The sequence below is a fragment of the Aquarana catesbeiana genome, linkage group LG12, assembly GCF_042186555.1.
Source record: "Aquarana catesbeiana isolate 2022-GZ linkage group LG12, ASM4218655v1, whole genome shotgun sequence".
Lineage (NCBI taxonomy): Eukaryota > Metazoa > Chordata > Amphibia > Anura > Ranidae > Aquarana > Aquarana catesbeiana.
This window is the reverse complement of record NC_133335.1, coordinates 156731184-157884616: the sequence shown is the minus strand read 5'-3', so window position 1 is coordinate 157884616 and position 1153433 is coordinate 156731184. Positions and strand designations below refer to the sequence as shown.

The following is a 1153433-nucleotide window of genomic DNA, read 5'->3' as shown; positions in this document are numbered from 1 at the left end:
GATGGGCAAAAAGTTAAATTTTAGTCTCATCAGACCAGAGCACCTTCCTCCATACATTTTGGCAGTCTCCCACATGCCTTTTCACAAACTCAAAATGTGCCATTTTGTTTTTTGCTGAAAGTAATGGCTTTCTTCTGGCCACTCTGCCATAAAGTCCAACTCTATGGAACGTACGGCTTATTGTCGTCCTATGTACAAATAATCCAGTCTCTGCTGTGGAACTCTGCAGCTCCTCCAGGGTTACCTTAGGTCTATGTGCTGCCTCTCTGATTAATGCCCTCCTTGCCTGGTCCATGAGTTTTGGTGTGCGGCCATCTCTTGGCAGGTTTGCTGTTGTGCCATGTTCTTTCCATTTGGTTATGATAGATTTGATGGTGCTCTTAGGGATCATCAAAGATTTGGATTTTTTTTTAAACCTAACCCTGACTTTTACTTCTCAACAACATTGTCCCTTACTTGTTTGTAGAGTTCCTTGGTCTTCATGGCAGTGTTTGGTTAGTGGTGCCTCTTGCTTAGGCTTTGCAGCCTCTGGGGCCTTTCAAAAAGGTGTGTATATGTAATGACAGATCATGTGACACTTAGATTGCACACAGGTGGACATCATTTCACTAATTATGTGACTTCTGAAGGTAATTGGTTGCACTAGAGCTTTTTATGGGCTTCATAACAAAGGGGGTGAATACATACGCACATGCCAATTATCCGTTTTTTATTTCTGAAAAATAGTTTTATGTATATATTATTCTAATTTTAATTCACCAACCTAGACTATTGTGTTCTGATCCATCACATATAATTCAGATAAAAAAAAAACTTTGAGCTAAAGGCTGTAATGTAACAAAATAGGTAAAAAGCCTAGGGGGTGAATACTTTTGCAAGGCACTGTAATATCCCTGCATTAAATGTATTTAGACAAACTCACATATTGTGTAGTGGTGTCACCAATGAAAACATTCCATAGAACTATTAAAAACAAACATAGACAGAACTGTGTCTCCACAAACCTTCTGCTCAAAATGGCTGCTCTTGTTAATATGCTTTAATGATTTCATAGAAATGATGCAACTGAAACTGAAAAAAATGCCAAGCTCCCCTGGAGGCCAAAGAACAGCTAGGAACGCTGAAGCCAAAAGGAAGGCGTCACTCTGTAGGTAAAGATGATAAGATATATAGCACAGAATAAGCATAATTGGAACTTAATTGAATTAAAATAAGTCTTATAACTATTCATTTGTATAGCTAATGCATCCTACCTGTGCCAAATAGGGACAAGCTGATGGTACAAGGGGGGTTTGAAGATATGAGGATGGTATATACTAAAAGGGGGTAATGAATGCATAGCAGTGGATTAGTCATCTAGGTATATAAACTAATATCTTAAACATCTACGTTTACATCAATTTTGATGTGTTTTTTTAGTTTGTAATTTATTTATCGATCGTATAATTGTATTTGAATAATACTGCGAGATACGGAAAAATAAAAGTATAAATTAATCTCAGATATAGACCAGGTAACATATATTCCAGATATAGGATAATGAATGAATCAATGTGCATTTACATAAATGCCTGGCTTAGGTTATGAGTACCATTGCCAAAGATCTAGCTCTGGAAAACAAAAAGTGTAGCGCTAATGTGTGGAAAGTGAAATAGTGACAAATGCCAGAAAAATTGGAGGTAAAACTCAATACCTGATATGGAAATATATATATATATATATATAAATATGTGGAAGAAAATAATAAATTACACAAGAATTCATCTGAATACAATACTTTGTCTTCCAATCTTCAGAGCTTTCTGGAGAAGGAAGACAAAGATAAAAAAACTAAGAAACAAAAAAAGTACTCCAGAGATGTAGGTGATTACAAAAATGGAACCGTGTTTGGTTGGCAGAAACTTTTTGCTTCTAATTCAACTTCAAACATTGTCCCCCCCTACTACACCGATGTCAGGAGCCCCGTTGGTTCCCACACCAGGTGTGGCTAACATAGGTGTTCCACCTCTTGGTAATTTTACCAACAGAAGAGGTAAGGATGTACGAGGGAGTGAGTCTTTTTCACAACCTACACTACGTCATAGTCCATATACCCTCAATACCTCTAATAGAGGCAGGGGACACAATAAAGTGAAACGAGGGGGGAGGGGTCAGTGTGGTGGTGGCCCTCCCCACCCCAACGCCTATTATACTCGGGATCCAAGTAACAACTATTACAGAGACGCCTCCCCAGCCAGATATGGGGATTGTGTTGACTCATATCACTCTAATTCCTGGTTTTACAGCCAACCACCTGTGACTACCTATAATAGGTTTTCTCCTCTCAGAAATTTTCGCAATCAAGAATACAGATCTTACTCCAAAGATATCCATGAATGATCACCTTATGGGTACAATCAATCTAATCCTAACACACATAGTGGTCAGGTTTTTCATGAGGACCCCGCTCTACGAAAAAGGGGTCCAGACCCAAGAGAGGCACAAGAGGAGGGAGGAGAATACAGAGCAGGAAAAAGAAGAACTTGATAGGCCAAGGTGTCTTCAATTTGAGTACCAAATCTTTTACCAAAGAAGAACAGTCTGTCCTTGATAAGGGTCTTAAATCCCCCCCCCCAAAAAAAATTGGACAGACTTGGAACATTTATAGATGTCCACAAATACATTCGTAAACTTAATGTCCAGCGCTACCTCATTTCTAATCCCTATAGGAGTGGGGGTAGTGCTGCGACATCGCAAACTGTTCACTCTGGATTGTCTAATCCGTCATTGTTTAACCCACCTGTCTCGGTAGCACCAGCCATTAGTATCTTTAGAGACTTGGTTCTCAAGGATTTGGCTAAACTATCGGAAAAACGCACATGCCACCAACCCGTATCTAGTGTCGGCCTCAAGTCCTTATGTCAACAGAAGGACCTGGTTATACCTGACAAGGGTGGCGGCATTGTGATCTTGGACAAAAAGGATTAGGAATCCGAGATGTATAGGATTCTCAATGAGCCCAATACCTATAAAGAACTACCTAACAACCCTATCCCTTTATATAAAAGAAAACTTCAGGATATTATTAAGAGGGGTTATGACCACAATATTTTGAACAAAAAAGAGAGAGATTTTCTAATACCTTTAGCCCCTAGAATTCCCACCATTTACTATTTGCCAAAGGTTCATAAAGATCCACATCATCCCCCGGACGGCCTATCGTGAGTGGCATAGATTCTGTTACTTCACGTATAGGCAGTTACATTGATTTTTACCTGCAGCCCCTGGTCAGACAGACTCCATACTATCTGAAAGACACAGGAGCCACTATTCGATTATTGGAAGGTCTGGATATACAGGGAGACTATATCATAGCCACTGCAGACGTGGCCTCCCTATACACTGTATACCACAAAAAAAGGGTATCGAGGCTGTCCAATACTTTTTGGATAAAGAACCATCCATTGCTCCTTTTCAGTGTGCTTTCATTAGAGTTGTTAGAATTTGCAACTAAACACAGTTATTTCTGGTTCAACCAGCAGTATTACCTCCAACTTCGTGGCGTGGCTATGGGCGCTAAATTTGTCCCTAGCCTTGCCAATTTATTCATGGCCAAATGGGAGGATGATGTAGTCTATGCCCATGAGACCTCTCCTCTTATTCTGTGGGCACGATACATCGACAACATCTTCCTCCTATGGAATGGAAGCTCTGAATCATTGAAACTGCTCTTTGAACATCTGAACAATAATGATAGAGGCATATCATTGTCTTATGTTGCTAGTATTGATAAGATCAACTTCCTGGATTTAGAAATCAAAATTAAAAATAGACAGTTTGAATTTCAAACATATTTCAAACCAACAGATCGCAATGGGTTCATCCCAACGGATAGTTGCCACCACCATTCATGGTTAGATTCGGTTCCACGCAGCCAATTTTTAAGACTGCGTAGAAACTGTACCGACATTGAGGCCTTTAAAACACAGGCTAATGTATTAAGAACCAGATTTCTTGACAAAAATTATGATCCCCAAGACGTAGATCAAGAGTTTCAATGTGCTTTGGAAGCGAATAGGGAGTCTCTATTGGAAGTTAAACCCAAACCAGACCATGATGACAAGTTTAAGTGGGCAATGCTCACCTCATTTTCCACTCAGTACAGACAAGTTAAAGCAATTCTTGCCAAACATTGGGACATCCTTAAAAATGACCGTATTCTCAATACTTCTTTACCTGATCAGGCACAAGTCATCTTTAGAGGTGCTCCCACCTTACAAAGCAAAATAGCCCCTAACATTATCAACCCCCCCATTCGCCAGTCCTTTTTTCATGAATTGAAAGGTTTTTTCTTGTGTAAAAAATGTATTGTATGCCAACATAATTCTGGCGTTGGACGTAAAACTGTGGATTTTACATCTGTCACCCACAAAAATTACTCTATTAAACAGTTTTGCACGTACACTACCAGTTATATTGTTTACCTTTATAAAATAATGAAGAAATAACTAAGAAAAAGTCCTTAATATTCATAGATGGAATACACTCCCACTCTTGATTGAAATAGGACAGATAGGATGCCCAAAAAATAAAAGAAAAGAGTCCTCTAAGTGCAGACTGTATGCTACTTTATTATAGACCTCCAGGGCAAATAACATAAAAAGCGCTGAAGCGCGATGTAAAAAGGCAATAAAAGTTCATTAGAGACAATCCAGTGAGACACTCAGCTGTTCACGTCCGAACAGCTGAGAAGGCTGCGGGTGACGTCACAGGTAGACTCCGCCCCCCGTACGCGGCGTTACGTCTATACAGACTTCGTCAGCGAGGGCTTTCTGATTCTATTTTTGTTGTTCATGTATGATAATGTTTCTTTGTATATTATATATATATATTTATGTTCTTAGAATCAATATAGTGGGTCCAATCACAAATTGGTAGTTCCTCTTTACTGTGGTTCTATATACACCTATGGTTAACCATACTAATGAATGGTATTATTCTTATATTAGGGCTATTATCTTCTTTCTAGTTCCCCTGCTCGCTCCATCTACATTGGGCAAGTTATCCAACTGGCATGTTTTATATGTGTTGTTGTATGACATTGTTATGTCACGGTTACTTTTATAGATGGTTTATCTAGATCCCATTTTTTGTCACTCTAATATTTATAGAGATTCTGCTGTTTGTTATATCTTCAGGTTTAATTTTCAGACCGTCGCCTTTTGACTATATGTTTGAGTCACATGATTTGATGTGGCCAGGCCTATTGAGCTTACCCGTCGCTTGGAACGCACGTTTGACCCTTTGAGGTGCACGATGTCATCGCACATTGGTGCGCTTGGAACGTTGCTGTGGCTCATTGGGAGGAGTCTCCTTGTCACTTGGAACGCACGCGTGAGGCACCGCTGATGCACATGATGTCATCACGCATCGGTGCGCTTGGATTGTTGGCATCGCTGAAGTGCACGACATCATTGCGCAGCTGAGCGCTCCAGGAGTATTTGTTTAGTCTGTGTATTTTGCCTTTTACTTGGCACTTGCAGGCTTTTTATTAACCCCTTTGCCCAATGTTGTGTTAATTATGATATCTTATGCATACTGTTGATTGTTCTGTGGAAGGCATACTTCCCACCGGAAGCAGTTTCTTATTAGCACATTACATGCTGTTCACAAAGAGGGGTGGAACGCACGCCGGTCAGCCATTTTGCTTGAAAACCGGAAGTGATACTTTGTTCATGGGAAACACATTGGGGACTTGACTCTTAACTTTGGGGTCACATTACCTATATATACTCTGACGGCTGCAGTGGAGGGATCCCCCAGATGATGTCTAAGGAGACGAAATGAGTCGGGAAGGACTCCACTGCCGCCATTTTATATACCAAAAGCGCTGTTTTATCTCCTGAAATGTGAGTTTTTTCAACTTAACAAATTTTATTGTATTTTTTTTACGGATTTATGCTATGTGGCCCTTTTAGTTCTCCCCATTTTAAACCCACCCACCATATCCATGTATACCAGGTCACTATCCCCATGTGACACATCATTCTGAGGATGGCTGTATGTTCCCGTTGGAGCTTCCAGAGGATTTCATGTTTGGTTTCATTGGTTGTCCATACAACACAAGTCTGTTTGACCCACTAAACGTATGTTCTTTCGGGTTCAAACGTTCCGGTAAGCCTCCCTATTTTCGGTGGTGGTACCTCATCATTTCAAGTTCACAATTTGGTCACCGTCATGATCTTCGCATATATATATGGGACTATATATATGGGACTCATCATCACATTTTGATATGGACTCTATATTTATTTTCATTTTTATTTCTTTTGATTTTTTGGTTTTTAATGTACCATTATTATTTTCTCCCACATATTTTTTATATACTCTATATATATATTTATATATATATATATATATATTTATATATATGTGTATATATATATTTTTATTTATTTATTTATTTTTTTCTATATCAGGTATTGAGTTTTACCTCCCTTTTTCCTGGCATTTGTCACTATTTCACTTTCCACACATTAGCGCTACACTTTTTGTTTTCCATTTTTAGTGCATATAGTGCAGAATTATTTGTTACACATCTAGCTGTATATTAGCATGTTACTAGTTAGTAAATCAAATTGTTTAAACTTGTTGTAAATAAATCTTAAATAAGCCTGAAAACCCTCATTTATTTATTATCCTATAGGCAAATATTGGGCAAGTAGCGTTGTCAATAAATAGATAATTTGGCTCACATATATGCATAAGGTGCAGTGCATAACCCCCAGAAGAGCTACACTATGAGGATTTGTGTAATTTTTAGGTTTTTGTGTATATATTATATTTTTTCTATCTTGTGTTGATGCCCATTGGTATGCTCTTTTAAGGGAGGTATGCGAATAGCCTCTCAATAAAAGCCGGTCACAGAGTTTTTGAGCCTCAATTTTAAAACTTGCATCATCAGAGCAATTCCGCCTAGTTCGCAGGTACTGGCTGTAGGCTATAGAGTTGACCAATGTTTGGGGGTGAAAGCTGGATGCATGCAGGATGCATAGAATGGGGCACAGCAAGTCCCCATTGCCACCCCCTGGAACTTGCTGTGCCCCATCCTATGCCAATCTGTATCTGGGGGAATGGGAAATAAAATTTCATGGACGAGTCACTGTCGATGTATACAGACCATATGTTAGTATGGTACCGGAACATCGACAATGTTTTGATCATTTGGGATGGACCCATTGATACACTTGAGCAATGCTTGATTAGGATGAACAAAAACAAGGTAAATTTAAATTTTACCATGGCATATGACAAGGAGCGCATAGCATTTTTGGATCTTGAAGTATATCGAGGCATTGAGGGTACCATTGGTAGTAACCTCTATAGGAAACCCACAGCAGTAATTAGCATCCTGCATGCATCCAGCTTTCACCCCCAAACATTGGTCAACTCTATACCCTACAGCCAGTACCTGTGGACTAGGCACAATTGCTCTGATGATGCAAGTTTAAAAATTGAGGCTCAAAAACTCCATGACCGGCTCTTACTGAGAGGCTATTCGCATGCCTCCCTTAAAAGAGTATACCAACGGGCATCAACACAAGATGGAAAAAATATAATATATACACAAACCTAAAAATGACGCAAATCCTCTACGTATCATTACGAAATATACAAACCAACAAGCCAAAGTTAACAACATTGTCAACAAGTACTGGCACATGCTGTCCTTTGATTCTTTATTAGGACAATTTGTTCCTGATAGTCCCCTCTTTACATTTAAGAGGGCGCCGTCAATCTGAGACAAACTCATTACTAGTGAATATAAGGGGGAAGCTAGAAAAGACTCGTGCAAATACAAAGGCACATTTATGTGCAGAGCTTGCAATTATTGCAAATACATGCTTACTCAAAAGGAACCCTATCCTCCCTAATGGTCAATCATTCCATCCTAGGCACTTTGCCAATTGTAGAACCATCGGAGTCGTTTACATGCTATGTTGCGATTGCAGCTGTTTTTATATTGGCAAGACAAAACTTGAATTCTGGAGACGAGCATATACAGGCAGTCCCCGAGTTACGAACACAATAAGGACTGTAGGTTTGTTCGTAAGTGGAATTTGTTCGTAAATCAGAACACTGCATTTGTAAGTGTAGCTTCTGCCTGTGCATGGATGTGGGATGTTCCGGGTGCTTGTTATGTTATCTGGGGTTCTTCTGGCCATGCAGTACTGCAGTGAGGGATGTGTCCGGAGGTGCTTGGAGGTATCCAGGACCAGCGTGGAGCACAAGTGGCTGGCGTTTGAGGGCGTTCGTAAGTAGGAGTTGTTCGTAACTCAGGTGTTCGTAACTCGGGCATTTCCTGTAGACACATACTGTAAGAAGTATGCAAATTAACAACACTGATTTACCTTTGGGCAGACATACTAAAATTGTACATGGAGGTAAATTTCCAAAAATTAAGTTCCTTATATTAGATTGTATCCACCCCAGCTCCAGAGGAGGAGATTGGAACAAGATTCTCCTCTAAAATGGAGCCGCGCTGGATACACAATCTCAAAACTACATCAATGAGGCCACATGCTTCAAACCCTTTGAGGGATTTTCCTCAGGGGGAATGGAGAAATAAGATATAGTGGATGCAAATCTATTTGCATCCCCAGGTCCGTTATATGCATCCCCATTTAAGTAATTTGAGTTAATTTATATGTGATTAATTAACAATCTTTGAGCACCAATATTATATTGGAATTATATGTATATTCATAATGTCAATCCTGTTAATTACTTCAACAACTTTATTATCTATATATCTTTTTTGTAAATTTATTCTGTCCTGTTATTGTTGATTCATTTTGATCAGTGTTTTCCTTTGTCTTCTCTACCTTTTGCACTAAATCATATTTTCAGTTCTGCTACCTACCACTGGAGGGCTGGGGCTGTTTTGTTTCATGTCCCCCTATGGTTGGTTCTATTCATGGTGACTGAATATAACTAATGCATTAAATTTATTGATGCAAGCTGATCCTCTGGGGATGGAATGTAGGGCACCCAGCACACCTAGCCGCCTGGATTTTCAAACCGTGGCGGCTCGGTATGGGGACCATAGACGTTTCAGCATCTCATCTGGTCTCCATCTTACTACTCCAATGGACATGCGCAGTCCACTGGAGCAGCTTTATGTGTCGGTGGTTCGTGTGCGCCTGACATCATTTCGTCATGCTGGCGATGCGCATGCGCAGTCGGGATGGGGATTTGCGGACATGGCTCAGGAAGCCAGCATAGGCACGCTCTGGGGTTTCTCTTCCCCCCTCCCTCCCAGGCACAGCTGAAGCAATCTGGCCAGGCCTGGGATTGGAGGGGGAAGTATATTTTAGGCATCCTTGGAGTCATGGCCGACATCCACCTTTTGGTTTGGATGCCAGGACGTGTCTCCATGTGACTGCCGTCTATATGCAAGGTATGATGTATTATCAGTCTATCCCCCCCAACCCCCTTTTTCATCTCATTTGACATTGTGGGCTTAGCTCTTTTGGGGGGTATACACTGCACCTTATGCATATATGTGAGCCAAATAATCTATTTATTGACAACACTACCTGCCCAATATTTACCAATAGGATAATAAATAAATGAGTATTTTCAGGCTTATTTAAGATTGATTTACAACAAGTTTAAACAATTTGATTTAGTAACTAGTAACATGCTAATATAGAGAGAGATCTTTGGCAATGGTACACATAACCTAGCACCAGGCATCTATGTAAATGCACATCGATTAATTCATTATCATATATCTGGAATATATGTTACCTGGTCTATATCTGAGATTAATTTATATTTTTATATTTCCGTATCTCACAGTATTATTCAAATACAATTATATGATCGATAAATAAAATACAAACTAAAAAACACATCAAAATTGATGGAAATGTAGATGTTTAAGATATTAGTTTATATACCTAGATGACTAATCCACTACTATGCATTCATTACTCCTTTGGTATATACCAGGGGTCCTCAAACTACTGCCCGCGGGCCAAATCCGGCCCTCCAGCATTTTTTATCCGGCCCGCGGACTGCCCCTTTAACATCGCAGCACTCCCCCTGCCCTCTGCTACTTTTATCACATAGGACGGGAAACATGACAGGTCTGGACAAAGGACCTTTTGTGTTAAGAAGCAGGTGATTGGTTACTAGGCATCGGGGCGGTCCCAGGAATCAATCACCTACCTTTCACTTGCAAAGTCCCGCCCTTTGTCCGGACCTACCATGCTTCGTGTCTTGTGTGATACAGGTAACAGAGGGGAGTGGGAGGGCTGTGATATTATAGAAGGGGCGGCAGTGTAATATCGATGAGGGGAGTCTGTGATGAGGGGGCATCTGTGATAGGAGGCAGTCTGATATGGGGGGGGGACTGTGATATGGGGGGCTCTGTGATGGCGGAGTCTGTTATGGGGGATCTGTGATGGGGGGATCTGTGATATAGGGGTATCTGATATGGGGGGGATCTGTGATGGGGGAGTCTGATATGGGGGGGATCTGTGATATGGGGGGGATCTGTGATGGGGGATCTGTGATGGGAGAGTCTGATATGGGGGGGATCTGTGATATGGGGGGGATCTGTGATATGGGGGATCTGTGATGGGGGGGTCTGTGATGGGGATCTGTGATGGGGGAGTCTGATATGGGGGGGATCTGTGATATGGGGGGATCTGTGATATGGGGGGGAATCTGTGATATGGGGGGGATCTGATATGGGGGGATCTGTGATATGGGGGATCTTTGATGGGGGGGCTCTATGATGGGGGGATCTGTGATATGGGGGGATCTGTGATGGGGATCTGTGATGGGGTAGTCTGATATGGAGGGATCTATGATATGGGGGGATCTGTGATATGGGGAGATCTGTGATATGGGGGGGATCTGATATGGGGGGATCTGTGATATGGGGGGATCTATGATATGGGGGGATCTGTGATGGGGAACTCTGTTATATGGGGGGATCTGTGATATGGGGGAGTCTGTGATATAGGAGGAGTCTGTGATGGGGGATCTGTGATATGGGGGGGATCTGTGATATGGGGGGGATCTGTGATATGGGGGGGATCTGTGATATGGGGGGATCTGTGATATGGGGGGATCTGTGATGGGGGATCTGTGATATGGGGGGATCTGTGATGGGGGATCTGTGATATGGGGGGATCTGTGATGGCGGAGTCTGTTATGGGGAAAGTCTGTGATGGGGGAAGTATGTGATATGGGGGAGTCTGTTATGGGGGGAATCTGTTATGTGGGGCTTTGTGATGGAGAGGAGTTTGTGTTGGGGGGCTTTGTGATGGGGGATCTGTCATGGGGGGGCTTTGTTATGGGGTGAGTCTGTGATGGGGAGGGGGGGTCTGTGATTGGGAGTGGTTCTGTAATGAGGGGAGTCTGTGAAATACTGATAAGTTCATATTGATTACAATTGTTCTTTATTTTAAATATTGTACTGTTTTTTCCTGTTTTTTTTTTTGCACTACAAATAAGATGTGTGCATAGGAATTAGTTCCTATCCCCCAACAGTCTGAGGGACCGTGAACTGGCCCCCTGTCTAAAAAGTTTGAGGACCCCTGGTATATACCATCCTCATATCTTCAAACCACCCTTGTACCATCAGCCAGCCTGTCCCTATTTGACACAGGATGCATTAACTATACAAATTAATAGTTATAGGACGTATTTTAATTCAATTAAGTTCCAATTAAGCTTATTCTGTGCTATATATATCTTATCATCTTTACCTACAGAGTGACACCTTCCTTTTGGCTTCAGCGTTCCTAGCTGTTCTTTGGCCTCTGGGGGAGCTTGGCATTTTTTCAGTTGCATCATTTCTATGCAATCATTTAAGCACATCAACAAGAGCAAACAAGAGCAGCCATTTTGCGTAGAAGGTTTATGGAGATACATACATTTAATGCAGAGATATTATATGGTACTATTGATCGCTATATGATAACATTTATGATCTTTTGAAACAACTATATTGTAGGTACACGATTGATCTTCTCATAACACCCCTGAAGAAAGAGTTACTCGATATTAATTGTTGCTACTAAACTGAAAAGTATAAAGTAATGTACCATCGTCCTATCAGTTATGAAAAACAAGAGGCAGAGGATTTGAGGCAACTATGGACTCTCATGGTACGGCAAGGGCTCACATAAATAAATGTATACTTTTTTATATGATTGTGTAAGACATAAGCATAATTAAAAAGGTCCTATGAAGAGAGGGTATACAATACACACAAATTGAATCTCTGAAGAGGAACTGAGCAATTGGACGTATATCCATGCACGAAGGAGGACTCGGGGTCTCGTCCTAGGTCAGTTCAATCTCGACATGTTTCGCGGTGTGACCGCTTCTTCAGGAGTGTGCTTCAGAGAATAATGTGTGTAGATATTGCTACAGGCGACAAACAATATATAATTAAGCTTCAGAAATAAACAAGAAACATATAAATGATAATAATAGCATGGGTTAGAAGAACATACAGGGACCCAACTTCAAATCTGCCATAGAGGTGGGCCAGTTCAAAATTCAGCAATCAATAAAAATATACAGCATATAATTCACCATGCATATGTATTCCTGTGTAGAATGGATATAAGGAGCTTACCAATACTGAACCATACCAGAACAAAAGGACATCTAGACGTCGCTAAGGGCAATTTCCAGGCGAGTGTGCAAGCCAGGTCACAATATAAAGATTCAACAATGTTGCTTTACATAAAGATGGCCTAGACTATAAGATAATTGCCAAGACCCTGAAACTGGACTGCAGCAAGGTGGCCAAGACCATACAGCAGTTTAACAGGACAGGTTGCGCTCAGAACAGGCCTCACCATGGTAAACTAAAGAAGTTGATTGCACGTGCTCAGCGTCATATCCAGAGATTGTCTTTGGGAAATAGACGTATGAGTGCTGCCAGCATTGCTGTAGAGGTTGAAGGGGTGGGGGGGTCAGCCTGTCAGTGCTCAGACCATACGTCGCACACTGCATCAAATTGGTCTGCATGGCTGTCGTCCCAGAAAGAAGCCTCTTTTAAAGATGATGCACAAGAAAGCCCACAAGCAGTTTGCAGACTAGCAGCAGGACAAGCAGACTAAACACATGGATTAATGGAACCATGTCCTGTGGTGTGATGAGACCAAGATAAACTTATTTGGTTCAGATGGTGTCAAGCGTGTGTGGTGGCAACTAAATGAGGAGTACAAAGACAAGTGTGTCCTGCCTACATTCTACATGAGTGTTTCCGGCACTGGAGAGCTACAGTTCATTGAGGAAACCATGAATGCCAACATGTACTGTGACATACTGAAGCAGAGCATGATCCCCTCTCTTCGGAGACTGGGCCGCAGGGCAGTATTCCAACATGATAACGACCCCAAACACACCTCCAAGATGACCACTGCCTTGCTAAAGAAGCTGAGGGTAAACGTGATGGACTGGCCAAGCATGTCTCCAGACCTCCAGAAAGTGAGGCCCGGAACGTCAAAAAGAAAAAAAATAGTGCAGGGCCGGGCATGACAGTGTGTCTAGTGACACACAGGGTTAAGCTGGTTTGTGTTTTGGTGGGGGGCGGAGGCAGCAGGAAACTTGAGGGGAGCGGCCATACAAAAGGAGGGGCGGAGTTTTGGTCTGGGTCAGTGGATCGAGGAAAGACACGAGGAGGCAGATTTTCTCTGCTCCTCTACAGCCATGGCCGACATTGACCTGATCCTGGCTCGTTTGCGGCAGGCAGCGGCGTCCAGGGGACCGGAGTGGCTCCATAGCCAGGTGGCGGGGATCATCGATGCAGAGGCTGGCGGTTCGGCGGCGGCAGGTGAGGGGACTGCGCGTGCGCGGAGGTCGCGGCCTCCGGCGCGTTATTCGCCAAGACCCGGTGGCCGATCGGGTCGCCAGGCACGAAGCCCTAGGGGGGAACAGTCAGCACCACCGGCCAAGAAGAGTCACCCGACGGCCGCTGCTGGGACCGGGCGGAACACACGCCGGGGCCACAGCGCGGTGGGCGGCGGGGCTACGAGGCAACATGGCGCCGGTTCCACAATTACAGGGCCCAGGCGAGAGCGAGCGAACCCCCCAGCAGCTCAGCACGAGCCGAGGGGGGAGGACAGAAGGGAGAAGACAGCGGCAGCGGCGTCCAGGGCCGTAACTAGAAGTCGGACCGACACCGCAGGTGGGCATCGGTCACCTGGCGTTGGGAGAGAGCTGCAGAGGGAAGGCCAGAGGACTGATCAGGCCGGACGGGTGTCAGTCACTCCAGGGCAGCGCGGACTCCAATCGGGAGGCGGGGCTTCGGAGGTCGGACAGGTCGTGTCCCAGCGGGGACATACGGCTTCCAGGAGGGACGCGCCTGGGGGGCTCACTACGCCGGCAAGCCCATCTCAAGGGGACCCGTCGGACGATGAGGAGTCGGAAGAAGGTAAGGTGGAGACACGCTAGCAAGATACGGCGGGAAACCAGATCAGCGGCTGTCGGGAGGTCTCCGGGTCGGCCCGGTAAGTCCACTAATAATTTTTCTGTCACCAATGATTTACAAAATATATGGGCCATGGTTACCTCGGGTACGGCAGGGGTAGCCGCCTACCCGCCACGTTTGCAGGGACAGGGCCAGGACCACCAATTGGCGGGACCAGGATCCGCCGGTTCGGGGTCAGGGGGACAACTTCAGGAGCTGTTGGAGGGCCTGAGGGCACTAGTGGGGCGCTTTGGGGAACAACCTCCTCAGGCGACCACGAGTTCAGCATCGCAAGGAGCGCAAGGGACTGGCGGGGGTGTGTCTGCGGGGGGGGGAGGTAGAAATCTCTTCAGGGGCGTCTGCTGACAAGACCCTGGAATCGGGGGTCAGTAAGGAAAGGATGGGAGAAAGAGGGGCAGCGGAGGCTCTGGGTAGAACAGACATGGTCAGGATCGCGGACGCAGCGAAATGCGAGGTATACGTCTGTTTTGAGGGCCCGCTGGGTGCGCATTTGAAACAGGAGGTTCGGGAAAAAATTCAAAAAGGGGAATACGTGGAAATCTTTTCCTTGTTGCCGTTGGAAAAGTTTAATTTGGACAGGGTTAGGCCCGATGACTCCAAGAAGGAAGAGGAGGAGAAGAGGAGATACCGGTTGATTCCAAGGACGTTTGTTAACTGGTTACAAGCGTTCGCTATCATGGCCAGCGTCATTGGAGAAAAGAATCCTGAACATTGTTCGGGGTTGTTTTGTTATATGGATGCTATCGGGGAGGCTCACAGAGTTTATGGGGGAACGGCTTGGCTGCGCTATGACGAGCAGTTCCGGCAACGCAGAGCAGTTCGTCCGGCCCTGCGTTGGGACCATAAGGACATTAGTCTGTGGATGAGACTGATGTCCTCGGCCAAGGCCTCGCCTCAGTTTTTTCAAGGGGGGGGCCGGGGGTACACACTCCTCAGGACTACCGGCCGGTAAAAAATGGGGAGTGTGTTGGCAATACAACGAAGGCAACTGTAAGTTTGGGGGTTCGTGCAAATTCAAGCACGAATGCTCAGGGTGTGGGGGAGCCCACACATTTGCCAGATGCTTCAAAAAAGGGAAACGTACCGGGGAGCCTGCTAACAAGAGGGATGACGCCGGTGAAGGTGGAAAGGATGCTGCCTTTCCTAAGTAAGTATCCGGATAGGGAAGCGGCATCGCTAATCATTGCAGGTTTTAGGGAGGGGTTCAAAATACCATGCACATTGGAGGTGGTTCCCCCCATGGCAAGGAATTTAAAATCAGCATGGCGACACCCGGGGGTGGTGGGTGAAAAATTGGCAAAAGAAGTGGCGTTAGGCCGCATGGTAGGGCCATTCACGGAGAAGCAATTACCGGATTTAGTTGTGTCCCCACTGGGGGTGGTGCCCAAAAAAGAACCAAATAAGTTTCGGTTAATTCAGCATTTATCCTTTCCAAGAGGGGGCTCGGTCAATGACTTCATTGACCCTGATGCCTGCGCTGTATCCTATACTTCATTCGATGCAGCGGTGCGGTGGGTTAGGAGGTACGGAAAGGGGGCACTGATGGCAAAATCCGACATAGAGGCGGCGTTTCGGCTACTCCCAGTGCATCCGGACAGCTTTAGGCTCCTGGGTTGCCACTGGCAAGAACAGTTTTATGTCGATAAATGTTTGCCCATGGGTTGCTCCATTTCTTGCGCCATGTTCGAAGCATTTAGTTCCTTTTTGGAGTGGGTGATTAGGGACGTGTCAGGGCTGGACTCGGTTATCCATTACTTGGATGACTTCCTTTGTATAGGTCCTCCTTCCTCCAGTGTGTATGCGATTTTATTGTCAACGTTGCAGCACATTGCGGAAAGGTTCGGCGTGCCATTGGCAGCTGAGAAGACAGAAGGCCCGACAACTGAGATTAGTTTCCTGGGTATCGTTATCAACACGATACAAATGGAATGCAGGTTACCGCAAGAAAAATTAGTGGATTTGCAGAATGTGATCCGGGAGATGCATGGATTGCGGAAGGTGCAATTGCGGACCCTGCAGTCATTGCTAGGTAAGCTAAATTTCGCTTTTAGGATCATACCTATGGGTAGGGTGTTTTGTAGAAGGCTGTCCGCAGCCACGGCGGGAGTTAAAGCCCCTACACATTTTATCAGGTTGACTCGGGAGCATCGTGAGGACCTGAAGGTATGGTATCAATTCCTGTCAGTGTACAACGGAAGAGCAGTGTGGATGTCAGGTCCGGTAAGTAACTTTGACGTGGAGCTAGTTACGGACGCGGCGGGTTCCACGGGTTACGGAGCATATTTTCAGGGGCAATGGAGCGCCGAACCTTGGCCACAATCATGGGTGAAGGCAGGGCTTCTTCGTAACCTGGTACTGTTGGAACTGTTTCCAGTGGTGCTGGCTATGGAGTTATGGGGGCGGTCTTGCCAGAATTTAAAGTTGAGGCTTAATTGCGATAACATGGGGGTTGTGCAGGTTGTCAATCGCATGTCAGCGTCTTCCCAACCTGTCATTAGGCTGATGCGACAGTTGGTATTACGGTGCTTGCAATTGAATATCTTTATATATGCTGTACACATACCGGGGATTGACAACTCATTGGCTGATTCGCTGTCTCGCTTTCAGTGGGACAAGTTCAGGGAACTAGCTCCTGCGGCAGAGAAGGAAGGGATTCCTTGCCCGGAGTGGATTTGGGAGCTGGCATTGGAGTCGCCGCGGGATGGATCCAGCAATCAGTGAGTAATTCCACTTGGATGGCATATGTGAAGGTATGGAGAGAATGGGCGGGTCTAATACACGAAGCTGGGGTGGAGAAGGATGGGTCCGAGGTGAGACTACGGGTCTTGTATTTTGCGTCCAGAAATATGGAAAACGGGGTTGCGGTTTCGTCCATTGAAAAGAAGATGGCGGCTTTGTCATTTCTTTTCAAGTTACAAAGGAGGGAGGACTGGACGAAGGATTTTTGGGTTAGGCAAGCCCTCAAGGGGTACAAAAAAGGGAAAAAGAGAAAAGATACAAGAAGGCCCGTCACTTTTGCAAACCTGATGTCCATTTGTGGGCAGTTAGGGTCAATATGTTCTTCTAGTTATGAATGTTTGCTGTTTACAGCAGCTTTTTCGTTAGCGTTTTTTGGAGCGTTCAGGATTGGGGAATTGGTTAGCCCGGCACGGGGGACTGCGGGTGGCATTTTGGCACAGGACGTTGGGTCACACAGGGATAAAGTGTGTTTGCGATTGCGGAGGTCAAAGACTGATCAGACGGGGAAGGGGGTAGAAGTATGGTTGTTCGCTCTGCCTGGATCCACGGTATGCCCGGTAAGGGCGGTCGAGGAATTGGCACGGGTGAGGCCGACGGGTGGGGGACCATTTTTGCGTCATGAGGACGGGTCCTATTTATCTAGGTTTCAATTTGTAGCAGTATTTAGAAAATGTTTGACGAAGTTGGGATTGGATGGGAAGGCTTACGCTTCACACTCCTTCCGCATTGGGGCGGCTACCGAAGCTGCCAGATGTGGGTTGGATGAAGCAGCTGTGAGGAGGATCGGTAGGTTCCGCACCTACATACGACCTCAGCTGATTGTAGAATAAAAAAAAAAAAAAAAAAAGGGAAAGTCCGGGTAAGTGGGGGTTTCTGTTAAGTTTATTATAAATGACGTTGCCTTGGTTTGTGATCTTTTCATTTCAGAGGGAGGTGCTCCACGCCTCGTCTGGATTCTTGGGCACTCTTACGTGTTTTGGGGGGCCCGGAGAGGTGATGCGAGACCCGATGGGCGGCAGCTGGGAATTTCAAGGAGAGAGGCATATATCAGGTGGCTGGGGAGACCGGGTATGATGTGGGGTAGAGTTGTTCCAGAAGTAGAACGTTATGCGTGGTTAGACAGACCACCAGATGTGTTGGTCATTCACGCAGGAGGAAATGATCTAGGGGTACGTACGGTCAGAGCATTAATGGCAGATGTTAAGTCGGATTTGTTATATATCCGTACGGTTTTTCCTAATACACTTCTGTTGTGGTCCGACATGGTGGCACGAACCACCTGGCGGATGGCAAGATCCGTTGCACAGCTTAACAAAGCACGAATACGCGTTAACAAGGTAGTGGGGAGGTTTTTGGTGCAACAGGGGGGTATGGTGATAAGGCATAGAGAGCTGGAGATTAATGTTGGCCTTTATTTATGCAGGGATGGTGTTCACCTCACGGATGTGGGGATAGATCTGTGGACCATGGGGTTGCAGGATGGAATCCAAAGGGCATTGAGGGTGTGGAGGGGCCCTTAAGGATAAGGTTTCATCCTTTCGGGCTGTGGCTGTGTTGTTTCTGTTGGTCGGTGGCGGTAGCAGTAAACAAATGTGGTAAAAAGGGGTGGGGGGCCATCGATAGTATGGCCCCTCCGGTGTATTCCCGAAATGGGAATACCAGTATGTTTACACTGCGGGCAAGGGGTTGTCTCTGAGCGGCACAGCTGGAGGCCTATCAAGTTGGAAATGGTTCCCGCAGTGTACTGTTTTGATATGTGGTAAAAGGGGGTAGCTCTGCCATTGACCAACAGATTGCGGTTAATAATATGTCGTTTGCACTGAAGTTATATGGTATTTTTATACTTAAGGTTATTGGAGTTATTTATTCATTTTGTTAATAAAAAGGCTGTTGTGGCCAGTTTATACTCCAGCAAGTTGGTGTGGTCTCGTTAATTAAGATAAGAAGTAAAAGGGGTCAGAGTAAAATGGTATAGCGGTAAGAGGAAGTAGGTGGGTACATCTGGAATACACTGGTCAAGTGAGGCCCGGAACGTCAAAAAGAAAAAGAATAGTGCAGGGCCGGGCATGACAGTGTGTCTAGTGACACACAGGGTTAAGCTGGTTTGTGTTTTGGTGGGGGGCGGAGACAGCAGGAAACTTGAGGGGAGCGGCCATACAAAAGGAGGGGCGGAGTTTTGGTCTGGGTCAGTGGATCGAGGAAAGACACGAGGAGGCAGATTTTCCCACCCTCCCTCCCTTTTAGGTCTGTTTTAGTGTGGTTAACGTGTGTGTTTATTTTTCAGGTTCGGAAGAAGAGGTTGTCATGACAGCCGGGGGGTTGGCTGTGTTGTTTCTGTTGGTCGGTGGCGGTAGCAGTAAACAAATGTGGTAAAAAGGGGTGGGGGGCCATCGATAGTATGGCCCCTCCGGTGTATTCCTGAAATGGGAATACCGGTATGTTTACACTGCGGGCAAGGGGTTGTCTCCGAGCGGCACAGCTGGAGGCCTATCAAGTTGGAAATGGTTCCCGCAGTGTACTGTTTTGATATGTGGTAAAAGGGGGTAGCTCTGCCATTGACCAACAGATTGCGGTTAATAATATGTCGTTTGCACTGAAGTTATATGGTATTTTTATACTTAAGGTTATTGGAGTTATTTATTCATTTTGTTAATAAAAAGGCTGTTGTGGCCAGTTTATACTCCAGCAAGTTGGTGTGGTCTCGTTAATTAAGATAAGAAGTAAAAGGGGTCAGAGTAAAATGGTATAGCGGTAAGAGGAAGTAGGTGGGTACATCTGGAATACACTGGTCATGTCTCCAGAATGGGGAGCACGTGTGTTAAATTTGGTGTTATCGCTCTCACTCTCTCATACTGGTCACTGGAAGTTCAACATGGCACCTCATGGCAAAGAACTCTCTGAGGATTTGAAAAAAAGAATTGTTGCTCTACATAAAGATGGCCTAGGCTATAAGAAGATTGCCAAGACCCTGAAACTGAGCTGCAGCACGGTGGCCAAGATCATACAGTGGTTTAACAGAACAGGCTCCACTCAGAACAGGCCTCATCATGGTCGACCTAAGAAGTTGAGTGAACGCGCTCAGCGTCATATCCAGACAAACCTCCAAGATGACCATTGCCCTGCTATAGAAGCTAAGGGTAAAGGTGATGGACTTGCCAAGCATGTCTCTAGACCTAAACCCTATTGATCATCTGTGGGGCATCCTCAAACGGAAGGTGGAGGAGAGCAAGGCCTCTAACATCCACCAGCTCCGTGACGACATCATGGAGGAGTTGAAGAGGACTCCGGTGGCAACCTGTGAAGCTCTGGTGAACTTCATGCCCAAGAGGGTTAAGGCAGTGCTGGAAAATAATGGTGGCCACACAAAATATTGACACTTTGGGCCCAATTTTCACTTAGGGGTGTATTCACTTTTGTTGCCAGCGGTTTAGACATTAATGGCTGTGTGTTGAGTCATTTTGAAGGGACAGCAAATATAAATAGATATATATATATATATATATATCTATATATATATCTATATATCTCATTACATATCTGAGTGCGGATCCCCCCCTTACATCAGGGTCCCCAGAGAGCCCACTTACATCAGACTCCCCAGAGAGCCTCCCCACACATCAGGGTCCCAGAGAGCCTCCCCCATACATCAGGGTCCCCAGAGAGCCTCCCCCATACACCAAGGTCCCCAGAGAGCCTCCCCCTTACATCAGGGTCCCCAGAGAGCCTCCTCCTTACATCAGGGTCCCCAGAGAGCCTCTCACTTACATCAGAGAGAAAGGGGGGTGGATGAAAAGGGGTGAAAAAGAGAGAGAGGGGGTGGCTGAGAGGTGGGTGAGGGAGGGTGAGAGAGGGGGGTGGATGAGAGACCTCCTAACCCTGCCTGAAGTCCCTACTGTTCCAGCCCCTGCGTGTGTGTGATCCACCTACCTCCCGACCGTCCTCGGTCAGCCTGTTTTCTTCCTGTTCTAGTCATAGCGAGTTGGGAGAGGAGGTTGGAAGAATGCAGGCTCTGGGAGGCACTGGGGATGCTGCTCAGGGTGGCAGTGAGGCCTTGTCTTCTCTCTCTCACTCCCTCCTGGTATCGGGTACCAAAGTACTGGAGGCCAATGGAGAGAGGGCTTCCCGTGCAGCTCAGTTCCAGACTCCCCTGGAGGTAAGACAGGAGGAGTTAGGCCCACAGTCGCACAGGTCGCCTGCAGAGTTGCTTGCAGAAAAGGCTCAGGAACACTGCTGATGTGCTGCGGGGCTGCTGCAGGCAGGAGCTGCCTGTGAGAGGTAGCAGGTAACCAGGGTCACTAAGACAGAGGGTGGTCGGTACAAGCCAAGGTTCGGTGCCAGGTGGATAGCAGAGTAGACGAGGTTAGGTGGGATCCGAGGTCAAGACAGGTAGCAGACTGAGGATATCCGTTTAACAAGCCAAGGTCAAGGTCAGGAGGCAGGCAGGAGACAGGTCTGGAACAAGCGGGTTCAGTAATCAAGGATTACAGGAAACAGGAAACACAGGAATGTCAGGAGATCAAACAGCACTTCAGCCAGGGGCTGCCTTCCTTATAAAGGCCCATGTGATATTCTGGCTGAGGTGCTGGGTCCTAGAGCCCTTCTGGTTCTCTGACAGGTGCTGGGTCCTAGAGACCTCCTGCTATTGGTATCCTGACAGTGCCCCCCCAACGGGCAGCCTCCGGATGTCCAACTGGGCCATCTTTCTCGGATATCTGGTGTGGAATTCCCAAAGGAGTCTAGGGGCATGGATGTTTATCTTCGGTTCCCAGGAGCTGTCTTCGGGTGGATACCCCTTCCACTTAATCAGATGTTGGATTTGCCTTGATTTCTGCAATCCAATACTGACTCCACCTTGTATTCTGCTTCTTCTCCAACAGTTACTGGTGGCGGAGGTGGTTTCACCATCTCTGGGAATGGATCCGGAATGGCCGATTTAAGGAGAGAGGCATGAAAAACTGGGTGAATCCTATAAGAATCAGGCAAGGATAATTCAAACGAAACTGGGTTTACCTCACGTTTGACGGCCTGATGTATCTTGGCCCCAGCTTCTTCAATAGGCATGGCAATTTCAGATTGGCCATTGACAGCCATACCTCATCCATGACTTTAAGGGAGGGATTCCCCCTACAATTTTTGTCAAAAAAAATTTTGTAGTCGATTTGAGCCTTCTGTATGAATTCTTGGAGGGTTTGGTAGTTTTGCTGTAAGAGCAAGTCTGTCCTGAACAGCAGGCACTGCTGATTCTGATTTGGGCAAGGCAAGAGGGTGGAATCCGTAGTTGGCCCAGAATGGAAACTGGTTTGTGGCTGAGTGTAGCGAATTGTTATAGGCAAACTGCCAGTGGAAGCAGCGAAGCCCAGTCGTCCTGGGATAAGGCAAAAAACAGGTTTGATTTGTGAACTCAGTTTGTCCGTTGCTCTGAGGATGGTAGGCCGATGAGAGGCAAAGTTCTACTTTCAGGGCCTTACAGAGCGCTCTCCAAAACCTGGAGGGAAATTGTACCCCCCAGAAACAATGCTACTGGATAAGCCGTGGAGTCTCACAATTTCCTTTATAAACGTGTGGGTGGTCTCAGTCGCTGAAGGTGTGCCTACCAAGGGTAGAAAATGGGAAATCTTAACAGGCGGTCCACCACCACCAGGATGGCAGTAAACCCTTCCGACAGCGGGAGCTCCACAATAAAGTTCATGGAGATCATTTCCCATGGACAGTTGGGAATGGGTAAGGATCTCAACAGTCCCCATGGCTTTGTCTTGTCGCCCTTGCTACATAGGCACACTGAGCAGGATCTGACATAGGCTCTACAGTCCCGACTAAGGTTGGGCAACCAGAAGGACCGTTGCATAAGCTCACTTGTTTTACGAGCTCCAAAGTGGCCGGCTATCTGGTTGTCGTGGTACGTCTTGAAGACCTGAAGCCTTGCCTCCTGAGTTATGAAGACCTTATCCTAATGCAAGAGTAATACATCTTGTTTTCTTAACAAGGCCTGTTGAAATTTAGGGCATGAAGCAGAGGCTCGTTCAATGACAGATTTCAAACTGGGTTGAATCAATAAAAAGTTCTGGGCTGAAAGAATGGTGCTCGGGGGTGCAGATTCCGTAGATTCAGGGAACATCTGGGACAAGACGTCCACCTTCCCGTTCTTGGATCCTGGTCTATATGTTAAATGGAAGTTGAATCTTGAGAAGAATAGCGCACATCTAGCCAGCTGAGATCTTATGCCGCGTACACACGAGCAGACTTCTCGTCGGACTGAAATCCGAAGGACTTTTCAACTGAGTTTCCGACTAAACTGACTTGCCTACACACGATCCCTACAAAGTCCGATAGTTTCAAACGTGATGACGTACGACCGGACTAGAAAAGGAAGTTCAATAGCTAGTAGCCAATAACTGCCCTTGCGTCATTTTCAGTCCGTCGGACTAGCATACAGAGGAAGGGTTTTTCGATAGGCATCGAGTCTGTCGGATAGATTTAAAACATGTTCTATTTCTAAGGTCCGTCAGATTTTTCGACAGAAAAGGTCCGATGAATCCCACACACACGATCGGAACGAATCCGTCGGACCTTGTCTGCCGGAAAGTCCACGCGTGTGTACGCGGCATTTGACATTTGGCCTACCTCAGATACTCCAAGTTTTCATTGACGGTGAAGATTATGATTGGGTGAGTGACGTCCTCCAATAGATCTCTCCACTCTTCAAAGGCCACCTTAATAGTCAGAAGCTCTCAGTCACCTACATCATAGTTTCTTTTGGCCTGGTTTAATTTCTTAGGGCAGAAGGCTACTGGGTGCAGTAGAGCTTTTGGGCCCAGACACAGAGAGTACAGCTCCTTTTGCCACTTCAGAAGCATATACTTCGAGAACAAAAGGGAGTGCTGGGTCTGGGTGTTGCAACACAGGTAAACAAAGTTTTGAGTTCTTCAAAGGCTGCTTGGGCTTCCTCATTCCAGAGGAAATGAGTATGGAGTCGTGTGAGTTGAGTAATTGGAGCGATGATAGTCGAGAAACCTTTAATTAATCTCCAGTAGAAGTTGGCAAAGCCTACAAATCTTTGGATACCCTTTCTGTCTGAAGGAGCAGGCCAGTCTAGGATTGCTGAGAACTTCTGAGGATCCATGGAAATCCCTTCAAACAGAGATTATGAGTCCCAAGAATTGAATGCATTGTTTCTCAAAATCACACTTCTCTGCTCTGGCGTATAAACCGTCCCTGCGGAGGGTATTCAGTACTTTCTTGTCAGGGAAATAGGCACATCCCTGTGGACAATAGTGCAGGGATGGCGAACCAACACAGGCAAAGGTGCACATCAGTGTACAGGGACGCGCGGCGCCTTGATCAGGCGAACACGCGTGCACAACGGTGCACGGTTGCCATAATCTGGGCACCACTGCCTATTTAAACCCACTGCTCACAACCATCCATTGGTGGTTTATCTTCAACTTCTCCTGTGTTCCTGTGTCCTGTATTATCTGCTGAACTGATCTCCTGTGAACCGACACGGTTTGTCTTGACCTGTCCTTCCTGATCCTCTGGCTTTGACCCTTTGGTTTGCACCTGACTTCCTCCTGCCTGCTCCCTGCATCTGACCCCAACCTGGCTATTGAACTCTGCTTATTCTGCTCCCTGTACTAAGACTCAGCTGACCCTAGGTAATTCTATTCCTGGACTGTCTCTCCGTGATTGACCCCTGGCCTAGCTCTCGGCTCAGCTATTCAGTTATTCCACTGGTCTCTGTCTCCTGGACCTTCCTAGCACACCTGTCTCCAGCAACCAGGCACCCGTGCTTCTGTGGGCACAACATCTGCTGTTTCACCTTCAGTGGTGTGCTACGCTCGGCCGCAAGGGGAGCCCTCCCAGCATCTCGGCCTACTACCCAGTTCCTGACACTTCTTGACATGATCTCTGTGGAGTTCAAGAAAGGCAGAGTAGATCAGGATAATCACCCAGATAAACGATCAGGAATAAGTCAAGTTACTCTTGGAAGATATCATTGACCAGGTGTTGAAATGTTGCGGGGGCATTGCATAGCCCAAAGGGCATCACAAGGTATTCAAAGTGGCCAAAGCATGTTCTGAAGGCCGTTTTCCACTCGTCCTCCCTCTCTTATGCGCACCAGATTATATGCCCCCCTCAAGTCCAGTTTCGTAAATACCCGGGCTGGTCGGAACCTCTGGAACAACTCTGGGACGAGGGTACCTATTCTTGATGGTGACCTTGTTGAGCTCCTGGTAGTCGATACATGGCCTGAGGGAGTGGTCTTTCTTTTCAACAAAGAAGATGCCTGCTCCGGCAGGTAAGGAGGAGGGACGAATGAAGCCTTTGGCTAGGTTCTCATAGATGTACTGTCTGAGAGACTCCAATTCCACCTCAGACAAAGGGAAGATGCGCCCGAAGGGAATTTCTGCTCCGGGGAGTAGCTCAATAGGAAAGTCATATGACCGGTGTGGAGGCAAGGTATCTGCTTTTGTTTTGTCAAAGACATCAAGGTAGTCATGGTAGACAGAAGGGACTACTTGACTGGTGTCTGTTGCTGGTTGTATGGTTAGGCAAGTATGGGAGTTGGTTTGCATGGGGATGCCACAATGCTGGCGGCAGTGGTTGGATGAGAAGGTGTCCTCCCCTCTGGACCAGTCTACTGAAGGGTTGTGGGCTTGTAGCCACAGTATTCTGACAATAACTGGGGAAATGGGAGATCTGATCACATCAAAATGGAGAAGTTCCTGGCGCCCTGTGTCTGTGGTAGTGATAATAGGAACGGTTTCCTGTGTACTAGGTCCTGAATTGGGTGGAGTGCCATCAGCTAGGTGTATATCCAAATTTCGATCTTTGAGTCAGAGGAATGTGCAGGTCTTTAGCCAAGTTGATGTCCAGGAAGCAGCTGCAAGCTCCAGAGTCAATTCCAGCCACCTGCAGAAAGATGGGGAGAATAATGTGAGCAGATGGAGACCCGGATAGCTGAAGATATGAAGGGTACAAGTGCCTGGACTTACTTGGCCGAACCGGACAGCTGCGTAGGAAGTTGCCTGATGCTCCACAGTAAATACAGAGGTTGTTCTGTCGCCTGCGTTCTCTTTCTTCTGGGGTTATAGCGGGTCAGAGTAGACCAATCTGCATTGGTTCTATATATATCGGAGGAATTCAGAGGAGTAGCAGCAGGAACTGTCAGAGCCGGGACCTTGGGCAGTACCCAGGTTGGCAGAAAGGTCAGAGAGCATCGCTCCCGCAGGTGCCTATCCAGCTGGATGGAAGCTTGGATAAGAGCTTCTAGCGTGGCGGGAGCTGCAGACTTGGCAAGCTCATCCTTGATGGTGTCTGAGAAGCCTATACAGAATTGGTACTTCAAAGCTGCATCATTCAATCCGGTATCGGCCGCCCATCTACAGAACTCCCCAATGTAATCCTCTACTGGTCATCTTCCCTGCACCAGGGAGTGAAGAGCAGACTCTGCGGTGGCAGTTTTCTGCGGGTTATCATATAAAGTAGCCACGGCTTCAAAAAACATGGTAACTGAGTTCATCCTTTCATTCGAGGAGGTTATGGGCCCAGGATTGTGGTTCATCAGACAAGAGGAAAATGATGGACCCCACTCGGACAGTCTCTATAGCAAAGGTCCTTGGTTGCAGGGCAAAATAAGGTTTGCAGGCATTCCTGAACCTCCGCCCGTCCATTGAAAAGCACTCAGGAGTGGGAACTCTGGGCTCTGTAGAAGGCAGTACCACTGAGGGTGAAGCGGGATCAGCGGAATTGGAGGACGCTGGTGTAGAGGCGGGACTTGTGGCTTGGCTAGCTTCAGCGGAAGTCATAGAAGTCACGAGAGCCTGGAAATGTCTATCCAGCTGAAAATAACCCTCCTGCAGATTCCTGCTTGCGTCAGTGCCACCATCAGCTGACAGAGGCTTTCAAGCATAGAAGCACCACTCTCGGCCTCAGACATCCTGGCTGTTTCATACTATCAGGTACCAAAGTGCTGGAGACTAATGGAGAGAGGGCTTCCCTTGCAGCTCGGTTACAGACTCCCCTGGAGGTGAGACAGGAGGAGTCAGGCCCAAAGTCACACAGGTTGCCTGCAGAGTTGCTTGCAAAAAAGGCTCAGGAACACCGCTGATGTGCTGTGGGGCTGCTGCAGGCAGGTGGTGCCTGTGAGATGTAGCAGCTAACCAGGGTCACTAAGACAGAGGGTAGTTGGTACAAGCCAAGGTTCAGCGCCAGGTACATTGCAGAGGAGACGAGGTTAGGTGGAAGCCGAGGTCAAGACAGGTAGCAGGCTGAGGAGATCTGTTTAACAAGCCGAGGTTAAGGTCAGGATGCAGGCAGGAGACAGGTCTGGAACAAGCCAGGTTGGTAATCAAGGATCACAGGAAACACAGGAACATCGGTAACAGCTGAGATCAAACAGCACTTCAGCCAAGGGCTGACGTCCTTATAAAGGCCCATGTGATGTGCTGGTGGAGGTGCTGGGTCCTAGAGACCTCCTGACACCTGGGCTCTTCCCGGCTGCCCAGGCCTCCCTGTTTAATGCCGCTGCTCAGCACCCACCCCACCCCTGGACCAGCGGCGGGACGCTCCAGTCCAGGAGTCACAGGAGCATGACTCTTTAGGCCCCACGAGCACTATCGCAGAGGAGGAGAAGGAGGAGGAGGAAGTGGAATCCTCCTCCGCTTTGAATTCTGGGCAGGAAGGGAGTTGCGGCCGTGATGTCATTGGTTGCTAGATGCTAGGCGGCTCTAGCAACCAGTGACCAAGAGTAGAGTCAGGTGGTGGCGGGGGCGAAGCCAGAGCCAGCGCTACCACGGCTCAGTCCACTCATGTCCCCTGCATTCTGGACCAGGACATACTGCACCCACCCGGTAAGAGACTCGGGGCTATGGACCCCAGACTCAGGGCTATAATCCCAATAGCCACCCCCTAGCGACGCCACTGCATGGGAGACTTAGCTGGGTTCCCTGCAATTAGCTGCAGGTAGGAAGCCCCATTGAAAGCAGAAGGAGCCTGACAACTTCTGCAGCTATTCGCAGCACTTTACGTGCAATTTTTCATGCAACGATTACCTGTACGTGATCGGTCCAGGACACAGACACCAATGCAGAACGGTTTTCAATCACATTAATCAAACTGTTATGATAACAGTCACAATGATCTTTACACATTCAGGATAGGTTCAGTTTGTCCACAGAAATGTGCATTTGAATTTGGAGCATGGCTGTGTTAAATTTGGCACAGAAACTACGTAACCAGTTCTAAATGTTGTACATATAGCAACATTTCACTTTCTGATGTAGTGTCCGCAGCTGCACATCATAAGTCAAACAGAAGCATATTAAATATGTTAGAAAAAGAGAATGGTGCTGGCTGTAATGTTCTTAATAGATAAGGCACCTCATAGAATTACATAAGAGAGGAGCAACGGTGGAGGGATTATAGCGTTGCCAATGACAAAATGATACAATTAAATTTTGTAAAAAGTAGCAATTTTTATTACAAAAATTATTAAAAACACCCAAATTGCAATATAAAGAAACACATATGCATAAACAAAAAGTAATAGAGAGGAGCAGGTAGGCCTTCTGAGTCAGTATGATGGTGACCAGAGTGAAGGTAATAGGTCACTTAGTCCCTACTAGTTTCGCCAAAACATTGGCTTCCTCAGGGGAATAGAATACAAGGAAAGCATACATTGCTCTGCAAAAAAAAAAAAAACACTGATTCAGAAAATAAACAATAAGAAACAGATGCATGAAATTGAGCGGTTAGGCAACATAGTAGTATCTGTCCAAATCCCTCCCCCCGCAGGTCGCACCAACAGCCTCCCAACAGATGGTAAGAATTCCCAAAAAGCCCAATAAATTCAACCAAACATACCCCAGTGGCACCAAGGAACAAGGTCGGTGCGATCCAATGCCAAGGGGGGCAACAAGCCCACACGGCCGCACTATAGCTGCAGAGGGCCAAGGGAGACCTGATAAAAACTAAAAAGGAAAAAATTATTGAAATAAGAATATATACAGATGTGGCTCAAAAGAGCTCATATCAATGTTAAGGAAAGGGCAGAATTGCCTCAATACCTACCAGTATCTATATTAGTGAATAGAAGAAAGGGACACTGTGTTAATACAGAAAGTAAATCTGACCGGGACAAAGCGTGTGCTTAAATAAGCTTGAAAAAAGGAATTGCTAAATAAAGAAAAATAATAAAAAAAGTATAATGTATGGAAAGATAAGTAAGAATAAATAAGCAATAGCAACTGGAACCCTAATCGCTGCTAAGGATACTCACCACGGAAGCAGTGTAGTCCAGACCGGGTCTCTTAGTCAGCTGGGAATGCAGGAGATGGACAATAAATTGTGGGGTCCACACAGAGAATTCTCTTGTAACATATTTCTTATTCATTTTTTCTTTTCTATTTAACAATCAATTGATCATTGTTGTTACTGTACTTTATTCGTTTTTATTCTGTATTTGTTTATTCATTTCAATATACAGCTTAATTATCCCTTATACATGAATTATATTATGTTAGTAAATTTTCTCAGTTGTTTTTGTCATGCACTTTTGTCCGTTTGTACATAATATGATGCCTGAATATGTTGGATGGTTGGGCACTCGTATGATCTGTCATGTATATTGGAGCCTTACGTAGCGGCTCTGTCCATCTCCTCCCCCCTGTTCGCCCCACTGGCTTCCCACCTTCTCCCATTCCCCTTTCCCTACCTGCCCTGGTTCCCCCCTGCGCTCGGTCTGTTGCTTTCCTTCCCTTGAGGGTCACCTTGACCCTTGGCCTTTGGCTGTATAGACACCCTAGGGCTCGGTATTCTCCTATCCAAGCCCGCCTCTGCAGCCTTCTCCTGCCCCTTAGCTTTCCCCGTGTACATCTGCCGCTTTCCATCTCCTTTCACTGGATATGACAGAATCTCTGTCTATTTCACTGTCAAGGCTCACACTGTCATGCCCACTTTTGCCTACGCCGCACAGTTCCTCGTTGCGTCGTGGCTCCTGTTGGGCCTGGCATTCTGGGCATTGTAAGCGTTCAGCAGGCGCTATTGTGCAGGCGCGAAGGCTGCTTTTCGTCTGCTCCCGATTGGCTGGATCTCTAGCCAATTGGGTGGAGGGCTTTATAAGGCTCACCTGGCCGACTGTCAGCTGCTGACATACTGGGGCGCTGACACGTTGTTTAGTTGGATTGTAGGTAACTTTCGTTGCGGTCTTGGCTGATGCCTGTCTTTCTACAATGACAGGTATCTTTGGTGTTTATTTTTGTTATTTTAATTTCTTTTTTTTTTAATTGACCAGGCTTGGTTACATTTGGTGTTTGGACACTTATGGCCAGATATCTCTGGTCTGCCCTTCACCACAATTTATTGTCCATCTCCTGCATTCCCAGCTGACTAAGAGACCCGGTCTGGACCACACTGCTTCCAGGGTGAGTATCCTTAGAAGCGATTAGGGTTCCAGTTGCTGGTACTTACTTATGTATTCTTACTTATCTTTCCATACATTACCCTTTTTTTAATTATTTTTCTTTTTTTTAGCAATTCCTTTTTTTAAGTTTTTTTAAGCACACGCTTTGTGCTGGTCGGATTTACTTTCTGGACTAACACAGCGCCCCTTTTTTCTATTCACTAATATAGATACTGGTAGGTATTGAGGCAATTCTGCCCTTTCCTTAACATTGATATGAGATCTTTTGAGCCACATCTGTATACATTCTTATTTCAATAATTTTTTTCCTTTTTAGTTTTTATCAGGTCTCCCTTGGCCCTCTGCAGCCATAGTGCGGCCGTGTGAGCTTGTTGCCCCCCTCGGTATTGGATCGCACCAACCTTGTCCCTTGGTGCCACTTGGGTAGGTTTGGTTGAATTTATTGGGCTTTTGGGAATTCTTATCATCTGTTGGGACTGATGATAACTGATGATTGCCTAACTGCTCAATTTCATGCATCTATTTCTTATTATTTATTTTCTGTATTTTTGTTTCTTTTTTCAGAGCAATGTATGTTTTACTTTGTATTCTATTCCCCTGAGGAAGCCAATGTTTTGGCGAAACTAGTAGGGACTAAGTGACCTATTACCTTCACTCTGGTCACCACCATACTGGCTCAGAAGGCCTACCTGCCCTTCTATATTACTTTTTTGTTTATGCATATGCGTTTCTTTATATTGCATTTTGGGTGTTTTTAATAATTTTTGTAATAAAAATTGCTACTTTTTACAAAATTAATTGTATCATTACCGCACAAGAGATACTCAACATATAATCTCATTCAGAAGGTTTGGAACAAGACTAAATACCTCCAGAAGGTAACAGACTACACAGAATTTAGCCCATATGGTGTAATGACACTTATAGGGAGCTGGCGAAATTGCAGTGTGGAGCTAGGTGGTCAGCATATGGAGTAACACATCTTAAACAAATATTCCATAACGGGGGAATTTTGACATTTGCTGCATTACAGAGCAAGTTCAAAGTACCACAGTCTATGCACTTTTATTACATGCAGCTGCAGCAAGCAGTTAAAGCACAGAGTAATTCCTTGGAATGGCACTTGTCACACACTTTGATATTCAGTCTTATCAGGGATGCCGAGTCCTCCAAAGGATTTATTTCACAAAGTTATGCTATGCTCCTGCAGTCCTACCCGAGTTGGCATCCCTTGAGGGTGATGGAACGTTGAGAAAGGGATGTTGGTCCTTTGGATGGTGAACAGTGGGAGGAAGCCTTTTAGGCTGTGGTCACCTGCTTCTTAAATGTCTTGCAAAGGTTAACTCAACTGTACCTCCTTCTCAGGGTGTATTATACTCCTCACAGACTCCACTTGGTGGGCCTGAGATCGGATTCTACATGCACAAGGTGTAAAAGGGACGCACGGTGACCTAATACACCTTTTGTGGCGGTGACCGAAACTACACTCCTACTGGGCAGGGGTGATACACAGGATTAATTCTGTGTTTCAGGTGGTTCTTCTCTTAGACCCAAAAGCCTGCTTACTGGGCATAGTGGAAGAGTATGACTGGGAAGTGTGTACTAGGGAGACTGTCCTCAGAGTTTTGTTCCAAGCACGCAAACTGATTATGGTACACTGGAAGTTGGAGGCTCCCCCTACTGTAATGGAATGGGTCAAGAATATTGGTGAGCTGTTAAGACCAGACAAGCTTATATACCAACATAGAGGAAATGAGCATAAATGCGAGAGGTTATGGGCACCATGGTTGGATATTCCGGGGCTAGCTCCGGTTGATTTGACCATGGATAGGCTACTTCTGCTGAATGTTGGCTAATTGGGCATAGCTCTGCATGGTGTATTATCAGACTGCTCGAGAAGGGATATCTTGTCTCTTAAATATGATGTAAAACTTCCTGCAGTTTGATTCCTCTGGTTAGGCAAGTTGCACTGTTTATTTTATTATCAAGCTCAATGGTTTGTTGACATTGTCCTCAGGGTGGGTGTGTTTCTGCTGGACCTTACATTTCTATGTACTGTTGGCAATGTTTGATGATGTATCTTCAATAACAATCTTTGTTTTTTATATATATATATAACAATCAGTCTGCTCTGGTTTCCTGTGCCAGAATTACAATAAGTTCCTCCAAAAAGTCTAAATGATTCTGCTTGGAATTAAATCCAGTACCTCAGCACTCTAAGAATGCTAACCACATAGCCACATGGGTATGTCAGCTTGGACATATGAGGCAGTAAAAAGTGTCAGTGTGCCCCGTCTATACTCCCTGTTGCTCTATATTTCGCTGTTGTCATCTCTTGTGGTTATGTGTACAATCCATATGTATGTGTGGTTAGATATGTGCTTTTTTAGGTGTATATGTGTGCTTGTGCCTTGCGTGTCTCTCTCTGCTGTTCTGTGTATCTTTTTTGTGAATCTGTATCTGTCAGCCTGTGTCTGCTTCCTGCCCCCTCCCTTTCGCACTATTCTGGAAGTCATGTGATTTCTCCGATGTTTACTTGTAATCAGCCCCCCCTTAACCTGTGTTCATCATATGCAGCACGACTGTATGCAAGACACATGAATCGTAGTACTTTAGTACTGTATGTGCGTAGTATCAAAACGGAAAAGTAAACCAAAAGCAAATGTCTTTATTCGCACAAGAAAAAAATAATGATAAAAAAAAAACAGAATCATGGCAATGTGTTTTAGGGCTAATTCACATTATTAAACATTGACAACTGGGCACTTAAACCCCCCCTCGTGACCAGACCAATTTTCAGCTTTCAGTGCTTTTACACTTTGAATGACAATTACTCAGTCATGTAATACTGTACCCAAATGAGATTTTTGTCCTTTTTTTCATACAAATAGAGCTTTCTTTTGGTGGTATTTGATCACCTCTGGGTTTTTTATTTTTTGCACTATAAATGAAAAAAGACCGAAAATTTTAAAACAAATTTTTCTTAGTTTCTGTGATAAAATTTTGCAAATTATTCATTTTTCTTCATAAATTTTGGCCACAATTTATACAGCTACATATCTTTGAAAGTAGACATTCCAAGGTATTTAGTAAGATGCATGGTGAGGTTTTTGATGTTGTCATTTTTTCCTACAATTCTTTGCAAAATTAAGATTTTTTTTTCCCACAAAATTGTCATTGTAATAGGTTATTTCTCTCACATGGCATGTGTATACCACAAATGACGCCCCATAATACATTTTGCTACTCCTCCTAAGTATGGCGATACCACATGTGTAGGACTTTTCACAGCCTAGCCACATAGAGAGGCCCAACATGCAGGGAGCACCATCAGGTGTTCTAGGAGCATAAATGACACATCTAACTTGTCGACTACCTATTACACTTTTGAAGGCACTGGAGCACCAGGACAATGAAAACGCCCACAAAATGACCCCATTTTGGAAAGCTAACACCCCAACGTATAATCTATGAGCATAATGAGTCTTTTGAACGGTTCATTTTTTTACAGAAGTTTTTGGAAAATGTGCAGAAAAAATGAAAAACGCATTTTTTTTTTTTACACACAGTTGTCCATTTATAAGATATTTCCAACACATAGCATGTACATAGCAAAAATGACAGCCCAAAATACATTCTGCTACTCCTCCTGAGTATGGCGATACCACATGTGTGAGACTTTTACACAGCCTGGCGAATGCAATTGTCCAGGCAACAGACAGGAACACTGTCCATAGTCAGTACAAGTAGCAGGCAGTGATACTGTCCATATACAGTCCAGGGTCAGCGCAGGCAGAGATTGTCAGCAGTGCCAAAATATTGATCCTGGTAGTAGGCAGGAACATGGTCCATCCATGTGGTGTGGTCAGTTCATAGGACAGGCAGAGGCATGATGGCATAGGTCCTACAGGCAGCAGGCAGAAGTAGGACCTTGTTCAGGACAGAATGGTGACAGGGGTAGAGGCTTCTCCCACCCAAATCTCTTTGAAGCCTCTGAGTCTCCAGACCCTAATCTAGGAATGAGAAAAAATTTTTTTCTCTTCATCCAGAAAAACAATTCTGGAACCCCTCACATATGTGAGACCCCTGTGTTATGAATCCCACTAGTCCAGTGGCAGGGTACAAGATCAGTCCAAGAGGCAGGCAAAAAGGATGGTCAAACAGTCCAGGGTCAGTTCCAGATCAGGCATAGGTATGTACAGAATCGGTAGGCAGAAGTGTGGTCAAATGAGAAGCCAGGGTCAGTTACAGAGCAAGTAGAGGCATAAGGGGTGTGAAGGTAAATGGCAGGAAGTGAGGGTTATGTTTACCATACTTCACTAATAATTTATGAAGTATGGTAACAGCGGAAACAGTCAAATATGCAGAGGCCTGGTTGGGAAGGACATTGGAGACAATAAAAAGTGGTGTCTCTTCTCACTCCTCCTTTGGTGTACACCCGGCATTTTTTCTGGCATTTTTGCCCTGTTGGTCTGGGAGGGATTTTTTGGGAAAGTGGCGTTCGGAGAGTCTGCTAATCACATCAGATTGAATGTTTTCTGGTGGGCCAATCGGGAATACAAGGGCAGTGGTGATTTCCTCCTGGTAGCCAAGGAAGGATTTGGGGCTTTCAGTGGATTTGTGATAAATAACATAGCTGTTGCATATGGCCAAATTAAACAAATAAATTGAAACTTTTTTATACCACTGGTATGTTCGTCTTGTAGCAAGGTAGGGTTCGAGCATTTGGTCGTTGAAGTCGACACCCCCCATGAACATGTATTTGTGGATACATGTTGGCTTTTGGATTCGGCCATTCCTCCTGGTGATCTCCATGAAGGTATTTTTGTGGATCGATGAAAGCACGTATACATCCCTTCTGCCCCTCAACTTCACAGCCAGAATTTCCTCATTCCGTAAACTCGCCGTCTCCCCTCTTCTTAGCTTCTTGTTGATGAGGCTTTGAGGAAAGCCCTTCCGGTTCTTCCTTACGGTGCCATATGCTGGAGTGTTCTTTCTGTGAAGGTTGCGGAACAGGGGCAAACTGGTATAAAAATTGTCCACATACAAATGGTAGCCTTTCTCCAGGAGTGGGTTTATGAGTTCCCAAACGACTTTCCCACTCGATCCAATTTATTCTGGGCAATTAGGGGGATGCAGCTGGGTGTCCTTCCCTTCGTATACCATGAAGGCATATGTATACCCTGTAGCTCGGTCCCACAATTTATACATCTTCACCCCATAGCAGGCCCTTTTGGTGGGAATAAATAAAATAGTAAATTTGACAAGGGACTCATCCATGCATATGTGTTGGTCTGGGGTAAACAACTGGGGGAAGATATCAGAAAAATAATTTAGTAGTGGCCGAATTTTATAAAGCTTGTCAAAATTTGGGTAATTTCGGGGAGGGCACTGGGTATTATAATTGTAGTGTAGGAATCTCATAATCATGAGATATCTGGTCCTGGGCATTACTGAGGAAAAGATGGGCATGTGGTGGATGGGGAGGGTTGACCAATATGAACGTAAAACTTTTTTTTGGTTAGTCCCATACAGAATGTAAGGCCCAAAAAAATTTTAAACTCCTCCACTGTTAGGGCTCTCCACTCGTAGGGACGGGCATAATAGGAGGTTGGGTTACTTGCTATGAATTGTTGGGCATATAGGTTGTACTGGGCCACAATTGATGCAAGCATGTCCTCAGTAAAAATAAGGTTGAAAAAAATCTATTGGTGAAAAATTTTCTGTGTCCACCTGGACTCCTGGCTGGGCAGTGAAAAGGGGAATGATAGCTTCTCCTGAATAAGAAGGAAGCCAAAAGGGGTTCTAAAGGGAATAGGGAAGGCTGGCATGGGACCTAACCCTTTGGGACTGAGGTGACACCCCACTGGTACGTGGCCTTTGCCGAGGTACTGCGGTGCTGGTGGATGGCACTGCCTCCTCACCAGTACTCCTTCGTCTAGCGGGCGGACTCTCATCCTCCTCTGAGGCGGTCAGTGTTCCACTGCTTAGGACAGGCTCGTAGTCCATGTCAGACTCAGAATCTGAATATGAGGAATCCGAAGAGGAGAGCTCCCCATTGCTCTCGTCGGCCGCAGGAATATTGTATGCCTCCTCGGCTGAAAATAATCTTTGTGACATTCTTAGTGATGACAAATGGCACTGATATGTGCCACTGATGACACGTGACACTGGCAGATTGCACTGGTGACACTGATGTGGCAGGTGAAACTGACAGGTGGCACTGATGACAGATGGCACTGATGACACGTGACACTGGCAGATGGCACCGATACGTGGCACTGATGACACGTGGCACTGACAGGTGACACTGATAGATGGCACTGATGACAGATGGCACTGTGACACCAACAGTGATGAGCACTGTGGCACCCATGGCACTGACGTGGCACTGTATGGGCACGGTTGGGCTCTGATGTGTGTTTTCACTGGTAAATGTATTTTCACATAAAGGTTGGCACTCACGCTGCAGCACAGATCCTCTCTCTTCTCACACGTGGTCTCTGTGTGAGGAGAGAGAGCCAGCAATGAGAGATGATCTCATCTGTTTACACTCGAGATCATCTCTCATTGGAAGCTCCGATTGGCCATTTACAGCGATCCATGACTGGCTGTGTCCAAGGGACACGGCCAACACAGAATTTCCCTGATGCGCGCCCGCGGGCATGCGCATTGCGGAAGTAAACAGAAGGATGTCCAGGGACGCCCTCCCGGCAATTGGAGTCTGCGCTGTAGCCGTCTTTCGGCTATAGCACGGACACCTAGTGGTTAATTTATTTACATTAACATCTAAAACACAATGGGGGTTATTTACCAAAGGCAAATCCACTTTGCACTACAAGTGCAAACAACAAGTGCAAAGTGCACTTGAAGTTGCACTGAAAGTGCACTTGGAAGTGCAGTCGCTGTAAATCTGAAGGGAGGATCTGAAATGAGGGGGAAACTCTGCTGATTTTATTATTCAATCATGTGCAAGCTAAAATGCTGTCTTTTTATTTTCTTTGCATGTCCCCCTTGGATCTACAGCGAATGCACTTTGCACTGCAAGTGCACTTGAAATTGCAGTGAAAGTGGATTTGCCTTTCGTAAATAACCCCCAATGTTTTGATGTGTACAGCCAAAGCCAAAAGTTTTGAGAATGACACAAATATTGATTTTTACAGTCTGCTGCTTCAGTGTTTTTAGATCTTTTTGTCAGATGCTATTATAGTATACTGAACTATAATTACACGCATCCCATAAGTGTCAAAGGCTTTTATTGACAATTACATAAAGTTTATGCAGAGTCAATTTTTGCAGTGCTGACCCTTCTTTTTCCTTTTCAAATATTTTTATTGGTAACAATCAATGAACAATAACAAATAATCAGTTGCGGATATTGAAAGATAATTACAGTTTACAAGGGAGTATTGTTAGCGTGATATATAGAACAATGCGTTTGTTACAAAGTTGAATAGGATAATGCAAACAACTACATTTTAATTGATTCTGGGTAGAACAAGCCATTTAAAAGGTGAAGATCTACTGTAACATTAAGAAAGGGGTGAGAGTATAATTCCGTGGTATGAGATAGAGGCAACAGATAGATGCAATACACAAATTGATCGTGTCACCATCGGTATAGGTAGGATAAGAGAAGGGTGTAGAGTGAAGGGGGGGGAAAAACAGGTTAGTTGGAGAAGTAAGGGAGAAAAGACAAAGGCTGCCAGGTGAAGGGGATGAGAGCGTTGCATGGGCTTCTGTCAGGTTTGGTTAAGGACCATGGGGGATAGGGGAGGTTAAGGTTCTAAGAAGTGTTTATCAAAATCCGGGGGCAAAAAGTGTTCGATCTATGGCTGCCATATTTGAAGGTGTTGGGGGACTCTAAGATTGTGGCTTCGATTTTGTTGTGCATCTTAGCTTAGGCTCGTCTATTCCTGATTTCTATTAAATTCAGTGTTGGGGTTTTCCCAAGCCTTAGCTATCATTTGCTTGGCCGCTGTAGTAAGATATAGGAGGAGGCGGTTTTGGCTCTAGTACAGTCAATCGTGATGTGATTCAACAATGCAAGAGCTGGATCGGGTTCTAAGGGAACTTGGAGTAGTGTAGAGGCCATCTGGAAGATAGAGGTCCAGAAAAGCTGCAAGAACGGGCATGACCACCATATGTGGACGTGTGTGCATCTTTCTCCGCAACCATGGAAGCATACTGGGGGATATCCAGCCAAAAAATGTATTAATCTGTGCAGGGACCAAACACCTCCTCATAAAGGACTTTGTATTTTGCTTCAAATGCTATAACGTTTTGGGAGGAGGCTTTTGTAATATTCCACAGGTTTGTCCAGTCCTCTGCTTCTAGATCTATTGCTAGGTCCTGGGACCATTGAGTAGGATATGGTGGGAGGCTAGCTGGAGGGGATGTGAAGTGACTATACAGACAGGAAATGATGCCCGGGGTGTGCAGAATCGAGTTGCAAATGTCTTCATATAAGGATAGGCTGTCTAGTGACGTGTGTGTGCCTATGATTGTCTTTGTAAAATGGGCAGTCTGAAGGTAGCGGAAGCACTCATTGGAAGGATGCTTGCTTTTGTAGGGCTGGGAAAGTTTGTAGGGTGTCGCTGGTGACTAGGTTACATGTGCGTCAAAGTCCAGATTGGGCCCAGACTTGGAAGAAAGTTGGGTCCGTGGAGGCTGGTTAAAAACTTGGGTGGTTGAAAAAGGAGAGTAAAGGAGTGTGTGGGGATACAAGTTTGAATGGTTCTCGTAATTTATCCCAGAGTCTAAGAGATTGTTGCGTGACAGGATTTATTATGGGACCCCGTGTTGTGTTGGACATCCATAACAGGTTGTTTACTGCCAGGGGGTGAAGATCCATTGCTTCCAATCTGACCCACAATGGGGTCTCGGATTATGCATGGTATAATGCAATCTGAGCCAATTGGCTGCGTGAAAATATTGTGCATAATTAGGGATTCCCAGACCACCGCTGAGTCTGCTACAGAGCAGTATGGACCTTGATACCCTAGGTTTTATGGGGCCCCATATATACTTAAATACTCTTGATTGTATAACCCAGTGAAAGTAAGGGGGAATTGCAATAGGGAGGACTCTAAAAAGGTATAGGAGTTTCAATAGTAGTGACATCTTGACAGCCGCAATGCGCCCCAACCAGGAAACGCATAGCGGCTGCCAAGAGGCCAGTAAGGTGGCGAGATAAGACAGCATAGAGAGGTAGTTTGTCTGAAAGAGTTGTGTTGAATTGCTGGTTAATTTTATACCCAAGTCTGGAATCGAGGAATCGGACCAATTTAAGGGATAATTATCCCGTAAGTGTTTAAACTCGTCTTGCGGGAGGGATATGTTGAGGACTCTGGATTTGGATTGGTTGACCCCCAATCCGGTTATGGCAGCAAATTTATCTAATGTCTGAATGAGGTTTGGGAGGGTCATATGAGGAGAGGTTATGAATAGTAAAGCGTCGTCAGCGAAGAGACAAAAAGTTTGTGGGAGGTGGAGGCAACCTCTAGGCCTTTTATGTTGGGGTTAGCTCTTATCAGGGCCGCTAGTGGTTCAATTACTAGGGCAAAGAAGGGGGGAAAGGGGGCAACCCTGGCTTGTCCCCCGTTGAATAGGAAAGCAGTCTGAGCGGAACCCGGAGTATTTGACATACGCTTGGGGTTGGTCGTATAGGAAGGTTATCCATTGTAGAAATTTGGACCAAAGCCCCAGCGTTGCAATATGAAGTGTAGGTAGGACCAGGAGACTGTATCAAATGCTTTCCCAATGTCAAGGGACAAAAGATGCATGGGTATGTTGCAGGTTTTAGCAAAGTGTTGTAGAAGGATTAATCGACGGATGTTGTCATTAGCCTGACGTCGTGGTATGAAACCAACTTGGTCCTTATGTATAAGCCCTTCAATGATTGGGTTAAGTCTTGTTGCTAAGATTTTGGCTAGGATCTTGATATCAAGATTAAGTAGGGATATGGGCCTCTAGTTGGACCATAGGGTGGTGTTTGGGTATCATGGATGATGGCTGCCAGTGTGTCCCGCCCAAAGGAACGATGTTTAAGCAGGGCATTGAAGGAATTTGTCAGGAGTGGGGCTAGTATATGAGCAAATTTTTTAAAGTATGTGATTGAAAGGTCATCTGGTCCTGGTCTCTTGTGGCGTTTGAGTGATTTAATAGCTAGGAGGACTTCTTCAGTCGTAAAAGGACTTTCCATGGACTCAGGGTTGGCTTTTGACAATTTGGGCATAGGTAAATTTTGGAACAATATTTCTGCCTGGTGCTGAGGAAAAGATGCTTTCGCTTCATATAGCCCGGCAAGTCTAATATGGAACTCAGCAAGCACCTTAACAGGGTTGCTTGAGTGGACGTCTTTAGCCAACTTGAGTTGGATGGGGTTAGGAGTTCAGTCAGGTCGACGAAGTCGCAGGGCTAGGAAGGTGTCTTGTTGATTAGCTTTAGTGTATATGGTGCGATTAGATCTGCAGATAGCCTTGCCTGCTGTCTCTGCTAATAGTAGGTCTAGTTCCACTTTAGTTTTTTCTAACTTTATTCTGTGAGGTTCCGTTGGGGAAGATTGGAATTGGAGGAAGTGGTATTCTGTTTTGAGTTGCTGCAACTTGAGTTTTTTTGTCACGTTTAAAAAGGTGTGTAGAGACTGAGATACATGTGCCTCGTATGACAGGCTTGTGTGCCTCCCACAGTAGAACTGGGGAAATGTCTGGTGTTACATTATGTGTAAGGTACTCTTTAAGGGCGAGCTGTAGGAGGTGAGAGAAGAACAGGTTTGGGTTATGGTTAGGGGCATAGTATGGAACGAACGTGGTTTCGATGTCTTGTAGGAGGCCAACTAAAATAATGTAACGGCCTTCAGGGTATTTAATCTCATTAAGAGGGGTAAAAAGTAGTGTGTGATGGAAGGCCAATAGGACACCTCTATGATTCGTGGTGGCTGAAGCAGTGAATACTTGGGGATAGCGGGAGCTGAAGTATTTAGGGGTGTTGTGGGTCAAAAAGTCTGTTTCCTGTAGGGCTACTATGCTGGCTTTAAGGGACACAAATGAGTGGAAAGCTTTAACTCTTTTGTTAGGGGGGTTGAGTCCCTTAATATTTAGAGAGAATATGTTCAAGGGGGCCATCTAGGGGTCTGGTGTAAGCTATTATGAGGAGACGTCAGGCCCATGCGAACCGATCGACCATAGGGGAAAGATAGAAAGACGCTAGAAAAGAAAAGGGGACAGGAGAGGGTTGTCAGAGAACATAGTGGAAACTCTGTAGGGCAACCAGCAGAGCAAAAATAACCTTAAAGGTTGGACTCTATTGCCCGACTTGTTAGTACACGGACTCCACAGCTAGCCCGCTAGCTGAAGAGTGAGCGCACCGTAGAGGGGGGGGGGAAGCAGTGACTGCTCCCCGCTGCAAAGAGAAAAAAAATATAGATCATGAAGTTAACATTGAACTAGAACATAGTATATAAATCAGTTTCTTGCTTAAACTTTTGTTACTAACATAACAGGTTGTATCAATGTCGCCAGATGTTTAATGAAAGTATTCTAGCAGGGGGGTGGGATAGGGAGGAAGGGGTAGGAGGAAACGGGGGAGATGAGGGTAAGGGATGGGGGGGGGGCAGGGTAAATGAGAAGGGAGGGTAGATTAGGGGGAGTGCAGCAAGAATATTTGGCAACTAGTCATGCAAACATCAATAAACAAGTAAAATTTTACTTTGAAACAGAGGCACCTGGGCCTAAAAAAGAGCACGGTTATTTTGTTACTCACATCAAACCAGATGATCGTGCTATGAGGAAAAAAAGAAAAGTGAGGGGGGGGGGAGGGGAGAAAGCTATGTGCAAAAATAAGTCAATATATAAATAGGGTCTGAACCAGTGCAACCCTAGCAGGGTTTTAGGGGCACGTGTGGGCCGTCCGGCGTAAGGTAAAAAGTATCTACCGGGATGTGTGTCTCTGGATTTCGGTTGTGTGGAATTAGCATAGAGGTATGCGGGAGTCAATTATCTCAGAAATAGCGAGGATAAGCAATTTGTAAAGAAGGGGGTGGGTTTGAGTCTAGTCAGCCAGGCGCGGAGGTCTTCGGGTCATTGAAGCCGTGGTTATGGGCCCAGATGGGGTTCCCTTCCGGATAGATGATAGGCCTGGCTGGTTGCGTTTCGGCGTTGTGTTGTATGGGTAAACTGCTGAACGGGCCGGTGTTTGTGGGAGCAAAGTCTCAGATTGCTGAGCTGGGGTAGCTAGGTGTAGGGATTCAAGCATAGTGCAGGAATGTTGCTGGCCTTGATATGTAAACTGCTGGGCAAATGGACATCGCCAGGTGTATTTGAGCTGGTACTGCAGAAGGATTTGGAGCTGCAGCTTCATCGCTCGACGTTTAGCGATTGTTAGGGGGGTCAAATCTGAAAAGAGCTGGCAAGCATGGGTTTGAAACAGGAGAGCATCTTTATTGCGAGCAGCAGTGAGGAGTTGCTCTTTCGTACAAAAAAAAAAATAAAATAATAATAATAATAATAATAATAATGCAGTTTAACAGTTATATCTCGTGGTGGGCCATCTGTCTGGAGGCGGGTGAGTGCCCTGTGAATTCTGTCAAATTCAAGACGCTCGATGGGTATGGAAGGAGACAGTTTTCGAAACAGGGCAGTAGCAAAGGATTGTAAATCGTCAATCGTTTCAGGGATCCCACGGAGCCGCAAATTGGATCCGCAGGAGTGGTTCTCTGCGTCCTCTAAGCGGGAAAGAAGTTTGCCATTCTCCTCACAGAGTGCTGCTTGTTCTTGGGCATGTTCTTGCAGGGTCAGTTCAATGTCATCTACCCTTGTCTCTAGATCTGCTGTGCGCTGCCCTAGCTCCCTTATTTCCCTGGACAGTCTATTTGTTATCTGGTCTGATGTAGCTTTAAGGGCCCTCTGCAGCATGCATTCCACATACCTGATTGTGGGAGCACTGGGGAGGCGCTCAGGTTAAGGTCTGTGTCGTCGTCCTCCTCCTCACTGTCCATTGGTCCCGGGTTAGCAGGGGATGCAGCGTGCTGTTTCACAAGAGCCTTCGCCATCTTAGATGAGGCACGGGCCAGGGCTTCCTTAATCGGTTTAGGTTTACTGTTAAAACCATCCTGGATGAGGCTGGGGATGTTCCGCCGGTGGATCGCTGTGAAGGCTGGGTTGCAGGGCGGTTCAAAAGCCTGGTATATCTCCGGCTATGCAGCGGGGAATGCGGAGCTCTAACGGGACACATCCTCCATGTAGGGCCTCACGCATGCGCCCCCCCCACCCTTCTTTTTCCCTGCAATTCGCCCTGGCATGCTGTCAATCAACTTCTGGGCCACATCCTAACTGATAGCAGCCCATTTCTGTATAATCAATGCTTGGAGTTTGTCAGAAATTGTGGGTGGGGGGGGGGGGGGAGGGGTTTCACCCACTTCTTGAGGATTGATCACAAGTTCTCAATGGGATTAAGGTCTGTGGAGTATGCTGGCACAGGGGCCCAAAATTTAAATGTTTTGTTCCCCAAGCCACTTAGTTACCACTTTTTGCCTTATGACAAGGTGCTCCATCATGCTGGAAAAGGCATTGTTTGTCATCAAACTGTTCTTGGATGGTTGGGAGCAGTTGTTCTCGGAGGATGTTTTGTACCATTCTTGATTGATGCTGGTGTTCTTAGGCAAAATTGTGAATGAGCCCACTCCCTTGGCTGAGAAGCAACCCCACTCATGAATGGTCTAAGGATGCTTTACTGTTGGCATGACACGGGACTGATGGTAGTGCTTACCTTTTCTTCTCCGGACAAGGTTATTTCCGGATGCCCCAAACAAACGGAAAGGAGATTCATCAGAAAAATGACTTTGTCCCAGTCCTAAGCAGTCCAATCCCTGTACCTTTTGCAGAATATCAGTCTGTCCCTGATGTTTTTCCTGGAGAGAAGTGGCTTCTTTGCTGCCCTTCTTGACACCAGGCCATCCTTTAAAAGTCTTCGTCTCACTGTGTGTGCAGATGCACTCACACCTGCCTTCTGCCATTCCTGAGTAAGCTCTGCACTGGTGGTGCTCCAATCCCGCAGCTGAATCCACTGTAGGAGACGGTCCTGGTGCTTGCTTTCTTGGGCTCCCTGAAGCCTTTTTCACAACATTTGAACCTCTCTCCATGAAGTTCTTGATGATCTGATAAATGGTTGCTTTAGGTGCAATCTTAGTCGCAGCAATATCCTTGCTTGTGAATCCCTTTTTGTGCAAAGCAATGTTGACTGTACGTGTTTCATTGCAGGTAACCATGGTTATCAGAGGAAGAACAATGGATTTAAAAAAAACTACCCTCCTTTTAAAGCTTCCAGTCTGTTAGGCCTGATTCACATCTATGCTGGTTGCAGTTTGCATATTCCAGGTGCATTTTGTGTTTTTCAATACACATTTTTGATCCATTGAAGTGTATGGGACCAAAAACCAGAAAAAAAAATCCCTGGCCCTTTCCATCAAATGCACAGATGTGAACTACATCCATAGGAAACAATGTTAAAAGGGACTGTAGTGTGTTTCTGCAAAACTGAAAACGCACTAAAAATGCATAGGTGTGAACCAGGACTTATTCCAACTCAATCAGCATTACAGAGTGATTTCCAGCCTTGTCAATATCAACACTGAGGCTGGATTCACACCTATGCATTTTTAGTGCTTTTTGCATTTTGCAGATTTGCCCTACAGTCCATTCAACATGGTTTCCTATGGAACACATTCTGTAGTGCAAATCTGCAAACTGCAAAAAGCACTAAAAATGCATAGGTTTGAATCCAGCCTGACACCTCTGTTAACGAGAGAATCACTGACATGTCAGCTGGTCCTTTTGTGGCAGGGCTGAAATGCAGTGGAAATTATTTTTTTTTTTTTAAGATAAAGTTCATTTTCATGGCAAAGAGGGACTTTGCAATTAATTGAAATTCATCTGATCACTTTTCATAACATTGTGGAGTATATGCAAATTTCCATCATAAAAACTGAGGCAGCGGAGTGTGGCCTGACACAGCATGGAGTGGGACATGCATGCCCTGAGCTCCGTCCACTAATCCTGATATAATTAATGCTGGACTCTACAAAACTCACCATCCACCGGGCAAACGCTCCTGGGGACATCCACTATCCCCTGCGCTGACCTCACAGGCGACTGGACCAGTGGCGGCCCGAACGGAGCGGCAATACTCCACACGGCGGCCGAATTCATCTTGGTCCACCTGTACACCCGGCCTATATTGCATCTCCACCCTGCTGCCTCCTGGATTCACTCAGAAAACTTTCTTGGGGACCTTGAGCACAACCCACCCTTACAGGCCCCCAGACACACAGTATCCCAGAGGGAGCGGCGGCCGCATTTAGGCAAGTCCGCGGCTTCAGCCTACACACGGAGGACCGCGGCCATCTTTGTCCACCCAAACACCAGGCCGTTTTGCATCTCCACCCTGCTGCCTTCTGGATTCACTTAGGAAACCTTTTTGGAGACCTTTAACACACCCCACCCCACCTTCAGACAACCAGCACCCCAAACGGAGCAGCAGACTTGCACGCAACTGCCCCACCTGGGAAGATTCTACTCCCGGAGATCCGCAGACATCTTGGTGGTCCTGAGGCCAAGGCCAACACTGTCTCCTGTCCCGCAGGCTACTAGATTTACCAACACAAGATTGGAGACCCACTGAGTGACACCTCAGACTCCCGCAGCATGTCACCAACAAAATCGCAGAAAGCAGCGGTGGCAAAACTCGAGCAGTACCGCTGACAAGACAAGGAGGACATGGAGGAAGATGGCGTCCCTGAGAAGGCGGGGGGAGAACGAACGGCAGGCGATACTGACAGATTACTTGAAGCAATCACTTTCTGCAGAAATTCACTCACAGCACAAATTGAGGAGGTCAAGATGGATATTTCCCTCATTAGGCAAGACTTCCAAAAGCTCAGGGACCGGGTGAAGGGAGCTAAGACCAGGCTGAGTACAGTGGAGGATGCCATTCCACCCTTACAAACATCCTCAGATCGCATGCAACAGCAAACACACCAACTCCTCACCAAACAAGATGATATGGAGAATAGGCTGAGAAGATGTAATTTACGCCTGATAGGCCTGCCAGAGGGGACTGAAGGCAAGGACACTACCACGTTCTTGGAACAACTCCTAATCAACACCTATGGGAGATAAGCCTTTTCCCCCCATGTTTGCGGTGGAGCGGGCACACCGCATGCCAGCCAGACATCCCCCCGCAGGGAGCACCCCCTCGCACATTCACAGCCAAACTCCTCAATTACAAAGACCGAGATGCAGCCCTGAGGATGGCGAGGGAGAAAGGAAACATCCCAGTAGGGAATGTTAAAGTAGCTATTTTCCCAGATTTTTCAGCGGAGGTACAACGCCGACGCCAGAGCTTTATGGAGGCCAAGCGCAGGCTGAGGAACTTACATTACAAATACTCCATGCTTTTTCCTGCCCGCCTCAGAATAGAACATGAGACGGTCGTGCAGTCTTCTTTGAGGATCCCGAAGAAGTGATTTCCTGGCTGGAACGCTGTGCTATCCCTGAAAGAGCTGATTGACCAAGTCCCAGATATATAAAGATATAACTATTATGCCCAAACTCATCTACAGCGCAACTTTTCTTCAGAGTCGCATGGTCACATGGAACCTTGTTCGCCACCATCCACTTCTGGACGTGGAATGTCTTGTACCACACACAGCAAACTTTTGAGTGCGACATGGAACCGTTTATGAGCCAGCGCGAGTACAAAGCACAAACCCTAGACATTTACCGTATAGGAGTCCAATTACTCTCCAGAGCTCCGGAGGTGCAGAAGTCCTACCAGCCACATGCATCGTGCAGCGAGACTTTACCCAACACACCACCGGGAAGCAGTACCATGATTACTGGAGTCTTCTCTGGAACATGCTAGATGCCTTTAATAGGAAACAAGGGGATCGAAAAACGATGACATACCTTGAACAACTGATATGGGTGATATCCCTTGACTTACTCAGACCCCAGAGACTCAGCCAGATGTTCTACATCTTCCATACAACCTGGAATATGGAATGTTTCCCAGTTGGACACAAGTTAAGGGAATACGCCCGCACCAGTTTGGTAAAGTGCAGGGCAGGGAGGGGGGTGGGAGTTCATTTGTTTATAGTTTTGTTGAACTTGATTGTGCATACTAACCACAGGAAACAGGTAACATTCCGAAGGCTAGGCTCATGTGATTGTTCATATATGTTGTGTGATACAATATTGATGCATCCATGTCTGAATATTAGGAACCTATGTGCCTTACGCACAAAGAGCAAATTGCTTAACATAACTGTGTCATTAGATTTCAAAAAGCTCTACTCATGGCATCTCTAAAATTTCTTACGTAGAATGTGAGGGGCATGCGCGAGAAAATTAAGCGTGCAGCAGTCTTCACATTCCTCAAGAAACAGCATGCCGATGTGATAGCCTTGGTGGAAACATATGTTGAGGTGAGCATCCAGATAGCACTTCGCTAGCCATGGGTTGGATGGGCGTATCATTCTACCCACACATCCCATTCCAGGGGAGTCTCAGTCTTGATAGCTAAATCATTTTGAGTTATGTGAACTATCCACTGATCCACAGGGACGATACGTATTTCTCCTAGCTAAATTACATGGGGAACCCCTACTCATATTGGCCTTTTATGTGCCACCCCCATTTAACACCACCATAATTAAAGAGGTACTGTCATTCATGGCCCGCCATCCTGCTATATCTGCAGTTTGGCTAGGCAACTTTAATACCACACTAAATCCAACCCTGGACAGGCTACAACTGACTCCGTCTACCCTGAATGCTCCCAACGAAAGTAGGTTCTACAAGCTCATCTCCACCTTTCATTTAACAGACACATGGCGCCACAAGTTCCCACAAACGAAATCGTACTCATGTTTCTCATCTTCTCATAACTCCATGTCCCGCATAGACTTCATACTCATTTCCAACAGACTGACACCGCGACTACTAGAGGCTGCATTCTGCCCCAGAATACTCTCGGTTCATAGTCCCTACTGGATTACATTAAGCATCCCCATCGCCAAACCACCACGATCCTGGCGTTTGAACCCATTTTGGCTCTCTCTCCTACCGGAGGATGATGAGCTCACGGGTAAGTGGAGACTATACTTTGCGGAGAATGACAAGTCAGCATCGCCCTCCGCAGTATGGGACTCCTTTAAGCTATTCGCTCGCTCAATGCTAATTATTGATATCAATAAAATCAAGACAGATTCCGCCAGTGCCCTCGGTAAGGTGCTGGCTGACCTATCCTCCGCTGAAAGACTTTGCCACCACCCCGACCCCCGCAAATGCAAACCTGCTCAAAACTACAAACTAGAGTAGTCACCCAGCTACAATTTCAAAAAGAAAGACAAAAACTTCTTTTCTCTAAACAAAAAATGTTTGAATATGGGGAAAAAGTTATTGGCGTACTTGGTGCACAGTGAAGATAGACCCCCGGTGGTTATCACACTACATGGCCCTGGAGGACAACAAATAACAGACCTACCCATGGTAACCTCCATGTTTGGAGACTTCTTTGCCGACTTGTACAAAACGACAGCTCCCGCTGAGAAACAATGTCCCTCTTTCTTGAGAAGGTGACTTTCCCACAGCTGCCAAAAGAACAGGTAGACCTACTAGAGGCACCCCTCACCACAGACGAAATCACAATTGCCATCGCCAGGTCTAAATCCCCAGGATCAGACGGCCTCCCAATTGAGTTTTATTCCCAATTCAGCTAAATACTAACCCCTAAATTACTAGCTTTATACAACCATCTCTTTGAGACTGGGACTTTACCCCCATCCATGACAGAGACAACAATAGTCCTCATCCCCAAACCAGGAAAGGACCCAGGATACCCAGAATCCTATCGCCCCATATCCCTATTACAGGTTGACATCAAAATTTTGGCCAAAGTAGTATCCATTAGGCTTAATCAGATCATCTTATCCCTAATACATACAGACCAAGCAGGTTTCATACTTGGTTGCAATACCTCGTTTAATCTCCGGAAATTATACATAAATATACAGGCCACACATGAGGAGTTTGGTTCACGAGTTGTAGTGACTTTGGACACAGCAAAAGCTTTCGACTCGGTGGAGTGGAGGTATCTCTGGAGATGCTTGAAGGGCTATGGCTTCGGTCCGAAATATATTAAGTGGGTTCAACTGCTATACCAGGCACCCAAAGCCAAGGTGGTAGCCAATGGGTGGTCGTCTCAGATGTTTGACCTTAGTAGAGGCACGAGGCAGGGCTGCCCTTTATCTCCACTATTGTATGCCCTTGCGGCAGAACCCCTTGTGATATCCATCCGAGCAAACCCAGAGATTAAAGGACTGAGAATGGGCTCCTTAATTGAAAAAAATCAGTATGTATGCAGATGACACGCTGTTATATCTAGCAGACTCGGGCCCATCTTTACATACCGCACTCCACACGATCAAACAATTCGGAATATTTTCAGGACTGAAAATCAATTGGGATAAGTCCCAAATTCTACCAATCGATAGCTTCCCACCCCCAGAATCCCAAACCAGACTACCACTACAGAGAGTTGCTGTCATTAAATACCCCTACAGATTACATATCCCTTAATATAGACCCTCTCTTTTCCCTGGTTAAAACTAAAATACGGATCTGGTCCCGACTCCCACTTGGGACCTGGGACTGCATAAATTTAATTAAAATGATCCTACTCCCTAAAATACTGTATGTTCTATGGCATACTCCAGTTTACTTACCCTGAAACATTTCAAATCTCTGGAGTCCCTTCTCAAGCCCTTTGTGTGGGGAACCAACAGACACAAACTGGCATGGCAAACTCTCAAACATTCAACTGACCTTGGTGGCACAGCTCTCCCTGACTTTAACCTATATTACATCGCATCACAACTGTCACAGCTCTTTCATTTAGATAAAACAGACAGCGAGAGATTTCTCACGCTCCTATGTCCATAATGGGCACCACACACTAAGGACTCGATATACGCAATAGCATCGGGCTCGGGAGGGACAGAACTAGGGGAAAATAGACAAACCATGCTATATTACTACAGGAAAATATGGGACTTAGCCGCTTCCAAACTTGAATTCCCACAATTCAATGATTACACACCGATATGGCACAACAAGAACCTTCCTGAATTCAACAAAATTCATGACACAAACTTATGGTCCATGCAGGGAATATTTTATCTGCATCACCTACTAAAAGACGGACACCTTAAAATTTCGATTCACTTAAAGAATTCACAATTCAAAACCAAATGTTCTTTAGATTCCTACAAATCCGCCATGCGGCACAAACTCAATTTCCTGACTCTGTCCCAAACCCTACACCCAATGTCATTATGGCAGTAATTAAGAACACGGACCCCCACAAACTGATTTCAGCATTTTACAATATGCTCTCAACCCCCATCTCTACTAAAATAGCATACGAGCTCAAACCCAGATGGGAAAGAGAAGTGGGACCAATAGAGGATGAGGAGTGGGAGGAGGCACTGGAGTCTTGTAAGGCTGTGTCCCCCAAACTATCGGACCGACTGTCGCAACTTTACATTCTGCACAGGCCATACCTCACACCCCTTAGAGTGGCAAGATATAAACACACCCAATCTACCACATGCCTGATGTGTGAAAAGGAGACAGGCGCCTTCTTCCACTTGATCTGGACATGTCCCAAGATTCAAGGCTTGTGGAAACAAATCGTGACATTTTTACACGATACAATGGGCTCACCCCTAGCACTAGACCCAAAACAATGCCTTCTTGGTATAATTCCAGACACAATTGATAAATATACAAAAACATTTCTTCATGAGACGCTCTTCGCAGCAAGAAAAATCATAGCTAAAAAATGGATGAGACAAACGCCTCCCAAAATGGTAGAATGGAAAATAGAAGTGAATAATACCCTGCCGTATAAGAAATGCATATATATTAACAGAGGTTGCCCCGACAAGTACAACAAGATATGGGACCGTTGGCTCCAGGAGTCTGATACCTGTGTATAATGAAACCAAATTAGCATGGAATTAATACTTAGACACATGCCTCAATATGTAGTTTCTATGTGCTAAATGTATACTCCTGGGAGTATACTCACATGACAAAAACAATGTACCAATTATCCTAATTACAGACTGTATAACACTCAATGTATTAGTTACCAAGTCTATATGTAAAAGCAAACATAACATGTATGCACCAGTTGATTAATAAAAACCTTTGTTCAACGTAAAAAAAAAAAAAGAAAAAAAAAAAAAAAAAGAAGAAAAAGAAAAACTGAGGCAGCACACTTTTTGAAAATTAATGTGTCATGACTCATTCTCAAAACTTTTGGCCAGGGCTGTACAGCATAAAAAAACTTTGTACAGACAGCTGTTTGTATAGCCCCTTTGAGTCCCAAAGTGCTGTGTTTAGATGCACAAACAAAAATGTGTACCACATTTAGAAGCATCCAGGGCCCTCCATATCTGCAGATTTTACACATGTATGCATATAAAAATGTTTTTAACACATGTAAATGTGTATACAAGAAATACATAAAGTCATTAGAAGAATTGGATGAATCTAAATACTGTACACATCTAACCACATCTAAACGTGAGTACTTTAGGTATGTATTTTAAGCAGGATTTCCTGCTAGCTCTGCCAGCAAAATATGTATATGCCCATGCAAATAAGCCCCAAAGCTGAACTCCAGGTATGTATATTATAGTATAGGTTACATTTAGCTTGAATCAATGTAAGTATGTAATGTATGTGCCATACCTGAAAGATCCCTGTGGAAGCTGGAAATCAATGTAGTAGACACCACTACAAAGGTGATCAATCGCTAGCTTCCAGCTCCTGTGACAAGTGGCTACCTTGCTGCATAGTGAACACAGGGGGTCAATCGCTTGGGTCAGGCACCTTTTGCAGAACACCTTGATTTTTTCTCAAAAAGGGTGAGGCATTCTCTGAACGGACAAGGTGGAGAGGCGGGGTGATGTCATCCAGTCCAATCAGAAAATACGCTGCATTAATTGAGAATAATGAAAGGTGTTCTCCGGATGGTACCTGCGCTGAGCAAGTGCATGACCCAGTGTTCCTTATGCAGCAGCGCAGGACCTGCAAGACAGCATTGAGTAGTCACCATTACTACAGTGATTTCCAGCTTCCATGGGGATCCCTCAGATATGGCATATACATAATCCATGCATCCGTGCATCCGGCCCCCAATCTACATGCAGGGCACCGGATGCATGGATTTCAATGGGTTTTTTTTTTTTAAGCACATGATTAGAGCCTGAGACTCTAATTGGCTTCAAAAAAGGGTGGGCTCAGGGCACAGCTAAGTAAGGTAAGTGCTGGGCTGGTGGGGGGATGAGCAAGCAATTGGGTGGGTGAAGGGTTTGACTGAGCGACCGACCAACTGAGCTGGGGGGGTGGCGGCGGGTGTCTTGTTGCCGCCCCCCCCCCCCCCAAAATATGCAGCACCAGCCGCCACTGGGTCTGGGTAACTATAAGACCCCTTTCACACTGCAGCGCCGCTAAAGCGCCGGTCGTTTTTTCAGTGCTTTAGCGGTGTATTAGTGGCGCTTTTCGGGAGCTAGCGGGCTGGATTGTTTAAGGTCGCATGACCTTAAAAAAAAAAAAAAAAAATCAAATCAGTTTTGCGCTGCTCTCAAAGGGCTTTGGAAGCATTTTAATGGGTAGTGGTGTTTTGGGAGCGCTAGTTCCAAACCACCCCAAAGATGCTGCTTGCAGGACTTTGCACACACTGCAAAGAATAGGAGGCAGTTTTCAGGCATTTAGAGGCTTTCTAGCGCTTAATTGCCTGAAAACTGCCTCGGTTTGTAAGGGGTCTTAGTTCCAAGTCAGCTAGGATGAAGTTGTCTGTACAAAGCTGTTGCACATTGCGCATTGTCCAAGTGCATTGACTTTGGGTTGTACCTTTGTTGCATGCTGGGAACATTTTTGAAATAAGTTCTTTCTGCCATTAAATATACATGCATGTTCTGAGTTATTGACACTGAAGTACAGTGCTAGAGGAACAGCTTGACAGCCAGTCAACTAGTATTTTAAGAAGAAGGTCAGCAGTAACAGCCTCCATATACCTCCAATGGCATGTTTAATATAAGGTAGACATTGACATAGGTACACAGGCTTTGGCCACTTTGGGCAATTATCTTATATCTATGTGCACCTGCAGACATCCTGACCAAGGGATTTACAAGAGGTTGTGTAAGTGCGTGCCTCCCTCCATGTTGCTCCACTGATAAAAACATAATTGTTTGAAAGGCCCAATGGTTTGTTTTATACCTAAAGCTGGATCTAAAGACGTTTTGATATGCATATTGTACTGACACACCTGACCATCCTATGCATGTAGCCAATATGTAGCTTGCATAACCTGTTTCGTAAAAAAGCGCCATTTACAGGAACATAAATTTCTCTTTCCTCTACCCCCTTTACTGCCCTTTTATCTTCTGTTTGACCACCAAGCAAAAAAAAAAAATGGATCAGTCTAGAAATGTATTAAAGCGGTTGTATACCGCTGGACATGTTTATTTTTTTCTTTCCTGCAAATTAAAGTCAAAATGTGCTAGTGCGGCCGCTTCCATTTTAACCCATCTTGCTTCCCGGTTTGTGGGCTCCAGCTCTGTGACTAGCCGGAGCCGCGATGACGTCACGGCACAGAGGTCAGAAGGAACAGCACTGGTGGCCTTTTCTTCAGGGCGCAAGCGCCAGGGATGTCACTGGCTGCATGTAATGTAAATATCTCCTAAACGGTACACGTTTAGGACAGATGTACACTACCTATAGGTAAGCCTTATTAAAGGCTTATCTATAGGTAAATGTCAGCAGAGGAAGTTTACTTCCACTTTAACCACTTCAGCTGTCATGCCTATATAACTCTTGACCAGAGCAATTTTAACATATCTGTTAAAAAACAGTTTATTCAGCAATAACTTTGTCATTACCTAAAGCAGGGCTCAAAATTTCAAGTCCTGAGCTGCTAGCCAGGCCTCAAGGGTTACTCACCACCAGTTGCCACACCCAACCCTTACCCCTCTCCTAATTCCGGCCCTTGACCAGTGTAGTCTAAATGTCCCCTTCATTCTTATCGCTGTTACCCACTTATACTCCAACCCATACCTTACCCAACTCAAATAATGAGACCACACTTATATTTTATGGAGTAAAATGGCCATAACAGCCTATTTTATTAAAACAAAGCAACTAAATAACTCCAAACCACTATAAAATATATATATATATATATATATATATATATATATATATATAATATATTTATATTAAGCAATAACATGACCTGTTAACCCCAGTCTGATGGTCTCTGACGGTGACCCACCTTTTAACCACATACCACACCAATGCACTGTGGGACCTTTTCCAAACTGATAGGCCTCCAGCTGTGACCGCTCGGAGACAACCCCTTCCCACAGTGCAACCATTCCAGTATTCCATCCACCGTTCAGGAATACACCGGAGGGGCACATACAAACGATGAGCCCCCCACCCCTTTTTGATCCCTCCGTTTACTGCCACCGTCAAAGACCACCAGAAGAACACCGCCACAGCCCGAAAGGGTGACAACCTTACCCTTGAGGGCACCTCCACACCCTCAGGGCCCGTTCTATCCCTTCCTGTAAACCCATAGCCATAAGTCAATCCCCACTTCAGAGAGACGAACTCCATCACTCCTCAAGTAGAGCCCCACATTTTTTCCAAGCTCTCTGTGCCTAATCACAATACCCCCATTCTGTGCCACGAACCTACCCACTACTTTGTTGATACGAGTCTTACTGATGCTCACCACAGATCTAGCCCAACGCCATGTCATTCTAGCCACAATGTCAGACCATAGCAAAAAGGGGTACCCGGGAATTTAGTGCGCAAGTGCGTGAAATCGGATTTAATATCCGCGATCAGGTCCCAGGATCCCCAAATCATTCCCACCCGCATGTATCACTAACACGTCAGGTGGTCTATCCAGCCTTACGTACCTCTCCACCTCCACCATCACCCTACCCCACCTCATCCCGGGTATCCCCAACCATCTCCGATAAGCCTCCCTCCTGGAAAATACCCAATTGCCTGCCATCCGGTCTTACGTCTCCTCTCCTGGCCCCCCAACACACCTAGAAGTGCCCTATGATCCAGACAAGGCGTACTGAACCTCCATCTGAAACGACAAACAAATAACATAAAGGCAGCAGCACACCTGTCAACTTAACACAACCATATCACAACATGCGAATCCCACATGCACCCTCCTTTTCCTGTAAACATCCAAGATAGTTTTTTTTTTTTAATTTTTTTTTTTATATCTATTCCATGGCCAAATGAGGCCTAATATAAGACCGAAATCTCCTCGAATCCCATCTTCCAATTCTGCGCACAGCCGCCTCATCCAACCCACATCTGGCAGCTTCTGTAGCCGCCCCTATGCGGAAGGAGTGTGAAGCGTACCCTGCCCCGTCCAACCCAGCTGCTTTACGACATTTCCTAAAAATTGATATGAACTGGAACTTTGACAAGTAGTACCCATCCTCATGCCTCAGGAATGGCCCTGCCCCATCTGTTCTAATCTTCGGAAATTCACGCATTGCCTCAACAGGGCACACCCTAGACCCAGGTAATGCGAACAGCGACACATCCACACCCTTACCCTGGTGATCAGTTTTTGACCTGCGCAGCCGCAAACACACTCTATCCACCTCCACCTGCACATCTTGCTCCCAACAGGCCCACTGCCAAACACTTTGATGGGCTGACCAACTCCCCTATCCGAAAACCCCCAAAAATGCTAGCGAGAACACCGCTGTAAACAGCAACGCTTCATACCGTGATTTACATATTGAACCCAACATCGCACATACGGACCCCAGGTTCGCAAAAGTGACAGGCCGTCTCACATCCTTCCACATATACTGTTTTTGATAACCCTTTATGGCCTGCTTCACCCAAAATCTTTTTTCCAGTCCTCCCCTCCCATTAATTTGAAAAGAAACGATAAGCCCGCCATTTTATTATCGATGGAAGAGACCGAAAAAACATTTTTCAATGTTCCTAGCTACAAAATACAATACCAGTAACCGCCCGTCAGACCCCATTTTCCCAGCCCCTGCCTCCTGTACCAACCCTGACCATTCTTTCCATACCTTCGCGTAGGCTGACCGAGTGGACTCACTTAGACTGCCGAATCCATCCCGCGGTGACTCCAAGGGCAGCTCCCAAATCCAGTCCGGGCAAGGAACTCCTTCCTTTTGTGCACCCGGAGCCAGCTCCCTGAACTTGTCCCACTGAAATCGAGACAAGGAGTCAGCTAGCGAATTGTCGACGCCCGGGATGTGCACCGCATAAATAAAATATTTAATCTCAAACACCTCAACACCAGTTTCCGCAAAAGCCGTATAACTGGTTGTGGTGACGCAGACATGCGATTGACCACCTGCACTACTCCCATGTTGTCACAATTTATTCTCAACTTTAGATTCTGGCATGCCTCCCCCCACAGTTCCAAAGCCAGCACCACTGGAAAAGTTCCAGTCGCACTAAATCCTTAAGGAACCCCGCCCTCTCCCAAGACTGCGGCCAGGGTTCCACGCTCCACTGCCCTTGGAAAAATGCACCATAGCCCGTGGAGCCTGCAGCATCTGTAACCAGCTCTATATCGAAATTACTCACCGGGCCAGACATCCACACCGCCCTGCCATTGTATGAGGCTAAAAACTCATACCACACCTTTAAATCCTCCCTGTGTTCCCCGGTCAGGCGAATAAAGTGAGTCGGGGCCTTTACCCCCGCGGTGGCTGCCGACAGCCGTCGGCAAAACCTGCCCCATGGGGATGATCCTGCAGGCAAAATTCAACTTACCCAGCAACGACTGCAGAGTCCTCAACTGAACTTTCCGCAGTCCGTGGATTTCCCGAATTTCCTTCTGCAAGTCCTCCAACTTACCTCTGGACAAGCGGCACTCCATCGCCATTGAGTCTATTACTATCCCCAAAAGCTAAGTTCAGCCGTTGGGCCTTCCGTTCTTTCTGCGGCCAATGGTATACCAAACCTGCCTGCGATGTGCTGCAACGTGGAAAGTAGAATCGCACACACAGAGGAAGCAGGGGGGCCTATACACAAAAAGTCATCCAAATAATGTATGACTGAACCTAAGCCGGAAACCTCCCTAATCACCCACTCCAAAAACGAGCTGAAAGCCTCGAACATGGCACATGAAATCAAAAGAAGTGTAGGACACTGTGCACGCTTCCGGGTCAATAACATCATTGACCGAACCCCCTTTTGGAAAAGATAAGTGGTGTATCAAACGGAACTTGTTCGGTTCCTTCTTGGGCACCACCCCCAATGGTGACACCACCAAATCCTGCCAGGGTTTGTTGGCAAACGCCCCCCCCCCTATGCGCCCCATGGCCACTTCTCTTCCCAATTTGTCCCCCACCACCCCCGGATGCTGTAAAGAAGATGTCAGATTCCTTGCCTTTGGCGGAACCATCGCCAACGAACACGGGTTCTTAAAACCGTCCTGAAACCCCGAAGCCAATGACTTTGCCGCTTCCCTGTCAGGATACTTAGAAAAGGAAGCATCCTTTCCACCCTCACCGGCGTCGTCCCTCTTTTGAGCAGAGTCGCCGGCACGCTTCCCTATCTTAAAACACCTGGACAATGTATGGGCTCCCCCTGACCCAGAGCACTCGTGCTTGAACTTGTATGCTGCTCCAAATTTACAGGAGCCCTCATTGCACTGCCAGCATACTCCCCACTTCTTTCCGGACGGCAGTCCTGAGGAATGTGTACCCCCGGCCTCCCCCTGAAAAAACTGAGGCGGGGCCCTCGCTGAAGACATAAGCCTCATCCAGAGGCTAATATCTTTATGATCCCAATGCAGAGACGGGCGGACTGCTCTGCGCTGTCTGAACTGCTCGTCGTATCTAAGCCAAGCAGTACCACCGTACACCCTATGTGCCTCTCCTATAGCTTCCATGTAACAGAACAAAGCCGAGCAATGCTTGGGGTTCTTCTCACCAATAACGCTCACCATAATGGCAAACGCTTGCAGCCAGTTAACAAATGTACACGGTATAAGCCTGTACCTCCTTCTTTCCTCGTTCTCCTTCTTGGAATCATCAGGTTTCACCCTGTCCAAGTTAATTTTTTCCAATGGCAGTAGCGAAAAATCTCCACATACTCGCCCTTGTAAATCTTATCCCGGACTTCCTGTTTTAGATGAGCTCCCAGAGGGCCCTCGAAGTAGAGGTATACCTCGCACTTCGCCGCGTCCGCAGTCCTGACCATATTGGTCCTCTCCACCTTCTCCGTATCCCCTTTTTCCCCTGCCTTCTCGGTCACCACTCCTACCCCTGACTGCACGGGTATCGGAGCTGCCGGGGGCATCTCCACCCCAGATCCCCCAGTTCCTCCAACCACTGCCTCAAATCTACCTAACAACGCCCGCAGGCCCTCCAATAAATCCATCAGCTGCGTACCGGCCCCGCACTGGCAGGCCTGTGCCCTGCCCCCTGCTGGCCCAGCGTGTCCCCCCCTGACTGTATCAAAGAAACTGCTGGCCTAACCGTACCCACAGCTACCACCCCTAACACATCCTGCAATGCATCAGACAAAGACAAATTAACCATTGACTTACCGGGCTGACCAGGAGCTCCCCCAACAGCCGCCGCGTTGCTCTCCATCGCTGGTACTAGTGGTTCCTCCTCCCCTGATGCTTTCCCTTCTGACCTTCTGACCTCTCGTCCTGTTCCAGGATGGGTGGCATAGCAAGCCCCCCGGGAGATGAGATCCCTAAGGCCATGGTGCTTGGCAGTTGTGGGGCCCGCTTCACCCCCGAAATTCCTCCTTCTCCAGACCGGCGTCACTGACTTGGCCTGGCGATGCCCTGGCTGTCGTGTGTTCTTCCTCCGCCATCTTGTCCCACCGAGCGCTGTCCCGGTAGGCTCCGCCCCCTCGATTTCCCGATCTCCCGCTCCACCACCTCCGTGTCTCTGCTCGGCTCTCCGTCCCTCATCATCTCCCCCCTCTGATCGCTGTGTGCGGATGGGGATGCCGCCCTGCTTCCTGACCCACGATGTCCGTGTGGGGAACTGGCGCCATGTTGGCCCGTGGCCCCACCCACTGGATTAGGCAGGCGGCGTGTGGACCACCCAGGGCCTGCTGAAAGCTGTGGCTGATGCTGTTTTGCCGGGGGAAGCAATTGCTCCTCTGTCGGGCTTCTGGGGAGGCGAATGGGTCTAGATGCAGGCCCTGGTGAAAAGCACGCCGGAGGCCGCGACCTCCGCACGCGATGGGACACCTCACCTGACGGGGATCCGTCTGCCTCATCCTCCATGAGCTCCACGCCTGTCTCTGCAGCCACTCTGGTATTGCTTCAATCTCTGCCACCGTGGAGGAGCAGTGAGAAAAACTGCCTCCTCCTGTAAGTTCATCTTCACACTGACCCTTTGCGAAAGACGGCTACAGCGCGGACTCCAATTGCCGGGAGGGCGTCCCTGGACGTCCTCCTGTTCACTTCCGCAATGCGCGCTCCCGGGAGCGCGCATCGGGGACATTCTGCTCTGGCCGTGTCCCTTGGACACAACTAGTCACAGATCGCCATAAACGGCCAATCACAGCGGCCGTTTACAGCGCGATCCGAGTTTCCAATGAGAGATGATCTCAAATGTAAACATATCAGATCATCTCTCTTTGCCGGCTTTCTCTCCTCACACAGAGACCGTGTGTGAGGAGAGAGAGCGATCTGTGAAAACTGTGAGTGCCGAGCTTTTAGTGAAACACCCTACAGTGCCCATACAGTGCCACATCAGTGCCACAGTGCTCATTACTGCTTCCATCTGTCGTCAGTGCCATCTGTCAGTGTCACCTGCCACATCAGTGCCACCTTTCAGTGTCACCTGCCACATCAGTGCCACCTGTCAGTGTCACCTGCCACATCAGTGCCACCTGTCAGTGTCACCTGCCACCTGTCAGTGTCACCTGCCACATCAGTGTCACCTGTCAGTGTCACCTGCCACATCAGTGCCACCTGTCAGTGTCACCTGCCACCTGTCAGTGTCACCTGCCACATCAGTGTCACCTGTCAGTGTCACCTGCCACATCAGTGCCACCTGTCTGTGTCACCTGCCACGTATCAGTGCCACGTATCAGTGCCATCTGTCAGTGCCACCTGTCACATCAGTGTCATCAGTGTCACCAGTGTCACCTACCACATCAGTGTCACGTATCAGTGCCATCTATCACCAGTGCAATCTGCCAGTGTCACGTGTCATCAGTGCCACATATCTGCCATTTTTCATCACTACGTCACAAAGAGTATATTCAGCCGAGGAGGCATATAATATTCTTGCGGCCGACGAGAGCAACAGGGAGCTCTCCGCTTCAGATTCCTATTCAGATTCTGAGTCTGATGTGGACTACGAGCCTGTCCTCAGCAGTGGTACACTGACAGCCTCAGAGGAGGATGAGAGTCCGCCCGCCAGACGAAGACGTACTGGTGAAGATGCAGTGCCATCCACCAGCACCGCAATGCCATCCACTATCACCACAATGCCATCCACTATCACCGCAATGCCATCCACTATCACCGCAATGCCATCCACTATCACCGCAATGCCATCCACCAGCACCGCAGTGCCTCGACAAAGGCCACGTACCAGTGGGGTGTCACCTCAGGCCCAAAGGGTTAGGTCCCGTGCCAGCCTTCCCTACTCCCTTGAGAACCCCTTATGGCTGCCACCTAATTCAGGAGAAGCTATCATTCCCCCTTTTACTGCCCAGCCAGGAGTCCAGGTGGACACAGAAAATTTTTCACCAATAGATTTTTTCAACCTTATTTTTACTGAGGACATGCTTGCATCGATTGTGGCCCAGTGCAATCTATATGCCCAACAATACATAGCAAGTAACCCAACGTCCTATTATGCCCGTCCCTACGAATGGAGAGCCCTAACAGTGGAGGAGTTTAGAATTTTTTTGGGCCTCACATTCTGTATGGGACTAACCAAAAAAAATGTATTACGTTCCCATTGGTCTACCCTCCCCATCCACCACATGCCCATCTTTTCCTCTGTAATGCCCAGAACCAGGTATCTCATGATTATGAGATTCCTACACTACAATGACAATACCCAGTGCCCTCCCCGAAATGACCCAAATTTTGACAAGCTATATAAAATTCACCCACTACGAAAATATTTTTCTGATATCTTCCCCCAGTTATTTACCCCAGACCAGCACATATGCGTGGATGAGTCCCTGGTCAAATTTAGTGGCAGGTTGGGCATAAAACAATTTATTCCCACCAAAAGGGCCCGCTATGGGATGAAAATGTATAAATTATGCGACCGAGCTACAGGATATTCAGGATAGCCTTCATGGTATACGAAGGGAAGGACATCCCCCTAATTGCCATGAATATATCGGATCGAGTGGGAAAGTCGTTTGGGAACTCATAAACCCACTTCTGGAGAAAGGCTACCATCTGTATGTGGACAATTTTTACACTAGTCTGCCCCGTTCCGAAATCTTCACAGACAGAAGACTCCAGCATGCGGGACCGTAAGGAAGAAACGGAAGGGCTTTCCTCAAAGCCTCGTGAACAAAAAGCTAAGAAGAGGGGAGTTGGCAAGCTTACGGAATGAGGAAATTCTGGCTGTGAAGTGAAGGGACAGAAGGGACGTCTACGTGCTTTCATCAATCCACAATAACACCGTCGTAGAGATAACCAGGAGGAATGGGGTAATCCAAAAGCCAACATGCATCTACGAATACAACAAGTATATGGGGGGTGTCGACTTCAACTACCAGATGCTCGAACCCTACCTAGCCACGAGAATAACATACCAGTGGTATAAAAAAGTTTCGATTTATTTGTTCAATTTGGCCATATATAACAGCTATGTTATTTATCATAAATCCACTGCAAGCCCCAAATCCTTCCTTGGATACCAGGAGGAAATCACCACTGCCCTTGTATTCCCGAACGGCCCACCAGAAACCATTCGATCCAATGTGATTAGTAGACTCTCCGAACGCCACTTTCCCGAAAAAATCCCCCCCAGACCAACAGGCCAAAAAAGGCAGAAAAAATGCCAGGTGTGCACCAAAGGAGGAGTGAGAAGAGACACTACTTTTTACTGTCCCCAATGTCCTTCCCAACCAGGCCTCTGTATAGTTGACTGTTTCGCCGTTACCATACTTCACTAAATTATTAGTGAAGTATGGTAAACATAACCCTCACTTCCTGCCATTTACCTTCACACCCCTTATGCCTCTGCTTGCTCTGTAACTGACCCTGGCTTGTTTTTTGACCACGCTTCTGCCTACCGATTCTGTTCATACCTCTGCCTGATCTGGAACTGACCTTGGACTGTTTGACCATCCTTTTTGCCTGCCTCTTGGACTGATCTTATGTGAGGGGCTCCAGAATTGTTTTTCTGGATGAAGAAAACATTTTTTTTTGTTTTCTCATTCCTAGATTTGGGTTTGGAGACTCGGAGGCTTCAAAAGACATTTGGGTGGGAGAAGCCTCTACCCCTGTCCCCATTCTGTCCTGAACGAGGCCCTACTTCTGCCTGCTGCCTGTAGGACCTATGCCATCATGCCTCTGCCTGTCGCATGAACTGACCACACCACATGGATGGACCATGTTCCTGCCTACTACCAGGATCAATATTTTGGCACTGCTGACAATCTCTGCCTGCACTGACCCTGGACTGTATATGGACAGTATCCCTGCCTGCTGCCTGTACTGACTATGGAGTGTTCCTGTCTGTTGCCTGGACAATTGCATTCGCTTTTGCTGACCAAGTCCCTGCCTGCTGCCTGGACCAGTGCTATCCTCCTGTGGACAACTGTGCTACTAAAACCACAGGTAATCTTTTTTTTTTACCCTTTGCTCAGCAGAATGTATTTTGGGGTGTAATTCTTGGTATGTGCATGCTATGTGTCCCTAGAACACCTGACGGTGTTCCTTGTATGTGGCCAGGCTGTGTAAAAGTCTTCCACATGTGGTATCGCTATACTCAGGAGGAGTAGCAGAATGTATTTTGAGGTGTCATTTTTGCTATGTACATGCTATGTGTTGGAAATAGCTTATAAATGGACAACTGTGTAAAAAAAAATGTGTTTTCATTTTTTTCCACATTTTCCAAAAACTTCTGGAAAAAAATGAACCATTAAAAAGACTCATTATGCCTCATAGATTATACGTTGGGGTGTTAGCTTTCCAAAATGGGGTCATTTTGTGGGCGTTTCCATTGGCCTGGTGCTCCAGGGCCTTCAAAAGTGTAATAGGTGGGTGAGAAATGAGATGTGTAATTTATGCTCCTAAAACCCTTGAAGGTGCTATTTCAGTATTGTGCCCCTGTATGTGGCCAGGCTGTGTAAAAGTCTCACACATGTGGTATCGCCATACTCAGGAGGAGTAGCAGAATGTATTTTGGGGTGTCATTTTTGCCATGTACATGCTACGTGTTGGAAATATCTTATGGATTGACAACTTTGTGTAAAAAAAAAATGCGTTTTCATTTTTTTCCACATTTTCCAAAAACTTCTGTAAAAAAATGAACCGTTCAAAAGACTCATTATGCCTCATAGATTATACGTTGGGGTGTTAGCTTTCCAAAATGGGGTCATTTTGTGGGCGTTTCCATTATCCTGGTACTCCAGGGCCTTCAAAAGTGTAATAGGTAGTTAACAAGTTAGATGTGTCATTTATGCTCCTAGAACACTTGATGGTGCTCCCTGCATGTTGGGCCTCTCTATGTGGCTAGGCTGTGAAAAAGTCCCACACATGTGGTATCGCCATACTTAGGAGGAGTAGCAGAATGTATTTTGGGGTGTCATTTGTGGTATACACATGCCATGTGAGAGAAATAACCAAATTACAATGACAATTTTATGGGAGGAAAAAAAAAAAAAAAAAAAAAATCTTCATTTTGCAAAGAATTGTGGGAAAAAACGACAACATCAAAAACCTCACCATGCATCTTACTGAATACCTTGGAATGTCTACTTTCAAAAAAGGGGTAATTTGGGGGGCATTTGTACTATCCTGACTTGTTCGGGTCGCAAGAAATGAGATAGGCCACCAGTACATCAGGTGTGATCAATTTTTTATGATTTGCACCACAACTTGTAGACTCTATAACTTTCACACAGACCAAATAATATCCGGTTATTTTTACCAAAGATATGTAGCAGTATAAATTGTGGCCAAAATTTATGAAGAAAAATTAATAATTTGCAAAATTTTATCACAGAAACGAAGAAAAATTCGTTTTTTTTTCTAAATTATCGGTCTTTTTTCATTTATAGCGCAAAAAATAAAAAGCCCAGAGATGATCAAATACCACCAAAAGAAAGCTGTATTTGTATGAAAAAAAGGACACAAAATTAATTTGGGTACAGTATTACATGACTGAGTAATTGTCAAAGTGTGAGAGCGCTGAAAGCTGAAAATTGGTCTGGTCACGAAGGGGGTTTAAGTGCCCAGTTGTCAAGTGGTTAAACACCTCAGCAGCTCTGTGTCCTTGCTGTTTGATCTGCAGCTCTGTGTATGTGTTTCCTGAAGATCTGATATCTGCTCCTGTTTGACCCGGCTTGTTTTGAGACTGTTCCTGTTATCCGCCTGCACCTGACCCTTGGCTAGTTTGACGATTCCTTCTGCCTGCTCCTCTTAATGTTTATACTTGTAATCCAGTTAAAATAGTCCATAAATTTCACTCACATCTCGCAACTTTATACAAGACAAACAATGAATTTAATCCTACAGAGGCTGAATCCTTCTTCTCAAAAATAACCTTACCTGAGTTATCTCAGAATCAAAAAAGCAGTTTGGATGAGCCTATAACTATAGATGAAGTTGCTAACGCCATAAAAGACCTAAAATTGTTTAAAGCGGAACTCCGGGCATATATTAAAAAAAAAAAAAAAAAAAAAAAAAAAAGACACAAACTGATGTAGCTGCATTATTACATCAATAAAGAGAGCCTGTTGCCAGACCATTCATTGTAACATCAGTCTTCCCATTGAGATGACGTGTGCTCTTCATGCCTTTGATGTGTTATTTGCCTGTAAAAGTCTCCGGCTATATGGATGATTTCCTACAGATGAACCACTCATGGGGCATATCAGATCATTAAAGAAATTATTTAGAAAATTGTTAACAATTAGTGATCCAGGTTTGCCTGTAATGCCTCTCTTTGTAGGGCTGGACCCTGGAGTTGGAACCCCGATAACATTATAAATACCTTTTTTCCCTTTTTTAAACAAGTGATAACATTCCCTTTGTTCACTTGGCAGTATGCTGCAGCTGGGGAACATGACTGCTAGTTTCTTGTCCGTCATTGGAGTCTTCTGCACTTGCTCAGTGTTTAGCTTATGAACATGTGACAAAGTGTTGCCAGCCTGATTATCGACCCTGACGTTCCAAGACTCTCCTCCAGTCTGCTATACTTACCTACTGCAGCCATCCAGCTTCAGTCCCAGTCTGCTCACCTGTCTGCTGATCCATCCAGTCTGCTCACCTGTCTGCTGATCCATCCAGTCTGCTCACCTGTCTGCTGATCCATCCAGTCTGCTCACCTGCCGCCTGATCCATCCAGTCTGCTCACCTGCCGCCTGATCCATCCAGTCTGCTCACCTGCCGCCTGATCCATCCAGTCTGCTCACCTGCCGCCTGATCCATCCAGTCTGCTCACCTGCCGCCTGATCCATCCAGTCTGCTCACCTGCCTGCTGATCCATCCAGTCTGCTCACCTGCCTGCTGATCCAGTCTGCTCACCTGCCTGCTGATCCATCCAGTCTGCTCACCTGCCTGCTGATCCATCCAGTCTGCTCACCTGCCTGCTGATCCATCCAGTCTGCTCACCTGTCTGCTGATCCATCCAGCCTGCTGGTTCTGTCTGCTGTGCCGGCCATCTGACCCATCTGCTGTTGATCCTGCCAGGCACTCATTCTGCACTCCCGTGCCACCTGTCCGCTCTACCAGGGGCCGTCAGATACGTAAGGGAGGCCTTCCTCTGCACTATGGGGCTCATCGGTCAGGTACGTGAGAACTTGACAGTATCAAACAGCCATGTCTGAACCCGAGTGAGGAACCTCCCCCATGGAAGAACTGTGCCGACACTTGGCGGGTTTGACACAAGCTGTTAAAGATCTACAAGAGGAATATACTCGGCTGGAAGAACAAGTTCAAATTCTGTCATCTCCTGCCAACCCTCAAAGCGCTACCTCAGCTGGTATCTCATCCGCACCTTCAGTAGTGATGTTACCACCAGAACCAAGGGTACCCACGCCTGAAAGATTTGCGGGTGAACGTAGCAAATACAGAGCCTTTCGTAATGCTTGAGAACTCTATTTTGCCCTACAACCCCGCACCTTTTCTCTGGAAGCAACTAAAGTGGTTTTCGTTATCTCCCTGTTGACCGGTGAACCCCAAGTCTGGGCACATCGCCTTCTGGAACAAAAGGCCTTAATCTTTAAACAACCTCACCACATTCTTTCGCTATGTCACAACCCAACAGACTGCCACTGCTGAGGCCGCATTACATGCACTTCAGCAAGGCCGCAGAGCAGCAGAGGACTACGTGGCCGAGTTCAGGCGTTGAAGTTCTGATACCAATTGGAACGATGCGGCCCTTCGTTACCAATTTCGGATGGGACTATCTGATCCTCTAAAAGGATGAACTGGCACGAGTAGGGATACCCCAATCTCTAGACGAACTTATTATTTTGTCAATTCAGATTGACCGACGTCTAAGGGAACGTCGCTCCGAAAGATCTATAGGTCAATATCGGCCAACTTGGATGCTACCTAAAGTTCTCAGTTTCTCCAGCCAGACTCCTTCCGCTCCAATTACTCCGGCTCCGGATTCCTCCGAGCCCATGCAGTTGGGTTTGCGTCATCCCTCTCTCACCACGGAGGAACGACAGCGCAGACGTATCAATAACCTCTGTATGTACTGTGGGGGACCCAGGCATTATGTGAGGTCTTGTCCTGCAAAGATGCGTAAGTGCCTTTCAATCTCTTCAATGCATGTTCCTGTCTTACCTAACCAAGCCTCTCGCTTTGCTTTTCCCATCATGTTACAGCTCCCAGGAAAGAGTATCCAGATATCTGTGATAATTGATTCCGGATCCTGCAGCCGTTTTATAGACTTGACGTTTGCAGCCAAACACCTCATTCCACTTCAACCAAAGACCCGGAGACTAGCCGTACATCTTGCTGATGGCTCTGTCATTAAATCTGGTCCGGTCACACAGGAGACTGTCCCTTTGCTGGCTATCATTGCTTCCCATCACCAAGAGTTTTTATGCCTGGATGCCATTTCACCACCTCTGTTCCCCATCATCTTAGGTATGCCCTGGCTGCAGGCCCATAATCCCCACATCAACTGGGCCACTGGAGAAATCAAATTTCCTTCAAGTTATTGCCAGCAACATTGCCTGCAAGAGGCCTCAGTCAACCCATCACCCTTACTCTGCCTGGACACAGATCCTGAATTACGCCAATCAATCCCAGTGGCATACCACGATTTTCTGGACGTGTTCAGTAAGAAGGGTGCAGAGACCCTTCCTCCCCATAGATCCTACGACTGCCCTATTGAACTGTTACCAGGGGCTGAGGTCCCCTTCGGAAGGATTTTCCCTTTAACCGAGCTTGAGTTGGGCACGCTGAAGGACTATATTGATGACAACCTTAAGAAAGGATTTATTCGCCCATCTACTACTCTGGCTGGCGCAGGCATCTTCTTTGTTGAAAAGAAGGACCATTCACTACGCCCCTGCGTAGACTATCGAGAATTAAACAAAATTACTGTCAAAAACCGTTACCCACTGCCTCTTGTGCCCGAACTGTTTCAGAGACTGGGAACCGCAGTCATCTTCACTAAACTGGATCTCTGGGGAGCATACAACCTAATCCGTATTTGAGAAGGAGATGAGTGGAAGACGGCTTTTCGTATCCGATTCGGTCACTTTGAATATCTAGTCATGCCTTTTGGGTTATGCAATGCGCCAGCCACCTTTCAGCACTTTGTCAATGACATTTTTCGTGACTATCTGGACTTGTACGTCATTGTGTACCTGGATGACATCCTGATTTTCTCCTCCACAGTAGATGACCACCGTAGGCATGTCCGAAATGTGCTAACCCGACTCCGGCAGCATGGCCTCTATGCCAAACCAGAGAAGTGCGAATTTGAACTTCAGTGTATCCAGTTCTTAGGCCTGATAATCTCTGTTGAAGGCATCAAGATGGACCCCCAGAAAGTCACCGCCATCTTAGATTGGCCAGCTCCTGTGGACAAGAAGAGGGTTCAGCGCTTCACTGGGTTTGCCAACTTCTACCAGAAGTTTATTAGGGGGTTCTCTGCTATTATTGCCCCCATTACCGAACTAACTAAACAAGGAACCCGATTCCTCTGGTCTCCCAAAGCGCAATCGGCATTTGAAGCCCTCAAAAAACTGTTCACTTCAGCCTCCATCTTGAAGCACCCTGACCCTGCCTTACCGTTTGTTCTTGAAGTTGACACCTCGGAAGTTGCAGTAGGGGCTGTGCTGTCTCAACGGCAAGGAGCTCAAGCCCTACTATACCCAGTTGTTTTCTTTTCCCGCAAATTATCTACAGCGGAAAGAAATTATGATGTGGGAGACCGTGAGCTTTTGCCCATCAAGGCCGCATTAGAAGAGTGGTGTTACTTACTTGAAGGTGCAGCGCATCCCATTCAAACAGGCTGAGGTTGCTTCGTCTTCTGAAACCAGCTTACAGGCACAGGATAGCCTACTGTGGCATGAAGGTAAAATTGTTGTACCCAAGGACTTAAGGGTGGCAGTAATGGAGCTCTGTCATGACCACAAGCTGGCTGGGCACTTCGGTGCCCTGAAGACGGCCGAACTGGTACAACGCACTTTCTGGTGGCCTCAGGTGGTAGATGACTGTGTTGCCCCGTACACACGGTCGGATTTTCGGATGGAAAATGTCCGATCGGAGCGTGTTGTCGGAAATTCCGACCGTGTGTGGGCTCCAGCGGACATTTTCCATCGGATTTTCCGACACACAAAGTTTGAGAGCAGGATATAAAATTTTCCGACAACAAAATCCGTTGTCGGAAATTCCGATCGTGTGTACACAAATCCGACGGACAAAGTGCCATTCATGCTCAGAATAAACAGATGAAAGCTATTGGCCACTGCCCCGTTTATAGTCCCGATGTACGTGTTTTACGTCACCGCGTTCAGAATGATCGGATTTTACGACAACTTTGTGTGACCGTGTGTATGCAAGACAAGTTTGAGCCAACATCCATCGGAAAAAATCCTAGGATTTTTTTGTCGGAATGTCCGAACAAAGTCCGACCGTGTGTACGGGGCATAAGAGTTATGTGGAGTCTTGTACTACTTGCTCCCGAAGCAAGAACAGCAAGGTAAAACCCTGGGGTTTACTGAAGCCATTGTCCGTTCCAGAGAGACCTTGGAAAATGATCTCAATGGACTTCATTGTGGAACTCCCTCCGGCAGAGGGTTTTTCTACCATCTTCGTGGTGGTGGACAGGCTGTCCAAAATGGCCCATTTTTTGCCCATGAAAGGAACACCCTCGGCTGTGGAAACTGCAAAAATATTCATCAAAGAAATTGTAAGGCTCCATGGAGTCCCAGCCAACATTGTGTCTGACCGAGGTGTCCAGTTCACCTCCAAGTTTTGGAAAGCTCTGTGTGGGTCCCTTGAGATTGAATTGGCCTGCTCCTCCGCATACCATCCTCAGACAAACGGGCAAACAGAAAGAACCAATCAGACCCTGGAGCAGTACCTCCGTTGCTTTTCTTCGTTCTCACAAGATGACTGGGTCGCTTTCCTCCCCATTGCCGAGTTCGTTTATAATAACTCTTCCCATTCTGCCATCAAACAAACTCCATTTTTTGCTAATTACGGCTATCACCCATCCTTCCTGCCTAGTACCATACCAGAATGCTCAATCCCTGCAGTCTCTGAAACAATAGTTTGTTGTTTTTAGAGAAGAAATCTATTACAAGATACCATGACCAAAACACAAGAGAATGTGAAGTTGGCCCAATTGGGCATCCGGAGGCTGCCCTTTAGGAGGGGGAAATGTCATGAATCTGCCACCTAAGGGTTAACTTAGTCCAGGCTGATTTCAGTGATTGGCAACAAGCTGCCTTATATAAAAACACATCAGCAGCTCTGTGTCCTTGCTGTTTGATCTGCAGCTCTGTGTATGCGTTTCCTGAAGATCTGATATCTGCTCCTGTTTGACCCGGCTTGTTTTGAGACTGTTCCTGCTATCCGCCTGCACCTGACCCTTGGCTTGTTTGACAATTCCTTCTGCCTGCTCCTCTTGTACCTTTGTTGCCAGCCTGATTATCGACCCCGCCTGCCTGACGTTCCAAGACTCTCCTCCAGTCTGCTATACTTACCTACTGCAGCCATCCAGCTTCAGTTCCAGTCTGCTCACCTGCCTGCTGATCCATCCAGTCTGCTCACCTGCCTGCTGATCCATCCAGTCTGCTCACCTGCCTGCTGATCCATCCAGTCTGCTCACCTGCCTGCTGATCCATCCAGTCTGCTGGTCCTGTCTGCTGTGCTGGCCATCTGACCCATCTGCTGTTGATCCTGCCAGGCACTCATATTCTGCACTCCCGTGCCACCTGTCCGATCTACCAGGGGCCGCGAGTCAGATACGTAAGGGAGGCCTTCCTCTGCACTATCGTGCTCATCAGTCAGGTACGTGAGAACATGACAAGGGCTGATTGGGGTTAACTAGAACATAAAAAAAAAAAATAATGTCTGACATTCAGGAGCTCTCAGATGAGGAAGGTACATAGTTACATAGTTACATAGTAGGTGAGGTTGAAAAAAGACACAAGTCCATCAAGTCCAACCTATGTGTGTGATTATGTGTCAGTATTACATTACATATCCCTGTTTATTGCGGTCATTCAGGTGATTATCTAATAGTTTCTTGAAGCTATCAATGCTCCCTGCTGAGACCACCGCCTGTGGAAGGGAATTCCACATCCTTGCCGCTCTTACAGTAAAGAACCCTCTACGTAGTTTAAGGTTAAACCTCTTTTCTTCTAATTGTAATGAGTGGCCACGAGTCTTATTAAACTCTCTTCTGTGAAAAAGTTTTATCCCTATTGTGGGGTCATCAGTACAGTATTTGTAAATTGAAATCATATCCCCTCTCAAGCGTCTCTTCTCCAGAGAGAATAAGTTCAGTGCTCGCAACCTTTCCTCATAACTAAGATCCTCCAGACCCTTTATTAGCTTTGTTGCCCTTCTTTGTACTCGCTCCATTTCCAGTACGTCCCTCCTGAGGACTGGTGCCCAGAACTGGACAGCATACTCCAGGTGCGGGCGGACCAGAGTCTTGTAGAGCGGGAGAATTATCGTTTTATCTCTGCAGTTGATCCCCCTTTTAATGCATGCCAATATTCTGTTTGCTTTATTAGCAGCAGCTTGGCATTGCATGCCATTGCTGAGCCTATCATCCACTAGGACCCCCAGGTCCTTTTCCATCCTAGATTCCCCCAGAGGTTCTCCCCCCAGTGTATAGATTGCATTCATATTTTTGCCACCCAAATGCATTATTTTACATTTTTCTACATTGAACCTCATTTGCCATGTAGTCGCCCACCCCATTAATTTGTTCAGGTCTTTTTGCAAGATTTCCACATCCTGCGGAGAAGTTATTGCCCTGCTTAGCTTAGTATCGTCTGCAAATACAGAGATTGAACTGTTTATCCCATCCTCCAGGTCGTTTATGAACAAATTAAATAGGATTGGTCCCAGCACAGAACCCTGGGGAACCCCACTACCCACCCCTGACCATTCTGAGTACTCCCCATTTATCACCACCCTCTGAACACGCCCTTGTAGCCAGTTTTCAATCCATGTACTCACCCTATGGTCCATGCCAACGCACCTTATTTTGTACAGTAAACGTTTATGGGGAACTGTGTCAAATGCTTTTGCAAAATCCAGATACACCACGTCTACGGGCCTTCCTTTATCTAGATGGCAACTCACCTCCTCATAGAAGGTTAATAGATTGGTTTGGCAAGAACGATTCTTCATGAATCCATGCTGATTACTGCTAATGATATCATTCTTATTACTAAAATCTTGTATATAGTCCCTTATCATCCCCTCCAAGAGCTTACATACTATTGATGTTAGGCTAACTGGTCTGTAATTCCCAGGGATGTTTTTTGGGCCCTTTTTAAATATTGGTGCTACATTGGCTTTTCTCCAATCAGCTGGTACCATTCCAGTCAATAGACTGTCTGTAAAAATTAGGAACAACGGTCTGGCAATCACCTGACTGAGTTCCCCAAGTACCCTCGGATGCAAGCCATCTGGTCCCGGTGATTTATTAATGTTAAGTTTCTCAAGTCTAATTTTAATTCCGTCCTCTGTTAACCATGTAGGTGCTTCCTGTGTTGTGTCATGAGGATAAACACTGCAGTTTTGGTTACTGAAGCCCCCCGATTCACTCGTGAAGACTGAGGAGAAGAATAAATTCAATACCTTTGCCATCTCCCCATCCTTTGTAACCAGATGTCCTTCCTCATTCTTTATGGGGCCAATATGGTCTGTCCTCCTTTTTTATTGTTTACATACTTAAAGAATTTCTTGGGATTTTTTTTGCTCTCCTCCGCTATGTGTCTTTCATGTTCTATCTTAGCCAACCTAATTGCACCCTTACATTTCTTATTGCATTCTTTATAAATTCTGAATGCTGTGGATGATCCCTCAACCTTGTATTTTTTGAAGGCCTTCTCCTTTGCTTTTATATGCATTTTTACATTGGAGTTAAGCCATCCAGGATGTTTGTACACTTATCTTATTTTGAAATGTAAGCTCTTCAAAGATGCCGGCGCCGATGCTTCATTTTTACAAAAAGTGGGGGGGATTTTAACTTAATCCAGGACTCCCGCCTTAGGGCCCGTGCACACGATACAAAAATCAGATGGAAAAATTCATATACGAGCTGTCTGCGGATTTTTCGACAGCTGATTTCACTTTTTCAGACAAAAGCTGGATGTGCAGACTATAAAATTTTTGTCGGATGTGAACTCAACGTCTGATTTTCATTTCATTAGTATGGTTTTCGTACAAAAAAAAAAAAAAAAAAAAAAAAATCATAAGAGCAAGACTACGCATGCTCAGAAACGAAAGAACACATACAAAACTATTCAACACATTACGTCACTTCTGTTGTTGTATTCTGTCACATGAAAATTTTGGTATTGTTAGTAACCTCTTCACTTTCGACATGAGACTAGCATGCCACAAAAATCGGATGTTCTGTCGTCCGAAAATCAAAGCGTGTGTACGAGGCTTTAGATTCCATAGCCGATTTCCACCATATTTCTTTGACAAAGCTCAACAAATTGTAAAAGAAAAGTTTCCTCAAAAATCTGGACTTTAAAGGACCATGAACACTCAAGAAAGATTGTTTAGTAAAAAGTACAAATTTTATTAATTAAACGTCATATCAAAGAAAAAGCTAAAAACACATGATGACATTGGAGTACACATGAAATTGAAACAAAGAGGTGGAAGGGCCCAAACCAACTGTCAGACAGTTAAAATCCAACGCGTTTCGACATGTGAAGTAAGGGGCTTCTTCAGGGAAAGAGGGGAAAGGGCTGAAAGACTTCCATATAATTACAATCTATAGGATTGATACAAAATAACGATTATGCACATATTATACAATTATAAAGAATATACAACAGTTTATTCAGTACAGATACATATGTATGAATATCAAAAACTGATCTCATGTGTTTGACGCTGTAAGCACTGGAGATAAAAATGCTCAAGGCAAGAAAGAAAAAACAAGGATGTCCACATAAAGAAGGGGGGAAGGGAGGCAGGAAGGGGGAAAAACAAGTTGAAGTGAACTGGCTCCAACACAGTAAGGATAACTGAGACACACGCCTTAATGGCTAGTGTGTCATCTTTAGCCGCGATATAGACCTAATAGCAAAAACAAAACTGTAATAAGAAGAAGATTTGGTGATGAATCTAAATGATGAGCCAAAATAATGATAGTAATAATGATCTTTATTCCAAAAGAAAAATATATATTGGGCCATGGAGTGAGTACATACCCATCAGTGTTGATTTTAAGGTTCACTTCTAGTCAGGAAAGCAACAATGTTGCGGTGCAGTCTGACACCAGAGGAGGCTTTTTCCAAAGGAGTCTAAGAAAAAAGTCACAAGCCAGAAATGGCAAGATAAAGGGGGGTATAACACTTATATTAAATATATATAGGTGAAAGGGCAGAAAACCTGGGTAAAAAAACAAAAGTACAAAGCTTAAATGAGATTGATGTATGTGAAAATATAGAACATACAGTGGGGACAGAAAGTATTCAGACCACCTTACATTTTTCACGCTTTGTTATATTGCAGCCATTTGCTAAAATCATTTAAATTGTTGACATTTTTGCAGATTTATTAAAAAAGAAAAACTGAAATATCACATGGTCCTAAGTATTCAGACCCTTTGCTGTGACACTCATATATAACTCAGGTGCTGTCCATTTCTTCTGATCATCCTTGAGATGGTTTTACACCTTCATTTGAGTCCAACTGTGTTTGATTATACTGATTGGACTTGATTAGGAAAGCCACACACCTGTCTATAGAAGACCTTACTAAATTTCTGCTGCACTTAACCACTTCAATACAGGGCATTTTCACCCCCTTCCTTCCCAGACCAATTTTTAGTTTTCAGCGCTGTCGCACTTTAAACGACAACTGCGCGGTTGTGCGACTTGTACCCAAACAAAATTGATGTCTTCCCCCCCCCCCAAATAGAGCTTTCTTTTGGTGGTATTTGATCACCTCTGCGGTTTTTATTTTTTACGCTATAAACAAAAGAAGAGCTACAATTTTTAAAAAACACAATATTTTTTACTTTTTGCTATAACAAATATCCCAATTTTTAAAAAAAAAAAACAATTTTTTTCCTCAGTTTAGGCTGATACGTATTCTACATATTTTTGGTCAAAAAAAAAAAAAAAAAAAAAAAAAAAAAATCGCAATAAGCGTATATTGATTGGTTTGCACAAAAGTTATAGCGTCTACAAAATACGGGATAGATTTATGGCATTTTTTTTTTTTAATCAATTTTTTTTTTTTACTAGTAATAGCGGCGATCTGCGATTTTTTTTCGTGACTGCGACATTATGGCGGACACATCTGACACTTTTGACACATTTTTGGGACCATTCACATTTATACAGCGATCAATGCTATAAAATTGCATTGATTACTGTATAAATGTGACAGGCAGGGAAGGGGTTAACCACTAGGGGGAGACGAGGGGTTAAATGTGTTTCCTAGGGGAGTGATTCTAACTGTAGGGGGTGGGGACTCACAAGGGGAGGAGACCGATCGGTGTTCCTCTGTACTGGGAACACAGATCGGTCTCCTCTCACCTGACAGGACGTGGATCTGTGTGTTTACACACACAGATCCAGTGTCCTGTTCGGTTAACAGTCAATCGCGGGTGCCCGGCGGCAATCGCAGCCGCCAGGCACACGCACCTGGTCCCGAGCAATGCCGCGGGCGTGCGCACCCCCTAGACGGCCGGGAAGCCCAGGACGTCATATGATGGCCACCCAGGATGGGAGATCCCATCTCAGGCCGTCATTTGACTATGGGCGGGTAGTGAAGTGGTTAAGGTTCATAAGAGCACAGTGGCCTCCATAATCCTTAAATGGAAGACGTTTGCGACGACCAGAACCCTTCCTAGAGCTGGCCGTCCAGCAAAAAGCTGAGCTATATCGGGGGAGAAGAGCCTTGGTGAGAGAGGTAAAGAAGAACCCAAAGATCACTGTGGCTGAGCTCCAGAGATGCAGTCGGAAGATGGGAGAAAGTTGTAGAAAGTCAACCATCACTGCAGCCCTCCACCAGTCGGGGCTTTGTGGCAGAGTGGCCCGACGGAAGCCTCTCCTCAGTGCAAGACAAATGAAAGCCCGCATGGAGTTTGCTAAAAAAAACACCTGAAGGACTCCAAGATGATGAGAAATAAGATTCTCTGGTCTGACAAGACCAAGATAGAACTTTTTGGCCTTAATTCTAAGCAGGATGTGTGGAGAAAACCAGGCACTGCTCATCACCTGTCCAATACAGTGCCAACAGTGAAGCATGGTGGTGGCAACATTATGCTGTGGGGGTGTTTTTCAGCTGCAGGGACAGGACGACTGGTTGCAATCGAGGGAAAGATGAATGCGCCCAAGTACAGGGATATCCTGAATGAAAACCTTCTCCAGAGTGCTCAGGACCTCAGACTGGGACGAAGGTTTACCTTCCAACAAGACAATGACACTAAGCACACTGCTAAAATAACGAAGGAGTGGCTTCACAACAACTTCGTGACTGTTCTTGAATGGCCCAGCCAGAGCCCTGACTTAAACCCAATTGAGCATCTCTGGAGAGACCTAAAAATGGCTGTCCACCAACGTTTACCATCCAACCTGACAGAACTGGAGAGGATCTACAAGGAGGAATGGCAGAGGATCCCCAAATCCAAGTGTGAAAAACTTGTTGCATCTTTCCCAAAAAAACCTCATGGCTGTATTAGATCAAAAGGGTGCTTCTACTAAATACTAAGCAAAGAGTCTGAATACTTAGAACCATGTGATATTTCAGTTTTTCTTTTTTAATAAATCTGCAAAAATGTCAACAATTCTGTGTTTTGTCAATATGGGGTGCTGTGTGTACATTAATGAGGAAAAAAAATGAACTTAAGTGATTTTAGCAAATGGCTACAATATAACAAAGAGTGAAAATTTAAGGGGGTCTGAATACTTTCCGTCCCCACTGTACATCAAGGAGATATCAAAGAGTCTTACCCCAGGAAAAAAAAAATCACTCTTACACCAATGTGGACATGTTTCCTCCAGAGTGCACCAAATCAAATTGAAGTGGCTGCTTTGTGTTGCGTTTGTTAAAATATGATTTTTTTTATTAATCAGACATAACATTACACAATAGTGGTTGCTCATAGAGATACTGTCAGGTTTTTTGACTTGAGTAGATTTCTCAAACAATTGCTGTTTCATACAATGGGATTAGATACCATTGTTGTATTTAATTGACAGTTTGAATAGGCTATTTTTCACTATAGCTACAGTAAACAAGTAAGGGCTCTTTCACACGGACGATCCGTATGTCCATTTTTCATCCTTCCGTTTTCGGATGAAAAACGCATGCATGTATCCCTATGGAATAGCAGATGTCAGCAGATGAACGTCCGCTGACATCCGACCCGCTCCAATCCGAAAAAGTGTAACGGAGGAAAACCCTACTTTTCCATCCGTTATCGGATCGGGTGACGACGGACTCTATGGTCCGTCATCATCCAATCCCCCATAGGGGAGAGCGGCGCTCTGACAGGTCCGTCGCTGCAGTGTGCAGCGACGGACCTGTCATCTTCCTGCTCAGTGGGGATCAGCGAAGCGAACCCCGCTGAGCAAGCGGGTGTTCACGGGTCGGATCATTACTGATCCGCCCTGTGTGAAAGAGCCCTTAGAGGGTCTCTCAAACTGAAAGAATGACTGTTAGTCGGTTGTTATGGAAACAAGTTTGTAACCATTAACTTTTGTCAACAAACTTGTACAAATAAAAGGGTGAGTAGAGACTGGGACATACACACACACCATCATACTGTAAGATCAGAAGCCACTCAAGATAGAAGAAAGGTGCCTGATGCTCCAGGAGAATCGTTGCCAATGGAGATCACGAACATACAGTAACAGAAGATAAGGAACCTTTAAGTGTATTTGTACTGGTATAGACCATAGGCTGTTCATTTGCTAGGCATTTTGCTTGTTATCAATATCGGTCAGTCTTGTATTCCTAATACTGTAATAGTTTTGTATGTACAGCATCTTTGTATAGTAAAAGCACATTTACACTGCAGAAATCTCAGCTTCCTTGCTTATACCACAGATTAACCTTGCTAGATAGACGCAAGCAAAATATTTGGGGGCTCGTGCCGCGATCTGTGCTATAATTCAATTGAAGTAGACCCATTTTTCTGTAGTGTGTTGTGTAGCTTGTGCTCGGTAAAATGCTGCATAAGCCGTTTAGGAAAAGCAAGGCTGCAGAGGGTTCTGGTGGCCAGAAGGAAGTGTGCAGCTTACCTATCTGGGACAGAGACAATGAGTGGGAGCCTCTTGCTAAAGAATTTGTGAAGTATGCTTCTCCCTTGAACCTGACTTAGTGATAAAGTCTCAGATCAGTTTGTAGATTTAAGCCTTACGGGGTTTGATTTAAGTAAAAAAAAAAAAAAATATTTATACCGAATCACATAGAAGGGAGTAGGCAGGAGGCAGAAGTTGAGGTATTAAAAGACCGGCTAGCAGTTGCTTCAGAGTGTGTACGTTCAACCACTAGTCAGGCTGATGATTTGCAAGAGCGGTGTGCAGCCCTCATGACCAAAGCAATTAATGCCTTAAGGAAAAGGAAAGGCCGTAAACCTGTTAATAAAGCCAGGGTACGTGCCATTGTCACATCCCAAAATTGGGATTGTGAGGATGTGCTCTCTCCTCAAATGATAGCGAGATGAGGAGATAGAGTTTGATATTTCGCATGATGATCTGCTAGTGGTTAAGAAAAAGTATGCCAGACCTCTCATTACTAAGCATAGGAAACGGCAACATGATAGGAGAGGATATGGCAGATGGGGAGGTGCATTATCGCAACCCCAGAGATGTTAAATTTAAACTCCATTAGCTGGCAAAACAATACAAACAAAAGGTCTTGGGAGCCCCTATTGAGTTGGCTCCTACGCTTATAGGATGAAGGGGCAGACAGTGTTTTGTCAGGTAAGGAAGCAGGGACTATGGGAGTGTTAACCCATGATCCACAATTGCGTCAGGCAATGCGAAAAGCCCGAGAGTTTAGCATGAATTTTTCACTGTTAGACCTCGTGAGAGATGGTATGGTCCGAGTATACGCTAGTCCTACTGACCTGGAAAATACCTACGCCTGGAGATCAAGAGGAGAGGGTATTTCCAGGTTACGTGAGATGGGTTCTATAACTAGATTAAATACATTTCCAGAATGGATGGGTCCAGATATGGAACCATTTACGTCTGCTCTGCGCTCTAAGCTGATGAAGACTGCGCCATTTAATCTCAGGGCTCCATTTTTGTCCTTGTTGGGAGGCCTGGGATTAAACAGCAAGATTCATGAAGCCACAACCCTTTTAAGCCAGTTGGGGGAGCTAGAGGAGACTAAAACAAAGCCTGTCAGGGCAGTAGATAAGGTCAAGGCCAAACAGAATACAAGCAGAAAAGAATAAAAGAAAGTGAATGGAGTAGAGAAGACAGGAGGTGAAGAGAAAACCAGGCTAGTTATTTCTAGGAAAGAAATGTGGGTGGACCTATTAAAGGCAGGAGTACCTAAAGATGAGAAAAATGGCATTTCTACTGCAGAAATGCTGAAGAGGTGGAAACTTTTAGTAGGGAAAACTGGCAGGGTTAGAAACACTACTCCTAGTGAAGAGAACATCAGCCTAGACTTAGAGAAAACAGAACAGACCCCTCCTGTTAGCCCCAAACCTATTCCCAAAACTGAACATGAACCCAAATCCAAATCCCTTTATCCTGGGGAGGAGTTAGAGAGAGAGAGAGAGAGAATCAGAAAAGGGAATTAGGAGGTTCCTTATCCTTTATTAAGGGAAGGCGAGTCTGCTGTAATAGCAGTGAGGGCAGTGACAGCAGGAGACCAACGCCCATATGTACCTGTCACTGTATGGTGGGGGAAGTCATCTTCTCCTACACATGTAATGGCTTTAGTTGATAGCGGAGCTGAAGTTACACTTTCGCAAGTAAATCCTTCCCATCATAAAAGAATTGATTTTTTGTAGAAGTTTTGGGAGGGCAAACTACACCAGCAATTAGGATACGGGTAAAATTGGCTATTGGCAAGTGATCAGGATATATGACAAATGTTTTGGTATCAGAGTTACCCGAAAATATTCTTGGGATGGATGTACTTCAAGGTCAGTCAATTCAGACTGAAAGAGGTATTCACATTCGTTTATCCCGATAAAGCATATCTGGTAAGGGCGGTGAAGGCTGTGGTCAGAGGTCATGGGAAATGGACCCGTCTACATTCCTCCACCAGAGAAGTCAGTCTCAAGCAGTACAGACTTCCTGGAGGCCACAAAGAAATTGGGGAGACCATTCAAGAACTGTTGAGAGTAGGGATCCTTAGACCTGCTGCAAGTCCTTTCTCATCTCCGGTGTTCCCAGTAAAGAAACCTGATGGGACATATAGAATGACTGGATTACAGAGGTCTAAAAAAAGTGGCACCTCCATTGAAGTCAGCTGTACCAGATATGAACTCAATTGTTGAGAAAAATGCTAAAGAGGCAGGAGAATATCATGCTGTGATAGACCTGGCTAATGCTTTCTTTTCAATTTTGATAGACCCAGAGTGTCAAGACCAGTTTGCTATGGTGTGGGATGGCCGCCAGTACACTTTCGTTGTCCTTCCGCAAGGCTATCTTCATTCTCCAACGATTTGTCATGGACGGATTGCCCGAGATTTAAGTACCCTGAATTTGAAAGTCACTGTGTTTCACTACATTGATGACATCATGATCTCTGGGACAAAAGAAGATGTAAGTGAAGCACTGCACCTGCTGATAGAGCACTTGGAGAACAGAGGGTGGGCTATCAACAGAGACAAAGTCCAAGGACCTACCACAGAGGTGAAATTCCTAGGAATTATGTGGACTGGGCAACAGAGGAAAATTCCAGAGACAGTTGGGCAAACTATCCAGGCGCTGTCACCCCCTACTACCAAAAAGGAGGCACAGAAGTTCATTGAAGTTGTGGGGTTCTGGAGATCATTCATCCCACATCTTTGACGGATTCTGAATATATATATTTATTTATATATTATAGTCACCAGGAAAAAGACAGTTCTCATTGGGTTCAGAGCAGTGGACTGCATTCCTGGCTGCTAAAGAAGCTATTTTGCAGCATCAGGGATTAGGACCCGTGAGACAAGTAGTACCATTTCAGCTGGATGTAGTGGAGCAGAATGATACCATATCTTGGAGTCTATGGCAGCCAAATGAAAAGAAAGGACAGAGCAATACCCATTGGATTTTGGTCCAAGTAACTGACAGGGGCACAGAAGAGACACACGACCCTAGAGAAATACCTGTTTTGGGCCTACACAGCACTTCAACATGTAGAGACCATTACAGGAAAGGACATAGTCACAAACCATACTGCCAATAGCAGGATGGGTGAGAGATAATGGACTGACCACTAGGGCAGCTGTAGCCCAGAACCAGACACTCATGAAATGGAAGTGGTACCTTCAGGAAAGAGGGGGTATTGCAGCTGGGGATGTTAGAGACATTTCAAAACAGTTGGCAGGGCTTGTTACTTTTACCAGCACCCAGCCAGAAGAAGAAATTCCTTTGCTGCAGTCATCCCCCATTTAAGAGGCTCCACCCTTTGAGTCTCTGTCAGGAGACATGACATGAAGGAGTCAGCGTGATTCACTGATGGTTCAGCCATAGTCGCCTCGTCTGGGTGTAAATGGACAGCAGCAGCCTACAACCCAAGTACAGACACAGTCCTGCAGGAGACTGGAATTGGAGGGTCCAGTCAGTATGCAGAGTTGAAAGCTGTAGTGATGACTCTTCAGGAGGATCCTTCTTCCCATGTCACAATCTACACTGACAGCTAGGCGGTTTTAAAGGACTGACAACTTGGATGCCCATGTGGAAGTCTAATGAATGGATGATTCATGGAAAGATGGTGTAGGGAGGCAAGGAAGTCTAGGACTACATCTGGAAGGAAGCTCACTCCCGCACCATTAAAGTGGGGCATGTTGATGCACATGTGCCCCTAGTCCCAGACTTTGAGAACTATAACAGAGTTGCAGATGAAAATTGCCAAAGTGAAGGCAGTTGTGCCAATTGATCCTGTTTTGATGAACTTGGCCAACTGGGCCCACAAGCAATCTGGACATTTGGGGCAGAAAGCAACATATGAATGGGCACATAAGAGAGGATTGCCTATATCCATGGACATGATAAAGACTAAGAGGGAACTGTACAGTGTGTGGAGAAGTGCGACAATGGCCATTGCAAAAGTACTCCACCGGGTCGATTAAGAGGGGTGAGAGGCCTGCAGAGATCTGGCAAGTTGACTTCATTGGTCCCCTGCCCCGGGGAAACAATGGACTGAGATATTGTTGCACTGCAGTGGACACCTATTCAGGACTTATGTGTGTTCATCCTTGCAAACGTGCAGATCAAGCCACAACGCTTCAACTGCTCCAGAAACTTGTCATTGCTTATGGTTATCCCAAACAAGTCCAAAGGGATAACGGCTCACACTTCACCGGATCAACAGTACAGCAGTGGCCAAAGATTCTGGCGTGTACTAGTTGTGCCACATTGCAAACCATACACAGGCAGCTGGTTTGATTGAAAGAATGGGCTATTGAAGGAACAGATACGCAAACTTACACCCACACATACACTAAGGGGGTGGGATCGGGTCCTCACACAGACAGTCATGTTAAATTCTAGGCCAATAGCCAAAAGCACACCTTATGTGAGGATGGTAGGGACTGGGGCACAGATTGCACCGCTGGAGTGCAGACTTCAGTATTTATGTAAGGATCCTGAAAGAACAGGGCTTAACAGATACCATGTTACTGCTTCCCATGACAGAAACCAAGAGTGACGTATCTGAAGCTGAAGCCTATCTAGGAATGAGAGGGAATTTGGCAGGAAGGTTTGAAGTTATATTTGCATTGGCAGATGAGCTTGAAAACAGTTCCTGGGAAAGTGAGGCTACATAACATCAAACCTTCCAAAATAAACAGCAGTGATCTTCTGGGAAATATCAGTATATTTCCTCTCCTTCCTATTGATGTTCTTTGGGAGGGTCAGAAGTAGGTACAGGCAGGGGGCAAAGTGTTAGTCAGATATCCAGGCAAGAAGCCATTTAGAAGAGATTGTAGCTGAAGGGCTTGGATCTACTGTTTATGTATTAGAAGGAACAGATAATCCGCTTTGTTTTCCACTCCACGGGCTGTCTCCGATTTGATCCATAGGACATGATGGAAACAATGACGGAAGATCACAAGAGCTGTGGAGAGCAAGGCCTTTGATGTATTACAAGCCTGGACTTGTTTCTAAAGAACTTTAGAATGGACTTTCTAATTAACTTTTTAGTTAAAGACTGAAACACCTTCTCAATGACAGAAATATGGGAGGTGTTGCATTCAAGGAAAATGAATGTTTAGAATGCGTTTTCTTAGTAATGAAGCGATTTTCTGTAAGGAGCCTGAAAAAAAAAAAAAAAAAAATCTAGGGCAGAATGTGTTGCGTTTGTTAAAAATATGATTTTTTTTATATTAAATCAGACATAAGATACATGGGACATAACATTGCACAATATTGGATGGTCATAGATATAGTGTCAGGTTTTAGCTTGAGTAGACAATGGGTACGTAGTTACCACTGTTGTATTACAGTTTGAATAGGCTATTGTCTCTATAGCTACAGTAAAGTAAAATTTACTTGTTTGATATTCTTTCAGCTCTCAAACTGAAAGAATGACTGTTAGTCGGTTGTTATGGAAACAAGTTTGTAACAATTAACTTTTGGTAACAAACTTATACATAAAAAGGGATGAGTAGAGACTGGGCACACACACCATCATGCTGTAAAATCAGAAGCCACTCATGATAGAAGAAAGGTGCCTGATGCTCCAGGAGAACCGTTGCGAATGGAGATCACGAACATACAGTAACAGAAGATAAGTAACCTTTAAGTGTATTTGTACTGGTATAGACCATAGGCTGTTCATTTGCTAGGCATTTTGCTTGTTGTAGATATCTGTCAGTCTTGTATTGTATTCCTAATATTGTAATAGTTTTGCATGTACAGCATCTTTGTATAGTAAAAGCACATTTACACACTGCAGAAGTCTCAGCTTCCTTGCTTATACCACAGAGTAACCTTGCTAGATAGACGCAAGCAAAACATTTATAAAGAGCTCTGGATGGTGATTTGGACCAAGCTTAATAAGACACACCTGGAGCAGTGCAGGACGCACCAAGTTGTACCTGCCCCTTCCCACCCAACCACCTTTTAGAATCCCCACACCTCCCCTGGGCCGGTGGCGTGCCACTCCGGCCGATTGGAAAACACCAGACGCGTTGCTATGGGAATACAGCCGAGGCCGGTCACATGACATGGTGGCTATGCCACCCACCCCCTGACGCCACACAGGGCATAGGGATGCAGGAAACCAAACGTCCCAGCCCAATCAAAGACCGCCGTCACCGCCCTCTAGAGGAGGAGCAGACCGTACGGCCTGGTTGCGCCAGCTGGGAAACAGGTGATGGCACACCAGTGAGGCCGCACACTGCCCATGACAATAGAGAAAAAAAAAAAAAATGGTGGTAAAGATACTCTTCTCTTCCCATTACTCTGGTACAAGTTGATCTTGGTCTCATCTGTCCATAGGATGTTGTTCCAGACCTGTGAAGGCTTTTTTATTTTTTTGTTTTCAAACGTTTTTATTGTAGGAAAATATAACATTTGGGTATACAGGCACTGTGGTGACATGAATTACAACGCCTAGAAAGCCCATTACAAAGAAATGATATATCACACTCAGTGCGAACTATAGTTCGCATAATCGTACAGTATGAGCCCAAAAAACAAAAGTAATAAAAAATAAAAAAGGAAATAAAAGACAAACAAATAAAAAAAAAAGAATGAGAAAACTTAAAGTAGATAGTTGTGATAAATGTGTACTTCTAATAACTTAAGTTTACAGTCAGGGAATACAAAACGATATGTCTAATATTGTAATGATCAGATAAGTTGTGAGGGCCCTGGAATATCCCCTCTCGTTTTGTTAACAAATAGGATTAATATTTGCATTAAGGGGGGTCAGCTGTGGGTTCCGAGGGGTCCTCCAATCTGTCACTAAGCAGCAGAGCTGTCCAGATGTTCCATTTTCGGTCAAATATAGGCATGGAATCTAGGAGAGTATGATGTATTCTCTCCATGGATCTGATAGACTCCATACGAGAAATCACCTGTGACCAGGATACTTGGGGCCTCTTCCAGTTCAATGCTATTGCCCATTGAACCGCACTGAAGAGTGTATGGATTAATTTTTGTAGGGGGAGGGGAACACCTGGAAGCTCCGCAAACAGCAGACACATTTGACAAGTCAATGTAAGCGACAATCCGGAGAGAAGCCTTATGAGGGATGTAGTCTTGTGCCAAACGGTGTCTAAGGCCTTACAGCTCCAGAACGTATGCAGCAACGTACCCCTGTCCTGGCACCCTCTAAAACATGTGCCAGAGACCAGGGGATATACTCTGTGAAGACGATCCGGAGTGTAGTACCATCTAGTGTGAAGCTTAAGTACCGTTTCCTTAATTGACACAGAATGAGTGCACCTGTGCATATTGTCTATCATGTCCTGCCAATCTCCGCCAGAGATCTCCTTGGCCATCTCCACCTCCCATGCCACCATCGCTAAGGATTTTTGTGGGGAGTTATAATCATTGAGGTAACGATAAAGTACAGAGATGGTCCCTTTATCCCTCGCCTCTTCTCCACACAAATGTTCAAAAGGGGTTTTCGACAACTCCACCCCTCCCTTCATAAAAGTCGAGTAGAAGTGTCGAATTTGCAAGTATTGGTGAAACTCGGATCTGCCCATACCATAGGTCTGTTGCAGGTGAGTGTAGGAACAAAAAGAGGCGTTCTGCAGAAGAGACTCGAGGTTCACCAAGCCTAGTGCAATCCATTTAAGATATGGCAAACTGGAGGAAAAAGCTGGGGGGAATGAGGGTTCTCCCAGAAAAGAGGATAAGAGGGGGACGTCAGAATGCAGCTGGAACTTTTTGCGATAAAGGGACCATAGATAAAGTGATTGACCAACAATATTGTTCAGAGGGGTGATGTCTCTGGCGGAGACCGAGCGGGACCAGAGGAGACCGGGGAGGTAGTATGGAGTTACCGAGATCCGTTCGAATTGTAGCCATGGCACAGAGGTGGGGACGGTATGCCACTGCGCCATTTGGATTAGCCGAGATGCCAGGAAGTATTTCCATAGATCCGGGCATCCCAAACCTCCCCTTCTCTGGGCTCTATACACCAGTGCACGTCCCATTCGTGGCTTTTTATTTTGCCAAATAAACCTGAGCAGGTCCAATTGAACCTTCTGAAGGACTGATCGAGAGACATATAGGGGTAGGGATCTAAAGAGGAATAGGAGCTTGGGGAGAATGTTCATTTTCACTGCCTGAATTCTCCCTAGAAATGATATGTGGTAGGAGGACCATTGATTTAAAAGGTATTTAACATTGGAAAAAGCTGGAGGGTAGTTCAATGAGTATAGTTGTTTCAGGGAAGGGGCCAATTTAACTCCAAGATATTGTAGAGAGATATGGTTCCATGAGAATTTAAATTTATCTGTGAGGGTGGTCAATAGGTTTTGCGGGAGGTGAATTGGTAGAGCCGAACACTTGGAGGGGTTGATGCCCAGGCCCGATAATTTATAGAAAGAGTCCAGGGAGGACATGAGGTTAGGGAGGGAGAGGAGGGGTTCGGAGATGAAAAGCAATACATCATCTGCGTAAAGGCTAAGTTTGAATTCCTGATCTCCCTTCCTGTAGCCCTTAATGTTTGGGTCATTAGAAATGGATCTAGACAGGGGCTCCATAGCCAGCGCAAACAAAAGCGGAGATAAGGGACACCCCTGTCTAGTACCGCATCCCAGAGAAAAATAATCTGAGTAACATCCTGGAAGCTTAATTCGGGTTTTTGGGTTATGGTAAAGGGCTTTGAAGCCATGTATAAATGCCCCACTAAAACCAAATTTGGCCAATACCGTATCTAGATATGTCCAGAGGACACTATCAAATGCCTTGTTTATATCTAAACTCAAAAGCAGTACTGAGTTTGAGTTCATATGGGCATCCTGCAGGATATTAGTGGCTAATCGTATATTATCTGTGATCTGCCTCGATGGGATGAATCCGGTTTGATCGGGCGATATCAAGGAAGTAATGACTTTGGCCAGTCTGTCAGCTAGGATCCTGCCGAATATTTTAAGATCATTGTTTATAACCGAAATGGGGCGAAAATTTTGGGGGAGGGTATGATCTTTGCCGGGTTTGGGAATAAGGGACATGTTGGCAAGCAACATTTCTGTAGGGAAACTTTGACCTTTGAGTATTTGATTATACATATTAGTAAGTGTGGGGAGTAGGGATTCTGCAAATTTTTTATAGTAAACCGGGGAGAAGCCATCAGGGCCCGGGGCTTTGGAGGGTTTAAGAGAGGAGATAATAGAGGCAACTTCCTCGGATGAGCAGGGGGCATTAAGGGTATCTAATTGCTCCTCCGAGAGACGAGGAAGCGGGAGAGTATCTAGCCAGGACCGCATAGGGGGAGGGTGTGAAGGGTCCAGGCCAGAAAAAAGTTGTTGATAGAAGGTGGAGAAAATCTGCAGTACATGTTTAGGATGTGAGGTGAGGTTGCCGTGGCTGTCCTTTAATTTGTAAAGATGGGTCGGTTGGGTAGACTGTTTAAGTTTTCGAGCAAACATCGTGGAAGCCGAGTTACTATATAGGAGGAAGCGCGCTTTGGACCATCTAAGAGACTTCTCGATGTGACCCGACAGTATATCATCTAGGGCTCTGCGTTTTTCGGTGATCTGGAGGAGCAACTCCTGTGTAGGGGTTTGAGTGTTTCTATGATATAATTGTTCTAATTCTAGGGTGAGTTTGTGGGTGTCTTGTTTTTTTTGTCGTTTTTGGGTCGTGGAAATCTCTATCAGATGGCCCCTCATCACAGCCTTATGGGCTGCCCATAGGGAGATAGGAGAAATGTTCTCTACATTATTAAGCCTAAAGTATTCTTTAAGATGTCCCTCCAACTGAGCCATTATCACTGGATCCGTGAGTAATGCTTCATTAAGGCGCCAGGACCTGGCTACATGTGGGAGGCCTAAACATGAGATATGGGTGGATACAAGGTGATGGTCCGACCAGGGGCAAACATGTATGTTGGCTGTAGTAGAGTTCACTGTTAAAGAGGGGGTGCCAAAAATATAGTCTAGGCGTGAATAACTGTCATGGGGGTGGGAATAGAACGTATATTCCCTAGAGCCGACATTGTGGGCTCTCCAAATATCAATGAGTTGAGAGGATTTTAGGGAATGTTGTAGGGATTTGGGAAAAGCTTTAGATGTGGGGCATGTTCGGCTTCTATCAAGTCCTGAGTGGGCCACTAAGTTAAAGTCCCCACCAATTAACATATGAGGGGAGTGGAACCTATCTAGGGTTTGAAAAAATTCTTTAAAGAATGTTGCCTGTGAGGCGTTCGGGGCATATACTGAGGCCATAGTTATAAGTTTGTTTTGGATAGTACCCTGAACTATCACGAAACGACTGTTGGGGTCTTTATAAATTTTATGAGCCTGAAACATCACCGAGTTTTTGATAAAAATGGCCGCCCCTCTAGACCTGGACCCATGGGTAGTGAAATAGCTTTGATTGAAAGACTTGTCAAAGTATGATGGGTGATTATCTCTGGAGAAATGCGTCTCCTGGATGAAGACCACATCTGCTCCAAGAGATTTGTACGTTTTGAAAGCTTTTCTTCTTTTTTGAGGGGTATTAAACCCTTTAACATTATGGGAAGTTATGTTAATCCCCATGGTAATTTATAATGAATTTGCTGGGATCAGTAAGGGGTCCAGGCCGAGAGGGAGCAGCCAAACAGCAACTTGGCTTTTCCAGAGGCATAACATCGCTATGGCGCTCAGTCCAGTGGAACCTCACGCATCTATACTTTGAGTTAGTAGCACATAAATCACTAAGATATTGCCAATTGGTGTGCACAACACAAAAAAAAAGCAAAAGCATAAAATCATAAACATAGAGAAACAAAAAAACTAGAAACCTGAATACTAGGCCAAAAAGTGGCCAAACAAAGCACCGGGGGGTCATGGGGAAAAACATCCCATGGACCCAAAAAAAAGTGTCCATTCGGACCAAAAGGTCCGACACTCTGAGTGGTAGCGTTTGTGTCATCCTTACAGACATAAATTCTGCATAGGAATTTACCTGTGGGGAGTCAACCAGCTCCAACATCACTGATCAGACGTGGAGCCAGCCAGTTCTCATTAATAAAGAGTGTAGGGACAATCATACGGGCGCAACCGGGAGTCCGTAATGAGCCGGGAGAGTCCAATCTTCTTTCAGCATGTTGGGAGATGTTCAATTCTCGATATCCTGGAGGAAGAAAGGTAAAAGAAGGAAAAAAAAAAAAAAAAAAAAAAACCACACAAGGGTAGGGGGGAAAATGTAAAAAAAAAAAAAAAAAAAAAAAAAAAAAAAAAAAGGGAGTCCAAAGAAAAGTGTGTCTTGTCGTCAGTCACGGCGTTGATCTCGGCGGTCTCTTCTAGGTGGAGGGGTTGCCTAAATAGCTGAGTGACGTGGAGTGGAGGGTAGTCTGGGCAGGGAAGCCGCATCAAGGAGGCCCATCTTCACCAGTAATTCTTTTCCTTCTATTAGGGTGGTCACAGTATAAGTTGTGCCATTGTGAGGCACCTGCAGCTTGAAGGGGAAGCCCCATCGGTAGCGAATACTGGCCGTTTGAAGAACAGAGGTAACCTCCTTCATCCTCCTTCGCTTATCCAGAGTGGTAGGAGAGATATCCGGGTAGATTTGAATCGGGGTACCTTCCAGACGAATATTAGGGGTGTTCCGTGAAGCTCTAAGTATTTCCTCTTTGACCAAGAAGTCCTTAAGGCAGAGTACTATATCCCTTGGAGGTTTCTCTGGGGGAGGGGGAGGGCGAAGGGCCCTGTGAATCCTGTCACAGGAGAAGGCCGACAGTGGGGAGTCTGGCAAAAGGGATTGGAATATCTTCTGTATCGCAGGTAGTAGGTCGGTGACCGATTCAGGCACTCCGCACACCCTAAGATTGTTGCGGCGGTTCCTGTTATCGAGGTCCTCAATGTGAGCTTGGAGCTGTAGGACCGTGTCAGATAGGGACTCATGTTCCTTCCTTAGGTCAGAATATACTAAGGAGAGCTCGTCGTGCTTTGTCTCTAGTAAGTCAGTTCTGCTACCCAGGGCCGCAATCTCCAAGGACAGCGTGTTAGTAGACTTGTGGAGCTCTGATTGGAATTTCTGGGCGATCTTATCATACATTAAAGTCAAGCTCTCATCTAGATCAGCCTTAGTCAGTTGGAACGTGTACTCACTGTCTCCCTGGGAGTGCGATGGTGAGAAAGCTGCTGTAGGAGAATGTGCCTGTGACTGTGTCTTCCGGGCGCCATCTTGGGCCTGCATGCTTCTCTCCCTCTCTCTTAACAGATAGGACGTTAAGGATCTTTGGGCCGGTTTTCCACGGCGATTTCTAGTGCCCGTCATGCGCTGAGTGTTCCGCCGGGGGTGCGGGGATATTTTAGGTAGATAGCTAGTGTTGATCGCCCCAGGGAAGTGCCGTTAGTCTCCGCGGCTCACGGAGCTCTCAGTCCTTGCGTCCTCCTCGGTTCGCGCCGCGCATGCGCCCCCGTGAAGGCTTTTTTAGATGTTGTTTGGCAAACTCTAATCTGGCCTTCCTGGTTTTGAGGCTCACCAATGGTTTACATCTTGTGGTGAACCCTCTGTATTCACTCTGGTGAAGTCTTCTCTTGATTGTTGACTTTGACACACATACACCTACCTCCTGGAGAGTGTTCTTGATCTGGCCAACTGTTGTGAAGGGTGTTTTCTTCACCAGGGAAAGAATTGTTCGGTCATCCACAGTTGTTTTCCGTGGTCTTCCGGGTCTTTTGGTGTTGCTGAGCTCACCGGTGCGTTATTTCTTTTTAAGGATGTTCCAAACAGTTGATTTGGCCACACCTAATGTTTTTGCTATCTCTCTAATGGGTTTGTTTTGTTTTTTTCAGCCTAATGATGGCTTGCTTCACTGATAGTGACAGCTCTTTGGATCTCATATTGAGAGTTGACAGCAACAGATTCCAAATGCAAATAGCACACTTGAAATGAACTCTGGACCTTTTATTTGCTCCTTGTAAATGGGATAATGGGGGAATAACACACCTGGCCATGGAACAGCTGAGCAGGCAATTGTCCCATTACTTTTGGTCCCTTAAAAAGTGGGAGGCACATATACAAACTGTTGTAATTCTTACACCATTCACCTGATTTGGATGTAAATACCCTCAAAATTGTTGTGGTGTATAGAGCCAAAAAGATTAGAATTGTGTCAATGTCCCAATATTTATGGACCTGACTGTATTTTCAAGGGAATAACTCAAAAACCAAAAGTTGGATATCAAATATTTGAAATTAAAGTTCGTTCTCTGGACCACCTGAGACAAATCCATCCAAGAAGGACTTATAAGAAACTGACTCGTTTAGGCCAGGGAAGGTGGTAGCATTAAGTCTGAAAATCCATCATTGCTCCTGCTGCAGGAGAGTTTTATTCCAGTCCCGGCCTCTAAGGCCTGGGTGGACACTATCCAATATTTTGTAAACTTTATTCGTGGGAAGATACCGCCATGAAAAAGTGTGACATGGCGCCCCAATGGTAAATTAGAGTTGCAAGATTGCATACTGTGAATGTGTTTGTATGCCCTCTGCCAAAGTTGCATCTTGGTCTTGCCCACATAAAAAAAAAAAAAAAAAAAAAAAAAAAAGGGAGCAATCGCATTGGAGTAAATATACAACACCACATGTACAGCAATTTTCAAAGTGTCTGGGGACCAAATGAAAATTGTTTGGGAGATCTGGATGCCTCGCCACATTCATGTATTGACAGTATCCACATCTCCCACATGTGTAAGTACCAGGTATTTTGCAGGGATCACCTCCGCCTCGTCTATATTCACTAGAGACAAGCTTGTCCCTCAAAGATCTAGCTCTCCAGGACGTAAAGGCCAGGCGTTCTGATACGCATGATCCAGCTATGGGATCAAGCGTCAAAACGTGCCAGTATTTGTTAATGATCCGTTTAAAGGTCTCCTGTTGATTTGAAAAACAAGTTATAATTCTGAGTTGACCAGCATCAGATTTTTCAGTTTTGGTTTTAACAGTAGTGCTTGCCTGTTTTTTGTAATTGCTTTTTGTTAGAATATCCCCAAGCTTGTAATCTCAGCTTCAATTTGTCCGCTTCCTCTTTAAATGTAATATCGTTCGAGCAATTCCATCTAATGCGGAGATATCCAAAGGGTATGGAGTTAACCAAGCTTCTACGGTGGAAGCTAGTGGTGTGAAGTATGCCATCGCCCACAGATGGTTTACGATAAAGACTGCTGGATAGCATGCCCTCCTCATCGATATAGATATAGATATAGAAATAGAAAATATAATATATATATATATATATATATATATATATATATATATATATATATATATATATATATATATATATATATATATATATATATATATCTCTCTCTCTATCTCCAGAAACTCCATTTTTGTTGGGTCACATGACATGGTGAAGCTGAGATTAAAAAGGTGTTAACATTCAGAGTCTGCACAAAAGTATGTAGCAGCTCATCAGAGCTTCTCCAAACGAGAAAAATATCATCAATGAAACAAAACCAAAAGGGTCACATGGCTATACAGGAAGGCCACATCGTCCAGCTCAACAAATTGAAACCAATTCCATAATCTCCAACTAGTTGATTTTTGGCGCATTATAAATTCTATGGACAAAGATTATACTTGCTACTTGTCAAAACATTCCACATATAGTAGGACTGATTTCTTTCCAACTTCCCATGGTGTCCTCAGTTGAGGGCCTACAGCCAACTATTGGGATCTACAGTAGCTATGGTCAGACCACTTTCCAATCTATTTTCCAATCCAACTTTTAAGCACTTCTCTACGTTGAGGTTAAATGAAACCCTCTTGAGGGATGAACCAACTAGGCAGTTGTCACTAGAGATTTTGAAGCCATGGGGAACATTTTGTTTTCCCCTCCTTTCTGAAAAAAATGGAAATATCCAGAAAATTTTTAAAATTAAGTGAGGAGTAGTTTTATAAATTGAAAGTCATTTTGTTAAACTGGGAAGCTGAAATGCAGGGTATAGAAAAGTATTATGCTTGATATAATAGTACAGCCTATTCAGTAAATAAACTAAACTTGCTTTTTAAAATTTGTGATTTATCAGAAGCAGCAGAAAGAACGAGAACTCTGGAGGGGAAAGCTACTTGCACTTTCATTCTGGTCCCCATCATTTAATTCCTTAATGATGGGTTCACACTATTGTGAATTGGATGTGGCTTTCCCCACATCCAATTTGCATAGCAGGAGATGTGACCGGCTCTCTGTGGAGCCAGTTCACACATCTCCGGAATGGGCTCCGATGCGAATTGCACAGGATTACTGTGCATCTTTTGGTCCAAATTCGGGCTGAAATCAGACCTGAAATGGTGACTAGAGACACACCGGATCCCTGCTGTGAGCCGCTCCATGCTCTAGTCTGAACCCAGCCTAAAGTATTTTGAGTCTAGGTTCACATCTATGCGGCTGCGTTTGATGTGTTTTAAGGCACGTTTTACAGTGCATTTTGCATTTTTAAACGCTCGTGTTTGCATGTAGTTTTCATGCATTTTACGTTTTTTTTTTCTCTTTAAGCACATCAGCAATACTGCACTTTAATTGATAATTGCACCGTCGTGCAACGTTGTACCCAAAACTAAATTAATGTCCTTTCTTCCCACAAATAGAGCTTTCTTTTGGTGGTATTTGATCACCTCTGTGGTTTTTATTTTTTGTGCTATAAACAAAAAAACGCAACAATTTTGAAAATAAATATAAAAACTATTTTTTTACTTTCTGCTATAATACATATTCAAAAAAAAATGTAATATATATATATATATATATACACACACATACACACACACACACACACACACACACACACACACACATATACATATACATATACATACACACACACACATATATACACACATACATACATCGTCACCAGGAAAAAGACTAAGTTCTCACTGGGTTCAGAGCAGCGGACTGCATTCCTGGCTGCTAAAGAAGCTATTTTGCAGCATCAGGGATTAGGACCCGTGAGACAAGGAGTACCATTTCAGCTGGATGTAGTGGAGCAGAATGGTACCATATCTTGGAGTCTGTGGCAGCCAAAATGAAAAGAAAGGACAGAGCAATACCCATTGGATTTTGGTCCAAACAGCTGACAGGGGCACAGCAGAGATACACGACCCTAGAGAAATACCTGTTTGGGGCCTACAGAGCACTTCAACATGTAGAGACCAATACAGGAAAGGACATTACCAATACCAGGATGGGTGAGAGATAATGGACTGACCACTAGGGCAGCTGTAGCCCAGAACCAGACACTCATGAAATGGAAGTGGTACCTTCAAGAAAGAGGGGGTATTGCAGCTAGGGATGTTAGAGACATTTCAAAACAGTTGGCAGGGATTGTCACTTTTACCAGCACCCGGCCAGAAGAAGAAATTCCTTTGCTGCAGTCATCCCTCATTCAAGAGGCTCCACCCTTTGAGTCTCTGTCAGAAGACATGAAGGAGTCAGTGTGGTTTACTGATGGTTGAGCCATAGTCGCCTCGTCTGTCTGTAATTGGGTTGTAGGCTGCTGCTGTCCATTTACGTCCACAGTCCTGCAGGAGACCGGAATTGGAGGGTCCAGTAAGTATGCAGAGTTGAAAGCTGTAGTGATGACTCTTCAGGAGGATCCTTCTTCCCATGTCACGATCTACACTGACAGCTAGGCGGTTTTAAAGGACTAACAACTTGGATGCTCATGTGGAAGTCTAATGAATGGATGATTCTATCTATATCTAATGTATTCATCAGTTTAGGCCAATGAATTCTGCTACATATTTTTGTTAAAAAAAAAAAATAAAAAATATATTTGAAAAAGCGTTTTATTGTTTTTACTGGTAATTTTTAGTGGGACTGACATTGCAACTGACAAATCTGACCCCAAGTGACACTTTTTGGGGACCAGTGATACCTATACAGTTTTCAGTGCTATAAATGCACTGATCACTGTATAAATGGCACTAGGGGCAATCAAGGGGTTAACTGTGTTCCCTGGGGAGGTGTTTCTAACTGTATGGGGATGGGCTGCCTGGGGGAAGAAAGATTGCTGTTCCCGATTACTAGGAACAGCTGATCTCTCTCTCTCTCCTCCCCTGTCAGAACGGGGATGTTTTTTTTACATTGACAGATCCCCGTTCTGGCTCTTTTCCGCGATCGTGGGTGGCCGGCAGACAGAGTCGGCCAGACCTGCGGGTGAGCTCCCGCAGCCCACAGTATCACATGCACAGACCGACGTACAGGTACGTCAGTTTGCGCAGCCGAGCCGCCTTGCCGCAGTATATATGCGGAAGGCTGTCAGCAAGTAGTTAAAACACACTGTATATAGCTGGTTGCTAAGGAGGGGGCCAGGAAGCCAACCACTGCGTCCTTAACCATGATGAGTCATCAGCTGTCAGCGAGGTTTCCCACTAACAGCTGAATGAGGGAAAAAAAAAAAAACACAAATCCCCAAATCCTTACCAGACCATTATTTGAGAATGCCACCTGGCAGGTCAGGAAAGGGAGGGGGACGAGCTAGCGCCCCCCCTCCTGAACCATACCAGGCCGTATGCCCTCAACATGGGGGGGTGCAACATGGGGGCAGAGCCCCCCCAAGCAACTTGCCCCCATGTTGATGGGGACAAGGGCCTCTTCCGACAACCCTGGCCGGTGGTTGTTGGGGTCTGCAGGGGGCTTATTGGAATCTGGAAGCCCCCTTTAAGAAGGGGCCCCCAGATCCCGGCCCCCCTATGTGAATGGGTATCAGTACATCATACCCCTACCCATTCACCTCAAAAAGTTGAAATGTAAAAAAAAAAAAAAACACACCTTTTGACAAATAGCTCTGAGCTGTCTTCTCCCACCACCGTGTCTCCCGATGCCGTCGTCTTCTCCCCGCCGAGCCGTCTTCTCCCGCCACAGTCTCTCCCGGTGACATTCTTCCGCCGCCTTCCGCCATCCAACATCACCCAGAGAACCCGCCCCTTGTGACGTCACAAGGGGCGGGCAATCCGGGTGACATAGTCGGATGGCTGGGCCCCATGGCTATATAAGATGCCACACAGCGGGCAACACAATGAAGGAAGACAGCCACAGAAGAGCGCCTTTTTTTGTGGGTAACCGGCGGCGAGGAAGAAGACAACTCAGGGAGAATACAGCATCGGGAAGAGACAGCAGGGAGAAGGCGGCTTGGGGAAAAGACGGTGGCGGGAGAGACAGCGATGGGAGAAGAAAGTACCAGGGAGAAATCAGAGGCGGGAAAAGACAATGCCCCCGGGAGAGACGGCAGCGGGAGAAGACAGCTCAGAGCTATTTTATTAATAAAGGACTTGTCAAAAACTTTTTTTTGTTTAACATTTCACTGCTTTTTGGAGGTAAACGGGTAGGGGTATGATGTATTCACATAGGTGGGGCAGGATCTGGGGGCCCCATCCTTCTTAAAGGGGGACCTTCAAATTCCCATAAGCCCCCTGCCCGCAGACCCCGGCAATCACCGGCCAGAGTTGTCACGAAAAGCCCCCCAAAGCACCACCCCCCATGTTTAACGCAGGGAAAATGGGGTAGGTACCCGAAAATTGGGGCCCCGATGATGGCACTAAAGAGTTGACCGGGTACATGGGAGGCAGCGCTGTATTCCCGAGCCAGCAGAGAAGGGGCTGGGCTGGGAGCTCCACTGATGCTCTGACCCCGCCCCATGCACTCTGTATGCTCGGGAGGGAGTCAGCGCTGTATTCTCCAGCCAGCATAGAGGGGGCCGGGAATGCCGCTGATGCTCTGCCCCCCCCAATACAGCCTGTATGCTCAGGAGGGAACGGCTGTAGTAGATCTGGGTAAGAGTCCCGCCCATGGACTTCTGAAAGTACATGGTGTGCCCGGCTGGACAGGTATGTCCTTCCCCCCATAGACTGCCTGACTGCTATCTATCCTAACTTGAGCTGTTCAGCTGAAAAGCTGTGCATTGCTGAAGGATCTCTGACTATCTCCTGTAGTATGTGCGCAGTCTCTGATCATCTCCTGTAGTACATGTGCAGTCTCTGACCATCTCCCGAGTATCAAAAGAGAAAAATTACCCCGCCGACACAAAAAGTGGCTGCAGTTCTAAAATTGTGGAATATACACAATCAGTAAGATAATAAACATGAACTGCGCTACAAACAGGTGTAATATAATATGATATGATATAAATAGATCCCTAAAGGACCCACATAGATGTAAAAAATGAACACTAAACTAGCTTATGTGATACAGGAAGGAAATAAAACAATAAAGAGCAAGTCCCACAGTGAAAGAAGTTCAAATAAAGAATCTCATTGATGGCCAATAGGGTGCAATAAAGTTAATAAATCCTTCAGATGACACCTTGTGAAAAAAATCCACCACCAGGTAAAATAAACGCTTATCAAAAGCAAGCTGTAAAATACCTTGTAATAAACCAAGTGCACGGACAGTAACACCATCCCGATACGCTTCACAATGTGGAGAAAGACTGTCCAGGATGACCAGGGTGGCTCTGTCCAATGGATCAACAAGCAAGCAGCAGCATCTCCTGTAGTACATGCGCAGTCTCTGACCATCTCCTGAGTATGTCCACAGTCTCTAACCACCTCCTGTAGTGTATCTGCAGTCTCTCACTCTCTCTTGTAGTAAATGTATTACTATAATGTGCTGCTTTACTTGCTCAAATATTCAGAATTGCTCCACTGCTCAGTTAGCAGTAATGATGTGCAGTAACCTCTAGCAACCAATTAGTGAGCTTTAATGATGTGCTGTAACTTCTAGCAACCAGTGAATGGTAATGATGTGCTGTAATCTATAGCAACCAATCAGTGAGCAGTAATAATGTGCAGTAACCAATCAGCAAGCAGAAATTATGTGTTGTAACCTCTAGCAACCAGTCAGGGAGCAGTAATGATCGACTGTAACCTCTGGCAACCAATTGCAATCACTGAATCATCTGCTGCAGCAAACTGATTTTTAGGGAGGAGCCGTACACCCCCGGTTCGGTTTGCACCAGAACTTGCGAACACTGTTAAAGTCTATGGGACACAAACGTGAAAAATCAAAAGTGCGCATTTTGAAGGCAAAATTACATTTCTAAAAGGAAAAAAGATCATTTAAAATTGCTCACGGCTGTAATGTATTGGCAGATCCTGGCAATATACATAAAAAAAAAAAAAAAAAAACACAATTTAACCACTTGACCACTGGGCACTTAAACCCCCTTAATAACCAGACCAATTTTCAGCTTTCGGTGCTCTCACACTTTGAATGACAATTACTCAGTCATGCAACACTGTACCCAAATGAATTTTTTGTCCTTTTTTTCACACAAATAGAGCTTTCTTTTGGTGGTATTTAATCACCGCTGGGTTCTTTATTTTTTGCGCTATAAAAGAAAAAAGACCGAAAATTCTGTAAAAAAAATGCATTTTTCTTCGTTTCTGTTATAAAATTTTGCAAATTAGTAATTTTTTCTTCATATATTTTGGCCAAAATGTATACCGCTACATATCTTTGGTAAAAATAACCCAAATCGGTGTATATTATTTGGTCTTTGTGAAAGTTAGAGTCCACAAGCTATGGTGCCAATCTCTGAAAATTGATCACACCTGAATTACTGACGTCCTATCTCATTTCTTGATACCCTAACATGCCAGAAAAGTACAAATACCCCCAAATGACCCCTTTTTGGAAAGAAGACATTCCAAGGCATTTAGAAAGATGCATGATGAGTTTTTTGAAGTTGCCATTTTTTTCCCACAATTCTTTGCAAAATCAAGATTTTTTTTTTCTTTTTCTTTTTTTTTTTTTTCACAAAATTGTCATATTAGCAGGTTATTTCTCACACACAGCATATGCATACCACAAATTACACCCCAAAACACATTCTGCTATTACTCCCGAGTATGGCGATACCACATGTGTGAGACTTTTACACAGCGTGGCCACATACAGAGGCCCAAAAGAAAAATAAAGGAAAATAAGTGTAGCGCTGATGAATGAATGTCCAATATGAAAAAAAACATAGAAAAAAAAATAGTTCAAATGTGAACCATAAAAAGTCATCCGTATGTATACAGATATGGAGTCTCCAACGGACTGAACACTTCAGGGAGATATACACAGCATCTGAGGTTAAAACAAACACACCACCACCTAGAGATGAAGAGGCTTACCAGATGGGATGGACCCAAAGGGCATACGCCGAATTGGGTCGGATAGGCTTGGGTGGTGAGTGGTTTAGATTGACTGGGAGACGATGCTTGTGGATTGACCCGCTGGATGCTGTATCCCTCTGAACGGTGGGTGCCGGAACCAGGGGAAGCAATATGGATGGAACAAACCAAGCGTTGTCGTATCCCTCGGAATGTAGTTAAAAAGCCAAACGGTGGTGTGGACAAATGGAAAAAAGAAGGAATGGCCACATAGTGTGAATCCGTAAAAAATGGGTGATTTATTAAAATAAAAATAAAAAGATATACACTCACATGTAAATCCAAGTAAAACAGCGCTGAGAAAAGACGTGGCGACAGTGGGGTCCTAACTGACGCGTTTCGTCTTCCCCCAGACGTCTGAAGACGAAACGCGTCGGGTAGGACCCCACTGTCGCCACGTCTTTTCTCAGCGCTGTTTTACTTGGATTGCGCCCACATATGAAAATTGAACACCGTTTTCATATGAGGGCGCAACTTACGTATGCGTTCGCTTCTGACTGCGAGCACACGGGGAAATTTTTTTATTTATTTATTTTTTTTTTTTAATTGTTCATTTTACTTTATTTTAGTTTGAGGCTTTTTTCCAAAAAATAAATTTTTTGATCACTTTTATTTCTACTACAAGGAATGTAAACATCCCCTGTAATAGGAATATGGCATGACAGGTCCTCTTTACAATGAGATATGGGGTCAATAAGACCTCACATCTCACCTCTAGGCTGGGAAGACTGAAATTAAAAAAAAAAAAAAAAAAAAAAAGATCCTGGCTTCAATCGTAGTGGTGAGTCGGTAGAAGCACCTGAGGGCGGCGAGAGGGGGGGGGGGGCATCCCCTCTCGCCTCCCGTAAGAATGATCAAGCAGTGGAACAGCCACTATGATTGTTCTTATGGTGTAGGGAATCGCCGGCACCCATCATTCAGATATCCCCGCACAAACTCAAGGATGTCGTATAACGGCCGGCGGGCAGGAAGTGGTTAAAACATTTTTTTTAACACAAAGTTGTCCATTTATACAATATTTCTAACACATAGCATGTACATACCAAAAATGACACCCCAAAATAGATTCTCCTGCTCCTCCTGAGTATGGTGATACCACATGTGTGAGACTTCCACAGCCTGGCCACATACAGAGGCCGAGTACAGCCGAGCATGGCCGAGTATGGCTGAGCATGGCAAAGTATGGCTGGGTATCGCAGAGTATGGTGGAGTATGGCGGGGCATGGCGGAGTATGGCGGAGTATGGCGGAGTATGGCAGGGCATGGCGGAGTATGGCAGGGCATGGCGGAGTATGGCACAGGATCATTGCAGAGTATCGCACAGGGTTGCACAGGATCATTGCAGAGTATTGCACAGGGTTTCACAGGATCATTGCAGAGTATTGCACAGGGTTGCACAGGATCATTGCAGAGTATTGCACAGGGTCATTGCAGAGCATGGGGGGGATGGCTGAGCATGGATGGATGGATGTGACTATACATGTCACTGAGCTGCGCTGTGGGCACTACACATCCAGCCCACAGCGCGGCTCCCATCCGATCTCTCCCCCTCTGTACCGATTGGTACAGAGAGGGGAGGGAGGAACCGGCGTCATGACATGACGCCGGTTTGTTTACATGTGATCGCTCCGTCATTTGACGGAGCGATCACATGGTAAACGGCCGCGATCAGCGGCCGTTTACCGTGATCCGTGATGCGCCGGGTCCTCTGGACCTGGCGGTCACGGATGTTCCCGTGTGCGCACCCCAGGGGACGCGCGAGAGCAGTTTTCTGGAATCACGTCATATGACGTGATCCCAGAGTTATCCAGCCACCCTGCAGCCGTCATTTGGCTATGGGGCGGTTGGCAAGTGGTTAAAAAACAGTTTGGGTTCCCCCCCAGTCCATACCAGGCCCTTTGTCGCGGTATGGCTATTAAGGTGAACTCCACGCCAATTTTTTTTTTTTTTTTTTTTTTTTTTAAATGGCTGGCGTGGGGGTCCCCCCCAAAATCCATGCCTTTTTTTCTTAATTCTGTCATAAGGCTCCCCTTAACCACTTCAATACACTGCACTGTATATATACTGCACTATATACTCTGAGCTGCAAAATAATATAAAAAATTATATATATATATATATATATATATATATATATATATATATATATATATATATATATATATATATATATATATATATATATATATATATATATATACACATATATATACATATATATATACATATATATACATACATACATATACACATACATACATATATACATACATATATATATATACATACATACATACACACACACACTATACGGACTGCACTATATACTCTGCTAAAAAAAATTGGGCCTTAGGTGTTGGTGGTGGCAAAACACAGTATTATTTTAGAGGCTCCTTGCCCTCTTAGTGGCCTGTGAGTGTCTGCCTCTCCTTGGAGGCCTTCCGGACATGATGGGTATTTTGTTTTTGTTTTTTTAACACCGCACTACACTGTCTACACCACCTGAAGTGTATTAGCAACTGTACACACCGCCTGCACTGTATTAGCAACTGTACACCACTGAATGCACGCTATGCTGAATATAATTTATCTCTATCTCTATCTCAAGTACACTGCCACTAACCTGCCTGCCTAATCTAGCTCAATCTCTCTATCTCTATCAACTATAACACACTATACGGGCGCTGTGAGGTCAGCCTTATATAGTGTGGGGCATGGACTTAGTCCCCCTGAGCCATGATTGGCCAAAGGCACCCTGCCTATGGCCAATTATGGCTCTCACTGAGGAGTGTGCTGGGATTGGCCGAAGCATGCAGGTCAGGTGTAAACTTTGGGCAATCATACAGCAGTGCACTGCGGTCTTGCAGTGCATTATGGGGCGCTCTAATTTGCCGCGAACGCCCCATAAAGTTCGCTGTTCAGCGAACGGGCAAACACCCGATGTTCAAGTCAAACTTACGTTCAATTCGAACGTGAAGCTCATCCCTACTAATTTTGAGTCTACTGTTTTTTTTTTTAATGTCTCAGAATGGGGGGGGGGGGCAATAAAACGTCCCCTCCAAATCTATACTAGACTCAAAGGGCCTGGTAAAGACCTGGGTGGGACCCCACGCCGCTTCACCCCCCCCCCCCCCCCCCTTTTTTTTCTTCCCCGGCAATTTTTTTTTTTTTTTTTTTTACAACCGGCGGCCAGCAGGGAATCCTGCTGACAGCTGATGACTCATCGGTTGTTAAGGACAAGGCGGCTGGCTTCCCGACACCCTGCTTAGCAACCAGCTATATACAGTGTTAAAATAAAAACCGCAAAACAGGAACCACATAAAAAAAAAAAAAATGCATCACAACCACTTGTGTTTCTGGCGTGGTTCCACTTAAGTCTATCACCCGCAAACCACTGGAAAAAAGTCCCCAACCCTTTCCAAAAAACACACCGGCTGCAAAATGCATAGCTGTGAACTTGTATCAGAGGAAACCATGTCAAATGGACTGTAGTGCATTTCTGCAAACAGCAAAATGCACTAAAAAACACATAGCTGTGAACCTAGGGTGAATGTCTTTAGGACACCTCTGGAATGCAAGGATGTGTTGTGTTTGGAAAATATTATATTTCTTCTCACAATATTTGCAAATTGCAGCTTTGCTCTCAGCAGAAATGGCACTGTGGAAAGGTTTCCAAACTCTAGATGTTGGTCTCAGCATTTTACTGCGAGGAGCAAAAAGATAAAAACAATTTACTGAGCAGACTACACTCCCCGGCCACTTTATTAGGTGCGCCTGTTCAATTTCTTGGTAACACAAATTGCTAATCAGCCATTTACATGGCAGCAACTCAATGCATTTAGACATCTAGATGTGGTGAAGACGACTTGCTGAAGTTCAAACCGAGCATCAGAATGGGGAAGAAAGGGGATTTAATTGACTTTGAATGTGGTATGGTTGTTTGTGCCAGATAGCCAGTCTGAGCATTTCAAAAACTGCTGATCTACTGAGATTTTCATGTACAACCTAAGATTTACAGAGAATGGTCCGAAAAAGAGAAAATATCCAGTGAGTGGCAGTTGTGTGGATAAAAATGCCTTGTTAATGTCAGAGAAAATGGGAAAACTGGTTTAAGATGATAGAAAGGCAACAGTAAGGCCTCTTTCACATGAACGATCCGTTCAGGTCCGCCTGTCAGTTTTTTAGGCGGACCTGAACGGACCCTCCATAGACCTCTATGGAGCGTCGGATGTCAGCGGTGACATGTCCGCTGACATCCGACCCGCTCCGATCCGAAAAAGTGTAATGGAGGAAAAACCTACTTTTCCATCCGTTTTCGGATCGGATCGGGTGACGATGGACTCTACGGTCCGTCATCATCCGATCCCCCATAGGGGAGAGCTGCACTATGACAGGTCCGTCGCTCCACGGAGCGATCCCCGCTGAGCAAGTGGATGTTCACGGGGCAGATCATCACGGATCCATCCAGTGTGAAAGGACCCTAACTCAAATAACCACATGTTACAACCAAGGTATGCAGGATATCATTTCTGAACACACAACACATCAAACCTTGAAGCAGATGGGCTACAGCAGCAGCAGAAAACACAAGGTGCCACTCCTGTCAGCTAAGAACAGGAAACTGAGGCTACAATTTGCACAGGCTCACCAAAATTGGACTATAGAAGATTAGAAAAATGTTGCCTGATCTGAGGAGTCTCGATTTCAGCTGTGACATTCATGGTACATCAGAATTGGGTGTTATAACATAAAAGCATGCATTTATCCTGCCTTGTATCAACGGTTCAGTCTGGTGGTGGTTGTAGTGTCATGGTACTGGGGGATATTTTCTTGGCATACTCCGGGCCCCGTCCCCTTAGTACCAATTGAACATTGTTTAAATGCCCCGGCCTACCTGAGTATTGTTGCTGACCATGTCCCTTTATGACTACAGTGTACTCAACTTCTGATGGCTACTTCCAGCAGGATAATGCACCATGTCACAAAGCTCAAATCATCTCACCACTAGTTTCTTGAACATGACAATGAGGTCACTGTACTCTAGTGGCCTCCACAGTCACCAGATCTCAGTTCAATAGAGCACCTTTGGGATGTGGTGGAATGGGAGATTCGTATCATGGATGTGCAGCCGACAAATCTGCAGCAACTGTGTGATACTATCATGTCACTATGGACCAAAATCTCTGAGGAATGTTTCCAACACTTTGTTTAATCTTTGCCGTGAAGAATTAAGGCAGTTCTGAAGGCAAAAGAGGGTCCAACCAGATACTAGTAAGGTGTACCTAATTAAGTGGTCAGTGAGTATATAGGTAAACATTATGCTGTGATGGTGGAGAACATTAATAGGAATCATTTAAAGGTTATAAAAATAAACTAATTTGTCAGACATATTTACCCTCTTACCTGTCAATTAAGGCCCGAGAAGACAAACTATGCTCTACACTGTATCCCAACCATCACCCAGCTGTAGAAGGTACAAGATGGAGCCCACAAGCAAACTAAACCAAAGCCTTTCCCCTGCAGTGCCCCCTAGTGGCAGAAATGCATATTTCTCTTGTTTGAAAACTGCATTGAGAAATACATTTATATTTCCCATTTGATTGGTGTTCCAACTCATTCAAATACCTAGGTGTCACAATCTCCTCATCCCACAACCTTCTGTATAAATCTAATTATATCCCACTGTTCTCGCATATCACATCCCTCCTGAAATCATGGTTTTCCTTTCATATTTCCTTCCTTGGTAGAATATGCGCTATCAAAATGACGATTCTTCCTAAACTTCTTTATTATTTCCGTGCCCTACCTATCAATGTTCCCAAATCTAAACTGACTTCCCTTCAAAGAGAAATCAACAAATTCATATGGGCAGATAAAAAAACCGAGATGCAGTTATGCTCTAATGCATAGACCACAAACTATGGGCGGCTTAGGCCTTCCAAATTTATGGCTTTATTACCTAGCCACAAGACTTATGCAACTTACCCAATGGTTCACTCCCTCAATAAGCACCCCATGGAAGTTGTTTGAATCCATCTCAATCCTCCCATTCCATCTACAGGGAATTCTATGGTCCAATTCTACCTCATATAGCAGACTTCTGAAACAAAACATTATAATAGCTCAATTTTATCAGTTATGGATTAAATATAAAGATATTTACAAACTCTCCTCAGACACACCATCTTTGGCCTCCTTTTTAGGTGATCCTAGATTCATATGTGCCTATAATAACAGACAATCTTTCTCCACTTGGATTGACAAAAATTTAATTACACTGAGATCTCTTCAGCAAAAATGGGAGTTTGTCTCATTCCCCGCACAACAAGCCACACACAATTTACCTGCATATGAACTCCAACGATACCAGCAAATCAAATCCTTCTACGCTAAATATTTTGCACTAAAGACTCACCCTTCATACACAACCTTTGAACATATATGTATTTTATCCTCTAGAGACAGAGGCCTTATCTCCAGGTTGTATTGTTATATTAATAATGTTGGAGTTCCAGATAAATCTACCCAAATGCTTAAATGGGAAGAGGATATGGATGTCTCGATCAGTGTTGAAGATTGGCACTCCATGTCAGAAAATCTACGCAAATGCAATAGAGCTATCACCTTTAGAGAGACTCCAATTAAGATTTTTTCTAGATGGTACCTTACCCCTTCAAAACTTCACACTTTCTACCCATCCATCTCTCCCAATTGTTTTAGGGGATGCTCGGATTCCGGTACCCTCTTACACATTTTGGAGCTGCAACCATATTAACCATATATGGCACAAAGCAACTGATTTAATAGAACAATCCTCTAGACAAAAAATTACCCTTTCCCCTCAGATATGCTTGCTATATGCTAATATACTGGGCATACCTGCCCCCTGTTTGAGACTGTTCCACTCCCTATGCAGCTCCATTCACTGGATGACCGCCTATAACTGGAAATCCACTAATTTATCATGGCAACAAGTAATAAATAGAATGGAACTCCTTAGACTATCTGAGTGGATTTATCACACCCTTAATGATACTATCCATATTCACAAAAAGAAATGGGCCTATTGGAACCCAACCTAACTGTCGTTAACATACTATTACCATCTTCTTTCACTACCTTATGATACTATGTTATGCCTTACTTTATTTATATATAAACCTTCGTTCATTGTCTATAACCACATCTATTACACGATGTTAAATAACCTCCTTCTTTGTATACAACATATTGCTTCATTGTTAAATTTTGATGTCATATTATACCCAATGTCTGTTCATCTAAACTTCCAAATAAAACTTTTTTTTTTTTTTTTTTTGTTTACAAAAAACAAAAACAAAAAAGAGAAATACATTTGTCATATATTATTTATTATTAGAAAAAAAAAAAAAAAAAAAAAAAAAAGGGCTTTGGAAAAAGATTGTTTTTCTCCCAATGTTTCCGTTTTTTTCAGGCCTTCCGATCTCTAGCTGTCACTCATTCCATTTCCAGTTTTTCTTCTAGATCGCGCTCAGGACCCTGCTGCATCCAAAGTTAAAGTGGAAGTAAACCCTCCTATCGTTTTCAGCCAAGGAAGCTGCCATCTTGGCCTCTGTTTGATCTTCAACTAGTGCATGAACGACAACATCTTGGATGACCCCATGGCCTTAGCAGCAGTTACTGAAGCTATTACAACGCACTTTGAGATAAACGACACAGACAAAGTTTCCCAAAGGGTAATATGGGAATGGCATAAAGCAGTTATCAGAGGAGTTCTGATTTCACAAGGTTCGATGTCTAATGCAGCGTACATACGACCGGACTTTCTGGGAAACTAGGTGCGACGGTCTTCCGGGCGGACTTCCAACGGGCTTTCTGAACGGACGGACTTGCCTACACATGACCGGACTTTCCAGCAGACTAGGTCCGCCGGTCTTCCCGACGGACTTTTGACGGAGTTACAGTGGACTTTCCGAACGAACGGACTTGCCCACACACGGACAAGTCCGTTTCTTTTGAACGTGACTCGGGTACGACGGGACAAGAAAAGGAAGTCAATCTCGCCGCTTTTATCAGCGAGATTAACACCTTGCAGGCCCCGTCACGGGGCATACCAGGCCCTTAGGTCTGGTATGGATTTTAAGGGGAACCCCCCTATGCCGAAAAAACGGCGTGGGGTCCCCACCAAAATCCATACCAGACCCCTTTTCGAGCACGCAGCCTGGCCAGTCAGGAAAGGGGGTGGGGACGGGCGAGCGGCCCCCACTTCTGAACCGTACCAGGCCGTATGCCCTCAACATGGGGGGTGGGTGCTTTGGGGGAGGGGGGCACCCTGTGGCCCCCCACTCCCACCCCAAAGCACCTTGTCCCCATGTTGATGAGGACAAGGGCCTCTTCCCGACAACCCTGGCCGTTGGTTGTCGGGGTCTGCGGGCGGGGGGAGCTTATCGGAATCTGGGAGTCCCCTTTAATAAGGAGGCCCCCAGATCCCGGCCCCCCACCCTATGTGAATGAGTATGGGGTACATCGTACCCCTACCCATTCACCTAGGGGAAAAAAAAAAAAGTGTCAAAAAAAAAAAAACCCACACACACTACACAGGTTTTTAAAGTAATTAGACAGCTCTGGGGGTCTTTTGCCGACTTCGGGGGTCCCTCCGACCCCTTCTCCCAGTGTCCGGTTCTTCTGCTGGCTACTCCGCTATCTTCTTCCGCTCTTTTGCTAGCGGTGGTCCAGACTTCTGGATCGCCTTCTTCCCGCTTCTCTTCTTCTGATGTTGACACAACGCTCTCTCCGGCTGTAATGCTGTCTGAGCGCTCTGCTATGACTTATATAGGTGGTGACCCCGCCCCCTTATGACGTCACAATCCCTGGGCATGCTGGGACTGTGATGGCATAAGGGGGCGGGGTCACCAGGTGATCCATACCAGACCTAAGGGACATCGTCGCCTTGCGCTCGCCGCAATAGGAAAATTTGTTTTTCCTATTGCAGCAAGCGGAAGATGTAGTACCCTGCCCTTGCGTCGTATCTGGTCTGTCAGACGAACGGGCTTTCCGTCAGGAATGGAGTCCGGCGGACTTACGATGTAAAGATTTGAAGCAAGTTTCAAATCTAAAGTCCGTCGGATTTCCGACCGAAATGGTCCGTCGGAAGTCCGATGCAGCCCACACATGGTCGGATTGTCCGCCGGATTCGGTCCGTCGGACCAGTCCGGTCGGAAAGTCCGCCCATGTGTACGCGGCATAAGACGCAAAAATCTGCGGAAATACAGCGTTTGCTTTCAGATATACAATATCTGGAACGCTTCTAGTCTTATAAAATTGAAAGCCACCTCAATGAGGTACACAACAGATTGTTGGTGTTCCTGGACCAGCAGGTTATGAGCCCAGAAAAATTAAAGTTCTGGGCTCATAGGTTTTATGAACATGGCAACAAATCTGGGAAAATGCTGGCTAATGTCTTGAGAAAGAGAAAGGAGAAATGCCAGATTCATAGGCTTGTGTCGTGGGATGGACAATAGGTTTTTTCAATTATCCAAAATAGCTAGGCGGTTTCAGGAATTTTACTGGCACTCGAAGAGGAGGGATCACGAGCACCGCTGGAGGACCCCCAGAAAAGGAGGATAGGGGCCGCTCTGTGCAAAACCCTTTCACACAGAGCAGGTAAGTATGACATGTTTACTTGTTTTTTTTTTTAAACGAACCATTACAAATCACTTTAAAGTATCTAGGAATCAGTTTGACGGCAGATTTAATCAAAGCTATATGAAGAAAATTATATCCCACTTTTCCAAAAAAATTAAACCACATAAATACTGCGGCAGGGTGGCTCTATTGCACGAAACAAACGTACCTGTACATGGTTTCCTACAATATATACTGTGGGCGCACGCACGCTTCACAGAGGAGGAGCCGCTGCTCATGTCCGGTCGGACCCGATGTCCTCAGGCCAGCCACGATAGCAGTACATGTAAACAAGGCAGATGACTATTCTGACAGGGGACAACATGGAGATCTGCTGTTCCTAGTGATCAGGAACAGCAATCTGTGTTGTTCCTGTCAGCACTTCCCCACACACAGTTAGAAACACACTGAGGGAACACAGTTAACCCTTTGATCGCCCCTGTAGTTAACCCCTTTCCTGCCAGTGTCATTTATACAGTGATCCCTGCATTTTTTATTAGCACTGATCAATGTATTAGTGTCAGTGGTCCCCAAAAAGTGTCACTTAGGATCAGATTTGTCCACAGCAATGTCGCAGTTCCGCAAAAAAAAAAAAAGCCGCCATTACCAGTAAAAACAATAACAAATTAAAAGTCCATAAATCTTTCCCCTATTTTGTAAACACTATTACTTTTGGGCAAACCAATCAATATACGCTTATTGCAATTTTACCAAAAATATCTAAAAATTTTGGATATGTATTATAGCAGAAAGTAAAAAATATTGCTTTTGTTTTAAAATTGTCGGTCTTTGTTTATAGCGCAAAAAATAAAAACCGTAGTGGTGATCAAATACTACCAAAAGAAAGCTCTATTTGTGGGGGGAAAAAAAAAAAAAGGATATCAATTTTATTTGGGTACAGTGTCGCATGACTGTGCAATTGTTAAAGTAACGCAGTTGCGTATCGCAAAAAATGGCCTGGTCATTAGGGGGTAAATCCTTCCGGGGATGAAATGGTTAAGGGAGATCTGGTAGATCGGGACAGAGCTACTCTCTCCTGGTTAGGAAGAGTTAATGCTTTAAGGATAGGGTGCTCCCAAAAGCCCTATTCACAATGCAGATGATTCCTATTCGACTTACAAATTCATTTTTTGTTCATGTTAGGCTGATTTTTACAGCCTTTGTATGGTGAAAGACTAAATCAAGACTTGCATATCAGATTTTCATGAGGTCTAAATGAATGGGAGGGGGGGGGGGGGGGATTAGGTCTAACCAATTCAAGGAATTATGGACCAATTGCCTTAAACATAGCCAGAATTCTTAGCTGGAGACACCACTATTCAAAAGGACTGGGTGATACTGGAAAAGACATTGGCGGGCTGCAATTTAGCCCAAGCTCCATGGGTCCCATACCCATATAGAGGGCTCTCCAAAACTGCCTCTTTTCTTACTACCCATACCTTGAAGCTCTGGGACTCAGTCAGCAAACAAGAAGCCCTATTCCCAAACATCTCTCCATTATTACCATTGGGTGGTTTCTGATGGCTTTCCCCGAGTGAGCCACTGCTTTTTTTTTTTTTTTTTTTTTTTTTTTTTTTAAATCCTGGGTGACTGATGGAGACACTATTTGTCTCAAGCTTATGTGGAATGGGAGATTGCGCCCGTTGAAGACCTAAGAGAGGAATATGGCGAGTTTCCAATGGATACCTGGAGATATCAACAATTACAGCATTTTTGTACTGTTCACCTAGTGTATTAGAAAGGCGAAACCTCTCTCTGATTTTGAATCTCTATGGCATAAACAGCCAAAGGACAGTGGTTTGTTCTCTAACTCTCATGAATTGTTGAATAGACGTAGTGTCAACACAGGCCTTTGATTTTTTGAGGAGTGGGAAACAGAGCTAGACCGTCATTTCACAGAAACAAAATATGTTAAGACTGGTACACACATTATGATAAATACTAAAATACAGGAGACAAATACACTTTCCAAAGATGTTGGCCGTCGCATACCCCTCAGTCTCAGATAGATGTTGTTGGGGCTGCGGCAACAAGGCTCTCATATCCACATCTGGTGGGAATGCCCTAGGATTAGACCATTTTGGGCTGAGCTCAGGAATCCAATCTCTTAAAAAACAACAACGGTCTTGAACAGGGATGAGCCTGTGCAATGCCTCTTTCATGGTACTTAAATTTCCAGCAGGGCATATAAGAAGAATATAGTTCCACATCTGTTGGATGCAGCTAAAGGGTTAATTCCGGTCTATTGGAAAAAGTCACAAGCACCTACTATAGAACACTGGGTGAAACAGGTCAACAAAATTATGCAGGATGAGAAATGGGTCTGTACCCATAGTAATATTTTGCAAGAGTTTCATGCTAAATGGGAACCATGGATTAATGTTAGTACAGCGAATAGGAGTTTATAGTTTCCTATCCCATGAAAGGGAGGTGAAACTCCTTTTTTTCCCCCCTTTTCTGGATGTAGAACTCTGCCTATTGAGTATTCAGGAATCTCATTATGTTGCAGGACTAAAGATTCAGGGATGCCTGCCCCTCTTTTATTCATTCATTTATTATTCCTTTTTTTTTCTCTCCGAGGGTTTTTGTTTTTTATATGAATAGGTGATTGTATTGGGGGATTTGTATGAGGTAGTCTTTTATTGTTTGTTGGTTATATGTCTGTCTGACTAAAAAAGATTAAAATATACACATACATACATACATATATAAATTTTCATTCACTTGAAATACAACATAGGCAAACTAATAATGCTACTATAAATTTCAGACCCTACAACTGAAAGGTATAGATCTTCATAAGCTTATAGAGGTATTGTATCAATGCCGTAAGGACTGTGTGTTCCGCACTCTGAGTTTGGGAATAAATAGAGCAGACCCTTAGCCAGATTGATTCATGATAAACACTCATGCATTTATGTACATCACAAAAGGTATATTGCCCAAGCAAGGGAATGGTGCATGCCTCTAAACAGATTGCTGCCACAGTTAAAGCGGAGTTCCAGGCTTTTTTTTTTAATTAAAAGTCAGCAGCTACAAAAAGTTTAGCTGCTGACTTTTAATAAACAGACACTTACCTGTTCCACGGTCCAGCGATGCGGCCGCATGGAGCCCCGCTCCTCTCCTCAGCGCCTCCATTGATACTCTGGGCACGACAGCTTGCGGCTTCACGGCCGGGTGCACACTGCGCATGCGCGAGTCGCTCTGTGCTCTCCCAGTGGACAGGCAATCTTCTGGGACCTGTCACATGTCCCAGAAGACTGCTGAGAGGGTGGGGCCGCCTAAGGGGAGAGGAGTCGCCGTCTAGGCAGGCTGTAGCCAGAACCAGGAAGTGGGACAGGAAGTCCCCTTCAAAACCAAGCAAAAAAAAAAATGACATGCCAAATGTGGCATGCCAGGGGGCGAGGAGTGCTTAAAGCGAAAGTTCCACTTTTGGGATTTATAAAATATTTGCAGTTGGATGACAGACCCCAATAATAATAATTTGGTAGATTTGAATTGCTGGAGTTTATATTTCAGACTACCTTAGCCCAACTTGACCTCTCTGGCAGCCGCTTCACTTTTGGACCTTTTCACCACTGAAGAAAATCTTGCAAACTTTAAAATTCCTACCATCTGGCTAATGCCCTGTCCATGATAGCTATTTTGGAGCTTCGGGATAGTCTAGCCCCCATATTGAATAACAGTTATAACACAATATCAGATTCTTGTACCATTCCACAACAAGCACAGGAAGCTCATAATGCTCTAATCCCAAAAAATCAAAAACACCCTACCCAATGTTGGAGCCATCGCCCAATTTCCCTTATTAATGTTGATCTTAAGATTTACTCCAAATTGCTCTCTATTTGCTTACAACCTTTCATCCTCATGCTGAACAATCAAAAATCAGCAGAGTTTTGTTCCACATTTTGAAGCCCTGGAAAATACCCAATCACATCAATCAAAACTTTTCCAGATTCACTATTCCCACATAAGTTACTGTAATTCCACATGTGCTTGTAATAGCTAGATGCCAAAAAGGCGTTTGAACACCTGGATTGGAGAAGCCTCCCTTTCTCAAATTAGACTGCCTTCTGACTTTATAAACAAATCATACACTTCACCAAACAGCATTGATTAGGGTTAATGGCCTTCGGTCAAACCCTGTGCCTATCTGTAATGGACAGGGCTGCCCCCTTTCTTCATTTCTGTATATAATAGCCATGGAGCATCTGGCCAACCCCTTGGGTGCCAAGGATTCCTTTCAGGATATTACGATACACAATATGTCACATACATTGAGTTTAATTGCAAACAATTTACTTCTGTATCTGTCCAACCCCAGAATTGCATTTCCATCCCTAGTAAAATAATTGGACTAATTTGGTAATTTAAGCAATTTCAAGATTAACACTGTGAAGAAGTTCCGATGCCTGAATGTTAACATACCGTCCTATGATCAAGACTTCTTGGAGGGTAGTTTTCCGATGGACACCATCTCCCATTAAGAATCCTGGAGTACACATTTCTTCTCATATGGAAAAATTATATGAACTCAAATCATGTGCCCTTATTGCATTCCACTCAATGCAGGCTGTCATCTTAAACAAGAAACACTCATGGATGGGGCAAATGTCCCTCTAGAACAGTGGTTCTCAACCTTCTAGTGCCGTGACCCCTTGATAAAATTTCCAAAGTTGTCGGGATCCCTAACAGTAAAATTATTTTCATAGCGTGGGTTGTCAGCATCCAAAGCAAGGCAAGTAATTTGCGCCCCTAACCCGCAGATATTTAAAGCGCTCCTTGAGTCCTTTTATTGGCAACTATAATCACAGGTAGTGTTACTAACTGTGTTTCTGGCTTCACCATGTCTCCAACTTGGTGGTGTCTCGTAGCAGTGACACCTATGCTGAAATCAGGAGATAGGGTCTCCTCCAGCCCCTCCAACTTCACATTCCTCACCAGTCAGCTGACCTCTAGTCTCTGCCCCCCAGCCATACCATGAACTGAATGGGCACCTGCGAAGAGGCTGAGAGGGATAGCCCTGCTGCGGGTCGGCCGCAAAAAGGCTGGGAGAGCGGTGTGGGCTTCAGGAACAGCGCAGGATTCGGTGACCCCTGACAAATCATCATTCGACCCCCAGGTTGAGAACCACTGCTCTAGAAGATGGACATCTTACCTAGATTCCTCTCTCTTTCTTTCTTTTTTTTTAGGTTTTCCTTGCGTAATTATTAGAACTATATTATGTGGCGTCGCTATTAAGTTGTATTACTGAGAATTTATAAGCTACTATCAAGGTGGTATAGATGTCCTTGTAAATTACATCAGATATTCCCATCCGTTCCTGTCGTTGTTGATTGTGTGGAAAAGAAGTTGGTACCATGCTCCACGTCTGGTTATCTTGAGCCCAAATTAGGTTCTATTGGAAATCTATTTTCCAGATATGTCAAAAGTTGGCAATGAGTGGCCAGAGACCATGAAGATAGTGCTACTATCTATTGTTTCAGGATGAGCTGCTAGAATAATAAATAAAAAAAAAAAAAAAAAAAAAAGCCTCCTCCACTTTCTCTTGTCCACAGCTTGAACTTTGATTCTCAGACACTTGTGTGTAACAGCAATTCCTAATGTAAAGGAAAGTTTAGCAGAACTCTTGTACAAAAGGTTTTATTGAACATAAAAACCATTAATAGTACATAGGGAGAAGCATATAAATGAACATAATACGAGTACATATTTACAAAAAGAGGAATTGCATTACATGACCATGCATCGATAGACAAAACACTGAGGAGGCAAAATATGTTCATAAACATTTGTCAGCTAGTACCTTGTCTCCGTCAGGGGTTAACCTGCAGGTTGAAGAGTATAAAAAAGTAGCTAAAAATGTAGGTAGAGAAAGGGGGTAAAACAGAGCTGACCTAGTTATTTAGAAAACGAAAGAGGGGAGAAACAGTGAGGAAAGAGAGGGGGAAAAGGAAAAACGGAGGGGGGGGGGGGAGGAAAGAAGTCCGCGGGGTGGGGAGCCTGAGAATTCACTACAGGGAGAGTAGTGCCGAATAGAATCTCGAGGGGTGGGCATAGCTTACCCATGGTTGCCATGTCCGAAGAAATTTGTTATGTGTGTCTGATAATACTGCTGTCAGTTTTTCATTAACCATAATATCGTTAATGCGGTTTTTAACCGCTTCAAGGCTAAGGGCCGGGGTTTTCCATGCTTTTACAATAGTTAATTTAGTTGCAGTAAATATATGAGTTGTCAACTGACGCTCTGGACACAACAGTTCAATGATTGGTTTCCCCAAAAGAGCCTCAAAGGGATCCCTCTTTATAGTAGTGTTGAGGAGGTTTCGGAGAAGTGCATATACTCTGACCCACAGTCTACATACCTTAGGGCACTTCCACCAAAAATGTGCCATCGTACCTTCTTGTGAGCACCCTCGGAAACATAAAGGGGAATATGATGGGATAAAACTCGCTAATCTGGCTGGGGTATAGTACCATCTATAAAGAATTTTGTAAGCATTTTCCAAGAAGAGAACATTCTTGGAACACTTGGATAATGAAGTAGTCATGGCCTGCCAGTCCTCCGGGTCTAACCTTTTACCCAGTTCTGCTTCCCAATGGAGATGATATGCTTTTACGGGTGGTTTTGTGGAGCCAATAATGGCTGCATAAATTAAAGAAATCAAACCTGGGGACTGGGGTCGTGATCTGAAAAGATGTTCAAAAGGGAGTTAAAGGGGTTGTAAAAGGTAAAAATTTTCTCACCTTAATGCATTCTATGCATTAAGGTGAAAAAACTTCTGACAATACCGCCGCCCCCAGCCCCCCCGTTTTACTTACCTGACGCCTCGAAAGTCAGCTTCTCGTTCCCGACATCTATTCCTCCGCTCACCCTGGCCGCTGATTGGCTACAGTGGATGGATTGGAAGCAGCGCAGCCATTGGCTCGCGCTGCTGTCAATCACATCCAATGACGCGGTGCGCTGGGGGGCGGGGCCGAGTGATACAGTGAGCGGCTATAGCCGCCGGCTGTATCACGGGAGCGCGCCCGCAAGCACTAACCACCATGCGAGGGAGCTCGCATTAAGGTGGTTAATGCTTGCGGGGAGGAGCTGAAACAGCCGCCGAGGGACCCCAGAAGACCAGGTTCTGGGCCACTCTGTGCAGAACGAGCTGCACAGTGAAGGTAAGTATAACATGTTTGTTATTTAAAAAAAAAAAAAAAAATTTACCTTTACAACCCCTTTAATGTATAAGGAGTGTCCTGAGATTTTATAAGGGTTAATAGGAAATGTCGTATTTGCATATAGCTAAAATGTTCCCTGAGGGGGATGTCATGTGAGGAGCGTAAAGCTGCAAACGTTGTGATCTTGGTTGGGGAAAGCATAGAGTGGACATCCACAAAGCCTTGCTCGGTCCACCACCGGAATTGCTGCGGATTATCATGCCCCGGTGGGAACAATGGACAGTGAAGAAGGGAAAGTAGAGGAAGGTGTGGGGAGATTAGACCTGCAGAGTATTTGACTGAGTCCCATAACCTTAGTGAATGGGCCAAACATGGGCCCATAGCACTGGGACCATGTTCTTGAGGGAGCCATGGAAGAGAGGCTAAGGGTATCGGATGTGAGTCAACCATATCCATGGTGGCCCATAATGGCATCTGAGTTTTCTCATGGAGATGGGATAATGGAGCTATGGCTGCCGCTGTGTAATAAGCTTGTAGGTTGGGTACTGATAAACCTCCATTAATTTTACGAGCAAAAAAGTACCTGCTTCTTAATCCTAGGTTTCTTGGAACCCCAAATGAACTGCATGATCTTACGTTGGTGAATACGGAGGATATGGGAGGGGACCTGGACCGGCAGAACCCTGAAGTAGTAAAGCAGTTTTGGGAGGTAGGACATGCGAACGGTAGCAATTCTACCAAACCAGGACAACGGGAGAGCGGACCACGAGGAGAGCATATCTGAGTTTTCTAAATAATGGGGGAAAGTTAGCTTGAAATAAACCTGAGTACTTTGGGGTAAGTCAGATACCGAGGTAAGGTAAGGAGTTTAGCCATTGAAAAGAAAAGTGTGACTGTAGGGATTCTAATTCAGATGGTGAGAGATTTATCGACATTGCTTTGGATTTAGCGGAGTTGACAAAAAGGCCCGAAAAGGTAGCAAAGGTATCCAGAAGAGATAGCAGATTAGGGAGGGTGATTTTCGGTTTAGTAATAGTCAATAAGATGTCATCCGCGAACATGGACAATTTATGTGGGATACCTGCTATTTCTACGCCAGTTATATCTGGATGGGATCTAATGGCTTCCGCCAGGGGTTTTAATGCTAAAATGAATAGCAGTGGGGAGAGTGGGCATCCTTGGCGAGTGCCCCTTCTAATTGGAAAGGTGTATGATTCAAACCCATAGTACTTTACTTTGGCTTGAGGGGAATTATAGATGGCTGAAACCCAGCCCATAAAAGAGGTGCCAAAGCCAAAGTGTTTTAGCGTTTGTATCAGGTATGGCCAGGACAGTGTATCAAAGGCTTTGTTGATATCCAATGATAAATACATAGTTTCTAGGGATCTGTTATGAACAATGTGTTGTACTTGAAGAAGGCGTCTTATTGCGTCCCCTGCCTGTCTCCTTGGGACGAATCCCACTTGCTCTTTTTTTATTAGGCGTGGAAGAAAGGAGTTGAGGTGAGTGGCCAGGATCTTTGTTAAAATTTTCATATCAATATTAATGAGTGATATGGGCGGGAAGTTAGCCCAAGATGAATGGTCTTTATCTGGCTTAGGTATCATGACAATATTGGCGGTCAGTTGATTAGGTGTAAAGGGACAACCATCCTTGACTGAATTATACATCTTAGTCAAATACGGAGCAATGACGTCTGCCATTTTCCGGTAATAAAGTGCCATGAAGCCATCTGGGCCAGGCCTCTTGCCCACCTTCAGCTCCTTGATACATTGGAGGACTTCTGAGACCTGTATATTTCGGTCCATCAGGGATGTATGAGTTTCAGACAAGGAAGGTAATGATAGGTTTGTGAGAAAGGTATCAAGGCCTTGGGTTGAAAGATGATCCGGCTCCGAATAAAGTTTAGTGAGGCGATGCCTGAATTCCTCCAGAACTCGCTGGGGATTACCGGTTAAGGAGTTGTGGCGCGTGCGAAGAGTAATAGGGGTAAATTTTGGGGTGAAGGTACGTAATCTATTAGCTAGCATTGCATTAGGTTTGTTCGCTTTTATATACCACTTCTGTCGGGCCCAGCGTAGGGTCCATTCTGCTTCATCAGTTAGACACAAGTCTAAGTCTGTGCGGGCCTTGTCTAAGAATTTGCGATTAGTGGGAGTGGGTTTTTGTTTGAAGACCTTGGTCGCAGCCTTTAATTTTAATTCAAGATCGTGGCGAGCCTTTGCTCTCTCTTTTTTAAGTCTAGACGCTATACGGATAACGTGACCTCTGAGGAAAGCTTTATATGCTTCCCAAAGTGTAACTGGAGAGGATACTGTTCCTGTGTTAATTCTAAAATATTCAACTGAAGCTTCATGAATGTCAGCAAGAATCTCTCTATAGGATAGAAGAGAATCATTCATCACCCATGGGGAAAGTTGTGGTTTGCTCAATAAAGAGTGACAGACCGTTAGAATGGGGTCATGATCTGACCATGGGGCGGCAAGGATAGAAATTGATTCAATTAAGGGAAGGTGTTTGCGAAGGACAAACATATGGTCGATCCTAGAATGAGAATGATGAGGATGGGAATAGTGGGTAGAATCCCTACTCAGGGGATGAAGTTCCCGCCATATATCTATCAGATCACAATTCTGTAGGGACTGTGAAAAGGATTTGGCGGCCGCAGAAGGAGGTTTATGGTCCGGTGGGTATTTGTCAAGAGAGGGTTTCAAAGTTACATTAGAGTTTCCCGCCAGCAAGAGGGTTCCTTTTTGGTGGGATCGTAACAGGGAGCAGATATGGGTAAGAAAGGGCCCTGGGTTTGTATTTGGAGCATAGTAGGACATGATTGTTACTTCATTATCTTGAACAGTGCCTTGCAAAATTAAATATCTGCCATTTGGGTCTGCTATCTGTTTACTGCAAATAAATGGAATCGTTTTACTTATGGTGATCAGGACACCTCTGTGTTTAGTAGATGCATTAGCCAGAAATACCTGTGGGTAATGTGCCGCAAAGTATTTAGGGCAAGAGGTAGTAGAAAAATGGGTTTCTTGCAAACAAGCGATATCTATTTTTTGTGGTTTTAAATATTTAAAGATCTTGACCCTTTTCTGAGGGGAGTTCATACCCTGAACATTCAGGGAGAGCCAGTTAAGAGTCATGGGAACAGGGGGGTTCTCCTATATAAATTTCCAGTCAGACACCCCGCGGACCAGGGGGAAGGGGAAAGAAGAAAAGGGACAAGAAAAGGGTGAAAGAGAAAGAGTGAGGCATGTAAGGTAGATGTAATGAGGAAATCTGGAAGTTGAGTAAGCAACAATACCTTAATTGCATTGGTTTGTGGGCTGAAAGACCCACATTAGAGTAAGACGTTGGCCGAGACAGCCGTCTCAGTCAAGTGCTGACTCATCGGGGGTAGCATTGGTCCAACGGGACCACTGACCTATCACATAATAATAGTAATTTGTAAGTGTGTATTGAGCACAGAAACTAAGAACATTTGAAATCAGGATTAGTGAAACTAAGTTAAAACAACAGAACTAAACATTTGTTAATGTAACCTTAAAAGGCATAAAAGGTGCAACCAAAACTTATTCCCTGATGGCCCGGTCACGGAGGCCCGAAGGCCCCCAGTCCCCTGACCGCCAAGGAAACTGACCCAACCCCTTCGCACTCCCCACCCCCCCAAACGGAGGTGGCGGAGCGGGGCGCGGAAACAACTGCCCGTGCCGCATTGGAACACCATTAAAGGGCATTCCTGCAGCAGTGGTTTCTCCCGCCCCCCACCACTTCAAACCCTAGAGCAGTGGTTCTCAACTCCTGTCCTCAGGACCCACTAACAGGCCAGATTTTAAGTAGTACCTTGGGGATATGCAGACTAGAATACTGCAATCACTGAGCAGCAATTGATATCACCTGTGATGTATTTCAGTTATCTTGCAAACCTGGCCTGTTAGTGGGTCCCGAGGACAGGAGTTGAGAACCACTGCCCTAGAGGGAACAAAAGTGTTAAAGTCATATTCCTGTAATGATTAGAAAAAAATTATAGTGATAACTTAACATAAAAATAAAAGAAAAAAATCCTTCTTTAAACTTAGATTATCTTCTGCCTGGAAACGAGGTAAAGGGTATCCACTTGCCAAACTTCAGTATTGCTTCTTGCACCCCACACCGCCATCTCACTAATGGGGCGGACCGTAGTGGGGTGTCCATTTAAGTTACTAAAGCATAGGACCAAACTGAGTGTACTGGGGACTAACGACTCATCATCCAGCACACCCAAAAGTTCCAGGTGTAAGAGCAGAAAATGGATCAGAAGGGGTGACCGTGGCCCGGGGTCGGGCAACAGAAGGGGGTTAGGTGTCATCAAAAAACAAATAAAATAAAGTACCTTCAACCATTGTTGGATTTATGGAATCTCTGGGACTGTAGATCTCGCAAAGCTTGGGATCCGGGTTGTGAACGCGGGGAATTTTGTCGAGGGGGCCTGGAGGATCCTGGTCTGGAGGAGGAGGACACCGCATCCGTCTGGGAGGAAGGGAGGTCCAGCTGCAGGTCCTGAAAATGAGATCCGCTGGGGAAGTAGCCTGAAATTGACGGCCCGAATGAGAGAAGGATAGTTTGAAGGGAAATCCCCATCTGTATTTGATCCCCTGAGTTTGCAGGATTTGCAAATATGGTTTGAGACCCCGCCGTCTGGCAATTGTGACCAGCGAGAGATCTGCAAATAGCTGAAGAGGATTTCCCTGAAATGAGAGAGATTGTTGTTCTCTTGCCGCCTGCAAAAGCTTCTCTTTAGTACAATAATAGTGAAACTTTATGATAACGTCTCTCGGGGGGCCATCCGTGGGTTTAGGGGCCAGGGATCTATGTATGCGATCAAACTCAAGTCTGTCCACAGGGATCTCCGGGGCCAACTCCTGAAAGAAAGCAGTCGCTGTGCCCTGCAGGTTGATCACCGCTTCTGGAATACCGCGAATGCGTAAATTGTCCCTGCGGGCCCTATTTTCTGCGTCCTCTAATTTGTCTCTCAGGGACTCTAACTCCACTGTTAGCTTGTCCACCTCCTCTTCATGACCCTCTAACACTGTTGTGGCCAAATCCATACGCTGCTCTAATTGATTAGTGCGGTGGCCTATCTCTTTAAGGCCCCGCACTAAGTCTGAGGAAAGTTTGCGCGATGCCACAGTGATTTCATCCCCGACTATACTGCGGAATTTTGCCAGGAGATTGTCAGGGTCCAGGGGGAGAGGGCTTACCAGATCCGTAGGGAATTGCTGTAAACTATCTGTTGGAGACTCTGGATTCTCGTCTGATAGGTGTGGAGCATCCTCATGCTCCGGAGGTTTAAGCGCCATGTTGGATTTACCCTTGCCTGGAGCTGAGGAGGGTTTATTATGAGGCTGCCGAGCTTTGGGCTTCTGTTTTCCAGACCGAAGCATAACCGGCAAGGTACCGAGATGTTCCGGAGTCCGGGGCGGTATGTATGCTGCGTCCCCGGTCACTGTGCTCTTTATCTGGCCGGATTAATGGTCCCGTCGGCGCGGAGCGGAGGATTCAAGCGGCCATTTTCTTCGCTCGCGCGCATGCGCCCAAGTTTAGCAGAACTCAATCACATTGAGAATGGAGGAATTAACAGCAGCTCTAGGATAACACCATTCCAAATTCACCGAAACCTAGAGTGCTTGCATTGCCTTTTCCAACTCTGATCCTCTAAAGTCTTTCCAATGACTTTTACGCTTTGCTCTTGAAGTCGATTGTCAGGCTTATGGTTCGGCATCCATCTGGGAACCCTCCTCTTCAGATTTTTTTTTTTTTTTCTTCTTGCTCTCTCCTTTTCTCTTTTTGCTTTCAGGACATCTGGTGATTAAAAAATGACAAACATCTTGGGGTTGATTTACTAAATCAACCCCAAGTTGATTGCAACAGCTGTGTATGGTAGCCAGACAGTTTCTAACTTCAGCTTGTTCAATTAAGCTTTGCAAAAAAAAAAAAAACCAAACACACAAACACACACACACACACACACACACACACACACACACACACACGGTGATTGGTTTCTATGCAGATCTGCACGTTTAAGTTTTAGTAAATCAAACCCATTGTGTTGTACTAAGGATGAGCTCCGGCGTGTTAGCATGCTGCACGTGCCGAGCCCGCCAGGAAGTCGGCAATGTGCTGCGCTAATCACAGACAGTGAGACATTTCCCGATCTCTGCAGCCGCACATCTGGAAATGTCTCACGGCTTGTGATTAGCGCTGTGCAGTGCCGAGTTCCTGGCGGGCTCGGCACGGGCAGCATGCGAACACTCTGGAGCTCATCCTTATGTTGTACTATTAGGAAGACGTAAGGCACACTAATGATGGCTACTCATTATACAAAATCTCTTGTACAAATTTCCTTTAGATTTACCAAAACCATATAATATGAGGTCAAGCCTAAACACTTTCAAATTTTATGCAATTTGACAGGCCCTTGTACTACATAGTTGAAGGTAAATCTAAAAGGAAATTGAATAAAAAAAATTGCATAATGTGTAGCCAGCTTTACATTTGATGTTTGAATACTGCTGATTATGGCTAGAGGCTGTAATTCATGTTGGATTAAACACTATTTGAAACTGTGGCTTTGTTTTTGCTGATGTCATGGTCCTTTCCCAATTTGTATGTGCTTTTATGTTTAAAATGTTAATAAACTTACTCTTACAAAAAAAAGAGTAAGGGTTTAGGTAGAAACCAACTTTATTAAATTTTTTTGGTTTACTGGTCAGATTGCTTTGACATCATATGTAAACCAAAGCTTACCCTTTGATTTGCTTACTAATGAATCAACAATAAAGTAACAATGTAACTTTGTATCCCCTTTAGTGTATGTGCACACTGAACGCAGGTTTGAAATTGTGCGAGTTCAGCTGAACTCGCACGATTTAAAACCCGCAGTTTAGTGCAAGTTCAGGGGTGATTTTAAAGACATCTGTGTGGGTTCATGCATAGATGTCTATTAAAATCGCCACTGAAGTCGCCAAATGTAGTGCAGGAATTACTTTTGGAAATCAGTGCGGTGCCGCAAATTGGGACATTGCCGTTCCTGGGAATAGGATGCAATTTGGCATGCGCCGATGTGAACGAGGCTCAAAGCAACCTTTATGCCACTGTTTATAGAAACTCCTGGCAGACATGAACTATTTATCCTATAAACATCTCATTATTATCAGTGAACAAACATTCTGCTCTAACCTGACCTCAAAACACAGTTAGGCTTCATGTACACTGCTGCTGGTAAAAACAGACATTTAGGAGCAGTTGGGTATTTTTTTTCAGCTGCCCCTGAACTCTCCTCTATGTTATCTTATCAGTACATGTACACAGGGTCATTTTTAGGGTTTCTTTTTTTTTTGTTCCAAACTTAGTCAATTCTAGGCAGTTGAGTTTAGAAGCATTTTCTGAAAAGCAAAAAAAAAAAAAATTAATGTTCAGGACTGATGTTCAGAGGCATTTGAAACGCAAAATGCCTGTAACAGTTGTAAACGCGGCAACTCGAGTTTAATGTACAGGTGTATATTTGACAAAAAAAATGTTTTTTAAAACACAGCATGTAAAAGCAGCAAAATTGACGTTTTTAAAATGTCGGTTACCATCTGTCAAGTTAAATCGTTCAGGAGAGGTTGTAAAACATCCCGTGGACATTAAGCCTTATTTCACTGTTTGCAACCCTCTTCTCTACAGCTTAGAGAAGGTGGATTCAGGCCATCAATCACAGCCTACGCATCAAAAACACCTTTAACTTTCCTGCGACAAAAAGAAGTCACTACTCTTTGCATGTGTCTATAACCAGGGGGAGCAAGTGGAGATGCAGGTGAAAGTTTTGCTGCTGACTTTTGAGTCTACATCTGCATATCAGTTAGAGCATCTGCTTAGATTGCAAATTTTGGGAAAAGAATTTGAAACAGCTGACAGATTGTAAAAATACCACTGTGTTCACATATTCAGGGAATAGAAATGTTTCAGTTTAAAGCAAATGAAAATCCAAACAAAATTACATTTAATTTTCTTAAGCATTGGTTATCATAAACAATTGCCTTTTTGAAAAAAAAAACAAAAAAAATTGTACTCACCATAAAATTGTTTTAATTGAGTTCATTGAGAGGCACAGCCTTTGATCGAAAGATCAACCAGAACCAGTGGGCTATAGTGCTGTCTGCAGGAGTAGGATGCTAGATACATATGAAAAAGCAATAAAGAGACGGCTCTATCTGGTAGTCTAACCCAACAACCTACAGAGCGACTCCAGCCAAACAGCAGAAGAGGAGCTGTGCCTCTGAATGAACAGACAAACAAAAAAACAAAAACAAAACAAAACAAAACAAAAAAGAAGAATGTTATGGTGAGTATTAAAATTCTCCCCTTTATGGATCACTTCCTTGCCATGGTGAAGAGGCTTGTATAATTCATTGAAACCATGAGCTATGCCGTGTAGGCTCAGCCAAGACGGACAGGTAACAGCGGAGAATTCTGACAAAACATGATCCACTGGAGAATGGCAACCCACTCCAGTATCCTTGCAAAGAAAACATCATGAACAGAAACAAAAGGCTAACAGATAGGACACCAGAAGAGTCCCCCAGACTGGAAGGTGTTCGGTGTTCTACTGGGGAAGAGCGAAGGGCAATTACAAGTAGCTTCAGAACTAATGAAATGGCTGGGCCAAAGCCATAAGGACTCTCAGCTGTGGATGATAGGAGTGATAGGAAAGTCCAATGCTGTAAAGAAGAACACTGCATAGGAACCTGGAATGTAAGATCAATGAATCAAGGTAAGCTGGATGTGGTCAAACAGGAGATGGCAAGATTGAACATCAATATCTTGGGAATCAGTGAACTAAAATGGACTCGAATGGGCGAATTCAACTCAGATGACTACTATATCTACTACTGTGAACAAGAATCTCTCAGAAGAAATTGTGTAGTCCTCATAGTCAACAAAAGAGTGAGGAAAGCAGCACTGGGATACAATCCCAAAAATGACAGGATGATCTCAGTCAGTATCCAAGGAAAACCACTCAACATCACAGTAATCCAAATTTATGCACCAACCTGTGAAGCTGACGTTGACCACTTTTTTGAAGATCTAGAACACCTTTTAAAATTACCCCCCCCCACCCAAAAAAAAAAAAAAAGAAGATATCCTTCTCATATTGGGAGATTGGAATGCTAAAGTAGGAAGTCAAAGCATATCTGGAATAACAGGTAAATATGGCCTTGGAGTACAAAATGAAGCAGGACAAAGGCTAATAGGGTTTCCCGACGCCTTCATGGTAACACACACTGGGTTGTGACTCCGCCTCCACCTCCACAACCTGACAGGATTGGTCTAGCTATAAAAGTTGGAGAGATGACCCTCACCATTCTCTTTTATCCTCACCTGACAAGATGGATGGACATCGCAAAGCCTCTTACCGCATCGCCCCAGCAGGTTCAAGCCTCTCCTGTTTGGAAGTCCCTCCTGTACAGTCTCTAAAGGAGCTTCTATGGAGGGAACCCCGCTCTGGTGGTCTCAGGGGCATCAGCATGGAACATCTGGCACAAAGTAAGCTTTAAAGAAGCTTCAGAGATTGCAGTGGTCTCCACTTTCACTTCGTTATTATTCTCCCCCTTCTGCTATTTAATCTTATGTATTTTTCTTTTTTTCTTACCTACTGGGACCTGTAGTCCCACAGCGCTCAGTTAGGTCTATCATGGCCACCACGTGTCTCGTCCCGCATTGCGAATGCACAGGAGGCAGAGATGGGGCCGTTCTAAGCCTTTTTCCAGTTTCCAAGATGGCGCCGAGTCATCGCAACGCTTCTGCGCATGCGCAAAGCGTCATTTTGCCATTTGACTCTGGTGGAAAAAAGTGTCTGTATGCTTGTTAATGATTCCAAGTTGTGCTTCTGCACATCCTCGCTCAGAATCACTCAATTGGGCCAGGTAAGTGGTCTTAGGCTTCCCCTTTCCATTATTACAGGGATTTCCTTTATGTCTTATTTTTCAAAAAAATAAATTTTTATATAATATCTATCTATCTATCTATCTATCTATCTATCTATCTGCTTCTAAACTCCTTCCAGACTACTTGTTTCCTGCCTGCCCTCATCCTCACCGGTCATGGAGACCACTGCCCAAGCAGACCACCCACGGCCGATAAGGTAAGGGGCTGTCCGCATTCAGTGGTAAGTATTGAAGAGAGAAAAAAAAAGAGCACATCTTCTAACAAGACTCCTTCTGACAGCCCTTCCAGGTCTAAATCAAGATGCAGAGGTCAAGCCATACCTCAAGAAGAAGATCCCGCAGAAGCTGGTCACGCTCCTCATCTCGTCATAGGCACTCATGCCGTAGTCATTCTCGCCATGGTCACTCACGCCACAGTCACTCTCGACGTAGCCGATCACGTCATGGAAGATCACCATCACGTCACGGGCGAAACCAGCACACCCGTCCCGCAGCTAATACCTGCTGGGTATGTGGCGCCACATCTTTGCCAGATAAATTAGCATGTCGCACGTGCTTCAATGAAGCCACGAAAGAAAGAGAATCAGACGTCAAAGAAGTAACCAAACTAATTCGGGAATCTGAGCGAGAATCCATAATGGGATTAACAACACCCCTGCCAGCCAGGTCAGATCCAAGTACTTCCATGGCTCCTCCTCGCTCAGCAATCGAAAGGAGGCAATTTTGGAGGTTCTGCTGTGTCAAAGAGGCAGAGGATTCTACTCCCCCCTTTTTCTTGTAAAAAAGAAAACAAGTAATTTACGGCCAGTGCTGGACTTGGAGACTAAACAGAAATATCAAATTAGAATCCTTCAAAATGGAAAGCCTACAGTCCATACCATTAGCTGTGAATCTAGAAGACTGGATGCTGTCCGTAGATTTATCGGGCACCTATCTTCACATCCCAATACATCCTGCCTTTCAAAGATTTCTCCGCTTTTCAATCAACCAACATCACTTCCAGTTCCAGTGCCTACCCTTCGGCATCTCGTCGGCTCCCAGGACCTTCACCAAAATTCTTCTGCCCGTCATTGCATACCCCAGAGGAGAGAGGTCTAAGAGTAAACCATTAACTGGACGACATACTACTTCTAGTAGAAAGTTGCCAGGTCCTGATACAGCACAGAGAGATCTTACTATCAACCCTGCAAGTTTTCGGTTGGCAAGTGAACTGGCAGAAAAGCAAGCTCTAGCCCACACAGAAGATGGTATTTCTGAGGGCAGAACTAGACACCATCCAGAACAGAGTACAGCTCCCTCGGGAGAAAATCATGCCTCTGATCCAGAAAATTCAGAAGCTAATCTCAGCTACCAGCCAGAGTTTGTATAAGTGTCCTGGGTTCCATGTCTGTAACTCTGCCCATGATCCAGTGGTCCCAATGGCACACGATAATCTTACAGAATTCCTTTCTGGAGTATCAATGCTTCAGACAATCTACATACACAGGAATGTGAAACAATTGATGTGGTGTTGGACGCGGTCCAGCAACCTCAAGGAGGTACAAATCTATAGTTCCTCCACAGCCAGAGGTGGTCAGATCAGATGCCAGCCAGAAGGGATGGGGAGCTCATTACCAAAATCTAGCAGCCCAAGGGCAGTGGAAGTTTCAAGCTCACGGTATAGTATCAAATATACTAGAACTCAGAGCAGCCTTTCAGGTGCTTCTGGCCTTCCATACCTGACAGAGAAGAACGTTGTGATTCAAATGGACAACAGAGTCGCTGTAGCATATATTCAGAGGTACGAGGAGTCGCACATTAATGGAGGAAGTTCGCCCTATCATGGATTGGGCACAAGTGCATCTAATAGACCTGAGAGCGGTGTATGTCCCAGCAGCTCAGAAGATGCTGGCCGACTATTTGAGCAGGGAACTTCTCTCAAACAACGAGTGGTCATTGAGCCAACAGGCCTTTTCCCTCCTTGTAAGAACTTGGGGAATACCGGAGATCGACCTAGCAGCTACTCCTGCGAACACCAAATGTCGGAGATTTCTGTCAAGAGCGGCTTTCCCATCAGCCGAGGGAATGGATTGTCTGACCCATCCGTGGAATTTCAAGCTGGGATACATTTTTCCACCAGTACCCTTAATCACGAGGTTCCTATACAGGCTTCGGAGATCATCAGCCACAGTAATAGCAGTAATTCCTCTTTGGCCGAGGAGGCCTTGGTTCACAACCCTACTACAGCTCAGCCTGCAACAACCGCTGCCTCTCCCGGTAACATCAGACCTCCTATCCCAGGGTCAATTCCTACATCTAGCGCCAGAGAAATTACACTTGACAGCATGGAAATTGAAAGGACACGGCTGCTAGAGCAGGGATGCTCGCAGGAGGTAATTTCAACTCTTTTACAGGCAAGAAAAAGCACCAACAAAACATACTCACAAGTCTAGAATAGGTTTTGTTCACTGGCCCAACAAAAAAAATTGGAACCCAGTATCACCAGAGCCACCGCAAGTTCTGGAATTCCTTCAATTGGGTATTAATAAAGGATTGAGCTCAAGTACTCTTAAAGTCCAGGTTTCTGCCCTATCGGTTAAAACAGGCATTAGATGGGCCCTACACCCTATGGTGATCCAGTTCATGAAGGCTTGCCTAAAAATCAGACCTCAAAAAAAAAAAAAAAAAAACACATTTCCAGCATGGGATCTCCCTACAGTACTTGACACATTATCAAAACCTCCTTTTTTTCCGGTTGAGTCAATTTCACTTTGGAACCTGACTTTAAGTTCTGAAACTCTTCTCACAGATGTAATGGTGATAAGAAAGGTTAACTTCAAAGCACTACTGATAACAGAACCATACCTAGTCCTCTATCCCGATAGAGTGGTATTGAGACGCTCAGAGCATTTCATTCCCAAGGTATCATCCTCTTTTCATTATAATCAGGATATCACCCTTCCATCCTTTACTAACGACCAAGGCGAACCTCATGCATTGGATGTCAAAACTGTCATTACCAACTATCTGGAATCTACAGCTTCCTTCAGAAAGTCGGACACTCTTCTCATAATTCCACACAGCCTAGGAAGGGTCATCCAGCAACTTCTCGAACAATCGCATCCTGGCTGGTTAACACCATCAAAAAGGCATACTCTACTCAGTAACTAATTATCCGGGAAGGCATCAGGGCACACTCAACCAGGGCAGTGGCAACTTCATGGGCAGCATACTGCAGGGTTTCACCAGAAACAATCTGTAAAGCAGCGACCTGGTCATCTAGACATACATTTACTTCTTACTACAAAATTGACTCTACTCAACCAACAGCAGACTAAGATCCATTATTAAAGCCAATTCCACAGCTCTTTAGAATAATAAAACCTTAATTTTTGCACCCTCCTGACTGGCGAGTCATTTCCCAGTGTGTGCTGCCATGAAGGCGTCAGGAAAATGGAAAATTGTATACTCACCTTTCCGTAATTTTCATGGCAGCACACAGGTTCCCACCCTGTTCTTAGATGATATATACAGAGAATGGTGGGGGTCATCTCTCTTCACCTTTTATAGCTAGACCAATCCTGTCAGGTTGTGGAGGCGGAGTCACCAGTGGTGTATTTAGGTTTTGTGCTGCCCTAGGCCTGACTGAGCTTGCGCACCCCCTAATTTAAATATGACCCACCCCTTCCTGTCAAGGCCACACCCCTTTCTTTTAAAGATCCGCCCTGTCATCTTCATTGGAGGAGGACAGAGGGATGCCGCGGGAAGAGGACAGAGAGGCATGCAGCATCTTTTCATTTGGTGGTAAGGGGATATGTGCTGGTTGCTTTGGGAGGGGAGGATCAGACCCCTCCCAAAGCACCCAGCACATATCCCCTTACCCCCCCTCCCCTCATCCATGTGTGCATTTGTTATCTGCCCCCTTCCCGGTTACTGTGTCCCCCTCCACTGTAAACTATACACAGACCTCAGAGCAGAAGCGCGGCTCTTGCACTGAAGTCGTGTCCCTCCTCTGTGGCTCCTTCTCCTCCTAGCTGTGTACACTAGAACATTGGAGCCGAGAAGGAGGAGGAGCTGAGGAGTGTGTGTGGCTGACAGTGGGGAGAGAGGTGGTGACTGCTACGGAAAGCCGATCGCCGCTTGTGGGACCCTGGGTGGCAGATGTCCTGGGTGCCCACGCTAGCGCACTCTGGCTGCCAGTTACCAAAGCTCAGTGCCGGAACTTGTTGTGGGCTCTGGGACAGTGGCATCACTAGGTTTGGTGTCACCTGGAGCTGTAAAAATTGTGTCATCCCCCTTAATTTTTTGACTGGAGGCCCAGCGTTGGAGCTCATTGTGGCGGTCAACAAGGCCCAGAGGATATCAGGTTAGGCACTTCCTAATGGCTCAGTTCCTGGGAACAGTAATGAATAATGGCCAACAGGCTCTCTTACCAGACCCGGTGAAACCGCAACAGTGATCCCTCCGGCTGGACGTTCACTCACTCTGGGTTGCCCAGGCTGACTCTGGTCAGTAGTGTAGCATGTCTATACCCCGGCAGTGGCTTCATCTTTCTCCCTCTCTGGTGGTGCGGGTACAGCGTGGCTCTCTGGTGGTGCGGGTACAGCGTGGCTCTCTGGTGGTGCGGGTACAGCGTGGCTCTCTGGTGGTGCGGGTACAGCGTGGCTCTTTGGTGGTGCGGGTACAGCGTGGCTCCCTCTTTGGCTTCCCCCAGCACAGTACTCTCTTTTTCTCCTCTAACACCCCCCCTCAGCAGAGTGCATGCTGGAGGCTGTAGCATGTCTGTGGGGGCTACTTTTCCCATGATGCCCCCCAGAGTCTTCTGATTGGCCCTCTGCTGTGGCCAATCATGGGGAGGAAAACAGCGGTCAGGAAGCTGGGCGACGGCGCAGGGAAACCAATTAGAGCCGCTCTCTCTTCTCCCTTCGGCTGACAGAAAGGGGAGGGGGGCGAGCGGGGGAGTTCTCTGGCAAATGGAGCAGCAGATCTGTGACAGGGAGAGGAGAGATGCGGGTGGTCTGTGTATCTCCCCCGCTCGCCCCCCCTTCCCTTTCTGTCAGCCGAAGGGAGGAGAGAGAGAGAGCGGCTCTAATTGGTTTCGCCGTGCCGCCGCCCAGCTTCCTCCCCGCTGTTTTCCTCAGAACAGACAGACAGACAGAATCACAGCTTTACGGAGGGGTGGCTTGACGGCACCCGGGACGCCACTGTACTGCACTGCTAAGCTGTACCCCCTGCTGTGCGGGAGTCGGGAAGAGGGCGCCGCTGCCATTTTCGGGGGGGGGGGGGGCGGGCGGCTTTCTGCCGCCCCCCCGCAGAGTGCCGCCCTAGGCCTGGGCCTTGTTGGCCTAGGCCAAGACACAGCACTGGGAGTCACAACCCAATGTGTGCTGCCATGAAGATGCGTCAGGAAAGGAAAATTACGGAAAGGTGAGTATACAATTTTCCGTTTTTGTCAAGAGAATACACTGGTAATAACAAACACTCTTTTTACAACCAAAGAGGCAACTCTACACATGGACATCACCAGATGGTCAATACAAAAATCAGATGGATTATATTCTCTGCAGCCAAAGAAGGAGAAGCTCTATACAGTCAGTCAAAACAAGACCTGGAGCTGACTGTGGCTCAGACCATGAGCTTCTTATGGCAAAATTCAGGCTTAAAATTGAAGAAAGTGGGAAACACCACTAGACAATTCAGATATGATCCAAATAGGATCCCTTGTGAATACTCAGTGGAGGTGACAAACAGATTTAAGGGATTAGATCTGATAGACAGAGCGACTGAGGAACCATGGAAGGAAGTGTGTAACATCATATAAGACGCAGCAATGAAAACCATCTCAAAGTAGAAGAAATGCAAGAAAGCAAAGTGGCTATCTGATGAAGCTATACAAATAGCTGAACAAAGAAAGAAGGCAAAGGCAATGGAGAAAGGGGAAAATATACCCAAAACTGAATGCAGACCTCCGGAGAATAGCAAGAAGAGACAAAACAACATTTTTAAAAGAGAAATGTGTTTTTTTTGTTTTTAGATTCATACTTACCTAGGTGGACGCAGCATTGGTGCAATGCAGCATCTGTCCCCCGGCGACTCTAACACTGAGAACCGAGCGATCGCTTGCTTCTCAGGGCTCCCTGAGCAGAGAGATGCTGACTGTCAGTCACAGCTCTCTTCTCTGCATCCCTTGCATTAAAGTGGATGTAAACCCCATTCATGAAATCTGACCTGGGCTCATACTGTATATCTGTAGTGTTTACTTATTCTCCAAAGCCCTAAGTGCAGTGTCTTTCTACTGCTCATTTCTTCTGGTATCCGCACAATAACTTCTGACAAGCTCTCCTGCACACAAGATAAAAGCAGCTGGAAATTTGTGTCGGGGAGGGAACTTAGAGACAGATAAGCAGAGAGCTAATCTATTCACAGAGCTTATCTATTCACAGTACAGCTCTGCAAGTTTCTTCATTCCTCTGCTTATGTGGAGGGGGGGTGTGCCTTTCCTCCAATCAGCTCACACACAGTGTATGCCCAGACTCCCCTCCCACTGCTGAAACAGGAAGAAAAATTTCTAACTTGATGTGCACTTTCTAAAGAATGTAGAAAGCTGAAGACAGCAGATATACATGACAACTTATGTAGGAAGATTTGTTTCATCTCTGTGTATCATCTGAGGTTGTTCACTTAACTGGGTATATGTGAGGGCTTACATCCACTTTAAGGTAAAAAATGTTTAGGTGTCAGCATCGCCCCCTCAGCCCCCCTTTACTTACCTGAGACCTCATTCGATCCAGCGCTGTGCAAGTCTGCAGATCTTTTCTCCCCTCACTTCCGGGTCTCGCTGGCTGTGCTGTCAAAGCCAGTGACTAGGAAGCGGGGACAGGGCCGAGTCCCACTGTCTGTGACAATAGACACAGTAGAGGGGCTCGGGTGCGAGCAGGTATGAGTGCCCCCATGGGAAGCGGCTTTCCACTGGCCAGAGAGGAGGGGCCAGGAGCATCGGCGGGGACCCGAAAAGAGGAGGTTCCCTCCTGCACTGTGCGATTCCATTGCACAGGAGTAGGTAAGTATAGACATGTTTGTTTTTTTTTTTTTTGTTTTTTTTTTTTTTTTACCTTTACAACCCCTTTAACCGGTTCAATACAGGGCATTTTCACCCCCTTCCTTCCCAGACCAATTTTTAGTTTTCAGCGCTGTCGCACTTTAAACGACAATTGTGCGGCCGTGCGACGCTGTACCCAAACAAAATTGACATCCTTTTTTTCCCCCACAAATAGAACTTTCTTTTGATTGTATTTGGTTACCTCTGCGGTTTTTATTTTTTGTGCTATAAACAAAAGAAGAGTGACAATTTTGAAAAAGAAAAAAAAAAAAAAAAAAAAACCACACAACAACCACCACACACCATATTTTATACGTTTTGCTATAATAAATATCCCAATTTTATTTAAAAAAAAAAAATTTTTTTCCTCAGTTTAGGCTGATACGTATTCTTCTACATATGTTTGGTAAAAATCGCAATAAGCGTATATTGATTGGTTTGCACAAAAGTTATAGCGTCTACAAAATACGGGATAGATTTATGGCATTTTTAAAAAATATTTATTTATTTACTAGTAATGGCTGCTATCTGCGATTTTTTTCGTGACTGCGACATTATGGCGGACACATCGGACACTTGACACATTTTTGGGACCATTCACATTTATACAGCGATCAATGCTAAAAAAATTGCATCGATTACTGTATAAATGAGAGAGGCAGGGAAGGGGTTAACCACTAGGGGGACACGAGGGGTTAAATGTGTTTCCTAGGGGAGTGATTCTAACTGTAGGTGGTGGGGACTCACAAGGGGAGGAGACCGATCGGTGTTCCTCTGTACTGGGAACACAGATTGGTCTCCTCTCACCTGACAGGACGTGGATCTGTGTGTTTATACACACAGATCCATGGTCCTGCTCGGTTAACGGGCAAGCGCGGGTGCCCGGGACGTCGCGGACGGGAAGCCCAGGACGTCATAGGACGGCCGCCCAGGATGGGAGATCCCATCTGTGGCCGTCATTTGACTATACTCAGGTATTTAAGTGGTTAAGTAAGCTCCGGGAGGCAGTGGAGGACAGAAAAGCCTGGCGTGATATGGTCCATGAGGTCACCAAGAATCGGACATGACTAAACAACAACAAAATTCTATTTATTCTTTTGTTAATTAAGCAACACAGCCTTTGATTGAAAGATTAACCAGGTTGTTCACAAGTAGGGATGAGCCGAACACCCCCCGGTTCGGTTCGCACCAGAACCTGCAAACAGACCGAAAGTTTGTGCAGACTTTAGAATCCCATTAAAGTCTATGGGACTCGAACATTCAAAATCAAAAGTGACGATTTTAAAGGCTAATATGCATGATATTGTCCTAAAAAGGGTTTGGGGACCCGGGTCCTGCCCCAGGGGACATGCATCAATGCAAAAAAAGTTTTTAAAAAAAACGTCCTTTTTTCGGGAGGAGCGATTTTAATGATGCTTAAAGTGAAAAAAAAAAAAAAAAAGTGATATATATACACAAAAGTCATTTAAAACTGCTTCCGGCTTTAATGTAATGTCGGGTCCCAGCAATATGGATGAAAATCAGTTTGACAAACGGCATGGGTACCCCCACCCCCCACCCCATTACCAGGCCCTTTAGGTCTTGTATGGATATTAAGGGGAACCCCGCACCCAAATTAAAAAAAAGGAAAGGCGTGGGGCCCCCGTGCCCTATATACTCTGAACAGCAGTATACAGGCGGTGCAAACAAGACAGGGACTGTAGGTTTGTTAAGTAGAATCTGTTTGTAATTTTGAACTGGTACATTTTTAAAGCTTTTTGGAAAACATAGGGAACGGTTATCACCCTTGTAACATTTGTTTTGCCGTCGGTGCTCCTCTTCAAAAGATTTCACCTCACTTTCTGTCCCAATGACAAATGTTTTTTGAAAATTTGGGGTTTTTAGTGAGACAAGGATTGGTGATAAAGCATTAGTGGAGAGGAGTCACGTTTTTCCCATATTAACTACAGGAGAGAATTTCCCTTCCTAGGGGTAGATTTCATCTCACTTCCTATTGTCTCCTGTTTGCATGTAGGAGTCGTTTGTAAGTTGGAGGTTTGAAAGTAGGGGCCTGCCCTATATACAGTGGGGACGGAAAGTATTCAGACCCCCTTACATTTTTCACTCTTTGTTATATTGCAGCCATTTGCTAAAATCATTTCAGTTCATTTTTTCCTCATTAATGTACACACAGCACCCCATATTGACAGAAAAAACACAGAATTGTTGACATTTTTGCAGATTTATTAAAAAAGCAAAGCTGAAATATCACATGGTCCTAAGTATTCAGAGCCTTTGCTGTGACACTCATATTTAATTCAGGTGCTGTCCATTTCTTCTGATCATCCTTGAGATGGTTCTACACCTTCATTTGAGTCCAGCTGTGTGTGATCATACTGATTGGACTTGATTAGGAAAGCCACACACGTGTCTATATAAGACCTTACAGCTCACAGTGCTTGTCAGAGCAAAATGAGAATCATGAGGTCAAAAGGAACTGCCTGAAGAGCTCAGAGACAGAATTGTGGCAAGGCACAGATCTGGCCAAGGTTACAAAAAAATGTCTGCTGCACTTAAGGCACTTAAGGTTCCTAAGAGCACAGTGGCCTCCATAATCCTTAAATGGAAGGCGTTTGGGATGACCAGAACCCTTCCTAGAGCTAGCCGTCCGGCCAAACTGAGCTATCGGGGGAGAAGAGCCTTGGTGAGAGAGGTAAAGAACCCAAAGATCACTGTGGTTGAGCTCCAGAGATGCAGTCGGGAGATGGGAGAAAGTTGTAGAAAGTCAACCATCACTGCAGCCCTCCACCAGTCGGGGCTTTATGGCAGAGTGGCCCGACGGAAGCCTCTCCTCAGTGCAAGACACACGAAAGCCTGCATTGAGTTTGCTAAAAAACACCTGAAGGACTCCAAGAAATAAGATTCTTTGGTCTGATGAGACCAAGATAGAACTTTTTGGCCTTAATTCTAAGCGGTATGTGTGGAGAAAACCAGACACTGCTCATCACCTGTCCAATACAGTCCCAACAGTGAAGCATGGTGGTGGTAGCATCATGCCGTGGGGGTGTTTTTCAGCTTCAGGGACAGGACGACTGGTTGCAATCTAGGGAAAGATGAATGCGGCCAAGTACAGGGATATCCTGGACAAAAACCTTCTCCAGAGTGCTCAGGACCTCAGACTGGGCCGAAGGTTTACCTTCCAACAAGACAATGACTCTAAGCACACAGCTAAAATAATGAAGAAGGAGTGGCTTCACAACAACTCCGTGACTGTTCTTGAATGGCCCAGCCAGAGCCCTGACTTAAACCCAATTGAGCATCTCTGGAAAGACCTAAAAATGGCTGTCCACCAACATTTACCATGCAACCTGACAGAACTGGAGAGGATCTGCAAGGAGGAATGGCAGAGGATCCCCAAATCCAGGTGTGAAAAACTTGTTGCATCTTTCCCAAAAAGACTCATGGCTGTATTAGATAAAAAGGGTGCTTCTACTAAATACTGAGCAAAGGGTCTGAATACTTAGGACCATGTGATATTTCAGTTTTTCTTTAATAAATCTGCAAAAATGTCAACAATTCTGTTTTTTTTCTGTCAATATGGGGTGCTCTGTGTACATTAATGAGGAAAAAAAATAACTTAAAATGATTTTAGCAAATGGCTGCAATATAACAAAGAGTGAAAAATTTAAGGGGATCTGAATACTTTCCGTCCCCACTGTACTCTGTAGAAATTGGGGCCTTAGGTGTTGGTGTTGCCACAACACTAAGACCTCACAGTTACTCTTGGTGGGCACAGGAACGGGCCCTGCTGTGAAACATTAGATCAAGAATTGTAATTACATGCCATTGTTGAACAGGGGCAGAAAAATTGGGCCTTTGGTAGTGGTGGTGCTGGTGCCACAACACTTCAAGTCCTCACAGATTCTCTTGTTGAGTGCAGGAACAAGCCCTGCTGCAAAGTATTGCATCAAAAATTTTAAATTGCACGCCCCTGTTAAACAGGGGCTGAAGAATTGGGCCTTAGCCACTGGTGGCGGCACCCAGAACCAAAAATGTTCTTACAAGCTTTTAGCATGATCATTGAGAAGGAAGGAAGATAATCACTCAGCATAACAGGATAGTCACTCAGCATCAGCATAGGCAGTCTTGAAGGGATCAGACATTTCAAAAAAAAAATTATTCGGTTACATCAGCATCAGGTGCCTGGTAGCTGGTGGTGATCCAAGACTGATTCATTTTTATGAAGGTCAGTCGATCGACCGAGTGGACAGGTGCACCCTGTGGTCAGTTACAAAGCCTCCAGCAGCACTAAATGTGCATTCCGAAATAACGCTGGATGCAGGACAGGCCAGTAGCTCAATTGCATACTGTGCAAGCTCTGGCCAGAGAGCCATCCTCAAGACCCAGTAACCCAAAGGATTTTCGATGGGAAAGGTGTCCCAGTCAGATCTTGCCTCTAGGTATTCCTGCACCATGTAAAACAGACGCTGGCGATGGTTGCTGGAACTGATCATACCTTGGGGCTGCGGACTAAAAAAATTGTCTGAACGCATCGGTCAGACGGCCACCTTCTCCACCGCTCCTTCTTTGACTGACCGAAGCCTCAGCGACACGTTGTCCAGGAACAGGAGTTTGTAACCTCCCAGTCTCTGGGAACGCTTTGCACAGACCTTTCTGCAAGGCCTCCCGAAGAAGTTTCATCCTCTGCTCCCTCTGCGAAGGTAAGATAAGGTCCGCAACCTTACCCTTGTAACGTGGATCAAGGAGGGTTGCCAGCCAGTATTGATCCCTTTTCCTTGATACCACGAATACAAGGATCCTTCCGCAGGCTTTGCAGGATCAGGGAGGCCATGCAGGGTAGGTTTTCTGAAGCATTCGGTCCGGAGTCCTCTGGGTCACCAAGGACGACATGATCCACAGCCACCTCCTCCCAGCCATGTACAAGCCTATGGGTTTCTTGGAACTGTAAATGATCCCTTGAAGACTGCCGCTGATGCTGAGTGCCAGGCTCCACCTCCATGCTGACACAATCCTCCTCCTCCTCCTGTGTGATCGGTGGGCGTGCAGGAACACTGTCTGGATAAAAGGGGGCCTTCAGAGGTAAGGAAGTCCTCTTCCTCCCTCTGTTCTGCCTCAAGTGCCCTGTCTATTATTCCATGCAGCGTGTGCTCCAACAGGTGGACAAGAGGTACAGTGTCACTGATGCATGCACTGTCACTGCTCACCATCCTCGTGGCCTCCTCAAATGGTGACAGGACAGTGCATGCATCCCTGATCATAGCCCACTGGTGTGAAGAAAAAAGAAAAAAAAAAAAAAAAAAAAGTCCCCTGACCCTGTCCTGGTGCCATAGTCGCATAGGTACTCATTGATGGCCCTCTGCTGCGTGTGCAGCTGCTGCAGCATGGCCAACGTTGAGTTCCACCTGGTGGGCATGTCACAGATTAGGCACTTCTTAGGCAGGTTAAATTCTTTTTGGAGGTCAGCCAGCCGTGCACTGGCATTATATGACCTGCGGAAATGCACAAACTTTCCTGGCCTGCCTCAGGATCCATAAGCTTGGGTACCTGCCCAAGAACCGCTGCACCACCAAGTTAAGGACCTGAGCCAAACAGGGCACATGGGTCAGTTGTCCCTGTCGGAGGGCGGAGAGGAGGTTGGTGCTATTGTTGCAAACCACCATACCTGCCTTAAGACGGCGGGGTGTCAACCACCTCTGAACCTGCCCCTGCAGAGCTGACAGAATCTCTGTCCCAGTGTGGCTCCTCCCCCCCCCCAGCACACCAGCTCAAGCACCGCATGGCATCTTTTTGCCTGCGTGCTTGCGTAGCCCCTTGAATGCCTACGGAGCACCGCTGGTTCCGAGGACAAATCAGCACAGGAACAGGCCATGGAGGAAGAAGAGGAGGGGGTGGAGGAGAGAGGTGTGGCAGAATCACCACTAGTAGAATTTTTGGAGGTGTGGTGGTGGAACAACCTTCAACACTACTGCACCCTGTCCTGCATCCTTCCCAGCTGCCAGAAGAGTCACCCAGTGCGCGGTGATAGATAGGCAACGTCCCTGTCCATGTCTGCTGGACCAGGAGTCAGCGGTAATATGAACCCTACAGCTGACCGCCCTGTCCAGCGAGGCTAAGACATTGCGATTCCAGCTTTTTGCTGGCATGTGGAAGGCCTTCCGTGAGGAAAAGTGGCATTTGGGAACCTGCCACTGAGGAACCGCACATTCCACAAACTCACGGAATGGGCAGAGTCTCTCAGTGCAGGTCTCAGACAGGACTGAAGGTATAGTGGGGTTGGAGATCCCAGCTGATGAGGAGCAAGGAGAGGTTCTCTTTGTTCTTTGGTGTGAGTCTTTTAGGTACGCTTGCCAACGAACTGCATGGCAGGTCGACATGTCTGGTCAAGCATGTGGTGCCCAAGCGGGTGATGTTTTGGCCACGCGAGATACACTTGAGACTTATGTTGCAAGAAGCAGTGGTGGGATCTGATGCACTCATCTCAAAAAAGGCCCACACCAGAACTTTTGGAATAACGCGCAGAGACAGCAGCGCCCTGCACATGCGGAGATCTGCGGTGTGATGCAGTCGGTGTGCTGCCCTTAAGCTGGTCCCTGGAGGGCATCCTGTCTCGTTGGTCTTCCTCCTCCTCCTCCCTCCTATCAGGCACCCACGTGGAGTCAGTGACCTCATCATCCCCTCCCTCCTCATCACTGGAGCAAAGCTGGCTGTATGCTGCAGCTGGGGGAACATGACTGCCAGATTGCTGTCCTTCTTGGGCACCCCCTCTCTGGGCTCACGTTATTGCCTTCCTCTAGCTGGGTACCATCATCGGAGCCTTCAAAAACACTGGGCATCCTCCTGGAGCATGTACCCAACACTGTGGTCAAACAGTCCAGGGGACTCCTCAGGAGGACATAGTGGGGCTAGGGAAGTGACTGATGCCATCGAGCCAAGGGAAGAGGCCGCATTGGCAGCTGCTTTGCCAGACAAAGTACCCTGAGCCTGGGTGAGAGAGGATGAGGAGGATGAGGACGGCTTGGTCATCCACTCTACCAAGTCTTCGGCATGTTGTGGCGCAACACGGCCAGCTGCCGAAAAAAAAAAAAAAAAAACACACACACAAGCATGTCCCACGGCCACGTGCTAATGAGGATGCACCGTCTCCACGACCAGCACTGTTGCCTCTAGACACAGAGCCTGCTTGCCCACTTTTATTGGCTTGTGACTGTCTGCCTCTCTTTGTTGGCCTTTCAGAGATAGTAATGGCCTGCAGTGAGTTGTAGCTGCACAAAGCTGGGGTATGTATGTATGTATGTATGTATGTATGTATGTATGTATGTATGCATACACACACACACACACACACACACACACACACACACTCTGATACTGCAGCTAGCAGAATCAACTGCCTGCCTGTAGTATTATTAGTATGAGCACACCAGCAATTGTCTTCAGGTAGCTTTAGGTGCACACTGTGCAGAGGACACAGTACACCAGCTGTAAATACTGTAGCCGCCTGTCTGTGGTATTAATAGGATCAGAAGACCACCATTTTTCTTCAGGTGCACACTGTGCAGAGCCCACAGTACACCAACTGGTACACCAACTGTAAATACTGTAGCTGCCTGCCTGTGGTATTACTAGGAGCATAACACCAATTGTCTTCAGGTAGCTTTAGGTGCATACTGTGCAGAGGACACACTACACTAACTGTAAATACTGTAGCTAATAGAATCAGAAGAACACCAGCAATTTTCTTCAGGTAGCTGTAAATAGTGTAAAAACACCTTCCTGCCAGTAGGAAGAGAATAACAGGAACGGATCTAGCTAAACTGAATAATTGTGTGTATTATATATACAAACATACATACATACATACATACACACACACACACACACACACACACACACACACACACACACACTATACTGTAAGTGCAGCTAACTGACTCGCCTGCCTACTCTAACAAAGTCACTAAAAACATAAAACTACATGGGCCCTCTCACCAAAATAAAGTGATTCAGACCACTGCCTGAAATGAAAAAGGAGGATTGCATGACAAACCACTAACTTAGACAACCTCCTTGCTAATTTTATGAGCACCGGAAAAGTAATCTTCTGGGAAATTGTCAGCAAGGAAATGTGTCATTGTGACAGAAGATTTAACCAATCTGATATAATGCAGGGAACATCTGCAGTCAAACCATATCCACTTACCAAGCCCTTTATGGCTGATCCGGGACCTTGATAAATCGCTGACCTCCCCCCCCCCCGCGCCATTCGTTTGTGCCGCAAAAATAAACGTCTATGCCGCTTTGGTTGCGGAGATATTGTGCGTTATATGTTGTCAAACTACACTGACTTTACACCTTGTTATTAAATCTTACATACAGAACCTATGCTCAGCTTGGGTTTCCTTAATGTAAAGCTCCTCCCACTGTACCGGCACTGCACTTCATATTGTACCCTGAAAAAGGCCGCATTAGAGCTCAAACAACATTTTGCTTGATGGTTTCACTTCTAGCGTAGGGAATCCAGGGTAAATTCATTTTTAAACATCTTTAAATTTTACTTAATTATGCAATGTGTGCAATTGCAATGAAAATAATACATTTGGAATAGATGATTGTGTGTTTGCTGTGTGTATACAAACTATTTTTTTGCAATACTAGCACTAACTAGCAAGACAACCTAAAATAGTGGTCAGGTGGCAACCTTAGTTGTGTTAATAACTGATGTCCCCATGCACTGTATACATCCTGTGTTCAGGGTTAGCCAGAATGTAAAATCGTTGTAGTAACATACAGAAATACTTTAAACCTTTCCTGTCTACACACAGGGTAATCAAGGGCATTAGGGTACATTAAAAACCTTTTATTCTAGGTATGCACCCAGCAAAATGTGTTTAGAAAATAATGGTGATCTCCAGTGCTTGAGGCGGAGTCTTTTCAGAATGTGTCGCACATGGCAGTAAAATTTCTGCCTTCGCACATTAATGTGCTGAAGTGACTGTGTGACTATTTTTTTTTTTTATTTTCCTTGTCAAAAGAAGTTTGAGTATACAATATTATAAAGATACATAAAGTAAGTTTACAAGGATCTATAAAGTAAGCTCATTGTTTTACAGTAGGGATTATATAGGTAAATATCATGAAATTTCAAATATTAAACATTGGGTTCACGTAAACCTAAATTAAAGATATATATCATTTCCTTAGTTACTTTTGTAGGTATTTAAATTATTTATACCTACTCTATATATTGTTTACAGGTAGAGTGTATATAGGTCAAATAAATTCTGATAATGAGCTTTAATCATAAGGTGGAGTAAAGGAAAGAGAAAGAAGAAAAAGGGTAGAAAGGCAGAGGTATGGTCCACAAGGTTGTCCCGCTCGTCAGTTTATTATTCTTTTTAGTTCTCTTTGAAGGCTTAGAATGGGTGTCTCTGTAAGTCATTTAATCTGTTACCATGGCAACAGGACAGAGTCATTGAAATTTGACAGGAACTGTTGTTTTATCCAAGGATGCCAAAGTTTTTCAAATTTTGGAATTTGATTTTGATCGATGGCTACCATCTTAGCATGGGACATTGTATTATTCATTCTGTGAATTGTTTCTGCTAGTACCAACGTAGGAGATTTCCATGCTTTGGCCACTGTTTGTTTTGCAGCCGTTATTAGTTGGATCATAAGTTTGAATTGAGAGAGTGTTAACCATTCCGGTTTTAGATTAAGTAAAGTTATATATGGATCTGGTTGTATTATTTTTTTAAATATTTTAGATGCAATCACGAAGACTTCCTTCCAGAAGGTTTGGATTACTGGGCACGTCCACCATATGTGTAAATGTGTGCCTATTTCTGGACATCCTCGAAAACAAAGAGCTGAGGTATTAGGTGAATATTTTGCCACTCTAGCAGGTACAAGGTACCAGCGAGTTAGGACTTTATAATTTGTCTCCAGTGCTAGGATGTTGGGTGAGGATGACTTAGATGTGAGCCATATGTTAGACCAGTCCGTGTCTTCTAAAGTTCGTCCCAGGTCCTCCTCCCACCTCTGAACGTAAGAGGGTCTATTAAGATTTACTACTCCATATAATTGATTATAAAGTGATGAAATTGTACCTTTAGCAAATGGATCTTTTGTACAGATTGATTCAAAAATGGATAATTGGGATAATGGTGTATCCCCCTTTAGGAATGGTGTATAGAAATTTTTGATTTGGAGATATCTAAATATCTCAGAGTTTGGTAGATCATATTTTTCTCTAAGCGAAGGGAATGAAAGGAATGATTTAGATGCTATGAAGTCATTTAGTGTCTGAATGCCTGATGTTGTCCAAGCTTTAAAAGAATTTGGGTAGATCCATGCCGGATAAAAGGCTGGATTTCTGATAAAAGAAAGGAGAGGATTGTGTGGAGATTGTAACTGATATTTGGTTTTTAGTTTATCCCAGAGAGATAAGAAGTGTTTAGTTATGGGATTATGAATTTTAAAGCGGTCTTTAGGATCAAGCCATAACAAGTTTGATATTAATAGAGGGTCATTTTCTGAAGCCTCTATAAATACCCATAATGGGATTTCCTGTTTGTTGTAATATATTGGCCAATTTATGTATAATATTGTATTGGAGTGCCATGCTGACCAGAAATTCAGTTGCATTGTCCAACTGAATTTTAACAGCTGAAGACTCTTTGATGTGTTAATCTTATGCAAGTCTATTTGAACATCTCAAAGGGTATTCAGGTGGTATACACATATCTAAAGGGGACTTGTTGATGTTGATATGCGGGAGTGCAAATTGGGGTGGTTCACGGCTGTTCACGGCTGGGGGTTGTTGTCTGTTTGAAAGACTAAAGCTAATCAAAGTCCTAAATTGAAATGGCCAATCAAATTGCTCAGCCATTCAATGCCTGGTGAATATAACATGGCATTCAGTCTATAGGTTTGGTAAGTGAGGCTTGTCTGTGTATGAGGGAGGCTTGTCTGTGCATGGCTGGGAAGACTGAATTATATGGGAAGACTGAATAATATGGGTCTCTGAATTATATTCCCTCTGTCGGATTTCTTTGTCATCTGTGGACTTTGGACTTTGTTCTGTGTTGGAAGTCAATAAAGTGCATCTCTCTGGAAGAATTGGGTTGCTGCGGAAGAGTACTTACATCATCATCATCATTATAATACCTAAATATTAATTATCATACCCACTCTACATCTATACACCCAATACATACATAGACCCGATCACTACACTGGTGCCGTTCATGTAACCAGAAGAGCATTTTCGGACTTTGTAACAGAAGTCGGTGGTGACAACAATCCTGTGAGTTGGACAGAAGTCTGATGAAGAACCAAGAGCTGTGCTGTGACTCTAATGTCTGGTTGTGACATAAGAGAGTCTAATCTACAAAATTTAAAAAGTTGGGAACCCCAGAATTATCCTCTGGAGACTGGAAACAACAACAACAAAAAAAAGGACTGTCGTGTACCAGAAGACCTGAACTGGAAGCTGAAGGAGTAACTAATGCGGTGAGTAAAATATTTCCTTTTTTTAATTATTAGTAATATAGTCAAAATGCTTACTCAGTGTGAAGCCAGTGTCAGTTCTGATAAAGTTAACAGATGGGTATTAAAATGTATTAAGCGCCATGGCGGTCCTTATGAAATTCCAGAAAAATGTAAGCAGACGTGGACGATGATGAAGGAATTTTTAGAGAAAAATGTTTTTGATAGCAAAATTTCAGAAAGTAAAAGAAAAGGTTGTATTATACAGGGCTTGTTATCTTGCTGTTTAACAATGGAAAGTTCTTTGAATTATAAGGTTGAGGAAATTACCCAGTTACAGAAGGCAGTTGATAATAGCAACAATGTTTGTGAGAGGTTACAAAACCAATCAGACACTGAGACAGTAAATTTAAAGTTGCATGCAGTTACCATTGGTGAAGCCTTAATTGAGAAATCTAAACGTTGTGATGAATTATCAGAGGAAAATGAGAGATTAAAATTAAGAATTATGGAATTAGAGAAGAGATATCAGGAATGCAGATATGCATCAAATCTTGGATTCAGCAATCTGCAGCAAACAGAACCTCATATTAAATCTGATAATTCATTACCAGCTGCCCCCACTGTGACTACCACAGTTTATAACAATAATAATAATAATACAGGTGAAGTTCAGCTTGTAATGGAGCCATTGAAACCAAAATTATTAGACGCAATTCTTAAAGAAATAGGAATGGTTCCATACCATGATTTAAACAGATTTTTAAAATGGTTTTGTGACGTGCAGCAAGTCAGAGATATGTACAAACTCAACCCATCTGACTTAGAAAGAGTTTTGCAACATTCTGTAGGAAGTGGTCTTTGGATGAGAATTAAACAAATCTGTATTCAGCCTCTGAGGACAAGGGACATATTACTGGAATTATTATGTGTTTTGTATGGTGTACGTTCTGATGTTACTATTCATGGGAAGATCCAACAAATGCAAAATGAATCTCCCTATGAATTGTCACACAGGATAGCAACTATTATGGAATTATTGGTCGGTAATAATCTTGCATTTGAGCGTGGGGGCTTGATACATATGAGTATGTTTCTAGATGCTTTGCATGAAGATATCAAACAAAATATTTTATTAGTTACCCCAAATCCTCATGATTTAAAAGACATATTGTTGAGAGCAGACCATTTATGGAGAAAGTCAAATGAGCAGGCTGTCAAAATTGATTTAGCCACATTGTTTAGGACAAATACTGAACATAAAGATCAGAAGATAATATCCTATGACAACACCCAGAGAGGACACTCCGGGTCAAACATAGGTGATATTAATATGAAAAACAGAGCTGAACAAAATAATAAGAAAAGGTCCAAGACTTGGATACCGTTTTCTCAGTTAAAACAGAAATATGACCAGCTGAGAATTGAGTATGACAAGATGAGAGGGGAACGTGATACATTATTAGAGCAGTTGAAGGGGGTACAGGGTGTCATGAATGTACAAGATGTATATTCTCCAGATCTGTTTTTGAATGCAGATGACACTTGTCTAGCAGTGGGGGTGAATTAGCTCCAAACTGTAAACGTGTAAATAGTGTCTTGTTTTAGCTTAAAAACAATGTTTAAGGACCTTGCTAATTAGTTTTGTTGGAGAGTTTTGTCTTTCAGGGACGTCTGAAGAAGCTTGCATGTGAATAGCAGAAGCACAGTCTGAAATTGAATAGTGGGGGAGAATTATGGGAGAAATGCTGAATAGACAATATATCACTATACATGGAATTATAAAGCATTCATGGACTCTCTCGGAATTCATCAAGCAATGGACCTTTTTTTTTCTTTTTTCTTCAACGCCCTAATTTTTAATTTTTCTCCCTTTTCCTGATATATTTTGCTTTTCATTTTTTATTTTCTTTATGTTTTATTTCTTGAACTTCTATCTTAAAACCAAAGAGAAGCATTTTAACCTAAAATAATTTTCATAACATCTGTACATATTACATAATGCGTATTGATCAATATATTTGACATCTAAGGTGAGATGCTGCACAATGGCATAGCATAAATTTTAGTATGTTGGGTGGTTTTCATAAATTTATAAGAGGGGTGAGTGAAATTCATCACTCTAGTCATTCAGTCTATAGGTTTGGTAAGTGAGGCTTGTCTGTATGGGGAAGTGAGGCTTGTCTGTGTATGAGGTGAGGCTTGTCTGTGCATGGCTGGGAAGACTGAATAATATGGGTCTCTGAATTATCTTTCCTCTGTCGGATTTCTTTGTCATCTGTGGACTTTGGACTTTGTTCTGTGTTGGAAGTCAATAAAGTGCATCTCTCTGAAAGAATTGGGTTGCTGCGGAAGAGTACTTTCATCATCATTATAATAATACCTAAATATTAATTAATATATCCGATCACTACACTAGGCACCAGTGTAGTGATCGGATATATTAATTAATATTTAGGTATTATTATAATGATGATGAAAGTACTCTTCCGCAGCAACCCAATTCTTCCAGAGAGATGCACTTTATTGACTTCCAACACAGAACAAAGTCCAAAGTCCACAGATGACAAAGAAATCCGACAGAGGAAAGATAATTCAGAGACCCATATTATTCAGTCTTCCCATATAATTCAGTCTTCCCAGCCATGCACAGACAAGCCTCACCTCATACACAGACAAGCCTCACTTCCCCATACAGACAAGCCTCACTTACCAAACCTATAGACTGAATGCCATGTTATATTCACCAGGCATTGAATGGCTGAGCAATTTGATTGGCCATTTCAATTTAGGACTTTGATTAGCTTTAGTCTTTCAAACAGACAACAACCCCCAGCCGTGAACAGCCGTGAACCACCCCAATTTGCACTCCCGCATATCAACATCAACAAGTCCCCTTTAGATATGTGTATACCACCTGAATACCCTTTGAGATGTTCAAATAGACTTGCATAAGATTAACACATCAAAGAGTCTTCAGCTGTTAAAATTCAGTTGGACAATGCAACTGAATTTCTGGTGAGCATGGCACTCCAATACAATATTATACATAAATTGGCCAATATATTACAACACTGTTTTGCATGGTATTTGGACAGACTGGCCAAATGTGCTGCTCTGTAGTAGTTAGTAAAATTAGGGTATCCCAGGCCTCCTTTATTTTTGGGAAGATGTAGTGTGTGTATAGGTATACGTGGTTTAGAAGAGCCCCATATAAATGAAGTTGCTCTTTTTTGTACTATTCTCAAAAAAAAGGAAGGAATTGGAATAGGGAGGACTCCGAATAGATAAAGCAATTTGGGTAGAATAGTCATTTTGATTGCATTAATCTTCCCTATCCAGGATAAAGGAAGTTGCGACCATTGTTTTATTAGATTTGTGATCTGTCTTAATACAGGAGGATAATTGGTTGAGAATAAGTCAGAATGAGATGCTGTTAAATGAATTCCAAGATATGGGATTGATTTTTCTGCCCATGTGAATGGGAGTGCAGCCCTAGCCGGGATCAATTCCATGTTTGTGAGCGAAATATTAAGCACTAGGCATTTCTTAGGATTAATCATAAGGCCGGATAGGGCTGCAAATCCATCAAGAGCTGGTATTAAGTTAGGACCAGAGACCTGTGGTGATGATAGAAAAAGTAATATATCGTCTGCAAATATACATAATTTGTGTGTAATACCTCCTACTTCAATGCCAGTTATAGTTTGGTTTGTTCTGATGTATTGGGCCATGGGTTCGAGTATAAGGGCAAATAATAAGGGAGATAATGGGCAACCCTGTCGGGTACCTCTTTCGATATTAAAGGCATCAGATTTGTATCCAGCGTATTTTATATAGGCTTTGGGTTTATTATATAATGCTTTGATCCATGTTAAAAAGTGGGGTCCAAAACCCCATTTTTGTAATGAATATTGCATATATTGCCAGGATACTGTGTCAAATGCCCTCTTAATATCGAGAGATAGAAAACATAAAGGGATTTTCCGTTTTTTAGAAATATGTGCCAATAACACTGCCCTGCGTATATTATCGCCTGCCTGTCTATTTGGCATGAAGCCTACTTGATCTCTATGTATTAAATTTTCCTATAATGCTATTGAGGCGTTTTGCTATTATTTTTGCTAATAATTTAATATCAAGGTTTAACAGAGAGATAGGCCGATAATTCACACAGGAAGTATCATCAGAAAGGGGTTTTGGGATCATACAAACAATTGCCATTAGTGTTTCTTGCCGAAAAGAATGTCCTTCTAGAAGTTTGTTAAAAGTTTCAGTGAGAATGGGAGAGAGTATTTCTGAGAATGTTTTATAGTATAAAGCCGAGTAGCCGTCTGGGCCTGGTCTTTTGTTAAGTTTTAGGTCTTTTATGGCGTTAGCAACTTCATCTATAGTTATAGGCTCATCCAAACTGCTTTTTTGATTCTGAGACAACTCAGGTAAGGTTATTTTTGAGAAGAAGGATTCAGCCTCTGTAGGATTAAATTCATTGTTTGTCTTGTATAAAGTTGCGAGATGTGAGTGAAATTTATGGACTATTTTAACTGGATTACAAGTATAAACATTTTTTGATAATTTCAAACGTATTGGTTTGAAAGATTTGTTAGTTGAATTTAATGCCCGAGCCAAATATGTACCTGGTTTGTTTGTATTCATGTAGAAATTGTGTTTGGAGCGTTTGAGGGATTTATCAACTGACTCAGTGAGAAATAGATCGTATTCCAATCTAGATTTTTCCAGATGAGATTTTGTACTCTGAGATGGATTATCTTGGAATGATATGTAGGCTGCATTAAAATTGAGTTCTAGTTTTTTTGCTAGATTTTTGCGTTCCCGTTTAAATAGTACCATTTGTCTTTGTATTGTACCACGCAAGACAGGCTTATGAGCTTCCCACAGTGTTATTGGGGAGATGTCTGTTGTATTATTAATTGATATGTATTCCTTTAAAGCTTGTTCAATGGCCATCTGATGTAGTGGGTGTTTGAGCATTATGTCCAGTAAGTACCATGTTGGGTCATGCGCTTTTGGTATGGCTGAGACTATAGTAGTGTATACTGCATTATGGTCAGACCACGGAATCGGAATTATATCTGATGCAATAATTTCTGGTATCATTCCTATTGTTAGAAAAATATGATCTATTCTGGTGAAGGTTTGATGAGGGTGGGAGAAATAAGTGAATTTCTTTTTCATTGGGTTACTTTCTCTCCACGAATCTACCAGATTGTATTTGGAAAGAAGTTGAGAAAAAGGTAATCTAGAGGTTATTTTGGATGGTGTAAAAGGTGATTTATCTAGAAATGGGAGGAGGACCTGGTTCGAATCCCCGCACATTATCACTGTTCCTATTTTGTGTGTATTAATCACTTGTAATATATGTGAGAGGAATGGTGTAGGTTGTTTGTTAGGAGCGTAGTAGGAAATCACCGTGATTGCTGTATCCATTATATAACCCATGAGTATCAGGTATCTACCTTCTGGGTCTTTAATTTCTGATAAGGTGAATGGTGTGGATCGGTGAAATGCAATTAGAGTACCCCTTTGTTTGGTACAGGCAGAAGCCGTGTAAATTTGTTGATAAAAAGGAGAAATATATTTTGGAGTAGAATCTTTGGTGAAGTGTGTTTCTTGGAGGCATACTATGTGAGCCTTCTTGTTATGGAAAGTACGGAAGGCTTTGGTCCTTTTTTGAGGGACATTTATTCCCTGAACATTCAGGGAAAGTATATTCAGTGGTGCCATGGCAACAGATCAAATAGTTTTGACTTACTTTTTGTTATGCAGAGCTGACTGCGCAGATCAACCTGTGTGGACTGAAGAGATGAATAGATAGAAAAGAAACCAGTGAATTCTGGAGTAAAGAGTAAACAAAAAACATATGAGATTAGATGATACATTGTATAAATTATTTTTTGCAAGTAATCACAATTTACCCGTGAAAGAGAATAAATATCTCTCTCAGGGGAATAAGTGCCTTCGTCACACTCCCACATAATATGGTTGGGAGAATGAGGAAGGCTAATGGGGGTACACGGAACTTCCGCTTACAGGAGAGAAGTGCTATGTCAAAAGACATCAAAATGATGATTCATTAATTGGAGTGCAGAATATAGTTTTTGTTGAAATTATTTATTCCAGGGTGGTTGTATATGGTTAGTCTTGCCCTAGGCTAAATAATTCAGTTAGAAAGGTACTGTTAATAACTTTGGTATTGATGAAGATAGTTTGAATTATTTTGGGATTTTAACCCTTTTAGAGTAAACAATTACATATTTTATTCATATGTAACTGTTTAGACATGTTAACTCATAAAATTGAGGTTGTATTGCTTCAGATTAGAATAAACAAAAACATAATTCTAGGAACTAGTTAGGTACTAATATATTTGTTTTAAGAAAAGAAAGAAAAAGCTTCCATTACTTCTGGATTATTGAACATATTTGTCCTAAAAAGTAATAAATCTATTGTTATTACCTGAAAATATATAACTGAACAGGAATTTCCTTATTTCACTTATATATTCTAAGGCTATATGAATCAGAAGTAATAAGAAATATAACTGGAATGTAACTTGATCCCATACAGTGTGTGACTATCAGAATGCAGTTACATTCAGTTATAAATACAGTTTTTTTATAGAGAACCATCTCTTAGTATAATAAATGAAGAGATATCAGGAATTAGGATGTCAGTCCATTGAATCTTCTTGGTCCATGGATGATGTGGCATAACGGCCTCTTTTGTGAGAATGATGATTCCCATTTTGTTCTGAAATTTTCTGGGTGCTGCCTGAAGATAAAGATGATGCCATTCTTCTGCGTGTGGGGGTGTTGCTGGTTGTGGGTTCTGTCAGATTTAATTTTAAAAAGGTTTGTTGTAGTTCATCTGCTGATCTGCTTCTGTAAATTGTACCTTGGTAGTTAAATCTGACTGAAAAGGGGAAGCCCCATTGATACATAATGTTGTGGCGTTGCAGTTCCATTAGTTGGGGTTTCATGGATCGTCTTTTAGTAATAGTAAGTTGTGATAGGTCAGCAAAAATTTGATAATTGTGTCCTTGAAAATTAAGTTCCTTTTTTTCTCTTGCAGCAATTAGTATTTGTTCTTTCGTGCTGTAATAATGAAATTTTGTAATTATATCACGTGGGGGTCCGTCTTTCTTTTTGGCTGTGAGGGCTCTGTGTACTCTGTCCAGTTCTAAACGTTCAATAGGGATATCTGGCTTTAGTTCTTGTAATAGAGCAGTAATAGTAGATTGCAGGTCTGTCACAGTTTCAGGTATTCCCCTTATGCGCAAGTTTGAACGTCTGGCTCTATTTTCGTAATCTTCGAGCTTAGTTTGAAGTATTAAATTCTCTTCTTTTAATTGTTCCAATTCTGTTATATTTTCTTGGGTTGTAATTTTAATTTCATCAATTTTTATTTCTAGGGCTGCGGTGCGGTTTCCCAGCTCTCTTATTTCTTTGGTTAGGCTGTTTGTTATTTGGTCTGAGGTTTGTTTTAAAGCCTTATGAAGCATCTTTTCAAATTGTAATAATATTACTGGGGATGCTGAGGAGGCTTGTGGAGAAGTTTGTGAGAGGATTTGTTCTGTATCTGACTCAAATGGAGAGTCTTGCTGTGACATTTTCTGTCTGTGAGAGCGCCCTGATGCTGTATCTTGTGAGGTGACTGGAGCTGCTTCAGCTGCAGTGAGTGCCTGTGAGCTCTTTGTGAGGTGATTTTTATTTCTGCCACGGTTTCCTCCCAGTACCATATTTCCTGCCCAAACTTTCACAGTTTGTTCCCTGGGGCAAAAAGTTTCAAATGGATACCTTTTGAGTCTGCAGGCTCCGCTTTGTCCTTCTCTTCTCTCCTCAGCGGTGTGGAGCTCTAACAATGCATGTCTGCTCCGCTAGGCTCCGCCTCCTGTCCCCCTTTTTTTTTTTTTTTTTTTATTTTCAATGCACCAACAGCATGAGGCCTAAATTCAACACACAACGCATGAGTAGAATTAGCAAAATACGAGTGTACAAAAGGTGCACAAAATATGCTGTCTGTTCGTACATAATCAGTTTCATGCCTAAGCCGATTTGTGACATTTGTTGCTTACAAGTTAAAATCCTTGTTTTTTGCTAGAAAATTATGTAGAACCCCCAAACATTTTTATACATACATACATACATAAAAACATACATACATACATACACACACACACACACACACACACACACACACACACACACTTTTTTGAGCAGAGAATCTAGAGAATAAAATGGCGATCGTTGCAATATTTTATGTCACACTGTATTTGCGCAGGAAAAAAAATACACTTTCATGAATTAAAAACTATTCAGTAAAGTTAGCCCATTTTTTTGGATAACGTGAAAGATGATGTTACGCCGAGTAAATAGATACCCAACATGTCACACTTTAAAATTGCGCAAACTCGTGGAATGGCAACAAACTATGGTACCTAAAAATCTCCATCGGCGGCGCTTTAAAAATAAATAATGGTTACCAGGTTAAAGTTACAGAGGAGGTCTTTTGCTACAATTATTGCTCTCACTGACGACTGCGGCAATACCTCACATGTGTGATTTGAGCACCATTTACATATGCGGGCGCGACTTATGTGTGTTTTTGTTTCGCGAGCTCACAGGAACGGTGGGCGCTTTAAAAAAAAAAAAAAGTTTTTTCTTATTTTTTTTTTTTACATTGTCACTTTAACCACTTAAGGACCGCCTCACGCCGATGTACGTGATCTGCCTCCTGCGGGCGGGGGGTCCGATCGGACCCCCCCCGGTGCCCGAGGCGGTCCCCTTTTGTCCAGCGGCGATCAGAGATGAGGGGGAGACCTTCCGTTCGTGGGCCCCCCCCCCTCGCGATCGCCGCCGGCCAATCAGATCATTCCTATGCTGTATGCTAAACAGCAGCAAAGGAAAATGATGTCATCTCTCCTCGGCTCGGTATTTTCCGCTCCGGCGCCGAGGTGAGAAGACTGCAATGTGAGTGAAAACACACCACACACACACACACACACACACACACACACACACACACAGTAGAACATGCCAGGCACACAAAACACCCCCTCTACCCCCCGATTTCCCCCCCCCAATCATCCCTAATCACCCAGTCACACTGACACCAAGCAGTTTTTTTTTTTTTTCTGATTACTGCATGGTGTCAGTTTGTGACAGTTAGTGTGGTAGGACAGTTACTGTTAGCCCCCTTTAGGTCTAGGGTACCCCACTAACCCCCCCTAATAAAGTTTTAACCCCTTGATCACCCCCCCGTCGCCAAGCGATCATTTTTCTGATCGCTGTATTAGTGTCACTGGTGACGCTAGTTAGGGAGGTAAATATTTAGGTTCGCTGTCAGCGTTTTATAGCGACAGGGACCCCCATATACTACCTAATAAATGTTTTAACCCCTTGATTGCCCCCTAGTTAACCCTTTCACCACTGATCACCGCATAACCGTTACGGGTGACGCTGGTTAGTTCGTTTATTTTTATAGTGTCAGGGCACCCGCCGTTTATTACCAAATAAAGGTTTAGCCCCCTGATCGCCCGGCGGCGATATGCGTCGCCCCAGGCAGCGTCAGATTAGCACCAGTACCGCTAACACCCACGCACGCAGCATACGCCTCCCTTAGTGGTATAGTATCTGATCAATATCTGATCAGATCAGATCTATACTGGCGTCCCCAGCAGTTTAGGGTTCCCAAAAACGCAGTGTTAGCGGGATCAGCCCAGATACCTGCTAGCACCTGCGTTTTGCCCCTCCGCCCGGCCCAGCCCAGCCTACCCAAGTGCAGTATCGATCGATCACTGTCACTTACAAAACACTAAACGCATAACTGCAGCATTCGCAGAGTCAGGCCTGATCCCTGCGATCGCTAACAGTTTTTTTGGTAGCGTTTTGGTGAACTGGCAAGCACCAGCGGCCTAGTACACCCCAGTCGTAGTCAAACCAGCACTGCAGTAACGCTTGGTGACGTGGCGAGTCCCATAAGTGCAGTTCAAGCTGGTGAGGTGGCAAGCACAAGTAGTGTCCCGCTGCCACCAAGAAGAAGACAAACACAGGCCCATAGTGCCCTTCCTGCTGCATACGCCAATCCTAATTGGGAACCCACCACTTCTGCAGCACCCATACTTCCCCATTCACATCCCCAACCAAATGCAGTCACCTGCATGAGAGGCATTTTCTTTATGTCCTCCCAATTACCCCTACCCAGCGAACCCCCCCAAAAAAGATGTTGTGTTAGTAGAAAGTGCGGATATAGGCGTGACACCCGCTATTATTTGTCCCTCCTGTCCTGACAATCCTGGTCTTTGCATTGGTGAATGTTTTGAAAGCTACCATTCACTAGTTGAGTATTAGCGTAGGGTACAGCATTGCACAGACTAGGCACACTTTCACAGGGTCTTCCAAGATGCCATCGCATATTTATATATAATTAAAAAAAAAAAATAGTTGTCGTTTTATTGTTCTCTCTCTCTCTATTGTTCTGCTCTTTTTTACTGTACTCTATTCTGCAATGTTTTATTGTTATTATGTTTTATCATGTTTGTTTTTCAGTTATGCAATTTTTTATACTTTACTGTTTACTGTGTTTTATTGTTAACCATTTTTTTGTCTTCAGGTATGCCATTCACGACTTTGAGTGGTTATACCGAATGATGCCTGCAGGTTTTGGTATCATCTTGGTACAATTCTTTTCAGCCAGCGGTCGGCTTTCATGTAAAAGCAATCCTAGCAGCCAATTAGCCTCTAGACTGCTTTTTACAAGCAGTGGGAGGGAATGCCCCCCCCCCCCCCCACCGTCTTCCGTGTTTTTCTCTGGCTCTCCTGTCTCAACAGGGAACCTGAGAATGCAGCTGGCGATTCAGCCATCTGATCATAGAGCTGATCAGAGACCAGAATGGCTCCAAACATCTCTATAGCCTAAGAAACCGGAAGCTACGAGCATTTCATGACTTAGATTTCGCCGGATATAAACAGCGCCATTGGGAAATTGGGAAAACATTTTATCACACCGATCTTGGTGTGGTCAGATGCTTTGAGGGCAGAGGAGAGATCTAGGGTCTAATAGACCCCAATCTTTTCAAAAAAGAGTACCTGTCACTACCTATTGCTATCATAGGGGATATTTACATTCCCTGAGATAATAAAAATTATTAAAAAAAAAAAAAAAAAATTTTTAAAAAACCACCCCTGCCCCCCCCCTGCTCTTGCGCAAGGGCAAACACAAGCGTCGGTCTGGCGTCAAATGTAAACAGCAATTGCACCATGCATGTGAGGTGTCACCGCGAATGTCAGATCGAGGGCAGTAATTTTAGCAGTAGACCTCCTCTGTAAATCTAAAGTGGTAACCTGTAAAGGCTTTTAAAAATGTATTTAGTTTGTCGCCACTGCACGTTTGTGCGCAATTTTAAAGCATTCCATGTTTGGTATCCATGTACTCGGCCTAGGACCATCTTTTTTATTTCATCAAACATTTGGGCAATATAGTGTGTTTTAGTGCATTAAAATTTAAAAAAAGTGTGTTTTTTCCCCAAAAAATGCGTTTGAAAAAATCGCTGCGCAAAAAAAAAAAAAAAAAATGAAACACCCACCATTTTAATCTGTAGGGCATTTGCTTTAAAAAAAATATATAATGTTTGGGGGTTCAAAGTAATTTTCTTGCAAAAAAAAATAATTTTCTCATGTAAACAAAAAGTGTCAGAAAGTGCTTTGTCTTCAAGTGGTTAGAAGAGTGGGTGATGTGTGACTTAAGCTTCTAAATGTTGTGCATAAAATGCCAGGACAGTTCAAACCCCCCCCCCCCCCCCAAACGACCCCATTTTGAAAAGTAGACACCCCAAGCCTTTTTGCTGAGTGTCATGTCGAGTCCATGGAATATTTTATATTGTGACACGTGGGAAAGAGACAAATTTTTTTTTTTGCACAAAGTTGTCACTAAATGATATATTGCTCAAACATGCCATGGGAATATGTGAAATTACACCCCAAAATACATTCTGCTGCTTCTCCTGAGTACGGGGATACCACATGTGAGACTTTTTGGGAGCCTAGCCGCGTACGGGACCCCAAAAACCAAGCACCGCCTTCAGGCTTTCTAAGGGCGTACATTTTTTATTTCACTCTTCACTGCCTATCACGGTTTCGGAGGCCATGGAATGCCCAGGTGGCACAACCCCCCCCCCCCCCCCAAATGACCCCATTTTGGAAAGTAGACACCCCAAGCTATTTGCTGAGAGGTATAGTGAGTATTTTGCAGACCTCACTTTTTGTCACAAAGTTTTGAAAATTGAAAAAAGAAAAAAAAAAAAAGTATTACTTTCCCGCAACTTGTGTCAAAATATAAAATATTCCATGGACTCAACATGCCTCTCAGCAAATAGCTTGGGGTGTCTACTTTCCAAAATGGGGTCGTGCCATCTGGGCATTTTATGGCCTTCAAAACTGTGATAGGTAGTGAGGAGTGAAATCAAAAATTTACACCTTTAGAAATCCTGAAGGCGGCGATTGGTTTTCGGGGCCCCGTAAGTGGCTAGGCTCCCAAAAAGTCCCACACATGTGGTATCCCCGTACTCAGGAGAAGCAGCTGAATGTATTTTGTGGTGCAATTCCACATAGGCCCATGGCCTGTGTGAGCAATATATTATTTAGTGACAACTTTTTGTAAATTTTTTTTTTTCTCATTATTCAATCACTTGGGACAAAAAAAAATAAATATTCAATGGGTTCAACATGCCTCTCAGCAATTTCCTTGGGGTGTCTACTTTCCAAAATGGGGTCATTTGGGGGGGGGGGTTTGTACTGCCCTGCCATTTTAGCACCTCAAGAAATGACATAGGCTGTCAAACTAAAAGCTGTGTAAATTCCAGAAAATGTACCCTAGTTTGTAGACACTATAACTTTTGCGCAAACCAATAAATATACGCTTATTGACTTTTTTTTTTACCAAAGACATGTGGCCGAATACATTTTGGCCTAAATGTATGACTAAAATTGAGTTTTTTGGGTTTTTTTTATAACAGTAGAAAATATTTTTTTTCAAAATTTTCGGTCTTTTTCCGTTTATAGCGCAAAAAATAAAAATGGCAGAGGTGATCAAATACCATCAAAAGAAAGCTCTATTTGTGGGAAGAAAAGGACACAAATTTCGTTTGGGTACAGCATTGCATGACCGCGCAATTAGCAGTTAAAGCGACGCAGTGCCAAATTGGAAAAAGTCCTCTGGTCTTTAGGCAGCATAATGGTCCGGGGCTGAAGTGGTTAAAAAGTGACACTGCATACTTGCACTTCAAAGTATTCAGATTGTCAAAAACGGCAATTCTGAATACTGTTATTTTTTTTTTTAAAACGGCGCCATTGGCAGCCGAGTAAACCGGAAATGACGTTGTTTACACATAGGAGACTAGTATGAAGCCATTTATGGCTTCCTTCCAGTCTCACTCTAGTCGGCGGAAGTGCCGAATCATGGCTCGGGTCTCCCGGTGGGACGGGAGACCCGGGAAGAGCGGCGAAAGGCAGCGGGGGTAGTCTCCTCCAGATAACAGCCGAGCGGCTTTTAGCCGCATCGGTTGCCATCCCTGAAGAGCCGACCGCCCACTATAAAAAAATGGTACTGGGGTGATGCATGTAGCTGCAGGCATCATCCCGGTATAACCCCCTAAAGTCTTATGTGCGTAGGTCAGCGCTAAGGGGATAATCATTCTAGCACTATGCAGGCCCAGAATGTATAGCAAACTTTAAATGCTTATGTGTGTTTAGGCAAATACACATGCGTACATGTGGAAAACGTGCATGATTTGCAGACCCCGATGCACCTTTGTTGCTTTTTCTGTGCACATTTGTTAGCAATGCAAAAACACAGTCCTATATGCAGCTGTGTGCATGAAGCCATGTATTTGCATGTGCATTATACAGATGCACACAGAAATTAACACTACACAAATTAGTACAGGATTTTTTGCCCGTGTGAATGAGGCCTTAAACAGTGTCTACAATAAATAAATATAATTGGCTTTTCATAAAATATTGCAGTTTACACTACATTGACCAAATTGAAATTCAGTATTATTCCTATAGTAGGACGTGTAAAATTTGAGATTAAAACGTTTATTTTTTTATTTTTTTGCCACTTCAGCAGACTTTGGTAGGGATGCTTATATCACCATTTTGGCTCATTGCTATCCCGCTTCATGTCACATCATTGTAGCTTAATGAATGCAGTATTAAAAAAAAAATAAATAAAAATCTTCGTCTTTAATACCCCGACTAAGACCTCCCCTACCCACCACTCTCCCCTCCCCCCAACCACTCTGTATATTTGCCTTTCAAAAATAATTTTAATTCATCGACTTCCCTATTGAAACTCTTGTCTCAACTCCTCAGCACAACTCCACGATCTTTTAAACTCCCTCCAGCCCGCCCATTTCACTCTAAACCCTTTATTATTATCTTCAAAATTTATTCTTAGGCACTCCAATTTATAAAAGTTTCCTCGACCGTGTTGATCCAGTCCCAGAATGGGGGACTCTCCCCCTCCTGCCAGTTCTTGGATATTAGTTTTTTGGCCGCATTTAGAAGATGTGGTATCAAAGAGTCCTTGTATTGCCTCACAACGCCCTCAACTTCGTAAAACAACACCACCCACGGATCTTCCCTGATTTCTATTTTAGTGATTTCTTTAATATACTGAATGATCTTTCTCCAATATTTTTTAATTTTGGGACAGGACCACCAGATGTGTGCTATTGTCCCAGTTTCACTGCAACCTCACCAACACTCTGCTGATTTGTCCTTTTGAAACTTACTGATTTTATCAGGAGTAGCGTACCATCTCGTTAAACATTTATAATTCATTTCCGCGGTTTTGGAGTCAACCACTGAGCCATGTGTTAAGGTCAGTATTTTCCCGATACCAATATTATCCCTCTGTGTCCCCAACTCCTGCTCCCACTTCCTAATATATGGCGGTATCTCCACCTCATTAACCCTCGACACCAGATTTTAGAGCTTGGAGATCATATTTTTTACATTATCCATGCAACACAAGCTTTCCAAGGGAGTCAGCTCGTCTCTCGATCTAATAGGATGAGGAAGACTCTTAATAAAGTGATACAGCTGGAGGTACCGCCACTCATCTATCACCCAAAAATTGTTGGGTTTTAACTCTAAAAGTGAGAGAATTTTCCCTTTTTTTAAAATGTCTCTTAACTGTGTCGTGTCTTTTTTTTATCCAATTTCCTCCTATTACCTTTTCCCCTGGTGCAAAAAACTCGTGGTCTTTTAGCCCAATTAGTGGAGAGTTATAACTCCCATTTAATTCCATATTTTTTTAAAACGTTCCGTGTAAGTGAGGGTGTTTTTACATCAATCGTTCAATCGTTCGTGTGGTGGATTCCATATTTTTCCTAATTGTGCCCTACAAAGTGTTTTTTCTAACTTGACCCATCTTTTTTCGTTCTTCTCCTTGGCCCATTCCACCACTCTCGACAAAACAATGGCCTTGTAGTAGCTGTGGACATCTGGAACCGCTAAACCACCCCTTTCCTTTGCCCGTCTTAAGACTGCAAAGGAGATTCTTGGTTTTCTGTACTTCCATATTGCGTTCATAATAATTGTTTTTAGTTTTCTAAAGTAAGACAAAGGCAGAGCGATTGGCAACATCTGAAGCTTATAAGAGATCTTTGGTAGGAGAACCATCTTTATAATATTTATCCTGCCAATCCATGATATGGGCCTCTGGATTATTCTATTAAACTCGGTTCTAGTTTAGTCTAATAAAGTTATAAAATTTGTTTTATAGATCCTATTCATGGTGTTTGCTAGTTTGGTTCCCAAATAATTCAGTTCTCTCTTCCTGTGTTTTACGAATGTTTATAATGAGAATTTCTGACTTTGCCAAGTTTAGTCTGAAGTTGGATATCTCCCCGTACTGTTTCAAAGTGTTTAGTAGGTTGGGAAGAGTAATCCGCGGAAGTGCAACGTAAAACAGTACGTCATCCGCATATGCTGCGAGTTTATGCTCCTCTTCTCCAATCCTAAATCCACTTATATCAGGGTTCATTCGTACCGTGGCTAATAGAGGTTCCAGGGATAGCACGAACAGGAGCAGGGATAACGGACATCCCTGCCTTGTCCCGTTTTTCATCTCAAAGGGTGTAGACAATATGCCATTTATTCTTATAGTTGCTGTTGGGTGATGGTATAAGGTTTTGATCTGGTGCTAAATTGAAGAAACTGATCCTTCAGTCCGTTGTCATTCCCTTCAATAGCTATTTATCATATCTCCACTACCGGTTACTTCCTGAGGACGGAGAGACAAGCTGTCCACCCTTGTCGGTCAACACTTTGAAAATAAACTTGCCAGTCCTAATAATGAAGTTCTCAGTCTTCTTTCCCCTGCTAGGGTGCAATCAACTCCACTGGAGGCACTGATTTACAGTTAACATTTACAAGTTAGCCCCGTATGTAATATTGCTTATTCACATGCTGGTTTGTACTCTTCATTATGTAAAATGAAAATACCTTTTCAGCCTGCACCACACCGTAAGGGCTATACAAATCAAATATCTATAACCTTGGAGAAGCGTTCAGTCTTCTTGTCGCATTATCAGTTGGTGTTACCTGATCCTTGTTAACGTGCTGCTTCCGACTTGCGCTCCCTTTATTTTCAGACGCTGTGGGCAGGACTTGCTACACTGCATTCATGCATTCTCAGCTATTGAACAGTGGGGCCAGATGAAAACCCCCCAAGCTGGGATGCCGAAAGAGGTAAGGGGGGGAGACAGGAGAGGAGAGGGGGGGAAGGAGGGATCAGCTGCAGGCTACAGCTTTGGAGGATTTGCCGTACGCTCCGGCCGCTTACTGCCCGTCTCGTTCAGCAGCCTCCGGTCCCTTCCCCTCAGCGTGGAGCTCTGTACTATCGGAGACTGGGAGGCTGGTGTGAGCCCTCTCAACAGCCTTCATCTGCCGGTGCGCCACGGACTCTCAGCCCACTCGTCTCCCGGGTGGTCACCCGGCACTCCTCCATGGACTCGCACACACGCCACGTCAGGTCCCTCCCCTCAGGCGTGCGCGTCCCTCACGTCCACATCACCTGTTCACTCAAATTGCTTTATTTCTAAACATGCCTGTGACAGGCTGCAGCATTGTAGATTTTAATGCACTTGCCACATCTGAGCCTCTATTAGCATGCTTTATTTTGCAAGTTATAAGTGCATGCTTGTGAGTGTGGTAAGCCAAGTTTCAAGAAAAATCAATTACAAAAAAAAAAAATAAAAATATATATATTTATATTTTTTTATTAGAATTAAACTGCAGTGTTGTTTAATGTGGTTGTACACCCTGTACAACCATTTTTACCTACAGGTAAGCCTAGATTAAGGCTTACCTGTAGGTGCTGGAAATATCTCCTAAACCTCCACAGTTTAGGAGATATTTACAAAAGAGACGTGTGCATGCCGTTTCAAAAAGGAGGTCATGACTGGCAGCTCCCGCACGCGGGAATGACGATATCACGGCTCCGGCCAATCACAGCGCTGGAGCCACGATACCCGTAAGTAACTCCAGGACAACATGTGCTGTGTAGCGGCACTGCAGCGGGGGCTTTGATCCCAGGTGAGTATTACAGAATGAGCTTTCGGCTCGCTGAGTCTGGTTAAACACACAACACAACACAGGTTTTTGAAAAATCCTTAACCACCTCAATACAGTGCACTTTCACCCCCTTCCTGCCCAGGCCATTTTTCAGCTTTCAGTGCTGTCACATTTTGAATGACAATTGCGCGGTCATGCAACACTGTACCCAAATGAAATTGTTATAATTTTTCCCCCACAAATAGAGCTTTCTTTTGGTGGTATTTGATCACCTCTGCGATTTTAATTTTTTACGCTATAAAAACAAAAAATAGCGACAATTTTGAAAAAAAGCACCTTATTTTTTACTGTAATAAATATCCAATTTTTTTTTAAAAAACAATTTTTTTCCTCAGTTTAGGGCGATATGTATTCTTCTACATTTTTTTTTTTTTTTTACCAAAAAAGTCACAATAAGCGTATATTGATTGGTTTGCGCAAAAGTTATAGCGTCTACAAAATAGCTGAAGGATTTATGGCATTTTTATTTTTTAATTTTTTTTTTTTAACTAGTAATGGTGGCAATCTGCAATTTTTATTGTGACTGCGATATTGCAGCGGGCAGATCGGACAATTTTGACACATTTTTGGGACCATTCACATAGCGATCCGTACTATAAAATTGCACCGATTACTGTAGAAATGTTACTGGCAGGGAATGGGTTAACACTAGGGGGAGATCGAGGGGTTAATTATGTTCCTAGGGAGTGATTCTAACTGTTGGGGGAGGGGACTCACAAGGGGAGGAGACCGATCGGTGTTCCTCTGTACTGGGAACACACCATCGATCTCCTCTCCTCTGACAGGACATGGATCTGTGTTTACACACACAGATTCACGGTTCTGCTGTGTTACTGGGCAATCGCGGGTGCCCGGCGGACACGCGCATCGGGTCCCCAGTGACATAGCGGGCGTGCGATTGCCGTCGGAGACCCCCACACTTTGGAGAACCTCTAAAATTCCTACCAGATGTAAAGGGTGTGGTATGAATTGGGGAGGGGAGTGTATATATATATATATATATATATATATATATATATATATATATATATATATATATATATATATATATATAAAATTTAATTTATATCACACACACACACACACACACACACACACACACACACACAGGATTGGAGAATGTTTCCAAATCAGCTATTTTAGTGACTAGACCTGTAAGCAGGGATATACCGATACTAGTATCGGTGCCGATACATAGTATTTGGGCGAGCAGTCGTACGCTCTCAAATGCTCCGATACCGTAACTTCCGGTCAGAGGAGGATTTCCTCTGAACGGCAGTTCTGTAGGGGAACATGGAGCCAGCTTCCAGTGCGATCAGGAATCTGGGTGGCGAGTAGTGACCCGCCTCAGGGCTTCCTGATTGGCAGGGAAGCCGGCTCCATGCTGACTGGCTTGGAAGCCTGTTTCTAGGCCAATTACATTCAAGCAATCAGGAAGACGGGCGGCATGTCATTACCCAATGCCCAGTTTCCTTATTGCCCGGGAAGCCAGCTCCATGCCAGCAGAACCACCGATATTGGTACTCTGCATCAGCGAGCACTGAAAGCAAAATATCTGTAATCGTACTCGATACGGAAAAAAAAAAAATCGATATCAGTGCATCACTACGTGTAAGATTTTCATCTGTACATGTTGAGGGAAATTAAAACAATACAATGAAGTATACAATCTTAGTATATGTACTATTATAAGTTAAGAATTGATTCTTTTGGTATAAAGTCTATGCTAAAAAACAAAACATTCTTGTTTTGCTCAGATGCCTAGGAAGCCAGCTTGTGAAAGTGATGACATTATCAAAGTCATCTGTGCTGCAAGGGAAAAAATATTATTACAGGACAAACAATAGCAGTTCCCTCAGACAAAGTATGGGTAGACTTGTGTCAACAATTAAACAAAATGTCACCCAAAAGCCTTTATACATTTGTAAAGACAAACCGACACAATATATGGCAAGTCCTTGGTCTATGCAAAGATGTCAAAGATATTGATGGACAAATGGTGACAGCTCAGAAGGTGCAGATTGTCATAACACTGAATTGATAAATGGTTTTCAGTTTGAATTCAGTCTCTCTTTTCAAAGATGGCTAGGAATCTGGCCTGAGAAAATAATTTACAATGACAAATCCATATTCACTGGAAAAAGAGAATACACCATCTTAAAACCCGGTGCATGGACTCACATCTTGAATGAAGAGATCTGGAAAAATATAAAGTCATCATGCACACTTAAATTCAAGAGGGCAAAAATGTATCCAAATGTTGCATCTTGCTACATAGATATAATAGGGTGCTGCACTGAGTGTAATGCACAGCTATCCATAACAGTTGACAACGTACCAGAGATTAGCAAACCAGTATTGCTTAAGTGCATGATGTCCAAAAATCGATGACAGTCTCCACACAGGAAAATCTAAACGCAAATTATTAGGAGATTTGAAAAGAAGAGTGTCAAAAGAACTCTGGGAAGGACAGAAACAAGCACATGTATGGCAGGCAGCTGAGGCCCACAAAGTTATGGATATTGGTGACCCTGAGCCGAGTCAACTACCAAATCTGGCAACATTACGAAAAGCCAAACAAGAGATGGGGGACAAAGAGCTAGGCCATAAGGACCCAATCCTTTCATTACAACTCTTTAAATACAGTGTTCCCCATAATGGAAGCATACACAACATAGGCTTGGATGAGTTTTTTTGCCATTACTGGACCCCATCCCAAATGCAAGTGTACCAAATGAAGTCAAAGAACATAGGCTCCTATGAGTTTTGATGCAACAGGTTTAGTTGTGAGAAAACTAAAGAGACCTATTGACATTTCAGGACACATCTTTTTGTATCAAAGAGTTTTAAGTTCACTTGGAGATCATGTCCCAGTAGTGCAGATGCTTTCTGAGAGCCATTCTATCAATTCCATAGCCCAGTGGCTGACAGAATGTAAACAAGCAGGTGCTAACATTCCCAAGGAAGCAGTCTGCGATTTCTCCCTTGCTTTGCTTGGAGCTCTAGTTAGGGCCTTCAACTCTTACCCAGACTTGAATACATATATAAATGAGTGTTTTGGAGTGCTGACCAGAAATAACTCCTCAAACCTGCCTCCCTGCTTCATTAGAATTGATGTGGCACACTGTATCAAGTTCATTAGCCGATGGGAATGCTTAAGACACAAAGGAAACAGAGTGAGAGAATTCTACCTCAGAGCAATGGCACAACTTCTCCAATCAAGTTCACTGGATGATGCAAGGGAGCTCATTCATTCAATTTCAGTTGTTGCATTTAACGAATCAGAAGGGATTGATGACAGAGGCATACCTGTTATATCTGAGACATGCAAAATTCAACTGAAGAGACGTATCGCAGAGGGATGTCTCCTGGCTGGTGTCACTGAAGATGATGATTTAGTGGAGATGAGCAAACAGGAAAATGAGACAATTCAAACAGACCTGAAAATATGGGTAACAGAAATTTGTGAAAGGAGTAAGATGCTTGCTGCAAATCATGGTGACCGAGATAACTTACATTTCCTTCCAGAGCTTGTCCCTAATGTTATAAGAATGGCATGTTACCTTCCGCTTTGGACAGCTGTGATGGTCCCACACTTCAAAAGCGTGAACATAACAGCAAGCTCTGCAAGTGTTGAGGCTGAATTTAAAAACATGGTCTCTTCAAACATGAATGTCTGCCTATGAGAATTGACTGTATTGCGATTCGTCACCGTGAATTCATGGAAGGCAAAATGAGGCTCTCTTCTGTACCAATAAGGAAAACAGATTACAGTGAAGAAAAGAGTGAAAAGAACGATAAAAAGAAACAACAACTGTGAGGAGAATCCACAAATTAATGTAAAAGTAAAAGAAGAAAGTAGAATGCAAGAGGAGCACGTTGAGAACTGGAAAGGCCTTATTGTTACTCAAAAAAAAAAAAAAAAGAGACTATCCTACCTCACTCCTTGCTCTGAGTGGTTGCATATGGACACAAAACTGAAAAGAAAGGTAAAAGTTTTGAAAAATGGCAATCACTTAGCTAAAGTACCTATAAAAATAAACAAAATGCTTGTAAGTGTCATTAATACCTGTGCGTTTGATTCCCTTTGCCAATGTCTTTGCTGTGCATTCTGTGACAGTGGTTCATTCTGCAAATATGTTAACAAAGAGCACAAAAATATTGAAATTTTTGAATTTATGATGACCATTGTGACTAAGGGAGTGGGAAAGGGCACTTATGCAATGAGGGCCAAAATACTGTCAGCAAAATTTGAATGTGATCAGCTGAAGTTAGGTGTAAGGCAGGCGAGTGCTGAGTGCAATGTTGTGTACATAATCACATCAACAATGAAGCAGGTACCAAGTGCAACAATTACCTCCAAGTGTTCTTCTGAGTATTGTGAGAGAAATACAAGTTCTTCAAGGGTGATCCCTCTCTCAATGAAGATTTTAACCACTTCACTACCCGCCCATAGTCATATGACGTCCACAGATGGGATCTCCCATCCTGGGTGGACGTCATATGACGTCCTGGGATTCCCGGCCGTCTAGGGAGCGCGTGCACGCCCGCCGCGTTGCTCGAGACCCGGTGCGTGTGCCCGGCGGCCGCGATGTCTGCCGGGCACCCGCGATTGCCCGTTAACCAGGCCGGCATGTGGATCTGTGTGTGTAAACACACAGATCCACAGCCTGTCAGCTCTGAGGAGAGCGATCTGTGTTCCCAGAACGGAGGAACACTGATCGGTCTCCTCCCCTTGTACGTCCCCTCCCCCTTCAGTTAGAATCATTCCCTAGGAAACATACTTAACCCCTCCCCCTAGTGGTTAACCCCTTCACTGCCTGTCACATTTACACAGTAATCAATGCAATTTTATAGCATTGATCGCTGTATAAATGTGAATGGTCCCAAAAATGTGTCAAAAGTGTCCGATGTGTCCGCCATAATGTTGCAGTCACGAAAAAAAAAAAAAAAAAAAAAAATCGCGATCGCCGCTAAAAAAAAATAAATATATTTTTTTTAAAAATGCCATAAATCTATCCCGTATTTTGTAGACGCTATAACTTTTGCGCAAACCAATCAATATACGCTTATTGCGATTTTTTTTACCAAAAATATGTAGAAGAATACGTATCAGCCGAAACTGAGGAAAAAATTTTTTTTTTTTTTTTTTTAAATTGGGATATTTATTATAGTAAAAAAATATTGTGTTTTTTTCAAAATTGTCGCTCTTCTTTTGTTTATAGCGCAAAAAATAAAAACCGCAGAGGCGATCAAATACCACCAAAAGAAAGCTCTATTTGTGGTGAAAAAAGGACGTCAATTTTTTTTTGGGTACAACGTCGCACGACCGTGCAATTGACGTTTAAAATGCGACAGCGCTGAAAACTAAAAATTGGCCTGGGAAGGAAGGGGGTGAAATTGCCCTGTATTGAACCGACTGATGGACTGATGGAATGAGTAAACTTCAGATAGCACTGGAAGATGGGCTACATCTAAATCTGTCCAAATGTCTGAAGCCATTGCTGTGACCTCAAGAGTGGCCAGAGAATTGCAAAAACCAAGGATGTAACATCATTGAAATATCTTTGCAATGGCTCAGTCACACATAAATGCTGGACAGCTAATTTGTATTGAAATAAGTGCATAAACACATTAACCATTATCTGAAATACCTGTGACCATGCACCTTGACAGTCACTCATTCACATTACGAGGGGTTGTTGACTCTCCTCCAGGAATCAGCAGAAATTTACTTGGTCATTATGTGGCCTATTGTAGGAGAAGGTCAGCTGACTGGGAAAGATATGATGACCTGTATGAATCTGTTATGATAGCCTCTGCAAAAACCAAGATACAACCCCATGTTGTGTTATTCACAAAAGGAGGAGTAAAACATATAACAGAATATGAAAATGTTAAGGTGAACTTTTTCATTTATTGATTTTTTCATTATGTTTAACCACTTGACGACCGCCTCACGCCGATGTACGTCGGCAAGGTGGCACGGACAGGCAAAATCACGTACATGTACGCGATTTGCCTTCCGCGGGTGGGGGGTCCGATCGGACCCCCCCCTCCCCCGGTGCCCGAGGCGGTCATCTTTTGTCCCACGGCGATCGGAGGTGAGGGGGAGGCCATCCGTTCGTGGCCCCCCCCCTCGCGATCGCCGCCGGCCAATCGAATCATTCTTTTGCTGCTGTATGCTAAACAGCAGCAAAGGAAATGTCATCTCTCCTCGGCTCGGTAATTTCCGTTCCGACCCGAGGAGAGAAGACAGGTATGTGAGTGCACAACACTACACACACACACAGTAGAACATGCCAGGCACACAAAACACCCCGATCCCCCCCCCCCCCCGATCGCCCCCCGTCACAAACTGACACCAGCAGTTTTTTTTTTTTTTTTTTTTCTGATTACTGCATTGGTGTCAGTTTGTGACAGTTACAGTGTTGGGACAGTTAGTATTAGCCCCCTGTAGGTCTAGGATACCCCCCAAACCCCTCCTAATAAAGTTTTAACCCCTTGATCACCCCCTGTCACCAGTGTCGCTAAGCGATTATTTTTCTGATCGCTGTATTAGTGTCGCTGGTGACGCTAGTTAGGGACCTAAATATTTAGGTTCGCCGTCAGCGTTTTATAGCGACAGGGACCCCCATATACTACCTAATAAATGTTTTAACCCCTTGATGGCCCCCTAGTTAACCCTTTCACCACTGATCAACGTATAACTGTTACGGGTGACGCTGGTTAGTTTGTTTATTTTTTATAGTGTCAGGGCACCCGCCGTTTATTACCGAATAAAGGTTTAGCCCCCTGATCGCCCGGCGGTGATATGCGTTGCCCCAGGCAGCGTCAGATTAGCGCCAGTACCGCTAACACCCACGCACGCAGCATACGCCTCCCTTAGTGGTATAGTATCTGATCGAATCAATATCTGATCCGATCAGATCTATACTAGCGTCCCCAGCAGTTTAGGGTTCCCAAAAACGCAGTGTTAGCAGGATCAGCCCAGATACCTGCTAGCACCTGCGTTTTGCCCCTCCGCCCAGCCCACCCAAGTGCAGTATCGATCGATCACTGTCACTTACAAAACACTAAACGCATAACTGCAGCGTTCGCAGAGTCAGGCCTGATCCCTGCGATCGCTAACAGTTTTTTTGGCAGCATTTTGGTGAACTGGCAAGCACCAGCCCCAAGCAGCGTCAGATTAGCGCCAGTACCGCTAACACCCACGCACGCAGCATACGCCTCCCTTAGTGGTATAGTATCTGAACCGATCAGATCTATACTGGCGTCCCCAGCAGTTTAGGGTTCCCAAAAACGCAGTGTTAGCGGGATCAGCCCAGATACCTGCTAGCACCTGCATTTTGCCCCTCCGCCCGGCCCAGCCCAGCCCACCCAAGTGCAGTATCGATCGATCACTGTCACTTACAAAACACTAAATGCATAACTGCAGCGTTCGCAGAGTCAGGCCTGATCCCTGCGATCGCTAACAGTTTTTTTGGTAGCTTTCTATTGAACTGGCAAGCACCAGCGGCCTAGTACACCCCGGTCGTAGTCAAACCAGCACTGCAGTAACACTTGGTGACGTGGCGAGTCCCATAAGTGCAGTTCAAGCTGGTGAGGTGGAAAGCACAAGTAGTGTCGCGCTGCCACCAAGAAGAAGACAAACACAGGCCCGTTGTGCCCATAATGCCCTTCCTGCTGCATTTGCCAATCCTAATTGGGAACCCGCTGCTTCTGCAGCACCCGTACTTCCCCCATTCACATCCCCAACCAAATGCAGTCGGCTGCATGAGAGGCATTTTCTTTATGTCCTCCCGAGTACCCCTACCCAACGAACCCCCCCAAAAAAGATGGTGTCTGCAGCAAGCGCGGATATAGGCGTGACACCCGCTATTATTGTCCCTCCTGTCCTGACAATCCTGGTCTTTGCATTGGTGAATGTTTTGAACGCTACCATACACTAGTTGAGTATTAGCGTAGGGTACAGCATTGCACAGACTAGGCACACTTTCACAGGGTCTCCCAAGATGCCATCACATTTTGAGAGACCCGAACCTGGAACCGGTTACTGTTATAAAAGTTAGTTACAAAAAAAAGTGTAAAAAAAAAAAAATAGTTGTCGTTTCATTGTTCTCTCTCTCTCTATTGTTCTGCTCTTTTTTACTGTATTCTATTCTGCAATGTTTTATTGTTATTATGTTTTATCATGTTTGCTTTTCAGGTATGCAATTTTTTATACTTTACCGTTTACTGTGCTTTATTGTTTTTTTTTATTATTAATATTTTATTATGCTTTTATTACATTCCAATCTTTAAAATATTACAAAACCTTTCATAACATTTACATACTATATACAAATTGTATATACACACACTTCCTGTTGGATATCTCCCTCCCCCCCTCCCAAAAAAAAAAAAAAAAAAAAAAAAAAAAAAAAAAAAAAAAAAGGGGGAAAAACCCACAACCCCACACATCAAATTTCCCAGTGTCACACATAATTCCAAAATTACCTTCCCCATTACCATTACTTCTTGCCTTTGAGCAAACATTCCTCCTCTAATTACCCCTGTGATTCTATTTTCCTTCCTTTCTTTGTGTTCACATTATTTCACCTCCATGTGTTATTCTCCCCCCACCCTCACCCCCCCCCCCCCCCCTGTTCCGCGAACAATAATCTCTTACCTCCCTTGTGAGAAAAAAAAAAAAAAAAAAGGGGAACCCCAAGGGCACAACCCCACACATCAAATTTCCCAAAAAAAAAAAAAAAAAAAAAAAAAAAAAAAAAAAAAAAAGGGGAACCCCAAGGGCACAACCCCACACATCAAATTTCCCAAAAAAAAAAAAAAAAAAAAAAAAAAATAACAAAGGGATTTATTGTTAACCATTTTTTTGTCTTCAGGTACGCCATTCACGACTTTGAATGGTTATACCAGAACGATGCCTGCAGGTTTAGGTATCATCTTGGTATCATTCTTTTCAGCCAGCGGTCGGCTTTCATGTAAAAGCAATCCTAGCGGCTAATTAGCCTCTAGACTGCTTTTACAAGCCGTGGGAGGGAATGCCCCCCCCCACCGTCTTCCGTGTTTTTCTCTGGCTCTCCTGTCTCAACAGGGAACCTGAGAATGCAGCCGGTGATTCAGCCAGCTGACCATAGAGCTGATCAGAGACCAGAGTGGCTCCAAACATCTCTATGGCTTAAGAAACCGGAAGCTACGAGCATTTTATGACTTAGATTTCGCCGGATGTAAATAGCGCCATTGGGAAATTGGGGAAGCATTTTATCACACCGATCTTGGTGTCGTCAGATGCTTTGAGGGCAGAGGATAGATCTAGGGTCTAATAGACCCCAATTTTTTCAAAAAAGAGTATCTGTCACTACCTATTGCTATCATAGGGGATATTTACATTCCCCGAGATAACAATAAAAAAAAAAAAAAAAAAAAGCACCCCTGTCGCCCCCTGCTCTCGTGCTAAGGCGAACGCAAGCGGCGGTCTGTCGTCAAACGTAAACAGCAATTGCACCATGCATGTGAGGTATCGCCGCGAAGGTCAGATCGAGGGCAGTAATTTTTGCAGTAGACCTCCTCTGTAAATCTAAAGTGGTAACCTGTAAAGGCTTTTAAAAATGTATTTATTTTGTTGCCACTGCACGTTTGTGCGCAATTTTAAAGCATGTCATGTTAGGCCGAGTACATGGATACCAAAGATCATCTTTTTTATTTCATCAAACATTTGGGCAATATAGTGTGTTTTAGTGCATTCAAATTTTAAAAAGTGTGTTTTTTTTCCCCAAAAAATGCGTTTGAAAAATCGCTGCGCAAATACTGTGTGAAAAAAAAAAAAAATGAAACACCCACCATTTTAATCTGTAGGGCATTTGCTTTAAAAAAAATATATAATGTTTGGGAGTTCAAAGTAATTTTTTTGCAAAAAAAAAAAAAATAACTTTTTCATGTAAACAATGAGTGTCAGAAAGGGCTTTGTCTTCAAGTAGTTAGAAGAGTGAGTGATGTGTGACATAAGCTTCTAAATGTTGTGCATAAAATGCCAGGACAGTTCAAAACCCCCCCAAATGACCCCATTTTGGAAAGTAGACACCCAAAGCTATTTGCTGAGAGGTATAGTGAGTATTTTGCAGACCTCACTTTTTGTCACAAAGTTTTGAAAATTGAAAAAAAAAAAAAAAAAAAAAAAAAAAAAAAAAAAAGTTTTCTTGTCTTTCTTCATTTTCAAAAACAAATCAGCTGCAAAATACTCACCATGCCTCTCAGCAAATAGCTTAGGGTGTCTACTTTCCAAAATGGGGTCATTTGGGGGGGGGGTTGTGCCACCTGGGCATTCCATGGCCTCCGAAACTGTGATAGGCAGTGAAGAGTGAAATCAAAAAATTTTCACCCTTAGAAATCCTGAAGGCGGTGATTGGATTTCGGGGCCCCGTACGCGGCTAAGCTCCCAAAAAGTCCCACACATGTGGTATCCCCATACTCAGGAGAAGCAGCTGAATGTATTTTGGGGTGCAATTCCACATAGGTCCATGGCCTGTGTGAGCAATATATCATTTAGTGACAACTTTTTGTAAATTTTTTTTTTCTTTTTTTTTTGTCATTATTCAATCACTTGGGACAAAAAAAAAATAAATATTCAATGGGTTCAACATGCCTCTCAGCAATTTCCTTGGGGTGTCTACTTTCCAAAATGGGGTCATTTGGGGGGGGTTTTGTACTGCCCTGCCATTTTAGCACCTCAAGAAATGACATAGGCAGTCAAACTAAAAGCTGTGTAAATTACAGAAAATGTACCCTAGTTTGTAGACGCTATAACTTTTGCGCAAACCAATAAATATACGCTTATTGACATTTTTTTTTACCAAAGACATGTGGCCGAATACATTTTGGCCTAAATGTATGACTAAAATTTAGTTTATTGGATTTTTTTTTTTTTTTAATAACAAAAAGTAGAAAATATCATTTTTTTTTCAAAATTTTCGGTCTTTTTCCATTTATAGCGCAAAAAATAAAAACTGCAGAGGTGATCAAATACCATCAAAAGAAAGCTCTATTTGTGGGAAGAAAAGGACGCAAATTTCGTTTGGGTACAGCATTGCATGACCGCGCAATTAGCAGTTAAAGCGACGCAGTGCCAAATTGGAAAAAGACCTCTGGTCCTTAGGCAGCATAATGGTCCGGGGCTCAAGTGGTTAAACAGTTCAATGGTTCTATGAACAGTTCTGTTGTCTTTGAAAATTCATCTGTCTTTCTTCATTTATTTGTGTTTATTAACAAAGATTCCCAATTTGGAGTAATGCTGTTTAATCTGACCACCATGCTGAAGTGGTAATGTTTCTGGGAGAATTGGTTTGCGCTTATTTTGTTCTTTAAATGTTGGTACTTCTATACATACCCAAAACATTTCTGTATACATATAACCTTTTGATTCAAGAGATAATAAAGATTTTTGTATGTACCAATGGAATTAGAAAACTTTGTGGTACACAAAAGAAGAGATGTGACTTAGTGCAGACACACCAGAAAAAGAATGTTACTGACTTTAGATGTTTTTCAAAAAAAGCAATTAAAAAAAGTGGCTTATAAAAGAGGATTTGCTCGAGTGATGTTTTTTTTTTTCTCCGACCGGACTCCAAGCTCACTCATGTTCCCGCCCCCAGCCTCTCAAACTGCAGGTGTGCAGCAGCATCTTCCAATCCCTCTCTGCAGGGCGACACCGCACCAGTAGATGGCTCACTGCAGGTGGCTCAACCAGGGACGGGGGGGGGCGGGGGTAGAGACAGACGACCAACCAGCTGGGATCCAGAAACTGGGTAGGTCAGCTTTACCACGGGAATTCAGGCTCACTTAGCATATTCGCTCGGGGGGGGGGGGGGCTTGGCGCCATGTTGTAACTCCGCCCCTCCATCACTTCTTTCTGACGACTATATGCAGCTGGAAATATCCTTCTTTAATTTGTTCCTCCAAGTGAATCCTCTGTACCACCCTTCATATGTCTCATGTACAATATCCACCAAATCAGCACAAACCGCTAACAAATAAATCTAGTTGTATGTAAGATTTAATAACGAGGTGCAAAGTCAATGTGGTTTGACAACATATACCACTCCGAAACCAAAGCGGCAGAAACGAATGGCGCATTTGTTTTTAAAATTCAGGGACATGGGGTGCAAAGTGGGCGGGGTTGAAGCAACTATAAACGCACGATATCTCTGCAATCAAAGCGGCACAAACATTTATTTTTTGCGGCACAAACGAATGGCGTGTTTGTTTTTAAAATTCAGCAATATGGGGTGCAAAGTGGGCAGGGCTTGCATGAAATTGAATGTTTAATATTTTAGAAACCAGCACAAATGCTCATTTTTGCAGCACAAACGAATGGTATATTTTTATTTAGGTTTTACAAACATGGGGTGCCAACTTCACACAGCTGTGCTAGCACCAGGGCGAAGACTTTTGGTGCAGAGAAGAGGCTAGAGGAAAGAGCCGATAATTTGTAATGTGACTATTCCAGGAGTCGGTGAAAGCCAGAGGGCATACCTTCACTGTAAGACATAGATGAGAGCAAACTTGTATGCTGAAGTATGTTTAACATTTGAGGTAACATACTTTGAGGTCAATGACAGAAGAAGAGGGCTTTGTGGACTTGCATCTATGAGTGTCCTTGGGAACAAAAGGAATGTATGTCATCTCTATCAGATCTAAAGTAGCCTGTTTTTACCACTTGACCTCCGGAAGATTTAACCTCACCCCCTTCATGACCAGGCCATTTTTTGCGATATGGCACTGCGTTACTTTAACTGCCAATTGCGCAGCCGTGCGACATTCTACCCAAATAAAATTTATGCCCTCTCTCACAAATAGAGCTTTCTTTTGGTGGTATTTGATCACCTCTGGGTTTTTTAATTATTGTGCTATAAACAAAGAAAGACCAACAATTTTTAAGAGAAAAAAAAAAATTATAATTTTTAGTTTGTGCTCTAAAACACATCAAATAAAAACATTTTTAAAAATGTAATTTCTTTATTAATTTAGGCCAATATGTATTCTGCTACATATCTTTGGTAAAAAAAAAATCCCAGTAAGTGTAGATTGATTGGTTGGAGCAAGAGTTAGTGTCTACAAACTATGGGATTTATTTATTTATTTTGTATAGCGGGACTGTGATATTGCAGCGGACAAATCAGACACCTAACACTTTTGACACTTTTTGGGAACCAGTGACATTATTACAGTGATCAGTGCTAAAATATGCACTGTCACTGTACTAATGACACTGGCAGGGAAGGGGTTAACATCAAAGGGTTAACTACATGCCTGACCAGTGCTTTACTACTGTGGGGGAGGTGGCTTTACTAGTGGAAGACATGGATCGGTGTTTGTGCTTCACAGAAACACAGGATCCATGTCTTCTGTACTGACAGAATGACAGTCTGCCTTGTATACATAGGCAGACTGGCATTCTGTCAGTGTACAGAACGATCAGCGTGTCCCGGCGGACATTAGGTCCAAGAGACCCGCTGATCAGCTCCTGCTGTGTAAAAATTAATATATATATCACAGCAGGAGTCAGCCTTCGCCTCCGCGCCCAATGCCCGGAAGTGCAGAATCATAGATACTATCTGATTCTGTACATTGTGGTTGCTCTGTAGCAGTTTATCTGCTATGGGGTGGTCAGCAAGCCATTTAACCAAGTCCTGGCACAGAAGCCTAGTCTATTTACTAATCAATTAAGATAACAATATTGAGTCCAAGACAGTAAAAATGTTGATAGAGTATAAAAAAAAAAGATCAAGCTACTGACTCCATCTTCTATCAGCTGGGCCCTTAACTACTACACTACCTCATTAGGTTTATGAATAGCAAAGTGGTAGACTTATTTTCCCCAGCACTGTTTATAAAACACACACTCAAAATACAGACTAATGCCCCGTACACACGGTTGGATTTTCCGATGGAAAATGTGTGATAGGACCTTGTTGTCGGAAATTCCAACCGTGTGTAGGCTCCATCACACATTTTCCATCGGATTTTCCGACACACAAAGTTTGAGAGCAGGCTATAAAATTTTCTGACAACAAAATCCGTTGTCAGAATTTCCGATCGTGTGTACACAAATCCGACGCACAGAATAAATAAAGAGATGAAAGCTATTGGCTACTGCCCCGTTTATAGTCCCGACGTACGTGTTTTACGTCACCACATTCAGAATGCTCAGGATTTTCCGACAAGATTTGTGTGACCGTGTGTATGCAAGACAAGTTTGAGCCAACATCCGTCTGAAAATATCCTAGGATTTTGTTGTCGGAATGTCCGATCAATGTCCGACCGTGTGTACAGGGCATTAGAGTAGTCTCCAAAAGTAGTTTCTTTTCTAAGGACCAGGCAGTTTACCTTTAAATAATTTATTGAATAAAGTACAAAAACATTAGTAGAAAACCCAATTAAAAAATAACTAACGAAACGTCCCACACTCCGCTTGAGTGCTTTTGTCATATACCGCTTCCTCCAGTCTGAATATAGATAGATATCAGATATTCCAACCGCTGACAACCAAGAACTAGGCAGTACTCGTTTTGGCAGCTGAACATGAACGGTTTATTGAAACACAGGTACACAGAGGTAACAGTGGAGGTGGGGAAAAAGACTGCGCTAAATTAGAACACGAGCTGCTAACACTCAAACATACAAAGTTCAAAGTGAATAATAGTGTAGCGCTACTAAAAAGTGAAAATAAATCACAAAAAAAAAAAAAAAAAAAAATGGAAAAATAACACATCTAAAAAGAAACCAAAAAACAATATAAATTGGCTATGCTGAATATAACCCAACGAGGGTGTGAGAAAGAATGTCCACAGAAAATCTTAAATGGTATATTCCTCTAGTGAGAGTAATCCCAATCGTGAGATAAATCAGTGTAAGGCTTGTCTGTAGTCAACAACAGCGGAACTCAAGATATAAATGGGTACTCTTACTAGCTGTGATGGACCCCAAATGCCATATGACAGAGGGATCAGACAGGCTTGGGATCTTATATTATGTATATCAGATGTTGTTGTATTCATCAGATGTCGCTCAGATACTGGACAGAGATGGAAGAACCCGTTCAAGGTGGTATCCTCAGCTCCTGGACCGTGAAGGCTCCAAGTACTCCCCTGTTAAATAGCAGTCTTCACGATGTTCCGTGAGGGCTCCAGGGAATGATCATGTAAAGCAGAAGGAAGGAGAAGGACTCCAATGGTGCAGGTCAAAAACCAATGGGGTTCAAGAATAAAAGTTCAGATGGTAAACACCAATCAATAAAAGGTGATCACAGGAACAAGTAAAAATTAAATAAAAAGCAATGTGGGATACAAGAAATGCTAGCCCGACCGGTTTCGACACTAAGGGGTCTTCAACTGTGGCAAAACTGTATTTCCTCACATTGCCTATGAATATATGCACTGGTATGGCACTGATCCATCCTCTAAAGAGGCGGAACCAGACATCCAACTAATTGGTCAGTATCACAAAACATAGCAAACAAATTTAGTGACAATAAATCTTTATATATATATATATATATATATATATATATATATATATATATATATATATATATATTAGTGTGTAGCGAATACACACCAAAGTTTATAAGAAAAACCTTAAACGTTAATAGAAAAAGGAGAAAGGAGGCTGGACAAATGTTAGTAATCCATATAGAGGCTTGGAACACACTATCATGTGATGAACGAAAGCCAATGAAATGCACTGAACAGAGAACTTTCTCCAAGGAAGGATTCCATAAAGCCCAGTGTCAGAGGTAATACGTGCGCAGATCCGAAGCATCAGAACGCGCAGCGCCAGATATGACAGCTGGGCGATGGGGCGTGGCTTCTAAATAAGAAATGGCCTATGAAATGATGAGGCATCGTGATGCGGTCATGTGACAGACTAGTCACATGACACTAAACAGCATTCCACAGAGTCCACACACCGGCAAGCGTGGATATAGGGACTCGATTGAGGCTCAGGACCTGGCGTTTTAGCTACAATTCATGCGGTTGACCTAGCACCGCTAGGTAAGGGGCCAGTGCTTACATTAATGTTTTATGCACAAAGAGGACACTGAGTGAATTGCATCCCAGACACCCCACTGTTGTTTTATTGAATATACCAGAACTTGCTTTTGCACCTTCAATGACTTTTACACTGGCACTTTAAGTTTGCTGCACTTTCTGGCATGTCATTGGTCATTTGTTTCGCAGGCCAGCACAATATATTTTATATCACTATTATTGGGACATTTATTTATATTATTTATTATCCATATTGCGTTGGATTGATGTGTTTTATTTGCGATATCTAGATCGCCTTTAAGCACTGGCACTTTGTACATTTTGCACCATTTATAAGGATATGTTTTTGATGGTTATTTCTGATTTATTCTATGTATTTTTAATTTAGAATTATTCACATGAAGTAGTGTTTATGTCCCTTTGTGCACCAACACATGATTATCTAGATTTATATGTTTTTAGTGTCAACACTTATTTATGCGATTTAACATGCGATTTTTTTGTCATTTAGTATATACCAAATTGAAAAGGATTTTTTATGCACTTTTTTTCACATACACATGATGCTGATTATTAAGACTTGAATGTTTTTTTAGTGTCAACACTTATGTATGCGATTTATTATGCGATTTTATGTCATTTTATTAATTGACCACAGACAGAGATTTACAGCTTTCTTCTGGTTAGAGCAGCACCTCCCCCCCTATACCTAAGGAGTATAATCCGCCCCCCTCATGGGGCAGGGTGGGTGGTGACAACTATTGGTGTATATTCGACTTCCGGAAGAAAAATAAAATCAAAACATAAAAGCATAATAAAAACTTTGGTTAGAGTATATCTCCCAATAACCAGCAAAAAAAAAAAAAAAAATAATCATAAATCAATATGTCTCTTGCTTTGAAGCAATATAGTACCCAAAAAATAAATGAATAACTAACTAAATACCTGAAAAAATAGAATGAAAGAAAATCATGTGTGACAAAGGGCCTAACAATAATGGATAGCATGCATCGTGTGCAACACACTAAATTGTCACACACAATATATGCAGAGTACAGGATTATGTATCTATCCTTCAAACCCGAAATGTTCATTTAACAAAAGATACGACTATAATAAAGAAACTCAAATATAAAGACAAGGTATATACAATTGTTCAATGCAAGGAAAGTGACAAAAGGGGACATGAGCTGAATGGGGCATAAAGGAGGAGTGGGACAAACTGCGGTAGCCTCATGCTTGAATAATGAAACAATTTAGGTCCCACTCCACGTTCATACCATGTGGCGCATAGCATTTCAGCTCATATATCCAGAATGTCGCGAGTCGAGACACCCCCCTTAAACAGGAGTCGCCTCTCCAATTAGGGAGAAAACGATCTATAATCTGGAAATGGTTACCGGTGGGGTCTTTATCATGATGTTCCAGATACCTTTTCGTCTTCAGTAACTTCACGCACATATTCCATGAAACACTTTACAACCTGTGTAACCAGATACATAGTCTACCTCATCACGTGCCCTTGTAAATTACAGTACGTAGGGAGGACTATCAGGAATTTTAGCATTAGGGTAAATGAAAATCTGGCTAAAATCAATAGAGGATGCCCTAAGCATACTGTGTCCCGCCACTATCTGGAACATCATGATAAAGACCCCACCGGTAACCATTTCCAGATTATAGATCGCTTTGTCCCGAATTGGAGAGGCGACTCCTGTTTAAGGGGGGGGGGGGTGTGTGTCTCGACTCGAGACATTCTGGATATATGAGCTGAAATGCTATGAGCCACATGGTATGAACGTGGAGTGGGACCTAAATTGTTTCATTATTCAAGCATGAGGGTACCGCAGTTTTGACCCACTCCTCCTTCATGCCCCATTCAGCTCATGTCCCCTTTTGTCACTTTCCTTGCATTGAACAATTGTATATACCTTGTCTTTATATTGAGTTTCTTTATTATAGTCGTGTCTTTTGTTAAATGAACATTTCGGGTTTGAAGGATAGATACATAATCCTGTACTCTGCATATATTGTGTGTGACAATTTAGTGTGTTGCACACGATGCATGCTATCCATTATTGTTAGGCCCTTTGTCACACATGATTTTCATTCATTCTATTTTTTCAGGCATTTATTTAGTTATTCATTTATTTTTTGGGTACTATATTGCTTCAAAGCAAGAGACATATTGATTTATGATTTTTTTTTGCTGATTATTGGGAGATATACTCTATAACCAAAGTTTTTATTATGCTCTTATGTTTTGATTTTATTTTTATTCCGGAAGTCGAATATACACCAAATAGTTGTCACCACCCACCCTGCCCCATGAGGGAGGATTATACTCCGTATTTCGAGACTTTGTTGTCACATGACTGCACTACGATGCTTCTCTATAGGCTAATTTGTATGCCCTACCACACACCGCCCAGCTATCATGGTGATGGCGCTGCGCTTCCTGCAGTTCGGTTCTGCGCATGCGCCACACCTGGCGCTGGACTCTGTGGAATGCTGTTTAGTATCATGTGACTAGTATGTCACATGACTGCATTACGATGCCTTGTCATTTCATAGGCCATTACTTATTTATAAGCCACGCCCCATCGCCCAGCTGTCATATCTGTGGCACTGCGCGTTTCCGATACTTCGGATCTGCGCACGTATTACCTCTGACACTGGGCTTTGTGGAATCCTTCCTTGGAGAAAGTTCTCTGTTCAGTGCATTTCATTGGCTTTCGTTCATCACATGATAGTAATCCATATAGAGGCTTGGAACACACTAACATTTCTCCAACCTCCCTTCTCTTTTCTATTAAAGTTTAAGGTTTTTCTTATAATCTTTGGTGTGTATTCGCTACACACATATATATTAAGATTTATTGTCACTAAATAGTTTGTTTGCTACGTTTGTGATACTGACCACTTAGTTGGTTGTCTGGTTCCTCCCCTTTAGAGGACGGATCAGTGCATATATTCATAGGCAATGTGAGGAGATACAGTTTTGCCCCAGTTGAAGACCCCTTAGTGTCGAAACCGGTCGGGCTAGCATTTCTTGTATCCCACATTGCTTTTATTTAATTTTTACTTGTTCCTGTGATCACTTTTATTGATTGGTGTTTACCATGTGAACTTTTATTCTCAATAAACCTCATTGGTTTTTGACCTGCACCATTGGAGTCCTTCTCCTTCCTTCTGCTTTACATGATCATTCCCTGGAGCCCTCACGGAACATCGTTGAAGACGGCTATTTAACAGGGGAGTACTTGGAGCCTTCACGGTCCAGGAGCTGAGGATACCACCTTGAACGGGTTCTTTCATCTGTTTCCAGTATCTGAGCGACATCTGATGAATACAACAACATCTGATATACATAATATAAGATCCCAAGCCTGTCGGATCCCTCTGTCATATGGCATTTGGGGTCCATCACAGCTGGTAAGAATACCCATTTATATCTTGAGTTCCGCTGTTGACTACAGACAAGCCTTACACTGATTATCTCACGATTGGGATTACTCTCACCAGAGGAATATACCATTTAAGATTTTCTGTGGACATTCTCACACCTTCACTGGGTTATATTCAGCATAGCCAATTTATATTGTTTTTTGGTTTCTTTTTAGATGTGTTATTTTCCATTTTTTGTGATTTTTTTCACTTTTTAGTAGCGCTACACTATTATATTAGTCACCGAGGTAACACTCAGGACAATCCCCCCTCCCTTTGCATTCAGGGCGGGGTAGACTGTCCAAACAGCAGGGAGAGCTGTTGGAGGAATCCTCCCCCCCTCCCCACAGCAAATACACATACACATCCCGTAATACATTTCTCCCAAGACAGACACAATCGAACAACGGAATACAACCACACCCCAAACGACCCAGCAGAGAGCATAGTATGAGATATTATCTCTCTCTATATCTCTATCTCTATATCTCTATCTCTATATATATATATATATATATATCTCTATCACACACGCAAACATTCCAGTGTGGTTGTACAGCGAGTCAGATTAGTACAGATCAGACTGGGGTTCTCGGTCACTCTGTGCCCCAAATAGACATAGGAGGTACATGGGGAGCTAAAACAGGGGTTTCTGGGTTCTACGGGCCCCCCGCCCAAAGTGACTCCTGTCATAATAGCGTTTTCAATAAAAACAGCTAGTCCACACACCAGCCTCCAGGCTATGCCCTCACAAATAACTGAAGGTCACCAGAGGTTTTTCCTCTGTAGACGTGTGGAATCTTGTGGACTGCTTCAGTGTGCTAGAGCGGTTGGTGTCTAGCTTTTATTGACAACATTGTAATTTTTTTCATTGGGTGAACAGTGGAGGTGTGGTTTTTCTACTAATATTTTTGTACTGTATTCAGTAAATGAATTAAGGTAAACTACCTGATCCTCAGAAAGTAGTTTGAGAATTGTCTTGGTCTCTGTATTTGAGGGGGTAATGTTTATTGAGTATGTGAACCACATCCAAGGATTACTCAAATGGCGAGTTTATGCCCTTTTTTTAATCCAACTGAGGGGCTAGCACCCCTTTTTGTCTTTGGATAAAACCCAAGTGCTTTTATTTTTACTGTTAATGATTCTGTTTATAAACACTGTCAGAGAAACCACTCACATTAGATGGCTTGATTCACAGAAAAAGTGTATAGAGCTGATCCAAGCAGCTCTGTACCATGTGATTGTTGTAATGCCCAATTACATAAATCAAAAACGTAAACATACTACTATTTACATTGTTGATCCCCTCCCTTCCTTAACCAATTATAATAATCATTTCTTCCCACAAATAGAGCTTTCTTTTGGTGGTATTTGATCACCTTTGGGGTTTTTATTTTTGCTAAACTAAAAAAAAAAAAAAAAAAAAAAAAAAAAAGTTGTTTTTCTTCATTTCCTTCATAACATTGTTTTTTCCCTCACTGACGGGCACTAATATGTAGAATTGATGGGCACTGACAGGTGGCACTGATGAGGTGCTGACAGGTGTTACTACTGAGCACTGATTGACACTGATTGGCATTCATGATGGGGCACTGATTGGCAGCTGTGCTGATAATCAATGTGCTGATCAGACCCCCCCCCGTGGCAGGGAGAGCCGCTGATCGGCTCTCCCTGTCAGCGCGAACCGAGGAAAGCCGTTTACCGGCACTTCCTGGTTCACGCGATGATCAGATGTGATTGGTCATAGCTGATCACATGGTAAAAAGACTCCGTCAGTCAGAGGCTCCATACCACGATCGGAGATGCAAGACTGACACACAGCACGTCCGATCGCTGCGTGCCCCCGCGGGAGCACGGTGTCCTGTTATCCTGCGTCATATGACGCCCAGTCAGGATAACAGAACCAACGCCCGGCCATCAATCTGCTATAGGCCAGGCAGGAAGTAGTTAAAGGCAACAGCAAACCTCTTGAGAGAGGCAAAAAACATCTCCCCCCCCCCCCCAGTAAGGGATGTGGCAACAGACAGACAGTCAGGAAGGCTCTACCAGAAGAAAAACTAGGGGAAAAGGTTCTCCTAAGAGGGCAAACATTACCCAAACACTATCTGAAAAAACAATCAAGTTTATTAGCACTACAGAACACCACACAGTTTAAATTACAAAAATGCAAAGACGGGCGATGATAGGTGATTAATCATAGACCTAATTAAAATTGATAACGTTATTAAAAACAATGGAGCCGCGGCAAATCATACCTCATATACACACACACACACCAATCACCACTTGGAGACACTATAGGTAGAAGATAATTCAATATAATTCAATAATTGAAAATTATTAAAGTCCCATGATTCAGTAGTCAAATAAGTGGTATAACGGGATGGTAGGTATGTGTGGATGGAGCAGATATTAATAGTCCATAACTGGAGCTAGTTCAGCACAATAGGTAGAATATAAAGTCCGGGACCAGTGGGCCTGATTAGCAGTAAGGGCAACAACAGAGATGGCCAGCGGGGCTAGCTTAGATGATTGTATGATAATCATGGATAAATGCGGTAAGACAGCGGCATAGTGGCAGAGGTAACAGGGGGAGTGATACCAGCTGGAGTTACAGACTTATAAAGTAGCTTGGAGCAATACTTCTCTCACCAGATAGATGGCTTCAGTCATTCCCAGATCACTGTACTCAACCCCTGAGTATGGCTGTAGATGTCAGTCCGAGCCAGCTTCCTACCAGACAAGCAGTGTCCTCGCTGTGTGGAGTGCTGCTATGCGTAGCCGTGCAGTAGAGGAAAAGGCCAGTCATCAGCTATGTTTTTCGCGGCCAAACATTCATCCACAGTGAGCGCGGCTCCGAGGTGACGTGCTGTCGTCACGTGCTGACGCGTTTCACCAGCCAATGAACGCTGGTTTCTTCAGAGCTCTGCCAGAAGACAGAATGATAGCCACAGAAGAATCCCTGTTCCCCGAAGAAGAGGATCGTTAGCGCATGCTAACGTGCATGCACGGAAAAGCTAACGCATATGTGCATGCACAAATGTGCGTGGCGCATTCCATGACAGATAAGGGTGTCAAATGGGCTATTTAAGCTGGATCAGCACCCAGGATCAGTGCTGTCTCGTGGTTCGGTGGTTGTCCTGTTTCCTGCATTTGCAATTATTGACCTGGCTGGTTCTTGACTTTTCCTCTTTTCCACCTGCATCGACCCCGGCTTGTTCTTTGACCATTCTCCTGCCTCCGCATATGTATTTGATCTGATCGTTCTGTGTATGACCCGGCTTGTCTGACTCTGCTTACGTTCCAGCCCCTCCAGAGCTACCTCTGGGACCTGCTCTTCGGCTAAGTACCAGCCTGTTCCTGCCCACGGACATCCACTGCCATCTAGCGGACTGCTGGATCAGCAGCCCAACAGCAAGCACATCTACTGGCACTCATGCGACTCTGCACCACCTGTATACTTTACCAGGGGCCTTCCTGAGTCAGAGGTGCAAGAGAGGCCTTCCTCTGCATAAACCAGGCTCTACCCACCAGGTACGTGACACAATCCCACTTTTAAGTTCCCCAGTTAGCAGGGCCGTGTTTAAAAGGTGGGGCAAATGGGGCAGCTGCCCTGGGCCCCAGACATTGTTTTGGGGCCCAACATCTGGCCACATAGTGCAGATGGAACTGAAGGGAAAAGGAAGCAGTAAGCGGCATCATTAGTGCTGGCCGAGTGTGACAAGCAGCTTCAGGGGCTGGAGGAGTGTGGGATTATCACAGAGAGGAGACAACTACATTCCTCAGGCAGCATGGATGAGCGTAAAGCCGGTGGGTAGTGAGAAAGTCCTGATTCTGAATGAGTGCACGTGTTTAGTTGAGCTGATGATTTCCACTGTTTTAGCTGCTAAAGTTTAAACCATTAGCACCCTTCTCTGCTTACTAATAAACACTATCAGTGCTGCCTGTGCTTACTGGTTGGTAAGGATGAGCTCAGGAGTGTTTGCACACTCCACGTACAGAGCCCGCCAGGAAGTCGGCACGGTGCTGCGCTAATCACAGGCAGTGAGACATTTCCCGATCTCTGCAGCTGCACATCGGGAAAATGTCTGACTGCCTGTGATTAGCGCAACACCGTGCCGACTTCCTGGCGGGCTCTGCACATGGAGCGTGCGAACACGCCGGAGCTCACCCCTTTTTTGAATTATGCATCGTTCAAGGTTATCTCACCCTGAATGCAAAATGATCAAAAGCTGACCTTCACCTGCTCTTTTGGATGTCTAAGTGAGAGACGTTTGACATTTTCCGGTCACCAACTGGCAGGGCTGTCTTTAATATTGATTGGACCCTGGGCAAACATTTTCTTGGGGGCCCCCCCCCACAATGCAATTTTACTCTCCACCTCTAACATATACAATAAATGGCAGATGACTCAAAATAGGTTTTTTCTGCAGCAAATCAGGTAGCGACTGCGATTTGTTGCCAGAGGTTACAGCATATGATTACTCACAGACTGGTTGCTAGAGGTTACAGCACATCATTTCTGCTTGCCAATTAGTTGCTAGAAGTTACAGCACATCATTAACGATATATCTCAAAATAGCAAATAACTGTATATAAAATAGAACATAAAACATAGTACCATTTCAGAGCTCCACCTCCAAATATTTTAACTTGTGATACTGTGATTATTAGTTAGAATACACTTCCTATTGGGTGATTTTAAAGTCCTCTCCCTATTGTGTAATTATATCCAAAGTGATAGTGAACCCTCCAAAGTGGTAAAATTGTATTTGAGAATTGTGTCAGGGTGAACCCGTGGCTTTATGCCACCTATGAAGAGCAAATCACATTTGGGTCGCTCTTCCCAAGGGTCAAACAGGGGATGTGTCTACAATAAGTAATTACTGCTTGGTCAAACCTCCCTACATAAGCACTTATGAGGAGGATGATCCTTAGAGTAGGCAGAGTTGTGATAAATACCCTGAAAAGTGATCCTAACTACTGTCACCCTTCTATGGGCGAGTTTGCAAGTTTGTGATAAATAACCTAAAAAAGTCATCCAAACTAGTGTCACCTTAAAATGAGTGATTTATACAATATACATCCTAAAGTGCACTTGAGGCCAGGTGTAACCTGCAATGGGTGCACTTTTAATACTCTAAAGTGCATTAAATGGTATCCAATACTGCAACCCATTAGTTAAACATCAAAATAAACATCAACCTGAAAGACATATAGTGTAGTAGTATAAGTGCCCTACAGTCAGACATCTGTGAGCAAAAAATACAAAGTAAATAATTGTGTTCTGTGTGCGCAAAAAAAAAAAAAATTTATAGGAAAAGTCAACAAGTGGGATAAAATCACAAGGGAAATTGATACTGGGTAGATAGGAGTTCAGCAGCAGTATCCAATATTCATACGATAAATGGAAATGGGAAAATGTAGTTTTCACTAGGTCTTCCAAAAAAGTGACATATGTGATTATCCTTGATGTCTTATGTAGATTTTATCCTCAAGTGTACAGGTCAGGGTGACTTTTGTGCTCCCCTTATAATACCCCACTCACCAGATCCAGGTACCCTTGCAGGGGTAGTGGGCGAAAGTGAGTATGTTGGTTTCCTCTTGGTGTGGCTGTTGCTCCTCCGCTTAGACTGCTGGGCTCCCGGTCCACTGTCCAGATCTTGTAGCAGTACTTCATTGCTGCTTTTCCAGCTCCTGGTGTCCTCATAAGACCAGAAAAAGACAAACGAGCATGGTGTAATTCTGATTATTTAAAAAGCGATCCAAATCGCATCATTTAAATGCAGTAGAGTGCAGATAAAACAAAAAAATTAAAAAAGGAAATAAAAAAATTAAAAAAAAAAAAAAAAAAACCCCAACACATACTGTCTACAGCAGTGGTTCTCAACCTGCCTAGTGCCGTGACCCCTTGATAAAATTTCCCAAGTTGTGGGGACCCCTAACAGTAAAATTATTTTTGCTGGTCGCGTTTGCTGGCACAGTGGCGGCGTTTGCTGGCACAGTGGCAACAATTGATGGGCACAGTGGCTGCACAGTGGGACGTTTGCTGGCACAGTGGCTGCGTTTGGCACAGTGGTAACAATTAAAGGGCACAGTGGCTGCGTTTGATGGCACAGGTGGCAACGTTTGCTGGCACCATGGCGACAATTTATGGGCACAGTGGCTGCGTTTGGCACAGTGGCAACAATTAAAGGGGTCAGTGGCTGCGTTTGATGGCACAGTAGCTGCGTTTGATGGCACAGTGGCAACGTTTGCTGGCACAGTGGCGACAATTGATGGGCACAGTGGCTGCCCTTGGCACAGTGGCAACAATTAAAGGGCACAGTGGCGGCATTTGCTGGCACAGTGGCGACAATTGTTGGGCACAGTGGCTGTGTTTGATGGGCACAGTGGCGACAATTGATGGGCACAGTGGCGACGTTTGCTGGCACAGTGGCGACAATTAATGGGCACAGTGGCTGCGTTTGGCACAGTGGCAACAATTGTTGGGCACAGTGGCTGTGTTTGATGGCACAGTGGCGACAATTGATGGGCACAGTGGCGACGTTTGCTGGCACAGTGGCGACAATTAATGGGCACAGTGGCTGCGTTTGGCACAGTGGCAACAATTGAAGGGCACAGTTCCTGCGTTTGATGGCACAGTGGAAGCGTTTGCTGGCACAGTGGCGACAATTGATGGGCACAGTGGCTGCATTTGATGGCACAGTGGCGGCGTTTGCTGGCACAGTGGCGACAATTGATGGGCACAATGGCTGCATTTGATGGCACAGTGGCGGCGTTTGCTGGCACAGTGGCGACAATTGATGGGCACAGTGGCTGCATTTGATGGCACAGTTGCAGCGTTTTAATGGGGGTTTTTTTCTGATTGTTTCAGTTTGTTTGCGCCCCCACCACTGATTTATATATAAACGTTGCGGTTGATTCCTCAAAAGTGGTTATTCCGTGCCAGTGCTAGATACACAAAGTGTATAGCTTCCAAACATGTATCTAGCACTGGCACAGAATAACTACTTTTGAGGAACCAACTGGGACGTATATATATATATATCTCCATAATAAAAAAAATGTTGTCTTGTCAGCTTTTCCTGTGTGTCTGACTTACCAGAAGTCACAGGTGTTCTTCTTCTTCAGCAAGTTTCGTTGCCTCCCTCTTGGTACACTCGTCCGCAGCAAGCGGATTTCGGTGGGTGTACAAAGATGTCCGCTTGCCGACTTCTAAGTCTAAGCCTTACTGCGGACGAGAGTACCAAGATGGCGGCGACGGAACGTCACTTCCGTGTAGTCCCTCCTCTACAGGAAGTGACATCTCGCTGGCCGAGACGGACGGACTCAGGCAGTAACTTCGGGTCTGTCTCGGCCAGCATTCGCGACCCCCTGGAGAATGGGCAATCGACCCCCCAGGGGGTCGCGACCCCCAGGTTGAGAACCGCTGGTCTACAGGCTATGATTGCGTTCCACGGCTCCGCACTACACACCCGGAAGTGAAGCGTTAGCGTGTGAGATAACTACGCCTTACGTACGTTTCGTCATGTGACTTCCTCTTAGGCTATTCTCTTGTTAAGACCCTTGCATAACACAATATCATCTCAGCTACCCCTCATTCATAATATATATATATATATATATATATATATATATATATATATATATATATATATATATATATATATATATATTTTTGTGGGGAATTAGCTCGTGGGGGATCACCTTTTTCTGACAACAGTCAGCAAGCGGGCACTTTCTTCAAAATCTGGCAGATGCCAGGTTTATTTGCAGGAGGTTTGCAAAATAAAAACAAACAGTAAATTAAATCCTTGCTGTACAGTGCTAACTAAACAAATAGTCTCCGCTCTATACAGTGCAGGGCTGGTCCCCGTCACCCACAAAACTTGCGGAAAAGCAAACCTTTTTAGTCCAACACCCAGGGCTCCTCTCACTCAGGTTCCTTCCTGAGTCTCAAAACCAGAGAGCTCTGTTGTGCTCTCTTCCTGGTCATTTAAAGTGCAGCTGAGTGTGGGCTCAAGTGGACCAGAACATTCGGACCGGAACCTAGCCTTCCACAGAGGCTGGAAAAACCCGGGCCGGATTCCGATTCAATCCCTTACAACAGAACTAATGCAAGGTGAAATATGACGATTATCCACTATATCACCTCGCATACCGTCACATATCCTCCCCCTCTGCTTAAGCCCCTGCAGCTGAGCAATTGACCCAAGCATACAGCGCATGCGGGAGAGGGCATCTGCACTGTTTTGGAGTTTGCCCAGCCTATGCTCTACTGTAAACTTAAAGGGCTATAGAGCTAGGAACCATCTTGTCACTTTTGTCATTTTTCTCCCTGTTGTCACACATCCACTTTAGGGGAGCATGGTCGGTGACCAGCTTAAATGACCTACCCATCAAGTAATACATTAGGCACTCCAAGGCCCATTTAATAGCGAGACACTCCTTCTCGACAATAGCATAGTTTTTTTCATGCTTATTCAGTTTTCAGCCCAGGTATACCACCGGGTGCTTCTCACCATCCCTGTTCTGGGATAGAACAGCACCTAGGCCCACCTCAGAAGCGTCCGTCTGTACCACAAACCCTTTTGTGAAGTCCGGAGTCACCAGTACCGGTAGTACACAAAGGGCCTGTTTTAATTTCTGAAAAGCCTCCTCGGCTTCAGGATTCCATTTGACCATGACCGACCCTCTACCCTTCGTCAGGTCGGTCAGAGGGACGGCAATGGTGGCAAAGTCGGGTATAAACCATCGGTAATACCCGTAATGCCTAGGAAGGCCCGAACTTGTTTCTTGTTTACTGGTTGGGGTCACTTTTGAATTGCCTCAATCTTTATTGGTCTGAGGTCCCCAGCCAATAACGTACCCAAAGTACTTGGCTTCCTCCAGGCCTATGGCACTTTTTTTGGGTTGGCCGTAAGACCTGGTTCCCTAAGGGAATCTACCACTGCTTGTACACGGGGCAGGTGCGATTCCAAATCTGGGCTGTGGACAACCACATTGTCCAAATAGACAGCCGCATACGGGCGATGTGGTCTCAAAGTCTTGTCCATCATTCGCTGGAATGATGCAGGGGCCCCGTGCAGACCAAAAGGCATCCGCTTGCACTGAAACAAGCCCCCAGGAGTGGAAAAAGCAGTCTTCTCCTTGGCCGATTCAGTTAGTGGTATTTGCCAATAGCCTTTCGTTAGGTCTAGGGTTGTTATGTTTCGAGCCTGTCCCAACCTGTCCACGAGTTTGCCGACCCGGGCATCGGGTATGCATCGAACTTGACACTGTTGAGTTTCCTAAAGTCATTACAAAACCTAAGTATAGTGAGAGGACTACCGCGCTATATTACACCCAAAAGGGTACCTTTCATAAATATTGAATAACAAAATATGATAAAATTGATTTAGTGAAAAAATGTAGATAATAACAAAAGCAGCCACTCTAAGTGAGATACACACACTAATACAACAATATAACCAAAATAGCAGCGCTGCGAATAAAAATAAGTGATAATGCCAGTGTTGAATGGGGTTCTATTAATTTGCCCCATTCAACACTGGCATTATCACTTATTTTTATTCACAGCGCTGCTATTTTGGTTATATCATTACAAAACCTGATAGTGCCATCAAGTTTTGGAACCAGCACTATGGGGCTCGACCACTCACTGTGGGATTCTTCTATCACGTCCAGCTCTAACATATTTTTGATTTCTTCGTTGACTGCCTCTCGCCTGGCCTCTGGGATTCTATATGGCTTTACAGTTACCTGAACCCCTGGTTCCGTCACTATGTCATGTTGGATTACCTTGGTCAGTCTGGGTAAGGGGGAGAAAAAGTCTCTATTTTTTTGCACAAACGCCCTAACGTCACTTTGTTGTGCCATGGACAGGGAATCTGTTATGGGAACCTAGGTGTCACCGGTACCCGGTCTGTTGGAGGTGGGGAAGTGGCCAGTAAAGTTTCTGTCCTTCCAGGGCTTTAAGAGATTCACATGATAGATTTGGTGTGGTTTCCTTTTCCCTGGCTGGTGGACTTTGTAGTTTACCTCCCCCACTCCCCCACCCTTTCGACAACCTCAAAAGGACCCTGCCACTTGGCTAGGAACTTACTTTCCACCGTGGGAACCAGTACCAACACTCTGTCCCCAGGGCTGAAAATATGGACCTTGGCACCCCGATCATAGACCCTCCTCTGGGCCTCCTGGGCTCGCTCCATATGTTCTCGCACCAGGGGCAGGACAGCTGCAATTCGATCCTGCATTAAGGATACATGCTCTATGATGCTTCTATATGGGGTGGCCTCTCCTTCCCACGTTTCTTTGGTGACATCTAGCAGCCCCCTGGAATGTCTACCATACAAAAGCTTAAAGGGGGAATAGCCTGTGGATGCCTGCGGAACCTCACGTATGGCAAACATGAGCTATGGTAGCAAAAAATCCCAATTTCTCCCATCTTTGTTGACCACCTTTTTTCTTAGCATACTTTTCAAAGTTTTATTAAATCTTTCGACTACACCATCCATTTGGGGGTGGTGGACAGAGGTACGGAGATGGGAGATTTTGTATAATCTACACAGTTCCTTGGTAACCTTGGACATAAATGGGGTACCCTGATCAGTTAAGATCTCTTTAGGGATCCCCACTCTACTAAACACCTGGACCAACTCCTTGGCGATAGCCTTGGCGGAGGTGTTGCGCAAGGGTATTGCCTCGTGATAGCGCGTCTCATAGTCCAGGATCACCAGAATATGCTGGTGACCCTGGGCAGATTTCACAACCGGCCCCACCAGGTCCAAGCCAATCTCAAAGGGGACCTCGATTATTGGCAGAGGGACAATGGGGTGATGGCGCCGACATTTGGCACTCAGGGCACGATTAGCAGTACTCCTTGACATCTGCATATACCCCAGGCCAGAAAAATCTCTAGGCGATTCTCTCCCAGGTTTTTCCAATACCAAGATGTCCCCCCCATTACATGACCATGGGCCAGGTCTAGCACCACCTTGTGGAAGGGTTTGGGAACCAGTAGCTGTTCTATCTCATCCTCGCCACGTTTTACCACTTGATACAATAAATTGTTTTTAATGGCCATGTAGGGGAAAGACGCCTCCCAATTGGGATCTACGGGTTCCCCATCCAACATCTTAATGTTTTCCCTGGCTCTCATGAGGGTGGTATCTTGCAGTTGCTCAACACAAAAATCCTCTCTCCTGACCTCTAAGTTGGGTACACATTCTGGCTACTCTCATTGTCATGGTCAGCGGCGTTCTCCTGTTCATTACCCTCAGGCTAGGAGCTAGTTTCCAGGTCCTCTGGCTCCCCAGCCATGACATGGAAAAGAAGGGGATCTCCAGCTTCCTCAATCCCACCAACAGCACCCCCCTCCTTTTGGCAAAAAGGGTCCAGTGAGAGTTCCTGTTCTTCCCCAGCAGGGGGAGCTCCATCTACCAACCTCCCTTTGCTCTCCCATAACTTCCAAAAATGGGGAAAATCTCTCCCCACTAAAGCTTCATGAAGCAGTGAAGGTACCACCCCCACTGAATGGGTTACAGTGCCCCAGGGGGTATCAACCTCAACCACCGCTGTCTGGTAGTCCCAAGTGTCCCCATGGATGCAAATTACCCCAATAATACTGGGGTGTAGATTTGTGGAGTTCACACCATCATTCCTGACTAGGGTCACCACACTACCGGAGTCTAGCAAGGCTGTAAGAGGCTTTACATCCACTGAAATAACACACATCTGTTTTTCAATGCGACTCTGACATGATGCAGTACATGCGACCTGTGCAAACACAGACATGTGTCTTTTCATATAAGCATAATCACATTGCATAGGTTCATCATCTATAGGACAGTTTGCAGAAATATGCGCTAATACATGGCAACGAAAACACCGTATGTGCTCTACCCCCAGTCCTCTTAACGGTCCCAAAGACCTTCCTGGCTTCTTTGGCCAGTCTTCAGGTCTAGGACCCACAGTCTCATCAGCTGTAACAACAGTCTTATCAAACGTCCCCATTCTCTTGAACCCCCGGAACAGTCTTACCAGAACGGCCGGGCGATCTTGTACCCCTAGACACACCGAAGTGGGGCGTAGACGGGTTCACCAAGTCCTCAGTAGCGATGTACCTCTCTACTAGGTCCACCAACTGGGTTGCAGTTTTGGGATTCCCTTGTCCGACCCACTTCCCCAGAGCAGCAAGGAGCGCACGCAGGTACCAGTCCATTACCACACGCTCTACGATCTGAGGGCCTGTCAAGGTCTCCGGCTGCAACCACTTCCTGAATCCAGAATAAGGGTAGCAAGTCCAAGGCATGGGTCTTGTTGAAGCCACTTCCCGTCCCTGAGAGACCATGGAGGATGATCTGGATTTTATCGTGGAACTCCCTCCTTCTGAATGCTACACTACTATCTTCGCAGTAGTGGATAGAAAATGGCGCATTTCTTGTCCATGAAAGGTACACCCTCTGCTCCTGAGACCGCTAAAATCTTTATTAAGGAAATTGTGAGGCTCCATGGCATTCCTGCAAATATTGTATCCGACCGGGGGTACAGTTTACTTCCAAATTCTGGAGAGCACTATGTGAGTCCCCGAAGATCGATTTATCCTTTTCGTCTGCCTATCATCCACAGACGAATGGCCAAACCAGATGCTTGAGCAATACTTACGACGTTTTTCGTCCTCTTCTCAAGATAATTGGGTGTCGTTACTACCTTTTGCCGAATTCGCATACAACAACTCTGTCCACTCCACCACAAAGCAGTCTCTGTTTTTTGCAAATTACGGTTTTCACCCATTGTTGCTTTCCAACAGTATTCCAGAAAGTACAGTACCTGCTGCCCAGGAAACATTGAACTTTTTTGATACCAACAATAAGTTGTTACAAGAAACAGTGACAAGAATGCAGGAGTACAGTATGGAAGTGTTCGATAAGAAGAGAAGAGGTGAGCTTAATCTAGAACCTGGAGATCAGGTTTGACTTTCTACCTTAAATTTGAAGCTTGCTTGCCCGTCAAAGAAGCTTGGTCCAAAATTTGTGGGCCCCTTTCCGATTAAAAGAAGGATTAACAATGTGGCCTATGAATTAGAGTTACCGGAGTCATTTTGGATGCATACTTAAACCTACAATTCCTGATCCTTCACCTGCCAAAACACTGGTCCCCCTGAACCAATACTAGTCAACAGTGAAGTGGAGTTTGAAGTAGCATCTATGTACTGTACTGTAGAAAGAGGCGTAACCAGGTTCAATACTTGGTTAAGTGGAAGCGGTATGGCCCGGAAGAAAACTCGTGGGAACCTGAACGCAATATTCATGTCGAAAGATTGATCCAATCCTTTAAGGATTCCCATCCAGTTAAGATGGCCCAGTTGGGCATCCGGAGGCTGCCCATTGGGAGGGGGCAATGTCAAGAAGATCAAGCCAGCAACCAAGATGACAGAAGAACACCTGTGTGCAGGTCTCCCGTAAGAAGAGTTGTTTGGCACACGCGCAGACATGCATTAGGCGGCGCGCGAACGTGCGTGGGAGCGCGCGTGCATCATGACAATTCTTGGCGCCAGATGCGTTATTTAAAGGAGACTGATGCCCAGGCCTCTTGCTGTTCGGTCTACAATGTTTCCTGGAGATCCCTACTGCCTGTTTGTTCCTGTTTGACCCGGCAGTGCATTGCTGTATGATGATTGGCCAAAGCATGCACCTGACCTGCATGCTTTGGCCAATCCCAGCACCTTCTGCTAAGAGAGCCATAATTGGCCAAAGGCAGGGTGCCTCTGGCCAATCATGGCTCAGGGGGACTAAGTCCACGCCCCACACTATATAAGGCTGCCTGCACGGCGGCCCTGTGTAGTGTTGTTGGCGTGGACGGAGATATAGCTTGATTTAGATTAAGCAGGCAGGTTATTCAGTTAGTGGCAGTGTATTTGAGATATGTATGTATATATATATATATATATATATATATATACACACACACACACACACACACACACACACACACACACACACACACACTACTTTTCTGGTGGTGTACACATTACACAATACAGTGCAGCCATAGTGCAGTTGCTACTACACTTCTGGTGGTGTACACAAAACAGTGCAGCCGTAGTGCAGTTGCTACTACTTTTCTGATGGTGTACACAGTACACAATACAGTGCAGTGTGGTGTTGCAAAACAAAATCTACATCATGTCCGGAAGGACACCAAGAAGAGGCAGATGCTCACAGGCCACTAAAAGAGGGCAAGCAGGCTCTGTGTCTACAGACACAGAGCCTGCTTGCCCTCTTTTAGTGGCCTGTGAGCACTAAAAGAGGGCAAGCAGGCTCTGTGTCTACAGACAACAGTGCTGGTCGTGGACATGGTGCATTCTCTGCAGGTGGCCGTGGGGCACGCTTCTCCTTTTTTTCTGCCGCTGGCCGTGTTACTGAGCCAGAACATGCAGAAGAGTAGGTGGAGTGGATAACAAAGCTGTCCTCATCCTCCTCATCCTCTGTCACCCAGGCTCAGAGTAGTTTGCCTTCCAATGCAGCTGCCAAAGCGGCCTATTCCACCGGCTCCTTGTCCACAGTCACTCCTTCCGTAGCCCCACCATCATGCACAGAGGAGTCCCCCGAAATATTTGACCACAGTGTCGGGTACATGCTGATGGAGGATGTGCAGCAATTAGAAGGCCCCGATGTTGGTTCCCAGGTTGAGGAAGGAAGTAATGTGAGCCTAGAGAGAGTGGGTGCCCAAGAAGGACAAGAAACTGGCAGTCATGTTCCCCCAGCCACAGCATATTGCCAAGTTTGTTCCAGTGATGAGGAGGAAGGGGATGATGAGGTCACTGACTCTACTTGGCCTGATAGAAGAGAGGAGGAGGAGGCACAACTCCAACGAGGCAGGATGTCCTCTAAGGGTCAGCTTAAGGGCAGCCACCCTACTGCATCACACCGCAGAGCTCCACAGGTACAGGGCACATTGCTCAGTATTTAGTGGAAGCAACCTTTTGATCTAATACACCCATGAGTCTTTTTGGGAAAGATGCAACAAGTTTTTCACACCTGGATTTGGGGATCCCCTGCCATTCCTCCTTGCAGATCCTCTCCAGTTCTGTCAGGCTGGATGGTAAACGTTGATGGACAGCCATTTTTAGGTCTCTCCAGAGATGCTCAATTGGGTTTAAGTCAGGGCTCTGGCTGGGCCATTCAAGAACAGTCACGGAGTTGTTGTGAAGCCACTCCTTCGTTATTTTAGCTGCATGCTTAGGGTCATTGTCTTGTTGGCAGGTAAACCTTCGGCCCAGTCTGAGGTCCTGAGCACTCTGGAGAAGGTTTTCGTCCAGGATATCCCTGCACTTGGCCGCATTCATCTTTCCCTCGATTGCAACCAGTTGTCCTGTCCCTGCAGCTGAAAAACACCCCCACAGCATGATGCTGCCACCACCATGCTTCACTGTTGGGACTGTATTGGACAGGTGATGAGCAGTGCCTGCTTTTTTCCACACATACCGCTTAGAATTAAGGCCAAAAAGTTCTATCTTGGTCTCATCAGACCAGAGAATCTTATTTCTCACCAACTTGGAGTCCTAGCAAACTCCATGAGGGCTTTCATGTGTCTTGCACTGAGGAGAGGCTTCCGTCAGGCCACTCTGCCATAAAGCCCTGACTGGTGAGGGCTGCAGTGATGGTTGACTTTCTACAACTTTCTCCCATCTCCCGACTGCATCTCTGGAGCTCAGCCAGAAGTGATCTGTGGGTTCTTCTTTACCTCTCTCACCAAGGCTCTTCTCCCCCGGTAGCTCAGTTTGGCCAGACGGACAGCTTTTTTTTTTTTAACTTTATTCTTTATTCATTTAAAATTTTAATCATACAATTATTTAAAAAATCAGTTAAGCATTGTCTTAGCCGCAACATATGGCTTAATAATTATACGAAAGCAGGAGTCCAATATACTAAAAGGGAACAGAAAAAGATAGAAGAAAAAAGGAGAAACAAAAAAGAAAAAGAACAAAAACCATGGGGGTAGGGACTCCCCAAACCCCCCTTCTACCCCTATTTCCAATACTACAAAATTAGTGTTAACCCCTTAATTCCTCCAATCTTTACCCAGCCTCCCCCCTCCCATACCAATACGTTTGGTTTTAAATTCCTCCTCCCCTATGGCTCCCACTCATGGCCCTCTGGAATGGGAACAGAGGACACAGGAGTGAGGAGTGGTATGGGTGCCTGGCAGGATCAACAGTCCACCCAGAAGTCCAGGAGTGGTGAGGACCCAGGAACCTGGAACTGAAGAGAAGGCTGGAGACTGGAATGCTGACTGGAGCCAGTAACAACAGCGGGTAAGCAGGCAGAAGACTGGAGTGCTGGACTGGAACCAGGAACAACAGCAGGTAGCAGGCTGAATACTGGGATGCTAAACTGGAGCCAGGAACAACAGCAGGTAAGCAGGCTGGAAGCTGGAAAACTGGACTGGAACCAGGAACAACAGCAGGTAGCAGGCTGGATACTGGAACGCTGACTGGAGCCAGGAACAACAGCAGGTAAGCAGGCTGGAAGCTGGAACGCTGGACTGGAACCAGGAACAACAGTAGGCAGGTAGGCAGGTATCAGGGATCAGGCAGAAGGATCGTCAGAAAGGCCAGTGATCAATATCAGGCGGACAGCAAGGTACCAGGGATCAAACAGAAGAATGGTCTAAGCAAGCCGGGAGTCAGATGCAGGCAGATAGCTGGATGATCAAAACAGGTAGCCAGGTCAAGTAACAGATAGTATCAGATCAGGTTTTGGCACACAGAACGCTGTAGAACAGACAGCGGTTACTGAGTGTGACAGGCAGGTTTAAATAGCCAGCCTGGCGCCAACAGGGATGCGCGTGCCCGTGTGCGCGCAATGCCGCCCACGGTCGCGCACCAATGAGCCTGGGATGCCGATTACTGGCAGGATATTCCTGACATTGCCCCCCCCAAGGGGCAGCCTCTGGATGCCCTTTTGGGAAAATTTTTCGGGATGGGACCTTTTGAAGGATTGCAACAGACTCTCAGCATGGATATTACCCTCGGGCTCCCAAGAATTTTCTTTTGGTCCAAACCCCTTCCATTTAATCAGGAATTGATCCTGATTACCTCTCCTCCTGTAGTCCAAGATAGACTCTACCTCGAATTCCTCCTCGCCATCAACTATCTCCTACGTCATAATTTATCTCTGCCACAGACAACTTGCGAGAGAAGAAGGCCACCGGGTACAGCAAGGCCCTGGTTCCTTGTCTTTGGGACAGCACTGCTCCCACAACAATTTCAGATGCATCTACTTCAAGTACAAATGGCAGAGAGGAATCTGGATGTTTTAATACGTCAGCAGAAGTAAAGAGTCCTTTGAGGGTCTCAAACGCCTCTTGGGCTTCAGAAGACCAGTGAAAACGTGTTCCCTGTTTGGTTAACTGTGTAATTGGAGTGATGATAGCTGAGAACCCCTTAATAAATTTCTGATAGAAATTGGCAAATCCAACGAACCGTTGGATTCCCTTTTTGTCTATTGGGACCGGCCAATCCAGTATTGCAGCGATCTTTTGAGGATCCATTTTAATGCCCTTACTGGAGATAATTAGCCCCAAAAATGGTATACCTTCCTGCTAAAACTCACACTTTTCTGCCTTCGCATATAAGCCATGCTGTCGAAGCCGAGCCAACACACTTCTGACGTGCCTGCAGTGAGCTTCAAGGGAAAAAGAAAAGATTAGTATATTGTCCAGGTAGGTGATGTCAAAAAGATCTAGAAGGTCCCGGAGAATGTTATTGATGAAATACTGGAATGTAGCGGGAGCATTACACAACCCGAAGGGCATCACCAAGTACTCAAAATGCCCATAGCGGGTGCGAAAAGCGGTCTTCCATTCGTCTCCGTCCCTGATACGGACCAAATTGTAGGCTCCACGGAGGTCAAGCTTAGTGAACACAGTGGCAGTTCCAAGTCTTTGAAATAGTTCTGGTACCAGGGGAAGAGGATAGCGTTTTTTTACTGTGATTTTATTTAATTCGCGGTAGTCCACGCATGGTCGAAGGGTATGATCCTTCTTCTGTACAAAAAAGATGCCCACGCCCGCTGGGGACGTGGACGGGTGAATGAAGCCTTTCTTTAAGTTCTCATCAATATAATCCTTTAATGCCCCTTGTTCTACCTCTGTCAGGGGAAAATTCCTTCCGAACGGAATTTCCGCTCCGGGAAGTAGCTTGATAGGGCAGTCATAGGCCCGGTGGGGTGGTAAGGTCTCTGCCCCCTGTTTACTAAACACGTCTAGAAAGTCATGGTAAACTTCTGGGATTGGAATAAAGTGTGGTGCTGCGCTAATCCCAATGAGATAGGTGCATATTGGCTCTGTGCTCGTGAGCGTCTTATAGTGCACCAAAATAGGTATTGCAAATGTAACAATTAAAAGATAACCTCATATGACAAATGTGTCCTTATGTGCTGATAGTGTGTATGGTCAAGAAAATCGTAATAAATACACAATAAAGTGATTAGTGCTTAGGCAACACAGTAGCAAACATAAATGTATGGGTGAATATAGCTCAGATAAAAATAGCAGCTGGCTAAGACTATCACCAATCGCCAACTAGCTAAAAACAATATAAATCAACACATTCATAAGTGCATATATAGCCAAAGTGCATCCAGTGCAAGTTAAATGTGACTACGTGCTTAAAAGTTCATAAACATGCATGCAAAACTGCGTGCAAAATATTATCAGGTGCAGTGCTCCTTGCGGCGAAAAACAATCAATCAAATGTCCATAAAACGTGTATTGCCTTCCGTGCTAAACATGGGTGACAGTAGTGGTCAGTCTTCATGCAACAGTGTGCACATTAGTGGGCAGTGGCACCTTACCTGAAGGTAATGGGGTAATCGCGTTTAGCCAATCAGAGGCATGGCAGCCTTTGTAGAGACAATGGGTATACTCTGTAATGGAAGTCACGTGACCGTGACGTCACGCGTAGGGACGGGACAGGCACTCTCTGATTGTTATTTGCATTACGAGCTCGCCGCTCGTCGGATCTCCACCCGGTTTTTAACGTTCTATGTGAGTACTGTATTTTATGTTGTAATAAAAGTGATACGCTTCCATGCAATACTACACTATTGTGGGCTTCCTTTCTTAATCTATCTGGGTGACCCCGGGACACTACTTGGAAGGACCAGACGCCCCTACAATAGAAGCGATCAGGATAGGACAATATTTCCACCATCCTCCATTACAGAGTATACCCATTGTCTCTACAAAGGCTGCCATGCCTCTGATTGGCTAAACGCGATTACCCCATTACCTTCAGGTAAGGGGCCACTGCCCACTAATGTGCACACTGTTGCATGAAGACTGACCACTACTGTCACTCATGTTTAGCACGGAAGGCAATACACGTTTTATGGACTTTTGATTGATTGTTTTTCGCCGCAAGGAGCACTGCACCTGATAATATTTTGCACACAGTTTTGCATGCATGTTTATGAACTTTTAAGCACGTAGTCACATTTAACTTGCACTGGATGCACTTTGGCTATATATGCACTTATGAATGTGTTGATTTATATTGTTTTTAGCTAGTTGGCGATTGGTGATAGTCTTAGCCAGCTGCTATTTTTATCTGAGCTATATTCACCCATACATTTATGTTTGCTACTGTGTTGCCTAAGCACTAATCACTTTATTGTGTATTTATTACGATTTTCTTGACCATACACACTATCAGCACATAAGGACACATTTGTCATATGAGGTTATCTTTTTATTGTTACATTTGCAATACCTATTTTGGTGCACTATAAGACGCTCACGAGCACAGAGCCAATATGCGCCTATCTCATTGGGATTAGCGCAGCACCACACTTTATTCCATTTTGTTTTAACTGGGGACAGGCTGTACCCCATTCGGTGTATGCTGCTTTTCCTTGTTTTTATTGAGATTGGGTGTCCATCCTCCTCTCTCCACAACCCCGTTCACGATAGCGCAGGAATACCCCACAATTATCTTAAAACTTCTGGGATTGACTGATGTAGACTGGTGTCTGTGTCTAAGCATAGCAAGGTAGTGGCCTTATGGGCGTCTTTTGAACCGCAGAACTGCTGACAATAGGGAGAAGAAAAGGTAACTTCTCCTGTAGCCCAGTTAATGTCATGGTTGTGCGCTTGTAACCAAGGCATGCCAAGGATTTTAGAGAACAAAAGGTGAAGCAATGATGTCCATGCGCAGCAACTCTTGGTGAGAGTTAGATATGGTAACAGGTATTGGGACAGTCTCTTGAGGGACAGGTCCGGACTTGATGGCGGACCCATCAGCCAGGTGGATGGAGAGTCCATGGGCTTTTGGGAAAAGGGGAATCTGATGTTTAGCAGCAAAAGAGGAATCCATGAAACAGCTGCAAGCTCCGGAATCAATAATGACGGTTATTTAAAGAGTCTTTCCTGGGAGCTGTAATAAGACAGAGAGGGCAAGGTGAGATGTGCTTTTGGCCAGAGGAACAACATAGTCAGTAGACAGGGAGATACACTTACGGAGCTTAAGAGGGCAGTTCCTGACGTAGTGCCTGAGTTCCCCGCAGTACAGGCACAGATTATTCATCCGACGACGTTGGCGTTCTTCCTGGGTGAGGGAAGGCCGAAGGACCCCCAACTGCATGGGTTCAGGCGTATTGAACATGGAGGTAGATGGTGCTGGTGGAGTATGATTTTGAACTTTTGGAAGCATCCAGGTTGGGTGAGAAAGTCCTGTAGCCCTCTCCGCCCTACATTCCCTTAGGCATCGATCGATCTGAATGGCCAAAACGATCAAGGCGTTCAGAGTCTGTGGTATGCCAACTCTAGCTAACTCATCTTTGAGGGGATCAGAAAGTCCCATGTGGAACTGGTAGCGGAGAGCGGCATCATTCCAATTTGTATCTGCGCTCCACCGTCTGAACTCAGCCACATAATCCTCCGCTGCCCTGCGTCCCTGCTGGGTATGCAGTGCAGTTTCCGCAGTTACTGAGAGCTGGAGATCTTCATATAACTGGGCCAATGCATCAAAGAAGGTGGTGAGGTTGGTCAGAGACGCATCTTTTTTGTTCCAGGAGACGATGGGCCCAGGTTTGGGGATCGCCTGTAAGAAAGGAAATCACAAAGCCCACCTTGGTGGCCTCTAGAGAAAAGGTGCATGATTGGAGGGCAAAAAATAGTTCACAGGAATTGAGAAAGGCCCTGAATTTTGACTGCTTCAGTCAATCCTGCCAGGTGTACACACAGTTCTTCCATGGGAGAGGTTCTCTGCTCAGGCTCAGACATGGCTGTCTGCTACTGTCACGTATCTGGTAGGTTTTGAGCCCGAAGTGCAGAGAGAGACCTCCCCTACGGCTCCCACTCACGGCCCTCTGGAATGGGAACAGAGGACACAGGAGTGAGGAGTAGTATGGGTGCCTGGCAGGATCAACAGTCCACCCAGAAGTCCAGGAGTAGCGGGTAAGCGGGCAGAAGACTGGAGTGCTGGAATGGAACCAGGAACAGCAGCAGGTAGCAGGCTGGATACTGGGACGCTGAACTGGAGCCAGGAACAACAGCAGGTAAGCAGGCTGGAAGCTGGAACGCTGGACTGGAACCAGGAACAACAGCAGGTAGCAGGCTGGATACTGGAACGCTGACTGGAACCAGGAACAACAGTAGGCAGGTAGGCAGGGTTCAGGCAGAAAGATCGTCATACAGGCCAGTGATCGATATCAGGCGGACAGCAAGGTACCCGGGATCAAACAGGAGAATGGTCTAAGCAAGCGGGGGGTCAGATGCAGGCAGATAGCTGGATGATCAAAACAGGTAGCCGGGTCAAGTAACAGTCTCAGATCAGATCAGGTTTTGGCACACAGAACGCTGTAGAGCAGACAGCGGGGACTGAGTGTGACAGGCAGGTTTAAATAGCCCGCCTGGCGCCAACAGGGATGCCCGTGTGCGCAAGGGCGCCCGCGGTCGTGCACCAATGAGCCTGGGATGCCGATTACTGGCAGGATCTTTCTGACAGGTCTAGTAATTCCTTTCCCTAGCAGTTAACTATTCTACTTGTTTTTCCAGCTCTCTTATACTCTTTTCCACTTTATTCAGGAAGTCCCACTTTTTCCAACCACAGCCTCCATATCCCATCAAATTCCTTAAGGTTGCCTCTCTTTATATACACTGCTCTTTCTCTGCAGAGGGTTTCATTTATCGTACTAATACAGTCCCTTACTGTGGGGGTATCTTTGATTGCCATCTAGATGTAGTCATTTTCCTGGCTTGGAACAGACATCTCTGAATTGCCACTGTAGTGCTCTTCTTCTCCCCCCTATACCCCAGTACCCCAGTATACATACTATGGCCTCCCTCTCCAATGTGATTCCAAATATATCTCCCATGTTATTGATCACCCCCTCCCAGTACCGGAACAACTTGGGGCATCTCCACAACATATGTATGAGATCCCCAGTCCCCCGACATCTGGGGCATCTGTCATCAGATCTATAACCAAACCTAAAAAGCCGCTTGGGTGTATAGTAGGCTCTATTTAACATCATCAGATGTGATATCTTCTGAGGGGGAGAGATCGACACCGACGGTGCCAACTCTAAGATTCTCTTCCACTGCTCCTGTGTTATTGCCCTCTCTGGAGCTCAGCCACAGTGATCTTTGGGTTCTTCTTTACCTCTCTCACCAAGGTTCTTCTCCCCCGATAGCTCAGTTTGGCCGGACGGCCAGCTTTAGGAAGGGTTCTGGTCGTCCCAAACATCTTCCATTTAAGGATTATGGAGGCCACTGTGCTCTTAGGAAACTTAAGTGCAGCAGAAATGTTTTTGTAACCTTGGCCAGATCTGTGCCTTGCCACAGTTCTGTCTCTGAGCTCTTCAGGCAGTTCCTTTGACCTTATGATTCTCATTTGCTCTGACATGCACTGTGAGCTGTAAGGTCTTCTATAGACAGGTGTGTGGCTTTCCTAATCAAGTCCAATCAGTATAAGCAAACACAGCTGGACTCAAATGACGGTGTAGAACCATCTCAAGGATGATCAGAAGAAATGGACAGCACCTGAGTTAAATATATGAGTGTCACAGCAAAGGGTCTGAATACTTAGGACCATGTGATATTTCAGTTTTTCTTTTTTAATAAATCTGCAAAAATGTCAACAATTGTGTGTTTTTCTGTCAATATGGGGTGCTGTGTGTACATAAAATGAACTTAAATGATTTTAGCAAATGGCTGCAATATAACAAAGAGTGAAAAATTTAAGGGGGTCTGAATACTTTCCGTCCCCACCGTGTATATATATATATATATATATATATATATATATATATATATATATATATATATATATATTAGACTTGTGTACAATGGAAAATTTTGTTTAGTTTCGGTTCGTTGTCATTAGTAAAATACATAATTTGTTATGTTACGTTAATTCGTTTTATATTCGTGATAATGATTCGTAGTTTGGAAAGTTGTTTGTTTATTGAATCTATTAACACACACAATGACAATATTTCTTCTCCTCTGCTCAAATACAATACACCACCCTTCTCACTCAGTTCTCAGGAATGCACTTTGCCAGTAATCCAACCTCCAGCACAAAATTAATCAGCTGATTGGAGTGTAAGATTTACTTTGAGTTGACCTTTTGTTTCATTAGATCTTTACCGAATTACCGAATCATGCCGAATTAATTAGTTATATTCCCTATAATTTCTTTCATATTAGTTGAAATTCTTTATTTTTTTTATTCGGACATTCGGATGCATCCGAATGTCAGAAAGATGCAAAATTCGGCCGAATTTCGATTCGTTACAAAACGCATTGCACATGTCTAATTTATATATATATATATATACATATATATATATATATATATACATATATATATATATATATATATATATATATATATATATATATATATATATATATATATATATATATTCTGCATTCAGCATAGCCTATATATACAGTGTAAATTCTATATTCAGTCAGGACAGGCAGTGTATTCGATCGAGGTATATATATATTACACACACACACACGCACACACACATACACTCTGCATTCAGCGTAGCCTATATATACAGTGCATTTGGCGGTGTACAGTTTCTAATACAGTGCAAGCAGTGTGCACAGTATATAATGCAGTGTAGTGCGGTGCTATAAAAAAAAAAAAAAAATACCCATCATGTCCGTAAGGCCTCCAAGGAGAGACAGACGCTCACAGGCCACTAAAAGAGGGCAAGGAGAATCTGAAATAATATTTAACAGCAGGGACCGTTCCTGCACCCAACAAGAGTAACTGTGAGGGGTTACAGTGTTCTTGCACCACCAACACCTAAGGCCCAATGTTTCTGCCCCTGTTTAACAGGGGCATGTATTTACAATTTTTGAAATAATATTTAACAGCAGGGACTGTTCCTGCGCCCAACAAGAGTAACTGTGAGGGGTTACCGTGTTCTGCCACCACCAACACCTAAGGCCCAATTTCAGCAGAGTATATAGTGCAGTCCATATAGTATATATACTGTAGTTCAGAGTATATAGTGCAGTCTGTATAGTATATATACTGCAGTTCAGCGTATATAGTGCACTCAGTGTAGTATATATAATACAGTGCAGGGTATATAATGCAGTGTACCATATATAATATAGTGTATTGAAGTGGTTAAGGGAAGCCCTATGAAAGAATTAATAAAAAAAATGGCATGGGTTCCCCCCAGCCCATACCAGGCCCTTTGGGTCTGGTATGGATTGGGGGGGACCCCCACGCCATTTAAAAAAAAAAATTGGTGTGAAGTTCACCTTAAAGGGGTTGTAAGTGACGGCACCCCCCGTTTTACTTACCTGAGTCCTGGAACTTGACCCAGCGGGGATGCACTGTCTCTCTGCCCGGGGTTCTCTGCTCTTGATTAGATAGATTGATAGCAGTGCAGCCATTGGCTCCCGCTGCTGTCAATCAAATCCAATGACGCGAGGGGCGGGGCCGAGTCATAACTTCAGCGGCTATGGACGCCGAATGCTGGACTGGGGGAGCACGCCCGCAATGTAACCCCCTCAGGAGAGCGCTTCTCCTAGGGGGTTATCTGATGTGGGGAGGAGCCGTGAGAGCCGGCGGGGGACCCCAGAAAATGAAATTCGGGCCCACTCTGTGCAAAATGAGCTGCACAGTGGAGGTAAGTATGATATGTTTGTTATTTAAAAAAAGAAAAGTTGAACCCTTACAATCACTTTAATATCCATACCAGACCCGAAGGGCTTGGTATGGACTGGGTGGGGGGGAACCCACGCTGTTTTTTAAAATGATTTTTTATGTATATTGCCGGGTACTTTTCTAATTTTGCTGCGGTACTTTTCTAAACATGCTCTACTTTACAGGCAGACTAAGGAGACCCCCCCAGGCACGATATTTAAAGGAATATTTCATTTTTATTGTTTCACTTTAAGCATTCTTAAAATCACTGCTCCTGAAAAAACTGCTGTTTTAAAAACTTTGTTTGCATTGATACATGTCCTCTGGGGCAGGACCCAAATCCCCAAACACTTTTTATGGCAATAACTTGCATATTAACCTTTAAAATTAGCACTTTTGATTCTTCACGTTCGTGTCCTATAGACTTTAATGGTGTTCGCATGTTCGCGCAAATTTTTTGTCTGTTTACAAATTCTGGTGCAAACTGAACCAGGGGTGTTTGGCTCATCCCTACTCTCAATGAATGATAGAGTTAAAATATGTTTCACCTTTACTTGTTCATCTCTGCACTTCTGATCTCCTGTAGAAACTTGCTGTCTACATGCATGCACTCTAGAGTTGCAATGTGGACCAGAAGATCACTTTGTAGGCTAGATTTAACCATTTTCAGAGGTGATTAACAGGTGGTGAGTTTTAAACCCCAACCCTATTTGCCAAGAAACTCTGCATCTGCTTGTAATTGCGGCACTTCCCCGTTAGCGTGAATGGGTGGCATTCAGTGACTCGCGCCCCACCAATCGCGACATGCAACTGCCACATGTAAACATCCCCATTCACTGCCATTCAATCGTGCATTTTTACTGACCCTCCAATCACACATACCCTATAAAAGTGCCTGAAGAAATAAAGAAGCACCTTTATGGCAATTTTAATGAAGGATTTAAAACATTTAGATTCAAATTTTAAACATTTAGAAATTACATGAAATTATAGTAAAATCTAGGATGAGATTACATTACTGGCTTTAAATATACTTTAATTATATGTTTTGCTGCACAGAGCCAGATTGCATGTTCTCTGGTTTAGATGGCAGGTCTACAAGTATTTATACTACAGTATTTCTGTAGTAACAGTGTCAGTAATGAAGGCCCCTTGAACCGCCTTTAGGGAAAGGGAGCCTTGACTGCTGGAAGCATGGCATCACTGTGGGTGTGAACCTAAAAGGGAAGTTAAAGGGGTTGTAAAGGTAAAAATTTTTTCACCTTAATGCATTCTATGCATTAAGGTGAAAAAACTTTTGACAGTACCGCCGCCCCCAGCCCCCCCGTTTTACTTACCTGACGCCTCGAATCTTCGCTGCTCGTCCTCGTCATCTTCATTGCAGCTCAGCCTGGTCGCTGATTGGCTGCAGTGGATGGATTAAAAGCAGCGCAGCCATTGGCTCGCGCTGCTGTCAATCACATCCGATGACGCGGCGCGCCGGGGGGCGGGGCCGAGTGATACAGCGAGCGGCTATAGCCGCCGGCTGTATCACGGGAGCGCGCCCGCAAGCACTCACCACCATGCGAGGGAGCTCGCATTAAGGTGGTAAATGCTTGCGGGGAGGAGCTGAAACAGCCGCCGAGGGACCCCAGAAGACCAGGTTCGGGGCCACTCTGTGCAGAACGAGCTGCACAGTGAAGGTAAGTATAACATGTTTGTTATTTAAAAAAAAAAAAAAAATACCTTTACAACCCCTTTAAGTAGCTCCCTTAGGATTGACTACAAGACCTGAGCTGATGGGGTGGAGCCTGAACTCTAGGAAAAGGCTATGCTGAAGCACATCCAACTGCTCTGAGGAGATTCAGCTGTCACAAGAGTTGTTAGGTGAGTATCCCTCCTCTGTTTCCAGGCTCCTCACTACAAAAATCTCACAGGTGCTCTGATCCACCATACTGACTGATCCCCAGCCCCTGCAGGGTCCCCAGTACTAATTTGCTGGCTCCACTCCTACAATCCCCACTCTGCCCACAGCTCTACAGGATCATTTACATGGCCCTGACCTCTCCTAGAATTAATTCTGTGTTTTTCTGTCAATATGGGGTGCTGTGTGTACATTAATGAGGAAAAAAAAAAAAAAAAACTTAAAAATGATTTTAGCAAATGGCTGCAATATAACAAAGAGTGCAAAATTTAAGGGGGGTCTGAATACTTTCCATCCCCACTGTAAATTCATTTCTCCCGTGTTGACATTGAAATGTTGATATATCCAGTGTTGTCATATCCTTATTTGGTCATATCCTGTGAGGTCACATCCTGTGTAGGAGACAGGGCTTCCAGTTTGTGGCTTCCTGTTTGTGTGTGAATAAAAACAAGAGCCGCCGCCCAGGATGGGCAGTCGTGCTGAGATGAGGACGTAAGCTGTGGTAATGTCTGTTTACTGGGGAAGAGGGGAGACATGGGTTATTTAAAGATGTATTATACCATTAGACTGAATGGGCGCTTATTAGCGCAAAAGAGTATAGTGGTTTATCCACGACAGTTAAAATGTTAAGCCAGGTAGGAGTGAACAGAACCTCCTTCACAATCGGATCATTAGGCTGTGTAGGTAGGTTCTGCTTTGCAAAATAACACATTTTTCATCTTTTAGTATAATGTGGAATTTTTATTGTATGTTTGTTATGTGTAAGTAACTGTATGTTGTGCATAGCTGCCAACTGTCCCGGATTTCCCGGGACATTCCCGGGACTTGGACTTCATTCCCGGATTTGTGGTGTCCCGGGAAATGTTCCCGTTTTTGAATCCGCCGCCGCTAGAGGTCGGCGGCCGGTGGAGACATTGTCTCCGCCGGCCGCCATTTTGTGGAAGTTCAGGAAGACGGCTGGGGGGGGCTAGACGAAGCTTCTGCGTCGCCGCCCACCCCCTGCCCCGCTCCGCCTCGGCCCGCCCCGCTCCGCCCCGCTCCGCCCCGCTCCGCCCCGCTCCGCCTCGCCCCGCTCCGCCTCGCCCCGCTCCGCCTCGCCCCGCTCCGCCTCGGCCCGCCTACCCCCCGCCCCGCTGCCGGTCTGATATGGAAAGGGGCGGGGGTTCTAGGTGGGGGGGAGCGCGCGCACCGCTGTGGGACACCTGAGGTGAGTGGGGGGGGCACTGGGGACACCTGATGTGAGTGGGGGGGGGCACTGGGGACACCTGATGTGAGTGGGGGGGCACTGGGGACACCTGATGTGAGGGGGGGCACTGGGGACACCTGATGTGAGTGGGGGGGGCACTGGGGACACCTGATGTGAGGGGGAGCTCCGCCGGGGACTCCTGATGTGAGGGGGGGCTCCGCCGGGGACTCCTGATGTGAGGGGGGGCTCCGCCGGGGACTCCTGATGTGAGGGGGGCTCCGCCGGGGACTCCTGATGTGAGGGGGGGCTCCGCCGGGGACTCCTGATGTGAGGGGGGCTCCGCCGGGGACACCTGATGTGAGGGGGAGCTCCGCCGGGGACTCCTGATGTGAGGGGGGGCTCCGCCGGGGACACCTGATGTGAGGGGGAGCTCCGCCGGGGACTCCTGATGTGAGGGGGGGCTCCACCGGGGACACCTGATGTGAGGGGGGGCTCCGCCGGGGACTCCTGATGTGAGGGGGGGCTCCGCCAGGGACTCCTGATGTGAGGGGGGGCTCCGCCGGGGACTCCTGATGTGAGGGGGGCTCCGCCGGGGACTCCTGATGTGAGGGGGGGCTCCGCCGGGGACTCCTGGTATGAGGGGGAGCTCCGCCGGGGACTCCTGGTGTGAGGGGGGGCTCCGCCGGGGACTCCTGGTGTGAGGGGGGGCTCCGCCGGGGACTCCTGGTGTGAGGGGGGGCTCCGCTGGGGACATCTGATGCAAGGACGGACTCTGCTCGGACATCTGAAGCAAGGACGGACGGCTGGTGGCAGGCGACGTGGCTGGTGACACGCTCAGGGATCCCACTGATTCTGCATTATGGTGAGTTGAATGATTTCATTTTATATTACAATATAATAATAGAAATAATGCGCTTCAATCATCCTGACACCATAACAACCATGGTGCCGGGATGATTGAAGTGCTAACACCAGGTGTTTGGAGTATCTTTATCTGCTGATTGTTAAACTTTCTAGAATACACATATTTCTATTGTGTAGGATCTAGGGCTGCTGTCCCGTCATTTCCCTCTTTCTCCCCCTCTCTCCCCCTCTCTCCCCCTCTCCATCCCTCATTCATTTCAGACTCTAACCACACCCTCTAGAGCCACGCCCATTTAAGCCACACCCACAATTTCACGTAAACCACGCCCATTTTTCGCGCGCCGCACTTGTCTATTTTTGCTAGGCCACGCCTGCTGACGAATGCCCCGCCCCCTAATTATTGGACAGCTCCGCCTACAGCCACAAAAGTGTCCCACATTTTTTTTTTACAATGTTGGCAACTATGGTTGTGTATGATTTGTCAGTATGAATTGGGATTATTACCTATGTATGGGTCGTGTAGATCAGTGTTTCTCAACTTCAGTCCTCAAGGCGCACCAACAGGTCATGTTTTCAGGATTTCCCTCAGATGAAACGACTGTGGTCATTACTAAGGTGGTGAAACTGATCAAATCACCTGTGCAAAATAGTGGAAATCCTGAAAACATGACCTGTTGGTGCGCCTTGAGGACTGGAGTTGAGAAACACTGGTGTAGATTGTTTAACTGACTCAAGACACAGATGGTTTGTATTGAAGTAGTTTTGAAAGCTTGGTTTGAAAATGGCTGCTGCATATTCAAGTGGCCATGCGGCTGAACGGGGGAGGGGCAACCAGTATTGTTGATGCTCCTGGGTATCTGTTGACTTTCCAACTTTCAGAACAAAGTTATGTGTACTATGTTTGTGATGTATATGAGAAATAGAAATGGATTAATAGTTATTTTTACCTTTGTGTGGGACCAAGACACGTCCCCATAACTGTAAAAGTATTTTTAACCACTTCAGCCCCGGAAGAATTTACCCCCTTCCTGACCAGAGCACTTTTTGCGATTCGGCACTGCGTCACTTTAACTGACAATTGCGCGATCGTGCAATGTGGCTCCCAAACAAAATTGACGTCCTTTTTTTTCCCACAAATAGAGCTTTCTTTTGGTGGTATTTGATCACCCCTGCGCTTTTTATTTTTTGCGCTATAAACAAAAAAAGAGCGACAATTTTGAAAAAAACGCATTATTTTTTACTTTTTGCTATAATAAATATCCCCCAAAAATATATTAAAAAAAAAAATTTCCTCAGTTTAGGCCGATACGTATTCTTCTACATATTTTTGGTAAAAAAAAAAACGATTATTGAAGAAAGCGATTATTGATTGGTTTGCGCAAAAGTTATAGCGTTTACAAAATAGGGGAGAGTTTTATGGCAGTTTTATTAATTTTTTTTTTTTTTTAAATGGCGGCGATTAGACATGTGCACACTGAAATATTTCGTTTCGGAATTTCGTTTTCGTCCGAAATATACATTTATTTAATTACTCCCGAAATTCGTTTTTATTTATTTAGTTTTTCGTTAAAAATTGCATTCGTCCGAAAATCCAAATTAAGGTCGAATCTGTCATTGAAGGCTTATGGTGTCTGTCGAATGTTCAAAGAAGATTCGACAGAGCAGCTAAACTGTACGACGCCGTATAGTTTACCTGCTCCGTCGAATCTTCTTAGAACTTTCAACAGACACCATAAGCCAAACTACGTGTGTACTTAGTTCTAGCTATTTTACTGTTCCTCCTCTTTGGTTACAATCAGCCAATAACATTCATCATCATCATCATCATCATTATTTTTATTTATCTTTTCTCCCCTACATCGAATCTTTTCTCTCTATGTAGAATAATCTTGGACTAATAGAGTTAAGGTTAGGCACATTCGACCACAGGTTTGATGGACACAGATTGTTATTGTCATCATCATGTCGAATCTCCTATCTATATCGAACTGTTGTAGCAACGAAAACGAAAATAAAGCATTTATGTCGGATCTTTCGTTTTTCGGATTCTGCACTTTCGTTATCGTTTGTTAAAACGATAACGAAAATACCTGAAATTCGGACGAAAATGCATTCAGACGAAAACGAATGCACATGTCTAGCGGCGATCAACGATTTTTATTGTGACTGCGACATTATGGCACATCGGACATTTTTGACACATTTTTGGGACCATTTTCATTTATACAGCAATCAGTGCTATACAAATGCACCAATTCCTGTGTAAATGATACTGGCAGTGAAGGGGTTACCCACTAGGTGGCAGTGTAGGGGTTAAGTGTGTACTAGGGGCGTGTTTCTAACTGTGAGGGGCATGGCTGTGTGTGACATGTGACTGATTTCTGCACCGATGACAGGGAGCAGAGATCCAGTGACACTGTCACTAGGCAGAACGGGGAGATGCTTGTTTACATTAGCATCTCCCCGCTCTTCCTCCCCGTGAGGCGATCGCGGGTATCCCCGCGGCGATCGAGTCCACGGGACCCGTGACCCGACTCACGGAGCTTGCCGCACGTGCGCCCGCTGGCCGCCTCTTAAAGAAGAACGTATAGGTACGTGGTTTTGCCTGTACGAGCCCTTCTGCTGCAGTATATCTGCGTGAGGCGGTCGGCAAGCGGTTAAGTAAAGGGTTCGGTTGGGTTTTGAAAATGCCTGCCACATATTCAAGCGGCCATGCATTGCTGGAAGCTAGACAATAGCATGGGGGGGAGCACTTTTTGTTTTGAGATGAAAAGATCATGATGCAAGCATCACTGTGGGTTGGATGGTCTCAGGTTTCTAGGATCACGGTTTGTGTTCTCAATGTCTTGTGCAAGCTGATGCCAGAGTAAGTATATGAACTTTTTTGGGAACAAAAGAGTGTAAGTTTGAAGCCGTGTTATTGTGTGTTTTATGTAACGTTGTTGTGTGCCAAGGTCCCTAGTGGTATGTAGAATGAAATGTTTATAAGTGTTAATTTGGTGTCTCAAATGTGTAATTTTGTGGGGAGAAGTTTGTGTAGCTAGTGAAGAAATCTCGATTTTAGTGGGATCAACAACTACATTTCATGTGTTAATGGCGACACTTTGTTGTGGCCTGGCTTTCATCGGCCATTTACTAATCCTGTGTGTGTGTGTGTGTGTGTGTGTGTGTGTGTGTAGCCATGTGGTCTGGGCATCTTGTCTCTGGGGACCGTTTCCTCTTGAGTGAATTCATTTGGCTGTTTTTGTACTGTTTACATACTTTTCAGTGAAACTGTTGCGTTGTTTGTATTGAGTTTTGGGTTTAAGTGAAAATCTCTACTTTGCACTGAATTTACTAACTTTAACTGAGTTTTGTACTTTTTAAAATGGTGTGTGTTATTTTTATTTTTAATTGTTTGGAAGTTTTCAGAGGGCAATTCAAGCCCCCGCCGACCTATTGTTTTGGGTTTCTAGAGCTGAGATTTGTATTGTAAATCCTGTAGGTTTTAATGTCTTCATAGACATAATATGAAACTAGGCTTCCCCTCCCACCTCTTCCTATTAATTGATATTTAAATAAACCAGTTAGGTGGGTTTTTTGAGCTGAGAAGACAGGAAGTCCTTTATAAGATGTGATGTACAACAGGAAGTTGGTGGGAGGAGCTTGGGGTCTTTTGACTTGTGTTTGGAAGGACAAAATTTTGATTTTTAAATTTAAGTTTTATACTGTAATACAGTTTTGGGTAGAGAGTAAACAGGAGGCATCCATGTTATTGTTGTAATATCTAGGTACAGATAGAAGCCATTTACAGGGCTGCCGATAACCGGTTGTAGAGCATGTAAATGTGAGGATTAGTATGCTAGCGTACCGGGAGGCCGTGTACAATAATTAAAATACGCCGGGTTCAGTACTGCTCCAAAAATAAGTGCAAGGGTGCCCTGGACGCAGGGACCATCATAAGTGATTCGAAACATCATGGGTAATGTTGACCGTCCATGTGTTGGAGAAAAAAAATGAGGCTCCACACCAGTCAGACAGCTGCATAGTACATGAGATCTGGGTTTGGGGCACCGAGCATGAGACCCCTTAAAGTTTGGCATATATGGTCATAGGTTACAGTAGGGTGTATTCCTTTGGAAGGTATTTTTGATGTCTGGAGGTACGAGACCCCAGAATAAAAATACCTTGGAAATAGTTCAGCTGTGGCTTCAGAAATCTGTAATGAGTGGCTTGATGGATGTGTAGTACAAGTTTGTGTGATTAAAAATTCTCAGGCCTGTTTTTAAACTTTGTGTGGCTGGTCCATGCAAAAATTCAGAGATGCTCTTGTGTTTCTCCCATTGTATTTTTTTCTGTCGCTAAAAGAGTGAAGGCAGCATTCCATCTGGTTGTTTTGTTTTTTCATTTTTGTTTTGGGAACTATGAAATATCTTCCCCACGTTTGTATCTAAATGTTTGTCGCATGTTTTAGTCTTCTCATTGTTTGTATGTAGTGTGAGGGGGTTAGCTTGGCAGCGGTTGTGTGTGACCCCCTGGATGGGTTCACCACACAAAATCAGGCACAGCAGACAGCGTTGCAGGTGAAAAACAAAAAAAAAAAAAAAAAAAGGTGCGGTTTATTTATGCTATATGCAGTGAAAAATATAACAGCAAAACAAAAAGAAACATGAAAAGAAATCCTGGTCAGTTGGACCGCTTACTACACACGTAGATTCCCTATCTAACTACTGGGTGCAGCCTTGTGCTGCCCCAGCCCCTATCTCTCTTTTAGAAGTTTGCCACACAGGCGTTAACTCACTGCACAGGTCAGATACCTCACTCCCAAGTCTACACACAGAACAGGTTCCAGGATGGAGCATCTCCCTAAGCATTCTGGGGTTTTTTGTATAGGTCTTAATGAGCCCACTTACTTCAGCTGGGCTTATTAACTCTTCCCCTGCAGGACTCCCAGCACTCCCCCTAGTGGTATAAGTCAGCATAAAGCCTGAACCTAGGACATACATATTTTCCATCCTGGATGCAACCAGATGATTTTACCTGCCTGCTGTTACAGTATAACAAGAGTATATTTGAACCTACCGCGACAGCCCTATTACTTGTTGCGGGTGTTGCATTTTAGTAAGAACATGAAAGTAAGGGCCCTTTCACACTGGGGCGGGCGGAGGCGGTAAAGCGCCGCTATTGTAAGCGGCACTTTACCGTCGGTATGCGGCCGCTAGCGGGGCGGTTTTACCCCCCGCTAGCGGCCAAGAAATGGTTAAAAACCACCGCAAAGCGCCTCTGCAGAGGCGCTTTGCCGGCGGTATGGCTGCGCCGTCCCGTTGATTTCAATGGGCAGGAGCGGTGAAGGAGCGGTATACACTCCGCTCCTTCACCGCTCTGAAGATGCTGCTAGCAGGACTTTTTTTCCCGTCCTGCCAGCGCACCGCTCCAGTGTGAAAGCCCTCGGGGCTTTCACACTGGAATGAAAGCAGCGGCACTTTCGGGTCGGTTTGCAGGCGCTATTATTAGCACAATAGTGCCTGAAAACCGTCCCAGTGTGAAAGGACCCTAAGGGTTACAGAGGGTTTAGTTATTATCGGTTTTGAGGAATGTCAGTGACAATTTACCAATGTACATGAATGTTGTATTGTTTACCATTCTTTGCTGGTTAAATTTGAATGATAGAGTAATAACTTTTGTTTCTAAGTATCTTTCCAGGTCCAAGGAGTTTCTGAAAGTGTATGTAGAAAGCAGGTGTATGAGAAGCCAAGTTTGTGACCTAGTAGGAACGTCAGGTTCCACGACTTTATCCCTTTGATGGAATTTGAATCAGCAGTCTGGTAAAGGATGTCACAGATCAGCTGTGGAGTTGACCTGTGTCTCACCTTTACTGCTGTAGACTGGCTGGCACCTGTTTTTCCACTAGCTTGTGTTCAGCTCTGCTGCACTCTGCAGCTATGGGTGTCACCGGATTCATCTGTTGCTTAATATATGATTCCTTCCTGCTACTTCCTGTCCAGCCCCTCATGTGCTTCTCTATTTAAATCCCTCTCAGACCAGTTCTGGTTGCTTGAGCAACATTTGTTTCTGAGCTCCCTTCGTGTAACCTGCCTTAACCTGACCTCTGGTGAACTGATCTCTTGTGTACCGACTTGGCTTGTTCTGATTACGTTATCTGCAGCCCGCCCTGACCTTGGCTCGCTATCCGGCTCTCCTTTGCTTCATCCATCCATCCTTGTCTGACAATGTTTTCTGGTCATGACCTGGGGTCAGCACGCAGCTAAGCCCAAACCCTCCTGAGGGGGTCCCTGGCAGAATACCGGCTGGCCCTTAAACTCCACGCGCCCTGGGGGATCCCGTGTCACCCGTGGGCTCACTGTAAGTAGTACCGTGACAGTTTGCTCAAGCACAGAGCACCTCTGGGAATCGGCCACTGACCGAGGATCAAATGCAACATCTAGTTCAGAGACTTAACTCTCAGCAAGCAAATCAATAGCGAATAATGCAGGATCTTGCCTCCCGTCAGGATCATCTGCAACTCACTGCAACTTCAGCTCCTCCCACTCCTGCTTCTGTTTCAGCTGCTCCCATGTTACCTGTTACACCTGGCAATCCCTTCCTGCATCTGCCGCCGCCACCTCATTTTTCTGGCGACCCTAAGGCTTGTCGGGGCTTCATTAATCAGTGTTCCATCCACTCTGAACTTTCCAGCCACCATTTTCCAACTGATAGCACCAAAGTCGCATATATCATCTCTCTCCTCTCCGGTGATGCTCTAGCTTGGGCCTCCCCACTATGGGAATCACACGATTCTATCACCTCCGACCTCCAGCTCTTTTTGGATGCATTTCGGAAAACTTTTGATGAGCCCGGCAGAGTGTCTTTGGCTGCTGGGGCCCTCCTTCATCTTTGTCAGCAAGGAATGACAGTCGGCCAATACACAGTTCAGGCCGATGAACTCAAATGGAATAATGAGGCCCTTACTGCTACCTTCTGGCAAGGCCTATCTGAGCGTGTCAAGGATGAACTCGCTGGACGCACCATTCCTACCACATTGGACGATTTATTCGCATTGAGCATTCAAATAGACATTCGCTTCCAGGAGCGGGCCCTGGAGAATTCCAGATCCAGTCATCCCCCTGCTGGCCGTCCAGTGCAGGTAGTCCAAAGACCTGTGGCACCCTCTCCCTTCAACCTCTCACACGTTGGAAGAACCTACACAGCTTGGGCGAGCTCGCCTCATTCCTGAGGAATGTGCCCGACGCATGGGATTGGGCTTGTGCCTTTATTGTGGTGATAAAGGACATCTTTTGAACTCCTGTCCAGTCCATCCAGGAAACTCCAGGGTCTAGGTCACTCGGAGGGAGGTGATCTAGACCGATCCTTTAATTTTGTCCGCTTCCCTCGTTTCACCTTTCCCGTGGCTATCCACTGGGCTCAAAATGCCTATCAACTCTCTGCATACGTGGACTCTGGTGCTGCCGGGTATTTCATTGAACAATCTTTAGCTTCCGAGTTGGGCATAGCCTTTGTTGCCTTTGCTATACCCCTTTCCGTGACCGCAGTAGATGGTTCCTTCTTGCCTATGAGCCCCATCCAGTTTAAAACCCCTCCTATTGTCTTACGCATTGGGGTTTTTCATGCTGAGGAGATCTCTTTCCTAATTCTGCCTAAATCCTCCAGTCCCATCATTCTGGGCCTTCCATGGTTGCAGAAACACTCCCCACATTTTGACTGGAATTCTGGACAAGTATTGGCTTGGGGTCCTCCGTGTCAGCAACAATGTATTTCCAAGGTGCTACCTCCTCCTTCCATTCCTCTGGCTGAGACCTCCACAAGTCCCATTATGCCTACCCAATATCAGTCTTTCCGAGATGTGTTCTGCAAAAAGTCCGCTGATTGCCTTCCTACTCACAGAGACTATGACTGCTCCATTAATCTGTTACCTGGGACCTCTCCTCCCCGAGGCCGAGTCTACCCTCTATCTATCTGAATACATTCGGGAAAACCTGCAAAGGGGTTTCATCAGGAAATCAAACTCACCTGCCGGAGCCGGGTTCTTCTTTTTAGCGAAAACTACAGGGGCCTTAACGCCATCACCGTGAAGAACCGATACCCTCTTCCTTTAATTTTGGAACTCTTTGACAGACTGCGAGGTTCTCATGCTTTTACCAAACTGGATCTTGGAGGGGCCTACAATTTAACAAGAATCCGGGCAGGAGGTGAATGGATGACCACCTTTAACACCAGGGACGGACATTATGCATATCTTGTGATGCCCTTTGGCTTATGCAATGCCACAGCGGTCTTCCAAAATTTGGTTAATGAAATCTTCCGCGACCTTCTCTATGTCTGTGTTATTGTATATCTGGATGATATTCCTATTTTCTCACCAGACTTACTTACCCATCGTCTTCATGTGAAAGCTGTGCTACAGCGTCTACGGGACAATTGTCTATATGCAAAATTGGAGAAATGTCTTTGTGAACAAACACAAGTTCCATTTCTGGGCTACATAATCTCGTCACAGGGCCTCCTCATGGACCCAGCCAAACTTCGGGCCATCTTTCAGTGGCCCCAGCCTTCTGGTCTTAAAGCCACCCAACACTTTTTGGGCTTCACTAATTACCATCGCCAATTAATTCATATAATAAAAGTGTACACTGCGCTAAATTGAAAAAATATATAGTGTGGAGCAGCTACTTACAAGGTGACAACAACCAAAGAAACATGTGAAAATAAAAAGTAGCGCATAGATTGTGCCAAAAGTGTTCAATCAAGAAAACAACTGAAAAAAAAAAACAAATATCCACAAAAAATAAACATAACAGTGAAAAAACTTATAAGTCTTTCAATATAGGTGAATAAAGTCCTATCGGTGAATGGGGAACAAATAACATGGAATGCCCCACTGAAAACCATGCGTGGATACGGGGAGGCAGATGTTATAACACGGGTGAATCAACAAATCGTCCCCAAGTGGTATCTCACAATGACATGCGACTTGGTAAAGATGGTGTGTAAGAAACTCTTACCAGATGCGATGGACTCCCTTGTCAGCGACAGGGAGTCGCTCGAGCAGGTTGCCTCTCAGGGCCAGTGAACGGACATCACAGCTCTGCGAACCTTCTGGGTCAAACTCTGCGCGGATCTCCCGGGGCCGCCAGGTGGGTCCTCCCAAAGGATGGCCGAGGTGCGGATCAAAGGGAACAGTGCGTCACGTACAAAAACTGGATTGAAGGCTGGTTGAATCTCTCAGTAGGTATGTGGAGAAAAAATAAACAAGCTCCACATAGTGTAGATGAGCAAAAATAGGATTTTTATTGCTAAAAACGCCAGATAACAATAAAATGTGATCACAGAGTATAAAATCAAAAATGGGCAACAAGAAGGATGCTGAAAGCGCCCGACGCGTTTCGATCAATGGATCATCTACTGGGGCAGTAGACGATCCATTGATCGAAACGCGTCGGGCGCTTTCAGCATCCTTCTTGTTGTCCATTTTTGATTTTATACTCTGTGATCACATTTTATTGTTATCTGGTGTTTTTAGCAATAAAAATCATATTTTTGCTCATCTACACTATGTGGAGCTTGTTTATTTTTTCTCCACATACCTACTGAGAGATTCAACCAGCCTTCAATCCAGTTTTTGTACGTGACGCACTGTTCCCTTTGATCCGCACCTCGGCCATCCTTTGGGAGGACCCACCTGGCGGCCCCGGGAGATCCGCGCAGAGTTTGACCCAGAAGGTTCGCAGAGCTGTGATGTCCGTTCACTGGCCCTGAGAGGCAACCTGCCCGAGCGACTCCCTGTCGCTGACAAGGGAGTCCGTCGCATCTGGTAAGAGTTTCTTACACACCATCTTTACCAAGTCGCATTTCATTGTGAGATACCACTTGGGGACAATTTGTTGATTCACCCGTGTTATAACATCTGCCTCCCCGTATCCACGCATGGTTTTCAGTGGGACATTCCATGTTATTTGTTCCCCATTCACCGATAGGACTTTATTCACCTATATTGAAAGACTTATAAGTTTTTTCACTGTTATGTTTATTTTTTGTGGATATTTGTTTTTTTTCAGTTGTTTTCTTGATTGAACACTTTTGGCACAATCTATGCGCCAATTAATTCATAACTACTCCACCTTGGAAGCCCCTATTACATCTCTCACCCGCAAGGGTGTGAATGCCCGACTCTGGTCTCTTGAAGCCATTGATGCTTTCCTCAAACTAAAGGCAGCCTTCCTCTCCGCCCCAATTCTCCTACGTCCGGACATTACGAAACCCTTTTCTTTGGAGGTTGATGCCTCTTCAGTAGGAGTCGGTGTCGTTCTACTGCAAGCTCAGAAGGGCAAGTCTCAGCCTTGTGGATTCTTTTCCAAGAAGTTTTCTGATGAGGAGAAGAACTATACCACTGGGACCGTGAGCTACTCACTATTAAACTAGCTCTTCAAGAATTGCGACATCTTCTAGAGGGTTCTCCCCATTGTATTACCATCTATACTGATCATAAAAATGTGCAGTATTTACAATCCGCGAAACGCTTGAACCCAATCAAGCTCGCTGGGCCCTCTTTTTCGCCCGCTTCAACTTTAACATTACTTTTCGTCCAGGTGCCAAAAACCTTCGAGCCGATGCCTTGTCCACGTCATTTGATGTCAACGATTCTCAGAATCACCTGGATCCTGATCCCATCATCCCTCCGCATTGTATCCTAGCCACTACCCAGCTCCGATCTACGCAGCCTCCTCCAGGTAAAACTTTTGTAGTTCCCGCACTTCATCCCAAACTCCTTGCTTGGGCACATGACTCCAAGTTCTCTGGACATCCTGGCATACCTTATACTTGTGACCTTCTTCAGCGTCATTACTGGTGGCCTTTTCTTCGTAAGGATGTCAAGGAATACGTTCAAGCTTGTAAGGTTTGTGTACTATCCAAATCTTCCACGTCCGCCCCTGCTGGGTTGCTTTTGCCCTTACCAGTTCCCGATATACCTTGGCATTGTATTTCCATGGATTTTATCATCTGGGTAGTGGTGGATCGGTTCTGCAAAATGTGTCACTTGATTCCTCTCCCAGGCCTACCTTCTGCTCCCAGTCTTGCCACAACTTTCATTAAGGAGATCTTTCGTCTTCATGGGATGCCTTCACATACCGTCTCTGACAGAGGAGTTCAGTTTACTGCTAGGTTTTGGAGAGCCTTGGCCAGCTCCTTTGGGATTAAATTGGATTTTTCATCTGCCTTACATCCCCAGTCCAATGGGCAAACGGAACATGTCAATCACAATCTAGAACGTTTTCTCTGTGCCTTCATCTGAGCCCACCAAGATGACTGGGTGGACCTTTTGCCCTGGGCAGAGTTTGCCTTAAACCATCACTCCGATGCCAGTTCTGGAAAATATCCCTTCTTCACTGTTTACGGACAGCATCCATCTGTTTCCCTTTCCTGTTTCCATTTCTCCTCTTGTACCAGCAGCAGCTGAAACTCAAAGGTCCTTCAACTCAATCTGGAAAGAAGTCTCTGAGAATCTTCATCTAGCTGCTTCCAGGCATAAAATGGCAGCAGATCGTCATCGCCGTCCGGCTCCTAAGTTCCTGCCTGGCGATAGAGTTTGGCTCTCTACCAAGCATATCCGACTCCGGGTGCCCTCAATGAAATTTGCCCCTCGCTTCATTGCTCCATTTCCTATTCTCCGTCAGATCAATCCAGTTGCTTTCAAGCTCCGTCTGCCCTCTCATCTCAGGATACCCATGCCTTCCATGTATCCCTGCTCAAGCCACTGGTCCTCAATCGCTTCTCTCGACCACCTTCTCACCCTGTTCCTGTGGCTGATACCAAAGATGAGTATGAGATTAAAGAAATATTGGATTCCAACTACTCCAGAGGGAGGCTACTCTGATTGGAAGGGCTATGGTCCGGAGGAGAGGTCTTGGGTTCCTGCCACCGTTGTCTCAGCCCCACGTTTGGTGACCAAATTCCATCGGAAATTTCCCTCCAAGCCAGCCCCCAGACGTGTAGGGGAACCTCGTAAGAGGGGGGGTACTGTCACAGACCAGCTGCGGAGCTGATCTGTGTCTCACCTTTACTGCTGTAGGCCGGCTGGCACCTGTTGTTCCACTAGCATGTGTTCAGCTCTGCTGCACTCTGCAGCTATGGGTGTCATCGGCTTCACCTGTTGCTTAATATATGATTCCTTCCTGCTACTTCCTGTCCAGCCCCTCATGTTCTTCTCTATTTAAATCCCTCTCAGACAAATTCCGTTTGCTTGAGCAACATTTGTTTCTGAGCTCCCTTCGTGTAACCTGCCTTAACCTGATCTCTTGTGTTCCGACTTGGCTTGTTCTGATTACGTTGTCTGCAGCCTGCCCTGACCTTGGCTTGCTATCCGGCTCTCCTTTGCTTCATCCATCCATCCTTGTCTGACAGTGTCTTCTGGTACTTCCCTAGCGAGCAGGGTGAACCCTGGGGTCGTGACCTGGAGTCAGCACGCAGCTAAGCCCAAACCCTCGTGAGGGGGTCCCTGGCAGAATACCGGCTGGCCCTTAGACTCCATGCCCTGGGAGATCCCGTATCACCTGCTCGCCTGTGGGCTCACTGTAAGTAGTACCGTGACAAAGGATGCTACCATAAGAACCTTTTTGTCAATGGTTCCAGGTATTACACCCCAGAAGGTAAGCCACGCACCACCACAGGGTTCATGAGTCCCTCCTGGACCCTGACACAATAACTGGTTTACATTCTTTCCAACCAGGTGACTGGGTCATTGTAAAAAAGCTTGAGGGACGAGACAACTGGATCCACACCAGCCACTGCAAGAGGCTGCTCAACTGCACCAAAGGATGAGGAGTATCTTTGTTTATTTATATTTTTAAAGTGTATTTTCCAACTAGCTAAGAAAGCGAACAGGACACATTGTTGGGTCTACTCTGAATCTCCACCGAGCTCTAGTACCCCAGAGATGACAGTGGTACATGATATATAGGATGTTCATATTGGTATGAGAAGTTTTGACAAACTAGTAAAATCCAAGCAGACACTTGTCAATAGAATTTAACAATACATTTCTAGAAGGTAAAATTAATTATAATTTTAACAATAGCTCTGGTTCTTGCCAACTTTGGTATCAGGACAACTAGGTAGCCCACAAGTGTGCTTCAATTTTAGTTTGGTATTAATGCTGATCTACAGCTTATAAGGTAATTCCCCTAATGCAAGGGGTTCATGTGTGTTGGTGAAACTCGTCCGGGCATCTTATGTCGCGGCCTACCGTGAGGATCTGATGGCGCGAGAGAAGGTAAGAATGGCAGGGACAGCTGAAAGGGAATTGCTTGTACACGGTGGGGGCTTGAGCTTATGAAACGATTGAACAATTTCTCATCCATTGAGGATGGGATGTTTCATGTAACTGTCGAAGCTACAAGGAAGTTCCCACAGTTCAAGGGAGGTTTCTGTGAAATCAGAGGAAAAGATTGTTATACCTGGATCGGGGATACTAGTGACAAAGTTCAGGCCCATATGGATAAGGTTTAGATCCCTGCAAGGTAAAGCCAGAGCTATAGCTAGTGAATGTTGAAGTCCTTTTTAAGGGTCTGGGAATCTTTGGGGATTTAATGTTTTATTTTGCAGCGAAAGGAAGTAGGGGTATAAACCATATTTATCAGCGTATAACACGCACAGGCGTATAACACGCACATTAATTTTAAGAGGAAAGTTTCAGGAAAAAAACTTAAAATTTGAAATAAGGAACTTTGAAGCAAAATAAGGGTCAGTGCCCATCTGCAGCCTCACCATTGCCATCAATGCAGCCTGATCAATGCCCATCTGCAGCCTAGCCATTGCCATCAAAGCAGCAGCCTCACCATTGCCATCAATGCAGCAGCCTTACCATTGCCATCAATGCAGCCTGATCAATGCCCATCTGCAGCCTTGCCAATGCCATAAATGCAGCAACCTTACCATTACCATCAATGCAGCCTGATCAATGCCCATCTGCAGCCTCACCATTGCCATCAATGCAGCAGCCTTACCATTGCCATCAATGCAGCAGCCTTACCATTGCCATCAGTGCAGCAGCCTCACCAATTCCATCAGTGCAGCAGCCTCACCATTGCCATCAGTGCAGCACCCTCACCATTGCCAACAATGCAGCCTGATCGATGCCCATCTGCAGCCTAGAGGGGGGCGGGTTGAGCGCCGACATATTACATACAGCGAGAATCTCCTATGATAGACAGTGGTCCAAAGGCGGCCCAAGAGACGGGACTTCCTATTACAGAGGCCGCCAAGTAAACAGGAGATTCTCACTGTATGTAATCTGACGGCGCTCGCCCCGCCCCCCTCCCTGTCCCCTCCGAGGCAGCTAAAATTGAAGTATTGGCGTATAACGCGCACGCGATATTTGCACCTGATTTTCATGGTGAAAAAGTGAGTGTTATACGCCAATAAATACAGTATACCATATATACCTAGAGTATAAGCCCAGTTTTTCAGCACATTTTTTGTGCTGAAAGTGCACCCCTCTGCTTATACTCGAGTCACTGCTGTCTGCCTACCTGATCAGCGTGTCATGCAGTCAGGCGGCGGCCATTCCAGTGTACAAAAGCCTCGCCTCCTCCTCGTCCTTGTCTATGATAGGGGAACACTCAGTTTCCCAGCAGTGAGTCAGTGTTCAGTGTTCCGCCTATCACGGGTGTCGTCTCATCCTCATCCCACTGACAAGGATAAGAGGATGTCTGTGATAGGCTGAACACCGACTGCTGGGAAACTGAGTGTTCCACCTATCACAGACGAGGACGAGGAGGAGGCGCGGCTTTTGTACACTGGAATGGCCGCCGTCTGACTGCAAGACATGCTGATCAGGTATGCAGATCGGCACAGGAAGGCTGCAATGGATGGACACAGAGATGTTGCAGACAGGCACAGCAAGGCTGCAATGGACACAGAGAGGTTGCAGATCAGCACAGGAAGGCTGCAATGGATGGACGCAGATGTTGCCGATCGGCACAGGAAGGCTGCAATGGACACAGAGAGGTTGCCGATCGGCACAGGAAGGCTGCAATGGACACAGAGGTTGCAGATCGGCACAGGAAGGCTGCAATGGACACAGAGAGGTTGCAGATCTGCACAGGGAGGCTGCAATGGACACAGTGAGGTAGGCAGATCTGCACAGGGAGGCTGCAATGGAAACAGGGATGTGTTCACTCTGCAAAGACATTATAGGTTTAGCGGATGTGCGCTTGTGTCACCCCTGTATGCCTGATCAACATGTTTGTGGTGCCATGGGCATACACCTGAAGATAATCTCTCGTCCACAGAGACAGTAGTATAGTCCGGGTATGCTTTGTTCTCTGAACAACGCAGAATAAGGATTCACGAACAAAAGATAAGAACGGTATTCTTTGAATAGTTGTGGTCGGGAGAAGTGTTCATGATCCCAGGCTTCCTGTGATCATGCTGAGAATAGCTTACAGAGACAGGGGACTGGAGACTGTACAGGCTGCCCCCACCCAGACACGCCCATAAGACTCCCCTAGTCATTGTTGCATTGGCTTTGTATAAATTAATTTCTCCTGTGTTGACATTCACATCCTGTGTTGTTACATCCTGTTTTGTCATATCCTTATTTGGTCATATCCTGTGAGGTCACATCCTGTGTAGGAGGCGATTGGCTGATGGAGGCAGGGTTTCCAATTTGTGGCTTCCTGTTTGTGTGTGAATAAAAGCAAGAGCTGCTGCCCAGGATGGGCAGTCGTACTGAGATGAGGACGTAAGCTGTAGTAATGTCTGTTTACTAGGGGAGACATGGGTTATTTAAAGATGCATTATACCTTTAGTCTGAATGGGCGCTTATTAGCGCAAAAGAGTATAGTGGTTTATCCACGACACATTGTGGGGATGGTCTGTTGACTTCCTGGGGTTAGCTTCTTTCCTTGGTTAAATTCCCGTGGGACTCTAGGAAGCTATGGCTGTAGCAGCTTCAACCTTTGTGGGCCATCTTGTTTTCACATTCCACATACTTCTGATGGGCAGTGCCTTCTGTGGGCGTCTATGAAATGTATATCAGATACACGTCATTACGTAGCAATTATCAGCTCCTACGTGTGATGACTTGGAAGCGCGGTTGTCCTTCTTGCACTCCTCTAATGGTCCTTCTTTGATGAATGGAGGAATTGTCGATAGGGATGGCCCAAACAGACCCCTATTAGGTTTGCACCAGAACTTCCGAACACAGCGAAAGTTCGGACCCGAATAACGAACCTGTCAGGGCTGGGCTCAGCCCTTCCTTCTCTGAACTGGCCGCTCAGCTGTCGGCTAATTGGCAGCTCCTATCTCTCCACAGTTACTCAGCTGTTAATGATATCCTGCTCGTCAGCCCTGCCTACTTAAGTTGTCCAGTTCAGAGGAGCTCTGCCTTTGCCTTGGTCAACATCACAGAAACTATCTCCTGCGATCCTGTTCAAGACTTGCTTTGCTGACATCCCTTCTGGCTCCAGATCCTGCTTGCTGTTCCACTACATCGATCCCTGACTTCTGGCTTGGCTGACTATCCATTCCGGTTACTGAACTTTGGCTATGTTTTGACTAAGTTTGTTTTTTTTACTTTTATTATTAAACAAGTGTGATTTAACTGTACTTCTGTCTCGGTCTGACTTCATTGTTTCTGACACAACCCTCCTTGACCACCGTTATAAGGGGAAGGTCTCAGAACTCATCCAGTCCCCACAGAGAGTGCAGAAAATAAAATCTCTTGAGGACATGTTAAAGAGGATTTGCAAAAATGGAAACCAGTTCCTTAGAAGTGGGAAACTTCTTAAGTGGAATACAATGAGACATTTTTGAGAACGGTCAACCACCATAAGTGTAACTGTGTTGCAAATCCTGTGTTGAAATCCATAGACAGGTGGGTCCAGGGCCTCTCTCCATTGGGTATGGGTTGTAGGAGGCCCACTGGAAGCTGTCATGGAGTCTTACTCTGAGCACACACGGAACAGGCAGCTACGAAGGCAGTTACATCAGCACGTAGACTAGACCAGCAGAATTGTTGGGAAATAGCCCAAATGAGTTGATGCTTCCCATGGCCAGCAGCCTTGGAAGAATGGTAAGTCTGGAGTATGGCAGTACGGAGACTCTCCGGGACAAAGCAGCGGTCACAAGGTTTCTAAGAAGGAGCATGGACCTGAGCAAGAATTTTGTCACCCAAAGGAGAAGTGAGACTGGTGCGAACCGTAGCCAGAATACGATCAGGAGGAATCACAGTAACCGGAAACGACTTCATCTTGGAAGTGGAGGAAAACTGTTGTGACAAAGCGTCAGCCCTTACATTCTTAGTACCGGGTAAGAATGAGACAATGTAACTGAAAGGTGACAAGAATAGAGCCCATCGTGTCCTTCTGGGAGAGAGGCGTTAAGCCTCAGGCAAGAATGTGAAATTCTTATGGTCAGTAAGAATGAGAACCGGCACAGTGGTACCTTCGAGGAGATGTCTCCATTCTTTCAGGACTAAAATGATCGCCAACAGCTCTCTGTCACCAATCTCGTAATTGCACTCCCTAGTGACAATTTCTTAGAAAAGTAGCCGCACGGATTCATAGCGCTCTCAGAGGTAGGACGTTGAGACAGAAGGGTGCCAAAACCAGTCTCAGAAGCATCAACCTCAAGGATAAAAGGCAACGTAGGATCAGGATGTGCCAACACAGGAGCAGAAACAAAGCCAGCCTTAAGACTCTCCAAAGCCTTAACAGACTCTGGAGACCAACTCTGTGGGTTACCGTCCTTTCTGGTCATATCAGTCAGGGGCTTGACCAGAGACAAGAAATCACAAATAAACTTCCGATAATAGTTGGCAAACGTGATCAACTTCTCCAGCTCAATGGGTATATCTCGGGCTGCTATCTCATCCTTGATGGTATCCAAGAAACCATGAGAAAAAGCAGCCACGAGGGCCTTATTGTTCCACGCAACCTTTGTACGGAATTCAATGGCGTAGTCTGCAACAGTTCTCGTATTCTGTTCGATGAACATGAGGCACTTAGCAGCAGAAGCGGAGCATGCAGGAACATCAAATACCCTTTTAAACAAAGCCACAAACTCAGAGTAGCTCAAGACAACAGGTTTATGCGTCTCCCAAGGAGAGTTTGGCAAAGCCAATGCTCTCTCAGAAAGCAAAGATATCACAGAACCTACTTTGCTTCTGTCCGTGGAAAACGCCTGGGGCAGCATCTCAAAGTATATCTCAACCTGGTTGAGAAACCCTCTGCATTGGACTGGATCGTCCCCAAATCGCTGGGGCAGCGGAGCGGAACCAGACATACCTCTTATAGAGGTAATACTCGAGGCTGGTGCCTGCACAGAGACTGGAGCAGCAGCAGGGATGGCCTGCAACATAGGTTGTACTGGGGCGGCCACAGTGGGAGATTCCAGGTGAGCCGTGCGACTCAGGAGCATTTGTAACGCCATGGCAAACTGATCCATGCGGTGATCCAGTTCATCCAATCTGGAAAAAATATTACCAACAAGTGGATTAACTGCATCTTCTGAATTCATGGCCTTCGCCTACTGTTAGAAACCATTAAATCAGACCAAGACAGAAGCACAGTTAAATCACACTTGTTTAATAATAAAAGTAAAAAGAACAAACATAGTCAAAACATAGCCAAAGTTCAGTAACCAGAACGATTAGTCAGCCAAGCCAGAAGTCAGGGATCAATGTAGTGGAACAGCAAGCAGGATCTGGAGCCAGAAGGGATGTCAGCAAAGCAAGTCTTTAAACAGGAATGCAGGAGAATGTCTCTGTGATATTGACCAAGGCGAAGGCAGAGATCCACTGGGCTGAAGTAGGCAGGACTGATGAGCAGGATATCATCAGCTGAGTAACTGTGGAGAGATAGGAGCTGGCAATTAGCCGACAGCTGAGCGGTCAGCTCCGAGAAGGAAGGGCTGAGCATGAAGGTTGCCCGTGCGCCTCAAATTTGCCAAGGCTTGAGAAGCAGACTCCTCTGGGTCACTCATGATGACAGCATCTGGAACTTCCTCCTGCCACGTACTACTCTGAAGGGTCCTGGGGTTGGAAAGCCATCGCTTATAGATTGATGCATGTCTTCCTCTTCTTTGAAGCCTATGAAAGTGCCAGAATCCGTCTCCTCATCCTCCTCCCCTCTCTCCCCCTGTGTGTTCTGTGACATAGGAATGATGGTGTCTGGATAAAGTGGGCCTTGAGAGGAAAGGAAGTCCTCCTCTTCCTCCTGATGCTCTGCCTGCAGTGCCCTGTCCATAATGCCACGCAGAGTCTGCTCCAGCAGGAACACAACAGAGATTGCGTCACTGATGCATGCACTGTCACCGCTCACCATCCTTGTGGCCTCCTCAAATGGTGACAATACAGTGCATGCATCCTTAATGATCAGCCATTGGCGTGGGGAAAAGAAGCCGAGGCGGCCTGAGCCGTCGCTGTGCTGTACTGGCACAGGTACTCGTTTACGGCCCTCTGCTGCATGTATAGCCGCTGCAGCATTGCCAAAGTCAAGTTCCACCTGGTGGGCATGTCACAAATCAGGCGGTTTTAGGGGCAGGTGCATTTCCCACTGAATTTCAGCCAACTGAGCACTGGCTGTGTATGACCGCCTGAAATGGCTACAGACTCTTCTGGCCTGTTTTAGTACATCTTGCAACTCTGGGTACGTACTTAGGAAATGCTGCACCACCAAATTGAGGACATGTGTCAGGCATGGCACATGTGTCAACTTTCCCTGTCTAAGGGCTGACAGGAGGTTTGAGCCATTATCTGACACCACCATTCCTAGCTCCAGCTGGCGTGGTGTGAACCACCTCTGGGCCTGTCCCTGCAGAGCTGCAAGAATCTCTGCTGCGATGTGGTTCCTGTCCCCTAAAAACACCACCTGAAGCACTGCATGGCACTTTTTACTCATGGAATAGCCCTTTGAACGCTTAGGGGGTACCTGATGTTCATAGGACAATTCTGCAGAGGAGGGCATGGAGGTGGCGGAGGAGGAGGAGGGGGTAGAGCTTACAGGTCTGGCATCATCACCAGCTGTATGGAGATGTGGGGGCACAACAAGCTGCAGCACCGAGCCCTGTCCTACATCCTTTTGAGTTGCAAGCAGCGTTACCCAGTGTGCTGTGAACAAAATATATTGTCCCTGCCCATGCTTGCTGGACCACATGTCAGCTGTATGGTGGATCTTACGGCTGACTGCCTTGCCCAACGATGCCAGAACATTCCCTTCCACGTAATGGTAGAGAGATGGAATGGCCTTACGTGAAAAGTAGTAGCGACTAGGAACCTGCCATTGTGATACAGCACATTGTACGAATTCATGGAAGGGGGCAGAATCCACCAGGCTGAAAGGCAGAAGTTGGAGAGCCAACAGCTTTGACAAGCTTGCATTTAGACGCTGGGCATGTGGGTGGCAGGGACTGTATTTTTTTCCACTGCAGCAGATGGGGCAGAGAACTTTGCCAGCTACAGTCTACAGCTGGTGGTGTGCTGCTGGCAGATGTGCTGCTAGGACCTGGGACACCCTGTGCTATACCATCATCCCTGTCAGTGGAGGCTGCAGAGAGGTAATGACTCGGTATAGCAGGGGCAGACTGAAGTGGGTAAGGAGGAGGAGGAGGGACAGATTTGTGCCCCTTTTGTGTGGCTTTTAGGTGCTCTTGCCAACGGGCTGAGTGGTTGGATGTTAAATGCCTTGTTAGGCATGTGGTACTCAAATGGTTGGTGTTTTTGCCACATTTGATGTGCCTGAGACACAGTTTGCAGATAGCAACAGCGCAATCTGCTGCAGATGTGCTGAAAAAGGCCCAGACAGCTGAGCTTTGGGGAGTGGGATGGGAGATAACTGCTGCAGAATGTGATGGAATAGGGTGGCTGCTCTCTACTCTTTCTTGATGTCGGCCTCCTTGAGGTTGTGCCTCCTCACCTTTAGTTTCCTCCTCTGCTCTATCTGGCACCCAAGTCGCATCAGTGACCTCATCATCATCATCATCTCCATCTTCATCATTACCACTGGAGACAACTTGGCAATACACTTCGGCTTGGGGAACATGAATGCCAATTTGTCTACCAGTGTTCCTCCCTCTCTCTAGGCTCATGTTCCTGTCATCCTCAACCTCAGAACCAACATCTGAATCCAATAATGGCTGGGCATCATCAAGAAACAAGTGGCTGATGCTGTGGTCAAATAACTCAGGTAACTCCTCCTCAATGGCTGATGTTGGGGCTATGGCAGGAATAGATATGGACAAGGAGGCAGGTTTATCCACTCTGGTAATTGCAGGGGACTGCACACTTGTTTCTGCTCACGTGACAGAGAATGAGGAGGATGAGGAAGGTTGAGTAAGCCAGTCCACCACCTCCTCTGCATGCTGTGGCTGGCTAGCACGGGCAAACTCACTAAACAGAGGAAATGATGCTCTGCCTGAGGAGTGACCACCACGTCCACCTTTGCCTGTGGACACATTTGTTGCTGGCCCCCTTACACTGCCAAGAGAACGTCTGCCTCTCCTTGTTGTCCTCCCAGACATTATTGGGATGGAGGGAGTGGTGCTTATAAGCAAATGTAAAGAAGAAGTTGAAATCTGTACGTAGGTGCACTCTAACCAATGTAAAGTGGTGTTTGGTGCACTTTAATTTGAGCACTCAAGCTACACAGACACACTCCACGGATACACTATAATATACTGCAATATAATGCGCCAAACATACAGTGACGCACAGAACTATATGGTGTTAAACTGACAGTAACACACGCAAAACGATATGGCGTTAAACTGGCAGTAATGCGCGCAAAACTATATGGCGTTAAACTGGCAGTAACGCACACAGAAGCAAATGGCGTTAAACTGGCAGTAACGCACAAAACTATATGGCATTAAACTGGCAGTAACGCACACAGAACTATATGGAGTTAAACTGGAGGTAATGCACACAAAACTGTATGGCGTTAAACTGGCAGTAACACACACAGAACTATATGGCGTTAAACTGGCAGTAATGCACAAAACTATATGGCGTTAAACTGGCAGTAATGCACACAGAAGTAAATGGTGTTAAACTGGCAGTAACGCATGCAAAACGATATGGCGTTAAACTGGCAGTAATGCACACAAAACTATATGGCGTTAAACTGGCAGTAATGCACAAAACTATATGGTGTTAAACTGCCAGTAACGCACACAAAACGATATGGCGTTAAACTGGCAGTAACACACAGAAGTAAATGGCGTTAAACTGGCATTAACGCACACAGAAGTAAATGGCGATAAACTGGTAGTAACGCAATCAAATAGACGTGTTCAACTACACTGACGCTATCTGAACTGTCCCTACTCTAGCTATACACTAATGTCAAGATTACTGACACTGTCTCACTACACTACACTGAAACTATATGAGCTGCCCCTACTCTAGCTGCACACTATGCAAAGCTGAATGATGGTCCTCCTCACTACACTCAAACTATCCCTAGACTGCCACTAAACTAATATTCTACACTGACAATTGAAGCAAAATAGCACAGTATAGCACACTAACTAACTGATAGCACTAAAAAGAGCCCTGTTCTATCTCTCTCCACGCTGAAATCACAATGAAAATAGCTTCCATTTAAAGAATACTTTTATACTGTGGGGCGGGAATGAGCCATGATTGGATAAAGTCATGATGACAGTGTCCAATCATGATTCTAACAGTGCTCTGTGCCCTGACTGGCCGAAGCTTTCACTGCTTCAGCACCACAATGCATTGTGGTTGGTTCGGGGGGCCGAACAAACGTCCAAACAGCTAAAGTTGGGCCCGAACTTATGCTCAGACCGAACCGTTCGCCCATCCCTAATTGTCAAACACACAGCTGGAGTTTTTTACAGGTCTGCATTCAGCTCCTGTAGCTTTGGCATTTTATTCCAGGATGACTGGTCTGCTGAACCTTGGCCGGCCTCATTGGCTCAACTATTTGTTGTGTAACATTATGCTGTTAGAGCCCTTACCTAATATGGTCAAGGGGTTAACTGCCTCTCTGCACGCTCTCCACCTCTGTTCTCCCTGTTGTGTTTTTCTAGTGCTTGGATGTCTTCAGTTGACTGTGTGGTTTCAGAGGTAGCTAAGTGCTGCGGGTCTTCCTTGTCCTTCCTTTTTTGTGTAGTCTTGTTTCTGACTCCCCTTCCCCTCGGTGCCTCCCCTCCCAGAACCCCCAGGTAACCTGTCGGCAACTTTCGGACGAATGGGTGCCTCAATCTGTTGATGATATCTCCCTTTACCCCTGGTGGTCGGGCACCTGGATCTTTTCTCCTACCTCCTCTACCTGCAGGATATAGTTGTGGCTGGTTTGACACTGTATTGTTTGGTTCAGTCTTTTCAGCTGGGAGGACATCTCCAAAGTTTTCATATCCATAGGATTTTGAAGGAAAATGGCTGGAAACATCTGACTTGCTTCCCTTATTCTCGGCACCTGTTTTCTGTGCCCAAATTAACCGACATCCTCTCCATTTTGCCCTCTGTCTGTTTTTACATTTAGGGCTCTCTTGTTTCAAGTTGCCTTTTCTTGGGCATTCTTTGGCACCTTTAGGGTTAGTGAACTTCTTGCGAGGACAAACGCCCAGTTTATGGTAACTCAGAGGATGTGCTGATCACAGAATCCTTGGTTTTTATCTCTCGCTTATTCTTTAAATCTCAGCAAATTAGAATTTTTTTGGGTCGCACCTTTTCCTTTTCCCAACTGGTCTTGCCTCCTCATGATTTTTCCCATGCACTATTTTCCCATTGGCACAGCCATTGCTGCCCATGGGATACATTTTTTTGGATGACAGAGATGGCTTTTAGGTAGATGGGAATCATTAGAACTTTTGCTATATGTTCGTCCTCACCTTTTGTTATGATTTCATGTCTCTCCCCAGAATTACTTTGGATCATTGTTGACTCCTTCGTTTATTGGGCTTCTTGCCATGCCGAACTTTGATACTATGGGGAGAATTTTCCTTTGCAGTTGGCAGAATTCGTTGTCACAGTTTTCATGGCCTACACTGGCTGCTGGTATTACCTGAGACAATTTGTTTTAGGCCCCTTCATTCTTATCATTCATGTGTGGGGTAACAATGTAGGGCATTACTGGCCTGTAGATTCAACCTCCTCTATTAGGCATGGTATTGCTCCGTGTTGTGCCAGTTTTACCTATCTATTATTTGGTCCAACTTTGTTCCCCTTTTCTGGTTTCGGCCTGTCACATACTTTGTTCTCGTTTCTAGTTCTTGTTTGGAGCTCTTTTGCCGCAAGGTGAATGCCTATGGTTTTCAAATTTGTCCACAGGATTGGTGGCATTGTTGTCTGCCGCTGGGGTCTTGCGAGAGATAACCATATCTATTAAGACCTGATGGGGTTAATTTAGATGATTGGCCTAAATATGTTCAAAGGAAAAAGGGGCCGATTGGCCAAACACTGCGCTAAACTGTGCTTATTTAATTACTAAGTTATAAAAACAGAAAATCAACAGAACATAAGCAGCCCGCACCGAGAGTCTACAATAAAAAAACAAAAATCATTAATTATATAAATATTAGTGCAGCGCTAAATTCTTAAAATAGAAAAAATATACATTAAGTGAAAACCATACTAAACCAAAAAACTAAGGCAGACAATAATAAATTGTGCTAATATTAAGAAAAATAAATCACCCAAGTGATATTTGGGATCACATATACATAATTAGGTAAACACACAAACAAAATGTGGTTGGTGATCCTTAGATGTGGATCAATTTAATCCACAATGACAGTATTCAAAGTTCCAATTAATTTGCAAAAAAGAAAAAAAGAGGGTGGTCTTTGAAGGTGTGATTGACACTGTGATGAAAAAGGAGTCCCTTGTCCAATGAAGCAAAACACCCAGGTGAATAAGTTGTCTCCTTACCAGCTGTAAAGACCAATATGTTGGTCTCACTGAGCCCAGGGAATTATGGTCTCCCAAAAACCTTACAGGGACTCCAGAGCTGTGGCATCTGTTTTACCAGAAAAGGATGAGAGGGACCAGGGGCTGCTCCATCTGTAGTCAGCAGTATTACAGAAGGAAGCCTTTACTGCGCCAATGCCACAAAGAAGCCCGGTTGCAATATGCCTGACAACACCTTGACATGCCCTATAAGGCTTTTTTGTGGTTGTTTTTAGGCTGTCTCCATGTGTTCATCTCATCTTTTCTTTTTTGCAAATGAATTGGAACTTTGAATACTGTCATTGTGAATTAAATTGATCCACATCTAAGCATCACCAACCACATTTTGTTTGTGTGTTTACCTAATTGTGTATATGTGATTCCAAATGTCACTTGGGTGATTTATTTTTCTAAATATGTTCACCTCGGCCTACAATTTGGCGTTGAGCAGGTGCCAGCTGCGGTGGGGCGCACATCGGTGTACCACTGACTTGCATGTGGCGGTTTTAACCTTGCCAGCAATTGATGTTGCTTTATGGGCAATGCCTTCAAATTCTGGGGTCAGTCTAATGCCTGTCTGGCACTGATGGTAAGGACAGGCCTCTTAGACTATGTGAGTTTATGTTTATGGGTGCACATGGTATACTATGACTGGCATTGTTTGGTACATTTGGAAAGTTGTACTTTTGAAAAGTTCAATAAAGCTGTGGCCTTGCCCTATTTCCAACTTAATCAGCTTCCATGTCTTTTTGGGGGGGCAAGGTATTGGTTTATTAGTTGGTCATAAATGAGCCTATGCTTCTCAGCAGTCATGAAGGCCCCTTGAACCACCTTTAGGGAAAGGGAGCCTTGACTGCTGGAGTCATGGCATCACTGTGGGTGTGAACCTAAAAGAGAAATTAAGTCACCCCCCTAGGATTGGCTACAAGACCTGAGGTGATGGGGTGGAGCCTGAACTCTAGGAAAAGGCTATGCTGAGGCACATCCAACTGCTCTGAGGAGATTTAGCTGTCATAAGAGTTGACCACCCTCCCGCCCATTGTGATATTTTGTCACATCTTTATTGGAGGTTTTGACCTTGCCAGCAATTGATGTTACTTTATGGGTTATGCCTTCAAGTTAAACTATGGGGTCAGTCTAATGCCCCGTACACACGGTCGGACTTTGTTCGGACATTCCGACAACAAAATCCTAGGATTTTTTCCAACGGATGTTGGCTCAAACTTGTCTTGCATACACACAACAGCTGAGTAACTGTGAGATAGGAGCTGGAAGTTAGCTGACAGCTGAGCGGCCAGCTCAGAGAAGGAAGGACTGAGCCCAGCCCTGACAGTAGAAGGGCGGATGAATCTCAACACGTATTCCTTCAATGCCTCCTGCTCTCGTTCCGACAAGGGGAAAATACGTCCCAAGGGGATCTCTGCCCCAGGAAGTTCAATGGGAAAGTCATAAGGTCTATGAGAAGGCAGTGTTTCTGCTCCTTGTTTGCTGAAGACATCCTGATATTCCTCATAGTCCTGAGGTACTGGCTGACATACCTCTGGGTCGGAATCTATGCATAATAGCATGGTGGGGCCTTCTGGGGTCTGAGGGAAACAGTGTTCCTGGCAGCACTGTGACTGGAACTTGACCTCTCCTGTGATCCAATTGATCTGGGGGTTATGGGCTTGTACCCATGGTAGGCCCAGGATGACGGGGAATAGTGGAGAGGAGATAGCATCCAGACTTAGGAGCTCCTTATGTTGAGCCGGAGTAGTTACAGGCATAGGTGATGTCTCTTGGGTGACTAGATTTGAGACAGGAACCATCAGCTAAGTATACAGACAGACCCTGAGTCTTTGGTCATAGAAGGAAGTGTTGCTAGATGGCAAATGACAAATCGATAAAACAGCTGCAGGCTGCAGAGTCAATAATAGTGTTGACCCACACCGTTCCTTTCGGAAGCTGAAACGAGAGAAGAAGAGTGAGATGAGTTGCTTGCGATGACAGGGAGGATAGCTGGACTTGGGGTGCAGTTGGGAACTTATATAGTTTGGCCGGGCAGGAACATACGTAATGGCCGGCCTCTCCACCGTATAAACATAAGTTCTTTTGTCTGTGATGCAGACGCTCTTCAGGGGTTAGTGCAGGACGGGTTAGCCCAATTTGCATGGGTTTGGGGTCGTTGGGTGCTGGGTTAGGCGGCATGTGGTAGGCTGGAATTGGAGCTCTTTGCGTCATCCAGACGGGCCAGTTAGGTGGATAAATCTCTCTGTCCTGGGCTCACAGAGCCATCGGTCGATCTGGATAGCCAGCGTAATTAACGCTTCCAGGGTATTGGGTACTCCAACCAAGGCGAGTTCGTCCTAAAGTTTTTCGGAAAGGCCCAGGCAGAACTGGTGTCGCAGGGCTGCGTCGTTCCATTGGGTAGCCACGCTCCAACAACAGAAATCTGCGATGTAGTACTTGGCTGCTCAACGGCCCTGCTGAAGTGCATGAAGAGCTGCCTCCTCCATGACGGTACTCTGAGAGTCGTCGTAGAGATATGTTATTGCATCAAGGAAAGATGACATTCCTTGGACTTGTGCGTCATTTCTTTCTAGCAGTTGGTGGGCCCAGGACTGAGGTTCCCCTTGTAGGAGAGCAACAAAGAACCTGACCTTGGTAGCCTCCAGAGAGAATGTCTGTGGTTGAAGGACAAAGTACAACTAGCACGCATTGCGAAAAGTCCTGAACTTGCTGCGATCCCCAGAGAATCGCTCAGGCGTAGGGACCTGGGGTTCGGGTGGCAACATCATCATGGTATTTGGAGGCGCAGCCTGAGGTGTAACTGAAACTGCCGGAGGGCTGGTTGGGGTAGCTAATGACTGCATCCGTTCTTCTAGCTGCACATAGCCATCCTGTAGAGCCTTGATGGCCTGTGTAAGGGCGGAGAGATGTTGACAAATCTCATCCATGGAAGAGGGTCCTTTGGCAGGCTCAGTCATGGCTGTCTGATACTGTCACGTACCTTCAAATATTGCCTGGCGAGCAGATGAAGGCCTCTCGTACAGGCCCGGTTCAAGGACCACTGAGGTTACAACAGTGGCTGTGAGAGCACAGTGGGGTAGGAGTGCCTCCAGTGTTTTCCATTAGTTGGTAGATAGGAGAGGCAGGTAACAGCATTAAAGTATTTGTGTGAACCTCGCGCTACAGAAAAAAAAGGTACAAAATGAAAGCTGCCCCCCTTAAAGTGTAGTGTGCTAACTTTTAGTGTTGAAGTAATATGTGGTAGGGGGCGCTAATATATAGTGCTAAACGAAAGTAACAGTAAATTAATGTTATACATTTGTGATTAGACAAATATAATAAAGTGCATAATGCTAATTAACAAATCAAATGTATCCAGTACAACATCAACAATTGGTATTGAAAGTGGTAATCTCGGGGCGCATTCGCGGAGGCTAGCATGACGGACATGTCGGGCTAGTGCTCCGCTCCGTGAGGGGAAGAAAACCGCAATATAAAGACGGCCCACAGACACTGAAATGGTACAAACCGTGTTATTATCCACCCTAGTGGTGAGGGGGACATTATTGAAGCATAATGGTGCTGAGAAGTGCCCGGAATAAAACAAAAATTAGCTTTAATAGCGGCACCCAAGCAAGACATACTGCAAAAAAGGCGCCGGTCTCCTCAGGTAATTTTACCTCAGACAAGAGAATTAAACCAAAGATGCCAAAAGCTATCTCTTCAGGGAACTCTGACTCTGAACCTTATTTAAATATGTCAAATACCTCACAAGACTCTGCTATTCCTTCTAGCATTTTAAAGCAATTTGAAAAGCATTACAGCAAACCTCAGAGTAAATTACTAATAATCTTACTAAGGAAATTAGAGAACTGGGGCGACGCACTGAAACACTGGAGCTGAAAGTTGAGGACAAATTTAAAATTCTACACAGTATGTTTTATCTGAAATAGATGCCCTCAAAGAGGAAAATATTACATTGCAGAATAGACTGGAAGATTATGAAAATCGTGTCAGAAGATCGAATCTGCGCTTCAGAGGCATACCAGAATCAATCACAGATCTACAATCAACAATAACAGCGCTCTGTCAGGAGCTTCAACCTGGCATACCGTTGGAAAGGCTGGAAATGAACAGGATACATAGGGCACTTATGCCCAAAAAAGCTGATGGTTCTCCAAGGGACATTATAGCAAAATTTTCACTTTTACCGAACGAAAGAGCAACTTCTAGATGCAGCTAGAGAAAGGAACAATTTAATCTTTCAGGGTCACAACTATCAGCTATTCGCAGACCTATCCCAGCTCACAATATCCAAGAGATGTGCAATGAAACCCCAATTATTGGAACTCCAACGTCATGCCATCAAGTATCAATGGGGCTTCCCATTCTCCTTAAGATTCACCCACCATGGGACCAGATTCTCATGTAAAACCCCTGAAGAACTTCAACATGTACTTCATGACCTCAATTTGATTGATGGGACACCTACAGCCTCCACTTCACGAAGGAGATCAGCTTCTACCTCCTCCATCCGAAAAACATCTCATTCTGAGACAAGAAATGGTAATCACCATACACACAAAAGAGGGCGATTTGCATCCTCACAACAAGAACAAGAAGATGACATGGACTGATGAATTATTCTTAGAGAATACACCTATCTGATTCTGCTTAGACAACACCTAGTGGGAGAACAGTAATGAAACTAAATTACTGAATTTACTCCCTAAACTAAAACTTAATACTTCTAGCTCACTAGTGAGCGGTTGAACATGCAGGAAGATCTAGAATATCTAATCTACTAAGTCATACTTTATTGGTACAAGTTTATGGAACAAACTTATTATTTTGAATTTTATGTCTCCTTTTTATGTACCTCTTATGCCCCGTACACACGGTCGGACATTGATCGGACATTCCGACAACAAAATCCTAGGATTTTTTCCGACGGATGTTGGCTCAAACTTGTCTTGCATACACACGGTCACACAAAGTTGTTGGAAAATCCGATCATTCTGAACGCGGTGACGTAAAACACGTACGTCGGGACTATAAACGGGGCAGTAGCCAATAGCTTTCATCTCTTTATTTATTCTGAGCATGCGTGGCACTTTGTGCGTCGGATTTGTGTACACACGATCGGAAATTCCGACAACGGATTTTGTTGTCGGAAAATTTTATAGCCTGCTCTCAAACTTTGTGTGTCGGAAAATCCGATGGAAAATGTGTGATGGAGCCTACACACGGTCGGAATTTCCGACAACAAGGTCCTATCACACATTTTCCGTCGGAAAATCCGACCGTGTGTACTGGGCATTAGAAATATGGTTAAGTTAATGATAAGATACCATCTTCACTCTCTTAATACCTAAATGGTCCTTAATAGCTGGTGGGCTGATTATTTAATTTTTTTCAAGTTGAAAGTGTTAAACAGCCACCAATGTTGGGAAATTTTCCCACAACCAATGTTTACCTCAATCCTTTAAAATTAGAAATATATAGTTTTTGGGCAGTTTTAACCCCGCAGTTTAGTTTATTTTTCTGTTGTCTCCCCAAAAAGGGTTGACTGGACTTCCTATCTTTTTCCGATAGATGAACATCCAAGTATGTTCCCAATTATCCTGTACTCCTTTATCCCTTTTTTCACTTTATATTTCCTAAGGATATGTACCCTTCAAAATTATATACGTCCCTAACAAATTCACAGAATTCGGGGCTCATAATTTTATAATTTTATAACTTTATATCCTTGTGATGAATTTTTCTTTCTTTTTAAGGCAGATTCTCCACACACGGAATTTACATGTGCCACACCCTGCTTTCCTCGGATTCCCATAGTAATATATGGGGATCGGACGAAGGCCTCCTGTCCCCTGTTGGGGGGTTCCTAACACCGACACGGGTACTTTTCGAATCTCCTTACATTTGTACTGTATTCAAATGCTTTACAATTTCTATTGTTTTTTATTCCCTCTTTAAGTTAATCCACTCTGGATCTGGCTACCTATTACTTTGTTTCAAGCCTGCGCAGGTTAGGCCAAATAGTCGCTGCACCAAGACAACTGGTTAGTGTAGCTTGTTGTTTCAGTTGTATAAGTGAAATTAGGTGCGCAACCTGAAACATACAAACACATTTGTAAAAGGTCAGTGAAAAAACTGACATAGAAATCAACCTAAGCTGCAGGCTGAAAAAAACGTTCATTTAAATATATATGTAAAATCCATCAGAGGGCTTAATAATGTCCTTATTTAGATGACACCCAGAAGATATATATGAGACTTCACTGAGAATAAGTCCTTCTGTAACCTGGGGATATTATCTTCATCATATACTCTCCTAAGCCAGGCAATAATGGTGTAAAAGAAGGGGCCGCTTACCAGATATGTAGGACCCCTATTACAGAGATCTTATGGGCTCAGGTAAACCAGATCACTCAGACAGGGACAGCTTATTCAGACATCCAACAGGATTCCTTCCTCACCAGGCAATTAGGAACACTGTAGTGTTGGTTCAAAAGGCTGCAATGTTCTCCTTACGCTCCTTGTCCAAGTGTGATCACTCGTGGGATATGGTATAATATTTATGGGAGGAAAGAAAAGCGCCTCATAGTGCAGTAGATTAAAAAAAAAAAAATACCTTTTATTCCATGTGATGGACCACTGACATCATGCAGGCATTTAGCAGAAAAAGCATTCAAAGGAAAATCACAGCTGCAGCATAAGCCAGTCAGCTGGAACGTGGTGACGTCAGGTCCTAAAGCTCCACCCGACGCTGCGTTTCTCCGTATTAGGCATCGACTGGGAAAGGAGACTAGGGCTGGATGTCACATACCACGCTATATTTGTACCTTGGCAAGAGAGTGACACCGGAAACCAGATTGGAAACATTTACCAATCCGTTTGCAGTGTGAACGGAACATAAGGGCTAATATGTACTCAGTCGGCAGCAAGTTTTACTGTACCGAAACCAAGGCATATTCCCTGTTACTTATACCAACAGTAAAAGTATATATAAAATACATATGAAATAAATATACATCAAATACAATTCATAAACATTCATAGAACACAAGGGCTAGTCTGTAGTCAGACGGCAGCTAGTATTACCGTACCGGAGCCAAGGCATGTTCAATGATCCTTATACCAATGGTAAAAGTATATATAAAATACATATAAAATAAATATATATCAAAAACAATTCATAATCATAAAAATTCATAAATATATATCAAATATAATTCATAAACATAAAAAGCTCATGCCGGTATTTATATGAAAAAATGAATAATCGCATATGCGAAATATAAAACAAAATAAAAAATAATTCCAATTAAAAACGCCTATACAAATTTTCAAGGTATATCATAGCAATGACCAAAACCACTTGTAGTTGGGCTATGCTAACCCCGCAACCCAGCCTCCTTAGTGCATGTAGAGAAAAATGTGTTCTTAATATCCTTGTGTCTCGAAAGGAGAAAGACACAGAAGAAATGTGGGTAGAAGCAAATCTAGGTTGTGGCATACACTAGTATGATATCAGATATAACTGGTGCATATCTTAGATATTAGTTTTAAATTTAGGCAATATTAAAAACAATGACCCTACTATAAGAAAGGGGAAATGACCCCATTGGAGACAACTACGAAATACTTCACTCGTATTCTCCTAGTTGCAATTCTAATTTTAAGTGCACAGGTGGTCCTACCAATATATTGGAAGCCACATGGACAACTAAGGCCACTAAACCTCTTAGTTGTCCATGTGGCTTTCAATATACTGGTAGGACCACCCGTGCACTTAAAATTAGAAATGATGAATACCTTTCTAATATACGTAGGGGATTCATTGGACATAGTGTCTCGTTGCATTTTCGCCAATTCCACAACCAAGACCCATCAGTTCTAAAAGTCATAGCCATTGAGAAATTTACCCCCCCATTGGAGAGGAAATAATTTGAAACGTCATATCTCCCGCAGAGAAACTCGATGGATATTTGACATGCAGTGTTATAGGCCTCAGGGCCTCGACATTGAGTGGGACATTAACTGCTACATTAATAATAGTTGACGTGCCCCTCTTCTGTAGATAGTCTTTCCTTTGCCCCGTTTGTTTTATAGGCAACTAGGAGAATACGAGTGAAGTATTTCGTAGTTGTCAACAATGGGGTCATTCCCCCTTTCTTATAGTAGGGTCATTGTTTTTAATATTTCCTAAATTTAAAACTAATATCTAGGATATGCACCAGTTATATCTGATATCATACCAGTGTATGCCACAACCTAGCTTTGCTTCTACCCACATTTCTTCTGTGTCTTTCTCTTTTCGAGACACGAGGATATTAAGAACACATTTTTCTCTACATGCACTAAGGAGGCTGGGTTGCGGGGGTTAGCATAGCCCAACTACAAGTGATTTTGGTCATTGCTATGATATACCTTGGAAAAGTGTATAGGCATTTTTCATTGGAATTATTTTTTATTCTGTTTTATATTTTGTATATGCGATTATTCATTTTTTCATATAAATCCCGGCATGAGCTTTTTATGTTTATGAATTATATTTGATATATATTTATGAATTTTTATGTTTATGAATTGTTTTTGACATATATTTATTTTATATGTATTTCATATATACTTTTACCATTGGTATAAGGAACATTGAATATGCCTTGGTTTTCGGTACAGTAAAACTTGCTGCCGACTGAGTACATATTAGCCCTTATGTTCCGCTCACACTGCAAACGGATTGGTAAATGTTTCCAATCTGGTGTCACTCTCTTGCCAAGGTACATATATAGCGTGGTATGTGATGTCCAGCCCTAGTCTCCTTTCCCAGTCGATGCCTAATACGGAAAAATGCAGCGTTGGGTGGAGCTTTAGGACCTGACGTCACCACGTTCCAGCTGACTGGCTTAAGCCGCGGCTGTGATTTTCGTTTGAATGTTTTTTATGCTAAATGCCTGCATGATGTCAGTGGTCCATCACATGGAATAAAAGTTTTTTTTTAATCTACTGCATTATGAGGCGCTTTTCTTTCCTCCCTTAAATATTATACCATATCCCACGAGTGATCATACTTGGACAAGGAGCGTAAGGAGAACATTGCAGCCTTTTGAACCAACACTACAGTGTTCCTAGTTGCCTGGTGAGGAAGGAATCCTGTTGGATGTCTGATTTAACGGTCCCTGTCTGAGTGATCTGGTTTATCTGAGCCCATAAGATCTCTGTAATAGGGGTCCTACATATCTGGTAAACGGCCCCTTGTTTTACACCATTATTGCCTGGCTTAGGAGAGTATATGATGAAGATAATATCCCCAGGTTACAGAAGGACTTATTCTCAGTGAAGTCTCATATATATCTTCTGGGTGTCATCTAATAAGGACATTATAAAGTCCTCTGATGGATTTTACATATATATTTAGATGAACGTTTTTTTCAGCCTGCAGTTTAGGTTGATTTCTATGTCAGTTTTTTCACTGACCTTTTACAAATGTGTTTGTATGTTTCAGGTTGCGCACCTAATTTCACTTATACATCTTGTTAGAACCGTATATTCAGGTTTTTTTTCAGGTTGTAGCACCTACACTAAAATTATATCTTTATCAATTCATTATCTAGTTTACACTTAGTCTATTTGGGGGTATTGTGGATTGTTCACATTACACAATATGTTGTTTTAGTTGCCATGGCTCCTTTAAATATTTTATCTCTAAATGTCCAAGGTCTTATGCCCCGTACACACGGTCGGATTTTCCGATGGAAAATGTCAGATCGGAGCGTGTTGTCAGAAATTCCGACCGTGTGTGGGCTCCATCGGACATTTTCCATTGGATTTTCCGACACACAAAGTTTGAGAGCAGGCTATAAAATTTTCCGACAACAAAATCCGATCGCGTCAATTCCGACCATGTGTGGCCTGTTCCGACGCACAAAGTGCCACGCATGCTCAGAAGAAATTCCGAGACGGAACAGCTCGGTCTGGTAAACTTAGCATTCGCAATGGATACAACACTTTCGTCACGGTGCAATGTTAAAAATGGTTTAATACAGGGCACTCTCTTCTTCTTTATAATGTGAGAAGAATGAAGTAGTTTTGCTGCTCATATTCACACAAACTTCTTTCTTTATTATTTATCGGGATTCCCTTAATATATCTTGATTTGTCACATCTGACAAAAATATTTTTGTGGTTTTTTTTGTTTTGTTTTTTTTTTAAAGGCAGATTTTTTTTTTTTTTTTTTTTTAGGTTTGTATTTTTTACAAGGCTGATCTTTGTTTTATTTTATTTTTAGTTTTACTCCAGAATATTTTTGTGTGTGTTTTGTGTGTCAAGTTACCACAACACCATTGATATCTTATATTATTTAATCTCAAGGAGATTGTTTGGTGTTGGTGTCCCTTGTTAATTTCACATTGTACTTTAGAAATGTACCTGAATCCTCACAAACAAACTGTCCTTTTTGAAGGAAAACACACATAGGAGAGTATAATTGAAACCAAAAATCCTTTATTAAGGCCTCACAACCAAACAAAGAGGGAGGCAAGGCTGGAGAAACAGCAGAAATTAGCGAAGCCTTGGACCCCCAGGGCAGACATCAATTCTTTAACATCAAAATTGGTGGCCTGAGGAGTCCATATGTAAGGGAGTGCAGTCTGGTCCAGAAGTCCCAGAGATCCGGAAAGCAGCAGATGACATCTGTGTCCCCAGACTGTGGTACCACAAGAGGCTGCATCTTTTGCCAGACCAGACTGGACCCAGGGTCATCACTTTCTGGTCTTCTTTCCATGCTTCCTTCTCGGCTGTGGGTGTGAACCTAAAAGGGAAGTTAAGTAGCTCCTGAGGTGATGGGGTGGAGCCTGAACTCTAGGAAAAGGCTATGCTGAGGCAGATCCAACTGCTCTGAGGAGATTCAGCTGTCACAAGAGTTGACCACCCTCCCGCCCATTGTGATGTTTTGTCACATCTTTATTGGAGGTTTTGACCTTGCCAGCAATTGATGTTGCTTTATGGGTTATGCCTTCAAGTTAAATTATGGGGTCAGCCTAATGCCTGTCTGGCACTGATAGTAAGGACAGGCCTCTTAGACTATGTGAGTTTGTTTAAGGGTGCACACGGTGTGCTCATGGTATACTGTGACTGGCATTGTTTGGTACATTTGGAAAGTTGTACTTCAATAAAGCTGTGGCCTTGCCCTATTTCCAACTTAATCAGCTTTTGTGTTTTTTTGGGGGGGCAAGGTATTGGTTTATTAGTTGGTCATAAATGAGCCTATGCTTCTCACCAGTCATGATGTTACTATGTTAGCCATGAGACTATTGAAGATGACTCTTAATGTGCTTAATAACTTTCAATAGCTATGGTAGCTAACTATAGTTAATTTCAAGGCTGCAAGACTAGTTTAATCTGCCAGGCAAAAAGGTCTCAGTATACCGAAAGATGGCTGTCATCTGGTCTATAATTAGCTATAAATGTTTTTCTTTCTGTGCTGTTGAAAAGGATGGATTACAATGTTCTCCAAGTTATCAAGAGATAACTTGTCTGCATTTCCTTAAAGGGAACCTACAGTCTTATAAAGGCCCGTATACACGAATCATATTTTCTGACGGGAAATCATCGATGTCAGGCTGTTGGCAGAAAATCCGACCGTGTGTATGCTCCATCGGACAATTGTTGTCGGACTTTCCGCCAACAGATGTTGGCTAGCATCTCTTCAAATTTTCCGCCAACAAATGTCAGATTTTCTGATCGTGTGTACACAAGTCCGTCGGACAAAAGTCCAAAGTACAAACACGCATGCTCGGAAACAAGGACGAGCTGGAAGCGCTCGGTCTTGTAATGGAGATATCACATTTGTGACGCGGCAAATTATGAAATCTCTCAATGCAGCGCATTCTCTTCTTCTTTATAATGGAATAATAATGAAGCTGCTTTGCTGGTGATATTCACAGAGTTCTGACAAACGTTTTTCATTATTTTTTCTTCTAGTGATCTCCAGAATAATTTTTTTTTTTTGTGTCAAGCTACCACAACACCATTATTATCTCATATTTTTAAAGCTCAAGGATACAGCTATGTATGACAACATATGTGTCCCTTGTTAATTTGACATTTTATTTTTGAAATGTACCTGCCTACTCACAAACTGTCCTTTTTTTAAGTAAAACACATAGCCAAGTATTTTGCAAACCAAAAATTGTTTATTCAATAGGGAGCACAATGTCATATAAAAATCAAGAGGAAGGCAACTGTTGTGGAAATTTTATGAAGATGTATTTTAATATGTATTGTCATAGTGTCTCCCAGTGTTAGTTCTCCCACAACCCGCTCTAAAGAAGTGACTGGGGCAGACTGACGCTGGTTGAGATCCGTTTGGTAGTGGAAAACTTTCTGAGGTTGGAGAGAGGTGTTTGCAGAGTGGGGATATAATCGCCGGCGAAAGGGCCCCTGTACGATGGACAGACGTTCCTCTGGGGGGGATGTGTTCGCTCTGCAAAGACATTATCGGTTTAGCGGATGTGCACTCGTGTCACCCCTGTATGCCTGATCAACATATTTGAGGTGCCATGGCAAACACCTGCAGATAATCTCCCATCAGCAGGAACGGTAGTCATTATTCATTGGTTGTTGTATAAACTCATATCCTTGTTTGGTCATATCCTTGTCTGGTCATATCTTGTGAGGTCATATCCTGTGGAGGAAGTAATTGGCTGTTGGGGCCAGGGCTTCCTGTTTGTGACTTCCTGTTTGTTGTCTTTTGTTGTCTTTGAATAAAAGAACCAGTACGCTGCTCGGCAGGCAGTCGTGCTGAGATGAGGAGGTAAGCATGGTCACGTCTGTTTACTGGGGAAATACAAGAGACATGGGTAAAGTAACATGCATTATATCATTATACTGAAAGGGCGCAGGTGAGATTGATTATGTATAGAGTATAGCGAAATCTCCACCACAGCAACGATGGAGAAACATTTGGAATTGGTGAAGCATTTGTACCCCAAGGCAGACATCAATTATTTGAATGTAAAAATTGGTAACCTAGGGAGTCCATTTAATGGGGAGCACAATACAGTCATGGACTCCGAGAGATCGGGAGCAGCAGCAGATGACATATATGTCCCAAGGCTGTGGTCTTACAACAGCCTGCATTTTTTGCCAGACCACACCCAACCCAGGCCATCACTCTCAACACTTTCTTCAACACAAATTAAAAAAATTAAATCAAAAATGCATTCTCTCCACCAAAATAATAAAAAAAAAATTAAACCAAAATAAAATAATAAATGATAGTGTTGGTAATCCCCAGCCCAGTGGCCTTGTTGGGGGATGTTGTTGCTGCATTGGTCATGGTTCGCCATGCTGCTGTGGTGGGTGGGGTGGCTGTTGTGTTGGTAGTGGAGGATGGTCAAATTTGCAGAGCTGCGTTTTAGGGGTGATTAGGCCCCTCTTCCACTTGTTCAGGGCCTGAAGGATGATTTCCTTATGCATACAGCACTGTCTCCTCCATTTCTTTTAATTTATTGCCCATCATGCAGCTAAAAGCCTCCTGGGAATCAGGGGCCGTGATAATTGCTGTTGTTGCATGCTGGAGAAATGAAGCCATGGCATCATCCAGTTTTCTGGACTTCCTGGCCCTTTTGTTGGAGGGCGGAGGGGAGGAATCTAGCATTCAGTCAGGCTGCTTGGCACGGCCTCCTCTTGGCTTTGACTGAGACTTTCCTGTGTATGAAAATGGTACATATTTTTAGGTTTTTGTTCATCAATCACACACAATTTTGAGCTCATGACTGTTGCAAATTGAATGTTAACTTATAGAAAAGACTATCATTCTGACCCCAGCATATTTCATTCTTGTCCCAATTATTTTTGGCCACTACTGTCTATTTATATGTAAACCAATTTGTTAAAGCAGAAATTTGGGATCAATAACATCTAGTTAACATCATTCAATTTTTGCCCACAAATATGTTCAACAATGCTATACCTGGGTCAAGCTGGGCTCCTCCACATCTTCTTCCTGTGTCGAAGGCCCAGGGTGGACCTCAGGAGCTTCAGCTGATGTGGAAGGAAGTGTTGAGAGCAATAGCCTGGGTTCAGTCTGGTCTGACAAAAAACGCAGGTTCTTGTAGTACCACACCCTGGGGACATATATGTCATCTGCTGATGCTCCGGATCTCTGGGAATCCTGGACCTTCTTGCACTCCCTATTATATGTGCTCCGCAGGCTACCAATTTTGGCCTTCAAAAAATTGATGTCTGCCATGGGATACACAGGCTTCACCAATTCCAACAGTTTCTTCATTGTTGCCTTCCTCTTGATTTTGTTGGAATAATCCCTGCATTTAACTTGTTATAGACATGGCAGCTCCCGGTATTGTTGGATAAAGTCAGGGAGGAAGTCAGGGGCAGTAAATTTATCCACCATTTTATCTGCAAGACACAACACAAGACAAACCCTAATGTCAGGCTCAACTCTCATATTCTGGTCCCAATATAGGCCTCAATCTAGAAGCAGGATAGGCCACTAACCACTGATGCCCCAATTTACAATTGTACCTTCATTTAAATGTCCCTTTGTGCGATAACAATAATAATCTTACGTCCTCCGCTCACAGACCGTTACTATGGCCGTTACAGCGACCGCTCGTTATGGCTTTATATACACTGCGCATGCATCAAACTCCACCCTGTCCTTCTTTGTAGTGTATTCCCCACCTCTTCTCTTTCGGGCAGTGGGAGAGCAAATGGCGGAGAAACAGCAAGTGCATGCTGATAGCAGCAACGAGGAAAGCCCAGAGCAAGGCAGTTCCCAATCCAGGAGGAGATATAAGGCCCCAAATATGTCCTTTGAAGAGATGGTGGAGATGGTGGACATCTTAAAGAGGACAGACTATGATGGGAATACAGAAACAGTAAGGAACCCAAACGTCATAAAGGCCAAGATCATGGCTAAAGTTGTCAGAAGTCTGCACATGAATTTTGGGGTACGATGATCCAAGGATCAATTGAGGAAACGCTGGTCAGACCTGAAATTGAGGGAGCAAGATCAGTATAGAAAGATCAGGAAAGTGCTGCAAAAAAGTTTGTCGTGTGTTCCTATTATTATTTCTACTTTCATGCTGGTCCATGTTCTTTTCTTTACTGTTGTACAGTTTAAAATGCCAAGTTTTATGTTCGTGGACACAGGAATCGTTCGTGGAACATTAAACATCATTCATTCGACCAATTATACATCGTTTTTGGGAGATGCGGGTTAACTACATTTGTTCAGGCCTATTTTGCTTGTCCTAAAAAGGGTTTGGGGACCCGGGTCCTGCCCCAGGGGACATGTATCAATGCAAAAAAAAGTTTTAAAAACGTCCGTTTTTTCAGGAGCATTGAGTGATTTTAATTATGCTTAAAGTGGAAAAAAAAAGTGAAATATTCCTTTAAGTATCGTACCTGGGGGGGTGTCTATGGTATGCCTGTAAAGTGGCGCGTGTTTCCTGTGCTTAGAACAGTCCCTGCACAAAATGACATTTTTAAAGGAATAAAAGTCATTTAAAACTGCTCGCGGCTTTAATGTAATGTCGGGTCCTGGCAATATGGATGAAAATCAGTGAGACAAACGGCATGGGTACCCCCCAGTCCATTACCAGGCCCTTTGGGTCTTGTATGGATATTAACCACTTAAGGACCGCCTCACGCCGATGTACGTCGGCAAGGTGGCACGGACAGGCAGAATCACGTACATATACATGATCTGCCTTCCGCGGGTGGGGGGTCCGATCTGACCCCCCCGGTGCCCGAGGCGGTCCACTTCTGACCAGCGGTGATCAGAGATGAGGGGGAGACCATCCGTTTGGGCCCCCCCCTCGCGATCGCCGCCGGCCAATCAAATCATTCCTTTGCTGCTGTATGCTAAACAGCAGCAAAGGAAATTATGTCATCTCTCCTCGGCTTGGTATTTTCCTTTCCGGCGCCGAGGAGAGAAGACTGCAATGTGAGTGTAAAACACACACACACACAGTAGAACATGCCAGGCACACAAAACACCCCCCTTTACCCCCGATCACCCCCTAATCCCCCCCCCCGTCACACTGACACCAAGCAGTTTTTTTATTTTTTATTTTTCTGATTGCTGCATGGTGTCGGTTTGTGACAGTTACTGTGTTAGGGCAGTTAGTATTAGCCCCCTTTAGGTCTAGGGTACCCCCCTAACCCCCCCCTAATAAAGTTTTAACCCCTTGATCACCCCCCGTCACCAGTGTCACTAAGCGATCATTTTTCTGATCGCTGTATTAGTGTCACTGGTGAGGCTAGTTAGGGACGTAAATATTTAGGTTCGCCGTCAGCGTTTTATAGCGACAGGGACCCCCATATACTACCTAATAAATGTTTGAACCCCTTGATTGCCCCCTAGTTAACCCTTTCACCACTGATCACCGTATAACTGTTACGGGTGACACTGGTTAGTTCGTTTATTTTTTATAGTGTCAGGGCACCCGCCGTTCATTACCGAATAAAGGTTTAGCCCCCTGATCGCCCGGCAGTGATATGCGTCGCCCCAGGCAGCGTCAGATTAGCGCCAGTACCGCTAACACCCACGCACGCAGCATACACCTCCCTTAGTGGTATAGTATCTGAACAGAACAATATCTGATCCGATCAGATCTATACTAGCGTCCCCAGCAGTTTAGGGTTCCCAAAAACGCAGTGTTAGCGGGATCAGCCCAGATACCTGCTAGCACCTGCGTTTTGCCCCTCCGCCCAGCCCAGCCCACCCAAGTGCAGTATCGATCGATCACTGTCACTTACAAAACACTAAACGCATAACTGCAGCGTTCACAGAGTCAGGCCTGATCCCTGCGATTGCTAACACTTTTTTTGGTAGCATTTTGGTGAACTGGCAAGCACCAGCCCCAGGCAGCGTCAGGTTAGCGCCAGTACCGCTAACACCCACTCACGCGCACCGTACACCACTCTTAGTGGTATAGTATCTGATCGGATCAATATCTGATCCGATCAGATCTATACTAGCGTCCCCAGCAGTTTAGGGTTCCCAAAAACGTAGTGTTAGTGGGATCAGCCCAGATACCTGCTAGCACCTGCGTTTTGCCCCTCCGCCCAGCCCACCCAAGTGCAGTATCGATCGATCACTGTCACTTACAAAACACTAAACACATAACTGAAGCATTCGCAGAATCAAGCCTGATCCCTGCGATCGCTAACAGTTTTTTTGGTAGCATTTTGGTGAACTGGCAAGCACCAGCCCCAGGCAGCGTCAGGTTAGCGCCAGTACCGCTAACACCCACGAACGCAGCATACGCCTCCCTTAGTGGTATAGTATCTGAACGGATCAATATCTGATCCGATCAGATCTATACTAGCGTCCCCAGCAGTTTACGGTTCCCAAAAACGCAGTGTTAGCGGGATCAGCCCAGATACCTGCTAGCACCTGCATTTTGCCCCTCCGCCCAGCCCACCCAAGTGCAGTATCGATCGATCACTGTCACTTACAAAACACTAAACACATAACTGAAGCGTTCGCAGAATCAAGCCTGATCCCTGCGATCGCTAACAGTTTTTTTGGTAGCATTTTGGTGAACTGGCAAGCACTAGCCCCAGGCAGCGTCAGGTTAGCACCAATACCGCTAACACCCACGCACGCAGCATACGCCTCCCTTAGTGGTATAGTATCTGAATGGATCAATATCTGATCCGATCAGATCTATACTAGCGTCCCCAGCAGTTTACGGTTCCCAAAAACGCAGTGTTAGCGGGATCAGCCCAGATACCTGCTAGCACCTGCGTTTTGCCCCTCTGCCCAGCCTAGCCCACCCAAGTGCAGTATCGATTGATCACTGTCACTTACAAAACACTAAACGCATAAATGCAGCGTTCGCAGAGTCAGGCCTGATCCCTGCGATCGCTAACAGTTTTTTTGGTAGCGTTTTGGTGAACTGGCAAGCACCTGCGGCCTAGTACACACTGGTCGTAGTCAAACCAGCACTGCAGTAACACTTAGTGACATGGCGAGTCCCATAAGTGCAGTTCAAGCTGGTGAGGTGGCAAGCACAAGTAGTGTCCCGCTGCCACCAAGAAGAAGACAAACACAGGCCCGTCGTGCCCATAGTGCCCTTCCTGCTGCATTCGCCAATCCTAATTGGGAACCCACCACTTCTGCAGTGCCCGTACTTCCCCCATTCACATCCCCAACCAAATGCAGTCGGCTGCGTGAGAGGCATTTTTATGTCCTCCCGAGTACCCCTACCCAGCGAACCCCCCCAAAAAAGATATTGTGTCTGCAGCAAGCGCGGATATAGGCGTGACACCCGCTATTATTGTCCCTCCTGTCCTGACAATCCTGGTCTTTGCATTGGTGAATGTTTTGAACGCTACCATGCACTAGTTGAGTATTAGCGTAGGGTACAGCATTGCACAGACTAGGCGCACTTTCACAGGGTCTCCCAAGATGCCATCGCATTTTGAGAGACCCGAACCTGGAACCGGTTACAGTTATAAAAGTTAGTTACAAAAAAAAGTGTAAAAAAAAAAAATATATAAAATAAAATAGTTGTCGTTTTATTGTTCTCTCTCTCTCTCTATTCTCTCTCTATTGTTCAGCTCTTTTTTACTGTATTCTATTCTGCAATGTTTTATTGTTATGTTTTATCATGTTTGCTTTTCAGGTATGCAATTTTTTATACTTTACTGTGTTTTATTGTTAACCATTTTTTTGTCTTCAGGTACGCCATTCATGACTTTGAGTGGTTATACCAGAATGATGCCTGCAGGTTTAGGTATCATCTTGGTATCATTTTTTTCAGCCAGCGGCCAGCTTTCATGTAAAAGCAATCCTAGCGGCTAATTAGCCTCTAGACTGCTTTTACAAGCAGTGGGAGGGAATGCCCCCCCCCTACCGTCTTCCGTGTTTTTCTCTGGCTCTCCTGTCTCAACAGGGAACCTAAGAATGCAGTTGGTGATTCAGCCAGCTGACCATAGAGCTGATCAGAGACCAGAGTGGCTCCAAACATCTCTATGGCCTAAGAAACCGGAAGCTACGAGCATTTCATGACTTAGATTTCGCCGGATGTAAACAGTGCCATTGGGAAATTGGGAAAGCATTTGGTGTGGTCAGATGCTTTGAGGGCAGAGGAGAGATCTAGGGTCTAATAGACCCCAATTTTTTCAAAAAAGAGTACCTGTCACTACCTATTGATATCATAGGGGATATTTACATCCCCTGAGATAACAATAAAAATGATTAAAAGAATAAAAAATGAAAGGAACAGTTTAAAAACAAGATAAAAAGGAAAAAAATAATAAAGAAAAAAAAAAAAAAAAAAAAGCACCCCTGCTCTCGCGCAAAGGCGAACGCAAGCGTCGGTCTGGCGTCAAATGTAAACAGCAATTGCACCATGAATGTGAGATGTCGCCGCGAACGTCAGATCGAGGGCAGTAATTTTAGCAGTAGACCTCCTCTGTAAATCTAAAGTGGTAACCTGTAAAGGCTTTTAAAGGCTTTTAAAAATGTATTTAGTTTGTCGCCACTGCACGTTTGTGCGCAATTTTAAAGCATGTCATGTTTGGTATCCATGTACTCGGCCTAAGATCATCTTTTTTATTTCATCAAACATTTGAGCAATATAGTGTGTTTTAGTGCATTAAAATTTAAAAAAGAATGTTTTTCCCCCAAAAAATGCGTTTGAAAAATCGCTGCGCAAATACTGTGTGAAAAAAAAAATGAAACACCCACCATTTTAATCTGTAGGGCATTTGCTTTAAAAAAAATATATAATGTTTGGGGGTTCAAAGTAATATTCTTGCAAAAAAAAATAATTTTTTCATGTAAACAAAAAGTGTCAGAAAGGGCTTTGTCTTCAAGTGGTTAGAAGAGTGGGTGATGTGTGACATAAGCTTCTAAATGTTGTGCATAAAATGCCAGGACAGTTCAAAAACCCCCCAAATGACCCCATTTTGGAAAGTAGACACCCCAAACTATTTGCTGAGAGTCATGTCGAGTCCATGGAATATTTTATATTGTGACACAAGTTGCGGGAAAGAGACACATTTTTTTTTTTTTTGCACAAAGTTGTCACTAAATGATATATTGCTCAAACATGCTACGGGAATATGTGAAATTAGACCCCAAAATACATTCTGTTGCTTCTCCTGAATACGGGGATACCACATGTGTGAGACTTTTTGGGAGCCTAGCCGCGTACGGGGCTCCGAAAACCAATCACCGCCTTTAGGATTTCTAAGGGCGTAAATTTTTCATTTCACTCCTTACTACCTATCACAATTTTGAAGGCCATAAAATGCCCAGATGGCACAAACCCCCCCCCCCAAATGACCCCATTTTGAAAAGTAGACACCCCAAGCTATTTGCTGAGAGGCATGTTGAGTCCATGGAATATTTTATATTTTGACACAAGTTGCGGGAAAGTGACAATTTTTTTTTTTTTTTTGCACAAAGTTGTCACTAAATGATATATTGCTCAAACATGCCATGGGAATATGTGAAATTACACCCCAAAATACATTCTGTTGCTTCTCCTGAGTACGGGGATACCACATGTGTGAGACTTTTTGGGAGCCTAGCCGCGTACGGGACCCCGAAAACCAAGCACCGCCTTCAGGCTTTCTAAGGGTGTAAATTTTTGATTTCACTCTTCACTGCCTATCACAGTTTCGGAGGCCATGGAATGCCCAGGTGGCACAAAACCCCCCAAATGACACCATTTTGGAAAGTAGACACCCCAAGCTATTTGCTGAGGGGTATAGTGAGTATTTTGCAGACCTCACTTTTTGTCACAAAGTTTTGAAAATTGAAAAAAGAAAAAAAAAATGTTTTTTCTTGTCTTTCTTCATTTTCAAAAACAAATGAGAGCTGCAAAATACTCACCATGCCTCTCAGCAAATAGCTTGGGGTGTCTACTTTCCAAAATGGGGTCATTTGGGGGGGTTTTGTGCCACCTGGGCATTCCATGGCCTCCGAAACTGTGATAGGCAGTGAAGAGTGAAATCAAAAATGTACACCCTTAGAAATCCTGAAGGCGGTGATTGGTTTTCAGGGCCCCGTACGCGGCTAGGCTCCCAAAAAGTCCCACACATGTGGTATCCCCATACTCAGGAGAAGCAGCTAAATGTATTTTGGGGTGCAATTCCACAAATGCCCATGGCCTGTGTGAGCAATATATCATTTAAAAAAAAAAAAAGTCACTTTCCCGCAACTTGTGTCAAAATATAAAATATTCCATGGACTCAACATGCCTCTCAGCAAATAGCTTGGGGTGTCTACTTTCCAAAATGGGGTCATTTGGGGGGGGGGTTGTGCCATCTGGGCATTTTATAGCCTTCAAAATTGTGATAGGTAGTAAGGAGTGAAATGAAAAATTTACGCTCTTAGAAATCCTGAAGGCGGTGATTGGTTTTCGGAGCCCCGTACGCGGCTAGGCTCCCAAAAAGTCCCACACATGTGGTATCCCCATACTCAGGAGAAGCAGCTGAATGTATTTTGGGGTGCAATTCCACATAGGCCCATGGCCTGTGTGAGCAATATATCATTTAGTGACAACTTTTTGTAAATATTTTTTTTTTTGTCATTATTCAATCACTTGGGACAAAAAAAATAAATATTCAATGGGTTCAACATGCCTCTCAGCAATTTCCTTGGGGTGTCTACTTTCCAAAATGGGGTCATTTGGGGGGGGTTTGTACCGCCCTGCCATTTTAGCACCTCAAGAAATGACATGACAGTCATAAACTAAATGGCAGTCATAAACTAAAAGCTGTGTAAATTCCAGGAAATGTACCCTAGTTTGTAGACGCTATAACTTTTGCGCAAACCAATAAATATACGCTTATTGACATTTTTTTTACCAAAGACATTTTGGCCTAAATGTATGACTAAAATTGAGTATATTGGATTTTTTTTATAACAAAAAGTAGAAAATATCATTTTTTTTCAAAAGTTTCTGTCTTTTTCTGTTTATAGCGCAAAAAATAAAAACGGCAGAGGTGATCAAATACCTTTAAAAGAAAGCTCTATTTGTGGGAAGAAAAGGACGCAAATTTTGTTTGGGTACAGCATTGCATGACCGCGCAATTAGCAGTTAAAGCGACGCAGTGCCAAATTGGAAAAAGTCCTCTGGTCCTTAGGCAGCATAATAGTCCGGGGCTAAAGTGGTTAAGGGAACCCCACACCCACCAGGCCCTATATACTCTGAACAGCAGTATGCAGGCAGTGTAAACAATACAGGGACTGTAGGTTTGTTGTTAAGTAGAATCTGTTTGTAATTTTGAACTGGTACATTTTTAACGTGTTTAGCTCCAGCAAAAAAATCTATTTTAAGCTTTTTGGAAAACATAGGGAAGGGTTATCCCCCCTGTGACATTTGTTTTGCTGTCTGTGCACCTCTTCAGAAGATTTTACCTCACTTTCTGTCCCATTGACAAATGTTTTTTGACAATTTGGGGTTTTTAGTGAAACAAGGATTGGTGATAAAGCATCAGTGGAAAGGAGACAAGTTTTTCCCATATTAACTCTTACAGGAGAGAATTTCCCTTCCTAGGGGTAGATTTCATCTTACTTCCTGTTGTCTCCTTCCGTTTGCAAGTAGGAGTCGTTTGTAAGTTGGATGTTTGAAAGTAGGGGCCTGCCCTATATACTCTGCAAAAATTGGGGCCTTAGGTGTTGGTGTTGCCACAACACTGTAAGCCCTCACAGTTACTCTTGGTGGGCGCAGGAACGGGCTCTGCTGTGAAATATTAGATCAAGAATTGTAATTACATGCCCCTGTTGAACAGGGTCAGAAAAATTGGGCCTTTGGTGGTGGTGCTGGTGCCACAACACTGTAAGCCCTCACAGTTACTCTTGGTGGGCGCAGTAAAGGGCCCTGCTGTGAAATATTGGATCAAGAATTGTAATTACATGCACCTGTTAAGCAGGGGCAGAAAAATTGGGCCTTTGGTGGTGGTGGTGCTGGTGTTGCCACAACACTGTAAGTCCTCACAGTTACTCTTGGTGGGTGCAGAAATGGGCCCTGCTGTGAAATATTAGATCAAGAACTGTAATTACATGTCCCTGTTGAACAGGGGCAGAAAAATTGGGCCTTAGGCACTGGTGCCACAACACTGCAACCCCTCACAGATACTCTAGTTGGAGCACAGGATTGTACCCTCCTGTAAAATATTGCATCAAAAATTGTAATTACACGCCCCTGTTAAACAGGGGCTGAAAAATTGGGCCTTAGGCACTGGTGCTGGTGCCACAACACTGCAACCCCTCACAGATACTCTAGTTGGAGTGCAGGAACAAGCCCTGCTACAAAGTATTGCATCAAAAATTGTAATTACACGCCCCTGTTAAACAGGGGCTGAAAAATTGGGCTTTAGGCACTGGTGCTGGTGCCACAACATTGCAATTCCTCACAGATACTCTAGTTGGAGCACAGGAACAAGCCCTGCTACAAAGTATTGCATCAAAAATTGTAATTATACGCCCCTGTTAAACAGGGGCTGAAAAATTGGGCCTTAGCCACTGGTGCTGGTGCCACAACACTGCAACCCCTCACAAATACTCTAGTTGAGTGCAGCAACGAACCCTCCTTGCAAAATATTGCATCACAAATTGTAAATACACACCCCTGTTAAACAGGGGCTGAAAAATTGGGCCTTAGCCACTGGTGGCAGCACCCAGAACCAAAAATATTCTTACAAGCTATCAGCATGATCATTGAGGAGGAAGAGGATAGTCACTCAGCATAACAGGATAGTCACTCAGCATCAGAATAGGCAGTCTTGAAGGGATCTGACATTTCAAAAAAAAATATTCGGTTACATCAGCATCAGGTGCTTGGTAGCTGGTGGTGATCCAAGACTGATTCATTTTTATGAAGGTCAGTCGATCGACCGAGTCGGTGGACAGGCGCACCCTGTGATCGGTTACAAAACCTCCAGCAGCACTGAATGTGCATTCCAAAAGAACGCTGGATGCAGGACAGGCCAGTAGCTCAATTGCATACTTTGCAAGCTCTGGCCAGTGATCCATCCTCAAGACCCAGTAACCCAGAGGATTTTCGGTGGGAAAGGTGTCCAAGTCAGATCTTGCCCCTAGGTATTCCTGCACCACGTAAAACAGACGCTGGCGATGGTTGCTGGAACCAATCATACCTTGGGGCTGCGGACTAAAAAATTGTCTGAACACATCGGTCAGGCGGCCACCTTCTCCACCGCTCCTTCTTTGACTGACCGAAGCCTCAGCAACATGTCCAGGAACAGAAGTTTGTAACCTCCCAGTCTCTGGGAACGCGTTGCACAGACCTTTCTGCAAGGCCTCCCGAAGATGTTTCATCCTCTGCTCCCTCTGCGATGGCAAGATAAGGTCCGCAACCTTACCCTTGTAACGTGCATCAAGGAGGGTTGCCAGCCAGTATTGATCCCTCTCCTTGATACCACGAATACGAGGATCCTTCCACAGGCTTTGCAGGATCAGGGAGGTCATGCAGCATAGGTTTGCTGAGGCATTCGGGCCAGAGTCCTCTGGGTCACTAAGGACGACATGATCCGCAGCCACCTCCTCCCAGCCACGTACAAGTCCATGGGTTTCTTGGGACTGTAAATGATCCCTTAAAGACTGCTGCTGAGTGCCAGGCTCCACCTCCATGCTGACACAATCCTTCTTTTCCACCTCCTCCCCCTCGTCCTCTTCCTGTGTGATCGGCGGGCACGCAGGAACACTGTCTGGATAAAGGGGGCTGTTGCCATATGGGTTTATGTGAAATCTCCATTAATAACTGTAAAATGCTGTAATATATTTCATTTAGCTAGCATCTATGAAAGCCTGGCAAAAGGGTTTTATTGAAGCTTTTGTTAAGAGCAGAGAATTTGGGCCAAGGTTTGTATATACAAACAATGGAGAGCCAATTCCATTGTTTTATACCTACTCGCGTCAAAGGGTCCCATGCTGGGATATGCATTGGAGGGAGCCCAACCCATAATCAATACCTAACTTCCTGGGGAAATTCAATTAACTCTCCTGGCCAGCATAGTCACAAGGATCTGCATGAAATGGGGCCGACTGATGGAGTAAGCCCTCCAATCATGATCCAAGCTAGGCCAACCAATGAGACATCAGCCTGGTTTGATATACTCAGAGCCAAGGGGGAGGTAACTCTCTCTCTGGGGAACAGCAGCCATCAGAATGGAACTAAAGGGTAATTATGGAAAAGGTCTGTTTTACTAACTTAACTTAGATTACTGTTTTAAGGAATATACTCTGTATTCCTTCATGTAAATAGTTTATTTCAACCTAATATTTTCTTCCTTGGTGTAAGACGATAGATAGATGACTGTGTATTAGCTAGACTTTCAACTGCTTCCTAATAAATGTTATTATATTTGAAGCTTTCACTCTTGGTCGAAAAGAATTCTCATTTAACCCACATCATATCTATGAGATATGAAAAATCTTAAATATAGATTTTTCAGGGGAACAGGGCCTTGAGAGCTAAGGAAGTCCTCCTCTTCCTGCCTCTGTTCTGCCTCAAGTGCCCTGTCCATTATTCCACGCAGCGTGTGCTCCAACAGGTGGACAAGGGGGACAGTGTCACTGATGCATGCACTGTCACTTCTCACCATCCTCGTGGCCTTCTGAAATGGTGACAGGACAGTGCATGCATCCCTGATCATGGCCCACTGGTGTGGGGAAAAAAAACAAGCTCCCCTGACCCTGTCCTGGTGCCATAGTCGCACAGGTACTCATTTAAGGCCCTCTGCTGCGTGTGCAGCTGCTGCAGCATGGCCAACGTTGAATTCCACCTGGTGGGCATGTCACAGATTAGGCGGTTCTTGGGCAGGTTAAATTCCTTTTGGAGGTCAGCCAGCCAAACACTGGCATTATATGACCTGCGAAATGCACACAGACTTTCCTGGCCTGCCTCAGGACATCCTGTAAGCCGGGTACCTGCCCAAGAACCGCTGCACCACCAAGTTAAGGACGTGAGCTAAACAGGGCACATGGGTCAGTTGTCCCTGTCGGAGGGCGGAGAGGAGGTTGGTGCCATTGTCGCAAACCACCATGCCTGCCTTAAGCTGGAGTGGCGTCAACCACCTCTGAACCTGCCCCTGCAGAGCTGACAGAATCTCTGCCCCAGTGTGGCTCCTGTCCCCCAAGAACACCAGCTCAAGCACCGCATGGCATCTTTTGGCCTACGTGCTTGCGTAGCCCCTTGAACGCCTACGGAGCACCGCTGGTTCCGAAGTCAAATCAGCACAGGAAGAGGCCATGGAGGAAGAAGAAGAGGAGGGGGTGGAGGAGAGAGGTGTGGCAGAATCACCACTAGTAGTATTTTGGAGGCATGGTGGAAGAACAACCTCCAACACTACTGCACCTTGTCCTGCATCCTTCCCAGCTGCCAGAAGAGTCACCCAGTGCCGGTGAAAGATAGGTAACGTCCCTGTCCATGCCTGCTGGACCATGAGTCAGCGGTACTATGCACCTTACCGCTGACCGCCCTGTCCAGCGAGGCCAAGACATTGCCTTCCACATGCCAGTAGAGAGCCGGAATTGCCTTCCGTGAGAAAAAGTGGCATTTGGGAACCTGCCACTGAGGAACAGCACATTCCACAAACTCATGGAAGGGGGCAGAGTCTACCAACTGAAAAGGCAGCAGTTGAAGTGCTAGCAATTTAGCCAAGCTAGCATTCAACCGCTGGGCACGTGGATGGCTGGGAGTGAACTTCTTTCGGCGGTGCAGCAGCTGGGAAATTAGCCTAGTACAATCTGACGTCGGTTTACCAATAGCAGATTGCCCCCAAGTACTTGGCTGTGACACACCTAATTCTACACCTTCATTCCTCTCAGTGCAGGTCTCAGAGAGGACTGAAGGTATAGTGGGGTTGGAGATCCCAGCTGATGAGGAGCACGGAGAGGTACTCTTTGTTCTTTGGTGTGGGTCTTTTAGGTACGCTTGCCAACTAACTGCATGGCAGGTCAACATATGTCTGGTCAAGCATGTGGTGCCCAAGTGAGAGATGTTTTGGCCACGAGAGATACGCTTGAGACATATGTTGCAAATAGCAGCGGTGGGATCTGATGCACTCGTCTCAAAAAAGGCCCACACCAAAGAACGTTTGGAATAACCTACAGAGAGAGCAGCGCCCTGCACATGCGGAGCTCTGCGGTGTGATGCAGTTGGTGTGCTGCCCTTAAGCTGGCCCCTGGAGGGCATCCTGCCTTGTTGGTGATGTGCCTCCTCCTCCTCTCTCCTATCAGGCACCTACGTGGAGTCAGTGACCTCATCATCCCCTCCCTCCTCATAACTGGAGCAAAGCTGTCAGTATGCTGCAGCTAGGGGAACATGACTGCCAGATTGCTGTTCTTTTTGGGCACCCCCTCTCTCTGGGCTCACGTTACTGCCTTCCTCCAGCTGGGTACCATCATCTGAACCTTCAAAACGCTGGGCATCCTCCTGGAGCGTGTACCCAACACTGTGGTCAAACAGTTCGGGGGACTCCTCAGGAGGACATGGTGGGGCTAGGGAAGGAGTGACTGATGCCATTGAGCCGAGGGAAGAGGCAGCCTTGGCATCTGCTTTGCCAGACAAAGTACCCTGAGCCTGGGTGAGAGAGGATGAGGATGGCTTGGTCATCCACTCTACCAAGTCTTCCGCATGTTGTGGCTCAACACGGCCAGCTGCCGAAAAAAAGGACAAGCGTGTCCCACGGCCACGTGCTGATGAGGATGCACCGTCTCCACGACCAGCACTGTTGCCTCTATACACAGAGCCTGCTTGCCCTCTTTTATTGGCTTGTGACTGTCTGCCTCTTCTTATTGGCCTTCCAGATAGCTGCACAAAGCTGGGATGTATAAATATACTGATACTGCAGCTAGCAGAATCCACTGCCTGCCTGTAGTATTATTAGTATGAGAACACCAGCAATTGTCTTCAGGTAGCTTTAGGTGCACACTGTGCAGAGGACGCAGTACACTAACTGTAAATACTGTAGCTGCCTGCCTGTGGTATTAATAGGAGCAGAACAACAGCAATTTTCTTCAGGTAGCTTTAGGTGCACACTGTGCAGAGGATGCAGTACACTAACTGTAAATACTGCAGCTGCCTACCTGTGGTATTAAATGGGATCAGAAGAACACCACTAATTTTCTTCAGGTAGCTTTAGGTGCACACTGTGCAGAGGACACAGTACACTGTAAATACTGTAGCTGCCTGCCTATGGTATTAATAGGAGCAGAACAACAGCAATTTTCTCCAGGTAGCTTTAGGTGCACACTGTGCAGAGGACACAGTACACTAACTGTAAATACTGTAGCTGCCTGTCTGTGGTATTAATAGGATAAGAAGAACACCACCAATTTTATTCAGGTAGCTTTAGGTGCACACTGTGCAGAGGACACAGTACACTAACTGTAAAAACTGTAGCTGCCTGCCTGTGGTATTAATAGGATCAGAAGAACACTACTAATTTTCTTCAGGTAGCTTTAGGTGCACACTGTGCAGAGGACACAGTGCACTAACTGTAAATACTGTAGCTGCCTGCCTGTGGTATTAATAGGAGCAGAACAGCATTTGTCTCCAGGTAGCTTTAAGTGCACACTGTGCAGAGGACGCACACACTAACTGTAAATACTGTAGCTGCCTGCCTGTGGTATTAATAGGATCAGAAGAACACCACTTATTTTCTTCAGGTAGCTTTAGGTGCACACTGTGCAGGGGACGCACTACACTAAATTGTAAATACTGCAGCTTTAAATAAAAAGAAAAAAATTTGTGCGCTTGCATTAGATACTTAAATCTATATTCCTGTGTGATTGTCATAAATAGATGAATAAATGAATAAACACCATCAGCGTTAATTTTAAGTGTAAGTGAATAAAAAGTCGCTATGCGACACAGCAAATAGCGATATGTAAATCAAATACTAATATTAACCATTCCATACAGATAAAACTTGTGTGCAAAAAACAAGGTTATTCCACCCAAGTGCAAAGTCATAAGTGAAAGAGTTCAAAATTGCGTCATGAGTCACAAAAAAACGCATATCCAAAGTTCTTTGCGACTCATGACGCAATTTTGGCCAATTACGGCTCTTTGTACAGACGGCGCTGTGATTGGCCAAGCATGCGGGTCATAGTGAATGCTTGGCCAATCATCAGCCAGGAATGCACTGCGATGCCGCAGTGAATTATGGACCGTGACGCACCACTCAAAATTGGCGCGAATGGCCCATATCGTTCAGAATTTGGCGAACGACCGAACAGGCAATGTTCGAGTCGAACATGCTTTCGATTCGAACATGAAGCTCATCCCTACTCAACAATGTGTGGCTTCTTATTTCAATGCTCAATACCCGTGTATTTGTTAAGTTGGTGTAGTTACAGTGACAACATGCTGTAAAATGTGCTAAAATCAGGCCAGTTTTGGGACTCCAAGCAATGAACTGAAGGATTTGAAAATTATGAATATTTTTAGCATTACTGCATTACATACATTAACAACAATAACATTGTGTGTGTGTGTAGCAGACCCACAGCACAACATAATAGTTAGCTGAAGAAGAGATTGTCACCTCATGTATCAAATAAGTTACGTTTGCACTATTGAAGAAAATGGTCAAAATTAAAAGGCCATTTGAGAACCTAGGAGACAGATAAAAAACAGTAATTCAAATGAAATATGAGTTTAGTTTTCCAAAAAAGTTTTATTGGACATCTGCCACATTTTGCTGTAAAGCAATTGCCCCTCTACCCACAAAGTAATCCACATATTTTTGTCTGACTCCGCAGGCACTTTGGGCAGGTAAGCCAGCACGGCCAATTTCTAGAGCCGTCATCACTGCTGTTTCTGCTGCAAAGTTGGCCTCAGTCGAAACTGAGGCCAGACAGCTGGCTGCATTCTTCCTTAAATAGTTATGTAGAATGCAGCGGCACAACACCACATGGTTGAGTTTATATTCAGCCAGGTTCATGGCTGTTAGGAAGAGACAGAACCAGCTTGCCATTATGCCAAATGCATTCTCCACCACTCTTCTGGCACAAGACAGCCAGTAATTGAAAACTCTCTGCTCTGGGGTCATGTTCCTGATGGGGAATGGCCTCATGAAATGTTCCCCCCCTAGAGCAAAGGCCACATCCTCTACAAAAAACAAAGTTGAGGCTCTCCACATTCTCCTCAGGAGGTGGCAACCGTAAGGTGCCATTTTGTAGCCGACGGTAGAACTCTGTCTGGGCTATCACTCCTCCGTTACAGTTTCTGCCATTCTTCCCAATGTCCAGGTATAGAAACTCTTAATTGGCCAACACCACCGCCAACGTGACAATACTACAAAAGCCCTTGTAGTTGTAGTAATAAGAGCCAGAGTTGGGTGGTAGGACAATCCTAACATGCTTCCCATCAATCAAAAACTGGGAAGCCACAGTCTGCCATTCCTGTGGGTTTGAAGGAAGCTGTGGAGTCAAACAGGAAACAAAATAATTAGTACTTTTACGCATAACATTGCAAGCAGATTAGACACCAACATTCTTGATTAACATAAGTATAACATTTATTGAAATTAGTATTTAAAGACAAAATTATAAAGTCAACTTATCAAATTCCTCACCCCCTCTGGTGGCCCATTGTAAAAATTTTATGATGGGGGATGGGTAGATGTTTTGGACAGGTAACCCTCTCCACTTCATTGAGAGCTGAATGCATAAATAATGTGTGTTAATTTGGCCAGCCCCTCCTTACTTACACTATTGGCAGCTCACTGGACAGGTAAGAAATGTCATAATCCAAAAATATGGATACACACTGTCCAAATTGAAGCACATTTTTACATTATTTTATTACTTATCAAGATAATAGGAGACCAAAACTTTCAACAGTACCATTTGAAAGTATTCAGGCAGGCCCTTGCACTACATGCTTTGGTGAATTAATCCATGAATATGACCATAAAAGAGGTATAGTGTGTATGGGTTTGGCAAAATCAGTAGATAGAGTATTGGTATCGGTTGACTTAGCGGTTGGGGGGGGAGGGTTCCAAATGAGTTTGGGCCCCAAAAAAATAGCCTCTTGCACTCTGCCTGAATTTAAGGACAACAATAACATTTGTACACATTTTAGGGGGTGTTTAGGGTAAGCACAACAATAACAATACATTGTTAAGTTACTAGGCTAGGTGTGTATGGGCCCAGAATAGCATGCTGGGGAGGTTACTGAAGGCAAATATGCATGAAGGACAAAAAAGAAGCATTAAAAGCTTACAGCATGCATGAGGACAAAGAGGACATTCACAGCATATTACAATAATGATAATTATGGAATGAAGAAATTAATAAAATACATTAGCAAACATTAAATACATGGAATGTGATGTTAAAGGCTAAGACTTACCCGAATATAGTCCTTCTGCAGGCCAAAAAAGGAGCATTAAAAGATTCAAGCATGCATGAGGATAAATGGGACATTCGCAGCATATTACAATCAGGGTAATTATGGAATGATGAAAGAAATACAAAATGTTAGCATACATTAAATACATATAATGTGATGTTAACGGATAAAACTTACCCTAATATAGTCCTTCTGCAGGACCTGAATGATGGCAGAACAGGTCTCTGGAATAATGATTCCCAGAGCCTGGGGGGAGATCCCAATCGTGAACTTCAGATCTTGGAGACTTCTCCCCGTCGCCAAGTACCGCAAGGTGGCGACAAGACGGCTGACATTTTCCCTGGAGTTTTTTCCAGGTTCGCGGGCTCTGGGGCTGAGTGGCCAGAGCCGCGATGACGTCACGCATGTGCGTTGTTTACGGCAAATGGCTCAAAAGGAATGGCACCTGTGGCCTTTCCTTCAGAGCGCATGCGTCAGTGATGTAAATATCTCCTAAACGGAACACGTTCAGGAGATATTTACACCACCTATAGGTAAGCCTTATTATAGGCTTACCTATAGGTAAATATCTGCAGAGAATGTTTACTTCCTCTTTAAAACTGCATGTGCCTGCACAGTAGTGAAAAACTACAATAGCTGAAATGGCCCTTATGCCCCGTACACACTGTCGGATTTTCCGATGGAAAATGTCCGATCGGAGCGTGTTGTCGGACATTCCGACCGTGTGTGGGCTCCATCGGACATTTTCCATCGGATTTTCCGACACACAAAGTTTGAGAGCGGGCTATAAAATTTTCCGACAAGAAAATCTGATCGCGTCAATTCCGAACGTGTGTGGCCTGTTCCGACGCACAAAGTGCCACGCATGCTCAGAAGAAATTCCGAGACGGAACAGCTCGGTCTGGTAAACTTAGCGTTCGCAATGGATACAACACTTTCGTCACGGTGCAATGTTAAAAATGGTTTAATACAGCGTACTCTCTTCTTCTTTATAATGTGAGAAGAATGAAGTAGTTTTGCTGCTCATATTCACACAGACTTCTCACAAACTTCTTTCTTTATTATTTCTCGGGATTACCTTAATATATTTAGATTTGTCACATCTGACAACATTTTTTTTTGTGTTGGATTTTTTTTTTTTTGGTTTTAAGGCAGATTATTTTTTTTTTGGTTTGTCTTTTTTTCAAGGCTGATCTTTGTTTTATTGTATTTTTATTTTTACTCCAGAATATTTTTGTGTGTGTTTTGTGTGTCAAGTTACCACAACACCATTGATATGTTGTTCTATTTAATCTGTAGGAGATTGTTTGGTGTTGTTGTCTCCTGTTAATTTCACATTGTACTTTCGAAATGTACCTGAATCCTCACCAACAAACTGTCCTTTTTGGATGAAAACACACATAGGAGAGTATAATTTTCCCAAAAAATTCATTTATTAAGTGCTCACAACTAAACAAAGAGGGAGGCAACGCTGGAGAAACAGCAGAACTGGGTGAAGCCTTGGACCCCCAGGGCACACATCAACTATTTTCAAGCAAAATTGGTGGCCTGAGGAGTCCTTATCTAATGGAGTGCAGTCTGGTCCAGAAGTCCCAGAGATCCGGAAAGCAACAGATGACATCTGTGTCCCCAGGCTGTGGTCATAAAAGAGACTGCAGCTTTTGTCAGACCAGACTGAACCCAGGGCCATCACTCTCTGGTCTTCTTTCCACGCTTCCTTCCACGCTGTGGCTGTGGTGGTGGAGTTGTGGCAGCAGGAGGAGGAGGAGGAGGATGGTCCAACTCAATCATGTCGGTCTTGGGTGTGATTTCGCCACTCACCCCCTTAGTTAGGACTTTATAAATAAGTTGCTCACACATGAGGCGTTGACCCTCCTGCATGCCCTGCAGTTTTGTGGCAGCCATGCAGGCAAAGGCCTATTTAGGAGTGGGTAAGGCTCGAAGGGATGCAGAAGCCTCCTGAATAAGCCTGAGTGCAGAATCCTGAACGTGACTCCCCTTCCTGGGTCTTTTGTATGGAAGGCAGAGGGGAGGAATCTGCGATTCTGTCAGGCTGCGACTTGTCCCAGGCTTCTCCTGGCTGACACTTAGCCCCGCCTCCTCCTGGCTGCCACTAATCCTCGCCTCCTCCTGGCTGCCACATTCCACAGCCTCCTCCTGGCTGAGGTCTTCCTGTGTATGAAAAAGGGACATAGTTTTAGTTTTTTAGTCATCATTCACACACAATTGTCACCTCCTGACTGTTGCAAATTGAATGTTAACAAATATAACAGACTATCATTCTGAGCCCAGCATTTTTCATTCTTGTCCCAGTTTTGGGTGCCCACTACTGTCTATTGATATGTAAAACACTTTTTTCAATCAGCAATTAGTGATCAATAATAACATCTAGTAAAGATTATTTATTTCTTGACCCGAAATCTGTAGAAGAATGCTATACCTGACTCCAGCTGGGCTCCTCCACTTCTTCCTGGCTGGAAGGCCCAGGTTGGACATCGGAAGCCTCAGCTGGGGTGGAAGGAAGAGTGGAAGGAAGAGTGGAGAGGGATTCCCTGACTTCAGTGTGGTCTGACAGAAATCACAGTCTCTCATAGTACCACAGTCTGGGGACATAAACGCCATCTGCTGCAGTTCCGGATCTCTGGGAATCTGTGACTTTCTTGCGCTCCCTAAGATAACTGCTCCTCAGGCCACCAATTTTGGTTTTTAAATAGGGGATGGTTGCTGTGGGGACCACCGGCTTCACCAACTCCAGCAGTTTCTCCAGCGCTGCCTGCCACTTTTGTTTATGATTATAATGTGGGTGTTTGACCTGCCACAGACAGGGCAGCTCCCTGTATTTGTCTATGAACAGGGGGAGGAAGTTGTGGTCATTGAAGCCATCCATTTTCTCTGCAAGACACAACACAAGACAAACCCTAAGGTCAGGACAAACTCTCCTAATCTTGTTACAATATAGGCTTCAATTTCGAAGCTGTATAGGCCCAAGTTTAGATCTTACCTTCGTTATCACGATCGGCGCCTCCGATGCTCCTTCCTCCGCTCACAGATCGTACGTAATACGCACGCGTGTTACTCTTTATACACACTGCACATGCATGTAACTCCGCCCGCCCCTGACATTCTTTCTAATCTATTCCCCGCCCCTTTTCGTTCTGCACAGTGGGGGAAGAGCACATGGTGGATACACAGCAGGTGCGTGCTAATTACAGGAACGAGGAGGAGGAGGAGGAAAGCCCGGATCCGGACATGTCCCGATCCAAAAGGAGATTTAAGGCATCAAATATGTCCTTTGGGGAGATGTTGGAGATGGTCGACATCCTGAAGAAGGCCGACTATGACGGGAAGTATGGACCTTACCCCAACCCCAATGTCAGAAAGGCCAAGATCATGGCGAAAGTGGTCAGGAGTCTGCACCTGAATTTCGGGGTACGTCAATCGAAAGATCAGCTCAGGAAGCGGTGGTCGGACCTGAAATTACGAGCACATGAGCAGTACAGAAAGATCCGGAGAGTGCTGCAAAAAAGTAAGTAGTTGTGCTGTGTTCCTATTCTTTATGTTTATTACGTTCGTGCTGCTCCATGTGCTTTTCTTAAAAGTGTACATTTTAAAATGGCAACTTTCATGTTCATGGGCACATTATTCGTTCGTATCAAACATTTTTCTTTCGGCCTATAAAACACCATTGTTTTGGCCATATGCATTTGGCCACATTTTTTACGCCCTACTTGTATGAAACTAATTTGGTTGTGTAAATGGCTTTGTTACTAGAACGAAATGCAAACTAGATTCTGTGTAAGGAGAGGACACTGAGCAACTGTTTTCACATCTGGACACCGGAAGACTAGTGTGGGACCCCAGAACACCATTTTTATTAGGGGGGCCACACAGGTGCTCCAGTGTATACTATAGGGGTGACACCATCTGTGCAGCTTGTACCAAACAGGTAAAGTATTGCAGCTTGACAAAGGACAATGAAAATGCTACATTTTGGAACTCTGCCAAAATAGACAATTGTACCCCACTTCCAAGCAATGTTTCCTATTTATAGTTCTGCCATCAAATATCTGTGTGCTAAGTATACCATTTTTGTTTTACATAGGGGATAAAAGACTCGGAGGACACCCCTCATCCGAGGAGACCACAGACCCCCCACTTCTGGAAGAAGGGGAAATCCCCCCAACCCAAGAAGAGCAGGAGGAAGAAGATGTGGTGGAACTAGTCACCACAACCGGTGAGTGTCTGCGACCACAGGCTCAGGTAAGAGATGGATGCCGGCATATTTTTGATACCTGTTTTTGTTTGGTTTCTCTCTTTTAAGGTGATTGTGATGTTGTGGATCCAGATCCTTTCACATCAGAAAGTGCCCAGATCCTGATCGGGGAGATCATGGGGTGTAATTTAGAATTGGAAAACCTCAAGAAAAAAATCAATGATGTTATTCAAAAAAATAAAAACATCATTGATGTTTTGGGGCGAGTTTAAAACCCCTCCAAATCCCTTTGTTTTTTGTGTGCTACAATGTTAAAAATGTTTTAGCGATTTTTCGAAAAGCCAAATTTGGAGGATGCACACAGTGTGCCAACATGTGCTATCTGCCATCACGGGAGATCAATGGATGCGTTTTGGGGGTGCAACCCCTTCCTCAATAATAAAGTAGCTGAGAGGAAGGGGTTTCTCCCCCAAAACACGTCCCTTGATCCCCCCGTGATGGCAGCTAGCACATGTTGACATTGGCAAATTTGTGTGCATCTTCCAAATTTGGCTTTTCCTGGGGTGACTTCACCCCATCTGAACGCAATATCAAACACAGTTTCTAAATACTCATGTATGATATTGCCTTCAAGTTCTACCAAATGTGAACTTTGCAAGTTCAAGGTTTGTGTCTTTCTTGTTGGTTTGCCTGTTTTATCTTAAATGGACATTTCTATTTTTGATAATGCCACCCCAAAAATTTTTATACAACAAACATGTTGATTTGTTTTAAAAACCTTTTCTAAATGCACATGTGATTGTGCAGGTATTAAAAAGATTGTTAATCAAGAATGTGTGGATTATTATCTCAACGCTACAACACTTTTGTGGTGATGTAATTGCTGCTTTCTGTGAAAATGGGGGTTATTTCCTAAGGGCAAATCCTCTTTGCACTACAAGTGCAGTTTCAGTGCAGTTTCAAGTGCACTTGTAGTGCAAAGTGTCTTTGCCTTTAGTAAATAACACCCAACAGTGCTTTGTATAAGGTTACACAATCACGCCATTTTCAGGACTCCCCACATTTCTGTCAGGGTCAGCTAAAACAAACACAAGCAGTAAATGTCACCAAAGATTTGCTTTTTTTTGTTTTTATTTGATAAAGGCTTCATAAATTGTCTGGCATATTGATGGCCCCCCTACCCGCAATGAACTCAAGGTATCTTAACCGGACATCACGGGCACTCAGGGAGGGCAAGCCAGGACGGCCACTTTCAAGCGCCATCAGGGTTGTTTCATTTAGAATTCCGGCCTCAGGCCCAACTGAGCCAGCATAGTTGGCAGAATGTTGGCGTAAAAAGTTATGTAGAACACAGCACGCCAGGATTATATGATTAAGTTTATACTTTGCCATATACAGAAATAGGCAGAACCGTCTGGCCATGATTCCAAATGTGTTCTCCACCACTCTTCTGGCTCTGGCCAGCCGGTAATTAAAAACCCTCTGTTCCGGGGTGAGGGTCCTCATCGGGAATGGCCGCATAAGATGGACCCCAGCGCAAATGCTTCATCCGCAACGAAGACAAATGGGAGTCCTTCCACATTCTCTTCTGGAGGTGGCAAGTCCAAGCTGCCATTCTGGAGACGTCTGTAAAACTCCGTCTGGGCAATGACTCCACCATCGGACATCTGGCCATTCTTCCCCACGTCCACATACAGGAAGTCGTAATTAGCCGACACCACCACCAACATCACAATACTATTGAACCCCTTGTGATTATAATAGTACGACCCCGAGTTGGGTGGTGGGATGATGTGGATGTGTTTCCCATCAATTGCCCCTCCGCAGTTAGGAAAGTCCCACCGCTGGGCAAAGTGGGAGGCCACAGTCTGCCATTCCTGTGGCGTGGAAGGAAACTGTTGAGGAAAACAAAAAAATTAGTCTTTTTGCACATTAAAACATGGAAAGCAGATTAGACACAAACATTTTTGGCCAACATCCAGATAACATTTATTAAGGGGAATTTTACAACACCAAAGTATAAGGTACACCTATCATATCCCCCCCCCCCCCCCATGGGCCATTTCTAACATTATAGGGGGGGATCTTGGACAGGTAACCCTCTTCACTTCATTGAGAGATGAATGCCTAAATACAGGGTATTACTTGGAACAGCCCCTTCTTAGTTACACTATTGGCAGCCCACTGGACAGGTAAGAAGTGTCAGAATACAAAGATATAAATACACACTGTACACATTTGAGCACATTTGGACATTCTGCTATTACCTATCAAGATAATAATAGGATACAAATCTTTAAACAGTACCATTTGAAAGTATACAGGCAGGCCCTTGCACTACATGCTTTGGGGAATTCATCCATACATCTGACCACAAAAGAGGTGGGTATAGTGTGTATGGGTTTGGCAAAGTCAGAAGACAGATGATTGAGGATAGATAGAGAATTGGTATCAGCTGACTTAGCAGTTGGGGGGAGGGAGGGTTAATAAAAATGATTTGGGGACACTACAAAAAAAAGCCTCTGGTACTCTGCCTGAATTTAAAGCACAAATCAGATTTCTAAACATTTTAGGGGGTGTTTGGGGTAAAGCACTACTATGGAGCTGATAAAATACATTGTTAAGTGACTACATGAGGTGAATATAGGGCCAGGAGAACATGCTGGGGAGGTTAGTGAAGGCAAATATGTATGAAGGACTAAAAAAATAATTACATAAAAATCCAGCATGCATGAGAACAAAGGGGACATTCACAGCATATTACAATCATGGTAATTAGGGAATGAGGAAAGAAATACAATACATTATCAAACATTAAATACAATAAAATGTGATATTAAAGGATAAAAATCTTACCTTCATATACTCCTTCTGCAGGACCTGGATGATGGCAGAACAGGTCTCTGGGATAATGATCACCAGAGCCTGGGGGGAGATGCCTGTCGAGAACTTCAAGTCCTGCAGGCTTCTCCCTGTCGCCAAGTACCGCAGGGTAGCGACGGGCCTCTGCTCTGGAGTGATGGCTTGCCTCATGCAGGTATCCTGCCTGCCGATATAGGGGGTCAGCGAAGCCAACAAACGGTGCAATACGGGGTCCGTCATCCTGAGAAAGTTCCTGAAATCATCAGGATTATTCTCACGGATCTCACGGAGCAAAGGCATATGAGAGAACTGGTCACGCTGAAGCAACCAATTCTTGGTCCATGAACTCCTCCCCACCCTGTTCATGGACTGGACTTGTGTCAAGGTCAGGACCCCAACACCAAGCCCCCGCACAGCATGAACTCTATGAGGAGTACGTATACGCAACATGGCTAGAAAACGATCGGCTGCTCAGAACGAAGTAACAGAACGCACTGAAGAACAGCAAGGCCTGTGAAGAGCGACCTGAAAAACAGTAACGAACGCACAAGAACACAATGACAAAGTCACGCGGAGCTTGCTTGCACGCACTGAAGAGCAGATACAAACCCACAAGCACAAACTGAACCGCAGAAAACGATCTGAAAGCCACGAGTCTGAAAAAGCGCGAATCGTCTCTCACCAAACTTTTACTAACACGAGATTAGCAAAAGGAGCCCATAGGGTGCCGCGCTTGGTTCTGAACTGGCCTTTTCTAGTCTCGTCGTACGTGGTTGACGTCACCGCGTTGTTGGCGATCGGAAATTCCGACAACTTTGTGCGATCGTGTGTACGCAAAACAAGTTTGAGCCAACATCCGTCGGAAAAAATCCTAGGATTTTGTTGTTGGAATGTCCGATCAATGTCCGACCGTGTGTACGGGGCATTAGAGTTCATCAATTTAAAGGTAGTTGTGAATGCTGGCCTAGATTTATTGTTCTCACATTTCTATTTAATATGTGTGGTGCACTTGTGTTTGTATGCGTGCTTACCCAGTCTAGGTTTATGTTCATATATGCATAAACATGGGTGGGGGGCTTTACATATTTTTTTACATTAATTTTATGAACTATTTTGCATCCAGGGCAAGTTTGTTATTTTTTACTTTTTTTTTAATCTGCATTTTTTGCTAGGAAATCACTCTAAGGCCTGATTAAGACCTATGCATTTTTAGGGCTTTTTGCATTTTGCAGATTTGCACTACAGTCCATTTAACATGGATTTCTTATGGAACACGTTCTGTAGTGAAAATCTGCAAAATACAAAAAGCATTAAAATGCATAGCTGTGAACCAGGTCTTAATCAACATTGTATATTTTCTAAGGCTCAGTTCACACAGGGGCAACACGACTTGCAGGCCGACTCTGTGAGGCGACCTGCACACAACTTCAGTGGCGACTTGCAAAACGACTTCTGTATAGAAGTCAATGCAAGTCGCCTGAAGTCGCCCCAAAAGTAGTACAGGAACCTTTTTCTAAGTCGGAGCGATTTGAGTCACTTCTATTAGAACGGTTCCATAGTACAGAACGGGACGCGACTTGTCATGCGGCTAGGTCGCCTGACAAGTCACCCTGTGTGAACCGAGTGTGAAAGGAGAAGTCCTGTAGAATAAAAAATAGTAGTGGTAGGTGCAATTTTTTATGGTGCACAATATTTGCATGATTGTGTATCACACAAACACAATATAATATCCACAGGTGTGCGCAGCCTATTGCATTAGGGTGTGCAGCCCAAGCTCAAACACACATGCCTGTGAGTGTGTGTATATACAGGGCTCAAAATTTCAAGTCCTGAGCTACTAGCCAGGCCTTAAGGGTTACTCGCCACCAGTTGCCCCACCCAACCCCTACCATGCCGCGCCCCTAAACCTACTCCTATACACGCCCTCATAAATTCTCATGAAATGACACTTAAATGTTTTATGCAAAATTAAGTTACACAAATAAATATTAACAACAACTTTATCACCTGTGCCCATCAATGCAGCCTCACCTGTGCCCATTAATGCAGCCTCACCCATGCTCATCAACACAGCGTGACCAGTGCCCACTAACGCAGCCTCACCCATGTCCATCATTGCAGCCTCCCCCGTGCAGCCTCACCTGTGTCCATCATTGCAGCCTCACCCGTGCAGCCTCACCTGTGTCCATCATTGCAGCCTCACCAGTGCAGCCTCACCTGTGTCCATCATGCAGCCTCACCAGTGCAGCCTCGCCTGGGTCCATCATTGCATCCTTACCAGTGTCCATTATGCAGCCTCACCAGTACAGCCTCACCTGTGCAGAGGGGGCGGTCAGATCATTAAAGCGGAGGAGAGCGTGGAGGAAGAGGAGATCCGGCTTGATCACACAGCGGGGTTTGCCCACTGTAACAGCTTACAGCCTCTGTCATAACCTATAGTCTGTAAGGACGTAAGAGAGAAGCAATAGATACATTTGGATTAATGGATGGAGGACAGTAAGTTATTACCTGTTTACACGGAACTTCCACTTCTGCTGGCCATTTGCAACACATGCTCTATGCCTTACAGCTGTAAGGCCTGTGAGACGAGAGTTTGGGGTCCTCGCCATATCCTCCCAGCCATGCTGTATGCAGTCTAAGTACATTAGCTGGATTTCCCATACCAGAACGAAATATAGGCTGTTTTTCGCTTGCCTTGCGGTAAGCGCAATATTAGTGTGGTGGCGGATCACTGAGTGTGGTGTCTCTCTCATCTTCACCACTGAGTTTGGTTGTGTCTACTCAAGGGTTTCTCTCTTGGACTGATTTTAATTAATCATTTTATATAAGAATTCTCATCCACCACACATGGACAATATTTTTTGAATTTTAGATATATGTATGGACTTATGTATATTTTTGATTATCGCAATGTTTTACACACACACATGTATTCTTTAACAGAAGCTTTTCAGAGTATTTCACATGTCTCACTAATATTTAGCACAGTTATTTCTTTTTTCTGTTTGGTTTTTTGGTACACTACAATTGCAGTCTGCCTGCCGTCACACACAGCCCTGCCCTCCTGACCCCACACCTGTGACAGACAGAACGCGTCCTGGCATTGGACTGGCGTTCTGTCTGTCACAGGTGTGGGGACTGGAGGGCGGGGCTGTGTGTGACGGCCAGGATATCCCTGTACTTGGCCACGTTCATCTTTCCCTCTATTGTAACCAGTCGTCCTGTCCCTGCAGCTGAAAAACCCCCCCACAGCATGATGCCGCCACCACCATGCTTCACTGTTGGGACTGTATTGGACAGGTGATAAGCAGTGCCTGGTTTTCTCCACACATACCGCTTAGAATTAAGGCCAAAAAGTTCTATCTTGGTCTCATCAGACCAGAGAATCTTATTTCTCACCATCTCGGAGTCCTTCAGGTGTTTTTTAGCAAACTCCATGCGGGCTTCCGTCGGCCACTCTGCCATAAAGCCCCGACTGGTGGAGGGCTGCAAAGATGGTTGACTTTCTACCCATCTCCCGACTGCATCTCTGGAGCTCAGCCACAGTGATCTTTGGGTTCTTCTTTACCTCTCTCACCAAGGCTCTTCTCCCCCGATAGCTCAGTTTGGCCAGACGGCCAGCTATAGGAAGGGTTTTGGTTGTCCCAAACATCTTCCATTTAAGGATTATGGAGGCCACTGTGCTCTTAGGAACCTTAAGTGCAGTAGAAATTTTTTTGTAACCTTGGCCAGATCTGTGCCTTGCCACAATTCTGTCTCTGAGCTCTTCAGGCAGTTCCTTTGACCTCATGATTCTCATTTGCTCTGACATGCACTGTGAGCTGTAAGGTCTTATATAGACAGGTGTGTGGCTTTCCTAATCAAGTGCAATCAGTATAATCAAACACAGCTGGACTCAAATGCAGGTGTAGAACCATCTCAAGGATGATCAAAAGAAATGGACAGCACCTGAGTTAAATATGTGAGTGTCACAGCAAAGGGTCTGAATACTTAGGACCATGTTAAATTTCAGTTTTTCTTTTTTAATAAATCTACAAAAAATGTCAACAATGTTATGTTTTTCTGTCAATATGGGGTGCTGTGTGTACATTAAAGTGGATGTAAACCCGAATTTATTTATTTTTTTATCACACTGTAGAGTATAAGATTTCCTATCATTTGAGCCCAGTCTTGCCACACAGAGTTAATCCATCTCTGAGCAATCCTCTTTTATTGTTCAGTGAGATAAATATTGACAAACTGAGAAAAACTTTGTCAAATACTCCCCCTTGCTTTGAGTGACAGGTAGGGATGAGCTGAACACCCCCCCCCCCTCCCCCCGGTTCAGTTCGCACCAGAACTTGTGAACAGACCGAAAATTCGCACAAACGCTAGAACCCCATTGACGTCTATGGGACTCGAACGTTCAAAATCAAAAGTGCTCATTTTAAAGGCTGATTTGCATGGTATTGTCCTAAAAAGGGTTTTGGGACCTGGGTCCTGCCCCAGGGGCCATGTATCAATGCAAAAAAAACTTTTAAAAACGGACGTTTTTTTGGGAGCAGTGATTTTAATGATGCTTACAGTAAAAAAAAAAAAAAAAAAAGTGAAATACTCCTTTAATATCGTACCTTGGGGATGTCTATACTATGCCTGTAAAGTGGCGCGTGCTTCCCGTGCTTAGAACAGTCCCTGCACAAAATGTCATTTTTAAAAGAAAAAAAGTCATTTAAAACTGCTTGTGGCTTTAATGTAATGTCGGGTCCTGGCAATATGGATGAAAATCAGTGAGACAAACGGCATGGGTAAGCCCAAGTCCATTACCAGGCCCTTTGGGTCTTGTATGGATATTAAGGGGAACCCCGCACCCAAATTAAAAAATTTCCCTTCCTAGGGGTAGATTCCATCTCACTTCCTGTTGTCTCCTTCCGTTTGCAAGTAGGAGTCGTTTGTAAGTTGGATGTTTGAAAGTAGGGGCCTGCCCTATATACTTAGCAGAAATTTGGGCCTTAGGTGTTGTTGTGGCCACAACACTGTAAGCCCTCACAGGTCCCTGCTGTGAAATATTAGATCAAGAATTGTAATTACATGCCCCTGTTGAACAGGGGCAGAAAAATTGGGCCTTTGGTGGTGGTGGTGGTGCTGGTGCCACAACACTGTAAGTCCTCACTCGCTCTTGGTGGGCGCAGAAACTCGCCCTGCTGTGAAATATTAGATCAAGAATTGTAATTACATGCCCCTGTTGAACAGGGGCAGAAAAATTGGGGCTTAGGCACTGGTGCTGGTGCCACAACACTGCAACCCCTCACAGATACTCTAGTTGGAACGCAGAAACTAGCCCTGCTGCAAAGTATTGCATCAAAAATTGTAATTACATGCCTCTGTTAAACAGGGGCTGAAAAATTGGGCCTTAGGCACTGGTGCTGGTGCCACAACACTGCAACCCCTCACAGATACTCTAGTTGGAACGCAGGAACGAGCCCTGCTGCAAAGTATTGCATCAAAAATTGTAATTGCATGCCCCTGTTATACAGGGGCTGAAAAATTGGGCCTTAGGCACTGGTGGCGGCGCCCAGAACCAAAAATGTTCTTACAAGCTATCAGCGTGATTATTGAGGAGGAAGAGGATAATTACTCAGGATAGTCACTCAGCATCAGCATAGGCAGTCTTTAAAGGGATCTGAGATTTCAAAAAAAATTATTCGGTTACATCAGCATCAGGTGCTTGGTAGCTGGTGGTGATCCAAGACTGATTCATTTTTATGAAGGTCAGTCGATCGACCGAGTCGGTGGACAGACGCACCCTGTGATCGGTTACAAAGCCTCCAGCAGCACTGAATGTGCGTTCCGAAAGAACGCTGGATGCAGGACAGGCCAGTAGCTCAATTGCATACTGTGCAAGCTCTGGCCAGTGATCCATCCAGTAACCCAGAGGATTTTCGGTGGGAAAGGTGTTCAAGTCAGATCTTGCCCCTAGGTATTCCTGCACCATGTAAAACAGACGCTGGTGATGGTTGCTGGAACCGATCATACCTTGGGGCTGCGGACTAAAAAATTGTCTGAACGCATCGGTCAGACAGCCACCTTCTCCACCGCTCCTTCTTTGACTGACCGAAGCCTCAGCAACACTTTGTCGAGAAACAGGAGTTTGTAACCTCCCAGTCTCTGGGAACGCGTTGCACAGACCTTTCTGCAATGCCTCCCCGAAGATGTTTCATCCTCTGCTCCCTCTGCGACGGCAAGAGGTCCGCAACCTTACCCTTGTAACATGGATCAAGGAGGGTTGCCAGCCAGTATTGGTCCTTCTCCTTGATACCACGAACACGAGGATCCTTACGCAGGCTTTGCAGGATCAGGGAGGCCATGTAGCGTAGGTTGGCTGAGGCATTCGGTCCAGAGTCCTCTGGGTCACTAAGGACGACATGGTCCACAGCCACCTCCTCCCAGCCACGTACAAGTCCATGTGTTTCTTGGAACTGATCCCTTAAAGACTGCTGCTGATGCTGAGGGCCAGGCTCCACCTCCATACTGACACAATCCTCCTCCTCTTCCTCCTCCTCCTCCTCATCCTCTTCCTGTGTGATCGGCGGGCACGCAGGACCACTGTCTGGATAAAGGGGGCATTGAGAGCTAAGGAAGTCCTCCTCTTCCTGCCTCTGTTCTGCCTCAAGTGCCCTGTCCATTATTCCACGCAGCGTGTGCTCCAACAGGTGGACAAGGGGGACAGTGTCACTGATGCATGCACTGTCACTGCTCACCATCCTCATGGCCTCCTTAAATGGTGACAGGACAGTGCATGCATCCCTGATCATGGCCCACTGGCGTGGGGAAAAAAAAACAAGCTCCCCTGACCCTGTCCTGATGCCATAGTCGCACAGGTACTCATTGATGGCCCACTGCTGTGTGTGCAGCCGCTGCAGCATGGCCAATATTGAGTTCCACCTGGTGGGCATGTCACAGATTAGGCGGTTCTTGGGCAGGTTAAACTCCTTTTGGAGGTCTGCCAGCCGAGCACTGGCATTATATGACTGGCGGAAATGCACACAGACTTTCCTGGCCTGCCTCAGGACAACCTGTAAGCCTGGGCATCTGCCCAAGAACTGCTGCACCACCAAGTTAAGGATGTGAGCCAAACAGGGCACATGGGTCATTTGTCCCTGTTGGAGGGCAGAGAGGAGGTTGGTGCCATTGTCGCAAACCACCATTCCTGCCTTAAGTTGACGTGGCGTCAACCACCTCTGAACCTGCCCCTGCAGAGCTGACAGAACCTCTGCCCCAGTGTGGCTCCTGTCCCCCAAGCACACCAGCTCAAGCACCGCATGGCATCTTTTGGCCTGCATACTTGCGTAGCCCCTTGAACGGCTATGGAGCACCGCTGGTTCCGAGGACCAAGGCCATGGAGGAAGAAGAAGGGCAGGGGGTGGAGGAGAGAGGTGTCTCACAATTATTAGTAGTGGCATTTTGGAGGCGTGGTGGCGGAACAACCTCCAACACTACTGCACCTTGTCCTGCATCCTTCCCAGCTGCCAGCAGAGTCACCCAATGCGCGGTGAAACTTAGGTAACGTCCCTGTCCATGCCTGCTGGACCATGAGTCAGCGGTAATATGCACCTTACCACTGACCGCCCTGTCCAGCGAGGCTAAGACATTGCCTTCCACATGCCGGTAGAGAACCGGAATCGCCTTCCATGAGAAAAAGTGGCGTTTGGGTACCTGCCACTGAGGAACTGCACATTCCACAAACTCACGGAAGGGGGCAGAGTCTACCAACTGAAAAGGCAGCAGTTGAAGTGCTAGCAATTTTGCCAAGCTAGCATTCAACCGCTGGGCATGTGGATGGCTGGGAGCGAACTTCTTTCAGTGGTGCAGCAGCTGGGGCAGGGAATTTTGCCTGGTACAATCTGACGTCGGTGTACCGAAAGCATTTTGCCCACAAGTACTTGGCTGTGACACACCTAATTCTACACCTTCATTCCTCTCTGTGCAGGTCTCAGAGAGGACTGAAGGTATAGTGGGGTTGGAGATCTCAACTGATGAGGAGCAAGGAGAGGTCCTCTTTGTTCTTTGGTGTGGGTCTTTTAGATATGTTTGCCAACGAACTGCATGGCAGGTCAACATATGTCTGGTCAAGCATGTGGTGCCCAAGCGGGAGATGTTTTGGCCACACGAGATACGCTTGAGACATATGTTGCAAATAGCAGCGGTGCGATCTGATGCACTCGTCTCAAAAAAGGCCCACACCAAAGAACTTTTGAAATAACGCGCAGAGACAGCAGCTCCCTGCACATGCGGAGCTTTGGGGTGTGATGCAGTCAGTGTGCTGCACTTAGGCTGGCCCCTGGAGGGCATCCTGCCTTGTTGTGATGTGCCTCCTCCTCCTCCTCCTCTCTCCTATCAGGCACACATATTGAGTCAGTGACCTCATCATCCCCTCCCTCCTCATCACTGGAGCAAACCTGGCAGTATGCTGCAGCAGGGGGAGCATGACTGCCAGATTGCTGTTGTTCTTGGGCACCCCCTCTGTCCATGCTCACGTTACTGCCTTCATCTAGCTCAGTATCATCATCAGAGCCTTCTAAATGCTGGGCATCCTCCTGGATCATGTACCCAACACTGTGGTCAAACAGTTCGAGGGACTCCTCAGGAGGACATGGTGGGGCTAGGGAAGGAGTCACTGATGCCATTGAGCCGAGGGAAGAGGCCACGTTGGCAGCTGCTTTGCCATACAAAGTACCCTGAGCATGGGTGAGAGAGGATGAGGAGGATGAGGACGGCTTGGTCATCCACTCGACCAAGTCTTCCGCATGTTGCAGCTCAACACGGTGTCAGACTTGCACGTACCTGACTGACGAACCCGATATAGCAGGGGAAGGCCTCCCGTACGTATCTGGTTCCCGGCCCCTGGTAGTGTAAACAGAAGGCACAGGAGCACAGAGTGGTAAGAGAGCCTGGCGGGTGACTTGCAGAGGTAAGGCCCAGGATCCTGATGCGAATGGCCTGGAAGTCCTTAGAAGGCAGGGGCCTAGGCAGCCAGTGCAGAGCAGGAGCAGAGAGGGCAGGTCCGGTCACAGGCAGAGTTGGCAACAAACGGTCAGCAAGGTACAGAGGAACAGGCAGGCTCAAAGTCCGGGTCACAGGCAGGGTTGGCAACAGGCAGGCAACGTGGTACAAAGCAGCAGGCAGATTCGTGGTCAAGAAAAGCCGGGGTCAGGTGCAGGCAGATGACAGAGAGGAGTCCAAAGACAGGCCGGGGTCACAAGGAGATCAGACAAGCAAACAGGAAGCAAACAGGAAACAGGAACTCAGGAACTGGGAGCTGCAGATCGGACAGCACCGAGCAGAAGGTTCCAGCAAGCTAAATAGGGCGATTGGCGCCAGAGTGCCCAATAGCAGATCCCTTCCAAGACCTTCTCTGACAGTGCCCCCACCTAAAGGGCAGCCTCCGGATGCCCATCTGGGCCAGTCTATCAGCGTGGGTACTCCAGAAATCTCTTAAAAGTTCCTTAGTGTGCAGATTGCTTTCTGGTTCCCAGGAATTATCTTCTGGTCCATACCCCCTCCATTTGATCAAGTATTGGACTTGATTGTGTCTCTTCCTGCAGTCCAGGATTGCTTCCACCTCAAATTCTGTCTCGTTGTCCACGATTACAGGTTCAGGTGGGTCGGTATTATGACCCGAAAAGGAATTGGGAATAACGGGTTTCAGCAAGGATACGTGGAAGACTGGGTGAACCTTTAATGTATTGGGTAAGTCCAACTCATAGGTCACGTCATTAATCTTCCTCTTGATTGGAAAGGGACCCATGAATTTGGGACCCAAATTCTTTGAGGGACAGGTCATCTTTAAGTTAAGGGTAGACAGCCAAACCTGGTTACCAGGCACCAGAATGAGTTCTCCACGCTTCTTCCTATCAAACATTCTTTTATTATATTCTTGGGTTTTAGCCATGGTTTCACGTAGTAGTTTATTGTTGGTGAAATAGAAGTCCATTGTTTCAGAAGCTGCGGGAATAGAGCACTCAGGTAAGGATTCAGGCAGAAATGACGGGTGAAAGACATAATTGGCGAAGAATGGTGTCTGTTTGATTGCTGAGTGCACAGAGTTGTTATATGCAAACTCAGCAATAGGCAGAAGAGAGACCCAATCGTCCTGTGAGAAGGTGGAAAAGCATCGGAGGTATTGCTCCAGAGTTTGATTAGTTCTCTCTGTCTGCCCATTTGTCTGGGGATGGTAGGCAGATGAGAACGCCAATTCAATTTCAAGTGTGCCACAGAGAGCCTTCCAGAACCTGGAAGTGAACTGCACACCTCTGTCGGAGACTATACTTGATGGTACTCCATGTAGTCTCACGATTTCTTTGACGAAAATTTTTGCAGTTTCTACGGCAGAAGGCGTGCCTTTCATGGGTAGAAAATGAGCCATCTTAGACAACCTATCCACAATGATGAAGATGGTGGAAAAACCTTCTGCCAGAGGGAGTTCTACGATAAAGTCCATCGCAATCATCTTCCAGGGTCTTTCTGGGACGGATAAGGGTTTTAGTAGACCCCAGGCCTTTGTCCGACTATTCTTGTTCCGAGCACAGGTGGTGCAGGACTCCACATAGCTTTTGCAATCTTTTGCCAATTGAGGCCACCAAAATGTAGGTTGCACCAGCTCTGTCGTCTTCAGTACGCCAAAATGCCCAGCCAATTTATGGTCATGGCAGAGTTCCAGTACTGCCACTCTTAGACTCTCTGGGACCATGATCTTGTCTTTGTACCGGAACAAACCATTTTGCAAACTTATGTCAAATCCCGTAGGTGGGGACAGATTCCTGGAGGCTTGTTTAATTTGGAATATGATATCCCCCTGTAGCAGCAGAAAATTTCCAGCAGGAAGGATGGTGTCTGAAGGTAAAGGTTCCTCGGAATCCTGGAACATGCGAGACAATGCGCCTGATTTAATATCCTTGGAGCCAGGCCTGTACGTGATGTGAAATTGGAATCTAGAGAAGAACAGAGCCCATCTTGCCTGCTGAGGTCCCAGTGTCTTGGCTGTTCTCAAGTACTCGAGGTTTTTGTGGTCAGTATAGACCAAAATGGGATGTGCAGCACCCTCTAAAAGATAACGCCACTCTTCCAATGTGGCCTTAATGGCAAGAGGCTCTCTATCTCCATCGTCATAGTTCTTTTCAGCAGTGGAAAGTTTCCGAGAAAAAAAGGCCACTGGATAGAGTAGGGACTTGGCACCCTGCCGCTGAGAGAGTACTGCCCCTACTGCAACCTCTGAAGCATCCACTTCAAGGACGAAAGGCAAGGCAGGGTTTGGATGTTTCAGGATGGAAGCGGAGGTAAATAACTCTTTAAGTTTGTCAAAAGCAGATTGCGCCTCGGTAGACCAACAAAATCGGTTACCTTGCTTGGTTAGTTCAGTGATTGGCGTAATAATTCCAGAAAAGCCTTTAATGAACTTGCGGTAAAAGTTGGCGAAGCCAATGAAGCGTTGGACCCCTTTTTTATCGGAGGGAGCGGGCCAGTCAAGAATAGCTGCCAATTTTTGCGGATCCATTTTAATGCCATCGCTAGCAATGATTAGGCCGAGGAACTGGATGCATTGGCGTTCAAATTCACATTTTTCTAATTTGGCATAAAGTCCGTGCTGCCTGAGCCGGGTTAGTACATTTCGGACATGCCTGCGATGTTCAATGACTGAGGAGGAGAAGATCAAAATGTCGTCTAGATATACTATAACGTATAAGTCCAGGAGGTCACGGAAAATATCATTAACGAAGTGTTGAAACGTTGCAGGCGCATTGCACAGACCAAAGGGCATAACAAGATATTCAAAGTGCCCAAACTGGGTACGGAAGGCAGTTTTCCATTCATCTCCCTCTCTGATGCAGATTAGGTTATAGGCCCCACGGAGATCGAGTTTAGTGAAGATTGTTGCAGAACCTAGTCTTTGGAAGAGTTCGGGTACAAGAGGTAAGGGATAGTGATTCTTGATAGTTATTTTATTCAGTTCTCTATAGTCGATACAAGGCCAAAGTGAGTGGTCCTTCTTCTCCACAAAGAAAATTCCAGCCCCGACCGGTGAGGTGGATGGACGGATGAATCCTCTCTTTAGGTTCTCATCAATATAGGTTTTGAGAGTACCCAGCTCCTGCTCTGTTAACGGGAAGATTCGTCCAAAAGGAACTTCAGACCAAGGCAAAAGTTCAATTGGGCAATCATAGGTCTGTGAGGAGGAAGGGTTTCCGCCCCCTTTTTACTGAAGACATCAAGAAAATCCCAATATGATGAGGGAATCACTTGCTGCAATTCGGTGTCCATGTCCAGACGCATGAGTTGGGAGGAATCTGCAGAGGTACTGTGCAAACAGCACTGTTGACAATAGTTGGAGCAGAACTTAATTTCTCCGGAAACCCAATCAATACTAGGATTATGGGCTTTTAGCCACGGCATTCCCAAAATTATAGGAAAAAGTGGAGAAGAGATTGCATCCAAACGAAGGAATTCTCGGTGATGAGTGTTCATAATGGCCAACAGAGGAATAGTTTCCTGGGTGACGGGACCAGAGCTAAGGGTGGAACCATCAGCGAGGTGGACCGCAAGTCCCTGTGATTTTACTTGGAGAGGAATGCAGTGATTAGCGGCAAAGGTTAGGTCTATGAAGCAGCTACAAGCTCCGGAGTCAATTATGACCGAGACTGTAAGATCCTGTCCTGGAAGCTGTAGAACAATGGGGAGAGCAAGATGATTAGCAGGGTTATGCAAGGCAGGTGCACACTTAGTAGAGGTGGCAAGAGACTTACGTGTCTTGTTAGGGCAAGATCTCACGTAGTGACCTGACTCCCCGCAATACATACATAGATTGTTGACCCGTCGACGCTGCCATTCTTCAGGCGTGAGAGATGGTCGGAGAAGGCCAAGCTGCATTGGCTCAGGAGAATCAAGCACCGAGGTAGGCGGTACATGAGGGCTTGGGCTGACAGAGCTGGTGGCGCTAGGGACCTTTGGGAGAACCCAGGTGGGACGGAACTGATTGGTGGTTTTCTCGGAGCGGCGTTCTCTGAGGCGCCGGTCTATCTGGACAGACAGATTGATAAGGTCCTCCAATGTTTGTGGTACTCCAACCCACGCCAACTCATCTTTAAGCGGAAAGACCCATGTGAAATTGGTAACGCAGGGCCGCATCGTTCCAATCTGTGTCCGAACTCCAACGCCTGAATTCCAGGACATAATCTTCTGCGGGTCTACGCTCTTGTTGTAGGGCGTGCAAGGCGGACTCAGCAGTGGCTTTCAACTGGGGGTCCTCATATAGTTGGGACATGGCTGCAAAGAATGCATCCAGGTTGTCTAGAGATGCTGACTTTTGTTCCAGGAGACGGTGGGCCCAGGTCTGTGGTTCACCGGACAGAAGAGAAATCACGAAGCCCACCTTAGTCGCTTCCAAGGAGAAGGTTTGTGGTAGCAGAGCAAAGTAAAGTCCACAGGCATTGCGGAAGGATCGGTACTTGCTACACTCACTGGAAAATCTGTCGGGTGTAGGAACCCTTGGCTCAGGAGGAAGCATAACCACGGAGGGAGGAGTAGAGAGTCTGGCAGCAGAAGCAGCTTGAGGGTTAGCAGGTGAGGACAGCACCTGGACTCGTTCTTCCAGCCTAGTGTAGCCTTCCTGAAGGCTCTTTACACCTTGAGTGAGACCCGTCAGGTGTCTGCATAGTTCCTCCATGGGAGAGGATCCCTGCTCGGGCTCGGACATGGCTGTCCGATACTGTCAGACTTGCACGTACCTGACTGGCGAACCCGATATAGCAGGGGAAGGCCTCCCGTACATATCTGGTTCCCGGCCCCTGGTAGTGTAAACAGAAGGCACAGGAGCGCAGAGTGGTAAGAGAGCCTGGCGGGTGACTTGTGGAGGTAAGGCCCAGGATCCTGATGCGAATGATCTGGAAGTCCTTAGAAGGCAGGGGCCTAGGCAGCCAGTGCAGAGCAGGAGCAGAGAGGGCAGGTCCGGTCACAGGCAGAGTTGGCAACAAATGATCAGCAAGGTACAGAGGAACAGGCAGGCTCAAAGTCCGGGTCACAGGCAGGGTTGGCAACAGCCAGGCAACGTGGTACGAAGGAGCAGGCAGATTCGTGGTCCAGGGAAGCCGGGGTCAGGTGCAGGCAGATGACAGAGAGGAGTCCAAAGACAGGCCGGGGTCACAAGGAGATCAGACAAGCAAACAGGAAGCAAACAGGAAACAGGAACTCAGGAACTGGGAGCTGCAGATCGGATAGCACCGAGCAGAAGGTTCCAGCAAGCTAAATAGGGCGAATGGCGCCAGAGTCCCAATAGCAGATCCCTTCCGAGACCTTCTCTGACACACGGCCAGCTGCCGAAAAAAAGGCCAAGCGTGTCCCACGGCCACGTGCTGATGAGGATGCACCGTCTCCACGACCAGCACTGTTGCCTCTAGACACAGAGCCTGCTTGCCCTCTTTTATTGGCTTGTGACTGACTGCCTCTCCTTGTTGGCCTTCCAGACATACTAATGGCCTGTAGCTGCACTAAGCTGGGATATATATATATATATATATATATATATATATATATATATATATATATATATATATATATATATATATATATATATATATATATATACTAATACTGCAGGTAGCTAAATCAACTGCCTGCCTTCTACAGGTAGCTTTAGCTGAACACTGTCCAGAGCTCGCAAAAAACTAACTTGGAGCTTATTTAGCTGCCTGCGGTAGTGATAGGATCAGGAAAACACCACCAACGTTCTACAGGTAGCTTTAGCTGAACACTGTGCAGAGTTTGCACTACACTAACTTGTAGTTTTAGCTGAACACTGTGAGGAGGTCGCACTACACTAACTTGTAGTTTTAGCTGAACACTGTGAGGAGGACGCACTACACTTAACTTGTAGCTTTAGCTGAACACTGTGAGGAAGACGCACTACCCTAACTTGTAGCTTTAGCTGAACAATGTGCACTACACTAACTTGTAGTTTTAGCTGAACACTGTGAGGTGGACGCACTACACTAACTTGTAGCTTATTTAGCTGCCTGCAGTTGTGATAGGATCAGGAAAACACCACCAACCTTCTACAGGTAGCTTTAGGTGAACACTGTGCAGAGCTCGCAAAAAAATAACTTGTAGCTTATTTAGCTGCCTGCGGTAGTGATAGGATCAGGAAAACACCACCAACCTTCTACAGGTAGCTTTAGGTGAACACTGTGCAGAGCTCACAAAAAACTAACTTGTAGCTTATTTAGCTGCCTGCGGTAGTGATAGGATCAGGAAAACACCACCAACCTTCTACAGGTAGCTTTAGGTGAACACTGTGCAGAGCTCGCAAAAAACTAACTTGTAGCTTATTTAGCTGCCTGCGGTAGTGATAGGATCAGGAAAACACCACCAACCTTCTACAGGTAGCTTTAGCTGAACACTGTGCAGAGGTCGCACTACACTAACTTGTAGTTTTAGCTGAACACTGTGAGGAGGACGCACTACACTAACTTGTAGCTTTAGCTGAACACTGTGAGGAGGATGCACCACACTAACTTGTAGCTTTAGCTGAACACTGTGCAGAGGTAACACTAAACTAACTTGTAGTTTTAGCTGAACACTGTTCAGAGGACGCACTACACTAACTTGTAGCTTTAGCTGAACACTGTGAGGAGGATGCACTACACTAACTTGTAGCTTTAGCTGAACACTGTGAGGAGGACGCACTACACTAACTTGTAGCTTTAGCTGAACACTGCAGAGGTCGCACTACACTAACTTGTAGTTTTAGCTGAACACTGTTCAGAGGATGCACTACACTAACTTGTAGCTTTAGCTGAACACTGTGAGGAGGACGCACTACCCTAACTTGTAGCCTTAGCTGAACACTGTGCAGAGGTAACACTAAACCAACTTGTAGCTTTAGCTGAACACTGTGAGGAGGACGCACTACACTAACTTGTAGTTTTAGCTGAACACTGTGCAGAGGTCACACTAAACTAAATTGTAGCATTAACTGAACACTGTGAGGAGGACACACTACACTAACTGTAAATAGTCCAGCTGCCTGACTGTGGTACTAATAGGATCAAAAGTACACCAGCAATTTTCTTCAGGTAGCTGTAAATACTGTAACAAGACAAGCCTGCCTGTCAGTAGGAAGATAACAGGAACGGATCTAGCTAAACTGAATACAGTGTATATATATATATATATATATATATATATATATATATACAACACCTGGGATGCATATATATATACACAATACACTGTAAGTGCAGCTAACTCACTGACTGTCCTGCCTAATCTATCTAACTTAAATCATATGACAGTCTCTCTGTCTATCTATTTCTTTCAACGCCGGAACACACACTACACAGGGCCACCGTGCAGGCGGCCTTATATAGTGTGGGGCGTGTACTAAATCCCCTGAGCCATAATTGGCCAAAGCCTCCTTGGCTTTGGCCAATTACGGCTCTCTGTTCAGACGGCGCTGTGATTGGCTAAGCATACGGGTCATAGTGCATGCTTGGCCAATCATCAGCCAACAATGCACTGCGATGCCGCAGTGAATTATGGGCCGTGACGCGCCACACGAATTTGGCGCGAACGGCCCATATCGTTCGCAATTTGGCGAACGGGCGAACAGACAATGTTCGAGTCGAACATGGGTTTGACTCGAACACGAAGCTCATCCCTAGTGACAGGTGATTTACATATCTCGTGCATTAGCCTAAGAGACATGCAGTATTTTTTAATTCCCTCCCACTCCTTTCTTCAGCAGCTCTGCAAGGATTGGCTGTTCCACACCTCAGCATGATTTGGCATGCTAAAGTCATGTGGTTACTTTCCTGTCTTTTCACTAGATGTTAGAGATCATAGCAGAAGTTCAGTGTTAGAAATACACAGGAGAAAATGCATATTGACAAGGAGAGTGTAGAGGTGGGCGAGGAGTCTACTGACATCACGACTCCACCCACCGAGCTCCAGACAACAGACCCACCCACAGAATATGCAGTTTTCGGGAAAGGATGACATTGGGTTTACATCCACTTTAATGAGGAAAAAAATGAACTTAAATGATTTTAGGAAATGGCTGCAATGTAACAAAGAGTGAAAAATTTAAGGGGGTCTGAACACTTTCCGTCCCCACTGTAGGTTACTGCTTATCATTGCCACTCACTGATTGGCTTCTAGAGCTAACTGCAAATCGTTACCACTCACTGATTGGTTGATAGAGGTTACTGCACATCATTACTGCTAACCGATTGATTGCTATAGGTTACTGCTTCTTATTGCCACTCACTAATTGGTTTCTAGAGGTTACTGCATATCATTCATGCCTGTGGAGAAATAATAAGTAGCATACTTATGCACCAAAAACATGTCAGCAGACACAAAATAGGTTCCAAACTTACACACCATAACAAACACCAACCAATTAAACTATAGAGTCAGTACCATATTGTACTGACACACACAGGAACATGTCCGCAAGACAAAGAGTCAGTACCATACTGACACACCAGAAACATGTCATAGATTACGGACTTAGCAATAACATGCAATGCCAAGCCGCAGCTAACAAAGCCAGCAGACTACTCTCATGCAGTAAAAAGTGCATACATTCCAGAGGTTAATCAATTATTCTACCCTTTTACAAAACACTGATTCATGCTCATCTGGAATATGCAGCTTAGATTTGGTCACCAGGTCACCTGCGGCTGCATTTTGAGAAAGGTGAAGGCACCTTCTTTTTTTTGCAGAAAACGCAGGCACCAAAACCCATTCAAACCCGCTCAAGTGTGAACCTAGCCTTAGGATGTAGGGCAGTGTACAGAAGCCAGTGTACAGAGGTCAGTAGTATGTAGGACAGAGGTCAGTAGTATGTAGAACAGTGTACAGAGCTCAGTAGTATGTAGGGCAGTGTACAGAGGTCATTAGTATGTAAAACAGTGTACAGAGGTCAGTAGTATCTAGGGCAGTGTACAGAGGTCAGTAGTATGTAGGCAGTGTACAGAGGTCAGTAGGATGTATGGCAGTGTACAGAGGTCAGTAGGATGTAGGGCAGTGTACAGAGGTCAGTAGTATGTAGAGCAGTGTACAGAAGTCAGTAGTGGGTAGGGCAGTGTACAGAGGTCAGTAGTATGTAGGACAGTGTACAGAGGTCAGTAGTATGTAGAAGAGTGTACAGAGGTCAGTAGGATGTAGGGCAGAGGTCAGTAGGATTTAGGGCAGTGTACAGAGGTCAGTAATGGGGGAAGTTCACAGAGGTCAGTAGGATGTAGGGCAGTATACAGAGGTCAGTAGGATGTAGGGCAATGTACAGAGGTCAGTTGTATGTAGGGCAATGTACAGAAGTCAGTAGTGGGTAGGGCAGTGTACAGAGGTCAGTAGTATGTAGGACAGTGTACAGTGGTCAGTAGTATGTAGAACAGTGTACAGAGGTCAGTAGGATGTAGGGCAGTGTACAGAGGTCAGTAGGCTGTAGGGCAGTGTACAGAGGTCAGTAGTATGTAGGGCAGTGTACAGAGGTCAGTAGGCTGTAGATGTAGTGTACACGGAACAGTAGGGCAGATGACAGGGGGTCAGCAGGGCAGAGGGCAGGAACTGACAGGTCAGAGAATAAGAAGTCAGTAGGGCACAGTATGGGGGCATGGAGGGCACAGTACGGGGACAGTAGGACACATACCAGGGGGGTCAGGAGGGCACACACCATGGTGGGCACAGTATGGGCATCAGGAGGTCACACACTACGGGGTTGGGAGGGCACATATCAGGGGGTCAGGAGGGCACAGTACGGGGGACAGGAGGGCACACACTATGGGGTTGGTAGGGCACATTCCAGGGGGTCTGGAGGGCACATACTATGAGGTTGAGAGGGCACATACCAGGGGGTCAGGAGGGCACACACTATGGGGTTGGGAGGGCATATACCAGGGGGTCAGGAGGGCACAGAAGGGGGGTCAGGAGGGCATATACTACGGGTTTGAGAGGGCACATACCAGGGGTCAGGAGGGCACAGTACGGGGGGTCAGGAGGGCACACACTATGGGATTGGGAGGTCACACACCAGGGGGCAGTGAAAACCCGGGCGCAGTGACAATACTTTAATTATTTCTACATAAAAAAACATCTTCCCATTTGTCAGCTAGCAGGCAGCACTTTTATGCTATTGCAATACTGCAGTAGCTCAGCAGACTTAGCATAGTAGTGCCTGCAAGCCAATCCACAATGAACTGCTAGGTGATTTTACCTCCAGGCACACTCCCTTGGCTCGGCTCCCTCTGCCCAGCTACTCTGCCCAGCTACTGTCACACCACCCTTTTCCAGGTGCGATCTCGGAGATCAGGCACATCCCCATCCTGCCCACTCAAGCAGCTGAAGCCTGGAGGCTCCACCTCAGGGATGGTCCTTAGTCCTGCAGGAAAACAGTAAAACTACTGATGAGCAATGTAGGGGGAGGTGCAGGGGGTGGAGATGTGCGAGAAGGGCGGGCAGCAAAACTTAATACAGCAATAGCAAAATAAATAGCAATTAGTGAAATGGCTGTAAGCTGTCCCGATCACGGCTCTGCTTTCTGGAATGCAGCCGGGGACAAGAGCACGGCGGGACAGGTGGCTCACTAGAATATCTGACTGTTGGCAACTTGGCAAGTATGGAACGTGGGCTAAAGGGGCAGCTTTGGGCCCCCCAATAATGACAGGGCCTGGGGCACCTGCCCCGTTTGCCCTGCGTTAAAGACGGCCCTGTCCCCCAAGGTTCTGTCCTTGGACCTCTACTATTCTCAATCTACATGTCCTCCCCGGGTCAGCTGATTCACTACTATTTATATGCTGATGACACCCAAATCTATCCCTCTACCCCTCAACAGACATATCAGCCTGGATGTCACGCCACTTCCTCAAACTGAATTTATCTAAAACCGAGCTCTTAATATTTCCTCCCCCACGTGCCCCTTCCCCTGACTTCTCTGTCAAAATCAATGGCACAACTGTCAGTCCATCCCTACATGCCAGGGTGCTAGGGGTAACCCTAGACTCTGAATTGTCCTTTCAGGCCCACATCCAATCCCTGTTCAAATCATACCTCCGCAACATTTGTAAAATATGCCCCTTTTTAACCAATGACACCACCAAGCTTCTAATTCACTTGAACCCCAACTTATCTCGATGTCCTCTTTATTGTCAAAAAAGGGTCAGATAGATACAGGTAATGGTAGGCGTTTCACAAGCGATAGCTTGCTTGGTTACGCTCGCTTGTGAAACGTCTACCATTGCCTGTATCTGTCTGACCCTTTTTTGACAATAAAGATGACATCGAGATAATTTGGAGTTCCAGTGTGCGACCAATTCCTTGTCTTGTTCGTCTTCCATGGTGGTGAGCCGAGGTCTGCACCTGTGATCCATCCTGCACCTGAGTTTGCCTGGAGCGGTGTGCTTCTCTCTGTTCTTTGCTTCTAATTCACTTCCTGGTTATCTCTCGCCTCGACTACTGCAACTCCCTCCTCATTGGATTACCTTTACATAGACTATACCCCCTTCAGTCCATAAAGAATGCTGCTGCAAGACTCATCCATCTTACCAACTGTTCAGTGTCCTTCACCCTTCTCTGCCAATCCTTCCACTAGTTTCCACTTACCCAACAAATAAAATTCAAAGTACTAACAATAATAACAAAGACATCCATAACTCTGCCCCAGCTACATCACTAACCTAGTCTCAAAATACCAACCAAGCTGCTCTCTTTGGTCCTCCCAAGACCTCCTGCTCTCTAGCTCCCTTGTCACCTCCTCCCATGCTCGCCTCCAGGATTTCTCCAGAGCGTCTCCCATCCTTTGAAACTCCCTACCCCAATCTGTCTGCCTGTCCCCTAATCTATCCATCTTTAGATGATCCCTGAAAACCCTTATCTTTAAAGAGGCCTATCCTGCTTCTAACTAATACACTATTTAACTTTCTTCATCAGCTCATCCCTCACATCTATTACCTTTTGTATCAATTGACCTTTCCTCTTAGATTGTAAGCTTTAACGGGCAGGGCCCTCTGATTCCTCTTGTACCAAATTGTAATGTAACTGTAATGGCTGCCTTCATGTTGTTAAGCAATGCAGAAACTGTTGGCACTATATAAAAAAATTAATAGCAGAGCAGTGAACGGTGCCAGTAGAGCAGTGGACACTGTCAGTAGAGCAGTGGACGGTGTCAGTAGGGCAGAGGTTGGTGTCAGTAGGACAGTGGATGGTGTCAGTCAGTAGAGCAATAGACTTGTCAGTAGGGCAGAGGTTGATGTTAGTAGGACAGTGAATGGTGTCAGGAAAATAGTGGTGTTAGTAGGGCAGTGGACAGTGTCAGTAGCTTTTTATTTTTATTATTTTTTACAATGTTATTTTTGTATTATTATTTTTTACATTTTTTTTTAGGAGCCCCATTGGGGGGGCTTTGGTAAAATATCAGAAGTTTAAACAGACCCTTGATGTCTCACTTTTAAAGTGGTTGTAAACCTAGTTACACCACTTTTACCTACAGGTAAGCCTATAACATCGCTTACCTGTAGGTACTGGAAATATCTTCTGGAGACATTTACCATATACGCTTGTGCTGATGTCATCGGTGCATGCTCACTGAAGAAAGGACGCGATCGTTCCGTTCCTAAGGGACTCATGCCATGACCGGCGGCTTCCACGCGCATGCGCAGGAGTGATGTCACGTGACTTCGGCCAGTCACAGAGCCGGAGTCCACGGCCCCGGAAGAAAGAGGGGTGAAGATGGATGCAGCCACCAGTGGGGACATCGCGGACATCACAGGCTTCATTTGCAGGTAAGTGCAATATAATGGGCTAGCCCATTATGCTTTTACTTTGCAGGGGAAAAAAGAGAAAGTAAAACCCATCAGGGTTTACTTTCTCTTTAAGACAGAGAAAGGGACTGAGGACAGAGATTCCCCAGTCCCTTTCCCTGCAGCCTCAGCTGTACTGGACAGTGAATGAATAAGAAGTGCTGTAAGCTTCCTGTTCATTCAGAAGCTAAAGCATAGTAAACACAGCCTCAGTTATGAAAGAACACAGGGAGTTATTGGCACCGATAACTACCTGTGTTCATTCAGAAAAGAAAGGGGCTGGTAAATGACTTATTTACTGGCCTCTTCTCCCCTCTCCATGCTGAAAGGAAAAGGAGAGGAGGGAAGTCGGCAGTGCTGTGAGGGGAGACACTGTAGGCACAGGCAGCAGGGGAAATCTGTGCTGAAGGGGGTTGTCACGTGCCTGGTTGAGGCCGAGCTGACTGGTGGGCTTTCCCTTACACCTCCTGTCCTGTTTCTCCTAAAGTTGGTGACAGGATAAACAGGGCACAGAGTGGCACGGGTGTCTGGTAGGAGCTCCTGGAGAGGAGATACTTGCAGCAGGCAGATTGGTGGACTGGCCAATGCGGATACATGCCAACAGGTGCAGAACAGGTACACAGCAGCAGGTGCAGGACAGCACACAGCAGCCAAGCTGGAGAGCAGGCAAATGTAGGGTCTCGGGTGGTCAGGCAGGCAGAAGTCGGTAACGACCAAGCAGCAGAGGTACAGAATCGGATCCAAAGAGGAGTCGGGGCAGGCCAGGGTCGGTATCAAGTGAGCAGAGAAGGTACCGGACAGTAGATAGAAGACAGAGTCGGGTCAGCAATCGGGTATCAAGAACCAGGAACGAGCAGTCAAACAGGCCGGGTATATACAGGAACAAGCACAGGATCAGGTCACAGACGGTAGAAGCTGACGACCACTCAGCAATCTTCTGGTCTATGGAGCACGTTTAAATAAAAGTACTCACGCACGTCCACCAGTGCTGTGTTTTGGCCTAGGCCAACAAGGCCCAGGCCTAGGGCGGCACTTTGCGGGGGGGCGAAAAAAGGCCGCCCCCCCCCCACGAGAACGGCACCTGCGCCCTCTTCCCGCACAGCAGGGCCACCATCAGGGGAGTACAGCTTAGGAGTGGCGTCGGGTGCGGAGGAAAAGCCAGAAAGCAATTTAACTAGGAGCCGTCAAGCCGCCCCTGTAAAGCCCTGATTCTATCTCTGAATGGCCCTCTGCTGTGGCCAATAATGGGGAGGGACACAGCGGGCAGGAAGCTGGGCGGTGGCCCGCTGAAACCAATTAGAGCCACTCTTTCTCTCTTCGGCTGACAGAAAGGGGAGGGGGGGCGAGCGGGGGAGTTCTCTGGCAAATGGAGCAGCAGCGCTGTGACAGGGAGAGGAGAGATGCGGGCTGTCTGTGTATCTCCCCCGCTCGCCCCCCTCCTCTTTCTGTCAGCCGAACGGAGAAGAAAGAGCGGCTCTAATTGGTTTCACTGCGCCGCCACCCAGCTTCCTGACTGCTGTCTCCCTCCCCATGATTGGCCACAGCAGAGGGCCAATCAGAAGACTCTGGGGGCATCATGGGAAAAGCAGTCCCTACAGCCCCCAGCATGCATGCACTCTGCTGGGGGGGGGTTACAGGAGAAGAAAAAGAATACTGTGCTGGGGGGAGCCAGAGAGGGAGCCATGCTGTACCCGCATCACCAGAGCCACGCCGTACCCGCACCACCAGAGCCACGCTGTACCCGCACCACCAGAGCCACGCTGTACCCACACCACCAGAGAGAACCACACTGTACCCACACCACCAGAGAGAACCACACTGTACCCACACCACCAGAGAGAACCACACTGTACCCGCACCACCAGAGAGAACCACGCTGTACCCGCACCACCAGAGAGAGCCACGCTGTACCCGCACCACCAGAGAGAGCCACGCTGTACCCGCACCACCAGAGAGCCACGCTGTACCTGCACCAGAGAGCCACGCTGTACCCACACCACCAGAAAGAGAGCCACATTGTTCCCGCACCACCAGAGAGGGAGCCACACTGTACCTGCACCACCCGAGAGAGAGCCATGCTGTACTCACACCACCAGAGAGAGAGCCACGCTGTACCCGCACCACTATAGAGAGAGCCACGCTGTTCCTGCACCAACAGAGAGCCACACTGTACCTGCACCACCAGACAGGGAGCCACGCCACCAGAGAGAGCCACGCTGTTCCCGCACCACCAAAGAGAGAGCCACGCTGTACCTGCACCACCAGAGGGGGAGAAAGATGAAGCCACTGCCGGGGTACAGACATGCTACACTACTGACTAGAGTCAGCCTGGGCAACCCAGAGTGAGCGAACGTCCAGCCGGAGGGATCACTGTTGCAGTTTCAACGGGTCTGGTAAGAGAGCCTGTTGGCCATTATCCATTACTGTTCCCAGGGACTGAGCCATTAGGAAGTGCCTATCCTGATATACTCTAGGCCTTATTGACCGCCATAATGAGCTCCAACGCTGGGCCTCCAGTCCAAAAATTAAGGAAAGCACCCAGCACATATCCCCTTACCCCCAAATGAAAAAATGCGGCATCCCTCTCTGTCCTCCTCCTGTGGTGTCCCTCTGTCCTCTTCCCATGAAGATGAGAGGGCGGATCTTAAAAAGGAAGAGGTGTGGCCTTAACAGGAAGGGGTGGGTCATATTTAAATTAGAGGGTGCGCGAGCTTAGTCAGGCCTAGGGCAGCACAAAACCTAAATACACCACTGACGTCCACGCTAATGTGCATGCGCACGTGCACAGAATACATTAGCAAGTCAGGAATGTCTAGTTGTCACTCGCAAATTCCTATGCACATGCATGCGAGTTACGGAACCTCTAGCTGTCACTCGAGAATTCCTACTAGCAAGTACAGATCTACTTGCACGTCTTTGTGTACGATTATGCATGATTTCCCTAAAGTGTCCCCTCATTACAGGTAACCTCCAGATGCCAACTTGAAGCTTCTTTTCTGGATGAGCTGTGAAAAAAGCCTGCAAAAGTTCTGGAGCATGCACATTGGACTCTGGTTACCGGGAAATTTCTTCTAGGCCAAAACCTTTTAACTTAATTAAATACTGTACCAGTGGCGGAACTATAGGGGTCGCTGCAGTTGCACTTGCGACTGGGCCCTGTCATTCTGCCGCTGTGGGGGGCCTCAAGACCCAGCATCTCCCCCTTCACCCCTGGTTGTCCATTTAGCATGCGGGGGGAGGTGGGAGGCGGCGATCAGCAGCTCTACGGTGCCCGCGAGCCGCGGGATCTCCCTGGGGCTTGTATTTCTCTCTCCAAATGTATACAGTGGAGAGGGAAGGGGCCTCTGACCGGGTCAGAGGCCCCTCTTCTCTCCAGTGGATACAGTCGGAGAGAGAGCTACAAGCCCCAGGGAGATCCCTCCGCCCGTGGACACCATAGAGCTGCCGATCGCCGCCTCCCACCTCCCCTCTCCCCCCAGGTGGGTACAGAGATGTGCTGGGGGTCCAAGGTGCACAGCGGAGACCAGCCAGGTACAGGGGAACCTCTGGAAGGGGGGGTGACTGTCTGGGGACCCTGATGTAAGGGGACTCTCTGGGGACCCTAAAGTAAGGGGGGGCCTCTGGGGACCCTGAAGTAAGGGGGGCTCTCTGGAGACCCTGATGTAAGGAAGGCTCCCTGGGGACCCTGATGTAAGGAGGGGCCCTCTGGGGGCCCTGATGTAAGGGGGGCTCTCTGGGGACCCTGATGTAAGGAGGTGCCCTCTGGGGGCCCTGATATAAGGGGGAGCTCTCTGGGGACCCTGATGTAAGGAAGGGGCTCTCTGGGGACCCCGATTTAAGGGGGTCTCTCTGGGGACCCTGATGTAAGGGGGGCCCTCTGGGGACCCTGATGTAAGGAGGGACCCTCAGGGGACCCTGATGTAAGGGGAGGCTCTCTGGGGACCCTGAAGTAAGGGGGGCTCTCTGGGGACCCTGATGTAAGGAGGGGCTCTCTGGGGACCCTGTTGTAAGGAAGGCGTTCTCTGGGGACCCTGATGTAAAGGGGGGACTCTGGGGACCCTGATATAAGGGGGGACTCTCTGGGGATCCTAATGTAAGTGGGGAGGCTCTCTGAGGATCCTGATGTTAGGGGAGGCTCTCTGGAGACCCTAATGTAAGAGGGGATCCGCACTATGTAAAGATATATATATATGATGTATATATACAGACAGACACACATGTATATTATATACATGTGTATGCCCGCCCAAGCGTATGACTTTCTTTACTTCACTGCTATGGGCTCTAGCCCGAGATCTTTTGTAGACCTAGCAACGCCCCTGGTGGGGGCCCTTCATGATTTCCTGCACTGGTGCCCTGAAGATTCTAGTTACGCCTCTGTACTATACAGTCCCTTGTCTATTTCTACAGTCCAAGATAGTTTCTACTTCATATTCCTCAGACCCATCAATTACAATTGGTGCTGGAGGTCCTGGATCCCGATCTGGAAAAGGGTCAGGTACAATAGGTTTTAGCAATGACACATGAAACACAGGGTGAACCTTGTAAGAATCAGGTAATGAAAGTTCATATGCTGCTGGATTGATCCGTCTCCTGACTGAAAAGGGACCAATATATTTAGACCCTAGTTTCTTTGATGGGCATGGCAGTTTTAGGTTGACAGTTGACAACCAGACCTTATCTCCTGAGTTAAGGAGTAAATCCCCCTTTCTCCTTCTGTCGAAGATCTTCTTGTTGTCTTCCTGAACCTTGTAATTTCTTGGTGTTATCCAGAAAGAACTTATTTTTATCCTGAATTGCCGGTGCAGGTGAACCAGGAACTGTGTTAGGCAGAAAGGAAGGAAAGAATCCATAGTTAGCAAAAAAATGGAGCTTGATTTGTGGCACTATGCATGGAATTATTATAAGCAAACTCAGCCAGAGGTAGCAAATGTGCCCAATCATCCTGTGAAAAGGAAGAAAAGCATCTGAGGTATTGGTTTAATGTCTGGTTGGTACGCTCAGTTTGTCCATTAATCTGTGGATGATAGGCCGATGAAAAGCAAAGTTCAATTTGTAGAGACTTGCAAAGCTCTCTCCAAAATTTTGATGTAAACTGCACCCCCGATTGGATACAATACTGGCTGGAACGCCATGAAGTCTCACCACCTGCTTGATAAATGTATTGGCTGTTTGTTGCGCTGAAGGCGTCCCTTTCATAGGAACAAAATGTGCCATCTTGGATAATCTATCAACGAACACAAAGATGGAGGTGAAGTCATCAGATCCTAGTAGTTCAAGAATAAAGTCCATCAAGATCATTTCCCATGGTCTTTTTGGTACAGAAAGTGGCCTTAATAGTCCCCAATATTTATTCCTGTTACTCTTATTACGTATGCAGATAGTACAGGCTTTAACATAACTTTCACAGTCAGACCTCCATTTAGGCCATCAAAAAGATCGTTGTAACAGCTCTATAGTCTTTTGGGATCCAAAATGTCCAGCTAATGTATGGTCGTGACATAATCTGAGGACCTGCAGACGTTGACTTTCAGGCACAAAAACTTTGTCTTGAAACCAAGTCCATCTTTATTTTGAAAATTCACTCATGAGGTGGTAACTCCTGCCATGAGGCCTACTTGATCTGGGTCATGAGGTTTGACTGGAGAAGTAAAAAGTTTTGTGCAGACAAAATGGTGTCCTGTGGGGGAGCCACCTCCACTTCTGAAAACATCCATGACAGAGCATCCGGCTTGCCATTCTTAGACCTGGGGCTTAACCTGATGTGAAACAGGAACCTAGAGAAAAACAGTGTTCATCTGGCCTGTGTCGAGGCTGCAGTCTAAGGCTGTTCTAAGATATTCTACATTTTTATGATCTGTAAAGATCAAAATAGGATGCATTGCACCTTCCAGCAGATAGCACCATTCCTCCAGACCCGATTTAATAGCCAGAAGCTCACGATCTCCAACATCACAGTTTTTCTCAGCAGGGTTTAGCTTTCTTGAGAAAAAAGCTACAGGATGCATTAGTGATTTTGTTCCTGATCTCTGAGACAAAATTGCTCCCACAGCATTCTCAGAAGCATCAACTTCAAGGATATAAGGTAATGTTGGATCAGGGTGTCGCAGGATTGGGGCAGAGGTAAAAAGGAGCTTCAGCTTGTCAAAAGCCCTTTGTGCTTCAACAGTCCATTGGAACCGGGTGTGTGACTTTGTGAGTTCAGTGATGGGACAAAGGATAGAAGAAAATCCCTTAATGAATTTTCTATAGAAATTAGTAAAGCCCACAAATCTTTGCACACTCTTTTTATCTGTCGAGACAGACCAATCCAGGATGGAGTTAACCTTTTGCGAGTCCATCAAAATTCACTCTGTGTAAATGATGAAGCCAAGGAAGGAAATCTCCTGTACCTCGAACTCGCATTTTTCTGCCTTGGCATAGAGTCTATATTCTCTTAACCGGCCCAATACTTTGACAACATGAATGCGATGCAATTCCAGTGAAGAGGAGATCAAGATGTCATCCAGATAAGCAATCATGAAGAGCTCAAGGAAGTCTCAAAAAATTAAATTCACAAAGTGTTGGGATGTGGCCGGTGCATTGCACAGACCAAATGGCATGATGAGGTATTCAAAATGGCCAAACCATGTTTTAATGCTATTTTCCATTCGTCTCCTTCTCTTATACGCACAAGATCACAGGCTCCTCACAGATCAAGTTTGGTGAACACTTTGGCCTCTCTAAATCTCTGAAAAAGTTCAGGAACCAGAGGAAGAGGATATCTATTTTTGACTGTAAGGCCCCTTTCACACTGAGGCACTTTACAGGCACTAAAGTGCTAAAAATAGCGCCTGCAAAGCGCCCTGAAAGAGCCGCTCAATGCATTTCAATGTGAAAGCCCTGAGGGCTTTCACACTGGAGCGGTGCGCTTGCAGGGTGGTCAAAAAAGTCCTTCAAGCCGCATCTTTGGAGCGCTGTAGGAGAGGTGTATTTACTCCTAAAGCGCCCCTTCCCATTGAAAACAATGCAGTGGCGCTTTGCGGGCGGTTTTAACCCTTTTTTGGCCGCTAGCGGGGGTTAAAACTGCCCCGCTAGTGGCCGAATAGCCCTGCTGAAATGACGGTAAAGCGGCGCTAAATATAGCGCCGCTTTACCGCCAGCGCCCGCAACGCTTCAGTGTGAAAGTAGCCTAACTTCATTTAACTCCCTATAGTCCACACAAGGGTGAAGAGAACGGTCTTTTTTCTCTACGAAAAAGATGACCGCCCCAGCAGGTGATGTGGAAGGGCAGATAAAGCCTTTTTCCAAGTTTTCATAGTTGTAGTGACGAAGGGCCTCTAATTCGAGCTCGGATAGTGGGAAAATCTGCCTTAATGGGATCCCAGCTCCTGGAAACAGTTCTATTGGACAGTCATAAGGACAATGTGAAGGCAAGATATTAGCTCTCTGTCAGTGCTGGGCTCAGTGCTTCCTTCTCTGAGCTGGCTGCTCATCTGTCGGTTAATTGCCAGCTCCCAGCTCTCTCCACAGTTACCCAGCTGTTGTTGATTCTGCTCATCACTCCTGCCTACTTAAAGTCATCCAACTCACTTGATCTCTAAAAAAACCCCCAAAAATCACAGCGCTAACGTAAAAAAAACCCCTGAAAAGCAGCAGTTCAACTGTGGGATATACACAATAATACGAAAAAAACAAGGAAAAAACTGCGCTATACCCTCAAATATATAAGTGCATGAAAATGAATTAATGCATGCCAAAGTGAATGAAAACCAAAATATTGATAATATATGAATACATAAAATCATGAGTGCACAAAATGAATACTATATGACAAAGTTCATAAAATAGAAAATTCAAAAAATTCTTCTATAGAGATGAGAAAAGTCCCTTGATGCCTCTCAATAAGAGCCAATGTGAAAAGGTAGAAAATAGGACACGCTCACAGTGATCCTCCACCACCTAAAATTCATGCTTACCAGATTGCAAGCAAAACATGCTTGTATGTGGACCCAAACCCGGGTGTCCAGTTAGCAATGAAGTTTCTCAGTATGCAGCATGACTGCGGACGTAAGAATGGATGGTGCACCAACCCGAACTCAAGGACATGAGGACAAAGGAAAGGTAGCCATAGCGTAAATCCAATAAAACAATTTATTGTAAAAAGGTAGAACACTTACAGATATGAAGTTAAAAAGAGCAGTTCGCCGGCACGAGCACCTGTTCTCAGCAAGGATGCGATGACGTCAAAGCATCGACCTCCCGACGTACGTTTCGTCTCTGTCTTCGCCTTTTTCAACATCACAGAGACTTTCTCCTGCATTCCTGTTGAAGACTTGCTCGGCTGACGTTCCTTCTGGCTCCTGATCCTGCTTGCTGTGCTACTACATTTATCTCTGGTTCTCTGACATTTGCTTGGCTGACTACTCGATCCGGTTACTGAACTCTGGCTTGTTTTGACTATGCTTACTTTGTTTACCTTATTATTATTATTATTAAACAAGTGTGATTTAACTATACTTCTGTCTTGGTCTGATTCATGGTTCCTGATAGTAGGCGAAGGCCATGAATTCAGAAGATATAGTCAATCCACTTGTTGGTAATATTTTTTCCAGATTGGATGAGCAAGATCACCGCATGGATCAGTTTGCCATAGCGTTACAAATAGTCCTGAGATGCACGGCTCACCTGGAAACTCCTACTGTGGCTTCTCTGGTACAACCTGAGTTGCAGGCCGTCCCTGCTGCTGCACCAGTCTCTGTGCAGGCACCCACCTCAATAAGAGGTATGTCTAGTTCCGCTCCGCTTCACAAGCGATTTGGGGGCGATCCAGTTCAATGCAGAGGGTTTCTCAACCAGGTTGAGATTTACTTTGAGATGCTGCCCCAGGCGTTTCCCATGGACAGAAGCAAAGTAGGTTTCATGATATCTTTGCTTTCTGAGAGAGCCTTGCCCTGGGCAAACCCTCTATGGGAGACGCAAAAACCTGTTGTCTTGAGTTACCCTGACTTTGTAGCCTCCTTTAAAAGGGTATTTGACGTTCCCGCACGCTCCACTTCTGCTGCCAAGTGCCTCATGTCCATCAAACAGAGTACGAGAACTGTTGCCGACTATGTCATTGAATTCCATACTCTGGCAGCAGAGGTTGCTTGGAACAATGAGGCCCTCGTGGCTGCTTTTTCTCATGGTCTCTCGGATTCCATCAAGGATGAGATAGCAGCCGAGATATACCCACTAAGCTGGAGGGGTTGATGGTGAGGTTGCCATCCTCATTGACTCCAGACTCAGAGAAAGACTCTCTTTTCAGGAGCGCTTGCGGAAGCCTCCTGTATGTTTGCCTCCACGCTTTGCAGTCCCACCCATGCCTCCCTCACCTCCCATGCCTCCTGGTACCGAGTCAGTCAGTGAAGATGAACCCATGCACTTGGGCTTCATGCATCTCTCTGCGGATGAAAGAGCCTTTAGGAGGAGGGAGAAATTGTGCCTTTATTGTGGCCAGGCAGGTCACTTTTTGAAGTCTTGTCCTACCCGTCCAGGGAACGCCCGAACCTTGAAGTCCTGTCATGAACGGACCTTAGGTGGCGTTGTTTTGTCCCCAGTTATCCAGAAGGATAAGCCCCTGGTTTAGGTCACCCTTTCTTGGGCTGAGACGTCCATCGAGCTACAGGTTCTAATCGACTCTGGGGCTGCAGGCCTGTTCATTGATGCTGCCTTTGTATTGCAGCACTCGATTCCACTGCAGCTGTGTGACACTCCACTTGCCATTGAGGCTCTTGATGGGAGACCTCTACAGCCTGCCCATGTGACTCATGAGACGGTTCCATTGTCCATGGCCATAGGGGCTCTTCACCATGAGATAATCCAATTCCAAGTTATTTCCTCACCTAGGTTTCCGCTGGTTATTGGTTATCCTTGGTTACAGAGGCACAACCCCTCTTTTGATTGGCTCCGTGCTGAGGTTCTCTCCTGGTCACCACAATGCAGTGACACATGCTTCCAGAAGGTAGCCAAGGTCCTGTGCTCCTCTTCACTCTCCTCCCTGCTGGAGGAGTACAGCAATTTTAGTGTCTTTTACAAAGGTCAAGCCGGTAGTTTGCCTCCACACCGGCCTTATAATTGCGCAATTGGCCTTCAACCTTGTGCCATACCCCCTCGTGGCCGGGTTTACCCTTTGTCGGTCTTGGAGGATAAGGCCATGGAGCAGTATGTCGCAGACGCACTTTCTCGAGGTTTCATCCGCAAATCCTTGTCTCCTGCTGGTGTTGGTTTCTTCTTTGTAATGAAGAAGAGCAGTGAACTGAGACCTTGTATTGATTATAGGGGTTTTAATCGTTTCACGATTAAGAATGCATACCCTATTCCGTTGATTACAGAGTTATTTGACCGCCTCAAGGGTGCAACGGTTTTCACAAAGCTTGATTTGAGAGGGGCATACAATCTCGTGTGGATTAAGGTGGGCGACGAGTGGAAAACTGTGTTTAATACCAGAACAGGCCATTATGAGTACCTCGTAATGCCTTTTTGGCCTTTGTAATGCCCCAGCAGTTTTCTAGGAATTTATTAGCAATGTCCTCCGAGATTTGTTGCAGTTATGTGTGGTGGTTTGTCTCGATGATATCCTCATCCTCATATTTTCATAGTCCCTGGAGAGCCACCACACAGATGTCTGTCGTGTGCTTCAGAAACTAAGAGAAAACAATCTCTATTGTAAACTGGAGAAGTGCGAGTTCCATTGTGAACAAGTTAAATTCCTGGGCTATGTCATTTCCACTGTTGGTTTTTCGATGGACCCAGAGAAACTTTCGGCGGTCCTACAGTGGCCCCGACCTGTGGGTTTACGTCCTCTGCAGCGTTTCCTGGGCTTTATGTAAATGGGTGGTGCTGCCACCCATTATCCAAAAAGGTCAGGTGTTTACCTTTACCGGCGCATGCAGCTTTTCCACCTTTAGCCGCTTCCATACTTGATAGCGCGGGAATAACCACCCCAATATCTGTTTCCTGGGCTTTGCCAACTATTATCGGAAGTTTATTCGTAACTTCTCGTCTCTGGTCAAGCCCCTGACTGATATGACCAGAAAGGACGGTAACTCACAGAGTTGGTCTCCAGAGTCCATTAAGGCCTTTGTGAGTCAAGGCTGCCTTTGTTTCTGCTCCTGTGTTGGCACATCCTGATCCTACGTTGCCTTTTATCCTAGAAGTTGATGCTTCTGAGACTGGAGTTGGCGCCCTTCTGTCTCAACATAACTCTGAGAGCGCTATGCATCCGTGTGGCTACTTTTCCAAGAAATTGTCACCTGCAGAGTGCAATTGCAAGATTGGTGACAGAGAGCTGTTGGCGATCATTTTAGCCTTGAAAGAATGGAGACATCTCCTTGAAGGTACCACTGTGCCGGTTCTCATTCTTACTGACCATAAGAATCTCACATTCTTGTCTGAGGCTAAGCGCCTCTCTCCCCGAAGGGCGCAGTGGGCTCTTTTCTTGTCAAGTTTTAATTACATTGTCTCATTCTTACCCGGTACTAAGAATGTAAGGGCTGATGCCTTGTCACGACAATTTTCCTCCACTTCCAAGTCGGAGCCGGTTCCGGTTCCTGTGATTCCTCCTGATCGTATTCTGGCTACGGTTCGCACCAGTCTTACTTCTCCTTTGGGTGACAAAATTCTTGCTACTCAGGTCCATGCTTCTCCTGAGAAACCTTGTGACCGCTGCTTTGTCCCGGAGAGTCTCCAAGGCTGCTGGCCACCCTGGGAAGAATCAACTCGTTTGGGCTATTTCCCAACAATTCTGGTGGCCTAGTCTATGGGCTGATGTAACTGCCTTCGTAGCTGCCTGTTCCGTATATGCTCAGAGTAAGACTCCACGACACCTTCCAGTGGGCCTCCTACAACCCATACCTAATGGAGAGAGGCCCTGGACCCACCTGTTTATGTATTTCATTGTGGAGTTACCCAACTCCCAAGGAAACACTGTTATTCTTATGGTGGTTAACCAGTTCTCAAAGATGTGTCATTGTATTCCACTTAAGAAGCTGCCCACTTCTAAGGAACTGGCTTCCATTTTTGCTCGGGAGATCTTTCGCTTACATGGGCTACCCAAGGTGATTGTCTCGGACAGGGGTAATCAGTTTGTCTCCCGGTTCTGGCGAGCCTTTTGTGCACAGTTGGGCATTCAGCTTGCTTTCCTCTGCATATCACCCGCAGTGTAATGGGGCCGCAGAACGAGCCAATCAGTCCTTGGAACAATTCTTACGTTGCTATATTTCTGACCATCATAACAACTGGTTAGACCTATTACCATGGGCAGAGTTTGCTCACAACAGTGCCTTGAATTCTGCTTCCTGATTGTCCTCATTTATGGTGAATTATGGTTTCCAACCTTCCATGTTGCCTGACTCGTTTGTTCCGCAGAGTATTCCTGCGTTAGAGGAGCATCTCCGTGGTCTTCGTTTCACTTGGGCACAAGTTCAGGAGGCTTTGCAACATGCTAACGATAGGTACAGACTCCATGCTCACCTCAGACGCCTGCCCGCACCTTCCTACCAGGTTGGGGACAGAGTCTGGCTGTTGTCTCGCAACCTCTGACTTCGGGTTCCTTCTTTGAAGTTCGCACCTCGGTTTATTGGGCCTTTCCGTATTCTTCGCAGGATTAACCCAGTGGCTTACGCCTTGGACCTTCCTCCTTGTATGCGTGTCCCAAATGTGTTTCATGTCTCCTTATTGAAACCTTTGGTCTGCAATCGCTTTACTACCTCTGTGCCATGTCCTCACCCTATACAGGTTGAGGACCATGAGGAGTATGAAGTACATACAAAATGTGGGAATAGAGTTGGACTTTGGGGGCACACAGGTAATTAAACTTTAAAAAGTATAAAATGTAATTTTATTATATTTGGATAACATGGACAGACACAATTTTTTTTAAAAACAGTATAATGTATATGTGACAAATATGTTGTATATAGAGTAGATCCTACCATGCATACAATATTAAACCCTGCTATTAGTACATATAATCCAACATTCAAATGAAGAAATGGAAAATAACTTCCCAAATATAGATTGCAGTTGTGAATGTAGGAGGGAAAATTGCAGGTACGGTAGGTATTTCACTTTCTATGCTCTAGAGCTAGAGATAATTCTGCTGAATATATATGAAAAGTATATAACAATAAATATATGTAAATTATAAACAAAAAATTAGTTAGAATAGAATATACATTCAATGTAGAATAGAAAGTAAAGAAAATCTCAACCAATTGCAGTGATCCCATGGGGAAAGCCCCATAAAGGAAATGGTCAACCGGGGGTCAACGGTACAACCTGATAACTGGGGAGGCCATTCAGCTGGTATAAAAGATACTTACATATATAGATAACTGTGAATATCATTAAAATGATCTAATATCTAATAAGCATAAACTCCTAATGTCTCCCGATCTCCTTGAAAATGTTACAAGTAAACAATTACTTCAAAAGGGTAAAATCATTTGAACCAATGTAGGATAATTAAATATGGGCCAAGATGAGTTCATAAAAGAACTTTTTGAAGCAAAACTGGATGATAACTAAAGCTAATTAAATATCAAGATATGTATAGATATAATTGTATATAAACACAGCTTACCCCATCTGGTCAGACAAAGTCTATAGATTGCAGCTGTAGTAGTATTGTTAGTAAAGCAAGCAATCACTGGATTGCGTTACAAAGCTGGTAGTATGTACCGGACATGACGGAAGCACCAGAGTCACCCCAGTTTCTAAAAGTGGGCATCAATGGGAAGCCTTGTAGGTATCGATGGCTTGGTACGGCCAGTATTTCTGATGTAAAGAGACAGCACATAATTATAAAATAGTAATGAGCATGTATAACATGCCAGTATTAGTATAAATATGTTGCAAAAAGTGGATTCTGAGCTAGGCTAAATGCCGGCTTACCTAGGGTTCAATAAGAAACAGTGCAGAGTCTGGTGTGGCTTCCACAAGATAAAACAACGTCCGCTGACCAAGAGGGGCAGCTGTGTGGCTTAAATAGTGTCCCACACCGGAAGCGCCGGCAGCCCAAAGGGCTCGGCATCTTCCGGTCCAACTGCTGGCCACTGTGCATGCGCTGAGAGCGCCGCCATCGCAGCAGCGACCGTCCACCGTGAGCGCGGCGTAGCAGAGATAGGAAACACTCTGCCACCGCGCATGCGCCGGACAGATGCACCAGCACGGCGGCGTACAGCCAATGCCGCAGCAGCAAAGGTGGGGACTAGGCGGGGATCCCCGAAGGGTCCCCGTCAGTCGCCGCACATCCGGTCAGAAGAAGGAACCAGATGTGCGGCGCTGTGCAATTGAGCTTACCTAGGCAAAGTCCATAGTACCTGCCGGGCGACCAAAGCCAGGGGGATGCACCGCGGGATTGCAACAAGGGGCAGAAAATAGTGTACATGTAAGAACAATATACATAAATGGCATAATATACAATGGTTGAAATGCATACATATTTAAAATACATAATCCTTAACAGATAATCTTGTATCCAAATAGATGACTCTATTATAATAATAGTGGATTGTAGCCTATATTCTGATATCATGGATTAAAAAAAGGTTTCTTTTGATCATATCACTGCAGTGTGAACTTATTGTTTTAACATGTTAATTGTATGTGTATATTAGTAGGGGTACTGGAGAGCTTAGGTGTAAGCCAATCAAAGGAATGGTCTGTAAGATTGGGTCTCATTGAGTCCCGGTGCTCTAGTAGCATTGAGGCGCTCAATCCACATAGTCTCCCTTTGCAATATAAATTTATCCCATTTACCCCCTCTGGGGCTCTTAGGGATGATGACCAGAACAGTGAAAAAGACAGAGGAAGTATCAAAACGGTGATACAGATCGAGGTGTCGACTGATGGGAGTAAGCATTTTGCCGTTTCCTGAGTAGTATATGTGGTCATTAATTCTCTGTCTTAACTGTCTGGCCGTCTTCCCTACATAAAAGGCTCCACAGACGCAGGTCATGAGGTACACTACACCCTGTGTACTACATGTGGCCGAGAATCTGGGGTAGTAGACCTCACTGTTGGGGAGTGGGATATGATGACCAGGCAGTATCCAAGGACAAAAGGCACAATTGCCGCAAGGTGATGTTCCCAATGGTAATTTAGATGTAGATAGGTTATGGGTCCTGTAATGACTAGACACAAGTCTATCTCTAAGTGAGTTAGCACGTCTAAATACTATCTCCGGGTGTGTATTAATGTGTTTTCTCAAAATAGAGTCTTCCAATAGTAGATGCCAATGTGTATTCATGATTTTTCTGATATCATCATAATGGGATGAAAATTTAGTGATTACTTTAACAGTGGGCTTTTTAGGTTGGGCTCTGGCTGTGTATAGTAAATCATTTCGTGTTTTCCGCTTGGCTTTATTAAACGCTTGGCGCAGAAGGGATTGGCTATATCCTCATGCTAATAGACATGATTTTAGCAGGTTCGCTCGATGTTGGAAATCTGATGTATGTGTGCAATTACGGCGAAGTCGAATATATTGCGCATATGGTATGCTCCGAATAAGTGCCGGGGGATGTGCGCTGGTGGCGTGCAATAATGTATTCCCCCAGCTGTCGTTTTTTTTTTTAAATTTGTCACTAAAGTGTTGTTGACGTCTTAACAAGGTCTAGAAAGTTGGTAGTTCTGACATCACAATTATAAGTAAATTTTAAATTGAATTGGTTGGTATTCAAAATTTGGATGAATTGCTTTAGAGATTTATGAGTGTCCGTCCAAATGATAAAAATGTCATCAATGTATCGTTTCCAACACAATATGTGATCGGTAAATTTGGTCAGGGACTCATGGGAAAAGAGATAATGTTCCCACCCCCCAAGGTACAGATTGGCGTAGCCAGGGGCACTGCAGGTCCCCATGGCTACGCCCTGCACCTGGAGGTAGTGGGAGTCCATAAATTCGAACCAATTGTGGGTCAGAATAAATTTGAGTAATTTCATGATAAAATCGTTATAGCTCCAATGGTGGTGATCCTCTTCATAGAGGAAGGTGCGGGCCATCTCAACTCCCTGCTCGTGAGGGATGCTGGAGTATAGGGCCTCCACATCCAGAGTCATGAGCAGGGAGTCAGGAGGGACCGACAAACCTTCAATTTGTTTTAGTAAATCCAGAGCGCACAGTGGTGCAGTGGATAGCACTTTCGCCTAGCAGTAAGAAGGGTTGCTGGTTCGTATCCCACCCACGACACTACCTGCCTGGAGTTTGCATGTTCTCCCTGTGCCTGCGTGGGTTTCCTCCGGGTACTCCGGTTTCCTCCCACACTCCAAAGACATGCTGGTAGGTTAATTGGATCCTGTCTAAATTGTCCCTAGTATGTATGAATGTGAGTTAGGGACCATAGATTGTAAGCTCCTTGAGGGTAGGGACTGATGTGAATGTACAATGTATATGTAAAGAGCTGCGTAAATTGACGGCGCTATATAAGTACCTGAAATGAATAAAAATAAATAAATCTTTAGTGTATGAAGGTAGAGCCATAACATGAGGCATAAGTGTAGCATCTACTAATTTGCTGGCATTTTCAGTAAGACTTCCGATACCCGAAATTATCGGTCTCCCAGGGGGCGAAAGAGGGTCCTTATGCACTTTAGGAAGTGCATAGAACGTCGCCACCCTGGGTGACCGAACATTCAGGTAATCGTAGATGTCTTTGTTGATTAAACCTCTGGAATAGGCATCATTAATAATGTCAAGAAATTGGTCCCTAAAAGAGGAAGTACATGATATAGGGATTTGTCGATACCAATAGTGGTTAGAAAAAATGTTGAGACACATAGTTTCATAGAAATGCCTAGTCATGAGAACTATGTTGCCACCCTTATCGGCAGCTTTAACAATTTGAAAGTGAAAAGAAAACTCCTGCGCTGTTAGAGAAAAACCTATACTAAAGGACACTGCTGCAACACCTGGGTGACTGATCCAAAACAGACAAAATTAGCATAAATAAAAATAGGTGGTGGTTGCGTTGTGACAAAGAGAAAAGAGGGGGTGGGCGTGGGAGGGCCTAATAAAGTGCATAGAGAGGTGAAAAAAATGACTGAGGTAAATAAGCCAAGCACACATAAACCTCATAAATACTAGATGAATAAAAGTGCTAACATGAGTGAAAGAAACTGCAAAAAAGTAACAAAATAAAGAAATATAACAATATATAACAATGAAAATGCAATAAATAAGTTAAAGTGGGTGTGGGCTAGTATCACACTAGCACATAAGTGGCAATTCAAACGAGCTGTAAGTGACAAATCCACAGGATTGAATAGCTGTCAGTCCCACCACCAAATAATAAAAAACTCCCAGATAAAAACAGTTCCAATGATAGGGGGCGATCTTCAGTGGGGACACCTCCGTGTTCACAAGCCGCTTACCTTACTGCTATAAGGCATACAGCAGGCATAGAAATCCCATCCAGTTATACAGATAATGGCGGTAGTAGATATGCAGGGCGAAATATAAAAAGACAAAAATAGACAATATATAGTGTAACTCCGTGACGGCCAAAGTGGGAGAGGAGCAAGACACAGAAGGGGGTGCACTCACTTTTTAAAATGAGTGTAGGCATCAATCCACGAGCGCCGAGCTTGTATGCCTCAATGGGTATCTTCAACCTGTCCCCGCTCCCAGCTCATCAATGCTCGTCAGGTGGAGTGAGTATATAAGATGTATAAGGAGAAAGGGTGGTTTTGTATTTTCAGAATGGCTTGACGTGTCGTGGTCAAATTGCTTTTCTTAGCGGAAACATCCATTCGTTTAATATCGCTCATGACACTTTGTAAAAAAGCCCAGGCCTGGGGGTTTAGAGATAGATCAGGGAATTGTCTAGATTTGGGTTTAAATTTAGTGGCCGGAGGTGTGGAGATAGTATTGTCATTGATATTGGTATCATTGTTTTCATCTAGGAGTAACATCAGGTCACGGAGGGCCCAAAAGTCCTCCATCTTAAAATGTTTAATACTTTCCGAGAAATCTCGTTCCTCTTTTGCTCTTATGCGATCGTTATCGAACAAGAATTTATAGGTTAGGTTACGTATAAACATGTAAACGTCTTTGATAGTTTCGTATTTGTCAATTTTTTGTGTAGGACAGAAACTTAAGCCGAGTTTCAACACACTCAGTTCTTGTTTGTAAAGTGATAGGGGGTGAGATTTATAACATCTAGTCCTAGGTTTGGGGCGGCTGTGTCCCCAATATTGGAAAATTTAAAGTTAGTGTAATGATTTGGTTGATGTGAGAGTCAAGAGTGCTTTGCTTCTTGCAAGCTTGTGAGTGAGTGAGGGACAGTGAATTGGATATATTTAATGGGTTAGAAAAATTGGGCTGAAGAATAGTGTTTGTAGGTGTGTTGGTAGATAGTGTGTTGCTCGAGAAACCTCCCGTTGCTGCTAATGGCTGAGATGTGGTAAGTGTGTTATTGGTTCGGCTCTGTGAATTTAATATTTGCAATGCCTTTTGGGCATTAGATCCCATATATTTAGTCTGTGAACTATTCCCACCACCTCTTTCAGACAGAGCACCTTGACGGAGTATGAAGTACAATCCATTGTTGATTCCCATAGGTTCCATGGGCGCATACAGTACCTGGTGCATTGGAAGGGGTACAGTCCGGAGGAAGGCTCTTGGGTCTCATCCTCGGACGTACATGCCCCTGTCCTCCTCCGTGATTTCCATAGACGTTTTCCCCTCAAGCACGGTGGTCCTCCGAGGGGGAGGGGTCATTGAGGAGGGGGCACTTTCAGGGCTGGGCTCAGGCCTTCCTTCTCTGAGCTGGGCGCTCAGCTGTCGGCTAATTGCCAGCTTCCATCTCTCTCCACAGTTACCCAGCTGTTGTTGATTCTGCTCGTCACTCCTGCCTACCTAAAGTCGTCCAGCTCACTTGATCTCTGCCTTCGCCTTTGTCAACATCACAGAGACTTTCTCCTGCATTCCTGTTGAAGACTTGCTCGGCTGACGTTCCTTCTGGCTCCTGATCCTGCTTGCTGTACTACTACGTTTATCTCTGGCTCTCTGACATTTGCTTGGCTGACTACCTGATCCAGTTACTGAACTCTGGCTTGTTTTGACTATGCTTACCTTGTTTACCTTATTATTATTATTAATCAAGTGTGATTTAACTATACTTCTGTCTCGGTCTGATTCATGGTTCCTGATACTCTCTTTTTATCGCAGACGTCCAAGAAATTGTGGTATAGTCTGCTGTACATCTGGTTTGGGGTGGAGACATAGAAGCGGAGCCTCATGAACAACAGCTGGCGGCTAGCAGGGCTTCTGACAGTAGAAAGAAGAGAATGTCACTTTCCCAGTGTTCCAGCCTATGTGGGGGTTATGTGCCTGCAACCAGGGGATGTTGAGAATAACAGGAAATAATGGAGATGGAATGTCTAATCGAAGAAATTCTTGATGTCCTTGATCAGAAGATACAAAGAGTAAGTCAGTTTTGAGACTTACAGGCCCAGACTTGAGATTCGACCCATCTGCCAAATGTACCATGAGTCTCTTGAGTTGTAACGAAATGCCATGTTGTTTGGCAAAGTTAATGTCCATAAAGCAACTGCAAGCACCAGAATCGATAATAGCTTGAACTGGAATAGTTCACCCAGACACTTGAAATGGGCAGGGCAACATGAGCTGGATTATTTCCTGAAGAGCATCCAGCCAGAAATGAGAAAGAGGGTGCTTGGCTTGGTCCCACAGGGCAAGTCTGTATGAAATGACCAACATCTTCACAGTAGAAACATAAATTAGCCATTCTGCGGTAAAGCTTCTGCTTTGTGGATAGTGGAGAACGGAGGAGGCCGATCTGCTTTGGTTCTACTTCTGCAAGATCAAATGTGGCTGATAGTGGTGCAGGCGGAACAACAGGTATAGTGGTAGGGGTAGGAGCTCTCGATGATAACATCCTAGGTGGACAAAGACTGCCTGCCTTTTCAGATTGCCAATCGCGCAATCTCCGATCCAATTATATGGCTAATTGAATCAGACCTTCTAGGGAATCGGGCAAAGCCCCTCTAGTCAGTTCATCTTTAAGGGGTTCTGACAGGCCCAAACAGAATTCGTAACGCAGTGCTTCTTTGTTCCAGTCAGTGTCTGCACCCCATTTACAAAATTCCACAACATAGTCCTCCACAGGATGGGAAGGGTTGACTCTGCCGTGGCAGCCCTCTGAGGATCCTCGTAGAGCTGGGCCATAGCTACAAAGAAGGAGTGTAAAGTCTGTAATAATGGGCTTTCTTGCTCTAGTAAATGATGAGACCAGGATTGGGGTTCTCCCAGCAGCAGGGAGATGACGAATACCACTTTGGTCTTTTCCAGGGAGAAAGACCGTGGCTGAAGCGTGAAGTATAATTGATATGCATTCTAAAATGCCGGGAACGCACTCCGATCTCCCAAGAAACGTTCTGGGGTGGGAAACCAGTGTTCTGGAGGCAGCAAGATTACGGTGGGTCCTGAAGAGGCACATGTAGTGGTAGAGGGTTCAAATGTTAAGGCTGTTCCCATCACTGAGTCACCAGGTGAACTCGAAGTTACCAGTTGAATACAGCCCTTCAGCCGACAGTGATCATCAAGAAGATTTTTCACAACCTGAGTCAAAACTTACTCCAAAAGCATTTTATTAGAATAATTTGATAAAAATCCCAAAAAATCTATTTAAATCAAAAAATCTGATTTAAATTAAAAAAATCTGATTTAAATAAAAAAAATCTGATTTAAATAAAAAAAAAAATCTGTTTATTTAAAAAAAATCATTGATTTGTATCCACCCTGGTTCTAACCATGTAAGTGTAACGCATGTTTTAATTAATGCTTTATACGGATTTACACACTCCTCTCCTGTACATACTGTCCACTGTCATACCCTCCACACTCCTCTCCCGTACATACTGCCCCCATCATACCCTGCACACTCCTCTCCTGTACATACTGCCAACTGTCTTTCTCTCCACACTCCTCTCTTGTACATGCCCACTGGCATACCCTCCACACTCCTCTCCTGTACATTGGGCCACTGGGTCAGTAGGGGGCCCCATGAGAGGCTCCTGGGATTCTGTGCTATTAAAGTGGTAGTAAACTTTGCTAACATTACTACTTTTTAGAGGCCCTGAGGTAAGTTATACCATAATGTACAAGTATACACAGAATATAGCACATTAGGGTACACTTAACTGTAAGAATGAGCCCTCCAGCACTGCGCTGTGATCAATCTGGCGGGTCCCAGGCACTTCCATCTTCACCCGGTCTTCCTTCCGGGTTCTGTGCCTTCGGTCACTTGCCTTGGCCGGGCTGCGTTGATGTCACTCCCATGCATGCTCATGCGCATCCTCTCTCTCTCATCCCCCCTCTCTCTCATCCTCCCTCTCTTACCCCTCACCCCTCTCTCATCCCCGTTCTCTCTTTCTCATCCTCCCTCTCTCCATTTAACTTAATTTGTTATAACAAAAAATTGTTTGCATTTTTTTTTTTTAATAAAAAGCCCCACCAAAATCCTCAGCACCAGGCCCATGATGTTCTTAATCTTGCCCTGGGGGAGAGTGTGGCAAAGAGCACGAGTAGAGACACTGGCACATCGCATGAATTGGGACCCTATGCAGCACTATTTATGGACTTATAATTTTTTAGCACTTGTTACTTTTCTCTTGAATAAAAAACACTTTTGAATATAGCAGGTCACTTTATTATTGTTTCAGATCCAATTCCACTTGTCTAGTGATTGCACAGTAATATTTGTAGTTTTTTGTTAAATAGTTATATTTATTCACATATATGAATTTCTATACATTTCAGATATAGCACTTATCATTTTAATACTGGTCTAAAACACTTATTATGTGTTTAAATTGATATATGAAGTTTGCAGCACTGTATTAAGTACTCTTTTACACTTACAGTGCCTTGAAAAAGTATTCATACCCTTTGAAATTTTCCACATTTTGTCATGTTACAACCAAAAACGTAAATGTATTTTATAGGGATATTATGCGATAGACCAACACAAAGTGGCACATAATTGTGAAGTGGAAGGAAAATTATTTATTGTTTTTTAAAATGTTTTACAAATAAATATCTGAAAAGTGTGGCGTGCATTTGTATTCAGCCCCCTTTATTCTGATACCCCAAAAACGACGCATGATCTGAAGCAAGTACGAGATGGAAGCTATTGGCTACTGGCTATTGAACTTCCTTTTTTCTAGTCCCGTCGTACGTGCTGTACGTCACCGCGTTCTGGATGGTCGGACTTTGGTCGGACTTTAGTTTGACCGTGTGTAAGCAAGACCGCTTGAATGGAATTCCATCGGAGAAACCTTCGGAGTTTATTCCGATGGCAAAACCGGTGGTGTGTAGTGGCATAAGATTGCCATGTGTTTGGCTATATCCATCTTCCCATCAATTCTGACAAGCTTCCCTGTCCCTGCTGAAGAAAAGCATCCCTACAACATAATGCTGCCACCACCATGTTTCACGGTGGGGATGGTGTGTTTAGGGTGATGCGTGGTTTTCTGCCACACATAGCGTTTTGCTTTTAGGCTAAAAAATTTAGTTTTGGTCTCATCTGACCAGAGCACCTTCTTCCACATGTTTCAAGAGGTATGAAAACTTTTTCAGGGCACTGAATTAATTTTTTCATTTATTTATTTAGCAGTGTGCTCATGAATTATCTAACATATGTATATATCTTCTAACACGCATAGGTATCCCTTTATCATAAAATAGCCACAGCAGGAATTGGATCATATAAAAAGCAGCGCCACTTCCACTTTAAACAACCCCAATTAGTCCTGACTCTACCACGGTAGCAGTTTAAGTGGAGGCGGCAGCTTTCAGCCCCCGTTCGCGTGGGGTCAATTTGACATGTGATTTGACATGTCAAATCACATGCCAAATCGGAGCCTATTGCCGCCAAAGGCAAAGTCTGAATCGGTAAGATCGCATGATTTCAAACCCGCCTTCAGTGTAAACGAGGGCTTAAAGGTACATTGGTTGCTCATAGCGCAGAAGCCCCCTGTTTATATTTTAGATACCAAACATGTCAAGCCTCAACACTGAGCAAGCCCATGAAATGGGGAAAAACTGTAGCACCCAAAATTTTCCATAGGCAACATTTTAAGGCCTTTACAGCTCATCAGTTTAGTGCTAACTGTAAATTATTGTTCTCTCTCCGATGTTCACAATAATACCTCTTATGTAAATTTAAATCTCTGCTTACATACACGTGCAAGCTCTATGTGCACACTTGCATTCAAATCCCTTTGGGATAGCATGGGCAGGTGACAGGTTTTTCTATTAGACCCTAATGTCTCCCATGCTTTCCATTGCAGCTAATCAAGCACAGATCATATTTGATTATCTGCTTCCTTATCTGCTTGGGGTTCATAAGTAGCAGAGGTGATTGAGGCACGAATGTTCCTGAGCTCCTTTTGCTTGGCATCCTGAGATTTAACTTAAAGTGGTATTAAACTCAATAAACTCAATATAAAAGATTCATTATATTGCAGCTTAACAATTATTAGATGGCATGGCTGCATTAGTTTTAATTTTTAGGCTTTCATTCCTTAATGTTCACCTGGTAATTCAGCTAGTAAGTCTGTTTTTCATCTATAGAACAAGTTGTCCTGCAACTGTAGCAGTTAGAGGATTGAGAGAAAACATTTGATCCACATTTATATATTTGTGTAAAACTATTTTTACAAACCTGTTTATCCAACTCAATACAGGGCACTTACACCCCCTTCCTGCCCAGACCAATTTTCAGCTTTCAGCACTCTCACACTTTGAATGACAATTACTAAGTCATGCAACACTGTACCCATATAAAAATTGGCGTCCTTTTTTTCACACAAATAGAGCTTTCTTTTGGTGGTAATTAATCACTAGTGGGTTTTTTTATTTTTTGTGCTATAAATAAAAAAAGACCGTACATTTTGTGAAAAAAAGCCTTTTTCTTTGTTTCTGTCATAAAATTTTGCAAATTAGTAATTTTTCTACATACATTTTGGTCAAAATGTATACTGCTACATATCTTTGGTAAAAATAACCCAAATTAGTGTCTTTGTGAAAGTTATAGAGTCTACAAACTATTGTGCCAATCACTGAAAATTGATCACATCTGATCACACCTGATGTACTGAAAGCCTCATTTCATTTCTTGAGACACTAACAAGTCAGGAAAGTACAAATACCCCCCAAATGACCCCTTTTTAGAAAGTAGACATTAAAAAGTATTAAGTAAGTAGCATGGTGAGTTTTTTAAGTTGTAATTTTTTCCCACAATTCTTTGCAAAATGAAGATTTATTTATTTATTTTTTGACAAAATTATCATATTAACAGGTTATTTCTCTCTCACAGAGCATATCCATACAACAAATTACACCCCAAAATACATTCTGCTACTCTTCCCGAGTATGGCGATACCACATGTGTGAGACTTTTATACAGCCTGGCCACATACAAAGGCCCAACATTGAAGTAGCACCTTCAGGCGTTCTACGAGCATAAATGACACATCTCATTTCTCAACCACCTATAACACTTTTGAAGGCCCTGGAGCACCAGGACAATGGAATTGCCCACAAAATGACCCCATTTTGGAAAGCAAACACCCCAACGTATAATCTATTAGGCATAATGAGTCTTTTGAACAGTTCATTTTTTCCAGAAGTTTTTGCATAATGTAGAAAAAAAATGAAAACGCATTTTTTTTTTACACAAAGTTGTCAATTTATAAGATACTTCTAACATATAGCATGTATATAGCAAACATTATACCCCAAAACACATTCTGCTACTCATCCTGAGTATGGTGATGCCACATGTGTGAGACTTTTACACAGCCTGGCCACATAGAGAGGCCCAACATTGAAGTAGTACCTTTAGGCGTCCTAGGAGCATAAATTACACATCTCATTTCATTCCTACCTATCACACTTTTGAAGGTCCTTGAGCACCAGGACAGTGGAATTACCCACAAAATGCCCCCATTTTGGAAAGCAAACACCCCAACGTATATTCTATGAGGCATTGGCTGCAGATAGGTACTCAGTTACTCTGATGGGCTGGTGACAGGTACTCGGGTACTCTGATGCGCTGGAGACAGGTACTTGGGTAACTTGATGAGCTGCAGATAGGTACTCAGGTACTCTGATGGGCTGGTGACAGGTACTCGGTTACTCTGATGGGCTGGTGACAGGTACTCGGGTACTCTGATAGGCTGGTGACAGGTACTCGGTTACTCTGATGGGCTGGTGACAGGTACTCTGATGGGCTGGTGATAGGTACTATGAAGGGTTGGTGACAGGTACTCGGGTACTCTGATGGGCTGGTGTCAGGTACTCGGGTACTCTGATGGGCTGTGACAGGTACTCAGGTACTCAGATGGGCTGTGACAGGTACTCAGATGGGTTGTGACAGGTACTCAGGTACTCAGATGAATTGTGACAGACACTCAGATGGGCTGTGACAGGTGCTCAGGTACTCGTGTACTCAGATGAACTGTGACAGGTACTCAGGTGGGCTGTGACAGGTACTCAGATGGGCTGTGACAGGTACTCAGATGGACAGTGACAGGTACTTTGATGGGTGGTGACAGGTCCTCTTTATTGGGGGGGCAATCAGTGTGATTGGTGTACACTGTAAGCAGTAACGAGCTGTTACCGCAATCTTCTTCTCACACACGATCGGTGTGTGAAGAGGAGAACCCGGTAATATATCGTTACAGCTCTGTGTTTACATTTAGTGATCGGCTGTGAAAGGATCACAGCCGATCATGTGGTAAACAGCCGCTGGCCAATGGCTGTTTACCAGCATCTGTGTTAAGCAGTGTTCCCAGGAACACGCTGCCACTGATGTGCACACGCAGCACGCCCATGATTGCGCGCATGCGCCGTGAAAAGTGGGGTGGTATCATCTGTGATAAACCGTGACTTCATAGCGACCAATCACGTGGTAAACAGCCATGCCCAATGGCTGTTCACCCCCCTCGGTGGTGAGCGGTGTGTCCGTGACACGCCGCCACTGAAGGTACAGGGCTGCGCGCACACGATCGCACGCATGCCCTGTTTAAATGGACGGCCATATGACGCCCGCCCAGAACGAGAGCCGCACCGCCTGGCCGTCATATGATGGCCGGCGGACGGCAAGCGGTTATGTAACCGCTTATAAAGCCCAGCAGCAACCAGAACTCTCCCCAGGCCAGCTCAAATGCTCTTGATTCAAGCCATGGCAGTAGCCATTAAGCTGATCCTCCTGCCCATTTTTTCGCCATGAGCCATTCGTCACAAAGCCAAGATCCTCTTATGTCCAATAGGCCTAAAACATCACCGTGACCCAGATACTGCCTGTGGATTGCCGCACAATGGCATACACTGTGACTGCGTGTTACCCCCGCAGGGGTTAAAGAAGCTGGTGAGTGTCTGCATGATCACAAGACACAAGCACCCGGTCACCAATATTAACCACTTGCCGACCGGGCCATAGCCGAAAGACGGCTGCAGCGCGGTCGGCTAGTTCTGGGTGGACGTCCATGGACGTCCTCCCAGAATACTGCTCTCGCGCGCCCCCTGGGGCGCGCACCCGAGAACTTCCGTGACCGCCGGGTCCAGAGGACCCGGCGCATCACGGATCACGGTCGTTTACCATGTAATCGCTCCGTCAAATGACGGAGCGATCACATGTCAACAGACCGGCGTCATGTCATGACGCCGGTTCCTCCCTCCCCTCTCTGTACCGATCGGTACAGTGCGAGGGGAGAGGGGGAGGGATCGGATGGCAGCACCGCTGTGGGCTGCATGTGTAGTGCCCACAGCGGTGCTCAGTGACAATTGCTGTCACATCCATCCCTCCATGCTCAGCCATCCCTGCAATACTCTGAATAATACCCTGCAATACTCTGCATAATACTCTGCAATACTCTGCATAATACCCAGCAATACTCTGCATAATACCCTGCAATACTCTGCATAATACCCTGCAATACTCTGCATAATACTCTGCAATACTCTGCATAATACTCTGCAATACTCTGCATAATACCCTGCAATACTCTGCATAATACTCTGCAATACTCTGCATAATACCCTGCAATACTCTGCATAATACTCTGCAATACTCTGCATAATACCCTGCAATACTCTGCATAATACTCTGCAATACTCTGCATAATACTCTGCAATACTCTGCATAATACTCTGCATAATACCCTGCAATACTTTGCATAATATCCTGCAATACTCTGCATAATACTCTGCAATACTCTGCATAATGCCCTGCAATACTCTGCATAATGCCCTGCAATACTCTGCATAATACCCTGCAATACTCTGCATAATGCCCTGTAATACTCTGCATAATACCCTGCATAATACCCTGCAATACTCTGCATAATACCCTGCAATACTCTGCATAATACCCTGCAATACTCTGCATAATACCCTGCATAATATCCTGCAATACTCTGCATTATACCCCGCAATACTCTGCAATATACCCGGCACTACTCTGCAATATACCCCGCAATACTCTGCAATATGCCCAGCAATACCCTGCAATATACCCTGCACTACTCTGCAATACCCCGCAATACTCCGCAATTTTTAACCAGTTCCCGCCCACAGTCATATGACGTCCTTGACTTTGAGCGGGGATATCTGAATGATGCCTGCAGCTACAGACATCATTCAGATATCAGCTTTTTCAGCCGGCGATTTCCTACACCATAAGAATGATCATAGCGGCTGTTCCACTGCTTGATCGTTCTTATGGGAGGCGAGAGGGGACGCCCCCCCTTCCCGCCACCCTCCGGTGCTTCTACCGACTCACCGCTACGATCGAAGCCAAGATCGTTTTTTTTTTTATTTCAGGCTTCCCAGCCTAGAGGTGTGATGTGGGGTCTTATTGACCCCATATCTCACTGTAAAGAGGACCTGTCATGCCATATTCCTATTACAAGGATGTTTACATTCCTTGTAATAGAAATAAAAGTGATCAAAATTTTTTTTTTGGGGGGGGGGAAGTGTCAAACTAAAATAAATAAAGTAAAATAAACAATAAAAAAAAAAAAAAAATTTTAAAGCACCCATGTCCGTGTGCTCGCATGCAGAAGCGAACACTTACGTAAGTCCCGCCCACATATGAAAACAGTGTTCAAACCACACATATGAGGTATCACTGCGAACGTTGGAGCGAGAGCAATAATTTTGGCTCTAGACCTCCTCGGTAACTCAAAACATGTAACCAGTAAAAATTTTTAAAGCGTCACCTATGGAGATTTTTAAGTAGCGACGTTTGGCACCATTCCACGAGCGTGTGCAATTTTGAAGGGTGACATGTTAGGTATCTATTTACTCGGCGTAACTTCATCTTTCACATTATGCAAAAACATTGGGCTAACTTTACTGTTTTGTTTTTTTTTTAAAGCACAAAACTGTTTTTTTTCCCCAAAAAACGCGTTCGAAAAATTGCTGCGCAAATACCATGTGAGATAAAAAGTTGCAACAACCGCCATTGTATTCTCTAGGGTCTTTGCTAAAAAAAATATATATAATGTTTTGGGGTTCTATGTAATTTTCTAGCAAATAAATTATTATTTTTACATGTAGGAGAGAAATACAAGAATTGGCCTGGGTGCTCCAGAAAGCCTGGAGGTGCTCCCTGCATGTTGGGCCTCTGTATGTGGCCAAGCTGTGTAAAAGTCTCACACATGTGGTATCGCCATACTCGGGAGTAATATCAGAATGTGTTTTGGGGTGTAATTTGTGGTATGCATATGCTGTGTGTGAGAAATAACCTGCTAATATGACAATTTTGTGAAAAAAAAAAAAAAGAAAAAAAAAATCTTGATTTTGCAAAGAATTGTGGGAAAAGATGACAATTTCAAAAAAACTCACCATGCATCTTTCTAAATACCTTGGAATGTCTTCTTTCCAAATAGGGGTCATTTGGGGGGTATTTGTACTTTTCTGGCATGTTAGGGTCTCAAGAAATTAGATAGGCCGTCAGTACTTCAGGTGTGATCAATTTTCAGATATTGGCACCATAGCTTTTGGACTCTCTAACATTCACAAAGACCAAATAATATACACCAAGTTGTACTTATTTTTACCAAAGATATGTAGCAGTATAAATTTTGGCCAAAATTTCCAAAGAAAAATTACTAATTTGCTAAATTTTATAACAGAAACAAAGAAAAATTCATTTTTTTACCAAATTTTCAGTCTTTTTTCTTTTATAGCGCAAAAAATAAAAAACCCAACGGTGATTAAATACCACCAAAAAAAAGCTCTATTTGTGTGAAAAAAAGGACAAAAATTTCATATGGGTAAAGTGTTGTATGTTGTATTGTCATTCAAAGTGTGAGAGCACCGAAAGCTGAAAATTGGTCTGGTTAGGAAGGGGGTTTAAGTGCCCAGTGGTCAAGTGGTTAATATAGGCAGCGGATGCATGTATGGATACACCTGCCTAGGTCTACAGGAATATCAAGATTTTCACTATGAACGTTTAACATAACTTATGCTGCACTGAGCACCAGTCACCATTCAATTTATTTAATCTATTTAGCATTTCTCATGTTTGATAAATATTAATTATTATATGTGGTTGGAAAACCTTTACTAGCACAGTCACTTTGGATGGTACGAACCAGACACCCCCCATATTTCTGATTTGACCCATCCCCCATCCCTAATTCCCCCCAATCTCCCCTCCCCCCCCCTCAACTCACAGTGGACCATTTTATTTATATGCGATTTTGTCTATATGCGATTTTGTTTATGTGCGATTTTGTTTATATGCGATTCACATGGTAATTTGTTTATATACGATTCACAAGGTATTCTTTAGTCTTAATACCTAGGACAGCGCCACACCCACATATTAACCTTTCATTTACATTTAGTGATCGGCTGTGAAAGGATCACAGCCCATCATGTGGTAAACAGCCGCTGGCCAATGGCTGTTTACCAGCATCTGTGATAAGCAGTGTTCCCAGGAACACGCTGCCACTGATGTGCACACGCAGCACGCTCACGATCATGCGCATGCGCCGTGAAAAGTGGGGTGGTATCATCTGTGATAAACCGTGACTTCATAGCGACCGGTCACGTGGTAAACAGCCATGCCCAATGGCTGTTCACCCCCCTCGGTGGCGAGCGGTGTCTCCGTGACACGCAGCCACTGAAGGTACAGGGCTGCGTGCACACGATCGCATGCATGCCCTGTTTAAATGGACGGCCATATGACGCCCGCCCAGAACGAGAGCCGCACCGCCTGGCCGTCATATGACGGCTGGCGGACGGCAAGCGGTTATGTAACCGCTTATAAAGTGTTTTCTGGAGTTTGGCTTCAATTTGTTAGTGTATCTAAGGCCCTGTTCACATCTAACGATTTGGGATCGCGGGCACTGCAAATTGCACTGCAACGCTAACAAAATGCAGCACACAAGTTTGTATGCCACCCATTTTTAATGGCACCTAAAACGCGGAACGGTTTTGCCACGATTACCACATTACCACATTACCACATTACCTCAATTTATCAAGCAGCAATCGCAGCGAATCTCATTGAGCAAAGGTTGTCGTCCAAAGAGGGACAGGATTTTCTTTTGGGCAACAAGCTTTGTGTGGTAAATCGCACAATAATCGCACAATAAATCACCTCTTCACTCTGAAAATGATGCTAGCTGTAATGTCCTTAATGAATAAGGCACCTCATCCCGAAATAGAATTACGTAAGGAAGGAGCAACGGTGGAGGGATTATAGCAGTGCCAATGACAAAATAATACAGTTGATCATATAAAAAAATAACAATTTTTATTACAAAAGTTATTAAAAACATTCAAAATGCAACATATGAAAACACATATACAAAAACAAAGGAATGATATAGAGGAGCAGATGATCGTAATGCCAATGTAGTAGTGACCAGAGTGAAAATGTCACTTCTTCCCTATTAGCTTCGCCAAAGCATTGGCTTATTCAGGGAAATAGAGTACAAAGAAAAGCATACATTGCTCTGAAAAAAAGGAAAACAAAAACACTAATTCAGAAAATAAATAATATAAAACGAATGCATGAATTTGAACGGTTAGGCACCAAGATGGTGTCAGTCCAGATCCCTCCCCAAGTCACGCCAACAGCCTTCCATCAGATGGTAAGAGTTCCCAGAAACCCAGTATAGTCAACCAAACATACCCCAGCAACACCGACGAACAAGGTTGATACGATCCAGTGCCGAGGGGGGCAACAAGCCCACATGACCACACTATGGCTACAGAGGGCCAGGGAAGACCTGAAAAAAATTAAAAGAAAAAATTATTGAAATAAAAATATATATATATATATATATATATATATATATATATATATATATATATATATAGATGTGGCTCAGAAAGAGCTCATATCAATGTTTAAGGAAAGGGCTACATTGCCTCAATACCTACCAATATCTATAATAGTAAATGGAAGAAAAGGTCGCTGTGTTAGTCCAAAAAGTACATCCGACCAGCACAAAATGTATGTTTAATTGAGCTTGAAGACAAAAATTACTGAAAAGAAATTTTGCAAAAAATGGGTAATGAGTAGAGAGATACATAAGAATAAATCAGTACCAATGGAACCCTAATGGCTGCTAAGAATATTTACTCTGGAAACAGTGTGATCTAGCCCGGGTCTCTTACTCAGCTGGGAATATAGGAGATGGACAATAGGTCGTGGTGAAGGGCAGGCCAGAGATGTCTGGCAATAAGTGTCCAGACCAAATATAGGCAAGCCTAATCAATGGAAAAGGAGAATCAACAGGACAAAAATGAACACCAAAGATGCCTGTGATTGCAAAAGGATAGGCATCAGCCAAGATCCGCAGCTAAAGTTACCTGCAATCCAACTAGACAGTGTGTCAGCGCCCCCCCGTAAGTCAGCAACTGACAATCAGCCAGGTGACCCTTATAAAGCCCTCTGCCCGATTGGCCGGAGATTCGGCCAATCGGGAGCGGATGAAAAGCGGCCTTTGCGCCTGCGCAGAAGCACCGGCCGGATGCCTAATTGCCCAGAATGCCAGGCGCAACCTAAGCCACGCCGCAAGGTGAAACCGTGCGGCATAGGCAAAGGTGGGCGTGATAGTGCGAGCCCTAACAGTGGAATAGACAGAGAGGCTGTCATATCCAGTGAAAGGAGATGGAAAGCGGCAGATGTGCACGGGGAAAGCTAAAGAGCAGGGGAAGGCTGCAGGGACGGCTTGGATAGGAGAGCACCAAGCCCTTGGGTGTCCATACAGCCAAAGGCCATAGGTCAAGGTGACCCCCAAGGGGAGGAAAGCAACGGACCAAGCGCAAAGGGGAACCAGGGTAGGCAGGGAATGGGGAATGGAAGAAGGTGGGAAGCCGGTGGGGGGAACATGGGGATGGAGATGGACAGAACTACCATGTAAAGCTCCAATCTACATGACAGATCATGCAAGTGCCCAACCATTCAACATATTCAGGCATCCTATCAAGTACAAATGGACAGAGAAACATGACAAAAACAGCTGGAAAGATAGACTAACATAATAAAGTTAGTTTATAGGAAAATAATTGAGCCATACGTTGTAATTAATAAACATATACGGAGTGAGAAGTGAAAGCAATAACGTACAGTAGCAACAATGTCAATTAGTTATTAGATGGAGAAAAAAGAACAATGATAGAAAGGGATTCTCAGTGTGGACCCCTAGATGGATATAAGGATCAATAGAGAGCAGTAAGACATCAGTAACGGAGATAGGGGGAAAGAGGAAGATGGAGCACAGTAAGGAAAGGACCCAAAACAAGCATCCTAACCAACACAGGTAGAGGCACGATCATGGCACCAAAATGTGCAAAACCAAGTTTGGTAAATAAGAAGAATTATTGTAAAAATGTTATAGAAAGGATTTGAAACTAATATACTCATTTAAACCTGGATATTTAATGGTGCCCAAGCTGTGTATCCACCTGGTTTCTATCTGTAGCAGGGAGACATCAATATTGCCTCTACGAGCATGTAAAGGTACATGCTCTAAGGCGGCAAAACGTATGGTGTTAGGGTCAAAGTTATGTTGGCACCCCTTGTGTCTATTTAAAGCTATAGTTGTGAGTCGTTTGTAAAGTGGCCTAATATGGTCCCGAATACGCTTGAAAAATGGACGTTTCGTCTTACCGACATAAAAACAGCCACAGATACAGGTAGCCAAGTAGACTACTTCAACAGTTTTGCATGTAACCCTATGTCTAACGATGTGTGTTTGACCGTTTGGGAGTGAAATGTCTTTGGAATTAATGATGAAGGAACAGACATCTCAGCATCCACAGGGAAATGTGCCAGTATTAGTAGAATCAAATGACTTTCTGGGCGCATGATGACTGTGAACCGGACGGTCTCTCGTAGAGGGCGCCCGGCGATAGGTGATCTCAGGGTAGGGTTTTACGTATTTGTTAATGACCATGTCCGCTGCCAAATTGAGTATAACCACTCGGTTGAAGGCCCTTTTCAATAGTGATCGACTATATCCTCTCTGATGTAGTCTATCGTAGAGGTCTCTGGATGCATGATAAAAATCAGCATTCATCGTGCAATTTGTTTTTAATCGCAAAAACTGGCTATACGGAATGCTGTCCAACAGAGGCTGGGGATGTACACTGGAAGCATGAAGTATTGTATTGCCGGAGGACAGCTTACGGTATAATGAGGAATGTAGTGTTCCATCAGTATCAGCGTAAATTTGTAGGTCCAAAAAATTAATTTTGGACTGACTACATTCAAAAGTGAAGGTCAAATTGTAAACATTTGTTGATAGTGAGTCTATCAGCTGTGAGAGTTCAGCAAGTGCAGACCATAAAATAAAAATATCATCAATATATCTGTACCAAGAGATTACGTGCTTGAGTAAGTCAGATATAGAGTTGTCAGCAAAAAGTGCTTTCTCCCACCCCCCCAGGTACAGGTTCGCATAGGAGGGGGCACACTTGGTCCCCATAGCTACGCCCTGTACCTGGAGGAAGTGGGAGGAGCCAAACATAAACACGTTTCTGGTTAAAATGAACTCCAATAGCTGAAGGACAAACTGGCTATATGAGTTGAACATGGACCCGCGTGTTTCAAGTTGAGTACGAATAACCTCCAATCCTGTAATGTGGGGGGTGGAATTGTAGAGACTTTCCATGTCCAAGGCTACCAACCAAGTGTTGGGAGGAATTTTTTTGCCATCTAATTTTTTGAGTAAATCAATAGTGTCTTGAACATAGGAGAAACGGGATGTTACATGTTAAGGTGATCGAGCATAGGGGTTTTACAGCTTGCAGAAGAGATCAGAGAATGGACGTTTGCTGATTTCCTGCTGTTCTTCCTCCTAACAGCCACCATGGAGGTCCTGAGTATCCAGGAGAGACAGGTAGGGAAGCATTGGGTCCCTGCCTTCTTTTTACTGTCTCCCCTCTAAACATAATAGTAGCATTTCATTCCATTTTTGACACATGTAACCAAGAGCTACTACTGTTTACCTCAAAATATTTAACAAACAAGGACAACTACTGTGCACTGTTCTAAGTCATCAAGAAATCCTTTGTATAAACCTCAACAACATATTTTGTACACATTATCTAACAACAATGTAGTATAACAATAGAACAGAGCAAAACTGTGTACTAAGCTATAATAGTCAGCAGAGCATTTTATACCAACTCACCAAATGGGGCTCGAAAAGTGTAGGAGCAGGAATGTCTTTCTGTGCCCAATGCAAGGCTGGCTCAGCCAATCAAATGATTAGATGGAGGTGGAAAAGTAGCTGCTAGAGACACATATATTCTTTATGTTTTTTTTTAAATTGAAACATTGCAGAAATGTAACATTGCAGAATATCAGCATATAGAATGTAGATCCAAAAATAATCCATACACATTCACTACTGCTGAGTTCCACCCAAAAATGTAACTTCCGCTTTAAGGGAAGGTGACCCCCTGACATGCCACATTTAGCATGTCATTTTTTTGGAGGGGGGGAGCAGAAACCCTCTTTTTAGAGGGTTCCAGCTCCCACTTCCTCCCGGCGCACCGCAGCCCCGGAAGCAAGTTAACCTGTGCCCCCTCCCTCTCGGCAATCAACTGGGACACATGACAGGTCCCAGATGATTGCCCGGCCAGTCACGGTGCGCTGCGAGGCTCACGCATGTGCAGTGCGTGCCCGGCTGTGAAGCCACAGCCAGGTGCCCACAGTGACAATGCTGGCGCCACAGAGAGGAGGGGGAGATGAGGAGGGGGCTTTTTTTCCCCGCAAGCAGAACTTCGCTTTAAAGTGGTTGTAAATCCGTACATATACCCAGTGAGGTGACTGGCCTCAGGTGATACACAGGGATGAAATAAATCCTCCTACATATGTTGTACCTGTTTATCTGCGGCCATCACTTCTCTAAAGCTGTTCAGAATTTAAAAAGCTTGTCTGAGAGTTTAAAGAAGGGGGTGGAAAGCTGAAGTTACACTCTACAGATCTCAATGAGGAAAGCTCTGAGAGCTGATTGAAGGGAAGGAATATCCCCCCCTTCACACAGCACACAGGAACAGAGCTGATGCTGTCAATCAGCTGGAGATCCCTCCACTATCACCATTTTTCTTGGTGTCAGGAAAACTTGCCAAAAGTGATTCATGCTGATAGCAGAGGAATGAGGCAGCAGACAGAAATGACATCTAGTGCTCTGGATTGAGAAAAAACAAAACTAAAAGTTTTACATAATGTAGTAACACACATGCAGGACACCCAACATTAGAGGCAATTTGTTCTTCCAAAACAAATACACCTTTGCAAACTGGTCCTGACTAGTATTCCAATGTTTCTCTTATTTCCCTCACACAGTTAATGTGACCTAATGTGCTGTGCAGGTGCCTGATGTCCTCCTTATAAACTGATGATGCCATTGGTTGTTTGGACAACAGTGGCTGGAAGGTTTTTTCATTTAATCTTTATTTATCAAAATTTTTATATACAAAACAGGGTAAGAAGACGTCCTTTTTACTCCTGAAGTCACAACAGGGGTAACAATACAAAAATAAATACAATACAATAGTTCTTCTCCCTTCCCCTACCTTCCCCTAAGTTGAACCCTCCCTTTTTCTCTCTCACACCCCTACCCCCTTTCCCCCTACCCCTAGACCCTTAGACCTTTGCCTCACTATACGCTTCAGTTAGTTTGAACAGTTTCCATTTTTCCCATCTTTTAAGGAACCCCTCTCTCCCACCTTCTTCAGAGAATCTAAGTCCTTCCAACCTATAGACTTCATCTATTCTATCAAACCACTCACTTATTTTTGGGCAATCTACCATCTTCCATTTTTTTGGGATCAGGCTCTTGGCTGCATCCATCAAATGTATCAGGATCGAGTTCCTGTATTCTTTCACTGGAGTATCTACTCCATGGAATAGACAGACCCAAGGGTCTTCGGGTAACTCGACACTGGTAATCTCCCTGATGTACCTCAATATTTCCCTCCAGTATATTTTGATCTTAGGGCAACTCCACCAGCTATGGGCCATAGATCCCATCTGTTTTGCATCCCCTCCAGCATTCTGTTGTTTTGCTACTATATCTGGGGTCCTATACCACCTCACTAAGCATTTGTAGTTCATTTTTATTATTCTAATATTAACTGAGGATTGTACCAGTTTTAAAATTTTTCCTATCTCTTGATTCTCTCCTCTTTGACCAATTTTTCTCTCCCATTTTTTTATATACATCGGGACTTCCAACTCCCTTCCCTCAACTAATATTTTATATATCTGTGAAATGCCTCCCCGTGCTGTTTCCGCGTCACATAATCTCTCTAAGGCTGTCAGATCCTCCCCTCCTCTTAGTGGGTGTGGCAGTGCCATTACAAAATGTTTAAGCTGAAAATACCGCCATTCATATATTACAAACCACTCTTTTTTCATTTTTATATCGTGCAGTGAACAAATTTTCCCTTTTTGTGTTATATGTCGTAATTGCAAGTTATCTTTTTTGATCCAATTTCCCCCTATCAAACTCTTGCCTGGTGTGAAATAATTATTCTCTTTTAGTGCCATTAGTGGTGAATTATATTCCCATTTATTCTGTTTGTGCAACGCATCCCATATCCTCATGACATTTTTAGTTAACCTAAGTGTGTTTACTCCAAGTGCTCTGTGTTGTGGAGGTGTCCAAATATTTTTCTCTAAATTTGTATCCGCCATAGTATCTTCTATTTTAACCCATCTTTTCTCACTATCTTTTCTAACAAGTTAAAACCACTGCTTCATAGTACTTTTTGAAATCTGGTACACTTATTCCACCCTGGTCTTTCCCTCTCTGTAAAATTAAGAGGGAAATCCTGGGTTTTTTATTCTGCCAAATTAATTTCTATACTAAACTTTTAAGCACCCTAAATTACCCTGGAGGTATATAAATGGCAAGCCTCTGATATTTATATAGAATTTTGCGTAAAATTATCATTTTTAATGCATTAATATGGCCAATCCAGGACAAGGGTCGTGCTGCTATTCTCTTTACCTCTACTTTTATTTCATCTAATAGGGGTATATAGTTTGCCTGGTAGATCTTCCCCAATGATGCTGTAAGTTTTTTCCCCAAGTATTTTATTCCCGACTTCCTCCAAGGAAACTGGAATTCCTGTTGGATGCTAGATTCTTCTTTTGAGTCTATGTTTATATTTAAAATCTCTGATTTACTTGGGTTAATCTTGAAATTAGATAGCTCTCCATATTCCTTTAAAACCTTTAACAAATTTGGTAACGAAATACGGGGGTTGGAGATATAGAACAGCACATCGTCCGCAAATGCAGCCAGCTTATGTGTCTCCTCTCCTATCTCCACACCCCCATGTCAACATTTCCCCTCACCGTCGCCAAGAGTGGTTCCAGCGCCAGCACGAACAACAGCGGAGACGGGGGGCAACCCCGTCTCTTACCGTTGTACATCCTAAAGGGGGCTGACAATATTCCATTTACCCTTATGGATGCTGTAGGGCTCTTATACAGCACTTGTATCCACTCTGTCATCCTTGGGCCTATCCCCATACCCTCCAACACTCCTATCATGAACCCCCAGTCTACTCGGTCGAAAGCTTTTTCAGCATCAATCGATAAGAATATACTGGGGGTTCTCCCCTCTCTTATTTTCTGGAGTAGCAATAGGGTTCTTACCCCATTGTTCTTACCCTCCCTTCCCGGGACAAAGCCCACCTGGTCAGGATGGACCAGTTCCAATAATAGATCTCTCATCCTTATAGCCAACACTTTTGCAAAAACTTTAGTATTGGTATTCAATAACGATATTGGCCTATAGCTTGAGCATAATGTGTTCTCTTTACCTTCTTTCCAAATAGTAGTTATAGTGGCCCTTGAAGCTTCTTTACTAAGTCCGAACCTCTCTCCCAGTCCATTAAAATATGAGCAAAGCCTTGGAGATAAAATTTCCCTAAATTTTTTAAGGTACTCCATCGTAAAGCCATCCGGCCCTGGGCTTTTCCGTTTAGATGACTCTTTTAAAACCTTGTTTATCTCTTCTGTTGTAATTGGCCTCTCCAATGTTAGTGTGACTTCCTCTGATATTCTGGGGAGATTAGCATTTTGAACATAATTTTTAATTTTTTCTTTTTTCTGGGCCTCCTGTTGTCCTTGTCCCCCCACTTGCCTGACCGAATATAGGTGCTAATAAAAATCTCGGAACACACTCACAATATCTTTTGTATTGTGTACCATTTCCCCATTGTTATTTTGTATTTTCTCTATAAAATTTATTGATCTTTTTTCTTCAACATCCTTGCTAAGGTCTTACCATTTTTATTTCCCCACAATTATCTATCTCATTTCCAGTTCCAGAAGGTCCTTTAACTCATTTCTTTTCAGTACCAGTTCATGCTGCAATTCCCTGTCATGCCTTTTATTGTAGTTTTTTTTTTGGCCCTGTTCTAATTTAAATATTTCCTCAATTAGTTCCTCCCTATTCTTACTCATCTGCTTCTTTTTTCTTGCTCCCATTGATATCAAATTCCCCCAATACAGGCTTTGTGGGCCTCCCACAAGGAATTCTCTGCGATCTCATCTGGCTCATTAACAAGGAAAAATTGTTCTTATTCCCTCTTCAGAATCTCCTCCCCATGTTTATCTAGGAGATCTTTATTGTGTTTCCATGAATATGGTTGCCTCTGTAGTTCCGGGATTCTAATTGTCATGGTCACAGGGGCATGGTCTGATAATGAAATTATTTCTATGTTTGTAGACACCATTAGATCCAGCATCCTGTGTTCAATTAACCAATAGTCAATCCTCGTGTACGTCCCATGCACAGGGGAAAAAAACGTAAAGTCTAATGTTTTTGGATGTTGTATTCTCCACACGTCCACCAGCTGATATTGGTGTAAGTGGTGTTTTATTGCTTTTAATTGAGTGTTCCTTATTCCCTGTGCATGGGACGTACTATCCAGAACAGGATCCATGCAGAAGTTCAAATCACATGTAATTATTACCCTTCCACTTTGGAACTCCCATAGTTTTCTCAAAGTTTCCCTTAAAAATCTTGTAGGGCAGTATATATGTTTTGCTTTGGGCAATATATGTTTACCAGGGTACACTCCATTCCCCATAGCCTCCCTTTAGAAAAGAGAAACCTTCCCTCCTGGTCACATAATCTATCTTCCAAGGAAAACCGCACCCCTCTATCTATCCCAATAGCCACCCCCTTTAATTTATTTGACATCGAGTCACCATAGTACCACACTGGCTACTGTGGGGAATACAGTTTTACTTTTGTTTCATGCGACAGGTGGGTCTCCTGAAGAAAGACCACCCCTGCCCCATAGTGCTAAAACTCTTTCAGAATTCTGTGCCTCTTAGCAGGCGTGTTTAACCCTCTGACATAATACGTCAGAAAATGTACTGTTATCATATTGGATTAAAGAGAGCTCCTGTTTTCCTGAAGGTAGATCATGTCCCATGTCTCATGATTGGGGTCTTACGTTGCCTGGTCTAGGCTATAACCTCCCCTCCCATCCCAATTCCCCTCCAACCCCACCCCTCTCCCTTCCAACCACCCTCAACCCACCACTTCCTCTCCCTGCTCCCCCCACCCCCCGGCATCTATTTTGATTTTCTTGGTCTTCCAGCTTATATAGGATGTCCCTATGGTCAGTTTGCAGTTTTCTTACTTGCGTTTTTAATTCCGAAATTTCTTGAGCTCGTTTTTCTGATTTTTCCCTCTGCTTCTTATACTCTCCACAGCAGAAAGCCCATATCTGTCCTTACATTAGAAATCTCACTTTTAATCGAATCCTCCAGTTTAGCAAACATTTCCATCATTTCCATTTTAGTTGGCATTTATGATATATTCCTTTGTTCTTCCATACTACTTGAGTCTAGTTCCCTTTCCATTCCAATATCTTCCCTGGTTTTATCCCCTTGGTCCCCTTTTTGTTTCACCGACTCTTTCTTTTTCTCTTTTGCCCCTAGCTGTTTTTTTTCCAGTCCTGGGTTTTTGGGGTTCACCTCCTTTGTTGTTAAGTATTTCTGGATCATGCTTGAGTTTAAGCTCTCTTTTGGGGTCTTGGGTTCCGTCACTCTCTGAGTACATCCTCTCATATTTACTTTTATTACTTTCTTTCTCCCCAAATTAATCTCCTCTCAAGTGGGCATACCAGGGTATATATAACTTTACCCAACTCACACCTGGGAATATGTGACTTTTACCCGATGATTATTTAGGGGGACTACTCTTTAGGCTCAGTCCTTATTCCCCCCTCCTCCCCTCCTTTCTACCTTCAAAGGAATTCGTAACTATTATGCGGGCACCTATAATTAATCAACTAAGGTGACTTTAGAACCTGTTAGGGAGGGAGTTCTTTATAGATGAATTTATCCAGCAAGGGTTCCGAGAGAGTGGGTCCCTAAACTGCGGCACAGGCACAATAGAACATTAGGAAGCAAGAGCATAAGACCCACACTATGGCAATATGGCAAAACAGGGGATAAGTCCAGAGTTACAGAGCAAAACATCCAGTCATACTAATGACCTAGCAGCAATATGGTACAGCAAAAATTAGATCCGGGGTCTCGGATAGCAATCTGACACAGTCAATGGGCAAGCAGGAACCATAAGGCAGCAATTTAGCACAGCAGACTGCAGCAACCTGGGCACAAGGCAAATGATATTAAGCAGAAAGTCCAGAGTCACCGGGCAGCGATATGGCACAAGCAATTAAAAGTTCAAGATCCGTTTTACCTGGGGACCGATGGTTCGTTCATTTACCTTCCAGGAGCTGCCTTTAATCCTCCGGAGGGACTTTCACTCCTCTTCTGGCTGCTTCTGGCTACCTTATGTAGCTCCCAGAGCGTCCTTATCTGCTTGTTATTCCGTCCCCACATTACTCGGGCACATACTGCTGTCCTTTCGTCTCCAGCCAATCCTATGGCTTGCCAGGGGTTGTCCGGGAGAGTGGAAGAGGGGAGGGAGGCATCGGGCTTCAGCCGGTCCGGACGGACTCCCGGCGTATTCCTCCGCTCACCTCGCATACACCGTTCCCCCACCAGACCGTACCGGTCCTCCACTTACGGTCTGTGGATCTCAGGGGCTATCATTCACCGGACCTTGCGGTCTCTCACCCCGCTCGGCTCCCGCAGGTTCAACAGAGCCTATTCCATGCACCCTCACAGGCGCCGCCGTCAGGCCCCTCACCTAACGTGTGCGGGTCACGTCCATATCACGCCCCCCCAGTGGCTGGAAGGTTATAATGGTGCAAAATAAAAACCTGTGGCTTTGTGTAACTAAAAGGCAGGCTTGATCCACCTGCGGGCTTGTATACAATTTTTGGGCAATTTTAAGGATTTTGAGAAGGCACTCCTGAAGAAACCTGAAGACACCCCAGGATGCCTGGGCACCCTGGTTGAAAAAGGCTGCTATAGAGGGATGCGCTTTTGTATCGCTACCCCTGAAGGCGCTGCTTAAGTATCTTTGGTTCCGTACTCTGCCTCAACCCCAAGAACAGTCCCAGCCCCTCTGGCACACCTAATAGGCAGTATTAGAGCAAAACACAGCAGTAGAAAGAACACAAACTGTGGTAGATCATAAAGTATGTTTACTGATATAATAAAGGTACATAAACTTATATTTTAGAATAATATTTCAGGTTGAATGTTGCCAATAGTAAAATGGCAACCACCATAGAAGAATATCAAATGATCAAATATAATGAACACCTGAACATGAACAGCTCTTATACACACATATGCATATACACGGCCTATGTGAACAGGCAACAGAAGGCCAGAGGAATGGCTTTCAGCTATGTCAGACCGCTCTCTTCTGTTCCTCAACACACAGGCGCAAACATTAAATGCACAAAAAAAATTTAAACCGTCAATAATAGTCAACTGTAATGGAATTTAACCTGTTCTTTCAGAGAGTTCTAGGTAAATTCAAACTCAATGAGCACAGTAAAGCTAATCCCTGCAGTGGGTAGGGAGGTTTGAAGTAGCGCTGTAATGTAAAGAAGCAATCATTTGGTCTTCAGCTAGCTTTGTGGAAATTGCAAGTGAAGAATTCCTGAATAGCAAAGCAAAGCAACTTGACTGACTTGAATGTAATAATCAGAGAAATAGACTCTTCCTGTGTTAGCAAGTTTCAAATGAAATCACAGTAACTGCTGGTTCAAAAGTGCAGTATCCTGTAGAACTACAAGTAACAGTGAGGTTAATGAAGACAGTGATGTCTGTATACAGTGTCTATGTGGATGAATGGTCTTATCATTCAGCACCATAAGCAACAGGTAGTGAACAGAGACAATGGTGTCTGTATACAGTGTCTATTACAAAATGAGGAATGATGATGATGATAACTTGGCAAGCTCTCCCTCAGAAACCTGGCTCAAGGGATAGCATCCGGCCTCTGCCGCACCGCACTATGACTCACACGAATCTGGTGTAAATGCAGGACAGATGGAACAGGCGTGGCCTCCAGACAGGGAAGGGGATGCTGTCCGAAGGTGTCCCTCTGTATCTCTGCTGGGTGATTCCGCTTTTGCAGACCGCGACTGGGACGCAACTCCATACCTCCCAACTTTTGAGATGGGAATGAGGGACACCTATCAGCAAAAGCATGCAGGCACAGGACACACCCCTTGCCACACCTCCTTAAAGGAGAATTGTACAAAAAAACAAGATCAGTTAAACCCACAAGTGCTTTTTTTACCACTACTATTCCTTTATATTGGCTTTTAGAATTTACAAATGCAGCAATTTAAAAATCAGATGAAAGGTTTAGCGCTGGAAAACACTTTTTAATAGATAAAAAGTGCATTTTATATCCAACTATATAGATCAGACCAAAATGAGGGACAAGTGAGGAGGAATGAGGGACAGTTGGACATTGGTCCAAATCAGGGACAGTCCCTCAAAATCAGGAACAGTTGGGAGCTATGCCTCAGCATGGAATCTCTGCTCACAGATCCAGGCCGGGGTCCCAAGAGAGCGATCTAGGCCTAGACCAGCCTTTTTATATCCTCTCCCAGGAATCTGTTCTTCTCTCCTCAGCAGTCTGGAAGTTGTAGTCCTAAAACAGTCAAATCTCAATGTGGAACTTGAGTCCTGGAACTACAATTCCCTGTATGCTTTGCTTCCTGGCATTAATCACTCTGATGACAGGATGTGATGACACAGTCTTTGCTGCCACTAGAGGGAAACAGTGTCACTGCAGTAATGTTGTAGTGTGTCTTCAGATACTGCAGGTAAGATAGCCAGCTCCCTGCTACAGTTTGTTCATATTTCATGTCTGAAGTTTACAACCACCTTAAGGTTTTTTTACCATAATGCATTCTATGCATTAAGGTAAAAAGCCTTTTGTTGTAGAGGCTCCCCCCAGCCCTCCTCATACTTACCTGAGCCCGATTTCGATCCAGTGATGTACACAAGAGAAGTGACTCTCCCAGCTCTGTCCCTCCTCACTGGGCAGATTGATAACCATTGGCTCCCGCTGCTGTCAGTCAAATCCTATGACAAGGGAGTGGGAGGCGGGGCCAAGCCCCACTGTCTGTGGCAATAGATCACTAGAGCACCAAGCTAGGGGGGGAGCAACTGGCTCAGGATTTCAGCAGCACGATGAGAGACTGAGCTAGCTGCCAGTCAGGCATCTTGGTGGATCTTGATATTATTGTAAGGATCCACTCAGAGCCTGGATTGGCTCTGTAACATCAGCCAATAGCGGAACTTAGGGCCACAGGATTTTGGGTCACAGGAGAGCAAATGCCCTGCTCTGTTTTAATGGCCTTGAAACCTATTTTTCATGAAATAGTTTCTTACTGTGTTTTTCTGCCTCTGTGTAACGTCCTCTGTGAGCTCCCAAACCTCTTTGCTTCTCAAAAAAGATTGTTTTTGCTTATAGGTCAGCTCACAGGAAACAACATTCCTAGCAAGATCAACGGGTATGTTCTGTACTTGCTGAAAATGTTCTTAGCCTGGTAAAAGAGAACTCATTCAGCTATCCCATTTAAGGACTGGTAAGCTTAAATACATTTTTGTTTTTCTGTTTAGATAAGCTATAAAACTTTTACTTCCAGAGCCATTTTTGCATTTTTTGTACATATTTAAAAATCATTTTAGCCCTGAAGATTACATAAAACCCCCAATCAGTATATATTTTCTGAAAACTTAGAGAATAAAATACTGGTTGTTCCAAATTTTTATGTTAGGATAAGAAGAGGAGAAGGTGCCTCTAAATGCAGTATTAAAAATGTTTAAAGAGGAAGTAAACTTTCCTCTATAACTTTTACCTATAGGTAAACCTATAATAAGGCTTAGCTATAGGTAGTGTAAATATCTTCTAAACGGGCATTTACATTACATGCAGCCAGTGACATAACTGGCACATGTGCTCTGAAGGAAATGCCAGCCAGGGCATTCCTTCCGAGCCCTGTGCCGTAATCGGTGGCGTGACGTTATTGTGGCTCTGGCCAGTCACAGAGCCAAAGTCCACAAACTCGGAAGCAAGATGGGTGACTTGTGGACTGTTTGGGGCGCGGTGACATCAGGGGGTGGTAACGCATTTCAGAGCATGCGCAATAGAGCTCCTTCATCAGTGGTCTGACGAAAGAGGCTCTACTGCTCATGCTCTGAAACACGTTATCGCCCCCTGACATCACCTTGCCCCATGCCGTCCACGAGTGAGGCGGACGTTCCACCGCGGCCTTGATTTGCAGGACCTCCCTGGGTCAGCTCACCACATCCACCCCCTCTCTCGCTGTTGGTCGGCTAAAGGAGACAGAGCCACAGGGCCAGGAACGGAACCCTAGGTGACGATCAGCCCATTTTACACTATGATCCTGTAAGTGCAATTCACTTTGATTGGCATTAAACGTTTTCAATACTGCACTTAGAGGCCTTCTCCTCTTCTTATCCTGCCAGTTGGAGTTGGTTCTACTCTTAGAAGAGCTGTCCCTTTGTCAGTATAGCACCCCCTATATCTCTTTGGATGAAACTACTTCTCTACATTTAAGGATTGATCTCCTGAACAGAAGTACCCTATGTTCCATGTAAAAAAATTTATGGTAGGCAACTGTTTGTGAAACGCAAAATTTCAGTAAAGAATACGCTAAAGCTAATTTTAGGGCACACAAGTGCAATATACAGTATTTTCCAATTTTTGGTAAAATATAAAAGATGAGGTTATGTTGAGTAAATAGATACCCACCATGTCAATACACCGGCAGCATGAGGAATTGTGGCCGTTATGTGCAGCAGGGTCCAGAGGGGTGGCCAGGATATTTAGACTTAGTTCACCTTTTCATTTTTCATGAATAGGTGAACTTACCTTTTAATAAGAAGCGCTTCCTATTTGTGGAACACCTTACTGGAAGAAGAAGCTTTATGCTGTGTACACACGATCGGAAATTCGGCCAGAAAAAGACCGATGAGAGCTTTTGGTCGGCAAATGCGACCGTGTGTATGCTCCATTGAACTTTTGCTGGCCGAATTTCGAGCATGTTTGAGAGCATGTTCTCAATTTTTCCGATGAAAAAAGTTTCCATCAGAAATTACGTTTGTGTGTATGCAATTCCGATGCGCAAAAACCCACGCATGGTCAGAATCGAGTACGAGATGGAGCTGCTCAGTCTGGTAAAAGATGGCACATTCGCCACACTGCAAATTTTGAAATCTTTCAATGCAGCGCATTCTCTTCTTCTTTATAATGCTAGAAGAATGAAGTTGTTTTGCTGCTCATATTCACACAGAGTCGTGATCTCCTGAATAATCTTTTTTGTTTTTCAAGCCAGATCTCCCTAATAATGTTTAGAATTCATTTTTTTAGTCATTTTTTTTAATCAAGGTCTCCTGTTGTTTTTTTGTTTCTTTTTTAATTATTTTATAGTGATCTCCATTTTTTTTTGTATGTCACGTTTCCACAACACCATTATTATCTTGTATTTGTAAATCTCAAGGAGGTTGGTTGGTGTCCCTTGTTAATTTGACATTGTATTTTTTAAATGTACTTGCCTACTCACAAACAAACTGTCCTTTTTGAAGTAAAACACATAGGCAAGTATTTCTGAAAACAAAATATCCATTTATTCTTGGTCATAACAAAATAAAGAGGAAGGCATCGCTGGAGAAACTGGTGAAATTTGCCAAGCCTTTGTACCCCAGGGCAGACAAAATTGGTGGCCTGAGGAGTCCTTATAATAGTGAGCACAATCCGGTCCAGGACTACAAGAGATCAGGAACAGCAGCAGATGACATATCTGTCCCCAGGCTGTGGTCATACAACAGCCTGCATCTTTTGCCAGACCAGACTGAACCCAGGCCATCACTCTATGGTCTTCCCATAGACGCTTCCTTCCAGACTGTGGCTGTGGTGTTGGAGGTGTGGCAGGAGGTGGAGGAGGAGGACCTGGAGGAGGAGGAGGAGGACCATGGTTCAACTCACAAATGTGGCTTTGACTTTTAAATTGGCCCCTCAACCCCTTATTTAACCTTACTTCCTCACATAAGAGGTGTTGGCCCTCCTCCGTTTCCAGCATTTTGCAGGCTGTAATGTACGCAAAGCCCTCTTGAACACTGTGGGGGGTTCTGAGGGCCGCAGTAGCCTTCAGAAATAGGCCAATTGCTGCCTCCTTCACGTTACTCCTCTTCCTGGCACTTTTTGGTGGAAGGTGGAGAGTTGGGAGGGAGGGACCTGCGATGCTGGCAGGCTACTGGACCCAGCCACCTTCTGGCTGCCACTTTCCACGGCCTGGCTGAGGCTTTCTTGTATATGAAAAAGGGACATCGTTTTAACTTTTGGTTCATCAATCACACACAATTTTCATCTCATGACTGTTGCAAATTTAATGTTAATAAATAGAAAAGACTATCATTCTGACCCCAGCATTTTTCATTCTTGTCCCAATCATTTGTGGCCACTACTGTCTATTGATATGTAAAACACTTTGTGAAATCAGAAATTAGTTATCAAAACTAACATATATTTCACATCATTAATTTGACAACCAGAAATATTTTGAAGAATGCTATACCTGGCTCAAACTGGGTTCCTCCACATGTTGCTGCCTGGAAGGCCCGCTTTAGACGTCAGAAGCTTCAGCTGGGAGGGAAGGAAGTGTGGAAGGAAGACTGGAGAGTGCTGGCCTGGGTTCATTCTGGCCTGCCAGAAAATGCAATCTGTCATAGTACCACAGCCTGGGTACATAAATGTCATCTGCTGCAGCACCTGATCTCAGGGAATCCTGGACCTTCTTGAGCTCCCTATTATAAGTGCTCCTCATACCACCAATTAGGGGATGTCTGCCGTGGGGATCACCGGCTTCACAAATTCCACCAATTGATCCAGCACTGCCTTCCTCTTTGGTTTATTTTTATAAAAGGGGTGGTTTACCTGCCACAGACAGGGCATCTCCCTGTACATATCAATTAATATGGGCATTAAGTCCTCATCATTGAATAGATCCATTTTCTCTGAAAGACACAAAACAAGACAAGCCCTAATGTCAGGCTAAACTCTCCTAATCTTGACCCAATATAGGCCTCAATCTATAAGCAGTATAGGCCACTGATGCACCAACTTAAAATTGTACCTTCGTTATAACAATTGGCGCTTCCGCTACACTTTCCTCCGCTCACAGATCGTACGTACGACGCACGCGTGTTACGCTTCGCCCCTGACGTTCTTTCTAAAATATTCCCCGCCCCGTCTCTTTTGTCACAGTGGGAGAGGAACAAGGAGGAAAGCCCGAAGCAAGAAACGTCCTGATCCAGGAGGAGATTTAAGGCCTCAAATATGTCTTTTGAAGAGATGGGGGAGATGGTGGACATAGTGAAGAGGGCCGACTATGATGGGAAGTATGGACCTTACCTAAACCCAAATGTGAGAAAGGCCAAGATCATGACTGAACTTGTGAATAGTCTGCGCCGGAAATTTTGGGGTACGACGATCCAAGGAGCAATTGAGGAAACGCTGGTCGGACCTCAAATTAAGGGAGCAGGATCAGTATAAAAGGATCAAGAAAGTGCTTCTAAAAAGTAAGTACTTGTTGTGTGTTCCTATTCTTATTATTACTTGCATGCTGCTCCATGTGCTTTTCTTTACTGTTGTACAGCTTAAAATGGCTACTTTCATGTTCGTGGGCACAGTAATCGGTCGTAGTAAACATTGTTCGTTTGCCAACTAAATACAATGTTTTTGCCAGATACAGGGTTAACTACATTTGGTCATGATAATTTGTATAAAAAGAAGTTTATGACATTGTTGTCTAGATGTCTTTGAAACTAGAATGAATTGCAAACTTGATTCAGTGGAATGTAAGGAGAGGACACTCAGCAGCTGTTTACACATCTGAACTCTGGAGCACTGGTGTGGGACACCAGAGCACATTTTTTAGGGTGACCCACACAGGTGCTAAAGTGGATACTTGGGGTGTCTCCATGTGTGAAACTTGTCCAAAAAAGGTAAGTATTCCAGCTTGGTTAAGGGAATTAATCATGCCTTCAACTTGGAACTCTGCCCAAACAGACAATTATACACCACTTCCAAGTAATGTTTCACATTCATATTTCTGTCCACAAATATCTGTTTGCTAAATATACGTTTTGTTTCATTCTCATAGGGGAGAAAAGACTTGCTCCGTCGGAGGACACCAGAAACACCACACCTCATGAAAAAGGGGAGCAGAGTATTGTGGTACCTAAGGATGTGGAGGAAGGAGAGGTGGAAGAAGTGCTTGAATTTGGCACCACAACAGGTCAGTGTCGGACACCACAGATTCAGGTAATAGATGTTTGCCTGCATATTTTTAATACATGGTGTGTATTTTTATTTTAGGTGATGTTCAGGTTGTGGTACCAAAATAGAGTCATTTCACCAGTGACAGTGCACAACGGCTTATCCAGGAAATCATGTTTTGTAGTCGTGATTTGGACCTTATCAAAGAAAAAACCAAGGGGATTGAAGGGCAGGGCTCAAAATTTCAAGTCCTGAGCTACTAGCCAGGCCTCAAAGGTTACTCGCCACCAGTTGCCCCACCCAACCCTTACCCTGCCCCGCCCCTAAACACGCCATCATAAATTATCTCATGAAATGACACTTAAATGTTTTATGCAGAATTAAGTTACAAAAATACATTTTAACAACAACTTTATCAGTTTCCCTCAGCACAGCACCTCACCAGTGCCCATCAATGCAGGCTCACCTGTGCCCATCAATGCAGCGTGACCTGTGCCCACATTGTAGCCTCACCATGCCCCCATTGCAGCCTCACCTTGCCCCACATTGCAGCCTCACCATGCCCCACATTGCAGCCTCACTTTGCCCCACGTTGCAGCCTCACTTTGCCCCCATTGCAGCCTCACTTTGCCCCCATTGCAGCCTCACTGTGCCCCACATTGTAGCCTCACTGTGCCCCATATTTCAGCCTCACTGTGCCCCCATTGCAGCCTGACTGTGCCCCACATTACAGCTTGACTGTGCCCAACATTGCAGCCTCACGTGCCCCACAATGCAACCTCACCATGCCCCACATTGCAGCCTCACCGTGCCCCACATTGCAGCCTCTCCATGCCCCACATTGCAGCCTCACTGTGCCCCCATTGCAGCCTCACCATGCCCCACATTGCAGCCTCACTGTGCCCCCATTGCAGCCTCACCGTACCCCACATTGCAGCCTCACCATGCCCCACATTGCAGCCTCCCTGTGCCCCACATTGCAGCCTCACCGTGCCCCATATTGCAGCCTCACCGTGCCCCAAATTGCAGCCTCACTGTGCCCCCATTGCAGCCTTACATTGCCCCCATTGCAGCCTTACAGTGCCCCCATTGCAGCCTTAAAGTGCCCCCATTGCAGCCTTACAGTGCTCCATTGCAGCCTTACATTGCCCCCATTGCAACCTTGCCAGGGCGGAGGAAGTGAGAGGGGACCGGGGTGGCCTGATCATGACTGGAGTTAGAGGAGAGCTGAGTGGTAAAACACACTGTATCAGCTTACATTGAAACTGTCTCCGCTCTGCTCACTCTCACACAGCCCCGCCTCCTCCTAACCCCGCGCCTGTAATAGACAGAATGCATCCCCGCATTGGACCCACGTTCTGTCTATTACAGGCGCGGGGTTAAGAGGAGGCGGGGCTGTGTGAGAGTGAGCAGAGCGGAGTCAGTTTTCAATGCTCAATAACACTTTTTGTATTAAGTTGGTGTTTACAGTGACAATGGGTGTTAATTAAATAATGTGAAAACCACTTGGCACTACAAGTGCACTAGGAGAACCTAGGAGACAGATAAAACAAACACAAGCAGCAAATCCAAATCAAGATTTTATAATATCAATTTTTAGTTTAGTTAAAAAATATTTTCAAATTAGCTGGTATAGCAATGGCCCCCCTACCCGTAAAATATTCAACATATTTTTCACACACTTCACGGGCGCTTTGGGGGGGGGGCAAGCCAGGATGGACAGCTTCGAGGGCCGTCAGTGTTGGTCCCCGAAGTCCGGCCTCAGGCCCAACTGAGGCTATATAATTTGGAGCATTTCTTTTTAAAAAGTTGTGCAGGATGCAGCAGCATAAAACAATAAAAAACTCTAGTGGGGAATGTGGCACTGTTCAAAAGTGTATATTATTAAAATGATACCATAAGGAATGTGTGGTGGCAATATGTGAAAAGTACTGTGAACAAATGTATAATTGTTAAACGAAACGTGTCATGCGTATATCACAAATGTAAAACATCACATAGTATAAAAACCAAAAGTGCAAATGCATTGTAAATAATAATAAAAGGAATACATGCACTCAAAAACGTAAAACATAACCAATATATAAATGTGCGTAATATTGGTGTGAGTGAGCAAAATTGCAAAAGAAACGCACAAAAATGCCCAAAAAATGCACAAGTCTCATCAATGGTGTAGTAGATAACTAATGTGATAGTGCACCAAAAATTTTTTAAAAATCAAGTCCAAATGGTGTAGGTGTCCAAGCAAAATTAAAGTTCTGCATAAAAAAGAAGAAAAAATCTGTGAAGAGTGTCTTGGCCTTCCAAACAGGTCCCATGTAAATTATTGTGATTGTTGTGTAAACTTTTCTCCTGGAGCCCCCACTTGTGTCCCCACTCACCGGAAGACCCAACCCCTGCAGGGGTAATGGGCAAGTAAAAGTAAATCCACTGGTAGGAATCAATCGGTGTCCCCCTCTGTGGTTCCGCAATCTCCTTCCTGGTTGGGTTGTCACTGGTCCCGGCAAATCAGCAGCACCTCCTCTTTGCTAAAGAGGGACCTTGCCAGGTGGCAAGGTCCCTCTTTAGCAAAGAGGAGGTGCTGCTGATTTGCCGGGACCAGTGACAACCCAACCAGGAAGGAGATTGCGGAACCACAGAGGGGGCCACCGATTGATTCCTACCAGTGGATTTACTTTTACTTGCCCATTACCCCTGCAGGGGTTGGGTCTTCCGGTGAGTGGGGACACAAGTGGGGGCTCCAGGAGAAAAGTTTACACAACAATCACAATAATTTACATGGGACCTGTTTGGAAGGCCAAGACACTCTTCACAGATTTTTTCTTCTTTTTTATGCAGAACTTTAATTTTGCTTGGACACCTACACCATTTGGACTTGATTTTTAAAAAATTTTTGGTGCACTATCACATTAGTTATCTACTACACCATTGATGAGACTTGTGCATTTTTTGGGCAATTTTGTGCGTTTCTTTTGCAATTTTGCTCACTCACACCAATATTACGCACATTTATAAATTGGTTATGTTTTACGTTTTTGAGTGCATGTATTCCTTTTATTATTATTTACAACGCATTTGCACTTTTGGTTTTTATACTATGTGATGTTTTACATTTGTGATATACGCATGACACGTTTCGTTTAACAATTATACATTTGTTCACAGTACTTTTCACATATTGCCACCACACATTCCTTATGGTATCATTTTAATAATATACACTTTTGAACAGCGCCACATTCCCCACTAGAGTTTTTTATTAATTTTTGGATTTCACTTCAGTGTTTTTTCCATTTTCTGGGGGGGCTGCAGTTCTCTTTTAAATATTGTCCTAAGCACGGAATATTTTAGTTAGCATAAAACAATGCGGTTCAGTTTGTACTCCGCCAGGTTGACAAACATTCTTGGCCAACATCAGTATAACATTGATTTTAATGTGTATTTAAAGACAATAAAATAAGGTTCACTTATCAGATTCCTCACCCCCTCTGATGGCCCACTGTCCAAATTTTGGGGGGGGGGGGGGTTCTAAATGAGTTTGTGAGCCCAAAAAAAGGCTCTGACACTCTGCATGAATTTAAGGACAACAATAACATTTGTACACTTTATAGGGGATGTTTGGGGTAAAGCAGTACAATGGAGCTGACAAAATACATTGTTTAAGTGACTAGGCTAGGTGTGTATGGGCCCAGGATAGCATGCTGGGGAGGTTAGCGAAGGCAAATATGCATGTAGGCCAAAAAAGGAGCATTACAAGATTCAAGCATGCATGAGGACAAAGGGGACATTCACAGCATATTACAATCAGGGTAAATATGAAATGATGAAAGAAATACAAAATGTTAGCATACATTAAATACATATAATGTGATGTTAACGGATAAAACTTACCCTAATATAGTCCTTCTGCAGGACCTGAATGATGGCAGAACAGGTCTCTGGAATAATGATCCCCAGAGCCTGGGGGGAGATGCCTGTAGAGAATTTGAGGTCCTATAGACTTCTCCCCGTCGCCAAGTACCGCAAGGTGGCGACTAGCCTCTGCTCCGGAGTGATGGCTTGCCTCATGTAGGTATCCTGCCTGCTAAGATAAGGGGTGAGCAAAGCCAACAAACGGTGAAAAATGGGGTCCGTCATCCGGAGAAAATTCTTGAAATCATCAGGGTTATTCTCCTGGATCTCACGCAGCAGAGGCATATGAGAGAATTGGTCACGCTGGAGTAACCAATTATTGGTTCATGAACTCCTCCCCACCCTGTTCATTGACTGGGCTTGGGTCAAAGTAAGAACCCCAACACCAAGCCCCCGCACAGCACGAGCTCTATGGCGAGTACGTAACCGCAACATGGCTTCAAAACAGTCGGCTGGTCAGAACGAATTAACCGAACGCACTGAAGAACAGCAAGGCCTGTGAAGAGTGAGCTGAAAATCAGAAACGAGCAGACAAGAACGAACTGAAAAACAGATACTAACTGACTACATGCACTGAAAACTAGATACAAACCCACAAGCACAAACTGAACAGCAATAAAACGATCTGAAAAAGCAGGAGTCTGAAAAGCGCAAATCGTCTCTCACCAAACTTCTACTAACACGAGATAACACGAGATTAGCAGAAGGGTGGAGCAATGCCTATTGAACTTCCCTTTTCTAGTCCCGTCGTACGTTTTGTACGTCACCGCGTTCATGACGATCGGAATTTGGTGTGACCGTGTGTATGCAAGACAGCTTGAGCGAAATCCCGTCAGAATTCCGTCGAAAAAACCATCAGAGCTTTTTCCGACCAAAATTCCGATCGTGTGTACGTGGCATTGGAGGTGTTTCTCACTGGTCAGCACGGTCACTGGGCTGTGCTCACCAATGAGCACTTGCCATTGTGAGCATTATGATAGATATTCCAGGGACTGTGTAATATGGTGTATAGTGTACGGACTGTTACACCGACAGCAGGGGTCATCCTGGCCGCTATGTGCAGCGGAGTCCGGAGGGGACCTAGGATATTTTGAGTTTGTTCACCTTTTCATTTGTCATAAAAAGGTGGACTTACCCTTTATGGCTCACTTACACCAGATGCAGTCAGGTGTGTTTTTAAACAAAGCATAATTGCAGTACGAACGCATATGCAAGAAAAATAAATGTATTCCAGTGAGCCCTGTTTACACTACTGCAGTGCTTTCACGTGCATTTAAAAAAAAGTACAGCATGCGACATTCCTCTGCACCGAAGTGCATTGCAAATGTGCATAAATGTGTACGATAAACATGCATGAACGTGTGCAAACACAGGTAACACAACTAAGTTAAGGAAATACACTAAAATAAATTAAAAAGTTGTTCCAAGAAACGCACTGCAAAAGCACTCAAAATGCATGAAAAAGCACTGCAAATGCACTGAAACTCATCAAATGTGCAAGCAAAAACGCACAGTGAACGCAGAGATTGTGGTGTAAATGAGCTATTAAGGTTACAATCAGAAGACTTGTGATTTTAACAATGTTTACTGAATAAGGGCCCGTTCACATCAGTACTTGGTGTGGATAAGGTGCATTTCTGTGCATGTTTCACACATCACACGTGAACATGCTGCCCCTGCCCTTGTTATAGAGAAAATAGGAAACGCCCCCATGTAGTGGGACTTTAGAGGCTCAAAAATATCATAAAATGTAGTTTTATTTATGTATCATTATTAAAAAAGGAACAGAACTGTTCATACATAAAATAGAAAAGAAAGTTGAAATATGCATATAATCATACAGTACAGTACATGTGAATTATACATGCAGAGAAAATATCCAACGCATTTGAGAGTCAAAGTAGCTCCTTCTTTAGGGAAGACTCTGCAAGTAATATAGCATAATCTATGGTACAAAATCAAACATCTTAGAACATTGAACAATAACATATATCAAAAAAGTAAGGATTTAGTATGAAATGCATGGGCAGTAGTGATATACTCACAAAAATACTCTTCATCAGCAGAATAGTTGTCTGCTCTCCTCGAGTAAACTCCCCTCCCCGATTGCAGGGAGGGGGGAGATGAAGGGCAGGCAACCCCCCCCCCCCCCCAGAGAGTGCTCAGTCATTCAGCAGGATCCAAAGGATGTACATAAGGATCACCTAGCATACAGTAAATGTAGAAGCAAACCATCACAAAGTGGATCTTAGCATTCCCTATAATATCGATGGTATTAACATGTAACACAGGGGGATTCCAGAAAGACATTGCATACCTCTTTCATATCTATATTAGAGAAAGCTGCATCCACTTCAGGGAGCAGTGCAGGTGATTATCTCAGTATTTCATAAGGAGTCTATGGAAAATGTTTGAGGTATAAATGTATATAGAGATACAGTATCAAAAGTTTAATCTCTTAGCTCCTTTACATTAACCCTTGCCCTTGTTAGTGGCACCCCAAATACATCTAGCAAAGGCAGCGTGTTTGCGACCACCAAACTGCATGGTACCGCAGTACCATGCGGTTTGGTGCAGCACAATTTGTAAAAGTAGCACCTGCACTACTTTTTGTTTCCGTGCATTTGGCAGCCCATTGAAATAAATGGTCAAATCGGGAACATGCGGCAACACACAAAAATGTATGTGTTCTAGTGTTCTGATTGTACTTGTTGTCAAGACTTGCTTTGTTAATCATTCTTTGAATTTACCTTGGCATGATCAATATATACACAAAACAATTATAAATCATAGAATTACTTCTCTAATCTGAGTCTACGCTCAAATGTTAAGAACCCTCTGATATAGCCAAGCAAATAGTCTTATAATCATATGAAAGCCTTCAGAGAAATAAAAACTACACACATGCCAAGATAAGATATAACCCCTCTGTCTATATTTATATAACTGCAACAGATAAAATGAAGGACAAAGCCTTCAGGAATAATAGATTAAAATAGGGAAGGATGGGATCCAGCCATTTTAGAGAAAATGAATTAAAGCAGTTTGGGGCCTATTTAAAAAGTTAATATCATTTTTTATAACAAATGTTAGCTATTTATTCTTCCAGCATTATATTACTTCATAATTATTACAAAAATGTCACCTTTTTACATCACTTTGCAAGTTTGCCATCTGGTTTGTATTTTACAGGCCTGACCAGTAAAAACACAGCTTGTTGCAAATGTTATTAAAAGAAAGAAGATCATAAGGTATATGCAGGCCAGTGTAGTTTACGTAAAGACCTCTAAATTTTAGAAACAAAATATCCAACCAGCAAAAGCACGGCTTAGTATTGAGGTTGAGGACTCAGCAGTCTTACTATACCTTAAAGGGTATGTACTTTTAAAAAACACACATTTACCTGTCCCCAGTCTTCGGGTGCAGGCATCCTATCTGTGGACAGCCAACTGTGACTCCCTGCAGCTTCACAGCCTGGTGCCCACTGCGTATGTTTGAGCCGCGCCCCATGAATGATCCCGCAATCTCCTGGGAGCTGTGATGTGTCACAAGAGGCTGTGAGGGAAGGAAGGGGGGCCAAACATCCACTTCAATCCTGGAACTTCTGCTCATGTAACCACTCTGGTTGAAGTTCCACTTAAAATCCACAGTTTCGTCCAGTTTTCCAAAAAACAAGAGCATTAAACGGTGTTTAATAGCGCATTCTATCACAAAGCAAGTTACAAATGAAGTCATTCAATTTGGTCAGTAGATATGACAAACACTGGGTAAACTCCCAGGCATTTGAGTCAGAGTAAATAAAAAAATAATTTTAAAAAGTAGGGGGGGGGGGAGTGGGGAAAAAGAAAGAAAAAACGGTGAGGGCAGATTTATTGATTTAAAGTGTTACTAACCCCAGGACCCTGCATTCACTATATCTGGTCTTCCACAGTACACAGTACACAGAACATGGAAATGCAATCATTTTAGTAGATATAAATTTATAAATACCTTTTCTCATCCGTAGTATATAGCTTATGTCAGTGTCCAGCCGAGCACTAGTTAAAGCTTGTAGGAGGAGCTTTCATTCTCCTCTGACTGTACTATGAGGCTGCATGACTCCTGACCCTCTGTGTGGACAGTGCTGATTGGCCCTGTGCTGATCACATGAATTCCCTCCCCCCCAAAAAAAAAAAATTCTCTAACAATACACACCAAACTGAGCATGTGCAGAGTGCCCCGAGGCTCTGTATTATCAAGAGATTGGTTGAGGACAGTAAAAGAAGAGGAAGATCAGAGAAGACAGGATAATACAGCCTTTTTACACAATGCACAGGATTAACCCCTTAGGTTCCACAGTGAGTATAACAAGCACGCATATACTGTTTCGGAAATATTTATACCTCACTTAAACGATTAACGATACAAATATAATTGATTAAACCTTTGTCTATATAAAAATAAAAACGAGCAATAACAGGGAAAAAAAAGATAAACAATTACATTTATTTACACAGAAAAAGAAAGATAGAATGATTAGAATTTATCATATATCTCTACAGTGTTTGCTCTAGGCTGCAAAGTTAATTTAAGCATAAACTCATAAATGTTTGCAATGGACATATACAAGATAGGCAGACAGCATGTCCCCTAGATGGTCTCGGGCTGGACAGTTCCAAAACCATTTAGCCATCTCTCTTTTATATGCATTCTCCACCAATCAACAGATGCAACATATTGATTGGGTCAGAGATGTCTCAAAGTCTGGTTGGCTACATTTTGAAGCCTCTTTGCTAATTGGTTTACAGATGCCTTAAATTCTGATTGGTCAAATCTGAACCTGTCTGAAAGTTCATGCTCGGACATTACTGTTACATTGCGACCCCCTCGGTGCCTAACAGTCTATGAATTAATGAACAATCCCCTTTGATCTCCCAGCCCAAACAGTCCCGACAGTAGTATGTTAATGGCCCCCTGGTGAGTTGATTACCACTTAGGGGACCTTTCCTGGTTCCCACCAGTGTATTGGAAGCATGTTAATGGCCCCCTGAAGAATGGATGCCTTAAGGTCTGCCAATACCCTTTGATCCAATTAACGCCTGGGGGGCTTCTCGGGTTCACATCAATGTAACTACATTCCTTAAGGTGAGCTATATTCTATCATGATATTAAGAAACATATACCCATATATAAAATATATATACCCCCACATAGATGCACACATATACACGTAGATATAAATATATATATATATATATATATATATATATACATATATACACATACATACATCCTATGGGGCAAGGCAGTTTAAATTGGAGTCCTTGCAATGGTCCACTTGAATCTCATTGATATAAATATGATATCCAATATCTCCATCACATTTCCCCCTGAAGTTCATTCTTGAACGTATGTCCTCCTTCAATGATCTTGCACCCACCCACAACAGCCCAGAAGCCCCGACCCTTCCCCACCACCACTGCGGCCTCCTCTTCCTTTCTTGAACACGCCGGAACTCCTCAAGGTAGGCTTAAGATAGCAAAGAAATCCTGGTGCCTTCACATCCAAACCATGAGTGTCTGTACTGCAATGTTTCATCGCCCCTCTGCCTTGGAAGAGCGGAACTCCAACATTGATGGCGGGATCCTGGCATATCTAGTCCTGTATCTTTGTAAGACCATACTCCTAAAGGGTGTAATGTGGACGAGCAGAGTGGGTTCCCCACAGGGTACAGAGTCTGACCAACAGCCAGTATCATCCATGGCCCTTGATAGTAGGGATAGACAATACTGTCTGTTATTGCCAGGTCCCTGGGTTCACCACACCTGCTCACGGGGCTCAGGTTAAAGTAGTAGGTAGACTAGGGGAGGTGAAATTACATTAAGACATAAAACTGGATGTCCAGGGATACTTTAGTTAAAATATGGCAAAGTCTTTTTTAAACAAAAATGATATGACTGATGTCTTAGTTACATTATCTTGAGAAGATAGATTATAGAAACCAAAGCAAAAACTCAGAGAGCATAATATTAAAGAAGAAAAAGGAATGGAAGAGAGGTAAGTAATGAAAATGAACAGGAAAAATAGCGGGAATAATAATGAAAAAAACAAAAAAACTACAGATTGAACGCTGCTCCAACCAAGACTGTTAAAGAGCCTTGAATCTGTATATAAAAAAACGAATACATTGGTTAAAAAAACAAAAAAACAAAAAAAAAATGTTTTTCTTTAAAAAAAACTTCTCTCCCATTAACAGTATTTTTGCAGATCAGGTACACAGATATTAACAACAAAAGGGAGAAAAAAAATTAAAAAAATACTAAAAAATTATTAAAACTTTTGGAATTTAGGTAAACCTGACTGCACTTTATTACTAAAAATTGAAGAGGCTTATCCCTGGAACAAGAAAAATATAGTTCTAGTGTCCTCTTTTAAATGCGCAACTTCTGTGTACTGGTCTGGATTGGATCTGGCTTCCTAAGAGATTTGTTTCTGAGTTAGTGGCCTTTCTGTTCCTTGAGAGAAGATACCTTGTTGAGGTACACATTCTCATAGCTTTGGCATTCATTCTCCTGATAGTAACGCACATTATTACCTGCATCAGGAAAAGCAATAAGGCTGCACAGGTTAGGACAACAACAGGGTGGAGCAAAATGTTTAGGAAAGCTGTAGCGTTCGGACTATACCCAAATAAACTTCCCCACCAGGAAATCTTAGCGTCTGTGTCTAAAGCGTGGGATACTTGGATCAGTCTATTTTGATCATGGGTGAGTCGTATGGTGGCTTGTTTTTTAGCATCTCTTAGTACATTTAATATTTCATCCTGTTGTCCGAAATCCATCAGCCAAGCCTTTAACTCAGCCCCAAATCCCAGAAGAAGTTTCTGTAGGTGTAAGGGAATGTCAGGTTTGCTATAAAACCTTTCTTCAGGGGTGATCAGGGTACAACCAGGTGTTCCTGCTATATCCATGCCACGGGCCAGAGGAGGTGTACCATAGACTCCCCTAGGTAGTGTACCCTGCTGAGTACCATTTAACCTGATGCTGAAAACAGTGCATCATTAGACATGTGATACTAGCACCAGTACCCTGGTCTCCAGTCTCAAGTAGTTTTAACTTTGTTTAGGACCAGTTGGGACACTACCCCGGCATCCATTAGACATGACCCCCCCCCCCCCTGTGCCAGCATTGTTGCCTTTTCCCATAGCACAACCCCTACCTTCCTGTCCCTGCGAAGTGATGCTGGACAGAGCAAGTTTTCTTTCCTAACCCCTTCCCTGATTTGTAGCACAAGACCCCCCCAATGTGCCCAATGTGATCCTGAATATCTCCAGCTCCATAGTGTTTTAAGGTACCCAGTGCCCCACCTCCAGCTCCAAAGACCGTCTCCATTAAGCCTCTCTTTCCTAAGGATGGGAAATAGCCAGAATACCCGGATTGAAAACCACCTGCCACCAGGTACACTTGTTTCTTTATAGAGGCTGTACACCTTATGGGGCACTGGTCTTCCTGTCATGCAGGACACAGACCACTAGTTAAGGTACGCAAGGAGTCTAGGATAGAAAGGACACCTATGGGTATCCACTGAGGAGACTACAGCTTGCCCACACAACTCCATCCCTGTGCCTGGATTTAAGAGACCATACCCAGGGTATACAATGCACCTCTACCTATGGTTAGGTTCAAGGAACCCTCTAGTTCCATGACTAATGTTACATCGGTAAACAAACTCGTCTATGTCCCAAATAATACCCAGGTGCTTCCTTCCCAGCAATGACCTCTCCATCCAGAACACAGAGTGCAATATACACAATCTTCCTGCACAACTCTTCTCCAGGCTCTCCCAAAACTATACACTCTCAACTTGTATGCCATCAGGCAGGCCCTCATACTACACATCTGAAGGTAAATCTGAAGGAAATTGGAAAACAAAAATTGCATAATGTGTATCCAACTCGAGGAACTTCTGCTACCAAACACAACTTTCCAAAGGGCAAAGAAAAATCCCTTGCAGCACTGAGGCGCCGGGATCACTGAACAGTAGTGGGTACACGAGCCGACCGATGTGCCCTTTAAAGTCAGGAAACCCAATTATCGAATCTGAGGAATAAAACACCAATAAAATTTAGTAATAAATATTCCATTTCCTGACAGGCTCCATGGCAGCATACGTGTGGGTTGACCCCGCCTCCATAACTACCCAATAGGACCCCTCCCTTATAAATTTCAGCTGTGGGCTCTCAGTCGTGTTCCTTTTTTGTCCTCCTCCGTAGGACCTTATGTTTGGTTCTCCTACCTGAAGACGATGTCCTGCGATCGTATCGGCCGACCGATGTGATGTCTCATCCCTCCAATAAGCCTTGACTGTTAGCAGGGTATGGAGTGTATTGCAGAGTAAAGCGCTGAAGAGCTGGAGTCATTTTGAATGAAAAGCGCGCACAGGCCGATCGCCTAGCAGTATGCAGGTGGCCATTATCTGCCAAAAAGCCCGGTGTGTGTATGGATGTTCCGGCCGAGTCGATCGTAGGTGGTGGTGAGCATGTATCGCCTTCATGGCAGCAGTGTATATATTTGTTGCTGTTTGTCTTTCTATCTGTGTGCTCTTTGTTTATTTGCCTATGCAGCGGCTGGTTCCCTGTGCGTTCCAGCCGCCGCTCCCTCTACTTCCGGGTTCTGCCTGCTTTCTGCGCAGGCGCAGTCCCGGAACAAAAGCGAGGCCTGGTTTCGCGCATGCGCACGAGGACCGTAGGCCTGGTGCGGCCGTGACGTCACGCGGCGCCAGTTTTAAAAGCCTGGGGAGGCTTGCAGAGCTCGGGAATGACGTGGGCATAGCGGCGACTTCCCTGAGCATCTACAGAGCCTTCCCCAGGTAAGTGCAGTACAGATGGGTCTGTGCTTGCTGTTTTCTTTGCTTTCTGGTATATCTGATTGATCTGTGTTCACCTGCAGTGATTCCCAGCATCAGCCATGGACTCTTCACTGCCTCCTGGTGGCCAGTCCTCTCGCAGCAGGTAGGATTTGAAAGCATTTTCTTTACTTGCCTGCTGGGGGGAAGAGAGCGGAGTGTAGGGCATTATTCTGACTTTGTGCCTTTCTCTTTCTCTATTCCTGTCTTCCTTCTTTTCTTAGCCCTTCTAGGTCTGACCAAAGACAAAGTAGTTCCCGCAGAAGGAGCGGGTCATCTAAATCACACCACCGGCATTCCTCCTCTGGCTCTAGACACCATGGTTCATCCTCTAAGTCTAAAGACCACAGTAGAGGCTCTCCTCAACCCCCCTCATCTCATAGTAGGGGACCGGAGAAAATATGTTGGGGATGCAGGGCCCCAGTTCCTGCCAGCAAGTCTCTCTGTGACCGCTGTTTTTCTAAAGCAGCTAATGAGAGGGAAGGTGCAGACCAACACCTGGAAACGCTAATCAAGCGAGTCGTGAAAGAATCGCTGCAGGAAAGAGACGCTGCAAAGCCTCGTGATTCCCCTCCAGATCCACTAATTCCCCTGTCAGGAGAGGGACCAGTCCAGGAGACGTGGGAGTCTTCTCAACCTAGTCACCAGTCAGCTCCCCCTTCAGATAGTGGGTCAGAAGCAGATGATCCTGGGATGGGCTTTGAATATGCCCTGGTTCCTTCTCTGGTGAAAGCTGTTAAAGACGCTTTGAATTGGGAAGACCCAGTTACTTCTCCTGCTAAACAGAGAAAGTTTTTCAAACAACTCAGCAAGGAGCGTCATTATTTTCCTTTTCTCACGGAAGTAGGAGCTATAATATTTGAAGAATGGGGCAAGATGGATAGAAAAAGCTCTATGCAGTCTAAAGTCTCAAAGCTTTACCCTTTCAAGGAAGAAGAGGTTAAACACCTTGAGTCAGCTCCCTTGGTAGATGCTGCATTAATGAGGCTTGTGAGGTATGTGACTGCCTCTTGAAGAAACAGTCTCATTTAAAGATCCGCTGGAGAGACGGATCAATGCCGACCTAAAAAGGATTTATCTGACAGCAGGCACAGTGTGCAAACCAGCTCTGGCCTTAGTAGCAGTCTCTAAAGCTTTAGAGGCATGGTCAGACAATGTGAATGAGTCTCTTAGAGGTATCTCTGAAGAAGCGGCTAAGAGCTCCCCTATTCAGGAAATCAGGCTTGCTTCCGCCTTTCTGGGGGAGGTCTCTATTGACATTATTCGCCTAGTGGCTCGGGTGATGTTGTCATCGGTCACCGCCCGTCGGGCCTTGTGGCTGCGACCCTGGTTGGCGGATCCAGCCTCTAAGCAGGCTTGGTGCCGTATTCCATTTGAGGGTTCATCCCTCTTCGGCAACAAGCTTGATAGCGCCATTACCCGGGCTACGGGTGGTAAATCGGGGTTCCTCCCTCAAGACAGGCGTTTACAGAACCAAAAACGCATCTTTTCAAGATCGCAGAACACTGACCGTGCAAGGGAGGCACGTAGTTATAGGCCTGGTCGGGAATTTTCTAGATCCTGGAAATCCAGGCAGTCCTCTTTTAAAAAGCCCACAAAAGGGGCTTCTACTAGTAACCAGGACTCCACTAAGTCCTTTTGAAATTGGGCCCGCTCAAACATGTCAGGTGGGGGCTCGTCTGCTCCACTTCAGACATGTTTCGGGATTTCTGGACGGTCAAAACAGTGTCCTCAGGCCACACCTGGGTCTTCAACAGCACTCCCAGACTAAGATTCATACCAACAAATCTTCCAAGTTCAGGGGAGAAGAGACAAGTTCTTTTAGCTTACATAAGCTCTTTATTAACTCAAAACGCAGCCATTCCTGTTCCAGATGGCGAACGAGGAGAAGGCATGTATTCCCCTCTGTTTCTGGTGCAGAAGAAGAACGGCACATGGAGGCCGGTTATAGACCTGACTCATCTCAACCGGTTTATTCGAAAGGAAAAATTCAAGATGGAGTCACTATTAACGATTCAACAATCAGTTCATCTAGGAGACTGGTTGGTGTCAATAGACATAAGCTCTTTATTAACTCAAAACGCAGCCATTCCTGTTCCAGATGGCGAACGAGGAGAAGGCATGTATTCCCCTCTGTTTCTGGTGCAGAAGAAGAACGGCACATGGAGGCCGGTTATAGACCTGACTCATCTCAACCGGTTTATTCGAAAGGAAAAATTCAAGATGGAGTCACTATTAACGATTCAACAATCAGTTCATCTAGGAGACTGGTTGGTGTCAATAGACTTGAAAGACGCCTACTTTCATGTCCCAGTGGCAGCAGACTTCCAAAAGTTCCTTCGCTTTGCTGTAGACAATCAACACTTACAATTTACCTGCCTTCCGTTTGGTCTCACGACATCACCTCAGGTGTTTTCCAAGGTTCTGCTGGCTGTGGTTGCTCTGCTCCGAGTCAAAGGAGTTCATCTTCACCACTATCTAGACAACCTCCTCCTTCTAGCCCAAGACAGGGGTCAGCTTCTAGAGCACAGGAGTCTAGTAATTACCACTCTCCAAGAGTTTGGGTGGCTCCTGAATTTGGAGAAAAGTCACCTGATTCCATCTCAGTCTCTCATATTTCTAGGTGCCCATTTCAACACACTAGAAGGCACCATCTCGCTACCCGAGGAGAAGATTGTGGTGATCCGGGACAGGATCCGTTCAACACTTGCTTCATCTCACCTATCCGCTCTTCAATGTCTGAAGGTGATTGGCACAATGGCAGCCACCATTCCCATGGTGAAGTGGGCTCAATGGCACACTCGCCCATTCCAGAAAGGGTTTCTCCAGCAATGGGATTCTCCCAGCAAGAATCAGCGCATCCTCCTCACTCCATCCATGAGAGAGTCTCTCCTTTGGTGGCTCCAAGGGAAGAATCTCCGCAATTGCCATTCAATTCTCCCCATCACATGGGTCACAGTGACCTCAGATGCCAGCAATCGGGGCTGGGGTGCTCATTGCCTGTCAGAAGTGGCTCAGGGCAGATGGAACTCACCATCTCAGAAGACTGTATCCAACATTCTGGAACTTCGAGCGGCCTTTCAGGCGCTCAGATCCTTCTACCATCTGATAAAGAACTCCTCAGTGATGCTCCGGTTGGACAATACAACCGCTGTGGCCTATATAAGGAAACAAGGTGGGACTCGCAGCTGGTCCCTCCTACGGGAGGTGGAGCCAATCATGAACTGGGCTCAGAAGAATCTGTCCAACATTTCGGCAGTCTACATTCCGGGGGTCCAGAATGTTCAGGCGGACTATCTGTCCCGTGTTCAAATGGACAACAACGAGTGGTCCCTGCACAAAGAGGTGTTCGAATGGCTCCTGACACTGGGAGTGTCTCCAGAAGTGGATCTGTTTGCATCCCCATGCAATTACAAACTCACCAAGTAATACTCGAGGTTCCGGGATCCCCAAGCATATGGGATAGATGCCCTCACGGATCGGTGGAGGTTCAACAAGGCGTATGCCTTCCCTCCGGTGCCTGTGATACTCCAGTTTCTCCGCAGGCTCAGAACAGAGGAAGTGGAAGTCATGACAGTGATACCGTTTTGGCCCAACAGGCCATGGTTTCCCCTCTTAACTCTCCTCAGTTATCGGGAGTCAATCCCTTTGCCTCTCAGGGCGGATCTTCTGTCCCAAGGTTCTATCCTGCATCCATGCCCTGCTCATCTACATCTCAGGGTTTGGTTTTTGAGAGGGGAAGGCTTGAAGCCTTAGGTTGTCCAGAAGAAGCCATCCCGACGCTTCTGAATGCCAGACGGAAGAGCACTAATAGAGTGTATGAACGTATCTGGTCCAAGTTCACGGAGCACATGGCCTCTAGACCTAATCCTTGTGGTTCTCCAAAAATCCAGGATATCCTCAGCTTTCTGCAAACAGGGTTGGATTTGCCTCTAGCAGTACGTTCCCTTTGTGTGCAAATATCAGCCATCTAGGCATTCACAGGAATTTCATGGGCTAACCACGCCCTGGTTCGCCAATTCTTCAAGGGTGTTATCAGGCTAAGACCTCAAAGGAAACCAAGATTCCCTAAATGGGATCTTCCTCTTGTTCTAGATTTTCTTTCCATGCTTGGAACAGATCCTGAAAATCCTCTATCAGTTAAAGACCTCACACTCAGGACCGTCTTCCTGGTGGCAGTAACTTCAGCCAAAAGAGTGTCTGAAATCAGGAACTTAGGTTCCAAAGAGCCTTTCCTGACCTTTTTTCCGGATAGAGCAGTATTAATTCCCATGTTGGGCTCAAACCCTAAAGTGACATCTATTTTTCACGAAAATCAGGAAATTGTGTTGCCTACCTTTAGCACAACAGAAGGTCAAGATGTCCATCCCCTTGATGTGGGACATACTTTGAGTCAATACTTGGAAGCTACAAAATCGTTTAGACAGACAGATTTTCTTTTCATTCTCCTACAGGGTAAAAATAGAGGAAAGCGGGCCTCAATCAAATCCATCTCGGCTTGGATAGTACAGACCATTCAAAGGGCTTAAAAAGCGAAGGGCTCAGGGCAGGGAGACATGACGTAACGTGCTGTGATCTGGGGGCGGGGCTCGGTGTCAGGGGCGATGAGAGCGGTGAGAGCTGCACGCTGCTGGAGGTCAGTGTCCTAAAATCCCAGGGTGAGAGACCGTGGCCGTCAATCGCTTCTCCCCCTCCTCCTCCCCCCCAGCCATAGGCGGGCTCGTCGGCCAGCTGACCAGAGTGAGCGGGGGAAGCCGCCCGACGAACACAGGGGATCGGTGCCGTCCTTGGAGTGGCTGACTCAGCAGACGGAAGGGAGACATACCTCACCAACCTCCGGTGCCTCTGGTCTCCCCCCCCCCCCGCGAGGTGGTCGCCACAGGACTCCTCGGAATTCGCTCCTCCTCTGCATTACTCGCGCTGTGACAATCTGAGGGAGTACGGCAGCGCAGACAGGACTGCCTGGCAATCTGACAGTGCGGGGAGCCGTGCGGGGAGAGGATTCCCCCCCGCCTCCCCCCCCCCCCCGTTTTTCCTACTCCTCTACGCTGAACATGGCATTGGCGTTGGTAAAGGTCCCTCCCTGGCACGTGGATACCGTTCCTGCAAGAGGTCCTCTGGAGCCCACCTGGAGTCAGGTAGGATCAGCCTGGCTGATATCAATGCCACATGAACTGGTCTAATTGCTATATTAAAACTATGTGTGGAAAAAAAGCCAACTAAAGCATTGCAAAGGATACAAGAAGAGTTGTAAACATTATACCATTGCTGCGATTAGAGTGGACATTATGTAATTAAAGTGGGGATATGCTACTTACCTGATATCGCTAAGAAGGTGCTCGGGTAGCCCGAGTGACTCTAAATCATAAGCACCCCCCAAGGACATAATATTTTTTGCATTTCTCTCAAAGGTGGACCTAAGTTGGGTCTAAGGGAGACCGCGGTCGGAGACGTCTGGGCTCCCGCCCCAACGATAGAGCATTGTTAAAAGCCGGGTTAGACCAGTTAATTTAATCTGAACAACACGTCGGGTGCACTATCGTGCCCTCTCTAAAGTGAGGGCCTCCGGGTTGGGTATCCACCCCTGTGTTAAAGTCCCTGCACTGGTAGAAGCGGAGCCTTGAGCCAGACTGTAACAACAGGTGGTGGGACCTAATTAGGTCAATCAAGGCTCAGGCGGCCAGGGGGGAGCGGGGTTGAACATGAGAGGGCGCCCCCAAAGATCGACGGACCCCAATAAATCTAGAGACAGTCTGAACTCGAGTACTATTCAAAAGTTTCTGAAAAGCCCAAGCACGGATAATAAACAACAAGAGCCAAAGGAAGCTAAAGATAGAAAAAAGGCTGTTACCAAAAGCAAAGGAGCCCAGGGGGGGGCAGCTACCACTGGGACATTTGCGGAAGGATTTCCAGCTTTAAATATGGAGGCAGATCCGACAAGAGAGGCGCTCCTCACAAAAATGGAGATTCAAGATATGTTTGAAAATCTAGAAAAAGTAATTAAAGCAGAAATCTTGAATGTAAGAACTGACATGGGACACCTCCTAGCAAGAGTGGAGGAGATGGAGAGGGGGGTGGAACAGCAAGGTGGAGAAATAGCCATGTTAAAAAAACAAGTAAAAACACTACAGAGGGGACACAGAGAGCTGCTTTATAAGATGGAAGAACAAGAAAACCAAAACAGACGACAAAATTTAAGAATTAGATCACTGCCAGAGCACAGAGATGAGGACCTGTTTTTAGTCTGTAAAGAGCTTTTCAATCCCCTCTTGGGAAGAAACCTGGATAGTGAACTGAAAATCCACAGGATCAGGAAACCTCATAACCTAAGAGGAGATGCACCCAGGGATATCATTGTGAAATTTCATCAATTTGAGGACAAAGCCAATATCTGGAGTAAACTAAGAGGGGCCCGGCCGGTCAAATTCAACAATCAAGAGATACAGATTTTTTCTGATTTATCCGCCGGTACATTGGCAAGAAGGAGACAGCTGAAGCCACTGCTGGACTTACTAAGAGATGCAAACCTAAAGTATAGATGGGGGTTCCCGTTGTCCCTGAACGTAGTAAAAGAGGGCAGGACTTGTAATTTGAGACAAATGGAGGACTTACAGGACTTTTGTGAGAAACTAGAAATTGGGGTCCCTATCATCCCTGAAAGTGTCTTCCCGTAGTGTACTTGGGGGGGAGGGGGAGGTGGTGAGTGTGGGGGGTTTGGCTGGGGGCGCAGGGGGGCGGGGGAGGGAAAAAGAGGGAGGGAACAGACGCAAGTTATAAAGGTTTGAGTAGTCACCGCAGCCGCCTTTCACCGGGACCCACCCCAGGGCACATCGGTCGCAGAGTGGGCGCTCAGAGATGGCCGCCCAGAGATGGCCGCCCTGCGATCCATTTGCCTAGTAATGGCGGGGGGGGGGGGAAGGGGGGGTGGGGGGGAGGGAGGGAGATGTGGAGGGGGGATGGGGAGGTGGGGACAGGAGGGGGGGTTGGGGGGAGGAGGGGGGGCTAGGGGGGGTGTCGCCCTGTGCAGACAGAAAACTCATAGAGCTCGTTTTTTTTCCATAAAGTTGCAAATAAGGCACAAGGTTTTGGTCAAATGGACTTTTTATGTTTAACATACAATGTTAGGGGCCTAAACACCCCTAACAAGAGACATAAACTACTAAGAGAGCTGTACCACCACAGAGCAGAGGTAGTTTTTTTTACAGGAAACCCATTTTTCGTGGGATGCAAATATAAAACTCTATTCTAAATACCTCCCATCTTGGTTCTACAGTGATTCTCCAACAAAGCGAGCAAAGGGGGTGGCAATTGGTTTCGGGAAAAATGTTAATTTCCGCTTGATAGATAGGAAGAGTGACCCTGAGGGGCGATTCCTGTTTTTGAAAATTAGGATAGGAGTGAGAATCCTCACCCTTGCCAATATCTACTGCCCGAACAGAGACCCATCAAAATTTTTGATGAGGGTCCTAAATGAGTTACTGGAATTTAGAGAAGGGGGGGTGATCGCAGCAGGGGACTTCAATTTCTGTTTTGACCCACCACTAGATAGCTCATCAAATGCACGGGGGATGAGTAAAGACACCCTGCGAAGAGTTGGGAAAAAACTGCATGAATGTCAGTTGTTAGACATGTGGAGGATTCAGCATGCGGGGGTCAGGGATTATTCCTTTTTCTCCCCCGTGCATAACACACACTCCAGATTGGACTATCTCCTGGTGGATCATCGATTGGTGGATTCAGTAGTAGAGACCAAGATTGGGATCCGATCACTGTCAGACCACGCCCCCGTTACGATGAAATTAAAACTAAAAGAAGTGCATAAACCTCCGTTTACTTGGCGCCTAAATGAGAACCTAATTAAAGACCCCAAAAACGTAGAAAGAATCCAGCAGGATATAGATGATTTTTTCCTAACAAATGATACGGGCGAAACACAGGGGACGATGGTCTGGGAAACCTTTAAGGCGTACATAAGAGGGATACTGATCTCAACAGGCGCAGGGGAGAAAAAAGAAAGAATAAAAAGAAAAAAAGCTCTCATTGCAGAAATTTTTAGGATAGAGCAGTTACACAAAGCCTATAGAGGCCCAGATAAGACACTACTGATGCAACTAACCACCAAGAGAGACGAATTAAGGGACTTAATGGAACAGGAGACGCAACACATAACGAACAGATATACAAGAGAAAAATTCAAGTGGGGTAATAAAGTAGGAAAACACCTGGCCAAAATTTTGAGGAAAAAACGGGACATAAATTTTATAGATAAGATTCAAAATAAAAATGGAGTATTGAAATACGCCTCGGGGGAAATTGGAGAAGAATTTAGGCATTACTTCACATCTCTATACTCAGTGAGTAAAACAGGTTGCAGCAGAGGGAGTAATAAAAGAGCAGAGGCCTTCCTTACAGAGGCAGGGCTTAATAAATTGTCCGAAATGGACTCAAAAGACCTTGACAGACCCATAACAGAGGAAGAAATTCGTCTCGCCCTGAGATCTACTCCCTCTGGGAGAAGCCCAGGCCCAGACGGCTTTACAGCTGCCTTCTTCAAAACATTTGGAGAAACGCTGATCCCGAGGATGTGTAGGCTTTGGAATGAGCTTGGATCCCAGGGAGAGATGAGTGAAGGTGCCCTGCTGGCGGCAGTGACCCTGATCCCTAAGGAGGGCAAGGACCGCACCCTCTGCTCCAGTTATAGACCTATAGCGCTTATAAATGCAGACATTAAACTGTACGCAAAAGTGCTCGCATCCAGATTTAAGGGGAGAATGGCGCATCTGGTCCACCCGGACCAGGTGGGCTTTGTCCCCGGGAGAGAGAGCAGAGATAATGGGGTGCGGTCCTTGCTCCTGGTAGAGGCCTTTAAGAGCAACGGAACCCCAGGTCTATTCCTGTCACTTGACGCCGAAAAGGCCTTTGACAGGGTAGACTGGGGTTTCATGTTCAAAACGTTGGAAGCCATGGGGGTGGGAGAAAAAATGTTAAAATGGATTAAAGCTCTATACGACCACCCCTCCGCTTTTGTTAAAGTTAACAACACCCCCTCAGCTCAGTTTGAAATGAAAAACGGCACTAGACAGGGCTGTCCGTTGTCCCCCCTCTTATTTGTGTTGACATTGGAGCCTTTGCTAGCTACCTTCCGAAAAAATCCGGACATTAAGGGGTGTACAGTAGGGAAAGAGGAACACAAACTGGCTACATATGCCGATGATGTCCTCTTATACATCTCAAATCCGAGGATTTCGATCCCTAATGTATTATCGGTTGTTAAGAAATATAGTGAGTTATCAAATTATAAGATCAACCTGGGAAAATCTGAAGCTTTGAATGTCAACATGGAAAAGAAGGACGAGATCTGGATTAGGGACACTTTCCACTTTCCAGTAAGGGACAATATCCAATACTTGGGGGTTAAGTTGTCGAACTCTGTGCAGAGGACATACGCCCTGAACTTTGTGCCTCTGCTGGACGAAGTCCGAACAGAAGCTAAGAGGATGGGTCACTGCCCGATCTCATGGATAGGGCGAATCAATTCAGTGAAAATGGTGCTGGCCCCAAAAGTATTTTATAAGATGCAAATGTTGCCTATCCCATTGCCTCAAATTTACTTTAAAAAGTTAACACAAATAATAAAGGGATTTATCTGGAAGAATAAGAAATCTAGAGTTGCACACAAAGAATTATGTAGAGGGAAAGCACAAGGGGGGCTGGCCCTCCCCGACTTCAAAAAATATCATAACGCAATAGTAATTGCACGGGCAGTTGATTGGGTCAAGGGAGAGACCACCAAAAGGTGGGTCAACCTGGAGATAGGTTTAAGTGGAGCACGTTTGAACAATGTACTTTGGAATCCCCCTCGTTGTAGAACACTAGGTCCAAACACACACACTATTACACAACACACTTTTAAAATTTGGGATTGGATGCACACATTAAATGGGTGGGAGTACAATTCACCATTAATTTTTTAAAAAAATAACAAGCTGTTCCCCCCGGGGATGGAGGAAGTGGGGGGTAACTGGATCTTAAACAACAAAACACAAGTTAAAGATATTATGAAGAAAGGGAAAATAGGCACTTACGAGCACTTAGACACAGGTAGAGAGCTAATGAGACTCAATGGATGGCGATACGCCCAACTCTCGCACTTTGTTAAAAGTCTCCCGGCTCCGATAAGGGAAGAAAACAATTTATTACCAATAGAGAAGATATTTAACAGTAATAAGCTGAAAGGATATATGTCGGCCATATATAAAATATTATCGATCAGGGAGGAGTTGGAAACGCCGCCATTCATTAAGAAATGGGAGAAGGACTTAGGGGTACCATTAGAAGAAAATGCAAAGGGCAACATATTAACAGCTACACACAGCACGGCAACTGACATAAAAACGATAGAGTCAAACTATAAATGCCTATCCAGATGGTACGCCACGCCTGTAAAGATCAATAAATACCAACCAGATAGGTCGCCTAATTGTTGGAGGGGATGTGAGATGCCGGGATCCATGGCTCATATTTGGTGGAGCTGCCCAGTGGTCAAAAAGTTTTGTGAGAAAGTAATTCAAATAATTAAGCTGATAACGGGTAAATCAATACCATATGACCCATGGATATGTCTGTTCCACAGCTCGGAAGGAGGCAATCGGGAGTACAATACGTCTATAATCCCAGTACTATTAAATATAGCAAAAAGTGAAATTCCCAAGAATTGGCAGAATACTGAAGGCCCTAAGGTCAGAGACTGGTTGCTCAAAATACAGGAAATACATATTTTAGAGAAAGGGGAGAAAGACGGGTTATCTAAAGATGATGCGTCGAGGGGAGGAAGATGGGCAATTTGGACGACCTTTAGGAATTCGCTCTCTTATGCCGAACTGACGATGAAGTAATCCGACCCCAAGGGGTATTCCAGTAGTTTCACCCTAGTAAAGGAAACAGCAACAGATGTCTGCGGGGGGGAAGGGGGGTGGGGTACGGGGAGGCGAGGGTGGGTAGTGGGGAGGTTTCTGAGAGATGATGTTGGGATTACTGAATGTTTTTGTCTATTTTTTTTTTTTTTTTGGCTACTCTCTCACGTTTTGTATGGCCTTGTGAAAAATTTAAATAAAGATAAAAAAATAAAAAAAAGCGAAGGGCTTGGCTCCTCCAGAGGCAGTGACTGCTCACTCAACTCGGAGTATTTCAACCTCGTGGGCGGCTTCTCTTCATGTCGCACCCGAAGTCATATGTAGAGCGGCTTCTTGGTCATCTATCAATACGTTTGTTTCCCACTATTGCGTTGAACGAGCCGCTTTGTCATCCATTAATTTTGGTTTGAAAGTGCTGTCAGTGGACAGTGTTAAATAAATGTATTTTCTTGCTCAGCATTGTGCCCACCCGGGTGTGTTTGGCGAGTTATTTCCCACACATATGCTGCCATGGAGCCTGTCAGGAAAACGGAAAATTTATATCAAATACTTACCGTAATTTTCCTTTCCTGATAGGCTCCATGGCAGCAGGAGTCCCTCCCAATGCTTGGAGTAGGCTAGTTACGAAACACGGCTGAGAGCCCACAGCTGAAATTTATAAGGGAGGGGTCCTATTGGGTAGTTATGGAGGCGGGGTCAACCCACACGTATGCTGCCATGGAGCCTATCAGGAAAGGAAAATTACGGTAAGTATTTGATATAAATTTTCCGTTTTTCCTCCTAGAAACAAAATAATCCAATGGTTATATACCTGTAACAAGACATTAGCATATGAAACACAAATATATATTACATTACATTACATTACATTACATAAACAGTGCACTTTTTTTTAAGATACCAAAAAATTGTTGAGCTCAACTTATCATTAATATGTATTACTTAATACACATTAATACCACGTGGATTTTTTTGTTTTATGGTATACCAATAATTCCCAAAAAAAAAAATGTATTCACCATGGTTGAAAAAAATTAGTAAAAAACCTTTTAGCAGTACCATTTGTCAACAGATCATAATACCTCACCACAAAGAACCTCTCCAGTACTGTTTTCCTGAAAAACAAAGTCATTTTAGTACATGTATCTTTCAATTCAATAGTACAGATAATTATCTTGGCTCAGGTCATTTACATGTCAATACAGTTCACTGTACCTTTTCACAGACCTGGTGAGAAAGAAGGGGGGTCATTTGGGTGGGCTGTCAGCAGCTGAGAACAAACGTCACACAACACAACATATATTGCATACTCCACACACCCTCACACAATTGGCTAGGTTAAAGATGACCTCTAGATATCACACATATCAGCATGTTTTCTATAATACCCTGTACTTCTTCTTAAACCCATAACATCTGTTTGGTAAGGTTGAAATTCTTTCAGAGATCCATCCCATTTTGTTAGCCCCTTCTCAGCCTTTATGGACGCATTCTCAGGAGTTTGGAATGGGACCCCTGACCCAGGTGGTCCATACTTCTTACACCTAGGCCATGTGGCGAAGCGTGCAGAGTACACTTCAAAATCACGTCTTGTGGTCCTATATGGATTATGCTTACCAACTTTTTGACTGGAACTGGATAGACAGAATCTCGCGATGTGACCCAGTAATCCGCATAAGTGGCATTTTATCTTATTTAAAGTGGTACAACATCTCTTAACAAAGGGCTTTGTTTTAGATGACTGTGATGACTGTTAGATAGACAGAATCTCGCGATGTGACCCAGTAATCCGCATAAGTGGCATTTTATCTTATTTAAAGTGGTACAACATCTCTTAACAAAGGGCTTTGTTTTAGATGACTGTGGGATGGACTTTTCTGCACTCGTAGCTTTTACCTGCGGCTTACAAAATATAGGGGCAATTTTTAAAGAGCTCTTACCTTCCTGGGATTTATTCTTGTCGATACATACCTTAGGTGTGGAGGACGTCCCCCTGAATTCAGACCAACTCAAATCAGTTACCCTGTTATCTTCTCTATCTGAAAACTGATCCAACGGCTCCTGGCAGCTGACAGATAATGGTTTCACCCCACCTTTTGCATCCTTCAGTCTCTTTCCCAACTGATGAACGTCCTCCTGTAATCTTTTGTTTTCTAGTACTAATTGCTGGTGGATAGCCTCAGAATTTGACATAGAAGCTTCTAAAGTACTGATGTTACCTTTGGTGATTTCTAGCTCTTTTTTAGGGATGTGTTTTGCACTTTCAAATGTTCATACTGTTTCGCTAACCACCTGGCCGCAAAGATTAGCGGCGGTTTTCCCGTGCGCTTACTACAGCTTCTTTCAGTGAGATTTAATTTCACATCCTCTCCCGTCAGCAGGACAAAAAGTGTCCCTTCTGCCTGGAGACCTTCCTCCCTTAATGCCAGCATGGCCATTTCGTCTCCTTGTCCTGCTACTCTGCCTTCTTCTTCCTGTCCCTCCCCATCCCCCTGTAATCCACATTTTACTGAGGTATCAGACTTGTGTTGTGGCTCTACCTTTTTGTCCACCACTGAAAGGTGACAATTCATGTCAGCCCATGAGCATTCAGCTGACAAGTCCTGACAACTGCTCCTTGTCTCCCTGACAATCACTGTCACCCCTTGTTGGGGGTTGTGATGGTTTCCGCTTGTCCCTACGTTCAAGCATTGTTTGGAATGATTTCTCCTTCAATCCCATAGTAATAACATTCACTTCCTCTGTTTTATTTGCTGACTCCAGCATCCATATAAATAACGTATTTTTTTCATATGGTCATGTCATCTTTCTGTGGTGAGCACGGTACAGATTTTCCCAAGCTTTTGGCTTAAAAGTAACTCTTTTAGAATACTTTTTCTCAGTCCAACGATCCCAATCTTGCAAATATTTCACAACCCAAGGCCCATATTTATCTATCATCTCTTTCCTCGGGGTCAAGTGGTAGGGTTCCCCACGGTTAGACGCCCTCTTTGAAGCGATTTGATTACCCATCCTTTACGGACTCCGGACCTTGAACTGATTCCCCCAACCTTTTTACAGGTTGCCTTTACTTCAGAGGTAGCTACTCTCTGACCAAGAATTGGGTTGACAGGTACCGCCTCTGTCACCCTTGCCGATTTTTTTTTCACTACTTGCCAGACCAATTCCCTGTCCTGGCTATAGTCCTTCAAAAAATTAGCTTGGAGATTTCCCAAACTACATAATAGTTTAATCCCCCCGTGGACTTTTCTGAAGTACTCTAAAAGAAATGTTTAACGAAAGGCTTTTACTTCTGTTATATCAAGAATTATTAGCACGAACTTGGATAATTAGGACCCTATGCGTGCTTGTAGTACAGGAGGTAGTTAACTGATGCACACCTAATTACAATACGATTTGTAGGAGTTACAACATTACAGATCTAAACACAAAGCTTACGATCACCCGTTAGTAGTTTACACAGAAAGATAGATACATACATCGAAGATCATTCAGTGTGTACTAGGCCCACAGGTGCAATTCGATCTCAAAGACCGGGAAGCGTCTTGACCTAGACTCATGCAAGGGTCAACCAGAAGCGCTTGTTGGCAGAAAGGCCCAGATCCTACTTCTTTCCACTGCCTTCAAACGTCCAATCAGAACCCCTTATCATTCACGCAGACACCCTGCTGCAGTTTTGGCCCAACCGAGCAGGATGCCTTCTCATATACTCTCAGTACAATTTTATTTCACTTATACTGTTCATATCAGTCTCATCAAAGTATTAGTACAGACAAAAGGTTATATATATATAAACAATGTTCAAAGAAGCTTGCTAGTTTGGGTGTTCATACAGGGGAGACAGACATACAAACAAAGACATAAAAATGCTTACCGTTTTTGGAGTTAGACTTGTCCTTTACCCGCAAAATCACTCAAACGTGAAGCTTCCTCACACAACGGGCACCATATGTTTCGGAAATATTTATACCTCACTTAAACGATTAACGATACAAATATAAGTGATTAAACCTTTGTCTATATAAAAATAAAAACGAGCAATAACAGGGAAAAAAAAGATAAACAATTACATTTATTTACACAGAAAAAGAAAGTTAGAATGATTAGAATTTATCATATATCTCTACAGTGTTTGCTCTAGGCTGCAAAGTTAATTTAGGCATAAACTCATAAATGTTTGCAATGGACATATACAAGATATACAAAGTCATAAGATAAATCCTAGGATACAAAAAGGTTAGAAAGAAAGAAAAGAACAGAGATTCCAGTATACATTACGCAGACAGCATGTCCCCTAGATGGTCTCGGGCTGGACAGTTCCAAAACCATTTAGCCATCTCTCTTTTATATGCATTCTCCACCAATCAACAGATGCAACATATTGATTGGGTCAGAGATGTCTCAAAGTCTGGTTGGCTACATTTTGAAGCCTCTTTGCTAATTGGTTTACAGATGCCTTAAATTCTGTTTGGTCAAATCTGAACCTGTCTGAAAGTTCATGCTCGGACATTACTGTTACATTGCGACCCCCTCGGTGCCTAACAGTCTATGAATTAATGAACAATCCCCTTTGATCTCCCAGCCCAAACAGTCCCGACAGTAGTATGTTAATGGCCCCCTGGTGAATTGATTACCACTTAGGGGACCTTTCCTGGTTCCCACCAGTGTATTGGATGCATGTTAATGGCCCCCTGAAGAATGGATGCCTTAAGGTCTGCCAATAACCTTTGATCCAATTAACGCCTGGGGGCTTCTCGGGTTCACATCAATGTAACTACATTCCTTAAGGTGACCTATATTCTATCATGATATTAAGAAACATATACCCATATATAAAATATATATACCCACACATAGATACACACATATACACGTAGATATATATATATATATATATATATATATATATATATACACATATATACACATACATACATCCTATGGGGCAAGGCAGTTTAAATTGGAGTCCTTGCAATGGTCCACTTGAATCTCATTGATATAAATATGATATCCAATATCTCCATCACAATACAGACTGATTTTACTGTTGTGGGTTTAGTAACACTTTAAAGGAGCTGGAGTCAAACTGAATGGAAAAAACTAGAGTTGAGAGGAGGAGAGAAGAGGTGAAGGAGAAAAGAGAGAGAGAAAGCCCAAGCAGAGAAAAAAAAGAGGGGATAAGGGAAGGGAAGGAAGGGAGGGAGTTACAGAGACAAGAGAACAACCCCCATCTCCCTCCACTTCCCGGAGGCTTAACTGGTATACTTTAGGCCTGGTGCCAGCAAACAACTATCCGCTGTTATTTTTCAACTTTGTTTAACCGCATGCCGCCACAGTTGTACGTCGGTACCATAGACGGCCACTACGGGGCGTGCCAATGCGAGTGCCCATGTGCCGCCGTGCTCCCGCGATCACCCAGGGCACATGGAGAACCGGGATCTGTGTGTGTAAATACACAGTTTCCGGTTCTCTGAGGGGAGAACTGACAGATCGTGTGTACATACAGAGTATGAACAGCGATCTGTCATGTCCCCTGCACACTCCCATCCCCCCTTCAGTTAGAACACACAATAGGACACACTTAACCCCTTCACTGCCCCCTAGTGGTTAACCCCTTCACTGCCAGTGACATTTTTACAGTAATCAATGCAATTTTATAGCACTGATCGCTGTAAAAATGACAATGGTCCCAAAAATGTGTCAAAATTGTCTGACATGTCCGCCATAATGTCGCAGTTCCAATAAAAATCACAGATCGCCGCTATTACTAGTAAAAAATAAATGAATAATAAAAAAGCCATAAAACTATCCCCTATTTTGTAGATGCTATAACCTTTGTGCAAACCAATCAATATATGCTTATTTTACTATATACTTTTTTATACTATATGCTTTTTTCAAAATTGTCTCTTTTTTTGTTTATAGCGCAAAAAAATAAAAAACACAGAGGTGATCAAATACCACCAAAAGAAAGCTCTATTTGTGGGAAAAAAAGGACGTCAATTTTGTTTGGGAGCCACGTCGCAGGACCGCACAATTGTCAGTTAAAGCGATGCAGTGCCGAATCACAAAAAGTGCTCTGGTCTTTGGGCAGCCAAATGGTCCGGGGCTGAAGTGGTTAACAGACCAAACTGTTCAGCAAAAGTGTCAGAAGGTCAAGACAAATCATTTACCTCTGACTGGTTGCTTATAATGATCAGCATTTATTCATTTATGTCAAATCTTTATCCCAAAAGGAAAAAACTATTAGCTGTAACTGTTGGCTGGAGTTGGGTTTTAAATTGTTAGTCACTAATGTAAAGTACGTCTAAATCTAGGAGTCCTTCCAACACCATCCTCTCCACTGATTGACAATGCTGTTGTCCGAGGGTGGCTAAGTTGCTCCTCCATAGATACAGTGCAGAAGTATAGGTAGCCACCGTAAAGCAGGTAGGGGGTCATTTACTATAGCGCCAAAAAATTCTCCTGCAGTACCAAAAAATAACTCTCAAAAAAGGCCAGGAAGACTTCAATTCTCAGAAAGTCAGCGCTAATGCAAATGGAAAGCAGCGCTATTGCGGCAATAATGCCTGTCAGATCACATATGCTGAAGTAGTGGAAGTCAGTGGGGCTCGAACCTGCAAAATCCAAAGTTCTCACTGAAGGCTTATATGCAAGTTCTTTGCCATAAAAAGTGTTTGGGGACCCGGGTTCTGCCCCAGGGGACATGGATCAATGCCAATTTTTTTTTTTAAAACGGCCGTTTTTTCGGGAGCAGTGATTTTAATAATGCTTTGAGTGAAACAATAAAAGTGTAATATTCCTTTAAATTTCGTACCTGGGGGGTGTCTATAGTATGCCTGTAAAGGGGCGCATGTTTCCCGAGTTTAGAACAGTCTGACAGCAAAATGACATTTGAAAGGAAAAAAAGTTATTTAAAACTACTCGCGGCTATACTGAATTGCCGGCTCGACAATACACATAAAAGTTCATTGATAAAAACTGCATGGGAATTCCCCAAAGGGGAACCCCGAACCCAAATTTAAAAAAAAATGACGTGGGGGTCCCCCTAAATTCCATACCAGGCCCTTCAGGTCTGGTATGGATATTAAGGGGAACCCCGGCCAAAATTAAAAAAAAAAATTGGCGTGGGGTCCCCCTCAAAATCTATACCAGACCCTTCAGGTCTGGTATGGATTTTAAGGGGAACCCCACGCCAAAATTTTTAAAAAAAATGGCGTGGGGTACCCCCAAAAATCCATACCAGACCCTTATCCGAGCACGCAACCTGGCAGGCCGCAGGAAAAGAGGGGGGGACGAGAGAGCGCCCCCCCCTCCTGAACCGTACCAGGCCACATGCCCTCAACATTGGGAGGGTGCTTTGGGGGTAGCCCCCCAAAGCACCTTGTCCCCATGTTGATGAGGACAAGGGCCTCATCCCCACAACCCTGGCCCGGTGGTTGTGGGGGTCTGCGGGCAGGGGGCTTATCGGAATCTGGAAGCCCCCTTTAACAAGGGGACCCCAGATCCCGGCCCTCCCCCCTGTGTGAAATGGTAAGGGGATACAAAAGTACCCCTACCATTTCACCAAAAAAATGTCAAAAATGTTAAAAATGACAAGAGACAGTTTTTGACAATTCTTTTATTTAAATGCTTCTTCTTTTTTCTATCTTCTTTCATCTATCTTCCTTCGGTTTCTTCCTCCATCTTCTTCTTCTTCTGGTTCTTGTTCTTCTGGTTCTTCTTGTTCTTCTGGTTCTTCTGGTTCTTCTTGTTCTTCTTGTTCTTCTGGTTCTTCATCCGGTCTTCTCATACGGCATCTTCCTCCGCTGCGCTGTCTTCACTTAATCTTCTTTCCTCGGGCCGCTCCGCATCCACGATTGGATGGGAGGCTTCTGCTGTGTGACGCTTCTCCTCTTCTGACAGTTCTTAAATAACAGAGGGCGGGTGACCCCGCCCCCCTCTGACGCAGGGCGGGTGACCCCGCCCCCTCTGACGTCACGGGGAATGCCACAGGGAAGTCCCCGTGCGTCAGAGGGGGGCGGGGTCACCCACCCTGCGTCAGAGGGGGGCGGGGTCACCCGCCCTCTGTTATTTAAGAACTGTCAGAAGAGGAGAAGCGTCACACAGCGGGAGCCTCCCATCCAATCGTGGATGCGGAGCGGCCCAAAGAAAGAAGATGAAGTGAAGACGGCGCCGCTGAGGAAGATGCCGGACAAGAAGACTTAATGAAGAACCAGAAGAACAAGAAGAACCAGAAGAACAAGAAGAACAAGAAGATGGAGGAAGCAACCGAAGGAAGATAGAAGAAAGAAGATAGAAAATAGAAGAAACAAGAAGCATTTAAATAAAGGAATTGTCAAAAACTGTCTCTTGTCATTTTTAACATTTTTGCCATTTTTTGGGTGAAATGGTGGGGGTAATTTTGTATCCCCTTACCATTTCACACAGGGGGGAGGGCCGGGATCTGGGGGCCCCCTTGTTAAAGGGGACTTCCAGATTCCGATAAGCCCCCTGCCCGCAGACCCCCACAACCACCGGGCCAGGGTTGTGGGGATGAGGCCCTTGTCCTCATCAACATGGGGACAAGGTGCTTTGGGGGGCTACCCCCAAAGCACCCTCCCAATGTTGAGGGCATGTGGCCTGGTACGGTTCAGGAGGGGGGGGTGCTCTCTCGCCCCCCCTCTTTTCCTGCGGCCTGCCAGGTTGCGTGCTCGGATAAGGGTCTGGTATGGCTTTTTGGGGGTACCCCACGCCATTTTTTTTTTAAATTTTGGCGCGGGGTTCCCCTTAAAATCCATACCAGACCTGAAGGGTCTGGTATGGATTTTGAGGGGGACCCCACGCCAATTTTTTTTTTTAATTTTGGCCGGGGTTCCCCTTAATATCCATACCAGACCTGAAGGGCCTGGTATGGAATTTAGAGGGACCCCCACGTCATTTTTTTTTTAATTTTGGTTCGGGGTTCCCCTGTGGGGAATTCCCATGCCGTTTTTATCAATGAACTTTTATGTGTATTGTCGGGCTGGTGTTCTGCCGAGAAAGTTCCTCTCGGCGGATAAGGACCCCCCTCTACTGCGCAGGCGCAGCGCCTGCGCAGTAGGAGCCGGCGGAAATAGCCGAAGCGAAATAGAGAAGAAATCAGCTGTACACGGCGCCTGTAAGAGGGTCCCCCACGGGCTCGCTTTGCTCGCCACGCTTCGGGCACAGCCTCGCTTTGCTCGGCACTTTTTTATTCCCCCTCTAGGTCCACTTGGATGGTGGGGCTTCAGCCTGGACCCAGGGCGCAGGCGCTGTGTGCAGATGATTGAAGATTTTCATCTTTGGCTATTTTCGGCGGCTGCTAGTCGTTGGTACTGCACAAGCGCAGCACTTGCGCAGTACAGGGGGGACCTTATCCACCGAGGGAACTTTCTCGGCAAGACACCGGCGATTCAGTATAGCCGCGAGTAGTTTTAAATTACTTTTTTCCTTTGAAATGTCATTTTGCTGTCAGACTGTACTAAACACGGGAAACATGCGCCCCTTTTACAGGCATACTATAGACACCCCCCAGGTACGAAATTTAAAGGCACATTACATTACATTATTATTGTTTCACTTTAAGCATTATTAAAATCACTGCTCCCGAAAAAACAGCCATTTTTAAAACTTTTTTGCATTGATACATGTCTTCTGGGGCAGGACCCAGGTCCCTAAACACTTTTTATGACAATACCTTGCATATAAGCCTTTAAAATTAGCACTTTTGATTATTCATGTTCGTGTCCCATAGACTTTAACCACTTGCCTACCAGGCCAATTCTCTCTTACATGTAAAAATCATAATTTTTTGGCTAGAAAATTACATAGAACCCCCAAATTTAGCAGAGACCCTAGAGAATACAATGGCGGTCATTGCAACTTTTATCTAGCACGGTATTTGCGCAGCAATTTTTCAAATGCGTTTTTTTGGGGAAAAAAAACAGTTTTGGGCTTTAAAAAAAAAAACAACAAAAGTTAGCCCAATGTTTTTGCATAATGTGAAAGATGAAGTTACGCCAAGTAAATAGATACCCAACATGTCACGCTTCAAAATTGCACACGCTCGTGGAATGGCGCCAAACTTCGCTATTTGAAAATCCCCTTAGGCGACGCTTTAAAATTTTTTACTGGTTACATGTTTTGAGTTACAGAGGAGGTCCAGGACCAAAATTATTGCTCTCACTCTAACGTTCACGGCGACACCTCACATGTGTGGTTTGAACAACATTTTCATATGTGGGCGGGACTTATGTATGCGTTCGCTTCTGCATGCGAGCTCACAGGGACAGGGGCACTTTAAAAGTTTTTTTTTTTATTGTTAATTTTACTTTTTTTATTTTAGCTTGACACTTTTTTTCCAAAAAAAAATTTTTTAGATCACTTTTGTTTCTATTACAAGGAATGTAAACATCCCTTGTAATAGGAATAAGCATGACAGGTGCTCTTTACAGTGAGATGTGGGGTAAATAAGACCCCACATCTCACCTCTAGGCTTAGAAGCCTGAAAAAAAAAAAACGATCTCTGCTTCCCAGCCGTGCCGATTCCGGCGACCATCTGGTCCACCAGAAATCTCTATGCTAAACATCCGGGGCTGGCGGATCCTGTGACCGACTCACCGATCGTAGCGGTAAGTCGGTACAAGCACCGGAGCGTGGCGGGAGGGGGGGGACGTCCCCTCTCGCCTCCTGTTAGAATGATCAAGCAGTGGAACAGCCACTACAATCATTCTTATGGTGTGCAGATTCGCAGGCTCTAAAAGACGATATCTGGATGATGTCTGTAGCTACAGGCATCACTCAGATATCCCCGCTCAAAGCCGAGGACATCATTTGGCGTACGGCGGGCGGGAAGCGGTTTTAATGGTGTTCGCACAAATTTATTTGTCTGTTCGCATGTTCTGCTATGAACCGAACAGGGGGGATGTTCAGCCCATCCCTAGTTCTCATTAAGAATCATGGGGGTACAACTTGTCAAGCAACTCGGAAGTCCAAAGTCGCCCAACTGTGAAACAAGTCATATATATTTTAATAGAAAGGAGCTCTCATTTATACTTGCATTTACATCAGCAGAACAAATGCAGGAAGTGATGTGTGCACATGGGCCAGAAGCAAATGTGTGGGGATGCCAAACAAATCAATGAACCCCACCCACACCAAATCTAAATACCAAATCCACCCCCACATTGATTAAGCACAAGTACATATCATACCCTTATCCGGAAAATGAGCCGCACCTCCTCTTTGCTAAAGAGGGACCTCGCCATGTCCACCTAGATGGAGATCTTGACCAGCACAGGGACTTCTAGGTGATTACAATGACTTATTTCTGGGTCAGAAGGCAAAACTACACGCTTTTAATCGCTGCTGCAAATAGTTGATCGCAACCACTATTAGAATTTTATTATTTTTGTTTATTTTCAGATATGCAAATTTGTATTTCTACTTATGATATTTAAAGGCATTCGATACGAAATGGTGTCCCTGGGTTAGCAGCAGGAGGAAATCGTTCAGCTGAAATCACACTTTCATTCCCACATGTCAGTCCTGACTGCAGGGGCAATTTCAGAGACATCTGTGCAGGTTTCTGCACTGATATCAATACAAATTGCACCCCAAAGTCACACCAATTAAAACAGTGCAATTGTCACCGCTTTGACATGTCAAATCGCACCAATGTGAACTAAAGCTGACACAAACACTGCCTATCCACCAGCTAAATTCATTACCTGCAATTCTCCACAGCTGTTATATATAAAGATTCTACCTTTATCATTTACTTGCAGGTGTGCAGAAGCCTAGGTTTACATTGGAGCAATTTGTCATGCAATTTCAGAGATCAAATCGCATGACTATTGGCAGCAATGGCACTGTTCCAATCGATGCAACTTTTTTTGTGGCACCGCACCAATTTGCTAAAGTAGTTCCTGCACTACTTTTGCCGATTTCTGGTGCGACTTCAATAGATATTTGTGTATGAAGCCACACGGATGTCTATCAAGTAGCACCTAAAATCACGCTGACCTTGCTACTTTGAAATCGTGCTACTTCAAGTGAAGTAGTGCGATTTCAAAGTAGCATCAATGTGAACCAGGGCAAAGAGATTAGTTTTTTAGTGCACAAATACATATTGAAATAAAATATAAGAGATATTGCACTTTCCCAAAACCACCACCCACAAACTAAAAAGAAAATAGAAGAAAAAAAAAAAAAACCAAAACACAACAAGGCTCAATAATGTACTTTTATTTTACCAGCAGAAAAACAAAAAATTACATTTACTAGCTTCAAAAAATTTTGGACAGGATATATGGTGCTACATTTAGCAATGGGATTTTAAGGGCCCTGCTCATAGGAGCTTACAATCTAAAATTAGACAAAACCTTAGAGTTGACACAGCTTTAATTTCTGTGTATAATGGGCAACACATCACATTGTTATCTGCAAGATTATAGAAACATACTTAACAGTCATTCTTACAAAGCATTGCCACATAATATTACAAAAGACTTATTCAAAACACCCACCACCAGCCCACAATCCACACATACATACATTGGTGACCATGTTCTGCTGGAAGCTGCATTTCGGTGTGCATGATTAAACGAGAAAAAAAAAAAAAGGAGTAGGTCAATAGATGCTTCCAAACGATGTTTGCATGATCAGACAGGAACAATACACACACAACATTGACAGCATGGCCACATAAACCCACTTTTGATTGAAAAAATGCACAAGAATTTCATCAAATCTCCCAATAGCATTCCTTCTCCCCCACAAATCACAGCAAAAAAACCTGACCTTCTCAGGCCAAACGAACCCTCTACTGCAGGCCTTTATATAAGAGAGGTTGTATTGTTAGCATACTGACACACCCAATAGAAGTACACGCCCACCAGTATCTTTCAATCTGTCTCTTCATGTATGTCTAAAGTGATTGCACCTGATGGGCAGGAACACATAATAGTGTTCGCAACTGTGTTAGCCCTTGGCTATGTGCATCAAATCTCCAACTACAGGACAAAGATCAAAGTCCATTTGCATCCACATAAACAAAGCAACAGTTTTCTAAGCATATGTACCCGTGCAGTGTAAACCCTAAAATTTGAATTGTCCAAGTCCCTGGGCATGATTAGTGCTAATAAACATTAACATCAGTCCCTGGCTGCAATGAGCTTCCAATATAAAGTCCAAAATTAATGTTCTTACATTAGAACCTATTTCGACAGGAGACAAATAAGATGCCAGCATGTCTTTGGATTGTGGTGAGAAAACCCACACAGGGATAACATATAAACTTCAACACAAGGATTAGCATGTTGGGGAATTGAACCAACATCCCAGGTGCTGCTAGACAGAACTTCTACTCACTTAGCCACCAGGCAGCCCCACACATGTTCTCTGCATCTCTGTGGTGTGAACCAGCCCTAAGTCCATAGCCATGCTCAGTGTCACAAGCAATATACAATATATTGGCCTAAGTATTGGGATGCCAGCCTTTAAACGCACATGAACTGTAATGGCATCCCAGTATTAGTATTGGGTTCAAAACTCATTTGGACCACTCTTTGCAGCTATAACAGCTTCAACTCTTCTTGTCCACAAGGTTTAGGAGTGTGTCTATGGGAATGTTTGACCATTCTTCCAAGTGCATTTGTGAGGTCAGGCACTGATGTTGGACGAGAAGGCCTGACCTACAGTCTCCTCTCTAATTCATCCCCAAGGTGTTCTGTTGTGTTGAGGTCAGGACTCTGTGCAGGACAGTCAAGTTCCTCCACCCCAAAATCACTCATCCATGTCTTTATGGACCTTGCTTTGTGCACTGGTCCAAATGATTTAGTGGAGGGGTAATTATGATGTGGGGTTGTTTTTCAGGGGTTGGGCTTGGCCTCTTGGTTCCAGTTAAGTGAACTCTTAAGGCATCAGCATACCAAGACATTTTGGACAATTTCATGCTCCCAACTTTGTGTGAACAGTTTGGGGAAAGCCCCTTCCTGTTCCAACATGTTTGCACACCAGTGCACAAAGCAAGGTCCATAAAGACATGGATGAGCAAGTTTGGGGTGGGGAAACTTGACTGGCCTGCACAGAGTCCTGGCCTCAACCCGATAGAACACCCTTTGGCTGAATTAGAGTAGAGACTGCAAGCCAGGCCTTCTCATCCAACATCAGTGCCTGGCCTCACAAATGCACTTCTGGAAGAATGATCAAACATTCCCATAGGCACACTAAACCTTGTGGACAGCCTTCCCAGAAGCTGTTCTAGCTGCAAAGGGTGGACCAAATCAAATTTTAACCCTACAGACTAAGACTGGGCTGCCATTAAAGTTCATGTGTGTGTAAAGGCAGGTGTCAGAATACTTTTGGCTAAATAGTGTATCTGGAAAAGACTTACAATGGTGGTGGAACCCTCCTACACATAACTACTACATTTAGACAATTATAGGACCTGGGAGATGAGACAACTTCTTTACATGAAGTAACATGGTTGGGATTTGAACCCAGACCCTCAGGGATGCTAAGCAGAAGTTCTAACCTCTAAGCCATGGAGCTGCCACGTGTGAGACCCTCCTACACATAACTACACATAAATACAGATAAAACACATAAATACTGCATTTCTATGGACATACAGGTGATGGAATTACATTACTCAAGAGTTATTCTTCTTGATTTATTCTGTGATATTTGGTGTTTTTTTGTGGGTGAGAGTAGAATATTACCCTCAAATTTTTGGGAATTACATTTTGATTTCTGATGTTGGTACACATATCACATTTTTTGGGCTCAAATTATGAATATTTGGAAATAATAAAAAGCACAAAAAAATGTGATTCATTTTAAATTTGCATCAGCAATGGTATTGTTTGTGGATTATAAAGACACCTGTGTGAGTTTGGGGTAAAGATTGTTGTGAGATGGAGAGTAACAAGTGAAAGTGACAGAGAAAAATATATTTTATCAAAACATCAAAACATTCCACATTGTAGCATTATTAAAATCAAAATATTTTAAGTAGAAGCAACAATGTTGCAAAGGAAAAATTATTTCACAGAAAGATACATTTCATCTCAACATTAAAATGTTTTTTTGTGAAAGTTAGAATTGTTCCATTAGAATCAGTGACTGAAACTTCATTTGGACTAAATTAGAGCAGATTTTAACTTCCAAAAAATGTTCTCTAATTAGCTCTCATTTTGGTATTTACTATAGCTCCAGGTAAAAAAGACACTGGAGATAAAATGAGAGTTATTTTCAGGTCTGAGCATGCTCAGTTGTGTTGGCACCTAGTTGTCCAAAACGGGGAATTTTTCACTTTTCAGACTTTTAAAGATATTTCAGTGTAGAAATCACTTTTTCACACAGTTTAAAAGCAGATAATCTTTAAATAATATACCGCATATTTCAGTACCATTTAGACAATTATATCATGTTCTAAACATTATTTCCATGTGCAATTCTCTAGGTTTTAGCAGAGTAAGGGTTTGGGCACTATTTAGATTCAGGGAGCTATAGTAAATTCGATTTTGGGAGAATTTTCTCACCAGCGCTATAGTGAATACCGTTTTAGCGCGAATTAGCGCTATTAGCGCTAATTTGCGGCAATTTGCGCGAATTAGCACCATAGCGCTATAGTAAATGACCCCCGTAGTGTGTTACTGGCTAATCACTAGGTGAAAATAAGGGAATAAAAGCCCTAAAAAAAGAAAACTAAGGCAGTTACAACATTCAATGATTGGCAAGCTACAATATATTACAATTTTGTTTTTGGGTATAGTTACTATTTAAGCCAAACTACCCTCTCTGCTATTTGGAGCAAAGCTTCGCTTTGTCAGCTAAAGAAAAACATTCTTTGCTAGGGCCTCCCTGTGGGAGGATAACTGTACCTCTTTTTATCATCCTCCATTTCCACTTTTTGCCTCTGTAAATTAATCTACATAGTGGGGACATAGTAATAAAAACTTGACAAAGGGTCTAACCCTTTCCTAGTCTAGCCAAAACATTCCATTTCACCCGCTTCCCCCCTAAAAAAAATGATGGCCAAGTGGGAGCGCTGCCATCCATGGTGGATATCATATGACGTCCTACCAGGATCGCGCCTTGTGTGCCCCACGGGCCGCACTCTGGCACGATCTGTAACCCACTGTGTCCACCGAATCACATGGTACAGACAGGACCAATAACAATGATTCTGTACCATGTGATAGCTGTGACCAAACACAGCTTCATAATAGTACACACTGGATGAATGTATGCCATTCATAAAAAAATTGTTGCTTATAACAACTATTATCACTGTTATAAGCGATCATAGTGTGTAAAAAAATACAGATCACCTCCTCAGAGTAGTACAGTGTCACTATAGTAACATTGTACTGCTCTGGTCACAGTATGTAAAAATAAATAAATAAAAAAAAAATGTAATAAAAAAGAGAAAGAACGTTAAAAAAATAACAATTAATTATTTATTTTTTTGCATACTGTCACCAATCAGTATTCCCGATCACCACCACACCAGTTATATAATGACGTTATATTGTACTGGTGACGGTACCAAAAACTGTGAAAAAAAAATTGTAATTTCTCCATTTTCCATAAACATTGTGACAAAAAATGACAGCTTAAAAAAACGAACCATGCCTCTTACTAAATACTTTGTACTGTACTTACCAAAAAGGGGTCATTTGGGGGGTATTTGTACTATCCTGGCATTTTACCGCCTCAAAAAAAACGTCAGTACATTATATATATATATATATATATATATATATATATATACAGTCAGGTCCATAAATATTGGGACATCGACACAATTCTAATCTTTTTGGCTCTATACACCACCACAATGGATTTGAAATGAAACGATCAAGATGTGCTTTAACTGCAGACTTTCAGCTTTAATTTGAGGGTATTTACATGCAAATCAGGTGAACGGTGCAGGAATTACAACAGTTTGTATGTGTGCCTCCCACTTTTTAAGGGACCAAAAGTAATGGGACAGATTAACAATCATCCATCAAACTTTCACTTTTTTAATGCTTGGTTGCAAAAGTATTTTGGGGTAGTTCGGGCCGAAAAGTGAGTTTCCTGTAGGGCCACTATGCCTGCTTTCGGGGTTGCAAATGATTGAAAAGCCTTGACCCTTTTGTTAGGGGAGTTAAGGCCCTTAACGTTTAGGGAAAGTATGTTCAGGGGGGCCATATTGGGGCATATGAGCTATTATTACAGTGTGCCTCTGGGGCCATGCGATCCGACCGACCGAGATAGGGAGGAAAAGAAAAGTAGTAGAAGAAAAGCAAAAAAAGGGAAGTAGGAGGACGTAGGAGTAGGAAAAGGGTTTTGTAGGGCAAGCCCTTGGTCATGAGGGAACAAGGTGGTTGAACTTTATTGCCAACCAAATAGTGCACAAACTCTCCAGTAGGCCAACCAGCCGGAGGGTGGATGCACTTTAAGAGAGGGGAGCAGTGACCACTCCCCACTGCAAACGGAATATAACAAACCTAAGCTTGAACATAAACACATAGATCTTTTATATCTTGCTTTGCTTATCGACATAACCGATAACATATCTGAGTATTAGCACTGTCACAATTTTAATGACAAATACTCAGACATGCAACACTGTACCCATATAAATTTTTTATCACACAAATAAAGCTTTCTTTTTGTGGTATTTAATCACCACTGGATTTTTTTATTTTTTGCTAAATAAATTAAAAAAGACTGAAATTTTGAAAAAAAAAACATTTCTCTTTGTTTCTGTTATAACACTTTGCAAATAAATAATCTTTCTTCACAAATTTAGGCCAAAATGAATGTATTCTGCTACAATGGTATATATATATATATATATATATATATATATATATATATATATATATATACAGTCAGGTCCATAAATATTGGGACAACAACACAATTCTAATCCTTATGGCTCTATACACCACCACAATGGATTTGAAATGAAACGAACAAGATATGCTTTAACTGCAAACTTTCAGCTTTAATTTGAGGGTATTTACATCCAAATCAGGTGAACGGTGTAGGAATTACAACAGTTTGTATATGTGCTTCCCACTTTTTAAGGGATCAAAAGTAATGGGACAATTGGCTGCTCAGCTGTTCCATGGCCAGGTGTGTGTTATTCCCTCATCATCCCATTTACAAGGAGCAGATAAAAGGTCCAGAGTTCATTTCAAGTGTGCTATTTGCATTTGGAATCTGTTGCTGTCAACTCTCAATATGAGATCCAAAGAGCTGTCACTATCAGTGAAGCAAGCCATCATTAGGCTGAAAAAACAAAACAAACCCATCAGAGAGATAGCAAAAACATTAGGTGTGGCCAGATCAACTGTTTGAACATCCTTAAAAAGAAAGAACGCACCGGTGAGCTCAGCAACACCAAGAGACCCGGAATACCATGGAAAACAACTGTGGTGGATGACCGAAGAATTCTTTCCCTGGTGAAGAAAACACCCTTCACAACAGTTGGCCAGATCAACAACACTCTCCAGGAGGTAGGTGTATGTGTGTCAAAGTCAACAATCAAGAGAAGACTTCACCAGAGTGAATACAGAGGGTTCACCACAAGATGTAAACCATTGGTGAGCCTCAAAAACAGGAAGGCCAGATTAAAGTTTGCCAAACAACATCCGAAAAAGCCTTCACAGTTCTGGAACAACATCCTATGGACAGATGAGACCAAGATCAACTTGTTCCAGAGTGATGGGAAGAGAAGAGTATGGGGAAGGAAAGGAACTGCTCATGATCCAAAGCATACCACCTCATCAGTGAAGCATGGTGGTGCTAGTGTCATGGCGTGGGCATGTATGGCTGCCAATGGAACTGGTTCACTTGTATTTATTGATGATGTGACTGCTGACAAAAGCAGCAAGATGAATTCTGAAGTGTTTTTCGGGCAATATTATCTGCTCATATTCAGAAAAATGCTTCAGAACTCATTGGACGGTGCTTCACAGTGCAGATGGACAATGATCCGAAGCATACTGCAAAAGCAACCAAAGAGCTTTTTAAGGGAAAAAAGTGGAGTGTTATGCAATGGCCAAGTCAATCACCTGACCTGAATCCGATTGAGCTTGCATTTCACTTGCTGAAGACAAAACTGAAGGGAAAATGCCCCAAGAACAAGCAGGAACTGAAGACAGTTGCAGAAGAGGCAGTGACAGTGATGTCTATGTGTTCCAGACTTCAGGCTGTAATTGACTCCAAAGGATTTGCAACCAAGCATTAAAAAGTGAAAGTTTGATGGATGATTGTTAATCTGTCCCATTACTTTTGGTCCCTTAAAAAGTGGGAGGCACACATACAAACTGTTGTAATTCCTGCACCGTTCACCTGATTTGGATGTAAATACCCTCAAATTAAAGCTGAAAGTTTGCAGTTAAAGCATATCTTGTTCGTTTCATTTCAAATCCATTGTGGTGGTGTATAGAGCCAAAAGGATTAGAATTGTGTTGATGTCCCAATATTTATGGACCTGACTGTATATATATATATATATATATATATATATATATATATATATATATATATATATACCATTGTAGCAGAATACATTCATTTTGGCCTAAATTTATGAAGACAGATTATTTATTTGCAAAGTGTTATAACAGAAACAAAGAAAAATGTGGTTTTTTTTTTCAAAATTTCAGTCTTTTTTAATTTATTTAGCAAAAAATAAAAAAATCAGTGGTGATTAAATACCACAAAAAGAAAGCTTTATTTGTGTGATAAAAAATGTATATGGGTACAGTGTTGCATGTCTGAGTATTTGTCATTAAAATTGTGACAGTGCTAATACTCAGATATGTTATCGGTTATGTCAATAAGCAAAGCAAGATATAGAAGATCTATGTGTTTATGTTCAAGCTTAGGTTTGTTATATTCCGTTTGCAGTGGGGAGTGGTCACTGCTCCCCTCTCTTAAAGTGCATCCACCCTCCGGCTGGTTGGCCTGCTGGAGAGTTTGTGCACTATTTGGTTGGCAATAAAGTCCAACCACCTTGTTCCCTCATGACCAAGGGCTTGCCCTACAAAACCCTTTTCCTACTCCTACGTCCTCCTACTTCCCTTTTTTTGCTTTTCTTCTACTACTTTTCTTTTCCTCCCTATCTCGGTCGGTCGGATCGCATGGCCCTAGAGGCACACTGTAATAATAGCTCATATGCCCCAATATGGCCCCCCTGAACATACTTTCCCTAAATGTTAAGGACCTTAACTCCCCTAACAAAAGGGTCAAGGCTTTTCAATCATTTGCAACCCTGAAAGCAGGCATAGTGGCCCTACAGGAAACTCACTTTTCGGCCCGAACTACCCCAAAATACTTTAGCTCCCGTTATCCCCAAGTGTTTACTGCATCCACCACTACAAAGCAGTGAGGTGTCCTGATAGCCATCCATCACACCCTCCCCTTTACCTTGCTAACTGACATTAAGGACCCTGAAGGTTGTTACATTATACTTGTAGGTTTATTGCAAGACGTGGAAACAACTATTGTTTCTTATTATGCCCCTAATAGCAACCCAAGCCCTTTTCTCTGACATCTGTTCCAAGTAATACGTACTCATTGCAAAGGAACGCTACATTTGTGTGGCAACTCCAATCTAATCCTGCACCCACACCTTGATAAATCTCCTTACACCCCGGACAATATTGTCCCTCTATACGCTTTCGGAAACTTCTACAACAAGCCTCCCTACTGGATACTTGGCGCGAATGCAATCCTTCTAAGAAAAATTACACATTCTACTCTTACCCCCACAAATCATTCTCTAGGATTGACCATATTTTTGTCTCAGTTGCGTCCTCCCCGATCTTACTCAGCTCCATTATTCAACCTATCACTTGGTCAGACCACTGTGCAGTAATTACTACCATTTCCTCTCTGATCCCACAATCCAGAGACCGCACTTGGTGTATCAATGAGGCGCATCTCGCCAATCAATCATACTGTCTAGATATTCAAATCGCTTTGAAAGACTATTTATTGCATAATTCCACACCCGGTATCTCTCCGGTTCTATTGTGGGAAGCACATAAACCGGTAATCCGAGGCACGTGTATTTCAGTATCCACACACCTCAAACGCGATAAAAAATTAAAATTAGCCCCACTTGAAGGAGAATTCCACCAATGCTTTCTTCAATTCCAGTCCTCTCCTACTGAAACTCAAAGAATAGCCTTGGAAAAGGCCAAAGCCGAATTATTTATTTATTTATTTTGATTCAGGTACTTATTTATTTATTTCAGGTACTGATTCAGCCAACCTGCTGTTGGCTGAATCAGCTGATAAAGCTATACGCAGATCCAATCATACTATATATACTAAGGCCAACAAGCCAGATACCTTTCTGGCGATGCGCCTTTGTCGCCCCGAACGAGTTCACATACCCATTAGACTTTGTTTAGATAAAAACACCAACACCAGCAACCCTGTTAAAGTACTCTCAGAATTCCGTAAGAAGCTGGAAGAGCTATATACGGCTAAATCTACTCTCCCTCTTGCTCAGGCCCACATACTATTCCGTGACATCCCAATACCCACATTGTTGTACTCTAGTCTGGAGAGTCTGGTCACGACCGAAGAGGTCTTATTAGCTATTAAAACCCTTAAAACCCATAAATGACCCGGCCCTGACGGCCTCTCCAGTGCTTACTTCAAAAAATTTTCTACCACCCTAGCCCCACTTCTTTCTAATTCTTTTAACGCCTTACTCCAACAACATACTTTTGGCCGAGACACGTTGACAGCAATAATAGCCATGATACCCAAGCCCAACACGGATAATTCTCTTTGGTCTAATTACAGGCCTATTTCCCTGCTTAACCTGGACATCAAAATTCTAGCTAAAATTTTGGCGTTGCGCCTTAACCCGATTATTGGGGGGCTAATCCACAAAGATCAGGTGGGCTTTATACCAGGACGACAAGCCAGCGATAATTATGGAATGGTCATTCTACTCCAACATCTAGCCCGATCCCGTAAAATACCGATGCACCTTTTATCTTTAGATATAAGGAAAGCGTTTGATACGGTGTCTTGGCCTTACCTACACTATATTCTACGTCGATGGGGCTTTGGTCCGCATTTTCTCCAGTGGATTAGCTCCCTGTATAATCAACCGCAGACCTATGTTAAGTACTCGGGGTTTTGCTCAGATAACTTCCTAATACAAAGAGGGACTAGACAGGGGTGCCCCCTCTCTCCCCTAATATTTGCTTTAGTGATAGCCACTTTGATTAGAGCGAGTCCTGATATCAAAGGGCTGGAAGTTGCTTCAACATCCCACAAAATCTGCCTATTCGCGGATGATGCACTAGTTTTTGTAACTTCTCCACGCACGACTCTCCCTAACCTCATTCGGCTTCTAGACAAATTCGCGATTATATCAGGTTTAGAAGTTAATCAATCTAAATCTAAGGCCCTCAACGTGTCTCTCTCATCAAAAGAAATTTCCCACCTACAGGATCACTTCCCTTTTCCTTGGTCCACATCATCCATACCATATCTTGGAATAAAACTCACTGATAACCCTGCTTCTCTTTACCAAGCCAATTATCTCCCTATGTTGTCACACCTGTCCTCCCTACTAGATACCTGGCGTCCGATTTGTGTCTCGTGGCTTGGACGGGTTGTGGCCGTTAAAATGTCTTTACTCCCAAAGCTCCTATATCTTTACAGGGTACTCCCAATTGCAATCCCCTCCTATTTCCACCGAATCATTCAATCCCAGGTATATAAATATATATGGGGCTCTATAAAACCTAGGGTATCTAGAACCATCCTTCTCCGCAGCAAGCTTGGTGAAGGCCTAGGGCTTCCTAATTTTGCCCGCTACTATCACAGAGCCCAATTGGCCCAATTAACTTTGTTACATGCTAAAGCTGAAATTCCATTGTGGGTCAGTTTGGAAGCGATAGACTTAGCCCCCCTAGTAGTATCCAACCTATTATGGCTGCCCCCCTCTACCCGTGGCTTCATAACTAACCCAGTTACACGTCATTCTTTGAGATTTTGGGATAGCTTACGTGGCCCTTTCAAGTTAACCTCACTGCATTCCCCTTTACTTTCCTTCCTAGGCCATTGTCATGTACCTGGTGGTTGAGCCCACTTATGCAGAGAGTGGCTTCCCATGTACCTCTGGCTCCAGAACCCCTGATAGAGCAGACAGGGGCTCGGGAGTGCAGGGGGCACAAGTGCCTGATGGGTTGCAGATGCAGGGGCTGATCCGGACTTCTGGAAAACTGCAAGGAGACCAGTTGTGGACTGGAGCAGGGACCCTGTAGAAGGCAGGAGTAACAGGAAGCTGAAAGCTGCAGTTGATAAAGAGGTGTATTGTAGTCCAGGAGAAGTAAGCAAGACAACTGAGGACTGTGGACAGCAGGGAGGTATGGCAGTTCAGCAGGATCAGCAAGGAAGACCAGACTGGCAGCTGGAGACGGGAACCAATAGGAAGTGTACTATAGTTTGGAGCACATGCAGGTTTCAGGCAGGCCGGGTCATACACTGGCGGGCAGATACGGTACAGGAGCAGTAGGCAAAGCATAGTCGGGTAGCAGGCCGGGTCAGTAACAGGCGGGTAGCGAAGTACCAGTGAGCAGGCAGAAGGAATGTCAAGACAAGCCGGGAACAGAGGCTGGCAGCAAGCAGGAAAGGTCAACGACAAGACGGGTAACAGAAGTCAGGAAAGCAGGATAACAAGTAGCAGGGGGTCTCAGGAACACTGTAGACCGGACAGCAAGATGGCATGGTGACAGTCTCCTTTAAATAGTGCTTTTGGCGCCAAGTACCGTCACATGGCGCGCGTGCCCGTGCGCACCCGTGCGTGCCGGGCACATCTTTTGATAGGAACATTGCGCACAGATCTTCTACTGTCAGCCGGACTGCTAGGACATCTTCTTTGACAGCCATCCACTTTTCTATCCAGCTTTCACTGAACCAGGCTTGTTTTGACTATGGTCCCAAGCAGGGCTGAGTCGAATATGTGATTTAGTCACTGATACTACCCTAAAAACTTTTCCTGCTATTCAGTCTCAGGCCGACCTCCCTCCTAATGAATGCTTCTGCTACCTCCAAATTGCCCATTTCGTTCAAACAATAATAGGCTCTAGCTCCCCTTTAGATGCTTTATCAATTTACGAATGTATCTGTGACTTAGACCCACATGCGCCAGGCATCATATCTCGCCTCTATAATTACCTCACCTCCCCGTCTGCCAACCTCCCCTCATATACTGCACAGTGGTCCAAGGACCTACAAATTGAACTTGATGCTGAAGACTGGGTAAATGTATGGACCAATACGAAAACTTCATCACATAACATAGTAGCACTGGAGGCAAATTATAAGGTTCTCATACGCTGGTACCTAGTCCCAGCAAGAATTTCCAAATTCTTACCGAATTATTCTCCCATGTGTTTCCGAGGCTGTGGCGAGAAAAGTACACATCTTCACATTTGGTGGTCATCCCCCATTGTAAAGCAATTTTGGACAATAATATTCCGCATGGCCTCGACACTACTCCGTGTTACCCTAGATACTGACCCATCCCTGGCATTGCTAAACCATATGCAGGGACATTATACAAGAGCTCAACTCCGCCTTTTGCTCCAGCTTACTACGGCGGCTAAACAGACGATAGCCAGATCCTGGAAAACCCAGAAATTAAGTATAGCAGAGGTTGAAAAATAGAGTCACTCAAGCTATGATTCATAGTAAGATCGAAGCTACCATTCTAGACAGAATCCCTCCACATCACAAAACATGAGCACCATGGGTGGAACATTTCCTCCCCCCAGATTTTGATATCCATTTACTAGAACCATAGTCTTTTCATTGATTTTACATTTCTCTCTTGCATCCTTTTGGGGACCCATGCGATCCCGCCGACCTCTCCTCCTGTTTTTTATCCTTCTCTCTTCTCTTCTTTATTCTTTCCCCACACCCGACTCCTCCTTTCTCATTTATACTCAGGTATTTTACTTATAATCTCTAGTATTGCAATTTAATTTGATGATTGTAACTAGCTTAAGGTCGTTGTCTCCCCATTCGCTGAGGAAATTTTCTGCTTAACCCGGTAATAGTAATGAGACCCTTCCTCTTAAAGGTTATCATCCTCAGTAAAACGTACCTTATGTTGATAAGTCCCTACATACAACCCAAATTGTACGGATCCAATGTAAACATTCATGTCATACTTCTCTCTGTTATTATTGTGTATCTTGTTTAAAAAAAGATGCACCGTAAGTCTTGTTCTCTAATCTCCCGAAGAGATGAAGAGATTATGTGTTGATATATCTGTTGATTATGCTCAATAAAATCTTTGAACAAAAAAGTGTGACAGTGCTGAAAGCAGAAAATTGGCATGGGCAGGAAGGGGCTGAAAGTGTCCGGTATTGAAGTGGCTAAGGTGAGTGGATGTTCTTTTGAAAATGAGGTGCACATTTTGGACAGAGAGGGCAACTGGTTTGCAAGAGGCAATACAAGGTCATCTATGAATAGCCATCCCTAAACAGGGGTGGAAATCTCAACACCATGTGTCCTATACTGTATGTAAAGAAAAAAAAAATATTTGGACTTTTCAGGTGCTGCTAATAATACTAATAATAATGAAAATAATACCTGGTGTGGGTTTGGATTTCCCCATACCTCTACACATGGGTATCCGCAGAACTTTTTTGGGGGGCATCACTTTAAGGTCGCCCATGCTCCGCCCCTTTCGACAATATCATGAAGGGGAGGGACTTAGTCATCATATAATGTGCAGGCATGCGAGGGGTTGAGAAACCTTAGAGAAAAGCTTAAAAGTAGGATCAAGCTGCCATTGTCTGATTAGAAATCTGTAATCTGTTTTTAACCCCTACCCTGCCCCTCCCCTAAGTCCGCCCCTAAACATGCGTTCAAAAATTATCTCATGAAATTACACTGTTAAATGTTTTATGCAGAATAAAGTTCCAAAAATAAATATTAACAACAACTTTAACAATATAAACATAAAGCATATCAGTGTCCATCAGTGCAGCCTCATCAGTGCCCATCAGCACCCATCAGTGCAGCTTATCAGTGCAGACCCATCATTGCAGCTTATCAGTGCAGCCTCATCAGTTGCCATTGGTGCCGCCTCATCAGTGCAGCATATCAGTGGCCATGAGTGCAGCCTACCATTGCCCATCAGTGCGGCGTATAATTGCCCATCAGTGCAGCATATAATTGCCCATCAGTGCAGCCTATCAGTGCCCATCAGTGCAGCGTATCATTGCCCATCCGTTCAGCATATCATTGCCCATCAGTACAGCATATCATTGCCCATCAGTGCAGCATATCATTGCCAGTCAATGCAGCTCATCATTACCCATCAGTGCAGCATATCAGTGCCCATCAGTGTAGCATATCATTGCCCATCAGTGCAGCATACCATCGCCCATCAGTGCAACGTATCATTGCCCATCAGTGCAGCGTATCATTGCCCATCAGTGCAGCATATCATTGCCTATCAGTGCAGCATATCATTGCTCTTAAAGTGGTAGAAATCTCAAGGGTCATTGGAAGAATAAAGGGATTTGAGGAGCTCAATCTTGAAAAAGGTAATTTAGTGGTGCAAAGACAAAGGCAGAAGTGAGAATAACACAAATCCATGAATCCAGATCTTATCGCTCTGCATCTGCTAGGTGCTCCACAAGATCTTCCAAATCCTTATAATCAAGATCTTCTACACTCAGTCAACAACTTATTAAAGTGTGTGCTGATGCTGAAGCTTCTAAAATTCAGGCAGCTTTCACCAAAAAGAAAGCAGAAATGGAAGCTGAATCTGCACGCAAGAAAGCAGAAATGGAAGCTGAAACTGCACACAAGAAAGCAGAAATGAAAGCTGAAGCTGCATGCCAGGAAGCAGAAATGGAAGTTTTGGAAAACAATGTGAGCATGCCACAGGCATTGCAAGGTTAAGAGTCTTATAACAAACCGCTAGTGAAAGTGAAAGAGACAACAGTTGCAGGCACTCAGTTTTATCTTATGCCTCATAATCTTCCTCTCCAGAACGTCAATTCCCTGTCAGAGCAGCCAAAGCACTCAAAGTCTCTTCTCTGCACCTACTGTACCTCAAGAAAATGTGCCTTTATACCTTCCAGTACATCAGACTGCAGAATCTCAGCAAGCAGCAGACACTGGTATGCATATAATAGACTGTCCACCTTACTTTGGCACTAACCAAGTATTTCCTAGCAAGTGTACTACTCCACAGCTACAAACCAACATGCCAATGGACGTTAAGCCAGTTCCAGCATTGAATGCCTTTATCACCAACATATGTTCCCAAGTCACTAAATGTCAATGCACCAGCCATCACAACTAAACCTGCAGTCATGCACCCAAAGTCTGAAAACACGAACATGTCACAGTTTGCTAAATACATGCTCCACAGAGAGCTCACTAAAACAAGCCTCATCAAGTTTGATGACAAGCCTGGAAATTACAGAGGCTGAAAATCCACTTTTTTGACCTTGACATCAATGCCACAAAGAAATTAGATCTGCTTATCAGATGGCTAGGTCCTTAGTCTACTGAATGCATCAAGAGGCTCAAAGCAGCTCATATTGATAACCCCGCTGCAGGCCTTAATGCTGCTTGGGACAGGCTTGAACGTACCTTTGGCAGCCCAGAGGCCATTGAAGATGCCTTATTCAAAAGGTTGCAAAGCTGCCCAAAGATTTCTTCTACAGACAATCTAAAGTGTCAAGAACTCAGCAATTTTTTATTAGAGCTTCAACTTGCTAGGGCTGACATCAACTTACCTGGTGTCAGGGAAATGCTGGCACACGGGTGCCAATTGCATTAGGGCCTTTGCTATCTGATCTGCAGTCTTCCCCTGTATCCTGTGCCTATACTTGATTTTGTTGACCCGGCTTTTCTGACCATCCTGATTATCTCCAAACCTGACACTGGCTTGTCCTGACTCTGATTCTGCTACATCTGCTTAATCTCCTGCTCCCAAACCTCTGCCTGAACTTTAACTATTCTTTGCCTGATGTCTTTGATGTATCTTCCTTCCGTGTATGACCCGGCTTGTCTGACTCTTCACCAGTATTCTCAACCCCACCAGCCTGCATCATCTCTGTATCCAAAGTACACCTGCACACAGCACCTGCATCATTCCTGCATCCGCAGTACACCTGCATCTGCAGCATCCGGCACCTGCCTCATCCCTGCATCTGCAGTACACCTGCATCCGCATCATCCGGCACCTGCACCCACAGTACACTCACAACCACAACATGCCTGCATCCACAGTCAACCAGCATCTGCTGCTACTGCTGTTACCGTCAAGAGATGAGGGAGGTGGGAGATTAATATGCTCCGCCAATCACGTCACACTTTGGTGGTATATTATGAAATTTGCCTAGTGACTGGGACGTTTCCTGTGAAACGTACGTCAAGGCGCCTCCCGGTCACGTCACTTCTGGTTACTCTACTTCCGGTTTATCATCACCAAGGTGGTGGAGCGCACATCAAGTACCAAGCGGAGGCTGGGCAGCTGCAGAGCTTCTACCTGGTGATCTATGCTGATATCCCCAGTCCTGGGAAAAGGCACTTATAAATGTTAACAGCCAATTGGCTTTGTTTTATTCAACTAGTTTAAATAAACTGTATTACGCTATGGTCCCATTTATGTCTATTTTTAACAGTCTACCATGGTGGAGAGGAGGATTTCAATGAAAAGGTTTCTGGTTACATCTCCATTGGCATACCAGCAAACCCACTGATTTATACAAAAAGCCTCTTGTGACCTTCTTTTTAGCTAAAGAGGTCATGTTCATCTGGTGAGTTGGCAATTTACTCACACTCATCGGGTGATATTCATACAGATTTGCCTTGGTGACAGTGCATGGATAGAATCACATCACTAAGAAATGTATGGACTTTGGATTGATTGAATATCTGTTTATTGAGATTACCACTTTTAATACCAGTTGTTGATGTTGTACTGGATACATTTGATTTGTTAATTAGCATTATGCACTTTATTATATTTGTCTAATTACAAATGTATAACAATAATTAACTGTTATATTCGTTTAGCTCTATATATTAGCGCCCCCTACCACATATCACTTCAAAACTAAAAGTTAGCACACTGCACTTTAAGGGGAGCAGTTTAATTTTGCACTTTTTTTTCTGTAGCGCGAGGTTCACACAAATACTTTACCACTTTATGGTTTGGGAAATTTGATTTCAAACACATATACCTACGCAGCGATAGATGTATTTGATTTTATGAAAGGAAGAAACATAGATTTAGAGGAATGTTTCCAGGAAAATAACAATAAAAATGGTGATTTAGATAGAGGTTTCAAACAGCTCCAACATGATATGGAGAAGCAAATCAGACTGTGGTGGGATATTACATCAATGGAGATGTATATAGGTAAAAACCTTACACCAGGGAGACTTATGCCCCGTACACACGGTCGGATTTTCCGATAGAAAATGTCAGATCGAAGCGTGTTGTCGGAAATTCCGACCGTGTGTGGGCGCCATCGGACATTTTCCATCGGATTTTCCGACACACAAAGTTGGACAGCAGGAGATAAAATTTTCCGACAACAAAATCCGATCGCGTCAATTCCGACCGTGTGTGGCCTGTTCCGACGCACAAAGTGCCACGCACGCTCAGAAGAAATTCCGACACGGGACAGCTCGTTCTGGTAAACGTAGCGTTCGGAATGGATACAGCACTTTCGTCACGCTGCAATGTTCAAAATGGTTTAATACAGCGCACTCTCTTCTTCTTTATAATGTGACAAGAATTAAGTAGTTTTGCTGCTCATATTCACACACACTTCTCACAAACTTATTTTGTTACTATTTATCGGGATTCCCTCAATATATTTTGATTTCTCACATCTGACAACAAAATTTTTTGTTTTTTTTGGACTTTAATGTAGATTCTTTTTTTGTGTTTCTCTTTTTTTTTTTTTTTTGGTGATTTTGATTTGTATTCCCGAAAATGTTTGTGTGTGTTTTTGGTGACAAGTTCCCACAACACCACTAATATGTTGTTCTATTTAATCTGTAGGAGATTGTTTGGTGTTGTTGTCCCTTATTGTACTTTAGAAATGCACCTGAATCATCACCAACAAACTGTCCTTTTTGGATGAAAACACACACAGGAGAGTAGAATTTACCCAAAAAATTTATCAAGGGCTCACAACTATAAACAAAGAGGGAGGCAACGCTGGAGAAACTGCAGAAGTGGGTGAAGCCTTGGACCCCCAGGGCAGACATCAATTATTTAAAAGCAAAATTGGTGGCCTGAGGAGTCCTTATCTAAGGGAGGGCAGTCTGGTCCAGAAGTCCCAGAGATCATGAACAGCAGCAGATGACATCTGTGTCCCCAGGCTGTGGTCATACGAGAGACTGCAGCTTTTGTCAGACCAGACTGAACCCAGGGCCATCACTCTTTGGTCTTCCTTCCACGCTTCCTTACAGCCTTTGGCTGTGGTGGTGGAGTTGTGGCAGCAGGAGGATGAGGAGGAGGATCGTCCCTCTCCATGACATCCGTCTTGTGTGTTAGTTCCCCACTCTCCCCCTTACGTAGGACTTTATTAATCAGGTCCTCAGAGATCTTGCGTTGACCCTCCTGCATGCCCTGCAATTTTGTGGCAGCCATGCAGGCAAAGGCCTCTTCAGGACTGGGGAAGGCTCGGAGGGACGCCGAAGCCTCCTGGATCAGCCTGTATGCTGAATCCTGCACGGGACTCGGAGTGGCTTTCCTGGCTCGTTTATATGGCAGGCGGAGGGGAGGGACCTGAGACTCAGTCAGGCTGCGACTTGTCCCAGGCTTCTCTTGGCTGACACTTAGCCCCGCCTCCTCCTGGCTGCCACTAATCCCCGCCTCCTCCTGGCTGACACTAATAATCCCTGCCTCTTCCTGGCTGCCACATTCCACAGCCTCCTCCTGGCTGAGGTCTTCCTGTGTATGAAAAAGGGACATAGTTTGAGTTTTTTAGTCATCAATCACACACAATTTTCACCTCCTGACTGCTGCAAATTAAATGTTAACAAATATAACAGACTATCCTTCTGAGCCCAGCAGTTTTCATTCTTTTCCCAATTTTGGGTGCCCACTACTGTCTATTGATATGTAAAGCACTTTTTTTAATCAGCAATTAGTGATCAATAATAACATCTAATAAACATCATTTATTTATTGCCCAGAAATCAGTAGAAGAATGCTATACCTGACTCCAGCTGGGCTCCTCCACTTCTTCCTGGCTGGAAGGCCCAGGTTGAACATCGGAAGCCTCAGCTGGTATGGAAGGAAGAGTGGAAGGAAGAGTAGAGAGGGATTCCCTGACTTCAGTGTGGTCTGACAGAAATCGCAGTCTCTCATAGTACCACAGCCTGGGGACATAAATGTCATCTGCTGCAGCTCCGGACCTCTGGGAATCTGTGACCTTCTTGCGCTCCCTAAGATATGTGCTCCTCAGGCCACCAATTTTAGCTTTCAAATAAGGGATGGTTGCTGTGGGGACCACCGGCTTCACCAACTCCAGCAGTTTCTCCAGCGCTGCCTGCCTCTTCTGTTTGTGATTATAGTGGGGGTGTCTCACTTGCCACAGACAGGGCAGCTCCCTGTACTTGTCTATGAACAGGGGCAGGAAATTGTGGTCGTTGAACCCATCCATTTTCTCTGTAAGACACAACACAAGACAAAGCCTAATGTCAGGCCAAACTCCCCTAATCTTGTTACAATATAGGCTTCCATTTCGAAGCAGTATAGGCCCAAGTTTAGATCCTACCTTCGTTAGCACGATCGGCGTATCCGATGCTCCTTCCTCCGCTCACAGATCGTAGTAAGACGCACGCGTTACGATTTATACACACTGCGCATGCGTATAACTCCGCCCGCCCCTGACGTTCTTTCTAGTCTATTCCCCGCCCCTTTTCGTTCGGCGCAGTGGGGGAAGAGCACATGGCGGATAGACAGCAGGATCGTGCTAATTGTAGCAACGAGGAGGAGGAAAGGCTGGAGCCTGAAACGTCCCGATCCAGAAGGAGATTAAAGGACTCAAATATGTCCTTTGGGGAGATGTTGGAGATGGTGGACATCCTGAAGAAGGCCGACTATGATGGAAAGCATGGGCCTTACCCCAACCCCAATGTCCGCAAGGCCAAGATCATGGCGAAAGTGGTCAGGAGTCTGCACCGGAAATTCGGGGTACGACGATCGAAAGATCAGCTCAGGAAGCGGTGGTCGGACCTGAAATTACGAGAACATGAGCAGTACAGAAAGATCCGGAGAGTGCTGCAAAAAAGTAAGTAGTTGTGCTGTGTTCCTATTCTTTATGTTTATGACGTTCGTGCTGCTCCATGTGCTTTTAGGAACTGTTGTACAGTTTAAAATGGCAACTTTCATGTTCATGGGCACATTATTCGTTCGGATCAAACATTTTTATTTCGGACGATAAAATACCATTGTTTAGGCCATATGCATTTGGCCACCATTTTGACGCCCTATACTTGTCTTCAAAGAATTGGGTTGTGTAGATGGCTTTGTTACTAGAATGAAATGCAAACTAGATTGTGTGTAAGGAGAGGACACTGAGCAGCTGTTTTCACATCTGGACACTGGAGCACTAGTGTGGGACCCCAGAACACCATTTTTATTAAGGGGCCACACAGGTGCTCCAGTGTATACTATAGGGGGGGCTACATCTGTGAAGCTTTTACCAAACAGGTAAAGTATTGCAGCTTGACAAAGGACACTAAAAAAGCTACATGTTGGAACTCTGCTAAAATAGACAATTTTACCCCACTTCCAAGCAATGTTTCATCTTTATAGTTCTGACATTAAATATCTGTGTGCTAATTATACCATTTTTGTTTTACATAGGGGAGAAAAGACTCGGAGGACACCCCTCATCCGAGGAGACCAGAGCCCCCCCCCCTCTGGAAGAAGGGGAAATCCCCCCAACACAAGATGAGCAGGAGGAAGAAGACGTGGTGGAAGTAGTCACCACAACAGGTGAGTGTCTGCGACCACAGGCTCAGATAAGAGATGGATTGCGGCATTTTTTTGAAACCTAATTTATTTTGGGGTTCCTCTCTTTTTAGGTGATCGTGATGTTGTGGATGAAGATCCCTTCACATCCGAAAGTGCCCAGATCCTGATCGGGGAGATCATGGGGTGTAATTTACAATTGGAAAACATCAAGCAAAACATCAATGATGTTATTCCAAAATATAAAAACATCATTGATGTTTTGGGGCGAGTTTAAAACCCCTCCAAATCACTTTCTTCTTTTGTGTGCTACAATGTGCGAAATGTTTTTGTGATTTTTCCCAAAGCCAAATTTGGAGGATGCACACAGTGTGTCAACATGTGCTATCTGCCATCACGGGAGATCAATGGACGCGATTTGGGGGTGCAACCCCTTCCTCAATAATAAATTAGCGGTGAGGAAGGGCTTTCTCCCCAAAACACGTCCCTTGATCCCCCCTGATGGCAGATAGCACATGTTGACATTCTGAACTTGGTGTGCATCTTCCAAATTTGGCTTTTCCAGGGGTGATTTCCCCCCATCTGAACGCAATATCAAACACAGTTCCTAAATACTCATGTCTGATATAGCCTTCCAGTTCTACCAAATGTGAACTTTGTAAGATCAAGATTTGTGTCTTTCTTGTTGGTTTTACACAGGCCTGTTTTCTATAAAATGCACATTTTGATTTTGGATAATGACACCACAAAAATTGTTATACAACAAACATGTTGGTTTGTCAGAAAAACCTTTGGTAAATGCACATGTGATTGTGCAGGTATTAAAAAGATTGTTCATCAAGAATGTGTGGATTATTGTCTCAACGCTACAACACTTTTGGGGTGATGTAATTGTTGTTTTATGAGAAAATGGGGGTTATTTCCTAAGGGGAAATCCACTTTGCACTACAAGTGCAGTTTCAGTGCTGTTGCAAGTGCACTTGTAGTGAAAAGTGTCTTTGCATTTAGTAAATAACAGCCAACAGTGCTTTGTATAAGGTTACACAATCACGACATTTTCTGGACTCCACACATTTCTGTCAGGGTCAGCTAAAACAAACACAAGCAGTAAATGTCCACAAAGAAGAGCCTGGGGGGAGATGCCTGTCGAGAACTTGAGGTACTGCAGGCTTCTCCCTGTGGCCAAATACCGCAGGGTAGCGACCAACCTCTGCTCCGGAGTGATGGCTTGCCTCATGCAGGTATCCTGCCTGCTAATATAAGGGGTCAGCAAAGCCAACAAACGGTGAAACACGGGGTCCGTCATCCGGAGAAAGTTCCTGAAATCATCAGGATTATTCTCACGGATCTCACGGAGCAAAGGCATATGAGAGAACTGGTCACGCTGAAGCAACCAATTCTTGGTCCATGAACTCCTCCCCACCCTGTTCATGGACTGGACTTGTGTCAAGGTCAGGACCCCAACACCAAGCCCCCGCACAGCACGAACTGCACGAGGAGTATGCATACGAAACATGGCTAGAAAACGGTCAGCTGCTCAGAACGAAGTAACAGAACGCACTGAAGAACAGCAAGGCCTGTGAAGAGCGACCTGAAAAACACTGAAGAGCAGATACAAACCCACAAGCACAAACTGAACGGCAGAAAACGATCTGAAAGCCATGAGTCTGAAAAAGCGCGAATCGTCTCTCACCAAACTTTTACTAACACGAGATTAGCAAAAGGAGCCCAAAGGGTGCCGCGCTTGGTTCTGAACCGGCCTTTTCTAGTCTCATCGTACGTGGTGTACATGACCGCGTTGTTGTCGATCGGAAATTCCGACAACTTTGTGCGACCGTGTGTACGCAAAACAAGTTTGAGCCAACATCCGTCGGAAAAAATCCTAGGATTTTGTTGTCGGAATGTCCGAACAAAGTCCGACCGTGTGTACGGGGCATTAGATGGGATGTAAGTTCCAATGATGGTGTGGAAGACTTGAATTTATTTGATGAGTGGTACCAGTTCTTTAACCCATGTGAAAAAAAGTTAATGCAACTCAAAAAATACACTCGGAATAAAAAATCTCAGAGCTTAAGGAAACTATGGTGCCAGTCAAGGGATCCAATGAATATAAAAAAAAAGCCCAAAAATTACAAACATACCTATCGAAATATGATGGAGAAATAAAACAAAACTTAAAAGGTACGAAAAGGACCTAAAAGATTTTAATGACAAAAAAGTTTACAAGAAGACCTAATTCCCCCAGGGTCAAAGGAGTCTTCAGTTTTCATGGATGTACTGCGCATGGCTCTGCAACTGGCTGTAAGCGCACGGGTCCATTGGGATGTGTTCCAGTCCATAGGCATTCAGCAGTGAATAGACGTGCGCTAATGCGAATGCGCGTGCGCAGACCGCAGACGTGCTAACAGTAACACAGCTTTGGCGCCCAGTGATCCTTAAAAGGGGCCTCTTCAGAATGCATCCTTGCTGTCTGATCTGCAGCTCATCCTGTACCTGATCCTGAACCTGCATCTGTTCCAGTGTTACCCGGCTTCTCCTGACCTCGCTGCTGTCTCCAGTCCTGACCCCTTGGCTTGCCTTTCACCTGCTCTGTGTTCCTGTTTTTTTGATCTCCTGTTGCCGATTCTGCCTGGACTTTGACCATTCTCTGCCTGCTGCTTCTGTCTGATTGATCCGCTGCTGTGACCTGGCTTGTCTGACCCTGCCTGCTGTCCTGCATCCATGTGCATCTGCCTACAAGTCCTGCATTTGTGTTCATCTGCCTACAAGTCCTGCATCCGTGTGCATATGCCTAACAGTCCTGCATCCGTGTACATCTGCCTACAAGTCCTGCATCTGTGCGCACCTGCTTTCAGTCCTGCATCTGTGCGCACCTGCCTGCTACTTCTCAGCGTTCCTGCATCCGCAGCAATCAAGCCTGTTCCTGTCTCTGCCAAGCGGACATCATCTCCAGTCAAGTGGACCCTGCAGGCTCTCCTACCCTGCTGTGCTCCGAGGGTCACTGTTCCCACTCCAGTGGTCCCGGAACCAGAGCCGTACGAGAGGTCTCCCTCTGCACGTCAGGCTCACCTCCAAAGTAAGTGTCAGTATCAGACAGCCATGCCTGAGCCTGCAAGAGGGACCTCTCCCACAGATGAAGTGTGCCTGCACCTCTCCGCTCTTGCTCAAATGGTGGAATCTCTCCGGGACAGTTACAAGTATCTGGAAGAGCGAGTGCAACTCCTGGGCACCCCTGCTAACCCTGCTATTGACCGGTCATCTTCAGAGACCTTAATCATGCCTGCAAAAATGATGTGTTCTCCAGAACCAAGGGTCCCTACCCCAGAGAACTTCTCTGGGGACACCCAAGAGACTACCAAGGTGGGGTTCGTTATTTCTCTGCTACAAGGAGCCCCCCAGTCCTGGGCCCATCATTTGCTTGAGGGTCACCATGTTGTACTGGACTCTTTGCAAAATTTCTTCAATGCCATGTCCTTACTTTATGACGATCCGCAGCGGTCTTCCACTGCAGAGGCTGCCCTTCATGCGCTCCAGCAAAGCTGCCGAGCAGCCGAGGACTATATTACAGACTTCAGATGCTGGAGCGCAGACACCCAGTGGAATAGTGCAGCCCTGTGGCATCAGTTTCATCTCGGCCTGTCCAAAGAATTAAAAGACGAACTTGCCCAGGTCAGTATACCAAGCTTCCTGGAAGCCTTGTTTTCCCTGACTATACAGATGGATCAACGCTTTCGTGAGCGTAAGGCAGAGAGAGCAGCCCAGCAGACCCATTCCACCTGGACACTACCCCGAGTGCCTGCTTCCACCTGTCCTGCTTCCTCTCACTCTGCCCCAGTCCATGCTGCACCAAACAAATGGACTGCCTTCGGTCTTAAGCAGCTGGGGTTAATAAGGCCCGCTCTGTCCCCAGAGGAACGGTTATGCCGGCAGTGGAATAACCTTTGTCTATACTGTGGGGAAGCTGGCCACTATGTATACGCCTGTCCAGCAAAGCGCCGGAGATGTCTATCTATATCCTCGTCCAGTTACCCTGCACCTGTTGCCAGCATTACTCAACTGGCTCTCTCCATCATATTCCAACTTCCAGGAAGGACTGTTCTGGTCAAAGCAATTATTGACTCTGGGGCTTGCAGTTGTTTCATCGACCTAAACTTTGCTCGCCAACAGCTCATTCCCCTCCAACCCAGGGCTCGAGGACTTTCCATTTTCCTAGCGGACGGGTTCCGCATCAAGTCAGGTCTGGTCACCCAGCAGACCCCTCCATTACCTGTGATCTCTGCCACTAACCACAAGGAACTGTTAAGTTTGGATGCAATTGTGTCCCCACTATTCCCAGTCATTCTAGGACTACCTTGGCTACAGGCCCATAACCCGCAAATTGACTGGGGTTCTGGAAGTATCGAGTTCCAATTTCTCTACTGCCGGGAACATTGCCTGCCCACTCCTCCCAGAGCTTCTGGCCCCCTATTATGTATGGAACCCGATCCGGAGGTTTGTTCATTAGTGCCTGAACCATACCATGTGTTTCTGGACGTTTTCAGTAAACGGGGGGCTGAGACTCTCCCTCCACACTACTCCTATGACTGCCCTATTGAGTTACTTCCCGGGGCAGAGATTCCCTTCGGACGAACCTTTCCTCTGTCTGAGCGGGAGTTGGAGGTACTGAAGGAATATGTGGAAGAGAACCTGAAAAGAGGATTCATCAGACCATCTACTTCTCCGGCAGGAGCAGTAATCTTTTTCGTTGAAAAGAAAGATCATACCTTACGGCCCTGTGTGGACTACCGGGAGTTGAATAAAGTTACGGTAAAGAACCGGTATCCTTTGCCTCTGGTACCCAAGCTCCTCCAAAGACTACGTACCACAGCTGTCTTCACCAAACTAGATCTGTGAGGGGCCTACAACTTGGTGCAAATTCGTGCAGGGGATGAGTGGAAGACTGCTTTCCATACGAGATTCAGCCACTATGAGTACTTAGCCCTTCGGTCTGTGTAACGCTCCTGCAACCTTTCAGCACTTTGTGAATAATATTTTCAGAGGCTGCCTAGACATTTTTGTGATCATCTATCTGGATGATATCTTGATTTTCTCCTCATCCCTGGATCAGCACCGAAAGCACGTTAAGACTGTACTCTGCCGACTCCGCCAACACGGACTATATGCTAAACCTGAAAAGTGTGAATTCGAGTGGCAGAGTATTCAATTCCTGGGTCTGGTGATTTCAACTGAGGGGTTCAAAATGGATCCGCAGAAAGTCACAGCTGTCCTGGACTGGCCTGCACCATCAGACAGGAAGGGGGTACAGCGGTTTGTCGGGTTCGCAAACTTTTACCGCAGGTTCATCAAGGGGTTCTCCAACATCATTTCCCCAATCACACAGCTGACTAAGCAAAATGTCCAGTTCCATTGGAATTCTGAGGCCCAGAGGGCCTTTACTACCTTGAAAGGACTTTTTACCTCTGCCCCCATCTTGAGTCATCTGGATCCCTCCTTACCTTATCGACTTAAGGTGGACGCCTCAGAAGTGGCAGTAGGAGCAGTCATTTCCCAGTGCCAGGGTCTGAAGGATTTAATGTATCCCGTAGACCTTTTTCTCCCGTAAACTTTCTCCTGCTGAGAGAAATTATGACGTGGGTGATGGGGAACTCCTGGCTTTTAAGGCTGCGCTCAAAGAGTGGAGGTATCTGCTGGAAGGGGCAGCACATCTCATACTCATATACACCGATCACAAGAATCTGGAGTATCTAAGAACTGCCAAGCGCCTGAAACCGTGTCAAGTGTGATGGGCGCTACTTTTCTCCAGATTCTTGTTCCATATCACCTACCGGCCAGGGTCAAAGACATCAAACCAGATGCCCTCTACCAAATGTTCGATGATCCTAAAGAGACTTCAGTTCCTGATACCATCTTATCCCACAACAACTTCCTTCTCCTTCAGTCTGATTTGATGCCCAGCCTAAGACAAGCCTCAACGGGAATATCCAGTCCTCCAGGAGTTACCCTGTTGCCCAGGGATGGGTTACTTTGGAAAGGCAATAAAATTTTCATACCAGAGACTTTCCAGACAAAGGTACTCAGTCTTGCCATGATAATCCTCTGGCTGGCCATTTGGTCCACAAGACTCTGGAGCTGATTCAATGCATGTTCTAGTGGCCGAACCTTGAGAAACACTGCAAAGAATATGTCAAGTCTTGTACTTTCTGTAATCAGAATAAGTCCACTAGGACTAAGTCTTGGGGGCTTCTCAGACCGCTACCAATCCCTGACCGACTATGGAGCATGATTGCTATGGACTTCATAGTAGAACTACACCTGTCTGAAGGATGCACGGCTATCTTTGTAGTCGTTGATCATTTATCAAAGATGGCCCACTTTATACCATTGAAAAACACACCCTCCACCATGGAAACTGCCCGGGTTTTCATCAGGGAAATTGTCCGGTTACATGGAATTCCAACGAACATAGTATCGGACAGGGGAGTCCAGTTCACTTCTCGTTTCTGGAGAGCATTATGTAAAGTCTTGAAGATTGATCTATCTATGTCTTCTGCTTATCACCTGCAGACTAACGGCCAGACTGAGAGGACAAACCAGACCCTCGAACAATATATCTGGTGCTTCACTACATTAGTTCAAGACGATTGGGTAGGACTCTTACCCCTAGCGGAGTTCGCTTTTAACAACAGCAATCAAGCCTGTTCCTGTCTCTGCCAAGCGGACATCATCTCCAGTGAAACGGACTCTGCAGGCTCTCCTACCCCGCTGTGCTCCGAGGGTCACTGTTCCCACTCCAGTGATCCCGGAACCAGAGCTGTACGTGAGGTCTCCCTCTGCATGTCAGGCTCACTTCCAAGGTACGTGTCATCAGTAGAGAGGGAAGTTGAAGTTCAGGAAATTGTAGCTCAAATTACTACAAATCACAGCCCGAATACCCAAACCAAGAAAGATAGTAAACCACCAAACAAACCTAAAAATAACCAACCAAACAATTACCCACGCACCCCCAAATATTCAGTACCCACACAAAATAGATTTGCCCCACTGGGAAATAGAACACCAGAACATCATGACTATTATGATTATGGCAGAAATCACTACCCTCCCAGGCCGCCAAGGGGTGGGTTTAGGGGCAACTTTAGAGGTAGACCAGCACCATATCAAAATCAATACCAACAAGGGGGGGAATGGAGGGGTTGGAAAGAGCCCTACAGGATCCCACCCCCACCACCACAATATTACCAAAGAGACCATTCAGAAGGAGGGGAAACAGAGGAGAAATAAGGAAAAAAAGAAAGAGAGACAACTAAATGTAGGGTTATTTAATCTGGCAGGGGTCTAGTTCTCGGAGGAGGAAATGGAGGTCTTAGCGCAATGACTCAAATTTGCACCAGATAAACTGGACATCTGGCCAAATTTGAGACATTTAGAGACATTGAAAATTATGCTAGAAAATTAAATATTAAAAAACATTTTTGTGGACAGCCGTCCAGTTTTTCCTTAGCATTAGGTTTAGACAAATATGTACACAGTGGGCTAAAAAATAACTCAGTATTCAACCCAAAATAGGGGACCCACGACTTCATCGAAATGTTTAACCACTTGCTGCCCCGCCATATAGCAATATGACGGCGGCAAAGTGGTTTAGTTATCCTGATCAGATGTCATATGACGTGATCAGGATAACAAGCCGGTGCACGCCCACGGGGCACGCCCACGGGGCATGCAGCGTGGCGATCAGAAGTGCTGTGTGTTCAGTCTGACACACAGCAACTCCGAACATGGTATGGAGCCTCTGATAGAGGCTTCTTACCACGTGATCAGCTATGACCAATCACAGCTGATCATCGCCTGAACCAGGAAGTGCCAGTAAACGTGTTTCCTCGGTTTACGCTGACAGAGGGAACCGATCAGCGGCTTTCCCTGTCAGAAGGAGGGTCTGCGCTGATAATCAGCACATTGATTATCAGTACAGCCCCCATCAGATGTGCCCATCAACTGCCAGCCTGTGCCCCATAATAAACTCCTGCCAGTGGCCATAAAAGTGGCAATCAGTGCCCACAACAGTGCCAATCAGTGCCCATAAAAGTGCCAATCAGTGCCCCATCAGTAATGCCTGTCAGTGCCCTTTAGAAGCCACTCAGTCATGCCTGTCAGTAGCTCTTTATCAGTGCTGCCTTTCCAGTGCCACCTATCTGTGCCCATCAGTGCCACCTTTCAATGCCCATCAGTGCCGCCTATCAGTGCCATCAGTGCCACCTATCAGTGCCCAGTTTTTTTTTTCAACATTGTCGCTCTTTTTTTGTTTATAGCACAAACAATAAAAACGGCAGAGGTGATCAAATACCACCAAAAGAAAGCTCTATTTGTGGGAAAAAAATTATAAACATTTACTTTGGGTACAGTGTTGCATGACCGCGCAATTGTCATTCAAAGTGCAACAGCGCTGAAAGCTGAAAATTGTCCTGGGCAGGAAGGGGGAAAATGCCTGGTATTGAAGTGGTTCAAAACATAATTCAGTATGGGGTAAAAAAATTAAAAACAAAAAGGCATAAAAATAACACAAAAATATGGGAAGGAATTAAAAAACTAGAGAAAAATAAACAGGTGGTAATAAGATCAGCCGACAAAGGGGGGGGGGGGGGGTAGTTATACTTACAAAGGAAAATTACAACAAAGAGGGGCTTAAGTTACTCGCTGATAATACTACATATAAAAAATTGAAAAGTGACCCTGCAATTAAATTAAAGGCTGAATTAACCGATAAAAAAGGGGATCTAAAGACAACATTTTGGATAAAAAAAGAGGCTAAATAACATACTTCCGATTCTGTATATAGTTCCAAAGGTTCATAAATCCAAAGAAAACCCACCAGGGCGGCCCATCATCAGTGGGATTGGTTCCCCCTATTCAAGGTTGAGACAGTATTTAGTCATATTTCTCCAACCTTTGGTCATGCAGGGTAGGTCTTATTTAAAAGATAGTCGGGAACTGATCAAACTACTTTTCAAACCAGAAACTAGTGAAAACACCTATTTGGTTACAGTGGATGTGGAATCCCTGTATACCAATATAAAACAAAAAGATGGGCTTCTAGCAGTTAAATGGGCTCTAAAAAATCAATCTCAGTTAAAAATGCACAAATAAACCACCTATTGGAAGAACTTAAGATGGCCATGGGGAATAATTATTTTTGGTTCCAAGGGAAATATTATAATCAAATCAGGGGAGTCGCCATGGGGGCTCGTTATGCCCATAGTGTGGCTAATTTGGTGCTCAACAAATGGGAACAAGAAAACATATACAGACAAGAATGGCAAGGCCTTACATTTTTTAAAAGGTATATTGACAATATTATACTGCTATGGTTCATAGCAGTATAGGGACTATGAATGCAAATAGATATGGTCTAAAATTCTCAGCTATATGGAACAAGGAGACCATCAGTTACCTGGATTTAGTATTAACGAACACATCCAATAAAATTACTACCAATACATTCTTCAAGAACACTGACAGAAATGGTTATGTGCCCATACAAAGCTGTCATCATTCCAAATGGCTTACAGCCATCCCCAAAGGCCAATATATGCAAATTAGGAGGAAATGTAATAGTATAGATACTTATAACACTCAATCAGCTATACTTACTAATAGGTTCATAGAGAAAGGTTATTCACCCAGGGCACTAGATATATGTCCGAAAAAAGTCCTTATCATGAATAGAGACACTCTCCTGACCAACAACAAAAAAAGTCATTCAGAGGAGACATAGCATTCATCACAGTTCTTCATCAGCAATATAGAGACATGGAAAAAATATTCAAAAAGCATTGGCCCATCCTCATGAAAGATAGAGACTTAAGGAAAGTATTACCAAATAAACCCCTTCTATAAAAGAGCTGCATGGCTTAGAAACAGAATTGTACCCAATATACCGGACCCTCCTAGAAATACCACCTTTTTAGATAGAGAAGGTTTTCACTACTGCACTAGGTGTAAAGCGTGTAAAACCTCTGAAACATCCAAAAGACAAATTTAAAGTTTCCAGTCAGTTGTCACAAAAGAAAACGTAAAAAAAATGTGTGACTCTGATCATGTCACCTATTAGAATGCCCATGTCCAAAACAATATGTGGGTAGAACGACACGCAAACTGCGTACCAGAATTAAAAAGCATATAGTCAACATAAAAAAATGAGTTCATTAACCACTTGCCGCCCGCCATATAGCAAAATGACATCGGCAAAGGGGCAAAGGGATGCCACCAGGACAACCAGGGATGGCCACCACTGACGACCACCAGGGATGGCATCCCTGGTGGCCATGTGTGCCCACACATGATGCCAATGTGTGCCCACACATGATGCCAACAAGTGCCCACCAGAACCTGCCAGTGCCTCCTAATCAGTGATGCCAATCAGTGCCATTTATCAGTGTCAATCGGTGCCACTCATCAGTGTCCATCAGTGCCACCTATCAGTGCCCATCCATGCCCATCAGTGCCCACCTATCAGTGCCGCCTATCATTACCCATAAGTGCCACCCATAAGTACCCATCAGTGCAGCTTTTTAGTGCCCATCTGTGCCGCCTATGAGTGCCCATCTATGCCACCTATGAGTGCCCATCTGTGCCACCTATGAGTGCCCATCAGTGCTGCATATCAGTGCCCACCAATGCCGCCTATCAGTGCCCATCAGTGTCACATATCAGTGCCCATCAGTACCACCTCATCAGTGCCACCTCATCCGTGCTCATCAGTGCCACCTTATCAGTGCCTGGCAGTGCAGCCTCATCAGTGCCCATCAGTGAAGGAGAAAACTTACTTATTTACAAAATCTTATAACAGAAACAAAGAAAAACTTTTTTTTTTTTTTAATTGGCGGTCTCTTTTTATTTATTTAATACCACCAAAAGAAAGCTCTATTTGTGGGAACAAAATGATAAAAATTTTGTTTAGGTACAGTGTAGCATGACCGCGCAATTGTCATTTAAACAGCGACAGCACTGAAAGCTGAAAATTGGCTTGGGCAGGAAGGGGGGAAGTGCCCTGTATTGAAGTGGTTAAACATAGTGTGTCAAAACACTTTAGACATTTCCTTAATAGAGACCTAACATTGCTCACGTTCTATGGAATAGACAAAATCAAAAGACACTGAAGAGGGACCCATCTAAAAAGAGCTGTGTCACAGAATGAAACCAAATGGCTGTATAAATTAGATACTTTGCAGCCTAATGGTATGAATATAGATTAAGATCTAACTTGTTTTTTAACCAATGATAAAATAGTCTCTCTGAAAATTATATTTGACCCACATATTATATTTTTGAATATATCTTTTAAGCTATGGGGTGTCTTTAGGGAAATATAAACATCCACATGCCCCCCCCCCCCAGGAAAGTGGGGGATTTTATGTTAATTAATTGTTGCTAAAAGTACCATTAATACTTATATTTAACTACATAACCATTCATTTGATAAGTTTTAATCAACTTTGTTAGTATATGTGATATTTAGTACATTATCAATTTTCATTTTCCACTGAGAGACGAAAGAGGCGGAGATTAATATGCTCCACCAATCACGTCACACTTTGGGGTTATATTATGAAATCTGCCTAGTGAGTGGGACTCTTCCTGATGACGTAATATGAAACATACGTCGAGGCGCATCCCAGTCACATCACTTCTGGTTACTCTACTTCCGGTTTATCATCACCACGGCGTTTGAACGCACGCTGCAGACCTTCTACCTGGTGATCTATGCTGATATCCCCAGTGACGGGAAAAGGCAATTATAAATGTAAGCAGCCAATTGGCTTTGTTTTATTCAACTAGTTTAAATAAACTGTATTACGCTATGGTCCCTTTTATACCTATTTTTAATGGTCTACCGTGGTGGATAGGAGGATTTCAATTAAAAGGTTTCCAGTTACATCTCCATTGGCATACCAGCAAACCCACTAATTTATACAAACAGCCTCTTGTGACCTTCTTTTTAGCTAAGGAGGTCATGTCCATCTGGTGAGTAGGCAATTTACTCACACTCATCGGGTGATATTCATACAGATTTGCCTTGGTGACAGTGCATGGATAGAATCACATCACTAAGAAATGTATGGACTTTGGATTGATTGATTATTTGTTTATTGAGATTACCACTTTCTTGTCAAAAGTATTTTATTAAGTACAAAGATTATGCACAATTAACATAGAGTGAATATCATACATTCGATGCGAGGAAGCTCCTTTGCATTTATACGAAAGTAAAATCATTTATAGTAAAATAGAACAAGACAATTTATGATGAAAAAAAAAAAAAACTTTGGGTACTATTTCCATTTAGAATTAAGAAATTTAAAAAAATATTGTACATTCTACAAAAACAATTGCCTTGTTTTATTTCTAGACAACAAAAGAGATTATTATCTAGATAAAGATTGGAGCTTCAAAATCATAAAAGAGGGTAGTACACAGAAAAAGAATGGAAAAGAAGAATAGTAGGAAAAAGGGAAAGAAAGAAAAAGTCTGCGAGGCCAGGCCGAGAGCCACCTCTACTAGAGCTATAATAATTGAAAACTTATGTCAAGTAGCAGTAGCACATTATTGTCAAGGGTTGGCATGGTATATGTAATCCAAGGCTGCCATATCACTTCAAATCTAGGGATCGCGTCCATTTCAATAGCTATCATCTTGGCATGGGTCATAAAATAATTAATCTTAGCTTTTGCTTCGTTTATAACTAATGTTGGTGATCTCCAAGCCTTTGCTAAAGTCTGTTTAGCTGCTGTGAAGAGTTGCGCTAACAATTTAAATTGGGTATGCGTTATAAATTCAGGTTTCAAGTTGAGAAGGGCCGTTGCTGGATCAAAAGGAATTGTTTTCCCAAACAGTTTAGTTGCGATTTTAAATATTCCCTTCCAAAATGTTTGAGCTAATGGACATGACCACTAGATGTGAAAATATGTGCCCAAGCCTGAACATCCTCAAAAACAGTGTGCCGAATAGTTCTGTACATATTTTGCTACTCTAGTCGGTACCAGGTGCCATCTTGTCATTACTTTATGTAGTGGTCACTTATTTGCTTAACCACTTGAGCCCCGGACCATTATGCTGCCTAAGGACCAGAGGTCTTTTTCCAATTTGGCACTGCGTCGCTTTAACTGCTAATTGCGCGGTCATGCAATGCTGTACCCAAACGAAATTTGCGTCCTTTTCTTCCCACAAATAGAGCTTTCTTTTGATGGTATTTTATTACCTCTGCAGTTTTTATTTTTTGCGCTATAAACGGAAAAAGACTGAAAATTTTTTAAAAAAATGATATTTTCTACTTTTTGTTATAAAAAAAATCCAATAAACTAAATTTTAGTCATACATTTAGGCCAAAATGTATTCGGCCACATGTCTTTGGTAAAAAAAATGTCAATAAGTGTATATTTATTGGTTTGCGCAAAAGTTATAGCGTCTACAAACTAGGGTACATTTTCTGTAATTTACACAGCTTTTAGTTTATGACTGCCTATGTCATTTCTTGAGGTGCTAAAATGGCAGGGCAGTACAAACCGCCCCCAAATGACCCCATTTTGGAAAGTAGACACCCCAAGGAAATTGCTGAGAGGCATGTTGAACCCATTGAATATTTATTTTTTTGTCCCAAGTGATTGAATAATGACAAAAAAAAAAAAATATTTACAAAAAGTTGTCACTAAATGATATATTGCTCACACAGGCCATGGGCCTATGTGGAATTGCACCCCAAAATACATTCAGCTGCTTCTCCTGAGTATGGGGATACCACATGTGTGGGACTTTTTGGGAGCCTAGCCACGTACGGGGCCCCGAAAACCAAGCACCGCCTTCAGGATTTCTAAGGGTGTAAATTTTTGATTTCACTCTTCACTGCCTATCACAGTTTCGGAGGCCATGGAATGCCCAGGTGGCACAAAACCCCCCCAAATGACCCCATTTTGGAAAGTAGACACCCCAAGCTATTTGCTGAGAGGCATATTGAGTCCATGGAATATTTTATATTTTGACACAAGTTGCGGGAATGTGACACTTTTTTTTTTTTTTTTTTGCACAAAGTTGTCACTAAATGATATATTGCTCACACAGGCCATGGGCCTATGTGGAATTGCACCCCAAAATACATTCAGCTGCTTCTCCTGAGTATGGGGATACCACATGTGTGGGACTTTTTGGGAGCCTAGCCGCGTACGGGGCCCCGAAATCCAATCACCGCCTTCAGGATTTCTAAGGGTGAAAATTTTTGATTTCACTCTTCACTGCCTATCACAGTTTCGGAGGCCATGGAATGCCCAGGTGGCACAAAACCCCCCCAAATGACCCCATTTTGGGAAGTAGACACCCCAAGCTATTTGCTGAGAGGCATGGTGAGTATTTTGCAGCTCTCATTTGTTTTTGAAAATGAAGAAAGACAAGAAAAAACATTTTTTTTTTTTTTTTTTCAAATTTCAAAACTTTGTGACAAAAAGTGAGGTCTGCAAAATACTCACTATACCTCTCAGCAAATAGCTTTGGGTGTCTACTTTCCAAAATGGGGTAATTTGGGGGGGGTTTTGTGCCACCTGGGCTTTCCATGGCCTCCGAAACTGTGATAGGCAGTGAAGAGTGAAATCAAAAATTCATGCCCTTAGAAAGCCTGAAGGCGGTGCTTGGTTTTCGGGGTCCCGTACGCGGCTAGGCTCCCAAAAAGTCTCACACATGTGGTATCCCCTTACTCAGGAGAAGCAGCAGAATGTATTTTGGGGTGTAATTTCACATATTCCCATGGCATGTTTGAGCAATATATCATTTAGTGACAACTTTGTGCAAAAAAAAAAAAAAAAATTTGTCTCTTTCCCGCAACTTGTGTCGCAATATAAAATATTCCATGGACTCAACATGCCTCTCAGCAAATAGCTTGGGGTATCTACTTTCCAAAATGGGGTCATTTGGGGGGGTTTTGAACTGTCCTGGCATTTTATGCACAACATTTAGAAGCTTATGTCACACATCACTCACTCTTCTAACCACTTGAAGACAAAGCCCTTTCTGACACTCATTGTTTACATGAAAAAGTTATTTTTTTTTTGCAAAAAAATTACTTTGAACCCCCAAACATTATATATTTTTTTAAAGCAAATGCCCTACAGATTAAAATGGTGGGTGTTTCATTTTTTTTTCACACAGTATTTGCGCAGCGATTTTTCAAACGCATTTTTTGGGGAAAAAAACACACTTTTTTAAATTTTAATGCACTAAAACACACTATATTGCCCAAATGTTTGATGAAATAAAAAAGATGCGCGAGAGCAGGGGGGGACAAGGGTGCTTTTTCTTTTTTTTCTTTCTTTTTTTTTTGCTTTTTTATCTTATTTTTAAACTGTTCCTTTCATTTTTATTTTTTTTTAATCATTTTTATTGTTATCTCAGGGAATGTAAATATCCCCTATGATAGCAATAGGTAGTGACAGGTACTCTTTTTTGAAAAAATTGGGGTCTATTAGACCCTAGATCTCTCCTCTGCCCTCAAAGCATCTGACGACACCAAGATCGGTGTGATAAAATGCTTCCCCAATTTCCTAATGGCGCTATTTACATCCGGCGAAATCTAAGTCATAAAATGCTCGTAGCTTCCGGTTTCTTAGGCCATAGAGATGTTTGGAGCCACTCTGGTCTCTGATCAGCTCTATGGTCAGCTGGCTGAATCACCGGCTGCATTCTCAGGTTCCCTGTTGAGACAGGAGAGCCAGAGGAAAAACACGGAAGACGGTGGGGGGGGGGCATTCCCTCCCACGGCTTGTAAAAGCAGTCTAGAGGCTAATTAGCCGCTAGGATTGCTTTTACATGAAAGCCGACCGCTGGCTGAAAAGAATGATACCAAGATGATACCTAAACCTGCAGGCATCATTCTGGTATAACCATTCAAAGTCGTGAATGGCGTACCTGAAGACAAAAAAATGGTTAACAATAAAGCACAGTAAACGGTAAAGTATAAAAAATTGCATACCTGAAAAGCAAACATGATAAAACATAATAACAATAAAACATTGCAGAATAGAATACAGTAAAAAAGAGCAGAACAATAGAGAGAGAGAATAGAGAGAGAGAGAACAATGAAACGACAACTATTTTTTTTTATTTTATATATTTTTTTTTTTTTTACACTTTTTTTGTAACTAACTTTTATAACGGTAACCGGTTCCAGGTTCGGGTCTCTCAAAATGTGATGGCATCTTGGGAGACCCTGTGAAAGTGTGCCTAGTCTGTGCAATGCTGTACCCTACGCTAATACTCAACTAGTGAATGGTAGCGTTCAAAACATTCACCAATGCAAAGACCAGCATTGTCAGGACAGGAGGGACAATAATAGCGGGTGTCACGCCTATATCCGCGCTTGCTGCAGACACAACATCTTTTTTGGGGGGGTTCGTTGGGTAGGGGTACTCGGGAGGACATCAAGAAAATGCCTCTCATGCAGCCGACTGCATTTGGTTGGGGATGTGAATGGGGGAAGTACGGGCGCTGCAGAAGCGGTGGGTTCCCAATTAGGATTGGCGAATGCAGCAGGAAGGGCATTATGGGCACGACAGGCCTGTGTTTGTCTTCTTGGTGGCAGCGCGACACTACTTGTGCTTGCCACCTCACCAGCTTGAACTGCACTTATGGTACTCGCCACGTCACCAAGTGTTACTGCAGTGCTGGTTTGACTACGACCGGGGTGTACTAGGCCGTTGGCGCTTGCCAGTTCAATAAAAAGCTACCAAAAAAACTGTTAGCGATCGCAGGGATCAGGCCTGACTCTGCGAACGCTGCAGTTCTGCGTTAAGTGTTTTGTAAGTGACAGTGATCGATCGATACTGCACTTGGGTGGGCTGGGCCGGGCGGAGGGGCAAAATGCAGGTGCTAGCAGGTATCTGGGCTGATCCCGCTAACACTGCGTTTTTGGGAACCCTAAACTGCTGGGGATGCCAGTATAGATCTGATCGGATCAGATATTGATCCGTTCAGATACTATACCACTAAGGGAGGCGTATGCTGCGTGCGTGGGTGTTAGCGGTACTGGCGCTAATCTGACGCTGCTTGGGGCTGGTGCTTGCCAGTTCACCAAAATACTACCAAAAAAACTGTTAGCAATCGCAGGGATCAGGCCTGACTCTGCGAACGCTGCAGTTATGCATTTAGTGTTTTGTAAGTGTCAGTGATCGATCGATACTGCACTTGGGTGGGCTGGGCTGGGCCGGGCGGAGGGGCAAAACGCAGGTGCTAGCAGGTATCTGGGCTGATCCCGCTAACACTGCGTTTTTGGGAACCCTAAACTGCTGGGGACGCTAGTATAGATCTGATCGGACCAGATATTGATCCGTTCAGATACTATACCACTAAGGGAGGTGTACGGTGCGTGCGTGGGTGTTAGCGCTACTGGCGCTAACCTGACGCTGCCTGGGGCTGGTGCTTGCCAGTTCACCAAAATGCTACCAAAAAAACTGTTAGCGATCGCAGGGATCAGGCCTGACTCTGCGAACGCTGCAGTTATGCGTTTAGTGTTTTGTAAGTGACAGTGATCGATCGATACTGCACTTGGGTGGGCTGGGCCGGGCGGAGGGGCAAAACGCAGGTGCTAGCAGGTATCTGGGCTGATCCCGCTAACACTGCGTTTTTGGGAACCCTAAACTGCTGGGGACGCTAGTATAGATCTGATCGGATCAGATATTGATCCGATCAGATACTATACCACTAAGGGAGGCGTATGCTGCGTGCGTGGGTGTTAGCGGTACTGGCGCTAATCTGACGCTGCCTGGGGCGACGCATATCACCGCCGGGCGATCAGGGGGCTAAACCTTTATTCGGTAATAAACGGCGGGTGCCCTGACACTATAAAAAATAAACAAACTAACCAGCGTCAACCGTAACAGTTATACGGTGATCAGTGGTGAAAGGGTTAACTAGGGGGCCATCAAGGGGTTAAAACATTAGTTTCGGTAGTATATGGGGGTCCCTGTCGCTATAAAACGCTGACGGCGAACCTAAATATTTACGTCCCTAACTAGCGTCACCAGCGACACTAATACAGCGATCAGAAAAATGATCGCTTAGCGACACTGGTGACAGGGGGTGATCAAGGGGTTAAAACTTTATTGGGGGGGTTAGGGGGGTATCCTAGACCTAAAGGGGGCTAATACTAACTGTCCCAACATTGTAACTGTCACAAACTGACACCAATGCAGTAATCAGAAAAAAAAAAAAAACTGCTGGTGTCAGTTTGTGACGGGGGGGGGATCGGGGGCGATCGGGGGGGGGATCGGGGTGTTTTGTGTGCCTGGCATGTTCTACTGTGTGTGTGTAGTGTTGTGCACTCACATACCTGTCTTCTCTCCTCGGGCCGGAACGGAAATTACCAAGCCGAGGAGAGATGACATCATTTCCTTTGCTGCTGTTTAGCATACAGCAGCAAAGGAATGATTCGATTGGCCGGCGGCGATCGCGAGGGGGGGGCCACGAACGGATGGCCTCCCCCTCACCTCCGATCGCCGTGGGACAAAAGACGACCGCCTCGGGCACCGATCGGACCCCCCACCTGCGGAAGGCAAATCACGTACATGTACGTGATTTTGCCTGTCCATGCCGCCTTGCCAAAGTACATCGGCGTGAGGCGGTCGTCAAGTGGTTAATAATGCCTAATAATGTTATGTTATGTTATATCTTATCCTCTGGCGCCATCTAGCGGCCAAAATATACAAGGACTGAATCTTTGTTTTATTTCTATTATGATTATTCAAGTTGACATGGAAGTCTTTTGTTTGTTTATATCTGGACATTAACTTAACCCACCCACAATGCTCAGTGACTCCCATGAACCTCAGGGAACAGAACTGCATTGTGGGAAGATTATAAAAGGGCTGGGAGTGGCCATCTTAGCTCTCTTGGACACGCATGGCCAGCCTGGGAGGATCTGTGTGAGGTCTCCAGCACAGCGCGGCCTACCTCCACGGAACAGCTCTCCGAGCAGCGGTATTGTGACATCCCGCAGAGCTGGACTGACGACAGGGCAAGACTGGGAAGGAGCCAGAGGAGCCTGTCGTAGTCATCTGGGAGTTCCGGAGCGTCTTGTGGAGAGGAGCAGAGCATCGCAGCAGTGCCGGCCAGAGACAGAACCCTGCACATCAGAACAGAGTCTTCTGACAACACTGTCCTGGTTGGGTGAGAGGGCTGTTGCCCACAAGTTCCTTGATGCACTTTTAGACACACATGTACACAAGACAGAGTTGCTGAGACCCATAGTCCCACAAGCAGATTCAAGAGGAATTAGTACTGAGTCCTTGGCATCAAAGTTAGTTAAAGTGCCACGGCACCAGAGCCTGGCTTTCATCTTTTCAGCATACTTTGATAAGGAATCATTAACCCTTGGATTACAAAATTACCTTGTTTTCTAGCAGAAGAAAAGAAGATAAAGAAGGACTGTTCAGTAACACATAAGGCCTTGGGTTATTTTACTATATCAGGGCGGTGTGATATTATAGGAGGGAGCTCCCTAGTGTTGTATTATACTTAATCAAGTCAGCGTTTGATTTACTATAGCTTTAAGCGCGCAGGAAATAGGACAGTGCTTAGAGTGAGATACACTCACTCTGACGGTATCCTATTTACTTTGATTTACCTCTCATATATTACTCCAGACATTATACACCTGTATTGTATAGGGATGAGCCGAACACCCCCCTGTTCGGTTCACACCTGAACATGCGAACAGGCAAAAAATTCATGCGAACACCGTTAAAGTCTATGGGACATGAACATGAACATGAAGAGAAGAAGATGAAGAGAAGAGCGGGTGCCTCCCTCCATGCCATGGATGCGGAGCAGCCCGAGGAGAAGAAGGGAAGAAGACGCCACGGAGGAGATGCTGGACGAGAACACCGGAGGAAGAACCACAAGAACCAGAAGAAGAAGAAGATGAAGGAAGAAAAAAGAAGAAGCATTTAAATAAAGGAATTGTCAAAAACTGTCTCTTTTCATTTTTAACATTTTTGACAGTTTTTTAGTGAAATGGTAGGTACCCCCTTACCATTCCACACAGGGGAGAGGGCCGGGATCTGGGGGTCCCCTTGTTAAAGGGGGCTTCCAGATTCCGATAAGCCCCCCGCCCGCAGACCCCCACAACCATCGGCCAGGGTTGTGGGGATGAGACCCTTGTCCTCATCAACATGGGGACAAGGTGTTTTGGGGGGCTACCCCAAAGCACCCTCCCAATGTTGAGGGCATGTGGCCTGGTACGGTTCAGGAGGGGGGCGCTCTCTCGTCCCCCCCTCTTTTCCTGTGGCCTGCCAGGTTGCATGCTCAGATAAGGGTCTGGTATGGATTTTTGGGGGGACCCCACGCCGTTTTTTTTTTTAATTTTGGCCGGGGTTCCCCTTAATATCCATACCAGACCTGAAGGGCCTGGTATGGAATTTAGGGGGACCCCCCACTTCATTTTTTTTTTTTTTTTTGGTTCGGGGTTCCCCTATGGGGAATTCCCATGCCGTTTTTATCAATGAACTTCTATGTGTATTGTCGGACCGGCAATGCATTAATAGCCGCAAGTAGTTTTAAATTACTTTTTTTCCTTTGAAATGTAATTTTGCTGTCAGACTGTTCTAAAGACGGGAAACATGCGCCCCTTTACAGGCATACTATGGACACCCCCCAGGTACGAAATTTAAAGGGATATTACACTTTTATTGTTTCACTTTAAGCATTATTAAAATCACTGCTCCCGAAAAAAACGGCCGTTTTTAAAACTTTTTTTGCATTGATCCATGTCCCCTGGGGCAGGACCCAGGTCCCCAAACACTTTTTATGACAATACCATGCATATAAGCCTTTAAAATTAGCACTTTTGATTTCTCCCATAGACTTTTACAGGGTGTTCCACGGCATTCGAATTTGCCACGAACACCCCAAATTGTCCGCTGTTCGGCGAACTTGCGAACAGCCCATGTTCGAGTGGAACATGAGTTCGACTCGAACTCGAAGCTCATCCCTAGTATTGTAGCTGTGTAAACTTTAGTTGTCTGTCAGACTATGTTGGTCTGACAGTACAACCATTGTAGTTTAACCCTTCTAATACAACTACAGTAAATACGGTTATTAAGTACAACTGTGTGAGTATTGTTTTACTTTTCATCACCAGCCAAGAGGAGGGTAAGGTAACTACAACCAGGTATGCTATATTGAGTATTGTGAACTTGCCTTTGTGATTTTGTTCTAACTGCACACTATTACACCACAGCTGTGTCAGGGGGACTGAGATATTCAAAGGGGTATAAAGCAGAGTACAGGCCCAAATAACTCAGTGTCAGAGAGCTTACCTGATTGGGCGTCGTCGCGCGCCAGGGCACGTTGGTGCGCGCGTTCCTGCGGGTGCTGGGGCGCCTGCTTCTGTGGGCACTGGTGTTGGCATGCCGGCTGGCCGTGGCGGACGTGGTGGTGCCCGGGCGCGTACGCGCGCTCCCGTAACGCGCCAGCCACCTTCCAACACTTTGTCAACGACGTATTCCGTGACTACCTAGACCTCTATGTCATAGTCTATCTGGATGATATTCTGATTTTCTCCGCTTCTCTGACCGACCGCCGCAGGCATGTGCAAAATGTTCTCACTCGACTCAGGCAACATGGGCTCTATGCAAAACTTGAGAAATGTGAATTTGAGTCCCAATGCATTCAGTTTCTGGGCCTGATCATCTCCCCTGAGGGCATCAAGATGGATCCCCAAAAGGTATCTGCTATCCTGGACTGGCCTGCACCTATTGATAAGAAAGGGGTACAACGTTTTATTGGCTTTGCCAACTTCTATAGAAAATTCATAAAAGGGTTCTTCTTGATAATCGCTCCCCTTACTGAACTTACCAGACAAGGAAGTCGGTTTTGCTGGACTCCTAAGGCGCAGTCGGCCTTCGAGGAACTCAAGGCTTTACTTACCTCAGCCACCATTTTAAAACACCCCAACCCAGCTCTACCATTTGTGTTAGAAGTTGACGCTTCGCAAGCGAAAAAATTAATTCCGAAGTACTGGAGACAGGACCGGATTCCGTCAGTCATAGAGTGGAGAAATGAGGTTAATATAATAAAGGAAGCAGAGAGATGGGTTCATGTGGTTAAAAACCAAAGAAAGAAATTTGAAACGACATGGGCAAACTGGGAACAATGCGCCAAGGAGATATTAGAAGAGGGGAATATAGATGGGTAAGGGAGGAAGAAATGGTATAGTCATTTAGAATAGAGATATAAGAAGAATGGCCCTGAAGGGTAGACGTAAATAGTGAAATAACTTCTCTAATGCTAATCAAAGCGGGAAGGGGGTAAGATAATGTATGGTTATATGTATATGTGGTTTTTGGATTTTGGATTTTTTATTACTTCCCTCCTGCCCCAGTCTTGACAGATACTGAGATAGGGGTAAATTTTATTTTATTTTATTTTATTATTTATTTTTTTTTTTTTTACGAGGGGAGAGAGGGGAGAGGAAAGGGAAGGAAAAGGGAATTACACATATAAATAAATTTATGGACACTAGAAGATTAGAAGGGAGGGGGATTCCCCCCTCACTCATTATTTTACAAAGGGGGAAGGGAGGAGAGGGGGGAAAGGAAAGGAAACACAGATACACGATTTATAATAATTATGAACTATAGGGATATTATTCCCCTCCTTAAGCACGATTGTACTCGGAGGGGGGTTTTTTGTTTTTTTTTGTTTTTTTTTTTTTGTTTTTTTTTTCTTCTCACAAATCACATTATTATGAATTGAATGAATAGTCATTATTGTAACTATTGACAGGAATTAGAATAAAGGGGGATTTATCTCACAATGAATTGAAGTGATTAATGACACGAATTAGAATAAGGGGGGAATTTATTTATGATTTTACATTTAAAACACTTTTATAAGCACGATTGTACACGGGGGGGGATGGGTAAACTTTTTTTTTTTTTCCTCTTCTCTCAAATATAGGGATGAGCTTCGAGTTCGAGTCGAACTCATGTTCGACTCGAACATTGGCTGTTCGCAAGTTCGCCGAACAGCGAACAATTTGGGGTGTTCGCGGCAAATTCGAATGCCGCGGAACACCCTTTAAAAGTCTATGGGAGAAATCAAAAGGGCTAATTTTAAAGGCTAATATGCAAGTTATTGTCATAAAAAGTGTTTGGGGACCTGGGTCCTGCCCCAGGGGACATGGATCAATGCAAAAAAAAGTTTTAAAAACGGCCGTTTTTTCAGGAGCAGTGATTTTAATAATGCTTAAAGTCAAACAATAAAAGTGTAATATCCCTTTAAATTTCGTACCTGGGGGGTGTCTATAGTATGCCTGTAAAGGGGCGCATGTTTCCTGTGTTTAGAATAGTCTGACAGCAAAATGACATTTTGAAGGAAAAAACTCATTTAAAACTACCCGCGGCTATTGCATTGCCGACAATACACATAGAAGTTCATTGATAAAAATGGCATGGGAATTCCCCAAAGGGGAACCCCGAACCAAAATTTAAAAAAAAAAATGACGTGGGAGTCCCCCTAAATTCCATACCAGGCCCTTCAGGTCTGATATGGATATTAAGGGGAACCCCGGCCAAAATTTAAAAAAAAAAATGACGTGGGGTTCCCCCTAAATTCCATACCAGACCCTTCAGGTCTGGTATGGATTTTAAGGGGAACCCCGCGCCAAAAAAAAAAAAAAAACGGCGTGGGGTCCCCCCAAAAATCCATACCAGACACTTATCCGAGCACGCAACCTGGCAGGCCGCAGGAAAAGAGGGGGGGACGAGAGTGCGGCCCCCCTCCCTCCTGAACCGTACCAGGCCACATGCCCTCAACATTGGGAGGGTGCTTTGGGGTAGCCCCCCAAAACACCTTGTCCCCATGTTGATGAGGACAAGGGCCTCATCCCCACAACCCTGGCCGGTGGTTGTGGGGGTCTGCGGGCGGGGGGCTTATCGGAATCTGGAAGCCCCCTTTAACAAGGGGACCCCCAGATCCCGGCCCCCCCCCCCTGTGTGAAATGGTAAGGGGGTTCTTACCCCTACCATTTCACTAAAAAACTGTCAAAAATGTTAAAAATGACAAGAGACAGTTTTTGACAATTCCTTTATTTAAATGCTTCTTCTTTCTTCTATCTTCCTTCATCTTCTGGTTCTTCTGGCTCTTCTGGTTCTTCCTCCGGCGTTCTCGTCCAGCATCTCCTCCGCGGCGTCTTCTATCTTCTTCTCCTCGGGCCGCTCCGCACCCATGGCATTGGGGGGAGGCTCCCGCTCTTCTCTTCTTCTTTTCTTCTCTTCTTCTCTTCTTCTCTTCTTCTCTTCTTCTCTTCTTCATTTTCTTCTCCGGGCCGCTCCGCAATCCATGCTGGCATGGAGGGAGGCTCCCGCTGTGTGACGGCGCTCCTCATCTGACAGTTCTTAAATAACGGGGGCGGGGCCACCCGGTGACCCCGCCCCCCTCTGACGCACGGTGACTTGACGGGACTTCCATGTGACGTCACGGGGAATGCCACAGGGAAGTCCCGTCATGTCCCGTGCGTCAGAGGGGGGCGGGGTCACCGGGTGGCCCCGCCCCCCGTTATTTAAGAACTGTCAGACGAGGAGCGCCGTCACACAGCGGGAGCCTCCCTCCATGCCAGCATGGATTGCGGAGCGGCCCGGAGAAGAAAATGAAGAAGAGAAGAAAAGAAGAAGAGAAGAGCGGGAGCCTCCCCCCCATGCCATGGGTGCGGAGCGGCCCGAGGAGAAGAAGATAGAAGACGCCGCGGAGGAGATGCTGGACGAGAACGCCGGAGGAAGAACCAGAAGAGCCAGAAGAACCAGAAGATGAAGGAAGATAGAAGAAAGAAGAAGCATTTAAATAAAGGAATTGTCAAAAACTGTCTCGTCATTTTTAACATTTTTGACACTTTTTTCGTGAAATGGTAGGGGTACTTATGTACCCCCTTACCATTTCACACAGGGGGGGGCCGGGATCTGGGGGTCACCTTGTTAAAGGGGGCTTCCAGATTCCGATAAGCCCCCCGCCCGCAGACCCCCACAACCACCGGCTAGGGTTGTGGGAATGAGGCCCTTGTCCTCATCAACATGGGGACAAGGTGTTTTGGGGGGCTACCCCAAAGCACCCTCCCAATGTTGAGGGCATGTGGCCTGGTACAGTTCAGGAGGGAGGGGGGGCCGCACTCTCGTCCCCTCCTCTTTTCCTGCGGCCTGCCAGGTTGCGTGCTCGGATAAGTGTCTGGTATGGATTTTTGGGGGGACCCCACGCCGTTTTTTTTTTTTTTTTTGGTGCGGGGTTCCCCTTAAAATCCATACCAGACCTGAAGGGTCTGATATGGAATTTAGGGGGAACCCCACGTCATTTTTTTTTTTTTAATTTTGGCCGGGGTTCCCCTTAATATCCATACCAGACCTGAAGGGCCTGGTATGGAATTTAGGGGGACTCCCACGTCATTTTTTTTTTTAAATTTTGGTTCGGGGTTCCCCTTTGGGGAATTCCCATGCCGTTTTTTATCAATGAACTTCTATGTGTATTGTCGGCAATGCAATAGCCGCGGGTAGTTTTAAATGAGTTTTTTCCTTCAAAATGTCATTTTGCTGTCAGACTGTTCTAAACACAGGAAACATGCGCCCCTTTACAGGCATACTATAGACACCCCCCAGGTACGAAATTTAAAGGGATATTATACTTTTATTGTTTGACTTTAAGCATTATTAAAATCACTGCTCCTGAAAAAACGGCCGTTTTTAAAACTTTTTTTTGCATTGATCCATGTCCCCTGGGGCAGGACCCGGGTCCCCAAACACTTTTTATGACAAAAACTTGCATATTAGCCTTTAAAATTAGCACTTTTGATTATTCATGTTCGTGTCCCATAGACTTTAACGGTGTTCGCGTGTTCGAACGAACTTTTTTCCTGTTCGCATGTTCTGGTGCGAACCGAACAGGGGGGTGTTCGGCTCATCCCTACTCAAATACATAATTATGAATGGAAGGGATAATGACACGAATCAAATAAGGGGGAACTTATTTATAATTTTATTTTTAAACACTTTATAATTATAAGCACGATTGCACACGAAAGAGGGTGTTGGGGAAAATTTTTTTTTCTTTTTTTTTTTTTTTCTCCTCATCACATATGTTAATGTCGACTGCTGGGACAGGGGGGAAAATGCGGTAGGAGAGGAAGGATGTAATGTGTAGTATGTTTTTTCCTGTGGATTGAATATAGGGGTATAGAATGTTGTATAAATGATGTATATATAAATGAAATAATAACATTTTGATTATTAAAAAAAAAAGAAGTTGACGCTTCAAAATTGCGGTAGGGGCTGTACTCTCACAACGACAAGGCACCAAAGCTCTTCTGTACCCTGTAGGGTTCTTTTCATGAAAACTTGCCTTCCGAGAGGAACTACGATGTGGGTGACCGTGAACTCCTAGCTATTAAGGCGGCTTTAGAGGAATGGCGTTACCTTCTGGAGGGTGCTGCTTATCCCATACTGGTCTACACGGACCATAAAAACCTGGAATACCTGAGAATGGCTAAGAGGCTAAGACCCCGGCAGGCCAGATGGGCACTTTTTTTTTCTCGATTCCAGTTCCATGTCACCTTCAGACCCGGATCCAAAAATATTAAATCTGACGCACTCTCACGAATGTTCCATGATTCGAAAGAAACCGCACCTCCAGATACCATCCTTCCCCCTGGAAATTTCTTGCTTCTACAAGAAGATCTAATCTCCCAAATCAGCCGGCCTTCTATGGGGGCGACGCCACCTGCTGGGGCCTGTATCAAGGATGGCCTATTTTGGCACGAAAACAGGATTGTGGTCCCCGAAGAACTAAGGGTACAGGTATTGGAAATGTGTCACGATCACAAATTAGCTGGACATTTCGGCTCACGAAAAACGAGTGATCTGGTATTACGCACCTTCTGGTGGCCTCATCTCATCAGGGATTGTAGGAGGTTCATTGATTCCTGCAATACTTGCGCTAGAAGCAAAACCAGAGCTTGGGGACTGTTAAAACCTCTACCAGTCCCAGAGAGACCATGGAGCATGATCTCAATGGATTTTGTCGTTGAACTCCCCCCATCAGAAGGCTTTTTCTCCATCTTTGTCATGGTAGACAGATTGTCTAAAATTGCTCATTTTCTCCCAATGAAGGATACCCCATCGGCCACAGAGACAGCTGATATTTTTATTAAAGAAATTGTCAGGCTACATGGAGTTCCGAAGAATATAGTTTCTGACCGTGGTGTCCAATTCACCTCCAGATTCTGGAAGGCCCTCTGTGGCTCCTTGGAAATTGAGTTGGCATTCTCCTCGGCCTACCATCCCCAGTCCAATGGACAAACTGAGAGGACGAATCAGATGTTGGAGCAGTATCTCTGCTGCTTTTCCGCATTCTCCCAGGATGATTGGGCCCCCCTACTCCCTATTGCGGAGTTCTCCTACAATAATTCCTTGCATTCAGCCACCAACCAGACTCCATTCTATGCCAACTATGGCTTTCATCCGACCTTTCTACCTGGATCGATACCTGAGTGTTCTGTTCCTGCAGTGTCTGAGACCCTGAATTTCTTCTCGGTGAACAATAAGCTATTACAGGATACCATGGCCAAGGCCCAAGAAGGATATAAGAAGGTGTTTGACAAAAAGAGGCGTGGAGAACTTGTGTTGGAACCTGGCAACCCAGTATGGTTATCTACCGCCAATCTGAAACTGGCATGTCCATCCAAAAAACTAGGCCCTAAGTTCCTGGGTCCCTTCCTGGTAAGGAGGAAGATTAATGATGTCGCCTACGAGCTTGATCTGCCGAACTCCCTGAAGGTGCGCCCGGTCTTCCATGTATCTCTCTTAAAGTCGGTTATCCCCAATTCTTTTGTTGGCCATACTGTCGGTCCACCCAAACCCATCCTTGTAGACAACGAGGAGGAATTTGAAGTAGAGGCAATTTTAGACTGCAGAAAAAGACGAAATCAAACCCAATACCTCATAAAGTGGAAGGGATATGGCCCTGAGGACAATTCATGGGAACCTGAAGATAATTTGCATGCCAGGGAACTCCTGCAAGCTTTCAAGGACTCACATGCCTCCAAGTTGGCCCAGTTGGTCATCCGGTGTCTGCCCTTGAGGGGGGGCACTGTCAGAGAGCTTACCTGATTGGGCGTCGTAGCGCGCCGGGGCGCGTTGGTGCGTGCGTTCTTGCGGGTGCTCGGGCGCCTGCTTCTATGGGCACTGGTGTTGGGATGCCGGCTGGCCGTGGTGGATGCGGTAGTGCCCGGGCGCGTACGCGCGTTCGCGTTAGCACGTGTTCGCCTATGGGCGCTGCTATGCGTCTGCCTGGTGGCGCTGGTGTGTGCGCCGCTGTCCGGGGGCGCGCTCGGGCGCGTGCAGGTGCGCGGGCGCCTGTGCGTAACTGCGCATGCACAAACGCGGCGTTTGGCGCCAATCAGCCTATTTAGGCTTGCTTCTCCCTCTGATCAGTGCTGCCTGATCAACAGCTCCGTCCCTAGTTCCTGTTTCCTGTTTCCTGTTCCTAGTTACTGTGATTCCTGTGTTCCTGATCTGTTGACGACCCGGCTTGCCTTCTGGACTCTCCTGACCTCCGCCTGCATTTGACCCCGGCCTGTTTTTGACCTCGCTTCTGCCTGCACCTTCTGTACCTCTGCTGCCCGCCTGTTGCCAAACCCAGCCTGTGCATTAACCTGTCTCCAGCTTCTGCTCAGCATCTGTTGCCTGTACCGCTGACTATCATCTGCTGTTTGAAGACTGCTAGCCTCCGGATTACGGACTCCTGCACAGGCTCTCATACCACTCCATACTCGTTGGCCTCCTGTCTGCTCTACCAGGGGCCGCGAGTCGGATACGTAAGGGAGCCTACCCTCTGCCCAAGTGGACTCTCCGGTCTGGTAAGTGAGAGACCTTACACTCAGCAGCTCCTTCGGGGGTTCATGCTACATTTATAATTAGCCTCAACAGCCAATATGTTAGGGGAGGCTGTTTTTATTGTAGACCATATTTGGTTCCAATCTGAAACATCCAGTGTACGCTCCAAGTCCTCCTCCCATTTCCGAACATAGGGTGGTTTGTCCTTACTAGAATGGTCCAGTAAGTGAGAGTATATGGGGGCGTGGCCTGGCTCAGGATGTGATCGGACGTGTTCCTGTGTAGCTCCGGTCTGTACAATGTACAATCCTGCTCCATCCTGATCATCCATCGTCAGCACCTGATTTCTTTTTTGCCTAATCCCTTCTGGTGTGTCCTCTACATCATCGGAGGGCATTTTGGTTGATGGGAAAGCGGCGTATGAAGAAACAACCTCCGGTAAAGATGAGCATCGCCACACGCTCCTGCCAAGATGGCCGCCGCCATACTGTCCAAGGGCCTAGCTCATCTCCAGCCTCTACTCCGGATCTCTTCGGTGACGGCCTGGACGGATCCCCACCACCCTCCCCCGAGATTCCGGACCCTGCAGCCATCCCCTCGGTACCGACCCTGGGCCCGGCGGTCGCGGATGGCGCCAAGGAGCCTACCCTGGCAGATGTCCTGGCCATTATCAAGGTAAACCATGCAGACCTGGTGGGGAAGGTGGATGGGCTTAAGATAGACTTAACCATTATGCGGCAAGATGTGCACAAGCTACGTGGCCGGGTTACCGAGACTGAACAACGTATCAGTGATTTGGAGGACACTATTGCTCCCATTTTACCTAGACTCAATACATATGGGGGAAAGATTACAACTTTGGAGGACAAGGTCGATGATCTTGAAAACCGCCTACGCAGGAACAACCTGCGCCTGGTTGGACTTCCGGAGCAGGTGGAGGGGTCTGACCCAGTAGCCTTCCTAGAGAGCTGGCTTGAGCAAGAGTTTGGCCGAGAACAGTTATCCCCCTGTTTTGTGATCGAGAGGGCCCACCGAGTCCCCGGGCGCCCCTTACCAGAAGGTCACCCCCCCACGCACGATGGTGATTCGTCTCCTTAATTACAGAGACCGCGATTCCATCTTGGGGGCTGCCAGTCGGAAAGGAAGTCTCCGCATTAATAATGCCGTGGTGTGACTCTTTCCAGACTACTCAGCAACAGTCCGCAACCATAGAGCCAGCTATCAACGGATCAAGCAGATGCTCCGGGGGCACGATATTCAGTATTCCATGCTATTTCCTGTCACCCTTCAGGTCACATATCAAGGAAAATCTCATTTCTTTCAATCCCCACATGATGCCATGTCCTGGTGGGAAGCAATACCCCGCCCTCCCAAGCCTCCTGCCTGATGCGGATCCCTACATTTTGATGGCTCCACAGCTTTAACAGAAGTTTCCTATCTCCTCTGGGATCTCCTTGCCTGCATTATTATTTTTTTCTTCTCCCCCCTTTTTTGCTTTTCTGGTTATGGCGAAGTTTTTGTTTCGTTACTGACATATGCTGACCTTGGATGATCCTACTTGTCTCCGGAGGGAGAGTACCAATTCCCGGTTTATAACCGGGCCCAAGCTGCCTTAGGGCTTATTCCCCTTATTTTATTTTATTTTGAAACATTATAATTGACAAATGATTTTTTTTGTTGCTCTTGAGCTTATATTTTTTTCCTGCCTCCTGTTCCGGGCCATGTGCCCCAGGCATGGTGCAAGTTTAGGGTATAGGCCCACTCCCCTTTTTTGGAGCTGGGCAGGGGACTTAATACCCCTGTTGGGTATTGAATGTGATAATGTCTGTTGTTGTATGATTGTATGTGTGATGTATGCATGGTTGAATGGATGTCTGGCACTGCGACCCTTAATTCTATACGTGGCCGTGACCGGGGGGGGGGTTTTCTTTCAGACCCCCCCTGACCCGTATGCACCCATATTATTAACTCCATGTCTAACGTAACTGTTTGCTCGTGGAATGTCCGCGGGCTGAATTCTAAATTCAAAAGAGCATCCATCTTTGCAGCCCTGAAACATAGTAAACCACATATCCTGTGTCTTCAGGAGACTCATTTAATGGGGGCCAAGGTGATGGCGCTCAAAAAACACTGGGTGGCCAACCAATATCACTCCACCTACTCAAATTATGCCCGGGGCGTAGCTATATTAATCCGTAAGGGATTGCCCTTCGTGTGTCACCATGTTGTCCTAGATCCCAAGGGGCAGTATGTTATTTTACATGTATCGATACATGGCACACCCCTTATTATGGTGGCGGTGTATCTCCCTCCTCCGGTCACGACTGCAATGTTTTCTGATCTTAATATTCAGTTTGCAAACCTGCCTAGCTGTCCTATGCTTATCCTTGGGGATTTCAACTCGGTCCTGCAACCTGACCTAGATAGATTAAAACCTTTGAAGTCAGAGTCTGGGTTACTCCGTGCGTGGTGTAATATCTATGGATATGTGGATTTGTGGCGCTGGAAATTTCCAGAGGCCAAAGTGTACTCCTGCCAGTCCAGGTCCTATGCAACCCTTTCAAGAATTGATTTTGCCCTCACCACGAAGGATTTTTTACCGGTTGTTCAATCCATAGCATATCTCCCCCAGACGGAATCTGACCATTCTATGATACAGGTGGGTCTGACTATGGGCCATAGACCGTTGTTTCGAACTTGGAGACTTAGCCCTCTTTGGATCTCTACTCCAGAGATAGCTGAGGGCATCCCGACTGACATGACTATTTATTGGTCCCTTAACGCTGACTCTGCTCCTGTGGGTCCTGTTTGGGATGCCTTTAAGGCTGTGGTAAGGGGTTCCTATATTTCTAGAATTAAGAGCCACAGATCTGCCAGAAGGAGGACACAGGATGAGCTTCGGAGGGTTTTGGAGGAGGCCCGCGCCCGTCATGCGGGCGCCCCCTCCTCTGAAACCAGAGGCATGCTGACGGAGGCCCACCGGGCGCTGCAGTTGCACTTAATAGACTTGACCAGAAAGCAACAGTTGTACCTCTCGGCTCGTATACTCGAGCATGGTGGGAAAAATGGCAGACTCCTGGCATATCTTGCGCATGCGGACTGTCAGGGAGCCACGATTTCTGCAATTCACTTACCTGATGGATCGATTACATCCGACGCATTGACTATTAATAAAACCTTCGCGGACTTCTATGCCACATTATATAGGGGCACGGAAATCCCTCCAGAAACAGACTTTACGGGCTTCTTTAAATCCCTTGACCTCCCGGTACTCAACACCTCTCAGCAATCCCTCCTAGACAAACCCATCACGCTGGAGGAGGTCACCAAGGCCATAAGCCTCCTTCCCTCTAATAAAACTCCGGGCCTGGATGGGCTTCCTTCGGAGTGGTACCAAGCGCATGCAGAGGTACTGGCTCCAAGGCTCCTCAAACTGTTTCAGGACTCCCTTAAGTTAGGGAAGCTTCCTGAATCTTTAAACAAAGCACTTATTGTGGTTATACCCAAACCCTGTAAGGATAGTAAATATTGCGGATCCTACAGGCCTATTTCACTTCTGAATGGTGATGTAAAGATCTTAGCAAAAATTCTCGCCCTCAGACTCCAGTCTGTCATCCTGGCCCTTATACCGCCAGATCAATCCGGTTTCATGCCTGGCAGGAGTACATTTGATAATATCCGAAGGTTATACCTACATGTTCATGAGGCAGCACGGGCGAGGCGACCTGGGCTAGTTCTGTCCCTAGATATACTAAAAGCCTTTGATACTGTGAGTTGGCCTTTCTTATGGGAAGCTATGGCACGGATGGGTATTGGCCCAACTTTTATTCACTGGGTCCGCCTACTATATGCAGACCCGAGGGCTAGGGTTCGCACAAACATGGATATCTCTGCGTCATTTTCCTTAGGGCGGGGTACTCGGCAGGGGTGCCCTCTCTCTTCCCTGCTGTTCGCAATAGCCATTGAGCCATTGGCTCTGGCTGTGCGGCAGACGACTGAGATTGGGGGCATCCGCTCAGGCCCGTTAGAGGAAAATATCTCTTTATACGCAGACGATGCCCTGATATATCTAGTTGGAAGGGAAAGCTCTTTTACTAAATTAATTCAGGTGGTGGAGGAGTTTGGTGCAGTCTCGGGCCGCCGGGTGGGCTGGGAAAAATCGCAGGCCTTGGCTATCGGTCCCCCTTCTCCCTACAACTATCTGCAGAGGTCGTGTATTCAACTGACGCCCTCCCTTAAGTACCTTGGTATTCAGGTACATGCCGACCTTCCTAGGTATGAGGAACTTAATGTCACCCCTATAGTCCAACAGATGACGGAGAAATTCCGTACCTGGTCGTCATTGCCCCTTAATTTAATTGGTCGCATAAATATATTTAAAATGATCTTTCTACCAAAATTTCTCTATAGCTTTAGGGCCTCCCCGGTTTTCCTCACCAAAAAATTATTTGCAAAACTTGACTCTGCCCTGTTTACTTTTATTTGGAATGGTAGCCAACCTCGTATACCAAATCCTCATTGCAGGCGGCCAAGCCTGTAGGTGGATTGGCGTGCCCAAACTTAAGGAACTATTTTCTCGCTTCCCAGCTCACCTATATCCATGATTGGTTGCACTCTGATCCCCAAACTCCTTCCACGGCTTTTCTATTATCTTTGTTTGCATCCCCTACCTCCTTGAAGGACGAACTACATAGGTCAAAAAAAACGGGCGGTTCCAGATTTTCTCCCATTGAGGTTTGCTTTATGGCCTGGAGGGAAGGGGGAAAGATACTGACACAATCCCAAGTCAATATTTCGCCACAGACTCCCCTGTGGCGGAATCCGAATATTCCTGAGCTCTATGGGCATCCAGATTCGACGTGGTGGGCCCGTTTTGGGATCACACATCTCTCCCATATTTTTGAGGAGAATACACTATTGCCCTTTGAATCCATTAGACTTAAATATGGCATCGAAAACAAATTCTTCTTCAAATACCTTTTATTGCGACATGCCCTTAAGACACAATTTGGCTCATTGACCATAGAGCTCAAGGAATCCTCCATGGAGGACCTTCTGTCATTTCCAGAAATAAACAAACTTGTGACGACCTTTTATGGGCGCCTTCAGGTGATGGGCGCGGATCCTTTTCAGAACTCTCACTGTAAATGGCAAAGGATTATGCCTGAGCTTTCTGATGAGGACTGGGAGGAGGCAGTGGAAACATGCTTTCAGGATATCATCAGTACAGCTGATGTCCTGATACAATTTAAGTTTATACATCACTTACATTATACACCCGCTAGGTTGGTTAAAATGGGACTGGGTCGAGATATTGCATGTGCTAGATGTAAAAGGATTGCTGCCGATTTTCTTTCATATGTTTTGGACATGTCCTGGACTTACAATATTCTGGAAAGATGTATTTTATTTTTTCAACCGTAAGTTACATATACCGCTGCCGCAAACTCCGGAGGTCGGACTTCTGGGGGTACTAAATGATATTGTTTCTCGTACTTATGTCAGAATGTTGATACGTATCTTATTATTTTATGCACGTAAGACAATTTTATTGCATTGGAAAGATACTGACCCCCATTCAGCCCAAGCCTTCTTCCGTATTGTTCATGGGACCCTCCCAAAATTTAAGTTGATATATAAGAGTAGGGCATGCCCTAAGAAGTTCACCAAGATCTGGCAGCCATGGCTGAATGTTTCAAGGGACTTCTGGGGGGATGTCCTCTCTTCACAATTATCTCATTGAGGAGATGGAAGGATGTGTTTTAGCAAACATTACTTGATGTATATATCAATGGGATGGAAATTTGCATATGCTCTAATAAGAGTTTTCCCCATAAGGCTTGCGGGGATTGTGCTGTATTAATGGGGGTCGTGGGTGACAGCTGTGTGAATGGGTGCGTGTATGAATGGTGTGACTTTGTTATGTTTGGGGTATTACTGTTTTATACAGCTGTACTACGTCATGAGTTCTGTTATATCATCATTAATCTAAATGTCTATGACATACATGTATGTAGAGCAGTCTGTATTATTGGTTCTTGTATTATTTTATTGTTTTTGTATTCCTTTTATTATAAAAATCCAAAAATAAACACCTTTAAAAAAAAAAAAAGTGAGAGTATATGGTGGATATTATGCCTCCAGCATGAGGATCTTTCTTACAAATTTCTTCAAAACTAGTCAGATGTGTTAATGGGGATGTGGTGGTCACTAATGCCCTGTACACACGGTCGGACTTTCCGACAGAAAATGTGCGGTCGGAGCTTGTTGTCGGAAATTCTGACCGTGTGTGGGCTCCATCTGACATTTTCCATCAGATTTTCCGACACCCAAAGTTTGAGAGCAGGCTATAAAATTTTCCGACAACAAAATCCGATCGCGTCAATTCCGACCGTGTGTGGACAATTCCGACGCACAAAGTGCCATGCATGCTCAGAAGAAATTCCGAGACGAAACAGCTCGGTCTGGTAAAATTAGCGTTCGGAATGGATAGAGCACTTTCGTCAGGCTGCAATGTTTAAAATAGTTTAATACAGCGCACTCTCTTCTTCTTTATAATGCTAGAAGAATGAAGTCGTTTTGCTGCTCATATTCACACAGGGTCTCACAAACTTCTTTCTTTATTATTTATCGTGATTCCCTCAATATATTACAGGTACGTCCTTGCCTGCCCGCGGGTGGGGGGTCCGATCGGACCCCCCCGGTGCCTGCGGCGGTCGGATTCAGGTCAGGGGCGATCAAAGGTGAGGGGGAGGCCACTCATTCGTGGCTCCCCCCTCGCGATCGCTCCTGGCGAATGAGATGCTTCCTCGGCTTCTGTAATGTAAACAGAAGCAGAGGAAGTGATGTCACCTCTCCTCGAGCCGGTCTTTTCGTTCCGGCGCCGAGGAGAGAAGGCATCCAAGTAAGTTTGCACCAACACTACACTAACAGTAGAACACGCAGGCACACTTGTCACCCCCCAGTCACCCCCTGATCACCCCCCTTTACCCCCTGTCACACTGACACCAAAAGCAGTTTTTTTTTCTGATTATTGCATTGGTGTCAGTTTGTGACAGTTATAAGTGGTAGGGCAGTTAGGGTTAGCCCCCTTTAGGTCTGGGGTACCCCCCTTTAGGTCCAGGATACCCCCCTAACCCCCCCTAATAAAGTTTTAACCCTGTGATCACCCCCCGTCGCCAGTGTCACTAAGCGATCGTTTTTCTGATCGCTGTATTAGTGACACAGGTGACGCTAGTTAGGGAGGTAAGTATATAGGTTCGCCCTCAGTGTTTTATAGCGACAGGGACCCCTATATACTACCTACTAAAGGTTTTAACCCCCTGATTGCCCCCTAGTTAACCCTTTCACCATGATCACCATATAATTGTTACGGGTGACGCTGGTTAGTTAGTTTGTTTTTTATAGTTTATTATAGTTTATTATAGTTTTAGGGCACCCGCCGTTTATTACCTTATAAAGGTTTAACCCCCTGATCACCCGGCGGTGATATAAGTTAAGTTTTTAGGGTCAGATAAGGTCTGCGTCACCACAGGCAGCGTCAGGTTAGCGCCAGTACCGCTAAAACCCACGCACGCAGCATACACCTCCCTTAGTGGTATAGTATCTGAACGGATCAATATCTGATCTGATCAGATCTATACTAGCATCCCCAGCAGTTTAGGGTCCTCAAAAATGCAGTGGCAGCGGGATCAGCCCAGATACCTGCTAGCACCTGCGTTTTGCCCCTCGGCCCAGCCCAGCCCACCCAAGTGCAGTATCGATCGATTACTGACACTTACAAAACACTAAGCACACATAACTGCAGCGTTCGCAGAGTCAGGCCTGATCTCTGCTATAGCTAACAGTTTTTTGGTAGCGTTTTGATACAGTCGCTGACAGTCAGGAGCTTTTTTGCCTGTGAGTCTCACTAGTGTACCCCTAAATTTAGAGCCCAAAATGGCAAATCGAAGGTACACTAGTGAAGAGGCCTACACGTTTCTGAGCATGACAGATAGTGAAGAGGAAGTCACTCATCTGTCAGATTCAGGCTCAGAATCCATGACAGATCGCTCTGACGACGGAGTTGTGGTCCCTGCTAAGGTCAGGCGTACCAGACCCCAAACTTCTTCTGTCCTTGAAGTGCAAGAACCGCAGGTCCCTCGTATGGAGCAGAGAAGTACTTGCGCCGCTATTCCTTCTAGTGAACTGGCAAGCACCAGCGGCCTAGTACACCCTGATCGTACATCCAGCACTGCAGTATCACGTGGTGACGTGGCGAGTTCCATAAGTGCAGTTCAAGCTGGTGAGGTGGCAAGCACTAGTAGTGTCCCGCTGCCACCAAGAAGACGAACACAGACCCGTCGTGCCCATACTGCCCTTCGTGCTGCATTTGCCAATCCGAATTGGGAACCCACCACTTCTGCAGCACCCGTACTTCCCTCATTCACTGGCCAACCCAGAATTCAGGTGAAAACAGTTGATTTTACACCACTGGATTTTTATTCACTGTTTTTCACCGAAGATCTCTATAGATCTATTGTGGACCAAAGCAATTTATACGCTGGTCAACACATCGCCGCTAATCCCCAGTCCTCCCTTGCCAGAGATTGGAGACCAATTACGGTCTCCGAATTTAAGATCTTTCTGGGTCTTTCCCTCAACATGGGCATAAATAAAAAGAGTGAGTTGTGGTCATATTGGTCCACTGACCCAATTTACCATATGCCCGTGTTCTCTGCTTCCATGGCCAGGGCACGATACGAGCAGATTTTGCAGTTCATGCACTTCAATGACAATGAACTCTGTCGTCCTTGTGGAGACCCTGAATACGATCGGTTCTACAAAATTCGGCCCCTCGTAAACCACTTCAACCAACGTTTTGCAGACTTGATTACTCCCCATCAAGTTGTCTGCGTTGATGAGTCCCTGATTAAATTTTCTGGCTGCTTGTCATTCAAACAGTACCTTCCCAGCAAGCGTGCCAGATACGAGGTCAAGATGTATAAGCTCTGTGACAGGGCCACAGGCTATACATGTAGATTTATGGTTTACGAGGGCAAAGATAGTCACGTAGAGCCGACAAACTGCCCTGACTACATAGGAAGCGCTGGCAAGATAGTGTGGGACTTGGTGTCACCCTTATTCGGAAAGGGGTACCATTTATATGTGGACAATTATTACAAGCGCGTGCCACTTTTTATTCACCTTTTTGATCATCAAATTGGAGCATGTGGCGCCGTGTGACCTAATCGCCAGGGCTTTCCCCAGCGGCTTGTAGATTCCCGTCTTAGGCTGGGGGAGAGAGCCTGCTTGCAGTGTAATAATTTGCTCGCTATGAAGTGGAGGGACAATAAGAATGTTTTCGTTCTTACCTCCCTTCATGCAGACACGACGGTCCAAATTACTACGGCGACTGGTGTTGTGGAGAAACCCCTCTGTGTCCACAAATATAACCAAAATATGGGAGGGGTGGACCTCAACGACCAGTTGTTGGCGCCGTACCTAGTTGCCCGTAAGGCCAGACGCTGGTACAAAAAAGTGTCTGTATACTTATTTCAATTGGCTTTGCTGAATGCTCATGTGCTATACAGAGCTTCAGGACAGACTCGATCCTTCCTTAAATTCCAGGAAGAGATCGTCAGAGCCCTTCTGTATCCAGACGGTGCTCCACCTCACCTTCCCCAACCAGATGCAGTAAGTCGGCTGCATGGGAGGCATTTTCCTTATGTCCTCCCGAGTACCCCTACCCAACGAGGCCCCCAAAGAAAATGTTGTGTCTGCAGAAAGCGCGGATATTGGCGTGACACCCGGTATTATTGTCCCTCCTGTCCTGGCAATCCTGGTCTTTGCATCGGTGAATCTTTTGAGCGCTACCATACACTAGTTGAGTTTTAGCGTAGGGTACAGCATTGCACAGACTAGGACACACTTTCACAGGGTCTCCCAAGATGCCATCGCATTTTGAGAGACCCAAACCTGGAACCGTTACAGTTTTAAAAGTTACAGTTATAAAAAAAAATGTGAAAAAAAAAGTAAAAAAAAAAAAAAATACACAAAAAAAATATAAAACAAAAAAACCAAAAATAGTTGTTGTTTTATTGTTCTCTCTCTCTCTATTTTCTCTCTATTGTTCTGCTCTTTTTTACTCTATTCTATTCTGCAATGTTTTATTGTTGTTATGTTTTATCATGTTTGCTTTTCAGGTATGTAATTTTTTTATAGTTTACTGTTTTTTAACCATTTTTTTGTTTTCAGGTACGCCATTCAGCTGCAGCGCGGATTTATTTATCTTGACAGCAACAGCGTTTGCTCCCACGATACATAAAGCCGTGACTCCAGCGCTGTCGAAGGTGATTTCACCACCACAGTTACATACTTCAGCAAATATGCCAAAGCGTGGGGGCAGCAGTGGGTGGAGGAGCGATTTGCTCCTGCCTTTTGCGGGAGGATGCCCCCATGCTTCGGCATATATATATTTTAGGCACAGGTTGCGTTAAATGTTTTATTTTTTACTATGTTTTTTTTGTATTTGCTTTGCAGGTATGGTAAGTATTACTGTTATACTGTAATGTTACTTTGTTTTTTTGTTAACCATCATTTGCTTAGCAGGTACGCCATTCAGTTGCAGCGCGGATTTATTTATCTTGACAGCAACAGCGTTTGCTCCCACGATACATAAAGCCGTGACTCCAGCGCTGTCGGAGGTGATTTCACCACCACAGTTACATACTTCAGCATATATGCCGAAGCGTGGGGGCAGCAGTGGGTGGAGGAGCGATTTGCTCCTGCCTTTTGCGGGAGGATGCCCCCATGCTTCGGCATATATAAACGGTGCATGTATGCCCATCATTAGAAGTGGGTGGATGATGGGAGGTATTCTAATGGTGGGCATACCCACCGATTAATATCTTTTTTTCATTCAGCCCACAGGCTGCATGAAAAAAAAAGTTTACAATATATGCCCAACAAGGATCAGCAACGTACTGGTATGTTGCTGGACTTTGAGTGGTTATACCAGAATGATGCCTGCAGGTTTAGGTATCATCTTGGTATCATTCTTTTCAGCCAGCGGTCGGCTTTCATGTAAAAGCAATCCTAGCGGCTAATTAGCCTCTAGACTGCTTTTACAAGCAGTGGGAGGGAATGCCCCCCCCCCCACCGTCTTCCATGTTTTTCTCTGGCTCTCCTGTCCCAACAGGGAACCTGAAAATGCAGCCGGTGATTCAGCCAGCTGACCATAGAGCTGATCAGAGATCAGAATGGCTCCAAACATCTCTATGGCCTAAGAAACCGGAAGCTACGAGCATTTCATGACTTAGATTTCGCCAGACGTAAATAGCGCCATTGGGAAATTGGGAAAGCATTTTATCACACCGATCTTGGTGTGGTCAGATGCTTTGAGGGCAGAGGAGAGATCTAGGGTCTAATAGACCCTGATTTTTTCAAAAAAGAGTACCTGTCACTACCTATTGCTATTATAGGGGATATTTACATTCCCTGAGATAACAATAAAAATGATTAAAAAAAAATAAAAATGAAAGGAACAGTTTAAAAATAAGATAAAAAAGCAAAAAAAAAAGAAAGAAAAAAAAGAAAAAGCACCCTTGTCCCCCCCTGCTCTCGCGCAAAGGCGAACGCAAGCGTCGGTCTGGCGTCAAATGTAAACAGCAATTGCACCATGCATGTTAGGTATCACCGCGAAGGTCAGATCGAGGGCAGTAATTTTAGCAGTAGACCTCCTCTGTAAATCTAAAGTGGTAACCTGTAAAGGCTTTTAAAGGCTTTTAAAAATGTATTTAGTTTGTCGCCACTGCACGTTTGTGCGCAATTTTAAGGCATGTCATGTTTGGTATCCATGTACTCGGCCTAAGATCATGTTTTTTATTACATCAAACATTTGGGCAATATAGTGTGTTTTAGTGCATTAAAATTTTAAAAAGTGTGTTTTTTCCCAAAAAAATGCGTTTGAAAAATTGCTGCGCAAATACTGTATGAAAAAAAAAAATGAAACACCCACTATTTTAATCTGTAGGGCATTTGCTTTAAAAAAATATATAATGTTTGGGGGTTCAAAGTAATTTTCTTGCAAAAAAAATTTTTTTTCATGTAAACAAAAAGTGTCAGAAAGGGCTTTGTCTTCAAGTGGTTAGAAGAGTGGGTGATGTGTGATATAAGCTTCTAAATGTTGTGCATAAAATGCCAGGACAGTTCAACCCCCCCCCAAATGACCCCATTTTGGAAAGTAGACACCCCAAGCTATTTGCTGAGAGGCATGTCGAGTCCATGGAATATTTTATATTGTGACACAAGTTGCGGGAAAAAGACAAATTTTTTTTTTTTTTAGTTGTCACTAAATGATATATTGCTCAAACATGCCATGGGAATATGTGAAATTACACCCCAAAATACATTCTGTTGCTTCTCCTGAGTACGGGGGTACCACATGTGTGAGACTTTTTGGGAGCCTAGCCGCGTACGGGACCCCGAAAACCAAGCACCGCCTTCAGGCTTTCTAAGGGCGTAAATTTTTGATTTCACTCTTCACTGCCTATCACAGTTTCGATTTTGGGGTGTAATTCCACATATGCCCATGGCATGTTTGAGCAATATATCATCTAGTGACAACTTTGTGCAAAAAAAAAAAAAAATTGTCACTTTCCCACAACTTGTGTCAAAATGTAAAATATTCCATGGACTCAACATGCCTCTCAGCAAATAGCTTGGGGTGTCTACTTTCCAAAATGGGGTCATTTGGGGGGGGGGTTGTGCCATCTGGGCATTTTATGGCCTTCAAAACTGTCATAGGTAGTGAGGAGTGAAATCAAAACTTTACGCCCTTAGAAATCCTGAAGGCGGTGCTTGGTTTTCGGGGCCCCGTACGCGGCTAGGCTCCCAAAAAGTCCCACACATGTGGTATCCCCGTACTCAGGAGAATCAGCAGAATGTATTTTGGGGTGCAATTCCACATATGCCCATGGCCTGTGTGAGCAATATATCATTTAGTGACAACTTTGTGCAAAAAAAAAAAGTTTGTCATTTTCCTGCAACTTGTGGCAAAATATAAAATATTCCATGGACTCAACATGCCTCTCAGCAATTAGCTTGGGGTGTCTACTTTCCAAAATGGGGTCATTTGGGGGGGTTTTGTGCCATCTTGGCATTTTATGGCCTTCAAAACTATGATAGGTAGTGAGGAGTGAAATCAAAAATTTACGCCCTTAGAAATCCTGAAGGCGGTGCTTGGATTTCGGGCCCCCGTATGCGGCTAGGCTCCCAAAAAGTCCTAAACATGTGGTATCCCTGTACTCAGGAGAAGCAGCAGAATGTATTTTGGGGTGTAATTCCACATATGCCCATGGCATGTTTGAGCAATATATCATTTAGTGACAACTTTTTGTAAATTTTTTTTTTTTTGTCATTATTCAATCACTTGGGACAAAAAAAAATATTCAATGGGCTCAACATGCCTCTCAGCAATTTCCTTGGGGTGTCTACTTTCCAAAATGGGGTCATTTGGGGGGGTTTGTACTGCCCTGCCATTTTAGCACCTCAAGAAATGACATAGGCAGTCATAAACTAAAAGCTGTGTAAATTCCAGAAAATGTACCCTAGTTTGTAGACGCTATAACTTTTGCGCAAACCAATAAATATACGCTTATTGACATTTTTTTTACCAAAGACATGTGGCCGAATACATTTTGGCCTAAATGTATGACTAAAATTGAGTTTATTGGATTTTTTTTATAACAAAAAGTAGAAAATATCATTTTTTTTCAAAATTTTCGGTCTTTTTCTGTTTATAGCGCAAAAAATAAAAATCGCAGAGGTGATCAAATACCATCAAAAGAAAGCTCTATTTGTGGGAAGAAAAGGACGCAAATTTCGTTTGGGTACAGCATTGCATGACCGCGCAATTAGCAGTTATAACAACGCAGTGCCAAATTGTAAAAAGTGCTCTGGTCAGGAAGGGGGTAAATCCTTCTGGGGCTGAAGTGGTTAAGCAACAGGTGAGGGCGGCGATACCCATAGCTGCAGAGTGCAGCAGAGCTGAACACAAGCTAGTGGAACAACAGGTGCCAGCCGGCCTACAGCAGTAAAGGTGAGACACAGATCAGCTCAGCAGCTGATCTGTGACAGTTCCCCCCCTCTTATGAGGTCCCCTATACATCTGGGGGCTGGCTTGGAGGGAAATTTCCGATGGAATCTGGCCACCAAACGTGGGGCTGAGCCATCGGTGGCAGGAACCCAAGACCTCTCCTCCGGACCGTAGCCCTTCCAATCAGATAGAGTAGCCTCCCTCGGGAGTACTTGGAGTCCAATATTTCTTTAATCCCATACTGATCCGTGGTATCAGCCACAGGAGTGGGGTGAGAAGAAGGGCGAGAGAATCGATTGAGGACCAGTGGCCTGAGCAGGGAGACATAGAAGGCGTTATGTATCCTGAGATGAGAGGGCAGACGGAGCTTGAAAGCAACTGGATTGATCTGACGGAGAATAGGAAATGGACCAATGAAGGGAGGGGCAAATTTCATTGAGCGCACCCGGAGTCGGATGTGCTTTGTAGAGCTCTATCGCCAGGCAGCAACTTAGGAGCCGGACGGCGATGACGATCTGCTGCCGTTTTATGCTTGGAAGCAGCTAGATGAAGATTCTCAGAGACTTCTTTCCAGATTGAGTTGAAGGACCTTTGAGATTCAGCTGCTGCTGGTACAAGAGGAGAAATGGGAACAGGAAAGGGAACAGATGGATGCTGCCCGTAAACAGTGAAGAAGGGAGATTTTCCAGAACTGGCATTGGAATGATGGTTTAAGGCAAACTCTGCCCAGGGCAAAGGGTCCACCCAGTCATCTTGGTGGGCTGAGATGAAGGCACTGAGAAAACGTTCTAGATTTTGATTGACACGTTCAGTTTGCCCATTGGACTGGGGATGAAAGGCAGATGAAAAATCCAATTTAATCCCAAAGGAGCTGGCCATGGCTCTCCAATACCGAGCAGTAAATTGAACTCCTCTGTCAGAGACTATATGTTGAAAGCATCCCATTAAGACGAAAGATCTCCTTAATGAAAGTTGTGGCAAGACTGGGAGCAGAAGGTAGGCCTGGGAGAGGAATCAAGTGACACATTTTGGAGAACCGATCCACCACTACCCAGATGGCTGTAGAACCTGTTGAGGGGGGCAGATCTGAGATAAAGTCCATGGAAATACAACGCCAAGGTATATCGGGAACCTTGTAAGGGCAAAAGCAACCCAGCAGGGGCGGACGTGGAAGATTTGGATAGTACACAAACCGTACAAGCTTGAACATATTCCTTTACATCCTTACGAAGAAAAGGCCACCAGTAATGATGCTGAAGAAGGTCACAAGTACGAGGTTTGCCAGGATGTCCAGAGAATTTGGAGTCATGGACCCAAGAGTAGTGGCTAGAATACGGTGCGGAGGGATAATGGGACCAGGATCTAGGTGATTCTCAGAATCGTTGACATCAAACGGTATAGCCAAGGCAACAAAGGCAATGCCCAACTCGGAAGCTAAATATTGTTCAATGAAATTCCCGGCAGCACCAGATTGCACGTATGCAGAGAGTTGATTTTGAGCCCAGTGGATAGCCACGGTAAGGGTGAAATGAGGGAAGCGGACAAAATTAAAGGATTGGTCTATATCACCTCCCTCTGAGTGACCTAGACCCTGGAGTTTCCCGGACGGACTGGACAGGAGTTCAAAAGATGTCATTTATCGCCACAATAAAGGCACAAGCCCAATCCCATGCATCGGCACGTTCCTCGGGAGTGAGGCAAGTTCACCCAAGCTGCATAGGTTCTTCCAACGTGTGAGAGGTTGAAGACGGAGAGGTTCCACAGGTCTTTGGACTACCTGCGCTGGACGGCCAGCAGGGGGATGACTGGATCTGGACTTCTCCATGGCCCGCTCCTGAAAGCGAATGTCTATTTGAATGCTCAATGCGATTAAATCATCTAATGTGGTAGGAATGATGCGTCCAGCGAGTTCACCCTTGACACGCTCAGATAGGCCTTGCCAGAAGGTAGCAGTAAGGGCCTCATTATTCCATTTGAGTTCAGCTGCCAGGGTACGGAATTAAACTGCGTATTGGCTGACTGTCATTCCTTGCTGACGAAGACGAAGGAGGGCCCCAGCAGCCGAAGACACTCTGCCGGGCTCATCAAAAGTTTTCCGGAATGCATCCAAAAAGAGCTGGAGGTCGGAGGTGATAGAATCACGTGATTCCCAGAGTGGGGAGGCCCAAGCTAGAGCATCACTGGAGAGGAGAGAGATGATATATGCGACTTTGGTGTGATCAGTTGGAAAATGGTGGCTGGAAAGTTCAAAGTGGATGGAACACTGATTAATGAAGCCCCGACAAGCCTTAGGGTCACCAGAAAAACTAGGCGGTGGCGGCAGATGCAGGCAGGGATTGCCAGGTGTAGCAGGTAACACGAGAGCAGCTGAAGCAGAAGCAGGAACGGCAGGAGCTGAAGTTGCAGCGAGTTGCAGATGATCCAGACGGGAGGCAAGATCCTGAAGGACCAGCATTATTTGCTCTTGATTTGCTTGCTGGGAGCTAAGTCTCTGAACTAGATGTTGCATTTGATCCTCGGTCAGTGGCCGATTCTCAGAGGTGCTCATGGCTTGAGCAAACTGTCACAGTACTACTTACAGTGAGCCCACAGGCGAGCAGGTGACACGGGATCCCCCAGGGTGTGGAGTCTAAGGCCAGCCGGTATTCTGCCAGGTACCCCCTCATGAGGGTTTGGGCTTAGCTGTGTGCTGACCCCAGGTCAAGACCCCAGGGTTCACCCCGCTCGCTAGGGAAGTACCAGAAGACACTATCATACAAGGATGGATGGATGAAGCAAAGGAGAGCCGGATGGCGAGCCAAGGTCAGGGCGGGCTGCAGACAACGTAATCAGAACAAGCCGAGTCGGTACACAAGAGATCAGTTCACGAGAGGTCAGGTTAAGGCAGGTTACACAAAGGGGCTCAGAAACAAATGTTGCTCAAGCAACCAGAACTGGTCAGAGAGGGATTTAAATAGAGAAGCACATGAGGGGCTGGACAGGAAGTAGCAGGAAGGAATCATATATTAAGCAACAGGTGAGGGCGGCGACTAGGTTTGTTGTATAGAGCCATAATCCAATTTGTGAAGTTTGGGCCGAACCCCCATTTCTGCAAGGTGTAGTTCAAGTAGGGCCATGCGATGTAGTCAAAAGCTTTCCTTATATCAAGTGAGAGAAAGCAAACAGGAATACGGTGTTTTTTAGCAATGTGTGCCAGAAGGGTCGCTCTTCGTACATCATCACCTGCCTGTCGGGAGGACATGAAGCCTACCTGGTCACGATGTACAAGAGTACCAATGATCTTATTATGACCTTAATATCTATGTTTAACATGGATATGGGGCGATAATGTGTACTTAGGGTATCATCTGATTGTAGTTTAGGAAGCATGCAGATGATAGCCAATAGTGATTCTTGTCTAAAGGATTTATTATTTAATAAATCATTAAATGCTTCTGCAAGCAAGGGTGAGATACTATCTGTAAAAGTTCGATAATAGAGAGCTGTGAATCCGTCCGGACCAAGCATTTTATTTATTTTTAGTGTTTTAATAGCTGCTGCTACATCATCTCCAGTAATGTGCTTTTCTAGTGACATTTTTTGGGTTTCAGACATTTGGAGTAGGTTATTACGTGAGAAGAAGGAGTCAGCTGCATCAGCGTTAATTGTATTTGTCTCTATATATAGAGTCTTCAAATGAGAACTAAATTTCTGTACAATTTCAGGAGGATTACTGGTGTATACATTGTCTGCCATTTTGAGTCTAATGGGTTTAAAAGACTTTTTAATAGATTTTAGTGCCCTTGCCAAGAAAGTACTTGGTTTGTTAGAATTCTTGTAAAACGCATGTTTGGTTTTTCGCAGTGATTTGTCAGCAGATTCAGTTAGGAATAGGTCATATTCTAGGCGTGCTTTCTCTAAGTGAATTTTCCCTTTTTGGGTAGGGTTGTTTTGAAAGGCTAAAAATGATGTATTAAATTCTGTCTCTAATTGTCATGCAAGCATTATGCAATCTCGCTTGAGTATCCCTGATTGTTGCTGGAGTACTCCTCTCAGGAAAGGTTTGTGCGCCTCCCAAAGTGTAAGTGAGGAGATGTCAATACTGGTGTTAAGTTCTAGATAGTCTTTTAGGGCCTGTTGGATTATTAGACAGTGGGAGGGGTGTTTAAGTAGCACGTCTGGGAGATACCATGTAGGGTCATGCCCCCTAGGTATAACAGAAGCCACCGAGGTATAGACAGCATTATAATCAGACCAAGGTATGGGAATAATGTTGGATGCGATTACTTCAGGTACCATCCCTATAGTTATAAATATGTGGTCTATATGTCTAGAAGTTTTGGTGTGGGTTAGAAAAATATGTGTTTCTTTTTGTTGGGTTAGATTCTCTCCAAGAGTCAATCAAATTGTGTCTATAAAGAAGCTAAGATAGAAACCTTTTATCTTGAGCTTGTGGTGGGGTATAAGGAGTTTTGTCCAGGAATGGGAAAAGGACCTGGTTGGAATCTCCGCATACAAAAATTGATCCCATTTTATGAGTGTTAATAACTTGGAATAGATGTGATAAAAAGGGTAAGGGTTGATAATTTGGTGCATAGTAAGAGACCACACTTACAGCTGTGTCCATAATGTATCCTGTTAGAATTAGGTAACGACCTTCCGGGTCCTTGATTTCTGAGTGTAAAGTGAATGGAGTGGTACGATGAAATACAATGAGAGTACCACGTTTTTTGGTGAGCGCCGAAGCTGTGTAAACTTGTGGGTATGAAGTACTAAAAAATGTAGGAGTTGAAGTCGGGGTAAATTGAGTTTCTTGTAGACACACGTGTGCTTTTTTAGTCTGAAATGACCGGAAGGCTTTTTACGCATTTCTGTGGCACATTAATGCCCCGTACACACGGTCGGACATTGATCGGACATTCCGACAACAAAATCCTAGGATTTTTTCCGACGGATGTTGGCTCAAACTTGTTTTGCGTACACACGGTCGCACAAAGTTGTCGGAATTTCCGATCGCCAAGAACGCGGTGACATCAACCACGTACGACGAGACTAGAAAAGAACCAAGCGCGGCACCCTTTGGGCTCCTTTTGCTAATCTCCTGTTAGTAAAAGTTTGGTGAGAGACGATTCGCGCTTTTTCAGACTCGTGGCTTTCAGATCGTTTTCTGCGGTTCAGTTTGTGCTTGTGGGTTTGTATCTGCTCTTCAGTGCGTGCAAGCAAGCTCCGCGTGACTTAGTCATTGTGTTCTTGTTCGTTCGTTTACTGTTTTTCAGGTCGCTCTTCACAGGCCTTGCTGTTCTTTAGTGCGTTCTGTTACTTCGTTCTGAGCAGCTGACCGTTTTCTAGCCATGTTGCGTATACGTACTCCTCGTAGAGTTCGTGCTGTGTGGGGGCTTGGTGTTGGGGTCCTGACCTTGACACAAGTCCAGTCCATGAACAGGGTTGGGAGGAGTTCATGGACCAAGAATTGGTTGCTTCAGCGTGACCAGTTCTCTCATATGCCTTTGCTCCGTGAGATCCGTGATAATAATCCTGATGATTTCAGGAACTTTCTCTGGATGACAGACCCCGTTTTTCACCGTTTGTTGGCTTCACTGACCCCCTATATCAGCAGGCAGGATACCTGCATGAGGCAAGCCATCACTCCGGAGCAGAGGCTCGTCGCTACCCTGCGGTACTTGGCGACATGGAGAAGCCTGCAGGACTTGAAGTTCTCGACAGGCATCTCCCCCCAGGCTCTGGGGATCATTATCCCAGAGACCTGTTCTGCCATCATCCAGGTCCTGCAGAAGGAGTATATGAAGGTAAGATTTGTATCCTTTAATATCACATTTTATTGTATATAATGTTTGCTAATGTATTGTATTTCTTTCCTCATTTCCTAATTGCCATGATTGTAATATGCTGTGAATGCCCCCTTTGTCCTCATGCATGCTGGAATTTTATGTTTTTTTTTTTTGTCCTTCATACATATTTGCCTTCACTTACCTCCCCAGCATGGTCTCCTGCCCTATATTCACATTATGTAGTCACTTAACAATGTATTTTATCAGCTCCATAGTAGTGCTTTACCCCAAACACCCCCTAAAATGTTTAGAAATCTGATTTGTGCATTAAATTCAGGCAGAGTGCCAGAGGCTTTTTTTGTGGTGTCCCCAAATCATTTTAATCCTCTCTCCCCCCAACTGCTAAGTCAGTTGATCCCAATTCTCTATCTATCCTCAATCATCTATCTGCTGACTTTGCCAAACCCATACACACTATACTCGCCTCTTTTGTGGTCAGATTTATGGATGAATTCCCCAAAGCATGTAGTGCAAGGGCCTGCCTGTATACTTTCAAATGGTACTGTTTAAAGTTTTTGTATTCTATTATTATCTTGATAGGTAATAGCAGAATGTCCAAATGTGTACAGTGTGTATTTATATCTTTGTATTATGGCACTTCTTTTACCTGTCCAGTGGTCTGCCAATAGTGTAACTAAGGAGGGGCTGTTCCAAGTACCGTATTTATCGGCGTATAACACGCACCGGCGTATAACACGCGCCCCAAGTTTAGGAGGGAATTTTAAGGAAAAAAAACTTTTAGGAGGGAAGTTTAAGGAAAAAAAACTTACATTTAAATGCCCATCATTGCAGCCTTCTCAGTGCAGCCTTGCCCCAGTGCAGCCTTGTCAGTGCAGCCTTGTCAGTGGAGCCTTCCCCAGTGTCCATTGCAGCCTTATCCCAGTGCAGCCTTGCCCCAGTGCAGCCTTGCAGCTCGCAGTTTGAAAATGGCGCCGCTCCCCTGCGATCCTGTGATCCTCTGCGATCCTGAGCTTCAAAATCGCCGACCGCGATTTGAAAATGGCGCCGCCAGCGCCGAAATACACAGAGCCGGTCCTCGGCTCTTCTCGGCGGCTCTCATTCCCTTTCGGCTCCACTCGTAGTCCCGCCCGGGATGGGCGTGACTGTGAGCGGAGCTATCCGAACCTAGCCGAGTACACACGGCTAGGTTCGGGCGGCGCTCGAGTGAAGCTGAAAGTGGCTGAGAAGAGCCGAGGGCCGGCTCTGTGTATTTCGGCACCGACGGCGCCATTTTCAAATCGCGGTCGGCGATTTTGAAGCTCGGGATCGGCGTATAACACGCACCCGCGATTTTCCCCTGATTTTAAGGGGAAAAAAGTGCGTATTATACGCCGATAAATACGGTAATACCCATTATTTAGGCATTCATCTCTCAATGAGGTGGAGAGGGTTACCTGTCCAAGATTCCCCCACCCTATAATGTTAGAAATGGCCCATGAGGGGGGGGGGAATATGATAGATGTACCTTATACTTTGGTGTTGTAAAATTCCCCTTAATAAATGTTATCTGGATGTTGGCCAAGAATGTTTGTGTCTAATCTGCTTTCCATGTTTGTGCAAAAATACTAATTTATTTTTGTTTTCCTCAACAGTTTCCTTCCACGCAACAGGAATGGCAGACTGTGGCCTCCCACTTTGCCCAGCGGTGGGACTTTCCTAACTGCGGAGGGGCAATTGATGGGAAACACGTCCACATCGTCCCACCACCCAACTCAGGGTCGTACTATTATAATTACAAGGGGTTCAATAGTATTGTGATGTTGGCGGTGGTGTCGGCTAATTACGAGTTCCTGTATGTGGACGTGGGGAAGAATGGCGGGATGTCCGATGGTGGAGTCATCGCCCAGACGGAGTTTTACAGGCGTCTCCAGAATGGCAGCTTGGACTCTCCACCTCCAGAAGAGAATATGGAAGGACTCCCATTCGTCTTCGTTGCGGATGAAGCATTTACGCTGGGGGACCATCTTATGCAGCCATTCCCGATGAGGACCCTCACCCCGGAACAGAAGGTTTTTAATTACCGGCTGGCCAGAGCCAGAAGAGTGGTGGAGAACACATTTGGAATCATGGCCAGCCGGTTCCGCCTATTTCTTACACCCATCCATATGGCGGAGTATAAACTGAATCATATAATCCTGGCGTGCTGTGTTCTACATAACTTTTTATGGCAACATTCTGCCAACTATGCTGGCTCAGTTGGGCCTGAGGCCGGAATTATAAATGAAACAACCCTGACGGCGCTTGAAAGTGGCCGTCCTGGCTTGCCCTCCCTGAGTGCTCGTGATGTCCGGCTAAGATACCTTGAGTTCTTTGCGGGTAGGGGGGCCATCAATATGCCAGACAAATAAAAAAAAATTAAGCAAATCTTTGGTGACATTTACTGCTTGTGTTTGTTTTAGCTGACCCTGACCGAAATGTGGGGAGTCCTGAAAATGGCATGATTGTGTAACCTTATACAAAGCACTGTTGGGTGTTATTTACTAAAGGCAAATACACTTTGCACTACAAGTACACTTGAAAATGCACTGAAACTGCACTTGTAGTGCAAAGTGGATTTGCCCTTAGGAAATAACACTCATTGTCACAGAAAGCAGCAATTACATCACCACAAAAGTGTTGTAGCGTTGAGACAATAATCCACAATTTCTTGATTAACAATCTTTTTAATACCTGCACAATCACATGTGCATTTAGAAAAGGTTTTTAAAACAAACCAACATGTTTGTTGTATAACAATTTTTGGGGTGGCATTATCAAAAATAGAAATGTCCATTTAAGATAAAACAGGCATGTTTCAAAACAACAAGAAAGACACAAATCTTGAACTTACAAAATTCACATATGGTAAAACTTGAAGACAATATCAGACATGAGTATTTAGGAACTGGGTTTGATATTGCGTTCAGATGGGGTGAAGTCACCCCAGGAAAAGCCAAATTTTGAAGATGCACACCAATTTACGAATGTCAACATGTGCTAGCTGCCATCACGGGGGATCAAGGGACGTGTTTTGGGGGAGCAACCCCTTCCTCTCAGCTACTTTATTATTGAGGAAGGGGTTGAACCCCCAAAACGCGTCCATTGATCTCCCGTGATGGCAGATAGCACATATTGACACACTGTGTGCATCCTCAAAATTTGGCTTTTCTAAAAATCGCTAAAACATTTTTAACATCGTAGCACACAAAAAAACAAAGGGATTTGGAGGGGTTTTTAACTCTCCCCAAAACATCAATGATGTTATTATTTTTTTTTTTAATAACATCATTGATGTTTTTCTTGATGTTTTCCAAAGCTAAATTACACCCCATGATCTCCCCAATCAGGATCTGTGCACTTTCCGAGGTGAAATGCCCTGGATCCACAACATCACGATCACCTAAAAAGAGAGAAAACCAAAAAAAAAAACAGGTATTATAAATATGCTGGCATCCATCTCTTACCTGAGCCTGTGGTCGCAGACACTCACCTGTTGTAATGCCAATTTCCACCACGTCTTCTTCCTCCTCCTGCTCTTCTTGGGTTGGGGGTATTTCCCCTTCTTCCCGAGGTGGGGGGGTCTGTGGTCTCCTCGGATGAGGGGTGTCCTCCGAGTCTTTTATCCCCTATGTAAAACAAAAATGGTTTAATTAGCACATATATTTGATGGCTGAAATATAAAGATGAAACATTGCTTGGAAGTGGGGTACAATTGTCTATTTTTGCAGAGTTCCAAGATGTAGAATTTTTATTGTCCGTTGTCAAGCTTCAAGACTTTACCTGTTTTGTACAAGCTTCACAGATGGAGACCCCCTATAGTATACACTGGAGCACCTGTGTGGGCCCCCTAATAAAAATGGTGTTCTGGTGTCCCACACTAGTGCTCCAGCGTCCAGATGTGAAAACAGCTGCTGAGTGTCCTCTCCTTACACAGAATCTAGTTTGCATTTCATTCTAGTAACAAACCCATCTACACAACCAAATATTTTTCATACAAGTAGGCCCTAAAAAATGTGGGCAAATGCATATGTCCTAAACAATGGTGTTTTATAGGCCGAAAGAAAAATGTTTGATACGAACGAATAATGTGCCCATGAACATGAAAGTTGCCATTTTAAACTGTACAACACTTAAGAAAAGCAGATAGAGCAGCACGAACGTAATAAAGACAAAAAGAATAGGAATACAGCACAACTACTTACTTTTTTGCAGCACTCTCCGGATCTTTCTTTACTGCTCGGGCTCTCTTAATTTCAGGTCCGACCACCGCTTCCTGAGCTGATCTTTCGATCGTCGTACCCCGAAATTCCAGGGCAGACTTTTGACCACTTTCTCCATGATCTTGGCCTTTCTGATATTGGGGTTGGGGTAAGGTCCATACTTTCCATCATAGTCGGCCTTCTTCAGGATGTCGACCATCTCCAACATCTCACCAAAGGACATATTTGAGGCCTTAAATCGTCTCCTTCTGGATCGGGACGTTTCCAGATCCGGGCTTTCCTCCTCCTCCTCGTTGCTATAATTAGCACGCACCTGCTCTGACTCCACCATGTGCTCTTCACCCACTGCGCCGAACAAAAAGGGGCGGGGAATAGACTAGAAAGAACCTCAGGGGCGGCCGGAGTTACACGCATGCGCAGTGTGTATAAAGCATAACACGCGTTCGTAGTACGTACGATCTGTGAGCGGAGGAAGGAGTATCGGAGGCGCCGATCGTGATAGCGAAGGTAAGAGACAAACTTGGGCCTATACTGCTTTTAGATTGAGGCCTATATTGTAACTAGATTAGGAGAGTTTTGCCTGACATTAGGGTTTGTCTTGTGTTGTGTCTTGCAGTGAAAATGGATATCTTGAAAGATACCGACTTTATGGCAATCTTCATAGATATGTTCAGGGAGCTGCCTTGTCTTTGGGAGATAAACCACCCACATTATAAGAACCAAACAAAAAGGAAGGCAGCACTGGATCAATTGCTGGAATTTGTGAAGACGGTGATCCCCACGGTAGACATGACCTATTTGAAGATCCTAATTGGTGGCCTGAGGAGCACTTATCTAAGGGAGCACAAGAAGGTCCAGGATTCCCAGAGATCCGGAGCAGCAGGTGACATCTATGTCCCCAGGATGTGGTACTATAACAGGCTGCATTTTCTGGCAGGCCAGACTGAACCCAGGTCATCACTCTCCAGTCTTCCTTCCCCCCCAGCTGAGGCTTCTGATGCCCAAACTGGGCCATCCAGGCAGTAACATGTGGAGGAGCCCAGCTTGAGCCAGGTATAGCATTCCTCTAAATAGTTCAGGTTGTCCAATCAATGATGTTAACTAGATGTTAGTTTGGAGTACTAATTTATGTTTGGGATTGATGATGAAGAAACTAAAACCATGTCCCCTTTTCATACACAGGGAAGTCTCAGCCAGGAGGTGGCCGGGCCAAGCAGGCTGCCTGATATCCAGGTGCCTCCCCTACACCCGCAAAGAGAAAGTGGCAGGAAGAGGAGTACCCTGGAGGAGGCTGCCATAGGCCTCTTTTGGAAGGCTACAGAGGCCCTGACAGCCCCCCACACTGTGGAGGAGGACATTGCTGGCATAATGGCTTGTAAAATGCAGCGGATGGAGGAGGGCCAACAACTCATGTGTGAGTCATTAATTTTGGAAGCTCTCAATAAGGGGTTGAGGGGCCAATTAACATCTGCTACCCACATTTGTGACCTCACACATGGTCCTCCTCCTCCTCCAGGTCCTTCTACTTCTCCTCCTCCTCCCCCTCCAGGTCCTACTAGTCCTCCTCCTCCTCCAGGTCCTACTCCTCCTCCTGCCACATCTCCAACAGTAGAGCCACAGCCGAGAAGGAAGCGTAGAAAGAAGACCAGAAAGTGATGACCCTGGGTCCAGTCTGGTCTGGCAAAAGATGCAGCCTCTTGTGGTACCACAGCCTGGGGACACAGATGTCATCTGCTGCTTTCCGGATCTCTGGGACTTCTGGACCAGACTGCACTCCCTTACATATGGACTCCTCAGGCCACCAATTTTGATGTTAAAGAATTGATGTCTGCCCTGGGGGTCCAAGGCTTCGCTAATTTCTGCTGTTTCTCCAGCCTTGCCTCCCTCTGTGTTTGGTTCTGAGGCCTTAATAAAGGATTTTTGGTTTCAATTATACTCTCCTATGTGTGTTTTCCTTCAAAAAGGACAGTTTGTTTGTGAGGATTCAGGTACATTTCTAAAGTACAATGTGAAATTAACAAGGGACACCAACACCAAACAATCTCCTTGAGATTAAATAATATAAGATATCAATGGTGTTGTGGTAACTTGACACACAAAACACACACAAAAATATTCTGGAGTAAAACTAAAAGTAAAATAAAACAAAGATCAGCCTTGGAAAAAATACAAAAAAAAAAAAAAAAATCTGCCTTTAAAAAAAAAAAAAAAAAAAAAAAACACAAAAATATTTTTGTCAGATGTGACAAATCAAAATATATTAAGGGAATCCCGATAAATAATAAAGAAAGAAGTTTGTGTGAATATGAGCAGCAAAACTACTTCATTCTTCTCACATTATAAAGAAGAAGAGAGTGCGCTGTATTAAACCATTTTTAACATTGCACCGTGACGAAAGTGTTGTATCCATTGCGAACGCTAAGTTTACCAGACCGAGCTGTTCCGTCTCAGAATTTCTTCTGAGCATGCGTGGCACTTTGTGCGTCGGAACAGGCCACACACGGTCTGAATTGACGCGATCGGATTTTGTTGTCGGAAAATTTTATAGCCTGCTCTCAAACTTTGTATGTCGGAAAATCCGATGGAAAATGTCCGATGGAGCCCACACACGGTCAGAATTTCTGACAACACGCTCTGATCTGACATTTTCCATCGAAAAATCCGACCGTGTGTACGGGGCATAAGACCTTGGACATTTAGAGATAAAATATTTAAAGGAGCCATGGCAACTAAAACAACATATTGTGTAATGTGAACAATCCACGCTACCCCCAAATAGACTAAGTGCAAACTAGATAATGAATTGATAAAGATATAATTTTAGTGTAGGTGCTGCAACCTGAAAAAAACATGAATATACGGTTCTAACAAGATGTATAAGTGAAATTAGGTGCGCAACCTAAAACATACAAACACATTTGTAAAAGGTCAGTGAAAAAACTGACATAGAAATCAACCTAAACTGCAGGCTGAAAAAAACGTTCATCTAAATATATATGTAAAATCCATCAGAGGGCTTTATAATGTCCTTATTAGATGACACCCAGAAGATATATATGAGACTTCACTGAGAATAAGTCCTTCTGTAACCTGGGGATATTATCTTCATCATATACTCTCCTAAGCCAGGCAATAATGGTGTAAAACAAGGGGCCGCTTACCAGATATGTAGGACCCCTATTACAGAGATCTTATGGGCTCAGATAAACCAGATCACTCAGACAGGGACAGTTAAATCAGACATCCAACAGGATTCCTTCCTCACCAGGCAACTAGGAACACTGTAGTGTTGGTTCAAAAGGCTGCAATGTTCTCCTTACGCTCCTTGTCCAAGTATGATCACTCATGGGATATGGTATAATATTTAAGGGAGGAAAGAAAAGCGCCTCATAGTGCAGTAGATTAAAAAAAAACTTTTATTCCATGTGATGGACCACTGACATCATGCAGGCATTTAGCATAAAAAACATTCAAACGAAAATCACAGCCGCGGCTTAAGCCAGTCAGCTGGAACGTGGTGACGTCAGGTCCTAAAGCTCCACCCAACGCTGCATTTTTCCGTATTAGGCATCGACTGGGAAAGGAGACTAGGGCTGGACATCACATACCACGCTATATATGTACCTTGGCAAGAGAGTGGCACCGGAAACCAGATTGGAAACATTTACCAATCCGTTTGCAGTGTGAGCGGAACATAAGGGCTAATATGTACTCAGTCGGCAGCAAGTTTTACTGTACCGAAACCAAGGCATACTCAATGTTCCTTATACCAATGGTAAAAGTATATATGAAATACATATAAAATAAATATATGTCAAAAACAATTCATAAACATAAAAAATTCATAAATATATATCAAATATAATTCATAAACATAAAAAGCTCATGCCGGGATTTATATGAAAAAATGAATAATCGCATATACGAAATATAAAACAAAATAAAAAATAATTCCAATGAAAAACGCCTATACACTTTTCCAAGGTTTATCATAGCAATGACCAAAATCACTTGTAGTTGGGCTATGCTAACCCCGCAACCCAGCCTCCTTAGTGCATGTAGAGAAAATAGTGTTCTTAATATCCTTGTGTCTCGAAAAGAGAAAGACACAGAAGAAATGTGGGTAGAAGCAAAGCTAGGTGGTGGCATACACTGGTATGATATCAGATATAACTGGTGCATATCCTAGATATTAGTTTTAAATTGAGGAAATATTAAAAACAATGACCCTACTATAAGAAAGGGGGAATGACCCCATTGTTGACAACTACGAAATACTTCACTCGTATTCTCCTAGTTGCCTATAAAACAAATGGGGCAAAGGAAAGAATATCTACAGAAGAGGGGCACGTCAACTATTATTAATGTAGCAGTTAATGTCCCACTCAATGTTGAGGCCCTGAGGCCTATAACACTGCATGCCAAATATCCATCGAGTTTCTCTGCGGGAGTTATGACGTTTCAAATTATTTCCTCTCCAATGGGGGGGTAAATTTCTCAATTGCTATGACTTTCAGAACTGATGGGTCTTGGTTGTGGAATTGGCGAAAATGCCACGAGACACTATGTTCAATGAATCCCCTACGTATATTAGAAAGGTATTCATCATTTCTAATTTTAAGTGCACGGGTGGTCCTACCAGTATATTGAAAGCCACATGGACAACTAAGGAGGTTTAGTTGCCTTAGTTGTCCATGTGGCTTCCAATATATTGGTAGGACCACCCGTGCACTTAAAATTAGAATTGCAACTAGGAAAATACGAGTGAAGTATTTCGTAGTTGTCTCCAATGGGGTAATTTCCCCTTTCTTATAGTAGGGTCATTGTTTTTAATATTGCCTAAATTTAAAACTAATATCTAAGATATGCACCAGTTATATCTGATATCATACTAGTGTATGCCACAACCTATATTTGCTTCTACCCACATTTCTTCTGTGTCTTTCTCCTTTCGAGACACAAGAATATTAAGAACACATTTTTCTCTACATGCACTAAGGAGGCTGGGTTGCGGGGTTAGCATAGCCCAACTACAAGTGGTTTTGGTCATTGCTATGATATACCTTGAAAATTTGTATAGGCTATTTTAATTGGAATTATTTTTTATTTTGTTTTATATTTCGCATATGCGATTATTCATTTTTTCATATAAATACCGGCATGAGCTTTTTATGTTTATGAATTATATTTGATATATATTTATGAATTTTTATGATTATGAATTGTTTTTGATATATATTTATTTTATATGTATTTTATATATACTTTTACCATTGGTATAAGGATCATTGAACATGCCTTGGCTCCGGTACGGTAATACTAGCTGCCGTCTGACTACAGACTAGCCCTTGTGTTCTATGAATGTTTATGAATTGTATTTGATGTATATTTATTTCATATGTATTTTATATATACTTTTACCGTTGGTATAAGCAACAGGGAATATGCCTTGGTTTCGGTACAGTAAAACTTGCTGCCGACTGAGTACATATTAGCCCTTATGTTCCGTTCACACTGCAAACGGATTGGTAAATGTTTCCAATCTGGTTTCCAGTGTCACTCTCTTGCCAAGGTACAAATATAGCGTGGTATGTGACGTCCAGCCCTAGTCTCCTTTCCCAGTCGATGCCTAATACGGAGAAACGCAGCGTCGGGTGGAGCTTTAGGACCTGACCTGTTTTTTCTGCTAAATGCCTGCATGATGTCAGTGGTCCATCACATGGAATAAAAGGTTTTTTTTTTTTTTAATCTACTGCACAATGAGGCGCTTTTCTTTCCTCCCATAAATATTATACCACATCCCACGAGTGATCACACTTGGACAAGGAGCGTAAGGAGAACATTGCAGCCTTTTGAACCAACACTACAGTGTTCCTAATTGCCTGGTGAGGAAGGAATCCTGTTGGATGTCTGAATAAGCTGTCCCTGTCTGAGTGATCTGGTTTATCTGAGCCCATAAGATCTCTGTAATAGGGGTCCTACATATCTGGTAAGCGGCCCCTTGTTTTACACCATTATTGCCTGGCTTAGGAGAGTATATGATGAAGATAATATCCCCAGGTTACAGAAGGACTTATTCTCAGTGAAGTCTCATATATATCTTCTGGGTGTCATCTAAATAAGGACATTATTAAGCCCTCTGATGGATTTTACATATATATTTAAATGAACGTTTTTTTTCAGCCTGCAGCTTAGGTTGATTTCTATGTCAGTTTTTTCACTGACCTTTTACAAATGTGTTTGTATGTTTCAGGTTGCGCACCTAATTTCACTTATACAACTGAAACAACAAGCTACACTAACCAGTTTTCTTGGTGCAGCGACTATTTGGCCTAACCTGCGCAGGCTTGAAACAAAGTAATAGGTAGCCAGATCCAGAGTGGATTAACTTAAAGAGGGAATAAAAAACAATAGAAATTGTAAAGCATTTGAATACAGTATAAATGTAAGGAGATTCGAAAAGTACCCGTGTCGGTGTTAGGAACCCCCCAACAGGGGACAGGAGGCCTTCGTCCGATCCCCATATATTACTATGGGAATCCGAGGAAAGCAGGGTGGGGCACATGTAAATTCTGTGTGTGGAGAATCTGCCTTAAAAAGAAAGAAAAATTCATCACAAGGATATAAAGTTATAAAATTATAAAATTATGAGCCCCGAATTCTGTGAATTTGTTAGGGACGTATATAATTTTGAAGGGTACATATCCTTAGGAAATATAAAGTGAAAAAAGGGATAAAGGAGTACAGGATAATTGGGAACATACTTGGATGTTCATCTATCGGAAAAAGATAGGAAGTCCAGTCAACCCTTTTTGGGGAGACAACAGAAATATAAACTAAACTGCGGGGTTAAAACTGCCCAAAAACTATATATTTCTAATTTTAAAGGATTGAGGTAAACATTGGTTGTGGGAAAATTTCCCAACATTGGTGGCTGTTTAACACTTTCAGCTTGAAAAAATTTAAATAATCAGCCCACCAGCTATTAAGGACCATTTAGGTATTAAGAGAGTGAAGATGGTATCTTATCATTAACTTAACCATATTTCTAATGCCCAGTACACACGGTCGGATTTTCCGACGGAAAATGTGTGATAGGACCCTGTTGTCGGAAATTCCAACCGTGTGTAGGCTCCATCACACATTTTCCATCAGATTTTCCGACACACAAAGTTTGAGAGCAGGCTATAAAATTTTCCGACAACAAAATCCGTTGTCGGAATTTCCGATCGTGTGTACACAAATCCAACACACAAAGTGCCACGCATGCTCAGAATAAATAAAGAGATGAAAGCTATTGGCTACTGCCCCGTTTATAGTCCCGACGTACGTGTTTTACGTCACCGCGTTCAGAATGATCGGATTTTCCAACAACTTTGTGTGACCGTGTGTATGCAAGACAAGTTTGAGCCAACATCCGTCGGAAAAAATCCTAGGATTTTGTTGTCGGAATGTCCGATCAATGTCAGACCGTGTGTACGGGGCATAAGAGGTACATAAAAAGGAGACATAAAATTCAAAATAATATGTTTGTTCCATAAACTTGTACCAATAAAGTATGATTTAGTAGATTAGATATTCTAGATCTTCCTGCATGTTCAACCGCTCACTAGTAAGCTAGAAGTATTAAGTTTTAGTTTAGGGAGTAAATTCAGTTTCATTACTGTTCTCCTACTACTAGGTGTTGTCTAAGCAGAATCAGATAGGTGTATTCTCTAAGAATAATTCATCAGTCCATGTCGTCTTCTTGTTCTTGTTGTGAGGATGCAAATCGCCCTCTTTTGTGTGTATGGTGATTACCATTTCTTGTCTCAGAATGAGATGTTTTTCGGATGGAGGAGGTAGAAGCTGATCTCCTTCGTGAAGTGGAGGCTGTAGGTGTCCCATCAATCAAATTGAGGTCATGAAGTACATGTTGAAGTTCTTCAGTGGTTTTACATGAGAATCTGGTCCCATGGTGGGTGAATCTTAGGGAGAATGGGAAGCCCCATTGATACTTGATAGCATGACGTTGGAGTTCCAATAATTGGGGTTTCATTGCACGTCTCTTGGATATTGTGAGCTGGGATAGGTCTGCGAATAGCTGATAGTTGTGACCCTGAAAGATTAAATTGTTCCTTTTTCTAGCTGCATCTAGAAGTTGCTCTTTCGTTCGGTAAAAGTGAAAATTTTGCTATAATGTCCCTTGGAGAACCATCAGCTTTTTTGGGCATAAGTGCCCTATGTATCCTGTTCATTTCCAGCCTTTCCAACGGTATGCCAGGTTGAAGCTCCTGACAGAGCGCTGTTATTGTTGATTATAGATCTGTGATTGATTCTGGTATGCCTCTGAAGCGCAGATTCGATCTTCTGGCACGATTTTCATAATCTTCCAGTCTATTCTGCAATGTAATATTTTCCTCTTTGAGGACATCTATTTCAGATAAAACATACTGTGTAGAATTTTAAATTTGTCCTCAACTTTCAGCTCCAGTGTTTCAGTGCGTCGCCCCAGTTCTCTAATTTCCCTAGTAAGATTATTAGTAATTTACTCTGAGGTTTGCTGTAATGCTTTATGAAGCATTTTTTCAAATTGCTTTAAAATGCTAGAAGGAATAGCAGAGTCTTGTGAGGTATTTGACATATTTAAATAAGGTTCAGAGTCAGAGTTCCCTGAAAAGATAGCTTTTGGCAGCTTTGGTTTAATTCTCTTGTCTGAGGTAAAATTACCTGAGGAGACCGACTCCTTTTTTGCAGTATGTCTTGCTTGGGTGCCGCTATTAAAGCTAATTTTGGTTTTATTCCGGGCACCTCTCAGCACCATTATGCTTCAATAATGTCCCCCCTCACCACTAGGGTGGATAATAACACGGTTTGTACCATTTCAGTGTCTGTGGGCCGTCTTTATATTGCGGTTTTCTTCCCCTCACGGAGCGGAGCACTAGCCCGACAAGTCCGTCGTGCTAGCCTCCGCGAATGCGCCCCGAGATTACCACTTTCAATACCAATTGTTGATGTTGTACTGGATACATTTGATTTGTTAATTAGCATTATGCACTTTATTATATTTGTCTAATCACAAATGTATAACATTAATTTACTGTTACTTTCGTTTAGCACTATATATTAGCGCCCCCTACCACATATTACTTCAACACTAAAAGTTAGCACACTGCACTTTAAGGGGGGCAGCTTTCATTTTGTACCTTTTTTTTTCTGTAGCGCGAGGTTCACACAAATACTTTAATGCTGTTACCTGCCTCTCCTATCTACCAGCTAATGGAAAACACTGGAGGCACTCCTACCCCACTGTGCTCTCACAGCCACTGTTGTAACCTCAGTGGTCCTTGAACCGGGCCTGTACGAGAGGCCTTCATCTGCTCGCCAGGCAATATTTGAAGGTACGTGACAGTATCAGACAGGCATCACTGAGCCTGCCAAAGGACCCTCTTCCATGGATGAGATTTGTCAACATCTCTCCGCCCTTACACAGGCCATCAAGGCTCTACAGGATGGCTATGTGCAGCTAGAGGAACGGATGCAGTCACTAGCTACCATAAACCAGCCCTCCGGCAGTTTCAGTTACACCTCAGGCTGCGCCTCCAAATACCATGATGATGTTGCCACCCGAACCCCTGGTCCCTACGCCTGAGCGATTCTCTGGGGATCGCAGCAAGTTCAGGACTTTTCGCAATGCGTGCTAGTTGTACTTTGCCCTTCAACCACAGACATTCTCTCTGGAGGCTACCAAGGTCAGGTTCTTTGTTGCTCTCCTACAAGGGGAACCTCAGTCCTGGGCCCACCAACTGCTAGAAAGAAATGACGCACAAGTCCAAGGAATGTCATCTTTCCTTGATGCAATAACACATCTCTACGACGACCCTCAGAGGACCGTCACGGCCGAGGCAGCTCTTCATGCACTTCAGCAGGGCCGTCGAGCAGCCAAGTACTACATCGCAGATTTCAGTTGTTGGAGCGCGGCTACCCAATGGAACGACGCAGCCCTGCGACACCAGTTCTGCCTGGGCCTTTCCGAAAAACTTAAGGACGAACTCGCCTTGGTTGGAGTACCCAATACCCTGGAAGCGTTAATTACGCTGGCTATCCAGATCGACCGATGGCTCTGTGAGCCCAGGAAAGAGAGATTTATCCACCTAACTGGCCCGTCTGGATGACGCAAAGAGCTCCAATTCCAGCCTACCACATGCCGCCTAACCCAGCACCCAACGACCCCAAACCCATGCAAATTGGGCTAACCCGTCCTGCACTAACCCCTGAAGAGCATCTGCATCACAGACAAAAGAACTTATGTTTATACTGTGGAGAGGCCGGCCATTACGTATGTTCCTGCCCGGCCAAACTATATAAGTTCCCAACTGCACCCCAAGTCCAGCTATCCTCCCTGTCATCGCAAGCAACTCATCTCACTCTTCTTCTCTCGTTTCAGCTTCCGAAAAGAACGGTGTGGGTCAACACTATTATTGACTCTGCTGCCTGCAGCTGTTTTATCGATTTGTCATTTGCCATCTAGCAACTCTTCCTATTGTGACCAAAGACTCAGGGTCTGTCTGTATACTTAGCTGATGGTTCCTGTCTCAAATCCGGACTAGTCACCCAAGAGACATCACCTATGCCTGTAACTACTCCGGCTCAACATAAGGAGCTACTAAGTCTGGATGCTATCTCCTCTCCACTATTCCCCGTCATCCTGGGCCTACCATGGGTACAAGCCCATAACCCCCAGATCAATTGGATCACAGGAGAGGTCAAGTTCCAGTCACAGTGCTGCCAGGAACACTGTTTCCCTCAGACCCCAGAAGGCCCCACCATGCTATTATGCATAGATTCCGACCCAGAGGTTTGTCAGCCAGTACCTCAGGACTAAGAGGAATATCAGGATGTCTTCAGCAAACAAGGAGCAGAAACACTGCCTTCTCATAGACCTTATGACTTTCCCATTGAACTTCCTGGGGCTGAGATCCCCTTCGGACGTATTTTCCCCTTGTCGGAACGAGAGCAGGAGGCATTGAATGAATACGTGTTGAGATTCATCCGCCCTTCTACTGTCAGGGCTGGGTTCAGTCCTTCCTTCTCTGAGCTGGCCGCTCAGCTGTCAGCTAATTTCCAGCTCCTATCTCACAGTTACTCAGCTGTTGATGATATCCTGCTCATCAGTACTGCCTAATTAAGCCGTCCAGTCCAGAGGAGCTCTGCCTTTGCCTTGGTCAACATCACAGAAACTATCTCCTGTGATCCTGTTCAAGACTTGCTTTGCTGACATCCCTTCTGGCTCCAGATCCTGCTTGCTGTTCCACTACATTGATTCCTGACTTCTGGCTTGGCTGACTATGCGTTCTGGTTATTGAACTTTGGCTATGTTTTGACTACGTTTGTTCTTTTTACCTTTATTAATAAACAAGTGTGATTTAACTGTACTTCTGTCTCGGTCTGATTTCATGGTTTCTGACAGTAGGCGAAGGCCACGAATTCAGAAGATGCAGTCAATCCACTTGTTGGTAATGTTTTTTCCAGATTGGATGAACTGGATCACCGCATGGATCAGTTTGCAATGGCGTTACAAACGCTCCTGAGTCGCATGGCTTACCTGGAATCTCCCATTGTGGCCACCCCAGTACAACCTATGTTGCAGGCCGACCCTGCTGCTGCACCAGTCTCTGTGCAGGCACCCGCCTCGAGTATTACCTCTATAAGAGGTATGTCTGGTTCCGCTCTGCCTCTCCATCGATTTGAGGGTGATCCAGTCCAATACAGAGGGTTTCTCAACCAGGTTGAGATATACTTTGAGATGCTGCCTCAGGTGTTTCCCACGGACAAAAGCAAAGTAGGTTCTGTGACGAACGCGGGTGTCAGATCCCCGCCCTCCTCGCTAACTTGCAACGAAGGACCGGCCAACCTCACACCACGCTGTCACTTACGTAACAATGCCACTCTCAGCTGCGCCCAGCACAAAGATTTTCCAGCTTGCAGGACCACAATCTAGGTGCGAGCAGCCTGAGAGTGATTGTCTCTGGGCTAATTACACAATTAACCCTTTGACTGCCACCACCCCCATTTAAAAGACCGAGCCGGGGGAGACTCGTAATTTTGCAATACCAATTATAATTTTAGAATAAGCGTCTGCCACACACACTGCCACCACAGACAGGTCTGCTCAGAGTCTTACTCTACAACAGTAGTGCCCTTCAAGAGGCAGGTTTGTTTATAGCTTGCATTAAGAGCTTTAGAGACAAGGTTAACACTTTTCAACATAAGGGTTTATTATGAAAAGGTCAAAGTTGGTGCAAATAAAATATTTACAGAAAAAAGATGTTTCAAAAAGATAAAGACAATATACAGCCACAAAGCAATAAGGTAGAATTGGGAAGAAAGAATACTTGCAATTAATGTCCGAGGGTTGATCAGAGTTCGATCGATGAGCTGGGTACTCGGTTCTCGACTTGGCAGATGTTTCTTCTTGGATGGTAAAAGGAGAACTGCCCATTGTCTTGGCATCTCCTCTTTTCTGTCAAATCAAAGGGGGTGTTGACAGTGACCAGTAACCAATCGTCTGGTCATCTTGTTTTAGGGGTTGGTTGCTGGGAGGTGTCTACACTCATGACCATGTCCCAGGTAGATTTTGCAATACATATTCATATATCTGCATCTATAGTGTTTACAGACTCCAAATATCCATATTATTATTCAACTTGAGATTTCCTTCAAAACAAGTCTAAACATGCCATCTCTATAACGTATAGCCTGCTTTGGAGGAATAAGTGGTCCCAGGGGTTTCCCATATGACCTGACATAGGGGTGTCTGGACTTGAAACGTTCCATATTATCTGAGGAAACTAAATATGTCCAGATTATGGCTGTGCTATTACTAAGTCAGAAGTTATGAAACATGCTGAAATTTCATACTTATTCTACTGAGGTGTATTCAGACAATTTACAGCCGAGGCCTGTTAGGTCTCTGAATGGGGAGGGTGAAAGTTTTACGACAGGCCTGAACACTGCCCTTACAACAAATGTTTTCTACTGACCTAACCTGGTTCTGTTTTCTCTGTTGAGATAACCTTTTCTGTTGAACTTAAAAAGCTTTGAATTCCTAAGACGAGGAAGGAGGGAGTTCAGAGTTTTCTGTAAGGTTACATGGTTAGCCAAACTGTCATGGCTACTTCCACACAAGATGGCAGCTAGCTACAGCTTTTCATGTCCCCTACGTGATATCGTTACAGGTTCCGTGATATCTTTGCTTTCTGAGAGACCCTTGGCCTGGGCAAACCCTCTATGGGAGACACAAAAACCTGTTGTCTTGAGCTACCCTGAGTTTGTGATAATAATAAAAGTGATCCGCGCAGACTTCTAACACATTAATATTATAGAAAATTAATCCCAAATAGTGTAAAAAAGTAAACACAATAACTGAAATCCAAAATAAAATGTGTATACATCAAAAAAGTCCATCAAAGTGATAGATTAGTGATATATTAGTGACAATAGTAATGAGTGTCCATAATCATGGTGAATCTTCTAAATAAACAGTAGTGTTGTGAAATTGATGTTAATCTTTGTGACTAAATTGTCACATAATGCTCCCAGAGCCCTTACCTCCAAATGGAGAAAAATAAGCCTTGGAACGATATCCTATGTGTCGTCCATACTCCCAATCAATGTCCGTGTAGATGGTTATGAACGTGGTTCACGATCCGCTGAGCAAGCCCTCTCTCTGCTGACAGCTTGAATGGCCTCAAAATCTCGTGGTTCCGTTATGGATGTTCAGTGTTCGCCATTAAAGGAAATAAAAGAAAACAGGCCTCCCATGGTGTAATATGTAAAGATAATACAATTTATTGAAAATGCCAAGTTGCCTCTTACATCAAAAAAGGAAAAAAACAAGCTTATCTGTAAGTAGCCATGTGTTAAACACACTCCTTGCATCACTTCCAGTCTCTCAAACTTCCAGCGAATCCCAGGGATTGGTTTCATCAGACCATAACACTCATTCTTACTGACCATAAGAATCTCACATTCTTGTCTGAGGCTAAACGCCTCTCTCCCAGAAGGGCGCAATGGGCTCTATTCTTTTCAAGTTTCAATTACAATGTCTCATTCTTACCTGGTACTAAGAATGTAAGGGCTGACGCCTTGTCACAACCATTTTCCTCCAATTCCAAGATGGAGTTGGTTCCGGTTCCTGTGAGTCCTCCTGATGGTATTATGGCTACGGTTCGCACCAGTCTCACTTCTCCTTTGGGTGACAAAATTCTTGCTGCTCAGGTCCATGGTCCTCCTGAGAAACCTTGTGACCGCTGCTTTGTCCCAGAGAGTCTCCGTACTGCTGTGTTCCAGACTTACCATTCTCCCAAGGTTGCTGGCCACCCTGGGAAGAATCAACTCTTTTGGGCCATTTCCCAACAATTCTGGTAGCCTAGTCTACGTGCTGATGTAACTGCCTTTGTAGCTGCCTGCTCCATGTGTGCTCAGAGTAAGACTCCATGACACCTTCCAGTGGGCCTCCTACAACCCAATGAAGAGAGCCCCTGGACCCACCTGTCTATGGATTTCATTGTGGAGTTACCCAACTTCCAGGGTAACACAGTTATCCTTATCGTGGTTGACCGGTTCCCAAAGATGTGTCATTGTATTCCACTTAAGAAGTTGCCCACTTCTAAAGAACTGGCTTCCATTTTTGCTATGGAGATCTTTCGCTTACATGGGCTACCCAAGGTGATTGTCTCGGACAGGGGTAGTCAGTTTGTGTCCCAGTTCTGGCAAGCCTTTTGTGCACAGTTGGGAATTCAGCTTGTTTTCTCCTCTGCGTATCACCCGCAGTCTAATGGGGCCGCAGAACGAGCCAATCAGTCCTTGGAGCAATTCCTACCTTGCTATATTTCTGACCATCATAACAACTGGTCAGACCTATTACCGTGGGCAGAGTTTGCTCACAACAGTGCCTTGAATTTTTCTCCCTGATTGTCCCCGTTTATGGCGAATTATGGTTTCCAGCCTTCCATGTTGCCTGACTTGTTTGTTCCGCAGAATATTCCTGCGTTAGGGGAGCATCTCCGTGGTCTTCGTTCCACTTGGGCACAAGTCCAGGAGGCTTTGCGACATGCTAATGATAGGTACAGACTCCATGCTGACCGCAGACGCCTGGTTGCGCCTTCCTACCAGGTTGGGGACAGGGTCTGGCTGTCATCTCTTAACCTCAGACTTCGTGTTCCCTCACTGAAGTTCGCACCTTAGTTTATTGGCCTTTCCGTATTCTTCCCAGGATTAACCCAGTGGCTTACGCATTAGACCTTCCTTCTAATATGTGTATTTCAAATGTATTTCATGTGTCCTTTTTAAAATCTTTGGTCTGCAACTGCTTTACCACTTCGGTGCCACGTCCTCACCCTGTACAGGTTGAGAACCATGAGGAGTATGAAGTACAGTCCATTGTTGACTCCTGTAGGTTCCGTGGGCGCATACAGTATCTGGTGCATTGGAAGGGGTACGGTCCGGAGGAAGGCTCTTGGGTCTCATCCTTGGACGTACATGCCCTGTGATTTCCATAGAAGTTTTCCCCTAAAGCCTGGTGGTCCTCCGAGGTGGAGGGATCCTTGAGGAGGGAGTACTATCAGGGCTGAGCTCAGCCTTTACTTCTCTGAGCTGGCTGCTCCCCTGTCGGCTAATTGCCAGCTCCTATCTCTCCACAGTTACTCAGCTGTTGATGATATCCTGCTCATCAGTCCTGCCTACTTAAGCTGTCCAGTCCAGAGGAACTCTGCCTTTGCCTTGGTCAACATCACAGAAATCTCCTGCGATCCTGTTCAAGACTTGCTTTGCTGACATCCCTTCTGGCTCCAGATCCTGCTTGCTGTTCCACTACATTGATCCCTGACTTCTGGCTTGGCTGACTATCCATTCTGTTTACTGAAATTTGGCTATGTTTTGACTATGTTTGTTCTTTTTACTTTTATTATTAAACAAGTGTGATTTAACTGTACTTCTGTCCTGGCCTGATTTCATGGTTTCTGACAAGTGAATGGCAACAGCATTCGGTGAGCACTTTTCTTAAGGGGGTTGACCTCTATTCATCACTGGTGGGGGATATCGGTGTATATTCACATATGTTTCTGCAATTTTCTGCACTTTTCAAAAATACTTTTTTTATATGTGTGAAATTGGATTTTATGTTTCAAGGTTCACTTATTCATAGACATTCACATACATTTGGATATCATTTGTGTTTTAGTCAATTCAATTTTGAGCGCTACCGTGGAAATGTTATATATATGTTTTTGCATTTATTGATTTTTTTCACCTGATGGTTAACATAGTTACATATAGTTAGTCAAGCTGAAAAAAAAGAACCCATCAAGTCCATCAAGTTCAACCAATAGAAAAAAAGCAAACAAATAGACAAGCCTACATAAACACAAGCCTATACCCACAGTGGATCCAGATGCAAAAAACAATAATGCAAGACCCAATTTGCTCCAGCAGGGGAACAAAAATTCCTTCCTGATCCCCCAGGAGGCAAGCAAATATTCCCTGGATCAACTACCTCTAGTGTCATTGTCTATAAATGCATAGTTGCCAACATTATAAAAAAAATTATAGGGGCACTTTTTTGCCTGTAGGTGGAGTCTTATTATAATTGGGGGGTGGGGCATTCATTTATAGGCGTGCAGTAGTGGGGGAAGAAAAATGTGGTGTGCAAAGCAAGTCGTGGCAAAAAATGGGCGTGGTTTAACGTAATATTGGGGTCGCTCAAATGGGTGTGGTTTGAGTCTGAGATGAACAGCGGCTGGAGGGAGAAAGAAAGAAATAGGGAGGGATGGAGAGAGGAGGGAGGAAAGAAAGAGGGATGGAGGGACAGCAGGCCCAGATCCTACACCACAATAGCAATTTGTGTATTCCATAAAGTTTAACAATCAGCAGATAAAGATACTCCAAACACCTGGTGTTAGCACTTTCATCATCCCGGCACCATGGTTGGTATGGTGTCAGGATGATTGAAGCGGATTATTTCTATTATTACATTGTAATATAAAATGAAATAGTTCAACTCACCATAATACAGAATCAGTGGGAGCCCTAAGTGTGTAACTTGCCACCATCACCTGCCACCAGATGCCATCAGTTGTCTCCAGCAGAGTCCCACCTTACATCAGGTGTCCCCAGCGGAGTCCCTCCTTACATCAGATGTCCCCCCTTCTTCTCCCGGGTGCGGAACCGCACCCCGGTAATGACGCCACTGGATTTTGTCTCTGCATCATTTACAGAAGACCAGCTCGTAGAGGCCGAAGGGAAGAACCAAGAGGCAAAGCCTGGGTTCCGCCTCTTGTTTCTTCCTCACGACAGCTGGTCTTCTGTAAAATGGCGGCCGATGGAGACAATTCACCAGTGCTGGCCGCAGACCTCTAGTGGCGGCGGTGGCAACGGTGAAAAATCGCGAAAACGTGGAATTCCCGGGAAATGGTAAGACCAGGACAAAGGTCTAAATACCGGGAATGTCCCGGGAAATCCGGGACAGTTGGCAACTATGTCAATGTTAGTATCCAGTTATACTTTGTGCATTTAGCAATATATCCAGCAATTTTTTTTTAGACAATCTACTGAGCTGGGCAGAACTAGCTCTTGAGAGAGTCTAGGGTTTAATATTGAGTTGGCCCACCATTTTCAGCTATCACAGCTTCAACTCTTCTGGGTGGCTGTCCTAAAGTTTAGGAGTGTGTCTACGGGAATGTTTAACCAATCTTCCAGAAGCACATTTGTGAGGTCAGGCACTGATGTTGGACGAGAAGGCCTGGCTCACAGTCTATGCTCTAATTCATCCCAAAAGTGTTCTATTGGGTTAAGGTTAGGGCTCTGTGCAGGCTAGTCAAGTTCCTCCACCCCAAACTTATTCATTCATATCTTTATGGACCATGCTTCGCGCATTGGTCCAAATCATTTGGAGCGTTGAAGCTCTTATAGCTGCAAAGGGTGGGCCAGCTCAATACTGAATCTTACAGACTTATGCAGCATACACACAGTTGGATTTTCCGTTGGGAAATAGTCATTGAGAGCTTGTTTTCAGAAATTCCAACCATGTGTAGGCTCCATCGGACATTTTCCGTCGGAATTTACAACAAACAAAATTTGAGATCTAGATCTCAAATTTTCCAACAACAAAATCCGTTGTCGCAAATTCCGATAATGTGTACACAATTCCGACGCACAAAGTTTCACGCATGCTCGGAATCAAGCAGAAGAGCCACACACGTGTTACATCGTTGTACATCACCCCGTTCTAGGCGATCTGAATTTCCGACAAGATTTGTGTGACCGTGTGTATGCAAGACAAGTTTTAGCCAACATCTGTTGAAAAAAAAGCATGGATTTTGTTGTTGGAATGTGCGATCGTGTGTACGCGGCATAAGACTGGGATGCCAATAAAGTTGAGTGTAGAGGCAGGCATCTGAATACTTTTGACAATATAATGTATGTCTGCATGATATGTATGAAAAAATTTATACTAATCAAAAGTCTATAAGGGACTGCCCAAAATATGAGAGAAACGCTTAATGTAAGAGACAACTATCACAAAAAATAGCAGAATTTATTGTATTCTTAAACTGTAAGACAAGTTATATGAGACTGCAAGACATCTCTGTCATAACAGTCCTTTAACCAGTTATTGCCTAGTCCCGTAACTGTTGGTGCCCTGAGGTTGGGTGGCAGGATTGTATACAGTTAAAATAATTGTAATAACAATATTCCATATGTTCATTTCTATTTTATTAGTCACACTGTTATTTATAATTTTTTTCCACTAATACATGCAAATTAAGCAGCAGAAGAGATGATGACAGGGGTTGAGAAACTAAACCACTGTCATAATTACAGTAAATATAAAAAGTCTACACACTCCTGTTAAAATGTCAGGTTTCTGTGATGTAAAAAAATGAGACAAAGATAAATTATTTCAGAACAGTTTCCACCTTTGTGACCTATAAACGGCACAACTCAAATGAAAAACAAACTGAAATCTTTTAGGGGGGGACTAGAAAAAAAAAAAATAATGTGGTTGCATAAGTGTGCACACCCTCTTATAACTGGGATGTAGCTGTGTTCAGAATTAAGCAATCACATTCAAACTCATGTTAAATAGGAGTTGGTACACACCTGCCATCATTTAAAGTGCCTCTGATTAACCCCAAACAAAGTTCAGCTGTTCTAGTAGGCCTAAGCCATGGTCCACAGACAGCTTTCAAAGCATCAGAGAGATCTCATTGTTAAAATGTATCAGTCAGGAGAAGGGTACTGTCAGGAGAATTAGTAGACCAGACTGTGTGGACTGCACAGAGATAACCCAAAACGCATGCAAAGTGAATAATGATATTTATTAAGATAGATGATAAATAATAAAATACAAACAGTGCACAACCAACCCAACAAATTCACCAACAACAACAATATATACAGCAAGGGGCAGTAACAGAATCACAGATGTCAGCCAGGCCAGGGTCATACATGGCAGGTCAGCAGAAGGACAAGTGATGTTCCAGAAGCGTAAACGTTAGACAGGCCAAGGTCATACACAGGAAGATCAGTAAATGAGGGACAGGGAACCAACAGGACAGAGAGGGGATGGATCAGGCTGAAGGGTACAGGAACACAGAAGGGACCGGGTCAGGATAAGCTCAGGAACAAGGTTGGATGCAGACTCAGGATCGGTAAACAGGCGAATAAGGTCAGGGCTCAAGGAGAGAGATACCAAGGCAAGCATGTGAGGGCTTGCCGGGTATTTATAAGGCTGCCAATAATTGACCTCACATAACACCTGAGCGCAGAAGGTGCTGTCTGCTCCACACTGCTGAAATACACCCGCTGGTGGACACTGGTACTACAGCCCAAGGATCAAACAGTGCCACCAGCAGGTGAGTCCTCTTATTACAGGTCTTAGGTGTTGGAAGACACCCGCTGGTGGACAATGGTACTGCGATCCAAGAGACTGACCGCGCCACCAACGGGTGAACCTTTTCATGACAGTACCCCCCCTCAAAGGAGCGGCCTCCGGACGCTCCAACTAGAAGTAATTGTCCAAAGTTAATGGTCTCACACTGAACAACAGATGAGGGCAAGTCAGACTGGGCATCGGGTACTTCAAACCGGACAGCGGGCACATCACAGCAGACAGCGGGCACATCACAGCAGACAGTGGGCACATCACAGCAGGCTCTGGGTCATTGAGCTGGGCAGCAGGCTCCGGGTTGCCGAGCTGGGCAGCAGGCTCAGGGTCGTCGAGCTGGGCAGCAGGCTCAGGGTCGTCGAGCTGGGCAGCAGGCTCAGGGTCGTCGAGCTGGGCAGCAGGCCAAACAGCGAGCACCGTAAAGGCGGGCTGGATCACAGGCACCGGCTCAGCAAGTTGGATAACAGGCCCCAGCCCAGTGGGCTGGGTAACGGGCCCCGGTTCAGCGAGCTGTACACCGGGCACTGGTTTGGCAAGCCGAATAATGGGTACTGGCTTAACAGGCCCAGTGACGGACTTCGGTTTGGCAGACTGGGTAACGGGCACTGGTTCAACAGACTGGGTAACGGGCACCGGTTCAACAAACTGGGTAACGGGCACTGGTTCAGCAGGCTGAGACACGGCCAACGAAACTTCAGGCTGAGACACGGCCACCGAAACTTCAGGCTGAGACACCAATATCACGACATCAGGCTGGAAGGCAGGCAATGAGACACCAGGCTGGAAGGTAGGTACCAGCATATCAGGCTGGAAGGCGGGCACATCAGACCGGAAAGCGGGCTCATCAGGCTGGAAAGCGGACACATCAGGCTGAAAAGCGGGCACATCAGGTTGGAAAGCGGGCACCGAGACATCAGACCAGGCAGCAGGTACTGGAACTTCAGGCTGGGCAGCAGACACAGGCGCTGGCACATCAGGCAGAATAGCAGGTGCTGGCACAACAGGCTGAACAACAGATACATCGGACTGGACAGTAGTCACTGGAGCGTCAGACTGGAACACGGACACTGGGATGTCAGGCTGAACAGCAGGCACTGGGACCTCAAACTGGGCAGAGGACACAGGCATTGGCACAACAGGCTGAGTAGCAGACCCTGGCACATCAGGCTGGGCAGCAGCCAGGAACACATCAGGCTGGGCAGCAGACAGGAACACATCAGGCTGGGCAGCAGACAGTGGCACATCAGACCGGAAAGCGGGCACATCAGGCTGGAAAGTGGGCACATCGGACTGGAAAGCGGGCACCGAGACATCAGACCGGGCAGAAGGTACTGGAACTTCAGACTGGGCAGCAGACACAGGCACTGGCACATTGGGCAGAACAGCAGGTGCTGGCATAACAGGCTGAACAACAGGTACATCGGACTGGACAGTAGACACTGGAGCATCAGACTGGAACATGGACACTGGGATATCAGGCTGAGCAGCAGGCACTGGGACCTCAAACTGGGCAGCGGGCACAGGCATTGGCACAACAGGCTGAGTAGCAGACACTGGCACATCAGGCTGGGCAGCAGACAGGAACACATCAAGCTGGGCAGCGGACAAGAACACATCAGGCTGGGCAGCAGACAGGAACACACCAGGCTGGGCAGCGGACAGGAACACATCAGGCTGGGCAGTGGACAGGAACACATCAGGCTGGGCAGCAGACAGAGGATCATCAGACTGGGAAGGGGGCACATCAGACTGGAACACTGGCAGCAAAACTTTAGGCTGGAACATGGACACAAGGTCATCAGACCAGTCAGCAGGTACTGAAATGTCAGACTGGGTAGTATGTACTGGGACGTCAGACTGGGTAGCAGGCACTGGGACGTCAGACTGGGTAGCAGGCACTGGGACGTCAGACTGGGTAGCAGGCACTGGGACGTCAGACTGGGTAGCAGGCACTGGGACGTCAGACTGGGTAGCAGGCACTGGGACGTCAGAATTAGGTGGGTCATCAGGCTCAACTGGCGTGAAGGTAGACTGGGGCAGGTTGGTCAGTGTGGAGGTAGACTGGGTTACTGGCAGAATTGTGTGGGTTGGAAAGAACTTCCATTTATTTTTTGGTTTAGCCACTGTAGCTTTGTAGGTAACTGCAGGGCTGTAAGAAAAAGATGTAACTGGGCAAAAGGAAGACCAGGGAATAGTGGCTGGAGGAGGGTTTTGTGGAATTGTTACAGGTGGAAGAGAAGAGGCAGATGGATTGAAAGCAGGATAGGTGCAGTGAGTATAGATTGGGTAATAGTACTTGGTGGGAAGCTGTGTATACTGGGCTGTAGCTGAGGTTGCCATGGGTGACGGGGGAGACAGATTCTTGGGAAGGCAGGTGACTAATGGCAGGGCTGGATTGTTGTGGCTTGGCTAAATACAAGAGATCTGACCATGCCTGTAGCACAGGTTAAACAAAAGTTGGTTCACATACAGCCTGTTTAATCAGAGATTGTACTGAACAAATGCAATCAGATAACACCTGCTGGGAACAAGAGGAATAATGTTCATAAAAAAAAAAAAAACTGGATCATCCTCTAACAGCCATACCAGGGATTCAACTTGGCCACAATTGAAGGGGGAGAGAAGTCATCACTTCCTTCGGGCAAACATGACAGGGCTGGCTTTGCACATAACTGAATCAAAGGCTGCACAACCTCAAATAACATATGACCCTGATCTACTAGGAAATGAGCTGATCGGATCGTTTCCAGCAGCTGGTCACTGGACCAATCTTTTAACGTCTGGCGACAATATTCACTATCCTCTGCCGGCAGCAGAGAGTAATAGACAATTTAATTGAAATCCAAGCAAACCAGGAGGATTCCTCAATGCAGCCACCTCTGGTCAGGGATTGCCTTGGTATACTGTCAGGAGAATTAGTAGACCAGACTGTGTGGACTGCACAGAGATAACCCAAAACGCATGTAAAGTGAATAATGATATTTATCAAGATAGATGATAAATAAGAAAATACAAACAGTGCACAACCAACCCAACAAACCCACCAACAACAACAATATATACAGCAAGGGGCAGTACCAGAATCACAGATGTCAGCCAGGCCAGGGTCATACACGGCAGGTCAGCAGAAGGACAAGGATGTTCCAGAAGCGTAAAATCCTCTTATTACAGGTCTTAGGTGTTGGAAGACACCCGCTGGTGGACACTGGTACCAAGAGACTGACAGCACCACCAACGGGTGAACCTTCTCATGACAGGTACAAAAGAATTTCCAAGGCATTAGATATACCATGGAACACAGTGAAGACAGTCATCATCAAGTGGAGAAAATATGGCACAACAGTGGCATTACCAAGAACTGGACATCCCTCCGAAATTAATGAAAAGATGAGAACGAAACTGGTCAGGGAGGCTGCCAAAAGGCCTACAGCAGTATTAAAGGACCTGCAGGAATATCTGGCAAGTACTGGCTGTGTGGTACATGTGACAACAATCTCTCGTATTCTTCATATGTCTGGGCTATGGGGTAGAGTGGCAAGATGGAAGCCTTTTCTTACCAAGAAAAACATCCAAGCTAAATTTTGCAAAAACACATCTGAAGTCTCCCAAACTTCATCTTTTAGCATGACAATGACCCAAAGCATACATCCAAGTCAACAAATGAATGGCTTCACCAGAAGATTAAAGTTTTGGAATGGCCCACCCAGAGCCCAGACCTGAGACCCATTAAAAAACTGTGGGGTGATCTGAAGAGGGCTGTGCACAGGAGATGCCCTCGCAATCTGACAGATTTGGAGTATTTTTGCAAAGAAGAGTGGGCAAATATTGCCAAGTCATGATGTGCCATGCTGATAGACTCACACCCAAAAAGACTGAGTGCTGTAATAAAATCAAAAGGTGTTCAACAAAGTATTAGTTTAACCACTTGAGGTCTGGGCCATAGCCAAATGACGGCTACAGCGTGGATCTCAAACTCCGGGAGGCTGTCATGGGACGTCCTCCCCTGTGCACGCGCACCGCGCGCACCCTGCAGGGCGCGCGGTGTGCGCGCTGTGATCACCGAGTCACAGAGACTTGGATGATCACAGATCCGCGTAAGGGGCCTGTCCCGGCCCCTTACCATGTGATCAGCTGTCAGCCAATGACAGCTGATCACATGATGTAAACAAAAGCTCGGTGATCGGTTTCGTTTCCTCCTCACGCTGACAGCGTGAGGAGGAAAAAAAAGCTGATCACCGGCTTATGTCAAAGGGACATCGGTCCCGAAGAGGAAGGAGGCACAGATGCCTCATCTGTGCCTCCAAGTGCCATCAGTCATTGCCACCTGCCAGTGCCCACAGTGCCCAGCAGTGCCACCTATCAATGCCCACAAGTGCCACCTATCAATGCCCACAAGTGCCACCTATCAATGCCCACCAGTGGTGCCAATCAGTGCCACCTAGCAGTGCTGCCATCAATCAGTGCTCAACACTGCCACCCATCAGTGCCCATCACCGCCACCCATCAGTGCCCATCACTGCCACCTATCGGTGTCCCTTTAGTGCCCCCTTATCAGCGTACATCAACGAAGGAGAAAAATTACCTGTTTGCAAAATTTTATAACAAAATATAAAGAATATATAATTTTTTTTTTTTTTAAATTCTGTCTTTTTCAATTTTTTTAACAAAAACTAAAAACCGCAGAGGTGATCAAATACCATCAAAAGAAAGCTCTATTTGTGGGAAAAAAATGGTAAAAATTTCATTTGGGTACCGTGTTGTATGACCGCGCAATTGTCATTCAAAGTGCGACAGCGCTAAAAGCTGAAAATTGGTCTGGACAGGAGGGGGGTTTAAGTGCCCAGTAAGCAAGTGGTTAAGGGTGTGCACACTTATGCAACCATATTATTTTAGTTTAGTTTTACTGCCCCCCCCTAAAAGATTTCAGTTTGTTTTTCAATTGAGTTGTACAGTTTATAGGTAAAATTAGGGCCCCTTTTACGCGATCGGCTCACTCGGATCCACCTGTCTGTTTTTCAGGCGGATCTGAGTGGGTCACCAATTGACTTCTATGGGCAGGTGAATGCCAGCGGAGATGTGTCCGCTGACACCCGCCTGCCATCCGATCTGACAAGATCCGCTCAACAGATGTTACGTTCGCCATCCGTCCAGCGGATCGGATGAAAACGACAGGCTGTCCGTTTTCATCCGATCTCGCCATAGAGAACTGTGGGGCTCTGACAGGTACATCCCTGCATAGTGAGCAGAGATGGACCTGTCATCTGCCTGCTCAGCAGGGACCCCGATGAGCTAGCAGAGTCCGTGTGAACCCAGACTAAGGGCCCTTTCACACTGGGGCGGTTTGCAGGCGTTATTGCGCTAATAATAGCACCTGCAAACCGACCCGAAAGTGCCGCTGCTTTGTCTCCAGTGTAAAAGCCCCAAGGGCTTTCACACTGGAGCGGTGCGCTAGCAGGACGGAAAAAAAGTCCTGCTAGCAACATCTTCGGAGCGTTGAAGGAGCGTAGTATATACCGCTCCTTCACCGCTCCTGCCCATTGAAATCAATGGGACAGCGCGGCTATACCTCCGGCAAATCGCCTCTGCAGAGGCGCTTTGCGGTGGTTTTTAACCCTTTCTCGGCCGCTAGCGGGGGAAAGGCCGAATACCGACGGTAAAGCGCCGCTTACAAACCCTGAAATTTTAACAGGGGTGTGTAGACTTTTTATATCCGCAATAATTACAGCAGTTACCTTTTACAAAAAAAAAAAAAAAAAGCTGTTGTTGCAATTGCTCATGAAACAATAGCAGTGCTATAAATTCCCCCAGCCCTGTCTTTCATTGTTGCTGGTCAGCTTTGCTTTTTTTTTCGTTTTTTAAACAATGTGAATAAAAAAGGCACATGAAATAAAATATAATTACAAGTATTAACTGCAAACAGCAATTAAAATGCAATAGATAAACTGCTTCTGCTAACAAATTCAATACAATTAAAATTAAAAATATTTCACTGGATATACCAGCTATGAAAAAACGTTATTTCAAATTTTTCAAGTGCAAACTCTTAAATGATGGAATATTTTTTCAAAGCCGCATATAGTATAATACCATTTATTCTAATCTCTTTAAATCACTCCCCATAGGGAACTCACATAGTGTGGTGTTTTTCTTAGCACAACACAGTCAACATAAAAAAACTGACCCTCTGTTTGGCAGCGTGATGACGTCACTACCCCACTCAACATGTTTTGAGGAAAAATCTGAACAGGGAAAAAGACAACAATAAAAAGCTAACAAGAGACTATGCAACAGAGACCCACTAGTCTCCTAATTACCTGCTTGCTACACAATCAGTGCTCATGTAGGCTGTGTGAAATTTGGACCTGCATATCGCATCTGCATTCACCAGGCCCCACTTTAGTACAGGGTGTTACACAGTCAGCATAAGTAACCTACAACATTTACAATCAGAGGTCAGGCCCGAAGACCAGTAGTAGTAAGGCTCTCGGGGGCAGAGTCTAAGCACTAACTGTTATTCACCAGAGCTCCTGATGGTGGAGATGGGTTTTACTGCATGTTAGTACCTGGTTGTGGTCCTCAGAATCTACCCACCAGGAGGTAAGCAAGTCGGGGTCCAATAGCAGATATAGCAAGCAGGGATCAAGCAGAAACACAGACAGTAGACAAGCCAAAGGTCAGTAATATGAATATTCACAAAAATTAGTGTATGGGTCCATAATTAACCACCTCCCGCCCGCATGCCGTCATATGGACTTTGAGTGGTGATATCTGAATGAATCCTGCCGTTACAGACATCATTCAGATATAATCTTTTACAGCCAGTGATTCCCTTCACTGTAAGAACAATCATAGCGGCTATTCAGCCACTTGATCGTTCTTACATGACGTCCCCCTCACGCCACCCTCCGGTGTTCCATCAAAATAGCCAATTCATGAAGATCTCCAATTATGTCACTTCTGGTTACTGTAAACCGCCAGTAATTGCAGATTTTGACGACTTGCTGTTTTGACACAACACTGGCAAACGTATACACTCCGGTACACGGTATTATGAGCAGATATTGTTAGTCCGCTCCGATACTAACCAACAAAATGTCCGCTTCTGCGGCGGTGACAACTTTGTGGCAAAACAGCAGTCTTCGTGTACCGGAGTGTACACGCTTGCTGTTTTGTTTCAAAACAGGAAGTCATCGAAATCTCCAATTAATGATGGTTTACAGTAACCGGAAGTGACGTAATTGAAGATCTTGATGAATTGGCTATTTTGACAGAACGCTGGAGAAGGAATCCAACCACCGGAAAGTGACCATAGAAATTTCCGGTGGGCCAGATGGTCTCCGAAGTCTCTATGATCTTTCGGAAGCCAGGCACGATGTTATGATGTCACGCCTGGCCTCTGTATTTGAAAAAATGCCGCCACTTGGGCTGGAAAGTAGAGATCTTTTTTTTAATTTTTTTTATTTAAGGCTTCTCAGCCTAGAGGCGAGATCTGGGGACTTATAGACCCCAGATCTCACTGTAAAGGAGACCTGTCATGCCCTATTCCTATTACAAGGGATGTTTACATTCCTTGTAATAGAAATAAAAGTAAAATAAACAATAAAAAAAAAAAATTTAAAGATCCCCTGTCCCCGCGTGCTCGCTCCTGCATATGTAAACGGCATTCAAACCACACATGTGAGGTATCCCCGTGAACGTTAGAGCGAGGGCAATAACTCTAGTGCTAGACAGCCTCTGTTACTCTAAACAGGTAACATGTAAAAAAATGTTAAAGCGTCGCCAATGGGGATTTTTAAGTACGGAAGTTTGGCGCCATTCCATGAGTGTGCGCAATTTTAAAGTGTGCCATGTTAGGTATCTATTTATTCGATGTAACATCATCTTTCATATTATGCAAAAAAATTGGGCTAACTTTACTGTTTTTTTTTTTAATGCATGAATAAAGAATGCGTTTGAAAATTGCTGCGCAAATACTGTGCAAGATAAAAAGTTGCAGCGACCACCATTTTTTTCCCTAGGGTCTTTGCTTAAAAAAAAATATATAATGTTTAGGGGTTCTAAGTAATTTTCTAGTTAAAAAAATATGATTTTTACAGAGGTGGAGCACAGTGATTTGGTGTGACCAATATTACCTCGGCCAGGAGGATTGATATATTGCATCGCTATGCACTATTGGGATTTATAAGCACCACGGAATACCTTATCATTTAAATTGCTTCTATTGAAGTTTCTATTGCACTAACTGGTCTTAAATCACCTTTCTTTCCTTAAAGAACTGAGACTTTGGTATTACTTGCTATTTATTGATTTGATAAATATTACAACTGGAAATGTGATTTGGGTATGTATATTATTCAAGAGCTTATCATAGCTTATTTTGAGCTGGGATTATGATCTTAACCACTAGACAACCAGCCACCGCAGTTATACTTTAAGACCACTGCGGCGTGATGACGGAGCCGATGCGCGTGCCTGGCAATTGCTCCTGAGAGACACGGAACGGAGGTCTGTCAATGTAAACAGACAGATCTCCGTTCTGTCAGGGGTGAGGAGACACATCTGTTGTTCATACTAAGTATGAACAGCGATATGTCTTCTCCTTCAGGCAGTCCCATCCCCCCACAGTTAGAATCACTCCCTAGGACACACATTTAACCCCTTGATCGCCCCCTAGTGTTAACCCCTTCCCTGCCAATGTCATTTATACAGTAATTAGTGGCTATTTTTAGCTCTGATCGCTGTATAAATGTCAATGGTCCCAAAAAAGTGTCAAAAGTGTCTGATCTGCCTGTGGCAATGCTGCAGTCCCAATAAAAATCGCAGATCGCCGCCATTACTAGTAAAAAAAAATTAATAATAAAAATGCCATACATCTATCCTCTATTTTGTAGACGCTATAACTTTTGCGCAAACCAATCAATATACGATTGGTTTATTATTGCGATTTTTTTTTGCCAAAATTTGTAGAAGAATACATATTGGCCTAAACTGAGGAAGAAATTTACTTTTTTATATTTTTTGTGGGATATTTATTATAGCAAAAAGTAAAAAATATTGCTTTTTTTTCAAAATTGTCACTCTTTTTTTGTTTATAGCGCAAAAAATAAAAAACGCAGAGGTGATCACATACCACCAAAAAAAAGCTCTATTTGTGGAAAAAAAAAGAAATCAATTTTATTTGGGTACAACTTCGCACGACCGTGCATTTGTCAGTTAAAGCAACACAGTGCCGTATCGCAAAAAATGATTATTAAGGGGGCAAATCCTTCTGGGATGAAGTGGTTGATTATGATTTTTTTTTATGTGTTTTTATTTATTTTGATGTAGTGTTTTTCACGCAATAGTGTCAGAAACCATGAACCAGACCGAGACAGAAGTACAGTAAAATCACACTTGTGTATTAATAAAAATAAAAAGGTAAATAGAGTAAGTGTAGTCAAAACATAGCCAGAGTTCAGTAACCAGATCGGGTAATCAGCCAGGCCAGAAGTCAGGGATCCAAGTAGCGAAACAGCAAGCAGGATAGGGAGCCAGAAGGGATGTCAGCAAATTCAGTCTTCAAACAGGAACGCAGGAGATGGTTTCCTGTGATGTGACCAAGGCGAAGACAGGAATTAAGTGAGCTGGAGATCTTTAAGTAGGCGGGACTGACAAGCAGATCCAGAACAGCTGGTTAATTGTGGAGAGAGATGAGAGCTGGCAAATAGCCGGCAGCTGAGCGGCCAGCTCAGAGAAGGAAGGGCTGAGCCAGCTCTGACAAAAAGTCACATACGTCAGACTTATTTGAGGATTTGCAGCACTGGTGTTAAGCTGTCCGTACGTGATACAATTTTCTCGTTTCATTTCCCCTAGATTTGCCTTCAACTATGTAGTGCAAGGGCCTGCCTAAGTGCACACCAGTTGAGAGTGTTTAGCGTTGACTTCATATTATGTGGTTTTGGTAAATCTAAAGGAAAATTGTACAAGAAAATTGTATAGTGTATGGCCAGCCTTAGGCCCCTTTCACACATGCAGACGGATAATTTCATCAGTTCAGTCACGTCTTTTCAAAGAAAAAAACAGATGAAGTTTTCATCAGATTTTCATCAGCTGCTTATCAGTTTCTCATTAGTTTTTTACATCCACTACAATTAAAAACGAATGGAAAATGGACTGTTTGTCAGTTAACATCTGTTTTTTGTCCAATCCACATCTCTGCTGACATCTGTCTGCCCATAGGGTTCAATGGATTGCCCGCTTGGATCCCCCTGAAAAATGGACAGGTGGATTTGAGCGGGCTTGTCCTGTGAAAGGGGCCTTAATCTGTTTCAAAAAACGGATGTTGACGGATGCAGATGTAAACAGATGATCATCCATTTACATCCGTTTTTACATAGAGATGCACTGATGTCAGTTTTTTAACCACTTCAGCCCCGGAAGGATTTACCCCCTTCCTGACCAGAGCACTTTTTACAATTTGGCACTGCATCGCTTTAACTGCTAATTGCGCGGTCATGCAATGCTGTACCCAAACGAAATTTGCGTCCTTTTCTTCCCACAAATAGAGCTTTCTTTTGATGGTATTTGATCACCTCTGCGGTTTTTATTTTTTGCGCTATAAACGGAAAAAGACCGAAAATTTTGAAAAAAAATGATATTTTCTACTTTTTGTTATAAAAAAAAAAATCCAATAAACTCAATTTTAGTCATACATTTAGGCCAAAATGTATTCGGCCACATGTCTTTGGTAAAAAACATGTCAATAAGCATATATTTATTGGTTTGCGCAAAAGTTATAGCGTCTACAAACTAGGGTACATTTTCTGGAATTTACACAGCTTTTAGTTTATGACTGCCTATGTCATTTCTTGATGTACTAAAATGGCAGGGCAGTACAAACCCCCCCCCCAAATGACCCCATTTTGGAAAGTAGACACCCCAAGGAAATTGCTGAGAGGCATGTTGAGCCCATTGAATATTTATTTTTTTTGTCCCAAGTGATTGAATAATGACAAAAAAAAAAATTACAAAAAGTTGTCACTAAATGATATATTGCTCACACAGGCCATGAGCATATGTGAAATTGCACCCCAAAATACATTCAGCTGCTTCTCCTGAGTACGGGGATACCACATGTGTGGGACTTTTTGGGAGCCTAGCAGCGTACAGGGCCCCGAAAACCAATCACTGCCTTCAGGATTTCTAAGGGTGTAAATTTTTGATTTCACTCCTCACTACCTATTACAGTTTTGAAGGCCATAAAATGCCCAGATGGCACAAACCCCCCCTAAATTACCCCATTTTGGAAAGTAGACACCCCAAGCTATTTGCTGAGAGGCATGTTGAGTCCATGGAATATTTTATATTGTGACACAAGTTGCGGGAAAGTGACAAATTTTTTTTTTTTGCACAAAGTTGTCACTAAATGATATATTGCTCACACAGGCCATGGGCATATGAGGAATTGCACCCCAAAATACATTCTGCTGATTCTCCTGAGTATGGGGATACCACATGTGTGGGACTTTTTGGGAGCCTAGCCGCGTACGGGGCCCCGAAAACCAAGCACCGCCTTCAGGATTTCTAAGGGCGTAAATTTTTGATTTCACTCTTTACTGCCTATCACAGTTTCGGAGGCCATGGAATGCCCAGGTGGTACAAAACCCCCCCAAATGACCCAATTTTGGAAAGTAGACACCCCAAGCTATTTGCTGAGAGGCATGTTGAGTCCATGGAATATTTTATGTTTTGACACAAGTTGCGGGAAAGTGACAATTTTTTTTATTTGCACAAAGTTGTCACTAAATGATATATTGCTCAAACATAACATGGGCATATGTGGAATTACACCCCAAAATACATTCTGCTGCTTCTCTTGAGTACGGGGATACCACATGTGTGGCACTTTTTGGGAGCCTAGCCGCGTACGGGGCCCCGAAATCCAAGCACCGCCTTCAGGATTTCTAAGGGCGTAAATTTTTGATTTCACTCCTCACTGCCTATCACAGTTTCGGAGGCCATGGAATGCCCAGGTGGCACAAAACCCCCCCAAATGACCCAATTTTGGAAAGTAGACACCCCAAGCTATTTGCTGAGAGGCATGTTGAGTCCATGGAATATTTTATGTTTTGACACAAGTTGCGGGAAAGTGACAATTTTTTTTATTTGCACAAAGTTGTCACTAAATGATATATTGCTCAAACATGCCATGGGCATATGTGGAATTACAACCCAAAATACATTCTGCTGCTTCTCCTGAGTACGGGGATACCACATGTATGGCACTTTTTGGGAGCCTAGCTTCATACGGGGCCCCGTAATCCAATCACCGCCTTCAGGATTTCTAAGGGCGTAAATTTTTGATTTCACTCCTCACTACCTATCACAGTTTCGAAGGCCATAAAATGCCAAGATAGCACAAAACCCCCCAAAATGACCCCATTTTGGAAAGTAGACACCCCAAGCTATTTGCTGAGAGGCATGGTGAGTATTTTGCAGCTCTCATTTGTTTTTGAAAATGAAGAAAGACAAGAAAAATGTATTTTTTTTTTCTTTTTTCAATTTTCAAAAGTTTGTGACAAAAAGTGAGGTCTGCAAAATACTCACTATACCTCTCAGCAAATAGCTTTGGGTGTCTATTTTCCAAAATGGGGTCATTTGGGGGGGGGGGGTTGTGCCATCTGGGCATTCCATGGCCTCCGAAACTGTGATAGGCAGTGAAGAGTGAAATCAAAAATTTACGCCCTTAGAAAGCCTGAAGGCGGTGCTTGGTTTCGGGGCCCCGTACGCGGCTAGGCTCCCAAAAAGTCTCACACATGTGGTATCCCCGTACTCAGGAGAAGCAACAGAAATTATTTTGGGGTGTAATTTCACATATTCCCATGGCATGTTTGAGCAATATATCATTTAGTGACAACTTTGTACAAAAAAAAAAAATTTGTCTTTTTCCCGCAACTTGAAAGAATGGAGGTGTCATCCCAATAGGCACTGTATATTTTTTCTAGAGGTGAGCCCCCATCCCAATTTTTAGCCAAACCTAAGCACCCCCTGAAGGAGTGCAATTCCTCTAGCGGGACTTTTTTCATGGGGTTACCTCTAATAAAGTAGAAAGTAGTAGAAGTTTATAGTTTTTGTATAAAAATACTGTAGTTTATTAATTTAGCATCTAAAAATCATTACACATGACCTAACCATATATATACACAATAAAATGGATGCATGTAAATGGGAAAAAGTGATTCTACAAATAAATGACCAAATGCAATGATACAGGTAATAAAGAACCAATGATCATAGAACCCGACATTTCGAGGTAAGCAAAAGGGGTTGACCTCTTCTTCAGGGGTAACGACAATTGGTCAAAATGGATATTTCATCTAGAAAATTAACAAAAAGCAGAGCAAACATAAATGGATGAATATCTCACAGCATTCACAGCATTTTCCCGCAACTTGTGTCACAATATAAAATATTCCATGGATTAGACATGCCTCTCAGCAAATAGCTTGGGGTGTCTACTTTCCAAAATGGGGTCATTTGGGGGGGGTTTGAACTGTCCTGGCATTTTATGCACAACATTTAGAAGCTTATGTCACACATCACCCACTCTTCTAACCACTTGAAGACAAAGCCCTTTCTGACACTTTTTGTTTACATGAAAAAATTATTTTTTTTGCAAGAAAATTACTTTGAACCCCCATTATATATTTTTTTTAAAGCAAATGCCCTACAGATTAAAATGGTGGGTGTTTCATTTTTTTTTTTCACACAGTATTTGCGTAGCGATTTTTCAAATGCATTTTTTGGGGAAAAAACACACTTTTTTAAATTTTAATGCACTAAAACACACTATATTGCCCAAATGTTTGATGACATAAAAAAGATGATCTTAGGCCGAGTACATGGATACCAAACATGACATGCTTTAAAATTGCGCACAAACGTGCAGTGGCGACAAACTAAATACATTTTTAAAAGCCTTTAAAAGCCATTACAGGTTACCACTTTAGATTTACAGAGGAGGTCTACTGCTAAAATTACTGCCCTCGATCTGACCTTCGTGGTGATACCTCACATGCATGGTGCAATTGCTGTTTACATTTGACGCCAGACCGGCGCTTGCGTTCGCCTTTGCGCGAGAGCAGGGGGGGGGACAGGGGTGCTTTTTTTTTTTCGTTATTATTTTTTGGATTTTTTATCTTATTTTTAAACTGTTCCTTTCATTTTTATTTTTTTTTTATCATTTTTATTGTTATCTCAGGGAATGTAAATATCCCCTATGATAGCAATAGGTAGTGACAGGTACTCTTTTTTGAAAAAATTGGGGTCTATTAGACCCTAGATCTCTCCTCTGCCCTCAAAGCATCTGACCACACCAAGATCGGTGTGATAAAATGCTTTCCCAATTTCCCAATGGCGCTGTTTACATCCGGCGACATCTAAGTCATGAAATGCTTGTAGCTTCCGGTTTCTTAGGCCATAGAGATGTTTGGAGCCATTCTGGTCTCTGATCAGCTCTATGGTCAGCTGGCCGAATCACCGGCTGCATTCTCAGGTTCCCTGTTGGGACAGGAGAGCCAGAGAAAAACATGGAAGACGGTGTGGGGGGGGGGCATTCCCTCCCACTGCTTGTAAAAGCAGTCTAGAGGCTAATTAGCCGCTAGGATTGCTTTTACATGAAAGCCGACCGCTGGCTGAAAAGAATGATACCAAGATGATACCTACACCTGCAGGCATCATTCTGGTATAACCACTCTGGTATACCAGTACGTTGCTGGTCCTTGTTGGGCATATATTGTAAACTTTTTTTTCATGCAGCCTGTGGGCTGAACGAAAAAAAGATATTGATCGGTGGGTATGCCCACCATTAGAATACCTCCCTTCATCCACCCACTTCTAATGATGGGCATACATGCACCGTATATATATGCCGAAGCATGGGGGCATCCTCCCGCAAAAGTTAGGAGCAAATCGCTCCTCCGCCCTCTGCTGCCCCCACGCTTCGGCATATATGCTGAAGTATGTAACTGTGGTGGTGAAATCACCTCTGACAGCGCTGGAGTCACGGCTTTATGTATCGTGGGAGCAAACGCTGTTGCTGTCAAGATAAATAAATCCGCGCTGCAACTGAATGGCGTACCTGCTAAGCAAATGATGGTTAACAAAAAACAAAGTAACATTACAGTATAACAGTAATACTTACCATACCTGCAAAGCAAATACAAAAAAAACATAGTAAAAAATAAAACATTTAACGCAACCTGTGCCTACCTAAAATATATATATGCCGAAGCATGGGGGCATCCTCCCGCAAAAGGCAGGAGTAAATCACTCCTCCACCCACTGCTGCCCCCACGCTTCGGAATATTTGCTGAAGTATGTAACTGTGGTGGTGAAATCACCTCCGACAGCGCTGGAGTCACGGCTTTATGTATCGTGGGAGCAAACGCTGTCGCTGTCAAGATAAATAAATCCGCGCTGCAACTGAATGGCGTACCTGCTAAGCAAATGATGGTTAACAAAAAATAAAGTAACATTACAGTATAACAGTAATACTTACCATACCTGCAAAGCAAATAAAAAAAAAAAAACATAGTAAAAAATAAAACATTTAACGCAACCTGTGCCTACCTAAAATATATATATGCCGAAGCATGGGGGCAGGAGTAAATCGCTCCTCCACCCACTGCTGCCCCCACGCTTCGGCATATATGCTGAAGTATGTAACTGTGGTGGTGAAATCACCTCCGACAGCGCTGGAGTCACGCTGTTGCTGTCAAGATAAATAAATCCGCGCTGCAGCTGAATGGCGTACCTGAAAACAAAAAAGTGGTTAAGTATAAAAAAATTGCATACCTATAAAGCAAACATGATAAAAACATAACAATAAAACATTGCAGTATAGAATGCAGAACAATAGAGAGAGAATAGAGAGAGAACAATAAAACAACAACTATTTTTTTTTTTTATTTTATATTTTTTTTTTTATTTTTTTATTTTTTTTACTTTTTTTTTTTACACTTTTTTTTGTAACTTTAACTTTTTTAACTGGTACCAGGTTTGGGTCTCTCAAAATGCGATGGCATCTTGGGAGACCCTGTGAAAGTGTGTCCTAGTCTGTGCAGTGCTGTACCCTACGCTAATACTCAACTGGTGTATGGTAGTGTTCAAAACATTCACCAATGCAAAGACTAGGATTGTCAGGACAGAAGGGACAATAATACCGGGTGTCACGCCTAAATTTGCGCTTGCTGCAGACACAACATCTTTTTTGCTGGGCTCGTTGGGTAGGGGTACTCGGGAGGACATATTGAAAATGCCTCTCATGCAGCTGGCTTACTGCATTTGGTTGGGGAAGGTGAGTTGGAGCACCGTCTGGATACAGAAGGGCTCTGACAATCTCTTCCTGGAATTTAAGGAAGGATCCAGTCCATCCTGAAGCTCTGTATAGCACATAAGCATTCAGCAAAGCCAATTGAAATAAATAAAGAGACACTTTTTTGTACCAGTGTCTGGCTTACGGGCAACTAGGTACGGCGCCAACAACTGGTCGTTGAGGTCCACCCCTCCCATATTTTGGTTATATTCGTGGACACAGAGGGGTTTCTCCACAACACCAGTCGCCGTAGTAATTTGGACCGTCGTGTCTGCATGAAGGGAGGTAAGAACGAAAACATTCTTATTGTCCCTCCACTTCATAGCGAGCAAGTTATTACACTGCAAGCAGGCTCTCTCCCCCAGCCTAAGACGGGAATCTACAAGCCGCTGGGGAAAGCCCCGGCAATTAGGTCGCACGGTACCACATGCTCCAATCTGATGATCAAAAAGGTGGCTAAAAAGTGGCACGCTCATGTAATAATTGTCCACGTACAAGTGGTACCCCTTTCCAAATAAGGGTGACACCAAGTCCCACACTATCTTGCCAGCGCTTCCTATGTAGTCAGGGCAGTTTGTCGGCTCTACGTGACTATTTTTGCCCTCGTAAACCATAAAACTACATGTATAGCCTGTGGCCCTGTCACAGAGCTTATACATCTTGACCCCGTATCTGGCACGCTTGCTGGGAAGGTACTGTTTGAATGACAAGCGGCCAGAAAATTTAATCAGGGACTGTCAACGCAGACAACTTGATGGGGAGTAAACAAGTCTGCAAAACGTTGGTTGAAGTGGTTTACGAGGGGCCGAATTTTGTAGAGCCGATCGTATCCAGGGTCTCCACGAGGACGACAGAGTTCATTGTCATTGAAGTGCATGAACCACAAAATCTGCTCGTATCGTGCCCTGGCCATGGAGGCAGAGAACACGGGCATATGGTAAATTGGGTCAGTGGACCAATATGACTGCAACTCACTCTTTTTATTTATGCCCATGTTGAGGGATAGGCCCAGAAAGAGCTTAAATTTGGAAACCGTAATTGGTTTCCAATCTCTGGCAAGGGAGGACTGGGGAATAGTGGCGATGTGTTGACCAGTGTACAAATTGCTTTGGTCCACAAGAGATCTAAAGAGATCTTCGGTGAAAAACAGTGAATAAAAATCCAGTGGTGTAAAATCAACTGTTTCCACCTGAATTCTGGGTTGGCCAGTGAATGGGGGAAGTACGGGTGCTGCAGAAGTGGTGGGTACCCAATTCGGATTGGCGAATGCAGCAGGAAGGGCACTATGGGCACGACGGGCCTGTGTTCGTCTTCTTCGTGGCAGCGGGACACTACTTGTGCTTGCCACCTCGCCAGCTTGAACTGCACTTATGGGACTCGCCACGTCACCAAGTATTACTGCAGTGCTGGATGTACGACCAGGGTGTACTAGGCCGCTGGTGCTTGCCAGTTCACCAGAAGGAATAGCGCCACTAGTACTTCTCTGCTCCATACGAGAGCCCTGCGGTTCTTGTACTTCAAGGACAGAAGAAGAAGATTGGGGTCTGGTACGCCTGACCTTAGCAGGGACCACAACTCCGTCGTCAGAGCTATCTGTCATGGAGCCGCTGTCCTACAGGATCGTATTCTGAGCCTGAATCTGACAGATGAGTGACTTCCTCTTCATTATCTGTCATGCTCAGAAACGTGTAGGCCTCTTCACTAGTGTACCTTCGATTTGCCATTTTGGGCTCTAAATTTAGGGGAACACTAGTGAGACTCACAGGCAAAAAAGCTCCTGACTGTTAGCGACTGATTCAAAACGCTACCAAAAAACTGTTAGCGATCGCAGGGATCAGGCCTGACTCTGCGAACGCTGCAGTTATGTGTGCTTAGTGTTTTGTAAGTGACAGTTATCGATCGATACTGCTCTTGGGTGGGCTGGGCCGGGCCGAGGGGCAAAACGCAGGTGTTAGCAGGTATCTGGGCTGATCCCACTAACAATGCGTTTTTTTGGGGGACCCTAAACTGCTGGGGAGTATAGATCTGATCGGATCAGATATCGATCCGTTCAGATACTATAGCACTAAGGGAGGTGTATGCTGCGTGCGTGGGTGTTAGCGGTACTGGCGCTAACCTGACGCTGCCTGGGGCGACACAGGCCTTATCTGATCCTAAAAACGTAACTTATATCACCGCTGGGCAATTAGGGGGTTAAACCTTTATAAGGTAATAAACGGCGGGTGCCCTAAAACTATAATAAACTATAATAAACAAACCAACTAACAAGTGTCACCGTAACAATTATATGGCAATCACTGGTGAAAGGGTTAACTAGGGGGCAATCAGGGGGTTAAAACCTTTAGTAGGTAGTATATGGACGTCCCTGTCGCTATAAAACACTGACAGCGAACCTATATACTTACCTCCCTAACTAGCGTCACCTGTGTCACTAATACAGCGATCGGAAAAACGATCGCTTAGCAAAACTGGCGACGGGGGGTGATCAAGGGGTTAACCTTTATTAGGGGGGGGTTAGGGGGGTACCCTAGACCTAAAGGAGGGTACCCCAGACCTAAAGGGGCTAACCTAACTGCCCTAACACTTATAACTGTCACAAACTGACACCAATGCAAAAAAAAAAAAAAAAACTGCTATTGGTGTCAGTGTGACAGGGGGTACAGGGGGGTGATTGGGGGGTGAAAGGGGGTGAAAAGTGTGCCTGGCGTGTTCTACTGAACGTGTAGTGTTGGTGCACTTACTTGATGTCTTCTCTCCTCAGCGCCGGTGTCTTGTCGAATACAGTCCCCTATCCAGAAGTTTCCGCCCTGTACTGCGCAGGCGCAGTACGGAGGACAAACGAGACGCCGAAAGTCTCCGAAGTTCAACAGCTGATCGTCAGCTGTACACGGCGCCTGCGCATTTATTCTTACCCTATGTCCAGGATCATTCCCTACTATCCAAGTGGACATAGAGTTAGAATAAATAGTTGCCGAGCGCAGCGAGGCCGTGCCCGAAGCGTGGCGAGCGAAGCGAGCCCGTGAGGGGCCCTCTTACACAGCCATCGCTAACAGGTGCCCGAGCGCCGTGTACAGCTGATGGTCAGCTGATCAACTTCGGACATTTTCGGCATCTCCTGCTGCTCCGTACTGCGCAGGCGCTGCGCCTGCGCAGTACGGGGCGGACACTATCTGATAGGAGGACACTATATGTCAAAACACCGGAACAAAAAAGACCGGCTCGAGTAGGGATGACATCACTTCCTCTCCCTCTGTTTACATTACAGAGGGAGAGGAAGCATTTTCATTCGCCGGGAGCGATCGGGAGGGGGTGGCCACGAATGGATGGCCTCCCCCTCACCTCTCATCGCCCGCGAACTAAAGCCGACTGCCTCTGGCACCGGGGGGGGGGTCCGATCGGACCCCCCGCCCGTGGGAAGGCAATCACGTACCAGGTACGTGATTTTGCCTGCCCGTGCCATTCTGCCGACGTATGTCGTCGTTAGGCGGTCGGCAAGTGGTTAATCTGTCAACGGACAAAACGTTCGCATTTGTCCATATGGACCGTTCATCCGTTTTTCATCCATCCTTTGACGGATAAAAAATGGACATCAATGCATTCCTATGGAAAAAACGGATGTAAATGGATGATCATCTGTCACGAAGATCCTGCCAGTAACCGGCGTCCCAGGCGCACGGGAACCCGGCCACGGGTCCCATTGCGCATGCGCGCGCGTTCACGGGTGCGGTCACGCACGGGCACGCGCACTCCCGCTGGTGTCAGGCGGGCTATTTAAACCTGCCTGTCACACTCCATCCCCGCTGTCTGCTCTACAGCGTTCTGTGAGTGTTACCTGATCTGATCTGTGTTTCCTGTTATCTGACCCGGCTTCCTGTTTGACGATCCTGCTATCTGCCTGCATCAGACCCTCTTGGCTTGCCTGACTATCCCTCTGCATTACCCCTGGTACCTCTGCTGTCCGAACGTTACTGACCACCGGCTTGTTGACCCTCCGCTGTGTTCATCAGCTTCCAGTCTGCTATTACCTGCTGTTGTTCCTGGTTCCAGTCCAGCTTCCAGTTTGCTATTACCTGCTGTTGTTCCTGGTTCCAGTCCAGCGTTCCAGGCTACCTTCTGCTGGTTCCAGTCCAGCGTTCCAGGCTATCTTCTGCTGTGTTCCAGCCCAGCGTTCCAGGCTATCTTCTGCTGTGTTCCAGTCCAGCGTTCCAGTCTATCACCTGCTGTTGTTCCTGGTTCCATTCCAGCGTTCCAGGCTACCTTCTGCTGTGTTCCAGCCCAGCGTTCCAGGCTACCTTCTGCTGTGTTCCAGTCCAGCGTTCCAGTCTATCACCTGCTGTTGTTCCTGGTTCCAGTCCAGCGTTCCAGGCTACCTTCTGCTGTGTTCCAGCCCAGCGTTCCAGGCTATCTTCTGCTGTGTTCCAGTCCAGTGTTCCAGTCTATTACCTGCTGTTGTTCCTGGTTCCAGTCCAGTGTTCCAGGCTATCTTCTGCTGTTGTTCCAGTCCAGCTTCCAGTCTGCTATTACCTGCTGTTGTTCCTGGTTCCAGTCCTGCATTCCAGTCTCTGTCCTCAGTCTACTCCTCAGACTACTGACTCCAGAGGGTGCCACCACTACTGGACTTTCAGCAACTGTTGATCCTGCCAGGCACCCATACCACTCTTCACTCCTGGCCCTCTGTCTCCATTCCAGGGGAACGGGAGTGGGAGCTGTAAGGGAGGTCTTTTCCTGCACTTCAGGCTCACAACCTACCAGGTACGTGACATCATCCATTTACGTACATCAGTTTTCATCTGCTTCCATGAATATCCGTTTTTTTGAAGGGATGAAAGCCCTATTTTTCATCCGTTAAAAAGAAGGAAAGGAGGATAAACAGATGCGAACGGACAATCTGTTTTTGCATCGGTTGTTAGGAGCAACCAGACACTGTTGGGGGGGGTTGTGGTGGAAAAAGGCAGGAAAGGAGAAGAGCAGTATGCACAGTGAGGGGGCACTCTGTACAGGCAGGCTCCCTCTCTTGCCGATGCTGACTGTCATTGTCCGCTTTTAAATGTAGATATCAGAGGGGCATGGCTTGGCGCATGGAGTGAACAGATGTGTTCTCCTGGAGCTCCCGCACACACCGGACGTTCCGCGGCTCACTGCAACTCACAACCCAGGACAAGAGGTCTGTAATGAGGAAGAGAGGTGGAGGAGAATCCCAGCACACCCCTGACCCACAAAAGGAGGGAGAAAGTGATAGATACTTTGCCCGTTTGGGATCGAATCACCGCGGCCCCCCCTCATCCAAGATGGCGCTGACCCACTCTTCAGGCTCACATGCAGCCTCACAGGGAGCTGCCTCACAGCGCTCCATGCCTCACACAAGAACCAGGCAACGGGCTAGATCCCTGGGAGACTCAGAAAATGAATTGGTACGATCAGCTTGCCATTCACTTGATTCGCACAGGTCATTTTCTAGCTGGGACATGGAGGCTTACATTAAGGCCCTCCCAAACAAATATGATTTTGAGGCCTGTGTGCAGAGAATGGAGCGCTCATACAGGCAGGAAATAGCGGAGCTACGCAGGGATATCACTAACAGGCTGGAGGAAGTGGAGCACAATGCAGAGGAGACTGTCTCCACATTGCAAACTCATGAAACCATTCTACATGAGCATAACCTGCAGATACAACACTTAATATACCATCAGGACGACCAGGAAAACAGAGCCAGACGTAATAACATACGTATACGTGGCCTTCCAGAGTCCGTCGAGACCAAAGATCTGGCCCCTGTAGTCATAGCCATATTCAACGAATTGATGCAAAAAGACAAGGACGCCCCCTTGAGCTGGATCGGGTGCACAGAGCTCTGGGCCCTAAAAACCCAAACCTGGAACACCTCAGGGACGTTATACGTAGAGTTCATTTCTATGCAATCAAAGATGCCATCATGCAAGCTGCACGCACGCAAGAATCCATTCTCTTTAATGGCACTCAAATTTCACTGCTTCCGGACATATCTAAGCTGACTCTGGACATGCTTCGTGCTCTGAAACCCCTTACTGGAGCCCTGCAAGCAAAACACATCAAATATCGCTGGAGATTTCCATTTACCCTGTTTTCGTCTCATGAAGGGAAATCGGCAACATTCCGCACTTTGGGTGATCTACCAACGTTCCTGGGAACTTTTGAACTTCCACAGATCCCTATACCGGACTGGCCACTTCATGCGGCAACTCCTGGATTCCAGATCGCCACCGGCTGGCAAAAACAACCCAGGAGGAACAAGCGTACTAAGGTGGAAGCCTCTAAGTCGACGGCCGGATGAAGCCCCACTGTCCACCCCTTGACTAACCACCCTTTATATTCACAGGCCTCTGCCCCGTGATACCGTCCCGGTTCCTAGTTATGTTGGGACTCTGGTTTACTATGTCATCCTCACATTTTTATTTGCATTTGCAAAATTAATTATATTCCTTAGTAATGTGCTATCCTGATGACTAAGAATTACACTTCTCGGTACCCATCTGTAAGACCCCTCCTTGGGAAAAATATTTAATAATACTTAGCCTTGTCTTGAAGCCAAGTAACAGATCCTTTACGTTGTCATTATATATTGAGCACTCCTGGGGGTTCCCCTTTGGTGCCCACGTTATGTTAGACATATCAAGTATAAAACACGATGAAGGGTCCTGAGCTATAAAGTTAATATATAAAGTTTGTTGATATTGCCCGGTGTGTGCGGGCTCCTCTGTGCGCTGATCGCGTACCCTCCCTTAGGTTTTTTCAGCTCCCTTAGGGGTTCTAGCTGACTTGTTGATTACAACACTATAGTACGGCCTTAATGGCCTTGGTTCTGTTAATTTCCTTTTCTCTTCTCACCTCCACTTTTTCTAACCTTATCTTCCCTATGCTCCCCACAAGAGGGAGAACTATCCCTCTAAAGTTCCCTCCCTCCCTCCCTTTTCTTAAGGCAGCGGGCCTCACCTATATCCAGCCTGACATTCCATTCACATTATCACTCTCATGGCAGTACAACCCTCCTTAAAGGTCTCCTCCTTGAATTGTAGGGGCCTTAATACCCCGGAGAAAAGAAGGCAAATATTGTACAACTTCCATAAGCTGCGTACACAAATTCTACTCCTTCAGGAAACCCACTTTAGGTCTGATACTGTCCCACATTTCTTCCATAAGCAATACCCTACTTGTTTCCACAGTACTAATCCATCTGCAAAATCCAAAGGGGTCTCCATTACTTTTCACGCTACATTTACACCAGAGGTGCTAGATTCTCATATAGACCCACAAGGGAGATATGTTTTCCTTAAACTGTCATATATGAATACGATTTATACTGTCATTAACATATACTCTCCCAATCAGGATCAGCAACAATTCCTTTCTTCGGTGACATCTCGCCTGAAACGCTTTGGCACGACCAACATGATCCTGGGAGGAGACCTCAATGCCGCCTTGATACCCCGTCTTGATACTTCAACTGGTAAGTCCTCCGTTTCCCCAGCTTCTCTGACCAAAATGCGAACAATCCTTTCTGAACTTTCCCTGGTGGATGTGTGGAGAGTTCTTCACCCTTCCGCCAGGGACTATACATACTACTCCCCCACACATACGTCCTATAGCAGACTGGATTACATTTTCATATCCCAATCATTACTAGATTATAAACCGGACGCCTCCATAGGCCTTACTTTTTGGTCTGATCATGCCCCCATCTACTTATGTTTAGGAAGGATCCCGACATGTAAAAATAGATCCTCCTGGAGACTAAATGACAATCTTTTATTTGACTCAGTTTGTGTTCAGGACATTATACAGACTATCAAACATTTCGTAACCGACCACGCTCACGATGACACTAACCCACTTATCAAATGGGAAGCGCTTAAATGCGTTATCAGAGGTAAATTTATCCAACATGGCTCTAGATTAAAACGAGAACGTACGGCGGACGTTGCATGCCTCCTCGCCACAATTGCTGCATTGGAATATTCCCACAAACAGAACCCTGACACGTCCACACATTTAGACCTGACTAACGCTAGGAGGGACCTTCTACAAATTTTCGCACGGCATTCTTTGGTGGCAAGGAACAAAGGGCGATTCGCTTATTATTCACAAGCTAACAAATGTGGCAGACACTTAGCAAATACGCTACATCCTCGACAAATTAGGAAACCTATTCCTGTTATCCATTCAGCCACTAACGGGAAACTACGGAACAATTCGGCCATAGCCAAGGAATTCCGCCAATATTATACTACTCTCTATAATCTACCTTCACAGACATCATCATCCAAACCCCGCTTCAGTATCCCTGTGCAAGATCTCCCTACATACATCCAAGAAACTGCCCTCCCCACCATCCCACCTTCCGAATCGAAGAGTTGGAAGCTGCCTTGTCCGATACGGACTTTATACAGGCTATAAAAAACCTCAAAAATGGCAAGAGCCCTGGTCCGGATGGGTTCTCCCCACGTTTTTATAAAACATTTCCACTATTATTGTCACCCCTCCTAGCGAAGGCATTCTCCGCAATAGATGGGACGATAGCCCCTTCTACAACCTTACTCCAAGCACAAATTGTAGTAATCCCTCATTATGCCCTAACTATAGACTGATATCCCTATTGAATGTAGACCTAAAGCTGTTCGCCAAGATTCTAGCTAACCGACTATCACCCTTCCTACCTGAGATTATACACAGAGATCAGGTGGGCTTTGTCCCTGTGTTAAATAAATTGTAGCGCTAAAAAACATGTGTCATAAGAACAGAATGTCTCTGTAATCATAGACCAGTGTCCCAATAGTGACGTGTAGTCAACAAAACATGATGATCCGCAATGGATAAATAAACGGTGTAACAGTCCCTTCAGTTTCCCAAATCTCAGTTCAGAAGTCATCAAACTCATAAAAAGATGGGATACGCTTACCGGAACTGTTGGATTCTACTGCCATAAGCATAGAATCAATCGAGCTGTGTGCCGCCCTGGGCAAGTGAGTGTGATGCCCCTGTTGAAGGTCTGTTGATCGAAACGCACAGGGCGGGTTTTATACCCTGTACACTGCCTTTTTACAATTTGTGATCACTTTTATGTATAGTAGTTTTTCAGTAAATAAATTACCCAGATTTACACCATGTGGAGGCACCCCTTTACTTTTCTATATACTTTCGGGAACTGAGAAAATATCATCAACCTTGGAACCAGGTCTCCATCCATCTCCCGTGTATCCAGAGGTGACATCCAGGCCTCATAGAGGTACCATCGGCCTCCAACCATCACACTCACTTGCCCAGGGCGGCACACAGCTCGATTGATTCTATGCTTATGGCAGTAGAATCCAACAGTTCCGGTAAGCGTATCCCATCTTTTTATGAGTTTGATGACATCTGAATTGAGATTTGGGAAACTAAAGGGACTGTTACACCGTTTATTTATCCATTGCGGATCATCATGTTTTGTTGACTACACGTCACTATTGGGACACTGGTCTATGATTACAGAGACATTCTGTTCTTATGACACATGTTTTTTAGCGCTACAATTTATTTAACACAAGTACACATTTTGGTCACATGGTTTGTAGCAGCTTATGTTTTTCTTTTCAGGTAGCGCATTAATCATTCTTTTTTGCATTTGTATATCTGGGCTTTGTCCCTCCCCGTGAAGCTAGGGACAACACCACCAAAACCATACACCTTATAGCATATGCTCAACGTACTCACATCCCGACCTGCCTTCTCTCCTGTGATGCAGAGAAGGCTTTTGATAGGATCAGTTGGTCCTTCCTTCATTCCACCCTTTCCCAGATAGGGTTAGGCCCTAGAATGTTAGCACGCATCATGTCCCTTTACGCTAAACCGACGGTCACTATCTTTGTGAACGGTACACAATCAGACAAATTTATGATTGCTAATGGCACGAGGCAAGGCTGTCCACTTTCCCCCCTTCTATTTGCCCTAGTAATCGAACATTTAGCCCAAGCTATCAGGATGAATCCAAATATACACGGTATTCAGACTCCCTTATCCCACTGTAATCTCTCCCTATACGTGGATGATCTACTCCTTTACGTGACCCAACCCCATATTAGCATCCCTTCTATACTTACTGAAATCGACAGGTTCGGTAATTTTAGTAATTATAAGTTAAACATCTCTAAAACAGAAGCATTGAATCTTTCATTACCACAACATACCCTTACTTCCCTTAAATCTAACTTCTCATTCCAATGGCAGACGAGCTCCATTTCATATCTAGGCACAGCAATCCCCAAAGACACTTCGGAGATTTATACCCTAAATTTTAGCTCACTTCTAAATAAACTATGACGCCTCTCTGAGGACCGGAAAGACCTGCCGGTTTCATGGTTTGGTCGCATGAGCACATTAAAAATGGATATACTTCCAAAATTATTATATTTATTCCAAGAGCTCCCTATTGCTATTCCATCTGCTTTCTTCCGTGCCCTTCGCTCTATGGCAATTCGGTTTGTATGGAGGGGGAGCCACCCCAGACTACAACATAAGCTTTTATGCGCCCCCACCTCCAAAGGGGGAGTGGGCCTACCTGATTTCGAGTTGTACCATAACTCAGCTGTAATCTCCTGAATACTGGAGTGGTTCCCCCGCCCCCTGATCAAGGCATCAACCTTAGCGGAACAAGATCTGTCCTCGAACGAACTCAGGGCACTCCTTTGGGGCTTCGATAAGACTCATAAATCTATTCCACTGCTATCTCTTCTCACCAGAGATGGCTTGACGATTTGGTACCGAAGAAGGGAGACATACTCACTGTCCACCGAACCGAGCCCTCTCACATCATTATTTGACAACCCGGCCCTCCTGGATGGTAGATTAGCACACACTTTAGACAGCTACAATAGAGACTCCTGGCCCACGGCGCAACAATTTGTCGACGCTGATAGTGGTGCTTTTGTAACTAATTCCAGCACTGTGTCTTCCAAGATTACATGGCTTACCCGTCTACACTTGACCTCCTATTGCAAGAAACTCCATGACTCCAAACTAATTCATAGACCTCTGACTGGGTTTGAACAGTTAAGCACTTCTACGGAAATCCCACGACATACCCTTTCACTGATCTATAAACTGATCCTAGACCGCACCTATGACACTCTACCTAAATACACTACTGCATGGTCGGAGGAGCTCGGGAAGAATATAACAGAGGCGGAATGGGGTAGGGCTTTCCTTTTTACCCATAAATCATCCATCTCGAGTTATACTGAAGAGAAAAATTTTAAGCTGGTGTCAAGGTGGTATCGGGTCCCGACCACTCTCAGGAGGATGTTCCTTTCAGCCACTGATGTCTGCTGGAGATGTAACTCTGCGAAGGGCACGTACATTCATGTTTGGTGTGAATGCGATGTGATTCGCCCATTTTGGACACAAATTTTTCAAATCTACAATGAAATTTATGACAAACCTCTCACGCCTTCCCCTGTAATAGCACTTCTTTCTATACTGCCAGGGTCCATTAAATCTCAAAAACATAGCCTCCTTAAATTTTTCCTGAGCGCGGGGAGACACTTAATCCCTAGACACTGGAAAACTACCTCCCCTCCATCCCTTATTGAGTGGGTGGCCAAGATAAATGATATTATGTTGATGGAGGAGATGCAGGCTAAAGCTATAGAAAAAGAAGCAAAGTTTTCATTCATCTGGAGTATCTGGAAGCATTACTCTACTTCAGACAAACTGAAGAACAGACTCTCTTTAATAAATCCTTCTTGAATGCCTGAAATTCCTTTAATTCACTATTATCTACCTGTAACCGTTTTGCCCGTAAGGGTTTGAGGCCCGCTGCCTCGAGTTCCCGCCCCCCCCCCCCCCTTTTTCCCCTATTCTGGTTCTTTCTTGGGGTTCTCCCCTTCACCGTCTTTCTTTCTCTCTCTCTTCTCCTCTACTCCTAGTTTGAGATAACCATTCCATGGGTTAACCAAGACTTTAGAATACCGGTATGTATGACAGATAGTCAAGCAATTGGAAGCATTGTAAACTTAGATTCTGAAGCCTTACATAGATACTCCTGTTCCCTCGGTCTTTGGATGCAGCAGGGACCCATAGGGGCATCCAAGCCGGTAGGGTGGGCAGTCACTCAACTATTAGCACTATGTTAGGTTCATAATGTCTTGGACACCCTTTCAGGTCAGTTATATGTATGTAATGGAATGCATTATATTGATGTTCACACATTTCAATTCTTTACTGGATCAGTTCGCCTATTGTCTGGCGTCCGGTCCAGTTTTTGCTCTTTTATGTTTAAACTGTATGAAAACAATAAAAACTTATTGAACGTAAATGTAGATATCAGTTTTTTTTTTTTCTATATTTCATAATGCCGAGAAGGAGCTGTCATTCAGGCCCCGAAGTATAGAAAAAAAAAGCTGACAATTACATTTAAAAGCTGACAATGATAGTCAGCGTCGCCAAGTGAGGGGGCCTGTCTGTACAGAGTGCCCCCTCACTGTGTATACTGCTCCTCTCCTGTCCTCTGCTTGCACACACTGCCTCCTCCCCCCCAAAGAGGACCTGTCACGTATCTGCTATCACTAGGGGACTATTGGTCCCCTATGTGATAGCAATAAAATCATAAGTAAAAAAAAACACCTGAAAAGTAAAAAAACAAAAAAAAAATTGAGCCTCCCCACCCCCACATACGCAGACATACATACAAAAATGCAATCGTTGGGATGCCTACATAAAAGAAAAAAAAAGGCAACTGTACTACACGTTACATGTCACCGCACACGCCAGAGTAAGATCAATATTTAAGCGCTCATATAAGAGCTCATCTGTAACGCTAAACTGATGATCTGTGGGGGCTTTTAAAGCATCACCTATGGAAAATATAGGGTACTGATGTTTATTCGCTGTTTCACAGGTACATACAATTTTAATGCTTGACATGTTGGGTATCTATTTACTTGGTGCAACTTCATCTTTTATATTTTACAATAAAATGTGTGTTTATGTGCCCTAAAATTAACTTTTAATTAATTTTACTGGAATCTTGCATTTTATAAACCTTTGTGCTAATATCATGCTACAGAAAAATGTGGAACTACCCCAAGTGTATTCTCTATGCGGTGTCTGTTTTCAGAAAATCTATAATGGTTGGGGGTTTTAAGTAATCCTCAGGACTAATTTTTTTTTTTTATCCATGTAAACCAAAAGTTTGACTACTCAAGTGGTTAAGTGAATGTAAAGAACTGATACATTGGCGGCTGGTGCTGAAAATTTTTTTTTGGGGGGGGGGGGGGCAAACAAACTGAAAAATATTATTGCTGCTAGATAAAACTGTGCCCATCATATGCTGCCTCACTGTGCTCGTCATATGCAGCCTCACTGTGCCCGTCATATGCAGCCTCACTGTGCCCTTGATATGCAGCCTCACTGTGCCCATCACAGTGGGCCAATAACATCCACATTTCAAGTAAAAGAAAGAAAGAGTGTCCTCATCAGAGCCCCCTTTTACATCAGGTCCCCCCCTTTACACCAGGTGTCCCAATCAGAGTCCCCCTTTACAACAGGTGTCCCCTATAAATCAGGTGTCCCCATCAGAGTCTCCCTTTACATCAGATGTCACCATCAGAGCCCAACTTTATATTAACTGCCCCATCAGAGTCATCCTTTACCTTAGATGCCACCATCAGAGACCTCTTTACATTAGATGTCCCCATAAGAGTCCTCCTTTACATTAGGTTCCACCATGAGAGCCCTCCTTTACATTAAATGTCACCATCAGAGCCCCCCTTTACATTAAATGTCCCCATCAGAGTCCTCCTTTAAATGAGATGCCACCATCAGAGCCCCCTTTACATTAGATGTCACCATCAGAGTCCTCCTTTACATTAGATGTCCCCATCAGAGTCCTCCTTTACATTAGGTTCCACCATGAGAACCCTCCTTTACATTAAATGTCACCATCAGAGCCCCCCTTTACATTAAATGTCCCCATCAGAGTCCTCCTTTAAATTAGATGCCACCATCAGAGCCCCCTTCACATTAGATGTCCCCATCAGAGTCCTCCTTTACATTAGATGTCCCCATCAGAGTCCTCCTTTACATTAGATGGCCCTATCAGAGCCCTCCTTTACATTAAATGCCCCCATCAGAACCTTCCTTTACATTAGATGTCCCCATCAGAGCCCTCCTTTTCATCAGATGTCCCCATCAGAGCCCTCCTTTACATTAAATGTCCCCATCAGAGCCCTCCTTTACATTAACAACTTGCCGACCAGCCACCGTCATTATACTGCGGCAGGTCGGCATGATCCTGCGAACCGTCGTAGCTATACGCCGGTCCCTTTAAGAAGGATAGCAGGCACGCGCTCATGACCAATCTTCTTATAGCCTAGGCTATCTTTATGTAGAGCAACAATTATTTTTTTCAGATCCTCAGACAGTTCTTTGCCATGAGGTGCCATGTTGAACTTCTAGTGACCAGTATAAGAGAGTGAGAGCGATAACACCAAATTTAACACACCTGCTCCCCATTCACACCTGAGACCTTGTAACACTAATGAGTCACATGACACTGGGGAGGAAAAATGGCTAATTTGGCCCAATTTGTATATTTTCACTTAGGGGTGTACTCACTTTTGTTGCCAGCGGTTTAGACATTAATGGCTGTGTGTTGAGTTATTTTGAGGGGACAGCAAATTTACACAGTTATACAAGATGTACACTCACTACTTTACATTGTAGCAAAGTGTAATTTCGTCAGTGTTGTCAAATTAAAAGATATAATATAATATATACACATAAATGGGAGGGGTGTACTCGCTTTTTTGAGATAAAAATTATATATATATATATATATAATAAAAACTGTGCAGCTGCAACAAAATTGTGAGAGGAAAGCGTGCACTGTGCATGCTCAGGGGTTCCAGTGAGGAAGTATGCTCATTCCAGTGATGCTGGGGTGAGCGTCCATTAGCTACAGTGACCTGGCAACAGAACTAGTCATACATAGCTAGGGGAGTTTTTCAGGAGGGCTTCTGGGGGGCGAAAATGTCCTATAGGTATTGCATTTACATTTTTTGGCAGTTTTAGGGCAAGTTCATATCAGGTGCAGTCCAGTGCATTCTTAACCACTTCCCACCCGGCCACTGCACATAAACGGCCCGGTGGGCGCTCTCTCCTTCTGAGTGGACGTTCAGGAACATCCATTCAGCAGCGGCACAATCCCGATGTGCTTGTGTCACCCGGACACGGCGCATCTCTGATCGGCAAGAGGGCTCTGTGATTGCCATGTCCAATCATGGCCATCATCTGTAGGGATGAGCTTCGAGTTCGAGACGAAGTCATGTTCGACTCGAACATTGGCTGTTCGCAAGTTCGCTGAACAGCGAACAATTTAGGGTGTTCGCGGCAAATTCGAATGCCGCGGAACACCCTTTAAAAGTCTATGGGAGAAATCAAAAGTGCTAATTTTAAAGGCTTATATGTAAGTTATTGTCATAAAAAGTGTTTGGGGACCTGGGTCCTGCCCCAGGGGACATGGATCAATGCAAAAAAAAGTTTTAAAAACGGCTGTTTTTTCAGGAGCAGTGATTTTAATAATGCTTAAAGTCAAACAATAAAAGTGTAATATCCCTTTAAATTTCATAGCTGGGGGGTGTCTATAGTATGCCTGTAAAGGGGCGCATGTTTCCCGTGTTTAGAACAGTCTGACAGCAAAATGACATTTCAAAGGAAAAAAGTAATTTAAAACTACTCGCGGCTATTGCATTGCTGGTCCGACAATACACATAGAAGTTCATTGATAAAAACGGCATGGGAATTCCCCACAGGGGAACCCCGAACCAAAATTTAAAAAAAAAATGATGTGGGGGTCCCCCTAAATTCCATACCAGGCCCTTCCGGTCTGGTATGGATTTTAAGGGGAACCCCGGCCAAAATAAAAAAAAAAAAACGGCGTGGGGTCCCCCCAAAAATCCATACCAGACCCTTATCCGAGCACACAACCTGGCAGGCCGCAGGAAAAGAGGGGGACGAGAGAGCCCCCCCCCTGAACCGTACCAGGCCACATGCCCTCAACATTGGGAGGGTGCTTTGGGGTAGCCTCCAAAACACCTTGTCCCCACGTTGAGGAGGACAAGGGCCTCATCCCCACAACCCTGGCTGCTGGTTGTGGGGGTCTGCGGGCAGGGGGCTTATCGGAATCTGGAAGCCTTCTTTAACAAGGGGACCCCCAGATCCCGCCCCCCCTGTGTGAAATGGTAAGGGGGTACAACAGTACCCCTACCATTTCACTAAAAAACTGTCAAATGTTAAAAATGACAAGAGACAGTTTTTGACACTTCCTTTATTTAAATGCTTCTTCTTTCTTCTATCTTCCTTCATTTTCTTCTTCTTCTTCTGGTTCTTCTGGCTCTTATGGTTCTTCCTCCGGTGTTCTCGTCCAGCATCTCCTTCATTGACGTCTTCTATCCTCTTCTCCTCGGGCCGCTCTGCACCCATGGCATGGGGGGAGGCTCCCGCTCTTCTCTTCATCTTCTTCTCTTCTTCATCTTCTTCTCTTCTTCATCTTCTTCTCTTCTTCATCTTCTTCTCTTCTTCTCTTCTTCATCTTCTTCTCCGGGCCGCTCCGCACCCATGCTGGCATGGAGGGAGGCTCCCACTGTGTGACGCGTCTCCTCTTCTGACGGTTCTTAAATAATGGGGGGGGCCACCCGGTGACCCCACCCCCCTATGACGCATGGGACACACAGGGAAGTCCCGTCAAGTCACCGTGCGTCAGAGGGGGGTGGGGTCACCGGGTGGCCCCGCCCCCCGTTATTTAAGAACCGTCAGAAGAGGAGACGCGTCACACAGCGGGAGCCTCCCTCCATGCCAGCATGGTTGCGGAGCGGCCTGGAGAAGAAAATGAAGAAGAGAAGAAGAGAAAAAGATGAAGAAGAAGATGAAGAAGAGAAGAAGATGAAGAGAAGAGCGGGAGCCTCCCCCCATGCCATGGGTGCGGAGCCGCCCGAGGAGAAGAAAATAGAAGACGCCGCGGAGGAGATGCTGGATGAGAACACCGGAGGAAGAACCAGAAGAGCCAGAAGAACCAGAAGAAGAAGAAGAAGATGAAGGAAGATAGAAGAAAGAAGATGCATTTAAATAAAGGAATTGTCAAAAACTGTCTCTTGTCATTTTTGACAGTTTTTTAGTGAAATGGTAGAGGTACTTTTGTACCCCCTTACCATTTCACACAAGGGGGGGCCGGGATCTGGGGGTCCCCTTGTTAAAGGGGGCTTCTAGATTCCGATAAGCCCTCCGCCCGCAGACCCCCACAACCACCGGCCAGGGTTGTGGGGATGAGGCCCTTGTCCTCATCAACGTGGGGACAAGGTGTTTTGGGGGGCTACCCCAAAGCACCCTCCCAATGTTGAGGGCATGTGGCCTGGTACGGTTCAGGAGGGGAGGGCCGCTCTCTCGTCCCCCCCTCTTTTCCTGCGGCATGCCAGGGTGCGTGCTCGGATAAAGGTCTGGTATGGATTTTTTCGGGGGACCCCACGCCGTTTTTTTTTTTTTTAATTTTGGTGCGGGGCTCCCCTTAATATCCATACCAGACCTGAAGGGCCTGGTATGGAATTTAGGGGGACCCCCACGTCATTTTTTTTAAAAAAATTTTGGTTCGGGGTTCCCCTGTGGGGAATTCCCATGCCGTTTTTATCAATGAACTTTTATGTGTATTGTCAGACCGGCAATGCAATAGCTGCGAGTAGTTTAAAGGACTTTTATCCTTTGAAATGTCATTTTGCTGTCATACTGTTCTAAACACGGGAAACATGCACCCCTTTACAGGCATACTATAGACACCCCCAGCTACGAAATTTAAAGGTATATGACACTTTTGTTGTTTGACTTTAAGCATTATTAAAATCACTGCTCCTGAAAAAACAGGCGTTTTTAAAACTTTTTTTTGTATTGATCCATGTTCCCTGGGGCAGGACCCAGGTCCCCAAACACTTTTTATGACAATAACTTGCATATAAGCCTTTAAAATTAGCACTTTTGATTATTCATGTTCGTGTCCCATAGACTTTAACGGTGTTTGTGTGTTCGAATGAACTTTTTTCCTGTTTGCATGTTCTGGTGCAAACCGAACAGGGGGGTGTTCGGCTCATCCCTAATCATGTGATGTAAACAGAGAGCCGGTTGCTAGGCAATCGTCTCGCCTCTCCTCACACAGAAGTTGTCGGCCGGCTGGTGATCAGTGAGTATGAGCTGTTTTTTACAGGTTTTTACTCACTGATCACCAGTGTAAAACACAAATATAAAACACACATGTAGACAAATGTAAAACACACATGTACACAAATGTAAAACACACATGTAAAACATGTACACAATGTAAAACACACATGCCCCCAAAACACATGCCCCCAAACACATGTTCCCACATAGTAAAAACACCTGTCCCCCACAGATTTAACAGTAAAATCACATGTCCCAATGATTATCTGCACACATATGTCCGTGATCACCTGTGCACGTCTGTACATGATCATCTGTGTACATATGTCCGTGATCATGCGAACCAAGTATTATACACTTAACAGGATTTTTTTTTACCAAAGACATGTAGCAGAATACATGTTGGCTTAAATTTATGACAAAATTTGATTTTATTGGATTTCTTTAAAATAGAAAGAAGAAAATATTGTTTTTTTTTTTTCAAATTTCCCCTCTTTTTTGCTTATATCGCAAAAAATAAAAAATGGAGTCCTGAATAAATACCACCAAAAGAAAGCTCTATTTGTGCGAATCAAATGATAAAAATGCCATTTGGGTACAGCGTAACATGACCGCGCAATTGTCATTGAAAGTGCGAGAGCACTGAAAGCTGAAAAATTGGTCAGGGAAGGAAGGGGGTAAAAGTGCCCAGTGTTGAGGTGGTTAATCTGCATCAAAATCACATGCACAGTGTTTTCCATTTATTCCAATGAGCCTAGTTCACACCAGTGCAATGTGTTCCAGTGCAGTCAACAAAGATAGAACATGCTGCATTTTTTCTGTATGGAAGGCATCTGGATAGCGGTAAAACACGTCAAAAAAGTACTGGAATGTAACGAAATACAAAAAAAAAACACATTAAATTGAACTGGAACACACATTTTCTGAATTGAGATGAGGAAAAAAAGATGAGAAAAACACTGAGGTGCATCAAAAACTCACATACAGAAATGCATCCAGAATGCAGAAATTATGGTGTGAACCGTCCCTTAATCGAAGAGGTGAACTATCTCCAAATATCCTGCCCACCCCTCCAGACCCCACTGCACATAGTGACCCTGATGCCCTGTGCTGCTGGTGTAGTATTATGTACACCACACACTGCAATATATAGCTTCGGAGAGAATATCCATTATATTGTCAAATGTTTTTTTTTTTTTTTTTTTATCACTACTATTCCTTTATACTGGCTTTTGAAACGCACAAGTGTAGAAATTGGATGAAAGGTTTAGCAATGGGAAATACTTTTTGAATGAGAAGTAGTGCATAGTGCAGACTTTTAGCTTTAATTCAAGGGGTTGAACATAAATATCAAGTACAAATTATAGGAACTGCAACCTATTTTTTACACAGTCTCCACATTTTCAGGGGCTTAAATGTAATTGGACAAATAAATATAATCATAAATAAAATGTAATTTTTTTCTATTTTGTGTAGAACTCTTTACTGGCAATGACTGCCTGAAGTCTGGAACCCATGAACATTACCAAAGACTGGGTTTCCTCCTTTCTGATGCTTTGCCAGGCTCTAACAGCAGCGGTCTTCATTTGTTCTTTGTTTGTGGGTCTTTATGGTTTTAGTTTTGCCTTCAGCAGGTAAAATGCATGCTCAATTGGGTTGAGATCAGGTGATTGACTCGGCCATTGCAGAATATTCCACTTCTTTTCTTTCAAAAGCTCCTGGGTTGCTTTTGCAGTGTGTTATAGATCATTGTCCATCTGTACTATGAATCAACTTTGCTGCATTTTGCTGAATCTGGGCTGACGGGAAATCTCTAAACACTGCAGAATTCATCCGGCTGCTTCTGTCACCTCATCAATAAATACCAATGACCCAGTGCCACTGGAAGCCATGCATGCCCATGGTGAAAAAAATCTAAAAGGGTGCCTGTGTCCAAATATATATGGACCTATCTGTAGATCAGACCAAAATGATGGACAAATGAGGAGGAAAGAGGGACAGAGGGACTTTGTTCGAAATCAGGGACAGTTGGGAGCTATGGTGGCCCTGATCACTTCCACACCAGTTATATGATGACACTGTGCTGCATTGGTGACAGTATGTATTCATTTTTAAAAATTGAGAAAAAATATTTTTTTTAATTTCTTTATTTTCCCAAAAATTGTAACAAAAAAAAACAAAAACTTGCCATGCTGCTTACCTTGACTGTCTTTATTTCCAAAAATTGGTCATTTGGGGGATATCTGTATTGTTCTGGCATTTTCAGGCCTCAAGATTTGAGATAGACAGTCGGTACATAAGGATTGATCGATTTTCAGATATATACACCATAGTATGTGGTCTCTATAACGTTCCTACAGACTAAATTATATACACTGATTTTGGTTATTTTCACAAAAAAATGTAGCAGTATACATTTTGATCTAAATTTATAAAGAAATGTTATTTACAAAATGTTATAACATAAGCAAACTAATACGTGTTTTTTTTCTTTTCAAAAGTTTTGGTCTTTTTTCGTTTATTTAGCAAACAATAAAAAACATCAGTGGTGATTAAAGTGGAATTCTGGCCGAAATATGACTTTTAAGATAAAAATACCCCTAGAATACTCATGCCTCGTGCAATATAACAAAAGTATGCTGTAAACCAGGGGTGTCCAAACTTTTTTCAAAGAGGGCCAGATTTGATGAAGTGAACATGTGCGAGGGCCGACCATTTTGCCTGACCATTAAAATTCGGTCTAAGTGTGTTAGTTCGAGCACTAATACAGTGGCCAACAAGAATTCTCCTGTCTTTGTGGCTGTGTGTGAGTAAAGAAATGAGCTCAGGCGTGTTATTTGGATATACCATATTTATCGGCGTATAACACGCACCTTCACTTTAAGAGGGAAGTTTCAGGAAAAAAACTTAAATTTGAAATAAAGAACTGTGAAGCAAAATAAGGGACAGTGCCCATCTGCAGACCCCCAATTGCCATGAATGCAGCACCCTCAATCGCCAGGAATGCAGCACCCACCATTGCCAGGAATGCACCCACCATTGCCAGGAATGCAGCACCCATTATTGCCAGGAATGCAGCACCCATCATTGCCAGGAATGCAGCACCCATCATTGCCAGGAATGCAGCCGGACTTTGGACATGCCTGCTGCAAACTATGCCAAGTTTTCTATTTGTGCCTCATTGTTTTCTTACTTTGTGAAGTTCCTACACAGCGTGGCCATCTCAAGTGTTGGCATCTGAAGCCACAGGTTCCTTCTTCCTGGATTCCATGCATGCTGGCTATCCAGCATGCACCTGCCAATCTCGCACGTGTACAGTACGGTGAAATCTTGGTCAGCTTGCCATGCCAGGCTGGCTAAGATTTTCCATAGAAGCCAATGTCAAATGTTACGTAAGCAGTGCCATACCAAGCTGACCAAGATTTTCCATAGACGCCAATGTTAAAGGTTACTGGAGCCATGCCATGCCAAGCTGACCAGGATCTCTTAGGAGCCAATGCAAAACCGGACGTCACTTATGGGACAATTGCCTATTTATTTTAAGGATGCACATTGGTGCTGCATGGTGAGGAGTGAAAAATGTGGGTGGAACTCCGCCTTAAATACCACCAAAAGAAAGCGCTATTTGTGTGCAAAAAAAATTTCATAAAATTCATATTGTTACAGTGTTGCATGACCACATAATTGTCATTCACAGTGTGGCAGCTGAAAGCTGAAAATTGGCCTGGAGGGGGGTAAATGTGTCCGGTATTGAAGCAGTTCAAGTCTAACTTAAGCTGGCTCCACACTATTGCCAATTAGATGTGGGTTCTCCGCATCCAATTTGCAATAGCAGGAGATTTTGACCGGCTCCCTATGGAGCCAGTTCACATATTTCTGCTGCGGCTCCGGTGCGAATTTGCACAGGAGTACTGTGCGTCTTTTGGTCCGTTTCAGGTCCGAATTCAGCCAAAAATTTGGGCTGAAATCGGACCTGAAACAGTGAACAGGGACGCACCGGACCTCTGCTGTGAGCCGCATGTGGAAATAGCGTGAACCCAGCCTAAAGAAAAAACGTTTTTGTTTTAGTAATGGAGATGGATTAGAACACCTGTCAGTTCTTATTGCTGCCTGTGCCCCCGTTAGAGAGATTCCCCCTCTCCATTTGGCTTGTTTACCATTATCATTAAGGCCTGGGTTCACACTGGTGTGATGCCAGACATTGCATGTGATTCGCACCGCATTTGCACCAAAATGGTGCAGGACCCTTTTTTTGGTCCGCACTGGAATCGGATCTCACGGGTCATCACACCTATTTGATCGATTCCTGCACCTTTTCACAGTTCCCACTGCGACCTGATCTTAAGGGTGTTGTTAAGTTTACATGGACATCCGCAGCGGTTTTCAGATAGATCTCAGTGTAACCACTGTGCGATTCAAGTGGGATGCGGGAACCCGCACCGGATTCGCATCACACTAGTGTGAACCGGGCCTAAAAGTAAAAGAAAATCCCAAATTTTGGGTTGTCCGCAGAAAAGTAATGGAGGGGACACTAATTCTGGTGACCTGGGGGGCCCCCAAGGGATTCCCTTAATTTTTCAGGGATGTTCTCTTACTTCCTGTTCTGGCTGTGGGACAGGAAGTGAAGGGAAATCTCCCCAATGGGACGCAGATGGGAAAAAAAAACATCCCTTACTCTATCCAAAATGAAAACAAAAGTGTTGCCTTTAGTTGCAGAACTGAACCCATTGATTTAATGGTTTCCCAGTTACTTTCAAGGCATGTCATGAATGATAACTGTCACAGCTCCTTGTGCTCTCATCCAAACTGTGAAGCCATCAAATGGCTGGTGATGTCATTACTGATCACATGTACAGCACCATGACAACTGCAGATCAATCAATGGCTAAGATGGCAGCTTCCTTGGCTGTAAAGGAGTGGAGGGATTCGTTTGACTTGCAGGGTGGGACAAGGTGACAATTCGGAGCTGAGGCCAGTGCTTTGTAAGGGAAGGATCACTAGGGATTATTTCAATGAAGATTGGAGAGTTTAGAAGAATGCCATTAGTTTAGCGTTTATTTAGTAGATATCACGCAGAGGGGGAATGTATGACGCAGGAATGAGAACACAGATCTAACTCTAGCCAATGAGGAGGCTCCCCTCAGCACACTCAGTGACGTCACACTTTTTGTCATGGATCCCCTGAACAGCTGTGCGCAGCACTAACTTCAGGGTCACGCGGGCCCTAGACCGCCTCCTCTATACTGATCTGTGATTGGCCGGGCCGGGAACCTCCCACCAATAGGAATCATTCCAGCGGGCCTGTCAGCAGTTACTGGTAGATCGCTGAAGGCGGACTGACTGACAAGACAACAAGCGTGTGTCCTCCCATTGGCGCACGTGATCCGAGCGCATTCTACTTCCACAACTTACTTGTCGTTCCTAAAAAATAAAGTCCCCGTAGTCGGTACAGGAAATGATTAAACACACATAACGGTGTACTAGGACATGCCTTCTCATACTAGAAGGTGACATATTCTCGTATATCCGCACACACTGCGACACATTGGAGCGTTCTCTACTAATCAAGCCTCTCTGAGGTGCAGCGCACTCAGCGCCGCTGTAAGGAGAAGAGTGCGCGTGCGTGCGCGCGCCTTGCATGGCAGGCGGGGAGTCCGGGGAGAGGGTGCGCGCGCACCCCCTGGCTCGGGGTGACGGATGGGGGCGTGGTGCTGAGGACGGTGTGCGGCATTACACCAGGCAGGTGGCGCTGCTGAGCGAGGAGCGGAGGTTGAAGAGTGAACGAGCTGTGTACTTGTCCGTATAGAGGGGAGCAGAGTCTGCACACAGTCACCCGGGGGGATTCAATGTGCAACAGGCGCCGGAGGAGGGAAAACAACGAGAGGGTTCTACATCGTCCTCCTCCCCTGGGGGAAGCCGGGAGCGTACACCTCCCTGGGGGAAGAAGTGAGGTGAGGAGCTGTCATGTCTTCCTGTGAGGGGAGCTCGCTGTCACTGGGGGGGGTGGGACGGTCCGGGCTGAGTGCATGGCACTGTACCCCTAACCAGAGGGGCATGAGGTCCGTGTCACTGCACGCCCAGAACCGGACCTGGGACTGATGATAAGGGGCAGGCTGGGCACAAGTGTCATCTCCAGCACAGTGCTGCCAGTCAGGGCCTGTTGTCTCCAGTGTGGTCAGGAGGGGGCGCTCTCATGGAGCTTCATGTCAGCATGCTCTGATGTGCTGAGTGTGGGTGGGGGCAGTGCTGTCACAACAGTCATGGCCAGGAGGGGGAAGTGTTGTCAGGGTGAGCATAGTTGACAGCACTGGCCTCTCTGGCAGCTGTGCTTGTCCTCACAGCGCTGCCCCCCTACCAGCCATGCTTGCCAGTTAGGGCAAATGTGGCTGGAAAAGGGACACTACTGTGAGGGCAAGTGTGGCAGCACTCTCTTGATGAGCATGGTGATCACGTCTGGCGGGGGGACAGCGCTGTCATGGCGATCACGTCTGGCGGGGGGACAGCGCTGTCATGGCGATCACGTCTGGCGGGGGGACAGCGCTGTCATGGCGATCACGTCTGGCGGGGGGACAGCGCTGTCATGGCGATCACATCTGGCGGGGGGACAGCGCTGTCATGGCGATCACATCTGGCGGGGGGACAGCGCTCTCATGGCGATCACATCTGGCGGGGGGACAGCGCTCTCATGGCGATCACATCTGGCGGGGGGACAGCGCTCTCATGGCGATCACATCTGGCGGGGGGGCAGCGCTGTCATGGCGATCACGTCTGGCGGGTGGGGCAGCGCTGTCATGGCGATCACGTCTGGCGGGTGGGGCAGCGCTGTCATGGCGATCACGTCTGGCGGGTGGGGCAGCGCTGTCATGGCGATCACGTCTGGCGGGGGGGCAGCGCTGTCATGGCGATCACGTCTGGCGGGTGGGGCAGCGCTGTCATGGCGATCACGTCTGGCGGGGGGGCAGCGCTGTCATGGCGATCACGTCTGGCGGGGGGGCAGCGCTGTCATGGCGATCACGTCTGGCGGGGGGGGCAGCGCTGTCATGGCGATCACGTCTGGCGGGGGGGGCAGCGCTGTCATGGCGATCACGTCTGGCGGGGGGGGCAGCGCTGTCATGGCGATCACGTCTGGCGGGGGGGCAGCGCTGTCATGGCGATCACATCTGGCGGGGGGGGCAGCGCTGTCATGGCGATCACGTCTGGCGGGGGGGGCAGCGCTGTCATGGCGATCACGTCTGGCGGGGGGGGCAGCGCTGTCATGGCGATCACGTCTGGCGGGGGGGGCAGCGCTGTCATGGCGATCACGTCTGGCGGGGGGGCAGCGCTGTCATGGCGATCACGTCTGGCGGGGGGGGCGCGCTGTCATGGCGATCACGTCTGGCGGGGGGGGCAGCGCTGTCATGGCGATCACGTCTGGTGGGGGGGCAGCGGTGTCACGATGAGCATGTCTGGCGGGTGGGGCGGGGGAGCGCTGTCATGATGAGCATGTCTGGCGGGGGGCAGCGCTGTCATGAACATGTAAGGTGGGTGGGCAGCGCTGTCATGAGCATGTCTGGCGGGGGGGCAGCTCTGTCATGATGAGCATGTCTGGCGGAGGCAGCGCTGTCATGATGAGCATGTCTGGCGGAGGGGGGGCAGCCCTGTCATGATGAGCATGTCATACACACATACATGTGTAAAATAACATCCAGCAATGCTGATTTTCTTCTGCGCTAATCTATACGCAGTGCAAGTTTACACGCCTGTGTGTACAGGCCCATCGAAAGCAATGGGCTGCATTTAGATCTGAAAAAAAACAAACCCCCGAATGCCTAAAAATGTGGTATTTCTAGGTGTTTATGTGCAAGGGCCTTTCAGCTGGGTATAAATGTTTGTAATCACATCATTTGACATTCTTTGCTTGGGTGCCGGACATGACCTGTGCAATATTATTGGGGAGGTGTGACTTGGCGATATTCTATCTGGAGTATTGTGGTGAAGTAAACCTGTCGCACACCCAACCAATTCAGATTGAACATATGATGACAACTGTAGAAGTGGAGGCTACTTTCAGTAAAGGATCGATAGTTCCAGACACATGGCAACTGAAATTCTATCCAAAGCTTTACTTTTCCTATAGAAGTTGAGCTTGGACCTCCAGCTATTTCTGCCCTTGCCTATTGAGTCTTTATTGTGACCAGCAGCCTCACTGACCAGTAAGGAGAGCCAGGAGGTTGGGTTGCTGACTTGGTTTTTACAGAAAAAGTTGATATTTACATACAATGTAGCTGTCAGTATCTTTGGTTCTACAGATTGTTCTGACACGGCGTTTCACTGATCAAAGCTTCTGCTTACACATTTTTGTTTGACTTGTCCAAGTTTGTGAGCGATTTTGCTGCCTTGCCTTTTAAACCTGCTTTTGTTGACTCGTCTGTTTATATAATATTGCTTGAAGACGCATAGCATTTCATAGGCAGATGTTCAGTGTAGGCTTTTCAACTTGACTGTTTCCAAGTCACCGGAGGATTCCCAAAGTTCATTTGTGAGGTGCTGAAGCTCAGTCTTTCTAAAACCTTTTACCACAATACAATAACATTATTTATTGTGAGCTTCATTTATTTGGGATATATTGTGTTGGCTTCTCTTTTTTTTTTTTTTTTTTTTTTTTCCTATTCCATAGCAAAGTAAAGGTGAACCTAGTTCTCATTTTGAAGACTATTATACTTTATCACTGGTTTGCCATGGTCCTTTGGGTTGCCACTTTAGCTTCAGCCCTATTCTGACAATTCTCACATACATGTAAAAATTTTTTTTTTTTTTTTCTAGAGAAATACTTAGAAAGTATATATATATATATATATATATATATATATATATATATATATATATATATATATATATATATATATATATATATATATATATATATATATATATGTGTATATATATATATATATATATATATATGTATGTGTGTATATATATATATATATATATATATATGTGTATATGTGTGTGTGTATATAGCGCACACAATTTTTTATTTTTCTTTCTAATCAGACGACCTAGAGCATGAAATGATGGGTGTTGCAATTTTTTATGTCACAAAGATATTAGTGGACTGTCCTTCTTCTTTTTTTTTTTTTTTTTTTTTACGACAATTTTTTGGAAAGAATCCACTTTAATGAATTGTAGTGCACACAAACACGCTATATTAACCAATTTGTTGGTAAAATGTAAAAGATTATGTTATGCCAGGTAAGTAAATACCAAACATGTCACACTTTAAAATTGCACGTACCTGTGGAATGGTGACAAACCTGCAGTACATTACCCACTTTAGCTCCGGAAGGTTTATCCCCCCCTTTATGACCATGGCATTTTTTGCGATACAGTTCTGCGTTACTTTAACTGACAATTTGAGTGGCGTGCGACATTGTACCCAAATATAATTTGTGTCCTTTTTTCCCATTAAATAGAGATTTCTTTTGGTGGTTTTTGATCACCTCTGTGATTATTATTATTATTATTTTTTTTTTGCACTATATACAAAAAAAAGACTGACAATGTTGAAAAAAAAACAATATTTTTTACTTTCTGCTGTAAAATGTTAAAGAAATTAGATTTTTTTTTTTTTTTATCAATTTAGGCAATATGTATTCTGCTATATGTTTTTGATAAAAAATACCAATAAGTGTATATTGATTGGTTTGTGCAAAAGTTTTATAGTGTCTACAAACTATGGTGTGTATATATTTTTATTTAATTTTAATTTTTACTAGTATTGGTGGCGATCAGTGACTTGTAGTGGGACTGCGATATTGTGGTGGACAACTGACACTTTTTGGGGACCAGTGACCCTAATACAGTGATCAGTGCTAAAAAATATACACTGTCACTGTACTAATGACACTGGCAGGGAAGGGGTTAACATCGGGGGCAATCAAAGGATTAACTAGGTTCCCTAGGAGTGATTACTAACTGTGGGGTATGTGCTTTGACTGGGGGAAAGTAAAGATCCATGTTCCTGCTCAGCAGAAGCACAGGATCTGCACATTCCCCTCTCGCAGAATGGTTCTGCCTTTTTCCTGAAGGAATGGCGGGTCCCAGTGGACATCGGGCCTGCTGACTGGCTCCCGCTGTGTCCAATCACTTAAAAACTGTTTTTAATTTTATCATTTATTTATTTTTTATCTATTAACTTTATTGCTAACACAAGGGATGAACAACATCCCTTGTGATCGCATGGACAGTGACCGGTACTCTTTACTGAGAGATCTGGGGTCTGTTAAACCCTAGACCTCTCCTCTGCCATTAAAAGCATCAGATCACACCAAGATTGGTGTGATCTGATGCTTTCCCAAGCCATTATCAGCTTGATTACATCCTGGCGAAACCAAAAGTGACAGAATACTTGCTGTTTCCAGTTTCTTAGACCATAGAGATGATTGGGGACATTCCAGTACTTAGCGGATCATAGGGATGACTGGCTTCAGTCAGAAGGTGTCGGAAGGGGGGGGCCCTCTACCTCCACCTGTAAAAGAAATCCAGTGGCTGATTAGCTGCAAGGATTGCTTTTACAAAAAAGAGCATCACTGGCTGAAAAAACAGATAATTATAATCTCTGCGCTTATCTACACAGGTATATCCACACGGTGTAGCTGCTAACACCAACAGAGCTTGTGATACTAAGCCCAAAAAGTAAATGTATAAAAGATAATGCAGCACTATTGAACATAAATACACCAATATTAAAATAATTTATAGTCCACATTCTTACATATGACATAGAAATAATAAAATATCATAAACCGTGTTTAAAAACAATACTCAAAAGCCCAAAAGATCTGGAAAAAGAAAAAATGTCCAAGGTGCATGTGCAAAAAAAGGAATCCAGTGGAAATGTAAATCTTCTATCGATCACACAATGCCACAGAACCAGTGCTCGAATGGGTTCCAATACACCTGTGAGAAGAAACAAGCCAGCCGTGGTGACTCGGAGACGAAAGGCAGGAAGTGCTTCCATAGTGTAAAACCGCATTTTTAAAATGTATTTGTGCATAAAATCTACATACAACATTCAAGGGCCAAAACTGGCTTCACAGCGCATATAATCCAATTTCATAGCACTCTTATGGGTTGCTTCCGCTCTGTCCTGCTCATTCATTCGTATGTGGTGCGTGATGACGTCACTCCCGAAAGCCCCATGCGACACGTTTCAACATAAATTATGTTTCAGGGGGATGGGCCCCACTCATCCAATTGTGTGTGGTGCAGGCTCTAATGTTTGGTGGTTCTAAGTAATTTTCTAGCAAAAAATACAGATTTTTACATGTAAACAAAGTGTCAAGACTGGGTTAGAAAATATTTATACACAGTTTAGGGTCAAGTCACACTAGTGATCCTGTTGGTGGGCAGTGACAGAGATCTGAGAGGACACACGCCTTCTTCTGTGTCTTGCTCCTTCTCTGGTGTGGTTTTTGCTTTGGCGCTTTTCCTGATAAGTGACATTCTGCAACGTTTCCAGTAGTAAGCTTGTGATGCTGACGGAACAGGTGAATTCTTTCTTTAGAAACCCTGTTGCTGACAAGTTAGAACATTTTAACATTTTGTTGGGTTTTTGTTTCTGTCTTTATTCCATTGGGGGTGATTTCTTTCTCATTTCTTCTCCCTTTGATAACCTTTGAGGAAATTGTGGTGCTTTTTTTCTTTTGTTTATTTCTTTGTCCCAGTAGTTGACATTTCCATTTACCTCCTGTCCTGATAGGAATAGGAACCACAACCTGAAGTAAAAGCTGACAGAGGGCATAACCCATAACCCTTCCCCACACTATCTAAATCTTTAACTGGATCTACCCTTTATTCTTGGAGGGGGTGGGATATTTTTAAGATATATTCATGAGAAATTTCCACCTGGCAGATTATGGTGGGGTGGGCCAAAATGAACCATAAATCTTTATTGAACCAGTGTGAAGAATAACAGTCTGTTGGCCCACGTCTCCACATCCCTCGCAGGTTATACTTTGTCAGTGGTCCTCAAGCCCTACTTCATAGAAATCATCCTTCTTTCAATGCACTGGACTGATGATGGCCAACAAGCTTGAAACAGCTGTATGCAGTTTGATATGAATGGCGCTATGATATTAGGCAATTTCTGGGGCTAGAAACTAGAGGTTCCTAATGTACAGTTACAGGGATAAAGGAATTTTTTTCGTGGCTCCACCCACTATCCTGTTTTTATGGATGTGTCATAACATGAGACCTCTAAATAACTTTTTGTTCTAGGGAGGTTCTTCTATGCTTCATAAGGTCGTCTCACAAAGCCAAAAACCCGAGATGAGAAGCAAAATTCCTCTTTCTTTGAATGACGTGCTACTTTGTACAGTGCCTTGAAAAAGTATTCGTACCCCTTGAAATTTTCCATATTTTGTCATGTTACAACCAAAAACTTTAATATATTTTATTGGGATTTATTGTGATAGACCAACACAAAGTGGCACATAATTGTGAAGTGGAAGGAAAATGATAAATGGTTTTCAAAATTGTTAACAAATAAATATGTGAAAAGTGTTGCTTGCATTTGTATTCAGCACCCCTGAGTCAATACTTTGTAGAACCACCTTCCATGGCAATTACAGCTGCAAGTCTTTTTCGGTATGTCTCTACCAGCTTTGCACATATAGAGAGTGACATTTTTGCCCATTCTTCTTTGCAAAATAGCTTAAGCTCTGACTGGATGGAGAGCATCTGTGACCAGCAATTTTCAAGTCTTGCCACATATTCTCAATTGGATTTAGGTCTGGACTTTGACTGGGCCATTCCAACACATGAATGTGCTTTGAGCTAGACCATTCCATAATAGCTCTGACTGTATGTTTATGGTCGTTTTCCTGCTGGAAGGTGAACCTCTGCCTTAGTCTAAAGTCTTTTGCTGACTCTAATGCTGCATACACACGGTCAGAATTTCCGTCAAAAAAAGTGTGATGGGAGCTTTTGGTTGGATATTCATGTGTATGCTCCATCCAACTTTTTCTGTCTGAATTTCCGCCAGCAAAAGATTGAGAGCTGGTTCTCTATTTTTCCGACGGAAAAAGTTCTTGACGGAAATTCCGTTTGTATGCATTTCCGACTCGCAAAATTGACGCATGCTCGGCAGCATTGAACTTCGTTTTCTCGGCTTGTCGTAGTGTTGTACGTCACTGCGTTCTTGACGTTCGAAAGTTCAGAGAACTTTTGTTTGACCGTGTGTGTATGCAAGCCAAGCTTGAGCGGAATTCCGTCGGAAAAACCATCCAAGATTTTTCAGACGGAAATTCCGCTCGTGTCTACAGGGCATAACAGGTTTTCTTCTTAGATTGCCCTGTATTTGGCTCCATCCATCTTCCCATAAACTCTGACCAGCTTCCCTGTCCCTGCTGAAGAAAAGCATCCCCACAACATGATGCTGCCAACACCATGTTTCGTGGTGGGGATGGTGTGTTCAAGATATTTGTGCAGTGTTAGTTTTCTACCACACATAGCGTTTTTGCCTTTAGGCCAAAAAGTTCAATTTTGGTCTCATCTGACCAGAGCACCTTCGTCCATATGTTTGCTGTGTCCCCCACAAGGCTTCTCGCAAACTGCAAATGGGACTTCTTATGGCTTTCTTTCAACAATGGCTTTCTTCTTGCCACTCTTCCATAAAGGCCAGATTTGTGGAGTGCACGACTAATAGTTGTCCTGTGGACAGATTCTCCTACCTGAGCTGTGGATATCTGCAGCTCCTTCAGAGTTACCATGGTTCTCTTGGCTGCTTCTCTGATTAATGCTCCCCTTGCCCAGCCTGTCAGTTTAGGTGGACTGCCATGTCTTGGTAGGTTTGCATTTGTGCCATACTCTTCATTTTTGAATGATGGATTGAACAGTGCTCTGTGAGATGTTCAAAGCTTGGAATATTTTTTATAACCTAACCCTCCTTTAAACCTTTCCACAACTTTATCCTTGACCTGCCTGGTGTCTTACTTGGCCTTCATGATGTTGTTTGTTCACTAAGGTTCTCTAACAAACCTCTGAGGGCTTCACAGAACAGCTGCATTTATACGGAGATTAAATTACACACAGACTCTATTTACTAATTAAGTGGCTTTTGAAGGCAATTGGTTCCACTAAATTTTAGGTATCATAATAAAGGCGGATGAATACAAATGCACGCCACACTTTTCATATATTTATTTGTAAAAAAAAAAAAAAAAAAAAATTTGAAAACCATTTTTCATTTTCCTAACACTTCACAGTTCTGTGTCACTTTGTGTTGGTCTATCACATAAAAGCCAAATAAAATACATTTACATTTTTGGTTTGAACATTTCAAGGGGTGTGAATACTTTTTCAAGGCACTGTAGTAGCTGTATATTCGCCACAGAACATTGTCCTCCAACAGTAAACTGGTCCACCATGTTAACTGTTAAGGCTCATTTACACGTGCTTCAACTTTAACACACAATACAATGCGTAATGCTTCAACATCTTTTTTTATGTGTTTTATGATGCTTCAATGATGCTTTATTGAAGCTGGGCAAATGCTCAGAGAGTGTGTGTGTGTGTGTGTGTGTGTGTGTGCACGCGATGATTTTCGTTTTGTTTTAAAGGGGCCTAGTAGATCCCCAGCTCGGTAGTACCCCGGTTCAGCAGATCCCCAGCTCATTGTTACCCTCGTTCAGCAGATCCCCTGCTCATTAATAACGAACAGCTCTGCTGATCCTCTGGTTTGTTGATTCTTCTCTCTTTCTGGTCCCCACTCCCCTCCCGCTATATTGCTCCCACGCTGTGCACCACAGGTGACATTGCTAGTTTCTCCTGCTCCGGTCCCCCAGCTCTGCTGTTCCTCTGCCGCTCAGTTTTCTCTCAACTGAGCACCTTTCACAATAGCGTTCCCATGTTGCACACCAAAAGTGCCGTCTGCTAGTTGCTCTACTCCAGGCTGGACCCTGCTCACCTTCCTGCTGCTCCACACTGCACACTAGATGTGATGTCTGTACCAGACAATCCCAGAATATATACACATGACGTCTTTCCGGTTTGCTTGTTGGTTTCCCAGTACATCCTGAGATTTCTCATACCTAAAATGCCTCCAAAACAAAGAGAAGCTGAATAAAAGCCTCTCAAAAGCTGCAGGTGCTTTAAGCGAGCTTTGTCATAGACTTCTATGGAGGCTGCAGAGAATCTTTGAAGCTCCAAAAAAAATGATACACCATGTTGCTTTTTTGAAGGAAGTCAAAGCACACATAATGTGTAAACAAGACTGTAAGCTAACCATTTTATTTAGTGACTGATGCTTTGATTGGCTGGTTCGCACTGTACAGGCCACAGCACCCATGTGAATGAGCCCCAAGACCTCATTCACACACAGCTTTAATAACTCAGTACAGTTTTATATTTTAGATTTAGCAGGAATTTTGTAAGTTATGTTGTGTTTGTTTTCGCTAATAATGATTTTATTGTATTTTTTTGTCAAAAGGAAATGATGACACAAGAAATAGTCAGAAAACTGACAGAAGAAAAAAAAGCTGCTAAATGCAATACGAATGTAACCACTTGCCGGCCAGCCGCCGCAGTTGTACTGCGGCAGAATGTCACGGCTGGGCGAAACGATGTTATATAACGTTGCTTCGCCCTGTAGCCACTAGGGGTGCGTGCCCCAGGAGCTGATGCGTGTGCCTGGTGGTCATGATCACTCCCGGGCTCCCGTGATCGCCGCTGACACACGGAGAACCGGGATCTGTGTGTGTAAACACAGTTTCCGGTTCTCTGAGGGGAGAACAGACAGATCGTGTGTTCATACAGAGTATGAACAGCAATCTGTCATCTCCCCTGCACAGTCCCCTCCCCCCTTCAGTTAGAACACACACTATGGAACCTTTTACCCCTTGATCGCCCCTTAGTTTTAACCCCTTCACTGCCAGTGACATTTTTAGAGTAATCAATGCATTTTTATAGTTCTGTATTAATGCCAATGGTCCCAAAAATTGCCACCATTACTAGTAAAAATAAATAAATAAATAAATAAAACTATAAAGCTCGTTTGGCTGGGCTTCTACTATGGATCATAGGAGTGCAATTTGTTTTGTGACCCATTTTCAGCAGAGAGCAGGCTAAAGTCTGCTCTCTGCTGACGTCGCGGATATCAGTCCAGGCACCGCGTCATCCTGAAAATGAAAATCTGGATCCACCAGGTGTCTGGACTAACACCCGTCTCAGCCTCTCAGCGAGCCGCTGAGAGCCTGAGACAGCCCACTCCGCCCCCTCCACAGCTCAGTGCTCCATTTAGTGTGGAGGGAGATGAGCAGAGAGCTTTGACTGACAGTCTACAGCTCTCTGCTCACGGAGCTGTGAAAACTGAACAATCGGCAGTGTTTGATCGCTCGGTTTTCAGCGCAGAGACATCGGGGGACAGATGCAGCATTGGACCGATGCTGCATCCACCGAGGTAAATATGAATGGGGGAAAAAAAGAAACCCATATTTTTATGGTTGAATATATACACCCTGTTCCAAATTGTTATGCAAATTCTATTTCAGTGTCACAAAGACTAAATATTCTGTTTTTCAGTTTAACTCATGGATGGCATTGTGTCTCAGGGCTCTTTTGATCACTGAAAACAATCTCGGACACCTGTGATAATTAGATTGCCAGGTGAGCCCAATTTAAGGAAAAACTACTAAAGAAGGGTGTTCCACATTATTAAGCATAGAGTACCATTTTCAAGCACTATGGGGAAGAAAAAGGATCTCTCTGCTGCTGAAAAGAGTGAAATAGTTCAATGCCTTGGACGAGGTATGAAAACCTTAGATATTTCACGAAAACATAAGCGCGATCATCGCACTGTTAAGAGATTTGTGGCTGATTCAGAGCACAGATGGGTTTCATGCAGATAAAGGCAAATTTAGTAAGATTTCTGCCAGATCCATGCATCGGATCAATAGAGCAGCTGCTAAAACACCATTACATAGCAGCAAACAGATATTTGAAGCTGCTGGTGCATCTACACCTTGGTGCCTCCCATGGACATCAAGGTGTAGAGACCTCCAGAGTCATCCAACTGTGCATAAACCTTCCATTTGGCTACCGCTAACCAATGCTCACAAGCAGAAACGGCTGCATTGGGCAGAAAAATACATGAAGACTAATTTTCAAACAGTCCTGTTCACTGATGAGTGTCGTGCAACCCTGGATGGTCCAGATGGATGGTTGGTGGATGGCACCATGTTCCAACAAGGCTGCGACATCAGCAAGGCGGTGGTGGAGTCATGTTTTGGTCCGGAATCATGGGAAGAGAGCTGGTGGGCCCTTTTAGGGTCCCAGAAGGTGTAAAGATGACCTCTGCAAAGTATGTGGAGTTCCTGGCTGACCACTTCCTTCCCTGGTACAGAAGGAAGAACTATGCTTTCCATAATAAAATCATCTTCATGCACGACAATGCACCATCTCATGCTGCAAAGAATACCTCTGCATCAATGGCTGCTATGGGGATAAAAGGAGAGAAAGTCATGGTGTGGCCTCCATCCTCCCCCGACCTCAATCCTATTGAGAACCTTTGGAGCATCCTCAAGCAAAAGATCTATGAGGGTGGGAGGCAGTTTACATCCAAACAGCAGCTCTGAGAGGCTATTCTGATATCTTGCAAACAAATTCAAGCAGAAACTGTCCAAAAACTCACAAGTTGAATGGATGCTAGACTTGTGAAGCTGCTATCAAACAAGGGGTCCTATGTTAAAATGTAAAGTGACCTGTTAAAATGTTTAAAAAGTTAAAATGTTGTTCAAAGTTTGATTGAAATAGCTTTTGATTTCAGTAAATATGCTGCAAACACAACAAATGACAATTTTCGGTTGTTTACAACCGATCAACCTAGTGTTTTGAAACTTACTGTGCATAATAATTTGGAACACTGCATTGTAAGTTTTTTATTTTGAAAAAAAAAACTGTTTTTATTAGGAAGTTTGTTCAATAAAATTTGAATTGTACTCTTAATAGTTGATAACATGAGAATTATGCTGACTGTTGTTTACATCAATTATTTAGGTAAATGAGAAAAATATCATTGGCGTAATAATTTGGAACAGGGTGTATTATATTATTTCAATGAAAAAGGAAATAATCAACATGAATAAGGGGGGGGGGATACAGAATAAAGAAAAACAAGGGGGGGGGCAGGGAAGCTGTTCTCACATGCCGCCCATTATATAAAACATTATAAAACACATAAACATGTGAAACAGTTCTCAGCAACACAGTAACCTATGACGTGGTGCCCTTCGTCTCTGAGGCATTGCCTATGATATGTAACAAGTCAACTGTCGGATGTGAGGAAGTATGGGGGTGAGGGTTTGAGGAAAGAGGGGGAAACAGGGTAGGGGGACCCAGCAGTATAAATCTTAAAACAACTGAAATTCCTATGCAATAATTCTTATAGGAGCCCCCAAGGACACCTCCGCTGACACGCCCTCTACTATAAGTTCAATATAGGACCAGTTCCTCAAGTGGAAATTCTATTGCGAAGGAGGTCTGAGAGAGTGAAGAAGCCATATATACCATAACTGTTTGTACCTGTCCCATGTATCCCCTATCTTTGCCTGCATCTCCTCCATGAGCATAGTGTCGTTGAGGACATCCACCCAAGCAGTAAAGGGGCGGAGTGGAGTCTATTTTACAGTATTGCGAAATTACATGGCGGGCTGCAGATAAAAAGAATCTGAGGAGGTTTTTCTTGTGGGAATTAATAGGGCCAGGCAGGATGGATAAAAGAGCCACTGAAGGGGAGGGCACAAGAGAGACATTGTATAAGTCATTCTATATACCAAAAACCTTGTCCCAGAATGGACAAACTCAGTCGCACTCCCACCATATATGCATATAAGAGCCTTTTCCTCTGTGACATCGCCAGCAAGCATCCGAAGCATTGAGGTACATTTTGTTTACCCTTTACCATCTGGAGAGTAGTTTGTAGTTTTTCTCTTGGGAGAACCCATATATAGATGATTTACAGTGGGGACGGAAAGTATTCAGACCCCCTTAAATTTTTCACTCTTTGTTATATTGCAGCCATTTACTAACATCGTTTAAGTTCATTTTTTTTTCCTCATTAATGTACACACACCCCATATTGACAGAAAAACAGGATTGTTGACGTTTTTTCAGATTTATTAAAAAATAAAAACGGAAATATCACATGGTCCTAAGTATTCAGACCCTTTGCTGTAACACTCATATATTTAACTCAGGTGCTGTCCATTTCTTCTGATCATCCTTGAGATGGTTCTACACCTTCATTTGAGTCCAGCTGTGTTTGATTATACTGTTTGAACTTGATTAGGAAAGCCATACACCTGTCTATATAAGACCTTACAGCTCACAGTGCATGTCAGAGCAAATGAGAATCATGAGGTCAAAGGAACTACCTGAAGAGCTCAGAGACAGAATTGTGGCAAGGCAGAGATCTGGCCAAGGTTACAAAAACATTTCTGCTGCACTTAAGGTTCCTAAGAGCACAGTGGCCTCCATAATCCTTAAATAGAAGACGTTTGGGACAACCAGAACCTTTCCTAGAGCTGGCTGTCTGGCCAAACTGAGCTATCTGGGGAGAAGAGCCTTGGTGAGAGAGGTAAAGAAGAACCCAAAGATCACTGTGGCTGAGCTCCAGAGATGCAGTCGGGAGATGGGAGAAAGTTGTAGAAAGTCAACCATTACTGCAGTTGTAGAAAGTCAACCATTACTGCAGCCCTCCACCAGTAATCCAGTGGCCCAACGGAAGCCTCTCCTCAGTGCAAGACACATGAAAGCCCGCATGGAGTTTGCTAAAAAAAACACCTGAAGGACTCCAAGATGGTGAGAAATAAGATTCTCTGGTCTGATGAGACCAAGATAGAACTTTTTGGCCTTAATTCTAAGCGGTATGTGTGTAGAAAACCAGGCACTGCTCATCACCTGTCCAATACAGTCCCAACAGTGAAGCATGGTGGTGGCAGCATCATGCTGTGGGGGTGTTTTTTTTAGCTGCAGGGACAGGACGATTGGGTGCAATCGAGGGAAAGATGAATGCGGCCAAGTACAGGGATATCCTGGACGAAAACCTTCTCCAGAGTGTTCAAGACCTCAGACTGGGCCGAAGGTTTACCTTCCAACAAGACAATGACCCTAAGAACACAGCTAAAATAACGAAGGAGTGGCTTCACAACAACTCTGTGACTGTTCTTGAATGGCCCAGCCAGAGCTCTGACTTAAACCCAATTGATTATCTCTGGAGAGACCTAAAAATGGCTGTCCACCAACGTGGTTAAATGGCAGAGGATCCCCCAAATCCAGGTGTGAAAAATTTGTTGCATCTTTCCCAAAAAGACTCATGGCTGTATTAGATTAAAAGGGTGCTTCTACTAAATACTGAGCAAAGGGGCTGAATACTTAGGACCATGTGATATTTCAGTTTCTTTTTTAATAAATCTGCAAAAATGTCAACAATTCTGTGTTTTTCTGTCAATATGGGGTGCTGTGTGTACATTGAGGAAAAAAAATGAACTTAAATGATTTTAGCAAATGGCTGCAGTATAACAGAGTGAAAAAATTAAGGGGGTCTGAATACTTTCTGTCCCCACTGTATGTGTAAGTGTGAATGAGGTACTTCATTGCCCTGGAGATATCTCCACCCCTAGATCTCTGGACCATTTCATCGTGAAGTTAGGGAGTGAGTTGTAAGTATGGGACTATATATCTTTATAAATGAGAGAGAGAGGGTGTTTGGGGGTCTGAGGGAGACTACACAAATCCTCAAATGCCGTGTCAGGTCTATTGACCTTTCCTGATAGGTGTAGAGTCTTGCTATGTTGCGTTAGAGATACCATGGAGAGCCAGTCAGTCTGATATGAGGTTTGCATGTCTGGTTGTGGCCGGAATTGGCCTGTGGTAGGGTGGACAATCTGTCTAGCTGTGGGCCATTGCGCTCTTGTATAAGAACCGCAATGCCCTTGAGTATTATAGGCGATAAGTGTTGGACTGTCAAATAGAGGTGACAGTGGGCTAGGGTCTGTGGAAAGGGCCTAGGTGGTTTGCTTGCTGTACCATGGAGATCCCTGTCATCGTGCGGAATTTAACATGGTGTCCCCAGAGGAGGGCCCGAAGGTCTACCTGTGCCATGTCTTGCTCGATTATTGTGGATGGTTTGGATAAGGGTCGGGGAAACCATTCGAGAAGTCTCGAAAATATGGCCGAGGAATGGTATAGCTGAAAGTCTGGAAGACCAATGCCTCACTGCAATTTGGGGGCACACAGTATTTTATGTTTAAGTCTGGGGGGGTGGTGTTGCCATAGGAATTTGACCGCCAGGGAGCGCAGCATATGCAAGAAGGCATTGGGAAGAAGGATGGGAAGAGTTTGAAATAGATAAAGTAATTTAGGGAGAATATCCATTTTAAGGACATTCATTCGTCCAAACCATGAGAGATTGAGGTGATGCCAAGATTCTAGTGAGCGCCTGATTTTGGTCAACAAGGGACTGTAGCTCAGTACGTAGATGTTGTGTGGTTCCTAGGTATCTCTGTACCCAGGTATTTAATTGAGCGCGATTGCCAGCAGAACGGAAATTTTTTTTGGACTAGAGATGCTGTTGTCTGGGAGAGTGAGATGTTGAGAGCTTCTGTTTTGGTGATGTTCAATTTGAAGTTGCTGAGTGCTCCAAAGCGGTTAAGCTCCTGGAGTAGAGCTGGGATGCTCGTAATGTGGTTGTGTGACATAAAGGAGCAGGTCATCTGCATATAGTAACAACTTGCGCTGTGCTGAGGGGGTGGGGATCCCATGAATATTGTTGTTATTATGAATGCCTTGGGCCAGATGTTCGACCGTTAGCGCGAACAATAGTGGGGACAACGGGCACCCCTGTCTTGTACCATTCCTGATCTCGAAAGACTCCCCATTGGCTGCTACTTTTCACTGAGGGGCTGGTGTAGAGTGACATTATTTTGTTCAAAAGTCTTGGGCCCAGACCTATCTGATGTAACAGTGCACGTAGGAAAGGCCAGCTTACTCTATCGAAAGCTTTGTCGGCATCACACGCTAAAAGGCATGTGGGGATATTATGGTGCCGCACGTACGATATAAGATGTAGGGTTTTTGTGGTGTTATCCCTCGCTGCCTGGCCTGGGATGAAGCCAACTTGGTCACAATGTATAAGGGAAGGCAGTAAAGGAGCTAGGCGATTCGCTATGATTTTTGAAAAGGGCTTGAGATTCATGTTCAGTAGTAAAATGGGTCTGTAGTTGCATTGCGAATGGTCTTTACCGTATTTGGGCAATACCACTATCTGTAAAATTTGTGGTGACAAAGGATGGTGCTCATCCACTTCCTCGAAGGCTCGAGCTATGATCGGGGCCAGCTGATAAGCGAAAGTTTTATAGAACAAGGGAGTATACCTGTCTGGGCCCGGACTCTTGCCAAACTTAAGTCCTTTAATCAAGGTCAAAAACTCTGACAAGTTGATTGGTTGATCTAAACTGTACATGTCAGGTCTCAGGCAGGGCCGTGTCCTGGATGTATTTTTGTAAGTCTGAGTCGACCGAGTAATGTGGTATATGCTGTGTCTGGGGTGGGGGAAGGTTGTATAGAGAGGAGTAATAATTTTTAAATTCAGCAACAATCCCTGTGGTGTTGTGTGTTTTTTTTTTTTTTTTTTTTGATCTTTTGGGGACATTATGTGTGGTATATTTTGTCTACATGGCCGTGGATGGATGACTCTGGCTAGGTGTTTCCCACATTTATTCGCCTGGGAGTAGTAGATATGGCGTCCTTTGTCGCGGGCGGTCAGTGAGCGCTCTGCGAAGAGGTGTAACAGGTCTCGACGTGCATTTGACAGTTCGACTAACGTCTTGGGGTCTAATGTGTTTTTATGTGAGAATTCAAGAGAGGTGATTAGGGTTAAGAGGCGGGTTATATCTGCCGTGCGAGCTCGTTTCAGTCTAGAGCCATGTTGAATAAAGATCCCACGTAACACGCATTTCAGGGTCTCCCATTTATTCATGGCAGAGGTTTCGTCGCTGGCGTGGAGATGGACAAAGTCCGAGTTAGCCTTGGACACTGCTGCGGTGCACACAGTGTCCGCGAGTAGATTGTCATTCAATCTCCATGTGGCTCTACACGTGCGCTGGGGGATTCTGCCAAGAGTTACATGCATTGGAGAATGGTCTGACCACAATTTTACGCCAATCCTGCTTTTAGGAACCGAGTCTAGGAGTGTTTGTGGGAGTAAAATGTAGTCTATCCTACTATAGGATCTGTGTGCCTGTGAGTAGTATGTGTAGTCTCTCTCATTAGTATGTAGTAATCTCCATGCATCAACTAGGGAAAGATCTGCTAGAATGGAGCGTATTTTGGATAGAGTAGAGGGAGTGATGTGTGACTTGCCATTTGAGGAATCCAGTCTCTGGATGAGGGGAACATTGAAGTCACCTCCCATAATTAGATTATGGGTCCCAAAGGCTTTCAGGCGAGATATCACAGAGGAGAGGAAGTGAAGCTGCTCCTGGTTTGGGAAATAAACATTAGCAATTATAAAAAACGTTTGTGTTGCAATTTCAAAAACAACGACCTTTAGGATATATTTCTGTATCAAGCACCTCTGGGGTGAAAGAGCTATGGAAGCCCACCGAGATGCCCTTCGTTCTGGCATCTGAGTTAGTGCTATGGAACCAGGTCAGAAAGTTCTTGTCAGGCAGTAACGGAATCGTGTCAGAACGGAAATGGGTTTCCTGCAGAATCTGTATTTTAGCTTTGTGGATGTGATGTAGTATTTGTCTACGTTTTTCAGAGGTATTTAATCCTCTACAGTTCAGCGAGGATATCTTAAACTCCTAAGGTGGAAGCCATAACCAACAAATCTTGGGTTTGTAATTTGAACTACATTGTGTCAGTGTGAAAAGGCCCGTTTGTGGAACTCTTAGCTGAGGTGGCGGGGGGGGGGGAAGGGAGGAGGAAAGCGGGTGAACTAGGGGGAGAGGGGATATGCTCCGGGATGATTGAGGATGCATCTGAGAGTTATATGCGAATGCAGTGCATAGTAGTCTGGGGGGGGGGGTAGTGTAAGGAACTGGGTGTTATTGTTTTGGTTTGTGTACATATAGACGTACCCCCTCTATCAGTAGGGGGGTTGCTCCCCCTAGTGTCCGTGTCAGGGCAAGGGTAATGGGCACTACCGTGTAGGTATAAAGTAAACATTGAATACAGAGGCAGTAAAGACTCTGCCAACCCTATCGTGGGGGATGTGGTTGATCTGACTGAGGGCATGCCGCCCCCGTCCATGATGACTTCTAAACAAAACAAGTACTGCAGCACCATTGGCGGTGTAAATGTTGTGTAATCTAAGAGTGGAACTTCAGGGACAAAATATGTCTAAACGTATGTAATGCAGAAACCAGCTTAACATTTAAGGCATACAACTTGATTGCGCATTTGAACATATCCCTGATGACAGCTGAAAGTGCCGTCGCGTCCAACTAATTCCCGGATCCCAGAAGGATTGACCAACACAAGGGGTCACTTGTCCCTCCCGGAGATCCAGTTCAAAGTTCGATGAGCAAAAAGGACAGAACAGAATCCCCACCAGCCACTGAGGTGCAAGGAATTTAATCCGTTAGGAGATTTGGAGGCTTTGGAGCAGGAGCATTTGTTGTTAGAGACAGTTTCCCATCTGGAGCGAAGTGAGAGGCCCGGGGCCACAGATTTCATGGTCCCTAGAAAATTAGCAAGATCCCCTAGGTACGGAATACAGCCGACTTGCCATTGTGGGATGCAAAGAGCTGGAACGGAAAACCCCATCTGTATTTGATCTGTTTGGCTTGCAGGGCATCCGTGACTGGCTTCAGGGCTTTCCGCATGATCAGGGTCTGTCTACATAAATCAGTCAGGAGCATGACAGGGGAATCTTCAAACAGAATGGTCTCCTGAGAGCGGGCGGTTTGCATAATGTCAGTTTTCACGTTGAAAAAATGTATTCTGCAAATCATATCCCTGGGGTAGGCGGGATTCGGGTTGCGAGGCCCCAGTGACCGATGGATTCTGTCAATTTCAATCGGCGTCTCTGTGGGCATGTTCAGCAGATGGTTAAATATGGTAGTGACCGCCATTGCGAAATCTTTAGTTTCCACTGATTCTGGCAATCCGCCTATGCGGATATAGTTGCGACGGCTTCTGTTCTCTTGGTCATCCAGGCCATAGAAAAGTTGTTGGATTTGGTTTGTGTGTTCTTGCAGGATAGTCTCATGCTCAGAGATTCTGGTCACAGAGTCCTCCACTGTGCTTTCAATGTCCTCCATGTGGAGGCCTATATCTCTGCGGAGGTCATTAATCTCCTTCTTGTAAGACTGCTGCAGCTTGGCCATGTAGGATTCTATGTCCTGTCTTGTGGGGGGGGCTTTTATGTAGGCCTCCATGTCCCAGCTGTCCTTAGGGCTGTGGGGAGGAGAAGAGGGGTTTCCGTGGTGTGAGCAGCCCTTGGAGTGTAAGGGCTCTGGGCCTGAGGACTGGGGGAGTGAGGGGAGCTCGCGGCCTGTACCTTAGTGGCGGCCTGCACGGCCTGTGCAGCCGCCGAGCAGGTCGCCGCCATCTTGGAGGCCGGCGTGGCTGTGGTGTCCGGTCCCCTCGCGGGGAAATAACTTCCGATTTGTGGTTCCCCGAGGTGCGGGGAGTACTGCTGCCTCCTCTCCTGCTCATATGGTGGGTCGGGATGTGTTCTGTCCGTGGTGCTGCAGGCTATGAGAAGGACACAGCGGGAGCCGGTCTCTCACACCTCCTTCTCCATGCGCCAAGCCACGCCCCCATATTCTCTTTTTAAAGGGGTTGTAAAGGCAAAAGGTTTTTCTATCTTAATGCATTCTATGCATTAAGATAAAAAACCTTTTGTGTGTAGCAGCCACCCTAGCACCCCCTAATTACCTACCTGAGCCTCATCTCTCTCCAGTGATGTCCACGAATGTCTAAGCTGTCTGGGACACTTCTCCTGATTCTTCAGACACTGACTCCCGACCCGAACCCGCCCCCTCTCTCCTGATTGGCTGAGACACAGTAGCGGTGCCATTGGCTCCCGTGGCTGTTAAAGTCAGTCAGCCAATCGGGAGAGAGGGGGCGAGTTCGGGTCGGGGGTCCGTGTCTGAATGGATACATGGAGCTCTGACTCGGCTTGGGTGCCCCCATAGCTGCTGGCTGAGGGGAAATTCGATAGGAGGGAAGGGTTAGGAGCAGCAAAGAGGGACCCGAGAAGAGGAGGATCCGTGCTGCTCTGTGCAAAACCAACTGCACAGAAGAAGTAAGTATGAAATGTTTGTTATTTAAAAAAAAAAATCACTTTAAGTGTCTGAAATTGATCAGAAGAACTTTGAGAGAAAATAGCTGCATGTACCAGAGAGGACAATAACATGGGCATTTTGGGCCAAATGTTGGTAAAAAATAGACTTTCATGCACATTTCAAAGCTCTTTCAAAACATATATTCCACTTGTAGACCGCTTTTGTTTTTTTATTAGCATCTCGGAGTGTATCGGTAGAATCAGTAACCTCCTTTCTTATGAGATAGTGAAGATTAAATGGTGAATTCATGAAAGCTTTGCAATGCAGTATTGCATAAGAGGGGCTCGCGTATAACTTCCTTATTTAAGAATTAAAAAAGCAAGAAAAACTTCTCCTTGACAACGGGTTATGCAATTAAATTAGAAAGGGACTCTTTGCTGCTCCTGAAGCTGTAATTCCTCTATTGTCTTCTCTTGTACTACATTGAATAGTACAAATGATTTAGCAAAAGGTTGGTAAAAGGTGCTCTGTATGAATTTGCAGTAATACTCCTCCAGTAATGGATTCCTGTATGAGATGGAACGTTGACCATTTTGAATTCCTTACCTGTCTGTTTAGGAAGATATGAAAGCTTGAGCATAAAGAAGTGTACTAGTTGCCCCCTAACCATTTAAGTTGTATCCCTTAAAAAGGGAAGGAATGCATGCAGTATATATTGGTCATACAACAGGAGGGGGTGTTAAACACCGACTAAAGCCAATACGTTTTAACTTTAGATATTGGGATAGAGCCGCTGTCTGTGTGCCTTCTGGGGATATCTGTTGTGAAAACGGGGATCAGAAGGGTTGGATTTGAGGAGAAAACTCCAATGTGAAAGATGGCAACAAAAAACAGTAGTTCTAGTAGATTGTGTCCCAGCATCCCCCGGCTCTTCCTTGTCCTATTGCCACAGGTATAAAAGAAAAGTTTTTTGGCTGAAGTTGAGCTTTAAACGAGCGGTGTCCAACCTGTTGCCCAAGATGGCTATGAATAAGGCCAAACACAAAATCGTAAACTTAATGTTTAATTTTTTTGTAAAAATGCATTTACACTTAACAAACACATGCAGCCGAAGACCAATGTGACAGTGTCTCTTTTCTGGGCGTTAATACTGTATATACTTGAGTATAGGTCGATCCCAGTATAAGTCGAGGCCCCTAATTTACCACAAAAAACTGGTAAAAAATTATTGACCCGAGTAAAAGACGAGGGTGAGAAATGCAGCAGCTACTATAAGTGGAAAAGAGGGTCAGCAATGCCCATCTGCAGCTGCATGCGTCCCTGTGTCCTGTGCATGCGTCCCTGTGTCCTGTGCATGCGTCCCTGTGTATGTGTGCATCTTACCTGTGTCCTGTGCATGCCTCCGTGTGCCGCTCTGCACCGATCAGCGTGTGATAATACCATTCGGCGGCCATTCTACTGTTCAAAAGCCGCGCCTCCTCCTCATCTGTGATAGGCAGAACACTCCATTTCCCAGCAGTCAGCATTCAGCCTATCACAGACATTCTCTCATCCTCATACCACGGACGAGGATGAGAGAATGTCCGTGATAGGCTGTACACTGACTGCTGGGAAATTGAGTTTTCTGCCTATCGCAGACGAGGAGGATGCGCGGCTTTTGAACAGTGGAATGGCCGCCGAATGGTAATATCACACGCTGGCCGCTGTCTGTCTGCATGACACGCTGATCATGTAGGCAGACGGCGGTGACTCCAGTATAAGTTGAGGGGGGCACTTTCAGCCTAAAAAAAAAGGGCTGAAAATCTCGACTCATACTCGAGTATATACGGTAAGTTTTATTTTCCCAAATAAAAATCTCCTACTCTTCACGATCGGGCCTTATTCATGTCATCGGTTTTCAGCAGAACCTATATTTTTGGAAAACTATTTTCTAGGATGAAGCACCTGAAGAGCAAAATTTAAAACCATAATATCTGATCTGAGCACCTTGAGAATTGCTACTATATCAATCGAACCAGATATTGATGATGCTTTAGTTTATCAAAAAAAGAGTCAAATATCGCACTAGTTATGTTGTCATATTTTTCATATTTTTACTTTTCCTTTTTATAATAAAATTATTACAAAAGAAGTTTTATTACTCAGATGCATATATTATCTACCGTATTTTTCGCTCCATAAGACACACCTGACCATAAGACGTACCTAGGTTTTTTTAGAGGAGGAAAACGAGAAAAAAATATTCTGAACCAAATGGTGTACTAAAATATTTATCAGTGCCCATAAAATACAGCCTGACCAGTGCCAATTAAATGCAGCCCTACCAGTGCCGTAAAATGCAGCCTGACCACCTCGCACAGACTGGCATTCCCATGCCAGGAAGTCATCACATCCCATCTGCCTGTCACAGAAGACAGAGCAGCCCAAGTCGTGGCTGTACTCCATTCAACCGCTCAGGCTGCTCTGTTTTCGGTCTGTAGCAGGCCCAGGCTGGAGATCGCCTGGCACTCACGGAAGACCTGGGATGTCTCTCCTCTGCTGGTATGTAACATGGCGGCAGGGGGGGGGGTCTCTGTCAGTATTCGCTCCATTAGATGCGCACACATTTTCCCCCATTTTTTGGGGGGGGAAAGTGCGTCTTATGGAGCGAAAAATACGGTATATCAATGATCGTTCACTTGTAAACTGCCTGACCTTTTCTGCTCATCGGCTTTCCGTATTGTTTAGCGTATTTTATGTATGGCACAAGCCAATTCCTCTTCTTCCAATGTGGCCCAGGAAAGTCAAAAGGTTGGACACCCCTGATTTAAACCAGGCTAGAGTTTGGAACAGTTTGTGTATTTGTTTAGTGTGCTTGTATTAGTCCTCATTCATACCTTGCGTAGTGGGAACCTGCATTCCTGCTTGTCGTGTTTTTTTTTTTTGGTGTGTTTTTTTACGCATATTTTTTTGCCATCCGGCAGCCTATACACTTGAATGGGCTGCCCTGTGCATGACAAACACACTGAAGAAGCTCTAGAACCTCTTTGGGTGGGAAGTATTTTGCATTTTGCCATGTTTGTCATGCTCCAAAACACACATCTGCTAACCGTACTTGGGGGTGCCATTAACTATTAATGGCACCACCAGCATGACATGTATTTTTGCATTCGTTCATAAACATGAAGGTTCTCAGGTGTCTATCTCTGATGTGGATTGTAAAAAGAAACACACAAGAATTCTGTAACACAGAAATATCACCATGAATGTGCACAAAATATCAAGTTATTCAGTCATAAACATTCCCCAAGGGAGAACATTGCAGCCCTGTAACCCAAAATAAGCAGTTATCAAAACTAGGTTCCTCATGAGCATATAGCACATGGTTTCACTAGGACCTGATGATGATGATGATGGGGCAGAGGGAGAGAGTGCATGCTTGGCCTTTACCACTTAAGGACCGAGCCTCTTTCTGAGATTTGGTATTTACAAGTTAAATGTTTTTTTGCTAGAAAATTACTTAGAAAAAAAAATATATTATATATGTATTTATTTATTAACACCCTAGAGACTAAAATGGTGGTTGTTGCAATACTTTTTGTCACACTGTATTTGCGCGGCGGTCTTACAAGCGGACATTTTTGGAACCAATTCACATTTTTTGAATTAAAAAATAAGAAAACAGTAAAGTTAGCCCAATTTTTTGTTTATATTGTGAAAGATAATGTTACGCGTAAATTGATACCCAACATACAATACTTCAAAGTTGCGCCCGCTAGTGGAATGGCGACAAACCTTTACCCTTAAAAATCTCCATAGGCAATGTTTAAAAAATTCTACAGGTTGCATGTTTTTTGTTAGAGGAGGTCTAGGGCTAGAATTATTGCTCTAGCTCTAACAATTGCGGCAATACCTCACATGTGTGGTTTGAAACAGCGTTTTCATATGCGGGCGCTGCTCACGTATGTGTTCGCTTCTGCACGCGAGCTCGTCGGGATGGGGCGTGTTTAAAAAAATTATTTTTATTTTTCTTAGTTATTTTACCTTTTATTTTACATTTTTACACTGTTCTGTTCTTTTAAAAAAATGTAAACACTCTTGTAATAGAAAAAAAGCATGACAGGACCTCTTAAATATGAGATCTGGGGTCAAAAAGACCTCAGATCTCATATTTATACTAAAATGCAATTTTTTTTTAAATGACATTAACTACTTAAGCCCTGGACCATTTGGCTACCAGAAGACCAGAGCACTTTTTGCGATTCGGCACTGCGTCGCTTTAACTGCCAATTGCGCGGTCGTGCGACGTGGCTCCCAAACAAAATTGACGTCCTTTTTTCCCCCCAAAAATAGAGCTTTCTTTTGGTGGTATTTGATCACCTCTGCGGTTTTTATTTTTTGCGCTATAAACAAAAAAAGCGCCAATTTTGAAAAAAACGCATTATTTTTTACATTTTGCTATAATCAATATCCCCAAAAAATATATAAAAAAAAATTTTTTTCCTCAGTTTAGGCCGATACGTATTCATCTACATATTTTTGGTAAAAAAAAAATCCCAATAAGCGTTTATTGATTGGTTTGCGCAAAAGTTATAGCGTCTACAAAATAGGGAATAGTTTTATGGCATTTTTATTATTTTTTTTTACTAGTGATGGCGGCGATCAGAGATTTTTATCGTGACTGCGACATTATGATGGACAGATCGGACACTTTTGGGGCGATTTTGGGACCAATCACATTTGTACAGCGATCAGTGCAACTAAAAATGCATTGATTACTGTGTAAATGTGACTGCAGTGAAGGGGTTAACCACTAGGGGGCAGTGTAGGGGTTAAGTGTGTCCTAGGGAGTGATTCTAACTGTGGGGAGGCATGGCTATGTGTGACACAACACTGATCAACGCTGCCGATTGCAGGGAACAGTGACCAGTGTCCTGTCACTAGGCAGAACGGGAAAAATGCTTTGTTTACATCAGCATTTCCCTGTTCTTCCTCTCCGTGAGAAAATCGCGGGTATCCCCGCGGACATCGGGTCCGCGGGACCCGCAATCACACTCAAGAAGGTCGCTTCTTAAAGTGCAACGTACAGGTACGTTAATCTGCCTGTACGTGCCCTTCTGCTGACGTATATCGCCGTGAGCTGGTCGGCAAGCAGCTAAATGTCCCTTTAAGAGCATTGGGCGGAAGTGACGTTTTGACGTTGCTTCTGCCCTGCAATGATATGAAGACAGGTGGGGGCCATCTTCCCCTCACTCGTCTCCATGTCAGGCTAGGGAGAGGATGCGATTGCCTCAGACGGCTCCGGTAGCCGGTAAAAGTGATCTTGCGGTGAATCCGCCACAGACACCACTTTTGTCTTGAAGCGGACCACCCACTCTTGAAGGGGATACTGTTGTTATGGTAGCTAGCTGCTACCAAAACAATGGTATTCCTCTTCAAAGTAGCGACGTAAAACAACGGCGGGCGGTCCGGAAATGGTTAAAGGTGCTGTTAACCCTCGTTTTTCTTTAAAAATAACAAACATATCATACTTCTCTCCACTGTGCTGTTCGTTTTGCACAGAGTGGCCCCGATCCTCATCTTCTGGGGTCCCCCAACGGCACTCGTGGCTCCTCCACGCATTGGGAAAACCCCTAGAAGAAGCGCTATCCCTGGGGGTTACCGTGTGGGCGTGCTCCTGAGTCCAGCATTTGCGTCCAAAAACACAAAATGCCGGACTCGGCCCTGCCCACCGGCGCCTGCATCATTTTATTTGATTGACAGCAGTGGGAGCTAATGGCTACGCTGCTATCAATCTATCCAATTAAGAGCCAAGACCCCGGCCAGAGAGGGTGTGCGCGTCTCCGGCGTGGGAACGAATGGGCTCAGGTGAGTAAAACTGGGGGGCTGGTCCATAACAGAAGTTTTTTCACGGTGAAAAAACACGAGGGTTTATAACCCGTAAGGCAGCCCATAGTTGAGTTTTTTTTTTTTTTTCTACCAGCAGGTTAAAGGGGAAAAAAAAAAACTGACTCTATTCCTCCCCATTGAGCTATTGTATTCTGACAGGGGAAGACTTCTTCACCTTCAGAATACACTGATCAGTGTTGCAGATCGAGTAGGGAAAATTTAACAGGATGGTTATACAGAAGTTGTTTGGCAGATCGAATTCTGTACAACCACAGTGCCAATACAGGGGTTAAAGTTCAGCCTGGTCCCTGCTGGATCGGCCAAATTTGTTTTATCTATGGTTCGGCTTAAAGCGGAGTTCCGCTTAAATAAAAAAAAAAATAAAAGTCAGCAGCTACAAATACTGCAGCTGCTGACTTTTAATAATTGGACACTTACCTGTCCCAGGGTCCAGCAATGCTGGGGAACGAAGCCCCGCTCGTCTCCCCTTCTGCCCGGCGGCGCCGGCATTGTAACTGTGGGCGCCCGGCTGTGGCTTCACAGCCGGGCACCCACTGCACATGCGTGAGCCATGCCGCGTGCCGTGACTGGCCGTGCAATCATCTGGGACCTGTCACGTGTCCCAGATGATTGCCTAGAGGAAGGGGGGAGAGCTGATCTCCTTTCCTGTGCCAAGGGAAGTGACGTCAGGAGCCCAGGCGCCGAAGGAGGCAGATTATGACGGACCACCTAGCAATAGGCATTAAGGAGGTGAGTAAAAAAAATAAAAAAATTTTCTCCAAATGTTTTTTTATTTATTTATTTTTTTCATGCACATTTAATGATTTTTTTTTTTTTTTTTTTTTCTGGGTGGAACTCCACTTTAAGTCAAAACATAAACTAGAATTGTGGGGGATTCTGGCTGCAGATTATGGGAGCTTGGATAAGGTAGCTATAGGCACTTTGGTAAGATTGTCTAGTATGGGAAAGACAGGTTATTGCAAAAGTGCATATAATGCCATTTCAAATTTGGACAGAGTAGAGTCTCTTGGGAAATTCACTTTAACCACTTCAGCCCTGGAAGATTTGGCTGCTTAATGACAAGACCATTTTTTGCGATATGGCACTGTGTCGCTTTAACTGACAATTGTGCAGTCGTGCAAAGCTGTACACAAACAAAATTGACATCCTTTTTTTTCCCCACAAATAGAGCTTTGTTTTGGTGGTATTTGATCACCTCTGCGTTCTTTATTTTTCTGCGCTATAGACAAAATAGAGTGTCAATTTTGAAAAAAAACACTCTTTTTTTCATTTTTGCTATAATAACATTTTTTCCTCAGTTTAGGCCGATATATATTCTTCTACAAATTTTTGGTAAAAATTGCAATAAGTGTATATTGATTGGTTTGCGCAAAAGTTATAGCATCTACAAAATAGAGAATACATTTATGGCTTTTTTTTTTTTTTTTTAATCGGGACTGCAATATTGCGGCGGACAAATTGGACACTTTTGACAAAAATGCACTGATTACTGTATAAAAGTCATTGGCAAGGAAGGGGTTAACACTAGGGGGCGATCAAGGGTTTAACTGTGTTCCCTAGTGTGTGTTCTAACTGGGGGGGATGGGACTGACTAGGGAAGGAGAGAGATTGGTGTTCATACTTGGTATGAACACACGATCTGTCTCCTCTCCCCTGAGAGAACCGGGATCTGTGTTTACACACACAGATCCTAGTTCTCTCTCTGTCACGAGTGATCGGTGGTGCCCGGCGCACGCGCCCCCTAGTGGTCAAAAGGCGAACCGACGTGCAGTATTAAAGCAAACATTTACTGTATTCTGTTGCAGCTTACCAATTCTTAGATGAGATGGCTGCATTCGTTTTTCTTTTTTTAAGCTTTCTTTCCCTTACAAGGTATTTTCATCTGGTGATCTGGCTTGTAAGTCCATTGTTTTTCAAATGAATATGTTCTCCTGAAGATGTAGCAGTTACAGAAATGAGACAACCCATTTAACATTGACAGGGGTGGTTACAATGATCAGCTTCTATATATGTAAAACCTTTATCCCGAAAGAAAAAAGCGGTTTGCTGTAACTGGTTATAAAGTATTGACTGGAGTTTGGCTTCAGTTTGTTAGTATTTAAATCTGCTAGTACATCTAACAGTCCATTGCCCCCAGATTAAAGAAGAACTCCAGCTTTTCCTCCCCAGAACAGATTAATTGTGCATGTAAATGAATCACAACCTCGCTGTCAGTTTGTGTGCCACTTACCTCCTTTAGCTGTACAGTCCCTGACAAAAGTCTTGTCGCTTGTGTACAAATTGACCTGAAGTGCCGCTAAAATATATTTCTAATCAAGATTTTGTTACAAGAAATGGGTCATTTTAATATGCAAAATGAAACTGACAAAAAGTATTCTAATATTCACAGCTTGGTAAAGCCCATTGAGTCAATTTTTGCCAAGACATAAGTGTTGTCGCCTTGTTATATGAGCTTCACCTGTGACTAATAATGGATCAATTAGGTCTCAGGTGTGTATAAAAAGAACACCAGTACACTAGACCTTCTCAACTGCAACTAGACCTCTGCAAACATTCCTAAGATTCACCCGGAGACTAAAGTGTTGATTATCAAGAGGCTGAAGACCAGATCCACTGCTGATGTGGCAGACCCCTTCAATGTGTCTCAGTGACAAGTTCAGAGGATAAAAAAAGGATTTGAAGAGACTGGAGACATTTTGGACAAGGCCAGGTCAGGCCGAGACAACTGCTCGAGAGGACCGTTTGTTGGCTTGAAAATCCAAGGCCAGCCCATTTTCCACTGCAGCAGAGCTCCACGAGACCTCGTCACCTGAAGTCCCTGTGTCAACCAGAACAGTTTGTCGGATTCTGTCTCGAAATGGCCTCCATGGTCGAATCCGTGCCCATAAGCCAGCACTAAACAAAAGACAATTGAAAAACCGTGTGGCATTTGTCAAGGGCCACAGCCTGCTAAAAGGATGGACTCTGGAAAAGTGGCAGAAGGTGGATTTTTCAGATGAATCTTCTGTTGAATTACACCATAGTCGCTGCAAATATTGCAGGAGACCTACTAGAACCCGCATGGAGCCGAGATTTACCCAGAAAACAGTGAAGTTTGGTGGAGGCAAAATCATGGTCTGGGGTTACATCCAGTATGGGGGCGTGCGAGGGATCTGCAGGGTGGAAGGCAACATCAATAGTCTAAAATACCAAGAAATCTTAGCTACCTCTTATATTCCCAACCATAAAAAAGGCCAAATTTTGCAGCAGGATGGTGCACCATCTCATACTTCCATCTCCATATCAAAGTTCCTTAAGGCAAAGAAGATCAAGATGCTCCAGGATTGGCCAGCCCAGTCACCAGACATGAACATCATTGAGCATATGTGGTGTAGGATGAAAGATGAAGCATGGAAGACGAAACCAAAGAATATCGATGAACTCTGGGAGGTATGCAAGACTGTTTTCTTTGCTATTCCTGATGATTTCATCAATAAATTGTATGAATCCTTGCCAAACCGCATGGATGCTGTCCTTCAAGCTCATGGAAGTCATACAAGATGTTAAATGTGGATCTCACAGCACTACTACTTAACCACTTGCCGACCGCCTAACGCAGATATACTGCGGCAGAATGGCACGGGCAGGCAAAATCACATACCTAGTACGTGATTGCTTGCCGCGGGGGGTCCGATCAGAACCCCCCCCGGTGCCCGAGGTGTCTGGGAGCGTTCAGAGATGAGGGGGAGGCCATCCATTCGTGGCCCCCCCTCACGTTCGCTCCCAGCCAATGAGAATCTTCCCCTGCCTCTGTATAGTAAACAGAGGCAGAGGAAGTGATGTCATCTCTCCTCGGCTCGGTATTTTCCGTCCGGCGCCGAGGAGAGAAGACATCTGAGTGAGTTACACCAACACACACATACAGTAGAACATGCCAGGCACACAATACACCCCCGATCACCCCCTAATCACTCCCCTCCGTCACACTGACACCAAGCAGTTTTTTTTTTTTTTTTTTTCCTGATTACTGCATTGGTGTCAGTTTGTGACAGTTAGTGTGGTAGGGCAGTTAGTATTAGCCCTTAGCCCTAGGTCTAGGGTACCCCCCAAATAAAGTTTTAACCCCTTAATCACAGCCCGTCGTCAGTGTCACTAAGCGATCGTTTTTCTGATCGCTGTATTAGTGTCACTGGTGACGCTATTTAGGGAAGTAAATATTTAGGTTTGCCGTCAGCGTTTTATAGCGTCAGGGACCCCCATATACTACCCAATAAAGGTTTAACCCCTTGATTGCCCCCTAGTTAACCTTTTCACCAGTGATCACCGTATAACTGTTACGGGTGACGCTGGTTAGTTAGTTTATTTTTTATAGTGTCAGGGCACCCGCCATTTATTACCGAATAAAGGTTTAGCCCCCTGATCACCTGGCGGTGATATGCGTCGCCCCAGGCAGCGTCAGGTTAGCGCCAGTAGCGCTAACACCCACGCACGCAGCATACGCCTCCCTTAGTGGTATAGTATCTGAACGGATCAATATCTGATCCGATCAGATCTATACTAGCGTCCCCAGCAGTTTAGGGTTCCCAAAAATGCAGTGTTAGCGGGATCAGCCCAGATACCTGCTAGCAGTATCGATCGATCACTGTCACTTACAAAACATTAAACGCATAACTGCAGCGTTTGCAGAGTCAGGCCTGATCCCTGCAATCGCTAACAGTTTTTTTGATAGCGTTTTGGTGAACTGGCAAGCGCCAGCGGCCTAGTACATCCCGGTCGTAGTCAAACCAGCACTGCAGTAACACTTGGTGACGTGGTGAGTCCCATAAGTGCAGTTCAAGCTGGTGAGGTGGCAAGCACAAGTAGTGTCCCGCTGCCACCAAGAAGAAGACAAACAGGCCCGACGTGCCCATAGTGCCCTTCCTGCTGCATTCGCCAATCCTAATTGGGAACCCACCGCTTCTGCAGCGCCCGTACTTCCCTCATTCACATCCCCAACCAAATGCAGTCGGCTGCATGAGAGGCATTTTCTTTATGTCCTCCCGAGTACCCCTACCCAATGAACCCCCCCAAAAAAGATGTGTCTGCAGCAAGCGCGGATATAGGTGTGACACCCGCTATTATTGTCCCTCCTGTCCTGACAATCCTGGTCTTTGCATTGGTGAATGTTTTGAACGCTACCATTCACTAGTTGAGTATTAGCGTAGGGTACAGCATTGCACAGACTAGGCACACTTTCACAGGGTCTCCCAAGATGCCATCGCATTTTGAGAGACCCGAACCTGGAACTGGTTACAGTTATAAAAGTTAGTTACAAAAAAAGTGTAAAAAAAAAAAAAAAAAAAAAAAAACACAAAAAAATATATAAAATATAAAAAAAAAAATAGTTGTTGTTTTATTGATCTCTCTCTCTATTCTCTCTCTATTGTTCTGCCCTTTTTTACTGTATTCTATTCTGCAATGTTTTATCATGTTTGCTTTTCAGGTATGCAATTTTTTATACTTTACCGTTTACTGTGCTTTATTGTTAACCATTTTTTTGTCTTCAGGTACACCATTCACGACTTTGAGTGGTTATACCAGAATGATGCCTGCAGGTTTAGGTATCATCTTGGTATCATTCTTTTCAGCCAGCGGTCGGCTTTCATGTAAAAGCAATCCTAGCGGCTAATTAGCCTCTAGACTGCTTTTACAAGCAGTGGGAGGGAATGCCCCCCCCTACCGTCTTCCATGTTTTTCTCTGGCTCTCCTGTCCCAACAGGGAACCTGAGAATGCAGCCGGCGATTCAGCCAGCTGACCATAGAGCTGATCAGAGTGGCTCCAAACATCTCTATGGCCTAAGAAACCAGAAGCTACGAGCATTTTATGACTTAGATTTCGCCGGATGTAAACAGCGCCATTGGGAAATTGGGAAAGCATTTTATCACACCGATCTTGGTGTGGTCAGATGCTTTGAGGGCAGAGGAGAGATCTAGGGTCTAATAGACCCCAATTTTTTCAAAAAAAGAGTACCTGTCACTACCTATTGCTATCATAGGGGCTATTTACATTCCCTGAGATAACAATAAAAATTATAAAAAAAAAAAAAATGAAAGGAACAGTTTAAAAATAAGATAAAAAAGCAAAAAAAAATAAATAAAAAAAATAAAAAAAACAAAGCACCCCTGTCCCCCCCCCTGCTCTCGCGCTAAGGCGAACGCAAGCGTCGGTCTGGCGTCAAATGTAAACAGCAATTGCACCATGCATGTGAGGTATCGCCACGAAGGTCAGATCGAGGGCAGTAATTTTAGCAGTAGACCGCCTCTGTAAATCTAAAGTGGTAACCTGTAAAGACTTTTAAAAATGTATTTATGTTGTTGCCACTGCACGTTTGTGCGCAATTTTAAAGCATGTCATGTTTGGTATCCATGTACTCGGCCTAAGATCATCTTTTTTATTGCATCAAACATTTGGGCAATATAGTGTGTTTTAGTGCATTAAAATTTAAAAAAGTGAGTTTTTTCCCCAAAAAATGCATTTGAAAAATCGCTGCGCAAATACTGTGTGAAAAAAAAAAATGAAACACCCACCATTTTAATCTGTAGGGCATTTGCTTTAAAAAAAATATATAATGTTTGGGGGTTCAAAGTAATTTTCTTGCAAAAAAAAAAAAATTTTTTCATGTAAACAAAAAGTGTCAGAAAGGGCTTTGTCTTCAAGTGGTTAGTGGTGATGTGTGACATAAGCTTCTAAATGTTGTGCATAAAATGCCAGGACAGTTCAAACCCCCCCCAAATGACCCCATTTTGGAAAATAGACACCCCAAGCTATTTGCTGAGAGGCATGTCGAGTCCATGAAATATTTTATATTGTGACACAAGTTGCGGGAAAGAGATACATTTTTTTTTTTTTGCACAAAGTTGTCACTAAATGATATATTGCTCAAACATGCCATGGGAATATGTGAAATTACACCCCAAAATACATTCTGTTGCTTCTCCTGAGTACGGGTATACCACATGTATGAGACTTTTTGGGAGCCTAGCCTCGTACGGGACCCCGAAAACCAAGCACCGCCTTCAGGCTTTCTAAGGGCGTAAATTTTTGATTTCACTCTTCACTGCCTCTCACAGTTTCGGAGGCACAAACCCCCCCCCCCCAAATTACCCTATTTGGAAAGTAGATACCCCAAGCTATTTGCTGAGAGGTATAGTGAGTATTTTGCAGACCTCACTTTTTGTCACAAAGTTTTAAAAATTGAAAAGAGAAAAAAAAAAAAATTTTTTTCCTTTCTTTCTTCATTTTCAAAAACAAATTAGAGCTGCATACTCACCATGCCTCTCAGCAAATAGCTTGGGGTGTCTACTTTCCAAAATGGGGTCATTGGGGGGGGGGTTGTGCCACCTGGGCATTCCATGACCTCCGAAACTGTGATAGGCAGTGAAGAGTGAAATCAAAAATTTACGCCCTTAGAAATCCTGAAGGCGGTGATTGGTTTTCGGGGCCCCCGTACGCGGCTAGGCTCCCAAAAAGTCCCACACATGTGGTATCCCCGTACTCAGGAGAAGCATCTGAATGTATTTTGGGGTGCAATTCCACATATGCCCATGGCCTGTGTGAGCAATATATAATTTAGTGACAACTTTTTGTAATTTTTTTTTTTTTTTTGTCATTATTCAATCACTTGGGACAAAAAAAAATTAATATTCAATGGGCTCAACATGCCTCTCAGCAATTTCCTTGGGGTGTCTACTTTCCAAAATGGGGGGGGGGGGTTTGTACCGCCCTGCCATTTTAGCACCTCAAGAAATGACATAGGCAGTCATAAACTAAAAGCTGTGTAAATTCCAGAAAATGTACCCTAGTTTGTAGACGCTAGGCCGAATACATTTTGGCCTAAATGTATGACTAAAATTGAGTTTATTGGATTTTTTTTATAACAAAAAGTAGAAAATATCATTTTTTTTTTTTCAAAATTTTTGGTCTTTTTCCGTTTATAGCGCAAAAAATAAAAACCGCAGAGGTGATCAAATACCATCAAAAGAAAGCTCTATTTGTGGGAAGAAAAGGACGCAAATTTCGTTTGGGTACAGCATTGCATGACCGTGCAATTTCTGTATAGGCGTCAAAACTTTTGTCTTGCCAAAATTTGACCTGTCTGTCTTGATTAAATGATAAATCTTTTTTCAGTGAAACTAATTTGTTTCTTGTACAAAGGTTTTTATTGAAAATATATCAACAGAAAAGTACAAAACCGTGATGGATACATCATAAATGAACAGGTACGTGACTGCCGGTAACCAGCCATTAGAGCTAATGATCAAAAAAAATGTAGGCCTGGTCTCAGGCTACTCCAAGCCGAGGCCAGGCGACATACCAAGGCACATCCTCAACTCGCGTTTACTAGCGTAACTATAAAGAACCAGCACGAAGTAGTATCTTTGCAAACGCACATGAATAACTGAAAAAATACATAGCAAGATATTGTTACATTATGAAACGTTACATGCAAAAAAAAAAAAGGAGGAACAAAAAGAACCAAAAATAAAGTCAGCTTAAATTGACTAACTTTCAAGAGGAAAACATAGCTCTGCATGTGATAATTCGTATGTTATATTAAATATCCAATCTTTGCAGAATTAAGCCTGAGGGCTTGAATGAGGAGAAGGAGAAAGAAAATGAAAGTAGGAGAAGACGGGGGTAGAAAGAAGGGAAGAAGGGACCCTGGGGTGGGGGGAACGGAGGCTCATTATAGGGAAAGGAGCGTATGGTCGAATCTTGATCGGCGGTTATAATTCACCCAGGGTTGCCATATCCTGAGGAACTTGTCATGTGTGTCCAACAATATGGCCGTAAGTTTCTCGTTTTACCATGATATCATTCACGGTGTTTTTAACTGCTTCAAAACTAAGGTTCAGAGTTTTCCAGGCCCTTGCTATGGTCAATTTAGTTGCAGTGAAAATATGTGCTGCTAGTTGACGTTCAGGACGAAGAAGTTCTGTAATCGGTTTCCATAAAAGGGCTTCAAAAGGGTCCCGCTTTATGGTGGTATTAAAAAGATTACGTAGTAGTGCATATACTCTGACCCATAATCTGCAAACCCTGGGACAGGTCCACCAAATATGCGCCATCGTGCCTTCCTGTGAACACCCACGAAAACAAAGAGGGGAATAGGCTGGAATGAAGCTTGCTAATCTAGCCGGGGTATAATACCATCTATAGAAGACTTTGTAAGCGTTCTCCAAAAAGAGAATATTCTTAGAGCATTTAGATAGCGCAGTAGTCATGGTTTGCCAATCCTCCGGGTCTAATTGTTTCCCAAGCTCAGCCTTCCATTGGAGATGGTAGGGTCTCAATGGTGGTGTCTTGGACTCAATTATAGCGATATATATTAGAGAAATCAAACCCGAGGATTGGGGGCGCGATCTACAAAGGCTCTCAAATTGGGTCATAATAAAGGGGGCAGAATGGGATTTTATAAGCTGTTGGAGAAAATGTCTAATTTGTAGGTAACTATAATGCTCCCTAAGGGGATATCGTATGAGGAACGTAAAGCCACAAAAGGGATGATCTTGGTTGGGGTGAATAACGAATGAACATCTGTGAAACCATTATCGGACCACCATTTAAACTGCAGTGGATTATCATAACCTGGTTTAAATAAAGGGCAGTGGAGGAGACGAAGTAGTGGGAGATGAGGAGAAATTAGACCTGCTGAGTATTTAACCGCATCCCACAGTTTAAGGGAGTGAGCTAGACATGGACCTATGGTATGGGGGCGATGTGTTTTTAGGAAGCCAAGGAAGAGAAGCTAAAGGCGTTGGGTGTGCGTCGACTAAATCAATGGTGGCCCATAGTGGCATTTGTTGTTTTTCATGGTAAGATAATGGGGCGATACCCGCAGCTGTATAATATGCTTGCAAATTAGGAACTGAAAGGCCACCATTGACCCTGCGCGCATAAAGCACTTGTCTCTTGATCCTGGGTCTCTTGGAGCCCCATATAAACGGCATAATTTTACGTTGATGTATTTGAATGATGTGGGGGGGGGGGCACTAGGACTGGCAGAACTCTAAAATAATAGAGCAATTTAAGGAGGTAGGTCATGCGTACCGTCGCTATTCTGCCGAACCAAGAGATCGGAAGTGTGGACCAAGAGGCAAGCATAGCCTCCAGCTTTCGGAAAAGCGGAGGAAAATTGGCTTGGTATAATCCCGAGTACCTCGGAGTAAGTTTAATACCTAAATAGGGTAGTGAGGTTAACCGCTGAAATGAAAATGCCGATTGTAGGGATTCTAATTCCGGGGCCCGAAGGTTAATAGACATCGCTTTAGATTTTGCCGGATTAACTGAAAGGCCCAAAAACGAGGCGAAGGAGTCTAAGAGAGAGAATAAATTGGGGAGGGAGATTCTGGGTTTAGTAATGGTTAATAAAATGTCATCTGCAAACAGGGACAATTTGTGCGCAGTCCCTGCTATTTCCACTCCTGATATATCTGAGTGAGAGCGTATGGCCTCCGCCAGGGGTTCAAGTGCTAGTATTAATAGAAGTGGGGAGAGCGGGCATCCCTGGCGGGTTCCTCTCTTAATAGGGAAAGTAGGTGATTCATATCCATAATAACGCACTTTAGCCTGAGGGGAGTGATATATGGCTGAGACCCAACCCAGAAAGGAGGCGCCAAAACCATAATGTGTGAGGACCTGTGTCAAATAGGGCCAAGATAAAGTATCGAAAGCCTTATTAACATCTAAGGAAAGAAACATTGTCTCCAGGGACCTTTCATGTGCTATATGCTGGATTTGAAGGAGTCGTCTAATGGCATCTCCTGCCTGCCTGCGGGGGACAAAACCCACCTGATCTTTATCAGGCGCGGTAGAAAGGAATTCAAACGGCCAGAATTTTCGCTAATATCTTCATGTCAATGTTAATTAAAGAGATTGGCCGAACATTTGCCCAGGAAGAATGGTCCTTGTCTGGTTTAGGGATCATCACTATGTTGGCAGTCAGCAAGTCTGGTGTAAATGGATGACCCCCCTTGACCGAATTGTACATAGCCGCTAGATGTGGGGCCAGAACCTCTGCAAATTTTTGGTAATACAAAGCAGTGAAACCATCTGGACCTAGTCTTTTGTCCACTTTCAGTTCCTTGATACACTGGAGAACCTCAGAGACCTGTATGTCTCGGTCCATTAGGGAAGTATGGGATTCCGATAGGGAAGGTAAAGATCTCTTACTCAAAAAAGCAGTCAGGCCCTGAGTTGAAAGGTGATTTGGGGGGGAGTAAAGCTTAGTAAGTCGGTAACGGAATTCTTCCAAAATCCGCTGGGGGTTTCCCGTGAGGATGTTATGGCGGGTGCGCAAGGGTATGGGGGTAAATTTCGAGGTAAAAGTACGCAGTCTGTTAGCCAGCTGCGCATTGGGTTTGTTTGCCTTAGCATACCATTTCTGGCGGGCCCAACGTAAGGTACGGTCCGCCTCATCTGACAGGCATAGATCCAAGTCTGTACGGGCTTTGTCTAAAAGTCTGCGATTAGCAGGGGTGGGGGTTAATTTAAAGGCCGCCGAGCGGTCCTCCAAGTTCTGCTCTAGCTTGCGTCAGGCCTGAATTCTTTCTCTTTTGCTTTGAGATGCTATTCGAATAACACGACCTCGGAGGACCGCCTTATAAGCCTCCCATAATGTTATTGGGGACGAGACCGAACCTGCATTAAGTCTAAAGTATTCCTCAGAAGCTTCTTTAAGTTCACTGAGGATCGGTTTTAAAGATAAAAGTGAATCGTTCATCACCCAGGGAGCGTGTTGTGGTTTAGTGTGTAGAGAACGACAAACAGTTAGGACCGGATCGTGGTCTGACCACGGGACTGCTAGAATCAATACCGAATCTATTAAAGGGAGATGTTTCCGTAACACAAACGCATGGTCGATTCTGGAATGGGAGTGGTAAGGGTGGGAATAGTGGGTGTAGTCCCTGCCCACGGGATGAAATTCCCGCCATATGTCCACTAGATCTAAGTTTTGTAAGGCCAACAAAAAATTTTTTGCCGCAGGAGGGGGGGCTTTGTGATCCGCCGGGTATTTATCAAGGGCAGGATTGAGCGTCACATTAGAATCACCCGCCAACAGGAGGATGCCTCTCTGTTGGACCTGTAACAGACATGAGACAAAAACGGACCTGGATTGTCATTCGGGGCATAATAGGTCATTATGGTTACTTCATTATCCTGAACGGAGCCCTGCAAGAGAAGATATCTGCCATTAGGGTCAGCTATCTGCTTGTTGCAGGCAAATGGGATCGATTTTCGTATGGCTATAAGAACCCCTCTCTGTTTAGTAGGACCGTTAGCTAAATAGACTTGGGGATAGTTTGCTGCAAAATATTTGGGACAGGAAGAAGAAAAGTGAGTTTCCTGTAAACAGGCTATGTCTATTTTTTGTTGCTTAAGATATTTAAAAATCTTGACTCTTTTTTTGTGGGGAATTCATGCCCTCAACATTCAGGGACAGCCAGTGAAGGGTCATTGGGACTGAAATATAATGCTATGATCTACTCCATCCGCACTCCCCAGGGTCCGAGGGAAAAGGGAAGGGGAGAGGGAAAGAAAAGTGAGAGAAAAGTAGTAAGAACAGGAAAGGACATAATATATGAGAATACCAAAAAGAACTCTAATTAGGGTATGTAGTGACTACGTTGATGTATCACGCCATGGGCAATAAAGCCCACAACAGGGTGGGACCATAGCCAAGGCAAATATCTTAGCCATGTGCCAACCCATGGGGGGAGCAGTGGTCCGTCGGAACCACCGGCCTATAGTGAAGACAATACAAACAGATTAAATAATATTGACATAAATTTTAAACATTTATTAAGAAATAGCATCAGAACAAGCAACTTAAAATGAGTTACAATATGAGAACCTCAGTGCAGCATTCCCTCTAGTTTATCTCTATCTATTTTCCGCATCCTCTAGTTTATCTCTGAGAGCGTCCAATTCTGCGGACATTTTGTCTACCTCTTCATCATGGCCCTCCAACATGGTGGTAGCCAGTTCCATACGACGTTCCAATTGATTAGTGCGGTGGCCTATCTCTTTAAGGCCGTGGACCAAATCTGAGGAAAGCTTTCGTGAGGCAGCCGTTATCTCATCTCGAACAATGCTGCAGAACTTAGTTAGCATAACATCAGAGTCAGCAGGGTGAGGGCTTATGTGATCTGTGGGGAACAGATGGAGGCTTTCAGCAGGAGAACCCTGTCCCAGATCAGAGAGCTGTGTATCATCAGGTTCTGGAGGCTCAGGCGCCATCTTAGATTTGCCTTTGCCTGGGACTGGGGTTCTGGAGCCGCTCTGCTGATTTTTTTTTTTTTTTTTTTAAGCTTGTTTTTTGTAGAGCGGTACATCACCGCTTGCAGCACCAGGAATTCCTCTATCCAGTGGGGTATAGCGGTCCTCTCCCCGTAACTTCTATGTCAGATTAGGCCGGGTTACAGTATCCAACGGCGTGCAGCGGAGGACTCAAACGTCCATTACCTTCGCTCGCGCGTATGCGCCCCCCTTAGGCCGTATTTTACATAGCTAGAGAAAGGGCTTTATTAAACATGATGTGGTCATTAGTCAATAGTCCTGTGGGCCTATGTAGGGATTGTGAGGGGGTGTCTATTAAGGCAGATGATGCTTAAAACTCCTTGAAAGAACAGGCAGCCGAATATCAGAAGAGGAGTTCGTTTAAGAGTCTCTGGAGTACCAAGATGGCCGCCACCCTCCAGGAGTAGGCCGAAGCCGCGGACTTTCCTATGGAGCGGCTGCCAGATGTGTAAGATCTGCTCTGTTGAGGCCCAAAACCCACAGTCAAGGACAGGCGCCGCTACACAGGAGGACAGGTACTGCAAGGGTTGTCTCCCAGGGGGTGGAAGTGCTCACTGCGGCCCAGGCGATCTGTAACTGAAACCGGCGGCCTCCCGAGGACGACCGGCCGCGGAGCAGGAGGGAACGGCAGTAGGGGGTCCCTCTCCCTGTCCTTTGGCTGATACTCTGCCCGATGCCCTCCGGAGGCGGATTAGTCCACGGCCGAGGTCCGGATGCGCTCTCTCTCCATGGACCACGGCCTTCAGAGGCAGAAGGACGCCGGGCGGTCTGTTGAAACTAATTTATTTCAGTGCATTAAACATCATTTGGGAGGGCTTTAGCTTTTCATATGAGCTATTTCTAACACCAATTGATTAATTAAAAGTCAGGTTAATAGCAGGAGTTTCTACAAAATAGAGAAGCGACAAGTCTTTTGTCAGGGACTGTATACAGTAGATTTCTGTGTCTGTGATGGCTCTCCTCCACCTGACTTATTTTTAGATGTATCTGACTTCCTTTTCCAGTTTTCATACATGTCCCATGATATTTTGAGCCTCTGTAGCTTCAGGGTGGGGCTATGGGAGTCACTTGTACAAGTTCTGGAAGTTGATGTGGTTGGGTCATAGGGTTACTGTGGGTGTTTCTTGGCCTTCATGTGGGTGGTGAAAGGTGTAAATGCATACCTCCCAGCTTTCTGAGATGGGAATGGGGGACACCTATTGGCAAAAGTGTGTAGGCATAGGACACACCCCCAGCTCTCTCTATTTGAATGAGAATTACTCAGTCATGCAACACTGTACCCAAATTAAATTTTTATAATTTTTTTTTTTTGCTCACACCAATAAAGCTTTTTTCACCACAGGGGTTCTTATTTTTTGTGCTACAAATGGAAACTACAACTACACCCCAAAACGCATTCTGCTACTCGTCCTGAGTATGACGATACCACACGTGTGAGACTTTTTCACAGCCTGGACAAATAGAGAAGCGCAACATCCAAGTTGCACCTTCAGCCAATATCCACTGTAAGACCAGGCCTTCTGCTGACACTTTTTGTTTACAGGTAAAAATCTGTATTTTTGCTAGAAAATGACTTAGAACCCCCAAACATTATATATTTTTGTAGCAGAGGCCCTAGGGAATAAAATGGTGGGTTTTGCACAATTTTTATGCCACGCGGTATTTGCGTAGCAGTTTCTCAAATGCAATTTTACACACAAACACATAAATACATTTTAATGAATTTCAGTGCACACAGAGACAATATAATACCCACATTTTTAGCAAAATATGGTGTTGCGCCGGGTAAATAGATACCAAACATATCACACTTTAAAAAAAATTTAGCACACTTGTGAAATGGCATCAAACTTTGGTATTTGGAAATCTTCATAGGCGACGCTTTATAAGCCTTTTATTGGTTACCAGTTTACAGATACACAGGAGGTAGGAGATAGGACAGATATACAGGAGGTTTGGTGCTAGAATTTATTCTTTCGCTGTGACGTTCACAGCGATACCTCACATGTGTGGTGCGATCGCTGTTTATGTATGTGTACGGAACCAACGTGTGCGTTTGCCTTTGCGCACGAGCTTGGGTGGACTGGGGCGCTTTAAATGTTTTGTTTATTGGTGGGACACTGGTACACTGACAGATGTTGATCGGCCACCGGCAGACCCTGACAGATGTTAATGTCACAATGGTTCACTATTGCAGATGTTTTGTGCACTGGTACAGATGTGGTGGACAGACAGATGTTTTGTTCCAGTCATAGCGACCATATCCCGATCCCATCTTGGCTGTATATACTGTATACTGTATATACTGGCTTTTGAAATTTAAAAATGCAGCAATTTAGAAATGGAATGAAAGTTTTAGCACTGTGACTAACTTTTTTTATAGTTAAAGGGGTTGTAAACCCTCAAGGTTTTTCACCTTAATGCATTCTATGCTATGTGTTACACATTGTGTGCTTATAACGGTGAATTACATTGCTATAAGCAACCATTTTACTGAATAAAACTTGATTTAGTTTTGTTTAGTTGTGATTAGCTGTGATTGGCCAAAGCTAATCACATGGTACAGATGGGCTGTGATTTTCCCTGTCTGTACCATGTGATAAAATTGACCAATCACAGCTACCAACACACTTTTACACATTTGGCATGAAGGAAAGCCATCCATTGTATACAACTGTCATGTGACCTGCTGTGATTGGTCATGGGGGTCACATGGTACTGGCAGCGAGCCAGTAGTCTGATCAGTCATCGGGTGTGTCGAGAGTGACAGCGCTTTCTAAAAGGACATCATATGTCGCCCAGTCAGGATGGGAAAGCCACTGTACGGCTATCATTCTGCTATAGGATGGGCGGGAAGGTGTTAACAATGCTGCTGTTCAAAGGTGCCCCTTGTGCTCCTTCACCTGGAGTTGGTAACTAACACAGGAGGTGTGTTACTGTCCAGATCACCAGGTGAAAACAGAGGGGGAAAAAGCCTAAAAGAAAACAAATGCAGCCACCACATCTAATGATTGGTAAGCTGCAATATATTACAATTTTGGTTTAGGGTTTAATACCGCTTTAACAATTTGTCATAGTGACTATTATCATTGGAACAGAGACTGAGGGAATATCCAAACTTTTTATTTTAAGTTTATTTAATAATATGGAATATATAATGACCTATTGTATGGTCCACTATTGCAAAAATACTGGGGGTGGTATTCATTAAAGCTACTTTTCTGGATTTTAAAGTTTTACTAAACCCAGTTATATGAACTGGGTTTAGAGATCAAATTTTTTATTTAAAGAAAATAAAATATTATTAATATATTGTAATCTATTATATGCTGGCCATATAAAAACAATGTCTTCCTTCAAAAAAATGAATTTTACGATTTAACGATTTTCTAATCATTAGTGGGGTCAATTTGACGTTCGTTTTAGACCACAGTGATGGGGAAATTCAAAGGAGCAGAATAGAAAACTTCTTGGTCAAGGGACCGTGTATGTGGGACCGTGTATGTGGTTTTCTTTCAGAAATTACATTCAATTTAAAATTGAATGTTAAATATCTCCTAAACATTGCAAGTTTAGGAGATATTCACGGTATCTACAGGTAAGCCTTATTCTAGGCTTACCTGTAGGTAAAAGTGGTAGTACAGGGTGTACAACCACTTTAATTTCCACAGTGAGTATAACGAGCATGCTATTCTGCATATACAGACTGATTTTACTGTTGTGGGTTTAGTAACACTTTAATTCCTCTTGTTAATGTGTTGAGTACTATTTTCAAGTATAATTTTGGGATATTAAACAAAAAAAAAAAATTCACAAAATATCTGTGGTGTATATTCTCTCCTTAGAGTTACCCACTAATAAAAACACAAAAAAATATTTACCTATATTTTTCCCTAGATAGATTGGATAAGCTGACTCAGCTTCAATTCCCCCTCATAACGTTAATCTCTAATACAAAAAATTTTGGTATTATATTAAATACTTTCAGTCCTGTGCTGGCTTCGTGGTCGCCACTCTTGACGTTCTAAACGTACATTTATGAATTATTAACCATAAGATATGAGGTTGGTTAAATAAGGATTCTTCTAACCAGAAGTGAAAGCTTAAATATAATAACATTTATTAAAGAAGCGTTAAAAGTCTACCTAATACACAGACAATAGCTATAGTCTTAAGGGAGAAAATATTAGGTTATAGTACAAGAAGACAAAGTATAATCATTACAATACAAATGGTAAACAAACAAACATGACAAGCAGGTATACCTTTAAGTGCTGGAAGATGCTCTGATAATTACCTATATTATGAATGTTCCTGGGCCCAGGTCAGTTTTCATCTCCCTACTACTCTCTTTGGAATACCTTCTTATAGGCCCATCTCTCATTGAATTGAATAGGGCCAATCTGATTGGTTTATTCTGTTAGCCCTCTATTCCCACCAGGCGTATCTCCTAATTTGGGCAACTTCCTCCTGTTGTGGTAACGAGCTGGGGATAATTTGTTTGAAGAGGGATTAAGGTGAAAGTCATCACCTTCTCTTGAAAGGGGTACTTAACTTATGCATGGCCTTAGCCAGGGCAAAATCTCCTTTCCTGAACAGATGAAAGAAATATTCTCATCCTCTCAAACACCCCTTTGAAATGGACAAATGGTTGATTAGCATGGAGGAATACAAAGGCCTTTGTTGACCTAATGAATTTGGCCCTATAACAACTACACTTCAGATGGTATCTGTCCTTGACCCTTTGAACATCAAATATACGTAATCAGCTGATTGTCTTCCCAGCACATCCTTCTCGCATACTACAAGTAGCTGTTAAATGCATTAGCTCTTTTCAGCCAGATCCTGTCGCGTATTCACATCTAGCTAAATTACCCCTTTACTGAAACCCTGTCACATACACACAACTATTATTCCTTATCCAAAAATATATATATACACATCTATATACAGATATTCTCAGTTGCTAATGGATATTACTCATAAACTCCTCATAAGGCAACAGACTGATTTTACTGTTGTGGGTTTAGTAACACTTTAATTCCTCTTGTTAATGTGTTGCGCCAAGTTCCTGGAGCAGATGCGACACTTATGATTCTGACAGCAACTCCTGCGCTAAATTCGGGTAGTTCTAAAATGTGTCACTTTTACATTTTGTCGCATTGAAAGTCAAGCAAATTAAGACCAACTGCCTTTTTGACGTACAAAAAGAAGTACTGGCTCAGACAGATTTTGCAAGTGTCTCTGGTGCATTATGAAAGTGGCGCAGCATGAGCCAAATTCAGGTACAAGCTGTAGACAGAGGTATATGAATTTGGCACATTCTTCACCACTTTCAAAATGCACAGGAGACTTCAAATCGGCCTGTGCCCATCTCTATTAATTCCAGTGACTGTGTTTTGACAGCTACTTGTTGTTAAATTGACTCTAAACTCTGGTTGCAAAAAAAAGAAAATTAAAAAAAAAAAACAAATTCTATTCAAGTATGTATTCTTAATTCAAAAATGTACCTTCTGTTGCTCTCAACCCCTTCCAAATCTCCAAGTTCCTTTTTCTATTTTTTAGCAGCTGTGATCTGACTTTGTGTTAGAGGGTCCCTACGTTTGTTCTCCATGGTTCAGGGAGAATGTTGTGGGAAGGGGCACCTTTTAAAAACAGAATTTGGCTGTCAAAATGCAGAAGCTTTAAGTTCTCTTTTTTTTTTTTCACACTGTTATAGTGGGTTTTCTTTAGATTTGACTGCCATGCCCATCTAAGTCTGCTGTGTCCACAGAGTGACAGTGCTACTGTGTGAAATCACTCTAGCACAACCAGCGTTATCACCCTATTAATGGAAGTAGAAAAATAAAGGATCTAATGGCAGGATCAACGGGTAATAAAACCGTTCACATGGGTGGCAAAGGGACAGTAAATACAATTGGTTGATCTGTGTTTTTACCGCCTCCTGACTGTCTACCTACAAAAAAGAAATAGTGGCCACCAGGGTGGATTTGATTTAAATCAAGTTGATTTTAATCACAATTTAAATCACTAGTAAAAAGGCTTGATTTAAATCAACTCGAATTTAAATCATAATTTTTAAAGAAAAAACTGTCATCTCTGTCCCGCAGCAGCTCCTCCTGTGACCCCCTGTTGATTCACCGACAGTCCCATTCACTTTAATGGGACGGCTGGTGATGCGGCAGTGACACAACAAGGTGAGGAGCGTGGTGGCAGCAGGGGAGTGGGTTCCCAGTAACAGGCGCTGCCATGATGGATCTGAAATGACAGGTGCTCTTTAAAAGTAAGGCGTTATTCTTGCTTGTAGTTAGAATCTTTAATATTTGCAAACAAAATTAAGGTTTCCTATTTAGAATAATAAGCTGTCAGGTTATTAAAACAGCGATATCAGGATTCAATCATACAGTTTGTAGTGTACATAGATTTGAAAAATAATTGGATAAAGGAATATTCCCGAACTTTGTTTTATCTCATGGTTACTGTGAAATTGTGTGAATGCATAAATGCAGGCATGTCATCTCAGCTGGCAGAGCTTGGATTCATTTAATGAGTTTACCAAAAATGTAAATATTGCAGAATATACAGCCTCGTGCTACATAACTAAGCTCCATTTAATGCAGAATAAACTAAATTATTAATGTATCCTAAATAGAAAACTATCTTTAGATTGATTTTTACTTCTTCAAAAGCATTTGATAAAAATCAAAATAATCTATTTTAACTAAAAAAAAAAATCATATTGATTTATATCCACCTTGGTGGCCAATCGGGTCTGTGCACATTGCCATGGCCACGATGCTTCGTAGTGCAGTAAATCTAACTTTGGATGTTGCATTTGGCTGGTGGTGCTGCTTGCCAAACTCTCTTTTATTGAAGTCAATAGAACTGACTATAACCTTGTGCCAGCCACTTAGTGTGTGGTTGTGGCAAAGCATTGCAATACAAAATCCTTTCGGTTCTACTTGCCTCCTCTGTGCAGTGGTTTTGCACAGAGCAGCCCAGATCCTCCTCTTCTTGGGTCCCTCTTCGGTGCTCCTGGCCCCTCCCTCCTGTTGAGTGCCCCCACAGCAAGCAGCTTGATACAAAAAAACAAAAAAAAAACACCTGCCTTTACAACCACTTTAAAGCGACATGGTCAGCTGCAACTACCCTGTCTACAGGGTGACAAAGCTGCTGCGTGATTTTACTGCAGAATAAGTAGCTTTGTCAGTCTGTTAAAGGAAATATTAAAATATTGGATCTACAGTCAGGATCGACAGGGTGTAAAAATTACAGGGGTCTTTAAATGACATCAACAATTTACGCAGCGCTTTACATGTTTTACATTCAGTCCCTGCCCTCAGGGGGCCTACAGTCTACACTCCCTGCCTCATGCATATGTACACAGACTACGACTATGTAGACAGGTTAACCTACCAGCATGTCTCTGCAATGTGGGGGAAAACCTGAAGTACCCAGAGGAAAACTATGCATGCATAGGGAATACATTAAAAAACTCTAAGGTAGTGTCTTGGCTAGAGTTTGAGCTGGGGATCCTAGTGATGCAAGAACAATACAAGAACAGTCAGCACGGACCATGGGATTAGTTTTTCCTTGATCTACAGTTGGGACGGAAAGTATTCAGACCCCCTTACATTTTTCACTCTTTGTTATATTGCAGCCGTTTGCTAAAATCATTTAAGTTCATTTTATTCCTCATTAATGTACACAGCACCCCATATTGACTGAAAAACACAGAATTGTTGACATTTTTGCAGATTTATTAAAAAAGAAAAACTGAAATGTCACATGGTCCCTAAGTATTCAGACCCTTTACTCAGTATTTAGTAGAAGCACCCTTTTGATCTAATACAGCCATGTGTCTTTTTGGGAAAGATGCAACAAGTTTTTCACACCTGGATTTGAGGATCCTCTGCCATTCCTCCTTGCAGATCCTCTCCAGTTCTGTCAGGTTGGATCGTAAATGTTGGTGGACAGCCATTTTTAGGTCTCTCCAGAGATGCTTAATTGGGTTTAAGTCAGGGCTCTGGCTGGGCCATTCAAGAACAGTCGCGGAGTTGTTGTGAAGCCACCCCTTCGTTATTTTAACTGTGTGCTTAGCGTCATTGTCTTGTTGGAAGGTAAACCTTCGGCCCAGTCTGAGGTCCTGAGCACTCTGGAGAAGGTTTTCATCCAGGATATCCCTTTACTTGGCCGCATTCATCTTTCCCTTGATTGCAACCAGTCATCCTGTCCCTGCAGCTGAAAAACACCCCCCAAAGCATGATGCTGCCACCACCATGCTTCACTGTTGGGACTTTATTGGACAGGTGATGAGCAGGGCCTGTTTTTTTCCACACATACCGCTTAGAATTGAGGCCAAAAAGTTCTATCTTGGTCTTATCAGATCAGAGAATCTTATTTCTCACCATCTTGGAGTCCTTCAGGTGTTTTTTTTTTAGCAAACTCCATGCAGGCTTTCATGTGTCTTACACTGAGGAGAGGCTTCTGTCGGGCCACTCTGCCATAAAGCCGCGACTGGTGGAGGGCTGCAGTGATGGTGACTTTCTACAACTTTCTCCCATCTCCCAACTGCATCTCTGGAGCTCAGCTACAGTGATCTTTGGGGCTCTTCTTTACCTCTCTCACCAAGGCTCTTCGCCCCCGATAGCTCAGTTTGGCCAGACGGCCAGCTCTAGGAAGGGTTCCGGTCGTCCCAAACGTCTTCCATTTAAGGATTATGGAGGCCACTGTGCTCTTAGGAACCTTAAGTGCAGCAGAAATTTTTTTGTAATCTTGGCCAGATTTGTGCCTTGCCACAATTCTGTCTCTGAGCTCTTCAGGCAGTTCCTTTTGACCTCATGATTCTCATTCGCTCTGACATGCACTGTGAGCTGTAAGGTCTTATATAGACAGGTGTGTGGCTTTCCTAATCAAGCCTAATCAGTATAATCAAACACAGCTGGACTCAAATGAAGGTGTAGAACCATCTCAAGGATGATCAGAAGAAATGGACAGCACCTGAGTTAAATATGAGTGCCACAGCAAAGGGATAATGGTTGACATTAACCCTTTCATCTGCAGGTGGCCAACTCTGTATCAGCTTATATCAGAATTTTTCAACAGACTCTGCTGAACAATTCTATAACTCTGATCAGCGAATTACAACCTGCTGATCAGAGTTATTAATCCTAAATGTGACCCCACCCATGCCGCCGCTTCCCTGTCCCCTGCCACTCTACCTCCCGCCGCTCCCTTTCATCTTAAACTGCCCCCAACTCTCCTCTCCTATCCCCTTCACCCCCCCCAAGCACTGACTCCCTCTCTCACACCGCATCCCCGCAGCCACCATCATTAGCCGGCATCCCTCCTTTGCTGCTCCCACTGGCTTCCAGTGCTGCATGGGGCTTGGGGGGGATCCAGGTGTGTCCCCCCATCACTCAGATCACCCCCCATACTGCCCCTGCACCCCCGATCCATGGCCGCTCCGAGCGGCATCTCGCCTTCCCCTCCCGCCGCCTGCACTGCTCTCCGGTGATCTGTCAGCCTGGGGAACGGGGAGGGGGGAGCGGTGCAGGTGAGGGTTAATTAGGGGCTTGATAAACCTGTGTTTACGAATTGCCCGCCCCCGTAGTAGAGAGGGCACAGGCAGCGATTACTACAGATTGCTCTTGGACCTCCCACTGACAGCTGATACAGTTGCAATAAAAAGTATGTGAAACCTTTTGGAATGATATGGATTTCTGCACAAATTGGTCATAAAATGTGATCTGATCTTCATCTAAGTCACAACAATAGACAATCACAGTCTGCTTAAACTAATAACACACAAATAATTAAATGTTACCATGTTTTTATTGAACACACGATGTAAGCATTCACAGTGCAGGTAGAAAAAGTATGTGAACCCCTAGACTAATGAGATCTCCAAGAGCTAATTGGAGTGAGGTGTCAGCCAACTGGAGTCCAATTAATGAGATGAGATTGGAGGTGTTGGTTACAGCTGCATGCCCTATAAAAAACACCAGTTCTGGGTTTGCTTTTCACAAGAAGCATTGCCTGATGTGAATGATGCCTCGCACAAAAGAGCTCTCAGAAGACCTACGATTAAGAATTGTTGACTTGCATAAAGCTGGAAAGGGTTATAAAAGTATCTCCAAAAGCCTTGCTGTTCATCAGTCCACGGTAAGACAAATTGTCTATAAATGGAGAAAGTTCAGCACTGCTGCTACTCTCCCTAGGAGTGGGCGTCCTGTAAAGATGACTGCAAGAGCACAGCGCAGACTTTTCAATGAAGTGAAGAAGAATCCTAGAGTGTCAGCTAAAGACTTACAAAAGTCTCTGGCATATGCTAACATCCCTGTTAGCGAGTCTACGATACGTAAAACACTAAACAAGAATGGATTTCATTGGTGGGTACCACAGAGGAAGCCACTGCTGTCCAAAAAAAACATTGCTGCACGTTTACAGATTGAACAAGAGGACCTGGTTGTTCCATACAGCAGTACTAGCAAAATATTCTGTGGACAGATGAAACCAAAGTTGAGTTGTTTGGAAGAAACACAACACTATGTGTGGAGAAAAAGAGGCACAGCACACCAACATCAAAACCTCATCCCAACTGTGAAGTATGGTGGTAGGGGCATCATGGTTTGGGGCTGCTTTGCTGCGTCAGGGCCTGGACAGATTGCTATCATCGAAGGAAAAATTAATTCCCACGTTTATCAAGACATTTTGCAGGAGAACTTAAAGCCATCTGTCCACAAGCTAAAGCTCAACAGAAGATGGGTGTTGCAACAGGACAACGACCCAAAGCATAGAAGTAAATCAACAGAATGGTTTAAACAGAAGAAAATACACCTCAGAGTCCTGACCTCAACCCGATTGAGATGCTGTGGCATGACCTCAAGAAAGCGATTCACACCAGACATCCCAAGAAAATTGCTGAACTGAAACAGTTCTGTAAAGAGGAATGGTCAGGAATTACTCCTGATTGTTGAGCATGTCTGATCTGCAACTACAGGAAACGTTTGGTTGAAGTTATTGCTGCCAAAGGAGGTTCAACCAGTTATTAAATCCAAGGGTTCACATACTTTTTCCACCTGCACTGTGAATGTTTACATGGTGTGTTCAATAAAAACATGGTAACATTTAATTCTATGTGTGTTATTAGTTTAAGCAGACTGTGATTGTCTATTGTTGTTACTTAGATGAAGATCAGATCACATTTTATGACCAATTTGTGCAGAAATTCATATCATTCCAAAAGGGTTCACATACTTTTTTATTGCAATTGTATATAGTAACTGTGATTGTTACAGACTGAATGTATCAGACTGTCATTTTATGAATGAGTGAGGAATCTCTATACAGATTCCTTATTCATTCAAATATAGTGCTGCAGAGACTTAATCTGCTCAAAAAAAGAGATATGGGGGTCTGTTTAGACCTCTGATATCTCACCAAGGGCCCCCTCCCCCCCAAAGAAAAATAGTGTTAAAAAAATCTAACTGTAAAAAATGTAAAAAGGAAAAACAAGAAAAAAACATAGTAAGACCCAGTGACTTTTTTGGGGGACAGCAACTCAGACCCCCCCCCCCCCCCGCACTTTTACATGGAGCCGACCCTGTCAAGCAGATGCTGCAGATGACAGGTATACGTCTGCTCCACTGACCCACTGACGCAGAGCGGACACGGACACAGCCCGCTGTTCTCTATGGGGCGGTCAGATGTAAACGGACCGCCTGTCCAGTTTCATCGGATACCATCCGATCCGATCTGCTAGATGGATGGGGATTGTGATCCCCATCCGTCTGTTTTTAGTGCACTGGACTTGATCGGATGCAGGCACGTGTAAACAGACACATCAGCCTCTCCATAGAGAACAATGGGTGGTCCGATTGGGCCCGCCTAGAAAATGGACAGGCAGGTCTGATTGGCGTGCTTGTGTGAAAGGGGCCTAAGGCCTTGTTCACACAGGGCATACGCAGTGTACCTTTACAGGGATGCACAGGTGTTCCGTGCATCTCTGTGCAGGCATTCCCATTGATTTCATTTGGGATGTAGCAGCTGCACTAAAAGAGCCGTTGCTCCCAATTTTACATCCATGTAGATCTGCATGCATGTTCCTGAGCTCACACTGTCTGCGTTCGGGGTCATGTACCCACACAGATGGGAACAGCAGCTATGCATGTGCAGCCGTTGCATTCCAATTGACATAAATGAGACTGCCTTACGGGGATGCCCAATCTGACATCTGTGTGTACCCACACAGATGTCAGATTGGGAACAGCAGTTATGCCTGTGCAGCCGTTGCATCCCAATTGACATAAATGAGACTGCCTGTACGGGGATGCACAAAACACCTGTGCATCCCTGTGCAGGTAAACATGGCCCTCCTGTGGCTTTAGTAGCAATTTAGCAGGAATTTTGTAAGTTACTGTATGTTGTGTTTATGTGCACTATTTGATTTTGGTGTTTTTTAAGCCAAACTATTGTTTTGATAAAGATTTGCGCAAATATCGCGCTGCCTTAAAAATCAGTAGCACCTTATTTTTATTCTACTTGCCATGTGCTTTCAGAAAATGTATGGTTTGGGGGGTCTTTTACAAATTCTGAAAGCTGTAAGTGAAAAAGGGAAACCTCCAGATTTTCTAAAACTTTTGTGTACCTCCAATTTTTACTATTTCTCAAAAAGGAGCACTTTTAAAATGTAAAAATATTTATTTATTAACTCAATACAGGTTAAGCTTTTATATTTACTAAATTTTCTGTGTTAGTATCTGCTAATAATGATTTTAGTGTGATTTTAGCTAAAATATTGCTTTGGTAACCATTATTATATGCAAATATCATGGGGCCCTAAAAATCAATAGCACCTTCTTTTTATTCTATGGTCATTGTGCTTTCAGAAAATATAAGGTTTGGGGGATCTTTCACAAATTCTGAATATTGTAACGGAAAAATGAAAACCTTCAGATTTTTAAAGAAAGCAAATTTATTTTTTCATTTTTGCGTAAGTTCGATTTTAACCATTTTGCAAAAAGGCGGAATGTAAAAATTACAAATATTTGTTATGTACTAACTCCATACAGGTAAAGTTTTTATATTTAGTTGGAATTTAGCAGGAATTTTGTAAAAATAGCTGTGTTTTTATCTGCTAATAATGGTTTTAGTGTATTTTTAGCAAAAATATTGTTTTGATACAGCAGGGCCTAAAAAATCAGTAGCACCCTCTTTTTATTCCAGAGGTCATAATGCTTTCAGAAAATATATCGTTTTGTGGGTCTTCTACAAATGCTGAAAGCTGTAAGTGGAAAAATGAAAACCTTCAGGTTTTTAGAGAATTTTTTGGGTTTGTTTAATTTTTCACCATTTTGCAAAAAGGCACAATGTAAAAATGAAATTTTTTTTGTTATTTTTTAACTTCATGCAGGTTAAGCTTTTATATTTTGTAGGGATTTAGCAGGAATTTTGTAAAATTAGCTGTATTTTTATCTGCTAATAATGGTTTTAGTGTATTTTTTGCAAATATATTGGTTGGCTAAACTTCTGCTCAAATACCGCAGAGTCTAAAAAATCAGTAGCACCTTCTTTTTATTTTAGAGGTCATATTCTTTCAGAAAATATATGGTTTTGGGGATCTTTAACAAACTCTGAAAGCTGTAAAGGGAAAATTAAAACCTTCAGATTTTTAGAGAAATTTGGTCATTTACACTTTTACGTCTGTTCAATTTTCACCATTTTGCAAAAAGGAAGCAATTTAAAAGTTACAAATATTTGTTATTTATTAACTCGATACGGGTTAAGCTTTTATATTCAGTAGGATTTTGTAAAATTTGCTGCGTTTTTATCTGCTAATAATGGTGTGTGTATTTTTTGCAAATATATTGGTTTGATAAACATTTGCGCACATACCGTGGGGTCTAAAAGATCAGTAGCACCTTTTTTTAATTCTACTGATCATGTGCTTTCAGAAAATATATGGTTCGGGAGGTATTTTACAAACTCTGAAAGCTATAAGTAAAAAAAGAAAAAAGCAAAGGAAAAATTGCAAACCTGGTCTGGCCACCTGAGTGTACAAAATGGAGCACAGGGCCTGGCAGCAAAAGGGTTAAAGTCATTCAGAGGGGTCCATAAGCCAGCACTATAGGCAGCCAGTGTGAGGGAGCCAGATGCAACCTCTGCAGCAGACTGTAGAAGGAGCATACATGCTCCGAACGCGAAGCCACTTCCCCTGCTCTGTGGACCAGACATGATGTCGCTACTGAGTCTCCATTGTCCCTCACTACCCAGATAGATTTGCAAGTGCCGGAAACCACCTTACAAGCCACCAGTTGGACCCCAGGGTCACAAATACAGAGTGACTCCCCCTGGATTTACACAGCAGGATCATCATGATCACAATGCGCTTACCTCCTATTCCTTTGTGAGTAGTTGATTTGTATCCTTACTATCATTAAAAAAAAATTAATGCTGCACTTAGAGGTGCTGTGCTTTTTTTCTCCAAGTCTTTTTGGGTATGTCTTTATCAGCTTTGAGAGTGAAACTTTTGCCCATTTTTCTTTGCAAAATAGCTCATGCTCTGTCAGATTGGATGGAGAGCGTCTGTGAACAGCTATTTTCAAGTCTTGTCACAGATTCTCAATTGGATTTAGGTCTGGAGTTTGACTGTGCCATTCTAACACATTAATATGCTTTGATCTAAACCATTCCATTGTAGCTCTGGCTGTATGTTTAGGGTCGTTGTCCTGCTGGAAGGTGAACCTCTGCTCCAGTCTCAAGTCTTTTGCAGACTCTAACAGGGTTTCTTCTAAGATTGCCCTGTATTTGGCTCCATCTATCCTCCCATCAACTCTGACTAGCTTCCCTGTCCCTGCTGAAGAAAATCATCTCCACGACATGATGCTGCCACCACCATGTTTCACAGTGGGGATGGTGTGTTCAGGGTGATGTGCAGTGTTAGTTTTCTGCCACACATAGCATTTTGCTTTTAGGCCAAAAAGATCAATTTTGGTCTCATCTGACCAGAGCACCTTCTTTCACATGTTTGCTGTGTCCCCCACATGGCTTCTGGCAAACTACAAACGGAGCTTCTTATGGCTTTCTTCTTGACACTCTTCCACTTGTGCCCTACTCTTTCCATTTTTGGATGAAGGAGTGAACAGTCCTCCATGAGATGTTCAAAGCATGGGTTTTTTTTTTTAACCTAACCCTGCTTTAAACTTCTCCACAACTTTATACCTGCCCTGTCTGGTGTGTTCCTTGGCCTCCGTGAAGCTGTTTGTTCAGTAAGATTCTCTAACAAACCTCTGAGGGCTTCACAGAACAGCTTTATTTATACTGAGATTAAATTGCACACAGATGGACTCTATTTACTAATTAGGTGTAGGGGTATCGGAGTAAAGGGGGCTGAATACAAATGCACACCATACTTTTCAGATATTTATCTGTAAACTATTTTGAAAACCATTTATAATTTTCCTTCTCAATTGTGTGCCACTTTTTGTTGGTCTATCACATAAAATCCCAATAAAATACATTTACGTTTTTTGGTTGTAACGTGACAAGATGTGGAAAATTTCAGGGGGTATAAATACTTTTCTCAAGGCACTGTATGTGGCCCAGTATGCCCATGTGTATGAACCCTTTTATATATCAAGAACCACTGGCGTTTCTACTTGGATATTAGTGAGGTTTGGGTGGTCTGGGCCATGGCTTAATGTGCTGCAGTTGCTAAATTTAGGACTGATTTGTCATCCAACCAGTCATATTTGCCCTTTGCATTATCCCAGTGCCATGGAAGAAAAAGTAAATGGAAATCAGGTTGCTGTGCATAGGACGAAGGACATTCCACTTAGACACTTTGATAGATAAGGTCCAACTGTTTTCTGGCATATGAATTTAGAAGACTTTGGATAGTGCTGTGAAGTACCTTTTTAGCTGCAGGGTCCCCAGGCATAGCACCCTAGAGGTTAACCATAGAGGACACAACAGCTTCCAAGTACTTGAAGTCATGCCCAATCGCGACTGCTAGAGCTCCCTTATTTTATGTATGTCTTTTCTTTCGTGTGCCTTTTTTTTTTTTTTTTTCCTTCTCTTCTGATCTATTTGGCCCTATAATAGACTTCTAAGGATTGGCTAAGATATAGGTTTGTGTACAAGATATGCAGGATCCTAGTTTAAATTTTGTTTTGAGTGAGTTATACCACTGGTGTGCATCATGAAGTATGTGAAGAACCAGCACTTTACCATATTGAAGATTTGCTATCACATTTTTCACCTTGCATGATTTAAAAACGTATAATCGATTTATATACGGTTGTATTCTACACAATTTTTTTTCACTGCTTAGCTTGGATGAACTATCGATCTATTAAGCAATTGATTTGCACAGCGTTTTTCATGAATTATTTTACGTTCTTATATATTTATGGATGTATTGATTTAATGCAGTTCTTTTTATTTGTATAGATTATTTGTTAAGGTATACATGAATGGGTTTTTAAATATATAAAGTGTGTGTGGTTATATATATATAAAATAAATATATATTTATTTTAGGGTTAGCAAGTTTTTGTATTTGCTTTCTGAATTGTCTTTCCCTGGGGGCTTTTAGTTGGACCAAACATTGCAAGCGGGAGTGGCATAGAAAATTATGCTAATAGTTCATAACTATGGTAAGAATTTAGGAAGTAAAATGGTATTGGGTTGTATTGTACACTGTATGGTGTGCAGAAATGCTGTTGCCTCAAGAGTTCCTGTATTCAGATGTCAGCAGCTTTGGAAAAAGTGATAAAGATATGACCTAAAAATACAATTGCCTCTCCTGTGCTTCTGTCCCAGACACACCACAACCCTATAAATGAAAAAGCTTTTCACTTGTGTACCAGAGGGGCTTGTTCTGCTGCTTTCAAAGTACAGTTTCCCTGATTTGTGACATGACTTTGATTGCAGATTTAGGTATGCATAATTATGTTTTGCTGCCTGCCAAGTAAATTATTGTGTTTCACAGTGCTTACATGAGGAACTGCTGTTTATACCTCAAGTAATAATTACAGTAATTAGGCAACAGGTCCATAAACAGCCACTAAGAAACCAATCTGTGTGGCTTGAGGATTGGTACAGATCTCAAAATGTACTTGATTATGCATAACTAAAAGCACCAAGTTATAGGAATACTTTTGGGGGACTACAAGTACATGCTTTCCCACCTGCCTCTTGCTCATTGTTAAGGAAGTACAGATCTCATTCCCAGCATGCATATGGTTAGAAGGCTATGCGCTTCAAGCTCTTGCTTGATTGGAGCACTTTTTCCTTATTTGGTTGTTAGCCATTTTAATTGTGTCTGCTCTTGTATATCCACTCCAGGCCTTTGGCATGGTTTGTTTACATGTAACAATCAATATTTTTTGCTAGAAAATTACTTATGAGCCCCAAACATTTATATATTTTTAAAGCATGGTCCCTAGCTAATAGATGTATGGGTTCTGTAATGTTTTATGTTATATGGTATTTGGGTAGCGGTTTTTCCAAATGCAATTTATTTGGAAGAAATTTTCTTTGAATTTTAATGCAAAAAAAGCCTTTCTTCTTTCTTTCTTTTTCTTTCTTCTTCTTTTCTTCTTTCTTCTTTTTCCTCCTCATGGGAGTTTATCTGGAATGAATTATCCAAATGACAACAAAAGAAAAATTAATAAACACATTTTTATGCAAAGGAAGGGTTGAATCAAATGCCTGCTGGCTCCTAGTTTTACTTGTCTTCTAGAACAGCTACACGAGAGATGATTGGCTTTGCTCTCTATAGTAAACACAGTCCAACAAACAGTTAAAAGTCCCCTCCCACCCCCTAGTCTGTTATTATTGTGTTTCAGGAGGTTCCCAGTGAGGCAGGGAGACTGGGAATTGAACTCCTGAGGTTTTACCTAAAATCTTGGCCTGGTGGGGGACTCCCAAGAAAGATTTGTTTGCCTCCCACAGCAACAGGAAGTTAAATAAGTATTTTTCTCTAGAGAAAGACTCTGGTTTAAGATACGGATGCTTTTCCTCAAAGGTGGGACCTTGGCCTAGCTTATGCTTTTCCTCCAGTCTCAATTCAACCTCAAGTTATCAGGAAAATCATGCAGGAAGAAAGTCAGGTCAACCTCTTTGCTTCCCATTGGCCCAGCTGGTGTTTGGCACTCATGCCCCTGACAATCTTCCCTCCTGTAGACAATTCTGGATTAGCTGGATGTGCACTGTCAGGGGTCGGTGGTGCATTCCAATTCACATCTCTTCCGTTTAAAGGCCTGAAGGCTGAGAGAAAGATTCTTAGGGACAAGGCATGTTCTTGAGAAGGTATCTGCCGAAGGTGTCTCCAGGTAATGGTCCTTCCTTCCTTATTGCATATCTCCTGAAAATGATCAGGTAGTTCAGTTGTTTTTTTGGATGAGAGAAGCTGTCTTCTCAAGTAGTTGGAATTCTCTTGAGAATTCAGGTCTAGTCACCTTTTAGTTCTTTTCAGTGGCCTATTAAGGGTATTTTGGCTTCCAAACGTTCTAAAGCAACGTGGATCCGGAAAGCTACTGTATTTTATTTGCTTACGAGAGCTTGGTCCAGCAGCCTTCCAGAATTGGGGCACATGCAGCCAAAGCTTTGGCAGGATCATGGGCAGAAAAGGCAGATGCCTCTTGGGAAGAGCAACAATCTGGTCTAACAACCACGCTTTTGTTAAGCATTATTGCATGGAACTATTTTCCAGCCAGGATTTGGCTTTTGGAAGAAAAGTTTTACAAGCAGTTGTCCCTCCTTAAGTTTGGAATTTTCTTTGCTAATCCTCTCGTGTAAATAATGATATTTGAAGCGCTTCACAATGTGCATGAAAATGAATATATAAGAATAAATATAAATAGTCAAATAAATCCAGCGGTGAGTAAAAATTCCTAAAAAATCCAGCAATCAAAATAGTGTAAAATTATAAAAAATTAGTGACACCAAATGTGTAAAAAAATTCAAAAACTGAATCTGCTCCTGTCTAAGGCGGCTGACTGCTATAGTAAAACCTGCATATGCCTTATCATTATAAGGCACACTTGAGTGGATTGAAGTTTGCCTGTGTACCTTGGTATCCTAACTATTGCACAATGATTGTTTTTTTCTCTTATCTGCCTGTTTATGATTCTCACATTGGTTGTGAATAGAAGCAAAAAGCACATTATTACTATGAAGGTCAATGAGCACCTTAATTAAGCAAGTGTTTTTAAACAGCTTTGCTAGTGATCAAAAGCTCTATACCAATCAGGATTCTACACCTGTATAATTGAACCTTCTGAATACATCCCTATATATTTATTTTTATGTGGATTTTTTATGTGAATTTTTTTACACATTTGGTGTCACTAATTTTTTATAATTTTACACTATTTTGATTGCTGGATTTTTTAGGAATTTTTACTCACCGCTGGATTTATTTGACTATTTATATTTATTCTTATATATTCATTTTCATGCACATTGTGAAGCGCTTCAAATATCATTATTTATTCTTTTTAAGTGACTCTCAAAACACTCTCTTTTGATAGCAGCCTCACTTGGTTTTATGTGTAATTATCAGCTATTTAGCATCACAGCGCTTTGTGTTTTATATATATTTAATCCTCTCGTGTAGCTGTCCTGGAAAAGTCTTCCAGGACAGTGTCCTTCTTCTTCCTTTTTTTTTTTTTTTTTTTTTTTTTTTTAATTGTTGGATTGTGTTTCCTGTAGAGGGCAGAGCTGATTATCTCTCATGTAGCTGTCCTGGAAATGCCGTTGCTGATAAGTTGAATTGTGGTTATCCACACCAGGGATTCATCCCAAGATTGTTTCAAGTTTGGGGTGTTGTGGTTGTTTTGTGTCATTTGATGAATTATGCTGTAAAATTGTATTGTAAAATTGTAAAAATTGCTGCTTCTTGAACTGTGTGCTTGCACAGCCTTTTTAGAGTAAATTTTATTTTTCCATTACCTACAGGTAAGCCTTATTATAGGCTTACCTGTAGGGAAAAGTGGTCTGTAAGGTTTTACAACTACTTTAACCACTTTAGGACCGGCCTCAATGGCTCTCCTCCTATTGGGGGCTCGCGCAGGCTCAGTTGCGGGCACGCTCCCGGTGGCGCGCGCTCGCTCCCGCTGCATAAGCGTGCCTGCGGGTTGGGAGGATTCAATGACCACTGGCGGCCCAGGATTGCCTTGTACACAGGCAGAACGGGGAGATGCCTATGTAAACAAGGCATTTCCCCCCTCACCTTCCAGGAGAGCTACTTGAGAGATGATTGGCTCCACCCTCTACAGAAAACACATATCAGAAACAATTTAAAAGGCCCCTCCCTTTCCTCTGACCCTCAGTTGTTTTGTGTTTCCAGACCCTCCAGGAGCACCGACTCGTTTTTTTTGTTTTCTTAAGGTCTGGTAACTGTTGGTGGACCCCCCTTCTCTGGTTTCACCCAGGACTAGTTGCGGCCAAGTCCTGGGTGATAGTCTGTATTTTACCAGAAGGGTTCCCTATTTCTAAGGGTTACTTGCCTACCTGGTGATGTGAGTAGTGGCAACTGCCTTCCATTTTTCCCCCAGCTCTGCTGTGTGGAACTGTGTTCTCCTAGTGCTTCATTGCGGTGTACCAAGATGGCGTTGGAGGACTTCCGGTGACGTGGCACCGGAACCGGAAGTCACATGACGCACTTCTGGATGCCGTGTTTTTTTCAGGATGGAAGCATCGCGTGGAGACACTGAGGACATGCTGCAGGGGAATAGTCTGCAAAACGCTGTTCTGAGTGCAGTTTTTTGCAGTACAGTAGCAGTCTTCTCTACGGCCGATCTCTGCTTGCTTCATGGAGCTTGAGGACAGGCCTGAGGATGGAGCATCCTCTCGTATTGAACCAGCGGCAGCATCCGTGTCCTATACTGCCCCCAAAGTAAGCCCTTGTCTGTGGTTAGTTCGACAGCAAGGGACTTTTTGTATGGAACATTTTATTTATGGTCTTTGTTTCTGCTTTTTTCTGGGCCAAACCGGTAAAGAAAAAATGTGGGAACTGTAGGGCCAGGCTTTCTGATAGTTATAAAAAACTGTTTTGTGAAGATTGTATTCTACCCAAAGCTAGTTTAGAGTCTTCCTCTTTTAAAGAGTTAAAGCGGTAGTAAACCCGCTGTCTTTTTTTTTTTCCCTACACCTGTAAGGGAAAAGGCATAATGAGCTAATACGCACCACATACTAGCTCATTATGAGATACTTACCTTAGAACGAGGCGCCGACATCTCACCCGGTCCACGCCAAGGGAGCTGACATTTTCCCTCGGCGTGCCTTCCGGGTATCGCGGCTCCGGCGCTGTGAGTGGCCGGAGCCGCGATGTCGTCACTCCCGCGCATGCGCGCGGGAGACTTTTTTTTTCCGGTAAAGTCCGGCGGCTGCCAGGCTTTCAGCCGAGAATCCCCTGTGCACACCGTACAGGTTTAGGAGATATTTTTTTTACCTACAGGTAAGCCTTATTATAGGCTTACCTGTAGGTAAAAGTTAAAAAAAAAGGTATACAATCGCTTTAATGTCTTCTATGAAGGAGGTAGTGGACTCCTTTTGGTCACTTAAAGCGGAAGTCTGCTGAAAAAAAAATATTAAAAGCCAGCAGCTACAAATACTGCAGCTGCTGACTTTTAATATATGGACACTTACCTGTCCAGGGAGCCCGCGATGTCGGCAGCCGAAGCCTATCCGTCCTTCGGCTCTTGACTGCTGCCGCCACCATCCTCGGTAAGGGAATAAGGAAGTGAAGCCGTGCGGCTTCACTTCCTGCTTCCCTACTGCGCATGCGCGAGTCGCGCTGCGCATCCTCTCAGGTCCCTGCTGTGTTCTGTGTCTCACAGAATACAGCGGGGGAGGACGGGGTAGGCGCCGGAAGTGGCATAGGTCGCTGCAAGCGCCGCAGTGATCTATGCCAGGAAGTGGGAGCAAATACCTGTATTAGACAGGTATCTGCTCCCTCCACCCCCCTAAAAGGTGCCAAATCTGGCACCGGAGGGGGGGAGGAATCCAAAAAGTGGAAGTTCCATTTTTGGGTGGAACTCCACTTTAATGACAGGGTTGCTAGTCTAGGGTCTTCCTCATCTAGACCCATAGCTCTAGAGCCTTCAGCCTCTACTAGGTCCCTTCCCTTGTTAGTATCTGAAACCGTTAGTTCACATGATACTTCTGATCTGGAGGAAGGTGAGAATCCAGTTTCTTCATATGATGAAGAGTCTGCATCAGAGGAGGATACAGGTAGCTCATCTAAATATCTTTTTCCAGTTGAGGATATTGACGAACTTCTAAAGGCAATATATACCTCGGAGCAGATTGAGATGCCACAGCAAGCCCAATCTGTACAGGACAAAATGTATAGGGGTCTACAGGTGCGGAAATCAAAAGCCTTTCCGGTACACCAGTCACTTAGGTACATGATTCTGTCTGAGTGGAGAGAACCTGAAAAAAGGTTGTTCCAGTCCAGAGGACACAAAAGGAGATTTCCTTTTCAGTTTGCGTTTGTGGAGGTTTTCTTTAAGTGTCCTAGATTAGATGCCCCTATGTCACAGGTGTCCAAAAGGTCAGATCTTTCTTTTGAAGATTCTGGTGTCCTTTTGGATAGAAAGGCCGACTCATTGCTACGTAAGGCCTGGGATGCTTCAGCTTTTTCTTTGGGTCCGGTGGTAGCATCTATCTGTGTGGCTAGAAACCAATAGACGTATGGGTTCAGCGTCTGGATGATCTTCTTTCATCCAACACCCCCAAAGAAGAGATTAGGGAGTTCCTCCCTCTCATTGCTAAGTCAGTTACCTTCTTAGCTGATGCAGCAGCAGATTCAGTGAAATCTGCAGCCAGGGCTTCTGCTCTCATTAATTCAGCTAGGCAAGCTATCTGGCTTAAATCTTGGGAAGGTGATCTTACATCCAAGAATAAGCTCTGTGGCATTCCCTTCGAAGGCAAACTCTTGTTCGGCTCCTCCTTAGAGGAGGTCCTAGCTCGTTCCTCTGAAAAGAGTAAACGATTCCTTTCTTCCCAAAGGGATAAACCCCAGAATTAGAGGCCTTTTCGTGGCTTCCAAAACAGGACTAATTTTAAAGCCAACAAGCAATAGACAAAAAAGAAATGGTCTTTTAACAAAGACAAGCAAAAAGCGGGGACTCTTTTTTTGCTCCTTCAGCCCCTTCCAAAAATCCCCAGTTCCGGGGATTTTATTCTCACGTCTTTCTGGTCAAGAAAGCTTCCGGCGGCTTTTGTATGGTCATAAATTTAAGCATCCTGAACGAATACATAGTTTACAGACGTTTCCGAATGGAGAACATTTATTCAGTGTAGAATCTGTTGTTGCCAAGGGTCTTCATGGTGACCCTGGATCTTTAGGGCGCTTATCTTCATGTACCAATCTGCCAGAGTCACTGAAGGTTCCTCAGGTTTGCAGTTCTCATAGGAAACAAGCCATCTCAATGGCAGTTCAGTGCCCTTCCTTTTGGTCTCTCGGCAGCACCGAGAATGTTTACAAAAATCATGGCCGAAGTCATGGCTTTTTTTCGGATTCAAAGTGTATCGATCGTCCCATATCTAGACGATTTTTTGATTTTTGCTCGGGACAATATCTGCAATTGGTTTTGCGGACCTTTCAGAGATTGGGGTGGAGGGTCAACCAGCAGAAGTCTTGCCTGGTACCCTCCCAGTGCATACCTTTTTTGGGTTATCTAATAGACTCTGTCGTCCAAAAGATTTTTCTTCCTGAGGAGAAGATTTTGAAAATTCTTCTCTCTATGCAGGCCTTCAAGCTGCTCCCTCAGACCTCCCTTCGGCGGATCATGCAGTTGTTGGGTTTGATGACTGCGGCCATTCCACGGGTGCCTTGGGCCCAATTGCACTCCAGACCCCTTCAGGCTTTTCTTTTACTCTATTGGGATCGCAGGAGCCTGGTTGCCAGAGGAAGCAGGTCGCTCCTCAAATTTCAGAGAAATTCTGGTTGTGAGGAAAGCACTTATATCTCTGGAAGAGAGGGTCTATTCAAAAGACCTATTAATTTTTTCATACAATGCCACAACGGTGGCATATCTGAACAAGCAAGGGGGCACTCGCTCAGAATCGCTTCTGTCATTAACACAGCAGATTCTGTCCTGGGCGGAGATCTATGTCACTTCAGTAAGGGCAGTCCACATCAAGGGGTCAGAAAATGTGCTGGCGGACTATTTGAGCAGGGTGAACATCAGTTCCAGCGGTTGGGAACTACATCAAGGCACATTCCAGGCGGTGGTGCTAAGGTGGGGTCTCCCCACAGTGGATCTTTTTGCCTCCAGTCTCAACAGAAAACTACCGGCATTCTTCTCTCTGGAGAGAGAGACAGAGTCCTTGGGGACGGATGCTCTATCTTTCCCGTGGGACTTCACGCTGGCATATGCCTTCCCTCCTTTTCCCCTGTTTTCCCCTCTTACCCCTCTTACCCCTAGTGGTTCGGAAAATTATTCAGGACTGGGCAGAAGTTGTTCTGATTGCCCCCTGGTGGCCCAGGAGGAGTTGGTTCTTCTCTCTGAAGGCCCTATCTGTGTATCCTCCCTGGCCCCTACCAGTTCGGAAGGATCTGCTCCATCAGGGACCGGTGTTACATCCAAACCCTCAGACCTTCCATTTGACTGCCTATAATACATATCCAAAAGAAAAAAATATATATTTATCAGTTTAGGCCAATATGTATTCTGCTACATAATTTTGGTAAAAGAAAATCGCAATAAGCATATATTGATTGGTTTGCGCAAAAGTTATAGTGTCAACAAAATAGGGGATAGATTTGTGACATTTTTCTTTTCTTTTTTTTTTTTTTTTTTTTTTTACTAGTAATGGCAGTGAGCAGCAATTTATTTATTTATTTTTTTGCTGGATTGTGGCGGACAGATCGGACACCTTTTGACTGTTTTTTGTTTTTTTTGTTTTTAGGACCAGTGACATTATTAAAGTGATCAGAGCTAGAAATATCCACTGATTTCTGTATAAATGACACTGGCTGGGAAGGGGTTAACACTAGGGGGTGATCAAGGGGTTAAGTGTGTCATAGGGAGGTGTTTCTAACTGGGGGGGGAGTTGACTGACTGGGAGTACAGAGCGATCGCTGTTCCTGATCACTAGGAACAGACGATAACACTGTACTCCCCTGTCAGATCGGGGATCTGCTTTTCGTACTTTCGCAGATCCTCGGTCAGAGAGGCAGAGGAGCGATCGTGGGTGGCTGGCAGACATCGCAGCCGCCGGACCCGCGCATCGGCTCCCCTGCTGTGCAATGGGTCGCCCTGCCCCAGTATATATGCGGTGGTCAGTCCTTACCCTCTTCTCATCCCATCCCATGTATAGTCAAATGATGGCTGCAAGGTGTCTCTCTTTTCCTGGGCGGCTGCGACTTCCTTGTCTTCCTGGCTGCTAGGGGGTGCGCACTCCCGCCACATCACTTGGGAGCTTATGCACGTGCCTCGCTCCCGCGATGTCCGCCAGGCTCCCACGATGTCCGCCAGGCACCCGCGATTGCCGGTCACAGAGCAGGGACGTGGATCTGTGTGTGTAAATACACAGATACACATCCTGTCAGGGGAGAGGAGACCGATTGTGTGTTCCCAGTACAGAGGAACACCGATCGGTCCCCTCCCCCCACAGTTAGAATCACTCCCTAGGTAACACATTTAAACCCCTTGATTGCCCCCTAGTGTTAACCCCTTCTTTGCCAGTGACATTTATACAGTAATCGGTGTATTTTTATAGCACTGTTCGCTGTATAAATGTGAATGGTCCCAAAATAGTGTCAAAACTGTCCGATCTGTCCGCCGCAATATCGCAGTCCTGGCAAAAATCGCAGATCGCAGCCATTAGTAGTAAAAAAAAATAATAAAATAAAAATGCCATAAATCTATCCCCTATTTTATTGGTGCTATAACTTTTGCGCAAACCAATCAATATACGCTTATTGCGATTTATTTATTTTTTTAACAAATATATGTAGAAGAATACACATTGGCCTAAACTGAGGAAAAATTATTTTATTTTTTTATGATTGGAATATTTATTATAGCAAAAAAGTAAAAAATATTATTATTTTTTTTTTTTTCAAAATTGTCTTTTTTTGTTTATAGCGCAAATAATAAAAACCGCAGAGGTGATCAAATACCACCAAAAGAAAGCTCTATTTGTGGGGAAAAAAATGATCAAAAGGTCATATAGGTACAGTGTTGTATGACCGCGCAATTGTCATTCAAAGCGTGACAGCGCTGAACGCTGAAAATTGGCCTGGGCATGAAGGGGGTGAAAATTTAAGTGGTTAAAGGGAAGAGAGATCTTTAATATGAACATTTTGATATGTTTTTCTATTGTGAATAAAATATGGATTTATGAGATTTACAGATAATTGCATTCTGTTTTTAAGTAGATTTAACATGGCGTCCCAGGTGAATTTAGCCTGTTTTTAGTGAAACACAAATGTCTGCATGTAAACTTCCACAGGAAGGTTTAGATGTGTGGTTTAAATGCATGGCTCATATAGTTGGTGCATCATCATCCAGGGTCCAGATGGATTTACACTGACATTGGTAATGCCCAGATATCCCACACTGGCTTTTACAGGGACCACCGAGGCCTTGCATGCATGGCTTAGTTGTCACTTCAGATATTTAGGAGCCCAGTGAGGAGATGACCAAAAGAGCGGCAGATATAGTTAACTCATTGAAGCAGAGATTCAAAAACAAAGGTTTCATACCAAATGTGAAGGTCCATCCATCACGTAAAATGGAGAACACAACCACTGGATCACATGGGAGAAACAAAACTTGTTTTGTTGGTGACCCAACTTCCTCAGAGACTGCCCACTTTCCAAATCCTCCATGCCATTGGATTGTGCTTTGATGAACAGTAAATGGTTTGGTGTGCGTCAGAAAGCCCTGCAGTTACATACTTTAATAAAAAAAAAAAAATGATTTTTTGCAGATGTGATCTTCAAGGACTGAAAATTCCCACATAGAAAATGTTCTTGTAAATTGTTAGGCTTCATGTACACGGGACATTTAAAAATGAACGATGTAACTTGACAGCTAGTAACCGATGGTTAAAAATGTCCGTTGTGCCGCGTTTACATGCTGTGTTTGTGTTTAGAAGCGTTTTTTGCATTGTAAATAGTCAGAAATGTATCTCCATTGAAAACGCCTTTCAACAAAACGCAGCTAAAGGCAAGTTACCGCATTTAGACACATTTGCACACTGTTACAAGGATTTGGTGTTTCAAATGCCAATAAACTTCTGTCCTAGAATGCAATTTTTTGCTTTAAAAAAATGCCATTAAACGCCACTGCTTCTAAACAACTCGTGTGCATGGACAGATAAGATCATTCAGGGGCTACTGAAAAAAAACGCCCAACTGCTCCTAAACGTCTGTTTACCAGCAGTAGTGTACACAAGGCCTTAGTGATGTCTAACTTTATTTTTAATCCTCATGAACTATATCTTCTCTGACTTCAAAGTTGATTGTTGGCTCCTAAATTGTACGTACTGTAAGCTCCTAAACAAACTTGTTCACCCTTATTTGTATGTGTGTGTTCTAACTCTAAATGAGCTGTTTTAATTGTATACATGCAGACCTAAGGGCCCATTCACACCTGTGCATTTTCAGCTTGTAAAACACTTATCTCAAAAGTTCCAAAATGCCCAACAAGCAAAAGCCCATTCATTTAACCCCTTCCCGACCAGCCGCCACAGTTATACTGCGGCAGGTTGGCTCCCCTGCGCGAGCCGTCGGCTCTTTAAGACGCTTTAGCAGGCACGTGCAGCGTGTCCCTGGAGCCGATGCACGTACCTGGCGGGCGCGATGACCGCCGGACACCCGCGATCGCTTGTGACAGAGCGAGAACCGGGATCTGTGTGTGTTAAACACACAAATCCCAGTTCTGTCAGGGGAGAGGAGACCGATCGTGTGTTCCTACCAAGTTGGAACATTGATCGGTCTCCTCTTTGAGTCAGCCACATTCCCCCCCCAGTTAGAACACACATAGGGAACACATTTAACCCCTTGATCGCCCCCTAGGGTTAACCCCTTCCCTGCCAGTGACATTTATACAGTAATCAATGGCTATTTATAGCACTGATCGCTGTATAAGTGTTAACCTTCCTGGCGGTATGATTATTTCGGATTTTAGGTACTGAAAGCGGTACAATTATTTTGCATGGAAATTTGGCGTTTTATATTGTAGGTCTGTAAATCTTAACAATAACACACTTAAATCTGTCCAAACCAGAGTCTAGTAGATATCCCGGGTATGATAAAGTTTGAAACACAAAAACATAAATTATAATATAATAAATAAAAATAAATAATTAAAAAAAATAAAAATAAATAGTAATAAAATAAATTTCCCCACAATTCACTATCGCTCAATTCTGCAAGTGTTCTAATTTACTTTAATCGCTGTTTTCTAGCTGGTCTAAAGCCACTTTTGACGTAAAGGGACACTTTTTGGTTGCTATGGACAATCTCCAGTTTCCAGGCAAAAAGAACAGTGTATATCACATAAAACTGCATGCAGGGCATGGGCCAAAGCACTGGGGACAAAAGGGATGTGAAATGATTTCATACAGTGCTGTAATCTGTAAGATTACAGTACTGTATGTGTTATGATTTTGACTTTTTTTTTAATTTGCCGCCAGGCTCCGCCCCCGTGCGTCGCGACGCTCGCAGGGAACGGAGCCTGGCACAGAGAGGCTTCGGAGGAGGACGGAGCCCTCGGACACTGCGGGGGACATCGCAGGATCCCGGGGACAAGGTAAGTAAGGAGGCACCAGGATCCTGCGATGTAATCCCGTGTGTGGCTCGGGGTTACCGCTAATGGTCCTGAATTTTAACCCCGAGCCACACTCGGGAAAACCGCCAAGGAGGTTAATGGTCCCAAAAAAGTGTCAAAAGTGTCCGATTTGTCCGCCGCAATGTCTCGGTCCCGATAAAAATCGCAGATCACAGCCATCACTAGTAAAAGAAATAAAATAATAACAATGCCATAAATCTATCCCCTATTTTGTAGACTTTTGCGCAAACCAATAAATATATGCTTATTGCGATTTTTTTTTTTTTTTTGTACCAAAAATATGTAGAATATATATCGGCCTAAACTTTTTTTTTTTTTTTATTATTAATTTTTTTGGGATATTTATTATTGCAAAAAGTACAAAATGGTGTGTGTGTGTGTGTGTGTGTGTGTTTTTTTTTTTTTTTTTCTTTCTTTTCAAAATTGTCGCTCTTTTTTTGTTTTATAGCGCAATAAATAAAAACTGCAGAGGTGATCGAATACCACCAAAAGAAAGCTCTATTCGTGGGGAAAAAAGGACATACATTTTGTTTGGGTACAATGTTGCAAGACCGCGCAATTGTCAGTTAAAGCGACACAGTGCCGTATCGCAAAAAATGGCCTGGTCATTAAGGGGGAAAATCCCCTGTTCACTTCTGAGCATTCTGTCATCTGAAGCAAAATGCCTGAAGCTCAAAAAAGTACATGAGCTTCTTTTTGGGCAGATTACAGGTGTTTTTCTGCTTTTTACATTGGTGACCTTTTGACTTGTACAAAATGATGACAAAAATCGCATCAAAATCGCACATCTTTCCGCCTGAAACGATACGCTCAGGTGTGAGTGCAGCCTAAGTGTCTTTCAGAACTAGGCTTTGATTTGGAGCAGTGTTAGAACGTTTTGCTGTCCAGTGGTAAAAAGTGGCATAGCAAAGGGGCCAGTATTTGAACTCCCAAATCCCAATCCTATTATATTAGGTATTTGTGTATACAGCTGTGCAACATGGGGTCCATTTACTAAAGTTAGAGATGGCGAATACTATCTTCTCTGGTTGCATGGTGCCTACTTCATATACTCCAAAATCGATGAGGAAGCACAAAGCTCTTTTCATTTTCTATATTTCATGTATTAAGTGTTCTTGCAAAGATTGACATAGTGTAAAGGGTTACTAAAGGTAATTTTAATTTTCAGTGAAAATAATAAACCTGTTATACTCACCTGCTTTGTGCAAAGGTATTGCACAGAGCGGCCCTGAACCTTGTCTTAGAAACACACAGTGCAGTTTGACCCTTCCTCCTCACTGCATCTCCCACTGCTGCCCAAGTCCCTGTGTCCCTGTGTGAAGAGGAAGAGAGGAGAGACGAGATCCATCTGTGTACAGTGCTGGATCGATTGAGGACTCGGATAAGTGTTTAGGGAGGTTGGGGAGGACAGGAAGTTCTGAAACTTTACCTCTAATGCAGGGAGGGCATTAAGGTATAACCACTTTGGCTTTAGTACCACTTTTAAGTTAAACTAGGAATGAATCTGGTTGACCTCCCCTGTTTCATGTACACTTGATGCATACAGGTATGTTATGCACAGTGTTCAGTATGGATATGTACAGTGTAATGAGTATGTGCAGCAATTATTGGCTTCCAAGCATGCTGTGGCTTTTTTGTTTGATTATAGTTACCTTTAGCCTGGGTTCACACTATAGTGATGCAGGAACCAGCGCGATTCCCGCATCGCATCTCCCCTGCAGGCGGTTCAAGCTGCACTCTGCGAACTGCTGCGGGTGTCAATAGAATGTTAATGACACCCCCAGATCAGTTCACAGATCGCAGTGCAAACTGTGGATTCGGACAGGAATCAGATCGCATATGTAGGAACACCCATGCAATCCAATTCCAGTGCGGGGGGGGGGGGGGAGTCCCTGCACCTTTTTTATGGGAATCCAATGAAAGTTAATGCGGAACTCTTATTGCACAGACATTGCATGTGATCGGCACAGCAGTGCGGGTGTGAATCACATGCAATGTCTGTGTTCGCAATAGTGTGAACCCAGGCTCAATGATATTTACTTTTTGCCTGCCTGGCACATTATAGCCCTTTTTCCAACATGTTCTCTGTCGGCCAGTATGGCCTCACACCAGGGGGTCAAGTCCTGGGAACTCACCCAAGGTTACACCCCCCCCCCCCACCTCACCTCAAAAAAGTGTGTATATATGTGAGTCTATGTACTCTTTTACAAAATAAATGTTGCACTTTATTTGTTAATGCATCAGCTGGGGTAAATAAACACTTAGTTGACAAGGCAGCAGCTGGGGGTGTACACATGCTGGAGCCGTGATGCTTTACTTCATGACTGTGGCAAGATTTATATCACCAGTTGCATTTGGCACTCACCGAACGCAACCAAATATTCAGAGTCTGTGCTGCAACTTTACCGCAACCATTTGCGATGCACATAGTTGTGGTGGAGGTGATGCAGCATTTAGAGGGTTAAAACAGGTGGTGAGGAGGCACCATATTGCCTCCTCACTGCCTAACACCTGGCAGTGGCAGTCTTTTACAGTAAGAGACTAAGTGCCAGTTCACTTTTGTACTGTGAATTCGCAACAAATTCTGAGTGGATTGCACACTGTTCGTGCGAACCACCGCCAGTGTGTGTATATTAACACCACGAAATTGGTTTGCAAAACGCAGTGCGATTTGCAGAATTGGATTGCATTGGTGTGACCATGGGTGTGATCTAATTCTGGTGCGGCCAAAAAACAACAAAAAAAGTCCTGCACCATTGTGGTGCCATTTGAGCCATACAGTATAATGGCTCAAATTGCACGTGATTTGAACAGGAATGCGATGTGATTCCTGTTCAAACCCGCATGCAGTTCCCGCACCGCATAGTGTGAACCGGCACTCCAGAGCAGCAGAAGAGAAGGAAGTATGCAAACATTTTGTCAAGTTGAGAGGGAGGTGTTTGGACAGTAGACTCGCCGATTTTTAGAGCCCCTTGCTGCCTCCAACAAGTTTTCACCTGCTGCAGCTGCCCACACACACCTATGTAGCACCATGCTGTGTGTGTGTGTGCACATCAGGAGATGGGGTTGCTAGCATGGGCACAGCAAGGAATGAGGGATTGGTCATTTTAGAAGGGGTCTTCAGCACCCTGGGAGCCTGTGCTGTCCACTCTGAATCCTCCTGTGAGATAGTGAGTGACGCTGCAAGATCCGCACAAGCAGCTACTAAGGCAGCACAGTTCACTGTGCACCCAACCTGCCGTGGAGATCGTGCAGGCGGGGCCGCTGACTTTCACCGTTCACTCAGGGAAGCTCCGAAGAGTCAGGACAAGCGACTGGCAGCCGGCAGGCAGAAATAGAACAGAAGGTGCAGCCGCCTGAGTCCCGAGCCTGGCAGCCCCGGTGCTCCTAGTTGTCACTTGTCCATGGCTGTGCAAAGACCACACTGCAGTCATCAACCCTGGACGCGGCTGCCAACAGGAGCGGCGTTCTGTTGTGGAAAAAGTACAGGAACGCTGTTCCCATGCATTCCTGCAGGACTCTAGCCCTGCCTCACACATATAATGTATTCTCCTTGCAATTGGGCACGTCTATCTGGATATGGTCAGCATTGCCAGTTATCCTACAAAATGCCCAAAACAAATTTGCATTAGTGCTTCATGAAGCATACTTATGCCTCCCTTCACCGCAACCCCCCCCCCCCCCCCCCCCAGTATCTTCAGATCTCAGTTGTTTTGTTAAATAAATATTGACTACAACTTCTATGGTCAATAGCAGGCCTGCCTTCTCCCATGAAAAAAAGAGGGCGCACCAACCTTGTGCATTATCCTTGGATATATTTTATTGAAAGAGTAAATTAAAAACTACTCACAAACATGTGAAAGAAAACCGCAATATAAATAGCATTCAGATGATGGCAATCAGTCTCACGACAACAGACTCCAGATGCTGGCTGACGCGTTTCAAAGGGATTCCTTCTTCCTGCACTCTGAGGGAGAAGGTATCCCTTTGAAACGTGTCAGCCGGCAGGGACCTTTAAAATCTTCTCCATTACCATCTGGAGTCTGTTGTGAGACCGATTGCCATCATCTGAAGGCTATTTATGTTGCGGTTTGCTTTCACATGTTTGTGAGTAGTTTTTAATTCACTCTTTTAATAAAAAATATCCAAGGATAATGCACAAGGTTGGTGCGCCCTTTTTTTTTTCCATTTTTCTTTTTGACTGCTAGGATACCCCTATCCTTGAGGGCAGCAAGGCCTGAGGCGTTGTCCACTACGAACTCTAGTTCACATGGTTAACTCACTTGTGCGCAGGAGTATTTGTTCTTTGCCTTCTCCCATCCCTGGCACCTTTCTGTTGGCCACCAAATTCATCCATTAGGCAAAAAAAATCAACAACTTTTGTAATTAGAGGTATAAATGGTGATGATCAACTTGTCTCTCTGGCATAAGAATTGTCTATTACTCTACAGCAACCAATAAAAAAAATGATATATTCATCAACTCTACCAGGCTAAATGTGCTTGTTGTGGAACTATAAAGACAGTTAAAAAAAGAACATGGTTCAGCTGGTGGAGGCTCTGGCTCCCACCAGGACTCTTCATACATTGTTGGAGCTTCTATTGTTTTATGCTGGAAAATCTATTGCTCCCACCCTGGAATTTTGGAAATCGTTTGTGAATTCTGGTATATCTTTACAAAGAGACTTGCATGTATCAAGGCAGCCCGAAAAAATTACAAAAAGTGTGGGACATCTGGCTGGACTCAGACGTGACTACTGTAGATCAACATGACTCTGAAGCTACTGCCAGCCTTTCCCAAAGGAGTACCTATGTCTCGAACTGGAGTACTTCCAATGGTAACCCCCTGCCTTTTATCGGTTGCTTGTGTACCGTATGTTCCCATGGCTCATGGAACCTCACTACCTGTGTTCTTGGGTGGTGATGAGGGGATACCACTCTTAAGACAAACAACTCCATTTTAATTGCCCTTGTGGCATGGGTGGCACCATCTGTGCTTCATGAGTAGCAAGGACGACTTTAATTGTAGTTTTACTTGTTTTAGGCTGGGTTCACATTGAGGAGCAGAGCGGCTCACAGCAGGGGGTCCGGTGCGTCTCCATTCACCGTTTCAGGTCTGATTTCAGCCAAATTTTTGGCTGAAACGGACCAGAAGACGCACAGGACTCCTGTGCAATTCGCACCAGAGACGCTCTGGGGTTGTGTGAACCAGCACCATAGATAGTGAATGCGAATTGGATACGAGGAAACCCTCATCCAATTCACGCTGTGTGAACCCAGCCTTACTGTTTTTCTTTGCTTTATGTTTTGGTAATTAAGGTTCATAAGCATATATATCATGAGTCTAAAAAGTTCATCTCCAGTGATCTCTAAGACTAAAGCACCGCTCTTCAACTGGAGCATAATTTCTATTGAGTGTTCATTAGGGGGCTTGAAGGATAGATAGTTTTGACCTTCAGCGCACCGCGTGATTCCACTCCCCTCAAAATTTGCACTCACCAGATCAATATAGGGTGGACGCTTTTTGGATTTGTCTTTCCCGTTAACAGACACATAAAAGGAGGCCACTTCATCAGTACTCAGTCAAAACGCCTGAAAGTTTGATCGTAGAGATCTGTCACCAGGAGATCGTCAACTATGACCTGTAGATCAAATCGCTGATCCAGGTTCACGCTATGAGGATTGTTTTTTCCCTATGTTATGAGCTAATGAGACAGTCGGTGGTATCAGACCTCGAATGACCAGACTGAGTGAGGGATGCGTATCAACCGTTCAGGAGTTCTCACCGAGTACTGATGAAGTGACCTCCTTATATGTGTCTGTTAACAGGAAAGACAAATCCAAAAAGCGTTCACCCCATATTGATCTGGTGAGGGCAAAATTTGAGGGGAGTGGAATCACACGATGCGGTGAAGGTCGATACTATGTATCCGTCAAGCCCCCTAATGAACACTCAAAAGAAATATGCTCCAGTTGGACTTACCTGTCACATGTTTCACTATAAACTGTGTGAATTTCTGTGTTTAATACACTGAAGAGCGCTGCGGATCACAAGTATTTGTTAATATAGCAACAGCCTGTTTTTATCAAATTTATTTTAACTGCAGTTTTTTATCTAAGTGCTGGATGAGTGACATTGTATACTTCAAGATTAAGGCTCATAAACACTTTAAGAAAATTGGGCGAACATTTTCACCCGAGGAACGATCAAACAATTTTCTGATAGTGTGTACACGACTTTGAACATCCGATTCCGACCTTCTGAACTAAAGTTTCCGAAGGTTCAAATTCCAAAATTTTTCTTGTATGGGTACAGAACAAACGGTTTTTGTATGAGAAAAATCATAAACGAAAGACTGTGCATGATCAAAAACAATAAACAACAAAAAAAGCTTTTGTCCTACAAGAATTTTTGTACATTATTTCCTTCTTGTTCTGACTTGCTGTGAAACAGAAAGGAAAATTGGACGATCGTCCCGATTTTCTTATAGTGTAAACTTCACATTACCTTGAGTTGGGGTGTGCCCGGAGGCTCAGTTTTGTACACTTGCCTTTTATTGAAAAACAATAAGTAGTTTTTTTTAAACGGACACTGCTTCTGCCGAGTCAGCCAATATATTTGAATTTCACCACACCAATACTGAAAAATAAGGAAGCATGGATACATCATTTTTACTGAATATATAACCTCTAAGCTGGGTCAAAAAGCTAGTTTGAGATTCCTCTGTATTTATTGCTTTGTAGAAAGAGACTGTATGTGGGGGCCTCTTATATTCTGCTGTGACTTATTTTAATGGCCTTCATTTATTAGAATCTTTTCTAAACATCTTGCAGGAAGAGTATTGAAATATTGGAGGAAACCGTTAAGTGTTTTTCCCTGGCGGTAAAGTGATTAAAGAAGGCGCCTTTGGCTTTATCTGTGTGACAGCTTAATTTTTACTTTGTCATGCTTCCTCTCCTTCTCCCTCCTCCTTCCAAATAACTGTCTTCTATCTCTAACCAGACTTACTATTACACTGCTGTACCTTGCTGGGGCCCTCTCTGGCCACTTGCAATAGGAGTAGGACTCGCAATTCTTCTAATAACTGTGAGGGATGGAATATAACCAGTCAGAGGAATATTGATAAGTGTGTCTATAAATGCACTGGCTTTCACCTCTGTCCACTGTAACCAGCCATATAATGATGACTTTAAAGTCAAACTTCATTCTCTCAATCAACACTGACTATTTTTTAATCTTTATGCTGCTGGCATTAGTAAATAGGTAGGAAAGTATATAACATTTACGTGTGTGTGTGTTAGGGCTGCCACCTTCTCTTCTTCTTTTTTTTTTTTACTGTAGTATACACTATAGGATCTCGGACACCTTTGGATGCCCCAAGGAGAGTAGTAATGTTGTGCGCAAAGCACGCCACAGCGAAGTGTGGGTTTGACCACATGGTGTTAAAAGTGGAAGGGGCATTGTTGAATAAAACAAAAGCATTCTCGTGTCCATAAAATAATCTTACTTTGCTGTGCCACAAGTAAGTGTTTCACAGGCAATCATTAAAAAATAAAACTCTTGCAGTACATATGGTTTTGTGTACATTGAAAATAGTTAGAGAGCTAACACTTTATATTGGCCTACTTTAAAGACCAACTTTAATTAAAATAGTCAGGGACTGCTTAGCAACCAGCTTCTGTTAAGACTATGGACACTTTGGTGAGAAGTATGTAATGTTCAGTATAGTGCAATGTGGCATAGTCTATAGCGATGCGGTACAATGTATTTGTGTGAGTACTATGTGACGCAGCACAATGTACAGATGCAAATACTGTCTGACGCAGCATAATGTACGGATGTAATTACAGTACGATGCAGCACAATATATGGATGTAAATACTGTATGACAGAGCACAATGTGCGGGTGTAAACACCAGTATGACGCTGCACAGCGTGCAGATGTAAATATTGTGTGATGCGGTACAGTGTGCAGATGTAAATATTGTGCGATGCAGTACAGTGTGCAGATGTAAATATTGTGCGATGCAGTACAGTGTGCAGATGTAAATATTCTGCAGTACAATGCTTAGGTATGAGTGCTATGTGAAGCGACGCGCTGTGCAGTCAGTTATTACACAGATGCAATGCAGTGCGTTGCAAGCATCCTTGTACTGCATGGAGTGGTTGACTGCAGCCACGAGATACAGCTGTCAAAAATTGGAGGCTCCCCAAACCAGTCTCAAATGGGGGTAATGGACTATCTTGGTACCAAAGAAATATAGTGCATGATTAATATAAAAAAAATTCTCGATTCGTCTTCCAGGGCAGCATCCGAGAGATAGGCTCCTCCTCCCTAAAACAGGAAATACATTAGTCCACCATTATAAATTTCACAGTCTTACCTGCATGCCTCACTTGTTTTGTGCTTCCTCCGGACCCACAGGAGCTGCAAGAAACGTTATTTTTATCTCCCCATACTACAGGCTGAAGGGATATGCTGTTAAAACAACCCATGGCAGTAATCCTCCTGACTCCTGAGAACTCAGCTAGGATGGCATAGCGCGGTAGGTGTCAATTTGTTTTTTTCATCTGGTCACATACCGCCCGTGCTAGCCCGCTCGTTGCCTCTCTCCTCGGGTCCTCGGCGTTCCACCGCATTCTGCGGAAGCGCCTTTCCTCGTGGAGGCCCGGCTGGGTGTACCAAGATGGCGGCGGCGCCACTTCTGATCACATGGTTCCAGTCGGCGGCCATTTTCCCGGAGTCCAAGAGACTTCTAGGAAAGATTACAGAGTGGCACCTGGGTGACATCACTTCCGGGCGGCAGGAAATTAAAAAAAAAAAAAGACATATTTAAAAAAAAAAAAAAGGTATTTAAAAAAACAAAAAAACAAAACAGCAGAGTCCTTCTCCCTAATGAAAATTCAGGAAGGAGGTCATCAGCACTGTAGTATGTGCAGGTGTATCCACCAACCTGCACAGAGGTCAGCTGGGGGCGGGGCTGGAGCTCAAGCAGGAAGCAGTTAAAAAGCCTCTCCATTCAGAGGCTCTGGGTGTCTGACCATGTCTGACGCTTCTCCACCCTGCCCTGCAGATCCTGCAAGTCAGGATGACTCCAAGGTAAGCCAGAATACTCCAGGGTCACTTCTGTCTTATACCTTACTGCAAAGTCTACTCCTAAAGTGCAGTCTTTAGCCTCATTTCCTCACGAGGGTCTCTTTATGCTTGATTCCAGGCTAGAACCCCAGAGGAAAAGAAAACGAAAAGGTGGCAAAGCATGTGCGTCGTGCAGCCATCGGTTTTCACCAGAATGGAAAAAAACATTATGCCAAAAATGCATAGACAAAATGGAGGCCAAGGGGTCGCAAGGTTACTTGAGAGATCTGTTCACCTCTTTCAAAAAAGAGATTAAAAGCACCATGGCACCTCTACGCTCAGAAATCGAGAGATTGGAAGCACCAGCAAATGCCGATCAAGCCAGTACTCCATCTACCAGCGGGACAGGCACTCCCTCAGGCAATAGGGAACTGACAAAAAGGCAGGAACAAGAGGAGGATTTGGAGGAATCCGAATCAGGACGGACTCTGCTCAGAATCAGAGGAGGAGGATCCGGACTCAGAAGGCAATCTATTTCCTTCAGAAGACACAGATAGCCTGTTAAAAGCCATAACCGACACACTGGGCATTAAAGGGACAAAAGCCGCAGAGCTCACACTACACAACAAAATGTACAAAGGGCTACAACCCAGAAAGCCTAGAACATTTCCTGTACACCAGACTCTAAAAGATATTGTCAAAAAGGAATGGGCAGACCCGGAGAAGAAACTCTTCATACCAGCAGCGGTCAAACGCAGATATCAGTTTGCAGAAACAGATACCAAAACCTGGGCTAAATGCCCCAAAGTAGATGCGTCTTTGGCAAAAGTTACAAATAAATCGGATTTGGCTTTTGACGACACAGGTACTTTAAGCAACCCCATGGACAAGAAAATAAAGGCCCTTCTAAAGAGAGCCTGGGAAGCAGGGGCAGCGAACCTAAACCCAGCAATAGCTTCCACCTGCACAGCCCGCACCTTACTAATATGGCTAACCCAGCTGCAGGAACTTCTGGAAAATGACACTCCTAGGGAAGAATTAATAAAGACCATCCCTACACTGACCAGAGCAGCAGCATTTCTAGTAGATGCTTCAGCCGAAACGGTCAGAATCTCCTCAAGAGCCACAGTGCTACTCAACTCAGCCCGAAGAGCCCTGTGGCTGAAATCTTGGTAAGGCGACATCTCTTCTAAGAACAGGTTGTGTGGAATTCCATTCACTGGAGACCTACTGTTCGGGCCTGAACTTGAAACAGTACTGGATAGAACTGCAGCAAAGAACAAGGGGTTTCCCCAAACCAAAAAGAAGCAAGACAAGGCGCCCTTTCGGCAGTTTAAAAAAATTCAACAAGCCGGGGGCCAGGTACAGTGGGAAGAAGCGTTGGGGACAACAGAATAAGAAAGGCAAGGATGATTTCATCCTCAAGCCCCCTAACCCAAAAAACAAAAAACAATGACTACCATCAGGTAAGGGGCAGACTCGCAGTTTTTTCACACCAATGGAGGGAAGTAACAAAAAACAAATTCATCGTACGCACGATAACGGATGGCTATAGTTTTCCACCCGCCCCCCAACCAAGTACACTGTAACCACGCTACCAAAAGAAAAAGAGCGAGCAAAGGCCTTTTTAGAATCACTAGAGAATCTCCTAGATCACTAATAAAAAAAGTGTGGCGCTAACGAGTGATATGACACGTGTTGTTAATCAGGTAACAGTGATCTCTATAAAGGAGTGTCAAATCCTAAAGTGTGTACTTATTATATTAGTGGTAATTATTTTACAAAATATCACAAAGAAATAAAAAATATAAGGATATGTCTAATAGCAGTAAATGCTAAGATGTGTGAAAGCAAATAGAAATAGTGAATACTAAATAACAACCTATATATCAATTGAGTGACAATTGTGCATAGGATAACATATTCCAAAAACCAATACAATCAAAAATTAGATATACAAAGTATCACAGTATACTAAGTGTATAGCTCAGCAAAGATAGTGTTCGTCTGGGCAAAAGCCAAAATGTGAACGTTAGAGTCCCTAAAAAGGGTAGGTATAAGTGAATACTGCAAGTCTGTTGCTAGATAGTTGGAGTGCTCATAATTAACCCCACAATCGTCTGGATATAGGCAGTCTTCATGTAAAGTGACTAAAGGCAGTTTTGAAGGGATCTTTAAATACAGATGGAATCTTCACTTATGTAGATAGTTTCAACATGGAGAAAGAAAAGCAAAAGGATGCCCTTACCAGATGGGGTGGACTCACAAGCCCTTGGCGGTGAGTCGAACGAGCTTGTACCGTCAAGCGGTATGGGACGACAATCCGTATGGAGATCTTGTATGGAGTCTCATCAGAAGTCATCGGATGGTATACCAAATCGGGATCAGGAACCTCCAGGATTCTGCTTCGGTCACCGAGTGGTCGTTTCCTCAGTGGCCCATAGCATGAATGAGTAAACAGAGGAAAGAAAACTTCCACATAGTGTAAATCCTTTTTTAAAAACGTTGTAGCGTTTTATTGAGGAGTACTTTCCAAAAAGTTACAACATAGGGCAGTAAAAACTCGGCTCAAAATAACAGAGTAAATAAAAAGATATAAAACCCGATGCGTTTCGCCTCCAAAGGCTTCTGCTGGGGTATAAATTCCTCTGATCTCCTAGATCAGAATGTGATTCGCCATGCACCTCAAGAAGAGGAACAAAGAGGGTTTTATTCACATATTTTTGCAAGGAAAAAACCGTCAGGCAAACTGAGGCTCATATTGAACCTCAAACCACTCAACAGAGGAATAAAACACAAAAGATTCAGATTGGAGTCTATTTATTCGGTCAGAAACATCCTTCCTCGAGAGTCGTTTATGGCAACAATAGACCTACAGGATGCTTACCTACATGTCCCCATAAAAGAGGAGCATCAAAGATTCCTGAGGTTCGCAATACAAGGGCCAGCTACCACGCTGCACCTGCAATATACAGCTCTCCCTTTCGGCATCGCTTCGGCACCCAGAATCTTTTCAAAGATTATGGCAGAAGCGCTAAAGGGTCTAAGACAGCAAGGTATTGGCATCATACCGTATCTAGACAATCTACTCTTCTTTGCCGACTCAGCAGAGACCCTAGAGATCAACTTGCTTACAAGCATATCCTACCTGCAGGACCTGGGGTGGATAGTGAATGCAGAGAAATCGCAGATGACCCCAAGCCAGAGATTGGTGTATCTGGGATATGTATTGGACTCCAGACTAACGAAAATCAGCAGAAAAGAGCGAGAAAATTACGCAGGCAGTAACCTATCTAACAGAGACCAATGCCATCACAATCAGACAGGGAATGGCAGTTCTAGGTCTAATGACGGCTTCAATACCAGCCATCACATGGGCTCAAATCCACATGAGACCACTACAAAACTACATTCTGTCCCAGTGGGATGGAAACCACTCATCCCTAGACAAATCCATTCCTGTCCCGACCACGGTCAAACAAACACTCCAATGGTGGCTCCATCCACTTCGATACATCGAAGGGCGCAAATGGACTCAATCCGTCCCTGTCAGGATCACCACCGACGCCAGCGCCCTAGGCTGGGAAGCACATATGGAGGATTGTTTCGCACAGGGAAAATAGAGTCCCAGATGGTCCCAAGCCTCCTCAAACTTGAGAGAGCTAAAAGCTGTGGAAGAAGCATTAAAAGCATTCAAACCAGCAATACAGGGGAGAGACGTAAGAATACAATCGGACAATGCCACAACGGTGGCATATCTAAACAGCCAGGGAGGGACAAAGTCCCAAAGCTTGATGAGGTTGACGGAAATAATCCTACTATGGGCAGAACTAAACATAAGCTCTATATCAGGAATCTACTTGAAAGGAACGGACAATACGCTGGCGGATTTTCTGAGCAGGAAGACCGTAAAACACACGGAGTGGTCACTGAACCAATCGATTTTCGCACAAATCACTCAAATGTGGGGGATACCCGAGGTAGATCTGTTCGCCTCCAAAGCAAACACAAAATCACCAACATTCTTCTCACTAGATCCCACAGATGGGAACAGCGGAATAGATGCTTTCAGTCAAAACTGGAGATGGCAACTGTGTTATGCATTCCCTCCAACTGTGTTAATACCAAGAGTGATCCAAAAAATAAAGACAGTGAGGACTACAGTGATACTAATAGCACCATACTGGCCCCAAGGGGCATGGTTCAGCCACTTACAGAACCTCAGCATCCAACGTCATCTAACGTCATCTAACATTGCCGGACCAGCCAGATCTTTTACCACAAGGCCCAGTCAACCATCCGAACCACAGAATCCTGAAACTCTCGGCTTGGTTACTGAAAGGATAAGACTCCAGAATAAGGGATTGTCAGACAAGGTGATCAATACCATCTTAGACAGCAGGAAACCTGTAACTAGAGCAATCTATGAAAAAGTGAGGAAAAAGTTTGTCTCCTGGAGCAAAAATAAACCAATTTCCAGCAGAGGGATAATCCCAACAATTCTGGAATTCCTACAAGACGGGGCAGACCAATATCTCCCTGGGCACACTAAAGGTACAAGTGGCAGCACTGTCATCGTTCATGGACACCAGACTCGCAGAGGGTCCGCTAATAAAACGATTCCTGATGTCACTCAAAAGAGCCAGACCGGCTAAAATAAATAGAACGCCAACTTGGTACATGTCTGCGGTACTCAGAGGGTTTCTCTCCCCTCCATTTGAACCGATAGAAAACAGCTCAGACAAAAACCTCACTCTAAAAACAGCACTTCTTGTGGCCCTAGTGTCGGCCAGAAGAGTGAGCAAAATCCAAGCTCTGTCTATGATGGAACCATACTGTCTTATACATATAGACAAGATAATTCTCTCGCCAGACCCGGCTTTCCTACCCAAGGTCTCTTCAACGTTCCACAGAACACAAAATATCATCATCCCTTCACTTCCAAAAAGCATGGATAGCAAAAAAAGAGACACTTACAACAAACCTAGATGTAAGAAACACACTCATGACATACCTCGAAAGAACAAAGGACTGGCGAAGAACAACTTCTCTTTTTGTCCTATATGCGGGGGTCAACAAGGGGAAGCAAGCTTCTAAGAATACCATCAGCAAATGGCTAAGAATGGCCATACAGACGACCTACGAGACACAAAACCTCATCCCTCCTGACGGGATCAGAGCACACACAACCAGAGCCTGGGCAACTTCGGTTGCAGAGAAAGCAGGGGCAACTCCGGAGCAGATCTGCAGGGCAGTGACATGGTCGAGCTTCAGTACCTTCGCAAGGCACTATCGTATAGACCAGCTGTCCGATCAAGACCAGGCATTTGGTCGCAAGGTACTCCAGTCTCTGTCCCCACCCTAGTAAGTATTGCTTGATACATCCTCTCGGATGCTGCCCTGGAAGACGATTCGAGAAAATAGTTAGGTACTTGGTAACTCTTTTTCTAAGAGGTCTTCCAGGGCAGCACTAGTTCCCACCCTTGAAAGAACAAATAGCAGATACAAAAGGGGGGAGCTTTTAAGCTAACTATGATTTCCTTCGGTGCTTTATTACAACTGAGGCACGCAGGTAAGACTTTGAAATTTATAATGGTGGACTAATGTGTTTCCTGTTTTAGGGAGGAGGAGCCTATCTCTCGGATGCTGCCCTGGAAGACTTCTTAGAAAAAGAATTACCAGGTACCTAACTCTATTTTTTATTCTATATACAAAAGTAAAAAACACATGTAAATCAAATATAGACAAAACACATAATTTTCAATGTTCAAAAACAGAACAGTTAAAATTATATATAGGGCTGTCTTTTACAAATATGTTGATAATTGGTATGTTTCAGAATGGAGACAAATGTAATGGGTCATCATGGGACATATGGTCCGCTACATGTTTCGCTGTGTAATACCGCTTCACCAGGAGAATATCTAAAACGAAAATGGAACATTGTACATAAGAATCAAAAATACAACTATTGTATTTTGTAAACACATTGCAACACATGTCATTAGTAAAACATACAGCATGCATTTATTTTTATTTTATACATTTGGGAGAAACGGGTGATGTGCATCATACCCGAAAACCACATGTGGGGGCGCAGCCAAGACACCGCCGAAACTCCCCCACGGCAAGTATGGGGGATGTGTGAAAGTGGATGGTTTAATCTTCCGCAGTAACTGGGTAAACAAATGTGTGTGTATATATAGGTATATGAAAGAAGAGACATGATACGGGGGAGAGGGGGGAGAGAAAAAAGAGGGAGGGGAGGAGGGAGGAAAAGGAAGGAAGGAAGGAAGGGAGAGGGGAGGAAAAGGGGGGAAGAAAGAGAGGAAGGAAAGAAGGCAGGAGAAGGGGTGAAAGAGGGGACGGGGAAAAGGGAGGAAGGCAAGGAAAAGAAAGGAAGGTGGTAGGGGGGTTGGGGAGTGGATTGTTGCGTGGGGGGGAGGATAGGGGAAGTTGGGGGGGGGGGTGAGAAGGAGGATAACATGGGCTTAGGGTAAATTTCAAACTCTACTATGTAGGAATGTACACCAACCTGGTATGGCAGAGTAAACCAAAAGACTGGCCAGGGTGGATATAAATCAAAAATCTAAATAAAAAAAAAAAAAATTAAATCAAGTTTTAACCTAGCTTAGTTATATAGCTTGAGGCTATATATTCTGCAACATTTACATTTTTGGTAAACTCATGTAATGAATCCAAGCTCTGCAAGCTGAGATGGCATGCACTGCATTGATGCATTCACACAAAGTCCAGGAATATTCCTTTATCCCATTGTTTTGCAAATCTATGTACACTACAAACTGTATGATTGAATTGGTTCTGATATTGCTGTTTTACTAACCCGACAGCTTATTATTGTAAATAGGAAACCTTAATTTTGTTTGCAAATATTAAAGATTCTAACTACCAGCAAGAATAAGTCCTTACATTTAAAGAGCACCTGTCCTTTCAGATCCCTCATGGTAGCGCCTGTTAGCAGACATCCACTCACCTGCTGCCGCTACAGCATCACCAGCCGTCACATTAAAGTGAATGAGACTGTCGGTGAGTCAACAGCGGCTCAGAGGAGAAGCCACTGCGGGACAAAGGACAGTTGCTCTTTAAAAATTATTATTATTCACGATGTATATAGTGCCAACAGTTTACCCAGCAATTTACAATGTAGAGGGGGGACAGCACAATTGCAGTACAGTTCAATACAGAAGGGCCCTGCTCGTAGAGCTTTCATTCTAAAGGGAGGGGGTGGTGGTACAAAAGGTAATGATTTGATGAGGGTGGCTCAGGTACGGTTGTTAGGGGGGCGTGGGATAGGCTTCCCTGAATAAGTGAGTTTTCAGGGATCTCCTAAAGGTGGACAGGGTAGGGGCTGATTGGACATACTGGGGCAGGGAGTTCCAGAGGATGGGAGAGGCTCTGGAGAAGTCCTGAAGGTGAGCATGAGAGGAGGTAACAAGGGAGCTAGAGAGCAGGAGGTCCTGGGAGGAGTGGAGGGGACGATTAGGGTGATATCTGCAGTTGAGGTTGGTGATGTAGCTGGGGGCGATGTTGTGGATGGCCTTGTATGTCGTGGTTAGCATTTTGAATTTTATACGGTGGGGTAGGGGAAGCCAGTGAAGGGATTGGCAGAGAGGGGCAGCAGTCACGGATTGGTTAGTGGGGTTTATTAGTCTAGCAGCAGCATTCATAATAGACTGAAGGGGGGAATAGCCTGCTTAAGGGTAGGCCATTAATGAGAGAGTTGCAGTAGTCAAAGTGGGATAAAGGAGTGAATAAGTTGCTTTGTGGTGTCATTAGTCAGGAAGGGTCAAATTCTGGAGATGTTGCGGAGGTTAAGGCGGCAGGATTTAGCCAGTGATTGGATGGGGGGGGCTGAAGGAGAGTCAAGGATTACACCCAGCAACCCTGGCATGTGTGGAGGGACCAATGGTTGTGCTGTTTTTTTTTTTTTTTGAAAAATATTTATTGAGTTTTACAAAATACAGTAGTATAAAATATAAAACAAAGTACAGAATGGCTATAAAGCATGTACACACAAATTCTCTAAGCAGTAAAATAGTTTTATACCGAAACACAGGTAAGGGGGGGAGGGGGGGGGGTCAGAAATTCACATTTACCATCTTATCAAGGTTATTTAGCAGTACAGTGCCTGAGAAGGCTGCACCTTACACCTTTGTACCTTCAGGAGTGGAAGCAACGTGGTAACATATAATTTGGTCTAGTATAAACAGTGAAACTAAATAATAATACTGAGGTGGAATAAAAGAAAATAGTGGATGCCAAAGAGTGTTACAGGCTTGCGGACGTCTTACGGTGGCTTAAAAGTAGAGGGGTCAGAAGCTTGAGATATTTTGAGGTTGCCAAGTGAATTGGTAAGATCTCTCTTTAGGTACCAATCCGTAAAACGGAATGGGTGCATTATATCTTGCATTGTTTGTTGAGCGAATGTGGCTTCCATATATCTTCTCCATCTCTTGAAAAAGCGTGAGGTAAAACGAAAGTTCGATTTGATGGTGTCTAGTAGAGGTCGACCGATATATCGGCCGATATTTGGCTTTTTTTACTTAATCGGCATCGGCCGATTGTGCTGATAAAAAAAGCCGATTATAACTTCAGCGGGACTTGCAAATGACTTCTGTAATAGAAGTCAATTGCAAGTTGTCTGAAGGTTTCTTCTCTCCTCCTCTGGGCATCCTGCCAAGTCTGATAAGAAGATACATTTGTATCTCTTTGGGTTCTTTTATCAATAGACTGAACTCGTGTGTAGAAGTTCTCAGTTTAACCATTTAAAGACTAAATCTTTTTTGACATTTGTTGCTTACAAGTAAAAATTCTGTATTTTCTGCTAGAAAATCACTTGGAACCCCCAAACATTATATATATTTTTTTTAGCAGAGACCCTAGGGAATAAAATAGCGGTTGTTGCAATATTTTATGTCACACGGTATTTGCGCAGCGGTCTTTCAAACGCAATTTTTTAAAATAAAATACACTAATTAAAAAAAAAAAAAAAAAAAAATAAGCAGTAAAGTTAGCCCATTTTTTTTCGTCCAAAAGTTTTGGTTACCTGTTTTTGTGTATTTAATATTTAAGATCTAGTTATTTTTTTTAAAATCTAAATTATACATACAAGTGAACTGATTGGAGGTTTGTTTTGTTCAATAAATGTTTAAATGTAAAAAATTTTCTGTATCACTTATTACTTAAGGTTGCTTTCACACTGGAGCGGGCAGGCGTTGACGGTAAAACGCTGTTAGTTTTAGCGGCGCTTTACCGTCATTTTAGCGGCGCTATTCAGCTGCTAGCGGGGCGCTTATAACCCAGCTAGCGGCCGAGGAAGGGGTTAAATGCGCCCCTGAAGTGCTGCTGCCGAAACGCTTTGCAGCCGCTTCGGCAACGGTGCGCATTCATTTCAATGGGCAGGAGTGGTGGAGGAGCAGTATACACCACTCCAAAGACATCCTGCCAGCGCATCGCCTCAGTGTGAAAGCACTCGGGATATCACACTGAGACTGTAGGGAAGCCGTTTTACAGGCACTTTACAGGCGCTATTTTTAGCCCAAAAGCGCCTAAAAAAATGCCCCAGTGTGAAAGAGGGCTAACTGTTAGATTTTATCAGATGAAGGGGGAAAAAAAAAAAAAATCGGCCTAATATATCGGCCCAAAAAAATCAGCATCACATATCGGCCATCGGCCACCGCGATTTCTAAATGTCGGCATCGGCATCGGCCAGAGAAAAACCCATATCGGTCGACCTCTAGTGTCTAGTCTCTCCAAATAAAAGAGTGAAGTCATGGCTTTTTTAACCGCCGGTAAATTAGGTGGTGTTGCTGTCATCCAATGAGACATCATAGTCCTTCAGGCAACTAGGAGACATAAATGAGCCCATTGTGATATGTTTGGTAGGTCCATCGCTGATGAGGAGGATGATGGTGGTATACTGAACAAGCATAAGAGACAATCTTTAGTTATCAGTGTTTTATTGATTTTGTTGATGTAAGCTATCACAGCGTTCCAATACGTAGCGATAGTGGTGCAATCCCATAGTCGGTGAAGCAGTGTGGGGCGAGGTGTTGAGCACCAGGGACATTGCGCTTGAGATGGGTCTGCTTTGTTGAAGCGGAATGGGAAGTAGGCTCTGTGAATAATTATAAATTGCGTCTCACGCCATGTTTCTGATGTTGTAAGTTTGCGGATATGCTTGTATCCCTCAAGGATTTTTTCCGGCAGGTCGTTGTCACCCAGTACGTGAGACCATTTTTGGAATGGTTTGAGGCAGTATTTCTGTGATTGGTGTTGTATGAGATGGGAGTAGATATTGGAGAGAGAGTAATCTTTGCTCTGAAGTATAGTGTCGATAAAGGATGTTTGAAAGGGATCAGACTCAGACCCACAGCAGGATCTTAAATAATTGGTGAGTTGGTGATAGAAAAAAACGTGTGTTGGGGTAGTGAGAATTCCCGCATCAAGGTTTGAAAGGGTTTAAATTCACCTGGTTTGTCTTGGTAGATGGATGTTATGCTCGTAAGGCCCCTGATTTTCCATTGACTAAAAGCTTTTATGCAAAGTGGATGGGAAGAACATGGGGTTTCCTTGGATTTTTAGGTGGCGGGAGATGCTAGAGGGCAGTCCAAGTAATTTTCTGACCTCTCTCCATGTGATGACTGTATCCCTGAAAAGTAAACTTGTCTTGAGATGGGGAGGCAAAGTATTAGGATTAGAATGAAGGATGGCTGAAAGGTCATATGGGGAAGCCATAGCGTCTTCAAGGGCAAAGTTGGAGTATTTAGATCCTCCAGTCAACCAATCTAGGTCCTGTCTAAGTAGACAAGCTAAGTTATAGAAACGTATATTGGGGAGTCCCGCCCCGCCCTCGCCCTTCGGGAGACATAATTTTTGTAGCACAATGCGTGTTTTTTTGCGAGACCATACAAAAACAGTTAGTGCTCTCTGGATTTTTTTGAACATCAGAGTGTCTCAATAAGAGAGGTATGGTCTGCATTGGGTAGAGCAAGCGCACAAATGACACCATTTTAAAAAGGTGGCATCTCCCAAAAAGCGAGAGGGGGAGGGCCCCCCAAGCTTCCAACTCCTTCACAATTTTGGTTATTGAGGGGGGATAGTTGAGTAGATATAAGGAAGATGGTTCACGTTCTATACGAATACCCAAGTATGTGATATGTTGAGTTGCCAGAGCAAGTGGGGATAAATGTTTCCATTTATTAGACAGGCGTGGGTGTAGTGCTAAAACTTCACTTTTGTCAAAATTTATGCGGAAGCCAGAGCTAAGTCGAAAGGCCGCAAAGAGTTGTTTGAGTCTGTCAAAGTCTGATATGGGATCGGTGGAAAATAAGAGTATGTCGTCCGCGAACAGGGCGGAGCAAAGAGTTTGGTTACCTAAAGTGATGCCACTAACCCCGTTGGACGAATTGAGTATTCTAGATAAGGGTTCAATCGCAATGTTGAATAACAACGGGGACAGGGGGCATCCCTGCCTCGTTCCCTTTGCTAAGGTGATTGTATCGGAGACAAAGTCAGGGGTAACAAGACGCGCCGTTGGGGAGGCATACATTTGTAATAAGAATCGCATAATTTGACCCAAAAAGCCGAATTGTTCCATTACCGTGAAAAGCCAGGAGAAACTGATGTTATCAAAGGCTTTTTCCGCGTCGAGAGACATGATAACGACGTCTTGGTCAGGGTGGGTTTTAGTGTATTCTAAAGCCATTAAAACCTTGCGAATGTTCAGGGTAGCTGAGCTACCTGAAACAAAGCCAGATTGGGCCGGGTGTAGTAAAGATGGAAGTAGGAGAGCTAAGCGTGATGCAACTATTTTAGACAGGATTTTTACATCAACATTAATGAAATTGGATGGTATGAGCCTGGTAATAGGGGATCCTTACCTTTCTTGGAAATCAATTTGATGTAGGCCTGCGTCCCTGTGGGAAGGTAGGGGCCCCCATCCCACATGGCTGCGTAAACATGTTTCAGGGTGTCGGGGATAAAGTCACTTGTTAATTTGAAAAATTTTGCAGTCTAACCGTCTCGGCCTGGGGCTGTGGCAGATGCCATGGATTTAATCATACATCGGATGTCGTCCGCTGTAATAGGAGCGTTGAGTGCCTCTAATTGTGTATCTTGAAGTTTGGGCAAACGTATCTTGGCTAGCGGAGCTTCTGCCGTAAGTTGGTCAGTTGGGTCAGCTCTGTATAAGTCAGTATAATACTCTGTAAGTAATTTACTAATTTCAGCAGGTGAGGTAATCAGAGAGCCGGCCGCGTTTTTCAGGGTAGAGATAAGTGTAGGACGTCTTGGTCCTGAACATAATTTAGCCAGCAGCTTGCCCGCCTTGTTACCAAACTTGTGAAAATGAAGAGTAGAGTATGATGTTTTAGCAGCTTTGTGGTGTTCTGCCCAAAGATCAAAACTGCATTTAGCTTGCCGCCACTCTTGTATGTTATCAGAGGTACGGTTTAGTGTTAGCCGCTCGTGAGACAAGCGTAAAGCTTCGCTGGCTTGCCTATATTGTTGTCGGGTGTGTTTCTTAAATTGGGCGGTGTACGAGATGATTTTAGCCCGTAGGAAGGCTTTGCCGGCTTCCCAAAAAAGGTTCGGGTCAGAAATGTGAGCTCCGTTTGTGGAGATATATTCTTCCCAGGCTTCATACAGTACGTGTCGGAAGTCTTCACTATCCGCCAGGTACAAAGGGAAGTGCCAGGTAGGGGAGGGGGCGAATAAAAGGTATATTCTCAATCCGTAGGGTGCATCAAACGCAAAATTCGACGAATTGCATGGAAGCGATGGAATGTGCTAGGGGAGTAGAGTCTGGTGCAGGGGGGGTATCGGTACATGGCCTACATGTTGGTCGATACGTGCGATCTGCCAGTGTGGACATAACGGAATTAAAGTCCCCACCCACTAAGTGTAGCATCTCAGGAGCAGTGAGCGCCCACTGCACCATATCTTGAAAGAAAGAGGCGTCAGGCGAGTTAGGAGCATAAATGTTGGTGACAGCAACTGCTTTGTCGCCTAAGGTCAAATGTAGGGTTATTTTTGCGGCCTAAGGAGTCAGCCCTGACATCTCTGACAGTATGGCGTAAGTTTTTATGTAATAGTATAGCAACTCCCGCTTTACGGCCTACTGACGGTGAGCCATACACAGAGCCCACCCACATTTTTCGAAGGCGTATTAAATCGTCTGTGGACAGGCGTGTCTCCTGAAGCAGAGCCACATCTGCCCGGAGACGCCGTAAGTGTCTAAGGATTGACATGCGTTTAACATTCCACGAAACAAACTTCAGGTGACTCCCATCGGTTGAAGAAGACATGTCTGGAAATAAACAATGTATTGGGTTAGAGGCTTGCAATGGAGCCTCTTCGTGAGTACAGTCTCAACCATACGGAAGTCAGAAAAACGTTGTAGGTCTCCTGAGAACGTAGGTACTAAACAGGTACACATGAATTGCAAATCTTCTAAACAATAGAAAATAAACAGTAACAAAGCAACATTTCGGTTAAAGAAAAACAAAATACACACAGTGGACTTCACTTTTTTCCACATGAGGTGTAACTACCTATTATATCCCCCTCCGGTCGCTAGCTTCTCACGTAGGGGCAAGATGCAAGCTATGGGGAGTGGAGGGAGAGAGGAAAAGAGGGGAAAGAAGGGAGGGAGGGAAATAGGTAGAGGGTAACACAGAAGGGTAAGCAGAGGGGAGAGGGTCAGGGAAAGAGCATCTTACAGCTGGACCATGGAGTAGGCCAGATGGGTGAGGGTTCAACTCATGGGCCTAATCTGCGGAGGGGCAGGGACTGCAATTTGTACAGGAGCCTCTAGAGTGACCCACTAAACAGACAGCATGCGGTCATATTGGCGACTGGAATATCAGGCTGCAAAGGAAATAAACATTGAGCAACAGGCTGACACAAGTATTGCGTCAGAAAGTTCAGTTATGAAAAAAATGAGATATCAATAAAACTAAGTAAAAAAAGAGAGATAAGGGGGGTAATACTACCCGTCTGTGCAAGCACGGCTGGTGAAAGTGAGTTTCTGAAGTCCTTCAGCGATTCCCAGAGCGGTCCTCCTGGTTGGTGAAGCGGCTGCGTTTATATGGAGGTTTGGTCGGGCTACGTTGATGTTTAGGCGGTGCATTTGGAGCAGACGTTGGTGTCAATGGCGAGTCCTCTGCAGTGTTGCTTTGTTCCATCTCAGTGCTCTGGGTAGTTATGTAGTTTTCCGCCTCCTCAGGTGTGGTGAAAGTGAGGTGTTCTCCTTCATGTGTTTGGATGCGGAGGATAGCTGGGTATGCTAAGGAGAACCGTATTTGGTTATTGTGTAGGGTTGAGCAGATCGGCGAAAACGATTTACGTTGTTTCATCACCTTCATGGAATAATCTGCAAAAAGTAGCAGTTTTGCGCCATCGACAGTTAAAGAGCGCGATCTGCGAAATTTTTGCATTATGGCATTCTTGTCAGCATAGTTAAGGTATTTGACTATAACATGACGAGGTTTCAAAAGGTTCCAGGTCATTGGACAGAGAGTTGGGCCAGCTGAGAGAGTCTGGGGGACCATAGCTGAGACAACTGAGAGTGTCCTGGGGACCAAAGGGGACTGTAAGTCTTGGAGTGTGAAAGCCTGGAGAGTCAGGAGAATCCCCTTCCTAGGCCAGGAGTGGGCCTGTGCAGCTGCGACCCAGGCTGAGTGAGCCTTGAGATCTAGGTGGCTTGGCATTTTCATTTTGTTGTATTTTTTTCTGGAGAAGAACCCCTGTGTGGGCAACCCATGCATGTATGAACTTTCATTTTTGTTACTTTTAATAAAAGTGGGCTACCATGCCCTAAAACCGGAAGTTCATGCTTGCTGTAAACTACTGCATCTACCACTGAGCTAGACATCCCCCATATTACAATGGTCATACAATATAACCCATGATACTGCTAAAGGGATTGCATCCATATAGCTCAACGCGTTTCGTGGAGTAATTCCACTTCCTCAGGAGCAGATGCAAATCTATAAAAAATATATAATTCATGTTGTAATCTAATGGTTTACCCAAGTACAAGAAGAAAGAAAGTGGGGAGCAAACAAGTGGTCGCATAAAATGAGAACCGTCAGGGGATGTCTGCATCGGAAGCTGAGGGATTACTGCCTGTGACAGCAGAAACTTACATAAAGGACCCAAAAGAAGATTTTGGATCTGCATTAAGTAATTAATAGTATAATAACTGGCAGTCCAAGAAAATTCTAAAGTTATTCTAATTAAGGTAAGTATGGTATTGCCAGCAAGCAAATATAATGTGACTGCCAGTGGATTACAAATGAGGAATAAAGAAGGAAGGTCCAGCTAAAGGAGAAGTGCTAGTGTGAGTATACCACTTGTGACTGTAATGGAAAAATAAAACCATGTATTAGAACCCAAGTGAAATGAAGGTGTACCAGATGAGTGCACTCCCAAAGTTTGAGGGAATAAGGATAAAGGAAGTATTATCACACTAGTGGTGATTAACATGGTGGACACTAAAAGGAGAAAAAAACCCCACGATGTAAACAAAATATGCTACCTGATGCGTAGTGTAATCTTTGTCCAAAGTGCAATAGTCCCAATGGAAGAAGGAAATTTGATGAGGGGCGTGTGGACCTAAACAGATGGGATATATGGTGTTAACGCAGGCAGTGGTTCCTCCCATGCGTCATGTCTGCTCTATAAATGAGGGGGGGCGTAACACCTAGGCGGTGATGCAATTGGGTAGTGGCGCCAAACATTTCCTCCTGAAACAAGGGTCAGTATGGAAATCAACGCGCTGGCATCATGACATCAAGGAGATTGACGTCAGACGTTTGGTGCGGTGCACATGGCGCAGATGCGCATCAGGGAAAAGCCTGCCGAACCTCCGCAGGACGAGAGGGAAGGGGAGGGGGGACCCAACAGAAACTCCCACATGTAATTGGCTCAATAAAAAGGGCAGATGATTATAAGAGAAATGTAACACAGACTGGAATCTATTAGGAAACCCAAATAAAGTCCCAATGCCTAACACAGAACCCCTAAATAGGGGTCTGGTAACTGACATATTGGCCAATAGGCTCTGGTCAGGAATATTGACTGCAATTATGCACATCCAACCCTGGTTCAGAACTAGGGCTGGGAGATTTTCTAAAAGAAATAAATCTGCGATTTTTCTTAAAAAAAACCTTGATTCACGATTCGAATCCAGTATTTTTTTTTTTGGACACTGCGCCGGTCCTGAGGAGCTGCGGGCAGGAGTTTTTAGGCAAGGCCGCGGCTTCGACCTAGTCCGCGGCGTCTGGCCTTTGCGGACAAGGCCGAAGCCGCAGCCTCGTCTAAAAACTCCTGCCCGCAGCTCCTCAGGACTGGCGCGGTGAAAAAAAAAATTGCTTAAATTTTGAATCGATTTGACCTCTCAACTCGATTCAAGATTTGAATCGATTTTTTCCCCAGTCCTATTCAAAACTACATGCATAAAAAAGTGCTGCACAATTCTTAAAAGTACATCAAACTACAAACAGGACAATCCCAGTTGGTGTACGTATAGAACAAATAAAGTGCAAATGACACACATAGGAATTAATAAATGTCCATAAAATGAAACAGTCTCAACTGGTGAGTGTAAGGAAACTGCTAAATAACTGAAGTGCAAGTGACACACAAGGAAAATCTTCAATCAGGTGTCTGTGATCCCTCCACTGCAAAGAATGGCCTCTCACTTACATGAAGCCGCACTCCGTTCCGAGTGCAGGCACATAAGCGTGTAGTGTTACCAAAGAGACAGCCGCGGGTGACGTCATGCGTGACCCCTGACCCCCGTATTCATTACGTCTGAAGACCCCTGCCCCATGCTGAGGAAGTCCCGCCTTCAGACGTAACGCGTACGCGGGTCAGGGGTCACGCATGACGTCACCCGCGGCCATCTTGTTGATAACACTACACGCTTTTGTGCCTGCACTCGGAACTGAGTGCGGCTTCATGTAAGTACAATCGATCGTCTTATTTTTCAATAAAGTGGCATACAGAGAGCACTAGATCGCTGTGTATTTTTCCTTACACACGCTGTATCATCTCACTGACTGTGGACGAGTATTGGATTTTTCATCTGAGGATTACCTGCCTATTGTTCCATTACTGCTATGTGACCCGTTTCAGGTCGAGTCCTAGAGGTAAGAGGCCATTCTTTGTGGTGGAGGGATCACAGACACCTGGTTGAAGATTTGCCTTGTGTGTTACTTGCACTTCAGTTATTTAGCAGTTTCCTTACACTCACCAGTTGGGTTTCATTTTATGGACATTTATTAATTCCTATGTGTGTCATTTGCACTTTATTTGTTCTATATGTACACCAACTGGGATTGTTCTGTTTGTAGTTTGATGGACTTTTAAGAATTGCGCAGCACTTTTTTATGTATATGTCTATTTGAGGTTTTTGTTTTGAATTAGCCTTGAGTGTCTGCTAGCAGTTTTACCTTATTCTGTGTCCTTTTGGGTCAGCGCTGGATACCTTTTCCCTTTTTAGACTATTCAGAACTACAAAAACGAGTATGGGACTTTAAATGAGGCGTATAGTGTACAAAACAAAGTGCCTCCATCCCTATGCGAATTGTAAGACACATGCTTGTAACCCCACCGATGAGCTGTTTGTGACTATTTGCACCCTATATCATGTCATAATTTGTCTCTTGGCATGAACTGACAAAGGGTTTCATTTATTCAATTCAAATGAGAAGAAATTTGCCTTGTATAAATTGTACTGGTCTATACAGTAGGGATGCAACGGATCCAAAAACTCATGGTTCGGATCGTTCCTCGGATCAGGAGTCACGGATTGGATCATTTTCGGATCAAAAAAAAAAAATTAATTGAATTTACAAAAACCTGTGAAAATTCCACCACCATATAGTCCCCACTGTAATATCCATGTCATCTCCCCCACTGTAATATCCACGTCATCTCCCCCACTATAATATCCACATCTCCCCCCGCTGTAATGTCCACGTCATCTCCCCCACTGTAATATCCACGTCATCTCCCCCACTGCAATATCCACGTCATCTCCCCCACTGCAATATCCACGTCATCTCCCCCACTATAATATCCACATCTCCCCCCGCTGTAATGTCCACGTCATCTCCCCCACTGTAATATCCACGTCATCTCCCCCACTGCAATATCCACGTCATCTCCCCCACTGCAATATCCACGTCATCTCCCCCACTGCAATATCCACGTCATCTCCCCCACTGCAATATCCACGTCATCTCCCCCACTGCAATATCCACGTCATCTCCCCCACTGTAATATCCACATCCTCTCCCCCACTGTAATATCCACATCCTCTCCCCCACTGTAATATCCACATCCTCTCCCCCACTGTAATATCCACGTCCTCTCCCCCACTGCAATATCCACGTTATCTCCCCCACTGTAATGAACATCTCCCCCCACTGTACTATCCACATCTCCCCCCACTGTAATATTCACATCTCCCCTACGATTGTCTGCTTGCTTGAGGCAGGTGATGATGTCGTCAGCGCGCCGCTCACCTAGACCACCGCCGGGTGTACCAAGATGGCCGCCGCTCCAGAGCTAGGCCGAAGCCATGGCCTTTCCTAAGGCCGTGGCAGCGGAGCGCTTCGCGGATCCGATTAATTGAATTTACAAAAACCTGTGAAAATTCCACCACCATATAGTCCCCACTGTAATATCCATGTCATCTCCCCCACTGTAATATCCACGTCATCTCCCCCACTATAATATCCACATCTCCCCCCGCTGTAATGTCCACGTCATCTCCCCCACTGTAATATCCACGTCATCTCCCCCACTGCAATATCCACGTCATCTCCCCCACTGCAATATCCACGTCATCTCCCCCACTGCAATATCCACGTCATCTCCCCCACTGCAATATCCACGTCATCTCCCCCACTGCAATATCCACGTCATCTCCCCCACTGTAATATCCACATCCTCTCCCCCACTGTAATATCCACATCCTCTCCCCCACTGTAATATCCACATCCTCTCCCCCACTGTAATATCCATGTCCTCTCCCCCACTGCAATATCCACGTCATCTCCCCCACTGCAATATCCACGTCATCTCCCCCACTGTAATGAACATCTCCCCCCACTGTACTATCCACATCTCCCCCCACTGTAATATTCACATCTCCCCTACGATTGTCTGCTTGCTTGAGGCAGGTGATGATGTCGTCAGCGCGCCGCTCACCTAGACCACCGCCGGGTGTACCAAGATGGCCGCCGCTCCAGAGCTAGGCCGAAGCCATGGCCTTTCCTAAGGCCGTGGCAGCGGAGCGCTTCGCGGATCGTGTGTGTGCCGATCCGAACAGGTTGAACCGTTCGGATCATGGATCGGTGGCGATCCGTTGCACCCCTACTATACAGTATTCTTGGTGGAAAGTTGTTTTACCTTAAAGTGGATTTAAACCCAATGTCATCTTTTCTAAACTACTGCCATAGGGGTTATCTATAAGGATATACATGCCTCCTGCATGTATCCTTACCTGTCAAATATCTCCCCTCTGTCTGTTATGAGACCCGAAAAACTGCATATTCTGTGGGTGGGTCTGTTGTCTGGAGCTCGGTGGGTGGAGTTCTGATGTCAGTAGACTCCCCGCCTACCTCTACACTCCCCTTGTCAATATGCATTTTCTCCTGTGTATTTCTTACACTGAACTTCTGCTATGATCTCTAACATCCAGTGAAAAGACAGGAAAGTAACCACATGACTTCAGCATGCCAAATCATGCTGAGGTGTAGAACAGCCAATCCTTGCAGAGCTGCTGAAGAAAGGAGTGGGGGAGGGAATTAAAAAATACTGCATGTCTCTTAGGCTAGTGCACGAGATATGTAAATCACCTGTCACTCACAGCATAGGAGGGGATTTGACAAAGTTTTTCTCTGTTTGTCAAGATTTATCTCACTGAACAATAAAAGAGGATTGCTCAGAGATGGATTAACCACTTGAGCCCCGGACCATTATGCTGCCTAAGGACCAGAGGTCTTTTTCCAATTTGGCACTGCGTCGCTTTAACTGCTAATTGCGCGGACATGCAATGCTGTACCCAAACGAAATTTGCGTCCTTTTCTTCCCACAAATAGAGCTTTCTTTTGATGGTATTTGATCACCTCTGCAGTTTTTATTTTTTGCGCTATAAACGGAAAAAGACCGAAAATTTTGAAAAAAAATGATATTTTCTAATTTTTGTTATAAAAAAAATCCAATAAACTAAATTTTAGTCATACATTTAGGCCAAAATGTATTCGGCCACATGTCTTTGGTAAAAAAAATGTCAATAAGCGTATATTTTTTGGTTTGCGCAAAAGTTATAGCGTCTACAAACTAGGGTACATTTTCTGTAATTTACACAGCTTTTAGTTTATGACTGCCTATGTCATTTCTTGAGGTGCTAAAATGGCAGGGCAGTACAAAACCCCCCCCAAATGACCCCATTTTGGAAAGTAGACACCCCAAGGAAATTGCTGAGAGGCATGTTGAACCCATTGAATATTTATTTTTTTTGTCCCAAGTGATTGAATAATGACAAAAAAAAAAAAATATTTACAAAAAGTTGTCACTAAATGATATATTGCTCACACAGGCCATGGGCCTATGTGGAATTGCACCCCAAAATACATTCAGCTGCTTCTCCTGAGTATGGGGATACCACATGTGTGGGACTTTTTGGGAGCCTAGCCGCGTACGGGGCCCCGAAAACCAAGCACCGCCTTCAGGATTTCTAAGGGTGTAAATTTTTGATTTCACTCTTCACTGCCTATCACAGTTTCGGAGGCCATGGAATGCCCAGGTGGCACAAAACCCCCCCAAATGACCCCATTTTGGAAAGTAGACACATCAAGCTATTTGCTGAGAGGCATGGTGAGTATTTTGCAGCTCTCATTTGTTTTTGAAAATGAAGAAAGACAAGAAAAAACATTTTTTTTTTTTCTTTTTTCAATTTTCAAAACTTTGTGACAAAAAGTGAGGTCTGCAAAATACTCACTATACCTCTCAGCAAATAGCTTTGGGTATCTACTTTCCAAAATGGGGTCATTTGGGGGGGTTTTGTGCCACCTGGGCTTTCCATGGCCTCCGAAACTGTGATAGGCAGTGAAGAGTGAAATCAAAAATTCACGCCCTTAGAAAGCCTGAAGGCGGTGCTTGGTTTTCGGGGTCCCGTACGTGGCTAGGCTCCCAAAAAGTCTCACACATGTGGTATCCCCGTACTCAGGAGAAGCAGCAGAATGTATTTTGGGGTGTAATTTCACATATTCCCATGGCATGTTTGAGCAATATATCATTTAGTGACAACTTTGTGCAAAAAAAAAAAAAAAAAAATTTGTCTCTTTCCCGCAACTTGTGTCGCAATATAAAATATTCCATGGACTCGACATGCCTCTTAGCAAATAGCTTGGGGTGTCTACTTTCCAAAATGGGGTCATTTGGGGGGGGGGTTGAACTGTCCTGGCATTTTATGCACAACATTTAGAAGCTTATGTCACACATCACTCACTCTTCTAACCACTTGAAGACAAAGCCCTTTCTGACACTCGTTGTTTACATGAAAAAGTTTTTTTTTTTTTTTGCAAAAAAATTACTTTGAACCCCCAAACATTATATATTTTTTTAAAGCAAATGCCCTACAGATTAAAATGGTGGGTGTTTCATTTTTTTTTTTCACACAGTATTTGCGCAGCGATTTTTCAAACGCATTTTTTGGGGAAAAAACACACATTTTTCAATTTTAATGCACTAAAACACACTATATTGCCCAAATGTTTGATGAAATAAAAAAGATGATCTTAGGCCGAGTACATGGATACCAAACATGACATGCTTTAAAATTGCGCACAAACGTGCAGTGGCAACAAAATAAATACATTTTTAAAAGCCTTTAAAAGCCTTTACAGGTTACCACTTTAGATTTACAGAGGAGGTCTACTGCAAAAATTACTGCCCTCGATCTGACCTTCGCAGCGATACCTCACATGCATGGTGCAATTGCTGTTTACGTTTGACGACAGACCGCCGCTTGCGTTCGCCTTAGCGCAAGAGCAGGGGGCGACAGGGGTGCTTTTTTTTTTTTTTTTTTTTTTTTTTTTTTCTTTATTATTTTTTTGCTTTTTTATCTTATTTTTAAACTGTTCCTTTCATTTTTTTTTTTTTTTTTTAATGATTTTTATTGTTATCTCGGGGAATGTAAATATCCCCTATGATAGCAATAGGTAGTGACAGGTACTCTTTTTTGAAAAAATTGGGGTCTATTAGACCCTAGATCTCTCCTCTGCCCTCAAAGCATCTGACGACACCAAGATCGGTGTGATAAAATGCTTCCCCAATTTCCCAATGGCGCTATTTACATCCGGCGAAATCTAAGTCATAAAATGCTCTTAGCTTCCGGTTTCTTAGGCCATAGAGATGTTTGGAGCCACTCTGGTCTCTGATCAGCTCTATGGTCAGCTGGCTGAATCACCGGCTGCATTCTCAGGTTCCCTGTTGAGACAGGAGAGCCAGAGAAAAACACGGAAGACGGTGGGGGGGGGGCATTCCCTCCCACGGCTTGTAAAAGCAGTCTAGAGGCTAATTAGCCGCTAGGATTGCTTTTACATGAAAGCCGACCGCTGGCTGAAAAGAATGATACCAAGATGATACCTAAACCTGCAGGCATCATTCTGGTATAACCATTCAAAGTCGTGAATGGTGTACCTGAAGACAAAAAAATGGTTAACAATAAAGCACAGTAAACGGTAAAGTATAAAAAATTGCATACCTGAAAAGCAAACATGATAAAACATAATAACAATAAAACATTGCAGAATAGAATACAGTAAAAAAGAGCAGAACAATAGAGAGAGAGAAGAGAGAGAGAGAGAGAACAATGAAACGACAACTATTTTTTTTTATTTTATATATATATTTTTTTTTTTTACACTTTTTTTGTAACTAACTTTTATAACGGTAACCGGTTCCAGGTTCGGGTCTCTCAAAATGCGATGGCATCTTGGGAGACCCTGTGAAAGTGTGCCTAGTCTGTGCAATGCTGTACCCTACGCTAATACTCAACTAGTGAATGGTAGCGTTCAAAACATTCACCAATGCAAAGACCAGGATTGTCAGGACAGGAGGGACAATAATAGCGGGTGTCACGCCTATATCCGCGCTTGCTGCAGACACGACATCTTTTTTGGGGGGGTTCGTTGGGTAGGGGTACTCGGGAGGACATAAAGAAAATGCCTCTCATGCAGCCGACTGCATTTGGTTGGGGATGTGAATGGGGGAAGTACGGGCGCTGCAGAAGCGGTGGGTTCCCAATTAGGATTGGCGAATGCAGCAGGAAGGGCACGACGGGCCTGTGTTTGTCTTCTTCTTGGTGGCAGCGGGACACTACTTGTGCTTGCCACCTCACCAGCTTGAACTGCACTTATGGGACTCACCACGTCACCAAGTGTTACTGCAGTGCTGGTTTGACTACGACCGGGGTGTACTAGGCCGCTGGCGCTTGCCAGTTCAATAAAAAGCTACCAAAAAAACTGTTAGCGATCGCAGGGATCAGGCCTGACTCTGCGAACGCTGCAGTTCTGCGTTAAGTGTTTTGTAAGTGACAGTGATCGATCGATACTGCACTTGGGTGGGCTGGGCCGGGCGGAGGGGCAAAATGCAGGTGCTAGCAGGTATCTGGGCTGATCCCGCTAACACTGCGTTTTTGGGAACCCTAAACTGCTGGGGATGCCAGTATAGATCTGATCGGATCAGATATTGATCCGTTCAGATACTATACCACTAAGGGAGGCGTATGCTGCGTGCGTGGGTGTTAGCGGTACTGGCGCTAACCTGACGCTGCCTGGGGCTGGTGCTTGCCAGTTCACCAAAATGCTACCAAAAAAACTGTTAGCGATCGCAGGGATCAGGCCTGACTCTGCGAACGCTGCAGTTATGCGTTTAGTGTTTTGTAAGTGACAGTGATCGATCGATACTGCACTTGGGTGGGCTGGGCGGAGGGGCAAAACGCAGGTGCTAGCAGGTATCTGGGCTGATCCCGCTAACACTGCGTTTTTGGGAACCCTAAACTGCTGGGGATGCTAGTATAGATCTGATCGGATCAGATATTGATCCGATCAGATACTATACCACTAAGGGAGGCGTATGCTGCGTGCGTGGGTGTTAGCGGTACTGGCGCTAATCTGACGCTGCCTGGGGCGACGCATATCACCGCCGGGCGATCAGGGGGCTAAACCTTTATTCGGTAATAAACGGCGGGTGCCCTGACACTATAAAAAATAAACAAACTAACCAGCGTCAACCGTAACAGTTATACGGTGATCAGTGGTGAAAGGGTTAACTAGGGGGCCATCAAGGGGTTAAAACATTTATTCGGTAGTATATGGGGGTCCCTGTCGCTATAAAACGCTGACGGCGAACCTAAATATTTACGTCCCTAACTAGCGTCACCAGCGACACTAATACAGCGATCAGAAAAATGATCGCTTAGCGACACTGGTGACAGGGGGTGATCAAGGGGTTAAAACTTTATTAGGGGGGGTTAGGGGGGTATCCTAGACCTACAGAGGGCTAATACTAACTGTCCCAACACTGTAACTGTCACAAACTGACACCATGCAGTAATCAGAAAAAAAACAAAAAAAAAAACTGCTGGTGTCAGTTTGTGACGGGGGAGGGGGGTGATTGGGGGGGGATCGGGGGGGGCGATCGGGGGGGGGATCGGGGTGTTTTGTGTGCCTGGCATGTTCTACTGTGTGTGTGTAGTGTTGTGCACTCACATACCTGTCTTCTCTCCTCGGGCCGGAACGGAAATTACCGAGCCGAGGAGAGATGACATCATTTCCTTTGCTGCTGTTTAGCATACAGCAGCAAAAGGAATGATTCGATTGCCCGGCGGCGATCGCGAGGGGGGGGGGCCACGAACGGATGGCCTCCCCCTCACCTCCGATCGCCGTGGGACAAAAGACGACCGCCTCGGGCACCGTGCCACCTTGCCGACGTACATCGGCGTGAGGCGGTCGTCAAGTGGTTAACTCTTTGTGGCAAGACTGGGCTCAAATGATAGGAAATCTTATACTCTACATTATGACATAAAAAAAAAAAAATGTTCGTGTTTACATCCACTTTAAGGTCATTGCAATAGACAAGTGAGGAAGGAAAGAAATCTGTTTTTTCTTTGAGGAAAAGCTGTCCTTTTTAATTGGCAAAATGGGAACCTTTAAACTTTGGAGACGCATATCCCCAAGGTTTGTAATTTACTAATTTACATGACCCAATGCACCTATATGTAAACCATATATGTTAGGTATCTCTGTGGAAATGACAGGTCCCTGGCTATATAGTTGAGTAAGTGTCAATCAGACACTTGCACATGTTTATCTTGGAACTGCAAATATATTGTGATGTCAATATGTTGTAAGGGGATGCGTTGCTCCTCCCAGTTCGAATGTACTTTACTCTTTTTGCCACTGATGTAAAATGCTTCTTACTTTACAATGAATAAAAATGTATCAAATTAAAAAAAAGTGAGGAAGGAAAAGAGGATAAATCTCTAAATCTCTGCATACAAAAAGAGAATTTTTTTTATAGTCAGGACTCATTTAGACTTGTGATCATGGGACATTAAAAACATGCAAATGAGCAGTGTTTTTATTTATTTATTTTTAGTTTTTTAGGTAAATCATTAACCAGCCTTCCCTTGAACCTCTTAAAACATGACTTTATCTAAAACTTTTAAGCTTTGGATAGAAAAGGGTTCAGGGAAGTGTTAGAATCTTTGTCAGGTTTTTATATTTAACTCTTTAGATCCATGCTATAGCCGAATGACGGCTACAGCGCGGATCTACTTTGCCGGGATAGACGTCCTCCCCTTTGCACGCTCCCCGTCAATGATACTCGGGTGATCACAGATCGGAGTAAGAGGCAAATGACAGCTGATCACGTGATGTAAACCGAAGATCGGTAATTTTTTTTTTTTTTCCTCTCACGCTGATAGCGTGAGGAGAAAAAAAAGCCGATCACCAGCTTCAGTGCAAGGGACATTGGTCCCGAAGAGGAAGAGGCAAAGCCACCTCATCTGTGCCCACCAATACTGCCTTCCAGTGCCACCTGCCAGTGCCCACACAGTGCCACGAATCAGTGCATAAGTGCCACCTATCAATGCCCACCAGTGCCACCTATCAATGCCCACCAGTGGTGCCAATCAGTGTCACCTACCAGTGCCCATCATTGCCACCCATCAGAGCCAGCTATCAGTGCCAGCTATCAGTGCCCACCAGTGCCCCCTCATCAGTGCCACCTATTAGTGCCCATCAGTGCACATCAATGCAGCCTATCAGTGCCCATCAGTGCAGCCTCATCAGCGTATATCAATGAAGGAGAAAAATTATCTGTTTGCAAAATTTATTTACAAAATATAAAACTGTTTTGTTTTTGTTTTTGTTTTTTTTGTTTTTTTGTTTTTTTAAATTCGGTCTTTTTTTCATTTTTTTAACAAAAAGTAAAAAACCCAGAGGTGATCAAATACCACTTAAAGAAAGCTCTATTTGTGGGAAAAAAAATTATAAAAATTTAATTTGGGTACAGTGTTGTACGACTGCGCAATTGTCATTCAAAGAGTGACAGCGCTAAAAGCTGAAAATTGTTTTGGGCAGGAGGGGGGTTTAGGTGCCCAGTAAGCAAGTGGTTAATTGTGATCATATTTTGGGCTTCCCTGTCACTTTTTATCTTTGTGAGGGCTGTCCCCAGGTAAGAATGTAAATCGCAGCCTAAAATTTTACAGCTACTAGAACAGGAGAGTGAGTCGTGGGAACCTCTATTTTGGCTATCAAAGGTGGCATTTTCTGTAATGTTTCTAGGACAAGGAAGGACGTGAGAATGAGTCTCTTCAATAGGCGTACAGATTAGAGAAGAGAGTCTAATACGTTTCCACTCTATTGAAAAGTTCACTTCACCCTTCACACCTTTTATACCTCCTATTGACCAAAGTAACGCTTACGCTGCAATATCTTTGTCATTACAAAGTAATACTTTATTTTTTGGGGGACAAACTAGGCTTTTCTTCTGGCAGTTTTGTCCTGCTCAAATTATCATCATTTTTTTGTCTATAGACAAAAAAAAACTTTTGCACATTTTTTGACACTGACAAAAATAAAACAAATGAAGACAAAAATAATCATTATTAGCTGTAAAAAATACTGAATAAAATAAAAATAAGCAGAAAATAAAACAAAGGGGAGGAAGGAGTTAACCAGGGCTGTTTAGGATTAACTAACGGTTAATAAGGGGTTATATAGAAAAGTTTTTTTATTTTAATAACTTTTTTGTAACGGATGTCATGCAGATCAAAGACCACACATTTGACCTATATCTGAATGAAATAGTAAATACAATGTAGAACACATTGTTTCACTGTCTTATTCAGTGACACTTGCAGACTATCTGCAAGTTCCATTTTACACAATAGCATCTGCAATTTGATAGCTTCTCCTGGTATGTAACATGAAGCAATTCCTAGAGATCAAAATGACAGGTCAGGCAGTATACTGTATAGGGGCAGGCAGAGGAGAGCTGAATGTACAAGATGCGTCCCAGAAACTTTGTTGAAGGGCAACTATGTTTACAATCCTCAAGTGGTTAAAATGTAAAATTTTTAAACAAAAGTAAAACGTGACCTAAACCATTTAAAACAGAAGTATGGGATTTTTTTTGCATTTTTTTTCTTTTGCAGATTCACACTTACCTAGGTGGATGCAGCATCAAACTGATGCTGCATCTGTCCCCCGCCATCTCTGCACTGAGAACCAAGCCACCGAACACTGCTGATGGCTCAGTTCTCTCACCTCCCTGAGTGGAGAGCTGCTGACTGTCAATCAGCATCTCTCTTGCTCTGCTCCTCCACGCTCATTGGAGCACTGAGCTGTGGAGGGGCAGGGAGCAGCCGTCTCAGTGGCTCGCTAAGAGGCTGAGACTGTCATCATTTTGAGGCAGCTGGACTGATGGCAGGCTGGAGGAGCCAGATCCAGATTTCCTAAGTTGGGATGACACGCTGCCTGGACTGATTCCAGTGACGTCAGCAGAGCGAACTTCAGACTGCTCTCCGCTGAAAACTGGTCACAGGAGAAGCCCAGCCTAAAACGCTCAGGCTGGACTTCTCCTTTAACAATTCCTTTTAACAAATTTATGAGGAAAATATGTTACTGAATGATGTGGTATTATCTGACAAATATCCATTCATAATTGAATGAAAAGGGTGGCCACATCTTTAACCACTTCAATACTGGGCACTTTTACCCCCCTCCTGCCCAGGCTAATTTTCATCTTTCAGCGCTGTTGACAATTGTGTGGTCATGCAACACTGTACCTAAACTAAATTTTTATCATTTTTTGTTCACACAACTAGAGCTTTCGTTTGGTATTTAATCACCACTTTTTTTTTTTTTTTTTTTTTTTTTTACTTTTTGCTAAATAAACGAAAAAAGACTGAACATTTTGAAAAAGAAAAGGCATTTTTATTTTTTACAATTTTACTTTAAAATATTTATTACAATGTGTTTTTTTTAACCCTGTTGAGAGGGCTTTGGTGAGATGCCAGGGGTCTAAACAGACCCCTGACATCTCCCATTTGAGACATGGAAAGGGACTGAGAATAGAGATTTCCCTGTCCCTTTCTCAGCAGCCTCAGCTGCACTGAACATGAATGGAGAGGAGACAGAGGCTCCTCTCCATTCATAAACTAAAGCATCGTTTATAATGCTCAGTTGTGAATGGACAGAGTCAATGATTTCTGACTCTGTGCATTCAGAAAAGGAAGGAGCCGGTAAATGACAGATTTACTGGCTCCTTGCTCCGCTCTCCATCCTGATAGAGGGGGAACAAAGGAGCACAAAGGAGGATACAGGGGACAGTCGGGGATGATCGGTGCGGCGGGGGGGAGTTACAATCACTGATGCCCCTGTGTGGCTTTCATTTAAGCAGCGAAAGCTGTGGAGTGGAGAGGAGAAGCGGCTGTCAGCTGCTTCAATGCTTTAAGCCACACAGGGAGATTGTTGATTGTAGCTTCCCCCGCCGCACCGATCATCCCTGACTGTCCAGGTATCGGACTAGGCATCGGGAGCATTTGCAATTTTCTATTACAAGTACTCCTGCAAATACTCGGTATCAGGACAACCCTAGTCAAAGTGTTCTTCTACAATTGTTTGGTGAAAATAACCTAAATCGGTGTTTATTATTTAGTCTGTGTGAAAGTTCCACAAACTATGGTGTATATATGTAAAAATTGATCTATCCTGATGTATCTAATTTCTTGAGGCCTCAAGATGCCAGGACAGTACAAATACCCCCAAAATGACCACTTTCTCTAGTCGTCTGTCCAGGACAGCACTAGAGAGATAGGCTTCACCTCTGGAGGCAGGAAACACATCACCAGATCTTTAAAGGGCAGTTCCCGTCCCTTCTTCCTCAGTCTTTGTGTTTCCTCCACCGGAAGAGGAGGCTGGATTGGAGCTCCCCTTCCCCTGAACCTTGGAATACCCATGGGAGAAGGGAAAGGAGGTCTGCATACCTGGCGGCATGGTCTAGGGTGGCAGGCATCTGGGTCCCCCGGCCAGGCTAAAGGTGAGCTGGTGCCAGCGTCCTCCTCCTTGGTAGCCCGGGGAGGGCAGGTGTTCTCCGTCTGGCTGCCGGATACGATTGTGTCTGGTGGGGGGCGGGTGTAGTTCTCGAGTTCCGGCCTATGGAACGCTGGAGGAGGGCGATGTTTTCCAGTGCACCACTGCCGGGTCACGCGGCGAGCGTGGATGACGGAGCCAGGGCGGTTTGTTTGAAAAACGCCAGCCACAGGACTGAACAGTGCTTCACTACAGCGGTCTACCTGAATGCAAGGAACTGATGACATGGATGCAGCTGAACCACGTGGCAGTGTCTGCAGGTATTCGGCCGTCTTGGAGTTTTTACAAGATGGCATGGATCAAGGACTGGCCATTAGTACATTAAAAGTGCAAGTTTCGGCCTTGTCTGTTTTTTTTTTTTTTTTTTTTTTTAGAGCAACCTCTGGCGTTAGACCCGCTAGTTAGCAGGTTCTTTAAGGGGTTAGCCAGAATTAGACCTGTTCCGTTTAAGATTTTGCCAAAACGGGACCTGTCGACCGTTCTACAGGGTTGGATAAAATGGTCACAGGAAAAAGAACTGTCCTTAAAATGGGTCACACTCAAAACGGCCTTCTTAGTGGCCATATCCACAGCCAGACGCATTAGCGAGGTGCTTTCCATTGAATAGCCTTTTTTACAAGTTTTTGAAGACAGGGTGGTGCTACGCACAGACCCAGGGTTTTTACCTAAAGTAGTGACAAAATTCCATAGAACTCATACCGTTATTCTGTGGGTCCCCCACCAATCCAAAGGAAATAGAATTCCACCAACTGGATGTGAGAGCCTGTGTCTTACGGTATCTGGAGATGTCGAAAAGCATTAAAAAATCCGATGCTCTATTTATTTTTTAAAAATTGGAAAAAAAGTGGGGTCCCAAACTTCAAAAAGCACAATCGCAAGATGGATTAAATAAGCTATTGGGCAAGCTTACATAATTATGAAAACGGAATGTCCCTTTTACCCCATGGCTCACTCCACACGTGCACTATCGGCTTCTTGGGCGGAGCGAGCTGGAGCAACACCAGAACAAATCTGTCGAGCAGCAACATGGTCAAAGTACTCGACTTTCATGAAGCATTATAGATTGGACCTCATCTTGGCGCAAGACCAAGAGTTTGGGAGAAAAGTCCTCCAAGCGATGGGTCCCCCCCTAATCTGGTAAGTTCTCGTTCATCCTCTCTAGTGCTGTCCTGGACAGACTAGAGAAAACTAGAGTTAGATTTACCGGTAACTCTGTTTCTAGGAGATGTCCAGGACAGCAGAGATTCCCTCCCTATATGCTGTTATAACTTTGGACGAGTGTTTTTGTTGTTTCAGAAGCCGTTTCGGGGAAGTTCTTGGTTGGACTGAGGAAGAAGGGACGGGAGCCGCCCTTTAAAGATTTGGTGATGTGTTTCCTGCCTCCGGAGGTGGAGCCTATCTCTCTAGTGCTGCCCTAGATGACTCCTAGAAACAGAGTTACTGTTAAGTCTATCTCTAGTTTTTTAGACAGTCAAAGGTATTTAGTAAGAGGCATGGCGAGTATTTTGAAGTTGTAATTTTTTTAGGACAAAAATTAAGAAATAAAAAAAAAAAAACCTTTTATTTATTTTTTATTTTTTTTACCTACTGTCACTAGTGCAGTGAAGGTTTTGTCATATAACTGGTATGGCAGTGATCAGGGATACTGACTGGTGACAGTATGAAAAATGTAATAATTTTTTTAACAAATGAAAAAAAAATGTAACTTTTAAAATTTTTTTTTTTTTATTATTATTACTACTTTTTAAACACGCTGTGACCAGAGCAATATAATATTACCATTGTGCCATTGTACAATTGTGTACTTCTCTGGGGAAGTGATCAGGTTTTTTTTTTTTTTTTTTTTTTACACCTTATGGTTGCTTATAGCAGTGCATTACATTGCTAATCAAATGGTTACAGTTGAGCTGTGATTGATCCTGACTGTACCATGTGATGACCGACCAATCACAGCTAGCAACACAATTGTACACAATGTCCATCCCATGTTTACAACTGTTATAGGACCTGCTGTGATTGGTCACAGCAGTCACATGGTACCGGCAGCCAGCTGGTACGCTGATCAGTCATCGGCTGTCCTGTTGACACAGCCGGTGACAGATACTATCATAAAGCTATCATAAGAGAAACGCGTTGAACACCATTGCTAACATCTTCTGTAATTGCTAGTTTTCTGGCTGTCATACTGTTAATTTGGCTTCAGTATTTTAAGTCACTGACCTATAACACTTATGAAGGTAATAAATTATGTATTTTCAGGAGGAGACCAATAATGGCAGTCTTTATTATTTATTTTATTTATTTATTTCAGGTACTTATATAGCGCCGTCAATTTACGCAGCGCTTTACATATACATTGTACATTCACATCAGTCCTTACCCTCAAGGAGCTTACAATCTAAGGTCCCTAACTCACATTCATACATACTAGGGACAATTTAGACAGGATCCAATTAACCTACCAGCATGTCTTTGGAGTGTACCCAAGTACCTAGGGCTTTAGCTCTGAAAGAAACCAGGAGCTGCATTTTCTCAAGGAAAAATAAAAATACCAGATGTTTTATAACTCTTGTTTTATCCATCCTAGAAAGACTGTTGGTATGTTAACATTTTGGTACAGACCCACTTTAGGTACAGTCTTGGTAATACCTCTAAACATTGCCTTTATCTGTCTTATGTGAAAGAAATTGACAAGTGAGCAAGTCTAGAAACAAAGATGGAATTTGGAGTGACCAGGCAATTAGACATGCTGTAACTGGACCCGAGTTATGAAAGCATCATAACTTTCTGGAATGCAGAATACACTGGTGATGCAATCTGGTATGTTGATCAGATTGTTATGGTGAAGGCCCTTCATTTGGGAGTTCTGGTTTAGCAAGTTGACAGGCAGAGCTACACTTTTACATCTAAATATTTAAAGCTGAACTCCAGGAATTTAGTCACTTTATAAAATGTGCCAGCTTACTGTAGGTTAAGCCCAGCTAGGTGTATGCCACTTTGTGGATCTATCTTTTAATTACAATTTACATTTTTACTGGAACTGAAGGTCTCAGCTTCTGTAGCTGCAGAGTCATGTGCAGCCGCTTTGCCTGCTCTCCTCCTTTTCTTGCCCAATCACAGAGCCATATGTGTTATGTGAACCCATCTACACAAAGCCTTCTGTGCATGGACAGTGGAGGAAAGGTACTGACAGAGTGGTTGCCGTGTAAGAAAGCAGCATCTCTTCTGTCAGAGCACCAGAAGTATAGCCATATGCGATAGCCCTGATGGCGTCACTGCTATGGAGCCCATTGGTGATGCCACCAAATTCATCGGAACGATCGGCGCTGAAGTTTGTTTGAAGCGTGCATATCTACATTGCCTTGTGAGTAGTTTTACCCAGTTTTAAAATAAAGGAGGCACAAAGTGCCAATTCTGTTGATGCTGAAAACCATTGTCGGAGGAGGTGTTAAGCACATAAAAGGTCACACTTGTCCACTTGGAGTTGGCTGGGGAATGCCGAGCTTACTTGGACCTCCATGCTATTGGGACCTGGAAGTCAGGTCACTTGGTGGAAGAACACTGGATTTACTATTACAACACAGAAGACCTACATGATTGCACATCTATGGGACATTATTTTGTGTGATTATTCATTCACATGGGGGACTTCAGCCCCGTAAGATTTTACTCCCTTCCTGACCAGAGCACTTTTTACAATTTGGCACTGCGTCAATTTAACTGACAATTGCGCGGTCATGCAATGCTGTACCCAAACAAAATTTGCGTCCTTTTTTTTTCCACAAATAGAGCTTTATTTTGGTGGTATTTGATCACCTCTGGGGTTTTTATTTTTTGCGCTATAAGCAAAAAAAAATGCCAATTTTGAAAAAAAAACAACAATATTTTTAACTTTTTGCTATAATAAATATCCCCCAAATTTTTTTTAACAAATTTCTTCATCAGTTTAGGCCAATATGTATTCTTCTACATATTTTTGGTTAAAAAAATCGCAATAAGCGTATATTGATTGGTTTGTGCAAAAGTTATAGCGTCTACAAACTATGGGAAAGATTTATGGCATTTTTAAATTTTTTTTTTTACTAGTAATGGCGGTGTTCTGCGATTTTTAGCGTTATTGCGATGGACAGATCAGAGACTATTGACACATGTTTGGGACCATTGACATTTATAGCGTGATCAGTGCTATAAAAATGCACTGATTACTGTATAAATATCACTGGCAGGAAAGGGTTTAACACCAGGGGGCGATCAAGGGGTTAACTTTGTTTTCCCTCCATTGTGTTCTAACTGTGTGGGGATGGGACTGACTAGGAGAGATGACTTTGTAGGAACATATGATCTGTCTACTCTCCTCTGACAGCACAGGGATTTGTGTGTTTACGCACACAAATCCCCGTGCTGACTCTCGTGCACGCGATCGCGCCCGTGATGCCCCGCTGTGCAGCAGGTGTGTGTGTGCCTCCGGCAGCACTCGCGTGCCCTCTGGTGGCTCTCCTGGGCAAAGCCGTATATATATGGGATTTCGCCCAGGAGAGCCATTCTGCTGCAGTATATCTACGTGAGGCGGTCAGGAACCAGTTAATTTACATCTTTTGGACTGAATGTTTCACAATTTTTAAATATTTAATTCACATATGAAATATTGTTTTATATGAGCCCTATTTATGGCATGATCTTTTTTTTTTTTTTTTTTTTTTTTTTTCTTTTTTAACACATTGAGTACCAGAGCGAGGAGTAGGGTAATTATTACACCTTACTCTTCATCACCTACAGCAAGGTGTTCCTTTTTTTTCTGTAACTCATGGGGTCAGAGGTGTGCATATCCAAATGCATTAGGGTGTGCACCTCAAAGCTCAAGCATACACGTACGTGTGTGTATATATTTATATACAGTGCTTGAAAAAGTATTCATACCCCTTTAAATTTTCCAAATTTTGTCATGTTACAACCAACAAACATAAATGTGTTTTATTGGGATAACCTGACATGCAACCCCTTAACACCTAAACTGAAAAAAAACAAGGTTACAGTGGGCTAAAGAAAAGCAATCATGGACTGTGGATGACTGGATGAAAGTGATATTTAACGATGAATGAGGTTCCACTGAGCTTTGGGCAAAGCACAGGTTAGACTGTGCTTTGCCTAAATCTCACTGGGACCGCATCAGGGTGGTGTGAAGCTGACCTAAAAGAGAAAATGAAAGCTGACATCACATCTAAGAACTGGTAATATGTGATATATTACATTTTTGTTTGGGTTTAGATTAGGGCTGGGAGATTTTCTTAAAAAAAAAATCTTCGATTCTCTTAAAAAAAACTCGATTCACGATTCGAATCGAGTTTTTTTTTTTTTTGTAAACCGTGCCGGTCCGGAGGCGCTGCGGGCATGAGTTTTTAGGCGAGGCCGCGGCTTCGGCCTAGTCCACGGCGTCCGGCCGGACGCCGCGGACTAGGCCGAAGCCGTGGCCTCGCCTAAAAACTCATGCCCGCAGCGCCTCCGGACCGGCACGGTGAAAAAAAAAAAATCGATTTTGCTTAAATTTTGAATCGATTTGACCTCTCAACTCGATTCAAGATTTAAATCGATTTTTTTCCCCAGCCCTAGTTTAGATATACTTTTAACACTTGGGGCCCATTGACACTTGTGAATTACTGCAATTCCTCTGCTTTATTTACAGTGTGTTGTGGTGTAGTGTATTGTGGCAGATACCCCAACACACGTAACGATAGATCACAATGAACTGCTTGCTGTGTCCAGTGTACCATGTGTTGTTTGCTGCTTTGCTAAAAAAAAAGAAATTTATATAATTATAAAATTTTTTGATCCATTGTGATGCGTTGGCAGCCCATTGATCATGAGTGGACTCTGTAATGTAGTGCAGTGTAGTGTCAAACATAAAGCCTCAGTTCACACTAGATGCGGTGCGAATTCGCTGCTGATTCCACACCGCATAAAATTCACAATCTGTTTATGCGAACCGATTGTGTGATCTGTAGAACCCATGCAATCTGATTCTGGTGTGGGGAAAAAAAAGGGCCCTGCACGAGTTTGTTGTGAATTCAGTGCAATTTTTGCATAAATGGATATAAATCCAATGCTCAAATCGCACCCCAGAGACACTGCATGTAATTTGCTGCGATTCCTGTGCAAATTATATGCGGTGTACCACACCACATTAGTATGAACCTGGGCTAACTGTGTTAATACACCACAACAGATCACTAAAGTGAAAATACTAGTCTGTGCATCCACTTAGGCTTCGTTCACATCTGGGTGTTGCTATTTTACAGGCGTTTTTTTTGGGCGTTTTGCAACATTTTTGTACAGGTGTTTTGAAGTTGACATGTCTCCAATGAAAGGCAGTAAAACGCCTGTAATCTGCCAAAAAAGAAGCTCATGTACTTTTTTGAGTGACAGCATTTTGATTAACCACTTAAGGACCAGCTGCTGTCGTTATATGTCGGTACTTTGACGCTAAATACCGTTGTTTTGGCAGCAGCTAGCTGCCATAACCCCGATATTTTTAAAAATGGCCGGCGATCCTCTTTCTGATAAAAGCGGTCGAATTCGCTGGGAGATCACTTTTATTGGAAGCGAGAGCAGCCCCCCCCCCCCCCGCCACGCTCTGGCCGTCTCCGCCACTTACCGGAGCTGTAGGTAGCGGCGGAGACGATTGCGTCTGCTCCCCTCACAGCCTGGATGCCGAGTGAGAGAAAGATGGAGCCCACTCAGCTCCAAATCATTGGAGGCCGGAAGCGACGTCAAACGTCACTTCCGCCAAAGGCTTTTTTCGTAAAAAAAGTGACATTTTTTTATTGCATTTTTGTGTAAATCTGAGATCTGAGGTCTTTTTGACCCCAGAGCGCACATTTAAGAGGTCCTGTCGTGCTTTTTTTTTCTATCACAAGGGAGTAGAAATAGGAATAAAAGTGACCCACACATTTTTTTTTAAAAGGACAGTGTAAAAATAAAAAATAAAATAAACTGAAAAAAACAAGGTTACAGTGGGCTAAAGAAAAGCAATCATGGACTGTGGATGACTGGATAAAAGTGATATTCATCGATGAATGAGGTTCCACTGAGCTTTGGGCAAAATGTAACCCGTACAAATTTTTAAACGTCTTCAATGGAGATTTTAAGTGCCAAAGTTTGTCACCATTCCCCAAGTGGGTGCAATTTTGAAGCGTGACATTTTAGGTATCAATTTACTCGGCCTTACATTATTTTTCAAAATATAGAAAAAAATTGGGCTTACTTTACTGTTGTCTTATTTTTTAATGGATGTATTTTTTTCCCCAAAAATTGCGCTTGTAAGACCGCTGCGCAAATACAGCGTGACATAAAGTATTGCAACAACCGCCATTTTATTCTCTAGGGTGTTAGAAAAAAAATATATAATGTTTGGGGTTCTAAGTAATTTTCTAGCAAAAAAACCCCCTGATTTTAACTTGTAAACAACAAATCTCAAAAAGAGGCTCGGTCCTTAAGTGGTTAAGGCGACAGAACACTGAACAGGGGCCATTGAAATGAATAGGATTTGTCTTGTTGGCTGTTTTTAGCAGCAGAAAATAGCCCAAAAATGCCTAGATGTGGACGAAACCTTTTTCTTTTCCTAAATTTTTGTTTGCTTCTATCTGTTGCTAAAAAAAATATGCCTACTTTGCATTTTCATTTTAAAGAAGCTAGCAAATGCAAGCATACATGAGAATGATGAAAAATTATGGACATTGTGGCGATTCTGTTAAAATACAGAATAGTTCATGTAACCTAGGAACTGATTGTTATTTAAATGGATGGTCGTTGATGCTGCTTGTGTCCTGGGTAGATTATTTTTGATTGGTTAGGAACCTTGTTTGAGGATTTTCTGATTTTCTGCATAACCAAGCAAAAATAAATAAATAAAATGTGCCGCGCTGTATGAATACCTCTGTGTAAATACTATAAAATTAATGTTAACATATGATTTCAATCCATAAAGTGCAAATGCCGATAGTGATTATTTAAATAAATAATATTGTGCCACAATATGTTAATTCCTCTATTGCAAAATAACTCCAAAGTGCAAGATGCTAACTTATAATATACATGTTAAATATTAATTTGGTGCATAAACACAATATAAACAAATGATATTACTCATAATACAAAATTTCATAACTAAATATTCAGTCCATATACGATCAATTGATGTTATAAATGGTGCTCCAAAGAAAAAAATCCTCAGTGACTTGTGACAGTGCTTCACAGATTAAAACTTTCAGTGACTTCACTCACTTGCTAACCCCCCCCCATGTGATTGCACTCACCTCAGAGGTTGCGACTGTGCTGCTAAGTTTGGTCACATGAGCAGTAGAACCAACCCTGGGCTCAATGTTAGTGGACTCTGCAAATTATCAGATCTTTCCCTGTGGATGTCCTCGATTCATGTATGCAAAGAAATAGGCTGGATAGTGTGATAACTTTTCAACTCAAATTTATTGTAAAAAAAAAATACCATTGTCACTCACATTAGAGGTGCTACCAGCGCACCACTCTATGTACAAAACATGGATAAACTAAACTCCCAATCCAACAGGTGTAAAGTTTGTGCTTCTAGCCGCCGCGCTGAGAGATCAGTGTCTCAGCTGGCTTCTCCCCTGTCCTGGCCCCTCCCCAAGCCTGTCGACACAGAACGTGTCACATGTCTTCCTCTGGGATTCTATTGGACGGCTGGTGTTGCTAGAATATATAGTGGCTCAGTGACCATTTTCGTGTGGTTCAAGTCTGCGCAGACCCGCACCATTTTATTGTGGATATATTGTACACTGCTTAACTAATAATGAGAACGCTGCACTTAAAAAACTCTATTTAAAGAAATTCTATCTTTTGGACGGGGAGAGAGAGAGAGAGACAAACGCTGCCTAATGGATTGGGGGTCATAACTGTATGTAAGATTATAAAATATGCCTGGTGAGCAATGGACTAAACATAATAATACATTTATTAATAGAACAATATGTACAGGGAACAAATTACAAAACCTCATGTATGTAACGTACTATATTATTAAAACCTATGTAGATAACCCGTTTGCATAATATATACCGGGAATGAACTACTATAGTTTACCAATTTTAATGACAACAAAGTTGCTGGTGGATCACGTAAGAGGCCCCTTGATCAATCCATAATTGCAAAGGATCACATATTAAACAAGCATACATATCAGAAGAACTGCCACTATATTAATGGACCCAATGAGTCCCCAATATAACCCACTACTAAAAATGTATTAATTCCCCTGATAACTAATGTTAACCCCCCCCCCCCGTATTCTAACATAATTAACACTAATAGTAATGGTCTTGTAGCAGTGTTTTTCTAAGTACCCACAGACTGGGTGTACTACAGATGGTGACTTAAATAAAAGTTACAACTAATACTACCCCATATAGGACGTCCTCATCTGTGGGATAGTCAGAGTAAGATCCAAGACAAAGAACCATGGTGCTAACATCAGGGAACCATATCCTCCATACACATTGATAGCAACATCCTGGCCAATTTATACAGATGAGGTTTGTAGTACAGCCTGAATTTATACGCAGGAAGGGGTACATAAAATATGAAACAAAATACTATCAGTCGTGTCATGCTACCAGGCTAGAGCGGCTGTTCTGGGACGCCGTCCCAGAGTGAGAGCCACACCGCCTCGCCGTCATTTGATGGTGGGTGGGCGGCAACTGGTTGAAATAGGTTTTTGTTTCCAGGCCGTGTACAGTACTTATCTCCAAATCCAAGAAATGCATTTGATTTTCATGGATTTCCCATGTTCATCGAATATTCCGGTCATAGTTATTCAATGATAGGAATTGATTTTCCACATCATTCATAGTGCCGTTCCAGATGATTATTAAATAATCTATGAATCGTTTGTATAGCACAATTCTTGGATCTGGGTAAGATAATACACCCTCCTTCTCCCATTTTGCCATATACAGGTTGGCGAAGCAGCCATCGCGACGCCTTTAATCTGTAAATAATACTTGTTGTTGTACCAAAATTAATTATGATGTAAACAAAAATCCAAACTTTTCAAATTGAATTTACGATGGGTGCGATCAAACTTTTGAGTATTTTTTTTTTTTATAGCCCATCTAACTGTTCTCATAGACCCCCGATGGTCAATATCAGTATAAAGCGAGGCAACGTCTGCTGTTGCCAGCACCGTATTAGCACCCAGTTCACAACTTTTAAGTAACTGCAGGGTATGCTTTATATCCTTGAGGAATGCTACTGTATCATGCACTAGAGGTTGCAACTGAAGATATATACTCCCCCAATCTGGTCATTAAAGATTCAATCCCACTTATTATAGGCCAGCCTAGGGGGTTGATTTTATCCTTGTGGATTTTTGGGATGTAGTATATATGACAGGAGTTTTACAAAATATTTTTCCTGATGTTTTTTTAATATGCCCTTCCTTGCCCCATACTGTATCAATGACTAATTCTTGCTTATATTGTTTAACGGGGTTCGAATGTAATATTTTGTATGTCTCCCTATCGTCCAGTATTTTATTAATTTCTTACTTGTATTGTTCTGTGGATAGTACCACAATCCCCTCAACTTTGTCCGCTGGGTGAACAACAATGTCTTTTCTTTTTTCTTCACACCTTTTTTTATGTCCTTGTGCTCATATACTTTTTTTTATAGGTAATCTTTCCAAATCTGCTGTAACTTGTCTCTTAAACATATCCACATATTTGTTGTTAACTATTTTGGGGTTGAACACTGAATTGTTCTTTAGTTCCATATGGATTCCTTCTGTTACCACTCTTTCCATTGGATTTTGTGCATAGTATTTCTTACCTTTTAATTTTCGTATGAATTTTTGCATACCTAAATAGGTTTCAAACTTGTTTAAAGCGGGGTTCCACCCAAATTTTGAACATTATCTCTAAGCATTCTCTTCCTTGCCTAGATGCTGACATGCTGTGTAAAAAAATTTAAATCGCCGTAATTACCTTTTTTTTCTAAGCTTCTTCTTAGCACTTCCTGGTTTTCCTCCCATGGGAGTAGGCGTGTTTCTAGCCTCTCCCAGACCTCCCACAGTCCCTGGGAGCTAGTCTCAGGCTTCCCAGCTTGCATTGTGCAACAGCGTCATCACAACATCTCTGCTCCCAGCATTCACCGCATCCAGGAAATACATGCTTGTGGGCTTCAAATGCCCACAATGAAGATGGAAACCGCCTTCAGTGAATTTTATAAGTTATTCTTTACAACGAAATCGGAAACAGGCGGACTTATTACACAGAACATGTGAGTAGATAATCATGAGAAGAAAAGTTTGTGAATGAACTCCAAAAAAAAAAAAACGATAGATAGGTGGACCCCCGCTTTAAGCCCTTTTTGGGTGCATATTTAATGCCTCTATCAAGGGTAAATAATTCTTCCCTAGTTAGATGTTTACCACTGAGATTATATATTCCTTCACCTAGTTTTTCCGCCTTCTTTCTTTTTATTGTACCCTTCTCCCTGCTCTACCTCCTCTCTCTCTGATTATTTCTTCCTGTGTAGGATCCTCCCATCTCTTCTCTAAAAAAAAAAAAAAAAAAAAAAAAAAGGGGTGTTTCATAAGAACTCTCTTGATCTTTCTTCATATAGTGGTTATCTGTTGTGTGGCACTTCATATGCCTCAGGTGGCAGTCTTTTGGGCCTGGGTCTTTGAGGTTTTGGTGAGTAGTACTCGTCTTGCGGGGGTCCTCTGAGGAGGACCCCCCTGTGTATGATAATTACCATGTGGGGATCCTCCACACTGGATGGTTCTGTACCAATATCCTTGTTGGTAATGGCCTCCCAGCGGTTGTTCCCTATATGAGGGGGGTCCCCCTTGTGGGTTTCCCCTTGTATGATGCTGGTTTCCTCTATTCCAATAACCTCTGTTTTGTGGGTGACCTTGATGGAAGGGAGGTCTACCCCCACTGTGGTAATTTCCTCTATTATCATATTTATTATTTTGATTGGGCCTCCTATTATTGGGTTGTTGTCCATAGTGACCTTCTGGTTCCCTATCCTGATACTGTGGTGGGTCCCTATTATTCCTATTGGATGTATGACCTTATTGCACATTGGCATACTGTAGAGGGGTACGTGTATTAGGAGTTTTAAAACCTGCATTTTTGTCCCCTCTACTGGAACCATCCTTACCTGGAGAGTTCCGTGAGGCTGTAGTATTAGAGCCTCTGATAGTGAGGATGGACTTGGCTGCAGCTGACTCCAGGTCGCAGTTCCCAGGGTCTCCCAGCTCACGCCAAAGGTTCGGGCAACAAGCAGAGGGAAGGTCAGAAGGACAAGCCGAAGGTCAGGCAACAAGCAGACAAGGGATGGCCAGGAGAACAAGCCAAGTGTGTGTGGGGGGAGAATCTATAAATCTTTTATAATTAAGTATTTCAAAGTGCTGAGATTTTTTTAATTTTTTTTAATAGATATTTTTAAATATGCACAATACTGGTAAACATTTAACTCTAGATTTAACTGTAATGCCTTCATTTACGTCCAGTCTATCAGTCTCCAGCTTCTCTGGGTTCAGATGCTGATCTTTTCTGCACAGAGTTCTTAAAGTGATGGTAAACGTTTTGATTTTTTTTTTTTTTTAAATAACAAACTTGTCATACTTGCCCGTTCAGTGCAATGGTCCTCCTGTCTTCAGTGTACCCCCCATAGCAAGCAGCTTACTATGGGAGTACTCATTGGGCCCTAGCCGCACTGTGTGCTTCTGTTGACACACACAGTGCGGCTCGGCCCCGCCCTCTGTTCCCTCCTCACAGGCTGTGATTGACAGTAGCAGGTGCCGATGGCCTGTGAGGAGGGAGACTTTCCGGCACAGTACTAAATTGGGATCAGGTAAGTATACGGAGGGGGGGGTCTCAGTGGCAGCTGGTCACAGAAGGTTTTTTTACCTGAATGCATTAAGGTAAAAAAAAAGAAAAAAAAAACCTGCCTTAAGAATCACTGTAACCTGTTACCAACCGCGCTATAGTCGAATGACCGCTACAGCACGGCTCGATAACTCTCGGAGGGCGTACTATGAAGTCCTCCCAGAATCGCGCCCCCTGAGGCGCACACAAGGGACTATCTGTGCTCCCTGTGTTCATGAGACCTGCTGCAACACGGATCGCGGTAAAGGGCTAATGAGAGCGACCCTTTACCACGCGATCGCTCCGTCCAGTGATGGAGTGATCACAATGTAAACACAGGGGGTCATCCAGGGGCTCAACGCTCTCCTGTCCTCATACCGATACAGCGTGAGTGGAGAGGAGAGCGATCGAGTGCCAAAGCGTGAGTTTTTTTTATAATTACATTGCCCAGCAGTGCTACATTAGTGCTCCACTGTGCCATCAGTGCCATTCAGAGCCTCCACAGAGCCACATCAGTACCACCTGTACCCATCAGTGCCACCACAGTGCTCATATGTGCCCTCAGTACCACTACAGTACCATCGGTGCCATCTATGCCCATCAGTGACACTACAGTGCTGATCAGTGCCATTACAGTGCCCAATAGTGCACATCCGTGCCCATAAGTGAGTGCTCATCAGCAGCACCCTATCGGTGGATCCTCATCAGTGCCAGCTAATCAATGCAGCCTCAGTGCATTAGTGCACATTAGTGCAGCCTCACCAGCCCCCAACAGTGCAGTCACATTTGTCCTAGTTTCTCTATCGCACCAAGGTCACCAGTATGGCGAAAAAATATTTTTCCAGTGAGGAGGCATACCAGCTTCTTAGCCTGAGCGACAAGAGCAGCGAAGAGCTCTGAGTCACAGTCCGATTCTGATTCGGCATATGAACCTGTTTTAAGTAGTGGGTCTGCTACAGAATCGGAGGAAGAGGAACAAAGCCCATTAAAAGAACGCGTTCAGGCATGGAGCAGCAGCCTACTATCAGCAGCTCAGTGCCATCCACGAGAGTACCACTGCAACAAAGGCCAAGCACTAGTGGGGAGTCACCTCAGCCCCAAAGGTATAGAGCCCATGCCAGCCTTCCCTGTGCCCTTTAAAACCCCCTGTGGCTTCCCCCTAATTCCGGAGCAGCAAACATCCCCCTCTTTCACCAGCCAGGTGTCCAGGTGAACACCGATAATTTTTCCCTTCTTGATTTTTTTTTTTTTTTCATGTAATTTTTACTAGACCTACTATCATCTATCATGGCCCAGTGCAACCTCTATGCACAGCAGTTCATAGTAAGCAACCCTGGTTCTAGTTACGCCCGTCCCTTTAAGTGGAGCGAACTTGCCGTGGAGGAATTCAATTTTTTTTTTTTTAGGCCTAACTTTTAATATGGGACTCACAAAAAAAACAAATTATACTCCTAATGGTTCACAAACCCCATCCACCACATGCCAATCTTCTCATCCATTATGCCAAAGTCAAGATACCTTATGATTATGCGGTTCCTCCACTATAATGACAACACCCCGTACCCTCCTCAAAATGACCCAGCTTTTGACAAATTATTGAAAATTCGGCCACTTCTAAATTATTTCTCAGGAAAAATTCCCCCAGTTATATACCCCGAACCAAAATATCTCCATCGATGAGTCCCTTGTCAAATTCATAGGCAGGCTGGGCATCAAACAGTTTATCCCCAGCAAAAGGACCCAATAATGGGGTTAAACGCTACAAACTTTGTGACCAAGAAATAGGATATATCTACACCTTCCTGGTGTACAAAGGGAAGGACTCCCAACTGCATCCCCCTGAATGCCCAGAGTACCTTGGAGCTAGCGGAAAAGTTGTCTGGGAGCTGGTCTATCCATTTCTTGAAAAGGAATACCATCTTTTTGTGGATAATTTTATACGAGCTTGCCCCTCTTCTGCAATCTTCACCAGAGGGATACTCCAGCATGTGGTACAGTGAGAGCCAATAGACTCGTCAATGAAAGGCTACGATGAGGGGAGACGGCATCTTAGCGGAACCAGGAGCAATTGGGTGTCAGGTGGAGGGGCAGACGAAACGTCCACATGCTCGCGATTCATAATGACACCTACGTGGATGTCCCCAGAATAAACAGCCCAATCCAGAAACCAGCTTGTGTCCATGACTATAATTTTGTTCATGGGGGAAGTGGACTTCAGTGATAAGATGATCGAACCCTACCTTCCCACAAGAAAATCCCGCCATTGGTATAAAAAAGTCTCCATTTATTTTTTCAGTTTGGCCATGTATAACACTTATGTTATTTACCAAAAATCTACTGAGACCCCCGTATCCTATCTGCATTACCAAGAAGTTCTCTCAGCCCTTTTGTACCCTAAAGGCCCACCAGAAAATATTCGCTCTGATTCAGTGAGCAGACTCCACGAATGCCACTTTCCCGTGAAACAAGCCACAGTAGGCAAAAGAAATGCCGGGTGTGCTCCAGAGAAGGAGTTAGAAGAGACAGTCCCGTATTATTGTCTCCAAGGCCTCTGTATAGATGACTGTTTCCCCCGTTACCATACTTCTCTACATTATTAGAGAAGTATGGTAAATGTAATTGTCATTTACCTCCACACCCCTTAAGACACTGCACTAAACTGTACATACTGCTGCCTTCTCCAGAACTGACCCTGGTCTGCTATACAACCACGCTTCTGCCTAACGCTAAACATACCTCTGCCTGCTCTGGAACTGACCCTGGCCTGTTATACGACCACACTGCTGCCTAATGCTAAGCTGTACCTACCTCTGCCTGCTCTGGAACTGACCCTGGACTGTTTGACCATGTTTTTTGCCTGCCTCTTGGACTGATCTTTTACCCTGCTATGGTAGTGGGAACACATGGGTCTCACATATGTGAGGGGCTCCAGAATTGTTTTTCTCGATGAAGAAAATACATTTTTTAGTTTTCTTATTCCCGGATTAGGGTCTGGGGACTCTGAGGCTTCAAAGAGATTTGGTCGGGAGAAGCCTCTACCCCTGTCCCCATTCTTTCCTGGCCTGCTACCTGTACTATGGCCCATGTTTTTGCTTACTTCCAGGACCAATTTTTTGGCATTGCTGGCAATATCTCTACCTGCATTGACCCTGGACTTTATATGGACCATATCCCTGCCTGTACTGACTATGGACAATATTCCTGCCTGCTGCCTGGACAATTCCATTCACTGTTGCTGACCACTTTCCTGGCTGCTACCTGAATCAGGGCTCTCCTTCTGTGGAAAACTGCACCATTAAAACCACAGGTATTTTTTTGTTTACCCTTTGCTCAGCAGAATGTATTTTGGGGTGTAATTCTTGGTATGTACATGCCATGTGTTAGAAATATGAAGGGCCTTAAAAAATGTGATAGGTTTTCAGGAAATTAGATGTGTAATTTATGTCCCTAGAACACCTGATGGTGCTCCTTGGATGTTGGGCCTCTGTATGTGGCCAGGCTGTGTAAAGGTCTCACACATGTGGTATCGCCATACTCAGGAAAAGTAGCAGAAAGTATTTTGGGGTGTCATTTTTGCTATGTACATGCTATGTATTGGAAATATCTTATAAATGGACAACTTTTGTGTAAAAAAAAAAAATGTTTATCATTTTTTTCCCCACAATTTACTAAAACTTCTGGAAAAAAATGAACCCTTCAAAAGACTCATTATGCCTCATAGATAATGCGATGGGGTGTTTGCTTTCCAAAATGGGGTCATTTTGTGGGCGTTTTCATTGTCCTGGTGCTCCAGGCCCTTCAAAAGTATAATAGGTGGTTGAGAAATGAGGTGTAATTTATGCTCCTAGAGCGCCTAAAGGTGATACTTCATTGTTGGGCCTCTGTATGTGGCAATGCTGTGTAAAAGTCTCACACATGTGGTATTGCTATACTCAGGAGGAGTAGCAGAATGTATTTTGGGGTGTAATTTGTGGTATGCACACGCCATATGAGAGAAATAACCTGTTCTAATGACAATTGTGTGAAAAAAAAATCTTAATTTTGCAAAGAATTTTGGGAAAAAAATTACAACTTCAAAAAATTAACCATGCCTCATACTAAATACCTTGGAATGTCTACTTTCCATAAAGGGGTCATTTGGGGGGTATTTGTACTTTCCTGGCTTGTTGAGATAGGCCTTCAGTACATCAGCCGTGATCAATTTTCAATGATATTCATAGTTTTGTAGGCTCTATAACTTTCACAAAGACCAAATTTACACTGATTTCAGTTATTTTTACCAATATGATATGTATTGATATAAATAGCAGTATATATATATATATATATATATATATATATATAGCAGTATAAATTTTGCCCAAAATTTATGAAGACAAATTACTAAATTGCAAATTTTATAACAAACGAAGAGAAATTTTTTTTTTTTTTTTTTTTTTTTTTACAAAATTTTAGGTCTTTTTTCATTTATAGCACAAAAAAAAAAAAACAGAAGTGATCAAAAACCACTAAAATAAAGCTCTATTTGTGTGAAGAAAAAGGACAAAAATGTCATATGGGTACAGTGTTGCATGACAGAGTAATTGTCATTCAAAATATGAGAGCACTAAAAAGCTGAAAATTGGTCTGGTTAGGAAGGGGGTTTAAGTGCCCAGTGGGCAAGTGGTTACATAATAGGTGAGGTTGAAAAAAGACACAAGTCCATAAAGTCCAACCCATGTGTGTGATTATATGTCAGTATTACATTGTATATCCCTGTATGTTGCGGTCGTTCAGGTGTTTCTTGAAACTATCAATGCCCCCCCGCTGAGACCACCGCCTGTGGAAGGGAATTCCACATCCTTGCTGCTCTTACAGTAAAGAACCCTCTACGTAGTTTAAGGTTAAACCTATTTTCTTCTAATTTTAATGAGTGGCCACGAGTCTTGTTAAACTCCCTTCTGCGAAAAAGTTTTATCCCTATTGTCCGGTCACCAGTATGGTATTTGTATATTGAAATCATATCCCTTCTCAAGCGTCTCTTTTCCAGAGAGAATAAGTTCAGTGCTCGCAACCTTTCCTCATAACTAATATCCTCCAGACCCTTTATTAGCTTTGTTGCCCTTCTTTGTACTCGCTCCATTTCCAGTATGTCCTTCCTGAGGACTGGTGCCCAGAACTGGACAGCATACTCTAGGTGCGGCCGGACCAGAGTCTTATAGAGCGGGAGAATTATCGTTTTATTTCTGGAGTTGATCCCCTTTTTAATGCATGCCAATATTCTGTTTGCTTTGTTAGCAGCAGCTTGGCATTGCATGCCATTGCTGAGCCTATCCACTACTAGGACCCCCAGGTCCCTTTCCATCCTAGATTCCCCCAGAGGTTCTCCCCCCCAGTGTATAGATTGCATTCATATTTTTGCCACCCAAATGCATTATTTTACATTTTTCTACATTGAACCTCATTTGCCATGTAGTTGCCCACCCCATTAATTTGTTCAGATCTTTTTGCAAGGTTTCCACATCCTGCTGAGAAGTTATTGCCTCCAGGTCATTTATGAACAAATTAAATAGGATTGGTCCACGCACAGAACCCTGGGGGACCCCACTACCCACCCCTGATCATTTCGAGTACTCCCCATTTATCACCACCCTCTGAACTCGCCCTTGTAGCCAGTTTTCAATCCATGTACTCACCCTATGGTCCATGCCAACGGACCTTATTTTGTACAGTAAACGTTTATGGGGAACTGTGTCAAATGCTTTTGCAAAATCCAGATACACCACGTCTACGGGCCTTCCTTTATCTAGATGGCAACCCACCTCCTCATAGAAGGTTAATAGATTGGTTTGGCAAGAACGATTCTTCACGAATCCATGCTGATTACTGCTAATGATACCGTTCTCATTACTAAAATCTTGTATATAGTCCCTTATCATCCCAACCAAGAGTTTACATACTATTGATGTTAGGCTAACTGGTTTGTAATTCCCAGGGATATATTTTGGGTCCTTTTTAAATATTGGTGCTATATTGGCTTTTCTCCAATCAGCTGGTACCATTCCAGTCAGTAGACTGTCAGTAAAAATTAGGAACAATGGTCTGGCAATTACTTGACTGAGTTTCCTAAGTACTTTCGGGTTCAAGCCATCTGGTCCCGGTGATTTATTAATGTTAAGCTTCTCGAGTCTAATTTTAATTCTGTCCTCTGTTAACCATGGAGGTGCTTCCTGTGATGTGTCATGAGGATAAACACTGCAGTTTTGTTAATGAAGCCCCCCGATTCCCTCGTGAAGACTGAGGAGAAGAATAAATTCAATACCTTTGCCATCTCCCCATCCTTTGTAACCCTCATTCTTTATGGGACCAATATGGTCTGTCCTCCCTTTTTTACTGTTTACATACTTAAAGAATCTCTTGGGATTTTTTTTGCTCTCCTCCGCTATGTGTCTTTCATGTTCTATCTTAGCCATCCTTATTGCACCCTTACATTTCTTGTTGCATTCTTTATAAAGTGTGAATGCTGATGATGATCCCTCAACTGTGTATTTTTTTAAGGCCTTCTCCTTTGCTTTTATATGCATTTTTACATTGGTGTTAAGCCATCCAGGACTTTTGTTCGCTCTTTTAAATTTATTATCCAATGGGATGCATTGGCTAATGCCCTTATTTAATATGCTCTTAAAGCAAACCCATCTCTCCTCTTTGTTCTTTGTTCCTAAGATTCTATCCCAATTTATGCTTAAATCACTTCTTTCTCCTGCCCAGAAATATATGTCCTATGAGGTATTACTCCTCTCACATTCACAAGTTCTCAGGCACTTACTGACATGTATGGACTGTGTACTGACCTGTAGGTGTGCTGCACTATGTTTCCTGATATGTAAACAATGCATTCTGTATGCGGGCCAACTAATAGATTCTTGAAAATAGTTACCTATTTTATAATCGATTTTATAATTGAGCAGTCCACTGAAAACTGTTCATTAGAACAAAAACTTGAGTGGGTAAGATTGCCACCTGGAAATTCAGTGATTAGATGCCCACGCGGCAGTTCTTAGCGCATAAATTTACCACTATCAGGTTATAATTCAGCTATAATAAATATAACGCTGTATGAATGAAAAATGCAACATGAAGAATTAGACTGCTCCTCTCATGGTTGGGGGTAGCTGGGAATTCTCTGTCAAAATATCTACTATGTACAAAACTGGTGGATTGACCTGCCTGCATTCTTCCAGGGCTGAAATAATAGACTCTCAGTAGACTAATATTTATATGATGATCTGCATATTTGTATGTTAAAGTGGTTGTATACTCTTTTTTTGTATTATTACCTACAGGTAAGCCTATAATAAGGCTTACCTGTAGGTAAAATCAAGATCTCCTAAACCTGTACGGTTTAGGAGGTATTCACTTTGCATGCAGCCACTGACGTCAGCAGGCCATGCGCTGTGAAGATCCGCGAACCGTAAGACTTGCCGGCGGTGACCGGGATCAGCTGCCGACGCCTTGTTCTAAGGTAAGCATTTCATAATAAGCTAGTATGCGGTACATACTAGCTCTTTATGCCTTTTGACTTACAGGTTTAAAAAAAAATTTATGTAGGTATACAACCGCTTTAAGTATTTATTTGTCTAGTTAGAGATGCTGTTGGGACCATGCATAACAACCAAACATTATTTCCTATAGGTTACACATCTTTTAGGATAGTGATGTTTGATTAGTGATCATGTCCGATAACCAAAGGACTTTTATGAGAGATCACTTGACCACTGTGATCAATGGGGGAAAATAAAGTGCACTTTATTCCTTCATCCATTCCCCAGCTGCACAATAACCAGAAACCCATCAGCATCAGCTAGCAGTACTTCGTTCATAGTTGCAAACAAAATTGAAGGATCTTGACTTTTTCTTTATGTTTTATATTACAGATCAAGTGATATTGACGGCATCGTCAGTGAAGAAAGGTCTGGGGAAGATCTCGAGCGGGGAAAAAGGTAACTGAAATTGCCATTTCTGGCTACATTGCATGATTAATCTTTTCAGGTAGCTTTGCAATGACAATACTTGGCCTTATTGGCTACATCTGTGAAGGACAGACCAAAGCCTAGTACACATGGGCCGCATGTCAGCCAGCATTGGCCAGTTCAATAGAAACCATCCGACATGCGGCCCGTGTGTATAGCAGCCGGTCCGACCGAAGCCGGTTCGGTGGGCTTCTGTCAAAGGCTCAACACCGTAAAAGGTCTGCCGAACGGCTCCATTCAGTGCTCTCAGCCAGTATCTGAGAGTGCTGACAGTAGTGTTTTGACAGGGGGTGGGGGCTGGGGGGCCGCCATCTCCCTGTCAGAACACAATAGCTCAGCAGTGGAGATCACAGTACTAACAATGGATTGTTAGTACTGTGGCTCCAACCTGAGCTGAGCGGCCAGGTGTTTTTTGTTCAGCCTCAAGTGTGTACGAGGCTTTACTATGATGATTGGCTGTATACACTCCTGAGGTGATTGGCTTGTGTTGCTTCCTGGGAGATCCTATCCTTGATGTGCTTTTGCGCTCCTTGTATAACAAGTTTAATAGGGTAAGTGAAAAGCAAGCCAGGTTTAATTTGGCTGTTTCTGTGCTCTGCACAGTTGATCAGGAAATACTGGTACATCTGCTGGATATTGAGACATGTCTCCAGCTGGAACACCATTCTAAGAGAAGAGTAGGATGTTTACTCAATGTGCATGCTTTACCATCAGAAAAGCTGTCACCATCACAGACAACTGTGCTTCAGTACTCCAGTGTATACTAGAGCCATTGCTTGCTCTTCATGAGTTATGTGAACTGTTAGTGAGCAAAGGAGTGAGCATACGCCGTTTGCTTGTGTGGGAGATGAGACATCTCTGCTGCAGTTGCTGGAGAAAGGGTGGATCAGCAGATGTCAGGAAGCTTTTGCTGATGTGATTTCCAAAGTCAGATTAGTGATAGTGAAACTAGCTGGCTGCTGCTAGGTTGAAAGTCTGAAAACAAGGTCACAAGTATGTTTGCTTGATCATCCTTTTGTTTGTGTCTGTGGCTACACATATAATGTACAGGGTTTCTCAACAGAAACTTACTTTAGTTATGGCATGCATTTAATGTAAACCTGTCATAAACCTGGCAATTCTATGCAACTACACTGCTCAAAAAAAATTAAAGGAACACTTTGAAAACACATCAAATCTCAATGGGGAAAAATATCATTCTGGATATCTATACTGATATGGACTGGATAATATGTTAGGAACTAAAGGATGCCACATTGATTGATGGAAATAAAAATGATCAACCAACAGAGGGTTGAATTCAAAGACACCCCGAAAATCAAAGTGAAAAAATGATGCAGTAGGCTAGTCCATTTTGCTGAAATTTCATTGCAGCAACTCAAAATGGTACTCAGTAGTTTGTATGGCCCTCACATGCTTGTATGCATGCATGCCTGACATTGCCGAGGCATGCGCCTAATGAGAACGGATGGTGTCCTGGGGTATTTCCTCCCAGATCTGAGATCTGAGCTCCTACAGACTGCGGTGCAACCTGGCGGCATTGAATGGACCGAAATGTCCCAGAGATGTATTATTGGATTTAGGTCAGGCGAGCATGGGGGCCATTCAGAGGTATCAATGGCCCTCCAGGAACTCGCTGCATACTTTCGCCACATGAGGCCAGGCATTGTCATGCACCAGGAGGAACCCAGGACCCACTGCACTAGTGTAGGATCGGACAGTGGGAACAAGGATTTCATCCTGATACCTGATGGCGGTCAGGATGCTGTTGTCTAGCCTGTAGAGGTGTGTGCGTCCCTCCATGGATATGCCTCCCCAGACCATCAGTGACCCACAACCAAAACCGGTCATGCTGAACGATGTTACAGGTAGCATAACATTCTCCCCAGCTTCTACAGACCCTTTCACATCTGTCACATGTGCTCAGGATAAACCTGCTCTCATCTGTGAAAAGCACAGGGCACCAGTGGCGGACCTGCCTATTCTGGTGTTCAATGGCAAATGCTAATCGAGCTCCACGGTGCAGGGCAGTGAGCACAGGGCCCCGGCTCCTCTAATGTGTTTTCAAAGTGTTCCTTTAATTTTTTTTGAGCAGTGTATATGATAAAAAATGCAAACACCGGAGTTATATGGAGTCAAAATAGTGCATTGACAGCATTTTTAAATTTGTACGTTTTGAAGAGCACAACCCTTGCCTTGAATTGCATTGTAACTGTATGTTCTCCCTTTATTTTGTAAAGTGCTGTGCAAACAGACACTGCTATATAAATGTCAGGTCCTGAGTTTTTTTGCAGCTGAAGTTTGCAATTTTCTAACTTCCCTCTGTAAGTTGTGCTTGACCATTCTTCCTTTCACTTCCTAAACCTTAATTTATGCTGCCCTTTAAGTTAACAAGTTATTTGAAGAGGTGAGGGTGGGCCCAAACACAGTTTTCCGGGGAAAAGTCGTCATTTACATATACAGTTAGGTCCATATATATTTGGACGCAGGCACACATTTCATACTTTTGGCTCTGTATGCCACCAGAATAAAATTAAAACGAAACCATGCACATAAATTTGAAGTGCAGGCTTTTAACTTTAATTCAAGGGGTTGAACATAAATATCAAGTACAAATTTTAGGAACCGCAACCATTTTTATACACAGTCCCCCCATTTTCAGGGGCTCAAATGTAATTGGACAAATTTATATAATCATAAATAAAATGTTAATTTTTATTATTTTGTTGAGAATCCTTTACTGGCAATATCTGCTTGAAGTCTGGAACCCATGAACATTACCAAAGACTGGGTTTCCCCCTTTCTTATGCTTTGTCAGGCTCTAACAGAAGCTGTCTTCAGTTATTCTTTGTTTGTGGGTCTTTTGGCCTTTATTTTGCCTTCAGCAAATGAAATGCATGCTCAATTGGGTTGAGATCAGGTGATTTGACCCATCACAGTCATTGCAGAATATTCCACTTCTTTTCCTTCAAAAGCTCCTGGGTTACTTTTGCAGTGTGTTTTGGACCATTGTCCATCTGTACTGTGAAGCGTCGTCCAATCAACTTTGCTGCATTTGGCTGAATCTGGTCTGACAGTATATCTCTAAACACTGCAGAATTTATCCAGCTGCTTCTGTCTTCTGTCACATCATCAATAAACACCAATGTCCCAGTGCCACTGGAAGCCATGCATGCCATCACACTGCCTCCACCATGTTTTACAGATGACTTTGTATGCTTTGGATCATGAGCTGTTCCAAGCCTTCTCCACACCTTTTTCTTCCCGTCATACTTGTACAGATTAATCTTAGTTTCATCCGTTCAAGAATACTTTTCCAGAACTGGTCTGGTTTTTTTAGATTTTTTTTTGGCAAAGTGTAATCTGGCTTTTCTGTTCTTCGTGCTTCTGCTTGTGGTGAACGGTCTGTATTTTGTTAAGTCTTCTCTTGATTGTAGACTTTGACAATAAATAATGATATTTGAAGCGCTTCACAATGTGCATAAAAATGAATATATATGAATAAATATAAATACTCAAATAAATCTAGCGGTGAGTAAAAATTCCTAAAAAATCCAGCAATCAAAATAGTGTAAAATTATAAAAAATTAGTGACACCAAAAAAAATCCACATAAAAAATCCACATAAAAATAAATAATATATAGGGATATTATTTCCCTATTTCTTATATCATATCTTATTTTAATTTTATATATGTATAGTTTTTATATATATATATATATATATATATATATATATATATATATATATATATATATATATATATATCATGTCATCTTGTTTACTCCGTTTTCCATACATTTATGAGCAGAGCATGTGGATACCCCATTTTTGTGATATCATGGGGCACTGGTCAATTATCAAAACCATTAGAGACAATGCTATTTATTCCCTCTGTGAGATGTTATACCAATTGTGACCACTGGAGGGATTTGAAAAAGTAAACGTGATTAGAGATATCAATATATATATATTTTTTACTCTTTACACACTGCGTTTTTTACACATGGAATCGTGGTTTTGATAAACCAACGATATTCATATGAATTACATGTCTAATAAAAGTAGGTTTTAACAGGATTGAAGTCTATGCAGGAAGCAGGATGATGATTAACTCATGCTGTAGCCATGGCAACCACTCTGCTGTTGTGCTTATAAAGCTGAGTCCGTCAGAGCTTGTATTATCCTTGAAAAAGTCACGTGACTGTGATGTAACGCGTGGGAGGAGCCAAGGACGCTCTGTGCAGATCAGCAGTAACACACAGTGTACTGCAGTGAATCTGCTCCTGTCTAAGGCGGCTGACTGCTATAGTAAAACCTGCATATGCCTTATCATTATAAGGCACACGTGAGTGGATTGAAGTTTGCCTGTGTACCTTGGTATCCTAACTATTGCACAATGATTGTTTTTTTCTCTTATCTGCCTGTCAAATGAGATCTGTTTATGATTCTCACATTGGTTGTGAACAGAAGCAAAAGAAACATTGTTACTATAAAGGTCAATGAGAACCTTAATTAAGCAAGTGTTTTTAAACAGCTTTGCTAGTGGGACCGGATCAAAGCTCTATACCAATCTGATTCCACACTTGTATAATTGAACCTTCTGAATACATCCCTATATATTTTTTATTTATTTTTATGTGGATTTTTTATGTGGATTTTTTTACACATTTGGTGTCACTAATTTTTTATAATTTTTTATAATTTTACACTATTTTGATTGCTGGATTTTTTAGGAATTTTTACTCACCGCTGGATTTATTTGAGTATTTATATTTATTCATATATATTCATTTTTATGCACATTGTGAAGCACTTCAAATATCATTATTTATTCTTTTTAAGTGACTCTGAAAACACTCTCTTTTGATAGCAGCCTCACTTGGTTTTATGTGTTATTATCAGCTATTTAGCATCACAGCGCTTTGTGTTTTATATAGACTTTGACAATGATACGCCCAACTCATGGAGAGTGTCCTTCACTTGTCTGGATGTTGTGAATGGGTCTTTCTTTAACATAGAGAGGATCCTGTGATCATCCACCACTGTTGTCTTCCGTGAACATCAAGACCTTTTTTTCGTTGCTGAGCTCACCAGTCGGTTTTTCTTTCCACAGAATGTACCAAACTGTTGATTTGGCCATCTCCTAATGTTGCTGCTATCTCTCTGATGGATTTGTTAAGTTTTTGAAGCCTTACAATGGCCTTGTTCACTTAAATGGACAGCTACTTTAAACACATGATGTAGGTTCACAGCAATAGATTCCAAATGCAAATACCACACTTAAGCCTCGTACACACGATCAGATTTTCCGCAGACAAAGCCTCGGACTTTTGTCTGAAGAGCGTTGGCCAGGAACTTGTCTTGCATACAAACGGCAAGGAATTGTCGGCCAACAAACACGAACGTAGTGACGTACTACGTGGTTTTTCAGCTCTTTAGCGCCACCCTTTGGGCTTCTTCTGCAAATTTTGTGTTAATAGAAGTTTGGTGAGTGGTGATTCGTGCTTTTCATTTCGCACTTTTCATTTAGTTTCTGAACGGTGGTTAGTCAGCCAGCCATGCTGCGGAATCGGAGGAGATAACTTGTATTATTGGCCTTGGAGTTATTGCTTTGACCCAAGTCCAGTCCAGGAACAGGAGGAGGAGGATTTCGTGTACCTAAAATTGGTTGCTTTATTAATCGTGACCAATTATGTCATATGCCTTTGCTGCGGGAGCTCCAGCAGAATAATCCGGATGATTTTAGGAATGATCTCCTGATGATGGTCCCCTGCTTTCACCAACTCTTGGCATTGTTGACCCCCTATATTAAGAAGCAGGACACATGCATGAGGCTTTTATTTTATTTTTTGGTTGAATAATAATGATGATAATGATTAGTTAGTTATATTTTTGGATGCATAGAATGCACTTTTTGGTTAAGTTCTATTGGCAGATAGCATGTCTAATTTTATTTGTTTTCATTTTTTAATGCACAATAAAAAAAATTGTGGAGAATAATACTTGGCTATGTGTTTTAGTTAAAATGTCAGTTTGGGAGTAGGCAGTTACATTTTAAAATATAAAATGTAAAATTAACGAGGGACATTGATCTTAAAAACGACGGGATAATGGTGTTGTGGTAACTTGCACCAAAAAAAATAAATAACACGCATAATAATATTAATCTTGAAATCACTAGAAAAAAAAGCCTTTGAAAATTAGTTTGCCATAACTCCATCAGTATCACCAGCAATGCAGCTTCATTATTATCCCATTAAAGAAGAAGAGAATGTGCGCTGCATTTCAAAATTTCATAATTTGGCACGAATGTTAATTCTCCATTACGAGAGCTAGTTTACAAGACCGACCACTTCTGGCTCGTCCTTGCTTCCGAGCATGTGTGTTTTTACTTTGGATTTTTTACTTTGGATTTCTGTCTGACAGACTTGTGTACACATGATCGGAAAATCCGACAACAGACATTTGTCCGTGGAAAGTTTTAAAGCCTGCCATCCAACATTTGTCCACGGAAAATCCGACATCAATTGTCCGGTGGAGTGTACAAACGGTCGGATTTTTCGCCAACAGTCTGTCCTCACACATTTCCTGTCGGAAAATCCGATCGTGTGTACGAGGCTTTAGAATCAACTCCAGACCCTTTTACCTTCTTAAGGGCTCCTTCACACGGACGTGTCCGTGTACGGAGCCCGCTCTGCTCAGCGGGGGATCGCTCCGTCGATCCCTGCTGAGCAGGCAGATGACAGGTCCGTTGCTGCACTGTGCAGCGACGGACCCGTCAGAGCGCCACTCTCCCCTATGGGGGATCGGATGACGACGGACCGTAGAGTCCGTCGTCACCCGATCCGATCCGCAGACGGATGGAAAAGTAGGTTTTTCCTCCGTCACACTTTTCGGATCGGAGCGGGTCGAATGTCAGCGGACATGTCACCGCTGACATCCAATGCTCTATAGAGGTCTATGGAGCATCCGTTCAGGTCCGTCTAAAAAACTGACAGGCGGACCTGAACGGATCGGCCGTGTGAAAGAGGCCTAATTGATGAAGAAATAATGGAGTAGCCCACACCTGGCCATGAAACTGCTTTTGATTCAGTTGTCCAAATACTTTCGGTCCCTTGAAAAAGGGGGTTGGCTATTCTTCAGAGCTGAAATTCCTAAACCCTTTCTCCGATTGGGATGTACATACCCTCAAATTAAACCTGAGCGTGTGAACTTTCAGCTGGGTTCACACTATAGAATGCAAGGGCTCACAGCAGTCTGGTGCATCTCCATTCACTGTATCGGTTCCGATTTCAGCCCAAATTTTGGGCTGAACTTCCTGAAACGGACCAAAAGACGCACAGGGCTCCGCTGCGGAGATGTGTGAACCGGCTCCATAGAGAGCCGGTCACAATCTCCTGCTATGTGAATTGGATGCGGGGAAATCCACATCCAATTCACAACAGTGTGAACCCAGCCTCAGCCCATGTCAATTATATAACTATAGCTTGAATATGTTTGGATAAATACCTGAAAAAAACTAAAATTGTGCCTGTGTCCAAATATATATGGACCTAACTGTACATTCATTGCTGCACCTGTAGGTGTTTTTGACATGCCATTTTCACATTTTCACTAAGGGTATGTTTTTTTTTTTTTTTTTTTTTTTTAAATCAATTCTACAGTATGTTTAGGTAAATTGCCCAGAGTTGAGCACAGTTTATTTTGAAGAGGTTCCAGACCCCCAAAATATTTTTTTTTAAATACCCATTTTGTCTCCTTCTGTTCACCTCTTTTTCCTTTTTTACACAGACGGTTTTTGGCTTTATTAGTTTATCAGTGTTGGATCAGGCCATTTATGGCTAGCCTAACATTACAGAGTTAACTTTCTTTTATTAAAGCGTACAGAAACTGCTGCAAAATATGAACTATTCATCCTATAAACAGTGATCAGAAATTCAGCTTCACCTCTTTTCTTTCTGTAACATTTATTACTAGCCCAGGGAGTGGGGGTAGTGGTTACAGATAGGAATAAGGGCTTAGCATAAAAAGAAATTGGCGCATATTGGTAAGCTCTTGTTCACACTAGCTGCATTCGGCTATGCTGCACAGTGTAGTCCCAATGCAAAGCAATCCTTTGGTTTCAGTTCACACCAATATGCACACTGTGGTGTGAACAAGCCCTAAATGTCGCTAAGTATGCATATTTTGTGGAGACGTTGAGTGTGTTGAAATAGCTGATCAACCCTTCGGTTAGGATGTACTGTATTTTTTGCACCTGACCATAAGACATACCTAGGTTTTAGAGGAGTAGAACGAGAAAAAAAATATTCTTAACCAAATGGTGTACTAAAATATTTAATAAAATATAACAATAATATTTCTACACTGACAACCAATGTCAGGGGGCACCCTACACTGATCCCCAATGTAACTGGGACATTTACACTGACCTCAACACAACCAGAGTATTTACATCAACCACCAATGTAATTGAGACATTTACACTGACCAGCGATGTAACAGGTGTATTTACGGTAACCCCCCATCTCTCTGCTAATCTCTGCATTCTTATCTCCCTCTGAGTACAACTCTGCCCCTCTCACTCATCATCTGCTAACCTCTGCACTCTGCATATGAAACAAGGCGGGTTGCCGACCTCATTTACATATAAATACCAGTACCATTTACCTATAAATGGTGGGCAATTTACATGTGAATGCCGATCCTGTGGGGATTAATTGCAGGTCAATGCCTTGTGTTTCTCTCCCTCTAGTAGCTGAAGGCGCAGGAGAAACAGGCTTTCAGCTGGTGCAGAGAGCTGCACAGGGGATTGTTCTGCTGCCGCAACGATCCCCCTGTTAGCGGCCCTGCTGGTCAATAATTGCTCCATAAGACGCACGGACATTTCCTCCCATTTTTTTTGGGGGGGGGGATGTGTCTTATGGAGCGAAAAATAGCAACTTCTGAATGCCTGGCAGCTGTTGCTCTGCCATCCTCTGAAAAGTGATCCAGCCCTTTTGATGCATTCCACATTTTGGGTTCTTTCCACATCTCATTATGTCCTCCAGTTGAAAAAAGCCTGCTGTGTATACAACTCAATAACTTAAGGTGAAATGTGCACATACAAGTGAATGAATAAGGACAGTGACTCGTCCCTCATTGAATGACTATCTGACTTAGAGGAACATCATCCTTACCTTAAAAATTACAACAAAGGCACCTTTAGAAATATTTAGTAATGGCAGTTTGTAAACATATATTTATAGATAATTGTTGACCAATAATTGTTGACCAATATCAAACTACTGTAGCACCTAAAAATGTTTATTTCTTCAGATTGCTTTCAGCATCAGGAGCTCTACACTGAAAGCTACCAATGCTAATCTTCCAGTGCTAAAAGCTAATGATTTTTTAAGTGTAACTGACATATAGCTAATTCTCAATGAACCTAATACGACTTATCTTTGCAGCTGTGTTTGTGCAAGTAGGGCTTCAATTATTTTGTACAATACGTTTAAAAGAGTTAAAGTGGTGTTCCACCCACTTTTACAACTCTTCAGCATCCCTCACTAAACTGCACACTATAAACGAATTGGATATTTTTATTTTTTTTTTCTTAGCACCTACTGTATATCTGCTGTATTCATTTTTCACTTCCTCCTCCCTGGCCGTGGCCCATCGCATCATTTCTTGTTTGCAATGCCTTCTGGGAAGGGGCGGTAACTTCCTCTGACACTGCCGTTGCTATGGAAACCTGACCTGAAACCTATTACACTGCTTGTGCTGCACTGAGCATGTGCAAGATCTGCAAGGTTGAGATCCTGGAAGAAATACAGTCTGGCTTCAGATGCCCACATTTAAAATGGCCACGGCCTGCTGTAAGTTTATAAAATAACAAACTACTGCTATTAACTAACAAAACAGACCTTAGTTTACAGACTAACTTTACTAGAATACAAGAAGCTTATGTATTATAGGGGTATTTTTATTTAAAAAGTATCATTTCGGCCGGAACACCACTTTAAGTATTTGGGGTTTTATTGTATGTCCATAAATGAATGTACAGAGTTTGGGTGAAGTGTGTGTGTGTGTGTGTATATATATATATATATATATATATATATATATATATATATATATATATATTTGACTGTTAAAAACATTAAATGGATTTTTACAAAAAAAAAATGTAACTTGTCTTTCGAGTATGTTGACCTGTTGCTGTACGCTACTGTCATTAGCTAGCCATATCCTAATTGTTCTTTAAAATCAGAGAATCAAGGAGTCAAGAAACATTGCGTGTGTGTGTGTGTGTGTGTATATAAGACGCATCTGTTTTTAGACCCTTAAGCCACTTTCACACCGATGCACTGCCTGCGTTGACAGTAAAGCATTGCTAGTTTTATCGGCGCTTTACTGTAGATTTAGCTGCGCTTTTTGGCCGCTAGCGGGGTGCTTTTAACCCCTGCTAGCGGCCGAAAAAGGGTTAAAAGCACCCGCAAAGCGCCGAAGTGCTGGCCATTGATTTAAATGGCAGGGCGGTATATCCCGGGATACACCACCCCAAAGATGCTGCTTGCAGGACTTTTTTCCTGTCCTGCAAGCGCACTTCTCCAGTGTGAAAGCACTTGGGGCTGCAGAAGCAGTTTACAGCCACTTTTCTTAGCGCTAAAACACCTGTAAAACGCCTCTGTGTGAAAGTGGCCTTAATGCAGAACTAAACTCTCCAAGTTTAAAAAAAAAAAAAAGTTTTATTAAAGTTTTACTGTATTACATCAAACGTGCCATACAAAAAAAAAAAAATGGTAATACATTAGTAGGTTTCGTAAGTAAAGTGTAGCGTACAATTTTGAGGATGATTTTCAATCAGTGACTAAAATATAAACCTCGATAGGCTATTTAAGGATTGTCGACAGTGATAAAACATTAAGGTCAAGAGAAGGAATGTCACTTGTAAAATTCAGGCTCGGTTCACACCAGTGCGCTGTGAGACCTCGCATGTGATTCGCATTGCAGTGCAAATCGCATGCAATGTCTGTGCAATGCAAATTCAGCCATACAGGTTGCATGGCTGGATTTGCATCGCATTCGGACCAAAGTCGTGCGGGAACCTTCTTTTGGTCCACACCAGAATCTGATCGCATGGGTGTTCACGCCCCATGCGATATGATTCATGTCTGGACTGACAGTTTGCACTGCGGTATGCAAACCGATCTGGGGATGTCCTTAACTTTGTATTGACACCCGCAGCTGTTCGCATGAGGCAGTGTGAACTGCTTTGCGAGTCAGGTGAAAGGCGGGATCCGAGCCTTAAAGGCAAAACCAAGCGAGGATGCGAGTAGACAGGTGGTCATAATGGGTGTGGGGGAAGAACTTTCCTACTAAGAAGTTGAGAGCTTAGTTTAAAGTTATACACTTGGGGTGTATGGGAAAAGACCGAGTGAATCCTGAGGTCCTTGAAAAAAAGTCTTTGGAGGATATTTTATACTTAACTTACAGTTGTTGAAAAGAAAGCTGTAGGAAGCTTTGAAATAGTGCTCCAACAGTAGAGATACCAGCAGCACGCCAACCCGACAGCGATATATCTGGGATGATGAGATGCAGGACATTTAGTGGGATAAGGGGTAATACGTGGTGGTTGATGCCCATCATGGTGTGTTGATACAGTGCCTACCATATTTTGATAGTCGTGTTGATTGGGCTGAGATAGGAATGCTTTCCTTGGGGTTGTAAGAGTAAGGCTCTAAGGATAGGTTGCAAGGACAGATCTTTCTATCTGGAGCCATGTTGATTGTAGTGTGGGGTTCCACCAGGTCTTAGCTTGGTCCAAGGTGGTTGCTTTAAAGTAGGTTGAGATGTTGGTGCTCCCATACCTCCAGAAGATATAGATGTACATACGCTTGTGTGTTTAATTCTGGGACGTTTTGCATTCCAAATGAAGGAGTTTATAATAGCTTGTATCTTATGAAGGTGAGACTGTAGAAAGGGAAGAGGCATACAGGAAATGCAGTATATGGATGGTACAATGTGGCCTGCCCAGGAAGTTTGGACATGTCGGAGTACTTGTGCAGCTCTTTGAAGTTTTGAAACGAGAAATTAAGTGGGAGAAGTCGAGATGTAGGCGTAGGTAGTTTGATACCTAAGTGAGGAAGGGTAGAATTGGGGCCCGGGAGAAAGAGAGGTATTTGCATCAATGCTGTGTTTAGTGGTTTGGTGAAGGCCTATCCCTAGCATTGAAGATTTAGAGTAGTTAGTTTTGTAGAGGAAAGCTTTACTGAATAGATCTAGGTACAGCTGCACAATTCTGGCCAAAATGAGAATCACGATTTTTTTGCTTAGAATAAAAAGATCACGATGTTTGGGGGTTCTAAGTAATTTTCTAGCAAAAAAAAAAAAGATTTTAACGTGAAACCAACAAATATCAGAAAAAGGTTTAGTGTTTAAGTGGTTAAACTTTCTTCATTTACACAGGAAGTCCATTCCATTGACAAATTGTTACAATTTTTATACTTAGTTCCACTGCTAAAGAATGTTGTGATTCTTGGCAGACTGCCCAGTTTTTCTCTTCCTTTCTTTTGAGGGCTGTGGATTCAGAAGAGTAGAGAGAATTCTTTGCATAGACAGAATCGTGAAACACTTTTGTCAAGATCGCAACGGGGAAAAAATTGCGATAACGATTCTTGACGATTAATCGTGCAGCTCTAGATCTAGGGTATGGTAAATGTGTGGGAGCAACTGGGTAGGGTTAGTCAGGGAGATGATTACATCATCGGCATACAGGCCAAATTTGTTGGTGTTGTCACCAACTGCAGTACCCGATATAAGTTGACTGGCATGGACAGAGTGGGCAATGGGCTCCATAACCGGAAATTAAAGCCTTGGCGGGTCCCGTTAGGTATTCTAAAAGGGTCTGAAAGGATACTTGGGTATTAACATTTGCACTAGGGTTGGAATAAAGGGCCATTATAGCTTGTAAAATAAGTCCAGAGAAGCCAAACTTTTTAAGGACTGCTCTTAGGTCCAATCGACGCTATCAAAAACCTCTGCATCAAGAGAAATGAGCAGAGAAGGCGATCTATAGTATGTACTGTATGAAGTCAATGAATCGGTGTATGCCGTCCGTCACTTGCCTGCCAGCCATATACCCCACCTGATCCAAATGAACCAGTTGAGGAATAATGTTGGCGAGCCACATGACAATTTCATAGCAATTTCGCATAGAGTTTGGTGTCAGTGTTCAACAAGGAGATGGGTCTATAGGTCTATAGCTGTCAATATAATCAGTTGGCTTGCATGACTTAGGGACGGTCGTGATAGTGGCTTCTAGTGATTCAGGGGGAATGGAACCAGTGGTCAGAATATAATATGATATGAGAAGTGATTCGCCAAGATAAGAGATGAGGGATTTCAAGTGCTGCGCTAACTGTTGGCGCTATACAATTTCTGTATTATAATCATAGGTCCTGTAATAATAATTTGGTAAATTGCTTATAGTAATCATTACTGAAGCCATAAGGCCCGGAGCTTTGTGCAGTAGGAGAGAGGTAATCGCTTTCTCGATTTCAGATATTGTAAAAGAAGCAGAGAGGGATTGTAGTTGATCTGGAGGTATAGATCGCAAGTGTAGGTGGTCTAAGAATTGATGTCTGTCAGTGACTGGGGTGGGACAGAACCGGAGGTCGTAAGGTTGTATAGCTTCCCATAGAACTAAATTGAATTGCGATATCCTTAGGGTTAGTAAGTCAGACATTGGAGGGGGAGGTAAGGTATGAGATTTTTGTAGATACTAAGTTGTTTGGCCAGGCAGGTCCTGGGTTTGTTGTGTTGCACGTAGAAGTGTAGGCAAGGTCGCTTAAGGGAGAGGTCGAAATTTTTATGGAGATGTGCACTAAGGGATTACCTTGTGAGCTGTAGTTTGGAATCTAGTTGGAGAGAGGGTTGGGCTTTATTAGCACATTCAAGAGTGCAGATGCGTTGCAATAGCTGGTCAGTAGTGACGTTTTTTTTTTGCTCCTAGTTGGATAAGCATACCCCTAATACATGCTTTATGATCATTCCATAAAACAGTAGGGTTGGTAACCGAGTCAGCATTCATCAAAAAAAAAAGTCTCAATCTCCGATTCAATATGTTTCTGGTAGTGAGGCTGGGAAATGAGAGGTGTTGAGGCTCCTTTCCTTTCTTATGATGGGTAGGGGACAATACGTCTAAGTATAACAAGTCGCCTAATTAGTAAATCATCCACCTGTCTGTCATTTAATCTCGGTATAAATACAGCTGTTCTGTGAAGTCCTTTTGGAGAGGGGCTAATCTAAAGATAGAAAATTCTTGCAATGAGACCTGCTGGATCTATGTGTTAGAGACGCATACACAAATTGGTATGAACATGGAGCTAGACCTCAGTTGTGTTATTTTTTTTTCGTTTACAGGTTTTTAAAAAACACACCTCTGGTTTATTTTTAAAGGGGTTGTAAACCATCATGGTTTTTCACCGTAATGCATTCTATGCATTACGGTGAAAAACCTTTTTTAGTGCTGCAGCCCCCCAGCCCCCCCCGTTTTTTGCTTACCTGGACGCTGTCATCCTCTGTCTGGGAACAAGCACACCATCTGTAGCTGGTGTCTCGTGTCCCGATTTGATAGATTGATCGCAGCACAGCCAATGGCTCCCGCTGCTGTCAATCAAATCCAATGTCGCGACACCAGGGGGAGGGGCCGAGTCCTGCATTCTGTGTGAATGGACACAGATGCAAGACTCGGGAGCGCGCCCGCATGGGTGTACACCAAGGAGAGCGCTTCTCCAACGTGGACACTCGATGCGGGGAGGAGCCACCAGCGCCGACATGGGACCCCAGAAGAGGAGGTTCGGGGTCACTCTGTGCAAAACGAACTGCACAGTGGAGGTAAGTATGACATGTTTGTTATTTAACCACTTCAGCCCCGGAAGGATTTACCTCCTTCCTGACCAGAGCACTTTTTACAATTTGGCACTGTGTCGCTTTAACTGCTAATTGCGCAGTAATGCAATGCTGTACCCAAACGAAATTTGCGTCCTTTTTTTCCCACAAATAGAGCTTTCTTTTGATAGTATTTGATCACCTCTGCGGTTTTTATTTTTTTGCGCTATAAACAGAAAAAGACCAAAAATTTTGAAAAAAAAATGATATTTTCTACTTTTTTTTATAAAAAAATCCAATAAACTAAATTTTAGTCATACATTTAGGCCAAAATTTATTCGGCCACATGTCTTTGGTAAAAAAAAAATGTCAAGCGTATATTTATTGGTTTGCGCAAAAGTTATAGCGTCTACAAACTAGGGTACATTTTCTGGAATTTACACAGCTTTTAGTTTGACTGCCTATGTCATTTCTTGAGGTGCTAAAATGGCAGGGCAGTACAAAACCCCCCTAATGACCCAATTTTGGAAAGTAGACACCCCAAGGAAATTGCTGAGAGGCATGTTGAGCCCATTAAATATTACATTTTTTTGTCCCAAGTGATTGAATAATGCTAAAAAAAAAAAAAAAAAATTTACAAAAAGTGATATATTGCTCACACATGCCATGGTTATATGTAAAATTGCACCCCAAAATACATTTAGCTGCTTCTCCTGAGTATGGGAATACCACATGTGTAGGACTTTTTGGGAGCCTAGTTGCGTATGGGGCCCCAAAAACCAATCACCGCCTTCAGGATTTCTAAGGGCGTGAATTTTTGATTTCACTCCTCACTACCTATCACCGTTTTGAAGGCCATAAAATGCCAAGATGGCACAACCCCCCCCCCCCCCCCAAATGACCCCATTTTGGAAAGTAGACACCCCAAGCTATTTGCTGAGAGGCATGTTGAGTCCATTGAATATTTTATATTTTGACACAAATTGTGGGAAAATTACAAACTTTTTTTTTTTTTTTTGCACAAAGTTGTCACTAAATGATATATTGCTCAAACATGCCATGGGCATATGTGGAATTACACCCCAAAATATATTCTGCTGCTTTTCCTGAGTACGGGGATACCACATGTGTGGGACTTTTTGGGAGCCTGGCCGCGTACGGGGCCCCGAAAACCAAGCAAATATATATATTTTTTTAAAGCAAATGCCCTACAGATTAAAATGGTGGGTGTTTTTTTTTTTTTTTCACACAGTATTTGCGCAGCGAATTTTCAAGCGCATTTTTTTGGGAAAAAACACACTTTTTTAAATTTTAATGCACTAAAACACACTATATTGCCCAAATGATTGATGAAATAAAAAAGATGATCTTAGGCCGAGTACATGGATACCAAACGACATGCTTTAAAATTGCGCACAAACGTACAGTGGCGGCAAACTAAATACTTTTTTAAAAGCCTTTAAAAGCCTTTACAGGTTACCACTTTAGATTTACAGAGGAGGTCTACTGCTAAAATTACTGCCCTCGATCTGACCTTCACGGTGATACCTCACATGCATGGTGCAATTGATGTTTACATTTGACACCAGACAGACGCTTGCGTTCACCTTTGCGCAAGAGCAGGGGGGGGGGGGCAGGGGTGCTTTTTGCTTTTTTTTTTTTTTTTTTAATCCTTTTTATTGTTATCTCAGGAAATGTAAATATCCCCTATGATAGCAATAGGTAGTGACAGGTACTCTTTTTGGCGTACCTAAAAACAAAAAAAGGTTAACAATAAAACACAGTAAACAGTAAAGTATAAAAAAAATTGCATACCTTAACCACCTCAATACAGGGCACTTTCACCCCCTTCCTGCCCAGGCCATTTTTCAGCTTTCAGCGCTGTCGCACTTTGAATGACAATTGCGCGGCCATACAACACTGTACCCAGATGAAATTGTTATAATTTTTTCCCCACAAATAGAGCTTTCTTTTGGTGGTATTTGATCACCTCTGCGGTTTTTATTTTTTGCGCTATAAACAAAAGAAGTGACAGTTTAGGCCGATATGTATTCTTCTACATATTTTTGGTTAAAAAAATCGCAATAAGCGTATATTGATTGGTTTGCACAAAAGTTATAGCGTCTACAAAATAGGGGATAGATTTATAACATATTTTTTTTTTTTTTTTACTAGTAATGGCGGCGATCTGCGTTTTTTATCGTGACTGCGATATAGCGACGGACACATCGGACACTTTTGACACATTTTTGGGACCATTCACATTTATACAGCGATCCGTGCTATAAAAATGCACTGATTACTGTATAAATGTGACTGGCAGGGAAGGGGGTTAACACTAGGTGGTGATCGAAGGGTTAACTGTGTTTGCTAGGGAGTGTTTCTAACTGTAGAGGGAGGGGACTCACTAGGGGAGGAGACCGATCGGTGTTCCTCTGTACTGGGAACATACCATCGGTCTCCTCTCCTCTGACAGGACCGTGGATCTGTGTCTTTAGACACACAGATCCACGGTCCTGCTGTGTTACCGGCAATCGCGGGTGCCCGGCGGACATCGCGGATGCACGCACCGAGTGCCCAGTGACACGGCGCGCGATCGCCCCCTGGTGGGCCGGGAAAGCGAGGCCTTCATATGACGCCCACCCGTCAATTGACAGCCGGCGGTCAGCAAGCAGTTAAAAGTAAACATGATAAAACATAATAACAATAAAACATTGCAGAATAGAATACAGTAAAAAAGAGCAGAACAATAGAAAGAGAACAATAAAACGACAACTATTTTTTTTTTTTTTTTTAATTTTTTTTTTTTTTTTTACACTTTTTTTTGTAACTGTAACTTTTGTAACTGTAACCGGTTCCAGGTTCGGGTCTCTCAAAATGTGATGGTATCTTGGGAGACCCTGTGAAAGTGTGCCTAGTCTGTGCAGTGCTGTACCCTACGCTAATCAACTAGTGTATGGTAGCGTTCAAAACATTCACCAATGCAAAGACCAGGATTGCCAGGACAGGAGGGACAATAATAGCTGGTGTCACGCCTATATCCGGGCTTGCTGCAGACGCGACATCTTTTTTGGGGGGTTCGTTGGGTAGGGGTACTCGGGAGGACATAAAGAAAATGCCTCTCATGCAGCCGGCTTACTGCATTTGGTTGGGGAAGGTGAGGTGGAGCACCGTCTGGAAACAGAAGGGCTCTGACGATTGCTTCCTGGAATTTAAGGAAGGATCCAATCCGTCCTGTAGCTCTGTATAGCAAATGAGCGTTCAGCAAAGCCAATTGAAATAAATAGACACTTTTTGTACAAGCGTCTGGCCTTACGGGCAACTAGGTACGGCGCCAACAACTGGTCGTTGAGGTCCACCCCTCCCATATTTTGGTTATATTCGTGGACACAGAGGGGTTTCTCTACAACACCAGTCGCCGTAGTAATTTGGACCGTCATGTCTGCATGAAGGGAGGTAAGAACGAAAATATTCTTATTATCCCTCCACTTCATAGCGAACAAGTTATTACACTCGAAGCAGGCTCTCTCCCCCAGCCTAAGACGGGAAACTACAAGCCGCTGAGGAAAGCCCCAGCGATTAGGTCGCACGGTGCCACATGCTCCAATCTGCTGATCAAACAAGTGACTAAAAAGTGGCACGCTCATGTAATAATTGTCCATGTACAAGTGGTATCCCTTTCCGAATAAGGGTGACACCAAGTCCCACACAATCTTGCCGGCGCTTCCTATGTAGTCAGGGCAGTTTGTCGGCTCTACGTGGCTATCTTTTCCCTCCAAAACCATAAAACTACATGTATAGCCTGTGGCCCTGTCACAGAGCTTATACATCTTGACCCCGTATCTGGCACGCTTGCTGGGAAGGTACTGTTTGAATGACAAGTGGTCAGAAAACTTAATCAGGGACTCCTCAATGCAGACAACTTAAACAAGTCTGCAAAACGTTGGTTGAAGTGGTTTACGAGGGGCCGAATTTTGTAGAGCCGATCGTATCCAGGGTCTCCACGAGGACGACAGAGTTCATTGTCATTGAAGTGCATGAACCGCAAGATCTGCTCGTATCGTGCCCTGGTCATGGAGGCAGAGAACAAGGGCATATGGTAAATTGGGTCAGTGGACCAATATGACCGCAACTCACTCATTTTAGTTATGCCCATGTTGAGGGAAAGGCCCAGAAAGAGCTTAAATTCGGAAACCTAATAGTGGCAATGTGTTGACCAGCGTACAAATTGCTTTGGTCCACAATAGATCTATAGAGATCTTCGGTGAAAAACAGCGAATAAAAATCAAGTGATGTAAAATCAACAGTTTCCACCTGAATGCCGGATTGGCCAGTGAATAGGGGAAGTACGGGTGCTGCAGAAGTGGTGGGTTCCCAATTAGGATTGGCGAATGCAGCAGGAAGGGCACTATGGCCACGAGGGGCTTGTGTTCGTTTACTTGCTGGCAGCGGAACACTACTTGTGCTTGCGACCTCACCAGCTTGAACTGCACTTGTGGGACCCGCCATGTCACCACGTGATACTGCAGTGCTAGATTGACTATGACCAGGGTGTACTAGGCCGCCGGTGCTTGCCAGTTCATCAGAAGGAATAGCAGCGCTAGTACTGCTCTGCTCCATACGAGGGACCTGTGGTTCTTTCACATTAATGAGAGCAGAAGAAGTTGGGGGTCTGGTACGCCTGACCTTGGCAGGGACCACAACTCCGTCGTCAGAGCTATCTGTCATGGAGCCGCTGCCCTCTACAGGATCGTATTCTGAGCCTGAATCTAAAAGATGAGTGACTTCCTCTTCACTATCTGTCATGCTCAGAAACGTGTAGGCCTCTTCACTAGTGTACCTTCGACTTGACATTTTGGGCTCTAAATTTAGTGGTACACTAGTGAGACTCGCAGGTAAAAAAGCTCCTGACTGTTAGCAACTGTATCAAAACGCTACCAAAAAAAACTGTTAGCAATTGCAGGGATCAGGCCTGACTCTGCGAATGCTGCAGTTATGTGTGTTTAGTGTTTTGTAAGTGACAGTGATCGATTGATACTGCACTTGGAAGGGGCTGGGCTGGGCGGAGGGGCAAAACGCAGGTGCTAGCAGGTATCTGGGCTGATCCTGCTAACACTGCGTTTTTGGGAACCCTAAACTGCTGGGGACGCTAGTATAGATCAGATATTGATTCGTTCAGATACTATACCACTAAGAGAGGTGTATGCTGCATGCGAGGGTGTTAGCGGTACTGGCACTAACCTGACGCTGTCTGGGGTGACGCAGACCCTATCTGACCCTAAAACCTAACTTTTATTACCCGCCGGGTGATCAGGGGGTTAAACCTTTATTAGGTAATAAACGGCGGGTGCCCTGACACTATAAAAAATAAACTAACTAACCAGCGTCGCCCATAACAGTTATACAGTGATCGCTGGTGAAAGGGTTAACTAGGGGGCAATCGGGGTTAAAACCTTTACTAGGTAGTATATGGGGGTCCCTGATGCTATAAAACGCTGACGGCGAACCTAAATACTTATCTCCCTAACTAGCGTCACCTGTGACGCTAATACAGCGATCAGAAAAACGATCGCTTAGTGACACTGGCGATGGGGGGGCTATCATGGGGTTAAACCTTTATTGAGGGGGAGTTAGGGGGGTACTCTAGACCTAAAGGGGCCTACCACTAACTGCCCTACCACTTATAACTGTCACAAATGACACCAATACAGTAATCAGTAAAAAAAAAAAACTGCTATTGGTGTCACTGTGACAGGGGGTGCAGGGGGGGTGATTGGGGGGTGAAAAGTGTGCCTAGAGTGTACTACTGTTCGTGTGGTGTTTGGTGCACTTACTTGGATGTCTTTCCTTGGCCCCAGAACAAAAAGACTGACACGAGGAGAGATGACATCACTTCCTCTGCCGCTGTTTACATTACAGCAGCAGAGGAAGATTCTCATTCGTTGGGAGCGATCGCGAGGGGGTGGCCACGAATGAGTGGCCTCCCCCCTCAGAACGGATCGCTTCCCTTATGATACCGACCGCCTCGGGCACCGATTTTACGTGATACGTGATTTTGCCTGCCCGTGCCATTCTGCCGCAGTATATCTGCGTTAGGCGGTCAGCAAGCGGTTAATGTAAACACAGCACCCGATATTGACAGAAGAACACAGAATTGTTGACATTTTTGCAGATTTATTAAAAAAGAAAAACTGAAATATCACATGGTCCTAAGTATTCAGACCCTTTGCTGTGACACTCATATATTTAACTCTGGTACTGTCCATTTTTTCTGATCGTCCTTGAGATGGTTCTACACCTTCATTTGAGTTGAGCTGTGTTTGATTATGCTGATTGGACTTGATTAGGAAAGCCACACACCTGTCTATATAAGACCTTACAGCTTACAGTGCATGTCGGAGCAAATGAGAATCATGAGGTCAAAGGAACTGCCTGAAGAGACAGAATTGTGGCAAGGCACAGATCTGGCCAAGGTTACAAAAACATTTCTGCTGCATTTAAGGTTCCTAAGAGCACAGTGGCCTCCATAATCCTTAAACGGAAGACGTCTGGGACGACCAGAACCCTTCCTAGAGCTGGCCGTCTGGCCAAACTGAGCTATCGGGGGAGAAGAGCCTTGGTGAGAGAGGTAAAGAAGAACCCAAAGATCACTGTGGCTGAGCTCCAGAGATGCAGTCGGGAGATGGGAGAAAGTTGTAGAAAGTCACCATCACTGTAGCCCTCCACCAGTCGGGGCTTTATGGCAGAGTGGCCCAATGGAAGCCTCTCCTCAGTGCAAGACACATGAAAGCCAGCATGGAGTTTGCTAAAATACACCTGAAGGACTCCAAGATGGTGAGAAATAAGATTCTCTGGTCTGATGAGACCAAGATAGAACTTTTTGGCCTTAATTCTAAGCGGTATATGTGGAGAAAACCAGGCACTGCTCATCACCTGTCCAATACCGTCCCAACAGTGAAGCGTGGTGGTGGCAGCATCATGCTGTTGGGGTGTTTTTCAGCTGCAGGGACAGGACGACTGGTTGCAATTGAGGGAAAGATGAATGCGGCCAAGTACAGGGATATCCCGGACGAAAACCTTCTCCAGAGTGCTCAGGACCTGAGACTGGGCCGAAGGTTTACCTTCCAACAAGACAATGACCCTAAGCACACAGCTAAAATAATGGAGTGGCTTCACAACAACTCCGTGACTGTTCTTGAATGGCCCAGTCAGAGCCCTGACTTAAACCCAATTGAGCATCTCTGGAGAGACCTAAAAATGGCTGTCCAACGTTTACCATCCAACTTGACAGAACTGGAGAGGATCTGCAAGGAGGAATGGCAGAGGATCCCCAAATCCAGTTGTGAAAAACTTGTTGCATCTTTCCCAAAAAGACTCATGGCTGTATTAGATCAAAAGGGTGCTTCTACTAAATACTGAGCAAAGGGTCTGAATACTTAGGACCATGTGATATTTCAGTTTTTCTTTTTTAATAAATCTGCAAAAATGTCCACAATTCTGTGTTTTTCTGTCAATATGGGGTGCTGTGTGTACATTTAATGTGGAAAAAAAATGAACTTAAATGATTTTAGCAAATGGCTGCAGTATAACAGAGTGAAAAATTTAAGGGGGTATGAATACTTTCTGTCCCCACTGTATACAGGAGACGGTCGGGATGCGGTTAATGGGACAGCTGGTGATGCAGCAGGGACACAAGGTGAGGGACGTGGCGGCAGCAGGTGAGTGGATGCCCACTAACAAGCGCCACCATGATGAATCTGAAATGACAGGTGCTCTTTAAATGTAAGGACTTATTCTTGCTGGTAGTTAGGAAATCTTAATTTTGTTTGCAAATATTAAAGATTCTATTTAGAATAAATAATAAGCTGTCAGGTTAAGAAGAGTTCCACCCAGGGGGGCCGTTAAAAAAAAAAAAAAAAAAAAAATTAAAAGTCAGCAGCTACAAATACTGCAGCTGCTGACTTTTAATTGGACACTTACCTGTCCCTGGGTCCAGCGATGCGGGGGACCGAAGCCCCGCTCGCCCCCCCCCTCCGCTCGTCGACGCCGGCATTTCAACTGTGGGCGCCGGGCTGTGGCTTCACAGCCTGGCACCCACTGCGCATGCGCGAACGGCGCCGCGCGCCGTGATTGGCCGCTCAATCACCTGGGACCTGTAATGGGTCCCAGATGATTGACAGGAGGGAGGGAGCAGAGCGGAGCCCTTCCTGTGCCGAGGGGGAAGTGATGTCACCAGCCCAGGCAAAGGAAGAGGCAGACTACGAGGGACCACCTAGCAACAGGCATTTAGAGGTAAGTGAAAAAAAAAAATATCCAAATGTTTTTTTGTTTTTTTTTTTTTAGAATTTTTGAGGTATTTTTGTTTTTTTGGGTGGAACCCCACTTTAGTAAAACAGCGATATCCGAATCAATTCAATCATACTGTTTGTAGTATACTTAGTTTTGCAAAACAATGGCTTAAAGGAATATTCCTGAACTTTGTTTTATCTCATGGTTACTGTGAAATTGTGTAAATGCATCAATGCAGTAGATGTTATTTCAGCTTGCAGAGCTTGGATTCATTGATTGAATTTACGAAAAATTTAAATATTGCAGAATATACAGCCTCATGCTACATAACTAAGCTCATTTCATGCTGAATAAACTAAATTATTAATGTATCCTGAACAGAAAACTATCTTTACATAGATTTTGACTCCAAAAGCATTAACCACTCGCCGACCAGCCGCCGTCAATATACTGCTGCAGGTCGGCACACTCCCGCGAACCGTCATAACTATAAGTCGGTCCATTTAAGCGGGATAGCAGGCACGTGCTGCACTGCGAGGGTGCTGATGCTTGTGACCGGCGGTTGCGGGCACGAGAGGCAGAACAGGGATGTGTGTGTAAACGCACAAATCCCTGTTCTGAGAGGAGATGCAGGAGATGTTCTGCATATGATTTAATGATCTATGAGGTGCGGTGTGGCGTCATCTGAAGGGTGCAGCTCCGTCCTGGATTATTAATTAGGTAACATATACATAATAATGACAGTGATTAATGGTAATTATCACTGCTAGTTTTCGTTATAATTTTTCTTGTAGTTATCACAGCTGTTTAATAAAGGAGCATGGTGATGTAGCCTATGATTATAGGAGATAACGGTCCTAGGCAAAATGGCCGCCATGTGCGGTTGTAGCCTAACACTAGAGATGTCGGCAGTCCTAGGCAAAATGGCCGCCGACAGGATATACTTATATCGATGTAGCCTATTACTAGAGCTGTCAGCGGTCCTAGGCAAAATGGCCACCGACAGCATATAAACACACACACAGAGCATCCGTCCAATTAGATCCCCCAGAGGAAGGCACGTGATCCCTGTGCCGAATACGCGTCGGGGAGGGGTAGGACGGAGCTGTCAGCAACAGAGGTAGATGAGGAACGACACACTGCACGCCATACAAACGCTTGTTTTATACAAACACTCTCTGGAAAGATTGGTGTACTCACGCACCTACATATTGTGAGTACCCTTCTGGAGGGAAGTTTTAATATATTTTAAATAAATCCCTACTGTATCACACTATGGAGCTTTTTCTTTCTTGTATGTGAGACTATCTGATGACATCTGAGAGTGGTGGAGTTTATACCAGCATACCCTGTATGAGCCCAAGGGGTGGCTCCAATGCGTGTTTAGACACCGTTTAATTACCGTGTCACACGCTCAGAGGTGAGCACAAGTGGGGGGTCACAGTAGAGCACTGAAGCATGCTGTATTGTGAACACCATTAAGGAGGAGCATGAGGAACACTGTTTTTTGTGGACACCACTTACTTGCACTTTATGTGTTGATATCAATGAATTGAACTTTTTAAATGTGGACACTTGATTTTGCACTTTGATCTTATATTTATAACCACATATATATATTGTTTTTTTGCATGTTGCACTTTATGGGATTCTTTTATATAAGGATTGTATTCATTCTATAATTTATATATTACTAGCATTTTTTTTTTTTTTTTTTTTTTTTATATTGAAATTTTGTAGTATAGTTTTACACTATATATGCACCTCCCAACTATTGGGATATATCTGTTTTTTCAGCGCAGGCACGTTTATTTATATTTTTTGGTTTATGCACGCAATGAAACCCAGAAAATTGAGATGGGATGTTCCCATAAACGATGGTTTGTTAGGTGATGATGATATACAAGAATGGTACGTTTTCTTCTCAGATAAAGGTAGAGAGGTTATGGAATTTCTCCTTAAACGAAAGCAACGTAAATTATTATTAATAGAGGATCAGATTAAAGAAATTAGAGAGAAGCTTACTCCATTTAATAATACACCCGAATACACCAGACTCATGGGTGATTTACATAAGAATATGCAGAAAAAAGATATTGAGAATAAAAATGTTAAGAGAAAAAAATATTTGAGGGATTTTGAGGACTACCATAACAAGCAGGTGTTTCGTTGGCAATCCACACTAGTAAACAATAGTACTATTAATTCGCAGCCCCAAGCAACAACAGGTGGTACAGGTGACAGAGGAGCACCACAACAACAGGGGCAACAACAGTTATCACAACAGAATACACAACAACCGGTCAGGGGACAATCCTCACATCATTTAGAGGTTAGGCAACCCCATACGCCTTATCGCCAACCCCCCAGAAGACCATATTATGGTCAACAGGAGTGACCAAACAATGGGGGATACAATGCCCATTATTATGATTATGGTCCACCAGTAAACCAGGGGAACTGGCACTATGGGATACCACCTTTTCGGGGTGATGGGAAGAGAGCCCAATATAACCACTATGATAGGAACCATCAACCGAACCACTACAATAGGAACCATCAACCGAATCCCACTCCTCAATGGAGAGGAGGACAATATAATTCCTATGGTTATCAGAAACAACATGGATACCAGCAGGGTACCCCACGTAGACCACAAGGAGGTTATGGATACCAGCAAGGAACACCACAAAGAGGGGATCACCAAACATATAATGGTCCCCCACCGAATCAATACCCACAGAGGGGCTATCCTTCTAACTCATACAATAGTACCCAAAGGGGGGGGGTTCATTACTCACCAAAACCACAAAGAGTAAGATATGAGAACCCCCCGCAAGATCAGTATAGAATACCACTGTACAATAGCTATCAACCCTTAGAGGATAATGAGGAACAATTTTTTGAGGAGTCTTTTTTAGGGGGAACCAGGGGGGGACCCTCCTGCGAGACAAGAAACTCAGGAAAAGAGGAAGGAGAGCAGGAAGAAGAATACAGCAAAAAAAGAAGGCGGGAAGATTAGGAGAGTGAAATTTTCAATCTAAGTGGGGTTCCACTATCAAGGGAGGAATTATTGGTGCTCGATAAGGGCATCAAATTTGCCCCCAAAAAAGGGCTCAATAAATTTGAGACGTATGTCGGGATACAAAAGTTCATCAGAAAGCTGAATATTAAAAAGTATTACGCTCTTAACCCTATGGGTAGTACAAATGGGAATACCAGGTATACTACTCTGAGGAATAACTGTTTTTAATCCTCACATAGCCAACAACAAGTTTGTGGATATGTTCAAAAAATTGGTTACCACTGAACTCGAGCAATTGCCTATTAAGAAGTTTTATGAACATAAAGATTTTAAGAAAGGAATGACCTCACTAGAAAAAAGGACAGATATAGTGGTTAGGCCAGCAGATAAAGGGGGTGGGATAGTTGTGCTATCCCTGCAACAATATAAGGATGAAATGGAAAGGATACTAAATGACGCTAAAACATACCAGTTACTTGGAAGTAATCCCTCGAAACCCTTCAAAAAAATATTGGAAGATATTATTAAACATGGTGTAGAAGATGGACTCCAGAATAAGCAAGAAGCAAAATACTTAGTACCCATGACTAGTAAGATACCAGTGATATATTCTTACCAAAGATACACAAGGACAGCAGGAACCCCCCAGGTAGGCCGATAGTGAGCGGCATTGAATCTTTAACATCCAGATTGGGGGAGTATATAGATATCGATCTGCAGCCTCTGGTTAAAAAGACCAAAGCTCACCTCAAAGATACTAAGCACGTATTACAACTTTTGAATAAATGTACCACACAAGAGAACATTATTATGGTCACAGGTGATGTGGCCTCACTTTACACTAATATAGATCATGAGGGAGCCTTGAAAGCTGTTGAATGGGCTTTGAGGAAAGAAGATGCAATTGAAGTTTTTATTGGATTTATCCTAAGGTGTTTAGATTTTTGTTTGCGGCACAACTTCTTCTGGTATGGCAACAAATTTTATTTGCAGATAAAGGGTGTCGCTATGGGTGCCAAATTTGCCCCCAGCGTGGCAAACTTATACATGGCCAAATGGGAAGAGGAGGGAGTTTTAAACGAAACATGCAACAACATCTTATTATATAGGAGATTCATCGACGACCTGCTAATTATATGGAAAGGCAACATGGAGTCACTGATGTGTTTACTAGACTCCATGAACATCAATGATCTCAACATCTCATTGACTTGGGATGTGAATAGGGAGTGCATTCATTTTTTGGACCTAGAAATTTTTAACACTAGTGACGGTATTAGCACCAGATCGTTTTTTAAAACAACAGACCGCAATTCTTACATCCCAACTACCAGCTGCCATTATAAGCCCTGGCTGGCGAATATACCCAGAGGCCAATTTACAAGGATGAGAAGAAATTGTACGAGAACTGAGGATTATGAGCTCCAATCCAACAAGCTAAGCAGCATGTTTCTGGATAAGGGATACCATAAGGATATGCTGGAGAGAGAAAAATTAGAAGTTGCATGCCTCGATAGGGAAAGTTTGTTAGAGGATAAGATCGACACCAGGGAGAATGACACTAATGAAGGTATCAGTATCGTTTTAGACTATTCCTTGCAAAATAAAGAAGTACAGAGAATCATAAGAAAATACTGGAATGTCTTGAAGCAGGATGTCCATCTTAAAGAGGTACTCCCAGAGAAACCTAGAATCATTTTCAAAAAAAGCACCAAATTTACGAGACAAATTAGTTCACAATGTGGTAGAACCACCTCCCTCAAAACCTAAGATGTTCTGGGATCTTAAGGGCTTTTATGGCTGTGGTAGATGTTACAGTTGTGTGAGATTTCCGGGTAATGATAAAAGAGTGAAGGATTTCTTTAACCCCAGAACTAATCAGTCTTACACTATCAGAGACTTCATATCCTGTGACACTATAGGGGTCGTGTATGCATTGAAATGCCCATGCAACTATATTTATGTGGGTCGTACCACGAGGGCCCTGAAAGATCGCTTGGAGGAGCATGTGAGGAACATACGTAAAGGATCAGATAAACACCATCTATCCTTACATTTCAAAAAAGTGCACAATCAAAGTACGGCTCGTATGAAATTTTGGGGAATTGAGGCTCCTAGATGCCGTTGGAGAGGTTGTAATTTTGTGAGGAAAATCAGCAAACGAGAATCTTGGTGGATACACCAGCTGGGCTCCTTATCTCCTGGTGGGCTCAACAAGGAGTTTGATTTAAGATGTTTTCTTGGTAATTTTTAAATATATTTTACTATACCCCATATATATTCCCGCATCACAGATAATATAAGAATAAGTTGGTATGTATTAATTTTGACTTGTAATTTTCTCAGTAATTTTTAATATACCCCATTATACCCCATATATATGTCTTGTAATTTTCTTAGTAATTTTGAATATACCCCATTATGCCCCATATATATGTCTTGTAATTTTCTTAGTAATTTTTAACCACCTCAATACAGTGCACTTACACCCCCTTCCTGCCCAGACCAATTTTCAGCTTTCAGCGCTCTCACACTTTGAATGGCAATTACTCAGTCGTGCAACACTGTACCCATATGAAATTTGCGTCCTTTTTTTCACACAAATAGAGCTTTCTTTTGGTGGTATTTAATCACTAGTGGGTTTTTTATTTTTTGTGCTATAAATAAAAAAGACCGTAAATTTTGTGAAAAAAATGCCCTTTTCTTTGTTTCTGTCATAAAATTTTGCAAATTAGTAATTTTTCTTCATAAATTTTGGCCAAAATTTATACTGCTACATATCTTTGGTAAAAATAACCCAAAAAATTAGTATAAATTATTTGATCTTTGTGAAAGTTATAGAGTCTACAAACTATGGTGCCAATCACTGAAAATTGATCACACAGATGTACTGATGGTCTATCTCATTTCTTGGTACACTAACAAGTCAGAAAAGTACAAATACCCCCTAAATGACCCCTTTTTAGAAAGTAGACATTCCAAGGTATTAAGTAAGTAGCATGGTTAATTTTTTTTAAGTTGTAATTTTTTCCCACAATTCTTTGCAAAATGAAGATTTTTTTTTTTTTTTTTTATTTTTTACAAAATTGTCATATTAACAGGTTATTTCTATCTCAGAGCATATGCATACAACAAATTACACCCCAAAATACATTCTGCTACTCTTCCTGAGTATGGCGATACCACATGTGTGAGACTTTTACATAGCCTGGCCACATACAAAGGCCGAACATTGAAGTAGCATCTTCATGCGTTCTACGAGCCTAAATGACACATCTCATTTCTCAACCACCATTTACACTTTTGAAGGCCCTGGAGCACCAGGACAATAGAATTGCCCCCAAACTGACCCCATTTTGGAAAGCAAACACCCCAACGTATAATCTATGAGGCATAATGAGTCTTTTGAATGGTTCATTTTTTTCCAGAAGTTTTTGGAAAATGTGGAAAAAAAATGAAAACGCATTTTTCCCATTTCCGTCTTTCAGGACAGCACCATAGAGAGACCTTGGCTCCTCCCCTTCTGAGGAAACACCGCCTTCAACTTAAAGCTTTAAACCTCACCGCTCTCCCCCGGCCCCTCAGTTCTGGTGTTTCCTCCGGTGGGGAGACATCGCAAGGAACCAGGGCCGCACAGCTAGGGAGGCTGAGGCTAATTGCAGGCTGACCAAAGGGGGCGCTCTCTCTCTGGCTCTCTCCTGCTCATTTTTTCTAAGAAAGCTGCAGTCTAAGGGGCTAGGGTGGCTGAGTACCTTTTAGAAGACTGCACATCACGCTCCCCCAGCTTCTCTTAGTGAAGTTGTAAGCTGGGGGGGTCCGTTTTCTTTCTTGCCTAGCAGTGGCATAGGCGGAGGCACAGAAGACCGCCCTGCACTTGCAGCCAGCGTGGGAGCTCTGAGCGCTGGGTCGGAGGACGGGTGACGTCATTTCCGGCGGAGGTCGGTGTTTCCGTCTGACCCGTGACTTCCGGTTCCGGTCGCGGTGTTGAAAACGGACCGCGCGTTCGGCTGGTGCTGCCTCTGACTTGCTGTGGGGACAGTACACAGGGGCTTGGATCACCACTGCACTCTAAGGAGATGTCGGAAGCAGAGGCTTCAAGAACCGCTCCAGGAGAATCCTGCACCAGCCACTCTAAGGTAAGAGGAACCCTGGGGTGGTGTTCCCTTACCGCTTCCTGTAAAGCTCCACAGGTGTAGAACTCCCCCTGGTGGTGAAGGGGGGGAAAGGGTTGTGTCTGGCTCCCTGGTGATGGTTGGTCCCGGGAAGTGCACCCCTGGTGGCCCTCCGTGGTAGTGCTGGTGAAAGTTTGCTGATTGCTCCCTACTTTTAACTTGTTTTCCAGGGCAAAGCTACAGAGAAAAGCAAGTCGCCCCACAGTGCCAAGAAGAAATGCCCCTCATGTAAAATCACAATGGGGGAATCTTGGTCTAAACTCCTTTGCAGGGATTGTATAGAGGGGCTAGTAAGGGAGCAATCTGGAGAACAGTCTTCAGATTTAGCAGCATCCGTGAAAGAACTTTCCAATACGGTGCAGACTTTTAAAACATTATTTGCCAGTCTTCAGTTGCCACAGCCGCAGGTTGTTTCTCCACCAGCACAGCAGAGTGTTCCTCAGTCCTTAATGGATGCTCCCTCGGGAAGTGGAGAGAATCCAGGAGGTGCCAGATTCGAGGTTGAGGAAGAGCCTGATAGCGGGTCCTCAGATCCCCAGGGGGAATCAGAGGGAGAGGAGGCGGAAGGGGAATCCACTAGATCCTCTCGCTACAAGCTTTCCCTGGAGGAGGTGGAGGAGCTCCTAGGAGCCATTCATACCACCCTAGGAATCCAGGAGGAAAGGAAAAAACTTTCACTCCATGACCAGATGTACAAAGGACTAGGGGAACATAAAAGGAAGGTGTTCCCGGTCCATGAGGTCTTAGTCGACGCCATCAAAAAGGAGTGGCAAGACCCCGAAAGGAAGCCTTTCCTTTCAAAGGCACTTAAGCGTAGGTTCCCCTTTGCAGAAGAGGAGGCGCTGGTATGGAACAAATCGCCTAAGCTAGACGCAGCCTTTTCGCAGGTCTCCAGGCACACTGACTTGGCCTTTGAGGACATGGGGGCACTCCCAGATCCCATGGATAAGAGGATAGATTCCCTCCTGAAAAAATCCTGGGACTCTTCCATAGGGAACCTCAAACCTGCCATGGCGTCCACGGTGGTGGCACGAAACATGGAGTATTGGCTAACGCAAATTAAGGCGCATATAGAGGCGGGCACACCTAAGGAAACAATCCTTTCCTCTTTTCCCATGCTCCTTAAAGGAATAGCTTACCTGGCAGATGCGTCAGCTGAATCGGTGCGTATGTCTGCAAGATCAGCCGCATTGTCCAATTCGGCAAGAAGAGCCCTATGGCTTAAAACATGGCAGGGAGATACCGCATCCAAGGTTAAACTCTGCGGCATTCCTCTCACGGGGGACTTGCTTTTCGGGCCAGGTCTGGAAGCTGTATTGGATAGAACGGCTGACAGAAAAAAGGCATTTCCTTTTAAAAGAAAACCGGCAGAGACTAAAAGAAAGTCTCGGCCGTGGAAGAAGTTGGACCCCCCAAAATCTGATCAACAGAAAAAGGGGTGGGGACAAAAAGGGAAGGGGCGTGGGGGGGCTATTTTTCGCCCTCCTGAACAGCCCAAAAAGACAAAGTGACAGAATAACGGTGGGAGGAAGACTGGGGGCCTTCCTGCCACAGTGGGAGATGATCACCTCCAACAATTTTATTTTGGAAGTCATAAGAAGAGGGTACAGGTTGGAGTTTGCAGAACCTCCACCATGCAGACTCCTCGTAACCACGCTTCCGAAATGTGCAGAGAGGTCAGCGGCTCTCCTTTCCTCCCTCCAGGAGTTGGAGGAACAGGAGGTGGTAGTTCGAGTGCCAGAAGGAGAGACGGGCAGAGGCTTTTACTCCCACATTTTTGTGGTGCGCAAACCCTCGGGGAAGTTCAGGCTCATCCTGAACCTGAAGCCTCTGAACGTCTCTCTCACCTACAGGAGGTTCCGAATGGACTCTATCTATTCGGTAAAGACACTTCTTCCTCCAAACTGCTTTATGGCATCGATAGACTTGAGGGATGCCTACCTGCACATTCCCATTGCAGATCAGTGTCAAAGGTTCCTCAGGCTGGCAATAAATACCAGAGAAGAGACCTTTCACTGGCAGTTCAGGGCCCTTCCCTTCGGACTATCCTCTTCCCCCCGCATCTTCACCAAAGTCATGGTAGAAGTCTTGGCTTTCCTACGGATCAGGGGCATTTCAGTGATCGCTTATTTAGACGATCTACTACTTTTTGCCCCTTCCGCGGAACAACTGTCGCTGGACCTGCAGTTGACAAGGAACATCTTAGAGGGTCTAGGTTGGCTCTTAAATCTGGAGAAGTCCAATCTGACTCCTTCGCAAAAAGTAATCTTTTTAGGTTACCTGTTGGACTCAACAAAACAAAAGGTCTTCCTGCCTATGGAGAAGATCCAGAAGGTAGACAGGGCAATGTCGTTACTCCAGGGCAGCCAACAAATATCAGTAAGAAAGGCTATGTCAGCCTTGGGGTTACTGACGGCAGCACTTCCAGCAGTCCAGTGGGCAGGGTTACACTTTCGCCCCTTGCAACTATTTATCCTGAGCATTTGGGACCACAGTCAGGAATCTTTGGATTCCCTGATAACTGTACCGGACCAGGTCAAGAGATCCCTATGGTGGTGGCGGAAAGAAGCCAATCTCTCTCAGGGTCTGGAATGGGTTCTGCCGGTGTCCAGATGCGTCACGACCGATGCGAGTGGCATGGGTTGGGGGGCGCATATGGGGGACCGGGTGGCTCAGGGAGGCTGGCGGAAGGAGGACGCAGGAAGATCCTCCAACTGGAGGGAGCTGAAGGCAGTAGCCTTGGCACTCAAAACTTTTCAAAAGGAACTTCAGGGACAGCATGTGAGAGTCCGGTCGGACAACTCCTCAGCTGTAGCCTACATAAACAGGCAGGGGGGTACCAGGAGCAGACCTCTGTGGACCCTGGTAGAAAGCATTCTCAGATGGGCCGAATTAAACGTCCTATCCCTCTCGGCAGTGCATCTGAAAGGAGATCAAAATCTGGTGGCGGATTACCTCAGCAGGAAACGGCTGAGGGAAGGCGACTGGGTTCTGAATCAGGGGGTTTTCGAAGCAATATCCCAGAAATGGGGGAGGCCATGCATAGACCTCTTTGCCTCGAGAGAAAACAGGAAGGTGCATCTCTTCTTCTCCCTAAACAGGTGGGATGGAGCTCTAGGGATAGACGCACTGGCTCAGAGTTGGGCTTTCGACAGGTGTTATGCCTTCCCCCCACCTGTACTAATCCCAGCAGTCCTAAGAAAATTCCAACTGGAAAACACAACTCTCATTCTTATTGCGCCACATTGGCCCAGGAGGCCTTGGTTCTCCATCCTGAGAAGTCTGGCAGCGGAACCCCCCTGGCTTTTGCCAGTTCAGGAGAATCTCCTTTCCCAGGGGCCAATCTGTTGTCCCCAGGTGGGGAGATGGAGCCTCGCGGCTTGGCTACTGAGGAAGAACTGTTGAAGAACAGAGGTTTCTCAGATAGCTTGGTAAAGACCCTCCTTAACTGCAGGAAAAAAGAAACCCAGGTCATCTACCAAAAAACATGGAGGCGTTTTAATAGCTGGTGTACAGAAACTTCTTTTGATACTCACAGCTCTATAGCGGTCTTAGAGTTCCTGCAGGCAGGGGCGGACAAGGGGTTAGCCCTTGGCACCCTGAAAGGGCAGGTTTCTGCTTTGAGTGTGTTTCTGGAGAAACAACTAGCCTCCGATCCTTGGGTCATTAGATTTTTTAAAGCATTGAGTAGGCAGAGACCTCTGAAGGTCCCCCCCTTCCCAATGTGGGATCTTTCCTTGGTCCTACAAGCACTTACAGGGGAACCCTTTGAGCCATTGGAGACGTGTACACTAAAATGGATTAGCCTCAAAACGGTGTTTTTGGTGGCAATCACCACGGCAAGAAGAGTAAGTGAACTCGAGGCCCTCTCCATTAGGGCCCCCTTTTTTCAGGTATTCCCGGACAGGGTAATTTTTAAGGCCGATCCGGCCTTCTTACCGAAAGTAGCCTCGGTTTTTCATAGAGGCCAGGAAATTGTTTTGCCCACCTTTTGTTTGAATCCTGTGAGGGAACAGGAACATAGGTTTCATAAACTAGATGTAAGAAGGTGTGTCCTGCAATACTTGGAGGATACAAAACCATTTAGAAAATCTGATTCCTTTTTTGTGTTATTTTCAGGAACCAGGAAGGGAGGCAAAGCCTCGAGGCGCACTTTAGCTAGGTGGCTAAGGTTAGCTATCAGTCAGGCTTATATATTTAGCGGGTTAGAAGCCCCTAAGGGTATCAGGGCACACTCCACAAGGGCAGTGGCGACCTCTCAGGCCGAGTGGGCTGGTGCGTCTCCGGAGCAGATCTGTAGAGCGGCAACGTGGTCTAGATTTGACACGTTCGTGAAACACTACAGATTGGACCTTCTGTCAGCCAAAGACCAGGCTTTTGGGCGTAAGGTTCTGCAGGCAGTAGTCCCACCCTAAGGTAAGGTGCTCGCTTATCCTCTCTATGGTGCTGTCCTGAAAGACGGAAATGGGAAAATCGGAGTTACTTACCGGTAACGTCCTTTTCCAGGAGTCTTTCAGGACAGCACAGTTACCCACCCTACTGTAGGGATATTCGTGATGGAGTTCATCGCAGAAGAACGTCAGGTAAGATCAAAGTCATTATGACGTGTTCTTGTGTCTCCCCAGCTAACCGGAGGTCCTCTTGAAGAACTGAGGGGCCGGGGGAGAGCGGTGAGGTTTAAAGCTTTAAGTTGAAGGCGGTGTTTCCTCAGAAGGGGAGGAGCCAAGGTCTCTCTATGGTGCTGTCCTGAAAGACTCCTGGAAAAGGACGTTACCGGTAAGTAACTCCGATTTTTTTTACACAAAGTTGTCCATTTATCAGATATTTCCAACACATAGCATGTACGTAGCAAAGATGACACCCCAAAATACATTCTGCTACTCCTCCTGAGTATGGCGATACCACATGTGTGAGACTTTTACACAGCCTGGCCACATACAAAGGCCCAACATTGAAGTAGCATCTCCATGCGTTCTACGAGCATAAATGACACATCTCAGTTCTCAACCACCTATTACACTTTTGAAGGCCCTGTAGCACCAGGACAATGGAATTGCCCCCAAAATGACTCCATTTTGGAAAGCAAACACCCCAACGTATAATCTATGAGGCATAATGAGTCTTTTGAACGGTTCATTTTTTTCCAGAAGTTTTTGGAAAATGTGGAAAAAAATGAAAACGCATTTTTTTTTTACACAAAGTTGTCTATTTATCAGATATTTCCAACACATAGCATGTACGTAGCAAAGATGACACCCCAAAATACATTCTGCTACTCCTCCTGAGTATGGCGATACCACATGTGTGAGACTTTTACACAGCCTGGCCACATACAGAGGCCCAACATCAAAGTAGCACCATCAGGCGTTCTAGGAGCATAAATTACATATATAATTTCCTGGCAACCTATCATTTTTGAAAACCCTTCATATTTCTAACACATAGCATGCACATACCAAGAATTACAATCCAAAATAAATTCTATTGCAGAAAGGGTAAAAAAAAAGCATTACCTGTGCTTTTAGTAGTATCCACAGAGGAGAGCACTGGTCCAGGCAGCAGGCAGGGAGGTGCTTAGCGACAGCAATATTAACTATCCAGGCAGCAGGCAGGAATATTGTCTATAGTCGGCACAGCACAGTCCATAGAAATTGTCCAGGCAGAGACAGCCAGCAAAGCCATAATATTGGTCCTGGTACACTGTTAACTGCAGACACTCATTATTGTACCGCGACAGGCATGGGCATGGTGGCAGTAAGTCAGCAGCAGGCTGAGGGCCACAATCGGGTAAGACCTGTGCACAGGGGCACAGGGGTAGAGGCTTCGACCCACCCAAATCTCTATGAAGCCTCCGGACTCCAGACCCTAATTCCAAAACCCAGAGAAAACAAAAATAATTGTTTTCTCCAACCGGAAAAACAATTCTGGAGCCCCTCACATATGTGAGACCCCTGTGTACTACAGTAGCAGGGCAACAGATCAGTCCAAGCGGTAGGCAAAAGCATAGTCCATAAAACAGGCCAGGGTCGGTTTACATGTAAGCAGTCCAAGCGGTAGGCAGTAGAGTAGTTGATAAAACAGGCCAGGGTCAGTTCACGTGGAGGCAGTCCAAACGGTAGGCAGAGGCATAGTCACAAAACAGGCCAGGGTCAGTTCACATGAAAGCAGTCCAAACGGTAGGCAGAGGCATAGTCAAAAAACAGGCCAGGGTCAGTTCACATGGAAGGCAGTGGCATGGTTATTTGGGAAAGAATGGAAAATGGTCAGCACAGATGATGAAAATGGGGAAATGGTTAAAAATATGGGCTAATATTTTATGGATGTGTGATAAATTTGGAAGCATTCACCAATGCAAAGGCCAGGTTGGGAGGGACACTGGGGACAATGGTGGCTGGTATCTCTTCTAAATCCTCTTTTGGTGCACACGCGACATTTTTTTTTGCCGTCTTCGGCCTGCTTCAGATGGTGGAATGCTGAAGAGGAAGTGGCACTCATGGAGTCGGCAAACAGCCTCAGAGCGAAGGTCTTCTTGGGGGGGTCTTTGGTGATAGATGAGGGACGTGACAACTTCTTCTATGAATTTTAGGAAGGGGGCGGGGCTTTCAATGGATTTGGTGTAGACTACGTAGGAATTGTAAATGGCCAAATGGATGAGATAAATTGCTACCTTCTTATACCAGAATCGGGACCTCCTTAGTGACAAATAGGGCTGAATCATTTGATCGTTAAAATCTACCCCCCCCATGTAGAGATTATAATCTTGGACACATGTTGGCTTTTCAATGGGACCTTGTCTTCTTTGTACCACAATTGCAGTGTCTTCATGGATGGTGGACATCATGTGTACGTCCCTCTTATCCTTCCACCTCAAGGCCAGCACTTCGTTGCATCTCAGTGATGCTCTTTTCCCCCTTCGCAGCTTTTTGTTCACTAAAGATTGTGGGAAGCCCTTTCTATTTTTTCTGGAGGTTCCACAGGCCAGGGTTTTTGCGATGTATAAGTGTTTGAAAAGGGGCAGGCTGGTGTAAAAGTTGTCAACGTAAATGTGATATCCTTTGTTTAGAAGTGGGTATGCCAGGTCCCATACAATCTTTCCAGTTGTGCCCATGTAGGCCGGGCACTCAGGGGGCTGGAGCTGGGAATCTTTTCCTTCATATATGCGGAATGCATACAAATATCCCGTGGCTCTCTCACATAGCTTGTATAACTTTACTCCGTATCTGGCCCTTTTGCTAGGAATATACTGCTTTATTCCTAGCCGGCCTGAAAAGGGTACCAGGGACTCATCGACGCAAATTTTCTGATCGGGGACATAGAGTTCTGCAAATTGTTGAGAAAAGAAATTTATCAGTGGGCGAATCTTGTATAACTTGTCGTAATTTGGATGATTGTAGGGAGGGCACTGGGTGTTGTCGCTGAAGTGAAGAAAGCGCATTATCATCTTGTATTGGGACCTGGACATTAGGGCAGAATAAATGGGCATATTGTGGATGGGGTGGGTGGACCAATAGGCATGTCCTTCATTTTTTTTTTGTAATCCCCATGTTTAGGGTGAGGCCCATAAACATTTTGAACTCCTCCAAATTCAGATCTCTCCACTCAAAAGGACGGGCATAGGATGATTGGGGGTTGTTGGCAATATATTGCTGGGCATACAAATTTGTCTGGTCCACAATAAATTGCAGCATAGTGTCGGGCAAAAACATATGAAAGAAATCAATCTCTGAGAAACTTTAGGTGTTGGTCTGCACACCTGGCAGTGCTGTGAACGGGGGAATAATTGGCGATGCCGAGTTGGAAGGCAGCCATATTGGGTTGGCAAGACCATCTGGCATGTATGTAGAGGCCCTGGCTCTTGGGGGGTGTGACACTCCAGTAGTTGGATTGGAATTTCCTGTGCTGGTACTCAGGCGTGATGTGGCAGGACTAGTACTGGGTCTGGGCATTTGTTCCTGGGGCCTATCGCCGGCGGCAGCGCTGGTACTGGGCAATTGTTCCCGGGGCCTAACGCTGGCGGCAGCGCTGGTACTGGGCCTGGGAATTTGTTCCTGGGGTCTATTGGTGGTGGCAGCGCTGGTAATGGGCATTTGTTCCCGGGGGGCCTAACGCTGGCGGCAGCGCTGGTACTGGGCCTGGGAATTTGTTCCTGGGGCCTATTGGTGGTGGCAGCGCTGGTACTGGGCCTGGGAATATAATCCTGGTTTCCAGAGTGCCGTGCCCTTTTGGGAGGGACCCATTCTTCCTCCGAATCATTTGTCGATTCACTATTTGGTTCAAATGCCGAACTTGAATCAGAATCCAAATTGGAATCTGATGAGAACTCCCCGTTGCATCTCATCGGTTATGGAGAGGATCTGGAACGCCTCCTCACTGCTGAATACTCTTTTGGACATGACGCGGTGTGACAGGTGGCAGGTGACGGTCACTGATGCGCTGTGCGATAGGTGGCAGCTGATGTTCACTGATCGGTGATGACGGTGTGACAGGCGATGGTCACTGATGGGTGACAGGCCACGGACAGTTACTGGTGATGGGTGACGGTCACTAAAAGGTGACAGGTGATCGGTGATGGCTGACGGTCACTGATGATTTTTCTTTATCCCCTTTTTGGCATTTTATATCACATCTTCTTGCACTGAATCTGTGGAAACTTCAAGTTTGCCCCATGAGAGGACAGGATCCGGGAGAACATCCACAGTGGTTGTCGGTTGGCCTGTTACCTGGCAAGGAGTCCTGACTTACTGGTTCATCAGGTGTCAACTGGAGTATCCTTGTGGCGGTCCCTCCATATCTGCTAAGCCTGTTTTGACCCCCCTGAATAAGGGCGGTCACAGGCTTTCTGGTAAGCCTTTTATTCATCTATTCGGTGGTGGGCAACACTGACTATCGAAGATGCACCTCTGAAATCTACATCGTATTAAATATATTGTTTGGACTTTTATGCACCTTTAAAAGTTTTATTTTTTGGAATTCTTTCTGTAATTCATATGTTCACGTTTAAAATAATTCACTATCCCTATTTGTAGGTCACCATCTTTATATATTGATGTCGATTAATTTTTATTTAATGTATTACATGGTTTAGTAACATTTCACCATTCACTTTATATGTCCAGCGCTGCACTTTCTGTATTATATTTTGTTTTTTGTACCCTTATATCGGGGTTACAGTGCGTAGCAGCAGGACTTTTTTCACTTTATCACAATTTTTATGCACCTAGCGCAATTTCTTTTTCTTTGACTTTCGATAGGTGGCAGCTGATGTTCACTGATCGGTGATGACGGTGTGACAGGCGATGGTCACTGGTGGGTGACAGGCCACGGACAGTTACTGGTGATGGGTGACGGTCACTAAAAGGTGACAGGTGATCGGTGATGGCTGACGGTCACTGATGGGTGACAGGTGATGGGTAACGGGTGATGGCTGGCGGTCACTGATGGGTGACGGGTGATGGCCGGTGGTCACTGATGGGTGACGGGTGATGGCTGGCAGTCACTGATGGGTGACGGGTGATGGCTGACGGGTGACAGGTGCACCGCTGATGGTCACTGATTTGTGACGGGTGACAGGAGCACCGCTGGCGGTCACTGACGGGTGACGGCTGGCGGTCACTGACGGGTGACGGCTGGCGGTCACTGACGGGTGACGGCTGGCGGTCACTGACGGGTGACGGCTGGCGGTCACTGACGGGTGACGGCTGGCGGTCACTGACGGGTGACAGGTGCACCGCTGATGGTCACTGATTTGTGACGGGTGACAGGTGCACCGCTGATGGTCACTGATTTGTGACGGGTGACAGGTGCACCGCTGACGGTCACTGATGGCAGTCCCTTATGTGACAGGTGCACTTTATTGGGTGACACTGGTGACTTTTGGGTGACAGATGACAATTGAAAGGGGGCGATGGGACAGGTGTGGTGTTGGTGCAGACACTACAGAACACAGATCGGTAACTCACTACTTCTGGCTCTTCTCTCCTCACACTGGAAACGGTGTGTGAGGAGAGAAGAGCTGGTAACAGCTAGTTACCGCTCTGTGTTTACATTTATGATCAGCTGTGAATGGATCACAGCCGATCACGTGGGTAAACAGCCAGCCAATGGCTGTTTACCGGCGTCGGTGACGAGTAGTGTTCCCGGGAACACTCCGTCACCGACGTGCACGCGCAGCGCGCTCGCGATCGCGCGCATGCGCCGTGCACAATGGGGTGGACCTATCACGTGGTAAACAGCCATGTCCAATGGCTGTTCACCCCCCTCGGTGGCGAGCGGTGTCTCCGTGACATGCCGCCACCGAAGGAACAGGGATGCGCGCGCACGATCGCGCGCATTCCCTGTTTAAATGGGAGGACGTCATATGACGCCCTCCCGCAACGAGAGCCGCGCCGCCTGGCCGTCAATTGACGGCCGGCGGTCGGCAAGCGGTTAATATACCCCATTATACCCCGTATATATGTCTTGTAATTTTCTCAGTAATTTTCAATATACCCCATTATACCCCATATATATGTCTTGTAATTTTCTCAGTAATTTTTAATATACCCCATTATACCTCATATATATGTCTTGTAATTTTCTTAGTAATTTTTAATATACCCCATTATACCCCATATATATATATACCAGTATTACAGATGGTATAGGAATAGGCTGGTATATCTCATCATGTATTATTGATAGGTATATTCTATTACAAGTAGCCCCTCTGGTAGATGAGGACAATATTTTGTTTTTAATTAAATAATATAGGATTTAGATTCCTGGTTTTAACACTCGGTATGTGACTCCATATTGAGTATTAATTAAGTATGCATTAAATTTGGGATTGTATGCTGGGATCCGGTTTTTATTCTAATTTAATATTATTTATGTTCACTGTTTTCTTGGCAGCTTATTGAAGTATATAAAATTTTTTTTTTTTTTTTTTTATTTCTGCATATGATTTAATGATCTATGAGGTGCGGTGTGACGTCATCTGAAGGGTGCAGCTCCGTCCTGGATTATTAATTAGGTAACATATACATAATAATGACAGTGATTAATGGTAATTATCACTGCTAGTTTTCGTTATAATTTTTCTTGTAGTTATCACAGCTGTTTAATAAAGGAGCATGGTGATGTAGCCTATGATTATAGGAGATAACGGTCCTAGGCAAAATGGCCGCCGTGTGCGGTTGTAGCCTAACACTAGAGATGTCGGCGTTCCTAGGCAAAATGGCCGCTGACAGGATATACTTATATCGATGTAGCCTATTACTAGAGCTGTCAGCGGTCCTAGGCAAAATGGCCACCGACAGCATATAAACACACACACAGAGCATCCGTCCAATTAGATCCCCCAGAGGAAGGCACGTGATCCCTGTGCCGAATACGCGTCGGGGAGGGGTAGGACGGAGCTGTCAGCAACAGAGGTAGATGAGGAACGACACACTGCACGCCATACAAACGCTTGTTTTATACAAACACTCTCTGGAAAGATTGGTGCACTCACGCACCTACATATTGTGAGTACCCTTCTGGAGGGAAGTTTTAATATATTTTAAATAAATCCCTACTGTATCACACTATGGAGCTTTTTCTTTCTTGTATGTGAGACTATCTGATAACATCTGAGAGTGGTGGAGTTTATACCAGCATACCCTGTATGAGCCCAAGGGGTGGCCCCAATGCGTGTTTAGACACCGTTTAATTACCATGTCACACGCTCAGAGGTGAGCGCAAGCACAAGTGGGGGGTCACAGGAGAGCACTGAAGCATGCTGGATTGTGAACACCATTAAGGAGGAGCATGAGGAACACTGTTTTTTGTGGACACCACTTACTTGCACTTTATGTGTTGATATCAATGAATTGAACTTTTTAAATGTGGACACTTGATTTTGCACTTTGATCTTATATTTATAACCACATATATATATATTGTTTTTTTGCATGTTGCACTTTATGGGATACTTTTATGTAAGGATTGTATTCATTCTATAATTTATATATTACTAGCATTTTTTTTTTTTATATTGAAATTTTGTAGTATAGTTTTACACTATATATGCACCTCCAAACTATTGGGATATATCTGTTTTTTCAGCGCAGGCACATTTATTTATATCTCCTAATAGCTAGGAACCACAATCTGTCATCCCCTACAGTCAGTCCCCTGCCCCTGCAGTTAAAACACACAGTGAGGGAACATAGTTAACCCCTTGATCGCCCCCTAGTGTTAACCCCTTCCCTGCCAGTTACATTTATACAGTAATCAGTGCATTTTTATAGCACTGATCACTGTATAATTGTCAGTCGTCCAAAATAGTGTCAAAAGTGTCTGATGTGTCCGCCATAATGTTGCAGTCTCGATAAAAATTGCAGATTGCCGCCATTACTAGTAAAAACAAAAAATAATAATAAAAATGCCATAAATCTTTCCCCTATTTTGTAGACGCTATAACTTTTGAGCAAACCAATCAATATACGCTTAATTATCACCAAAAATATGTAGAAGAATACACGGCCTAAACTGAGAAAAAAATTAGCTTTTTTTAAAAAAAATGGGGATATTTATTGTAGCAAAAAGTACAAAATATTTTTTTTGCTTTTTTTGTTTATAGCGCAAAAAATAAAAACTGCAGAGATTATTAAATAACACCAAAAGAAAGCTCTATTTGTGGGGAAAAAAAAGGACACAAATTTTGTTTGAGTACAGCGTCGCATGACCGTGCAGTTGTCAGTTAAAGCGACGCAGTGCCATATCACAAAAATTGGCCTGGTCATTGAGCAGCCAAATCTTCCAGGGCTGAAGTGGTTAAAATAAATTTGATAAAAATCAAAAAAATACATTTTTTTTTTTTTATTTAATAAATTTTTTTAAATCATTGATTCTTATCCACCCTGATGGGCATTAATTCTAGCAGTAGACCTCCTCTGTAAATCTAAAGTGGTAACCTGTAAAGGCTTTTAAAGTGTCACCTATGGATCAAAAAATTTACGTTGTTTATTGCCGTTGCACGGGCGTGCATAATTTTAAAGCGAGACATGTTTGGTATCTATTTACTCAGCGTAACATCATCTTTTATATGTTACAAAAAATTGGGTTATGAATTATGTTGTTTAGCATTCATATTTAAAAAAGTGTGCTTTTTTTTCTTCAAAAACTGCGCTTGAAAAACTGCTGCGCAAATCCAGTGTGACATAAAAAATTGCAAAATACACCAGTTAATTTTATAGGGCCTCTGGTTTAAAAAAAAATATATAATGTTTGGGAGTTCGAAGTAGTAATCTAGCAAAAAAAAAAAAAAACGAATTGCTACTTGTAAACAAAAAACACCAGGAAAAAGCCTGGTCTTCAAGTGTTTTTTTTAGAATTAGATTTACTGCTACAGGGCGTTCATACTGTGCAGAGTCTTGTGTATATATGCATTATTCTGCACTTCTGGGTGGGAAGCGATTATGATTAGTGACAGCAGAAGTCGATCAGCAGGTGTCAGCCAAAGGATGTCTGTTGGCACCCGCTGATCATTGAGGAAAGTAGGAGAGAGGCTAGATGGAGCTCTGCATATGTAAACAATGCAGAGGTCTGTCCTGATGGGGAAGGTTTTTCTTTCCCTGAAATGCAGGGAATAAAATCCACCACATCCCTTGGTAAAAAAAGCACACAGTGCACACATTTAACCCATTGATCGCCCTAGATATTTAGCCCCTTCCCAGCTAGTGGCATTAGTATAGTGTCAGTGCATCTTGAAAGTATTTACAGCGCTTCACTTTTTCCACTTTTTGTTATGTTACACCCTTATTCCAAAATCATTATTTTCCTCAAAATTCTACAAACAATACCCCAAAATGACGTGAAAGAAGTTTGTTTTAAATCTTTGCAAATTTATTAAAAATAAAAAAATAAAAAATTACATGTACAGAGTTATTCACAGCCTTTGCCACGACTCAAAATTGAGCTTGGATTCATCCTGTTTCCACTGATCCTCCTTGAGATGTTTCTACAACTTTATTGGCGTCCACCTGTTGTAAATTCAGTTGATTGGACATGATTTGGAAAGGCACACACCTGTCTATATAAGGTCTCACAGTTAATGCATGTCAGAGCACAAGCCATGAAGGCCAAGGAATTGTCTGTAGACCTCCGAGACAGGATTGTATCGAGGCACAGATCTAGTGAAGGGTACAGAATAATTTCTTCAGCATTGAAGGTTCCAATTAGCACAGTGGCCTCCATCATCCATAAATGAAAGAAGTTTGGCACTACCAGGACCCTTCCTAGAGCATGCCGTCCGGCCAAACTGAGCGATCCGAGAGAAGGGCCTTAGTCAGTGAGGTGACCAGGAATCCAATGGTCACTCTGACAGAGCTCCAGCATTTCTCTGTGGAGAGAGGAGAACCTTCCAGAAGAGCAACCATCTCTGCAGAACTCCCCCAATCAGGTCTATATGGTAGAGTGGCCAGACTGAAGCCATTCCTCAGTAAAAGGTCCATGACAACCTGCCTGGAGTTTGTCAAAAAGGCACCTGAAGGACTCTCAGACCATAATAAACAAAATTCTCTGGTCTGATGAAACAGATTGAACTCTTTGGCCTGAATGGCAAGCATCATGTCTGGAGGAAACTAGGCACCACTCATCACCTGGCCAATACCTACAATGAAGCATGGTAGTAGCAGCATCATGCTGTGGGGATGTTTTTCAGCAGCAATAACTGGGAGACTAGTCGGTGTTGAGGAGAAGATGAATGCAACAATGTACAGAGACATCCTTGATGAAAACCTGCTCCAGAGCGCTCTGGACCGCAGACTGGGGCAAAGATTCATCTTCCAACAGGACAATCCTAAGCACACAGCCAAGATATTAAAGGAGTGGCTACGGGACAACTCTGTAAATGTCCTTGATTGGCCCAGACTTGAACCCGATTGAACATCTCTGGACAGATCTGAAAATGGCTGTGCACCGACGCTCCCCATCCAACCTGATGGAGCCTAAGAGGTCCTGTATAGAAGAATGGGAGAAACTGCCCAAAAATAGGTGTGCCATGCTTATAGCATGAGCGAGAGAGAGAGAAAATATATTTGTTAGTGCTGTGTTATGATTTATTGATATTGGTCACATAAGTACTGAATTGGGGAGCACATAGCAGTGGCTGCTGGGATTATAAGGGTAGCTATAATAAAGTACACAGGCAAAAAAGCGCGGGTAGGTATTATCTGATTATTTATTAAGCCTGCTAAATGGCTGTATGGTCAGTTTCTAAAGGGTTCAGTCTCTCTAGCAGCCAATAGTAAATCCCCACAGCAGCAGCAGCTCAGCAGTCCCAGCAATATTGCAGCTCACCGTCTGGCCACATACAGCCATCAGTCCACTCTCTGCTCTGCACCCAGGTGACTCTGGCTGTTAGCACTGTCATACTGGGCACTGCAGATCCAGCTCAGTGTAGGGATGTGCACACTCCAGTCTCCCTCACGGCCTCCCTGGGGAACATAGTTCAAAAGCTCTTGATTACACAAAAGTCTCTCTTCAGGACTACATTTCGAACAATGCATTGCTGCTTGACTCTATTGAACCCTTCCTGCTCAGCAGTTCCCTCCTCTTGCTCTTCTCTTAGACAAATGGGCATATTTAACCCTAGCAGTGCGGAGGGAACCCCTAATGCAAGGGTCCATTTTAATCTTCACTGGACTTTAGCATTAACGGATATCCACATGATGAAGAAAATGTAATCCAATCAGGCCACTTTCTCTCGTAGCTCCCCGGTCGAGTTCTGATGCATATGTGCCTTTTTGTACGGCTGTGGACATTGGTCAGCGTGGGCACCCTGGCCGGTCCTGTGGCTATGTAGTGCCATACACCACAAACTACAATGCACATTTTTTCTGCTTTCAACCCATCAACTTCAGGGACAACATGTTTACTTTCTGCCTAAAATATCCCACTGACATTAAAACAAAATAATCAATGTTATTTGCTTAACCTGTCAGTGGTTGTAAAATTATGGCTAATTGGCATACATAAAAATGCACCTAGTGCATTGCTGTAACAGTCATAGAATTTTCCAGGGAGTCATTGGAGTATTGGCAGTTGGACAGCTCTGCTTTACATTACAGTGACTGGCATGATGCCACTCCTTAATCTCTGTAAAGCAGGGTTATTTGCTACAATAATGGTTGGCGTGTTGTCACCATGGGATGTGTACTTTACAGTCTCCTTGGATTGGCACTCTGCCCTTCATTGGTTTTATATCTCTGCTGACTATTGGGCATTTGATCTGCTATCATGCCTGTCATCTGTATAATAACTTTATAGTATAGCAGCAAGAATAATAACCTGCTGCCTGTCATCGCTGTGATAGATGCACAGTAGTTGGAAGCAGATTACAGTTGCTATGTAGCAGAGAGGCGGCTTGTCTTACAGCTGCTTAGGTGTATTTGTAATGCAGTATGAAAAAGGTTAAGTGATTGTAAAGGCTCGTTTTTTTTTATTATTTAAAACAGAGTGGCCCCAATCCTTGACTTCTGGGGTCCCTCGGCGGCTCTTGTGGCTCCTCCCTGCATCAGATAAACCCCTAGGAGAAGCGCTCTCCCGGGGGGGGGGATCTTGCGGGCGCGCTCCTGAGTTCAGCGTCCATAGACAGACACGAATGCCGGACTTGGCCCCTCCCCCCGGTGCCCGTGTCATTGGATTTGATTGACAGCAGCAGGAGCCAATGGCTGCGCTGCTATTAATCTAATCAAGAGCCGGGACCCCATGCAGAGAGGGACAGCTCATCTCTGCCGAGGGAAATCCGGGGCTCAGATAAGTAAAACGGAGGCTGGGGGGCCGGTCACTGCCAAAAGTTTTTTCACCCTTATGCATAGAATGCATTAAGGTGAAAAAACACGGGGGTTTACAACCCATTTAAGTTAAAGCTGGTTTAATCTGCTTATGTATTGTCTTTTTTTCTAATGAAAGTTTTCAAAAGTGTTTTTTTTTTTTTTTTTTTAATTACATACGCTAATTTATACTGTTACTTGGGAGACGTTATGCAAAATGGAGAACTCCAGAATGGGCGGGTGCCATTCTGCAGGTGTGGCCATTCCTTTGCATGCAGACTGCTCTAGGTAATCCCCACGTGATGTTGAGCCTTTGTATCTGAAAGAACTGAAATGCAATAAATGAAAATTAGCGGGCCAGGGACAGTAAGGCCCCTTTTACACTGGCGCGGGAGGTGTGTCGGCGATAAAGCGCGGCTATTTTTAGCAGCGCTTTACTGTCGTTTTAGTGGCGGTATTCGCCGGTAAAACCGCCCCGCTAGTGGCTGAGAAAAGGTTAAAAACCACCGCAAATCGCCTCTCCAGAGGCACTTTGCCGGCGGTATAGCCGCGGTGCCCCATTGATTTCAATGGGAAGTAGCGGTGAAGGATCGGTATACACACACCGCTCCTTCTCCGCTCCAAAGATGCTGCTAGCAGATCTTTTTTTCCCATCCTGCTAGCGCACCGCTCCAGCGTGAAAGCCCTCGGGGCTTTCACATTGAAGACAAAGCAGCGGCACTTTCAGGGCGCTTTGCAGGTGCTATTTTTAGCGCTATAGCGCCTGCAAAGCGCCCCAGTGTAAATGGGGTCTAAGGCTGGGAAGGAAAGCAGTTGATGACACTGGATGTCTTCCAGCCAGAAAATTAGGCGGGCTTTAGTTGGCTTGTTGCAGTTTTTGATGTGAGAAGTTCAAGAATGTTTTTCGTGTGAGCTCACGTGAGGCAATACAGTGTTTTTAGAATGTAAACCTTTCTAAAGTCTCTGTATCAGTAGCCATTTGGTGACTGTCAGTAGGGTAGTGGGGTTTTTAAAGGTTACCCTGAGAAACAAGATATTTCAATGTTCTTTCTACAACCAATTAAATTAAAAGTTGTTAATTTTTTTAAGACTGAAGTCTTACGGGTAGCATTGAGACATTCATCAATACTTTTATTTGTCACAGTTCTGTCTAGTGGTGCACAGAAATTATCGGCCGCCGAAAATTATCGCCTGAAAGAGAAAAATGCCCATAATGGAGCACCGAAAAGGGGTCGGGGTCCACTCCGGGTGCCACCCATTGTGGAGGTGTCACCCTGGCGCGCCCCAGTAGTCGTCCTCATGCAGAGCGGCGATCTCCGTGTGTCACGCAGCTGAATTGTCTGGGCGGCAGCAGTAGCAATATCCCGCCTCCTGTGATAGACAGCACACTGATCCAATGGCGGGGCATTGAATCAGTGTGACGTGATCACTGGAGGCGGGACATTGGTACTGTGTAGTTCACATCTTCTTTTGAGGAGTGAAGCGATCTACAAATGCTTCAAACTGTGGAGAACGTCTCCTGTTACTGTAATCTCATGAGACATAGCGAGATTACAGTACCAGAAAATCAGTGAAACACTGAGGTGGCTGTTTATTAAGCAGAGGTGTATTACCACTGCTGAATACACAGGCATTCTTGGAGGAGATTGGTCAAATCATATGAACAAAATTATATATACACAGTGCCTTGAAAAGTATTCATATCCTTTGAAATTTTCCACATTTTGTTATGTTACAACCAAAAACGTAAATGTATTTTATTGGAATTTTATGTGAAAGACCAACATAGTGGCACATAATTGTGAAATGGAAGGAAAATGATTAATGGTTTTCAAAATTTTCTACAGAAACATAAGTATGAAAAGTATGGTGTGGATTTAGATTCTGCCCATTATATCAATACTTTGTAGAACCACCTTTCACTGCAATTGACTGGGCCATTCTAACATGAATATGCTTTGATCTAAACCATTCCATTGTAGCTCTTGCTGTATGTTTAGGATCATTGTCCTACTGGAAGCTGAACTTCTGCTCCAGTTAAGTCTTTTGCGGACTCTAAGGGGTTTTCTTCTAGGATTGCCCTGTATTTGGCTCCATCCATCTTCCCATCAACTCTGATGAGCTTCCCTGTCCCTGCTGAAGAAAAGCATCCCCACAACATGATGCTGCCACCATCATGTTTCACAGTGGGGATGGTGTGTTCAGTGTTATGTGCAGTGTTAGTTTTCTGCCACACATAGTGTTTCGCTTTTAGGCCAAAATGTTACATTTTGGTCTCATCTGACCAGAACACCTTCTTCTACATGTTTGCTGTGTCCCCCACATGGCTTCTCGCAAACTGCAAACGGGAATTCTTATGGCTTTCTTTCCACTATGGCTTTCTTCTTGCCACTCTTCCATAAAAGCCAGCTTTGTGGAGTGGATGACTAATAGTTGTCCTAAAGACAGATTCTCCCACCTGAGCTGTGGATCTCTGCAGTTCCTCCAGAGTTACCATGGGCCTCTTGGCTGCTTCTCTGATTAATGCTCTACTTGCCCGGCCTGTCAGTTTAGGTGGACGGCCATTACTTGGTAGGTTTGCAGTTATGCCATACTCTTTCCTCCAGATGTTCAAAGCTTGGGATATTTTTTTATAACCTAACCCTACTTTATACTTCTCCACAACTTTATCCCTTACATGTCTGGTGTTCCTTGGCCTTTATTAAGCTGTTTGTTCACCAAGGTTCTCTAACAAGCCTCAGAGGGCTTCACAGAACAGCTGTATTTATACTGATATTCAATTGCACACAGGTGGACTCTGTTTACTAATTAGTTGACTTCTGAAGGCAGTTGGTTCCACTAGATTTTAGTTAGGGGTATCAGAGTAAAGGGGACTGAATACAAATGCACGCCACACTTTTCAGATATTTTCACATAAAATACATTTACGTTTTCGGTTGTAACATGACAAAATGTGGAAATTTTCAAGGGGTATGAATTCTATTTTAAGGCACTGTGTATATGTGTGTGTATGTATACATATGTATATGTATGTGTGTATGTGTATATATATATATATATATATATATATATATATATATATATATATATATATATATATATATATGTATGTATATATATATATAAGTATTTGCCCCCTTTTTGATTTTTTCAGATCATTAAACTAATTTTATTATTACACAAAGATAACCCGAGTAAATACAAAATGCAGTTTTTAAATGATGGTTTCATTTATTAAAGCAAAAAAGCTGTCCAAACCTGCCTGGCTTTATGTGAAAAAGTAATTGCCCCCTAAACCTAATAACTGGTTGTTGCCACCCTTGGCGGCAACAACTGCAAACAAGCGTTTGCGATAACTATCAATAATTTTTTCACATGCTGTGGAGCAATTTTGGCCCAATCTTCTTTGCAGAACTGTTTTAATTCAGCCACATTGGAGGGTTTTCCAGCATGAACGGCCTGTGTAAGGTCATGATACAGCATCTCAATTGGATTTAAGCCCGGGCTTTGACTAGGCCACTCCAAAACCTAAATTTTGCTTTGTTTGAACCATTTGGGTGTGGACTTGCTGTTGTTTTTCGGATCATTGTCCTGCTTCATCACCCAAGTGCACTTGAGCTTGAGGTCACAAACTAATGACTGGACATTCTCCTTTAGGATTTTCTGGTAGAGCTCAGAATTCATGGTTCCATCAATTATGGGAAGTCGTCCAGGTCCTGAAGCTGCAAAGCAGCCCCAGACCATCATGCTACCACAACCACGTGTGACTGTTGGTATGATGTTCTTGTTATGAAATGCTGTTTTAGTTTTATGCCAGATGTAACGGGACGCACAACTTCCAAAAAGTAAAATTTTTGTCTTGCATATTGGTCCACAGAATATTTGCCTAAAAGTCTTGGGGATAATCAAGATGTTTTTTGGTAAACGTGAGATGAGCCTTTGTGTTGTTCTTTTTGGTCAGCAGTGGCTTTGTCCTTGGAACTCTCCCATGGATGCCATTTTTGCCCAGTCTCTTTCTTATTGTTGAATCATGAACACTGCTCTTACCTGAGGCAAGTGAGGCCTGCAGGTCTTTAGATGTTGTTCTGGGTTCTTTTATGACCTCCTGGATGAGTCGTCGTCATCCTCTTGGAGTAAATGTAAGCCGGACACTCCTGGGAAGGTTCACTACTGTTCCAAGTTATCTCCATTTGTGGATCATGGCCCTCCCAGTGGTTCACTGGAGTTCCAAAGCCTTAGAAATGGCTTGGAAATTCTTCCTCGACCGATACATGTACATTACTTTGTTTCTAATCTGTTCTTGAATTTTTTTTAGCTTGTGGCATGATGTTTGGCTTTTTGTGATCTATTGGCGTGGTTCACTTAAAGACAAATGTACTTTTAGACATTGAATCCACCTAAATTCTTAGCCCTCTTGAACTAAGCAAAGCTGGTTAATTACCCAAGGAGGACAGCTGCAGCCTGAACCAATATTTACACCTCCTGGTCTAAATCATCTTTGCAACTGGCAGCTCAAGAACAGTGGGCCCTTCAAGACGTATATTTTGACTGACTGCAGGTGTCCTATTAAGGTAAATTAGCAGCTTGGGCATGGTGGCCTTAATTTACCTCAGTAGGGCTAGGCAGTGTGGATACTTGCCCTCACTTAAGGGGAAGTAAGGGGAATTTAAGTAATGTGAGAAGGAAGGGTAGAGGAAGCATATTAGAGGGTAGAGAAAGTAGGGATCCAATGCCAGAAGAAATGATTTACAAAATGTTGGTTTGCTTGCAGTCTTTATGGAGTGGAGCATAGATTCTTCATGTTTTAGCGTCTTAGGGTCCTTTCACATGGGCTTTCCACCCAGCAGACTCTGTTTTGCTTAGCGGGGGAATCGATCCGCTGAACAGGTGGATGACAGGTCCAGCTCCGCTTAGCGGAGACGGACCTATCAGAGCCCCGCTCTCCTCTATTGGATGTCTGTCTGTTTTTCATCCGATCCGCTAGATGGATGGAAAATAGAGTTTATATCCATCTGGATTTCATGGACAGGATCGGATTGAGGCAAATGTCACCGCTGACATCCGCTGCTCCATGGGAATGAATGGAGTGTCCGATCAGGTGCGCCTGAAAAACTTACAGGCGGACCTGATCGGAAAGCCTGTGTGAAAGGGGCCTTACTGCTTTAATTAAACTGTGTTTAACCGCTTTAATACATGGGGAAAAAAAAAATCCCTATAAGCCACTTTCCCCATTAGCTGATCTAGATTTATATAAGAGACACTTGAATGGACAGGGAAATTGTAAAAAAAAAAAAGAGATCAACAACAGACACTGGCCAAAGTCATAAAAGGACACTGACACTTTGATCACAAAAAAAATCATCAAAAATATAGACAAGTTTAAAGGATCTTAGAGTTCTTACCATAATGATTGCATAGTGTTGACATTCAATCATACATAGCATGGAGGTGGTTAAACATTGATTTTTCAAGCAGCATTTACCTGTAAAGGAGCAGAGAAAACATGATGAGAGAGTGATAGAAGATAGATTTACCTTCTTTAGTACTTGTGCAAAAAACACTTTGGCAAAAAATTCCCCATCTGCAGCCTTGTCTGAACATAAACTCTAATTTCCCTTAAAATATTCCTGCTGCAGGACAATTTGGTTGGCACATCTAGTTACCTGAAATGAAATCCATACATCAGTCAATTGACAGTGCATCCAGGGAGGCAACTAAAATAATATACAATGCTTGAATATTCCTGTAAACCTGGGCCCTCTACCACCTCTTGAACCTCTTTATTGGTTTCTTAACATTATTAGACATGTGCATTCGTTTTCATCCGAATGCATTTTCATCCGAATTTCGGGTGTTTTTGTTATCATTTTAACAAACGATAACGAACGTGCAGAATCCGAAAACCGAAAGATCTGACATAAACAAATGCTTTATTTTCATTTTCGTTGCGACAACAGTTCGATATAGATAGGAGATTCGACATGACGCTGACAATAGCGATCTGTGTCCATCGTACCTGTGGTCGAATGTGCCTAACCTTAGCTCTATTAGTCCAAGATTATTCTAAATAGAGAGAAAAGATTCGAAATAGAGAAAAATGATTAGACATTATAGAGACAATAGCAAAAAAGGTCAAATGTACCTAACCTAACTCTATTAGTCCAAGATTATTCGACATAGAGAGAAAAGATTTGACGATGCAGTCGCCGCGAGCGGACATTTATGGTCAAATGCTCCGCCCATAGGCTATAGAAGAATTCTAATGTTGATTGAGTAGTAATAATAATTCATAAATAATTATTACTAGTGTCATACAACATTAGAATTCTACTATAGCTTGTAGGCGGAACATTCGACCGGAAAAAGTATGATTGAGGCGTCGTACAGTTTAGCTGCTCCGTCGAATCTTCTTAGAACATTCGACAGACACCATAAGCCTTCAATGACAGATGCGACCTTAATTATTTTGGATTTTCGGACGAATGCATTTTTTAACGAAAGCGAAATAAATAAAAACGATTTTCGGGAGTAACTAAATAAATGTATTTTTCGGACGAAAACGAAATTCCGAAACAAAATATTTCAGTGTGCACATGTCTAAACATTAGTGCCTCATGCATTGATCCCAACTGTCTCTGATTTTGATACTTGGAAGAAAGTCCCTCTGTCCCTCCTTTCCTTCTCATTTGTCCCTCATTTTGGTCTGCTCTATATAGTTGTATATACAATGCACTGCTTATCTATTAAAAAGTCTTTCCCAGTGCTAAACCTTTCATCCAATTTCTAAATTGCTGCATTTGTAAACTCCAAAAGCCAGTGTAAAGTAGTGGTAAAAGACGTGGGTTTAATCAATCATTTTTTTTTCCTACAATTCTCTTTTAAGGGGGCGTGGCAGGGGTGTGTCCTATCCGTACATACTTTTGCGTATAGGTGTCCCTCGCTCCCATCTCAGAAAGTTGGGAGGTATGGACTAAAATAAAGGCCCAAAAAGTGACAGGGCTAAGCTAAACTTTACAAAGTCAGAATATGCATATACAGCATAATATTCATTGGATCACCATATGATAAGCTTTAATTTCCCAAGTGTCTGACAATTTTACAGACCACACTAACCTATACTTTTGCCTGCCAGAAATGCTGATTAATTGGCCTCAGTACTTTCAGTTACAGACCTAAACAATATATACAGATTTTTTTTTTTCTATCGTGTTTTTTTTCCCTAAACATCTTTCAGGACAGCCACCTTTGAGAGACCTCGGCTCCTCCCTTCTCAGGAAACACCGCCTTAGCTTCAAGATTTAAGCCCCCTCTTGCCTCACTGGACCCTCAGTTTCGGTGTTTCCTTCGGCGGGGAGACATCGCTGGGAACCAGGGCTGATCAACTGGGGAGGTTGAAGTCGGTTTTTACTATGGGAAGAAGCTCTCCCTGTCTCTTATTTTTCAGTTGGTGGGGCCTTGGGGAAGGCACCATTAAGTCCGCTGGTTAGTCACCCCAGCTTCTCCTGAGGATGGGGAAGAAGCTTCGGGGGCCCCACTCTCATTCTGTCCAGGGGGGGCATCAACGGAGGTTTTAAAAGTGAGCTGGAGTACTGCAATGCCCAGCATTCCCCTTGTGCAGTAAGCCTGAGGAACTGCAATGCCCAGCATGCCCTTTGTGTAGTAAGCCTGAGGAACTGCAATGCCCAGCATGCCCTTTGTGCAGTAAGCCTGAGGAGCTGCAGTGCCCAGCATGACCTTTGTACATTAAGCCTGAGGAACTGCAATCCCCAGCATGCCCTTTTTTCAGTCGGGTTTAGCCCCAGGCTGGCCCTCCGTCAGCTCAGCAGAGTATTGCATCTGCCCGCCGATCGTATCCTCCGCTAATGGAGGGGCACTAGTGACAAGCTGAGAAGGAGCCAGTTAGCGCTTCTTCAGGCTCCCAGGTGGAGTCATAGGGAGAGGGGTTGGGTGGTGAGCCCTCTAGACCCTCTCGCTACAAGCTTTCCCTTGAGGGGGTGGAGAATCTCTTGGGAGACATTTATACCACCCTGGGAATCCAGAAGAAGCCGCTATCGCTCCATGACCAGATGTATCAGGGCCTGGGGGAACAGAAGGAGTTGTTCGTGGCCCAGGAAGGTCTGGTGGAAGCCATCAAAGATTGGCAAGATCTGGGGAGGAAACCCTTCCTTTCAAGGGCTCTGAAGCCTAGGTTTTCTTTTCACGGAGGACATCAATTGGTAGGGTACCCAGACTGGACGCAGCCTTCTATCAGGTTTCCAGGCATACAGGCCTTACCTGGGAGAGATCCCATGGACAAGCGGATGGATCCGCTCTTGAAGGACACCTGGGAATCTCCCTTGGGGCGCACATAGGGGCAGGGACGGGACGGAGACAATCTTGTCACAGAGGGCTTGTTTTGGTTAGGTCCTGGCCTGGAAACCGTTTAGATCGGACAGCTGATGGGTGAGAGCCCTTTCCCGTCTGGTGTAGTACGGAGAAGCAAGCAAGGCATAAGTCTCGCCCTCAGAGATAATTCAGGGTCCCAATGTCCCCAAGAGGTCATGGGGTCAGAAAGGCATGGGAAAATAGGGGGTTCGTCCTCCCGAACGGCCCAAAGGAAGATTGGGGATTTCTTCTGGGGATGGTAAGAAGGGGCCACCGGCTTGAATTTGCAAACTCACCCCCCCCCCGGCCACTCATCACAAGTTTGCCAAGCTGCACGTAAAAAGCGTCAGCCTTACTACCCTCCCTGAAAAATCCTAAACATTGTATTAACAGTGGCTTAGTGGCAAGCAGCACTCAAACCAGTCTCGGACAGGGTATTGCCTGCTTCGGGCTTCAGTAGTAAACGGCAGAGTGTTCTGAAAATAGGCACGGGCCTAGTTACCAATGCCACATCAGTATGTTGTTTTAAAAGGGTGTTCACGGTCTTGGAAGCTTGGGTGGAAGCCATCAAAGGATCACAAGACCCGGTGAGGAAATCCTTCTTTTCAGGGGGCGGAAGAGGGGCCAGTTAGCACTTCTTCAGGCTCCCAGGTGGAGTCAGAGATAAAGGGGTTGGATGGTGAGTCTGGTGGAGAGCGGTCAAAAGTTTCTAAGGCTGACGGTAGAACCAGGGAAGGCGTGCGACTCGTGGGTATTTCAATAATCGCCTATCTGGACGACGAGCTCCTATTTATCCTTAAATCAAGGTTATGTCTCCTATTCTCATTGCACCACATTAGCCCAGGAGACTGGTTCCCAAGCCGGTACGATCTGGAGTGGAACCTTCCTGGATACTGCCAATCCGGGAGGACCGTCATCTCGGGGCCCATTCTGCTGTCCCCAAGGTGGAGTGGTGGATTCTCCCTGCATGGCTTCCTAGGAAGAATTGCTAAAAGCAAGAGCTTCTCGGATGAGGTTGTGGCCCTGCTAAGTAGCAGGAAAGGGGAAACCCGCTCCATCAACCAGAGACATTTTCAACAGCTGGTACGCAGAGGGCATTTCTAATCAGGGGCCTCCTTTTCTACAAATATTTCCATACCAGGTGTTTTTTTTAAGAGGGTGGTGTGACAGACCTAGCCGGGAGAGAGACTTTTGGAGGGGACTGAATGCTAGCCTCTTGCCGATCAATCGTGGGCCCTGTCATTTGGGGGAATGGTGCTCTTTGTGAGCTGTATGCCTGGAGACCCTTGAGGTGGTACTACTGTGGATTCGGGTCCTGGTCCCCCAGGACACACAGACCCTGGGGACCCTGGATTTGCCATATTAGAAATAGTGGCTGATTCATAATGCTGGGACAGATACTGTTAGGAGATGCTGATGTAAATTCCAGCCACCTGTCTGTCTGTTGCCTGCTAGAATGTGTATTAGATCCCCATTGTTTGTGTTAATTAAATCTGCTATTGTGATAATGTTGATTGGGTTTTCTGAGCTACAAGACGGCCAGTCTGGCCTAAAGGTCATGTCTGAGTCATCTAGGTTGTCTAAAGGGATTAGTTAATTAGCCCATGTTAATTAGGTTACAGGTGTATTGTTAGAGTAATATGAGCCGGAGGTATGCACCTCCACTTTTAGTGTATAAAAAAGCCTGTATTTTTCAATAAAGGAGATTCCTCGTTGAACTTACATACAGCCTGCCTGGTGTTTGTTCTGAGCTACACAACTGGATTAGAATGGCACATAGCTGTAGTTCTAGTCCCGGAGCATCGGATGACCGAACCATCAGATGTTGCGATCTGCAGTCTGATTCTATAGCCGCAGAGGAGTGTCGGGAGAGTGGAACCGAGCGAGCAGGGGCTCGTTACAGGTGGTCTCGAAGTTTCACAGAGGCCAAGAAATTATTTTGCCAACTTTCTGTTCGAATCCTGTGGGTGAACATAAGTTGGATGTTAAAATGTTGTAGCACCTTTGCCAAACACTACAGGTTGGACCTGTGGATCGCTAAGGATCGGACCTTCGGGGGAAAAAGGGATCATACAAGCAGTGGTCCCACCCTAGGGTTAAGTGCTCGTTTATCCTCTCAAAGGTGGCTGTCCTGAAAGACGTTTAGGGAAAATCAGAGTTACGTACCGGTAATGTCTTTTTTCCAGGAGTCTTTCAGGACAGCACTGATACCCACCCGAAAAATGTGTTTGCAAAAAAGGAGGCTGCCCACTGGCTGAGCGGGTAGCAATTCTGTCTAGCAGCACAGGGGTTGCTGGTTCAATTCCCCAACATGCTAATTGAGTCCCTGACAGGAGAACAGTCAGGATTAAAAGTTATGTGTATGACATGTTCTTGTGTCTCCCCAGCTGGCCGGAGGTACTCTTAGATTAGAAGACTGAGGGTCCAGTGGGGCAGGAGGGGCTTAAATCTTGAAGCTAAGGCAGTGTTTCCTATTAAGGGAGGAGCCGAGGTCTCTTGAAGGTGGCTGTCCTGAAAGACTCCTGGAAAAAGACATTAACGGTACGTAACTCTGATTTTTTTTTTTTTTTTCTCCTTTTGCTGCTTCCTCGCTTTTCCACTTGCCTGTTGTAGCTATTTTATTATATATTTTATTTTATCGGTTTAAATGTACATTGTTCATGTCTATTCAAATGATATTCTGATCTTTTGTGAGAAATAACTATATATGTACCTGTAAAAATGACCTAGCAAGTGTCGTGCTTACTGAAACAAAAATGGGAACAAATCTTTTTTTTCCAAACATGTACAAAGTCAAGTTTTTATTTTTTATTCTTGCATCAAGTTTTTACATGCTTGTAGGATCAGAGCTGTCTAATTTGTGATCACAAACATGAGCTATCGACTCCCCCCAACCCCTTTTGTTTTTTATGGATGGGTACCCTATTTTATGTGCAGAACAGATATACACGAGAGTAGGTGGCATCTGTGGTAGACTATTTTATACAGTTTGCTAGTTTTGTATGATGAACAGAGCTGCTCAATTTGAAGCTCTCCTGGTCCATACATGTAACCTCAGTCTCGGTAAGAGGTATAAGGATTTTATTTTTTTTATTAGGTTTTGGCTGAATTTGGGATTTATTTAGCATACATTCACTGATTGCTTATTAATAAATATTACTGTTACTTTATTTAAACTGGGCATCATTATTGGTTTACTTGCCGTTTTCTTTTTTTTTTCTTAGTAAAATTAACATTTTATGAGGGCCCAAAATCTTTATGCTGCCCAGTTGTCTGGATGGTGAGTGGTCATACATGGCAGAAGGTATGACGTTTGCTGACACACTGTGGTGGATTACTGATTCCATAATAAATTGAAATGTTAGCAGCCTCTTGCTCCTTCTCAGGAGCACATTATGATACTTAAAGTGATTGTAAGGGTTTGTTTTCTGGGGTCCCCCGGCAGCTCTCGCGGCTCCTCCCCACATCAGATAACCCCCTAGGAGAAGCACTCTCCCGAGGGGGTTACCTTGCGGGCGTGCTTCCACTTCCAGCATTCGGCGTCCATAGCCGCTGAATGTATGACTCGGCCCCAGCTGTGTTGCTATCAATCTATCCAGTCGAGAACCCGGGGCAGAGAGACAGCGCGTCCCCGCCGGGTGAAGTTCCAGGGCTCAGGTAAGTAAGGGGGGCTGGGGGGGCGGTCACTGCCAGGTGTTTTTTCACCTTGATGCGTAGGATGCGTTAAGGGGAAAAAACACGAAGGTTTACAACCCCTTTAATCTGTTGCATCAGTTGAATGAAATGTTTGGCATTGCAAGCTCATGTTTGAGTGGAACACTAATGTACTCGCAATGCTCTTATAGTGCCACTTCCTTATCAGATTTTACATTTATAATCAATAAATTAAAAGAGAGCTTCTAGTGGAACTCTATACATTTGCATTTATGAATAGTTTATTTCCTCTGTCTGCATTCTGTTTTGGAATGCGCTCTTTGGAAGAAAGGCTGGTAATCAACATCAGTTTTTGTTCTACTAGAACACAAAAAAATAAATTGGATTTTGGTGAATGTTCATATCCTTCTAGCTAATGCAGAATGTAAAATCTGAACCAAGAGCATACCCACCCTATTTCAACTATAGTAAGCACCATCCCTGCCATACTTACCCCTGTGGATAATCTGTTCGTACCCCCACGAATGGTGTAGCGGTCCGGGGATTGGTAATCCCCACTCTTCTCCCCCTGTTTTCTTCAGGGGTTTCGGGGATAGATCAGAGCGATTCATTTTTGGTCAGCGCCGGTACATAGAATTGCTCTGATCCTTCTCTGAAGCCCTTGACTACTACACCAGCTGCATGGGTACTGACAGCTCATTACCCACAGAGGTAAGTACAGCGGCTACTGTGGGGGTGGGGAGGGTGTAGGGTGTTGGTTCTCCTTTTTAATTTTTTTCTAAAACTTGACACACTTGACAGCTCATCATTTTCATATTTTTTTGAAAAGGTGAACTTGCACTTCAAACTTCCTCACAGGAAGGTCTGCAACTCTAAGACTCCTTTCACACTGAGGCGTTTTTCAGGCATTAAAGGGCTAATAACAGTGCCTGAAAAACTCCTCCCCTGCCGCCCCAATGTGAAAGCCTGAGTGCTTTCACACTGGGGCACTGCGCGTTCAGGACATTAAAAAAAGTCCTGCAAGCAGCATCTTTGGGGCGGTGTATACACCGCTACTCCACCGCCCCTGCTAATTGAAATGAATGGGCACCGCTGCCGAAGCGCCTGGCAAGTGCTTCGGGATCGGCGCTACATGGGCGCCATTAACCCTTTCTTCGGCTGCTAGTGGGAGTTAAAAGCGCCCCGCTAGCGGCTGCGCTAGTAATGTGAAAGTGCCGGTTCACACAGGGACAACCCGACTTACAGCACGACTTTGCAAGGCGACTTTGAGCAACTTACAACGCGACTTAAAGTCGCCTCCGGGACAGGTGGCTTTGGCTGTGGCCATTCACAGAATAATCAGCCCAATCATGCTGAGGTGAGGAGCAGCCAATCCTGGGAGAGCTGGAGAAGAAAGTAGGGGATCTGAAGTACACAGAATGCCTCTCTCAGGCTGGTGCATGAGATCTCACTGAAAAAAAGATAAGAGGACTGCTTAGAGCTGGCTTAAAGTGGATGTAAACCCGAAAATTTTTTTTTTTTTTTTTTATCATACTGTAGAGTATAAGATTTCCTATCATTTAAGCCCAGTCTTGCCACACAGAGTTAATCCATCTCTGAGCAATCCTCTTTTATTGTTCAGTGAGAAAAATCTTTACAAAGTGAGAAAAACTTTGTCAAATACTCCCCCTTGCTGTGAGTGACAGCCTAAGACATGAATTATTTTTTAATTCCCTCCCCCACTCCTTTCTTCAGCAGCTCTGCAAGGATTGGCTGTTCCACACCTCAGCATGATTTGGCATGCTGAAGTCATGTGGTTACTTTCCTGTCTTTTCACTGGATGTTAGAGATCATAGCAGAAGTTCAGTGTAAGAAATACACAGGGGAGTGTAGAGGTGGGCGGGGAGTCTACTGACATCATGACTCCACCCACCGAGCTCCAGACAACAGACCCACCCACAGAATCTGCAGTTTTTGGGTCTCATAACAGACAGAGGGGAGACATTTGACAGGTAAAGATACATGCAGGAAGCATGTATATCCTTATAGATAACCCCCTATGGCAGTAGTTTAGAAAGGATGACATTGGGTTTACATCCACTTTAACTCTTCCTGGCAAGACTGGGCACAGATGACATGAAATCCTATACAAGGTGGAAGCCTTAATTAAAAAAAAAAAATTAGGTTTACATCCACTTTAACCACTTGACGACCAGCCACCGTCATTTTACTGCGGCAGGTTGGCATGATTCCCCGGGCTGTCGTAGCTATACGTCGGCTCGCGGGACTGGGATAGCAGGTACATGCTCGCTGCACAGTCGCGATGACGGGAACGGGAGGCAGAACAGGGACGTGTGTGTGTGTGTGTGTGTGTGTGTGTGTGTGTGTGTGTGTAAACACACAAATCCATGTTCTGTTCTGTGAAGCGTGACAGATCGTGAGTTCCTATTAGCTAGGAACCACGATCTGTCATTTCCTCTAAGTCAGTCCCTCCCCCTACAGTTAGAAACACACATAGGGAACACAGTTATCCCCTTGATTGCCCCCCCCCCCCAGTGTTAACCCCTTTCCTGCCCAGTAACATTTTTACAGTAATCAGTGCATTTTCATAGCACTGATCGCTGTATAAATGCCAATGGTCCCAAAAATGTGTCCGATGTTCCGCCATAATGTCGCAGTCCTGATAAAAATCGCAGATCACCACCATTACTTTTTTTTTTTTTTTTTTTTTTCCACATCAGTAAACAGTATTTGGAGGGCTAAATCAGTTTGATGTTCATTAACTGTCGCCTTCTCGTATTCACATCATAGTGGATTATACTTTTTCTCATTGCTTTTTATATCGTCATAATGACCAACGGATTCCATTACGCCTCTTTACCAACAAGTCCTCTGTCCCTTCCATCTCATAAGCCCCACCAACTAGGACTCGATAACCAAAGGGACCCATCCTTTTCCAACTCAGTTTAGAGAAAGAGGGGACCAGTAAGAAGGAAGAAAAAGGACAAAAACACCAACAAAAAATACAAGAAGAGAGGTTTGTAAAAATGAACTTGTGGGCTCCCCGTGCCCATCTTCTACTGACCCAGCCTATATTGTGTACCAAATTACCTATGCCCTAATACCCCGTTTCCCCCCCCCCCCCCCACCTGCTCCCTATATGTTTATCCTATGCCCTACTAAGCTATATATTTAACTAAAAATGTTCATATCCAGAAACACTTTATTATAGCATCCTTTACCTGCAAGGATACCAGTTGCCTATATACCTATATTAAGCCCATCCCTCAGTCTATTCCGTGTCTATGCCGATCCCACTATTAATGACTCTTCACTTTCTCTATCCACATCTTCCACATGCTTTCAAATTCCTGAAGATTGCCCCTTTTTATGTACACCATTCTTTCCCTACCCAAGGTTTCATTCATTGTAGAGATCCAGTCTTTCACGGTGGGGGGCTCCTTTACCTGCCATCTAAGTGCTATCAACTTTCTAGCCTGAAACAGGGCCTGCGTGACAGCTAAGGTAGTACTCAACCTTTCTCCCATCACTCTTCTATGCCCCAGAATACAAGCCAAGGGCTCGTTTGCCACTGTCGTACCGAAAATATTTCCCAAGTTCCCAGTCACCTCCTCCCAGTATCTAAACAACTTGGGACACCTCCACACCATGTGAATGAGATCTCCCGTCCTTCGACACCTGGGGCAGTTGTCATTGGGCCTTCTCCCAAATTTAAAAAGTCTTTTAGGAGTATAATAGGCTCTGTTTAACAGCATTAAGTGTGAGAGTCTCTGTGAAGGGGTCACAGAAACCTGCGCTCCCAACTCCAAAATTCTCGCCCATTGTTCCTGGGTCATTCCTCCCACCTCCTCTTTCCATTTAGCCTTTACCCCAAGGAGTATTTCCCTGCTATTAACCGATTTGCTTAATTGGTCATAAATTCTTGAAATTACCCCTCTAGTGGGGGTTATTTGAATTATGCACTGAAATAGAGGCATCTCTTCCCATCTCGGAGTCTGGGCTTTAAATTGTGCTTTAAGGGCATGTTCCAACCGGGCATATAGGAAGAAAGACCCCCGGGGAAGCTTAAACTCCCTAACCAGTTCTGAAAATTTCTTTAACCCAGAGTCATTATATAATTGACTTAGCTTACTGAGACCAAGCTTCTCCCACTCTCTAAATATGCCTATCTTAAGAACTTCCTGCAAATTACGGTTGTTCCAAATAGGAGAGTAGGCTGTTAAGGCTCCATACCCCATCTTTTTCTTAACTGTTTTCCAAAGTTTGATTATCAATTTAATTGTTGGAAATTTATCATGGAACGTGTCCGCCTCTAGGGCTTCAATAATTGTATTATGTGTGGAGCTCAACAACAGTAACTTGCCATTAGGGGTGCCTCCTTTCGGTATCCCACAGCCCAATAATTGCTGCAACTGAGTTGAGTAAAAATAACTCTCGGGATGTGGGAGGGCAAAGCCCCCCTCCTGGGTAGGGAGCTGGAGCACTCCAAGACGGATCCTGGCTTGTTTCCCCTTCCAAATCAATTCCCTAAAGAGACTGTCAATTTTTTTAAACCACTTCTTACCTATCCAGACAGGGGAATTATGCAAGACGTATAGCAGTTGTGGCATCCATATCATTTTTATTAAGCTACATCTTCCTGCAACTGATAGAGGCAGGCGTCTCCAAATTCCTATTTTTCGTTTAAATTTTGTTAATAGAGGGACAAGGTTTTTACTGATATATAGAACAGGGTCCTTCGTCAGGACAAGATCACCACCATTACTAGTAAAAAAAAAAAAAAAAAAAAAAAATATCAAAAATGCTATAAATCCCCATTTTGTAGACGCTATAACTTTTGCGCAAACCAATCAATATACGACTATTGCGATTTTTTTTTATACCAAAAATATGTAGACGAATACATATCGGCCTAAACTGAGAAAAAATGTGCTTTTTTTTTTTTTTTTTTTTCAAAATTGTTGCTCTCTTTTTTGTTTATAGCGCAAACAATAAAAACCGCAGAGGCAATCAAATACCACCAAAAGAAATCTCTATTTGTGGGAAAAAATTTTCACAGTAGGAATGGTGTACCTTTTCATCATAGGCCTTGTTGACTCCTCTCCAAATGTAGTGTTTTTGGTTGTGGTCAAGCTCAATTTTGGTCTCATTACTCCAAATGACTTTGTGCCAGAAGGTTTGAGGCTTGCGTGCTGTTTGGCGTACTGTAAGCGGGATACACTGTGGCATTTGCGTAGTAATGGCTTTCTTCTGGTGACTTGACCATGCAGCCCATCTTTCTTTAAGTGCCTCCTTATTGTGCTTCTTGAAACAGCCACACCACATGTTTTCAGAGAGTCCTGTATTTCACCTGAAGTTATTTGTGGGTTTTTTGTCGGTTTTTCATTGCATTCCAATTTTGTTTTGGTGCAGCGTCGCACGACCACGCAATTGTCAGTTAAAGAGACGCAGTGCCGAATCGCAAAAAATGGCTGTTCATTCAGCAGCCAAATCTTCCGGGGCAGAAGTGGTTAAAGGCATTTTGCTATGTTTTTGATGTATCCTCCTGTTAATTATGTCAGGAATTTAGAGCTGTGCTGTGTATTGTGCACATGTTCTGGTTTTTACATGGAGTCTAATTGGCCTCTAGTTCAAATGTTGGAATAATTTGTGGGGGGTGGATACAGGACCAGTCATTCTTCCCACAGTAGAGAGAGAATCAGAGACTGGCCTTGATTACAGGGAACTCCTGCACAGAGAACACATAAATGATACATATGGAAGAATCCAACATGTTTCGGAATGTTTGGGATATTAATTCCTTCTTCAGGGATTTCCAGTGCAGTTGTAATATATTGTCTGCAAAGTGTATGAAAATAGAAACATACTGAGCCAAAGTACATAAGTAATGACAATATACATATAGTGGACAAATGTAAATTTAGGGACTTGGGAAAGGAAGGACAAAAAGAATAATCATAATGATAGAAGGGACTTATTAGTTCACACCGATTTATGGTTGTTACATGAATCACAAAAGAAAAAGATATTAAAAGATGATACTTCAAATCCTGATCTCCCAGATCATAAGAAAAAAATGGCTCTATAGAGCAATTCAATGCCTAAGTACGTATTTTTGCAACGTTGGCAAGAAATATATTATGGCAATTTCCTCCATGTAATTACATAGGTGGCAGCATCACAACAGGAGAGTAGCATTTATGTATGTGTTCTCTACTACTAGAACCTTCATGATTATGATCTAGTGCAGTTATTGTTTACTTCATTGGTTCTTAAATTTTCTATTTTTCTATTTTTGTGTAATTTTGAATAAAGCATTATATAGTTTTTTATACCTGATTCCTTTTACCTTTATACACATCTATATTTACTGTTTCCCTCTCACCCATAAAATCCCTGGGGTCCTCCTCCTTGATATATATTTTATTTATAAATATTTGGGTGTTTGGATCAGCAATTTTCATTTTGATCTATCAAATAACTGAAGGACACAGTAATATTTCAGTAGTGAAATTAGGTTTATTGGATTAACAGAAAATGTGCAATATGCATCAAACCGAAATTAGACAGGTGCATAAATTTGGGCACCCTTGTCATTTTGTTGATTTGAATACCTGTAACTACTTAGCACTGATTAATTGGAACACACAATTGGTTTGGTGAGTACATTAAGCCTTGAACTTCATAGACAGGTGCATCCAATCATGAGAAAAGGTATTTAAGGTGGCCAATTGCAAGTTGTTGTTCTCTTTGACTCTCCTCTGAAGAGTGGAAACATGGGGGCCTCAAAACAACTCTCAAATGACCTGGAAACAAAGATTGTTCTACATTATGGTTTAGGGGAAGGCTACAAAAAGTTATCACATAGATATAAGCTGTCAGTGTCCACTGTGAGGAACATAGTGAGGAAATGGAAGACCACAGGCACAGTTCTTGTTAAGGCCAGAAGTGGCAGGCTACATAAAATATTGGAGAGACAAAGGCGAAGGATGGTGAGAACGGTCAAAAACAGCCCACGGACCACCTCCAAAGACCTACAACATCAACTTGCAGAGGAACAAGTACAATATTCTGGAATGGCCATCCCAGTTCCCAGACCTGAATATCATTGAACATCTGTGGGGTGATTTGAAGCGGGCTATCCATGCTCGGCAACCATCAAACCTAACTGAACTGGAGATTTTTTGTAAGGAGGAATGATCCAAAATACATTCATCCAGAATCCAGACACTCATTACAGGCTATAGGAAGCGTCTAGAGGCTGTTATTTCTGCTAAAGGAGGCTCTACTAAATATTGATGTGATTTTTCTGTTGGGGTGCCCAAATTTATGCACCTGTCTAATTTCGATTTGATGCATATTGCGCATTTTCTGTTAATCCAATAAACCTCATTTCACTACTGAAATATTACTGTGTCCTTCAGTTATTTGATAGATCAAAATGAAATTGCTGATCCAAACACCCAAATATTTATAAATGACAATCATGGAAATTGTCAGGGGTTCCTAAACTTTTGCATGCGACTTTATTTGCTACCACCTAGTCATTGTGAAAACCTAGTGTGCGATATTGCTACTTGACTAACCAGGAGGAGTGAAATGGTTAAATGGTTGGCTGTACCAGTTTCTTTCTTAAAATGATTGTAAAGCTTTGTTTTTTTGTCTTTTTTTTTTAAATAACAAACATGTCACACTTACCTCCACTGTGCAGTTTGTTTTGCACAGAGTGGCCCCGATCCTCGACTTCTGGGGTCCAGCGGCGGCGCTGGTTGCTCCGGTCTGTGATAGAGCTTTTATGCAAATTTAGGTTTTGCCTATCTAGGTAGATAGGTTCTAGATGACTGACAGGTTGTGACAATGCAAAACCTGCAAATACAGTCACATATTGGACAAATGAAAAGTAATAAGCTGCTATCTTCTGAGTTACAATAATGCAAAATGTGGGTCCTTGTGGGCTCTTTGTCCTACATCATGTAATGATTTACAATGCTGTGTATGGACATAGGCTAACCTGGACGGGACATTTAGAGGCAAAGAAAAAAAAAAAAGAAGCTGAAATGCCTGCAAAAGCAGTGTTTTTGAGCTCAAGTGTGCATGAGGCCTAAAAACTTTCATTTAGACACACACTTCAAAAATGACAAAAGCTTTATATACACTAAATTACCAAAAGTATTAGGATGCCTGCCTTTACAAGCTCATGAACTATAATGGCAACCCAGTCTTAGTCCGTAGGGTTCAATATTGAGTTGGCCCGTCCTTTGCAGCCATAACTTGTTCGACTCATCTGGGAAGCCTGTCCACAAGGTTTAGGAGTGTGTCTATGGGAATGTTTGACCATTCTTCCAGAAGCGCATTTGTGAGGTCAGGCACTGATGTTGGATGAGAAGGCTTGGCTCGCAGTCTCCGTTCTAATTCATTCCAAAGGTGTTCTATTGGGTTAAGGTCAGGACTCTGTGCAGGCCAGTCAAGTTCCTCCACCCCAAACTTATTCATCCATGTCTTTATGGTCCTTGCTTTGTGCACTGGTGCGCAGTCATGTTAGAACAGGAAGGAGCCATCCCCAAACTGTTCCCACAAAGTTGGGAGCATGAAATTGTCCAAAATGTCTTAGTATACTGACATCTTAAGAGTTCCCTTCACTGGAACTATGGGGCCAAGCCCAACCCCTGAAAAACAACCCACACCATAATACCCCCTCCAACAAATGATTTGGAGGGGGTGGCCCAATACTTTTGGCAATATAGTGTGGATGAGCGAGTTTGCGGTGGAGGAACTTGACTGGCCTGTAGAGAGTCCTGACCTTCAACTCTATAGAACACCTTTGGAATGAATTAGAGTGGAGACTGTGAGGCAGGCCTTCTTTTCTAGCATCAGTGCCTGACCCCACAAAGGCACTTTTGAAAGAATGGTTAAATATTCCCATAGACATGCTCCTAAACCTTGTGGACAGCCTTCCCAGAAGAGTAAAAGCTGTTATAGCTGCAAAGGGTGGGCCAACTCAATATTGAACCCTACAGACCAAGACTGGTAAGCCATTAAAGTTCTTGTGCGTGTAAAGGCAGGCGTCCCAATAGTTTTGGTAATATAGTGTATATATCTACTTAGTTAGTTATTATAGAGAAATTAATCTTCAAAGGTCACAAAAGAGCCACCTTTAACCTTTTATACTCTATGGAGAGCAGAAACTTGGTACCCTGCCAGACATCTGATATAAACACACTGTAGGTGTTTCTAAGCTGTAAGAAACCAACTGAAACCCAACTAGAGTCTGCCTTTGTGATCTGTGAGAATTAATGACTTCACAGTACATGCAGATAGAGTGGATAGCAATGACTTCTTTAAACGTTTTCACTGCTTGTTAAGATTATGTGCATACTTAATACCCATAATTTGTGCATGGGTGCACTCTAAAACAGTGGTCTCCAACCTTTGCTTGCCTTTTCTTGCCTTTTCTTGCACTTTAGGCACTATTCCTTCTATTGACACCAATGATGAGGTACTATTTTTTTCATTGACCCCAATAATGGGGCATCATTCCTCCCACCGACACCAATGATGGTGCACTGTTCCTGCCACTAATACCAATGACGGGGCACTATACCTCCTCACCACATTTTTAAATCCCCCTGACCACCAAGCCTGAGACACTGGGGACTCCCATGGATGCTGGGGCATTTTCGACTCTCGCTGACCACAGTCCAACCCCCCTAAAGTCTGAAAAGCATTAAACTGGCCCTTTGTTTAGGAAGTTTGGAGACCCATGCTCTAAAGCTTTGATCAGCAACCAGTAGATCACAGCCAGGTGACTGGTAGATTGCGGTCTAGGCTTGCTGATCCAGAGCATCAGATTGCAATGCAGAGGGACTACTTTTAAAGATGGAGCTGTAGTGGGGAGCAGGAGCTGTATAAGCCGATTCCTCCTCTGTAGTGCTGGCTCGTGTCCCATGTGGAGTGATACCAACTGCACTCCACCTCTTATTCCTGGATAGCGGTCTCCAGAGTGGTGCCAGCAGCAGGAAAGAAGAGATCTTCAGGTCAGTGTGAAGCAATACACTGGGCATAATATAGGGCTGCTTTCACACTCATGTGCTGCGGTTTACCCACACCGTGGGTACAGTGCAGTATTTCCTGTGGGTTTGCTGCCATTGACTTAAATTGTATCCCTCAGGTTTGGTGCACTTTCCGAATACAGGTGTTTTGGTGTGCTTTCAGAAAGTGCACCACATCTGCAGGATATAATAGAAGTCTATGGCAAAGTGCAGCTAACCCAGTAAAGTCACAAATGCACTGTGCTGCACCTGTGGTACAGGTAAACCTCAGCACATCAGCGTGAAAGCAGCCTTACAGGGGGCTTAGAACAGTAAGGGTTCATTTACATTTGCAGTTTGGGGGGTGGTAAGATGTGTTTTTACCACCCCTGCCCCAACCACACCCCCTTTAGCTGCAGTGGCCATGTCACAGCCACAGCAAGAGTTATACATCCTGCCATGTTCGGTGGGTGGAGCACCTGCCAAGCATGACTGATTCAAGTGAATGAGGTTGCTCTGTAAGTGCCCTGCAACCTTGTGCAGTACAGCAAACGAGGGGTTAAAGCAGGCAGCATTGTATTGCTTTCTCACCACCTGCTTTAACCCCTTGAACCCTGCTGAAGCATGCAATTGTGGGGCGCTTGCAGAGTGACAGATAGGGTGTTCCCCACTTCGACCTTTTTGCATCACAGACTAATGCAAAAGTACCGCTCTACTTCTCTCTGAACAGGCAGGAACAAGCGGCTGGTCTGGACGCAGTGACCCAGCGCTGGACCTACCGCTTGTGTTACACCTTTCCCCCTGTGCTGATGATTCCTCTAGTGCTCAAAAAGTTACAGGGAGAAGACACAAGCCTAATTCTAGTAGCCCTGTATTGGCCCAAGAGGGCTTGGTTTTCAACTCTACTGAAGTTAGCAGTAGAGCCCCATGGTTTTTACCTCTTTGAGGGGACCTGCTGAATCAGGGGCCCCTTCTTCATCCCAATGTAGGTCATCTTAGGCTGGCAGCCTGGATACTGAGGAGCAAATCCTAAAGAGAAAGGATTTGTCCGGTCAGATTAATTTTTACTCTGCTCAGGGTGGATTTGATTTAAATCAAGTCGATTTAAATCGTAATTAAAATCACTAGTAAAAAGGCTTCATTTATATCAAAAATAATAAAGGGGTCTGACAGAGAAAACTAAAGATGGGTGTGCCACATCCCGGTAGGTTATAGAAAAAAAGGGGGATACCCCTGAGGTGGGACTTTTAGAGCACTACCACAATAAGAAAAAATTTTTTATTAAAAGTGGTAATTTTATTCCAAAAGAAAACATATCAGACGCGTTTTGGAAAAATCCTTTCCTTCCTCAGGGTTCTTATAGAGAAATTTTTATCTGAAGAGTTACAGAATACAACATGATTAGTAATCCACTACAACCAGATTATACCATGAACATTTCCACCGATATGGTTCACTTACATTTTATTCATGGGGATGTGTAGTGTCAATGAATAAAATGTAAGTGAACCATATCTGTGGAAATGTTCATGGTATAATCAGGTTGTAGTTATATTGCTTACTAATCATTTTGTATTCTGTAACTCTTCAGATAAAAATTTCTCTAAGAACCCTGATGAAGGAAAGGATTTTTCGGAAACACGTCTGGTTCAGGGAGACATGTTTATTTCTCATTGCCGTTTTTTATTTGTATACACATCTATGTATATTTATGTATAATTATCATATGTATTTTTTTGATAAGCGTTTTCTTTTGGAATAAAGTTTCTACATTTATAAAAACCTTTTTCTTAATGTGGTAGTACTCTAAAAGTCCCACCTCAGGGATATCCCTGTTTTTTTAATTTATATTAAATTGATTTAAATCATAATTTTTAAAGAACAACTGTCATCTCTGTCCTGCAGCGGCTCCTCCTCTGACCTGCTGTTGACTCCCCAACAGTCCCATTCACTTTAATGGGACAGCTGGTGATGCGGCAGTGACACAAGGTGAGGGACATGGCGGAAACAGGTGAATGGATACCTGCTAACAGGCACTGCCATGTTGGATCTGAATGACAGGTGCTCTTTAAATGTAAGGACTCATTCTTGCTGGTAGTTGGAATCTTTAATATTTGCAAACAAAATGAAGGTTTCCTATTTAGAATAATAAGCTGTCAGGTTAGTAAAACGGCTATATCAGAACTGATTCAATCATACAGTTTGTAGTGTACATAGATTTGCAAAACAATAGGATAAAGGAATATTCCTGAAGTGCATGTTATCTCAGCTTGCAGAGTTTGAATTCATTGAATGAGTTTACCAAAAATTTAACCACTTGAGCCCCGGACCATTATGCTGCCTAAGGACCAGAGGTCTTTTTCCAATTTGGCACTGCATCGCTTTAACTGCTAATTGCGCGGTCATGCAATGCTGTACCCAAACGAAATTTGCGTCCTTTTCTTCCCACAAATAGAGCTTTCTTTTGATGGTATTTGATCACCTCTGCAGTTTTTATTTTTTGCGCTATAAACGGAAAAAGACCGAAAATTTTGAAAAAAGATGATATTTTCTACTTTTTGTTATAAAAAAAATCCAATAAACTAAATTTTAGTCATACATTTAGGCCAAAATGTATTTGGCCACATGTCTTTGGTAAAAAAAATGTCAATAAGCGTATATTTATTGGTTTGCGCAAAAGTTATAGCGTCTACAAACTAGGGTACATTTTCTGTAATTTACACAGCTTTTAGTTTATGACTGCCTATGTCATTTCTTGAGGTGCTAAAATGGCAGGGCAGTACAAAACCCCCCCAAATGACCCCATTTTGGAAAGTAGACACCCCAAGGAAATTGCTGAGAGGCATGTTAAACCCATTGAATATTTATTTTTTTTGTCCCAAGTGATTGAATAATGACAAAAAAAAAAAAATATTTACAAAAAGTTGTCACTAAATGATATATTGCTCACACAGGCCATGGGCCTATGTGGAATTGCACCCCAAAATACATTCAGCTGCTTCTCCTGAGTATGGGGATACCACATGTGTGGGACTTTTTGGGAGCCTAGCCGCGTACGGGGCCCCGAAATCCAATCACCGCCTTCAGGATTTCTAAGGGTGAAAATTTTTAATTTCACTCTTCACTGCCTATCACAGTTTCGGAGGCCATGGAATGCCCAGGTGGCACAAAACCCCCCCAAATTACCCCATTTTGGAAAGTAGACACCCCAAGCTATTTGCTGAGAGGCATGGTGAGTATTTTGCAGACCTCATTTGTTTTTGAAAATGAAGAAAGACAAGAAAAACCTTTTTTTTTTCTTTTTTCAATTTTCAAAACTTTGTGACAAAAAGTGAGGTCTGCAAAATACTCACTATACCTCTCAGCAAATAGCTTGGGGTGTCTACTTTCCAAAATAGGGTCATTTGGGGGGGTTTTGTGCCACCTGGGCATTCCATGGCCTCCGAAACTGTGATAGGCAGTGAAGAGTGAAATCAAAAATTCACGCCCTTAGAAATCCTGAAGGTGGTGCTTGGTTTTCGGGGTCCCGTACGCGGCTAGGCTCCCAAAAAGTCTCACACATGTGGTATCCCCGTACTCAGGAGAAGCAGCAGAATGTATTTTGGGGTGTAATTTCACATATTCCCATGGCATGTTTGAGCAATATATCATTTAGTGACAACTTTGTGCAAAAAAAAAAAAAGAAAAAAAAAAAATTGTCTCTTTCCCGCAACTTGTGTCGCAATATAAAATATTCCATGGACTCGACATGCCTCTCAGCAAATAGCTTGGGGTGTCTACTTTCCAAAATGGGGTCATTTGGGGGAGTTTTGAACTGTCCTGGCATTTTATGCACAACATTTAGAAGCTTATGTCACACATCACCCACTCTTCTAGCCACTTGAAGACAAAGCCCTTTCTGACACTCATTGTTTACATGAAAAAGTTTTTTTTTTTTTTTTGCAAAAAAATTACTTTGAACCCCCACACATTATATATTTTTTTAAAGCAAATGCCCTACAGATTAAAATGGTGAGTGTTTCATTTTTTTTTTTTTCACACAGTATTTGCGCAGCGATTTTTCAAATGCATTTTTTGGGGAAAAAACACACTTTTTTCAATTTTAATGCACTAAAACACACTATATTGCCCAAATGTTTGATGAAATAAAAAAAGATGATCTTAGGCCGAGTACATGGATACCAAACATGACATGCTTTAAAATTGCGCACAAACGTGCAGTGGCAACAAAATAAATACATTTTTAAAAGCCTTTAAAAGCCTTTACAGGTTACCACTTTAGATTTACAGAGGAGGTCTACTGCAAAAATTACTGCCCTCGATCTGACCTTCGCGGCGATACCTCACATGCATGGTGCAATTGCTGTTTACGTTTGACGACAGACCGCCGCTTGCGTTCGCCTTAGCGCGAGAGCAGGGGGCGACAGGGGTGCTTTTTTTTTTTTTTTTTTTCTTTATTATTTTTTTGCTTTTTTATCTTATTTTTAAACTGTTCCTTTCATTTTTTTTTTTTTTTAATCATTTTTATTGTTATCTCGGGGAAAGTAAATATCCCCTATGATAGCAATAGGTAGTGACAGGTACTCTTTTTTGAAAAAATTGGGGTCTATTAGACCCTAGATCTCTCCTCTGCCCTCAAAGCATCTGACGTCACCAAGATCGGTGTGATAAAATGCTTCCCCAATTTCCCAATAGCGCTATTTACATCCGGCGAAATCTAAGTCATAAAATGCTCGTAGCTTCCGGTTTCTTAAGCCATAGAGATGTTTGGAGCCACTCTGGTGTCTGATCAGCTCTATGGTCAGAGACCATTCTGCATTCTCAGGTTCCCTGTTGAGACAGGAGAGCCAGAGAAAAACACGGAAGACGGGGGGGGGGGGGGGGCATTCCCTCCCACGGCTTGTAAAAGCAGTCTAGAGGCTAATTAGCCGCTAGGATTGCTTTTACATGAAAGCCGACCGCTGGCTGAAAAGAATGATACCAAGATGATACCTAAACCTGCAGGCATCATTCTGGTATAACCATTCAAAGTCGTGAATGGCGTACCTGAAGACAAAAAAATGGTTAACAATAAAGCACAGTAAACGGTAAAGTATAAATAATTACATACCTGAAAAGCAAACATGATAAAACATAATAACAATAAAACATTGCAGAATAGAATACAGTAAAAAAGAGCAGAACAATAGAGAGAGAATAGAGAGAGAGAACAATGAAACGACAACTATTTTTTTTTATATTATATATATATTTTTTTTTTTACACTTTTTTTTGTAACTAACTTTTATAACTGTAACCAGTTCCAGGTTCGGGTCTCTCAAAATGCGATGGCATCTTGGGAGACCCTGTGAAAGTGTGCCTAGTCTGTGGAATGCTGTACCCTACGCTAATACTCAACTAGTGAATGGTAGCGTTCAAAACATTCACCAATGCAAAGACCAGGATTGTCAGGACAGGAGGGACAATAATAGCGGGTGTCACGCCTATATCCGCGCTTGTTGCAGACACGACATCTTTTTTGGGGGGGTTCGTTGGGTAGGGGTACTCGGGAGGACATAAAGAAAATGCCTCTCATGCAGCTGACTGCATTTGGTTGGGGATGTGAATGGGGGAAGTACGGGCGCTGCAGAAGCGGTGGGTTCCCAATTAGGATTGGCGAATGCAGCAGGAAGGGCATTATGGGCACGACGGGCCTGTGTTTATCTTCTTGGTGGCAGCGGGACACAACTTGTGCTTGCCACCTCACCAGCTTGAACTGCACTTATGGGACTCGCTACGTCACCAAGTGTTACTGCAGTGCTGGTTTGACTACGACCGGGGTGTACTAGGCCGCTGGCGCTTGCCAGTTCAATAAAAAGCTACCAAAAAAACTGTTAGCGATCGCAGGGATCAGGCCTGACTCTGCGAACGCTGCAGTTATGCGTTAAGTGTTTTGTAAGTGACAGTGATCGATCGATACTGCACTTGGGTGGGCTGAGCTGGGCCGGGCGGAGGGGCAAAATGCAGGTGCTAGCAGGTATCTGGGCTGATCCCGCTAACACTGCGTTTTTGGGAACCCTAAACTGCTGGGGACGCCAGTATAGATCTGATCGGATCAGATATTGATCCGTTCAGATACTATACCACTAAGGGAGGCGTATGCTGCGTGCGTGGGTGTTAGCGGTACTGGCGCTAATCTGACGCTGCTTGGGGCTGGTGCTTGCCAGTTCACCAAAATACTACCAAAAAAACTGTTAGCGATCGCAGGGATCAGGCCTGACTCTGTGAACGCTGCAGTTATGCGTTTAATGTTTTGTAAGTGACAGTGATCGATCGATACTGCACTTGGGTGGGCTGGGCCGGGCGGAGGGGCAAAACGCAGGTGCTAGCAGGTATCTGGGCTGATCCCGCTAACACTGCGTTTTTGGGAACCCTAAACTGCTGGGGACGCTAGTATAGATCTGATCGGATCAGATATTGATCCGATCAGATACTATACCACTAAGGGAGGCGTATGCTGCGTGCGTGGGTGTTAGCGGTACTGGCGCTAATCTGATGCTGCCTGGGGCGACGCATATCACCGCCGGGCGATCAGGGGGCTAAACTTTTATTCGGTAATAAACGGCGGGTTAACTAGGGGGCAATCAAGGGGTTAAAACCTTTATTAGGTAGTATATGGGGGTCCCTGTCACTATAAAACGCTGACGGCGAACCTAAATATTTACGTCCCTAACTAGCGTCACCAGTGACACTAATACAGCGATCAGAAAAATGATCGCTTAGCGACACTGGTGACTGGGGGGGATCAAGGGGTTAAAACTTTATTAGGGGGTGTTTGGAGGGTACCCTAGACCTAAAGGGGGCTAACACTAACTGCCCTAACACTGTAACTGTCACAAACTGACACCAATACAGTAATCAGAAAAAAAAAAAAAAAAAAACCTGCTTGGTGTCAGTTTGTGACGGGGGGGGGGGGGGGGGGTGATTGGGGGGCGATCGGGGGGGGGGGGATCGGGGTGTTTTGTGTGCCTGGCATTTTCTACTGTGTTGTGTAGTGTGTTTTCACTCACAGTGATGTCTTCTCCCCTCGGCGCTGGAACGGAAACTACCGAGCCGAGGAGAGATGACATCATTTCCTTTGCTGCTGTTTAGCATACAGCAGCAAAGGAATGTTCCCATTGGCCGGCGGCGATCGCGAGGGGGGGGCCACGAACGAATGGCCTCCCCCTTACCTCCGATCGCCGGGGAACAAAAGACGACCGCCTCGGGCACCGGGGGGGGTGTCCGATCGGACCCCCCACCCGCGGAAGGCAAATCACGTACATGTACGTGATTTTGCCTGTCCGTGCCGCCTTGCCGACGTACATCGGCGTGAGGCGGTCGTCAAGTGGTTAAATATTGCATAATATTCAGCCTCACGCTACATAACTAAGCTCCATTTCATGCTGATTAAACTAAATGATTAATGTATCTTAAATAGAAAACTATCTTTTAGATAGATTTTTACTCCAAAAGCAGTTTATTAAAATACATTTAATAAAAATCACAAAAATCTATTTAACCACTTGCCGACCACTGCACGCCAATATACGTCGGCACATGTAAAAAGGGCATTTTCCCGTTCTCCCTAGTGACATGACAGAGATCACTGCTCCCTGTCTTGGGGGCCAGTGATCGCTGTCATGTCAGTGGTAGCCTATCACTCCCTAGGACACACTTAACCCCTTGATCGCCCCCTATTGTTTAACCCCTTCCCTGACAGTGTCATTTACACAGTAATCAGTACATTTTTCTAGCACTGATCTCTGTATAAATGACAATGGTCCCAAAATAGTGTTAAAAGTGTCCGATGTGTCTACTATAATGTCGCAGTCACGATAAAAATCGCAGATCGCTGCCGTTACTAATAAAAATGCCATAAAACGATCCCCTATTTTATAGACGCTATAACTTTTGCGCAAACCAATCAATATACGCTTATTGCAATTTTTATTTATTTATTTATTTTTTACCAAAAATATATAGGAGAATACATATTGGCCTAAACTGAGGAAAAAATGTGTGTTTTATATATATATATATATATATATATATATATATATATATATATATAGTAAAAAAATGTGCTTTTTCTTCAAAATTGTCGCTCATTTTTTTGTCTATAGCGCAAAAAATAAAAAAAACAAAAAGAAAGCTCTGTTTGTGGGAAAAAAGGACGCCAATTTTGTTTTGATGTAACGTCGCACGGCCGTGCAATTGTCAGTTAAAGCGACGCAGTGCCGAATCGCAAAAAGTGCTCTGGTCAGGAAAGGGGTCAAATCTTCCGGGGCTGAAGCGGTTAAATCAAATAATCTGATTTTTTTTTTTTTTTTAAATCATTGATTTATAACCACCCTGACTCTGCTAGATAGCAGGAAAAATGGCAGGGCCATTTATTTGTAGTGCGGAGGACAGACCCGGGTTTTTTGCCAAAGGTCTCTTCTGTTTTGCACAGATCCCGGGATATAGTTCTACCACCTTTCTTTCCATTACCATCCTGCCTTAAAGACAGGGAATTTCACAGTGTGGACATAAGAAGATGCTTGTTACACTATCTAGAGGTTACAAGAGAGTTTAGGAAATCCAATTCTCTGTTCTATTTTCAGGGCCGCGTAAGGGTTGCAGAGCTTCTAAAAACACAAGTGGAAGGTGGCTTTGGATGACCATCAAAGAAGCTTATAGGACCTCAAAAGTAGAACCTCCCGCAGGGGTAGTGGCCCATTCAACCGTGCTGTGGCAACATCCTGGGCTGATGGAATCATAGCAAAGCTATGATTAAGCACTACATATAGTGTGACACGCGTTAGCTCTTTTGTTCTGTATTTTTGTTTGTAGTTTTTGAATAAAAGGCATATTCGGAGTGCGACTGTCCAGAACCACTTTTTATCCATTTGCTATATGCATTGCCTGCACCTGTGGCTTCTTAACTGGTGAAGAGATTTACTTTTGGTCGATCCTCCTGAAGCGGTGATACCTTCCTTCTCTTTACTGTGTCTATGGACTCACACAGCATGGCTTAGGAGTGAGCCCACACATCTACTCCCATAGCAAGCAGCTTACTATGGGGGCAGACATAGAAGAGGAGGAGCCAAGACTGCCGATGAGGGACACCAGAAGGGCAGGTAAGAGGCGGCTCTGTGCCATACATTTGCACAGAACAGGAAAGTATAAACCTGTTTATTATTTTAATTTTAAAAGAATAGACCTTATAATTACTTTAACCGAACAGAAGAGGGCAAATAACAGAAGGCAATTTTTGATTTATATACATTTTTATTTGTATCAAAATATATTTGCAAAAATGTTGCTGTTCATATATATGTCTCAGTGTGCTGTAAAATGTATTTCTAGGTATAATGGTTATGGCGCTGACCCTGACATCTGCTATTTCAAAGGCTACCAATGTGTTCTAGGTTTAGCTATACAGGAGTGACACACAAGTCCAGTCTTGCCAGCCTAGTCATTTATCTAGTGTCCTCTGTCAGGGTTGGAGAATAGACCAGGTTTTGTTAAGGATATCAAAGTGAACGTTACCCTAGTTTGTATTGTGATGGGAACATTTGGGGCTTATAAGGATATGGCTAATGCTGGGTTAAGAGGATTTTTATAAATTAATATTACTAGAATGCTAAAGCAAGGAATGGAATATTGTAATCATGCAAACTGTTTTTAATGATTATTTTTATAGTATCTATTTTATTTCTTTGAGAGGATCCAGTCTGGATAAGACCATGATGAACACTTAGCAATGATGTAGCATTTTGTACCTCATGGCTGTGATTGTAATTAAATTCCAAAGCTGATGGAAAGATGGCTCGTGTGCTCATATAATAAATCCTATTCTGACTGCTGTCCTAAACTGGGTAACAAGTCTGAGTAATCCTTGTTTACAGATATTTATAGAACCCTAGGCAAAATGTGAAATATTAGGAACAGAGACAAGCTGCCATTCATACCACACTATTTACTTTCTGATGTTATTGACAAGGTGGCACGATTGCATGGGAGTCATGTGACTTGTGTACCAAGTTGTACTGCTCATAGCCTTGCATAAAAGATAGTTTAATTAAAGATATTGTAAAGGCAGAAGGTTTCTTTATCTTCATGCATTCTATGCATGAAGATAAAAAGCCTTCTGTGTGCAGCAGCCCCCCTAATACTTACCTGAGGTCCCTTTAGATCAGGGGTCTCAAACTGGCGGCCCTCCAGCTGTTGCAAAACTACAAGTCCCATCATGCCTCTGCCTGTGGGAGTCATGCATGTAACTATGTCAGCCTTGCAATGGCTCATAGGACTTGTAGTTTTGCAACAGCTGGGGGGGGGGGGGGCGCCAGTTTGAGACCCCTGCTCTAGATTCAGCAATGTTGCAGGAGTGTCTCAGCTGCCAGGGACTCCCCTCCTCATTGGCAGTGACAGCAACATAGCACCATTGGCTCCCAGTGCTGTCAGTCAAAGTCAGTCAGCCAATGAGGAGAGAAAGGGTATGGGGCTATGCCCTGGCTCCGTGTCCGAATGGATACATGGCGCTGTGGCTTGGCTCGGGTGCCCCCATAGCAAGCTGCTTGCTGCGGGGGCACTCAACAGGAGGGGGGAGGGGACTGGAGCACCGAAGAGGGACCCGAGAAGAGGATCTGGGCTGTTTTGCAAAACCACTGCACAGAGCAGATGAGTAATAACAAGTTGTTCATTTTTAACAAAAAAAAAAAAGAGACTTTACAATCACTTTAAATACTGACCACTTTCACCCCTTCCTGCCCAGGCCAATTTTAAGCTTTCAGAGCTGACGCTCTGTGAATGGTCATGCAAAACTGTACCCATATTAAAATTTGAATATTTTTTCACACAAAAAGAGCTTTCTGGGTTTTTTATTTTTTGCTAAATAAACAAAAAAAAGACAGAAAAATTTTGATAAAAAAAAAAAAGTTTTTCTTTGTTATAAAATTTTGGAAATAAATAATCTTTCTTCAAAAAATTAAGGCCAAGCTGTATACTGCTACATTTTTTTGGTGGAAATAACCCAAATCAGTGTATTTTATTTAGTCTTTAGGAAAGTTATAGAGTCCACAAACTATGGTGCGTGTGTGTGTATATATATATATATATATATATATATATATATATATATATATATATTTTTTATATTTATATTTTTATATTTATATTATGGAAATCTATCAATCCTGATGTACCAAAATACCCCCCCAAATGACCTCTTTTTGGAAAGTAGATGGTGCAAGGTATTTACTAAGGGGCATTATTTTTTTTTTTTTTTTTTTACATTCTGTCCCCAGTGCAGTACAGTGTCATCATATAACTGGTGTAACGGTGATCAGAGACACTAACTGCTGAAAGTATGTGAAAAATAAATTATATATACTTTTTTTTACCACAACGTTTTCAGAACAATACAGTGTTACCATAGTAACATTGTACTACTCTGAAAAAGTGATCTTTTTTTTTTTAACCACATTTTGATTGCTTATACCAGTGAATTTCTCTGTAACAACTAACAAGCGACCATTTTTACTGAGTGAAATTGATACATTCAGTGTATATTGCTGTGATTATCTGTGATTGGCCACAGGTAATCACAAGGTACAGATGGGCTGTGATTGGCCCTGTGTGTACCATGTTATCACTTTGACCAATCACAGCTAGCAACAAACTTTTACACAAATGGCATGAAAGGAAGCCACCCATTGTTTACAATTGTCATGTGATCTGCTGTGATTCGTCACAGCAATCACATGGTACTGGCAGTGGGCAGGTACACTTAACAGTCATCAGCTGTGTCTGGTGGACACAGCCGGTGACCAAGTGCGCTGCTGCATTCGGGGAGGATGTCATATAATGTCCACCTGGAACAAAGGTCTTGCCCAGCCGTCATTTGACTATAGGCCGTGCAGGGACTGGTTAAACTCCAATATTGACGTGCCTAAGTACTCATATATTAAAGGAAAACACAATTTTTGTATACTGCTTAGGGCTACTTTCACACTGCCGGCATTAACGGTAAAGCACCACTCGTTTTAGGCAGTAGCGGGGAGCTTTTAATCCCCAAGAAGTGGTTAAAAGCGCATGTGATGCGGCGCTTCCGAAGTGCTGCCCATTCATTCCAATGGGTTGCGGCGGTGGAGTGGTGTATACACCGCTCCCACACTGCCCCAAAGATGCTGTTTGCAGTACTTTTTTTTTTTTTTCCCGTCCTGCAAGCGCACCACCCCAGTGTGAAAGCACTCGGGCTTTCACAGTGGAGTGGCTTGAGAGGCAGTTTTCAGACGCTAAAAAAAGAAAGAAGTTGGATCTCGGATCTTTTCTTCAGGCAGATAATAATTTTTAGATTACGTACACAATTACGTACACATTTGAATCAGTCATTTTAATTGTCATCAAATAAGTATATACAGCTTTAGTAGTTTTCCCATCATCCATGCTTGATCCTCCTGCTGGATTCAAATGAAAAACAATCTGGATCACTTGCATTGATATCCAAAAACAGCAACCCAAACAAAAGATCTGGAGTTTAGCCTTGGAAACAATTGTTTCACTTCACCAAGCAAATCCCTGGAGTTAAGAAGGATTAGTCGATCTGGGATTGCCAAACATGTCCTCATGTAGCAAGCATTGTCATCCTTTGTACTCTGCATTTTGGTCTTTATCACAGTTTATTTAACTCGTTTAAGCCAAGTTACATTGGTTGTAGTTTGAGCGCCTTTTCATAAATGTAATAGTAGGTGGTATTTAATCAGATGAAGATAGTGAAAGACTTCATGTACACGGGACGTTTTTACAACCTCTCTTGAATGATTTAACTTGACAGATAGTAACCCACATTTAAAACGTCCGTTTTGCCACGTTTACATACCACATTTAGCGGCGTTTTTGACAGGTTTCCGTTTACAAGCGTTTAAAAAAAAAAATATTTTTTTTTTTTTACATTTTCAAAATAGCCAAAAATGAAAAACGCCTGTAAATGAAAGCGAGTTACTGTGTTTAGCCATGTTTATAAGCGTTTGGCGCTTGAAATGCCTCTAAACTCAGCTTCGGAACCCATTTTTTTTGCGTTCCAAAAAAAGTCCCTAAACTCAACTGCCTAGAAACGCCTATAAAAGACCCTGTGTACATGTACTGATAAGATAACATAGAGGAGAGTTCAGAAGCAGTTGAAAAAAATGCCCAACTGCCCCTAAACATCCGTTTAGCAGCAGCAGCAGTGTACATGAGGCCTAAATAGTTGTACAGTGTGGTTATAAAAGAGGGATATGTTCTTAGTATATAATAATGGGTGGTCTGGGCAGTAGAATAGGGTCCACATCTGTACAGGGGGTAGAACTTTGCCACTTAAAATCGCCTGTGTAGTCTAAGCCAGTGGTTCTCAACCTCAAGTACCCCCAACAGGCCATGTTTTGGGAATTTCTCTTAGATAAAATAGCTGTCCAAAATACCAAGCTATTGACTGATTTAAACCACCTGTGCAAGATAAAGGAAAACCTGCAAACATGGCCTGGCCTGTTGGGGGTACTTGAGGACCGAGGTTAAGAACCACTGGTCTAAGCAACTTTGGCAAATTTTCCTATGATATACTGCATTAGTATGAGAATACTTACACATGCAAATATTGTAAAGTATAACTAAAGACACACACACACACACACACACACACACACACACACACACACAGTGCTGTTAGCTTCAGCTACTGTATTGGAGCCTCAGGGGGATACAAAAATTGGGAGCAGATTCCCCTGCCCCTATCTTGGAAACCTCCCTTTCCACCTGCAGCACTGATCCCCCAGCTCCCCTTTCTCACAGTGCTACTGGCTGTTTTTTTTTCCCTCCTTTCTCCCACCAGCTGTCAGATGCTGCTGAGGAACACTGCGGGGGTTTATTGATGGAGAGCAGAGGGGAGGAAGGGCTGGTAAACATGTCATGTTTACCAACCCCTTTCTTTCATCAATGAACTCAGTGGTACCTACCTATCCTGTGTTCATATGGTTGAAAAAAGACACACCTCCATCCAGTTCAACCAATATATGCTTCAGTTTGTAAATGAATAGGGAGCCTCTGTACAGAGCATCTCACTGGTCATTCATCTGCAGTGCAGCTGAGGCTGCAGAGAGAGAAAGGGACTGAGGACATAGAGACAGAGTCCTCAGTCCCTTTCTCTGTCTCAAAAAGAGATATCGGGGGTCAGTTAAGAATCCCGATGTCTCACGAAAGCCTCCCAACAGCCTTGATGCCTGTTTCACATCTATTGCGGCAGTGCAAATTTATTTTTCATGTCTGTTAAAAATGTGTGTGTGTGTGTGTGTGTGTGTGTATATATAATATATAATATATGTATACACGTGTAAAAACAGGCTTCCTAATACTTTTTACAATATAGTGTGTGTGTAATATACATATAATTGTAACAAATATAAATGCAATTGTGAAAAAAAAATAGTAAGGCCTCATTCACACAGGGTATACTTGAGCGAATGCCCATGTGAGGCCGTGATGCATCCCCATGCAAGCAGTCCTATTGATGGCAATTGGGATACAGCGCTATACCCAGTGACACTTATAGTGCCGTTCATTGATGCAGCTTCTGCTCCCAATTTAATAAATGTGTGGGTGCGAATTCATATCCCCAAACTCATACTGACTGCGCTTGGAGCCGCGCACCCTCACGGAAGTCAGAGAGCAGAGACTGCCTGCACAAGAATGTTTGGAACACCATAGCATCCCTGTTTGGGTGAAAACAGTCCTCCTTGGATGTACACTTTAGTACACCCCATGTAAACAAGGCCACACTTGAATTTCAGTAGAAATTATAGAAGATATAAAAAATCATAGATGCTTTTTATCCTACTGGTCCTATGATTTCAGAAAATGTATGGTTTTGGGGTCTTTTAAAAACTCAGAAAGCTGTAAGGGAAAATGATAACCTCCAGATTTTGAGAGTAAGTTGCTTATTTACAGTTTTGTGTAACTTTGATTTTCACGATTTTGCAATAAGGCATAATCTAGAATTATTTATTAACGCAATACAGTTTTAAGTTTTATACTTGGTAGGGATTTAGCAGGAATTTTGTATGTTTTTTATTTATTTATTTTTTTGTGTGTTTGTCCACTAATAATTAATGTATTTTTAGCGAAAAATATTTTCTGTAAACAAAAAAATCCCATGTACATAAGTATTCATGGCCTTTGCTCAATACTTTGTTGAAGCACCTTTGGCACTGATTACAGCCTTTTGAGCATGATGCTACAAGTTTGGCACACCTATTTTTGGGCAGTTTCTCTGATTCTTCTTTGCAGGATCTCTCAAGCTCCATTAGGTTGGATGGGGAGGGTCAGTGCACAGCCATTTTCAGATCTCTCCAGAGATGTTCAATCAGGTTCAAGCCTGAGCTCTGGCTGGGCCACTCAAGAATATTCACAGAGTTGTTCCATAACCACTCCTGTTACCTAGGCTGTGTGCTTAGGGTCATTTTCCTGTTGGAAGATGAACCTTAGCCCCAGTCTGAGGTCCAGAGTGCTCTGGAGCAGGTTTTCCTCAAAGATGTCTCTGTACATTAAGGCATTCATCTTTCCCTCTATCTTGACTGTCTTCCAGTTCCTGCCACTGAAAAACATCCCCATAGCATGATGCTGCCACCACCATGCTTTACTGTAGGGATGGTATTGGCCAGGTGATGGGTGGTGCCTGGTTTCCTCAAAACATGATGCTTGCCATTCAGGCGTTTAATCTTTGTTTCATCAGACCAGAGAGTTTTGTTTCTTGTGGTCTGAGAGTCCTTCAGGTGCCTTTTGGCAAACTCCAGGCGGGCTGTCATCTGCCTTTTACTGAGGAGTGGCTTCAATTTGACCACTCTACCATACAGGCTTGATTGGTGGAGTGCTGCAGAGATGGTTGTTCTTGTGGAAGGTTCTCCTCTCTCCACAGAGAAACACTGGCGCTCTGTCAGAGTGCCCATCGGATTCTTGGTTACCTCCCTGACTATGGCCCTTCTCCCTCGATCGCTCAGTTTGGCCGGGTGGCCCGTCTGCTGCTATCAATCTATCCAATGAGGACCTGAGACAGCGGCTGGAGCTGCTGAGCTCATTCTCATCGCTGGAAAGATCGGGTTCAGGTAAATAAAAGGGGGGCTCTGGGGGGAAGCTGCACCACAGAAGGTTTTTCACTGAAAAACCACAAGACTTTACAACTCCTTTATGCAGATATCTCCATGGAAGATTTGTTTTCACCCCCTGTTCAGGGAAAACCTGTAATATTTTGGATTTCCTGTCACTTTCTAGTGACAATCACCAGGACAAATTGAGAGAGTGAATTTCCCCAGCGAGACATACACTTCCCTCCATTAAGCTCCCAGAGCTCTCCTCACTGAGCTTTGCACAGTGTAACAGATTCCTGCCCACTGCTTTTGTAAATCTCAGACAATCTGTATAAATCCTGAACTTTGAACTGACGTAAAGAAAAGATGACTGCAGATAAACAGGTACAACTTACAGTGCCTTTTAAATGTTCCACATTTTGTCATGTTACAACCAAAAACGTAAATGTATTTTATTGGGATTTTATATGATAGACCAACACAAAGTGGCACTTAATTGTGATGTGGAAGCAAAATGATAAAGGGTTTGCAAACCTGGAAGACTGCTGCTATCACTGTAGTAGTGGCGACCTCTGCAGTTATTTGTAGCTCAAACAGGCATCAGTCAGGTATGAGGTATGAATGCTTACATTGGTCCACGCTGCACCAGTGTAACTATCTAATAATATTCATACCTAAACTTCAACTTTAACCCCCTTACAACCCATTTCTTTGTGCAAATGGGTGTGACATAAGAAAGGTGTAGTTACCCTTTAACCCCTCAGTACGCAGTGTGTATGCTTAAACCTCCCAGCACATAAGCACATTCATCTCTCCTTATGCGAATTATAGTCCCATTCTTCCAATACACAGCACATGTGCATTTAGATCTGTGCTCTTTCTCTAGTGTATGTGGGCTTTGTCCTCACATTTATTGAGTCTATCACAGCATTCTCAATCAGTCTCCTATCCACTAGTGGTAATCTCTGCTCCACTACCCAATTCCTTACTTTAACAACAAAGCCCTGCTCCATCTTCCACATTCCCAGCACTACTTCCACTGACCCTGGACTCCCGGATACAGGCCCTTCTAATAACCTTTTTATACTTTGGTTTCCTCATTTCAACGTCCATTGTCCTCAACTCGTCTGACACACACCTCTTGTTTCACTCTCCTCCCTACCACCTTTGTAGTCCACTGTGCTGCTAACACAACTCTTATTTTAAATACAGTGTGAAGTGAAACTTTTAGCAACAATACCAGTATCTAGGCACCAACAAACTCAGACTTAGCCCAGGTTCACACTGACAGTGGGAATGAAATAGTTTTACTCCTGCATGTCGGTCCCAACTTCAGGGGCCATTTCAGAGACGTCTGTGCGGGTTTCTGCATAGATGTCTATTTAAATCGCACCCCAAGTCACCAAAAGTAGTACAGAAACTACTTTTGGGGTTCAGCGCCGCAAATGTGGTGTTGCACCAATTCAGACAGTGCAATTGCCGCCGGTTTGACATGACAAATCGCATACTAAATCGCTGCAATGTAAACCATGGCTTAAAGATTACAAATGTCTGTAATTAGAGAAAGTATAACGAACAAAGGAAAAGCACACCAAGTTCAGGAATATGTTGTTATAAAGAGAAATAATTCATGGTATGATAAAAGTTCTGCTGCAGTGCGTTTATCATACCAGGACTTATTTCTCTTTATAGCTTCATATTTCTGAACTTGGTGTGCTTTTTCTTTTGTTCATTATAAGTCAAACATTTAGCAGAGGTATTCCTACTACTGCTAAATGTGACGGTTTAGCTCAGTGGAACTACACTGTATCTAAACGCCACAAACCAAAAACACTATTTAATTAATTTTCAGTATTCAGAGACATACAACTTTTCAGAACAAGCTTTTGGGGTCTGTCTCCTTCATCAAGGTTCAAGCAATACTGATTCAAAAAAGTTTTAGCAGAATGTTTAAAAAAAAAAAAAAAAAAAAAACACTAAATTTCTGAGGAAATGAAAAAAAACAAAAAAAGAGAAACGGTACTCTATTGTTTCTATCACAAGTGCAAATACAGCAACAATCAACTCAAGCCGTATTCAGTCAAATTCACCCATCCCTCCATGTGTCCATGCTTTATTTTGCTGAGATATCACTTTGAAAAGCACCCCCTAGCACTTCTATCTGTGGCCATCTTGAGTAAGGGAAGATGATTCGTGTAGCATTTACTTCCTGGAATCCATCCACCCTAGGCCTAGGAATACAGATAGGAAACTGCTTAGCTGAGAAAACTCCTACCCTCCTGGAGACTCCGTAGAATGTAAACAAAAGAGCCACCAGTAAACACTATAAGAAAAAAAAAATATATATACATACAAACCCCCCCCCCCAAATCCATAACAGACCCTGAGGGTCAAATATGGATTTTGAAAGGGGAGTGGGAATCTCGCTCCAAAAATCAATAAATGGCATTAGGCCACATGCCCTCAACGGGGGGTGCTGAGGGTGGAGTACCTGGCAAAGCACCGTGTCCCCATGTTGATTAGGACAAGGGCTTCTAACCTTTTTTTTTTTTTTTTTTTTTTATGAGACTCGGCTGATCACAGATCGGAGTAAGGGGTCGATCCCGACCCCTTACCATGTAATCAGCTGTCAGCCAATGACAGCTGATCATGTGACGTAAACAGAGCCGGTAATCAGCTTTTTAGGATAAAGGCTTTATATGAATAAATAAAATCTGATTGTTTTAATCACCCCTGCCACTGTTGAGTGGTTTTTCCTCATCCATGTAAATTTATACGTTCTGCTTGAGAGCTTGAGCTTGTGAAAAGCAACAGACTTGCTGGCTGGACCACCAGATGAAAATAGAAGAAAGAAAGCCTAAAAAAGGAAACCAATACAGCCATCACATCTAAGAATTGGTACTCTGCAATATAATAAATGGTTACATTTGGATTTATGGAAAATAATTTATGATTTGTCTTTGGATATGCAAAATTGTGCTAAATGTGGCAGTGGAGGGAGGGTGCAAACAAGTGGAGCTGCCCCTTTTGGTTGGAGCTCCACTTTAAGGAGTATCATAAATGTTTAATTCAGGAGCGTGCAACCTTTTGAAGAGTGCAAGCCACGTAAGTGATTTGGTAACCTGTTGCAGGCCACAATGAAATTTAAATGGTTTTGAATTTTGATCTTTTTTTTCTTTCTTTTCCCTGGAATGTAACTGAAACATACTGAAGTCGGACACAGCTAGGCATCTAGCATTTTCAGAAGGAAGCCTGCAATAGCAGCCCTCATACATCGCTCATGGCACAATCACTTTAGGTTTGGACTGTGATGGCAATTCCAGAATCTTCAGCTTGTTTTTTTGGCTCATGGTGGCTTTAAAGCTCCATCACTTGTGTGACTTGATGTCCAAAGTCACATGACAAGTTGCAACACATTTTTTTTTTTTAATATCAGTGACTTTGAAAAGGTGCCTGCACTACTTTGATTCAGAGAGTGTAAAGTCGCATCAAAGTTGCACTGTAAATTGTTTGACTTGAGTTGTGCTAGTGTGAATGGCGGCTTAATGGGCTTAGGATCAGTGTCTTGTTGAAGCCATCCTGTTTTCAGCTTAGTGTTGTGGCTTACTGTTACACATTGGCATCCAGAATCGGCTGATATTTAGTGGTATCAATCTTCTCATGTACATGTTTCCACTGGCTGCCATACATCCCCCAAATCATAATGGGTTCACCCCAAATTTAACAAGAGGCTTAGTGTATTTTTTTTCTTTCTCTCCAAACATGCCTTTGGTGATTGTGGCCAAATAGTTTGATTTCTGTTTCCTCGGTACACAGCACTTTAATTTAAAAGTACACTCCATGATGCATTAATGAAGACAGAGTAGCATTTGGGGATCTACTTGTCTACAAGTGGTTTTACAAACCTCAGATGTTGATGTTGTGTTATGATTATGTTTATGCAATCCAAGAGCCAGCCAAACCTTCCTACAGGTCCTTTTGTAGTCTTGTGGTGGGTTTGCCTTTGTGGCCAGCATAGAAACCCTTTTCTAGGAAATTTTCTTGGTCTTTCATATCTTGCCTTGCTTTCCAGAGTTCCCCCTAGGCCGCAATCACACTTCATGTAGCGGGAACGCGGAGTCTACTAGCTGCATTTGGGGTGCCGTTAGGAAATAATAGCACCAAAATGCACGTTGTGCATTTTGCTGCAATATTAGTGCAAAATGAAATCACGTCCAGAAACGCACAATTCTGCCTGCAATTCCAGATACACAAAGTGTAAACTGGGACCTATAGCTGAATTTGAGGTAAAAAAGGCAAATTGATGTATTCCATCAATACATCATGAAGTGTTCTTTTTAAATGCAGTGTATGTACATGGTGATAGGGGGAGAGAACAGCGTTACAGAGAGACTAGCAAGTGAAAAGACCTATATAAATTTAATTCTGTGCATACCCAAAAATATATTATGTGTAAATGTGTGAGTGCTGCTACTTGGGAATGTAAATACTAATTCAAACAATATATATACACAAATGAGTGTGCAATCACAAATTATACCAAAAAATAACAAAGAAAAAAATGATCGACATAAACTTTCAATAAGTATCCACTATAGTGATTAATTATGACACCAAAAACTATCTGTCAAGTTAAATCGTTCAGGAGAGGTTGTAAAAACATCCCATGTACATTAAGCCTAAGTGTTACTTCACCGTAACAGAATTAAATCCGGCCTACTGTGTTGTGTAGCAGAGCTAAGTACATTTTAGAACTCAGTTGACACAAATATACATCTTTAAACTGCTTTGGTATATTCATGTAATCTGTGTATTTAACTGTTTGTCTGCAGTTCATCTTTAACTGCCATTTTTGATGACTAAGGAGTGCTAGAAGCCTTTTGCAATCTTTTTTTTTATAGGCTTACCCTGCTTTCAAAGCAGCAATTAACTTCATTTTTAGATCCTCACTCATTTGCATAGATGAGCCTATAGTTGTTGAGTAACAACTCAGTTTTGTAGTATCAAAAATGTAAGTTCTTTAGTTGTCAACAACCCTTAATAGATATTTAAAGTGTTTGTTAACCTAAAAAAAAAGATCCTGTTCCTTTAAAGCATGTTATACAGCACAATGCTTATGCTGTGTCATTTTGGCCCTCTCTATCACCTGAAATATCTGTCTGATCCTGCCTGGTTCTGCCCTCCCCCCTGTAAACTGACCACAGTATATCATGGCTGCTGAGCCCTAACAATGTGGTCAGTTTAGGTGCCTCCATCATCCGTGCTCTCCTCTGTGCTCTCCTCCGTCCTGTCCCCTTCCCTTCCCTGGCTGTCAGTTGTGTGTGCCCGCCCCCTCCCCTCCTGCTGCTGAAATTACTGTTTCATTTTTACACCATCCTCTCTGTTTATTAATGTAATCTGCTCCTGTGTCTGTGCCTTTAAAAAAATGCAGCTATACACTTGTTTTCAGAGCGCCGATTGGCGCTCACATGACCCACCACCTCTCTCCTTCTCCCCTCCTGACTGACAGCCCCACCCGCTGGAGCTGTCACGTCGAGAGGAGAGAGCTCTGAAAACAGGTACATAGCTGCATTTTTTTTTTAAAGGCACAAACACAGGAGCAAATTACTTTAATAAACAGAGAGGATGGTGTAAAGTTTACTTAGTAGGTTAACAACCACTTTAATTTTTAAAACTGGACAAGTAAAAGGTGGCCAAACTTTAGCATATGCCGAAATGACCATTTTCTTTGCTCCTTTGTTTTAAATTTTGTGGAATAAAATGTATGCACTAACCTTTTAGCAAATGTGTTGTTTTTAAGGCCTCATGCACATTGGACGTTATAAAAATGCCTGTAGCGTTCTCTGTAAAAAGCTGTAGAATTCGTTTTGCAGCATTTTTTCAGTAGCATTTTTTTAGCAAAACTATACTCCCACAAAAGCTTATGGCTCAAAAATGCTGATTAACGCAGAATAGCCACATTTTTTTAGCATTTTTAAGCTTTTATCAGGGTTAGGACTCTTGCACACGATACTCCTGTTTCAACATTTACTTTTTTCAGCCGTTTTTTGTATGTATTTTCGCGCATATGCGTTCGCATAATTTTTACGCAAAATTTGTGCACACATGCCAAAACTTAATCTTGCGTTTTTGTTCTCCACGATATGTAAATGGACTCAATTGCGCGTATTTGCGTGCATGAGCCGTAAATTACTGACCAAAAAGGCTTTTTACATTTTTTTTTCTTTCTCTGAAGAATGCACGGCTCTTGTTTATGTGCCTGTGTGCATAGGCACGTTACAATTAATGTATTTTAGCTCAGTAAAAAAAAAAGCTGTACTGAGCTTTTTCAAGCTGCAGTGTGCAAGAGGCCTTAGAGCGTTTCTACAGCTGCTCTTTTAAAACTCCTTAAAACCCACTAGTTCTGGGTTTTTTCCAGTTAGAAAACGCCCTTGCCAAAAAACGCTGATAAAAGCCTACAGTGCCTTGAAAAAGTATTCATACCCCTTTCACATTTTCCACATTTTGTCATGTTACAACCAAAAACGTAAATTTACTTTATGAGGATTTTGTGTGATAGACCAATACAAAGTGGCACATAATTGTGAAGTGGAAGGAAAATGATAAATGGTTTACAAAATGTTTTACAAATAAATATCTGAAAAGCGCAGCGTGCATTTGTATTCTGTCCCCCTGAGTCAATACTTTGTAGAACCACCTTTCACTGCAATTACAGCTGCAAGTCTTTTTGGGATGTTTCTACCAGCTTTGCATATCTAAAGAGTGAAATGTTTGCCCATTTTTCTTTGCAAAATGGCTCAAGCTCTGTCAGATTGGATGGAGAGCGTCTGTGAACAGCAATTTCCAAAACGTCTTTCAGGACAGCACCCGAGAGATCATGGCTTCTCCTCCCACAGGAAACACCTCATCAATTAAGTCTTTAATTGGAGTCCTCCACGTTGCCTCGTCAGTTTTTTGTGTTCTCACCTGTTAGGTTTTTTTTTGGCTAGGAGAGTGAGCCTCCCACTTGCCTCCCAGATGGATGGTCCTGTGGGCTCCCTCTCCCTCTTCCGTGCTCGGGGATAGCCTGTACGTCTGGGGGTGCTGCTCCCAATTTTTGGCCAGACAGGCGGCCGTCCTCCGTTCCCTGCTGGCTGCATTGGAGGAACGAACGTTGGCGGCCGCCATGTTTCTGGTGGCAGAGGAGCGCCTCAGCCACGTCCTGTAATGGGAGGAGGCAGCACTTCCGGGTCGGCGCGCGCGTCATTTCCGAACGCAAAGCGCAGAGGGAGAGGGCAGGGTCACCTGGTGCCTTATTTCCGGTTCCAGGTCAGCGCAGCGGCGTTTTCGAATCTGGAACCGTTCGTTTCACCACTCGCCTGCAGACAGCTATGGATAGCGATGCAGCGGATAAGGGGGCGAGCCAAGGCGCCAGCAAGGCTAAGGTAAGGGACTGTGTCCTCTATTACCCTGGCCGTTTTCTCCTGTGGGGGGGGTTACTCACCAAGGAACTCTCCCTGCATGACCGCATGTGTGCTGGTTTAGGAGATTCAAAAGGCCGTTCTTTTCCAGTCCATTCGGTTATCACTGATATGATTAAAAAAGAGTGGCTGGAACCTGAGAAAAAGCCTTTCTTTTCCCGGGCTCACAAGAAGAGATTTTCATTTGAGGAAAATCCAGATTCTATATGCTACAAGGTTCCAAAATTGGACTCTGCCTTTTCTCAGGTCTCTAAGTCTACGGACCTTGCCTTTGAGGACATGGGCACTCTGAAGGAGCCCATGGATAAAAGAATGGACCTGCTTCTTAAAAGAACTTGGCAATCAGTGATGAACAATCTGAAACCGGCGATGGCAACAACCTGTGTTGCAAGGAACTTAGATCACTAGGTTAACCAGTTGAAGGCCCATGTCACAGCAGATTCCTCAAAACATGAGATTCTAGACTCCTTTTCAACCCTGTCTGCAGCAATATCATATATTGCGGATGCGTCTGCGGAATCTATCCGCATGTCAGCGAGGTCAGCAGCTTTAACTAATTCTGCCACAAGGGCCTTATGGCTGAAGACGTGGCCAGGGGATGCTGCATCTAAAATCGACTGTGTGGTATTCCTTTTGCAGGTGATCTGCTATTCGGTTCGGAGCTAGAGTCCATTCTTGACTGTACGGCAGTAAACCCGTAAGCGTTTTTTTCGGCCCCAAAAAGGTCAGCAGGAAGGAAAAACGCAGGGCAAGAAGTCATGGTCTTCTCAGAAGCCCAAAGGTAGGGGTGGAGTGCTCTTCAATCCTCCTGCGACCTCCGGAAAACCACAATGACTCCCTTAAGGTCGGGGGAAGACTCCAGGAGTTTCTTCCTCAGTGGAGAGCCATTTCTTCAAATCAGTTCATTGTAAATATGCTAGGGGTACCCAGGGGTATGTGATAGAATTCACAGAAGAACCTGCAAAAAGATTCTTGGTGACAAACGTCCCAAGGGATGCAGTCAAGGCTTTCGCCATAAAGTCCCTAATTCAGGAACTGAAAACTCAGAAAGTCATTGTTCCGGTCCCGGCAGGGGAGTTATTCCAGGGGTTCTACTCACATGTTTTTCTCGTTCAGAAATCTTCAGGAAAGTTCCGTCTTATCCTGAATCTCAAAATGCTGAACAAATCAGTAGAGTACAGAAGGTTTCGGATGGATTCCATATTTTCAGTAAGAAACCTCCTGTATCAAGGGTGCTACATGGCATCAATAGATTTACAAGATGCCTACCTCCACATTCCTGTTGCCGCCAGGTTGCAGAAATATCTGAGGTTAGCACTGAAAGAAGGGAAGAAGGTGGTACATCTGCAATTCAGAGCACTCCCGTTTGGTCTGTCATCATCCCCAAGGTTCACAAAAATAATGGCCGAAGCACTGGCGCCTCTGCTTCTAGAAGGTATCTCAGTTATTCCTTATCTGGACGACCTGCTGTTTTTTGCTCAGACCAGAGAAGGTCTTCAAGAAAACTTGCTCAGAACCCGTGTTCACCTAGAATCCATAGGGTGGATTTTAAACCTTCAAAAATCAAATCTGATTCCCTCACAGGAAGTGTTATTCCTGGGTTTCCGTATCAACTCTTTGGAACAAAAAATCTTTCTTCCAGAGGAAAAACAGGAAAAATTGGTACAAGTGGTGTCACTGCTACAGTCCAATCAATTTCTGTCCATCAGGAAGGTCATGTCAGCATTGGGAACCCTGACCTCTTCCATACCGGCCGTCCAGTGGGCAAAGCTCCATTTCAGACCTCTGCAAAGTTTCCTGTTAAAAACCTGGAATCACCAGCAGGATTCACTAGATTCACTAGTGAAGATCCCTACTTCAGTGAAAAGGAGTCTTTGGTGGTGGAAGAACCAGACAAGATATTCAGAGGGTCTGTTATGGTCCTTCCCAACCCAGGTGAGGTTGACAACCGATGCCAGTTCCTGGGGTTGGGGGGCTCATATGAACGGTCGGTGGGCCCAGGGCTCGTGGGCCACAAAAGATGCACTGAGGTCCTCCAATTGGAGGGAACTAAAAGCTATAGCGATAGCCTTGCTGACCTTTGCGAAAGAAGTCCAGGGACAGCATACTCAATTCCTGTCAGACAACGCCACGGCGGTGGCCTACATAAACAGACAGGGGGGAACCAGAAGCAAAGTTCTGCAAATCCTAGCAAAAGGCATTCTAAGTTGGGCAGAGCTCCATACTCTATCCTTATCCGCGGTCCATTTAAAAGGGACCCTAAACAGAGTAGCAGACTTCCTAAGCAGGAACCAGGTATTAGAAGCGGAGTGGCAATTGAATCCAGAAGCCTTCCATTTGATAGTGCAGAAATGGGGGCGCCCAAGAGTGGATCTCTTTGCGACCCAGGAAAACTCGCAAGTATCTCGTTTCTTCTCCCTGAACAGGAACGAGGCATCACTGGGAGTGGATGCTCTGGCGCACAATTGGAAATTTCACCTCTGTTACGCATTCCCCCCGTTTCAGCTTATCCCTCGGGTCATAGTAAAAATCAGGAAGGAGGAGACAACAGTGATCCTCATCACTCCCTTCTGGCCCAAAAGGCCTTGGTTTTCATCCCTTCTTCAGATGCAACTAAAACTGTTCTGGCACCTTCCGTTAAGGAAAGACCTTCTGTTACAAGGTCCTCTGCTTCACCAGGAAGTAGAAAAACTAAAACTCACGGCCTGGCTACTAAGGAACAGCTCTTGAAGAGAAAAGGTTTCTCGGATAGATTGGTGGCTACCCTCCTATCCAGTAGAAAGAAGGTTACAAGAACAATATATTCCAAAGTTTGGAAAGTCTTCAACTCCTGGTGCACAGCATCTGACAGATCACCAAAACAAACTTCTTCTGTTCTTGAGTTCCTGCAAGAATGAGCGGACAAGGGCCTAGCGGTCAGCACCCTCAAAGTTCAAGTTGCTGCGCAGAACCCTTAGTAATTAGATTCTTCAAAGCTCTCACCCGGTCTAGACCAGTGGTGATCAAAAGCTGTCCAGCATGGGACTTATCGGTTGTTCTTCAGGCCCTGACCAAGGAACCTTTTGAACCCATTAATTTAGCCTCCCTGAAATTAGTTAGTTTGAAAACAGTTTTTTTAGTGGCGTTTACAACAGCTCGAAGAGTCAGTGAGCTGCAAGCCTTATCAATCAGGGAGCCTTTCTTTTCCATTTTTTCAGACCGAATTGTTCTGAAGACGGATCCTAATTTTTTGCCGAAGGTTGCTTCGGTCCGGAATCGAACTCAGGAGATAATACTTCCTACCTTTTGTTCTAACCCATCGGGTAAGAAGGAAGAAGAATTCCATACCCTGGATGTTAAAAGAGCAGTCTTGAGTTACTTGGAAAGCACTAAAGACTTTAGATGTTCAGATGCTCTATTTGTTTTATTTTCCGGTAATAAAAAAGGAAGACAAGCTTCTAGAGGAACCATTGCCAGATGGTTGAGAATGGCTATCTCAGAAGCCTATTCCCTTACAGGTCAAGAGAGTCCGGGGAACGTCCGGGCTCATTCTACAAGAGCTTCGGCGGTGAGTTGGGCAGAAAAAGCTGGTGCCACCCCCGAACAAATCTGTAAGGCAGCTACTTGGACAAGTCTGACAACCTTTGCCCGTCATTATAGGTTAGACCTCATGACGGCTGGGGACCAGGCTTTTGGAAGAAAAGTCTTACAGGCTGTTGTCCCACTCTAAATGGAGTAAGTCTTGATTATCCTCTCGGGTGCTGTCCTAAAAGACGTTTTGGAAAATTGCAAGTTAGACTTACCAATAACTTGTTTTCCAATAGGCTTTCAGGACAACAGTAACACGCCCTTTTTTTATGCTGATGCTGTAATACTATGATATAACTGTCGCTTATGTGTTGCAGCTGGGGCTGGAGTTCTTTACAAACAACTGACGAGGCAACGTGGAGGACTCCAATTAAAGACTTAATTGAGGTGTTTCCTGTGGGAGGAGGAGCCATGATCTCTCGGGTGCTGTCCTGAAAGCCTATTGGAAAACAAGTTACCGGTAAGTCTAACTTGCAATTTTTCAAGTCTTGCCACAGATTTTCAATTGGATTTAAGTCTGGAGTTTGACTGTGCTATTCTAACACTTGACTATGCTTTGATCTAAACCATTCCATTATAGCTCTGGCTGTATGTTTAGGGTTGTTGTCCTGCTGGAAGGTGAGTCTCAAGTCTTTTGCAGACTCCAACAGGTTTTCTTCTAAGATTGCCCTGTATTTGGCTCCATCCATATTCCCATCAACTCTGACCAGCTTCCCTTTCCCTGCTGAGGAAAAGCATCCCCACAACATGATTCTGACACCACCATGTTTCACGTTGGGGATGCTGTGTTCAGGGTGATGTGCAGTGTTAGATTTCCGCCACACATAGCGTTTTGCTTTTAGGCCAAAAAGTTACATTTTGGTCTCATCTGACTAGAGCACGTTCTTCCACGTTTGCTGTGTCCCCCACATGGCTTTTCGCAAACTGCAAATGGGACTTCTTATGGCTTTCTTTCAACAATGGCTTTCTTCTTGACACTCATCCATAAAGGCCAGAATTGTGGAGTGCACAACTAATAGTTGTCCTGTGGACAGATTCTCCCACCTGAGCTGCCGATCTCTGCAGCTCCTCCAGAGTTATCATGGTCCTCTTGGCTGCTTCTCTGATTAATGTTCCCCTTGCCCAGCCTGTCAGTTTAGGTGGACTGCCATGTCTTGGTAGGTTTTCAGTTGTGCCATACTCTTTCCATTTTCAGATGATGATGGATTGAACAGTGCTCCATGAGATGTTCAAAGCTTGGGATGTTTTTTTATAACCCAACCCTTCTTTAAACCTTTCTACAACTTTATCCCTGACCTGTCTGGTGTGTTCCTTGGCCTTCATGATGCTGTTTGTTCAGTAAGGTTCTCTAACAAACCTGAGGGCTTCACAGAACAGCTGTATTTATACTGAGATTAAATTACACACAGGTGGACTGTTTACTAATTTGAGATTTCTGAAGGCAATTGGTTCCCCTAGATTTTAATTAGGGGTATCATAATAAAGGGGCTGAATAAAAATACACACCACACTTTTCAGATATTTATTTGTAAAAAAAAAAAATTGAAAATCATTTATCCTTTTATTTCCACTTCACAATTATGTGCCACTTTGTGTTGGTCTACCACATAAAATCCCAATAAAATACATTTACGTTTTTGGTTGTAACATGACAAGGTGTGGAAAATTTCAAGGGGTGTGAATACTTTTTCAAGGTACTGTATGTGTGCATGGACACATAGGATAACATGCTGGGGAGTTTACTGGCTGCAGAAAAAACTGCCTGAAGCCAAAAACAGCATCTGTAAACAGTAAATACCCAGTGTGCATGAGGCCTTATACACAGTTTCCTGTAATGCCACCTTTTAAAATTGAGACTGCTAACAAACTGAAGATACTGGGTTGCGTGAGAGTATTTGTAACTGCATAGGATCTGAAATGATGTTCCATTTAATTGTCTTTTTCTTGTTATTGTCACCACTTTATGCTGGCAACGTCCATATTTTGTTTGCAGTAATTATGTCTTGGGTACACACTGTTCCTAGGCCGTACTGACCTCAGCAAATTGATGTAGTGTGATGAGGATGACTGAAATCTGATTTATCTGAACCTTTTGACTTCAGCCTGCCATTAAAGGAAGCTGCAAATTGGCATAAAGTGCACATATTCAAAAAGCTAAAAGCTCTAGCTGAGAACCGCACATACTCGTATATGATTATAACTCATACACATGGGTTTATTTAACTTGACAAGATCCAAATCTACACCCTAGAGACCTTGCGCTCCTCCACCTTCCGTTTGAGGATGCCCCACAGGGGCCCAATCTCCGAAGGGAGGTGATCATGCCATGCTTCAGTATGTCACAGTACATGTTGGCATTCATGGTCCCCCCAATGAATTGTAGCTCCCCAGTGCCGGTAGCACTCATGCAGCCCCAGACCATGACACTCCCACCACCATGCTTGACTGTAGGTAAGACACACTTTTTTTTACTCCTCACCTGGTTGCCGCCACACATGCTTGAAACCATCTGAACAAAATACGTTTATCTTGGTCTCATCAGACCACCGGTCGTGGTTCCAGTAATCCATGTCCTTAGTCTGCTTGTCTTCAGCAAACTGTTTGCAGGCTTTCTTGTGCATCATCTTAAGAAGAGGCTTCCTTCTGGGATGACAGCCATGCAGACCGATTTGATGCAGTGCGTACGGTCTGAGCACTGACAGGCTGACCCCCCACCCCTTCAACCTCTGCAGCAATGCTGGCAGCACTCATATATGTCTCTTTCCCAAAGACAACCTCTGGATATGATGCTGAGCACGTGCACCCAACTTCTTTGGTCGACAATGGCAAGGCCTGCTCTGAGTGGAACCTTTCCTGTATAGTCCACTGTATAGTCTTGGCTACCATGCTGCAGCTCAGTTTCAGGGTCTTGGCAATCTTCTTATATCCTAGGCCATCTTTATGTAAAGCAACATTTTTTTTTTTCAGATCCTCAGAGTTCTTTGCCATGAGGTGCCATGTTGAACTTCCAGTGACCAGTATGAGAGAGCGAGAGTCACATGACACCGGGGAGGGAAAATGGCTACAGTAATTGGCCAAATTTGGACATTTTCACTTAGGGGTGCACTCACTTTTGTTGCCAGTGTTTAGACATTAATGGCTGTGTATTTTGAAGGGACAGCAATTTTACACTGTTATACAAGCTGTACACTCACTACTTTACATTGTAGCAAAGTGTCATTTCTTCAGTGTTGTTACATGAAAAGATATAATAAAATATTTACAAACGTGAGGGGTGTACTCACTTTTGTGAGATACTGTATTATGAGGCAAGAGTTTAATAACCTAAATACAGCTTTCCTACCCACACTGTTTCTGGGCTACCTTTTATGACCAAACGCCAAGGCAGCCCAGATCACACAGTTATTAGCTGGGAAAATTCTGGTTATTTCATTAAAGAGGAAGTAAACTCTGGTGGGTTTTACTTCCTCTTTATTTCCCTGCAAAGGTAAAGCATAATGGGCTACAATGCATGGCATAGTAGCCCATTATGTGTCACTTACCTGAAACTGAAACCCGCAATGTCTCTGTTGTCCCCACGAGCGGGGAGCGTCCGTCTTCACCCCTCTTTCTTCCGGGGCCGCGAACTCCAACTCAGTGACTGGCCGGAGTCGCGTGATGTCACTCCCACGGAGTCGGCAGTCATGGCATGACCCCTGTTGGAAACGGCACGCTGTGCCCTTTCTAAAGGGCGCGTGCGCCGACGACGTTGGCGCATGTGCTGTAGTCATTGGCGCTTGGTTTTTTAGTATATATCTCCTAAACTGTAGAGGTTTAGGGGATTTCAAGCACCTACAGGTAAGCCTTAATATAGGCTTACCAGTAGGTAAAAGTGGTTGTACAGGGTGTACAACCACTTTAATTAGATGCAGCAGAAAGTCTTTATTTTTTTAGTTTTTTTTATACTCAAAGCGATAATAAGATTCTGAAACTCTGACTCATACCTTGCTGAATTTTAAAGGCTAACCTATGGGAACATGTTACACGTTCCACATGATTTTAGGGTGTAACGTGTAACATGTTCCCAGTGCTGCAGCCTCTGCCCAACACCCCCCCCCCCCCCCCCGTTGTGGCACCAGTACGGGGAGAAGTTCCCCGTACTACCTGTCATTGTGTGTCTGAATGAACTACAAGCCCCGACATCTCAGCTGTGGAGCTCTGTGGTAGTCTGTCAGGGAGTATCAGCTTACCCAATACACTGACAGCGTTGAGGAGACCTGCATGGCATCAGAGGTCTGCTAATTTCTGGTGCAATGCTTTACAGGCTCCTACTTCAAAAAATTTGTTTTTGAAAAAAAAAAGTGAACTTCTCCTTTAGGCCCCTTTCACACGGGTGCCTCTGAGGAAAGCGGGACTGTGTCCGTGTCCACTCTGCATAGCTGAGAGATCCCCCACTGAGTAAGCGGACTCCGCTTCAGCGTCCAATCCGATCTGCTGGACGGGTGGGGAATAGGACTGTTTGTTGTTTTTGGCGGACAGGATCAGATTGGATGGCGGCGGGTGTCAGCGGAGACTGGAGGGTCCGATCAGGACCACCTGAAAAACTGACAAGTAGACCTGATCGAACAGCTCGTGGGAAAGGGGCCAAAAGAAGTAGGATTGGGAACTGATCTTCTGTCTCGGGGCTGTCAGATGAGTGCTACCTGGTTTAATACTGATTGGACAATTTAGAAAATCTGTCCAAAGTCATTTTTGCTGAGCCCATCTCCATGATAAATCAGTGCGGTAACTCTCTCATGCTTTATTTTCCCTCCTCCTTTGACATTAGTGCAAATGTTTACAAAAGTTGAACGTTCTTGGTAGTGTCGGTTTTGGTTCCAGCCAGAGAGCAATCAGATTGTGCCTGCACAAACCACCACTTTTTCATGACCAATGAGTTTGAAAATAAGTGACACATTTTTTAGCAGGGACTTCATTATGTGCATCTTTTTTTAATTTGGCATTAACACCAATCACACTAGAGACTTTAGTGATTTGCATTGCTTGGTCTCCACTCAAATAACTGCATGTAGTATTGGATATTCTCTGTGCTGACACAGGGACACATCATTGGGAATGTGTCACACACACAGTGACTGTACATGCATTCTAGTTTCAAATTTTGCTGGTGGTGTGAAAAAAAGAATTCTTGCTGATCTTAGATTCAGAGCTGTGAAACTCCGTTATGATTTTATCAGTTAAACATGCTTATTCATTTATATATATATTTTTTGCTCAATATGACTAATTCTGAAAATCTTCTCAGTATCCTCTTACAGTTCACATTTTATGTGGTTATTTCAGTTGAAGGCCAACAGCCGGTGTTGTACCGTTAGTACAAAGCTACAGTTGTCTTCATTACAAGCTTTAATAACACGACACAGACAAGTGGGCAAAGAGGGGTCTTATTCACACCAGTGGCTGTGTTAGAATGCAGTCGCTGGTGTGCGGTAGGATGGCAGCGCTGTCCAAATGCCAATCTCAGGAAGCTTGCACTTTGTCTTTTATTTATTTTCAACTAACTCTATTTTAATGTCACACTGACATTTCATTAAAGTGATTGTAAAGTCTCATTTGTTATTTTTATTTAAAAAAAAAAACATGTTATACTTACCTGCTCTTTGTAATTGTTTTGCACAGAGCAGCCCCGATCCTCTTCTTCTCGGGTCCCTCTTTGGTGCTCCTGGCCCCTTCCTCCTGTCGAGTGCCCTCACAGCAAGCAGTTTACTATAGAGGCACACAAGCCAAGTCACAGCTTCCTGTGTCCATTTAGACACGGAGCTGCGGCCCAGCCATGCGCCCTCTCTCTCCTGATTTACTGACTTTGACAGAAGCGGGAGCCAATGGCGCCACTGCTGTGTCTCAGCCAATCAGAAGGGACGGTTGAGACACTTGTGGACATCGCTGGACAGAGATGGGGCTCAGGTAAGTGTTAGAAGGGCTGAGGGGGGCTGCTGCACACAGAAGGCTTTTTTATCTTAAAGCATAGAATGTATTAAGATAAAAGTCAGAAGATAAAAAAATCTTCTGACTTTACAACCACTTTAAGTTCTGTTGGCTGCAGTGTGATGCAAGGCGGTGGATTGTGTAGCGCTGTGCTGGAAAAAAGTAGTGCATGCAGTAATTTTTTTTTTTCAGAGCACACCACTGCAAGACAGTTGTGTGAACCAGCTGTGTAGGAGACCAGGCATTTTGCAGCAGGACTGTGCTGTAATAGCTGCCCAGTGCAGTCCTACCAGACCTGGTGTGAACAGGCCCTTAATGCATAGAAACCAATTTCTTGAAAATATTTGCTTAGACACAACCCAGATGTACTCCTAGGTTTCCTCTTCCCCTCTGTGAATGAGTGATGTGGGCGGAGAAGGTCCCCCACCGCCTGCCACATCTGGGAGCCAGGGAGGTGCAGGGGCTGGTGGATTTGTAATACATGTTAAACCCTGAAAATGGGTGTAACATTACATGTTGCAAAAGGTGAACTTATCCTTTAAATTTATCCTTATCCTTTAATTTTTACTTACCTTTCAGAGTTTATTCCTCCATGTAACATCATCACTGAGCTTTAAACCTTTTTGCAGGGATAGCTGCCTAGAAGAAGACGTAAGCCCAAGTGCTCAATGTCAGTTTTTATTGATGTGGACACACTCCCTAGAACAGAGTAGACAATTTTTTTTCCCAATGGGTCACATGAGAAACTGGGACTGCTGTGGAGGGCCGAACTTAAAGTGGTTCTAAGCCTAAACATTTTTTACCTTAATACATTCCTTGCATTTGGCTGGGCTCACATATATGTGAATTGAATGTGTTTTTAACTGCATCCAATTCACATAACATGTGAATGTGACAGGCTTTCAATAGACCCGGTTCACACATGTGCAGGGCGGCCGCGGTGAAGTTTTGAAAAGGGTCCTGTGCGCTTTTGGGTCCAGTTCAGGTGCGAATTCAGGTAAAAAATTGCACCTGAACCTGTGCAATTGAGGTGCAACACTCTGGACTGCAGCCACATATGTGTAAACGCAGCCTCGAGGTAAAAAAATGTTTAGCCATCAGTTTTGTAATTTGCCCAAGTCTACCATAAAACTATTTTCAAGAACCCTTTCCCTATGGTAGTGTAGGGAAGTTAAGACAGTGGCATTGGTTTGCTGACAAAGAAACCAATGTATGCATGGTGGAGTGAGTAGGGCAGGGAGAGGAGGACTTCTGTAGTCCTGCAGGGGCTGACATCATCTCCTGGGATTTCACTGCAGCAAAAGTACTGCATTGTCATTAAACAACTGAAGTTACTGATTTAATCACTGTAAACTGAACAGTAGGTATCTGCTGGTCATTTTCACTTTCTGAATTGTTCTGTCTTTAAACAGACAGGGTAGGTCAAATGTCAGGTTGCAATTGAGAATGAACAATAGAAAATCTGATATAACTATAGCACTATAATGTGGCTTGAACTTTCTGAGATTGGACATTCTCCCAATGCTGCTTAAAGTTGAACTATACCCACCTTAGCTCCAGCGATGCAATGCCCTGGAGCTCCCCACTGGCTGCTGACATCTTTGAGCGTCCTCCTTCCGGGTATTGAACGGCAGCCACTTTTATTGGCTGGCTGGGGATGGCTTCACTTCCACGCATGCGCGGAAGTTCTGTCTACTTTGGCATGGCCGAATTTCTACAGTGCATGGCTCACTGTTCAGGGGTGGACAGGCAGGTAGGTAATTTTAATGCAGAAGAGACAAAGCATGTCTCTCCTGCATTTAAAATCCTGCCTGTTCACCCATTTTTATTTCTTACTTAAAGTTCCTCTATTTAAGTCATACTTGCATCATTTTAGGAAAGCAGAAATATAGACTACCAACATTTTGTACGTGTATCCACATGTACGTATGTGTGTAAGAATCTTATCATACTTGCAAAAGTGTGCACAGGACAAATCAGGTTGGAGTTATAGGCAGAGGAGACACCAATGGGGAGCATACTGCAAATGCTTATGTTTTATAAATGTATAAGAAGTAAAGAATGTTTAAGTGTGCAACAACATATTCATTTAAAACTAAAATTTGTATATAGAGGTTTTAAATGAAAGTCTGAGTGTTATTCTATTGATTTTTCTTAGTAGTTACACATTGTTGGTTTATAAATGTTGTAAGATTTGTGAGCAGGGCCAGTTGGATAGTGGGTTGAAGAATGTTGTCATTAGTCCAGATGTGTGCAGAGTTCTTATAAGTACATAGCAGCAAATGACTGAAGTGACCATGTCGCTAAAGTTTTTCCAGGCTTATGCATGCCTGTGAACAAAGTGAGGGAATGCTTACCTCTTCTGCCAGTGCCACCCCTGCTGCCAAAAACGTTCTGAACCCAAAAAATTGTCCCCCAACAATTGAGAAGCCAACACTTTGGGAGTGTCGAATTCCTGCAGCTCTTTTTAGGACTGGAGCAGTGTTTAGTGGTGGCAGTAGCTGGGAAGGTATTAATCCCAACACCTACCAGCGTGCATTGCCTGGCAAACTTTTCTGTAGTGTCACTGTCACTTTAAACTAAGAGGAACTTCAGGTGAAGAAATAAAGGTCAATTTTAGAAGCATATACATTTACAATTTTTTCAGCCAATGTATAATTCTTAGCAAGCAGTATTGTGATTTCCTCAAGACTCACTTATTTCCTGGTTCTGCAGTGTTGCTTCCTATGTCATCTTCCCTCCCAGCCTCCTCACTAGGGAATAAATCTGCATCATCACTGGTTTAAAGATCCAGGAAGTAATAAAGCTGGACCAGAAAGTAATAGGGTGGTCTACCTGGCTGGATCTGTAAATCACAAGAGTAGATGAAAAGAATTTACAGCACATTTGTCAGGTAAAATAGAAATCATATTTGTATTTCAACTGCGTTCCTAGATGCCTTTCAAGAGTTCCCCATTTAATTATTATGTTATTGGTATTATATAGGATTTTTATAGTTTACAAAATGGAGGGAGACTATAATGATACAATACAATTCAGTACAAGAGGGCCTTGCTCGTTAGAGCTTACAATATAAAAGGAATGAGTAATGAGGCTTACCAGTGAGAGGCTGGTGCAAATTTTCTGCAGACTGTTCGCTAAAGGGTTAATGCACCTACTACTTTGGCAACTGGCTAGTGATAGTTTAGCTAGCTCTGGTTACTGTCCGCTCAGATATTAAAGTGGTTCTAAAGTCTAAACTTTTTTTGCCTTGATGCATTTCAATGTACCATTACCTGATGGACCTACCCCTTCCTCCCTAAACACTTACCTGGCTTCTCCAGCGATCCAGCACTCTCCTCACTCCCTGGTCTCAGCCATAAGCTGTTGCTGCTGTCAGTCAAACCCTAGAGAGGAGGAGGGGGGTGGGCATGGCCGAGCCGCACTGCTGCGTGTGTGTCTATGAACAGCCTGTCTCAGGAGCATGCCCGCAGAGGTGCCCCCTCAGCACACCTTTGCCAGAGGAGGAGCGAGTTCATACACTTCAAACTGTTCACAAAGTGTTTAATGAACTCTGGGGGGCCCTCTCGCTGCTGGCTTGGGTACTGGGACTTTAAGTGACACTAAAAGTTATTGCAAACAATGTATTTAAAAAAAAAAAGAAAAATAAACAGGTTTATACTTGCCTTCCCTGGACCTCCCCTTCTCGGGTCCCCCACCAATGCTGCTGGCTCCTCCTCTTCTTGGTGTGTCCCCTATAAGAAGCCACTTCCTATAATGGCACACCTGTGGGCTGACTCTTGAGCTGCCCTGCCTGTGTCTATAGAAGAAGACAGTGAGGCTCAGCCCTACACCTTGCTCCCTCGTCACAAGATTTGACTGATAGCAACAGGTGGTGAGGGCGGGCGGGCGGCATACTGCTGCCTAAACATTTTTTACCTTTAATGCAAGGAATGAATTAAGGTAAAAAATGTTTAGGCTTTAGAACCACCTAAACTCTGGTTTATAAAATAAATTCTGATCAAGTATATACTTCACTCCTATTTCTCTTGGCCTCCTCCAGATCTCCAAATTCTTTTTTTTTTGCCGCTATAATCAGTCTGAGGTTTGAGGTTTCTCAACGTTTTTGCCTTCGGGGAACTCCTGAAAAAAAATATTTCAGATCTACAGGTCACGAAACACTGGATCTGATCAGCGAGCTGTAGCTATAACAGCAATAAAGAAACAGTATCACATAATAGAATACATATTGTAAAAAAAAAAAAAAAAAAAAAAACACTTGCCTCCTTAATATGAAACTTGGGCTTGTTCTTTTTCTGCACAGATGCTCAATTCTGGGTCGAACTTGAGATAAGCACACACAAATTTCATCTTCAACTGAAATTAAATGGTTTTGTGTCCCAATCAGAGCCCCTTTACAGCAGGTGTCCCAATTAGAGCCCCCTTTACAGCAGGTGTCTCAGTCAGAGCCCCCTTTAACAGCAGGTATCCCAGTCAGAGCCCCCTTTAACAGCAGGTATCCCAGTCAGAGCCCCCTTTAACAGCAGGTATCCCAATCAGAGCCCCCTTTACAGCAGGTGTCCCAATCAGAGCCCCCTTTACAGCAGGTATCCCAATCAGAGCCCCCTTTACAGCAGGTATCCCAGTCAGAGCCCCCTTTAACAGCAGGTATCCCAGTCAGAGCCCCCTTTAACAGTAGGTGTCCCAGTCAGAGCCCCCTTTAACAGTAGGTGTCCCAGTCAGAGCCCCCTTTAACAGTAGGTGTCCCAGTCAGAGCCCCCTGTACAGCAGGTATCCCCGTCAGAGCCCCCTTTAACAGCAGGTGTCCCAGTCAGAGCCCCCTTTAACAGCAGGTGTCCCAGTCAGAGCCCCCTTTAACAGCAGGTATCCCAGTCAGAGCCCCCTTTACAGCAGGTATCCCAGTCAGAGCCCCCTTTAACAGTAGGTGTCCCAGTCAGAGCCCCCTTTAACAGTAGGTGTCCCAGTCAGAGCCCCCTTTAACAGTAGGTGTCCCAGTCAGAGCCCCCTTTAACAGGAGGTGTCCCAGTCAAAGCCCCCTTTAACAGGAGGTGTCCCAGTCAGAGCCCCCTTTAACAGCAGGTGTCCCAGTCAGAGCCCCCTTTAACAGCAGGTGTCCCAGTCAGAGCCCCCTTTAACAGCAGGTGTCCCAGTCAGAGCCCCCTTTAACAGCAGGTATCCCAGTCAGAGCCCCCTTTACAGCAGGTATCCCAGTCAGAGCCCCCTTTAACAGTAGGTGTCCCAGTCAGAGCCCCCTTTAACAGTAGGTGTCCCAGTCAGAGCCCCCTTTAACAGTAGGTGTCCCAGTCAGAGCCCCCTTTAACAGTAGGTGTCCCAGTCAGAGCCCCCTTTAACAGGAGGTGTCCCAGTCAAAGCCCCCTTTAACAGTAGGTGTCCCAGTCAGAGCCCCCTTTAACAGGAGGTGTCCCAGTCAGAGCCCCCTTTAACAGGAGGTGTCCCAGTCAGAGCCCCCTTTAACAGCAGGTGTCCCAGTCAGAGCCCCCTTTAACAGCAGGTGTCCCAGTCAGAGCCCCCTTTAACAGCAGGTGTCCCAGTCAGAGCCCCCTTTAACAGCAGGTGTCCCAGTCAGAGCCCCCTTTAACAGCAGGTGTCCCAGTCATAGCGCATTAAGGACAAGATTGGTGGTATACATCTGCCATAATGTAGATGGTTGAGAAACGCCGTGTTAGAGTTTGGCTACATTTGTTATCCATGGTCCTACTGTATGTAGGAATGTAGCCAGCCACTCTCTGGTTGGTTCCCAAGATGGACTAGTTACTATGGGATTGGTAGTGTACATAGGGCAATGCACATGACTGCAACAAAAGTGCACTGCTTGTTGCAAACAAACAGAATTAAGAGGGAAAGAGGAAGCTCATAGAGGACATTACAAAGAGGTAGAAAAACGCAGTAACCATTTCATAAAAAATAAATTACATGGCCATGAGTGGATTTCTTAATATTCTTCTTAGCATTTCATCAGTTTAAAGAAGAACTCACAGGAAGTGTTAAAAACAAGATATTAACATTTGTGAACTGCAAGTGTCAGCCTTACCTGACGTCAGGAGTGTGTGCTGTCTCTATACAGCCAAAAGCGCATGACCTTTATATATTGAAGGAGGACATTAACTGATCAATGTATGCAGAGATTTGAGGTATATCTGCTTCATGTATTTAGGTACCAGTGCTTATTATTACCAGGGTGGATTTGATTTAAATCAAGTCGATTTAAATCACTGGTAAAAAGGCTTGATTTAGATCAACTTGGTTAAATAGAAAACTATCTTTAGATAGATTTTTACTCCAAAAGCATTTTAATAAAATAAATTTGATAAAAATCTGATTAAAATAAAAAAATCGAAGAAAAATCTGTTGGTTTTTTTTTGTTTTGTTTTTAAAAAAAAAATATCGATTTTTTTTTTTTTTTTTTTTTTTTATCCACCCTGATTATTACACATTAGGTTTGACAGGTCAATATCATGTTCAACTTTTTGAGCCCTTCTGCAAAATATTAAAGCATCTCATGATGATTAAGTTTGGTTGAATGTCCTTCAAACCAATGAGATGCTTGGCATTGTAAGCAGTGGACTATGGACTTGATGCAAGGCAGATATTACAGGGTTCCTTGAATGATTCTTGAACTAATGTTTTAGCATAGTTAACTACTTATAAAATTAATCAGAAGTCCATCTCCAAAACAAGGTTTAAGAGGTTCATGATATATCCAGATCTGGTCTGTTAATCATAGCAAATGACAGCCAAGAAATTCATTCACATTTACATTACATACTTCCCCAATTTACCTGTACACCAGTTCAAATTTTATCTTTGACCAAGTCAAAATCTTACCTTGGGAAAACTTTTTGAAATGCTGATAAAATGTTAGGTTCCCCTGCATGCAAATATGTAGCAAATTAGACCGATTACTTGGTTTCACCCTCAAAAAATATTTTGAAGGTGCATTTTTATCAGTTTTAGGCCCCTTTCACACGGACGGACCGTCCATTTGTTTTTTCTTCCATCCGTCAACGGATGACAATGCATTCTTTTGGGAAAACAGATGACCATCCATTAACCTCCTCAAAGTCTGATCAGTTAAGATCGGTTTTGAACAAATAATTCAAAGTTCATACTTTGACAACAAAAAAAATGTGAAAAAAACTTTATTTTAAAAGGGTTATGCAAAATAATAAAACTAAAACTGTTCTGAACATATCATCTGCTTTTGTGTCTTTTTATGCTATCAAAACACAATGAAATAACCAAATTAATTAATTTAAATTTGCACTGCATTTTTTATATATATTGGTACTGTACTGGAATTTCTCCTGATGGAGATAGAAGGTAGTCAGCAAATTGTTCACGCATGGCAATGTAGGATGGGAGAAGCAATGCTTTCTGGGTAATTTCCTCAAAGGCACAGAAACTGCTAAAAACGGATGAAAAAATGGATGTAAACGTGTACATTAACAGATGATAACTGATATTAACGGAACGAAAGACGGATGAAAACTGAGATTAACGGAACAGAAGACAGATAAAGACAGATGAAGACGGATGAAGCAACGGATAAGAACTGATACGTTTTTAACGTGGCTAAACTGATGGTGCCCATGTGAAAGGGTATATTTATGGCACCTCTTGGAATGTCCTATTGTGTTAAGTTGTCTGGTGTGGTGTATATTCCTTTGTGGCTGCTTTGAAAAGGTTTACTCTATTCATATCACAAAATTGCATGCTGTCACATTAACCAAATACCTCTTTTTCCCCTAGCTCACACTTCTGCAGCTCTCTGAGCAGTGTATTGTATGGGCTCGGCAGCTCTCTCATTTGAATGGGCTGCTGTACCTCCTGAGAACACAGTGAAAAGGGCCCTGCTCCATCTTTGAAATAGCAGCAAGCATGGAAAGCACAAGTGCAGTGTGGTTCCCAGTGTGGGAAGCAGCTGCTGTGATTTCCAGTGTATTAACCCTGATGGTACCTGCACACATCTCCTGCAGTTTTCTGTGCAGGTGGTTGCAGCTGCAGGAACAGGTGTGCAGCAGGAACCAATCCAGTGTAACTTTATTTTATTCATTTTTTTTGTTTGTTTTAAATAGAGAAGAGGAGGATTAGAACACCTGTCAGTTTGTATTGCTGTCTTTGCCCCCCGTTAGGGAGTTTCACCCTCTCTATTTGTCCTGTTTACCTGTAATGTCGAAAGTGAAGAAAATCCCAAATTTTGGGTTGATACCAGAACAGTAACAGGGGGAATCTTCCAATGGGCCAATGGGGACAGTAGTTCTGGTGACACACTGGAATTCCCTCAATTTATTGGAATTTCCTTTCACTTCCTGTGTTGGCTATAAGTCAGGAAGTAAAGAGAAATATCTCCTATGGGACACAGATAGGGAAAAATCTGAGAGAGGTTATAACCCCTTGCTCTATTCAAAATGAAAAACAAATTGCCTTTAGTTACACTTTATCTGTAATGTTGTTTGCTTATGGTGCCTTACAGTGTTTTTTAGAAGGTATTTTACAGTCTTCATATGTTTAATCATATACAGTGCCTTATAAATAAACCTTTACAGTATAAACTAAAGTAAATAGTAGCGCTAAACAGTATAAATAAATAAACCTAGTGACAGGTGATAGTGATAAGCACTAATACATAAACAATTAATAATAAAGTTTGTCCAAAAATAGTCCATACATGGGGCATGGCTTAGCTCATGGAGGGAGCAGACGTGTCTCCTGGGAGCTCCCGCACACACCGGACTCTCCACGGCTCGTTGCGCTTCACAGCTTCGGATAAGAGGTCGGTAATGGGGAGGAGAGGTGGGGGAGACAGCCAGCATACCCACGATCCGCAAAAAGAAGGGGAAATAGACAGATTTTTTTACCCGTTTGGGATCGAATCACCGCAGCCCCCCCTCGTCCAAAATGGCACCGACCCGCTCTTCAGGCTCACATGCAGCCTCACAGGGAGCTATCTCACAGTGCTCCACGCTGAGCAGGAAAACCAGACAACGAGCCAGATCCCCAGCAGACTCTGAAAGTGGGTCTGTTCGGTTGGCTTGTCATTCCCCTGAATCCCACTGGTCATTTAGCAGCTGGGACATGGAGGCCTACATCAAGGCCCTCCCAAACAGACACGATTTTGAGGCCTGTGTGCAGAGGATGGAGCGCTCATACAAGCAGGAGATAGCAGAGCTGCGTAGAGATGTTACTAACAGGCTGGAGGAAGTGGAACATAATGTTGAAGAGACTGTCACCACATTGCAATCTCATGAAGCCATTCTACATGAGCATACCCTGCAGATACAGCAATTAATATACCACCAAGCTGACCAAGAAAATAGGGCCAGACCTAATAACATACGCATCCGTGGCCTTCCAGAGTCCTTTGAGACCAAAGATCTGGCCCCTGCAGTCATCGCCATATTCAACGACCTGATGCAGAAAGACAAAGACGCCCCTCTGGAGTTGGATCGGGTGCATGGAGCTCTGCGTCTTAAAAACCCAAACCTGGAACGCCCTAAAGACGTTATATGCAGAGTTAATTTCTATGCGATTAAAGATGCCATAATGCAAGCCGCACGTACGCAAGAAGCCATCTGCTTTAACGGAACTCAAATCTCCCTTCTCCCGGATATCTCTTAATTGACCCTGGATATGCGTCGTGCCCTGAAACCCCTAACAGGAGCCCTGCAAGCGAAACACATCAAATATCGCTGGGGATTTCCATTTAACCTGTCTGCATCTCATGAAGGGAAGTCGGCAACATTCCGCACTCTGGGTGACCTCCCGAAGTTCTAGGAACCTTTGAGCTACCACAGATTCCCCTGCCGGACTGGCCACTTCATGCAGCAACTCCAGGATTCCAGCCCGCTTCTGATTGGCAAAAACAATCCAAGAAGAACAAACGTTCCAAATCAGAAGCCTCCAAGACGTCAGCTGGATAAAACCCCTTTGCTCACCCTTTGACTATCTAACCTCTTTTTTTTTTTTCACAGGCCTTTGACCCGTGAAGCTGTCCCGGTTCATAGTTATGTTGGGACTTGAAGCTGCCAAATCACTTTAACACTTTTATTTTTACTAGCAGGTCTTGATACTTCCCTCAGAAAAGTGATACCCTCGAACTTGAGATTTACACCTGTCAGTACCTATTCACCTCACCCTTCCATCAATCCCCCTTCTCCCCCCCCCCCCCCCCCACCTCTCTATAATACTGGACTATTTTCAGTTTGATCTACAAGACAGATATAAGACCGTTTATACTGTTGTTATGTAATAGACACTTCTGGGGTCCCTCCCTCAGGTAGTCTATATAAATATTGATATATAGCGTATATGATGTATGAAGGGCCCTGAGCCATAATGTTAATTATTTAAAGTTTATTGTTCTTGCCCGGTGTGTGCGGGCTCCTCTGTGCGCTGATCACGTTCCCCCCCTTAGGATTTTCAGCACCCTTAGTGGTCTTAGCTGACTTGTTGATTACAACACTGTAGTATGGCCCTCAAGGCCTTTGTTCACTGCACTCCCTCTTTCCTTTTCACCTTCACTCTTCCTATAATCATATTCTTTAGGTTCACCACTAGATGGCGATCCATCTCTCCACTATTCCCCCCTTCCTTCCCCTCTCTTGAGACAGCGGGCCTCATATATATCTATTCTAATATTCCAGTCACACTAATCTTCCCATGGCCATACAACCCTCCTTGAAAGTCTCCTCTTTAAATTGTAGGGGCCTCAATACCCCGCAGAAGAGAAGGCAAATATTGTACCATTTTCATAAACTCCGTACGCAAATTCTTCTTCTTCAAGAAACTCACTTTAGGTCCGACACAATCCCACATTTCCTCCATAGGCAATATCCTACCTGGTTCCACAGCACCAATCCATCCGCTAAGTCCAAGGGGGTCTCCATTGCATTCCATGCTGCATTTACACCAGATGTGCTAGATTCCTACATAGACCCACAAGGGAGATATATCTTCCTTAAATTGTCATATATGAGTAAGATTTATACTGTTATTAACATTTACTCTCCAAATCAGGACCAGCAACAATTTCTGTCTTCGGTAACATCTCGCCTGAAACGATTCAGCACGACCAACATGATCCTGGGAGGTGACCTTAACGCTGCCTTGATACCACGTCTCGATACCTCAACTGGTAAGTCCTCAATTTCTCCAGCCTCTCTGACCAAAACACATACAACCCTCTCAGACCTTTCCCTGGTGGACGTGTGGAGAGTCCTACACCCCACCGCTAAACACTAAACATACTACTCCCCCGCACATTCGTCCTATAGCAGGCTGGATTATATTTTCATTTCTCAATCATTACTAGACTACAAACCGGACGCCTCTATAGGCCTTACTCTCTGGTCCGACCACGCTCCTATCCACTTGAGCTTAGGGAAGATCCCTACGTGCAAAAGTAGAACCTCATAGAGACTGAATGACAATCTATTATTTGACTCAGTTTGTAACCAGGGCATCATACAGACCATCAAACACTTCATAACTGACCATGCACAAGACCAAACTAACCCTCTCATAAAATGGGAAGCGCTTAAAATGCGTACTTAGAGGTAAATTCATCCAACATGGTTCTAGATTAAAAAGGAGCGTTCGGCGGAAATTGCACGCCTACTTGCCACTATAGCTGCATTAGAAGAATCACACAAACAAAACCCTGACACGACTACACTACTAGATCTAACAAATGCCAGGAGTAATCTTCTGCAAATTTTTGCAGAATGCTCTTTGGTGGCAAGAAACAAAGGGCGTTTCGTATACTACTCTCAAGCTAATAAATGTGGCAGACACTTGGCAAATACGTTACACCCTCGATAACTTAGGAGACCTATCCCCTTTATCAATTCTTCCACTAAAGGGAAAATACTCAATAACTCGGCCATAGCCGAAGAATTCCGCCAATATTATGCATCCCTGTACAACCTTCCTTCACAGACATCATTACCCAAACCCCACTTAGGTATTCCGGCACAAGACCTCCCTTCGTATACCCAAGAAACTGCTCTCCCTACTATCTCACCTTCCGACACGGAGAAGTTGGAGTCCGCCCTGTCTGAAACTGACTTTATACAGGCCATAAAAAACCTTAAAAACGGCAAGAGTCCCGGGCCCGATGGGTTTTCCCCACGCTTTTAGAAAACATTTCCACTATTATTGTCACCTCTCCTAGCGAAAACATTTTCTGCTATAGATGAGAAGATAGCCCCTTCTTCAACCCTACGCCAAGCCCAAATTGCAGTTATTCCGAAACCAGGTAAAGATCCCTCGTTATGCCCCAATTATAGACCGATATCCCTGTTAAATATAGATTTAAAACTGTTCGCTAAGATTCTTGCAAATCGCCTCTCACCTTTCCTACCCGTGATAATACATAGAGATCAGGTAGGTTTTGTCCCTGGACGCGAGGCCAGGGACAACACCACCAAGACCATACACCTTATTGCATATGCTCACCGAAATCATATCCCAACCTGCCTTCTCTCATGTGATGCAGAGAAGGCCTTTGATAGGGTTAGTTGGTCCTTTCTTCAATCCACCCTCTCCCAAATTGGATTAGGCCCTAGAATGCTATCGCGTATTATGTCCCTTTACTCTAAACCATCGGCCACGATTTTGGTAAACGGTACACAATCAGATAAACTTACGATTTCCAATGGCACCAGGCAAGGCTGTCCGCTTTCCCCACTTCTGTTTGCCCTAGTGATTGAACACCTAGCCCAAGCTATCAGGTCAAATCCAAGTATACACGGCATTCAGACCCCCTCCTCCCAATGTAAACTTTCCTTATATGCGGATGATTTACTCCTTTACGTGACCCAGCCCCATACTAGCATCCCATCTATACTTGCGGAGATTGACAGGTTTGGTTGCTTCAGCTAAATATCTCTAAAACAGAAGCACTGAACCTTTCATTAGCGCAACATACCCTGGCCTCCCTTAAAGCTAATTTCTCATTTCAATGGCAGACGAACTCCATCTCATACCTAGGTACAGCCATCCCTAAACATACATCAGAGATCTATGCCCTAAATTTTAGCCCTCTCCTAACAAAACTGAGACGCCTCTCTGAGGATCGGATGGACCTACCAGTGTCATGGTTTGGTCGTATGAGTACATTGAAGATGGATATACTTCCTAAATTACTGTACTTATTTCAAGCACTCCCGAAGAGAGAAGAGACCTACTCACTATCCACTGAACCGAGCTCCCTCACACCCCTATTCGACAACCCGGACCTCCCGGAAGGTAGATTGACGCACACTTTGGACGGCTACAATCGAGACTCCTGGCCCACAGCACAACAATTTCTCTACGCTAATAGTTTCACTTTCATCACTCCCTCAGCACCGAAACCTCTAAGATCACATGGCTTACCCGTGTACACTTGACCTCTTTAGTAGGAAACTCCACGACTCCAAACAAACCCACAGACCTCTGACTGGGTTTAAACAGTTATGCACTCTTACAGAAACCCCTCGTCATACCTTATCACTGATCTACAGGATGATCCTGGACCATACTCATGACACCCTTCCTAAATACACCACTGTATGGTCAGAGGAGCTCGGGAGAGCTATAACAGAGGCGGAATGGGGTAAGACTTTTATCTTTACCCATAAATCATCCATCTCGAGTTATTCGCAGGAAAAAAATTATAAACTGGTATCAAGGTGGTATCGGGTCCCAACCAACCTCAGGATCATGTTCCCATCGTTCTCTGACATCTGCTGGAGATGTAATTCTGCAAAGGGTACGTACAATCACATCTGGTGGGAATGCAGCGTGATCCAACCTTTTTGGACACAAATTTTCCAAATCTATTCTGAAATTAACGACAGACCACTCACACCTTCCCCTCTTATAGCACTTCTTTCCATCTTGCCCGGTACCATTAAATCCCAAAAGCATAGCCTCCTCAAATTTTTCCTCAGCGCAGGGAGACACTTAATCCCCAGGCACTGGAAAACTACCTCCCCTCCATCTCTTATTGAGTAGGTGGCTGAGATAGATGACATTATGCTTATGGAGGAGATGCAGGCTAAATCTATTGAAAAAGAAGCAAAATTTTCATTCATCTGAAGGCATTATTCTACTTCAGATAAACTGAAGAACAGATTCTCATTAGTGAGTACTTCTTGAGAGCTTGATATCCCTCTAACTCACATTTGGCTATTCACAACTGACCCGCCGGTAAAGGAATGTGGCCCGCTGTCTCGCCCCCCCCCTCCCCCCCTCTTTTCTCTTCTACCAACCCCAAACTTTTCTCTCTCCCCATCTGACTTTCCCCCTCTACCATTACTTCTTATCTTTCCTACCTCTTCTTTCCCTAGTTTCGGATAGCCATTCCATGTTATTACAAATACTCTTGGCTTTCTGCATGAATACCACAGATAGTCAAGACACTTGGAAGTATTTTGAACCTAGGTTCTGACATTTAATATTGGTTGGTTTAGGCTCCTTAGCCCCCTCGGTCTCTGGATGCAGCAGGCTCCCATAGGGGCGTCCAGACCGCTGGTGTGGGCAACCACTCGAATGTCAGCACTATGTAGGAATCAACATGTTATTGACACCCTTCCAAGCACTCTAGAAATATGTGAAGGAATGCATTATATTGATGTTCATATATTCCAATGTTATTGGATCAGGACGCCTTTTGTTTGGTGTCTGGTCCAGTTTTCGTTCTTTTATAATTAACAATGTAAAAAATCAAAATCAATAAAATCTTATTGAACACAAAAATAGTCCATACATGAGACTGGATTGTCTCAAACAAGGAAAGCTGAATATATCCAGATGTGAAATCTTCAAAACTTTCACCACACCGCGTGCACTCAGTGTTTCCACTCCCCTTTGGTTAAACACTCACCGAATGGCGATGCCTTGCACTCTCATGCTCGGCAAAACAGCATCAGCCCCTACAAGGTTAAATATCCATCGATATCCAGACTTGACACCCAATATCATGGACTCTCCATATATAATGAAATAAAGTGCTCCAATAGTGCAGTATCGTTGTCAAAAGTTTATTCTATTAAAACAGCTTCAAACATTGCACTCATAAGCTCAAATTAATGAAGCCTAGAGGCATCCACTTGCAGCAGCAAGTACTGGTGTAATATGGTCTCAGCGGACACAGCATAGGTGAACTGAATCTCGCCAGCCAACGATCGTGATCCTCTGAGCGTTACTTCTGGTATAGCGTCAAGGGTAAAAAAACGATTGCTGTGCAGCCACATTCCGACTTACTCATGGGATTATGTGAGTGCAATGTTTGAAGCGGTTTTAATAGAATAAACTTTTTACAACAATACTGCACTATTGGAGCACTTTGTTTCATTATATATGGAGAGTCCATGATATTGGGTGCCACGTCTGGATACGAGTGCACGCGGTGTGGTGAAAGTTTTGAAGATTTCACATCTGGATATATTCAGCTTTCCTTCTTTGAGACAATCCAGTCTCATGTATGGACTATTTTTGCACAAACTTTATTATTAATTGTTTATGTATTAGTGTTGATCGCTATCACCTGTCACTGGGTTTATTTATACTATTAAGCGCTACTATTTACTTTAGTTTATACTGTAAATGCTTATTTATATTTTATTTAAAGTAGCAGCTGTTACACATTTAGGTTACTTTTGGCGCAGTGGTGGTACTAGAAGAGTGGGTATATGGACCTTTTTTGGAGCAGTTTTAGTTTTATATACAGTGCCTTGAAAAAGTATTTATACCCCTTGATATTTTCCACATTTTGTCATGTTACAACTAAAAACATAATTGTATTTTATTGGGATTTTATGTGATAGACTGACACAAAGTGGCACACATTTGTGAAGTGGAAGGAAAATGATGAATGGTTTTTAAAATGTTTTACAAATATATATGTGAAAAGTTTGGCATGCATTTGTATTCATCCCCTCTGAGTCAATACTTTGTAGAACCACCTTGTTCTGCAATTACAGCTGCAAGTCTTTTTGGGGATGTCTCTACCAGCTTTGTACATCTAGAGAGTAAAGTTTTTGCCCATTCTTCTTTGCAAAATAGCTCAAGCTCTGTCAGATTTTGATGGAGAGCGTCGCTGAACATCAATTTAAGTCTTGCCACAGATTCTCAATTGGATTTAGGTCTGGACTTTGACTGGGCCATTCTATCACATGTACATGCTTTGATCCAAACTATTCCATTGTAGCTCTGGCTTTATGTTTAGGGTCATTGTCTTGCTGAAAGGTGAACCTCTGTTCTTTCATTTGCATGGACAGCTCCTTTGAACGCATGATGTAGGTTCACAGCAATAGATTCCAAATGCAAACACCACACTTATGCCCCGTACACACGATCGGACATTCCGACAACAAAATCCATGGATTTTTTCCGACGGATGTTGGCTCAAACTTGTCTTGCATACACACGGTCACACAAATCTTGTTGGAAATTCCAAACGTCAAGAACGCGGTGGCGTACAACACGTATGACGAGCCGAGAAAAAGGAAGTTCAATAGCCAGTGCGGCTCTTCTGCTTGATTCCGAGCATGCTAGGAACTTTGTGTGTCGGAATTGTGTACACACAATCGGAATTTACAACAACGGATTTTGTTGTTGGAAAATTTGAGATCCAGATCTCAAATTTTGTGTGACAGAAATTCAGATGGAAAATGTCCGATGGAGCCTACACACGGTCGGAATTTCCGACAACAAGCTCCCATCAAACATTTTCCGTCGGAAAATCTGACCGTGTGTACGGGGCATTAGAAGCAATTCCAAACCTTTTACCTGCTTAGTTGATGAAGAAATAATGTAGGAGTAGAGGGGAATGATAAATGAGGAGTACTCAGAATGGTCAGCGGTGGAAAGTGGGGTCCCCCAGGGTTCTGTCCTGGGACCAATCCTGTTTAATTTGTTCATAAACTACCTGGAGGATGGGGTAAACAGTTCAATCTCTGTATTTGCAGACGATACTAAGCTAAGCAGGGCAATAACTTTTCCGCAGGATGTGGACACCTTGCAAGTAGATCTGATTGATCAATTAATGGGGTGGGCAACTACATGGCAAATGAGGTTTAATGTGGAAAAATGTAAATTAATGCATTTGGGTGGCAAAAATATGACTGCAATCTACTCACTAGGGAGAGAACCTCCTGGGGGAATCAAGGATGGAAAAGGATCTGGGGGTCCTAGTAGATGATCGGTTCAGCAATGGCAAGCTGCTGCTAACAAAGCAAACAGAATATTGGCATGCATTAAAAAGGGGATAAACCTGAGAGATAAAGCAATAATTCTCCCACTCTACAAGACTCTGGTCCGACCTCACCTGGAGTACGCTGTCCAGTTCTGGGCACCAGTCCTCAGGAAGGATCTGCTGAAAATGGAGCGAGTACAGAGAAGGGCAACAAAACTAATAAGGGGACTGGAGGATCTTCGTTATGAGGAAAGGTTACAAGCATTGAACTTATTCTCTCTGGAAAGGTCTACAAAATAAAGTATTGTCACCTGGGGGGCTGAATACAAATTCACCCCACACTTTTCAGATATTTATCATTTTCCTTCCACTTCACAATTATGTGCCACTTTTGTGTTGGTGTATCAAATAAAATACATTTATGTTTTTGGTTTTAACATGACAAAATGTGGAAAGTTTCAAGGGGTATGAATATATTTTCAAGGCACGGTATGTGACGAACGCCCTGCTTCAGTATAATCTATCTTGGTTTTGCAGAGAAACAATAGCCTGCTGGTTAAAACATTTTCAGCCAAGCTAATGAATGATTCCTAGGTGCATGTGGTGTCTGATTCTCCTCCATTTCTGTGGAACTCGCCATGAGAGAAAATATGACCGCTTTGGAGAAGTCGGGGGGGTAGATCTCATCTGTAGCATTTGTCCCAAAGCCAAGATCTATTAAAGTGTCCAAAGCAAGAAGGGCTCCTATGGCCAAAATGTACAGAGAAAAGCACACAGATGCATAAGCATTTAGCACATACTTTTAACATGTTGTTGTCGACTCAGGATAGTTCTAATTTTTCTGGTTTCTGCATTCACATTTACTTGTAGCCTATAGGCTTAATTCTAGGCAAGCTGCACTGAATTACATACTGCACCGAATTACAAACGTAAATAGATTTTATTTACGTTTCATTTTCACAGATAAGGGATAGTGTAGTCCATATACAACTTTTTTTCCAATGTAAAAGCAGTTGAACACTGTACATAAAGCCAGTCCCTGGAATTCATATTGCAAAAGTGTCTGGCGTGCTTTCTAAAAGTTCATGTACCTTTTCTAGAACGCCTACTTGATTGGGTTATGGTACGGACTGTCGTCCAAAATTCCGTCAATTTAGGGCAGGTCCAGAAGATATGCAATATCGTCCCTACATCTCTCTGACATCTCCAGCAACTGTCTGATGTGTCAGGGAAGATGAAGTGTAAATGGCTCGGTGTCAGATACCACCTTGTCAGTATTTTAAAGTTGGTTTCTTGGATTTTGGTACACATTGATGATTTTAGTGAAAATCTTAACATGTTCTGTATCTGTAATGTCATGAAGGTACGTCCGTCTGCTGTCTCCCATTTTTCAATACATGGTAGGTGTGGTTGTTCTTGAGGTGTGTTCAGTAGTGCATATGTTGTGGAAAGTACCTGACGCAGGGGGTCAGTTTCAGAGCAGAGCTCTTCAAAAGTGGTTAATTGGCGGGAGTAGTGCTGAGGGTTAGGAAGGGAATGGAGAAAGTGGTGTATTTGCGCTGCAGACCAGAATGTGAGTTGGAAAGGGCCTGTGGCGTCCATTAGCTCCGCAATGGTGGGCCACCTTCCCTCGATCACAGGCATGTCCCAGTATCGGGGTCAATGGTGATTCTTTGGTCATTAAAGAGGCTTTCAGGGAGGCTCAGGAGCACGGTTTTAATGTATTTCCTATTAGCGGGTGTAATTTAATGTCTTGAGGTAAAGAATCATAGCACCATACTGCGCTTTCTATAGGAATTACCGATTGGTTCTTTTCTATTTGCACCCAGAGTTAAGTGATGTCCCCAATCGATGACTCTACCCAGGTGTATTGCTTGGTAGTATCTACGTATATCTGGAAGTGCTAGGCCTCCGTATTGCTTTGGGAGAGATAGCCGAGTGCGGGGAACTCAAGGTTTTTTATGTGCCCATACGAATCGGGTGAACATGGCTTGTACCTGTGTGAAATAAGAGGATGGTATCCTAATCAGTAGGGCCTGGAATAGGTTTAGGAATTTCGGTAAAATGCTAATTTTTATTAGATTACACCTCCCGAACCAGGAGTGTAGTCCTTTGTGCCATTTCTCTAACAAGCCCCTGGTTTCAGCCAGTAACGGAGGAAAGTTGTGTTCGTATACTCGTGAATCGTCGGTAGGTATGTGAGTACCTAGGTACTTCAGAGTAGAGGATGTCCATTTAAAGCTGAAATTAGTTTGTAGTGTTCGAAAGGTGCACAGCTTTAGCATGATTCCCATTGCCTCCGACTTAGTAAAATTGATTTTCAAATTGGAGATCGCGCCATAGGCCTCAAATTCCCTAAGGAGGTTGGGAAGCAATACTGTCGGGTTTGTCAATGTGAACATCATGTCATCAGCGTGCAACATGCAGGGGATTTAACACTTTGGTCGTATTGTCTCTCGCCTCTCTAGAGGGAAGAAAACCGACCTGGTCTAAATGGATCAGCTGTTGGAGGTGGTTCGCCAGTCGGGCAGCCAGTATCTTAGCAGTTTAAGATCCACATTTAAAAGAGAGATTGGCCTGTAACTGCCGCAGGACGTAGGATCTTTTCCCTCCTTATGTATTACGGAGATGTGGGCTCGCAGTGTGTCTCTTGTAAGTGTCCCCCCCTGTGCCAACCTCATTATAGAGATTGACCATATGTGGGCCCAGTATTGGGAGAAGTGTCCTGTAATAATTGAAGAGTGTAGCCGTCCGGGCCCGGGGCTTTCCCCCGGTTTCATCGCCCCAACAGCTTGTTGGAGTTCCTCCATAGTAATGGGGGAGTGTCACGTACCTGGTTGGAGGCCGAAATGCCGAGAGGGCTCCCCTTGTAGCTGAGTGCAGTACACCCCTGAAGTTGGGTACAGAGGGTGTAGTGCCCAGAGAAGCACAGGTTGCCAGATGGTTTCCGGAGAGAAGAGCTGATGGGCACCTGAAGGACACGGGTAATACAGGAAACACAGCTGGGCTAAAGTCTATAAGAATCCTCGGTAATACTTGGCAAGGTGTGCACACGGAACAGTAGATAAAGCCAGGCCAGGGGTCAAACACAGTAGATCCGGCAAGAGGAGGAGGCAGGTTGCAGAAACGGGGACAAGCCGAAGGTCTGGTATCAGGAAGCAGGCAGGAACAGGTAACTGTAGCAAAGTCCATGATACAAGCCGGGATCAGGTACAGGAGAAGACAACAAATCAGGAAAGCAAGCCAGGGGCTCAAACCAGGAGAGCAGATCAGACAGGTCAGGAACAAGCCGGGTCACAACAGGAATCCAAACAGTAATTTGCACAGAGGCTCAGGAACACAGGAAGACTGACAAACCTGCAACTGCAGACACTAGCAGACTTCCTTATATATGCCCATGTGACCTGCAGGGAGAGATACTGGGTCCAAGAGCCCTTCTCCTGCCAGAGATGCTGGGTCCTAAAGTCCTTCTCCTGCCATAAGTGCTGGTAGAGATGCTGGGTCCTAGAGCCCTTCTCCTGCTATTGGTGCCAGTTCTCCTACGGCCATTTCCCTGACAGGGAGTCTAATTCTTCTCTGATTTCGGGGGAAATAGAGGGGATCTGAGATGATTCTATATATACGTCCATTGTCGTTTGGGAGGGGGATGTCTTTAGTAGATTATATACAGTGGGGACGGAAAGTATTCAGACCCCCTTAAATTTTTCACTCTTTGTTATATTGCAGCGATTTGCTAAAGTCATTTAAGTTCATTTTTTTCCTCATTAATGTACATACAGCAGCCCATATTGACAGAAAAACACAGAATTGTTGACATTTTTGCAGATTTATTAAAAAAAAAAAACTGAAATATCACATGGTCCTAAGTATTCAGACCCTTTGCTCAGTATTTAGTAGAAGCACCCTTTTGATCCAATACAGCCTTGAATCTTTTTGGGAAAGATGCAACAAGTGTTTCACACCTGGATTTGGGGATCCTCTGCCATTCCTCCTTGCAGACCCTCTCCAGTTCTGTCAGGTTGGATGGTAAACGTTGGTGGACAGCCATTTTTAGGTCTCTCCAGAGATGCTCAATAGGGTTTAAGTCAGGGCTCTGGCTGGGCCATTCAAGAACAGTCACGGAGTTGTTGTGAAGCCACTCCTTTGTTATTTTAGCTGTGTGCTTAGGGTCATTGTCTTGTTGGAAGGTAAACCTTCGGCCCAGTCTGAGGTCCTGAGCACTCTGGAGAAGGTTTTCGTCCAGGATATCCCTGTACTTGGCCGCATTCATCTTTCCCTCAATTGCAACCAGTCGTCCTGTCCCTGCAGCTGAAAAACACCCCCACAGCATGATCCTGCCACCACCATGCTTTACTGTTGGGACTGTATTGGACAGATGATGAGCAGTGCCTGGTTTTCTCCACACATACCGCTTAGAATTAAGGCCAAAAAGTTCTATCTTGGTCTCATCAGACCAGAGAATCCTATTTCTCACCATCTTGGAGTCCTTCAGGTGTTTTTTTTAACAAACTCCATGCGGGCTTTCATGTGTCTTGCACTGAGGAGAGGCTTCCATCGGGCCACTCTGCCATAAAGCCTCGACTGGTGGAGGGCTGCAGTGATGGTTGACTTTCTACAACTTTCTCCCATCTCCCGACTGCATCTCTGGAGCTCAGCCACAGTGATCTTTGGGTTCTTCTTTACCTCTCTCACCAAGGCTCTTCTCCCTCGATAGCTCAGTTTGGCCGCACGGCCAGCTCTAGGAAGGGTTCCGGTCGTCCCAAACATCTTCCATTTAAGGATTATGGAGGCCACTGTGCTCTTAGGAACCTTAAGCGCAGCAGAAATTTTTTTGTAACCTTGGCCAGATCTGTGCCTTGCCACAATTCTGTCTCTGAGCTCTTCAGGCAGTTCCTTTGACCTCATGATTCTCATTTGCTCTGACATTCAGTGTGAGCTGTAAGGTCTTATATAGACAGGTGTGTAGCTTTCCTAATAAAGTCCAATCAGTATAATCAAACACAGCTGAACTCAAATGAAGGTGTACAACCATCTAAAGGATGATCAGAAGAAATGGACAGCACTTGAGTTAAATATATGAATATGAATGGCATAGCAAAGGGTCTGAATACTTAGGACCATGTGATATTTCAATTTTTCTTTTTTGATAAATCTGCAAAAATGTCAACAATTCTGTGTATTTCTGTCAATATGGGGTGCTGTGTGTACATTAATGAGGAAAAAAAATGAACTTAAATGATTTTAGCAAATGGCAGCAATAGAACAAAGAGTGAAAAATTTAAGGGGGTCTGAATACTATCCGTCCCCACTGTAGATGTGAGTAGAAGTCTTTAAATGCCTGTGAGATTTGATTTGGGAGTGTTACTTTTTGGCCACTGGATTTAATAGTTTGAGGTATGTATGTATGTGGATAGCATATGTTCTCTGACCATTTTCTCCAATAGTTTCCCACATTGGCAGCCTTTGCCTTATACTGTAGCACAGGGATATGCAATTAGAGGACCTCTAGCTGTTGCAGAACTACAAGTCCCATGAGGCATAGCAAGAATCTGACAGCCACAAGCTTGACACCCAGAGGCAGAGGCATGATGGGACTTGTAGTTTTGCAACAGCTGGAGCTCCGCTAATTGCATATCCCTGCTGTAGCAGATCTGTTATCTGGTTACGTATGAGCGTCAATTCGGACTCAGAGGCAGGAGATGGGGCATGTTTGTGTCTAGCTTCAGCCACTGATAGTTTCCGCAGCAACTGGGAGAGTTGTTCATTGCGTTCTCGCTTTATGCGGGAGCCGTGCTTGATGAGAACCCCTCTAATCACCACCTTGTGTGCTTCCCAGAGAATATTTAGGTCGCATGCCTGGTACATTGTTCGTTTGAAAGTAAAAGTTTAGCTCCTTTGTTACATCTGTCAGTACCTCGGGAGTCTGTAATAGGCTCTTGTTTAAGCGCCAAAAGCGGTGTTTTTGTGATAGTGTCTGGGATAGTGCATAGGTCAGGAAGATAGGCGCGTGGTCAGACCATGTTATATTCCCGATCACTTTGTCTCGTACAGCATGTAATTGTGTGTGGGGAATCAGAAAAAAGTTAATTCTGGTATATGTTTTATGTGGGTTCGAGTAAAATGTATAATCCCGTTCACCGGAATGTTGTAGTCGCCACACATCAATTAATTTGGCTCTATGTAGGGTCTTGGAAATACGCTTCAATGGGCCTGTCTGGGTGGAAGAGGTGCCTGCCGAGGTATCTACCGAGGGTATTGGGGGACATTGAAGTCTCCTTCAAGGATCAATTGTCCAGACTTAAAGTCTAGAAGATTTTCCATTACTCCTGCAATAAAGGTGTCTTGATGTTCGTTAGGAGCATACAGTCATGGCCGAAATTGTTGGCACCCCAGAATTTTTCGAGAAAATCAAGTATTTCTCACAAGTATTGCAGTAACACATGGTTTGCTATACACATGTTTATTCCCTTTGTGTGTATTGAAACAAAACAAAAAAGGGAGGAAAAAAAGCAAATTGGACATAATGTCACACAAAATTCCACAAATTGGGCTGGTCAAAATTCTTGGCACCCTTTCAAAATTTTTAATAAATAAAATTGTTTCAAGCATGTGATGCTCCTTTAAACTCACCTGGGGCAAGTAACAGGTGTGACCAATATAAAATTCACACCTGAAAGCAGATAAAAAGGAGAGAAGTTCACTTACCCTGTTTCCCCGAAAATAAGACCTAGTGTGATTGTCTGTGATGGCTGCAATATAAGCCCTACCCCTCAAATAAGCCCTAGTTAAAGTCCTTGTAGGTCTTATTTTCAGTGTAGGGCTTATTTTTGGGGAAACAGGGTAGGGCTTATATTGCAGCCATCACTGACAATCATGCTAAGTCTTATTTTCAGGGAAATAGGGTAGTCTTTGCATTGTGTGTCTGTGTGTGCCCCACTAAGCATGGACAACAGAAAGAGGAGAAGAGAACTGTCTGAGGACTTGGGACCCAAAATTGTGGAAAAATATCAACAATCTCAAGGTTACAAGTCCATCTCCAGAGATATAGATTTGCTTTTGTCCACAGTGTGCAACATTATCAAGAAGTTTGCAACTCGTGGCACTGTAGCTAATCTCTCTGGGCGTGGATGGAAGAGAAAAATTGATGAAAGGTTGCAACGCAGGATAGTCCGGATGGTGTATAAGCAGCCCCAAACAAGTTCCATAAGAAATTCAAGCTGTCCTGCAGGCTCTGGGAGCATCAGTGTCAGCGCGAACTATCCGTCGACATTTAAATGAAATGAAACGCTATGGCAGGAGACATAGGAGGACTCCACTGCTGACACAGAGACATAAAAAAGCAAGACTACAGTTTGCCAAAATGTACTTGAGTAAGCCAAAATCCTTCTGGGAAAACGTCTTGTGGACAGATGAGACCAAGATAGAGCTTTTTGGTAAAGCACATCATTCTACTATTTACCGAAAACAGAATGAGGCCTACAAAGAAAAGAACAAAGTACCTACAGTGAAATATGGTGGAGGTTCAATGATGTTTTGGGGTTGTTTTGCTGCCTCTGGCACTGGGTGCCTTGAATGTGTGCAAGGCATCATGAAATCTGAGGGTTGCCAAAGGATTTTGGGTCGCACTGTAGAGCCCAGTGTCAGAAAGCTGGGTTTGCATCCAAGATCTTGGGTCTTCCAGCAGGACAATGACCCCAAACATACGTCAAAAAGCACCCAGAAATGGATGGCAACAAAGCACTGGAGAGTTCTAAAGTGGCCAGCAATGAGTCCGGCTCTAAATCCCATTGAACACCTATGGAGAGATCTTAAAATTGCTGTTGAGAAAAGGCGCTCTTCCAATAAGAAAGACCTGGAGCAGTTTGCAAAGGAAGAGCGGTCCAAAATTCTGGGTGAGAGGTGTAAGAAGCTTATTGATGGTTATAGGAAGTGACTGATTTCAGTTATTTTTTCCAAAGGGTGTGCAACCAAATATTGTTAAGGGTGCCAAGAATTTTGACCAGCCCATTTTTGGAGTTTTGTGTGACATTATGTCCAATTTTCTTTTTTTCCTTCTTTTTTTGTTTTGTTCCAATACACACAAAGGGAATAAACGTGTATAGCAAAACATGTGTTGCTGCAATACTTTTCTGTGAGAAATACTTGATTTTCTGGAAAAATGTCTGGGGTGCCAACAACTTTGGCCTTGACTGTATATGTTCACCAAAGTCACCTGGGTGTCGCCCAGTTATCCCTTGAGGAAGAGATACTGAACTGTCGGGTCTATCAGAGAGTCCTGACCTGTCCAGGGGGGAGTCTAGCAGATAACAAAATGGAGACTCCTCTCGACTTGGCTGACGGATTTGTAGAGTGGTATGTTATGGGATAGAATTTGTTTTGGAGAAGAGGGAAATTGTCGTTCCTGAAATGGGTCTCTTGTATGAAGGCGATGTCTGTATGGGATCTTTTTAGGTCATTTAGTAGCATCCGTCTCTTCTCGGTTGTATTGAGGCCCTTAGCATTGAGCAACATTATTTTAATGTTATCCATTGCCATAGCGTGTGTAGGGGAGGGAAGGGGGGGAGAAAAAAAAGGGGGGGGGAGGGGGGCAGAGGTTCAGTAGATTAAGATAAGGAAGAGAAAGAGGGTGTTCCTTAACTGTGGGACACCTCACGAAAATAGAATAGAAAGGTAAGCAACCCTGAAGAGGGTGCAGAGAGTTAAACTAAATAGTAAGGCACAAAAGTGCTGGAACGCTCACAAGAACAGAGCTGGTTATAGAGCGCCGGCCTATGTGGGAAAGAGGGAAATAACAGCCAGTGAATGTCTCGCTGGCCGCCCCCGGCCACCTCGATTTTTGGTTTGTAATAAAAAGGAAAACAATACATAAATAAACGACCTTAGGCAATAATAATCATGCACATATGTAAATCAAGGCATGAATGCAATATAGTAAACAACTGGGCAACTGCCAAACTAATGCATAATAGCTTCAACAGGTATGTGACATAATAATTAGGTAAGTTAATGTGACCCCCCCGTCTCAACTGCCGACTATGTGTAGTCAGAGGTGTCAGTTCTACCCCGTGTCTGGAGTCTGGACAGGTGGTGCTGACTCTCCCCTAGGCATGATATGTGTCAGAACCAATGGAGCCTCCCGCTTACAGGGGGGGATCTCTGTGTAAATTCAGGAAGTGAACAGGCAGCAGCTTCAGGTGACCATAGTTAAAATGGCTGCAGCCAGACTTAGTGGGGGGGAGATTTCTGCACCATATTTGGCAAGTACAGAATCCCAGTATGTAAAATAAAGTGGTTGGAGGGGAGCTTCAGAATGGCAAAGATGTTTTTCTTACAAATTATGTGAGCTGACTGCAGTTCCTCTTTAAAGGAAGGGAAACTGCATCATAGTCTATGGCTTGCTTAACCATTTCTTTTTTTGTATAATCTTTATTTAAGATTAAGCACATATATCAAAACAAAAATCTGAACATCATGTACAAATATTGGTCTTCATGTATCCAAACATGGTACAAAGCATACCGTAGTGATCTTCTGGATGACATACATGTGGGTACATGATATGGAGAACAAGAAATGGAAAAACAAACCTAACACAAAGGAATATGGTCAAAGCCAGCATACCCCAAAACACTGCAGAACCCAATCTAAATGAGTTCCAGGAATCTGCAGCGTCCTGGGTAACTGTATAGACCAGAGGCCAACCCGGCGGAGATTGGGTGACATACTGACCATACCAAGGACTGGAAGACAATCAATGGGCCGTGCAGCATGAACACCAAAAGGGGGAGTTTTCCCTGGAACCCACCATACGGTCCCCGGGACCACCAAAGTGAAAAAATTGGATCTTCAATTGTGCGTTTAATTTAGGTACCCAAGGACCTAACATCCCCCAGATGCAACATGAACAATACTGACCGAAGAGATGGGGAAAAAGGGGATCGGGGAAGAGATAAAATAAGTAGAAAAGGGGGGGTTGGACACATTGTATACCTTTTTTTTTTTTTTTAAATCCATGTGACCACTCACACCGGCATATACCACTGCACAAAAAACGGCAATTTAAAATCAGGTAGGCAACTCAAACTTGGGGTCTGCTAGCTAAAACAATGCAAAATCTAGGCTAGATGGGACAAATTCCGCCGCCGTGGTGTGTTCTCGCCAGGCCGCTCAAGTAGTGTGGAAGCGTTCCAGTGTGCCTTTACAGGTAGATATCCACTATTCTGCCTCCATGATCTCATTTACCTTCTTGGTCCATTCCTCGCAGCCAGGAATCTGAGTTTGCATCCAACATATTAGTATTGAACTTTTAGCAGCATTTAAGAGATGCGGTAAGGTGCATTGTTTGTATTGGCTTAGCGGAACTGTAGGCACATGGAGGAGGAAATGGACCGGGGAGAGTGGGATGTCTATGTCCAGGATTTCCGTAATCTGAGCCTTAACAGCCTTCCAGAAAACCTGAATGGCAGGACAGTCCCACCATATATGTAAAAACGTGCCACACTGACAACAGCCACGCCAACAGAGATCTGAGACAGAGGAGTAGACAAACACCAGAGCAGCAGGAACATGATACCAACTTGTTAAAATCCTATAGTTATTTTGCTGAGTCTTAGAGTCTATAGCGCTAGAGTGGGTCAACTGGTACAAGTGAGCTAACTGATCCCCGGAGAATTCACAATCCAAGTCACGCTCCCATTCGCGAATAAAAGCAGGTTTAACTATGGGATAGGTCTGAGTGAGCAGCTTGTGCAGTTCTGAGATCATATGAGGTATAGGTTCTTCTGCAACAGACGTTCAAACTGGGTAAGGGCAGTCGCCGCCTGGATCGAACGCCCGCAAGCAGATAAAAAATGATGGAGCTGTTTGTACCTCCAGAAGGCCATGGGAAAGCTACAATGCCGTTCTTTAAGGGCTTGTAGAGAAAGGAGTCTCCCATTTGACATAAATTTACTGCAACAGACATTACCACCTGCTGCTCATGGCTCGAAGATAGCCATGTGTTCACCTGGTAGAAACCAGGGAAAATCTCCAAATGGAGCTAACGGGGAGACAGACGGTCAAGAAAGGAAGGTTTACCCCTGGAGGTCACACATCTATGATGTCCTACTGCAATGAATGCAGTGGCTACCTTAGCCTGGACTCTGACCAGGCCACTCCTCCAACGTTTCACTCCGCCCCCCCAGAGCTTTGTCATGTGGCTCCATCTCCTGTCGGCACTCTAGCAGCAGCTGCGGATGCACTGTCCACATACCCCCTCAACGGCTAATACAGTCCCAGACCCTCAAAGTATGTGTCATCAAAGGTGACACCGCATCTGACAAACCTCTGTGCCCCCGAGGCATCCACTGGGCATATGATAGATTACGCCCTTCGATAAACTTCTGCAAAGGGACCCACAACTTAGTTTTGGTATGACAACGCCAATTGAGAATTCACTGCTCTATAGTACTGTCTAATCTCAGGTACTCCCAAACCACCCAACTGCTTAGTGCGTTTTAACTCCCGCATGGCTTTACGTGGTTTCTGTCCTGACCAGACCAGATAAAAGCAGTAAATAAACTCGTGAGCTGAGTAAAGAATCCTTTAGGCAGAGACACAGGTACCATCCGCAGGAGAAAGAGGATCCTAAGGAGGATGTTCCTTTTAATTATATTAGTTTGGCCCGTCCAGGTAAAAGCAGTCTTATTCCAGGTCTGCAAATCCTAGCGGAACCTAGCAAGGTGGTGTAGTTATGTTTGTATAGTGTCTCAGTCGGGTCAGTAAGGCTGAAGCCCAAATATTTCAGGGATGCTTTTGCTCAGGTAAACGAAAAGGCCTGTTGTAAGTTAGCACCCAAAGTGGAAGGTAAGGTAATAGGCAGCACTTCATATTTTGCATAATTACTGGATACCAAGCCAAAAAGCTGTAATTCCTTCATCAGATTGGGCAATGAGACAAGGGGGTCCGTGAGGTGGAAGAGGATATCATCTGTATAGGCGGAGAGCTTATGCTCCACTGTGCCTATTGTCGCACCTTTTAATATTCGGGTTTGCTCGAACAACCCAGAGAAACGGCACCACCAGTAGGGTGAAGAGGAGGGGTGACAGCTGACACCCTTGTCTCATGGTATTCCGAACTGGAAATCTATGGGAAAGCCTACAATTAACCTGCACCTGAGCACTAGGGGATGTGTTCAGAGCCAAGATCCAGCTCAGCATATGAGGACCCAGACCCAAAGTTTCCAGCACCGCAGTAAGGTATGACCAATGTACCCGGTGATATGCCTTTTTGGCATCAGTGGATAGGATAAGGTAAGGCAAAGGGGTCTGACAGGTGCGCGCCCAGTGAATTAACTGAATAGCCCTAAGTGAATTATCCATAGCCTCACAACCCACTATGAAACCTGTCTGGCCTGGGTGTAGTATCGATGGGAGAAGATACTTCAACCGATTCGCAAACATTTTAGGTCTGTATTCAACAAAGAAATAGGGTGGTAATTTTGGGGAAGGGTATGGTCCTTGCCCTCTTTTGGGAGAACCTTGATGTGAGCCAACAAAGCCTCAGAAGTAATTAGGGTGCCAGTGGCAATCGAATTGAAGTATTTGCACATCGGGGATAGTAGTAGCAGTGAAAATGTAGCACAATAAGCTTTAGGCTCTGTTTCCACTAGTGCGACTTTTCATGCGACTTGGGACTGAAAAGTCGCATGACAAATTGTTTCCCATGATTTCCAATGAGTACCGTTCATATCTGTGCGACTTCAAGTCGCAGCGACTTCAAAGTAGTTCCTGCACTACTTTGGTCCCACTTTGATGCGACTTGAGGTCCATAGATACAGGCATTGCTTCAAATCGCGGTAAAAAGTCGCGGTAAAATCGCGGTAAAAAATCGCGGCAAAATCGCGCGACTTTGGGGACGCAATAGTGGAAACCTAGCCTTAGTGTATTCATCGGGTCCAGGACTCCTAGGTAAGTACTACACTATGGCTTCCACCTCTGTAGACTTGATTCCAAGGTTGCCCGTTGTTCCGCCGTCAAAGGCGACAGTTCCATGGAAACCAAATAGTCGCAAATGCGTGTCAACTTAGAGGCCTGTTCTGTCAAAGAAAGTGAAGCGCCGAAGTTACCGTATATACTCGAGTATAAGTCGACCCGAATATAAGCCGAGGCACCTAATTTTACCACAAAAAAACTGGGAAAACTTATTGACTCGAGTATAAGCCTAGGGTGAGAAATGCGAAGCTACTGTAAGTGGAAAAGAGGGTCAACAATGCCCATTTGCAGCCTCACTGTGCCCATTTGCATGCCTCACTGTGCCCATTTGCAGCCATAGGTCCCCCAAACTTCAAACTCAGTAGTTAAGGGTTCCTAGATGCCCCCTAGCTGCAGCCAAAATTTGGGGTCTCTGGACCCAAAGGGTCCTGAAATGACATTGCTGCAGATGGACACAGTTGACTGACTTTGGAGGCCCAGTATCTTGGGGCCACTTAGTGCTAGGAACCCCAAATTTGGTGTACAAAGCCAGTGGAACTAGCACCACAATATATGGGGTTCCTAGCACCAAGTGGCCCCGAGATACAGGGCCCCAAAAATCTGTTCAGAAAATGTCACGCACTTTTCTGCAGCAGAGAATGACAGTTTCCGAACCGACTTTGGGGCCCCGTATCTCGGGGCCACTTGGTGCTAGGAACCCCAAATTTGGTGTGCAAAGCCAGTGGAACTACAACATATCCAAAGCTGGGGTTCCTAGCACCAAGTGGCCCCGAGATATGGGGCCCCAAAGTCAGTTCAGAAAATGTCAAGCACTTCTCTGCACCAGAGAATGACATTTTCCAAACTGATTTTGGAGCCCCGTATCTCGGGACCACTTGGTGCTAGGAACCCCAGCTTTGGATACGTTGTGATACTAGTTCCACTGGGTTTGCACACCAAATTTGGGGTTCCTAGCACCAAGTGGCCCTGAAATCGGTTTGGAAAATGAAATTTTTTGCTGCAGAAAAGTGCTTGACTCGAGTATAAGCCGAGGGGGGCACTTTCAGCACACAAAAATGTGCTGAAAAACTCGGCTTATACTCGAGTATATATGGTATACAGTTTGGCATAATAGTCCCTGAACAATGAGGCAATCTTAGGCTTTAACATTTCTTAATCTGAATGCTACTATGCAGGGCATAATAGGAGGCTGATGTCAAGAATGGTCCAGGTACTGTATTTATACAAATTACTTTTAATAGGCTTAGTAAATAACTATTTTTAGTGAATAAATTAAATGCATCATTGTTTTTTATGTTTGCCTAGAGTTCTGCTTTAACAGCTATTGAGCAATGAGATGTTTTGCCCATTTGTAATGCAGCTCATTGCACAATCATTAATAGAAAAAAAATATATTGAGGACAGTGAACTCTTATTACATATTCCCTTTGACACAGTATCACATGCTGCATTCATCATGTATGTCCAGAGGGTGAAGCCCTAAAATATGTGTGATTTTGCACTGTTGAAATTGTTTTTCAATCTTTTTTTTTTTTTTTTTTTTAAAGTGTTTGTAGGCAGATGTCAGTGACAAAATGGGAAGCGCAAACGAAAGAGGTAGCTTGTTCTGGGTGACATTGCATGGTATTTTTAGCAACAAATGTGTAAATCCGTATGTAAACGTTCTATAACATGTCGTTCCTGTGCATTTGGTTATTTACTGTACATTCCATAGTAGATTGCAGAGATTATTTTTTTTAAGGTATGTAGTTTACATTTTTTTTTTTTTTTTTTTTTACTCAGAATTTTCGATTAAAAGGTGAAAAGAAAACTGAGGCTACTAGCATGAATCTGGTAGTAGGCACAGAGCTGTTTGTTATGAAGAACATATATAAACTCTGTAGCTCCCCTAACTGTCTTGACATTGCAGAGTGCCCATCAAGCTAACTACTCACATTACAATTTGACTGCACAACCTTCTTTAGATCTACCATCTACTATACATAATACAACGTAGTTGGGTAGTTTAGGTAGGTCTTAATATTACATCATTTTGGTAAATCTAAAGGAGATTGTAGAGTTCGATTATATTGTGTATGGCAAGTGTAGCACTTCTTCCTCCTGCTGAACACCTAACCTCTAACAGAAACATCTTACACTTAAAGCCCAACCCTGGGCTGCCCCTAGAACCCCACCCTCCCTTTCTCCTTTAGGCCCCCAGCATGTATGTAATGCTTTGTTTTTTTCCCCCCAAAATCTCCAGTCTTCTCTCAGCAATGGATAATCCTATATGATACAGAGAGCAGCTATTCATTACACTGTCACTAATTGTAATTGTTCCAGCACTACCAAGTTCACCTTCTCCCTCAGCTTGCGGCACTTACGAGTTTTTCCTGCAGTATTTTGACCAATGTTATCATAGACACAAGTCTTTGAAAGGGGCTGCACCTATTAAAAGGATTGGCCTCCACATGTCTGGGGTCTGAGCGATGCTTCTGCTTGCTTCTAAGCTCCTTCTCTGTGGGCTTGTTTCCTGTCTGTTTCTTCTTTGGACTGACTGATGTGGACACGGATTCTGTCTTGAATTTGTTTGTATGTTCCTTACCCCAAGCACTGGGCTGTATTCCAGTTCTTTGTCTGCTTTGAGGAGGTCTGCAGTCCCACTGCCTGGTCCGTTACGCTGTTCGTCCAATATGCTTCTGTAGTGGAATGTTTGTTTTCCGTATCCCAGCCTGCTACGGTGTAGTCCGCAACACGGTCCCTATCTTCACTAGAATGCCTCTATCCTCATATGCTTCTTCTAATGCAGGTTCGTCTCCATATGTTAGAGCAGGGAGGTCATGGTCTAGAGTCAGCACACAGCTGAGTCTAAACCTCTGTAAAAGGGACCCTGGGAGAACACTGGCTGGCCCTTAGTCTCTGCACCCTGTGAAATCCCACATCACATGGTTACATGTAAGTGTTAATGGGGAATAAAAGGTAATGCAGGTATGCTTGGTTTTAGTTTCAAGGGCTTGATGGGGCAATGTTTTTTAAAATGTTGCCTGGTGTTGGGCTTTACCCCTTTCTCTAACACTCAGGTTATTCCCAAGCATGCAAAATCAAAAAGAAAAAACTGCGCTTGGAAAAAGAAAAATTAAAATTAAAAATTAAAGCTGCGATTATAAGTGTGGCACACCAAAAACAAGATAATAAACAAAAAACCGCGCTAAAATAATAAGTTACTAAAAAATGTAATCCTAGTAAAGTCCGTGTAGTCCCCTATTTTAGTGTTTTTCGACATGGCAACATTCTAATTCAAGGGGTGTCGATCTTGCGGCACTTCTGATTGTCGACTTGATCTCATTCCTGGCAGTATGGTATACAGATGCCCACATCCAAGATGGCGCCGTGTGTCTCCCTTTACGGGACTCAGGGCGAGGCTTGGTGTGTGTATTTAACGTGGTGGCTCAGCATGCTGCCCGTTCCCCATTGAAAACGTCAGCATGTGACGAAACGCGTCTGGGGGGACGTGCTGACGTCACCACGTTTGCCCTGTGAGGACGGGAGTGTGTTCGAGTGCCGGCCGGCTCTAATTTTTCGCTGTTTTAACTTCTTTGAATGTAAGTGTTACTCTATATTTAAATAAACCGGATCATACAGTATCACACTATTGGCTATATTCTACTTTATTTGCACTGCTGAGCTTGGACTTGACTGGCCAGGACGTGTCTATGCCGCTACAGATAGGAGCCTGTTTGTGCTCCATCTCATCTGCCTACTCTATGAGGATGTCTGGTAAGCAGAATATCCCCTAGGTTGGCTGGTGCAATCCTATCCTATTTTACACGTTGGGTTGTGTGGAATTTTGCCTATACGAATTTTTCATCTGGTAAGCAGCTTGTGCATGTGATGTGCTGCTTGTAAAGGGTTCTTTTTCCTTCTTTCACGTTTATATTTTTCTTTTGCAAATATTTAATTCTGGGTGATTGGGTACAGTCCTGCCATTACCTGAATCCATCAAACAGATATTGGGTGTTGCTAATTCTGTTTTTACTTAATTCACCCCACTTCACTTCTTTGCATGATTGCATGACACTCACTTACCACCCTTAGTTGCTGCGTCAACTTTGGATGATATATGATACAAATGATTAGTTTTTTGTTGAGTGTTGCACTTTTTTTCACATTTTGAGTGCTTTATAGTTGTCAGTATTACGCTATGTTTGTGTTATATATTTTTGGATAAATACCTCTATGGACTGGGCACATGAGACGAGTGCGATCATCCTGATTCGTCTAGATCATCTGTTTAAAGGACCAGGCTGGGTTTAAGCCATTTGCTCCTATTTGGCTTACGTCTGGTAAGCGCAACATTTTGGTGTTTTTCCAGGTCCACTGTCGTTTTATCATTTATCACATTGGATGAACTTTCATGCTACTCACGTATAATAGTTCTACTCTCTTCATTTGCTGTGGACACTTATATGGGACTACACGGACTTTACTAGGATTACATTTTTTAGTAACTTATTATTTTAGTGCGGTTTTTTGTTTATTATATTCCCAAGCATGGCCCAGATTTTACACCAAAACCCCCCTTTTTCCTTCTAAAGCATGTCCCAGCATAATAAACTAAGTTTTAACATTAAACTAACCCCTTGTGCTGTTTACTCACCTTATTTTGCTCCATGTGTAGCTGAGCAAAATACTGACTCTTGAGCCATTTAGGGCAAAGCAGTAGGCTCACTTTAATGGCAGCCCCATCATATGCAGCTGGCCATTTGGAGTGGTAAAACATAGCCTGTATGTCAAGTATTGGGTAGCATGAATCCCACTCCCCTTTCTCCCTGTTGACAGCTGTGGTGCTTTGTGATTGGTTGCTCAGGCATCCAGCACTGTCACATGGGAGTGGAGAGAGCGAGTTCTCAGCCCTGTGTTAGCTCCACATTCTAACCTGAGCCCGCACAGGGCTTCTCCTCTTTAGGCCCCTTTCACACTCGTGTGTGTCTTGTCCTGCGACTTGGGACTGCAAAGTCGTATGACAAGTCGTGCCCCATGATTTCCAATGAGTACCATTCATATCTGTGTGACTTCGGTCCAAGTTTGATACGACTTAAGGTCCATAGACCTCAAGATTACACAGGCATTGCTTTAAGTCACGTCAAAGTTGCGCAACTTTCAGGTCCTATAAGTGTGAAAGGGGCCTTACTTGTATGGCCAAACAAAGGGACAGGACACAAAAGGAAGATAAGTTTGTGAAGTTGGTGGGACCTTGATTGTTCAAACAATATGTTCAATAAACTATGGCAATGTAAAATGTGTGTTTAAAAAGACAGTCCTCGTGATTATAATTTAGATGAAGATTAGATTGTTATACTAAACATGTCTAAGAACACTTAATCCTTGTCTCACGTTAGGTTTCCAAGTGTTTTCTATTTAAAGGAGTTGTAAAGGCAGAAGTTTTTTTTATCTTAATGCATTCTATGCATTAAGATAAAAAAACCTTCTGTGTGTCGTAGCCTCCCCAGCACCCCCTAATTACTTACCTAAGCCCCATCCCTCTCCAGCAATGTCCACGAGTGTCTTAGCCGTCCGAGACTCTCTTCCTGATTGGCTGAGACACCGCAGTGGCCCCATTGGCTCCCGTGGCTGTCAATCAAAGTCAGTTAGCCAATCAGAAGAGAGAGGGAGCTGGGCCAGCTCGGGGCTCCGTGTCTGAATGGACACACAGAACTGTGACTCGGCTCAGGTGCCCCATAGCAAGCTGCTTGCTGTGGGGGCACTCGGCAGGAAGGAGGAGCCAGGAGCAGCGAAGAGGGACCGGAGAAGAGGAGGTTCCAGGTTGCTCTGTGAAAATCCACTGCACAGAGTAGGTAAATATAACATGTTTGTTGTTAGAAAAACAAACAAAAAAAAGAAAAAAACAAGACTTTACAATAACTTTAAGGAGGAACTTCAGGCAAAGATCATACATTTCTGAAAAAAAACACACTCGGCATGTAAAAGGATCAATTATTTAGCTACTTCCTTTATAAGAATCTGGAGTGTTTCCATGTAAAAAAATTATCTATTCTAGCACTCACTCTATTTCTTGGTTGTGGCCTTTAACTGAGGGCAAATGAAGCCAGCAATGTTCTATTCCAGGCATTTGAGCCACTTCTGTGGCCTTCATTGAATAGTAAATTTCACACTGGCATGCTAAGCACAATAAAGATAGCAATTCCAAGTCGCTATAGCAGCCTGAAATATATAGAACATGTAGAGTGCTTGTCTCCTCCTGTCTTTCAGGCCTCCTCTCCACTCCTCCTGAAAAGTAATCTCATAACAACTTTAAAAAAAAAAAGAGACAAAAAACTCCTGGGATTTGTGACAATATTCCAGGAGTCAACCAGAGCAGAGCATCCTACAAGTGAGGGATTTAGGCAGTAGATAGGACCTACTTTGTTTGGAGATAGAAAACTTTCACTTTATCATTCATTATTATTACAAAAGGGGAGGAAATGCTAATAGGAGTAAGTTTACAAAGAGACTGAAGGTCCGCTTTAATTCTATGAACTTTTCTAGCATGTTAGCAATTTGAAAATGCAGCCTGTTTTTTTCATGCTAAAGTAATTATATTCTGTTAAGGACTTAGAAAGGGAGGACCCTCACAATGCCAACATCCAATATATATATATATATATATATATATATATATATATATATATATATATATATATAATATATGGATTGAGAAACTCAAAAAATAGGTGGACTTTGTGGGCACATAATGAGAGGATAACTTATTTAAAAAATATAAACTTTATTACAACATGGTTAAAAACATAGAAAACATACAATCAACACCCTATATGGACACAGTTACCAGTTGCCCAATAATGCAGTTATGAAGGTTGGATCTAAAGTGTAAAAAATGACTTGTCTAATAAAGAGAATTTGATCCAATATTGCCTCCACACTTGCTCGTCGATTTGTTTCACTAGGTATTAACTTTCTGGGACAAATACTGGGTAGGTGCTGGTGAGCCTGTATCTAGGGGTATAGGGACACCCCACAAGACTAGATAAACATCCAAAATACCGGGACTTCAAATCTGATGTGTGTGTGTGTGTGTGTGTATATATATATATATATCAGTCATAGCGATGTGTATACACGACACGTCTGTAGTAAACCCACTGTGTAGGAAAAGACTATAGGCCACTGTGAGATACAGTTCAATCATGCAAGTACCTGGCATATAGTAAGTACATAGACCACAATGTAGCAAAGTCAGAGTCCAGGCCACCAATACAGATAGATTATCATAAAGTACGGGATAAACCGTCAAAAAGCAAGATACCAGGAATGTAAATTTTTGACCCTGAAATGCTACAACAAAATATCAGATGGAGTTCTCCAAATTGTGGAGGACAGGACAGCATCTACACCGTATAGATATGGCAGATGTCCCAGTTGGGGAGGCCTGTTATTGAGGCCCTGACAGATAATGCTGCATAGGTGATGGAAGGTCCTTAAAACCTGCTCAGATGTATGCAGCTGTCGTCACAAGCTGTGCTGTCCTAAACAATTTGGAGAACTCTCTCTATCTTTCTGATATTTTGTTGTAGCATCTCAGGGTCACAAATCTACGTTCCTGGTACCTTGCTTTTTGACGGTTTATGCTGTACTTTATGATCTATCTGTATTGGTGAAAAAATATGTGCTAACTACTACAAAAGGGAGGAAGGAGCAGCTACATACAGTGTGACAAAAACCGTACAAATGAAAAGTGGAAAAATGTGGCACATAGTGGACAAACAGGTGAAGTATTAAATTAATAATAAAAATAAAATAAAGTCCTTATGGGACAGTCCTTAGACTTAGTACCAAATAATCACTGTGTGACAAATCATAAAGTCTAGAACCCAATGGTGAAATAATAAAGTGTCCGACTGTGCCAGAACACAGAAGTAACCACTCAAGGGTGATGGATATCCAAAAAGGCTGACAAGGATGATGTAGATCCGTGGGTGAGACCAGCATCAAATGTAAACAGCATCAATGGGTAAGTAATAGATGGATACTCTTACCAAATCCGATGGACTCCCCTGTCAGCGACATGGAGTCAAACAGCAATGTGCCCGACCGGGCGGATGAGGGAATATCCAGGCGGTTGAAACTTCCAAGGTGGACTCCACTGAACTTCCAAGGATCGTCAGGATAGGTCGTCACAGTTGGAACTCCAATTTGGAATCTTGGAAGTAAGCTATACCACACATGGCCAAAGCTGGTAGTATGAACAAACACACAAGTGCCACGGCTATGCTCAGTTTCTTGGCAAGCAACTGAGCATAGCTGTGGCACCTGTGTGTTTGTTCATACTACCAGCTTTGGCCATGTGTGGTATAGCTTACTTCCAAGATTCCAAATTGGAGTTCCAACTGTGACGACCTATCCTGACGATCCTTGGAGGTTCAGTGGAGTCCACCTTGGAAGTTTCAACCGCCTGGATATTCCCTCATCCGCCCGGTCGGGCACATTGCTGTTTGACTCCATGTCGCTGACAGGGGAGTCCATCGGATTTGGTAAGAGTATCCATCTATTACTTACCCATTGATGCTGTTTACATTTGATGCTGGTCTCACCCACGGATCTACATCATCCTTGTCAGCCTTTTTGGATATCCATCAACCTTGAGTGGTTACTTCTGTGTTCTGGCACAGTCGGACACTTTATTATTTCACCATTGGGTTCTAGACTTTATGATTTGTCACACAGTGATTATTTGGCACTAAGTCTAAGGACTGTCCCATAAGGACTTTATTTTATTTTTTTTGTTATTAATTTTATACCTCACCTGTTTGTCCACTATGCGCTACATTTTTCCACTTTTCATTTGTATCTGTATTGGTAGCCTGGACTCTGACTTTGCTACATTGCAGTTTATGTACTTACTATATGCCAGGTACTTGCATGATTGAACTGTATCTCACAGTGGCCTATAGTCTTTTCCTACCCAGTGAGACAAATGTGTTGCTCTGATTGATATATATATCTATATAGATATAGAGATATCTATATATCTATAGATTATATATATATATATATATATATATATATATATATATATATATATATATATATAATCTCAGATTTGAAGTCCCGGTAGTTTCGATGTTTGTCTAGTCTGGTGGGGTGTCCCTATATCCCTAGATACAGACTCAACAGCACCTACCCAGTATTTGTCCTGAGGAAGCTAATATCTAGTGAAACGTGTCGAGCAAGTGTGGAGGTGAAATTGGATCAAATTCTTTTTATTAGACATATTATAAAGTCAATTTTTACACTTTAGGTCCAACCTTCATAACTGCATTATTGGGTAACTAGTAACTGTGCCCATATAGGGCAGGGATATGCAATTAGCGGACCTCCAGCTGTTGAAAAACTACAAGTCCCATCATTCCTCTGCCCCTGGGTTTCATGCTTGTGACTGTCAGATTCTTGCTATGCCTCATGGGACTTTTAGTTCTGCAACAGCTAGAGGTCCGCTAATTGCTTATCCTTGATATATAGGGTGTTGATTGTATGTTTTCTATGTCTTTTAACTGTGTTGTAATAAAGTTTATAGTCTTTTAATAAGTTCTCCGCTCATTATGTGCCCACAAAGTCCACCTATTTTTTTGAGTTTCTCAATCCTTACATATCTTTTAAGGACTTGTTACTTTCTACTCCAGTAATCCCCAGAAAAGCTTTTTCCAGAATCTTAAGCATGGAAAAGTGTCATTTTCTATTCCTCTTGGCACACATGCAAGGTTGTAGGCAGGCATGCAGTTTATTGAATAGGTGTCAGCTGGCAGGCAGGATATTCTTAAAGTGTATGCAAAACCTGACAATGAACTGCTCCCTTTTGGCCTGTAAGTTTATACTATTGAAAGTGTTTTGTTGCTTCTGTTCACTGAGTGCCAAAAATAGTATACCTGTAGGATCTGTGAGCTTGTAACATTCTTGTGATTTTGCATTCTACCTGTGCTACACTAAAATCACAAGTTGTGCCCAGTTGGCAGCTACATAACGCCTCCTTCCCATGTTATGTAGATGGGGAAGTGTTCTTTACTCTAAAGAGTGAAAAACCTAGGACGACAACACTGATTTTTCATAGATTAAGTACACTTTAGGACAGAAAGTGTGTTTAGTGTTAGAATCACCAGGTAAAAATAAAGGGAAACGGTTAGAGAAAAAGACGAATACATCTAAGGACCGGTAATGTGATATGTTGCAATATGTTCCAATTTTGCTTTTGGGTTTAGATAGATTTTAACATTTTATTATGTTTTTGGAACTGCCTCTTTAAAGTGATTATGTGGCCAGGCAATGGACATTTACTGTATTGGCGTATAAGGCCTCTTTCATACGGACGGATAGAATGGTGCTTTTAGCTGCGGATTTTCTAATTTTCTACCGCAGCTGAAAGCACACAATGCTTTCCTATGGCCCCATTCACACACTGCGTTTAGCTGCGAATTAGATACATGCGGTTCTGTGCGGATAGAAAAAATAGAATTGACTGCGTCCAGGAGCGATTTAGCGCAGCTATCCGCACATAACCGCAGGTAATCGCAGTGCACTGTGTCAGCTGCGGATAACAGCGCCGAGCTGCTCATCGGGAAAGGAAAAATGATTTTTCCTTTCCCACTGAGCGACAAGCACGGGGATCCGACTCGGATCCCCGCCAATGTCCCCAATGCCCGGCACTGTTTGGTATGAATCTTGAGGGGGAACTCCACGCCAAATTTTAAATAAAAAAATGGCGTGGGTTCCCCCCCAGGGTCATACCAGACCCTTCAGTCTGGTATGGATTTTAAGAGGAACCCCTACGCCGAAAAAACGGTGTGGGCCCCCTCCCCCCCACAATCCATACCAGACCCTTATCCGAGCATGCAGCCCGGTCCATCAGGAAAGGGGGTGGGGACGGGCGAGCGCCCCCCCTCCTGAGCCGTACCAGGCCGCATGCCCTCAACATGGGGGGGTGGGTGCTTTGGGGGAGGGGGCGTCCTGCGGCCCCCCCACCCCAAAGCACCTTGTCCCCATGTTGATGAGGACAAGGGCCTCTTCCCGACAACCCTGGCCGTAGGTTGTCGGGGTCTGTGGGCGGAGGCTTATCGGAATCCGGGAGCCCCCTTTAATAAGGGGACCCCCAGATCCCGGCCCCCCACCCTATGTGAATGAGTATGGGGTACATGGTACCCCTATCCATTCACCTAGGGGAAAAGTGTCAATAAAAAAAACACTACACTAGTGTTTTTTTTTATTGACACTTTACCCCTGCACTTTACCCCTGCAAATCCATACCAGACCGAAGGGCCTGGTATGACCCTGGGGGGGAACTCACGCCATTTTTTTATTAAAAATTTGGCGTGGAGTTCTCCCTCAAGATTAATACCAAACGGTGCGAGTCGGCACCCTGTCGGGTTGCCATGGAAATGGCAAACAGCAGACAAACGGGACCGCAGACAATCGCACTGCAAATGCAGCTGATCGCAGTGCTTGGAGTCTTGAACTCCACAGGAAAAAAAACATGCTTTTAACTGCGGCAGAATAGCCGTCCGTGTGAAAGGCGCCTAACACTCACCTTTTCACCATGAAAATCGGGTGCAAATAGCGCGCGCGTGTTATACGCCAATACTTGCATTTTAGCTGCCTCAGAGGGGACGGGTAGGGTGGCGGAATGAGCGCCGTCAGATTAAATACAGTGAGAATCCCCTGTTTACTTGGCAGCCTCTGTAATAGGAAGTCCCATCTCCTGGGCCTCATTGGACCACTGTTCTGTCTATCATAGGAGATTCTCACTGTATGTAATCTGTCGTCGCTTGTCCCGCTCCCCTCCCTAGCCCTTCTAGGCTGCAGATGGGCATCGATCAAGCTGCACTGATGGCAATGGTGAGGCTGCTGCATTGATGGCAATGGTGAGGCTGCTGCATTGATGGCAATGGTGAGGCTGCTGCATTGATGGCAATGGTGAGGCTGCTGCATTGATGGCAATGGTGAGGCTGCTGCATTGATGGCAATGGTGAGGCTGCTGCATTGATGGCAATGGTGAGGCTGCTGCATTAGGGCAATGGTGAGGCTGCTGCATTGATGGCAATGGTGAAGCTGCTGCATTGATGTGGACTGATGAGGCTGCATTGACGGCACTTGTAAGGCTGCAGATGGGCATTGATCAGGCTGCATTGATGGCAATGGTGAGGCTGCAGATGGGCACTGACCCTTATTTTGCTTCAGGGTTACTTATTTAAAATTTAAGTTCTTTTCCTGAAACTTCCCTCTTAAAATGAATGTGCGTGTTCTACACCTGTGTGTGTTATACGCCGATAAATACGGTAATTATTTGCAGTTTTTACATAAGTAAATGAGCTTTAAAGCAAATCCTCGCTGACCTCTATAGCTGCAGGCACTGTGAAGCAATTAATACTTAACCACTTGCCTACTGGGCACTTTTACCCCCTTCCTGCCCAGGCCAATTTTCAGCTGAATATACATAGTATATGTCTCACTTTAAATGAAATTTGTGCGGTCATGCAACACTGTACCCATATGATATTTTTATAATTTTTTTCACACAAATAGAGCTTTCTTTTGGTGGTATTTAATTACCTCTGGGTTTTTTTTATTTTTTGCTAAACAAACGAAAAAAAATGAAAATTTTGAAAAAAAAAAATATTGTCATAGTTTGTTATAAAATTTTGCAAACAGGTAATTTTTCTCCTTCACTGATGAGTGACACTGATAAGGAGGCGCTGATGGGCACTGGTTGGCAGCACTGGTGGGTACTTTTGGGACTGCCCTGATTATCAGTGCTGATGTCCCTTTACCACAAGTCCATATACGCAGATAACTGGCTTGTGTCTACATCCACGATCAGCTGTTATTGGACACAGCTGCTCACTAGGTAAAGGGCCACTGTTATGGGCCGTTTACCCCAATCTGTGATTAGCCGAGTCCGAAGTAGCGGGTGCGCGGGCAGCGCAATCATGGGAGAACGTCTATTCACGCCCTCCCGGCAAAGTCAGCTCGCGTTGTAGCAGTCTTTCAGCTATACCGCGGGAGGGAAGGGGTTAAAATAAGAACTAAAGGCAAAACTTGTTTTAATTTTGGATAAGTAAGGAGTAAGGAAGGGTTATATAGCTGCAAGGTTTTTTTTTTTTTTTTTGGCCATCTGAGCCGATTGGGGAGATTTCGCTTTACTTTCTGTCCAAAACAGTACTTGGGAGGAAATCCATCCAAAGTAAAGGAATCCCTGGTTGTCACTAGAAGTAACATCCCCACGAAAAAATGTACCCTCTATTACTGTTCTGGGAACAACACAAAATTTGGGATTTTCTTAAAATTTTAATGATAATGGTAAACATGACAAATAAGGAGGGTGATTCTCTGTAATGGGGGAATAAATGGCAATACAAACCTGACAGGTGTTCTAATCCTCTCTACACAATATCCAAAAGTAAAAAAGAAAAAGTACTTTAAGGCTGGGTTCACACTGGTGCGATCACAGACATCGCATTTGATTTGCGCCGCATTGCTGTGAACATCATGTGCGATGCGAATTCAGCCATTACAGTTTTTATGGCTGAATTTTCATCATTTTCAGACCAAAATGGTGCAGGACCCTTTTTTTGGTCAATACTGGAATGGAATCCGATTCCTGTCTGATTATATAATTCGCACTGCGATCTGCAAACCGATTTGGGGGTGTTATTACTTTGACACCCGCATCGGTTCGCAGATGTCAGTGTGAACTGCCTGCAAGTTTGTTGGGGTGCACTAGGCAGCCTTGCCCAGTAGTTTCAATACATGGACTAGGCAAATTACCCTGTGTTCTATTTGTTCTGTTCACACCACTGCATTGCAGAGGTGAGCGCTAAATAAAAGTTGGACAGTGCACTACTTTTTTTCACCACCGAATTGCCCTGTAATCGGTGCATCTGCATTATACGCTCCACAGTGTATACCAGCGGCCGTGGTAAAACCCAGCTGCTGGTGTGAACCAGACCTGTATTCACAGCAGAAACACCAAAGTTATTCAAGTCACTCTGCCATTGTGCAGTGTTTTTATTAGAAATTAGGGGGCTGGAAGGCTCTCTTTTTTTTCATTAAGGGAGTAGAAAGCTGTGTAAGTTTTCTCCGTGTTTGGGGCCTGGAGCTTGAAGGTTCCAAAGTGTCTTGGGTGGGATGGAACTTTCAATCCTGTGTCTGGGTTTTGCTTGATGCCTGCAGCCTGTCTGAGTATCTGAGAATAGATTTTAGAGACAGGGCTCCAGCCAAGAGTCTGGAGGTCTCAGCCAGGGGTCATATGTGCCCCAGCACAGGAGTTAGTGGGATCCTGTCAAGAGGTCAGAGTGTGGATCATTGCAGCACAGAGCCGTGAGAGGGAGAACCAAGGAAGCAGTGAGAGGGACACAGAGCCTGGGTCCTGTGAGACGGGTGCTTCATGGCCAAAGCCTGTATAGCTGTGTTGGCATTTTTTCTGGCTGGGCAAGGTGGAGAAGTAGGGTGTTGATGTCACGCTATCCACTTTGTCCAATACAATTGGAATACAAAGCATTCTCTGAATGTCCTCTGACCAAGTGGCCAATCTTCTGTGTTCAGAATGCAGTAGGCCAAGCACTCAGTACAGGGCCCCCAGTGCAAGTGGAGATTACTGGAGAAGCAGTGTCTACTTCAGTGATTTCAAGCTTTCAGAGGGTATCAGCCTTGTGTATACATTTTTTTTATTTATTTATTTCAGGTACTTATATAGCGCCGTCAATTTACACAGCGCTTTACATATACATTGTACATTCACATCAGTCCCTACCCTCAAGGAGCTTACAATCTAAGGTCCCCTAACTCACATTCATACATACTAGGGACAATTTTAGACAGGATCCAATTAACCTACCAGCATGTCTTTATACATAGTTTTACCTATGTAAAAATAGTATACCATGCCTGGAATTCATTTTTAAGTGTCGATTTACTGTGTGCCCTGCAGGGCTCAGTGGTTTCTCCCACCGACCCCTTTGTCAATAAAGGACACCGGATGTCAGGAGGAGGATAGAGCAAATAGCTCCTCCTATGGTCATCCTCACTGGCCATGCTTACTCTTAAATACAATGAGTACTACATTCTTATGAGGATAAACCAAAGAAAACCATCGGCAAAGTGCTTAGGTAACGTTGTAACGTAACGTAACGTTTATTCTGTTGCATTGGATTCATTGTGAGTTTTTAGGGCACTATGCTGTGTGATTTCTCTTTTCTTGCTTTGTCTGAACTGGATTGCTCTACTATATTTGGAATTTGCTTTGTTTATTCCCTTGTATAGCATTTCTTGTTCTATAAAACAAATTAAAAACAATTTTAAGCAATTATTTTAAAATAATAGAGATTGAAATTTTGTATTTTCTGACCGGCCCACAAGAACTCATTATTAATCTGTTACTATGGCTTTATGCCCGCTCTATGACAAATATGAGAAATCATGCTCTGCTTGAGTTTGCCATTTCACTCTTTCACTACTAATCACATGTGAGCAAGCTTTATGTGTGAGCAGTTTAAAGAAATGCAAAGCAGTGCCAAAATTTCAAAATGAGTCAAAGTAGAACTAAAAGCAAAACTTTTTTTCTTTATGCATAGAGTAGGGGAGAGTTTTTAGTAGGGTTTTTTTTTACCCCATCTGTATCCCATTCCCTCCACTTCCTGACACACAGCCAAAACAGGAAGTGAGAAGAAATCCCTCCAAGGTGCAGAAATCCTTAATTGTCATTAGAACTAGTGTACCCATTGGAAAATTATCCCTCAATTCCTGTTCTGGGGACAGCCCAAAATTTGTTTTGTTTTTTTTTTTCCAGTGTTGGTGCTCACGATAAACAGAACAAATAGTGAATATACTTAATGAGGACACAGATAATAATACAAACCTGACAGATGTTCTAATCCCTCTCCATTCCATTTAACACTAAAAAACAGTCTTCCTTTTAGTTATACTTTAAAGCGGACCTTAAGTCATTTTTTTCAACTTTACATCTATTAAATCTTCTTCCCCTGTTGTTTTAACTTTGGATAGTAAAACTTTTTTTTTTCTGCCTTTCTTACCTTATACAGCCCACTTCTTGTTTCTTGTCTGGTCATTAGCCTAGGCTTATAACATCATGCACATCTCTCTCTCTCTCACTTTCCTAAGTTTGCCAGGAAGGGAGGGGGGTGAGTCATAAGAGGACCAATGAGAGCTAGAGGTGTCCCTCTGTGTGTCTGTGTAAATCCAGGAAGTGAACGGGCAACAGCTTCAGCTGCCCACAGTTAAAATGGGTGCAGCCAGACTTAGTGGAGGGAGATTTCTGCAGCATATTTGACAAGTACAGAATCCCAGTATATATAAAATATGCAAATGGTTGCAGGGAAGCTTCAGAATGGCAAAGATGTTTTTATTACAAATGATGTGAGCATAATGCAGTTCCTCTTTAATAGTTGCAGCATTGTTGCTGAATTTAAAGCACACCTAACCCTCATTTTGACCAAGTCTGTTTTACGGTCTCCCACTGCCCTAATACCTGGTACACACAAATAATTTTTGTTCGTTCAACCCAAGCTGCCTGGACGAAAAAAAAAACAGAAGCTGGAGAGGGGCTTGCTCCCCGCTGAGCTATTGTGTTCTGACAGGGGTAATACCCCTCACACCGGCCAGCGCTGGCAGCCAATGGCTGTCAGCGCTGGTTGGATGCCCATTGGCTGCTGGCTTTCCAGCATGCCCATTCGGCAGAAGGCAGACAGGCTGTGGTACACACTGGCCGGTGTCTGTTACAAACCAGTGTCGGCCAGTGTGTACCAGTCTTAACCCTGGTAATGAGCATTCCAATACTTACCGGATAGCGATGCTGGGCTCCCTTCAACTTCTGACTGTGGATAGGAAAAACTCTAAGTATGGGACTTTGAGGGCACAATAGTATTAAGCTACAAAAAATATATTTAATAGAGGTATTTTATTAGAGAAATATATAAAAGACAAAAAAATATAAAAGACATTAGACACACATAGATTGTTTAAAAACACTTCAAATTCAATATAGAACCTAATGGTAATACACCGTATGAGTCCTATCCTGCCAATTTGTATAGCATAAAAAAGGCTATAGACATATACATATATTGCTTAAACCGAATACAGGAGAAATACTTCCCCTGAAAATCAAACAGTAGGCAAGCACATAGCTATAGCAGAGAAGATGCAGCAGGTTTGGTAATCCACGGTGGGGTATTCTCTAGTTGCTCTACATGTTTCGCGTTTCGCAGAACGCTTCCTCAGGAGCTAGAGACTCAATTGAATGTGGTAAGGTTGCCCAAATCAGCCAGTGGTAATTATATGCAAATGACCACAATTTGATCATAAATATAGAAAGTTTAAATCAAATTGTAAACAGCAATCGGTCATAACCTGGAACCTCTCGAGAAGATATTGCATCGAGTATCCATATGAAGGAGAGCAAGGGCTTAATCGTAGTGCCTCAGGTAGATGAGAGGAAGCAACAGGCTATACCGTCCGGTCTGTGTAGGGGCCGGAGCTGTGGCCCCTACACAGACCGGACGGTATAGCCTGTTGCTTCCTCTCATCTACCTGAGGCACTACAACGATTAAGCCCTTGCTCTCCTTCATATGGATACTCGATGCGATATCTTCTTGAGAGGTTCCAGGTTATGACCGATTGCTGTTTACAATTTGATTTAAACTTTCTATATTTATGATCAAATTGTGGTCATTTGCATATAATTACCACTGGCTGATTTGGGCAACCTTACCACATTCAATTGAGTCTCTAGCTCCTGAGGAAGCGTTCTGCGAAACGCGAAACATGTAGAGCAACTAGAGAATACCCCACCGTGGATTACCAAACCTGCTGCATCTTCTCTGCTATAGCTATGTGCTTGCCTACTGTTTGATTTTCAGGGGAAGTATTTCTCCTGTATTCGGTTTAAGCAATATATGTATATGTCTATAGCCTTTTTTATGCTATACAAATTGGCAGGATAGGACTCATACGGTGTATTACCATTAGGATCTATATTGAATTTGAAGTGTTTTTAAACAATCTATGTGTGTCTAATGTCTTTTATATTTTTTTGTCTTTTATATATTTCTCTAATAAAATACCTCTATTAAATATATTTTTTGTAGCTTAATACTATTGTGCCCTCAAAGTCCCATACTTAGAGTTTTTCCTATCCACAGTCTGATTTTTGGGGACGTTGGCACATATCGTTACCGAGTACCTGCAGAGTCACCCTGCTTACTGAGGTACTCTGATACTAGGTCTTTCATTTGATCCCTTCAACTTCTGCCATGGAAGCTCATCTACATGGGCTATGCATGTGACTTTCAGACAGGCCACTCACTTGTTGTCATGTTTCTGTACCAAAAAATAGGCCTAGTGCCGCTGTTAAAGTAAACCCTCTCAATCAACTTCAATTATTTTTATTAATATTATAAAATTAGTAAATAGGAAAGTATATTATGTTTATTGTATAATCTTATTTATTTATTACAATTTTTCAGTTGCTTCCTGATTGCTGGGCAGATGGATTACAGGAAGTAAACGCTACATGAACCATCTGCCTTTAATCAAGATGACTAGGACTAGAAATGGTGGGGTGTTGATTTCTCTACAAAATAAAGCATGGAGACATGGATGGGTGGGGCAGTTTGCCTTGAATGTTAAAACATGAATTAAATTGTGTTTTCAGTTTGTGGTGCTCAAATACAGTTTAGTTCCACATTAAGTACTTGACAGTTTTGTCTATTTGGGGGGAACAGACCATAGTAAAAAAAAAAACTATGTGTTATCCAAAATGAATTTGGCAAAAATTCTGCTTTAAGAAGTCCCTCTATATTACAAACATGCAACATTTTTAGGAGGTTGAAAACTGTAAATGTCACAGCTCTCACCTTTTCATCGTCAAATCATCATGGTCAGAATGAAAAGCTTTGCTCAGATGTTCCAGAAAATAGAGGGAACACAGGGTGGTCCCAAGCTGGGTCAGTTACATGATTATGCAGTAGAGGAGTGTAGGTAAGCGTATCCTGGGTGTCTTTAAGGTCAGAGGATGGAAACCAACTTAATGTACTCCATGTCAGGATTGATTACATGCTGTTAGAGATGCCTGAGCAATGATTTGTTTCCTGACAGCTTGATAGTATAATGTGTGGCTGAGTGTGTGTTTGTAAACACCCTGTCTTGTCTGTGTATAGTTATAACGTTGACCACACATTTGAAATGCGTTCCTTATTAGATCTGCCAATGTGACTTGATTTATTTGACCCTGACAACTGTTGGCGGGCCTTCAAACTATGCAAGCAGTGGCTTGATGATCGCATATATGATCTGATCTATCATTGTATATCTGAACCTGTTTTGATGTTTGTGTAGCACTATACTCCTCTCAAAAATTGCAGTTGCCCCAAAAATGTGCCTGTGGTTTGATTATACAGTACCAAAAACAATTAAATCGAATAATGATTAGCCTTTTACCTAAAGCTCAACTCCAGTCACAAACTATTTGCCTTTCTCTTAAAGAAGAATTCTGGGTATGGCTTTCCCAGCTGGACCAATGTAGCTATGTATATACCTTTACTGTGGCATCTGTCTACAAGATGCAAATCACTGAAGTAGACACTGATACTCCAGTGATGTCCACTTGCTTCTATGTCCTGTGCTGAGTGGCTGCCCTGCTGCATTTTGAACACAGGAGGTTTTCCACTGAGCATGGGCACCATTATGAGGTAGCTTTGCATTTTTTAAAATAAATGCAAAGCATTGTCTGATTGGACAGGGTGGAAAGGAGGAGTGGTGACGTTACCCTCACCACTTAATCCAATCAGAGAATGCTTGCCATTCTCTGATCTGTGCCAAGTGACCAACCTCCTGTGATTATGTCAGGCTGGCTTCTTGCCACGAGACCTGGAAGCTAGTGGAGGTCACTGGTGTAGCAGTGTCTACTTCAGTGGTTTCCAGCTTCCACAGGGATTCACAGGTATGGTATATGCATAGTTACATTAGTCCAAGCTGGTCTAGGGCAACTATGTAAAAAATGTCATCCCTTGGATTCTTTAAAGCCCAACTCCAGGCACAAATGATTTGCCTTTCTATTAAAGCCTAACCCCAGGCTCAGGATCCTCCTATTTCTTTGTGTCTGGGCATCAATCAACCCTTAAGTGACTTGATCAGTGATCTTGTTAGTCTGCAGGGAACAATGTAAAGCTGGTCATAGATGTAAACAAAAAACACTCTGCTGACAGAATACACTGATTTGTAACTGCAGGCCCTGATCAACAAAAGTTTTCTAACATTCCCACTCAACAGATCTAATGATCAGCTTCTGCTGAGTTTAGCAGATGGAACTGCTTTTTTATTTATAACTCCTTTTTGATAAAATGTTGATCTAATTCACCCAAAGTATATTTGGGCCCATAGAAAAAAAAATAATTTCCAAATCAGGCTCTTTTTCTCCTACATCAGGAGACAATCTGATTCTGGAAGTGTCTGCATCACACCATTCAGATGCAATAAGCAAAAACTGTTTCATGTTTAGAGAAATACCAGAATTCTCATATAAATTTCTTACTGGCCATGCACACTTCGTTCCCTTTAACTTTATTACCCAATTACCAATTTATACTGTGACTAAAGGCAAAACATTTTTTTTTGTGCCCCTATGAAACACAGAGATAGGATTAGGAGCTACTTAGCAGAGGTAAAATACCCAAAATTATCTTCTGAGCGAATTGCTTCCTTGGAGAATATTACTAGGAGCCTTCCTAAAGAGAAGTCCTGGATCATATGGATTCAATAGCACATACTGCTGGAAATTTTCGCTGCTTTTATTGCCAAATTTGCGCGATTATTTTAATTCCTTGACCAAACATAATGACATCCCACCAGAGGCCGTTATGGTTTATATGAGTGATCCCTAAAGAGCGTAAGGACCCTACATGATGCACAAGCTATGGCCCAATATTCCTTTTAAATCTAGACGTTAAAATACTAACAAAGGTATTGGCTTCTAGGCTGCAGTTTCACATACCGACCCTGATTAATCTGGACCAGACCAGGTTCATCAGGGGTAGGGAAGGCAGGGACAACTTATTAAGAGCCCTTCATTTGATTCACTAAACTTCTGGCCAAAAAATAAAATACGGGCGCCCAGTCTACTCCTGCTCACGGACAAGCCGAAAAAGCTTTTTACAGGATAGACTGTGGGTATTCTTAGAGGAGACCCTGGTTGCCATGGGCCTTGGGCCAAAAATATTGGGTTGGATCATGGCCCTATATAGGAAACCCTCAGCCAGGGTCAAGGCCAATGGTGTCCTCTCCCCCTCCTTTGGAATAAAGAACAGGACTCGGCAGGGGTGCCTATTGTCACCCTTGCTGTTCACCTTCATTATAGAAGTGCTGTTGCACAAAGTAAGAGAGAATTCTAATATTCGTGGGTTCAAAGTGGGCTCTGTTGAGCATACATTTTCTGCATATGCGGACAATATTTTATTTTATATCTCAGATTCATTAGTAACGTTACCCAATCTAATGGCGGACTTGAAGGAATTCAGAGCGTTTTTGAACTTCAAAATAAATTATAATAAATCCAAAATCCTACCGTTATATGTATCCCAAACTATAGAGGACTCCCTTAAGTCTTTCTCCTTCACTTGGAATAAACAGGATATTAAGTATTTGGGAATCAATTTTGAAGGCAGATTCATCAAAGTTATACAAAGAAAATTATATCCTGCTTCTTCAAAGAATTAAGAGGGATCTGGCGGATTGGGATAGAGCCACCTTCACCTGGTTAGCAAGAATTAACATTTTAAAGATGGACGTGCCGACAAAAATTTTTATTTACTATGCAGGTTTTACCTATTTGACTCCCAAACTTATTTTTTGTCAGTGTTTGGCAGATCTTTTAGGACTTTGTATGGTGAAAGGCTAAACGAAGACTTGCTTATACAACCATAGAAGGACTAAACTGGATGGGGTAATGGGTCTCCCTGACTTAAGGAATTACAATGGGGCAATCGCCTTAAAGTGTTTGTTAAGGCACAATTTATAAGTCACTGGCAGCCCCTTTATTATACTCAGGCATAGAACACTGTATATGTGTTTTCTAAAAACGAGGCTTGTAAATACCTATTTAGAGCTATCTTCAGAATGGTTACGTGACTTGCGGCCGCTTTTCAGCTCTGATACATGGCTTATGCAGGAGGGGCCGAGATCTCCCTCTGACGTCAGTCGGGGAGATCACGTGGCTGCTCAGCCCCTCCCGCAGAAGCCTTGTCTCAGAGCTGTAAAACAGGCGCAAGTCACATGGCTGGCCTGAAGATGGCTCTAAATAGGTATTTACAAGCCTAGTCATTAGAAAACACATATACAGTGTACTATGCCTGAGTGTCACAGAGGGGTGACCATTTAAAAGTTTGGGATTAGTAATATTAGTACTAATAACGGCGGGGGGGAGGGGGGCGTGTGGTGGAGACGCACAACAAGGAGCTGACAGGCGTATAGGAGGAGGTCATGAGGGGGAGAGATGAGAGTAGAGCAGGGCTGCAAATGACGCAGGGACGTCTCAGACAATGATGGTCAGGGTTCAGCAGCTCTGATTTTCGCAATCTGTGCAGAGCGGATACAGGAAGTGGCAGGGTCAGGCAGGTTTTTTTTTTTTTTTTTTACAGTTTAGAGGGGGACAGATTACATTGGAGGGGGGGGGGATTCACGGTTGGAGACATTACACTATTCAAAAGGCCTAGGTGAAACTAGAAGGGACACTGGCGGGCTGAGATTTAGCTCAAGCCCCATGGGTTCCGTATCCATTTAGGGGGCTCTCCAACTCTGTTTCCTGCCTCCCTACCCACACTTTAAAACTTTGGGACGCAATTGATAAACAAGGAGCACTCTCTCTATTAAAGTGGTTGTTAAGCAGTGTCAATCTCATCTGTTAAAGTAAATGATGTGCCCCAGTGTATGTGTTTTGCAAAACATAAGCCGCTATATACCTTATTTTATAAGTGCCAAGCAGCGCTATGAAAAAGGTATACAGCAGCTTATTTTTTTTACAAAACACATACACTGGGGCACATAATTTACTGTTAATTTAGCAGCAGGAGCTGAGGGCCGGGGGTAGATCAGAGCTGACTGGCAGGGAGGGAGGGGGAGAGAGAGGACAGAGGACAGCTGCGGATGATGAAGGCACATAAACTGGCCACGGTGTGAGGGCTCAGCAGCCATGATAAAGCATGATCAGTTTACAGGGGTGAGAGCAGAACCAGGCAGGATCAGCCAGGTATTTCAGGTGATACAAGGGGCCAAATTACACAGCACAATCACTGTGCTGTGTAACATGCTTTGAAGGAACAGGATCCATCTTTTTTTTTTTAGGGTTACAAACACTTTACTTTCCCCTTTACTACCATTGCCAGGCTTTTGTTGGTTCTCCCCTTGGCGAGTCGCTGTCTTTTTTTTTTTCTTAAATCTTGGCCACCTCATGGAGATACCCAGCTGCCTTAAAGGCGTTGTAAACCCTTAAGGTTTTTCACCTTAATGCATTCTATACATGAAGGTGAAAAACCTTCTGTGCTGCAGCTGCCCCCTAGAGCCCCCCCTTTTTCTTTCCCGAACCCAGGGTGGATAAAAATCAATGATTTAAAAAAAAAAATCAGATTTGTTTTGATTTAAATCCAGATTTATTTTTTTTTTTTTATATTAATTGATTTTTTTTTTTTTTATTAAATTTATTGTAATAAAATGTTTTTGGGGTAAAATTCTATCTAAAGATAGTTTTCTATTTAGGATACATTATTAATTTAGTTTATTCAACATGAAATGGAGCTTGGTTATGTAGCATGAGGCTGTATATTCTGCAATATTTACATTTTTGGTAAACTCATTCAATGAATCCAAGCTCTGCAAGCTGAGATAGCATGCACTTCATTGATGCATTCACACAATTCCACAGTAACCATGAGATAAAACAAAGTTCAGGAATATTCCTTTATCCCATTATTTTGCAAATTGTACGCTACAAACTGTATGATTGAATCGGTTCTGATACCGCTGTTTTACTAACCTGACAGCTTATTATTCTAAATAGGAATCCTTCATTTTGTTTGCAAATAAAGATTCTAACTACCAGCAAGAATAAGTCCTTACATTTAAAGAGCACCCGCCATGTCCCTCACCTTGTTGTCACTGCTGCATCACCAGCCGTCCCATTAAAGTGAATGGGACTGTCGGTGAGTCAACAGCGGTTCAGAGGTGATCGAGTTGATTTAAATCAATCCTTTTTACTAGTGATTTAAATCAAATCCACCCTGTCTGAACCCGATCATTCCAGCGACGAGCACAAGCCCAGTAGCTCCAGCCGCTGTATCGGGTCCTCATTGAATAGATTGATAGCAGCGGGAACCATTGGCTCATGTTGCTCTCAATCAAATCCAGTGACACGGGAGCTGGGGGCGGGGCCCAGTCGAGCCCTGTTGTCCATGTCAGTGGACGCAGCAGCAGGACTTGGGAGCGTGCCGCACGGGGGCCCCCATGGAAAGCTTCTCTCTGTGGGGGTACCTGATGAAGAGGAGGAGCCAGGAGCGTCTCCGGGACACCCCATAAAAGGAGGATCGGGGCTGCTCTGTGCAAAACCCTTGCACAGAGCAGGTAAGTCTGACATGTTTGTTATTTTACAAAAAAAAAAACCCTTTACATTCACTTTAAGTTTATGCGGAATGGGAGATTTTGCCCGCTGAGGGACCCTAGAGAGGTATATGGTGTGTTTCCAATGGATGCTTGGCAACTCCAGCACTTCTCTATTGCTCAACTTTGATATATTAGAACAGCATAATCTCTCACTGACTTTGAATCCCTATGGTATAAACCGCTTATGGACAGAGGCTTGCTACCTTTTATAAACTGCTGAATAAATGGAATGCATTCACAGGCCTTAAAATTAAGTGACGCCACGTGTAGGGACGGAAAGGCACTCAGGCTGAAGCTGGCAAACGAGCTCACCACTTGTGGAGATAAGTCTATGCAATTGTATGTGATGTGAGTACCCCCCATTGTTTTACTAATAAAAACTACCTACTTTGTAAAAAAATACTACACTATCCGGAACCCCCTTATTTTTACCACTCTCCTTGCATCCACCGAGAGACAAAGACAAGTACAGATCCACACTGGTCCAGGAATGTAAGGGAGAAGCAGTTACTACAGATCTATACATATATGCGGTTACCTCATTACCGCAAGGTAAGAGGCCACTTTCACTAGTGTGTGTCTCTGCACGAAGAGGAGATATTTATTCCTCAGCACCTTCTGTTCTTTGCACATTTGAATTTCCATTGCACAAAGAAGAAAAGAATTCATTGCATTTTTGCACAGTTTCATTGCATCTTGCACATCTTTAGACTTTATTCCATTTTGCACATTTTACGCATTGTTTACACAGGTCATTTACACTTTGCACAGTCAAGTTTTGTTGCTGATTTTGCACATTTGATTTTGCAATCTTGCACAGTTAATTTATATTTTCTGCACATATAGAAGAATCATTACGGTGTTAGCATTTATTTTGCACTTTGATATTTAGTCACTTTATCAGCTATTGTGGTTATTGTTTGCATTATTTATTTATTTCTATTGATTTACATGTGTACTGCTACTTTTAGCAGCACATTTTTTCTTTTGTGAACAGCGCAGCACCAACCCCCACTTAATTTTATTCTTTGTATGGATTGACCCTTATTCGGTGTTTGCAGCAGTTCAATTTTGATCTTCCCGTAATGGTAGCGCAGTAATAAATATATACTTTATTCAAAGGCCTTCGATTTTTTTGGGAGTGGGAAACAGAGTTGGACCGCCATTTTACAGAGCTACAGAAACAGAATACACTAAGACTGGCACATACAGCTTTGTTATGTACTAAGATACAAGAAACTATAAATTCATGTCTAGATGCTACAGGGTCCCAGAGATTTTGGCTATTGCATACCCCTCAGCATCAGATAGATGCTGGCAGGGTTGCGGGCTACAGGGAAATAGCAAAAAAAAAAAAAACGACTCCTGCGCACAAGTGGATCACCATATGAATGGTACGTCAACACAGGCCTTGCTGCCCTCAAGGATGGGGGATCCTAGTAGAAACCGAGAGAAAAGAGAAACAGGGGTGCACCAGCCTTGTGCATTAACTTTTAAAATATTTATTGAATAAAAATAGTAAAAAGAAACAACTCACAAGCAATTGGTAGAGGAGGCACAACGTGAAAGTGCACCGACAACAGCATGCAACTTAGGATGAGCGATACCTCCCAAAGATCGTGGAGGAATGCACAGGCATCACAATCAGCTAACGAGTTTCGAAGGGAACGTCCCTTCTTCATCAGAGCTATGCAGTGACCTCTCCTTCAGCAGTCCCCATTTATAAGTGCCTGAGTGTCAGTGAAACAAGGATGGAATATGGGACTCCTCCCCCTCAAAAAATCCCTCCCTCTTGTGCCCTCCAACCATACGGGCAAAACTCCAAACCGTATACAGAGAATAGTTTCTATATGTATAAAAACAAATGTAATAGATATAATAAATGTATAGTAGAATATAATAGAATAGAGGCCGGCTGAGCCATTTATAATGGATCGTGGCGTGCTGTGCACACAGAATGCAGAGATGACAATAGCATAAAATGTATCAAACATACCAGATACGAACCATAGTGGGCAATAGTAACCATGGTGGGTGGGGAACCCCCACTCCAAAAACCACCAGTCGCATCAAAGAGTATAAGAATATAAAAACTGTATAAAATTACCTACAGTATTATCTCAGGGGGTCAGTGCATGTGGAGCGCCTCCACATCGAGTACACAGCGGGCCGGTAGCGACAGCGTGGCAATGTCAGAGTGGAACGCACGCCGATGTGTTTGCGCTCCAAGCTGGAGGAAGGGGGCGGGATCCACATCGCCCCTTCCGCATCTCACACAGCCCGCTGATGACATGAGCGACAGCCCAGCAACATGCAACTGGGGGCGGGACCAGAATGTTAAAGGCTGTTCGCTCACTAGAGCCGTCCTAGTGTTAGTCCAAGCTGGCAGCTGCCCCACGAGCAACGGCCCACACGGACAAAAATACCATATAGCCCCCAACAGGAGACCAAAGGGCCCCTAGAAAATAATAAAAATGTGTATACCAAGTGGTAAAGTAATATTAATGATGATGGTAATAGTGATATGAATACTATTGGATAATAAATTAAATTAAATGAATAACTGAGATAGTAGTAGATACATATTAAATAATGGAATAAAATGGTGTAATTAATATTAATGTATATAATGTAATAATGATAATGGTACTTTTAAACAGATAAAACGATAATGATATCGTATCAATCTTCTGACCGCCAGCGCAAAAAACACGCGCCACACCTACAGCTCTACACACGCATCTAAGTGCCCACAAACAACGCCACGACTCAACCTCAGGTCAACAATTATGGGGACTGTGTAAACAAAGATCAACCCAATTGGGATTGCACTAAAATGAAGATCGTGCTGAAGGAGATATGCACATTGCGGGCTACAGGGGTCCCATATCCATATTTCGTAAGAGTGCCCCAAGATCAGGCCATTCTGGATAGAGCTCACTATGGACCCGATTCAGGATGACCCTGTGCAGTGCCTCTTTCATGGCACTCAAGTTCCATCAGGGCATACAAGAATATAGTCCCACACCTGTTAGATGCAGCTAAAGTACTAATTCTGGTCTTCTGGAAAAAACAAGTGCCCACTATAGAACACTGGGCGAAACAGGTTAACGGTTTCATGGAAAATGAGAAATGGGTCACGTGAGTGTCGAGCGGCACTCTGAAATATTGTATACAACATTTTTTCTTTTTTTGCTCTTTCTGTTTTGCTGTTTTGATTGTTAACATATATAAAATAAAGATTATTAAAAAGAGGTTGTTCCTCTCCGCTGAATGTTTTAGAGGATGTGACCAAACTGCTGATTTCTTACACTGCTTCTGGACCTGCCCAGTGATTCAGGGCTTCTGGATAGATATAGGTTCCTCCTCTGCACTAGGTCTGCCAAACTTTATGAATCCCAAGCACTGCCTCCTGGGTATTTTTTGTGACCTGCCTATCCCCTCTCATGCTAAGAAACTACTCCGCATTCTATATTTTTATGTGAAGAAGTCCATTTTATTATCATGGAAGGGATCGCAGTCCCTAGCGAGACCCCTTTGGTTGAAATTAATCAACGACTCTTTGCCATTGTATAAACTCACATTTTAGACTTGGAAAAGAACTAAAACATTTCATAAAATTTGGGGCAGATGGATAGCTAGCCTTCTGACCCTCACCCCAGTGTAAATATGATAGCTATATTATTTTTTGGCTGTGTTAACCACCCTATTGATTTCAATTGTTTTTTCCCTGACTCAAAACTGTCACCTGTACGGTTCCTTGTAACTATATATTTAATAACCACAAGAGACGTGTGATGATAATTGATTAATATTGTTTACTGTTGCTTGTTTGAGTGTATAGACCTTTTCTGTGCACTGCGTTGGGCAGCAAAGTTTCTTTTCATATATCAGGGGACACAGAGCCATAGTAGTTACTATGTGGGTTATAGGCCACCTTCAGGTGATGGACACTGGCACGCCCTAAGACAAAAAGTGCACTCCCTATATAACCCCTCCCACTACTGGGAGTACCTCAGTTTTTTCGCCAGTGTCCAGGTGGGAGGGGTTATATAGGGAGTATCCCCTTTAGCCATTTAAGTAAAGGAGTAAATATATTTTCATTTTTAAAGCTCCTTCTTTTGTGCCAGGGGCATCAGCCTCCAGGCAGTCACGATGGCTTCTGCCATCAGGTTCAAAAGGTAATCCTCAGAATTAACCCCAGGGACAAAAGAGGTCTTGGGGGAGGAAACCTACAAGATACTGAAGCCTCCTTATAAGGAGGCACCCCACTCGCTCAGTAGGGGGAATTCTTCTGCAGTTCTCAAGGATCTGACAGGAAGACGAGTTCCTGTCTCCTTGTTTTTTCTCAGATCAAAACGTTCCTAAGGATTCAGAGAAAAAGAAGTCTTTCTCTAAAGCATTGGACCATTTTTTTGGCAAAAGTGGTCATAGTGGTCCCCATGTAAGAGCAGAGGTTGGGGTTTGGTTATATCCAAATGGACGTTCTGGGTCTCAAAGATCTAAACTCTTCCTCGCTCACCAGAAATTTCTATGCTTCCAGTTTGTAGCTCTACCTTTTCGGGCTAGCTACTGCACCTCAAGTGTTTATAAAGATCCTGGCTCCTTCTTTAGTCAGGTTAAGGGCTCAAAGTATAATGATACTAGCCTGCTTAGATGATCTACTCTTGATAGATCAATCAGTAGCCCGTTTAAACCAAGGTCTGGTCACCGCAGTCAGCTACCTGGTTGGATCCTCAATCTAGAAAATTCCTCCTTAAAACCATCAAGGAGATTGCAGTATTTAGGGCTGATCATTGATACAGTCCAGAAAAGGGTATTTTTGCCCCAGGAAAGAATCGGTTCCTTAAAGGAACTGATTTGGTTGGTCAAAACAAAGAAGAATCCTTCTATTCATCTTTGCATGTGTTTATTGGGAAAAATGGTGGTTTCTTTCGAGGCCGTTCCTTATGCACAGTTTCATTCAAGACTGCTGCAAAACAGTATCCTGTCAACTTGAAACAAGAAGGTCCAAACTCTGGACTTCCCGATGCGTTTATCCACCAAAGTGAGTCAGAGCCTCAATTGGTGGTTAATATCCAAAAATCTTCAAAAAGAAAAATCCTTTCTACTGGTTACCTGGAAAGTAGTAACAACAGATGCCAGCCTTTTGGGCTGGGGAGCAGTCCTGGAAGAAGCGTCTGTCCAAGGGAAGTGGTCCAAATCAGAGTTGACCTTGCCCATCAGTATTCTAGAGATTCGGGCAGTACGCCTGGCCCCTAAAGGCCTTGACGCTCAGACTACGGAATTATCCTGTCAGGATCCAATCCGACAGTGCCACAGCTGTGGCTTATATCAATCCCCAAGGGGGGGACACAAGAAGTCGTGCGGCCCAGAGAGAGGTGAATCATATTCTGTCTTGGGCAGAAAACAACATCTCTTGCCTATCAGCAGTTTTCATTCCAGGGATGGGGAATTGGCAGGCGGACTACTTGAGTCGCCAACAATTGTTCCTGGGAGAATGGTCCCTTCACCCTGACATCTTTCTGTCAATATGCCAAAAATGGGGAATTCCGGACGTGTATCTGTTTGCGTCCAGGTTCAACAACAAGATCGACAACTTTGTTTCAAGGACAAGGGATCTGATGGCATACGGAACAGATGCCTTGGTCTTTCCATGGGATCAGTTTTCACTAATCTATGCATTCCCTCCTGTTCCGCTGCTTCCGTGTCTCCTACGCAGGATCAAGCAAAAGGGAAAGGAAGTGATTCTGGTGGCCCCAGCATGGCCCAGGAGATTTTGGTTTGCTGAGATCATAAGGATGGTGGTAGGGGACCCTTGGACCCTGCCCCTGTGGCCAGGCCTTCTCTTGCAAAGTCCGGTGTTCCATCCTACCTTACAAACGCTAAATTTAATGGTCTGGCTATTGAGACCCACATTCTAAAGGACCGTGGAACGTCAGCTTCAATAGTTTCTACGTTGGTTAATGCTAGGAAGCCGGCCTCCAGAATCATATATTATAGAGTCTGGAAGGCATATGTCTCCTGGTGTGAATCCAGGGGTTGGCACCCCAGGAAATATATCATAGGTAGGATCCTTGAGTTCCTACAGATGGGATCAGTAATGAAGTTGGCCTTGAGCACTATCAAGGGCCAGGTGTCGGCCTTATCTGTGTTTTTTCAACGACCACTTGCTTCACACCCTTGGGACTTAAATTTAGTCCTGTCAGCTTTACAAAAACAGCCTTTTGAACCGATTCAAGATATTCCCTTGATCCTCTTGACGAGGGAAATTGTTTTTTTGGTTGACATATCTTCTGCAAGGAGAGTATCAGAGTTGGCTGCTCTTTCCTGTAAAGAGCCATATTTGATTATTCATAAGGATAAGGTTGTATTGCAGCCTCATCCTAATTTTCTACCAAAGGTATTGTCAGGTTTTCATTTAAACCAGGATATTGTTCTGCCTTCATTTTTTCCAGAACCTCGTTCTGTGGAAGAAAAGTCACTACATTCTCTTGATGTGGTGAGAGTGGTCAAGGTCTATTTCAAAGCGACTGCTCAGATTCGTAAAACAGATGTTTTGTTTGTGTTGCCATATGGTCCTAAAAGAGGACAGGCGTCGTCGAAATCTACCAATTCCAAATGGATTTGTCAAGTGATTGTTCAAGCTTATGGTTTAAAGAGGAAAATTCCTCCTTTTCATATTAAAGTGCACTCCACCAGGGCTGTTAGTGCTTCTTGGGCAGTGCATCACTAAGCCTCCATGGCTCAGATCTGCAAGGCCGCAACTTGGTCTTCAATCCATACATTTACCAGATTCTATCAAATAGATGTAAAAGGTCATGAAGATATCGCCTTTGGGCACAGTGCACTGCAGGCTGCAGTATAAGTCCTCTAGTCTCTTGGTGCCCTACTTTTGTTGTGCCTCCTTCCCTTCAGTTGGCATTGCTATGGGACATCCCACATAGTAACTACTATGGCTCTGTGTCCCCTGATGTATGAAAAGAAAATAGTATTTTTAAAACTGCTTACTTGTAAAATCCTTTTTTTTTTTTTCCTTGTCAAAAGATTTTATTGAATATACAATAATCAGCAAAACGTATATGTTGAATAATCACATATAAGTCTAATTTTGCTTTTACATAGGAAAATTAAAGATAAGTAGAGAAAAAAAAAATAAACAAGAGAAAACAAATTATATGCAAAGATTACATTGTACATATAAAGGAATTAGTGTGGGGAGTCTAAAGACTGTATGTTATTGCTGAATTAATCAGCCAATCTAAAGCTAAAGATTTAAGATATACAATGAGAGCAATTCAATACATTATAAAAAGAACAATGAACTTAAATAGTACTATGTTCACAGGCAATAGAGAAAAAAAAAAGGTAGGGGACAGAAAAGAAGAGAGTAGGAATAAACAGGAATACAGAGGAAGATAGAGGAGAGGGGGAGAAGGAGTTCACCAGATTGGTCCGAGAGCCATATCGAAATGAGTTAAGACTAAGACCAGTCAATTTTAACCACTACCATGGCAATAGGACTTTTTCATCCATAGATGATGCAGTGAAAAATTTAATCCATGGGTTCCATATTTTCTCAAATTTTGGTATAAGATTGTTTTCTATAGCATCCATTTTAGAGTGAATTATGAAATCATTCGTTCTATTTTTTGTCTCAGCCGCTCCTAGTGAAGGGGATTTCCAGGCTTTCACAATTGTTTGTCTAGCGGCTGTCAGTAGTTGGATCAACAGCTTGAATTGTATATGTGTTTGGTATACCGGTTTTAAGTTGAGCAAAGCCATGGTAGTATCAGGGTGAATTTTAAATTTGAACATTTCAGAGGCTATGCCAAAAATTTTCTTCCAAAAGATCTGGGCTACCGGGCAGGTCCACCAGACATGCAAATGTGTGCCCAGGTCTGGGCAGCCACGAAAGCAAAGAGCTGAGTAAGTTGAAACATATTTTGCGATTCTAGAAGGTACTAAGTACCAACGAGTCAGGACTTTGTAATTTGTTTCCATTGCTAAAATATTATCTCAAGATGTTTTAGTGGCCAGCCAGATACTTGACCATTCCGTATCCTCAAGAGTTCGTCCTAGGTCCTCCTCCCATTTCTGAACATAGGATGGTTTATCTAAATTAATATTAGTCAGTAAATGGGAGTAGATAAAAGAAATTAGTTTCTTGGCATGTGGATCTTTTAGACAAGTGGATTCAAATTTAGTAAATTGTTGTAAAGGAGTGTCTGTATTTGTGAAAGGTGTGAAAAAAATTTTGATCTGAAGGTATTGGAATGTTTCTGATTGAGGTATTCCGAATGTTTCACGTAATTCTGGAAATGGGATAATGTTGGAAGGTGTGACGAATTTATGTAGTCTCGAGATTTCCATGGAGTCCCATATTTTAAACGATTTAGGGGAAACCCATGCTGGGTAAAAGGCCGGGTTTTTGAGGAAGGAGAGGAGAGGGTTATGAGGAGACTGCAACTGATGCTTAATTTTAAGCTTGTCCCAAAGGGTTATAAAGTGCTTTGTGATGGGATTGCGTAAACCTTGATGATCCTTGGGGTTAAGCCACAATAAATTTGAGACCGATAGAGGGTCACATTCAGCCGCTTCTATCATTACCCACAGGGGTGTGTCATGAGTTGTGTGATACTTAATTAAGCTTGCCATATGTGCAGCTTGATAATATGCTGCAAAGTTATGCCGCGTACACACGGTCGGACTTTTCGGCTAGACTTTCAACGGACTTTTGGCGGACTTGCGGCGGACTCTCTAATGAACGGACTTAACTACATATGATCACACAAGTCCGACGGATTCGTACGTGATGACGTACGACCGGACTAAAATAAGGAAGTTGATAGCCAGTAGCCAATAGCTGCCCTAGCGTGGGTTTTTGTCCGTCGGACTAGCATACAGACGAGCGGATTTCTGGGTCCGGCGGAGTTACGATGTAAAGATTTGAAGCATGTTCCACTTCTAAAGCCCATCAGATTTGCGACTGGAAAAGTCAGCTGAAGGTCCAGTGAAGCCCACACATCGGATTGTCCGCCAGCTTTGGTCCGTCGGACCAGTCTGGTTGAAAAGTCCGACCGTGTGTACGCGGCATTAGGGAAGCCCAGGCCACCAGAAAATTTGGGGAGGTATAGAGTATGTATAGGAATTTGTGGTTTTGTGGATCCCCATACAAATTTTTTCGTTCTATTTTGAATTAGTCGTAAAAAAATAAGCCGGAATTGGGAGAACTCTAAACTGATATAATAATTTAGGTAAGATCGACATTTTAATAGTATTAATCCTGCCAAACCAAGATAGTGGAAGGAAAGACCATTGTTTAATCAAATTTGTTATGTGTTTTAGAATGGGTGAATAGTTAGCTGAGAAAAGATTAGAGATGGATGCTGTTTAATGTATGCCCAGATATGGGATTGTTTTCTCTGCCCAAGTGAAAGGGAGTGCTGACCTCACTATTTCTTTGTCTCTATCAGACAGGGATATATTCAGGGCTAAACATTTTTTGGGATTAATTATCAGTCCCGAAATATTGGCAAATGTATTAAGAATAGGTAATAAATTGGGGCCTGATATCTGAGGAGAAGATAAAAATAGTAAAATATCATCTGCGAACAGGCTGAGTTTGTGATTGTAGCCTCCTAATTCTATACCAGTTATTGTTGGATTTAGTCTAATAAATTGGGCAAGAGGTTCTATTAGAAGGGCGAATAAAAGGGGGGATAAAGGGCATCCCTGATGCGTGCCTCTTTCAATTTTAAATGGGTCTGGTTTATAGCCTGCATATTTTATGTATGCTTGAGGACTATTATAAAGTGCGGCTATCCATTTGATAAAATGAGGTCCAAAACCCCGTTTCTGTAAAGTATGATAAAGATAAGTCCAAGACACTGAATCAAAGGCTTTCCTAATATCCAATGAGAGGAAACATGAGGGGATACGTCGGGTCTTGGCAATGTGTGCCATCAGAACTGCTCTGCATACATTGTCTCCTGCTTGACGATTAGGCATAAAACCTACCTGGTCTCTATGGATAAGGTTACCTATAATTTTATTAAATCGAGTTGCCAGGATTTTTACTAATATTTTTATATCTTAGTTTAAGAGAGATATGGGGCGATAATTATTATAAGATGTGTGATCAGCATTAGGTTTGGGTATCATACAGATAATTGCCATAAGCGACTCTTGTCTAAATGATTTACCTTTTAGTATTGTATTATAAGCTTTGGTAAGTAGTGGGGATAAGATTTCTTCAAATGTGCGGTAATATAAAGCTGAAAAGCCATCCGGGCCAGGTCTTTTGTTTAACTTTAGTTCTTTGATTGTGAAATTTACTACTTCTGATGAAATGGGTTTTTCAAGAAGAGCTTGTTGGGCGTGTGTTAAACTCTGGGAGTTTTATTTGAGAAAAGAAGGCTTCTGCCTCTACTGAATTAAAATCATTTTTTGCCAAATATAAGTATGTTAAGTGGGATCTAAATTTGTGAACTAATTTAACGGAGTTGCATGTGTAATTATCTTTGGATATTTTGAGTCTTATTGGTTTTGTTTGTTTAAATTGGGAGTTAAGGGCTCGTGCTAGAAATGTGTTTGGCTTGTTGGACTTCATATAAAAGGCATGCCTAGATCGGCGTAAAGATTTATCTGCATTTTCTGTGAGGAATAGGTCATATTCTAGGCGTGCTTTTTCTAGACGGGCTTTAGAAGTCAAGGAGGGGTTATCTTGAAAATTTAAAAAGGAATTCTTTATATTCCAATTCAAGCTTTCGTGACAAATTTTTATGTTCTCTCTTGAACAATGCAGATTGTTTTTGTAGTATACCTCTTAGCACTGGTTTATGGGCTTCCCAGAGGGTTAACGGAGATATTTCAGGGCATGTATTATATAACAAATATTCTTTTAAAGCTTGTTCGACCTGGATACAGTGAGATGGATTTTTGAGCAGAATATTGGGAAGATACCAGGTACGATCATGGGATTTGGGAATGGCGGAGGCTATACTGGTAAAAACCGCATTGTGATCTGTCCATGGTATTGGGATTATATTTGAATCTCCGGAATCATGCCTATGGTTAAAAATATATGGTCAATGCGTGAAAGAGTTTGATGTGGGTTCCAATAGTATGTATAACCTCTCTTAACCGGGTTAATTTCCCTCCAAGAGTCAAAATCCATTTTTTTTTAAAAGTACATCAGGGGACACAGAGGTCCCTCCCTTCTTGATATACACGTGTATTGCTTTGCTACAAAACTGAGGTACTCCCAGTAGTGGGAGGGGTTATATAGGGAGTGCACGTTTTGTCTTAGGGCGTGCCAGTGTCCATCACCTGAAGGTGGCCTATGACCCACATAGTAACTACTATGGCTCCGTGTCCCCTGATGTACTTCAAAGAAAAGAATTTTACAGGTAAGCTGTTTAAAAATCCTATTTTTTTTATGTATGTAAGTTTGTCTTTAAAATCAATAAACATATCTTATAAAAAAAAACATAAAACATTTATTTTTTTTAGGTTTGGATAGTGTGAAGAGGCTTTACAACACCTGTCAGTTTTTATTGCTGTCTGTGCCCCCATTAGGGAGATTCACCCTCTCTATTTGTCCCTGTGACACTCACCCAGGATAGAGGCTTTTGGAGGGGACTGAATGTGAGCCTCTTGCCTACAGATTATGGGCCATGGCATTTAAGGTACCCTTGAGGTGTTGTTACTTTGACTTCGGGTCCTTGTCCCCCAGGACACACAGACTCTGGGAACCCTTTATTTGCCATAGTAGCAATAGTGACTGAGTCATACTGTTGGGACTCATACTGTGAGATAATGCTAATGTCATCAACTCCACTCACCTGTCTGATGTCAGCTATAATGTGTTTAATGTAAATGAGTTTAGTCTGGCTTACCACAGGTTTTAAGGGTATTCGACTCATTGTTTTTTGTTCTAATTAACCCTGTGTTGATGTTTATGGTAATGTGTGTTGAATAGTCAATGAGCTAGGAGACGTAGTCACCTAGTCTGGGTAAATGATTTAGTAAACTAGCTCATGTTAATTAGGTTACAGTTGTATTGTTAGAGGAGGTTCCAACAACATATAAAGTCTTGTAATTTTGATTCTAAATAAAAACAGTTCATGTTAGCATCTAAGCAAGTGTTGCCTTGTTTTGTGCTTGGAAGCATTTGGAATATCTGATATCTGTATCCAGACTACAAGGAAGTGGTATACTGACGGAAGCACTCAAGTGGAGTGAGGGACGTTCCGTGACATTGTTGGGCAAGCAGCGGGAAGCTTTCGACAGTCTGGGAAATCTAAACCTCCAGCTGGATCCAAGATCAGGATAGCAGACTTCAGTCACCCCAGCGGAGATATGGACCTGGCATCAGAGTTCCCGGGGCTACTGCGGATCATCCTTTCAACATACACCAGGAGTGTGTCTGAGGATGAATACCTGGAGCTCAGGCAGCAGATTCGGGTGGAGCTCTGGATTGGAGCCCTCCAGCTTGCTGGTATAAAACAGGGCAAGTGCTTTCCGACCCAAGAGCAACGAGCCAGTGACCAACGGGCTTTGCGGATGGCATTTCTGGGAGAGCAGCCCCAGGAGCAATGGGTGACTGAGTTGGATAGGCTGGTCTAGCAGGAGATGAAGCTGGACAATCGTTATCGGGCTCTGTAATGGCACGCAGAGCAGGGATATTTAGGGGAGACAACAGAATGCTTTCCGGAGGGATATGACTTTGGCGGCCCTGGATTGCTGTGGGAGAGCCTTACAGATCGTTTTGTGTTTGGCGATGAAGGGGAACCTACCCTTGAGGACCTGTGAGATTATAGAGAGGCTATGCTCGGTCTTGCAGGGGTTTCAGAGCTTAAACCTGATCTGGACCATTTGCTAAGGAAGGAACAGCATCTGGAAAGGGCATACAGGAAACTGCTAGAACACGTTCAGCAGCATGCCAGAGAATCGGCAGTGGAAAATCTGGAGATTGCCGTCCCCAAACCTAAAGTGCTGACAACAGGGCAGAGCTCTGCAAACCTCTGCCCAGCACTGATAGCATCTTCTGGGTTCAATGGACAGGAGATGGTGAACCTCTATCCCCAGACATCAGTTACAGAGACAGGGGATTTGATAGACTTTTCTGCTGAGGAAGAACAACCTGATGAGCCTCCAGCAGAAGAGCTGCTATCAGGGCCAAAGTTCACTGTGCTCTGCCCAGCACCAACAGTGGCTTCGGCCTTCTTGAGAGAAGAGGTAGTCGGCCTTTCTCCCACAACACTGACAGTGACATGTGATTTTCTGACAGCAGTATCTGTGGTGTTACAACAAACTTCTTCAGCTGAAGATCTGGTAACGGAACAGAGGGTCCAAGACCTCTGTCCCACACTTTTAGCAATTACAGAGACTGGGGATTTAATAGACATTTCTGTAGAGGAGGAACCACCAAGCAAACCCCCAGCAGAAGTGCTGGCAACCGGACAGAGGGTCCAAGACCTCTGCCCCACACCGGTGGCAGTTTCGGAGGCTCAGGGTGAGAAGGTGGCAATCACTTCCCAGCAGCAGATACAGGGGGAGACGGGAGAGGAGGTGTGTGTTGTCCCTCCCCAACAGTTGGCCAGTGTGGAGGAAGCGGACTTTCCTCCCCAGCAAAGATCCGTGCACCTGGGAGACAGTACCATAGACATGTCGTCCCAGCAGCCAGATGAGGGAATGGAAAAGGAAGCAGCCGGCTCACCTCCCCAATGGCAGCTACACAGTTTGGGAGTGGAGGAAGCCAGCCTCCTGCCCCAACGGTTAGCTGGAGCGGAGGATGCGGAGTCCCCAGCAGAAGTGCTGGCAACAGGGCAGAGTGCTACCAACCTCTGCCCAGCACCGGCAACAACTGTGGAGATCCAGAGAGCCGGGGCAGTCGGCCCCTCTCTCCAGCGACAAGCTGATGTAGTGGTGATGCTACTCCCAGCTGAATCTGCCTAGCACCTACAGTTTCTTCTCAGCTTCAGGGAACTGGGACAGTGGGCCCCTCTGCCCAGCAACAGGCCACGCCATGGAATGGTAAACACCACCCAGATGAAGCACTGACAGACGGACAGAGAGTCAATGACCTCTGCCTCACACCTACTGAGGTCAACTATTCCTTGCAGCCAAGAAAGGAGATCATGCGGACAGACTTTGTGAGTTCACTCTGCCTCACTAACACATGTCCAGACCAGGTGGAGGTCTGGGACCTTGTTAGTCAACTTTTGATGGGGGAGAAATGTGACAGACTCACCCGGGATAGAGGCTTTTGGAGGGGACTGAATGTGAGCCTCTTGCCTACAGATTATGGGCCATGGCATTTAAGGTACCCTTGAGGTGTTGTTACTTTGGCTTCGGGTCCTTGTCCCCCAGGACGCACAGACTCTGGGGACCCTGTATTTGCCATAGTAGCGATAGTGACTGAGTCATACTGTTGGGACTCCTACTGTGAGAAGATGCTAATGTCATCAACTCCACTCACCTGTCTGATGTCAGCTATAATGTGTTTAATGTAAATGAGTTTAGTCTGGCTTACCACAGGTTCTAAGGGTATTCAACTCATTGTTGTTTGTTCTAATTAACCCTGTGTTGATGTTTATGGTAATGTGTGTTGAATAATCAGTGAGCTAGGAGACGTAGTCACCTAGTCTGGGTAAATGATTTAGTAAACTAGCTCATGTTAATTAGGTTACAGTTGTATTGTTAGGGGAGGTTCCAACGGCATATAAAGTCTTGTAATTTTAATTCTAAATAAAAACAGTTCATGTTAGCATCTAAGCAAGTGTCGCCTTGTTTTGTGCTTGGAAGCATTTGGAATATCTGATATCTGTATCCAGACTACAAGGAAGTGGTATACTGATGGAAGCACTCAAGTGGAGTGAGGGACGTTCCGTGACAGTCCTGTTTACCTTTATAATTGAAAGTGAAAATAAATCCCCTAATTTGCAAGGATTTCCTCACACTTCCTGTTTAGGTTATGGGACAGGAAGTGTAAGGAAATCTGCCCAATGGGACACAGCTGCCAAAAACGAAACAAAAAAAAAACCTGACAGGTTATAACCCTCCCTTACCTTATCAAAAAAACAAGTTTTGCTTATAGCTCTACCATAAGCGCTGTATTAGGCCGTTAAAAATAAAATCTGCTTCTTTACTAATCACATCTTGTAATTCCACTGTCGTCCTTCATTGCTTCCTTTTATTTTTTTTTATATTTTTTAAAGTATTGTTTATATTTTAGATGATTGTTATGTTTTGAATGTGCCTATTTTTTTTTTTTATTTTATTTGATTGCAATTGAGGCTTTTCTTTAATAGCAGAGATGTGTCCTATGTCACACTGTGCTCCTTTGTGATGCGTCTCCTCATCCTCCTCCTTCACTAATGAAATGTCTTCTTTGTATGAACTGTTTGTCCTCTGTCATAATTAAGACCTAAATTGAGTTTCCTTTCATCAAAACGCTCCTCGTTTATAACCTTTCACCCTCTGAGCATCTCTCAACTTAGTCTAATCCTTAAATCCACAGATTAATTTAGAGTTTATCATACAGACTCCAACCAGCTCTAATTTCTCCTATCTGTGTTTATCCCAGTGGCTGTTTACCAACATGCTCCGGCCAGATGTAATGTCCTTAAGCCTCATGGCACAACATGTCTTATCGTGTCTGTCTCCTCATTGTATTATTATAATAAGAGGAATCTCAGGAACCCTAATCAAATGTGTACATGCTGACAAAGCCAAAATATATCCAAGCTAGCTAGAACAGACAAAATGAATTATGATGATAAAAAAGCCACTTTATTGTGTCGTGTTTATGAAGAAACGTATGTAAAAACACATTTTTCACAGTCACTGGTATTGAATATTTAATTCTGTTGTAGAGCTGTAAACATTGTTTTCAATACTTATGTCAATCTGATCTATTTATTGTAGTTGTTGTTATTCTTGATAAAGTGGAAGTCCACCAAAAATTATTTCATTCTTTGGCACTTGCTGAGAAGGTAAATTACCAAGCAGTTTCTTATTATCAGTTCAATAATAAGAGAAAAGGTGTATGTCAAGCTAAGGTCCTGCTCTCCATGCTGGGTTTATAATCCATAAGGAAATTCAACAAGAGTATGGGAAACATTCCTGTTATGATGGGTGATGTGCACAGGAACAGCGTTTAAAGTCCAACTCTGGGCACAGAAAAACAAATACCCTTGCATTGCTACCCCCCCCTTTGCGCTCTTGAAGTCTAGGTGTGCATGAATAAGCCACAATACCTTATTTCTCACTCCAGAAGGGACCCTCCAGCCTGAGAAGTCTCTTCTCTAAGGTGCTTCTAACAATGCTTGCATGTCTGCCTCCTTCACACACATTGCAGGGTTAATATCCTTGCATTATACATGATGACATTGAGAGACCATCCACAGCCTGCCCACGGACTGGAGAATTGGGGAGAAGAGGACAGCGCTGGAGCAGCTGCATAATTGTAACAATTTTAAATTTATATCCACCTGATGCCAGCATGTTCCAAGATATTATTTCGTTGTCTAATTAGGCAGTTGAATTTAGCTGATGCTAATTAGGGATATACAGTGTGTTTGTATGTCTGTGTGTATGTGTATTGTGCAGGTATCGCTAAATAGCAGACCATGCGGCAGGTCTGTCTGTATCGCTGTAGCCTTGCCATTCAGCTTCCTGTGTCTCCTCTCTTTCCTACACTCTCCGTCCAGACTGGCTAGCACCACCCCATCCCCAGCTCCACTACAAAGCCAACACTGTCCTCTTCACTGCTAGGCGGCCTGGACAGAGGGCAAGAGCAGCCCCTCTCCTCAAGTTAAGCAGCAGTGATTGGCTGCTATGTCATAGGGCAGTCCCAGCAACCAGTTACCCATTAGCCATCAGGAAAAGTTGGCAAGCTCCTGCCCTCTTCCCATACCTGAAGCACCTCCTGCCCCAGCCCTGCTGTGTAAGGTAGGGCTGGGTGTAGTGTAAAGGGGGTATGCTGTTGTCTAAAGGAAGGTCGAGGGCTATACTGTATATACTCTATAGAGGGCTGTATTGTTAAGTTGGGGCTGTGATGTAAATGGGGTGGGCTGTAATGTAAAGGGGTAGCTTGATAGGTAAAAAAAAAAGAGGGGCTGCATTGTAAATAATGGCACTGTGATTTAAAGGGGGGGGTGCTGTGATGTAATGGGGCTGTAATTTAAAGGGGGTGTTGCAAAGTAAAGGGGGTGCTGTAATGTAAAGAGAGCTGTAATTTATTGGGGGGGGGGGGACTGTGATATAAAGGGGGGCCTGCGATGTAGATCTGGCTTGTTTTGTAAATAGGAGGACTGTGATGAAAAGGGGGACTGTGATACAAAGGGGTGTATGATCTGAAGGGCCTCGGTCATGTTAAAGGGGACTGCGATGTTAAGAGTGGCTGTATTGTAAATGGGGGTCTGTAACGTAAAGGGGAGCACTGTGACATAAAGGGGGGGCTGTGATATAAAGACAGGCCACTGTGATGTAAATGGGGGGGGGGGGTGCTGATGTGAAGGGGATGGCTGATGGCACAAATGTAAAGAGGGGAGTGTGATGTGAAGGGGGAACAAGGACACTGATTTTAAAGAGGGATTGTGATGTGAAGGACCTGAGTCGCAGAATAAATAAATGAGATCCAGACCACCTTCTGGAAGAAAACTTATGTGAATTTTAATTCATTAACCCTGGTATAAAGCAATATGACAATTGATACTGTGAAAAAAAGTAAAACACACGCTTGACTGCAGGCTTGGTGGTTTAATACACAAGTTGCCCCAATGCCAAGTATTTGAGTAATTGATTAATATTTTCTTAAGCTTTAATGTTCACGTGGATTTCCAAACATTTGTACTTTTCATTAACAGGCTACTTGTTTTGTTTTTTTCTCTTCCATGGGGTGTCTGTTGTCTCCCTTTTGGGAAATAAAATAACACATACAGTTATGTTTTACTGTAAAGGACAACAGTCTGTACCTTCCAGACAATACTCGCAGGTCTGACGACCTTGCACAAAAAAAAGAGGGGGTGTGCTGCTCATTTAAAGTCTTTTGAGTGGGGATGTGCAGTTCAGATAGTGTGTATCCAGCTTAAACTCTCTAACTCTGATGTCATTTTCCTAAGTTTTCATGACGTTCCTTAGCTAAACACAAACCTTAAAGTAGAATTATAGGCAAAACTATTTTTTCTCATTTTGGATAGCGTAAGGGAGAGTCATAACCCCGGTCAGTTGAGTTTTTGCTATCTGTGTCCCATTGGGCAGATTTCCCTACCCTTCCTGTCCCATAGCCAAAACAGGAAGTGAGAGGAAATCCCTGTAAATTCAGGGAATTCCTTGGGGACCCCCAGGTCACCAGAACTAGTGTCCCCATAGAAAGATTTACTCTCTTCTTTTTCTGGGGACAACCCAAAATTTGGGATTTTATTTTACTTTCACTTTCAATGGTATTGGTAAACAGGACCAATAGAGAGGGTGATTATCCCAATCGGGGCCAGAGACAACCTGACAGGTGTTCTAATCCCTCTCCACATGTTTTCCCTTTAGTTACACTTTAAATTGGTAATAAAGTTCAAGGGATCTTCTAAACTAAGGCTGGCCATACATTATACAATTTTCTTGTTCAATTTTCTTTAGATTTACGTTCAACTATGTAGTATAAGGGCCAGCCCGACTACAAATAAATTGAAAGTATTTAGATGTGACCTGGTTTTGGTAAATCTAAAGAAAAATTGTACAATAAAATTGTATAAGAAATTCATATGAGGATTCTGGTGTTTCTCTAAACATGAACAGTCATATTGTGAAACCGTTTGGGCTTATTGAATGGTGTGATGCAATTGTAAACAGGAAAAATAGAGAGGGGGAATTTCCTTAACTGGGGCACAGACAACAATAAGAACTGACAGATGTTCTAATCCACCTCTACACTATCTGAAACAAAAAAAAGTTTTGCCTTTAGTTGTACTTTAAAGCGGACCTTCATCCTCTTCCACATGTTCTTCCACCCTGTAGAAGTATCGTGCGTTTTTTTTTCAAAAATGTCCGGGCCCGCCTTCCCATGCATGTCAGGCGATTGACGCGCACACTGCCCGCTGTGCCTCCCGGGATACGCACCTCACATATCCCAGGAGGCATAGCCTTTCATTCAAGGAAAGGAGGAGGGGCAGGCTTATCGGCACATCATTGAGAGGCCTGCCCGCTGAACCCGGAAGAGCTGGCGAGCCTATCAATGAGGTCAGAGAGAACATGGCAGCATGTGACAGACCTGTGGCCGGGCATTAGAGTTTGCTGGATGGGCAAGTATCTCAAATGTGCAGATACCACCTCCTTCGGGTAAGAGGGGTCAAATTATATAAATATGGGGGGGGGTTTGGCTAGAGGTCCGGTTTAAGGAAATGTCTGGCACTTTTTTCCTGAAGCCATGCTGTGTAAGATTAATATTTACCGTATTTATCGGCGTATAACACGCGCCGGCGTATAACACGCACCCCAATTTAGGAGGGAATTTTAAGGAAAAAAAACTTTTAGGAGGGAAGTTGAAGGGAAAAAAACTTACATTTAAATGCCCATCATTGCAGCCTTCTCAGTGCAGCCTTGTCAGTGCAGCCATGTCAGTGCAGCCTTGTCAGTGCAGCCTTGTCAGTGCAGCCTTGTCAGTGCATCCTTGTCAGTGCAGCCTTGTCAGTGCAGCCTTGTCAGTGCAGCCATGTCAGTGCAGCCATGTCAGTGCAGCCATGTCAGTGCAGCCATGTCAGTGCAGCCATGTCAGTGCAGCCTTCCCCAGTGCAGCCTTCCCCAGTGCATCCTTGTCAGTGCAGACTTCCCCAGTGCAGCCTTGTCAGTGCAGACTTCCCCAGTGCAGCCTTGTCAGTGCAGTCTTCCCCAGTGCAGCCTTGTCAGTGCAGCCTTTCCCAGTGCAGCCTTTCCCAGTGCAGCCTTGTCAGTGCAGCCTTCCCCAGTGCAGCCTTGTCAGTGCAGCCTTCCCCAGTGCAGCCTTGTCAGTGCAGCCTTGTCAGTGCAGCCTTCCCCAGTGCAGCCTTGTCAGTGCAGCCTTGTCAGTGCAGCCTTCCCCAGTGCAGCCTTCCCCAGTGCAGCCTTCCCCAGTGCAGCCTTGCCCCATTGCAGCCGTCGATCCCCTGTCCCTGCCATATTGGGCTTCAAAATCGCCGACCGCGATTTGAAAATGGCGCCGCCGGCGCCGAAATACACAGAGCCGGTCCTCGGCTCTTTCCGGCGGCTCTCGTTCATTTTCGGCTCCACTCGTAGTCCCGAGCGGAGCTATCCGAACCTAGCCGAGTAGGTTCGGATAGCTCCGCTCGGGACTACGAGTGGAGCCGAAAATGAACGAGAGCCGCCGGAAAGAGCCGAGGACCGGCTCTGTGTATTTCGGCGCCGGCGGCGCCATTTTCAAATCGCGGTCGGCGATTTTGAAGTTTTGACACCACGGGATCGCAGGGGATCGGCGTATAACACGCACCTGTGACTTTCCCCTGATTTTAAGGGGAAAAAAGTGCGTGTTATACGCCGATAAATACGGTAATAATTTTGTTTTTGCGAACATTTATCATAAATCCAACAGTGTTGCCAACTGTACTAATATAAAGTGCAGATGGCTTTAGAGAAATTTTTTTTAATATCAGCCTTTAGCATTCGTTAATATGATCACTGGCGTTGTAATGTGTTAGTGTCTCTAAACCCACATCCTAAAAAAATATCAATAAATGCTGTATTATGTGCTATTCAAACTCGATCACTATGAGATTTGTTTTCTGCAAAAAACCTGATTGATCCTGCTATTCTTTATCTCACCTCTGTCCATGTCCCCAATTCAACTAGGGATTTTTCAGAACAGTGTTGGCAACTCTGCACATGCTCAGTTTTCAATGAGTTTCTATGCTGAGCATTTCTTCCCTATCACAAATGGGGGCGTATACACAGTAGTAAATGATGGCCCACTCCCTCTCCTCTCCTCCTCCATGGCCACTAACCAGCTAAACACAATGGGGGCCAGGATATTACATGTAGATTAATGGAGGCTTCACTTCTACTTATTCTAAGACACAGGCTGTAGGGGCGTGGCACAGCCTGTGACTGGCAGAAATCCACCCACACCATATTATTGCCAAACAAAATTATAAATATTTGATTTATAATGTATATTTGTATGACAATTTAAAACAGTTCATTGATATTAATTATTGATTTTTTACTCTGCATTCCAAAGGCTATTTTATTTTTATTTTGAACACGTGACCAGTATCAGAGGACTAGAAGCTCCTCTTGGTTATGTTTCCCTGCAAACAGGCTGGGAAATAGCTGGGCCATGTGACAGCTGTATATCAATTAGGAAAAAGGTACTTACATGTTTTTTTTTCTTTAATTTAAAATAATTACAGTGCCACTATCCACATACAGAAAGAGAAGGGACAATGCAAATTAAACACTGTGTGGTTAGTATCACTTTAAAGAATTGTTTTTGTCTTGGGGAAATTACATTCATGAAGAAAGTGGTTTAAGGAATGAGTCACAAAATCTACAGCTTTTTATTATTGACTCATTATCTAGAGAAGTTGATTCACTCATCTGTTTTTCTCCTGCAGGTTTCACTGGGGACCCAGTGGACAATCCCACATCCTTGCCCTGGCCTGCTCCTAAAGCATAAGTAAGTGTTTTGGGGGTTTTTTAAATTATTTACTCCTGGCAAACTGCTCTTAGACTGCTATAGAAATGCAGCTAAAATCACTTTAAAGCCTCTTGCACACAGAGGATTTGAGACTTAGGATTCATGCACATGGGCACTTTTGTCTGTATATCCTAAAAACTGGGTCTATTCCAGCGCACAGGTGCAGTGTGCAGCCCTGTCAAAATCGATGATAGGCTAAAATACGTGGCTATATGATGTTTCAAGCGGTAATTTTTAGGTCATGCAAGTAAGCATTAGTAGGACCACATACCATTGACATCAAACTCTGGCTGCATGCACCAACTGCATCTCCCCAAGCAGAGAAAATCTCCGGGATTTTGCACAGGAGGATATTTTAAGTCTCAAACCATTCATGTGCATAAGGCCAAAAATAGCACCAATGTCCATATTTGGGGAGTAATAAAAGCTAACTTGTCAAGTTTTGCTGCTTGAATGTTGGGGGGGGGGGGGAAGAATCTCCAAAATCAAGAAAATAAAATTGTTAGGTATATGCTGATTATCAAGCTTCAAGTTCACCTTTCTGAATATGTTACACCCCTATTTAGGGTGCAACATGTTCAACATCAGACCGCTCTCCCCCCAACCCCCCAACCCTTGTGACAGCAAGCCAGGAATCTTCTTCCCATACTCGCTGTCACAATTCAAAGATAGGGAGGCTGTGTGGGCGGAGATCACAGATCCATGTGAATGAAATAACTTATGGCTTGTAGTTCTCAATGAACTACCAGGGCACTATTGAGCTTCCTGTCATTCGGTAACTGCTTACGGTATGGGTAGACAGCTACACAGACAGTCTTCAGGACCGTGGCATTACACCCACAATCTGCTGATCGTGGGTGCAATACTTTCAAGGCCCCTAAAAAAACAAAAAAAATGCACATTTTTTTACCTGCAAAAAAAGTGCATTTATTATTTTTATGTAAAGGTGAATTTATCCTTTTAAAAGGCAAAGCAAAAAATTGTAATTGAGATGTTAAAAACTAGAAATGCTTAAATGGTAGTTACATAGTTACGCAGTTACATAGTAGGTGAGGTTGAAAAAAGACACACGTCCATCAAGTCCAATCTATGTGTGTGATTATATGTCAGTATTACATTGTGTATGTTGCGGTCGTTCAGGTGCTTATCTAATAGTTTTTTGAAACTATCGATGCCCCCGCTGAAACCACCGCCTGTGGAAGGGAATTCCACATCCTTGCCGTTCTTACAGTAAAGAACCCTCTACGCAGTTTAGGGTTAAACCTCTTTTCTTCTAATTTTAGTGAGTGGCCACATGTCTTATTAAACTCCCACAAAAAAAGTTTTATTCCTATTGTCGGGTCACCAGTATGGTATTTGTAAATTGAAATCATAGCCCCTCTCAAGTGTCTCTTCTCCAGAGAAAATACGTTCAGTGCTCGCAAACCTTTCTTCATAACTAATACCCTCCAGACCTTTTATTAGCTTTGTTGCCCTTCTTTGTACTCCCTCCATTTCCAGTACATCCTTCCTGAGGACTGGTGCCCAGAACTGGATAGCATACTCTAGGTGCGGCCGGACCAGAGTCTTGTAGAGCGGGAGAATTATCATTTTATTTCTGGAGTTAATCCCCTTTTTAATGCATGCCAATATTCTGTTTGCTTTGTTAGCAGCAGCTTGGAATTGCATGCCATTGCTGAGCCTATCATCTACTAGGACCCCCAGGTCCTTTTCCATCTTAGATTCCCCCAGAGGTTCACCCCCTAGTGAGTAGATTGCATTCATATTTTTGCCACCCAAATGCATTGTTTTACATTTTTCCACATTCAACCTCATTTGCCATGTAGTTGCCCACCCCATTAATTTGTCCAGGTCTACTTGCAAGGTTTCCACATCCTGCCGAGAAGTTATTGCCCAGCTTAGCTTAGTGTTGTCCGCAAATACAGAGATTGAGCTGTTTACCCCATCCTCCAGGTCGTTTATGAACAAATTAAACAGGATTGGTCCCAGCACAGAACCCTAGGGGACACCACTTCCCACCCCTGACAATTCCGGGTATTCCCCATTTATCACCACCCTCTGAACTCACCCTTGTAGCTAGTTTTCAATCCATGTACTCGCCCTATGGTCCATGCCAACCGACCTTACTTTGTACAGTAAACGTTTATGGGGAACTGTGTCAAATGCTTTTGCAAAATCCAGATACACCACGTCTACGAGCCTTCCTTTATCTAGATGGCAGCTCACCTCCTCATAGAAGGTTAATAGATTGGTTTGGCAAGAATGATTCTTCATGAATCCATGCTGATTACTGCTAATGATATAGTTTTCATTACTAAAATCTTGTATATGGTCCCTTATCATTCCTTCAAAGAGCTTGCATACTATTGATGTTAGGCTAACTGGTCTGTAATTCCCAGGGATGTATTTTGGCCTTTTTTAAATATTGGTGCTACATTGGCTTTTCTCCAATCAGCTGGTACCATTCCAGTCAGTAGACTGTCAGTAAAAATTAGGAACAATGGTCTGGCAATTACTTGACTGAGTTCCCTAAGTACCCTCGGGTGCAAGCCATCTGGTCCCGGTGATTTATTAATGTTACGTTTCCCAAGTCTATTTTTAATTCTGTCCTCTCTTAGCCATGAGGGTGCTTCCTGTGATGTGTCATGAGGACAAACAATGCAGTTTTGGTTTTTGAGGCCCCCATTTCCTTCGTGAAGACTGAGGAGAAGAATAAATTAAATACCTTTTGCCATCTCCCCATCCTTTGTAACCAGATGTCTTTCCTCATTCTTTATGGAGTCAATATGGTCTATCCTCCCTTTTTTACTGTTTTATATACTTAAAGAATTTCTATGGGATTTTTTTTGCTCTCCTTCGCTATGTGTCTTTCGTTTTCTATCTTAGCCGCCTTAATTGCACCCTTCCGTATCTTGTTGCATTCTTTGTAAAGTCTGAATGCTGATGATGATCCCTCAGCCTTGTTTTTTTTTTTGAAGGCCATCTCCTTTGCTTTTATATGCATTTTTACATTGGAGTTAAAGCGGAGTTCCACCCAAAAGTGGAACTTCCGCTTGTTGTACTCCTCCCCCCCCTCCAGTGCCACATTTGGCACCTTTCGGGGGGGGGTGACAGGATACCTGTCTAATACCGTTCCCACTTCTGGGAGCCTCAGCTGCAGGTATTGACATCACCTCCCAGGCTCCCTCCTACTTCCCCAGCCGCCGGCCAGTAGGAGAGAGGAGTGGAGCCTCGCACATGCACAGTAGGGTTCCCAGTGTGAAGCCATAAGGCTTCACTGCCGGATACCCTTAATCGCAATGGAGGGGCATGCACCCGACAGCTGATGGAAACATCAGCTGCGATGCCAACATGGCTGACTCCAGGAGAGGTAAGTGTCTGATTATTAAAAGTCAGCAGCTGCAGTATGTGCAGCTGCTGGCTTTTAATTTTTGCAGCGGTGGGCGGACCTCCGCTTTAAGCCATACAGGACTTTTGTTCGCTCTTTTAAATTTATTTCTCAATAGGATGCACTGGCTAATGCCCTTATTTAATATGCTCTTAAAGCAAACCCATCTCTCCTCCATGTTCTTTGTTTCTAAGATTTTATCCCAATTTATATCTTCTAGCAAGGTTCGTAGTTTAGGGAAGTTGGCTCTTTTGAAATTCAGTGTCTTCGTGTTCCTCCTGTGTTACCTATTTGTGCGATTTATACTGAAGCCAAATGACCTGTGATCGCTGTTTCCTAAATTGCCCCGTGTTTTCCACATCCGTGATCAGGTCTGTATTGTTGGTAATCAGTAGATCTAGTAATGCCTTCTAGTTGCTAAAAAGAAATCTTCCTCTCAAAAGAGATTTACAGTGCCTTGAAAAGTGGGATTTTATGTGATAGACCAACGAAAAGTGGCAAATAATTGTGAAATGGAAGGAAAATTATAAATGGTTTTCAAATTTTTTTGCAAATAAATATCTGAAAAGTTTAGCGTGCGTTTATATTCAGCCCCCTTTACTCTGATACCCCTCACTAAACTCTAGTGGAACCAATTGCCTTCAGAAGTCACCTAATTAGTAAATAGAGTCCACCTGTGTGTAATTTAACCCTTTCATGACTAAGCCTATTTTTGAAATTTGGTGTTTACAAGTTAAAATCTGTATTTTTTGCTAGAAAATTAGTGAGTTCCCAAACATTATATATATTTTTTTAGCAGAGAATCTAGAGAATAAAATGGCGATTGTTGCAATATTTTTTTATCACACTGTATTTGTGCAGCGGTGTTTTAAACGCAAATTTTTGGAAAAGGGACACTTTCATGAATTTTAGAAAATACAAACAGTAAAGTTACCCCAATTTTTTTGTATAATGTGAAAGATGATGTTACGCCGAGTAAATAGATACCAAACATGTCACCCTTTATAATTGCACGCACTCGTGGAATGGCGACAAACTACGGTACCTATGAATTTCCATAGGCGACGCTTTAAAAATTTTTTACGGTTACCAGGTTTGAGTTACAGAGGAGGTCTAGGGCTAGAATGATTGCTCTCGCTCTGAGGATCGCGGCGATATCTCACATGTGTGATTTGAACACCATTTACATATGCGGGCGCGACTTCCGTATGCGTTTTCATCGCTGCGCGAGCTCGCGGGGCCAGGGGCACTTTAAATTTTTTTTTTTTTTTAATTTATTTTATTTATTTTTTTACTTTATAAATTGTGTTTAAAAAAAAAATTTTTTTTTTTTTTACTTTTATTGCTGTCACAAGGAATGTAAACATCCCTTGTGACAGTAATAGGTGGTAACAGGTACTCTTTATGGAGGGATCGGGGGTCTAAAAGACCCCCGATCCCTCCTCTGCACTTCAAAGTATTCAGATCGCCGAAAACAGCGATTCTGAATACTGTGTATTTTTTTAAATTCGGCGCCATTGGCAGCCGTGTAAACGGGAAGTGACGTCATGACGTCGCTTCCGCGTTTACAATGAGAAGGCTGGAACGAAGCCGCCCACAGCTTCGTTCCAGCCCGCCCCCAGCCGCCGAAGGCAGACGATTGGACACTGGGCCTCCCGATCGCACGGGAGGCCCGGTAAGAGCGGCGGGAGGGGGGATGTCCCCTCCTGCTCCTCCGGTATAACAGCCGAGCGGCTTTTAGCCGCATCGGTTGTTATACTCGGGTAGCCGACCGCCCGCTGTAAACAACGGTACCGGGATGATGCCTGCAGCTGCGGGCATCATCCCGGTATAACCCCAGAAAGCCGAGTACGCATATCTGCGTACGGTCGGTGGGAAGGGGTTAATCTCAGTATAATACAGCTGTTCTGTGAAACCCTCAGAGGTTTGTTAGAGCACCAAACAGCACCATGACAGTTAAGGACTAAAGTTGTGGAAAAGTTTAAAGCGGGGTTAGGTTATAAAAAAAAAAATATCCAAAGCTTTGAACATCTCACGGAGCACTGTTCAATCCCTCATCCGAAAGTGGAAAGAGGATGGCACAACTACAAACCTACCAAGACATGGCCGTCCACCTAAACTGACGAGCAAGCATTAGTAAGATAAGGAGCCAAGCGGCCCATGGTAACTCTGGAAGAGATCCACAGTTCAGGTGGGAGAATCTGTCCACAGCACAACTATTAGCACTCCACAAATCTGGCCTTTATGGAAGCATGGAAAGAAGAAAGCCATTGTTGAAAGAAATCCATAAGAAGTCCCGTTTGCATTTTGCGAAAAGCCATGTGGGGGACACAGCAAACATGTGGAAGAAGGTGCTCTGGTCAGAATTTTACTTTTTGGCCTAAAAGCAAAATGCCATGTGTGGCAGAAAACTAACACTGCACATCACCCTGAACATACCATTACCACTGTAAAACATGGTCGTGGCAGCATCGTGTTGTGGGGATGCTTTTCTTCAGCAGGGACAGAGAAGCTGGTCAGAGTTGATAGGAAGATGGATGGAGGGCAATCTTAGAAGAAAACCTGTTAGTCTGCAAAAGACTTGAGACTGGGGCGGAGGTTCACCTTCCAGCAGGACAACAACCCTAAACATACAGCCAGAGCTACAATGAAATAGTTTTGATCAAAGCATATTCATGTGTTAGAATGGCCCAGTCAAAGGCCAGACCTAAATCCAATTGAGAATCTCTGTCAAGACTTGAAAATTTCTGTTCACAGACGCTCTCCATCCAATCGGACAGAGCTTAAGCTATTTTACAAAGAAGAATGGGCAAAAACATCACTTTCTAGATGTGCAAAGCTGGTAGGGACATACCCAAAAAGACTTGCAGCTGTAATTGCAGCTAGAGATGATTCTACAAAGCATTTACTCAGGGGGGCTGATTACAACTGCAAGCCACACTTTTCAGATATTTATTTGTAAAAAAATTCGAAAACCATTTATCATTTTCCTTCCACCAAAATTATGTGCCACTTTTCAAAATAAAATACATTTATGTTTTTGATTTGTAACATTACAAAATATGGAAAATTTCAAGGGGTATCAATACTTTTTCAAGGCACTGTATATGCAATCCTCCAATGAATCATGAAATTTATCAATTAGCATGTATAACGTGTGTAATTTGTGCTCTATAAAATCCTATGTCTAATGTGACTAATAATAAAATTTGATTCATAAGCACATACAGCGTTTTAAAAAAATGTTCACCCCCTTGGAAGTTTTCATGTTAGGGATGCACCGAATGTGTTTTTTGGTGCCGAAACCGATACCGAAAATAAATCATCCTTGATCCCGAAAACCGAAACCGAAAGTGACTGTTTTTAAAAAATATTTTTATACAGGAGATGATCAGAGACTGGGGACATGGTACAGGAGATTGTCAGAGACTGGGGACATGGTACAGGAGATTGTCAGAGACTGGTGACATGGTACAGGAGATTGTCAGAGACTGGGGACATGGTACAGGAGATTGTCAGAGACTGGGGACACGGTACAGGAGATTGTCAGAGACTGCAGACACATTACAGGAGAGTGTCAGAGACTGCAGACACATTACAGGAGATGGTCAGAGACTGGGGACATGGTACAGGAGATGGTCAGAGACTGCAGACATGCTACAAAAGATGGTCAGAGACTGGGGACATGGTACAGGAGATGGTCAGAGACTGGGGACATGGTACAGGAGATGGTCAGAGACTGGGGACATGGTACAGGAGATGGTCAGAGACTGGGGACATGGTACAGGAGATGGTCAGAGACGGCGGACATGGTACAGGAGATGGTCAGAGACGGCGGACATGGTACAGGAGATGGTCAGAGACGGCGGACATGGTACAGGAGATGGTCAGAGACGGCGGACATGGTACAGAAGATGGTCAGAGACTGCAGACACATTACAGGAGATGGTCAGACACTGGGGACATGGTGCAGGAGATGGTCAGAGACTGCGGACATGGTACAGGAGATGATCAGAGACTGCAGACATGCTACAAAAGATGGTCAGAGACTGGGGACATGGTAAAGGAGATGGTCAGAGACTGCGGACATGGTACAGGAGATGGTCAGAGACTGCAGACACATTACAGGAGATCAATGCAGCCTCACCAATGTCCATCAAATGCACCTTCACAAGTGCCTGTCAGATGCAGCCTACCAGTCGGTTGTAGCAGCCTGTCTGTGCCCGTCATGCAGCCTCACCAGTCCCTGTGTCCATATGTAGCAGCCCGCCAGTGCCCATGCCATGCAAACTCACCCATACCCATGCCCATCAGATGCAGTAGCCCGCCAGTGCCCATCATGTAGAGCCTGCCAGTGCCCATGTTATGCAGCCTGCCAGTGCCCATCATGTACAGCCTGCCAGTGCCCATCATGTACAGCCTGCCAGTGCCCATCATGTACAGCCTGCCAGTGCCCATCATGTACAGCCTGCCAGTGCCCATGTTATGCAGCCTGCCATTGCCCATCATGTACAGCCTGCCAGTGCCCATCATGTACAGCCTGCCAGTGCCCATGTTCTGCAGCCTGCCAGTGCCCATCATGTACAGCCTCCCCAGTGCCTAGTAATGTGATGTCACGCTGTGTGTCAGATCTGAATCGCCGTGCAGCCAGTACACCCCTCAGAGTCTCCCCTCCCTCCTCCTCCTCCTCCTCCTCCTCCTCTCACTTCTGTCCTACACAGCCTCCCCAGTGCCTGGTAATGAATGTCGCACTCTCACGCTGTGTGTCAGAGCTGGATCTGAATCGCCATGCAGCCGATGTCCCGCCTCCTATGACACACGGCACAATGGCCGTCCACCTAAACTGACAGGCAAGCATTAATAAGATAAGCAGCCAAGCGGCCCATGGTAACTCTGGAAGAGATCCAAAGTTCAGGTGGGAGAATCTGTCCACAGCACAACTATTAGCACTCCACAAATCTGGCCTTTATGGAAGCATGGAAAGAAGAAAGCCATTGTTGAAAGAAAGCCATAAGAAGTCCTGTTTGCATTTTGCGAAAAGCCATGTGGGGGACACAGCAAACATGTGGAAGAAGGTGCTCTGGTCAGAATTTTACTTTTTGGCCTAAAAGCAAAATGCCATGTGTGGCAGAAAACTAACACTGCACATCACCCTGAACATACCATTACCACTGTAAAAAATGGCCCAGCTCTGACACACAGCGTGTGAGCGTGACATTCATTACCAGGCACTGGGGAGGCTGTGTAGGACAGGAGTGAGAGGAGGAGGAGGAGGAGGGAGGGAAGACTCTAAGGGGCACGCGGGATGCAACATGTGCGGCATCCGGCGGGATGGTCCCGCCCCTTTTTTCGGCGACAGTATCAGCAAGAATTCTCTTTCAGCTTTTTGCCGAAAGGGCCATTTTCGGCTGATATGTTTCGGTGCCCGAAATTTCGGTGCATCCCTAATTATAATAGAATCCTTGTGTTTGTTATTTTTTTTTTTTTTTTTTTAATACACTGCTCAAAAGGAATATACTCAAAGTGGGAACAGATCTGCAAAATGATTTCAATAAAAAAAAAAAAAAAAACACAAAATAACTGACTGCATGAGTATACACTACTTGCAAGTCTTTATTTAGTGTATATATTCCTCTCTTCTCTCTTTTGATAATTGAGGCTATCTATACCTTTGGTAACAATTACAGTATTATTCTGTGTGAATAGGTCTTTGAACATCTGGATGTACATTGTCATTTCCCTACTTTTCAGAAACTCCACCAACTCTGCCAGGTTGCACTGAGATCATAAATGAATGGCCACAAATAATTTATTGGATGGATATCTGGACTTTGACTTGGCTATTCCAGAACATTAAGACATTTTTTACAATGGTGCTTTGGGGGGGGGGGGGAGTAAAAATAAGCCTTAATCCAACCTGGTGGCCAGAAGAGATGATAGCACTCATTGTATTTGGCAGGCGGTACAACTACTAATTGCGATCCATTGAAATGTCTCTAATGCACAAGGTTACGGCACAGTGTAGCAGGCTTTCAGTTGTTAAGGCCTGGTTTATAGTTCTACTCGGAAAAGTAATCTGCAGTACATCGTTTTTGGAGAGCAGTTGACGGGTTTCTCAAAGGTTATGTGTGACCTCCTGGACGCCATTAAAAAAACACTGGACTGCAACCGCATACTGGTGTCATTGTATCATTTTTGCAATGTTATTCTGCCCTGCTGGTGCTCCCCCCTATTGCCTTCAACCTTCCTGTCAACTGTTATTTTTAGAGGGTTTTAACAAGTGTAAACAAGGCCTAATACTGTGTAGTGATCTCCTGCTGGAAATGAGCACTATAGTTTCAGTGTGGGACACAGAGTATGGAAATTCCCCCCTCTCCCTCCACAGAGCTTCAGTGCCCCTTCTTTCTCCACTTCCACAGAGTATTGTTTACCCACTTCCCTCCACAGAGCACCTTGCCTCCCTTCCCCCACTGAGCACCAGTGCCCCCTCTTTCCCCCTTCCATGTACAACCACTGAGCATTTTCTTCCTCCCACTGACTACCAATTCCAGCATTTTTCCTTCCAATTAACCACCAATGCCAGACAATTGTTCCTTCCACCTACTGTTGCTGGCCTTTTTTTCTACTCGCTGACCTTCAATATATTTCCTTCCCCTGACCACCAACACTGTTCATTTTTTTTTTTATTGTTTTTTTTTCTCCACCCGACTACAGACGGCAGACAATTTATCCTTTCATTCCAGCACTTGATTCTTTTTTTTTTTTTTTTCAGTTCACTCTGACTTTTGTTTCTGTGGTGGCCCCCATCACTTAGCTGGCTCTTTATGGAAGCACTTCAGCCTCCACCCCATCTCTTTGGGACTCACAAATGCAATCAGCAGCTCTGTGAGCTGACAAGCATAGCTGGCACAGAGGCCAGGGATAAATGGAACCATTTTGCCTATACAATATTTTTTTAACTTTAGAAAACCTCTGTAATATTACAAAATTCATTTAAAAATATGGCTATAATTAATAAAAAACCAAAAAAAAAGCAAATAGCAAGTGCATGTGCATCAGAATACTGACACACATACACTCACTGAACATGAGGTCCCAACAGTCAGTGGATCTGGAAGTAATTGAATGCGATCTTCTCAATTAGAGGTTAAGGAAAGCACAGTACCAGCTTTTGAATGAAAAAGTTAAAAGTGCAGCAGATAAATATTAAGAATATTAACGCAATTTTTTGTACACAGTAAATTTACTCTGAGAGCTTTTTTCATATATGGAGGGTTTATCACTATTTAATGGGTAGAAAGACTGTGATATACGTGTGCAGTGTGTACTGGGAGTAGGCTTTATAATTAACCATGTTCCTTCAGGCCACAACCAATATCCAGCACACCAACTTCTTGCTGCATGTTTTCTCTTGTCCAGACTTTGCCTCTTTCTCAGTTTCTGATTTTTGGGTGGCATTCCTAAACTACGCAACCACTTCTACCCTAAGGTCAAAAAGGCTCCACCGTAAAAAAGGCTAATCATTCACAATAAGTTCACAATAAGACCTAATACAGAAAAGCTCTGAATTTATTACTTTTCAAACAGATTTAATGTTTCTAATGGTATGTTTAACCGGTCTAAAGGCAGCAAATACAAGAAGTTCTTTGGGGGTTTACATACAATTTAAAGCCACCAGAATACTCCATAGGCCCAAAGCTTTAGGCTCCATTCACACTTGTGTTACTTGGCATGTGACTGTGGACACAAAGTTGCATGACAAGTCGCAACCTATTGTTTATTAAGACACACATTCAGATCGGTGCCTGCACTACTTTAATGTGACTTTTCATGTGCCTTAGTGCCAGAGAGTGAAATAACATGACTTGGGAGGCGCACAAGTATGAAGGAAGCCCTAAAAGAGAAGTATGGCGAAAGCTTTTTAGTCATACTTCACTTCATGCACTTACTTTTTCCTCTCCTGTGACACTGAATCAGCTGACAGCGGGCTGTATGTATCCGCACATTGAGTGGTTACCTGTCTTTAGGGTCCTTGGACGCAAACAGATGCATCCAGGGATGGACCACTATCCCTAACAGCAGGTAAGCGTTCATGTGCAGATATATGCAAAGATTGGTGGATAGCTGTGGCTCCTGTCAGCCTGTCATTGCTTTGTATAGGCTGAGCAGCTGCAACTGTCCACAAACACCTGTTAGCCCAGCTATAAGGATTGGCTAATTTCTGAAGCTGTTCATGCCTGCCCATGTTTATTCATCCATGTGAAGGAGGCCTAAAGCTTTATGTATGATGTGAAGCCCCGTACACACGATCTGAAAATCTGACGACATATCGTCCCTTTTTTTTTTGCATACTAGTAGCATATAGAACATGAAGAGTTGATTAAAGTTACGAAAATTCTCATACGACAGAATAAAACAAATCAAAAGAGATGTCATGTATTGTATTTTTGAACGCCAACTGTACTAAATGAACTAAAATTTTTGTGCGTGTCTGATCGAATAATTTTGGATGAACTGTCATGATCGGCTTTTGAAAGCTCTGTACTAATGATGCGGTTATCATACGATCGATTAGAAAGTTTTTGGTACGATTTTTGGGTTGTTAGTATTATCCGATTGGGCTTGCACAAAAATTTGTAGGTTTTGGTCTACCCCTTACTACGGTCAGCATTTACTGCATACGAAGTGGAGGTGCGTTTTTCTCTCCTGCTGTTATACTGTAATTGAATTATTTAGTAATTGGTCCTTATATCATGGTCATCCACAGTGACATAATAGTGGATAGTCTGTGCAAGCTTTAAAAGTAAGGTAACATGTAGCCATCACTTATCCGTTTCCACAAATAAGAATTAACATTTGCTTAAAGCAGAACTCTGGGATTTTAAAAAAATCCCCCATTAGTATAGCCCCCTGCACAAAACACTAAACGGTTATTACATTTGTGAAATTTCTTACCATTGAATAGAAAAGTTTGATTGAATATTCAGGAAGTCAGCTCTCTAATTAAAAAAAACATCATGTATTCTGCTAAGGAGGAGATGTTAGAACAGGGATTACATCATATACTCTCCCCTCTCTTTACACTATCATCAAACTACATTTCCCTTCATGCTTTGCAAATTGCAATGAATGTGGGAGGGTACGCTAGGTCTGTACATGTAAATGTGAACAAACCCACTTCAGCCCACCTGAATACTGGCTACAAGGGCAAGTTCACAGGGTGGTGATAAATGGGGAGTACTCGGAATGGTCAGGGGTGGGTAGTGGGGTCCCCCAGGGTTCTGTCCTAGGACCAATCCTGTTTAATTTGTTCATAAAGGACCTGGAGGATGGGGTAAACAGTTCAATCTCTGTATTTGCGGACGGTACTAAGCTAAGCAGGGCAATAACTTCTCTGCAGGATGTGGAAACTTTGCAAAAAGATCTGAACAAATTAATGGGGTGGGCAACTACATGGCAAATGAGGTTCAATGTAGAAAAATGTAAAATAAAGCATTTGGGTGGCAAAAATATGAATGCAATCTATACATGGGGGGGGAGAACCTCTGGGGGAATCTAGGATGGAAAAGGACCTGGGGGTCCTAATAGATGATAGGCTCAGCAATGGCATGCAATGCCAAGCTGCTGCTAACAAAGCAAACAGAATATTGGCATCCATTAAAAAGGGGATTAATTCCAGAGAGAAAACGATAATTCTCCCGCTCTACAAGACTCTGGTCCGGCCACACCTAGAGTATGCTGTCCAGTTCTGGGCACCAGTCCTCAGGAAGGATATACTGGAAATGGAGTGAGTACAAAGAAGGGCAACAATGCTAATAAAGGGTCTGAAGGATATTGGTTATGAGGAAAGGTTGCGAGAACTGAACTTATTCTCTCTGGAGAAGAGACCCTTGATATGATTTCAGTTTACAAATACTGTACTGGTGACCCCACAATAGGGATAAAACTTTTTTGCGGAAGGGAGTTTAACAAGACTCGTGGCCACTAATTAAAATCAGAAGAAAAGAGGTTTAACCTTAAACTACGTAGAGGGTTCTTTACTGTAAGAGTGGCAAGGATGTGGAATTCCCTTCCACAGGCGGTGGTCTCAGCGGGGGGGGGCATCAACTATTAGATAAGCACCTGAATGACCACAACATATAGGGATATACAAGGTAATACTGACATATAATCACACACATAGGTTGGACTTGATGGACTTGTGTCTTTTTTCGACCTCACCTACTATGTAATTTAAATCGCGCCCCTCATTCTGCAGCCATCTACACTACTCAGTAACACACAGTCTGTGCTCCACCCTCCAGCCACAACAGGAGATAAACATATTGCCCTTACTTACTTTATGTAATAATTACTGAACTGTAGACACATCCCATAACTATAGAATATACACATTGTACTCTGCTGTAATTCAGTATTAGAAATATTCTTCCTCATGCAGCTTTGAGATCTTTCTAACAGTAATCACTGCTGGTATGGTGTATATGAGAACATCCCTAGCCGCACAGAAAGAGCCAGGCCATGATGCTCTACATCAGCATGTGGCACAAGTAAATGTTGGCATGAGAAAAAAAGTAATCTGTGCCCCCCAGTGCGGTCTCATCTGTGCCCCCCAGTGCGGTCTCATCTGTGCCCCCCAGTGCGGTCTCATCTGTGCCCCCCAGTGCGGTCTCATCTGTGCCCCCCAGTGCGGTCTCATCTGTGCCCCCCAGTGCGGTCTCATCTGTGCCCCCCAGTGTGGTCTCATCTGTGCCACCCCGTGCGGTCTCAACTGTGCCACCCCGTGCAGTGTGCCACCCCGTGCGGTCCCAACTGTGCCACCCCGTGCGGTCCCAACTGTGCCACCCCGTGCGGTCCCAACTGTGCCACCCCGTGCGGTCCCAACTGTGCCACCCCGTGCGGTCCCAACTGTGCCACCCCGTGCGGTCCCAACTGTGCCACCCCGTGCGGTCCCAACTGTGCCACCCCGTGCGGTCCCAACTGTGCCACCCCGTGCGGTCCCATCTGTGCCACCCCGTGCGGTCCCATCTGTGCCACCCCGTGCGGTCTCATCTGTGCCACCCCGTGCGGTTTATTTATCAGTGAAGTCTCACTAGTGCCCACCAGTGCAGCTTATCTGTACCCATCATTGCGATCACACCAGAGCAGCTTATCTGTGCCCACCAGTGCAGCTTATCGTTGCCCATCAGTGCGTTCACACCAGTGCAGCTTATCGTTGCCCATCAGTGCGTTCACACCAGTGCAGCTTATCGTTGCCCATCAGTGCGTTCACACCAGTGCAGCTTATCGTTGCCCATCAGTGCGTTCACACCAGTGCAGCTTATCTGTGCCCATCAGTGCGTTCACACCAGTGCAGCTTATCTGTGCCCATCAGTGCGTTCACACCAGTGCAGCTTATCTGTGCCCATCAGTGCGTTCACACCAGTGCAGCTTATCTGTGCCCATCAGTGCGTTCACACCAGTGCAGCTTATCTGTGCCCATCAGTGCGTTCACACCAGTGCAGCTTATCTGTGCCCATCAGTGCGGTCACACCAGTGCAGCTTATCTGTGCCCATCAGTGCGGTCACACCAGTGCATCTTATCTGTGCCCATCAGTGCATTCACACCAGTGCAGCTTATCTGTGCCCATCAGTGCGGTCACACCAGTGCAGCTTATCTGTGCCCATCAGTGCGTTCACACCAGTGCAGCTTATCTGTGCCCATCAGTGCGTTCACACCAGTGCAGCTTATCTGTGCCCATCAGTGCGGTCACACCAGTGCATCTTATGTGCATTCACACCAGTGCAGCTTATCTGTGCCCATCAGTGCGGTCACACCAGTGCATCTTATCTGTGCCCATCAGTGCGGTCACACCAGTGCAGCTTTTCTGTGCCCATCAGTGCAGTCACACCAGTGCAGCTTATCTGTGCCCATCAGTGCGGTCACACCAGTCCAGCTTATCAGTGTCCATCAGTGCAAAGCAGTGATTGTTGCCTGAAATCATCCGCATGACATAGCTGAGATGTCAAGCTGACAGGAGTTGTGAAAACATTGATCGCTGCAATGTGCCGCCTCCCATACCAGCATGGAACAGTGCGCTCTGCACTGTCTATCACGATGCTGCTCTGGGACTCGGAAGGCGGGACATTACAGCGATCAGTGTTTTCACATACAACACCTGTCAGCTCAAGATCTCAGCTCTGTCATGCAGGTGATCTCTGGTAAAAAAAACTCTCCACTCTTCACTGAGAGAAATGGCGGGCGGTGGCATCGGTGGGGGAGACGGGGTCGGAGTGGGAAGTGGCGCTGGCAGGGAGGAGGAGGACGACTCCACCTCCATGGGTGGCACAGACCGGGGGCTGTGAGATACCCTCCGCCCACTACAGCGAGCAGGAAGGTGGAAATAGAACTCCCTTCTCGCTTTAGAACTACTTGTGGGCAGTGATAAGACCGCTGGCTGAGTATACAGGAGGAATAGCAGCAGCGGTCTTACAAACAGGAAATCACTGGAGATTAACGGTTTTTCAGAAAAATCATCAGGCTGCTACAGAGGAACTGTAGAGCTCAGAAGAACATGGATGGCATAGTTGGCAAAGGTAGGAGATCAGCAACAAGGACATGGGGAAAAAAGTTTTTTTCCCGGAGGTCTGTTTTAAAAAAATAAACCACATTCTGTAATTGATTGTCTTATATTGTAATGCTGCTTGCACCAAGTTTAGTTATTCCTTCTGATAATTTAGTAAGTGAATGCTGCATGTTTTGTGTGAGTTGGTAAAGGGGAGGGGCTTCTGGGCATTTACTGTAAATTTCACTATGTTTACCTACACATGGATTACGTTTCCTCTCGGTGAATGTGGTTAAGAGGTGCCATTCGGCTTGCAGCTTTTATTGTCACCTCAGCCTTCTGATTTCTAAACTTCTATCCACACTACAAGTTTCCTGTAGCTTCCATTTCCTCCTCCCCTTACTCCACATCGATAATTCACTTTTTTTAAAGGTATATTTAGAAGTCTATCTGTTTCGGGTGTTTTTTTTTTTTTTAAAGTGCTTGGAATCCTCTCCATTGAAATGTGGTAAATGACAACCTAGAATATATGTATTCTGCACAATGACTAGATCCAAACTGGCAAGTGCCAGGATGTCTGAGTGCTGTTGGAAGCTTGTGTGGGTAATGCCATCTCTCTTTTGACACTGAAGGCTATAAATATTCCTTAGTTGGCTTTTTGCATTAGCAGTAACATCATTGTATAAAGGTTCTTGCTTTGCAGTATTGAGGCTCTATGCACACTGGCTTAAAAAACGTTGCTTCTACAGGAGTTTTGTGTTCTGCCTGTAGAAGCAGCTCAGTGTTATCCTATGTGTCCATGTACATTAGGAAGATTACAGGCAGATTTTGAGCTCAACATTTAGAGGCAGGAAAAAGAAACCTTCTGGTTCGCTTTTGTGATTGGCGCTTACTGGCAGAAAAAAAACTTAACTCTCCTAAACTTGTCTAAACTTTGTACAAAAAATGCTCTACATGAGCGTTTTTTACTGCCAAGAGAACAGACGTTTTTGTAAGCCCAGTGTGCATGGAGCCTAAAGCTGAAGTTTAGGTATGGTTTTCTTAGCATAGTTACATTGGTCCAGCTTGAACCAATTTAATTGTGACTTTAATTCCCTGCCTATCCAGTTCATCCATTGAAAGAACACCTTGTATCCTTTGAGAAAAATGCAAGGCATTCTGTAAATGGTGGTGCTCCTGAGTGGGCATCCCCTTAAGGTTACTATGCAGCAGGGCAGCTGCTCCATACGGAACCTGAAAGACTGCTGCTAATCACTGTAGTTGCGCAGACTACTATAGTAATTTTCAGCTTACACAGGGATCAGCTAGGTATAAGATATGTATACTTACATTGGTTCAAGCTGAACTTGTATAACTATGCAAAAAATCATACCTAAACCTCCGCTATAAACCATAAGTGCGGCTATAGAAAGGCATATTTCAAATGCAAGGCTGGTTTGTATTACCAACATAGCACTGGTTGGGTAGTGTCAAACTTAAAAGAATTAAGGTGTAAAGTCTTTTTATCCTAAAATAATAAACATGTTTTACACACCTACTCTGTGCAATAGTATTGCACGGAGCAGCCCTGAACCCCCTCTGCGGGGGTTCCCCGCTGGCTACCCGTAGGCTCCTCCTCTTCTGTGTGCATGCCACCATTGCAAGCCGCTTGCTACGGGGGCACATGTGTGGGCTCTCTCCCGAGCTTGGCTATGTGCATCCTTAGACACACACACAGCATGGCATGGCCCTGTCCCCCGCTCCCCTCCTCATAGGATTTAATTGACATCAGCAGGAGCCAATGGCTTCCACTGCTTCCTCTGTGTCTTTTGAGGAAGGGACCAAAGGCCAGTGGCACTGCAGATGGGCACAGCACTGGATCAAGAGAGGACTTGGGTAAGTGTTTTTTACCCTAATGTAGGGAATGTATTAAGGTTAAAAAGTCTTTTGGCTTTACAACCACTTTAATCACTTTTTCCCAAGGTGTCTTTCAGAACAGCGCCCGAGAGATCATGACTCCTCCCAGTCAGGAAACCCCTCCCTCCTCCAGATCTTTAAAGGGAGATTTCCAGTATGTGAGGACAGCCAGAGGTTGACCTGTTTGCCTCAAAGGAGAATGCACAGGTTACCCAGTTATTTTTTTTAAACAATCCCGATGGATCGCTAGGGATAGACGTTCTGGCACATCCATGGAGATTTCACCTTTGCAACGCTTTCCACCCATTCCAGTTAATCCCACTGGTATTAAGGAAGATCCAGTGTGAAAAGGTACCAGTCATCCTAATTACTCAGTTTTGGCCGAAAAGGGCCTGATTCTCAACCGTTCTGGGAATGGCAACCAAGCCTTGTTAGCATCTACCTCTCAGGCAGGATCTGCTAATCCAAGGTCCAGTAAATCATCCAGAAGTGGCCAGCCTGTCTCTCACAGCCTGGTATCTGAGGAGCAGCTCCTAATGAGCAAGCGGTTTTCAGACCGCCTAGTTATAGCATTACTATTGAGCAGGAAAAGGGTAACAAGCCATCTGGAAGGTCTATAATTCATGGTGCAATTCATCTGCCCAAGACCCAGGGAGCCTTGTTTCCATCTTGGAATTCTTGCAAGATGGAGCAGATAAGGGACTAGCAGTCAGTACCTTGAAAGTACAGGTCGCTGCACTAGCGGTGTTCTTAGAAAAATCTGTGGCCTCTGAACCGCTGGTAGTCGAGATTTTTTTAGAGCTCTTGCAAGATCTAAGCCAGCACCGGTCAAAGGTTTCCCTAAATGGGACCTGTCGGTAATCCTGCAATCCCTAGCAAGGAGTCCATTTGAACCTCTGGAACAAGCGTCACTCAGATGCCTCACTCTTTAAAGCTGTGTTCCTGATCGCTATTACTTCACCACGCAGGATCAGTGAGCTGCACGCTCTGTCAATTAGGGAACCTTACCTGTCAGTGTTTCCGGATAGAGTTATACTTAGGACAGACCCAAAGTTCTTACCTAAAGTAGCTTCAATGCATAATCGTTCACAAGACATTGTGCTCTCCCAATTTTCTGTGCAAACCCATCGGGAGAGAAGGAGACTTTTTTTCATATGTTGGATGTCAAAAGGATTTTGTTATGTTACCTAGAAATAACAAAGGACTTTAGGCGTACAGACTCGTTATTTGTCCTTTTTTTGGGCAACAAGAAAGGTTGCCAGGTTTCTAAAAGTTCTTTAGCCAGATGGCTGAAATTATCCATCCTGGAAGCATACTCGCATGCAGGTTTGTCTCCACCAGCGGGAATTTGTGCACACTCAACAAGAGCACTTGCGGCCACTTGGGCAGAGAGAGCTGGTGCCACCCCTGAACAAATTTGCAAGGCGGCAACGTGGTCACGTTTCAGCATCTTTGTGTGACATTACAGGCTGGACCTCACATCTGCCAGCAATCAGGCATTTGCCAGGAAGGTCCTGCAAGCTGTTGTCCCGCCCTAAGGTGGTAAGTCTATGTTATCCTCTCAGTTGCTGTCCTGAAAGACGCCTTGGGAAAATTCAAGTTAGACATGCCGGTAACTTGTTTTCCAGAAGTCTTTCAGGACAGCAACGACCCGCCCTATTAGTTTTATGTAGTACGCTGTGAGTAACATATGTGCTTATGTGTTCTAGCTGGGGCTGGAGGTTCTCTTCTACAACTGATGAGTGGTAGGGAGGTGCCTCCCTTTAAAGATCTGGAGGAAAGAGGCATTTCCTGGTTTCTGTTGGGAGGAGTCACGATCTCTCAGGTGCTGTCCTGAAAGACTTGTGGAAAACAAGTTACCGGTAAGTCTAACTTGAATTTTTTTTACCCTAACGTAGGCAATGTATTAAGGTAAAAAATGTCTTGGCTTTACAACCACTTTAAGCCTAGGTTCACACTGCTTCAGGATTGAAATCATGCGAGTTCAGCTGAACTCGCATGATTTCATTCCCGCATGTTAGTCCAACTTCGGAAGTGATTTGAGAGGCATCTGTGCGGGTTCCTGCACAGATGTCTATTGAAATCGCACCCAAAGTTGACAAAAGTAGTAGAGAAACTACTTTTGGGAATCGTTGCGGCGCCGCAAAGTTGGCGTTGCACCGTTTCGGACAGTGCCATTGCCGGCAATAGCCGCCGATTTGGCATGTGATTTGACATGTCAAATTGCATGCCAAATCGCATCAATGTGAGCCTAGACTTAGTCATGCTCAGCCCCGATCTACCTTCTGTCACTGGACCAGTTTATAAATACTATGTTAAAAGCAACGCAAGACATCTAACATTTTGTATGGATCAAGGTGATCTCATACACATTCTGTGGTGTCGCCCTAAATTATACAATTATTGGCTCAGATATACAGGTCCTGGACAGGATATTCCAGGCTGTGATGACCTCCGATTTTGTGATTTTAGCATTGAGTTATTTAGATCAACTGCAGTTGGATTCAGAATGCAGGAAAATAGGTTTCTATGTAAAAAAATTCTCCAAAAAATTAGAGTAAGACTACCAAATCCTTTTTTTTTTTCCTTTTGCAAACTGCATGCCATGGGAAGTAGTGTCAGTTTAGTACATAAAGCAATGCAAAGGGCAGTACCCCCTAGCAGTTAGTCAGAAAAAAAAAATTTATTTTCTAAATGTAACTGAAGTACCCCAAAATCTCCTTGCTGTGGGTTTCACATAGCCTTTGCACTTTGGAATACCTTAGTAAATAGACTTTTATATGCATATACTTCTATATTTTTTTTTCTTTCTTGACCTTCCTTGAAGAATACCTTATTTGCTTGCATGATAAACAATGTCCTGACCCTGAGTCATTTATTATTGTCTGTTCCTCTTTCTCTGTCATTTTAAACCATCAGGGCAGCTTTCTGACAGGCATTTAGTTGCTAAGCAATGGTAGAATTAAAAAAAAAAAATATTGCGACCATAATTACCACTCTGCTCTTAACCAAACCATGTTCTGTACTGTACCTTATTTAACTGAAATACAGAGCAAGCTCCCATTTTTTTAAGAACTATTGAAATATAGTAGCAGTTAGGAGTGGCTATGTGCAAAATGAATATGAAGGTAAATCGGACAATTGTTTGAAATAATAATATATAAATTAAGGCACTCTAAATACAGCGGAGTTCAAAAGAAAACCCTTTTATCCTTAACAATGTATAACATTATTAATTTAAAGTGGTTGTAAACACATACATATACCCAGTGAAGGGACTATCCTCAGGTAATACACAGAGATAAAACAAATCCTCCTACTTAAGTTGTACATGTTTATCTGCAGTCTTTTCTTTTATGTAGCCATTTAAAGTCCAGAATTTTAAAGCTTCTCTGAGCTGTCAGAACAAAGGTGGGGGAGAGCTGAGTTACACCCTGCAGAGGTCAGTGAGGAGAGCTCTGAGAACTGATTGGAGGGAAGGGATACACCCCCTACACACAGGAACACAGCTGAGGCTTTCAGTCTGCTGGAGGTCCCTCCCCTATCACCATTTTTCTCTTGGTATCAGGAAAACCTGTCAGAAATGATTCATACAGATGGCAGCAGACAAAAATGACACTTGGTGCTCTGAATAGAGTCAAATATACACTAGAGGAATATGCTTTGGTCATATTTCTTGTCTGTGGTTTACAACCACATAGCGGATCTCCAGTAAATAGTTATAAAAAAAACAAACAATTAAAGTGACACTAAACGATATCCTTATTCTCCAAATATCATCCATACACACCCACTACTCAATGGTCCTGTAATCAATTTTTCATTAAATGGTCATAAGAGGGTGACTACAATGCATCCGGAGAGTATCCACAGCGCTTCACTTTTCCCACATTTTATTATGCTAAAGCCTTATTCCAAAATTGTTTACATTCATTATTTTTCTCAAAACTCTACAAACAATACCCCATAACGACAACATGAAAGAAGTTTGTTTGAAATCTTTACAAATTCATTAAAAATAAAAGAGGAAAAAATCCCATGTACATAAGTATTCACAGCCTTTGCTCAATACTTTGTTGAAGCACCTTTGGCACCAATTACAGCCTCATGTCTTTTTAAGTATGTTTGGCAAGCTTGGCACACCTACTTGTGGGCAGTTTCTCCCATTCTTCTTTGCAAGACCTCTCAAGCTCCATCAGTTTGGATGGGGAGCATCAGTGCACAGCCATTTTCAGATCTCTCCAGTGATGTTCCCTGCCGCTGAAAAACATCACCATAGCATGATGCTGCCACCACCATGCTTTATTGTAGGAATGCAATTGGCCAGGTAATGAACGTTGCCTGGTTTCCTCCAGACACGACGCTTGCCATTAAGGCCAAAGAGTTCAATGTTTGTTTCATCAGAGAATTTGTTTCATCAGAGAATTTTGTTTCTCATGGTCTGAGTGTCCTTCAGGTGCCTCCAAGTCCACCAGGCAGGCTGTCATGTGCCTTTTACTGAGGAGTGGCTTCCATCTGGCCACTCTACCATACAGGCCTAATTGGTGGAGTTCTGCAGAGATGGTTGTTCTTCTGGAAGGTTCTCCTCTCTCCACAGAGAAATGCTGGCGCTCTGTCAGAGTGACGGTAGGGGTTCTTGGTCATCTCCCTGAATAAGGCCCTTCTCCCCCGATCGCTCAGTTTGGCCAGGCAGCCCACTCTAGGGGTCCTGGTGGTATCAAACTTCTTCCATTTATGGTTTATGGAGGCACCCTTATCTAGACAGGTGTGTGCCTTTGCAAATCATGTGTAATCACCTGAATTTACTACTGGTGGACTTCCAATCAAGTTGTAGAAACATCTCAGGCTGGGTTCACACTATACTACTCGACAGTAGTACAACTTTCATCCTACTTTGCTCTGCGACATCAGTCCTACATTGGTCCTACATTTATCCTACATTGGTCCTACATCCATCCGACTTTCATGAATAGGATACTACTTTGATCCGACTTTTCAGATAGTACACTTGTCCTTTGACCAATCAAAACTAACACACAATGGGAGGGGCTACAGCAGGGGGCAGGAAATAACGCAATATCGGATGCCAAAGTCGGATGGTTAGGACAAGGATCCGACTTTGATCCTACTTCAATGATAGTCAATGGGCTGAAGTAGGATCAAAGTCAGACCAAAGTAGTACAGGGAGCATTATCAAAGTCGGAACGACTTGTGTCGGACCAGTTAGGACGGCTCCCATAGGGAAACATTGAATTTCACACGTCATGCGACATGAGCTCCCAATGTCGGAGCGTTTGTCGGACCAGTGTGAACCCAGCCTCAAAGATGATCAGTGGAAACAGGATGCACCTGAGCTCAATTTTGAGTGTCATGGCAAAGGCTGTGAATACTTATGTACATGTGATTTTTTTCATTTTTTATTTGTAATAAATGCAAAGATTTCAAACAAACTTCTTTCACGATGTCATTATGGGGTATTGTTTGTAGAATTTTGAGGAAAATAAGGAATGTAATCAATTTTGGAATAAGGCTGTGTAACATAAAATGTTGAAAAAGTGAAGCGCTATGAATACTTTCCCGATGCACTGTACATTCTACATACCATGGGATCATGGAGAACGTAGCTACCCTCTTACAGGAAATTAGTTCACTGCAGCAAAAAATGCAACTAAAGCAAATAAATGCTTTAATAATTTATTTAATAAGGGCTTTTGCAGTTTCACGACAAAGAAACAAACTGACACACAGGGCAGGAGACAAAGAACAAAAGTGAAAAATAGCAACCAAGAGTAACAATTAATAATAAGGCCCCTTTCACATGCGCGGACCGTTCAGATCCGCCTGTCAGCTTTTTCATGCTTATTTGAACGAACGCTCCATACATCTCTGTGGAGCGACGGATGTCAGCGGTGACATGTCCGCTGACCTCCGATCCGCAAAATCCAGAAGGATGAATGTCCTATTTTCCATCCGTCGATTGGATCGGATGAAAACAGGCGGTCCGTAATCATCTGATCTTCCCTATAGAAGAGAGCGGTCTCTCTGACGGGTCCGTCCCTGCACAGTGTGCAGAGACAGATTTGTCATCCGCTGGCTCAGTGAGGATCAACGGAGCGATCTCCTCTAAGCAAGTGGATGGCTAAATACGGATCCGCAGGTCTGAAAGGGGCCTACCAGTACAAAAAGCACCAGCGTTAGAACAGAGCAATAGTTTTGCATCTGTATGGCTGAAAATTGTATAAGGATTACAGCCAATACTCCTATCAGTAAGCTCAAAGGGACCTAAGGGAAGGAAGGACACATATTTTCTATCCATTGAGACCATATAGCATGAAATCTGGGCATAGAATTTCTCAAATAATGTTTTTGGAGCAGATATATTTATTAGGATCCACGATCCAGTCAGAAAGAGTTGGTTGACAAGGTGAGGGTTATTTGAGTGCAATTAAAGCGGAGTTCCAGGCTTTTTTTTTTTTATTATTAAAAGTCAGCAGCTACAAAAAGTTTAGCTGCTGACTTTTAATAAACAGACAGTTACCTGTTCCACGGTATAGCAATGCGGCCGCACAGAGCCCCGCTCCTCTTCCTCTCCCTCTCCTCTCCTTGGCACATCCATTGGAACTGTGGGCACCCAGCCGTGACAGCTTGCGGCTGCACGGCCAGGCGCGCACTGCGCATGCACGAGTTGCGCTGCGCTCTTCCAGTGGACAGGCAATCTTGTGGGACCTGTCACGTGTCCCAGAAGATAGCCGAGAGGAGGAGTTGCCTAGGCGGCCTGTAGGCAGAAGGAGATAGTGGGACAGGAAGTCCCTCTCTAAAGTAGTCATCCACTCCCCCCCCCAAAAAAATGACATGCCAAATGGGGCATGTAAGGGGGGGGAGGAGTGGTTATAGCGAAAGTTCCACTTTTGGGTGGAACTCCGCTTTAACCTATGAGCTATAAAGAAAGCTCAAGAAATGGTAACCATTCCATATTATGATCCATAGAGGAGAAGTCAACATAGCCTAAAAGGCAGGTGGGGGGTTCCACCGTGAAATTAGTCCCCAGTAAACCATTTAAGGTGCATACAACCTAACCCCAATTTCTCTTTAACTTGGGACATTGCCACAGGAGTTGGATGAGGGATCTGGGTGAGTGACCATGCCTATCACAGTAGCAGTTGTCTTTTATAACGATGGTGTGTAGGAATTTGGGGTAGAAGAAGAAAGAGAAACCTAATGCAAGGATTGTAAAATACCATCCCAGATTTTGTTCGAGATTGTTAAATGCAATTAAGTGCTGCACAATAAAAACATACGAATGAACATATGCAAAAATGCATGTATAATAAATATGCAATAAATAAAAAAAGACAGTAATAAATATAGTAAATCAGGAAAAAAAAAGTAAAAATTGTGACCCACTCCAATAGATGTGAATGAACAAGTCTTAAACAAAATAACTGTCCCACTCTTGCAACAAATCCTCTTAATTAGCATACTTCAAATAAATATCCACGTGCATATATATCATTCAGTAGAAAAATTAGAATACATAACCTCTCGTAGTGTAGTATCAAAAAGACTCGTTACTCAGCCCAAAACCATGAAACTACTCGCGCAACCAGTGCACAAGGAGAATTGCCTTTTTTAACCAATATACATTGCCCCCTTAGACCCCTTTCACACCAAGGCGCTTCAAAAATGCCCTAAAAACGCCATAGCGTTATTATCGCATTTTAGGGGCGTCAGCGGTAAAATTAACCCAACGCTGCAGGCGTTTTAACAGCGTTTTTCAAGCGTTATTGAAGCATGGGCGTCAAAGAACAACTCCACCTCCATATATCACTTCCTGTGTACTTCCTGGTATCTCGTTGAGGTGAAAGAGGGTAAATAAAGAAGATGGAGTTCATGGAGCTGTTTTTGTTATTTGTGCTACTCTATTGGGAGCATATCCACCAACAGAGGCAGCACCGTCGCTATTGAGTTCATCCCATCCTCCAAGCGCACACCTCAATTGGACAGTTTGCATTGCTATACGAGGACTTGAGAGTGCACCCAGACAAGTTCAAAAATTATACTCGGATGAGCATTGCAACGTAAGTATCTATATCCTAATCCCACTCCCACATCCCTAACCCCGCTCCCACTAGTCCCACATCCCTAACCCTAATCCCAACCCTAATGCCGCTCCCACTAGTCCCAAATCCCTAACCCTAATCCTGCTCCCACTAGTCCCAAATCCCTAACCCTAATCCTGCTCCCACTAGTCCCAGATCCCTAACCCTAATCCTGCTCCCACTAGTCCCAAATCCCTAACCCTAATCCCACTTCCACTAGTCCCAAAACCAGAACCCTAATCCTGCTCCCACTAGTCCCAAATCACTTTGGTCTGTTTAATCATTCTGACCTTCCCACAATTTCAGTCCTGTTGTTGTAGATGCTCTCATTTCTGCTTGCATGTTTACCTTTTTGTGAGATCATGTGACTTTTCTACAGCTCAGGGCGGATTATAGGCATTTTTCAGGCGTTTTTACAGCGTTTTCAATTCATTTCAATGGAGAGGGGCGTTTTTGAAGCACTTTTTTCAACACCCAAAAGCTGCTCCAAAGATGTTGCTTGCAGGACTTTTCTCAACGCCCCGCCAGCGCAACGCCTCAGTGTGAAAGGGTCCATTGAGATGCATGGGGAGCATTTTATGAGTGTTTTATGAGCGTTATTTTTAGTGCTAAAACGCTGCAAAAACGCCTTGGTGTAAAAGGGGTCTTAAAGTATAACTAAAGGTAAAACTTTTTTTTTTTTTTTTTTTAGTTTTGAATGGAGATGGATTAGAGCACCTGACAGTTTGTATTGCTGTGTGTTCTCCAGTTATAGAGATTCACCCTCTCTATTTGTCCTGTTTACCATGATCATTGAAAATTAAAGTAAAAGAAAATGCCAAATTTTGGGTTTTTCCCAGCAAAGTAATAGGACATCTTCCAATGAGGACACTAGTTCTAGTGACCTGGGGGTCCCCAAGGAATTCCATTAGTTTGCAGGGATTTCCTCTCACTTCCTGTTTTGCTGTGGGACTGGAAGTGAAGGGAAATCTCAGCAATGGGACAAAAATAATCTGACCGGGGTTATAGCCCTCCCTTACTCTATCCATAATGAGACTTCTGGTGTGATGGTGTCCCACCTCACACATTTCATCAAGTGATGCATGACTTCCTTTTATCCCATGAGGAAGTCACACATGTACATGACGAAGCATGTCAGAGCGGGTCTACTGCATTTGTAAATGCTGACAAGGACTATACTGATAAGAAGAGAGTAGAAATGTCTGCTCCATCATTGTCCCATCACAGGCTTGGGGCAGGGAGGTGACCTATCTGTGTTGCTTTATTGCATTGGAAGAGCTAGGTAACCAGGATGACTGTACTAGTAAATCCCAGGACGTGGTGGACAAAAAGGGTGTTGTGTTTTAAAATGGTATATCTAACCACTTACCTGGAGTTCAACTTTAAAGCAGATCTAAGATGAATCACTAAAGTCTTGTATAAGCTTTAATGTTTAGGGCACTTTCACACAGAGGCGGTGGGGATGTCGGCGGTACAGCACCGCCATTTTTAGCAGCGCTTTACCGTTGTTTTCGTGGCGCTTTTAACCCCCACTAGTGGCCGATGAAGGGGTTAATAGCGCCGTTGCTGAAGCGCTTCTGTGGCGCTGCACATTGATTTTAATGGGCAGAAGCACTTCAGGAGTGGTGTATACACCACTCCTAAAGTGCCCCAAAGATGCTGCTTGCAGGACTTTTTTTTAACGTCCCGCAGGTGCACCTCTCCAGTGTGAAAGCACTCGGGCTTTCACACTGGAGTGACAGGAGAGGCTCTTTCCATGCGCTATTTTTAGCGCTAAAACGCCTGTAAAGCGACTCAGTGTGAAAGTAGCCTTAATGTCACAAGCTGTTTTCAAGCCCGTTAGTGGTTTGGCAAAGTGATACAGCAAGATAACCGACTTTCTAAACTGTAGACTACCTAATGCAAATTACCCATCATGGCAGTGCTTGACTTGTGCCTGCTGCTACGGAGGAACTAAATTCATAATCTCTGCAATTGTTCTGTAGAGAGGTGGTAATCTCTGTAATATAAATATATATAATTTTGTAAAGCGCTGCACAAACTTTTGGCGCTATATAAATCCTGTAAAATAGTTGACCTGCTCATCTGTCTTTAGTTTTGTGCTTTGTCATCTGCTGGACGAAATGGGGAACTGCAGGGCAATCTTGTGGTGAATGTTAAGTGCTAACACCTAAACAAACAAACCCTGATAGCCAGCCTGGTTATCTACTTTGTTCTAATAATTTAACTATAAGGCCCCTTTCACACGATCGGACCGTTCAGGTCCGCCTGTCAGTTTTGACGGCGGACTTGAACGGGCGCTCCATGTTAGTTTATGGAGCATCGGATGTCAGCGGAGACATGTCCGCTGACATCCGACCCGGTCCGATCCGCTAAAAGCAGACGGATGGCTCTACGTCCAGGTCCGTCGCTATCGGATCGGGTGAGATCTGATGAAAACGGACAGGCTGTCCGTTTTCATCCGATCCCTCCATAGGCGGCGCCTGACAAGCCCCTCCCCGCTCAGTGAGCAGAGAGGGACCTGTCATCCGCCGGCTCAGCGGAGACCAACGGAGAGATCTCCCGCTGAGCCGGCGGACCGAGGCGGGTTCCGTAGAAACGGAGTCCGCCTCGTGTGAAAGGGGCCTAAGGCTCCATGCACACTGGAGCTGATAAACTGCAGTTTATTGGCGTTTGGGCGTTTTTTTTTAAAAGCCCATAAACTTTACAGTATGTTAGCCTATGTGTCCATGCACACATGGACGTTTTTTAGCTTTAATGAGCAGTGGAGTTTATGGGCTTTTTTCAGAAATTTGCGTTCAAAGTGCCGTTTTTCACTGCCGATAAACACGTGTTAATTAGCGTTCGGCATTCTATTTTTTCAATGCATTGTGGGAGTTTGGAATGCATTGTGGGATTTTTGGAGTGTCCTCTGTGTATTTTTATTAAAATGCCCATAAACGCTAACGCTACAAAAAAGCTCATAAACGCTAGTAAAAAACGCTGTTAAAAGCATGTTTTTTAACCAGTGTTTTCTGCCAGCAATCTGGCATCCAGAAAAAGCTTTTTTGAGCTTCAGTGTGCATGGAGCCTAATTGTGCCTTATCTATGGTCTGTACTGCAAACTTGAGAACCTCCAGTGTAGATCAGACCTTGTTTAGATCCTTTATCCAATGTTGTATGTAGGACCCCTTTCACACTGGGGCCGCCCGCGCGTTAGCGGTAAAGCGACGCTCGTTTTAACGGCGCCTTACCACTGTTTAAGCGTCACTTTTCGGCCTCTAGCGGCCCGCTTTTAACCCCCGCTAGCACCCGAAGAAGGGGTTAAAACCGTCTGTGTTGCGGCACTTCCAACGCGCTTTTCAGGTGCTTCAGAAGCGCTGCCCATTTATTGCAATGGGCAGGGGCGTTTTGGGAGCGCTGTATGCAGCGCTCCCAAACCACCACCAAGATGCTGCTTGCCCCGCAAGCGCACCGCCCGAGTGTGAAAGCACTCGGGTTTTCACATTCAGGCTGCATGGGAGGCAGTTTTCAGGTGCTATTTCTAGCGCTAAAACGCCTGAACAATGCCTCAGTGTGAAAGGGGTCTAATTGATGACACATAGGGGAATATATATAGACCAACAAATGTGACATTCAACAAACATTACGAGTGAAACTTTTTTTCTGGAAAATACTTTTTATTGAAGATTTTCATATTGGACAAACAAAACATACGGTCCAAACAAATTACATACGTGACTTCTACCACGGAGAAATACAGAGGTACCATATGAGAAACAAAGAGAGGTCCGCAATCCGTATATTAATAATAATACATTCATTCATTCATACATTCAATATGCAAAATGTTTCAGATGCCTCTAATACGAGTGAACGTTTTTGGTGAATGTGTTTTTAATATACAGTGAATTATTCACCTCCAGTTAATGTTTTGGTGAATATATAAATTTTGTTTTGACTTTACCACCTACTGCGGTTTTTACAGCAACTTGCTGTTGTCTTTTGTATATTAGAAACCACTGATACCCACCTGGTAAGGATTTTATACAGGTATATCATGTGGAAGGTACAAAAAGAATTCTAATCAATCCTGGGCCCAAAATGTTATCTCCTATGTTTTCCCAGAATGGAACATTTGTTTTAAAAATCTCTGCAGAAGAAAGGAAAATTTGAACCCTAATACAATTGAGATGACAGTCTACAAGGCTTCAATTCTTCCTCTTCTCTCATGAAAATCACTTTTGTCTTTTTTTTTTATTTCTTAAAGGGGTTGTAAAGGTAAAAATTTTTTCACCTTAACGCATTCTATGCATTAAGGTGAAAAAACTTCTGACAATACCGCCGCCCCCAGCCCCCCCCGTTTTACTTACCTGACGCCTCGAAAGTCAGCTTCGCTTTCCCGACATCTATTCCTCCGCTCACCCTGGCCGCTGATTGGCTACAGTGGATGGATTGGAAGCAGCGCAGCCATTGGCTCGCGCTGCTGTCAATCACATCCAATGACGCGTCGCGCTGGGGGGCGGGGCCGAGTGATACAGTGAGCGGCTATAGCCGCCGGCTGTATCACGGGAGCGCGCCCGCAAGCACTAACCACCATGCGAGGGAGCTCGCATTAAGGTGGTTAATGCTTGCGGGGAGGAGCTGAAACAGCCGCCGAGGGACCCCAGAAGACCAGGTTCGGGGCCACTCTGTGCAGAACGAGCTGCACAGTGAAGGTAAGTATAACATGTTTGTTATTTTTAAGAAAAAAAAAATTACCTTTACAACCCCTTTAACCTAGGTTCACACTTGTGCAATGCGGGAGCCAGCGTGATTACAGTGCCAATTCCCACATCGCACTTCTCCCGCAGACAGTTCACACTGCCCTATGCGAACCGCTGCAGGTGTCAATACATTGTTAATGACACCCCCAGATCGGTTCACAGATTGCAATGTGAACTGTGAACTCGCACAGGAATTAGATCACATAGGTGAGAACACCCATGAGATCTGATTTTACTGTGGGGGGGGGTGTCCTTTCACCTTTTTTTTTTTGTACGAATTCAATGCGGGTTCAGCCATACTGTATGGCTGAACTCACATTGCACAGACATCGAATGTGATCGGCCCCACAGTGCAGATGCGAATCACATGCAATGTCTGTTTGCACAAATGTGAACCCGGGCTAAAAGATTAGTTTTAAAACGTAACTCTTTTTAACACTTTTTTTGGGAAACCCCCCCCCCCTGTGTGATCTATGTACATTACACAGATTTTAACAAACTTTGTTGCAGATTGCTACCTTTTTTTATTCTGAAGAAATCCCTGTGTGTTTGTGTTCATGTGGGAAAGTGAATCTACTGGGAGTGGTTTCATAATTATCAATCAGCTGTAGCAGCTGTAGGGCACTAATGAGGAAAGGTGCTGGGCCTGCAGCCCTTTAGTTCCGGTTCACACCAGTGCATTGTGCGATATGGCATGTGATTTGCAATGCAGTGCAAATCACATGCAATGTCTGTGCAATGCAGTTTCAACCATACAGATAGTATGACTGAATTTGCATCACATTCAGACCAGACCTGCACAGGACCCTTTTTTCGGTCCGCATCAGAATCGGATCACATGGGAGTTTAGATCCATGCGATCCGAACTGACAGTTTGCACTGCGATATGATTTGGGGATGTCATTAACTTTGTATTGACACTCCCAGCAGTTCACTTCCGTGCAAGTCAGGTGCAATGCGGGAACCCACAGTGGATTTGCAGGGTTCCCTTAGACATGGTTTCCTGTTGGGAGTATCTCACCAAAAATGAAATTTTTGTTGCAGGTGATGTCTAACATCTGACTTGTATCTTGTAAACTTCTGGGAAAAAAGATGAGCTAATCGCACAAGCAGGAAATGACATTTCTGAGGGGCGTTCTGTATACATTCTGTGTACAAAATGCCTGCAGGTAGCCATATTGCACTGCATTTACAGAAAATAACAGTGGCTGCCGATTGAAAAGGAGAGGTCATTTGTAACCACATTCAATTGCATAGTTGACTTGTGTCGCAATTGTATACACTATATTATTTTTTCTTTATTCTCTATTTTGTTTCCCCACGAAAGTGGAGTTACCCTTTAAGCATCATCAAATACCCTGAAAAAAAAAAGTTCTGAATGTCATATTCTAGTTGTTACACTGAAGAAACCGTTGTATTGAGCTGGACATGTCGGGATCATGATTGCAGCTTCAACCATGATCCTGTTGCCGTTTTCATCAACCGCTGATTCTCTTTCATGTAACGGTGATCGATACAGCCGCTCGATCACTTATATAGGTATCTGAAGGCCCTCCCACGCCACCACTTTTACCGGGCTCTCCCATCCAGTAGTACGAAACTGGAAGCAACAAGCATTTTGTCACTTCCAGTTTCATGGGGGTTTTTGTTTTACAAGCCATTGCCAGCTTGTACAACATCTAATTAAAACCAATCTTGATGGAAGATGATCAGTGGAATAGTATATTAGAAGCCAGTATTGTCCTGCTTATCTAATACCACACAGAGGCTCTCACAGCTTTACACAATCCTCTGTGCCCATTTCATACCCCTGAAGCTACAGTATCTCACAAAGGTGAGTACACCCCTCACATTTTTGTAAATATTTTATTATATCTTTTCATGTGACAACACTGAAGAAATGACACTTTACATTGTAAGTAAGTAAGAAAGTAGTGAGTGTACAGCTTGTATAACAGTGTAAATTTGCTGTCCCCCCAAAATAACTCAACACACAGCCATTAATGTCTAAACCGCTGGCAACAAAAGTGAGTACACCCCTAAGTGGAAATGTCCAAATTGGGCCCAATTAGCCATTTTCCCTCCACGGTGTCATGTGACTCGTTAGTGTTACAAGGTCTCAGGTGTGAATGGGGAGCAGGTTTGTTAAATATGGTGTTATCGCTCTCACTCTCTCATACTGGTCACTGGAAGTTCAACATGGCACCTCATGGCAAAAAACTCTGATGATCTGAAAAGAAGAATTGTTGCTCTACATAAAGATGGCCTAGGCTATAAGATGATTGCCAAGACCCTGAAACTGAGCTGCAGCACGGTGGCCAAGACGATACAGCGGTTTAACAAGACAGTTTCCACTAAGAACAGGCCTCTCCGTGGTCGACCAAGGAAGTTGAAGTTGAGTGCACGTGCTCAGCATCATATCCAGAGGTTGTCTTTGGAAAATAGACGTATGAATGTGGCCAGCATTGCCGCAGAGGTTGAAGGGGTGGGGGGGTCAGCCTGTCAGTGCTCAGACCATACGCTGCACACTGCATCAAATTGGTCTGCATGGCTGTCGTCCCAGAAGGAAGCCTCTTCTAAAGATGATGCACAAGAAAGCCGGTGTCTTGTTGAATACTGTCCCCTATCGGATAGTGTCCGCCCTGTACTACGCAGTACGGAGGACAAACGAGACGCCGAAAGTCTCCGAAGTTCAACAGCTGATCGTCAGCTGTACACGGGCTCCCTGAGTCCAGGTTCATGCCCCACTATCCAAGTGGACATAGACTTAGAATAAAAAGATGCCGAGCGCAGCGAGCGAAGCGTGGCGAGGGGCCCTCTTACAAAGCGTTCACTATTAAGTGCCCAAGCGCCGTGTACAGCTGATGGTCAGCTGGTCAACTTCGGAGACTTTCGGCGTCTCCTTGTCCTCTGTAATGCGCAAGCGCTGCGCCTGCGCAGTACGAGGCAGACACTATCCGATAGGGGGACACTTCTCGTCAGAACACCGGCAAACAGTTTGCTGAAGACAAGCAGACTAAGGACATGGATTACTGGAACCATGTCCTGTGGTCTGATGAGACCAAGATAAACTTATTTGGTTCAGATGGTGTCAAGTGTGTGGCGGCAACCAGGTGAGTAGTACAAAGACAAGTGTGTCTTGCCTACAGTAAAGCATGGTGGTTGGAGTGTAATGATCTGGGGCTGCATGAGTGCTGGCAGCACTGGGGACCTATAGTTCATTGAGGGAACCATGAATGCGAACATGTACTGTGACATACTGAAGCAGAGCATGAGCCCCTCCCTTCAGAGACTGGGCCGCAGGGCAGTATTCCAACATGATAATGACCCCAAACACACCTCCAAGACGACCGCTGACTTGCTGAAATAGCTGAGGGTAAAGGTGGTGGACTGGCCAAGCATGTCTCCAGACCTAAACCCTATTGATAATCTGTGGGGCATCCTCAAAGGGAAGGTGGAGGAGTGCAAGGTCTCTAACATCCACCAGCTCCGTGATTTCGTCATGGAGGAGTGGAAGAGGACTCCAGTGGCAACCTGTGAAGCTCTGGTGAATTCCATGCCCAAGAGGATTAAGGCTGTGCAGACAAAATATTGACACTTTGGTCCCAATTTGGAAATTTTCACTTGGGGGTGTACTCACTTTTGCTTCCAGCGGTTTAGGGATTAATGGCTGTGTTGAGTTATTTTGAGGGGATAGAAAATTTACACTGTTTATACAAGCTGTACACTTACTACTTGTAGCAAAGTGTCATTTCTTCAGTGTTGTCACATGAAAAGATATAATAAAATATTTACAAAAATGTGAGGGGTGTACTCACTTTTGTGAGACACTGTATATCGTATGGGAACTTTGCAGTCCCCACTATGTGCCAAATGCACTACAGCAAAAGGTGATCTTCTACATTTACTATGGCGTTGCCATACAGGGTGGAGATAATAGATAGATACACACAAGATTTTTCACACTACCGTCCCTGCTGAGCCCAAGTACTATATACTGCCTGTACTAGATGACCTTGAATTAAAGCGATAGTAAACCCGCTGACTTTTGTTTTTCTTCCCTACACCTGTAAGGGAAAAGGCATAATGAGCTAGTATGCACCGCATACTAGCTCATTATGAGATACTTACCTTAGAACGAGGCGCTGGCATCTCATTTGGTCCACGCCGAGGGAGCTGACATTTCTCCTCGGCGTGTCTTCCGGGTATCACGGTTCCGGTGCTGTGATTGGCCGGAGCCGCCATGTCGTCACGCACGCTGTCGGCATGCGCGCGGGAGACTTCTTTCCGGCAAGGTCCGGCGTCTGCCGGGCTTTCAGCCGAGAATCCCCTGTGCGCATGCACCGCTGCAGTCAGCGGCTCATTGCGAGGGGAATATCTCCTAAACCGTACAGGTTTAGGAGAGATTTTTCTTACCTACAGGTAAGCCTTATTATAACTGGCTTTCAAAAAGTAGCTGTCAATAGAGCCTTGTTTCAGGCTCAGAAGCTTATCTTGCAGTATTGGAAGTCCAATCAACCTCTGACATATAGGCAATTGGTTAACCACATGGGTGATACACTCAGACTAGAAAAACTTATTTTACAACATAGAGTCTGACTGGGGAAGTTTGAAAAGCGTGTGGGAAGGCCTGGTTAGCAGTCCCTGGCTTATTGCCTATTGACTGGTCATGGATAGAATTTTGGGTTAGATAATATTAACACCCTTTTCGTGATGTCGCCAATCTCTCAGTTTGTTGCGAAGTGCTACTGCAATTATTTCAACTTCCTCTGCCCTACTCTATTATTATTTGTATTTGACCTCTTGCATACTGCAGCTTGAAAAGGCCCAGTACAGCTTTTTTTTTTTTTTTTTTTTTTTTTTTAACTGAGCTAAAGTACAGCCCATTCATTGTAATGTGCCTATGCACACAGGCGCATAAACAATTGCCGTGCTTTCTTTAGTAAAACAAATAGAAAAATCAGCTTTTTTGGTCAGTAATTTGCGCCTCATGTGCGCCTATGCACACAAATGTGTGCAAACGCTAATTTACAAATTGTGCAGAAAGACAAAGCGAGAATACATTTTTGCTCATTTGCATATAAACTAAAATGCACGTAAATACGCGCAAATACTTACCAAAAAAGAGTTTGAAAAAGTAGATGCTCAAACAGGGGGCGCACCGCGGCGATCGTTGTTGCGGCATGCCAGTCTGACACACCGCAACTCCGATCTAGGTAAAGAGTCTCTGACAGAGATTCTTTAGCACGTGATCAGCTGTGTCCAATCACAGCTGATCACGATGTAAACAGGAAGAGCCATTTATCGGCTTTTCCCCACTCGCGCCTGATAGGCGCGAAGAGAGCCGATCGATTGCTCCTCCGATGGGGGGGGCTGCGCTGATTGTTTATCAGCGCAGCCCCCCCTCGGATGCCCACCCAGAACCACCAGGAATACCACCAGAAACGCAAAGGATGGCCACCAGGGATAGCATCCCTGGTGGCCATGGGTGGCAATGTGTGCCCACACAATGCCAATCAGCGCCCACCAGCAATACCTGCCAGTGCCTCCTAATCAGTGATGCGAATCAGTGCCATCTATCAGTGCCACTTAGTTCCCATCCTTGCCCATCAGTGCTGCCTATCAGTGCCCCTCAGTGCCACCCATAAGTACCATCATTGCAGCCTTTCAGTGCCCATCTATGCCGCCTATAAGTGCCCATCAGTGTCGCATATCGGTGCCCATCATCCGTACCCATTGGTGCCACCTCATCCATGCTCATCAGTGCCACTTTATCAGTGCCGGCAGTGCAGCCTCATCAGTGCCCATCAGTGAAGGAGAAAACGTACTTATTTACAAAGTTTTATAACGGGGGCGTGGCCTAGCGCGGCATGTGAACAGACCTGTTCACCGGAGCTCCCGCTGCTGATCCTTTGATCCTTACCTCGCTTCCTCCGGCGCCCAAAACCACAGTGCCTGGTGTCTACAGTCTCCCTGTCACCCAGGATCCAGAAACAGCCGCTAAATCGGGCATGATGACCCGAGGGAACCGCGGAGACGCAGCGGCCTCGTCCGCTCCGGACTTCCAAGATGGCGCCTGGACATCACAGCCCCAGAGAACGCCAAGAGGCCAGGATAAGAAGACAGAACAGGGTCACAAAAACCCCCTAAGACTAAGGACCAATCCAGGGATATGCTATACTACGCACAGAAGCTGGCAGGCTCTGCTGATTCCACACAGAACAGTGCACAGCTCCCTGCAGTGTCCGTAGAGCAGGCAGGCAGGGGGGACACAGACAGGCTGGAAGACACTAACACTATGGACTCTGTCCCTGATCCCATGCCAGGCCTGGTGGATCTGCAGGTGGAAGACAGCCCCCAACCCACGCTTAGTGAAATCCTGCACGCGGTTCACAGATGTACTGCTTCGGTGGATGACCTCAAAGAAAAATTTGGGGGGCTGAAGGAGACTGTCTCTCTCCTCCGCCAGGATATTCAAAAAATTAGGGAGAGAACCACGGCAGTAGAGGGAAGAGTAAGTGACATAGAAGACCAGCTGCCCCATTTGAACAGGGATGTAAGGGGGGCCACACAACATGCGCGCCAAGCCTTTGAAAAAACTGACGACATTGTGAACCGCCTGAGACGTAACAACGTCCGTATAGTGGGGCTTCCAGAGAAGGTGGAGGGCAGGGACCCCACAATGTTCGTTGAGGGCTGGTTGCAGGAAATATTCGGTAAAGAGGCCTTCTCTCCCCTGTATGCGGTGGAACGAGCGCATCGGGTGCCGCCAAGACCTTTCCCACCTGGAAACCCCCCCAGAGCGATGCTTGCCAGACTCCTTAACTACCGGGATCGTGAAGTTGTGCTGCGACTTGCTAGAGAGAAGGGAGCTGTGCAGTTTAATGGCACCAAAGTTTCCTTTTATCCTGACTTCTCCTCTGAAGTCCAGCGTAGAAGATCCAAGTTTGCAGATGTTAAAAAGCGGCTGCAACGATTACAGCTCAAGTATGCGATGCTATTCCCTGCCAAGCTGCGAATCACAGCTGGAGATCAGATCCACTTTTTTGAAAATGCGCAAGATGTTGCGGGTTGGCTGGACCAGAACGAACAAGATTTGCGGCGCCGCAGGCGCGAAAATGAGGAAGGCTGACTTCACTTAACCCGTTTGTTGCAGGCATAAAGGGCGCCTACATTCCATTGTCGATAACGCTCCTTCTACAGAGGACCTTTACTTAACACCCAGTATCAGCGAGTGAATCTTAATGTTTTATGAGCTTTCTACAATTTTTGTTTAACCATTCAGGTGGACTACCATTGCGCTCCACACCTGAATTCTACATGTTGCCACTATTGTTATGGCTTGAGTTTTTGTGCTCTGTTGGCACGGTTAGGGCCTGCGGAGCCCCACACTACCTGGAAGCCCCTCGCTTGGCACTGTCAGCAGGGATTGGTTTACAGGATCTACTTTACCCCTGGACATATTACTTGGTTCGCTATAATCTGCATTTGAGTTCACAACTCTCTCACGGACATTTGCTGCCTCTCCACCACCTGAACTGCCTCTTCAACTCCTCTCGTGTTCTACACTGCTGGCTGTCCATTCCAGTTTATGCACATCCTCGGGTACATCACCCAATGCTACAGGGCCTCGTTAAACTTATAAGAAATGGAATAGACATTTGCAATGTCTGATACACCCATAGTGTCCTGGAACGTCGGTAAGGCTTATCACTCCACTTACTCTGCATTTTCTCGTGGAGTAAACGTTTTGATCCATAAAGCCCTAGTATACCTGGATTTAGACTCCCTGTTGGACATATCTGGTAGATTTGTGTTTCTGCACTCTAAATTGTATACAATCACATTGATATTAGCCTTTGTATATGTGCCCCCTCTGTTCTCCAGAGAGGTATTACAGCTGTTAATTTCTTACCTAGCTAATAAACTGGATATCCCGATACTAATAATGGGTGATTTTAATTGCTACTTGGACCCTAAACTGGACAGACACCCTCCTGTGCAGCCCCCTGGGGGTGGAAGGGGCACCGCTCTTAGTCGCCTACTTGCAGAGATAGGATGGATTGATGTATGGCGTAGCCGTAATCCAGATAGCAAGCAATTTTCTTGTTTCTCTAAGACCCATGGATCATTATCGCGTATTGATCTGTGTGTAGGTACCCCAAACCTGGTTGGTAACATCTCTAAAGTTGAATATTTCCCAAGGGGAGTGTCAGATCACTCTCCACTAGCTTTATGGTTAACTACCCAACCCCCCAATAACTTACCCAGGGCCCCGTGGAAGTTAAACGCTTTCTGGTTAAAGCTCTTTGTTTCGCAAGGAAGAATAGCCTCTCAGATCAGGGTGTTTTTTAGAACACACTGACATTTAACTGACATTCACTTGAAATGGGTATCCTTTAAAGCATATTTGAGAGGGATTTTTATCCAAGAAATACAACAGGTCAAACACAACTCCTCGGTCCTGATGGAACAGGCGGGGGACGACTTGGTGAAACAATTAGAACTAGCCTATGTTACTGATCCTACTGACTCCGCTAGGGAGGCATGGATGTCGGCCCAGGATTCCCTTTACCGTCTGAGATCCTCCGCTGCGGAACGAAAATGGTTCTTTACAAAGCTGGCGTTCTACGAGGAGGGGGAAAAGACGGGCCATCTGCTTGCAAAAATTGCACGATCCCAACAACAATCACCGGCCATTGGAGCTATTCGTGCTGCCAATGGGAAAGTAGTTAATTCTCCGGAGGTCATTATATCCGAGCTGGCATCCTTTTATGGCGACTTTTACAGGCCGAGGGATGCTTACTCGGATGAAGATCTAACCGTATATGTGTCAAAAATTGAGTTACCCTCACTGTCTGCAGCAGCCCAAAAATAATTGGATGCTCCAATAACTCTAGAGGAGCTTCGGACGACGGCCCACTCTTTTCCCACATGCAAGACACCGGGAGAGGACGGCCTCCCTATGGGGGTATTTAGTCAATATGAAGAGCAGATACTTCCTGACTTGTTAAAGGTTTTTAATGCTTGTCTGGCAGCAGGAAGACTCCCTGAATCTATGGCAAGAGCAAATGTAATTCTACTTCTTAAACAGGGGAAGGATCCGGTTGACCCTGGCTCCTACAGACCTATTTTGTTACTCAAGAGTGACGTAAAGATCCTTGCCAAGGTCTTGGTCCTTCGGGTCAGTGGGATTATCTCCTCCATTATACACCAGGATCAGGCTGGCTTCATGCCACAAAAGTCCACGGACACTAATCTGAGGAGGTTGTTCCTAAACATGCAAATGCAGGCGGATAATGGGGGTCAGAGGGTACTGTTGTCCCTAGATGCCAACAAAGCTTGTGACAGCGTTAGCTGGAGATATTTGTGGGCAGTATTGGTCAAATTTGGCTTTGGGGACCGATTTATAGCATGGGTTAAGTTACTGTATGCATCCCCTCTAGGCTAACATTAGAATGGCAGATAGTTTCACATGCGTGCCTTGGGCAGGGGGACAAGGCAAGGTTGCCCACTGTCCCCCCTGCTCTTTGCGATTGCAATAGAGCCACTGGCAGCCCTGATAAGGGACAGTGCGCAGATTCAGGGGTTCCAATATGGTAATCTGCATGAAAAAATAATGCTGTACGCGGACGACATGCTACTCTTTCTGGGGGACCCGAATCACTCATTAACGGAGGCGATGTCTATAATTAAGCTGTTTGGCCACCACTCCGGGTTAACCATTAACTGGTCTAAATCTCCTCCTGATGATGCTAGACGGGGACCACGGATTGTACTTCCTGACCACTGCCCCATACCTCTGATCACTAGTTTCAAATATCTGGGCATACAAATAGCGCCCAGGATTGGAGGCTACTGTTCCCTAAACATATATCCCTTGCTGTCTCGTTTTCGAGACAAAATAAATACATGGAATACCTTGAAGATGTCGTTGGCAGGCAAGGCTAACCTAATCAAAATGATTTTAATGCCCCAGTTGCTATACTTCCTGCACAATTCACCAGTGGTAATTCCTCTAAAAATTTTCAGAATAGTGAACACCCTTTTTCGTCGATTACTGTGTAATACCAAACCTCCTAGAATTAGGCTGGAACAGCTATAGCAGTCTAAGGACAACGGGGGGCTGGCTATCCCCAACCCCTGGTTGTACTATATAGCGTCCCAATTGCAGCAGCTAGTTGGCTCCATGAACCGAAGGGCTCAGCGGCACAGATGATGCTGATTGCCTCTGGAGCGGAAACCATTCCCATGGGCCTTGAGGCACAACTGTTTGCGAAATCCAATAAACAGACCCCAACACTGTCACTAGTACAGAAAATATGGAATAAGGCCAGACAACTCCAGGGGGTGCAAGGTTTTACAGATTTTAGTCCAATATGGGGCAACCGATCATATACTGAGCTGGGAAAACTACAACAAGGGCCTAGATGGTGTAATCACGGGGTGAAGATGCTTTCCCACATATTTAGGGACGGTAAATTGCTTTCCTTTGTAGAACTAAAGGCCAAATTTAACTTACCGGATAACATGTTTTACTCATACCTTCAGTTGAAGCACGCCGTCGCTGCGCAGGGGGAAGCTGGTGAATGGACATTGTCGCCCACTCCTGTGTTCCAGGTGCTGCAGTCCAGTAGTGTCACAAAAGGGATTATATCCCAATGTTACCAGATGTTACTAGCAAGACACCTGCGGTCATATCCATGCAATGTGATGTCTGCTTGGGAAGGGGACCTTGGTCAGATTACAGGTGAGCAATGGGAGGAAGCCCTACAGTCCGTATCCACATGCTCCCTTAATGTTGCACAAAAGATTTCCCAATTGTTCATAGCATTGAGAGTGCATTATACCCCGAAAAAGTTGCATAGGATGGGCAGGGCGGCGGACCCACTATGTTGCCGTTGTTGACAGCACGACGGGGACCTTATTCACCTCCTTTGGCGCTGCCCGAAGCTACATCGTTACTGGAACGAGGTGGTGGGAACGCTCAATAGAGTATTTCAGACAAAGGTTCCCAAGGATCCTTTATGTTGTATATTAGGGGTCCTGGAGGAGGAAATTCCTGCAGAGTAGACTAGGGTCGCATTCTCCAGAGCTCTATTCCAGGCAAGGAAACTCATTCTAATGGGTTGGAAATCCACTCTGCCACCCACTAGCAGTTCTTGGATAGAACACATGGGACAAACCCTTATAAAGGAAAAGTATATATATCAACACAGGGGATGCCCGGGTAGGTTTGAACGTATTTGGTCAAAATGACTAGACACACCAGGCTTAAGCCCGAGAGAGCTTGTAATGTCCAGACTCCTGCAGTCTATGAACAGGACGAGGGGATGCATGACAGATTCTATATTACAAATAATACAGGAAGGGATGGTGGAACCATGGAGAGGTGAAATATTGATGTATGGAGAAATGCTATAGGTTGATAGACCTTTTGAAATAACAACTGTATACATGTTTATGAACCAAGTGTGGGGGGGGGGGGACAAAACAATTAACCTGTAATTGTAACCTGAGCATTGTTTATTGCTGGAAAATATGTGAATGTTCAATAAAACCTTTTCTGATTTAAAAAAAAAAAAACAAAGTTTTATAACAGAAACAAAGAAAAACTTTTTTTTCCCAAAATTTTTTTTTTTTTTTTTTTTTTTTATGGGTTTAGCAAAAATAAAAAACTGTTTATTTTTTTATTTTTATACTGTTTTAAAAAAAAAAAAATGGTGTCACTTTTATTCCCGTTACAAGGAATGTAAACATCCCTTGTAATAGAAAAAAAGCATGACAGGACCTCTTAAATATGAGATCTGGGGTCAAAAAGACTTCAGATCTCATATTTACACTAAAATGCAATAAAAAAAAAAAAAGAAAAAAAAAGGACCTTTAAGAGCTATGGGCGGTAGTGACGTTTTGACGATGCTTCCCCCCTGCAATGATATGGAGATGGGTGGGCCATCTTCCCCTCAGTTGTCTCCATGTCAGGCCACAGGAAGGACTCGATTGCCTGCGCCGCTGCGGACAGCTCTGATAAGCGGCGGAGGGCATTGGATCGCGGCGGAAGGGGGTGGGTCCCTCTCCCGCCGCCGATAAAAGTGATCTTGCGGCGAGTCCGCCGCAGTGACCACTTTTATCTCAAACTGGACCGCTCACTGAAGAAGGGGATACCGGGGTTATGGCAGCTAGCTGCTGCCATAACAATGATATCCTCCTTCAAACAGCCGACGTAGAACGCAGTCTGGAACTGGTTAAACAGCAACAGCGCTGAAAGCTGACAATTGGCTTGGCCAGGAAGCGGGGAAAGTGCCCAGTATTGAAGTGGTTAATCAATTTGTCGCCATTCCATGAGTGTGACATATCTTTATACTCAGCATAACGTCCTCTTTCATTATTTACCAAAAATGTTGTAATCTATTGTGTGCTCTAAAGTTGATTAAAGTATATTTTCTTGGGTCTCTGCTTAAAAATTTCATGTTTGGGAGTTCTACTGTGTTTCCCTGAAAATAAGACCTATCTTGATTTTCTAGGATTGCTGCAATAAAAGCCCTACCCTGAGAATATGCCCTAAAGTCCTTGTAAAATCATGTAATCCACGCTGAAAAAGGATTATATAATGTCGAGTGTGTGTTTTTATGTAACATTTATTGTATAAAATCCCTTATTTACAGCGCCGCTGGGTGCTCATGCGACCCGCCTGAGCACTCCTGATGTCAGCGGCCCCTCCCTCTGCAGTGCTCGGAGCCGGGAAGAAGAGCTCAGGTGGGTCATGTGAGCTCCTGGCAGCGCTGTAAATAAGGTATTTTCTACAATGTTACATAAAGACACACACTGGACATTATATAATCCATTTACCCTGGATAAAAATAAGACCCTGTCTTATTTTTGGGGGAACACGGTATGTAATTTTTTTAGCAAAAAAATGCAGATTTTTACATGTAGGAGTAGGTTAATTATACACAGTGTCTTATTCTGTGCACTATTGCTTCTCAAGAACGTCAGTTATCCCCAAAGCAAGAAACCCATTTTCTATAACTGCCCTTGCATAAACTCTACATGCCTGTCATTGTAAATGATCTTGATATTTTGGAATTTCGTCTCCAGTGGTGTTTTTACAAGCTGTGTCCTTTCTGTCCAGTGTTCTTCATGAACACCTCCCCATTGTTGGTTTACTTGACCATAGTATAGCATTTTCTCTCTGAGGCCAGTTATGTGTTATCGCTGTCACCAAAACCCTGTATGTTTAGCTTTATCAAAGAGGGATTTAAAGCGGACCTACACCCAAAAGGGGAAGCTCCGCTTTTTTGTACCCGACCCCCCCCCCCCCCCCACTACCACATTTGGAACTTTTTAAGGGGGAGGAGCAGGTACCTAGTCTTGACAGGTACTCTTACTTCCTGGTAAGAACGCCACACCACAGTGATCTACGTCACATCCAGCTCCTCCTCCTTCCTCCCTCTGCCTTCTGGGATCTGTGTGTGTCCCAGAAGGTAACTGGATCATTCAGAAAGCGCAGCACCACTTGCTCATGCCCAGTAGGAAATCGGCTACGAAGTCTGAAAGCTTTACTGCCAGTTTCCCTTACTTGCAATGCAGCCGCCTGCACCTGAAGCGGATGGACGAATCGGCTTGGGGTGCCAACATAGCAGGATCCCCGGACAGGTTAGTGTCCTTATATTAAAAGTCAACAGCTACAGTGTTGGTAGCTGCTGACTTGTATTTTTTTTTTTTTTTTTACAGACTGGAACGCCACTTTAAATAGGTTTGTTTGAAATTCTGCTCCAGTTGGCACCGTGTTCTTTTTGATTTAGAAGTGTAACAGTCTTTGTGATGGTATATATATTGACTGAGGTTAGGGTTAGCATTCGGGGTCAGGTGAGGTTTAAAGTGATTGTAAAGTCTTTGGTTTGTTATTTTTATTAAAAAAAAAAAAAAGTTATACTTGCCTGTTCTGTTGCAGTGGATTTGCACAGAGCAGCCCAGATCCTCCTCTTCTCGGGTGCCTCTTCTGTGTTCCTGTCCCCTCCCTCCTGTTGAGTGCCCCCGCAGCAAGTGGCTTGCTATGGGGGTACCTGAGCCGAGCTGCAGTTCTGTGTGTCCATTCAGACACGGAGCTGTAGTTCAGCCCCGCCCCTCTCTCTCCTGATTGGCTCTCGCTGCTGGCAAACTCAGTTTGGCAGCAGCGGGAGCCAATGGCGCAGCTGATCAGGAGGGAAATTAGGGGGGCTGAGGGGGCTGCTGCACACAGAAGACTTTTTATCTTAATGCATGGAATTCATTAAGATAAAAAATATTCAGACTTTACAACCCCTTTAAGGGTTATGTTTAGTGTATGGTCATAATAGGGTTTAGGGGTTACTTTTAAGCTTAAGTAACTTAATTTTCTGGGTTTGATTTTCTATTTTTTTCAAGTGAGAAAATTAATTTTATTTCATGTGATAAAAACATATGCTAAAAGCTATTTGTGGATTGTAAACTCCCACATCAAAAAACACACACGACTTTCACAAGTGGAAATATAATGTTCTCCATTGTTTAGCCCCGAGGACAGGGTGAAACATGTTGGAGTTGTGGTCTGCATGAATTGAGCTGAGGCTGCTTTTACCTAATAACCACTCGAGCTGGATAAGGTGTGCAGCAGCCAGACTATCTATTCCTATGTTTGCAGTATGCTTTGGGTCTGGACAGACCTTTGCTCAGCCTGCACCCTCACTAGCCAGCAGCATTCAACTCAGCGGACCTTGACAGTCTGAGCGGGGACCCTTAAGAATTTATCATGGGTCACTGGAAATCTAATGTAACATACCATATAATACCTGCAAAGGTGCTTTATGTTCGCCAAATTAGATTTTAGGGTATTGCAACCTAATTCACGCCAAGAAAGGAAAGCGATTCAACACTGACTTGAGACAGGTGCTATAATTGTTTGAATATTATTATTATACAGGATTTATATAGCGCCAACAGTTTACGTAGCGCTTTACAACTTGAGGGTAGACAGTAGAAATACAATACACTTTAATACTGTAGGAATCAGAGGGCCCTGCTCCTTAGAGCTTACAATCTAATCTGTAAATTTTTGTCTTCCCAGATTACCTTTTTGTCTTTGTTTTTTTAATTTAAAAGATGTCCTGATTTCACCAGATCTCCCCCCACCCTTGGTGTTAGTGCTAATGATTGTGAGCATTGCACCCCCTTGTAAGCCTGGCAAACATGGGTCTGACTATAGGGGGATCAGGACCAGGGGGACTGTGTATAAGACATTCTTACTGCCACAAATTAATTTATGGAGCAGGAATTTGGCTCTTGCTCTCAGGCAACATCTGATTTCTCATTCCTTCAGGGGCACTCTCCTAAGGGACCTTTGGACCTTTGTGTCCAAGAGGAAGAAGGTATTTGTGCCCCCTAAGTGGTCTACACAGCAACACCAAATGGAGGACAATTGCAATCTGCAAAAAGTGGGCGGTATCTTCCCTGAAGCATTGCACCGTGTGGATAGACTGGGAGATTCTCTCCGGCAACTTTTTAGACTGGAGATTGTCGGTGCACAAATGCTGTGGATGAATTGTTGGTTAGCTCAGCTAACCTGGAAAAAGCATCTGAAATGCATGCCTTTAAAGGCTGAACATCTCCTTGGCAATGTTTTGGATATGATTATCCAAACAGAATCACAGTAGAAAAGAGCTCTTACCTCAAGAAGCGACAGAAGCCTATGGAGTAGAAGCAGTCTTCGTCTAGAACCAAGAATTCCTTTTATTTTTTTTCAGAATTGGGGTGTAACAAGACTTCCCTAGATAAAAAGTTCTGGAGCCTGCCAAGATAGGCAGCAAACCTTCCCAATGAAAGGGGGGCCCCAACTTCTGTAAGTGGGGAAGTGCTTAGTGACCTTTGTGTGGTTCTATGGATGTGAGATCTCTCCAGTGTATGGGTCCAAAATGTTGTGTCCAGAAGCTGGAGTTTTGCATTTTGCCTTCTAAACGCTTCATGCCTTCAAACATGCCTACTGCACTCAACAAAAAAGCAGCCCTGATTGCTGCTTTGGACTAGTTGTGCTCCCAGGGGGTCATTGCCAATGCTCCAGAACCTGTAAGATTTCACAATTACTATTCCAACCTGTCCACAGTGCCCAAGCCAATTGGCAATGTGTAGCCAATGCTTGAATTGAAGCACTTGAACAAGATCTTAAGTTCTAAATTTCATTCAGATATTAAGACAATTTAATCCAGGCTTATGCTTATCGGCCTCCTATAATTCCTTGCACAGAAGTACTTGCACTAAAGCAAAAAAGCTAGCAGTGACATAAAGTCAAAGCTCTATTGCTTTGCACAATGCTGTCTGTCTTAAATAGGGAATTTGCTGACAGCCAAAAATAGCACAAGGAAGACCTCACTCTGTTGTCACAGGCTGGGGCTACTGCATTGAAATCTACCTGGAATTCAAAGGCCTGGCTGAGCAGTCCGGTTGGGCTGCCTGGATCACAAGAGTGGCTGAGCAGGATTCAAGTTCTTTATTGGCAGGTAAAGCTATGCACGTATATGTATTTTAATTAGTAGTTTGCCTGCATTTTAGTTTTAACCTAAATTGTTATTACCACATACATTGGACTGATGTGAATGTACAATGTATATGTAAAGCGCTGCGTAATTTCACAGCGCTATATAAGTACCTGAAATAAATAAAATAATTACATTTTTTTAAAAATAAAAACGCATAGTGGGCTCTGGAAAAGCCATGCAGCTGTGGTGTAAATATAACATGTTAGCTTAGTCTGATATTTTAGGAAAACATTGCCCTCTAGTGGTAAATTGAGGAATAAAGACCAGAAAAAATAATGAATGTAACTCCTGGGCATTGTTTTGTGTGAAGAATAGCCTTAAGATTGCTATACACTAGTACAATATTGTTCAATATTTTTCATTTTGACAATGTTTATTTGATTTTCCAATCATTGGTGGGGTCCAACGATGTTCGTTTTTTTAAACCGTATTGATGAGAAAAAAAAATTGATGTGGTGACGAGAGAATTTCTCAACTGACATTTGTAATGGTGTGTGTGGTGTTCATAGGGGAAAGTCTATTCATTTCAACATTTATTAGAACTTTATTATTATTTTTTAAAGTACTACCAACAACATTTGTCAAGTCATCTAATGTACTAAAAATTTTGACTGAAAAAGTATCTCTTATAGGATACATAGGAATCTGCCATTGCAGAACTGATTCTGGAAAAACTAGTTGCCTGCCCAGTTTGCATGAGGCCAAAGTCTTATGCCGCATACACACGGTCGGACTTTTCGGCTACAAAAGTCCGACAGCCTGTCCGACTGACTTTTGTCAGACTTTTGGTGGACTTTTGGCGGACTTGCGGCAGACTTTCTTACAAACGGACTTGCTTACATACGATCACACAAAAGTCCGACGGATTCGTACGTGATGACGTACATCAGACTAAAATAAGGAAGTTGATAGCCAGTAGCCAATAGCTGCCCTAGCGTGGGTTTTTATCCGTCGGACTAGCACACAGACGAGCGGATTTCTGGGTCCGGCGTAGTTACGACGTAAAGATTTGAAGCATGTTTCAAATCTAAAGTCCGTCAGATTTGCGGCTGGAAAAGTCCACTGAAAGTCGGGAAAGCCCACACACGATCGGATTGTCAGCCAGCTTTAGTCCGTCGGCGTCCGTCGGACTTTTGTAGACGAAAAGTCTGACCGTGTGTACGCGGCATTAGCCACTCCAACAATGAAATCTCTTGGCCATAATTCCCAGCTGCCTAATTGACCATCAAGAAGTGTTGGGTGTTCCCACTCACCTTTTCATGTTCCAGCTCCTTACGTTGCATTCTTTGTAATTTAAAATAAATTCAGTATCCAGCAGGAAAAGTGTAAACTCCTTGTGAGTTCAGACTCAGGTACTCAAGTACAGATCTCACCAATAGAGTAAATTAAAGACATAAAATTGTTGCATGATGGGAATTCTACTACCAAAACCTTAAGTGTCAATTTTGGGTTTACTGACCCTTTATTCATTCATTCTTGTGAGATATCATTGTAGCGTTACCCCCCGCAGGAGCCGCTTGGATTTTGGCTTGCCCGGGCTTCCCGCTGATTAATCCACAGCCAGTTACATGGTATTTTCACACAGCCAGGTGCACACACTCTTCCGCTCCTTATTTTCAATGACCAGTCTAAGGAATTTGTCTTTGTTTTTTTATTTGGAGAACTTGGATTGAGAAAGGAATTAGTAGGATACTCCAAATGAACTATTCACAGATGAGGACAACTCTCTCGATAGAACTGTGTAGCAGATTATCTGTAGGACCATACAGCACCTGTATGGAACAAGCAAGTCCCTTTGTAGCAGAAGGAACTCAGTGAACTTCAGTGTTTTCAGGCCCTCAGGTCAACATGGCAGCCTGCGTGGAGGAGGGGCGACAGGCTCCCTCCTTACCTGGACCTCTCTCTGCAGAAGACCCGACACCCACATGCTCCTGAGATATAAATACAGTCACCCAGCATGTATTGGGGCACATCCCCTTTTAATTGACCAGGACTGTATAGACATCCATGCTCTTATCTGCCAGGTTTCCTCCCACTATACAGTATACTCCAGTATAGCTACTGGATCAGTGTGGAACTCTCAAGACAGCATGAGCCTCACCAGAGCACACTGAGCAGACTCTATCAATCAATCACAGCTCTCTGTTAAGCAGACAGCTGTCTCCTTGTTAAGCAGAGAAACCAAAACCTATATACACTTACTCTAGCACCAACCTAAGAGGGCACTGCATCATATATTTACTTTTAAACTGTTATGGAATGCAAACTGCTCTGGCTGTATTTCTCATCCAAGCCTTTTTTCTGCAGCTGTCTGTCCCATTTTTCCAAATCATTATAGTTGCTGGCAATGGAGCTGAATTTCAGCCTGCAAATCAGTCTCTAAGAGGGGATTTAGTAAGCAGTTTCTGAATTAGGTGTCTGTCTCCTGCAAATCTAGCTGGGTTTTTTTTTGGGGGGGGGTTATTTACAAATCCTGAGCCTGCAATTCTAAATGTTCAACTGCAACAGCCACCTTTGTCAGACCTACTATTGTACATGCTATATTTTTTATTATGTAAAGCGTATCTAAATTCAAAAAACAAAAATGTAATTGCCAGTGCTTAGCTGTAGAGGTTGCTGTAAAATGGTTGTAAACCTCAGACATGAAATATGAAAAATACATACTGTTATCCCTCTATGGTGTGTACTTGTCTCAATTAAGAGCTCTGAGTGTCACTTTTGTCCTCTGCTTCCTTCCTCTGCTATCAGAATGATGAATCACTTCTGACAAGTTTTACCAAGAGAAAAAAGGTGACGGGAGGGACCTCCCGCTGATTGACAGCCTCAGCTCTGTTCCTGTGTACTTCGTGGAGGGGGGTTTGTTCCTTCTCTCTAATCAGCTGTCAGAACTCTCCTCACTGAGCTCTGCAGAGTGTAACTTCAGCTCTCCTCCCCCCTTTTTTTTTTTTAACTCTCAGCCAAGCTTTATAATTCGGCACTTCGAACAAATGTAGTGGACAGATTGCTGCAGATAGACAGGTACAATTTATGTAGGAAGATTTGTTTAATCTCTGTGTATCACCTGAGGCCAGTCACTTCACTGGGTGTATTTCAAGGTTTACAACCACTTTAAAGTAGAATTAAAGCCCTACTCCCAAAACTGTCCCTTCCCCCCGTCTAACACTTATGCTAAGAAACCTGTGTTAGACCCCTTTCACACTGGGGTGGGGGCGGCATCTGCGGTAAAACGGCTGTTTAAACTGGAATTCCACTTTAAATGTAAAGGGTAACTGTACTTTTAAAATAAGTTGTCCTTTAACCACTAGAGGTCCGGGCCATAGCCGAATGACGGCTACAGCACGGACCTCAATTTCCGGGAGGCCGTCATGGGACGTCCTCCCCTGTGCACGCGCACCGCGCACTGCGATCACCGAGTCACGGAGACTCGGATGATCACAGATCCGAGTAAGGGGCCGGTCCCGGCCCCTTACCATGTGATCAGCTGTCAGCCAATGACAGCTGATCACATGATGTAAACAAAAGCTCGGTGATCGGTTTCGTTTTCTCCTCAAGCTGACAGCGTAAGGAGGAAAAAAAAAGCCGATCACCGGCTTATGTCAAAGGGACATCGGTCCCGAAGAGGAAGGAGGCACACATGCCTCATCTGTGCCTGCAAGTGCCATCTGTCATTGCCACCTGCCAGTGCCCACAGTGTCCAGCAGTGCCACCTATCAATGCCCACAAGTGCCACCTATCAATGCCCACAAGTGCCACCTATCAGTGCCCACAAGTGCCACCTAACAATGGCCACAAGTGTCACCTATCAATGCCCACCAGTGGTGCCAATCAGTGCCAACTAGCAGTGCTGCCATCAGTGCCCATCACTGCCACCTATCGGTGCCCATCACTGCCGCCTCATCAGCGTACATCAACGAAGGAGAAAAATTACCTGTTTGCAAAATTTTATAACAAAATATAAAAAAATATATATTTTTTAAAATTCTGTCTTTTTCAATTTTTTTAACAAAAACTAAAAACCGCAGAGGTGATCAAATACCATCAAAAGAAAGCTCTATTTGTGGGAAAAAAAATGATAAAAATTTCATTTGAGTACAGTGTTGCATGACCGCGCAATTGTCATTCAAAATGCGACAGCGCTAAAAGCTGAAAATTGGTCTGGACAGGAGGGGGGTTTAAGTGGTTAAAGACTCCCACTCCACCAAGTACAGCCCATCTAGTTAATACTCCCCTTCATTCCATTCCAGCGATGCTTACTGTTCAGCCCAGCCTGATGCCACATCGACTTTCTTTGAAAACAACCCACTGGACTCTTTTATTCTCTGGCCGAATTTCAGTTAGTGTGGACCCCTCCGCTTGAAAGAAGTTGGCTGCAGATTATGGGTCAGAGTATACGCACTACTACGCAATGTTTTTAATACCATTCTAAAGCGGGACCCTTTTGAGGCCCTTTTATGGAAACCGATTGCAGAACTTCTTCGTCCTGAACGCCAATTAGCAGCACATTATTTTACTGCAACTAAATTGTCCATAGCAAGGGCCTGGAAAACTCTGAACCTTAGCTTTGAAGCAGTTAAAAATAGCGTGAATGATATCATGCTAAATGAAAAACTTACAGCCATATTGTTGGACACACATGATAAGTTCCTCAGGATATGGCAACCCTGGGTGACTCATAACCGTCCATCAAGATTTGACCTAACGCTTCTTTCCCTATAACGAGCCTCCGTTCCCCCCACCCCAGGGTCCTCCCCTCCTTTCCCACCCCCCTCTTCTCCCACTTTCAATTTCTCTTTCCTTCTTCTCATTGCCCTTGGGCTTAATTTTACAGAGATTGGATATTTAAGGTAACAAAAAAAAAGTTATTCCATACAAAGGTATGTTATCTTCTTTGAAGTTATTCAATTTAATCTGATTTTATTTCTGGTTCTTTTTTTTTTATGCAATGTTACGTATTACAACAACATCTCGCTATGCATCCTTTAGTTGTTCATGAGTGTTTGCAAACACAATATTCTGTGCTTGTAGTTTACCGCTATGCTAGTAAACACGAGATGAAGACTCTCCTTAGTATGTCGCCTGGCCTCGGCCTTGAGCCGCCTGAGACCAGGCTTAAATCCTTGAAAATCAGTTCTACCTGCCGGATACCGTCAGTCTTATATCTATTCATGATGTATCCATCACTGTTTTGTACTATTCTGTTGATATATATTTTCAATAAAACTCTTTGTACAAGAAAGAAGTTGACTGCTTATTTGACTTATGTCTTAGAAACATGTTGAACATTTTCCATTGATCAGCGACTGCTGCCATTGATCAGTGTATTCTGACAGTGGCGGGTACAGTTGTTTTTCAGATGTGGTCCAAATGTGCCCACAAAAGTTCCTTATACCCATCTAGCACATACAGCAGAATTCCTTTTTTCTTTTACCTTGTTCCTGTTCTAAGAAACCACTTTTATCATTGACTTCATCACCTAAGTTGTAAAATTCTGGCAGGGGCAGCTGCTGGGAGGAGGGGTCAGCCGTGCACCTGTATCTATTGATGTAGGCACCCCCCCAGAACTGTAACTTCCAAAAGCCCTCTACCTACGCACAGTGTGTGGGCAGTCTCCTGGGAGACAACAAAACAAGACAGCAGAATTGTTTTGTTGGGAATTAAATGTATGCATGTAGAAGGCATAGATTACAGTAGTTCTGTAGTCCAGCAGAGTAAAACTCAGGGAAGGCTGTTAAAACTGCTTGCCTTTTCTATACAAGAGAGGCAGTGTTTGTAGCTCACTACAGGAAGTTATTAGCTCACTGGATTTCATCAGCTTATTCAATGCGCCTTAAAGGAGAAGTTGGGCAAAAGCTCTTTTGATCCTACTTCTCCTCGGGGGGTCACTCATGTGACCCGTATTCATTGTACTGACAGTCATGGGCTCTCTGCTCACTGAATACTGGGAACGGCACGATCGCCAGCCTTTGATCACCCAGTTCTCGGTGTTGATTTGGCATTTATGCGCATATGAATGTTTTTTTATTTTTTATTAATACCCCTTTAATTAGTTTGTCAGGCAAAGAACCTGCTGCCTGAACTTTTTAAAACTGATTTGTATCTGTTTTTTTGTACTATGTCTGTAAAATCTTTGCCTTACTAATAATTTAATATAGGACACATTATTCATAGCATTTATTTCTTTTTATTTCACCAAATATTTATTGACTTTAAGAATGAATGGCACCTGCACGTGTCTGCATAAGGCCATGCGTTTTTGTGTCGGATGGGAAAACGCACAATTTCTTTATCATACATCACAGGACACAGAGTTAAGCTAATATTCATTACCTACTGGGTTATACGCCATCTCTAGGTAAATGGACACTGGTAGACTTAGACAGGAAGTCCGCTCCTTTATAACCCCTCCCATGCAGGAAGTATTTTACCAGTGTCTGCAAGGTGGATGGGCACGTTTTGTTGAGCTCTCTGAGCTTCCAGGTCTTTAGTCCCAAAAACGGTTCTTGAATGAATCAAGGGATTGACCAATTGGATCCATTTGAAGAAAAGCATTTACAGTTAAATAAATGGTTACCCGAGCTTCGCAAAGAAGACACAGGGATCCTGCAAGGTTTTGCCTGTAATGCGGCCTTCGGGCGTCAGACCCTGTGTAGTGGAAATCTGGACACCACAGAGCTAGGGCATTCCTGCAGGGTGTTGTACAGGTCCAAGGGAGTGGACCCTAAATCATGAAAGGATACCCAGTCCTTGAAGTCCCCAAATGACGGAACCTGCCGTGATGGGTGAAGGTTGGGCTCTTTGTTTCTAAGGCTGCCCTGCGCCTGGACGGGTAAGTGAAACCCCCTTATTTACTTATTGTGGAGTGCCCCAGTGATTGTAACAATCAGTCAAACTAGCTAGAGGCTGGAAACCTGTCTGCTGTGACCACATGGGGGAATTTGGGCTAGCTGTGGGTGTTTACAAAGAGTACTTTTTTTCCTGTTGTCTTGGCTGTTTTTTCTTATGGATGGTTCGCGCACGAGGGTGCATCATTCCGCACCTTAATTCGCCATGGCGCACGTGCATTCGCCGAAGTGCATGAGTGTTCGCAGCTGTTTGCCGTGGCACACACGGCTTTGCCACAGGTGTTTTGCACACACAGAGCCGCACATGCGCCGTAGCATAATCTTGGCGCGCAGAAATTCATATGCGAATACAGCCGTGCCTGTTTGCTGCGACCGTGCATATGCACACATGCACCAAATGTCCCGGCGCACAGCTAGCTTATTTGAGCTGAGCATGGCAGACATGTGATGCTTCCAGGGGACAGCTGTGGGACACAGAGCAGACTCTGAACCAGTGATTTTCAGCGGTTCATTTCTCCTTACCCAGGTCACCTGAGTCACCAGGTGTTGCTTGGTGCTTGGCAGGATTGTTGCATAGGGGCTTGGTGAGACCTTTTTACCTCTTCTGGGGTATGTAAATACTAAACCCAGGTACTCCCTTTTTGTGGCTTCTATGGCAATGTCTTTAAAAAAAGAGGAGCGGGACTAAGACTACAGGGAAGGGCACATCTATGTTGTCAGTAGCTCCTGAGGAGCCTAGTCAAAACCCTAGTGTTGTATCCCCTGAAAGACCAGAGGATTCCGGGCTATCTGAGCCACTGCGCCTGTCTGGTATTGTGCCTACGGTCACCAGGGATGATCTGTCCTCAGCCCTAGCCAAGTTAGAGCACAGGATTGCTGGCATGATTGCCTCTCTCGCAGGGGGTAAGAAGTGTGACAGATCCCCCTCCCCTGAGCTTCCTATCTTGGAGCAAAAATGGGTTGAGGATGGGGAAGAGCTAAATGCCAAGGATTCTCTGGACGGCCTGGCAGATGAGTCTGCTTCTGAGCAATCTGGGCCAGAAGATGTCCAGTTGGTATCAGCCTCTCAGCCGCAGAAGCTTTTGATCCAGACTCTTACCAAGATGGTTCGTTCTGCCTTTAAGTTGCCACCTGCAGAGGTTTCTGAGCCCACCTGGTCTTTGGAGTCCCTGAGGCCTCCTCAGGCTGTACAGGCTTAACCCTTGCTCCCACTGTTGGAACTGGTGGTACATGCTGATTGTGAACATCCTGGCAAGATTTTCGTTCCTCCTAAGAGGTTTTCCCTTTTATACCCCATGGAAGAAAAGATTAAGTGGAGCATGCCAGCCATAGATGTGCAAAGAGAAAAAGGTTGGCCCTTGCACCAGCCTCAGTGTGGAACCACCAAACTGATAAATACCTGAAACATAGGGGGAAATTTAAACAGAATGATTTAAAAATGTAATTGAACATGAGTGACTATGATAAGTCCATATAGTCCATAATGTAGCACCTTGAAGGCAGCCCAGTGAAGATGAGAAGCAACTCTTGGAATAGCTGGTGGAGAAAGCACAAAGGCGCCACTCTAAGTGCAGTATAGCAAAAAGTTTTTTAATGAGCAGAAAGTGCTTACATACTCGCAAGAGTAGATAACAGGCATGTCAAATATAGGTAGATAAAAACATCCTGGGAAGGAAGTGAATCCGTGGCTGGAGAAATGGAGCGGGTTGTGCCGGTGGTCACCGAGGCTTCCTGGACCTCGACCACGCAGGGAGCTGGAGGATGGCAATACTTTCAGGTTGAGCAGTGGACCAATAGGCGACGCGTTTGTGGAGCATGCGCTCCTTCTTCAGGCTTTGGCATGAGGGCCATGTTGGATTAGGGCTTATAAGCTCTAGTGCCAAGGCTCCAGGGTCCTAGTGTCCTAGGGCTGTTTTGCTCGCCACATATAAATGTAATAGGGCCAATATTATGGAGGAACAGGGGAATTCAATAAATAAGGGGGGGAAGGGGCACAGAGCGGATTCTACACATAAACAAATGAATGAAGGGAACAATAGAAATAGTCATTGATGGACATTAAAATTGGGTGCGTGAGTATGAAGAGCAAGGGGGATATACAGTATATTAGGATAAGGATGTATCCATCATAAGAATAATATTAATATTAAAGATAATGGAAAAAAATGAAAATACGAATAGAAATACAAGTAAAAATAAGAATGAAAATAAAAAATAATGAAAATAAAAAATAATGAAAATTAAAATAATAAATAATGAAAATAAAAAATAAATAAAAAACAATGATGGATGGGGAACAGTAATGATTCCTGTGTGTACACTTATTTCGGATAGATTACAACAGACCTGGTGACATTTTGATGATGGTAAGGTGCGCCTATAGACTAATTGTTTCTATGTGAACTTACTTTTGTGGTTGAAGACCTTAAGGGTCCGGGGTAAGATATATGATCTGGGAGGCGGGGGGAGAGAAAGGGATCCTGAATGGAGAAATTGTTTAGACATGGTTAATATCTTTATGGGCATGTATCTCAACTTGCATATCCATACTTGTACATATGTATACAACTATATAGTATCACTTAAACAATTATGCCAAGATGAGTGTGCACATACACGCTGAAATGTGTGTATCTACACACTCATATATAGACACCCAAGCATGTTATGTTGGGGGGGAGGAAAAGGGAGGGGGGGGGGTTGATGGTTGGGTTAAAGGGTAGGAAGGGGAATTGGGAGGCAAAAAAGGAGAAGAACCGAGGAACTGATCGAATGAGATGGTTGACCTCTATTTCCTCAGTGAGGCCTCCGGGCGTGAGAGAGTCCAAGGTATATATCCAATAAGTTTCCCTCTGGTAGATATGTTTGAAATGCTCTGCCAATGGGAACGTATCAGGGACAGACTCTAGGATCCAAACCCTGAGGCCTACAGAGGATTTCCCATGATGTTTACAGAAGTTCCGGGGCACACTATGCATGTCATCTCCACCTTATACAAACCGACGGTGTTCTCCGAACCTCTTCCTGAGCGTCCGTATGGTCCTCCCAACATAATGTAGGCCACACGGGCAAATGAGACAATTAATAACAAACTCTGTGGAGCAGTTAAAAAAGCTGGGGATCTGGTATGTTTTACCTTTAGCCGTGAAATCTTTTTGGCCATTGGTTAACATGTTTACAAGTCAAACACAGTGCCTTGCGGCACTGGTACATGCCAACTAGAGGGATAAAACACAGGGTTTGTGCGGAAGCAGCAGGAAGGGATTTGTACTTACTAGGGGCTATAAGATTTTTGATTTTCCTCGCTTTCCTATAGGAAAATTTTAGGTTTGGTCGGGATGGTTGATTGCAACTGAGGATCCTCTAGTAAGATGGACCAATGTTTACTAAATATCCATTCCATTTCTTTGTGTTTAGTGTGAAATTGGGTAACGAACCTAACTGTGTGACCGATGGACTGGTTGGTGTCTATGAGCTGCACAGGTTGAAAGCTTCATCTACTAATTTGGGTGGAAAAGCTTTCTCTATGAATTTTTGTTTTAGATAGGACCCTTGTTCTATATAGTCTACTTCCCTGATACAGTTCCTGCGAAGGCGGCAGAACTGACTCTTGGGAATATTATTAATCCACCTGGGGTGATGGCAACTGTGGTGGTGTAAAAAAGAATTACCAGCTGTGGGCTTAGTATAATAAGTTTTGGATAATATTTTACCCTCATTGTGGTATAGTATCAAGTCTAAAAATGATAGTTGTTGGGGATCGTGTTCTGAAGTGAAAGATAAACTGTATGTATTGGTATTGCAGATCCCAGATGACAATGATGTCATCAATATACCTCCCATAGAATACAATATGGGAGATATATGGATTATTATGCCAGATGTAATTGGCTTCCCAGAGTCCCATGGTTAGGTTTGCATAGCTGGGGGCAAAATTAGCCCCCATAGCTGTGCCCATCACCTGTAGATAGAACACTCCATCGAATTCAAAATAATTATGGGTTAGACAGAATTCTGTGGCTTCCAAAATGAATTCCGCCTGTCCAGAATTGAGTAGGGGATCTGTAGAAGGGAAACTTGCCGTGGCTCTAAGACCTATGGAATCTGGTATAGAAGTGTATAGGGAATTTACATCAAGGGCTACTCACATATAAGTGGGTTCCCAAGTGTAATGAGCCAGTTGTTCAAGAAGATGGACCCCATCTCTAATATAGGATGGGAGATTTTGCGCAAGAGGCTGGAGGAACTGGTCGATGCATTGGGAAATGGGACTGGTGATACTGTACATGGCTGCAACTATGGGCCTACTGGGTGAGTTATTGGTACTTTTATGAATTTTGGGCATATGGTAAATATATGGTGTTGATAAAAAATTCCTGTTGTAAAAAGGATATTCTTGTTTACTGATTATAACATCTTACTTGGCTGAATGACTGGTATGTGTCTGTTTGCAAAGCTTTTGAATGTCTGAACTTGATAGAACGTTTGAAGATATGGTCCTTTGGCATGTAAAGGATTGAAAACTGATTTGGGTTTAAATATACTGTGTTGTGGGGGGCATGGCCTGGACCGGCATGGTGTGAGCAGTGCTGATCGGGAGCTCCGCTTGTCATACTCCGTTATTGTCTATCCTCGGGCAACTATTGCTATTAATACGCCACACCATAACTTGCTGACAGTCTGCACCTAAAGGGAACATGTCTCCACCAAAAAAAAAACGGCGGAAACGACAGCAAAATTGGCTAAATATCGCCATTAAGAAAAGGGGGTCCCGGACGAAAATGGCGCCGACTCGCCTCCTTCGATGAACTCGGCTGCGGAAGATACTGCCCGTGTGCTGGAAGCAATTTCGGATTGCCAAAGCACTCTCACCTGCAAAATAGAGGAGGTAAAGGTGGACGTGTCTTTGATCCGCCAAGACAAGCAGAAGTTGAGAGACCGGGTAACGGAGACGGAGGCCCGTATCGGTCGGGTTGAAGTTGAGATGCCGCCATTACAGGTCACTACCGAAAGACTGCAACATCAACTAAATGCGGTGCTTGTCAAACAAGACGAGATGGAAAATAGATTGAGGAGGTGCAATCTGCGCTTTGTGGGATTACCTGAGGGAGCGGAGGGCTCCAACCTCCCTTCTTTTTTGGAGAACTTACTTACCTCTACATTCGCACTGGCTGTTTTCCACATCATTCGTCATCATGGCGGCCAGACCTCCTCCCCAGGGCGCTCCTCCTCGTATGTTCATTGCAAAGATGCTGAATTTTCGAGACCAAGATGCTGTCCTCTGTCTCACTAGGATGAAAGGCAACATCCCTTTCAAGAATGGAGAAATGAAAGTTTTCCCGGACTTCTGTGCGGAGGTTCAGAAGAAAAGAGCGAAATTTACGGAGGCCAAGAGACAACTACGGATTCGACACTATTCCTATGCGATGCTGTTTCCTGCCAGGCTCTGGGTCGTCGGAGAGGACCGGGCACGTTTTTTCAACACACCAGAAGCTGTTCTTGAGTGGTTGGAGGACAGAGCGGTGCCTGACCAGATACCATCCTAAAATCACAACCCACGGGAACGGACAAGTGATTGATCTAAGCTGCGGGGGATGTCAACCTGAACATTTAATACTTCAGTGTGCGATAGACCACTTTCTATTGAGGTACTGTACTAAGAAGCCCTTGATTAACGCCATAGTTAGTTGAAAATTCGGCATCTCCCGCCCACCATCAATCCCATGCAGCTCTTTCTCCCCAGACAAATCTAATGTTCACCCCCTTTTCTTACACTTAGTTCCTGCATGGGTGCAGGCCATCTTGTACTACTCCCCTTTGAGACACTCAATATAGAATGCCCAGAACATTTGACCCCAATGGCTAGCTACCACCCGTTGTAACCCCCGGTATACAGACTCACATTTACACCTTTTCCTATTCCCCCTTTGAATGTTATCCTGGTGGTTATGACCTGGGAGTCTCACTCCTCGTGCTACTGTACGCTCTACAGCGGAACATCCTTTCACTAGATACGGGAGCCTTAACAGGCCCCGCTTTTTCAAGTTTTGCATGTAACGTTTGCTATCTAGCACAAGTTTTGTTTCCCTGGACTGTCCGGTCTTGGCGGATTGCCTCTGAGCTGCTCGGGGGGACTGCCTGCCCGGACATGCCAGCGTGTTATTTTCAAAATTACAAAAGTTTTATTGTTTACTTTACGTATTGCAATTACTAAATGTTAAGACATTTGTTGCAGACATTTGATTGTTAGTAATATATATATATATATATATATATATATATATATATTTATATACGATCCACTGAGGCTTTATACAAGTCTCGTTCTATGTACCCTGATAAATTTTGGATAAAAATCATGTCCTCGCTGCCCTGGAAGACATGGCAGACCCTCTCACTTTTGTATGGGGCTGCGCCAACTGGGCGAGGGGTCGGGGTGTCGAGGACAATTTTAGATGCTTATCCATGCTATGAATAAGTTAAAATGTATTTTATGGAATGTGCGCGGTATTAGAGCTAGACCAAAGAGAAATGCAGCCCTATCATTTCTCAAAGCACAGCATGCAGAGATTATGGTTTTGGTTGAAACACATCTCACAGGCCACCTTCTACTATCACTCAAAAAGCCATGGGTAGGCTGGGTATACCAGGCTCATTATACAGCTAATTCCAGAGGAGTTGCAATATCGGTGGCCTAAACGACACAATTCATTTTATTGACACTGAGATCTGACCCGCAAGCCAAAATAAATGGTCTGGAGCTTCTGATAATGGCAATTTATATACCTCCTCCTTTTCAATTTGCTGTGTTAACAGAGGGTCTCTCCTTTATGTCCCAATTTCCCACTGTCCCAGCTCTTTGGATGGGGGACTTTAATAATGTAGCAGACAGGGAAATGGACAGACTGACAATGACTCCCCCTGACAACCTCTCCCAATCTCACACGAGATTTGGCAAATTCCTCAATGAACTTGCTTTAATAGACACCTGGAGACACTGCCACCCACATGATAAAAAGTTCTCATGTTTTTCAGCTACGCACAACTCAGTGTCAAGAATAGACCTCATAGGGGGCGTGTCCGGATGTAGACCGAGCAGGACGTGTTGTTGCAGAGCTCCGCCGATCCTGACTTAATCCGCTGCCATCCTGCTGAAAGACTAAGTTGGTGAGCCTCCATCCTCTCCCTAACTGGCCCTGGATACCCCCTGTACCTACCCAAGCAAAAATTGAGAAGTCTGGCCGGCCGATTCCGTCGCACTAGGCCGCGACCAGCCCCTCACACTGCTGAACCGACTCCATTTTGAGGCCTACGGAGCCTCCGACATCCCCGGGCTTGAGTGCCGCGATCCTCGGACCGAGCGGTGGCCGATCCCTACCCATCAGGGGAAGCCCTCATCCCGGGAGGTAACTGAACCGAGGGGGGTCCGTGGGACAGCCTGTAGATCCATCAAGGCCGCATTCGGGCGCCCGCGGCCCGCCGCTATCTTGCGGCCTGACAAAACAGGCGCATCCTCCACAATAAAGTGCATTGCCCCAGTTTTGACATACTGCCTTTCCTGAGCCACCATCTAAACAGCAGCGGTGCCTTACTGGAGGCCTTGACCTAGTGTAGTCAGCCTAAATACATCACATCCTCCATCCTGCTCGCTGACCCCCCAAGATACTCCCTTCATAACAAGATACACTGCGGATGGGCCCACCCAAGACCCGCTACACACAATCCGGTAAAAGAACCTCCCATACCTCTCAGTCGGTGGCCACCTTGTCCAGGCAACAGCCAGTTGCTGGAATGGTGGCGAGCACACAAACACCTGCAGAGTCAGGGGCAGCTGTGACCCCATCGGGAGCAGAAATTCTGGTGGCCATTACAGCATGCAAAGAAACCTTGACAGCCAAAATAGATTTCCTGACCGTTGATGTCGGTCACATCCGACAGGATATGGATAAGTTCAGGTCCCGCATAACCAAAGTAGAAGACAGGGTCTCCACGGTGGAGGATACGGTCCGGTCGGATTCCAGAGAGGTGAGAGCCCTGCAGTTACAGGTGAAGGCGCTCCAGGAACAAGCCATAGATACCGAAAACCGCCTCAGACGAAATAATATTCGCATACTTGGTTTATCTGAGAGGGCCGAGGGCCTCAGACCAGCGGAATTTACTGAACAGTTACTATCCACCCTGTTTAATCTGGGTAATATGCCGTCCACATTTGTTGTGGAAAGAGCCCACAGGGTCCCACCACTTCCTCCAAGACCTGGGGCCCGAGAACACCAGACTGCTTTTCTTCACAGATTTCTCTCAAGAAGTGCAGCAGCGGCGCAAATCTTTCACGGATGTGAGACGCCGACTTAGAGAGAAGGGGAATACGGTTTGGCCTTCTTTACCCTAGCAGACTGAGGGTCACGGATGGTGACAACACACGCTTCTTCGACACTCCAGAGGCTGCTGCGACATGGCTAGATACCCGCTAGTGTCATACTGCCAACCAAAATTATTATGGACATACAGCGTGTTGGGACCAGCTAAGTACCTCATCCTTTTATGCTGTCTTGCCTTCTGTCTCATGATGACCTACAACATTACTCACTATCTGCCTATTTGCCCTGTTGTTCTGCTGCACCTCGCCATTATCCCACTTCTCACCTGACACCCTTTACGGACTGAACTAATGCTCGTTCACCCTACCTGAGGAGCTCCGGCAGCTATCACACAGATTTTTGCCTTCGACCCCTGAACTGAGATCCATCCTAATTTTCACCTTGACCCCCCCCCTCCACTCAGGATCCAGTGAGGACTCCTGCCAGCTACGGCAGACCAGCCCCCCCCCCCTTTTTTTTTTCAGACACAATACTACACCAGGAGTTTCCAAACTGGTAGTGACCTAAGTTGCAGGGTCCAAATACTAACTATAGATAACTGATCTTGTTGATTTTTTGGGGTAGAAACTATTCCCACTCCCTTCATTCATTTTGTGAAGGTGATGGGAACTAGTAGGATAAGCACCTTGTGCTTGGGATGGTTTTTGTTCGAATTTTTGTTATGCTTAATGGTTGTACTATATTTCAGTGCTTACAATCAATTGTATGTCATGATTGAGATTGTGCTGCTCATGGTTGGTCTCTCGAACCGCTCTCCCCACTCTCAGGTCCTCCAGCTGAGATTTACACTTAATGGCTGATCAAAAGGCAAGCTCCTTTACTGTTCTTTCGTGTTAGAGGCCTAAATTCCAAATTTAAAAGAGCCCTCTTATTCCAATACCTAAAATCCAATTCTCCCCAACTTATACTTCTCCAGGAGACGCATCTTATGGGCAGCAAAATCTTAACATTAAAAAAGCCGTGGATTCAGAGGGCACTTCACGCCACATATTCTACTTACGCAAGGGGAGTGTCAGTTCTGATACACAAGAACTTCCCATGTGTGATAGAAGAGATATGCACAGACCCTCAGGATAGGTTTATTTTGGTAATATTTACCTTGTGGTCCCAAAGTACATTGTGGTAAATATGTATGTCCCGCCGCCTTTCTCCCCAAAAATTCTATACACTGTTTTGGAAAGGATCACCCCCTTTTGTCCTGGGAAAATTTTGATCATGGAAGATTTTAATGCCATCATGTCACCCGAGCTTGACAGACCCACTCCCCCAAAAAATCACTGTGCAGAACTTCCCACCTGGGCTCAGGCTATAGGCTTAGACAAGATATGGAGATGGAAACACCCCTCTACCCGATCATAATCCTGCTTCTCAGTCTCCCACAAGACTGCCTCGCGGATAGATTTGGCATTCGCCAATCCGCCACTTCTGGCAGATGTGCTAGAGGCGGAATACTTACCTAGTGGGTTGTCCGATCATAGCCCCCTGAAGGTGTCTTTTAGTACCCCAGCCTGCCGCAAAGTGGCTCTGTGGAGGCTGGGTGCAGAATGGATCTCCCATGCTGATCTCGCAGATGAAATACCAGGGCTGCTGAGCAAGTACTGGGAGCGAAACATGGGGTCCTCCCCTCCAGATATCGCCTGGGATGCCTTCAAGACTTACACTAGAGGGCAATATATTTCCTCCATCGCAGCTATCAGGAAGAAACAGACACTAGAGACTCAGTCCTTACAGCAGTTGGTATTGGACCATACGAATACATACAATTCAGATCCTACCACAGACAACTTTGATCTTCTGGCAGCTGCCCAGAGGAAACTAAACTTACACCTGGCAGAAATCACTAAGTTAGGAACATATAAAAGTAAGCAACGATTCTTTGAACAGGGTGACAGAAATGGCCGACTTCTAGCCATGATGGCCCAACATGGCCAACCACTTACACTCATCTCTACGATAATCACCCCAGATGGTGAGACGGTAACAACCCCCTCAGACATACTAAAAGCATTTAATTTTTATAAAACCTTATATGCCTCCGGTCTGCCGTCCGGCTTTCGGCCCGAGGAGCTACGAGATCTGTTAGATCCTCTGGCTCTCGGCTGGCTGTCGGACGCGGAGCGAGAGGCATTGGTGCAACCCAACTCTGGAGGTACTAAACGCTATCCAATCCTTCCCCTCAGGAAAGGCACCGGGCCCGGATGGGGCTACCAATAGATTTTTACAAAACACATGGGGAGATGCTGGCACCGCAATTAGCATCACTCTATACGAAATGCCTTGCGGAGGGGAAATTACCTGACTCTATGTATCACGCCCACCTGACCCTAATATATAAACCTCAGAAAGATCCTACCTCCTGCGCGTCATACAGACCCATTGCACTACTAAATAGTGATTTCAAAATTCTGACAAAACTTCTTGCTATTAGGTTGTATCCCATATTGCCTTTTCTAATAGACCCAGACCAGACAGGTTTCATGCCCCGCAGAGCCACAGACGTCAACCTCCGTAGACTCTTCACTATTATCCATGCCCACCACATCAATGAGGGATCTTGAACGATTGCCTCATTAGATTTTGAAAAGGCTTTTGACACCGTCGAGTGGCCCTTCTTATGGGAGACATTGCGTAGGATGGGGTGCCCTTTGCTTTTTATTAAATGGCTTCAAGTGATATACAAATGCCCTACCTCCTCGGTGCGCTTGGCAGATAAACTATCAGATCCCTTCAGCCTCTCCAGGGGAACAAGGCAGGGCTGCCCTCTCTCTCCGGCACTATTTGCCCTTGCCATAGAACCAGTGGCGGAGGAGCTGCACACTACCCCACACATCAAGGGTCTGCGCATCGGTCTGCTGGAGGAGAGGGTGGCCCTGTATGCTGATGACATGCTGCTTTTTCTCAGCGACACAGGTCCATCACTACAGGGTGCACTGACAATACTGAACACCTTTGCTGGGGTTACTGGGTTAAAGGTGAATTGGTCCAAATCCTTATCATTTCCAATAGACCAGGCCGCAAGAACGGGTTCCCCTCCGGATATCCCCCTCCAGTGGGTGGACACCTTCAAATACCTGGGTGTCGTTGTTTCCCCCAGAGCTACAGAGTTCATACATCTTAACCTAGATCCAGTTGTGCAAGACATAAAGATCAAACTTAAGGCATGGGGGAAGCTGCCACTGTCACTATGGGGCCGAGTTAACCTTCTCAAAATGAAAGTTATCCCAAAGCTCACTTACCTCTTTCGGCACTCCCCGCAATGGATTCCCAGATTTTTCTTTAAAAAGCTCAACCAGATCTTTTTCTCCTTCCTCTGGGGTCCCTCCCCGCCAAGATATAAACTGAGTACCTTGATGAGACCGACAACGCAGGGGTGTATGGCATTCCCAGACTGCCATAAATATTACCTTGCAGCACAGCTGGTAACAGTAACATGGTGGCTGGATCCAGACAAATCTAATTCAGCTACAGCTCTGGAGGCGGCGGTGATGGGGTCATTGGAAGCATTTAAGTTGCTGGTCTACAGGGGACCTCGGGCCCCATACCCCCTGACCCCCTCCATGCATACTACCTTGCGTGCATGGAGGGCAGGACTGGCGATAGAAAAATACGGACACAATGACGTCTCACCCAACGCTCCAATTTGGCTAAATCCTAATATTCCCCACTTCTATAAAATGCTTAACCCATATGCATGGCGCAAATACGGTGTCAAACTAATATCACAGATAATTTCAAACAACACGTTGACCCCCTTGTCCCAACTTTCACAGATGTATAATATACCAAATTATTATATATTCCGTTACCTGCAATTATCTCATGCTTTTACCGCACAATTCCTGAGTTCCTCCTGCGTGGTTGTCCAGTCTGGGTTGGAAAAGACACTCCGCACTAGAAGTGCTGAAAAACCAACCTCTCATCTTTATGAACATTTGATAATTGTGTCTCTCCCACCCATGGGCAAACTGTGGTCCCGCTGGCAAAGGGGCATTCCAGCACTGGACAACGATGACTGGGATGATGTGTGGGATTTCCCCTTTAGCGCCCTGGTTTCACTAAGAGACAGACTAGTGCAATTTAAAATAGTGCATAGAGCATACTTTACACCGTATAGACTTCATAAAATTAAACCTGAACACTCTGCAGAATTCTGGAGGTGCCATGCCTCCCCGGGAGATTTTACGCATATTTTTTGGACCTGCCTTGAGATTCGGCGGTATTGGACTGAGGTGCTAGATATGATTAAACTGGTTACCTCGGTTACGATGCCAGCAAAGATGGAGGTGTGCCTTCTGTGTGCCAATGGAAACGACTCATAAATGAGAGCCTCCCATTATACAAAGACACATATATAAATAAAGGATGCCCCCAGAAATATAAAATTTGGCGTACATGGCTTGATGAACCAACTACAGTTTGAAGGCTGAGAGAAGAGGATAATGAATGAGGTATACATATAAACATATTAATAAAAACATATTCGTATATGCCTAAAGAGGAGAGTGGAGGATATTATGCATGAATAAGCTATAACAGACTCCCAAAGAAGGGAGAAAGAAAAAAGGGGAATAAAAAATTAAAAATAAAGAGACACCAGTAATCCTAGTTGTCTAGCAGCATTACGAGTAAACGTACATGAAGCCATGAATGTACTGAAACTTATTAAGCATACAGACAACCGTTAAGCACTGTTGTTGATGTTTATGTATGATTTTGTTATTGTTATTTTTCTTTGTTGTTTGTCCAGAAAATACAATAGAAAAGATTTTCAAAAAAAAAGAATAGACCTCATACTAATATCTCGCTCCCTCCTCCCAATTCTTGGAGATGTGGGTTTTTGTCCCCGTGTGCTATCGGACCATGCACCGTATTGGGCTGAGCTCAAACTTAACATCCCCTCCACTACCTATATGTGGAAACTCAACCCCTTCTGGTTAAAGGTTGGTCCTGGTATATAGGAGATGGGGACGGAGTGGGATATCTTCTTCCAAACCAATAGAGACACTGCGCCATTTGATATGGTATGGGATGCTTTTAAATGCCATGCCCATTTGACACTCGCCCAATCTATTGCCACGTATAGGAAAACCTCCTCACTAGTGGTTAGACAGGCTGAGCAAGCCCTAGTAGATATAGAGCAAGACTTTTCCAACAACCCCTCACCATACACAGCAGACCAACTAAAATTGCAAGCCCGAGTAGTAAATAGCCTCCATTTTGAAAAAGCAGAGAGGAAAATTTTCTATAGCAAACAGAGGATGTATGAGTGTGGAGAGAGGGCGGGATGGCTCCTTGCGTACTTGGCACATATGGATCACAGACCGCCTACGGTGGTCTCCCTTAAGGGCAAGGATGATGTATTGATCACTGATCCAGAGACTCTTCTATGGTTCACAATCCCAAAGTGGAGATTGAGAACCTACTAGCTAGCTAACCTAGAACTACCCACACTTTCTCAATCACAGGTAGAAATGTTGGAGGCCCCCATTACTACAGAAGACATTGCAGAAGCCATATCACATCTAAATACAGCGAAAGCACCGGGATCGGACGGCCTCCCCTTGGAATATAATACAGCATACAGTGAATCCTTGATCCCTAAATTATACGAATTATTCTCTCACATATTTAAAACTAGCTCCCTACCCAAATCTATGTGTGAGGCCTTTATAGTACTCATACCCAAACCCGGCAAGGACTTAGCATTTCCAGAGTCATATCGTCCAATATCCCTTCTTCAATTAGACATTAAAATCCTGGCCAAGGTTCTGGCACTACGGCTAAATAAGGTGATTCTTACCCTCATCCATGAGGATCAGACCGGGTTTATGGTGGCAAAAAATATGGCATACAACCTTCGTAGATTATACATGAACCTACAAGCCGAGCATGACCAGATGGGGTCCAGAGTCATGGTGTCTTTAGATGCCGCGAAGGCATTCAACTCAGTAGAATGGGCTTACCTCTCGGAATGCCTGGCAATTTTGGAACCGGACCGAATTTTATCAGGTGGATCCAACTATTATATCAAAGCCCCAGTGCCAGGATATTGGTTAACGGAAGAGTCTCTGATGCTTTCCCCCTCTCAAGGGGCACACGCCAGGGATGCCCACTTTCTCCCTTGCTATATGCCCTGGCGGTGGAACCCCTTGCAACTTCACTTAGATCACACCCGGGAATCAAGGGTCTGAGCTGTGTGAGTATGGTGGAGACAATAAGTCTTTATGCCGACGATATGCTATTATATCTAGAAGATGCCAGCCCCTCACTAAAGACGGCATTAGAAACAATCCAAACATTTGGGAATTACTCGGGTTTAAAAATAAATTGGGACAAATCCCAGATCCTCCCTATTGATATAAGCGCCCCAACAAAAACGCAAACCTCCTCTCCCCTTATCCGGGTTAGTTCCATGAAATACCTAGGCATTATTATCCCCCGCTCCCCTGAAGAATTCGTCAAACTGAATATAGAATCCCTTATTACAACTCTGAAAGTTAAGACACAGACCTGGGCTAAACTCCCCCTAGGTGTAATGGGCCATGTAAATTTAATAAAAATGGTTCTGCTCCCCAAATTTCTATACGCTCTATGGCACGCTCCAATTTATTTACCCCTTAGAATATTTAAAGCAATTGAAGCTATCCTCAACTCCTTTGTGTGGGGTGAATCCCGATACAAACTGTCATGGCAGGTGCTGAAGAACTCCATGGAGTTAGGGGGCACAGCATTGCCTGACTTTAATCTTTATTATTTGGCAGCACAACTTTCACATTTCTATTACATTGATAAACAAGACAAAGACAGATACCTGGCCCTGATATGTTCCCCATATTCTAGTCTATATACCCACCCTTTTCGAATTTTATTTAAAGACCCAGCGGACCAACGGGTGCTGGGAAACCGAAGAGGATTATTGTATGCCCATAGTAAAATTTGGGAGGTGGTAAGACGCAGACTGAAGTCGCCGTCCACACACTCTCACACACCACTTTGGGATAACCCAGGCCTAAAAGAACTGTTAGCCATACCGGACCACAACCTATGGCTCATTCAGGGCATGTGGAGTTTGTCTGGCACTACCTTTAAATCATTTCAACAACTTAAGGACCAATTTAATCTCCCAAACTCCATGCACTTCCGTTACCTCCAGCTCCGTCACGCCCTCCAGACCCAATTTCGTGATATTCCTCCTAACCTAGAACCTATTGGATATTTTAAATATAATAAAGGGGCAGGATTCATTAAAACAGCTGCGATACTTGCAGATAGAAAGGTAGATGGGTTGGTGACGTGGGGGAGATGGAGGATGAGGAATGGGAGGACGCACTGGACAACTGTAAAAAAGTCTCTACTAGGCTTTCGGACCGCCTCACACAATTATATATTATCCGTAGAACCTTTCTGACCCCCATCCGTCTGGCCAAATACAAACCTGACTACAATCCACTATGCCCCAGATGTAACAGCCCTACTAGCTCCTTTTTTTATCTCATTTAATCTTGCCCACTAATACAAGACTACTGGTCCCACATAGTGCAATTTATACATGACGAAATGGGGTCCCCTTTGAAGCTATGCCCCAAACAATGCTTACTGGGAGTGTTCCCAGACCCAGAATCGGATAAATTCCACATTTTATTTCTGCAGGTATCACTGTTTGTAGCTAGATTACTTATAGCGAGAAAATGGTTAAGGGCAAATGCACCGACAATCCAAGAATGGATATCTGCCGTTAATACTGTCTTACCTTATAAAAAAGAAATTTACGCCCACAGGGGCTGTCCGACCAAATATGGAAAAATTTGGGACTCTTGGTTAGGAAATGCAGCCACATGCAACGAAATAACTGAAGATTCTCCGGTATGCTAAACACACACTAAATTAGATATTGTATACTTACGAATCACCCAGTAGCTGGATTGTATAGACAAAAGGTAGCACATATTTCATATATAATTTTCATGTTGGAAAGTAAATGCCAATTTGATTCTGATGTTTATTCTGCCATGTATATTGCCAATCTGAATATGCTAATAATGTCTGTATTCTGTAAACATATACTCTTCTCAAATAAACAAACACGTTATTTGTAAAAAAAAAAAAAAAATATATACCTTGTTGTACTGTGGAGATGTAAATGGATGTTGTGTGAAGAGGACCAAATCCTCATATTCCTCATCGTCATTATTATACAGTTCTTCCAGTATGTTCAGGTCCGCTGGGTTAAGGGCTTCTAGAATGAGGGTAGAATCTTGAGTTGGAGAATTGGAAGAACATACTGTATCTTTAAGGGATTTGATGTTGTAGTACCGTTAGTAGTACCATAAGGTTATGTATAAAACTGTGCAAGTCTTTGAATTGTGTGAATGAATTGGGTAGAGAAGACGGAGCGAAGGTGAGGCCTCGTTGCAATATGGAGATTTCTGATACAGATAGCTTATGAGATGATAGATTAAAAATCTTTACTGTTTGTGGGACTTATTTCATTTTAATCAATGAATCGTCATCTTTTTTGGTGTGTAGTTTTAGAGTGTTAAACCCTGTGGTAGGCAAATGTGCTAGAAGTGTGCTGAGGTGGGATATGTTGGTATTTAGCTGTTGTGTTAGGTCTTTTGCTCTCGTTGCTTGATAATGATTCGCATCCATTTCTGAGTGCAGAATTCTGATACTTGTGACCATATGGTTTTTAGTTCTGGTGACAAGAAAGGGCATGTTTTGAGAACCCTTAGGCCTTGAGGGGAGATGGAGTTGGATATATATTGTTCTAAAAAGAACTTATCCCATCATTGGTGATTGGCCGAAATAACAATCTGTTCACATATTTGGCCAGATCTAATTACTGTAGCCACTCCATGATATGGGAAAATGGGTATGTATATGCGTGTGCCTTTAGAATGTACACACGTTACATGTATATTAATATCTATATCTATGTGTTCATAAACACATCAGTGTGAAAAAATATATATTTAAAGATTGTTTAAACAATGTAAGAAAAAATAGCAATTGGTAAGACAACAGGAGGGGAAAAAAATATGCTAGCATGCAATAGGGGAGGGGGAAATAAAAAGAAAATGAGAGAATGAACAATGGTATGTGTCACGGAACGTCCCACACTCCGCTTGAGTGCTTCCGTCAGTATACTGCTTCCTAAGTTCTGGAACATGAGTCCAATGGATCTGGCTATAGGAACCCCCAAGAACTAGACAACACCAGTCTTGGAGTACATCAGAACTACTCTTTATTTGAGATCTCCCACACATTTATACACCAGGATGACTCAAAGCTAACCTAATTAACATGAGCTCCAATAGGAGTCGTCCCGTCTCCTACATTGTATAGAGGACAATGTGATCAGCTCATTCAATTTACACACATTACCATAAACATCAACACAGGGTTAATTAGAACAAACAACAATGGGTTGAATACCCTTAGAACCTAGACTAAACTTATTTACATTAAACCCATTATAGCTGACATCAGACAGGTGAGTGGAGTTGATGACATTAGCATCTCCTCACAGGATGTGTCCCAACAGTATAATTCAGTCTTATCATTCTAATATGGCATATAACGGGTTCCAGAGTCTGTGTGTTTTGGGGGGACATGGAGCTGAATCCAAAGTAACACCAACCCCAGGGTCCCCAGGCATACAGCTCACAGAGAGCACCATTCCCCCAAATGCTAGGGCCCATAATCGGTGGGCAAGAGGCTTGCGTTCAGTCCCCTCCAATAGCCTCTGTCCCGGGTGAGTTTGTCACAGTATGTAAAAAGGAAAATGAATAATCATGCACACAAAGCATGTGTTCTGCAGCAGTATAATACAGACATTCAAATAGCACCTAGTTGTTTTGGCTCCATCAATGTCAGAAAAGATAAAAAACCACGTTAAACCATTGTTAAAACACTGTTACAACAGTAAAATAGGTAGTACAAAAATCTTAAAATCCTGTATCTGTACAGGTTTAAAACCAAAGGGGATATACGGTAGTGGAGGTCAAACACCTGATGATGCAGCAGCACAACTGTGGCTTATTTTCACACACAGATACACAAAGAAAAAAAAAGTTGGCGCTTGCACCAGCCTCAGTGTGGAACCACCAAACTGATAAATACCTGAGACATAAGGGGAACTTTAAACAGAATGATTTAAAAATGTAATTGAAAATGAGTGACTCGGATAAGTCCATATATTCCATAATGTAGCACCTTGAAGGCAGCCCAGTGAAGATGAGAAGCAACTCTTGGAATAGCTGGGGGAGAAAGCACAAAGGCGCCACTCTAAGTGCAGTATAGCAAAGAGTTTTAATGAGCAGAAAGTGCATACATGCTCACAAGTGTAGGTTGATAACAGGCATGTCAAATATAGGTAGATAAAAACATCCGTGGCTGTTGTCTGGAGAAGCGGAGCGGCTTGCGCCGTGGTCAGCGACGCTTCCTGGACCTCGACCACACAGGGAGTTGCAGGATGACGATACTTCCGGGTTGAGCAGTGGACCAATAAGCAACGCATTTGCGGAGCATGCGCTCCTTCTTCATTCCTAACGGGGGCCATGTTGGATTAGGGCTTATAAGCTCTACTGCCAAGGCTCCAGGGTCCTAGTGTCCTATGGCTGTTTTGATTGCCACATATAAATGTAAAAGGAGGAACAGGGGAATTCAATGAATAAGGGTGGCAGGGGAAACAGAGAGGATTCTACACATTAACGAATCAATGAAGGAACAATAGAAATAGCCATAGTGTTCGATGGACATTAAAATTGGGTGCACACATAAAAATTGAAAAATGAACATTTAAAATTACGATAAAAAAAACGTAAAACAAAAAAACACAGGCATAGATGAACATTTCTAAGAACACTGCAGAACAACATGGTATGATTCAAAGGATTGTTCTCATATGTGTATATAAATACTCATATGTGTATGTAAATACACACGCAAGTGCGTGAGTATGAAGAGCAAGGGGGATATATATTAGGATAAGGGTGTATCCATAATAAGAGTGATATTAATATTAACGATGAAGAGAATGGAATAAAAATGGAAAAAAATGAAAAAATAAAAATAGAAATGCAAGTAAAAATAAGAATAAAATTAGAAATAAGAATAAAAATAAGAATGAAAATGATAGATGCTGCAGTCTCTTCCTTAAATAAGAACTTAACTTGTCCGGTGGATAACGCACAGGGCTTGAAGGACCCTGTTGACAAACTGAAGTCACTATTAAAGGCTTCCTTTTCTTTGGCCAGTTCAGCCAGCTGTCACAGAAACTGGACTCTGCCAGTCCTTAAAGGATCAGGTCAGACCGACTGACAGGCCTAACCAAGAGGATGATCCTGCTGAAAGGAGAGCAGATATATCTCAAGCGCTGTGTTTTGCTGTTGATGCCTTGAAAGATTTAATACAACAGGTTTCTGGTTTGGCTCTCCTGTCTGTACACATGTGCAAACTTTTGTGGCTTAAGAACTGGTCAGCCGGGCTTCCTTGTAAGAATTTATTGGCAGGGTTCCCCTTTCATGGGGAACGTTTGGTGATAATTTAGACACATATATCCAAAAGATTTCTGAAGGGAAGAGCTCTCTACTTCCTGTGAAGAGAAGAACCAGGCGATCCTCCTTTAAAACCTCAGGGACCGCTTCCTCGGGTGTCTCAGCGCCAAGGCAGTTCCGCCATCAGCAGGGCGCTAGAGCCAGGGGCAAGCCCAGGGCCAGAAGAAACCCTGGGTCCAAAACTCTCCTAAACCCGGCACCAAGCCCTCCTTTTGAGGGGACACCCCCACTCTATCGGGTGGGGGGAAGGCTGCTGCACTTTGCGGACATTTGGAGAACAGTGGTTCAGGACTAGAGGGTCGCCTTGACAGTATCCCACGGTTACAAGCTGGAATTACGGGTGGGTTCCCCCTCAGAGATTTTTAAGATCCAGCATCCAGATCCTCCAAAGAGAAACTTTGTTTCAGGCACTAGAACATTTAGTGCATCAGTGAGTTATTATACAGGTACCTGTATCTGAAAGGGGCACAGGGTTTTATTTGAGCCTGTTCACTGTTCAAAAACCTAACGGGGACACAAGGCCCACTTTGGATCTAAGATCCCTGAACCTGAAGCATCTATTAAGCACTTGCCGACCAGCCGCCGGTTGCCTCTATTGAGCAAATTGCCGTAGCTGTATGTCGGTTTGTGCAATAGATACAGTGGGCGCGTGCACACTGTGCTGGAGCCGATGTGTGTGACCGGCAGCCACGATATCCACCAATCATCGCTCCACAGAGAGCCAGAACGGGGATCTGTCAATGTAAACAAACAGATCCCCGTTCTGACAGGGAAGTAGAGAGAAAGATCGTCTGTTCCTAGTGATTAAGAACTGTGATCTCTCTCCTCCTCCAGTCAGTACACCCCCCCCCCCACAGTTAGAAACTCCTCCCAGGGAACACATTTAACCCCTTGATCACCACTAGTGTTAACCCCTTCACGGCCAGTGTCATTTATACAGTAATCAGTGCATTTTTATAGCACTGATTGCTGTATAAATGTCACTGGTCCCCAAAAAAGTGTCCGATCTGTCCGCTGCAATGTCACAGTACTGCCAAAAATAGCTGATCACCACTATTACGAGTAAAAAAAAATAAATAATATTAAAAATGCCATAAATCTATCCCCTATTTTATAGAAGCTATAACTTTTGCGCAAACCAATCAATATACGCTTGGTTTTTTTTTTTTTACCATAAATATTTAGAAGAACACATATTGGCCTAAACTGAGGAAGAATTATTATTATTATTTGGGGGGGGGTGGATATTTATTATAGCAAAAAGTAAAAAATATTTTTTTTCAAAATTGTTGCTCTTTTTTTGTTTATAGCGCAAAAAATAAAAAACGTAGAGGTGATCAAATACCACCAAAAGAAAGCTCTCCTTGTGGGAACAAAGGACATCAATTTTGTTTTGGTACTATGTCGCACGACCACGCAATTGTCAGTTAAAGCGACGCAGTGCCATATATCGCAAAAAATGGCCTGGTCATTAAGGGGGTAAATCCATCCGGTCCTTAAGTGATTAATCCAGTCCTTTCAGATGGAGTCTGTCCGCTCAGTAGTAGCCTCGCTCCAGATGGGAGATTTCTTAACCTCCATCGATATCAAGGACGCATATTTACACGTACCTATCTTTCAAGCTCCTCAGAGGTTCTTGCAATTTGCAGTAGAGAAACGTCCTTTGCAGTTTGTGTGGCTCTGCCCTTCGGGCTTGCCACAGTACCCCGGGTGTTCACAAAGGTCATAGCATCAGTACGGAGTCTTTTAAGGGCCCAGGGAATCTTGGTGCTCGGATACCTGGATGACCTCCTGCTCAGAGATTACTCACTACAGGCTCTAGAACAGAGAATAGCCTGCACAGTGCAGTATTTAGAAAGCTTGGGCTGGGTTTTAAATACCGAAAAGTCAGCCTTGAGACCAGGTCAAAGTCTGAAGTATTTAGATCTGATCCTAGATACGGTCCAGGCAAGGGTATTTTTGCCATCCGTAAGAATCTGTGACCTGGAGCATCAGGTGCGTCAGATAAGGGGCACCGCATCTGTATGAGTCTTCTAAGAAGGATGTTGTCCTCCTTCAGGGCAGTGCCCTATGCCCAGGTCCATTCCAGGCCTATACAACAATACATCTTGTCGGCTTGTAACAGGAGAGGGCAAGCCCTGGATTATCCCATGTTCTTATCTCTGGGGGCGCGCTTAAGCCTAAGTTGGTGGTTGCAGGATCAGAACCTGCGAAAGCGAAGATCCTTCCTCCCAGTGTCTTGGAGACCACAGACGCCAGTCTCTTGGGCTAGGGAGTGACCCTAGAGGGGCTCACAGCTCAGAGGGAGTAGGTCAAGGGCAGAACAGAGCCTGCCCATCAAAATCCTAGAGTTGCAGGGGATCCGGACCAGTCGGGTTTCATTCCCAATAGATCAACAAGCATTAATATTAGAAGAGTCTTCTTAAACATGCAGATTCCCACTGATAACTTAGATCCTAAGGCCATTTTGGCCTTGGATGCCGCCAGGGCCTTTGATAGTCTAGAATGGGACTACCTATGGAAGGTGCGGGTTTGGCCCCTCCTTTATTAGTTGGGTGAAGCTACTATATAATGAACCAAGAGCAAAAATTAAAATTAACAACGAAAATTCGGAAGTGTTCCTGTTGGAGAGAGGGACGAGACAGGGCTGTCCCCTGTCTCTCCTATTGTTCACCCTTGCAATGGAACCCCTAGCAATCATGACTAGATCAAGGCCAGACATACAGGGGTTTTGGCGCCAGCTAGAAGAGGACAGGATAGCACTGTTCGCAGATGCCGTCCTGTTTTTTCTTGGGGACATTGAAACCTCGCTAAACCCAGTGATACAAATGGTGGGTGAGTTTGGGCACTTTTCCGGTCTGGTCATCAATTGGGATAAGTCGACTTTGTTACCGATCGACCCATTTGGTGATCAGATACCTTCGGGAATTTCCCACCTGAAAGTAGTGGCCAATTAGAAATACCTGGGTGTTTGGATTACAAGTGATATAAACCAGTATGCTAATAATAACTTAGCCCCATTGTTATTGAAATTAAAATAAAAGGGAGACACTTGGTGCCGCTTCTCCCTATCTGTTGCAGGGCATTGTAATTTAATAAAGATGATATGGCTACCACAGATATTGTACATGCTTCACAATTCTCCGATCTGGATAGGTCAAAAGTGCTTTAGGAAAATAGAATCCCTTTTTAGGGAATTAATTTGGAAAAAGGGCCAATCTAGGATTAGCTTGCAAACATTGCAATTACCGATTAAAGATGGTGATATGGCGATTCCGCACCCGAGACTATATTTTTTGTCATCTCACTAGAGTGAGTCATCTCACTATGTTGGGGTGTCCCCCCAACACAGCTATTCCTCCTGGCTTTTGATCTAGCGGTTCTCTCTGGCTTTTATACTTTTACCTCCAGTAAGTGTTTTTAACCCTTTGGTGAATTAAAAGTCTAAATGCAGCCGCACTTATAGGCTCTTTTTTATCCTGTTTATTTTAGAGTGGTTGCTTTCCTCTTGAAGTGCTGCCCCAGTGCCCTTTACAGACGATTATCAGCCAGAATTAAAATTTTCCTTTGAGGATACTCTCTCTGGTCAGATACAGCTATCCAGAAGCGCCCGTCTTTTCTCTTATCCAGTTAGTGAATATTAGCCTAACTCTGTGTCCCGTGATGTATTCAAAGAAAAGGATTTTACAGGTTCAGTGGTTAGTAGGTTGTGATACAGAGTTGTCTTGCACCTGTAAAAATCAGTGAGCAGCATGTAGTGGTAGGATAGGACAGTATGCAGTGGTAGGGCAGTCAGCGAGCAGTATGTACTGGTAGGTGAAGGCATAGAATTCCTGTTGGAGAAGCTGCTCTCCATCAGCCAGTTACCACACCACTGAAGATGAAAGACTTGCAGGGCTGCTACCTCTGCTGTAACCCTTTCATCTTCAGCTGCTACACCCCCGGTCCTGGTCACAACCTTCAGCTGCCCTGGTAGAAGTTGAGGGAGTAGAAATCCAATATGAACTTCAGGGAGAGGACAGTGTCACAGATAGCACCACCCCCGACCTATACCTCCCTATCATCTGTTGAGGCAAATGAGGGGAACCAAGGATGCTGCGCATGTTCCAGATATGCTTCTTTGCAACTAATTACTTTGGTTGGTGGGATGTGGGTGGGTAGCGCAGGGTTTGTATCAACCTGTGTTAAAAAAAAAGTGTAAACGTGTGGCTTGGACCAAGCGACTTGTTTTTGTTTTCTTTTTTTTTAGCATTTTGCCACGGCTCCCCAGTTGAAAAAAGCTAGCCTACAGAATAGGGTTCCTCTCTTCTTGTTAAGGAGCACTCCGCCAGATCTGTTAGCGCTTTATGGTCTTTTCAGCATCAGATATCTATTTCTCAGCTGTAGAAGCGGTATGAAACCCAAAAACAAAACTGTAATATATGCCAGCATATCAATCATTAGACATGATGGCTGTATTTTTTTTCTTTTTTTTTCACCTGATGATCCGGTTAGTAACACACCTCCTGTCTTAAGGTGGATTCTCCATCTATGGAGGAGCACTGGAGTCACTCTTGGAAAGCAACATGGTCTTGAGAAGGTAGTTGTTAGTAGTTTAGTAGATTTAGGTGGAATTTACATACTAACTAACAAATTAAGGAGGATGATTGGTCATAGTGATCACATTACATGAAACATAAACAACCTGTCATAAATGGCTTTCTATTCAAGAACAGCTTGCTTATTGTGATCAGAGCAATCCTATGGTGCTTAGCTACCTGTACCATGGGATTAGCCCACATTAGCTGTGCAAAAGCATTACACAGAGCAGGTAAATATGTTTGTTATTTTTAACAACATTTAAAAAAAAAAAAAAAAAAAAAAAAAAAAAACAGATTTTAGTTTCACTTTTAAGTTTTACCAGGTGGATGTTCAGGCCTTCTCTGATGCCACTGTCAGGTGTATTGTGCTACAAGCTGCTCTCTGAGTCTATTGAGCTTTCTTGGCCTCTTGTTTCCTAGGCCTGTTGGCATTGTTTTCCTGTGTTGCCCACCCCTCAGTTGGCCTGCTTTTGGACACTCCATTTTACCAGTAAAATCTGTTTACAGGACACAGGCCCCTCCCCTCTTTTCTTGACCTGTCTATTGTGCAGCCAATTGAAGGTAGATGTATATAATAATGGTTAAAGACTAAAGATCCTGTATCCTGTTCTTTACTCCAAGAAAAAGATTTTACTGGTAAGTCAAAAATCCTCTTTTACTGATAGTTAAGAATATGAAATTACTTAAACGTCCATATAATTACCACATTTCACTTTAAAGTAATACTGTTGACGAAAAATAAAAAGTAAGAAACATGCCTCTTGCAAAAGAAAATGCTTAAAGCTGAATTCCTGGTCTAAATTTAAATGCAGTTTTGTTAATGTAATCTTGTCCTAATGTTATTTCCTTGTCCTTTTCCATTTACTGCAGCAGCCAGGGAATCCTTTTTATCTGATCCTGTGTTTTCCAGGGCCCATTTCTTTTTTCTAGGACCAATGATCGCTATGCCCTTCCTTCTGTGGAGTGGCCAATCATGTATCTGCCCCTTTTGATTGTGTAGGATGAGCAGTGTCATAATTACATTGTAACTTGCTACAGTGGGAGGACCCAGGCTGCTGAGTCCCCAGTCTGTCCTGTCCATCTAGGGCTTCATTCGTTGATTGACAAGTCAGGATATTCCTGGTCTGTTCCATTCAGGCCTGCTTGGTAAACACCTATAATCTTGCCATAGATGTGTCAATGCATCATGGGACTTTTAGTTTACTCAGGAGTGTCAAAAAGTGCTGCTGACATCACAGACGTTTAAAAGGTTGATTTCATGGAATATAAGTTACAGAAAGAAAAAATGCTTGATTTTATTTTGACTGGAGAAAGGAAGTATTGAGGAAAATTTTAAAGTATCTCAGAGTTCAGCTTTTTTTTTTTTTTTTTTTTTTTTTTTTTTAGCTATATTTTATTTTTATTTTTTAAGGTTCAGCTCTAATAATCATCTCTCCTGTGGGCAATGCATTGGATCTTGGCTGTCTTCAAGAGCTTTGGCAGATAAAAAATATTCACTATCCTACACACTTCTCGTGCCTCGTCCAACAGCAGCACAGCCAGCACACAGCAAGCTTTTGGCACATCTCCAAGTACATCGGATGCCTGCTGTGTGCTGTGGTTCCATCTGCTGGTCCCTATGGCTATGTGGCTCAAATGTCTATTGTTACCATTCCTCAACCGCTATGGTAAAATGACCCTAACAGTTAGTGGATGTAAACCTCAGACGTAAATCGGCTCTCAGAGATCTCCTCACTGAGCTCTGCAGAGTGTAACTTTGGCTCCCTGCCCCCTTTTTTATGGCAGTCAGACAAGCTTTATAAATTCTGGACTTTGAATGGATATAGAAAAAGAAGACCGCAGATAAACAGAACTTTATGCAGAGGGATACAACAACTTTAATTTTTCAGGATAACCCTTAAGAGATCTCCACCCCTCAAGACAAGCTTTTGGGGGTTACCCCCTTCTTCCTGGTTCAAACTGTACTGATGTTTTAGCAAAACATTAAGGAAAGTTTGCAAAGACAACACAAGTTGAAAATAAAAAAGTATCATGGACAGTAATCCGTTTTGCTTTGGTAAGCACACTGTAACAGCTACAATCCCCTTCAGCTTGAATTAATAATTCCATTCTCTACAGCCGTTTTGAGAATGACAAATATTTTCACAAAAAACTGCTGCCTCGGTTTTTATGATGGCAATTTGCTTATACTCCAGAATTTTAAGAGTGTTCAGATGAATTGCTATTAATTGCAAAGTCCCTCTTTGCTATGAAAATTAACTTAATCTCCCAAAAAATATTTGTACTGCATTTGTGAAGAAGGCTTCAGGATGCTCATAAGTCCAGCAAGTACCAGAACCGTCTCCTACAGTTGATTCAGCTGCGGGATTGGGGCTCCACCAGTGCAGAGCTTGCTCAGGAATTGGCAGCAGACAGGTGTGAGTTCATTTAAACTTCCTGCTTGGTAAAGTGTAACTACAGTATGCTGACAGTGTCCGTGTAGTAAGGTGGATACCGTGTCTGCTTAACAGGGCATTAGTGAGGATCTGGCAAGTGTGGACGAAGTGAAGTAATTCTGTCTGTATGCAGTGTCCTTGTGTCCTGCAAATGGGCAAGTGCCCTCTCACTAATCCTGCAGTCAAGGCCCAAACGAACGTCCCGGAACAAGCAGGATCTTCTGGAAACCCGATTGGTCACCTTACACTGGAACGGCCTTACGCCATCGATGCAGGTGCACCTGGGATCCCCCTCTCTCAGGCTGGATGTCCCGATCGGCTGTGGATGCTTGTAAAGGAGCTGTGGACTGACCCGGGAGGCAACACTTTTCCCCCAGATCCAGTCTCTTGCCCTGCCTCGCGGTAACTGAAAATCTCCTCAGGTAAGCAAGATGGATTCTCCAGTTCCTTTTCTCCAGAGCATGTTGGCCTTAGTAGTTCTTACCCTTATACAAGACTATGGGGCTGTTTGTGATAGGGACTACATATCCCCGAATCCTTTGCAGCAGCTGCTGCTTGTTAAAGTCCTTCTAAATTTGGCTCCTGTAATTGCTCCAATAATTGGCTCTCCTCCTTCTGCCAATAGGGACACAGGGGAGGATGCAGAGTGAGCAGCTCTGTGTGAGTCAGTGGGGAGGAAAAAAGGAGCGGGGGTGAAATCCACCGCAGATACTGACAGTCTGTCTTTCTCCCTCAGGCTCGGTTCACACTGATGCGACATAGGATCCGACTTGTGAGACCCCAAGTCAGATGACATGTGACATTCGATGTCTCCCTAGGAGAGCTGTCTTAACTGATACTACACAAGTCTGTCCAACTTTAGAAATGCTTCCTGCACTACTTTGGTCCAACTTCGATACGACTTCAATGCCACAGAATGAAAAAATTCACACCAAAGTTGGATTCCAAAGTTGCACTGAAAGTTGCATGACTTTGGAGTTGGGCTAATGTGAACCGAGCCTTAGGAGAGCCTGTGTACTTGGCAGCGGCCAGCTTGACAAGGCTGCGGAAAAAACGGGGCACCTGCTACAACTAAGTATCCCAAGTCATGTCCTTTGACATGGATGCATATGCCACCTTCTTGGCTCTTATTGGTAATGTTTTTACTTTTCACTTCCCTTGGTTTTTAAGAGTCAAAATGTCATTGCAGTACACAAATTCTTTTCACTGTTTGGTTTGTAGGAGGTGGTTTCTGAAATTTTCTAGCCATCACCGTATATGGTTATTTGCGACTGTTTATGGAATGTGACTCCTAATGTTGTTCAATGTGATGTTTGTTTAAATGACAAAACTTTTTCAACCCTAAAATTTTCTAGCCAATTAAAGTGTCTGTAAACCCCAACTTTTCTTAATCACTACCTTTTTTGGTCTCTTAAAATGTGTAATATATTGCAGCTTGCTAGTCCATAGAGTGGTGGCTGCATTAGGTTTTTTTTTTTCTTTTATGATGCTTCTTTTGCTTTATTTTCACCTACAATCCTACAAATAAGGCATTTCTTGTCCCTGGGTGGCTACATCACTCCTCTACTGTATCTATGGAGAGGAACCATTGTTAAGCTGCTCCTGATGCAGACGACAAACATGTTTGTATCTATTCATTTTCATCACTGCCTCTACTGTAAAATTAAGAGAAATACTCCAAGTTTTGCGTGAAAGTTGCCTACATTCTTGTGCTGGATCAACTGTGGGTATAGGATTGTCATTCCCCCCCCCCCTCTTTTATTGGTTGAACTAGATGGACTTTTTTAAATCAGACCAACTATGTAACTATGTGCTATTTTCTGGGTCATGGACCTACTTTGTGATATCTGAAATATTCTTTTTAAATAAAGGTGGTTTATTTTCTTCTCTGAGCATAGCGTGTACAGACGCTCACATATTTCAAAGCTGTATGTGGCCTTTGTCTTTGCTACGAGAGTCAGAAAGATAGTTTATCCACTTGGTGACCGTCTACTGCAGGTATACAGCGGCAGAGTGGCCCCCCCCTGCGCCTCATCTTGTATATGTATGTGGTCCACCTCTTCTGGGGGGAGGCCATTTGCTGCAGCACAAGTTGTTCAGCGGGTCCCAGCCAATGATTTATGACCAGCACCCACTGATCGGCTGAGTGAATGAAAGTAGAGAGCTTTGTATAGGTAAACAACACAGAGCTCTCTTCTGTCAGCAATGTTGTGCTGTTTTTTTTTTTTTCTCCTTGCAAAGCAGGATGTAAAAATTAGCATAGTGAAAACATTACACAGTAAACCTTGTTAGACACAGAGTTAACCTTTTGATTGCCCCTAAATGTTAAGGCTGCATTCACACCTGAGCGTTTCAAAGTTGCGCGTTTTACCATGATTTTGTTCAGGTCACTAATGTAAAAGGCAGAAAACTGCCTGTAATCTGCCCCAAAGCTGCTCATGTACTTTGTTGAGCTTAGGGCGGTTTTAAGGCGTTTTGCTTCAGGTGACAAAACGCTTAGATGTGAACAGGTGCCATTGAAATGGGATTTTGGTTGTTGGGCATTTTTCAGGTGTTTTTTCAGGCGTTTTTCAGAGTGTTTTATGATCTGAAAACGCTAAGGTGTTTAAGTAGCCTAACCCCTTGTCAGCCAGTGTCATTAGTACAGTGATGGTGCATATTTTTAGCACTGATCACTGTATTGATGTCAGTCAGCCCCCCGCCCCAACATCAGTTAGTGTCAGATTGGCTGCCACACTATCACAGTCCCACTATAAGTCACTGATCGCCACCATTAGTAGTATAAAGAAAAAAAAATACAAGTGTATATACACCATTTTTTTTACCAAAGACATATAGCAGAATAGATTTTGGCCTGAATTTATGATTAAATTAGATTTTTACATTTTGTTTTATTGGACGTTTTATAGTAAAAAAAAAATGTGGTTTTCTTTTTTTTCAATATTTTCTGTATTTTTTCTTTTATAGTACAAAAAAAAACCCAGTGGTGGTAAAAAACCACCAAAAGATAGCTCTATTTGTGTGAAAACAATGATATAAATGTCATTTGGGTACAGTGCTGCATGACTGTGCAATTCCAGGTTAAATTAGGGCAGTGCTAAATAGCAAAAAAGCATGATGAAGCATGTGAATTATCATTGGAAATAGTCACACAATTCATTGGTATATGCAGAAAGCCTGATGTGTTAAAGTAGGATAATCTCTTGCCTCACATGAAGCCTCCACAGATGGCAAAAAAAAGCTGACAGAGGTTATGACCCTCCCTTACTCTACCCAATATGAAAAATGTTTTGGTTTTAGTTCTACTCTACACTGTTTATGTGCGGAGTTCTGTATTAGTAATCTGTCTGCCATTGACATGTCAATCAGTAGCCTGCAGTCTGTTTAAAAAGAGATGTACTGGTTTGTCTTGCCCTGCTGTAATGCCTCCCTCTGCTCATTACCTTGAATGCTGGGAGAGCATCTGGCAGTACAGCATACAGATGATTGCTAGTTTCAGCCTTGATTCTGCTGCTGTGGGTAATGCTTTGGGGTCTTATACACAAGCTTATTTTAAAACACCTCTCCATCTGCATTAGTCCTGGGAAAGATATCAATATTCCCCTTCATACATGGGTATAAAATCAGGCCATTATGTTGAAAGTAAAGAATTCAAACAACTAAATAGATGGCTGATATAAATGCATGTGATCCATTATTTCTGTGAAGAGCTTTGCAATTCTGTTAAACTACTGGGATGGATATTTCTGTATGACACTATATTGGAAAAGGTTGGTATCACTGTTCAAAGCTTTACAGTTGTACGTATCTTTATGGTAGGTCTGCCAAAGGCTTCTTTGTGCTTCCCCTCCTGTAAGCCTATGGAGCTTCACCCAAAAGGGGAATATAGCAGAATGTGCATACTCACAAAGCTGCTAAAGCATTTGTTTTGTGTAGAGTGAAATATGCCTTCAGCTGTCCCTACCATCTTCTCTGCAGCCTCAAAGTCCCCACTGTAGCCTGAGATTGTGTAGACCAGCTGTTGCCATCTACTGAGCATGCTCTGGTTTCAGCTCCTTTCTAAGCTCTTAAAGAGGAAGTAAACGTCCCTCTAATGTTTGTACCTATTGGTAAGCCGACAATAAGGCTTACCTATGGGTACTGTAAATATCTCCTAAACGTGCACCGTTTGGGAGACATTTGCTGTATACTGCACCAGTTACATCATCGGCACATGCACTCTGAAGGAACGACCGCCCCATGCTGTTTCTTCAGAGCCCTGTGCTGTGACCAGGGGCTCCCATGCGCATGATGTTACGCAGCTCCCGTACGAGTGACGTTACGCCGCTCCAGCCAGTCACAGAGCTGGAGTCCACGGTCATGGAAGGAAGACAAGCGAAGATGGATGCGGCCTCCAGCAGGGATGACGAGGGCTTCGTTTGCAGGTAAGTGTCACATAATGTGCTAGTATGTGATGCATATTAGCACATTATATGCCTTTACTTTGCAGGTAAGAAGGAAAAAAAAGGAGTTTACTTCCTCTTTAATTTCCTCCTTTTTCTTATCTGTGCAGCCAATGTAACTATAGAGTCACACATGTGAGCATGTATACACAGTGGTAAATGGCACTCCTCGCTCTCCTCCTCCTCCATGTCCTACTATTGCTAAACTCTATGGGGGTGGGATATAGTATGCTGATTGATTTACATTCACTAGGAAACAAACAAAAAAACTTGGTTTAATATAAATCGGTACTAAAATATCAAATCTAATTGCTAATAACTGAAAAGTTAAAAAAGAGCATTGGGTGCAGATGCCGTCTGAACAAAGTGAAAGCTAGCATCAATCATCTTTGACGCCATATTAATGCACAAAAAACAAAATAAACATTTGATGTTCAATAAAGACTTAAAGTAAGGGAAAAAAGTATTTGATCCCCTGCTGATTTTGTATGTTTGCCCACTAACAAAGAAATGATCAGTCTATAATTGTAATGGTAGATTTATTTTAACAGTGAGAGACAGAATAACAGCAAAAATATCCATAAAAAACGCATTTCAAAAAACTTATAAATCGATTTGCATTTTAATGAGTGAAATAAGTATTTGATCCCCTATCAATCAATATGATTTCTGGCTCTCAGGTGTCTTCTGCACAGGTAACAAGCCAAGATTAGGAGCACTCTCTTGAAGGGAGTGCTCCTAATCTCAGCATGTTACCTGTATAAAAGACACCTGTCCATAGAAGCAATCCGTCAATCAGATTTCAAACTTTCCACCATGGCCAAGACCAGGAGCTGCCCAAGGATGTCAGGGACAATATTGTAGACTTACACAAGGCTGGAATGGGCTACAGGACCATCGCCAAGCAGCTTGGTGAGAGGATGACAACCGTTGGTGCAATTATTTTCAAATGGAAGAAATACAAAATAATTGTCAATCTCCCTTGGTCTGCAGCTGGGACCATAGTCACTAAGAAAACAATTGGTAGCACGCTACGCCTTGAAGGACTGAAATCCTGCAGCACCCACAAGGTCACCCTGCTCAAAGCACATGTATAGGCCCGTCTGAAGTTTGGTAATAAACACCTGAATGATTCAGAGGTGAACTGGGTGAAAGTGTTGTGGTCAGATGAGACCAAAATCAAACTCTTTGGCATCAACTCAACTCGCCATGTTGGAGGAGGTGGAATGCTGCCTATGACTCCTAAAAAAGAAACGCCATCTCCACTGTCAAACATGGAGATGTTTTGGGGGTGTTTTTCGCTAAGGGGACAGGACAACTTTACAGCATCAAAGGGATGATGGACAGGGACACATACCATCAAATCTTGGGTGAGAACCTCCTTTCCTCAGCCAGGGCATTGAAAATGGGTTATTCCAAAATGACAGTGCTATTCCAGCTTGACAATGACCTAAAACACATGGCCTAGGCAACAAAGGAGTGGCTCAAGAAGAAGCACATTAAGGTCCGGGAGTGGCCTAGCCAGTCTCCAGACCAGGGATCGGCAACCCCTGACAAGGGTGCCAGAGCTGGCACGCAGCCGCACTTGGGATGGCTCACAAGAGCAATCCCGGCAGACTCGTCTCCCACACATGAAAGCCGGCCAGCGGCTGCATACAGGGAAAGCAGAGCGGCTGGTTCACAGCCACCTCTCTTCCCGCACACAAGGGTTCTGCACTCCCCGATCTGTGCAGTGAAGCAGCTGATCTGAGGTGTGAAGGTGCAGGAATTGGGGCTCATCTGAGGTGCGAAGGTGCAGGAATTGGGGCTGATCTGTGGTGTGAAGGTGCAGGAATTGGGGCTGATCTGAGGTGTGAAGGTGCAGGAATTGGGACTGATCTGAGGTGTGAAGGTGCAGGAATTGGGGCTCATCTGAGGTGCGAAGGTGCAGGAATTGGGGCTGATCTGTGGTGTGAAGGTGCAGGAATTGGGGCTGATCTGAGGTGTGAAGGTGCAGGAATTGGGGCTGATCTGAGGTGTGAAGGTGCAGGAATTGGGACTGATCTGAGGTGTGAAGGTGCAGGAATTGGGACTGATCTGAGGTGTGAAGGTGCAGGAATTGGGGCTCATCTGAGGTGCGAAGGTGCAGGAATTGGGGCTGATCTGTGGTGTGAAGGTGCAGGAATTGGGGCTGATCTGAGGTGTGAAGGTGCAGGAATTGGGGCTGATCTGAGGTGTGAAGGTGCAGGAATTGGGGCTGATCTGAGGTGTGAAGGTGCAGGAATTGGGGCTGATCTGAGGTGTGAAGGTGCAGGAATTGAGACTGATCTGAGGTGTGAAGGTGCAGGAATTGGGGCTCATCTGAGGTGTGAAGGTGCAGGAATTGGGGCTGATCTGTGGTGTGAAGGTGCAGGAATTGGGGCTGATCTGAGGTGTGAAGCTGCAGGAATTGGGACTGATCTGAGGTGTGAAGGTGCAGGAATTGGGGCTCATCTGAGGTGCGAAGGTGCAGGAATTGGGGCTCATCTGAGGTGCGAAGGTGCAGGAATTGGGGCTGATCTGTGGTGTGAAGGTGCAGGAATTGGGGCTGATCTGTGGTGTAAAGGTGCAGGAATTGGGGCTGATCTGAGGTGTGAAGGTGCAGGAATTGGGGCTGATCTGAGGCGTGAAGGTGCAGGAATTAGGGCTCATCTGAGGTGTGAAGCTGCAGGAATTGGGGCTGATCTGGGATGTGATTTCACAGAAGTCTTTAGCTGGCACATTCATTTCAACCTTACCATACTTACCTCACAGCACACCTCTTTTGGAACAAGAGTAAGTTACCATTGATCTTTGAAAGCTCAATGTTCATTTTGTACTATTATTCAAGTAGTTCTTTCTTATCATGATTGAGAATGTAAAGTTGACTTTTTTTTTTTATATAACCGGCACTCTCAATTTCTTGTCAAAAATTTTCGGCACACTCTGCTCAAAAGGTTGCCTACCCCTGCTCCAGACCCTAATCCCATAGAAAATATGTGGCGGGAGCTGAAGGTTACCAAACGTCAGCCTCAAAACCTTAATGACTTGGAGAGAATCTGCAAAAGGAGTGAGACAAAATCCCTCCTTAGATGTGTTCAAACCTGATGGCCAACTACAAGAAATGTCTGCCCTCTGTGATTGCCAAGAAGGATTTTGCCACCAAGTACTAAGTCGTGTTTTGCAAAGGGGTCAAATACTTATTTTACTCATTAACCACTTGCTGACCAGCCGACGTTATTATACTGCGGCAGGTTGGCACGGCTGCGCAAACCGCTGTAGGTGCCAGCAACCGTCAATCGATTCTCAGAGAGCCAGATCTCTATCTGTCAATGTAAACAGACAGATCCCCGTTCTGTCAGGGAAGTAGAGAGAGATCTGCTGTTCCTAGGAATCGGGAACAGCGATCTCTCTGTACTCCTTGTCAGTTCACTCCCCCCACAGTTGGAAACACCTCCCTAGGGAACACTTAACCCCTTGATCACCCCTTAGTGTTAACCCCTTCCCCGCCAGTGACATTTATACAGTAATCAATGGGTATTTTTAGCTCTGATCGCTGTATAAGTGTCAATGGTCCCAAAAAAGTGTTAAGTGTCCGATCTGTCTGCCGCAATGTCTCAGTCCTGCTAAAAATTGATGATCACCGCCATTACTAGTTAAAAAAAAATAGTTGAAATGCCATAACTATACCCCCTATTTTGTAGACGCTATAACTTTTGCACAAACCAATCAATATACGCTTTTTGTGATATTTTCGGTTAAAAAAAAAAATGTAGAAGAATACATACTGGCCTAAACCGATGAATTTTTTTTGTGGATATTTATTATAGTAAAAAGTAGAAAATATTTTTTTTTTTTTCAAACTTGTCTTTTTTTTTTTTTTTATCCACTTGACAACTGGGCACTTAACCACTTCAGCCCCGGACCATTATGCTGCCTAAGGACCAGAGGACTTTTTCCAATTTGGCACTGCGTCGCTTTAACTGCTAATTGCGCGGTCATGCAATGCTGTACCCAAACGAAATTTGCATCCTTTTCTTCCCATAAATAGAGCTTTCTTTTGATGGTATTTGATCACCTCTGCCGTTTTTATTTTTTGCGCTATAAACGGAAAAAGACCGAAAATTTTGAAAAAAAAATGATATTTTCTACTGTTTGTTATAAAAAAAATCCAATAAACTCAATTTTAGTCATACATTTAGGCCAAAATGTATTCGGCCACATGTCTTTGGTAAAAAAAAAAGTCAATAAGCGTATATTTATTGGTTTGCGCAAAAGTTATAGCGTCTACCAACTAGGGTACATTTTCTGGAATTTACACAGCTTTTAGTTTATGACTGCCTATGTCATTTCTTGAGGTGCTAAAATGGCAGGGCAGTACAAAACCCCCCCAAATGACCCCATTTTGGAAAGTAGACACCCCAAGGAAATTGCTGAGAGGCATGTTGAACCCATTGAATATTTATTTTTTTTGTCCCAAGTGATTGAATAATGACAAAAAAAAAAAAAAAATTTACAAAAAGTTGTCACTAAATGATATATTGCTCACACAGGCCATGGGCCTATGTGGAATTGCACCCCAAAATACATTTAGCTGCTTCTCCTGAGTATGGGGATACCACATGTGTGGGACTTTTTGGGAGCCTAGCCACGTACGGGGCCCCGAAAACCAATCACTGCCTTCAAAGGGTGTACATTTTTGATTTCACACTTCACTGCCTATCACAGTTTCGAAGGCCATGGAATGCCCAGGTGGCACAAAACCCCCCCAAATGACCCCATTTTGGAAAGTAGACAATTTACGCCCTTAGAAAGCCTGAAGGCGGTCCTTTGTTTTTCGGGGTCCCGTACACGGCTAGGCTCCCAAAAAGTCCCACATATGTGGTATCCCCGTACTCAGGAGAAGCAACAGAATGTATTTTGGGGTGTAATATCACATATTCCCATGGCATGTTTGAGCAATATATCGTTTAGTGACAACTTTGTGCAAAAAAAAAAAAAAAAAAATTTGTCTCTTTCCCGCAACTTGTGTCACAATATAAAATATTCCATGGACTCGACATGACTCTCAGCAAATAGCTTGGGGTGTCTACTTTCCAAAATGGGGTAATTTGGGGGGGTTTTGAACTGTCCTGGCATTTTATGCACAACATTTAGAAGCTTATGTCACACATCACCCACTCTTCTAACCACTTGAAGACAAAGCCCTTTCTGACACTTTTTGTTTACATGAAAAAAAATTTTTTTTTTTGCAGGAAAATTACTTTGAACCCCCAAACATTATATATTTTTTTAAAGCAAATGCCCTACAGATTAAAATGGTGGGTGTTTCATTTTTTTTTTCACACAGTATTTGCGCAGCGATTTTTCAAACGCATTTTTTGAGGAAAAAACACGCTTTTTTAAATTTGAATGTACTAAAACACACTATATTGCCCAAATGTTTGATGAAATAAAAAAGATGATCTTAGGCCGAGTACATGGATACCAAAAATGACATGCTTAAAAATTGCGCACAAACGTGCAGTGGCGACAAACTAAATACCGTTTTAAAAGCCTTTAAAAGCCTTTACAGGTTACCACTTTAGATTTACAGAGGAGGTCTACTGCTAAAATTACTGCCCTCGATCTGACGTTCGCGGTGACACCTCACATGCATGGTGCAATTGCTGTTTACATTTGACGCCAGACCGACGCTTGCGTTCGCCTTCGCGCAAGAACAGGGGGGGGCAGGGGTGCTTTTTTTTTTTTTGCTTTTTTATCTTATTTTTAAACTGTTCCTTTCTTTTTATTTTTTTTTTAATCATTTTTATTGTTATCTCAGGGAATGTAAATATCCCCTATGATCGCAATAGATAGTGACAGGTACTCTTTTTTTGAAAAAATTGGGGTCTATTAGACCCTAGATCTCTCCTCTGCCCTCAAAGCATCTGACCACACCAAGATCGGTGTGATAAAATGCTTTCCCAATTTCCCAATGGCGCTGTTTACATCCGGCGAAATCTAAATCATGACATGCTCATAGCTTCCGGTTTCTTAGGCCATAGAGATGTTTAGAGCGACTCTGGTCTCTGATCAGCTCTATGGTCAGCTGGCTGAATCACCGGCTGCATTCTCAGGTTCCCTGTTGAGACAGGAGAGCCAGAGAAAAACACGGAAGATGGTGGGGGGGGAGGCATTCCCTTCTACTGCTGGTAAAAGCAGTCTAGAGGCTAATTAGCCACTAGGATTGCTTTTACATGAAAGCCGACCGCTGGCTGAAAAGAATGATACCAAGATGATACCTAAACCTGCAGGCATCATTCTGGTATAACCACTCAAAGTCGTGAATGGTGTACCTGAAGACAAAAAAATGGTTAACAATAAAGCACAGTAAACGGTAAAGTATAAAAAATTGCATACCTGAAAAGCAAACATGATAAAACATAATAACAATAAAACATTGCAGAATAGAATACAGTAAAAAAGAGCAGAACAATTGAGAGAGAATAGAGAGAGAGAGAACAATAAAACGACAACTATTTTTTTTAATTTTATATATATATATTTTTTTTTTTTACACTTTTTTTTGTAACTAACTTTTATAACTGTAACCAGTTCCAGGTTCGGGTCTCTCAAAATGCGATGGCATCTTGGGAGACCCTGTGAAAATGTGCCTAGTCTGTACAATGCTGTACCCTACGCTAATACTCAACTAGTGAATGGTAGCGTTCAAAACATTCACCAATGCAAAGACCAGCATTGTCAGGACAGGAGGGACAATAATAGCGGGTGTCACGCCTATATCCGCGCTTGCTGCAGACACAACATCTTTTTTGGGGGGGTTCGTTGGGTAGGGGGTACTCGGGAGGACATAAAGAAAATGCCTCTCATGCAGCCGACTGCATTTGGTTGGGGATGTGAATGGGGGAAGTACGGGCGCTGCAGAAGTGGTGGGTTCCCAATTAGGATTGGCGAATGCAGCAGGAAGGGCACTATGGGCCTGTGTTTGTCTTCTTGGTGGCAGCGGGACACTACTTGTGCTTGCCACCTCACCAGCTTGAACTGCACTTATGGGACTCGCCACGTCACCAAGTCTTACTGCAGTGCTGGTTTGATTATGACCGGGGTGTACTAGGCCGCTGGTGCTTGCCAGTTCACCAAAACGCTACCAAAAAAACTGTTAGCGATCGCAGGGATCAGGCCTGACTGCGAACGCTGCAGTTATGCGTTTAGTGTTTTGTAAGTGACAGTGATCGATCGATACTGCACTTGGGTGGGCTGGGCTGGGCCGGGCGGAGGGGCAAAACGCAGGTGCTAGCAGGTATCTGGGCTGATCCCGCTAACACTGCGGTTTTGGGAACCCTAAACTGCTGGGGACGCTAGTAATAGATCTGATCGGATCAGATATTGATACGTTCAGATACTATACCACTAAGGGAGGCATATGCTGCGTGCGTGGGTGTTAGCGGTACTGGCGCTAACCTGACGCTGCCTGGGGCTGGTGCTTGCCAGTTCACCAAAATGCTACCAAAAAAACTGTTAGCGATCGCAGGGATCAGGCCTGACTCTGCGAACGCTGCAGTTATGTGTTTAGTGTTTTGTAAGTGACAGTGATCGATCGATACTGCACTTGGGTGGGCTGGGCGGAGGGGCAAAACGCAGGTGCTAGCAGGTATCTAGGATGATCCCACTAACACTGCGTTTTTGGGAACCCTAAACTGCTGGGGACGCTAGTATAGATCTAATCGGATCAGATATTGATCCGATCAGATACTATACCACTAAGGGAGGTGTACGGTGCGTGCGTGGGTGTTAGCGGTACTGGCGCTAACCTGACGCTGCTTGGGGCTGGTGCTTGCCAGTTCACCAAAATGCTACAAAAAAAACTGTTAGCGATCGCAGGGATCAGGCCTGACTCTGCGAACGCTGCAGTTATGCGTTTAGTGTTTTGTAAGTGACAGTGATCGATCGATACTGCACTTGGGTGGGCCGGGCTGGGCTTGGCGGAGGGGCAAAACGCAGGTGCTAGCAGGTATCTGGGCTGATCCCGCTAACACTGCGTTTTTGGAAACCCTAAACTGCTGGGGACGCTAGTATAGATCTGATCGGATCAGATATTGATCCGTACAGATACTATACCACTAAGGGAGGCGTATGCTGTGTGCGTGTGTGTTAGCGGTACTGGCGCTAATCTGACGCTGCCTGGGGCGACGAATATCACCGCCGGGCGATCAGGGGGCTAAACCTTTATTCGGTAATAAACGGCGGGTGCCCTGACACTATAAAAAATAAATGAACTAACCAGCGTCACCCGTAACAGTTATACGGTGATCAGTGGTGAAAGGGTTAACTAGGGGGCAATCAAGGGGTTAAAACATTTATTAGGTAGTATATGGGGGTCCCTGTCGCTATAAAACGCTGACGGCGAACCTAAATATTTACTTCCCTAACTGTCGTCACCAGTGACACTAATACAGCGATCAGAAAAATGATCGCTTAGCGACACTGGTGACGGGGGGTGATCAAGGGGTTAAAACTTTATTAGGGGGGGTTAGGGGGGTACCCTAGACCTAAAGGGGGCTAACAGTAACTGCCCTAACACACTAACTGTCACAAACTGACACCATGCAGTAATCAGAAAAAAAAAAAACTGCTTGGTGTCAGTGTGACGGGGGGGGGGGGTGATTGGGGGGTAAAGGGGGGTGTTTTGTGTGCCTGGCATGTTCTACTGTGTGTGTGTGTAGTGTTACACTCACAGTGCAGTCTTCTCTCCTCGGCGCCGGAACGGAAACTGCCGAGCCGAGGAGAGATGACATCATTTCCTTTGCTGCTGTTTAGCATACAGCAGCAGAGGAATGATTTGATTGGCCGGCGGCGATCGCGAGGGGGGGGGCCACGAACGGATGGTCTCCCCCTCATCTCCGATCGCCGCTGGTCAGAAACGAACCACCTCGGGCACGGGGGGGGGGGGGGTCCGGTAGGACCCCCCGCCCGTGGGAGGCAGATCACGTATATGTACGTGATTCTGCCTGCCCGTGCCACCTTGCCAACGTACATCGGCGTGAGGCGGTCCTTAAGTGGTTAAACCCCCTTCCTAACCAGACCAATTTTCAGCTTTCGGTGCTCTCACATTTTGAATGACAATTACTCAGTCATGCAACACTGTACCCATATGAAATTTTTGTCCTTTTTTTCACATAAATAGAGCTTTCTTTTGGTGGTATTTAATCACCGTTGGGTTTTTTATTTTTTGCGCTATAAAAGAAAAAAGACTGAAAATTCGGTAAAAAAATGAAATTTTTTTTGTTTCTGTTATAAAATTTAGCAAATTAGTAATTTTTCTTCGTAAATTTTGGCCACAATTTATACTGCTACATATCTTTGGTAAAAATAACTACAAATTGTGTATATTATTTGGTCTTTGTGAAAGTTATAGAGTCCAAAAACTATGGTGCCAATATCTGAAAATTGATCACACCTGAATTACTGACGGCCTATCTAATTTCTTGAGACCCCAACATGCCAGAAAAGTACAAATACCCCCCAAATGACCCCTTTTTGGAAAGAAGATATTCCAAGGTATTTAGAAAGATGCATGGTGAGTTTTGTGAAGTTGTCATTTTTTCCCACAATTCTTTGCAAAATCAAGATTTTTTTTTAAATTTCTTTTCACAAAATTGTCATATTAGCAGGTTATTTCTCACACAACGCATATGCATACCACAAATTACACCCCAAAACACATTCTGCTATTACACCTCAGTATGGCGATACCACATGTGTGAGACTTTTACACAGCGTGGCCACATTTTGAGGCCCAACATGCAGGGAGCACCTCCAGGCGTTCTGGAGCACCCAGGCCAATTCTGACTTTTCTTTCCTACATGTAAAAATCATCATATATTTGCTAGAAAATTACATAGACCCCCAAAACATTATATATGTTTTTTTAGCAAAGACCCTAGAGAATACAATGGCAGTTGTTGGAACTTTTTATCTCGCACGGTATTTGCGCAGCAATTTTTTGAACGCTTTTTTTTGGGGGAAAAAAAACAGTTTTGTGCTTTAAAAAAAACAAAACCATAAAGTTGGCCCAATGTTTTTGCATAATGTGAAAGATGAAGTTACGCTGAGTAAATAGATACCTAACATGTCACCCTTCAAAATTGCACACGCTCGTGGAATGGCGCCAAGCTTCGCTACTTAAAAATCCCCATAGGCGACGCTTTAAAATTTTTTACTGGTTACATGTTTTAAGTTACAGAGGAGGTCTAGGGCCAAAATTATTGCTCTTGCTCTTCGCACCGATACCTCACATGTGTGGTTTGAACACCGTTTTCATATGTGGGCGGGACTTGCATGTGCATTCGCTTCTGCATGCGAGCACACGGACAGGGGTGCTTTAAAAAAATGTTTTTTCTTTTTATTGTTCATTTTACTTTATTTTAGTTTGACACTTTTTTCCCAAAAAACATTTTTTGATCACTTTTATTCCTATTACAAGGAATGTAAACATCCCTTGTAATAGGAATATGGCATGACAGGTCCTCTTTACAGTGAGATATGGGGTCAATAAGACCCCACATCTCACCTCTAGGCTGGAAAGCCTGAAATAAAAAAAAAAAACGATCCTGGCTTCGATCATAGCGGTGAGTCGGTAGAAGTACCGGAGGGCGGCGGGAAGGGGGGGACGTCCCCTCTCGTCTCGCATAAGAACGATCAAGCAGTGGAACAGCCGCTATGATCATTCTTATGGTGTTGGGAATCGCCGGCTGAAAAAGCTGATATCTGAATGATGCCTATAGCTGCACCCATCATTCAGATATCCCGGCACAAAGTCAAGGACGTCATATGACGGCGGGCGGGCAGTGGTTAAAACACTTTTTTTTTTTTTTTTTTTTTTTAACACAAAGTTGTCCATTTATACAATATTTCTAACACATAGCATGTACATACTAAAAATAACACCCCAAAATAGATTCTCCTCCTCCTGAGTACGGCGATACCACATGTGTGAGACTTCCACAGCCTGGCCAGAGTATAGCCGAGTATAGCAGGGTATTGCAGAGTATGACTGGGTATTGCGAGGTGTTGCAGAGTAGTGCGGAGTATTGCTGGGTATTGTAGAGTAGTGCAGGGTATTGCAGGGTAGTGCTGGGTATTGCAGGGTAGTGCTGGGTATTGCAGGGTAGTGCTGGGTATTGCATGGCATTAGAGTATGGAGGAATGGCTGAGCATGGATGGATGGATCCATGGATGTGACTGTATTTGTCACTGCAAAAAATTGCGTTTGGGTACGACGTCGCATGACTGCGAAATTGTCAGTTAAAGCGACGCAGTGCCATATTGCAAAAAATGGCCTGATCAGGGAGTGGGTAAATCCTTCCAGGGCTGAAGTGATTAAAATGCAAATCAACTTGTAAAACTTTTTTGAAATGCGTCTGGATTTTTTTGTTATTCTGTCTCTTGCTGTTAAAATAAACCTACCATTAAATTTATAGACTGATGATTTCTTTTTAAGTGGGTAAACGTACAAAATCAGCAGGGGATCAAATACTTTTTTCCCCTCACTATATATGGAGCTCTAAAATGTTGTTTGATATTTATAATTTACGGTAATTTGAATTGCTGTTCTGAAACTGTTTTTTTTTAGTCATGTGACCAGCACAGCACCAATCGTTGCTGGCCAGACACAGACTTGGGTACTGCAGACGTGCTCTGCTGATGTAGAGAGCATACATAGCAGAGTAATAGCAGTCCCTCCTAAAGATCTTTACCTGCAGATGCCAAAGAACAGGGATACATCATGTCACCACACTGCAGTAATAAGTTACTTAGAGGATTATTTTAAAAAACAAACTAAATACAGTGGCATGGTGTATATGATTTAGGTGAATGAATTTTGCCAGTTAACACTTCTCTGTTTAGTATTGCTTTAAGATAACAGAGTAACACATTGATTGTTTTTCTGAGGGACAGTCTAGGCTTTCTTTTGTCAATATTGTACTGCCTTATTTCCAATTCTGAATAATCTCTTTTTATGTGACAATGGTGAGAATAAACAAAAATTGGAATAAAAAAGCGGAAAAATAGCTGAGAGAAGGAGGAAATTGGTTAATTAGGGCTGATGAAGGCTAAGTAAGGTTTTTTCAGAAGAGTGAGTGACTATATGGAACCAGAATGCAGAAGGCAAGCCAAGAGAGGCAGTGTGATGTTTGGGCAATGTTCTGCTGTGAAACTTGGGTCCTGTCATTCATGTGGATGATATTTTGGCATGTACCACTACCACCTACCTAAACATTGTTGCTTACCAAGCACACTGCTTTGTGGAAGACGTATTCCCTGATGGTAATGGCCACTTTCAGCAGGGTAAAGCAGGCGCTTGGCCATTATCACAAATAGCAGGAGGGGACATCCGGGTCTCCTCGAGTGACCAGCTGGCACGTCCGCTGGCAGGCCAAAGTCCCGAAACAAAGCCGGAATTGGCTTAGATCGGGTTTCCGATGTAACCCAGAAGCGGTCACGACGTCACTTCAAGTTTACTCGCCAGCCAAAGGCGCCGATTTTGAAAAGTCCAAAGTATTCAAAAATGCAGATGTTGGTGTTTTGAATACTATACTTTGGAGTGCAGAGGAGGGGTTTGGAGTCTTAGACCCCAGATCTCTCCATAAAGAGTACCTGTCACTGCCTATTACTTTCACAAGGGATGTTTACATTCCTTGTGACAGCATTAAAAGTGATCAGAATTTTTTATTTTTTTTTAAGACACAGGGTAAAACTAAAAAAAGAAACAAAAAATTTTAAAGCGCCCCCGTGTACTCGCGCGCCAAAGAAAAAGCATACATAAGTGGCTCCCGCATATGTAAACTGTGTTCAAATCACACATTTGAGGTATCGCTACGATCATTAGAGCAAGAGCAATAATTCTAGCAAAAGACCTCCTCTGTAACTCTAAACAGATAACCACTAAAACTTTTTAAAATGTTGCCTATGGAGATTTTTATGTGCCGTAGTTTGTCACCATTCCACGAGTGTGTGCAAGCGTGACATGTTGGGTATTTACAAGGGAGATATTTGCCAGCACACCATGGATCAACATAGAAGCGTCCAAATGGATTGTTTATTGTATGATAACATCACAAGAAGAGTGCAACGTTTCAGAGTCACGCAGAACCCCTTCATCAGGCATGTGATGTTAGGAATCTATTTACGCAGTGTAACATCATCTTTCACAATATACAAAAAAATTTGACTAACTTTACTGTTGCGTTTTTTTTAATTCAGTGAATTGTATTTTTTCCAAAAATTTGCGTTTGAAAGACCGATGAGCAATTACCGAGTGACACAAAATATTGCAACGACCGCCATTTTATTCTTCACGGTCTCTGCTAAGAAACTATATATAAAGTTTGGGGGTTCAAAGTCATTTTCTAGCTAAAATTACTGATTTTAACTTGTAAACAAGAAGTGTCAGAAATGGACCTGGTCTTGAAGTGGTTAACTCCTGTCCCAGAAATGCAACAAAAATTTTGAGAAATCTCCCAAACTGAGGGGAGTTCCCATCTTAGGCAGGTGTACCCAAAACAGGTGACACAGACAGCAGGAAAAACTTGACACAAGGTCTAAACCTTTCCCACTCAAAAAAAAAAAAAAAAAAGGCTTTACCTTGAGATAAATTTTAATAGTCATACAGTAGCTGCCTGGCATGAAGGAAAAGTCAGGCCCCCTACTCCTCTGAGCTGCCAGCCATGGCGTTTTGCATTTGTCCCTCGCTGACTTTTGCTGGGCTGCAGTTCAGTAGAACCTGTTTAGCATATACTGGATATTCATTGCATCATTGTTTCTAATGTGTACACTTATGTTTAACAATAGCAGCATTTGACGTTGCTTTAGTTTAGTGACAGGAGCTCTTGGAGGCACTCCAGATGGGACTTTTGCTTTAGGGAATTTTTTACCTGGCAGCTGGGAAAAACAATGTACTCTCTAAAAGAAGTTTTGTTTTCAATTCACTTAGAATGTGGACTTGTAACAGTTTGGGACCAGAGAATCCCATTCATCGTGTTGCTGCTGCAATCCACTCTGTGTATCCGTGGATCGTTTCCCCCCCTCCACCCACCTTCTGCTCTCCTTCTAAATAGACACATTGCGCAATAAGAATCCTGACATCTTTTATCCTTTGGCAACAACAGCCGCCTTGCAGTGAGAGGTTAACCCTTTTCTATTCAGAGAAGAATTTTGTAAGATTTATTTTTTTTTTGTATGCTCGGAATCAACTCCGAAATCCTTAGTATTTATATGTAGAATATTTAGAATATGTATCTAAATGTGATTGCAATCTTTGGTTTATATACAGTGGGGCAAAAAAGTATTTAGTCAGCCACCAATTGTGCAAGTTCTCCCACTTAAAAAGATGAGAGAGGCCTGTAATTGTCATCATAGGTATACCTCAACTATGAGAGACAAAATGTGGAAACAAATCCAGACAATCACATTGTCTGATTTTTGAAAGAATTTATTTGCAAATTATGGTGGAAAATAAGTATCTGGTCACCTACAAACAAGCAAGATTTCTGGCTCTCACAGACCTGTATCTTCTTCTTTAAGAGGCTCCTCTGTCCTCCACTCATTACCTGTATTAATGGCACCTGTTAGAACTTATCAGTATAAAAGACACCTGTCCACAACCTTAAACAGTCACACTCCAAACTCCACTATGGTGAAGACCAAAGAGCTGTCGACGGACACCAGAAACAAAATTGTAGACCTGCACCAGGCTGGGAGGACTGAATCTGCAAAAGGGAAGCAGCTTGGTGTGAAGAAATCAACTGTGGGAGCAATAATTAGAAAATGGAAGACATACAAGACCACTAATAACCTCCCTCGATCTGGGGCTCTGCGCAAGATCTCACCCCGTGGGGTCAAAATGATCACAAGAACGGTGAGCAAAAATCCCAGAACCACACGGGGGGACCTAGTAAATGACCTGCGGAGAGCTGGGACCAACGTAACAAAGGCATCGGTAACACACTACGCCGCCAGGGACTCAGATCCTGCAGTGCCAAACGTGTTCCCCTGCTTAAGCCAGTACATGTCCGGGCCCGTCTGAGGTTTGCTAGAGAGCATTTGGATGATCCAGAAGAGGATTGGGAGAATGTCATATGGTCAGATGAAACCAAAGAACTGTTTGGTAGAAACAGAACTCGTCCTGTTTGGAGGAGAGAGAATGCTGAGTTGCAACCAAAGAACACCATACCTACTGTGAAGCATGGGGGTGGCAACATCATGCTTTGGGGCTGTTTCTCTGCAAAGGGAACAGGATGACTGATCCGTGTACATGAAAGAATGAATGGGGCCATGTATCCTGAGATTTTGAGTGCAAACCTCCTCCCTTCAGCAAGGGCATTGAAGATGTAACATGGCTGGGTCTTTCAGCATGACAATGATTCCAAACACACCGCCCGAGCAACGAAGGAGTGGCTTCCTAAGAAGCATTTCAAGGTCCTGGAGTGGCCTAGCCAGTCTCTAGATCTCAACCCCATAGAAAACCTTTGGAGGGAGTTAAAAGTCCGTGTTGCCCAGAGACAGCCCCAAAACATCACTGGTCTAGAGGAGATCTGCATGGAAGAATGGGCCAACATACCAGCAGCAGTGTGTGACAACCTTGTGAAGACTTACAGAAAACGTTTTGACCTCTGTCATCTGCTAGTACATCTAACATCTAAGAGTGAGTGGTCTGTGTGCGCACTGCATAAGCGGAGCAGACATGGACGATGGGCAGGCAAACTCCTAGCATGTGAAGGGGGTCTTCTACCTCCGAGAGAACTGTCATTCGAGGAGAGGCCAGTGACATGACTTTGATGGGTCATGTTACCAGGCTCTCTTTTTTTCCAGAACTTTTTATTCATTTTTATCTGACTCCACTTGCTTTAAAGTTCAGCTGCACATCATTGCTCTGAAATGACATCCTGAAAATAACATTGGTTGGCCATGTCTATATTATGTGTCATCAGTGCTGCACAACTGCACCACAGTTGGCAACCCATAGCAGGAAGTGAATTGCTAGGATCACATCAGAATTATTAGTAGATTTTGAGATACATAGGCAATTAAAGTTACAAGCACGTTTTCCCGTAAAGTTAAACTTGACCCTGTCATCTCCCACTGCAATCCTCCCATTGACCTGTGATTTGAGTGGTAGCCAACAAGAAGACCAATAGGAAGACCCAAGTAAATACAATTTGTAAAATGTAGCTGCCAGAAAGTAATCTCCACTTTGTTTAAACCATGTGATGGATCCAGAGGACTGGACTGCCATTGTGTGCGTGTGTCTTGTAAAAATCGTCTGTAATTTTAATATAACCGTCTCATTTTTTCTATGCCCCGTTAGCCAATCTCTATTTGTGGCATGTTTTGGTTGCTCCATCTTGTGTAGCTTACTTGCTCAGCTGCATTTTTTTTCCTTTTGTCCATCTGCTTCCTTTACCACTGTATACTTTTACAGGCATACCCCACTTTTAAGTACACAGTGGGGTTTATTTACTAAAGCTGGAAAGTGCAAAATAAGGCTCACTTCTGCATAGAAACCAATGAGCTTCCAGGTTTTTTACCAAAGCTTAATTGAACAAGCTGGGGTTTGAAGCTCATTGGTTTCTATGCAGAAGTGAGCCTGATTTTGCACTTTCCAGCTTTAGTAAATAAACCCCATTGCGTACTTAAAAGTGGGGTATACCTGTATGTTATTTTCTCTTTTGCCATTCTACTTTCAGAATGCTCTGCTTGTTTTTAATTCATAGTGTGGCTTGCTTCCTAGCTGCCAAGTCTGTCCAATGCCTCCACCTTCAAATTCCCAATTTGAACACATGCATTGGGAACTGGTGGGGGCACTGTAACAGTGAACACTGCTTTTTACACATCAGTTAGCCACCATTATGTCAGGGCTGAGATACAATCTATCATTGACCCCTGTAGGTTCCGTGGTCGCATAAGTACCTTGTTCCTTGGAACGGGTACGGTCCAGAGGAACGCTCTTGGGTTTCATCCTCGGACATGCATGCTCCTGTCCTCCGTACTTTCCCCTCAAACCTAGTGCCCCTCCAAGGGGTCATTGAGGAGGGGGTACTGTCAGGGCTGGGCTCTCAGCAGCTCTCTTCTCTGTGCTCAGGCTGCTTAGCTGTTGGATAATTAAGCAATCATGGTTTCCACAGAGGCTCACCTGGTGATCATTTCCTGCTCGTCAGGCCCGCCTACAGCCAGCCCCTGGCTATTTAAACTGCCTTGTTCATGCCTTTCGTGCCTTCGCCTTGGTCAACATATCTGAAGATTTTCTGCTGTGTTCCTGTGAAAGACTTTGCCCGGCTGACATCCTTTCTGGTTCCTGACCCTGTTCTTCTGCCTCCGAATATGGTGATCTCTGGTTTCCTGATTACTGGCTTGTCTGACTACCCGCATTGGCTTCCGATCCTGGCTTATGTTTTGACTACGTTTACTTATCTGTACCATTTTTACCACTACATTAAAAGGTGTGATTTGTAGATCATCTACAGATTTGTAGCAAAATTGCCTACAGCACATAATTACATTTTATAGTGCTTTACTTATATAAGAATGTTGTCACCTCTAGGATATGTTTTACTGTTCTTTTTCCTTTAGAGGTGTTTTTATTCTGTTCTTTTACTTTTGCTTGTGACCAAGCTGTTCATTGAAAATAATAAAGGGGCCCCCACACTGGACATCTGGTCAGTTACTGGTTTCTTCAGTTTATTCAGGTGGTGCTTTTTTTTTAGTTCAATTAGTTCTAAATGAGATTATCAAATGTATGTACACATATATGTTCATACTGTATGTACATTTATTACCTTTATTTGTTTAAATCTATTTCATACCTTTTGATATTTACACATTCACGTGCATTATGACCATTGATGTAAGTTTTGAATGATGTCATATTGAATTTTTCCATTATTCATTTAGGGATTTATATTTTAGTCTTCATGAAGGATTTTTTTTTTCACCCCCAAAGTTCGTTGTATACTGTATTTCCGCTGGTTACATAGTTCAACCTGTTTGGGTGTATGTGTAGAAAATCATTTCCCATATCCCCTTATATTGTTTTCGCTCACATGCACATCCAAGAGTCTTTTAAAACTATCCAAGCTTTCTGCCACCACCACTAATTGTGGAAGAGAGTTCCACATTTCTACCTCCCTGACAGTGAAAAACCCCCTACGCATCTTAATTTTAAGCCGCTTCTCTTACAGTCTCGTCATGTGGCCCTGTGTCCTCTTATACTCCCTGGGTCTGAAAAGTTTCATACTTGCGCTTTGATCACCGTTGAGATATTTGTATATCGCTGTCAAATCTCCTCTCAAGCGTCTCTTCTCCAGGGAGAACAAATTTAGCGCTTGTAGTCATTCCTCATAATTGAGGTCCTCCAGCCCCCATATTAATTTAGTTGCCCTTCTCTGGACTCTCTCCAGCACATCATTTCTGAGGTTTGGTGACCAGAACTGGACAGAAAACTCCAGATGCAGCTGAACCATATTTTTATAAAGTGACAGAATAATCGTTTTATCTCTGGAGTAAATTCCTTTTTTTAATGCATGCTAATGTTCTGCTGGCTTTGGTAGCTGTTGCTTGACACTGCATGCTATTTCTCAATCTGTCTTCTACTAGATCCTTCTCCTTCCTGGAAGCCCCTAGGGGCTCTCCCCCTAAAGAGTAACTTGCGTTTATATTTTTAACCCCAAGTGCATTACCTTACATTTACCAATGTTAAATTTAATTTGCCATGCAGTAACCCATTCCAATAATTTATTCAGGTCCTCTTGTAAAGTTTCTATATCCTGCTGTGTTCTTGCCCTGCATATTTTTGTGTTGTCAGCAAACACCGAGATCAAGCTATTTATCCCGTCCTCTATATCATTTATAAATAAATTACAGAATTGGTCCCAGGGCAGAGCCTTGGGGTACCCTACTAACCACTCTAGACCATTCTGAGTATACATTATTTATCACAACCCTTTGGACCCCTGTAGCCAGTTTTTTATCCAGGCACCTACCCTATGATCCATGCCCACAGATCTCAGATTGTAGATTAAGCATTTGTGGGGGACTAAAAAAAATGCTTTTTGTAAAATTCAGATACACCACATCCACCGGCCCACCATTATCCAGATGGCAGCCCACTTCCTCGTAGAAGGTTAATAGGTTGGTTTGGCAAGAGCAACCTTTCGTAAACCTGTGCCGATTACTGCTAATATACGGTTTTCATCAGCAAATTCTTGGATATGGTCCCTTAGCATCCCCTCAAATAGTTTACAAACTACTACTGGTTGTTTGTATAGAGACTTTTAAGCTTATCGTTATTCGCTTCATTCCACACAGCAGAAAGAGGAAGGCCACATTTATACTGGCGATTTAGGCTAGTGTGAATTATAGCGGCAGGTATCTTCTGATTCCTGCTGCATCTCTGAGCAGTTTGGTACAGCCGCCGGCCCCATTCACTATAATGACAGGTCACCAGTGGCTGCAGCTTTTCACAGCTCTCTGCACAGCCAGTGATTACTTGCAGTGCTTTGTGCGCTGTGATTGTCTGCTCAGGTGATAAGCACCAGGGCTATGCTGCCATCTTGGTCCTCTTTAGCTGCCTATCTGTTTCGGGTACAGTCAGCCAGCTACTGATGATGTGCTGGACTTGCCCATTAGCCTTCCAATCTGCGTGCCTGATTTATACAGCCTCATCGGAGATGGGATGTTAAGTGTCCCAGGAGGCTGCAGGAACAAGTACTCATCCTTCTGGCTTAGGCCAAAATAGTGGCAGGGCTAAAGGAAGAAAAAAAAAAAAAGAGCAGATAAAAACAATTATGCTTGGGGAATGAATGTTAAAATGGAACCAACTCCTTTTAGGAGTTTCACTTTATGGCCCACAACCAGACTATGCTGTCTGGCAGGGTAAAACTATTACAGGTTTGGCTTGACACAATTGCAGATCTTTTGACACGTAAACCAGTTTGCACATACTGTATGTGTTGTAGCTGTGTTTTAGTTGCTATTATGAAGCTTACAGATGTTGTCACTGAGGTCTGTTCACACCACGTGCTTGAAAATTAATTTTGTGTCTTAAAGGAAAACCATTTGAATTTAACAATTCAGACAAGTATGCAAATCAGGAAGGCCAGGTTAATGTCAAAAGTGGCATTTTTAGCCAAGGAACTAGTAGTAAGAGAATTGCTATTTTCAAATCGAGAAGTCAGCAATGGCAGCCTCTATAGTTCTGTAGCACAGTCTTCCTTTAGAGTGACCTTGTCATAGGGTCAACAAGAAAAATGCTTCATACATACCAGTCTGTCAGCCCATTTGATCAACTTCACTCTGTAGTAAAGCTTTTGATACTCTTCCAAATCGATTCCTTGGGTTGGTGGAATAGCTAGTCACCCTGCAAGTCGCTGTGGTTCCTTCTGCTGACCCTTAGAAAAAGCAGGACACAATAGTGACATAGGGGTCATCAGAAGAAACCACAGATGGGGACATGCTGTTTAACACTCACAGAAGGTGTGGATTCAAGGTAGTGCCTGGAGCTCTGCTATAGAGTGAAGTTTTCACAAACAGGGCAATTAACAGGTATGTACAATGCTGTTTTCTTCCTTGATGGTTTTGTTGACCTTGCCCTTTATTGCAATGTATTTGTGTTGTGTTATACTGCATGCTTGTTTCTGATAATATCTCAGCCAACATTTTGCAGCATGGAAATCCTTTTGTTCATAGTTGCATAAAATATGCAGACATCATGCTTTGTGTGTATTGCCCACATACAGTCTTATGAAAAAGTAATCACACACACCATAAAAATGTTTGTTTGACTTTTTCAACATATTTGAATAAATGACACAACACTGACGTAGTGTATTCATTCTCAGTGGATGCCTAGATGTCTGAAATTAGTTTAAAAAGATTGGCAAATTATTTGAAATGTATCTAGAAACTGAAATTAATAAGAAACAATGTAAGAAAAATATCCATAAGTGATTTTTATTTCAAATGATGGCTAATTTTAATCAGGACTGGCTAATCCAGTAAATGCAGCCCAGGAGCTGGCTGATGCTAAAAGTAGTCTCCAACAACCCCAAAATTTAATTGCATTGATCTCTTGCAGCAGGTAAATCTTGCAACAGTTACTGTCAAAGCACACACACCAAAGAGATTGCACCAATTTAACCTGCATAAGACGTGCGCCAAGAAAACGGTCTTTGCCTATGTTTTATGACGAAATGTAGTAATGCTCTAATGTTGTTTTTGAGAGCAAAGACCTTTTGGAACAATGTGCTGTGGACTGATGAATCAAAGGTAAAGTTTTATGACCACAATAGTAGTAGACAAATGTGTGGAACAAACCAAACAGCATTTCAGGAGATATACCTCATATCAACTATGAAGCATGGTGCTGGAAATGTTACGATTGGGGTTGCTTTGCTGCTTCAGGGTATGGAGAGCTTGAAATCTTTGTCAACTATGAATTCTACATCATATCAAAGTGTGCTTAAAGCAGAACTTCAGTAATTTTTTCATTTTTCCATCTATTAAATCTTCTGCCCTTGTGGTTTTAACTTTGGGTAGTTTTTTTTTTTTTTCTGCCAGTAAAGACCTAATGCAGCCCACTTCCTGTTTCTTGGCTGGTAAAAAGCCTAGGCTGATGACATCATGCACAGATTTTTCTCTCACTCTCGTGAGAGTTTGGCAGCAGGGGAGGGAGATGAATCATAAGAGGACCAATGAGAGCTGCAGAGCTGGAGGTGTGCCTCTGTGTGTCTGTCTAAATCCAGGAAGTGAACAGGCGGCAGCTTCAGCTGCCCGCAGATAAAATGGCTTCAGCCAGACTCAGTGGAGGGGTCTTTCTGCAGCATATTTTGCAAGTACAGAATCACAGTATAATAAATATATATATATATATATATATATATATATATATATATATATATATATATATATATATATATATATATTATGCAAAGTGGTTGGAGGATAGCTTCAGAATGGCAAAGATGTTTTTATTACAAATTATGTGAGCAGACTGCAGTTCCTCTTTAATGAGAAAGTTTAAGCTAAACCAGTAATGGTTGTTTCGACATAATGATTTGAAGGACAAAAGCAATACGCCAAGAAATGGCTAAAAATAATAATAATGGAGAAACCGGCCACATTGCATTGGGGTTGTTTATACAGGTAGTAAAAAAAAACATCTTGTAACTGAAGGAATTTGGCATGGAGCAGTGGTAAAACATTTCACTGAAGTCTAAGAAGTTAATTTACTAAAGGCAAATGGGCTGCATTATGCAAGGGAAGTTGCCCAAGAGCTCTGTGATGAAGTACCACTTTGCAAGAAATACCCAATCACATGTATGAAGAAAAAAAAAAAACAGAATTTTTTGTTTGCACGTGACTAAAAGTTAGCATAGCTTCACCTTATTTATTAAATTTTGGGGAAAAATTCCTTGCAAAGTGCAACTTCCCTTCCAAACTTAACTGCCTATTTCCTTGTAGTAAATCAACTTCAGTGTCAGAGAATAGTGTGTAACTATGCAATACAGCTACAAGAAGCTGTTTCTTGCAAAGGGGGCAATACGAGCTTCTGAGACCAACAGTGTACACCATTAGGCTACGTTCACACCTGCGAATGAGCCTGACACTGATTACATCGAGAATCCCAGCGATTAGACCAGGTTTACACTGGTGCGACAAACGCTCCGACTTTGGGAGCTCATGTCAAATGACGTGTGAAAATCAATGTTTCCCTATGGGAGCCATCTTAACTGGTCCAACACAAGTCGGTCCGACTTTGAAAATGCTCCCTGTACTACTTTGGTCCAACTTTGATCCTACTTCAGCCCATTGACTATCATTAAAGTCGGATCGCCGTCTTGCATGATCCGACTTTGGCATGCGACTTGCGCTCTGATGATCTTGAGGGGGAACTCCGCGCCAAATTTTAAATAAAAAAACGGCATGGGTTCCTCCTCCAAGAGCATACCAGGCCCTTCGGTCTGATATAGATTTGAAGGGGAACCCCCTACACCGAAAAAGTGGCGTGGGGGTCCCCTCAAAATCCATACCAGACCTTTAGCCGAGCATGCAGCCCGGCCGGTCAGGAAAGGAGGTGGGGACGAGTGAGCACCCCCCCCCCCGAACCGTACCAGGCCGCATGCCCTCAACATGAAGGGGTGCGTGCTTTTGGGCAGGGGGGCGCCCTGCGGCCCCCACCCCAAAGCACCTTGTCCCCATGTTGATGAGGACAAGGGAGCCCCCTTTAATAAGGGGTCCCCCAGATCCCGGCCCCCCGCCCTATGTGAATGAGTATGGAGTACATCGTACCCCTACCCATTCACCTGGGGGAAAAAAGTGTCAATAAAAAAAACATACTAGGCCGGTTTTTAAAGTAATTTATTAGGCAACTCCAGGGGTCCCCTCCGACTTCTCCACTCTCTCTGGCCTCTTCTCCTGCTCTCCGGTATCTTCTGCCGGGCTCATCCTCTTCATGATGGGACGGTGACGTCATAAGAGGCGGAGTCACTGGATGACATCACCCCGTGCCTATATAAGTCATTGCGCACCGCGCACACGGCATTACAGTGGGAGAGAGCGTCGTGTCAACATCGGAAGAAGACCGGAGGGAAGAAGACGACGAAGAAGACCAGGCCAACGCTAGCAAAAGAGCAGAAGATAGCGGATGATCCCGGCCGAATATACCGGAGAGCGGGAGAAGAGGCCGGAGAGAGCGGAGTCGGAAGAGACCCCCAGAGCTGCCTAATGAATTACTTTAAAAACTGGTCTAGTGTGTTTTTTTTATTGACACTTGTTTTCCCCCAGGTGAATGGGTAGGGGTACGATGTACCCCATATTCATTCATATAGGGTGGGGGAGCCGGGATCTGGGGGCCCCCTTATTAAAGGGGGCTTCAGGATTGCGATAAGCCCCCTGCCCGCAGACCCCGACAACCAACGGCCAGGGTTGTCGGGAAGAGGCCCTTGTCTGTAACATGGGGACAAGGTGCTTTGGGGTGGGGGGGACCGCAGAGCGCCCCCCTGCCCCAAAGCACAAACCCCCTTATGTTGAGGGCATGCGGCCTGGTACGGTTCAGGAGGGGGCGCTCGCTCGTCCCCACCCCCTTTCCTGACCAGCCGGGCTCCGTGCACAGATTAGGGTCTGGTATAGGTTTTGGCGGGACCCCCATGCCGTCTTTTCGGCGTAGGGGGTTTCCCTTAAAATGCATATTAGACCGAAGGGCCTGGTATGCTCTTGGAGGGGGAACCCATGCCGTTTTTTTATTTAAAATTTGGCGTGGAGTTCCCCCTTAAGATTCATACCAAAAACAGTGCCTGGTATTGGCTGGGATCGCAGGGCAAAGTCGGATCCAAAGTAGGATGAGTGTCGTGCCGCATTATTGTAAACCCAGCCTTAGACTGTGTGCGCCCAGGGCCCATAACTCACAGGTAATTGCTGCATGAGTGATTGGGGTTTTTGAATGTAATCCGTATTGTGCGCAGGTGTGACTGTAGCCTTATTTTATCCATTATTTGTTGAATTCATGATCAAAAAGGCAAAGTTTTCCTGTGCTTTAAGTATATCACATTTTCTGTTTGCGTGGTACTTACTTTTTCACTGTACATAAAACTCATGTAATTTTTTGCAAAATGTAACAAATGCTTTCTGTAAAGCAGCTGTTGCTTGGAATAGACAGACCATAATCACATTTTGTGTCCTCCACATCTGATACCATCCATTCTGTTGGGGTTTAGGCTAGGTTCCCACTGCTGCGATGTCTGAGATTGGATGTGATTCGCACCGCACTGCAGTGCAAATCACATCCGATCTCTGTGCAATGCGATTTCAGCCATACAGGTAGAACGGCTATATTTGCATCGCATTCGGACCAACCTCGTACAGGACCCTTTTTTTGGTCCGCAGCAGAATCTCGGATCGCATGGGTGTTCACACCATGAAATCCGATTCCTGTCCGCGTTTACTGATCGCACTGCGATATGCGAACTGATTTGGGGGTGTCATTACTTTTACCTGACACTCCCAGCAGTTCGCATAGGGCAGTGTGAACTGCCGCCGGGAGACATGCGATGCGGAAACCTGCAGTAGATTTGCAGCGTTCCCGCACCGCAGCAGTGTGAACCAGCCCTTAATCTGAATATATCTATTTGGGATCACAGACAAATGTCATATTTGTTCTTGGAGGCTTTGGCATAAAGAAAAAGTATGTGGAAAGTTTTTTTTGGTTGTATTTCTCTTCTGGCAGTCAAGTGCACTTATGCCCTACTGTGACCCGGAATATTATTGAAATTCCATAGAATATCAAATAGAATACCATATTGTCAGGATCCACCCAGATGCTTGATTGGCAGCTGGCTCAGCCTTTTAGCGTGCCGCTAAAAGCCAGAGCCAGCCTGGCACTCCAGTGAACGCTGAAGGGGAAGAGCAGAGAGCGGTGACTGACGGCCACCACTCTCTGCTCTGAGCGGTGGAGAGCTGAGAATGATTGTCATGTGATTACTCAAGTCTTGAGCTTAGAGCAGGTAGGGGGAAATCAATGCTGCAGCATGAAGGTGTACATGTATGCTTTGGGGGTTTTTTTTAGAATGCCACACTTCTCCTTTAATGGCATTAGATGGATGATGTGTTTTTCTTTCATCTCCTACAGGTTTTCACTATGGCAGTGTGGATCCAGGCACAGCAGTTGCAAGGGGATGCCCTACGTCAAATGCAGGCGCTTTATGGGCAGCATTTTCCTATAGAAGTGCGACATTACCTGTCACAGTGGATAGAGGCACAATCATGGTATGTATATAGTGTCCTGCTGATTGCTAGTAACATATAAATAATGCTTACTTTATCATTGAACAGTCTTCCTGTCAATTACCCACTAATCATGAAATTAAATACAGCAAGTTCACATATTCAAAATGAAAGCCTAAAGGCTCGTACACACGATCTGATTGTTGGCCAACCGAGCTTCTGATTTTTGTCCAAAGGGCGTGTGCCAGGAATTTGTCTTGCATACTAACGGTACACAATTGTCGGCCAACAAACACGAACGTAGTGATGACGTACTACGAGGAATTTCAGCTCTTGAGCGCCACCCTTTGGGCTCCTTCTGCTAATTTCGTGTTTGGTGAGCATTGATTCCGAGCATGCGTGTTTTTTCAACTTTTGTGTGACGGATTTGTGTACTAACGATATGAAAATCTGACAACAGACCATTGTCCACCGAAAATTTACTAGCCTGCCATCCAACATGTGTTGGCCCAAAGTTGGACAACAATTGTCAGAAGGAGCGTACTAATGGTCAGATTTTAGGCCAACAGTCTGTCAACAGACAACAATCTGATCGTGTGTCCGAGGCTTAACTCCAGGCATAAGCATTTTTCTTTTAGTATTTTAGTATTGAACGTGTGAAAGGGATTGGTCCCTCTGTCAGATTTGTATTGCTATTTGTTTTCCCTTTGGGAAGATATTCCATCCACCCCTCCCTCCCCCCCCCCCCCCCCCCCCGTAATAAAACCTAACTGTGGTTCTCACTCTTCTACCGTCAGGTCCATAAATATTGGGACATTGACACAATGCTAATCTTTTTGGCTCTATACACCACCACAATGGAATTGAAAAGAAACGAACAAGATGTGCTTTAACTGCAGACTTTCAGCTTTAATTTGAGTGTATTTACATCCAAATCAGGTGAACGGTGTAGAAATTACAACAGTTTGTATATGTGCCTCCCACTTTATAAGGGACCAAAAGTAATGGGACAATTGGCTGCTCAGCTGTTCCATGGCCAGGTGAACGGTGTAGAAATTACAACAGTTTGTATATGTGCCTCCCACTTTATAAGGGACCAAAAGTAATGGGACAATTGGCTGCTCAGCTGTTCCATGGCCAGGTGTGTGTTATTCCCTCATTATCTCATTTACAAGGAGCAGATAAAAGGTCCAGAGTTCATTTGAAGTGTGCTATTTGCATTTGGAATCTGTTGCTGTCAACTCTCAATATGGGATCCAAAGAGCTGTCACTATCTGTGAAGCAAGCCATCATTAGGCTGAAAAAACAAAACAAACCCATCAGAGAGATAGCAAAAACATTAGGTGTGGCCAAATCAACTGTTTGGAACATCCTCAAAAAGAAAGAATGCACCTGTGAGCTCAGCAACACCAAAAGACCCAGAAGACCACAGAAAACAACTGTGGTGGATGACCAAAGAATTTTTTCCCTGGTGAAGAAAACACCCTTCAGAACAGTTGGCCAGATAAAGAACACTCTCCAGGAAGTAGGTGTAAGTCAACAGTCAAGAGAAGACTTCACCAGAGTGAATACAGAGGGTTCACCACAAGATGTAAACCATTGGTGAGCCTCAAAAACAGGAAGGCCAGATTAGAGTTTGCCAAACTAAAAAAGCCTTCACATTTCTGGTACAACATCCTATGGACAGATAAGACCAAGATCAACTTGTACCAGAGTGATGGAAGAGAAGGGTATGGAGAAGGAAAGGAACTGCTCATGATCCAAAGCATACCACCTCATCAGTGAAGCATGGTGGTGGAAGTGTCATGGCGTGAGCATGTATGGCTGCCAATGGAACTGGTTCTCTTGAATTTATTGATGATGTGACTGCTGACAAAAGCAGCAGAATGAATTCTGAAGTGTTTCGGGCAATATTATCTGCTCATATTCAGCAAAATGCTTCAGAACTCATTGGACGGCGCTTCACAGTGCAGATGGACAATGACCCGAAGCATACTGCGAAAGCAACCAAAGAGTTTAAGGGAAAGAAGTGGAATGTTATGCAATGGCCAAGTCAATCGCCTGACCTGAATCCAATTGAACATGCATTTCACTTGCTGAAGACAAAACTGAAGGGAAAATGCCCCAAGAATAAACAGGAACTGAAGACAGTTGCAGTAGAGGCCTGGCAGAGCATCACCAGGGATGAAACCCAGCGTCTGGTGATGTCTATGCGTTCCAGACTTCAGACTGTAATTAACTGCAAAGATTTTGCAACCAAGTATTAAAAAGTGAAAGTTTGATGGATGATTGTTAATCTGTCCCATTACTTTTGGTCCCTTAAAAAGTGGGGAGCACATATACAAACTGTTGTAATTCCTACACCATTCACCTGATTTGGATATAAATACCCTCAAATTAAAGCTGAAAGTCTGCAGTTAAAGCACATCTTGTTCGTTTCATTTCAAATCCATTGTGGTGGTGTATAGAGCCAAAAAGATTAGAATTGTGTAGATGTCCCAATATTTATGGACCTGACTGTAACTCTAGTCTTTTGTAGCTGTCTGTCACTTCCTTCTGTACTGAAGTCCACACAGGAAATGGGAAGGATCTCCTCGATAGGGACAGAGCAACAAAACCCAACAGAGGTTCTAACCCTTCTACATCCTGTTTGAAAAAAAAAAAATATGAGCTGGAGAAGGTTTTTCATGTTTTCTGTTATCTATAGAAATGTACATACAGTCTCTCATGAAGTCCACATTGATAGGTCTGGCTTTGTGAACATGCCACACAGGCTGTGGTCTAGTTTAATAAAATGTTAAGAGTGGAATACTGCACCAGGTTTCCTTATGTTACCATTTTCCTGCTCTATTTAATTAACCTGGAAAAAGAATACAATTTGGAAATTAACATTTTATTTCAAACAGAATTACATTTATTTTTGTTTAGAAGAAATGTGCACTGTTTCCCTTTTATATCTGCTGTATTGACTGTGATATAAAAGAAGAACTAAAAGCATACCACTTTTGAATTTTGTTATTGTCACATAATTATGAAATATTGTGTATATATAGAGTACATATTATATATACCACTTCTAGCCAGCAGGGGGCAATGTGGAAGGTTATTACTACAGGTTTTTACAAGGCTGACTTGCTGCTGTTATGTGAGACTTGAATACCAAGAGATCAGATTACACACCTAGCTGAATAACTCGGGGGTGGAAAATACTGTATGCTTCTTCCTGTCTTTTAGAGGGGGACAATCTTTCAGGTAAAAAAAATTAAAAAATACACATGCAAATGCTGGGCTTTCTTATTAAGAAGCTGAGAATGCTTATAATGCTAAAAAAAGTCATGTACAATTTTTTTAACTAAAGAATATAAATGGAAAATAAAATGGTGGCTGTTTCAATTTTTTATGTCACACAATATTTGCGCAATATCAATATCAAATGCAAATTTTTATGAAAAAATACACTGCAATAAATTTTAGGTAAAATATAAAAAATGAAGTTGCTTTGACTAAACAGATACCAAACATGTCAAGATTTAAAATTGCTCATGCCCATGAAATATCCTCAAACTACAGTAACTAAAAGTGTCCATAGCTGACGCTTTATAAGCCTTTTACTGGCTATCTGTTTACAATAAATTGCAAAGTATGGCCCTAAAATGATTGCGCTCATTCACAATGATATCTCATATGAGTGGTGCAATCGCTGTATACATCTTGTGCTGGACCTTCACATGCATTTGCAGGGGCATGGGGGTGCTTTTAATTTAAATTTTTTGTATTTTATTTAAATGTATTTATTTAATTTACCTTTATTACTATCACATGGGTACTAACAAGCCCCTTTATACTCTTTATCGATACATCATGAGTCTATTAGCCCCCTAATGTCTCCCTTGCCTTTCAAAGTAGCTAACCAAGCTAACTTCAGCCATGATCTTTTAATAACCCGTGCTGACAGGATGTTTATAAAAGTATGTTGGTCAGCAAGTGGTTAATTCTTGTGTACCTAAAAAAATAAAAATAAAAAAAAATCAACAAAATAATGATGGCTTTCCTTTAACAAATGTAATGTGGTGATTACCAGGGACTCTGTGGATCCAGAGAACCCCCAGGACAGCATGAAAGCCACACAGCTGCTAGAAGGCCTGGTGCAGGAACTGCAGAAAAAGGCAGAGCACCAAGTTGGTGAAGATGGGTTCTTATTGAAGATTAAACTTGGCCACTATGCCACACAGTTTAAGGTGGGTTCTGTAAATGTTTGGATAAGTGTTTGATTTCATTCTAAAATGTATCATGTAGACATTTGTTTAGAAGGCAAGTGTCACTTGGCTGATTAACCACTTCAGCTCTCATACTTGTACACCTGTATGGAGTAGCACATTTCTACAATTCTGCTATGGGCCTGTTTATTCTCCAACAACATTGTCATTATTGAAGTGATACACAGGTGAAACATATTCTCCTACATAAGCTGTACCTGTAGCCCTCTTTCCTTTACCGTCTGCTAAACCACACAGATCAAATGCTATTTCTGAGCAGTAGAAGGCAAGGGGTGTGGATTTGATGTCACATTCTGCACAGCTGGAGGCTAGAGCACAGAGCTCAGTGTAATCTAAGGGCCCTTTCACACTGGGGCAGGGGCGGTGTCAGCGGTAAAACGCCGCTATTGTAAGCAGCGCTTTACCGTCAGTATTCGGCCGCTAACGGGGCGGTTTTACCCCCGCTAGCGGCCGAGAAAGGGTTAAAAACCACTGCAAAGCGCCTCTGCAGAGGCATTTTGCCGGCGGTATAGCCACGCTGTCCCATTGATTTCAATGGGCAGGAACGGTATACACTCCGCTCCTTCACCGCTCCGAAGATGCTGCTTGCAGGACTTTTTTTACCGTACTGCTAGCGCACCGCACCAGTGTGAAAGCCCTCAGGGCTTTCACACTGGAGAGACAGCAGCGGCTGTTTCGGGTCGGTTTGCAGGCGCTATTATTAACGCAATAGCGCCTGCAAACCACCCCAGTGTGAAAGGGCCCTAAGTGGAGGGAAGGAACACACCCCCCTTTACACAGAATCATAGAGAATTAAACATATGGCTGTCAGTCACCTGATGTATGCTGGAGGGGGGCAGAGCTGTCACCGGGGAGTCTGTAATGTTGGCATAAGCTATTAGGCTGCTATCACACTAATGCCCTGTACACACAGTCGGACTTTCCGACGGAATATGTGCATTCAGAGCTTGTTGTCGGAAATTCCGACCGTGTGTGGACAATTCTGACACACAAAGTGCCACGCGTGCTCAGAATAAATTGAGACGAAAGCTATTGGCTACTGCCCTGTTTATAGTCCCGACGTATGTGTTTTACGCCACCGCGTTCAGAACGATCGGATTTTCCGACAATTTTGTGCGACCGTGTGTATGCAAAACAAGTTTGAGCCAACGTCCATCGGAAAAAATCCATGAATTTTGTTGTCGGAATGTCCGATCAATGTTCGATCGTGTGTACAGGGCGGCATTAGTGTTCTAGAACAGGCAACAAAGCACACAGGAAACGTGCGTTTTAGAAACACGCTACAAACGCATATCGTGCTTGCCCCCAAACGCAATTAGCAGACATACATTTTGCCGCATGACAAATGCACTACAAATCCACCACACTCTACATCTGAAAAGGTTCTGGAGCTTCTTTGGCATGTTTGTCACATGTAGGGCAGCCCATAAGGCCCCATTCACATCTAGCGATTTGGAATCATGGGCAGAATCGGTGCAATTCTGCTTATGATTCCAAATCATGCCGAAATCACGGCAAAATGTAAGGCACGTGTTTGGGTGCTGTTCATTCTTAATTGCGCTCCAAACATTTTTACCTTGATTGCTGCGCAGCAGAAATGTGCGAACCTTGTCGCATAGGGCGGCAAACGCGTAGGGCAGCCAATTGAGGTGAAGATGATATAAACGGGGCATTAATAAATGAGCTGCCCAATGCACAACATGCAAAAACACATGAAGCACGTGCATTTCCGCTACGCAATGTGTGACTGGGACCTTAGGAGTGACTGACAGCATCAGGAAGATAAATCAGAGAAATAACACTATATAGTTGATTTACTAAAACTGGAGCGTGCAAAATCTGGTGCAGCTGTGCATGGTAGCCAATTTGCTTCTAACTTCAGCTTGTTCAATTAAGCTTTGAAAACAAAAAAAACATGGAAGCTGATTGGTTTCAATGCAGAGCTGCACCAGATTTTGCACTCTTCCGTTTTAGTAAAATGTGCTTTGGATTGAGGCAAATACACACTGTAGAGGGATATGCTTTGTTTATTTTTCATGTCTAAGGTTTACAACCACTTTAAGATAACAAGGTAGCACTTTAAGAAAACAAGGTAATACATAAATACTTTTGGGCTTTCATTTGGGGATCGATAGGAAAAACCAGCACTGGAGAAATAATAAATCCCCCAAAATTGTTAAGCCCTATAATTCATCCCATTATATGGCTGCTGTCTCAAACTACAACTCCCAGGATTGTGAGTGTTGTGCTTAGAAGTCTATGGGATTGCTAGGCTTCAGCTCTCCCCCTGCTGGCCAAAACATCCATATCTCAATAGAGGGAGAAAAGAATAAAAGGCAGTCTCCTTCTTCATATTGCTGTATCCAATCTAGCAAAATTTGTATGTCCCTATAAAGTGTCACAAGTTCTGATGAAAGTCCATTTTGTACACAGATTTGTGCAGGGTGGTGATTTGGAGTAACGAGGGGGGGTCTGCACTTTTACATCTTTGCTGGTAATTGGTTTGCACATATAAGCATAATTTTCCTTAAAGGGGTTGCGTTTCTATGCATTAAGGTGAAAAACCTTCCCCACCCCCCCTGAGCCTTCCTTTTATTTACCTGAACCTGATCGTTCTAACAACGGGGACGAGCACAGCGGCTTCAGCCGCTGTCTCAGGTCCCGCTACTGTCAATCAAATCTAGTAACATGGGGGCGGGGCCGAGTCCTGCTGTCTGTGTCAATGGACGTCCGCACGGGTGCCCCCTTGGAAAGCCGCTCTCCATGGGGGCACTCGAGATGAGGAAGAGCCAGGAGCGCCCAAGGGGACCCCAGAAAAGGAGGATCGGGGCCACTCTGTGCAAAACCCTTCCACAGAGGAGGTAAGTATTACGTGTTTGTTATTAAAAAAAAAGAACAAAAATCCTTTACAACCCCTTTTTAAAGTGGAGCTCCTCCCAAAAGGGGAAGCTCTGCTTTTCTGACTCCCCCCTCTCCACAGCCACTCCCACTTCCAGCTGACTTTGCTGCAGCAAAGTGACCTGGGAGTTCAGCCCCCTCCTTCCCCCGCCGCCTGCCTATTCAAACAGCGCAGCGTGCATGCGCAGTAGGGAGCCAGCTGTGAGGCCGCAAGGCTTCACTGCTTGTTTCCCTTACAAGAAATGGTTGTGGCAGCACTTGAGAGCCGATTTATACATCAGCTGGGGTGAAGATGCACTGGATTTGTGGAGAGGTAAGTGTCCTAATATTAAAAGTCAGCAGCTACATTATTTGTAGCTGCTGACTTTTAATTTCTTCTTAAGGAGCATGGAGCTCTGCTTTATGTAAGTATGCAAAATACACACTGGTTGTGGTTTTCCCTTTAATACTCTTTGGAGGATTCATGGCATGGATGAACATTTTGGAAATCGATGTGGAAGAGCTAAAGTGACATCTGGAGGTTGTTCCTGTTTTTACATCATGTTTGCTATGATCCATTGAAGTATTTTATTTTGATAATATTGGGGTTGATTTTCTAAAACTGGAGAGTGTAAACTTTGGTTCAGCTCTGCATAGAAACCAATCAGCTTCCAATTTTTTTTTGTCAAAGCTTAACCACATGCCGACCAGCCGCCACAGTTGTACTGCGGCAGAATGGCAGGGCTGGGCGAAACGACGTTATGTAACGTCGATTCGCCCTGTGGCCACTAGGGGGTGTGTGTGCGTCGCCGGAGGCACGCTCGCCCCCCCCCCCCCCCCCCAAGCCGATGCGAGTTCCCGGCGGTCTCGCTCGGGGCACATGGAGAACCAGGATCTGTGTGTGTAAGCACACAGTTTCCGGTTCTCTGAGGGGAGAACTGACAGATCCTCTGTTCATACAGAGTATGAACAGAGGATCTGTTAGTATCCCTGCACAGTCCACATCCCCCTTCAGTTAGAACACTCCCCAAGACACACATTTAACCCCTTCACTGCCAGTGACATTTTTACAGTAATCAGTGCATTTTTAATCACACTGATCGCTGTATTAATGCCAGTGGTCCCAAAAATGTGTCAAAATTGTCCGTGTCCGCCATAATGTCGCAGTCACGTTAAAAATCGCTGATCGCTGCCATTACTAGTAGAAAAAAAATGAATATGCCATAAAACTATCCCCTATTTTGTAGACGCTCTAACTTTTGTGCAAACAAATCAATATACGCTTATTGCGATTTTTTTTTTTTTTTTTTACCAAAAATATGTAGAAGAATACGTATCGGCCTAAACGGAGGGAAAAAAAATTTTTATATATTTTTTTGGGATATTTATTATAGCAAAAAGTAAAAAATAATGCGTTTTTTTTCAAAATTATCGCTCTTTTTTTTTGTTTATAGCGCAGAAAATAAAAATTGCATTGGTGATCAAATGCCACCAAAAGAAATCTCTATTTGTGGGGGAAAAAAGGACGTAGATTTTGTTTGGGAGCCACGTCGCACAACCGCGCAATTGTCAGTTAAAGCGACGCAGTGCCGAATCGCAAAAAGTGCTCTGGTCTTTGGCCAGCCAAATGGTCCAGGGCTGAAGCAGTTAATTGAACAAGCTCAAGTTAGAAGCTGATTGGCTACCATACACAGCTACACCAGATTTTGCACTTAGTAAATCAACCCCATTGTATTGCAAAAAGCGATTTGTTTTGTATGCAATTCATAGGCATAAAAAGTAACTGAACTAAACCATGCACTTGATCAGCATTTAAAACAAAATATTGTTACTGTGGATAAAAAAGTATACATTTTATTCTATAATTTGTAGTCATTAAAATAAAACTTAAGCAGGCCATACATGGTCGATTTCAAATTAATTTTCTTTTCATAATCAGAATTTTTGTTTTTTTTGTGATTCGATGATGCCATCATTGATTTTCGAAATTCGGCCGACCAAGCCTTCAATTTCACCGCATGTTGCTACAGAAAAGAATTTTCGTGGCCGGGAATCTTCTTTTCTCTCCGTAAATTTTCTTTTCTTATTACATTTCTCGCACGATTCTCCCATCATTGATTAGAAAAATCGTTTGTTTTTTTAAAAATCTCCAACATGTCCGATTCCTCAAATTTGATTGCCGCACGAAAATTGGCTGTTGCTGCAGCCCACTAATGGTGCAAAATTCGTACGAAAATTCTTGGATACGATTTTCGAAAGAAAATTCTTTCAAAATCCGAACCGTGTATGGCCGGCATAACATTAGGAATCTGGTACAATGCATTTGAAATATATTTATAAACAAAACACAGGCTTTTTAAATGTTTCTACTTGATTGAGATAAACTAAGGGTTAACAAGGGATTATATAAATACAAATTAAAAAAAAAAAATCCAACTTTTTTTTTCTTGTTGGGTTGCTTTAACAGACATATGCAGATGGAAGGTCATCGCTTTGATCTGCAAACGAATGTGCAGAACAGTGTTAAGCCCCATACACACAGGCTCAAATAATGGGGGTATCCGGCCGATGCCGTTCATTATTCGGCCCATGTGTATGGCAGCCGTGTAGTGATTTAATAATATCGGATGGATAGTGGTATAATTAGTTAATTAATATTTAGGCATTATAATGATGATGATGTAAGTACTCTTCCGCAGCAACCCAATTCTTCCAGAGAGATGCACTTTATTGACTTCCAACACAGAACAAAGTCCAAAGTCCACAGATGACAAAAAACCGACAGAGTATATAATTCAAAGTCCCATGTTCTTAGGTCTGTGTGTTCACACACAGACAAGCCTCACCTAAAAACTATAGACTGAATGCCGTGTTATATCCAGTAGACACTGAATGGCTGAGCAATTTGATTGGCCATTTCAATTTAGGACTTTGATAAGCTTTAGTCTATCAGACAGATAACAACCCCCAGCCGTGAACAGCCGTGAACCACCCCAATTTGCACTCCCGCATATCAACATCAACAAGTCCCCTTAGACATGTGTAATTAGATTAGATTAACAGATACCACCTGAATACCCTTTTGAGCCCTTGGAATACCTACATTCCTAATCTGTATTCTTGCATATCAACAAGCCCCCTTATATATATATTAGCCCCACAGGAGGGAGCCTCCGCTAGGCCAACCCAAAACACTCCTTGATCCCATTGTTACCCCCTTAAGTCTAATTACCATCAATAAATACTTCTTCTATGGTCCTTTAAACAGTGTACCCTTTGAAATGTTCAATTAGGTTAACAGCCCATACCTCACACCCCTAGGTAGACTTGCATAAGACTAACACATCAAAGGGTCTTCAGCTGTTATCTTAAAATTGAGTTGGCTTGGACAAATCAACCATTGTCAACTCAATTCTGGCCTAGTTAATATTGACTGTATGTGTGTACATATAATAATGTCCCACATAAATCGGTGAACATATTACAACATGTACAACATATACATGTACAACAAGCCGGTCCGACAGATGTCCGGCTTTTGTCAAAGGGGCATGACCGAGACAGGTCTGCTGATCGGCATTCGATCAGTGCTTTCAGCCATTGGCATCCCCTGTCAGAACACAATAGGTCAGCGGGGAGATCGCTGTACTAACATCAGATTGTTAGTACAGGATCTCCTCCCGAGCTCTTTTTTTGTATGTTCAGCCCACTAGGTTGTACAAAAAGAAAGCTGATAGTGTGTGCTTGGCTTTACTTTGTACCTCTCTATTTTCAATCTGAATAGTAAACATTATACAATGTGTCCCAAGGTCTGTTTTTTGACTGCAGCAGCTGAAATAGCTGCATTTACACAGCAATTCCTGGCTGACATTTTCAGAGTTGAGAATTGCTGACAAATACAGTACAGAGGGGAGCAGCAGCAGGACAGAAGGGCAGTGCATACTACAAACACCCTCTGTAATTTGATAAAGTTTTTTGGACGTGTATTGACACCCAATGTCCATAACTGGTTACATTTTATAATGATGGGTCTTTAAGATTTTTTTTACTGACACATAATAGTTTACAGTCGGGAAGTTATTGAAAATATTTTCATTTATTTTAGAAAACACATGTATTACATATTTTAAGTAAAATTCAACCAAAGACTTTTTTTTAACTTTTAAATTTGTATTATTTTTGACAAATTACATTTTAATATAAATGAATACAATTAATTGGTATTGCTTGCTATATTGCATAGAACAGATAATAAAAAAAATGGGGAATGAATAACAAGAAGTAATAATACCTTTAGGGTACAATAACTGGAGTTTGATATCCCGCTACCGCCCACCCCAAATGGGATCATACTGTAGACAGGGGCTGGTCATATTCAAATTTTTAGGAATACAAAGAAGAAGAGGAGGAGTCTATAAGAAATTCAATATCCTTTTATCATACGGTTTGGGATAGTGATGGAAGAGATTAAACCTTGCTTATGGGTTATCAGTAATCCAGCAACAGGGCCACAAATGGCTATAAAAATGTGGCAAACCATCTAAAGGCTCTTCTTCATTCTGTTCTAAAGTGAAAAAAATAAGGTATAGCACCTTAAAACAGAACTATAGGCAAAGCCTTTTTTTTCTTTTTATTTTCAATAGAGAAAAGGAAGGTTATAACCCTGTCAGTTTTGTTTTTTGTTTTTTTGCCATCTGTGTCTCATAGGGGAGATTTACCTTCACTTCCTTTCCCATAGTCAAAACAGGAATTGAGAGGAAATCCCTGCAAATTAAGGTAATTCCCTGGGGCGCCCCCAGGTCAGCAGTACTAGTGTACAAATAGAGAGGGGGAATCTCCCTAATGGGGGCACAGACAGCAATAAAAACCGACAGGTGTTCTAATCCATCTCCACTCAAAACTAAAAACAGCACCTGGCACTGAAATAAATACTGTTATTGCCACCCACAGTACAAGTAGTCCCAGCCTCAGAGAGGAGGAGAGAGAGAGAGACCATGTTGCAGCAGTCAGTGATCAGGACCTGATTACCCCCAATGAGGGGGGGTTAACTTTCTCTGCCACTGACAAACAATGTGGGGGTTAACTTTTACTGCCATTGACTACCAATATATGTATACACTCACCTTGTAAAATAACTCATTCAGTTTAAAATAGAAATGAAAGGCAAAAGCAAGAAATGAAAGGCAAACATTTGTGTATACATATAAAAAACATTATAAATCCTTTTTTTTTTTTTTTTAAATAAGTGATCACATTCCCTCTGTTCTCAGCTGCATAAGAGCTGAGGGAGGAGAAACAGCAGTACACTGATCTTCTCTGTGAAAGGCTGTGCATGGAGGTGTGTCAGGACAAGACTGATCATTGGAGGAGAGCTGGCTGAGTTTCCAGCACAGCTAGAAAACTGACAACAGTGTGTTCTCCTGCTTTAGCTGGGTACACGCGGGCCAAAAATCTCCTGAAAAAATGGTTTGTTCAGCAGGAATCGGCTGACTTTTGGCCTATGTGTACAGCTCCTCGTCTGACAGAAGTCGGTCCCATGACCAGCTTCTGTCAATCGAGCATGCTAGAAAACCAGCATCTGTTCTGCGCTAAATGGCTGCGAGCGCTGATCAGTGTGTTCGCTCAGTGGGGAGATCTTTGCACTTACATTGGGTGCATTAGTACGGTGATCTGTAAACTTGTTTTCATTCAGCTCATTGGGCTTCCAGTGTGTACTTAGCATTAGCGTGGTCAGTTTTAATAGGAAAGCAGAGGTACTGGCAGGAACACCAGGGATTTCACACAAAGGAGTACATGGTACAGCAGGAACATATCAGGAATATGTAATGTTGGGTTTACATATTCTTTAACTTTTACTGGCACTGACCTTCAGTGCAGGAGGGATAGGGTGTTAAATATCAGTGTCTAAGACTGCCAATGCTGGGGGTAATACATTTTACTGTCATTCACCATCAGGGTGAGTAAGTGGGGAGGGTGAGTAAATAGTTCTGAAACCAGGGCTGGGGGTGATTGTTGCATCCACTATCACCAATGTTGAGGGTTACTATTGCATCTACTGGAACCAATGCTGGAGGTTATTATTGTGTCCACTGACACCAATGCTGGGGTTTACAACTGCTGCAACTTCTTCTGCAGTGTACATTACAATACACTTCAAAAATTGCCGCAGGACCAACAATTTTGGTCACTGAGGTGTTACAGATAATTTATTTTGAATGAGCTGCATAGCTTGACACGATACACGAAAAGGTGCTGCTATTGTGGAAGTGTTGGCCATCACTGCTAAGCTCTTTGTATATAGTTTTTATTGCTTAAAGTGTTTGTAAAGGCTGAATGTTTTTACCTTCATGCATTCTATGCATGAAGGTAAAAAACCTTTATGCAGCAGCCCTTCCTAATATTTACCTGAGCACCATCTCGATCTAGCGATGTGCATGAGAGCCTCGTCTCTTCGGGGATTCTCCCTGCTCATTGGCCAAGACAGCAGTGGGAGCCATTGGCTCCCACTGCGGTTAATCACAGCCAATGAAGAGAGAGAGAGGGGGCGGGGCCGAGCTGCCTGCTCTTTGTGTGAGTGGACACGCAGAGCCACAGGTCAGGAGCAAGCCTGCTCAGCTGCCCTTATTGCAAGCTGCTTACTCTGAGGGCACCCAGTAGGAGGAAGTGACCAGGAGTGCTGGCAGGGGACCTGAGAAGAGGACGATCGGGGCTGCTCTGTGCAAAACCACCACACAAAGCAGGTAGGTATAACATGTTTGTATTTTTAAAAAAAAAAGTTTAATATCACTTTAATTACTGTGTTATTTTAGATGTATATCCAGTTGTTTTACATTTTGTTGAATTATTTTGAATAATTGTAATTTTTAAAATGTTAATGTTTTCATTAATTGTTATAAAATGTTTTTGATTTCTGCACAAATATATAATGTTCCTTTGCAGATTAGTGAAATCCTTAACCTATTTCTGTGATTCTACTCTTTCATAGAATACATATGAACGCTGTCCCATGGAGTTGGTCCGATGCATCCGACATATTTTATACCATGAACAGCGGCTAGTAAGGGAAGCAACAAATGTAAGGTTCTGTTTTAGTACTCCTATTCTAAATCATGGAAACATTCTATTGTGTTTGTATATTCCTAATTTTGTATTTTTATTATTATACTTTCAATAGGTTTGCAAGCCTTGTTGCTGTATAGTTTTAATTTGCATTGACATATTGTCATTTGCATTGAACATTTCCTGTTTCCATATTAAAAAAGGGTATATAGTACCTGAGAGTGTGCTCATTAACACATTTGCAAACAACATGTAATAAATAAAGATACAGCACTTAAAGGACTTAAGCTGATTCTAGAATGCAGAGTGTATGTTTGAAATATCAAATTACCCTTCAAACAGGGCGAGGAGGGGGTGTTAACATGTAGTAGGTAACATCATAACCAAGCTACATTATAATACCCATACATATGTCCACTTTAGAAGAAGGCGGAGTGAACTTAACTGTTTATGTAAGCACAGAAAGTTAGCATGTGTAACCGTCCAATAGTATGTAATTATGAGCAAAGTACTGGGCAATTAAAAGTGACCGCATATGGAAGGGAAAGGGCTATTAAGAAAAGCGAGGAGTATAGGGTACAAAATAAAAGAGGAAGAGGTGAGGGAGTACCTATCCGGAGGTCTGCTTCCATCTATCCAATCAGTCTGCCTTTATCAAGATGGTAGTTACGAGAGCCAGGGGTTCCCAAACTTTTCAAATGTTGGTTGGTTTATCTCATAGTACACTAACTATTTTTTCATTAAGCATAATCCATTTATTTGCACTTCAATAGAGACAGATCAACCGCAGCATTCTTCCAGGCCGTGGCAATCACTGTATTACTTGCTAAGAATATAAAATGGATCAGTGTTTGAGTTTGCTTAGGAAAACTAGTTTGTTTTTAAAAGGGCAACCCAAGCATTTTTGGTGATATGCTGTATACCATAGTTACTGAGTTTATCAAGGATTGAACTAGCATCCAGAATCACCTATCCTTAGGGCAGGCCACCATATGTGCAGGGCCCTTCCCACTTGACCACATCCACAGAAACAAGAGGAAAAGGTTGCAGGGTACATTTTCAAGAGACGTTCTGGGACTAAGTACCATATGGAGTAAACTTTATATCGAGCTTCAGTCAGCGCCACCTTTTTAATTCCTTTTTGGATGCGAGAGGTCCAAGCCCCCCAATCCTCTTCCTATATTTCTTCACCTAGGTCTCTTTCCCATGCTAACAGGCCAACTAACCAATATCTTGTGTAGTACTGAGATGCCACCTCTCTGCACCCAATCTCAAAAGCATCTATTTTCAAAAACTGTTCTCAGCGTAATATCAGGAATAGATCACTGGTGTAGCACTGTCTACTTCAGCGATTTCCATGTTCCAAGGCATCAGTCAGATATAGTATATTCATAATTACGTTAGTCCAAGCTGAACCAGTGTAACTACTGTATGTATATTATATCCATACCAGGACTTCATCTTTAAATTTAGGCTTTTTACATTGGAAAGCATGTTTATTCATTGACATCATTCTGTGCCAACGTGATCTTTTTGTTCTTTTGACACCTGTATGGCAATAATACTACCAAGAGAGAGAGTATATACTAACTCAGTCAGTTATCTGCATGTGTGTGTGGCATTCCAATAAAAGTTTAAATGGATTCCATGGCTAAGCAGTAGTAATAATTTGTGCAGTGTTGTGCAGGAATCTAAGAATCAAACTCAGAAAATGTTTGAACAATTCACCATTCGGACATTGTAATCTGGTTTCTAATTGGTTGCTTGAAGGTTACACAGAAGCTACACATAGACATTTGGGTTTTGGAAAAAATGTGGGAAAAATTGTGTAAACATTGTTCATACAAAAGATCTTTTCTTGTATGAACATTTCCAGAAAAATCAATACATTGAGCTGGAAATTTTTGTCTTTACCCTGTTAAAAGGACAATTTGCATGTCTTCATATTATGTTAAGTGATTCGTAAATGATAGGCATGTGCACATCCTTTGATATTTCTCTTTGCAGTCCAGTTCTCCAGTTGGGGGCCTTGTGGACACCATGCCACAGAAACACCTTCAAATTAATCAGACTTTTGAAGAACTGAGACTTATCACTCAGGACACAGAGAATGGATTGAAAAAGCTGCAGCAGACACAAGAATACTTCATCATACAGTACCAAGAAAGTCTGAGGATCCAAGGTAAGTCAGCCCACAACCTTCAGCATCCGGGTAGACAAGTGAACAGTTCTGATGATCAAGTGTTACTTACAGAATTATGATGCAATGTTTAGAATCTAAAATGCCACACTAAAATTTTAAGAGTTCAAAAATGTTGATAAGGACTCTGAGTGCTGATGAATAAGTACTGTAAATCTACAGAGGGCTCAGGGTAACCCAACCAGCTGCTGAATGTCCCCAACCAGATTTGCTGGTTGGAAGCTGAAGAGTGGGAAATTTGAGTGGAGAGTGAAAACCAGTTTTGCTTTTGACTGCTGGTGATTGCATTTTTAGGTTCTTTTTGGGGTTTTTCCTTGTAGCTTTTAACACCTTTTCTGTCGCTTTTTAAACAGCCTTTTTTTTTCTTTCCTTTCTTCAGACTACTAATTAAGGGGAGTGGTTAATTGGTCACATGTGCTTCAGGTCCTATATAACTTTCTGTAGAACTCATTTCTGAGCTTGCTCATCCTTGAGCGTGCCACCTTTTTTGCTTGCTGGAACTTAGATCAAGTGGAACTGGACTAAGTGGTGAGTTAAAAACCAGAGTTGAAAACAGGAGATTATAACAGGAGTCATTAAACCTGTAAGTAACATCTGAAGTTTCCTGTTAGTAATACTATTATTGTAACTGGGAAAATGTGTGCTAGCAAGATTGAAGGTATTATTGAGTGCACAGTGTGCTACATGTATACAACAATGGAGCAACAGCTCGAAAGATGTGAGCAGGTTGCCCTTCTGGAAGCCCGCCTTAGAGATCAGGAGGAGCAAATTGCAACACTAGGCAGAACTGGCAACCTTGAAAGGGGTCCTCTGCTCACTGAGCAGGTGGCTACTAGAGTTAGTGTGGAGGGGTAAGTCAGGAATATCGGGTAGGTAGGAGGGAGTGCTAGGGGCTCACAGAAAAGGAAGGCCAGCCCTGGGTTTGAGCACACTAACAGATTCCCCAAGTTGGGTGAAGATGTGGGGGTATCAGAAGGACTGATAGAATAACTTGTTTCCAGGATCGCCTCAACCGAATTGTTTGCGGTCTCCCTGGTGCCAGGGTTTGGCTTGTGGTGGATCAGGATGATAAATTACTCGGAGGGGCTGGGCATGAACCAGCTGTCTTGGTCCACGTTGGAATCAATGACAGAATATTTGGAAGGTGGAGGCTCCTTAAGAACCAATTTAAAGAACTAGGCTGCAAGTTGAAGGGAAGGACCTCCAAGGTGATATTTTCTGAAATATTGCCTGTGCCATGTGCAACACAGGAAAGGCAGGGGGAGATGGATGCATGGGTAAAGATCTGGTGTAAGAAGGAGGGATTTGGGTTTTTAGAGCACTGGGCTGACTTTTCATTGGGGTGCAACCTATATGCTAACGATGCTTTGCACCTAAATGGAAGAGGGTCTGCTGTGCTGGGGGAGCGGTTTATAGGGAGGCTGAAGGAGTATTTAAACTAGGATTGTGGGGGAGGGTAAAGTAGAATATAATGGGGCAGACAGGGGTCAGCCCCTATTGGTGGGTGGAATGGGGAAAGTTGGGGGGAGGGCTAGGGCAGATTATATGAAGGTTTCTATGTTACAAACAACCATTGTGAATGGTACTATTTGTACTAATATAAAAAATATGCATCATACATTTACAAAATGTGTCAATGAGTTAAAGTGTTTGTTCACCAATGCCAGAAGTCTGCCAAGCAAAATAGGTGAGTTGGAAGCTCTGGTGCAGGAGGAGAACTATGATCTAATTGGTATTGCTGAATCTTGGCTTCATTCTTCTTATGACTGGGCTATTTATATCCCTGCCTATGCTCTCTTTTGGAAAGACAGGATGAAACGAAGGGATGGTTGTGTCTGTCTCTATGTGAGAAGTGATCTCAAAGCGAGTATGAAAGAGGACCTAGTTGATGGAGAGTGTGATGAGTCTGAAGCATTATGGGTGGAACTGTATATGGGTGTTCGTCCTACAAAGGTTATCATTGGAGTCTGTTGTAGACCTCCCAGTGTTAATGAGTAGGTGGAGACTCCGCTCCTTGCACAGATGGAAAGGGCTGCAAGGGCTGGCATAGTGATAATAATGGGGGATTTTAAATACCCGGAAATTGACTGGAGTAATGGCACTGCTGGGACAGTTAAAGGGCAAAAATTTATAAACCTATTAGAAGACAATTTTATGGTCCAGGTAATCTCAAACCATGCAGAGCTTATTACCAACATTCATATAGAGGAACATCTGGGTAGCAGTAACCATAACATGATTTCATTTAATGTTAGCTGTAAGCAACAAACGCATACAGGAAAGATAAAAACACTTAACTTTAAGAGAGCAAATTTTCCAAGGATGAGGGTTGCTCTCCAAAACTTAGACTGGGATGGAATATTGGCACCAAAGGACACAGAACAGAAATGGTAATTATTCAAAAAGATTGTATGCAAACTCTGCAAAGTATATTCCCATGGACAATACGCTTAAAAGGCTAAAAATAAAACCTATGTGGCTCACGACCAAAATCTAAAATGGCTATAAATAATAAGAAAATAACTTTTAAAAAATATAAAAATTAAGGAACACTATCATCGTTTAAATGCTACAAAGAATATGACAGAATATGTAAAAAGTAAATCAAGGACGCAAAAATTCAAAACAAACGACAGATTGCAAAAGATAGTAGGACAAACCCCAAAAAACTCTTCAAATATATTAACCCTTTCACTGCCAGGTCCATACGCCGTACAGATCTAAAAAGTGCCCGCAGGTGGCCAAGTCCATATTTCTAATTTCTCATTTCTCTCTCTCCTATAAGCTTATGGTCACTTCAATGAGCATAAGCTTATATAAGAAATGTTTAGCAAACTCTGCTGAGCAATTCTTTAACTCTGATCAGCGAATTACAACCCGCTGATCAGAGTTATTAACCTCTAATGTGACTGCTCCCCCCTCCATACTGCCGCTTCCCTGCCCCTGCTTCTCCACCTTCCGCAGCTAACGTTCATCTTAAACTGCCCCCCCCCCACTCTCCTTTCCTCTCCTTCACCCCCTTTCTACCTCTCCAGCGCTGATTACCCCCCACACCCAATCCGATCCCCCGCAGCTTACTATTATTGGCCAGCATCCCTCCTCTGCCGCTCCCGATTGCTTCAGGTGCTACATGGGGCTTGGGGGGATCCAAATGTGTCCCCCCGCCAGTCAGGTCACCCTCCATACTGCCACCGCACCCCCGATCCGAGCTGCATCTCTCCTTCCCTCCTACCACTTGCAGCTTCTCCCTGCACTGATCTCTGCGATCTGTCAAGCTGGGGAGATCAGCGAGGGGGGCAGTGGGGGTGACGTTGGGGCTGGGTATACATCTGTTTACCAAGCCCCCCTGTATTACAGTGGCTTACAGTGGATATAGACAGCGATTGCTCCTATATCCATTGACAGCTGATACATAGTAAACCTCAGTTTATGAATGAATGGAATCTGTATACAGATTCCTCAGTCATTCAGGTAAAGTGCTGCAGAGAAAAGGGACCTTCTTCAGTCCCTTTCTCTGTCTCAAAAAAAGAGATATGGGGGTCTGTTTAGACCTCTAAAATCTCACCGAAGACCCACAACCCCCCCCCCCCCCCCCCAAAAAAAAAAAAGGTTAATAATTGTAAAAAAATGTAAAAAGTAAAAAAAAATTAAAAAACCCACAAACATAGTATGACCCCCCATGTCTGCCCGCACTCAGCCCTCCGCAGTGACGGTTCCCCTCCCCCCCACCCCTCCACTGCTTCCTCGGCTTCTCCTCCCGGCCAACCCGATCCATCCTGATTGGCCAGGAGGAGAAGCTGGAAAACAATAGCAGATATAAATTCGCTATTGTCACAAGTGGGTGGGTTCGGGGTGCAATGCTCTGTGCCCTGAGTCCAACTTTTTTCAAGCCAATTAGAGCCTCAGGCTCTAATCACGTGGCTTGAAAAAAAAAACACTCATACGTATGAGTCTGGCACCCCGCAGGAGGGCAGCGCCCCGGTGCTCCTAATGGACCGGTCGTTCCTGGTTCCTTTTACATGGAGCAGACTCTGTCAAGTAGATCTGCCTACTCAGTGGAGATCTGTCTGCTGATTCCCGCTGAGCAGGCAGGTGACAGGTTCATGTCCGCTCTGCTGATGCAGAATTGACACGGACACAGCCCACTGTTCTCTATGGGGCGGTCGGATGGAAATGGACCGCCTGTCTATTTCCATGCAATCCGATCTGCAAGATGGATGGGGAATGGAATCCCCATCCATCTGTTTTTAGCAGACTGGACTGGATCAGATGCAGGCAGGTGTAAAAGGACACATGTCCATTTACATCAGTCTCTCCATAGAAAACAATGGATGGTCCAATTGGGCTCTCCTGAAAAACGGACAGGCAGACCCGATTGATCTGCTTGTGTTAAAGGGGCCTAAGGCCTTGTTCATACAGGGCATACACAACATACTGCCTGTAATGGGGATGCACGGAACAACTGTGCATCCCTGTGCGGGTAAACATGGGCATACACTTTAGTATGCCACGTGTGAACGATGCTTTGGTAGCAATTTAGCAGGAATTTTGTAAGTTATATTGTGTTTATGTGCACTAATAATGATTTTACTGTATTTTTAGTGAAAATAGCAATATGAACATTTGCACAATTATTGCAGGGCCCAAAAAAATCAGTAGCACATATTTTATTCTACAGGTCATGTACTTTCAGAAAATGTCTAGTTTGAGGGGTCTTTTCAAATTCTGAAAGCTGTAAGTTAAAAATGGTAACCTCCAGATTTTTAGAGTAAATAGTTTTTATTTACAGTTTTGCGTACCTTCAGTTTTCACCATTTCACAAAAAGGTGCAATTTAAAACGTACAAATAGTTATTTATTAACTCAATACAGTTTTAACTCTTATATTTACTAGGAATTTAGCAGGAATTTTGTACATTTTGACATGTATGAATCTACTATTAATGATTTTAGTGTATTTTAAGTGACAATATTGTTTTGATACACATTTGCACAAATACTGTGGGGCCTAAGAAATCAGTAGCACCTTCTTTTTATTCTAGAGGTCATATGCTTTCAGAAAATATATGGTTTGGGGCGTCTTTCACAAATTCTGAAAGCCGTAAGGGAAAAATAAAACTCTTCAGATTTTGAGAGAAATTTGGATATTTATATTTTTGCGTACATTCGATTTTCACCATTTTTCAAAAAGGTGCAATGTAAAAATTACTTTTTCATTTATTAACTCCATACAGGTTAAGCTTTTATATCTAGTAGGGATTTCGCAGGAATTAAGTAAAATTAGCTGTGTTTTTATCCTCTAATTATGGTTTTGGTGTATTTTTTGCGAATATATAGAATTGATAAACATTTGCGCAAATGCCGCTGAGTCTAGAAAATCAGTAGCACCTTCTTTTTATTCTATAGGTCATATGCTTTAAGAAAAGATATGGTTTTGGGGGTCTTTCACAAATTCTGAAAGCTGTAAGGGAAAAATGAAAACCTTCAGATGTTTAGAAAAATTTGGATAGTTACACTTTTGCGTCTGTTCAATTTTCACCGTTTCGCAAAATGGTGCAACTATAAAAGTTACAAATATTTGTTATTTATTAACTCAATACAGGTTAAGCTTTTATATTTAGTAGGAATTTCCTAAAATTTGCTGTGTATTTATCTGCTAATCATGATTTTAGTGTATTTTTAGCAAAAATATTGTTTTGACAAATATCGTGGTACCTTAAAAATCAGTAGCACATTTTTATACTACTGGTCATGTGCTTTCAGAAAATATATGGTTTGAAGGGGGGGGGGGGGGGGGGGACTATTTTACAAACTCTGACAGCTATAAGTGAAAAATAAAAAAGCAAAGGAAATATTGCAAAAATGGTCTGGCCACCTGAGTGTAAAAATGGAGCACAGGGCCTGGCAGCGAAAGGCTTAATAGTAAAAAGGTCAGGTCTAAGCATGTAGACACTTTAGAAAATAATCTAGACTCGGTGACTGGGGACAAAGCGAAGGCAAATTTTATTAAATACTTTCTTCAGCTCTGTGTATATAAAGGAGCATGGGGAGCTCATGTCCATAATGGGGATGATATTGACACAGCCCAAATGATCCACAATGGCTCAAAAGTGATATGGTCCAGAAGTATTTAGACAGAATAAAGCTGGATAAAGCACTTGGACCAGATGGCATCCACCCACGGATCCTAAAAGAATTGAGCTCTGTGATTTCAAAGCCATTGTTTCTAATTTTTAGGAACTCGTTAATGACTGGAATGGTACCAATGGATTGGCGTAGGGCCTATGTGGTGCCCATATTTAACCACTTCAATACCAGGCACTTAGACACCTTCCCGCCCAAGCCAATTTTCAGCTTTCAGAGCTGTCGCTATTTGAATGACAATTGCGCAGTCATACAACACTACCCAAACACATTTTTTATCATTTTGTTCCCACAAATAGAGCTTTCTTTTTGTGGTATTTGATCACCTCTGGGTTTTTTATTTTTTTTTATTTTTTTTATTTTTTGCGCAACAAATAAAAAAAGACCGAAAATTTAGAAAAAAAACAAGTTTTTCTTCGTTTCTGTTAAAATTTTTTGTAAATAAGTAAGTTTTCTCCTTCAATGATGGGCACTGATATGGCTGCACTGACGGGCACTGATAAGGCGGCACTGATGGGCACCAATGAGGTGGCACTGACGACGGGCACTGATAGGTGGCACTGGTATGCGCCACTGATGGGCACTCGTAGGCGCCACTGATGGGCACTCGTAGGCGCCACTGATGGGCACTCGTAGGCGCCACTGATGGGCACTCGTAGGCGCCACTGATGGGTACTTATAGGTGGCACTGATGGGCATGGATGGGCACTGACAGGTGGCACTGATGGGATGCACTGATGTCACTGATGGGTGGCACTGATGATACTGATGGGTGGCATTGCTGGGCATCACTGATGCCTGTTAGTACATACTGGTGCCAATCAGTGCCCATTTGTGGGCACTGATTGGCACAGATTGGGCATTCATTTGAACATGTGGCCATAGGGTACATACCTGGCCATCCACATGTTGCCCCCTTTCCTGGTGGTCCTAGTGGCGTCCCTGGTGGTTCAGTGTGGTAATCTGAGGGGGGCTGCGCTGATAAACAATCAGCGTAGACCCCCCCTGTCAGGAGAGCCACCGATCGGCTCTCCTCTACTCGCGTCTGTCAGACGGGAGTGAGGAAAAGCCGATCAATAGCTCTTCTTATTTACATCATGATCAGCCGTAACCGGAGGCTCTTTACCGAGATCGGTGGAGCGGTGTGTCAGACTGACACACCACTCCACCGATCGCCGCCTTGCGCGCCCCCATGGGTGCATGGCGGCTGTTATCCTGAAGGACGTCATTTTGCTATAGGCCGGGCAGGAAGTGGTTAAAAAGGGATCAAAGTCTTTACCAAGTAACCATAGACCTGTTAGTTTAACTTCTATAGTCTGGAAGATACTGGAGAGTTTAATAAAAGACCACATAGATGAGTTCTTGCTGTATTTTAAGCAACAGACAGCATGGATTCTCGAAAGACAGAAGTTGTCAAACAAACCTGATTTCTTTTTATGAGGAGGTAAATAAAACCTTGGACAGAGGGGTCGCTGTGGACATGGTATACTTGTATTTTGCAAAAGCGTTTGACACGGTTTCCCATATACAGCTAATGTGTAAGGTAAAGTCTACAGGCTTGGAAAGATCAATTTGTAAATGGATAGAAAACTAGCTAAATAAACCAATTCAGATAGTGGTGGTTAACCCCTTCCCGACCGGAGCACGCTGATGTACGTCGGCAGAATGGCACGGCTGGGCAAATGGATTTACAGGTACGTCCATTTGAATTTCCCACCGTGCCATTGCGTGCGCGCCGGCCGGGAGCTCCGTGAGTCGGGTCGCGGGTCCCGCGGACTCGATCGCCGCGGGGATACCCGCGATCGCCTCACAGAGATTACGAACGGGGAGATGCTGATGTAAACAGCGTCTCCCCGTTCTGCCTAGTGACAAGTGTCACTGATCACTGCTCCCTGTAATCGGGAGCAGTGATCAGCGTAGTAACACAGCTAGCCCATCCCCCCTACAGTTAGTAATCACTCCCTAGTACTGACTTAATCCCTCCCCGCCCCTTAGTGGTTAACCCCTTCACTGCCAGTGTCATTTACACAGTAATCAGTGCATTTTTAATCGCACTGATCGCTGTGTAAATGACAATGGTCCCAAAAATGTCCGACATGTCCACCATAACGTCGCAGTCACAATAAAAATCGCTGATCGCTGCCATTACTAGTAAAAAAAAATATATATTAATAAAAATGCATAAAACTATCCCCTATTTTGTAAACGCTATAACTTTTGCGCAAACCAATCAATAAACGCTAATTGCGATTTTTTTTTTTTTTTTTTTTTACCAAAAATATGTAGAAGAATACGATCGGCCTAAACTGAGGAAAAAAAAATTTTTTTTATATATTTTTGGGGGATATTTATTCTAGCAAAATTTAAAAAATAATGCATTTTTATCAAAATTGTCGCTTTTATTTTGTTTATCGCACAAAAAATAAAAATCGCAGAGGTGATGAAATACCACCAAAAGAAAGCTCTATTTGTGGGAAAAAAAGGACGTCAATTTTGTTTGAGAGCCACGTCGCACGACCGCGCAATTGTAAGTTAATGTGACGCAGTGCCGAATCGCAAAAAGTGCTCTGGTCAGGAAGGGGGTAAAATCTTCCGGAGCTGAAGCGGTTAATGATTCTTACTCTGAATGGTCTAAGGTTGTCAGTGGTGTACTCCAAGGTTCAGTGTTGGGACCCTTACTTTTTAATACCTTTATAAATGATATAGGGTCTAGCATTAAAAGTACCATTTCTGTCTTTGCAGATGACACCAAGCTATGCAGTGCATTACCATCTTTACAGGATGTCTCCAATTTACAAGCCGACCTCAATGCACTGTCTAATTGGGCAACTAAGTGTCAAATTAGGTTTAATGTTGATAAGTGTAAAGTTATGCACTTGGGGGCTAAGAATATGCATGCATCGTACATACTAGGGGGGAGTACAACTGGGGGGAATCCATAATGGAGAAGGATCTGGGGGTTTTGGTAGATCATAAGTTCAATAATACCATGCAATGCCAAGCTGCGGTTTGGACTGCAGAGAAAGCGATATCATTATGCCCCTGTACAAATCAATAGTAAGACCTCATCTGGAATATGCAGTTCAGTTTTGGGCACCAGTTCTCAAAAAGGATATTTGGGAACTGGAGAAAGTGCAGAGAAGGGCAACCAAACTGATAAGAGGCATGGAGGAGCTCAGCTATGAGGAAAGATTAGAGGAACTGAATTTATTCTGTCTTGCGAAGAGGAGCTTAAAGGGGATATGATCAACATGTACAAATACATAAGTGGTCCATATAGTGAACTTGTTGTTGAGTTATTCACTTTAAAGTCATCACAGAGGACAAGGGGGCACTCTTTACGTCCTAGAGGAAAAAAGATTTCATCTCCAAATACGGAAAGGTTTCTTCACAGTAAGAGCTGTGAAAATGTGGAATAGACTCACTCTAGAGGTGGTCCTGGCAAGCTCAGTAGATTGCTTTAAAAAAGGCCTTGATTCTTTCCTAAATGTACATAATATAACTGGGTACTGACATTTATAGGTAAAATTGATCCAGGAAAATCCAATAGCCTCTCGAGGAATCAGGAAGGAGATTTTTCCCCTGCTTTAGCAAATTGGAGAATGCTGGAGCGTGTCCTGACCATGGAGGAGTGAAGACGTGCGCCTTCTCAGCTCCGTCTCACCGCCGCACTTTCAAAGCGCCACAGCGGAGAAAATACCCGCTCCAACAGCGAACTATGTCCCTGAGACACCGGGCATCCTCCCAGCCACAATGGACTGACCGATCACGGCAGTCCTAGCTAGAATCCTACTACTCCGGGCACAACGGGAGAGGCCGTGAGCCTTCCAAGATGGCGCCGGCCAAGAAGACACATCGTGCACACAAGGCCGCAAAGACCACTGTCGGCCAGTCACATTAGCTGACGAATCCCTCATACCGTCTCCAGGGTCAGTGAGTGACTCGGCCCCCCTGATCTCCCCGGGCTCCCCCATTTCCCAGGACGGCGATCCTGCTGACTTAGATCCCCTGGCTGATACAGATATCAGATGCCACATCATGTCCCTACCCACGAAAGTTGATCTTGAACGCTTTGCTGACAGGCTTTCAAAGAAGACATTGCACAGCTCAAAACTGATATAACTCACCTAGGAGGTAGGCTTGAAACCCTGGAGCAAAAATTTGAGGATGCCCTCCCCGTCATCTCCATGCTTCAAGACAAATGCACTATGCAGGGCCACCAGATTGAGGCCCTGTTATGTCAGTTGGATGACACAGAGAACCGTAGCCGATGGGCGAACATCAGGATACGGGGCTTCCTTGAAGCCACTGGTGCCAGGGACATTATCCCCACTCTGGAAGGAGTCTTTAAAGAAATTATGGGTTTGCCTGCCACTGCTACGATCGAAATAGACCGAGCACACAGGGCTTTCAAACCCCCGTCTCAGGATGCAAACAACCCAAGGGACATCATCTGTAAATTACATAAGTGTAAGGCTGACCGCAGGTCAGCCTGTAATTGTAGGAGGAGTCAGGCTGCATAAAGCCTGCCCTCCTTTTCCTCCTTCCTGTGGTCGTAGGATCTCGTGTGGACATGTCATTTCCGGGTTAGGGCAGGTCACGGCAGATCACTTCCTGTTTCGGCTTGCAGGGCGGAAGCATGGTCGTCTGCAAGGTTCTCTTTGGTTCTCTCTCCCGGTGGTCGCAGTTCCGGTAGGTGTGGGCGGGTGGCATCAACGGAGGATCCACATCGGATGCCACCCGTCCCGCTCAGGTGCCGGCCTGGGCTGGGGGGGGTGCAGCCTGTTGCAGGGGGCATGTCGGCTCTGGGGTAAGCCTTTGTGCATGTAAAGGGTGGTGATGGGGGTGTTCGGCCACCCTCTGCTCCTCTCCTTGTGCTGCTCTGGTTTTTTAAGGGGGCCGCCTGTCCGCTCCTCCCGGTGCTGACGTGGGGGGTGATCGGCCACCTGTCTGCTCCTCTCTCTGTCCAGAACCACCTCCACGTGGGAGCCGCCATCCCGGTACTCGCGCTGTGGGGGAAGGGGATGAGCTGTGGTATTGCTAAGGTATTTAATGTATTAATGCGGATGGGGGTGTCCATGGAACAGTTTGCTGACAGGGCAGCCTGCGGGTGCTGCCTTTTCACCTGCATGGGGCCACGCTACTAGCATTCGGTTACCTCATGCCACGCATGCATAAGCACAGGGTTCAGGGGTAATTCAGGCTGTGGGGTTGTCATGACTCTTGCTCATCGCCTGTCATCTCATGATATTCTGTGGAGGTCCTTTGCGGGCATGCAATTTACGATTTCTCATGTAATTTATGGTTTCTCATGCATGTTACGGTTTTATGCGATTTACGGTTTCTCATGGAATTATGGTTTCTCATGTATTTTACAGTTTGCATGCGATTTACGATTTCTCATTCATTTTACCGTTTTTTCATGCAGTTTACGGTTTTTCATGCAGTTTACGGTTTCTCATGCATTTTACGGGTTTCATGCGATTTACGATTTCTCATTTATTTTACGGTTTTCATGCAATTTACGGTTTCGCATGCATTTTACAGTTTCGCATGCAATTTACGGTTGCTCATGCATTTTACGGTTTCCCGTGCATTTTTACGGTTTCTCATGTGATTACGGTTGCCCGTGCATTTTACGGTTTCTCATGCATTTTACGGTTTCTCATGCATTTTACAGTTTCTCATGCATTTTACGGTTTCTCATACAATTTACGGTTTCTCATGCATTTTACGGTTTCATAAAATTTTACGGTTTCTCGTGCATTTTACGATCTCTCATGCTTTGTCACGGTTTCTCATGTAATTTACGGTTTCTCATGCAATTTACGGTTTCTCATGCAATTTACGGTTTCTCATGCAATTTACGTTTCTCATGCAATTTACAGTGTTCTCATGCAATTTTACAGTGTTCTCATGCAATTTTACAGTGTTCTCATGCAATTTTACAGTGTTCTCATGCAATTTACGGTGTTCTCATGAAATGTACGATTTCTCATGCAATTACAGTTTCTCATGCAATTTGTCACTTCTTATGCCTATTCATGTTTTTCTTACATTCCTCATGTTTTTCTTATATTTCTCATGTTTTCACGTTTTTCCCTTGGTTCTCACGTTTTCCCATGCTTCTCTCGTTTTCCCATGCTTCTCTCGTTTTCCCATGCTTCTCTCGTTTTCCCATGTCTCTTACGTTTCATGTCATATGCTTTTTATGTCACAGCCTTTCGTTCGCTGCATTTCCGTTAGCTAGTGCTCACATTCGGGGTCTGTCACGGTTACAGATCCGTACGGGCTGAGGTTTCGTTTTAATTGATTGTTGTCCCACAATCTTCCCGCCTGTTTTCCATACGTCATACGTGCACGTTCACCATTACACCTTTACTACTACCCACCACGGTCTGTGGGTACCTTAGCCCTGAGTGTTCGTTTTAATTTCCTGTCCTGGCGCTGCAGGTTGCTCGGGCTCGCTCACTGCATACAGTAGGGGGGTGTCATCATTAGGTTCACATTCTTGCGCTCTTGGTCTTGTCATTTCTGCACCCACATCATCATACTTGTCAGGTACCAGGGGTGTTATGTCTTGGGCTGGTTGTCTGTAATGTTATCTGGTTGCTTTCAAACAGCTGGGTTGTTCATGTTCTGCCACTGCAGATTACCCGTCACGTCTATGGGTTTAACAGATTGAGGTGATCGTTTTTAATTGGCTTGTTCGGTGGCAAGTCTCCTCATCTGTTCTTACGCTGCTTATGTATTTCGTACAAACTCACGTTTCTCATGCAATTTACGTTTCTCATGCAATTTACGTCTCTCATGCAATTTACGTCTCTCATACTAGTTACGTTTCTCATGCAATTTGTTGTTTCTATGATAAACTCACATTTTTATGTTTCTCTCGTTTTCCCAGGTTTTCTCATGTTTTCCCAAGGTTACTCTCATTCTCATGTTTCTCACGCTTTTCATCAATTCACGTTTTCGTGCTACCAGTGTTTCTCATGTAGTTTGCGGTTTTCTTGCAGCCTCGGTTCTCATGCTGCTCACGTTTTAGTCAGTTTGCGCTATACATGTGTTTTGTTCCTTCACGCAGCTTACGTTCCTGGCGCAGGTTTCTCAGTCTGCTCACGTTTCTCTCGTAATTCATGTTGCGGTCCCAGTGGTGTGTCACTGCCACTCGGTTCATGGTTACTGTTTTCATCATTTTGCAGGGTACCGTTCATATGTTTTGTCCTCTCGGTTGAGTTGGTCGGTTTTATTGGCGTGGGCAGCAGCAATTGTTCTCATGCAGGTTACATTCTTATTCCGGTTCTGTTTTATAAATTACATCTCACCACTTACTTCAGCACCTGGATACGTTTTCAGGTTGCAAATATCCAGTTTTTGCAGGACATGTTTCAAGCAGCAGATTTTGGGGTCTTCGCTTCTTTCCCTCCTTTTCCAGCTGGTTGGGTCGGAGCACAGTAGCTCACCCTCTCTCAGAACCTGGTCCGTCCCAAGGCTTAATTTTTTCACACTCCGCTAGCTTCAATTCTTGACCCGAGGGCAGTATCCCTACGCAGTGGATTGCTTTCCTGGCTTCGGCATGGAAAGTTTTTAAGTTACTGCTCCCTTGCTCGTCGAGCGCAAGTGCGGAGTAGGTTACCCAGGGGACTGCAGTTTCTTCCCTGTCCAAATACACACGACCTTTTATTTCCTAGCTACGTCTGGCTAGGATTGGCAAAAGTATGGAACTATTGGTAAGTCAGCCATGGCAGCTCCAGCAGCCTTTACGGGCTCAGGGGCTTTAGTGGATTCCGAACCTTCTCAGTCCCTAGGCCAGTATCAGTAGGCTTGGTTTTGTTTTTTGCCTCTTTTAACTTATATCGGCACAGCACTGTCGGGGCGTATCTGGTTGGGACTCAGCATTTCATGTTGTTGGTAGACCCCAACAGGTCTTTCTTTATTTTCTGTGCACTCTATTTAAGCCATCCTCAGGGATCCTGAAGAGTAGCCCTCCTGCTGTGCTCAGCAGACTTCTCATCATGGGTCATTTTTCCGTGTCGTATCTGTCACGCTCTCATGGTCTCCTTTGTGTTGGGTACCAGCTCGGTGCTCAAGGCAGCGCTATACCCGGCCTTTTGGGGGTCCTGAGGACAGGGGTATTGCTTTTGGCCGAATCAACGGGTTTTGCACCCCTGCCTTTTCTGTGTACATCTGCATGCTCGCAAGACGCAATAATCGGATGGCGGCACTGTCATCAGGTTTGGAGCCTGGCAAGGCGTGGTACCCGGTGTTGGGTTAAACTAGCTCGGCAGTGCTACATTTGATAAACCCAGGGATGGTCCTCGGTTGCCTTTTCCTAGCGCTCCCCTCTCCGTAGCTCAATGCATACTTCATTGCCGCCCCTGTTTTTTGGCCAATCGGGGTCTGGACCCTAAGGTATACTCTGGCATTCATAAGAGATAGGAGCAGCTTCTGCGAATTTGTGCCAGGGGCCCCAGCCCTTATTTGGTATTTGGGTAGGTGGAGGTCGTCTTGTTTCTCTGGGCATGTCCCAGAGCCACTTTTGAGATGCCACAAGCGTTTGTCAATTTGGTAGATTGTACGTAATTTCAGTGGGTAATAATCTGGCATAATAATCATCCTACTGGCTTATTTTTGCCTCCTTTAAGGCATACTGACCACGTGACCCAGGCACAACTCAGGTCTATGTTCTCTGTTGCTCTTTGTTCCTTTCCTACACTATCCACAGATTGACTTCGAGTACAAGTGTAAGGCTGACCGCAGGTCAGCTTGTAATTGTAGGAGGAGTCAGGCTGCATAAAGCCTACCCTCCTTTTCCTCCTTCCTGTGGTCATAGGATCTCGTGTCCCACCCACCCATTCCCTTTTTCTTTTTCATTTTATTTCATTTCATACTTGGGTATGCCCCCTTTTAGGCATACTGACCACGTGACCCAGGCACAACTCAGGTCTATGTTCTCTGTTGCTCTTTGTTCCTTTCCTACACTATCCACAGATTGACTCCAAGTACAAATATACGCTCAAAGACCGCATTATGCAGAAGATGAGGGGGAAACCCTACTTTGATTTTGATGGGGCACACTTGGCTTTTTACCAGGACATTTCGAGGCGCACCCTTTTGCCTCCAAGTCACTAAAGAAGGCAGAACCATGACCCTTCGCACCAAAGATGACCTCCCGCACTTCTTGACCTCCCTGGACTTGGATCCGGTTGACTTTCCTGATTGGAGGTGTTTCTCAGACTTTGTGTCTGCTAAGCTGCACGCTCACCAGCCGTGGCAACCTGCCAGTAATCAAAACCGCAGGAGAAACCGCAGGCGACATCTTTCGGAGTCCTCATTGGGACCGGCCCCATCTGGAAATTAACAGACGCACTCTTTTTGGCTAACGAAATGACAATGAGATTTTTGTCTCTTTGTCTCTTTGCATATTGCACTTGGAACTTCCTCCCAATATTAGCCACAAGGCTATACGTAGGCTTAAATGCTTTTGAGTCTTTAAGGCCTCCCCACTTTCTCCATCTCTAACCGCACCACGTTAGATGCGGTGGGCGGAGACGGAGGCCCTCTCACCCCCTCCCTAAGATGGCACACATTCCCCCCCTAGGCCGCCCTATTTTTATGGGTATTGATCCCCATTGGGATCTTGGGTCATGGTCTGGACTCCCTCCTTTTTCTAGGGGGGGACTCCTCAACATGACCCCTAGTAGTTGTTACATGAGCTTGGATGCTACCGTCCACGCTGTTTTGATGGTTATACCTATGTTTTTGTTCCTTACCTCATACATGTCTTGTCTTTCTCTCCCTTCTCTCTTTTGCCTTCTCTCCTCCCTCCCCCCTCATTACAGGTTACTTCGTCTCGCCGTCTGCAATGGGCCCTCCGCCAATCTACGCACCTTGACCACCTACGTATCACCCCATGGCTACATTACGGGTAAGTACATATAATGTCAGGGGCCTTTGCTCCCCACACAAACGTAATAAGCTCTGGGGGGAATTAAAACGTCTGAAGACTCAAGTGATCTTCCTCCAGGAAACTCACTTTACGCCAAAATCCCTTCCCAAATTGCCCAACCACCTTTTCAACCAGTGGTTTATCAGCACGTCTCCAACCCCCAAATCTAAGGGGACAGCTATTGCTATACACAAGACATGCCCCTTTCAACCTTCAGGCCATGAAGTGGACCCCTTGGGTAGATACGTCTTCTTGAAGGGCAGTATCGCTGGTCAGAAATACACATTTGCGACAATCTATGCTCCGAACGCTGACCAACTCACCTTTATTGACAATACACTGGACCACCTGGCAGATTTTAGAGAAGGCTTCCTAGTCCTAGGAGGCGACTTTAACGTAAGCCCTGACCCTCTGTTAGACATATCCCATGCGAGGCCCTCACACTCCTATGCATTTCTTAAGCACTTCCGCAAGACTATTCAGTCCCATTTACTGACCGACAGCTGGCGGACACTTCGACCACTAGACTGTGACTTTAGCTATTATTCTAAAGTACATGACGTATACATACACATTGACCACATATATGTAGACCGAAATATTCTTGAACTCTTACAGTCTGCGTCCATTGGCTCCATTTCTATCTCTGAACATGCCCCGGTAACGATGGCTTTTACTTTGCCATCAGGCACGCAAAGAATGTGGACATGGCGACTTAACCATAATTTATTAGATGACGTGGTAGTGATGGCTGAGGTCGCAGACACCCTATCCCATTATTTTAGGGAAAACCCAATCGACGAACAAACTGAGGGGATGGTCTGGGAGGCTCATAAGGTGGGGTTAGGGGGACACTGATTTCCCAGGGTTGCAGACTTAAGAAGATACGGCAAGCAGACTTCTTGAGAGTACACACTGAGCTTCAGAAGGCAGAACTTCGACACAAAGCTAACGGGAGTCCTGAGGCGCTGAAGGAACTGACAGAGCTACGTGAACTGTTCCTACGCCTACTCGATCGTCAAACTCGCAAACAGTTTCGATTCATAGCACATAAATACTAAGAACACGGGAACAAGTGCGGTCGCATGCTGGCTCGTGCCCTTCGGAAGCGCCATGCACAGACGTTTATATATAAATTACATGATGCTTCAGGGACCCCGCTCCTGCACTCCTCTAAAATTGCTGCGGAATTCCGAGCTTATTATGACACTCTATATAACTTAGATTCTGGCCTCCCTCCCGCTTCACGAGACACTAGACAACGTGCGATCCGAGGCTACCTGACTGCGGCTGGACTTCCAGCACTCACAGACAAGCAATCCTTAGACCTAGACACCCCAATTACTCTAAATGAGCTTCGTGCTACGGTGAACTCCTTGCCCAATGGGAAGAGCCCTGGACCCGATGGGTTCACTAAGGCATACTACAAAGCCTTCCTGACTCATCTGGAAACCCCCATGTGTAAATACTTTAATTCTATAGCAGATGGCAGGACTATCCCATCGGAGGCCCTTCTGGCCCATATCACCGTGATTCCTAAAGAGGGCAAGGATCCCACCGCCCCCCCAAGCTATCGGCCAATCTCCCTCTTTAACCTGGACATTAAAATTTTAGCGAACATACTGGCAAATAGACTTAAATATCTTGTCCCCGAAATTGTCCACCCAGACCAAACGGGATTCATAACGGGTAGGGAGGCCAGAGACAACTCTATCAGGGTGGTACACCTCATTCACTGGGCTCGTACCACAGCCCTATCTTATATTGTCAACAGACGCTGAAAAATCATTCGATCGCGTTGACTGGTCTTACCTGGTAGAGGTGCTCCGTTCGCTGCGGCTAGGTCCACGAATGCTGTCCTCCATTATGGCCTTATATTCCACACCCTGCGCCCAGGTTAAGGTAAATGGGACCCTTTCAGCTCGCTTCCCCATCAGAAATGGCAGGATACAGGGGTGTTCTCTTTCACCGCTCCTGTTCGCCTTAGTGCTGGAGCCATTCCTCCACACAGTACGCGCTAGCCCTGACATTAAAGGCCTTACGGTTGGTAATACAGAACATAAGCTCTCGGCGTACGCCGACGATGTCCTGTTTCATGTCTCAGACCCCCTGCTCTCCTTGCCCATCTTGATGAAGGAACTGAAGCTCTTTGGGTCTCTTTCAAATTTTAAAATTAATTTTTCAAAATCTGAAATTCTCCCCATCTGCCTGGCACCCCACCTAGCCACGACCCTTAAAACTGCCTTTCCCTTCACTTGGGCCACGTCGGCTATACGATACCTAGGTGTACAACTCACAGATAGCTTTGATAGCCTATGTACCGCCAATTACCTCCCATTGTTAGCTATGGTAAAAAAAGACCTCTCCCAATGGACGTAGACAGCCTTTACATGGCTAGGTAGAGTGAATATAATAAAGATGAACATTCTACCACACATTCTGCTCTTTTTACAGATGCTACTAATCCTCCTACCTCGACCTTTTTTCGACAGGCTATCTAGCCTATTGTCAGACTTTATATGGAACGCACGCAAACCTAGGATAGCCCTACGGGTTCTTCAACGTTCAAAACAGAATGGTGGCCTGGGTCTTCCAGATGTCAGACGATATTATAGAGCCATAGCTTTGCAGAGGATGCTTAACTGGCGTTTCCATACTCACTCTAAACTGGGTGTCCTTAGAGAAATGCCTAGCGGGTAGAAACTTATCATATGCTATCTAGTTGTCCCGAGAGCATAGGGGATTGTCGGAGACGACGTCCCCCTTGACGACTCAGGTACTCTCGATCTGGGATAAGATTAACCCGCTGCTAAAATTGGCCCCTCCAGTGTCCCCGTTGGCCCCACTGGGGGGTTTCCTTTGGTTCCCCCCCAGGGGAGCAGATGGGCTTCTTTGAATCGTGGGTAAAGGGTGGAGACGCCAGTTGTGGTAAGCTTATGAAAGTTGGTAGACTCCTGAATTATGAAGCTCTGCCTAAAGGCCGACAGGGTGCACCAATGAACTTCTGGAAGTACAGACAGTTACATCATTTCTTTCAACTACATGGACATAAGATTAGGGACCCCTCGCTTCTCACACATCTTGAGCAACTTTTTTTTATTTCTGAGGAACCCACACCTCATTTGGTCTCGGAACTGTATAAATTACTAGGCTCAGTGCTCCCTCATACCACACCTGCCTATATAAGATGCTGGGAAAATGACTTAGGATTAACTTTTGCAAAGACGGACTTAACACATTTATATCACCTTACCCACTCATCCTCGATAGAGTCCAAAACCCAGGAGACGAACTTTAAGCTACTGTCTCGGTGGTACAGGGTACCAGCGGACTTGATCCGCTTTTACCCCTCCACATCCGAGTTGTGCTGGAGAGGCTGCGGACAGCGGGGTACATTAAAACACATATGGTGGGACTGCTCCCTGATTAAACCCTTCTGGGAAGACATACGAAACCAAATTAAAATAGCGACAGAGATAGATGTCCCTTTCTCTCCGACCCACTTTCTCCTGCACGTCCCCCCCGATCCCACTACGTAGATATAAGAAAAATGTGCTGCCTCACTTGTTGAACGCGGCAAGACGCTTGATTCCAATTTATTGGAAGAAACCCACGATCCCCACAAGAGATGAGTGGATCAAAAGGGTGAGTGAGATCCGGGAGGCTGTGGATTGGGTGGCGACCAATAAAGGCCATAAAGACCGATTCCATAACACCTGGGCGCCATGGACCGAATACACTTCAGACCCTACCAAGGTGCCTTCCAGTTTAGACGTTGCACTGTTGGAACTGGTTGACCCCGCACTTAGAGACCTTAGGATAGCGAAAACTTAGCCCATTAGGCCCGATCTTAAGATCTAAACTCACTTATGGAGTCCTGAACCCAGTCCCGGAGGGTCCGTTGCGGACGCGGAAGAAGCTTCACTTTATTTACAGGTAACCTGATCCAACCCGTCACCCCTTTCTATCTCTTTCTCCTCCTCTCCTCATCTTCTTTTTCCTCTTACTGTCCCCCCCCCCCTTTATTATGTTTTACCATTCCTTATTGTTCATTTATAATAACTACTTGGGAAACTCATGTGAGGCAACTGGTTAAAATTCGACTAGCATAGGCCCAATGCCCTCTGGGGTGGATTCTGGATTCCCTAGGAATTCAGCAGATTCCACATGGGCACAACTACTGCTCTGTGGTTGCGGTGGCTCGTGTGGGAGCGGAGGGAGGACTGATGGAGGCCTTGGGCCCCCCCTCCTGCTCTGACCGCGAGCCAGCGGGCCACGTACCTCACACACTCCAGAGGGCTGCCCATCCAGGGTTTGCCCCTGGGAACCTTTGGGCTGGTCTCGCAATACTTATATATCCCACGAACACATAACGTTTAAGATGCTTCTTTGTTGCCCCCTAGGTGGGCCTCCCAGAGCTTTCTCAAGAATAGCACTTTTCTCTTGTTACATGGTAATATATGTGTTTGTTCAACCTAAATACAAATATTGTCATCTTCACGATCCTGCGTGGTCGATGTTTATATGATTTACGCTTGTTGGACATGTCCTGTCATCTGTTGATCTGAAAATAAAGTGATTATACAAAAAAAAATTGGAGAATGCTTTGCTGGGGTTTTTCGCCTTTCTCTGGATCAACTGTGGGTGAAGAATTGTGTATGGGATTGTATGCTTTTTTTTTTTTTTTTTTTTTTGGTTGAACTAGATGGACTTGTGTCTTTTTTCAACCTGACTAACTATGTAACTATGGATTCACAGTACTTATTTATCAGCGCAGGTTTCTGTGACAGTTCCTTGGTGTGTGAAAGCAGCTCACATACAGGCCTGGTCAAAAACATTGGCACCTTTGCATTTCTGTCAGATAATGCACCACTTCACCCAGAAAATTGTTGCAATTACAAATGTTTTAGGCATTCTCCTGTTTATTTCTTTTGTTTGTATTGGTATGACACAAAAATGTGGAGAAACAAAAAGCCAAATCTGACTCATTCCACACAAAACTCCAAAGATGGTCTGGACAAAATTCTTGGCACCCTCAATTTAATATTTGGTAGCACACCCCTTGGGAAAAAAACTGAAATTGATCACCTTCTGTAACCATCAATGATTTTTACACCTAATGGAATTGTGGACCACTCTTCTTTCGCCAACTGCTCCAGGTCTCTCAGATTGAAATTTGTTCGTCCTCTGGTAAGTTTTTGCAAACTCCAATTTGGCTTTTTTATGTTTCTGTGTCAGCAGTGGGTTCCCCCTGGGTCTCCTACCATAGTGTCCCCTTCCATTCAGATGGCAACGTATAGTGTGAGCTGATACAGTCCTATGCTGTGCCTGAAGGTCAGCTTGAATTTGTCTGGAAGTTGATCAGTGTACTTTACCATTCAAACAATCCTTCGTTGCAATCTTTGATCAATTTCTCTTTCGTCCACATCCCAGGAGATTCGCTACAGTGCCATGGGCTGTAAAGTTTATGACAATGTTGCGCACAGTGGACACAGGAACAATAAGATCTCAGGAGATGGAAACTTTGAGATTGTCCATGCTTTCTACAATGTTTGTTCTCAAATCCTCAGACAATTCTCTTCTGCACTTTCTCTTCCCCATGATCTGTGTGGCACACAGAGACACACAACAGAAAGGTTGAGTACATTTTTCACCATTTTAAATGTTTGCCGGTATGATTTCTGTATTGTCAGCACCTGTTCATTGATACAGGTGAGTTTAATTACAAATTACAGGAGCATCACAAACCTGGAATGCCATTATTTCTTACAATTTTGAGAAGGTGACAATTTTTTCCAGTCCATTTTTGGAGTTTTGCATGGCATTTGTTAGTTAGCTTTTTGTTTCTCAATTATTGTGTCATACCAATACAAACAATAGAAATATACATGAGAATACCTAAACATTTGTAATTGTAACACTTTTCTGGGTGAAGTGGTGCATTATCTGACAGAAATGCAGGGGAGACAATATTTTTGGCCATGGCTGTGTTACTTTGTTGCCCCTGTGGCTCACCACTAGTGTAGTTGTGACAAAATTAAGTTTGAATTAAGTTCAAAAACGATAGCTCTGTTCATCTAAGGTTCCAACGCTATTAATTAACCACTCCTTATAGAATTAAAGGACCAGGCACACAAGGAGCAGTACATTGGAAATATAATGGCAAATTATAAAATCATTTTTTTTTATAGATTCTAAGCTTATTTTCTATTAGAGTTGCTGAGTATTGAAACTTTGTACTTCCAAGAATGTATGTATGGGTCCTAAGGATACCCGATACCACTTTTTTAAGACCTAGTACAAGTACCGATACTTTTTTCAAGTACTCGCAGATACCGATACTTCTTTTTAATGTCACGTGACAGTGGCACTAATATATACAGCACTGATGGGCACTAATAGGTGGCACTGCTGAAGCGTGGACAGGGTCAGTAGTTTTTTTTTTTTTTTTTTTAATTTACAATTTTATTTTTTACAATCTATTATTATTTTCTTTTTGTTTTTTACAATGCTTTCTTTTTTTTTTGGGGGGGGGAGGGGGGGATGGTGTCTGCTTTATTTTTTATTGTTTTTACAATTTTAAATATTTTAATGTTTTCATTTTTTTATTTAAATCAACCCTGTTGGGTGGGGGGGGGCTTTGGTGAGATATCAGGGGTCTAAACAGACCCCTGAAATCTCCCCTTTGAGACAGGGAAAGGGACTGAGGATGCAGATGTCCCAGTCTCTTTCTCTGCAACCTCAGCTGCACTGAAGATAAATGGACAGGAGATAGAGGCTCCTCTCCATTCATAAAGTGAAGCATCGTTATCTATGTTTGCGATGCTCAGTTATAAATGGATAGTTCGGAAAATGAAGGAGCTGGTAAATTACATATATACCGGCTCCTTCCTCCGCTCGCCATCCTGACAGATCTGGTAAAGGGGAGGGCGGAGGAGCATAGAGAGGGACCAGAGGAGGACACTGGGGGAACTTGAATGTTGGGCCTCTGTATGTGGCCAGGCTGTAGAAAAGTCTCACACATGTGGTATTGCAATACTCAGTAGGAGTAGCAGAATGTGGAGTGTAATTTTTGCTATGTACATGCTATTTGTGAGAAATATCTTATAAATTGACAACTTTGTGTAAACAAAAACAAAAAAAAGTTTTTATTTTCTTTCCACATTTTCCAAAATATTGTGGGGAAAAATTTACATGTTCAAAAGACTCATTATGCCTCATAGAATATACATTGGGGTGTTTTCTTTCCAAAATGGGGTCATTTTGTGGGTAATTTTCACTGTCCTGGTGCTCCAGGGCCTTCAAAAATGTGATAGGTAGTCAGGAAACTAAATGTGTAATTTATTCTCCTAGAACATCTGTTGTGCTCCCTTCATGTTGGCCTCTGTATGTGGCCAGTCTGTGGTAAAGTCTCACACATGTGGTATCGCCAAACTCGGGATGGAGTAGCAGAATATATTTTAGGGTGTATTTGCAAGTTTTTCTATGTCATGTGTGAGAAACATGTTAATATGACAATTTTGTGGGAAAAAAAATCTTAATTTTCCAAACAATTGTGGGCAAAAAATTGCAACTTCAAAAAACTCACTATGGCTCTTACTAAATACCTTGGACTGTTATCTTTACAAAAGGGGGTCATTTGGGGGCTATTTGTACTGTCCTGACATTTTAGGGCCTCAAGAAATGAGATAGGCATCAGTACATTAGGATTAATCCATTTTCAGTGATACATAGCATAGCTAGTAGACACTATAACTTTCATACACTTATCAGGACACATTCTGGACTGACGAAATTTGATTTAATTGGATTTCTTTTAAAAGAGAAAGTAGAAAATATTGTTTTGTTTTTTTTTCAAAATTTTCCTTTATATCTCAAAAAATAAAAAACCCAGTGGTGAATAAATACAACCAAAAAAAACGCTCTATTTGTGTGAACAAAATGATAAACATTTCATATGGGTACAGTGCAGCATGACTAATTGTCATTCTGAAAATTGGTCTGGGAAGGAAGGGGGTGAAAGTGCCCAGTATTGAGGTGGTTAAACAACAAAGAGCTGATAGCAGATGTGCTAAATAAGGGCTATTAGTTCAGGTAACAACGATCAGAGTAATTAAGTTTACTGTAAATTATGAGGGTAGGACAAGAACACAAAATTTCGCAACGACTAACTTTACTAATTTGTGCTTCATACTGCATTGCTACTAAATGAAATCATATTCTTTCCTCAAAGAACACTGAAAAAATGTGGGTGTTTTAACCACTTGGCGCCTGCGCTATAGCCAAAAGACGGCTACAGCGCGGCCTTAAATTGCCAAGAAGGCGTACGTGGACGTTCTTGCGCTGCCCGAGCGGCATGCTCTGTGATCGCCATATCCTTGGGACTCGACTGATCACTGGTCGTTGTAAAGGGCCAGTCACAGCGGGCCCTTTACCACATGTGATCAGCTGTCAGCCAATGACAGCCGATTGCCGAAGTAAACAGAAGTCCGTTATTGGCTTTTTTTTTCCCTCACACTGTCAGCGTTAAGAAAAGGAGAAAGCCATTAACTTGCTTCTGTTAGAGGGACATTGTTCCCCTTAGTGCCCACCAGTGCTGCTAATCAGTGACAATTAGTACTGCTAATCAGTGCCCACCAGTGTCACCTATCAGTGCCCATCACTGCCTCAGTGTCACTTATCAGTGCCCACCAGTACCGCCTTATCATTGCCAGCTATTAGTGCCCATCAGTGCAGCCTATCAGTGCCACCTCATTCGTGCCCATTGGTGAAGGAGAAAAATTGCCTGTTTGCCAAATTTTATAACAAAATATGAAAAACTTTATATATTTTTTTGGGTTTTTTTTTTTTTTGGAATGCAAAAAATGAAAAACCCAGTGGTGATTAAATACCACCAAACGAAAGCTCTATTTGTGTGTGAAAAATGATAAAAATTTCATATGGGTACAGTGTTGCATGACCGCACAATTGTCATTCAAATTGTGACAGCACTGAAAGCTAAAAATTGGCCTGTTTAGGAGGGGTGTAATAGAGCCCAGTAAGTAAGTGGTTAGGGACACATTAACCACTTCAGCCCCGGAAGGATTTGCCCCCTTCCTGACCAGGCCATTTTTTGTGATTCGGCACTGCGTCGCTTTAACTGACAATTGCGCAGTCGTGATGTTGCACCCAAACAAAATTTATGTTCTTTTTTTCCCCACAAATAGAGCTTTATTTTGGTGGTATTTGATCACCTCTGCGTTTTTTATTTTTTGCGCTATAAACAAAAAAAGAGTGACCATTTTTTTAAAAACACAATATTTTGTCGTTTTTGCTATAATAAATATCCCAAATTTAAAAAAAAAAAAAAATTTCCCTCAGTTTAGGTCAATATGTATTCTTCTACATATTTTTGGTAAAAAAATCGCAATAAGCGTATATTGATTGGTTTGCACAAAAGTTATAGCGTCTACAAAATAGGGGATAGATTAATGTCATTTTTATTATTATTCTTTTTTTTTACTAGTAATGGCAGTGATCTGCGATTTTTATCGGGTCTGCGATATTGCGGCAGTCAGATCGGACACTTTTGACAGTATTTTGGGACCAGTGACATTTATACAGCGATCAGAGCTAAAAATAGCCATTGATTACTGTATAAATTACATTGGCAGGGAAGGGGTTAACACTAGGGAGTGATCAAGGGATTAACTGTGTTCCCTGGGTGTGTTCTAACTGTAGGGGGATGGGACTGACTAGGGGAGTAGAGAGATTTGTGTTTATACTTCGCATGAACACACGATCTGTCTCCTCTCCCCTGAGAGAACCGGGGTGTGTGTATTTACACTAGGCTTTCTCAACCTTTTAACCCTAGAGGAACCCCAAAAATAATTTTCATGTCTCGAGGAAGCCTTACTAAAACCAAATCATCAGGGCGCAGTAGGAACAATGCTCCTTATATTGGTGGTCAATAGGAAGAATGTCCCCCTTAAAGTAGTGTAAAGATTGCCTCCCTTAAAGACAGCTAAAAAGATATTTGGTGTCATGCTGTTGGGTTTGCTAAGTGGTGCTGAACCTTGAACTCTGTAGGCATCATCAAATGGGTGGTTCATCAGCCACAGCTCAAGGAACCCCTAGCAACCTATAGAGGAACCCAAGGGTTCCACGGAACCCTGGTTGGGAATGGCTGGTCTACACACGCGCATCATCATCGCGCCCACCGGGCACGAGCATCGGCTCCGGGGACATGCGCCCCCGGCGCGTCTGCTGTCACGTCTTAAAGGAGCGACGTACAGCTACGGCAATTTGCCAAGCCAACCTACCGCAGTATAACTGCGGCTGCTGGTCAGCTAGTGGTTAAACAATGGCATTCATCAGTGCATTCCACCAGGCAACAAATATAAAAGAAAAGAAGTTAAACCTGGGTGGCTAAATACCAATGTAACAAGGCATATTTGCAAGGAAAAGCTGTCCTTTTAAAAAAATAAAATTAAAAAAATCAATAAGACCGAAAAATTAAAAAGAATGCAGTAAGAAATGCAAGAGCATGATTAGGGCAGCTAAGCTAGATTACAAGAGATAGAATGGCTGGAGATTGACGGCTCTGTACCTGAGCGGTTTCAGGTTCAGTCTTAATAGGGGTGAACAGTAAACAGGTGTTTACTATGTATGTAATGTAATGTAGTATGTAATGTTTGTTAATAAGTGGTAGGTGGTATGTCCTAATAGATACGGCACCTCATCCCTAAATAGTAGTATATAAAAGGGGCAAGGGAAATGGGATTATTACGGTGCCATGAATGGATTAGAACACATTTTTATAAAATTATATGTTTATTAGTATATAAATCTAAAAAGTATACATAATTAATACATATACATTATGAACAAGTGGATTCAACCATGTACAATTAACAATTATAATATTGACCGACACCAAGGATGATAACAGGTAGTCGATAGTCAATTCATCCCAACTAGTTTTGCCAATACATTGGCTTCATCATTGGAATAAACAGTTAATACAAACGAATAAAAAGAACATGTGCCAGGCTCCCGGGACCCAGAGCAGGCACCATCAAGCTTTCAGGGACAATAGTCGAACCCAAGCCTGTAGTTGGCTACAGGGGGCCCAAAAGGTGCCTAAAAGAACCTAATTGCACACATGAAAGGCACAGGGAAATGTGCTGGATGGATAACGATACGGTGCTCGAATGGGTCAAAAGATATCCGTAGTGGCCTAGGAAACAAACAAAAGCAAAGGCCAATATTGATAGTAAGGTGCACGATGCACTTAGGGTCCGGTCGTCAGAGAAACTAGACAAGGGAACCCCTCAAAGAAAGCCAAGCCTCCAAATGAATCCAAGGGACATTGTTATCTTGATAAAGCACAACCAAACCGCAGCGCATACCCAACAGCAAGTGAAATTACTTGTAGCCAATTACAGGGTTGGGTTTGATTATTGTCCCTGAAAGCTTGATGGTGCCTGCTCTGGGTCCCGGGAGCCTAGCACGTGTCCTTTTTATTCGTTTGTATTAACTGTTTATTCCCCTGATGAAGCTAATGTATTGGCGAAACTAGTTGGGATGAATTGACTATCGACTACCTGTTATCATCCTTGGTGTCGGTCAGTATTATAATTGTTAATTGTACATGGTTGAATCCACTTGTTCATAATGTATATGTATTAATTATGTATACTTTTTAGATTTATATACTAATAAACATATAATTTTATAAAAACGTGTTCTAATCCATTCATGGCACCGTAATAATCCCATTTCCCTTGCCCCTTTTATATACATGTAATGTTTGTTATTTTTAACAAAAAAAAAAGGGATCATTTTAAGGTTTCCAATTCTGAATTCCACTTGAGAATGCTAGTTCCATGGCTGTTGTTCTTATGCTTTAACTTCAGTGATTTCTGAGTCGCTGACCCAGAACAGGCATAAAGGAAAGTAGTTCTGACACTTATTTATCATATGCTTGTTCTAGGAATGTGACTGAAACATGCCAAAGTCAGGCATAGCCAGGCATTTAGTGTTTTAAGAAGGAGGCTTGCAATGGCAGCCCCAATACTTCTCTGTTGACACTTTAAGGCTGTCCTTGCATCTATTTTAAGAGTGATTAGTCCTGTTTGGAAAAATAATAATGAAGCTGAAGTACAGTTTCACATTTTAGGTATTTTTTCACATTTTGCTATAATTCCTTTTCTTATTTATATTGATTATTTGTGTTTATGTAATTGCTGTTATTTTAAGAACAATTAGCCTTCTGGCTGCTGGAAATGAAGGTACTTATTCTGGGACCATAATTATACACTTTGGCTTGCTCTAAACAGCTTGATGGATTCTCCGTCATCAAATCTTGCCAGAAATAATTAAACTCCTTCGGAGATTGCTGCTGTCATAACCTGCCTGTAGGGGAGGAGGGGGAAAGCTCTCGGCAGCAGGACATCCATCCTGTTGGCTTTACTGCAGCAAGATTTTGCACATAAAACTGCATTGAAATACAGTGTACCACACAGCTTTGTCAAAGGTAAACAAACAGCCCCAAACAGATGGCAGGACGCCCAGGGAGGATTAGTTCTAGGGGTTTTAGATAAAGACAGTGGTGGCAGATGAGGGGTTTTCACAGTGTAATGAAATTGACAGAAAAACATTTCGGATCAGTTTACCAGCTTTGTAAAAAATGTGATTTAAATTTATGAGGATTAACTGTAGAGCTTTGTGTGCATGTATCACACTTGGCTCTGTTCTATCATAGGGCAAATGAAGTCTCCATCACATGCCTGTCCAATAAAAGGCCATATTCACTGAGGACCTGTGAACAGTGACCAGGGCCGTAGATAATTTTTTACCTTGGTGTGGTTTAGGTCTCTGAAATTATAAGATAGTTGAGCTAGCTGACCTGCATGCCAAATTTTGAAAAAACATGCTAGCAAAATCCCTCCCCCACCCCCTTCCCTGTAGGCAAGCCTGAGAGCTCAACCAGACACTATGAAGAGGTTTCTGATGGTGACCCTTATGTAAAGGGGACTCTGATGAGGACCCTGATGTAAGGGAGGGGACTTTGATGGGGATTTTTTTCAGTCTGCCATTAATGTGTAAAATTGTGGCCATACTGAAAAGTTTGGAGACCACTGCACTAAGGTATTTCACCTACAGTACATTGCAGCATGCTGCAACAATTAATTATGCACTACCGTGCACTGCATTACCAAAGATGATGCAGGTCTTATTTTTGGTCCAATGTGGTGCATTAGAAGCCCATTCAACTATGTAAAATGGTCCATCTTCACGCATCAGGTGTTTACATGCAACATAAGGCGTGTTAATATGTGTCCGTTAAATGTACTGCAGGGGATCACCGTGGTGTGAAAGAGGACTTTGGACCTGTTCATACTACCAGCATGCTAAAATTCTATGTCTTATCTTGGCGGCTAATGTCCAATTTTGACGGACAGTGGAGAAGCGATGGTGTGATGTGCTGTTTTTAAGGCATCAAGCGGTTTACAGGGTTTCGTTTTTTTTTTACTTTATTGAGATTAAACAAGTGTGCATTTCATTCAAGTCTCCATGCAACAGCACAGTGCGATGCCATGTGGTGCCATCTGATGCACGGTGGTGAAGTGCAGCATATTTGCATTTTTTCTACAGTCCACATCACTGCAGAGTTGTTATGTGAAAGGAGCACATAGAATACAATTGTTTTCTCTCTGTCCTAGCGGTGACCTGTGTTATTCTGTGCACGGGAAAAGGTCCATAAGCCGCACATCATGAAGCAGACCCATATGCATCAAGTGAGATGAATGCCAGCCTCAGCCTGGCCATGCCCCCAACATATTTGGCCCTGCCCCTTGGAGCTTAATTATGGGGATGGGAGTTCTGAGCATAAGGGAGTGTTTATAAAAGCATCATTGGCTGTCATGTGATAGAAATAGATGACACACAGGTGCTCAAGCAAGCAATCAAGTAGATAAAAACAGCCACAGAACAGCCTAGTGAGCATAGTTAAAACCAATGAAGTTTATTGAAGAAATAATAAAAACAAAAAACACTAGGCTGTTCTTTGGTTCTTTTTTATCCACTTGATTGCTTTCTTGAGAACCTGTGTTATCCAATTCTATCACATGACAGCTAATGATGCTTTTATGAACACCCCCTTATGCTCAGAACTTTGTCTTTTTGGGTCACTGGTAAAGTGATTGTAAAGGAAACTTTTTTTTTAATTCAAATATGTTATAGCAAGATGGACCTCTTCTTTTTTCCTTTTTTTGTGCTGGGGTGAATAGATTTGCACCTCTTTCTCCCATTTATGAATATAAGGCTGAATGTAACCTGTTTGAGGAGTTATACGTGACATGTATATCTGAGACAGTAGATGAAGGGTGTATGTATGTACTCCCCACTACGCAATTTTACTCCAGACCATTACAACATTTTGGCAGTGTGGAGCAAGAGGGTGTAGTCTCTGGACCGTCCTGTATGCTTTGACCAGCAAAACTAGACTTGCTCTGGCATGGTGGGTCACAAGTTTGGTTCTGGAATAGGGGAGATCCTTTCTACCAATGGTTTAAAGGGTTCTTACACTGAATGCCATCCAGTCGGGCTGGGACAGAGTCCTTCTTATTGCAAGGGACTTAGTCCTTAGAGGAAGCATATCTCCTGATTATTATTCTGGAGCTCAGGGTGAATTGGTTTTGCCTTCAACACTGGACCTTTCATCTGCAAGGTCATCCAACCAGGATTCCTTTTGACAATGCCTTTTGGCAGCTTACATCAACTATCAGGGATGAACCAAAACTCTTGAAGATCTGATTATGGCTTGGACAGAGCTTCACATTCCAGCCCTGTCTGTCGCGTATATCCCAGGCATAGAAAATTGCCAGACAGACTGGCCCAGCAGGATGTGGTCCTCATTCCTCATCAGGCTCTTGGCAGATTCTCAGTGGGAACTTTCAGATTGTCAGGATTTTCTGTCTCAAGGTCCAGTTTTCCACCCTGCTTCTTGGTCGCTGGCTTTAATGGCCTGGCTATTGAATCCTACATCCTGTTAGATTCAGTTTTTCCTATACTTCTAGATCTCATGCACACTGGGCTTAAAAACACCACTTTTACAGGCGTTTTTTTTTTTTTTCTAGCTTGCAAAAGCACCTCTATGGTGACCTATGTGTCACAGACATTGGTGTTTACATGTGAATTAGAAGTAGAGCATTTACAGACTGAATTAAAAACCCTATCAAGAGTGCATTCAGCAGAGGAGCTTTTGGGCAGAAAAAGACACTTGACATGCCTAAACGTGTTTAAACAGGTCTAAACGTGTTTAGGCACATTTGAGTGTTAATGCATTCTAATGGCCAGAATAAATTTATATTCTGGCCAATTGCATCCATTAACCCCCAAACACTTGACGCTCCTATAAATTTACAATACGCGGCTGACCTTTAGAGGGCAAAAGTAAATGCCCAATGTGCATGAGGCCTTAAAAAATAGAAAATCTGCTTCTCGCAAAGTCTACTACCATCACAACTACAAGGCATATTTCTATTGGTGCAAAACAAGGAAATTCCATCCCAGAGGGTTATATGAATTTTGTCTTTTCCCCAGTCTGGTCTAGATCAATAATTGATTTTGAGTGCCATCAAGAGTGAAATCTCAGCTTTAGCTGTTCTCTTTCATAGACTGCCGTGATTGTACAGCTTGTATAACAGTGTAAATTTGCTGTCCCCTTACCAACTTAAACCCCAGACCATTTTGCTGGCCAAAGACCAGAGCACTTTTTGCAATTCGGCACTGCGTCGCTTTAACTGACAATTGCGCGGTCGTGCGGCATGGCTACCAAACAAAATTTACGTCCTTTTTTTCCCCACAAATAGAGCTTTCTTTTGGTGGTATTTGATCACCCCTGCGGTTTTTATTTTTTGCGCTATAAACAAAAAAAGAGCAACAATTTTGAAAAAAACGCATTATTTTTTACATTTTGCTATAATATCCCCCAAAAATATATAAAAAAAATTATTTTTTCCTCAGTTTAGGTTGATATCTATTCTTCTACATATTTTTGGTAAAATAAAAATCACAATAAGCGTTTGATTGGTTTGCGCAAAAGTTATAGCGTTTACAAAATAGGGGATAGATTTATGGCATTTTTATTAATAATTTTTTTTTTTTTACTAGTAATGGCGGCGATCGGCAATTTTTATCGTGACTGCGACATTATGGCAGACACATCGAACATTTTTGACACATTTTTGGGACCATTGTCATTTATACAGCAATCAGTGCTATACAAATGCACTGATTCCTGTGTAAATGACACTGGCAGTGAAGGGGTTAACCACTAGGGGGCAGTGTAAGGGTTAAGTATGTCCTGGGGAGTGATTCTAACTGTGGGGGGGCGTGGCTATGTGTGGCATGTCAGTGATCTCTGCTCCCGATCACAGGGAGCAGAGATCATTGACACTGTCACTAGGCAAAACGGGGAGATGCTAATGTAAGGTGAGGTGATCGCGGGTATCCCCGCGGTGATCGAGCCCGCGGGACCCGCGACCCGATTCACGGAGGTCCCGGGTGGCGCGCACGCGATGGCACGGCGGCAAATTTAAAGGGTCATACGTTTGCCCGTTTGCCCAGCCGTGCCATTCTGCCGCCGTAAAACGGCATGCGCCGGTCGGGAACCGGTTAAAATAACTCAAAACGCAGCCATTAATGTCTAAACTGCTGACAAGAAAAGTGGATACATCCCTAAGTGAAAATGTCCAAATTGGGCCCAATTTCCCTCCCCGGTGTCATGTGACTCAATAGTGTTACAAGGCCTCAGGTGTGAATGGGGAGCAGGTGTGTTAAATTTGGTGTTATCGCTTTCACTCTCTTACTGGTCACTGTAAGGTCAACATGGCACCTCATGGCAAAGAACTCTCTGGGGGATCTGAAAAAAAGAATTGTTGCTCTACATAGAGATGGCCTAGGCTATAAGAAGATTGCCAAGACCCTGAAACTGAGCTGCAACAAGGTGGCCAAGACCATACAGCAGTTTAACTGGACAGGTTCCACACAGAACAGGCCTCGCCATGGTCGACCAAAGAAGTTGAGTTCACATGCTCAGAGTCATATCCAGAGGTTGTCTTTGGGAAATGGACGTATGTGTGCTGCCAGCATTGCTGCAGAGGTCAAAGGGGGGGGGGGGCGTTAGCCTGTCAGTGCTCAGACCATACACTGCATCAAATTGGTCTGCATGTCTATCATCCCAGAAGGAAGCCTCTTCTAAAGATGATGCACAAGAAAGCCTGTTTGCTGAAGACAAGCAGACTAAGGACATGGATTACTGGAACCATGTCCTGTCGTCTGATGAGACCAAGATGAACTTATTTGGTTCTGAGATGGTGTCAAGCGTGTGTGGAAGCAACCAGGGGAGGAGTACAAAGACAAGTGTGTCTTTCCTACAGTCAAGCATGGTGGTGGGAGTGTCATGGTCAAGGGCTTCATGAGTGTTGCTGGCACTGGGGAGCTACAGTTCATTGAGGGAACCATAAATGCCAACATGTACTGTGATATACTGAAGCAGAGCATGATCCCCTCCCTTCGGAGACTGGGCCACAGGGCATTATTCCAACATAACGACCCCAAACACACCTCCAAGATGACCACTGCCTTACTAAAGAAGCTGAGAGTAACGGTGATGGAATGGCCAAGTATGTCTCCAGACCTAAACCCTATTGAGCATCTGTGGGGCATCCTCAAATGGAAGGTGGAGGAGTGCAAGGTCTCTAACATCCACCAGCTCCATGATGTCATCATGAAGGAGTGGAAGAGGACTCAAGTGGCAACCTGTGAAGCTCTGGTAAACTCCATGCCCAAGAGGGCTAAGGCAGTGCTGAAAAATAATGGTGGCCACACAAAATCTTGACACTTTGGACCCAATTTGAACATTTTTTCACTTAGGGGTGTACTCACTTTTGTTGCCAGCGGTTTAGACCTTAATGACTGTGTGTTGAGTTATTTTGAGGGGACAGCACATTTACACTGTTATACAAGCTGTACACTCACTACTTTACATTGTAGCAAGTGTCATTTCTTCAGTGTTTTAATATGAAAAGATATATAATAAAATATTTACAAAAATATGAGGGGTGTACTGAGATACTGTACATTATCACTCCAGTACGTTCCTTTGGAACCAAGGTAATTCTTCAGAAACCGCTCTTCAAACCTATTAGGGATGATTCTCTGTCGACTCTTACTCGCAAGGTTGCCTTTCTCTTTGCTATCATGTTGGTGAGGCAAGTCTGATTTTACGGCCTTAAAGTGTTAAAGTTCACCTTTTACAGAACAAAAAATGAAACTAACATTGGACACCTTATTCCTCCCGCTGTACTTCTGGCATAGACTGGATAGATTCTGATTGGTCAGTGCTGTCACTATGATTGTTACTGATCAAAAAATTTCTGCCTATGAAATGTAACTTTTTTCTTGTAATGTTAAGGTTTACATTAAAGCCAAGATTGAGGGTTCACCTTCTGGAGCTTGTTGGGGTGTAAGGTGTAACATGCTCAAGAACAGTGTTGCCAACCTACCAGATTTAAATTTACTGACACATCACCCAAAATTTCCTGGCACAGCCAAGTTTTTTACTGGCATTTCCAAAAGTTACAAAATTAGTTTTAAGTGCAAATTTTAGTATTTAGGCTACAAACAAGTACAATATGCAATTAGCAATGTCATTTAAGGTAGATATTGGGGCAAAAAACATTTCTTATTTTATTTTCGATATAGTAAGTAAGTAGCTCAGGGACAGGACTCTGGAGTGCAAGATATTAGAATAGGAAGGCACACACACACATGAAGTTGACTCTTGGTCCCTTCGGTCCACTCCACTCTAAACCGCACTGACAGTCCCGCTCCCGACCTGCCCTGCTCCTGTCCTGCAGACCCGCACACAAGGCTCTGGCCGCTCTGCTTGGCTACCTTGCACCATGACATCACACGACACGCTCGGACACTGCCTCCACCAGAGCTGCTCGAACACACTGTAGCAGGGACTCGGATTGTCTGGGCCGAGCCCAACATCACAGCCATATTTTTTACTGGCAACTTTTTCCTTTTACTGGCAGGAGAACATTGCCTGTTTTTTACTGGCTGCCAGTAAAAATACTGACGGTTGGCAATACTGCTCAAGAACATGTCAGTGGCTGCAGGCTGACAGTGCTGGGTGCACTTTGGTTTTAGTATGTGACCTTAAGCCCACGTTCATACTGACAGCAAGAATGAAATCGTTCAGCTAAACTCGCACAATTTCATTCCCGCGTGTCAGTCCCGACTTCGGGGGCGATTTCAGAGACATCTGTGCGGGTTCCTGCATAGATGTCAATGGAAATCGCACCCCAAAGTCGCCAAAAGTAGTACAGAAACTACTTTAGGAAATCTGTGTGGCGCCGCAAATGCAGCGTCGCACCGCTTCAGACAGTGCAATTGCCGCCGATTTGGCATGCGATTTGACATGTCAAAACACATGCCAAATCGCTCCAATGTTAACCAGGGCTAAAGGGAGTTTATAGTTAAGAGAAATACACTTGACCTCTTTCAACATCCTCTCACAATATGTTCCTGTCCAGTTGTTACTGTATCTGGCTTCAGTGTAAGTGATGTTGCTGGGCTGAAGCTAATATGCAGCTTGAAGTTCTATCTTCACCAGCTGCATACTTGTTGGCATCAGTGCTTTCTCATAGTGAAGCTACAGAACCAGACTTGCTGCCCTGGAAGATATGTATTGGATTAGAGGTGTTATGAGATATTTATTTTTCTGACGAATCGCATTTAACACCGCATATAGTATCCAGAGTATATGAGATATTTAGTGTATTGTATAAAAGTGCAGTGAAAGTAAATGATTAAACCCTTGCTGGAAGACAGAGTGGACCTGCATTTTTTGTAGACAACAAAAATGCAGCGCTCAGTGGGACCAGTAGTAAAGAACTATTGCTGATGGTATAATCAATAAAGTTCATTTATTGGATGCATGTAGAGATTTGAAATTAAAAACAACTGTCAATGAAAAATGAGATGATAAAACATTTGATGAAAAAACTGTTGAATTTGTTTTGTATTACATTCATTTTAATACGTCACAAGTATTTTAATATTTCAGATTGCTACCTTTGTTGCATCTAAATTGCTGATCTGTGTAATATGCATGCATTTATCCACTGTTATAGTGTACACGAGGGGTTAACGTCACAAGAGCTTATAGCCCTTCTCCCTCCACACCTATATGCTTATATACCTGCCTGCTGCCATTGGCTCCCTTGAACTTGATAAAGTGCAGGAGTGTGAAACATGTAAGTCGCGGTCGCCACGGCCACTTTGAGCTTGCGATCCGCCTAGCTTCTTGGTACTCCTAGTTTCCCTGACCCTGCCTCCCAGCTTACGGATTCAGTGCGCGCCATCCAGAGCGCCCTCCAGCACGCCAGGTTCCAGCCAGCCTGATCAGCCAGCTTGACTGAGGTCGTTCAGAGGCACGATCTACAATACACCTCCTGGATCACAGTCAGTCTGATATCCAGAATACAGCCACTAAGTGCCCCTTAGAGAGCGGTGTCTCTCCACCTCTATTTTTCTCCTTGCACATTGAGCCATTGGGTCTGACAATTAGGATCGGAGCTTGGAGCACACTTGCTGACATTAACCCCTTGTCATCTGGAAGTCATGGTGGTATCATATATACTAATTTTTGGATTACCGTATTTATCGGCGTATAACACGCACCCCAAGTTTAGGAGGGAATTGTAAGGAAAAAAATGTTTTAAGGAACTAACATTCAAATGCCCATCAATGCAGCCTTGCACAGCGTACATCTGCATGCTTGTCCAGCGTCATTTGCAGCCTTGCAGTCATTTGCAGCCTTGCAGTCATTTGCAGCCTTGCAGTCATTTGCAGCCCTGGTGTCATTTGCAGCCCTGGTGTCATTTGCAGCCCTGGTGTCATTTGCAGCCCTGGTGTCATTTGCAGCCTTGGTGTCATTTGCAGCCTTGGTGTCATTTGCAGCCTTGGTGTCATTTGCAGCCTTGGTGTCATTTGCAGCCTTGGTGTTATTTGCAACCTTGGTGTCATTTGCAGCCTTGCAGCCTTGGTGTCATTTGCAGCCTTGGAGCCTTGGTGTCATTTGCAGCCTTGCAGTCATTTGCAGCCTTGGTGTCATTTGCAGCCTTGCAGCCTTGGTGTCATTTGCAGCCTTGGTGTCATTTGCAGCCTTGGTGTCATTTTGCAGCCTTGGTGTCATTTTGCAGCCTTGGTGTCATTTTACAGCCTTGGTGTCATTTTACAGCCTTGGTGTCATTTTGCAGCCTTGGTGTCATTTTGCAGCCTTGGTGTCATTTGCAGCCTTGGTGTCATTTGCAGCCTTGGTGTCATTTGCAGCCTTGGTGTCATTTGCAGCCTTATCAGTGTCCATTTGCAGCCTTGCTCAGGCTGCAGTTAAACTGCAGTGACTTGTCAGTGTCACTGCAGTTTGAAAATGGCGCCGAGATACATAGCCGTGACTTGCAGCGGCTCTCGGCCACTTTCGGTTCCACTCGTAGTCCCGCCCGGGATGGGTGTGACTGTGAGCGGAGCGAGCGCCGCCCATCTACAGATAGCCGAGTGTACTCGGCTAGGTTTGGTTAGCTCCGCTCACAGTCACGCCCAGCCCCTGTGTCCATCATAGGGCGGGACTGGGCGTGACTGTGAGCGGAGCTAGCCGTACACTCGGCTATCTGTATATGGGCGGCGCTCGCTCCGCTCACAGTCACACCCATCCTGGGCGGACTACGAGAGCCGCCGCAAGTCACGGCTATGTATCTCGGCGCCGGCGGCGCCATTTTCAAACTCCGCTATCTATGTATATCATCGCCCAGCGATCGCTCCGCTCACAGTCAACGGGGGGATCGGCGTATAACACGCACCCGCGATTTTCCCCTGATTTTAAGGGGAAAAGTGCGTGTTATACGCCGATAAATACGGTACTTCAACCATGATAATGAGTTGTGCTTATGAAATCTAATAATTTTATCATCTCATTTTTTCATTGACAGTTTTTAATTTCAAATCTCAGCATGCATCCAATAAATGAACTTTATTGATTATGCCATCAGCAATAGTTCTTTACTACGGGTCCCATTGAGCGCTGCATTTTTGTTTATTTTTGTTGTCTACTTTTCTTCCAAAAGTTTTCAGCTGCACTGGCGTCGTCATTCCTTGCATAATTGTTATGACATGACAAAAGTTTCTAATGACTGCCAGTTTTAGCACTTCAGAACTCTTTTTGTTTTCTGTCTGCATTTTTTGTAGTTTGAGCATGCTTCTTGGCAGCCTACAACAGCGCCCAGCAGTCACAGGCACAGGCTAAGCCTGGAGCAATGTGCACATTGCAAGCAGGTTTAGTGTTTGTTGAGCACATCATTTCAATAAGGTGCAACATTATATTACTCAATGAAGAGGAAAACCAGGCAAAAATGGAACAGCGGGTGTTTTTTGGGGCTTTCACCACTTGGCCGTTTATTTGATAAAAATGACTCAATCTTTTTATGAATAAATACTCCTAAAATGGTAAAGGGGTGCTGTAGAGGGCCTATATGTATAATACTGGATTCACGCAGTAATTTTTCGGTTCTATTATTCAAATGAAGTCCAGAAAGTCTTAAAATTTGCAGAGACTGTATCCAAGAACTTTCTCTTCTCATTCACATGTTGGCCAGAGTTTTCTCCTATGGATGGCAATGTGCCTCTTTCCTGAATGATAAACACTGAGCTGAATGTCTGAAATATACTGTTGTTAGCTTTACAGCAACAGTATGTTCTGTGATTATATTTACGGTCCATGCACACTGGCTTAAAAAAAACGCTGCTTGTAGAGGAGTTTTTGCCTTTTGCCTGTAGAAGCAGCTCAGTGATATCCTATGTCTCCATGCACATAAGGACATTAAGCCCTTGTTCACATTGGCCGGCGACAATTGCCGGCGACGGCACCATCCTAATCAGTGGGACGCTGCATTTGCGACGCCGCACCGGTTTCAAAAAGTAATTTCTGTAATACTTTTTGCGATATCGGGCTGCGATTTACATTGACATCTGTGCAGAAACCTGCACAGGTGTCTCTGACGTTGTGGCCAAAATCGGGACTGACATGTGGGAGTGAAATCGTAAAGGCTTCATTCCCACAGCTCAGTGTGAACCTGGGCTTAGAGGCATGTTTTAAGCTCCTCATTTTTAGGGGCAGAAAAAAACCCTTCTGATTTGTGTTTTTGAGAGTAGTTTTCTAGCAGGAAAAAAAAGCTCAATGCTCCTAAACACTCTTAAATGCCTGTACAACAATGCTGTATATAAGGATCTTGTTTCTGCCAAAAGATCTTTTTAAGCTCAATGTGCATGGAACCTTAGATTGAATAAGGGCTGAGAAAAAACAGATAAACGTTTGTTTCTGTTTATCTTTGTTTAACTTTCAGGGGGAACAGGTATCTGTTTTTGACAGGTACCTTTCCCCACCTCTGGTAGACGGCGCCATCCCTCAGGAGTTCGGCCCCCCTCCTCCTTCCTCCGCCACCGGGCCAATTAGAAATTGCGGGGCGCTTCGCATGCGCAGTAGGGAACTGGCCATGAAGCCGAAAGGCTTCACTGCTGGGTTCCCTTACTACAAATGGCAGCAGCAGCACCCAAGGGCCGATCTGAAAATTGGCTGAGGTGCCGACATTGTGGGAACTCTGGACAGGTAAGTTTCCTAATATTAAAAGTCAGCATCTACAGTATTGCATTTTTTCATTGGGGCCCAGAACTCCTCTTTAAGGTGAAAAACCACCTGTGCTGCAGCTGCCTCCCAGACTCCCCCTTTTCTTACCTGAGTCCGATCCGATCCAGTGATGTGATGGATCGGCTCCAGGCGCTATCGCACTCCTCATTAGGCAGATTGATAGAAGCAGGAGCCATTGGCTCCCGCTGCCGTCAATTAAAAGCTGTGACATGGGGGGCGGGGCTAAGTCCCACTGTCTTTGTCAGTGGGTGCAGCAGCGGGATTTGAATCAGCCTGCACAGGGCTCCCGATGAAGACGAGGGGCCAGGAGTGCTGACAGAGCACCCCAGGAGAGGAGGAGGGGGGGGGGAGAGGGGGAGCAGAAGTATAGAAGGGTTTCTTATTTTTATTTAAAAAATCTAAGCTTTACAACCTAAGTTTTGACTTTCCACTTGCCAACCACCTAACTGGGAAAACACGTCATTACTTTGACATTTAATACCGGAATTATAGGTGCAGCTAGATGCCATAACCCCGGTATTCATTTTTCCCTCAGGCACTTTCTGTTAAAAGTGTTTTGAGTGGCAGATTCGCCGCTGGATTACTTTTAGAAGTGGCAGGAGGGGTAACCCCACCCCTCAGCTGTTTTCAGTAGTTCCAGGAACTGATCTGGTCACAGAGATGAGCGAAGGAAAAATAGCATCCACTCATTTCTATGGCCTAGGAGGACTGCAGCAATGTAATAACCTCACTTCCCATTCCGGCCCCATGTAAACAATGACATTTTTTTTAACCACTTTAATACAGGGCACTTTTACCCCCTTCCTGCCGAGGCCAATTTTCAGCTTTCAGCGCTGTCACACTTTGAATGACAATTACGGGCATGCAATACTGTACCCAAACAAAATTTTTATCTTTTTTTTAACAAAAGTTATATTCATTAATAAAGCAATAACAAAAATGAAAAAGGGGCCTTAGAGAGCATACATTGGGAAAGTATATGTAGAAACTTTTGGACAAGTTGGATTAGCAGAATAGACCATAGAGAATACTTTCAGAGTATAGTACCAGGATCATCTTATTTATAATATAAGAACTACAAAAAAAAATAAAAATCTATAGACATATATAAGAAAGATTATGCTGGTTATTTTGCGTGCCAGTCCCAATGGATAAGGAACCACTTAAAGAACACAACCCAATTCTCCCCCAGGGTAGTCCCAAGGAACGGAGGATAAAGGGAGATATGCAGAGAGGTTCTAGAACAAGTGGAAAGACAGGGGGGTGGAGGGGAAGAAAGAAGAGGGGGAAGGAGTGAGAGAGGATGGAGAAGAGGTGATAGAAGGGGGGAAGAGTAGGGAAAAAAAGAGAGTAGGATGGAGCCACCGCTGAAAGGTACACCAGGATTGGGCAGTAAACTCTGGGACCTAGGACATCTAGCCGCAGCCCTCTCACTCTGAGATCCAAAGAATATATACCATTGGGTGTGATCACATTTTTATCATTTTTTTTTTAGACAGATAGAGCTTTCTTTTGATGGTATTCACCACTGAGTTTATTTTTTGCTAAACAAATATGAAAAAACCGGACATTTTGAAAAAAAATACGTTTTTTTTTTGTTTGTTACAAATTTTATTAAGTCATTTTTCTGCTTCGCTAATGGAGCTGCACTGATGAGGGGGCACTGATTGACATCACTGACGGGCACTGGTGGGCATCACTGAATTGCATCACTGGTGGGCACTGGCAGGCATCGCTGATGGAGCTTCACTGATTATCAGTGCAGATCCCCATTGTCAGGAAAGCTGCTTATCTGCTCTCTCTACTCACGCACTGTCAGCATGAGTAGAGGAATGCCGATAACCGGCAATTCCTTATTTACACTGTAATCAGCTGTGAGTGGACACAGCTGATCACACAGTAAATAGCCTATGTCATAGGCTCTTTACCATGATTGGAGATGCGGTGTGTCCGAAAGACACACCACCACCGATCGCCACGCCATGCCCCTGGGGGTACGCACGAGTGGCTTGTTCAAAAGGACGTCTTTTGACATCCAGTCAGGACAATTAAACCACAGGAAGTAGTTAATCTTTTGCTTTTAAAGGTAGAGGAGAGATTTGGAGTCTTCTAGACGCCATATCGCTCCATAAAGAGGACCTGTCATGCTGTATTGTTATCGCACAGAATGTTTACATTTCTTGTGATTAGCAAAAGAAAGTGATTTAAAAAATATAAAAATTTGAAGGGAAAGTGTAAAAATAAATAAATGTGATAAAATAAAAATTGTAAAGCGCCCCCGTCCCCCCTCGTGCGTAGTGTTAAATGCATATGTAGGTCACACCCACATATGTAAACTGTGTTTGCACCACAAATTTGAGGTATCGCCACAAACGTCTAAGCGAGAGCAATAATCCTAGCACTAGATCGCTTCTGTAGCTCTAAACTGGTAAACTGTAGACATTTTTAAAGCATCGCCTAAGGAGTTTTTTAGGTACCGTAGTTTGGCGCCATTCCACGAGTGCGCGCAATTTTAAAGCATGATATGTTAGGTATTTATTTACTCGACGTTGTGTATCATTTGATTTTTCATATACTGTATATTCTGTTGTAGCTTGTGGTTTATGGTTTAATATGGCTCTTTGTTGCTATAAGTGACAGTGTGTGACTTGCTTCTGTCTCCTTTTCTCAGCTCAGTTTACCCAGTTGGCCCAGCTGAGTCCCCAGGAACGTATGCCTCGTGAAGCTACATTACAGCAGCGGCAAGCTTCCTTAGAAAACTGGCTACAGAGAGAGGCCCAGACTCTTCAACAATACAGATTGGTATGTTCCAAAACCAACACCATGTTGACATTTCCAGCAACTTGTCTGTCTACTCTGAAGTTGAGGTTGATTGTTAGTGGAGTTATTAGTGGCAGTCGTGAATGTTGGAAAGGATTGTTTAGGTTGTTGCTTTTCCAGGCTGCTGTATCTTCTTACATCTAAACTGAGAACTGAATGAAGAATTTCAGCCTGATACACAGCCCGCCAGAACACTCCCATCAGCAATCTCTGCCATTGGCATTCATTGATCGGGAGTCAGTTGGCTGCTGGTTTTCCTGCATGCACGTCTGACAGAGCCCGGCTAACATACACACAGGTCGAATGCCAACCGGTTTTAAACCGGCTGTTGTCTCCCGATGTTTCGTCCCGTGTGTACCCAGCTTTAGTGTCTTGTTACTATCACAATGGACAGTAGACAGTATGTACATTTTGGCAGCTGTTATCAAGTATTACAGGTAGCATGAGTGTACTCTAGTGCTGATTTTTGTAAGTGCAGAGTCTTGATAACATACTGACTTTCATCAGAGTCTTGCTTGGGAAGTAAGAGGATCCTTACCACGACTTGAGAAGGTAGACAGAAGAATCAACATTGACTATTTTTAATCCTTGTGCTGCTAGCATTAGTAGGTAGATATGAAGTATATCATACTTCTTTGTGTTAAACTTTTTTTTTTTTTACATTTCTTCAGTTTCCAGGCCTAGGCAAATCATGTCATACATTCAAGGAGTCTTCAGGAGGGGATTATCTCAGCTAAGCACATCCTCCTGTCTGCATGCCTGAGCTAAGAGCAGATGTATTCCAGGAAGTAAATGCTACATGAATCATCTGCCCTTACTTAAGATGGCCACAGCCAGAAATGATAGGGGCTGGTTTTCAAAGTGATTTCTCAGCAAAATAGTATGACGACATGGATGGATGGGTGACTTTTTGCTTTGAATATTTAAAAATTAATTAAATAGTATTTTTGGTTTTGGGTGCTCATATGCACTGTAGTTCCACCTTAAAATGTTAGCATTCTTGGGTAAAACTCAAAAATAACATTGGTAGAGGGTAGCTAGAACAGGATTGTTGTGAACTGTTACCTTACAGGAGATGATTAGACATGGCAAGAGTTTTGATGATTGCCAACCAGACTTTGGGGAAAGCTGTTTTATTGACAATATGCATGTAACTTTATGGACTTGAAATTAAAAAGATCAGATTTGTCTCTAGTAACTCAACTAACAAAGCAAAAAAAAACACAAGGAAAACATTCCTGCACATTTTTTAATATTGCTAAGAATTAATATGAACGCCTTCGCGTCTACTAACAGCAATGCACTTTTGGTGAAAGCATAAGCATGTGATTCACATCTAGTTCCGCACCTGCAGAATTGTGAATCTAGTCAAAGGCCCTGCTGCCTCTGACTTCTAGTCTCATGAAATTTGGCAACGTCATTACTGTGCTGCTTGCTGTTCTCCTTGCTGGAGGCTTTGACACAAGGCTGCAAAACCCTGCCTCTACCTACCATGGACCTACCATGCCTCCACACAGTGCAGAGTAAGGCATGGTAGGTGAGTAAGCGGGGAACAGTCAGTTGGGAGACCACAGGCGATACTAGTGACTAGTCTGTAGAAACAAGAAAATCCTGGACTGCCGCACTCTGTAGAAAAGGCATCTTTATTGGAAAAATAGTATAAAATCCAACATAACAGTCAAATCAAGACGAGGTCAAGACAGGGATTAATGGCTAATGCGTTTCACATCGTTTGATGCTTACTCATAGCTAAATAAATCAAGAACAAATAGTGCATATAAAAAAGAAGGTTGAAAAGATAAACTACCAATCAGGGTTGACAATTAGGTGGGCACACCTTCGGCACAATTTGGAGCTTGAGATCCCGAAAATAAGGTGCACCTGTGGGGCGGGAAACAAACACTAGTACTAAAAATACTAAAAGGCATTTATAATTACATTAGTGTCATAAATGATGATCCAGAGTGTAAACATGTCCCTTCAAGGTACACACATATAAATGGGGTTACCTGGAAAAACAAACAAAAGTACATTTAACTCTGAAATATATAGAACATGAACATAAATGAAATCGTAAAAAGAAAATAACAGTGTGGATGAATACATAGATCCATTTATGACAGGCAAGTATAGTTGTATGGAATATTCGCCGAAGAGCCGTAATAAGCCTGTCATAAAGATCTCTATATGAACAAGAAAAGAAATATCATCGCTTCTCAATCACAGTAAAATTTTGATATCATGTTAAAAATGTTCACTGGAAAAAGTGTTGTTGTAATTACAGGATTACACTATTACACTATTACTAAAATGAAAAACCCTAAAAAACCAATTACATGTTGTATAGAAAAACAAAACAAAAGAGGGTTGTTTAATTTATCTGAAGTCATAAACTGTGAATATGATGTGAGTCGAAACAATGACATGTAAAAGGAAATGAGGTATCAAGTAATAAGTGTATGAAAAGTCCTCGGTACCCTGGTTCCTCTGTTTGAATATATTCTGTAAAAAAGAAAAAAGCAAAAGGAAATAAACGAAAATTGGGGCAACATTGAAGGAATTTAAACTGGAAGGGAAAGGAAGATCACGAAACAGACTTATCCTGAAGAGGTGATATAGAGATTGTGAGCGGGTGTATAGTGAGACCCAAAAGTCTCACCCCACCTGCTGCAAACAAAGTCATAATCGCATTTGGGAATCATGATTACAGCTGGAAAGTATTGTGCAATGAACGTTACAATGTGCATACAGTGGGGACGGAAAGTATTCAGACCCCCTTAAATTTTTCACTTTTTGTTATATTGCAGCCATTTGCTAAAATCATTTAAGTTCATTTTTTTCCTCATTAATGTACACACAGCACCCCATATTGACAGAAAAACACAGATTTGTTGACATTTTTGCAGATTTATTAAAAAAGAAAAACTGAAATATCACATGGTCCTAAGTATTCAGACCATTTGCTATGACACTCATATATTTAACTCAGGTGCTGTCCATTTCTTCTGATCATCCTTGAGATGGTTCTACACCTTCATTTGAGTCCAGCTGTGTTTGATTATACTGATTGGACTTGTTAAGGAAAGCCACACACCTGTCTATATTATTATTATTTATTTATTTCAGTTACTTATATAGCGCCGTCAAATTACGCAGCGCTTTACATATACATTGTACATTTACATCAGTCCCTAACCCTCAAGGAGCTTACAATCTAAGGTCCCTAACTCACATTCATACATACTGGGGACAATTTAGACAGGATCCAATTAACCTACCAGCATGTCTTTGGAGTGTGGGAGGAAACCGGAGTACCCGGAGGAAACCCACGCAGGCACAGGGAGAACATGCAAACTCCAGGCAGGTAGTGTCGTGGTTGGGATTCGAACCAGCGACCCTTCTTACTGCTAGGCGAGAGTGCTATCCACTACACCACTGTGCCGCCCCACTATATAAGACCTTACAGCTCACAATGCATGTCAGAGCAAATGAGAATCATGAGGTTAAAGGAACTGCCTGAAGAGCTCAGAGATAGAATTGTGGCAAGGCACAGATCTGGCCAAGGTTACAAAAAAATTTCTGCTACACTTAAGGTTCCTAAGAGCACAGTGGCCTCCATAATCCTTAAACGGAAGACGTCTGGGAAGACCAGAACCCTTCCTAGAGCTGGCCGTCCGGCCAAACTGAGCTATCGGGGGATAAGAGCCTTGGTGAGAGAGGTAAAAAAGAACCCAGAGATCACTGTGGCTGAGCTCCAGAGATGCAGTCGGGAGATGGGAGAAAGTTGTAGAAAGTCAACCATCACTGCATCCCTCCACCAGTCGTGGCTTTATGGCAGAGTGGCCTGAAGGAAGCCTCTCCTCAGTGCAAGACACATGAAAGCCCGCATGGAGTTTGCTAAAAAAAAAAACACCTGAAGGACTCCAAGATGGTGAGAAATAAGATTCTCTGGTCTGATGAGACCAAGATATAACTTTTTTGGCCTTAATTCTAAGCGGTATGTGTGGAGAAAAACAGGCACTTCTCATCACCTGTCCAATACAGTCCCAACAGTGAAGCATAGTGGTGGCAGCATCATGCTGTGGGGGTGTTTTTAAACTGCAGGGACAGGACGTCTGGTTGCAACTGAGGGAAAGATGAACGCGGCCAAGTACAGGGATATCCTGGATGAAAACCTTCTCCAGAGTGCTCAGGACCTCAGACTGGGCCGAAGGTTTACCTTCCAACAAGAAAATGACCCTAAGCACACAGCTAAAATAACGAAGGAGTGGCTTCACAACAACTCCGTGACTGTTCTTGAATGGCCCAGCCAGAGCCCTGACTTAAACCCAATTGAGCATCTCTGGAGGGACCTAAAATTGGCTGTCCACCAATGTTTACCATCCAACCTGACAGAACTGGAGAGGATCTACAAGGAGGAATGGCAGAGGATCCCCAAATCCAGGTGTGAAAAACTTGTTGCATCTTTCCCAAAAAGACTCATGGCTGTATTAGATCAAATGGGTGCTTCTACTAAATATTGAGCAAAGGGTCTGAATACTTAGGACCATGTGATATTTCAGTTTTTCTTTTTTAATAAATCTGCAAAAATGTCAACAATTCTGTGTTTTTCCGTCAATATGGGGTGCTGTGTGTACATTAATGAGGAAAAAAAAATGAACTTAAATGATTTTAGCAAATGGCTGCAATATAACAAAGAGTGAAAAATTTAAGGGGGTCTGAATACTTTTCGTCCCCACTGTGTGTGTGTGTATATATATATATATATATATATATATATATATATATATATATATATATATATATATATATATATATATATGCTATCCAGTGCATTTGACTCCTAGTGTCATACGATGAATGTTACAATATGCATATACAAACTGTCAGGTGCATTAAGCTTCTAGTTGGACAGAAATGGATAATGAAGGAAAGATGTGATCCCACCACCACAATGAAAGTTGTGGCAGGATGAAAAAATACAAATGACTAGGAATTGTCTATTGATAGAAATGAGATACATCCCATTCAAAATTGAGTCTCAAAGGACATCTAGTGTTCAATATGAAAATCCACCGGACTTCTCATTTGCATAAGATGTTGAACTTGTCGCCACCTCTTGATGGTTTCACAATTTTGTCAATACCTTGGATGACGAGACTAGATGTGTCCTTCTGATGGAATTCGTTCCAATGTTGTGCAACGTTTGTGGCATGATCTTTCTCTATATCATGAAGATGATCTTTAAGTCTGCGTGGCTTCCTGCTGACATATTGTATGGAGCATGTTGTGCAGGTGATAGCATATATAATGTAACGTGTGTTACAATTCCTACTGGAAAAAAGACTGGGTGACAAAAGACTACTGAGGGACGGCGCTTTTCTGGATACAGTACGAATGCCTTTGGCCAGAATCTGGGAGTACACGGGATCATGAGATAGCGCTGGAAGATACTTAGTTACAATCTTTTTTATTTTGTGAAATTCAGTGCTGTAGGGAGTGGAAAAAGTGGGAATAAAGTTAGAATGGTTAGTACTGCGATGTCTAATGTTACTGGCAGGTTTGTCTGCAAGTAGTTGTGACGGAGTACTCCTTTTGCAATTGATAACCCCCTATTAATAACAGTTTTGGGGTAACCTCTTTCCTTAAACCTAGCAGACATGAGTACAGCTTCCTGATCAAAGTCTGATTGTTTGCTGCATAGTCTCCTAAGTCTGAGGAATTGACTGACCAGGATGCTATTGATAGTGTGTCCCGGATGGCTGGAATTGGCCCGTAGGAGCGTATTGTCTGCACTTTGCTTTCTATATAGATTCAAGGTAATCTCATGGTTTTCCCCTGTCAATAGAACATCTAGGAACTCTATGGATTTAACATTGAGTTTCCCTGTAAATCTCAAGTTTAGTACATTGTCGTTCATATAGTCTAACCATTGATCCATATTTACATGTGGATCTGAAACGATAAACAAAAGATTGTCTATTTATCTGCAGTAAAATATGGTGTCCTTTTGACGGGGACTATCAGTTCCAAAAATGCGGAGTCTCTCCCACCATCCCATATATAAATTGGCCAAGGACGGTGAGAATTTGGCGCCCATGGAGGCTCCGCATTTTTTGGAGATTCATAGAGTTCCCAGACATTCTTTTGACAGGGGAAAACCATGAGATTACCTCGAATCTATATAGAAAGCGCTGTGCAGGCAATATGCTCCTACGGGCCGATTCCAGCCATACAGGACACACTATCAATAGTATCCTGGTCGGCCAATTCCTCAGACTTAGGAAACTATGCAGCAAACAATCAGACTTTGATCAGGAAGCTGCACTCATGTCTGCTAGGTTTGAGGAAAGAGGTTACCCCGAATCTGTTATTAATAGAGGGTTATCAATTGCAAAAGGAGTACCCCGTCACAAACTACTTGCAGACAAACCTGCCAGTAACACTAGACATCGCAGTACTAACCATTCTAACTTTATTCCCACTTTTTCCACTCCCTACAGCACTGAATTTCACAAAATAAAAAAGATCGTAACTAAGTATCTTCCAGTGCTATCTCATGATCCTGTGTACTCCCAGATTCTGGCCAAAGGCATTTGTACTGTATCCAGAAAAGCTCCGTCCCTCAGTAGTCTTTTGTCACCCAGTCTTTTTTACAGTAGGAACACCTCTACAAATTTGTTATCCTTACAAGGAACCTTTAAATGTGGTGGTCGAGGTCGTGCCTACTGCCCTTTCATAAAAGGGGGTGACACTATCACATCCACAGGCAAATCCCATAAGATACATTCTTTTATGAATTGTAACACACGTTACATTATATGTGCTATCACCTGCACAACATGCTCCATACAATATGTCAGCAGGACGACACGCAGACTTAAAGATCGTCTCTATGATCATCTTCATTATATAGAGAAAGATCATGCCACAAACGTTGCACGACAATGGAACAAATTCCATCAGAAGGACACATCTAGTCTCGTCATCCAAGGTATTGACAAAATTGTGAAACCACCAACAAGTGGCGACAAGTTCAACATCTTATGCAAACGAGAAGTCCGGTGGATTTTCATATTGAACACTAGATGTCCTTTGGGACTCAATTTTAAATGGGATGTATCCCATTTCTATCAATTCTCAATTATCAATAGACAATTCCTAGTCATTTGTATTTTTTTTCATCCTGCCACAAGTTTCATTGTGGTGGCGGGATCACATCTTTCCTTCATTATCCATTTCTGTCCCACTGGGAGCTTAATGCACCTGACAGTTTGTATATGCATATTGTAACATTCATCGTATGACACTAGGAGTCAAATGCACTGGATAGCATATATATGCACATTGTAACGTTCATTGCACAATACTTTCCAGTTGTAATCATGATTCCCGAATGCGATTATGACTTTGTTTGCAGCAGGTGGTGTGAGACTTTTGGGTCTCACTATACACCCGCTCACAATCTCTATATCGCCTCTTCGGGATCAGTCTGTTTCATGATCTTCCTTTCCCTTCCAGTTTAAATTCCTTCAGTGTCGCCCCAATTTTGGTTTATTTCCATTTCTTTTTTCTTTTTTCTTTTTTCTTTTTTACAGAATATATTCAAACAGAGGAACCAGGGTACCGAGGACTTTTCATACACTTATTACTTGATACCTCATTTCCTTTTACATGTCGTTGTTTTGACTCACATCGTATTCACAGTTTATGACTTTAGATGAATTAAACAACCCTCTTTTGTTTGTTTTTTTTCTATACAACATGTAATTGTTTTTTTAGGGTTTTTCATTTTAGTAATAGTGTAATCCTGTAATAACAACACTTTTTCCAGTGAACATTTTTAACATAATATCAAAATTTTACTGTGATTTAGAAGCGAAGATATTTCTTTTCGTTTCTTGTTCATATAGAGATCTTTATGACTGGCTTATTACTGCTCTTCGGCCAATATTCCATACAACTATACTTGCCTGTCATAAATGGATCTCTGTATTCATCCACATTGTTATATTCTTTTTACTTTTTCATTTATGTTCATGTTCTATATATTTCAGAGTTAAATGTACTTTTGTTTGTTGTTTTTCCAGTTAACCCCATTTATATGTGTGTACTCTGATGGGACATGTTTACACTCTGGATCATCATTTATGACACTAATGTAATTATAAATGCCTTTTAGTATTTTTAGTACTAGTGTTTGTTTCCTGCCCCACAGGTGCACCTTATTTTCGGGATCTCAAGCTCCAATTGTGCAGAAGGTGTGCCCACCTAATTGTCAACCCTGATTGGTGGTTTATCTTTTCAACCTCCTTTTTATATGCACTATTTGTTCTTGATTAATTTAGCTATGAGTAAGCATCAAACGATGTGAAACGCGTTAGCCATCATTCCCTGTCTTGTCCACGTCTTGATTTTACTGTTATGTTGGATTTTATACTATTTTTCCAATAAAGATGCCTTTTCTACGGAGTGTGCCAGTTCAGGATTTTCTTGTTTCTACAGACTTCTGCAGAGCCAGCACCTGAGAGTTCACATTAGGGCGGGAACACTTATTAAGGTCCGGAGGCTTAGTGAGCGGCATTCCTTTTTTCACTAGTGACTAGTCCTTTGCCCTCTGGCTGTCTTTTTGGACTCCATAGTTCAGCTCTTTATGTACAGTATACATACATTTATAACTAAAAAATCCTGCGAGCTACCCTAAATAAGCCCTAAGTTACAATTGGCATCTGGTGCAGTTTAAATCAACCCGTGTGACGGTGAATCAAGTGCCTGTGCACAGCTGCTATGCATCAATCACAATCCCATAATGTGTGAAAAACCAGTATAAAAATAACAGTCTACATAAGCTGTTGAACCACTCCTGGGCTCTGAGTTAAGAAGTTTTCAGCAGGATCCCACGGTTATATCCACAGAGGATATCCTCAATGTTAAAATATAAAAAAGAGGCTGGATAATACACAGCTTATGAAGACCAAACTTAGTTGTGCGGTCACACAGCTTGAGGTAAACGCAGCCACAGAGGGGAGGGGAGTATGTGTGTAAAGTCACCCTCTTACTGAACTGGATTTTTCTTCACAAGAGTCACTTTTTGGAAAATTATTGCACGCATGCACTTTAACATCTGTGGATTTGAAAATTACTGAGGACATTGTTGTCGTTTCTGGACACATTTTATTCAATGGAAGAATTATTTTCACTGTGAACTTGCTTGATTTTCACTGTAAACTTGCTCGATCTACTAATTTTTGTTGCAATATATTTTATATTCATTTTTTCTTCTTGTGTATGTATATATAGTATTGATGTTATTGTAATAGCAATCTTTTAGCATTAATGCTATTATCGCATTAGTATACATACATTAGTTTGGTTGTGACATCTTACAGTTTGAATGTCAACATTGCTCTTTGTACTGCTGCTTCAGTTTTGGTTCAAGAATTTGATTATACTCGTGCAGAGTATAAAAAAACACTATTTTCCTTGCTAAGTTACATTTTAAAAAATTTCACTTAAATTACAAAAAGATTTACCTTGATTCCTTTTAAATTAATAATTAAAATACAATGTAAGACTTCAGAATGTAGGGGTTTTCTTGTATTAGTTACTAGAGGTGCATCTTCACAGGTCTCACGATTCGATACGATTCGATTCCGCGTTGCATCATGATTACTGTTGATGGTTACCATCAAAAAAATTTCAAACATTTAGAAGAACTCCATTTTTAAAATGTATCTGCCTTCAAAGAAAAAAAAAAAAGAACACTCCCTGCATATAGCAGGACAATGACATGGAAGAGTCCAGGATATGAGGAAGGGGTAGGAACTGAAGAATGGAAGAATCCATGAATAAGAAAGGAAGGATGGAAGAGTCTGGGGATGAAGGAATCCATGGATAGAGACTGGAAGGCCAGAGGAGTCTGGAGATAGGAACTGAAGGATGGAAGAGTCTGGGGATGGAGATGGAGGAATCCATGGATAGGAACAGAAGGATGGAAGAGGTTGGGGATGAAGATGGAGGAATCCATGGATAGGAAAAGAAGTATGGAGGAGTTCAAAGATAAAAATGGTGGTGGTGAGGGAGGGACAGAAGGCTGGAAGGATCAAAGGGAGGATGTTAAGATGGACTAATCCGGTGCACTACAGGTTACAGGCATTCACAAACACTGCTGCTGGGAGGTAAGGAGGGATTAGAATCCACAGCTGTGAATTTCCCTGTACTGTCCCTGTATATACAGTTCCCCGGCTTTCCTGTTTGCACCTTCCAGCACACTAGGAGTTAACACAGTGGCATGTACAAATGGGGTAGCCAGGGAACTGTCAGCACGGAGCATGTACGAGGTGTAAGTAGAGTACAAACACATGTCTTTGTCTTAATAAATCCTGAGTTACAATCCAGAGCCTCTCTGTATGTGCTTTTCAAAAAATATGGAGCTTCATTACCGCATTTCTCAGTGTATGTGACTGCCCGGCCCGCCTCTCTCCCCTCTCATCTCACGTCTCTCCTGAAGTCAGTGGGGAATTCTCAGCCCCGCCCGCAGACTGTAGCTATCAGAAGAGAGGCGGGCAGGGCTGAGAATTCCCCACTGACGTCAGGTGAGATGTGAGAGGAGAGAGGCAGGCCGGGCAGTCACATGAATGGTGTGTACACAGCACACACACTGAGAAATGCAGTATGAAGCTCCATATTTTTTAAAAAGCACATACAGCAGGGCACAGGATTAATAAATCACTTATTTTAACAACTATATGCTCAGAGCGCTCTCCCGAGAGGGGCGGGGCAAGTCGGGATGACTTCACCCGGCAATCGATTTTTCCGGTCGTGTGCATCGATGCAGCGATTAATTTCAGCACCCCTATTAGTTACCCTGAAAGAGACATCAACCTTTTGTTTGTTTTTTTACAAAGTGCAGACCAGAGAGTTTGTACACAGATTAAAAGTGGTTAAAATCCGTGTAAAAGAAGTAAGTTTAGTGGCTAGAAATGTTGATAATGTATATACAATGCTCTTAGGCAACAAAAATCTAAAGTGACAAGGCAAGAGCGTTCTCACTATCTTTATCTGCCATATCTCTGTAGCCCATGGTTTTGAGTTTGCCATGCTACCTTTTCCAACTTATTTAAAATTTTCTCTTACAATGCTGCATATGCAGGACCTGTCAGAGAAGCACCAAAAGACTCTTCAACTTCTACGCAAGCAGCAAACGATTATCTTGGATGATGAGTTGATCCAGTGGAAGAGACGGCAACAACTGGCAGGAAATGGTGGGCCTCCAGAAGGAAGTTTAGATCTATTACAAACTTGGTAAGTGGTTATTCCAGGCCCCAAAGCAGAAATGTTATTATCCGCCAGTCATTTTGCCGTGGTTTCATACACTCCTGTCTGTTGTCTACTACTGCTTGGGTCTGTGTTTTCTGCAGTTGCATGTCCTTAGCCTGCCCAAGTGGTTCTCTGTCTTAAAGGGGGGTTTCAAAGCGATTCGTCTTCTTTTGCTGTTTTGTAATTTGAAAAATAATTTATGGATGGACAAAGATTTTTTAACCTGTAATCTACCTTTGTGTGAAAATATTTATTTATCTAATAATTTACGTTTTAATGAATAATTGAAATTTAGTTTGCTTCGAAAGAATGGAAAAGGCAGTACCTCCGAGATGTTTTTTCACATTGTCAGCTTATTTAAACAATAGTGTCAATGTATAATGATAAAAAAAAAATTGTAATTCCAGTCTTTTGAAGATAAATATTTGTGGGACTATCCATATTTGCATTTGACGCACGCATTAAGAATACTTGGGGTCATGTCCTGCCCATCCTAATGAAGAAAGTATTTTTATGTGTATTTACTGCTTTCTACACTCTATTTTCTAACGCATTCTATCAAATACTCATGGACTTGTTTGCAGCTTATACCTGTTGCCCGATATTAGTGTTTAATCCTCAGACTGCATCATGGCATAGAATCTTTAGGACCTGTATACATTGGCTTTTGTTTGCACATACATTGTTTTTTTGTTTTTTTCCATAAAAAGCTAATGCTAACACAAAGGCAGCATGAAGCAGTTTGCTGCAGCCTAGAAGAAGGTCAGAGGTTGGTTGGGAGGTGGTTAGAAGCCACCTGTAAAGAAATTTTAATCAGGTACCAGGTTAATCAGGTTCCGGTTCTGTTTAGAAAGGGATCTGCTGTTACGAAGTCTGAATTGGCCATTTATAGAATTCATAAATCAAACTTGCTATACTGAAAAGCTGGTAAATTATTTGCTTTCTCTTACCAGGTGTGAAAAGCTTGCAGAAATAATATGGCAAAATCGCCAACAGATTAGGCGAGCTGAGCATCTTTGCCAGCAACTTCCCATTCCTGGTCCTGTGGAGGAGCTTCTAGCCGAACTCAATGCTACCATCACTGACATAATCTCAGCTTTAGTCACCAGGTAATGCAACATATAAAAAAAAACAGTTCTTTAATTACTTTGCATAACAGTGTGTATATTTTTATAGTCTATTTTTTTTTTCCTATACAAATAACAAACCTGTTATACTTACCTGCTCTGTTGCAGTGGATTGTCACAGAGAAAGCTGGAGCCTCCTCTTCTCAGGTCCCTCTTCTGTGATCCTGGCCCCTCCCTCCTGTTCAGTGCCCCCACAGCAAGCAGCTTGCTATGGGGCACCCGACCCGAGTCACAGCTCCCTGTGCCCATTCAGACATGGACCCCCAACCTGGCCCCGCACCCTATCTCCCCTGATTGGCTAGCTCACTTTGACAGCAGCGGGAGCCAATGGCGCTGCTGCTGTGTCTCAGACAATCAGGAAGGAGAACTCAGACGGCTGAGACACTCGTGGACATTGCTGGACAGAGAGGGACGTCAGGTAAGTGTTATGGGGGCAGAGGGGGGCTGCTGCACACAGAAGGCGTTTTTATCCTAATGCATAGAATGCTTTAGGATAAAAAAATCTTCTACCTTTACAACCCCTTTAAAGGATTTATGTGTGTGAAAATGAAAGGTAAGAAAAGGGGAAGCGCCACCTAAGTGCAGTATTAATATAGACAATTTATTCACAACAATTATACTAATAATACTGCACTTAGGTGGTGCTTTCCCCTTTTCTTTTCTTCAATACAGTGCTGCCTCAACCACTAGAAAAGCGGATGCCAGAACATTAGGATATATGCAATAAGCACCATGGCCTTTTATCCTTATGTGTAGTATGGACTCTAAGAACAGTTACAGCTTGACTTTGTGTATAGCCCAAATAGCTGCCTTTTCTCGTATATGCTCCGTGTGCCCAAATACTTTGATCTTGTGTGTGTGAAAATGGCATTTAGACAAACATAGCTTTCTTTAATAAAGTAATGCTGATGGCAATTGTGTTGTATAAATTTAGGGTTGTATATCAGATTTCAGTCGTTTGCAAGTCATATGAAAGATTTAGGCCTCTTGCACACCGGAGTTTTTTTTTTTTACTGATCTGAACACAGGTGCATTGTTGTCTATGGAACAATGCACACAGCAGATCAGTAACACAGCAATGAGTACAGAGAACATTTTAAGTTTAAGTGCACTAATGTACGTGGATACCTGTGTATACAACAACACAACCATTGGTCCCTCCACACATGCCAGGGTCCTGGCATGTGAAAAGCTGCAAGCTTTTCACACCACACATGCCAGGGTCCAATCACTGGCTAAATCCTGCCGCCTTAACCTCCACAACATCTCCAGAATTCGACCCTTCCTGACTAATGACACCACAAAGCAACTTATTCACTCCTTGATTGTTTCCCGCCTTGACTACTGCAACTCTCTCCTTAATGGCCTACCCTTAAGCAGGCTTTCCCCCTTCAGTATATTATGAATGCTGCTGTAAAACTAATACACCTCAATAATCGATCCGTTACTGCCCCTCTCTGCCAGTCTCTTCACTGGCTTCCCCTACCCCACCGTGTAAAATTCAAAATGCTAACCATAACATACAAGGCCATTCACAACATCGCCCCCGGCTACATCACCAACCTCATCTGCAGATATCTCCAAAATTGTCCCCTCCACTCCTACCAGGACCTCCTGCTCTCTAGCTCCCTTGTTACCTCCTCTCATGCTCACCTTCAGGACTTCTCCAGAGCCTCTCCCATCCTCTGGAACTCCCTGCCCCAGTATGTCCAATCAGCCCCTACCCTGTCCACCTTTAGGAGATTCCTGAAAACTCATTTATTCAGGGAAGCCTATCCCACACCCACATAACAACTGTCCCCGAGCCACCCCCATCAAATCATTATCTGCATCTATTATCTTTTGTACCACCACCCCCTCCCTTTAGAATGTAAGCTCTACGAGCAGGGCCCTCCTGTGCCTTTTTGTATTGAACTGTACTGTAATTGTGTTGTCTCCCCTATACATTGTAAAGCGCTGCGTAAACTGTTGGCGCTATATAAATCGCGTATAAGAGCAATAATAATGCATGCATATATTGCAACACTGGCAACTAGAAGAGGATGAAAAAGAATGTACTTGTGTATATGCATACGCACATTTGCGTGTGTATAGGCAAGGTCTTTATGTAACATTGAAGAGTATAAACATCAGTAGATTGTTATGTCCCTGTGCAAGAGGCTACATGGATACATTTATATGGCCATAACACAGCCATAAAAAGTTTACTGATAATTAGGCACCCTCTGAATAAAAAGTTCCTGCATTAATGATGAGTAAATAAATCTTTTTTTTTTTTTTTAAAGCGGAGAAATTGTCCAGTTCTTTTATTCAATGGTATACGTATATACAAATGTCCTCAGAAGCCGATATTTAGAGTTTGTTCAGATCTGTAACTAAAAAACAGTTGTAAATGTGTATTTCTATGACTGCGTGAAGGAGAGCTGAACTTTGTATATACTGTACCCAGTATGACATACTAAATAGCTGAAGAATGTTAATTACACCAGCGTTAATTTTTTTTACACCAAAACAGAAAACGTTTCACCCTCTTTCCGTGCCTTCCATAGATGCTATTTGTAAAGAATATTAAAGGGAGAGGGGCTACATTCAGAATAATAACATCTTTCTATACATGAAATTAAATCAATCAAAAATCATTTAAGAATGCTAAATCATGCACCATCCATTCAGGCCTCTAGAAAGGCCACAAAACAAGATCACAAGCATGTGAAAAGTAGCTTCTACATTCAAATTGTCGCTCATCTTTATAATCATGAGAAAAAACTGATAAAATCTAGACCCTGGTTTAAAATATATAGTAGAGAAAGCATTGTTATCAGTCTGCAAATGGATGATCGGAAAAATTTAACGTAGATAGCCACATCTCCTAAACATAAGACAGATATAAAAAAAAGGTTTTTTTGTGTTTGTTTTTACTCCAAAGACCTATTGGTAGGTTTATTGGCTGCTGTCTAAATTGTCCCTAGTACAGTGCCTTGAAAAAGTATTCATACCCCTTGAAATTTTCCACATTTAGTCATGTTACAACCAAAAACGTAAATGTATTTTATTGGGATTTTATGTGATAGATCAACACAAAGTGGCACATAATTGTGATGTGGAAGAAAAATGATAAATGGTTTTCAATTTTTTTTTTTTTACAAATATCTGAAAAGTGTGACGTGCATTTGTATTCAGCCCCCCCGAGTCAATACTTTGTAGATCCACCTTTTTACTGCAACTACAGCTGCACATCTTTTTGAGGATGTCTCTACCAGTTTTGCACATCTAGAGAGTGAAATGTTTGCCCATTCTTATTTGTAAAATAGCTCAAGCCAGATCAAATTGGATGGAGAGCGTATGTGAACAGCAATTTTCAAGTCTTGCCACAGATTCTCAATTGGATTTAGATCTGGACTTACTGAGCCATTCTAACACATGAATATGCTTTTGATCTAAACCAGGGGTTGGCAACCTTTTGAGAGGTGGAGATCTACCAGGACAACATGGAGGAGTTTAAAGATCACTGGTGTATGGCGCCCTTTAAAAAAAAAAAAAAGTAATTAACTAGCAAGCCCCAATAAAAAGTAAAGACGGCATGAAGAAAACTTAGAAAAATCCAATAAAACTATTGTTACTGTAGAAATATAAACTTAGCCTACCTTAAGATTTCGTTTTGGTGAGAAACTCTGTATTCACTTTCATTCACATTTTTTTTTCATGTCTGGGGAGTAATTGGTCACCCGCACAAGTTTGATGCCGGAGTCCACTATAAGGCAGAACATTTGGTACTGCAGGCTTGACTAGTTTCAGGGCCTGGCTATCTGTTCTGATTTCTAGCTAGTTTAAGTAGTATGCAGGGCAGTGCCCAGGGGTTAATAATAGGTTGGGCAGTGTCCAGGGATCAGTAGTAGGTAGGGCAGTGCCCAGGGGTCATTATTATGTAGAGAGGTCAGTAGCAGGTATTGCAATGTACAGAGGTCAGTAATTGAATATAGCACATTTAAAAATGGACTTTAGAGGCACCAATTGTAGAAAAAATAAAGTAAATTTTTATTACATATATATTATTACATAAAACATGTTTAAAATACTGCCTAATGCAGTGATGACTAAACCTCTCCAGTGTAAATCAAACACATGAAATACATGTCATATGAGACATGCAAATATAGTGAGTGATGACATAAAATATTAGCTCTTAGCTCTACATGTTTTGCAAAAAAGACGCTTCTTCAAGAGCTGGTAATTTCTAAGAGAGGAAAAAAGAGGCAGTCAATAATAAATTTAATGGCATACATTCAACATAAAATATGTCTCAAGGAACCAAACGGACCACCATGGCAATATTTAGAGAGGACCAGGACATGCAAGTGATACAATGGATACCACGTGGGGGCGTGCCTAGTGAGGGTGGTAGAGAGGAATAGTAAAGTAGGTATACTATATAACAATATACAGTGCAATCTAGCACTGTATATAAGTATAACCAATATAGCTATATGAATGAATGAATGATTTGTATAGCGCTGCAGTTGCGAACTGAATCGCCTCAAGGCGCTGGATCCGTCCTGTGTTGTCAAGCTTCTTAGAAGAGGTAGGTCTTGAGTTTCCTTCTGAAGGCCTGATGGTTTTCTTCCATGCGAATGTGAGTAGGTAGGGCATTCCATAGCCGTGGTGCTTGGACTGCGAATCTTCGTTCTCCCTTTGTTTTGTAGCGGGTTTTTGGAATAAGGAGGAGGTTCTGGTTAGAAGATCGAAGACTGCGATTGGGTGTGTAGCGTTTTATTTTCTCGCATAGGTATTGAGGAGCATTTCCGTGTATACATTTGTGGGTGAGGCAGAGGGTCTTGAAAGTGATCCGATTCTTTACGGTTAGCCAATGTAGGCTCCTCGGGGAAGGGGAGATGGATTCCCAGGGTTTTTTTCCTGTTAACAGTCTTGCCGCCGTGTTTTGGATGAGTTGTAAGCGCGCAAGCTGATATTGGGGTAGTCCTATGTAGAGGGAGTTTGCGTAGTCGAGTCTTGAATTGATGATTGTTCCAACTACTGCTGCTTTGTCCTCTTCTGGCACGAATGGGATGAGTCTAAGTAGCAGGCGGAGGAGATGGTGAGATCCGCTGACTACTGATCCTATTTGTGCATCCATTGACATTTCTGAGTCAAAAATGACTCCGAGACTCTTGGCTTTGGTGCTTGGCGAGATGGTCTGTCCAAAGATGGTGGGAGGTGTCCATGGGGTCTTAGTTTTGGAATTTTGGTTTCCGTGTAGGAGAAGAAGCTCTGTTTTTGATCCGTTGAGTTTGAGAGAGTTAGTAGTCATCCAGTCGTCTATCAGAGTGAGGCATTTTTCTAGTTGCTGAAGGTGGTCTTTTTCTCTGGTGATGCGGAGGTAGAGTTGGGTATCATCAGCGTATGAGTGGAAGCAGAGGTCCGATTTTCTGATGATTTTGAGGAGTGGGCGGATGTAGATGTTGAAGAGCACTGGTGACAAGGGTGAACCTTGAGGGACTCCACAAGAGATTGCGCAGGTTTCAAAGTAGAATTCTCCTAGTTTCACTGTCTGAGAGCGGTTCCCTAAGAAGGATGCAAACCATTGTAGATCTGAACCTGTGACTCCTGCTACTTCTGTGAGGCGGATGAGTAGAGTATTGTGGTCCACTGTATCGAACGCTGCACTGAGGTCCAGCAGTACCAGGAGACATGATTCTCCATCATCAGCTGCTTCGAGGGCGTCGTCCCATATTTTGAGGAGTGCCGTTTCTGTTCCATGGCCTGGGCGGAAGCCTGATTGCAGAGGATCCAGGAGATTGTGTGTGTCCAGGTGGTGTTGTAGCTGTTGTACTACTGCTTTCTCCATAATCTTGGAGATGGTGTTGAGGCTTGTTATCGGTCTGCGATGGTTAGGGTCCTTAGGGTCGAGGTTGGGTTTCTTTAAGAGGGGTTTGACGATGCCATGTTTGAGGGCAGTTGGGACAGTCCTTTCTTTGAATGACTGGTTTATGAGGTGTGTTATAGTAGGAGCCAAGATGTCGGAACATTCTTTCAGGAGTTTTGTGGGAATGATGTCGTTTGGTGATGTGCTGTCTCTGAGGCTTCTGATGATGTTTTTGGTGGTGTCAGTGGTGATTGGGATCAGCGAAAAATTCGGTGCTTGTGTGATGATCGTGTCGATTTTTTCTTTTTGCTTTAGTTGGTTGAGGTTGGTTGTTTTTTTCTGTTTAATCGATTTCTGGATGTTGTCGATTTTGTCGATAAAAAAATCTGATAACTCATTGCAGTATTCTTGGGTTTCGTTTCCTGGGGGCTCTAGGCAGGTAGGGTTCATAGTCTTAGTGACTATTTTGAAGAGTTCCCGTGGGCGGTTTAGGGCTGTTGAGATGATGTTTGAGAAGTGTTCCTTTTTTGCTTTGAAGATTGCTTTGTGATATTTATCCGTGAGTGCTATGTAGTTTGTGTGGTTTTCCTTTGTGGAGTTTCTTCTCCAGGCTCTTTCAGCTCTTCTGCGTTCCTGCTTTGGTAAAGTAAGAGTGCCATTAAACCATCCAGAGTTTATTCTGCAGTCGTGTGTTCTACGTTTTGGAGCCACTGAGTCCGCTGTTTGTAGTAATGCCTTGTTTAAGGAGTTGAGTGTTTGTTCCGTTGAGTAGTTTAGGTTTAGCATTGCTATTTTGTTTGATAATGTGGTTTTGAAGAATTCGGAGTGTAGTTTCTTCTGAGATAGGTAAGGCTATAGCTATAGGTAATATAAACAGCCAACACCACACACATCAAGGGACCCGTGATGGTAAATCTAGAAAAATACATGGCATGTGTAGCTAGTCGAACATTTGCACAGAACAGAGTTCAGTAGACAGTAGCAATGAAAGGTATTTAAAAACGTGAGGAGTATTAGATGGCAGATGGGCCACCTATAAAGATTCTAGATGTATGACAAATATATAAGAATATATATTAGATTCCAACAATATAAAATATATATATATAGAGTTATTATTTAGAGTAAAGCGGAAACCATATTTTTAAAAAAGTACTAGGCATGCCCCCACGTGGTGTCCATTGTATCACTTGCATGTCCTGGTCCTCTCGGATTATTGCCATGGTGGTCTGTTTGGTTCCTTGAGACATATATTTTATGTTGAATGTACACCATTAAATTTATTATTGACTGCCTCTTTTTTCCTCTCTTAGAAATTACCCAGCTCCTGAAGAAGCGTCTTTTCCGTGAAACATGTAGAGCTAAGAGCTAATATTTTATGTCATCACTCAGTATATTTGCATGTCTTATATGACATGTTTTTGATGTGTATGATTTATACTGGAGAGGTTTAGTCATCACTGCACCAGGCAGTATTTAAACATGTTTTATGTAATAATATATATGTAATAAAAATGTACTTTCTTTTTTCTATAATTGGTGCCTCTAAAGTCCATTTTTTCATGTGCTTTGTTCAAATTACTACTATTGAGGATGTGGCACTTTGCTACTTTAGGCTCCCACAGATCCATCCTGTGTTGGAGCTTTTCTAGCTTGTTTCATTCATACAGAGGTCAGTATTAGGTATGGCAGTGTACAGAGGTCAGTAGTAGTCTGTAGGGCAGTGTACAGAGGTCAGTAGTATGTAGGGCAGTATAAATGGGTCAGTAGTAGGTAGGGCAGTGTACAGAGGTCAGTAGGATGTAGGTCAGTAATAGGTAGGGCAGTGTACAGAGGTCAGTAGTATGTAGGGCAGTGTGCAGAGGTCACGAGTAGGTAGGTCAGTGTATGGATGTCAGTAGTAGGTAGGTCAGTAGTTTGTATGGCAGTGTACAGAGGTTAGTAGGATGTAGGGCAGTGTACAAGGGTCAGTAGTAGGTAAAGCAGTGTACAGAGGTCAGCAGTATGTAGAGCAGTGTACAGAGGTCAGTAGGATTTAGGGCACTGTGCAAAGGTCAGTAGGATTTAGGGCACTGTGCAAAGGTCAGTAGGATTTAGGACAGTGTGCAGAGGTTAGTAGGATGTAGGGCAGTGTGCAGAGGTCAGTAGGAGGTAGGACAGTGTGCAGAGGTCAGTAGGATGTAGGGCAGTGTGCAGAGGTCAGTAGGATGTAGGTTAGTGTACGGATGTCAGTATTAGGTAGAGCAGTGTACAGAGGTCAGCAGGATGTAGGGCAGAGGTCAGTATGATTTAGGGCAGTGTGCAAAGGTCAGTAGGATGTAGGGCAGTGTGCAGAGGTCAGAAGGATGTAGGGCAGTGTGCAAAGGTCAGTAGGATGTAGGGCAGTGTGCAGAGGTCAGTAGGATGTAGGGCAGTGTGCAGAGGTCAGTAGGATGTAGGGCAGTGTGCAGAGGTCAGTAGGATGTAGGGCAGTGTGCAGAGGTCAGTAGGATGTACGGCAGTGTGCAGAGGTCAGTAGGATGTAGGGCAGAGGTCAGTAGGATGTAGGGCAGTGTGGTGAGGTCACTAGTAGGTAGGTCAGTGTACAGATGTCAGTAGGATGTAGGGCAGTGTGCAGAGGTCAGTAGGAGGTAGGGCAGTGTGCAGAGGTCAGTAGGATGAAATGCAGTATATAGAGATCAACAGAGCAGAGAACCGGGGGTCAGTAGGGCGGAGGACGGGATCAGGAGGACACGATACTAGGGGGTCAGGAGGTCATGGGGCAGGGGGGGTCAGGTGAGAATGGTACTGGGGGTTTAGGAGGGCAGAGTACAGGAGGGTCAGGAGGGCATAGTACAAGGGGGTCAGGGGGGTATAGTATTGGGGCGACAGTAGGGCACGGAAATTATGGGGTCAGGAAACTATGGTACTGAGGGATCAGGAGGGCACGACACTGGGGGGGTCAGGAGGTCATGGAATTGGGGGTTCAAAAGTTTGGTATTGGGGACCAGGACAGAATAGTACTGTGTGGGGTCAGGAGGGTGCAAAAGTTGTTACGAGATGCAGAGTAGCACAGGGAAGCAGAATGTTCCAGAACTGATCCCCACCAACCCTCCACTCTCATACATCCCACAAGTGCCTTGGATGGATCAGAGAGGAGGCGGGGCAGTGGGAATGAGCTCACTACACGCAGGGCTCAGGGACAGAGCTTGGCCACGTTCGTACAAGAGCCAGAACTCACCCGAGCTATTCCGGAGGCTTTCCCAGCCCCCTAGCGATTCGTATGCAGGGGGCGGGGGCTGCAAGGATTGGCCGATTGCGCACCCGTGCCGCTCTGTAGTAAGTGCTGTGTCGGCGAGGCAAGGATGTCACCTGCTGGCAGTCGACAGGTAGCCCGCGATCGACAGGTTGCCGACCTGATCTAAACCAATCCATTGTAGCTCTAGCTGTATGTTTAGGGTTGTTGTCCTACTGTAAGATGAACCTCTGCCCCTGGAGCAGAGGTTCACCTTACAGTCTCAAGTCTTTTGCAGATTCTTAACAGGCTTTCTTCTAAGACTGCCCTGTCTCTTGCTCCATCCATCTTCCCATCAACTCTGACCAGCTTCCCTGTCCCTGCTGAAGAAAAGCATCCCCACAACATTGTGTGTTCAGGGTGATATGCAGTGTTCGTTTTGCTTTTAGTACAAAAAGTTAAATTTCGGTCTCATTTGACCAGAGCCCCTTCTTCACATGGGCTCAGTCAGTATATAAACCCCCTCTCTGCTCTAGGTATTCAGTTTAGTAGCAAGCAGTAATAGAAGTATCAAAAACACCATAGAGCGGGGTGTGTGCTGTGTCCGTCGATGAACAAAATGTTTGGGGGGCACACCCTAAAAGATGCATTAAAGATGGTGCAGCCATAAGACCATACACCAGAACAAAATATTACAGCGCACACATGCAAAAAAGACATTTACTTCCAGCAAGGCTAGTTTAAAACACCTAAACATTTTCAAAAAAAATTATCAAAAAATATGGGGATTTGGTCACACCATAATGCTATATGGTGCTAAGCCCACTTACTGCGACAAAGTACCCCATGATTAGTGGGTCCTACACTATCCATAGATTGGGAGATCCTGCTTCTCTGAACCATGAGAGCAATACACTCTTCTATATAGGAGAACTTTGAGGTTTCCACCCATGGCACAAGTGGACACTAATGAGAGGTACTTAATGAGGGAGTGGGGTGCTCCTCACCCAAAAGGATTTGGTCAGAATCCATACAATAGACAAACAAAATATTTGGGGAGCACACCTTAAAAGATGCATTAAAGATGGTGCAGCCATAAGACCATACATCAGAACAAAATATTACAGCGCACACATGCAAAAAAAGACATTTACCTCCAGGAAGGCTAGTTTAAAACACTTAAACATTTAAAAAAAAAAATTATCAAAAAAATATGGGGATTTGGTCACATCATATTGCTATATGGTGCTAAGCCCACTTACTGCGACAAAGTTTTTTTTTTTGATAGTTTTTTTGGCTAGGCCATTAAAACCAGTTACTGTAAAGCAGGATGGAGGCTCAGCCCTCATTATAACTGGTGCTCTTTGAGAAGTAGCTTACAAGGGACGTTTACGCCCACCAGAATGATCAGAAGACTTTTGCCCTCGGTCCTTCGCAGGCACCGCAGAAGAGGAAGGTGATGGCCCTACAGTGGCACTAGGACGACTGCGGCGTCTACCAGAGGAACCCGCAAGATTGCCACGAGCCTCAGTTACTTCCTGTTGAACTGAACCTGCTGAAGGGGCCAACGTTTGAAAAGAAAAACTACTAACCTGGTCAGCATTCACTCCAGAGTCAGACCCAGGTAACCCATTTTCCTGGATGGGGCTAGATTGGATCTTGGGTAGTTCGGACGTAACCCGAACCTTTACAGGAATCATACCTGCACAAGGAGACACAGGGCCCCCCGAAGTGGATGAACTCTGTCCCCCTTCTTTGGTACCCCCCAAAAGGTTCAATTGGTGGACCCCCTTGATGCTCATGAAGGAGGTCCATGAATCTGGAGACCAGCGAATATGTCCCCCCAACCCCAGCAATGGGTGAAGGCAGACCTTCATGCTGAAGGAGTCAAGTCAGTGGATCTGGAGAAGCCTGCACTAGGCTTGCCAGACCAAGATTGCTTGGAACTACACAGGGAAGACTTGAGAGATCTGTTTCCTTTTATCTGCAGTCCCGGGAGCCCGGAAGAATTTCTTATGGGCTGAGAAGGAAGGCCCCCCCCATCTGCAACGAGGCTTCTTCCCTTTCCCCCCTGTGACACCCTTAATGATGTCATCCAGGGTAGCTCCAATTAGGCGGTTGCCGTGAAGGGGCAGATCAGTGAGAGCTTTCCTAGAGGATTGGTCTGCCGACCAATTCTTAAGCCACAGCACACGTCTAATCACCACTGCTGAAACAGAAAGCTTGAACAGTACAGGAGCTGCATCCAAGGCTGCATCGCAAATATACTACTGCAGCCCATGGACCAACTGGTCCGCTGAATCAACATAAGCAGCAGGAACCTGCTCACTACCCAGGCCCTGGTGCAAAAGCTTGGCAAAAGTCTGCGACACCAGGGCCGAGGCCAAGCCCGGATGCAGTGCCGACCCAGCTGTAGTAAACATGCTGCGTGCCACAGCCTCCACTTTCCTGTCAGCCATTTCTTTTAAAGGATGAGGATTCCTCTACTGGGATCATGGTTGCTTTATTCAACCTGGAAACAGGAGGGTCCACCACTGGTGGGGTAGTCCATTTTTTTTAAAAGTGATTCTTCAAAGGGGTAGCGTACTGAGAAACGTTTGGGGACCACAAAGGGTGACTTTGGTTGTTCCCATTCCTTATAGGTAAACCTAACAAAATAAGGCAGATAAGGAAACACCTTTGGTGTGCGAGGTGACTTATGCGTACCAAAGAACACAGCCACATCTGTGGCTCTCTCAGCTGCATCCTCCATCTTTAAAGTCTCCCGCACCGCAGTAACAAGTGCATCCACCAGTGCTTTTTCACTCGCTGCTGAGACCATGGAGGACTCGTCCTCCATATCGGATGGGTCAGGGGGCGAGATATTGAACCTCCCTGGATGGGCCACGTCCCCTGCGGCATCACGCTCAAAATCAGATGAGACAGACTAAGCAGGGGAAAGCGGAAGACTCTTCCTCCTGGGTCTTTGCCCACATGCTACTTCCACCCGGGATACCAGTGACTCAAGGACCACCGTCAGCGCAACCATGGGAAGCTGGGGTTCCAAGGGACCTGCCACCTCCATGAGGGGATCAGTGGGTGAGATGTGACCCTGATGCTCCATAGGAAAGAAGACCCTGTAGTACAAAAGGAATCTTTGGCACCACCGATGGCCAGGGTACCTATCGGCAGAGAGGAAGATACACAAGGACCCCCAAAGACTCACCCTCCCAGCCAGAAGAGCGCTTAATTCGGACCCAGCAAACACCAATGATCGGCATCTATTTCATTCATCCCGGGCAGGAAGAGGAAGAGCCCTGGCATCTCCACGAGACTCCAGCCCTCTCCAGCGTCTCCTTAGACTAAGGAAAACTGACCGCCATGATGTCATCAGCTACACAAATATGGCCGCCGGCCGGAAACCAGCCACACCCAGGGAAAATGGCCACCGTGATGTCATCGGACCTTCCTAACATGGCCGGTCGTTTGATATGCTGAAGCATGCTGCCAGGATCCTCTCTGTGCCTTCAACATCGCTGCACCCTTTGCAAGGTGACCCCCCTTTGAAAAGGTACTGTACTCCACCAGGCCAGGTGAACATTTAAGGGGACACCGCTCTGCACCGATGCGCTCTCAGCACTTGGACCCCAAAACTGTACACTACCTCACACAGCAGGGCATGCACCTAGGGGTCTCCGCTGCATCCTCTGCACTGAAAAACCACCCCCAATACCGCCAGGGCAGGACACACACCACCCAGAAGGAGAATAGCGGGGGGAAACTCCCAGGGGTCCCTGCTGCCTGCCCTGGGACTCCCACAATCCGTGGTGGGAGGGGGAAGCCCAGCTTAACCAAGGGACTTAAGAATGGGAGAACGGATCCTGCAGGCAGGTCCGACCATCCCTGGAGGGTACTCGCGTCCACCCCAAACCGCACAGAAGAGGAGAGGGGGGACTGTACTTCCATGGTGCAGGTGACACTCCAGACAGAACTCCTCACACACCGAAGTGGGAGGGCTGTCCGCCAAGGGACTGCTGCGACTCGGACCAGAGCCCGTTCATATGCGACCCTGCGAGGCATTTAACTCGCAGGTCAGCCATTGAGGTTATGTCGCAGCCGACCTTGCACATAGCTGCTGTCTGCACGCGCTCGCTGGCTGGACTGGGGGCCCACTGGATCTATATTATCCAGCCCGTTGCCCAGCCTGGCAGTTGATCTGCAGATCTTCCAGGAGAAAATGCTTGGAAGAAAGACAAAAAGCAAAATTTGCTAGGACCAGCAAGGACTAGACTGACTAGACAGAAATAAACTGAATACCTAGAGCAGGGAGGGGGTTATATATTGACTGAGGAAAGCCCATGGGCTTAGCCAGTTGTTTTTTATTCTGCCTAGTCCTATTCCTGCGAGGCGATATATCCTAATGGTCAAGATTAAGGAGGCGATGTGTTTGTCTATGAATGAAAGAGCCAGATTTGTGGAGTGCACGACTAATAGTTGTCCTGTGGATCTCTGCAGTTCCTCCAGAGTTACCATGGGCCTCTTGGCTGCTTCTCTGAATAATGCTCTCCTTGCCCGGCCTGTCGGTTTATGTAGACGGCCATGTCTTGGTAGGTTTACGGTTGTGCCATACTCTTTCCATTTTTGGATGATGGATTGAACAGTGCTCCATGAGCTGTTCAAAGCTTGGGATACTTTTTTGGAATGCACGTTGGAATGCGAGCAATAATTCTAGGTACCGCATTTATGGTCAGTACTAAAATGATGAGCTTGATAATTTTGCAGGTGCATGCGCTTTTGAGGCCTAACACATTTGGTATCTATTTACTCGAAACACCCTCATCTTCTATTTTGTAGAAAAAAACAATCAATGTTTATATGCACTAAAAGTCATTCATTTTATAGATTTGATATACAGTTGCGCAAATATTGTGTACAATAAATAATGTCAACTATCATCTTTTAGTTCTACAGCAGCAGTCATTAAATGGCGGCCCGCGGTCCGGGCACGGACTGAGCGATGCTCTTGCCCGGACCGCCACACCACCAGTGTAGTAGCAGTCACTGGTTTGTTGGACTGCGGGTTTCCCAGCAATCAGTGACGTTTCGTGTGTGTGCGCCCCGCCTCCTGACTGCGGCTCTCGGTCCCGGTCTTCTGTCACAAGAGCGCCGGGCATGGTGTCATGTGCGTGCTGCGCCCCGCCCCCCTGCTACTTGCGGCTCCCTGTCTTCTGTCACAAGAGCGCCCGGCCGGGCGTGACTTCACGTGCGTGCTCCGCTCCGTCCCACCACCCTGCTACTCGCAGTTCACAGTTCCCAGCTCCCTGCACCCAGCTCCTGACTCTCACTTGCGAGATATATCTCGCAGCTTCCACCCCACTGCAGCTTGTGCTTGACTACTCCTGAGCTCAAGGTATGTGGGGAACATTTTTCCTAAGCTGCACACTGATGTCCATATTTTGTTAATGGGGCACACTGATAGGCATAATTTGTTGTGCCCATTAGAGTGCCCCTTTACATAAAATGTGCCCATCGGCATGCTACTTATTTTATGTTAAGGGGCACTCCGATGGGCATATTTTATTTTAAGATCAAATAAAATATGCCCATCAGAATGACTCTTAACATAAAATATGCACATCAGTGTGACCCTTAACCTAAAATAAGTAGCACTTTGATGGGCATATTTTATGTTAAGGGACACACTGAGGGCCATATTTTATTTCAAGAGCAACACTGATGGGCACATTTTATGTTAAGGGGCACGCAGATGGGCATATTTTGTTGTGCTCGTCAGCATGCCCCTTAACATAAAATGTGCCCATCAGCGCGCAAGCTTATTTTATGTTAAGGGTCATGCTGATGGGCATGTTTTATGTTAAGGGCACTCTGGTGGGCACAACAAAATATGGCCATCTGCGTGCCCCTTAACATAAAATGTGCCCATCAGTGTTGCTCTTAAAATAAAATATGTCCATCAGAGTGCCCCTTAACATAAAATAAGTAGCATGTTGATGGGCACATTTTATGTTAAGGCGCACTCTTATGGCCATATTTTATTCTAAGAGTAACACTGATGGGCATATTTATGTTAAGGGGCACGCAGATGGGCACATTTTGTTGTGCCCATTAGCATGCCCCTTATTTTATGTTGAGGGGCACTCTGATGGGCACATTTTGTTAAGGGGAAAGCTGATGGGCACAATTTATGTTAAAATGAAACACATGGGGACATCTGATGTAAGGGGGCACTGAGGGGAATGCCTGATGTAAGGTGGCCCTGTGATAGGGACACCTGATGTAAAGGGGCACTCTGGACACTTCTGATGTGGGAACACTTGATGTAAGGAGGCACTCTTATGGTGAGAACTACTCTAAGGGGGCACTCTGACAAGGACACCCTATGTAAGGGGGCACTGTAATGGGGGAACCTTATATAATGGAGCACTCTGATAGGGACAAATGGTGACTTGAGATTCGGACCTTGTCCCAAAGAACATTTTAGAGACCGGAGGGGGTTAAATAATTTTCTAACCAAAAATACAGATTTTATTGTGTGTGAAAAATGAAAAAAATGTTCCAGAGGGTAGGTTTATATTTGATTCTATAATAGTAGGTTGATGAGAACTAATAACAATTGTGGGGCTGAGAATTAACTAAAAGAAAAGTAAAAAACTGACAGTTTTACCCATTGGAGCCAATTACTGTAAAATTATCCTCACTGGTTGCTTTGACTGGCACAGACTGTACTTATTTTACACACAATAAAATTTGAAACGCTCTCTCCGCTTATTTTCTTTTAGCTGGAGGTCCTCTTTACAACGAGGATTTGTGTACAATTTTGAATTGATTGCATTTCATGAGCTTTCCCATCTCTGCAATCTTATCACCCCGCGAATGTCTTATTTTTGCAGCACATTCATTATTGAGAAACAGCCACCACAAGTGCTAAAAACACAGACTAAGTTTGCAGCAACAGTCCGGCTTCTGGTAGGTGGTAAACTGAATGTCCATATGAACCCACCTCAGGTCAAAGCCACCATTATCAGCGAAGTACAGGCCAAGGCTCTGCTGAAGAATGAAAACACACGCAAGTAACTATCTACATCAAATGTGTCTGTGTTTAAACTGCTTCATCCCTCAAAGTCCCTTTCTGTAATCCCTCTCTCCTAAGCTCATCTGTGCCTTCATATCCTTATTTGTGATGTCTCCTAATCTTATTTTACCTCAAATTTTTATATATATATATATATATATATATATATATATATATATATATGTGTGTGTATATATAATATATACACTGCTCAAAAAAATTAAAGGAACACTTTGAAAACACATCAGATCTCAATGGGGAAAAATATGCTGGATATCTATACTGGTATGAACTGGGTAATGTGTTAGGAACAAAAGGATGCCACATCGTTTGATGGAAATGAGAATTATCAACCTACAGAGAGGGCTGAATTCAAAGACACCCTGAAAATCAAAGTGAAAAAAATATGCAGCAGGCTAGTTCATTTTGCTGAAATTTCATTGCAGCAACTCAAAATGGTATGTTTGTTTGGCCCCCACGTGCTTATATGCATGCCTGAGGACATCTGGGTATGTTGCTAATAAGACGACGGATGGTGTCCTGGAGTATTTCCTCCCAGATCTGGGCCAGGGCATGGCCGAACTCCTGAACAGACTGAGGTGCAACCTGACGCTGTTGATTGGACTGAAACATAATGTCCCAGAGGTGTTCTATTGGATTTAGTTCAGATGAGCGTGGGGACCAGTCAGTGGTATCAATTCCTTCATCCTCCAGGAACTGGCTGCATACTCTCGCCACATGAGGCCAGGCATTATCATGCATTGTCATGACATTCTCCACGGCTTCTCCAGACCTTTTCACGTCTGTCACATGTGCTCAGTGAACTTGCTCTCATCTGTGAAAAGCACAGGGCACCAGTGGCGGACCTGCCAATTCTGGTGTTCAATGGCAAATGCCAATTAAGCTTCACTGTGCCGGCCAGTGAGCACATGGCCCACTAGAGGACGTCGGCCCTCAGGCCACCCTCATGATGTCTGTTTCTGATTGGTCAGAGACATTCATACAAGTGGCCTGCTGTAGGTCATTTTCTAGGGCTCTGGCAGTGCTCATCCTGTTCCTCATTGCACAAAGGAGCAGGCACCAGTCCTGCTGATGAGTTAAGGACCTTCTACAGGCCTGTCCAGCTCTCCTAGAGTAACTGCCTGTTTTCTGGAATCTCCTCCATGCTTTGTGCTGGGAGACACCACAAACCTTCTGGCAATGGCAGTATTGATGTGGCATACTGGAGGAGTTGGACTGCCTGTGCAATCTCTATATGGTCCAGGTATCGCCTCATGCTACCAGTAATGACACTGACCCTAGCCAAATGCAAAACTAGTGAAAAACAGTCAGAAAAGATGAGTATTTTTGGGGTGTCTTTGAATTCTGCCTTCTGTAGGTTGATAATTTCCATTTCCATCAAACAATGTGGCATCCTTTTCCTAACACATTACTCAGTCCATAATCAGTATAGATATCCAGCATGACATTTTTCCTCATTGAGATCTGAACTGTTTTCAAAGTGTTCCTTTTTTTTTTTTAGCAATGTATATACACACCATGCCTGATTTCTCCCTTTATATTGCCTATCCCATCCTTCTCTTAGTTGTGCTATAATATACCTTGTTCTTTTTATTTTTTTTGTTCTGTGCCTCAGTATTCCTGCTACCTTCTTCCCCTAATCTCACCTGTGCATCAGTATTCCTGTCACTTGTCTTCCTAATCTTGCCGGTGAATCGTTTTTGTTTGTGCAGCCTGATTCTACCTAATTTCTCGTGCTCGTCACTGCCTTTACCTGTTTTACTTTATTCATTTTCCAGATGTTCATGTTTGACCTTAGGTGTGGAATGTAGTGTTCTGCCAGACCAGGATGAATTTTGGTGTATCACTATATTGTGCTGTAACTTCTTTTGCTGACCTTTATTCCTTTGTGTTACAGTGAGAGCAGTGGAGAGATCTTAAACAACTGCTGTGTAATGGAGTACCATCAGGCTACTGGAACACTCAGCGCCCACTTCAGAAATATGGTAGTTTCTAACTGTTGCTTTCTTGCTGAAATATAAACATCATTGATGAACAGTGACTCATATGTCTCATGTTGTTTCCATACAGTGCATCCAGAAAAGTATTCACAGCGCTTCACTTTTTCCACATTTTGTTATGTTAGAGCCTTATTCCAAAATTGATTCAATTCATTATTTTCTCAAAATTCTACAAACAATACCCCATAATGACAATAATGAAAGAAGTCTGAAATCTCTGCAAATTTATTAAAAATAAAAAACGGAAATATCACATGTACATAAGTATTCACAGCCTTTGCCAGTAAACTCAAAATTAAGCTCAGGTGCATTCTGTTTCCACTGATCATCCTTGAGCTGTTTCTACAACTTCCCTGGAGTCCATCTGTGGTAAATTCAGTTGACTGAAGTGCATGTCAGAGCACAAACCAAGCCATAAAGTCCAAGGTATTGTCTGTAAACCTCCAAGACAGGATTGTATCGAGGCACAGATCTGGGGAAGGGTACAGAAAAATTTCTGCAACCTTAAAGGTCCCAGTGAGCACAGCGGCCTCCATCTGTAAATGGAAGAAGTTTGGAACCACCAGGACTCTTCCTAGAGCAGGCCACCCAACCAAATTGAGTGATCAGGGGAGAAGGACCTTAGTCGGGGGGGTGACCAAGAACCCAATGGTCACTCTGACAGAGCTTCAGCATTTCTGTGGAGAGAGGAGTACCTTCCAGGAGCACAACCTGTATGGTAGAGTGGCCAGGCGGAAGCCACTCTTTAGTAAAAGGTATATGGCAGCCCACCTGGAGTTTGCCAAAAGGCACCTGAAGGACTCTCAGACCATGAGAAACAAAATTCTCCGGTCTGATGAAACAAAGATTAAACTCTTTGGCCTGAATGGCAAGCCTCATGTCTGGAGGAAACCAGGCACCGCTCATCACCTGGCCAATACAGTAAAGCATGGTGATGGCAGCATCATGCTGTAGAGATGTTTTTCAGTGTCAGGAACTAGTAGACTAGTGAGGATCGAGAGAAAGATGAATGCAGAAATGTACCGAGACATCCTTGATGAAAACCTGCTTCAGAGTGCTCTGGACCTCAGACTGGGGCAAAGGTTGATCTTCCAACAGGACAACGACCCTAAGCACACGGCCAAGATAACAAAGGAGTGGCTAGGTGACAACCCTGTGAGTGTCCTTGAATGGCCCAGCCAAAGCCCAGAACCCGATTGAACATCTCTGGAGAGATCTGAAAATGGCTGTGCACCGCCGCTCCCCATCCAACCTAATGGAGCTTGAAAGGTCCTGCAAAGAAGAATGGGAGAAACTGCCCAAAAATAGGTGTGCCAAGCTTGTAGCATCATACTCAAAAAGATATGAGGCTATAATTTGTGCCAAAGGTGCTTCAACAAAGTATTGAGCAAAGGCTGTGAATATTTTAGCACGTGATTTTCCTTCTTTTTTTTTTTTTTTTTTTTAAATAAATTTGCAAAGATTTCAAACAAACTTCTTTCATGTTGTCATTATGGGGTATTGTTTGTAGAATTTCGAAGAAAATAATTAATTTAATCCATTTTGGAATAAGGCTGTAACAGAACAAAATGTGGAAAAAGTGAAGCGCTGTGAATACCTTCTGGATGCGCTGTAAGCCTCTAAGCTGTTTTTCACCCCTAGTCTGTCTAAACACTCACTGTGTTGTACACTTTCCATAAGTATAGAGTTTTGCAGTGGGCATCTGATTTATATTGTCACACTTACCCCCAAAGGAGCAGCTGCTTCTCACCTGGCTGCATGGGGAGTATTTATTGCAGATATATTTTTAAAACTCCAATGGCCAAAGAGATATGGACAACAGTAAAGACACAGCAAATGGTTAAACAATAGCAAGACATATACTGCAAGTGGGTGAACAGTAGCAAGAAATGTACTGTGGAAAGCAAAGAATTGGCATAGAGACAACTAACTCCTCCTAAACACTATATTGGGGCAATCCTAACTAAAGAGCGTTAAGCCACCATAACAGTTCAGCAGTCTGTAATATACCCTGTCTCTTTTGCAGGTCAGCTTGTTAGTGCCCAACTCTTATGTTGGAGTGCTCAGGACAATGTCCCTCCGAGCACTGATAAAGGCTCTGGCTCTGTGATGCTTGAAGACAACACTGTTCCTCTTTGTTGAGGTATAGTGGCGTTTGACCAACTCCTGTGGTAGCAGGTGATCTCCCTCTGTTTCCTGTTAGTAGCACACCTGGTCAGGGAATGCGGTGTCCTCCCCCCAGGTAAAGTGCTTCGTCAGCATCTGTGGTGCTCTTAGGTGTTCCAGAATGTCTGCAGCTGCTCTTCTCTCCCTCTCAGGTGCTGAGGTGAGCGGCCTGCTGGAAACCTGAAGCGCACTCTGTTCCTCTGAACATCCTTCACACACTCCTCCTCTCTACCCAAGAACAACAACCACACCACCTCTTTGTCTGCTCAGAGCTCCCACGAATATGGGATCTGTAGTTTCTTTACTCAGTCCATTAAACCAGCCTTGCCTCATATTTGACCCAGTTGCAACACCACTATGCAGAAGCAACATGTCTTCAGTAAGACACAGAAAGGACAGTCCTACTATTTTGGTAACCTCAGCCCATACTCCCCTAGTAGTTTTGGGGGCAATTACTTGGTATCTCCAAGTAAGAAGGACCTAATGCCAGTAATCTGGGATCCCTATAGTTATAGGGCCGTCTTCATTGGAGGCTTCTTCAGCTTCATTGGGTGAGATTGAGCCCTCTTCCATGTCCACTCTGGACTTTTTAACTGTTTGTCCTCAGCCGCTGGAGCATTCGGACTGCAGAAACTCTAAGCATGCCTCGGTGCCATTTCCTGCAGAATCTGTCTGTGATCCTTCTGAGCCCCTGAATCAAACTGGGCCTGACTCCGTTACAGAATCCCAACAGTCTATATCTCTGAAGAGACTGTTTTATAGGCACCGCAGTCTTCTGTAATTTACTCAGAGGGTAAAAAAAGTGATTTCTTCCCCAGGATGTTTAGTGTGCCAGGGTGTCCCCATACCCAGTTCTTAAGTCTCGTACCCCAGAACAGTTGATACCCACTTAGTTGAGGGTTGTGTGAGTTGGCTTCCTTACCTAGACTTCGATGGACATAATTAGGTGCTGCAGGACTTTCACCTTTTTGAAAGGTTTGGCTTGGTCCCTCCACTGAGTGACATTGACAGTACTACCCTCAACCCAATTAGGAATAAGGAAAAAGTTTTCACACCTGGGTGAGCCTGTTGGAGGATTCTGTGTTTCCCTGGATTGTTAGAATGTGGTACACTCTTGGATTCTGCTGTTGGGGATAGATTATGTCCTCAGGCTTTTGTGGGGTCTGATCACCTGGAGATAGGTCATCATTTTGTGGCTGATCTGCAACCTCTTGAGGAAGGTCCTATAGAGATCCCTTTCTTGGTTTTGTCCTTAAGCAGATGAATATTCTTGGCAGTATGGCTAGGGTTTCTACCCCTATCTCCATGGCTCTGGATGCTTCACTGTACCAGGGCTGGTCAGTAGATTGTTTGAACTGTGTTCTGAATCAAGGTTGGGCAGGTCCTGCAGAGTTCCTCTGTCAGGCCCCAGAGGCACCTTTACCTTTGGGTGTAGATAGGTTTTTGCTCTCCCTCATATTTTCTAGTGTACATGTACACCAGTCTGGTGTTGTGAAATACCTTCATTCCTGCCTACCCTTGTAGGGGTACCTCTCGTGCACCTCCTTCCTTCAGCCGGGCTGACTTCACAGTAGGAAACCTTTTATTTTATATCCATCTTAGGGGTCATTTAGCTATCCTTGTTGTATATTATGCTGTGATAATTCTCATATTCCTTGGATATCACTTTTACAAGATTGGTTATTTAGCCATACAACCTTAATCGTATCATGAAACCTTTCTTCCTGTATCCTGACAGTTGGGAATGTAGGACTTCGGTCTTCACGTGTAGACTTGCTGGTCTTCTCTTAAAGACCTTTTTTTGTCCAAGATTCCCTCTGGAGACTTTGTTCTTTTCTCTTGATCACATCATGTTGTTGGTCTATTTCTTCCTTATCAGGTAGGTATGTTGTTACGCAATAGCAAAAGGGCGCATTACCAAATAAGACTTTTATTCCAGGTAAAAACAACAATGGTTGTACTCACATACAAATGTAGTATAAAATGTCACAGCACAGGCTGATGCAGACAGTCACCCTCAGGTCAGATGTAAAGAACCGGTAGAAATTCCGGTAGGAATGGCTGATGCGTTTCAAGGGAGAACCCTCTTCCTCAGAGCCAAAGTGGACAAGAGGAAGAGGGTTCTCCCTCGATACACGTCAGCCATTCCTAACACCACCTGGTCTTCCAGAAGTACCGGTTACTTACATCTGACCAGAGGGTGCCTGTCTACATCAGCCTGTGCTGTGACATGCTTTTACACTACATTTGTATGTGAATAGAACCATTGTTGTTTCTATGTGGAATACAAGTCCGTTTTGGTAATGCACTAGATCAGTGCCCCCTTCTTTTGCTATTGTTTTACAGTTTTTTAAAGGATACCCATTGTCCTAAGGAAGGCCATTGGCGTAGAAAGAAGTTACCTCTGCATCCCCAAGCCCACTACTCGAGCGCAGGAGAATTACTTTTAGGTTTGTTGTTTCACCTGTTTTGGTTGGTTTTTGGTATCACAGCCTCTCGCTGGTACAGGCTCAGTTCCCCTTGGTGATCTCTTCTCTCCTGGTCTTGAGCATCATTTTAATCCTCTGTGGCCTTCCCTTGATCGTTGGCAGATTTTTGTGTCTCTTGCAGGGGAACTGACCTCATCTGGTTCAGATTTGGTATTGGTCCTTCAGGTAGTCCTGAGTTGCAGATGGCTCCTAGTTTCTTCTTCGATCTTTCAGTGGCTGTTGCCCACCCCTCAGTTGTACTACTTTTGGACTGTTTCTAAATTCCTGTGTCCCCCAATGGACAAGCAATAAAGAAGGAATTTTGTACTTACAGTTGGAAGTAATTTCCATGGACAAAACCTCAGTTGTATGGAGGAAAACAATTACTCCAACATCAAAACTTAACTTTGCTCCTAAGCACTCATAAATATATAATTGTATAATTGAGGCTTATTAGTCATTTAATGGAAACATCATTGTCTTAATAATTGTGGATATTTGGGATCCACATAATATTAAAAAAACGCAGACTCCCTGTTCTAAAAAATATATATATTTGTGCTATTTATATTCAAATGAATAGAATGATTAAAGTATGCACCATGCTTCTTATTTTGCAGCTAAACACAATGAAATAAAACAAATGTAATGAAATTAATGTTTGTGTGACTTTTTTTTTTTAATTTTCTTTATGCAGTCTCTAAAGCGGATTAAGCGGTCTGACAGGCGGGGGGCAGAGTCCGTAACAGAGGAGAAATTTACCATCCTATTTGAGTCTCAGTTCAGTGTAGGTGGAAATGAACTAGTTTTCCAGGTCAAGGTAAGTACTCAGTGGTGCTTGTGAGACTGCCTTGTGTCATTTAAGAATGACTATGCAACACTGAAAACTTTATCCATGGTGCAGTTTATTCTGATGCTTTCCAGTACCAAAGCTCTAGCCACTGTAGTCTGAGTAGAACTTGAATTGTAGTATTGGCATTTGTGGGAATTCGGAGGAAACCTGGGGGAGTCCTTTTTATAGTAATGTACTTTAAAAGAAAGCACACGCCATCGTGGTTCGATAGATTGCTTTCTATAAAAATGAACGTTCTTCCAAGAATCCTGTACTTGTTTCGCACTTTACCAGTGGCACTCAAAAGAACATATCTGTTGTTATTTCAAGAAGAGCTTTTACAGTATGTATGGGGTGACAAGAGGCCCAGAGTGAACAGGCACACACTCTTTATACCTAAACAGAAGGGAGGTCTTGGACTCCCTGACCTGCAAAAATACTTCTATGCGGCCCAATTGGCCAAACTCACTTAATTCTACTTTAAACAACCCCAAACAATCTGGATGGCTATAGAATCAAATTCCTGCCATCCCAAACTAATCTCGCATATGATGTGGTTACCTTTCTTTATCCTTAGGTATTTGGGATAGACTGGTAAGAACCCAAAAATTTAAGTCCTCCACAATCCACTAGCCCCTCTTTTGCGAAATGGAGAGTTCACCCCGGGTCTCACCCCCTCTGTGTTTGAATGGTGGTCAAATAAAGGTCTTTTGTGAATTGCAGATCTCTGCGATCACAAGGGGATGCTATCAAAACAATTGCTGATAGAAAAATACCAACTAGCGGACTGAGCTTTTTAGATACAACCAAATCTATTATTATATGCAGACCCTTTCACAAAAAGGGGACCTTACAACTATGTCACCCATGGAAAATTGTGGAATGGCATTCGTTGGCACAGACTGCTTTCAGGTCACTGATTAACACATCAATAATCAAAGCAAATTACAAGGTTTTATTAAGCTGGTATTTGGTGCCGACCAGACTGGCCACTTTTCTGCCCAAGGCATCTTCAAAGTGCTTTCGGGGCTGTGGTCAGGAAGGGACGGTTTATCATATCTAGTGGTAATGCCCCAAAGTTCGGAGATTTTGGATCAGAGTCTATAACTTTATATACTCCCTCACTCCTTCTTTCTCAGAGACTCTGGTATTGTTGGGCGGCACGCCGCTCCGTAATTTGGGGGGGCGGGTTATCCCAGAATATCTGCTGGGGTGTCCTGCTTCCCCTGGCGCTGGGTGCGTGCCCTAGAGCCCTTATTATATAATGGTTATAGGATCACAGGTTATGGTATGAAGCTCAACACGGATGGCCTATCCCATAAAAGGTTGAGAGATTTTATATACAAGATGCAAATTGAGGAAAAGAAGACAATATGGAAAGTGTCATCCCCCTCTTCTGAGAGGGAAGCGGGTTATCTATGATTATAAGGAATGTTTCTCCGTTTGTAAAATCATACACTGTTAAAATCAATGCAACGGTCCTTACTTTGTATTGTGAAAAACTTGCATAAAAATCATTGAAAGATAAAAGAAAGCACACAGCTTGTATAACAGGTTTGTATGTTAACTACACACATGATTTAATGAGAGCATTTGTTTTTTCCATTACAATGCACTTTAAAAATTGCCCAAATCTCTCAGCATTTCACTGTGCAGGATCACTGCACTACCCCATTCCCCCCCACTAAAAATGATAACATAAATTACCAGCTGCTGCTAGCATCAATCATGTGTTACTACATGCACAAACAAAGAAATCGACGAGAAGGATGCTGTTCTGCAATTCAAATATCAAACAAATGCATGAATATATAACCAAAAATGACAAAGTGCTAAAGTTCAATAATCCACAATAAATATATCTAAGTCATAAATTTTATATACGGTATATATATATATATATATATATATATATATATATATATATATATATATATATATATATGTGTGTGTGTGTGTGTCTTTTGCACCACACAATCACTGAATATAGTTCATACACTTGTGGTTAATCTTGTACTCTCACACGGTGAATTGTGCCCACATCGCCAGTGTTTTGCCTCCACTATAATTATTCACACATGCTCACCTTTGTGCTCACTATGCCCTCCCCAACATATGACCCAAGTACTTTAGGTTATAAAGCACTTGGATACATATATAGGTGGGCATATAATGATTGTTGCTCCCTCTTGCTTTCCTTGGTCACCTCCAGCAATAAATTGGGTATGTTCCCCTTTAAGAGGTTGGGGTCCCGCTGCTAGATGCTCATTCACCGTAACTCCACATCATCGAAATAAGGAGTAGAGAGAATTACTCTCAGTGATACCAGAAATGAACTTTAGCCCTTTCCTGATTGTAAAGCTTTTTTGTCCATGTCTGATGAAACAAGCACTTCTTTTTGCACTGGAAAGAACCCTAAATGTCCACAGTTCAATCCCATCTCCTGTGCAGGAGGATAGTACAGGATTCACCACAATGTATGAACTTTATTCACTGATTGAAAGAGACTTGTATATAATTTATGGTTTAGATATACAGCAGGTAAAATAAGTATTAATAACACGTCAACATTTTTCTAGGTAAATATATTTCTAAAGGTGCTATTGACATTTTCACCACATCAGTAACAACCCATGCAATCCATACATACAAAGAAACCAAAACAAATAAGTTCAGAAATTAAGTTTATGGATAATAAAATGGAATGAAACAGGGAAAAAGTATTGAACATGCTAAATGAAATGTATTGAATACTTAGTACAAAATCCTTTGTTGGTAATGACAGCTTCAAGACGCCTCCTGTATTGAGAAACTAGTTGCATGCATTGTTCTGGTGTGATTTTGGCCCATTCTTCCACACCAACAGTCTTCAAATCCTGAAGGTTCTTTGGGCCTCTTCTATGAACTCTGATCTTTAGTTCTTTCCATAGATTTTCTATTGGATTCTAGTCAGGTGCTTGGCTGGGCAGCTAGCATTCTAGCAGCTTTTTTTTCTTTCTTTAAAACCAATTGAGAGTTTCCTTGGCTTTGTGTTTGGGATCATTATCTTGCTGAAATGTCCACCCTCGTTTTATTTTCATCATCCTGGTAGATGGCAGTAGATTTCTTTTTTTGTCTTGGTACATTTTTCGATTCATCCTTTCTTCAATGATATCAAGTTTGCCAATACCGTATCAGACATACCAACCTGACAAAACTCATGTCAGGGAGGTGGCAAACTAATTTCAGGGAGGTGGCGCGGCCGCCGTCCCCCCCCCCCCCCCAATTTAACACATCTAGAGGATGATCGAATGAAATGGAATCAAGTATACACAGGTTTACTTCTTCTGAGAGATATTAAAGGAACACACTAACCACCATGACCACTTCAGTAATTTGAAGTGGTCAAGGTGGTAGGAGTCAGTATGTGGGATGGCATGAATATACTAAGGTGGTCTAATCATTGGCTTCTGTCTACACGGAGGGCTACACAGAGATCAAAATTTGGCCGTACCCTGCTAAATTGAATTTTGATGTGTGTGTACCCAACTTTACCAAATTCCTTGCTTCAGCTGGCTTCTTCCAGTGCTGACTGGTTCCCCACAGCGCCTGTGTATGTTTTACTGATTATGGTCACATCCCATAGTCAGAAAGAATAGAGTCTTTCATTTACCTGTTCCTGGAAACAGGTAAGTGAAAGACTCTATTCTCCCCTTTCCTTCCTCCCCCACACCTCAAGATTGGATTTTTATTTTTTTTAATCCTGGAGCTGGGCTGTATTATGGAACCACATCATTTGCTGTTATTGCTCAAATTCCTGAATATGTTAGGAATATACTGGGACTTTTCAGGTGCTACAGAGATATTCTACAAACACAGAATGATTTTGTGAAATGCATCCACCTGAAAAGTCCCATTATTTTCCTAACACATTCAGAAATTTTACTTTCAGTTTCACCATACATGTCCTGCTGAGGTACAGGACAAGTTTTCAGCACAGATTCATACAGCGTTGAAGGCAGAACAATTGGGACTCACAGGAGAAGAATGTCATCTGTTATCCAGCCTGTATCTTGCCTTGGGGAGAGCTCCGGTGACTGTGTTCTTCTGCTTGCTCTGTCCTCCATGGGGAGGAAGGGAGAGGGTGCTGACAGGAACACAAGACAAGGAGAGATCGAGCTTCTCCTTTCTGGACATTACTCTGCAATGCTCTCAAGCCACTCCTCCTTATCCATGGACCCGAGGGGAGGGGGTGTGTTATCTGAACAGTGGCATGTCCAGGCTCGTGGTGTGACACTCTCCTCCTCTCTTGCTCGCTCAGCCGTGTGACAGGCTCAGTGTCCAGTCCGCACTAGTTGTCAGTGCTGTGCTGACATTTCACATCCTTGGCTCCTCTCCTCTCTCCGCGCTGAAAATTCAGAGCTTCTCCAGAGCCAACGAGAGAGGAGAGGTGTGGATTGAAGGCAGAGGAACCAACCAGGATCGGAAGATTATACTACAGCAGACAGCCTGACACCGCCCCCACCCTCTCCCTGAGGATCGGCCCTGCCAGGAGATCGCAGGGCACTCACGGGTGTCCGGGAGCCGCTCCTGAAATGCGGGAGTCTCCCGCACCTCGCGGGAGACTTGAGATGTCTGCCGTATGCTGAAAAACAGCCCCACACCATGATGTTTCCACCTCCAAACTTCACTGTTGGTATGGTGTTTTTAGGGTGATGTGCAGTGCCATTTGACCTCCAAACATGGTGTGTATCATGGCATCCAAAGAGTTCAATTTTGGTCTTGTCTGACCAGGCTATATTCTCCCAGTATTTACAGGCTTGTCTAAATGTTGTGCAGCAAACTTTATACAAGCTTCAGCTTGCTTTTTCTTTAGTAATGGAGTCTTGCGTGCATACAGAGCGTGCATACAGGCATTGGCGGTTGAGTGCATTACTTATTGTTTTGTTTAGAACAATTGTACTTGCTAATTCCAGGCCTTTCTGAAGCTCTCCACAAGTGGTCTGAACTTATTTGTTTTGGTTTCTTTGTATGTATGGATTGCATGGATTGTTACCGACATGTGGTCAAAATTTCATGTCAATTTCAAAATTTCATGTCAATAGCACCTTTAGAAATATATTTACCTAAAAAAATGACGTGGTGACATGTTCAATACCTATTTTACCCACTGTATTTATTGTGGATTGTTGAACTTTAGTACACTGATTAGGTCATCCCCTGTTGTAAACAAAAAGAGAGAGCGAGTGCTACGCAATGTAGAAAATCCTGATTGTATTTTAATGCTGCCCCTCCGTATCTGTCTGAAACCTGCATTGCAGGTGATCTGAGTAGGTTGATATCAATATGGATTTGAGTACTTATGTAAAATACATTTAATACTTTTAAACTACTTCGCCTTTTTTGGACTTCCTACATACGTCCAGAGAGTTCAGCCCCGTATACACGGGCCAAATGTCGGGAGGCATTGGCCCGTAAAATAAGAAAACGGGCCGTGTGTATGTCGGTCTGTATGACAGAAGTTGGCCGAGCATGTTGGAAAACCAGCAGCCGACCTACTCCTGATGAGCACTCTCCGCCAATGGCAGAGAGCGCTGATCGGAGTGTTCTGGCAGGGGGGCTGCCCCCCTGTCAGAACATAACAGCTCAGCAGGGGAGATCGCTATACTAACTTTGCATAGTTACAGTGCATACGGAAAGTATTCACAGTGCTTCACTTTTTCCACATTTTGTTATGTTACAGCCTTATTCCAAAATGGATTAAATTCATTATTAAATCTTTGCAAATTTATTAAAAATAAAAAGCGGAAAAATTATATGTACAGAAGTATTCACAGCCTTTTCCATGACACTCAAAATTGAGCTCAAGTGCATCCTGTTTCCACTGATCATCCTTGAGATGTTTCTACAGCTTAATTGGAGTCCACCTGTGGTAAATTCAGTTGATTTGAGATGATTTGGAAAGGCACACAACTGTCTATATAAGTCCCACAGTTAACAGTGCATGTCAGAGCACAAACCAAGCCTTGAGGTCCAAGGAATTGTCTGTAGACCTCCGAGAAAGGATCGTATCGAGGCACAGATCTGGGGAAGGGAACAGAGAAATCTCTGCAGCTTTGAAGGTTCCCGATGAGCACGGTGACCTCCATTATCCGTAAATGGTAGAAGTTTGGAACCACCAGGACTCTTCCTAGAGTGGACAGCCTGGCCAAACTGAGCTATCGGGGGGAAAGAGGCCTTAGTTAGGGAGATGGCCAAGAACCCGATGGTCACTCTGACAGAGCTCCAATGTTTCTCTGTGGAGAGAGGAGACCCTTCCAGAAGAACAATCATCTCTGCAGCACTCCACCAATCAGGCCTACATGGTAGAGTGGCCAGACGGAAGCCACTGCTCAGTAAAAGGCACATGACAGCCCACCTGGAGCTTGCCAAAAGGCACCTGAAGGACACTCAGACCATAAGAAACAAAATTCTCTGGTCTGATGAAACAAACATTGAACTCTTTGGCCTTAATGGCAAGCATCATGTCTGGAGGAAACCAGGCACCGCTCATCACCCGGCCAATACTATCACTATAGTGAAGCATGGCGGTGGCAGCATCATGCTGTGGGGAAGTTTTTCAGCGGCAGGAACTAGAAGACTAGTCAGGATTGAGTGAAAGATGAATGCAGTAATGTACAGAGACATCCTTGATGAAAACCTGCTCCAGAGCGTTCTGGACTTCAGACTGGACAACTCTGTATGTCCTTGAGTGGCCCAGTCAGAGCACAGACTTGAACCTGTTTGAACATCTCTGGAGAGATCTGAAAATGGCTGTGCACCAGCGCTCCCCAACCAACCTGATGGAGCTTGAGAGGTCCTGCAAAGAAGAATGAGAGAAACTGTCCATAAATAGGTGTGCTAAGGTTGTAGCATCAAAAGACACGAGGCTGTAATTGGTGCCAAAGGTGCTTCAACAAAGTGTTTTTTTTTTTTTTTTTTTTCTTGTTTTGCTTTTGCTTTTTTCTCGAACATCATGGGACACAGATCCTCAGTAATTACTGATGGTTTATATAGGTATCACTGGTGATTGGACACTGGCACACCCTAACCAGGAAGTTCAACCCCCTGTATAATCCCTCCCCTTGCAGGGATACCTCAGTTTTTACGCCAGTGTCTTAGATGTCCTGTGCTGAGCTCCAAAGGGATTATCCTATACTGGGGCAAGCCAGGCAAACCGGATCCATTCCAAAGTGTCTTTTCTAGGCCGAATTGGATGGTACCCAGGCCTCGTGTCCGAAGAAACGAGATTTTACCTGTAACCCTTCTCTTTTTGGAGAGCTGGACCCCGCATTTAAGAAAATGTTTTTTCTAGCCTAATTTCTAGCCGGGTGCTTCACAGGGCCAGAACTGTGGATCCCCCTATTCGTAGGGGGCCCCAGTCTCTGACGTTTTTTTCAAACGGAGCCCACCGTGAGAGGTGAAGATTGCGTCTGTGTACCAGAACCCTGCGGCTGGATAAGCTAAGAGGAGATTCCACAGAATTTTTTAATTCTAGTAGGTTTTCTCCTTTAAGGTAAATGCATGCTATGCCTATTGTGACCACCGGGGGCTGCCAAGAGCACATACCTTCTCATGCTGATGTCTGTCTCAGGTGTTCGACGCTGCACAAGCTCCTCCGGCCGGCTCCAGGTAGGATGGGATGGGGGGCTCTCCTCAGGGATATCTCCCCCCAGACTAGGGGGAGACCGCAGATGGTCTGAAGGCGGTTAGACACGGCACTTTCACCGCCATCGTGGCCGCCGCCAATACTCGTGCAGGCCCATCACTACCGGCCTCTCTCCTTCCTCCCCCTCCCCCAGCCTTCCTCCCCCTCCCCCAGCCTTCCTCCAGGTTGGTTCCGGAAGGGTCGGCTTGCGAGGGAAGCGCTCGTTTTTTCGAAAAATGAGGGGGGGGGGCGGGGCGTCAGCACAGTGTGCTCAGACGCCCACAGGACCGGCTGCAGGCTATTAAAGGCACTGATTGCAGGTGCATTAAGCCTTCTGGAGGGACACAGAGCTGACGGTCGCATGTAAGGTGGGACACAGGCTTTCTCCTAGGCAGCATTTACTAAGGTAACACCAGACTGGGCATTGGGTAGCAAGGCTTTTAGCCAGACTACATCGCTCAGCAGTCAGTGTTCATTTTGTGATACCTCCACCTTGTTGCTTTGCACTATGGGTAGAAGAGGTTCAAGCACCCCAAGAACCAGAGACTCTAAGGGATCTCGTTCAGGTTCTGAGGGCCCCCTGTCTGCAGCATCCTCCCCCCCGAGGGGCCAGGGACGGCTATCTGGGGAGAGTCGTCGGGGTCAGGGGCTATACCTGCTTCTGGCACTTCAGCCCCTGTATACATTACACAGGAGGTTTTTTCCTCAACCTTTAATGGTCTAGAGGAAAGATTAATGGGCGTGATTACATCTTCACTCAGTGGAAGAAAACGCACTAGGCCTTCCTCTGTTCCCCAAGACCCTCAGGAAGAGGAGCTTTGGGATAAATGCTCGGATGCTCAGGGATCCTGTAGGTAAAAAGATGGAATCCCTATTGAAGGATGTTTTCTCCTTAGCAGGTTCAGTGGCTCAACCTACAGTAGCAGCGATTGGAATCTGTCAATACTTAAGAGACCATGTTAAACAGGTCATCAAAGTTTTACCTGAACAGCAGGCCCAGGGGTTGGCTAACCTTCCAGCGGCCTTATGTTATGTTGTTGACGCCATCAGAGATTCTATCATGCAAACCTCTCATCTGTCGCTGGGGTTAGTGCATATACGTAGAATCCTATGGTTGAAAAGTTGGTCAGCCGAAGCACCATGTAAGAAGCTCCTGGCTGGGTTTCCACTTCGTGGTGAAAGATTGTTTGGAGAAGACTTGGATGACTATATCAAGAGAATCTCTTGTGGGAAAAGCACTCTCTTACTTGTGAAGAAGAAGAGTAAGCGTCCCTCTTTCAAATGGACTCTTTCCCCAGCGCCGGGGGCTTCAGCCTCCAGGCAGTCTCGACGGCCTCCTCCGTCTGGGTCCAGAGACAAGAGTCAACCCCAGGGACAAAAGAAGTCCTGGGGAAGAAGCCTACTAGGTAAAACACTAAGACCTCTGCATGAGGGGGCGCCCCCGCTCACTCGAGTGGGGGGAAGACTGCGACAGTTCTCAGGGCTCTGGCAGGAGGATTTCCAGGACAGATGGGTAATCTCCACGGAAACCTTAGGGTACAAGCTGGAATTTCCTTCTCCTCGTTTCCTCAGGTCAAGTGTCCCCAGAGATCTAGAGAAAAAGCAGTCGCTCCTTCTAGCATTAGAGCGACTTTTGTCGCAGGAGGTCATTATGGTAGTTCCCGCGAAGGATCAAGGATTGGGCTTCTGTTCCAACCTTTTTACAGTCCAAAAATCATATGGGGTTGTCAGACCCATTTTGGATTTTAGGGATCTGAACCGATTCCTAAGGATTCAATCCTTCCGCATGGAATCAATTCGGACAGTAGTCTCCACCCTGCAGGGAGGAGAATTTCTGGCATCGATAGACATCAGAGATGCATATCTGCATGTGCCCATTTTTCCTGCTCATCAGAAGTTTATTTGCTTTGAGATAGCAGGGCGCCATTTCCAGTTTGTGGCTCTGCCTTTTGGGATAGCCACTGCACCTCGAGTGTTCACAAAGGTCTTGGCTCCTCCTCTGGCCAGATTAAGGGCTCAGGGTATAGCTGTCATAGCATACCTAGACGACCTGCTCCTGATAGACCGGTCGGTAGCCTCCTTGAACGGGAACTTGAGGACCACAGTCAAGTATCTGGAACACCTAGGTTGGATCCTCAACCTAGAAAAATCTTTCCTAAAACCAGTAAGAAGACTGGAGTATTTGGGTCTGATCATAGATACAAGCCAGGAGAAAGTATTTCTACCTCAGGCAAAGATCACTGCTTTAAGGGAGTTGATTCTGGCAGTCAGGACCAAGAAGGGTCCCTCTGTCCGCCTTTGTATGAGGCTGCTGGGAAAGATGGTGTCTTCGTTGGAAGCGGTTCCCTATGCTCAGTTCCATTCAAGACTACTGCAACACAGTATTCTGTCGGCCTGGAACAAGAAGGTTCAGGCATTAGACTTTCCGATGCACCTGTCTCATGCGGTGCGTCAGAGCCTCAATTGGTGGCTCATACCCAAAAATCTGCAGAAGGAAAAATCCTTTCTGCCGGTTACCTGGACAGTGGTAACAACGGATGCCAGTCTGTCGGGTTGGGGAGCAGTTCTGGAACAGTCTGCGGTTCAGGGTGTATGGTCCAAGACTGAGAGGACCTTACCCATCAACATTCTGGAGATCCATGCGGTATATCTTGCCCTAAAGGCCTGGACTATCAGGCTACAGGGTTGCCTGGTCAGGATCCAGTCTGACAATGCCACAACAGTGGCTTATGTCAATCATCAGGGAGGCACCAGGAACCGAGCTACTCAAAAAGAGGTGAACCAGATCTTTTTTTTTAACAGAAAATGTTTATTAAACAAATCAGCATTACAATACAAGAGAAGTTAGTACATTCAATGCGGTGAGAATAATGACAGTAAGATCTACCTTTAACCGATAGTCATTGTTTATCAGATATTCCAGTTGTGCAAATGTCAGAAATTTCACTTAACAATACTCCTTATGACATTATAGTGTTATAAACTCTTAGATAGTATAAAGTAATTGCCTGGGCATTGCCTACTTTCATACGTCAATCTATACAGAGGGAGTACCGTATTTACCGACCTTCTCCACGAGGCCAGAGTAGGAGGCTCTACTAGTTTCCATCGCAGTAAAATTTCACGCCTAGCGTAATATAATGCGAAGGTTAGACACAATTTACCATACCTGTCTCCCTCAACATCCTCCAGATGACTGAGCAATAGTATTTGGGGATCCATCGGTAAGTTTGAGCCTATGACATTACTCAGTGTGGAAGCCACTGCTGACCAAAAGGGTCGGAGTTTGGGACAAGACCAGACCATGTGCCAGAAAGTGCCCACCTCCTGCCTGCATCTCTGACAGTTGGGATCTCTGTGATGGTAGATGCGCGCCAGTCTCTGCGGGGTGAAATACGCTCTGTGTAGGAACTTAAATTGTATGAACCTATGCTTTGCAGCGATCATGGAAGGAATGTAGGAGATTAAACACTCCTTCCATTCCTCCTCGTCCAAGGAGGGAATATCAACCCTCCACTTTTCCCAGGTTTTAGTTAGTTTAGCATCGTACTCCACTGTAAGATATAGATATAGTGTTGAGAGAGGCTTCCCCATCACACTGGAAATCAAGAGCCGTTCAATGGAATCTGGTTCCAGAATGAGAGGGGCAGGGAACTGAGCCATCCTGAACTCTCAGGCGAGCAGGGAAGAGTACACTGTAGCGAATGCTGCGTGATCGCAAAGCTGCTTTAACTTGGTCGAAAGATTTCCTGAGTTTCTGGGTCTCGACCGAATAGTCTGGGAAGATCATCAACTTAGTGTTCTGGAATCTGAGGTCTCCAACATTTCTAGAGGCGCAGAGAACTTCGTCTCTGTCTCTGAAATTGAGGAGATGGAGAATGAAGGTGCGGGGAGGGGATCCAGGAGGCCCCGGCTTAGGCGGAATGCGGTGTGCCCTCTCGACCGTGTAGTAAGGTGACCAACGGGCCTCGGGTAAAAGGTCACGCAACAAACCCTCTATGAAGAAGGTAGGATTATTTATAATCAATTTTTGTTGTTAATGTGGATTGGCAAGTAGCAATGGCCACCATAACATCCGCCAGCCAGGGGGGCCGAGAGTCATCCGACTCCATAGTGTTCGTCTGCGAGACTCTGTAGGCACTGCGTGTATGAAGAGCCTCCGGAAGGGGGCAGGTGGGCGTCTGAGGGGAGTCCGACTTTGGTTGAAAGGTCAACCTCTTACCCCCTTTACTATATTTTGCGCTGGAGTTCCTGCGCCTCATTCAGGTGTTTGGGGCCCAGATCTGGGCAATAGTCAATAACTGGCTGTGGGAGCCTGTCTGCGGGGTCAGGGGTATACAGGCAGTAGGTAGAGTGCAGCGTGTGTCCCCTTAACAGTCTTCCCCCTTACCTGCAATTGCGTAGTGCAGGAGCTGTCCACTTCAGGCCTCCAATGGCCTACAGGGTTATTCAGCCCAGCCACCTCCCGTAACATCCAGGATGATAGGGGTAGAGATGCTCCTGGTGTTGTGCCGCTTCCCAAGCAGCTGTCCCCAGCCGTCTCAGGGCCTCTTCCTCCAGGCCACCAGGGTCAGGCACTCCTCCAATCGGTCCGACGGCTCCGGACCCCCAGGAAAGGCCACAGTCATGGCCTTATGAAACGTGGGGGGGAAAGAGGGACCAGGCCCAGAGCACGTCCCTTGTTCAGTCCAGGGCCACCTCTCCCGCCCCCATCCGCGGTCCGTGGCAGCCGGTGAGACCCGACAGCAGAGCCGATCAGGGAACTCCCGGCTCGTAGCGTGGCCCGTCAGGAAAGGCCGCGGCTTCGGCCCAGTCGTCCAAGGTAGGCCGGGAGCGTCCGACAGGACGCCGATCGCGGCCCGGGAACAAAAATCCTCCTCACTCCTCAATAGACAGGGAGTCCCCGGGTCCTCCTCGGTCAGCAGGGATGGGTCTGGAGGATATTTGGTATCGATGGATCCGGATTTGAGTTACGGATTAGCAGAGCTCTCCGAAAAAGCAGCCGCTCACAGCGCCATCTTGGCCACGCCCCGTGAACCAGATCTTAGTCTGGGCAGAGAAGCATGTGCCATGCATATCGGCAGTTTTTACTCCAGGGATAGAGAACTGGCAGGCGGACTATTTAAGTCGCCAGCAGTTACTTCCAGGGGAATGGTCTCTGCATCCCGATGTCTTTTGGGCCATATGCCAAAGATGGGGGGGTTCCAGATGTAGATCTCTTTGCATCCCGATTCAACAAAAAGATAGACAGATTTGTGGCAAGGGCAAAAGATTCTCTTGCACACGGGACGGATGCGTTGGTGATTCCGTGGCATCAGTTCTCCTTCGCAGGATCAGGCAGGAAAGGAAGTCAGTACTTCTGGTGGCCCTCGCTTGGCCCAGAAGGAGGTGGTATGCGGAAATAGTAAGGATGATGGTGGGTTCCCCCGTGGACACTACCGGTACGCCCAGACCTGTTATCACAAGGTCCAGTGTTCCATCCTGCTTTACAAACGCTAAATTTGACGGTTTGGCTATTGAGACCCACGTTCTGAAGAGTCGTGGGCTTTCAGGTCCTGTGATATCTACCTTGATCAATGCAAGGAAGCCAGCTTCCAGAATGATTTATTATAGAGTCTGGAAAGCTTATGTATCCTGGTGTGAATCCAGGGGTTGGCATCCCAGAAAATATGTGATTGGTAGAATTCTTGATTTTCTACAATTGGGATTAGAGATGAAGCTGGCCTTGAGTACCATCAAGGGCTTCGCATTCTTTGGTCCGAAACTTTATGCAGGGGGTGACGCGTCTTAATCCTCCGTTTAAGGCGCCCCTAAACCCCTGGGACTTGAACTTGGTTCTGTCTGTGTTACAGAAACAGCCTTTTGAACCAATACGTCAGATTCCTTTGGTCTTGCTGACAAGGAAGTTAATTTTTCTGGTAGCCATCTCTTCTGCTAGAAGAGTATCAGAATTAGCCGCTCTTTCCTGTAAAGAGCCTTATTTGATTGTACACAAGGATAGAGTGGTACTGCGCCCTCATCCTAGTTTTTTACCAAAGGTGGTTTCAGATTTTCATCTAAACCAAGATATTGTTCTACCTTCCTTTTTTCCCGATCCTTGTTCTTCGGAAGAAAGATCACTACATTCTTTGGATGTAGTAAGAGCAGTTAAGGCCTATCTGGAAGCGACTGCTCAGATTCGCAAAACGGATGTTTTGTTTGTGCTGCCAGAAGGTCCCAATAGAGGACAGGCAGCATCAAAAGCTACCATTTCTAAATGGATTCGACAATTGATCATTCAAGCTTACAGTTTGAAACAGAAGATTCCTCCGTTTCAGATCAGGGCACATTCCACAAGGGCTATTGGTGCTTCTTGGGCACTGCATCACCGGGCCTCTATGGCTCCAATCTGCAAGGCCGCAACCTGGTCTTCAGTCCATACATTCACCAGATTCTATCAGGTGGATGTGAGAAGGCATGAGGATATCGCCTTTGGGCGTAGTGTGCTGCAGGCAGCGGTACAGGGTCCTCAGGTCTGATTGCACCCTACTTGGTTGTGGTTCCCCCCCCCCCCCCCCTCAGATAGCATTGCTCTGGGACATCCCATCAGTAATTACTGAGGCTCTGTGTCCCGTGATGTTCGAGAAATAAAATAGGATTTTTAAAAACAGCTTACCTGTAAAATCATTTTTTTTCAATGGACATCACTGGACACAGAGGTCCCGCCCCTCTTCTAATACACTATATTGCTTGGCTACAAAACTGAGGTATCCCTGCAAGGGGAGGGATTATATAGGGGGTTGAACTTCCTGGTTAGGGTGTGCCAGTGTCCAATCACCAGTGATACCTATATAACCCATCAGTAATTACTGAGGCTCTGTGTCCCGTGATGTCCATCGAAAGAAAAGGATTTTACAGGTAAGCTGTTTTAAAAAATCCTATTTTTTAAATAAATCTGCAAAGATTTCAAACAAACTTCTTAGAATTTTGAGGAAAATAATGAATTTAATCCATTTTGGAATAAGGCTGTAACACAACAAAATGTGGAAAAAGCGAAGCGTTGAGTATACTTTCCGGGTGCATTGTAGTACAGTGGCTCAGAGCGGAGCTCGCTGTTTTTTTTTTTTTTCTTTCAACCCGCTGGGTTGAATGAAAAAACCTCAGTGTGTACCAGGCTTACAGCTTTTAAAGCCAGCTCATAGTTACAATAGCAGCCATTAGCTTGTTAACATTTTAATCAGCTGGCTCCTAGCTGTCATGTAAAAGTGATGTGGACGGCTATACTGCAGTGGCTCTCCTGCAGGACCCTCCCCCTCTCTGTAGTTTTAGGGCTTTCTCCCTCCTCTCAGGAGCCCAGGATCACAACAAACTGTTTCAGGATGGTGAGTTGAAGGTTACCTCTGTTCCCAAATCTCCTCTGCTGTTTATGAAGCTGGAAGCGATAAACTCTGACATGTCATTCCACGGCTGCTACAGCCAGGGAAATAGCTAACCAAGAGCAATCTGTGTGTTGGTTAGCTGCAGTGAAAGGCAGGAAAGATATTGGGGGTCCTCATAATGTGACCTCTGATGTCTCCATAAAGTGGACCTGTCACCTGCCAAATGCTATATCACTTAGAGGGGTTTGTTAGCCCCTTTGTGATAAAAATGAAGTTAACCAAAGAGAAACATTTTGCAAACACCCATACCAGGTGCGCACATGTACTTTATGTAGACTGCAATTGCACCACTCATGTAAGGTATCACAGTGAACTTTAGAGTGAGAGGAATACTTTTGGGACCATAGTTAAGAGTTAACTCTAAACTAATGAGCTGTAAAGGTGTTTAAAGCGTTGCCTATGGAAGATTTTAGGTACCTTTTTTAGTTTTTGTGATACCACGGGCTCACACAATTTTTAAGACTTGACATGGCTGGTATATACTCAACACAACCCCTTGTTTTTGTTTTTTTTTCACCTGACTTTGTTATTATATTGTGTTTGTTTCTGCCATACCAATTTTAGGGTATATTTTTCTGAAAATATAGTGCGCAAATTTTGTATGATATAAAAAAATTTGCAACAACTATCTTTTTATTCTATAGGCCCTCTGCTTTCAGGAAAAGTGTCATTTTCTGGGGGTTTAAAGTTCATTTATATCCAAAAATGCATATTTTAACATTTATGCAAAAAAATTTAGAAATTGCTAGAGGGGAAGTGGTAATGAATCCATAATTCTATTAAATAGAGTTTTTGTATCTTACTGGAATTTAACTTTAATTGCCTTCCTGACATTTCAGACATTGTCTCTCCCTGTTGTGGTCATTGTACATGGAAGCCAAGACAATAATGCTACAGCGACAGTTCTATGGGACAATGCATTTGCTGAGCCAGTAAGTGACCACGCTGTGTAGATGTTAAGAGTAATATATCCTGTAGCCTATGTATTTAATATATACAATATAGCATATTTTATTAAATATACAGTATACCAAGATCTAAAGTGCGATAAAAAAACTTTTTTATCAAAAATATATTGTGTATACATGTATATGAGAAGAAAAGTCTATTTCTCCTTTAATTTGGATAACAGAAGTTGAGAAATAAAATATGTTTGCTAATTGGCTACTACATTTTTCACATTGTTATTTGACACATTAAAGCGGTTCTTCAGTCATTCTGCAAAAATGAAAAGTCAACAGCTTCAAAAACTGTGGCTGCTGACTCTTACTAAACAGACTCACACGTGTCCAAGGATCCTGCGCTGTCCTCACTTGGCTGGTTTCCTCACCGGTCTTTGGCCTCTAACACCAGCATGTTAACTGTGGGCAGCCAGCTGTGACTCCTTGCAACTTCACAGCCGGCTGCCCACTGCACATGCATGAGCCGCACTGCACTTTGTGAATGGTCCCACAGCCGCCTGGACCTATGACATGTCCCAGAAGCTTGCGGGCAGGGAGGGGGAAGGAGAACTTCCACTCGGAATCACCTAGAATTTGGAGCAGGTCCCTGTCAAAACCAGGAACCTGCTCCCCCACCCCCACAAAAACATTTGTGCCAAATATGTTAGTAGATAGGGGCGGAGAGGAGGAAGAGCAGAACTCCTGTTTTTTGGTGAAGTTCCGCCTTAAAGTGTAGCTGCAGACACATTTTTTGTAGTTTTGGAGATGGTGGGGAAGGGTTAGAACCTCTGTAAACTGTTTATTGCTGTCTGAGGTTTCTATCGAAAAGATTTTTTATTAGACTTTCTGCCAGGACAGGAAGTGAGGAGAAAAGCCCAATTGAAACAGAGACAGCAATAATAAGTCTCGGGTTGTGTATGGGGCAGGACCAATTTCCAAAGTCTGTATCAGCCCAAATGTGAGGCAAACAGGATGGGAACTATGTGTGTGGGTTAGTGGTGACTTTGCATTTAGCAACATATCGGTAAAGCACTTGTATGCATTATATTACTGATGAGCTGCTTGAAAGCCTCTCCTCTATCTACAACCCTAAGGCTGCATTCACACTTCAGATTTTCCACAAATATGCCTGCGATTTGAAAGCGCTGATGTGTGAATGACAAATCGCGGGACTCACATTTGAGATTCCATTCATTTGAATGACACCTCAAATTGCGTTGCCGGGCTGCCACTCGATAAATCGGGATGCAATCGCGGCAACACGCATCACTGGAAGCATGTCGCCCAAAAGTAGCTCCTAAACTTTTTTTTGGTGACATGCTTCTCGAGATGCGTGTTGCCACCTGATAAATTGCGGCAGACTCGTGCCAAGATTTGAGGTGTCATTCAAATGAATGGCATCTCAAATGCGAGTCCCGCGATTTGTCATTCACACATCATCGCTTTCCAATCGTGGGCAGATTCGCGGCAAATCTGCCCGCGATTCAAAACACTGACGTGTGAACGCAGCCTAATGTTGACCAAGTTTAACCCCAATCCACTAACCTGCCACCTTCTTGGGGAAAATGTCGAAACAGTATGTTGACCAGATTTATAAAAACAAAGAAAGCTTTGAATTTGTCACTTGTCATTTGGCAAAAAAACTGTATTCCTCTAAACAGTTGCTCTGCTTCTCATACGTCTTTTTTTTTTTTTCATTATTATTCAAATGTAACATTCACAACCTCTCTTTGCAGGGCCGAGTGCCATTTGTAGTTCCAGACAAAGTTGTTTGGCCGCAGCTGTGCGAGGCTCTGAATATGAAGTTTAAGGCAGAAGTTCAAAGCAACCGAGGGCTCAGTGATGAAAATCTTGTTTTCTTGGCTCAGAAACTTTTCAATAACAACAGCAACCACAAGGACGATTACAACAACATGACAGTGTCCTGGGCTCAGTTCAACAGGGTAAGAGGCTAAGTGAGATCTTATATTCCAATCTGGCCTGGAGATATTAATAGAAGGCCACAGTCACATCCTGTGCCCAGTTTATGCACTCATTCAAGGTTATTCTAATAATTTTGTTGCTGTAAATATAATAACTATTAAAGTACCAGTAACCCAAAAACCCAGGGTATATCAGATCAAGATGTGATTAAAAGAAGATACCCACCAAATGTATTTTGATGAACAGGAGGGCATGGATGCAATTCATACTTTTCATCCATGCCTTCTATCCCAGAGTGATTTACTATGAAGTTCACTTGTTTTTGCCTCTAAATTTCTTCCTCCACTCTGTCGACTAGTGTATGTTGAAAATAGGATTTCCCCATAGCAATCTATTTATCTATGGTAAATCTTTTGCACTGAGCAGCTCAGGAGACATAGAGGCAGAAGCTATCTAAGACCTTGTATACTGTATTAAGGCTTGAACTTGTATAAGACCAGTATGTATTGGAACTTTTTGCAAAGAATTTTCAAAATCTTCTGCTAGCTTTTAGCAGCTTTGTTGAAGCTTTTAAAGCACCTTTTAGCTCATGTTTGGTGAGGTTTACGCAGACAGTAACTTGTTTTTAATGCTGACAGCTGTTTATAGCAGAAGAGACTCTGTATATCTTTTTGCCATAAATGCTTCTCCGATTTTTGTTTTCTAAAGCTTAATTTACACATGAAGTTTTTAAACCTCTCCTGAACAATTTATCTTGACAGATAGTAACCGATGTTTAAAAACGTCCGTTTTGCCCATGTTTACATGCTGCGTTTAGCCACGTTTGCAACCCTATGTACATGTACTGATAAGATAACAGAGGAGAGTTCAGGGGCAGCTGAAAAAAACGCCCAACTGCTCCTAAACGTCCTTTTACCAGCAGCAGTGTACATGAAGCTGCACATGCACAGCTTAGTTTACAGTCTCAGTATGCCATAGGTGCTGGGAGGAAGCAACTTTATTGCACATGTGCAGGTGGTATCAGCTCAGCCAATTTAGGATGTCTAAAGACTCCAAATCTGAAAGAAAACCAGGAAAGGATGGACTTGCCAGCAACAAAGTGACAAGGGGATCCTGGATATCTTAGTGCTGGTGGAGGGATGCTATGCAAGCTAAATGTGCTATTTATTACTTGCACTACTATTGCACTACTACTATTTATTACTTGACATTACTTGCACATTATTGCAAAAGATCTTGGGAGCCCTAACTGTTTGTGGAGAAATTTTCCCATTTAGGCATAGAACTTAACATATAGCTGAACTGTACTGAGTGGTACCCGTGTTTAGGACCCTGCAATCAGGGACGAAAGTTTGCAGGTGCCACACGGTACAGCATTCAGCCACCGCCTGCCATTGACTTAAGACAGGCAGGGAGGTTTTGATGCTTTCGTTTTTTGTATATGTTCAATAAATTATGAGGAGGTAGCTTCTGGGTGTTTATACGCCTCTTTTTTGTTTTTGTATTTTTTGAGACTTTGACAGGCAGCCAGCAGTGGAGTTGTACGCTGCACCTGTCTCACCCAGCCATATTAACATGCCAGGAAGGAAGCATTGTTTCTAGGTGACCCTATATGCAAGGGGCCTAAAAATGATTAATCGGACCAGGCTGCCTCCTTTTTTTGCTATGTGGTCCAGTTGTGATGCTCACATACCCATTCTAGCTGCTTTCGACCGTGGACACGGGTTGGCATGGGCACCTTGACTGGTCTGCGGTAATGCAGCCCCAAACACAACAAACTGCGAAGGCCATTTTTCTGCCTCAACTTTAAGGACAACATGTTTACTTGCTGCCTTATGTATCAGGCACCCCCTTCCCTAGCCTGGAGCCCCTGGAAGGGTTGCCAACTGTCCATAAATTTATGGACAGTTTGCAATAATTTCCCAGCTGTCTATAAACTTTAAACATGCTGTTATCAGGCTTTAGTAAGCTTTAGCACTGCTGGAAGTTTGTTGAAATACTGCTGAAGCCTTTTAGCAGCTGGTTTAAAGTGACAGCTCTTCTATTTAGATCTATGTTTACTATCCCATTATTGGATCTGAAGTTTGCTTTGAAGACCTCCAAAAAACTGCTTAACTCTTGTTGAAATTTGTGCAGATACTTTCCTAGAGCTTGTTTTTTTTTTTTGTTTTTTTTCATAGGCCTTAGGGAACTTCAAAGTAAGACATCACCAAACCTAAGGGGTATGTGAGAATATCACCCTAGGTTCATACCAATGTGTGTTTTGCAATTTGCAAACCATGGTTTCCTATGGTACACGTTCGCATCAATGCATTTTTCAGCCGTTTTTGAAAAGGGTAAGGGACCTTTTTCCCTGCGGCAAATTGCGTTTTGCGTGTAAAAGACTTCAATGGACCCGCACCAAAAACGCACGTGTTCGGATCTGGTATGGATTTCAAGGGAAACCCCACGCCAACATTTTTTTAAATATGGTGTGCCTCCCCCAAAACAAAATCTATACCAGACCCTTATCCGAGCAGGTCAGGAAAGGTAGGGGATGAGCATGCGCCCCCCCCCGAACCTTACCAGGCCACATGCCCTCAACATGTGGGGTTGCTTTGGGGCAGAGCCCCCCACACCCGAAAGCTCCCATGTTGATGGGGACAGGGGCCTCTTCCCCACAACCCTGGCTGGTGGTTGTTGGGGGGGGTCTGCGGGCGGGGGGCTTATTCAGAATCTGGAAGCCCCCCAGATCCTGCCCCCCCCATGTTAATGAGTAAGTCCTATATTTAAAAAATAAAAAAACAATGTCCCCAATGTACATCTACTGTCAATCACGTCACCCACTGCCACCGCCGACCTGAAAAAAAAAAGCTACAGCAGAATAAATTGAAGGTTCTTGAGTGGCCATCTCAGTCTCCTGGCCTCAATATCATTGAGCCATTCTGAGGAGATCTCAAACGTGCAGTTCATGCAAGACAGCCCAAGAATTTACAGAAACTGGAGGCTTTTTGCCAAGAGGAATGGGCAGCTTTACCATCTGAGCAGATAAAGAGCCTCATCCACAAATACTACAAAAGACTTCAAGCTGTCATTGATGTTAAAGGGGGCAATACGCGGTATTAAGAACTGGGGTATGTAAACTTCTGATCAGGGTCATTTAGGTAGTTTCTGTTTATGATTTAAAAAGAGTAAACAGTTGATTGATAATAAATGGCTTCAGCCAAACACTAACCATGAGTGAAAGAAATGTTTTTGTGTTATCATTCATATTCTCTGAAAAATGGCCAAGAAATCATAAATTCTGCCAGAGTATGTAAACTTATGAGCACAACTGTACATCTAATCAAGTTGTATGTGGAAAAGACCTTATTTTTTCATGTGTGGTGGACTCTAACTTAGCTTATGAAGGCTGGCCCAAATTCACAGGGGGCGTAGGAACATCTTATCCAAGCTGAAATTGTTTTTTCACCCTCCATTTGAGTTTTGTCAGATCTCAAAAAAGTGTTTGCATACTCTTTACCAACCAGTATGGGTTAGAAGACTTGTTTTAGACCAGGCATGTCCAGCCCGCAGGCCAATTACGGCCCGCGTTCCTGTTTAATACGGCCCCCCTGGTAATTTGGATATATTCCGTATTTATCGGCGCTGCCTCAGAGAAGACCGGGAGGGGGCGGGACGAGTGCCATCTAATTACATACAGGAGAATCTCCTGTTTACTCTGCGGCATCTGTAATAGGAAGTGTCGTCTCCTGGGCTACTATTGGATGACTGTTCTGTCTATCATAGGTGGCGGAACTTTGTATTAAAGAGGCCACTGAGTAAACAGGAGATTCTCCTGTATGTAATCTGTCGGCACTCTTCCTGCCCCCTCCCTGTCCCCTCCGAGGCTGCAGATGGGCATCGGTCAGGCCGCTCTTCTCTGGCAATTGTAAGGCTGCATTCATGGCAATGGTGAGGTTATATTCATGGCAATGGTGAGGCTATATTCATGGCAATGGGGAGGCTGCATTCATGGCACATGTGAGGCTGCATTCATGGCACATGTGAGGCTGCATTCATGGCATTGATTGCAATGGTAAGGATGCATTCATGGCAATGGTGGGGATGCATTCATGGCAATGGTGGGCCTGCATTGATTGCAATGGCGGGGCTGCGTTGATTGCAGTGGTGGGGCTGCGTTGATTGCAATGGTGGGGCTGCATTGGATGCAATGGTGGGGCTGCATTGGATGCAATGGTGGGGCTGCACTGATTGCAATGATGAGGCCGCACTGATTGCAACGATGAGGCTGCATTCATGGCAACGGTGAGGCTGCATTCATGGCAAGAATGGTGAGGCTGAATTCATGGCAAGAATGGTGAGGCTGCATTCATGGCAAGAATGGTGAGGCTGCATGCATTCGATTCTACGCTCTCTAACTCACATTTTCAACCTCTCCCTCTCTTGTTGCATCTTCCCAAACTCTCTAAAACATGCGCTAATCACCCCCATACTAAAAAAGCCCTCACTGGATCCCACCAATCTCAACAACTTACGTCCCATCTCCTTACTCTCCTTCTCCTCCAAACTTCTTGAAAGACTGGTCTACAACCAACTAAGCGACCATCTGACCATGAATAAACTTCTTGATCCCCTTCAGTCCGGTTTTCGCCCTCAACACTCCATGGAAACTGCTCTCCTTAAACTCTCAAATGACCTACTAATGGCTAAAGCCAATGGACACTATTCTGTACTACTTCTCCTGGATCTCTCTGCTGCCTTTGACACAGTGGACCACCCCCTCCTCCTCAAAAAACTCCACTCCTTTGGTCTCCGTGACTGTACTCTTCGCTGGTTCTCATCCTACCTATCCCACCGCTCCTTCAGTGTCACTTACAACTCTACTTCCTCCTCTCCTCTTCCTTTTTCCATTGGGGTCCCCCAAGGTTCTGTTCTTGGACCTCTCCTTTTCTCAATCTACACCACCTCCTTGGGTCAGTTGATTGCCTCCCACGGCTTTAAATATCATCTCTACGCTGATGACACCCAAATCTATCTCTCCACCCCCTAGCTCTCTCCATCTGTCTCCTCACGCATTACCAACTTACTAGCAGACATATCAGCCTGGATGTCACATCACTTTCTCAAACTCAACTTATCCAAAACCGAGCTCATGATATTTCCTCCCTCAGGTGCCACTTCCCCTGATTTCCCTGTCAAGATCAACGGCTCAACTATCAACCCATCTCCCCACGCCAAGGTCCTAGGTGTAATCCTGGACTCTGAACTAACCTTTCGACCCCACATTCTATCACTATCCAAAGCTTGCCACCTCAATCTTCGCAACATCTCCAAGATACGCCCCTTCCTAACCAATGACACCACAAAGCTTCTAATCCACTCCCTGGTCATCTCCCGCCTCGACTACTGCAACTCCCTCCTCATTGGTTTACCTCTAAATAGGCTATCCCCACTTCAGTCCATCATGAACGCTGCTGGCAGGCTCGTCTGCCACACCCCTCTGCCAGTCCCTCCATTGGCTGCCACTCAGTCATCAAATTAAATTCAAGATACTAACTATAACTTACAAAGCCATCCACGACCTGGCCCCCAGCTACATCTCTAACCTAGTCGCAAAATACCAACCTAATCGTTCTCTTCGCTCCTCCCAAGACCTCCTGCTCTCAAACTCCCTTGTCACCTCATCCCATGCTCGCCTTCAGGACTTCTCCAGAGCCTCCCCCATCCTCTGGAATGCTCTACCCCAATCCATCCGACTTTCTCCTACTTTATCCACTTTCAGACGATCCCTGAAAACTCATCTCTTCAGAGAAGCCTATCTGGCCCCCACCTAACAACTGTACATTTATCTTCTCAATCAGCACATCACCCATAGTTATTACCTCTTGTATCTCTTGACCTTCCCTCTTAGATTGTAAGCTCTAAGGAGCAGGGCCCTCTGATTCCTACTGTATCAAATTGTATTGTATTTGTACTGTCTACCCTCAAGTTGTAAAGCGCTACGTAAACTGTTGGCGCTATATAAATACAGTATAATAATAATAATTCATGGCAAGAATGGAGAGGCTGCATTCATGGCAAGAATGGAGAGGCTGCATTCATGTCAATGGTGAGGCTGCAGGTGGGCACTAACCCTTATTTATATATATATATTTATATGCCGATAAATACGGTATATCCAGATAACACGCCAAGTCCTGAGTGGCGGCCTGGGATTCTTTGGGTACCACAAAAGATATATATATATATATAATATTAGAGCTCGGCGATTTTCTCCCCAAAAAAAAATCTGCGATTTTTTTTTTTTTTTTTTTTTTTTTTTTTTTTAAACTCGATTCACGATTCAAATCGAGGTTTTTTTTTTTTTGTCAATGTTTTGTGTGGCCACCATTATTTTCCAGCACTGCTTTAACCCTCTTGTGCATGGAGTTCACCAGAGCTTCACAGGTTGCCACTGGAGTCCTCTTCCACTCCTCCATGATGACATCACAGAGCTGGTGTATGTTGAAGACCTTGTGCTCCTGTGAGAAATGATCTAGTAGGGACAACAAATTAGGCAAAGTTACTTGGGGATTAGTGATGTACGTGAGAACATCATCAGCAAATAATGCACATTTATGTACCTGTTGGCCACAACGAATACCGTGATGCCCCACAGATGGGTTTAGGCCTGGAGACATGCTTGGCCAGTCCATCACCTTTTACCCTCAACTTCTCTAGTAAGGCAGTGGTCGTCTTAGAGGTGTATTTGAGGTCGTTATGTTGAAATACTGCCATGTGGCCCAGTCTCTGAAGGGAGGGGATCATGCTCTGCTTCAGTATGTCACAGTACATGTTGGCATTCATTGTTCCCTCAGTGAACTGTAGCTCCCCTGTGCCTGCAGCATTTAGGAAAGCCCCAGACCATGACACTCCCACCATCATGCTTGACTTAGGCAAGACACGCTTGGCTTTGTACTCTTCATCTGGTTGCTCCCCCACACGCTTGACACCATCTGAACCAAATAGGTTCATCTTGGTCTCATCAGACCACAGGACACGGTTGCAGTAATCCATGCTTGTCTTCAGCAAACTGCGGGCTTTCTTGTGCATCATCTTTAGAAGAGGCTTCCTTCTGGGACAACAGCCATGCAGACCAATTTGATGCAGTGTGCGGCGTACAGTCTGAGCACTGACAGGCTGACCCCCCACCCCTTCAACCTCTGTAGCAATGCTGGCAGCACTCATACGTCTATTTCCCAAAGAAAACCTCTGGATATGACGTAGAGTAACACGAATAATCGTCAAGAATCGTTATCGCTATTTTTTTCTCCGTTGCGATCTTGACAAAAGTGTTTCACAATTCTTTCTATGCAAAGAATTCTCTCTGCTCTTCTGAAGCCACAGCCGTCAAAAGAAAGGAAAAAAAAAAACAGGCAGTCTGCCAAGAATCACAACATTCTTTAGCAGCGGAACTTAAGTATAAACTTTGTAACAGTTTGTCAAAGGAATAGACTTTGTGTGTAAATGAGGAAAGTTTAACCACTTAAACACTAAACCTTTTTCTGACATTTGTTGGTTTCAAGTTAAAATCTTTTTTTTTTTTTTGCTAGAAAATTACTTGGAACCTCCAAACCCCCCATATATATTATATTATGTCCTCTTAAACCACTGTATGGTCTTGGCCACCGTGCTGCAGCTCAGTTTCAGGATCTTGGCAATCTTCTTATAGCCTAGGCCATCTTTATGTAGAGCAACAATTCTTTTTTTTTTTTCAGATCCTCAGAGAGTTCTTTGCCATGAGGTGCCATATTGACCTTCCAGTGACCAGTATGAGAGAGTGAGAGCGACAACACCAAATTTAACACACCCGCTCTCCATTCACACCTGAGTCCTTGTAACACCAATGAGTCACATGACACCAGGGAGGGAAATGGCTAATTGGGCCTAATTTGGACATTTTCACTTAGGAGTGTACTCACTTTTGTTGTCAGTGGTTTAGACATTAATGGCTGTGTGTTGAGTTATTTTGAGGGGACAGCAAATTTACATTGTTATACAAGCTGTACTTTACATTGTAGCAAAGTGTCATTTCTTCAGTGTTGTCACATGAAAAGATATAATAAAATATGTACATAAATGTGAGGGGTGTACTCACTTTTGTGAGATACTGTAAGTGCAGTGGGGACCAGGAGTGTGGGGAGGATGTAGTGAGTTCACCTTTTAATTTTTGTGAAGAAAAAAAAAGTGAACTAACCCTTCAAGCTAGACCTGATGATGCTTTGTGTGTTTATGCTTTATTTTCTGTTTTTCCAGGAGAACCTGCCTGGCTGGAATTACACATTCTGGCAATGGTTTGATGGAGTGATGGAAGTTTTGAAGAAGCACCTCAAGCCTCACTGGAATGATGGGTATGCACAGCCTGGAAAAACCTTTTCAGACCCCTCTGCAATACATTACTTTCCTTGCCTTTATTTTGGACATATTCAAACTTATCTGATAATGAAAAGTAGTAAAACACAGCTGTCTATTAGCTTGCACCTTCAATTTGGATAGAGTGAGAACAGATGGAACTTCTGTCAGAATCTATTGTTGTCTGTGTTCAGAGAGATTGCCCCTTTTGCTTGGCCCTTTGTACTTTCATCAGCAGACACAAACCAATAATAAAGTGTAATTTCCTAAAATGTTTGTATATCCCACCTTTAACAATTGCCACCAAAACATCCGTCTCCATTGGAAGATGCCACCTCTACTACCTCTACTCTTCCAATGATAACCATCAAAATGTAATTGCCTCTCAGTTTCTCTTCCAGTGACAATGGTCCCCAAGAGAAACAGTGAAGTTAGGTTTCCTCAACAGGAACACAGACCGCAATAAAAACCTGACAGAGGCTTGAAGTCTTTCCCACTATATCCAAAAATGTAGAAAAAGCTGTAATTTATCAAACATACACTTAAGTTTGCTCCTTTTGTTTGCACTAATTGTAGCCAGTCTTAAAGTAGATGGTCTTTTCTTACCACCTTCATTTTTTCTGCCCTGTGGTCAGAGATATTTCAGTTTAAGCTGCACTCCAGGCAAACCGCTAAACACACGGATGAAATACATATAGTTGATCTCTTATCTGTCAAAAGATTTATATTTCTGTCCATCTAATTCTGAGATTTGCCTCCCCCAGTTTGAGCTCTGCTGTATAGGGGCTACCGGAGGTGGTTACCCATTCATGTTCTTAGACTTCTTTAAACAAAAACATATACGGGGGGGGGGGGGGGGCACATAGTCAACCACGTTAATAAGTGGCTGCAGCTAGAGGCACCAGAATTGGGTGCCATCCTGAATTTCTGATACTCTATGTCCTGCCCTGCACCCTTGCACCCTATCTGGCATTGTCCTTTTCATTCGTTGTGTGCCACACGTAGCAGCAATCAACTACCCACAGATTCAAGTATAATATCGGGGATCCTCAGATAAACCACCTAAAATGACTCTGAAAAAAGTCTATGATTAGGTACTGGGTGTTGTCAATGCATGTAATACCTCATTGACTGGTAAAATAGATGGAGCTCATCCTTGCAAGATGTGTTTATTTCAATACCCAGCCATGTGACAGTCTCTGAGAAGCAAATTGAGTACTGCTATTGGATGATTGATGACCTTGAAAATTGTGAGAGTTACAAAAATATTAGGTCTCACAGAGAGTCAAAGCCCTAATGCTTTTCAAACAGTGGTTACATTGCACGTTTCCTGATACTCAGATTTCAGCTGCCTTTCCTGTGTGACAGGTCCACAGGGTCCCAACAAAGCCTTCCCTACCTGCAGAACTGCTAGACCCTTAATACAAGACTTTTCAACTGTAAAGACAGAGGTCCTCAGTTTGAGAAAGGCCGGGCAAAAGGGCCTCATCACGATTAAGAATGTGGCCATTTCTGAGCTTCTTTCTGGAATTACAAAAGCACATGAACATACACTCTACAGCAGTGTTGTACTCTATAATGCATCCAACAGGCTTTTTGTCCTTCATGATTGCAGCACAATTTTTTTCTCCTATCCAAAGGGCAAGCTACGCTTTGCACTCCACTACAGCTTTTGCTCTATCTTTATTTGCTCAAATCACATCAAAAGTACAGCATAGATCATTGAGTTTTTCAATCAGGAATACCTATCTTTAAGGAGCCTCCTTGACAAAGATTTGTTTTCTTGATTAAAACTCATCAGATTTGAGACCAACATTGATGTCACCTGGGTAGGGGAATTCCTTTCTGTGCCTTCTTACTAGTGACATTGTCAGTTTATCTACGACCGAAACCAGGCTGCCACTACTCGCTCTCATTTCCCCATTCACAAGCTCCACTAGTGGCCTCACTGATCTATGTAGTACTGTTGATGTTATTTGCCTGACAGATGCTTAGGTACAATTGTTGCCTTTTGAGTTTTAATTACTGATTTCAAATTGTGCACTGTTGTTTACTGCATACTATTAAAGTGCCCTTGATGTGAATTGTCTGACAGATAAAGCAGTTGCCTTGAGGCACATGGATATGATTGCTGCTTCTTAAGCTCTTCTATTGCTGATATTAACTTTAATGATACACTATTGTGTATAGTATAATGAACGCTTTACTTTGAAAACTAGTGCAGGTAATTTAATTATTATGTGGCTGTCTTATATATTTATTTAAAGTAGAATTTAAAACAGGGTGCCAGATCTCATCACAGGATGGTCTGTGGAGACTTAATGGGTAGAGCAGTGCCAACGTCCTAAATCTACAAATTCTCAACGCTACACCAAAAGGTGTTATTTATGCAAAAAATACCAAAAAATCAAGCGACATACATATTTTAAAAACATTGCAGTGTTTTGCAGAACAATGACTAGTGCTCTCTCACATATACATCAAAGCATACAGAGGGGTACCCCTTAAAGCAGAGGGGAAGAAAGAGGTTACCACCCCTTATTAGGTAAAAGAGACATCAAACTAGTGTAACTCTCTACATGTTTTGCAATTGAATGCTTCTTCAGGAGACTGTTTGAGTCATCTGTAAAGGGAGAAGAGAGAGGACAAACACCAAAGTACATACAATTACTATACATTTGAAATCACATTAGTAAGGCGTCTCAGTCTGTATTCGTGAGGACCAATAATATTTATTTAAAGTAGACACACCTTTGATTCAATGCAGCAGATTAACTTTTTGAAGGTGAATTTGTTTTATTGTTGGATTAATTAGAATCATTGCAAGAGTGACCTAATTTTATTGTTTACGCTGGTGCTCATAAGTTTACATACCCTGGCAGACTTTATGATTTCTTGGCCTGTTTTCAGAGACTATGAATGATGACACAATAAATTTTCTTTCACTCATGGTTAGTGTTTGGCTGAAGCCATTTATTCATTCAACTGTGTTTACTCTTTTTAAATCATAATCACAACAGAAACTACCCAAATGACCCTGATCAAAAGTTTACATACCCTGATGATTTTGGCCTGATAACATGCACACAAGTTGGCACAAAGGGGTTTGAATGGCTATTAAAGGTAACCATCCTTACCTGTGATCTCTTTGCTTGTAATTAGTGTGTGTGTATAAAAGGTCAATGAGTTTCTGGACTCCTGACAGACCCTTACATCTTTCATTCAGTGCTCCACTGACGTTTCTGGATTCTGAGTCATGGGGGAAAGCAAAAGAATTGTCTAAGGATCTGCGGGAAACGGTAGTTGAACTGTATGAAACAGGAAAGGGATATAAAAAGATATCCAAGGAATTGAGAATGCCAATCAGCAGTGTTCAATTCTAATCAAGAAGTGGAAAATGAGGGGTTCTGTTGAAACCAATCCACGGTCAGGTAGACCAACTAAAATTTCAGCCACAACTGCCAGGAAAATTGTTCAGGATACAAAGAAAAACCCACAAATAACTTCAGGTGAAATACAGAACTCTCTGAAAACATGTGGTGTGGCTTTTTCAAGATGCACAATAAGGAGTCACTTGAAGAAAGATGGGCTGCATGGGTGAGCCACTCTGGGGAGATCTCAAACGTGCAGTTCATGCAAGACAGCCCAAGAATTTACAGGAACTGGAGGCTTTTTGCCAAGAGGAATGGGCAGCTTTACCATCTGAGAAGATAAAGAGCCTCACCCACAAATACCACAAAATACTTCTTGTACAAAGGTTTTTATTGAACAAATAAATTAACATGTCAGTACAAAAAGATAATGAAAGACACATTTAGTGCACATAGTCCAGAAAATGGTAAGCTAACATTAATAATGATCTAGAAAATTAGAGTCTGTGACAGGACATCAAATTACATTTGGCTATATATAAAATCCGCATGCACTGGCACCCAAAGTGTCAGGGTCTGCCACAATTCAAGCATAATGGTAATGTATATAATACAACTGAATACAAAATGAGAAATGTATAGAATATCTCATTAATACAAAACTAAACAAAAAAAAAAAAATATAACAAGTGTTCACGAGATAATTCACAGCATGTGTCTGAGCCCGGTAGGACAAAGCCTGTGGGCTATAAAAACTCAAAAAGGAGGGAGTAAAAAGAGAGAAATTAGAGAAATTATTGAAAATAGAACCCGAGTCAAAACAAAACAAAAATATAGAATATAGAAAGTGGGGGAAGTATCAGAAAATAAAGAAAGAGAAGGGAAAAAAAAAAAAAGGGGGAAAACTGGTAGTCCACGTGGTGGGGAGGACGGAGCCGTACTAAAGGGAGAGTATCAAACTGGGAATCAAACCGGGAGGGATGGGAATATGTTACCCATGGTTGCCAAACCCGAAGGAATTTATCATGTGTGTCTGATGCCACTGCCGTCAGTTTTTCATTAAACATAATATCATTTATGCGATTTTTAACTGCCTCGAAGCTGAGAGCCGGGGATTTCCAGGCCTTTGCTATGGTTAATTTAGTTGCAGTAAAAATGTGGGATGCCAATTGGCGTTCTGGTCTCAGCAGCTCCACAATCGGTTTCCCCAAGATCGCTTCAAAAGGATCCCTTTTTATATTGGTATGGAAGAGGTTGCGAAGCAATGCATAAACTCTGACCCATAATCTACAGACCCTGGGGCACTGCCACCAAATGTGTGCCATTGTACCCTCCTGGGAACACCCGCGGAGTAAGTTGGGATAAAACTGGCCAATCTGGCTGGAGTGTAATACCATCTATACAAAACCTTATAAGCGTTTCCAAAAAAAGTAAATTTTTGGAGCATTTGGACAGTGTGGTAGCCATGACCTGCCAGTCCTCAGGGTCCAATCTCTTCCCCAATTCCGCCTCCCACTGAAGGTGGTAAGGTCACAGGGGTGGTCTTTTGGAGCATATTATAGCTGCATATATTAAGGAAATCAAGCTCGAGGACTGGGGTCACGATCTGCAAAGACTTTCGAAGGGAGTTAACATGTAGGGGGTGGTTTGAGATTTTATGAGGGTGTGGAGGAAATGGGAAATTTGTACATAGCTGTAGTGCTCCCTGAGGGGGATATTGTGAGAGGAGCGCAGGGCTGCGAATGGGATTATCTTAGTGGGAGTAAGCATAGAGTGGACGTCAATAAAATCGTTCTCAATCCACCACGAAAATTGCAATACATTGTCTTGGCCTGGAGGAAATAGTGGACAGTGAAAAAGGCGCAACAAGGGAAGGTGCGAAGAGATCAAGCCCGCCGAATATTTAACGGAGTCCCATAAGCGAAGAGAGTGGGCTAAGCACGGGCCTATAGTGGTTGGGCGGTGGGCTGGAGGGAGCCAAGGAAGGGAGGCTAATGGTATCGGATATGTATCCACCAGATCAATAGTGGCCCATAATGGCAATTGCTGCTTTTCATGAAGATGAGGTAATGGGGCAATAGCCGCAGCCGTATAATAGGCATGCAGGTTGGGTACTGAAAGGCCACCATTGATCTTGTGAGCATATAACACCTGCCGGTTGATCCTAGGTTTTATGGAGCCCTAAATAAATTGCATGATTTTGCGTTGATGTACTCGAAGGACATATGAAGGGACCTGGACCGGTAAGACCCGAAAGTAGTATAGTAGCTTCGGAAGATATGTCATACGAATGGTCGTAATCCTCCCAAACCAGGATAATGGAAGGGTGGACCAGGAGTCAAGCATGGCCGTCAGTTTACGAAACAGTGATGGGTAATTGACTTGATATACTTTAAAAAGCTCACTGCCCAGACTCTGTGTTCAGAGAAACAGATGAACAGAGTCTGGGCAGTGAGCTTTTTAAAGTGGTCGGATCCAGGCTAACCTAAGACACCTACTCGGCATCATAATCAACTACTCAATAAGGATATATCTGGAACATCCATCGCGAACATCAGGGAGCAGTGACCTCCATAATAAGCACTACAGGCCCACTACCCCTGCAGGGGTATCTGGATCCGGTGAGTAGGAATTCTGAAGGGGGAGCACAGAAGTCACCTGGAATAATATTTAAGCACCAAAGTCACCTTGATATTGTCCAGATTTGATGCAGACACCACTATGCATATGGAACTTTTATATTTTTTCCTTCATTAATTTTTTTCTTCTGCATACTAGAGACTTTGTGTTTTCTCTGCTAATAGCCATAATTACCTAGGGACCACTGCACCAATTATTGTATTTGTCTTGGAGGATCCCATCAAGGGGGTTTTTGATTCCCACTGATGTGACAATCTGTAATTCCTATATAGATGTGATAGTGGTATATGTGAATTGGAGGTGCTTTACATGTACATTTTTTCCTTATTCTCCTTGGATTATCTCCTGTACACAGCCTTTTTCCATCTCCACTGCACTGCACACCTATATACCACCCAGAGCTATAGGCTGGGTATTTAGGTTTATATGATATACCTCCTCCTTTTCACTTATTGAGGCAGGAAATCTTCTATATATCATTTAGCTCACTTAATAGTATAATTTAATATCTCTATTTGATTCTTTCCTTGATACAGCAGTTTTTTAGGTAGCGCCATACACCCCTCTTTTCCTCATTTACTTTCAACATAAGGGCAGACAGTACACTTACAATACAAGTTAATATAGGAGGAATCAGAGGGGCCTGCTCATTGGAACTTACAATCTAAAAGCTAGGTCGGAAGTGGCAGGAACGTAGAGACCAGACATGTTTTTAAGGAATTTTGACCTAGTGTTTGCATTGCCCTAATATCCTTTTAAGATCATATAGAAGATTGATCATTATTTTTTTTTCTGTTACACTGGTCTTCTTGCACTTTTGTTTTTGTCTTTTGGATTACATTACCAGACTCAACTGGTCTTCTGAGTAGCATTTATTCCTTGTGTGACTTTTAATTCTTTGGTGAGTTGACACCTTGAAACATTTGTTTGTTTTAAGCTATGTGCCCGCACCACTTTGTTGCTATTATATACAACCATTTTTATACTGTACTTCTAAAAGCAGTCTCCTATGCAGAATTGGAGCAGTATGTTTATGGGCATGTACTTGGGAGACTTGTCCATTAGATGGTGTGGTTTCCACATTTAACCTTTAAACGTTCTCAGTTCCATGGATCAGAAAGGATACTTGCCAGTTAGAAGTATTTCTATGTGCGTTGGCGCTAATGCCCTCAGTATCACCTTTATACATGTGGATCCACATGTGTAGGTAATGCCCCATTGCTATTTAAAGGAATATGTGTTTGGCGCTGTCAAATCACGGGCAGATTTGCCACAGATCTGCCCACAATTTGACAGCACTGAGGTGTAAATGACAAAATGCGGGATTCGCATTCGAGATGCCATTCATTTGAACGACACCTCAAATCGCGGTGCGGGTCATCGCGGGTTGCATGTCGTCCAAAAGTAGCTCTGAACTATTTTTGGGCGACATGCGTACCGCAATGCGGATTGCAGCACGTTTTACCCTGCGGCAGACGCGCACCGCGATTTGATATGTCATTCAAATCAAGGGCAACTCAAATGCGAGTCCCTTATTTTGTCATTCACACCTCGGCACTCTCAAATCGCGGGCAGATCTGTGTCAAATCTTCCCGCGATTCAAAATGTTGTCGTGTGAATGCAGCCTTAACGTATAACTAAAAGCAAAACTTTTTTTTGTTTTGGATAGAGTGAAGAGGGATTAGAATGCTTGTTAATTTTTATTGCTGTCTGTGTCCCTGTTAAGGAGACTCGTCCTCTTTATTTGATCTGTTTACCATTATCAGTGAAAGTAAAAGAAAATTCTAAATTTGGGGTTGTCCCCAGAAAAGTAATGGAAGAGAAATCTTCCAATTGGGACAATCGTTCTGGTGACCTGGAGGTCACTTCCTGTTTGGCTACGGGACAGGAATTAAAGGGAAGTCTACATAATGGAACACCGATGGCGGAAAAAAAAAATCTGACAACGGTTATACTCTTCCTTGCTCTATCCAAAATGAAAATAAAAAGTTTTGCCCATAGTTCTACTTTAATGTTAAGTCGTAGTACTGTCTCTAAGTTAAGTCCCTAAATTATTTTTTTTAAGGAAATAAATTCCTTATTCTCTTTACTAATTTGGTCTGATTCTAGCCACAAGCTGAAGTACTTTACAAAGACTTAAAGAAGAGACAGGGATACCTTTGCCTGATGATTTGCTATTCTACCTGGCTGAATATTTGAAACACTTGTCTGAATGGATCTCTCCCCTTGTCCATGCAAAAGCAGATGCCTACCTGGCCTTCAAATTGAACAGCTTTTGATTTATTTAGATGCCTATTATCAATTTGTTCCAAAGCCTAATTCCCAATACTTAGACTAGCCAGGTCATTTTGGGCAGAAGTCAAGAAAAGTGCTCTCTATGAGGACCTTCTGGATAATGTATTACTTTAAGATAATCCAATGCTTGCCCAATTAAACTCTGTACTGGACACTGCAGCATGGTGTGCTAAAGGGGTGTTAAATCTGTCTATTACATTCAAGCACGTACATATGCCCAACTTCAGGGGACATTTGTTCTCCACAGGGGTTTTTAACTGGGACACACCTTAAATACCCTGTCAATTAAAGAGTATTGGGATATTCAATCTCAGGGTCCCAAGAGACTGATCTCCACCTTGTGTTCTCAGCTACTTCATGCCAAACTAGGCAAGTCTCCTTTGTCAGTCAGGAATAGGTGGCCAATACTAATGCCCTGTACACACGATTGCACATTCCGATAACAAAATCCATCAGATTTTTTCCGACGGATGTTGGCTCAAACTTGTCTTGCATACACACGGTCACACAAATTTGGTCGGAAATTCCTAACGTCAAGAATACGGTGACCTACAACACGTACGACGAGCCGAGAAAAATGAAGTTCAATAGCTAGTTCTGCTCTTCTGCTTGATTCTGAGCATGCGTGGCACTTTGTGCGTTGGAATTGTCTACACACGATCGGAATTTACACGAACGGATTTTGTTGTTGGAAAATTTTAGATCCAGCTCTCAAACTTTGTCGGAAATTCCGATGGAAAAAGTCAGATGAAGCCTACACACGGTCGGAATTTCCGACAAGCTCCGATCGCACATTTTCCATCGGAAAGTCCGATCGTGTGTACGCGGCATTACACTATCCCTGACATTTGAATATTGTGACGGTATTTGGAAAAAAACATTTGTCCGTATCTCAAGCTGGCATTAACAAACTTATTCAACTGTACATATTCCATCAAACTTATCTAACACCGACCCGCCTACAGAAAAAGGGTCGGTTATCCCATACAAACTGTCTGTGCTGTAATAAACTCCATGCAGACTTTGTCCATCTGATACAGATACGGACATGCAATTTCTGGTCCCAGCTGACAAATTCATTGTCACCCCTGATTACAATGCCTGTCCACTGCTCTCTGGAGATTAGTTTAAATAAATATATATATATATTGTGTGTGTATATTATATATTTATTACACACAGACAAATTTAACAAAGTATGGGACTTTGGAGGAAGTATGGGATGTGGGTGGAGGAACTCAGGTTTGACTTCTGTGGACAATGCTACCTCTTAGTATGTGAATGATAACAAATGAGACACTTATGGTACTGTTTTTACTTTTATTGTGTTATTGCTGCACAGGTAATATCTATATACAGTGGGTATAAAAAGTCTACACCCCTGTTAATATGTCAGGTTTCTGTGATGTAAAAAAATGAGACAAAGATAACTAATTTCAGAACTCTTTCCACCTTTAATGTGACTTATTAACTGTACAACTCAGTTGAACAACAAACTGAAATCTTTTAGGTGGAGGGAAGTAAAAATAAAAAATAATATGGTTGCATGAGTGTGCACACCCTTAATCTAATACTTTGTTGAAGCACCTTTTGATTTTATTACAGCACTCAGTCTTTTTGTGTATGAGTCTATCAGCATGGCACATCTTGACTTGGCAATATTTGTCCACTCTTCTTTGCAAGAACATTCCAAATCTGTCAGATTGCGAGGGCATCTCCTGAGCACAGCCCTCTTCTGATCACCCCACAGATTTTCAGTCAGATTCAGATCTGGGCTCTGGCTGGGACATTCCAAAACTTTAATCTCATTCTGGTGAAGCCATTCCTTTGTTAATTTGGATGTATGCTTTGGGTTGTTGTCATGCTGAAAAATGACGTTCCTCTTCATGTTCAGCTTTCTAGCAGATGCCTGAAGGTTTTGTGCCAATATTGACTGGTATTTGGAACTGTTCATAATTCCCTCTACATTGACTAAGGCCCCTGTTCCAGCTGAAGAAAAACAGCCCCAAAGCATGATTCTGTCACCGCCATGCTTCACTGTGGTATGGTGTTCTTTTGGTTATGTACAGTGTTTTTGCGCCAAACATATCTTTTGGAATTATGGCCAAAAAGTTCAACCTTGGTTTCATCAAACCATAACCTATTTTCCCACATGCTTTTGGGGGACTTCAAAATTTAGCCGGGTTTCAATGTTTTTCTTCGTAAGAAAAGGCTTCCGTCTTCCCACTCTACCCCAAAACCCAGACATATGAAGAATGCGGGAGATTGTTGTCACATATATCACAAAGCCAGTACTTTCCAGATATTACTACAGCTCCTTTAATGTTGCTGTGGGCCTCTTGGCAGCCTCCTTGACCAGTTTTCTTCTTGTCTTTTCATCAATTTTGGAGGGACGTCCAGTTCTGGGTAATGTCACTGTTGTACCATATTTTCTTCACTTGATTACCGTCTTCCATGGTATATCTAATGCTTTGGAAATTCTTTTGTTCCCTTCTCCTGACTGATACCTTTTAAACAATGAGATCCCTCTGATGCTTTGGAAGCTCTCTGCGGACCATGGCTTTTGCTGTAAGATGCGACTAAGAAAATGTCAGGAAAGACCTAATAGAACAGCTGAACTTTATTTGGGGTTAATCAGAGGCACTTGAAATGATGGCAGGTGTGTACTGACTCCTATTTAACATGAGTTTGAATGTGATTGCTTAATTCTGAACACATCTACATCCCCAGTTATAAGAGGGTGTGCACACTTATGCAACCCCATTATTTTATTTTTTTATTTTTACTTCCCCCCACCTAAAAGATTTCAGTTTGTTTTTCAATTGAGTTGTACAGTTTGTAGGTCACATTAAAAGGTGGAAAAAGTTAAAAAATTATTTATCTTTGTCTCATTTTTTTTACATCACAGAAAAATTGCAAAGCAACAGGGGTGTGTGCACGTTTTATATCCACTGTATGTAACAAGTTCTCTCCTGTAATTGTGTAGTTTCCTCTGTGCTGTTACTTTGTCTTCAATAAACGAATGAAAATGAAAATACCTATATCTGCCTAGAGTTCAGCTTTAAGTGTGTAGTTCTTTAGGCTAAGGTTAACCCTGGCTTCTTTTTTATTAAATAGAACATCAGCAATGGGATTACCTAGCCTAGTTTTTGCCCCTGATCCTACCCACCTTGTAGTTTTGGGTTTTCCTACCTTGAAGTGTTCCCAGTTCTTCTGGTACATTCTATACAATATAATAAATAAGGACGTATAACAGGGACCCAGTTGTAATTATAGTAACAGAGCTGTAATTAATTTAGCAAACACACGTTTACACAAACCTTATTATTGCAGTATTGTCAAATGAGTAAAAATCATCTATTGCAAACACCCTAACATTTGAATCTCAACAAGAAATAATATTGTATGCTTGGCCATGCATAATAAATTTTTTTTTTTTACATTTTTTCAAACTTGATGGTGAGGGATCAACATAATGGCGAGGGATCAACAGATGAGCATGTATTTATTGGTCATCACCAGTCGGTCAGCATTGGCTATTGCTGAGTATTTTTCCTTGTGGTGGGAGGTACAGTTTAAGCTGTGCCAGCTCACGGGAATAGAAGAACAGTAGTTCACACATTCATGATATCAAGTAGTTTTGCCAGGCAGTAGGGCAGCTCGTAAATATCTTTTCTGTGGTCTATAATGGGAGACTGGAGAGAAGGTGGAGATCATCCAAAATTGAGGCACAGATCTTTCGTTGCTAAGGCATGGTGACCTGTGGTTCTCCACAGGTTGCATATAGCAACCCTACAGTGGGGACGGAAAGTATTCAGACCCCCTTAAAGTTTTTCACCCTTTGTTATATTGCAGCCATTTGCTAAAATCATTTAAGTTCATTTTTTTCCTCATTAATGTACACACAGCACCCCATATTGACAGAAAAACACAGAACTGTTGACATTTTTGCAGATTCATTAAAAAAGAAAAACTGAAATATCACATGGTCCTGAATATTCAGACCCTTTGCTGTGACACTCATATATTTAACTCCGGTGCTGTCCATTTCTTCTGATCATCCTTGAGATGGTTCTACACCTTCATTTGAGTCCAGCTATGTTTCATTATACTGATTGAACTTGATTAGGAAAGCCACACACCTGTCTATATAAGACCTTGCAGCTCACAGTGCATGTCAGAGCAAATGAGAATCATGAGGTCAAAGGAACTGCCTAAAGAGCTCAGAGACATAATTGTGGCGAGGCACAGATCTGGCCAAGGTTACAAAAAATTTCTGCTGCACTTAAGGTTCCTAAGAGCACAGTGGCCTCCATAATCCTTAAATGGAAGATGTTTGGGAAGACCAGAACCCTTCATAGAGCTGGCTGTCCGGCCAAACTGAGCTATCGGGGGAGAAGAGCCTTGGTGAGAGAGGTAAAGAAGAACCCAAATATCACTGTGGCTGAGCTCCAGAGATGCAGTCGGGAGATGGGAGAAAGTTGTAGAAAGTCAACCATCACTGCAGCCCTCTACCAGTCAGGGCTTTATGGCAGAGTGGCCTGACGGAAGCCTCTCCTCAAGGCAAGACACATGAAAGCCTGCATAGAGTTTGCTAAAAAAACACCCGAAGGACTCCAAGATGGTGAGAAATAAGATTCTCTGGTCTGATGAGACCAAGATAGAACTTTTTGGCCTTAATTCTAAGCGGTATGTGTAGAGAAAACCAGGCACTGCTCATCACCTGTCCAATACAGTCCCAACAGTGAAGCATGGTGGTGGCAGCATCATGCTGTGGGGGTGTTTTTTAGCTGCAGGGACAGGATGACTTGTTGCAATCAAGGGAAAGATAAATGCGGCCAAGTACAGGGATATCCTGGACGAAAACCTTCTCCAGAGTGCTCAGGACCTCAGACTGGGCCGAAGGTTTACCTTCCAGCAAGACGATGACCCTAAGCACACAGCTAAAATAACAAAGGAGTGGCTTCACAACAACCCCGTGACTGTTCTTGAATGGCCCAGGGAGAGCCCTGACTTAAACCCAATTGAGCATCTCTGGAGAGACCTAAAAATGGCTGTCCACCAACGTTTACCATCCAACCTGACTGGAGAGGATCTGCAAGGAGGAATGGCAGAGGATCCCCAAATCCAGGTGTGAAAAACTTGTTGCATCTTTCCCAAAAAAACTCATGGCTGTATTAGATTAAAAAGGGTGCTTCTACTAAATACTGAGCAAAGGGTCTGAATACTTAGGACCATGTGATATTTCAGTTTTTCTTTTTTAATGAATCTGCAAAAATGTCAACAATTCTGTGTTTTTCTGTCAATATGGGGTGCTGTGTGTACATTAATGAGGAAAAAATGAACTTAAATGATTTTAGCAAATGGCTGCAATAGAACAAAGAGTGAAAAATTTAAGGGGGTCTGAATACTTTCCGTCCCAACTGTATATAAGGTATAATATCTATCTAGTGCAGCTAGAAATATTCCTACTGCATTTACATGTGGACATAAACTCTGCTGTGCTGTTATAAGTCTGTATCCTGACTTTTCCTACTATGTTCTTTCCAGGTAGGATTTTCCATATCCATCCTAAATGTTATGTCGTTACTCTTTTTTTTTTTTTTATTTACAGGGCAATTTTAGGCTTTGTCAACAAGCAGCAGGCTCATGACATGTTGGTGAATAAAAGGGATGGGACTTTTCTTCTACGCTTTAGTGACTCGGAAATTGGGGGCATCACAATAGCATGGAAGTTTGAGCTACGTAAGTTCCTCGTGAGTTTTTACTCATCAGAATTGCAAGCAGACGTATATACAGCTACTCTTGTGATCTAGATCCAGATGATTAACATCCTTTTTTTTTTTTTTCAAAGCAGTAAACCAAGCAGTTATTGCACAAAATATTCCAGTGCATCAATTTTGATGTAGCAGTCTTGATGGTCCACATCAGCTTGACTACAACATAAAACAACAATACAAAACTCAGGCTGCTTTTGCAGTCTGAGTTTCTACTAGGGAGATTCATGCTCTCTAATTGACAAAAAAAAAAAAAACCTAAGAGGAATTGTAACCATTCTTTTGCTCTGTTTAAAAAAAAATATATAATAATAAATAAAAGGAAAACATTTGGATCTAGGTATACTTTAATGATTGCCTGATATTTTCAGAACATCACATTTAAAAAGATCTAAATTTCAGACACATCTTCTGTCCTAAATTGTCTTATAGTAGCTGAGAGGATGCATGAAGATTTGTTTTCTTTATTGATTCTACTTTACGTAAAGCTCATTGTTGAATTACAGGAGCATTTCAGGTCTTTCAGTGTGATGTTGCCATGCTTGCCAAGCAAACCTAATGTGTTTTGTCAATGTATTTTGTCTAATTGAATTATGTTCCTCTGTGGGCAATTTTTTTTTGCTATGGCAATGCAGGGTTTTCCAAGCTTAAGAGAAGGATGTACTCTTTTTGGTAATCCAAAGTATGACTACAGCTTTCTCCTAGCTAGGATTAGTAAATCATCATCAGTTCAGTCTCTCGAGTCTTTACCAAAATGGTTGCCCTGGTGTTTAGCCCTGTTACACCTGCAGGGCATCTCCATTGTGGGTTACTTTACTGACATTTTGCTTTGAGCTACTTCAAATCAGGTCCTATAAGCCAACCTCAGGATCAAATTGTGGACTTTGAAGGAGTTCATTTGGCTGCTGAGCATTAAAATCCTCCATGCCATCTCCTCCCTTGCAATATTTGGCATTGATCCAAGACATGAGGTTGTTAAGGGCTTTGCTTCCTCAGGAAAAGCTCCTGAGGCTGCAAACTCAGTTTAGACTGGGCCCAAATCATCACTTCTTCTTTTGTGAGGGTTCCTGATCTTGTGATAGCTTACTTCAAAACAAAACAGTTCTTTTTGACAAACCAGGATATTTAGAAAGGTCCTCTGAAAATGGAACAAATCATTCCTTTTGCTCGACAGACCAATTTGTGATAAAGGCATATCTATTGTGGAGTTACAATTTACTGATGCTGTAAAGAAAGTCTTCAACTGTGTTGAAAGATTGTAAGGATGGGTGGGTTGGGGCAGAGTCCTGGGCTCACTTTATTTCTGGGACTGTTGGTCCCAGAAAGAACCCAGGCTTCCAATCAAAGTATTGAAACTTTGGGCAATGAGTTTGACCCTCTTTTGTTGGACTGCTGTTCCATAGGGATGCCCAAAATGGGAGCAGTTGCATGATGGTGGCATATGTGAATTACCAGGGCAGTACCAAGAATCTAGCAATGCAGTTCCTCATTACATGCAGGTTCTGTCTCACAATTGAAATGTCCATCTTTACCACCTGAATATTTGTGGTCAAGCTTGCTTGACAAGAAATGTTAGCCCCTAATATTTTTTGTGACATACTCATCACTGCAGTGGCTGCCTCATATTTCAGGCCTTGTTGAGGGGCTGCTTTTTGTGCCATAGACCCTGAACCATCTTGGTTTTTGTGTCAGAATGCATCAGTCTTAAAGAGGTCCTCAGAGGCTTGTTTTGGAAGTGCTATGCAGCACAATAGGTATGTAGAAAGCTTCTAGGTAGTATAGATGAATTTACTTTGAGTCAGGTTGAAGCAGATTTTTGTTGAGCAGAAGCTCTCACAGGCATGTCTTACTTCATTCGCAATCAGTCTGTACCACCCCACTTTAGCCTTTATGTGTTTCGCTATTAGACAATTCGTTTCTGACGTGGTTGTCCAAAAAGTGTTGGCTCTAGTAGTATCTGTGTTACAAGAATGTCCTTTACAACCAACTCTTAGTGCAGCTGGTGCATGAACATGCCTAGACCCTGCCCAACCTTCTGGTCAATACGTAAACTTATAAGCTTAGTACTACTTGTTGCACTGTATGTGAAATCTAAAATCACAGCCTGTAGCCCCAGTAGAACTATTAACTACAAAATAGGGGTATTCCCGTGTTAATACATAGGAGTGACGAAAATAGCTGGTGGATTTAAACTTGTAGTGTAAGTTTACTATGTACTTGGTGCTTGTGGGTGTTAGTGTGACAATGCTTATCAGATTCTGGAGGCAGTTTTCCCTCGAGCACTGTATACCTTTTGGGCCCAGTTGTCATTTGTTCTGTGTACAGGCCATGGAGTCTTCTGCTTTCTGAGCCAGAATAAAGTGGATAAATGTTGTCTTGGAACAGGACTCGGAAGAAGCAAAGTTTCCTGTACAATGAATACTTTGAAGAATAACACATCGTATTATCGGAAGCTGGATTTTAATTTCTGGAAGAATGAAACTTGTACTGTTTTCACATTTTAGACATCAGCAGATATATTTTCTGGGTTATATACATTTAGCTGTTCATGCTGAATCTGCTGTAACTTTATTCTTAACTTATATACGTACTTCACATTCTGTTTGTGTATCCCTAGCGGACAGAGCCTTGTGGAATCTGATGCCTTTTACAAGCCGAGACTTCTCAGTACGTTCGCTGGCGGACCGACTGGGGGACCTCAATTATCTCATCTATGTGTACCCTGACCGTCCCAAAGATGAAGTGTTCTCAAAGTATTACACCCCAGTTCTCTGCAATCCCTGTAAGAAACTTTCCATATACCATTTATCTGTCTGTTGCAAGTATTTCTCATGTACTATCACAGAAGGAAATAATAGGTTACTTTAAATAATTTCTCCTTAATTTTAAGTTTGTTTTTTTTTACTTGTTTTTTGCAGCTAAAGGAGATGGCTATGTGAAGCCAGCTATAAAGCAAGTGGTTCCAGAGTAAGTCTCTTTTCCTGACATATTTACATGCATGCCATGTTAATGATTATCACTGGTCAGTTGATATTTTATTTCTAATACTAGAGCAGCAAATGGGGCGCCTAACAGATCTCTGTCATTGAATACGATCTCCAATGAAAAGTGACTGTACCTGCATAGTTGTACAGTAGTTGCAAATGATGGTACAGATTCCAGCATAGCTTATAACAGTCTCGGAGCTTTCAGGTCATGCAGTGAATATTTCCAAATGCTGGATAATTTCTTTTTCAGTAGAGAAAACCCTTTTTTTTTTTTTCTTTTTTTTTTTTATTCTTATCATGTGCATGTCTATATTTTATCTTAAAGCGTATGCAAACTGAACATTTCATATTCCTTATATTTGCCTGCTGTACCATGTACTTGCGTTAAAAAGTATCCTGTTCTCTTTTTTATTGCTTCCTTTATGTGAAAACCCTAGGGTTGCTGCCAGTCCCTCTGCTTTCTTATTAAAAAATGACCACACTAAGCAGGAAAACACACTGTGGTCAGTTCTCTAGCTGTGCTGGAACTCGGTGTGCTTTCCTCCAATGATCACTGGGATCAGGGCTCAGTGTACAGCTGTTTCTACTCCCCCTGCTCTGTGTTCTCCGCTGCATAAGGAGCTTAGAGGGTATGTGATCACTTCTAAAATGGGGAAAAAAAAATGTAAATTGTTATCAATGCTTTTCCTTTCATGGCTCTGCCTCATGACAGCACAACCTCGGGTCAACTCCACCCCTTGACCCCGTGTAGGACATCCCTGAATAGACATAAAAGACAAGCAGTACCTGGTGCAGATGTTATTGTAAAAAGCTTGCGACTGCCCAGGGAGAGTATGTGCTGTCATGAGGCAGAGCCAGGAAAGGAAAATTACCATAAGTATTGATAACAATTTTCCATTTTCCTGGCTTGGCCTCATGCCAACCCAACCTCGGGACCTAACACACACAAAAGGAGAGAAAAAACAGACACCAGGTGCTGCCAAAAAGGTAAATTTATTAACATGTAGACAAAGCAGAGGACAACACAGAAGTTCCCATGAGCCTTGATTGAGAAGAAGCCATGCCACGTCCAGCTTGTAATGCTAAATAGAAGAATTAGGAGAACTCCAGCTTGCCGCTTTACAGACCACATTCGCTGATAATTTGCACCAAGCCACCCAGGAGGGCCAGACTGCTCTGGTCGATTTGCGCACAGATCTCCTGGGGAGGGGAGAGGTCGTCCATTGAATATGCTGTTTGAATTGCTTTCACCTCCTATGATGAAATGACCCTTGGGGAAGTCGGCATGCCCATCCTGGGACCAATATGTCTGCAGCATGGTCTTCAGATCCAACCTGTGCAATTCTGACCCTTCTGGGTCCAGAGGTGAAGGTGAAAAAGCTGGAAGTACTGACTGCCAATTAAAGTGCAACTCTGAAGAGACTTTATGCAGAAAACTTGAAGGACGTAACACAACTTCATCTGTTAAAATGTGCAGTATGGCTCCTTGCAGGAAAATGCAGCAATATCTGAAACTCGCCTAGCCGAGACCACAGCCGTCAGGAATACAATCTTCAAGATAAGAAAATATATTGAACTGACCGAATCTGGGAAAAATGGTGATTTCAACAATCCTTTCAGTACAAACGGTAAAATCCCATCTTTTAAATATGGGACGAAACGCGGGCCAAATCTTCTTGTTGGCCACCTTGAGAAACCTGACTACGAGTTGATCTCTAGCCCAAGGAATATCAGTTAATACTGCTACTAATCTGGACTTTAAAGGTGTTGTAGCTCATGCCTACACCAGACCGGACTGAAGTAATGTCAGCACATTAGCCACAGAGGGTGTTTGAAACAAAAACCCCTGCTGAGCAGAAAACCCTTTGACTTTCTTCCACACTCGGTGATAGGTGGCCTTAGTAGACGGCTTTCTTGCTGCAAGCAGGGTTGACACTACCGATTCAGAAAGATTTAGACTGCTTAGCCTGTCCCTTTCAAAAGCCACGCAGTCAAGGCCAGACGGGCCGGATCAGAGTGGAACTGGTCGTTCTGAAGGAGCAGGTCCCGGGCTTGCGGCACTTTGGTGGGCATGTCGCCAGGTGACAGAGGTGGGAGAACTATGGCCTCCTCGGCTAGAATGGAGCAATTACTTTTGCAGAGACTTTCTCTCCCATGATCTTCAGCAATGACCTGAGAATCAGAGCCATCAGAGGGAATATGTATACTTGACTAAAATTCCACTCCTGAGAGAACATCCTGTGCCAGCGCCTGTTCACAGAAGAACCGGGGAACTTGACAATTGTCTGGTGTTACCATAAGGTCTACCTTGGGTATCCTCCACCTATTGAAGACCTCCACAAGACACTTTGGGTTCAGCATCCACTCCATGTTGTTGAGAAGTTGCGGTGTGCCAAGGTGTTTTGAACCACCGGGAGATATGCCCCTGAGAGATTTAGGAGGTGAATTTTGGCAAACCGAAGATCTCCGCTGCTATCTGGAGAAGGCGTAGACTTCTTGTTCTTCCCTGCTTCATGACATAAGAAACTGCCTTCCTGTTGTCCATCAGTAGTTTGACCCTCTCGCCTCGAATGATGGGAAGAAAAGCCTTTAGAGCTTCCCTGGCTGCTCCGAGTTCCAGTAGGTTTGACGGACTGGGGACCTGAGGGGGCCATTTCCCCTGAGCATTCAATCCCTGGCACTGAGCACCCCAACCCTAGAGATTCGCATCCGACGTGATTGTGATCCAGCCCGCAGGGTTGATGGGCTTTCCCCGGGCTAGGTTGTCTCTCCTGCTCAACCACTGCAGGTCGTTGCAAATAGATGGCAGGAGTGTATCTCTGTATGCAGTGAACCACGACTCCATTGGCTGAGAAGACCGAATTGAAATCTTCTTGTGTGCTGTTGCGACCGTGGAACTGCCAGAATACCGGCCGTCAGGCTCCCTAAAAAAACTAATTCCTCTGTGTACTGTAATCAATAGAAGAGGCTGCTATCTCCAAACACCTGGCCGGATGATTTCACCATTGACTTCATCTAAACTTGGTGTGCCACTTGGACGAGGTAAAGGAGAAACCACTGTGTTTTACCATCTCACCCTATCCTTACCAGATTTGATGTGCTGCCAGCGTAATATGGACTTGCTGTGACTTGTAGTTCCCCTCCTCTCTTCCAGTCCAGAGACGTGCTTGAACGCAACTTTGCAGTCTTTCATGTGAGTGGATATTGCTTTTTTAATAAATGTTATGTTGATACATATTCAGAAGCGCCCCTCTCCTTTTTTTTTTCTCCAAAGCTTCCGCTGAAATGCAAACTATTTTGTCTTCTGGAAGGAATACTTTGTATTGGAGCGTGTCGAAAGAGATGCCCAAATAAACTAAGGTTTGGCACGGAGTGAGATGGCTTTTCTGTGTATTTATCATCCATCCAAGCTGCGTTAAGGTGGCAAGAACTTGATCTTGGTGCTGTAGCAAAAGATTTGGACATCGTCCAAGTAATGAAATACTCTTATTCCTCTTTGCCGAAGATAGGCGATCACTGTTACTAGAACTTTTGTAAAAGTCCTTGGAGCCGAGCTGAGGCCAAAGGGAAGGCACCTGAACTGAAAATGGTTGCCCGCGTAGAAAAATCTCAAAGTGCTGATGAACTCCTGCCACCGGGGTATGAAAATAAGCATTCTCGAGGTCCACGGAGACCATCCAGTCGCCCCGGCGAATTTAATGCTGAAATGGTCTTGAAGGATTCCATCTGGAATGACTGTGGCTTCAGAAAGGAGTTCAGCTTTCTTAGATCCAAGACAGGGTGCCACTTTCCTGACATTTTCTGGACAAGAAAAAGAGGGAAGTATACCCCCTCACTCTGTCCTTCCTGTGGCACTGGTACAATATATTGCGTGAAGTATGAGTAACTCTGAGATGTTCGCTTCCAGCGACACTCACTTCTCTGATGAAGTGGGGATTTTCCTTGAAACTAAGAACCTTCTTGGAGGGGAACTTTGGAACTGAAGATGAAGGCCATTCCGAACCACTTCCAAGACCCAGGAATCTGTTATTCTTTACTCCCAGATACTGCTGTAGATAGCTAGTCTTGCCCCTACTGGAGATTCCCAGGCGGGCCGCCCTTCAGAAGGACTTAGCTGTAGCTTTGGAAACCTGAGGGGTTTTAGATTTGGAGTGATCAGCAAAGGTGCCGCGATTTTGCCATGAGAAGTGTGAGAACTCTCTACCCGGGCGATAGGACCTGGAATCCTTGAACTGATTCTGGGGTCTTCTATTAGTCAGAAACAACTGCGAACAACGCTTTCGATCCTGGGGGAGAGGACCAGACTTTCCTCTAGTCACCCGGCGAATTGCCTTTTCTAGCGTTTTACCAAAGAGAGTGCCCCCTGAGAAGGGGATGGAACATAAAGCATGTTTTGAGACAGAGTCTGCAGACTAGTCTTTCAGCCAAAGAGCCCGTCTAGCCATGACAGAGTGAGCTATGATGCGGGAGGTGAACCTGACTAAGTCCACCGCTGCCCCCGCAATTAATTCAGCTGACAATTTCAGGCCCTGAAGACTTGATGAGAATAATTGTTTCTTTATCGTACATCATGAGACACAGAGCCACAGTAATTACTGTATGGGTTATATGGCACCTTCAGGACACTGGCACACCCTAGACAGGAAGTTCAATTCCCCATATAGCCCCTCCCCTTACCGGTAGTACCTCAGTTTTTTCGCCAGTGTCTTGTTTTGGTCACGAGTAAAGATGTGCTGTGCTGAGCTCTGCTGGAATATTCCTTGCTGTGGCAAGCTATGCAACCATTCAAAGTGTCTTTTCCAGGCTGAATTGAATGGTACCTGGGCCTTGTGTCGGAAGAAACAAGGTTCTGCTTCTCTTTTTAGAAAGCTGGACCCCAGGATCCAGTATTTGTTTTTTTCAGCCATATTCCTGGCAGGGCCCCGGTCCCTGAATGTTTTTTAACGGATCCCGCCGTGAGTGGTGAAGATTGGGTCTGTTATCACAGAACCCTGCAGCTGGATAAGGTAAGTGAGATTCCTAAGGAATTTTTCTAATTCTTGTGGGTTTTCTCCTTTAAAGTAAATGTTGTCATGCCTATAGTCACCACCAGGGGCTGTCAAGACCACGTACCTGATTCCGTGCTTGTCAGTCTCTCTCTGTGTCACAAGCTGCATGCTTCCTCTGGCCCAAGCTCCAGGTAAGACGTAAGAAGGGGTTTTTTTTCTCCTTTGAATGTCCCCACACCTGAATAGCTTCACTCCAGGAGGCAGAGGGAGCATGGCTCAGTCGGCGGTGTGCCGCGCCGCTCCCACTGCCATTCCAACGGTTCCCACCGGCAGCTCTCCTCCTCTACTCCACCCTAGCCCTCCTCCATGCGATCCGGTCGGATCAGAGCCCGCTCGCGCGGGAAAATGGTCTAATTTGAAAAAGATGAGGGGGGTGCGTTGGGTGGTCGGAGGAAGGGGGCGGGGCTTAGCGCCGTTGGCGTGCTTCAGTGTCCACAATGCGGGCTGTGTAGCTTTAAAGTGCTATTTTTCAGGTGCATACAGCTGAAGGAGGGGCACAGAGCGGACAGGTGGCATGGGAGTGCTGGTGACACAGGCATTCCCAGGGCACATTTACTTAAGCATCAGGCTGAGCTTAATAGCAGCAGCAGTTGCTGGACTATTGCTCAGCAGTGGGTGCATTTTTATTTAGTAGTACCTCTGCGTTTGTGCTCAGCACTGTGACCAGAGGGGATGGTACAAAAACCAAGGGCACAAAGGGATCGCCCTAAGGACCTTCCCTCTAAACCCCCCCCCCCCCTGAAAAATTTAGGGAGACTGGTCAGAGTGAGCCATCGGGGTCATCAGGGGTTGCAATTGCTTCTGACACTTCAGCCCCTGTCTATATAACTGAGCACCTATTCTCCTCAGCTATGAGTGGATTGGAGGAAAGATTAGTGGCTTTAATCACATCTTCACAGAGTGGAAGAAAATGCATTAGGTCTCCTTCTACCACCCAGGATCCTCAAACAGTGGGAGGTGGATTATGAATCCCCCTCAGGGGACCGTGAAGAGGCTGATGATTCCTCTTCCGAGGGATCAAGTGGGGAAGGACTTTCTTCAGCTTCACATGCTGAGAAGTTGGTGGTGCATTCTCTTAATGAAATGGTCCGCTCCACATTTAAGCTACCCTTAACAGAGTCGGTTGAAGAGCCCACTTCCTGTTTGTGTTCACTAAAGCCTCCTCAAGCCTTGCGTGCCTTTCCTGTCCATTCATTACTAGAAAAGCTTATGTATTCTGAGTGGGATCACCCAGATAAGCATTTTTTCCCTCCTAAAAAGTTTTCAACATTTTATCCTATGGAGGAAAAATTTACTTAGATGTGGAGTATACCAGCAATTGACTCTGCTATGTCCTCTGTGAATAAAAGTTTGACTTGTCCAGTTGACAATGCGCAAATGCTTAGGGATCCAACTGATAAAAAATTGGAATTGCTATTAAAAAACATTTTCTCATTGGCAGGTTCAGTGGCTCACCCTGCAGTGGCGGCAATTGAGGTATGTCAATCCTTGAGAGACCATTTGAAACAGGTGCTCAAGGTTTTCCCTGAACAGCAGGCCCAGGAGTTAGCCGAGCTGCCAGCGGCTTTGTGTTTTGCAATTGACGCAATCAGAGATTCTATTCTTCAAACCTCTCGCCTTACGCTTGGGTTGGTACATATGCGTAGAATCTTATGGTTGAAAAGTTGGTCAGCCGAAGCGCCATGCAAAAACCTCCTGGCTGGTTTTCCTTTCCACGGTGAAAAGCTGTGTGGGGAGGATTTGGACAAATATATCCAAAAAATATTGTGGGAAAAGTACCTTTTTGCCAGTTAAGAAAAAGAGTAAACGTTCCTCATTTAAACGGGCTCTTTCTCCAGTGCCAAGGGCATCAGCCTCTAGGCAGTCACAATGACTTCCACCATCAGGTTCAAGAGGTAAACCTCAGGGTCAACCCCAGGGACAAAAGAAATCCTGGGGGAGGAAACCCACAAGACAGAACGCTAAAGCCTCTTTATGAAGGGGTGCCCCCGCTCGCTCGAGTGGGGAGAAGACTTCTGCAGTTCTCAAGGGTCTGGCAGGAAGAATTTCAAGACAGATGGGTGGTCTCCACAATAGCTCTAGGTTTCAAACTAGAGTTCAGAGAGTTCCCGTCTTCTCGTTTCCTCAGGTCAAATGTCCCCAAAGATCCAGAAAAAAAGAAGTCTTTCTTTCTAGCGTTAGGCCGACTTTTGTCGCAAAAAGTGAACGAGATGGTCCCGATGGAAGAGCAGGGGTTGGGGTTTTATTCAAACCTTTTCACGGTGCCAAAACCAAATGGGAATGTCAGACCCATTCTAGATCTCAAAGATCTAAACCGGTTCCTGAAAATTTGCTCTTTTCGCATGCAATCAATCCGATCAGTAGTCTCCATCCTACAAGGAGGAGAACTTCTGGCATCAATCGACATCAAGGATGCATACCTGCATGTACCTATTTTCCCTGCTCACTAGAAGTATCTACGTTTCGAAGTAGAAAAACTTAATTTTCAGTTTGTAACCTTGCCTTTTGGTCTAGCTACCGCACCTCGGGTGTTTACAAAACTTCTGGCCCTTCCTCTGGCCAGATTAAGGACTCAAGGTATAACAATAATAGCATACCTAGGCGACCTGCTCTTGATAGACCGGTTGGTAGCCCGCATGGACCAAAGCATGGTCACCACCGTCAACTACCTGGAATACCTAGGTTGGGTCCTCAACTTAGAGAAATCTTCTTTAAAGCCAGTAAGAAGATTAGAGTACTTGGGTCTGGTTATAGATACAGCCCAATAGAGGGTGTTTTTACCCCAGGCAAAGATCAGCGCCATAAAGAAGCTGGTTCAGGTGGTCAGGGCAAAGAAGGGTACTTCCATTCGCCTTTGTATGAGGTTGTGGGTGGTTGGGGAAGATGGTGGATTCATTCGAAGCAGTTCCCTATGCTCAGTTTCATTCGAGACTGCTGCAAAACAGTTATCCTATCGGCCTGGAACAAGAAGGTCCAAGCACTAGATTTTCCAATGCGTTTGTCGCCAAAAGTGCGCCAGAGCCTCAGTTGGTGGAGGATATCCGAGAATCTGCAGAAGGAGAAATCCTTCTTACCAGTTACCTGGAATGTGGTAACAACAGATGCCAGCCTTTCAGGTTGGGGAGCTGTCCTGGAAGAGGCGTCTGTCCAGGGGAAGTGGTCCAGAACCAAAAGTACCTTACCCATCAACATTCTAGAGATTCGGGCAGCGCGTCTAGACCCAAGGGCCTGGACATTCAGGTTGCAGAATTCTCCTGTCAGGATTCAATCCAACTATGCCACAGCAGTGGCTTATATCAATCACCAAGGGGGCACCAGAAGTCAGGCAGCCCAGGTAGAAGTAAACCATATCTTAACCCGGGCAGAAAAGCATGTGCCATGCATATCGGCAATCTTCATTCCAGAGAACTGGCAGGTGGACTACTTAAGTCGCCAGCAGTTGTTCCCAGGGGAATGGTCCCTTCACTCCAACATCTTCCTGGCTATATGCCAAAGATGGGGGATCCCGGACGTAGATCTGTTTGCGTCCAGATTCAACAACAAACTTGACAACTTTGTGTCAAGAACAAGGGATCCACTTGCATGTGGAACAGATGCGTTGGTGACCCCGTGGGATCAGTTCTCACTGATTTATGCATTCCCTCCTATTCTGCTGCTACCTCGACTTAGGGGCCCCTACCACCACGTCCAGACCTGCTATCATAGGGACCAGTATTCCATCCTACTTTACAAACGCTAAATTTAACGGTTCGGCTATTGAAACCCACATTCTGAAGAATCGTGGGCTTTCAGGCTCAGTGATATTTACTTTGATTAAAGCAAGGAAGCCAGCTTCCAGAGTCATTTATTATAGAGTCTGGAATGCATATGTTTCCTGGTGTGAATCCAGGGGTTGGCATCCTAGGAAGTATGTCATAGGTAGAATTCTTGCCTTTTTGCAAATGGGGCTAGAGATGAAACTGGCCTTGAGTACCATCAAGGGCCAGGTCTCGGCCTTATCGATATTGTTTCAACGTCTGCTTGCTTCGCATTCTTTGGTCCGAAGCTTTATACAGGGGGTAACGCGGCTTAATCCACCGTTTAGAGCACCGCTGAACCCTTGGGACTTGAATTTAGTTCTGTCGACATTACAGAAACAGCCTTTTGAGGCAATACGGCATATTCCTTTGGTCCTTTTGAAAAGGAAGCTAGTTTTTCTGTTAGCCATTTCTTCTGTAAGAAGGGTATCAGAGTTGACGGCTTTTTCTTGTAAAGAGCCATATTTATTCATTCACAAGGATAGAGTAGTATTGCATTCTCATCCTAGTTTTCCGCCAAAGGTGGTTTCAGGTTTTTACCTAAACCAGATTGTTTTACCTTTATTTTTTCCATACCCCTGTTCTAAGTTAGAAAAGTCACTACATTCTTTGGATGTAGTGAGAGCAGTCAAAATCTATTTGAAGGCGACTGCTCAGATTCAGAAAACAGATGTTTTGTTCGTGTTGCCTGAAGGTCCTAGGAATGGACAGGCAGCGTCGAAATCCACTATTGCCAAATGGAATTCGGAAAGTAATTATTCAAGCTTATGGCTTGAATAGGAAGGTTCGACCTTTTCAAATCAAAGCGCACTCCACCAGGGCTGTTAGTGCGTCATGGGCAGTGCATCACCAAGCCTTCGTGGCTCAAATCTGCAAGGCCGCAACCTGGTCTTCAGTTCATACATTCACCAGATTCTATCGGATGGTTGTAAGAAGGCATGAGGATATCGCCTTTGGGTGCAGTGTACTGCAGCCAGCAGTATAGGTCCTCAGGTCTGATTGCACCCTACTTTTGTTTGTGTCCCCTCCTCTCAGGTGACATTGCTCTGGGACATCCCATACAGTAATTACTGTGGCTCTGTGTCCCGTGATGTACGATAAAGAAAATAGGATTTTTATTACAGCTTACCTGTAAAATCCTTTTCTTAGAGTACATCACGGGACACAGAGATCCCTCTCCTCTTTCAGGTTACACGTGTATTGCTTTGCTACAAAACTGAGGTACTCCCGGTAAGGGGAGGGGTTATATGGGGAATTGAACTTCCTGTCTAGGGTGTGCCAGTGTCCATCACCTGAAGGTGCCATATAACCCATACAGTAATTACTGTTTCCCGTGATGTACTCCAAGAAAAGGATTTTACAGGCAAGCTGTTATAAAAATCCTATTTTTTCCAACCGGGAACCTAAGGCCAACTCCACACTCAAAGCCCAGACCCTAACGGCTCAGGCAATTGAGGTTAGGGCCACAGCCGGCCTGCAGGCAGCCCCTGCAGTGCTGAAGGCCTTATTCAGTTCCGAATCAGCCTTCCACTCCATAGAATCCTTAAAGGATACAGTTTCCTCCAGCGGTAAGGTGATATGCCTTGCAAGGCGTACCACTTTAAAAACAGTAAACACTGATGGCTTTTCCTTTTTTTTCTTTTATGAATGTATCCCTATGCTTGGTGGTGAGGAGACAGGAAAAGTTTGAGGACACCAGAGAATTAACCCCTAAAGGGGACATACGCTCTTGTTACCTTATCGCATCTGCTCCCCTCACAGCCTGGATGCTGAGTGAGGGAAAGATGGCCCTCGCTTGGCTCCATAGCATTGGAGGGCGGAAGCGACGTCAAACGCTACTTCCTCCCAATGCTCTTAAAGGGGATTTTTTTTTTACATTTTTATGTGAATATGAGATCTGAGGTCTTTTTGACCCCCAGATCTCACATTTAAGAGGTCCTGTCATGCTTTTTTTCTTTTACAATGGATGTTTAGGCCTCCTGTACACTGCCGCTGGTAAACGGATATCTCTTACCTGGGCATTTTTTTTCAGCTGGCTCTGAACTGTCCTCTGTTATCTTATCAGTACATGTACACAGGGTAGTGTAGTCGTCTCTAGGCAGTTGAGCCTAGAAGCATCTTTTGGAACGCAAAAAACGTGCCATGTAAACGCAGCTAAATGGACGTTTTTAGATGCCAGTTTCTAGCTGTCAAGTTAAGTCATTCAGGAGCGGTTAAATGATGTCCCGTGTACATGAAGCCTTACATTTCTTGTAGTAGGAATAAAAGTGACCCAATTTTTTTTTTTTAAAGGACAGTGTAAAAAAAAAAGTAAAATAAATAAGAAAAAAACATTTTTAAAGCGCCCCATCCCGCCGAGATCGCGTGCAGAAGCGAACGCATACATAAGTTGCGCCCACATATAAAAACTGTGTTCAAACCACACATGTGAGGTATCGCCACGATCGTTAGAGCGAGAGCAATAATTCTAAGTTTAGACATCCTCTGTAGCTCAAAACTGGTAACCATTTTTAAACGTCGCCTATGGAGGTTTTTAAAGGTAAAAGTTTGTCTCCATTCCACGAGCGGGCGCAATTTTGAAGCATGCTGGGTATCCATTTACTTGGCGTAACATTATCTTTCACAATGTAAAAAAAAATTGGGCTAGCTTTACTGTTGTCTTATTTTTTAAGTCAAAAAGTGTATTTTTTCCCAAACAAATTGCGCTTGTAAGACCACTGCGCAAATACGGTGTGTCATAAAGTATTGCAACGGCCGCCATTTTATTCTCTAGTGTGATTGAAAAAAAATATATATTATGTTTGGGGGTTCTAAGTAATTTTGTAGTAAAAAAAAAAAGATTTTAACCTGTAAACACGGAGTCTGAAAAATAGGAAAATAGGCCCGGTCCTTAAGTGGTTAATGGCGGTGGAGAAATGAATCACGTGACCTACTTTGGAGCACAGTGGTGGATTTGTTTAATGTTTATCACTTTGGACTTTAAAGCGGAGTTCCACCCAAAATTGGAACTTCCGCTTCTCCGGTTCCTCCCTATCTAATACAGGTATTTTGCTCCCACTTCCGGGCATAGATACCCGAGGCACCCGCGGGTATCTACACCACTCCCCCCCCCCCCCCCCCCCCCCCCCCAGTGTATTTTGGGAGAGACACGGGTCCCAGAAAACAGCATGGACCAGTGGGACAGCGCAGCGCAAGTTGCGCATGCGCAGTACGGATTCCCTTACCAAGGACGGCGGCGGGGGCAGCACTCGTCAGCCGAGGGATAGATCGGCTTCAGGTGCCGACATCACGGGCGCCCTGGACAGGTAAGTGTCCATATTTTTAAAGTCAGCAGCTGCAGTATTTGTAGCTGCTGACTTAAAAAAAAAAAAAAGGCAGAACTCCGCTTTAATGTATAATTGCATTTATGGACTTTTGAATAATTTCACATAATATTTTTAAGTTTATCAATATTTTTTTGTTACATACTAATGTCTTTGGAGATTGTTATGACACGCTTTATGGTATTTAAAGACTGCATTGCACTATATTTGATTATAATTGCTTGGGGACAACCAAGGGTGAATGAATATCTGTCCTGTACTGTAGGATTAGGATAAAAGGAATTTTGACCTGTAAACTCCATATTTTGGTGTACGGTACACAGGTCACCCTTCCCTCTGTTCCTGTGTTGCTCTATTACTCCCTATAACATTGGGGTAGAGTTATAGGGGTATGCCCAAGGGTTGTGTTCAGCAAAACTTTGCTAGTGTCCAATCACCCGACTGTAGCAGGATATTACCCAGGGTCTTTTAATATCCAGCCTGTGTCCTGTACTGTATTCCAAGATATGACATTTACATGCAAGCCAAAAATGTGGTGTTTTGTTTTTTCACTTTCAGTGATGTGATAAATGGGACAAAGAGAAATGGTTAATTTCCCTAACAGGGGGCACAGATGCCAATTAAAACCTGACAGGTGTTTTAAACCCTCTTCACGCTATCTAAAACTAAAAACAAGTTTTGCCTTTAGTTATATTTTGAGCGTAAGGGCTCATTCACACAGACGCAGTGATCAATACACCCATAAATAGGGCAATGTATATCTGTGCAGGAGGCACAGGTAATCTTTGTTCAGAGCTGTGAATCAGTCCTGCATGGATCTACACTCAGTCAGGTGTGTGTGTGTGTGTGTGTATCAATGCAGTCTTCAGCCTGCCATTGATTTTACCAGGTGGGCTGCACAGATCCCCTGTGCCTTCCGCCTAGGTTCACACTGGTGCATGTAAAATACTGCATGCGATTCACACAGGAATTGCACCACACATACATCGCATATGATGCGCACAGGAATGCGGTGTGATTTTGTATGGCTGAAATTGTATCGTATCTGCACCAAAATGGTGCAGGACCCCTTCCCCCCCCCCCCCCCCCCGCACCTGAATCGCATCACATGGGTGTTCACACCCATGCTATGCAATTCTGGCAATCGCACTTTAGAAAGCGCTTTGAAATCTGTTTAAGATAACATTGACACCCGCAGCAGGCCAAGGAAAACGCAGAAAATCTTGTGCATTTCCGGCATCGCATTAGTGGCCCTAAACATGGCCCTCTGCATGAATGTACTGATCCATGCACCTGTGAATGAGCCTCTATACATTCTATTCATTGTTTTATGGGTTTTTTGTTTTGTTGTTTTGTTTTGTTTTGTTTTGTAGAGATGTTCAATATGCAGTGCCCTATCTAATTTAATCTCCAAGGAATTCACATATTATGGCAAATCTTGTCTCCCATTCTCATGTTTTACCTAGAACTATTGTACAGATCTTGGCTGCTGTATGTAGCAGGACTTGTGACTGTAATCCGTGTGGCCAAACCCAAACTCTCCTACTGGCTCCAAATCAGTGAATAGACTAGGAATAAAGTGAGCAGGAACGTTAAATGCATTCTGGTGGCCACACTGATTACAGCCACAAGCATTGATTTATACAGTGGTTGAGACCCATATAACAGTGATATGGAAGGTTTGTGACTGGTGTGGAGGGGCAGGTGACTTGCAGATTAATAATGAGGCACACAATTTACAGTATATTTGATCATCTACAAATAAATATTATATTAGTAGCTTGGGTAAAGTTTAGCTTCAGCGGTTCCACTGGCTATAAACTCTTTTGCTTCTGTATGTTGTGATCAAAGGCTCTCAAAATTGGTGTTGCTGTTTGAGAAGTGCTAATGTTCACAGTCAAACATCTGCGTCAACAGGTTGCAATAAAGTTTTCGCTGTAAACATGTGTAACTCAGCCATTCTTCTCTTTGTAAGGTTTGTTGCTTCTGATGTCATCCCAGCAAACAGCTACATGGACCAGGCACCTTCCCCTGCAGTTTGTACTCAATCACACTATAATCTATACCCGCAGAAGTGAGTATCTGTCAGATTACACTCAAGAAATATGTTGCTGCTCAGTGTAATGACCATTTAATGTACTCTTTTACAATTGATTTGTATCCGTCTGCAGTTGGACTAGGAAAACAAGTCCCGCTTCCCTCTGTAATTGAATTGCTGTTGAAAAGGGGTCACATGGATTGTAGATAGTTCTACAAATATTATGAATGTCCATTCTGTTCTGTTTAACCACTTGACCTCGTGCTATAGTGTATCACAATAACATTTATGTCATGTTTTTTCCCACACATAGAGCTTTCTTTTGGTGGTATTTGCCACCTCTGCGTTTTTTATTTTTTTCTCTATAAACAAAAAAATACCAACACTTTAAAAAAAAAAAAAAAAAACATTTTTTACTTTCTGCTATAAAACTTATCCAATAAAACAAACATTGGAAAAATCAAATTTCTTCATCGATTTAGTCGAATATGTATTCTGCTACATATTTTTGGTTAAACAAATTCCAGTAAGAAAGTTTATAGCGTCTATATTCTTACGGGATATTATTATTTATTTATTTTTACTAGTAATGGCGGCGATCAGCGACTTATAGTGGGATTGCGATATTGTGGTAGACATCCTGACACTGACACTTTTTGGGGACCAGTGATACTAATACAATGATCAGTGCTAAAAAAAAAATGCACTGTCACTGTACTAATGACACTGGCTGGGATGGGGTTAACTGTGTGCTTAGCCAGTGTTTGTGTATGGTGGGAGGTGCTTTTTCTAGGGGAAGAGATGGAGTTTATTCCCTGCTTTGCAGGGTCACAATTTCCATCCCTTCTCTCCTGTCTCAGAACGGCAATCTGCCTTGTTTACATTGACAGTTCGCCATTCTGTCTCTCTGCCTGATGATCGCCTAGTGCCGGCAAACATTGAGTCCACGGTACCCGCCGTTGAGCTCCCACTGTGTATAAACATAGCGGGAGTGACCGGCCAGCGGTGCGCATGTGTGCCACCTACCCAGAAGAGTCCGGTCACGTGTGTGTGTGTGTATATATGTGTGTGTGTAATATATATATATATATATATATATATATATATATATATATGTGTGTTTATGTATGTATGTGTGTGTGATCCGGCGCAGAGTTGCCGCCCTGTAGCAGTAAAATTGCTATAGGGCGAGCCTTAAGTGGTTAACATACGTGCCAGGTTAACCATTATTCTTTGTGAATCATCCTGGCAGAGACTGCACCCCGTCTTCATCTCTGTGCAGGTAACTGCCCCTCTTGAGCTCATACTGCCTACTCGTTGGAGAGCTCTAGCTCTGGTTTAGCAGAGGGTATGTTGGACTTTTGCTGAGGGGAACCACTTCTTCCACAAGCAGAGAGAGGATTCTTCTTCACAGCATGTTGGAAGAGTACAGGCTTTTCTACTCAAGATGTGGCTGCTTTCTAAAGAAAACAAATTGTAAATCTTTGCACAGCTTTTGGTTTGACACATCTGGAATGTGTTTAGCTCTTATGCTTAAAAAGAAACAGTACAATTGTAGACAAAGAGCTAGCTCTCTTGTGTCTTTTACTTTTCAACGACTTCTGTCCAGAAGAGAAATGGTGATCCATTATGCTCAGTGAGTGTTGTTTATTATTTTTTCCTTCAGACCTTTGGTGTATGAAAGGAGCACTGAGGGGCTTCAGTAATTTAAAAATGTTTCTATGGCAAGAGGCAAAAAAGATAATAAAGTGATTGTAAAGTCTTGTTTAAAAAAAAAAAAATTTTATACTTAACTGCCCTGTGTAATGGTTTTGCAAAGAGCAGCCTGGATCCTCCTCTTCTCAGGTCCCTCTTTGCTCCTGGCCCCTCCCTCCTATGGAGTTCCCCCTTAATCAGCAGCTTCCTATGGGGGCACTGGAGCAAAGACACAGCTCTGTGTGTCCATTCTTACACGCAGCCTGGCCTCGCCCCCCCATCTTCCCTGTTTGGCTGACTGGCTTTGATTGACAGCCACGGGAGCCAGTGGCGCCGCTGCTGTGCCAGTTAGGACTGTCCCGGACGGCTTAAACATTCATGGACACTGCTGGAGAGAGATGGGGCTCAGGTAAGTAATTAGGGGGGATAGTACACGTAAAGGCGCAAAAGGCTAAGACAATATATATCCTATGGCAGTTTGTGCATACAACAAGGTCCAAAGTCACTGTAGTAGTTCAAGGGGAAAGTCCACAGATAGGATGGACCTTGTTACTTAGTATAGGGGGAGGGAGAGGAAGGAAAAGAGGTGGGGATAATCCACTCTCAGGGCTTCCATCGCTGAGGAACAGAGACCATGTTCCCAAAAACACTGGAAAGAAAAGAGAAGGAGAGGAGGCGCCTCTGGGTGCAGATTTTTAACAAATTTAATATGCAGTAAAATTTTTCATATATTCAACTCACATTTTGACAGTAAAAAGGAGGCATTGGATAATATCCCAAGGATCTGGGGCTCTCCTCAGTGGAGTCAATCCCTTGGCCCGTCTGTCCTCTCTATGGCGCTTTCTCTTGTAAAGCTGGATGATGTTCTGCCGGCTGCAGTGGAGTCTCTCGGCTGCGCAGTGTGTCCTGTGCTTCAGGTGCCGCTGGAGGGTGCTCGGCCGGCCGCTGTAGAACCGATCGCCAACACGAGGTTTGAGACGCAGAGAAGTGTCCGGGTGGGAGGGGATGATGTCATCTATATCGCTATAGATAGCTTGAGAAGGGAGCGCGGCTGTGTCAGTCACCCACCGCCTGCACGCTCGTGAAACGCGTCGCGGTTTAGTGACGTCATCCCCTCCCTCCCGGACACTTCTCTGCGTCTCAAACCTCGTGTTGGCGATTGGTTCTACAGCCACCGGCCGAGCACCCTCCAGCGTCACCTGAAGCACAGGACACACTGCGCAGCTGAGAGACTCCACCGCAGCCGGCAGAACATCATCCAGCTTTACTAAGGGAAAGCGCCATAGAGAGGACACAGACGGGCCAAGGGATTGACTCCACTGAGGAGAGCCCCAGATCCTTGGGATATTATCCAATGCCTCCTTTTTACTGTCAAAATGTGAGTTGAATATATGAAAAATTTTACTGCATATTAAATTTGTTAAAAATCTGCACCCAGAGGCGCCTCCTCTCCTTCTCTTTTCTTTCAAGTAATTGGGGGGGTGCTGGGGAGGCTGCTACACACAAAAGGTTTTTTATCTTAATTCGTGCACCAAGATAAAAAAAACCTTCTGCCTTTACAACTGCTTTAACTACATCTTATTTTACAGACAGGAGCCAAATAAGAGTGGACAAGCAGAAATCATAATTTCTTCTCCCTTGTAATGTGCTACCTGAGGTTTATTGCTGGTTATGTGACTGTGGTTTGTGCTGCAACTTCTACTTAAAGTGAAACTTCACTCTCTCAGTCAACATTGACTATTTTTAATCCTTAGGCTGCTAGCATTAGTAAATGGATATGAAAGTATAGCATATTTACTTGTTTTAAACTGTTTTTTTGGATTTCTTTAGTTACTTCCTGGTTCCCATGCCTAGACAAATTATGTCATGCATCCCAGGAGGGAAGGAGGGGCTTTCTCATCTAAGCACACCCTCCTGCCTGCATGCCTGAGCTAAGAGCAGATGGATTCAGGGAAGTAAATGCTATATGAATCATCTGCCCTTACTCAAGATGGCCACTGGCAGAAAAGCTAGGGGGTGGTTTTCAAAGTGATTTCTCAGCAAAATAAATCATGGAGCCATTCATGGATGGAGAAGTTTGCTTTGCATTTAAAATGTATTAATACTCGATAAAACAGGTAGGTACTTCAGATGTTATTGCATTTCAGCCATGATGGCCTTGTTGTGAAAGAAGCCGTCATGGCTGAAACACATTAACATCTGCTGTACCTACCTGTTTTATGTAGTATTGAAGAGCATGTATGGAGTTGCGGATCATCTTCTTTGATTATTGTGCTAGCAGCTGAGTCACTGCTTTTCCTGCACCCAACAGCTCAGGAGGTTATTCTGAAGATTTGGGTTAGTAGCACCTTTTCCCTACACTGTAGTTCAGCTTTAATGCCAGCAAAGTAGAATTGCTCTGATTTCCTCTCCTTTTTTTTTCTTGCAGCCCTGACTCTGTTCTTGATCCTGATGGTGAGTTTGACCTAGATGACAGCATGGATGTGGCCCGACATGTTGAAGAGCTCTTACGGCGACCCCTGGATAACAGCCAGTGGATACCCCATGCTCAGTCCTAACTCCCCTTGCCCCTGACTCTGCACTGCCTCCAGTAATCAAAATGTGAATTGTTTTCACACAAATTTATTTTGGTATTTTGTGCATGGTGATAGTTTTCATTTTTTTTATTTTATTTGTTCTATGGTACCTTTTGTCACAAAAAAGTATCTTTACTTGCTTTCTCCTCCTCTGTTCCTTGTTCAAAAAATTTTCTTTGGGGGATTTAGTCCTAGTGTCAGTGTAACTCTTTCGCTTCTTGAGAGGTCTGTGAAATATTGCAAAGAGGTAAGCTGAAGGTGCCACATAATTTGCAAGGCCCCATATCCACAGGTGTTATAAGGGGGTGTTCAGAAAACATTTCTGATGCCTAATATGTGCCCCCAGACACCGGCCAAAAAAGTGTATTGTTCTGGATGATCAATACACCCAATTTAGCCAAATGCTTGCCTCACATTGCGCTGCATCACTTTATAGGTAAAAACGCCAGCAGCATTTTGGCCACTCAGAGAGCCGCTTGGCAGAATCTGGCCAGGAACCCCCACAGAGGTGCTGGAATTACGTCCACAGTGAGAATGAGGCCAATGTGCCTTGACAGAAGTTTAAGCTAAATGTCATTCATGTTTACTTTGCTACATATGTAGAATATTCTCTGCACCTGAGCCTCCGCTTGAAAAGTATAGAAAGATAAGAGATAATATAAATAAACCCTATATAGGCTTATGCAGCATTATAAAATAATTTAATATTAAATATCAACATATATAATGATATACATGTCGAAATACAAATCTAAAAACAAAGGTCTGCTTACCTAGTCTGAGAGCCATTGGTCTTTGGTTTCCTGATAATTGACGTTTAGCATCTAGGAAAATCTCAGTTAATGGGGAAGTGTGAGTGAATGGTAACCCCATGTCATACAAGTGCCAACAGCCATGGGCAGTCATAGAAGAGCTGTCCTCTTCAGCACATTTGAAATGTTGCAGTGTGTGTTATTAATGTTAAGTTATGTTAGACCTCTTTTTTATTTTAATACCCAGGTGCAAGAATCTGCCCCAAGCACAGGAACTGGTGTTAGTAGGCAGTGTATATATATATATAATATATATATATATATATATATATATATATATATATATATATATATATATATATATATATATATATTATAGATATCTGCCCCAGTGAGAATTTCACTGATTCGATGGTGAGCAGGATAGTGTTCAACAAACACTAAAAGACCTGCCCTGGAACCTCCAATTTGATTGCTTTATCCAGGTGCAGCTACGTTGTCTCTTTAAAAGGCGCACATTGTCAATGATTTCCATTGTTCTGCTAAAAAAACTTTTTTGTGATTTTCTGTTGCCTATTGGCTAAAACAGGCAGTCACAAGGCATTAGAGAGAAAAGAAGGAAATGTTAGAACTGTAGAAACAGTTGTTGGAAAGAACCTGTAGCTCCCTTAAAAGGAATCTTTCATGCAGGCTGTTACCCATCTCTGCAGAGGTTTCCACCTACCGTATGGCCCAAACCTGGAAAGTGGTGCGATTTCCAGGGCAGGTTTGCCACTGCGCGTGAACTAAGAGCACTTTAATGCGCCAAGCAGTGGCAGCCTGGCTATGGCAGGTAACCACCAGATTGTTTGCTATCTTAACTCCTTAAAGTAGAATTCCAGGCTAGATATATCTAAGCTTAGAATGTCTCCCTCTCCCTTCTAACCACTAGAAGGAATACTTACCTATTCTTAGGGCCCTCCAGTCTGGTCGTGTGATCTCCCCAGCGACCACCTTCAGGGGAAAGGAGAGAGCACAGACAATAGATGTAATGCCTGGGTGGACTTACCTTGGGGGTATCTGCTGTTGGCAGTCAATCCTTTCCCCTGAAGCCAGCTGCTAGGAGGTGATCATGTGACCGGAGTGCCCTCAGAATTGGTATGTATAAGCATCATACTTATTATGCAGGGTAGTTAGAATAGGAGGTGGTGGGGGCTATTTTAAGCTTGATTAGATCTAGCCTAGAATTCCACTTTAAATCAAAACTGGTCAGAACTTTTGCTATAAGTGACATCAGCTTCTTTGTTTTTCCATTAAATAAAAGCTGAATTTGTAGCTTTGGGGAGCATTACTATGATACAGTTTTTTTTAAAACCACTGGTTCCTTGAGATTGGCAGGAGGTGCAAACTTTAAGCACAGGGAGATGGAACTCCCATTTACTGCTGAGAAAATCTTGTATGTTTTGGAAAAGGGCTGCTGCTTTAAATATATGGTGTATAGTAAGTGTGATAAAGAATTATGTAACTACATTTGTTTTTGTTGTCTCAAAATCTCACACTATATCAGGTTGATTACAAAGCTTACACAACCATTCTTACTTTTTGTGGCTCACGCAACATTAAAACAGCCATTTTGTCATAGACAGTGACAGATAACATGCATTAGGAGAAGTGTTATGCTCTTAACATCTTCAAAGCATATGAGGGAAATCATTAATTAATTTATTATGAAATATAACAAAGGACTGTAGAGGTCTTCTGTCCTCACTTCTACTTAGTGGGGTACGTTTTCTCAGTCTTCTCTAATAGCATAGGTCAAGTTAGGAAAAGTCTGTGTGTTCCTCTCCTGTATTTATACCATTGTGTTTATGCCCTGTGGTGGTGTGTGACATTCAATAAGGTCACATTGTGCTTCTTTCTGGAGTAAATAGAGCTAGGGAATGTACTCAGCAAGCATGATCTAGCATTAGAGGAGGAACAGTATTAAGAGGGATGGAGATGTCAATGCCATGGATTAGGTTCCTAGCTATTATTTATTTCTCAAGAGACTATAAAGACTCTGTAAGGCTATTTACTTTGCACCCAACCACAGTGTTCAAAGATTAACAGCGTTTTTTCTTATCTTCAGATCTTAAAACAGTGATTTTTTTTGGACTTCCATATTTTTACCTCAGCCTTACTGACTCAGTAATTGCAGCTGTTCCCATTGAGAAAAATCTTTAAAACATGATATGTCAAGGTACTTGAGGACCATGGTTGAGAAATGCTTGTAAATCAGCTTATTACCTAATAAGGGAAGGTAGAGGACAGGGTACGCAGACTCACCTGTCACCTAAAAAAAGTGTTCATTAGTGGACACGATATACATATAACGGCAAATCCCCAACATCTAGTCTGCTGAACTTCCCCAAGACCCATCTTAACAAATGGAAAGAGAGAACTCTGAATCTCAGTGGGCCATGGCAGGCTACTATTAAGCCATACTATAGTCCTATGTAGATTGTGCTCAGTGTATATTTTATATAACCTAAAATTAAGTGCAAAGGTTTTAATATGTGATCTGAGTTAATGTAACAATGAATACATCTAAATGCTAAATATGCATTTACTTAGGAAGGGTTTGGAAACTGCACTACAACCATATACAGGTTTAGGGGAAACTTGCAGAGCTGTAGAGGCATGTACACTTCCTTATAAAAAAAGAAAACTGCGCTGGAAACAAACCTAATAATTATAGCAGCAACTCAAAGTGAAATACACACAAATAGCAATAGATAAAAAAATGGACTGCGCTCTTAAAGTAACATGTTAACCAAATATGCAAACATAAAACAAAATAAATGGATAAAAAAATGATTGAAAGAATCATTATAGAAAGTGAAAAAGTCCCAAACAGTGAAGGATGTGACTTATGTTAAGTCCTCCAATAAACATGGAAAACTTTAAGGGTTCCTCCAATGGAGAATGGACCAGCAGCCAAAAGTTCAGTGAAAATCTTGTGACTTTATGAAACGAACAAAGTGAATCCACCACCACATAGAGTGCACGCTTACCAGCTGCACAAGTTTAGACACTTGTGGCCAATACCCAGCCAGGGCCTTTTCCTCCAAAGACTTCGGATGTCTGGTCTGTTCAAATTACGTAGTAAGCCGTTTGGTTGGAAAGGTGGTTGGAGGTACAGCTTATGGACCCATACACGGTACAGGTGGCAATGTCAACTTTAAATTCCTACTAAGCAGGAGCTGTAATCTCTACGTGTTTCCTGGGACAACGCCCACTTCATCAGGAGACAGCCAAAGTTGTTTTTTGATGTATATCTGAATCCTAAGCAGTACAGCCAACAGAGTTCAAGCAAAATCATCCAGAAACAGGGCTAGAATTCAGATATACATCAAAAGCCAACTTTGGCTGTATCCTGATGAAGTGGGCGTTTTTCCACGAAACATGTAGAGATTACAGCTCCTGCTTAGTAGGAATTTAATGTTCCAAGTTGACATTGCCTCATCTCCACTTGTACCGTGTATGGGTCCACAAGCTGTACCTCCAACCACCTTCCCAACCAAATGGCTTACTATGTCATTTGACCAGACCAGACATCTGAAGTCTTTGGAGGAAAAGGCCCTGACTGTGTATTAGCCACAAGTGTCTAAACTTGTGCAGCTGGTAAGCATGCATTCTGTGTGGGTGTGGATTCACTTTGTTAGTTTCATAAAGTCACAAGATTTTTACTGAACTTTTGGCTGCTGGTCTGTTCTCCATTGGAGGAACCCTTAAAGTTTTCCATGTTTATTGGAGGACTTTACATAGGTCACATGCTTCACTGTTTGGGACTTTTTTACTTTCTTTAATGATTCTTTCAATCACTTTTTATCCATTTATTTTGTTTTATGTTTGCATATTTGGTTAACATGTCACTTTAAGAGCGCAGACCTTTTTCTTAACTATGTACACTTCCTTGTCAGCTATTACAGATAACTCAGGCTGTATACAGTCCCTTGGGAGATAATGAGCCAAGGTAGCTTTGGCTTTGCCTCAGGCCTTAATGAACTGAAACAGCCTTTGTCTACAAGTGCAGAGTTTGAACAAATATGTTGGACAAAGCTGTTTTCTGGGGCCTAAGGGTTAAACCTGTTACGTTTCGTAGTGCAGTGAACACTATGTATTCAGTATTGATAGATTATAACCGGTATACTATAAATTAATGTTTCTTTTGCCTTTTTTAAATCTTTGGTTGCTGCCAGCAAATATCAGGGAATTAATGCTACACCACATTTGTTCTTTATAAAATGCTCCTTTTGCACATTGATAAACCTTAAGCCTCACCCAACCATGTGCATGCACTTTTATTGTACTATGAAAAAGCCATGAAGAATTTCCTGAACTATATTGGTAACCTGGAACAACCATGTAGCAAGCTTGGTCAGTGAGTCCCATGGGGTGGAAATCAGTGCTGATAATTACTGTCCTCCAGGGTTGGAGAAATTTTCCTCCAACCCTGTACACTGATGGGTACCTGTCAGATGATGAGCATCAATACACTTTCCACCGTGCAAACATGCTGCATTTTAGCCTAAAACTACTTGAGTACTCGCCAAAATCTCAGATTGTCTGATTTTTTTTTTTTTTTTATCCAAAACATAATTATGTGTTTTTAGTGTATGGGTCAATTTGGGAATCAAGGCCTTCATATGACCAGCCACTGGAATAATATTAAAGGCTTTGTACGTTAGATTACCAAGAGAATGGGATGCTGAGAGATCCTTCATCCTTCAGTGTTGTGTGTGATTTTTGATTTTTTTTTTTTTTTGGGGGGGGTAGACCTTTTAAAAGGGTTATTTTTGTTTAGTTTAAAGGCCTTGCTATTTCCATATTTGTGGTAGGCCCCTGTACTGTTATCGCAGATTATGGGCTGCGGTCATTACGTTTGATCAGTCACTGCCTCACCCTGTCATATACGTGCCTTTCTTTCTATACAATGACTATGTATTGTATAACCAAGGATATCTGACCCCGAGCCCTCACGTCTTTCCCCTCATGACTGGTGTATCAATTTGCACTGTTCCACCACAAAAAGATGCCGTCATATCATTGTAGCCAAAAGGCTGCTGGAATTCACATCATAATTTCACAGGGCCAAACACAATAGCACAACCCTGTCATTTCGTCATTAGTATTTTTGTGTTTCTTTTGTTCTGCTACTTTGTATATGTATTTATAATAATTATGGCTGTAGGTTTAGGATAGGAGGGCTTTTATGTGATTACCAGTCAAATCTATTTTGTTCCTATATTAACCTGTTAGTACCATACTATTAAAGTGTAAAACATTATACAATTATGACAGTTTGTACCATTTTTAATAGGAAAAGCCAAAAATTTACTAGGCCACATTACACCCCCACCATGGGCCAGTAATCAGGGAAATCTGGAATGTTCCATTGTACCTGGGGGGGGGGGGGGGGGGGCGCGGCGGAGGGAGGGCTACGTCAACCAGTTCTCATCTCTGTGCTGTCACAAAGTCTCAATCCTATCTGATTCCTCACCTTCATAACTCATGCGTTTTGTTCCTCACGGTTTTTATTGTTGTACAGTGATTTTAAAAGAAAAATATAAAAAAAAAGTGGTAAGAAAAAAAAAAAAAACAGCACTCAGGACATAGATATAAATATGTACATATATATCTTTTTACAGCTCTCAGTATACGATACAAGATGTTTTTTGAATGTTGGATTTTTATCTAAGGTTACGACAGAGACCGAGAAATGCTATATTTACAAAACAAGCAAGATAATATAACGTTGAAACAATCTCAGCGGACCTTTTCGTTTTATGGGCTACCACTGTTTGTTAAATGTGGTTAGGTGTGCCTTAATGAAACAGAAATTCATACCTCCTTGAAAAATACCATGTAAATGTAGAACTATCCCCGAATACATTGTTTTCCCTCTTCAATGGCAATTTCAGTATGACTGCCACAGTGTTCAAAGATTGTGTACAAAGGGGAGAAGTATTTCTGTTTTACCAGGACACAAAGGCTTATCCAAAAATCAACGCACATTTAAAACAACAATTTCATACAGGTTACATACATAGCCACTTGTTAGCTGTATGTTGGTCAAAATGTATTGTAGTGATGAAATGTTTTATTTTTCTTATTTGTCGTCTTTTTAGCTGGTGGGTGGAAGCAAGCTGTGCCTCCTGCCACTACCCTAGGGAATAGTTTTTCTTGGGTTAATATTTCTTTACTAACATTTTTCAAGTTTTATTTTTCCTGCTCTGAATGTTTAAAACATAGCTTCCTCCCTTGTTTTCTTTTTTTCCCCATTATTTGCCTGACCTTTGCTCCTAACATGTTTATCCCTCCCCCTTCTCTAGTTGCTCTTTTATTCTGCAGAGTAAAATGTGTGTTTTGTGCATCTGTGACTTTTTTTTTGGAAATAAATTGTATTTTCCATCATGAAATTTCGTTATGAGTTTTTTTTTTTGTCTTTTTATTGACTGGTTTGTTTTTTTCCCCCCATTTTACTGCACCTTTTAGTGTTTAGAACTGTTCACATAGAGCAGTGTAGGCTGTATGAGTTCTTTGTGCAGTGCCTCTTTACAAGATATAGCCCAACCGGCAGCTTTGTGGATAGTTGCAGTCCTAGGTTACTGACCATCTAATTTTCATAATAATGTATTCCCATAAATAGTTAAAAAGACACAGGTCCATCCAGTGCAACCTACAAAAAACACACAAATCAAAAACCTCCATGTATACTATCCTATTCCCACAGTTGATCCAGAGGAAGGCAAAAAAAAAACCCCAATAACCACCTCCGCTCTGGAGGGTTTTACCCCTTTCATGACCAGGGCATTTTTTTGCTATTCAGCACTGCGCTACTTTAACTGGCAATTGCACAATCATGCAACACTACGCATAGTAATTTTTTTTATAATTTGTTCACACAAATAGAACTTTCTTTTGGAGATATTTGATCACCACTGGGTTTGTTGATTTTGCACTGTAAAGAAAAAAATGGAGTTATATTCTACTTTTTGTTATAAAACATATCCAATAAAATCATATTTCGTCAGAAATTTAGGCCAAAATATATTGTGCTACATGTCCTTGATAAAAAAATAAAAATTCCAATAACTATATATGAATGTTTTTTGTGAAAGTAATAGTGTATATATATATATTTGAAAATTGATCAATTCTGTATTGTACTGAGGGCCTCTCATTTCTTAATGCCCCAAAGTGCCAGGACAGTACAAATATCCCATTTTTGGAAAGTAGACCGTCTGAGGCATTTAGTAAGAGGCATGGTGTTTTTTAAAGTTGTAATTATTTGTCACAATTATTTTGAAAATAAATGAATTTGAGTAAAAAAAATTTCCACAATTTTTTTTTAACATACTGTCACCAGTGCAGTACAGTGTCGTCATATGACTGATGTGGCAGTAATCAGGGACACTGACTGGTGACAGTATACTTAAACGAACATTTACAATTCTCATTCAGTTTTTTACACGTCCATTTTTTTTACTTTACAATTTTTTTTACTACTTTCATCAGAATAGTTCAGTGTCACCATAGTAACACAGGACTACTCTGAGGGGGCGATCAGGGATTTTTTTTACACTTTGCTGTTTCAGTAAGGATCATTGTAACAACAGTTTTCAACTGTCATGAATGGTTTACATTTATGACAGTAGTGATCTGTGATTGGTTACAGCTAATCTCATGGTACAGGGGGCTGTGATTGGTCTTGGTACCATGTAATAGCTGTGGGACAATCACAGCATAGGAAACACAGCTGTTATGAATGAATTTATTCATAACAGCTTTGTTGACATTGTGACTATGTGATTACATAGCGATCACATGATCAACCGGATCCACAATCTGCTGTCTCTGGTTGACACAGCGATTGTGGGGGGCCTAAAACCGGAGCAGGCACATGACATACAGTATTTCGCAAAAGTGAGTACACCCTTCATATTTAATTACATCTTTTCATGTGTTAACAATGAAGAAATGACACTTTGCCACAATGTAAAGTAGTGACTGTACAGCTTGTATAACAGTGTGAATTTGCTGTCCCCTCAAAATAACTCAACGCACAGCTTATCTAAACTGCTGCCAACAAAAGTGAGTACACCCCTAAGTGAAAATGTCCAAATTGGGCCCAAAGCCCACATGCCGTCCTGCTGCAGTATATATTGTGTATTTAGAAAAGAACCCAGGCCTTTGTTTAAAAAAAAAAAAAAATCTACTGAGCTCTTGAGGGAATCTATTCCACATTTTCACAGCTCTTACTGTGAAGAAGCCTTTCCTTATTTGGAGGTGAAATCTCTTTTTCTCCAGCCGTAAAGAGTGCCCCCTTGTCCTGTGATGAACTTAGTGAATAACTCTACGCCAAGTTCACTATATGTATAACTTACTGTATGTATTTATAATATGTTAATCAGTACCCCCTTTTTTTTCTAGTCAGTTTTAAAGATCACACTTTTTTTTCCCCCCTAAACTGTATTGCAGCCCTTATCATACAGCAGTGGCATGTATCCAGCCAAACTGGCCAGGAGAGTGGAGCTGCTTGACAAAAGGGGCAGTGCCCCTGCAATTCATTGCAGCCCTCCAACCATCCAACATCATCCCCTCCTTTTGATAGCTTGCTGCCTTGGTTGCACCCCTATACGCAGCTGGCCTGTCCTCCTTCCTGTATAGTTTTGGCACTGGATCCATACCGTTGCTGTATGATTGGCCTGCTGAAACACTGTCTGCTGTTCCATTCATGGTTACCATCCCAGGCTGGATTCAGAGCTTTTACCCTTTAGGCGTCCTATGTTTGATAAAAATGTTAAGTGTTTGATTCTACTAACTCCAGCTCCCTGTTTTGTTCCTATTTTCGTACATTGTGAGGAGGTCCATCACAGATTCTTTCTAATTACCATAAGTTAGAGAGACTGACAAATGGCTACAGGTGTGCAAATCTAATCCCTTCCCCATTTCACAAAAAAAAATTGGAGTAGGAAGACAGACGATCAACAAATGCTAGTGCAGCAATACCACAAAAAAAGTAAGTAAGCTATGAATAGACCTGTCCATGCACCTGGGAGTGTCACTGGAACCTGACTGGAAACCCCCTCTTTCACAGCTTGCCTGCCTGGACATTGGACTACAAATCCTCTGACCTGCCTCAATGCAGCCAAGTGTCTAGGACTGCGAAGTAAGGGGCAGGAACATTAGCCAAAGAGCTAAAAACAATTGCCTCGTTAAAGGTATGAGCAGGAAAGATATTTTTAGGAACTTACCCTGGAGGCTGCAAATCTGCAACAGAAAGGTCCTGCCTCTAAATAAACCTCCAATGAAGACACCTGGATACCTGCTATCTCCTATTGGGAGTGTCTGCTGACAATCTGTGGGGAACACTGTACCCTCCAGCAATGCTTTCTTTCTGCTGTGTGGAAATAAAGCACACCCAAGTACACAAATACCTGTCTCCAGAATGGAGATTACTGAATAGAGAGGCCCAGAGGGTAAAAACAGTGCCTCTAAATGGGACTGTGTTGTAAGATACCCAATGCCTTCCAGCATAAGGACCAAGTTACTCATCCTGTCACAGGGAGAATTTCAAGCCTTCTTGGAGGTGAAGGTTTAGCACACCAAAGTGGCTTCCAACAGAGTCAAGGGATCTACTTACAGATGGATCCCCCAATAAACAGGCACAGACTGTCCAGGGAACTGAACTCAATTTGTAAACATAAGGACAGCCCTAAGATATGAATCCTCCCATAACAGGGGAAAAGAACCACCCAATAGACCCTAAACAACTAAGGGTGCAATTCATGAACCACATGCACGTCCTCAAGGCCAGACTCCCAGATGCAAGGGGAGAGACAAAGGAAGACCAAAGGTCATTAAGGACAGAGGCAATGTAAAGAGAGAAAGCTACTATCCTCTAAATGGCAAGGAGGAGGGGGTAGCATGATCATTAGGGAAGAATCCACTAATGTAGAGGGTTCAGAGTACTTCAGTGAGGATCTAAACTAATCCCGGTTGATGACCGATAGTTACCAAGAATAGATATGTTATACCACGCAATCGTCACAAAAAAGTGTGCGCCTCTACTTAATATAAAACAGTCGGGGGCGTGGTCTCGTCATGGAGGAATGAAGTCGCATCTTCCCAGGGCTCCCGGACCGCGGCTCCTAAACAGATCACCCGCACAGACTTACCACGTATCCGGCTTCTAAGCTCTAACCACACAGCCAGGGAGGCTATACTGCTGTCCTGTGTGCTCCAAGGCCTGTATGGAACGATACCTGGTACCGAAACAGCCAGCGGCATCCACCCCGAATCCAGCCAAGATGGCGCCAGAGTCAGCCGCGAGGACAGAGCCTGGCTCGCCTGCAAGAAGGGAAGAGAGACAAGATAGCGGTAATGATATGCTCCTGTTCTCCCCATCTAGCGAAGGGGAGGAGGGGAGCCCAGCGGCGCTTTACAGTGGGCTCCACGAGGCACTCCGCCCTCCCAGTACCAGATCTCATCTCTCAGTGCACCCCTGTCCCTCTCACAACAACTGTAGGCTACAATGAGTGTCGCTCCACTGGCTTTGCCCTCACACAAACTCTCTTCCTTGCTTAGTAGTGACCAAGCATTATGGGCACTCTTGCAAAAACTACCCACCAGAGATGATCTAGACTCTGTGGCAGCCAGAATGGAAGCCGCACTCCGTGGAGAAATCGTGGGAATTAAACAAGAAGTGACCACACGAGTCTCCTCACTGGAAACTGGCACTGCAGCCCTCCGCCATGATGTCTCTGCAAGTAACACACGAGGAGGTGACAGACCAGATCGTGCAGCTACGCCTATTAATAGACGATCTGGAAAACTGTAACCGTAGGCGCAATATCAGAATTCACGGTTTTCCAGAGGCCACCCATCAGGCTGACCTTAAGATGACTGTGACTGCCATATTTAATGACTGTCTGGAGTGCCCGACGGAGACACCCATTGCCATCGACAGGGTTCACAGAACCCTTGGCCCCAGAGGAACCGCGGAAGACAGACCCAGAGACGTCTTTTGTTTGCACAACAATTATTCTGTCAAAGAAGACATTCTTCAACGGGCCTGGCACAGAGAGCCCATTGGCTTTGATGGAGCTCGGATCACTCTCCTGCCGGATGTTTCTCGGAGGACCCTCCAGATGCACCGCTGCATGAAACCTTTGCTGGAGAAATTTGGTGACCAGGGAATCACCTACAAGTGGGGCCATCCCTTCCACCTGATCGCACGCAAGGGAGGCCGTACGTATACCCTTCGGCACCCCGCAGATGCCCCTGCCTTCCTTAGCTCCTTTGGGCTATCACAGATGCGGCTACCCAATTGGCTAGCGTTTACCCTGCCTTCTAGCAACAATAACCCAACGGCGATCCCTCCTGGCAGACCTCAAAGGCCCCGGTGCAATTGCCTGTACCATGAGACCCCTAGGGCAGAATTACTTTCGGGTTGAAGGACTGTCCAAGATTTTGTTGCCCCCCTTCACACGTAAGTGTTGCCTCACACTGCTTTGTTCTCGTTACCCCATTTACCATTGACTTGTGGGTATGGTGACTCTCCCTGGAAGTGGCCCCTAGTTCTCCTAGACTGATTCCCACGGGCCCTCCAGGCTTGTCGGTTCCATGGGAATACCCCGTGTTATCTTTGATCCTGAACTGATTTATATAAGGGGAGGGGGGGAAATCATGTAGATTTACCCATTGGATTCACATGGAGGTTTTCACTTAAGAGGGTCAGTCCCGGCTGGACTTACCGCCATGGACTGGAGAAAGTGGACCACATAAATGCTCATTTAGGGACCCCCTACCCCATGGGTACCTACCTACTACATGGGTCTGCTCTACAAAGGGGTAAATGTTGGTGCACCCAGGATACCGTGGCTTTCATCTCTGGTGCTCGCTACTTGCGTGGGGGCAACCTCTGGGGAGAGATTCAGAGCAATTGGGTATCAACAGGCTTGGGACAGATTGAAGTCCCCCTGTATTTGGTACGGTTCTGGCTCTCCGGATGCCTCTCTCTCATCTACCTGCCTGGAGTTCTAGTACAATGATTTGTATATGCCTGTCCAGTTATAATAGTATCTAGAGATGTGCATCTGCCTGGGGGTGGTGTTTTACTGCATTTGCCCCCCCCTTTTTTTTTATCCCTCCCTACCCCCCTTTCTCCCTCCCCTCCTCCTTCCCCCCCCCCCCCCAATTTATTTATTTTTTTTTATCTGACCGGATGCGGGGGGGCACGCTCCCTCTGCCTTGGTTCACTTCTTAATGTCCGGTGGCCCGTGTGACAGAGGGGTCATTTTTCTATATACGTGCTCCGCCTGGGGGCCCAAAGGTTGTCCTAGTTGGGACCTAGAAATTTTTTTTTTAATTTTTTTTTTAGCAGTACGGGTTTAAAAACGGAGCTACGGCTCGCTCTCACTGAGCTTTGACCCTTGGAGAGCGAGCGGTCTCTCCAAATGTGACATAATTGGTGACCGTGTTACATTGTTGTTGGGAATTGTTTTAATTTTGTTACCACTCCTGGTACTCTTGAATGTTAATTTTTATTCTAGATTTCCTTTTGGAGCTATTTCTTTAAAGAGAAGTCTAACATGGTAATGCGGTTCCCACTTGGACTGCCTTTAGTGGGGGGTTATTGGGAAGGCCCCGCGCTCTGGGGGCCCAACCTCTGAAGTGCCTTACCTCTTCCTCCACTAGGCTCTAACTGCCCAAATAGGCAGTAGTAGCCCTCCGTTTGGAGATTTTAGTTTTCTCCCATTTTTTTCCTTCTCGTCTCTCATCTCTCTATCTTTCTCCTTCCCGGCCCTCTTTTTTGTCCCTTCTCACCCTTTCTCCTCAGCCCCTCATCCCCCCCGCCGGTCTGGGTCCTGGCGAGGTCCGATATCTTTGAAATTTGTGTCCTGGAATGTGAAGGGCTTAAATGTCCCAGAAAAACGGTCCAGGTGCTTCACTGATCTCTGGAGGCAAAGACCTCAGGTAGTATTTTTACAAGAATCCCATTTCCGGGCTGACAAGATCCCAAAACTCTACAATAAACATTTCCCAATAGCGTATCGCAGTGTGTCGCCCTCTACAAAATCAAAGGGCACGAGTATCCTCCTGGCCAAAACCTTACCCTGGCAGCTGATAGACCTCCATACTGATTGTGAGGGTAGATACCTTTTTGTTAAAGGTACACTTCAGTCGCACACATTCACCTTGGCTAACCTGTACCTGCCGAATGTGGATCAGCTTCCGGTACTCGAAACATGCTTAACCGCCCTGGTTTCCTTCACGGAGGGAACACTGGTGTTAGGGGGAGATCTCAACCTTACCATCGATCCTCGCAAATACTCTTCGACGGGCTCCTCAGCCCTGTCCCTAAGATCCCGGTACCGAATCAGGGAACTATTGCACTCCCACCGACTAGTTGACATTTGGCGTATCCGCCATCCGCAGGAGAAAGATTACACCTTTTTCTCAGAGGTACATGGCTCGTACTCGAGGATAGACCTTTTCTTAGTCTCTCATGCTACGATTCCACTTGTCTCTAGGGCTCAGATTGGGCACATTGCGCTTTAAGATCATGCTCCGATCTCCATAACCTTAGCTGTGCAGCACTCAACACCCAGATCAGCTACATGGCGATTAAACCAACCTTATTCAAGACCCTGAGGTTAAAATTGACATTTTATGAGAATTGGGACTTTTCTTTGAGAGCAACAAGGACTCGGTCCCTAATCCTCTCTTTATTTGGTCAGCGCATAAGTGCTACATTAGAGGAATACTTATTAAACATGGTCACAGACTCAAGGTGGCCAGAGCAAAAACGTTGTCCGGGTTGCTCGCAAAACTCCATGATTGTGAAAAACGCCATAAAACTCACCCAGACAGGGTCCTAGAAGCAGAAGTAACTAACCTCCGAGAGCAAATCATTCCAATCTAAAAACAATCTATTGAAGGCGTGCAGAACCTTTTACGAATACGGGGACAAATGCAGCAGAACATTGGCAAACGCCATACGAACCCAACGCAACTTATCCTACATCCCCGCCTTATCTACCTCCACAGGAGACAGAATTCATGACTCCACGGAAATGGCGGAATCCTTCCGTACTTTCTATGAAGCTCTCTATAATCTGCATTCCCGCCCTCCGGGAGAACGGCCCCGGGACAGCTTGGAGACCATAGAGACCTATCTCGCGGCGGCAGACCTACCTTCTCTCAATGATGAGGAGGTGGACTTGCTTTCGCAGTCTATAACGGCAGATGAACTCATGAATGCCCTAGCTGGATCATCGAGGGGGAAAGCACCCGGCCCTGACGGCTTTACAATTGCCTATTATAAAACTTTCCAAACCCAGTTGGAAACTCATTTTGTTATTGCCTTTAACGCAATACTAGATAATCACGCCATACCTCCAGACCTTTTGCAAGCCAGCATCTCTGTTATCCCTAAGCCTGAGAAAGATCCGCTTCTTTGCGCAAGTTACAGGCCTATCTCCTTACTTAATTGTGACCTGAAGTTATTCACAAAAATTTTGGCCAAACGAATAGTTTCTGTCCTCCAACGCATAATCCCTCTAGACCAGGTCAGTTTTATCCATAACAGGGAGGCGCGTGACAACACTATTAGGGCAATAGATGTGGTGGCTAGGGCCAAACGCCTTAATATCCTGTTTATCCTGTTGTCCACAGACGCCGAAAAGGAGTTTGACAGGGTGAACTGGACTTTCCTCCTAGCCACCCTGCGACGCCATTCTGTCCTGGATATCTGCCATCTACTCTTCCCCTACCGTGTCGGTCAGAGTAAACGGGGTGGCTTCCAACCCCTTCAACATAAGTAACGGTACGAGACAGGGGTGCCCACTCTCCCTGCTCCTCTTCAAAATTTCCCTAGAACCCCTTTTGCAACACATTAGGCTTAACTCTAACATCAGAGGACTTGAAATGAGCACATACCACCATAAAATTGCTGCTTATGCGGATGATCTTCTGTTCTATATCTCGGACCCGCATACTTCTCTCCCAGTCCTCTTATCAGCAATAAGCCAATACGGTGAGCTATCGGATTTTAAAAGTCAGAAGCACTTAACGTCTCTCTTACTCCTAGCTCACAGGCTCGCCTTAGTGGCAATTTTCCTTTCCGGTGAACTCCTCAGGCTATCCAGTATCTAGGCGCTAAAATCCCTTCTGACTTGCATCTCATCTAACTCAATTTTCAGCCTCTCCTGAGCAACTTCTCCTCAGACTTAGACAGATGGAAGAACCTGGCGGTTTCCTGGTTTGATAGATGCAATGTCTTAAAGATGAATATCATGCTGAGACTGCTTTACCTCTTGCAAGCTCTACCGGTTAGGATACCGCAGAAATTCTTTCGTAAGTTACACACGATCTTTATTAGCTATGTTTGGCAGGGCAAGCCCTCGCAACTCAGGAGATCTCTACTACAAAGGCCAAAACTCAGAGGAGGGGTTGGCCTCCCTGATCCAGCCTTGTATTATATGGCTGTCCACATAAATAGAGTGGTGGACTGGTGCGGACATTTACCCCGTAAGTTATGGGTCTGCCTGGAACAGGAAACGGTGCCGTTTCCCCTCGCGGGCCTACACTGGAGTGGGACTTGTTTTTCCAGATCCTCCTCTTCCCACCCACTAACTGAGCCCACCTTGCAGGAGCTTCACAGATACTTTAGGATAGTGAAGACGCCCAGCTTTCCCTCCCCGCTAACGCCTATAATTGGGCACCCAGACTTTTTACCGGGCATCTCTGATAGATCCTTCTGGCTCCACTCAGATCAGAGCTTAGTTAGAGCCTCCTCTTTTCTCGGACCCTCTGAGTGGAGCGACCCTTCAGGAATACATCCTAGCTTTAATTCTTCCATTTTGGGCAGATGGAAGATTTTGCAACTCTCACACTTCCTCAAGTCCTCCCTGTGTAGCAGATACCAAGAAATCACCTACAAAATCCTGACGCGCTGGTACAGGACCCCCACTGTTTTAGCGTCCATATTCCCAGGACACAGTCCTCTGTGCTGGAGATGTGGTATGTAGACTGGCACATTACTCCACATCTTCTGGGAGTGTCCGGTTCTGACTCCTTTCTGGAGACAAGTACTGGAAATCATTTACAGCAGATGGAGCATCTTACAGCTGCCCTAGGGGAAAGGGAAGAGGAACACAACACCCTCTGGACACACTGGGACTTGTTTCCCACAAATAGCTTTCTTTTGGTGGTATTTGATCACCTCTGCGGTTTTTATTTTTTGCGCTATAAACAAAAAAAGACCGACAATTTCGAAAAAAAAAAAAAACAATATTTTTTACTTTCTACTATAATACATATAAAAAAATAAATAAATAAATGTCTTCATAAATTTAGGCCAATATGTATTCTTCTACATATGTTTGGTAAAAAAAAATCCCAATAAGCGTATATTGATTTGCGCAAAAATTATTGCGCCTTCAATTTATGGGATATATTTATAGACTTTTTTCTTCTTTTACTGGTAATCAGCGATTTTTTTTTTTTTAGCGGGACTGCTACATTGTGGCGGACAAATGTGACACCAATACAGTGATCACTCCTAAAAAAAAATGCACTGATCACTGTATAAATGACACTGGCAGGGAAGGGGTTAACTGTGTTACCTCAGTGTGTTTTGTAAGTGTGGGGGGTGGACTGACTGGGAGAACACAGACATTGCTGTTCCTGATTACTAGGAGCAGACTATCTCCTTGTTCTCCCCATCAGAACGGGGATCTGCCTTGTTTACAACCTCGTTTTGCCTCTCAGTGGAATGATCGCGGGTGGCCGGCGGACATAGAGTCTGCTGGACCCGCGTGCGTGCTCCCGTCATTCACCAGGCACGCACACAGTATTTCATGCACGTAACAATGTGCAGGTATGTTGTTTCGTGCAATAGAGCCGCCCTGCCGCAGTATATATATGCAGTGGGCGGTCTCTAAGTGGTTAAAGCATGAATAATAGCACAGTGCTTGCGCTGTGTAATTTGTCCCTTTCTATCATACAAAATACCTGGATAATCCTGCCTGGTGCTTCCCTCCCCTCTGTAAACTGACCAGGTTTATCATGGCTGCTGATCCATGATTACTGTGGCCAGTTTACGTGCCTCCGTCATCCCTCCCTCCCTGTCAGCTACTTAGGCTCAGCATTATCTAGTAGTACAGAATTTCCCTGAGGTGGAGACGGAATACCTCCCATTGGCAAGTTCCTACTAAGACGGAAACAAGGGGGTTGATTTATTAAAACTGGATTCCAGGATTTTTTTTTGTCAAAGTGTAATTGAACAAGCTGACGTTAAAAGCTGATTGGCTTCCATGCACAGTTGCACCAGATTTTACACTCTCCAGTTTTAGTAAATCAAGACCAAGGAGTCTTTAGAGTACAAGGAACACAGTGAGGCCTGGGTAGAGGAACAGCTTTGTGAGTGGTACAGGAAACATGCTGCAGGGCAGCTGAAATAGATGTTGTCTTCAAGTAATTAGGCTTTGAGCAAAAGGGGGTAGCATGAGAATTCAAAAATGAAGGATGCCTAACAGCAGAGTTCCTATGCAGATGTGCGATCAGCCCTGACTTGTAGAAGTGGGGGCCCAGCTTCACACTGAAGGCTTGCCAAAAGCATTATCAGGTCTCCTGCTTTTGCTGTACGATTTGAGCAGCAGTTAAGCTGGCCAAGCACAAATAGATTTCTTTGGTTCAGCCTTAGGGAATTTTCCTTGTCTGCTATTGTATTCTGGCAGCCAGTACAGAAGCTGCCTGAATACCCAAACCAATGGCCACATCTGATTGGCTGCAATAACTATTCAGTCAACAATTTTTCACCCAGCACCTTAGACAAAAGTTCATTGAGCAATCAATTTTTGTAGAACCAGGTGGGCACAGGGGTTCTCATGGCCCATTTTTTTGCTTATGCAGCATAATTTGTGTAAATTTGAGCCATGTGTCGCAGCATCTAGACTCAGAGGATCTGCTAAGGCAGATGGGGCGGAGGAACAGGCTTCTGCTGACCTTTCTGCAGATCTATTGTACTTTGGTAGTAGCATACTGTGGCCTTTTGAGGCTAATGACAGTGACCTTCAAATGGCAGACAAATCAGCCGTTCCTTGGATGTCCAATCAGTTTTCCACCCAAGTTCTGTAGTCAGAGTGCCATACACCTTTATACAGACATCAGTCCTATATGGGATACAAGTTCCAAGGCTTGCAATAAACTCATCACAACTAAAGCACCAGGCTCCAGACATCTGTTCTAACCTGTCCATAATTCAGGGACCAACTCCGGTGACGTAAGGATCTCTTTTCTAAGGAGGTAAATCCATTCTGACATGGTTCAACAGATCAGTTACCCCAACAGAAGATGGAAGATTAAACCAGTTAACTCAAACTGGAATTAGAAAGAAATTTAACTTCCTGTCAGTGAAGTCTCCAAAGGTAAACATATTTTGACCCTTCTAGTATGTTTGTTAATGTGGATCACAGGAGTTTCCACATTGGGCATGCACCACCTATTAGTAGATCCTATCTCAAAAAGGTAAAGATCTGGGGACTTCCTCTATGCAGACTGGAAACAACCTGGGTCCCACTAAACAGGTCTTAGGTCTTAGTAACTGTAGGAGCTCTAAAAGTCCCAAGGCCCTTAACAGCAGGCTGACCCACCAAAAACAAAATGAAACATGCTGCATCAAAAAGGTTTGTAAGAACCCCTTGTACATATAATCAACTACAGGAAATTGTGGTCTCATAAAAACAGCCTCTTCCAACTGACAGGATTCTGAATCAGAACTGATAGTGGGCTGTAAACCTGGTTTGAGTCATTGGTCTCAACAGGGGCAAAGGTTAATTCTGGCAGGATCGATATGCTTAGAACACCCATGGAAAGATAAGTCTAGTAGCTGGGCACAGCTAGGAAGTCTCTAGTAGCCCCTGAAGTCCCCAAGGACATAAAGGAGGCCTCACAGATAAAGATAGGGGTCCTGGGTACCAGATTATAGGATTGTGTTCCATTTGGGGACACTGGGTAAACACCCCTAGAACCTTTAGGGGAGTATGAGCGGATATCACCTTTAGCAGTAGGTCTGTTTACTGTGCATCTTTGAGAAGACATGCTGCACCACATGACAATAAGCAACTAAACCAAGCAATGTGCACTCACAACCCAAGCAGCTGATGCTGATAAAGGTTTCAGGCAGCCAGAGGTGACTAAGTCACAGTAGGTGGACAGTGGAATGAAACCAGAGCCTGAAAATCCACTTAGTGCTTTAGAAGCAGAGGCAGGATGGTGCTTTCTCTAGGCTGAATGTCGGGAAAGAGTGCATGAAGCACATGCTCACAGCACTGCACCTAGGGGATTACATCACCACTCAGCCCCTCAGCCTTAACTCTTACCGCAGTGAAAATGGCAGAAATTGTAAAATGGCACTCAATGGTACCAACTGTGTGGTAGCTTCCAGCCAGCCCGCCCTTACTCTCTAAGTGAGCCTTCAGAGACAGGAAAAAGCTGTGCCATAGCTCTGCACCTGGGAAAATGCTCTGTCGCTAACTAACACAGTACACAACGGTCTAGAAAGCGGTGCAATGCAGGACCTGGTACCCAAAGGTCACAATTCACGCTAGCCTTTTAAAATCTGAATTGAAGATACCAAAGAAAAAATATATATTTTTAGATATATCTAAAATATCTAAAAAAAAAAAAAAAAAAAACAAGTTTCTTAAATTAATTAAAATCAAGAATTAAAAAAGGCTAGCAAAAATAAAGTTTAAATTTTTCTTAGCAGAGGAAAAGATGTCTAATCTCCAAGGATACTAGCAAAAAAAACTTGACCATTTTAAAATTCCTGCATCCCTCAGTAAACGATAAAAAGGAAAGTTTATTATCAAATACTTACCATAATTTTCCTTTCCTGATGGACTCCATGGCAGTCTACGTGTGGGTTAACCCCGCCTCCTCTCCAATGCTATAGGACCCCATTCCCATAAATGAGCACTCACCACTAGCTGCTGCATTCCGTAACTAGCCTACTCTTTGAGCAATAGGTGGGAACTCCGTCTGCCATGGAGTCCATCAGGAAAGGAAAATTACGGTAAGTATTTAATAATAGATTTTCCTTTTTTCTGACAGACTCCATGACAGCCTACATGTGAGAAATAACTAGCCAACCACACGGGTGGGTATGCTAAACAAATCATAATTTTAATTTGTCCTATCAACCGATAGGATTCTCAAACCAAAGTTTACAGAAGACAGTGAAGCAGGCTCTATGCAGTAATGAGACATGAATGTGTTAATAGAGGCACAAGAGGCCGCTTTGCAAACGGTGTCTGGAGCCACATGTCGAGCTGCCGCCCACGAGGCTGCCATTCCCCTGGTGGAGTGAGCTGTCACCACCTCTGGAGGAGCCAGGCCCTTAGCCCTGTATGCTTGCTGAATGGTCTGCACTATCCAGGCCACAAGTGTCCTGGTTGAGGCTTTCTTCCCTTTGTTGTTACCCAAGTGCAAGATAAAGAGGTGATCAGACCATCTAAAGGAGGAAGTAACTCGTAGATATTCCTTAATAGCTTTGCCTACATCCAAAGGGTGAGTTTCAGTGGATCCCAGAGCCTTGAAAGTAGGTAAGACGATCTCCTGATTCTCATGAAACACCGAAGAAACTTTTGGGTTTGAACCCAGCATAGGGATGAGAACTACACGGTCCGGGAAAAACGTCAAGAAGGGCTCTTCATGACCTAGTGATCTGATCTCAGAGACCCTTTTAGCCGAGGTGACGGCTAATAAAAAGGCTACTTTTGCTGAAAAGACCTTTAAAGGAGAGCGGGGAGAGCCCCTAGATACTGAATCCAGAGACTGAGTCGAGGATAAGTGGAAGGTCCCACTTGGGGAACCTGGGTTTTCTTTGGGGCTTTAGCCTTGAAGCTCCACGGAAAAATTGCCGAATTAAGGGATGAACCGCCCATGAAGTACCGGAGAAAGCCGATAAAGCAGATACCTGGACTCTAAGAGAGCTGATAGATAAGGGTAGGTCTAGACCAGTTTGAAGGAAGCTGAGGATATCCTGAACTGAAAGACCTATGCACAGAAGAGCAAAATTCCACAAATTTGGTCCAGATTCTCCCATACACCTTCTTCTTCTTGAACTCGTGAGGTTGGAGATCCCTTTAGAGGCACAGCCAAGGGATTCTAGCCTCTCCCTCCCAAGAACCAGACCATCAGACTCAGCACTGCTGGACAAGGGTGCAGGACTGACCCCTGAGAAAGAAGGTCCGGCCTGAGAGGAAGAGGCACTGGGTCTCGGAAACTGAGTTGGACAAGGAGAGGGAACCAAGGCCTGTTCGGCCAATAGGGAGCTATTGTCACCACTTCGACTGCTTCCACTCGGAGCCTCTGCAGGGATCTCAGGATCATTGGAAGTGGCGGAAAGGCATACGCCCTCCTGAACCTCCACTGGTCCATCAGGGCGTCTGTTCCGAAGGCCTGGCTGCAGCGGCCCCTGGTATAAAATTTCTTCAGCTTGAAATTGCAGAGGGAAGCGAACAGATCTACTTCGAAATTGATTGATTCCTAGTGACAAGATCCATTTGAACGTCTGTACATGAAGGGATCACTCGTTGTTGTCCAACTCGGTACGTGATAGGAAGTCCGCTTGAGTGTTTTGGACTCCTGGAATGAAGACTGCTGAGATGTTGGAAAGGTTCTTCTGTGCCCATGATAGAATGGGCTCGACTTCCCAAAGGAGTGTGGAACTCCGAGTACCCCCTTGCCTCTTCACATAAGAGACCGCCGTGGTGTGGTCCATCCTTAACAACACTGACTCTCCTTTCAGAAGGAGAGAGAACTGTAGGGTGCACCAGGCCGCTCGAAGTTCCAGGACATTCTAACCTGGGTCGGGGAGGCAGGTGTCCCACTTGCCCTGAGCAAGGTTCTGCAGAGGGCTCCCCAACCGGTACCGCTGCCATCGGTCGTGACCGTGACCCAAGAGATGGGAGCAATGGAGTGGCAAGTCAGAAGGTTTTTGCGCTGAAGCCACCAGAAGAGGCTGTTCCTCATTGTTGATGTTATGTGGATAACTTGATTCTTGTCCCCTGTCTTCCATTGCTGTAGGAGGCCTGACTGGAAGGGACTTAATCTCCACAAGGCCCATTTGACCATGGGAGTCGTGGAGACCATCATGCCGACAATTTCCAGGCACTGGGAGGCTTTCAGGCGCGGGGCGTGTAGGGCCCGGGAAATTCTGTCTCGAACAGTCTGGATTTTCTGTAGTGGAAGGGAGATGTTGTTCTCCAGTGTGTTGAACTGAGCTCCTAGATATATTAGACGTTGAGCTGGGTCTAGATGACTTTTCCCTAAGTTCAGGAGCCACCCGAAGCTGGACAGGGTGGAGATCACTTGTTCCCGGTGAGCCAGCAACTGCTCTCTGTTTTGAGACAATACTAGGAGGTCGTTGAGGTAATGGTAAAGACGTACCCCTTTCAATCTTATGAGAGCCACTGTGGCTAGGAGAACCTTTGAAAAGACCCGGGGGGACGTTGTCAGCCCGAAGGGGAGGCAGATAAATTGTAGATGATCTTGCCTGACTTGGAATCGGAGATATTTGTGAAACTCCTTTTCCACTGGAATGTGGAAATAAGCGTCTATCAAGTCGATTGAAATCATCCAATCACCTGGCTGTATGGCTTGCTGGATGGTTGACAGGGTTTCCATTTTGAATTTTGCTCTAGGAATTTGTTAAGGTAGGTCAGGTCTATGACTGGGCGCCAAGAGCCACTCTTTTTCTGGACTAGGAAGAGAGGGGAGTATATCCCCTGGAACCATTCGTCCTTTGGGACGTGTACCACTGCTCCCTGAGTTTTCAGAAGGTCCACATAGGACAACAACACTTATCTCTGTACCTTCAAACGAGGAAGAAGAGTGGAGACGAATCTGGGGGGAGGAGTACTGGAAAAGGTCCATCTGTGACCTGACGAGACTGTCCTTATAACCCAAAAGTCCGAGATTGAGGCCACCCAGACGTGCCAGAAGAGGAGCAGACGAGCCCCCACCCGACCCGCCTGGGCGGGCGCAATCTCAAAAAGACTTCGCCTGCTCACGACCGCCGGATGTCTGGCCTTTAGCGGGCTTCCGAAAGGATGCCTGCCCTCTGCTCCAATTTTTCCTGAAGTTTCGGCCAGGCTTATATGAGCGTGCTTCCCTGGAGCGCTCCGGAGTGCGTTTTTCTATACTGGGGTTTCTTCTGTCCAAGTAGACGCCTGTCCTGGGGGAGGAAGCCTGACTTACCACCCGTGGCCCGCGTTATAGCATCATCTAACTTGTTGCCGAACAGTGAAGATCCCTCAAAGGGGACTTTACACCAGGCTTGCTTGGAGACCGGGTCAGCGAGCCAAGGACACAACCATAAAGCCCGTTTGGCCGTGACCGATGACAACATAATTCGCGCCAATAGGCGGATCAAATTGACTGCTGAGATGTTGGAAAGGTTCTTCTGTGCCCATGATAGAATGGGCTCGACTTCCCAAAGGAGTGTGGAACTCCGAGTACCCCCTTGCCTCTTCACATAAGAGACCGCCGTGGTGTGGTCCATCCTTAACAACACTGACTCTCCTTTCAGAAGGAGAGAGAACTGTAGGGTGCACCAGGCCGCTCGAAGTTCCAGGACATTCTAACCTGGGTCTGGGAGGCAGGTGTCCCACTTGCCCTGAGCAAGGTTCTGCAGAGGGCTCCCCAACCGGTACCGCTGCCATCGGTCGTGACCGTGACCCAAGAGATGGGAGCAATGGAGTGGCAAGTCAGAAGGTTTTTGCGCTGAAGCCACCAGAAGAGGCTGTTCCTCATTGTTGATGTTATGTGGATAACTTGATTCTTGTCCCCTGTCTTCCATTCGCCTTCATGGTTCGGTCACCCGATGCTCCCGGACTAGAACTACAGCTATGTGCCGTTCTAATCCAGTTGTGTAGCTCAGAACAAACACCAGGCAGGCTGTATGTAAGTTCAACCAGGAATCTCCTTTATTGACAGGAATACAGGCTCTTTTATACAGTAAAAGAGGAGGTGTATACCTCCTGCTCATATTACTCCAACAATACACCTGTAACCTAATTAACCTAATTAACATGAGCTAGTTTACTAACATGACCTTTTGCCCAGACTTATGGTCACCGAGCTTCGCACAGTACATTATACATTATCATAAGTACAACCACAGGACATTTTCACAATAGCAGGAGCTAATTACAATTAACAATACAAATAGTGTTCTCCCCCCTCCTCAGCCTAGTCATCAACACTTATAGTAGGAGTAGACTGTTCGTCTCCTAGCCAGTCCTGGAGGCTAATGTGATCAGCTCACTCAACATGTTGAGTTCAGAATCAAACAATCCAATAATAGTCTTTACATATATATCCTGGGAGATATTGGGGATAAATATTACTGTCCCATTTAAGCAATCCAAGACATACCCTCCAAGTCACCATTTCCCATATGGCATACACAGGATCCCCAGAGTCTGTGTGTCCTGGGGGACCAGGACCCGAATCCACAGTATTACCACCTCAAGGGTCCCCAGGCATACAGCTCACAAAGAGCACCATTCCCCCAAATGCCAGGGCCCACGATCGTTCGCCAAGAGGCTAGCATTCAGTCCCCTCCAAAAGTCTCTCTCCCGGCTAGGTCTGTCACATTTCTCCCCTTTCGGCAGGAGACTAACACAGGAGGAGACCCCAGACGGGTTGACTCCGAAGTTAGTCAGTAGTTCCAGTCCCTTAATGCCTGTACCCACACAGTACCCCAAACAAATTGTTCCAAACAAAGCATTACTCACCCAGCCAACCTCTGCCTCTCTCAGAGAACATATCTGCCGCTGGGGAGAGGCCTGGACTGGCCCTTCTCCCTGGAGTCCTTTCTGCCGCTGGAGAGAAGACAGGGTGTCTGAGCTCACTCCGTCATGCTGTTGGGGATCTGGGACAACTGCCCCGCATCCCTGGGGTATACAGGTGGAGACTGAAGTCCCATCCACCTTCACAGGAAATCCATCCTCTGTTAGTTGAGGGCAGAGTCCAGCAGTACTCGGCCCTGTTGCCAGCTCTTCTGCTGGAAACCCCACACCATCTGCTCCGGCTAACTGTTGGGGAGGGAGGCCGACTGCTCCACCTCCCTGGAACTCTGTAGTTGTTGCCGGTGCTGGGCAGAGGTTGATCGCACTCTGCCCTGTTGCCAGCACTTCTGCTGGGGACTCCACATCCTCTGCTCCAGCTAACCGTTGGGGCAGGAGGCTGGCTTCCTCCACTCCCAAACTGTGTAGCTGCCATTGGGGAGGTGAGCCGGCTGCTTCCTTTTCCATTCCCTCATCTGGATGTTGGGACGATATGTCTGTGGTACTGTCTCCCAGGTGCACGGATCTTTGCTGGGGAGGAAAGACCACTTCCTCCACCCTGGCCAACTGTTGGGGAGGGACGACAAACACCTCCTCTCCCTTCTCCCCCTGTATCCTGATCTGCTGCTGGGACGTGACCACCTCCTTCTCACCCTGAGCCTCCAGAACCGCCGCAGGTGTAGGGCAGGGATCTTGGACCCTCTGTCCGGTTGCCAGCGCTTCAGCTGGGGAAGTTCCTTGTAACTTCACAGATACTTCTGTTGGTGCTGGGCAGAGCACAGTGAAGTTTGGCCCTAATAACAGCTCTTCTTCTGCTGGAGGCTCACCAGGTTGTTCTTCCTCAGCAGAAAATTCTATCAAATCCCCTGTCTCTGCAACTGGTGTTTGGGGAGAAAGGTTCACCATCTCCTCTACGTGGAACCCAGAAGATGCTATCAGTGCTGGGCAGAGGTTAGCAGAGCTCTGCCCTGTTGCCAGCACTTCAGCTTTGGGGATAGCAATCTCTAGATTTTTCACTGCCGATTCTCTGGCATTCTGTTGGGCAGGCACATTCCTCCATCCAAGATCATCCCATGCATAAACAGGTTCATCAAGGTCAGTCAGCACTTGCTGCATCCACCATAAGACCTCCGCCTCCATAGCTGCGGGGGCAGGTTGGCAAAGCACACCGTTACTCTGCTACATTGTCAACTCTTCAGCCAGGATTTAAGAGTTGTCAACTGGTATTTCCTGCTAGTCCCTGCTGCTGAGCAGAGTCTAGCAGCTGTCTGTAGGCCATCTCAAGCTCCCATTCCTGAACGGCCAGAAACTCCAAATCTTCCTGTGCCCAGTGCACTTCCGAGACATTCAGTCTTCGCTCTCTGTGCTCCATTACTTCCTCCAAACGATCACTCCCAAAGTCAAGGTCCCTGGACAGCCTCCAGTACAACAATCCCAGGCCATCGTAGTCAAAGCCTTCTGTGGGGCTGTCATCTGCTGTCCACAGGCACACTTGGGCTACATACCACTGGAGGGCTCTGTAGCTCTCGTCCAACCGCATTTCTGCCCGGATAAGCCTGCTTAACTCAGCTGTCCACTCCTGATTCGGCTGTTCCCCCAATAACAGCATTCGCACTTCATACTGCGACCAGTACCTTACATGGATGGAGGGGAGAACTTTTCCCTGGTTTCGCTGCTCACGGGCTAGCGCTTCCTTCCAGAGTTCGCAGCGGATAGAATCAAACCATCCTAGCAGGACCTGCTCTGATACTGGTCCTCTGTGCTGTATCTGCATCTCTCGCAACCTCCTTCTGAATTCCTCTTCCATGGGGGCTGGTATCTGTACCTCTCCTCTCCTGCTATCTGGACCTTGGATCCAGGTGATGGTTTGGATGTGTTCATGGCAAGGAAGCACGATCCCACCATTCCCTCCATGGCTCTCAAGTAAGTCTTTCAGCGTGGCTCTCCTGCAGGCTGGTTTGGAGTGTCCCAGTAACTGGAGAGCAAATCCCACGGCTGCCAACCAATGTAAGGAGCCCCTTGCTCGCTCGATTCCACTCTCCCGACACTCCTCTGCTCTATAAAATCAGATTGCAGATCGCAACATCTGATGGTTCGGTCATCCGATGCTCCGGGACTAGAACTACAGCTATGTGCCGTTCTAATCCAGTTGTGTAGCTCAGAACAAACACCAGGCAGGCTGTATGTAAGTTCAACCAGGAATCTCCTTTATTGACAGGAATACAGGCTCTTTTATACAGTAAAAGAGGAGGTGTATGCCTCCTACTCTTATTACTCTAACAATACACCTGTAACCTAATTAACCTAATTAACATGAGCTAGTTTACTAACATGACCTTTTGCCCAGACTTATGGTCACCGAGCTTCACACAGTACATTATACATTATAAGTACAACCACAGGACATTTTCACAATAGCAGGAGCTAATTACAATTAACAATACAAACAGTGTTCTCCCCCTCCTCAGCCTAGTCATCAACACTTATAGTAGGAGTAGACTGTTCGTCTCCTAGCCAGTCCTGGAGGCTAATGTGATCAGCTCACTCAATTAACATGTTGAGTTCAGAATCAAACAAACCAATAATAGTCTTTACAAATATATCATGGGAGATATTGGGGATAAATATTACTGTCCCATTTTAAGCAATCCAAGACATACCCTCCAAGTCACCATTTCCCATATGGCATACACAGGGTCCCCAAAGTCTGTGTGTCCTGGGGGCCCAGGACCCGAATCCACAGTAATACCACCTCAAGGGTCCCCAGGCATACAGCTCACAAAGAGCACCGTTCCCCCAAATGCCAGGGCCCACGATTGATCGGCAAGAGGCTAGCATTCAGTCCCCTCTAAAAGTCTCTCTCCCGGCTAGGTCTGTCACAGTCTTTATTAATGGCGAAACCATACTGAAGTCAAAGCCTCCGATGTCCTCTTCCTCCTGAGGTTCATCATCTGAAGAGTCAAGAGAGGCAACGTAAGGCTGGGAAGTGCCTGGACCATCACAGGCCTCGTCAGCCAGAGGGCCAGATAAAGTAGTAGACTGGCTCAACGTGTGGGATGTCTCAATTTCTTTCAGGGATTGTTGTACCACACATTTTACGAGAGACTCCAAACGCTGGTTCTCCGTCTCTTTTTCCCTAACCGCACGGGCATAGCAACGGTCACACAGTGACTTGCCCTCCGGAACTCGTGTTCCACATGCCCAGCAGGCTCTCTCCGATCAGAGCGGCTGTCATGGCGGTGGGAGCGGTGTCTGGAGAAGGAATGTGAGCATCTCCTCTGGTGGTGGCTTCCAGACGGAGAGTCTCGTCTGGATCTTGAAGATGAGTGGTATTGTGGCCTGGCAAGGACTCTGTCATTCTGGACAATCATATCCCAGGAAGAACAACATCAATGCATATTGCCTAGCATAGTAAGGCAGGCACTCACCTGAGCTAGACCAGGGCTGGGCTGGGGAAAACTGCTCCGCTCCCACTCACTGCCAGGGAATTCCCATTATGCAGGAGCTAGGAGCAGAATTTAAATCCCCCGCCCGCCCGTGACGTCATCGCCCCCACCTCGCACCTGCGCCGTGGGGTGATGACCATACTGCGCATGTGCGGCCACCGAGCGATCCGCCGCTCTGCACACACGCGAGCCAAGCCTCGGTCCTGAGGAGGCTACAAGCGCTCCAGCCGCCATGAGGGGTAAAACGTCCAAAATAAGCCTCTAAACAATTTGAAAAGCTCTTTGAGGGGAAGACAATACACAGATAACAACTGCCATGAAGAAAAACGGACATCGTTGCAGACCTTGCCAGCCGTTGATGCGTCCATCCATCCGGCATACAGAGGAGACCATCCCTCCAACACAGGGGTATTACTTCAGCCTCTTAACGCTACTCGCCCGCCCATGGCTGGGCCCTGAGCTGCACCGCATGAGGTATGCCACCATCTCGGATCCATCCGATCGGACGCGAACATCATATGTAGGTCCATTGGAGGAGGACAAAAAAGGAACGCAGCAGCTAGTGGTGAGTGCTCATTTATGGGAATGGGGTCCTATAGCATTGGAGAGGAGGCGGGGTTAACCCACACGTAGGCTGCCATGGAGTCTGTCAGGAAAGAAAATATTGTATTATGATAACATAACAAACTTGTAATACTATAGTATTTTAACTTGATACTAAACATACACATTATCCCTTCTATTTCTGTAATTATTTTAATTTAAAAAGGGTACCGTTTTCCTAGTCAATATATAGTGTCACATGACCCAGCTTATTCCCAGTCTGTATGGGGATGGTATTGACAGCCCCAAATGATCCACAATGGCTCAAAATGGATATGGTCCAGAAATATTTAGACAGAATAAAGGTGGATAAAGCACCTGGACCAGAAGGCATCCACCCACAGATCCTAAAAGAATTGAGCTGTCATTTCAAAGCCATTGTTTCTAATTTTAAAGGACTCATAATTTTTATGACTGGAATAGTACTGGATTTTGCCCATATATAAAAAGGGATCAAAGTCTTTACCAACTAACTATAGACCTGTTAGTTTAACTTCAAAATTCGGGAAGATACTGGAGAGTTTAATCAGTTCCCGACCGGTTGGCTCCCCTGGACGAGCCGCCGTAACTCTACGTCATCCCTTTAAGGCGCTATAGGAGGTGCGTGCGCCCGCAGAGTGTGCCCAGAACCGATGTGACTGCCGGGCACCCGCGATCGCTCGTGACAGAGCGAGAATCGGGATCTGTGTGTGTAAACACACAAATCCCGGTTGTCTCAGGGGAGAGGAGAGAGATTGTGTGTTCACACTAAGTATGAACACCGATCTCTCGCCTCCTCTAGTCAGTCACATCCCCCCTACAGTTAGAACACACCTAGGGAACACAGTTAACCCCTTGATCACCCCCTAGTGTTAACCTCTTCCCTGCCAGTGACCTTTTTACAGTAATCAGTGCATTTTTATATCACTGATCACTGTATAATTGTCAATGGTCTCAAAAATATGTCAAAGTGTCCAATTTGTCCGATGTATATATCGCAGTCCCGCAGATCACCACCATTACTAGTAAAAAAATAATAATAATAAAAATGCCCTAAATCTATCCCCTATTTTGTAAACGCTATAACCTTTGCGCAAACCAATCAATATACGCTTATTGCAATTTTTTTTAACAAAAATATGTAGAAGAATACATATCGGCCTAAACTGAGGAAAAAATTAGTTTAATTAAAAAAAAAATTGGGATATTTGTGGGAAAAAAAGGATGTCAATTTTGTTTGAGTACAGCGTCGCACGACTGCACAATTGTCAGTTAAAGTGACGCAGTGCTGTATCGCAAAAAATGGCCTGGTCATTGAGCAGCCAAATCTGAAGTGATTAATAGAAGACCACATAGACACGTTCTTGCTGGAAAAAAAAATATTTTTATGAGGTGGTAAGTAAAACCTTGGATAGAGGGGTGGCTGTGGACGTAGTATACTAATATACTGCGGCAGAATGGCACGGGCAGGCAGAGTAACGTATGGGTACGTTACTCGCTTCCCGCCCCCCCGGTGCCCGAGGCGGTCGGCATCGCTTCAGGAGCGATTCGTGCTGAGGGGGAGGCCACTGATTCATGGCCACCCCCTCTCAATCACTCCTGGCGAATGGAATGCTTCCTCTGCTTCTGTAATGTAAACAGAAGCAGAGGAAGTGATGTCATCACTCCTTGTGATGCCTTTTCATTCCGGCTTCCGAGGAGAGAAGACCTCAAGTAAGTTAGCATCAACACTACACATACAGTATAACACGCAGGCACACTAATCACCCCTAAATCACCCCCCGATCACCCTCCTGCACCCCCTGTCACAGTGACACCAATAGCAGTTTTTATTTTTTTACTGCATTGGTGTTATTTGTGATTGTTATAAGTGGTAGGGCAGTTAGTGGTAAGCCCCTTTAGGTCTAGGGTACCCCCCTACCCCCCTAATAAAGGTTTAACCCCTTGATCACCCCCTAGTTAACCCCTGTCACCAGTGTCACTAAGCAATCTTTTTTCTGATCGCTGTATTAGTGTCACAGGTGACGCTAGTTAGGGAGGTAAGTATTTAGGTCTGCCGTCAGCTTTTTATAGCGTCAGGTACCCCCATATACTACCTAATAAAGGTTTTAACCCCCTGATTGCCCCCTAGTTAACCCTTTCACCAGTGATCACCGTATAACTGTTACGGGTGACGGGTGGTTTGTTAGTTTGTTTTTTATAGTGTCAGGGCACCCGCCGTTTATTACCTCATAAAGGTTTAACCCCCTGATCGCCCGGCGGGTGATATCAGTTGGGTTTTAGGGTCAGATAGGGTCTGCGTCACCCCAGGCAGTGTCAGGTTAGTGCCAGTACCGCTAACACCCACGCATGCAGCATACACCTCCCTTAGTTGTATAGTATCTGAACGGATCAATATCTGATCTGATCAGATCTATACTAGCGTCCCCAGCAGTTTAGCGTTCCTAAAAATGCAGTGTTAGCGGGATCAGCCCAGATACCTACTAGCACCTGCGTTTTGCCCCTCGGCCCAGCCCAGCCCAGCCCACCCAAGTGCAGTATCGATCAACACTAAACACACATAACTGCAGCGTTCGCAGAGTCAGGCCTGATCCCTGCGATCGCTAGCAGTTTTTTTGGTAGCGTTTGTTACATTTGCTGACAGTCTAGGAGCTTTTTTACCTGTGAGTCTCACTACTGTACCAGTAAATTTAGAGCCCAAAATGGCAAATGGAAGGTACAGTAGTGAAGAGACCTACACGTTTCTGACCATGACAGATAGTGAAGAGGAAGTCACTCATCTGTCAGATTCAGGCTCAGAATACAATCCTGTAGACGACAGCGGCTCCGTGACAGATAGCTCTGAGGACGGAGTTGTGGTCCCTGCCAAGGTCAGGCGTACCAGACCCCGACCTTCTTCTGCTGTGGAGGTGCAAGAACCGCAGGGCTCCTGTATGGAGTAGAGAAGTACTAGTGCCGCTATTCCTTCTGGTGAGGTGGCAAGCACAAGTAGTGTCCCACTGCCACCATGAAGAAGACAAACACAGGCCCGTCAAGACCATAGTGCCCTTCCTGCTGCATTCGCCAATCCTAATTGGGAACCCACCACTTCTGCAGCACCTGTACTTCCCCCATTCACTGGCCAACATGGCATTCAGGTGGAAACAGTTGATTTTACGTCACTTGATTTTTATTCGCTGTTTTTCACCGAAGATCTCTGTAGATCTATTGTGGACCAAAGCAATTTGTATGCTGGTCAATACATCGCCGCTATTCCCCAGTCCTCCCTTGCCAGAGATTGGAAACCAATTACGGTTTCCGAATTTAAGATCTTTCTGGGCCTATCTCTCCTCATGGGCATAACCAAAAAGAGTGAGTTGTGGTCATATTGGTCCACTGACCCAATTCACCATATGCCCGTGTTCTCTGCCTCCATGACCAGGGCACGATACGAGCAGATCTTGTGGTTCATGCATTGCAACAACAATGAACTCTGTCGTCCTCGTGGAGACCGTGGATCGGCTCTACAAAATTCGGCCCCTCGTAAACCACTTCAACCAACGTTTTGCAGACTTGTTTACTCCCCATCAAGTTGTCTGCATTGATGAGTCCCTGATTACGTTTTCTGGCCGTTTGTCTTTTAAATAGTATCTTCCCAGCAAGCGTGCCAGATACGGGGTCAAGATGTATAAGCTCTGTGACAGGGCCACAGACTATACATGTAGTTTTATGGTTTACGAAGGAAAAGATAGCCACGTAGAGCCGTCAAACTGCCCAGATTACATAAGTAGCACTGGCAAGATAGTGTGGGACTTGGTGTCACCCTTATTCGGAAAGGGGTACCACTTGTACGTGGACAATTATTACATGAGCGTGCCACATTTTAGTCATTAGATTGGAGCATGTGGCACCTTGCGACCTAATCTCTGGGGCTTTCCCCAGCGGCTTGTAGATTCCCGTCTTAGGCTGGGGTAGAGAGCCTGCTTCAAGTGTAATAATTTGCTCGCTGTGAAGTGGAAGGATAATAAGAATGTTTTCGTTCTTACCTCCCATCATGCAGACATGACGATCCAAATTCCTACGGCAACTGGTGGAGAAACCCATCTGTGTCCATGAATATAACCTTAATATGGGAGGGGTGGACCTCAACGACCAGTTGTTGGCGCCATACCTAGTTTCCCGTAAGACCAGACGCTGGTACAAGAAAGTGTCTGTATACTTATTTCAATTGGCTTTGCTGAATGCTCATGTGCTACACAGAGCTTCAGGATGGACTGGATCCTTCCTTAAATTCCAGGAAGAGATTGTCAGAGCCCTTCTGTTTCCAGACGGTGCTCCACCTCATCTTCCCAATACAAATGCAGTAAGCCGGCTGCATGAGATGCATTTTCTGTATGTCCTCCCGAGTACCCCTACCCAACGAGCCCCCCCAAAGAAGATGTCGTGTCTGTAGCAAGCGCGGATATAGGCGTGACACCCGCTATTATTGTCCCTCCTGTCCTGACAATCCTGGTCTTTGCATTGGTGAATGTTTTGAAAGCTACCATACACTAGTTGAGTATTAGCGTAGGGTACAGCACTGCACAGACTAGGCACACTTTCACAGGGTCTCCCAAGATGCCATCGCATTTTGAGAGACCCGAACCTGGAACCGTTACAGTTACAATACTTACAGTTACAAAGAAAAGTGTAAAAAAAAAAAAAAAAACACAAAAAAATATATTTAATAAAAAAAAACAAAAATAGTTGTTTTATTGTTCTCTCTCTCTCTATTCTCTCTCTATTGTTCTGCTCTTTTTTACTGTATTCTATTCTGCAATGTTTTATTGTTATTATGTTTTATCATGTCTGCTTTTCAGGTACGTAATTTTTTTATACTTTACTGTTTACTGTGTTTTATTGTTAACCATTTTTTGTTTTCAGGTACGCCATTCAGCTGCAGTGCGGATTTATTCATCTTGACAGCAACAGCGTTTGCTCCCCCGATACATAAAGTCGTGACTCCAGCGCTGTTGGAGGTGATTTTACCACCACAGTTAAAAAAAAAAGAGCATATATGCCAAAGCATGGAGGCACCAGGGGTGGAGGAGCGATTTGCTCCTAACTTTTGCGGGCAGATGCCCCCATGCTTCAGCATATATATATTTTAGGCACAGATTGCGTTAAAAAATGTTTTATTTTATACTGTTTTTTTTTGCATTTGCTTTGCAGGTATGGTAAGTCTTGCTGTACTGTAATGTTACTTGTTGTTATTGTTAACCATCATTTGCTTAGCAGGTACGCCATTCAGTTGCACCACGGATTTATTCATCTTGACAGCAACAGCATTTGATCCCACGATACATAAAGCCTACAGCGCTGTAGGAGGTGATTTCACCACCACAGTTAAAAACAAAATGGTGCATGTATGCCCATCATTAGAAGTGGGTGGATGAAAGGAGGTATTCTAATGGTGGGCATACCCACCAATCAATCTCTTTTTTTTCGTTCAGCCCACAGGCTGCATGAAAACAAAGATTCTAATATACTGTATGCCCAACAAGGACCAGCAACGTACTGGTATGTTGCTGGACTTTGAGTGGTTATACCAGAATGATGCCTGCGGGTTTAGGTATCATCATTCTTTTCAGCCAGCGATCGGCTTTCATGTAAAAGCAATCCTAGCTGCTAATTAGCCTCTAGACTGCTTTTACAAGCAGTGGGAGGGAATGTCCCCCCACCGTCTTTCATGGTTTTCTCTGGCTCTCCTATCCCAACAGGGAACCTGAGAATGCAGCCGGTTGTTCCACCAGCTGACCATAGAGCTGATCAGAGACCAAAACGGCTCCAATCATCTCTATGGCCTAAGAAACCAGAAGCTACAAGCATTTCATAACTTAGATTTCACCGGATGTAAATAGCGCCATCGGGAAATTGGGAAAGCATTTTATCACACCGATCTTAGTGTGGTCAGATGCTTTGAGGGCAGAGGAGAGATCTAGGGTCAATTTTTTCAAAAAAGAGTACCTGTCACAAATAGCAAATGTCATAAAAAAGCAAAAAAAATAATTTAAAAAAAAAAAAAAGCACCCCTGTCCCCCCCTGCTCTTGCACAATGGCGAACGCAAGTGTTAGTCTGGCATCAAATGTTAACAGCAATTGCACCATGCATGTGAGGTATCACTGCGAAGGTCAGATTGAGGGCAGTAATTTTAGCAGTAGACCTCCTCCGTAAATCTAAAGTGGTAACCTGTAAAGGCTTTTAAAGGCTTTTAACAATGTATGTAGTTTGTCGCCACTGCACATTTGTGCGCAATTTTAAAGCATGTCATGTTTGGTATCCATGAACTCGGCCATCTTTTTTATTTCATCAAACATTTGGGCAACATAGTGTGTTTTAGTGCATTAAAATTTTAAAAAGTGTGTTTTTTTCCAAAAAAATGCATTTGAAAAATCGCTGCGCAAATACTGTGCAAAAAAATTAAAAAAATGAGACACCCACCATTTTAATCTGTAGGGCCTTTGCTTTAAAAAAATATATAATGTTTGGGGGTTAAAAGTAAGTTTCTTGCAAAAAAAAAAAAAGATTTTTTCATGTAAACAAAAAGTGTCAGAAAGGGCTTTGACTTCAAGTGGTTAGAAGAGTGAGTGATGTGTGACATAAGCTTCTAAATGTTGTGCATAAAATGCCAGGACAGTTCAACCCCCCCCCCCCCCAAATTACCCAATTTTGGAAAGCAGACACCCCAAGCTATTTGCTGAGAGGCATGTCGAGTCCATGAAATATTTTATATTTTGCCACAAGTTGCGGGAAAAAGACATTTTTTTTTTGCACAAAGTTGTCAATAAATGATATATTGCTCAAACATGCCATGGGCATATGTGAAATTACACCCCAAAATACATTCTGTTGCTTCTCCTGAGTACGGGGATGCCACATGTGTGAGACTTTTTGGGAGCGTAGCCTCGTACGGGACCCCGAAAACCAAGCACCGCCTTCAGGCTTTCTAAGGGTGTAAATTTTTGATTTCACTCCTCACTGCCTATCACAGTTTCGGAGGCCATGGAATGCCCAGATGGCACAACCCCCCTCCCCAAATGACCCCATTTTGGAAAGTAGACACCCCAAGCTATTTGCTGAGAGGTATGGTGAATATTTTGCAGACCTCGCTTTTTGTCACAAATACATTTTTCTTTTCTTTCTTCATTTTCAAAAACAAATGAGAGCTGCAAAATACTCACCATGCCTCTCGGCAAATAGCTTGGTGTGTCTACTTTCCAAATGGGGTAATTTGGGGAGGGGGGTTGTGCTATCTTGGCATTTTATGACCTTCGAAACTGTGATAGGTAGTGAGGAGTGAAATAAAAAATTTACGCCCTTAGAAATCCTGAAGGCGGTGATTGGATTTCAGGGCCCCATACGCAGGTAGGCTTTCAAAAAGTCCCACACATGTGGTATCTCCGTACTCAAGAGAAGCAGCAGAATGTATTTTGGGGTGTAATTCCACATATGCCCGTGGCATGTAGCAATATATCATTTAGTGACAACTTTGTGCAAAAAAAAAAGTTTGTCATTTTCCCGCAACTTGTGGCAAAATATAAAATATTCCATGGACTCAACATGCCTCTCAGCAAATAGATTGGGGTGTCTACTTTCCAAAATGGGGTAATTTGGGGGGGGGGTTGTGCCATCTTGGCATTTTATGGCCTTCAAATTTGTGATAGGTAGTGAGGAGTGAAATCAAAAATTTACGCCCTTAGAAATCCTGAAGGCGATGCTTGGTTTTCAGGGCCCGGTACATGGCTAGGCTCCCAAAAAGTCCCACACATGTGGTGTCCCCATACTCAGGAGAAGCAGTAAAATGTATTTTGGGGTGCAATTTCACATATAACCATGGCATGTGTGAGCAATATATCATTTAGTGACAACTTTTTGTAAATTATTTTTTTTTTTGTCATTATTCAGTCACTTGGGACAAAAAAAAGAAATATTCAATGGGCTCAACATGCCTCTCAGCAATTTCCTTGGGTGCCTACTTTCCAAAATGGGGTCATTGGGGGGGGGGGTGATTTATACTGCCATGCCATTTTAGCACCTCAAGAAATGAGATAGGCAGTCATAAACTAAAAGCTGTGTAAATTCCAGAAAATGTGCCCTAGTTTGTAGACACTATAACTTTTGCGCAAACCAATAAATATACGCTTATTGCCATTTTTTTTACCAAAGACATGTGGCGGAATACATTTTGGCCTAAATGTATGACTAAAATCGAGTTTATTGGATTTTTCTTATAACAAAAATAGAAAATATCATTTTTTTTCAAAATTTTCGGTCTTTTTCCATTTATATCGCAAAAAATAAAAATGGCAGAGGCAATCAAATATCATCAAAAGAAAGCTCTATTTGTGGGAAAAAAAAGGACGCAAATTTCGTTTGGGTACAACATTGCATGACCGCGCAATTACCAGTTGAAGCAACGCAGTGCCAAATTGTAAAAAGTGCTCTGGTCAGGAAGGGGGTAAAACCTTCCGGGGCTGAAGTGGTTAACACAGTTCCACACAAGCCTATTGTGTAAGGTAAAGTCTACAGGCTTGGTTGGAAAGGAAATTTGTAAATGGATAGAAAACTGGCTAGAAGGCCGTATTCAGAGAGTAGTGGTTAACGATTCTTACTCTGAATGGTCTAAGGTTATCAGTGATGTATCCATAGGTGTGCGCACAGGGTGTGCCAGGAGTGCCTGGGCACACCCTAATCACCCTGTGCTGCACAGATTCCCCCTGCTGCTTTGCTGCAGAGAAAGGGACTGGGGAATCTCTGTCCTCTGTCCCTTTCTCTGTATCTAAAAAGAGACATCAGGGGTTTAGACCCCTAATATTTTACCAAAGTCCCCCAATGGGGCTCCAAAAAATTGTAAAATTATTTAAAAATAAATAAATAATACAAATAAACTACTGACACCAATCTCTGCCCTACTGACACCAATCTCTGCTCTACAACACCAACGTCTGCCCTACTGCCCTATACATATATTTACATACACGCATGTGTGTTTGAGCTTAGGGGTGCACACCCTAATGCAATAGGCTGCGCACACCTCTGGATGTATCCCAAGGTTCCGTGTTGGGACCCTTATTTTCTAATATCTATATAAATGATATAGGGTCTGGGATTAAAAGTACCATTTCAGTGTTTGCAGATGACACCAAGCTATGCAGTGGAATGATGTCCTTACAGGATGTCTCCAACTTACAAGCTGACCTTAATGTACTGTTTAATTGGGCAACTATGTGGCAAATGAGGTTTAATGTAGATAAATGTAAATTTATGCACTTGGAGGCAAAGAAAATGCATGCATCATATATACTAGGGGGGTACAACTGGGGGAATCAATAGTGGAGAAGGATCTGGGGGTTTTGGTAGACCATAAACTTAATACAGATACTCCTTGTTTAACGACTTACCTGTTTAACGACCACTCGGACTTACGACCAGCTCTCCCCACCCGCTATACATCATTGTATTCTAGAGTACAGTACAGAATTTTCGTTTGTGTTCTGTACTTATGCAAATTAAAACAACGTTATTGAGCTGGAGTTTTTTTTCACCACACAGTACAGTAGTTAAGAATGCTTAAATAGTGATTACTTGTGGCTCCTCATTTAACAACCAATTTGTTTAATGACCTGGTTGTTGGAACGGAAGCTGGTCGTTAAGTGAGGAGTGCCTATAATAGCATGCAATGCCAAGCTGCAGTTTCCAAAATGAGCAAAGTTGTTTCTTGTATTAAGAGAGAGAGATATCATTTTGCCCCTGTACAAATCATTAGTAAGACCTCACCTGGAATATACAGTTTGGTTTTGGGCAGCAGTTCTCAAAAAGGATAACGGGGAACTGGAGAAAGTGCAGAGATGGGCTACCAAACTAATAGAAGGCATGGAGGAGCTCAGCTATGAGGAAAGATTAGAGGAATTGAATGTATTCTCTCTTGAGAAGAGGAGATTAAGGGAGGATATAATCAACATGTACAAATACATAAGGGGTCCATATAGTGAACTTGGTGTTGAGTTAATCACTTTAAGGCCATCACAGAGGACAAGGGGGCACTCTTTACATCTAGAGGAAAAGAGATTTTGTTTCCAAATATGGAAAGGTTTCTTCACAGTAATAGACTCCCTCTAGAGTTGGTTCTGGCAAGCTCAGTAGATTGCTTTAAAAAATGCCTGGATTATTTACTAAATGTACAGAATATAACTGGGTAAGCTCAGTGAAGCTGGCCCCTCTACAATCAGCACAAATAAAAACTCAAGCGTGGTTTTTTTTAGTGCTACGTTTGTGCTGTAAAAATGTACATTTGTGCTGCTTTTATTTTGAAGATATTAGCAATTGTTTTTTCCAGACTATGACATCACCTAGCCCCCCTACAACAGCCAAATGGTACAAAACTGGTCTCATTGGTTAGTGCTACGTTTGTGCTGTTTTGTGCTGTTTAAATTTCTGTTCTATCTTTTATTGCTTTTGCGTTATTAATGATTTATTAAAGGTCCCCAAAGGTCACTCAGCCCTCCTACAACACCCAAATGACACAAAACTGGTCTCGTTGGTTAGTGCTATGTTTGTGCTGTTTTGTGCTGCTAAAATTTCCGTTCTATCTTTTATAGTTTTTGCGTTATTAATGATTTATTGAAGGTCACCAAAGGTCACTCAGCCCCCCTACAACACCCAAATGACACGAAATTGGTCTTGTTAGTTAGTGCTATGTTTGTGCTGGTTTGTGCTGCTAACATTTTTATTTGTGCTGTTATGGTTTTTAAGTTATAACAGTTTTTTTTTTTTTTTCAAACCCCACTCACTTTGCCCCTCCTACAATCAGTACAAATAAAAACTCAAGTGTGTTTCTTTAGTGCTACATTTGTGCTGTTTTGTGCTGCTAAAATTTCTGTTCTATCTTTTATCGTTTTTGCATTATTAATGATTTATTAAAGGTCACCAAAGGTCACTCAGCCCCCCTACAACACCCAAATGACACGAAATTGGGCTGGTTGGTTAGTACTACATTTGTGCTGGTAAAATTTTTATTTGTGCTGTTATGGTTTTAAAGTTATAACATTTTTTTTTTCCAAACCCCACTCACTTTGCCCCCTCTACAATCAGCACAAATAAAAACTCATATAAAAACACATAAAACGTGTGTTTCTTTAGTGCTACATTTGTGCTGTTTTGTGCTGCTAAAATTTTTATTTGTGCTGTAATGGTTTTTAAGTTATAACTGTTTTTTTTAAACCCCACCCACTTTGCCCTCCCCACAATCAGCACAATTGAAAACTCAATTGTGTTTCTTTAGTGCTACGTTTGTGCTGTTTAAATTTTAGTTCTATCTTTTATCGTTTTTGCGTTATTAATAATTTATTAAAGGTCACCAAAGGTCACTGAGCCCCCCCTACAACACCCAAAAGACACAAAATTGGGCTGGTTGGTTAGTGCCTCATTTGTGCTGTTAACATTTTTATTTGTGCTGTTATGGTTTTTTTAGTTATAACAGATTGTTTATATTTGATAACACCCCACCCACTTTGCACCCCATGTTATTAAATCTTAAAAACAAACATACTATTTGTTAGTGCTACCTTTGTGCTTTTTTGTGTCATAAAAATAAAAATCTGTGCTGTTTTTATTTTTAAGATAATAGCAATTTGTTTTTTCCATTCAATGACATCACTCCGCCCTTCTGCCACGTACCTGGTTAGTGAGCTCCTGGTTAGACAGCAGCCATGGGAGCACAGCGAGGTATGAGTGCCTGTGATCAGTCCAGTAGACTGCATGGTGGCAGCAGTCAGCAGGTGGATGTGGCAGCAGAACTGGCTGGTGGCAGATGAACTGGCACTAGCTGTGTGAAGTTGGCACCCCATGTTTGTAAAATCTGAATAAAAATATACTATTCATTTGTGCTGATTTGTGCCACAAAAATGAGCGCTTTGTGCCGGTTCAGTTTCTGAGATATTAGATATTCAATTTACTGTAAGCCCCGCCCACTTTGCACCCCATGTTCTTTTTTGCCGTGTTTGTGCTGGTTGTGCCGCAAAAATAAACGTTTGTGCTGATTTGGTTTCGGAGATATTGTGCGTAATAGTTGCTGAAACCCTGCCCACTTTGCACCCCATGTTGCTGAATTTTAAAAACAAACATGCCATCCATTTGTGCCACGTTTGTGCTGGTTTGTGCCGCAAAAATACATTTTTGTGCCGCTTTGGTTTCGGAAATATTGTGCATTATAGATGCTTAAACCCCGCCCACTTTGCAACCCATGTTGTTGAATTTTAAAAACAAACATGCTAATCGTTTGTGCTGCGCTTGTGCTGGTTTGTGTCGCAAAAATAAACTTTTGTGCCGCTTTGGTTTCGGAGATATTGTGCATTATATGTTGCCAAACCACACTGACTCTATACCTTGTTATTAAATCTTACATACAGAACTTACAGAACCTATACTCCGCTTGGGTTTCCTTAATGTAATGCTCCTCCCACTGTAACGGGCACTGCACTTCATACTCTACCCTGGAAAAGGCATGACCATTGTAGAGCAGATGTTCCATCCTTAGCCAATAGTTGCCAGTAGGGATGAGCTTCGTGTTCGAGTCGAACCCATGTTCGACTCGAACATCGTCTGTTCACCCGTTCGCCGAATTGCGAACGATATCGGCCGTTTGCGCCAAATTCATGTGGCGCGTCACGGCCCATAATTCACTGCGGCATCGCAGTGCATTGCTGGCTGATGATTGGCCAAGCATGCACTATGACCCGCATGCTTGGCCAATCACAGCGCCATCTGTAGAGAGAGCTGTAATTGGCCAAAGCCAGTGTTCAGCTAAAGCTACAAGTTAGTGTAGTGCGACCTCTGCACAGTGTTCAGCTAAAGCTACAATTAGTGTAGTGCATCCTCCTCACAGTGTTCAGCTAAAGTTACAAGTTAGTGTAGTGCATCCTCCCCACAGTGTTCAGCTAAAGCTACAAGTTAGTGTAGTGGGACCTCTGCACAGTGTTCAGCTAAAGCTACAAGTTAGTGTAATGCGTCCTCTGAACAGTGTTCAGCTAAAGCTACAAGTTAGTGTAGTGCGTCCTCTGAACAGTGTTCATCTAAAGCTACAAGTTAGTGTAGTGCACAGTGTTCAGCTAAAGCTACAAGTTAGTGTAGTGCGTCCTCCTCACAGTGTTCAGCTAAAGCTACAAGTTAGTGTAGTGCATCCTCCTCACAGTGTTCAGCTAAAGCTACAAGTTAGTGTAGTGCGACCTCTGCACAGTGTTCAGCTAAAGCTATCTGTAGAAGGTTGGTGGTGTTTTCCTGATCCTATCACTACCACAGGCAGCTACATTATTTACACGTTAGTCTAGTGCGACCTCTACACAGTGTTCAGCTAAAGCTACCTGTAGAAGATTGGTGGTGTTTTCCTGATCCTATCACTACCGCAGGCAGCTACATTATTTTAACGTTAGTGTGGTGCGTCCTCTTCACAGTGTTCAGCTAAAGCTATCTGTAGAAGGTTGGTGGTGTTTTCCTGAACCTATCACTACCGCAGGCAGCTACATTATTTGAACGTTAGTGTGGTGCGTCCTCTTTACAGTGTTCAGCTAAAGCTATCTGTAGAAGGTTGGTGGTGTTTTCCTGAGCCTATCACTACTGCAGGCAGCTACATTATTTGAACGTTAGTGTAGTGCATCCTCTTCACAGTGTTCATCTAAAGCTATCTGTAGAAGGTTGGTAGTGTTTTCCTGATCCTATCACTACCGCAGGCAGCTACATTATTTTAACGTTGTTGTAGTGCGTCCTCTGCACAGTGTTCAGCTAAAGCTACAAGTTGAAACTAAAAACTTAAGAACAGCTAAATGGGACTTTAAATGAGGACGCAAGGCAAATACCGTCAAGCGCCTCCATCCGCGAAAATTTGATAAATAAGAAAAAGGTGGGACTTTGAATGAAGCATGCATCCCTGGAGATACCATGATGCACATGAAAGTGAGCGATACTAAGGATAATTGAGACCATGAACACAAATAACATTGTAAAATCGGTATTTAACAGTCACTGATTTATTGTATAAAGTATATGGTAGAAATAGTATTCACATGGCAAAATAGTGACATAATAAGTTCACACTGTAAACCATAAATAAACACAGATACATTAAAACATGTAAGATATATAACAGTGATAGTAATAGCATAGTATATTGGTAACATGGTTAGTTCATATTGTACACATGGTAGAAAAACCACTTTCATTGAAACGTGTCTCCTTGGTAAAAAATATAACTATGATTGTTGATACAATCCAATTAGTAAATATAACAATTGATGGTGTTATAAAATATGAACGAGAAGGCATCTATTGGCTCTACGCGTTTTGTGGCGACTGCCACTCTTCAGGAGAAAATATGAGGTAGATGTCTAGGTATGGAAACACATAATTAGTTTATGTGGAGTATACAAAAGTAATAAATGAGTTATGGAGGGAGAGGAGAGGGGAAAAGAGGGGAAAATATCCCCATTTACCACGACCACTTACAATAATGCCAATGAGACTGGACACGGGCATGGAGGGGCGGAGGCCGATCAGAAACAAACATCAGTCCCGGGAGCTGAGGTGGATAAACCCAACCAAGGATGGATGACCAGGAAAGGAAAATGTACCCCAGGAATAGGCAACCAGGGTATATAAAAAATAATGCAGAAATAGTAGACATCTTTAAAAAAGGAGGAAAAAATAATAAATTGAAGATTTTCTGGGAGCTGCCATGCGCTCCTGGGGCCCACCCCTTCCCTCCTCTCCCCACTGGGTTGCCTAGGGATCGAGAGGACGCCCAATTGCACATCGACGTCACGTTTGTGGCGCCGTTCACGCTGCATCGCTTTTTAGTGACGTCAGAGTGCCGACGCCACCAGTCCATCTGATGCCCTTCACGAGGTGACTGGTGCTAGACGGGGTTGGGTGGGTTCCCGCCCTTTGTTTTTGGCGCCAACTCCTCCCTTCATAGGCCGTTCAGCGTGCCATTGGTGGACACCAACCACCTAAGTGGAGTACATATACTCCTTCCAGGTCATTCAGTTTCCCTCAGGGCTAGGACTCCATCACTATGAGGAACTCTCCACTTCACCAGCTTTACAGACTATCCAGGTATACCTACCAACCTTCTTTCACTCTCCTTTTCAGCTGGTCTATACACTTTCCTTCATTCCCAATCCTCTTCTGTTGTTGTTATCAATGCCTACCCTTGGGGCTAGCTGGCAATCTCCCATTTTTACACTATCCCATCATTACTACAAGGGCTTTTTTGCCACCTCTAGTTACTTTACCTCACGTCACTCCCTTCATACTTTTTCACACCATTCACAGTCCTTGCACTTCAATTTCCATTTTCGGCCCATTTATGCTTATTTAACCTCATTATCTAGTCACCCACTATCTTTTACCCACTGTTCTACTTTTACAATCTTCGATTTATTATTTTTTCCCTCCTTTTTTCCCCCTTTTTTACAGATGTCTACTATTTGTGCATTATTTTTTATATACCCTGGTTGCCTATCCCTGGGGTACATTGTCCTTTTCTGGTCATCCATCCTTGGTTGGGTTTATCCACCTCAGCTCCCGGGACTGATGTTTGTTTCTGGTGGGCCTTCGGCCCTCCATGCCCGTGTCCAGTCTCATTGGCATTATTGTAAGTGGTTGTGGTAAATGGGGATATTTTCCCCTCTTTTCCCCTCTCCTCTCCTTCCATAACTCATTTATTACTTTTGTATACTCCACATAAACTAATTATGTGTTTGCATACCTAGACATCTACCTCATATTTTCTCCTGAATAGTGGCAGTCGCCACAAAACGCGTAGAGCCAATAGATGCCTTCTCATTCATATTTTATAACACCATCAATTGTTATATTTACTAATTGGATTGTATCAACAATCATAGTTATATTTTTTACCAAGGAGACACGTTTCAATGAAAGTGTTTTTTCTACCATGTGTACAATATGAACTAACCATGTTACCAATATACTATGCTATTACTATCACTGTTATATATCTTACATGTTTTAATGTATCTGTGTTTATTTACATTGTGTGTTTACATTGTGAACTTATTATGTCCCTATTTTGCCATGTGAATACTATTTCTACCATATACTTTATACAATAAATCAGTGATTGTTAAATACCGATTTTACAATGTTATTTGTGTTCATGGTCTCAGTTATCCTTAGTATCGCCCACTTTCATTTGCATCGTGGTATCTCCAGGGATGCATGCTTCATTCAAAGTCCCACCCTTTCTCTTATTTATAAAGCTACAAGTTAGTGTAGTGCGACCTCTGCACAGTGTTCATCTAAAGCTACCTGTAGAAGATTGGTGGTGTTCTCATACTACAGGCAGGCAGTTGATTTTGCTAGCTGCAGTATATATATATCCCAGCTTAGTGCAGCTACATCTCATTGCAGGCCATTAGTATGTCTGGAAGGCCAACAAGGAGAGGCAGACAGTCACAAGCCAATAAAAGAGAGCAAGCAGGCTCTGTGTCTAGAGGCAACAGTGCTGGTCATGGAGACGGTGCATCCTCATCAGCACGAGGCCGTGGGACATGCTTGGCCTTTTTTTCGGCAGCTGGCCGTGTTGAGCCACAACATGCGGAAGACTTGGTCGAGTGGATGACCAAGCCGTCCTCATCCTCCTCATCCTCTCTCACCTATGCTCAGGGTACTTTGTCTGGCAAAGCAGCTGCCAACGCGGCCTCTTCCCTCGGCTCAATGGCATCAGTGACTCCTTCCCTAGCCCCACCATGTCCTCCTGAGGAGTCCCTCGAACTGTTTGACCACAGTGTTGGGTACATGCTCCAGGAGGATGCCCAGCGTTTAGAAGGCTCTGATGATGATACTGAGCTAGATGAAGCCAGTAACGTGAGCACGGACAGAGGGGGTGCCCAAGAAGGACAGCAATCTGGCAGTCATGCTCCCCCTGCTCCAGCATACTGCCAGGTTTGCTCCAGTGATGAGGAAGGAGGGGATGATGAGGTCACTGACTCAAAGTGGGTGCCTGATAGGAGAGAGGAGGAGGAGGAGGCACATCACCAACGAGGCAGGATGCCCTCCAGGGGCCAGCCTAAGGGCAGCACACTGACTGCATCACACCGCAAAGCTCCGCATGTGCAGGGCACTGCTGTCTCTGCGCGTTATTTCAAAAGTTCTTTGGTGTGGGTCTTTTTTGAAACGAGTGCATCAGATCGCACCGCTGCTATTTGCAACATATATCTCAAGCGTATCTCACGTGACCAAAACATCTCCCGCTTGGGCACCACATGCTTGACTAGACATATGTTGACATGCCATGCAGTTCGTTGGCAAGCGTATCTAAAAGACCCACACCAAAGAACAAAGAGGACCTCTCCTTTCTCCTCATCAGCTGAGATCTCCAACCCCACTATACCTTCAGTCCTCTCTGAGACCTGCACTGAGAGGAATGAAGGTGTAGAATTAGGTGTGTCGCAGCCAAGTACTTGTGGGCAATCTGCTTTCGGTACACCGACGTCAGATTGTACCAGGCAAATTTCCCTGCCCCAGCTGCTGCACCGCCGAAAGAAGTTCGCCCACAGCCATCCACATGCCCAGCGGTTGAATGCTAGCTTGGCAAAATTGCTAGCACTTCAACTGCTACCCTTTCAGTTGGTAGACTCTGCCCCCTTCCGTGAGTTTGTGGAATGTGCGGTTCCTCAGTGGCAGGTACCCAAACGCCACTTTTTCTCACAGAAGGTGATTCCGGTTCTCTACCGGCATGTGGAAGGCAATGTGCATGCCTCGCTGGACAGGGCGGTCAGCAGTAAGGTGCATATTACTGCTGACTCATGGTCCAGCAGGCATGGACAGGGACGTTACCTAAGTTTCATGGCGCATTGGGTGACTCTGCTGGCAGCTGGGAAGGATGCAGGACAAGGTGCAGTAGTGTTGGAGGTTGTTCCGCCAGCACGCCTCCAAAATGCCACTGCTAATGATTCTGGCACACCTCTCTCCTCCACGCCCTCCTCTTCTTCTTCCTCCATGGCCTCTTCCTGTGCTTTGTCCTCGGAACCAGCGGTGCTCCGTAGGCGTAGGGGCTACGCAAGTATGCAGGCCAAAAGATGCCATGCGGTGCTTGAGCTGGTGTGCTTGGGGGACAGGAGCCACACTGGGGCAGAGGTTCTTTCAGCTCTGCAGGGGCAGGTTCAGAGGTGGTTGACGCTACACCAACTTAAGGCAGGAATGGTGGTTTGCAACAATGGCACCAACCTCCTCTCCACCCTCCGACAGGGACAACTGACCCATGTGCCCTGTTTGGCTCACGTCCTTAACTTGGTGGTGCAGCGGTTCTTGGGCAGGTACCCGGGCTTACAGGATGTCCTGAGGCAGGCCAGGAAAGTCTGTGTGCATTTCCGCCAGTCATATAATGCCAGTGCTCGGCTGGCAGACCTCCAAAAGGAATTTAACCTGCCCAAGAACCGCTTAATCTGTGACATGCCCACCAGCTGGAACTCAACGTCGGTTATGCTACAGCAGCTGCACACGCAGCAGAGGGCCATCAATGAGTACCTGTGCGACTATGGTACCAGGACAGGAACAGGGGAGCTTGTTTTTTTTCCCCACGCCAGTGGGCCATGATCAGGGATGCATGCACTGTCCTGTCACCATTTGAGGAGGCCACGAGGATAGTGAGCAGTGACAGTGCATGCATCAGTGACACTGTCCCCCTTGTCCACCTGTTGGAGTACACGCTGCGTGGAATAATGGACAGGGCACTTGAGGCAGAACAGAGGCAGGAAGAGGAGGACTTCCTTAGCTCTCAAGGCCCCCTTTATCCAGACAGTGTCCCTGTGTGCCCGCCGATCACACAGGACGAGGAGGAGAAGGAGGAGGAGGAGAATTGTGTCAGGACGGAGGTGGAGCCTGGCACTCAGCATCAGAAGCAGTCTTTGAGGGATCATTTACAGTCCCAAGAAACACATGGATTTGTACGTGGCTGGGAGGAGGTGGCTGCGGATCATGTCGTCCTTAGTGACCCAGAGGACTCTGGACCGAATGCCTCAGCAAACCTACGCTGCATGGCCTCCCTGATCCTGCAAAGCCTGCGGAAGGATCCTCGTATTCGTGGTATCAAGGAGAAGAAACAATACTGGCTGGCAACCCTCCTTTATCCACGTTACAGGGGTAAGGTTGCGGACCTTATCTTGCCGTCGCAGAGGGAGCAGAAGATGAAACATCTTCGGGAGGCCTTGCAGAAAGGTCTGTGCAACGCGTTCCCAGAGACTGTGAGGTTACAAACTCCTGTTTCTGGACAACGTGTTGCTGAGGCTTCGGTCAGTCAAAGAAGGAGCGGTGGAGAAGGTGGCCGTCTGACTGATGCGTTCAGACAATTTTTTAGTCCGCAGCCCCAAGGTATGATCGGTTCCAGCACCCATCGCCAGCATCTATTTTACATGGTGCAGGAATACCTAGGGGCAAGATCTGACTTGGACACCTTTCCCACCGAAAATCCTCTGGGTTACTGGGTCTTGAGGATGGATCACTGGCCAGAGCTTGCACAGTATGCAATTGAGCTACTGGCCTGTCCTGCATCCAGCGTTCTTTCGGAACGCATATTCAGTGCTGCTGGAGGCTTTGTAACCAATCACAGGATGCGTCTGTCCACCGACCCGGTCGACCGACTGACCTTCATAAAAATGAATCAGTCTTGGATCACCACCAGCTACCAAGCACCTGATGCTGATGTAACCGAATACATTTTTTTGAAATGTCAGATCCATTCAAAGACTGCCTATGTTGATGCTGAGTAACTATCCTGTTATACTGAGTAATTATCCTCTTCCTCCTCAATGATTATGATGATAGCTTGTAAGAACATTTTTGGTTCTGGGCGCTGCCAGTCCCGCCACCAGTGCCTAAGGCCCAATTTTTCAGCCTCTGTTTAACAGGGGCATGTAATTACAATTTTTCATGCAATTCTTTGCAGCAGGGCTAGTTCCTGCGCTCCAACTAGAGTATCTGTGAGGGGTTGCAGTGTTGTGGCACCAGCACCAGTGCCTAAGGCCCAATTTTTCAGCCCCTGTTTAACAGGGGCGTGTAATTACAATTTTTGATGCAATTCTTTGCAGCAGGGCTAGTTCCTGTGCTCCAACTAGAGTATCTGTGAGGTGTTGCAGTGTTGTGGCACCAGCACCAGTGCCTAAGGCCCAATTTTTTAGCCCCTGTTTAACAGGGGCGTGTAATTACAATTTTTGATGCAATTCTTTGCAGCAGGGCTAGTTCCTGCGCTCCAACTAGAGCATCTGTGAGGGGTTCCAGTGTTGTGGCACCACCACCACCACCAAAGGCCCAATTTTTCTGCCCCTGTTCAACAGGGGCATGTAATTACAATTCTTGATCTAATATTTCACAGCAGGGCCCGTTTCTGCGCCCACCAAGAGTATGTGTGGGGACTTATAGTGTTGTGGCACCAGCACCACCACCACCACCAAAGGCCCAATTTTTCTGCCCCTGTTCAACAGGGGCATGTAATTACAATTCTTGATCTAATATTTCACAGCAGGGCCCGTTTCTGTGCCCACCAAGAGTATCTGTGAGGACTTACAGTGTTGTGGCACCAGCACCACCACCACCACCAAAGGCCCAATTTTTCTGCCCCTGTTCAACAGGGGCATGTAATTACAATTCTTGATCTAATATTTCACAGCAGGGCCCTGTGAGGGCTTACAGTGTTGTGGCCACAACAACACCTAAGGCCCAAATTTCTGCTGAGTATATAGGGCAGGCCCCTACTTTCAAACATCCAACTTACAAAACGACTCCTACTTGCAAACGGAAGGAGAAAACAGGAAGTGAGATGAAATCTACCCCTAGGAAGGGGAATTCTCTCCTGTAAGAGTTAATATGGGAAACACTTTTCTCCTTTAAACTGATGCTTTATCACCAATCCTTGTTTTACAAAAAACCCCAAATTTTCAAAAAACATTTGTCATTGGGACAAAAAGTGAGGTGAAATCTTCTGAAGAGGAGCACAGACAGCAAAACAAATGTCACAGGGGTGATAACCCTTCCCTAGGTTTTCCAAAAAGCTTAAAATAGATTTTTGGGCTGGAGCTAAACATGTTAAAAATGTACCAGTTCGGAGGGCGTGGCCTGGACCGGCATGGCGTAGGAAGCACTGAACGGGATCTCCGCTTGCCTGATATCCGACTTTTCCTATCCTGGGGCTAATTACTGCGTAATACTCACCCTCTGTCAGATACTTGGACTCTCCTGCCCATGGAGACCATGTCGCCAACGAAGAAAGCTACTGATCTGGACAAATACAAGCATGTCGATAAGGGGACTGGGGAAGAAGATGGCGCCGGCTCGTCTCCCCCTTCCGATGAGGCTGCGGAAGACACAGCGCGGGTCCTTGAGGCTATCTCCGACTGCAAAAGCACCTTAACCAGCAAAATAGAGGAGGTGAAGATTGATGTCTCCCTGATCCGCCAGGATCTGCAGAAGCTAAGGGACCGGGTCACAGAGACGGAGGCCCGCATCAGTCACGTGGAGGATGAATTACCGCCATTACAGGTTCACACTGAACACCTGCAACACCAAATGAACATGGTGTTAGCTAAACAGGACGATATGGAGAACCGCCTCAGGCGCTGCAACCTGCGATTTGTGGGTCTCCCTGAGGGCTCGGAGGGCTCTGACCCCCCCCCTCTTTCCTGGAGAATCTGTTGGTCAGCACCTTTGGAAGGAATGAGTTCTCTACCTCTTTTGTAATCGAGCACGCACACAGGCTGGCTGCTAAACCTCCACCTCCAGGTGCACCGCCGCGCACATTCATTGCAAAAATGCTGAATTTCCAAGACAGAGACACTGTTTTGCGCCTCACCAGACTATAAGGCAACATTCTCTTCAAGAACAGCGAGATTAAAGTGTTTCCGGACTTCTCAGCGGAGGTCCAAAAGAAAAGAGCTCACTTCATGGAAGCCAAATGTCAGCTGAGGAGCCGTCACTATTCGTATGCTATGCTGTTTCCGGCCAGGTTGCGGGTTGTTGGAGAGGATACAGCGCATTTCTTTGACACACCGGAGGCTGTCCTATCCTGGATGGAAAGTAAAACAGCAGCAAATAGAGAACCTGCTCAGAGCCCTGGCTTTTGACCACCGCGTCCATACTGGAGGACATACGGTACCGTGATTCTACACTCTACAGGGACCCTATGTTCTCTCCCATTGAAGGTACTGTGCTCTCCTCTCCCCCTTCCCCTGTCCCCTCTATATTGCTCCCCACTTGGCCATCTAATCCCCTATTGCAGAGCTCAAGATATGGTGCCAACGTCATGTATCCTCCTTCCCCCCGCTGGCATACCTGCGAGCATTGTGGACAGATATGAGTTTTAGTCCCGCACCTCCATTTTCCCCTTTCTTCATTTTATTTTTTTATGGCAAGCAAATACCCGTTATGACACCTGGTACGTGGACTTGGACATCTACATCCTGTATCTCCCCCTGTATGGGTTATCCTGGAGATCCCAGACCAGGAGTCTCGCTCCTACTGCTGCTGCTCGTTTTGCAGCGAATAACCGTTCCACTAGTTGCGGGAATCCCCATGGATCCCGCTTTTCTACTTCCTAGATGTAACATTAAAGCACAAGTATGGTTTCCCTGGCCTGTCCGGCCCCAGCAAGCTGCACTTGATATGTGTTTGGTGCATTGTCTACCCGGACATGCCAGTGTATTGGTTTGGTTTTTTCTTTTGTTTTGTTTTTTGTTAAGTTTTTGTTACTGGTTTGTAGTTCATCTCATGCAGAATGAATACAGGAATGTAAGATATTGGTGTTTTAATGGCTATATAGATGCCTTACATTACAATGGAACCACAGAGATTTGCTGGCTTGTGTTGTGATGTCCTTGTGGGCTCCTCCCTTGTATTGGGGGCGATCCCAGAGGCCATCCTGTTTATGGGAGGACCCGGGGCGTCGTGACGGGAGCTCCGATCGTGGGTATTTTGAGATGTATTGCCTACCACCATGATTGAACTGAAATGTATTGTGGAATGTGTGTGGTCTTAGAGCTAAAGCCAAGCGTAATGTGGTCCTATCGTACCTTAAAGCACAACGGCAGACCTCATGGTACTGGTGGAGACTCATATCACAGGCCAGCTCCAAATGGCACTAAAAAAACCATGGGTGGGCTGGTTGTACCACGCCCCCTATTCTGCACACTCCAGGGGTGTCGCGGTACTGATAACCAAAATGGTCCGCTTTGTGTTGGTGACACTTAGATCTGACCATCAGGGAAGATTTTTATTCCTACATGTTAAACTGAATGGCTTAGAAGTACTGATTCTTGCAATTTATATACCTCCCTGTCACGGACCTGGCCGGGACGGAGGCTGTTGGAGAGGACTGTATGCAAGCCTGTTGCCCACCGATTATGGGCCCTAGCATTTGGGGGAATGGTGCTCTCTGTGAGCTGTATGCCTGGGGACCCTGGGGTTGATGTTACTATGGATTCAGCTCCATGTCCCCCCAAAACACACAGACTCTGGAACCCTTTATATGCCATATTAGAATGGTGACTGATTTATACCATTGGGACTCGTACTGTTAAATGCTAATGTCATCAATTCTGCTATAATGTGTTTAGTGTGGCTCTAAGAGTCTTTTCACCCATTGTTGTTTATGTTAATTGAGAGAGCTGATCACATTAGCCACCAGCACTGGCTAATAGACGAATGGTCTGGGCTGAGGAGGGGGGAGATTGTTGTTTGTATTGTTAATTGTATTAATGTGTGAAGCCCAGTGCCCACAAGACTGTCATCTGGTCTGGGTACATTTTGTAGTAAATTAGGTCATGTTAATTAGGTTAGCTTTGAGTCATCCCTGATATAAAAAGGTCTGTGAGATCTCAAAATAAAAGCAGTTCTGATGTACTCCAAGACTGGTGTTGTCTAGTTCTTGGGGTTCCTATGGCCAGATCCATTGGACCCGTGTTCCAGGACTTAGGAAGCGGTATATGACGGAAGCACTCAAGCGGAGTGTGGGGCGTTCCGTGACATTGGTGGCAAGCAGCGGGAAAGCTTCCTGAAGTCTGAAGTCTGGGACATCCAAACCTCCAACTGGATCCAAGATCAGCATAGCAGACTTCAGTCACCCCAGCGGAGATATGGACCTGGCATCAGAATTCCCGGGGCTGCTGCGGATCATCCTTTCAACGTACACCAGGACTGTGTCTGAGGATGAATACCTGGAGCTCAGGCAGCTGATTCGGGTGGAGCTCTGGATTGCAGCCCTCCGTCTCGCTGGCATAAAACAGGGCAAGTGCTTTCCAACCCAAGAGCAACGGGCCAGTGACCAACGGGCATTGCGGATGGCATTCCTGGGAGAGCAGCCCCAGGAGCAATGGGTGACTGAGTTGGACAGGTTGGTCCAGCAGGAGATAGAGCTGGACAATCGTTATCGGGCTCTGCAATGGCACGCAGAGGAGGGATATTTAGGGGAGACAACAGAATGCTCTCCGGAGGGATATGACTTTGGCGGCCCTGGATTGCTGTGGGAGAACCTTACAGATCTTTTTATGTTTGGCGATGAAGGGGAACCTGACCTTGAGGACATGAGAGACTATAGAGAGTCTATGCTCGGTCTTGCAGGGGTCTCAGAGCTCAAACCTGATCTGGACCATTTGCTAAGGAAGGAACAGCATCTGGAAAGGGCATACAGGAAACTGCTAGAACAAGTTCAGCAGCATGCCAGAGAATCGGCAGTGGAAAATCCGGAGATTGCCGTCCCCAAACCTGAAGTGCTGACAACAGGGCAGAGCTCTGCTAACCTCTGTCCAGAAATGATAACATCTTCTGGGTTCCATGGACAGGAGATGGTGAACCCCTATTCCCCGACATCAGTTGCAGAGACATGGGATTTGATAGACTTTTCTGCTGAGGAAGAACAACCTGATGAGCCTCCAGCAGAAGAGCTGCTATCAGGGCCAAAGTTCACTGTGTTCTGCCCAGCACCAACAGTGGCTTCGGCCTTCCTGAGAGAAGAGGTAGTCGGCCTTTCTCCCACAACACTGACAGGGACATGTGATTTTCTGCCAGCAGCATCTATGGAGTTAAAACAAACTTCTCCAGCTGAAGATCTGGTAACTGAACAGAGGGTCCAAGACCTCTGTCCCACACTTTTACCAGTTCCAGAGACTGGGGATTTAATAGACATTTCTGTAGAGGAGGAACCACCTAGCAAACCCCCAGCAGAAGTGCTGGCAACCGGACAGAGGGTCCAAGACCTCTGCCCCACATCTGCAGCAATTGTGGAGGCTCAGGGTGAGAAGATGGCAATCACTTCCCAGCAGCAGATACAGGGGGAGAAGGGAGAGGAGGTGTGTGTTGTCCCTCCCCAACAGTTGGCCAGGGTGGAGGAAGTGGGCTTTCCTCCCCAGCAAAGATCCGTGTACCTGGGAGACAGTACCATCGACATGTCGTCCCAGCAGCCAGATGAGGGAATGGAAAAGGAAGCAGCCGGCTCACCTCCCCAATGGCAGCTACACAGTTTGGGAGGGGAGGAAGCCAGCTGCCTGCCCCAACAGTTAGCTGGAGCAGAGGATGCGGAGTCCCCAGCAGAAGTGCTGGCAACAGGGCAGAGTGCTACCAACCTCTGCCCAGCACCAGCAACAACTACAGAGTTCCAGGGAGGCGGGGCAGTCGGCCTCCCTCTCCAACAGTTAGCCGGAACAGATGGTGTGGAGTTTCCAGCAGAAGGGCTGGCAACAGGGCCGAGGACTGCTGGACTCTGCCCTCAACTAACAGAGGATGGATTTCCTGTGAAGGTGGATGGGACTTCAGTCTCCACCTGTATACCCCAGGGATGCTGGGCAGTGGGCCCAGATCCCCAACAGCATGACAGAGAGGTTGGCTGGGTGAGTGATACTCTGTTTGGAATAATTTATTTGGGGTACGGTGTGGGTACAGGCAGTAGAGGACTGGAGCTGTTTACTAACTTCGGAGTCAACCCGTCTGGGGTCTCCTCCTGTGTTAGTCTCCTGCCGAAAGGGGAGAAATGTCACGGACCTGGCCGGGACGGAGGCTGTTGGAGAGGACTGTATGCAAGCCTGTTGCCCACCGATTATGGGCCCTAGCATTTGGGGGAATGGTGCTCTCTGTGAGCTGTATGCCTGGGGACCCTGGGGTTGATGTTACTATGGATTCAGCTCCATGTCCCCCCAAAACACACAGACTCTGGAACCCTTTATATGCCATATTAGAATGGTGACTGATTTATACCATTGGGACTCGTACTGTTAAATGCTAATGTCATCAATTCTGCTATAATGTGTTTAGTGTGGCTCTAAGAGTCTTTTCACCCATTGTTGTTTATGTTAATTGAGAGAGCTGATCACATTAGCCACCAGCACTGGCTAATAGACGAATGGTCTGGGCTGAGGAGGGGGGAGATTGTTGTTTGTATTGTTAATTGTATTAATGTGTGAAGCCCGGTGCCCACAAGACTGTCATCTGGTCTGGGTACATTTTGTAGTAAAGTAGGTCATGTTAATTAGGTTAGCTTTGAGTCATCCCTGATATAAAAAGGTCTGTGAGATCTCAAAATAAAAGCAGTTCTGATGTACTCCAAGACTGGTGTTGTCTAGTTCTTGGGGTTCCTATGGCCAGATCCATTGGACCCGTGTTCCAGGACTTAGGAAGCGGTATATGACGGAAGCACTCAAGCGGAGTGTGGGGCGTTCCGTGACACTCCCCCTTTCCAGTTTAATGTTATCACCGAAGGTGTAGCTTTTACGTCCCAATTTCCTACTATCCCTGCGATTTGGCTCGGGGACTTCAACAACGTTGTACATGGTAATCTGGACAGACTTTCAATGACACCTCATGATCATCCCCCTCGCTTATACACTAGGTTTGGTAGGCTTCTCGATGACCTCACCCTTGTGGACACCTGGAGACATCGCTATCCCCAAGACAGGGCATTTTCCTGCTTCTCCAACACACATAATTCCATGTCAAGAATAGACCTTATTCTAATATCACGCAATCTTCTCCCTATATTAAGGGAAGTAGGCTTTAACCCACGTGTTCCTTCTGACCATGCCCCCTACTAGATCACTCTCTGTCTAAACTCCCTCCCCACAACCTACAATTGGAAACTTAATCCGTTTTGGTTGACGGTTGTCCCCGCATTGGGAGAGGCCGCCACTGAATGGGATTTATTTTTCCAGGCTAACAGAGACACTGCATCACTTGATGTGGTATGGGATGCATTCACATCCCATGCCTGCATGGTTCTGTCCCATCGCATAGCTAGATACCAAAAGACCTCCTCTCAAGTGCTCCGACAGGCAGAACAGGCTCTTATGGACGCAGAGAAACAGTTTACTGATAATCCCTCATTATCTAATGCAGACCTACTTAAACTTCAAACAAGGGTGGTAAATAACCTTCTCTTTGAAAAGGCAGAGAGGAATATATACTACTCTAAATAGAGGCATTATGAATGTGGAGAACGGGCAGATCGTCTTTTGGCTTATTTAGCCCACCTGGATCACAAACCCCCCACGGTGGTCTCTCTCTGTACAATTGACGATGAGTTGTTGACTGACCCCGATGCGGTGGTCGATGAATTTCGCTCTTTCTTCACATCCCTATATTCCTCCAACACTAATAACTCCACAGAAGAGAATGTCCTTCTTGGAAGACATAGAGTTACCCACACTTACGCCCCCCACATTAAGTTACTTGAGGCTCCCATCACAGTAGATGAAATTACAAAGGCGATATCCCTGCTCAACCCCTCCAAAGCACCAGGCTCTGATAGCCTACCTCTCGAATTTTACACGGCGTACAGGGAGACCCTCATCCCCAAACTCCATGAATTGTTTTCTTTCATATTTGAACATGGCACCCTGCCCTCTTCTATGGGAGAGGCCCATATTGTGTTAATACCCAAACCTGGTAAAAACTTAGAACTCCCTGAATCGTATTGCCCAATTTCCCTCCTCCAACTGGACATTAAGATTCTGGCCAAGATCCTGTTGATTCACCCGGATCAGACTGGGTTCATACCAGCTAAAAACACGGCATATAACTTGCGCAGGCTCCACATGAACATGCAGGCTGAGCATGACCAACTGGGCTCTAGGGTGGTGGTCTCAATCAACGCCGCAAAGGCGTTCGATTCAGTCGAGTGGGACTACCTCTGGGAATGCCTTGCAAAATTCGGATTCGGACCAAATTTTATCAAATGGATTCAACTTCTATATCACCACCCGCGTGCCAGGATCTTGGTCAATGGTAGAGTCTCAGACCCCTTCCCTCTCTCCAGGGGCACACGCCAGGGATGCCCCCTGTCCCCTTTGTTATATGCCCTTGCAGTAGAACCTCTTGCTTTTATGCTTAGGACACACTCAGGTGTACGAGGACTGCAACAAGGTGATCTGGTAGAAAATATTAGTCTATACACGGACGATATGCTATTGTACCTAGAAGATGCAGGCCCATCCTTACAATTTGTTCTCAAAATTATTCAACACTTTGGTAAATACTCTGGCCTAAAGATAAATTGGGATAAATCCCAGATTCTCCCTATTGATGTGAGCGTCCCCACATCACTTCAGTCCTCATCCCCACTACTCAGAGTCAGCTCCATGACATATCTCGGGATTGTGATCACCCGTTCACCTGAAGACTTTGTCAGACTGAATATAGAACCCCTAATAGCGAACTTAAAATCCAAAACACAAATATGGGCCAAACTACCCCTGGGGGTAATGGGGCGGGTAAATATGATCAAGATGGTTCTTCTCCCCAAGTTTTTGTACGTTTTCTGGCATGCTCCGGCCTATCTGCCCCTTAAGGTCTTTAAATCCATCAACGCTCTCCTTAACTCTTTTGTTTGGGGGGACGAGTCGTCATAAGCTGTCCTGGCAGGCACTCAAGAACCCTACTGACCCAGGGGGAGTGGCTTTGCCCGATTTTAACCTCTACTACCTGGCGGCGCAGCTGTCCCATTTTTTTCATATTGATAAACACGATAAAGGTCGCTATCTATCCCTGATATGCTCTCCCCACGATCGCGGGGTCACCCACCCATTCCAAATTTTGTTTAAGGGAATTACAGGTACATTTGGCATAGATCACTGTAAGGGCCTATTATACCATCACTGTAAAATTTGGTAGATAGCGGGACGTAGACTACAGATACCACCCACACACTTTCACACACCCCTATGGGATAACCCTGGCTTAAAAGAATTATTAACAATTCCGGACCAGGCCCTATGGCTCAGATAAGGGATAAGGTTTCTATCAGATGTCTATCATGATACCACTCTTAAATCATTTCAACAGCTTAGGATGGAGTTTGACCTCCCTGCCTCTATGCATTTTTGTTACCTCCAGCTCCGCCATGCCCTTCAGACCCAGTTTGGTGGCGCTTCCCCTAATGTAGAACGTCTAGATATCTCATATATTATATTGGGACTAGACTCTCGTAAACTCATTTCTGGGCTCTACAACTCACTACTTCTCCCTGCAACAACTCTCCTTGCATATAAAATGAAAGAGCGCTGGTCTGGAGATGTGGGGGGGCTGGAGGATGATGAATGGGATGACGCACTGGACACCTGCAAAAAGGTCTACACAAAACTATCAGACCGCCTCACGCAATTATATATTTTGCACAGATCGTATCTGACCCCCCTTCGATTGGCCAAATACAGACCTGACCGAAATCCATTGTGCTCTCGGTATGATAGTCCTTGCAGCACCTTTTTTCATCTTCTTTGGTCCTGCCCAGTAAAACAGGACTATTGGACCCACATAGTGAAATTTATTCATGATGAGATGGGATCCCCTTTGAAATTGTGCCCCAAGCAATGTTTGCTGGGGGTATTCCCTGATCCAGACTCGGATAAACCCCATAAAATATTCCTTCAGGAGACACTCTTCACTGCTAGACTACCTATAGCGAGAAAGTGGCTACAGGCCACACCACCGACATTTCAGGAGTGGGTTTCAGCAGTGAACAGGGTTTTACCATATAAGAAGGAAGTTTACACTCACAGAGGATGCCCTGCTAAATATGGTAAAATATGGGACACCTGGTTAGAAAATGCAGCTACTTGTAACGCATTACCTGATTGATCTTTATAGACCACTAGTGTTTTCTTACTTGCATAAACTTGATATCTGGGCCTCCGATATTTTGCTATATGGAATGTAATAGACTACACTTGAGCTTTATGATACTGTACATTTACAAAGTATAATATGTATAAACTACGTGGACTTTCTGGTAAAAAAAAAAAAAATGTACCAGTTCAAAATTACAACCTTTCCTTTTTTAATTTGGGTGCGGGGTTCCCCTTAATATCCATAGAAGACCCAAAGGGCCTGGTAATGGATTGGGGGTACCCATGCCATTTGTCTCACTGATTTTCATCCATATTGCCAGAACCCGACATTACATTACTTACCGACCGGCCACTGTATATATACGTCATTAATTTAAAGATGGATATCTCGGTAACGGCAGCAGCTGCTGCCACAACCGAGGTATCCATCTTTAGGGCCGGCGGTTCTGTACATGATAACGGTGGTCTCTGCAGTGGGTGTGCCACGAGATCACCCTTATCGGCGGCGGGAGAGGTGCCACCCCCCTCCCGTAGCTCTCCCGCGCCCTCCGCCGCTTACCGGAGCCGTCGGTAGCGGCGGAGGCGATCGGGTCCTTTCCCTTCCTCAGTATGGAGACGAGTGAGGCTAAGATGGCGCCCACCTGTCTCCATACCATAGGACGGGCCGGAGCGACGTCATGACGTCAGCTCTGCCCACTTCTCTTAAAGGCACATTTTTTTGTGTCATTTTTTTTAAACGACTTTTTTTTTTTTTTTTTTTGCATTAAAGTCTAAATATGAGATCTGAGGTCTTTTTGACCCCAGATCTCATATTTAAGAGGTCCTGTCATGCTTTTTTCTATTACAAGGGATGTTGACATTCCTTGTAACAGAAATAAAAGTGATCCAATTTTTTTTTTTTTTTTAAAACAGTGAAAAAATAAATAAAATAAAGTAAAATAAATAATTCAAATTTTTTTTTTTTTAAAGCGCCCTGTCCCGACGAGCTCGCGTGCAGAAGCGAACGCATACATTAGTAGCGCCCGCATATGAAAACGGTGGTCAAACCACACATGTGAGGTGTCGCCGTGACCGGTAGAGCGAGAGCAATAATTCTAGCCCTGGACCTCCTCTGTAACGCAAAACATGCAACCTGTAGAATTTTTTTAAACGTTGCCTATGGAGATTTTACGTGTAAAAGTTTGACGCCATTCCACGAGCGGGCGCAATTTTGAAGCGTGACATGTTGGGTATCAATTTACTTGGCGTAACATTATATTTCACAATATAAAAAATAATTGAGCTAACTTTACTGTTGTCATATTTTTTTATTCCAAAAAGTGAATTTTTTCCAAAAAAAGTGCGCTTATAAGACCACTGCGTAAATACGGTGCAAAAAAAACTATTGCAATGACCGCCATTTTATTCTCTAGGGTGTTAGAAAAAAAACAATATATAATGTTTGGGGGTTCTAAGTAATTTTCTAGCAAAAAAAACTGTTTTAAATATGTAAACACCTAAAATCCAAAACGAGGCTGGTCTTTAGGTGGTAAAAGCCGCAAGCAGTTTTAAATGACTTTTTTCCTTTAAAAATGACATATTGTGCAGGGACTGTTCTAAGCACAGGAAACATGCGCCACTTTACAGGCATACTATATACACCCCCCAGGTACGATATTTAAAGGAATATTTCACTTTTTTTTTTTTTTTACTTTAAGCATCATTAAAATCACTGCTCCCGAAAAAACGGCCATTTTAAAAACTTTTTTTTGCATTGATACATGTCCCCTGGGGCAGGACCCGGGTCCCCAAACCCTTTTTAGGACAATACCATGCAAATTAGCCTTTAAAATGAGCACTTTTGATTTTGAACGTTCGAGTCCAATAGACGTCAATGGGGTTCTAACGTTCATGCAAATTTTTGGTCTGTTCGCAGGTTCTGGTGCGAACCAAACCAGGGGGGGTGTTCGGCTCATCCCTAGTTGCCAGACCAACCCCATAATCCATCTCCTCC

The 1153433-nt window shown here is 44.1% G+C and overlaps 1 protein-coding gene across 3 annotated transcripts; it reads left to right on the top strand.

Moving 5' to 3' along the window:
- Positions 1 to 516170: 516170 nt before the first annotated feature.
- On the top strand, positions 516171 to 1095205 carry LOC141113182 (signal transducer and activator of transcription 5B). 3 transcript variants are annotated; one of them, XM_073606117.1, is made up of 21 exons: positions 516172 to 516447; positions 644396 to 644461; positions 823298 to 823359; positions 934517 to 934653; positions 938693 to 938849; positions 948751 to 948840; positions 950832 to 951006; positions 993546 to 993676; positions 1004847 to 1004998; positions 1005967 to 1006122; positions 1022105 to 1022284; positions 1024205 to 1024292; positions 1029639 to 1029761; positions 1045697 to 1045789; positions 1047535 to 1047741; positions 1055999 to 1056093; positions 1070015 to 1070145; positions 1072795 to 1072959; positions 1073096 to 1073144; positions 1087308 to 1087406; positions 1091494 to 1095205. In XM_073606117.1, the coding sequence occupies exons 4-21, from the start codon at positions 934526 to 934528 to the stop codon at positions 1091621 to 1091623; spliced, it is 2349 nt and encodes a 782-aa protein (XP_073462218.1). In that variant the 5' UTR covers positions 516172 to 516447; positions 644396 to 644461; positions 823298 to 823359; positions 934517 to 934525; the 3' UTR covers positions 1091624 to 1095205. The 3 variants fall into 3 exon arrangements, with proteins under 3 accessions (XP_073462219.1, XP_073462218.1, XP_073462220.1); XM_073606118.1 differs by lacking the exon at positions 823298 to 823359 and having other exon boundaries at positions 516171 to 516447; XM_073606119.1 differs by lacking the exons at positions 516172 to 516447; positions 644396 to 644461 and adding an exon at positions 741285 to 741305.
- Positions 1095206 to 1153433: the final 58228 nt, after the last annotated feature.

What these genes read in the sequence shown, in the direction of transcription:
- LOC141113182 (XM_073606118.1), top strand. Translation starts at nt 934,526, where the DNA reads ATGGCAGTGTGGATCCAGGCACAGCAGTTGCAAGGGGATGCCCTACGT. An exon ending in AGAAAGTCTGAGGATCCAAG is followed by an intron (nt 951,007 to 993,545) that starts GTAAGTCAGCCC and finishes TCCTTTTCTCAG; the next exon opens with CTCAGTTTACCCAGTTGGCC. An exon ending in CCCAGTTCTCTGCAATCCCT is followed by an intron (nt 1,072,960 to 1,073,095) that starts GTAAGAAACTTT and finishes TGTTTTTTGCAG; the next exon opens with CTAAAGGAGATGGCTATGTG.